The 1,153,433-nt window shown below is 42.3% G+C and overlaps 6 protein-coding genes, 2 long non-coding RNA genes, 1 other non-coding gene and 5 pseudogenes across 17 annotated transcripts; 5 read left to right on the top strand and 9 right to left on the bottom strand.

The window, feature by feature from the left end:
- Positions 1–28,893: 28,893 nt before the first annotated feature.
- On the bottom strand, positions 28,894–30,278 carry LOC126950214 (tubulin beta chain-like; annotated as a pseudogene).
- Positions 30,279–36,475: 6,197 nt separating this feature from the next.
- On the top strand, positions 36,476–38,060 carry LOC126950893 (cell division control protein 42 homolog; annotated as a pseudogene).
- A 19,188-nt stretch (positions 38,061–57,248) lies between these two features.
- LOC126950221 (hsc70-interacting protein-like) lies at positions 57,249–58,470 on the bottom strand. The gene has a single exon (XM_050783508.1). It carries the CDS (start codon positions 58,393–58,395, stop codon positions 57,286–57,288), a length of 1,110 nt encoding a protein of 369 aa, XP_050639465.1. The 5' UTR covers positions 58,396–58,470; the 3' UTR covers positions 57,249–57,285.
- A 41,950-nt stretch (positions 58,471–100,420) lies between these two features.
- Positions 100,421–205,198, top strand: VOPP1 (VOPP1 WW domain binding protein). Of its 3 annotated transcripts, XM_050783537.1 has the most exons (5): positions 100,421–100,668; positions 151,774–151,832; positions 180,213–180,290; positions 185,598–185,734; positions 202,751–205,198. In XM_050783537.1, exons 1-5 carry the CDS (start codon positions 100,615–100,617, stop codon positions 202,939–202,941), a joined length of 519 nt encoding a protein of 172 aa, XP_050639494.1. In that variant the 5' UTR covers positions 100,421–100,614; the 3' UTR covers positions 202,942–205,198. The 3 variants fall into 3 exon arrangements, with proteins under 3 accessions (XP_050639494.1, XP_050639495.1, XP_050639496.1); XM_050783538.1 differs by lacking the exons at positions 100,421–100,668; positions 185,598–185,734 and adding an exon at positions 119,029–120,036; XM_050783539.1 differs by lacking the exons at positions 100,421–100,668; positions 185,598–185,734 and adding an exon at positions 145,138–148,246.
- Positions 205,199–246,628: 41,430 nt separating this feature from the next.
- On the bottom strand, positions 246,629–312,881 carry LANCL2 (LanC like glutathione S-transferase 2). 2 transcript variants are annotated; one of them, XM_050783499.1, is made up of 9 exons: positions 311,967–312,881; positions 286,303–286,420; positions 280,077–280,284; positions 278,603–278,750; positions 277,343–277,489; positions 268,570–268,752; positions 254,801–254,977; positions 251,864–251,936; positions 246,629–249,138 (listed from the first exon to the last, which is right to left on the bottom strand). In XM_050783499.1, the coding sequence occupies exons 1-9, from the start codon at positions 312,168–312,170 to the stop codon at positions 249,044–249,046; spliced, it is 1,353 nt and encodes a 450-aa protein (XP_050639456.1). In that variant the 5' UTR covers positions 312,171–312,881; the 3' UTR covers positions 246,629–249,043. The 2 variants fall into 2 exon arrangements, with proteins under 2 accessions (XP_050639456.1, XP_050639457.1); XM_050783500.1 differs by lacking the exon at positions 311,967–312,881 and adding an exon at positions 298,359–299,734.
- On the top strand, positions 255,089–934,421 carry SEC61G (SEC61 translocon subunit gamma). The gene is made up of 5 exons (XM_050783552.1): positions 255,089–255,098; positions 927,542–927,613; positions 929,188–929,287; positions 930,794–930,896; positions 934,257–934,421. The coding sequence occupies exons 3-5, from the start codon at positions 929,194–929,196 to the stop codon at positions 934,264–934,266; spliced, it is 207 nt and encodes a 68-aa protein (XP_050639509.1). The 5' UTR covers positions 255,089–255,098; positions 927,542–927,613; positions 929,188–929,193; the 3' UTR covers positions 934,267–934,421.
- LOC126950276 (uncharacterized) lies at positions 319,194–343,934 on the bottom strand. Its single transcript, XR_007724133.1, has 4 exons — positions 343,686–343,934; positions 335,369–335,427; positions 321,316–321,434; positions 319,194–319,270 (listed from the first exon to the last, which is right to left on the bottom strand). It is a non-coding gene; the product is annotated as an uncharacterized LOC126950276 (long non-coding RNA).
- On the top strand, positions 424,036–424,629 carry LOC126950256 (calmodulin-A-like; annotated as a pseudogene).
- On the bottom strand, positions 469,401–662,724 carry EGFR (epidermal growth factor receptor). Of its 3 annotated transcripts, XM_050783477.1 has the most exons (28): positions 662,376–662,724; positions 537,908–538,059; positions 536,855–537,038; positions 533,568–533,702; positions 528,922–528,990; positions 527,628–527,746; positions 526,143–526,284; positions 524,124–524,240; positions 523,415–523,541; positions 523,243–523,316; positions 522,325–522,415; positions 519,121–519,320; positions 517,838–517,970; positions 515,647–515,737; positions 514,029–514,186; positions 508,399–508,437; positions 506,487–506,628; positions 505,560–505,682; positions 504,776–504,874; positions 498,259–498,444; positions 487,932–488,087; positions 486,962–487,037; positions 480,924–481,070; positions 479,430–479,527; positions 478,495–478,662; positions 478,077–478,124; positions 477,231–477,339; positions 469,401–475,732 (listed from the first exon to the last, which is right to left on the bottom strand). In XM_050783477.1, the coding sequence occupies exons 1-28, from the start codon at positions 662,461–662,463 to the stop codon at positions 475,371–475,373; spliced, it is 3,633 nt and encodes a 1,210-aa protein (XP_050639434.1). In that variant the 5' UTR covers positions 662,464–662,724; the 3' UTR covers positions 469,401–475,370. The 3 variants fall into 3 exon arrangements, with proteins under 3 accessions (XP_050639434.1, XP_050639435.1, XP_050639436.1); XM_050783478.1 differs by lacking the exons at positions 528,922–528,990; positions 533,568–533,702; positions 536,855–537,038; positions 537,908–538,059; positions 662,376–662,724 and adding an exon at positions 528,792–528,909; XM_050783479.1 differs by lacking the exons at positions 469,401–475,732; positions 477,231–477,339; positions 478,077–478,124; ... (8 more) ...; positions 506,487–506,628; positions 508,399–508,437 and adding an exon at positions 510,908–511,021.
- Positions 744,470–748,989, bottom strand: LOC126950201 (rho GTPase-activating protein 5-like; annotated as a pseudogene).
- A 93,691-nt stretch (positions 934,422–1,028,112) lies between the features above and the next one.
- On the bottom strand, positions 1,028,113–1,028,516 carry LOC126950260 (60S ribosomal protein L31-like; annotated as a pseudogene).
- A 35,211-nt stretch (positions 1,028,517–1,063,727) lies between these two features.
- Positions 1,063,728–1,063,834, bottom strand: LOC126951744 (U6 spliceosomal RNA). The gene has a single exon (XR_007724613.1). It is a non-coding gene; the product is annotated as a U6 spliceosomal RNA (small nuclear RNA).
- A 43,147-nt stretch (positions 1,063,835–1,106,981) lies between these two features.
- LOC126950291 (uncharacterized) lies at positions 1,106,982–1,109,711 on the top strand. Its single transcript, XR_007724152.1, has 2 exons — positions 1,106,982–1,107,486; positions 1,109,472–1,109,711. It is a non-coding gene; the product is annotated as an uncharacterized LOC126950291 (long non-coding RNA).
- Positions 1,109,712–1,114,020: 4,309 nt separating this feature from the next.
- On the bottom strand, positions 1,114,021–1,143,355 carry VSTM2A (V-set and transmembrane domain containing 2A). 4 transcript variants are annotated; one of them, XM_050783523.1, is made up of 5 exons: positions 1,142,875–1,143,355; positions 1,140,892–1,141,058; positions 1,138,724–1,138,774; positions 1,135,547–1,135,883; positions 1,114,021–1,116,729 (listed from the first exon to the last, which is right to left on the bottom strand). In XM_050783523.1, the coding sequence occupies exons 1-5, from the start codon at positions 1,142,951–1,142,953 to the stop codon at positions 1,116,653–1,116,655; spliced, it is 711 nt and encodes a 236-aa protein (XP_050639480.1). In that variant the 5' UTR covers positions 1,142,954–1,143,355; the 3' UTR covers positions 1,114,021–1,116,652. The 4 variants fall into 4 exon arrangements, with proteins under 4 accessions (XP_050639480.1, XP_050639479.1, XP_050639481.1 ...); XM_050783522.1 differs by having other exon boundaries at positions 1,114,021–1,116,607; XM_050783524.1 differs by lacking the exon at positions 1,114,021–1,116,729 and adding an exon at positions 1,116,761–1,116,867.
- Positions 1,143,356–1,153,433: the final 10,078 nt, after the last annotated feature.

Here is a 1,153,433-nt window from a genome sequence, read left to right as displayed (position 1 = left end):
TAGAACTTGCTAACCTTACAGGACTTCATAGCCTGTCTGGCTGCTTTCTGTGCGCCACTCTAGGATGTCCACCACTAACCGCTGTCCCTCTGCCATGGGGATCCTCTACCTTTGCCCAAGCTAACAACCTCCGAAACCTCTCGTATGCTCCTATCCTGAACGTGCCCCTATACCTAAACCCCAGTCAGGAGAAGTTTCCCTACTGTTTCTCAGGAACCAATTCCAGCCTCTGCAGCATCACTGCAACGCCCCCTAATATCACCTTAAGGGCTCCATCAGGCATATTCTTCTGGTGTAATGGAACCTTATCTAAGAACCTACCTAGTCCTTCTGTTAATAACCTACTATGTCACCCTGTCACATTAGTTCCCCGGTTGACTCTACTAACTGCTGGCGAGTTCCTAGGGTATACCGGTAACTGGACTAGTGCTGTTATTCACCCAGACCCTAGACCAAGACCTGCAAGAGCCATATTTCTCCCCCTCATTGCAGGAATCTCCCTCACCGCATCCTTCATTGCGGCCGGACTGGCGGGGGGAGCCCTAGGTCACACCCTCATAGAAAGTAACAAGTTATACCAACAATTTGCCGTTGCTATGGAGGAGTCGGCTGAGTCCCTTGCCTCCCTTCAGCGGCAGCTCACGTCCCTAGCTCAGGTAACCTTGCAGAACCGGAGGGCCCTAGACCTACTCACTGCAGAAAAAGGTGGTACATGTATATTTCTAAAAGAAGACTGTTGTTTCTACATAAATAAATCAGGACTTGTAGAGGACCGGGTCCAACAGTTACGCAAGTTAAGCACTGAAGTAAAAACACGGCAGTTTGCTTCAGCTGCAGACCAATGGTGGAATTCCTCTATGTTTTCTCTGTTAGCCCCCTTCCGTGGACCCCTGCTAAGTCTACTATTTCTGCTTACCGTAGGACCTTGTGTTGTTAACAGAATTTTACAATTTGTTAGGGAGAGATTTGACACCGTACAACTCATGGTCCTCAGAGCCCAATACCAACCTGTAAACACTGAAACAGAATCAGACTTATAAGACCCAAGATTGGCTCTAAAGATACCTGAAAAGAAGGGGGGAATGAAAGGAGCTGGGCACATTCCTCAGCCCCGGGCTCAAAACTCCCTGAGCCTAGCACAAACACATCCCATCCTCCCATCCCACCACCATATATCTCTCAAACTCCCTGAGCCCAGTACAAACACCACCTGGAAAGTCTCCGATAAGAAGACAGCCGTTCAAGGTTACTGAAAGCGCAGGAGCCAAAAGAATTTCTTTGTTCCCCTACAACTTTCGGGCTATAAAAAGCAAATGCTCGCATTGTTCGGGGCCCTCTTGTATACTGTGTAAAGGAGGGACCAAGTTCGAACTTGTAGTAAAGATCCTTGCCGCTTGGCTTTGACTCTGGACTCTGGTGGTCTTCTTTGGGGAACAAACAGTCTGGGCATAACACCACCACCACGCCCGGCTAATTTTTTGTATTATGATAGAGACAGGGTTTCACCATGTTAGCCAGGATGGCCTCGATCTCCTGACCTCATGATCTGTGCGCCTCAGCCTCCCAAAGGGCTGGGATTACAGGCCTGAGCCACTGCCCCTGGCCCCTTGTAATGCATTTTGAAGTCAGGTAGAAGTGATGCCTCCAGCTTTACTCTTTTTCCTCATGATTAGGACTAGTCTGGCTTTCTTTTTTTTTTTTTGCTTCCATGTGAATTTTAGGATTGTTTTTCTATTTTTTTGGCAAGTTTTTTTGTTTGTTTTGTTTTGTTTTGGAGACAGAGTCTCTGTCGCCCAGGCTGAGTGCAGTGGCGCGATCTCGGCTCACTGCAAGCTCCGCCTCCCAGGTTCACGCCATTCTCCTGCCTCAGCCTCCCGAGTAGCTGGGACTACAGGCGCCCACCACCACGCCCGGCTAATTTATTTTTGTATTTTTAATAGAGACGGGGCTTTATCGTGTTAGCCAGGATGGCCTCAATGTCCTGACCTTGTGATCCGCCAGCCCCGGCCTCCCAAAGTGCTGGGATTACAGGCGTGAGCCACTGCGCCCACCTTTTTTGGCGAGTTTTAAAAAGCATTTTATTTATTCGTTTTCTTTCTTTTATTTTAGATTGAGGGGGTACATGTGCAGATGTTTTTACAAAGGTATATTGCATAATGCTGAGGTTTGGGTTATGATTGACCCTGTCACCCAGGTAGTGAGTATTTACTACTCAATAGGTCATTTTTGACGCTTGTTCGCCTCCCATCCTTCCCCTTCTTGTAGTCTTCAGTGTCTGCTGTTGTCATCTTTCTGTCCATGTGTACCCAGTGGTTAGCTCCCAGTTCTAAGTGAGAGAGAACATGTAGTATTTGGTTTTCTGTTCCTGCATTAGTTTGCTTAGGATAATGGCTTCCAGCTGCATCCATGTTGCTGCAAAGTACATGATTTTGCTCTTTTTATGGCTATATAGTGTTACATGGTGTGAATGTACCATGTTTCCTTTATCCAGTCCACCTTTAATGGGCTCCTGGTTGATTCCATGTCTTTGCTATTGTGATTGTGTGGCGATTAACATACAAGTGCATGTGTCTTTTTGGTAGAATGATTTATATTCCTTTGGGTATATACCCAATGTTGGGATTTCTGGGTAGAATGGTAGTTCTGTTTCCAGTTGTTTGGGAAATCACCAAACTTCTTTTCACAATGGCTGAACTAATTTACATTCCCACCAGCAGTGTGTAAGTGTTCTCTTTTCTGTACAACCTCACCAGCATCTGTTATTAAGTATTTTTGACTAATAGCTATTCCAACTGGTGTGGGTTAGTCTCTCTTTGTGGTTTTGATTTGCATTTCTCTAATGATCAGTGATAGGGATCTTTTTTAAAAATGTGCTTACTGGATGCATGTATATCTTCTTTGTGGAATAGCTGTTCATGTCCTTGGCCCACTGTTTTATGGGGTTGTTTTTTCTTGTAAATTTGTTTGTTCCTCTTAGAAGCTGGATATTAGTCCTTTGTCAGATGCATAGTTTGCAAAAATCTCCCATTCTGTAGGTTGTCTTTTTACTCTGTTGATAGTTTCTTTTGATGTACAGAAGCTCTTTAGTTAAGTCCCATTTGTCAATTTTAGCTTTGTGTTTTGTTTTTTGAGACAGGGTCTTACTTTGTCGCTCAGGCTAGAGTGCAGTGGTGCAAACACAGCTCACTGCAGCCTCAACCTCTTGAGCTCAAGCGATCCTCCTGCCTCAGCCCTCCAAGTAGCTGGGACAGCATGTGTGTGCCAGCATGCCTAGCTAATTTTTGTATTTTTTGTAGAGACAGGGTTTTGCCATGTTGTCCAGGTGTTCTCAAACTCCTGGATTAGGGAGGGATCCCTCCGCATCAATATTTTGGAATAGTTTCAGCAGGATTGAGAACGGCTTTGGTTCTGATTCAGCTGTGAATCCATCTGGTCCAGGCCTTATTTTGGTTAGTAGGTTTTTTATTATTGCTTCAATTTCAGAACTTGTTACTGGTCTGTTCATGATTTCAGTGTTTTCCTGGTTCAGTCTTGAACATTTTTGTGTTTCCAGAAATTTATCTGTTTCCTGTAGAAGTTCTAATTTGTGTGCATGGAGGTGCATGCAGGTGTTCATAATAGTCTCTGAGGATGTGTTTTATTTCTGTTGGATGGGTTGTAATGTCATCTGTGGTGTTTCTGATTGTGCTTATTTAAATATTCTCACTTTTTGGTTAATCCAATTAGAAGTCTATCAATCTTTTTTAATCTTTCAAGGAATCAATTTTTGTTTATCCTTTGTGTGGGTTTTGGGGTTTCAGTGTCATTCAGTTCTGCTCTGATTTTAGTTAATTCTTCTGCTAGCTTTGGGGTTATTGTCTTATTTTTTGGTTCCTCCAAATGTAATGTCAGATTGTTAATTTCAGATCATTCTAACTTATTGGCATTTGCATTTAACACTGTAAACTTTCCTCTTAGCACTTCTTTTGCAATATCCCAGAGGTTTTGATATGTTGTGTATCTGTTTTTTTTATTTTGGAGATTTTTTTGTTTCTTATTTAATTTCATTGTTTACCCAAAAGTCATTCAGGAACAAGTTTTTTAACTTCCATGTAATTCTGTGGTTTTGAGATATCTTGGTATTGATATGTTTTTATTGCAGTGTGATACAAGAATGTGTTTGGTATGATTTTATTTTTTAATTTATGGAGACTTGCTTAATGGCCAAGCATGCGGTTGACCTTAGAGTATGTTCCATGTGCACATGAGAAGAAAGTATGTTCTGTGATTTGGGGATAGAGTGTTCTGTAGGTGTCTGTTAGGCCTAATTGATCAGGAGTCAAACTTAAATCCAGAATTTCTTTGTAGGTTTTGTCTCAGTGGTTTGTCTAATGCTGTCAGTGAGGTGTGCAAGTCCCCTATTATTATGTGGCTCTCTAAATTTTTTCATAGGCCTGGAAGTACTTGTTTTATGAATCTGGGTGCTCCAATGTTGGGTGTGTTTATATTTAGGATAATGAAGTCTTCCTGTTGAATTGAGCCTTTTATCATTATGTAATGCTTGTCTTTGTGTTTTTTTACTGTTGTTGATTAAAGTCTGTTTTATCTGATACAAGAATAGTGGCTTGGCGCAGTGGCTCAGGTCTAATCCCAGCACTTTGGGAGGCCAAGGCGGGCGGATCATGAGGTCAGGAGTTTGAGACCATCCTGGATAATATGGTGAAACCCCATCTCTACTAAAAATACAAAAATTAGCTACTTGGGAGGCTGAGGCAGGAGAATCACTTGAACCTGGCGGTGGAGCTCGCAGTGAGCCGAGATCACACTACTGCGCTCCAGCCTGGGTGACAGAGCAAGACTGCATCCCAAAAAAAAAAAAAAAAAAAAAAGAATGGCAACCTTTACTCTTCTTTCCATTTTATTTGCATGATAGATCCTTCTTCATTCCTTTACACTGAGCCTTTGCATGGTATTGTATGTGAGATGGGTTTTGAAGACAGCCGATGGTTGGTTTTCGTTTTTGTGTTCAACTTACCACCCTGACTTTTGAGTGGAGCATTTAGACCATTTAATTTGAGGTCAGTACTGGTGTATGAGGTTTTGATCTTGTCGTGATATTGTTAGCTGGTTGCTCTGTGTTCTCCATTGTGTAATTGCTCTGTAGGATCTGTGGGCTATGTACTTAAATCTGTTTTTGTGATAGCAGTTACTGCTTCCTTCCTTTATGTGTTTGTAACTCCCTTAAGAATTTTGTTTGTTAGTTTGTTTGTTTTTGTGACAGAGTCTCGCTCTGTCGCCCAGGCTGGTTGCGATCTCAGCTCACTGCAAGCTCCACCTCCCGGGTTCACGCCATTCTCCTGCCTCAGCCTCCCAAGTAGCTGGGACTACAGGCGCCGGCCACCATGCCCGGCTAATTTTTTTGTATTTTTAGTAGAGACAGGGTTTCACTGTGTTAGCCAGGATGGTCTTGATCTCCTGACTTCGTGATCCACCCACCTTGGCCTCCCAAAGTGCTGGGATTACAGGTGTGAGCCACCGTGCCCAGCCTCCCTTAAGAATTTTTGTAACACTTCTAGCAGTAATGAATTCTCTTAGAATCTGCTTTTCTGAAAAAGTTTCATTTTTCTACTTTACTGATGAAGCTTGGATTGGCAGTATATGAAATTCTTGGTTGAAGTGACTTTTTTAATTTTAGGATGCTGAAAATAGGTTCTCACTTTGTTCTAATGTGTAAGATTTTTATTGAAAAATCCACTGTTAGCCTGATGGAGTTCCCATTGTATGTCATCTGACCCTTTCTCTAGCTGCCTTTAAGACTTTTCTTTCGGCTGGGCGTGGTGGCAGATGCCTGTAATTCAAGCACTTTAGGAGGCCGAGGTGGGCAGGTGACCTGAGGTCAAGAGTTCATGACCAGCCTGGCCAGCATGGCAAAATCCCGTCTCTACTAAAAATACAAAAATTAGCTGAGTGTGGTAGCAGGTACCTGTAATCCCAGCTACTCGGGAGGCTGAGGTGGGAGAATTGCTTGAACCTGGGAGGCGGATGTTGCAGTGAGCCGAGTCGCACCACTGCCCTCCAGCCTGGGTGATAGAGCAAGACTCTATCTCAAAAAAATAAAAAATAAAAATAAGAAATTTTTCCTTCACTGTACTCTTGGAAAGTCTGATTGACTTTGTGTCTTATACATGTGATCATCATGTATAGTGTTTCGTCTCCAAAGCTTTGTTTAAAGAGTGATTATTTACTTGATATTTTGGTTTCTCTCTGAGGTTGAGGCATTTTTTACTGAATTTACTTGGCCATCTTGTCCCCCCTAAAAACATCATAGATATTTTAATAGAAATCGCATTGAATCTATAGATCGCTTTGGGTAGTATGGTCACTTAACAGTATTAATTCTCCCAATCCATGAGCATGGCATATTTTTCCATTTGTGTGTCCTTTTCACTTTCTTTCATCGTGTTTTGTAGTTTTTCTTGTAGAAGTTTTTCACCTTGGATTAATTTGTTCCTAGATATTTTATTATTTTTTTAGCTGTCATAAACATGATTTCTTTCTTGATATCTTTTTCAGCTAGTTCATTATGGGTGTATAGAAATATTTCAAATGCTATTGGCTTTATTTTTGTGTGTTGATTTTGTATTCTGCAACTTTGCTGAATTCATCAGTTCTAAGAGGTTTTTTTTTTTGGTGGAGTGTTTAGGTTTTCCAGTATATAAGATGGCGTCATGTGAAAAGAGGGATAATTTGACTCCCTCTCTTTTGATTTGGATGCCCTTTCTTTCTTTTTCTCACCAGTTGCTCTGGCTAGGAGTTCTAATACTGTGTTGAATAAGAGTGGTCAAAGTGGGTAACTTTGTCTTGTGCTGGTTCTTAGAGGAAAGACTTTCAGCTTTCCTCATTCAGTGTAATGTTAGCTGTGAATTTGCCATATATTGCCTTTAATGTGTGTGCTGAGGGATGTTTCTACTATGCCTAGTTTGTTGAGAGTTGTTACAATGAAGAATGCTGAATTGTATCAAATGCTTTTTCTGTGTCTATTGAGAAAATTGTATGGTTTTTAATCTTCCTTCTGTTGCTGTGATACATCCCATTTATTTACTTGTATATGCTGAAACATCTCTGCATCACTGGGATAAATCCCATTTGATCATGGTGTATTATCTTTTTGTGGTGTTGTTGGATTGCTTTTGCTAGTATCTTGAGGTTGTTTGCATCTCTGTTCTTCAGGGATATTGGTCTGTAGTTTTACTTTTGTGTTGTTGTCTACTTTTGGTTTTGGGGTCGTGCTTACCTTGTAGAATAACCTAGGAAGAAATTGGAATAATTTGAGAAAATTGGTGTTAGCTTTTCTTTAAAAGTTTGATATAATTCAGCATTAATGTTATAAAGTTTTGGACCTTTATTGGAAAGCTTTTGTTGCTGATTTAATATTATTACTTGTTATTTATCTGCTCAAGTTTTCATTTATCTTCGTTCATTCTTAGTAAGTTATACAGTTCCCGGGATTTATCCATTTCCTCCAGGTGTTCCAATTTGTTGGCATATAGTTATTCATAATCGTCTTTCATGACCCCTTGTATTTCCCTGTTATCAATTTTAGTATCTCCTTTCTTGTTTCTAATTTTGTTTCCTTGGTTTTTTTCTCTTTTTTTCTTGTGTAATATTAGCAGTTTATCAACTTTGTTTATCTTTTCTGAAACCAACTTGTTACCAAAATCCTTTGTATTTTATTTTAGGCTCTACTTCATTGAGTTCTCTTCCTTTATCATTTTTTTTCCTTCTACTAAGTTTGCATTTGGTTTGTTCTGGCTTTTTTTTTATTCCTTTGGGTGCATTTTTAGGGTGTTTATTTGAGGTCTTTCTAATTTTAGATGTGTTAGTTACTGTAAACTTCCGTTAACAGCTTTTGCATTTTTTCACAGGTTGTTTTGATGTGTTGTTGTTTCCATTTGCATTTGTTTCAAAAAATTGATTTTTTTCTTAATTTATTCATTGACTCTGGTCATTCAGGAGTATGTTAGTCTGATATGGATTCCCTTGTATCTGACTTGGTGTTTTCCTCTTGCTTTTTTTAGAATTCTTTCTTTGTCTTTGACTTTTGACATTTGACTGTGATGTGACTAGAAGACCCTTTTAAACTGAATTTATTTGGGCTCTTTTGAATATCTTTATCTAGATGTTTATATTTCTCACAAGACATGGAAATTTTTCGGCTATTATTTCATTAAATGGATTTTCTATGCTTTTCCCCATCTTTTGTCTTTCTGAACCCCAGCATTCAAAACAATTTTTGCCTCATCGTGTCCCTTACATCATGTAAGCTTTCTTCATCCTTTTTTTTTTTTTTTTTTTTTTTTTTTTTTGAGACATAGTCTTGCTCTGTTGCGCAATCTTGGCTCACTGCAACCTCCGCCTCCCGGATTCAAGGGATTCTCTTGCCTCAGCCTCCCGAGTTGCTGGGAATACAGGCACGTGCCACCACACCTGGCTATTTTTTGTATTTTTACTAGAGACAGGGTTTCACCATATTGGTCATGATGGTCTTGATCTCTTGACCTAGTGATCCACCTGCCTCGGCCTCCCAAAGTGCTGGGATTACAGGTGTGAGCCACTGCACCCAGCCTCTTCATTCTTTTTCGATTTTTGTTTTTCTGGCTTGGTATAAAGATCTGTCTTCAGGTTCAGAAATTCTGTCTTCTGATTGATCTACTCTACTGCTGAGCTTCTCAGGCATTTATTTTATTTATTGAATTCTCAGTTCCTGGATTTCTGTTTGCTTCTTTTTAATGCTATCTATGTCTCTGTTCAATTTCTTATTTAGATCATGAATTGTTTTCCTGATTCCTTTGTATTATCTATGTGTCTTATTTTGTGTCTCCTTAAGATCATTATTTTGAATTCATTTGTAGGCATTTTGTAGACTTGCTTTTCTTTGGGAGCTGTTACTGAAGAATTACTGTGTTTCTTTGGAGTTGTCACATTTCAGTGCTTCTCTTCCTGTTTTTCATGTTTCTTGTGTTTTTAAGTTTGTATCTGTGCAGCCGTGGAAATAGTCACTTTTTCCATGTTCAGGGCCTGGCTTTCATAGGGAAAGACACTTTTTTTGTAGCTGAATCTGTATTGTTGGTTGAGTATGGTGTTTTGGTATTGAGTGTGGTAGTGGTGACTGTATGGTGGGCGCATTGGTGTAGTCTCCGTTTGCTTATGCTTTGAAAAAAGCTGTAATCAATGTCAGCAGTTTCTGTAAGTTCCTCAGTGGCTCAGGCTGCTACTTGGGGGAGGCTGTGGTGAGGCCTCGATGGGCATGGGGAGGTCAGCAGTCTGGTCCTTAGGCATTTTGGTGGCATGCATGGGTACTAGTACTGGCAGCACCAGGCCAGGCACGCCAGTCCTTGGTACCAGGGGGTTGCCTTGGTGGGTTGGTCCTGGGGCCTCCAGGTAGTGGGTGCTGGGATAGGAGGTGGCAGTGGCATGACAGTCCTAAGGACCCTGGGTGGAACTTGTGTTACCTACAATGACAATAGCAGTGAAGGGCCAGATCCTGGGTAGCATGAACGAGCACTGGTAATGGTGACAGCAGTGTGGCTGGGCGTTTTCCTGGGCCCCTGTGTAGCACATTTGGGTGGGTTTCTACAGCCATGGGTGGGGCAAGTTTGTTTATGGGTTCACTGAGTGCACATGCAGGAGCCTTTGTCAGTGGCGGTGGGGGAGCCCTGTCCTCAGGCTCTGGAGGCATGTGTGGGTGCCAGTGGGGCAATGGAATTGTTCTCAGGCCCATGGACAGTGTTTCTGGACACTTACAGAAATAGGGATGCCAATCCTCAGGCCCCCAGAATACAGGCACTTGTGGTGATAGTGGCCGATGGGGCAGGCCTGTCTTCAGGCCCCAGAATGCACGTAGGCCTGTGGGGGATGGGCTCATCCTCAGGCCCTGGACGGCATATGTAGGCACTGGCAGCAATAGTGGCAGTGGCAAGCAAGGTGACCTTGTCTTCAGGCTCCCATATGGCTCACACGGGCACTGCCCCTGGTGGGTTGGGCAGGCTGGCTTTCAGGATTTAGGATGGTGCACATGTGAGAGTCAGTCCTCAGGCCTCCTGAAGGTATGCACGGGTGTGCAGCAGTGCTGCCCCTGGAGGGGACAGGGTTACTGTTGGTGGCAGTGGCCTCAGTCAGGTGGCTGTCAGGCTCTGGGAGCACACACTTACGATTCCTTTGTCCTAGAGTAGCTTTTCTGGTGTAGGGTGCTGCAAGGTTAGGGTTTTGGGGACCCAGCCACATCAGCTGTTGTGGGTCCAGCTGGCACATGATGCCACAAGTCCTCTCTGTGAATACTGTGAAATGTCACCGGGGCTCCACTGAATGTGGAGATGCAGCGGCTGTTGGGTCTCTGGGCAGGATGTAGTCTGGTTGGGGGGGGTGGGTTGGGCTCTTAAACAGATGCTGATTTAGGTGCTGCAGCTTGAGTCTCAGGGTGAGTGGGACAGGCTTCCAGTAACAGTCTCTTTGAAGCCCTTTCAGCGTTCATTCTTACTCTTCTCTAGGTCCTTTCAGCTTCTACCTAGCTCCTGGCCCAACGGTATCCTGCCGTGTTTTAGTAGTATCTTTTAATGGCAGTAACCCATAGTTAGTGTCAGTATCTGTATGTTACCTATTGCCGTGTAATACATCACCTCAAAATTCAGTGTCTCCAGACAGCATCTATTTTGTTCACTATTTGCAGTTTTAGGAAAGGCTCAGTGGGGCCAGCTCACTTTCTCTGGTATCAGATGAGGTGACTTCAAACTCTCCAGTTTGAAGAATCATTGAAAATATTAAAGTCCTGTTGATTTGCCTGTGTGGCAGTTGAAGCTGGCTTTTGGCTGGGAAGTGAAGCTGGGGCAGTCAGCTGGAACACCTACATGAGGATTCATCATGTGGCTCAGTCTTCCTCACAATATGGTGGCTGGATTCTAAGAACAAGCTTCCCTGGAGAGAAAGTCAGGTGAAAGCTTTATTATAATACATTTTCTTATCCAGCGTTAGAAGTCACACCCAGTTCTGCCATATGATGTTCACTAGAAACCAGTTACCAATGCCAGCTTGTATTCAGGAGAGGGAATTTCATGGGAGACATGTCCAACAATTAGTAGTGGTGCGACTCCACTTACCTTTTTTAAATAAAATATTCATTCCATCTAAAGGAAAAATTATTCTTTCCAACTCAGTAGCATTGAAATTTTAGCAAGATCTTTTGTTATCATTGTTTAGTATGGCGCCCTTACTTTGTGTAAAGTAACAGAGGATTATTATAAGATCGTGCTATTGAATTCAGACATTTTTGTTCAGAAAAATTGTATGGATCATCATGCTGCTGAACTTTTATACTAGGAGATATAATTGCTGCTTAACCCCAAGAATCATTACTCCTTGAAATGTAATTCAAATTAGCATAAAACATTTATAGTTCAGAAAAAGGCGTATAACATTGGAATCCACATTTACAGGATTTACAAATTAGAGTCTTATTTTCAAAGTTTTATTTTGGGAGCCATGTATTGACTGAGACCTAAATCATTCAATATGATTTCCCTGAAACCTCTTTGGAAATTATGGAGAATGACAATGTAGGGGAAAGAGTAAAAGTCTTTGTAGTAAGGGGTGACATAGAGGCATTATAATAGAAAAAGAAGTGTAAATGTTGTATGGCACAAATGATGACAGTAAAGAATATATTTTTGTGACTCCTAGTGGTTTTAACTTTCTTTTTGATTTTGTGAATAACTCAAGGGTCCAAATATTATGAATCTACTACAGTAGATATAACATTTTATCGCAGCTGAATTTCTTTCAAAAGTGGTTATTGGTTTTGTGTTAGACCATTCTCGGCCTTCCTCCTTCATTACCAAACTATTTTATTTCACTCACGCAGGATGATCTTCCAGAAGCATGGAAAACCACATCTTCAAAATGTCTACATCTGGATGCAGAGAATGAAGTTCTTCAACAGGCGTGAAACCATATAGAAGAAATAATGAAGACAATACAGAATATGAAAACAATGCAGAAGAAATATGAAAACAATAAAGGAGAATTGTGAAACACTACAGAAGAACAATAGGCAGTTAGCACAGGTAGTATTAAACCTCAAAAGTTATATGGAAAGAAATATGTTAGAACAGGGTAAAGCTGAACAATATAAATGAGAGACAAAAGAAAGAGCAAGACAGGAGATTGTAGAAAAGTTAAGTCAATCTCTTCTTGCAGGTTGTTGTGTTTACCTGTAATGTGCTTTCATTCATTTCACTGCAAATTATATTTTGGATATACACATTGTATGTGTTTTCCCTACTTACCTTTATAGCAATTTGTTTGGTAGATTTTAAGAAGGATGGTAGTAGCTGTTTCTTCCTTTAAATAATTTTAGTTCCCATCATTATTATAACTAAGTTGATCTGCCATAATAATGATTCTTACTAGAGGATCCTTTGATTACTAAGACCAATTGGCATAAAACAAGATGAAGAGAGAAATAAAACATTTGTGACTTAGAAATTAAACCATATTCTTGGATTGTTCTTAAGTTATATTGTTCAAATTTTTAAATTTAAAATTCATTATATTATGCTTTGGAATATCACATTATATAAGTACTACCATAAGAATGACTCAGTTTTTTTTTTACAATTCAGATTAAGTTGTGAATTCAGTTGATACTCATGATAAATGTATTAAACTTTAGCTTCTTTTTAAAAAATACTTAAAATCACACTCTGAACCACTGACTGAAAACTAAATGAAGCAAATACACAATAATTATTCAAGTGATAATTACTATTAAAATGTCTCTTTTAAATGCTCGTTTTAGACAAAAGCAGCATCTCAAGAAGAGTTAGAGCAGTTAAGAGAAGACAGTGTTACTTCACTAAAAAGTCAGATGAAACTCAGAGTTAAAGATCTGGAAGCCAAACTCTCCAAAATGAAAACTTCACAAGCAGACTTTAATAACAGTGAATTGGTAAACTATAAGCAGCTGTATCTGGAAGAATTAAAAATTAGTGGATCCGTTCAGGCGCAGTGGCTCACATCTGTAGTCCTAGCACTTTGGGAGGCCAAGGCAGGCGGATTATGAGGTCAGTCATTTGAGACCAGTCTGGCCAACGTAGTGAAACCCCATCTGTACTAAAAATACAAAAAAATTAGCTAGGCGTGGTGGCGGGCACCTGTAATCCCAGCTACTTGGGAGGTTGAGGCCAGAGAATTGCTTGAAGCCAGGAGGCAGAGGTTGCTGTGAGCCAAGATCACTGCAGTCCAATCCAGGCAACAGTGCGAGACTCCGTCTCAAAAAAAAAAAAAAAAGTTAGAGGATCCTTGTCAGGTGAACTAAATAAGTCAAGACACAGAATCACTGAAAATAAATTAAGCTCATTAATTTGCCTTCAAAACATAATTTTTAGTGAGACAGGTTTCTGAGATTCGTGGGAAGTCAAAGCTAACTAGATTCGACAATTTTCAAAAGTGATGTTAGTAGATGAACTTACCTTTAAAATGTTAGTCCGGGACAGTTCATGTGCCTCCCGTGTTTTGAGGTTTTATCTGGCATTTTTTCCTTAATATTTCTCATGTAGTTAACCTGATCTATTAGGTTTTCAGCTAAGTATTTTTTATCTTTATAATTTAGACAGTGATAGTATCATAAAATTGTTAGTCATCATTCCCCTAAATAGAAATATCAACAAATGTAATTATTTTCTGAAAGATGACAAAGCAAGAGTCAAGTAGTACTACTATTCTGGGCACATTCTGGCACTCAGTAAATTTCCTTTCCTTGGTTGTGATCTATCTTGGGTATTATCATTAGAGGGTGCCTTGAGACAACAAATACTGTATAGTTTTTCCACTCCACATAAAGGCATACTTCTGAAATAGGGAATGATTAACATTAGGCAGAGGGGAAGTATAATCCACAAAGTGGTGAAAAATAACACCTTGGTCAGCCTGAGGGGGTGTGTGGAAGACAGAAAGGGCAGGCCCCACCTCTGATGTCTGGGCCACAGTGTTAGGAGCTAATTGCCTTTGGAGCTGCTTTAGTTGTCTTTGATCTCAGCTATCTCATTCTCCCCCAGGAGTTGTTGCTCTGTGATATGGTTTGGCTGTGTCCCCACCAAAATCCCTACAGTTCCTGTAATCCCCATGTGTCGTGGGAGGGACCCAGTGGGAGGTAACTGAATCATGGGAGCGGTTCCCCTGCCCCAGCTGTTCTCCTGATAGTGAGTGAATTCCCCTGAGAGCGGATGGTTTTGTAAGGGGCTTTTCCCACTTTTCTCGGCACTTCTCTCTCCTGCTGCCCTGTGAATCAGTGACTTCCGCCATGATTGTAAGTTTCCTGAGGCCTCCCGAGCCATGCAGAACTGTGAGTCAATTAAACTTCTTTTCTTTATAAATTACCCAGTCTTGGGTATTTCTTTTTTCTCCGTATTGAAAACGGAGTAATACACTCTGAATAATTCCTCAGTGGCAAACCCTTAATTTTTCCCAGACAATGGGTTAAATGTAAAAGGCTGGTGAAAATGATTGCTCAGCAATGTCTTTGAGGGATAGTTTTCTAAAATCTCACTGGTTTACTAAATACAAGTATTTCTAGCTTTTTTGAACTTTTTTTATCATATAATTTAAGAAGTACAACGTGATGTTTTGATATGTTTATATGCACAGTGACATGGTTATTATAGTCAAGAAAATGAACATATTCATCACTTCACATAGTTGCCCTTTAAATGCAAGCATTTTTAATGGCATCCCTAAGAAGCTCATAGGTAGAGCCATTCCAGAAAGCAGGAAGTGTTATCTGTTAAGCCATACATTATTGAAAGCCTTTTCCCTCCTCTCCCTATTTTGAATTACTTGTTTGCTATAAATCCCCCTAGAAATATTCGTACTTCTTCAGAACAATTTAAAAACTATAATTGCATACAGTAGGCATGCTCTAACACATTTTTGGAGTTAAAACATGACTTATGGTATATTCCACTTACTCTTTTTTTTTTTTTTTTTTTTTTTTTGAGACGGAGTCTCGCTCTGCCGCCCAGGCTGGAGTGCAGTGGCCGGATCTCAGCTCACTGCAAGCTCCGCCTCCCGGGTTCACGCCATTCTCCTGCCTCAGCCTCCCGAGTAGCTGGGACTACAGGCGCCGCCACCTCGCCCGGCTAGTTTTTTGTATTTTTTAAAGTAGAGACGGGGTTTCACCGTGTCAGCCAGGATGGTCTCGATCTCCTGACCTCGTGATCCGCCCGTCTCGGCCTCCCAAAGTGCTGGGATTACAGGCTTGAGCCACCGCGCCCGGCCATATTCCACTTACTCTTATGGCAACTTTTAAAATGCTGCAAGTCATTTAGGAAAAAAATGAAATACTAAGCATTTGTCTTTTGCAATCTTCACAGAACTAATGACATGCTAGCAAACGTCAGCACCCTACTTCCTGTGGAGAAAGAGCAGACCAGATCTTTAGTCACTGTTCATATTAGGAGGCCAGTCTTAGAGTCACTGTGTGCCGGAAATCTTAATGATAGTTTGGGTCTCAACAAAAACCATATTCCAAGAGAAAACTTAAGGATCTCTGCCTCAAGCTCACAACACAGAGAACTGTTTGTTGAAGGTCAGTTATATTATCTTTTATCCTTTGGCTTTCAGATTTCTGATATAATTCTTGCATTTTATTTGGAGAGCTGTTTGTCTTATGCATGAAAGTAGAGGTCATAATTATCTGTGTTAATAGAAAGAGGAAACAAATTTTTTTTTCTTTTTTTTTTTTTGAGATGAAGCCGTGCTCTGTCGCCCAGGCTGGAGTGCAGTGGCGCGATCTCGGCTCAGTGCAACCTCAACCTCTAGGGTTCAAACGATTCTCATGCCTCAGCCTCCTTAGTAGCTGGGGTTACAGGCACCCACCACCACACCCGGCTAATTTTTTTGTATTTTTAGAAAAGGCAGGGTTTCACCGTGTTAGCCAGGATGGTTTCAAACTCCTGACCTCATGATCCGCCCACCTTGGCCTCCCAAAGTGCTGGGATTACAAGCATGAGCCACAGCACACGGCCAAAACCAGAGATTTTACAGTTATATTTAAGTCCCTGGAACTCTCATTTGCCAGAGATACCCATTTAACTTTATTCAGTAATTGTAACTGAACTGACACATTTTAATTTGTGTTGAAAACTCCATTTAAGTTACATTTTAGAAATGGAATGTTATTGCCTAACAGCTAAAGGTATACTTTGGGATGCTTACTTTGTAGTTGATTTTAGTTTGGGGTTAATAACACCTTTAAAGTTTTCCTGCACCATCTCAAGTTTTCTACCTCAAAAATGTGAATGAATGGTATCCAAAATTTAACCACATGCAATGTTCATTATTTAAAGGAATCCAAGATAATATTTTTATGAATTACATGAACCTGTATTACTAAAAAAGATTAATTTCTATTTTTTTAAGTTAAGCTTTGTGTCTTTCTTACAAGTGTATCCTTAATTGCTATTGTATTTACATTTTACTTCCAATTATGTGGTCAATGTTAGAATAAGTGTGATGTGGTGCTGAGAAGAATATATTCTGTTGATTTGGGGTGGAGAGTTCTGTAGATGTCTATTAGGTACACTTGGTCCAGAGCTAGTTCAAGTCCTGAATATCCTTGCTAATTTTCTGTCTCACTGATCTGTTAATAGTGACATTGGGGTGTTAAAGTCTCCCACTATTATTGTGTGGGAATCTAAGTCTCTTTGTAGGTCTCTAAGAACTTGCTTTATGAATCTGGGTACTCCTGTATTGGGTGCATATATATTTAGGATATTTAGCTCTTCCTGTTGCATTGATCCCTTTACCATTATGTAACGCCTTTCTTTGTCTTTTTTGATCTTTGCTGGTTTAAAGTCTGTTTTATCAGAGACTAAGATTGCAACCCCTGCTTTTTTTTGCTTTCCATTTGCTTGGTAAATATTCCTCCATCCCTTTATTTTGAACCTATGTGCGTCTTTGCACGTGAGATGGGTCTCCTGAATATGGCACACCAATGGGTCTTGACTCTTTATCCAATTTGCCAGTCTGTGTCTTTTAATTGGGGCATTTAGCCCATTTACATTTAAGTTAATATTGTTATGTGTGAATTTGATCCTGTCATTATGATGCCAGCTGGTTATTTTGCCTGTTAATTGATGCAGTTTCTTCATAGCATTGATGGTCTTTACAATTTGGCATGTTTTTGCAGTGGCTTGTACCAGTTGTTCCTATCCATGTTTAGTGCTTCCTTCAGGAGCTCTTGTAAGGCACGCCTGGTGGTGACAAAATCTCTCAGCATTTGCTTGTCTGCAAAGGATTTTATTTCTCCTTCGTTTATGAAGCTTAGTCTGGCTGGATATAAAATCCGGGTTGAAAATTCTTTTCTTTAAGAATGTTGAATATTGGCCCCCACTCTTCTCTGGCTTAGAGGATTTCTGCAGAGAGATCCTCAGTTAGTCTGATGGGCTTCCCTTTGTGGGTAACCCAGCCTTTCTCTCTGGCTGCCCTTAACATTTTTTCCTTCATTTCAACCTTGGTGAATCTGACGGTTATGTGTCTTGGGGTTGCTCTTCTCGAGGAGTACCTTTGTGGTCTCTGTATTACCTGAATTTGAATGTTGGCCTGTCCTGTTAGATTGGGGAAGTTCTCCTGGATAATATCCTGAAGAGTGATTTCCAACTTGGTTCCATTCTCCCTGTCACTTTCAGGTACACCAGCCAAACTTAGGTTTGATCTTTTCACATAGTCCCATATTTCTTGGAGGCTTTTTTTCATTCCTTTTCATTCTTTTTTCTCTAATCTTGTCTTCACACTTTATTTCATTAAGTTGATCTTCAATCTCTGATATCCTTTCTTCTGCTTGATTGATCTGGCTATTGATACTTGTGTATGCTTCACGAAGTTCTTGTGCTGTGTTATTCAGCTCCATCAGGTCATTTATGTTCTTCTCTAAACTGGTTATTCTAGTTAGCAATTTCTCTAACCTTTTTCCAAGGTTCTTAGCTTCCTTGCATTAGGTTAGAACATGCTCCTTCAGCTCAAAGGAGTGTGTTATTACCCACCTTGTGAAGCCTACTTCTGTCAATTCATCAAACTCGTTCTCCGTCTGGTTTTGTTCCCTTGCTGGTCAGGAGTTCTGATCCTTTGGAGGAGAAGAGGTGTTCCAGTTTTTGGAATTTTCAGCCTTATTGCACTGGTTTTTCTCATCTTCATGGATTTATCTACCTTTGGTCTTTGATGTTGGTGACTTTTGAATGGGGTTTTTGTGTAGATGTTCTTTTTGTTGATGTTGATGCTATTTCTTTCTGTTTGTTGGTTTTCCTTCTAACAGTCAGGCCTCTCTGCTGCAGGTCTGCTGGAGTTTGCTGGAGGTCCACTCCAGACCCTGTTTGCCTGGGTATCACCAGTGGAGGCTGCAGAACAGCAAAGGTTGCTACCTGTTGCTTCCTCTGGAAGCTTCATCCCCGAGGAGCACCCACCAGATGCCAGCTAGAGCTTTCCTGTATGAGGTGTCTGTCGACCCCTGTTGGGAGATGTCTTCCTATTTGGCCATCTTCAGAAGCATTTTTTACAGTACAACTTTATGGCATTAAGCACATTCACAATGTTGTCACATTCACTGTCATATTCTGATTTTTTCCTGTCTTTTTAAAAATTTCATTTTATTTTAAATTTCAGGATATGTGTGCAGGACATGCAGGTTTGTTATGTAGGTAAACGTGTGCCATGGTTGGTTTGCTACACTTATCAGCTTATCACCTAGGTATTAAGCTCCACATGAATTAGCTATTAATTTTTATGCTCTCCCTCCCCCTGCTCCCCTGATAGGTCCCAGTGTATAGTGTTCTCCTCCCTGTGTCCATGTATTCTTATTGTTCAGCTCCCACTTATAAGTGAGAACATGTGGTATTTGGTTATCTGTTCCTGTGTTAGTTTGCTGAGAATAATGACTTCCAGCTCTATCCATGTCCCTGCAGAGGACATGATCTCACTCCTTATAATGGCTGCATAGTATTCCATGGTGTATATGTACATTTTCTTAACCAGTTAATCATTGGTGGGCACTTAGGTTGATTCTGTGTCATTGCAATTGTGAATAGTGCTGCAGTGAACATACACGTGCATGTATCTTTATAATAGAATGATTTATATTCCTTTGGGTATATACCCAGTAATGGGATTGTTGGGTCAAATGATATTTCTGGTTCTGGGTCTTTGAGGAATTGCCACACTGTCTTTCATAATGGTTGAACTAATTTACATTCCCACCAACAGTGTAAAAGTGTTCCTATTTCTCCACAGCCTCACCAGCATCTGTTGTTTATTGACTTTTTAATACTCACCATTCTGACTGGCTTGAGATGGTATCTCATTGTGGTTTTGATCTGCGTTTTTCTAATGATCAGTGATGTTGAGCTTTTTTTCATATGGTTGTTGGCTGTATGAATATCTTCTTTTGAAAAATGTCCATTCATTTCCTTTGCCCACTTTTTAACAAGGTTGTTTGTCAATTTGTTTACATTTCCTTGTGGATGCTGGATATTAGACCTTTGTCTCAGATGGATAGATTGCAAAAGTTTTCTCCCATTCGGTAGATTGTCTCTTCACATTGATGATAGTTTCTTTTCCTGTTCAGAAGTATTTTAGTTTAATTAGATCCCATTTGTCAATTTTTGTTTTTGTTGCAATTGCTTTTGATGTTTTCATCATGAAATCTTTGTCCATGTCTATGTCCTGAATGGTCTTGCCTAGATTTCTTCTAGGGTTTTTATAGTTTGGGGTTTTACATTTAAGTCTTTAATCCATCTTGAGTTAATTTTTCTATAAGGTGTAAGGAATGGGGTACAGTTTTTCTGCATCGGGCTAGCCAGTTTTCCCAGAACAATTTATGAAATAGGGAATCCTTTTCCTATTGCTGGTTTTTGGAAGATTTGTGGAAGATCAGAGGGTTGCAAATGTGCAGTCTTATTTCTGAGTTCTCCATTCTGTTTCATTGGTCTATGTGTCCTTTCTTGTACTAGTACCATGTTGTTTTGATTACTGTAGCTTGGCAGTATAGTTTGAAGTCAGGTAGCATGACGCCTACAGCTTGTTTTTTTTGTTTTGTTTTGTTTTGTTTTTGTTTTTTGTTTTATTAGGATCGTGTTGGCTATATTGGCTTTTTTTGGTTCCATATGAATTTTAAAGTGGTTTTTTCCAATTCTGTGAAGAATGTCAATGGTAGTTTAATGGGAATAGCATTGAATCTATAAATTACTTTGCTCAGTATGGCCATGTTCAGGATATTGATGCTTCCTATCCATAAGCATGAAATATTTTTCCATTTGTTTGTGTCCTCTTTGATTTCCTTGAGTAGCGGTTCGTAGTTCTCCTTGAAGAAGTCCTTTACTTCCTTGTTAGTTGTATTCCTAGGTATTTTATTCTCTTTGTAGAAATTGTGAATGGGAGTTCATTCATGATCTGACTCTCTGCTTCTCTATTGTTGGTGAATGCATATGCTTGTGATATTTGCACATTGATTTTGTATCCTGAGACTTTGCTGAAGTTGCTTTTCAGCTTACGAAGTTTTTGGACTGAGACAATGGCATTTTCTAGATATAGGATTATGTCATCTGCAGACAGAGACAATTTGACTTCCTATCTTTCTATTCAAATACTATTTCTTTCTTTCTTTTGCATTTATTGCTTTGTACTGCCCTGACCAGAATTTCCAATACTATGTTGAATAGGAATGGTGAGAGAGGGCATCCTTTCCTTGTGCTGGTGTTCAAGGGGAATGCTTTCAGCTTTTGCCCATTCAGTGTGCTATTGGTTGTGGGTTTATAATAAATGGCTTTTATTATTTTGAAGTATGCTCCATCAATACCTAGTTTATTGAGAGTTTTTAACGTAAATGTTGAATTTTATTGAAGGTCTTTTCTGTATCTATTGAGATAATAATATGGGTTTTGTCTTTAGTTCTGTTTATGTGATGAATTATGTTTATGTGTATTCATTTGCATATGTTGAACCAGCCTTGCATCCCAGGGATGAAGCTGACTTGATTGTGGTGGATAAGCTTTTTGATGTGCTGCTGGATTCGGTTTGCCAGTATTTTATTGAGAATTTTGGCATTGCTGTTTATCAGGGGTATTTGCCTGAAGTTTTCTTTTTTTGTTGTATCTCTGCCAAGTTTTGGTATCAGGATGATACTGCCTCATAGAATGAGTTAAGGAGGAGTCTCTCCTTTTCAATTTTTTAGAATAGTTTCAATAGAAATGGTACCAGCTCTTTTTTGTGCCTGTAGTAGAATTCAGCTGTTAATCCGTTTGGTTCTGAGCTTCTTTTTGTTGGTAGGCTACTTATTTCCACCTCAGTTTCAGAACTTGCTATTGGTCTATTCAGGAGTTTTATTTCATTCTGGTTTAGTCTTGGGACAGTGTATGTCTCTAGGAATTTATCCATTTCTTCTAAATTTTCCAGTTGATTTGCATAGATGTGTTTATAGTATTCTCTGACCTTTGCTTGTTTTCTTCTCGGCTCAGTGGTGACATCCCCTTTATCTTTTTTATTGTACTTATTTGATTCTTCTCTCTTTTCTTCTTTATTAATCTGGCTAGTGGTCTGTTTTATTAATTTTTTCAAAACACCAGCTCCTGGATTCAATACATTTTTTAAGGATTTTTTGTTTCCCTATCTCTTTCAGTTCTGCTCTGATCTTGGTTATTTCTTGTCTTCTACTAGCTTTGGGGTATGTTTGCTCTTAGTTCTCTAGTTCTTTTAATTGTGATGCTGGGGTGTCGATTTGAGAACTTTCTGCCTTTCTGATGTGGGCATTTAGTTCTATAAATTTCCCTCTTAACACTGTTTTAGCTGTGTCCCAAAGATTCTGGTATGCTGTCTCTTTGTTCTCATTGATTTCAAAGAACTTCTTGATTTCTGCCTTCATTTCATTATTTCCCCTGGAGTCATTCAGGAGCAGGTTGTTTGATTTATATGTAGTTGTGTAGTTTTGAGTGAGTTTCTTATGTGAGTTCTAATTTGATTGTGCTACAGTCTCAGAGACGTTATGATTTCAGCTCTTTTGAATTTGCTAAGGAGTGTTCTAGTTTCAATTATATTATCAATTTCACAATAAGTGCCAAGTGGTGCCGAGAAGAATGTATATTCTGTTGCCCTTGGGTGGAGAGTTCTGTAGATATCCATCAGGTTCACTTGCTCCAGAGCTAAGTTAAAGTCTTGAATATTCTTGTTAATTTTCTGTCTTGATGATCTAATATTGACATTGAGGTATTAAAGTCTCCCACTATTATTGTGTGAGAGTCTAAGTCTCCTTGTAGGCCTCTCATATGAATCTGGATTCTCCTGTATTGGGTACATATATATTTAAGATAGTTAGCTCTTCTTGTTGAATTGATCCCTTAACCATTATGTAATGCCCTTCTTTGTCTTTTTTGATCTTGTTGGTTTAAAGTCTGTTACATGAGAAACTAGGATTGCAACCTCTGCTTTTCTATTTTTTTTATTTGCTTTGTAAATTTTTCTCCATTTCGTTGTTTTGAGCCTATGTGTGTCTTTGCATGAGATATATCTCTTGTGTACGGCACACTGATGTGTCTTAACACTTCATCTAGGTTGCCATTCTGTGTCTTTTAACTGGGGCATTTAGCCCATTTGCACTTAAAGTTAATATTGTTACGTGTGAATTTGATTCTGTCATCATGATGCTAGCTGGTAATTTTGCAGACTTGTTAATGTTATTGCTTCATAGTGTCATTGGTCCCTGTGCTTCAGTGTGTTTTTACAGTGGCTGCTACTGGTTTTTCCTTTCCATATTTAGTGCTTCCTTCAGGAGCTCTTGCAAGGCAGACCTGGTGGTGACAAATTCCCTCAGCATTTGCTTGTATGAAAAATATTTTTTTTTATCCTTCACTTATGAAGCTTAGTTTGGTCAGATATGAAATTCTGGGTTGGAGATTTTTTTCTTTAAGAATGTTAAATATTGGTCTCCGATCTTTTTTTTTTTTGAGATGGAGTCTTGCTCTGTTGCCAGTCTGGAGTACAGTGGCGTGATCTCAGCTCACTGCAACCTCTGCCTTCTGGGTTCAAGCGATTCTCCTGCCTCAGCCTCCCGAGTAGCTGGGACTACAGGTGTTCACCACCATGCCCAGCTAACTTTTTGTATCTTAGTAGAGACAGGGTTTCACCATGTTGGCCAGGATGGTCTCAATCTCCTGACCTCATGATCCGCCCACCTCGGCCTCCCAAAGTGCTGGGATTACAGGCTTGAGCAATTGTGCCTCGCCGGCCTCTAATCCCTTCTGGCTTGTAGGTTTCTGCTGAGAGATCTGCTGTTAGTCTGATGGGCTCCCCTTTGTAGTTGACCTGGCCTTTCTCTCTGGCTGCTCTTAACATTTTTTTCTTTATTTCAACCTGGAAGAATCTGATGATTATGTGTTTTGGGATTGATCTTCTCATGGAGTATCTTACTGGGGTTCTCTGGATTTCCTAAATTTAAATGTTGGCCTCGCTTGCTTGGGGAAATTCTCCTGGATGGTATCCTGAAGTATGTTTTCCAACTTGGTTCCGTTCTCCCTGTCTCTTTCAGGTATCCCAATCAGTTGTAGGTTTGGTCTTTTTACATAATCCCATAGTCCTCAGAGGTCTTGTTTGTTCCTTATCATTCTTTTTTCTCTAATCTTCTCTGCCTGTCCTATTTCAGCAAAATGGTCTTCAGGCTCTCAAATTCTTTCCTCTGCTTGGTCTATTCTATTCTATTATTGATACTTGTGTTGCATTGTGAAGTTCTCACGTTGTGTTTTTCAGCTCCATCAGGTTGTTTACGTTCCTCTCCAAACTGGTTATTCTGGTTAGCAGCTCCTGTAATGTTTTATCGTGGTTCTTAGCGTTTTTGCATTAGGTTAGAATATGCTCTTTTAGCTCAGTGAAGTTCATTATTAACCACTTTCGGAAGCCTACTTCTGTCAATTCATCCATCTCAACCTCTACCCAGTTCTGTGCCCTTGTTGGAGTGGTGGTATAATCATTTGGAGGAAAAGAGGCATTCTGGCTTTTTGAGTTTTTAACATTTTTTTGTTGATTCTTTTTCATCTTCATGAGTTTATCTAGCTTTGATCTTTGTGGCTGCTGACCTTCAGTTGGAGTTTTTTGGAGGACTTTTGTGTTGATGCTGTTGTTCTTGTTGTTTTTCTTTTAATAGTCAGGCCCCTCTTCCATAGGGCTGCTGTGATTTGCTGGGGGTCCACTCCAGACCCTGTTCACCTGGGTCCCTCCCACACCTGGAGGTGTCACTAGTGGAGGCTGCAGAACAGCAAAGATAACTACCTGCCCCTTCCTCTGGGATCTCTGTCCCAGCGGTGCACCTACCTGATGCCAGTGGGAATGCTGTTGTGTAAGGTGTCTGACAACCCCTGCTGGGGGTCTCACCTAGTCAAGAGGCATGGGACCAGGGACCTGCTTAAGGAAGCACTCTGGCTGCCCCTTGTTGGAAGAGCTGCACTACACTGGGGAGAATCCCACTCATCTGTACTGCCCAGATTCCTCAGAGCCAGCAGGCGGAAATACGAAATCTGTTGATCCATGGAGACCATGGCTGCCCCTCCCCGCAAGGCTCAGTACCAAGGAGGTCAGAGTTCTGTCCCTAAACCCCTGGCTGGAGCTGCTAAAATTCTGCAGGGAGGCCCCACTGTGTAAGGAGGGATGGATCAGAGTCTGGCCTAAAGAGGTAGTCTGGCCACAATCTGCCACAGCTGCTGTGCTGCATTGTGGGGAATTCCTCCTGGGTCCAAACTACCCCATCTCCCAGCACCAGCAGGGGAAAATGGCAGACTGGAGCTGCAGTGATGGCTGTCACCCCTCCTCTGAGGGAGCTCAGTCATCTTCAGTAGCACGGCAGGTGCCATGATAATGGCCACCCCTTCATTATTATTGTATGGTTCAAAACTAAACCCTGCTAGGTCTGGGTCTCTATCACTCCACTCCTGTGTTTGACACTGCAAAAGTCGATTTAGTATCCCCCTGTCACTGAGCCACCTCAGGAGGACACAGAGTAAGATGTTAACCTCCACCGTAATGGTTCTCAAAGGGCGTAGTGGCGTTTCCTGAGTTAGGAAAAGTAGGGGAGTGATATTTTGCCCCAGACAAATGGAGTTTCTTACACACACACTCCTCTCCTGTTCTCTGCAGTGTGAAAGCCTCAGCCTATGGGAGGGATTGTGAAATGAAGTTTTTAAGCCCTAGACCATAGATGTCATCAGCTCTGACAAGATGAGAGTTTTCTGCATTTGAATGAAGCAATAGAATGGGGTGCGTTTGAACAGATTTGCTGAAGCAAATCAATTTGGGAGCCTAGGCTAGGAGTTTTCTCTTACTTGGTGAGCTAGGCCCCATTCTACAGAAAATCTTTCAGAAGAGAAGCATAATTTGGTATTTTGGGCAAATGGTCACAGTGGCAAGGTTATGTGAGGAAGAGATGAGACTTGTTCTGGAAGTACCTTCTCACATACCTCTGGGTCTTTCCCTCATGACTTTGGCCTGAGAGGGGGACAGGGAAGGGGTGATGGTGGGAGAACCTCTGCTTTGGTCATTTGGGGATATACACCCTTTCTCCATGAGAAAGCTTAATTTATTCTTTTTTTTTTGAGACGGAGTCTCGCTCTGCCACCCAGGCTGGAGTGCAGTGGCCGGATCTCAGCTCACTGCAAGCTCCGCCTCCCAGGTTCACGCCATTCTCCTGCCTCAGCCTCCCGAGTAGCTGGGATTACAGGCGCCCGCCACCTCACCCAGCTACTTTTTTTTTTGTATTTTTAGTAGAGACAGGGTTTCACCGTGTTAGCCAGGATGGTCTCGATCTCCTGACCTCGTGATCTGCCCGTCTCGGCCTCCCAAAGTTCTGGGATTACAGGCTTGAGCCACTGCACGTGACCAAGAAAGCTTAATTTATTCTAAGAAAATTATGTGACTTCTAAGGCACCAGTACTTTTGTTCTACTTTAGCATAGATGCACCATGCATTTCACTCACGCATGGCAGCAGCCTGCTGGAATGATTTCATCTGCCTCTTCACCACCAAAAATTGGCAGATAGACAAACATGAACAAACCCAATAGAAGGCACCCTGGAATGACAAGTTGTTTTGGCAAAATAAGTGGTGAAGGGATAGAGAGGCTGTCAAATTGTGTATATTCAATTATTATTCTGTTTTTAAACATTTTTAGGGTTGCCAATTATTTTGTCTTACACTTATTGCTGCAAGAAGTATCTTGGTTTATGTATTTTTGTGTAGTAATGTTTTTAATTATTTATTTTTGATTTTATAAAATTGTGGTGAAATACACATAAAATGCACTGTCTTCAATTACAATGTTATGCCACCATCACCACCATCTGCATTCCTCTTTTCACCTTGTAAAGCCAAAAAATTGTAAGCATTGAATAATAACGCCCCATTCTTCCAACTCTTTCCTCCTTGCCCCCACCCACTCCCTGGCAACCACTATTTTTCTTTCTGTCTCTATCATTTTGACGTCTCTAAAAATTTCACAGCATTTTTCCTGTGGTTTAAAAAAATAAAAAAGACCAAAAAATCCCATAAATTTTACCATGTGTTAAAAAATGATTCTATGACCCTTTTAAAACGTGGCAAGGAAGACTTTATTCAGAGCCATTCTGATAGGTACAGGGATCACTGTATGTGAGTCTTACAATGGGGAAGAGAGATGGCTCTCTCCAAATTCAGCATGGGCAGTTGGAAATTGATAGCTGCCATTAAGGAATGGGGGGTGGGTACAGTGGATGGAGAATGACAAAGAGTAAACATCAGTAGTGAAGGGGAGGCAAACTGTTGGACCCTGTCACACCAGATGAATGAATCATGCTTGTCCCCAAAATAGGGCCCAGTTGGTGAAGTAAAGTAGGTCCATCATGGCGATATGAATTGTGCTTGTGTGTAATTCAGGAACCTAAGGAAAGCTCTGAGGCCCTAGACCATGCATGTGGTCTTGGGCCAAAAGCAATGTTAGCTTTCTATCTAGCTGTGGGGTCACTAAGACTAGGCTAAGAACTGTATGGCCACGTAAGCCAAAAAATACCCCATCTCTCTTGTTCTTAGAAGCTCAGAGAGGTAGTGACCAAATAGGACTTGAAATAAAAGAACTACCACGTCCCATAGGCTTTTGGCTTTCTTATTTGACGTGAAACAGCCAGTCAATTCTCTCTTTGCTCTCCTAGGGCAGGAGGAGGATTTCTCTCAAATGGCAAAGGATGAAATGGCCTTCACATCTGAAGTCAAATAAACAGCTACATCTTTTACACGACTGAGAAAACAACACTCAGTGAGATCTCAGTGTTTTGAAGTCACTGATCTCAAGAAACGGTATAGCATAATTGGTCAGTCTAAAGTGCTTCACCCATACATGACACACAAGCAAAGATAAAATGGCAAATAAATATATATATACATACATAAATGCATATATTTTTGTGTATGAAGAAATAGGTACCATATATGAATATACACAACACATAAATGAATAAAATTAAAATAGAATTATTTATATATATAGTGTTATAGAGTGGTCTGCCAGTTGGTGGTGGTATTTCTCCATACAAGAGAAATAAAAACATATTTTTTCATAAATATATATTTAAAAATAAACATAGATATTACCTATAATGACAGATATATACATAATAAACGTATATGTGTATATAAAATATATGTATAAGATACATATGGTGCAGAGAAATACACAGACACACTGAAACGCACACAGATGCACTTACATCTAAACTAGATGCCATAAGGTTGTCTCATCCCCTATTGGCAATAAAAGAAGCCAGAAAGACACAGGAGTCTTTCCATGCAGGTTTCATGTGACCCTACACTAATGGCACACACCAGGCCAGAGACTTAAACCAGATCCAGCCCAAGCAGCATCACCCAACAGTGGGAAAACTGTCCGCTTCTAGACAACCTCTTGATCAGGATAGGTGCCCTTCTTTGGGACATCTGAGGTGGGTGCATCCAGTGGTGTCCCAGTATGACACTTCACTCTGTGAAGGAAAAGCTTTTCACAGAGAGTTGGAAAGGCTAGATCGAGACCCGAGGATGTGCTGGGATGAGATGATATCAGGCCAGAGCAACCCCAGGAGGCCAGGGTTGAACTGAAATGTGAGACACTGGGAGCTTTTCAGAGCCAGGAAAATGGCCGCAGAAGCCAAAGGCTTGAGTAATTCTATTCTGGCTGTTCCCAGCTGATTCTAGAGAACCCTACAGGGCAGTACTAAAGAATCTCTGAATCAGAGACACCTGAAAAGCCAGGTGTCTGAGGCCTCCTCCACAAGTTTCAGAAGCAAGAAATACAGATGTCTGGCTTGACAAACACTTCTGGATGCTAAAGTAGCTGTTAGAAAAAGAAAACTAGGTTAGAGGCAGACTGTTGGACCCTGCCACCCCAGGTGAATGAATGATGCCTGTGCTCAAACTAGAGTAGGTGAGATGAGTCCATCACGGCAGGTAAGAACTGCGCATGCACAAGCCAGAAAGCTACAGAGGGCCTGGAGTTTCTGAGCCAGGCATGCAGCCCTGGTTCAGAAGCGCTGGTCAGTGTCCGACCAACCTTTAGGTCCTCAAGGGTATTCTGAGAAGTGTATGGCCATATAAGCCAAAAAACTTCTGCATCTTTTCTGTTCTTTTTTTTTTCAACAAACCAGTGTTTATTGAGCACCTACTATGTGCCAGGCACCATTCTAGACCCCCCAGAAGAGAAAAAGACAAAACACAAGATAGAAACAGCAAACACAAATTCTGAGGGAGAGGAAAGGAGCAGTTGAGTAAGACAACTAAGGGGAACTGAGAAGCCTGGGGTGATGGGGGGCCTTTGCCTTAGGCCTCTTCTTCAGCCTCCTTACTGAAATCCTCCTTCTCTTCTGTGGTAGCGTCCTGGTACTGCTGATACTCAGTGATGAGGTCGTTCATGTTGCTGTCAGCCTCAGTGAACTCCATCTCGTCCATGCCCTCGCCTGTGTACCAGTGGAGGAAGGCCTTCTGGTGGAACATGGCAGTGAACTGCTCCAAGATGCGCTTGAAGAGCTCCTGGATGCCAGTGCTGTTACTGATGAAGGTGACAGCCATCTTGAGGCCATGAGGTGGCTGTCACAGACAGCTGTCTTGATGTTGTTGGGGATCCATTCCACAAAGTAGCTGCTGTTCTTGTTCTGCATGTTGAGCATCTGCTCATCGACCTCCTTCATGGACATCCGACCACGGGAGACAGCAGCCATGGTGAGGTATCGGCCGTGGTGGGAGTCACAGGCAGCCATCATGTTTTTGGCATCGAAGACCTGCTGGGTGAGTTTGGGCACTGTGAGAGCTTGCTACTACTGGCTTCCATGGCTGGTGAAAGGGGCAAAGGCAGGCATAAAGAAATCGAGACATGGGAAGGGAACCATATTGACTGCCAACTTGTGGAGGTCAGCACTGAGCTGGCCAGGGAAGTGGAGGCAGGCAGTGACACCTCTCTTGGTGGCTGAGACGAGGTAGTTCAGATCCCAGTCGGTTGGCATGGTCAGCTTCAGAGTGTGGAAGCAGATATCCTAGAGGGCCTCGTTGTCAATGCAATAGGTCTCATCGGTGTTCTCTACCAACTGATGAATGGAGAATTGTAGGGCTCGACCGCAGTGTCATATACCTTGTAGGAAGGTACCACACTGAAGGTGTTCATGAAGCAGTCAGGATACTCTCCTTGGATCTTGCTGATAAGGAGAGTGCCGATTCCAGAGCCTGTGTCCCAGCCAAGTGAGTGGGTCAGCTGGAAGCCCTGCAGGCAGTCACAGCTCTCCGCCTCCTTCCATACCACATCCAGGAACGAATAAACCAGCTTGGTTCCCTGTGTGTAGTGGCCTTTGGCCCAGTTGTTGCCTGCCCCAGACAGATAAAAAAGAAAGTTGTCTGGTCTAAAGATCTGGCCAAAATGACCTGAGTAAACAGGTTCTAGATCCCAGGTTCTAGATCCACCAGGATGGCACGAGGAACATATTTGCCACCTGTGGCTTCATTGTAGTACACGGAGATGCGGTCCAGCTGCAGGTCGCTGTCCCTGTGGTAGGTGCTGGTGGGTCGATGCCATGTTCATCACTGATCACCTCCCAGAACTTGGCACCGATCTGGTTGCCACAGTGACTGGCTTGGATGTGCACAATTTCCCTCATGGTTAAAATTTAATTTTTTTGCTCGCCACAAGGTGTGTATGGAGCAAGAAAATATGTAATTTTTTTCTCTGCTAGTCGCAGGCTGAAAGGATGGAATGCGCCCCAGAGGCTGGAGCAGTGAGGTGCGAGCACCGTGGCAGGAAGGCTCTGAGAGCTTTTCTGTTCTTAAAATCTCAGAGAGACGGTGTCCAAATAGGACTTGAATGGAAGACTGCCTAATATTGCCAGGTTCCGTAGACATTTGGTTCCTTCGTTTGCCCTGAAACAGTCAGCCAACTTTCTCTGCTCCCTCCTATAGGAGAAGTGAACTTTTTCTAAATGCCAAGGGAAGAGATGGCCCTGACACGTGAAGTCCAATGTGTAGCCGCATCTTCCCACTTAGACCAGAAAAAGCCTCAGTAGGATCTCGGGGTTTTGGAATCGGTAGTCTCAGGAAACAATGTAACACAATCGATCAGTCTGGAATGTTTAAGCATACAGGGCACAAGTAAAACCATAACTGGAAATTAATATATAATACACATAAATGCATACATTTTAAATGAAATAGGAAACATTTACAAATATATCATCAACATATAAATAGAAATCAAAATACAAATATTTATACATACAACATTGTAGCACTGTCTGCCAGTTTGTGGTGGTGCCTTTGCATGCAAGCAAGAAAAAATTCATATAGATTATAAATAATAAAATATAGATCTTATATGTAATAACACAAAAATATACATTTATGCATACATACATAAATACATATTTGTATAAATATGCATGTAATAAACATAATGCAAACACACACACAGACACACACACACACACACACACACAGTTGCGCTTATAGTTATACTAAAGGCCATAGGGCTAGCTTTTCACCTACTGGCAGGGAAGGGAACCAAAAAGGCAACAGTAATCTTTCCCTGCAATTTCTATGTGACCCTACACCTACAGCAAGCACTAAGCCAGAGAATTTTAATCAGAGCAGCCCAAATTCTGTCACCTTCCACTGGCAGAGTTGTTTACTTTCACAGATGTGTCGATCAGGGTAGGTGCTTTTCCTTAGAACACCTAAGGTAAGTGTATAAAATGATGTCCCTGTATATCTGGGTAGAGAAAGGTCTTTCTGCAAAGAGGAAGAAAGGCTAGATCTGAGCCTTCAGGATGCCCTGGGGTCAGTGTGAGTATTGGTGAGATAAGATGGTACTGGGCTGGAAAAACAGGTAGGCTAGGGTAGGACCAGCTCCTCTAATACCCTCCAATATGTCCCATGAGGTGAGACAAGATAGTATCTCCTGTGAATGGTCCCAGAATAATGGGATAGCTAAATATTCACCTCCAATTTTTTTCTCCCTCTGAAAAAATAACATGGTTACTGGAAAACACTGTGTGTATCACTGTGCAGTTTGGGGAAAGGAGCAACTTGGTCAAAGTGAAATCATTCCTCGTACACTTATGTGTGGCTATTGGTCTGTAGTTTGAGAAGACATCTCAGATTCACTCCCAAGTTCTGGGATATTTACAAAGGTATCCTAGTCTGTGGAAAATTGTTAGTTGAATTTTTATGGAAGCAAGTAGAGTGAGATAGTTTCTATTCTAACAACTTGCTGACATCACCGTCTCTGGTAACAAATATCTTTAAAGAAGCATATTGAAACACGTTATTACATACTGTACAGCTTGGTAAACACTTAAATTTACTGAATGCAGTTAACAACACATCTTTTAAGTAGCATTCTTAGATTTATCTTTCAACATATAAGCACCTCACTACGTATATTACATACGTTAGATCCACTCATTAAAATAAAAGCTTTTTGCCATAGAATGTTTCTTACCCAAAATGCAATGGTAAGAAACATCTTTTAAAAAAATATGCTTGGCTGGCCATGGTAGGGTGGCTCCCACCCGTAATCCTAACACTTTGGGAGACCGAGGTGGGGCAGATCACCTCAGGTCAGAAATTTCAGACCAGCCTGGCCAACATGGTGAAACCCCATCTCTATTAAAAATACAAAAATTAGCGGGGTGTAGTGGCAGTCACCTATAGTCCCATCTATAGGAGGCTGAGGCAGGAGAATTGCTTGAATCCAGGAGGCAGAGGCTGCAGCTAGCCATGATCGCACACTGCACTCCCACCTGGGTGACAGAGTGAGACTCTGTCTCAAAAAAAAAAAAAAAAAAAAAAATGCTTAAACGCTTTACACATATATGATAGCTTATTAAACACTTAAATTCCCTGAATTAATCCAGTTAACAACATATATTTTAAGTGACATTATTAGTTTTATCTTCTGAACACGTGCCTGCAAACCTAGTGAGTAGGTGTATGTAGTGAAATATTCGATGTACTCTCTAATATAACACTCTTCACAAGAAAGATTTTTAAATGTATAATTTTAAAAATCTATAAATAAGCATGTTTAAGGACTTCGTTACATACTTTACAATTTGGTAAACACTTGCATTTAATTAATACTTACATTCATTGAATTAACACTATTATCAACTAATCAGTAACATTTTTAGAATCATCTTTTAAGCATATGCTTATAAACATTTTACAGTGAGCCACATTCACTCACTGATGTAACAATTTTCAGAACAAAGCTTTTAAAATGCGTGGAAAGAGGCCGGGCACCGTGGCTCACACCTGTAATCCCAGCACTTCGGGAGGCTGAGGCAGGAAGATCACCTGAGGTCAGGAGTTCGAGACTAGCCTGGCCAATATGGTGAAACCCCGTCTCTACTAAAAGTACAAAGAAGATTAGCTGGGCCTGATGGCACCTACCTGTAGTCCCAGCTACTCAGGAGGCTGAGGCAGGAGAATCGCTTGAACCTGGAGGGCAGAGGAACTTGCAGTGAGCCAAGATTGCACCATTGCACTCCTGCCTGGGTGGCGGAGTGAGACTCCATCTCAATATATATGTGTGTGTGTATATATATATATATATATATATAAATGTGTGGTAAGAAAAATCTTTAAAGAACCATGTTTAAACACTTTATTACATACATTCCAGTTTGGTAATACTTGCTTGCATTCACTGAATTAACATAGTCACCAACTCATTTTATCAATAACATACTTAGGTCATCTTTTAGGCGTGTGTCTACTAACTATTCCCTGCATAGTATTACATCCACTCACTGAAATAACACTCTTCATTATAAAGCTCTTAAAATGAATAACAAAAGCATCTTTTAAAACATGTTTAAACATATTATTGCATGCTTTATCATGTGGTAAGCACTTACATTCAATGAGTTAACATAGTTACCAACTCATCTAATAAATAGCATTATTAGAATTATCTTTAATGTAAGTGTCTACAACCTCACACTACATATCCACTTACTAAAAGAACACTCTTCACAACAAAGATTTTAAGATGTATAGTAAGGAACTTCTTTAAAGAAACATATTTAAACATTTTATTATATATTTGCAATTGGGTAAACACTTGAAATCACTAAATTAATACATTTACAAATTCATTTTATCAACAACATCTTAGAAATATCTTTTAAGGGCCGGGTGCGGTGGCTCACGCCTGTAATCCCAGCACTTTGGGAGGCCAAGGCAGGTGGATCATGAGGTCGGGAGATCGAGACCAACCTGGCTAACACGGTGAAACCCCGTCTCTATTAAAAAATACGAAAAAATTAGCCAGGCGTGGTGGCGGGTGCCTGTAGTCCCAGCTACTCGGGAGGCTGAGGCAGGAGAATGGCATGAACCCGGGAGGCGGAGCTTGCAGTGAGCCGAGATCACGCCACTGCACTCCAGCCTGGGTGACAGAGCAAGACTCCATCTCAATTAAAAAAAAAAAAAAGAAATATATTTTAAGTGTGTGTCTTACAAGTACCTTACTACATGTTACTTATATAACCTTCACAGTAAAGCTTTCAAAATTCATAAGGACAGTGACATCACCAAAAAGGCTGAGTAGAAGCAAGCTGGTTTCCACTTCCTGACTGACAGAAAACCTTAAACAAATTCAAAGATTATCATCAGCAATATCACAGAACTCAAATACGCAAATAAGATAGTTACTGAAGTAATGGAGAAGTGAAAAAATCCATGCAGCTATAAAAGAGTAAGACTTTTGTATTCCTGACATCCTAGCACACATCTGCCGGACACCAAGTGTGCAGAAAATTTTTCGCCTATTAAAGCTTACTAGACCAAAAAAAAAAAAAAAAAAAAAGGTAAAGAAAAAGAAGATTCAGGAAGACAACAGCTTTCCCGCCTTCTTGGGATTCCAGACAGAAGACACCCACAAGAAGTATAGCCAGTGCCTTAAGGGAGGAAAAACTCCTGAGGACACCCAGAAACAAAGAGATTAGGTAACAGGTATCCCCAGCCTGGGAAATGTAGCTATTTAGCCAAAGGAGATGCCAAATCACAGTGGCTGTTCGGTAACACCATGCTGTAGGAGCTGTGTTTCATAGGTTCTCAGATCACAAATCCCTAGCTAGCCTTGCCAAGCTTCCCTGGTATTCCCTTTAGGACCTCCCTCATCTGGCACAAGAGGTGCTCTGAATGGTTGCTAGAGCTGAGGCAAACCTGGGATTAAGGTGCCATCTAGTGCCAAAAAGGAGGTAGTGACACAGCAAAAAGGATATTCAAGGTAAATTGCAAACTCTCTCTAACAAACACACCCAATACAAAATAAAACAAGCCAGATAGAGAAGATTTGAATGAATAATCCTTTAATGCAGACACGTAGATGTACATTCATAAGAGAAAACAGCAGACAAAAAAACCATAATCTTCCCAAGTGGACAAAGCAAGAAGCCACTGGCCAACACTAACTAAACAGTGATAGTTAGTCTCTCTGATCAAGAATCCAAAATAGTAATTTTTTTTTTGAGATGAAGTCTTGCTCTTGTCACCCAGGTTAGAGTGCAATGGCATGATCTCGGCTCACTGCAACCTCTGCCTCCTGGGTTCAAGTGATTCTCCTCCCTCAGCCTCCCAAGTACCTGGGTTTACAGGCACCTGCCACCACACCCAGCTAACTTTTGTATTTTTTTAGTAGGGACGGGGTTTCACCATGTTAGCAAGGCTGGTCTCGAACTCCTGACCTCATGATATGCCCACCTCAGCCTCCCAAAGTGCTGGGATTATGGCGTGAGCCACTGCGCCCAGCCCCAAAAATAATATTTTTAAGGAAACTCAGTGATACACAAAATAATACAGAAAAGCAATTCAGAAATGTATCAGAGAAATTTGAGGAAAAGATTGAAATTATTTTTTAAAAACATCAAAGGGAAATCCTAAGACTAAGAAGTATATCGGCTGAACAAAAATTCATGAGAGGCTCTCAATGGCAGATAAATCAAGCAGAGAAAGAAATCAGTGAGCTTAAAGACAAGCTGATGGAAAATACACAGTCAGATGAGATAAAAGAAAAGAATGAAAAGTAGTAAAGAATGCCTATAAGATATAGATAATCACATCGAAATAGTAAATCTAAGAATTACTGATATTCAAGAGGAAGCTGAGCAAAAGCAAGGAATAGAAAGTTTATTCAAAGAGGCAGGGTGCAGTGGCTCATGCCTGTAATCCCAGCATTTTGGGAGGCTGAGACAGGTGGATCACAGAAGGTCAGGAGTTCAAGACCAGCCTGACTAACGTGGTGAAACCTTGTCTCTACTAAAATTACAAAAATTAACCAGGTGTAGTGGTGTGCAGCTGTAATCCCAGCCACTTAGGAGGCTGAGGCAAAATAATTGCTTGAACTTGGGAGTCAGAGGTTGCAGTGAGCTGAGATCATTCCTCTGCACTCCAACCTGGGTGACAGAGTGAGACTCCTTCTCAAAAAAGAAAAAGAGGAAAAAAATGAAAGTCTGTTCAAAGAAATAATAACAGAAAACTTTCCAAAATTTGGGAAAGATATAAATCTCCAAGTATAAGAAGGTCAGAGATCACCAGACAGAGTAAAGCCAAATAAGATTACCCTAGGACATAGGATAATAAAACCCTCAAAGGCCTAAGACAAATAAAATACTAAAAGCAGCAAGGGAAAATAAGTGAATAATATAAAAGAGCTCCAAATGACTGGCAACAGACTTCTAAATGGCAACTGTCCAACCCAGGAGAGAGTGGGAGTATATGTAAAGTACTGAAAGACTAAAATTGTCAACTGCGAATACTGTACCCAGCAAAGCTATCCTTCAAACACGAAGGGGAGATAGTCTTTCTCAGACAAACAAAAGTTAAGAGAATGCATCCCATCAGACCCCTCTGACAAGAAATGCCAAAGAAACTTCTTCAGTCTGAAAGAGAAAAACACAAATGTGCAAAAAAGAAAACATCTAAAGTTATAAAATCCAGTGGTAATAATAAGCCCACAGACAAACTCAAAATTTTGTAATTGTAACTGTAGTATGCAGTCCACTTATCATTTTAGTATGATGACTAAAAGACAAATCTATCAAAAACAAAAGTATCTACAGAACCTGTTAAGAGAGAAGAAATACAAAGATACGTAAAGTGACATAATAAAATTCAAAATGTGGGGAAGTGTAGAGCTTTCTTAGTTTTTTTCTTTGTTTATATTATTTTGTGATTAAAGTCATCACTTTAAGATATTTTTGTAATCTTCATAATCACAAAACAAAATGTTCTAATAAATACACTGAAAATAAAAAGCAACAAATTAAAACACAGTACCATAGAAAGTTAACCACAAAGAAGAGACAGTGAGAAAGAGAGGAGTTACAAAACAACAAAGATACAAGTCACAAAATGACAATAGTACTTATTTATCAGTACTTATTTATCAAAAGAATGAACTCATTTCTTCAATTGAAAGACACTGAGTGGATGAATGAATAAAGAAACAAGATTCATATACACACTGCCTACAATGAACCCATTTCATCAGTAAAGACACGTAGAAACTGAAAACGACAGGATGAGAAAAAATTCCATGCGAATGGAAACCAAAAAAGAGCAGGAGTGGCAATACTTATATCATATAAAATAGACCACAAGTAAAATGTAAAAAGATAAAGAAGGTCACTATGTAATGATAAAGGGGTCAATTTCGAACACCCCAGTGGAGAAGCTGAGGTCAACATCATATTTTAAGTATTTAAGGTGGATACAAAACTATTTCAGCAATACAGACAATTAAGTGTGTTGTTGTGGACGATGATGCTGTTGGTAAAACAAGTCTCCTGATATCCTACACAACAAACAAATTTCCATCGGAACATGTGCTGACTGTTTTTGAAAATTATGCAGTCAGTTATGATTGGTGGAGACCCATATACTCTTGGGCTTTTTGATACTGCAGAGCAAGAGCATTATGACAGATTACTACTACTGAGTTATCCACAGACAGATGTATTTCTAGTCTGTTTTTCAGTGGTCTCTCCACCTTCATTTGAAAATGCGAAAGAAAAGTGGGTGCCTGAGATAACTCGCCACTGTCCAAAGACTCCTTTTTTGCTTGTTGGGATCCAAATTGGCCTCAGAGATGACCCCCCTACTATTGAGAAACTTTCCAAGAACAAACAGAAGCCTGTCACTCCAGAGACTGCTGAAAAGCTGGTCCGTGACCTGAAGGCTGTAAGGTATGTGGAGTGTTCCGCACTCACACAGAAAGGCCTAAAGAATGTGTTTGACAAAGCAATATTGGCTGCCCTGGAGCCTCCAGAACCAAAGAAGAGCCGCAGGTGTGTGCTGCTATGAACATCTCTCCAGAGCCCTTTCTGCCCAGCTGGTGCTGGCATCATACTAAAAGCAGTGTTTAAATCAAACTAAAGATTAAAAATTAAAGTTCATTTTTGCAATAATGGCAAATGCCCTGCACCTACCCACATACACTCACGTGAGATAAGGCCATAGGTATGGCCCCTTCCCCCTCCCAGGACTAGGTGACTTTGAGTAATTGTGTATTGTCAGAAAAGTGATTGGTACTAGTTTTTGTTTTGTAGCTTGAAAAAATAATTTTTTGTTTGTTTAAAAGCAAGGTATACAGACTAACGAATTGTTGAAGCTGCTCCCTGGTTCCACTCTGGAGAGTAATCTAGGACATCTTAGTGTTTTGAGTTTTTTTTTTTTCTCCTCTTTTTTTCGAGGATTGTGTGTGGGGTTTGTTTTTAGTCTTGTTTTTTTAAATTCATTAACCAGTGGATAGCCCTTAAGGGGAGGAGGATGGATTGATTCCACCTTCCACTTCCTAGATCTAGTTTAGAAAACATGTTCCTCATCTGGTGCTCTTAGGAAGGAGTAGAGTAAATGCCTCATTTAGTAACATGTGGCTTTTTGAAAGCTGCCTTTTCTCCCCACCCTGCAGTAGATCCAGTATTGGATGAAACTCATGAAAGTGGGTGGAGCTTGTCTTGCCCCTTCTCTTTTCTAGGACACACTATATGTGATTGTGACTTTCAAGGACATTTGTTTGCCATTTGCTGATTTTTTGGGGAAGTTAATTTCTAACTTCTCTCACTGATAAATGAAGAAAAGTATTGCACCTTTGAAATACACCAAATGAATTGAGTTTGTAATTAAAAAAAATTTTTGGCCGGGCGCGGTGGCTCACGCCTGTAATCCCAGCACTTTGGGAGGCCGAGGCGGGCGGATCACAAGGTCAGGAGATCGAGACCACGGTGAAACCCCGTCTCTACTAAAAATTACAAAAAATTAGCCGGGCGTGGTTGTGGGCGCCTGTAGTCCCAGCTACTCGGGAGGCTGAGGCAGGAGAATGGCGTGAACCCGGGAGGCGGAGCTTGCAGTGAGCCGAGATGGCGCCACTGCACTCCAGCCTGGGCTGGGCGACAGAGCGAGACTCCGTCTCAAAAAAAAAAAAAAATTTTTCCCTGTCTAAAAAATGGAGTCAATCTAGCAAGAAAATATAACAATTATAAATATATACTCAAGAGCACCCGAGTACATAAAGCAAACATTAATAGATCTAAACAGAGAGAAAACTGCAATATATTAATAGTAGGGTACTTCAACACTCTGAGGAAAGAACAGCTCATTCTGACAGTAAATCAACAACAACCACAAAATTGGAGTTAAGCTACACACTTGACCAAATGAGCCTGACATTTATAGAACATGTCAGTCAGTAGCTTCAGAGTACATATAATTCTCATCAACATGTGAAACATTCTCCAGGCCTATATGTTAGGCTACAAAATAATCCTCAACAAATGCAAAAAAAGTCAAAATTGTATCTTTTTTTTTAACCACAAAAGAAAAAAACTTGACAACAATAACGAGGAACCTTGGAAACTACACAAACACATGGAAATTAAAGAACATGCTTCTGAATATTCAGTGGTTCAGTAAAGAAGAAGAAAATTTTAAAATGTTTGGAAACAAAAATAGAAATGCAATATACAAAAAAACTGAAGAATACAACAAAAGCAGTGATGAGAGGGAAGTTTATTGCAATAAGTGCTTACATTTAAAAAAACAGAAAAGTTTTATATAAACAACATAACAATATACTAAAGTAACTAGAAAAGCAAAAACAAACTAAATCCAAATTTGGTAGAAGCAGAGAAATAATAAAGATGAGAGGAAAAATCAGTAAAATTGAGACTAAGAAGGTATACAAATGACCAACCAAACAAAAAGTTGAGGATTTGAACAGATAAAAGAGACAAATCTTTAGCTAGACTAAAAAAGGATAGAAGACCCAAAGAAATAAAATCAGAAATGAAAAAGGAGACATAACAACTGATATCACAAAAATGCAAATAATTATTAAAAACTATTCTGAACAACTGTATAGCCACAAACTGGAAGACCTGGAAGAAGTGCGTAAATTCCTGCACACAAACAACCTACCAAGACTGATCCATGAAGAAATAGAAAATATGAAAAAAACCAGTCAGAGTAATGAGATTTAAGGCATTATAACAAGTCCCCCATCAGCAAAAAGCCAAGGATCTGGCTTCAATGATGAATTCTACCAAACACTTAAAAAGGAACTGATACCAATTCTATTCAAATTCTTTAAAAAAAAAAAATTAAAAAGAGGCCGAGCACGGTGGCTTACGCCTGTAATCCTGGCACTTGGGGAGGCCGAGGCAGGTGGATCATGAGGTCAGGAGATCAAGACCATCCTGGCTAACACAGTGAAATCCCGTCTCTACTAAAAAAAAAAAAAAATACAAAAAATTAGCCAGGAGTGGTGGCCTGTAGTCCCAGCTACTTGGGAGTCTGAGGCAGGAGAATGGCATGAACCCAGGGGCTGGAGCTTGCAGTGAGCTGAGATCACACCACTGCACTCCAGCCTGAGCAACAGAGCAAGACTCCGTCTCAAAAAAAAAAAAAAAAAAAAAAAAAAAAAAAAATTAAAAAGGAGGGAATACTTCCAAACACATTCTGTGAGATAGCATTTGCCTGATACTAAACCCAGATAAGGATATAACAATAGCAAACTACAGGCAGGACAATATCTTCAACGAACATAGACAAAAATGTGCTCAACAAAATACTAGAAAATCCTCACTCAATCCATATTGAAAAGATCATTCACCATGATTAAATAGGATTCATCCCAGGATGCAAGCATGATTCAACATACATGAATCAATAAAATCTCGGCCGGGCGCGGTGGCTCAAGCCTGTAATCCCAGCACTTTGGGAGGCCGAGACGGGCGGATCACGAGGTCAGGAGATCGAGACCATCCTGGCTAACACGGTGAAACCCCGTCTCTACTAAAAAATACAAAAAACTAGCCGGGCGAGGTGGCGGGCGCCTGTAGTCCCAGCTACTCGGGAGGCTGAGGCAGGAGAATGGCGTGAACCCGGGAGGCGGAGCTTGCAGTGAGCTGAGATCCGGCCACTGCACTCCAGCCTGGGCGACAGAGCGAGACTCCGTCTCAAAAAAAAAAAAAAAAAAAAAAAAAAAAAATAAAATCTCATATATCACATTAACAGAACCAAAACCAAAACCATATTATTATTTTAATTGATGTTTAAAAAGCATTCGACTTCATAGTAAAATAAATAGAGTGTACAGTAAATACAGTATAATTAAAATCCAACTTTATAGTAAAACATTCAACAAACTGTGTAGAGAAGAAATGTACTTCAATGAAATAAAAGACTAAATATGACAAACCCACATCTAACTGCAAACTGGAAAGAATTGGAACTGTTTTCTCTAAGTTTCGGAACAAAACAAGGATACCCACTTTCACCACTTTTATTCAATATAATATTAGATGTCCTATCAGACCAATCGAGCAAAAGAAAGAGAAATAAAGGGCATGTAAATTGGAAAGCAAGAAGTCAAATTATCCTCGTTCTCAAACAACATGATCTTGTATTTAGAAAACCCTAAATATTCTACAAAAAAATTGGTTAGAACTGACAAATGAATCAGTAAAGTTAGGGATACAAAATCAACATATAAAAATCAGTAGCATTTATGTATGCAACAATGAATACTCTTAAAAAGAAATAGGCTGGAGGTGGTGGCTCACGCCTATCATCCCAGCACTTTGGGAAGTCGAGGCGGGCAGATGGTTTTTAAAAATATTTTAAAGGAGTATCTTTAAACACTTTATTACATATATTATGGTCTGCTTGCCACTTATACTCACTGAATTCACATTGTTAGCATCAGTTTTAAGAAAATTATTAGAATCATTTTAAATGTATCTACAAACACTTCATACATAATATGCATAACTGACATAACCCTCTTCACAACAAAGAAGTAACATATATAAGAAAAAGTTTTTATTAAGGAAGTATGTTTAAACACATACATACTTTAGACATTGGTAAACACTTTTATTGATTGAATTAATACTATTTATTAATGCAACTCATAAGTAACATTCTTAAAATTATCTTTTAAACATAGGTGTAGTCACACTTCATATATTACATTGATTCATTGAAGTAACACTTTTTTATTATTATTATACTTTAAGTTCTGGGATACATGTGCAGAACGTGCAGGTTTGTTACATAGGTATACACGTGCCATGGTGGTTTGCTGCACCCATCAACCTGTCATCTACATTAGGTGTTTCTCCTAATGCTATCCCTCGCCTTGGCCCCCACCCATCGACAGCCCTGGTGTGTGGTGTTCCCCTCCCTGGGTCTATGTGTTCTCATTGTTCAACTCCCACTTATGAGTGAGAGCATGCAGTGTTTGGTTTTCTGTTCTTGTGTTAGTTTGCTGAAAATGGTGGTTACAAAGCCTGTAAGCCTCATGCTACAAAATATCTTTGAAGTATGTTTTGGATATCACTACAGATATTATAACTTGGTAACCATTTACAATGAGTGAATTAACACTGTTAACAATACAGCTAATAAGTAATATTGTTAGATTTATTAAATGTGTCTATAAAATCTTTACTTTACACATACATGTATTCACTAATATACTACTACTTGCAGTGAAGCCTTACATAGTAAGATACATCTTTCAAACAAATAACTTCAAACCCTTTATTACATACATCAGAGTATAGGGTCAAACTGAAATAATCAAAAAGTTCAGAGTCTAGTTAAAAGAGAACTTATTCAAGTATAAAGATTAAGGATCAGCCAAGCATGGTACCTCATGCGTATAATCCCAGCACTTTGAAAGGCCAAGGTGAGTGGATTTCCTGAGCTCAGGAGTTCAAAACCAGTCTGGGCAACATAGCAAGACCCTGTCTCAACAGAGAATACAATAATTATCCTGGCATAGTGGCTCAGGCCTGTGGCCAGAGACATTTGGAAGACTGAGGTGGGAGGATCACTTAAGCCTGGGAGGCAGGTCATACCACTGCACTCCAGCCTGCGTGACAGAGTAAGACGTTGTCTCACAAAAAGGATTAAAGATGGTCACCCAGGAGCATAGATTCAAGTTGCCCTTAATTTACATTCTGATTAGTAGTCCTTACAACTGGATTTTTTTTAAAGAAGTGGCAGGCGGCCAGGCGCAGTGAATCACACATGTAATCCCAGCACTTTGGGAGGCTAGGTGGGCAGATCATAAAGTCAAGAGATTGAGACCATTCTAGCCAACATGGTGAAACCCCATCTTTACTAAAAATACAAAAATTAGCTGGGCGTGATGGCGCATGCCTATAGTCCCAGCTACTTGTGAGGCTGAGGCAGAATAGCTTGAACCCAGGAGACTGAGGTTGCAGTGAGCAGAGATTGTACCACTGCACTCCAGCCTGGCGACACAGTGAGACTCCGTCTCCGAAAGAAAGAAAGAAAGAGAGACAGAGAGACAGAGAGACAGGAAGAGAGAGAGAGAGAGAGAGAGAGAGAGAGACAGAAAGAAAGAAAGAAAGAAAGAAAGAAAGAAAGAAAGAAAGAAAGAAAGAAAGAAAGAAAGAAAGAAAGAAAGAAAAAGAAAGAAAGAAAGAAAGAGAAAGAAAGAAAGAGAGAGGAAGGAAGGAAGGAAGAAAGAAAGAAAGGAAAAGAAGTGGCAGGCTTGGTGTGGTGGTTCATGCCTATAACCCCACTATATTGAGAGGCCAAGGTGAAAGGACTGCTTGAGACCAGGAGTTCATAACCAGTCTTAGCAATATAGTGAGACCCCATCTCTACAAAAATAATGATTAGGGCTAGAATCTCAAAACAGGTGTTCTACAATTTTCTTCTGAAACATAATTTTGCTCTCCCAAGTTCTCCGTTTCTACCAAAGATAAATTTTAGTAGTACCAAGTTATTTGTAAAATAAGTTTTATAGTCTTACTATACTTGTCTTATTATTTGCATAAAGTACAGCAAGAATAGTGATCCGCCATAAAGGTTCTCGTAAGTTGGCTTTGCTGGTACTTTTTCATAAGGAATATCAGATTAGACTTTTAAAAGCCTCTTGGGGCTAGAAGGCCAAGCCAAGGATTCACCATCGGACTGTGCCTGCAATGCCTGTATGAATTGGGTAAACTCTTCTCAATGTCCCGAAGTATTCTGAGGTTCATGGACCTGTCAGAAGGTGGCATTTTTACTTACCATAAGGTCACAAACTTTGTAAGGAAAATGTACAGACAAAGTATTGGGCCAGTCTTTCCAAGGGCCCTTTTATCAGTTTGGTAAAACCAACCTCCACTCCTTAAAGCAATCTAGTCATATCTGAAAATATGCCTTTCCAGTCCAAGCTTTGGTAAAATTATCAGTGTCTCCAATGTGTCCTCTTATAAAAGAAAACATTATTGATGAACTTAGGCAAATAACTACGTCGTTATAAATTAAAAATACTTAGATAGTTTCCAAATTCTGGAAAAACCAGATAAAGAGAAATATAAATGTTTCAATTTTGCTCACAAAAATATGCTTTATTCAATTTTCATAAGCTATAAATAGCCCCCAAAAAAATTGACTGTAGAAAACAAAACATCTTATTTACCAAAAACATACTCAAGTCATGTATACTAAGAGGCATTTGAGTTACTTTCTATTTTTCTGATAAGATGTTTAGTTTAAGCACCTACTTTTTCTTTAAGCCAATTAATTAGAGTTCTTTCATATATTTTGGTGGTAAAATATAACATACACATGACACATATAGACATACAGACTCACAGACAGGAGATTTTATAGCTTTATTAGGTTTCTCATTTTCCCGTTTTCAAATGATTTCTCTCCCCAATTTAAACTGCCAAGCCCTAAACAATTGTTAGCTAGGCAATCCTAAATTTGCACTTCTAATAGGATGGTTCCTTAAGTGAAAATTTACATCCCAAAGGCACACAACCTAAATCTAAGCAGTGTTATTCGTGAGACAAGAACAACACAGGTAAAGGCTCTGTCAAAACAAGATTGACAGGGAAAGTATCTTAAACATAGGTAAGGCTTGCTATGTAAATATTAAGCAAATGTCTTTTCTATCTTAAAAGTTTCTAGTGGTTTGAATGCAGGAGAAAGATGCCTTTACAAATAGAAATTTTCTTTATAGATGTAAATTTATTTTACAAAGAGTTTCAAAATAACTAGGTAAACTCCAGCAGTCATGTTTTGGAGACCAGTATGGTTAGAGAGATGGTCTTTTCAACTTAACCTGTTTCTTGATTAGATTGTTGACTTCAGGGTGGATCCCCTTAATGAATAAGGCAACAAAAGCGTGCCCTATGCCTTGACTCAGGATATATGACTCTGAAAAAGCAGCTAGCCTACTTTACTTGTGAAATTATCTTTTATAAACACTGTAACCAGCTTTTTTTTTTTAAAGGTAACTTTTCTAGTAACTCATCAAAACCAATAAACCTTACCTAATGTTGTGACTTAACCAAGGAAGGTTGAACTAGAAATCTCCAAAGAGGTGAAAAGCAATCCTCTCAAGATCCACAATCAAACCAGAGGCAGCTAGAAGAAAGAAAAGTCTCACTAGCTACAAATGCAATGACCTGTATTTCTGTCCAGCTGTGTTTTCTAGGATCTCAGTTTCCCAGCTGAGTGCTTACACCTGAAGACCAAAAAGACTGGCGTGTCCCATAGATGGAAAGAGAGGAAATCACAAGATGTCCACAGAAGAAAGGAGAATCAACAAATGGGTACCCCCTGTGAAAGGAAAATATCTTGGGCCCCTTCAAACTGGGAACTCTTCAGGACAAATCGGCCTCCCATTCTATTCAAAGTCATCCTTCTGCTCACAGAGGTAGATGCATATTCTGATTAGCTCCTTTGGAAAGACTTATCAGAAACTCAAAAGAATGCAACCATTTGTCTGTCACCTACCTGTGACCTGGAAGCCCCCAGCATTGGGGGTTCCTTGCTTTGAACCCTCCCTACCTTTGGGAGGGAACTAATATACTTCTTACATACATTGATGTCCCATGTCTCCCTAAAATGTATAAAACCAAGCTTTGCCCTGACCACCTTGGGCACATGTTGTTAAGACTTCAAGACTATGTCATGGGCTCATCCTCAACCTTAGCAAAATAAACTTTCTAAAATAACTGAGACATGTCTCAGATTTTCAGGGTTCACATTTTGGTAGCCACGGGGGGATTGTGAATGGAGATGCCCCTGACTTTTGACAAATCTCCTATTGGTGCTTGGTACCAGCATGAGCTAACATTATGGCTCAAACCAAAAAGACAGTTTGCTGAAGTCTGAGAGCACCCCCTCCAGAGAAGCCCTGATCTCCCAAAATTTGGTCAGGATCTAAAGTGTATTTTGCTGTACAACTCCTCTTTTCCTTGGAGGTTTACTTGCTTCCAACACAAGTAAGGCAAGTTTTTCCTGCTTCCATAATGATGAAAGGCAGGTAACTCCTTTGTGGAGTTTGAGCTCACTTCCAACAGGGAAGATGAGTTTGTTTTTTCTGCTTCTCGGATGGTAGAGAGTAGTCTTCAGCCTGAGACCCATCCCTAGGTAAGTAACTGAATTGGGGTTTGTCTTGGCCAAAGTTAAGATAACAACCAGCTAGTCTTAATTTCTCCTTACGATTAGAGCACTCAGTGATCAATTGTTGGGTTTCTTTGTTGTTTGTTCCCTTCTGAAGTTGTTTAAGGATCCTAATTCTAGTTCAGAGATGTGTTCTAAAGGGTCATCTATTGCTTTTTCTCCCAAATTTAATCTTAATTTGGTTTTTCTGTGTAACTTTGCATGAGGAACTGAATTGTTGTTGCCATATGTTAATGAAACTGAGTTTTCTCAGCTGTGAAAAGGAAGGGCATTTTTGCCCCTCCCAGCCAAAAGGCACCCCTGGGCCTCATGGGAGTGTCTGAGGGGTTGATCCCCCATGACATGCAGTGGCCCTGCAGGGAAATCCCTCCAAAAACTTAATTTTAAAAATGACTCATCCAGGAAACACATATGAAGGCTGATCACTTGGCATTTTGAGCCCTCTCTGAGGTCACAGACCTTTGGAGAGAGAAACTGAGGCACATAAAAGGGTGGAAACAACTCAGTGGTGACACAGTGTAGAGTCCTGCCCACAAGCAGCACATGTCAATCCACCACACAGAAACCTTGACCACAGCTCAGTTCCTCCTTTTAAGAAAAAAAGCAAGAAACAAGTGAGGAAAAAACAAGGAGAAGGACCTCCTTTTGAGCACTCTGTAGATTTAATGGCACCTCTGCTTGCCAAAGTTTATGGAAATAATATGGTCTTTGTGCACATTTACATTAAGGAAAAATAGCCCTAAAGTAGACCTGCAAACTAGAGCGTTCGTAAGTTCCCCTTTTCTCTATTTCTTCTTTTCTGCCGCTCTAAATCTGCTGTTATTTTTCTATTAAGATAAAAACCACTGTTTAGATCCAACAAGTTTTTTATTTTTTTGCAAGCCGGTAAATTTGTATTTATCTCATGGCTAAAAGTTCTGAAGTAAAAGCTATAGGATTTTTGTGTGTGTGTTTGTATATATTTTAAAGGACTTTATAATTCCTATAATCCAACCTTTTTCTCTTTGTATTTTATAAAGTAAATGTTGCTATTTGACTTTCACCTGAGTTGCTTCCTTTAATATGCATATTTAAGGCTATTTAGCTGACAATTGCCCAGGGTTGTAAAACAGGTTATCAAGAATCTAAAAGTCTAATATAGGAAAAAAAGGTTTTTATGAATCTATAAAAACATTAACATACCTAACCTATGTATTTATGTGTTGTGTACACAATGTTTCACTACTAAAAATATATAAAAGAGTTCTAATTGGCTTACAAAAAATAAAAGCACTTAAATCAGATACTAAGAAAGAAAACGTTATACAAGTTCATATAACTTAATTAAAATATTTAATAAATAAGCTAGCTGTAAAATTATTGGTAAAGTAATATTAGAAATGTCTTGGCCGGGCACGGTGGCTCAAGCCTGTAATCCCAGCACTTTAGGAGGCTGAGACCGGCAGATCACTAGGTCAGGAGATTGAGACTATCCTGGCTAACATGGTGAAACCCCGTCTCTACTAAAAAATACAAAAAACTAGCCGGGCCAGGTGGCGGGCACCTGTGGTCCCAGCTACTCTGGAGGCTGAGGCAGAAGAATGGTGTAAACCCGAGAGGCGGAGCTTGCAGTGAGCTGAGATCCAGCCACTGCACTCCAGCCTTGGCGACAGAGCCAGACTCCGTCTCAAAAAAAAAAAAAAAAAAAAAGAAATGTCTTAAGAATTGCCAGCATACATTTTTGTTTGCATTTATTAATCAAGCAGTTTCATACTTATCCCAGCGAAATACTGTAAGGTGTCAAAAATGTGGCATAGGGGTTACAAAACTATAAACCTGGCCCAAAAGAGAATGATCTTTGCTTGTGTAATGTCTTTTTTTTTTTTTTTTTTTTGAGATGGAGTCTCACTCTGTTGCCCAGGCTGGAGTGCAGTGGTGTGATCTTGGCTCACTGCAACTTCTGCCTCCTGGGTTCAAGCAATTCTGCCTCAGCCTCCCAAGTAGCTGGGACTACAGGTGCCCACCACCACACCTGGCTAATTTTTTGTATTTTTAGTAGAGATGGGTTTTCACTGTGTTAACCAGGATGATCTTGATTGGTTGTGTAATTTTTAATAAATAAGACATCAGTATAGGTTTAATGAATATAGCTGCATCTTAAATTTAGTAAGATTACCATAACTTCCAATCTTGTGGCTTTAGGCAATCTAGTCCACAGGCAACAAGGAGGTTTGTTTTGGGAAAGGACTGTTACCATCTTTGTTTCAAAGCTATAAACTAAGTTCCTCCCAAAGTTAGTTCAGCCGATGCCCAAGAATGAACAAGGAAAGCTTGAAGGTTAAGAGCAAGATAGAGTCAGTTAGGTCAAATCTTTTTTCACTGTCTCAGTTATAATTTTGCAATGGTGGTTTCATAACTTTGAATCATGACCATCACAGTTTTCATAAATAATCTACATAAACAATTAAAATTAAGTAATTATGTAAATGTAATGGGATAAATACTTGTAGCCAAACCAGTCATAATTTGGAATATAAAGCTATACTGAATTAAATAACAGATATTTCATTATTTGGGTATTTCTCAATAAATATATACTGTAGGAAAACATTGTTGCAAAAAAAAAAGTGTGTCTTTTAAAAAAAATGTGAACAAGTTTTGTCTCATTCAAAGCTTATTTAAAGGTTATGTATAAAGCAAAAGGAACCAAAAAAAAAAAAAGAAATATAAAGAAAGTTATAAAAATAAAGAACTATTTTGTGGTAAGAAAGCTTTAAGAGAAATAATTTTATATGAAAAACAATCTTGTATGGTAAATTTAGTCCTAAAATAAAATGACTGGTTGTTTAAGAAGGAGGAATGTTCAGACAAACCAGAAAGTCCAAGCATGTCATGAACAGTTGGTGCAAGTCACAGTAAGAGGATTTATGTTTAAAAAAAAAAAACTTTGGTGCCAGGCGTGGTGGCTCACTCCTGTAATCCCAGCACTTTGGGAGGCCGAGGCAGGTGGATCACAAGGTCAGGAGACCAAGACCATCCTGGCTAACACAGTGAAACCCCGTCTCTACTAAAAATACAAAAACAAAATTAGCCAGGTGTGGTGGTGGGCACCTGTAGTCCCAGCTACTTGGGAGGCTGAGGCAGGAGAATGGCATGAACCCAGGAGGCAGAGCTTGCAGTGAGCCGAGATCGAGTCACTGCACTCCAGCTTGGGTGACAGAGTGAGACTCCATCTCAAAAAAAAATAAAAAAAGAACTTTGATATGATGAAATTGTCATATTTAAGTTTTGGTTTCCTTAGGAAAAGAATTGAGAGAAAAATATTTTTTAATAAAGGTTATTACATCTATGTATCTTCCTGTATGTGCTTTTAAAGTCCTTGTGACATTAAGTTACAGGGCTTTGATTCCTAGGTCTAAAAGGGACATCAAGTCCTGCTAAATCTTAAACATTGACACCAATCAAAGCCTCATTTCAGGCCGCATAGAAGATGCCAATAAAAAGAAACTGCATTCCTGAGACACAGGGCAATAAATTAAAGCTATTGAACTCCTTGAGGCCCAGGGACTATTACAGAAGAGGTGGGCATATAAGACTGTAAGGGTCAATTTTAAAAGATAAAAAAGTTCAGTTTCTCTATAAATTAATTATTAATTTCAAAGATACACTGATACAAGACCAGCATATGGGCCCCTGTGTGGGATTAACAAGGTTTTTTTGAAGCACTAACCAACTCCTTAATAAACATTACAAAAGGCTTATGGGGCCGGGCATGGTGGCTCATGCCTGTAATCCCAGCACTTTGGGAGGACAAGGAGAGTGGATCATGAGGTCAGGAGTTTGAGACCAGCCTGACCAACATGGTAAAAACCTGTCTCCACTAGAAATAAAAAAATAAGCCAGGCATAGTGGCATGCTTCTATAATCCCAGCTACTCAGGAGGCTGAGGCAGGAGAATCGCTTGAACGTGGGAAGTGGAGGTTGCAGTGAGCCATGATCACGCCACTGCACTACAGCCTGGGCAACAGAGCGAGACTCTGTCTCAAAATAATAATAATAATAATAATAATTTTAAAAGGCTTATGGAAGCTATATCTTATGTTCAAGAATAAATTTTTTTTTGAGATGGAGTCTCACTCTGTTGCCCAGGCTGGAGTGCAGTGGTGTGATCTTGGCTCACTGCAAGCTCTGCCTCCTGGGTTCACACCATTCTCCTGCCTCAGCCTCCCAAGCAGCTGGGACTACAGGTGCCCGTGACCATGCCCAGGTAATTTTTTGCATTCTTAGTAGAGATGAGGTTTCACTGTGTTAGCCAGGATGGTCTCGATCTCCTGACCTTGTGATCCACCTGCCTCACCCTCCCAAAGTGCTGGGATTACAGACGTAACCCATTGTGCTCGGTCAAGATTAAAATTTTATAGATTGTTTACAAAATTTTGAAAAACAAATTTAACTGGCTTGTAGCTATTATTATTAAGGCTTATTTGGAAAATTAAGTCTCTCTCAAAGAATAAAGGTTTTCACCTTTAAAAAAAAAACTTTGAGTTATCACTTTGGTTAAATAAATGACTTATTTTACAAAGACCTGTGGTCCTGTCTTGTGATATCAAGTGTTTAAAACCTTTGATATTTGACAAAATTTCCAACATCAACTTATAAATTATGTCTTTTTCTGACCTAATTAGTCCTTTAACATATTGGGTTCCCTAAAGTCCAAAAAATAGCATAGTTTGATTTATTTGGTACAAAAATTATACAGGAAGCATTGTCAAATATGAAATGGTGTTGGGTTTTCTTTGGGCTTTATTTGTATAAATATGTTATTGGTATCTGTCCCAAAATTATGGGAAACTCCTATAATTCTGATATAACTTAGAGTACATTATCAGTAATTATAATAATTGTTATGTTAAAATTATTGGGTGCCACAGAGGTAACAAATTTCCTCATCAATTGTGTCTTTGACTATGGCTGCCCTAAAACTTTTGTCATCTGTAGACAATTGTTGTCTTGTTTTGGTCCTCTTTAGAAGATGGTTTTATAATCAAATATAAAACTCTAACAGGTGCTCTTGAATGCAAGTTTCTGATAACTTTGGAGACTGTAACATCAGAATAGAGGAAAAACTTTCAGGACTCATGGAGTGCTAAAATGTTCATGAATATCAAGCAGAACAGGAATTAACTGCATGGACTGAACTAATCTTCTTGACTTCTTGCTTAAAATATTTGCTGACCCTTTGTTTTGTTTTTCAGTGTCTTGAAACTTTTCTTTTCAGCTATTGACATCTTTTAACAATTCAGTATACTCCTATGAACAAAATTTGGAGCATATTTCTTTCTCTCTACCTGATTTCTCTAGAATTTGGAAATGATTTGTGAGTATTTTTAACTTATGGCAATACAGTTATTTGCATAAGTATAGTAAGAATCTGTTTCATTTTAACAGGACACAATTGGAGAAACTGGTTATTTTACCAAGGCTTTTACTGGAATGGTGTGCTTTCCTTTAAGGAATCAAACTTGACTTATGGAGCCAATAAAGCCCCTGGAAAAACTGGCCTCATATTGAGAGGTGACAATGTGCTAGCAGCCCTCACTCTCAGTGCCTCCTTGGCCTCGGAGTCCACTCTGGCGGTGCTTGAGGAGCCCTTCAGCCTGCCACGGCACCGTGGGAGCCCCTCTCTGGGCTGGCTGAGGCCAGAGCCTCCTCCCTCTGCTTGCCGGGAGGTGTGGAAGGAGAGGCGTGGGTGGGAACAGGGACTGCACTCATGGGCCAGTGTGAGTTCCAGCGGGCACGGGCGTGGGCGCGGACTCAGCGGGCCCTGCACACAGAGTGGCTGGCCAGCACCGCTGACCCAGGGCAGTGAGGGGCTTAGCACCCAAGCCAGCAGCTGCGGAGGTTGGGCCGGGTCCCGCAGCAGTGCCAGCCTACCAGCACCGCACTCAAATTCTTCCTGGGCCTTAGCTGCTTCCCTGTGGGGCAGGGCTTGGGACCTGCAGCCCGCCATGTCTGAGCTCCTCCCCCTGCAGTGGGCTCCTGCGCATCCTGAACCTCCCCCACGGGCGCTGCCCCATGCTCCGTGGCACCCAGTCCCATTGACAGCCAAAGGGCTGAGGAGTGCAGGCGTGGCTTGGGACTCGCGGGCAGCTCCGCCTGCAGCCCTGTTGCAGGATCCACTGGGTGAAGCCAGCTGGGCTCCTGAACTGGATGGGGACTTGGAAAACTTTTATATCTAGCCAGGAGATCATATGTGCACCAATCAGCACTCTGTGTCTAGCTCAGGGTTTGTAGATACACCAGTCAGTACTCTGTATCTAGCTAACCTAGTGGAGACTTGGAGGACTAGCACTCTGTGACTCTATGTCTAGCTCAAGGATTGTAAACGCACCAATCAGCACTCTGTGTCTAGCTCAGGGTTTGTAAATACACTGATCAGTACTCTGTGTCTAGCTCAAGGTTTGTAAATACACCAATTGGTACTCTGTATCTAGCTAACTCTGTATCTAGCTAACTAGCACTGTGTGACTCTGTGTCTAGCTCAAGGATTGTAAGCCCACCAATCAGCACTCTGTCAAAACGGACCAATCAGCTCTCTGTAAAGTGGACCAATCAACTCTCTGTAAAATGGACCAATCAGCAGGATGTGGGTGGGACCAGATAAGGGGAAAAAAGCAGGCTCCTGGAGCCAGCAGTGGCAACCTGCTTGGGTCCCTTTCCACACTGTGGAAGCTTTGTTCTTTTGCTGTTTGTAATAAATCTTGCTGCTGCTCACTCTTTGGGTCCACGCTGTGTTATGAGCTGTAACACTCACTGCGAAGGTCTGCAGCTTCACTCCTGACAGCGAGACCATGAACCCACCATAAGGAAGAAGCTCCAGACACATCTGAACATCTGAAGGAAGAAACTCTGGATGCACCATCTTTAAGAAATGTAACACTCACTGCGAGGGTCCGCAGCTTCATTTTTGAAGTCAGTGAGACCAAGAACCCACCGATTCTTGACACAATATTTTGTGTACACAGTCCCTGTACAGGATTTTTGTTTGTTTGTTTGTTTTTTGAGACGGAGTCTCGCTCTGTTGCCCAGGCTGGAGTGCAGTGGCAAGATCTCGGCTCACTGCAAGCTCTGCCTCCCGGGTTCAGGCCATTCTCCTGCCTCAGCCTCCCAAGTAGCTGGGACTACAGGCACCCACCACAACACCCGGCTAATTTTTTTTTGTATTTTTAGTAGAGATGGGGTTTCACCATGTTAGCCAGGAAGGTCTCGATCTCCTCACCTCGTGATCCACCCACCTCGGCCTCCCAAAGTGCTGGGATTACAGGCATGAGCCACCGCACCCGGCCAAGGATTTCTAACCTGTGTTAGTAAAGAATATCACTTTCTGACAGGCCCGGAAGCCCCAGGATTATCTTAGGACCTCAAGAGGAGAGAAAATTCACCCAACTCGTACATATTTGATGACACAAATCTGTGGCTGGCTCAGCTTTAAAAAGTCTTATCTGAGATTCCTCCTGTAGAAGAAGTTCCATCAAAGCCAATTTAAAAGCCTATATAAAAAAATATTATTCTTGATGTACTGTATACAAATAATTAGGCCTAGTAAAGCAAACCAGTCCTACCATGATTTATCTTTAGTACAAATAGGAAATTGGAGAGAGAAAAATTGTGTTTCAAAACTGTAGGATACCTGTTCTTAGATTCTAGTTTTGCCTAATGTTTTTTCAATTTTTTTTATTTTCTACATAACTGAATTTTTTATTTTCTAGAACTGAATTCTAATTTTTCTTTCTTTCTTTCTTTTTTCTGAGATGGAGTCTCACTCTGTTGCCCAGGCTGGAGTGCAGTGGCACAATCTCAGCTCACTGCAAGCTCTGCCTCCTGGGTTCACGCCATTCTCCTGTCTCAGCATCCCGAGTAGCTGGGACTACAGGCCCACGCCACCACACCTGGCTAATTTTTTGTATTTTTAGTAGAGACGAGGTTTCACTGTGTTAGCGAGGATGGTCTCAATCTCCTGACCTCATGATCCGCCCACCTCGGCCTCCTGAAGTGCTGGGATTACAGGCGTGAGCCACTGTGCCCAGCTGAATTCTAATTTTTCTTGGCTACAAGTCTTCAAAATAATGTTATCAATTTTTTTGCTTCTTTTTTTTTCCCAGGTTTTCTTAATTTGGACTAAAACTAAGCTATGCTTTCTTAAAGCCCTGCGAACTGAAGCCAGACAACTTAAACTTCAGAAGAAAATAACAGCAATTCATTTACATACATAAGCCACTTTCATACCTGCGTACTAATGTATAGACTTTCAGAGTAATGTGGCCTATATTATTTTTCCAGAATTGTTCTTTTGTTTGATGTTGCTTTTCTCACTTCCTCTCCCATTTTCTCTTCATAGGACAGGAGACTTCAACATGCTAAAAATGAGCTTTTAAGACCTACCCCTCTAGTAATAAACCACCCTACCCATGAGTGACCAGATGAAACCTGAGACCAGAGACTCATTTGCTTGTAAAATACTTTCTCCAAAAGATGTTAAAAAAAGAAAAGGGGAGAAATGTGAAAGGAAAATATCTTGGTCCTCTTCAAGCTGGAAACCACTCAGGGCAAATCTGCCTCCCATTCTATTCAAAGTCATCCCTCTGCTTGCAGAGATAGATGCATATTCCGATGGGCTCCTTTGGGAGACGTATCAGAAACTCAAAAGAATGAAACCATTTGTCTCTCACCTACCTGTGACCTGGAAGCCTCTGGTGTGGGGGACTTGCTCTGAGTTGTCCCCAACTTTCTGGACACAAATAATGTACTTCTTACATATATTAACACCTCATGTCTCTTTAAAATGTATAAAAAAGCAAGCTGTGGCTGGGCATGGTGGCTTACACCTGTAATCCCAACACTTTGGGAGGTTGAGGCAGTCAGATCATTTGAGGTCAGGAGTTTAAGACCAGCCTGGCCAACATGGTGAAACCCTGTTTCTACTAAAAATACAAAAATTAGCTGGGCATGGTGGCACAAGCCTGTAATCTCAGCTACTTGGGAGGCTGAGGCAGGAGAATTGCTTGAACCCAGGAGGCAGAGGTTGCAGTGAGCCCAAACCACACCACTGCACTCCAGCCTGGGTGACAGAGTAAGACTCCATCTCAACAAAAGGAAAAAAAAAAAAGCCACAAGCTGTGCCCCGATCACCTTGGGCACATGTTGTCAGGACTTCCTCAGACTATGTCACGGGCACATCTTCAACCTTGGCAAAATAAACTTTCTGAATTAACTGAGACCTGTCACAGATTTCCTGAGTTCATCCCCCAAAGGGTAAAGAGTCATACAAATAATGTAAGACAAGTGGCACTGATCCCCTGACCAGGAATCAAACCTGGGCTGAAGTCGTAAAAACACAACATCTTTGCCACTGTGCCACAGGGTGGTGTGTAAACTCAACAGGGGTCCAAAGTAGGCAGCTTGAACTTTTAAAGGACTTTATAACTTTTTTAGATTAGATTTTTGCTCTTTAATTTTGTCAAGAGAATTTCTGAGGCTAGCCATGACACTATTATGTCTTTCTTTTAATTTGATCTTCCCTAAATACAAATAAGGGGATTGTTTAGAATGAGATGTCTAAAATCTTGTCTTAATTTAGGAGTCATTCTAATGTAAAGGATCCATTTCTTGGTCACTGATATTAGAATTTCTAGTGGTGTATTTAGTCCAATAGCAACTCAATATCTCATTCTCACCAAGAAAGTACACCAGAGTCACTACATCCAAGATGAGTCACACAAGTCCTTTTTTCATATTAATAGGAAATTTTGCAAGGAAAAAGAGATGAACAGTGATTTTTCCTTTGATTAGATTCCACAGAGAGACTGGAAACCTGACTACTGAGAAATTCTTACCCTTTCTGCTGGCTTCTCCGGTTCTGGGTTTTATTCACTATGAATTCAAGCAGAGCAGCTTTGGCATCTTGCTCACAGTGCCAAGCTGTAGCAGCCAAGAGATGCATTCTCTTACCCTCTGAAGTTTATGCTGAAAAAACCAACTGACAAAATATTAATAATCTTTTGTTATCTTCTTGCAAAAAAATTACTTATTTAGAACCTTCTTGTTAGAAGCTTCTAAGTACATTGAAAATAGCTCTCTTGGTTATTCTGTTTTATTTTAGCCAGCTTTTTCTTCCTGAACATACCAACAAATCAGTTTAGGCATTTCAAAGGTACCCTATTTTGGCCATTGTAACTTGGGTTCTCCATGAGTTATGCAGGAGAGTTTTTTCTAAATATATACATGAAGAGCCACTGCTGTCTGTGAATCCAGCTGGAGTTTTTTTTTTTTGTTTTTTTTTTATGTTTGCCTCGCACTAGTAACTTTTATTTCACTCAAATTAGAGCAATAATCTTCCATACATATCTTCCCTGCCCAATTCAAAGAAAAAAAATCCAAAATGATTAGTAAAGAAAAATATAAGAATTAACAGACCCTTTAAATTTGTTTTAAATATTTTGAATATTTAAAAAGTGTTTAAAGTTTGTAATTCCTAGTAGGAAAACATTATCTGAATGAATACCCTAATGGCAAACCACTGTAAAATGCTTCAGCTGAATTTGGGGGAGAGGGGTAGGGATTATCTTCAAAGCACCCCAGCTCTCTTGATGAGAAGGTCAGAGGTACACTGGTTTGTATTATTGCGACATCCATAAGGTGATCTAGGTTGCTTTTCCTTCAGCAAGGGCTTTATTTATCAGAAGGGCATTACGCTTGACCTCCAAATTTGGCTGACAATTTACTGATGAGATTCATAACCTTTGGGTTGCTCTGGTATTTTGACATATTTGCTGGGTTCTGAGCCACATCCTGGAAGGCCACCATAACTTTTGGATCCTGCATGGCTGCAAGAACCTCTGGATCACTAAGAATTTCATTGAGTCCAGGCATTCCAGCCATTCCAGGCATGGCCCCTCCCATTCCAGACATTCCTCCGGGAAAACTACCAGGCATTCCCCCAGGAAAGCCACCTGGAAAAGAGCCATACTGAGCTCCTGACTGTCGTCTGGCTTCTTCCTCCCTCTGGGCTCTCTCATGCTCTTCTCGAGCCTTTTTAACTCGTTCTATTCTTTCTTTGATCTCTCGCTCTTCACGTTTTCGCTCATACTTTCTCCGATGTTCCGCAATTTTCTGTGCCCTAGGTTGAACTTCTTTCAGCATTGCACTAGCATCTTCATCATAATCCAATTTACAGGCAAGGGCAAGATCATGGGCTGCTTCTTCCCAGTGGCCTAGAAGTCTGTGTGCTTTCCCTCGCCACTTGTAAGGCTGAGCTGAATCAGGATTTATCTCAATGGCTCTGTCACAGTCTCGGATAGCAGCATTTGGCTTCTGTAATTTGACGAAGACACTGGCCCTCTTGGCATACAAAATGGCCAAGCGAGGATTCAGCTTGATGGCATCTGTGAATAAGTCAATGGCTTTCTGGAGTTCACCATCATTAAGAGCTTCAATAGCAGCCACTTTTTTATCATTTGCCTGATCCATCATCTCCTCTGTTATCTCTGCATTTTCATCTCCCATTTCTTGAGGAGAATCAGTGTCTGGTTCAATCACACCTTCTTTATCAATTTCTAGATCACTTTCCTCACTTGATGGTTCGTCTGCCTTTAAGTCTTCCTCCACCTTCTTACTATCAGGTTTTTCTTCCTTGGTATTTTCTTCTGATTTAGCTTTCTGAGTAGCAGGTGGTACTTTACCCCCCATGCTCTCCACCCACTCTCTCAGGAAGCGCATTTCCTCGGTGTGCAGAACGCTCGGGTCCTGCTTACACATTTTCACAAAGGCCCGAAGCTCGTTCACTTTGCGGGGGTCCATGGTAGAGAGGTGGTGGGCGAAGCTGGGGGGACTACGGCCCTGTTCCAGGCCCAGGCGCTGGCTCGGCGTCCCAGCTGGAGTTTTTAAAGGTGAATCACTCCTTTAGAAATACATTTCCCCATAATTTTGATTTTCTTTTTGAATGACCAAAAAAGCCTAGTGGGAGGAATTTTGGTCACTCAAGAAGAAAGTTTTGATTTTTCAATTGAACTTGTTACAGGTAGTTAGATAGGCATGAGCGGGGCAGAAGGCTCTTTTCCCCCTACCTACTAGAAATGTCATGTGATGGTTCAACAGTCATCACACTGCCTCTCTAAAAATGATAACTCAGCAGATAGTGCCACGGAGAGTCAATCTCTTGATGATCCACAGTTGTTAACTTTAAAGTATTAACTGAATGCAGATGCCAGGGAGAAGCAACTTCCTAGGCATGTGCATTAAGAGACAAAATGGTAAAGTATGACCTTCCTGGGAAGCCCCACCAGAAAAGGGATGAACATGCGTACAACTTCCTAAACACACTGCACACGCTCAATTCCCAAGGGTAAGGAGAGCACTGCATGCGGCAGCCTACCTTAAGAGAAGAATCATAGGAAAGAGGTGAGCCTATAAAGTCATAGAATCAAGGATAAAAAGCACTTCTTCAAGTCACCCGCTTGGGTCTCTTTCAAAGTGTTCCTTCTTTACTGTTCTAAAAGCCTTTTTAAATAAACTCCCACTCCTCTGAAACGCACCTCAGTCTCTTCTGCCTTATGCCCCTCAGTTGAATTCTTTCTTTTGAGGAGGCAAGAATTGAGTTGCTGCAGACCTGTATGGATTCACTGCCAATAACTTGGACACCTTCCACTAGTAACAAACTGAGTTTCAGAATCTGGCCAGTTTTACAGATTACTTCTTGGTTTTTGTTTTGTTTGTTTGCTTTTGTTCTTGTTTGCATGTTTGTTTTTGGTTAAGCTACAAAGATTTCAGTTTCTCTTTTGGAAAAAATTTGTTTTCTCCTTGACCAAATTTTAAACAAAAGATTACAAGCTCTAACAAGTAAGGCAAACAAAACCTTAACCTCAGAGAAAAGTGAAAATCACAAATCTTCAGTCCACAGAATCTCTAGAGAATAATAAGAAAACTTCTACCTTAAAGTCTTAAAATAGATCTTCAGTTTCAGCCCCATCAAGTGTGGAATTGGATTTGAATAAAGTCTGGATCTCAATCCAAAAATCAGAGAGGCTCACACTCCAAGAAGAGACTCCTTAAAAGAGACCAGGGAGGCTCAGCAAGGTAGGATAAATAAAAATGTGTTTGTGCTGGTACCAAGTTCTTGATTGTTGGTGAAACGGAGGAATCTCTGGAAGTTCACTTTGGACCCTTTTGTGGTTACCAAAATGTTAACCTAAAATAATCTAGAACGTTTATTTTATTCAAGTTGTCTTTTCAAGAGAGTTTATTCAAGCACAAAGCTTCAGGATAGCTACTGTGGGGTATAGATTCAAGTTGATTGAATGATTTAAAATTCAAATCATAATTTGTATGATACAAATTACACACTCCAATTAGCAATAGTTACAAGGGAATTTTTGAGGGAAAGAAAGGCAGCTCCCAAATTTTTAAATATGTTTTTATTTATTTTTTATTTTTTTTGAAATGACCTCTGTTGCCCAGGCTGGAGTGCAGTGGTGTGATCTTGGCTCACTGTAACCTCTGCTTCACAGGTTCAGGCAATTCTTCTGCTTCAGCCTCCCAAGTAGCTGGGACTGCAGGCTCACGCCACCATACCTGGCTAATTTTTGTATTATTAGTAGAGACAGGGTTTCACCATATTGGCAAGGCTGGTCTCAAAATCCTGACCTCATGATCTGCCCATCTCGGCCTCCCAAAGTGCTGGGATTACAGGTGTGAGCCACCATGCCGGACCAGCCTCCAAATTGTTTACCAAAAATAACATAATTTATTGATTGGCTGTACATTGTTCTTTGTATCAAAATTTTCGGGAATATGAGTATAGTGGGTGGGTCAGCTAGTAAGGAGCAAAAATGCCTTTAAACAGTTGTCCCTGGGCATGGGTGTTAGGGATACAACTGAAGCCCCATACTCATGTCTCTCTGGGCCTAGTAAATTTTGCATAGCTCAGACTGTTCTGAGATATTAGTTTTCTTTTCTCAATAGTAACAACTTAAAATCACAGAATTAACACTACTAACAAATAATCTTAAGAGTAACAGTCTTAGAATCAGGTTTCAAACATGTCTACAACCACTTCTTGCAAATTTTATTTTATTTTATAATTTCATCTCATTTTAGAGTTGGAGGTACATGTGCAAGTTTGTTACATGGGTAACATGTTTGTTACATGATGTGGTGCTGAGGTTTAGAGCATGAATGATCCCATTACCCAGGTAGTGAGCATAGTATCCAGTAGGTAGATTTTTAGCCTTTGCCCCCAACCAAGTAACCCCCAGTGTCTATTATTCCCATCTTTATGTCCCTGTGTACCCAATGTTTAGCTTCCATGTGTAAGAGAGGATATGTGGTATTTGATTTTCTGTTCCTGGATTAGTTCAGATCATGGCTCCAGCTGTATTCATGCTGCTGTACAAGACATGTGTATTGTCCATTTTCACACTGCTATGAAGAAATACCTGAGACTGGGTAATTTATAAAGAAAAGAGATTTAATTGATTTGCAGTTCTAAATTGCTGGGAGGCCTCAGGAAACTTACAATTATGGCAAAGACACCTCTTCACAGGAGAGAGAATGAGTGCCAAGCTAAGAGGGAAGCACCTTATAAAACCATCAGATCTCATGAGAACTTACTCAGTGTCACAAGAACAGCATGGCGGGAAACTGCCCACATGATTTAATTACTTCCCACTGGGTCCCTCCCATGACATGTGGGGATTATGGGATTGCAACTCTAGATGAGATTTGGGTGGGGACACAAAGTCAAACCGTATCATTCTTCCTATGGCCCCTCCCAAATCTCATGCCCTCACATTTCAAAACACAATCATGCCGTTTCCAACAGCACCCCAAAGTCTTAGCTCATTCCAGCATTAACCCAAAAGTGCAAGTCCAAAGTTTCATCTGAGACAAGGCAAGCCCCTTCCACCTATGAGCCTGTAAATTTAAAAGCAAGTTAGTTACATCCTAGATACAATGGAGGTACAGACATTGGGTACATACACCTGTTCCAAATAAGAGAAAGTGGCCAAAATAAAGGGGCTACAGGCCCCACGCAAGTCCAAAATCCAATAGGGCAGTCAAAACTTAAAATTCCAAAATAATCCCCTTTGACTCCACATCTCACATCCATGTCATGCTGATGCAAGAGGTGGGCTCCCACAGCCTTGGCAGCTCCACTCCCAGGGCTTTGCAGTTTACAGCCTCTCTCCTGGCTGCTTTCATGGGCTGATGTTGATTGCCTGTGGCTTGTCCAGGCACGTGGTGCAAGCTGACAATGTATCTACTATTCTGGGGTCTGGAGGATGGGGTCCCTCTTCTCACAGCTTCACTAGGCAGTGCCCCAGTGGGGACTCTGGTAGGGCTACAAGCCCCACACTTACCTTCTTCACTGCCCTAGCAGAGGTCCTCCATGAAGGCTCTGCCCCTGCAGCAGCTTCTGCCTGAACATCCAGGCATTTCCATACATCCTCTGAAATCTAGGTGGAGGTTCCCAAACCTCAATTCTTGTCTTCTTTGCACCCACAAGACCAACACCACATGGAAGCTGTCAAGACTTTGGGGCTTGCACGCTCTGAAGCAATGGCCTGAGCTGACTTTGGCCCCTTTTAGCCATGGTTACAGCTGAAGCAGCTGGGACACAGAGCCCCATGTCCCGAGGCTGCATGGAGCAGGGGGGCCCTAGGTCCCTACAAAACCATTTTTCCTTCCTAGGCCTCCAGGCCTGTGATGGGAGGGGCTGCTGTGAAGGTCTCTGACATGCCCTGGAGACATTTTCCTCATCGTCTTGGTGATTAACATTTGGATCGTCATTACTATGCAAATTTCTGCAGCTGGCTTGAATTTCTCCCCAGAAAATGGGGCTTTCTTTTCTATGGCTTTGTCGGGCTGCAAATTTTCCAAACTTTTATGCTGTGCTTCCTCTTGAATGCTTTGCACCTTAGAAATTTCTTCCACCAGACACCCTACATTATCTCTGTCAATTCAAAGTTCCACAGATCTCTAGGGCAAGGACCCACCAGTCACAGAGTCACCTTTACTCCCATTCCCAATAAGTTCCTCATCTCCATCTGAGACCACCTCAGCCTGGACTTCATTGTCCATATCACTATCCACACTTTTGTCAATGCCATTCAACAAGTCTCTAGGAAGTTCCAAACTTTCCCATATCTTCCCATCTTCTGAACCCTCCAATTCTCTAGGAAGTTCCAAACTTTCCCACATTTTCTTGTCTTTTTCTGAGCCCTCCAAACTATTCCAACTTCTGCCTGTTACCCAGTTCCAAAGTCCCTTCCACATTTCCAGGTATCTTTACTGCAGCACTGCACTCTCTGTGGTATCAATTTACTGTATGAGACCATTCTCATACTGCTATGAAGAAATACCTGAGATTGAGTAATTTGTAAAGAAAAGAGGTTTAATTGACTCATAGTTTCTCATGGCTGGTGTGGCCTCAGGAAACTTACAATGATGGCAGAAGGCACCTCTTCATGGGGTGGCTAGAGAGAGAATGAGTGCCAAGTGAAGGGGAAAGGCCCTTATAAAACCATCAGATTTCATGAGAACTCACTCACTGTCATGAGAACAGCATGGAGAAAAACTGCCCCTGTGTTTCAGTTACCTCCCGCCGGGTCCCTCCTGTGACACATGGGGATTATGGGATTACAGTTCAAGATGAAATTTGGGTGGGGACACAAAGCCAAACCATATCAACATGATTTTGTTCTTTTTTTCTGGCTGCATAGTATTCCAGAGTATATTTATATCACATTTTCTTTATCCAGTTCACCATTGTTGAGCACCTAGATTGATTCCATGTCTTCACTATTGTGAATACTGCTGCAATAAACACACAAGTACAGGCTTCTTTTTGGTAGAATAATTTATTTCCTTAGAGTGTAGACCCAGTTATGGGATTGCTGGGTCAGATGGTAGTTCTGTTTTATGTTCTTCCTGTGAAAAAATTATCAACATTACTAATCATCAGAGAAATGTGAATTAAAACCCCAATGAGGTATCATCTTATCCCTGTCAGAATGGCTACTATTAAAAGAGAAAAAATAACAGGTGCTAGTGAGAATGCAGAGAAAAGGGAATTCTTATATACTTTTGATGGAAATGTAAATTAGTACAACTTCTATGAAAAACAGTATGGCGATTTCTCAAAGAAATGAAAATAAAACTACCATTTACTATAGCAATCCTACTACTATTAATCTACCTCTTAATTTAAAAAACTCAATAAGATTTTTGATTTGTACAGGTATTTTTTACAGGTATTTTTAAGACCTGTACTTGTATCAAAAAATACAAGTACAGGTATCTTTTCAATAGAAGTTAGGTTGATTCCTTATCTTTGCTATCGTGAATAGTGTTGCGATAAATTTATGGCAAGATATGCAACCAACCTAAGTGTACAAGTACAGGTATCAAAAACCTGCACTTGTATGTTTATCACGCTATTCACAATAGCAAATATATGGAATCAACCTAAGTGTTCATAAGCAAGATAAATCAATAAAGAAAATGCGGTGTATTTGTACAATGGTATACTATTCAGTCATAAGAAAGAATGAAATCATGTCTTTTGCAGCAACATAGCTGGAACAGGAGGCCATTATCTTAAGTTAAGATCATTATCTTAAGATAAGATCATTAAGAAACGATCCAGGCACAAAAAGACAAACACCATATGATCACACTTATATGAGGAATAGAAATAAGTTGATTTCATAAAAGTATAGAGTAGAATAGTGGTTACTAGATCCTGGGAAGGATGGAAGAAGGACTAGAACAGGTTAGTCAACTGGCAAAAGGTCAGACAGGAATAATAAGTTCCGGTGTTCTATTTCACAGTAGGATGACTGAAAACAATTTAGTGTAAATTTCAAGAAAGAATTATTTTGAATGTTATCACCAAAAAGAAGTGAAAATTGTTGAAAGTGATAGATATGGTAAGTTAAGTACACTGATTTGATCATTATACAATGTATACATGCATTGAAACGTCACATTATACTCCATAAATATGTATTTTTATGTGAATTATAAATTATTTAATTAAAAATGGAACTACCATGTGATTCAGCCATCCCACTACTAGGTCTATATCAAAAGGAAATTAAATCGACATGTCAGAGAGACACCTGTACTCCCATATTTATTGCAGCACTGTTCACAAGGGCAAAGATATGGAATCAAACCAAGTGTCAATAAATGGAGGAACAAATGTTCAGAATGTAGTCTATGTGCATAATGTAATACCATTTGGTTACAAAAAATAATGAAACCCTTTCATTTTGACAACATGGATAAACCTAGAGAACATTATGTTAAATGGTATAAGCCAGGCACAGAAAAACGAATACCACATTATATCACTTACATGTGGAATCTAAAAGAGTTGATCTCATAAAAGTAGAGAGTAGAATGGTAGTTACTAGAAGCTGGAGTGTTTAGCGGGGAAGAGAGAATGGGGGATGCTGGTAAAAAGATATACGATTACAATTAGATAAAAGGAATAAATTTCAAGAGATCTACTGTACAGCAAAGTGACTATGGTTTAGTTGATGATATATTTTATTCTTTCATTTGTTTTTTTGAGACATGTTCTCACTCTGTCACCCAGGCTGGAGTGCAGTGGCTCAATCACAGCTCACTGAAGCCTCAACCTCCTGGGCTCAAGTGATCCTCACGCCTCAGCCTCACGAGTTGCTGGGATTACAGGTATGTGCCACCATGCCCAAATAATTTTTAAAAATTATTTTGTAGAGATAGAGTCTATGTTGCCCTTGAACTCCTGTCCTCAAGGGATCTCCTGCCTTGGACTCCCAAAGTGCAAGGATTACAGGCATGAGTCATCCTGCCCAATCAATTATTATATTCTTGAAAAAATGTAAACAGAACTAGTGTTATATGCTCTTACCACAAAAATAATAACTATGTCAGATGATGCATTTAATTAGCTAGATTTGGATGGGTGCACTCCTGTAATACCAGCACTTTGGGAGGCTGAGGTGGGCAAATCACCTGAGGTCAGGAGTTTGAGTCCAGCCTGGACAACATGATGAAACCTGTCTCCATAAAAATACCAAAATCAGCTGGGCATGGTGGTGCATGTCTGTAAACCCAGCTACTCAGGAGGCTGAGGCACAAGAATTGCTTGAATCCAGGAGGCGGAGGTTGCAGTGATCCAAGATCAGGCCACTGCACTCCAGCCTGGGCAACAGAACTACGCTTTCTCAAAATTAATAATAATCATAATCATAATAATCTAGATATACCCATTTCACAATATATATGTACTCCAAAACAATATTGCACATGATAAAAACATACAATGTCATCTGTCAATTAAAAATTGTCAGTTAAAAATATTTTTATCTGTCAATTAAAAATACATATTTTTATCTGCCAATTAAAAATAAATAAATATATGTTAATTAAAATAAGCATTTATCTGGCCAGGCACGGTGGCTCACGCCTGTAATCCCAGCACTTCAGGAGGCCAAGGCACATGGATCACGAGGTCAGGAGATCGAGACCATCCTGGCTAACACAGTGAAACCCTGTCTGTACTAAAAATACAAAAAACATTTAGCTGGGCGTGGTGGCGGGCACCTGTCCTCCCAGCTACTCGGGAGGCTGAGGCAGGAGAATGGTGTGAACCTGGGAGGCGGAGCTTGCAGTGAGCTGAGATCCAGCCACTACACTCCAGCCTGGGCGAGTCAGACTCCACCAAAAAAACACACAGAAAAAAGCATAAAGCATTTATCTGTCAATTAAAATAAAAAATTTCACCAACCTGATGCTAAAAAGAAAAAAATAAGTCAATAAATAAATAAAACTTTTCTAGATAAGCTGCACTCTAGCCCTCTTAGAAACATCTTTTAAACCTGTGTCCTAACAGAATGTATTACAATAGTTAAGAGTAGTTAACATATCCCTTCCCTGAATTCACACCATTCTGAATTACTTGCACAACTTACCAAATTAGACACGTGTTTAATATATGTGTTTTAAGTCTACTAGATGGAGTTTGAGTGATGAACACTTCTATTTACTGAAATAAAACTGTTGTAAATCAAGCATATAACTCATACCCTCAGAAACATTTCTGGTAAGTGTCTTAAGAGAATGTATTAAATGAACTTAAGAATGGTGAACACTTCTAATCAATTAAAAAAAATTGTTTTGAGTCATGCAGGCAAGGACCTGTGTTAGAAACTTATTTTGTACATGTGTCATACCACAATAGTATTAAGTGCCTCAAACACATCTTTAAGCTGAAATTACACGGTTCTTAATCACGTGCACAACCAGCACTCCTAGAAGAAAGTTTACACATGTGTCATAATGGAATGTAGGGAATGTGGTAGATTGCGTTTTGAGTGTTGAGAGCTTCTTTTCAGTGACCGTGTTGTTCTGAATCCCTACGCAGCTAGAAACTTAGAAACATCTTTTGTGTACTTACCTTAAAAGAGTATTAGATAGACGGCTGGGCACGGTGGCTCACGCCTGTAATCCCAGCATTTTGGGAGGCGAGGCGGGCAGATAACGAGGTCAGGAGATGGAGACCATCCTGGCTAACACGGTGAAATCCCGTCTCTACTGAAAATACAAAAAATTAACCGGGCGCTGTGGCCGGCGCCTGTAGTCCCAGCTACTCGGGAGGTTGAGGCAGGAGAATGGCGTGAACCTGGGAAGCGGAGCTTGCAGTGAGCCGAGATCGCGCCACTGCACTACAGCCTGGGTGACAGAGGGAGACTCCGTCTCAAAAAAAAAAAAAAAAAAAAAAAAAAAAAAAAAAAAAAAAAAAGGAATATTAGATAGACATAAAAGAGTATTAGATAGACATGAAAGTGAACACTTCCATAAAATAAAAATATTCTGAATTGTGTACAACTAACACTCTTAGAGATATATTTTATACATTTGTCATAAGAGTGTATTAGGATATAAAAATGGTAAACATTTCCATTCACTGAAGCAACAGTGTTCGCAATCACACATGCAGCACTCCTAGTAAAGTCCTTTACATATGAGTGTTACTAAGTATTTTACATGGAGTTAAGAGTAGTTAACACTTTCATTGAAATAACACTTTCAGAATCACATGTGCAACTAGAACTCATGAGAGTACTTTTCATATATGTGATTTAACATATATAATAAATTTTAAGATTTAAGAGTAGTGAATACATTGAAATCAAAGTGTGCTCAATCACTCATGCAACTTGCATTCTTGGAAACATAGTTTACGGATATGCCTTAACAGAGCACTTTTATACAGAATTGATGGACATTTCATTCCCTAAAATAACACTGTTCTGAATCAGTCATGCAACTAGCAGTCTTAGAAATGTATTTTGCACATGTGCCTAGCAGAGTATATTAGATGACATAAAAGTGGAGAGACCTTCCATTCACACAAAATAACACTGTCCTGAATAATACATAAAATAGAATTCGTAGAAATAGCTCATGTCTTCACAGAGTGTATTAAATACAGTTGAGTGATGAAAACATCTATCCATTGAATTAGCATTGTTCTTAATCATTTACACAAGTAGTACTCTTACAAATAGCTTTCATACATGATTCTTAAGAGAGTGTGTTAGATGGAGTCAACAGAGCTGAATACGTTCATTCATTGGATTGATACTGTTCTGAACCAAGCACACAATGAGTACTCTGAGAAATGCCTTTATACATGTGTCTGCCAGGATGTATTAGAATGAGATGAGCAGCAAACTAAACCATTCACTGAAATGACACTTTTATCTATCATGCATAAATTAGCAATCTTAGAAACATCTTTCATACATGTGTTTTAATGGGGAATTTCAGATGGAGTTAAGAGTGGTGAACACTTTCATTCACTCAAAATTGTTCTGATTCATGCATCCAATTAACAATTATAGAAACATCTTGTATACATGTGTTTTAGCAAGGTATAAAAAATGAAGTTGGCTGGGCGTGGTGGCTCACGCCTGTAATCCCAGCACTTTGGGAGGCCTAGGCAGGCGGATCACGAGGTGAGGAGATCGAGACCATCCTGGCCAACATGGTGAAACTCTGTCTCTACTAAAAATAAAAAAAAATAAAAAATAAAAAAATTAGCTGGGCATGGCAGTGCACACCTGTAGTCCCAGCTACTCGGGAGACTGAGGCAGGAGAATGGTGTGAACCTGGGAGGCAGAGCTTGCAGTGAGCCGAGGTGGCGCCACTGTACTCCAGCCTGGGCGACAGAGGGAGACTCCAACTCAAAAAAAAAAAAAAAAAAAAAAAAAATTAAGAGTGGTAATAACACTGTTCTGAAACACCACACAAATAGCTCCTTTACAAACATATTTTGTACATGTGTCTCACTACAGTGTATTAAATGGAGTTGAGCAGTGAACACTTTCATTGAAATAATACTGGAGCACACATGAAGCTAGCACTCTTATAAAGATCTTCTCTATGAAAGTGTGTTACATGGGCATGAAAGTGGTGAGCGCTTCCATTAACTGAAATACTTATTTGGGTAGCAAGTACACTGTCAATTGTACAAACATTTTTACACACTTGTCTTAAAGGAGTATACACATACTAGGTGAAGTTAAGAATGAAGAACACTTCCATTAACTGAAATAATACTTTTTTGAGTTACATACCTGAACTCTTGGAAACATCTTTTATACATGTGACCTAAGAGATTTTATAAATGGTGTTTCGAGTGGTGAACTGCTTGATTCACTGAAATTACACTATTCTGAATCAACTGTGCAACTTGCATTCTGAGAATATCATTTATATTTGTGTTTGAACAAAGTATACAAATGGAGTTTAAAATGATGAAATGATAGGGAAAAAAATCCTGCCCGAATCATGGAAATAACCAGCACTCCTAGAAACACCTTTTATATATGTGCATTAACAGAGTGTTGGACACTGAAGGGCTAAACTCTGCTCACTGAAATAATGATGTTCTGAATCACATGTTCAACTTCCATCCTAAAAAACATCTTTCGTAGGTATCTTCTCAGAGCGCATTAAGTGAAGTTAAGAGGACTGAAAACTTTCATTCACTGAAGTAAGATTGTTTTGAATCACATGCACAACTACCATTCCTAGAAACTTTCTTCAGCCAGGCATGGTGGCTCACTCCTGTAATTCCAACACTTTCGTAGGCTGATGTGGGATGATCACTTGAGCCCAGGAGTTCGAGACCAGCTGGGCAATATAGTGAGACCCGGTCTCTTATGAAAAATAAATAAATAATATAAAGAAACTTTTTAATACATGTAGATGAATTAAATGTAACAAATATTGAATTAAAAATATTGAACACTTCCATTTGCTGAAATACCGTTGTGAATTAAGCTTGCAAAAATCACTCTTACAAACATATTTCATACATGGATCTTAACAGAGTATATTAGAATTGTGGGTAAACACTCCATTTACTGAAATTACACTGTTCTGAAAGATACACTCAACTAGCACTTTTTAGAAACTTCTTTTATTATATGATGTTAAGAGTGTTGAACACACCCAGTGAGTGAAATAACACTGTTCTCAATCACCTGTGCAACTTACATTCTTAGAAATAGCTTCTATACATTGTTTTAAGAGTTTTTAGATGAAGTTAAGAGTAGTGCACCCTTCCATTTACTAAAATAATACTGTTTTCAGTTATAGTTGCAACTGGTACTATTAGAACAGTTTTTACATGTGTCTTAACACAGAGTATTAGATGGAGTGATGAGTGGTGAACATTTCCATTCAGTGTTGTGAATCACGTAAACAAGTACCCGTCTGAGAAGCAACTGCCATAGAAGTGTCTTAGACAAAGGCACCAAGAAGACACAATAGGGAAAGGTTAGTGTCTTTCATATCTAGTGTTGGGAAAACTGGATATCCACCTGCAAAAGGATGAAATTGAACCCTTACCTTACACCAAAAGCAAAAGTCAACTCAAAACAGATTAAAGACCTAAACGTAAGACTTGAAACTGTAAAACACCTAAGAGAAAACATAGGAAAGAAACTGATACATATTGGCCTTGGCAATGATTTTTCTGATAGGACAGGCAATGAAAGCAAGAACAAACAAGTAGGACTACATCACACTGAAAAGCTCTACAAAGCAAAGGAAACAATCGATAAAATGAAAAGGCAATCTATAGAATCTATTACAGAAGCAGAGTGTAGTACTGTGATTATCAGAGGCAGGAAAGGGGAAAGGGGAATGGGGAGATTAAGTTAAAAGATATAAAGTAACAGTTATGAGGATGAATAAACCTACAGATGTAAAATACAGCATGAGGACAACAAGGCAATCTACAGATTAGGAGAAAATATTTGTGAACCACATATCTGATAACAGGTTACTATCCAAAATATTTAAGAAAATCAATAGCAAAAAGAAAAAAACACAAAAACCCAATTAAAAAAATAGGCAAAGTACCTGAATAAACATTTCCCAAAAGAAGGCATAAAAAGCAGCCAACAGGTATATGAAAAGGTGTTCAACATCACTAATCAAGCAAATGCAAAGCCTATTATCAAAGAGACAATAGATAACAAATTGGCAAGGGTATAGAGAAACAAAAACCCCTTTGCGCTGTTAATGAGAATGTAAATCGGTGCAGCCATTATGGAAAACAATACAAAGATTGCTGAAAAAAATTAAACTACCATATGACCCAGAAATCTCTCTTCTGGGTATATACCCAAAGGAAATGAAATCAACACCTTGTAGAGATATCTGCACTCCAATGTTCATTTCAGAATTATTCATAATAGCTTAGATAGGTAAATAATCTAATTGTCAAGAAATAAATGGATGAAAAACTGCGGAGGTTGTGTGTATATCTATATACAAAATTGAATATTATTCAGCCTTAGAAAAGGAGAACCTGCCATTTTTGACAACATGGATAAACCTAGAGGACATTATACTAAGTTAAATAAGCTAGGCACAGAAAGAAAAACACTACATAATCTCTCATATGTGGAATCTAAAAAAAAAAAAACAATAAAATTCTGTGAATACACAGAAGCAGAGTGTAGTACTGTGATTATCAGAGGCAGGAAAGAGGAACGGGGAATGGGGAGATTAAGTTAAAAGATACAAAGTAACATGTAGGATGAATAAATCTACAGATGTAAAATACAGCATGAGGACTGCAGTTCATAATATTGTTTACTGGAAATTTGTTAAGAGAGTAGAATATGTGTGCTCTTAACCACAAAAAATGGTAACCATGTGAAATCATGGGCATGTTAATAGACTTAACCTCATTAATCATTTCACTGTGCATATGTATATCAAAACATATTGTCCACTTTAAATATATACAATAAAAATATGTTTCAAAAATAAAATATAAGTGCTATACATGTGTCTTAGAATGTATTAGATGGATAGTGGTGCACACTTCCATTCACTGAAATAACTGTTGAATCATGTATGCAACTAACACTGTTAGACGTATCTTTTATACATGTGTCATAACTGTGTTTACAAGATTGAGTGAGGAACAGTGAACATCATTGTTCTGAATCACTGGACAACTTATATTCTTACAAATGAGGTAGATCAACAGGACTTGTTTTTTGAGCACTGGTAATGACCCTACTGATTAAAACAGGATGCAGTAAAAAAAAAAAAAAAAAAAAAGAAAAGAGAGAGAAAACCGGTACATGGTGACAAAAGTGACCTCTCGTTACCCTCACCCCTCATTAGCATGGGCAACAACCCAGAACTCACTCTATATGGTTCTGTGTACTCCCCTGTCCCTTTTCTAAAACATTCTGAATAACCCGTCTCTTAATTAGCATCTAATTAAGATTAGACGCTATGATTAGAAACCATGATTTCACATAGTTACCAATTTTTTGTGGTTAAGAGGACACATAATCTACTCTCTTCACAAATTTCCAGTAAGCAATATAGCTAGCCAGCAGTCCATGGGGGCTGTGGCTGTGGCTGCTGCTCTAGGCGGCTCTGCCTACGAGAGGTCACTTTGCTGTACACTCTTGCTCTAATACATTTGCTTTTTTTTCATTGTTAGTGTGCTCTTGAATGCTTTCCTGAGCAAAGCCAAGAACCTTCCCAGGCTAAGCCCTAATTCTGGGGTGCACCTGCTTCAGAAACCTCTTTTATACACATGTCAAGAGAATACATTGCATGGAATGCTGAAAATTTCCATTCACTAAAATAACACTGTTCTGAATCACCTGAATGAACGACTTGCATTCTCTTAAACATCTTTTATATATGTGTTTATCAGAAGAATAAACTTTACGAGAGATGCCAAATCAGAACCACCCACATAAGCTATTTCCTAATTCTTCATCCACAGAGTCTTGGAGGAAACTGAGGATGAGAGAAGTTCTAATGCTTGCAAAGTGGATTCATCTAAGGAGAATCAAGTTTCTTACAGGAAGACAGCGGCAAGGAAATATTTACTAGCAAAGTGAAACAGACTCTTCTGTCCTGGCATAGAGAAAGGACTTTCCATTAGGAGTGGAGAGAAAGTTCAATCTAGCTGTGAATCTCCTCTTTGCATGTTCATGGGAAATAAAATCTGTTTTGCCCTGGGACAGCCCTCCCCCAACCCTGGAGTGAATTCCCAAAATTAGGGCAGGACATTTTCCTTATGATAGCTATTGAAAAATTACCCAGGAATGGGGTGCCTCTGCTCCCTCCCAGCCAACGGTACAAATATATTTTCTCAGACTGAAGGCCCTAGAGCCTATTGCTCAACATCTCATGTCAGTATTAGATGCTGCAGAAGAATGAGCTTAAGTCCTAGCCCACTCCACTTTTCTTCCAGATTCCTCCAATTGCTCTCCCCAAATTCATTTCCTGTCTCCCTCACCACTGAGAGCTTACATTCCTAAAGAAAAATGTGTGCAAGGTTGGGGGAAGGGAATCTACCAGTTCTTGGAAACATGTTTTGTTCTACATAAACATAAAGGTCAACTATAACTCCCAGAGTAAAGGGGCTCAGACTCAGAAAATAAACACTTTGTTCCCTTTCTAGTATGTTAACAGCTTTGGATTGTTGACTGCCCCCAAAGATCACCAGAACTAAGTTTATTAAACTTAATGCTGTAAGAGAGAACACCATCTTAACTGATTATGAGGCGTGGACAGCCAGGAGAAGACATTTATTCATAGTGTTTTAGGGTCTGAGTTGTGTGATTTTATGATGGGTATTTTAAGACTAAAATTTATTGGCACAGCAAAGCCACGGTCATGAAATTAGTCTTATAACTAAGCTGTTTGGGGTGGTAGGTAAGCTGTTTTAGTCGGTTTACAATATTATTTCTGAAAGCAGTAATTCCTAGAGCAAATAGCTAAGTTATTTTTACTTGTTTTCAGTATCGTTTAAGCCAGGAAAGTATGCCTAGTCTCAGAACTGTTTAACATAAAGACACAGAATTACGTTGGTCTCAATCCTCATGACGTCGAGGAAAAAAAAACCCAAATTAATATCTCAGAAAATTATCCTGCCACTAAAGTATGAGGAAAAGTCCTTCCCATTCCATCTAACCTTTCCATAAATGAAACCGCTACCACTTTCAGCTTCAAATTTCTACAAATACATTTCTACAAAATGAACATGCTAAGGCCTTTTAGTCAATATACTGAAGTCAATAAAAACTGTTTCAACGATTCTCTAAAATATTATACTAGAGAGAAAATAGTATGTTTGAAGCAGAAGCCAGATAGATAGTTAACTTCTTCTAGCTGTGGTTTCCTTAGTTAGTCAAACTAATATTATCATTATTGTGGCCATTAAAGACATAATGCATATGTATTCAGAATAATTCTGGGTGTTTTTAAAGTAATATTTTTTACTTCAGAAAGTATTAGTTCCAAATTGTTCCCACAACTCACAGATATTAAGTGATATCAGAAAGAGTCAGAGTTTCTTCTATAATGAAACAAAAATCACTCATCCATTGTGACATCTCTCCAAGGAGACTTGCTGCCCCATTGTAAAAGAACTTATGACATGGAAGAAGAAAATGAATCCCATATTTTCTAGAATAAGGGATCATAAAGAGGCCAGAATGACAGCAAAGAAGTTAGGCACCAGCGTTCTCATTTATCCTCTTCTATTGTGGTTGTTAAAGATTTTAGAAACATCCTGATGAGAATGGGAGAGTTCAAGAACTCCAGGGCTAATGACTGTCTTTCTTGGGTGCATGAGTGACAAAAATTTCCTCCTTGACCAAACTTTAGTTAGGCTCCTCTGAGCCTTCTTGACCAAGCCCCTACTTTGGCCTGTCTTTAATAAGAATCCTGCTAATTCAGTTTAGTGAGAATCCCTCACCCTTGATATCTGATCAAGTTCCTCACTTCTCACCCCTGATGTCTAAATCCTTAGCCTGCCTTTAGCAAGAATCCCTCTGCCCCCTCCTCTTAGTAATTTGGCATCCACTGATGCCTTCACTGTGCTTGTTGGCTATAATTTCCACCTCCTGTCTTTGTTGTATTTGGAGTTGAGCTCAATTTCTCTTCTTTATTGCTAAGTCGTGACCCCCTTACAAAAGTTTTGAATAAATCTCCCTTACCATTTTTAACAGTGTCTGAATATTTTTTCCTGAACATGAAGGGCACAAAAAGCTAAGAAAATCCTAGATGCAGCCATTTCTGCAATACTGTGGAATAATGATGCATCAGCAGCAGTAGAAAGTGTTCAACCTTGTGAGCCTAAAGAGAGTTTCCCATTCCTGTGGCTTGTGTGTGGTGTACTGGGGTTCCAGAAGCTCTCACTTGTCCTTTTAAGGACACAGGAAGAACCATACATATCCCATATAACCGGTCCAGGGCCACCGTGGACCAGTCACTCTATAGCAGAGATGGTAATGGTTCAGAAATCTTGGCTCAGTTTTAAGAGACCAACATACCCCATCCCCACTGAAATGAAAGGACAGGAATTGCTTTGTAAAACTACATATATTTTGTTCATGTCTGTATCTCCAACTTATTTTTTTGTTTTTAATACAATTTATTTAATTGTGGGGTTATATGATTATATAATAGCCAGATTTAACAATTGGCTTGCACAATTCCTGAAATTTTAAGTCACTTCTCATGAACCTGAATAGACCAGCTCCAGCACAGTAATAGTAGTGAGTTGAATCAGGGGATGTGAACTATAAGTGCCCTAAGAAGTAGGATATCACTCCTATATTCTGAATAATTAATAGGGCTTGGTATTCTTTTGACATCTCAGATAGCACTGCAGTAAGTACCATGGTCTATAGCTCTGGTTGTATATAAAAATCTCAGCCAGCCCAGGTTACAAACAATTGTTTAGATAAAATAGTAGTATCTTTCATTGTGAAGTATCTTCTTAACCTCAAGATTTAGTATTAGGTGCATAAGTATTTAAGAAAATCTGAATCATGGAATTAATAGTTTTTGTTAAAAAATACATATATTTTGGCCGGGCGCGGTGGCTCAAGCCTGTAATCCTAGCACTCTGGGAGGCCGAGACGGGCGGAACACGAGGTCAGGAGATCGAGACCATCCTGGCTAACACGGTGAAGCCCCGTCTCTACTAAAAAATACAAAAAACTAGCCGGGCGAGGTGGCGGGCACCTGTAGTCCCAGCTACTGAGGAGGCTGAGGCAGGAGAATGGCATAGACCCGGGAGGCGGAGCTTGCAGTGAGCTGAGATCCAGCCACTGCACCCCAGCCTGGGCAACAGAGCAAGACTCCATCTCAAAAAAAAAAAAAAAAAAAAACCCCAAAAAACATATATTTTGACCTAACATTGTAACTATTTATCAGTACTTCATATATATTAATGTATTAATACTATAATCCAAATTAAAAACTGAAATTTTAGCAGCCGATATAGATTTAGAATTTTAAGCTGAAATATTATGACACCTATATTTAATATTATAATATATAAGAACTTAAATTTCTCATTTTTATAAGCTTAATTTACTCAATTTATAAAAATGCTTATCTGCTTGGGAATATTTGTTATATTAGACAATTGCAAAACAGTATTTTTAAAGGAAGTCAAATATATTATAAATCCAATATAAAATATTAGAGTTTAATTAAGCTTTAAACTGAGATCATATAGTAAAGTCCCCTTAAAATCTTTTATTGAAATGTGAAAATAGAATATGAATTTTTAAAACTAAACTTAGAAGTACAAAGACTACCAGGCAGGGTGACTCATGCCTATAATTCTAGTACTTTGGGAGGCCAAGGTGGGAGAATTACTTGAGCCCAGGAGTTCATAACCAGCTTGTGCAACGTAACAAGACCCTGTCTCTACAAACATACCCCATCTCCCCTTGAATTGAAAGGGCAGGAATTTGAAAATTTAGTTTGGCATGGTGGTGCATACCTATAGTCCCAGCCATTTGGGAGTCTGAGGTGGGAGGATCACTTGAACCAGGGAGGTCAAGGCTGTAGTGAAACATGGTTGAGCCACTGCACTCAGCCTGGGTGACAAAGCAAGGCCTTGTCTCACCAAAAAAAAAAAAAAAAAGTACAAAAAACTCTAGATATTTAAGTATACTGAATGTCAAGTTTTTAAAACCAAATGCAGTTCTGAGCATAAAAGTCCATCTCGGCCGGGCACAGTGACTCATACCTGTAATCCCAGGACTTTGGGAAGCCGAGGCAGGCGGATCATGAGGTCAGGAGTTCAAGGCCAGCCTGGCCAATATGGTGAAATCCCATCTCTACTAAAAATATAAAAATTAGCCAGTCATGGTGGCACGTGCCTGTAGTCCTAGCTACTCAGGAGGCTGAGGCAGAAGAACCACTTGAACCCAGGAGGCAGAGGTTGCAGTGAGCCAAGATCGCACCACTACACTCCAGCCTGGGAGACAGAGGAAGACTCCGTCTCAGGGGGGGAAAAAAAAGTCAATCTCAAAAAACACCTCATTGGCAAACTGTTTTCCTGGGAATTTGTGTTTGGAGATGAATGTCAATATAACATTCTGATACAAACATGTAATTTTATTCCAGTAATATGCTTTTGAGGACATAATGTGAGTAGAAATGAAAGGCAAAGGTGGAATCCATAAAGTATAAGGCAAACCTTTAGAGCTGAGATTGGATACAGCAAGGTAACAGACATCTGGATGAAATACAGCAAGTTTTAGAGAGGGTTTTGAAACATTTTCAAGTAATTGTCATCACTTAGTCATTGGAAGCTTTCACATAAAAATTAAAATTTCCAACATTTGATGAAAAATTTCATGATCAGACAATATTGAATTTTCATTTCTATATATTGACAATCGGCTGGAGATGAGAAACGCTGGCCTCCAGAAAAGAGGCAGCCCTCTCTATGCACTTCACCTTGCTACTTCACTTAGTTGGTGTCTCAGACATTTGAAAGTGAACTCAGTTCATAGAGTCAGATGAAACTTTCAGGAGACATGTCTAATTTCAAATTCTCTTTACAAAAGCTGGTTTTCTTTCTTTTATTTTTAGTTTTTTGCTTTTTTATTTCAGGTGTTAAGTCCTTTTTTAATTTTAACTTTTATTGCAGATTAAAGGGTACATGTGCAGGTTTGTTGCATGGGTAGATGATGTGACACTGAGGTTTGGGGACCCCAGTGATCCCATCTCCCAGGCCATAAGCACAACAGGTGGTTCTTCAGCACATGCTTCCCTCCCTCCTCTCATCTAGTGATCCCTAGTGTCTATTGTTACCACCTTTACAATCATGTGACTTCAGTGTTTAGCTCCCACCTGTAAGTGAGAACATGTGCTATTTGGTTTTCTGTTCTTGTGTTAGGTCACTCAGGATAATGGCCACCAGCTCCATCTATGTTGCTGCAAAGGGCATGATTCCATTCCTTTTTATGGCTGTGTAGTATTCCATGGTGTATATGTACCACATATTCTTTATCCAGTCCACTGTTGATGGGCACTTAGGTTGTTTCTATGTCCTTGCTATTGTGAATAGTGCTGCAGTGAACATACAGGTGCATTTGTCCTTATGATAGAGTGAATTACTTTCCTTTGGGTATACCAGTAGTGGGATTGCAGCATTGAATGGTAGCTCTGTTTTAAGGTCTTTGGGAAATCTCCAAACTGCTTTGCACAGTGGCTGAACTAGCTTGCATTTCCACCGAAAGTAGATAAGCATTCTCTTTTCTCTGCAGCCTCGCTGACAGCTGTTATTTTTTGACTTTTTAAATAATTGCCGTTCTAACTGGCATGAGATAGTACCTCATCTTTGTTTTGATTTGTATTTCTCTGAAGATTAGTAATGTCGAGCATTTTTGTTTGTTTGACCATGTGTATGTCTCCTTTTGAAAAGTATTCGTGTCCTTTGCCCATTCCTTAATTTTTTTTTCTCTTTGATTTAAGTTCCTTGTAAATTCTGGATATTAGACCTTAGATGCATAGTTTGCAAATATTTTCTCCTATTTTCTAGGCTGTCTGTTTACTCTGTTGGTAATTTCTTTTGCTGTGCAAAAGCTCTTTAGTTTAATTAGGTCGCAATTATCAATTTTTGGTTTTGTTGCAATTGCTCTGGGGGACTTAGTATAAATTATTTGCCAAAGCCTATGTCTAGAAGGGTATTTCCTAGGTTTTCTTCTAGGATTTTTATAGTTTGTAATCATAGATTTAAATCTTTAATCCATCTTGAGTTCATTTTTGTGTATGGTGAGAGGTAGACGTCCAGTTTTATTTTTCTGCATATGGCTAGGCAGATATTCCACCATCATTCTTTAAATAGAGACTCCTTTCCCTACTGCTTACTTGTGTTGATTTTGTCAGATGGTTATAAGTGTGCAGGTTGATTTCTGGGTTCTCCATTCTGTTCCACTGGTCTATGTGTCTGCTTTTGTACCAGTATCATGCTGTTTTGATTATTGTAGCTGTATACTGTAGGGTAGTTTGAAGTCAAGCAACAGGATGCCTATGGCTTTTTTTTTCTTTTTTCTTACAATTGCTTTGGCTATTAGGGCTCTGTTTTTGGTTCCCAATGAATTTTAGAATAGGTTTTTCTGATTCTGTGAAAAATGATGTTGGTATTTTAATAAGAATTGCATTGAACCTATAAATTGCTTTGGGCAGTATGGCCATTTTAACTATATTGATCATTCTAATCCATGAGCATGGAACATTTTTCATTTATTTATTTGTATTGTCTCTGATTTCTTTCATCAGTGCTTTGTAGTTCTCCTTGTAGAGATCTTTCACTTCCTTGGTTAGATGAATTCATAGGTATTTCATTTCCTTTGTGGCTATTGTAAATGGGATTGTGTTCTTGATTTGGTTCTCAGGTAGAATGTTATTGGGGTATAAAAATGCTATTGATTTTTGTACATTGATTTTGTACCCTGAAACTTTACTGAATTTGTTTATCAGTTCCAGGAGCCTTTTGGCAGAGTCTTTAGGGTTTTCTTGGTGTAGAATAATATTAGCAAAGAGAGAATTTGATCTCCTTCTGTTCCTATTCATATACATTTTCTTTCTTTCTCTTGCCTGATTTATCTGGTCAGGACTTGCCAATACTATGTTGAATAGGAGTGGTAAGAGTGGGAATCCTTGTCTTGTTCCAGTTCTCAAAGGGAATGGTTCCAGCTTTTGCCCATTCAGTATGATGTTGGCTGTGGGTTTGTCATAGATGGCTCTTATAATTTTGAGGTATAGTCCTTCAATATTATATGTTGAACTCTCAGGATAATATGTTGAGAATTTTTATCATGAAGGGATGTTGGATTTCACCAAAGGCCTTTTTCTGCATCTATTGAGATGATCTTATGGTTTTTGTCTTTAGTTCTGCTTAGTGATGCATCACATTTGTTGATTTGCATATTTTGAACCAACCTTGTATCCTAGAAATAAAGTATGCTTGATCATTGTGGTTTAACTTTTTGATGTGCTGCTGGATTTGGTTTGCTAGTATTTTGTTGAGGATTTTTGCATCTATGTTTATCAAGGATATTGGCCTGAAGTTTTTCATTTTCATTGTGTCTCTGCCAGATTTTTGTATCAGGATGATGCTGGCTTCTTACAATGAGTTAAGGAGAAGCCCCTCCTCCTCGATTTTCTGGAAAAGTTTCAATAGAATTGGTATCAGTTCTTCTTTGTACATCTGATAGAATTTGGATATGCAGGGCCGTGTGCAGTGGCTGACTTCTGTGAGCACTTTGGGAGGCCGAGACAGGTGGATCACTTGAGGTCAGGAGTTGAAGACCAGCCTGACCAATATAGTGAAACCCCATCTCTACTGAAAATACAAAAATAATTAGCCGGGCGTAGTGGCACATGCCTGTAATCCCAGCTACTTGGGAGACTGATGCAGGAGAATCACTTGAACCCAGGAGGTGGAAGTTGCAATGAATCAAGGTCACGCCATTGCACTCCAGCCTAGGCGACAAGAGTGAAAATCTGTCGAGAGAAAGAAAGAAAGAAAGAAAGAAAGAAAGAAAGAAAGAAAGAAAGAAAGAAAGAAAGAAAAAAGAAAGAAAGAAGAAGGAAGGAAGGAAGGAAGGAAGGAAGGAAGGAAGGAAGGAAGGAAGGAAGGAAGGAAGGAAGGAAAGAAAGAAAGAAAGAAAGAAAGAAAGAAAGAAAGAAAGAGAAAAAGAAAGAAAGAAAGAAGGAAAGAAAGAAAGAGAGAGAGAGAAAAAGAAAGAAAGAAAGAAGGAAAGAAAGAAAGAAAGAAGGAAAGAAAGAAAGAAAGAAAGAAAGAAGAAAGAAAGAAAGAAAGAAGGAAAGAAAGAAAGAAAGAAAGAAAGAAAGAAAGATTCAGATGTGAATCCACCTGGTCTAGAGCTCTTTTGATTGGTAGGATTTTTATTGCTGATTCAATTTCCAAACTTGTTATTGGTCTATTCAAGTTTTCACTTTCTTCCTGAATGAATCTTGGTAGTTTGTGTGTTTCTAGGAACTTACCAGTTTCCTCTAGATTTCCTAATTTGTGTGCATAAAGGTGTTCATAATAGTCTCTGAGAATCTTTTGTATTTCTGTGGGATCGGTAATAACGTCGTCTTTGTCATTTCTTATTGTGCTTGTTTGGATTATCTCATTTCTTCCTTTGTTAGTCTTGCTAACAACCATCGATCTTATTTATTCTTTTGAAGAACCGACTCTTTGTTTCCTTTATCTTTTGTATGGACTTTTGGGTCAAAATTTCATTCTGTTCTTCTCTGATTATAGTTGTTTCTTTTATTCTACAAGCTCTGGGTTGGATTTTTCATTTTATCTAGTTCCTCCAGTTGCACCATTAGGTCATTCATTTCAGATCTTTATAACCTCTTGTTAAAGGCATTTAGCACTATAATTTTTTAAAGACAGATTCTCACTCTGTCACTCAGGCTGGTGTGCAGTAGAGTGATCTTGGATCACTGCAACCTCCACCTCCCAGGTTCAAGCGATTCTCCTGCCTCAGCTTCCTGAGTAGCTGGGACTACAGGCACGTGCCACCACACCTGGCTAATTTTTTTGTATTTTTAGTAGAGGTGGGATTTCACCATGTTAGCCAGGATGGCATGTAGTCAATCTTAGAATAGTATGAATGAAACATATGTATATTCTATGGTTGTTAGGTGGAATACTCTGTAGACATCTATTAGGTTCAACTGGTCACATGTTGAGTTTAAGCCCAGATTTTCTTTGTTAGTTTTCAGCCTTGATGATCTGTCTAACACTGTCAGTGGGGTGTTAAGGTCCCCCACTACTATTGTGTGACTGTCTAAGTCTTTTTGTAAGTCAAGAAAAGTTTGTTTTATGAATCTGGGTGCTCCTATATTTGGGTACGTATATGTTTAGAACAGTCAGGTCTTCTTGTTGCATTAAACCTTTTTTTATGTACTGCTCTTCTTTATCCTTCCTGATTGTTGTTGGTTTAAAATCTGTTTTATCTGATATAAAAATAATGACTCCTGCTCTTTTTTTGTTTTCTGTTTGTTTGGTAGATCTACTCTATCCTTTTACTTTGAAACTGTGAGTATCTTTATATGAGAGATGGGTGTCTTGAAGACAGCAGACTATTGGGGCTTGTCTTTTTGTCCAGCTTGACATGCTATCCATTTTAAGTCAGGCATTTAGACCATTTACATTCTGGGTTAGTATTGATATATGAGATTTTGATCCTGTCATCATGTTGTTGGCTGTTTATTTTGTAGACTTAGTTATGTGGTTGTTTTACATTCTCTGTAGGCTATGTCCTTGCATGTGTTTCTGAAGAAGCATGTTTCAGTTCTTTGTTTTCATGTTTAGCACTCCTTTAAGTACTTGCTTATCTGAGAAGTATTTGATTTCTCCTTCACTTATGAAGCTTAGTTTGGTGGGACACAATATTCTTGCTTGGAAATTATTTTCTTTAAGAATGCTGAAAATAAACCTTGATTCTCCTCTGTCTTGTAAAGTTTCTGTTGCAACGTCTACTTCTAGCCTGATGGGGTTCCCTTTATAGATGACCTGACCTTTCTCTCTAGCTGCCTTTAACATTTATTTCTTTTGCTTTGACTTTGGTGAATCTGATGACTATGTGCCTTGGGGATGGTCATCTTGTGTAGTATCTTGTAGGGTTGTCTGCATTTTTTGAATTTGTATGTTCTCTCTAGAAAGTTTGGGAAACTTTTCATGGACTGTATCTTCAAATATATTCTCCAAGTTACTTCTTTTTTGGAAATGCCAATGAAATGTAGGTTTGGTCTTTTTACATAATCTCATATTTCTCAAATATTTTATTCACTTTTAATTCTTTTTAAAAATTTTTTTTCGGGCCGGGCACGGTGGCTCATGCCTGTAATCCCAGTACTTTGGGAGGCTGAGGCGGGTGGATCACCTGAGGTCAGGAGATCGAGACCAGCCAAACCAAGATGGTGAAACCTCATCTCTACTAAAAATACAACAATTAGCTGGGCGTGGTGGCGGGCGCCTGTAATCTCAGCCACTCAGGAGGCTGAGGCAGGAGAATTGCTTGAATCTTGGAGGCGGAGGTTGCAGTGAGCCAAGATTGTGCCACTGTACTCCAGCCTGGACAACAGAGCGAGACTTTGTCTCAAAAAAAAAAAAAAAAAAAAGGCTGGGGGTGGTGGCTTACGCCTGTGATCCCAGCACTTTGGGAGGCTGAGACAGGCGGATCACGAAGTCAGGAGATTGAGACCATCCTGGCTAACATGGTGAAACCCTGTCTCTACTAAAAATACAAAAAATTAGCCGGGCATGGTGGCAGGCACCTGTAGTCCCAGCTACTCGGGAGGCTGAGGCAGGAGAATGGCGGGAACCCAGGAGGTGGAGCTTGCAGTAAGCCAAGATCATGCCACAGGACTCCAGCCTGGGCAACAGAGCGAGACTCCGTCTCAAAAAAAAAAAAAATTTTTTTTCTGTCTGACTAAGTGATTTGAAGAGCTAGGCCTCAAGCTCTGAAATTCTTTCTTTAGCTTGATCTATTCTGCTACTGATGCTTCTAATGTTATTGTAGAATTCTTGAAGTGAATCTTTCCGTTTCAGAAGTTCAGTTTGGTTTTCTTTCTTCTTTTTTTTTTTTGTTTGAGACGGAGTCTTGCTTTGTTGCCCAGGCTGGAGTGCAGTGGTACGATATCAGCTCACTGCAACCTCCACACCCCGGGTTCAAGTGATTCTCCTGCCTCAGCCTCCCGAGTAGCTGGGATTACAGATGTGTGCCACCATGCCTGGCTAGTTTTTGTATTTTAGCCTAGACAGGGTTTCATCACGTTGGCCAGGCAGATCTCAAACTCCTGACTTCAAGTAATCCGCCTGCCTCGGCCTTCCAAAGTGCTGGGATTACAGGTATGAGCTATCCCACCCGGCCGGTTCTTTCTTAAAATGGCTATTTAATCTTTCAGCTCTTGGATTGTTTTACTGGATTCCTTGGATTCAACTTTCTCTTTGATCCCATTGAGCTTCCTTGCCATCCAGATCTTGAATTTTATTTCCATCGTTTCAGTCATCTCAACCTGGCGAAGAACCATTTCTGGGGGACTAGTGTGTTTGTTTGTAGGTAAGGGGGCACACTGGCTTTTTGAGTTGCCAGAGTTTTTGCATTGATTCTTTTTCATGTGTAAGGGTTAGTGTTCCTTTAACTTGATGTAAGTTGAGTATAGTCAGTTGGCTTCATTTTAGGGTGTTTTCAGAGGGTCGGGGTATGTACAGAATGCGTATTTGTTGCTTAATCTTTGCCTTAGTTTTCACAGGTGCTGTATACTGGCAAAATACTTTTGTGTTGTATTTTCAGCTGTGATCCAGTAGGTGGCACTTAAAAGTGTTAGCCAGTGGATAGGCAGATAGGCTGTTTCTCAGCTGCACAGCTCTTTTGTGTTTTCCTCAGGTTAGCAGGAGTGCTCTGTAGTGGGTGGGGGAGAGATGACCCCCTCACCTTGTCCACTCCTGAGCCTTGAAAGAGCCCCCTCTGATCACTGGCTCCATGCCTGTATTTCTTTTATTAGGTGTTCTCGTCCATGGGGCTTCCTCATGCAGGGGCCACAGTTGGCAAACAGGTCATATCCTTTCTGGAATGGCTGTACAGAGGGAGGCACAACCCACTCCTCCACCGGCCTGTGAACTTGGGCATCTCACCTCTTTTAGTGATGCAAGAGTGAGGACTCCCCCACGGCTTGGGTACCACCCAAGCCAGCAAGAACTGCTTGGCTAGGAGTTGCAGGGATGAATGGAGTCACCTATTCTGTCTAGGTGCTTCCCAGGGGAACATGGAGTTGCCCCCACCTGCAGAGTTCATATAAAAGCAGGACTGCTGGGCTGGAAGCTCTAGCAGGTGTGGGCTGCTGGCCGTGAGCAGTGGGAGTCGGTGGAGTCACTCGCCCTGCCATTAGGGTGTTTCCTAGGGGAACAAGAGGCTGTGCTTGTCAGCAGAGTTCAGACAGAAGTGGTACCACTGGGCTGGAAGCTCTAGCAAGTCTGGCCTGCATGGCTACAAGTGGCGGGGATTGGGTGATGTTGCCTGTCCTGTTGTTTGGGTGTTTCCTGGAGGAACAGGAGGCTGCACCTGTTGGTAAAGTGAAAACAGAAGCAGGACCATTGGGTCAGAGGCTGGTGCTGAGCTTTGTCTAAGTGATTTGGGGTGGAGCAATCTTACTGCTCCCAGGTACCATGACTGCAGCCTCTGTGGGAGCTATGGCACTGGTGCTGGACTGTTCCAGGGTCCAAGGCTTCCAGCAGTCCCTGGGGACCTGAGAGTTGCCTCCACAAAACTCTGGGTGTCTCTCTGCATTGGCTTAGAGGTGCAGGGGGTGGGTCAAAGGGATTATCCTGTTCCAAGGCTTGCACAAGTCCCTGTGAAGACTGAATCCTCCAGGGGCTCTCAATCACTTACCCTTTCCCTATGTTCGAGAGCTTCTCCTAGCTCCATGCTGATCCCAGATGGGCCGCCCAGCTTCACTCCACTCTCCTGTCTGTGTCCCCTTGCTGCCTTGATGGATGCTGATGTGGCTTCTTGGAGGATCAAATTGCAAGATCAGTGTTCACTAGTCATTTTGTTTCCTCTCCATGAGAGTAGTGCACATGATCTGCTTCTAGTCTGCCATTTTGACTTAACCCTGTATCCTAAATTTTAAAATTGATCCTGGCACTTAGTCTGCTCTCAGCAAATGTTTACTGAATAAATAAGTTAACCAGTGCCATAGCTTCATGTAGCCACTTCTATTACTGCATAACAAATTACTTAAAATCATAGAGGCTGAAAATAACAATAAATATTTATTATCTCATCCAACTTCTAAGGGTCAAAAATTTGACTTATATACGGAATCTAAAAGAGTCAAATTTATAGAACTGGAAAGTAGAAGGAAGGGTAGTTACCAGGGGCTGGAGGGAGAAGAAAATGGAGAGACATTGGTCAAGGGTACAGCATCTCAGTTACACAAGGTGAACAACTTCTGGAGACATAGTATATAATAATATGACCGTAGTTAACAACAGTATATTGTACACTTGAAATTTGTTAGGAGGATAGATCTTAAGTGTTCTCACACACACACACACACACACACACACACACACACACACAAATGGTAATTATGTGAAGTAATGAATATGTTAACCTAATTGTCACGATTATTTCACAATGTATGTGTATATCAAATCATCAAGTTGTTTTCCTTAAATATATACAATTGTAACTGTCAATTATAACTCAGTAAAGTTGGTGGCAAAAAGAACTTGGTAAAAAAAAAGTTCTTGGCAAAAAGAACTTGGTAGCTTAACTGAGTGATTGTGGCTCAGGGTCTCTCTCGAGGATGTAATCAAGATGTCAGCCAGGGCTACAGTTATCTGAAGACTTCCATTTGGACTGAAGAATCCAATTCTAAGATGACCCACTCATACGGCCTGTAAGTTAATGCCAGCTATTGCCGGGAGATAGCAGTTCCTTGCTAGATGGATTGTTCCATGGGACTGTTTGAATGGTTTCATGACATTGCATCTAGCTTCCCCTAGGGATATTGATCCAACAGAGAACAAGACAGAAGTCAAAATTCTTCTGACCTAAACTTGGAAGTCAGACTCTGTCATTTCAACAAAATCATACTAATTAAACAGATCAACCCTTTTTTTTTGTGGGAAGGGACTATACAAAAGTATTAATAACAGTTGATGAGAATCACTGGGGGCCATCTTGGAGACCGGCAGACATACCCCTTTGTGGTTTCAAAACATGTCCACAAGTGCTTTGACTAGCCTCTCTTCCAAAGGTGGAGGTTAATTCTCATTCTTTTGAGTGTGGGCTAGACTTAGTGACTAACTTCCAAACAATACAGTATGGCAAAAGTGACAGTCTGTGACAAAATTATAAAGAGCATTACGTGTTCCTTCATACTCTCTTCTTGGATCTTTTGCACTGGAGAAAGCCAGATGACACATTGGAGGACATTCAGTCAGCCTATGGAGAGGTCTATGTGGCAAGTAAAAAGGCCTATTTCCAAGAGCCATTCTGAAACTGAGGCTTCCATCCAATGGCCATGAGTAAGCCATCTTTGATATAAATTCTTCAACTCCAGCCAACTCTTCAAGTAACTACAATTCTCACCAACAGATTAACTGCAACCTTTTGAGACTCTTGGCAAGAATCACCCAACTACATTCTCCTAAACTACTTATTCACAGAAGCTGTGAGATAATAAGAGTGTATTTTTTTTAAGCCACTAAGCTTTAGTGCCATATTTAATACAGGCCTAGAAAACATATTTCTCCACATATATCCAGATACCATTCTGGAGAGGAACTTGGGGTATCATCTTGATACCATCTTGGGACAGGAATTTGCTTGGGTCATCATTATAGAGAATAATTTGCTTAAGCAAATGGGTGGAATTAATAAGTCAGACTAAAATTACAGGATAAGTTTAAATGTAATCATTCACAACTTCACTAACTCCCAATGGGCATGAACTTACAAAGATGACCACTTATAAAGAAGATTGGATGAGAGCAACTCTTAGGATAACCAATCAGGATCTGAAGATAAAGTCCAATCAGAGTAGGCCTAGAGGTTTTCCCCCATCCAATCAGAACACAAAGTCCAGGACCTCATTTCTGTAACCTCTATATACAATGCACGCTGAGGGTGTGTTCTGCCATTCCAGCCTCTTCTGCCACTGCTTCACTGCTGCTCCATGCCTGACTTAGAGGAGGAGGTGGAGGATGCAACTTGCGGTGCCCGGCCAGGCTCCCTGTGGTTAGTGGTGGCCACCAAGACTGCAGCGTGGTGGGAGTGGTAGGAGGCGGCCATGAGCAGAGCTTCTCTGCGTCCCCCTACAGGAGGAGTCAGAAAGGGGAGGCACCTGTTGCACACTGGAGGCTAGAGCCTACAGCCCAGTGGCTCACCTCACTGCAGTTTGTGTTGGTGACAGAGACTGCAGCACGACCAGATTGGTAGGACAGGGGCCTCAGCCTCCTGGGCTCCCCGGCTCCTCCTGCCTCGGCCAGAGCTGCTGGGACCCCAGGAGCAGCCACCGCAACGGCCTCTGCACCCATTTCCTGCACAGTCCCTAGACGTGAGGGGTGCTAGGAGAAGGCAGCTGGGCCTCCTGGTCCCAGGTAGCACAGGAGTGTCCTCCGGGGCCTTGCCACAGGCAACCTCCCATGCTCTTGGACAATGAGCAAGAGCCACCGGCCTGGTCATACTCTGAGGACAAAAAGGGGACCCTGAGCCTGGGTGCCGTCCCCCATCAGGTCATGTGAGAATTGTTCCAAATTCCTCTTCGGAGATGAGGAATGGTCTCTACACACATGTGCGGTCAGGGAGGACACCCCAGGGCCAGGAAATGCAAGCACAGGGCTACCAGGATGAGGCTGGGTGTCCCATGAGGCACCCATGCGCCATCCCAGGGCTGGGTGCAAATCCCTCCCAGGGAACTTGGGCCCAGCTCTCCGGGTCTCCGGCGCCACCTGGTGGTCACTTGCTTTTCCTGGTTGTGTCACCCAATCTGGCCTCCAACTCACACTTGGAGAGATCCTCTTGCCTTGGTCTCCTGAAGCAGGAAGCGGGAGGATTGCGGGCTTCAGCCACTGCACCTGGGCTGGACCTATGTATTCTAATTTGTGGATGAGTTTAGGACTGGGGAGAGTTTCCTCATTCGGTATCTTCCTGTGTCCTAAATGACACTTGATTAGAGTCATGACTATCCCTAGCTGACCCTGCAGATGGGGCAGGAAGGGAGAAGATATGAGGTCCTGGACAGTGAGTCTCCACTCTTCCCCTTCATGTGTTACACACACACATGCACACACACTGCACACATACTGCACACACACATGTGTACACCCTGCACGTGCACACTGCATGCACACATATGTACACACACTGTGTGCACACACTGCACACACAGGCACAGAAGCAGAGTGTGAGTTCAGAACAGATGGAGCTGTGTCTGCTGTGAAAATACTGAGAAGCATGGATGCTTGGGGAAGAACCCCTTGCCCACACCCCACCTGGTGGCCCAGGTTAACCCCTGGCCCAGCAGAAAAGTCGGCCAACCCCTCCTCCAGTGTCCATTCTGATTGGCCAGTACATGTAACCAGCCCTGGTGAGAACATGCACACCAAAACCCAAGGGCAACATACCCAAGACACAACACACTCATAAACCCAGGTGCTCATGCAACACACCACATCCAGGGACAGCACAGACACCAGGCATCTCCCTGTCAGTGCTACCTGTCGCCACCCAGCCTCTACCCACATTTCCCAGGGACTGCTTCCCAAGGTCCCAGGGTCTTCTACTTTCCATGTGGTCCAGGTAGTCCATTCTCCCCAGTGGAACCAGAGGATCCACAGAACGAGAGGAATTGGGGTGGGTGAGTGTTGGCCTCCAGCCAAGGGACCCCTCAGGAGTGGGGCACAGAAGAGAGGGGTAATGGACTGAAGGCTGGAGCTCAATGGAGGTGGCAGGGTCATTGGTCATTCACAGGCTGTCTTGGCTCACCATCCTTGCCGTAGTCACCCTTAACACTGTCCTGATCCTGCAGGGATGAAGCAAGGCCAGACTTGGCTGGCATCACCCCTAAAACAGCTAAACCTTGCATCCCCCTGCTTGCCCTGCCATATCTCCAGCTTCCCAACATCCAAGCCCATTAGTTGCACAGAGGCCCCCCATGGAAGCCCCAACCTCTTCATCCCTTCCCCTCCATGGGTAAGACTCACATGAGCTACCTTCTTCCAGGAGGCCAGGGTCTCCAGGAAAACCAAGACCCTAATCCAGAGGGAGAACAAGAGTCAGGGTCACAGCCCCGTGAGCCCACCCAACACAGACTCCCACAGGCACAAGAGACCCTCTTCCTCTCTACAGGTTCATATGTCGGCACCTCCTTAGGAAGAGGGTCTCTGCATCCCCATCCCCACCTCAAGCACTGCATGCTGTCTAATGCCTTACAGTAGTAGCCACAGGGTATCTCTCACTTTCTCTCTGGACTCCAGATCTCATGCATCCTCCCAGGACACCCCATTCCCAGAGCCTCCCTCCCAGGCATCCCCCCACTCCCAGGCTCCCCACACTCCAAGATCCTCACTCACAGACACCCATATTCCCAGAAACTTGGCTGCCCTGACTCTCCTTTCCCCCCACACTCCCCGTGTGTACCCTGCAGAACAAGTGGAGAGCACAGAGGGTCTTGAAGAACAGGGATGCAGCCCCTGCTTCCAAGACACCTTTAGCCACTCCCTACTGCCCTCGGGGACAATGGGACACACAAAGAAAGTCTAGCCTATAAGGGGAGTCCCCTGGTCCCCTTCCCTTCAAGGACAGGGTGGAAAGGCTTGTTCAGAAGATGGTTGGGAGTGGAGACTCCCGGCCGCAGAGGAGTTCCAACTTAAGGAAGTCACAGGAAAAGAGAGGGGTGCAGCTTGGGGGGGAGGTGAAGGGAATTCTGAAGCTGAAGCAGGGCCCTGGAGCTGTCACTCACCTGACACCTGGCTCACCCTGGATTCCTAGAGATCCTGTCTCTCCTGGCTCCAGCAGCCAAGAGATTGGGGTCAAAAACTTCATTTCCCCCTCACAAAATCCTGGTATTCTCCACATTTTATTCTCTTTTGTCTCCTCAACAAAAATTGGCAGAAATCCAACTCTCATTCCTCATCCACAAGACTGGTCCCTTCATCCCCTTCAGCCCTTTCCCAATTACCTTCTCTCCAGGAGGACCCAGGTCCCCAACACCTCTCAGGGGACCTTGTGGATCCTTTGGGAGGTGGGGTTATTGCAGGGGCAGAGGCCCCGATGAGTGCCCCGAGGTCCTGGCAGTGGGACAGTAGAGGCCTCCCAGGGGAAGGGGCTTCTCAGGGGTGAAGAGTTTATGATCTGGGGAAAGGGGGGCAGAGGATCAGACACATTGATCTGAAGGGGCAGGGGCTGGGATGACTCACATCAGTGTCACTGGGTCCAGGTAGTCTTTGGGGGGGAACAGATACACCAGAGCTGGGGAAGGGACGTGAAATGGCACGATGAAGGAGTGTGGATGGAGGAAGAGCAGTCAGGCCAGGGAGGCAGCAGTAGGGTGGGGGCTGGCCAGGCGGGGGTGACCATTTGGGGTCTGGAGTCAGTAGGGGTCACATTCACCATAGGACCCACATCTCCTGTTTCTCCTTTCTCCCCAGAGGGGCATGGCACACGCTATGCAGGTGCAGAAAGCATGGACCCAGGTGACCGCCCACCCAAAGCACAGCCCTAGACTGATGGGTCCCACAGCCCCTCCACTCAGACCCCACACGGCCCTCAGACTTCTGCTCCCACTGACCCAGTCCTCAAAGCATATTGCTAGCAGGGTCTGGGACACACAGCACCTCATCCTGACCCTGCCTCTCAGCCCGTCGCCAGCCGCAACTCACCTGTAGGTCCGTGAATCCTCTTGTTCCTTTATTGCCTTTGGCTCCGCACACTCTGGCTCCAAAGTGTCCCTGGGGTCCCTGAGCTCCGGGCTCCCAATCTGCTCCCTGGGGAAAGTGGGAAGCAGGTACAAGGACACAGATAGACATGGGTCATGGGTCAGGCGTTCTCTATTCACAAACCCCTACAGAGCTGGGAACCAGGTCCAGAGCCCCCACTCCCAAACCCAGCCTCAGGGGCAGAGGGGAACTGAAGACAGAGCAGAGGCTGCCAGGGCCTCGGGTGTGGCCCAAGGGTTCACTTACCACTGCTCCAGGCTGTTCCATAGACTGATGAGCCCAGGGGGTCCAGGAGAGCCCTGGGGGAGAGAGGAGAGTCAGAAACACCAAGGCAGGAAGGGACCAGGAGGGAATGAGGTTAAAGGCCAGGGCGTCAAGGTCATGGACACTTGTTCCCTTTGGTGCCCTTCTTTCTGGGGTTCCCGCACCTCACCGTGGAGGAGAAGGCAAAGGAGATATTAGAGGGAGGAAATGATAGAGCTCAGGGGTCAAGCCCACCTCAGCCCTCTCATGTGGAGAGAAGATTGGCTGGGTTCTCTGGGGTTCTTCTCTTGGTCTCCATCTTCTCCAGCCACACCTGGAGGCCCAGCAGGACCAGGAAGTCACACATGACTCTGCACCCTATGACGGCCAGGCAGACAAATGGGGTCCTTTTCACCCCGTGGGGCAGGAAGGAGGAGTCATGGCCTGGAGGTGACCCTCACCCTCAAACACCCGCAGGAAACCCTTCATAGCCCATCACCCCTCAGCCTACAGACCCCTCCCCAAGAACCCCTCCCCGGGATCCCCGCTCTCACTGGAACACCTGTCTCTTCTGCTGATCCAAGGGGTTCCTGAGGGCCGGGGCACCCTGGTGGGGAGGAATGGGTCCCTTGATCCTGCTGCACCTTAGTCCCTAGGGGGAAACCCTGAGAGCTGAGATGAGTCAGACCCCCAGGAAGGGAGACCCAAGCCCACTCATACAGGGACCCTCAGAGCACAATTCCCAGGAGAAGAGCCTCAAATCAGCTGCATTCTGGCTGAGTCTAGATTCCCTCTGCCCAGTCCCACAGCACCTGCCTAGATCCGGATGCCACCTCCACCCTGCCTCAACACCCCCTTTCCTGGTTCCCTCCTCCCACTCCCCAGGAACCCCAGGCTCCCTGCAGGGTAAGGGGGCCAGCTGGACCTCATTCCCCTTCAAGCTGGGTCCACGCTCTGAAGCAGAGATTTGGGGAAGGTGGAGCTTTACAGAAAAGAGAAGGGTGAGGGCTGGTGAGAGGAGATAGGAGAGATGGGAGTGGGGAGTGGGGAGTGGCAAGGAGCAGGGTCAAGGTCAGGGAGGGGATCAGTCGCTTGGTACTTGGTCCAAGCAGGGCTCTAGGAGTCACACTCACAGCAGTGCCTAGGAGGCCTTTGTCTCCTGGGAAGCCCTCAGACCAGGAACATCCTTCCCTTGAATCCCATGATCACCCTAAAAGAAAAGGAGAGGTGAGGAGCCACAGCTATCCGTGCTGCCAAATTAAACAGAGAGATTCCTGGGCCCCCTTACGTCCCTAGCTACCTGTTCCAGACATGCGAGCCGGGGCAGGGGTGTGTGACTGAGAGAAGAGAGCCAGACAGACTTAACTCCAGGGTCTGGGAGCCGTTCCCTCCTGGGGAGAGACCTAGCTGAGGTCCTACCACTTATGGGGGGCCATGAGGGCTGCTCCCCCTTGGAAACCCTGAGAGGAAAAGGGGAGCATGCAGTGGGTGCTGTGGGGTAGATGCCTGGGCTCCAGGGGAGGAACAGGGTCACATTGAGCCCCGGCCCATGGGTGTGGGCAGCATTAGGACAGGCTGTGTTCTGCCCAGAGAATGTCTCCGTGGTCCTTCCAGACAGCTTTGGAATTTGACGGGCCCCCTGAGAATTGGTGGCCAGGGGTATCCCTCACCACCTCTCCTCTCTGGCCCGGGTGTCCCGCAGCTTGTCATTCCCAGGGTGCCCTGGAAGAAGTCCAGATGTCAGGTGAATTCTGGGCTGGAAGGAGGGCAGGGAAGGACTCAGGGGTGGGTCAGAGCTCAGGTGACAACTCACCAGGGGCCCTTTGGGGTCAGAAAATCCATTGAGACCCTGAGATTCAGGGAGACCCTAGAGACAGAGGTGGATAGAGTCAGGAGAATGGGGCAGGTGCTGGGCAGGGGAACTCAGCTTCCTCCCTGGGGTGAGGAAGGAGCCAGCACACCCAGGCTTCCTCTTCCTAAGAGTGAATTTTCTCCAACTCTAGTGCTGGGATCTGACGTCCCTATGCCTGCAACTCTGACAAGTCCTTCAGGGTCACTGTGATCCAGTTGCTGCCCACCTGCTACCCTCAGCTCCATCTGCCCCAGCACCCACTCTTGCTTCACCACGACCAGTTTCCCCACAGGTCTCCGGCCCTTTGCCCACGCGGTGCAGCACCCAACTCCCCTGCATACCCCTTCCTCCTGCTGCTCCAGGGCTCATCCTGCCCAGGCAGCTGTGGGGCAGGAGGTTGGCAGCAGTGATTCTGCAGCCCAACCAATGTGGCTCAGCCCCTGCCCTGTCATTTGATGACCCTCTGATGACTTGGCCTGCTTGTGCACCTGCAAAGCCTCACCTGCAAAATAAGACCAGCTACACCCACCTCACAGGATGGAGAGGAGGTCCCGCACAGTGCCTGCATGTGGCAAGTGCAGGAGAAGTCAGCTCTGGAGACCACAGGTCTCGCTGCTGTTGGTGTCTCCCTTCTAGGGGCTGCCGCTGCTCAGTTTGGACGCATGTTCACTCTGCTTGGACCTGTAGCCACTCTGTGCCAAGTCTTCATGACAGTGGCTTTTCCTTGACTTCTATACCCGCCTCAATCCATCGGCAGCCAGGAGGTGCCGTATACAGAGAAAGGAGCATAATGAATACATAGTCATCTTTAACTGACTGGCTGCAGGCACCCCCATGCCCACCCTGACCCCATGTGCCTTCATCCCTAGAGTGCCCAGGCACAGATCCCTCTCTTGTCATCTCCTCGCCTGTAAGTCCAGGGGGCCCAGGGTCTCCAGTCGGTCCAGTGTGTCCCTTTGGCACCCTGGGAGCACTCTGATGCTGCTGCTCCCTGGGGAGCACAGAGGAAGACATCCAAGCCACACCCTTTCTCTGGGGGATCATGGAGGCCATCAAAACCTGATGTTCCCTGTGGAGGAAGCGCAGCCAGGGAGGGAGAGGGTGGGAGAGGTGAGCGTTAGGGTCTGGGGATGAAGTCTGAACCCAGAGGAGAAGCAGTTACCAGTGAGGCTGAGTGGGGCTGGTAGATCCCAGGAGCTATTGTGGGACAGGGAACGCCGAAGTGTATGAATAGTGTTGTCATCCATGGCCAGCGTGATGCAGACTGTGGGATTACAGTCCTGCAGGGATCAGGCCCCCAAGGATGCACAGCACTGGGGAGCCCAGGGCCTCCAGGGAATGAACTGGTGCTTGGGGGCTCCAGAGTGAATCATTAGGACATGAAGTTGGGGCCAGTGTGAAGTCTCCACTCATCCTGATATCCTTCACACCTATGTCACCTATGAATCCCAGACAGTCGTTCTCCCCTGATGGAGGTAAGAGGACCCCCACAGATGGGAGAGGGCTGGGGGTTCTAATGTAGGATTCTGAGAACATGGCTGGAAGGGTGGGCTCAAGAGCTGGAGGGTAGCGTGGGGCAGGCGGGAGTGAGGTGCTGGGAAGTTGGGGACATGGTGCTCACCTCTGCAACCTCATGGCCCTTCAGACTCCAAATTCTATCTCTACCCTGGACTTAGAGGTGAACAGAAGTTGAGTGGTCAGGGGATGGAAGTGGGTTAAAAAGACCAAAATCTTGAGACCCCATCTTGCTTCCCTGAACACAGTCCCTTATCCCCAGCCAGGAGGTTGGTTACCTTGACCCTCGAGGTCCTGGGTATCCTAGAGGACCCTGAGGTTCAGATGGACCCTGGAAGAAAGAGGCATTTATAAATAAAGGGGTCTTAGAGCACTCACTGTGGGGGCTCTGGGGTGGGAGAAATGGAAGTAAAAACGCTAGGGTCTGGGTAGGGCTACAGGGCAGCACAGGAGTGTAGAATGTTGTCACAGCCACGTGAATGATGAGACAAGAAAATCTCAACAACTTTCAGGCTCCAGGGTCTGGGTGGAGACTTTCTCTGGGGGTGAAGGAGTGAAGGGCATGGCAGATTTTGATTGTCCTTTCCAGTGAATTGAATGGAAGATACGTAAAACTACCCAAATGATGAAGCAAAGGGAAGCATTAACAAATCTAGATGCTTGTTTTTTCCTGATTGAAAAACCGTCAGTATTACAGTAAATTTATAGGGAACTTAGTAAGAGTGGAAAGCTTTCCCAGCTTACTGCTCTCAAGGGAACTTTTCTATCTGTGTAAGAAGGATGGATGGGCTTTGGAGCTTCATTTCCTGCTAGTTAACAGGTTTGGGAAGGTTACTTCTTGCTCTGAATAGTAGTGACAAATGTGTGAAAAAGTCATAATAGTGCTGAATGATTCTATTATATTCAAAGGGTTCTTATAGTATGTGACCTAGTACTGAAAATTCCCTCCCTTGCCACTAGTATTTAATAAATTATGTTTTTTTAATAAAAAATAACATTAAAAGCATAAGTAGACCTGTGATTTGTTTAAATTTAGTGGAAGAAAAAATTTAAGACTCTTGTTTTTTAATTGGCTTGGCTAGACTTGCAATGCCCATCTATGGAGTGTTAAAGCTACCATCACTGTTTCGATTATTCATATCTTAGAAGCATCATTAACTAAATCATTATCTCAAAACCTCCCCATGCCTCACTCAATCTTTCTAGTTTTTCATTCATCAATTCTTACACCTGATTGATCAGGAAAGAAAATCTTTTTCTCTATCCTTTTAGGTTCATTCTGTGGGGGACTGTAGATTAAAATGACAAAAGACAAATTAATGTAAGAATTCAGCTCTCTAATTGTTTAAAGTTTGAGGCTTATACAGTATACCTAACTTAGTAGAGGAAAGGGAGGGGGAAGAAATTTGTCCTAAGAGAGGAGCAAATAGGTTTCTTTTTTTTTTTTTTTGATACGGAGTCTTGCTCTGTCACCCAGGCTGAAGTGCAGTGGCGTGATCTTGGCCCACTGTAACCTTCACCTCCTGGGTTCAAGCGATTCTCCTGCCTCAGCCTCCAAAGTACCTGGGATTACAGGCACGTGCCACCACGCCCGGCTAATTTTTGTATTTTTTAGTGGAGAAGGGATTTCACCATGTTGCCCAGGCTAGCCTTGAACTTCTGACCTCAAATGATCTGCCTGTGTCAGCCTCCCAAATTGCTGGGATTATAGGTGTGAGCCACCGGACCTGACTGCAAATAGATTTCTTTAGGGAAGAATAAGTGGATTTTTAGGAGAATAAAAAGAAGATACAAAATTTCATAATAATATATGTCGATGCAAGTGCAGTGTTCTTTCCCTCTTCTTCATGGCCATGAAACTATACCAGAGAGAGGATTTATAACAGGTGTATTCTTTCTTTTCTTTCTGGGAGTAGACCTGCCAAAAGAGAATTTATGGCAGCCTCATTTCTCAGCAGTTGCTGCTTTTAATCACATAAGGGAAGCTCTGAGGCTTCTTTCTGCATCTCTTGAAATTGGAAATAATGCTTGGCTGGTTCCTTCCACTGCCCCATCCTCCCGCCCCAGCCTCCATACACACACACAAACATACACACACACACACACTTTAAAAAAGTTATTTCAGATGATCCTCACAAATCCTGTCCAGACAGGCATTACTTATTAAACAATTTTTTTTAGGCCAGGCGCTGTGGCTCACGCCTTTAATCCCAGCAGTTTGGGAGGCTGAGGCAGGCGGATTGCCCCAGGTCAAGAGTTTGACACCAGCCTGGCCAACATGGTGAAACCCATCTCTACTAAAAATACAAAAAAATTAGCCGGGCGTGGCGGTGGGCACCTGTAATCCCAGCTACTCAGGAGGCTGAGGCAGGAGAATTGCTTGAACCCAGGAGGCAGAGGTTACAGTGAGCAGAAATTGTGCTGCTGCACTCTAGCCTGGGTGACTGAGTGAAACTCTGTTTCAGAAAAATACATACATATATATATATATTTAAAGTAGAGATGGGCCAAGCCCAGTCTCTCTCTTATTTGTTTCATTTGGCAACACACATGCCCCAGGCTCTGGGTCCTTACTCCTCAGGGGCAGCTGAGCAGACCAGGACATGTCCAGTCCTGCCCCAAACAACTCATCAAGAACCTTCTTCTAACCCTAAGTCACACTCTAACAGTTGTTCTAGTGAATGTAGCTTTATCTTGTAACTTTTTCAGTGATATCTGATGCCCTTTTTTTTTTGAGACAGAGTCTGGCTCTGTCCCCCAGGCTGGAGTGCAGTGGCCGGATCTCAGCTCACTGCAAGCTCCGCCTCCCGGGTTTTCGCCATTCTCCTGCCTCAGCCTCCCAAGTAGCTGGGACTACAGGCGCCGCCACCTCGCCCGGCTAGTTTTTTGTATTTTTTAGTAGAGATGGGGTTTCACCGTGTTAGCCAGGATGGTCTCGATCTCCTGACTTCGTGATCCGCCCGTCTCGGCCTCCCAAAGTGCTGGGATTACAGGCTCGAGCCACCGCGCCCGGCCCTGATGCCCTTATAATTTGTGCTTAAGGAAACAGCCTGGCTGGTTAGCCTACGCCCCATCCTCCAACCACGCCAAGCAACCACCACATCATTCAGGACCAGAGAGCACACAGGAGAGGTATCAGACTGAGGGGAAAGCAGAGTCACAGTTCTAATTTTATACTTGGAAAAAAATTTGCACAAATTACAGGAAGTCGAGCTCAGCAAAACAATCTTCTAGGCAGAGATAGAGATGCAGGAGGGAGGTTATGTCAGACACTAGTAGGTTGCTCACAGTGCAACAGAACCACAATTTTCACACGAATACATCGTGGACACATGTCAAAGTTCCATTTTAACCCATTAATGAGGGAAAACAGTGGGATGACAAAGGTGCTTCAAAGGAGAATGCAGGCAACTGACCTACACACGCAGTCAAAAGCGGGGAGAAAAGAGAAAGGAAACGCTGGGAATGAAGTGGCTAAATCAGATAGGAAGCTGGTTATGATTCTTACCCCAAGCCGGGGTGATTTGCCTTACACACACACACACACCACACGCATTTTAATGGAGATAGGGTCTTGCTATGTTGCCCAGGCTGGTGTTGGCGGACTCCCGAGCAATTCTCACACCTCAGCTTCCCAGACTGCTGGGATGATAGGCAAGAGCTACTCTGCCCGGTCCATTTGCATTTTTACAGGACAAAATCACTTCTATCGCCACTGGAAAAACATTTGTCTTGCTAACACACAAGCTTTCAGCTTAGTTTTCTACAAGTTAACTTTTCCATTAAAAAGAGTTGTAAAATGTTCTCATTGTAAACAGTAAATCAAAACTACTAGAGTTCAATGGCCTTTGGCAGGCTTGTCAGACAGGTGCCTTAGCATGACTGAAGGCCATGATAGGCATCGTTTCTGGCTCTGACAGGTATAGTCAGGTGGTGCATGCTCTATATTAATCAAATAAGGCTTTGAAAGCTGGGAAAGAGTTGGGGACTTGCCTCGGGTGACATCTGTTTGTGTGACCCCCTCCTTCCACCTCCTGTGCTGCGCAGTTCATATCCTTTATGCCCCTCTGTGATGCACCCACCTCCTGGTCTCCGCACTCAGCATTCTGCATCAGGTGGTTTAAGCGACTCTCCCTCCCTCTAAGCTACGGGAGCAGTTTTCTTGTTCTCCTGTCAAACTGCAGCTCAGGATCTGGTACATCTCACAAGTTCAATAGTGTTCCTTGAATAACCTCATGAATGAGGTGGGATCTGAGCTGTGTTGTGAAAATAGTGTCTGCGAGGACATGGAGGTGGGGTCAGCAGAGGCGAGGACAGCGCGAGCTCGGCACAGTTCTCTGCTGCGGGAGGGTGGCCTGCAAGGCGGGGCCGGTTGCGGTCAAGTTCATGTAGGGTCAGCACAGGACACTGGCATAAAAAATAGCCACATCCAAGGGAGCAGTGAGGTGTGGGGACCGTCTATTTAGGTGGGCCTTCCCACCCCCAGGCCGGCCTTCCCATCACGCGTGGGTGTGGGGGCACTGCCCCCGCGGCGCGCAGGAACAGCGGGAGAGCCAGGAGCGCAGCGGCTTCGGGATGCCAGACTGAGCAGTGGGTTCGTCTGCGGCCACCTTTCAGGGAACAAGCTTCCACTCGCGGAGACTCTGCTTCTTTTAAAAGCCTTCCTGGGTGTAGTCAAGGGCGACAGGACGACCTCCCTCGAGGAGGGAGAGCCTGGCAGTCCCCCTCCCATTCGCCGGGCGGTGCAGCGCCTCCTCCCTCCCCGGGCGCGCGCACTTCAGCGTCGCGGGCCTCGCGCCCCGCAGCCGCGCCCCAGGCCCGGCCTCGGGTTCCGGGAGCCCGCGGGCGCGCGCCCGGTCGGGCGTGTCGGGAGCGCGCGGCGGCCGGGGGCGGAGCGCGGCGAGGGCTGCGCGGCGTTACCCGGCTCCCGCCTGCTCCCCGCCGGGCCCCCCAGCGCTCGCCGGCTCCCGGCTCGAGTGCGCCCGCCCGCGCGCCCCGCGCGGGGGCCAAGTCGCGAACCGCGCCTGCGACCCGGCGTCCGGGCGCGCCGGAGAGGACGCGAGGAGCCATGAGGCGCCAGCCTGCGAAGGTGGCGGCGCTGCTGCTCGGGCTGCTCTTGGAGGTAGGGGCTGGGGACCGGGCGCTGCCGGAGGCGCGGCTCCCACCATGCTGGCGGCTGGGGGCGCGCAGTTCCGAGGCGCCCGGGAGGACCTTGCCGGAGAGCGCAGACGGTGGAGCCACGGGGAGCCGCAGCCCTGCGCGCCTCCCGGAGCTGGGAGGTGCGGGACCCTGGTGGCAGGGAGGCTCCCGGCTCCGGTCCGCGCCTTCGTCGTTCCTAAGGTTTTCGCACCCCGCCCCCACCCTGCGGGTGAGCGCGTTTCCCGCGCCGTCGGTATCCGTTAGCTCGGGGTGACCTTTGTGCACCGTCCGCCCCCTTTCCCAGCCTCGAAGGGCCGAGGGTCGGATGGACCCCGGGTAGCGGGGTGGGGGTGGTCCTCGGGCGCGGCGCAGGCGCCGAGAGTCCGGGGCCCGGGCAGTTCGGGGTTAGGAAAGGATGGGTGCCGAGCCGGGGTAAGGGGAGCGGGCGGAGGGGACTGTGGGGAAGTGTCGCTGGAGCTGTGGAGGTGAGCAGCGGGAGGAGGCGTTCCCGCGTGTGAAAAGGAAGCGCAGCCTTCAGGTGCGGGGAGGAAATTCCGCGGAGAGCCTGGCTGGGTGGGGGTGCGGAGCCGAAAACGGCGGGGAACTTGTTGAGCGGCTCCCGGTTGCGAGCGTCCGTGACCGCAGCCTTGGCTGGGACGGCGGCTGCTCCTGGCTGTGAAATTGCATCCTCGGATGGGGCCACCCATTTGTCACTAAAGCAGGTTCCTTAAAATGCGAACTAGAGGAATTCTGGGGTGTCCAGTCTGACACCCCAGACTGGGGTGTTCAACTTTCACCTCAGCTTTGCTATTCTGAAGGAAATTTGCATTAAATTAATGAAGTCAAAGTAAATAGGTAATGAGTCCGAGTCCCATGCCTCTGTTTTCGGAAGTTGTGAAGCTGTCTTCCTTAATCGTTGGAGATTGGTGCTGGAAATTGCTAGTTTGTCTTCGCCCTTTATTTAAAAGTAATTATTACAAAATGTTGGAGGAAAAGTGTTTTCCTGAAAGGAAGGCTGGTGGACAAATTTCTCCTTGCTCCAGGCTCCGCCATAGCCGAGACTTCCTGTTTCTGTTCGGAAATATTTCCCTAGCTTGGTATTTAATGTTTTCGCGGAGTGCTCTGCTTGCATTCTTTCCATTTGTTCAGAATTTTACAACCTTAGGAATCACATTCTCTGAGTGACTCACCATAGAGAACAAAGAAGTGCATCAGAGACCACTAATCACATGACAGCAGATGTGTATGTACCTTAATGTGTGTACCTACACTTGCAATCTTTATTTTTTATTTTATTTTTATTTATTTATTTATTTAAATATTTATTTTTGGGACGGAGTCTCCTCCTGTGGCCCAGGCTGGCGTGCTATTGCGTGATCTTGGCTCACTGCAGCCTCCGCCTCCTGGGTTCAAGCTATTCTCCTGCTTCAGCGTCCCCGGTCGCGGGGACTACAGGCGCCCACCACCATGCCGGGCTAATTTTTGTATTTTTAGTAGAGATGGGATTTCGTCATGTTGTCAGGCTGGTCTCAAACTCCTGACCTCAGGTGATCCACCCGCCTCGGCCTCCCAAAGTGCTGGGATTACAGGGTGAGCCACTGCGCCCGGCCCTGCAATCTTTTTTAATCAGCACTTGATTAAATTATTTAGCATTTCTTTCATTCTAGTTTGTGCCACCCATGTCTCCCAAACCTTCTGTCTCAGTGGTTCTGTGCCCTATGTGTAGCCTAGACTGCCTCAGTGACTCCATTCTTTCTAAAATAGCTGTTTCGTTGCATAGGAATGTATCATCTTAATAGGAGTTCAGATCATGTCTGCAAAGTTGAAACGACCTTAAAGGCAGAAGTGTAATGTAAAACTGAAACCTAAATGCTTAAGATGATACTTTCACAGTCAAATATTATTTGATTGGCCAGTTTTGTTTCAGCGGGGACAGTGTGATGTCACCCACTTTGACATGATTATCCTAAGTACCACCACTTTGTGCTGGAGAGGCATCTCTCTGAGGAGTTAAGGAGATTTCTTCATCATTCATCACATGAAGTTTCATGTATGAGATTTATATTTGAGATTTTTTCATCTCCGATGGGGTGCTCTGATGAGTACCTGTGATGCTTCTGAAGTTCTGGATCACATACGTGGATGTGCAGTCGCAGGTGTGGAGCATGTGCCATGGCAAATGGCTGTCTTCAGGTTGAGTGCATAAAAGCAACCCAGGGAGCTCTTTGGTGGCTTCTGGCTTCTGACTGCTGGCTGCAACCTGGGACATTTGTCTTTGTTTCTTTGTTCTGCCTGAGCTGGTTTCAGTGTATAAATTTGCCATGTGGTTGATCATAAACTACTTGAAATTAAGGGGTGGACTTGTGGCAGTGGTGACTCTGTTCCCACCCCCAGCACCCTGTCCCTAGCTAGCACCATCCAGAATCTCACATGCACCGGGGTTTGTGTTAGTGAGGGGTGCTTGAGTAGGAAGGGCAATCCAAAGACTGTTTTGAGAAGGGCTTTCCTTGCCTGCCTCACCATCCGTTTATAGAAATTTACTTACCTGTTAGGCATAGAACTGCATATTTATTTTTGCTTAGCAAACATTCATAAGAGTGCTCCAGGGTAACTGCCAGGCACTGTTCTATAAATGTTACACATGTTATCTCATTAATTCTCCTAGCAATTACTTTTATCTTCATTTTTGTTTCAAATGGGAAGTGAACACTTAACACTGCTGTTAAGTGTGAGAGCTTAAGATGCTAACCCGGGCAGTGTGGTTCCAGTGTGTACCCTGCTGCGATGCTCTGCTTCCTCTGCCATCTGTGCATACAGGAACATGTTAGGAATTTGCATGCTCTACATCCCGAGGGCAGTGGTGGCCCTGGAAAGTGTATTCCCCTTAGAAACTCAGTCACCCTTCCTTAGAAAGACAATGTGATTCAGCCTACAAACGGTGACACTTTGAAGAGTGAAATCGGATGTTGTTAAGAACTGTGCCTGGACAGTGGCCATCACCAGGACTCTCCTGAGAAACTCTGGTTGTGTTCCCCTCCTGAAGCCCAGGCAGGGCTTCAGGGAGGAACCGGCAGCAGCTGACAGCACCATTCCTCCCCTAGGGAGGCTTCTTGGAAGCTCATTACTGGACTGACCTTTCTTTTCTATTAACTCAGAGTTTCCTATGAATTATATGTACAGCCAGTAAGGGCCCTGATTTTATCTCCCTTCTCCCCTGTTGCTCTGTGCCAGCTGGTTATAATCCAGGGACCCAGGCCACGAATGTGGCAGATTGTCAAGGGTGACTAAGATTAGGGAACCTCAGAGGCCTTTTTGGTTCATAAAATGCTAAGGTTCTATGCTTCTGTTCTGCCAGCTGGCTGAAGTGAGGTCCTGCAAATGGTCCTTATAAGAAGAGTGAAAGTACTAAGCTGTCTCCTAGTAGCCCTGCTGAAGTAATTCCTAGTGGCCTTCAGGCAGTAACTCCTTAGAAACTAAAAGGAAAAAAAAAGGTTTTAAAACTGACTACACTTCAGTTGAATCCTGGGAGTAATGAGGCCCTGAGCATGTGCACCTCCCCAGGGCTTTTTGTTATGTGCTTTGTTTTCTAGATATTGTCACTGCATTCTCTTTCTAGAGGTTTGGTTGTTGACACTTTTGAAATCTACTTAGTATTTGTTTGAAGGGCTCTGTTCTTATTGAAGTAAGCCCAGAAATGTGTAGTATACTACTTAGTGTAAAATTCACCAATACCAGTGCCCCAGTGCCTCTGCTTCCAAGGAGATAGACTCATTTTAGTGAAGGGACTGATCTCATTATCTTTCTGATCTTTCCCAGGAACCAAGAACTGGAAACGCTTAAGCCAGGTTGCCTTGTGCTTCAATACTGTTAGGCAAAAGAACAGTTCTTGGACTAGAAAAAGGAACAGTTGTCAGGCCGGGCACGGTGGCTCAGGCCCGTAATCCCAGCACTTTGGCAGGCTGAGGTGGGCAGATCATGAGGTCAGGAGATCGAGACCATCCTGGCTAACATGGTGAAACCCCGTCTCTACTAAAAATACAAAAAATTAGCCAGGCATGGTGGTGGGCACCAGTAGTCCCAGCTGCTCAGGAGGCTGAGGCAGGAGAATGGCGAGAACCTGGGAGGCGGAGCTTGCAGTGAGCTGAGATGGCGCCACTGCACTCCAGCCTGAGTGACAGAGCGAGACTCTGTCTCAAAAAAAAAAAAAGGAACATTTGTTTCTTAGAAAGGGTTGCAAAGTGGACATTATCTTTGAACTAGGGAAAAATAATAAGATTACTGAGTATTTTTCTGAAGTTCTGTGTATTTTGATGCCTGGGAGTCTGGAAATTAGAACCGAGTTATGTTTAAGAGTATTTTTTGTCTCTTGCCAAATGTCTTTTGTGCCCTGGAATTCCAACAAATGTGGCAGTCCCTGGCTGCCAATTTCCTGAAATAAACCTTTCAGCCCACCCACTCTTAGAGTTTTTAGAAACCGAGCAACATGCAATTTGAATGAAAAAGAATCCTGCAGGGAATTTACTGTCTCTGGAAGCTCCACTGGAGGCCAGGTGGTCATGGGTGAGAAGTGGCAGCAATAAATGAACTGGCTGGCAAGAGCTCTGCTCGGAAGTGGGGAAAGCCTGGGTCCAGGTGTCTGAGGAGAGCTGTGGGCATGGGGCCCAGACCTGGGCTTTCCTTGGTCTTTGCTTTCTTTTACTTTGGGCACAGCTATAAAGGCTAACTGGGGGGTAAATGACTTAGAAATATATGGCAAGGATAGGATTAGGCTAGTGCTCACTTGATTAGCTCCGCAGGGCAAGGACATTTCCTAGAACTCACTCTATCATGTCCTCTTGATGAAGCTTCTCAGATGTCAGCTTCTCAGTGAGGTCTGTCTTGACCACCCTATTGAATATTTCTTCTCAGTTCTCTTCCTAGTCTACCTTACTCTGACCAGTATCCTCCTTTTCCCACAACTATCTTTAAAATATGACAGAATTTACTTTCTATCATGTAAGCAACTTAGGGGCAAAGGTTTTGCTCTGAATTATTGTTTGACGATATATCCTTAGCTCCTGGAACCATTCCTGGCACAGAGCAGGGACTCGATGGAGACTTGAATGAGTAAAGCGGTCAGTGGTCAGGGCGCTGTGGGCAGGAGCGGAGTAGATGGGCAGTGGGAAAAGAGGAGGCAGTTGATCAGGGGCTGGAGGGCAGCAGAGCACCTCTAGTGATGGATACTCACTGTGTCTTAAGACAAAGTATCAACTTTTGGGGGCAACTTAAGTTGTTCAAGTTTTCTGTAATATTGAGGGGAAATGACAGTATTTTCAGCCTGGTCCTAGGTCTGCACTCATGGGCTTTTCAGAAATATCACAATGACAGGCCCTTAGTCTTCTAACATAGCTGTGTGGTCCCCTTTTGTGTGTGTGTTCTTCTCCAGGCCTCACCTTCTGTTGTTTCAAAACGTGTTTTTGAATAATCTCATCATCCTCATAGCTGCAGTTTGAAAATTTTGGACTAGATGGTTATGAGGATGTCCTCAATATCTGAAAATGATTGGTCCTAGAAAAAGGCCACTTAGCCATTAATCCATGTGAATCAGGGATCAACATTTCCTAGTCAAAGTGGAAAAAAAGTTTGGTTGGGATTTTATTTTGAAAAAAAAAAAGATCAAATTATAAACATAAAAGTTAATTTCATCCTGAGTCTTTATTTTATTTTATTTCAAATCTATTTATTTATTTAGAGACATGGTCTCCCTCTGTCGCCCAGGCTGGCATGCAGTGGCGCAATCTCGGCTCACTGCAACCTCTGCCTTCTGGGTTCAAGCGATTCTCCTGCCTCAACCTCCTGAGTAGCTGGAATTACAGGTGCACAGTACCACAGCCCAGCTAATTTTTGTATTTTTTTTTTCTCTTTGGTAGAGATGGGGTTTCACTGTATTGGTCAGGTGCTGAGTACTCATTTTAGAATGATGAGTCCATTTTGGGGGGATGGTGTAATTTTCCTGACAAAATTCTTTGATGCACGTAGGACAGTCTTCACTTGATGTTGGACTTCAGTGGCATAATCATAGCGAAAAATTTTTTCCCCAGAATTAGTTGCGCTAGTCTGGAAACTCCCACCACCCCCATCTCCAGCTTCTCTTTGTCCTTTTTATTCATATCATTCTCCTTTGGGCACCTTTTGGTTCATATTAAATGGCTTGACTGCCAGATCTTTTGTCACTTTCACTGGCTTCATGAGCTGCTGCACCTTTGTGAGGTCTACAGGGCCTGTTTGCTGTCTGTGTCTGCTATTTGGGTTGCACTCTCCTGTGATCTTGGGATCGGAGATTGGTTATGCTGCTACTGTTAAGTGGGCTGGGGTGAATCCAGTGTTGCTTGTGGTTTGTCCTGAAACCTTTGGTTTCCCTCCAGTTCCTCCCTGTTGGCACTTACTTGAACAATAGGAAGTTCTGTTCTGTGGGTGTGGTCTGACTGGCAGCATCAGAACCTTTGGCCCTTGACATTAAGCAGATAAAATGATACTAGTGCGTCCTCCCACCTCCACCCCTGCAGCCAAGAGATTCACCCTGAGTTTGCAGTGAGACCGAAATCTTTTTAACATGTGCTGCTTGCTAACCCACCACATCTCATAATGGTTGTAGAGCTGTTTATTATTTTTTTAAAACCTAAATTGAGGACTTTACGTTGGTTCCAATTTCACATTACTTCATTCATCTCATCTACTTAAGTTTGTCAACATCTGTCTGAACACTATTTTTTAAAATCCAGTGTTCTGTATTGTTTTGTGCCATGGACTGATTTGATTATTGTACTCCTGTTGGTTTTATCCAACTGATACAAACATGTTGAACAAAGCAGAGTCAAGTACAGAAATCTTTTCTGAGTGGAGAAGGATGACTGAGATTTTGACTTGGAGAGGAATGATATCCTTACTTTTAAAAAGTCAGAGTTTAATTTTAAATGCTGATTTTGAAGTGCTTGATGATCTGTCCTTGGTGAAAAGAGATCCAACAAATGAGAGTCTAGAATGTGGGAGCAGGGTGTCTAAATGCAAAGGTGATCTGCACTCAGATACTGTGGAGCAGTAGAGAAGAGACCTTGCAGAAGGCCATCAGATTCGATAATTGGCAAACAGTGACTTTCCCTTGTCAGGGTTCAAGAATCAAATGGTCAGTGAAGACAGGGAGGCAGTGACTAATACATATATATATACAATTTCAGGAAGTGTAGCTATATCCTTCAAAACTGTCAACAAGAGAACAATGTCCTCAGACCAGAACAAAGAGATATTATCCTGTAAATCAGGTTTGAAATCGATCAGTTGCTTGCCTCAAGTATAGGGCATATCTGGTGGTTATTAGGAGTCACGGTTAGATAGTGCCATGACTGTGTATTACAGAATCTCAACTCCTTCTGAGTTGCCTGGGAGTCTTTGAAAAACTAACCTCCCACTGATGTTCACCTGTAAAGAGAAATCCCTCAGTGTTGCTGGAGGCCTTTTGGACGATTCCCTACTTGGTCTGGAACTCGTGGCCCAGAGTGGATTAACAGAATACTTAGGTTGTCAGTCATTCCCACGCAAGTTTCCTGTGCCCAGGTGGCTGCACACCTGCGGACAGGAGGGAGGGTTTCCTTATCCTGTCGATTAAAAAGTGTGTTTGCTTGTTAGTATCTGTGACTAGATTAAGAAGAAACTTTGTCATAAGCGTCTACAACAAGGGAAAGCGAGATTGTGATTATGATCATAGTTGGCTCTTAATTTCTGCCCTAAGTAAGATTAAAAAAAAAAAAAAAAAGGGGGTCTATAACCATCTCTTCTCCTAGGATGGTTGAGCAGCTACTCAGGTGACAGCTTGACTTTTTTTTTTTTTTTTTTTTTTGGGACGGAGTCTCGCTAGCTTGACTTTTAATACTGGGAGGAAAGATGAGTGAAACTCTTTAGCTCTTTAGTTGGCCTCATTCTCTTGTTTTGTGAGCTGAATGTCATCAAGGGCCAAAACGTGGTATTCTGGAGCGGGTGGGGACAGATCCTAAACCCTTATGGGGAGCAGGGAGAAGAGGAGAGCGAGAGTGAGAGAGAGAGAGAGAGGAAGAGAGAGAGAGAGAGAGAGTTGATGAGATTATTATTGAAGAATGTACTAGTTCCTAGTTCCTCCTGCTTCCCTTTAGTTGGAGAGAAAAGAAGCCAGGCCTGCGGAAGCTGTGAAGCCAGGTCCCTATGGCCTAAGGGCAGCTGTGTAAAACAACATTGGGTTCCCTTAGATTAAATCTCTGCAATCTCTGTTCTCTGCTGCTCTCAGAATAACTTCCAAACACTGTTTTTCCACCTTAGAATTTCTTCAGGAATTCTCCTTTCTTTCCTCTCAAATTGAGCAGCTTTCTCTAGCTCAAAAGTTGTCAAAATTTTGGCTCTTATACTCTCTTATGCAATTTTCAAAAACTATATACCTTCTCATATAATTTTAAGTGGAACATACAGGTTAAGCAACCCTAATCTGAAGTTCCAAAATCCTAAGTGTTGCAAAATCTGAAACTTTTTTTTTTTTTTTTTTTTTTTTTTTTTTTTTTGAGACGGAGTCTCGCTCTGTCACCTGAGCTGGAGTGCAGTGGCCGGATCTCAGCTCACTGCAAGCTCCGCCTCCCGGGTTTACGCCATTCTCCTGCCTCAGCCTCCCAAGTAGCTGGGACTACAGGCGCCCGCCACCTCGCCCGGCTAGTTTTTTTGTATTTTTTAGTAGAGACGGGGTTTCACCGTGTTAGCCAGGATGGTCTAGATCTCCTGACCTCGTGATCCGCCCGTCTCGGCCTCCCAAAGTGCTGGGATTACAGGCTTGAGCCACCGCGCCCGGCCAATCTGAAACTTTTTGAGCGCCAATGTGACGCTACAGGTGGGAAATTTCATACCTGACCTTATGTGACAGATCACACCCAAAACATTGTTTCATGCACACAGTTATTAAAAATATTGTATAGAATTATCTTCAGGCTATATGTGTAAGGTATATATGAACATAAATGAATTTCATCTTTAGACTTGGGTCCCGTCCCCAAGATATTTCTCTGTGTATTTGCAAATGTTCCAAAATCCAAAGAAATGCAAAATCCAAAACACTTCTGGTCCCAGACATCTCAGGTAAGGGATACTCAACCTGTGTGATCTTGTTTATCGTAGTTTTTAAATGGTTACAATAGATTTGATTTCTCATGTATTGTAAACATTGTTAAAAATTAAACTATAACATCACTTTTTCAATGTGTTCAGTGGAATCTAAATACCATTAGCAATTTGATGCTGATTATCATTCTTTTAAAAATATGCAAATAATCTTCTCTAATGGTTGCAAATATAGCATTCCTTTTTTGATTTTCTATTTTCCCTATAGAATTTTCTTCTAATGAAATATATTTATGCTTGAAAGTCTATTTTTGTAACAAAATGTGTATCCAAATTAATTTTCAAAATATTTCCTCAGATATACCTCCAAAAAATTTAAAAATGACTAATTGATTTATCATTTTTATTGCACATTTGATTGACACTGTTCATGTATTACCAATTGAATATTATTAAACATAAACAGTAAAATTTACTGGAAATAAATTTCCGAGTGAGATGGACGAGGATATTTCAAGTTAGGGCATGTATAACTGATGGAAATGGAAAAAGTTTCATGTTGAACTTCCGAGTTATGTGCCCAAAGCGCATAGTAATCTACAATTAGGTCATCTTTCAATTTAATTGAAAGCAAAGAATTTGAAACCAGTTGAGATGCAAGGCATGCGTTGACAAAAATTCTCCCCTTGACCAGGCTTTGGTTAGGATCCTCTGAGCCCTCTTCTCACTAGGTCTCCACCTTGCCCTCTGTGTCTGTCCTCAGTGGAGCTCAGTTTCAGCAAGAGTCCTGCCAAGTCATCCCATCACCCTTAATATGTCATCACCTTAGGCTGTCTTCAGCAGGAATTCCTCCTTACTTCTACCCGTCATGCCTCTCCTCTCGGCAATTTCGTATCCATTGACCCCTCACTCTGCTCCTTGGCTGTGAATTCACACTCATTTTGGTTGTATTTGGAGTTGAGCTCAGTTTCGCTTCTGTGTTGTGATAGGTTAACCCCTATTGCAATAGTCTCGAATAAAGCCTTACCATTTTGATAAGTGTCAGAACAATTTCTCTTTAATAATGTCACTGCCGGTATTTTCAGTGGCCTTAGATTGGTACCTTAGAGAGTTTTTAGTTCTGGACCAGCACATCCCAGTAAGACGAGAAATGGGAGGGAGGTGTGCCTTTCTTTGTAAAAGGGGAGAAGGGTGACTGTAAATGGGGAATTAGCGCTGTCACTTGACCAGCATCTGGACCAGGGCCTGTGTCTCAGGCAGTCAGCTTTAGGAAAGCAGACCCGTGGAGGTTGAAGGTTTGGAATTCGAATCCTTTAGCAGTATGGAGGAGTGCCCTTGGAAAGCTTTCAGTGTCTACAGAGACTTCCCTGCCATTCCCAGCTTTGGCTGTACATTAGAATGAGGTAGGGAGTTTTGAACAATTACCTGCACCTGGAGCCTAGGCATCTTTATTTTTTAACAGATGAACATTGCTTCTGATGCATAGATGAGGATCAGAAATCTTCATCCAGCCCAGCAGACTGAACTGATGGCTGTGGGTCCTGAAGGCACCATACTTTCACTTCCTGTTTTCCCATCCCTTTGGCCTTGCCGTTTCAACCCCCACCATAATTGAAGACCCTCAGGTGGTATCATGGAAGGCTATTCTGATTGTGCACTCAGGTATGAGTTAAGTGCCTGACTTGGGCAAGCTGTTCCCTGGGCAAGCACTCCCACGTGCTCTGAGCTCAGACACTGTAATTGCCTGTCTTTTTTTTTTTTTTTGGGCGGTGGGGTGGGGGCCGGTCTGTGAATTCTTTTTTTTTTTTTTTTTTTTTTGAGACAGAGTTTTGCTCTGTCACCCAGGCTGGAGTGCAGTGGCGCGATCTTGGCTCACTGCAACCTCCGCCTCCCGGGTTCAAGTGATTCTCCTGCCTCAGCCTCCCGAGTAGCTGGAACTACAGGTGCCCACCACCACACCCGGTTAATTTTTGTATTTTTAGTAGAGACGGGGTTTCACTATATTGGCCAGACTGGTCTTGAACTCCTGACCTTGTGATCCGCTTGCCTCGGCCTCCCAAAGTGCTGGGATTACAGACGTGAGCCACCATGCCCGTCCTGGTCTGTGAATTCTTTAGACCTTAAGCTCCTAGAGGACCTGTCTGTTCCAGAAGGGTTTGACACAGTGAGGGGGATGGGATTGGGAGCTTGGGTGTAGAGGTTAGCCTTAGGAAGGGGAGTGGGGGTGTGAGGAAGGAGGTAAGGAGGTCATCAAGAGGGAAGGTGCATATAGACTTGAAGTTCAGTGGGGAAAGGTTGGTGACCCAGGTGCGATGTCAGGAACTTTGCATTGAAGTAAGCCACAGAGGTAAGCTGGGAAGGACCTGGGCCTCCAGGTCATAGTGAAGGTCGCACAGCGATTGTGGTGAGGGCCCTGGGAAGCAGCGATTCTGCATCTTCTAATTTCTCTCATGCTTCTGTCTCTCTCTGTCACTGTAAAGACTCTTGAGATTACATTGGGCCCACCTGAATTACCCAGCATAATCTCCTCATTGTAAGATCCTTAGCTTAATCACGTCTGCAAAGCCCCTTTTGCCACCTAAGGTGACGCTCCCAGGTTTGGTGGATTAGGATGATGACATCTTTGTGGGCAGGAGGGGGCATTAGTTTGCTTGCCACGAGGTTGGAAAAAATATTACTTAAAATGGATATTATAGTGAAATCACTTGTAAAGGTTTTTTTGTTTTCGTTTGAGACAGAGTCTCACTCTTTTGCCCAGGCCGGAGTGCAGTGGCATGATCTCGGCTCACTACAACCTCTGCCTCCCAGGTTCAAGCGATTCTCCCACCTCAGCCTTCCAAGTAGCGGGGACTACAGGCATGTGCCATTATCCCCAACTAATTTTTGTATTTTTAGTGGAGACAGGGTTTCACCATGTTGGTCAGGCTGGTCTGGAACTCCTGACCTCAGGTGATCCGCCCGCTGTGGCCTCGTGCAATGTTGGGATTACAGGCGTAAACCACTGTGCCTGGCCAGTAAAGGTTTTTATACTCCATTGCCACATTCTGAGGTTCTTCTGTGGGGCTGATATGGGTGTTGGAATGAGTGAGAACTTGCCGGTTGCACTGCATGTGCCCTGGGTTGGGATGGAGTCATTAACATAGGTTGCAGGTCTGTTTTATGCTTTGAGTTCTTGATAGAATGACACAGGAAAAATATGTGTTGGTTTTATTAATAGCTGGGCACCCCAGTGGAAGCTGAGATTCACCTCTGACTTTCTGAATTGCACGAGAAGATAAATTGCAGATAGGGAGAAGGCTTTCTCTCATAATGAGAGCCTTGGACAGATTGAGATCACAGGTTACTTGATACAATTGATGCTTTTATCACTTCGTGGCAGAAAAGGAGCAGGACTTCAAAATCACGACATCTGGGCCCTGGTGAGCTGAGCCAGGCATTAGACGGTCAGTGGTGGTGGCCTGTTGGTCGGCCCAATGGCAAACGGTCAGCTCTGGGGCAGCGGCTGCTCTCAGGGGCTTGCTAATGGGCAGTGCTCACGTTCCTCCATAAGATGGGAAGGGTAGGCATCCTAATTAGGAGTCTCTGGTCCCTTTCTGAGTGTCAGCATGACCGAGTGATGTATTCAGAGAAGCTGCCAAGAGTGGAAGTAGATTTATTTAGTGATGATTGTCACCACTAGAATCAGTACCGTTTTTAACTCCCAATTTGTTTATCAGAATTTAGTTGTGTGTATGGTTGTTCTTTTGATGGATGGCTCAGGATCCCATTGAAGCCATCAGTCCAGAGGATGAGGGACCAGACTAAAACGCCCTGGACACTTAGTGACTTACATATAGCTAAGTTCTTTGCAAAGCTTTGGGCACAAATAAAATTAGTACAATTATGTCTTCAGAAGGAAATGCAGGATGGTATTAAACTTCTCAGTGAGGCTATCTTGTCACTAACCTTGAACACTGACCTTTCCTTTGCTTTCTTCTTTGGTTTTTAGCAACTATGCATTATTATTGCTGAAAAGGTCTCAGAACACTAAACTAGCTCTTTGTCAGTCAGCTTTACTAATGATGCCAGGGTTTGGTGTTCACTCTGTAGCCATGCTGTGTTTGAGGCTGTATGTGGTCTGAAGTTTTTACTATGTCTTTTGGGTCTTTGTCTGCAAGGAGCCTGGGGTGGGACATGGATGGATGGGTGGGTGGATCTGGGAGGTGAAGAGACTTCACAGTACCTGACACAGCACGGTAGCCTCTGGACAGGGATGCCTGGGCTCTCTGGAGGCTGAGCAGAGATGGTTGGAATGCATTAGCAGGGTGTTTCTGGGGTGGCAGGTCCTCTCCCTGATTAAATCATCATCTGTCACCCTTGTAGGTGTGCACACCCGAACACGTAAGCAGGTGAGAAACACATTATTTGTATGAGTTTTCATTTAGTTGTCTGAGGGAAGTTTAAAGAACATATTAAAAATATGAAGGATATTCTTTTTCTTAAAATTCAGCATTCTTTTGTATTTAATTTTTTTGACATACAACAAGCTGCACATAATTAATGTATACAACTTGATGAGTTTGGAGATAAGTATGTACCCATGAAACCACCTCCACAAGTTATGCATAAGCCTCTAAAAGTTTCTGCCTGCCCTCTGGTTATTATTATTATTGTGTGTGATAAGGTCTACCCCTTAGCAGATTTCTAAGTACACAGTAGAGTAGTGTTAACTGCAGGACCTTTGTGGCACAGCAGCCCTCTAGGACTCACTGATTTGCATAACTGAAACTTTGTACTTTTTTGACAAACACCTCATTTCCCCTCCTCCCAACTCCACGCAACACCATTCCACTCTCTATTGAAGGATTTTCTTGTCTGTCTCTACTTACAGCGCCCCACAGAGTACTTATTAAACTGCATATTGATTAGAATGTCTTTGACCCTCAGTGATAGGAAACCTGATTCAAATAGTGCACACTTGGAGGAAGTTTATTGTTTGGCATGGTTAGGAGTCCTCCTGTTGGAGTCCCCGGACCTGGGTTGTTCAGAGGCTCTGCACACCCTCGCATTTGCACCTTCCATTCTGCCATTCTCTGGGGTTGGTCCTGCCCTTGTGGTCACATGTGGGTTGCAGCAGCTCCTCATAAAATGCAAATCAGTCAGCATTCAGCATGTCTTTCTTATGTATGTGTTTTGTTCTCTCGTGGCTGGTCAGTGCTACTTGGCCCCTTCCTTTTCCCATCCCCACAATATTCCAATATTTTCTAATGGGGCACTCATTTTGGGTGGGGTTGGTGTTAGATGGGTCCTGAAGAATCGGTATTTTCAGGTTATGAAGCCAGTGATTGAAATATGAACAGACATAGGAGCCTTCTTGCTAGCATATGGGTTTTTTTAAGTCCTTTTTTTTTTAAACATCTTATGTTTGACTATTTTTTTAAACTTTCCAACCTTATTTTATTTCTCTAGATGATGGTGGCAGTGTGATAAGCAGCACTTAGCAGGTGCTTGCCGTATGACAGCATTGTTTTAAGCACATGGCGTTTAATCTGTGAAGCCGTCCCACCCCTGCCCCAGGCTCCGTGCTGCCCTCCTGTCCATTTTGCAGATGAGTGGACTGTGGCTCAGGAGACTGGGGCTTTCTCAAGATTTTCTGTAGTGGGACCTAGCATTCAAACCTCAGCAGATTGACTTGCCAACCTACAATAATGAAAGGGGTCAGAATCTGATTTGAAGAGCATTTAAATAAGTGCAAAGTGTGAGGTAGGCCACTCAGAAACACCAACTCCAAAGAAATGGAGTCAGTTTTCTGAAGTAGGAAGTGAAGGCTTCATTTATGTGGGCGGAGACGGGAGTTTTTAGCAGGATTACATTATTCATACAAGGTTGGTATGTAGGTTATAGCAATTTAATTGACTATAGGTGGTGTTTCTTTTTGGGGAGGGGATGTTTAACATTTTCTTAACAGAAGGTGTAATAGTCCTGGGTTTTTTTTCATCTGGTCTAAGCGAAGCAGGGCAATGGAGGGGGAGTTAATCTATAGCAGGGGTCATTAATTCAGAGGGCAGGAGGCTTTTGACCCTGACGTGGTTTAATTCTCTTTAGCCAATGTACAGAACAAGAAAAAGAAGAAAATGAGTTAATCTATAATCTGAGAAACATAAATTGTAACCGTATGGGACTCAGATCACAGTCGCATTTCTGTCAAAGCTTGAAGTGTTTTGGGGGGGTTCCAACAGCTTTTAGGTTTGTTTGTTTTCACAGACTTCAGAGTGTGTTCTTAAGGGCCCCAATGTGTAAAGTTTATATAATCATACCTCTTTGAGGTTGCATCATGGCCTGTGCCGGAGGGAGTTCCTGTTGCTGTTCACGTTATGCATTTTGGTTATTAAGAGACTGAGAAACTCAATCATGTTATCCTAAGTAATGTGTCTTTATTACAAATAGGATGTGGAAATTTGGAAGATGAGAATTTTGGCTCATGGAATCCAGAAGTGGATGAACAGGTCTATGAACTGGAGGGTGGCTTAGGAAGGAACTGGCAAGGCTCACTTTGTGGCCTTGAGACCTGGTGGAGTGAGTCAGGGTCATTGTCCTGCTGGGCTGAGCTCCTGCCTCTCCCACCTCCTCCTCCCTTGCTAGGTAGCCTGCACTCGCCCAGCCCTTTGTGGCAGGCTGGACTCAGGAGGTCTCAGAGGAAGCTCAGCAGGTGGCTGGGAGAGAGCAGAGGCTGCCATTAGGGGCAGTAGGTGAGTGCAGCAGCTTTCTGCTTCATACACTGAGTGCTTGGGGCCCCACATAGTTAAGCAGCAGAGGGGCTTCCAGCACACACCCATGTTCTTATTATCATATACAGGTTATTAGATAGGGGAAATCTACGGGGAAACAACACATGGAAAAGAACACAAGTGAGTTTTGCTGATGGCTATTGGGGTTATTCATTAGTTTATATTTATTTGCTCTGTGCTGCGTTCAGCAGAGCTCACTGAAGGGAGTCCAGCATAAGCAGTCTCTGTGATACTGCAGTCCCCGAAAGGCTTTTGTAAGCAGGAACTATGTAAGCAAAATTTAGTTTATTGTTTCAAAATTCTCGTAAAGAATTATGTTCCCAGCAGAGCCTCCTGCTGTGTGGTAATTGATGACTACTACCATATTTAATAATAATGAGGTGTACACTAGTGAAATGAAGAGAAGCCTATGCCTGAGGAGCTCTGATACTTAGGAAAAGGAGAAGAGCTGCTTAGAACAATACCATGGACCCAAATGGCACGACTACTAAGAGCTGGATCTTACCTGGCACCTAAAATGTGCCGTGCGGTGTCCTAGGGGTTACCCCCACTGTGTCCCTCACGGTAGCCCTGGAAGCTACGTGTTGCCGCTCATTTTACAGATGCACAAAGTGAGGTTGAGAAGTTAAGGGATTTAGCAAAGGTCATCTGTGCAGTGAAAACAGGCAGTAGTTGTTCTTTCCAGCTTTCACATGTGAGGAAACAGTAGTGCTAAAAGTGAGCATTTGTCATGCAGTCTGCTTCCCTGGGGCCAACGATTGAGCTGGGGGTGGTCGGGAGGCACAGGAGGGCAAGCTGTCCATGCAGAGCACCCTCCCTCCCCTGTCCCTTCCCCCTTCACGCTTGGGTCCCGGTCCTGTGCTTTGCTTCCGTCTCTCCTTTTCCCTCCACTACTTCTCCAAGTTCTACAGGCGGATTGGAAATTTATTTTAAGACTGGTTCCTTTTTAAAAGTATATTTCTGTATGTAACTTAAGTTTCTGATGGATTTTTCTTTTGGCCTAGAGGCATGATTCATTGTAGTGGTTTAATTTGTAAACAGCATCTTTCACCTGATTTTCTCCTTCTTGAGATGCAGCAAAAATCAGCCACCTCGGTAGCTTTCCTTCTCTGTTCCCAGACCCTCATCTCAGCCTCAGATGCTGATGTCTCCTGGGCTTGGGTGAGGTCTTCCTTCTCTCCTTATTCTGTGAAAAATCCTGGGGAATCTCATCTACATCTAGATCTTCAGTGACAGTTGTTTATATGAATGTCTCCAAAATCTATGTTTCTGGCCCAAGAATTCCCTGCTGAGCTCCAGCCCCTATCGACCCAGTTGTCTAACAGAGACCTCCTCCAGGGTGGCCTGGAGGCCTCAGACACTGAAGCAGAGCTCACCTTTTCCCCAAAGCTCTGCCCGTTGGTTCTATGTCAGTCTGTGGCACCACCACCCATCCAGGACAGTGCTCCAGAAACCCCACCATGCCTGCATCCTCTGCAACCCAAGTTCTGTGATTTTATTTTACTCCTTAAAGTTTCTAGAATGTGCCTCTCCCAGGCCCCGTTTTCTGTATTCCTGACTCAGTTCAGGCCATTTTCCTCATGGATAGTCCTTGAGATGTTTCTCCTCCATTCTGCCCATGTGAGCTTTCGAAACCTTTGTCTGATCTGTTACTTTTCTTCTTGAAATCCACTAATGGTGCCCTATTGGCCTATGGGAAAAATTATAGTCACCGTCAAGTTAGTTCCCAGTGCTCTTTAGTGCCTTGTGAGATCCTGAAGGGAACGAGATAGAGCTGCCCTCTCCCGACCTTGGCAACTCCACAGCCCTTGCCCTGAACCAGGTGCTATATTAGAAAAGGAGGCAGCAGGCATCACACATGTGTAACCTTGTTTCATTTTAGGATTGACCAGCCACTTGAAAAGTTTTAGAGCCTATCTCTCAACAAGAGATAAAACTCTTATTGGCATACCTCTCTGTCTCTCTTCTTTACCAGTAATCACAATTTTGGATAAGCTTTTGCATTTTTGCAACCATGAAGGATGGTAAGGAAAGAGGTCTAATATGGTGAGTCTTGAGCAGGGCAGGTAACAGCTACAGTTGCCAAGATGGATCCCTCCAGGACGTGCCTTCCTCAGCGTGGTCTTTGTCAATGTGTCCCCTGAGTTGTGCAGTGCAAGCCTGTGCGGCTGAACAGGAGATACTTGGGAGCAGCCCTGCTGTGCGGCTGCAGTCTGAAAGGAAATGATGCCTGGTTGCTAAGCCTAGGAAGAGGGTGAGTGTCTGTGTGTGTGTGTGAGTGTCTGTGTGTGTGTGTGTGTGTGTGTGTGTGTGTGTGTGTATAGAGTGGAGGGGAAGGGAGCACAGAGATATCAGGGGAACTAGGGCTTGAAGATGGAGCTCTTTTTCTGAGATGTGATGGAAGGAAGCAGTCGTGGTGTGTGTGTGGTGGGGGTGGGGTGGGGTTGCAGGGATTGAGGCCAGGGAGTGGCGGCTTCTGGAAGGGTTGAGAAAAGTATTTACTTTTGACCCCCAATTTGTATCATTGGTTTCGTTAAGGGATATAGTTAAACCAAAACCAGAACTGTTAGGCCTAGATCTATAATCTAAATACTATTTATTTTATGGTAAATGGGTTGGAGTTTACAGTCAAGCCTAGTGACCTTTGGGTCTTATAGGAAAACAGCCCGTTGCTCCCCAGACTAGTCTTTTTATTTTCCTCACTGTGGGAAGCAGGCCCCTTAAAGAGGTTTTTACTGGTGACTCCTCCCAAGTGCTGCAAAAGTGGAAATGAAACTGTATCCCCAATAAAATCTTGTTAGGTGTTGAAACTGTTAGGAGCTACATTAAAAACTGTCTCCCACAAATTCCCTTTTTGAAAAACCAAATTCATGAATCTAAATATAAAAATAGCCTGTATAACAGATGAACTGCAGCTCCTTTCCAACAATGCCTCCTGCTAGGGCAACACATATATTAGAAATGAGATTATGAGATATAATTAACTCATCTGCCTATGCTGTTGCTCTTTGAATGTTTCCAAGTTTATTTTAGGAAGATTGACAGTCATAATTATATTGTCAAGCATTTGTCATTTTTGCTGTAGCAACAACACTGAAACCCAGACAAAAAGCTCCCACCTGACTTTGATTGGAATGGTGCAGCAGACAGATTTCAGTTGCATGTCTTTTCCTAAAGTGCCTTAGCATTTGTCAGCAATTTGCAGCTAGCAGCGTGTATAATTTTTTCTTTGGGTTCAAGAGTTTAGGAGGAAATCCTGTCATGTTGCCATAGTGCTTCGTCACCTTTCTGGGTTGAGCACAGATGAGTGACTCAGCCCCTGGGAGGTCTCCTAGGAGAACAGGCTCCACTTGCTGCTTCCTCACTAGCTTCTGCGTGAACTCTGTGCCGGCAACCTGGCGAAGAGACTCCTGCCTTGGAGGGGCTGGGGCTTCAGGACCTGAGTGCCCCCCATTGTTGGAAGGCGGTGTCATGTGGTAGGAAAAGGGCAACTTTGGAGCCACACAGACCTGGTTCCAGCACTTTCTTTTGAGGCATCAGTCACTTGGTATTTTCCTAGACTTCATTTGTCATCCTGGGAAAATCATGCTTGTGTTGCTGGGCATGTGTAAGCATGGAGATCCTGTGTGAGTGTATATAGGTCTGAAAAATAATGAGTGTCTAATAAGGGGTAGCTGGCATCCTTAGTATGTGTCATCTGCTTTCTGACAGAGGCAGCCATTTGATTTAAGACAAAAATGGGAAACTATTTCCCACCCCATTCCTATGAAGAGAACCGCATTTTATGATAGTCTGAGCTTCTTGAGAGATGAGGCATTTTGTACAGAGGTTTTAAAATCAGCTAAATTACCTTCTTTTTGTCATTGCTGTTTCTGAATCCAAAAGGTGCTTATATTTGTCCGTCTTACCCAGTCCCTCAGTGGACTGTCTTGCCCTGCAGTGCATGTTAATAACTAGCAGAGGCACAGACCTCGACCCTTGTAGGTCCACCGCTTCCTTTTCCATGGGGTCACTGGTCCCTGACCTGGCTAACCTGTCTCCGAGGGCTTTCCCTGCACCTCTACACCTTGTCAACACCTTTTTTTTTTTTTTTTGACACAGTCTCACTCTTGTTGCCCAGACTGGAGGCTCACTGCAACCTATGCCTCCCGAGTTCAAGCGATTCTCATGCCTCAGCACCCCAGGTAGCTGCGACTGTAGGCGTGCGCCACCATGCCTGGCTAATTCCTGGATAATTTTTGTATTTTTAGTAGAGACGGGGATTCACCGTGTTGGCCAGGCTGGTCTCGAACTCCTGACCTCAAGTGATTGGTCCGCCTGGGCCTCCCAAAGTGCTGGGATTACAGGCGTGAGCCACCCCACCCAGCCTTCAGCATGTATTTTGTATTTGATAATTTCCTCCTTCAGAGTTTTTCTGCTTTTCCTCCCATGGCATGTGAGATGAAAGAGAGGCCCTCTTCCTCCACCTCAGCCCTGACGGGTCACCGTGTTGAACCCTTCCCCACTTGGAGTTTCTTTTCCTTTTTCCTAAGGAAAGGGGGAAAAACAAGGTGACCTATTCCATTTCTAGAAATGGAATAACTAGACCAGAGCTTATTGACAGAGTTCCTGAGGGAAAGAAACACCAAGTGTTTGTGCATTTAATCCTTTGCATCTGATGGGAGAATTGACTTTCAAGGCATGCTTTGGGGAGCTCTCAGAACCCGATTTTGAAGGGAAAGCATTTTGTGCTGTTTCAGCCCCGTGGGACGTATTTGCCAGCACAGGTGTGTGGTGTGCACATGGAGTTCTGGTGCTCCATGTTCTAACATTCCAGGACATTACTTTGATGTCAGTGAAAACTTCCATTGACTCTAGGAGCGATGAAACAGCAGCAAGCATGGCAAATAGGTTTATTTCACGTGAAGCCTTGCTCGTCTTATTGGTAGCGACAGCCCGCAGTGCCTTGCTGTAGAGAAGTCTGGAAAAATGCAGTGGCTGATGAGGGAAGTTATGTCTGGGTGGATGGTAGGGCTCATGGTTCATTGTTTTCTCTGCATAACAGGAAGATGATTTGCCAACCCAACTGGAGTACTCAGCATCTTCATGCTGTCATGTGTCCCTTTGCCTGTCACCATGCCCTTCCGTCTTCTAGGGCTGTCCTCACTGCCTGTCTCTCAGTTCTCATTTTAGATACAGCCTTCTCCAGGAAGCCTGCCCTGATTCATTCAAGCCAATGTAGTCTCTGACTCTAAAATTTCATTATTTTATTATGAAAATAAGCCGAATGCATTCTAATTGTGGAATAATTGAAAAGTAGAAAAATATATAGACACGAAAACAGATCATGTTTTCTTTCCTTCCAGCCATTTTCTGTGCAGTTTTCATACACTGGTTGTTAACATATACCCAATCATGCATCCTGCTGTCATGAGCACTTCCATTCCATTAAAAATTACCCATCAGCCCGTTAGCGGCTGAAACTTCACGATAGGGCTAATGATGGACTCGCGAGTGCTCCTGACATTGAATATTTAACTTGTTCCCATTTTTGTATGTTGTAAGAATGCTGAAATGAACATCTTTGTACATTTTGGACTTTTTTAAAGGATGGATTTCTAGAAATGGAATGACTAGACCAGAGCTTACTGACAGATTTAAAGACACCTGATATATCTTTCCAGACAGTAAACTTTCAGAAAGCTTTTTTTCAAACCAAATTTATATTCCCTCCAGTAGTGTACGAGACCATGGGGTTAAACATTCTATCATTGCTTCTTAGGGCAAAAATAAGTGTTCCCTGTGTTACCAGGTTTGGATCTTCGCCCTTATTTATGTGCACTTAGGTACATTTGTTTACAATCTGTGTTGGCAGATTTTCTCTCCAGAGGGTGGCACCTGCCAGACTGCAGCATCTAGTGGCTGCTGTTGGGCTGGTGTCGCACCCTTGGCTTTTACGGCAGCCTTATTGCTATGCCAGGAAGTGGATTCTGCCAGGAGTCCTTGGACTGATGCAGTGAAGAAAATGCTGTTCCCTCTCCCAGGCGCTGGCATTGCCAGGGCCCTCTCTTGTTCTGGGGAGTAGCACCTGTGCACAGCTCTGCAGTTCCCTTGGCCTGGCCCGTGGTGGCACTCAGGCTATCATGCTGAGGAGAGGCCTGGCTCATGATGTGGATGACCAGGGACTGTTGGTTTTCCTGGTCACTGTAGGCAGTCTCTGCAGTGACCATGATGGGGGTGGGGGTGGGAAAAAGTATTTTTCCAAGCAAGATCTGAGAGCACCGCTCATGGAGGAGGGGAGCGATGGCATTTTAATATGTGGGATTTTTGTAAAGGGGGATATCTTGCAGAATGTGTGCATACTTTCTTGTCTGGAAAGAAGGAGGTGTTCTTTGTGTAAGTGGATGTGTGCCTGGAGTGTACTGTTTGGGGAAAGGAAGTAGATGAGCTTCTGCTCATTGCAGGTGCTTCTTCCGCTTGTTTCTATTCCCAGGGTAACTGCCCAGGTCCCAAGGTACACGACTGGTCGCACTGCAGAGTGTCTGCCAGTGTGTCCCGCCCCTGCCGACCACCTGCAGCAGAAGGCTGGATGTGGAGCAGAGCCTTTTTTTGAGAGTGGAGAAAGGGAAAAGGTCTCTGTAGAAGACTGAGGTCTGGTTTAGTCCCATTTGCAGAAGCAATGTTTTAGGGTCACTTGGTTCTTCAGCTTTTGTCCAGACTCCAGACTGGCTACGGATTTGGGGATCTTAAGAGAAATTAAGCCATGGGCCTGTGCATGTGCCATCAGTCTGCCTGGTCCAAGGGAGTCTGTATGCCTGATTGTGAGGGCCACTTGCCCTGAGTGAAGGGCAGATTATTGGGAGGCTTAGACCCCTTGTTCATCTTTTTGCCCATGACTGTCTATGTAAATGGCCCTTGGATTTGGGAGCTTCGATGCTTTCAGTGTTTTGAAGTGGTTTGTGATAAACTGGTCCTATCTCCCCTGTCAAACCTTTAGGTAATTTAGGGTGCATTTGGAGTACCTGGTCTCTAGCTGCCTGGACTGCCCATTGTCTGTTGGCAAACCTCTTGGAAGTGGTGTTTTCACTTCTAGGCACGCTCCTACCCCTGTGTTTAAATCTCCCAACTTCCATGCCTCATAGGTAGGTCTGCCCTCAGGCCCCATGCCTCCAGATGACCAGTCTCACTGTGGTCACCCTGGGCTCTTCCTAGATACAAATGATGATAAAACAACATCTCCCCAGGGTTGTGGATTTTGTTGGGTTTGGGAAATGCTGGGATCTCACGATCCTGCAGTGCCTATTATAGAACCCAGTTGCTTGCCAGTTTTCTTTCATCTTTCATCTACTTATAATCTACAGAGCAAGAATGCTGGTGATTATGGACTATATTTGCCAGATTTCTGAATGTAGTCTTAGGCCAAAAGGAATGTGGTAAACCCAAGCACAAGGCTAATAAAAGTAAAGATGGTTAGAGTCCGTTAGAAAGTGTGCATGAAAGAGAGCTTTGTACTCCCCAGTAGCAGACCTGTTCACCCACACCCATGCATCTTGCTGGGGATGGCCTGCACAGAGCAGACAGCATGTTTGGGAGTGTGGGACTCATCTGAATGCTAAGTAAGTAGTAGGTTTGGAACGAATGCAGGTCCCTGTAAGTGAGGACAGATACACGTCCCAGCTGTAATGTGAGAAGATAAACAGGGAGGCAAGCCAAGGATCCCCCAAGGTGTCCCCAAGTCCTGAAGGGCAGAGGGCGGAGCCTCTGAGGACCAGGCAGTCGGCCGCTGCTCTTCTCAAATTAGTCATTGCAGTGTGCTGGGAGGAGGGGAAGACACAGGCAGCATAAACCTGGCAGATCTTCCTGGAGCCTCCATTTTACTTGAAATGTTTTGGGGTGGGGGGTTAAAGGCAACCTTTTGATTGATCAATAATTGAAAACATTATGTATGAAATTTAATGCAAATATATAATGGTGTAGAATACAACATGTGTAAATGAAATAGAATGCAAGGACGTGAACTTCTAAGGTAAAGCTTTGGGTGCCAAAGAAATTTTTCATCCCACTGAATGTCATTTAAGACCACATCTCCGTTGACCTGGCTCGCATTCCCAGAATCTGCAGTCACGCTCTTAGGTGACTGTCGGGTATTTTGGAGGACATTTTTAGAAAGCCGTTGGAGGGGAATCAGACAGGTAACTGAGACTGCTGGTGTGCTTTTAAGAGAAGTTGGAAGAAGAGACATCGTTTGTGCAGAGGGTGGTAAATGCATATGCCTGCAGGCTCAGGGCACAGCCTACCCAGCCACATCTAGTAGGGAGTGATGGGAAGTGTGGTAAGATGGAAAAGATCTTGCCATGTGAAAGGTATGATGGGGAAGAAGGAACCAGGCACCACTCAGGTCTAGCTGATTGTTAATGAGTGTTTGGATTTTTCAGGAAAAATTGAATATCTAGATTTTGTGTAAAGTTTCTTTATCTTAAAGCTATCATGGGCCAAGCAAAACACGTCTATTGGTAGCTAGTAGGAGACGATCATTCCCAACTCAACTGATTTGTCAGTCAAGTAAAGGGTTGCATGCTGAGCATGCTTAGTTCTGTGCTCCAGAGCTCTCTGTAAATGTGTATTCCTGTTGTTAAGTTTACATGAGATTCTGTAACTCCCAAAAAGTTGGCAAGGTTTATTGGTACGCAGAGGCTTATGTTTAAAGATTCCTGTACTTACATGTCAGAGAAGACTAGGGTTTCACTGTACATTAGCCCAGATTTCACTCCCAGCCTCGGTGTGTGTGTGGCATCAACCTTAGAAAGCCTTGGAGTTCACCTTGCCTGCCACTGCTTCTATTCATTTTGCCCCAGGGGGAAGGTAGCCTCAGTCCTGTTGGGGTCCTGTTATCTGTGGAACCCCTGGAGCCTCTTTGTCCCCCATCCCCAGCCTTAGAGGGAGGACAGGGTTGGATCTGGGTGTTAGCTGACATTAGGTGAGAACTGTGGAATCAATACCCAACCCACCACTCCCTCCTACAGCTCTGTCGGCTTCTCCCAAGTCTTAACAGCTGACTTGGGGCTGCTAAAATCCAGGTCAGAGGGATTACAATTTGCATGGCCTTCTGCCAGTCTGGGCGGTTGGCAGAATGTGGGTCGAGAGAGCTGCGTTGCTGAGTCATCTCTGCTCTAGCTTGCTCATGAGTGAAATGAAGGCTGTCCTTCTCCATGTTCAGGGGCACTGGGGACAAGGCCTGCAGCTCCCATTTGTGGAGGTGCTTCCCGTTGGTTTTAGGATGCAGGCCTGATCCCATGGCTTAGCCTCCCAGGGTCTGCGTGGCCTGAGTTCTCAGCCTGCTGGCCTCCGCTCCATCACCCCTCCCTTTGGGCTCTGTGCTTCAAAACTGGGGCCTTATTTCAGGGGTGGTGGTGGTGGTGCTGGTATCACTTATTTCTTAGCAGGGGAGCACAATATATTTATATATTTTTAAAATCAACTTTTAATTTTGGAATAATTTTAGATTTACAGAAAATTTGCAAAGGACATTTGCAAAGCAAATACAGAGTTGCTGTATAACTCAGTTTCCACTAATTTAACAACTTACATTGCCATGCTGCATTTGCCTAAAAAGGAAACCAACATTGGTATATTGCTATTAATTAAAATTGCTTTATTTGGATCTCTCCAATTTTTCCATTAATGTCCCTTTTTCTGTTGCAGGATTCAGTCCAGCATGGCATATTGATTTAGGCTTTTTTCGGTTTTGCCAAAACTTCTTGCATCCTACCACCTCATGGTCCATAGAGCATATAATTCTGCCTTTCCCTTAAGTGTTAAGTGTTCTCTTTTTACAACTCTTCTCAACTTAGTGAACTACCTGGGAATTATACCTTCATTCATGGGCCAGATCCTGTCTACATCTCCCTTGACTGTCTTGTAACTCAGGAGATGGCATCACCTCTGCCCTGCTCATGACTGAGTCCTTGGCTTCTAGCACAGGCCAGAGCTGTGGAGTCTGAGTGAGTATCTGTGAGCTGATTGAACAGCTGGGCTCAATAAATCCTTCCTTTTTTTCACTTTTTCTTTTCTTTATTATTATTATTTTTAATTGAGACAGGGTCTCATTCTGTCACCTAGACTGGAGGGCAGTGGTGCAATCACAGCTCACTGCAGCCTTAACCTCTCAGGCTCAGGTGATCCTCCTACCTCAGCCTCCTGAATAGCTGGTATTACAGGCATGTGCCACCACGCCTGGCTCATTTTTGTGTTTTATTTATTTATTTTTTTTGTAGAGTTGGGGTTTGCTGTGTTGCCCAGGCTGGTCTCAAACTCCTGGGCTCAAGGGATCCGTCCACCTCAGCCTCCCAAAGTGCTGGTGTGAGCCACTGCACCCAGCCAAATCATTCGTTTTTAAACACAAGAGCTGCAACTCTCCACAAATGATAGATCTGTGAGCTTCCATGGGGCTTGCCAGACAGGGAGCCTTAGGCACAGAGCACGAGCAGGTGGTGTTCAGCTCAGTGGATCCCTCTTGAGTCCCGGTGGATGTGTAACCAGTGTGGCCCACAAGCTGTGATTCCAACTGCAGTCACGCCTGTGTTATTTTTCTAGTCACACTGGAGTGTAGTCATACCTGTTTTTATCCTAAGGTAAATTCAGCCATACATACTGGGCCAGAAAGAGGGAGGGGGAGAGCAAGCTTCTTCCCTCCTGACTCTGCCTCTGAGTGCCTGCCTCCTGCCACGGGTCAGGTGTGTGCTGCTTTGTCTGGGGTTGGTGGGATCCTGACATCAAGACAGGCCTCCGAGGGGAGAGCACCACGTTCTTGGACCTCACAGAACTGGGGGCTTCAGTGACCCAGTGGGATGCCCCTCCTGTTGAAAGAGTTTTCTTCTCCTAGTGTGGTCTTACCTGTGCCCCTTTGAAGAAATAGTGATCACAGGCAACATTGACCGTAAGTGACTTTTCCTGTATTCAAAAAGTTTATTTCATTTTTAAATAAACTAATATATGCATATAAATGGAAAGTTTAATAATGTCAGAGCTTAACACAGTCTTCCCCATGCCCCACCGTTGTGGTCTGCTTCTCAGAAGAACTACTTTCAACTCTTACTTAGCTGGTTCTTTTACTATTTGCCTCCGAATTTTAAAATAATATGCATACCTTCTAGCTCTTGATTTAACAGTGCTAGACATTATTTAATCTCTCTTCCTCTATCGTCTCAGTATATCTGTTAATATCAGTACCAGAAAAATGTATATAAAATATCTGGTTAAATTCACATTTAGTATTGTCATTATTGTGACTCCGTTTTGCTGACTGTTGAGCTGTGTAGAACACTAAAATTGCGCTTTTATTGGACAACTTTTTTATTTTCCTTGAGTTCAAAATGGCCTCATGGTTTCATTAGCTTAGTTTATTTCAAATGTTCGCTTGAGTTCTGTGGTCTCCACCAACTCTGCCGAAGCCTTCCACAACGCTTTCCAGAGTTAAATGTCAGATTACATTCGTCAGTTTCAGTTTCCCCTCTGGGGAGGTCTTCCCTGAAACCCCCACTCTTCCACGCCAGTTGGAGCTGCATTCTTTTTGGGAAGACCCAGAAAGAAGTTTTCAGCACATTCCAGTATCAGAAAGACTGTTTTCTTCTTAAGAAAGACTATCTCTTCTCACAAGTTTTTTCATCTGGTGCACACTGTGATGTTGTGACTAACAGCGTTCCCCATTCTGCCTTGGCCCAGAGCCTAGAGCTTAGTGTGGGGCCATCTCCTTCCCCCACCAGCCCTACTGCCCCAAACCATGAAAACCATGCCATTGTGTGCATTTATTTTGTTCCAATTTCATCATATTTTCTTCTTCTTGTGTCGCTTTTGGTCAGCTAAAATCTTTGAAAGAATATGTTTTACAAATTAACACAGAAGAATGCTGGGCCACACATTTACAGCCAGTTGATTTTTGACAAAGGGGCTGAGAACATCCACTAGGGAAAGGACATTGTCTCTTCAATAAATGGTGCTGGGGAAACTGTATATCCATATGCAGAAGAATGAAAATAGACTTCTATTTCTCGCCATATACAAAAATCAACTGAAAATCAAACAAAGACTTAAATGTAAGACCTGCAGCTATGAAAGTAGTATACTAAAATAAAACTTTGGGGAGATGCTTCAGGACATTGTTTTGGGCAAAGATTTCTTGGGTAAGGCCTCAAAAGCACAGGCAACCAAAACAAAAATTGACAAATACGATTACATCAAGCTGAAAAGTTTCTGCACAGCAACGAAAACAATCAGCAGTGAAAAGACAACTCACAGAATGAGAGAAAATATTTGTAGGCTATTCATCTGACATGGGATTAATAACCAGAATATATAAAGAGCTCAAACAACTCAATAGCAAAAAACCAAATAATCTGATTTAAAAATGGACAAATTATTTGAATAGACATTTCTCCAAAAAAAAAAAAAAAAAAAAAAACCTTACAAATGGCCAACAGGTATATGAAAAAATACTCAACACTACTAATCATTAGGGAAATGCAAGTCAAAACCGTGCAATATCACCTCATCTCAGTTAAAATGGCGATTATCAAAAAGACTGAAAATAAATGTTGGTGAGGATATGGAGAAACGGGACCTCTTGAACACTGGTGGTGGGAATGTAAGTTAGTACTATGGAGGCTCTTCAGAAAACTAAGAATATGGAACTACCTTATGATCTAGCAATCCCATTGCCAGGTATTTTAAATGGGCAAAGGATTTGGACACACATTTGTCCAAGGAAGGACATGAGCATATTGAAGCGATATTTGTACTCCCATGTTTGTTACAGCACTGTTAATAGCCAAGAAAAGGAATCCACCTAAATGCCATCAATAGATGAATTGATAAGGAAAACGTGGTTTTATATACACAATGAAATATTATAAAGCCATAATAAAGAATGAAATCCTGATAGTTGCAGTAATGTGGATCAACATGGAGAACATTAAGTGATTTGCCAGGCACAGAAAAACAAATATTGCCTGTTCCTTTTTTTTTTTTTTTTGAGATGGAGTCTTGCTCTGTCTCCCAGGCTGGAGTGCAATGGCATGATCTCAGCTCACTGCAACCTCTGCCTTTGGGGTTCAAGTGATTCTCCTGCCTCAGCTTCCCAAGTAGCTGGGATTGTAGGCATGCACCACCACAACTGGCTAACTTTGTATTTTTAGTAGAGATGGGCTTTCACCATGTTGGCCAGGCTGGTCGTGGACTCCTGACCTCAAGTAATCTGCCCGCCTCGGCCCCCCAAAGTGCTGGGGTCACAGGCATGAGCCACCATGCCAGCCTGTCTGTTCTTAATCATATGTGGGAGCTAAAATATTAGATCTCATGAAGGTAATGAAAAGAATAGTGGTTACCAGAGGCTGGGAAGGGTAGTGGGGAGAGGGGGATGGAGAGGGGTTACTTGATGGGCATGAAAATACAGTTAGAAGGAATAAGATGTGGTGTTCGGTAGCACACTAGAGCAACTATAGTTAACAAAAATTATATATTTCAAAATAGCTGGAAGAGAAAATTTGGAATGTTCCCAACACAGGAAGTGATAAATATTTGAGGTGGTAGATATTTCTGTTACTCTGATTCGGTCATTACACATTGTATGCTTGGATCAAAATATCATGTGTAATCCATGAATATGTACCGCTATTAGGAATCCATGCAAATTTGTTAAAAAAATACATGCTGGATTTTTCTTATTTTTTTAAACAGCTTTATTGAGATGTCGTTCCCATGCCATTGTCTCACCCATCTACATTGTATGATTCAGTTTTTGATACAGTTGCAGGGTTTTTCATCCATCATCACAATCCAATTTTGGAATATTTTGCTCCTAGAAGAAAACTTGTACCATTAGCAGTCACTCCTCATTCTGCCCCACCCTACCCCAGCCCTGAGGAACCGTTAATCTACTCTCTGTCTCTGTTAATTTACTCTTTCTGGGCATGTCATATAAATGGAATCATATAACATGTGGTCCCTTAGGATGGGCTTCTCTTGTGTTATAGCATGAATCAGTACTTCATTTTCATTGCTAAATAACCAGATACACCACATTTGTTTATCCATTCAGCAGTTGATGGACATTTGGATTGTCTCCACTTTTTGGCTATTGTGAATAATGCTGCTGTGAACATTTGTGTAGAGGTCTTTGTGGACATATGTTTTCATTTCTCTTGGATAAATATCTACAAGTGGAATTGCTAGGTTATGTGATGACTGTTCAGCCTTTTGAGGAACTGCTAGACTGATTTTCAAAGCTGCTGCACCATTCTGTTCCCAACGGCAATGTATGAGGGGTCAAATTGTTCCACATTTTGCCAATACTTGTTATTGTCTGTCTTTTTTTTTATCTTTTATTTTATTTTATTTTATTTATTATTATTATACTTTAAGTTCTAGGGTACATGTGCATAACATGCAGGTTTGTTACATATGTATACTTGTGCCATGTTGGTGTGCTGCACCCATCAACTCATCAGCACCCATCAACTCGTCATTTACATCAGGTATAACTCCCAATGCCATCCCTCCCCGCTCCCCCTTCCCCATGATAGGCCCCGGTGTGTGATGTTCCCCAGTGGGTGTGAAGTGGTATTTCACAGTGATTTTTTACTTGTAATTCCCTAATGACTAATGTTATTGAGCTTCTTTTCATTTATTTATTGGCTATTTGCATTATCTTCCTTGGAGAAATGTGTGTCCAAATCCTTTGCCCTTTTAAAAAATGTTTATTAAGATAGAATTTAAATATCATATAATTTATCCACTTTTAAGTGTACAATTCTGAGATTTTTCATATATTGACAAAGTTATGCAAGTGTTACCACAATCAAGAATATTTTCATCACCAACAAAGAAACCCTGTACCCACTAGCAGTCACTCCTTTGCCCATGTTTAATGGCTTCTGTTTTTTATATTGAGCGGTAAGACTTTAAACACATTCCTTATCAGCTAGATAATGGGCAAGTTTTTTTTTTTCCCCCATTTCTGTGGGTTGTCTTTTTACTTTCTTTATGGTATTGTTTGCAGCCCAAGAGTTTTAAATTTCATTGTAGTCCACTTTATGTATTTTTTTCTCATTACTTTTGCTTTTGGTATTGCCTTTTTCCTTGTATTTTAAAATGGTATTTATTTCTGTAAGCCTTCTCAGACCCTTTTTGAGATCTAAGCCAAACATAAAAATAAACAATGCTGTAAAATGGTGGCATCGACTCTGTCTCAGTGTCGTCTTGGCAGCGAATTCAGTAGTAAATTCCCTAAATTGAGGCCGCAGTGGAGGTGAAGACCTGACACTTAGGAGAAGCAGCCTGCAGGTGAATGGCTCTGTGAGGGCAGTGCCCGTGGTGTCTGGAGAAGCCCTGAGTTCATATACATGGAACTTCTGCTCCTTGTGTGTACTGGGCTGGGCACCAGGTGGAGGTCATCCCTTGAAGCTGCTGAGCATAGAAGCACAGCAGTGTTGGTGAAGTTCAGGGGTCTAACCAGGAGGCCTCCCTGAGGGCATGCGGGGTCTCCTCGGCAGACAGTCTGGGCCAATCAAACACAAGGACGGAATGGGAGTTCATTTATTTTTATTTATTTATTTATTTTTGAGACGGAGTCTTGCTCTGTTGCCAGGCTAGAGTGCAGTGGCGAGATCTCGACTCATTGCAACCTCCGCCTCCAGGGTTAAAGTGATTCTTCTGCCTCAGTCTCCCAAGTAGCTGGGATTACAGGCACACACCGCCACACCCAGCTAATTTTTGTATTTTTAGTAGAGTCGGGGTTTCACCATGTTGGCCAGGATGGTCTCGATCTCTTGACCTCGTGATCCGCCCTCCTCGGCCTCCCAAAGTGCTGGGATTATAGGCACGAGCCACTGCGCTTGACTGGGAGTTCATTTATTTTATGAGCTAAACAGACATAAGTTAGCTAGCCAGGAAAGTTCGCCAACATTTATACCATCATTTCTGCGAGAAAATGAGCCCTAAATTTTAAACCATCCCTAAGTTGGGGATTGTCTGTCTTAATTCATGAGTGTTCTTCTTGCTCTTTCCTTATTTGGGAGGCTGTGTGTGTGTGTGCACTTTTATGTTGTGTGCAAATATGCGTGTATGTGTGTATACATAACATGTTTATCCATTGAGCCCTGGTTCCTGTCCATATAGTTGGTTCAGCAACCACTTACTGAGCCTGCCTGTGGCCACCTCTGTCCCAGGTCCACACAGGAAGGCAGTCTCCCTTCAGCACACCACCTCCAGAGGGACTCAGCTCCATCGTGTCAGGGGCTGTTGAGCTCACAGCGGGGCTGATGATCCCGTTGTGAATTATTCACATCATTTATTTCCTTCCCTTTCAGTCTCACATGTGTCCCTTTAACAGCTCATTAGTTTTGTTTTAAGGACAGGCAGGGAGAGAGGAATGGGGAGAAGCTGAATTCAGTTTGGTTGAATCTTTGTGATAAAGGGTTGAATACCAACTGGAATGGAATTCTTAAATCATCTGGGGATTTCATGTGTTGATCTTGTTCCTGATTCTCATAGATAATTGATTTGGTGGTTTTAAGTTTTTAAATACAATGAGTGCACGTACATTTTTTTGGAGGGGGATGGAGTTTCGCTCTTGTTGCCCAGGCTGGAGTACAGTGGCGCGATCTTGGCTCACTGCAACCTCCGCCTCCCGGGTTCAAGCGATTCTCCTGCCTCAGCCTCCTGTGTAGCTGGGATTACAGGGGTGTGCCACCATGCCCGGCTAATTTTTATATTTTTAGTAGAGGCGGGGGTTTCACCATGTTGGCCAGGCTGGTCTTGAACTCCTGACCTCAGGTATCTGCCTGCCTCGGCCTCACAACGTGCTGGGATTACAGGTGTGAGCCACCGTGCCCACCCCTCCCCCCTTTTTAAAGGAATGAAACAAAAAGGAATGAAACCCTTCCCTCCGCAATACCTTCTCAACCCTAGACCCTCAGCAGAGAAAGAGGCTTACCTCTCTGATAAGTTTCTTGTGTAACTCTTACTTTATTTTTTGTTTGTATACCCAAATAGTGGGTTAAAAATACACAGATGGGATCATATTATACACAGTGTTCTGCATCTTGTTTCTCCTTTTTTCTTAAGAAATGTTGCTTGGAGATGTTTCCTCAGCGGCAGCTCAAACCCACAGCATTCCCCTTGGAGTTACAAAGTGTTCCTTTATAGGAATGGCCATGACTCATTTTAATCCACCCTCTCTTGATGAACAGCTAAGTAGTTTGTAGCTGTTTCTGCCGTTACACACAATGCTCGGTAAAACTCTTGGGTGTCGGTCTTCTGTGCTCTTGCAAGTTTGTATAGATGGACTATTATGTTTGCCATTAAACCATGTAAAGCAGTTTACAGTGATCCTCAGCTGGACTGTGGAATCCTCAGTCTTCGGACCATAGGGTTGTTCTTTTGTGTGGTTTGTGTAGCCTGGCAGGAAGGGCTTGTGTTTAGATTTTGAGAGGACATTTGAGCATCAAGTTAGCAAAGAATGTAAACATTGTTCATTTCAGGAATAAGTCTGAGTAAGATGTTGGATTTATTCTTTGCAGCTTCATAATGCTTTGCATACTGGAAGGACTATGGCTGCATCTTCACCTGGGCCTAGAGAAGGACCAGAGAGTGTAGCTCAGTTGCAGAAGAGAGTTCCCAAGTGCGGACTGATAAGGGATAGCGTTTGCAAATTGCTTCTCAGGGTGGTTTGTAGCAAAATAGACTGACTTTCAACACTTCATATTCCAGAAACACTTCTGCAATGAGAGCAGTCTCTAGAGGGGATCAGCAGGAGAAGTTCTCCACTACTTCAGCTGGTGAAAGAGGTGTCTTGAAGCCATAAGGTGGGAGAGGCAGAGGGCAGCTTAGTGTGGTCGGGCCAGGCTGGACAGGCAGCGTTTGGGTCTGGGCCTGTGAGCCTAGTGGGGGCTCCCGGGGCCTCCTCGCCAGCTGGTGGAGAGGAATGGCAGGTGGGCAGGAAAAGGCCCAGATTCACACTGGCCTCTGTCTCTGCCTGGCAGGGCCACTTGGCACTTAGTAAGTGGTTTGGGGGAGAATGAACTTCTGTGGGCAGTTCCCCCTTTCATGGGTTTGGAGTAGTGGAAGTTGGAGGGGAAGTGGGGCCTGTGGGAAGTGCATGCTCCTTGGTGGCCTGGGCCTGGAGGCCAGACCCGCTTTTCACACTGTCACAAATGCTGGCTTCTTGAATCCTTGTAGCGTCCTCCATGGTAGATGTTCTCACCACTCAACAGAGGAGGATACTGTGGGCTCTGCGGGCACCAGAGTTTATTTATGTGTGCTCCGTATTGGAGGGCTGCGTGTGACCCAGCAGTGACAGGACTGTGGGCTACTGGCTGGAGAGGAGGTGCGCTGCCTGCATCCTTCTGCCTAGCGGAGCACGAAGGACAGGCTCACACGCTCAGGTGCTTGCTTGGTTGGTGGTTCAGTTTGCTGTGAAGCCTGGCCCAGAGTTTGGGCTTCAGTTCTGGGAAAGAAGAGCATGGGGGGCAGTCATGTGTTACCTCCAGAAGGCTGGAGCACAAAGTTAGTTGTCTGACTTGTCGGCCTCTGCTTGCTCCAGAGCCAGAGGTTGGGGCAGAGTGCCAGCTGAGCTGTGTGAGAGATGCCAGTGAGATGCCTGCTTGGCTTCCCAGATGTTGCTGCACGCCCTGGGTGTTTGGGGTACAAAATAGGTGTGTTCAGCTGAAGGAAGTGGACACAGGCCTGGCTGGGACAGGACAGGGTCAGTGCTGGCGGGATGAAGGGCAGAGCCTTCCACTCAGGCACAGCCCAGGGTCAGGGAATTAGATGAGTCAGGTCGAGAGATCCTGGAGTCGCCATCTGCATTGCGTTTCTCGTCAGAAAATGTCTGGCCCCTTCCCAAAGCCCCTTCCTTAATCCTCTCAACCTCTCAGACATGACATGAAGTCTCAGGTTTTGTGGTGAGGCAGGCCCCACCTTCCCCTGGTGGTGCCTCAAGAGCTCTGCATTTCATGCTGTCTGGCTGCCGTTCTGTTCACTGTCTCTTGCATTCCTGGGCACTTACATTGAATGCCCTACTGAGTGAGGCTGGGTGCCTGCCTCAACCAGACTGGGTACAGTACGCCCTTCCGTGCGGCAGATGCGCTGTCTGAGCCAATATCAGCATGCTGCCCCTGTGGTCACACTTCGTGCCTGGGCCGTGCTCCTTGGTGTGAACACGAGTTGTTTTTATATCAGTGTCATTTTTCATTCCCGCCGCGTGCCATGTGCTTTGCCCTCATTCTATCCCGTCTTCCTCTGGGAAAATGTTTTGAGAGACACAATGAAGTTCTCTTTGTCTCCCTCAGCATGTTGTGCTCCTAAGTTCTCTATCCTCCAGTTGGTAAATCTGAGGTTTTTTGTTTTGTTTTGTTTTGTTTTGAGATGGAGTCTCACTCTCACCCAGGCTGCAGTGCAGTGGCGCAATCTTGGCTCACTGCAACCTCTGCCTCCAGGGTTTAAGCAATTCCCCTGCCTCAGCCTCCTGCGTAGCTGGGATTACAGGGTGCATGCCACCACGCCCGGCTCCTTTTTGTATTTTTAGTAGAGATGGAGTTTCACGATGTTGGCCAGGTTGGTCTGGAACTCCTGACCTCAGGTGATCTGCCCGCCTCGGCCTCACAAAGTGCTGGGATTACAGGCATGAGCCATCACGCCCAGCCTTGCCTGAGTTTTAATCAGCCTATGTAAGGCAGTCAGGGCCAGTCTCCACACTTCAGGGTGTGTAGTCAAATTCAAGTACAACTCTTTTTTTTTTTTTTTTTTTTTTTTTTTTTTTTTTTTGAGACGGAGTCTCGCTCTGTCGCCCAGGCTGGAGTACAGTGGCCGGATCTCAGCTCACTGCAAACTCCGCCTCCCAGGTTTACGCCATTCTCCTGCCTCAGCCTCCCGAGCCTCTGGGACTACAGGTGCCCGCCACCTCACCCGGCTAGTTTTTTGTATTTTTTAGTAGAGACGAGGTTTCACCGTGTTAGCCAGAATGGTCTCAATCTCCTGACCTCGTGATCCGCCCGTCTCAGCCTCCCAAAGTGCTGGGATTACAGGCTTGAGCCTCAAGTACAACTCTTGAACAGGCAGAGGAGGAAATGGATATATGAGCATTTCCACCAGAGGTTTCCTGAACACTTGGCCTGGGTTAGACACTGGGGCCAACAGGGTGGCCGAGGCAGGGCCCTTACTCCTCAGGAGCTCCTGAAGACCCAGCCCTGCAGGAGGAGGCAGGGCCCTGAGTGCATGATCCTAGCTTGGCACAGAGTGTGGGGCAGGTGTAGGAAAGAGTCTGTCGTCATCAGGGAAAGAACATGGCCTTTGGAAATAGCCTCAGACCTGCCGTGGGTTGGTGTCTGCCTGCCCATTCTCTGCACAGAGGGACAGTGCCCCTGACCACATGCTGGGATGGCAGACACAGGGCTAAGCATGTCTGCTGGCTGAGGGCAGCCCACTCCCTCCCATGGTCTCATTAGAACCAAATAAGTTCGTGGAAGGGAAGATTCCTTGTAAGCTGAAGTGCTGAGAGTTAAATTTAATCAGAGCCCCAAGGGGAAAACTAACAACTCACCTTCTGGAAGTCTCAAAAATTTTCATCCAAGGGACACTGAGGCTGAGGCTGCATTAGTGGAAACTGTGAAGAAGTGTATTCCAGATGGAAGCGAATAGACTAGGCTTTTCTGGAGGCGCACGGATGGAAATGGCTGTGGGGTGAGGGACTGGGAGGAGCGGCAGAGACAGGAAGAGCTGATGGCATGGGGGGCGGCCAAGCCAGAAGGACACTCCCTGGGGTCTGTATTTCACCCTCGGTGAGGCGGCAGGGTTTCCAGGGGGAGCCTGCCCCAGTGCCCTCGAGCTCTCTGAGCTTTGCCCTGCTCAATCAGCCCCACTCTTTTCCTTGTTTGTGTAATGAAGCCCACTGAAGATAAAATTGCATTCAGAAGAAAGGAACTTGTGACGTCAAGGGGAAGCAAAGAGAAACCCACAGTGAATGGGGAGCCCCTGGAGATTTTCTAGCAGGAATTGGTGTGCTGTGTGCCCTCCTTTCCTATTCTCTTTGACAGGGCACTGCATAGCCCCCTGAGCTTTGTCAGGTCTGCTGAGAAGTTTAGGGGCAGGTACAGTGTCAGGAGCCCCCCAGCCAGGCCCTGGCACTAGAGGCCATGCGGCCAGGCTTGGATGTGGCAGCGGTCTTGGGACAGGTGCTGCAGGCTCTACCACTCTTCAACTGTGTCTTCCTGTTCTCCTCTTCTCCCATCAGCAAGCTCACCCCCTGGCTTTTGATGACAGCAAAGCTGGCCTTCTTGATGGCGTGGCAGGAATGTCCTGGGGAGAGACAAGGCTTGATGACCAGGTGGAGGGAGTGGGAAGACAGGAGGCACTGGGGACAGCATGTGGCTGGGGTGAGCTAATGGGTGGTGGTACTTTCGCCAAAGTCCAGAGCACCGGGTGGGAGCAGCGCTCAGCTCTAGAGATGTCTGGTGTGAGGTTCTTCTGGGCATCTGGCAGAGATCCCAGGTGGCAGCTGGCAGAGGGCCCCCAGCTCAGGGTGGACCCTGCATGGTGTTGTATGCTGGTGGTCTTTTGTGGGCAGAACACCTGCAAGAGGGCTACAGCTGGAGAAATGGGTGAGGAAGAGTGGCTGTTGACAGCTCCCTGGGCCCAGACAGAATTGAGTCAGAATTAGGCAAATTGCAGAGCGAGCTCAAAAGCAGAAACCCAGTTGGGGGAAAGTACTGAGCCCAGGGCTTTAAATGACTAATGCAGAAATGATGTTAAGTTTACCTCCAATCAGAGTGAAACTTTGGGCGGCCCCGCTCCCTCCACTCAGCTGCCCTCCAGGGGAAGTGAGAATTGGCCGGAGCCACAGGTGACCATGACAGGACCTTGCACTAGCTGAGAGACCCCAGGGTTTAGGAAATACGAGAATTGAAGCAAGAGATGGATTATCTTTTGACAGCCAGTTCCCCCAATGAAATTTAGATATTTTAACTAAGCCTAAGGAATGTCTGTCTATTAAGTGTTTGTAGAAATTTCTGTCATCTGCTTGCACTTGCTGTTTTACTCTGCTACATTCTTTTGTCTCTCCATCTCCTTAAAAAAAAAAAAAGCTACATGAAATGATTTCTTTCACGGATTTTAACAAGCCAGGACACAGTGACAGCTATTAGAAATTATAGCTGACAGGGCTGGGAGACAGCTATACAGTTTGCTGGTAACCTTGCACAAATGAGTTGTTTTGGGTGGAAAAACTGTTGCTTATTTACAACACTGAGGCAGAGTTGTTACTTTTGGACCTGAGTTTTGTCGTCATCCTTCCTGTGGGTGTTTTCACTCATCTACCTCCCTAACCACCCACCACACCCTGGGTACGAGAAAAGGTAAGAAGAAAAGACTGGGAGCATCAGAGGATATGAAAGGACTGAAGATTTTCTAATACACAGATGCTGCTGTGGGGCATCACGTGGAACTGACTCTCTTTCTCCTCAGATTTGCTGTAACAGCTTAGTCCCTTAACATTTATAATAAATCAGTTCATGACAAGAAATAGAAAGTCAGCCCCCCTTGCTGGTCTCCCTGATGGGGACTTTCCTTTGGTGGGTAGCATGGGGGCTTATTTGAGTTAGCAGAGGCCCTCCCATCTGAAGAAACTGAGACTCAGGGGAGTTTCCAGGCAGTGAGACCCTAGGTCCGGAAGGTACCCTGATGTGGTATCCCACATAGCTGCTTCCTCTTTCGTGGTTAAAAGCAGATGGCAGACAGCACAGTCAACCACGGTCATCTCTGAGGCTGACTCACAGCAGGCAGATTTTTTTTTGTTTGTTTGTTTTCTTGGCACCGGGAAATCTAAATGAGAGAAGAAATACATTATGAGTGATGGCTCTGGAAGCTTCTTGTGGGTGGACAGTGGTGCCCTTCCTGAGTGGGGAAGGCAGGGGCATCTCTGCTGCTGTCCTTGGGCACTGCCTTTCAAGAGCACCACACTGCCCCTTGGATGCACCCACAGACAACACTGAGTGACCGACCTCCATCCTCACTGGTCTGACCTGGAGGCAGCTGACTGAACCAGCTTTTAGGAGGCACTCATGTGAGTTTGTGTTAAACAGAAATGATTGAGTTGATTGGGTTCAGGAGAGAGACAGAACTGGCATCGAAATCACCTTCCTGGCACATATGTTCTCAGTCCTCCTGGTTTTAGCTTAGGCCTCCACACCACCAGAGACTCCCTGAAGATTTTCTAATACACAGATGCTGCTGTGGGGCATCACGTGGAACTGACTCTCTTTCTCCCTAAATTTGCTGTAACAGCTTAGTTCCTTAACATTTATAATAAATCAATTCATGACAAGAAATGGAAAGTCTTCTAAGCACAAGAAATTGTTTTTTGACTCCAGGTTAGATATTACCAGATTTAATGAAAATGCGCATTACGAGAATTGAGGGGGTGTGAAATTTGGTAGTAGTGAAAAGGAATGACAGAAGTACACGTGGAAGTGCTTCCTAGTACCTTCCTGGGAAGGGAATGCTGACAGGGTGTGCCATAAGCCATGAAAAGTTCCATGGAAAGGGGAGGAAGCTCCCTCAGATTGCTTTGAGTTGTATTTTTCCACACCAGAGTATCATTTCCAAGCTGGTGGTTGTAACTAGTGTAGTTTCTAAACTTCTGGGGTATTTTTTTTTTTCCTGATTCATTTTGGATCACAGGTTCCATATTCTCACTCTTCATAGAGACATAAAAGTGGGTTGTAGAGAATGTTAACTGCATCTTTAGGTTGAGCTTTACTTGACCATGATTCTCAAGAATAAACCCACACAGCACACAATGTAACGACTTAGCAGGGGCCTCCTAGAATAGTGGGCATGTGCCAGGTGGTTCGCATGTGCTGTTTCATGTAAACCTCAAGGCAAGACAGAAATACCCTTCTGCATTCTGTAGACAAAGAACCAAAGCTTAGAGACCTTTGGTGACCTGACCATGGTTAGATCACTGTTCAGGCCCGGAAGCAGGCATGCAGCAGGTGCTGTGTGTGTTTATTTTAGTAAGTCACATTGTCTTTAAATGTGGGTAATACCATCATTTATTCAGCCTTTAGTCAGATTTTAGTCACATCTCAGCTTTTCAATTTCTTGTGCTCTTTACAGTTAGAATCTAGACTTACAGAAATATATGTCATCAGAGAATCCAACACATTTTTGTTCTAAAAAAGAAGTCAAATAGGTAGGGTAGTATACAACCTGAGTGCGAAAATCCTTATGCATTTTTTGGCATTTTGCTTTTGAAGCTGCTCCACTTATTAATCTTTCTGGGCATTTCTGTCAGCAAAAGGTGAGAAGTTGATATTTTCTCTTAAGTGTGGTGGTTGAGTTTTGGATCTGCTGGCCAAGATTTAGGCCCAACTGGAGGAGAGTAGTCTTTTGGTACTTATCTCAGTTATTTCATTTTGGGGGCACAGTAGTTGGAAACAACAAGCCTGTTACTCTTCTCAGTCATGTATGAGATTGTCAAAGCCGGGTGCCCAAATCATAGATTAGGAGGTAGCAGAGCTGATCTGTTGACTTTTTTTTCATAATGTTATTCTTGCACTCTGCAATTACATCAAAAAAAGACAGCTTTTTCTGGGTGCAGTGACTCATGCCCGTAATCATAGCACTTTGGGAAGCTGAGGCGGGCGGATCCCCTGAGGTCAGGAGTTCAAGACCAGCCTGGCCAACAGGGCACAACCCCGTCTCTACTAAAAATACAAAAAAATTAGTCAGGTGTGGTGGCGCGTGCCTGTAATCCCAGCTACTCAGGAGACTGGGGCAAGAGAATCACTTGAACCCAGGAGGCAGAGGTTGCTGTGAGCCAAGATTGCACCACTGCCCTCTAGCGTGGGTGACAGAGCAAGACTCCCTCTCAAGATAAGATAAGATAAAATAAAATAAATAAAATACCTTTCTGGATTAGGCCTTTAAGGAGAGCATTCAAAGGTTTGGTCCTGTTCATAGATTTTGTTGGAATTGAGCCCATAACAAAGGATGATCATATTCATTTATTGCCAGCAGATAACAGTAGCACTGATATTTCCATCTGTTATCGCTGCTTTCAAGCCATTCTAATGAAGTCTCCCAGTCATCAGTTTTTTGAATGAATGATGTTTTTTGGCATTTGGAAAATTTGTCATGTGAACCCTTTTGGCTGCAGGCCTTACATTCATTTTATATAGTTCTGTGCCTAAAATGGCGCCTGTAAGTATTTTTGGCAGCTAAAAAGTCATTTCTGAGAGTGAAAGGATGCTTCATGGTTTGCACCCTGGTGGGCTTTGGGCTCCTTGATTTTGCTCCTTTCCTTTCTCTTGTGGTTTGTTCGTGGTGGGCTGGCCATGCTGATTGCAGAGACAGTCTCCTTAGCAAAGCTGCTGGGCACACTTGTGTTTGATTTCTGCTCCTGGAGATGTCGTAATTGACAGTGTTGAGAGTTGAGGAACGCTGAAAGGTAGAATTCCTAACAACTCATAAAAGGTTATTTTGGGGGCATGGAGATAGGGTCTTTCATGTGGATTCAGTCATTTTAGTTTTCTTCTATACAGCAAAATAATGCCTACAATAAATCTCATTCCAGTTCCATGCGCATGATGTGACAGACATTCCAAAGGGTGGATCGTGGATTATGATGACACAGAAAACTGCAGCTTCTAGACATTACCACAGAAAGCACACAGACTTTGGAAACCAACAGACCTGAAGTCAAATACCGACTTTCAGCTTGCTCCTGTGTCACCTTTGCAAGTCAGTTCACCTCTCTGAGACCTTAGTTTCCTCATTTGTAAACCACCTAATTCTCAGGGTTGTTACGATGTTACGTGAGATTTCACATGAAAAACACCTGTTGGATCACAGGCATTCCATGTATGGCAGCTACTGGTTTTTGCCTTCTCATTGAGCTGGAATAAAAAGAGTCTCTACATCATTGGTCATTAGGGAAATACCAATTAAAATCACGATGAGATACCAGTACAGTACCAGATGGCTAATACCAAAAAACAGATAATAAGTGTTAGTGACGATGTGGAGAGACTGGAGCCCTCTTAGATTGTTGATGGGAATGTAAAGTAGTGCAGCTGCTTTCAAAATAGTTTGACGATCTCTCAACAAGTTATGTAAGGAGTTACCGTGTGACCTGACAGTTCCACTCCAGGTCTTGGAGTGGAATGTATGTACCCATTCCACTTTTCTTGGTGTGTACCCAAGAAATTAAGACATCTGTCCATGCAAGGACCTGTATACAAATGGATATAGCAGCATTATTGATAGCAGCCAAAATGCAGTATCAACCCAGATATCCATGAGCTGGTGAATGGATAAACAAAATGTGGTGCCTTCATAGAATGGAATATTGTTCAACACTAGAAAGGAATGAATTGCTGGTATATGCAGCAACATGCAATCCAGACATAAGAGACTGTAAGTTGTATGATTTTCTTTAATTGAACCATATAGCAAAGGCAAGACTATGGATAAAGATAGAAAGCAGATCAGTATTGCCTGGAGGCTGGGGTAGGAGTTGGAATTGACTACAGAACAACATGAGGGAACTCTCTGAAGTGAAGGAAAGGTTCTGAAGCTGGATTGGGGTGGTGGAGGCACAGCTGTATACCTTTCCTAAAACTCATCAAACTGTATCTTGAAAATGAGTGATTTTATAGTGTATAAACTAAAGCTAAGTAAATTGAGCTAGAACTTGGATCACCTGATCCAAGCATCATAAAATGTGATTTATATTGATAATTATGTTTTAAAAGATAGCATAGTTTTCAGAATGCTTGTGTTCAGTGGACATGAGTGGGAGCTCCTGGGTGCACATGTGTGTTGGGTCTTGCAGTGAATCCAGTCCTTTGCACTCATTGAGGACTTTTTTATTTTTTTTTATTTTTTTTTTATTTTGAGATGGAATGTCTCTCTGTCACCCAGGCCAGAGTACAGTGGCCCCATCTCAGCTCACTGCAACCTCTGCCTCCCAGGTTCAAGCGATTCTCCTGCCTCAGCCTCCCAAGTAGCTGAAACTACAGGCAAGCACCACCACGCCCGGCTAATTTTTTGTATTTCTAGTAAAGAATGGGGTTTCACTGTGTTAGCCAAGATGGTCTCGATCTCCTGACCTTGTGATCTGCCAGCCTTGGCCTCCCAAAGTGTTGGGATTATAGGCATAAGCCACTGCGTCCGGCCCATTGAGGACTCTTATGTGTCCCTTGTCTCTTGCCACAACAGCCTCTATCATCAGAATTGAAGGCTTCTTTAAAAGAAATCGCACCATCCAAATATAACACTGTGAATTTAGGCTTATGCTGTTACATTCTTTCTTCTATGAATATGTTTATTTTTACATTGTTGAAATTAAATATATATAATGTGTTTAAATTAACTATATGAAATGAACATTTTCCATGATAAACTTTCTATGAATACAGCTTTAATTGCTGACTCTGTATTTGTTTGAGTACACCCTTTCTAGCCTTGTATATTATTTCACAAACTTTATCTGTTAATTTTTATTTCATTCCTAGCTGGAGAATGTTCTTTCTTGTTAACAGTTATATTTTCTTATTTTAAATATTTTTCTTTTTTTTTTTTTTTTTTTTTTTTTTTTAAGACAGAGCTTGCTCTGTTGCCTGGGCCGGAGTGCAGTGGTGCGATCTCAGCTCACTGCAACCTCCGCTTCCCGGGTTCAAGTGATTTTTCCTGCCTCAGCCTCCCGAGCAGCTGGGATTACAGGCATGCGCCACCATGCCCAGCTAATTTTTGTATTTTTAGTACAGATGGGATTTTACCATGTTGGCCAGGCTGGTTTAAATGTCTTTTCATATCTAGTTTTCACTTCTTTTTTGGGTACTAAGTAGTCTGCATTTTAAAGTAAAATTTAATAGAGATTTAAAAAAAATAAACTTGGAGTACTAACAGTTCTGTACAAAAACTTGGAGTAAAACATAATTAGTTGACTATTTCGGTACAGAATGTATTTTCTGTTTGGAAAAAATCATCTCTAGTACCAAGTAAAACATAATTAGTTGTCAGTATTTCGGTACATGGCTTTCCATATTATTTTCTGTTTCCTATAATGTATAACAAAAAATAGAATTCTAGATGTACTACTTTATTGATCTTTTTATCTTAGCAAAATATTCCTAATTATGTTTGTCTACATTCTGATAGTAAATACCTACAAATACATCTTTTGGATGTCTTATAATTTTGTTAGGAAAACCCATTTTGAAAATGTTGGTTATTTCTAGTTTTTTAAATAACATTTGTTCTCAGTTGTTTAAACTTGCTGAAATTATGTACATTTTAAAGATTTTTTATAGATATTGAAAAACTGTCTTCTTGAGACATTTTATTTTCCCAACAGAATTATGTGATTTTTTTTTTCCCCTCATGCCCTTGTCTACAAAGGGTACTATGGGATTTTTTTTATTACCAATTTGATGGGTTAAAAACCATACTATGGTGATTTATATTTGGTTATTAATGAATATTGTCTGTTAAAATAGGTTTATTGGCCTTTTATGTTTCTTTGAAAAATTCCCATATCACTTTTATTTTTTTTCCTGTTGGAATTTTTCTTTTTCTCATTGAATCATGTGAAGTCTTTATTGTTTAAAGATATCAGCCCTATTATATTTAGATAGTTTCCTTTGCCTCTACCTTTTAAGTTTGATTACTGATTAATTTTCACCTGCTGAGGATGAGGCTTTTTACCTACAGGAATGAGGGGCCGTGAGTATGTCTCCTCCCCTGTCCTTCTGTTGAACACAAAAGCAGGTAAAGCAGACCAGCTGTTCAGAGTCTAGGATAGTTGACAGAATTTCCCCCGGGATCTGTGGTTGGGATTCATTTAAGGTTTACAGCCTGCATCCCCGGAATCTCCACGATAATGCCTCATCTCTGATTGTTATTTGCTGGCCGTGTATGAATTTCAGGTGTGGTTTCTTCTATAGGACAGGGGATCTTTTATTTCTGTTATTTTCTTAAGAGTTTATCTGCTTTCTTCCCTCTAAGAAATGGTGCTTGTGAGAAACCTCATACTCTCATCTCTAAAAAATCAAGTTTTCTTGGAGATAAGACATTCCTGAGAAACAGAATGTCCATAAACCTGGGGATTAAGTAATTAGCATTAAGGGAACTGATTGAAATTCCAGTACAGGAATTTAAAGCATGGTCGGTCCTATTTATTAATTGAAATTCAGAGACCTTGAGATAATTGCCTGTCATTGCCTGCATAGATTTTTCTCTGTGCATTGAGCAGGCTACCCCCTGCCCTCTGCTTCTGTCCCTGGTCCTGAGCATCAAGCCTGCCAGCACCCGCGAGGCTCCCTTTGTTCTCAGCCTGTGCGGAGTGTAACGAGCCCACTCTAATTGGGCTTGAGCTGAAAGCAGCTGGGATCTCATTGCCTGTGTGTCAAGTTCAGCTTTTGATGAATGCAAAAGCAGTGCGAGGCACAGCAGGGGGCCCCTCCCTTTTGAAAAAGACGGAATCCTTGGGCTGATCTTCCTTGGGGCCATCCCACCATCCTGAAGCAAACCCTGGTCTTCTGGCCCGGGACAGACTGTTGACCAAAGCTGTTGCCGCGATAAGTAACGTAAGGATCCTTACTTTCCAGAGGTCAGTGAGACGAGTCCTGTCAGTGAGCTGCTGGTTTGCAAGTTTGTCTGCTATTTATCTAAGGATCTCACCTTATCCCCTGAACTTAACAAAAGCAGAACAGGTGGAATTTAGGTAAAATCCATGTTGTTTTGGATCCTTGACCCTGCTCTCCACTCCCTCATGTCCCAGAGTCATAAGCTTCAGTTCCTACCAAGTCAGCTGTACCTGCCTATGGTGTGGCTCTGTTTTAGCCTGGGATAGAAAAGGGAGAAGCACTCATCATCAGTGGTGTCCTGCGTCCTTCCTCACTCAGTGCACAGGGAGGAGTAATTTATGTTACTATGAGGATTACTAGTGGAGATCAGCAAGGGTTTATTCTCTGGGGCTTATTTAGATCCTGCCTAAATAGGGATAACTATATTTGGGATGGCTGAACTACATCTATAGATACCCTAGTCCTTGAACCACAGGCGTCCAGAGTCCATCCTGAGCAGAGACGTCTTTTAGGCCTCTCCAGTGTGAAACGTAGATGCCGTCAAGGGAGTTGCTGCTGAAGGTTTCCTCGTGAGCCCACACCTTCTGCTGTGTTCATAGTTTGTAAGTTGTATGTTACTGTTTTCATGAGCTCTTCAAGAAGCATGCGGCTCTATGTATTGTCTCTGCTGTGCACATGGAGGGAGTATCCCACAGGCACTCAGGCAGGGCTGCTGTTTTCCCAGAGCCCAGGACAGCTTCCTGAACACTGAGGATGCCTGCTAGGTAACAGAAAGCAGTCGACCTCTCCTCACACACACAATTTCTGTTTCCAGAGATGGTTGATCCTTAAGAAATCATGGTGAAGTATCTTCGCAAAATGGGTAGACTGACTTTTCCAGAGTGGGCATAAAACCTGGAAATTCACTTTTTCCCCCGTTAGTTTCCATACATTTTTAAGGTTTTTTTTTTTTTTTTTTAGAGAGGTTTGTTCCTTTTAGGGAGATTTTGGAAAACTAAATACTGTACACATGTAAGGCATTACATATTTAGAATCTTTGTTCTCAAGAGGTTTGGAAGCATTGCTTCTGCTTAGATGATAGAAGACCACGTAAGATGAGCCTTGGAAGTTGTTTGTTCCAGAGAAGACACAGTTAGGGACAGAGGTGCTAGCTGGTGTGGGATGAGGAAACGATGCCCTAGTCTGGCCAGGCATTTCAATGCATTCAATCTCAGTTTCTTCATAAAGCAGAGAAGAGAGTCCATACTCTTACAAATGAGGAGACTGAGACCCAGACTGGCTGGTGGCGTGACTGGCAGGTTGCAGTCAGGTTCAGAACCCAGAGCTCTGGTTCTTTAGCTCCTCCTTTCCCTGTGGCTTCCCCTTTGCCCGATGACTCTGGTGCTTCCGTGTGACCCAACACGGGGCCTTCTTTCTGCCTCCTCCCACTTGCTTGTGAGGCCACATCTGCGTGCCTGCTGGTGGTTCGGAGTACTCTGAAGATACCTCTTACTTGTCCCTGGCAAACTCCCCTTTGACCACAGTTCCAGCTGTCTGGCTTTGTCCTGAGTCCTGGTGCTGATGCTGGATTTGGAGTTTGGACTTGGTAGGCAGAGACTGCCTTTCTCATCAGACTTCGACTTGGCAGCACCCATCTCAACCGTGGGCTCCTCGGGCAGGCGTGTGCCTCTCCACCTCCTGGTCTCCATTCCCATCACAAGGCTGCGTCCTCCTGGATTGGACAGGCTGACTCTGACACCTGGTGTTCAGTTAGCAAGCATTTGTTGAAGGAAAGGCTCAACTACAACTTATCAGGACTTCTGAGTCCTCATTTTGGCATTTTTCAGTTGAATAATGAGACCAGTGACTTTGCGTTCTTCATATTATCTGACCATCAAATGGAATCATGCCCTGCATTAACTGTAGTGAGATAGTGTATGTCTGTATTTTTACAATGTTGGTATTCCTCAGGAGAAAGCTACTACAAAAGTCCAGCTACCAAAAACAGTGAAGCAGTTTCCAGGATATTAGCAAATTTCAAACACAATAATTTCAACAGCAACAAAATGGAACTACAGCTTAATGCAAGGTAACTCTGTTTAAAGGTACTTTATGTTTCAAGATTTGTAGCCTTAATATTTTCTTAAGAACAGTTTTTGTAAAGGAACAAACTGGGGTTAAATTTTTCAAAATGTTTTTTTTGTGTAGCTTAATGAGAGACGATAAAAGGTTATTAGCAAGTAACTGAGCAAGAGTAACCAACAAGTAGGCAGCTGTGAAGTTAGGGAATATCCCAGAAAAACGTGGGAAGAAGAGTAGGATGGAAATGGTGCCCTTCACCCAGAAGGGCCCCCAGAAGAGTGCGTGTCTGTGCGAGTCTCCTGTGAACACTGACCTCACAGGCATCTACCCTGCTTAGTTGTCCCTGTTGTCCCTGCCCTAAAGGGAACATGTGTGATCATGTCACGATAGTCTTTTATAAATCTTTTCAGCTGAGAAGTGATTTAAAAAAATACTTTCTACTTTATTATGTGAATATGAAAAAACAATTTCAAAAGTCAAACTATGTAAAAAGATATACTCAGATGAATTTGGCTCTTGTCCCTGTCTTTTCCACTCCACTCCGCCCACCCCCCACAGGTAAGCATTTTCATTAGTTTTTACAGAGACAGATCTCTAAATTTAAAACATTTTGTTTAAGAAGTGAGCATTGCAGTCTGGGCCATATATTGCGTGGTCTTCAGTATGTCTGAAGAACAAAGAGAAGTTTAGAAGTTTTATAAAAAGGAGAAATGTAAGGGATTTTTTGAAAGAGAGTTGTTCATTGGCACTAAGTAAAGTTTTGGGGAGCTGGCAAGCCCTCTCTGGTGTGTGATGGGGCTGGGTAAGCTAGTCTGAGAGTCAGGGCAGGCAGTTTCAGCAGCCAAGCTTGCCGAGAATGACTTTTTGGAGCAGTGCTATGTGCCCTGAGTGCTTTGCCCCTCTGGCCTTGACTCTGTTAGTTGGGTATGACAAGAATGACCCAGTTGTTGTGATCAATTTTGACACTATCCTTCCTGTGATTTTTTTGAAAAAAAATTTATTGGTATATAATAATTGTACATATTTATGGGATACATGTGATGTTTTGATGTGTGCAAACTATGATTCTTTTTGTATAAAGCAGGCCAAATGTACACGTTTCCTTTTGCATCAAGGATGGCATACTGGACGTATGTTTTTGTTTTTGCGTATGCTTTTTCACTAACACCATATCTTGGGGATCATCTCACACCAGTTCTCAGAGGCCTTTGTTCTTGCTGGAGGTGGGCAGAGTGGGTTCCTCAGGGGAGCTCTCTTGAGTGCAGAAGACACTGTGCTGGGGGCTATTTTGCTACCACAAAGAAGCTGTGTGACCCAGAAGAAGACACCCACCAAGGGCTCTGGTGCCTTAATTTGTAAAGTGGTATTCCTCATATTGCTGTATCCCAGAGACAGTGTGCATTCAGATGTGTGGCATTATTTTGTCTGGTTGGAAGAAAAAGTCCTTTCTGAAATGCAGTGCATTAGTGATGGAGGTGTGCTGCCAGAGTATCAGGTGACTGCTTCGGATCTGGAAACGCTGTAGACCAAGAGGAATTGCAGAAAAGGCCACTGCAGAGGCCAGAGCCTGTCCTTGTTTCCAGTGCCAGCTGTGTGCCCGGCTCTCGCTGCGTGGCTGTGGCCTGTCTCTGAGGAGAAGCCGTGGAGCAGCCAGGCCCCAGGCAGGGAGGGCTCTTCAGGCTTGCGTTCTGATGTTCCCTGGCCTCACTTCTTGGTTGCGTGAAACTTAAGTGTCAGGTTCCAGAAATGTTTGACTGTCGGTGGCGGTGATGGAGAATAAGGGAGACCCGTTTAAAGTGACACATGGAAGGCAGGCCTGGTTTCTCCGTTTATCACAGAAGACTCTAGTGAAATGAATTGTAATTTGGGGCAGAGACCTGAAATTGCTCTTCCTTGCCAAAATAAATTGATTTCGTCAGCTGTCTGAGCTTCATTTCTTAAACTGGACAGGACCTAACCTAGTCTAAATAAAACTCATTTTCCGTTAATAAAACTAGGTCACTCCAGGCTGCCAGAGTATGCTTCTGAGTGTCTTAAAGCACATACTCCAAAATTCAGGGGTTCACATCATTTTCTTTTTTTTTTTTTTTTTTTTTTGAGACGGAGTCTCGCTCTGTCGCCCAGGCTGGAGTGCAGTGGCGCGATCTCGGCTCACTGCAAGCTCCGCCTCCCGGGTTCACGCCATTCTCCTGCCTCAGCCTCCCGAGTAGCTGGGACTACAGGCGCCCACAACCGCGCCCGGCTAATTTTTTGTATTTTTAGTAGAGATGGGGTTTCACCGTGGTCTCGATCTCCTGACCTTGTGATCCGCCCGCCTCGGCCTCCCAAAGTGCTGGGATTACAGGCGTGAGCCACCGCGCCCGGCCCACATCATTTTCATAACCCATCAAATGTCGCCAGCGTGACAATGGCACTCACCTCTCCCATGGCATGCCACTGTAGGTATGGGGCCTGTCTCTAACTCCATTCCAGCTGCAGGGCAATTGTGGCAGGAGGGGATTGCTGTCCACCTGCTGGGGCTGCGGATGGGCTAAGAGGGAGCTGATCCAGCCACCCTCCTATCGGAGGAGGGGCTTTGGGCAGGACGGCCCAGCCTTGCCCAAAGAAAGCTTTGTTTGCCGTGCCTTTGCCAGTGTTCCTGCTGCTGGGAGCTTTGCACCATAATGTTTTGAAGGTTTTATTTACACATGGGGGCCCATAAACTAGATCATGGAGGTAGGAAGTTGTGAATTTAAAACAAAAATGACAGCACGAATGGAATAATTTTAGAAAAGCCTTGTTCAGATAGGAAGAGCATCTCTGCATAGAGAGCTCCCTGAGCAGTGGGGATGCTGGCCTGCCTCACTTGCTGGAGGTTTGTGAGAGCCTCCAGGTGGCATCTGGCCCCTGCTCCGATGCCTGTGCACACTCACCTGCCCTGCCCTGCACTGTGGGGCTGGGCCCTGCCTCTGGGATGTTAGGAGCTGGACTTAACCTGGAAGGCCCAGGAGAGGCTCCCATTGTCTTTCCTTGTTCCTCCCTTCTCTTCCTGCACTCTCGTGAGAGGGCCAGGAGTGAACTGTAACTGATAGCATCTGGCACACATAGGTCGGAGTGCGGCTTTAGCATATTCTGAAATATACAGCTCTGGAAATGCTAAATCTATTGGAGATGTCTTTCTAAAACAGAAATTGGGGGGCAGTGGCAATCTTTGCACTGCTTTATATCTAGCATTCTTGTGTAATCTGAAGTATCATACCAAGTACATTTTAAACAGTGGATTGTCTTTAATTTACCTTTTTAATAAAATGCTGACACTCAGTGTATATAGAGATATGAAAGCCTACGAAAAAATAGAAAAACAGATGTTTTAAAGAAATAGAAAGTCATGAGAAAGGGGGCGGCTCTCCCTGTAATGCATTGTCTGCCCCGATATCCCAGCTTTTCATGGGTTAAGCTGTATCCTCTCATCCTTCTTTGCTGCCTTTGTGAGAGCTACTCAGCAACATGCAGATTCCTGAGTGCTGATAAACTTTTTCTTGCTTCTATTTGCAGTGCACGGAAGCCAAAAAGCATTGCTGGTATTTTGAAGGACTCTATCCAACCTATTATATGTAAGTATTTGCACCTTTCTGTGGTTTCATTCTATGGCCGTACCTTTCTCTGGGAATTGTCTTGCTAAAGGTCTGGGTGTGGGATGGGGAAAGCCTGACGTGGCCCAGCCTCTGCTGCGGTGCCAGGCCTGCCTCGCTGGGGGATCAGCAGGTGACCTCACCGTGGTGTACGGCCCACTCAGACCAGTTGCACTGAGGACAGCCTGAAATCCTGTGCCCTGTTCTGTGATGCAGGTGAGCTCACTTGTGAGTGTTTAAAGGGGGTGAGATGTCTGTGGAAGGCAAATATTATATTGGTGTGTACATATTTTGTTAGGCAAAGAGAGCAAGAATCATAGGAGCAGACTTACGACCTTGAGCAGGACAGGAAACAGTCCTCAGCGGAGCCACTGTGACAGTGTGTGTGTGTCTGTGCATGTGTGTAGGAAATCACAATAATCGCCTGTCTCTGAGGCCTCCTCCCCAGAGAGCTGTCATCACAGCCTCTTGTGGCTCTTGGCTCAGAGGGGGTTATAATCCTTCTGGTGCCCCCTCGGTGTCTGCCAGTCTTTCTGTAATGAGGACATTGCTGCATTTTCTTCGTGCGGTTTTTGTATGTTTGTAATATCTGCTGTGGTAACCACCAGCCCTGTGGAGCCACCTGCCTTGGTGACCATATTAACTCTCCAGGTTATCAGTCACTGTTTTTGATTCTGTTTTGAAGTTCCTTAGGTATTGAGTGGAATGCCCTAACCAAAATTTCCCAAAAGCTCTATTATTTTTAGTATTGAATTTTGTAAAACCTGAGATTCTTCAGGCATATATATTGTAGTCTAGCAGAAGTACTATATATGGATAGGAGATATATAATAGGAAAAAGGGTTATTTTTTAATCTGCCAAAACATACATTTTTCTTACCTATCATTATTACTATTATTTGAGTTGGAGTCCTACTCTGTCACCAGGCTGGAGTGCAGTGGCACAATCTCAGCTCACTGCAGCCCCTGCCTCTTTGAGTTCAAGCGATTCTCGTGCCTCAACCTCCCTAGTAGCTTAGATTACAGGCGTGTGCCATCACGCCCAGCTAATTTTTCTTTTTTTAGTAGAGACGGGGTTTCACCCTGTTGGCCAGGCTGGTCTCGAACTCCTGTCCTCAAGCAGTCTGCCCGCCTTGGCCTCCCAAAGTGCTGGGATTAGAGGCGTGAGCCACCTCGCTCAGGCTCTTACCTGTCATTCTTGAGGAGCCCGGTGTATGAGGGAAGGGCTGTGTATCTGTGAGTGGGGGGTGAAGCACAAGGAAGCTGGCCATGTTCCTCATCTTGGTTTCATACTGACAGGCAGGAGTCAATGTGCCCTATGGTGTGGGGGCCCTGGAAGGAAGCCTCTGCAGCTGCAGAAAGACAGACCCCACTTGGAAAATAAAGCAGCAGCGTAAGGACTTGGGCTCTAATTACAGAGTTGTCAGGTTGAAGAGAAGTGGTTGTGGGATAACAGGAAGAGAAAATATTTTGGTTCTTCTCAGCATAATGAATTTTCATCAGTATGGTTTATTTCCTCGTTCGGCTTCTTGCGCAAATGTGGACCTTTCGCCTCCTCCTGTGTGCTCTTCCTTAAAAACCTGTTTCTCCAATTGTTTTATAGGTCAGCTTTGTCAGAGTTTGGGCATCAGAGGTCATTGCTGTTCTTGTATTGACTTGTTCATTTGTTCTTTATTCATTCACTTGTTCCCTGCATATTTTGAAAGTGTTTTGCATTGCATTGAACTGGAGACAGGGAATACAAAGACAAGCCCTGCTTTTGTCACTCAGGCCTGTGGCCCAGTTTCCTTTCGTGCTTTTCTCTTCCAATGGTGGGGAGAAGGATCCAGAGCTCCCTAGGTGCACTGTCCAGAAAAATGGAAAAGTGAAGTCACCATGAGAACATGAAGCTCAGTGTGAGAATAACAGCAGGTAACAGTTATTAAGTACTTACTCCAGGCCCCGGCATTGTCCTGTGCCCTGTACATGAATTAAGGTCTTCTGATCTCATGATGCCAGGAAACCCCAGCCCCACCCACTAGTCTTCTCTGTTCTGCCTCTAGTCTTTCTGTTTCTCCCCTCTCTTCCCAGTGTCCTCACCCAAATCCAGATCTGCGAATGTCCCTCAACCATTGCTGAAACTTTCTAACTAGTCTCCTTTCAACCTCTTCTCCCATCCAGTTCTCACGTGTTTCTAAATTTCCATGTCACTTTTTTGCTTAAACTATCAGGAACAATGTCCTTTTAACAGTAGACTTTCAAGAGAGTGTCTGGCTTTATCTTCCTTCTTTCTTGTGAGTCTCATGAGGGCAACAAGTTATAAATACTTGGCTTCCCAACAAGGCGTAGGATAGTGCCCGGCACACAGCGGCCATCCTCGATGTTGAGCGGATACATTTCCTTGCAGTTCCCACCATGCAGTCAGCAGCGCTGACCCACGTAGGGGACCTTTGATCATTCCCCGGTTCTCTGAGCCTCTTCTGACTCAGTTCCCTGTCCCCATAAGAGTTTGTTCCTTCCCTGCTGTTTTGGCTGTGAGAGAGTGCTGATAACACCAGCAAACTGCACCACGCGGCAAGTGCTTCAGGATGGGGCCATGGCCTGTGCATTCTGTAACCCTGCTGCCTGGCCCAGTGCGTGGCACCTGATGTTTGTCATCATGTTCGTGCATATTTGCTCTGTTACTTTTTTATTTAATTGAGGTGAAATTCAAAGAACAGAATTAACCATTTTAAGGTGACACGTGCAGTAGCATGGAGCACTTTCCCCACGTGATGCGGTCCCCACCTCTGTCTAGTACCAGCCTTCCCATCCCGCTACTCTGTTGTTTACCAGCTCTGTGACCTTATCAGCTGCTTCCTCTATGAGATGTGACTGCAAATTCTGACCTGCCAGGTTTGAGGCACAGGGCTTGCACATGACCAGTGCAGAAGTCCTATAAGAACATAACCTACCCAAGGCCAGCTCACCTCTGTGTTACATATGCTCATGAGATGAGTGCTACAGACTCAGTGTGCCATTTCCCTGCACATGCGAGGGACCACAGTGTCTTGACACAGAGGTGAACCCAGTGTGGTGTCAAGGAGAAAGTTGTTTTTTTGGGGCCAGCCAGCACACATGGGGTGGCTTGTCCAATATCCTAACCAGTCCGGATATTTAATACTCAAAAACTGTCTTCTCCAAAGCTGTCTTCTCTGCTGTCCATCAAGTTGGGGTCATGAAGCATTTTTCTTAAAGGGGAATGAATAGAAATTGCTTAGCTGTATTCTACTCATTCCAAGCTTGTCTCGCTCAAGGAGAGATCTGCTACAGGCAAGAGACGGTAGCTACACCCCCACTGGAAGTGCTTGACCTGCAGGAGGCACAGCTGCCCTAGAGTTAACCTTGAGGGCTACGTTATTGTTGATCTCTGAAGCCCACTGTGGTCTCTGCTGCCTTGGTGCAGAAGGCAGTACAGGTACAGGAGACTCACATCTAGCCCAGGCTCGCCCTGCTGCCGGGTGCCTCGGCCAAGGGGGATGCAGGGAGGGAGGCGGGCTGCCATTGCACACTGCTGCCAGCCTGGCCTCTGAACACATGGCCGGCGTGCAGGGTGCTGTCCTGGGGATGGTGACGGCTTCCCTTTCATCCACAGGTGTCTGTGGAGGGCCCACGACGTGTCAGTTGTGTTGCGTTGTGGTGTGCAGGACAGGGAAGGTACCTGTGCCTCAGGCAGCAGTGGTATAGTCACGTGAGAGTGACTAGTCATTTTTGAAGCATCTTCAACAGTACATTAAAAAAAACTTAAATTAGGCCAGGCACGGTGTCTAATGCCTGTAATCCCAGCACTCTGGGAGGCCGAGTGGGGCTGATCTCCTGAGCTCAGGAGTTCAAGACCACCCTGGGCAACATGGTGAAACCCTGTCTCTACTAAAATCCCCCCCCAAAAAAATATTAACTGGGCATGGTAGCACAAGCCTGTAGTCCCAGCTACTTGGGAGGCTGAGGCGTGAGAATCGCTTGAGCCCCAGAGGCAGAGGTTGCAGTGAGCCACACCACTGTACTCCAGCTTGGGCTACAGAGTGAGACTCCATCTCAAAACAAAACGAAACAAACTAACAAACAAAACCTTAAATTATAACAGATCTCATCTAAAAAGTACATTTCCAGTATATTCTATGTTTCATTTCATCTGGGTAAAGTGCTAAGATTCTCCGAAATAGATATTCCTTACAAATATGTTTACTCGAAGTGACATCCTGTTTTGTTAGAGGTTGTTTTTTTTCCTTCCCCTGCAGAAAATATATATTTCAAACAACACCTCTGTTTTGTGAGTGTAACTCACCATGCAGAATGCATTGAGGAGGGAACATCTAGGTTGCAAACTTGTTTTAGGGATTTTATTCCTATATTTGATAATCTGATTTCATTTTGTCTCACCGGAAATGCCAGGTGGCAGCCGCCTTCTCCCTACTCTGCCTGTCCCTGCATTTCATTCCAGTGTGCTAGTTAGTAAGCTAACAGAGACTGATCTCTTTTAATGAAATGTAGGTTTGCTACTGTAGCTACCTAGACATAAAAAATTACTCTCACCTGTTCTGATTTCTTTGTGCTAAATGATCTCTCTCTTTCTACCCTATCCCTGCGTGAAGGTTTGTTTCATTTCCTTAATTTGATATTTTTCCATTGTTGGTCTGGGAGACTGTGTATTACATGTATAAACAAGATATACTTATTGTTGAAGAAAAAGACCCTTCGGGATCTGAACAGAAAAGCAACACATTCCTGTTCCCTCCAATAATGTTTCCCCCTTTACTTCCCTTCACTACCTGCCTTTCCTGTTGCAAGCTGCCCTTCCAAGAGCTCTGAATTAAAATGTGCCTTTCTGTGCTTTGGTTCAGGGCTTACTAGGTGTCTCCTCTTAGTAACGTGGTTTAAAAACAGCAAGTGGCTGTGTGGCCTCAGCAGCTTCCACCCCTTGGCTTGCATTCTATCCTCGAGTCAAGCTTCTGCTCGGGCCTCGCTCCCTCAGCTCCTTTGCCAGCACGGCCTGAAACAGGGGCCACTGTGTGAGCTTCCTGGAGCCCAGAGATGAGAAGATAAAGGTGGGAACTGACCGAGGAGCATGTCCTGCAGGATCCAAAGCAGCAAACAGCACACTTCCCTCTCAGTCCAGAAAAGTGCTGCCGACTAAGGTGGCATTTGTCAGAGAAGAGCCTAGACGCAAGTCCACGTCCGGGAGCTCATTCTGATGTCCAGGTGTCTGCGGGCAGCACTGAATCCTCCTCATCAGGTGACAGGGAGCTCCTGCCTGTCACAGAGTCTGTGCCTGCTGCTTCTGTGGCGCAGAGGGGAAGTGGAGTGGTTTGGGAGGAGGTAGCTCCAGGTGCTATTCAGCCTATGGCTTCAGTTCTCTTTAAAAAGGCGGGGTTGTGGTGCCTGCTGCACTGGGTTGCTGTGCAGTATGAATACTGCTGTGCATGTGAGATACAGAGTAAGGACTCAGTCACTATTTGGGATGCCTGTATTCTCTGTGATATTTGCAGTTTCGTTTGGCAGATTTTAACACTGAGCTTGGAGAAAATTGGGAGTTCTGTGTCCAGAGGTGGCTGATGGGTCCCCTGATTTTACCTGGGGACCTCTGCCCCAGGGCACAAACTCACCTCGTTGCCGGGCATGCTGTTCCTGACACTCTGGGAGGCAGCCTGTCCCAGCCCGTCTTCGATATCTGCCAGTGGTTACCTGGGCCTTCCTCGGTGCCTGAGTTGACACCACCACCCCTTTGTGGGTAGTGGGAGGCCTCTTGGGTCAGGAGCAGTGACTATAAGAAACGTCACCCTCTCCACTAAGATTTCCAGCCCAGGTGCTCCTCAGCCCCCCAGAGGCCACCTGGCTCACAGCCGCCACCCCTAAGAGGACTTGGTGCACAGAAGAGCAGAGAGAGGGCGGTGGCTTGGGAGGCAGCAGCAGGCTGGAGGTGACAGGGCGTGCCTGTATACCAGGGTGTGGACAGGGACCTCGGGAGGCTCTTCCACAGCTGACAGGTGCAAGTATGTCACACAGGGTCCAGGGCTTATCCCACAGGAGGCAGAGCCCATTCCAGTAGCACTGCACAGCCGCAGCTCACCACAAGGACAGCTGAGACCTGCCCACTTCTTTGCATCTGCCTTTGCAGCAGGACAGAGCAGAGGACGGCCCCAAGTTGTCCCAGACTAGCTGAGACACAGAGTCTGCCAGATACACAGCCTGGGAATGCAATGGCTGACATTTGTGGAGTGCTTGCCTAAGCACGCTACGGTGTCATCTCCAGAGAGCTGGGGATGAGGGTCCCTCTCTGCAGCCCATACCCCTCTTTGGTGCATGGGTACCATGCTCCTTCACGGCACTGCTGTTGCTGAAATAAAACATCTGTGTGTCTCCTCCCTAGACTGGGAGCCTGTCTTGCTGATTTTTATACCTTCTGTGCTAACACAGGTCCTGGCCCATAGAAGGCCCTCAGTATACCTTTAGTAACAGAGACAAATGGTGGCCTAAGGAGGGTTGGAGACAGAAGGAGTGATTCTGAAAGCTGTCTTTGGGGATGGAAAATATTTAAGGGACTGGAATTCAAGAGATCATCTGTAGACCAGCTGTGCCATCAGGTTGCTGTGGGATCTTGGGCAAATGTCCAACCTCTCTGGGCCCCAGTTTCCTGTGCTAGATCACCTTCAAGGTCTCATCCCGCTTATTCCACAGCACTCTGGCTGGCTGCTCAGAATAATTTATAGCTTAGAGAATAAAAGATGAATGGCTGAGCAGGCATGTGTGTTGTAGCAGAGACAAGTGACAAATGGGAGATGGATTTTAGCTCATGAAGGGCCCAGCCTGCCTGCCAAGTACAAAGCGACCACCTCATGTCTCCTTCCAAGCCAGTGAGTCTTCTTTCTCCTGCAGGTCTTGGTACTGACATGATGTTGTGAGAAAGGGCGCTGCTTCCAGTCAGGCACTGGGGTGGATCTGGGAGCCTGGCCTCACTGGACCAGATCTCGTGGCTCCTTAGACATATCAGGTGCTTTCTGACAGTTACCCGGACTTCAGACGATGACTTTTTCATGTGACTTTAATAAGCCAGAGAGAGCTGACGATTTAGATGTGCAAATTTCTTGTTACTGTATATTGAAATGAATCTCTGTCCCCCAGAAAATTGAGGATGGGTTCGAAATGGTTGAGTATTCTTGACTGGACACCAATGATTTAAAAGTGAAAATAGCCCTGTGGCCCTTTGAAGAGCTGGGAGGAGGAAAAGATTTGGCTCCGAAGTTTTACTTCACTTACCTCCGTTCTTGTAGAATGCCAGGAAACCCTAAGACCATCCTCTTCTAGTTTTACCGACATGGCAGCTGACACCAGGAGATGCGGTCTCCCTGGGCCTGCAGCATCTTTAGAGGTCTTTTGCATGACTGGGTCACATCTCTGGCTGCCACATGGATGGGGCAGAGCTTCAGGGTATTTGGGTTCGGGGTGTTCTGTCTGCTCACTTATTTTAGTTTTTCGTTCAGATCTAAGTACCATTGAAGGAAAGAATGTGGGGAAGCTTCTCAGAAGTCAACTCCACTAAGACGATAGGGAATTCACACACCGCCAAGCTCAAAGGAGAGCATGGAAGGGAAAAAATGGACGGTTGCATGTTGTCAAACCGCTGGATAAAGGGAAGATAGGATCCATGAAACAGAATTCAGGAATATTATCGTCAGTGTCATGCCTTACTGAGTACCTGTAATTTCCAGAGCGCTACTAAAGTGGGAGGGAGCTGGTGTGTAGGGATGATGGGAAGTTAGGGATGAGGGAGGCAGGGCCTGTGCTGGAGGAGCCCAGGGTCCAGGGCTTGTCCAGCAGGAGGCAGAGCCCATTCCTGCCAACGCTATCGATTTTGACCAGGCTGCTTTCAGGCCCTATTCCCAAGTCTCCTATTGGAGTGTGAAGCTTCTTTTAAAGTGCTTACATTACCCTGTGTTGTTGGCTGCCTCTGGGTTCATTTCTCTGCTGTGAATAATTAATGCTGTGAGTGGATGAAGTGCTGTTCACAGGTGTCAAATCGAGATCCAGAGACAAGGTTGGCAGAGCCAGCACCGCTGGGCTGCTTTACCTTCCTGCTAGGAGCGCAGGTGCCAGAGTCAGTCCCAGGCTCCCTGGACACAGGGTCACCTCTGGCCAGCAGGCACCCTTTATGGCTCTGCAAGCAGACTCTGAGCCTGATGGGGAGATCCGTCTGTGCAGAAGTCAGCTGGACTCCTTTGCTGAGCTCTCCTCCCACAGCACTGGGGCCTTCCAGGATGCATGGAAGACGGCAGTAGGGGTGGGGGCGCTTCCCTGGCTGAGTGCTCCATATGCCTGCTGCAGACCCTCACTGTTCTGCCATCAGGAGATGGAGCACAGTTTTCGGGTTGCAACCTGGAGGGGGCAGATGTTCAAGAGCAGAATTTCTTTTCTCTCAGTTCTTAGATTTATCAATGAAGATTCCTGGTGTAAGTTGAAGACACCTTCTCTATAACAGGGAGAAATTTTCACTGATGATCTTCTGCTTAAGCGCTTTAGACCCCTAAAATGTGACCTTGATTTCTCTCTCTCTTTTTTTTTTTTTTGGAAATGGAGTCTCACTCTTGCCCAGGCTGGAGTACAGTGGCACGATCTCGGCTCACTGCAGCCTCCGCCTTCCAGGTTCAAGTGATTCTCCTGCCTCAGCCTCCTGGGTAGCTGGGATTACAGGCACGTGCCACGACGCCTGGCTAATTTTTGTATTTTTAGTAGAGACAGGGCTTCACCGTGTTGGCCAGGCTGGTCTCGAACTCCTGACCTCAAGTGATCCGCCTGCCTTGGCCTCCCAAAGTGCTGCGATTACAGGTGTGAGCCACTGCGCCCAGCTGAACTTGATTCCTTTTAACTATACATTGTGAGTATGCTTCTAAATCAGTATACAAAGCCCCTCATTCTTTTTGATAGTAGCAGAATATTTCCTGGGGATGCCTCATCATTCATTTATACAGGTAGTGCCTATATTTTGGAGTTTTTGTTTTGTTTAACTGTTGAAGGTTCTCAGTTCCTTGTCTGTAATTCTTATAAACCCAGAAAATCTGAGACAGGTCTCAGTTAATTTAGAAAGTTTATTTTACTAAGGTTGAAGACGTGCACCCATGTCACAGCCCCAGGAAGTCCTGACAACACGTGCCCAAGGCAGTCAGGGCACAGCCTGGTTTTATGTATTTTAGGGAGACATGAAGTATCATCAATATATGTAAGAAGTACATTGGTTTATCCAGAAAGGCAGGGACAAAGATATTTTTCTTTCACATTCTAAAATTTTAAGCTATGCTCATAAACAAATTTTTAATAATTCACTTGGTAGCAAGAACATATTTGAACAGACAGGCTATTTATAGTCTTTAAAAATTCCATTTGGTACGATGTTTCATATATTTTAATGCTGGCCATATTATATGGGGTAAATTTGCAGAAATTGAATTGCTGAATCAAAGCTTATGCTTATTTTATATTCTACTAAATACTGTCCAGCTGCTCTCCCTGAGGGTCATCGTGATAATAGGCTGTCATTGCCTGGGAGCACCTGTTTCAAACTGTCCCCACCGGCACTATGTTAACATTTTAATCAGTATCCTTTGTATGCTTTGAGTTCCTACTAATTAATGTATTGTTCCCAGCTTTGCTGAGTTGCCTTTCTGCTGCAACATCTCTTCTGTTTAAGTCAAAACCTTTACAAGGTTCCGAAACCAAGGTGGATACCTGGGCTCTGCATAGAGGAATGAGATGGGGTTGCTCTCAAGCTCGCGTCTGGTGTAGAAGATAGAGGCCTCTAACAGTTAACCACAATATTGCACATGGTGAGAACTGTAGAAATGGGGGTCCTGCCAAGGGAGGAGCAGGACAGATCGGGGAGAGCAGGGGATGGTGTTGGGAGAGACCTCACAGGGCTGATCTTTGAAGCAGCACGGAGCAGTCAGAGAATTTGGGAAGAGTGCAGGCATGGGAGCATGAAGGTGCAGGGTACAGTGGGGACCACGGGGCTGGAGTCCAGGGTGCCTGGTAGATGGCAGGAGATGAGATGGGAAAAGGAGGGAGAAGCCTAGCGAGAAGAGTCTCAAATGCCGTCTGAGGGGCTGAGACTCCCTCCTGCGTGCAGCATTGTGGCAGGCCAGGTCTCACCAACACAGGCCTCCATAACAAGTGTTTCAGTACGGACTGAGTGGTTAAGTTAAATATTAAAAGCTAAAAAAAGCCAGTGCCCTTATATAAAGGCTGGGATGTAACAAAAGCCCACCGGGAGTTTTGCCTAGGCCTTTCCTGGGCCTTAAAGCATGACAAAATAACGAAGGAATTCTTAACATGACCCATTTAGGATTAAATAATTTTTTTTTTTTGGTGTCTGAAGAAAGTCTCCAGGCCTCCACAAATAAGTTTTTTGGGGGTCTGAAGGAACTCCCCAAACCTCTGTGATTTAGCAGGAGACAAGATAAGGATAATCACCCCAGCACCTGGACCCATTTAGATTATGTGAATTTACTGAGGCTCCAGTTATAGTTGTAGTTTAAAAGAAGTTAACCACTTATGTCTCTAGATGAATGCACACTTACAGGTAGACATATAGCTTAGAAAGTATGTAAGCTCTGGAAAACTTTGTAATTTTGAGTTGGTCTGGCCATAATTTCCAGGCCTTCTACCAGTAATTGGGGTTGCAGAAATAAAAATTCTCTTCCTCCCCAGTTCATCTGCATCTCATTATTGGGCCACAAGAAATAGCAGCCTGACCCTCAGTTTGGTCTAGGAACAGTATGACGACACAGTCCTCTGGTCTAAAGGGGAGGAGCTTGTGGTTGTAGTAAAGGCAAGACAGTCTGACTCCTGTAGAAACAGGGCTGAGGAACAGGCGGTGGTCATGAAAAGCGTCTCACAGGAGAGTCGATATAGAGGTAAATAAAGAGAGTCAAATAAATCACAGGTTTCTGGTTGGGAAGACAGTGAGAGGGAGACCATGGAAAGAATAGGTTCCGGGAAAGATTCAGTAGAAGACTGAGTAGAGAATGTCACGTATACATGTGGAGTTTGGAGTTCTTGGAGAATACCCAGGAAATTGAGCCAGTGAGGAATTCACTTTTGCAGCAGAGGTGGAAGAGGGCAGGATGTAGTCCAGAGCTGGAATGCAGACTTAAGAGTTCTGAGCATTTGCATATAACAGCTAACCAGCTGCTATAGTCTGAATATGTGTGTCCTTACAAAATTCATCTGTTGGAACCTAACACCCAGTGTATGAGTAGTAAGAGGTGGGGCCTTTGGGGGAAGTGACCAAGTCATGAGGGCTCTGTCCTCATGAATGGGATTACAACAGAGGTTGCAGGGAGCTCCCCTGCTCTCTTTTGCCCTGTGAGAACATAGCAGCAAGACATCATTTATGAAGCAAGGAGCCCTGACTGGATATCGAATCTGCTGGGCCTTGATCCTGGGCGTCCCAGCCTCCAGAACTATGAGCAATCAATTTCTGTTGTTTATAAATTACCCAAGCTCTGGTATTTTGTTATAACAGCCTGAATGGACTAAGACCAACTCAAGTAAAAATAGAGCTGAGAAAGTAAGCCAGGTGTGAACCTCAGTGTAAGTTTCCAGAGTTTTTAGGTACTAGAATCTATCTCCCTTCCTGATCTCATTGCCAAACTCAGCTAATTCCGTTAGTATTTATCATGCCTGTGTGATTTCAATGATAGGAAATTTATTATGAAATTAAAATGGATAATAAATTTGGGGCAGGGTCTTGCTCTGTCACCCAGGCTGGAACACAGTGGTGCAGTACTAGCTCACTGCAGCCTCAAACCCCTTGGCTCAAGTGATCCTCTCACCTCAGGCTCTGAGTCACTAGGACTGTAGGTATGTGCTACTACGTCTGGCTAATTTTAAAGATTTTTTATAGCGACAAGATCTCACTGTGAGCTCATAGGCAGACTTCTGTTTTTCACTTTTGTATGGAAAATGAAAAACACCTTCCAGAGAAGGTGGTTTCTGGTAATAACTGTGTCTCTAAAAGAGACATATGGCCAGGATTTATTTTTTTAACCTTATATTTAGTCAGCCAGAAACTAGGAGGATTGTTTTTCTGGATAGGATTGAATAGAACTAATTTTAAATGATCAGCAGTTTACTGGAAGGAGAAAGAGGGAAAACCTCTACCGCAGAAACACAGGGTGGAGTTTCAAAAACTCTGGGCCAGGTGCAGTGGTTCACATCTGTAATCCCAACACTTTTGGGCCAAGGCAAGTAGATCACTGTGGCCAGGAGTTGGAGACCAGCCTGGGCAACATAGTGAAACCTCATCTCTACAAAAAATTTTTTAAATTAGCTGGGCATGGTGGTGTGCACCTGTAGTTTTAGCTACTTGGGAGGCTGGTGTGAAGGGATCACTTAAGCCAAGGAATTTGAGGCTGCAGTGAGCTATGATTGCACCACTGCACTCCAGCCTGGGTGACACAGTGAGACCTTGGGTCAAAACAAACAAACAAAACAAAGAACTCCATAGTTACCAAAGTTCAGCAGTAATTTAAGAGCTTCTTGGCCCATCTTACCTCCTCACTTTAACTCTGGGTGCATCTGGGCTCCAAGGCAGCAGCTACTGAAGGGTTAAAATGACCAGGAAATGAACACTCTCTGCCCCATTTTGTCTGCTAATATTAGTGATTTTGGTAAGCATTTGTAATGCTTTCTCCCGTGGTAGAAATACAAGTAAAATTGCCCTAGGTAAATCCTGAATGCAAGTAGTTTGGGTTTATACAAGTCAGAGAAGGTGTTTTCTGGTGATAACTCTGTCTCTGAAGGAATGATTGACAGGGCAGCCGTCTTCCCACCCTCAACGTCTCGGGCTCAGGCCTCATCAAAGCAGCGATGGCCCCCTCCTTACAACCCAGAGATGTTTGACTTTGCCGTGGGATGTGTTGGCCAAATCAAAGTTGAAACATCATCAAAATGGGACCATACGTCTCAACACACAGGCACCTCCCTGCCTGTCAGGGAAACCGTGTCAGGCCGGGAGGACGATACTGACATCACATGGATTACCAACTGAGGTTGACAGGAAAGAAAGAACCATGAGTTCATAGTCAGGTCTGTGAAGTTTTTGACTTGAAAGCAAGACAGATAAAGTGGTCTAAAATCTTGTGTTTGGAAAGATGAAAGTTCTATTAAAAATGCTGGTTTCTTACAGACGTACAATATTACAAGTAATCAGATTATGCCTAGACTTTTGTTGTGGTGATATCTTGGGTGTTTGCATAGGACCAAACTCATCAGATTGTACACAGCTCTTTGTATATCAAGGATACATCAATAAAGCTGTTAAAACAAAAAACACCTGCCCAGAAAAGCCAGAACAACACCCCCCCCGCCCCCCCCCGCCCCCCCCCCACCCCCTGCCCGGCTCACCCACCACATGCTCCTTCCCAGTGCTAAGAAAAGAGTCACAGGCAAGAGGGCTCCAGATTTAGGTCCTTGGTTCTCAGCCCTGCCGTGTACGGAAATCTCCAGAGGAGTGCATCCCAGCCAGCAGGCACAGGTGTTTTTAAAGCTGCTGGACAGTTTTGACGTGAGCCGGTGCTGAGAGCCATTGCTTTCCATAGCACTCCTCACAGGTGTGTCTTGAGGCTGCTGGAATTCTGCCTGAACCACCTCCTCCTGGTTTGAGTTTTGTCCACATGTATGGGCCAGGACTTCTGCTGCCTCATTCAAATGAGAGAGCTTTCCTGGTGGAGGATGGACTCCTAAAGGCAAAGCCAGGATATGACCCAGAAGGTTATGCCATATTAAGGCTGGAAATGCACAAGTGTATTAAGTAATGTTATAAAGAAGCTTTATAAAGAACATTGGGGCTGGGCGCAGTGGCTCAAAGTGCCCGTAATCCCAGCACTTTGAGAGGCTGAGGCGGGCGGATCACCTGAGTTTGGGAGTTTGAGACCAGCCTGACCAACATGGGTAAAACCCCGTCTCTACTGAAAATATAAAAATTAGCCAGGCATGGTGGCGCATACCTGTAATCCCAGCTACTTGGGAGGCCAAGGCAGGAGAATTGCTCGAACCTGGGAGGGGGAGGTTGCTGTGAACCGAGACCGCACCATTGAACTTCAGCCTGGGCAACAAGAGTGAAGCTCCATCTCAAAAAAAAAAAAAAAAAAAAAAAAAAAAAGCTTGTGGCTGGGTGCAGTGGCTCATGCCTGTAATCCCAGCACTTTGGGAGGCTGAGACAGGCAGATCACCTGAGGTCAGGAGTTTGAGACCAGCCTGGCCAACATGGCGAAACCCCATCTCTACCAAAAATATAAAAAATTAGCCGGGCGTGGGAATGCACACCTGTAATCCCAGCTACTCGGGAGGCTGAGGCAGGAGAATCACTTGAACCTAGGAGGTGGAGGTTGCAGTGAGGTGAGATCGTGCCACTGCACTCCAGTCTGGGCCACAAGAGCAAAACTCCGTCTCAAAAAATGGTGATGAGTAATACATTTTCTCGTAATAGACTTATAGTTGGGAGAGATGAGTGTGAGGCAGTGATGTCATCTGAAAGGGAAGCGAGCTTGCAAGAGTTAGTGGACAGTGTCCTGATGATCACAGATGACTTGTCTAGGAGGGAAGAGGCAGGAATGCCCAGGGCACCAGTGTGCCCAAAGACAGCCCACCAGGCTGAGATTTTAGAAGGACATGGGCGAGAGATGGGAGGTGGGCTCATCAGGGCAGTCGCCAGAGCAGTGGGGACCTCTTGAAGGCATCAGGAAATTATTAAAAGGGTGTTTTGTGCTCGATTAAAATTAATTTGGGTTTGCCTCTGTAAGGTCATATTGGGTTGGTCTTTTATGGGACCGTGAGACCAGGACATCAGTGATCTGACACTGCTGAGGAGATCAGTAATAAATAGACCAGTTAGGTGGATTTGTAACTGGTATAATAGCTGTATTTATAAAATTATGATTAGTAAAATCTCAACATAGAAGGAACGTCTGTAATGGAATTCACCATTGACTTCAATATTTTAGCATTGACTTGAATGAAAATAGGGAAGGCATGCCATGTTGATCATATGTACAAGTTGTAGGTAGAGGAGGCCGGCCTTCCTTCCTTCCTTCCTTCCTTCCTTCCTTCCTTCCTTCCTTCCTTCCTTCCTTCCTTCCTTCCTTCCTTCCCTTCCTTCCTTTCTTCCCTCCCTCCCTCCCTCCCTCCCTCCCTCCCTCCCCCCTCTCTCTTTCTAAATTAAGGTATAATTCACATACTATAAAATTCACGTGCCCATTTTTTAAATCCTGATGCTGAAACTGATCTCTATCTGAGTAGAGAGCATCTGGCTGTGAGTTGGGCTGAGCTCATGGGCTGTCACCTTTCCATATTCCCACCTCACCCTCCCTTTCTGCACACTCCTGGACTCCTTGCAGCTAAGCCAGGACTCACTTCGTGGTACAGCCTTCTTTCTCTCCCTTTGGTTTTCTTTCTGCAGGCAGCCTGCTGGACTTTGGTAAGATCTCAGGTTTTGAATTTCAGTTTCAGGGCATGGAAAGATTCCTCTTCATTTTCAGGCCCCAGTCTCATCTCTTCCTGACCCAACTGTGGATTTTTGGATGTGGGCATTCTAAGTCATGTTTGTGATCATTGCAGAGAGGAGGAGCAGAGTTGGTCGGGTGGCCTGAAATTCAGCAGTCCTGAGTCCCAGGAAAACTTGACTCATATCCTTCATGTCAGTGACAGAAAACTGGAAGAAATAGTGAATGCCTTGGGTGACAGAATGAGGATCCAAAGGCTCTTGACAGGATAAAAGTAAAGGGCCAGATTGCATAAGTTTACCCTTTTTATGGATAAGCATGAAGTCCTATATTTGGGTCCCAGACTGTACTGCACCTGTACAGCATGGAAAGACAGAACCTACTGAGAAGAACTTGGAAGTTTAGATGGAAGGTTTATTAGGATTTGACTGTGTCACAGTTGTTAAAAAGGTTAATCCTGCCTGAAGCTCCAGTAACTGTGGAAATGAGAGTAAACTGGGATTCTTCCCAATAAAGAGAAACCATAGTTTTGCCCAAGATAGATACTGTTTCCTGGAGAAGACAAGGCTTGGGAGAATATGTGAGTCCCTTTGGACACTGGAAAGAAAGACTGTGTGAATCATGAATCAACCTAGCGGGGCCTGCCTTGGATTCTGCACAAGGAACAGTGCCCATGGTCATGGAAGGCACGTGCCCTGGGGCCTTGCTGCAGGGAGTGGCAGCCTCTGCCTGGGCAGGTTGGAGGGGAAGGTCAGTCACTAAACGGTCAGGTGGATTCCTTGATCCAGGTGAGGCACAGAGCTCTGCAGTCTTTACAAGGAGATTTGCCGGGGCACTGGGTGGCTAAGGACGGAGCTCTCCTCTGCTCCCCTAGAGGCTCACATGTCCTTTGGAGTTTTCTACTGAAACTTGTATAGGCCTCTGTGTTTAGATTACTGGAGAGCCCAGTTTCTCATAGGTAGCTAATCAAAGGCCACTGATAAGCCTGGATGTACTTCCTGCTTCTAACTCGGGAAGCCTCCTTCAAGTATGTGCTGCGGGCTCGGCTCTGTGGAGAATGCAGATGATAATGAGTAGTGTGAAGAGCAGGGTTAGCTTTTAGGGGCAGTGTGATTGAGGAGAACAGACCAGCTGTCAAACTGAGAGACTGGGACTGGATGGGAGAAAGGAGGTGTTGTGCCAGCAAGTGCTTAGTGAAGAGAAATGTTTGCTGAGGGTTAATCCTGCAGGCAGGAGAAAGGATTGGATTCTCGAACTCCCCCAAAAAAAGTTACAGTCCCCACCAACTCTGTCTCCAGACCAGCACCCTGAATATTTTACTCAGACTTTAGCTGCTCCACCAGATGCAGAGACGATTTTCTGTAAATCCTTTTAACTGTGATTACCGCTAAAGTGGTGCTTAAGTTCAGGCTGACGTAACAGCAATACCAGAGGCTGTGGGGCTTAAACAGTGTGTGTTTATTTCTCACAGCGCTGGAGGCTGGAAGTCCCAGACCAAGGTGCCGTCAGCTCTGGTGTCTGATGAGGCTCTGTCCGTGGTTCGTAGGCGCCATCTTGTTCTATCCTTACATGGTGAGGAGCGGAGCAAGCAGCAAGCCCTCTTCATGACTCTTCTTACAGAGACCCCAACCCTGTCACAAGGGCTTCAGCTTGGTGACCAGATCACCTTCCAAAAGCCCCACCTTTTAACACCATCCCATTGCAGGGTAGCCTTTCAGCAACCATCTGGGGGAGACACTTTCCATCCATAGCAACAACACATGGAAAAGTTTACAAACTGACATTTGGCTTTTTTCTTTTTTACGTAGAAAGATTCTGTGACTTCACTAACACTGAACATTCCTTGACCTAGTATGTTATCCTTTCCTACTTTTGAGATTTATGTAACCCAAAGGCTAAGAATTAAATGTGTCCAGTGGCCATACCCTCTTTCCTCCTGTACAGGACTAAGCATAACACATGCTTCCGTCTTAGGCTCCAAAAACTCCCACAGTGGCCACCTGTTGTTTGCATTTGTTTGTTGCTCTGACACATGTCTAAATCGTGGCCCATAGACTCTCAGACATACATTTCCTTTTACATGAGGAATCCCAGGGACTGCAGGTCCTATCATTGACTAGGGGAGAAAAGCCAGACACCCTGATTTTATCTGTATAATATACCTAGTTACCTGTCAGCAGCTGCTCAGAGTGGACTACCCATTCTCTGACCTCAGCAGAAATCTACCTTTGTATCCAGGGGTACAGTAAGGAATACTTGGCTAACAGCAGTAAGTCAAGTCCAGGGGCCCATGTCTGCTGCTATATGTGATCTTTTCATTCTTTTGAAGTATCGTGTATTTCAGAGTCTCAGGACTATAATTAGATATGCTGTGGAGCGAATGTAGTTAAGAGTAATGTTTCTTCTTTTCCATGGCAAGTCTGAGAATTTATACATCTGGCACACAGAGAAGAATGAGATGAAAAAGCCCTTGCTATTTTCTCCATTCTGATCTGTTCAGCAAAGGTGTAGTCTTGTGACGTCCTTGGGAGCAGCGTTGCCATTCTGAGGCTGAGGGCACTAGGAGTATTTGACTTGATGCATCCATGATGGGTGTCTGCAGTGTGCTCGACTGCCTGGTAATGTTTACTACTTTAATTAAGCTCAGTGTTGCAGTGAATACCTCTTTGTAATTGCAGCTTTTTGGAACATCAGCAGGTGTGTGTGCTTAGGGCCCCAATTTACCAGCAGCTTCAAAAGGAAGAAAGCAGCAGAGAGAAAAGGGGTAACAGTGTCAGCACCTAGGTAATTGTGTGCTCCTTTGAGTAGCTGGGGCCTGCCAGCATCCACACTGGGAGCCGGGCCAGGGCCGCAGATGAGCCGCAAGAATGTGGAGAGTGAATGGGTCTTCAGCTCATGGAAGGAGCATAAAGCGTCCCTGTGTTTTGAGAGAAGAAAGTGATAATCAGTTGACAGCGTGTATTTGCTGCTGGTGTTCCAAATTTGGATTCTGAAAAGTGAGCTAGAGCACATAGATGTTGTATCTTGCCAACAAAGAGGAACTTGTAATCCGTTATACTCCAGATATTCTAGGACGGATATGTTCTCAGGCTGAGGGGTGTATGTGTGTTAATTCTGGACGAGGGCTCTACATATGTCTGAAAGCTGGTAGTCTGCTCTCTCCAGCATGGGAGATAGAATGCCATAGGGCTTAGGTTTCCAGGCAGCAAATGCTTCCTTGTAAGTGTAAAGCTGAAAGGGAAGCATTTTAGCAAATTTAGCTCACGAAAAACAATTCAGTCACTAAATTTATTAGTATGTACCTGTTTTCCTCTTTCATATCAAGTGCATGGCTGTCAGTATTGGAGGGACCCAGGTATTAATACCTCGTAAGCTTTGGCTGTGCTTGGAGCTGGAGCAGCTGCCGTTATAGTTGGGGTAAAACCTCAGAGGGAGAGACACAGGAGCATCATGGTGGCAGAGGGTGGTGGATCTATGGGAGGCAACTAGCAGGAGCTCAGAGGATCACGGCCAGTTCCCCCTAAGCTGCGGGTGTCTGTCGTCTCTGTTCTGCATCTCCCTCTCCCCGCTCCCTCACCGTCAGCACCTGCAGAGGATGCTGTTCATGGCTAGGCAGTGAGCTGGGGTGTCTGATTTGAGAGGGTCTTCATGAGAGTTGTATCTCCTAGAATTTGATCACTTGAGGACAAAATATAGTAGAATTAGGAGTAAAAATGGCAATAGCCATTTGACTAAAGCCGGTTTCACCTAGACAGAAGACAAGGACCGAAAGACCTTAGCCCAGCACTGTTAACGGCAGAAAGTGACCTCACAGGGCGACCTGAGCCTGAAGGCCACCCAGAATCTCCCAAGAGGTTGAATGGGGCCAGTCCTGGGCACACCAGAAACTTGAGCCTGTCCACTTTTAACTTGGGGCTTCCCTGGCAGCAGCTGTGAAGAGATGTGCCTTATGTCACAGCCTGGCACACATAGATTTTTGTGCATGTGTGTGGATGTCTGCTGAAAACAGCTAATGTTGCGGGAGCATCCACCATTCACTACAAATCGACACCATCCTTTCACCTAATATCCCATCTTACTTTATTATTTGTCTCTATGATTAATTGTATATGCTAATTGTAGAGCATTACTGACATCAAATGATACAGGCTTTTCTGGGAATCTTTCTGGTCAATATGCAGTTCCAAACTGAACAAAGAACCGTGCAAGCACTATTTTTTTTTTAATTATACTTTAAGTTCTAGGGTACATGTGCATAACGTGCAGGTTTGTTACATATGTACACTTGTGCCATGTTGCTGTGCTGCACCCATCAACTCGTCAGCACCCATCAACTCGTCATTTACATCAGGTATAACTCCCAATGCCATCCCTCCCCCCTCCTCCCTCCCCATGATAGGCCCCGGTGTGTGATGTTCCCCTTCCCGAGTCCAAGTGATCTCATTGTTCAGTTCCCACCTATGAGTGAGAACATGCAGTGTTTGGTTTTCTGTTCTTGCGATAGTTTGCTGAGAATGATGGTTTCCAGCTGCATCCATGTCCCTACAAAGGACACAAACTCATCCTTTTTTATGGCTGCATAGTATTCCATGGTGTATATGTGCCACATTTTCTTAATCCAGTCTGTCACTGATGGACATTTGGGTTGATTCCAAGTCTTTGCTATTGTGAATAGTGCCACAATAAACATACGTGTGCATGTGTCTTTATAGCAGCATGATTTATAATCCTTTGGGTATATACTCAGTAATGGGATGGCTGGGTCATATGGTACTTCTAGTTCTAGATCCTTGAGGAATCGCCATACTGTTTTCCATAATGGTTGAACTAGTTTACAATCCCACCAACAGTGTAAAAGTGTTCTTATTTCTCCACATCCTCTCCAGCACCTGTTGTTTCCTGACTTTTTAATGATTGCCATTCTAACTGGTGTGAGATGGTATCTCATTGTGGTTTTGATTTGCATTTCTCTGATGGCCAGTGATGATGAGCATTTTTTCATGTGTCTGTTGGCTGTATGAATGTCCTCTTTTGAGAAATGTCCATTCATATCCTTTGCCCACTTTTTGATGGGGTTGTTTGTTTTTTCTTATAAATTTGTTTGAGTTCTTTGTAGGTTCTGGATATTAGCCCTTTGTCTGATGAGTAGATTGCAAAAATTTTCTCCCATTCTGTAGGTTGCCTGTTCACTCTGATGGTAGTTTCTTTTGCTGTGCAGAAGCTCTTTAGTTTAATTAGGTCCCATATGTCTATTTTGGCTTTTGTTGCCATTGCTTGTGGTGTTTTAGACATGAAGTCCTTGCCCATGCCTATGTCCTGAATGATATTACCTAGGTTTTCTTCTAGGGTTTTTATGGTATTAGGTCTAACATTTAAGTCTCTAATCCATCTTGAATTAATTTTCGTATAAGGAATAAGGAAAGGATCCAGTTTCAGCTTTCTACTTATGGCTAGCCAAGTATCCCAGCACCATTTATTAAATAGGGAATCCTTTCCCCATTTCTTGTTTCTCAGGTTTATCAAAGGTCAGATGGCTGTAGATGTGTGGTATTATTTCGGAGGACTCTGTTCTATTCCATTGGTCTATATCTCTGTTTTGGTACCAGTACCATGCTGTTTTGGTTACTGTAGCCTTGTAGTATAGTTTGAAGTCAGGTAGTGTGATGCCTCCAGCTTTGTTCTTTTGACTTAGGATTGTCTTGGAGATGCGGGCTCTTTTTTGGTTCCATATGAACTTTAAGCAGTTTTTTCCAATTCAGTGAAGAAACTCATTGGTAGCTTGATGGGGATGGCATTGAATCTATAAATTACCTTGGACAGTATGGCCATTTTCACCATATTGATTCTTCCTATCCATGAGCATGGTGTGTTCTTCCATTTGTTTATGTCCTCTTTTATTTCACTGAGCAGTGGTTTGTAGTTCTCCTTGAAGAGGTCCTTTACATCCCTTGTAAGTTGGATTCCTAGGTATTTCATTCTCTTTGAAGCAATTGTGAATGGAAGTTCATTCATGATTTGGCTCTCTGTTTGTCTGTTACTGGTGTATAAGAATGCTTGTGATTTTTGCACATTAATTTTGTATCCTGAGACTTTGCTGAAGTTGCTTATCAGCTTAAGGAGATTTTGGGCTGAGACAATGGGGTTTTCTAAATATACGGTCATGTCATCTGCAAACAGGGACAATTTAACTTCTTCTTTTCCTAACTGAATACCCTTGATTTCTTTCTCTTGCCTGATTGCCCTAGCCAGAACTTCCAACACTATGTTGAATAGGAGTGGTGAGAGAGGGCATCCCTGTCTTGTGCCAGTTTTCAAAGGGAATTTTTCCAGTTTTTGCCCATTCAGTATGATATTGGCTGTGGGTGTGTCATAAATAGCTCTTAATATTTTGAGATACGTTCCATCAATACCGAATTTATTGAGACTTTTTAGCATGAAGGGCTGTTGAATTTTGTCAAAGGCCTTTTCTGCATCTATTGAGATACTCATGTGGTTCTTGTCTTTGGTTCTGTTTATAGGCTGGATTATGTTTATTGATTTGCGTATGTTGAACCAGCCTTGCATCCCAGGGATGAAGCCAACTTGATCATGGTGGATAAGCTTTTTGATGTGCTGCTGGATCCAGTTTGCCAGTATTTTATTGAGGATTTTTGCATTGATGTTCATCAGGGATATTGGTCTAAAATTCTCTTTTTTTGTTGTGTCTCTGCCAGGCTTTGGTATCAGGATGATGTTGGCCTCATAAAATGAGTTAGGGAGGATTCCCTCTTTTTCTATTGACTGGAATAGTTTCAGAAGGAATGGTACCAGCTCCTCCTTGTACCTCTGGTAGAATTCAGCTGTGAATCCTATCTGGTCCTGGACTTTTTTTGGTTGGTAGGCTATTAATTATTGCCTCAATTTCAGAGCCTGCTATTGGTCTATTCAGGGATTCAGCTTCTTCCTGGTTCAGTCTTGGGAGAGTGTAAGTGTCCAGGAAATTATCCATTTCTTCTAGATTTTCTAGTTTATTTGCATAGAGGTGTTTATAGTATTCTCTGATGGTAGTTTGTATTTCTGTGGGGTCGGTGGTGATATCACCTGTGTCATTTTTTATTGTGTCTATTTGATTCTTCTCTCTTTTCCTCTTTATTAGTCTTGCTAGCGGTCTATCAATTTTGTTGATCTTTTCAAAAAACCAACTCCTGGATTCATTGATTTTTTGGAGGGTTTTTTGTGTCTCTATCTCCTTCAGTTCTGCTCTGATCTTAGTTATTTCTTGCCTTCTGCTAGCTTTTGAATGTGTTTGCTCTTGCTTCTCTAGTTCTTTTAATTGTGATGTTAGAGTGTCAATATTAGATCTTTCCAGCTTTCTCTTGTGGGCATTTAGTGCTATAAATTTCCCTCTACACACTGCTTTAAATGTGTCCTAGAGATTCTGGTATGTTGTATCTTTGTTCTCATTGGTTTCAAAGAACATCTTTATTTCTGCCTTCATTTCGTTGTGTACCCAGTAGTCATTCAGGAGCAGGTTATTCAGTTTCCATGTAGTTGAGCGGTTTTGATTGAGTTTCTTAGTCCTGAGTTCTAGTTTGATTGCGCTGTGGTCTGAGAGACAGTTTGTTATAATTTCTGTTCTTTTACAATTGCTGAGGAGTGCTTTACTTCCAAGTATGTGGTCAATTTTGGAATAAGTGTGATGTGGTGCTGAGAAGAATGTATATTCTGTTGATTTGGGGTGGAGAGTTCTGTAGATGTCTATTAGGTCTGCTTGCTGCAGAGATGAGTTCAATTGCTGGATATCCTTGTTAACTTTCTGTCTCGTTGATCTGTCTAATGTTGACAGTGGAGTGTTGAAGTCTCCCATTATTATTGTATGGGAGTCTAAGTCTCTTTGTAAGTCTCTAAGGACTTGCTTTATGAATCTTGGTGCTCCTGTATTGGGTGCATATATATTTAGGATAGTTAGCTCTTCCTGTTGAATTGATGCCTTTACCATTATGTAATGGCCTTCTTTGTCTCTTTTGATCTTTGTTGGTTTAAAGTCTGTTTTATCAGAGACTAGTATCGCAACCCCTGCTTTTTTTTGTTCTCCATTTGCTTGGTAGATCTTCCTCCATCCCTTTATTTTGAGCCTATGTATGTCTCTGCATGTGAGATGGGTCTCCTGAATACAGCAGACTGATGGGTCTTGACTCTTTATCCATTTTGCCAGTCCGTGTCTTTTAATTGGAGCATTTAGTACATTTACATTTAAGGTTAATATTGTTATGTGTGAACTTGATCCTGCTATTATGATATTAACTGGTTATTTTGCTCGTTAGTTGATGCAGTTTCTTCCTAGCCTCGATGGTCTTTACATTTTGGCATGTTTTTGCAATGGCTGGTACCGGTTGTTCCTTTCCATGTTTAATGCTTCCTTCAGGGTCTCTTGTAAGGCAGGCCTGGTGGTGACAGAATCTCTAAGCATTTGCTTATCTGTAAAGGATTTTGTTTCTCCTTCACTTATGAAACTTAGTTTGGCTGGATATGAAATTCTGGGTTGAAAATTCTTTTCTTTAAGAATGTTGAATATTGGCCCCCACTCTCTTCTGGCTTGTAGAGTTTCTGCCGAGAGATCTGCTGTTAGTCTGTTGGGCTTCCCTTTGTGGGTAACCCGACCTTTCTCTCTGGCTGCCCTTAAGATTTTTTCCTTCATTTCAGCTTTGGTGAATCTGGCAATTATGTGTCTTGGAGTTGCTCTTCTTGAGGAGTATCTTTGTGGCGTTCTCTGTATTTCCTGGATTTGAATGTTGGCCTGCCCTACTAGGTTGGGGAAGTTCTCCTGGATGATATCCTGAAGAGTGTTTTCCAACTTGGTTCCATTTTCCCCCTCACTTTCAGGCACCCCAGTCAGACGTAGATTTGGTCTTTTTACATAATCCCATACTTCTTGCAGGCTTTGTTCATTTCTTTTTCTTCTTTTTTCTTTAGATTTCTCTTCTCCCTTCATTTCATTCATTTGATCCTCAATCGCTGATACTCTTTCTTCCAGTTGATCAAGTCGGTTACTGAAGCTTGTGCATTTGTCACGTATTTCTCGTGTCATGGTTTTCATCTCTGTCCGTTCGTTTATGGCCTTCTCTGGCGTGGGACCCTCCCGGCCAGGTGTAGGATATAATCTCCTGGTGTGCCCGTTTGCTTAAAGCGCAGTATTGGGGTGGGAGTTACCCAATTTTCCAGGTATTGTGTGTCTCAGTTCCCCTGGCTAGGAAAAGGGATTCCCTTCCCCCTTGCGCTTCCCAGGTGAGGCGATGCCTCGCCCTGCTTCAGCTCTCGCTGGTCGGGCTGCAACAGCTGACCAGCACTGATTGTCCGCCACTCCCCAGTGAGATGAACCCAGTACCTCAGTTGATAATGCAGAAATCACCTGTCTTCTGTGTCGCTCGCGCTGGGAGCTGGAGACTGGAGCTGTTCCTATTCGGCCATCTTGCTCTGCCTGTGCAAGCACTATTAAAGAGTGGTTGCTGAGTTCCTGTCTCTGGGTCCTGTCTCAGGGACCTCCTGACATTTGCCCAAGGGTCTGTTTTTTTCACATTGTCTCTGTTACCATGGTCTTTGAAATTTCTTTGGCAGGGCCAAAGAAGAATAGGAAAATCAATTGGGGATAGAGAAGGTGACCCTTTGGTCATGAAAGGCTCCATGTTACCAGAGAGGCAGCATCTGTGCAAAATGCTTTCCTGAAGTGCTAGCCAAGTCCACTCTTGGCTTCTGCAGACAGTGGCCTGGGCTGGAGGTGCAACATCCCTAATGTCTTGCTTCTAAGCTAATTTCAAACATGGCACTAGTAATACTTTACCTCGTATGTGGATGTTTTGAAAATTAACGAAACGTTTGTGAAGCACTTAACCTGGTGTAAGGTAAGAAGTGCTCGTAACCTGTAAGCTGTGTTCTCCTTGACTCTGTGGCTGTGTAGTAAATCACTATAAACGTAGCAGACTGAAACAGCATACCCTTATTACTGCACAGCTCTGTAGATCTCAAGTCTGGGAAAGCTCATTTGGGTTCTGGGATCAGGGTCACTTCATGAGGCTGAGATTAAGCAGTGGGCTGGACTGCGTTCTCACCTGGAGCTTGGAGTCCTCCTCCAAATTGATTTGGGTTGTTGGCAGAATTCGGTTTCTTGTGGTTGTAGGACTGAGGTCCTGCTGGGATTGCTCTTTGTGCCTGCAGACCACGCTCAGTGCTGGTCACATGGTCCTCTCATGTGGCTGCTATTAATACTATTTCAAAGCCAGCAGGAGAATCTCCAGTCTGCAAGGGCAGAGCCTTAGATAACACACCATCTTGATGAATGTTCTGTGATCGTGGGAGGGGTCATCCGATATTCACAGGGTCCTGCCCACTGGAGAGGAGGGGATTATGCAGGGTGTGTTTTCTGAGGGGTGCAATTCTCAGGGCCATGGTTGCGTTCTGCCTTCCACACTCCCAAACTCACCACGAACCTCACCAGAGTGCTGAGGACGCCTGTCTTTGCACACTCATGAGAGGAAACAGTCCCACCTCTTCTAGTTTACTGTTAATTGTCTGAACTCCATCCACCCTAAAAGCAAGAAGTCCTTCATCTCCCTCGACTGCTCCCTTCTCTTCCACACACATAGGCACACACACATTGATCAACCGAGACCAGTGAGATTGTAGGGGAAGGCCTGGGGGAACTGCAGAAGGTACTGTCTGTGCAGGGCTCTGGCTTGCAGAGCTCCCATACTCATCTCCAGCATGCAGCTGTGGACCAGGGGCACTAGGATGGAGTGGCCAGCATTCCCCCGTCCCGAGTGCTGAGACCCTGTGCCAGCTTCCTTCATTGGCAGACTGGATTCCTGTGTGCTCTCTGTTCAGACATCATGTCCTCCCTGAGCATCCTGCTGCCTTGTGCTCTCAACCTGCCAGTGCCGGCTCCATTTTTCACCACAGAAGAACTTATTACCATCTAACACAGTTTATGTTTTCTTGTTTACTATTTTCTCTCCCTTCTAGAGAGAAAGCTCCTCCCCAGAAGGATTTTCCTCTGGGTTTTCTCTGCTCCACCCTCAGGAAAGCACAGAACAGGCTCCTAGTAGCCCTTGGTGGCTGCTTGTTGGATGCATGAAGTGTCAGGAGTGCAAGTGGCATGATCTTGGCTCACTGCAACCTCTGCCTCCCAGGTTCAAGCAGTTCTCCTGCCTCAGCTCCCCGAGCAGCTGGGACTACAGGTGCACACACTATGTCCAGCTAATTTTTGTATTTTTAGTCGAGGCAGGGTTTCACCATGTTGGCCAGGCTGGTCTCAAACTCCTGACCTCAGGTGATCCACCCGCCTTGGCCTTCCAAAGTGCTGAGATGACAGGTGTGAGCCACTGCACCCGGCCAGGACCAGCAGCATTCTTGAGCACTCATTTAGGTAACTCACAGTGGGAGCCACTGGGAGCATCTTGTGGAAATCACAACACTTTGGGTACCGGGTAGGAATTCACGTTCATGGGCCAGGGGAAGACTGGACATGAATGCTGCCATATTGTCTGTGGAATGGCGTGGGGGTGGAGTGGGGAGGGAGTGTCTCTCAGACCAGTTTGTCCTTGAAACAATAGAGGATTTAGCGCCGTTGGGTGCAGGGTGTTTACAGAGAGGCAGCACTACATCCAGGAGCCTTGGGCCTACTGCGTGCACAACCAGGGAAGAGCAGCTTAGGAGCTTGGTTGTGCTGAGTTCCAGGCTGTCGTTATCTCACTTCGCATCTTAACTAGTTTTCTACACATACTTCTCTACATAAAACAAACCTATTTGTACTGCAGTAATCTACACATTCAGTGCCCAAGACCTTGGACTGAATTGTGTATTTCTCCCAGCTACTTTTTGTTTAAAGGAAAAAAAAACTGGCAGGAACCTAGATCACAATTAGGTAAAGGTTTTATATTATAGGGAAGTGGTCCTCACCACATCCCTGCCAATCCATTGCCGCTGGGCTCGAAACGCTCCAGTGAAAACGTCTCTGTAAAACGGAAGGGTTTGCACTTTCATGGCATCTTCTCTCTTCAAGGAGGACTTGGGGTTGGGGAAGGGCAGGGAAGTCGAGGGCACGGAGTGCCTCACCCAAGACCTGCGCAAGGGTCCATGCTCAGGCAGCAATCTGGGAACAGCTTCTGAGAACAGCCCCGAGAGCTATGCCCTGCCAGGGGCCCGGAAACCTCAGACACATTGGGGGATGAGGGGAGGGAGGCAGCATGAGCAGTAATAGAACCATCAGCACTTTATGTGGTGATAAAGGCCTTAAAACTTAAATCAGTGCTGTGCAGGGCCCCTACGGTTCCGTCTGCTTTGCTGATGGAGAAACTGAGGCTCGCCAGAAGTCCCACAGCTAGTAAGTGGCAGGACCAGGACCACACCTGCAATTTATCTAACTCCACAACCTCTGCTTTTAGCCTCAGTGGGTGTGGTGGGATATTTCCATCTTTTCCCCATAGTCAGGGACTGAAGACAGCAGAGATGAGCACCACATGGGTGCTGGGCTCCTGTGGAGCCTCCACTCCCAGCAGCATTCCTGGTAGGCTTAATGCCCGTCTTTGGTTGTGCCACCACCCAGAAGGAATCCATTGGGATTTGGCACACAGGATGCTTGGTAAATGCAGGGCTTTACATCACACTGACTGTGCCCACCTCAGCACCTTGCTTTGGGCCACGGGCTGATGTCAGTCTGTTCTGCTGGTTGTGTGAAATGCAGTAGAGGCAGTTCTGTCCTTTTTGCTCTTAATGATTTGTTCCTTCAAGAATGATTACATTGAAGCCCAGCCTGGGCCACACGGCTGGTCCGGTGGCTGCTTCCAACTCAGTGCTGACTAGCCCGTGCCTCTCTCCACAGATGCCGCTCCTACGAGGACTGCTGTGGCTCCAGGTGCTGTGTGCGGGCCCTCTCCATACAGAGGCTATGGTACTTCTGGTAGGTCACAACTCCTCCTTGCTCCCTCTTTGCTCCCCACCCCGAGGGCTCTGCCTGCCTGTCAGTATTGTCACAGCCTTGGGTGCGACACCTTCGCTTGGGTGGTGGCCTCAAGGACAGCCTTGGTCAGGAAAATGGGTATGTTTGGGTTGGCTTCATAACCGGCAATTGCACACACGGAGTTTGTGGGAAGTCTGTTTTCGTTTCCAAGGATTTGGGGGTGGGAAGAAGAGCTCTGCTCCTGGGAAGGTGGCTGGACAACAGCCTCATCCTTCAGCAGTTCCTTGGCCAGTTTCTGAAATGGAGCCAAGGCTGGTTGTCTTGAAGGATCAGAGAATCGCCCAACTGAGACTGGCGGGCAATCAAGTTTTCGTTGCCCTGACGCTTCCCCATCCATCTTGTGTTGGCTGACTCTTCACTTTCAAGATAGGCAGCGTGCATCCGTGTGCCTCCTCCAGCTCCTCTGGGGCGCATAGGGAGCAGTCCAAAGTCTGCTCCTTCAGCAGGAACTGAAGCGATGCCTGCAGCATCCTGGAAGGGTGGGAACGCACTCCATCGGGGGAGCCTCCTGTGGGCGGGAGCCTCGGGATGCCTGCTGGAGTGCCCTAAGCATCTGTTGGACTCGAGATGACAGGTATTGCTTCAGATGCCAGGGTGGCAGAGCACATGTGGGAAAGGATTTATTAACCAAAGCAGCATTTCTTGCACCCACCTGCTCCTCTTCTCCCATGCAGTGGTGATGCCCTTCAGTAAACTTCGAAAAGGGTTAGAGTTTGTTCGCTGCATGACGCTAGCCTTTTTATGATGTTAAGATTTTGACTGTACTGACCTTTTGAGGCTTTAAGACCCTTACTGAGCGTGTGACAGCAGCCATCTGAATTTTTGTGCGGTTTTGTCTTTCTCCCTTAACACCTGTGCCCATGGTTTGATTAGGGAAGCCTGTAGGGAGTGGGGACTCCACCTGTTATGTGACCAGGATGTTCTTTAATAGTGATGCCTTCTTTCATGATCACCTCACCACCTCCTTGGCCTCACCTGACCTTACAGCCGCTGGCCAGGCCTCCCTTAGGACCAGCCCGGTAAGCCCCACCTAGGTGTACCCCCACTAACAAGGGAGCTGGTATCAGGTCCCCACACTGCAGAGGTGCAAATACCTAAAACTCTGTAACAGAAGAAGAATTGTTGTAGCCTAAGACTGTCCAAAGGTTGATGGCTCTGTGTGGATCTCCAGATGGAGGGGGCCAGTACCAGAGATGGGGAGGGCCCAGTGTCGGGGGCTAAGGCCCAGCTTCAGGGCAGGCCTTCCCTCCAGATCCTCCTCCCGGGAGCTTGGGGTGGAAGAAAGCGAACCGTCTGGAGCGTGAAACCCTGAACTGTGAACGGGCTTATGAGGATGTTGGCTTGGTCTAAAGCACCAGATGCATGATGATGAGGGCATGAGAATGCTTGTGAAGCTTGTCAGTGTTCAGGCATTGTATGATCAAAAAGAAGAGAAATTTGAGAAAGTCCAGCTGAATTGTTAGGGCCTGGCAGCTTCTGTCGGGCTGCCTAGAAGCTGTACCTGCACTGGCAGCCAGGTGCTTCCTAGCTGCTGGCCAGGGTCACCTGTCAGAGGCAGGGCACCTTGGCGAGGCAGCACATGACGACTTAGTGGGCCCCATTTGGAGAAACTCCCACAAGTCGCATCGCAAATGGTCAGGCTGTTGCAAGGTCTGAGTGCCAGATGCCAGAAGATGGGGCTGAGTCATTAACGTTGAGATTGACACAGGGTTCCAAGCTGGCGATGTAGCCAGGGAGCACCTGGGGGTGTGAGCGTGCAGTGCCTCACCCGAAATACAAAGGGCACCTGGGTTCCACCCCATGAATTTTCTGTCTCAATTAACGTCGGGCCTGATAAGCACCAGGCATTGTCCTGGGGTTTTATGGAGAGGGCCTTAGGCAGGCAGACTCCTGAAGAAGATGATATCTAAGCAGATAATGAGGTGTGGATACTTTAAAGCCAGAACGCAGAACTTCTGAAGCTAGAAAAGTTGGAGAAAGCTACAAAGCTTTTGACTGGGTCTTCGGAGAGGGCATTTGGGGCAGAGGGACAGCACCTTGCAGGGCCAGAGCATAAGGGATGTGTGAAAGGTGATGGGAAGCTTCTGTGGTGAGGATGGGCATTTGGTGGAGAGGAGGAAGGGGCAGGATGGGAGGGAGGGGCTGTTCTGCCGCCTGGGCCCCACGACATTTGAAGGTGTCTCCTGACCATAAAAAAAAGGTTTTGAAGGAGAATGCCTTCAGGGTTCCTGCCAACTCTGAGATCTTGAGGATCTTTTCACCAAGGAGGTCTGGATGGAATCATCAAGAATAGAGAAGGTGGACTGATGGCACCGTTGAGTGGACTCAGGAAGCACAGTGGGCCTGAGTGAGAACTGGCCTAGGTGGCACTGTGGGTGAGTCCACAGCAGGGTCCTGTGCGGAGTCCTGAGTGGGTCTGGGCAGGAATTGCACAGTAGCTGCACCAGTCCTTGGGACTGCAGAATTGAGAACTGCTACACTTGGGTCTGGGGGGTCGGGGGAAGGAATCGAAAAACAAATTGAATTAAAGTAACCAGGTAACTTCTAATGTTTAAAAAAAAGGCACAAACTTCCTCTCTTAATCCCTTTGAAAGCTTCCAAAACCTGTTGAGCAACCAAAGAGGACATCTAGGGAAGAGCCAGCCTGCACCCCCAGCACTGCAAGAACTGCCTTTCTTACTCCTGCTTCTCTCCCCCAGCCAACACCCTGCCGCGTCTTCTTCCTTGTTTTTAGAAACACTTTCTCCTGCCCCTTTGTTAGTTTCTCTCTTTTAAAATAAGTTCTTGGCCTTGTGCAATGGTGCACTTTGGGTGTACCCCCAGCACTTTGGGAGACCAAGGTGGGGGGATCACTGAAGCCAGGAATTTGAGATCACTGGGCAACATAGTGAGACCTCATCTCTACCAGAAATTATTTTAAATAAATTTTTAACATAAACATAAATGAACAGAAAAAGTTATCAGACTATGATTTCAGTAAGGGGTGAGGTGGATCCCGTGTGACTCTGTCCCGGCCTTGCCTTATGCCTGCTCTCCAGCAGACTGTGATTTCTGTAAGGGGTGAGGTGGATCCCGTGTAACTCCATTCCAGCCTCGCCTCATGCTTGTTCTCCATCAGTCTAAGGTGGGAGCTGCAATGTCATTTTCTTTTGTCTAGAAAAACAAAATGTTCCTACTACTGTTGGCAGTGGAACCGACATTTTAGCTTATCTTTTAGACAAGACCAAGATCTCAGGTGCCTTCTGCATTTTTCAATCCAGGGAGCCCGGTCTCTTGGAAGTGGCCAGTGGCGCTGAGAAAGTAAACTTGTACACATCCAGCCTCTCTGTGCTTTGTATATTTCTACCCAGATACTAACAGCAGGACTCAGTGCTGAGTGTAAGATTGTCACTGAGTCCACCTGAGGGAAATCAGTTTTAGGAGAGGAAGCGGTTCCCTTTGGGAACTTAGTGAGTTTTCTTGATGCCAAGCACATTAAGCCTTACGTTGCCACACTCCTGAATGGTTTGGATCTCCTGGCTCCCCATGGCTGCTCTCTCCACCCATGATGGGGATTGAGCCTCCAGGCCCTCCTGCTCCAGGCTTCTCCGGCCCCAGCACCTGCACTGTGTTCTTTCCACCCAGAATGCCCCTTCCTCCCCTTATCTCTTCTCATTCTTCAGAGCCCAGCCCAGCTGTCACTAAAAGAAATGCGTGTTCCCAGTCTTGCTCACCACCACAGATACCCTTGTTCAAACCTCTCAGTGCACTGAATTATACACTTAAAAATGATTAAAACAGTAAATTATATTTATGTGTATTTTACCCATACACACACAAAATTCTTCTTGCATCTCTCGTTTTTCCTTTTTAGCACTTACCAGGTTATAGATAAATAATTGTATAGGTTGGTATCTGTCTCCTTCCTCTGTAAGCTCAGTGTCGGCAGGGGGCGTGGGGGGCCCTCACCTGCCTACTCTCTGCCATGATCAATGTGGTGATAGGGCATAGCAGGCATCTGAAGATGACTTGCTGAATGAATAATGAATTAGCAGATGACAAGGCCACAGTTTCAGTCTTTCCTGAGTCATTCCTGTCTCGTGCCTCTGGCGTTTCTCCCTGCTCAGCCTTCCAAGGTTATCCGGTAAATACTTTTGGACTGGCTGAAGACCTTCCACTTAATATCACGTTAATATTCTTAAAGGCTTTATTGTACACTCTTAAGGTTCTTTTATATGTGGACTGGTGCCACTGACCGCGACCCACTCTGCTGCGTGCCCATCCTCACAGGGCAGCAGGTGCCCTCATCGTGTGGGTGTCTGCATGGTTTCTGGATGGTTCCAGGGGTCCCCTCATAATTTCAGTTCAGAGATGGGCAAGAGTTTGCCAGTTTGCCAGTTTTGTCTATTACTAGTTCTTCTCAAAGCGACTCTTCTCTTTTTCTAGAAACAAAAAGTATAGTGCAAATGAGGAATGGAAGGAAGCCATTCATTGGTTCATTCTGCCGTCATTTACTGAATGCTGATGAAGTGATAGTCAATGAGAATTCACAGATGGGTTGGACAGAGGTGCTACCCTTAAAGCGCTCAGCTCTGCTTCTGTTATTGATTGTATTTTATTTCTATTGATTGTATTTCTCTTGATTCTATTTTTATTGATTTTATTTCTGTTCCCATAGTTTCTCTATAATTAAGGTGTGCTCCAGGAAGGGTACTTCTGTTTCCTTGTGGGTGTTCATGTGATCATGGAGACATGGTTTGGAAGGGTAAATGTGCTCTGCCTTGCTGTTTTGACAGTGAAGAATGGAAAACAGGGAGACAGACAGCGAGGCCACGGCTGGATCGGCCGTGGCGTTCAGCCAGGATTTAGATGGCATCTCCTGTTCTAACTAAAATGTTGAGCTGAGGTCAGAGCCGTGGACAGGAAAGTGACTGCATGAGCTTTTTGAAACTGGCTGGCCATTTGAGCTGAGACAGAGCTCACTTACGGTGCTTCTGTGTGGGTGGCCTCACGGGGGGCTGTCCCAGAGGCCGCAGGTCAAGCGTCTACTTGGTGCCTTCCACTAGAGGAATGTCCCTGGGTAAAATGGGCCCAAGAGGACCAAGTCTGAGGTGCGAGCCTTGTGGCTATGCCTCTGCCCTCTGATCTGTGCATTTGGGAGTCATCGGTCCTAGACCCCCGAGAAGTGCGTGAGGCCTTTGAGCTGCAGGGCCGAGTCCTCAGGGCCCCCACCTGCCAGCACCACCCTCACGTCTGTCCTCTCCTCAGGTTCCTCCTGATGATGGGCGTGCTCTTCTGCTGCGGAGCCGGCTTCTTCATCCGGAGGCGCATGTACCCCCCGCCGCTGATTGAGGAGCCAGCCTTCAATGTGTCCTACACCAGGCAGCCCCCAAATCTCGGCCCAGGTCAGCCAGCCCTGTCCTTGTCTCTCCTCCCCGCAGTGTGTGTCCTCTGCCAACATTTATAAAGTGTACTGCTGCAGAATGTGCCAGAAGAGAGAGCTCAGGTGTGTTATTCATTTTTTTAGTTCTGATGACCAGCTCCATTGTGCATTTGTGCAGATAACAAACGTAAGGTATATCGCACACCCGTCGCCTCATATTCTTACAGTTATCAGTGTGCCACATATGCACGTGATATGATGCAGTTTGTATAAGCATATTATTTGCTCTCTGCCTTTTTCCTTAAACATTATTTCACATATAAATTTCTGTGTAGGAGCGGTAATACCCCTGCCATTCTTAATGCTTGTGGACTAGACATTATGTTATAAACGGTAATTTGCTTATTTTATTATTGCTGATAATTTGTTTTGTTTTCTCATGTTTTGCCTTTTATTCATGCATTCAACAAGTATTCATTGTGCGGTTACTAGTATTCCAGATACTTACAAAGACTGTAGCAATAGATGTTTTTGTATAGGTCACATTTTAGTCTGTTTAGTGCATATCACCCAAAGTGACATCCCAGGGTCAAAATGAATTAGCTGTTTCTTAATTCTTGTAAAACATTGCCTTAGCCATCTAAAACTCCTACATACTGTGGTGGGTGGTGTGGACTCCCTCAGGACACAGGCCAGGGAGCTCTCTGATGACAGCGGGGAGCCAAGGGTCCTGGAGGGCTGGGCTGGCTCCACTCATCAGAGCACTGGTCTTCTGGCCAGGTGTAGATTGAGGCTGGGCAGAGGGGCGTTGCTGGTGTCTGTGCCACCCTGCTCCCAGCCACAGTTTCCACCTGGGAGCCTGGGGATGGGACTCTCTATTGATTGCACACTGTGGATAGGTGGTCAGTTCTAGGAGCAGTGGTTGCCTTCGCGTTTACAAAGTTTCAATTAAGAAAAATAAGTCCTAGAGATCTGTTGTACAGTGTAGGACCTACAATTAATACAACTATAATGTATAATTAAAATTTTGCTAAGAGGGTAGGTCTTATGCTAAATGTTCTTATCACACAAAAATAACAAGAAGAGCAGAAAAAGCTTTTGTAGGTGATAGAATGTTTATGGAATAAAGTGCGGCGATGGTTTTCTGGATGTGCCCCTGTCTTTAAACTCATCAGGTTGTAGTCTTAAACATGCACAACTTTTTGTCTGTCAATCAGACATCAATAAAGTGGTTTTTAAATGGGAGAGAAGTAGAGGGATTGAATATAAAAGGAGAAAATTATCTTCTCTCTTGTTTTCCTGAGAGAACAGGCTGTTATCAAGATGCAAAGTCATTTGCGTATTTGTTCTTTTACAGCTTTCTTCCACCAGACACTCCACGGGGTTTTCCTTTCAGAAAGAATTTTCTTTATTTTAAAAAATGTTGCTCAGAAAAATAGAAAATGTATTTTCCACAGCAGTTCACTGGGAGCTGTGCCTTAAACTTTCAGCCAGGTTCGTACCATTTTGAATCCATAAGTGGATTTTAGTCTTTGATATTTGGAAATATTTGAATCGTTTCAGATTTGTGCTGTATCAGAGGGCAAAGTGCAAATTTCTGTTAAAATGAGAGACGTAAGCCGTCACTCACTGGGTCTCATCTGGATCAGTCAGAGAGGTTTTAGTGCAGGGAGGAGCAGCCCCTGCCCCACTTGGCATGGGAGGCCCCATAGCCCCCAGTGCAGAAGGCTACATGTCCCTGGTCTGTGGTCCTCAGAGTCTACCGCTCATGTGAACTGGGGCTCTTGTGAGTAGGTGAGGTGCTGAGACTGTGCCTGCAGCTGCATAATTCTTTTGAACCCTGGCATGCCAGGGTTTCGAGAGGAGAATGCATCCCTATGTGCACTCCTTTCTGGCCCCATCCCTCTGTTCTGCAGAACCCTGCACCCCGTCTACCCCCACCCCATCTGTCTGGGAGAATCTCCAACAACCAGGCCATTAGATCTGCCACATCCCTTATCTCACCCTGGTGCAGTGCCTGCTGGCCACTGGTCTCCGCCAGCTCCTCTGTCTTCCACTTGGCTATCAGAAGGGTCTTAAAAAACAAAAAACAGAAGCACATCGGCCGTGCTGTTTTTCTGCGGCAGGGTCTCTGCCAGCTCACCTGGCTCACAGTGTTAAGTCCAGAGTCCCTAGCTGAGGACCGAGGACGCATTCACAGCTTCCTCAGACCCATCCCCGCTACTCTGTGTCCAGTTTGAGTGACCTCCTCTCTCTAGTCCTGCATCGCACTGAGGCCTGCACACACCCTCTATCTGCCTGGAAAATGCCTTCCTCCAAGGTGCACCTTCCTCCAAGGTGCCGCTGTGTGTTGCGCCCATAGTGAAGTTGTCTCTGGCTGCTTCACATCCTCCACTTTCTCCCTGGGTGCCCTGCCAGGGGCTTTACCAGCTTTAATCCTCCACGTTTACACTGGGCTCCCCACAGGGCTGTGTACAGGACTCATGGTCTCAGGCACCAAGTAGATGCCTGTCCGGCCCTCGTCCTCAGGCCGGGTGAACTGCAGGAGCTCCCAGGTTTGCAGCCTGGTAAACCAGGGTCGCGATGCATCACAACCACAGTCACAGCCTGGAGCACAGACCTGCCTGAATTGCTGTCTTGGTCCATATTTACTGCACACCTGCTGAGGCGCCTGCAGGAGCTCAGAACACCGCACAGCCTGGACGCCCACCCTCAGTCACCGCTGCACGCATAGCTCCAGCACCCGTGTGAGCTTTGGCACAAACAGCTCTATAGTGAGTGACCATCATGAGTGCAAGGGAGAGAAAGTCGAGAATGCTAGGAAACCGTGTAGGTAGGAGACTCCATCTGGTGCACAACTCCAGGAAGGCTTCCCACAGAAGAGCCATTTGGATTAAGAATAATTAAGCCCCCTGCTCCCTAGAGTGAGCGGCTGCTGGTCCCAGCGCATCTTCTCTGACCAAAATGTAGACTTGGTTTGCCATCGCTTTTTCATTTTATACTTCTTGCAGGCCTGCAGTGGTGTGGCTGATCCCAGGATATCCAGACTGTCATATGAAAGTAGGCTCCCAGGGCTCCCGGGAGTGTACAGTTTCCATCATTTCCCTGCCAGGTCCAGGGCTGGATCATTTGTTAACAGTGCTGAGCTTGGGAAGAATTCAGCTGCTTCCTAGACAGAGTAATAGTGAACACAAGAATGGGGTCAGCAGGGTCCTGCCTGCTGTTGGTCTGGACACCCACCTCCCCTGAGGGTGGCTTCACCCTGCTGCAGCTGTCTGCTCAGATCCCATACTATCTGTGGCGTGGGCCCTGGGAGCGTGGGGACTGAGGAGGGCCACACAGAGGTTGGCAGTCCAGGGAGAGAGAGGAGCCAAGGGATCCCAATGTCCCATGTGGTCCACAGGGTAAATGTCATGCCCGAGGCTGCCCGGGCAGTGCCAAGGTGTGCAGGCATCTGCACAAAGCAGGGTGGGTGTTAGTGAATTTTCGGCAGAGCCTCATTTCTCCTCTGCTGGTCTGAGAGGGGAAGTGGGTTTAGGCGTGGGATGCCTGTTAACGAAGATGAAAAAGCAGAGGGATTTAGAGGACCCAGACTCATCCACTGTGTTAGGGGAGGGCAGTGGCTCACACTGTGGGGTGCAGGGGGGCTCGCGTGGCACTCCTGCTGGGACAAGCATCACTGATGAGCATGGGAAAGCAGAGTATTGCTTTCTGTGCATTGCAGAGGCTCCTGGTCGGGGAGGGGAGGAAATTGGCAGCATCGTGGTCCTGGGGGTTGGTGTGGGTTGGGGCAGGACTCTGAACGTGGTGGAAAGGGGCTGGCAAAGTCAGCATGAGGCTGAGGTTCAGAGGTGGGGCTCCGAGGCCAGCCCAGGAACCAGGACCCAAAGGCTGGAGCTGCTGGCCGCAGGGCTCAGGGCCTGGCCGGATTGTGCAGAGGCTGATAAGTGGGAGGAGTGTGGAGTAGCTGTGTTTTGAGGAAGAGGCCCTGGTCAGGGAGTTAAGAGGCCTGAGGTCTGTGAGACCCAGTGTAGGCCACGGTCCCTTCTAAACCTCAGCACCTTAACCAAAATGAAATGGATTGCAGAAAAGCACTTCTCATTCTATGTAATCTATGCATATAGTATCAGCCAAGATGCAGCAGCAGCAGAAAGTCAGAGCTCCTTAAATGCCCAACCCCAAATCCTTCCCCATCAGGATGCTGGCAGGGTCCCACCTACATGTTCTCCTAGGTAGAGAGGAAAAATTGTCTTCATTCGTTTATTCACTTCATTCGTTCATTCACTCTGAAAACGTGAGCTAATTAGCTCCAGCCACTGTGTTCACACAGGTGGAGGGTGTGGGTGAGAATCCTCCCTGCTCTTTAGGAACTGTAGGGTGGAGAAAATGGAAAAGCCTAGGCTGAGGCAGCACTGTAGGCCTGGGGGAAGGAGGGGCTGGCTGGCAGGAGGTGGCCTCAGCTGAGTGTGGTGCCCCTGTGATTGAATGTGGGAAGTGGATAGTTAAGGGAGCTCCAAAGGAAACAATGATTGAATTATGGTCCATCTTCTTTGTGGAATATTATGTGGCCACTAAAGATCATAGTCAAGATGACAGTTTGCTGGTACGGCAAGACCATCAAGGTGCAGTTAGGGAAGAGAGCATTGGATAATGTTTTTTGTGAAATAGTCATGAGGCTAGCCAGGCCCAGTGACAAACACCTGTAGTCCCAGCCACTCAGGTGAGGTGAGAGGATGGGCTGAGGCCAAGAGCTCAAGACTGTAGTGATTATGCCTGTGAGTAGCCACTGTCCTCCAGCCTGGGCAACATAGCTTGACCCTGCCTCTAAAAAATGGTCCTGAGTTCCACTAGAGAATCCCACAGATGCATAGAGATTGCAGAGGACAGTCAACAATGAAATCTGTGGTGTTAATGTGATTTAAGTTTTCTTTTAAAATGATTTCCTTAATGTGACTGAAGTAGATGCAGTTTTCCCATCGACAGATAGTTTTCTTCCTTTCCAGCAGCCATTTGTGGTGAGTTCATTTATGGGTTTCTGACTATTCGTTTTCATGTCTCAATCCTGTAATAAATCTGTCAGCCTGCAGTGACTAAATGACACCAACTGAGAGAAAATGGAAATAGTAGGGAGGGTGTTTTGACAGTTTAATTACCCTCAAGTCATAGCCCAAGCACAAATAGGGCTGCTTCGGTTGTGAGGACATCTGGCTTCAGAACTAGTGGAATGCGTGTCATTCTTTTCCAGTGCGACGGTGCTTCTGAGGGTGCTTCTGAGGTGCGGGGATGATGATGGGACAGCCCTGCAGGCCACCTCTCCCTGTTCTTCAGCCCCTGGGGCTCCGACATTTTCGTTCTGGGTTTTTTCCTGAAGAAACAGGAGGGCAGAGAGAGGGATCCAGGGTGTGTGGCCGTGGGGGTTTTTTAAGGGTCTGTTGCGTTGTGGGGTCTCACACTCATTGCCTGCCTTGTGCTGCCCTGGGCAGCAGCCTTCAGGATAGAGATTTTTGAGTTTATGGTTTTGCTGAAAGAAATAACTGGGAATACTTTTCTGTTTACAAATCACAAATGCCAGTCTGTTCATACATTCTCATAGCTACCAGAATATTCCTTACCCGTTCATCCCTGATCGCAGAAGGAAACTGGCTGATCAGGGTCAGGATGAGGGGGTGTGGGTGTGGGAACTGTCTTCCTTGGTGAGGGCCTCCCAATATGGCGGGCCTCCTCACCAGCGGGAATGTGTTTCCACAAAGTCCTCCAGCTCTGTCCATCTGACATTCCATCTCTGTCTCCGTTATTCTTACTCAGCACTTCTCTTTCCAGCCCCCGTGCTGCCCCTCCCCTCCCTGTGACCTCTGCCTTGCTGTTACGGTTTGCACAGCCCAGTTTGTGTAAAGTGGATACATCTAGAATGTTCTGCCATACAAAAGTGGCAGCTGTTTTTTTTTTCCATGTGAAAGCATTTAATGTCCTTAGCCACTATAAATAATGATAGATAACGCACTTTGCACAGACTGTATTTCAAAAAGAATTTTTTACAGCCTGCCCTGTTGGTAGGCAATTTCTGTTGTTACATTACTCAAAACAAAGCTTGCACATCTGTGATCTTTGATCAGTGGGAGCAGAAACTTACAGCAAATTTAGGTCCCTTGCCCGCTGTCCTCTGCTTCGCCAGTGGTGGGGCTGAGGTGGAGCCCGAGCTCCTGGCCCATCCTCGTCCACTTATGGGTGCCTGCATCTGGAGGGGCGCGCTGCACGCACCAGGGGTCTCCCTCATGTTTGCTCACATGGGCCTCTGCGTCCGACAGGCCCCCCCAGCCTTGCTGGCTTCGTTCCTCTGGGAAGCAGAGCCTCCTTCAGAGCCTCCTTCAGATCCCTCAGCTCCCAAGTCTACCATTGCACTTTTCTCCCTAAATGTATTAATATTTGAAATGGCTGCTTCCGGCCCTTCTGAGGGGCAGATGAGGGAAAATGTGGGCCAAACAAGACCAGAGGCTCCTTGTTGCGACGAGGCCTGCAGCCCCACGTGAAGTCCCTGTGCCTACACATCCAACCTGCCGTCTGTCACTAAGTGCTCTGTGAGCATACTGTGTGCATGTCCCGTGTGCGGGCGCCCTGTGTGGGGGCACGGTGCAGCCACAGGACAGCCGGGGTGATGAGGCAGCTGTCCCTGGGATGAGGACAGGATGACAGTGACTTCTGACCTCCTCTCATAGAAAAACGTGGATGCCGCACCACCCAAAGTGAAAGGCTAAAGTTGGAAGTCCCTTTTATCATACACGTTCAAATTGCCTGTGGAAATTCAGCAAAAATATGACATGCATTTCCATTGTATCTGCCTTTTACCCTCTCAACCTTAAATCTACTTTTAGTTCTCTGAAGACTTCTAATGACTTGGGAAAATACTTTTAAAGGATGTGAAGTGGTGTTTTTCTGTCTGCTGTTTGTTGAGTATCAGTATTTTAAGCCTTGGTTCCCTGTGGAGGAGAAGTTGGCGGGTGGGGAGGTGGACTGGCTGCTTAGATGAGGCCTGCACACGTGATGATGATTACTGAAAACAAAGCGCGGCGCTTAACTGGGCATGTGGCCACGGGGATTTGTTATTAATTACCTTTGATCTAACTTAGGCGAAAGGGAGAACAAAATTATAGGGTCACAGAATCCCAGGTCTAGTCGTAAACAAACAAACAAAAATAAGCCCTGCACAGTTTTAAAATGTTTCCACTAATTATGCTTCTGGGAGCAGTGCTGGTTTTCTTGTGCTGAGACTGCCTCGCGTGCTATGGGCTGACGTGGGCTTGTGCTGTTGACAGCGGGAGAAGGTGCATACTGGATTCATGTCCCGGGGCTGCCCTCACAAAGTGCTACACAGACTGATGGCTTAAAGCAGCAGGAATGTGTCTTCCCCCAGTTCTAGAGGCCAGAAGTCGGCGTGTCAGTGGGGGTAGGTTGCTTCCGGAGACTCTGAGGGAGAATGAACGCATACTTGTTTACAGTATTCTGAACATCTTTTACAGTAACCGTTGTCTTTGTAGTTATTTCCCTCTCTTCATTCTGTTTCTGGGGTGCCTCTTCTCCTTTTTCTTAATTAGTTTTGCTACATGTTCATTGTATTATTTCAGGGAAAAAATGTCAAAAGAATCTCAAGGCTGGATGGAATTTTCAAGGGCACCCATCCTAAGCTCACTCCATGCCAATAATCTCCTTACTCCACACCCGGCTGGCCGGCACAGAGACCATCCCACTGAGGTCGTGGTGCTATCCTCAGCAGCTCTAGCCTGCACTTCTACCCACCCCCAGCGCCTGTGCTTCTCCAGGTTCAGTGAAGAAAGACTGGTGAGGGGTTGGAAGGAGGCTCACGAGGCTGAATCTCCACAAAGTCATGTCTGATGTGTTTGACAGCCCCTGGGATGTCTCTACAGTAGCTCCTCTTGAAATCTAAAGCAACGTGTCCACATTCTAAACCACTGTCAAAGATAGTAACGAAAGTTAAAAAGTGGGGAGAGGGCAGGGAAACAGACTAGATAAGAAACAGCAAGGAAACAAAAAACGTGACAGAGGAAGATCATCCACAGTCTATGGCAGTGAAGAGGAATGTGTTAACACTCCTCTGTAAGAAGAAAAAGACGGCCGGGCGTGGTGGCTCACGCCTGTAATCCCAGCACTTTGGGGAGGCTGAGGCAGGGGAATCACCTGAGGTCAGGAGTTTGAGACCAGCCTGACCAATATGATGAAACCCCATCTCTACTAAAAATACAAAAATTAGCCGAGCATGGTGGCAGGCACCTCTAATCCCAGCTACTCAGGAGGCTGAGACAGGAGAATTGCTTGAACCCAGGAGGCGGAGGTTGCAATGATCTGATTGCGCCATTGCACTCCAACCTAGGCAACAAGAGCGAAATTCCATCTCAAAAAAAAGAAAAAAGAAAAGAAAAAAGGACATGTTGTGTTAAAATCAAAATTCAAGTATGTTCTGCTTTAACGAGAGAGGCTAAAGAGCATGCATGACATGGGGAACTAGCAGGAATTCACCAGGAAGGATTAGCAAAGAAGGGGCGAGATCAAAGGTGACTTGAGAGCCACACAGGAGAACTTTCGGAGAGAATCATAAACCTAAGCAAAGGAACCTGAGAGAGAGCTGTAAGAGGCACTGTCCTACTTTACCAGGGTGGGGCATTGGGGAGGTGAGGACAGAGCACGTATAGGGTCCTTCCTGGGCCCAGAGCTCATGGAACTTACTGAAGGGTTGAGTGAAGGGAGGGACCTATCCTTCATGACTCAGATTCCCCCTCTGTAAGGAAGGATGGTAATCATAACATGTTACGAGGATCCATAGACACTTATCAAGTGCCTCTCACATGCTACTCAAATTACAGCCTGAAGACATGCGTGCTCCCTGGAGCCTGTTAGAAATGCAGGCTCTCCCTCACCCCAGCCCCACTCAGAGCCACTGAGTCAAGGTCTGTATTTCAGCAAGGTCCCCAGGTGATGCAGGATGCCCCCTGCACTGAGAAGTGCTACAGGTTTGATGAAGACACGAACATTGAAGGATGGACTGTGCTGGCCACAGTCCTGTAAGTTCAGCATTAAGAATAGTGTGAGCACCTGTGAACTCTGCAAGGCCAGAGTGAAAGTTAGTGTTCATCTCTTGGAATAACATGACTGCTTTTGCTCTAATTTTTGGCAGATGCTCGAGGATCTGCTCTGTGGGATGCACTGGAATTCTCTTTATTAACACAGTTATTTTTGCTTTTGTTTAAAAAAAAGCAGCAGCAAGCAAAACTATTGTCTTCACTCAACTTCTGGTTTATACAGCTAGGAAAGAAAAAGTGAAAACTTTTAGTGTGGGGGTTTCATTTTCTACTTAATCTTGCTCACCAAATTTGTGCCTTTTCTTGTGGGACATCAGGGCCCCGATGCCCTAAAGCAATGTTAACATGCATCTCAGCTGTGTTTCAAGTGTGTGGTCTCTGTAAACCCTAACAGGTCGGCCTGAAGGCTGGGTACCTAATACCCACGTCTTTTAACTCCCTTCCTCCTCTCTTCCCCAGAAGGCAGTAGCAGGAGGTTCTTTTTTGTAAGGGATAATGTATGTACCTCAAGAGGAAATGTACAGTGTATACAGTGGAAGAAGAAATATGCAGTCTGCAGTCCAGTTCCCTTCTTCCCACTTACCAGTTTTTTGTGTGTATTTGAGAAATACTCCATAGATTTAGTAATATATGCATATGAAAAGGAAAGCCTTTTAATATGGATAAAAATCACCTTTTATAAAAGGTGAAGATTTAATAGTCATGTCTTAAATTAATTTTCAAAGTATATAAAACAAAAATGTAAAAATAAGAGGACACAGTGATGGAAGCTGTAGGAGTGTCAGTGCATTGCTATTAAAGTGATCAAAATATAAAAATAAATGGAACATTTGAAAGAAGCTCTTAGATTTCGCACTGCAAAGGTGTCTGAATACGTTTATAGAAGTAGAAGCTGCATACCTCCGGATACTAGGGGCTTTGTTTTAAACTGCGTGCCTCTCTGGCGATTTTGGGAAAGTTGCTCAGTTCTCTGAGCCTCACGCCCCTGAAGCTGGGACCCTAAGAGTACTTCCTTCATGTCCCCTGCTGAGCACAGGCCCGAGAGTCAGCACTCAGTGAGGGGCAGCAGTTACCACTCCCAGTAGGATACCTGAAGTTTGTAGATGTCTGTAAATGAACAGATGCGTGCTCTGCACCCACTTGGAAATGAAAGACTACTCCCATAAATTATGTATTGAGTCAAAAAAGTGGGAGTGGAGGACCCTGCAGGGCTGATTCTTTCCTCCACCCTCTTTCCAGGCTCCACCTCTGTTCTTCCAGGGCTCCGGCCAGGAGCCTTGGGGCCAGTTGGCGTTTTCTCTCGACACCACCCTGGCTGCCACCACCCTTTGTTGAGAGCCTCCCTGCTGGTTCTCTTGCTGCCCCTTATTTCCAGCAAGGCAGCCAGTGTCACAACAGGAGCCAGGGCTTGTGCTCCCAGCACTCCCATGGACCCACTGTGCCCACAGAAGCACTTTGAGAGGCCAAGGAGGCCCTCTCTTCTCTCAGCACCCCTCCTGGCTGCCCAGTGGGCTCTGACCTCTTCTGCGGCCACTCCTGGCTCACTCCCCTCCTGCCACTCACTGGCCTGTGGCTTGTCCTTTGACCCTCCAGACAGCCATTCAACCATCAGGAAGGAGAAGCAAAACTATTACTATTTGTAAACAGTTTATCAGTACTTACCTAAAAATCCTGGAGAATGAGCTCAGAAATATTTTTAAGGGTTGAGACAGTTTAGCAAAATGAACAGATACAACCTCAAACCAAACCAAACTAGAAAGCTCAGAGGACACAGAAATGCCAGTACTGAGCTGGCAACATGTCTGTTGTTTGTGAAAATGTTCTCTGGAAGAGGTAGTTCAAGGCTTTTGGCTACAAGTAACCACATACCCCAATTCAGCCAGCTTCAAAAATAAGAAAGAATTATCTCTTAGGATAGAAAGTCACATAGAGGAAGGGCCGTGATTTAACTGCATGGCTCAGCAACATCCTGGGGCCCGGGCTCCTTCCATGGGCCCCTGCTGCGCCCCTCAGCTCCTCGCCCTCCAGCTCCTCCCCCTCCACCTCCTCCCCCTCCACCTCCTCCCCCTCCAGCTCTCCTTCCTGGCAGAGAGGTCTGCCTGGGTCCTCACAGATGCAACAGTGAACACTGGAAGGAGAGTCCCTTGGGCACATTGTATAATTTATTTGGGTTTCTGCTTTTGAATCTATAAAATGGAAATTGTGTGTATCTCATAGCATTCCTCTGTGGCTAGAATGACAGGCTGTATGTGAGATACTTGGATCTGTGGGGAAAATGCACTTAGCATGTCACAGGACCCTGAGGTCCTAGTTCTCTTCCATGCTTCCTGCACTGAGAGGTACTTGGTCAGAGGCAGGCAATCTGAATGCTCTCCCCAACATCCAGTCAGTTCTCATTTATCTTGGTCTTTCATTTTCCCTCACCCATTTTTTTTTTCTTTCCCTTTCAGTTTGCAAACCATTCTCCTTGGGAGAGAATACCATTTAAGGTAGTTTATTTTGCTAGTTGTTTTATTTCTTAATCTTCTTTATTCTCTGTGCACATGCAAAGCCCCTTTTTTTGGCTAGAGTCATTGCTTCAAGCTGCAGCTCCCTTGGCCTTTGTTTTCCTGACTTCATTCTATATTTGTTCCTGGTATTAACCTCATTTTGTCATTTTGCTTGTTAGTCACAGGGCTTCATTTGGAACACTCACATTTTTGTTCTCACCATGCCTATTTGTGATTGTGGAGTTGAGGTTTTGACTTTAAGGTGCTTTCGATTCCAGAGCCATGTGCCATAGAATCATCTGTGCGTTTGTGGGAACGTCTTTGCCGTGATCGCTCTGAAGTCTGTGGGCACATTCCAGGCCCTGCTGGCCTTCTGTCCGCGGGCTTCATGCAGGGAATGAAGTGTCCTTGCTTTCTCTTTCCTGAATAAGTCTCTGCCTCTGTGAGAACTGGGTCTACCTTCTCTCGGTTGCTTTTCTCTGTGAGAGCCTGAATGGTAAGCATGGCCAGCGTCCTGCGAGGACGCTGTGCCCCATGTGCCCTGGGTTGGGAGGGGCTGACTAAAATGATGCCAAATGAGCAGAAGCTGAGCAGCTGTCTGGGTCAGCGCGGCCTCCACCTGGCCAGGGTCCCTCAGCTGCTCACATGAGGCTTCGGCCTCCGGCCCTGCTGCCCTTTAACCTCAACTGCAGCCTCTCCAATGTGGTCACCAGTTTTTTCACCTGAGGGTTCATGTTCTTGACAAGTACACAGTTTATTCACCTCCTATCCGTTCTCTTTTATATTCCAAATACCTCTCCATCTCCATGTTCAAATATTTCAATCCCATCCCACCAATTGCTGGCAGGATCCATCACTGCAGCTATGAACATGAATATACCCACTGGATTGGATGCAGGTGCTGGCGTTTCTGGTTCTGCAGCGTAAGTGGCCACATTGCAAACATAGCCTGGCCGCCTCTCTGCTACAAAGACCACACTCCCGCCCCTCCCTCACCTGCAGCAGGGGGTTGGGCTCGTCCCCTCAACAGGAGCCACGGGCTTGGCACAGGCTTGCTGAGTGGGGCAGCCAGTCACTCCTGTCATGTCAGACACAGGTGTGTCTCAGGAAACCCATGCACACCCAGCACAATCTGGCAGCGCCAAAACCCAGATCCAAGTCGTCACTCGTCCCATCAGTCATTCCTCCCATGTATTTATGGAATGTCTGCCACATGCAAGGTGCCATTCTGGGCTCTCAGGGCACCAGGATGAGTGATGCTCTGTCCTCGTGTTCAGAAGGCTCAGGAAATCATACCATACTGGCCAATTGCTTCATGCTCACAGGCGTGCCTTGTTCTGGGTGCCAGAGGACAGGGGTGCCTGCTCAGCTGGGAAGGCAGTGACAGGCAGCAAGAGGGGGCTGCCTGGTGATTCTGAGCTGAGACTAACAGATACATGGGAATTAGCCAGATCAGAGGCTGGGAGGAGCCTGGCATGAGGTGGTCACAGGCATTCCAGGAGACATGGTCTGCGTGGTGAAAGCCCGGGATATGTTATCTAGTGAGGGCCCAGGGAGGGCAGACTGGATCCAGGCGGTGTGATTACTGCTGGAGAAGGAGAATAGGGCAGGAACCCCTCATAGCAGGCCCTGTCCCTCTGGAGAGCTCACCCTCCCATGAGTGATGGGTGGCGAGGAGTGTAGGGCCAAGCCTGCCACAGCTTGGGTGGCAGGAACAAGCTCTGCCCCTGCTGCCCTGTGTTGAGGCCCCTGCCCATGGCTGGAGGGGCAGCTGGGCCAGAGGGGACAGAGCAGGGAAGCCAGGGCGTGGCTGGAGAGGAGGAGAGGTGAGACCAGAGACCCGTGTGCCCTGGGTTGGGAGGGGCTGACTAAAATGATGCGGGGATCCTGACGGAACTGGAGCGCTGTCAGGAGTCAGGCCCCTGGGCCCCTGGGCCCGTGGCCTCTGTCCCTTCTGGGCCACACGCTGTGTCAGCCGCCTCTCCCTCTCCCTACGTTTCTACCCTTCCCTCTGCGGCCTGCTGGACTTTCCTGCATCCGCAGGGAAGATTGGCCCAGCCCCCCTGACACGCTACTGGCCCATCAGCTGGACTGGAGAGGTGGCAGGTCCTGCTAAGAATACAGGCTGCCTGGCCAGCCCCCTGGCACCCGCGGGGCTGGGCCAGCTCACTGAGAAGGGATGGTTGTCAGTTAACATCACAGCATATCCTCCCAGTCTTTGCTGAGCCTAGAGCTCCCTTTCAAACCATGCCAAGACTCCCAGTGAGGAAGAGATGATGGCGTTCAGAGTAAAACGACTCCAGCATTGTCTGGAGACAGATGACATGCTGAGGGTACTAGTGCAGCCCGGCTGGGAGGCTGGCTGTGGCGGCCCTTAATTCTTAGACAGTGCTCCACACAGGGGCCCGTGATGCCCCCAATCTTCTGTGGCTCTCCCATCCCACCCTTGCCTGAACTTCTTTCTCCACTTCACCATCCTGTTTTGAGAGACGCCTGTCATCGTAGGAAGAGTCTGACTGTCTAGCTCACTACTGGGTTCAAGTCCTGGTGCTGCTGTAGCAGTAGTGTGGCCTTGGTGAGGCACTCACTCTTGCGGAGCCTCTGTTCTCCCACCCAATCCCCATCCTGTGCCATTCCCCACCGTGCGCACACGGCACAGGCTGGCCTGATGGACACTGGCGACGTGAGGGGCAGCCATGGTTTTACTCACCCCTTTTTACCCTTTCTACCCCATCTTCTGGAGAAAGTCTTCCTGCAACCCCAGCCTCTTCCTAGAATGTTTTGTGTATTTTCTTTAACCAAACCATCAACCACAAACCAGAACTGAAGGGCTCCTCCCAGGGCACACCCCGTGTAGGGAAGGGAGGTGTGGTGGAGTCTCCTTGCTCCTGGCTGACACCTCTGTGCAGATTGTCCCCACCACATCAAATCCTGCACCAGTGGGCCTGTCGCTCCTTGTCACTATTTTGGCTCCCATCTGTGACCATCACACATTGCTCCCTTTGTCCTTGAGGCTTTTGGAATCTCCCTGGTTAGTTCTCCTGTTGCCCTTTCCCACATCCCTGTCAGCAAATGAATCACCTGGACCTGCTTTCCCTGGTAGTGGAGGCTGCCGGCCATGTTCACCCACCCCTCTGCCAAACCCGTGGTGGCCAAGTCCCTTGCTGTGCTTTTCAGGGTAGCACCGCACATGGCTCTGTCCACTCAGCCCACTGTCTCGGGTGCCTTCCTTTGTACCAGCTCCCAGCTAGTGGGCTCCAGGTGCTTCACCAGAGGCCCCTGCCCTCGCCGAGCTGTGTTCTCCCCAAAAGTCCTCTCTGTCCTGTGTGTCTCTCCCCACCCCTGCCCATATATGCAAGCATTTCCATCCTTACAAAGGCACCTTCCCTTGCCCTGCGTGACTTCCAACTGCTACCTGTCCCCTCCTACAGTCTTCACCCCCACCCTGGACTGTTTTCTCCCTACTGCGGCAGGGACCTGTGTCTACCATGGTGTGAAACTGCAGAGAAAGAGCACGGTAACCCCAGGGCCACAGCCACTGGAAATGTGCCATGCTTATTTTGATCTCTCTTCAGCTGGGGAGAGGACATCACTTTTTCCTGAAAATTCTCCCACCCCTTGCTGCCCTGGCTCCTGGCGAGCCACCTCCTGCCACTTCTTCCCATTGCCTACATGTCCTTCTCATCAGCCTTAGATGCTTCATGCTCCTCTCCTGGCCTCAGTGCTGCTCCTTCCTGCAGCCTTCTCCTGGGCACGCCCACGTTTCCATCACCACCTTCCCACAGGAGGCTCCAGAGCTGCTTCCGCCCTCTCCAGCCCAGCACAGACTTTTTCATCTGCCCGCCCTTGTCCTGGTGCTGCTGTAGCAGTAGTGTGACCTTGGTAAGGCACTCACTCTTGCAGAGCCCCTGTACTCTGGTATTGCCCTGCCTGTTGGGGGCCTTTATTGAGACCAGAACCTAGGGCCTTTTGTTCTCAGCCCTTGTCTCCCTCCCCATGTGCTCCCCATCGAGTCAATCCCAGGCCAGTCATTGCTGACAGCCTCAGCGCCTCATTCTCTCCTCTCCATTTTTTCTTTAATATTCAGAAGCCTTCATCATATCTTGCCTAGACTATTGCAATGCCCTCTTTTTAAAAATCCTTGGCTTTTTAATTGTATAACATATAGCAGGATCCAATCTAAATAAAACATAATCTCTGCCCTTGAGAAACTCATGGTAATGGCAGTAGATCGACTTGTAAATAGAACCACCCAAGGCGGTGGGCGAGATGCATCAGAGCAGCGCAGGTGGCATCTGTGGGACCACATGGCATCTCACTCAGGTGGTGTCTGTGGGACGGCACAGGTGCAGGGCGAGGCGGCGGCTCACACAGGTGGTGTCTGTGCCAAGCGCCCTCCTGGCAGGAGAGAGTGCTCGGTGAGAGACAGCGCAGGCCTGGCCTGTGCTTCTGTTCTACATGCTCTCCTTCCGCACATGCGCAGATTCCCATGGTCTGACTTATGTGGGCTTTGGAGGTTTGGGACATCTTGTGTACCTTGATGGGCATGTTTCTAGGGTCAGAACTGTATCACACTGTGTCAGGGGGAGAACTGCAAAAAAAAAAAAAAAAAAAAAACCCTAGACAATATTCACACGGGGGCAGCTTCTTTGACACTTGAGTGTCTCCCTGAGCTAAATGAAGCCTCACTTCAAATATACCTGAGTCCCGTCACAAAATCAGCTTTACCCAGGGAACACCCAGCACTTCCACGGTTTCTCCTGATACTTTATTAACATATGCAGAATTCTATAGTGTTAATCTGCATGCTCACAGTAACTAGACCAAAAACAGCACCTCAGAGTGAGGGCTAGATTTGGGGTCGGGTGTCCAGCCTGTGCCCTCCTGTCACCTTCCATGGTGCCCCCATGCCCTGCTCCTCAGCTTGTCACTAGGGAGTCAGCCTGCGGCTCCACTCCTGACCCGTGGAGCGTCCATCAGCTGCAGCCCGGCTATGTGTGCCCAGGTGCACGGCCTCCCTGCCTATGAGTAACTCCCACCCTGAGGACACACTAGCCCAGCAGGGGAGAATGGAGACCTTACTTTAGAAATGGTCACCAGGCAACGATGTGCCCAGAGGCGTTGTGGAGCTGCTGTGATCATGCCAGGCTGAGTTGCGAAGCCTGGGTGGTCTTTGCAGCTCTTCCCATAGTTCACTGCAGACGGCCTTACCTTACTGTGGCCCAGTTCCCTCCACCCTAATGTGTGAACTGGTAGCGTGGAGTGTAGTCCACTAGAATCAAAGCCGTGAGAGGGCTTGTCACCACACCCCAGGTGCCCCCTTACCAGGCATGTTGGGTCCTTCATACACTGTCACTGAGTGAACGACGGGGCGTGGCCTGCTGGCCCTGCAGCCTGCACATATTCGGGGTGTGATGGGGCTTTCCCTTCTGTGCTCACCTATGTTCGTCTGTCTTTCAGGAGCCCAGCAGCCGGGGCCGCCCTATTACACTGACCCAGGAGGACCGGGGATGAACCCTGTCGGCAATTCCATGGCAATGGCTTTCCAGGTCCCACCCAACTCACCCCAGGGGAGTGTGGCCTGCCCACCCCCTCCAGCCTACTGCAACACGCCTCCGCCCCCGTACGAACAGGTAGTGAAGGCCAAGTAGCGGGGCGCCCACGTGCAAGAGGAGAGGCAGGAGAGGGCCTTTCCCTGGCCTTTCTGTCCCCGTCGATGTTCACTTCCAGGAATGGTCTCATGGGCTGCTAAGGGCAGTTCCTCTGATATCCTCACGGCAAGCACAGCTCTCTTTCAGGTTTTCCATGGAGGACAATATATGAACTCACACTGTGTCTCCTCTGTTGCTTCTGTTTCTGACGCAGTCTGTGCTCTCAGGTGGTAGTGTGGTGATAGTCCCTGAGGGCTGATGTCCTTATGATGGCGTGACCAGATCTTCAGGAGAGAGACTGAGAGGAAGAAGGCAGTGCTGGAGGTGCAGGTGGCATGTGGAGGGGCCAGACCAAGCATCCCAGGCAAGCATCCTTCTGCCGGGTATTAATAGGAAGCCCCACGCCGGGCAGCTCAGCCAACGAAGCAGCAGCCGGCTGAGCTGAACCCAGCAGGTCGTCTGCTCCAGCCTGTCCTCTCGTCAGCCTTCCTCTTCCAGAAGCTGTTGGAGAGACATTCAGGAGAGACCAAGCCCCTTGTCATGTTTCTGTCTCTGTTCATATCCTAAAGATAGACTTCTCCTGCACCGCCAGGGAAGGGTAGCGCGTGCGGCTCTCACCGCACGATGGGGCCTAGAATCAGGCTCGCCTTGGAGGCCTGACAGTGATCTGACGTCCACTAAGCAAAGTTATTTAAATTCGTGGGAAATCACTTCCTGCCCTAAACGAAGACATTGCATTTTGTGAGCTCTTGGTCTGATTTGAAGAAAGGACTGTTACCCTTTCTTTCGGTGTGTTTATGGAAGTGTATGTAGAGCGTCCTGCCCTTTGAGATCAGACTGGGTGTGTGTTTTCCAGTCTGATCTGATTCCAGTGGACATCACCGCCTCTCCAGGGCATTCTCAGGCCCAGGAGTCTCCTTCCCTCAGGCAGCTCCAGTGGTGGGTTCTGAAGGGCGCTTTCAAAGCAGGGGGCACATCTGGCTGGGAAGTCACTTGGACCCTTCCAGGGAGAGAGACCTGCTGAGGCGTCTCTCTGTGAGGTTGTATTGGGTCTAAGCGGGTATGTGCTGGGCTCCAAGGAGGAGGAGCTTGCTGGGAAAAGACATGACTGCTCTGACCATGTTGTTATAATTAGAATGAAGAAGATGTGGTTGGAAATGCACATTCCTGGATAGGAATCATAGCTCACCCCAGGATCTCACAGATAGTCTCCTGAGTAGTTGATGGCTAGCAGGGAGCTAGCTCTGTTCTGCCGCGTATAGTGTTGATGTGTGAACCCTGACCTGTCCTGTGTGCTAAGAGCTATGCAGCTTAGCCAAGGCGCCTAGATACTAGATGTGCTGTATCACGGGGAATGAGGTGGGGGTGCTTATTTTTTAATGAACTAATCAGAGCCTCTTGAGAAATTGTTACTCATTGAACTGGAGCATCAAGACATCTCACGGAAGTGGATACGGAGTGGTTTGGTGTCCGTGCTTTTCACTCTGAGGACATTGAATTGGAGAACCTCCTGGGGAATTTTGTGGGAAACACTTGGGAACAAAACAGACACCCTGGGAATGCAGTTGCAAGCACAGATGCTGCCACCAGTGTCTCTGACCACCCTGGTGTGACTGCTGACTGCCAGGGTGGTACCTCCCGTGCTGCAGGCCTGCATCTAAATGAGACAACAAAGCACAATGTTCACTGTTTACAATCAAGACAACTACGTGGGTCCAAACACTCCTCTTTCTCCAGGTCATTTGTTTTGCATTTTTAATGTCAGTTTCTCCCTTTATTTTTTGTAATGAAAAAGCACACTAAGAGCTGCCCCTGGAATTGGGTACAGCCGAATAGGCACCCAAAGGTCCCTGACTAAATTTCATTTATCTTTTTGATAGCAAATGATGTTAAGAGACAGTGATGGTTAGGGCTCAACAATTTTGTATTCCCATGTTTGTGTGAGACAGATTTTGTTTTCCCTTGAACTTGATTAGAATTGTGCTACTGTGAACACCGATCCTGCATATGGAAGTCCCACTTCGGTGACATTTCCTGGCCATTCTTGTTTCCATTGTGTAGATGGTGGGTTGTGCCCACCTCCTGGAGTGAGACAGCTCCTGGTGTGTGGAATTCCTGGAGCGTCCGTGGTTCAGAGTAAACTTGAAGCAGATCTGTGCATGCTTTTCCTCTGCGACATTTGGCTCATTTCTCTTTTTTGTTCTCTTTTGATAGGATCCTGTTTCCTATGTGTGCAAAATAAAAATAAATTTGGGCATGTGCTTTGATTGTTTTGTAGGGGAGTGAAAGGAGGGTGGAGATGAAGTTTCTAATGAGGAAGGGTGTACAGCAGATCCTTGGTTCAGTGGGGTGGGGTGGGGTGGGTGGAGGATGTACCTGGTCTCAGGGGAGCCAGAAACTAGATGTTATTTGAGAATGTAAGATACAAGCTATGGAGACAGTTGTCCCCGGTGGGTAGGAAGACAGAAGCATCGCTAAAGTAATGTTCTGTTGATATTGTTAGTTAACCTTGAGCTAGGACTGTTTTTCACAGGTTGGAGGAGCCTTCATTTTAAAACACAGCTCTGCTTGGTCAGAAATAACACTTCTCTCACAGATGCTACTGAAGGGTGTAGCTGCTACAGTTAAACTGCATTTTAATAATTTATTTTTCATTTTTTGTTTTAGAGATGGGGTCTCACTATGTTGCCCAGGCTGGCCTCAAACTACTGGCCTCAAGTGATTCTCCTACCCCAGCCTCTCAAGCTGTATTTTAGATATATCACTAATTGACATAATGTTCGCAAAGAAGCATTTTCCATTTTGCTTCTTTTTTTTGTTTGTTTTTTAGAGACGGTCTTGTTCTGTCACCCAGCCTGGCATGCAGTGGTTCAATCATAGCTCACTGCAGCCTCAAACCTCTAGGCTCAAGCAATCCTCCCTCTTCCCAAAGCTGTGGGATTACAGGCATGAGCCACAGTGCTTGGTTGACTTTTGCCTTCTTAAAGCATGAGTCCTAGAGTGTAGTCCCTCCCCTAAAAGTCTTCTGTAGAACTTTTGGGGACCACAATTGTGTCCATCCCTGGGAGACTGGCAGTGCACACCAGTGTATTGAACAGTCTGAGAAGCATCTTCATGCTGTTTAATCGAGCACTCCCCCGCATTAGTAGGCCATACAGTTCTTTTCCTTGTAGCAGGCAGTGCTGGCAGTAAGCACACCACTTCTGCCCACCCCATATTTGAGGACGGCTGCCCTGAAAGGCAGAACAAAGAAAGGGCAGCAATGCTTCCAGCTCTGGTATTCTGCACCCTTGCAGCTGGGCCTTTATTAAAGTGCTGTTCTCAGGCAGGGTGCCGACAAATCCACTGACTACTTGGCACTGTGTGTGGTTTTTGAAAGTCTGATTTTTTTTAGAATATATTTTGCATCTGTTTTCACCTTTAAAAGGCAACTGCAAATGACCCATTTTTATGATAAAACTAACTCAGAGTACAGGTGCAGCCCCACTGATGGAAACCGCTTTTGAGGCTTTGAGGTTTTAGATGACAGTCATCTAAAAACACCAGCTTCTCAAACACATCATCTCCAGGCCTGGGCTGAGCCTGAGGAGCCCCTAGGAAGTTAGAGATTTTCCAGCTCAGAGGGCTCAGAAGAGGCCCAGTGGTTTTCATGCTGCATTAACCCGAAGGCTTCCCAACAATCGTCCAGGGGTTCCTCAAATGCTCGACTACAAAATAAAATGTTATTTGACCACTTCTAGGTATTTTGTCCTGAAAAATTTAAAGCATACAAAAAAGCTGAAAAAAAAATTACCTTGAACACTCATAAACCCACTACCTAGATTCCACAACTATTTATATACTATAAAAACTAGTATGCTTTAAAAGAAAAAACTAATGTACCTTTTCTAACACTTTATATACTGTATTTTAAAGCATTGATAGTCACTTTGATCCTAGAATAAGGTAAAAATTAATTTATCCTCAAATACTGTGACCTTCCCCTCCCTTTTCGTTGATCCTAAGCACAATTCTAGTCAAATCCTTCAGACACTGAGGTCTGACCCGCCCATCTTAGCAGGAAAACCTTGTCTTCCCTCCTGTCCCATGACACCCTGGGAGTTCACTCCGCCCTTAGGCCACAGACCTGTCTCCACATTGATGTCATTGACAGCCACTCCTCTGGGGTCCCCTGCATGCTTACCTGCAGCTGCAGCTGACCCGGCCCCACCCAGGCACTTCCAGAGGGGTTCCATCCTGGGTCACCTGCTGGGCCTATCCTCCAGCCCATCCCATAGTTGCAATACAGTTGCTCATCCAAACACTTTCACGTCCCTCCGAGCTGTGTCTGCCACCAGAAACATGACCGTTGATCCATCTGATGAGTTTCCAGACCATTGCACCTCCGCTGGAAAGGGCCAGGCCTCAGCCTTTCCCTGGAAGCTCCTTGGTGCCTCTGCAATTTGCCCACTTCCTCTTGGGGCAGCCAGCACTGCCACCATGGGCCACTTAGAGGGGAAGAGGGGAGCTGTGAGCTCCAAAGACCCCATCACATTCTCTCCTCTCCTCAGGACCACCTTTTTTTTTTTTTTTGAGACGGAGTCTTGCTGTTGTCAGGCTGGAGTACAGTGATGCAATCTCGGCTCACTGCAACCTCCACCTCCCGGGTTCAAGGGATTCTCCTGCCTCAGCCTCCTGAGTAGTTGGGACTGCAGGCACATGCCACCACACTCAGCTAATTTTTGTATTTTTAGTAGAGATGGGGTTTCACCATGTTGGTCAGGATGGTCTTGGTCTCTTGACCTCGTGATCCGCCCATCTCGGCCTCCCAAAGTGCTGGGATTACAGGCGTGAGCCACTGCCCCTGGCCAGGGCCTTTTTCTCTGATTAAAAAATGTTTTAGTTACTCTTCAGCACTTAAGTATGTATTCTGAAAAAGAAAATACCAGTTTAGCTTGTTTTATATACTGGAATCCTGCTGTCAGTTTTACCTGATAGAAGGGGTATATTACAGGAACAAGTTTGATGGATACTAATCTCATCCAGGACCTCGTCATGTGGACAGGAATTAAGTCAGAAGAGACTGAGCAGCTCACCTGATGTCACAGCCACCTATGGGGAAGAAGACTCCACCTAGCCAGCTTCCTCCAGTGAAATGGAAGCAGAGGTCGTTGACAAGGCAAATGTCAGGACTTGAGATGCAAACTGAATGCTCACTTTTATCTGTCCTTCCCAGATATCACTGAACTTCAAAAAATCTATAACAGGCCAAAAACAAAAAGTGTTGAATAATTTTTGAAATAGGAGAGGTGGCTTGACTGTTGGGGAAACAGATCTAAGGAGACAGAAGTTGAACTGTACACAGAAGGTGGCTGGGGAGGGAGGAGCTGTTTCTCAGAGAGGCTCCACATTGAGGCCAGCAGGTGCAGAGAGCAGAGGGGCCGTGGCAGGGACCGGGGAGATCGACCAGTGGCCATTGTGAGAATAGCTGTACCGGGGACCAGAGGTCTCCTTCCTGACTCCCTCCTGCCCCTCACCCCATGTGCACAGAGCAGCCGGCTGCAGGAATTAATGGCCCAGAGCTTGTCTTCTCACAAAGGGATGCCTTACATCCGGGGTTCCCAACCCTCAGGCTGCAGACTGGTACTGATCTGTGGCCTGTTAGGAACTGGGTCGTACAGCAGGAGGTGAGTGGCAAGCGAGCATTACCACCTGAGCTCTGCCTCCTGTCTGATCAGCAGTGGTATTAGATTCCCATAGGAATGTGAGCCCTGTTGTGAACTGTGCAGGAGAGAGGTCTAGGTTGCATGGTCCTTATGAGAATCTAATGCCTGATGATCTGAGGTGGAAGTTTCATTCTGAAATCATCCCCACCACCCCCTGGTCCATGGAAAAATAGCCTTCTACAAAACCAGTCCCTGATGCCAAAAAAGCTTGGGACCATGCTTTACATGGTAAGGCTCCTGGCGTGGGTGAGGCAGGCTGTTGGCATCACTACCTAATTTTAAGTGTTTTGAACATTTTCTAATTTATCAATTAAAATGTTCATAGTTGGGCCAGGCACAGTGGCTCACACTTGTAATCCCAGCACTTTGGGAGGCTAAGACAAGAGGATAACTTGAATCCAAGAGTTTGAGACCAGCCTGGGCAACATAGTGACATCTCATCTCTTTTTTAAAAAATAAAAGAGTAAAATGTCTCTGATAAAACAGACTTTAAACCATCAGAGATCAAAAGAGACAAGGTCATTACATAATGGTAAAGGGATCAATTCATCAGGAAGAGCTAACTATCCTAAATATATATGCACCCAATACAGTAGCACCCAGATTCATAAAGCAAGTCCTTAGAGACTTACAAAGAGACTTAGACTCCCATACAATAATAATAGGATACTTTAACACCCCACTGTCAACATTAGACAGATCAACGAGACAAAGTTAATAAGGATATCCAGGAATTGAACTCAACTCTGCAACAAGCGGACCTATTAGACATCTACAGAACTCTCCACCCCAAATCAACAGAATATACATTCTTCTCAGCACCACATCACACTCCAAAATTGACCACATAGTTGGAAGTAAAGCATTCTTCAGCAAATGTAAAATAACAGAAATTATAACGAACCATCTCTGAGACCACAGTGCAATTAAACTAGAACTCAGGACTAAGAAACTCAATCAAAACCGCTCAACTACATGGAAACTGAACAACCTGCTCCTGAATGACTAATGGGTACATAATGAAATGAAGGCAGAAATAAAGATGTTCTTTGAAACCAATGAGAACAAATATACAACATACCAGAATCTCTGGGACACGTTTAAAGCAGTGTGTAGTGGGAAACTTATAGCACTAAATGCCCACAAGCAAAAGCAAGAAAGATCTAAAATTGACATCCTAACATCACAATTAAAAGAACTAGAGAAGCAAGAGCAAACACATTCAAGAGCTAGCAGAAGGCGAGAAATAACTAAGAGCAGAACTGAAGGAGATAGACACACAGAAAACCCTCCAAAAAATCAATGAATCCAGGAGCTGGTGTTTTGAAAAGATCAATGGCTGGGCGCGGTGGCTCAAGCCCAGCACTTTGGGAGGCCGAGACAGGCGGATCATGAGGTCAGGAGATTGAGACCATCCTGGCTAACATGGTGAAACCCTGTCTCTACTAAAAAATACAAAAAACTAGCCAGGCGAGGTGGCAGGCCCCTGTAGTCCCAGCTACTTGGGAGGTTGAGGCAGGAGAATGGCGTAAACCTGGGAGGCGGAGCTTGCAGTGAGCTGAGATCTGGCCACTGCACTCAGGGCTGGGCAACAGAGCAAGACTCCATCTCAAAAAAAAAAAAAAAAAAATCAACAAAATTGATAGACTGCTAGCAACACTAATAAAGAAGAAAAGAGAGAAGAATCAAATAGATGCAATAAAAAATGATAAAGGGGATATCACCACCGACCCCAAAGAAATACAAACTACCATCAGAGAATACTATAAACACCTCTATGCAAATAAACTAGAAAACCTAGAAGAAATGGATAAACTCCTGGACACATACACTCTCCCAAGACTGAACGAGGGAAAGTTGAATCCCTGAATAGACCAATAGCAGGCTCTGAAATCAAGGCAATAATTAATAGCCTACCAACCAAAAAAAGTCCAGGACCAGACAGATTCACAGCCAAAGTCTACCAGAGGTACAAGGAGGAGCTGGTACCATTCCTTCTGAAACTATTCCAATCAATAGAAAAAGAGGGAATCCTCCCTAACTCATTTTACGAGGCCAACATCATCCTGATACCAAAGCCTGACAGAGGTACACAACAAAAAAAGAGAATTTTAGACCAATATCCCTGACGAACATCGATGCAAAAATCCTCAATAAAATACTGGCAAACCGAATCCAGTAGCACATCAAAAAGCTTATCCACCCATAATCAAGTGGGCTTCATCCCTGGGATGCAAGGCTGGTTCAACATACGCAAATCAGTAAATGTAATCCAGCATATAAACAGAACCAAAGACAAAAACCACATGATTATCTCAATAGATGCAGAAAAGACCTTTGACAAAATTCAACAGCCCTTCTTGCTAAAAACTCTCAATAAATTCGGTATTGATGGAACGTATCTCAAAATAATAAGAGCTATTTATGACACACCCACAGCCAATATCATACTGAATGGGCAAAAACTGGAAGCATTCCCTTTGAAAGCTGACACAAGACAGGGATGCCCTCTCTCACCACTCCTATTCAACATAGTGTTGGAAGTTCTGGCTAGGGCAATCAGGCAAGAGAAAGAAATCAAGGGTATTCAGTTAGGAAAAGAAGAAGTTAAATTGTCCCTGTTTGCAGATGACATGATTGTATATTTAGAAAACCCCATTGTCTCAGCCCAAAATTTCCTTAAGCTGATAAGAAACTTCAGCAAAGTCTCAGGATACAAAATCAATGTGCAAGAATCACAAGCATTTTTATATACCAGTAACAGACAGCCAAATCATGAATGAACTCCCATTCACAATAGCTTTTATCCAAAACGAATAAAATACTTAGGAATCCAACTTACAAGGGATGTAAAGGACCTCTTCAAGGAGAACTACAAACCACTGCTCAGTGAAATAAAAGAGGACAGAAACAAATGGAAGAACATACCATGCTCATGGATAGGAAGAATCAATATTGTGAAAATGGCCATACTGCCCAAGGTAATTTATAGATTCAATGCCATCCCCATTAAGCTACCAATGACTTTCTTCACAGAATTGGAAAAAAACTGCTTAAAGTTCATATGGAACCAAAAAAGAGCCCGCATTGCCAAGACAATCCTAAGCCAAAAGGACAAAGCTGGAGGTATCACGCTACCTGACTTCAAACTATACTACAAGGCTACAGTAACCAAAACAGCATGGTACTGGTACCAAAACAGAGATATCGACCAATGGAACAGAACAGAGCCCTCAGAAATAATGCCACACATCTACAGCCATCTGATCTTTGACAAACCTGACAAAAACAAGAAATGGGGGAAGGATTCCCTATTTAATAAATGGTGCTGGGAAAATTGGCTAGCCATAAGTAGAAAGCTGAAACTGGATCCTTTCCTTACTGCTTATACGAAAATTAATTCAAGATGGATTAGAGACTTAAATCTTAGACCTAAAACCATTAAAATCCTAAAAAGAAAACCTAGGTAATACCATTCAGGACATAGGCATGGGCAAGGACTTCATGTCTAAAACACCACAAGCAATGGCAACAAAAGCCAAAATTGACAAATGGGATCTAATTAAAGAACTTCTGCACAGCAAAAGAAACTACCATCAGAGTGAACAGGCAACCTACAGAATGGGAGAAAATTTTTGCAATCTACTTATCTGACAAAGGGCTAATATCCAGAACCTATAAAGAACTCAATCAAATTTAGAAGAAAAAAACCCCATCAAAAAGTGGGCAAAGGATATGAACAGACACTTCTCAAAAGAAGACATTCATACAGCCAACAGACACAAGAAAAAATGCTCATCATCACTGGCCATCAGAGAAATGCAAATCAAAACCACAATGAGATACCATCTCACACCAGTTAGAATGGCAATCATTAAAAAGTCAGGAAACAACAGGTGCTGGAGAGGATGTGGAGAAATAGGAACACTTTTACACTGTTGGTGGCACTGTAAACTAGTTCAACCATTGTGGAAAACAGTGTGACAATTCCTCAAGGATCTAGAACTAGAAATACTATTTGACCCAGCCATCCCATTACTGGGGATATACCCAAGGATTGTAAGTCATGCTGCTATAAAGACACATGCACACATAGGTTTATTGTGGCACTGTTCACAATAGCAAAGCCTTGGAATCAACCCAGATGTCCATCAGTGACAGACTGGATTAAGAAAATGTGGCACATGGAATACTATGCAGCCATAAAAAAGGATGAGTTCGTGTCCTTTGCAGGGACATGGATGCAGCTGGAAACCATCATTCTCAGCAAACTATCGCAAGAACAGAAAACCAAATACTGCTTGTTCTCACTCATAGGTGGGAATTGAACAATGAGATCACTTGGACACGGGGAGGGGAACATCACACACTGGGTCCTATTTTTGGGAGGGGGAGGAGGGATAGCATTAGGAGATATACCTAATGTAAATGATGAGTTAATGGCTGCAGCACACCAACATGGCACATGTATACATACGTAACAAACCTGCATGTTGTGCATATGTACCCTAGAACTTAAAGTAGAATAAAAAATAAATAAATAAAAATAAAATGTTCATTGTCTGGAGTTTCTGTGGCTTTCCCACAGCCCCTGGATCTTGATCCAAGGTCATTCACCACAATCCCAATCCCACCTTGGAGAATTTCTCTGGCACTAGAGGAAAGAAACTCAGCTTCTGGTTTCCCCCTCAGTCCCCGAGCCTCTGCCCACATTTGGCTCTGTGTCCTTTTCCAGAGGATCTGCGTGCTGTTTAAAATGCTTTGTCCTAAAGCAGAACTCTCCTTTCTGTTCACTCTGTAGGAGGGGAGAGGAGTGCCTCCATTTTAACTAAGTTTTCTTCTGACTTGCACTACACCAGCCTTTCTACCCAATCTACGCCCAAGCATTTCTCAGCTAAAGTGATCCTTAGTAGTTTGAATTCTTGTCGCAATCTGTTCAGGCTGCTATAACGAAATGCCATAGGCTGGGTGGTTTATAAACAAAGGAAATTTATTTATTAGAGTTCTGGAGGCCCAAGGTCAGGAAGGCAGTAGGTGCGGTGTCTGGTGAGTGTCGGCTTCGTGGTTCGTAGATGACTGTCTTCTTGCTGCACAGTCACTTGGCAGAAGGGGTGAGGGAGTCTCTCTGGGGCAACTAATCCCATTCATGAGGGCTCCCTCCCACTCATGACTTCATTTCCGAAAGGGCCCACCTTCAACACCATCGGATTGGGGATTCAGTTTCAACATATGACATTTGGGGGGACACAGACATTCAGTCCACAGCGGTTCTCAGTGCCTAACATTCTTTGAATGCCAAGAAAGAGAGCACAGAGTAGATGTGAGAGAGTCCCTGTGGACCTAAGTGTCCACTGCTGGTGTCATGGAAAGACCATGGGCTCTGAAGATGGACAGTCTTGCTCGAGTCCTGAGTCTACTAATTACTGGCTTTGTGTCTTACAGCAAGTGATTTAACCTCCAGTCTCAGTTTCCTCAACTCTAAAACGGAGATTATACTACCTATTTTTTATACCAAGCTTGCACGTAGTGGATAATCAGCAAATATTAAAAATCCTCTGCTCTCTCTCATTCCACAATTCCTTGAGAAGTTGAAACACAGTGGGAGAAGAAATGAGCTCCCACCCAAGCTTTTGCTCAACTGTGAAGAGTCTAGGTCTGTGGTATAGTCAGAGGAGTGTGAAAGGAGGGATTTTCTTGAGACATTCTCCATGTAGTCTCTATCTTTCAGACTGATCATGTGAAGGAAGCCAAGGGTTTTCACATACACCATCACCACTTCATACATCCCCTACCATTCTCCTTGTCTTGAAAGGTTGATGTGTGTTGCCCAGTGGATGTTGAGCCAATCAGAGCTAGAAGGAGAAACCTTGGGCAGCCACCTCTTTTTTCCCCTCACTACTTATATGGGATGAGATCTGTGAGCCTCCCAGAACAAGCCACGAAGTGTAAACAATATTTTGTCCATCCAGAGAGAAGGGCTTCAAGATAGCTGACTAGAGACACCTGGCACTTCTGCACAAAGAAGGACCAAAACTGAACAATCACATATCAAATGGAGCTTCTAAGAGAACAATGGAATTCACTAGAGAAGTGATGGGGAACATCTGAGGCTTGGAAGGAGAGGGAAGCAAAGCAGCTGGCCCAGCTGCGATCAGCTCTGAGCCAGGAGAAACCCCCCAATGCGGAGAGAAGAAAAGCAAGAGATCTTCAGCAGTCTAGATTGCCACTGCTGACTCCTACAATCCTAGCCACAGGAGAGCCCCTCAGCCCTTGTGGGCCCTGAGACTAGTCTAAGGAGCATCCTCAAGTCCTCCAATGCCATTAGTTCAGAGAAGAACTTCACTCTGGGTCCCCCACACACCCCTAGACCAAGGCAGCTGCAGCATGGCACTATTTTGAGAGTCCAGCCTCCACCAGACTACATACTTCCCTGGGACTCAACAGCCCCTGTATCTCCACATCCCTCTGACATCCCTCCGACTGACATCCATCCAGAAGGCAGCGTCACAACACTGGCTGGACCCAGCAGTATAGCCAGATCCCAGGACTCTAACTCATACAGCATTCTATGCCGCAGGGAATCAGTGATACTGTGCAGTGGGAAGGCAGTCACCAGAACAAAGGGAACTGGAATTCATGCTCCCCAAAGTCTGAGAGCTGCCTGGGTTGGGCCACTGCCATTGACAGCAACCCCATCCTCCAACCTCCAGCAGTAGAGCCACTGTGCACCTGCACTATACCTTCAAGGGACCTGGGGACTGGTTTGCCAGGCACCATCCTGGAAACTGAAAACAGGTCTGCTGCACCTATCACCACCACTGGCACCGAAGTATGCCATAAAGGGGACCTGAAGATGAACCCACGCTGCCCACCACAGTTGGCAAATGCATGCACCATCAGGTAGGCCACCTGCCCACCATCTCTGCCCACACTAATGCATGTTGTCAAGGTGACCGTGGGATCAGCCCATCCCACCTGCCACTTCTAGTGCCTGCATGCACCATCGTGGGTTCTCATGACAGGCCTGCCCCCTACTCTGCCACCACTGCTGGTACCCAAACATACCATCCGAGGGCCTGGGGATCAACCTGTTCAACCCACCAGAGCCTGTGCCTGTGTGTACCCTTGAGAGAGCTGAGGATAGCTCTATACTGCCCAGTGTCATCCCTGCCAGTTGCCATGTACATTGTCTGGGGACTGGTGATCAATCCGCTCCACCTGCTGCCATTAGCATCTGCACATGCCTCTGCTGGTCTGAGAAAAGACCTGCCCAGTCTGCCAGAGTCTACACATGTTGTCCAGGCATCTGGGGATTGACCAGCCCTGCCTGCTGGAGCCTGCATCTATGTGCACTATTGTGGGGCCTAAGGGCAGGTCTGCCCTGACTGACACAGCCCCTATCAGTGACCACATGCAATGTCCAGGGTCCTGGGGATCAATTTGCCCCACCCACTGAGCAGGTCATGCACACTGCTGGGGGGCGGGAGTAGGGGAGGAAGATCAGCAGGCTTGATCCACAACTGCCACCACTGGGGCCCAAAGACTGCCCCACCTGGCATCCCCGTCCCCAGCAAAGACTTGCCACAGCCTCCACAAACAACCACAGCCCAGTCCACTGAGGAACTCACAGATAACACTGACACTGATTATAGCTGAAGAAATTATATGGAAAGTAAACTACTGCACCCACCCAAAATGGCAAAGCATCCTACCCAACCAATACTATAGATACATCTATCAGGAAAAGTCTTTTCCTATGAAAGCCAGTCCATCAAACTGAAAGAAGAGACAGACCAGACGCACAAGTATGAGTGTAAGGATACAAGAAACATGAAAAAGCAAGGAAACAGAATGCCTCTGTAGGAACACAGTAATTCTCTAGGAACAGGTTTGAATGAAAAATACATGAAATGCCCAAAAAAGAATTTTAAATAATATTATTAAACAAGTTCAGTGAGACACAAGAGAACACAGAACAAAAACTGCAGAATACGTTCTTCTCATCAGCACATGGAATTCTCTAGGATAGGCCATATGTTTGGCCACAAAATAAATCTTAACAAATTTTAAAATTAAGATAATATCAAGTACCTTTTCAGACTACAGTGGAATAAAACTAGAAATAAATAATACAGATAAATTAGAAAAACAATTTATCATCTGATTAAGAAATTCAGCAGAGATAGATATCGTAAAAAAGAACCAAACAGAAATCCTGGGACTGAAGGGTTCAATGAATGAAGTTAAAAATATAATCAAGAGTTTCAACAATAGACTAGACCAAGCAGAAGAAAGAATTTCTGAATTTGAAGACAGGTCTTTTGAAATAACCCAAAAAATGAAGAAGAAAAGAACAACAAAGAACAAAAGAGAAAGAGAACCTATGAGACACCATAAATGAAATTTGAATATTGGGTATTCCAGAAGAAAAAGAGATGGGCAAAGGCATAGAGAACCTATTTAATGAAATAATAGCTGAAAACGTCCTACATCTTGGAAGAGATCTAAGCATCCAGATACAGGAAACTTAAAGATAACCAAATAGATTGAACCCGAAAAAGTCTTCCCCAAGGTATATTATCGCTTGATGAACATTACAGCTTATAACTGTCAAAAGCCAGACCAAAAAAAATTCTAAAAACAGCAAGAGAAAAGTCAAATCACATGTAAGGGAACTCCCATCAGAGTGATAGATTCCTCAGCAGAAACCTTACAGGCAAGGAGAGAATGTGATAATACATTAAAAGTGCTAAAGGCATAGCATTAGGAGATATACCTAATGTAAATGACGAGTTAATGGGTGCAGCACACCAACAAGGCACATGTATACATATGTAACAAACATGCACGTTGTGCACATGTACCCTAGAACTTAAAGTATAATAATAAAAAGAAACCAGACACAGAAGAGTACATACTATGTGAGTCCATTCATCTGAAGTTGAAAGAGGGCAATATTAATCTGTAATGGTAGAACTCAGAATTGTGGTTGCCTTTGGCAGAGGAGATTAACTACAAGGAGACTTGGGAGGGCCTTTCGAAGAACTGGAAATGTCCTATACTGTGAGCTGGTATTTTTTGCATGAGTATATAAATATGTAAGCATTCATCGATCTGTACTTTCAAGATTTGTATATTTTACAGTATTCTGATATACTGCAATAAAAATATTGTAAGAGTTGTAACCAAAAAAAAAAAAAAAAAGTGCTAAAGGAAAAAGAAAAGTGTCACCCAAGAACACTATACTTGGGAAAGTTGTCCTTCAAAAATGAAAGAGTAATAAAGTCTTTCCCAGTCAAGCAAAAACTGAGGGAATTCATCACCACTATACCAACCCTACAAGAAATGCTTAACATGTTCTACATCTGAAAGCAAAGGAATGATACTTCCATCATGAAAACATGAAACTCACTGGTGGAGCAGATACAAATGAGAAAAAGAAAGGAATCAAATGTTACCACTAGAGAAAACCACCAAAGCACAATGAAAACCAGTAAGAGAGGAAGAAATGAATAAAGGATGCACAAAACAACTAGAAAACAATTAACAAAATGGCAAGAGTAAGTCCTCACCTATCAGTAATAACCTTGAATGGGAACTGATTACATTTCCCACTTAAAAGATATAGACTAGCTGGGCCGGGGGCAGTGGCTCACGTGTAATCCCAGCACTTTGAGAGGCTGAGGTGGGTGGATCACAATGTCAGGAGTTCAAGACCAGCCTGGCTAACATGGTGAAACCTTTACTAAAAATACAAAAATTAGCTGGGCATGGTGGCGCATGCCTGTAATCCCAGCTACTTGGGAGGCTAAGGCAGGAGAATTGCTTGAACCAGGACCCAGGAGGCGGAGGTGGCAGTGAGCCAAGATCATGCCACTGCACTCCAGCCTGGGCTACGGAGTGAGACTCCCTCTGTCTCAAAAAAAAAAAAAAAAAAAAAAAAAGATATAGACTAGCTGAATAATCCTTTTTTTTTTTTTAATTTCCATAGGTTATTGGTGAACAGATGATGTTTGGTTACATTACTAAGTTCTTTACTGGTGATTTGTGAGATTTTGATGCACCCATAACCCAAGCAGAATACACTGCACCCTATTTGTAGTCTTTTATCCCTCACCCACTTCCCACCCTTTCCCCCTAAGTCCCCAAAGTCCATTGTGTCATTCTTATGCCTTTGCATCCTCATAGCTTAGCTCCCACTTATGAGTGAGAACATATGATGTTTGGTTTTCCATTCCTGAGTTACTTCACTTAGAATAATAGTCTCTAGTCTCATCCAGGTCACTGCAAATGCCATTAATTCATGGCTTTTTATGGCTGAGTAGTATTCCATCATAAAACACACATATATTATATATATATAGAGAGAGAGAGAACACAGTTTCTTTATCCACTCGTTGATTGATGGGAATTGGGTTGGTGCCACTGAATGCATTTTTAAAAATAACCCAACTATATGCTGCCAACAAGAAACTCACTTCACTTGTAAAGACACATACAGACCGAAAGTGAAGGATGGAAAGAGATATTCCATACATTCCACACAAATGGAAAACAAAAGTGATCCGGAATAGCTACAGTTATACCTGATAAAACAGACTTTAAGTCAAAAACTATAAAAAGATAAAAAGGTCATTATACATGATAAATGGATCAATTCAGCAAGGGGATATATTAGATTGGTGCCAAAGTAATTGTAGTTTTTGACATTAAAAGCAAGAACTGCAATAACTTTCACACCAACCTATAACAATGCTCAGTATACATGTACCCCACACTGAAGCACCCAGATATATAAGGTAAATATTACATCTATAGGGAGAGATAGACTCCAATACAGTAATAGTTGGGGACTTCAACAGTCTACTCTCAGCATTTAACAGATACCTAGACAGAAGAATCAATGAAGAAACATTGGATTTTTACTGGATTTTAGTAAGAACAGAAAATAAATAAACTGGACTTTAGATCAAATTTGACTTAACACTTAAAAAACATTTTATTTTATCCAAAAGCTGCAGAATACACATTCTTCTCATCAGCACATGGAACATTCTCCAGGATAGGCCATATGTTAGACCACAGAATAAATCTCAGCACATTTTAAAATTAAGATCATATCAAGCATCTTTTTAAACTACAATGGAATAAAACTAGAAATAAATAACAAGAGGAGCTTTGGAAACTGTACAAATACATGGAAATTAAACAGTATGCTCCTGAATGACCACTGGGTTGATGAAGAAATTGAGAGGAAATTTTTAAAAATATATTTAAGCAAATGAAAATGGGAATGCAACATACCCAAACCTATGGGATACAGAAAAGCAGTGCTAAAAGGAAAGTCTATAGTGCTAAATGCCTACATCACAAAAGCAGAAGTATTTTAAATAAACAGCCTAGTGATACACCTCAAGGAACTAGAAAAGCAATGACAAACCAAACCCAAAATTAGTAGAAGGAAAAGTATAGTAAATATCAGAACAAAACAAAATAGAGACTAAAAAACAATACAAAGGATCAATGAGACAAAAAGTGCATTTTTTAAAAAAAGATACACAAAATTGATAAACCTCCTAGCTAGACTAACCATGAAAAAAGGAAGAAGATTCAAATAAAATTAGAAATGAAAAAGAAAACATTATAACTAATACCACAGAAACACAAGGGATCATCAGAGATTACTATGAACAACTATATGCCAACAAAATGGAAAACCTAGAGGAAATGGCTCAATTCCTGGACACATACAACCTTCCAAGATTGAACCTGGAAGAAATAGAAAACCTGAAGAGACCAATAACTGGTAATGAGAGTGAATCAGTAATAAGTCTCCCAACAAAGAAAAGCCCAGTAGTGCATGACTTTATTGCTGAACCCTACCAAACTTACAGAGAAAAACGAACACCAATTCTTCACAAACTGTTTCAAAAACAATTGAAGAGGAGGGAATTTTGCCTGACTCATTCTACAAGGCCAGTATAACCCTGACACCAAAACCAGAGAAGGATGCGACAAAAAAGAAAGCTACAGGCCAATATCCCTGATGAACACAGGCATAAAAATCATCAACAAAATGCTAGCAAGCTGAATTCAACAATACAACAAAAAGATAATATGCTATGATCAAGTGTGATTTACCCAAAGATTCAAGGATGGTTCAACACATGCAAATCAATAAATGTGATAGATCACATCAATAGAATGAAGGAAAAAACTATGTGATTATCTCAATAGATGCAGAAAATTGTCTGATAAATTCAGTATCCCTTCATGTTAAACTCAACAAATTAGACATACAAGGAACATACCTCAACATAATAAAGACTATATGTGACAAATTCACAGCTGACATCATACGAAATGGGGAAAAGCTGAAAGACCTTCTTCTAAAAACTGGAACCAGAACAGGATGCCCACTTTCACCACTCTTATTGAACATAGAACTGGAAGTTCTAGCCAGAGCAATCAGGCAAGAGAAATAAATAAAAGGCATCTAAATTGGAAAAGAAAATTGGAAAAGGCAACTAAATTTGTCGCTTTCTGTAGATGGCATGATCTTATATATAGAACAACCTAAAGACTCTACCAAGGAAAACCCTTACAACTGATAACTTCAGCAAATTTTCAAAATATAATATTAGTAGTGTTTTGATGCACCAATGATGAAAAAGCTGAAAAATAAATCAAGAAGACAATCCCATTTACAATAATTAAAAGATAAAACACCTAGGATCTAACCAAAAAGGTGAAAGGTCTCTACAAGGGAAACTATAAAACACTAATGAAAGAAATAAACAAATGGAAAGACACTCCATGTGCATGAATCAGAAGAATTAATATCATTAAAATGACCATACTACCCAAAGTAAACTATTGATTCAAAGCAATGTCTATCAAAATACTATTGTCATTTGTCACAAAAATTGAAAAAAAAAATACCAAAGTTCATATGAAATCACAAAAGGATCAGAATAGCCAAAGCAACCCTGAGCCAAAAAGAAAAAGCTGGAAGCATCACACTACTTGACTTCAAAACATTACAGGGCTATGGTAACCCAATTGGTATAAACAGACGCACAGACCAATGGAACAGAATAGAAAACCCAGAAATAAATCCATATGTTTACCACCAACTGATTTTCACCAACGGTGCCAAGAATATACATCAGGGAAAGGATACCCTCTTAAATAAATGGTACTGAGAAAACTGAATATTCATCTGCAGAGTAATGAAACTAGACCCCTAATGTCTCACCATATACAAAAATTAAAATGATTAAAGACATAAATATAAGACCTGAAATTATGAAACTACTGGAAGAAACCACAGGGGAAATGTTTCAGGACATTGGTCAAGGCAAAAATTTTGTGGCTAAGATCTCAAAAACAAAAGTAGACAAATGGGACTATATTAAGCTAAAAAGGTACTGCAAAACAAAAGAAACAGTCCACAGAGTGAAGAGACAATCTGTAGAGCGGAGGAAAATATGTGCAAACTATTCATCCATCAAGGGACTAATATTCAGGGACTAATATTCAGAATATACAAGGAACTCAACACCAAAAAAAAAAAAAAAAAATCCCTTTAAAAAAGTACGCAAAGACATGAAGAGACATTTCTCAAAAGAGGACATACAAATGGCCGAGTATATGAAAAAATGTTTAACATCACTAGCCATCAGGGAAATGCAAATCAAAACCACAATGAGATATCATCTGACCCCAGTTAGAAGTTAGAATGACTAGAGACCGAAAAAAAAATGCTGGCAAGAATATGGAGAAAAGAGAACTCTTACACACTGTTGGTGGGTATACAAATCACTACAGTCATTATGAAAAACAGTATAGAGGTTTCTCAAAAAACTGAAAGTAGAACTACCATATGATCCAGCCATCCCCACTACTGGGCATTTACCCAAAAGACAGGAAATTGGTATATCACAGGGACACTTGACCTCCATGTTTACTGAAGCACTATTCACAATAGCCAGCATATGGAATCACCTAAGTGTCTATCAATGAATGAATGAAAAAAGAAAATGAGACATAACTTATACAATGGAATACTGTTTCACCATTTAAAAAAATGAAATTCCATCATTTGCAGCAACAGTTAAAAAAATGAAGGTCCGTCATTTGCAGCAACATGGATTGGAACTCAAGGTCATTATATTAAGTGAAATAAGCCAGGAAAGCCAGTATCACATGTTCTCAGCAATATATGGGAGCCAAAAAAGGTGATCTCATGCAAGTAGAAGGAAGATTGATAACTACCAGAGGCTGGAAGTTGCAGGGGGTGGGGAGACAGGGTGTCATGAAGAGAGGTTGGTTAATGGGTACAAAGTTACAGCTCGAAAGAAGGAATAATTTATATTGTTCAACAGCACAGTAGGTTAATAATATATTTTATAATAGCTAGAAGAGAAAATTTATTATTTTTTATTATACTTTAAGTTCGGGGTACATGTGCAGAGCATGCAGGTTTGTTACATAGGTATACAAGTGCCATGGTGGTTTGCTGCACCCATCAACCCATCATCTACATTAGGTATTTCTCCTAATGCCATCCCTCCCCTAGCCCCCCACCCCATAACAGGCCCCAGTGTGTGATGTTCCCCTCCATGTGTCCATGTGTTCTCATTGTTCAACTCTCACTTAGGAGTGAGAACATGCAGTGTTTGGTTTTCTGTTCTTGTGTTAGTTTGCTGAGAATGATGGTTTCCAGCTTCATCCAAGTGCCTGCAAAGGACATGAAGTCATCCTTTTTTATGGTTGCATAGTATTCCATGGTGTATATTTGCCACTTTTTCTTTATCCAGTCTATCATTGATGGACATTTGGGTTGATTCCAAGACTTTGCCATTGTGAACGGTGCTGCAATAAACATAGGTGTGCGTGAGTCTTTACAGTAGAATGATTTATAATCCTTTGGGTATATACCCAGTAATGGGATTGCTGGGTCAAATGGTATTTCTACTTCTAGATCCTTGAGGAATCACCACTGTCTTCCACAATGGTTGAACTAATTTACACTTCCACCAACAATGTAAAAGCATTCCTGTTTCTCCACATCCTCTCCAGCATCTGTTGTTTCCTGACACTTTAATGATCACCATTCTAACTGGCATGAGATGGTTTCTCAATGTGGTTTTGATTTGCATTTCTCTAATGACCAGTGATGATGAGCTTTTTTTCATATGTTTGTTGGCTGCATAAATGTCTTCTTTTGAGAAGTGTCTGTTCATATCCTTTGCCCACTTTTCGATGGGGCTGTTTTTTTCTTGTTTAAGTTCTTTGTAGATTCTGGATATTAGCCCTTTGTCAGATGGATAGATTGTAAAAATTTTCTCCCATTCTGTAGGTTGCCTGTTCACTTTGTTGATAGTTTCTTTTGCTGTGCAGAAGCTCATTTGCTCAATTTTGAGTTTTGTTGCCATTGCTTTTGGAATTTGAGTCATGAAGTCTTTGCCCATGTGTATGTCCTGAATGGTATTACCTAGGCTTTCTTCTAGGGTTTTTATGGTTTTAGGTCTTACGTTTAAGTCTTTAATCCATCTTGAGTTAACTTTTGTATAAGGTGTAAGGAAAGGACCCAGTTTCAGCTTTCTGCATTGAATGTATAAATTACTTTGGGCAGTATGGCCATTTTCACAATATTTATTCTTTCCATCCATGAGCGTGGAATGTTTTTCCATTTGTTTGTGTCCTCTCTTATTTCCTTGAGCGATTGATGGTTTGTAGTTCTCCTTGAAGAGGTCCTTCACTTCCCTTGTAAGTTGTATTCCTAGGTATTTTATTCTCTTTGTAGCAATTGTGAATGGGAGTTCACTCATGATATGGCTCTCTGTTTGCCTGTTATTGGTGTGTAGAAATGCTTATAATTTTCGCATGTCGATTTTGTGTCCTGAGACTTTGCTGAAGTTGCTTATCAGCTTAAGGAGATTTAGGGCTGAGACAATGGGGTTTTCTAAATATACAGTTATGTCATCTGCAAACAGAGACAATTTGACTTCCTCTTTTCCTAATTGAATACCCTTTATTTGTTTCTCTTGTCTGATTGCCCTGGCCAGAACTTCCAATACTATGTTGAATAGGAGTGGTGAGAGAGGGCATCCTTGTCTTGTGCCGGTTTTCAAGGGGAATGCTTCCAGCTTTTGCCCATGCAGTATGATATTGGCTGTGGGTTTGTCATAAATAGCTCTTATCATTTTGAGATGTGTTCCATCAATACCTAGTTTATTGAGAGTTTTTAGCCTGAAGAGCTATTGAATTTTGTCAAAGACCTTTTCTGTATCTATTGAGATAATCATGTGGTTTTTGTCATTGGTTCTCTTTATGTGATGGATTACATTTATTGATTTGTGTATGTTGAACCAACCTTGCATCCCAGGGAGGAAGCCGACTTGATCATGGTGGATAAGCATTTTGATGTGCTGCTGGATTCAGTTTGCCAGTATTTTATTGAGGATTTTCACATTGATGTTCGTCAGGGATATTGGCCTGAAATTTTCTTTTTTTGTTGTGTCTCTGTCAGCCTTTGGTATCAGGATAATGCTGGCTTCATAAAATGAGTTAGGGAGGATTCCCTCTTTCTCTATTGATTGGAATAGTTTCAGAAGGAATGTTACCAGCTCTTCTTTGTACCTCTGGTAGAATTCGGCTGTGAATCTGTCTGGTCCTGGACTTTTTTTGGTTGATGGGCTGCCTCAATTTTAGAACTTGTTATAGGTCTATTCAGGGATTGGTCTTGTATAGGTCTATTCTTTCTGGTTTAGTCTTGGGAGGGTGTATGTGTCCAGAAATTTATCCATTTAGAAGAGAAAATTTTAAATGTTCCTAGCATAAGAGAAAGATAAATGACTGAGGTGAGAGATATCCTAAATACCCTGGTTTGATCATTACACCTTGCATGCTTGTCTCAAAATATGACATATGCCCCATACATGCATACAATTGTTATGTGTCTATTAACAAAATTTTAAAAGTAAGGACTGGATGTGGGTGATGAATAAATGAGGATTTGGTATACTATTTTCTCTACTTTTTATGTTCAAAATATTTTATAATAAAAAGTTAAAATGAATAATAACCAAAAAAGATCTCAAAACCCACTATATTTTGCACATTCATATTATAGGCACACTTTATTTTCTTGTACTTCACTTTATTGCTCTTTTTCAGTATTGAGTTTTTTACAGATTGAAGGTTTGTGACAACCCTGTATCAAGGAAGTCTATCAGTGCCATTTTTTTCCCAATAGCATGTGCTCACTTTTTATCTCTATGTCACATTTGGTAATTCACACAATATTTCAAACTTTTTCATTAATAAATAACTGTTGGCCAGGGACGGTGGCTCACGCCTATAATTCCAGCACTTTGGGAGGCTGAGGCAGGTGGATCACGAGGTCAGGAGATCGAGACCATCCTGGCTAACATAGTGAAACCCCGTCTCTACTAAAAATACAAAAAAAGTTAGCTGGGCATGGTGGTGGGCGCCTGTAGTCCCAGCTACTCGGGAGGCTGAGGCAGACTGGCGTGAACCCAGGAGGCAGAGCTTGTAGTGAGCCGAGATCACGCCACTGCACTCCAGCCTGGGCGACAGAGCGAGACTACATCTCAAAAATAAATAAAATAAAATAAAAAACTGTTACAGTGATCTATGATCAGTGATCTTTGATGTTACTGTTGTACTATAGGGTGCCAATAACCATGCCTATACAAGATGGTGTACTTAATCAATAAATGTGTGTTCTGACTGCCTTACCCTGCATTCTCTCATCTCTTTCCCACTCTATTCCCTGACACACCACAAACAATAATAATGAAATTAGGCCAGTTAGTAACCCTACAATGGCCTATAAGTGTTCAAGTTAAAGGAAGAGTTATATATCACTCATTTTAACTCAAAAGCTAAGTTTAGTGAGGAAGGTATGTCAAGAGCTGAAACAGGCTGAAAGCTAGGCCTCTTGCACCAGGTAGCCAACTTGTGAATGCAAAGGAAAAGTTCCTGAAGGAAATTAGAAGTTCTATTCCAGTGGACACACAATGCTGATATAGTCTTCAATTCTATGAAGGCTGAAAGAGGTGAGGAAACTGCAGAAAAAATGTTTGAAGCTAGCAGAGGTTGGTTTATGTGATTTAAGAAAAGAAGTCATCTCCGTAGCTTGGAAGCACAGGGTGCAGCAGAAAGTGCTGATGTAGAAGCTGCAGCAAGTAATCCAGAAGATCTAGCTAAGACCACTGAGGAGGGTGGCTACACTCGACAACAAAGTTTGCATGTAGACAAAATAGACTTCTACTGGAAGAAGATGCTATCTAGGACTTTATAGCTTGAGAGGAAAAGTCAGTGGTTGGCTTTAAAGCTTCAAAGGACAGACTAACCCTCTAGTTAGGGGCTAATATAGTTGGTGAGCTAAGTTGAAGCCAGTGCTCATTTATCATTCTAAAAATCCTAGGGCTCTTCAGAATTATGCTAAATCTACTCTGCCTTTGTCCTTTAAATGGAACAACAAAGCTTGGATGACAACACATCTTTTTACAGCATGGTTGACTGAGTATTTTAAGCACACTGCTTCTCAGCAAAAAAGATTCCTTTCAAAATATTATTGCTTATTGACAAAAGACTGAATCACCCAAGAGCTCTGATGGAGACATAGAAGAAGATTATTGTTTTCATTCCTGCTAACACACATTCATTCTGCAGCCCATGAATCAAGGAGTCATTTTGACTTTCAAGTCTTATTGTTTATGACATATATTTTGTAAGGCTATAGCTGTCATAGATAGTGATTCCTCTCATGGATCTGGGCAAAGTAAATTAAAAACCTTCTGGAAAGGATTTACCATTCTAGATGCCATTAAGAACATTTGTGATTCATGGGAGGCAGTCAAAACACCAACATTAACAGGAGCTTGGAAGAAGTTGATTCCAACCTTTATGGATGACTTGAACCCCTTCATGGTGGGGTTCAAGACATCAGTGGAGGAAATAACTGTGGATGTGGTGGAAATAGCAAGAGAAATATAATTTGAAGTGGAGCTTGAAGTTGTGACTGAATTGCTACAATCTCATGGTAAAACTTTAATGGATGAGGAATTGCTTCCTATGGATGAGTGAAGAAAGCGGTTTCTTGAGATGGAATCTACTCCTACTAAAGATGCTGTGAATATTGTTGAAATTACAACACAGAATTTAGAATATATCATAAACTTAGTTGGTAAAGTAATGGCAGAGTTTGAGAGGTTTAACTCCAAATTTGAAAGAAGTCCTACTATTGGTAAAATTCTATCAAACAGCATCACATGCTACAGAGAAATCTTTCCTGAAAGAAAGTCAATCAATGCAGCAGACTTCATTGTTGTCTTATTTTAAGAAATTGCCACAGCCAGTCCAACCTTTAGCAACTACCACCCTGATCAGTTAGCAGCAGTCAACACTGGGACAACACCCTCTACCAGCAAAAAGATTATGACCCACTGAAAGCCCAGATAACCATTAGCATTTTTAGCAATTAAGTTTTTCTGTTTGTTTGTTTGTTTGTTTGTTTTTAGATGGAGTCTCGATCTGTCGCCCAGGCTGGAGTGCAGTGGCGCGATCTCGGCTCACTGCAACCTCTGCCTCCTGGGTTCAAGCGATTCTCCCTCCTCAGTCTCCTGAATAGCTGGGACTACAGGTGCCTGCCACCACGCTCTGCTATTTTTGTATTTTTAGTAGAGATGGAGTTTCACCATATTGGCCAAGCTGATCTCAAACTCCTGACCTTGTGATCCACCCGCCTCAGCCTCCCAAAGTGCTGGGATTACAGTCGTGAGCCACCATGCCCAGCCACAATAAAGCATTTTTTAATGAAGCTATGTACATTGTGGTTTTCAGACATAATGCTGTTGTGCACTTCATAGACTACAGTATAATGTAAACAACTTCTATATGTAGTGGGTGACCAAAAATTTATATGACTCACTTTATTGCAATATTCACTTAATTGTGGTGGTTTGGAACTGAACCTGCAACATTTCCCAGGTATGCCTGTACTTCAGGCGTTTCTTTTGCCCCCACCCCATAACTTTTTTATTGTAATGCTCCTGTCTCAGATGGGCTGTGCTGAAGTGTCCAGAAAGGATCCCATTCCACTCCCGTGCCTGTGTGGAAGGAGCCCAGTGCCCTCCTGCAAATGGTGTGGTGGGTGTAAGGATGATTATCAGGACACCTCCCACCCCCAAGAAGAAGGTGAAGGGAATTAAATTTGGGTCCTGTTGAATCTCCTCACTAGGAGATCTCCCTCTGATGCCAGCCCTGAAGATCCGGTCTTCACTTTTACAAAAAAAAGACGTATGTTCTTGTAAGGGTCTCAAGAGTATAATGAAGGAGGAGCAACGTGACTTGGTCTGTTTTCAACAGTGACAGGAATGCTGGAGAGCGCTGTCTTTTTCTTTCTCCCTGGACTCCAGAAATCACAAACGGTGCTGATATCATTTGCCACAGACCTAGAATTCAGTGCACATGGAACAGAAGATTGATAACAAGCGTGTACCTGTGAAAATTGCCTGGGTGCAGCCCTTACGACAATCTTTCATGTTTTTGTAGAAGAAAGGAATTTTGCATCTTACTTTAAAGGTTACATGGAGAAAAGCTTTTAGATGTATATTCTTTACCAGCGCTGTCCACTAGAGGTATAATGTGAACCAGTGCATTGTTTTAATTTTCATTACGAACATTACTAAATCAAAAAATTTTTATTTTAGTGATATTCAGTCTAATATATCAAAGTATTATCATTTCAACATGTAATTATATAAAAATATATGAATGAGAAATGTTACTTTGTCTCCATATTGTCTTCAAAATCCAGTTTGTATAACACATACTCAATGCCCACTTCCACTTGGAGCAGCCACATTTCAAGGGCTAAAGAGCTGGTAGTACTGGTGAGTGATTTACTGGACAGTGCAGAACCAGAGTGCATAGGGAAATACTCAGCTCCTGGGTTCTGGGTGGTTACACAACAATATCCAGTGCTGGGTGGTCCTCCCTGAAATGGCATCCAGGTGCTGCTGGGGACACCCAAGGGAAGAGGCGGAGGACTGGTGGGACCTCAAGAGCACCTCCAGGTCGGGGAGATAACACTAGAACCAGCCTGAGGTCTCCGGCCCCAAATGTGCCCCCAACCACAAGTCTGTCACACCACCTTCTCCAAGGGGAAGCTCAGGGGTCCCTGGAAGCAGTGAGATGCTCTCAGCAAATGGAAGTAGGTGATAATGCAGTCCTTCCTCCTCTTTTTCTTTATTACCATTCTCGTCAGTGTGGGTGCACAGAAATGTAAGATGCGGACAGAGGGCAGAAATCCTGGCTTCTCATCGAACTGCATTTCCAAAAGTCTGCTGAACACCGGGGTGTTACGCCAAGTTTCTCCCCTCAAGGATGGCAGGTTTGTACTCAAAGGTCTCTGGGACCTCTGGCACCCCTGACATCCCTCATACCCAGAAGTAGGCGTGTTGAGGGGGCTGCAGGAGCTGCAGGGGCCGCAGGAGGGTGGCAGAACCTACCGAGGCAGGGGCGATAGAGGGCACAGTCCGTTGGGGTAGAGGGCTCCCCGTCTCCTCAGGAGGCCAGGCTGCTCGCTGCTCTCCTCTGCCGGGATAGGTTCCGTGGCCAGAACCCCTCTGCAGGAACCTGGTGGGAGCTCAGCTGGCTCCTTTCAGGTGACCCCAGCCAGTCACCAGGAGGGGCGGCTTTTCATCCAATCTTCAGCTGTCTTTAGGGTGCCCCTGCGCCTGGGGAGGGAAGGCCTGGGGCGTCGTCTCCCCCTCCTCTGTCCTGCGCCCGCTCGCCACGCTCTCCTCCGAGACCGGCCCCCCAGCCGGCGTAGTGCAGGCCTGGGCCGGGTGCTGCAGCTGAGCGAGGATGGGGCACCGGCAGGCCCCGAGGCGATGGCAGACGCAAGTGGACGGGTGTCCCTGACCTGCGCCTCCCTAGGGAGGAGGGATTCAGACGAGGCGGGGCCGCAGTGGCGTGGCGGGAGGCTGGGATGGGAGACCCGGGCCGGGAAGGCCAGCGTCTCCGTCCACCCGGGAGGAGCACGGGCCCTCCCCGGCCGTCCCTTGTGCCTCGGGATCGGGACTGCCTGAGGCAGGGGCACCGACAGCAGCAGGGGACCCAAGGCGGCTCCGGGAGCGGACATCTGCCAAGCACTTCAAGGTCTTTATTTAATACCGATAGGTGACAAAGTGCTAGCAGCCCTCACTCTCGGCGCCTCCTCGGCCTCAGCGTCCACTCTGGCGGCGCTTGAGGGGCCCTTCAGCCTGCCCCGGCACCGTGGGAGCCCCTCTCTGGGCTGGCCGAGGCTGGGCTCCCCCCCTCTGCTTGCCAAGAGGTGTGGAGGGAGAGGCGCTGGCGGGAATCGGGGCTGCGGGCTGCACTCGCAGGCCAGTGTGAGTTCCGGCGGGCGCGAGATCGGCGGGCCGGCACACCGAGCGGCCGGCCGGCACCGCCGGCCCAGGGCAGTGAGGGGCTTAGCACCCGGGCCAGCAGCTGCGGCAGTTGTGCTGGGTCCTCCAGTGGGGCAGGGCTCGGGACCTGCAGCCCGCGGCATCTGAGCTCCTCCCCCTGCGGTGGGCTCCCTCGAGGCCTGAGCCTCCCCGACGGGTGCCGCCCCCTGCTCCATGGCTCCCGGTCCCATGGACAGCCCAAGGGCTGAAGAGCACAGGCTCGGGACTGGCCGGCAGCTCGGCCTGCAGCCCTGGTGCAGGATCCACTGGGTGAAACCAGCTGGGCTCCTGAACTGGATGGGGACTTGGAGGACTTTTATATCTAGCCGGAGGATCCTATATACACCAATCAGCACTCTGTGTCTAGCTCAGGGTTTGTGAATACACCAATTGGTACTCTGTATCTAGCTAACCTAGTGGAGACTTGGAGGACTAGCACTCTGTGACTCTGTTTCTAGCTCAAGGATTGTAAAGGCACCAGTCAGCACTTTGTGTCTAGCTCAAGGTTTGTAAATACACCAATCAGTACTCTGTCTAGCTCAAGGTTTGTAAACGCACCAACTGGTACTCTGTATCTAGCTAACTCTCTGTCTAGCTAACTAGCACTCTGTGACTCTGTGTCTAGCTCAAGGATTGTAAGCCCACCAATCAGCACTCTGTCAAATCGGACCAATCAGCTCTCTGTAAAATGGACCAATCAGCACTCTGTAAAATCAGCAGGATGTGGGTCGGGCCAGATAAGGGAATAAAAGCAGGCTACTGGAACCAGCAGTGGCAATCGGCTCTGGTCTCCTTCCGCACCGTGGACGCTTTGTTTTTTAACTCTTTGCAGTAAGTGTTGCTGCTGCTCACTCTAGAGGCTCAGGCTGCCTTTATGGGCTGTAACACTCACTTCTGGTAAGGTCTACAGCTTCACTTCTGAAGCCCGCCAGATCACGGGGAAGAAGGAACAACTCCAGAGGCGCTGCCTTTAAGAGCTGTAACACTGACCACGAAGGTCTGCAGCTTCACTCCTGACAGTGAGACCACGAACCCACCAGAGGGAAGAAGTTCCAGACACATCTGAACATCTGAAGGAACAAACTGTGGACACCCCATCTTTAAGAACTGTAACACTCACTGTGAGGGTCCGTGACTTCATTCTTGAAGTCAGTGAGACCAAGAACCCACCAATTCCGGACACAATACCAAAACCCATGCCTTTATTTTTTATCTAACTATGAAAATAATTCGTGCTCATAGCAGAGACAGGTGCAGAAAGAGGAAATGCACACGGCCTGCCACCCTGGTGAACAGCCCGGGACCCCACACGGGAGTCTGTTTTTTTCCAACATGGTATTTCAACGGTCCCCTCTTCACTGCTAAGGATTACATTGTATACCAGTCCGATTAAACTGCTGCAGTTTATTTAACCCCCTCTTTCCATTTTGTTTTTTACTTTTAAATAAAATATACCATTGAAAAGGATGGGGGTGTCCTGCGCGTGACTGCGGCGGCAATGCTGCTCGTCGCCAGGGGCTCAACTGCCTCCTCCTCTGGGCCCACCATTCCCAGCGCCCTGGCAGCGAGCTGGGGCCGCACTGGGCACTGGCACTGGGCACTGGAACAGGATGCGGGAGACCTGAGTCCTTCCAGGCCTGGCCCTGCGGTGCTGCCAGGCCCCAAGGGCTCTCCCTTCCCTTTCTAGATTTTAGGCTGTGTAAGATGACGGAGCTTGGGTGGGCCCCTGGCTGGCTGCGTGGAGCTGAGATCTCCTGCCAACTTCCAGGACCGGGGCTCGACCGAAAAATCAACCTTTATTGTGGTGCCCCACAGTTTGTTGGCATAATTGTGAATGATGCAGACCAAATACAGTAACATGAACACACTGTACGCCCATCCCACTTCAGAAATAGAAATGAGGTCCCTATGAATCTTTCTCATTGCAGAAAACACAAAAACACATTTTGTGTTTATAATTTCTTTGCTTTTATAATTTTACCACGTTTTGTTTCATTTTGAATTTTGTGATATCGATACATTTCTCCAATTTGTTTTCTTGCTTGCTTTGTTGCTAATTTTTCTCTATTATAAATAATACTTTGCTGAGCGTACTCGTCACTATGTTTTATGTGCATCTACATTTATTTCCTCAGAATAAAATATTGGATTTAAGTTGCTGGGTCCAAGTATATGTACATATTTTAGGGCTTTTGACACATATTACCTCCAGAAGAACTATTATGAATCCTGGAGCCTTTGCCAACACTGTGTGTTATTGGGAATTATATGTATATATATAATGATTATAATGCTTTTGAGTAAATGATAATGAATAATGGTTTTTGAATAAATGACAATGATTTGCCGTAATTACCATGCGTTGTAATTATAATGATTTAGTTCATATATAATTGCCAATTTGAAGGGAGAAAAAGCAGCCCCATTTTCTGTTCTTTACTACATGAGTTCTTCACCACTTACACGAACCACCTTCTTGAAACGGTCCATGGTTGGCAAAACCAGGGCTGGCGGGATTAAGCTCTCACAGAGAAGAGAGGGTTAGGGAGAAAATACGAAACACAGCATCAAATCTGTATTTACAAAATTTATATGAAATATTGCACTAGAGATACATATGTATATGCACACATATATTTATAGCATACATACTGCATTAAATGCATATGTATAAGAAACATGGCATTAAACATATATTGAATGGAGAAAATAGTAGTTCTCTTAGGTATTCATTCCCAACACACCATTCAGACAGCCCTCCTCTTGAATTGCCTTCAGTTCATTATTTAGGTGGCAGCATCACTCTGGGGTCAGTCTCTCCCCTGTCCTTTGAGGACATACAGACCTCACCTATTCTTTAAGTGTTTGAACCAGCCCCAAACCCAAACAACACCAGAGTCCTCCTTACAGTTCTTCAGTGAGCAAATCTTACCATGAACTTGGGAGTCAAACCAGCTGTGCCCCTCACTAGCTAGGTAAACACAGGGAGGTATTCTGCCACACTGAGCAGTTCCCCAATCCAAATCAGGATAAAACAATTCCACTGTTGCTTGGTTTACCTAACTGCTGTTCCTAATCTGATGCCTTGCCTGATTCTTCTATAGTACCTGGAAAAGCCATCTATCATTTTCATTTGTCCAATCTCCCTTGCAGCATGGGCATCACGTGACACAGTTTTGGCTGACGAATTGCACACAGAACTCTACACTGGGGGCCCTGGGAAAGATTTCACTTTTCTCCTAAATGGGACTAGAGTTGCTGGCATTGCCACAAACCTGTTCACCCTGCTTTGATCACTGATGTGATATCTGGAGCTGCACTAACTATCCTGTGACCAAGAGGGAAAGGCCAACATAATCACAGAGACGTCAGCTTTTGTTGTTGAACTTCTGAAGCAGTGAGCCAATTCTAGGTTTATTATCTGAAAGAATAAATTCCTGTTCATCAGACGTTCTGTTACTAACCTCCTTATGAGATGGCTGTGAGAATCTTGTGAAGTCATGTTTGTAATGGCTAGATACAGTGCCTGGCATTGTTAAATACTCATAATTTTATGATTGTTAGTAGTACCAACTGATGTCAGTTGCCACAAGTTCCTTCAACTCTGATGTATGAGTCTGACCAGGGATAAGAAGGTGTTTGTTGAAGATCATCCTTGGCTGCCAATTAGCTATCAGTGACCTTGGCCAAGTCTTGAATGTCTATGGACATGGTTTCCTCTGCTGTTTATAAAATAATACCAAAGTTCCCTTGCAGTTCTAAAATTATTTTTATTTTCCCTAGAAATTTTTTTCCATCACAGGATGTAGCATCCAGGCTGACAGGACCAGAGAAGAATGTCTACAGCAGGGAAGAGTGTGGTATCTCTAAGTTACATGCGCACAGTTTACAGTAGTCCCTCAGGGCACACAGGACTTCCCAGCCAGCACTTCTCATGCGATGTAATATGAAGTGCCAATATCACTGAAGTAGTACTCATAGCAAAAATGTTTCACCTGGATACCTCCACAGCAGTGTTAGCCAATAGAACTTTCTATGAGGATGGAAATGTTCTACAAGGGCACTGCCCAATACATAGCCACTAGCTACATGTGAACACTGGGCACTCAAAATGAAGCTAGTGAGACTGATGAACTTAATTTTTAAATTTAAGTTAATCCTCATCAAATTAAATTCATTAATAAATACCCATATGTGGCTAGTGGCTACCATATTGGACAGCACAGCTCTGAAGGGTAAACCTAACTTCCCATTTATGTGAAGTAGGAGATCACAGAACAAGTTAAATGACACCAGAGGGAAAGAAGCAGACAAACCCATAAGGGAGAAGCCCTATACAACAGTCCTGGAGTCCCAAGAAAGCGCCATTAGAAACAAAACAAAAACACAGCTTGAGGGGATTGTCCTAGGTTGACAGAGATGGAAGAAAAATAAAATATGTATTTAGACTGGATCCTGATTGAAAAACAATACAGACCTCAAAGTCAATTGGGGGAACACTGAGTATGGCTTGGATGCAACATAATATTATCAAAATCATTGTTAGTTTTCTCAGGTGCAATACTGGTATTATGACTATGTGGCAGGTTATTATTTTGAGAAGAGGCATATGAAATGTGTAGGAGTAAGGGGTCCCAGTGTCTACAGCTTATTTTCAAATGATGCAGCAGGTGTGTGTGTGTGTGTGTGTGTGTAGAGAGAGAAAGTGAGAAAGAGAGCAAAAGAAAGAGCACATGTGCTAAAGCAGATATGACAAAATGGTTTTCCCCCACTTCTGTTATGCAAGATACATCTTCCAAGAGAGAAAATAGAAAATGTACCTAATAAACCCAGTGACTTATCAGGAAATTTCCAGGCAGAAGGTCAAAGATATTGTCTGGCTCCTCCTCTTTTTATATAAAGAGAAAGGAGAAATGTCAGAGAAAGAAGCCAAAGACAGGGCGATTAAACATAAAGGAGTCAGGCTGGCTTCAAAATTCTCAGACCTTCCAGATGGCAAATAATGCCAAATTTAAGAAATGGCTTCCAGGCAAAACCAAAACCCAGGGTCCTGTCAGAAAAATATGGTATAAAGAGAAAATCAAGGGTATAGCTTGTAAAATCTCTTGTTAAGAGTTTTGTTAAGAGAAAATTCTGGGGTCATGCCTCAGACAACTGTTTAGATTAACAAAAAAGAGCTTCTACAAAGCTGGCAGGCATTGTGCCCCAGCAACTGAGCAGAGCTGACGCCACAATGGGATGGACACATGGGGGTTGGGGAGGGCAGAGTGTATTTTTCAGGTGGAGGGATGTGAGTCCTGTATCCAGTTTCCAGAGTGGCCCTCAATCCTCTCTGCCTCCTGATATTTGTGCCCTTGTGCAGTCAATTCTACACGGAATACAATGCAGTGGAGGTGATGGTGTGTGACTTCTGATAAAGCAAGTTGCAATTTCTGCCTTGGACTCTCTTGGATCCTTGCCATGTCACAGGGACTCAAGCAGCCATGTGAACAGACACACATGAAGAATGTACTGGGTTGGGCAGTGTCTCCTCAAAATTCATGTCCTTCCTGGACTCTTAGAATGTGACCTTATTTGGAAATAGGTCATTGCAGATGTAACTAGTCAAGGTGGGGTCATACTGGAATAAGGTGGGCCCATAATCCAACATGACTCTTGTCTGATGATCTCTAACTTAAGCTGATGACATGGGACAAGCCTCCAAACCATCATCAAAGCTCTAGACTACAGTAGATAAATTATAAAATAAAGAAGTTACGGCTGTGGGGTGATTTATCACACAGCAATAGATAAAGGGCCAGTCTTGTTTGTGGATCTACACTCCTTCTGGCCCTTCCCTGAATTATGTTGAAGCAAATCCCGAACATTTCATCTATAAATATTTCAGCAGGCACATATCAATCTGAATTAAAAATGACAATAGGCCAGGCACAGTGACTCACACATGTAATCCCAGCACTTTGGGAGGTCGAGGTGGGCGATCACCTGAGGTCAGGAGTTTGAGACCAGCCTGGCCAACATGGTGAAACCCTGTCTCTGTGAAAAATACAAAACTTAGCTGAGTGTGGTGATGTGCGCCTATAATCCCAGCTACTCGGGGGGCTGAGGCAGGAGAATCGCTTGAACCTGGGAGGCGGAGGTTGCAGTGAGCCAAGATTGTGTCACTGCACTCCAGCTTGGGTGATAAGAGCAAAACTCCACCTAAAAAAAAAAAAAGTGACAATAATTCCTTCATGTCTTTACAGATCCAACCAGAATTTACATTTATGTTTTTAAAAAATTGCTTGTATCTGATCTAAATAAGGTTCACAGCATGAAATTTCTATCTTTTTGAACCTAAATTCTCTGTCTTTGTCCCTTTTTACATCCATTTGCTTTTTATGTTTTAAAGAAACCAGGTCGTTTGTCTTGCGGCTTCACACACTGTCTGGGTCTAGCCTCTTACATCCGTCCTCATGGTATTTTCCAGTGAGTTCCTCTGCCCTCTGCCTTCTGCCACTGTATTTCTTATAAATTGGTAGATAGAGAAGCTTGATCAGATTTAGGGGTGTTTTATTTTTTAGGTCTACTTCAGAAGTGGTGTGTATTTCCATTAGAAGGTACGCATGTCTGCCTGTCTCCAGAGCACCACCAACGATCACTGCCTAGACTCATTAACTGATTGGGTACAAAGCAGTACCAGTTGCATTCTCTTATTCCTTCAGATCCTTGTCAGGTTGAGGCACTGACGAGCCGCTTGTTTGAACAGGCTGTAAGACACGAATGTATAGCTTGTGTACACAATTTAATGCTTTGACTTCAGCATGTCTTCTGGCGTTACTTTGCTGTCTCTGTCCACGGAGCTCTCGATGCTGTGATGTCACTCTCCAGTCCAATCTCATAGCCCATCTTCCTCCACCCTTCTGAGAATGTAGATTAGTTCCAGTTTTTATGCTTGACTTTGAAAGGTCTGGATGCTACTCTCATAAATTAAGGTCTGATGGAACCTCTGCCCCACAACTCACTGGCTGTGTGACCCTGGGCAATTCTACCCACCCTCAGCTGCCTCACATGTCACAAACTGTGCCTGAGAAGCCTATGTACAGGCTTATAACAGGGCCAAACAGGCTAATTGAATGCAATGATGCTTATCAAGGGCTTTGCACAGCTCAATAATGGTCAATATTATTATTATACATTAGAAATGAAATGCACTCAAGCGATTAAACCCATTAAATGTATCAGAGCTTAGAATAAAGAGAATGAAGAATCCCTGTTGCCATATCCCTTGAGTAGGCCACTGGGAACATTACTGATGACTCAAAATGTGGTAATTTTAGATTAAGTTCCACATCTCCCCAGAAGAGCCAGCCATGTGTGAGGCGTGTGTGTGCTGAAGCTGCTTCATCTGAATGGGAAGTGCAGTTCCTGAAGGGAGGGGCTGCTATTCCCAGAAGAACCAAGGAAGTGGGGCAGGTCTGGCAGAAAGAAACAATGACCTGGGGGGTGAGGGTGGGGCTGCGTTACTGCTCCCTGATGGGGCGCAGCTGCAGAAGCAACTAGTTCCATGATTAACTTTTTTTCCCTAGAAAACTGTCTGATGTCCATTACTTAATCCTTAATTTAAAAGTGGCAGGTATTGAACATTTCTACCGTGCTAGGTGCGTTACTCAAATTATTTAATCCTCCCAATAACCCTGTAAGGCAGTATTGAAGGTGGCAAAGCCCAGATTGGAACACAGAGAGTCTAACGCCAGAGACCACTCTTGCGAGTGAACCACACCCTCACCTGCCCAGGCACCTGAACTGTGCGCTTGTCTCTGGATGTGGAATACAGGAGTTTCAGGCATCAGCAGATGATGTCTGTGAGGCCTCACACTTTTCAAGTTGGGGGAGGTAAGTCAGGGAGAGGGGCAAGGCTTTTTGGGTTTGTAGTTGTATCACAGGCCATGGCAATTCCCACTTCCTCCCCCTTCCTTCCTCCCCGGCCACCTCCTTCTGATGCGGGCAGCCCTTGAGGGCTGTTCTTCCAGGAGGGCTGCGGAGACACAGCCATCTGCAGAGCGGGCAAGCAGCCTACAGGCCGGCGGTCTTAGAAACAGAAAATGGTCTGTGAACTTTGCCATCTGACAAGATTGAAGGTAGGCTTTCCATATAGGATAGAATCACAAAATGAAGCTATTAGCAAAATAATTCCATGTGAGAAAATTTCAGAAATGCAGAGTCATCTGGGTGTGTTCCGTGCCCCTCTCTGGTCCCTGAACATGGTTTTGGCACAGGACATCCGTGTGATGACTGTGCTAGCGGCATGTACTCAGTACTGCCCAGTAAGAGTCCCAGGAAAAGTACTGAGATGCAAACCCTCATGGGCTTAAATACATCTGGCCTGTCTCTGGTCCCCAAACCCAGCAGGCTTCGGGGGCAGCGGGTCTGTGTGTGGGCCCAGGGACAGCCTGTGCTGGGCACATGCTTGGGCTCCCTCCCAGGGTCCATGAGACCAGGCAGGCCTGCCGGCGTACCCCACAGACAGCTCAGGGTGAGAGGGCAGGAGACACCCGCTCAACTGGGGAAGCCGAAAAGCAGAGGAAGCAAGTGGTGACCAACAGCTGAGCAGAGAGGTTGTGGGAGGACGGAGGAGCAGGTGAGCCCTGAGCCCAGCCGCTATCAGTCACTGGACGCGTGGCCCCAGGTCTCAGGCCTCTGGCTGGCAGTGAGGAGGCTGGCTTAAAGGCAGGCTAGACGTCAGCCAGCCCCCAGATGCCCTTTGCTTGAAAAAGTAAAACGGACGGTCTCTTGCCTAGAGTGAAGGTCAGAGTGCCACTGTGAAGGGCAGGTGGCTGGCAGCCTGCTCAGCAGGAGCTGCCAATCCCAAAAACTGATGCCAGGGCCCCTCTAAAAGGTCCAGCCAGATCATGCCTCACAGACATGAGCCACCCCGGCCAGCATTTCCACTCAGCGTTTGTCCCCACTCACGACTGTTCTGCAGCATGTCACTATGTGTATGCTCGAGGACAGCTGATGAGCCCCCATGCAGGAAAAAGCAGGTGGGATACACTAAATGGCAAGCTGAATGCCTGGCAAGGAACGCACAAACGTGCCACCCGCTCTCCCCAGTGGTGACCACAGGAGCCCCTGAGGCTACCATGCAACCCGCCTCCAGACCAGTGTCATCTCAAAGTGTGGGGTCCCCAGCCAGCGGCATTAGTGTCATCCTGGAACTTGTTAGAAATACACGTTCTTAAGCCCCACCCAGACCTACTGAATCAGATTCCTGCTCAGCAGTCTGTGTTTGGCAGATCCACTCGGTGCTCTCTGGCAGGCTGCAGCTGGAGAACAGCTCATTCATTCTCCTCCTGGGCGCTTTCACACTTTCTCTTCTGCCTTCAATACCAGCACCTCCGCCTCCTCCATCCTCAGGCAGCAGATGCCGCTGCACTGGCGCCTACTTCACTGAGAACTGAAGCTCGGAGGCAGCGCCCACCGCTCCCACCCCGCCCCTGCGCCCACCGGTGACTGTTCACCCACAGTGGTGTGGGCGCTCCTGTCGGATCCCTAGTCCTGGGGCACCGGCCGCCAGGCCCTTGCCTTCTTGGAGAGTCACTCCAGCACTCCCACTGTGTCCTGTGTTACATCACCTCTTCTTTCCAACTGACCATTATATCGTTCCCATCAAATTACGAACATCCTGTTATTTTTCTGAACTTAAAGTTTTTCTTGACCCTATTTCACTCACCAGCTGTGACTCTCTTTGTCCTACCTTTTGCAACGAAACTCCTGTCAAGTGCTGCCTGTGCTGCTGAGGAGTTCACCACAGACCTCCACACTGACTCCGATGGCCAGTGCTTGGCCTTCGTCTCATGCATCAGAAGCCTCGGACACAGGTGACCCCTCCCTTCTCCTACGCACGGCTTCCAGGGAAACAGACTCTTGCCTCCCCACCTCAGTGACTGCTCCTTCTCCTCTTCTCTGCAGCTGTGGCCCAGGGCTGCATCCTGGTTCCCTTCCCTCTCTCGTCCCCCTCACTTCCCTGGTAACCTCATCAGGTCTCCTGCCTTTAAATAATATCGATAAGCAAACAACTCCAAAGTGACACCTTCATCAAAGACTTCCCTCCAAACTCCAGACTCGCCCGCCTCTAATAAACCACCTCCAGCTCAATGTGCCTACAGCCGGGTTCCATCTCAGCCCGTCCCTGCCAGCCCAGCCTCCAGCGCCTCAGCCTCTGGCGCCCTGCCAGATGTCTGGCCACTGTGCCCAAGCCACGGCTGACAACTCTCTCACTCTGCCCCTGACTGCCAGGAAGTCCTGCTGGCTCCAGCTCAAGATCCTTCTAGATTCCGACTCCGCTCACCACCCGCACCTGCGGAGCCACGGCCGTTTCCCTCCTGGACCCCCTGCCTGGGTCCCTGCTCCTGCCCGTGTTCCTACAGTGATCCCTTTACAACATGGGCCAGATAATGCCTTCCTTTGCTCACAGCCCTCCAGAGCTTTCTGTTTCACCCATGGTCAGAGCCCAACTCCTAAGAATGGCCTTCAAGGCCTCTGTGCCTTCTCCAAGGCCTGCGATTCTGCAGCGAGTGAGAAGTACTTCCCTGGGGCCTCTGCCTGGCCTGCTCTGTGTGAGGCTCCCTGTCCACACTTATTCACCTGCCGGCCTCTTCACTTTCTCTGAGTGTTGACTTCAGGGTCACAGTTACCGTTCTGTTTGAAAGAGCCTTCTGTGTACCTCCCACCATCAGTCTCTCTGATCCTGCTTACTTTATCTTTCTTCCGTATCGTTTATTACCTTATAACATATAAGAAAATGTGCACACTTCTGTGTACTGTCTGTCTCCCACTGCTAGACTGCAGACCCATTCAGGTGAGGGCCTTCGCCTGTTTTCTTCACTGATGGATTCCAAGTGCCCCCATAGTGTCTGGTGCTGAGTAAACACTTACTCAGTTGGATACATTAACTAGTTGGATAAATTAACATCCTCAGAGAGGTAAGACACCAAAACCAAGAAATACAAATCAGGGCCAGGTGCGGTGGTTCACACCTGTAATCCCAGCACTTTGGGAGGCCGAGGTGGGCGGATCACCTGAGTTCAAGATCAGCCTGGCCAACATGGTGAAACCCTGTCTCTACTAAAAATACAAAAAATTAGCTGGGTGAGGTTGGGGGCACCTGTAATCCCAGCTACTTGGGCGGCTGAGGCATAAGAATCACTTGAACCTGGGAGGCAGAGGCTACAGTGAGCTGAGATCACGCCATTCCACTGCATTCCAGCCTGGGCAACAAGGTAGAAAGCCCATCTCCAAAAAAAAGAAAAAAAAGAAGAAAAAGAAATACAAACAGGATAATATATAAAAGATACACTGAAATGAAAAATAAATTCCAGAAAAGAAAAAAGAAATGAAACATTCGATAGAAGTACTGGAAGATAAAGTTGAAATCTCTCAGAAAGTAAAGTAAAAAGACAAAACGGTGTAAAACAGAAGAAAGAAAATCAGGAATTATATTAAGAGGTTTAACATCCAAATAACAGATGTTCAAGTAAAAGAGACAAGGACAGAGGGTGGGAGCATTAAAGAAATAACTCAAGAAAATTTCCTAGAATTGAAAGACATGAATTTACAGATTGGAAGGGCCCATGAAGAACCAGGACTAGGCCTATTATCAGATGAAGAAAATCCTACAACCTGCAAAGCAAGATCAAATACAAAGAAACAAAAATCCCAATGGCTATGAAATCCCCACAGGCAGCAATGGGAGGTTTAGGACAGCAGAGCAACGCCTTGAGATATCAGTAGGAAAGTGATAACCCGTCAAGAATCCTATAAGCAGTCAGACCATGACTTCAGTGTCAGAGCAGGTGAAAGACGTCTTTCTGGCACACAAGGACTCAAGATAAGTTCCTCAGCTGCCGTGAGGGAGCAGGCACTGCAGATGCTCGTGGCCCTCCTTACAGCTACCAGGCGGCCTCCGTGAGGGCTCCTCGGGAGCCAGGCCACCTCTGGCTTGTCAAGAGGGTGTGTGTAGGTCACCCTCTCTTGTCCTGGGGATCACACCTAGTTTCCAGCAGCCAAGCACAGTGTTTAGTAACTTCCTTGCCACCTTCATTAGGAATGGTCTGAAAGCCTGGCCTTGTCAGTTCTTGGAACTTTAGGAATGCTTATACACTTACAGGTGAATGTGAGATTATGCTGCTCGGGACACATTTTTTTCTCCTATGGGCAATACCCTAAGAATGGGGTAAGATCCTTATCAACATGTGAGCAGCAGCGCATCTGCTGGATGATCCTATGAAAGACACAAGTTTCTCTTGTACAGTAATGAGGAGGGTGGAGAGGGCCACAGAACCAGGGAAAGCTCCCTGGGGCGCCCAAGAAAACACCAGAGCAGCTGAGACCCTGGTCTCTCTGAATTCCTGGATTTTGAATAAGCCTGAAACTGTGGCTTCGGACATCTTTGCTCCTGCAGCATCTTTTCCTCTTGAAGGACCCTGGGGCGGTTACCAGCGCACCTATGCATGCACACACGCACACGCAAACACATGCACGCGCACACGCACACGCAAACACATGCACGCGCACACGCACGCGCAAACACATGCACGCGCACGCGCACACGCAAACACATGAACGCGCACACGCATGCACAACTGTCTGAAAGCCCGGGGCTGCCAGGCAGAGCACTGACATGGGGTTGTGATGAGGCATGAGACTTTGAAGCAGGACAGATCTGTTTCCCTCCACGACGCAGGCAGGCGAGCCTACTTCCTCACATGAAAGCCAGTCGCCAGCACCTTCACCTGCCCCATCAGAGCACTTGCGTGGGCTAGAGGCTTTTCCCATGTATCATTTTATTTAAATCCTCCCACCAACCAAGTAAGATAGATATTACCATTGTCCCGATTTTACAAAGAAACGGAGGCTCAAGAAATCACTTGCCCAAGTTCCCACAGGGAGCAGGTGAGCTCAGAGGTGAACACAAGCTCCCAGGCTCCAGAGTCTCTGCTCTTAACACACACCAGGCTTGGCTGTAAAATGTAAATATATATTTATTACTTTCTTTGTAGACCATATACTCCTTGACAACAGGGACTACCACCTTCACCTTCATGCCCACCAGGTGTCACACTGCAAGGCCGAGCTGACCCCCACTTTCCTTTGGTCCGCCTCCTGCTGTTATCTGGAAGAGGCGTACAACATCCTTCACCCAGAAGCTAGCTGTCCTCACCTCACTGCAGAGGAACACTCCGGGGTTCTTCTGAGGGAGGCACCCTGAGTCTGAGCTCAGCTCGCGGCTTCTACCGCGCCGCAGAGGTTCCTCAGGCCTGATGTGACGCTGACTGAGCACAGGAGCCAGGGTGGTTTTTCATCGTTCCACTCGCAGCACTCAGCACAATGCCTGGCACAGTGCTGCTGCTCCGTAAGCATTTGCTGAGTGGAAGAAAATCGCGCCTCCCACCTCCAGACGAGAGGGAGCTGGGGACAGTGAGATTTGTGAAGCTGACTGATCTCAGGATAGCCCCAGGCATCTGAGTCCCTACGCCTTGGCCTGCAGGGAGCTGCAGTCTGGGTAAAACAGGATCATACAGGAGCCCCGCCTCTGACAGGAGACAATGGATGGAATAGCCTTCCAGAAGCCCACCGGCCGGTTCACTCAGGGCTGCATGCTGTGCTGCGTGGACCACCACTTCCCATGCCCACAGCCGTGTCCGGGAAGCAGAGAAGACGCTGACAGGCACCAGGGCCTTGGTCACGATGGACTTGACACTGATGTGGAAAAGTCAGGACCTGCTGGCAGCATCTTCCACTACAGGAGGGGTCTTCCTAAATGCGACGGCACCTCCTGATCCAATCCTGCGGCCATGTCCACCTCCCACAGCACCCCCGGCTCCATGCTTTGAAGCCCGGCTGGCCCACACACATTCTTTACCTCCCAACCTGACACTTCAACTTTTTCAGGTCACACACTGCTTTGAAGCGCTAATGAAAACTGGGAACTGTCTCTCCAGGTCAGTAATCATGTGCACGCAGAATTCTGCGTGCAATGTAGTGGGCCTGTGCCTCCTGAGGACCACCAACAGTCCCATCCACATCACACATCCAGCCTCTCACCAAACTATGAGGCTCACGAAAGGTAGGGCCATAGAAGCCGCAGCACAGAGCCTGGGTGGGAGTGGAGATGGTTTGTAAAGATGTCTTAGGGAACCTGGACTTTAAACTTGGACTATTGTTTTTGTAAATTTAGCAAATGAAGCAACAGATGTGAAAACTGCCTAGTAATACTAAGTTAAAAAGCAGTTTCAATTCCGACAAATGGCTGTAGGGTCCCTCCCCACCTAGAAGGCCGCGGGGGAGGAGACATGACAGGGCCAGAGGAAGCAGCCCTACATGGTCCGCCCTGCTTTTCTGTTCACTAGCCATGTGCTCATGGGCACGTGGCAGAGCCCTCCGGGGTTTCCGTGGCTTTCCTCCTGCATCAAGCACCCAGGGAAGAGGGAGTGGCGCACCATGAGCAGCACCTGGGTCTGACCCGACTGTCCCACGCATGGGCTGTGAGACGCTGGGCAAGTCCGGCACTGTCTCGACTGTGAGAAAGTGGTATTTACAACAGTCCCCCTTCCCAGAGCTGCTGTGAAAACAAAGGGCCCATCACAAGGAGGGAGCTCGATAGATGCGGCTCTTCTCACCCAGGGTTCCAAAGGTCTTGTTGGAATCAAAAAGAATGCACGTATAGACACCTGCAACTAGGGCCGGGCACAGTTGCTGACACCTGTAATCCCAGCACTTTGGGAGGCTGAGGCGGGTGGATCTCCTGAGGTCAGGAGTTTGAGGCCAGTCTGACCGATATAGTGAAACCCCATCTCTACTAAACATACAAAATTAGCCAGGCATGGTGGCTTGCACCTGTAATCCCAGCTACTCGGGAAGCTGAGGCAGGAGAATAGCTTGAACCTGGGAGGTGGAGGTTGCAGCGAGCCGAGATCACACCATTGCACTCCAGCCTGGGCAACAAGAGCGAAACTCAGTCTCGAAAAAAAAAAGAAAGAAAGAAGAAGAGACCTGCAACTAGAACATTGTAACGCAAGCAACTGCCTTTTTGTTTTGTTTTGTTTTTGTGTTTTTGAAACGGAGTCTCATTCTGTCTCCAGGCTGGAGTGCAGTGGTGTGATCTCAGCTCAGTGCAACCTCCAACCTCCACTTCCTGGGTTCATGTGATTGATTCTCCTGCCTCAGCCTCTCCAGTAGCTGAGACTACAGTGGCTGCCACCACGCCCAGCTAATTTTAATGTTTTTAGTAGAGACAGGTTTCACCATGTTGGCCAGGATGGTCTGGATCTCTTGACCTCGTGATCTGCCCACCTCGGCCTCCCAAAGTGCTGACATTACAGACGTGAGCAATCAGGCCCAGCCACAACTGTCACATTTTTAAGTGAAGCATCCAACCTTCGGAACAGATGCCATTGCTCCTAACCCATGTCACTCTCAAACACGGAGAAATGAAAATGAATGATGATTCCATAGGTCAACACCACAGAACTGGCTTTTACTAACAAAACCAAAGAACCTCAAACACTTTTTGTGGACATCAAATTCCTTCCTTCATATTTTAAAATGACATTATGCATGTACATATTTTTAAAATTTAGACACATTTTAGAGAACACAATTGTGAACACAAATCCAAGAAATGAATGAGATGTACTAAAGTCTGATTCAAACACTTCCCTTAAACTGACTTCTGTCAATCCTCTGTCCTGTGAAGTCCCGTTTCTCCTTTGCCTGCAGGGACTGAGCTGGAATTACTGTCACACAGCAGCACATGTGACATGAGGCAGGGGTTAATGCAGAGTCACAGAACAGCACCTCTGTTGACATCTAGTGGGTAAGGAGGAAGGTGTCAACCCACGTGGCTTTTTAAAAAATCTGTAAATAAAATCTCCTCCTTTATTCCACAGATTTTTAAAAATCTTTCCCTCAGTGTATTAGAAAGACTAATAGTATTTTTTAAATGTGTGTGTGGATGGACTCACCTGGGAGACACCTGGATCCTAGGCCACCTTCGTGGCTGCTCTGCAGACGCCTGGCTGCACCAGCTGCCTCCTCCTCTGAGAGGGGCCGCCCTGGAGAGCACCGTGCTGGCTGTGTTGCCTACTTGCTTTCCTTGGGAAACAGGGAGGCAGGACCTCTACCGAGTGCTGTGATGTGTTATGTTTTGATGAGGTGGGTGGGGAGGATGGGAACAATGTTATTTGGATGTGATTGGACATCGTGTGAGGTCTTCTGCAAAGCAGCTGCCCTCAGCTCGTTGATGACAGCATCCTGCCTGCAGGTTGGGCTGCTGGACTGCCTGCAAAGCCCATCCGCGGGTCCAGGAGGTCAGGTAAAATAGGATCAGGATGAGTTCTATTCACAGAAGTCGTCAATCTAACATGAAAGAAAATAATCATGACTCAGGAGCAAGGGTGTCTGCAGCAAAGAGACTCTCCAGGCATCGTTTAGAAGCTGAATGTCACACATTTAGGGTGCCAGCTCCACACATAATCACACAAGTAAAAAGGAGGCTTTTCTCCTAAACTGACATTCTTTTTTCTCCTTTCTGAGAGGTGTGGACACTGGGGCTGGGAAATGCTCAGGCTGCCCCCTGCAGACGAAGACTGGGCTGTTAAGAGAGTCCACTTGTCTTTCATGACACAAGCCTTAGCTCACAAGATGAGAAGTCCTTAGTCCCAGACCACCTGTTCCAGGATGACAGAAACCCTTCTAAAAACTGAAATCTATGTGACAGAATGAATGAAGGTAGGCTAACCCAAATTACTGCTCACATTTTTTTAAATAAAAGTCACACAAATACCATAATGATGCTGGTTAGAACATTATGTTTCTCATATCTATAAATGAGGGCTAGTACTTACCACCCAAAAGTAGACAAAAAATATGAAATGCATTCATTCCAAATTTAGACTTTGATAACTTTCCAAAAGGTTGAAATAAGTTTAATTGCAGGGACATGAGTCCAGCTGAGTGACTTTCTGTTCATCTGTAATAACCCATCTGGAACTGTATTTACTCTTCTTAGAACAGTAACTTATAACGCTGATAAACTGAGGTGGAGCCTGTTTTAGTAACATACACCTGGGTAAATGTTCTGGAACTGCCAGTGCTTAGTCACTGCTGCCTACAGTGTGGCCACCAAAGGCTTCTTGGGAAAGCTCCCTTTGGGTCCAGAAGTCTCACCCTCAAAGCTCCGGCTGCCCTGGACCCTACACAAAGCACCTGAAGCCTCTGCTGGGAATGGGGCCCTGACAGGGCCACAGTGCACCCTGAGGCTTCTTTAAAACACAAAGGTGAGTGCAAAATCCAAACAGGAAGCGTTCAGCTGTGCCCTCCCAAACCACCCCAGCACGCCCCTGCGGAACTGCTGCTCCTGTCCATCCTTGGAGTGGTGGTTCCCTCATACTCATCTGGAAGGTGCCACAGAAAAGGCTGACAATGTATTATTACTAGGATAGACCCTAGATAATCTTTCTGATATACCAGATAGATATCATCTGTTCCCTCGTTTGTCAATATGGAAGAAACCCCACTTTATACATTTTATACAGAAAAGTGGACACTGCCATACATTCATGCATGGTCAGCTCTGAGCCCCCAGGAATAGAAGGGCCTTCCATTTAAAACAACTTACACCTGGATACAACAAACACCAAGAAACATGCAAACACTACAGAGAATCTGTATGTGAAGAAGTCATATTTTATACTGATGAGGGTGCCGTTAATGTTGATGGATGGCTTCGATCACTCATGCTCTAACAGAGGGGCCTGTGACAGTGTCTGCTTCTCTTTCAGGATTCCCAGTTGTTTCTGTGTCAGGCACTAAGCAATCTGGTGGCTTTTGTTCCAAACGGGTATTTTAGTTGTCTTTTTGCACCTTTTAATCCCTCTTCGAAGAGTCAAGTTCAAATGCTGGAAACCGTGATGTCTCTGGTCCCAGGACATCGGAGAGAAAGTGAATAGCGCCAGCCATGCCTGCAACGTAAAATGAGGAGCCTCTTACGAATGGCACAAGGGTAGTGTCTAAGACAGTGACTTTTAATCATTTCCCTTACCAGGGGCTGCAAGCATGTGGGAAAGGTGCTGAGGACTCTAAAGATGACTTCATTAAAAAACAAAGATATCCTTATATTTAGCACCCAGCAGGTAATATAATAATACCAGCTTTCCTCACGGTCTTATATTTTAAAAATTGGTTACTGGGCTTTAATCTTATATCTTGAAACTTTAAGGTGACATCATAGAATCGCTATGGAACTTATGGATGCTGCTAATTACGATACTCCTACACATGGAGCTTCCCCTCAAGAACCTGTATATGCTCAAAGTTGCTTTTACATCTTCTTGATATTTGGTCAAAATCCCCACCCCAAATCACTGCAGTAATTAAGCAGCGGGTTTTCAACTAGACTCACAGCAGCATAGGAAGGGTATGGGATGGGGAAGGCGCTAGTAGCCCACCAAGGCCTCCAGGTCTCCTGTCCCCACTCAAATCAGAACAATTCCTCCCTTATAGGGTTTTTGTTTACAGTTTTTCTTTTGATGTACAATGAAACACACAAATCCAAAGTGTACTTCTCTGAGGGTTTGTCAAATGCATATACACCTGTGCAAAAGAAACGCGATTAAGACCTGGAATATTTCCATCACCCCACAAGTTCCAAGTGCCCCTCTCCAGTCCCTCCAGCCCCTGTGGTCCCCCCAGGGGTAACCGGCAGCCTGGTCTTGGTCCACCAGGGATTACTTCTGCCTGCTTTGGCACTCTTAGGAGCATGGCCACAGTGTACAGCCCTTGCATCTGGTTCCTTTCAGGGTTCCTGCAGTTCACTCATGTTCTGTGCGTGTCCATAGTTGGCCCCGTCATACTGCTGAACAGTACACTGCAGACCGTTTCCCCATTTTGCCTACTGAAGGTCATCTGGGGTGTTCCCAGCCTTCTCTGTAAGTTTGTTTAAAGAAAGGGTTCCAGAAACTTATTTAAAAAATCAGAAAACCACTGACCTAGGAGTGCCCATGAGAAGTAAACAGGGACCCATAACGAGCATAGGAGGCCCCACAGCAGGCCCTGCGGGGACGAGCCTGGCTTTCCTGCTCAGGTGTGTGGGCAGCAGATCCACTGGGCGGCGCGCTCCAGCAGGAGTGAGCTCCTCCAGAAGAGGCGCCAGGTGCCAGGGAGCCCTCCCAGTGGCTCTTCCAGCCAGCCAGTTTGCCACAATGGCCTGCGTTGCTAGGCACATGGACTAATGATCCCTCCATCCCGACGGGAATTTGGTGAGAGTCCCCCACAGTTCTGTCTGCCAGGCACTGGCGAGGCACAGGGGAAGGAGGTGACCTATGAATTTCCTGCCTTTAGGGTCCAAAGCTTTCGACCCACTGGGGCTCTGGAGGTGCTATTATCAACTAGATAAACTCCATTTAGAGTGCCGGCATTAACTCTGTTATATCTGATGCAAATGCATTGCACTTTTATGACATCGAGGACTAAAACTTTTATTCTAATAAGTACTTTTTCCTTATGAGTTCTTTGAATATTAAAAAGATCATCTTCTGCAAAAGATGTGACACATGCTCTATTTTCTGCTCATATTTCTAAAAAGTGATTTAAAAATATTACCAGTATAAAAACTAAAACAGGACATACCACTACAGATGATGTAGACAGAGGATGATAAGGGGATACTACCAATAGCGTACACATATGAATTTCACCACATGTACACAATTAACCGATTTCCCCAAAATTACAAACTATGACAGCTCACCCAATATGAAACTTGAACAGCCCTATAACTATTTTAAAAATTGAATTTCTTTTAAAAGTCTAGAAAAATAAATCTCCAGACCTAGAAGTTTGTACTAGAGAATTCTACTAAACATTTCAGTTACATTAATACCAATTCTTCCACCAATTAACACACAGTCCGTCCCAGAAAACAGAAGAGAAGAAAGACACTTCTCAACACAGTTTGTTAGGTCAGTACGACCCTGATACCAACACCAGAGAAAGACAGCACAGAACAGGAAAACTATAGGCCAGTACCCTTCATGAATAGAGATGCAAAAACCTTTACCAAAATATTAGCAAACAGAAAGCACGCCCACACCCACATATAAATCTAATGAGTATCCGGGCCTGTTTGTGGGGCTTCTCTGTTTGTGCTCCAGTCTTCCCTCCCCTGTGCCCTTGGTGGACTTGGAATCCTTGCTGCTTTCACTGACTGCCTATCGGTGCTCTTCTTTTCAGAACCTTCTTCAATATTCACTTTTGCTATTTTTCTAATTACCAATATTTCTAATTGCCAATATTAATTATTCATACTTCTTTATATAATATTAAATATATATTAAGTAATTAGTAAAGCTTCCCATGAATACACCAATATTAAGTACGCAACATTACAGATGAAACACAGAGGAGTAAACTATTTCTTCCATTGCTAAAAGCAAGCCGCCCACGTTCTGTCTGCAGAGACACCTCACAAAAAACCTAACAGCACTTGGAAGACATTCACAGGAGCAAAAAACATAGGTAAGGTGAGGAGATTCCACATAATTTTCAGCAATAAGCTAATTTGCTGACTTATTTTACAGTTTGGAAGTATTACTTGAGCCAGGTCAAATGTGAACAGTGCCAGTCCACAGGGGCAGGAGAACCAATTTCACCCAAACATTTAAACCATAGCATTTTTCTCACTCTTACCTTCAAAGAGTGAATAGGGTCTGTCAGGAATGCGGCACCCGTGTGCTCCATAATCTAGACACCACTCTGCAAACTGAAAAGAAAGGGATTCCTTTTTAAGACTGGAGTTTCTACTTGGTGAAAAGGTAATAAATGAGAATGCAATGTCTTCACAGGAATTAGGGAAGTGGACCCCCAGCTGTAGGGCATTCAGTGTGGGCTCCACGGGCTCCTGCGCCCCCTCTTCCAGGGGCAAGGCCTAGCAAGTCTTGTCACCTCTGCTTGTGGCTGCCTCAGCTGTAGAGTGGGGTCTGCCTTACGGCTGCTGGGAAGTCTGAGGTGAAAACTGAACAGCTCAATGACACTCTGTTCTCCCTGGCACCTTCCTCCTGCCGCTTCAGCTGACGATTCTAGAAGCAACTCGAAACGCCTGCTCTATCCTGAACAAAAAACCCTGGGTCTAAAACGGCCCTCAGCAGCAGCTGCCAGCTCCCCCGGCCCCAGCTGGGAAACAGCTTCAGCCCTGCCCGGGGCGCCGCCTCTCACCGCAGCCCCTCCACAGCTGCTGCTTGGCAGTCTCTCCACCTTCACAGCCCCTGGCTCTCAGCCCTTCCTGTGGTCTCCTCTGAGCTCCTTGACCCTTTTTTCTTAGACCTCTTCAATGGGTATTTCCATATCGTTTTAATAAACTTCCCTTTTGTGCCTAAGCTAACATAATTTGAAGAGTCATTTGTACACTAAGAATCATAAGTAATAAACATGAGGAGTATCAAGTTCAGCACACGTAAAAAGAAACTCACTCTGCTTTTACCCTCCCAATCTGCTCACTCTTAGCTTGTCTGATGGCCCATCTACCCAGTTTTCCGAGTCAGACAACAGAAAGACATTCAGATATTTCCATCTTCTCCACATTTAAAAACATGCATTAAATTCTGTGGGCTTTACATCATACGTGTTTCTAAATGTCTCATTTTTTATCCCAACCTATGCTTTGGTTTATAACTCAACATTTCTTGCATTAATTACTAAACCGCTATTTAGGGAAACCCAAGTTCGCCTCATTCTTCCTACTGGGACCACAGCGATCTTTCTAAAAGAGGAGTCTGAACATGGATTCCAAACCCTTCCATGAGCCCCCATCTTCCAAATCGGTATCCAATGCTAGCTGATTACTAAAATTACTGGGGGAGCTTGAAAAATATTAGTGCTGGGGGTTCCTCATTTAACTGGTCTACAGTGAGGTCCAGTCATTATCTGAAAGCTTCCCAGTGGTACAAGGTTGAGAACTACTGGCTACAGGGAAGGACTAACTTTCTCCGGCCTCCACCCACCTGTCTGACTTCACCTTTCCTTCCTCACACCTTTCCTCACACATTTCCTTCCCTTTGCACCCTAAAGGCTGAAGTGCTTATGGAGTCAGGAACACACTGAGCTGGTTCCTGCTCTGCAGCTCTGCCCAGGCTATTCTCCTTATCAGAACTGCATTCTACCTCTGCAGGCCACCCCTGCCTGGCCCACCTGAAAAACCCCTCATCTTTAAAAAACCGGCGGCATCTCAACCCTCCTGCATTGTCCATATTTGCATAATCATCTACCATCATCACATCATCAAGGCTGGCCCAGGACTGCGGAATCTAGCTGCTCCTCGCTTGCTGGCTCCTGTTCTGCCCCATCCCCCGTGCTCCAGCCATAGTGTCTGGGCGCTCACACCTCCGGGACTTCGGAACAGCAGTTTCTTCTGCTGACCTGCCATGCCAAATTGGGCCCTGCCCTCTTTGCTTCCACAGCCTCCTGCATGCTTCCATCAGTGGGGGAGCCACAGATGTGCGTGCATTTTCCGGCGCACCAACAAGGTGGGGCCCATTCCATTTGGGTTGAGAAAAGGCTTCATAAAGTAACAGATATTCAAAAAGTATAAAGAACACATCAGCCGCAATGCCTCCATCTAACAAGGGTCACTGTACACACTTTAGTGTATTTTCTTCCAATCTTTTTTCTGTGTGCACACAACTACATTCTGTGAAATGTGTACATAATAAGAATACTAGCAAACATTTACTGAGTCTTGCTCTGTGCCATTCATCTTCACATGTCCAGTGCATGTTTACTGAGTTTCTACTAGGAGATATACACTGCTCCAAGTACTAGTGTAGAATAGTGACCCAGACAAACAAGATCAAGAAGCTTATGTTCTACCAGCCTACATACTCAAGAAACACGCAAAAACATACAATGAGCAACTGAGTGATCATCCACTTGGGGGTCTCAAAGGTCCTTCTTAGAATGTCACAGTTCAGATCAGCATGGCAAGAGCCACCATCCACATGCTGAAGGAAGAGTGCTCCTGAAGGGAAGAGTTAACGACAGGTCCAGCGGAAACAAGAGTGACACACTCCGCTCTTAGGGCGGCATGGCTGTATTACGGCAGGCTAGAGGGCAGGGTACGGTGAGGAGACTAGGCAGAGACACAGAGGGGGCCAAGATGCACAGGGCTCTGTCAACCTGGCGGAGGAGTGCAGGCTCCATCTACAGTCGATGGGAAGCCGCTGGAGGGTCTGGCAGGATGATTACAGACGATCTGCACATTAGCTCAGTTCTGCTTGCAACATCCTTAGGAGGTGGGTAGTATTTTTTTTCTATCTGTACAAATGAGGAAACTGAGGCTAGAAGAAGAGACACATTCAAACTCATGAAGCCAATAAATGGCACAGGTGGTAATTCTCATCAGGTAGTGACTCCAGGACACATATTCTTCAGAAGCCATTGACATTTGTGCTCCCCATTCTATAGACAGGGACACTGTGGCCCAGAGAAGCCACAGACAAAGCTGTGTCAGAAGAAAAAGAGGAAGCTACAGAGTTGGGAGAAACAGATTAAAAGAAGGAACAGGAGTTGTACTTCTGGACTCTGTGCACACTCAGGGTTGTTCGGAAGCAGTTCCAACAGAGCCACCCTCACCTTGCAAGCTCGGTAGAGGTACTTCTTATCCTGCGTGAGACGGTAAAGGGACAGGAAGGAGTAACCGTTGCCAGCAGTCCCATGGCAGATCCCGTAGCCCTTCCGCAGCAAACCTCGCTGCCAAATCACATCGCTACACTCCATGGCCTCTTTCAAGTACTTCTCCTCCTTAAAGACCTTGGCAAATTAAAAACAAAGCAGTGTTAAAAAGACAGTTTCAATGACGAGCTGGCAAAATACTTTCCCTTTCTGGTTAGGACATGGCATGATATTAGGAAAACTGAAATGGTACTGGGGGTGAAAAACAGACAAACAAACAAACAAACAAAAAACAGCAGCAACATCGTACATAGAATCTCACAATCTCAATTCATTAGCCCAGTGGTCTCCAACCTTTCTGGCACCAGGAACTGGTTTTGTGGAACCATTTTTCCACAGCCAGGAAGGGGAGTTGGGGATGGTTTTGGGATGAAACTGTTCCACCTCAGATCATCAGGCATTAGTTAGATTCTCATAAGGAGCACGCAACCTAGATCCCTCGCATAAGCAGTTCACGATACGGTTCGCTCTCCCACGAGAATCTAACGTGGCCACTGATCTGACAGGTGGCAGAGCTCAGACAGTAATGTGAGTGATAGGCAGCGACTACAAACACAGTTGAAGCTTCGCTTGCTCGCTGCTGCTCACCTCCTGCCGTGCAGCCCAGTCCCTAACAGGCCACAGACCAGTACCAATTCACAGCCTGGGGGCTGGGCTGGGGACCCCCGCATCAGCCTATTCCCCTTGTCCTCCTTCTGTTTTACAGTTTTACTAAAATAATTCTAAAATTTAGTCTTTAAAATTAAAATTAAAGCTGCCATATCTTTTTGGTAAGATGTTTTTCTTGTTTCTTGGCACGTACGTCCCATAGCTCTAAAATTTCTGCTCTTGTAGAAGGCATCGAGAGAGTGAGGCCCTGTTAGCAGGGCAAGAATGTCCAACACACTGGTCAGTACACCTCAACAGGACCTGAGGACCCTGCCCCACCAGGCTGGCAAGATCCATCTTCACCCATCCCAAGGAAGCTGGCACACAGCTTTCTGGGGTCCAGGAGCAAGCATCACCTCCCTGAGTTGTTTATATGGTCAGCTGCAGAGACAGGCAGGCTCAGTGAAGGCAAGAGACGGCAAGAAGAAGCTGTGGGTTTTCACCTCCTGAGATTCCCTTGTACATTTTCTTCTTTCTCCTCACATGCCATATACTGTTTTCCTGATCCTTTCCTCAGAGTCTGTTCTTAGTTATGTCTACCTGCTAACTCATCCCATTCCAGTGCAAATGGGTTTTGGACAATGGATCAGAGGCACAAAGGTCATCACTACTTGGGTGGCAGGTCAGGTCCCTCTACTTGTGACTGATTAGCTGGGCACTCAGTCGAGAAGGGCTCTGAGGTCGCAGGAAAATGGCGGAGGTGGGGGGACTGGGCACGAACTGCGACCAGTGTCTACAGAGGGCAGAGTGGGAAACAAAGGCACAGCAAATCACCAGGGAGATTAAATGTTCCCAAAGTTAGGCTGTTAGGGAATCAGAAGCAGGACCCCCTCTATCAGTCACAAAGGCAGCTAAGATGTGGGCTCTGGGGTCAGACAGCCTGACCTGAGTCCCTACTGTCACCCTTTAACTGTGTGACCTTGGCTAAGTCACTGAAAAGTCTATGTCTTAGTTTTCTCAACTATAAAAGGATGACCGTCCTTCACCTCAGTGGCTTGCTATGAAGATTAAGATGTGATCACATCCTTGGAGCTTCTGGAACAGTGCCTGGCACATGGGAAGTGCTAGCTATTTCTTGGCTATGATTAACCATTACTCTTTCTATGGTATCGTGCCAGCACACATACTTCATCCTGTCACTTGCATCTTAAGCCTCTGAAAATGAACTGTAAAGGAAAACATGTTTTCCCATCCTAAGGAAATATTTGGTCAAAGCTAATGGGTGAGAAGATATTGTTTGAGAGGTTGTGTCCTGAAATCACACAGAGTGAGGACAGCCCTAAATTAGTGAGCCAGAGCTGCCCCTGCTGGTGGGAACCCGGGTGACTGAGGGTCCACATGGAAACCGAACAGGGTTCCTTCATGCCGTCCCTGTGCCTGCGAGGCTGAGGCTGCTAGAGTCATGCCCACAATGCAGCCTGCACTGCTGCTTCTCAGCACCAGCAGCCTACCATGTCTGCTCCTGCCACCACATACACTCATGCTCTAAGCAAACAGCTACTTCTAACAGCGAGACATCCGAGAATTCAGAACTACAGAAAAGAGCTCCTGGACTAAATCACAGATTCATCTTCTCCACATTGTATTACAGCAATCATACATGGGCTACAAAATCCATGTACTTATCCACATTACCTCCCCCAAATGGTAAGTTTCCCTGGGCAGTACAGGACAGAAAGTGCAGAAAGACAGCACAATGCGAAGGAAAACCCGAGGGCTCTGGAGTCAGTCAGACACAGGGCTAGAGTCCCTGTTCCACCACGGCAGGCTGTGACTTCAGGTCAGCTGCCGCACCCGACCTGGGCCTGTGCGCCCATGCTACAAAACGGATGGATCCCAAGGTGACTCAAACATCAGAAATAGAGACAAGGGTTTTAGGCAGTAATTAGAAATATCTTCAAAGATGAAAAGGGGACTATAATCATCATTAGTGAACCCTCAGAAGAGAAAGGCAGAATAAGACAGAAACAAAGGGATATTCTGGACCTAGAAAAACATCAATAGCTAAAATTACAAAACTCGCTGGGTGGGTTTACGAGCAGGCTGGACATAACAGAAGAAATCATTAGTGAATACAAAACCAGGGAAATAGCAATCATCTAATCCTAATTACAGAGAAGAACAAGAAATCTAGAAAACAAAAGCCTCAGGAACCTGCAGGAAAAGAGGAGCCAGTCACCCAGTGTACTAAAAGATACACGTTTACAAGTTCAAGTTCAAAGGATCTTAAGCACGATAAATACAAATACATCTAGGCACGTGACAGTTAAACTATTAAAAACCAAAAATTAAGAGGAAACCGTGAAAGCCTCTAGAGAAAAAGCACACGTTCTATACAAGAGAACAGTGCAGAGAATGACTTGGAAACAACAGAGGTGGATGATGACGGAACAATGCCTTTAAAGCACCAAAAAGAAAAAAAGTCAACCTAGAATTCCCCATCCAGCAAAAATGTATTTAAGAATAAAGGTGAAATAAAAACAAATTTAAGACAAATGAAAATCAATTAGTTGTCACCAAACCTATGCTAAGTAAAATTCTACAGGATGAAAGAAATAATACTGGATAGAAATCAGGATCTTCAGGAAGAAACAAAGACCACTAAAAATGGGCACTACATAAATAAATAACAAAACTATCTTTTTTGCTTGTATCAATTAAGATAAAATATGCAGGGCTATTTAAAGCAAAATTTCTGGCCAGCCATGGTAGTTCACACCTGTAATCCCAGCACTTTAGGAGGCTGAAACAGAAGGATCACTTGAGCCCAGGAGTTCGAGACTAGCCTGGGCAACACAGTGAGGACCCTGTCTCTTCAAAAAGAATTTTTTAAATTAAAAATAAAGCAAAAATTCTAACATTATATCAGTGGTTTACAACATTCGTAGATTTTATAAATATGGCAGATAGAGTGCAAAGCTCTGGAGTAAGCAGAACCACCTGCCTATGAGTTTCTTACAGTTTATGTGAAGTGGCTCAGTGTTAACTCTAAGGAGGTTATGAAAAGCTAAGGACATATATTGCAACCCCTGTAGCACTAGTAAAAAAAATATGCAAATAGATACAGTTAAAGAGTTAACAGAGCCCCAGGCACGGTGGCGCTCACACCTGTAATCTCAGCACTTAGGAAGGCCGAGGTGGGCGGATTACCTGAGGTCAGGAGTTTGAGACCAGCCTGGCCAACACGGTAAAATCCCGTCCCTACCAAAAATACAAAAATTAGCCAGCTGGGCATGGTGGCACGTGCCTGTAGTCCCAGCTACTCAGGAGGCTGAGGCAGGAGAATCGCTTGAACCTGGGAGGTGGAGGTTGTGGTGAGCTGAGATCTCACCACTGCACTCCAGCCTGGGTGACAAAGCGAGACTCCATCTCAAAAAAAAAAAAAAAAAAAAGTCAACAGAAAAATTAAAACAGAATCCTAAAAAATTTCCAACTGATCTCTCTACCTCCCTAAAAAAAAAAAAAAAAAAAAGAAAAAAGAAAAAAAGAAAAAAGCAGGAAAGAAAAAACAGAGGGAGGAAAAACACAAAATGTCATTAAAAAAAATTTTAAATGGCAGAGCTGAATCCAACCGCATCAATAATTATATTAAATATATATGAACTAATTCCAATTAAAACACTGAGATTATTAGACTAGCTATAACACAAGTCCCACACAGGCTGAAAGCAAAAAGATGTGTCATGCAAACAGTAATTATAAAATGCTGGAGCAGCTGCATTAATATCAGACAAAGTAGATTTCAAGACAAAGAATATTACCAGAGATAAAAGGAACACTCCATGATGATAAAAGAGTCAATTCATTAGGAAAACATAACCATCATAAACATGTATTAGGACAGAGCCTCAAAATGCATGAAGCAAACAGTAAAAAAATTAAAGAGAAGAAAATAAACAGTTGGGAGACTGTAAAACTCCTCCTCCCATGACTAAGTAAACAAACAGCTGAAACAAATATGTAAGACAAATCCGTGAAGGTCAGCACACTGCAAGCCCACACAGTCTGATCTGTAAATTAAGTTCCCTGGAGTGTGGTCATGATGGTTCATTCACACACTGGCTGTGGCTGCTTTTGTGTTACAATGATAGAACTGAGTGGTTGCAGAGATTGCATGGACCGCAAGCCTAAAATATTTACTGTCCGGGTCATTACAGGAAGTTCGCTGACCTCTGTAATTGAAGATCTGAACGATACATCCAACCATTGGCCTAACTGACATTTCTAGCACGCTATGCCTGACAACTAGAGAATACACATTCCATGCAAATGCACGTGGGACATTCATCAAGACAGACTAAATACTGAGCCATAAAATACATCTAAGTAAATTTTAAAACGTTAAATCGTATATAATATGTTTTGTAACAATGGAATTAAATCAGAAATCAATGAAAATATCTATACAATTCTCAAATATCTGAAAAATACACAACCCACTCCTAAATAACCCATGAATCAAAAGAGAAATCATAAGGGTAATTAGGGACTATCTAAAACTAAATGAAAATGAAAACAAGACATAAAATATTTGGGAATGGAGCTAAAATAGTGCTTAGAGGAAAATGTAAAGCTTTAAATGCTTGTATTAGAAAAAAAGAAAGGTACAAGACCTAAGATTCCACTTTAAAAAGTTAGAAAACGGCAAAGTAAATCTAAAGTCCATAGAAATAAATTTTATTTATTTTTATTTTTTATGTTTTTTAAGACAGGGTCTTACTCTGTCGCCTAGGCTAGAGTGCAGTGGCACCACCATGGCCAGATAATTTTGGATTTTTTGTAGAGATGAGGTCTATGTTGCCCAGGTTGGTCTTGAACTTGTGGCCTCAAGCTATCCTCCACCTTGGCCTCCAAAATTGCTGGAATTGAGGGGCGGAGCAAGATGGCCGAATAGGAACAGTTCCAGTCTCCAACTCCCGGCGTGAGCGACACAGAAGACAGTATTTCAACTGAGATACTGGGTTTATCTCACTAGGGAGTGCCTGACAATCAGTGCTGGTCAGCTTCTGCAGCCCGACCAGCGAAAGCTGAAGCAGGGGGAGGCATCGCCTCACCTGGGAAGCGCAAGGGGGAAGGGAATTCCTTTTCCTAGCCAGGGGAACTGAGACACACAACACCTGGAAAATCGGGTAACTCCCACCCCAATACTGCGCTCTACCAAGGATCTTAGCAAACGGGCACACCAGGAGACCATATCCCACACCTGGCCGGAAGGGTCCCACGCCCACGGAGCCTCCCACATTGCTAGCACAGCAGTCTGCCATCTGGCGGCAAGGCAGCAGCGAGGCTGGGGGCTTAAGTAGATAAAGCGGCTGGGAAGCTCGAACTGGGTGGAGCTCACAGCAGCTCAAGGAGTCCTGCCTGTCTCTGTAGACTCCACCTCTGGGGACAGGGCACAGCTAAACAACAACAACAACAACAACAAAAAGCAGCTGAAACCTCTGCAGACGCAAATGACTCTGTCTGACAGCTTTGAAGTGAGCATTGGATCTCCCAACATGGAGGTTGAGATCTGAGAAGGGACAGACTACCTGCTCAAGTGGGTCCCTGACCCCTGAGCAGCCTAACTGGGAGACATCCCCCACTAGGGGCAGACCGACACCCCACACCTCACACGGTGGAGTACACCCCTGAGAGGAAGCTTCCATAGCAAGAATCAGACAGGTACACTCGCTGTTCAGCAATATTGTATCTTCTGCAGCCTCTACTGCTGACACCCAGGCAAACAGGGTCTGGAGTGGACCTCAAGCAATCTTCAACAGACCTACAGCTGAGGGTCCTGACTGTTAGAAGGAAAACTAACAAACAGGAAGGACACCCACACCAAAACCCCATCAGTACGTCACCATCATCAAAGACCAGAGGCAGATAAAACCACAAAGATGGGGAAAAAGCAGGGCAGAAAAGCTGGAAATTCAAAAAATAAGAGCACATCGCCCCCTGCAAAGGAACGCAGCTCATCGCCAGCAACGGATCAAAGCTGGACGGAGAATGACTTTGACGAGATGAGAGAAGAAGGCTCCAGTCCATCAAACTTCTCAGAGCTAAAGGAGGAATTACATAACCAGTGCAAAGAAACTAAAAATTTTGAAAAAAAAGTGGAAGAATTGATAACTAGAATAATTAATGCAGAGAAGGCCAAAATTGCTGGAATTACAGGAGTGAGCCACTGGGCCCAGACCCATAGAAGGAAGTTTTAAAAAGAAAAGAAAAATCAATGAAATAGGAAATAAAGCTAAAATTTATAAGTTTATTTCTTTAAAAGATCAATAAAACTTTGAGAAAGCTGCTATCTAGACTGAGGAAAGAGAGAGAAAACATAAATTACTAATATCAAGAATAAAAGGGAGGCCAGCGTGGTGGCTCACGCCTGTAATCCCAGCACTGTGGGAGGCCGAAGCAGGTGGATCACCTCAGGTCAGGAGTTGCAGACCAGCCTGGCCTACGTGGTGAAACCCTGTCTCTACTAAAAACACAAAAATTAGTCAGGCGTGGTAGCTCGTGTCTAGAATCACAACTACATGGAAGGCTGCAGCAGGAGAACTGCTTGAACCCAGGAGGCGGAGGTTTCAGGGAGCCAAGATCATGCCACTGCACTCCAGCCTGGCAGGAATGGCAAGATTCTATCTCAAAAAAAAAAAAAAAAAAAAAAAAAAGGAAAAGAATAAAAGACTTCGGACAGTATTAAACATTAAAAAAATGAGATATGAATAACATGCCAATACATTTGACAACTTAGATAAAATGAGAAAACATATTGAAAAACACAGTTTACAAAGTTGATGCAAAATGATTCTATTAATGAAATTGAATTCATAATAAAAAATTTTCCCACACACATTTAAGCAAGTAATAACACCAATTGTACACAAAATCCTTCTGAAAATAAGAGAAAACACTTTCCCCTCATGTATGTGACCAGCATAATCCTGATACCCTATTCCTAATAACAACAAAGATTTTACAGAAAAAGAAAATATGCACTAATAGAGACATAAAAATCTTTAAATATTAGCAAATCAAATCTAGGAATATTAATAAAAAGAAAAGGATAAAAATCATGTCCAAGTGAGGTTTATACTAGGAATGCAAGGTTGACTCAACTTTTAAAAACCAATCAATGTAAAATCACCATATTAATAAAACAAAAGAGGAAAACCATAGGAGCATTTGAATAAATCTAGGGAAAAAAAGGACAAAATTCAACACCCCTTCATGATACCCAGTAATAAAAGGAAACTTCTTCAATCTGATAAAAGGCATCTAAGAAAAACAGTTAAAAGTATACTTGATAGGGAAATATTTAATTTTTTTTCTATGACTGTGAATAAAGCAAAGATGTCCACTCTGACCACTTCTATTCAATATTCTACTATAGATCCTAACCAATGTAATAAGAGCGGTAAAGGAAATACAAGGCACAGAGGTTGAAAAGGATGAAAACTCACAGATACAATATGTGTACACAGAAAATCCCAAGTAAGCTATAAAAAAGCTACTAGAACTGATACATGAATTTAGCACAGAATATAAAGTCAATATACAAAAAGCAGCTGTGGCCAGTTACAGTGGCTCAAGCCTATAATCCCAGCACTTTGGGAGACTGAGGTGGGCAGATCCCTTGCTTGAGCTTGGGAGTTTGAGACCAGCCTGGGCAATATGACGAAATCCCGTCTCTACAAAAAATACAAAAATTAGCCAGGCATGGTGGTGCATGACTGTAGTCCCAGGTCCAACAGGCTCCATTTTTAGAAGCTGACCAATGGACTCTAAAACTTATATGAAAATACAAAGGACCTGGAACATTCAAAGTGATTCTGAAAAAGAATAAAGTTAGAGGTCTTAAGTTACCTGATCTCAAAACTTACAATAAATGCAGAATAAGAAAAATAACATGGTAATATCATGTAGGTAAACAGGCCAAAGTAACTGAATACAGTCCAGAAACAGACCCAGGCTTATTAGGTCATTTGATTTTAGACAGAGGAACCAAAATCAATCAAATAGGAAAAATAAATGTCTTTTCTACAAAAGGTATGGGAACAATCAGATATCCCTATGATTAAAAGAAAAAACCACCTCGTTTGTTACCTCATGTAATATCCAAAACTTAATTTGAGATAGATGACAGGCCTAAAGGTAAAATCTAAAACAATAAAGATTAAAGGAGAGTATTATCTATATAACCTGAGGGTAGGTAAGGTTCCTTAGACAAAACACAGAAAGTAATTATCATAAAAGAAAACACTGAAAAATAGAATTCATCAAAATTTAAAACTCTATTAATCAAAAGATACCATAAAGAATATGATTAGGCAAACTACAGACAGGGAGAAATTATTTGTAAGATATATATCTGACAGAGGGGACTTTAACCAGAACATATACAGAATTCTTACAAAAATAGCAAAAAGACAAAAATAAAACAAAACAGTGTAGGTAAAACACATGAAGAGACAAGCTGGGCACAGTGGCTCACACCTATAATTCCAGCACTTTGGGAGGCCAAGGCAGGAAGATTGCTTGAGTCCAGGAGTTCAAAACCAGCCCGGGCAACAAAGCAAGACTCCTACAAAAAATAAAAAGATTTAGCCAGGTGTGGTGGCACGTGCCTGTAGTCCCAGCTACTTGGGAGGCTGAAGTGGGAGGATCACCTGAGCCCCAAAGGTCAAGGCTGCAGTGAGCCAAGATCCACGACTGCACTCCAGCCTGGGTGACAGTGTAAGGCCCTGTCTCAAAAAATAATAATAATAATAATAAGAAGATATGAAGAGACACTCAACAAAAGAAGATACACAATTGACCCACGAGCACATGCAAAAATTAATCAACCCTGGTCAATCAGGAAGATACAAATAAACCACAATGAAAACCTACCAAAATAATTAAAATTAAAAAGACTTTCAACGCCAAGTGCTGGCAGATGCAGAACAACCAGAACTTGTGGGGAAAGTCTGGCAATTTCTAAAGCTAAACATACACCTACCCTCCGATCCAGTGATTCTACTCCTAGATATTAACCCAGAAGAAATGAAGACATGTGTCTCCAGACAGACCTGTGCAAGAATGTTCATAGTAGCTTGTTCCTAACAGCCAAAACCTGGAAACTAATGAAAAACAATGATAAACTGGCCGGACGCAGTGGCTCATACCTGTAATCCCAGAAGTTTGGGAGGCCAAGGCAGGCAGATCACCTAAGGTCAGGAGTTCAAGACTAGCCTGGGCAACATGGTGAAACCCTGTCTCTACTAAAAGTACAAAAAATTAGCCAGGCATGGTGACGTGTACCTCTAATCCCAGCTACTCGGGAGGCTAATGCACGAGAACCGCTTGAACCCAGAAGGCAAAGGTTGCAGTGAGCCAAGATTGCGCCACTGCACTCCAACCTGGGGAAAGAGTGAGACTGTGTCTCAAATAAAAAAAAAAAGAAAGAAAAACAATGATAAACTATGGTACATTTATTTAAGTGATACTTAAAATTAGGAAGGTATCAGAATCTTGAGTAAGGGGGAAAAAAGTATAGTTCAGAAAAATATTTTCAAGTAATTCTGATACCTGTTGAAAAACTTTCCATGTTTCAAATAAGCAACTTGCAAACAAGCTTCAAGAACAGAATTTGTATGAAAGCATTTTCTGACATATATACAATAGTTGGTCACCAGGGGGCACTCTCAATGCAGTTCTATCTGGGGCTTCCCAGGGCAGGCGTGTGGGCGTAAACAGTGATGCTGTGGCTGCTGCCAAATTCAGTTCAGCATCTAAGGACTGCACTGGTGTCACTCTGGTGGGGGTGTTACATGCTTTTTTTGGACATCACATTTATCTTTCCAAATACAATCTCATTTAACAAATGTATTTGTTTACAGTGGCTAAACCCACACAAATTGCTAATGCCCTAGGGCTCAAAACGTGAACAGAAGGAAGAATTTGCCACCGTTACCCATGATTTTTTGGTCAGATAATCAAGAACTGGCTGTAACTACTCATCAAAATAGCTTCCAGTTGTAACTGGATGTACACAGATGTAATTTGTTAGAAAATCATTCACAATTAATACAATTCCTAATACAATGTAGAATATTGTTAAAATCTTGCCCTTTTCTTTTTTCTTTTTTTTTTTGAGGCAGGGTCTTGCTGTGTCACCCAGGCTGGAGTGCAGTGGCATGATCATAGCTCACTGCAACCTCTGCCTCCCAGGCTCAAACCATCCTTCCACCTCAGCCTCCCAGGTACCTGGGACCACAGGTACGTGCCACCGCACACAGGTAAGTTTTGTATTTTTTTTTTTAAGTAGGGACATGGTTTCGCCATGTTGCCCAGGCTGGTCTCCAACTCCTGGGCTCAAGCAACCCTCCCGCCTTGGCCTCCCAAAGTGCTGGGATGGCAGGTGTGAGTCATGGCGCCTGGCCAAACTTTTACATTTTAAGGCCATCTAAAATACCATATAACTTTAAATTAACAAGTAATACACGTTCCTACATAGAAGAGTATACCCTACTAAATACTAACACATGATGAGCATCTACCGGGAGGGAAAACAAATTTTGTGAGTCTGGACTGAACTTACAGTTTTCTTTGTAAAGGATAATTAATAATATTTTTTCAAGTACTTGAACACTTTACACCTTCATCAGCACACCTGAACAACTCAGGACTTCATATGCCAGGAGAAGAAAATGTTAGCACTTGTTATTACAAAAAACTTGAACATTTCCTACCTAATTTTAAGAGACAGCTTTAATAAATGGAGGCTCTCTCAATGTAACTGTAACTTGAGAGAAAACAGTGTGGAGCTGTGCTTCCCTAGCTTTGCCTCCCCCACCGCACCCACCCTGCCTTGGTCAAACACAAACCCCACCCTCCACTCAGGGATGCAAACAGATGTGCGGACTCCGCAGCACATGGTCTGTTTCCCCGCTGGCAGAGACCTTCAGTCTACACTTATTTTCTGTAGTTTATACTATGAAGAGGATATACTTTTACCCCCAATTGTAAGACCATATTACACATGCTTTTTCCTTTTTAAATTTTTTGTTGATATATAATAATTGTACATATTTATGGGTGCATGTGGTATACATGCACATAATGTGTAATGATCAAGTCAGGGTATTCAGGATGTCCATTAGCTTGAGCATTTATCATTTATTTATGCTGGGAACATTTCAAATCTTCTCTTCTAGCTATTTTGAAATATAAAATATATATGCTTTTTCAAATTACCACTGATGCCTTCCTACCCCCAGAAGATTCTGATATTCCTCCTTGTTCCTCATGTTCAAGAATCTTAATGTAGAGGACACAATTACATTTTAAAGACTAAGTATGGGATCTTGACATCTTTGGCTCTATGCTTTCTGGAGGAGAGAAATTTGTTTTGGAACCAACAGGGCAAGGCAAGCTGTTTGAATGGTGTTTTGTGCAGAAGCCCTGCCAGGAGGAGCTGGCCGCAGCCACCTGCAGCCTGTCAGTGGCCGAGCCGTGCTGGCTTGCTCCCAAGGGGCCAGCAGTGGTGAAAACAGATGGTGGCCACTGTCAGCAGAACTCATGAAAATGAAACGGCCCAGGAGGAAGGGTCCTCACAGGATAGCCTGGTTCCTGGCACCTGCTTGCTCTCCACAGGGCTCTGTTGAAACAGACTGGAAAGGTACACCCGGCAGCAGAGATCAGCCACCAAGAACAACCAGCTGTGTCGGCTGAGCCTCTTTCACGTGAAGGGAAAAGGAGTTTGACAAAAAGGAGCCTCCACGTTTTAGCAGTTATACATCTGTTTTAAGTATCAGAGGGCCCCTGTTTGTACAGTCAATATTGTGCTCACACCTTATTGTTGGACATATTACAGATGTTTCTCTATGACACTGAAGTTACAACTGCTCCAAAACTCTAAAAAAGGGAGGCAGTGATTTGAACAGAATTATGTTTTAATGTAAAAGTGAGGGTACTGTTAGGAAGATACATGTTATTTTCAAAAAATACATTTCATCGTGTTTCACTCTGACCAAACGTCATAACTTTCTGAGTTGTTGTCTTGAATGCTCATATCTTATATATGATTTGAATATTTTTGGTGTTGTTGTAGGAGGACTAAAAATTTCTGACAAATTAGCCTAAATCATGAGAGATAATTCCCCATAATTTTTCTGAGTAATTTATTATGGTGGCCGTAAAGAAAAAATAAAATTGACTCAGGTATCAGTTCTTATTATTTCCAGGTAGAGATATGAGTTCTGCTCCATTAATTCCATCTATCTATCCTAAACAAAGAGAACTGGCCAAAATACTGTGTTGAACAGAGCAATCATTGTGTTACAGTTGTATACTCTGATGTATGAGCAACAATCTCCAACATCAATTATTACAAATACAGATGTATTAAATAAAAATAAAATTACAAAAGAAGCATCACTGGTTTTCAACTTATATGATAAATCTTAGTCCAGGAAGAAATCAATAGCGTTGTTAATATTATGCCCAAACATATTTAAAGCCTATTAGAATTAATCAGTGAAGGTTCAGCCTATTTTCCTATAGTATCCCAGATGTATACAAATTTGAGTACCACCTATGTCTTGAGAATAATATAACAATTTTAAACTCAAAAGCTCTTAGACAATCATCATTATTATTAATAATCCAGCAATAAAGGCTTATTCAAGCAAGAAAATGAAATGATGTGAAAATGAACAAAAAAGCACTTTGGTTATAATCCTATCCACTACTTTACTGGATACCCATACTCATTAGAACGAAAATCATCTCATCACTGCTCTGTCATCTACGTTTTCTTTTACACATGAATATAAACCCTGTTAACACACACAATCACATACGTACACAAAGACTTGTAGCACTAATGGCAGTGGTGATGAGTGGTAAAATACAAAGACTTTATTTTGTAAAAACATTCATTCTAAAAGGTTTTTAGTGTACAGTCAAATGGCCTTACCAAAGCAAGACCAAAAACCTGACAGGGAAACCTGGCTCCCCACACAGGGGATGGCCGTGACAGTGGAAGCACTGACCTTGTACGCTTGCATAAGCATGTGGATGACCCCTGGGGCACCGTGGCACCAGTGAACCAGCCGGTCTGTTTCATTGCTTAACGATGATGGGTAATTCCCAGACCGGAATTTTTTGTGGCGCACGTAATCAATACTGGGTTTCACCATTTCTGTCAAAGTTTCTTGGTCCACTTTTGCTGCTGGCTTTAAACAAACAAAAATAAAACACAAATTATTTTTTCTGAAGTTATTTCTTTTACATTGTATCACGGCTAACAAAATAAAACATCAATTACATGGAAAATGAAAGAGCACATAAAATTAGAATTAATTCAACTGTCTGGTTATTTAAGACTTAGGCAGAACTTGTTTCAAGTTTTTGAAATCTCAGTGTTATAATGTATTTTGTCTCCTCTTTGGTGGATGAGTAATAAAGGAAATGATTAAATGGCAAGTGAACCTAGGAGTAGGTAGGTTTTGTTTTGTTGCTTTGCTTTGTTTAAATACGAATACTTGATATCCTTCCATGGGGCTCACACCTTCTAGAAAGCCAGGTACCCCCTTCTCCCAAATCTATATACTGGCTTTGTTACTCAGCCAAATTATTTAACCTCAGTCTCTTTATCTCTAAAATAGAATAATCATAGTACTCAACACCTAAGACGTTTGTAAGGAACAAAGGAGAAAAAAATGCATGCCTCACTCCTTCATCCAACAATTTGTGGTGATACTGGCTTTTACTAACTGAAGGCACTCATTAAATGTTACCTACTAGAATTCATTATTGAATTTGTGTTTAAGTTTCACTACAGGGACTAAGTATTTGGAAAACATATTTGGAAAATATTTGCAAATTTTGAGGCATTGTTTTTTTAAAAGGACTTAAAACATTCAAATAGTCTCAAGTTACTGTACAGATTCCCACGAAAAAACCTGGTGAGAAGAGTCAGATGGCAAGGCTAAGTGAGCGTCTTAGGGTGGCATGCCAGCTCACACGGCATCTTAGGGTGACATGTTAGTGTCACACAATGTCTTTAGGGTGACATGTTAATGCCACAAAATGACTTTAGGGTGACATGTTAATGCCACACAATGCCTTCAGACTGACATGTTAATATCACACAACGTCTCAGGGTGACATGTCACCACATGACATCCTTAGAATGACAGCGCCACACAACATCTTAGGGTGACATGTTAACACCTCACGTCTTTAGGGTGACATGTTAGCACCACATGACATCCTTAGAGTGACAAGTTAATGCCACACAATCTCTTTAGGGTGACACATTAGCGACACATGACATCTTTAGAGTGACGGGTTAGCACCACACAAACGTCTTAGGGTGACATATTAGCGCTACAGAACGTCTTAGGATGACATGTTAACACCACACAATATCTTTAAAGTGACATGTTAGCACCACATAAATCTGCATATTGGTGAAGTCTGAGATAGAGAACCTGTCTCTGGCCACTGAGTTTTCATTTGGCTTTGGTGGCAAATGTCGGGGTGATGTAAAGTACTCTCAAAACTGAAATAAAACACTGCATTGCTTTAAATTCTCATCATTCCATAAGCACCAAAGTTTACAACATGACATCTTCTCCTACAGAATAAAAAACCTCATTTCTTCAACAAAAAGTTAATTTTATTAAAAATAAAGGAAAGATAATTTAAGGAATATCAATACTTCTAAATTTCATTGAAATAAAACTATATTTAGTAGAAAATCTTTAGGTGTTTTTCCTGATACACACTTAGAGACTGTATTAGCTTTTTAAAAACTATAGGTCATGAAGTTTATTTCCAAAAGGCTACATGATACTTTTAAAATTACTTTCGTACAGGTAATAAATACTGAACCACTTTAAAAAGTCAAAAAATATTGAGGAGCTTAATTCAAAGACCAACAGACCATGTCCTTCCTAGGACACAACTGAGTTCCTTTCTGTTGTGGTGGTTGTTAGCTGCTTATTCACATTACCACGGTATTTCTAAACAATCCATGCACGGCTGTGCCCTGAGTCACTGATTCTAGGCTTCCCCTTGTGGCAGATGAGGGACACTTTCCTTCCTCTAATCTTCCCAAGAGAATTTCACTCTGCTCACCATCCATAATCCTGTGTTCTTTACAGACTATGCTATGCAAATACTATTTGCTCCTGAAACAGTAAATATACTGAATTAGATATTCTTTTACACCTTTTAGTTTTTCTTGGAGTAACTTTCTAACATTTTATTTGCTTAGTTTTCTTTAAACCAGTACCTAAGCTCTTTCATACCCACCAACAGTTCCGTAAAAAGTCTCTCGGTAAGATTTTCCACATGGTCAAATCTACTATGACTTTGTTTTCCCTGGAGGCGACTCTCCATTATCAGCTGCTTTCCAGGTCTTCTGTGCCACTGCTGTCCTGGGACTTGCACCTGTCAACTTCCTGGGGATTCTGCTCCCTCTCTTGTTTGGGTAGCCCCTCTTCCCTGGATCTGATCCTCTTTCTTAGAGCACTCCCTTGTTGTGGTAGACACCACACTCTGGTAGCTTCCTGAGATGGAGTACAGGGGAACGGGATGTTTTAAACAGTCTTTGCTCTACTCCACATTTAATTGGTAACTTTCTGGGCAGAATGCAATGTTGGAAATCATTTTTACTCAAAACTTGGAAGTCACTTCCATTTATCTTTTAGCTTCAGTGAAACTGTTGCAAAGTCCAATGCCATTTTTGGACTTTGTACATAACCTTTTTCTCTCTAAAGTTTTTTTTTCTTTTTTCTTTTTTTGAGACGGAGTCTCACTGTCACCCAGGCTGGAGTGCAGTGGCATGATCTCGGCTCACTGCAACCTCTGCCTCCCAGGTTCAAGCAATTCTCCTGCCTCAGCCTCCCAAGTAGCTGGGACTACAGGTGCATGCCGCTACACGTGGCTATTTCTTGTCTAACGTTTTAAGCACTGTCTCTTTATCCCTTTATCTTAAGCTTTCACAATGACGGGCATGATGTGGATTTGTCTGTCTCCATTCATTGTGTAGGAACCTGGTAGGTCTTTCCAATATGCAACTATGTCCCTCATTTCTTTCTTTTTTTTTTTTTGGAGATGGGGTCTCGCACTGTTGCCCAGGCTGGAGTGCAGTGGTGTGATCTCGGCTCACTGCAACCTCTGCCTCCTGGGTTCGAGCGATTCTCCTGCCTCAGCCTCCCAAGTAGCTGGGATTATGGGTGCCCACTACCATGCCCAGCTAATTTTTTGTATGTTTTTAGTAGAGATGGGGTTTCACTGTGTTGGCCAGGCTGGTCTCAAACTCCTGACCTCAGTGATCTGCCCACCTTGGCCTCCCAAAGTGCTGGGATTATAGGCACGAGCCACAGCACCCAGCCTATGTCCCTCATTTCTAGAGCATATTCTTGTGTTATTTTCCTCCCTCCTATTGTGTGTTCTCCCTCACTAGGTCTCCCACCAGTCACATGCTGAACCTCCTGGATTAATCCTCTTGCTTTCTTACGTTTTCCCCTCCCATTGTCTTATTTCTGCCCGCTTTCTAAGATATGACTTTGATTCCCAAACATTTTCATGAATTTATTAAAAATTCAGCCATTATACTTTTTATTTTCAAGAGCTCTCTTTTTCCATCAAATGTTGCCTGTTTCTTGGATGCAACAGCATCTCTTATTTCCCTGAAGATATTAATTATGAATTATTATTTCTTCAAAGCTTTCTTCCACTTCCTGCTTTCTCTTTGTTTTTATTTCTACTTGTTCAGGTCTCCACCTTTCAAGTTGGGGCTTTTCTGCCGTGTCTGCTCATGGGCTACCGGTCTGTGCTCACACACAAGGCACAGCTCCTCGCTGCCCTCAGTGCACAGGAGGGGCTGCGGAATGGTGGGAATCAGTGTGGAGTGGCTGGATGGGGGATTGCCGGGGTCTCCAAAGAAGTAGACCAACAGGATGTATAGAAGTAGAGAAAGAGATTCACTCCAAGGAACTGGCTGCAGAGGCTTCATGAGTCCACAAACTGCCTGGGGTGGCCAGAAAGCTGGAGACTCAGGAAGGACCTGCAGTTGGAGTCTGAAAGCAGAGTGCTGGAGAATCCTCTCTTGCCTAGGGGTCCAGCATTTTGTTCTAGTCAGACCTTCAACTGTCTGGACAAGGCCCACTCACATCCTATGGGGCAGCTGGCTTCACTCAAAGTCCACCAACTTAAATGTAAATCTCATTCAAAAACGCCCTCAAAGAAACATCCAGAATAATGTCTGACCACATGTCTGGGCACCAGGGATCAGCCAAGTTGACACATAAAATTAACCATCATGGATGGCAGACTAACGTTTTAATGGGGGTTTTCAAATACCTGTACTTATGAAACTTTTATCTGAGCTACTTGTTTCTCCAGAAGTGACTTCAAGTCCCAAGCGGGGTGGAGGTGGCGCTGCCCCTTGGGGTGAAGGAGAGGTGATGGTGCCTGAGGCTGGAGGTGACAGAGAGGCAGTCTCACCCTAGACCATGGACACTCATTCTCTCCCCCCTATTTTTAGTTCTGTGCTTCACTCCAGCTCTCTTCTACATCTGGCTTTCCTGAATCGAAAAGAGCCTAGTCCGTTTTTCCAGACCTAGCTCCTTTTGTCTCCAGCACGAGTTGAAGGATAGGCAGTTCCCTCCCTGTGCTGGGTGTAGGTTCTCACAGAGGTCCAACCACTGCACATGCTCAAAGAAGCCTCTTGTGCCAGAGCGCCACCTAAGCCCATGTGTGGCACTGCCTACTGGGGACATGGCACTTTCCCCTCCTGAGTTCTGGGGTTCTGTGGAACAAACTGACTTGCTTCTTGTGGGCACCCTCCCCCTCGGGCACTGACACCATCTTTCATCCCAGAAGGTCAGCTGTCATTCCTTCATCTGCTTCAGTTTACAGGTTTGCAGCTGGAGCTCCAGATGTCCCCTAGCTTCATCAAAGAACTTTGGTTTCTCTTTTGTTGTTTTTCTGGCTGTTTTGAGATGATTTTCAAGAGAACTGTTTTTATTCTGTCATGAAAGTGGAGTTCCTTTTAAGCGATATTTTAAGAGTTTCTGCATATATTGTTCTGATAGCCTTTCAACGACACCCTCCAGTTGAAACTACTACTTTTACATGACTAAACTACCAGACAATGAGAAATAAGAACCAAATTCTAAGCCCCCAACTCACTCAGCAGACCCTTTCTTGGCCGAGGAAGCCTGAGGCAACCTTGAAACTAAGCTACCAGTCATGACAGGCTAAGAGGTGGGGCTCACCCTGCTCTGCCCCTCCCGTGCTGACCGCATGAGACTTTCTGCCCTAAGGACTAAGCGGAAACCAGCCCTTTCAGCAGACTGCACTGGCAGTGACAACCACCTGACTGCTCCCCCATCTTCTGCGGCTTCAACAACCAAGCAGCCAGCACTTGCCCCTAAGAAGGCGCCAGGGAGGCTCAGGCCAGCCTATGGAGGACACGCAGGGAGGGGTTTTGTTCCTCTGCTTCACCTTTTGACTCAGAGGGCCGAAAACGCTACCCTCAGATCCTGCTCATGCCACCATTTTCTGAACATGGGTCTCAAGGAGCATGAAGCCCAATTGTGCAGACACACACTTCTCTAGCAAATACTCCACGCCTCCTGCAGCTCACCGAACACATACATTCGGCCACCTGGCTTGGCATACGTTCCTGCTCCCTTTCCACTCCCTCAGAATATCTGTTTCTGGCTTCTAGCCCAAGGCTACCATTAGCCATCAGAATGGCCACCCTGCAGGCTGCAACCCAGTATGAGAAACAAAGCCCTCCTTTCCACATTTCTGAACCATCATTCTGCACTGACAACAGCCACGAACCATGCATCAGGGAAGAGATGCAGGCAGCTTCCCTGCAGGCTCCACCACACCACTGCCTAAGAATCTTGAAAGAAAACCTGGCTCAATCTCTAAGTCAAGTACTTACTACATAGTGTTCCACGTTCTTCACTTTAAAAACAGATCAATGGAAAATTTTATGATTTATATTCCTCCCAAGGAAGTCCCTAATATACAGCAAAATCGGCCTAAACACATGAACGACATTGGCGTGGTTCTTACATTACTATGTTCCCCTAAGGGAATTAGCATTAAAAAAAAAAGTTGCCGCCAGGCGTGATGGCGGACACCTGTAATCCCAGTTACTTGGGGGACTGAGGCAGGAGAATTGCTTGAACCTGGGAGATGCAATTTGCAGTGAGCTGAGATTGTGCCACTGCAATCTGAGACCCTGTCTCACCAAAAAAAAAAAAAGTTCCTGAACCACTGTTAAAACATTTTTCTGGGAAAATACAGAATACACTATGATAGTTAATTTTATGTGTCAAATTAAACATGGCGTCTGGGTGTGTCTCAAAGGGTGTTTCCAGATGAGATTAGCATTGAACAGTGGACTCAGTCAGGCAGATGGCCATCCCCAAAGTGGGTGCGCCTCATCCAGTCCATCCAAGGCCTGAAAGGACCAAAGGTAGAGAAAGAAAACATCTGCTCCTTCCTGCCTGCTGGCTTCAACCAGGGCAACAGTCTCCTCCTGCCCTTGGACTGGGATTTGGCTCCCCTGGGGCTCGGTCTTCTGACTCGGAGTGGAGTTACAGCCCCAGCATCCCCGGGTCTCAGGCCTGTAGATGACAGATCGTGGGGCTTCTGGGCCTCCATAGTTGCACGAGCCAATTCCTATAAGAAATCCCATCTCAAATATAGTATTTATCTCCTATTGGTTGTTTCTCTGGAGAACCCTAACACATATACAAAATCTAACTGTTCAAAATAACAGTGCCATTTTTAAATGAGATATGGAATTCTGGTTACTTTGAAAGCATGTACCTGCATCATGAAGAAAATTCACATGCCTGTAATCCCAGCACTTTGGGAGGCTGAAGCGGATGGATCATCAGAGGCCAGGAGTTCAAGACCAGCCTGGCCAACATGCCGAAACCCCATCTCTACTAAAAATACAAAAATTAGCCAGGTGTGGTGTTGCATGCCTGTAATCCCAGCTACTCAGGAGGCTAAGGCAGGAGAATGGCTTGAACCCAGGAGGCAGAGGTTGCAGTGAGCTGAGAAGGCGCCACTGCACTCCACCCTGGGCAACAAAGCAAGACTCCGTCTCAAAAAAAAAAAGAAAAAAAGGCCGGGCGTGGTGGCTCACGCCTGTAATTCCAGCACTTTGGGAGGCCGAGACGGGCGGATCACGAGGTCAGGAGATCGAGACCATCCTGGCTAACACGGTGAAACCCCGTCTCTACTAAAACTACAAAAAAAAAAAAAAAAAAATTAGCCAGGCTTGGTGGCGGGCGCCTGTAGTCCCAGTTCCACGGGAGGCTGAGGCAGGAGAATGGCGTGAACCCAGGGGGCGGAGCTTGAAGTGAGCCAAGATCGCGCCACTGCACTCCAGCCTGGGCGACAAAGCGAGACTCCGTCTCAAAACAAAAAAAAAAAAAGTAAATTCAGAAAACGAACTATATGCATATATGCATGTTTTACTTTCTACAACAATAAAGAAAGACAAATAATACCTAGAAAAAGTTTTAATCCTGTGTAGACATGAATTTCCTAGTTTCCTTTAGTGAGTGAGGACATGATATAGTAGATTAGACATAAAAAGAATCTGAAGTAAAATTTAAAAAAGTAATATATAGGTTTTCCAGTCTAAGATATCTAAATTCTAATCCACATCCTTTGACTTACTAGTTTTGTAGTTTTGTAGAATAAAGAAAGCTTAATTTAAAAGAAGAAGAAAGGAGAAGGAGGGGAGGTGGAGGGAGAAGGTGGGGAGGGAACAGTGGGCAGGACAGAGGGTAGAGGAGGGGGGGGGGGGGAGGAGGGGGAGGAGGAGGAGGAGGAGGAGGAGGAGGAGGAGGAGGAGGAGGAGGAGGAGGAGGAGGAGGTGGTGGCAGAGGCGGTTTTATGCCTTGCAGGGAAGAGAACATAGGCCACAGGCTAGGCTGAAGTCCTAGGCTTATGCTCAAGCCAAACACAGCCTGAAGCAATGTTTAGTGTGGGGTCTCTACTGGCCTGATAGAAGAGTCAGTACTTAATAGGTGTCAGGGATGACTGAGAGACAAAATCATAACCACAGCAACAAACTCATCAAAAATATAGAAGACAACTGACAGCAAGCGAGGTTATCAGGACGTGACAAAGTCACTGCCTCAGTTGGGTTCTGCAGGCCCTGTTGCTCCCTGAAGATTTTTCCCCATTAAGAGTTCCTACTGGAATCAGCAGGAGGACAAGCACAGAAGAAAAGGGTGGACAAGCCAGGCACGGTGGCTCATGCTTGTAATCCTAGCACTTTCGGAGGCCGAGGTGGGTGGATCACGAGGTCAGGAGTTCGAGACCAGCATGGCCAATATGGTGAAACCCCGTCTCTACTAAAAATACAAAAATTAGCTGGAGGTGGTGGTGTGCGCTTCTAGTCCCAGCTGCTTGGGAGGCTGAGGCAGGAGAATCGCTTGAACCCGGGAGATGGAGGTTGTAGTGAGCCGAGATCGCGCCTCTGCACTCCAGCCTGGGCGAGAGAGTGAGACTCCATCTCAAAAAAAAAAAAAAAAGTGTGGGGAAGAGATAACTAATCTGCTCTAAGACTCCATACCAAATGTACTCAGGAACTCACTGGACTCTTAGAAATCCACTGCCTGTGGTTTATAAGGCAGAGTTACGCATCTGCGATTCAAAGTAGGGTATTTCAATCCAGCCTGCAGGATTGTTTGTATGCAGGATTCATTTCCCATTTCATGTTTGATCAAATATACTGTAGTGTGTAAGAGAATTCTTACCTACCTGCATTAACATGTAGTAGATTCCAGCCATGCCATGGGCTGCTCCAACGTACTGCTTCCGGTGCCACTGGTACAGCAGTGGGCAGCGCTCCGTTTTTCTTTCTTCCCTTGACAAAGTCTTACCCGACTCAATAATAGCATTGACTACCTACAGAGAGAACGAGACCAATATAAATCTAAAACTGTATATGTACCCTGCTGTAGTTCAATTAACAGTATGTCATATATATATATGACATATATATAGAGAGAGGCAGAAAACTTAACCTAAAAGTCTTTAAGTAGTTAGCAGCTAACATACTTATATTTCTTTTATAAATTAATAAATGCAGGCAGAAAGAAATCAGGAGCCAATGTTAGAGTAGGAAAAGATAGTAAGTCTAAGAAATAAAAAATTCTTTGTATAAAAAGTCAACCAAAAATCTAGAAAAACGTCTTATAAAAACTGTTTTGGATTTCTTAGTTGCTCCGTAGCTGCAGTGCTTTTCCCAAAAGAGCAGCACATACACCTATCAGAAAAGGCTGGAGGAACTGGCTTTATTTATGAAAGACTAATGATATGAGGTCTGCTCTGGCATGAAGGATTTCAGCTAGATCAAAAGCATAGCATGTCTGGAATGACGGTTTCCTCACGTCTATCTCCTCTCATCCTTTTTGGGAAAGTATTCCAAGTTTTAGCTGGGCATCTGGCCCCCTAGTTACAGACAGCTGAACACAGACACTTGATGAAGTTCTGGCACTGGGATGGGAGCAGAAGTAAAGTGGGCAACTTGGAAACCAAGTCCCTAACAAGGAAGCTGTGTCACCTCCACCTCCTCTTTCCCCTTCATAGGTTGAGGGGCTAAACTAGCTTTGGTCCTGCAAATAAGGGTATGCCCCTAGGATAAGGCAGAATGAGACATAAGAAGTTGGTCCCCACTCGTACCAGCCTGAAATGCTTACCAGCTCAGACATCTCATGAAAGATAAATAAACATTCTAACTCTCTAAAGCCGCTGTTGTTTAGCTCCAGTAAAAACAGATGAATTAATAAAAGATGAAAGAGAGTAAGGTTTTTTTTGTTAATGTTCCTAGAAAAAAATAGGGGCTATTTCTTACTTTTGATGAGTACTTAAAAAAGTACTTCTTAAGAAATACTTCAGTATTTCTTACTTTAAAAAGTAATGCTACCTAGAAACAGAGTCCAGCTATTAATACGACTCAATACTAGCAAACAGGTTTGAATGGTAGAGATGCCCATAGTTGCCCATATCCCACAGTACCTCTTTAATAGCTGACTCACACACGGTGCCTGGACCTATCTCCGTGTTCAGGTACAGTAAAGCATACAGATAACCTGCCCGTCCATAAAGCAGCTCATCAGGAAGGTCTGATTCTTGGCAGACAACCGCTCTCTGGAGTTGCAAAAGTCTAACCAATAAGAAAAATTAATTTTTTCCCAGAGGAATTCTAAAGTACTTCTTCCTGAAACACTAAACCTGTTGCTTTAGGAATTACCTGTTATTTATTTTAAATTTAAAACTATGATTTTTAAAAATATTCCCAAATCCAGAACACAACAAAAATGTCTCCAGTTCACTAGTCTCCTTTTGAATGTCAAAATTAAAAATAAAACATCTTTCTGTTAATCTCTACATCTATTTTAAACCATAAAATTTTATTTTGAAATCCAGAAGTAAAAGAAAGTGATTTAAAATTTAAATAAAAATGGTGCTGCAAGCCAGGCGCGGTGGCTCATGCCTATAATCCCAGCACTTTGGGAGGCTGAGGCAGGTGGATCACCTGAGGTCAGGAGTTCAAGACCAGCCTGACTAACATGGTGAAATCCCATCTCTACTAAAAATACAAAATTAGCTGGGTGTGGTGGCACATGCCTGTAATCCCAGCTACTTTGGTGGCTGAGGCAGGAGAATCCCTTGAACCCAGGAGGCAGAGGTTGCAGTGAGCTGAGATCGCACCATTGCATTCTAGCCTGGGCAACAAGATTGAAATTCCATCTCAAAAAAAAAAAAAAAAAAAAAATGGTACTGCAATGTCACCAATGCTTGGGAATTAGATTGTCGTTCTCTCTTTATTTTTTTCTTTCTTTTTCTTTAGAGACAGGGTCTTGCTCTGTTGCCCAGGCTGGTGTACAGTGGCAGGATGGTGGCTCACCGCAGCCTTGAACTCCTGAGCTCAAGTGATCCTCCTGCCTCAGCCTCCCAAGTTAATGGAACTACAAGCGCATGCCGCCATACCCAGCGTCACCCTGTCTTTCAACAAACATTAACTGACTAGCACGTGCCAGATACTCTACCAGACCCTAGGAATGAGCCGTGATTTCTGCTTCTTCAAGAAAGACTATAAACCAATAGGTGCAATAAAAGCTTACATTCCCTAATTGTTCCATCATTAGCATATCTAATCAGTTACTTAAGGGTTGAACCTAAGATCGGTTTAGTTATTATGGTGAATCTAAAGCATGTAAGCTAATTTTCATGCATTGAAGAAAACTAAAAATTGCTTAGGAAAGATGGTTAAAATCAAGAAATATATTTATTTTTCCCAAAATTAAGGCACACACATGCTTGCATAAAAAGAGGGCATACGATCCCACCACTATGCTCAAGATTAACAGTTTGGCACGATCTGTTTACAGCAATGGATGAAATTAAAAACAGTTTCCCTTTTGAATCTTTCTACAGCAAGAGCTTTCACTGGGAATTGGGAGAAAATGTTTCCAGTTCTAAAACTCACTTTGTGATGCATTCCTGGGATTCACAGTCACTTCTGAGTTTGTGGTAAATCACAGCTCCAACAGCCAGAGGCCCGGCATCCCCACAGAGGAAGGTGACCCTCCGGCCATTCAGATTCCGAAGTGTTCTTTTTACGTAATCCAGGGATCGGAGCAGGTAGGTTTGGTCACATGTGACCCGGTACAACTGCAGGTACAAAAGGGCTATGCCTGGAATAATTTCCCACCCCAAAAGAAAAGCATTATTATCTTTTCCTTTTATCTTCAGGACATTATTTGTAATTACATGAAATACCTTCTACATAAATCTATGTTTCCAAAGGGGTGACACCAAAACAATACATATCATACATTTCTTTTGTTTGTTTGTTTGTTTTTTGTTTGTTTGAGACAGAGTCTTGCTCTGTCACCCAGGCTGGAGTGCAGTGGTGCAATCTCGGCTCACTGTAAGCTCCGCCTTCCGGGTTCACGCCATTCTCCTGACTCAGCCTCCTGAGTAGCCAGGACTACAGGTGCCCGCCACCACATCTGGCCAATTTTTTTGTACTTTTAGTAGAGACGGGGTTTCACTGTGTTAGCCAGGATGGTCTCAATCTCTTGACCTCATGATCTGCCCGCCTTGGCCTCCCAAAGTGCTGGGATTACAGGCATGAGCCACTGCACCCGGCCCCCATATCATACATTTCTGTAAGATGAATAAACAAAACAAAACCAAGACAGAGAAATTAGGGAGGAAAGAACAGAAACCAAGTTTGTACATGTTAGCTTGGTGCTTGTCCTGGCATAGTGATGTAATACCTCTTATTCACAGACAAGAGAAGATACATCACTTCCTACTCATCCTCAGTTAATTTTCATTCATTCCAAAGTTGCATTCATTCTTCCTTGTAGATCCTAACATGGATCCTCTTCTTTTTACTTCTCATAAAATCATTTCTCTTATGTTATCCCAAGTGATTGCTTTTCTGAACTTTATACTCTCTTCCTTTTTTTTCCTATTGTTCCCAATTTTTCTTTTTTTTTTTTTTTTTTCCTGAGACGGAGTCTCGTTCTGTCACCCAGGCTGGAGTACAGTGGCCTGATCTCCGCTCACTGCAAGCTCCGCCTCCCAGGTTCACGCCATTCTCCCGCCTCAGCCTCCTGAATAGCTGGGACTACAGGCGCCCACCACCACGCCCGGCTAGTTTTTTGTAATTTTAGTAGAGATGGGATTTTACTGTGTTAGCCAGGATGGTCTCAATCTCCTGACCTCGTGATCCGCCGGCCTCAGCCTCCCAAAGTGCTGGGATTACAGGCGTAAGCCACAGTGCCCGGCCTATTTTTCCCAGTTTTTCAATGTTCTTTAGTGAACAACCCTACAACTGACCAACCAACTGGTGAGTGAACTCGCCATTTCTGGAGCAGCCACACAGTACAGAGTAAGGCGACCAGTACAAAGGGCGTGTGTGTTCATCACCCACCAACCTTTCCATTTTGGATAAAGAACAGACTCAGATCTTCAAATGAATCCGAGAATCTCCAGAGAACGGCCTATATGGCTTCTTAAAGAAGCATGTTCGTATATCTGGGTTTGAGAAGACAATATGACAGCTAAGTTAAAAAAAAAAAAAGAATCAGCATAAATATGTATTTACTAAAGTCTTTTATAGGAACAAGTATTGGCAGACATGACATGCTGGTGAAAAGGCCAAATGAAACATTTCTTTCATGTTTAAGTTGAGGTTCTTCAATATTCTAGTCTTTGTCTAATATCCTACTCTGATTTTTATTATTTTTCATTTTGCTTTTTTTTTTTTTTTTTTTTTTGAGACACAGTCTCACTCTGTTGCCCAGGCTGGAGTGCCTTCCCCTGAACCTACAAGAAGCATGAGGGGAGTTTTCCCTGATGTTCACCATGAAGATCTGGTGGAGCTCCTAGAGGTAAAGTTCACAAAAGTGTGAGAGCCCGCTATGACTGGGTGTCCATCGAGTTTTTAAGTCTCTCTGGCTGGTCCACACTTAGCCCCCGTAATTCATCATCAAAGTTTCGGTCAACAACAAACTGTATACGCACAGTCCCATAAGATCATAATCATAATACCATATTTTTACAGTACCTTTTCTATATCTAGCTATGTTTAGATACAAAAACACCATTATGTTACAATTGCTACAGTATTCAGTGCAGCAATGCTGTCCAGCTTTGCGGCCTAGGAGCAACAGGCTATATCATAGAGCATAGAGGTGTAGTTGGCTACACAATCTAGGTATGTGTGAGCACCTCTATGATGTCTGCACAATGAAACTGCCCAGTGATGTGTTTCTCAGAACTCATCCATGATGTGAAGCGATGCACGACTGTAGTTCTCGGCATTCACCTGTTTCGCCAGTTTTTGGTGCAGCTGTTTGCCCCTTTGACCTCACTTCTCTGATGGAGCTAAGAAGAGCTGCTGAGTTTTCACTCTGTTAAGCTTTTTACTTGCTAGGATGCATTGGTGACTTGTAAACTCCTTAAACGCTAGACTGGAAAACTGAAGTGTCTCTTTAATTTATCTTGCTTTTCCTTTGCATTTTTTCCTTGATAGTTTCATTTAGTCACTTATTTATTAAGCAAACATTTATTACACCCTTCCTAGACACGAGGACACTTTGCCCCCATGCTCTCTGTGGGGTCAGCTCTTTCTTTGGCTCCTTGCGCTTTGGTCTCATTTCTGAAATGATTTTTTATCTTTTCCTTAAATTTCTTTTCTTGGTCTGTCAATTCTTATTTCACGTGCTCTTACCGTCTAGCCATCTCTGCTCTGAGTGTCTTTACCTCTGCGTTGTGAACTCACTGCTTAACTAAGTTACAAAATGAATGCTGAAAGTACCACCAATTTTTCTCCACTTTGTAGTGACATCTTCCTGGTGTGGTTTTCTCCCTCCATTGAGAAATTTTTATTTTTATTTTTCTTCCTTATATTATGGATAAAATAATTATATTTTTTTCTTAAAATTTAATTTTTCTATATCAACTATTAATAGGACAAATCCCTGGAAGGGGAAAATGGTTAGGGTAGCTTTCCCAACTTTTATCCCAACGGTGTCCTCTTGCTAAGTGATGAACAGTGTATGGAATACACGAGGAGTCTGGTGGCCAGATCTCCTGACTCTCAAACCCTTCCTTGTATCAGGAGTGCCCATTGCTGCTGCTTCCTTCCTTCTCTACACCATCAGCGGGGGCCAGCAAGAATGCCGCTCCACCTTGCAAGCTAAACCTGCTTCTCTGCAAGCCATGCCTGTTCTACAGCTCTCCAACCCCATTCCCTGTGCACTTTCCACACATTTATTCCCAGCTTCTCCTGGCACTGTCTTCCCACTTTGCACTCGGATGTGCCCACAGAAGTTCCCACTGAGGCTGTGGCCCACCCTGCCTGGAATAGCTATTTGTTGTTTCTGGGAGGGTGGGTGGGGTCGGGGTGATTCGGCCATGCCTGGACCCTGGGCTTTCTCGCCTGCACACCATGGCTCTCCACACTCATTCTGGATGCTGCTTGTTTTTACCCAACATGACTCGTGTATTTTCTGTCTCAAAGTTTTGCTAAAGGGATAAGTTGTGGGTGCTTCATTCATTCTTCTTCTTCTTTTGTTGAGACAGGGTCTCACTCTGTCACCCAGGCTGGAGTGCAGCAGTGCACTCATGGCTCACTGCAGCCTCGACCTCCTGGGCTTGAGCCATCCTCCTGCCTCAGCCTCCTGAGTAGTTGGGACTACGGGTGTTTACCACTGTGCCCAGCTAATTTTAGAGATGGGGTCTTGTTATGTTGCCCAGGCTAGTCTCAAACTCCTGGCCTCAAACCATCCACCCACCTCCATCTCCCAAAGTGCTGGGATTACAGGTGTTCGTCACTGTGCCCAGCCGCCTTCTTATATTGTACACACAATTTAGGGAGGTATGGGTCTAGGTGGATTCCATACATCTACCTGAACCTCTAAACCCTATTAATTTAAATCACTGAAACAAAATAGTTCCATGATGATTCCCAAAGACAGCAACAGCTAGGGATTTTTTAAGCAATACTGATTTCTGGAACCCACCTCTAGAGTTCCTAATGTAACTGTTCTGGGCTGGAGGCTGAGAACTGTAGTTTCTTACAAAGCTCTCTTGGTAATTGTGATGCACGGCCAGTTTAGAACCTAACAATCAGGGGTTTAGAAACCCTTTTTCAACAAGCAAAAAAGTTGTAAGTAAAAGATTTTTAGGGGAAACCTGTGCGACTAATAGCTATGCTATTTTCCTTCCAAAATATCCTTATTCTTTGTATTTTACTTCAGGTTAACCACAATTATCTAATTTTATTACATTTAAGACATCTTTGGCCCTGTAAGTGAACTGGCTCCATGTCTGTCTGGGTTCATAAGTTTGAAGTTTGACATATGTAATGTCACTATGTAAATGCTGCATGCATAACAGGCAAATAAGCATCACAAAAATGAATGCAAATATAAATACAAAAACAATGTTCATAAAAATGAATGTAAATATAAACACAAACACAATATTATCAGGGCCCCATGTTTGGTTCATGGTGGCTCTAATATGTATACCTCTGTCTATGCTGGGTTTTTTTTTTTTTTGTTTTTTTGTTTGTTTGTTTCTTTCTTTTTGAGACAGGGTCTCACTCCTATTGCCCAGATGTGTAATGATGTGATCTCAGCTCACTACAACCTCCACCTCTGTGCTCAAACAATTCTACTGCTTCAGCCTTCCCAATAGCTGGGACTATAGGCACATGCCACCACGCCCAGCTAATTTTTGTATTTTTAGTAGAGACAGCTTTTGCCATGTTGCCCAGGCTAGTCTCAAACTCCTGACCTCAAGTGATCTGCCATCTTTGGTCTCCCAAAGTGCTTTGGATTACAGGCTTGAGCCACTGCAGCTGGCCTATGCTGTTTATTAATTAAGCTATAAGAATTCAGCAAGAAATCACTCTAAATGTGTATATAAATTGTCATTAGGAATTTAGTCAGACTTCAGTCTAATCCCTGAGAACAAGGTCATCTTTTATATCCTTCATATTCTTTGTATTCCCTAAATAATTATTAGAATGTTCTGAATACCGGGTAAAATAACAAGAATGCAAAGATTAGTTAAGGCAAGTTAATTTTTTAATTACATTTTTTGATGTGAAGTATATTATTGGTTGTTTAACTGTTATCATTAAAATAAAAATAAAACATTTATGTGCACAAATGAGTCAAATAAGTACAGGCAGTAGGGTAGATAGTTTATATCACAGAACAGAGAGACCACTCACCACAGCCTGTCACAATGACCAGAGCAGCAAAGAATCCTTTAAAACCGACCCTAGGGCAAGTTTGCTCTTAATAATTACACATTTTCATAGACAGCTATATATTAGGTTAAATAAATGATGTTATTAAAAAAAGACACACTAGATATTAAAGTTCAAACTTCAGGGAGAAAGCATTTCTTTAGAAATAAAATTCCAAATCATCTCATCATTGAAGACATAGAGCAAGACTTCAATTAAAAGGTATAAAATCAGCCAAGCATGGTGGCTCACACCTGTAATCCCAGCACTTTGGGAGGCTGAGGCAGGAGGGTCGCTTGAGCCCAGGAATTTGAGACCAGCCTCGGCAACATAGTGAGACTCTGTCTTTACAAAATAATAAAAAAATTAGCCAGGTGTGGTGGCACGTGCCTGTGGTCCCAGCTACATGGGAGGCTGAGGCAGGAGGATAGTTTGAGCCCAGGAGGTCAAGGCTGAAGAGAGCTGTGATTGTACCACTGTACTCTAGCCCGGGCCACAGAGTGAGACTCTGTCTCAAAAAAAAAAAAAAAGTATAAAATCTTTATAATTTTATTTTCTTTTGTTTTTGAGACGGAGTCTCACTCTGTGGCCCAGGCTAGAGTGCACTGGCACGATCTTGGCTCACTGCAACCTCCGCTTCCCGGGTTCAAGCAATTCTCCTGCCTCAGCCTCCCAAGTAGCTGGGATTACAGGCGCCCGACACCACACCCGGCTAATTTTTGTATTTTTAGTAGAGACGGGGTTTCACCATGTTGGTCAAGCTAGTCTCGAACTCCTGACCTCAGGTGATCCACCTGCCTCGGCTTCCCAAAGTTCTGAGATTACAGGCACCAGCCACTGTGCCTGGCCAAATCTTTACCATTTTAAAAGAGAAGAAAATTTCAAAGTCAAGTCTTACATCTCATAATCTAAGAATAAAATGTATCAGTCTCACCTGTCCAGCCAGTATAAGCAGAGCAGTCATGGGGATCAGCTGTCTTCAGCCCTTCTTCCATTTGCTGCAGAAGATCTTTAATTTTGGTCTGGATCCGTCTTATTAAATTATGAATGATCTGAGATCCAAAAGAAGAGATAACTTTAACTGCACAAGAATGGGACAATGTTGTGATAAACACTTTAAAGTCTAAATTGTACAAATATAACAGACAGCAGTTACTTTCCTTGGACCATCTCAGTGTATCGTTGGTTGGAGTCCATCTTGGTTTTTATAAGGTTACGTTTTTTTAAATGAGATAATACCCTATTTAGACTATAACTCATAAGTAGAATCACAAAAAACAACTAGCAGAAATCAAAGAATTTAAAAAAAAACAGAAAAGAAAAAAATGGATGGATTTAACTACACAAACATTTCAACTTCTGTAAGATAAAGAACAAAAGAAAGATGGTTTAAAAGTTAATGACAAAGGGGAAATACATGGAATATAAGATATAAATCAATAATAAACATAATACATAACTAGACCCCAAATTATTAACATCCTCATACAAAAGAAAAAACAAATGATAAGCATACATAAAACAAGTTCGATCACTCAGTGATTAATGAAATGCAAATAAAAACAAGTACTATGGATTTATCAGATTAAAAAATAGTATTATATAAAAAGAATTAAGTCCCAAGACTAAGAGCAAACAAAACAGGTATTCTTATTCACTGCTGGCAGTCTTTCCCAAGAGAAATATGCAATATTCTTCAATAATGTAGCTGACAGTGTTGTTAAGATCTTTCCTACCTTTGCTGTTTTTTTTTTTTTTTTTTTGCACGACAGTTTCGCTCTGTCACTCAGGCTGGAGTGCAGTGGTGTGATCTCAGCTCACTGCAACCTCCGCCTCCTGGGTTCAAGCGATTCTTCTGCCTCAGCCTCTTAAGTAGCTGGGACTATAGGCGCTTGCCACCACGCCTGGCTAATTTTTGTATTTTTAGGAGAGATGGGGTGAGACAGAGTTTTGCTCGTCGCTCAGACTGGAGTGCAATGGTAAGATCTTGGCTCACTGCAATCTCTGCCTCCTGGGTTCAAGTGATTCTCCTGCCTCGGCCACCTGAGTAGCTGGGATTACAAGCACCCGTCACCACACCCGACTAATTTTTGTATTTTTAGTAGAGATGGAGTTTCACCATGTTGGCCAGGCTGGTCTTAAACACCTGACCTCAAGTGATCCACCCACCTCCCAAAGTGCTGGGATTATAGGAATGAGCCACCGTGCCTGGCCCACCTCTGCTGATTTTTAAAAATCTACTTGCTCTATCAATTAGTCAGAAACCTCCCATTATGACCATGGAATTGTTTATTTCTCCCTTTAACTCTCTCTCTCTTTTTGCTTTCATACATTTTGAAGTTCTGTTATTAGGCATAGACAAATTAATGACTAGTATGTCTTCCTGACAAACTGACTCATTTTCATAATGAAATGTCCTTCTGTGAGATTGTAAAGAAAATACTTGTGGGTTCTGCACAATTAAGGCTTTGAGGGCAAATTCTACTGAAATTTGGTATTCTGGACTAAAAGTAAACCTTAGGAACTAAGGTGTGCAGAGAGTGAACCCCAGAGAGGTTTCCTCAACCCTGGATGTGCGTGTTTACATTTCAAAGTGCATGAGGCCCCAAAACCAGGAGACATTTCTGACTTGTAAAACTGAAGACAATGGGCTCATCTTTTCCATACAGATATTTATGTACATTCTGAAAAGATTAAAGAAAGATGCTGCTAATGAGACTCTCAGAAAGGGAAGGGGAGACAATTGCCTTTCCCCTTTTATAAAAAGCACAGAAAATTTACTTTCCTTCTTTCCTTATCTACAATACAGGCTTTGCCAATGAAGGCCATCATACCCTACCTGCACTGCATTGTACCACAGATAAGAACTGGGACCTGGGAACTGCCCACTGGTTATTTGTGGTCAGGTAAATAGGAAGAAATTCCTGATTCAAAAACCTTTTGCTATAGTCAGGACAAAATTAATTAACATAAGTATCAAAACCCTCTTTACCTGCTCGACCTAAGAGCTATTTTATGGGACATTTTACACATAGTCACTAAGTTTTCAGATGCCCACTGCTTGCTTACTTGGCCATCCATTCACTTTCAACTTTTGTCTTGATATTTAAAGTCGATCTCTTGTGTAGCACACAGTTAGGTTTTCGTTAATTTATCCTGATAGTCTTAGAGTCCCTCAGCGGAAATGAGCAGAACCCTCTTCATTGGCAGGATGCCCTAAGAGAAAGTGCGGTTCCGTCAGCCCTGGGTGGCACCTTTTCCAGTCCCACTGTGGGACAAACCCCATCTGTTCCTGCAGACTCACCTCTAGGCTGTATTTTTTAAAAACTAGAACGAATTCAACCCCCAGATCCTCAAAAACAAACATCTAACTTTCTTGTGTAACACAGCATGGCTCCTATGCAGAAAAACATAAAATTTGCTTCCTTAGTCTTTTATAAGCAAAAGCAGAATAAGGAGGACACGGCAAAAAAAAAAAAAAAAAAAAAAAAAAAAAAGAAAGAGAGAAAGAATAGAAAAGAAAGACAAAGAAAAACAGAAACAAGAGGCAGAGGCAGAGGCAGGCTCAACTGTTGGCTGTTGTAAAGCCCCCAGCCCCCTCCAGGTTTCCCTAAGGATACTCCTCCAAATGACTGCTACCAGTGGAGACGGCCAAGCTACCCAAAGGCAAACTGCCCCCAGTGAGATACATGGGAAAAGCCCCACCCAACTTGTGCCCTCTGCTATCAGGGGAACCCACCCCCAATATTTCAATGTAGGTTCTATTTTCCCTAAGTGTTGGCCAGTCTGAGAAATAAAGAGAAAGAGTACAAAGAGAGGAATTTTACAGCTGGGCCTCTGGGGATGACATCACATATCGGTAGGACTGTGATGCCCACCTGAGCTGCAAAAACAGCAGGTTTTTATTAAGGACTTCAAAAGGGGAGGGGGTGGACGAACAGGGAGTAGGTAACAAAGATCACATGCTTCAAAGGGCAAAAAAGGAGAACAAAGATCACATGCTTCTGAGGCCCTTCATAAGGCAAAGGGCAAAGCAAAGATCACAAGGCAAAGGGCGAAATCAAAAACTCCTGAGAAGGGTCTATGTTCAGTTGTGCACGTATTATCTTGATAAACATCTTAAACAACAGAAAACAGGGTTTGAGAGCAGAGTACTGGTCTGACCTCAAATTCACCAGGGTGAGGTTTTTTTCTCCCACCTGATAAGCCTGAGGGTACTGCAGGAGACCAGGGCATATTTCAGTCCTTATCTCAACCACATACGACAGACACTCCCAGAGCGGCCGTTTATAGATGAAGGTCTTAATTATTAATATTCCTTGCTAGGAAAAGAATTCAGTGATATCTTCCCTATTTGCATGTCCGTTTATAGGCTCTCAGCAAGAGGAAAGAGGAAAAATATGGCTCTATTCTGCCCAACCCTGCAGGCAGTCAGACCTTATGGTTGTCTTCCCTTGTTCCCTGAAAATCGCTATTATTCTGTTCTTTTTCAAGGGGCACTGATTTCATATTGTTCAAATACACATTTTACAATCAATTTGTACAACAGTGGTCCTGAGGTGACGTACATTCTCAGCTTATGAAGATAACAGGATTAAGAGATTAAAGACAGGCATAAGAAATTATAAGAGTATTATTTGGGAACTGATAAATATCCATGAAATCTTCACAATTTATGTTCTTCTGCCCCAGCTCCAGCTGGTCCCTCCGTTTGGGGCCCCTGACTTCTGTCAGAAGCTCAGCCACTGGAAATGAGGCCTGAGGACCAAAGGGCTCCCAGGACGGAATTCCAGCCCCTGAAAGTCTTGAGCTGAAGGGGCTCCCTGCTCCAGTTGAAAATAGCTCACCTTAAGTGGTGACTTGAGAAGGTGGGAAAAATTCATCTCATACCATGTAGGTCCAGGGTGTCAAGGCTCTCCCTGGCTGATGGAGATAAAGGATAAACCAAAGTAGTAAAGGGGCTGGCCCCACACCTTGCAATAACTGGCTGGCTCACAAGCCCTCCTGTAAAGCTTAACTCCTCTCCATTCCTTTTTTTTTTTTTTTTTTTTTTTTAAACACAGTCTCTCTCTCTTGCCCAGGCTGGAATGCAGTGGCACCATCTTGGCTCACTGCAGCCTCTGCCTCACTGCAGCCTCTGCCTCCAGGGTTCAAGTTATTCTCGTGCCTCAGCCTCCCTAGTAGCTGGGATTACAGGCATGTACCACCACACCTAGCTAATTTTTGTATTTTTAGTAGAGACAGGATTTTACCATGTTTGCCAGCCTGGTCTCAAACTCATGGCCTCAAGTGATCCACCTGCCTCTGCCTCCCAAAGTGCTAGGATTACAAATACGAACCACAGTGCCCAGCCCATTCCTTTCTTCTCTTTTCCTCTTTTTCTGTTCAATCCAGCAGTCCAGCCTTAAAATGGAAAAAGTCTCTAACATCCTAACCCCTGATTTTGTCATTTTCTTTAAAACTCCAGCTGATTACATATTATGGCCCATTTTTGTGAACATTTTAAACTAATGGGCAAGCTACAAGAGAAATTCCGAGCTCAAATGGTTAACCTGCAATGTAGAGTTATGTAAAGTCTTCTAAAGCTCTCTTCCCCTCTTTTTTCCTAACTACTTTAAATCTGCTGTTACTAAGTTGCTGGTGCTAAGACTCATTATTTATGGTGTAACTAATATGTAAACACTGAAAACTCATTTAAAGTTAAAAAGAAAAGGAAAAGAGGTATTTTTAGTAAGGAAGGGTATAAAAAGAAATTTTATAGAAGAAAAAATCTTGTATGATAAATTACTATGTTAAAGTAAGGTTATAAAAAGGATGTTTAGAACAAGTCAAAGTCCAATATGTCGTAAATGGTCTGTGTAAGTCATGAAAAGGTTAATGAAGGAGAATTTATGAAAGGAAATTTGCATGTAATTAAGTTGGTATAATTTGAAAAAATTATTTAGTATAGTCTTTCTAACATTAATTCTCTATGTTAAAACAAGGTTTTTTTAAGGTGTTACTCTGCTCTTAATAAAACTGCACAAAGTTTTACTCAGAATTTTATAAAAGTTTCTTTAAAAAAAAAAAATCTTCAGAAGCATATCTCAGAAGTTCAACGTTTGCTGCGTCCCAGTTTGCTGTGTTCCACTGCATTCAGCTTTTTCTCCCCTGGAGGAGGCATAGGATAGTAACTCTCTTCTGCAGTCTTTGTCAGCTTCTGTAACTTTTTCTTCCAGTTCTGTTATTGTGGCCTAACGCTAAAATGTTTCATCTTGAAGGTCAACATTAACCAATGTTTTCCTCTAACATAATTTAATTCTGTACTCCTCTAACATAATTTAATTCTGTACTCCTGGATTTTCTTGATATTTATCTAAATTCTCAAAGTAATCAAAAATGTCTCACACTGTTCCTATGAGTCATGTGTTCCCAGCCTATATCCCAGGCTATACTCATAGCCTCCTAACCCTAAACACACTCTTCCTATGTCTAATTAAATTCAAACATGTTTTCATCAAGGTTAACTTCCAGGTTAACTAAATGGACACCCATCAGAAAAGTCACACTGTAAAAGGTTTTTCTTTGCCTTTTTGGTAACTGGTTTTAAAAAGTACCCAAACTTTTATCTTCTAGAGTTCATGAGTTTCACCTTCAAATGATGCTGCAAATGGCATAGCAATCTCTCCCCAATAATGCCTGCTACCTTTACGAATTTCCCTGGGATTCAGATGAACACCAGTTTCACCCTACCATAATCCCCCTCTCTAACAAGTCCCTTCCTCCAGCAAGGTCCAATATCCCACGTTCCACAACCCAAAACAATAACCCACATAACTTCTCGACCAACTAACAATCCTAGGTAGGGCCAGCTCTATGACCTGGTCAGCAGGAAGCAGTTGGAAGATGGTACCTTCACCCACATGCCAAAGACCTGTCATTGTTGCTCTGTCGTGGGGGAAATGTGGAGTCCTAGTTGGGGAAAAGAAATCAGACACTGGTGGGAGCAGTGGGAAGCAAAAAGAACCAGATAAGCTAAAGTCTGTTTTTCTTCAGGGTCCAGAACACGTAGCCCTCCTGTGCCCAACTTATGACCAGACACCTACAAGTTAGCTCACTGCAGCCTTGGTGTTACTGGTACTGCACAAAGCTCTCCAGCACACATCACAGCACCATTCTATAAATTCAATCTCCAGCAAGTCTTTGTTTCCTTACAGTCAGCTTCTCTTCCACTGGCCTGCCTGTTGCCTCCTTGCAACATCTTTTCCTTCTTTCTCTAATAAATCTGCCTTTCTGTACTCACAACTGTCTTGGTAAATTCTTGCACCCCCACACCACCAGCCCAGACAGTCGCCACTCACCCATGACAGTTTCCATCAGGTATCACCTCTGTTGCTTTTTTTTCAGATGGGGTTTCACTCCTGTCACCCAGGCTGGAGTGCGATGGCATGATCCTGGCTCACTGCAACCTCTGCCTCACAGGGTCAAGCGATTCTCCTGCCTCAGCCTCCCAAGTAACTGGGACTACAGGTGTGCACCATTACGCCTGGCTAAGTTTTGTATTTTTTGTAGAGACAGGGTTTTGCTATGGTGCCCAGGCTGGTCTCAAACTCCTCGGTTCAAGAAATCCTCCCACCTCTGCCCCGCAAAGTGCTGGGATTACAGGCGTGAGTCATCGTGCCCAGCCTGCCGTAACAAACTATTTTACGTGGTGGTGGTGATGGTGGTAAGTGTTTTAATCTTAAAATGTCTTAATTTGCCTTCATTCTTGAAGGATATTTTCACTGAAAAAAAAAAATTCTGGATAATGGTTTCTTTCAGGACTTTCATGTTATTTCATTCTCCTCTGTCTCCATGATTTCTAATGAGAAATCAGCCGTCAGTGAAATTCCCTGTATATAATGTGTTGTTTTCCTCTGCTCCTATCAAGATGTGCTCTTTACCTTTGTCTTGATTTGGCCTTCTTTGTGTTTATTCCTCTCGGTGTTTTGAGGCGCATCCTACATCTACAAATTTCTATCTTTCATTGAATGTGTAAAATCCTAAACCATTATTTCTTCAAATACTTTTTCTGTCCCACTCTTCCTCTGCTTCCCTTCTACGATTCCAATTACCAACAGCTGGACGGTTTGATGTAATTTAACAGGTCCGTAAAACTCTGCCTTTCTTTTTCCCTTCATTCTTTTTTTTCTATTTTGCACACTGGATAATTTCTATTGATCTATTTTCAAGTTTACAAATTACTAATTCTCTTTCCTCTGTCTTGAAACCACCCCCTGCAAAAATTGTAACAGTGAGAAAATCATGACAGTGAAAGAGATCTGACCTAAGAGACTCTATCTTGCTTCTAACCTCCAAGCTGTCCTTGTTCATTCCTGGGTGTTGGCTGAACTAACTTTGAGAGGAATTTATTTTATTTTATATATGTGTATACACACACACACACACACACACACACATATATATATATATATAGAGAGAGAGAGAGAGAGATGGAGTCTCACTCTCTTGCCCAGGACGGAGTGCAATGGCACTATCTGGGCTCACTGTAAACTCTGCCTCCCAGGTTCAAGTGATTCTCCTGCCTCAGCCTCCCCAGTAGCTGGAATTACAGGCATGTGCCACTATTATAGGAGTTATTAAGAAATTATTAGGCTGGGCACGGTGGCTCATGCCTGTAATCCCAGCACTTTGGGAGGCCGAGGTGGGCGGATCAGGAGGTCAAGAGATCGAGACCACGCTGGCCAACATGGTGAAACCCCGTCTCTACTAAAAATACAAAAAGTAGCTGGGCGTGGTGGCGGGTGCCTGTAGTCCCAGCTACTCAGGAGGCTGAGGCAGGAGAATGGTGGGAACCCAGGAGGCAGAGGTTGCAATGAGCCGTGATTGCGCCACTGCACTCCAGCCTGGGTGACAGAGTAAGACTCCATCTCAAAAAAAAAAAAAAAAAAAAAAAAAAAAAAAAAAGAAATTATTTTAGGCAGATAGAGAGCATAAAAGGTCCTTGGTAAAGTTTTTTTTTCTTGTAATAAAAGCAACTCCAGAAACGTTTCTTTTCTAGCAGAAAAACAGCTTGAAGGGCCAGGCTGGCAAGTATTGATATGATAACGTGGATTAAAACTAGGTCTGCCCAACCTGGCCACTCCCAGGTATCTCCACCTGTGCAGGACATCATAGTGGCTCACACTGCATATTAAAATGCTAGGATGGGAGGGTCAATTATTTCGAGGGCTACGTGAATGACATACCTAGTCAAATCAATCCCCTGGGCCCTAAGTAAATCAGACACTGCCTCCTTTAGCCTCCCAATATAACTGACCATTCCTCCTCACCCACCACACATGGGGTTTCCTCTCTCTGCTTGCAGCCCCCCTCCCTCTGTCTCTGTAAGGAAGAGCGTCTTCCTTCTTTCTTGCCTATTAAACTCTCTACTCCTTAAAACCACTCCACATGTGTCCGTGTCATTTTATCTACATCAGCGAGAAATAAAGGACCCTGGTGTTCCTCCAGTCATCAGAGCTGTATCACCACCATGTCCCACTAATTTTTTGTATTTTTAGTAGAGACAGGGTTTTGCCATGTTGGCCAGGCTGGTCTGGAATTCCCGACCTCAAGTGATCCGCCCACCTCGGCCTCCCAAAGTGCTGGGATTACAGGCATCAGCCACTGTGCTGGCCAAGAGGAATTTAATTTACGGTTTAACTTTGAAACAAAGATAACAGCCCTTTCCCAAAACAAACTCCCTTCTTGCCTGGGGACCAGAATGCCTTTGTAAAACTAACAAATTAGCCACAACATTAGAAATTATGGTGTCGGAGTCATGAACCAGAGGCCACAAGATTCCAAACCTCCCCAATTGCTCCTCAGGATAACATCACTACTGTAAAACCTAAGAATGGTGCTCAAGATATATTTTCAGACCCTGCATTCTGCATTCTGATGCACCAGCTGGTGCCATCCAGACTGGTAATCGGGCTCAACCGGTTCTGTGATCCCACCCAGGAACAGAAGACAAGAAGAAGAACCCACTGTGACCCCCTAAGATTTCATCTAGGATCCGACCAATCAGCACTCCCACTCCCTTGCCCCCACCCACCAAATTATCCTTTAAAAACCCCAGTCCAGGTTTTCAGGGAGACTGGCTTGAGTAAAAAACTCCGGTCACCAGTTCAGCTGGCTTTGTGTGAATTACACTTTGCGTTGTGATTCCCGTCTTGATAAGGCAGCTCTGTGTGGGCAGCGGGCAAGCAGAACTCACAGGGCACTGACAGTCTTCTCATTCCCCTGCTAAGGCCATGCAGTAACTTTTAACTGTCATACACTGTATTTATCAGTTCTAAAATACCCATGAGACTCTTTTTTTAATGGTTTTTACTTCCCTACTGAGATTTCCTCATTTTTCATGAATTGAAAGCATATTTTGTTTTATTTCATGGAGGAGAGTTACAGTAGTCAGTTTAAAATCGTTGCATACTAGTTTCACTACCTGGTTCTTTTCAGGATTGGACCCAGTTAATGTTCTTTTCTTTTGAAAATGTGTCTTTTATGTAGAAAAGCAGAATATGCCACCTCGAAATCATGCATTTTTGACATAAGGATGAATTTGAGTTGAAGACAACTGAGAAGTAGACGTCAGAATAGCTCTCTCCCCTCCCCCACCTGCCTAAAAGCAGGACTTAAAAACTGTGTCCCTCCTTCGCTCCCAACCAGGGAAGAAATCTTTGGAAGGCATCAGCCTGAAGAAGGCACCACAGAATTCTACATTACAAACCCCATTTGTTTGCCATTCTATGATTTGCATCCCAGACACTAAAAGTCCCTGTCCTTTGTCTTGTCACTGCTCTAAAAACGCACTGCTCTTCGCTGAAGATGAGATATAAGCTGGGTTTCTAAGCCATCTCTGTGAGATTCACTCATTCCCTGGGTACGTCCTACGTGCATATGAAATACACACATTAAAACACTCATTTGTTTTTCTCTTCTTAATTTGTCTTTTATTACAGGGGTCTGTCCCAGCTAAGAACTCCGAGGGGTAAAAGGAAAAACAATTTTTCTCTCTTACACTATGATCCTGGTTCTACACAGAGCAGGTAACTTTGCCCTGCATCTGGAATATTAATTTGTACACTGTTTTCTTGCTTGTATTGAATTGCAAATTATGTTTCTGGGGCAGCAGCTCTCCTCTCAATTCTTAGCTTTAGTCTTTAGCTAAGCTTCTTTGTGTCTGTTCCAGACATGGGTTGTTCAGAATTTGATTGGATATATACACAGACAAGATTTTGGGATCCCTCCTCTGGCTCATTCCCTTTCCCCATTATCTTATCAGCCAGTTATCCCATCTTAGATTTCTGGTTCCCTCAAAATGTGTTTTTCCCACAGGCACACCCTGCCACCACTGAGTGCACCACGTAAATGAAACTTGGCTCCAGGATAAAAGACATGGACACAGAAATTTCTTTCACAGGGAATGCACTATAATATAACCTATAGAGGTCAGGCATGGTGGCTCACACCTGTAATCCCAGCACTTAGGGAGGCCAAGGCGGACGGATCACGAGGTCAGGAGATCGAGACCATCCTGGCTAACACAGTGAAACCCTGTCTCTATTAAAAATACAAAAACAAAATTAGCCGGGCGTAGTGGCAGGCGCCTGTAGTCCCAGCTACTCAGGAGGCTGAGGCAGGAGAATGGCGTGAACCCGGGAGGCGGAGCTTGCAGTGAGCCGAGATCCAGCCACTGCACTCCAGCCTGGGCGACAGAGTGAGACTCCGTCTAAAAACAAAAAACAAAAATCAAATCAAAACAAAACAAAACAAAAACATGCCCTATAGAAATTCACTCTTCCGCCAGGGCATGGTGGCTCATGCCTGTAATCTCAGCACTTTGGGAGTCCGAGGTGGGTGGATCACCTGAGCTCAGGAGTTCAGGAACAGCCTGGCCAACATGGTGAAACCCCATCTCTACTAAAAATACAAAATTAGCCGGGCATGGTGGCACACACCTGTAATCCCAGCTACTCAGGAAGCTGAGGCAGAAGAATCACTTGCACCCGGAAGGCAGAGGTTGCAGTGAGCCAAGATGGCGCCACTGCACTCCAACCTGGGCAAAAAAGAGTGAAACACCATCTCAAAAAAAAAAAACAAAAAAAGAAATTCACTCCTCCAATCATGTACTGTAACATACTCTATAGAACCTCCCTCCTCCTCCAATCATGCACTGTAACATATTCTATAGAACCTGGACATAATACAAAAAGGCAATTACACTGTGGTCTGCTTATTCTCCAGTGCCTTTGAGCAGCTGCTTTTTATATTATATCCCAGTCTTATACTTGTTTTATACAGGGCATCCTCCGGCAGGGTCTTAGCCCATCATTAAAGTATAAATCCCCTAAAACACTTTTTAAGTTAAAAAAAACACCCCAGTATACATACTTTCTTTTGTTACACTCCAGCTGCATATTATATACCATAAAACCCCCATCCGTGTCCACATTTTTAAGTCACTGAAAGTAATAGCTGAGCATTCAGAGATGGGAAAATCTATTTTGAGACTAACCAATTGTGCCCAAGAGGATTTAAACATGCATAATTACAAGTATATATTTTTGCTATAATATAGGTACTGAATACGACTTTCCCCTTTGACATTATATTTATTAGTTGCCAAAGACTAAAATAGGTAGGCAAGACAACAAATTCTATTAAGTGACTAAAATATAGCATTAGCTTTCAAAATTGTATCTTTTCATTAAATGTTATTCAAAGTAATAAGTAAATTACAATAATTTCTACTCATCCATGGTGGTAAAATACCTTCCCTTATAGTGAAAGCTGAGTTAGAAATCTAAGGCCAAGGAGAGCTTCATGAAAATCTTTATAATTATGCTCACTTAAATAAATTTGATAAAGATGGCACACCAAAAAACACAGTATCAATATTTCACCCACTTTAAAGGTGATATTATGAGTTAACTAGACAAACACATGCACTTAACAATCTTTACTTACTAGCAATGCTTTCTGGATTTGCCATTCCCTATGGTTTTGGTGATGTTTTTGTAAATGTATTTAACTTTGCTTCTGTTAATGAATGCACCAAAAAGAGTAATCGTATGGTTTTCCATCCAACTTCTTAAAAACTTTTTGACTCCAGGTTAGTAACTTACACCTCCTGTGTCTTGACCTTTGGTTTCTACTGTAATCAAAGAGATGCAGAATCATTTGCATAAGAAGGAATAAATGGGGATACCTCTTTAATAACTGCGGTAGCAGAACCCATAAGATAGTTCCTGGCCCATATCTAGTCCCCATACCCTTCCTGCCTGTTAACAGAAATCTGATTATATTCAGAACAGCAGGGCATCCAGCCCCAGAAGAGATGCTTGATTTTCCAGGCCCTGTTATGCACAAGGGTGGCCACATGACACAGTTCTGACCAATGAGACCTAAATGAAAGTCTTCTAGGAGGTCCTGGGAGGTTCTTATTTTTCATGATAAAAAAGAAAGAACTTCCCTAACTTTTCTCCCCTTCTGCCTGCTGATTAAAGTACCTCTAAGTTGAGTTTTCCAGGCCTAATGCACACTCATATGCAGTCTTAGCTCTATCATGATAACCTAATTCCAAAGCATATACTACTAACCCTTCACTCCTCATAAATGCTACTGGAGTATATTTTTAAGACTTATGATTGCTTTCTCCAATTCCCTTTAATATTTGCCAAAATTTCATTGCAAAAACCATTAATTTCTCTGCCCTTTGCCATAAGGTACTTTTTCTGGTTCCCCTTTTCCTATTTCTCATAAAAGAGGCTTCTAATTTGTTTATACTGGAACAAAATTCTCATGTACAAAAAACATTTATTATGCTCTAATTCTATTCACATTTGATGGAGATTACTGTACCAGGAGAAATTTTAACTGGTTTGTCTCATTTAATAATGGTATTTTATTTATATACAGACACACACATATACACATGTGAATATATATATATGCGCACACATTTCTTTTTTCCTTTCTTTTTTTGAGGCTGAGTCTCACTCTGTCACCCAGGCTAGAGTGCAGTGGCGCGATCTCAGCTCACTGCAACCTCCTACCTCCTGGGTTCAAGTGATTCTTGTGCCTCAGCCTCCTGGTAGCTAGGATTATAGGCATGCACCACCACATTCGGCTAATTTTTGTATTTTCAGTAGGGACAGGGTTTCCCCATGTTGGGCAGGATGGTCTTGAACTCCCGGCCTCAAGTGATCCACCCACCTTGGCCTCTCAAAGTGCTAGGATTACAGGAGTGAGCCATTGCACCTGGCAATAATGGTATTATAAAGATAACTAACAATTATTGAGCACTTACTATGTACTTGGCACTAAGTGCTTTACATATTTCAAATAATCTTCACATCATTCCATTTTTTAGGTAAGAAAACCAAGGCTTACTTGAGGTCTCATGACAATGAGAGACAAAGCTCTTGAAACTCTGACTAGACTGTCTACTTCTAAAGTTCCTGGGCTGCGCATTCTCTGCTTATTGTGAAATTTTTTGCTTGATTCTATATTTACATTTTACCTTTGGATATGCAGGACTTACAGCCTTCACTCATTCATACTATATGAATAGAAATATGTACCTGCCACATAGCCCAGAAACAGCAGGAGCAGTTAAAGAACTTTGGAGGTTTTATCTCTTGACTCTGAAATTGATTTTTAGCAATTACACTGCAATTGGGAAGAAAATGTTCTTTTCCTACATGGTGGGTAGACAATTTTCCCAAACAAGAATGCCCAAGTGTATTATAAAGCAGAAATATATTGGAGTAGATATTAATCACTGGTTGTAAAACGCCTTGTGAGGTGTCACTGCATCTATTATTCCAAATGATGCACAACGCACATTTATGGCAAGATTTATTTCTCTTCCTCACATGTTTTCATGGTAATAAATCTTAGAATCAAATAAAAAAGCTTTTTTCCTGGGGAGGGTAGGGTGGGAAGAAGAGACAGAAGAGGAGGGGGAAGGGGGAATAGGGGAAGGAGAGAGAAAGAGGAAGGGAAACATAAACAGATGGCAGACAGACACTGGGTGATACTGAAGCATACAAATTACACCAGTTATATTCTTGAAAAACGTTTCAAGAAATTAACTTTCTTTGTATTCGTGATGTTTTTTCAATGTACATCACAGGAACAATTGAGGGGAATAATTTATTTCCTAATTTGTCATTTGCTAGAACATATTCACATATTCTGTACCTCTCTGCCTCAACTCTAGATTTTAGAGAAGCTTGTAAGGGTTCAGATCAGTATATTCATAAGCTACATTTTATATTGCATATAAAAAAAAGGTAGATTTTACAAATTTTTACAATTTTACAAATATTTTAGATAATATCAACACTAACAACCGTTATTGAAGATAAAGGATAAAATTTTCTTTATCTCGGAATAAAGCAGAGCAAACATAATTGGCATATTAACAAATTCATATATGATAAAATACCCAGCACTATATATATTTTTCTAACTTTCAGATACCTTTGAAATAGGTGAGGAAGAAATAAAATGTAGATGATTAGCAATAATATTAGTTATTCTTTTGAAAAACAAATAGTTAATGCTTTTCATGTACCAGGCACTGTTACTGGGACACAAAGCTGAATAAGATTGGGTACTCCCCAGAATGTCCCTCGCCTAATGAGCCAAATGTAAAAATAATTATGATTCCATATAATAAATGCCTGACTAGCAATATGCAATATAGTATATTCAAGAAAATATATAAATGTATACAGACTGATATATGAAGACAATCTTACTTCACCCTTGTGTAAGGCATTCAGTTTACTGGGATTGTTACCAGATGCCCGCTCACAAAGGCAGGCAAGTGTGTAGCTGGGGCATTCAGGAGGGTGGAGACGAGATGGAAAGGCATCGACAATCACTGTGAGTCCGTTAGGGGGCTTCCCGGTGGACCCAAGAGACCCGTTCTTTGATTAGGGAGTATCATCAGTGGGGCACTGTGTGGATTAGAAGGCCCTGAAAGCTTGCTCCTCAATGGGCTAAAAGCTGAGGAGCTTGCTTTGCAGGGCTGTCCATGTGGAGTCTGGCGGATCCTGAGCCCCATGAAAGGAATGCATTGACTCTGTCTAAGACTGTTGTTGCCCTTCACTGCTATCATAAAAACTCTATGGTGAAGCTACAACTATTAACCCCATTTACATATGAGAACTATGAGAACTATGAAGCACAGGAGAGAGGTAAAGTAACTTACCAAAAGTGATATCAACAGTAAGGGGCAGACTGGAGTTTGGACCCACGCAGCCACTCCAGACTACAAGCACTAGGAACCTTTATGGTAGGCAGGATGGCCCCCAAAGATGTCCTGGAACCTGAAACAGGTCACAGACCACAAAACAGGGAGAGGATGCTGGATTATCCAAGCAGCGCTCATCTAATCCCATGAGCCCATAAAAGCAGAGAACCTTCTCCTACTGAAGTCAGAAATATAGGGCAGAAGGTGAAATCAGAGAGATGTGAAGTGTGAGAGAGACTTGATCTGCAGGTGCTGGAAGGACCATGTGGAAAGCATGGGCAGGGCTCAGGCGGCACCGAGGAGCAAAGGCCAGCCAGCAGGGAAGTGGGCAACACTCCTGCAGCCACAATGAATTGGATTTGGCCAACAGCCTCAACGAGCCGGGAAGCAGATACACCCTCAGGGACCAGGAGAGAAGGCAACCTTGAAGACACTTTGACTTCGGCCCTATGAAATTCTAAGCAAAGGAGCCAGTAGAGCCAGACTGTACCTGGACTTCTAACTTCATTTTAAAGATGATAAATAAATAGGTGCTGATTTAAACTGCAAAATTGGTGGTATTCATGGCAGCAATGGAAAAAGAATACAACTTTCTTAGCTAATCCTTTGAGTGGCTTTGGAATGGCCAAGCAACAGAGTCTGCCTGGGCAACTCTGAGAAAGACCCTGGAGGAAGAAGCCTCTCACAGGTGTGTCACAGAAAGACAGGAGCTCGCTGTATGAAAAGCAGGGGGGCATTCTGTGCTGAGGGACAGAGATGATATTTAAAATGCATTTAGGAGAAAGCCATGGGCATTCCTGAAGAAACAAGCCATTCCATCTTAAAAATATGGAATATGCAATCATTCTCTTTCTAAAATACTTGTGTTCTTCTGTATTTTTTATGATAACTTTAGTGCTAGTTTGAGGAAATAAAACTGCCATACATAAAAATACAGAAAACTTAAAAAAGATTGACAATTAACTTGTAAAAAATTATGATCTTAACTACAAATAGAGGAGAGTGAAAAGTCTAAAAACAAGAGTTCAACATGTACATAATAACTAACTCCTAAAAAGAAAAAGGTATATTTTGAATAGTTATGCATAAATTGAACATTTAGGCATGAGTAATACTTGAAATGCACCAGGAGAGCTTAATTAAAAAAAAAAAAAAAAGATAGTTTTATTATTACTACACTCCTAATAAATGGGGTATTTGAGACACTTAATCTAATTTAATCCTCTTGATAATCCTCTTGATAATCCTAATTTAATCCTCTTGATAATCCTAAAACATTATCATCATGGTATGCATGCAGAAACTGAAGCTAAGAGAAAATAACTTGCCTACATTTTAAAGACGATAAAAATAGTTGTTTGACTCACATTTTACATATGTGATGATGTGCAAACTTTGCAAACTGTATACCATAAAGTAATTCTTTTCTTAGGAAAGATTTTAATAAACCTTTCTGCTAAGGGGTATGGGTGGGAGAAGTGCATTTCCTAATTCAGCTCTCCTAGGCTAATGATCACTTGTAATGTTAGATATATGAAGATATGATGTGATGTTATACCTAGCAAGAGTGTGGGCTTGCTTTGTAACACTCCATTTTGCAAACAAAATGAATAAAACAAAAGTCCCCCAATCCCTACCTCAAAGCTAATTACTACATGGGAAAAGTAGGCAGGAGTAAAGAAGCTGTATCTTCTGACAGTAAAGAATTAGATGGTAGTGAAAACATCTACCTTTAATAGTGGTATTTTCAATAACAGGTCCTTACCTAAACTGAATCTATCAAGATAATGCTATTTTGCAGAGTTGTTTGAAAATAGTTCATTCTGCTAAAAATAGTCATAGATTTAAATAATCTGGTCTGCTTCTGTTTTCTTATTTCAAACTCAGTAATATAACAGAAAAATATTCTAGATTACATATCCTAAGCACACACACCTCAATCCAATTTTGATGTGTATCATAAAAATTCATCTGCTGTCTATGCTCTGTAGGGGATATATGGCATAACCACAAGGAAGTTTACAATTGCAATAAAGAACCAAGGACAAACTGCTAAGTGACAATATATTAATAAACTGCACACAAGGGCTCAAAACATACATAATTACAGTTCAAGGGACAAGGAACCCATGGAGATAGTGGGACTTTGTGGTCAAATTATATTTAATTATGGAAAGCTCTCAGTGAAAAGTTAGGTTTCATTTTGATTAAACAATTGCTGCATGGTACTAACTAAAATCTATAAAAGACAGGAACGTTTTCTGAAAAACTCAGTTTGTTACATGCAATTCCGTTCACGCAAAATTTGCTCAAAACCTAGTCTGGCCTTAGTCAACTGCTAGTTGCCCTTACAGAGCACACTCCTCACCCAGAACTCCCAAAGCATATTACACAGTTCTTGACTTACAGTAGCCTGGAATGTCATCCAGGAGTCCAAGATGTAACATTCTAGATACAGAATAGCTTTTAAAATACAAAATTATATCATTAATATGCAAAAAATGATTCTCATAAAAAATAACAATTTTTAAAATTTCAATAGATTTATTCATTCTACAAACATTTACTACCTACTGTATTCCTATTTCAGTATCAAGCAGTGAGGATGTTTAAAAATAACTCCCTGGGTGTGATGGCTTACACCTGTAATCCCAACACTTTGGGAAGCTGAGGCAGGAGAGAATTGCTTGGGCCCAGGAGTTCAGGACTATCCTGGGCAACATGGCAGGACACCACCTCTACAAAAACAATTTTAAAAATTAGCTGGGTGTGGTGGAATACACCTATAGTCCCAGCTACTTGGGAGGCTGAGGTGGGAGGATCTCTTGAACCTCGGAGGTCAAGGCTGCAGTGAGCTATGATTGTGCCACTGCACTCCAGTCTGGGAAACAGAATAAGACCCTGTCTCAAATTATTGAGACATGTCTCAAATAAATAAATAAATATTAAAAAAATTTAAAAATGGTAACTCAAGTACACTCAAGAAAAAATTCCTGTTCTCAGAAAGGAATAAAGTGGGGAAAAAGAAATAGAAATGTATTACAGTAAGCCCTTGGTAATCATGAATTAAGTGTTCAGAGCTTCTGTTTGAAGTTTCAAGCATAAACTTATGAATCTGGAGACCCAGGCTATGACAGATGACAATTTTCAATCTTGCTGAGGCCCAGAGGGTGCACAGCATGAGCTGGTAGGTTCTACTGTGGGTAGAATTCCCAACCTCCACATTTCCAAATGGTTTGGTTATTCCTTATCATCTCACCACATCATCAGGAGTTCCCACCCCCTTTCAGAGATGATGAGAGTGAAGAATGTATGTGTATGGAATTCAGAAATCCAGAAACTGTTGGCAGTCTGAGGATATATCCATGTGAATATTGTACACCTAACCATATTTTCCTTAGAAAGAAAAGGAGACAAGAATAAACATTTATTTAAGGAGCAAAAACAGGCATGTATTTTTTTTCTGCATTCCACTGAAAATATAAAATGTACAGAAATTTTTCATTATCACATTTTATACTCTAATACAAATAAGTTACGTCTATAATAATGTTAATAGCTATCACTAACTGAACTCTTACTACTCACCTATGTATCAGTAACTATGTGTACCTAGGTACTAACTGTACTCAGCACCGTTCTGAATGTTTTAAATGTATTAACCTAATTAGCCATTACAACAACCCAGTGAGGAGGGGGTGGTTATATTACATCTACATTATTAGAAGTTTTAGCAAATACATTATATTACAACTATGTTATATTAAGAACCTCAGTTAGCCTTTCAATTTAACCATTTACATCAAGTTGATGAGGTAAGAAAAGCAAGGTTCAGCGTGTGATTAAATAACTTGCTCAAAGTCTACAAGTCATAAATGGCAGAAAAGTAGGAGTCAAACACAAGACTATTAAAGCTCTTACCTGCTCTATAATACAATTTATTTCCAAAAGATGGAAAATGTTCATGTATAATATCTTCTTAGTCTCCTCTCCATAATCTTGCCATTACCCTTCTATATCAATATCTTTCCACATCAGGAATTGAAAACCGGCTGGAGGTTAAGTTCATATTAAAAGAAAATTTAATAAAGCTATATGTAGAACAGTTTTCCTCAATGCTTCTCAAATGTATGAGTACTCTGGCACGAGAATCTTGTTAAAATGCAGACTGCGGTTCCTTGGGTCTGGAGTGGGATCCGCATTTCTAACAATCTTTGAGGAACTGCTGATGATTTTGATCCACAAACCTCACTTTGAGAAGTTGTAGAGTATATTCCCCCACCTTCCACCTGACACACACACACACACACACACACACACACACACAATTTAGTTCATTTTGAATAAAGAGAAAAAAATTACATTTCTCTGGGTATTAGGGTAGTACTGATTTCCTTATGCTTCCATTATATATTATGATGTTAAACAAATTTTAAAGTTTCAAAACAAAAATTAAATAATCATAAACTAAAGCATTTCCAACAGCTCAAGATTGTGTAAAATTATAGACAAGTTTTCCTGATTTTTTTTCTGTGGAAAAAGTTGTAAAGTCCTTTGGATTGACCAGAAACTATAAAACTCCTAGAAGAGAACACGGGGAAAAGCTCCTGGACACTGGCCATAGCAATAATTTTTTGGTATCACACCAAAAGCTCATGGCACAAAAGTAGAAATAAACAAATATTACTATATCAAATGTAAAAGCTTCTGCACTGCAAAGAAACAATTCTTAAAATGAAGCAGCAGTGTATGAGCTGAGAAAAATTCCTTGAGCCCAGGAGTTTGAGACCAGCCTGGGCAACATGGCAAAACCGTGTTTCTACAAAAAATACAAAAATTAGCTGGGCATGGTGGTACCCGCCTGTGGTCCCAGCAACTCAGGCAGCTGTGGTGGGAGGATAACTCGAGCTCGGGAGGGAGCCACAATCATGACACTACATTCTAGCCTGCAAACACCCAAAACTATACATAGAGAACAAAACAGCGGTTACTAGAGGCAGTGAGTTGGAGGAAGGAGAGGATATAGTCAAAGGATACAAAATGGCAGATATGTAGGACAAACAAGTCTAGAGTTCTAATGTACAACATGAGGACTACAGGTAATAAAAATGCACTGGATGTGGGATTCATGCTAAGTGAATAGACTTCAGCTGCTCTGGCCACAGAAACAAAAAACAGTGGGTAATTATGTGACATTGGGAATATATTAATTTGCCTCTCTACAGAAACCATTTTACTAACTATATGTATCACATAACATCATGTGGTATACCTTTTTTTTTTTTTTTTTTTTTTTTTTTTTTGAGGCAGAGTCTGCACTCTGTCGCCCAGCCTGGAGTGCAGTGGCGCGATCTCGGCTCACTGCAAGCTCCGCCTCCCGGGTTCGCGCTATTCTCCTGCCTCAGCCTCCTGAGTAGCTGGGACTACAGGCACCCGCCACCGCGCCCGGCTAATTTTTTGTATTTTAGTAGAGACGGGGTTTCACCGTGTTAGCCAGGATGGTCTGGATCTCCTGATCTCGTGATCCGCCCGCCTCGGCCTCCCAAAGTGCAGGGATTACAGGCGTGAGCCACCGCGCCCGGCCTATACCTTAAATATATAATTTTAAATCTCATTTTAAAAGAATCCTTTTAATCCATCAACTCCTTCAGCATCAACTCCAATCACCCTCTTCAGCCTTATTACCCCCAGTGCCATTCACGTTCCCACTTCTCCAGTCATGCTGTACTCCTCGATATTCTCATAATGTGGCATCCCTTAAGTCCTTGCTCATGGAGTTCCCTACCTGAGCCTGGAAAACCCCCACTTAATCTTTCAAGGACCATACAAGTATCATTTTAATGTAAAACGCCTTCCCTGATGCGAACGGGCAGAATTAACATGTCTTCTTTCTTCTCGTGTGTCCCCAAGATATTCTTTATATATGGTCACTTACTGTAACACTCATTGCAGGAGGCTACACTTCTATTTCTAGCAATGGTGCAGTATCACAGCAATTTCTCTGCCAGCGAATGAGGTATGGCCATGCCCTCTCTAACGAGTTCAAGATTTCAGCCCTGGCTGAGCACTCTACAGTTCATGGTATTTACGCTCCTGTATAATCCCTCCACTTGAGCGTGGGCTGGATTTCCTGTCTTGCTTCTAATATGATATAATATGGCAGGCGTGATGGTATGTCACTTCTGAGATTACATAATAAATACAATGACTGCAGCTTCCATCTTGGGTGCTCTTGCACACTTTTCTCTTCGATCACTCAGTCTCGGGGAAGCCAGCCACCATGTCATGAGGCAGCCCTAAGGAGTGGCCCATGTGGTTAGACACTGAAGCCTCCAGAAAACACCTAGCAAGGCCGACTAACAACCATGTGAATGAGCTTGGCGCAGATTCTCCTGCCCCAGTTAAGCCTTAAAAGGACAGCAGCCCTGGCTAAGCTTGAGTGCAGCTTCTCCAGAGACCATGAGCCAGAACCACCCAGCTAACCTGCAGCTGGATTCCTGACTCTCAGACACTACATGAGACCATAAGTGTTTATACAGATGCTAAGTGTTGGGATAATTATTACACAGCAACACAGCTAATTACAGGGGCCTTTACTCGAGTGCCCTCTCAGCCCTAGGGGTGGGGCTGCTCCTTCTGTCTGCTATTCCTATACTCTTCAGAGTTCTCTTTCCTTCTCATGAGACAATCTCACATTACTCCAGTCTCACAGTTCATAACAATTATTTATGTTAAACTTTTCCTATTAAACTCTGCATGGTATCCATCTCCTGGATGGACTTGAACATTGGATAAAGCTGCTGCTGCTCCGGTCAAAGAATCACACTTTGAGAATCACTGGCAGAGATTAATCATGATTCAGCTCCTGGAGCTGGGCTCAATTCCCCTTAAGTCCACAGTCACAACAAAATCAAGTAAAAAGGAGGAAACGGCTTTAGATGAGTAACTAAGAGTGTCTGCTTCAGAGGCCTTCCATAATTGAAAACAACTGCTACTATATTGGTTCACTGCTTTTCATAATATTTGGCTCAATAATGTAAAAAATGTTATAAATACCAATGTATGGAAATATGGCTCAGAGAAGCAGACTTGAGTGGTTTTCAGAATCAGAGGCTAATTTTATTGACTGATCACACCACACACCTAGGCAGCCAATCTAAAATGAGGTAGAGTAAATGACTTAAAGAATACTTAGTAATAAAATGTTATTGTGTTGGTAGATTTTTGTAATCCTTACTGGGTAACATCATGGAGAGAAAATTATTCAATGCTTAACTTACATATTAACAAGTTACCCTAGGGGTACCACAAAGTTCAACAAACTAGGTGGCTTAAAACCACATAAATTTATTTTCTCATAGTTCTGGAGTCTACAATTCCAAATCAGCATATCAACAGGGCCATGCTCCTCATCAAACGTACAGAGGAGAATCCTTCCTTGCCTCTTCTAGTTTCTGGTGTTGACTGGCAATTTCAATCTCTGCCTCCATCATCACATGGCCATCTTCTTTCTCCCTATGTCTCTTTCTTCTAAAATTGTTTTTAAAAAGAGACACAGTCTCACTATGTTGCCCAGGTTAGTCTTGCACTCCTGTTCTCAAGTGATCCTCCTACCTCGACCTCCCAAAGTGCTGGTATTACAGGCATGAGCCATCACACCCGGCTCTCTTCTCTTCGTATAAGAACATCAGTCACATTGGATTAAGGGCCCATCATATTCCAGTATAACCTCATTTTAACTAATTACATCTGCCATAACCTTATTTCCAAATGTCACATTCTGAGGTTCCAATGGGTTAGGACTTCAACCTTCAATACCTGTTTTTCTGGTGGGGGACACAATTCAACCCATAACATTCTCATTTTCTTGAAATTTCATGTCTACAAAAACAAGGCATAGTTTGACATCCTCAAATTGCATTCTTATTTTTAAAATCAAAATTTTAATCTGTCAATCATAAAAATATTAATAGGGAGGACAGTGGCTCATATTCATTTTATCTGATGACTTTCCAATTATCAAGAGGCAGTCTTTCACTATCCCTCTCATTTTCACATTCAACAACAATATGATGTCCATTTCGTCCTTTCTTTAGCATATACTCATAACCACTGGCATAGGTCCCCACCCCAACTTAACATTTCATTGCAGAGATATCACAAGCCCCATTAGTTACCTGTAGTCTAATTTTCTATTCAACATAAATCAGGTATATAGCTGAGGTCAAAAATCACATTTATCCAGATATAAAGGGTAAAAAGAAAAATACGCAATTTCAGAACTTTGAGTTCAATTAGTGTTTATCTCCTGTGAAGTTGCAAATGAAACTCACCTGATTCCCATGTCTCTATCATTATTATTATTCTCATGTCAGGAGTTCATTTCATTCATCTTTCACTAAACATTTGCTGTAACCTACTTACTCTAAGGATAGTATTGAGATGGCAACTGGTAACAAGAATGAATGATGCAGTTTCTTCAATGCTTGCCAGATTTTTATTTTAGTTATTAAAAAATGAAACACTAAGTCACAAATGAAACACACATTTGTATGTAAAAATAGAAGAAATCTAGAGAAAAACCAATATTGAATATGAATTGGAAACTATGTAACTTAAATCATCAGGGGGAAGAGGTTAACATTTATTGAGGCCCTACTTAAGGTACCACATCCGGCAGTTTGCTAGGCAATTTATATGCTTCATCTAATTCAGACACATCCCCATGAGTTAGGACTTGTTCCCACAGGTTTCCTTGCTTTTGTTTTTGAGACTGCGTCTAGCTTCTGTCACCCAGGCTGGAATGCAATGGCGAGATCTCGACTCACTGCAACCTCGACCTCCCAGGCTCAAGCGATTCTCATACCTCGGCCACCCGAGTAGCTGGAACAACAGGCGTCCACCACCACGCTCAGCTAATTTTTGTATTTTTTTTTTTTTTTTTTGTAGAGACGGGGTTTCGCCATGTTGGCCAGGCTGGTCTCGAACTGACGGGCTCAAGCAACCAGCCCGCTTCGACCTTCCAAAGTGCTGGGACTACCGGCGTGAGCCACTGCGACCGGCCTGTTTCCAGTTTTTAACCACATTCAAGAAGAAAGAGGTTTACAGAAGTCACTTGCCTTAGATTCCATATTCAGACCAATAGCTCTTTCAAAATTACCTTCTTAGTTTTAGCCAACTTGTCGCCTTTACAAATATGTAAATATGGGGATCCAAGGAGGTGAAGTGGGCATTGGAACACGTACCTCAGTGGAAAAAGAAAACCTGGTAAAGGTACGGTTTTACCAAGCATGAAAACAGTTGTGCTGATACTCAATCTTCTATTTCATTTCCACTTTTTGCCTCCTACCTTAGATTTTGTTCAGACAGCCCGTGAAGGCTGACAGGGTATGCCACCCCAAAAATATGTCTCTGGCATAAGCATTATTTTAAGCTAAAAGCACTTGAAAAACCGAAGAGTGTTCTAAACTGCCCCCTTTTCTTCCTAAAAGGAGATAAAGCTGTAAAAGATGGCCTCCCTACGCCAGGGACAAAGAAACACTCGGCACCGCAGCCGGGAAAAGCGGAGATTTCTACCCAGACGTGGTTCAGTTCCATCTTCCGTTACCCTCTCCGCACACTTTACTCTCCCACAGCTGCCGCTCTTGGTTCTGCCTAGCATGAAAGTATTTGGGTTTTGCCACTTCTTTGTGTCTTTTTCACGTATAACACGTTCAAGAGATGTGTATGTTTTTCTCCTGTTAATCTGTTTTATGTCAATGTAACGCTGTGGCCCACCTCGCGAGCCTAAGAAAGTGAAGTTTGGCCTCCCCTTACATCCACTTCCCATTCCTGGGCACACAGACAGTAATAAATCTACATGGACAATGCTTCTTTGTCAGCGGGAGCCCAGGGACCAGACATGGCCAAGAAAAGCCGGCCTCCAGGCCAGGTGTGAGGAGCAGGTCGCCGGCAGAGCGCTCCGCCGAGTGGTGGGAGGTGTCCGCGGGCCTCACCGGTGCACAATCCCGCACCGCCAACCGCCGCTCGGACCAAAAAGGAAAGCACACTGTACGCGCATTTCAACGGCGCGCGGGGCCAGGAGGGCCGAACTGCTGGAACGTGGCTTACGCAGCTGAAAACCCACGAACCCTACGCGCCGCTCACCGCGAAGGCCCGGAGCCAGGTGCCAACGGCTACCATCCGGCGCCCTCCCGCCCGAGGCCCTCCCAACCGCGGCGCGCGCCTGTGACGTCACGCCTGGCGGAGGGTGGACGCTACCACCGCCGCGCTCCCCCTCCGGCGCCGCTGCGGCCAGGCCGCCGACTCACCTTCCCGTCCTGATGAAACGGGAAGCCGGGCTCATCCGTGGTGGCCGGGGGACGAACACAGCCTGTCTCTTCGGCCGCTCCGGCGGCGAGCAGCGCCCCGGTGGCGGCCTCGTAGTCCGGGAAGGGGTTGGCGAACGCCCGTTCCTCCATTTCTGCCTCCCCTCCCAGGTGGAGCTTCAGCCTCTTTGACATGGTCTCGCCCATCTCCGCCGCGGTACGGCGCGCGGGCGGGGACAAACCTCCTGCCTCGGTGCTGCGGCTCGCCCAGCCACCGCCTCCTCACGGGACCCGCGCAGAGAGCGTCCTCTAGGAGGAGCGAGGCCGCGCGCTGGCAGCAGGAGCGGGGCCTCTGCGCTGGGACTGCCTCGTCGCGGGCTGCTGGCACATCAGGCGGCCGCGGAGGCGGTGGGCGCGGTGCCTCTGCCCTGCTCCCGGCGCCTCTGCCCTGCTCCAGGCGGGGAGGAGCGGGCACGCGGGAGCGCCCGGCGGCTCACAGCCTGCTCGCGCCTCCCTGCACCTTCCCCGTGGCCCGCAGAGCCCGTCCGCGGCGACGCGCACGGCCGGGGCCGGAGTCCCCGGGTCGGGATCGCTGCGCCCGGCTAGCCGTTTTGGCGATTTCCAGAGAAAACCGAACGCCCGCAAGGGCCACGCTCCCGCGGGGAAAACCTGTAGAGAAGTCGCTGTCACTCAAGGTGTGTGCGCGTCGCCGACCGGGGCGAGCACAGCCCCTGGCGCGCGGTCGTCAGCCTGCATTTCACCGGCCCCTGCTGCGCCAGCCCAAAGGAATAGCAGCAGTTCTTTGATATTAAGAAGAAAAAAAAAATCTCCTCTAAAGAACAGAATTTCAAAACAGCCTAAAACACTGCAAGGCTAGTCTCTGAGGGAGGGGGAGGGAGACAGTCCCTCCTATTCATCACTGTTGGAGGGGGGTGTCTGGGAGGAGGAGCCACAGGCCTTTTTTTTTTTTCTTTTTATGTTTTATGTTCAGTCCCTTTGTTTTGAATAAATGGACTTCTTTGGTACCGGGACATAAAATGAAAGCATACTTAATTATCTAACTATTTTATCGACCAGAAAGAGTCCTCCAGTGTTAATTAGCAAAGAGCATAGTATGTATTATAAAAAGGACACAACCAACCAGATCTTTGCATTTGTATAATCGTGATGTGGTTTACTTCAGTCTTCATTGGTTCTCTTTATTTTTGTTGTTTGTTTAGAACCAAATACGTGTAATGATTTCTGCTCCTTGAGGAAAATGTCTTATTTCCGTTGTCTTCGCTCAGTAAACATTGAGCACCAAACGGTACTAGGTGATGAAGAAATAAGAGATTAAAAAGATAGTTTTGGCTCTCTGGGGATTCCCAGTTATTGGGTGAGAAAAGCAAGGATTACAGCATAGCTGATGTAGGTGCTTTTCTGGAAGCAAGCAGAGATACACGTTAATGTAATGTAAAAAGTGACATGATGAAGAAAAACACAGTGCCGAGCACAGGGAGGGCTCGGTCCCTCCTGCCTAGGTGGCCTCAGTGGAGTGATGTGGGAAAGTCTGGCTTCCCACTACCTCTTCTAGTGTTCCCCCCAACCCCACAGGGCTGGACATGTGAAACACACCCCACCAAGAACGTGACCATGGGAAGGTACAGTGTAGAAGAAAATCATTTTAAAGGGGGTATTCAGCATAAGTATCTTCAAAGTTCAGGGAAGCAGAACGGATACGACAGGATGACTGTTATAGCAGCATCCCTTAGCTCCACTTTCTTGCTTTCCCCTTTCCTGGGGTCTTTTCTCCCGTCAAATTTTCATAGCTACACGGTGTAGGAAAATCCACTCCAGGAACTACTGATGCCGACATGCCTTAGGAGCCATCCTTATCGCACCACAGGGATTCAACTAGACGAAATAACCCACAGTAGATGTTGCCCAAAGCCTGGGGAACTATCACGCCTTGGACAGGTACAGCAGAAACGTCCACTGCGGGCTTTGTTAGGTTAAGCCTAGTGAACTCTGAGCTCTCCCTACCCAGAAGGGAAGTGAAGATGGTCTCTTCTTCCTGCAGTCTGCTGGGGGATAACTGGTAACTGTTGGCAAGGACACAAACCTGTCCTAAAGAAGACCAATATTTTCAAAAGCTGAAAAATGGAAACCCAATTTAAGGAATCGGTATATTTTCCTAAATGCTGTCTGATCGGCAGATCCTCTGCTCTCCTGGACAGCTCTCTGACACTATTTTATGGAGAAGTGGCAGGTTCCCTTTCTTCAGCCTCCTGTCCCCTGGGGGCTTTTTAATGCAGAACACATGGGATCCCTTCTGCGGCCCTTTCGCACCCAGGGCTATCTTCCCCCGTGGCCACTCTTGAGCTCTTCAGTAGTACAGAGACCTTGGTCAGTTCCTTGAAATTGCAACTTTATTTTCCTTAGGACAAGTCAAATTCTTAGGACACCCTCCCACTCTTCTGTGTAAGAGAAGGGCAAGAGGACATACATTCCGGCCCAAAGCACACCCAAGGAGTTGTGAGGACCCCTGGCAACCGACGTTTCTCTCGAAGACAGAGTCAAAGGACACGATGTGGGACAGGGCAGCATTGTGGCACTACGCTGAGATCTGGGGCGCCGTTCAGGCTGCGGGCACTGGGCGGAGCAGCACTTGGGGAAGCCGCCGGGTGCGGTGCCTGGGTCACGGCCCTCCAGGGAGGCCACCGGGCGGGGTGCGGGGCAAGGCCCTATGGGGTGGCCGGCGGGTGCGGAAATGGTTATCAGGGGAGGGTGTGTTCATCCTTGAAAATCTGAGTCAAAATAAGCAGTGTCATCCTCTTCCATTTCCCAGTACCTAAAGTAGATGCCCCAAATGCCGCTGAGCTTGAGCTCCCTTCTAAAGCCACAGCAGGCAGCAAGGTGGAGAGGAACCCCAGAGGCGGGAGGTCACTGGGGAGCGGGAAGGGGGGTTTCGGGGCACAGAGTAGCGGTGACTGCCCGCAGGGGCAAGCCTGAGCTCCCCGCCTGCGGCGCTCCCCACCAAGTGGGGCCTGAGACAGGAGGAGCTGAGGTGGGGGCGCCTCCCTGAGAAACGCCACCCCTCAGGATAGCTTCATCTGGAGCGCCCCAAACATGAGAGACAGGAAAAGTGATGGAAAACCTGGGCCACGAGGGCTCTCACTGTGGGGTTCAGCCATCGCTGAGCCCTGGGGCCCCGCATACAGCCCCGGCTCTCCTCTGGTCAGGTACCACCCCCTGGCCCGGGAACCAAGCCTCAGGTGCTTGCAGGGCTAGAATATATGGTTCTGAGAACTGCGTGGCGCTGGGTCAGAACCACGTGGGGCCTGTATTATGTATTTCAAAACTTCATGCTTCCCTGCAGCCTCAAAACCGAAAACAGGCAGTGAGCCCCCCATCCCCCACCACGCCCAGGTGGCCAGATGCCCGAACGTGGTGAGCTGGCCCTGCCACAGTTCCCCTTCCTGCCCTGCCGCACTGTGACCTAGTGACAGAGATTCTTTGCGTTACCATACTAGTCAGGCTCCTGAATCTCCTCCAAGGCCCATCTGCACACTTCCTTATAAAATCCAGCTTTAGCAAAGAGCCTTGCTAAGTCACTTTAGCAAGAACCACTCCCTAATATGTGATCACCCCCATTATTTGACCAGGTTCCCCATCCCTCACCATCCCCTAGGTGATGTTGGATCATCCTGGCCTGTGTTCAGCAAGAAGCCTATTAGGTAAGATTAGTCAGTACCCACCTTACCCCTCATGTTCTCTCTTAGTAATTTTCCATCCAGTCACCCCCACCTTGCTTCTTGGCTATCCATTTCCACTTGTATTGGGAATTAAGCTCAATCTTTCTCCCCTCACTGCAGAATCTCATCGTGGTAGTCCCCATACCATTAAGGTCCTCAATAAAGTCAGCCGTGTGCTGTGAATGGTGTGAATGTTTTTCCTCTCTCAAAGGCATGTTGAGACTTAATCCCCAGTGTGACAGTAATCCATTCATGGATGAATGGATTAGTGGGTTGTCTCAGAGTGGGACTGTAGCTCTATATAAAGAAGAGAGACCTAAGCTGGCACACTCAACCCCTTGCCATGGGGTGATCTGTGCTGCCTCCAGACTCTGCAGAGACTCTCCACCAGCAAGAAGGCCCTGGCCAGGTGTGGCCCCTTGACCTTGGACTTTTCCAACTCCAAAACTGTAAAAAATAAATTCCCTTTCTTTATAAATTACCTAGTTTCAGGTATTATGTTATAAGCAACAGAAAACAAGACCCTGTGCTTTAACAGTTGACATTGAATAATTTTCCTGTAATATTAGAGACGCTCAACACACCGATGAAGCCCCACCTGCTTTTTGCTTGTGTCCACCCTGACCCCCAGTGATAGCACTGTCTCACAGGTCCCCACTCCCTCTGCTCCCCTCCCTCTCACGTGGTGGAGCCCCTCCCTTTGCAGGGTGGCCCCTTCATGGTGCACAGTGACTGCCTTTCTAGGACTTGGAAGCACAGTCAACTGATTTCTGTGCCTCCCCTGTGTCCCCGTTGTGGCCGCACCTGACTGATCATGAAAGAATAGAAAACAGGGTCTCTGTCCACAGTACCACCTGTGGAAGGGTGATAGGAAAAGAGAAGGTAGCCATGCTGAGTGAAGGAACTGCTCTGCCAATAACGGTGCATTTTCCTCACCTCACAGCAGACCACCACACAGCAGAACACATGGGGACTCTGAGGGGTCTGGTGCTGCGGCCATCATACCTGTCAGCATGACAGAGACAGTATGGCACCTTGAGGAACAGTGGCAGCACTCAGGGAGTAGACTTGTTCATGAACATAAGACACATAAGACACCAGGACGACTCTTGTTAAGATTTGGGAGGAGACTGGTTTGCAGGCAATGAGCCATTGAAATTCGTAGGTTAGTGGGATCCGCTTTACCTGGCACAAAGAGCAGCTGCAGAGGTCAGATCTTTTCTCTAAAACATACAAAAGTATTTTCCTTAACAAGTGCTATAAGGTACCATCTCAGGTCTCAGGTTGCTGCTTCTGCCTTTATCTACATGATTATTTTCTTACTTCTTCTCCATGCAAAGAAATAGGCTTCTTTTGACACAGCCTGGACTACATTTGATGCAGCTTCTCCTTTTATAAAGAATGTGCTGGCCAGCTCCTTCACTAGTGTCCCAAACAGATAATAGCACGGAAACCACCCCCTCTCTGCCATGTGTCCATCTCTCATGGGATGTCGGGCTTAGTGTGAGGCATTTTGACATTGTTGAGACTATGGGTAAGGCTGCCCTCTAAGAATGGGTGAGACTTCCCCTTAAGTGAGTGGATGTCAGTCTTGCTCATCTTCCAGCTGGACCATATAGACAGGAATCGGGACTCCTGCCCCACTCAGAGCCCCAATCTCTTGGTCCAGGCATGGAGGGATCCAGTTGTGTCTGGGGGGACATCCAAGTGATGAGACCCCTGTTTAAGGGGAATACATTGTGCATTTTAAACCACATTATTATGTATGTGCTATCTTGATCTGTTCCCATTTTTCTTTGGAGCCTGATAGAGTTTGGATCCATGTCCCTGCCCAAATCTCATATTGAAATGTGATCCCCATTGTTGGAAGTGGGACCTGGTGGAAGGTCATTGGATCATGGGAGTGGATTTCTCATGAACGGTTTAGCACCATTTCATTGGTGATATCCTCATTATAGTGAGTGATTTCATGAGATTTGGTTGTTCAAAAGTGTGCAGCACCCCACCCCCAACTTCACTATCTTCTCCTCTGGCCATATCTCATGCCTGCTCCCCCTCTGCCTTCTGCCATGGTTGTAAGCTTCCCAGGGCCTCCCCAGAAGCCGAGCAGATCATCGTGCTTCCTGTACAACCTGCAGAACTGAGAACCAATTAAAACCTCTTTTCTTCATAAATTACCCAATCTCAGGTATTTCTCTGTAGCATATGAATACAGACTAATACAAGCCTTACTAAAGTCTTGTTTTAACAATTTCAGTTTGCGCTCACTCATATCACAGGAATGGAGCCCATTTGGGGTCAGAGCATCAAAGGGAGGGAGCTGTGCCCAGTCTGCCATCAGCAGGGGACAGCCATGGAAGTTAAGAAAACTAGGCCGGGCGCAGTGGCTCAAGCCTGTAATCCCAGCACTTTGGGAGGCCGAGGCGGGTGGATCACGAGGTCAGGAGATCGAGACCATCCTGGCTAACATGGTGAAACCCCGTCTCTACTAAAAATACAAAAAACTAGCCGGGCGTGGTGGCGGGCGCCTGTAGTCCCAGCTACTCGGGAGGCTGAGGCAGGAGAATGGCGTAAACCCGGGAGGCGGAGCTTGCAGTGAGCCGAGATCGCGCCACTGCACTGCTGGGTAACACAGCGAGACTCCGTCTCAAAAAAAAAAAAGAAAACCCAAGAGGGTGTAAATCTTGGGGAACAGGAGTTGGAGACACAAGATCCAGTTACCCTCCCCATGTGGTGTTTCTCCATTTATTTTCATGTTTGGAGGATCTGTCGTGGTTATTTCAAGGATACAGTGTGTTCCTTAAACTTCCTAAGAAGCTGTCCTGTGAGTGTAGGTCCTAAATTGTTCCATTCTCATAAGGACCCACTAAGCCACCTAGGAGAATATAAAAGGTAGAGGCTCCATGTTTGGGTATATGCCCAAGATAAATTAAAACATAAGTCAACGGGAAGACTTGTACATGAATGTTCATGGCAGCATTACTAATAGCAGCCAAAAAGGGTAAACAATACACACATTCCTCAATTGATGAATGGAAAAATAAAATGTGACACTGTATGTCTCTACAAGAGAATATTATTCAACACTGAAAAGGAATGAAGTATTGATACTTGCTATGACATGGATGAATGTTGAAAACATACTAGACAAGGAAGCCAGTCAGAAAATGGTAAATATCGTCTGATCCTATTTATATGAAATGTCCAGAATAAGCAAATTCATAGCAACAGAAAGCAGCTTAGGAGTTACCAGGGGCTGGGAGAGGGAAGAGATGGGGAGTGACTTATTAACGAGTCAGGATTTTCCTTTAGGAATGATAATGTTCTGGAACTAGGTAATAGTGACTGCTGCACAACATTGTGAACAAAATGCTACTGAATTGTACACCATAAAATATTTAAAATGGTGGATTTTATGTTATGTTTATTTTATCACATAAAAGGGAATGCAGTATTGATACATGTGATAACATCGATGAACCTTGAAAACACTGTGTTAAGTGAAAGAAGCCAGTCACGGAAGATCACACATTGCATGATTGCATTTCTATGAAATGTCCAGAATAGGCTAATCTATTAAGACAGAAAAACAGTCAATATCAGGAGCTGATGGGAGGAGGTTGGGAACCGAAGGCTAGGAGGTATGGGGTTTCTTTTTGTAGTGATGAAAATTATCTACAATGGATTATGGTGATAGTTGCACAACTCTGTGAATACACTGGAAGCCACTGAATTTGTGCACTGTAAAGGAATGAAGTATATGGTATGTGAATTATATCTCATTAAAGCTGTTACACATACACTTGAATCAAGGGACTGATGACCAGTACCTAGATAGCAGGGTGCCATGATCTGCCTATCAAACAATACAGGGAGAAAAAATGAATGATCTAGCTTGTATAATACCACATGAGGTGGAGAGACTCAAAACACCTGGGCTCCACACTGGGACATAAATTTTTTACTAATTAGAGGACACAAAAGAAGGCTTTGGATGTGAGCATTGGATGCTTCCCTCAAATGTGCTGTGACTTGTCCCCATGAGACTTAGTGTGCTGGGCAGAGGAAGAAAGAGAGAAGGATAAAGAGAAACAGACATGGATGGCATAATGTCACTCTAGGCTCTTCCTCAACAATGTCCAAGTTCTTCTCCCATCCCTGGGATTGGCCAAGTCTGGCAATGTCAACTGGATGGGGTGCCCCAAGCCCTATGGGACATACAAGGGTTCATTCCCAATTCTTCCCTTTGGAGAACTCTCCAACCCTCTACATTCTAGCCTACAGATACCCCAGGAGCTCTAGGACTTGTATCTCTGGAGTTTTGCTGGGGTATCTGTGGCTGGAACTTGTGGGGTTTTCCAGGAGAGTGCCCCAGAGAGAGATTAAGCCACAAGAATGGTGCTGTCACAATGACTTGGGGTGATTCAAATTGTTTATGTAAATAGCCATCCTGCGAAACATTATTTGTACCAGGCCCTACACAGCCCAGGGTTTGCTTTTCCCGACTTCAGAAATAATGCCGGTGGGGAAGGAAGAAGAGCATGTTTACCCCAGTTGCTCTGTCACAGTCAAAGCCCTGCTGGTTCTAAACCCCTCAGTAACTGTCTCCCTCCCTCCTATGTGATGCCTGGCATTAGGAGCATCAAAGGCGCTTACTGTGTGGGAGTTCATGGGTCCCAGTGGTGACGAGGAGGCTTCGAGGGGAAGCAGCAAGTGGGCAGCCACAGCTGTGCTTTAAATCAGGTGGATTTAATTATTTTCAGCAAGTCAAATTAAACATTTGCTTGCTTGCCTACTGCTTATTTATATTTTTCCTGATTATAAGTGTTTATGTGTTTATAAAGAAGTATTTGAAAAAGATAGAAAGGCACAAGAAGCAAATAGAAGACATCCGTAATTCTACCAATTTGACACAACCTCCTGTTGATATTGGATGTTCAGACGATTCACAATATCAAGGAGAATTCCTACTGGAAAAAGGCCACCGAAAATAAATTCAGTTATATTGGGATGGAAATCTCATCATCAATTGTTTGATAGAGACTGTATCATAAAAAGTTAAACTAAAAATTGTGAAAAATACATTGTTTATGTTATATTTCACATAAGGTGTTAGTAAGTGCAGCTACATTCTAATTCCTAGAATGAATAAAGATGAGCTCAGTGTGTTCTTTGGCATAATTGTATGGCAGCATAAGACGTCTTTGACTTCACACTTGAGCTGCACATTTTAAGACTATTGTGCAAAGTATATGAGGCCTTTAAAAGTTTTTCTAAAGCCCTCTCAATTCTTTGATATTAAATTTTTTTTCTTTTGCTGCCTATTTTTTTTTGTTATCCTATTTAATTTATTTTCTCTTCTTCAGGCAAAGGCTTCAGTTTGTGTCACTATTTGCATTTCCATCAGTGAGCACAATTTTTTAGGCAGTTCAAAACCAGGAGTAGACACCTGGGGGCTTGTAACAATTTCAGGAGTGAGGGTCAACATAAGGGCCCGGTGCAAGGCATGCAGTCATGATGGCTGGGTACCGTGACGATCCTGGGTTCTGAGGGATACTTGGACTCCACTTGACGGCACTGAAGTTGCTGGAAGCAAGCCTCCTTTATAAACTGCTTACCAGAGCTGCATGCTGCATCTCCTGGATAGAGTTTCCCTTTCAACTGTTCCCTCTCAGGCTTCGATTCCCATGTGGGCTGCTCCTTCCTCAGACAAACTTGTCTGAGAATACAGATCAACCTGCAAAACAGCAGATTCCCAAGACATCTCTCCTGAGCAAGCCTTTGCTGATTTTTCTTCTTGCCAGCAACATTTTGCACCTTATGCATACAAACAATCTTGGCTTTTTTTTTTTTTTTTTTTTTTTTTTGAGATGGAGTTTCACTCTTGTTGCCCAGGCTGGAGTGCAATGGCACAATCTCAGCTCACTGCAACCTGTGCCTCCCAGGTTCAAGTGATTCTCTTGCCTCAGCCTCTCAAGTGGCTGGGATTACAGGCATGTGCCACCATGCCTGGCTAGTTTTTTTTTAGAAACAGGGTTTCACCATGTTGGTCAGGCTGGCCTTGAACTCCTGACCTCAGGTAATCCACCCGCCTTGGCCTCCCAAAGTGCTGAGGTTACAGGCGTGAGCCACCGTGCCCGGCCTGAATAGTTCTTCTCTTGAGACACAGGGTATAAGAAAAATATTTTTATCTTTTTTCACCTAGATAAAAGTTCTTCAGACATGAGTCTATGAATACATGAAATTTTGTCATATTTGCACAGTCACTACAGACTTTGATTTTGTATTCTGGTGGAGAGCCTGGGAAAAATTTCTTTCCATCCTGTTTGAGAACTACTTTGTATGAGCATTTGTTTAATAAGACCTCTGCCTTCCACTAAATGTAACCATTTGTCTTCCAAATAAAAAACACCATGCTACTCTTAAAAAAAAAAAACAAAACTAAAATTTATACAGAACCCAAAAGGACCTCAAATTACCAAAGCAATCCTGAGGGAGAAAAAAAAGTCAAAAGCATCACACTACCTGACTTCAAAATGTACTACAAAGTGTAGTAACCAAAACAGCATGTTCTGGCATAAGAAGAGATACCTAGACCAACGGGATAGAATAGAGAAACTAGAAATAAATCCACACATTTACAGTCAACTGATTTTTGACAAAGGCACGAAGAACACTCACTGGGGAAAGGACAGTCTCTCCAATAAATAATGCTGGAAAAAGTGAATAGCTACTGCAGAAGAATGAAACTAGACCCCTACCTCTTGACATATACAAAAATAAATTCAAAATAAATTGAAAACTTAAATATGAGACCTGAAACTGTGAAACTACCAGAAGAAAACATAGGGGAAACACTTCAGAACATTGGTCTTGGTGGAGATTTATGGAAAAGACCTCAAAAGCAAAGGCAACAAAGAAAAAACGACCAACCAAGCAAAGAGACAACCAGCAGAGTAGGGGAAAATATTTGCAAACTATTCATCTGACAGGAGATTTATATCCAGAATATATGTTGAACTCAACAGCCAAAGACAACATAATCCAATTTTAAGATGGATAAAAGATCTGGATAGACATTTTTCAAAAGAAGACATGCAAATGGCCAACTGGTATATGAAAAAATGCTCAACATCACTAATCATCAGGGAACTGCAAATCAAAACCTCAGTGAGATACAATCTCACTCCAGTTAGAATAGCTATTACCAAAAAGTAAAAGAAAATAGCATGCTGGTGAGGATGCAGAGAAAAGGGAGCTTTTATAAGTGTATACATCGTTGGTGAGAATGTAAATTGGTACAGCCATTATGGAAAACAGTATGGAGATTCCTCAAAAAACTAAAAATATACCTACCATGTGATCCAGCAATCCCACTACTGGGTATATATTTAAAGAAAATGAAATCAGAATGTCAGAGACATCTGCACTTCCATGTTTGTTGGAGCACTATTTACAATAGCCAAGATACGGCCCCACACTCTGTCTATCAACAAATAGATAAAGAAAATATGGTACATATACACAATGAAATACTATTCAGCCGCCAAAAAAAGATCAAAATCCTGTCATTCAGGATGGACAAGCATGGACAAGTTTTGTGGACGCTGTGTTAAGTAAACTATCCAGGCACAGAAAGACAAATACTGCATTTTCTCACTTCTATGTGGAAGCTAAAAAAGTTGATCTCAGGAGGATGGAGAGTAAAATAGTGGTTACCAGAGGCTGAGAAGTGTGGAGGAGATGGGAAGAAGTTTGTTAACAGATATAAAATTACAGCTGGATGGGAGAAATAAGTTCTAGTGGTCTATACAGAACTGTAGGATGACTCTACTTGACAACAATTTAGTGCACATTTGCAAACAGTTTGAAGAGCAGATTTTGAATGTTCCCAACACAAAGAAATGATAAATGTTTGAGGTGATGAATATGTGAATTACACTGATTTGATCATTATACATTGTATATACATGTGTCAAAATATAACACTGTACTTGTTAAGTATATGTTATTATATGTCAATTTAAAAATTTTGAAAACTAAAAGCAATAAACAAATCATAACTAAAACTAAAATAAAACAGGGTAGCTGTTTCTTCACTGGAGTATATGTTTCTTTAACTCCATGTCCTTCATGCTATTTTCTCCTGGTACAAGCAGGATTCATTCACATTAAATTTTTGTTTTGAATTAAGTCTACCATATTTTACTTGTATTTTGAATTCCATAGGAAATATTTCAGCCGGGCGCAGTAGCTCACACCTGTAATCCCAGCACTTTGGGAGGCTAAGGTGGGCAGATCCCGAGGTCGGGAGATTGAGACCATCCTGGCTAACACGGTGAAACCCCGTTTCTACTAAAAATACAAAAACTTAGCCAGGCATAGTGGCGCACGCCTGTAGTCCCAGCTACTCAGGAGGCTGAGGCAGGAGAATAGCTTGAATCCGGGGGACAGAGGTCGCAGTGAGCCAATATTGCACCACTGCACTCCAGCCTGGGCGACAGAGCGAGACTCCACCTCAAAAAAAAAAAAAAAGGAATATTTCGGTAACTTCTGCCAGTGGATCTCTAGACTGTGAAGATGTTGGGGACAGAAGATGGGGACAGAAGCTCAGGTGGGAGGGAAGAGTGAGTGCAAACCAATTTCAAATATACTCAGTTTATTAATTTTTTCCCACATGGTGATTATCTTTACTTCCCTGCAAATATGGGGCTCTTAATAAATTTATGTACTTCTTTTTCAATATTTTTTCTGTTCATGTATATTTGCAAATTTGTGGTCATAGTATATACACATACACATAGTATATATGTATATACTATGACCTACACATAGTATAGATACACATATATAATATGACCCCAAATTTGCAAATATACATGTACAGGAAAAATATTGGAAAAGAAATACATAATAAATAAATAAGAAGTACATACAATAGCATATATATGCTATTAAAAGTTACATTTGTTATATCTTCCCAATGTATTGATGCTTGCATCATTGTGAAATGTCTCTAGAAATATTGCTTGACTCAAAGTCTATTTTGTCTGATATTGTGACTGCCACTTCAGCTTTCTAATGTTTTCTACATAGCCTGTCTTTTTTCACCTTTGACTTTCAATCATTGTGTCCTTTGCATTTAAAGTGTGTCTTGGCTGGGCATGGTGGCTTACGCCTGTAATCCCAGCACTTTGGGAGGCCGAGGTGGGCGGATCATGAGGTTAGGAATTTGAGACCAGCCTGACCAATATGGTGAAACCCCATCTCTAAAAAAAATACAAAAATTAGCCGGGCGTGGTGGTGTGCTCCTGTAATCCCAGCTACTCAGGAGGCTGAGGCAAGATAATCGCTTGAACCTGGGAGGCAGAGGTTGCAGTGAGCCGAGATGCACTGCCACTGCACTCTAGCGTGGGCGACAGAGCAAGACTCCATCTTAAATAAATAAAGAAATAAAAATAAAGTATGTCTCTTGTAAGACTTGAGTTCTAGTTCTGGTTTCTTTGCCTACTTTGGGACAATTCTTTGACTTCTCAATCTATTTGTATTGCCGTATATAAATAAAGGATATTGGACTAGATCAATTCAATCACATATTGTCAAACAACTGCTCTGTCCTTGGTACTGTGCAAAATGTGCTAGGGGCTATCACAGTGAATATACTCAATATACATATAGTGTATACTCAGTATACATATAGCTCAATGCCTTTAACTAGTTGCAATTAGAAAACAAACATTTAGTGGAGCTCTTTGCTAGACTTTAATTAAATTGCCAGATCCACTGTTGTTTCCCATTATCTTTGTAAACATACTGAAAATAAGTGGTGGGCAGATTATTAGGATCTAATATGGCATACCAAGAAGTTTGTACTTTATTATGTATTGTATGAAATAAACTACTGAAACTTATAAAAAAATAAAAGTGTGTCGCTTATATGCCTTGCTGTTGTATCCATTCTCAACCATTTAATTGGAATGTTTAGTCCATTTAGGTTTAGTATAATTATGGATATGAATGGATTTAGGTATAAAATTTTGTTGTTTTTGTCTTCTCTACTTTTTGTTATTCTGCTCCTCCTTTTCTGCCTTCTTTTGGGTTAACTGAATTTTTTTTTTTTTTTTTTTTTGGTATTCCATTTTAATTTCCCCCATAGGCTTTTTAGCTATGCCTCTATGTGTTTTTTGTTAGCTTGTTTTTTGACAGAGTTTCTCACCTTGGCATCATTGACATTTTAAACTAGATAATTCCTTACTGTGAGGAGCTGTCCATGCCTTGTAGGATAGTTAGCAGCATTACTGGCTTTTACCCTCTAGATGCTGGTAACATGTCCTCTCCTCTAAATCCGCCACCCAACAGTTGTGACAATAAGAAAAAAAAAGTCTTCGGATATCTTTTGCCAAATGTTGCCCTGGAGAGAAAAATCACCATCAGATGAGAACCAATGCCTGAGGATTACAGCATGCATCTTTAGTTTAACATGGTCTACTCAAGTTAATGTTGTCCTCTTTCACATAAAATAAAGGCATATAGGCTGGGCACGGTGGCTCATGCCTGTAATCGCAGCACTTTGGGAGGTCAAAGCGGCTGGATCACAAGGTCAGGAGTTTGAGACCAGCCTGGCTGACATGGTGAAACCCTGTCTCTACTAAAAATACAAAAATTAGCTGGGCGTGGTGGCGGGTGCCTGTAATCCCAGCTACTTGGGAGGCTGAGGCAGGAGAATCACTTTAACCCAGGAGGTGGAGGTTGCAGTGAGCCAAGATTGCGCCACTGTGCTCTACCCCGGTTGACAGAGCAAGACTCCATCTCAAATAAATAAACAAATAAATAAATAAAATAAAGGCATATAGCTTAATATACACCTCCTATAAACTGCATTATTGTTAGCATATACATAACATCTACCTGTTATAAACATCACAGTGCACTGTTATAATCTTTAAACATGTCTTTTTTTTCTTTTTTTAAGACAGAGTTTCCCTCTTGTTGCCCAGACTGGAGTGCAATGGAGCGATCTTGGCTCACTGCAACCTCGGCCTCCCGGGTTCAAGGAATTCTCCTGCCTCAGTCTCCTGAGTAGCTGGGATTACAGGCATGCACTACCATGCCTGGCTAATTTTTGTATTTTTAGTACAGACAGGGTTTCTCAATATTGGTCAGGCTGGTCTCAAACTCCCAAACTCAGGTGATCTGCCTGCCTTGGCCTCCCAAAGTACTGAGATTACAGGCATGCTGGGATTACCTCACCCAGCCTAAACATGTCTTCTAAAGAAATTAATAAAATAAAAAAGAATTCCAAACCTGGGTGTCTCCTTGACAGAGATCTTGTCTCTGCCCAAACTCTAGATAGGCTCCTCTCAGTTGTTTTTGGACTAAGACCTGTCCTTGGGCCTTGTCCTCAAGAGCTCAGTTGTAGCAAGAATCTCAAGTCAGTTTACTGTCACCTTCAATAGCTGATCAAATTCCTCATTCTCCACCAACTTCCTGGTGACCTCTGATCACCCTGGCCTGCCTTCAGTAGGAGTTCTGTTAGACCTCTGTAACCAGAACCCCCTTGCCCATGATGTTTCTTCTTAATACTTTTCCACCCACTGACCTCCACCCTGCTCCTTGGCTCTGTAAACCAAAAGGTATCAGAGACAAGGCTCAATCAATTTAAAAGTTTATTCTGCTAAGTTTAAGGATATGCGTGTGACACAGCCTCAGGAGGTCCTGACAGTATGTGCCAAGGTGGTTTGGCTAATGCTTGGTTTGATACATTTTAGGGAGACATAAGACATCAGTCAATACATGGAAGATGTACACTTGTTCTGTCCGGAAAGGCAGGACAACTCAAAGTAGAGAAGGGGGTTGCTTCTAGGTTATAGGTGGATTCAAAGAAGATTTCCTGATTGGTAATTGGTTGAAACAGTTTATCTAAAGACCTGGAGTGTCTGGGTTAAGAGAAGGGATGTGGAGACCAAGGTTCTTATGCAGATGAAGGATCCTGGTAGCAGGCTTCAGAGACTAGATTACAAATGTTTCTTATCAGACTAAAAAAGCCGCCAGACTCTTTGTTAATTCTCTCCTGGATCAGGACAAAGACCTGGAAAGGGAAGGGGATTCCCTACAGAATGTAGATTTTTCCCTACAAGAGACAGCTTTGCAGGGCCATTTCAAGATATGTCGAAGAAATATATTTTACGGTAAAATACTTCAATATCTTTCATGGCTTGCTGTGGGTCAGCTGATGCTATACTAGAGACAGGCTGGGATTTGGTATCTTGTTGCCACAAAAAGTATTAAGATCTCTGTTTTAATGTTAATGCTGGTCAGTTGTGCCTGAATTCCAAAGGGAGGAAGGTAATAGGCACGTCAAATCCCCCCTTCCCTTCATGGCCTGAACTGCATTTTCAGGTTAACTTTGGAATGCCCTTGGCTAAGAAGAGGGGTTCATTCAGATAGTTGGGGGGCTTATAATTTTAATTTTTAGTTTACAGCTGTAAATTCACGCTTGTCTTTGCTGTATTCAGACTTGAGCCCAGTTCTATTCTGAGGCTCCTTTCCCCTATTGCAGTAGTTCCTGAATAAAATCTTTACTGCTTTAACTACTGTCGAACTCTTGTTTCTCTTCAACAACCTGCAGTAGGAAGTAGATGAAATATCTGTTCTTTTAGTTTTCATTTGTTACTTTTTTGCTGACCCTACAGGGATCTTCCCTGTGTTTATGTAGAGAGGACTAAGTTCTGAATTTTTATCTTGCCCAAATTCCTATCTAAGGGGTCTAGGGAGTCATGCCCTATAAACCATAAATTCTCATCAGATGGGTTTTGCCCCTATATATTGTTACTTACTTTTCAGTCTGACTCTGGCATAACATCATGAAACAAGAAAAAAATATTTAACCCCAAAATATATTTTCTTGCCATACCTTAAAATTGCCCTGCAATGTCTCTTGTGGGAAAAATCTACATCCTATAGATAATCCCTTTTCCCCTTTGTTTTCCTTCCTTCCTTTCCAGATCCAGGAGATAATCAACTAAGAGCCAGGCACCCTTTTAGGTCCAATAAGAAATATTTTACAACCTGTTGTCTCTCTGAAATCTGCTATCTGAGAGATTTCTTTGTACTATAAAACTTGGTCTCCACAATCCTCTCTTTTTTTTTTTTTTTTTTTTTTTAGATGGAGTGTTACTCTGTCACCCAGGCTGGGGTGCAGTGATGCAATCGTGGCTCACTGCAAACCCTGCCTCCTGGGTTCAAGCAATTCTGCTTCAGCCTCCTGAGTAGCTGGGATTACCGGCATGTGCCACCATGCCCGGCTATTTTTTTTTTTTTTTTTTTTTTTTTTTTTGAGACAGAGTCTTGCTCTGTCACCCAGGCTGGAGTGCAGCGGTGCAATCTCAGCTCACTCAACCTCCACCTCCCGGGTTCAAGCAATTCTCCTGCCTCAGCCTCCCGAGTAGCTGGGATTACAGGTGTACACCACCACACATGGCTAATTATTGTATTTTTATTAGAGACAGGGTTTCACTGCCCAAGCTGGTCTCAAACTCCTGACCTCAGGTGATCTGCCTGCCTCGGTCTCCCAAAGTGCTGAGATTATAGGCATGAACCACTGAGCCTGGCCCACAATCCTGTATCTTTTTCTTTTTTTTTTTTTTGAGATGGAGTCTTGCTATGTCACCCAGGCTGGAGTGCAGTGGCACAATCTCGGCTCACTGCAAGCTCCGCCTCATGGGTTTACCCCATTCTCCTGCCTCAGCCTCCCGAGTAGCTGGGACTACAGGTGCCCACCACCACGCCCGGCTAATTTTTTGTATTTTTAGTAGAGACGGGGTTTCACTGTGTTAGCCAGGATGGTCTCGATCTCCTGAACTCGTGATCCGCCCGCCTCTTCCTCCCAAAGTGCTGGGATTACAGGCATGAGCCACCGTGCCCAGCCAGAACCAAACCAATGTATTTCTTAAATGTATTTGATTGATGTCTCATGCCTCCCTAAAACTGTAAAACCAAGCTGTACCCCGACCACCTTGGGCACATGATCTCAGGACCTCCTGAGGGCTGTGTCATGGGCCATGGTCACTCATATTTGGCCGGAATAAATCTCTTCAAATATTTTACAGAGTTTGACTCTTTTCGTTGACTGTAGTTTATCAAGTCAGCCCAGAATTTAGGTGGAGTTTATAATCAGATGTAAGGGTTTCTCCCCTCTGTGGTTTTCTCCTTTCCAGGATTTCTTCGTGACTTTCCAGCTGTTCTGCCAGTCTAAATTTTGTCATCTGACACATCAAGCCAGTAAGACTGAGGTTTCCAGCTGCACTGAGCTCTCTGTGAACTGGAGAGGACCTGCAGGCCAAATGCTGCGTATGGCAAATCTTACGCAGTGTGGTTCCTGATTCTCATGGCCTGATTCCACTCTAGTTACTGCCTGCTTTTGGTCATGCTCCAATGCCTGTAATCAACCTAAAATAATAATAATGATGATAATAATAAAAAGGTCAGACTCTTGTTTAAATCGAGTTTATTCAAGTGCAAAGATTGAGGACAGGCCATCCAGGAAGCCCAAATTTCAGAGAATGGAAGTCAGTGCTCCAGAGTGTAGAAGTTTGGGATCATTTACATGACAAAGCTTAGGGCGCTTTAACAGAATTTCAATATCTTTCTATGGAAGACTTAATGTGTAGTTAAAGTACAATGATATGATTAGTGTAGGTAGTATGTTTCTTTCAGGGAAAGGTATATTTAACATTCCACCCTGAAGATGTGACTGTCATGGGGTGTTGGGCGCCATCTGGTCTGAGTTAGGAACTGGACAATAAAGATAGTTAATCTATAACAAAGATCAGTGATTGGAAGGGGGAAAGTCTGGTCTCTGGTCTCTCCTAGGCATTTACAGGGCAACAGCAATGAGGAAGAGAGTTAAGCTATAATCTAAGAAGCAACATTGCAAACATGCTACTGTCTCCAGAGCTTAATCTCCTTCCTCGGCAAAATACATTTAGAAGGTCTTGAAATTTTATTTCACACTATACATTTTTTGTCTTTTGACCTATTATATTCAAATTTTGTCAGTGTTATCTAGCAATAAATCGTGAATGTTTTTCTGTCAGTAAATACTCTTTTGTAACATAATTTTATTGGCTTCATATGCCATTGTATGATCTACGAGAATTTATTTTACCTATTGTTAGACATATAAGTGTTTCTGTTTGTTTTAGTAAATAATGAAAAGCAAGAAGATCTCAATAGCTACCAGGTGGCTGCCAACTGCCCGTGCGGAGTAACACTGCCCTGCATGACTGTGGGCAGCTGTTCACTCTGGACTGTGCAGGAGGCATTCCTGGGAGCACGGCTGAGGATGTGTGTGGTGCTCCCTGTGCTGCACCATCCTAGGCCATGGCTAGCAGCCCCTGGGACCCTATCAGGGAAAAAGAGGACATGAAGTGCTTGTGTGACCAGAAAGGGGTCCCAGTCCAGACCCCAAGGAGGGTTCTTGGATCTCCGCAATAAAGAATTCCAGGTGTGTCTATAGAGTAATGGGAAAGCAAACTTATTAAGAAAGTAGAGGAATAAAACAATGGCTACTTCATAGGCAGAGCAGTCCCGAGGGCTTCTGGACTTTTTTTTTTCTTTCTTTCTTTCTTTTATCCACAGTCTCACTCTGTTGCCCAGGCTGGAGTGCAGTGGTGGGATCTCGGCTCACTACAACTGCCGCCTCCTGGGTTCAAGCGATTCTTCCGCCTCAGTCACCTGAGTAGCTGGGACTACAAGCACGTGCCACCATGCCCAGCTGGTTAATTTTGTATTTTTAGTAGAGAAAGAGTTTCACCATGTTGGCCAGGCTGGTCTCGAACTCCTGACCTCAGGTGATCTGCCTGCCTTGGACTCCTGAAATGCTGGGATTACAGGCGTTATCCACTGAGCCTGGCCTGAATGGCCATTTTTATGGTTATTTTTTGGTTATATGCTAAACAAAGGGTGGATTATTCATGAGTTTTCCAGGAAAGGGGTGGGAAATTCCTGGAACTGAGGGCTCCTCCCCTTTTCAGACCATATAGGGTACCTTTCAGATGTTGCCATGGCATCTGTAAACTATCATGGCACCTGTAAACTTTCATGGCACTGAAGAGAGTGTCTTGTAGCATGCTAATGCATTATCATTAGCATGCAGTGAGCAGTGGGGAATGACCAGAAGTCACTCTTGGTTTTGGTGGGGTCTGGCTGGCTTCTTTACCACAACCTGTTTTATAAGCAAGGTCTTTGGGACCTGTATCTTGTGGCAACCTCCTGTCTCATCCTGTGACTTAGAATGCCTAACTTTCTGGGAATGCAGACCAAAAGGTCTCAGCCTTATTTCACCCAGCGCTGTTCAAGATGGAGTCACTGTGTTTCAAACACCTCTGATACTTATAGGATCCCAGTGAAAACGTGAGTTGAAGACTCAGAACCAAATAATTTCTTGTTAACATGGAAATTAGTAGTCATGCCCTAATTATTTGTCACAAATAGTCTATCTAAACCTGGTGTTGCTGAGGGAAGCATGGATTACATGCATTTCTTTTTTTTTTTTTTTTTTTGAGACGGAGTCTCGCTCTGTCGCCCAGGCTGGAGTGCAGTGGCCGGATCTCAGCTCACTGCAAGCTCCGCCTCCCGGGTTCACACCATTCTCCTGCCTCAGCCTCCCAAGTAGCTGGGACTACAGGCGCCCGCCACCTCGCCCGGCTAGTTTTTTGTATTTTTTAGTAGAGACGGGGTTTCACCATGTTAACCAGGATGGTCTCGATCTCCCGACCTCGTGATCCGCCCGTCTTGGCCTCCCAAAGTGCTGGGATTACAGGCTTGAGCCACCGCACCCGGCCAGGATTACATGCATTTCTTTTTCTATTCATTTCTGCTTTGTGCCTAGGTGCTATTGATGAAAAGAGTCAAACTCTGTAAAATATTTTAAGAGATTTATTCTGAGACAAATATGAGGGACCATGGCCCACGACACAGCCCTCAGGAGGTCCTGAGAATAAGTGCCCAAGGTGGCCAGGGCACAGCTTGGTTTTGTGTGTTTTAGGAAGGTGTGAGACATCAATCAGATATATTTAAGAAATACATTGGTTTGGTTTAGAAAGGTGGGACAAAAGCTAGGGCTCCCAGGCTATAGGTAAATTTAAACATTTTCTGGTTGACAATTGGTTGAGGTTGTCTGAAGACCTGCGATAGATAGAAAGGAATGTTCAGGTTAAAGATAAAGGATTGTGGAGACCAAGTTTTATTGTGCAGAGGAGGCTCTTACATAGCTGACTTTAGAGACAGAGGGTTGTAAATTGTTTTTTATGGAACTTAAAAGGGTGCCTGGCTCTTAGTTGATTATCTCCTGGATCTGGAAAGGAAGGAAGAAAAACAAAGGGGGAAGGGGCTTCTGCATAGAATGTGGATTCTTCCCACAAGACATTTTGCAGGGCAATTTTAAGGTATGGCAAGGAAATATATTTCGTGGTTAAATGTTTTTTTCCTTGTCTCATAATGTCATGCCAGAGTCAGACTGAAAAGTAAGTCACAATATATAGGGTCCAATAAAATCCATCTGATGAGAATTTATGGTTTGTAGGGCATGACTCCCTAGGCCCCTTAGGCAGGAATTTGGGCAAGATAAAAAATCAGAGCTTAGTGCTCAGTGCTTTTGTCCCTTTGATCCCTTTCCCATGTCCGATCATACTGGCCCCTTCTTCCTCCACTGCTCTCAGTACTTGCTGCAGTCAATTGGCAGACATTGTGTAAGCCTCCCTGCACAGAGACGGCAGCTTGGCAACAGGGTGTTTGCAAAAACTTGCCTAGAAGAGGAGAATATGCTTTACCGCTGATTTAAATTTAGGAAAACCCTCCCGCTGGGTAGAGCTCGTGTTAGAAGAGAAGGCATCTCCACGATAAATCACATAGTTACAGTTTCTTTGCTGACCTGGATATTTTAGAGATTCTTAGTTAGGTTGAAAACCCATTAGATATAATGAGACAAAAAAATTATTTACACTCCTTTCTAGGATAACATTTTGACTGAAATTTTATACATAGGATTATAAAAATAAAAATAAAATCCTGTCTGTTGGAAGGAAAGAAATAAAGAGAAAGAAAGAAAACAAAACAGAAAGAGAAATAGAAAGAAAAGAGAGAAGGGAGGAAGGAATGAGGGGAAAGGAGAGGAAGAAAAGAAGGCCTGAAAAGAAGGGAAGGAAAAAACGAAGGGAGGGAAGTAACTCCCATGGACTCCTGGAGTTACTGAGCCCTGTCTTCTGGGTGGGGCCAGCTGGGGTCCCATAAGAAAAACCCTCCATGTGCTGCTGTCTTTTCGAATGAGTGTTGATATTGCATTCTTATGAGAGACCACAGTTTTAGAACGTTAATCCCTCATAGACACAGTTTTAGATCTTTTATCTCTCCATCTGTCAGCAAAAGAACTGGCAAGGGTAGTGGTGAGTCATACGATGATAATTTCTTCTAGTGTTGTGTCATTTCCCTGGCAATATGAACACCACAGACATTCTATCTGCTTGGGCAAAAAGTTTCTCTTTATGGCATTTTATTATTATTTTTAGTAAATGTTACATACCCAGAATGAGTTTTTAGGAAGAACTGAGGATTAACTGAGATTGACTTCATCTATACTGGGTCCTGTCAAATGTGGATTTACCCTCCTTCTAGTACCTGGGTAACAAAATCAAAGATAGTGAAATAGCTTGAAACAACCAATCAGATTAATAAAGTAACATGCAAAAGAAAAGTGATAGGTTGGCCACCATGGATCTCACATATGTAAAATTTATTGTGGCCGGGGGTGGTGGCTCACACCTGTAATCCCAATATTTTTGGAGGCTGAGGCGGGCAGATCACCTGTGATCAGGAGTTCGAGACCAGCCTGGCCAACGTGGTAAAACCCTGTCTCTACTAAACATACAAAAATTAGCTGGGCATGGTGGTGGGCACCTGTAATCCCAGCTACTTAGGAGGCTGAGGCAGAAGAATAGCTTGAACCTGGGAGGTGGAGGTTGCAGTGAGCCGAGATTGCACCACTGCACTCCAGCCTGGATGACAAAGTGAGACTCCATCTCAAAAAAATAAATAAATAAAATTTATTGTTACCACCACCAAGAGGGTACCCATGGCTTTTTTGGGTTCACAGATTCTTCAGACATTTTACCATCTAACACCAACATAATACCTGCTGGTATCACTGAAGTGGGTAGCACGGAGGAGCAAGGCTAGCTAAGGTTGTACATCATGACAAGGCATTATTTAAATCTGAAAAAATACTCCCATAAGTTTGCAAAACCTTTTCCCATCACCATAACAACCTACACCTTTGGACAAGCTGTGGGAACATAATTAAAAGACATGAAGATTGAGCTTACTAGTTTGATTTTGTCCTGATTCCTGAAATATTTATCCTTAGGAACTTCAGCCATAACTACTTCTTGCTATCTTTTGCATTTTGTGATATGTAGCACTGAGAAACATACCAGGGGCTCCTGGTATGTTTTCAAAAAGGCATCCTACATGCCCTCTTCAGGTCTAGTATCAGTCTATAAGTTAAATGCCCTCATTATATAAAATCCAATGCCTCCCATGGGGTCAGGTGGAGTCATTAAGAGTGTTGGCTCTGGAGTCAGACTGCCTGGTCTGCAGAGCAGCTCTGTCACTTACCAGTGGTGTGAATAACCTTGGGCAAGTTACTTCAACACTCCATACCTCAGTTTCTTTATCTGTAAAATAATAATATTAGTAATGGTTAAATGAGATAAGACATTTGAAACCCAGTAGGGTGCTCAGTATATCACAAATGCTCAATAAATTATAGTTAGTGATATTATTAGTATATTATGCAAACTGTTTCCTGCAACTTTTTTTTTTTTGCTACTTTCAGACATTAAAGCAATCCAAATCTTTTTTTTTTTTTTTTTTTTTTTTTTTTTTTTGAGGCAGAGTTTTGCTCTTGTTGCCTAGGCTGGAGTGCAATGACGCCATCTTGGATCACTGCAACCTCTGCCCCCCCAGTTCAAGCGATTCTCCTGCCTTAGCCTCCTGAGTAGCTGGGATTACAGGCACCCACCACCACGCTCGGCTAATTTTTTGTATTTTTAGTAGAGTCAGGGTTTGACATATTGGCCAGGCTGGTCTCGAACTCCTGACCTCAGGTGATCTGCCCGCCTTGGCCTCCCAAAAAGCAATCCAAATCTTAATGTAGTCCTATTACGGTTAGTGCTCTTTAACAATGAAGAATTGTTGCCTATCTCAAAGCCATAAAAATATTTTCACATGCTATCCTCAGGAAGCTTTATTATTTTACCTTTCACATTTACATCTATAACCTACCAGGAATTATTTATGTGCACAGCATGAAGAGGGGATAATTTTCATTTTTTCCAGTTGACTATCCAACTGGCCCAGCATTATTGCCTTTACTCATCATTCTGTACTGCCGACTTTTTCATAAGTCAAGTATGTGTACCCAGGGGAGTCTGTTTCTGTTCTGAATTGTTTCCTTTGGTCCATTTGTCTGCACTTACCCCAATACTGTTTCAACTGTTGTACTTTTACACTTAGTCTTGAAGTTGGGTGGAAAATTCCCACAACTTGGTTCTTTTACTTCAAGATTATCTTGGCTATACTAGGTCATTTGCAATTCCACATACATGTCCAAATCCACTTGTCAGTTTCCAAAAAAAAGGGAGGAAAAAAAAAAACCTTCTGGGATTCTGATTGGGATTGTTTTGACTCTACAGATCATTTTTGGGAAAACTGGCATTCTTATAATACTAAGTCTTCCAATTATATGTTTATTTAGAACTTTTAAGTTTTGTTTCAATACTGCTTTGTGGCTTTCTGTGTAGCGGTTTTGCATATCATGCATTAAATTTACTCTCAGGCATTTGAATTTTTGAGGCTGTTTGTAATTGTTTGTTGCTAGTGAATAAAAATACAATTTGTTTATGGACTAAAAAAGACACCACTTCTGAGTGTAAAGGTGAGCCACAGGCTGGGAGGAGATATTGGCAGCACCTTATACTGACCAAGGCTTTTATCTAGAATGTATACAGCTCCTATTAAAGAGGAGAAAACAACACAGTGGAAAAAAATGGGGAAGAGTCCTGAAGTGATTCTAAGGGAGGAGACCACCCCTCATATTGTCTTATGCCCAATTTCTGCCTCCAAAGAAAGAATAAGTAAAAACTAAAAGGCAGAAATGAAATCCACAAGCAGACAGCTCAGGGCCACACCCTGGGCCTGGTAGTTAAAGATTGACCCCTGACCTAATCGGTTATTTGCATAAAATAGGCACTGTGAAGATCCCTGTCTGTTGTGGGAGGACAGGGACCCCGAACAGAGGGACCAGCTGCAGCTATGGCAGAAGAACATAATTTGTGAAGATTTCATGGGTATTTATTAGTTCCCCAAATTAATACTTTTATAATTTGTTACGCCTGTCTTTACTGCAATCTCTAAACATAAATTGTGAAGATTTCATGGACATTTATCACTTCCCCAATCAATACTCTTATAATTTCCTATGCCTGTCTTTAACCTCTTAATCCCATCATCTTTGTAAGCTGAGGACGTATGTTGCCTCAGGACCCTGTGGTGATTGCATTAACTGCACAAATTGTTCGTAAAGCGTGTGTGTTTGAACAATATGAAATCTGGGCACCTTGAAAAAAGAACGGGATAACAGTGATGTTCAGGGAACAAGGGAGATAACCATTAGGTCTGATTGCCTGGGAGCTGGGCAGGACAGAGTCATATTTCTCTTATTGCCAAAAAGTGGTAAGAGAAATATTGCTGAATTCTTTCTCCAGGAAGGAATATTAATAATCAACAGCCCTGGGAAAAGAATACATTCCCAGGGGCAGGCCTCTAAAATGGCTGCTCTGGGAGTGTCTGCCTCATGCAGACGTTGCATAAGTGTCTGAAGCGTCTTAGGCACTGGAGCGGAAGTGAGGGCCTGGCTGGAGCCTGGGGCCGGTGGAAGGGTCTCCAGGCTACTCTAAACGCTGGTCAGAGAAGGCAGAGGGCTGCAGGTTGTGGGGCTGAGGGGCGGAGACGGCCTAGGGCTGCGGGGCTGGAGGCTGTGGAGCTGGGGGCGGGGACACATGCCAGAGGCCAGGGCAGGGCGCAGGCTGGGCTGGGCTGGGCGGGTCTGCTGGGCGTCCCGTTCTCAGCTGCTCTGGGCTGCCTGGCGCCCTGGCCTAGTGGAGATGTATGGCGCTGTTTTGGAAGAGGCCTAGGGTGGGAGGAGAGGCGGGCAGGCAGGTGGACGGGTGCCAGTGCTTGGTCTTCTGGGACCTTCCAGATTGCCTGATGCATGCAGGCACCGTGCCCCCACGGGAGCTGTGCTGTACACGCAGCTCTGGGTGATGTGTCCCAGGTGGTCGACTGTGAGGCTCTCCAGGGAGCACTTGTAGGGGAGACCTAGGCACTGAGGAGAGCAGGGACTCATCCACCTGTCTGCTGCAGAAACCCTTTGAGGTCACAGGTCACTCTCCAGGCAGTGCGGGTGACAATGGTGTTGGTGCCGAGTGGAACACGTTCAGCAGGATGGCCTGCAGCTGACGCTAATGTCGGTGAGAAAGCCATGGGTCTTGACAAAGGTGTCGCGCACCATGTGCAAGGCTGTATGGCCATGGTTACCGGGCCAGCTCCAGGCCCTGGGTGGTGCAGGGCGTCCAACAGTCCAGGGCGTGGGTCCCAGTGGGGAGGTGTCCCCCAGAGCTTTCTCAAACCTCCTCACGAAGCCCTCCAGGCACTCTTCCCGCCAGCAGGTGAGCTCAGCGACCTGATGGTGCCACACAGCCATGGGTCTCTCAGCCGCCCCCAGTGGCAGCAACTCCTCCTCGCGGACATAGCGCTGGAGGAGGACACTCGGGACTCAGTGCCTCGGGACAGCAGGTTCCGCAGGAGTCGTCCTTGGGCCTTGGGCCGTGAAGAAGACTGAGCAGTTGGTGTGGGATGGAGAGCCGTTCTGGAGCTGGGCCTGGGTTAGCATGAGCTCTTCCAAGGGCTGCACAGGGCGGCCCAGTTCAGGTTCCCTACCGGGGGCTGCTCCAGTACCTGCACGAGAAGCTGGCCCCAGGGGCCAGCCTGCCCACCAACTCCGCTTCCTGGGACACATCCTGCGGCTCCGGGGCTTCACAGGTGGCTGAGCTCGGGGAGGGTGTTCGTGGCAGTTTGGGTAGAGGTTCTCCCTGGGGTTGCTGGTCTCAGGTCATTGTTTCCTCATTCAGCGACTTCTCCACAGCCTCCTGGTTGGAGGCGCAGAACCTGAAACACTTCTGGATGAACAGGTTGAGACGGCACTGGCGGATGACAGTGGCGACTTCACCCCTAAACTCTTCGGGGATAATGGGTCTCTTTACATTCTGTAAGGATAGACTGTGGGCGAGTCACTTAGGGGTGATGGTGGTGGTGGTCTTGGATGCCATCCTCAACCACCTGCGGGTCTCAAGCAGCTGGCTGAGGGGCTCGGGGCCTCATTGGGGGTCTGGCTGCCGCTCACCACGAGGGTCTTCTTGGCACCTGTAAGGGCTGCAGCCAAGCTGGTTTTGGGGCATGGATGATCCTCTTGGAGGGAGGAAGGCATCTCCGCCAGCCTGGGGGCAGCCAGCAGCCAGCTCACCTACTTCCCCTGCACCTGCTGGGCCCGCAGGTAACCAACTAACTCCTGTGCCAGTGCACAGGTGGGGCACCACAGGACTCCTTGTCTAGGGCTCTGCCTCGGGCCTTCCTGGGAAAGATGAGATCATCCTCTTCTGAACAGAGTGGTCAGACCCGAAGTTCTCTTCCTTGGGGGGCTGAGGGCCAGTCAACCTTTGTCCTCCGTGTTGATGCTAGTGGACTCGTTGAAGATCCACAGGCACGCCACCAGGGGGTCTGAGTGAAGTCCACCTCATTCTCTAGGGCTGAGTAGTCCACATCCTGCCCGTGATGGAGGAATAAGAGGAAGAGTAGGGTGGGCCAGGGAGTGGGGCAGGGAGTCCTTGAGCCGCTTGGACAGTCCCTGAGCCTCCCCGAAGCCCAGGCTGGAGACTGAGTCTAAGAGCCAGCTGAGGCTGGGAGGGCAGGGGCCCACACCCTCAGCGCCACAGATTCTGGGGCCTCGTCCTCACTCTTGTCTCCAAGGAGATCATGGTGGCTCAAGACATGCTTCTTCAGCTTGGGGCATCTTTCGAGGCATCCAGCAAGCAGGCCTTCTACTCCACCAGCAGGGGCCTTCGTGCACTTCCTGTCTGGGAGGGTTGGGGGAGCAAATGGACTTCAGTGGCCGAAAATGGCTGCTTCTTGGTCCCTTCCCCCGCTCTACCTTGCGGCAGGGGCTGCTGGCCTGCAGGCCCTTCTTGTCCACACCGGGCATCTCCCGGGGCCGCCCTCAACCCTTGTCCTTGGTCTTGTCCTCCTTTTGGGCACCATCTTTACGACTGCGGTCCCGCTTTTCTTCCTCGGGTTTCCCTTCCTTGAGGCAGCCACCATCCTGCCAGGCCAGGCCTGGGGAATCGCGTGTGGGCGGGGACTCCCCAGCAGCCCGAGGTCCCCCACATGGAGCTGCAGGGCTGTCTCCTTGTTCTCCTGCAGGCCCTGTCCTCAGCCTCCAGATCCTCCCTGGAGGAAGGCTGCCTGGTGGCCTGGCTCTTGGGGCTGGCCCTGGCTTTGAGCAGGGCTGGCCATGGTGGGCTCCTTGGCGGCATTGCAGCCACCAGAGAGGTGGCAGGGCTTTTTGAGAGCAGAGTAGAGGGCTTACTGCCGGGGGAGCCCAGGGCCGCCTGGTGGCCCGTTGCTCCCGAGAGCTGGCCGGGCTGAGGTGCCAGGCCAAGTAGTTGGAGAGCGGCCCGGAGTTGTCTATCACCTAGATGCCACTGGGGACAGGGCAGCTGTGCTGTGGGGGCTGGCTCATGGCCTTGAGGACCCACTCCATGGCATCGCATCCCCTGTGCCTCTGCCTTGACCCCTGTTCAGGGAGGCCAGCAAGTGCTTGCTGCCAGGCTCGGCAGGGACTTACAGGCCACAGATGCCAGGGCTGTAGTCACAGGCCAGCAGGAAGGTGTCCTGACCCAGGCCCACTGTGTCACCAGTGTTCTTGCAGTTGTCTTCAGCAGCTCCCCTCACAGCGCATGGCCTCCATGGACCAGCCCCAGCCCCAGCCCCCGCCCCAGCCTCAGCCCCAGCTCCATCCCCAGCACTCAGCTCCAACCCCAGCCCCAGCTCCAGCTCCAACCCCAGTCCCAGCCCCGTCTCCAGCCCCAGCCCCATCTCCAGCTCCAGCCCCAGCTCCAGCCTCAGCTCCAGTCCAGGCTAGGGCCCTCCCCCAGGCCCAGGCTCCTTTCTCCCTCTGGGCGAGGTTGGGATGGGGCTTGGGCAGCTGGGGGTTATAGGGGTCATAACCCATGTCAGAAGTGGCTGTAGGACAGTGGGCAGGGTCCCCGGGAGCCCCAGAGCAGTAGGGACAGTTCATGGTCCAGAAGAAGCCAGTGGAGCAGAGGAGCGTGGTCTGTCCCACGGCCTCTCGGCGCCTCACAGACCCATAATTTATTTTGTAAACTGTATGACAGTAGCTACTAGAGCTAAATTTACACGTATCTTATAATCCACAGTTCTATTTCTAAGTATGGATGCAGCAAAAATGCATGCACATACCAAAAAACACACGTGGGAATATTCACAGCATCATTATTTGTAAAGCCTCAAACTGAAAACACCAAAATATCCATCAATTTTAGGACAGTAAATAAACTGTAGTATAAACATGTGTGATGTAGCTGGAAAATGATTCCCACAAAGACATGAGGTCCTAATCCCTGTGATACAGGAGGTGGAAATAAATTATTTAGGTTGACAGGGTGAAAGAGTCCCTGACAAAAACTTACCTTTTAACAAAAAGCAGCTTAGAAATTACTTTCTTTTAAAAAACACACAGTTTAAAGAAATTGCTTTTTTTTTCTAACAAAGAGCAGTCTGGAAGATTGGGCTATAAAACATGAATAAGCACTTCGACACAGAGGGGGAGCTTTCTGAGTAATCACCAAACTCCACATAAACACAATGAGTGCCGGGCGCGGTGGCTCAAGCCTGTAATCCCAGCACTTTGGGAGGCCGAGACGGGCGGATCACGAGGTCGGGAGATCGAGACCATCCTGGCTAACATGGTGAAACCCCGTCTCTACTAAAAAATACAAAAAACTAGCCGGGCGAGGTGGCGGGCGCCTGTAGTCCCAGCTACTCGGGAGGCTGAGGCAGGAGAATGGCGTATACCCGGGAGGCGGAGCTTGCAGTGAGCTGAGATCCGGCCACTGCACTCCAGCCTGGGCGACAGAGCATGACTCCGTCTCAAAAAAAAAAAAAAAAAAAAAACAAAACACAATGAGTCCCAGTAAAAACAGTGGGCCTTAATGAGCATATTCCTTTCCCTATTTTGGGCACACTAAGCTAGGGAAGCTGAAAGCTTGCATGGATAAAGGCTAGCAGCTTGCCAATAGACTTGGGGCTTGGTGTGTTCAACATGGAGGCTCCATTTCCCCCCACCCTTTTTTTTGTTACCACAAAAACTAGGTAACGGCCAGGCGCCGTGGCTCATGCCTGTAATCCCAGCACTTTGGGAGGCCGAGGCGGATGAATCACCTGAGGTTGGGAGTTGAGACCAGCCTGCCCAACATGGAGAAAGCCCGTCTCTACTAAAAATACAAAATTAGCTGGGCGTGGTGGCACATGCCTGTAATCCCAGCTACTCAGGAGGCTGAGGCAGGAGAATCGCTTGAACCCGGGAGGTGGAGGTTGTGGTGAGCCTAGATCGTGCCATTACACTCCGTCGTGGGCACCAAGAGTGAAACTGTGTCTCAAAAAAGCAAAACAAAACAAAAACCAGGCAACATGGCACCAACCATGTTAAAAAAAATCCATTGCATAATAAAATATTGGGGTGGGGCAGCCAGCTTCTTCCCACACTATGCAAATGGCACACCTGGTTCAACCAATCTTTCATGCCCTATGTAAATTAAACACCGCCTCCTCAAGCTCACCTATAAAATCATCTGCATTTCACCTTGGAAGTGGCAGCCCATTTCTCCAGGACCTCTCTCTCTGCAGCAGGGAGAGCTCTTTTTCCTTGGCCTGTTAAACTTTCACTCTAAACCTCAGTCATAGGGTCTTCACAGCTGTGACTGAGCTAAAGATCCTGAGAGAGGGAGATGATCCTGGATTATCCAGAGGGGCCCTGAATGCCCAAAATGCAATCACATGTGTCCTTATAAGAGGGAGCTGGAAGGAGATTTAATACAGAAGAGGAGATGGCAATGTGGCCAAGGAAGCAGAGATTGGCCACAAGACAAGGGCTGCTGGCAGCTCCCAGAAGCTCCTGGAAGTGAGGACTCTCTCTTAAAGCCCCTGGACAACTGTGGCCCTGCTGGGACCCTGGTTAGGGCCCAGTGATACTGACTTCACGTTTCTGCTCTCCAGAACTGTGAGAAAATAAATCTCCATTGTTTTAAGCAGCTGAGGTTGTAGTAATATGTTATAGCAAACATAGAAAACATACACCATGCAGTGGCGTGTAAATAATAAATAGGCCAGGCATGGTGGCTCACGCCTGTAACCCCAGCCCTTTGGGAGGCTGAGGTGGGTGGATCACCAGGTCAGGAGATTGAGACCATCCTGGCTAACATGGTGAAACCCCATCTCCACTAAAAATACAAAAAATTAGCCGGGCGTGGTGGCACACGCTTGTAGTCCCAGCTACTTGGGAGGCTGAGGCAGGAGAATCACTTGAACCCGGGAGGTGGAGGTTGCAGTGAGCCGAGATCGCACCACTGCACTCCAGCCTGGGTGACAGAGCAAAACTCCATCTCAAAAAAAAATAAAAAAATAAAAAAGTAAAAATAAAAAATCAACTAAAAATAAATGAAGTACTCTACACACAGCGCAGATGAATCTGAAAACAGTCACATTGAATGAAAGAAAGGAGAGTCAAAAGAGAACCTACCATGTGATTCCAGTGACTCAAGGTTCGAAGTAGTCCAAACTCATCTTTGTGACTCAAGGTTTGAGGTAGTCCAAACTCATCTTTGTTATTAGAAGTCAGGATGGTGGTCACCTTCCAGAGAGGAGCAGCGACCGGGAGGGGCATGAGAGCTCTCTGGGGCTTTGGTAACGTTCAGTCATTTAGGTGCAGGGCTGTGCTCACTTTGTGATGGTTCGTTGGACTGTGGTCTTACCATTTGTGCACTTTCTGTGTTTCCCTTCAACAAAAATTTATTAAAAAAAAAAAAGCCTGAAGGAAATCTGCTGCAGTCATATTTGATGCAATCCCTGGAGTGGGAACAGGGCTACCATCTGCTCCTTTATTACCCTCTGCCCTCCCCTTCTGGGTCTACTTGGCTTGGATTGTTTCGGTTTGGTGCTGGTTGGTGGCTTCTGTGTTTTGCTGTGTAAATGTAGATGGTGTATGTGTTTTGTGGGGAGGGACAGTGTTCAGCTTCCCCCCTAACCTACCCTTTATCACAGAATATCCCCTCAAAAAGGGGCTGCTGTGTCTCCCTTTAGGCACACAGTAATCCACATCTACAACATCTCTTCAGTGTGGGGCTTGCCGTGTCTGGCCCTGTGCCCTCCTCCAGCATCTGCTCTTCATACTGTGGTGGCTTATGCCCTCAGAGCTTCCAAGACCTGGGACAGATGAAGAAGCAAATCCCTCCTGCTCTTGGGCACACCCCACAGCGGACCCTTCTCATCATGCTGGCCTGGGTTCCTCTAGTGAACTTTCCCACTTGCAGAAAGGATCATCCAGGTAGAAAGAGGCCAGTCCTTCTTCCAGGCACCTGCAGTCTCCATAAATGATTCCTCTAGCTCCCCTCTCCTCTCTTGGCTTTAAGTAAGTGGGTGAGAGAAGCACCTCTTTCTTTTCCATAGAAGGAGAAGAGAGAAGCCTCTCACTACCAAACTGGGCAAAACCACAGGGTAACTCTGACCCCCCAGCCCCACCCTTCCTCATTCCACTCCTTCTGGTAAGGCAGGTGGAGGGGTGTGGTTGAGCCTCTTTCTTCAATCCAAGGTTTTGGGACTGCTATCTTTCTCTAATTGTGGTGAGGGTACTGAGTGTTTTCCGTCCGCAGCTTTGGACTTTGTCACTAACTCTGGGACACATGGAAAAGCCCCGCTCAGTGATTAGTCATCCCAAGGTGCCTGCCCCAATCTCTGCAGACAGAAGAGTGCTGTAGAGATGGGCCCAAGCAAAGCATGCAGACAAGGGTCCCTGGTCTGAAGTATGCAAGGATGCCTGGCAGGTTGGCTCTAACTGCATTTTCTAAGCTTGTATAATTTTTTTTTTTTTTTTTTGAGTCGGAGTCTCTCTGTTGCCCAGGCTGGAGTGCAGTGGTGCGATCTCGGCTCACTGAAACCTCCACCTCCCGGGTTCAAGTGATTCTCCTGCCTCAGCCTCCTGAGTAGCTGGGACTACAGGCATGCACCACCACACCCGGCTAATTTTTGTATTTTTAGTAGAGACGGGGTTTTGCCTCATTAGCCAGGCTGGTCTCCAACTCCTGACTTCAGATGATCCATCCGCCTTGGCCTCCCAAAGTGCTGGGATTACAGGTGTGGGTCACCACGCCCGGCCAGCTTGTATACTTTTGTCTGGTTGGGCCCTACCGATAGTTTTGTAAGTGGAGGAAGAAACTATCTTTATATTTCCTTGATCCCTGGTAGTTTGCTTGTAATTGAAGACAATAAATACCCATTCTACCTGTCTTTATCCATATTCTTACCCTGAAAAGATGAAACTTTTTTCTCATATTTTTTGATCATTTGTAATTTTTTCTTCATGCAAAGGCAGTTCCTCCTCTCTAATAAGTGGGTGATATCCCGTCACCACCTGCTAGTTTGATATTTTGCTGCAAGCACTCACCCAACTCAGCAATCTGCCTAACAACGTGACTTGGCCCGAGGCATGCACAATCATCACAGAAGATAGCTGGATTTGTTCTCTCAACCTTCGTTGCATCCTGTTTATATTGGATATAGTTACAAAGCTCAGATTACATCCTTCGGACCCCTTGCTGGGTAGGAAGTGGCACGCGCTCTGGGCACGCGCTCTGGGTGGAGACAGCGAGGTGGAGGCAGTGAGGTGGAGGCAGTGAGGTGGAGGCCACTGTGTTTTCAGGTGCTGGTGGTCAGAGTTGGAAATGAGAGGCTTCCGTGCAGCACGCCCTGTGTCCCTTCTTCACCTGTGGGAAGGCAAAAGGCAGTGGCTGAATTGGCATTTTCTTGTCTTTTTTCTTTCTTTCTTTTTAAATTGACATGGAATTTACCTAGAGTGATACACACAAAGGTTAAAGAAGTTTTACGTACGTTCATACTCATGTAACCACCACCTAGCTCAAGTTACAGACATTTCCAGTACTGAGGAAATGGAATTGAAAACAAATTCTCCTGCTAACCCAGAAAGCCTCTCCACAAGTTTAGAAGAGAAAGAAAACAGTTTCATCATTGAATACACACTAAACTCATGTGACACATATCACAGGCAATCCATGAAAGAGATTGCAAAGATAGAAAGAAATCAACCATGTATATAACCTGGCAGATACAACTCATCGCATACTTGTTCTCAAGAAAAATAACTAGTCCTTATGTAAGAGAACTTGGCAGCACCATTTGTCACATATAGTTCATACTACATTTGATATGGACAGGAGGCAGGGAAATACTGGGTAGAAGAGGGAGGTTCCCCAGCAAGGGCCCCATCCTCAGGCCTGGAAACTGAAAGCCCTAAATGGGAACAGGCATTCCTGTTTTCATGTCCAAATATTGCCTTTTGGCCTACCACACCCTCCTATCCTGTATCCATATAAACCCAAAACACCGGGCTCCATAAGCAGAAGAGCAGGGGAACAGAAGAGTGGTAGAGTTGCAGAGAAGGAGAGAAGAGAAGGAGCCTCTGAAGGTTGAGAGGAGTTCAGCTGGGGATGGTTGGAGAGGTCAGTTGCAGGATGGACGAACTCCAGGGGAAAATCAGCTTCCCACTTCATCCCCTTTCCAACTCCCCATTCATCCCACTGAGAGACACCTCCATCTGGCAACAAAATCCTCCTCATTTAGCATCCTTCAATTTGTCCGTGTGAACTGACTCTTTCTGGATGCCGGACAAGGACCTGGGTACCAAGAGGGCACTGAGCTGGTTAACATGTAAGCCGTCTGTGGACGGCAGAGCTAAAGTAGCACTGTCACATGCCCATTGGAACTTCGGGAGTTGCAGGCACCCACCCCTAGGCACTACCATGGGGCTGGAGCCCAAAAGTGCTCACCCTGGCTCCTGCACCTGCCTGTCTGTGGGCTCCCCCTCCTATAAGGGGTTTGAGGGTGTGGTAGCCTAACATATGAGCCACACCCCTGCTGCAGGTCCTGTGAGGGGGGTCAGGAAACTCTCCTGTTTCATATTCACCTGGTAATTGGAGTGGTCACTTGTGCTTGCTAATTGCCTTTATCCAAAAGAAAATAAAATGTGTAGCCAGGTGCCTGCTGAAGTTGGACTCCTGCCCTCCCCTGGACTCTGGGGATAGGGGGTTGGTTCTCTTCCTTGATGTTTACATTTCAAAGAGATGGCTCCCAGGTACTTGAGAAAAGCATCCCTGGATTGTAAGACTGGCAAAGATTTGCATAAATCTATCTGAAAAGGAGAGAGAAAGAACTTATGATGAGGCATTTTCTAAAATAAATCCTCTAAGCTGGAGGCCATTATTCTGAGAGAAGTAACTCAGGAATGGAAAACCAAATACCATATGTTCTCGCTTCCAAGTGGAAGCTAAGCTATGAAGACACAAATGAATACAGTGATATAATGGACTTTGGAGACTCAAGGAGGAAGGTGGGGGGTGAGCTTAAAACACTGCATATTGGGTACAGTGAATACAACTTGGTTGCCCTTTGCACTAAAATCTCAGATTTCACCACTACAGAATTCATTCATGTAACTGAAAGGAAAATATCTTGGGCCCCCAAAATCACTAAGGAAAACTCAAGCTGGAAACGACTTAGGGCAAACCTGCCTCCCATTCTACTCAAAGTCACCCCTCTGCTCACTGAGATAGATGCATATCTGATTTCCCCCTTTGGAAAGGCTAATCAGAAACTCAAAAGAATGTAACCGTTTGTGCATCACCCATCTGTGACCTGGAAGCTCCCTCCCTGCTTCCAGTCTTCCTACCTTTGCTTCAAGATGTCCCGCTTTTCCCGACAGAACCAGTGTACTTCTTACATGTATTGACTGATGCCTCATATCTCATATAGAGCTTTGCAACTATATCCAATATAAAACAATATCAAAACTAAGCTGTGCGCCAACCAGCTTGGGCACATGTCGTCAGGACTTTCTGAGGCTGTGTCACATGCATGTCCTCAACCTTCGCAAAATAAACTTTCTAAATTAACTGAGACTTGTCTCAGATTTTCTGGGTTCACATAACCAAAAACCACTTATACCCCAAAAGCTATTGAAGTAAAAAAATAAAAAAATTAAGTAAATCCTCTAAAGAAAGAAATAGGGGGGTCTCTTTTGTTTCTTGTACTGGAGAAAATTCAAGTTTTCTTTTTTTACATTTGTCGTTGCCCTTACACCAGAACCTGAGAAGGCTCCCACAGGCCCTTTTGTTTTGGGGTCCCATTCCTAGCTGGGTGCCTTGTTGAAGGCTTCACCTGACCCAAGAGAAAGTTATATTGTTGGTTAAACTGGGTTGCAGCACAGCTTCCAGTGCAGGAAGACTAGGGAAGGCCAGCACAGGCTTCTAAACCCTCCCTCTGCTGCTTGCTCTCCAGAGGCAAACCACAGACACCTGTGTCCACCCAGGCACATCCACTTGAATCCTGCCGTCCAGAGTCCTCATAGGGAGCTAGTCGCATGGACACGAGCCTGCTGTGTGACAGGCTGTGATTGAAGTTGAGGATGTGAAGTCTTCATGTTTACATGAGACACTGCTGACTGAACATTCTGCCCCCGCTGCTGTGGGACTAGTTATATTTCCCAGTAGTGCTCAAAACATAAATGTTCTGTAGCTAGCATTAAACATCTAAATAACAATTACCTAACTTCACCTGCTGTTAATATTTTACCACCTTTTCACTAGCAGAAAGTATGTATGTTTGTATGTATTGTTAACCCAAAATATCTGAGATAGGTCTCAGTTAATTTATAAAGTTTATTTTGCCAGTGTTAAGGACCTGCGTGTGACACAGTCTCAGGAGGTCTGACAGCATATGCCCAAGGTGGTTGGGCCATAGCTTGGTTTTACATGTTTCAAGGTGACATGAGACATCAGTCAATATATGTAAGATATTGGTTCGGTCTGGAAAGGTGGGACAACTTGAAGCTGTGTTGGGGCTTCCAGAACACAGGTAGATAAGAGACTAATGCTTGCATTCTTTTGAGTGCATAGCCTTTCCAAAGGAAGCAATCAGATATGCATTTATCTCAGTATGCTGAGGGGTGACTTTGAATAGAATGAGAGGCAGATTTGCCCTAACCAGTTCCCATTTTAACTTTTCCCTTTGGCTTAGTGATTTGGGGGTCCCAAGATTTATTTTTATTTCAAAGTGTGTTTGTTTATATGCATATATGTGTCTATCTATATTATATGTTAAAAACTGCTGAACAATGTGTAGGTCATGTCACTTCACATGCTTCTCTTAAGAATGATGTTCTGTATAACCACAACACCGTATTCAGGTTCCCCAGTTGTCTCAAATATATCATTTAAAGCTTTAAAGAAAAAAATCCTGGATCTAATCATGTTCGTACATTGAAACTGGTTTAATGACTGTAAATCTCTTGAAATTTTTCCTCCTGTCTAACTGAAGCCTTATATCCTTGAACAGACATCTTTCCAGCCCATTCCCCTCAACCACCCAACCCCGGGTATCCATCATTCTATTTTTCACTTCTGTGAGTTCAACTTTTTAGATTCTACATATGAATGAGACCATGCAGTGTTTGTCTTTCTGGGCCAGGCTTATTTCACTTAATACAATGTCCTCCATGTTCATCTATGCTGTCTTGGGTGACAGGATTCCCTCATTTTTTTATGTCAATTAGCTAGGTTTAGTTATTCCACAATGTATATATACTTCAAAATATCATGTTGTACACAAGAAATACATGCGGTTTAATGTGTCAATCTAAAAAGTAAAAAAAAAAAAAACTTGTGTTGTTCGATGTGATGTTTACACTAATTTTTTAATGGTTTAAGTGAGACTTTTGTACATCAGCTTTAAACATTTTTCAAGCTACAAAGCTTATGGTAGGACTTTGGGTTTTTTTCTCTTTTTATTTCTGTGTTTGAGCAGAAGCATAATTATATCTTGAGGAAAATCTTCTGGAAAAATGACTCAAGAGCCTTTTTTTTTTTTTTGAGACAGAGTTTTCCTCTTTTTGCCTAGGCTGGAGTGCACTGGTGTGATCTCGACTCACTGCAACCTCTGCTCACTGCAACCTCCGCCTCCCAGTTCAAGCGATTCTCCTGCTTCAGCCTCCTGAGTAGCTGGGATTACAGGTACCCACCACCATGCCCGGCTAATTTTTTGTATTTTTAGTAGAGACGGGATTTCACCATGTTGGGCAGGCTGATCTTCAACTCCTGACCTCAGGTGATCCACCCACCTCAGCCCCCCAAAGTGCTGGGATTACAGACATGAGCCACCATGCCTGGCTCAAGAGCCTTTAAAATTTCATGTTATTTGATCTACTGATTGTACTTATAGGAAGACTTACAGAGGAAAAATTAGACGGGAAAAGAGTTACAAATAATGTTTTCCAAGTTTTAGTAATAACACGAAAAGAGTCCAAAAACTGGGAATTACTTTTTATTTTTTTTTTTTTTGAGACTGAGTTTCACTCTTGTTGCCCAGGCTGGAGTGCAGTGGTGCCATCTTGGCTCACTGCAACCTCTGCCTCTCAGGTTCAAACGATTCTCCTGCCTCAGCCTCCCAAGGAGCTGGGATTACAGGCGTCTGCCACCACACCCAGCTAAGTTTTGTATTTTTAGTAGAGATGGGGTTTCACCATGTTGGTTAGGCCGTTCTTGAACTCCTGACTTCAGGTGATCCGCCCACCTTGACCTCCCAAAGTGTTGGGATTACAGGCATGAGCCACCGTGCCTAGCCCCAAAATTGGGAAATTCTTCTGAAGTGTTTTCATTAGAAGGAATATGACACAATGACTAAAGTCACATTTTGGTAGACTATAGCCCAGCTTGGGAAAATGCTCATTGTGAAATGTTTATGAGTAAAAGTCAGGATATGCATCTATATTCATTTTTATAAAAGCAGATAATAGCTGCAAAACAATGGTAAAAGCTAAACATTTGATGAAGGGACAAAAGATTTGATGAAGCAAAAGCAAAAAGTAAGCATTTTGTCTCCTTGGGCTTTTTGGATAGATAATTAGAACATTGCCGTATGTTGTAATAAGTTCTTTTAGAAGAGAAGAATATGTAAGAACTAAGCTAGCAAAACAATAGACCAAACATTAGTAATTGCAGTTCTGGAATTCCTGGGCAAAACCATGAACAATTTCTCATAGATTATTGAAGAAAAAAATACAAAGTATCAGTCTTAAATCCAAATTACAAATGTCACCAGCAGAAAAAATCAACAATTACAGGCAAATATTAAAACTGCACATAAAAAAATGGTTGTTAGAGATTTTCTAGAACTGAGGGAGGGGGGAAGAAAAGAAAAAGAGATTTTCCAGAACTGATGGAAGAATTGTGATTTTTCTGTAAGTCTTGACTTTGTAGAAATTGGCAACAAAAGGTGAACTCTGAATTTCTAGATTTTGTCACAAAGACTCACTTTCTTTTAAAATGTGTCTTCAGTTTTCTGTTGGTGTAAGAGAATACTACGAACTACAAAATTTATAAAGAACAGGAGTGTGTTTGACTCACGGTTCTGGAGGCTGAGAAGTCCAAGAGAATGGCACCGGCATCTGGCAAGAGTCTTGCCATGGTATAAGGGCATCCCACCGTGAGAGAGAGAGAAAACAGGGGCCAAGCTTATCCTTTTGTCAGGAGCCCTCTCCTGTGATAACAGCATTAGTCCATTAATGAGAATGGAGACTTCATGGCCTAATCACCCCTTAAAGGCCTTACCTCTTAATCCTGTTACAAGGGCAATTAAGTTTCCAAAACAGAAACTTCTGGGGGATGCATTTAAACAACAGCATGTGGGAAATAAACTTTTTCATGATCAGGTTTAAAAAAAGTTTATACCCCAAATAACTGAGAAGGATTAGTTTTATTTTATTTGTAGACCCTTAAATAGCAGGGCCAGTCTTCCAAGCCTTTTCTTTCCCTGAACGATGGGCAGGAGCTCAGAGGGGAGCATTCACAGGGTGCACATGGGGAAAATGGATGTGGGAGAGCTGTCAAGGTGCCCCACCTGAGCAAGAACTCCATAGCACCGGAGAAAGCAGAGGAAACGCCCACCTTCTCAGAGCCAGAGTGACGAGGGTAGACTGTAAACCAATGGGCTCTTCCGGAATGATCTGGGTCATTTGTGCTATCTGAGTAGAGGGGATGCTACCTGTGCTGGTGATACTCTGTTCTCGACCCAACCTCTCAGTCCACTCTCCACCCTCTGTTTTTCTCCTCTGTGCTTCGGGATGCTGCCTCCTGTAGACATTGTCCCTCCTGCTCTCATGTCCTTGGGTTTCCCAAAGGGTTTGGCCAAGGGGAGGCACTGGCTAATAGGGGGTCAGAGAGTGGGAGGAGAGGGAAGTTGGGTATGTATTTTTCTTTCTTCCTGTTTAGGCATGGTTCTGGCAGGGAATGCACCCTCTATGGGTAGATTCTTCTAGAACTTTAGCTTTCACCCAGGGTCTGGTAACACCATTGCCTGGGATGATCAAGCTTCCCACGATACCATACCCTCTGTGTCCCTTAACTCTGCCCAGTCTATGTAATCATTCCCTTCATTTAAAAGCGTCTTCAAAAATCCCACATGACTGTGAATCACTGGCATAAACCCTGAGTGAAATCACTGGGTTCCACCTGAAGAGACTTCTAAAGGGCACGATCACATCACTCACAAGTGGATCAGCTTGCGTTGATGGCACCACTGCTATGCTAGAAAGAAACTTGGCCATTAAGGAAAAAATCTTCAAAGCGTGATTATTCTTTGTATGCTTGGCTGTTGTCTACCTGCCTTTACCTGCTTTAAAACTAAAGGATATTTTGGGAATCTGTGAGAGCTGTCATATCACAGGACTTCCTCTAAACCAATGATCCTTTGTGCTTTCTCTGTAGAAATTGGTACCAAGCAAGCAATCTTTCTTTCTCGTGGAGAAGCAATGGAGCTTCTCCGTGCAGCAATGCTGCCTCTCAACTAAGCAAAAATGGAAATTATGTCTTCAAAACTAGGGCATTTATTCCTTCTCTACAGTATGCAGCACATTCATTTAGACACCTAAAATAAACTCAATGTATCTATGCAGAGCTAAGATGACCAGAGTGAAAAACAGAGAGAAGCTGTTTTTATTGGAAAACATTCTGATTTCTATGAAGCATATTGAAAAGAAATTTTATTAACTGTTTCTCTAGGAAAAATAAATGTTATTTCAGGAAAGGAAGGAATGAGAAACCAGCTGAATTGCAGTGGCATGATGTTTGGACCTCTGAATGCCTCTTTATGTAAGAACCCTAATTTAGCCAAAATTCCCACAAACAAAATTTTACCATTACTGTCAATGACAACAAATATTGGATGTATTTATTTAACCATGGATTCTCTAATGACAGTGATTTGATAAAAGGGTAGCTCACTGAATTATGAGCCAACAGTGAAATTTAAATGGAGTTTGAAATAACAAAACTTGAGATTTTTTTCATGTATTTAATTACACTTTTATTGACTATAAAGGAAAAGGCTAGAGATTTTGGTGACATTTGAGACAATAAAAAAGATTTTTCATCACCGTTATACTTTGAATGTGTACTCCGAAATTCAAGTGTTGGACACAATCCCCAATGAAATAGTGTTGAGAGGTGGGACCATTTAGAAATGATTAGGCCATGAGGGCCTTCCTGAAAGGATTAATGTTATTATCCAGGGAGTGGATTCACTATCTCCAGAGTGGGCTTGTGATGGATGTGAATTGAGCTTGTCATCTCCCTCTCTTGCCCTTCTGCCTTCCACCATGGAATGACACAACAGGAAGACCCTTGACAAATGCCAGCAGCATGCTCTTGGGCTTCCCGACCTCCAGAACTGTAAACCAAATACGTATCTGTTCATCATAGATTACCCAGTCTGTGTGTTCTGTTATAGCCATCCAAAGAACTAAGACAATCACTTTTACATGTCAAAGCTCAGAAACTACTAAAATTCAAGTAATGACGTGTAACTTTAGTTTGTTTTGTGAATAATATATAATAAAATCCAAAGCAGCAATCTCTTAAGCTAAAAAGGAAAATATCTTGGCTGAGTAGGCAATGTGTGCCCTATCAGGACCCCAACTCATACAACCCTCAATTGGTACTTCCATTTTGGCTGCATGAGGCACTGAAGCAGATTAAATATGATGTACAGAAGAAAAACAAATGTACTATTCACAATAATCCATTCCAAATAAAATATTTTCCATGAAATAAAAATGAAAACAAAGAGATGGAAACATTTTATGTGTTAAATAAATTATCAATGAAATAGATCAATAGATTTTGCTTTGGTAAATGTTTTCTGAAGTAAAATTTATCAATAGTTCTATAATTTTCAATAAGATATTTGTGTTCATAATCACAGAGTCAAAAATCCATCAGGCTGGAAAATAGTGGTGTCAAAATGTCCTGTATCTATACAGAGGTTAACATAAATCCTTACTTTTCTGAACTCCATGCCATCCTACCATTTCTACCATTAGAAATGAGAATAAAACCAAGAGCAGCACATCCAGAGATACTGGGCTCACCCAGTGTATTAGCCCATTTTGTGTTGCCATAAAGGAACACCTGAGGCTGGCTAATTTATTAAAAAAACAGGTTTATTTGGCTCACAGTTCTGCAGGTTGTACAAGAAGCATGGAAGGCCAGGCATGGTGGCTCCTGCCTGTAATCTCAGCGCTTTGGGAGGCCGGGGCAGGTGGATCACTTGAGGTAAAGAGTTTGAGGCCAGCCTGGCCAACATAGGTGAAACCCAGTCTCTGCTAAAAATACAAAAATAGCCGGGCATGGTGGCACGTGCCTGTAATTCCAGCTACTTGGGAGGCTGAGACACAAGAATTACTTAAACCTGGGAGGGGGAGGTTGCAGTGAGCTGAGATCAAGCTACTGCACCCTAGCCTAGGTGACAGAGTAAGGCTCTGTATCAAAAACAAACAGAAAAATAAAAAAAACAACAACAAAAAACGAAGAAGCATGGCACCAGCATCTGCTTTTGGTGAGGCCTCAGGTAGCTTCCAGCCATGGGAGAAGGCAAATGGGGAGTAAGTATGTCACATGGTGAGGAGGGAGCAAGAGAGAGAGAGGAAGAGGTGCCAGGATCCTTTAAACAACCAGCTCTTGTGTGAACTAACAGAGCCCAAACTCACTTGTTATCATAGGGAGGGAGGGAGGTTACCAAGCCATTCATGAGAGATCTGCTCTCATGGCCCAAACACCTTCCACCAGGCGCCACCTCCAACATTGGGGATCATATTTCAATATGAGATTTGGAAGGGACAATTATCCAAACTGTATCACCCAGTGATAAAGATTTTAGAATGGGCCACCATTAGTACACAAATAGGTACAGAATATGGAGGAAAAGATGAGCTATGTTGTACTAAGTTGAACTCTAATGTGGGCAAAGAGTGTAGCAAGGAGGTTGGTTAAGTATGTGTTAAGAAAATGTGTTAAAATGTATTTAAATTTTTACAAAATGTGTTAAGAGTGTTAACACTAAGTGGAAAACTTGGGTAGAAAATACTAGAAATAAAGTTGCATCTGTTTTATAGTGGCAAAGAAAGAAGGTTGCCCTGTCACATTAAAGACAAAGTGCCAGATTTGAGCAGTCTGAGGCTCTGTATACCAACCAGTTCATGCCCTGTCTGAGAAAGGCTATTCTTTGAGAGCCACAGGACCAGCTGATGAGGTCAGGGTGTATTTTGGCCTCCAGGACAGTCCTTCCAAAGCCTGGCTAGCAGTCCTTGGCCTGGCAATCAACGATGAGCCATGCCAATCTGATTATATCCCAGTAATGTTGAAATTCAGACTGAGAAACTCAGTTTCTTGGGGAAATGGGACTAAGATTCATTTATTCTGGGGGGCTGAAATGGTCATTTTTAGGCATTCGAAAGTGGAAGAAGCAGAGATAACTGGGGTGGAAGGCACAGAAAGCAGCAAGTAGAGGTGAGGAAATCCCTCAGGCAGTGGGGAGACAACGTGGTCCTGGTCTGCCTCCCTGGTTTTCCTTTCTACTCCTTGTATGTTCCATATGTATTTCCCTTTGTTTCCACCCACATATATGGATAGCCTGTTTATTAACTCCACCCACTTCCTCTACATACTCAGTGTGAACGGGTCTCTGTCACTATCAGTAGCATTTTCGAATAAATCTATTGACTTGGATTGGATTCAAATCCGCTTGTGCATTATCTATGACATCCAGAGATCTAGGCATCATGGCAGGAACTTCTGCAGGATTGCTCATTAGCTTAGCAATATTCTCCCACACACCAGATTGAGATTTGTGCCTTGCAGGGGTGCAAGCTGGAGTTACCGAGGAAGAACTGAAATTGCAAATGTTTACCCCACGAATGCCAAGATTTCAGTGTGCATGTGTGCGTATGTATATTTATGTACATGTGTATTATACTTGGTGTTATAATACAGTAGGTTTCGCTGGTGGTAGGATTGTTGTCAATTTGAATTTTTTATTTCTTAAGCTTTTGATAATCAGCATGTATTATTATTATATTTTAAAGAACAACTGCTGCATTATTCAAGAAAAAAGGAGGTGAGCCTGAATTGGAAGATCTATACAATTAATGTATAGAGCCTGGGTTGATCAAGAAAATGTGCATCTGTAATTTATACAAGCTGTGCCAACAATTTTACCCTGAAGTCTGCATATAATGTCACATAATAGATCTGCTTGTCAATGCCTGTGTGTATGTTCTCCTGGGGAGAAATCGTGGGAGAGTAGAAATGGAAGAGAAGGCAACAGCAGGAGCCGACTTCTTGGAGGAGTCCTTCCCTCTAACTGTGGCGGAGCCAAATGTCCGTGGAGGACAGGTGCTTGCTGGCTCACTTTCCTCTAGTGAGCGCCTTGTTTTAGACTTATGTTGGAATGCTATGCATCAGAGTTAGCATAAAATAATGAAAATTACCATCACGGCGAATGCTCCCTGATCTTGGGGACCAGGAACTCCCCTGTACGAGCTTCACATTTAAAATAACATAACCTCCCCCTACTCCAGGTTGTTTATCCTGGAAAAACTCCCTCTTCCCCAGCTTGTGTTATACTTTGTAAATCAGGTCCAGAGGAAAATAATATTTGGAAATATTTTATTCTCAGATCTGACTTTCTTGGCTCACACTCAGTGGCAGACCCAGAACAGATGTCCTGTGGGCCCTTGGCCAATGGCTTCATGGCTGGCCGTCTGTGAGCCCTTACATCTTGGCTGAGGTGACGGCCACCTGATGTTTGTTTTAGCGGGACAGTTTGGCATGAAGGAAAACTCACTAACTACTGTTTCACGTTAAATTTTCAAACAACTTGAAGTTTCATATGTGACTATTGTTTCTTGGCCACCAGTCTAAGAAAAGACAATAACGAAAAGAGGAATGAATTGCTTTTCTTAGTGACAAAGCCAATCACTATTGGAAGCCCAGGCCACCCTCCTCCTTCCACTTTGTTTCCTGGTAAAGTGAGAGGAGAGGGATCTGGGTTTGTGGGTACAGGACCCACAAACTATTCTTGTTGCTCAAAGAGTGCCTTAGCAGCCTTAGATGCCTACTGATCACGGGTCTCTGGAATTTGCTGCCAATACTGTGGGGAGCCAGAGTCTGCATCCTGCTGTGGGTGCTGAATTCCTGCCACTGCCCCCAAGTAGTGCCCTGTGTGTACCTCCTACTCTGGCAAGACCACCGGCCTTAGCAAAACACCAGGCCAGGATGTTCCTGCTGCATTTCCCTGCGGCGTCTCTTGACTGGAGCTCTGTTCAGCAACTGCATAAAGGCTGAGTCAGCTTGCCCCGTTTCCCTCAGAAATAGCTCATACTTTGGAATTCTGGAGAGTACAGTATCACAGTCGCTAATATGGCAGAGTTGGATGTGTCCCAGGGGCCAGACAGGGCCAAGTAAGTGTGGTTTCCTCAGCTTGCCAAGTGCCGTCCAATCTGTTTACTCCATTCCTGTGCTCCTGCTTTCTGCCAATCAAGGCAGAAAATAGTATGTTCTGCTGGCAGTTTTGATCCACACTGGCCGGCAGAAAGCACTGCAGTGATGTTGCCAAAGGTACTACAGGGTGAAAATGCTGGGGTGACTTGAAATGCAGGGTTTGTGACATCTGAACAAGTTGATGTAAAATCAGAAATTTGGATGACTAGAAGTCCTTTAACATTTGAGAGGGATTCTTATCCATCATTCAACCGGCAGAGTGACCATCAATTGGTGGATGTAAATGGAAAGAGCAGCGGGGATGTGCCTCACCGCTGCAGGGATCTGATGCAAAGGAGATGCACCTGTGTTCTCGTGACTGAGGGGGCTCCTATTTCCGAGTCATGAGGCCTCTCACTCCCAGCAGAAAAGCTCTTGGCCCTAATGGACAGTACCAGCACTCATAGCATGGCCACTGTTCTGAAACTCCAGCTCTGCCACATGTCACGTTTCCCTGCTGCCCACCTGGGCGCAGGCGAGCGCCGTCTCCTTGAGCATGGTCAGCCCCGGCAGTCTTCTCAGGGACTCTTTAGACCAGTAGCTCTCCTCCCTTTCTTCCTCTCTTCCTTTCACACTCCATACTCCATAACAAGATTTTTAAATGCTCTTGAATACCGTCAAGTTGCCACTTAATATTTTTAAATTTAGGTTTAAATAGGTACTATAAAGGAGGGAATATCTTACAGAGTACAGATATTGGCATTATGATCCATGGTCTCTAATCCATGAGTCAAATAAATGTATTATTCATCTTCCAATGTGGTATTATTTTATTATTTTGCGGCATAATTTTATTTGTTATTTATTTTAGATTTATTTGTATTTTTGTCAAATAATGTGAACAATATAATAATCCTTTGAATGTTGTTGGAATTTGCTTTCTGGCTTTTATTTCCTTTACGTTTAAAGAAACAGACTTAGTTTACATTTTCTCAAATGTTACAAATGTGCTTAAAAAGAATGTATTTTTCAGGCAAATCCATAGAAACAGAAAGTATTAATAGATCGGTGATTGCCAGGGGCGGGGTGCAGGTGGGGTGAGAAGGGAACAAAGAATGACTGCTAATGGATATGGATTTCTTTTAGGAGTGACAAAATGTTCTGGAATTGGAGAGCACAACTTTCTGAGTACATAAAAAACACTTTTAAAAGCATGAATTTTATGGTATGTGAATTATTTTTCAATTAAAAATATATTTTCTTCAATTATTGATGCAAGCTTGTTATTTTTTTTCTTCTGTCCCCAGAAACAGGAGAAAATGTTAATTAAGTTTAAAGTATTCTATATCTTTCTAATTTTATGTCTCCTTCATCTATTAAATATGTTTAAATTGATGGTCTTGACAACATTGAAAAAGAAACTGGCTGGGTGTGGTGGCTCACCCCTGTAATCCCAGCACTTCGGGAGGCAGAGGCAGGCAGATCACCTGAGGTCAGGAGTTGGATAGCAGACTGGCCAACATGGTGAAACCCCATCTCTACTAAAAACAAAACAAACAAACAAACAAAAACGCCAAGCATGGTGGTGGGTGCCTGTAATCCCAGCTACTCGGGAGGTTGAGGCAGGAGAATCGCTTGAACCCAGGAGGCGGAGGTTGCAGTGAGCTGAGATCACAAGATTCTGTCTCAAAAAACAAACAAACAAACAAAAACTTAATTACTATTGGAGAATGCTAGTGAATAAACTCATTATTTTGAAGAGTGGCACATTAAAAAGCGTTACATAAATGAAAGAATCAAACCTTTGGCTGGGTGCGGTGGCTCACACCTGTAATCCCACCACTCTGGGAGGCTGAGGCGGGCGGATCACGAGGTCAGGGGATCGAGACCATCTTGGCTAACACAGTGAAACTCTGTCTCTACTAAAAATACCAAAAAGTAGCTGGGCGTGGTGGCGAGCGCCTGTAGTCCCAGCTACCTGGGATGCTGAGTCAGGAGAATGGTGTGAACCCAGGAGATGGAGCTTGCAGTTAGCCGAGATAGCGCCACTGCAGTCCAGCCTGGGCAACAGAGAGAGACTCCGTCTTAAAAAAAAAAAAAAAAGAATCAAATAATCAAATCTTTAACTTACCTTCTTTCTGTGTACTACAGCAATGGGCAACCCAGACAGCAAAAGAGAACATTTTCTTTTTGTGGATGTATGTCAGCTAATAGATGAAAAATGAGACCAGGCACGGTGGCTCATTCCTGTGATCCCAACACTTTGGGAGGCTGAGGTAGGTGGATCACTTGAGGTCAGGAGTTCCAGACCAGCCTGGGCAACACGGTGAAACCCCGCCCCTACAAAAAATACAAAAATTAGCTGGGAGTGGTGGCACATGCCTGTAATCCCTACCTACTTGGGAGGCTGAGGTGGGAGAATGGCCTGAACCTGGGAGGCAGTTTGCAGTGAGCTGAGGTTGGGCCACTGCACTCCAGCCTGGGTGACAGAGAAAGAAAAAGGAAAGACTGAATTAGAATGTTACCTTTTCATGACCAGTAATGCCAGTAATGAATTAAGATAGTTAGGCTTTGCATATTAATGGAAGATAACTTCATACATATATATATAGAGAGAGAGAGAGAAAGAGAAAGAGAGAGAGAGAGAGCCCTACATTATATCTTCCTCCTGGAAGTACACAGCACGACCTATGAAGAAGTTTGCAAAAGAGTGGATCAAGCCTTCAATTACCAATTTGCAGGAAATAACAGAAGAGAGAGAAATATATTAAATGACACCTCAGTGATTGAATCAGATAAATCCATACTAAGGTGAACATGACAACATGAAAGACTTGGTTTCTTCAATAAGTAAATGTCAAAGAAAAACAATATGAAGGGAAACCTTATAGATTTAATAGACATATTAATCAATCTGAACATTTGAACCTTATTTGGATCCTAATTCAAACAAATTTAAACATGTTTATCACATTTGTGAGATAATTGGACATTTAAATACTGATTGGATATTTGATGCTACTGAAGAAATTAATTCTTTCTAAGGTATGACATTGGTAACATGACTACATTATAAAAAATGTGCCCTTTTTATTTTATTTTTTAATGCTTTAAAAATTTATTTACTTATTTATTGTAAGTTCAGGGGTACATGTGTAGGATATGCAAGTTTGTACATAGGTAAACATGTGCCATGGTGGTTTGCTGCACAGATCATCCCATCGCCTAGGTGTTAAGCCTAGCGTCCATTAGCTATTCTTCCTGATGCTCTCCCTCCTCCCACCCCCCACTCTCCAACAGGCCTCAGTGTGTGTTTTTCCTCTCCGTGTATCCATGTATTATCACCATTCAGCTCCCACTTATAAGTGAGAACATGGGGTATTTGATTTTCTGTTCCTGCGTTAGTTTGCTGAGGATAATGGCCTTCAGCTCCAACCATATCCCTGCCAAGGACATGATCTCATTCCTTTTAGTGGCTGCATAGTATTCCATGGTATATATGTACCACATTTTTTTTATATTCAGTCTATCATTGATGGGCATTTGGGTTGATTCCATGTCTTTGCTATTGTGAATAGTGCTGCAATGAACATACATGTGCATGTGTCTTTATAATAGAATGATTTATATTCCTTTGGGTATATACCCAGTAATGGGATTATTGGGTCAAATGGTATTTCTGTCTTTAGGTCTTTGAGGAATCACCACACTGTCTTCCACATTGGTTGAAATAGTTTACATGCCACCAACAGTGTAAAAGCATCCCTTTTTCTCTACAACCTTGTCAGTATCTGTTTTTTTTGTTTGTTTGTTTGTTTTTTGTTTTGACTTCTTAATAGCCATTCTGGCTGGTGTGAGATGGTATCTCGTGGTTTTGATTTTCATTTCTCGAATCATCAGTGATGTTGAACTTTTTTTATGTTTGTTGGCCGCATGAATGTCTTCTTTTGAGAAGTGTCTGTTCATGTCCTTTGCCCACTTTTTTTTTTTTTTTTTTTTGAGACGGAGTCTCGCTCTGCCGCCCAGGCTGGAGTGCAATGGCCGGATCTCAGCTCACTGCAAGCTCCGCCTCCCGGGTTCACGCCATTCTCCTGCCTCAGCCTCCCGAGTAGTTGGGACTACAGGCGCCCGCCACCGCGCCTGGCTAGTTTTTTGTATTTTTTAGTAGAGACGGGGTTTCACCGTGTTAGCCAGGATGGTCTCAATCTCCTGACCTTGTGATCCGCCCGTCTCGGCCTCCCAAAGTGCTGGGATTACAGGCTTGAGCCACCACGCCCGGCCCCTTTGCCCACTTTTTAATGGAGATGTTTGTTTTTTTCTTATACATTTGTTTAAGTTCCTTGTAGACTCTGAATATTAGGCCTTTGTCAGACGGATAGATTGCAAAACTTTTCTCCCACTCTGTAGGTTGTCTGTTCACTCTGATGATAGTTTCTTTTGCTATGCAGAAACTCTTTAGTTTAACTAGATCCCATTTGTCAATTTTTGCTTTCATTTAATTGCTTTCGGCATTTTCGTCATGAAATCTTTGCTGGGGGCTATGTCCCAAATGGTATTGCCTAGATTTTCTTCTAGGATTTTTATAGTTTTGGGTTTTACACGTAAGTCTTTAATCCATCTTGAGTTAATTTTTGTATATAGTGTAAGGAAGGGATCCAGTTTCAATTTTCTGCATATGGCTAGCCCATTCTCCCAGCACCACTTACTGAATAGGGAATCCTTTCCCCATCGCTTGTTTTTGTCAGGTTGTTGAGGATCAGCTGGTTGTAGGTATGTGGTCTTATTTCTGGATTCTCTATTCCATTCCATTGGTCTATGTGTCTGTTCTTGTACCAGTACCATGCTGTTTTGGTTACTGTAGCCTTGTAGTATAGTTTGAAGTCAGGTAGTGTGATGCCTCCAGTTTTGTTCTTTTTGCTTAGGATTGTCTTCACTATTCAGGCTCTTTTTTTAGGTCCATATGGATTTTAAAATAGTTTTTTTCTAATTCTGTGAAGAATGTCAATGGTAGTTTAATGGGGATAGCACTGAATCTATAAATTGCTTTGTGCAATGTGGCCATTTTCACCATATTGATTCTTCCTATCCATGAGCATGGAATGTTTTTCCATTTGTTTGTGTCCTCTCTGATTTCTTTGAACAGTGGTTTGTAGTTCTCCTTAAAGAGATCCTTCACTTCCCTTGTTAACTGTATTCCTAGGTATTTTATTCTTTTTGTGAAAAGTGCCCTTAATCTTTCAGAGTTCATACTAAACCATTTCTGGATGAAGTGACATAATGGTAAGGATTTGCTTTAAGATAATATGGAAGAGGGTAGAGTGAGTGATGAAATAAGCTTGGCTATGGGTTGTTAATTGTAGTTCAGTGATGGGTACATGAGGGCTCACTATACTCTTTTCTCTATTTGTGTTTGAGGTTTTTTTTTGTTTGTTTGTTTGTTTTAAGATGGAGTCTCGCACTGTCACCCAGGCTGGAGTCCAGTGGCACGATCTCGGCTCACTGCAACCTCCACCCCCTGCCTCAGCCTCCTGAATAGCTGAGATTACAGGCACCCACCACCACACCTGGCTAATTTTTGTATTTTTAGTAAAGACAGGGTTTCACCATGTTGGCTAGGCTGGTCTCAAACTCCGCACCTCAGGTGATCCACCCGTCTTGGCCTCCCAAAGTGCTGGGATTACAGGCATGAGTCACTGCACTGGGCCATGTTTAAGCTTTTTAATAATCCTTATTTCAAATGGGAAATGGAAATCATTTGATAGGGATCTTTTTTTTTTTTGAGATGGAGCCTCGCTTTGTCACCTAGCTGGAGTGCAGTGGCGAAATCGTAGCTCACCTCAATCTCCACCTCCAGGGTCCAAGTGATTCTCCTGCCTCAGCCTCCTGAGTAGCTGGGACTACAGGCATTGGCCACCATCCCTAGCTAGTTTTTGTATTTTTAGTAGAGATGGGTTTCACCATGTTAGCCAGGCTGGTCTCAAACTCCTGACATCAAGTGATCTGCCTGCCTTGGCCTCTCAAAATGCTGGTATTATGGGCATGAGCCACCGCTCCTGGCCAGTGTTAGAGATCTTACTACTAGTCTTTGGCTTGATCTTCAGTATCCTTGGTACCTCTGTTTCTATATTATAAAAAGAAGGATAATAGTTAACCCACTTATCATGCATTGCTGCTTCGAGTCGGGCTTTATTTATGTGATAATGGCCTGTAAGAGCCCTGAGCCATCTGCAGCAGGGCAGCAGGTAATTTCCATGCCTATTCAAGACTTTTCTTTCTTTCTCTCTCTTTCTTTCTTTCTTTCTTTCTTTCTTTCTTTCTTTCTTTCTTTCTTTCTTTCTTTCTCTCTCTCTTCTTTCCTTCTTTCCTTCTTTCTTCTTTCTTTCTTTCTTTCTTTCTTTCTTTCTTTCTTTCTTTTTTCTTTCTTTCTTTCTTTCTTTCTTTCTTTCTTTCTTTCTTTCTTTCTTTCTCTCTCTCTCTCACTCCTTCCTTCCTTCCTTCCTTCCTTCCTTCCTTCGTTCTTTTTTAGACAGAGTTTCACTCTTGTTGCCCAGGCTGGAGTGCAGTGGTGCAATCTCGGCTCACTGCAACCTCCGCCTCCTGGGTTCAAGTGATTCTCCTACCTCAGCCTCCCAAGTAGCTGGGATTACAGGTATGTGCCACCATGCCTGGCTAATTTTGTATTTTTAGTAGAGAGGGGGTTTCTCCATGTTGGCCAAGTGTTTGGGACAGGCTCTTCAGGGGCAGCTCTGATGATCCTGCCCGTGTCTGCTTTTCACATCCCTGTATCTCTTTCCTCCCAGCAAGACCAAATGGAGTTGAGAAAAGATTCCCTTTTAGGGGATATCACAACCAATCCCACAGAAATACTACCATCAGAGAAGACTATAAACAATTCTATGCAAATAAACTAAAATCTAGAAGAAATGGATAAATTCCTGGACACATGCACCCTCCCAAGACTAAACCAGGAAGTAGTTGAATCTCTGAATAGACTAATAATAGGCTCTGAAATTGAGGCAATAATTAATAGCCCACCAACCAAAAAAAGTCCAGGACCAGACAGATTCACAGCCAAATTCTACCAGAGGTATGAAGAGGAGCTGATACCATTCCTTCTGAAACTATTCCAATCAATAGAAAAAGAGGGAATCCTCCCTAACTCATTTTATGAGGCCAACATCATCCTGATACCAAAGCCTGGCAGAGATACAACAGAAAAAGAGAATTTTAGACCAATACCCCTGATGAACATTGATGCAAAAATCCTCAATAAAATACCAGCAAACCAAATCCAGCAGCACATCAAAAAGCTTATCCACCACAATCAAGTCAGCTTCACCCCTGGGATGCAAGGCTGGTTCAATATATGCAAATCAATAAATGTAATCCATCACATAAACAGAACCAAAGACAAAAACCACATGATTATCTCAATAGACACAGAAAAGGCCTTTGACAAAATCCAACAGCCCTTCAAGCTAAAAACTTTCATGAAACTAGGTATCGATGGAATGTATCTCAAAATCATAAGAGCTATTTATGACAAACCCACAGCCAATATCATACTGAATGGGCAAAAACTGGAAGCATTCCCTTTAAAAACCAGCACAAGACAAGGATGCCCTCTCTCACCACTCCTATTCAGCATAGTGTTGGAAGTTCTGGCCAGGGCAATCAGGCAAGAGAAAGAAATAAAGGGTATTCAAATAGGAAATGAGGAAGTAAAATTGTCCCTGTTTGCAGACGACATGATTGTATATTTAGAAAACCCCATCGTCTCAGCCCAAAATCTTCTTAAGGTGATAAGCAACTTCAGCAAAGTCTCAGGATACAAAATCAATGTGCAAAAATCACAAGCATTCCTCTACACCAATACCAGACAATCAGAGAGCCAAATCATGAGTGAATTCCCATTCACAATTGCTACAAAGAGAATAAAATACCTAAGAATCCAGCTTACAAGGGATGTGAAGGACCTCTTCAAGGAGAACTACAAACCACTGCTCAACAAAATAAAAGAGGACACAAACAAATGGAAGAATATTCCAAGCTCATGGATAGGAAGAATCAATATTGTGAAAATTGCCATACTCCCCAAAGTAATTTATAGATTCAACACCATCCCCATCAAGCTACCAATGACTTTCTTCACAGAATGGGAAAAAAACTACTTTATAAGTTCATATGGAACTAAAAAAGAGCCCGCATTGCCAAGTCAATCCTAAGCAAAAAGAACAAAGCTGGAGGCATCAGCTACCTGACTTCAAACTGTACTACAAGGCTACAGTAACCAAAACAGCATGGTACTGGTACCAAAACAGACATATAGACCAATAGAACAGAACAGAGGCCTCAGAAGTAACTCCACACATCTACAACCATCTGATCTTTGACAAACCTGACAAAAACAAGAAATGGGAAAAGGATTCCCTATTTGCTGGGAAAACTGGCTAGCCATATGTAGAAAGCTAAAACTGGATCCCTTCCTCACACCTTATACAAAAGTTAATTCAAGATGAATTAAAGACTTAAATATTAGACCTAAAATCATAAAAACCCTAGAAGAAAACCTAGGCAATACCATTCAGGGCATAGACATGGGCAAGGACTTCATGACTAAAACACCAAAAGCAATGGCAACAAAAGCCAAAATTAACAAATGGGATCTAATTAAACTAAAGAGCTTTTGCACCACAAAAGAAACCATCAGAGTGAACAGGCAACCTATAGAATGGGAGAAATTTTTTGCAATCTACCCATCTGACAAAGGGCTAATATCCAGAATCCACAAAGAACTCAAACAAATTTACAAAAAAAAAAAAAAAAAACCATCAAAAAGTGGACAAATGATACGAACAAACACTTCTCCAAAGAAGACATCTATGCAGCCAACAGACACATGAAAAAATGCTCATCATCACTGGTCATCAGAGAAATGCAAATCAAAACCACAATGAGATACCATCTCACGTCAGTTAGAATGGCAATCGTTAAAAAGTCAGGAAACAACAGATGCTGGAGAGGATGTAGAGAAATAGGAACACTTTTACACTGTTGGTGGGAGTGTAAATTAGTTCAACCATTGTGGAAGACAGTGTGGCAATTCCTCAAGGATCCAGAACTAGAATTACCATTTGACCCTGCAATCCCATTACTGGGTATATACCCAAAGGATTCTAAATCATGCTATTATAAAGACACATGCACACATATGTTTGTCGTGGCACTATTCACAATAGCAAAGACTTGAAACCAACCCAAATGTCCATCAATGGTAGACTGGATTAAGAATATGTGGGACACATACACCATGGAATACTATGTAGCCATAAAAAAGGATGAGTTCATGTCCTTTGCAAGGACATGGATGAAGCTGGAAACCATCATTCTCAGTAAACTATCACAAGGACAGAAAACCAAAAACTGCATGTTCTCACTCATAGGTGGGAATTGAACAATGAGATCACTTAGGCACAGGGTGGGGAACATCACACACTGGGGCCTGTCTGGGGGTCGGGGGCTGGGGGAGGGATAACATTAGGAGAAATATCTAATATAAATGATGAGTTGATGGGTGCAGCAAACCAACATGGCACATGTATACCTATGTATCAAACCTGCGTGTTGTGCACATGTCCCCTAGAACTTAAAGTATATATATAAAAAAGAAATAGTGGGACTGACTGAAATCAAGAGCCTCCTGATATCATGCACTGAAGACACAGCATCATCTACTTAGTATGATTGCCAAAGTATTGCACCTAAATCTAATCATGAGAAAACAATCAAATTCAACTTGGGGGATATTCCACAAAAATATCGGCCTCAATTTTTAAAAAATGTCAGCGTTGTAGAACACAAACACAAAGCTGTAGAACTGTTCTGGATTAAAGGAAACTAAAAGAACATTAAAAACTAAGTGCAATTGATTAGATTTTGGATAAATAGCAACAAAAAAAGCTATGAAGGACATTACTTGGACAACAGGGTAATCTGAATATGGACTTAATTAGATAATCATATTAATATTAAACGTCTTTTGTATGATAATTTTACTGTGGTTATGTATGTGTTCTTAGGAGGTTTATGCTGTATTATTTAGGAATATCATGATATCTGTTATTTATCTCTATTGAGGAGAAAAAGAGAGCAAATGTGGCAATGCAAAAAACTAATGTGCACAGGGTATATATATAATATGCATATATATATATAAAACATATAAAAAAATTCCCTTTTAGTTGCAGTGGTATTTCTTACCTGGCGTCCAGCCAGTTTCTGAGGCCTGAAAGGCTGAGGCAAGGGTCATCTGTCGGTTGGCTCAGCTCAGTACCTGAGCACATTCAAAAAGCACTGCGCTCCCTCAACTGCTTTCTGACTTCTCCAGCGCCTTCGTGATTGCTGACCCTACTGTCGTGATGATGTCACTTTAAAAAAGATACCCTCGCCAGGCGCAGTGGCTCATGCCTGTAATCCCAGCACTTTGGGAGGCTGAGGCAGGTGGATCACGAGGTCAGGAGATCGAGACCATCCTGGATAACATGGTGAAACTTCATCTCTACTAAAAATACAAAAATTAGCTGGGTATGGTAGCGGGCACCTGAAATCCCAGCTACTTAGGAGACTGGGGTAGGAGAATTGCTTGAATCTAGGAGTCGAAGATTGCCATGTGCTGAGATTGTGCCACTGCACTCCAACCTGGCAACAGAGTGAGACTACGTCTCAAAATAAAATAAAATAAAAATAAAATAAATAAATAAAAAGGATGCCTTTTTTATTTGGTCCCAGGGGCCGCTTCAGGCTGAACTGGCATTGGCTCAGGACACAGGCTCCACACTATATTTGATGCATGTGGCAGGACAGCAGGGCTCCCAAAGGACAGCTCTTTGTGACCAGCTGGACAGCCATCGGGGTTCCAAGTGAGCTGGAGGTGTGTGTATAAGTAAGGGTTTGGCTTTTTCCTTAGGATTCAAGAATGGGGCAAGCAGGTAAGCTACAAGGTGAGACAGACCTCCCTGCCCTCATCCTGTTTGCTGTAAATTCCCCTCCAGCTGTGATGGGAAAGGCGATGCCCTGAGGACACCCTGTGGGGTGAGCGGGGGAGGACGCTCAGGAGGAGGTGGCGTGGTGCCCAGGGCCTCACAACAGGAGCTGACTTGCCCTTTCCTGCCAGGCTCTGCTTCTGGCTGAGGAGGGCCCTTCATCACTGTCTGAGGACCACCTTCAGTGATACAGAATAAATGAGCCCAAACTGGCAACTGAGTCAATATATGAGCCAAAATTGAGCACAACTTTATTCAGCTACTTCAAATGCCTCATGGAACAAGGAAGGACCTGTTAAATACATTAATAAAGACATTTAAAATATCCCTTTTAGGAAGCTGAAGGTCAAACTTCAGGCTGTTCTATACAAGGGTTGTTCTATACAAGATTTAGTAAATAAAAATACAGGACACTCAGTTGAATTTCTGATAAACAATGGGTAAGTTTTTGTGTAAGTAGGTTTCATGCAATATTTGGAACATATTTACATTAAAAACTTATTTGCTGCTTCTCTGGTATTTAAACATAACTGGATGGCCTGTATTTTATCTGGCACCCTACTTCATATGTAACTTTTCAGCTTTTTCAACTTTCTAATTAAATTGTGACCAAGAGACAAGACAGGCAGCCTATGAGCTGTGTGGTCTTTCGGGCTGATGAAAGGAATGGGATACACTGTTGCTAAGTAATGATGGAGAACAAGTTGCATTTTCTTCTTAGAAGAAGTGTTTTTTTTTTTTTTTGAGACGAGTTTCGCTGTGTCGCCCAGGCTGGAGTGCAGTGGCAGGATCTCGGCTCACTGAAGCTCCGCCTTCCGGGTTCACGCCATTCTCCTGCCTCAGCCTCCCGAGTAGCTGGGACTACAGGCGCCCAACACCACGCCCGGCTAATTTTTTGTATTTTTAGTAGATATGGGGTTTCACTGTGTTAGCCAGGATGGTCTTGATCTCCTGACCTTGTGATCCGCCCACCTCAGCCTCCCAAAGTGCTGGTATTAGAGGCGTGAGCCACCGCACTCAGCCTCTTCTTAGAAGTATTTATATTTTTTTATTAATTGAGACAAAGTCTTACTCCGTGGCCTAGGCTGGAATGCAGTGGCGTGACCTCTGCTCACTGCAATCTCCGCCTCCCGGCTCAAGAGATTCTCCTGCTTCAGCCTCCCCAGTAGCTGGGATTACAAGTGTGCACCACCAAGACTGGCTACTTTTTGTATTTTCAGTAGAAACGGGGTTTCACCATGTTGGCCATGCCGGTCTTGAATTCCTGACCTCAAATGATCTGCCCTACCTTGGCCTCCCAAAGTGCTGGGATTACAGGCATGAGCCACCATGCTGGGCCTCTTAGAAGTTTTTCCTTTTTTTTTTTTTTTTTGAGATGGTATCATGCTTTGTCGTCCTGGTTGGAGTGCAATGGCGTGATCTTGGCTCACAGCAACCTCTGCCTCCGGGTTCAAGCAATTTTCCTGCCTTAGCCTCCTGAATAGCTGGGATTACAGGTGCACACCACCATACCTGGCTAATTTTTGTATTTTTGGTAGAGATAGGGTTTCACCATGTTGGTCAGTCTTGTCTCAAACTCATGACTTTGTGATCTGCATGCCTCGGCCTCCCAAAGTGCTGGGATTACAGGCGTGAGCCACCATGCCCAGCCTTCTTAGAAGTTTTATAAGTTTTCCAGTTGACCCGTTTCCTCTCCATTTCACATGTAGCCAGCTTGTGCCGTTTTACCAATTTCTTTGGTCCCTGGGAACACAGTGAGTGATGTCTACAACGTAAGAGGTTCCCGGGAACCTCAGAATAGCGCTGGCCCCTAGATCCAGCTGCGAATGCTCTGAAACCTGCACTAAATGGGCACAGAGAGAAATTGCAGCACCCCTGAAAGGCCCAGTAGGCACCTTTGACAACATGGTATGTAAGGCTCACCTGGAATAAGACCTTTTGGACATGATGCTGCTGTGTGGCACCAGGTTGGGGAGCTGCTCAAACTGCTCCACTGCAGACAGGCAGATGAAATGCCTTGCCCCGCACCCAGGAAGGCTGCTGTCATCTTCAGGTGCTACAATTTCTGGAGCTTGGCTAGTTAGTTTCACAAGGAGATGTCAAGCCCCTGCTTGAAGGAAGTGACCTTCCAGCCAGTAGTGTACCAGGGTGAGGTGTGGACGTATCTGGAAAATCTGAAATGTATTAAAGATCAGCATGAAATGCAGAACCCAGAGGATGGAAGAGGAAGATGTTCAAAGGGCCATGGCTTCGCCACACTTCCCTCCCTAATAAACAAGAGTTTCAGGAACTCAGGCTTCGCAGATGAGAGGCCGCTTCCTGCTGTTTCTCCATCTCTCCTTTCCTAACCTCGAATCAGTTGTATCTTCCCACCAAATCTAGACCTCACTTTGAATTCTCCGTTTCAGTGAATGATCCCATATTTGCTTGAACAAATGTTATGTAAAACTCAACCATGTCCTGCCACCGCATTACCTGTTGCTCATGCCAGAGATCATCCTAGAGTACCCCTCCCCTCTCCCCGCAACAAGCCAGCCTCGGTCTTGGGGAGCCTACCTCAGCATTGCTATGTCACCGTCTACATTCCCACTCTTAGCTGAGGCCCTCATTTCAGCTTCTTATATTCTTTGAATATATTTTGCTGCTTCATGCTGCACAGATATTTTACATTTGCTTTTTTCTTTCCTTCTTTTTTTTTTTTTAACTATACTTTCAGTTCTAGGGTACATGTGCACAACATGCAGGTTTGTTACATATGTATATATGTGCATCTATTAACTTGTCATTTACATTAGGTATATCTCCTAATGCTATCCCTCCCCCATCCCCACAATAGGCCCCAGTGTGTGATGTTTCCCTTTCTATGTCCAAGTGATCTCATTGTTCAATTCCCACCTGTAAGTAAGAACATGTGGTGTTTGGTTTTCTGTTCTTGTGATAGTTTGCTGAGAATGATGGTTTCCAGTTGCATCCATGTCCCTACAAAGGACACGAACTCATCCTTTTTTATGGCTGCATAGTATTCCATGGTGTATATGTGCCACATTTTCTTAATCCAGTCTGTCCCTGATGGACATTTGGGTTGATTCTAAGTCTTTGCTATTGTGAATAGTGCTGCAATAAGCATTTGTGTGCATGTGTCTTTATAGCAGCATGATTTATAATCCTTTGGGTATATACCCAGTAATGGGATGGCTGGGTCAAATGGTATTTCTAGTTCTAGATCCTTGAGGAATCGCCACACTGTTTTCCACAATGACTGAACCTGTTTACAGTGCCACCAATAGTGTAAAAGTGTTCCTATTTCTCCACATGCTCTCCAGCACCTGTTGTTTCCTGACTTTTTAATGATTGCATTCTAACTGGTGTAAGATGGCATCATCCTGATACAAGACAGGGATTCCCTCTCTCTCTTTCCTTCTTAATCTTTACCCAGTTTATTTTAACTCAGCCTTTAAAAATCAATCTAAGCTTCAGTTCCTTTGGGAAGCTGACTTTGACCTTCCCCTCCAATTTAATCTGGTTCCCTGTGTGTGTGTCCAACTTGTGAACATAAAGTAACATCTAATCCATTACACTACAATGGTTAATGCATTGGCCAGTCTCTTCCTAGACTCTAGGGCCTTCCTCACCTTGTTTTGTGTGTGTGTGTGTGTGTGTGTGTGTGTGTGTGTGTCTGTGTATTTCTTGGAGGTCTTACGAGGCACAGGCAGCTTTTTCAACTTTCCAATTAAATACCTAGGATGGAGCTCATTATCTTTTCCTTTGAATCCTGCCTTCGTTCATATTTTCTAGCAATGGTCGCCATGTTATCCTCCTAGCACCTCAAGCTAGAGTCAGCCCTGACTTCATGCCCTCCATCCCTTTTCAAACATGTCACTAATATCTCTTGATTCCAGCTCCAAGACACATTCTGAATCTGTCCGTATCTCTTCACATCCCTTGTCCCCACTTTACTCTAAATTGGTGCTTCTCCACTATAGGTGATTTCCCCCAACAAGGGACATTTGACAATGTCCAATGGACATATTTTTGGTTGTCATGACTGGGGGAGGGAGCTATTGGCATCCAGCAGGCAGAGCCAGGGACGCAAAGCACACTGCTGTGCAAAGTACAGCCCTCACAGCAAAGATCAGTGCAATGCCAAATGTCACCAGTGTGGCTGTGGAGAAGCCTCGCTCTACACCATCCCTTCTTACCTGCCTGGCGAATTCACCCAATAACCAACACACTGCGTCCATTCTTGCTACACCTCTGACCTTCCTTCACAGGGCCTTTATAAATGCTAATTTGACCATATTACCATTCTGCTTAAAATGCTAATGGTTTCCCAGTGCTTTCAAGATAAATCTCAAAATTCTGAACGTGGCTCACTAGCCTTGCATGGTGTGTCCCCTGCCAAGGTCACTGTCCAGCCTGTGGCTCTCTCCTCTGGCTGCCTGTGCTTTAGGAGTGCTAGTGACTGCCTCCTTCGGTTCCCTGGCTCCCTCCCTCTGCAGGTCATTGGCGCTTCCACTTCCTTTTGCCTGGAAGGCTCTCACTTTCCCTTACCTCCCTTCACCCTACTCCTCCAGCTCCTACAGATTTCACTGCAGAGACCTTCTCACCAGGGAGGCCTTTCTTCACTTCCCAGACTGACTGACTGGGAACACCTAGTTGCAGCACTATAATTGTAATTAACTAGTAGTGTAATTGGTTGTTGGAAGTCTGAATCTTATGCGAATCCCCAGAGCTGTATCCCCAGAGCCTAGTGTGGGGCTTCCACCTAGTCGGGCCTCAAAGGGCTATGAGCAAATGAATGAAACATGTGGTACCTACCGAATACCACTTCTGGTACACAGTAGGCACTCAGTAGTACAGTAGGCGTTCCTTAAGGAATGGCTGACTATGTAAACATCCTTGCGTCTACATTTTATTCAACTTGAATGAATGAGATTTTCTGAATCTGTGTCCAGTTCCTGTCCTAGCAAACCAGGTCAAAGGCATCATGCTCTTCTGAGAGGTGTTTCTTCACTTTCGTTAGGTTTCAAATTTATTTGTAATGACAAGTAAAGGTGCTAAAACCACTACTATCAGAGTGCAGCTGGGGATTTTCTATGGCTCTGACTTCAGACAGCAAATTTAGATGCTCCCTCACTCCTGAGAAATAACAGTTCCTATCCACACTTCATTCTCCATTCTTTCGACGCTGACTTTTATTGAACAATCTTAATTCTTCAGCATTCCTGGTGGCGTGTTTAACAGGCTTCCTGGTTTCTTAAGCTCACAAAGCAGAGCAGCCAAGTCACAGAAGGAGTGTTCTGAGCCCTGACTTAGTGTGAGCACCAAAGGCATGGGAGGAAGAGCACAGGACTCTAACAGAACTGGAGGAACTGTGTTGGAAGGTTGAGGCCCAAATATGCGGGGGCCAAAAATGTAGAGGTCAAGGCAGAAAACTGGGGTGAGTATTAGGTTCGTGGTAGGAAATGTCCAGTTGTGTCAGTGTGAATCACACAGAAGGTGTGGTGGAGGCAGTCAGCTCCAGACGAGTGGGCTGAAGTCTCTGAGTGTCAGTGTCCTTACCTGTAAAATGGGGCTAATGAGCGCCCACTGCACGGGCTTGTGAGGATGAAATGAGCTGGTGGCTCAGGCCTGGTGTGGTAACGGAATGAGGTGGTGGTTGAGCTCTGGTGTGGTAATGGAATGAGCTGGTGGTTGAGGCCTGGTGTGGTAATGGAATGAGTTGGTGGTTGAGGCCTGGCGTGGTAATGGAATGAGCTGGTGGTAGAGGACTGGTGTGGTAATGGAATGAGTTGGTGGTTGAGGCCTGGTGTGGTAATGGAATGAGTTGGTGGTTGAGGCTTGGCGTGGTAATGGAATGAGCTGGTGGTAGAGGCCTGGTATGGTAATGAGTGCCCACCTCATGGGCTTGTGAGAAGGAAATGAGCTAGTGGCTCAGGCCTGGTGTGGTAATGAAATGAGCTGGTGGTTGAGGCCTGGTGTGGTAATGAAATGAGCTAGTTGTTGAGGCCTAGTGTGGTAACGAGGGCCCACTGCATGGGCTGGTGAGGAGGAAATGAGCTGGTGGTTGAGGCCTGGTGTGGTAACGAGGGCCTACCGCATGGACTTGTGAGGAGGAAATGAGCTGGTGGTTCAGGCCTGGTGTGGTAACGAAATGAGTTGGTGGTTGAGGCCTGGTGTGGTAACGAGGGCCTACCGCATGGGCTTGTGAGGAGGAAATGAGCTGGTGGTTCAGGGCTGGTGCAGTAACCAGCACCCACAGCATAGGCTTGTTGTGAAGATGAAATGAGTTAGTGGTTCAGGCCTGGTACACAGTATGTGCTATTTAGGCATTAGCCATTACTGTCAACTCACGTTTAGCTTGCATTTGGGGGAGTTTCAGCTTCAGATTAGGAAGATTATAACTCCCAGGATGAAACAGCCCAGGATAAATGATGAAACCTACAATCAGGGATCACAAACTACATGCAAAAAGAGGCCAGGAAGCCAATATGACCAAGCCAGTGGGCCCGGTGGAAACCTACGCAGGAGAGATATGTGCCTCCCTCAGGGGCAGCAGCTGCTGAGCCCAGGAGACCCAACACTCTGGGGAATGTGGGCCCAGCAGGGTCACAACTTCCAAATTTTCAAAAGCAGCTGGGAATCCTGATTTTATATGAGGTCCTCAATGTTCAGTGTTGGCAATAAATTCAAAGTTGTCTTGTTATTTTGGCAAGATGTAAAAGTAAAAGTTGCTTTGCTACTTTGGCAGGGTTGCCAGACCATGATAGGATACGGACAAGGCTTGCTAGCCCGTGACTGCCACTGAGAGATTATCTGGTTGCTCTAGAGGCCTGGCCCAAAGGAATTTCAGACACTGAGCAGCTGAATGTACTAATGACCAGACGGCTTTCAACACTGCAGGTATTTGGAGTATGTGAGTTGCTCAAAGATGAACAAGTGTTTCCCTTGATAAGAGAGGAAGATAGACTTTATATAATATAGTTGGGAGGTTTGTAAAATAGTTTAGCAATGAAGTGCCTGTCTGTGCTTAGAAAAGTAAGAAGTGGCTGGAATTTGGCATTGGATTCGATGAAAAACTATGCCAAACCAGCTTTTTTGTTTGTTTCTTTTTTGTTTTTGGACACAGGGTCTTGCTCTGTCACCCAGGCTGGAGTGCAGTGATGCAATCACGAATCACTGAAGCCTCGGCCTCCCATGCTCAAGCGATTCTCCTGCCTCAGCCTCCCAAATACTTGGGACTGCCTGTGTGCACCTCCACACTCAGCTAAGTTTTGTATTTTTTATAGAGACGGGGTTTTGCCATGTTGCCCAGACTGGTCTCGAATTCCTGGGGTCAAGTCTCTGTCTGCCTCAATCTTTCATAGTGCTGGAATTACAGGAGTGAGCCACTGTACCTGGCTCCAAAGTAGCTTATTTCCTTTCGAACCCAGTTTTAAGATCAAAAGATTGGTAGAGTGAGCAACACTGACACTGAAGTTCAGCAAGGTATTTGATCTTTTTTTTTATTTTTTATTTTTATTTTTTGAGATGGAGTCTCGCTCTGTCGCCCAAGCTGGAGTGCAGTGGCACCATCTCGGCTCACTGCAAGCTCCGCCTCCCGGATTCACGCCATTCTCCTGCCTCAGCCTCCTGTGTACCTGGGACTATAGGGGCCCACCACCATGCCCGGCTAATTTTTTGTATTTTTAGTAGAGACGGGGTTTCACCTGTGTATCCAGGATGGTCTCCATCTTCTGACCTCGTGATCCACCCGCCTCGGCCTCCCAAAGTGCTGGGATTACCAGTGTGAGCCACCGTGCCCGGCCGGCATTTGATCTTTTTACTTTGTTTTGTCCACATTGCCCCTTTGGATGAGAGGGAAATGCAGGTTAGACAATGATGCAATGGGCATGAGTGTTGAGCAATAAAGTCTAAGTGCATGTCTTTCTCAAAAGGTAATCTAAGGTCCAGAGAACCTCGGGGAAAACAGTACAGGGAAATTGCTCTCAAGAAAATAGTAGTTTAAAGAAAAAATGAAGAAAATTACATAGAAGGGAAATTCAAACAGAAGAGAATGGGTGTGTGGTGGACTTTCAATAGTGTGTGTGAAGGCCTCTTCCACACTTTCACTGGGGACTTACTTCAACGATGGTATATCTCAGGCCCAGTCTCATTTCCCAGCTTCTGCCTTCTCCACTCCTTGCACTACCTCCTGCTGGATTCGAGGCTGCCCTGTCCTCCCAACCTCCGGACCAATCCCCTCCAGGCAAGCTCATCAGCAACTGCTTGCTCCTGGACTCTGATCAGAAAGTGCGGAGTCTGTAATCCCATCGCCTTGCCCAGAGGGAGCTCTCTGGGCTCCAGTTTGTCCAGAGGAAGCTCTCTGGGCTCCAGTTTGCTAGGACTGGTTTCCACTGTACTTCCCATCCTGTTCTCGCTAACTCCTCTTCCAGAGACTAAGCCCTTTCTTTCCACATTTCAAACAACTGTAACCCCTAAGAGAGCTCTCCTGGGCCGTGGCTTCTTGTCCACCAGATTCTCAGTTCCTTCCCTCACAATCCCCTAGAACAGGATTCCATGGTCTTCCTTGAGAAATACCAGGGCCATCTGTGGCCAAATCCATGGATAAATTGGCCATGTTCTTTGGGTTATGCATCTCACTTGCTCCTCCTGGCTCTGCATCCTCTGGGCCTCACCTCCTTTCCTGGTAAAAATCATTTCAGGTCCTGGCTTCCTCTTTGACCCTGCCTGCTCCAGGGTGCTCTAATGAAGCATCACACCTCATGCTCCAATTCTGAGATATGACTGACAAAATCTACATGGTTGTCACACTTATAGATTATATTGAGCTATGGGACAAAACCAGGGTTCATGAAGACAGTAACAGGTAGAAGTTAGCAGAAAAAATCCTGATCTTAATCCATAGACCCACTTGCTCAAATGCAGAATGAGGATTGTGGCATCTTTTGCTAAATCAACGTATAGATTTTTAGTGCATTTATTAAAAAGTTGTCTCAGTGTGAGTCATCGGTTTGTGAGGTACCTGCCAAAAAAAATGAGCTCAGACTGCATTAATCCAAGTATAGAAGTCAGCAGGCAGAGAGTGATAGCTCCACTTTACTTTGTGCTGGCTAGCCACACCTGGAATAGTGCATTCATTTCTGGAAGCCACATGTTTAGAAAGCTAAAAATAATCTGGAACACAAAAGTATGAGTCAGGTGATGAAACTAAAAACACGCCAAAGTGAGAATTTACTGAGGGACTAGGGAATGTTTCACCTTCAGGAGGAAAGGTTTGGGGGATACAAAATATGTCTTCAAGTTTATAGAGGGCTAGATGTCACATGGAAGACTTTTTTGTATGATCCTAAGAGGTTGATACTGAAATGATTTGTCGAGAGCTTCAAGGAAGACCTGCCCCCAAATCAAACTGACCCCAAAATGAAATTGTCTGCTTTGGCAGGTGGAGAGTATCTCTGTCATTGCAGATATTCAAGCACTGGCCAGATGACCACTTGGTTGGGATGCGATAAACGCAGGTCAGGCATCAGAGGAATTTGGGGTTATGGGACTTTTACAATCCCTTCTCACTCAGACATTTAAAAACATTTTTATTTTAGATTCAAGGTTTGTACATGTGCAGGCTTGTTACATGGGTATATTTTGTAATGCCGGGACTTTGAGCTTCCAGTGTACCCAGCACCCCAGTGGTGAACCTTATACCCAATAGTTTTTCAACCCTTATCTCTCTACCTTCCCCACTTTTTGCCTATTATTTTCCCCTAGTGTCTATTATTTCTATCTTTATGTTCATGTGTACTCATTGTTTACCTCCCACTTATAAATGAGAACATGTGGCATTTGATTTTCTGTTTTGGAGTTATTTCACTTAGGATGATGGCCTATAGTTGCATTCATGTTGCTGCGAAGGACATGAATTCATTCTTTCTCATGGCTGCATAGTATTATATGGTATATATGTATCACATTTTCTTTATCCAGTCCACAATTATTGGATACTTAGGCTGATTCCATGACTTCGCTGTTGTGAATGGTACTGTGATAAACAAGTGCAGGTATCTTTTTTGTATAATGATTTCTTTTACTTTGGTAGATACCCAGTAGTGGGATTCCTGGGTCAAACAGTAATTCTATTTTTAGCTATTTGAGAAATCTTCATACTGTTTTTCATAGAGGCTGTAATTGCATTCCCACCAACAGTGTATATTTGCATTCTCATTGTGGTTTCAGTTTGCGTTTCTCTGATGGTTAGTTATGTGGAGAATTTTTTCATGATTGTTGGCCACATGTATGTCCCCTTTTGAGAAATGTCTGTTTACGTCCTTTGCCCACTTTTTAATGGGGTTGTTTATTTGTTTTCTTGTTGAGTTATCTTAGTTCCTTGTAGATTCTGGAGATAGTCCTTTGTTAGAGGTGTAATTTGAAAATATTTTCTCCCATTCCATAGGTTATCTGTTTACTTTGTTGATTATTTATTTTGCTGTGTAGGCTTTTAGTTTAATTATATCACATGGGTCTATTTTTGTTTTTGTTGCATTTTCTCCCATTTGGAATGGGAGGAAATATTTGCAAATTATACATATGGTTAGGTACTTTTATCCAGACTACATAAAGAATTTTTACAACTCAGTTATAAAAAGACAAGTAACTCAACTAAAAATGGACAAGGATTTGAACAGATATTTTTCAAAGGATATATATAAATGGCCATTAAGCACGTGAAAAGATGCTTAATGTCATTAGTCATTAGGGAAATGCAAATCAAAATCACAAAGAGATACCATTTCACACCCTCTAGGACTGTAATCAAAAAAGATAGATAACAAATGTTGGTGAGAATATGGAATAATTGGAACCTTCCTGAACTGCTGATGAGACTATAAAATAGGGCAGCCACTTTGGAAAACAGTCTGGCAGTTCCTGTGGAGTTACCATATGACCCAGCAATTCTACTCGTAGGTATGTACCCAAGGGAAATGAAAAGCATGTGCACACACCAAGGCTCATATGCAAATATTCACAGCACCATTACTTACAATAGCAAAACAGTGTAAACAAGGCAAATATCCAGGAACTGCTGAATAGATGAATAATATGTTTAATATCCATCCAATATGATATTACTTGTCAATAAAAAATAATGAAGACTGATGCATGCTACAACATAAACATGGAAAATATTATGCTAAGTTACAGAAGACAGATGCAAAAGATTACCTTTTATATAATTCCATTTACACAAAATCTCCTGAATAGGCAAGGAGACAGAAAGTAAAGTAGTGGCTGTCCGGGATGGGGTTGTGGGGTGGGAATGAGAACTGACTACTGCTGCATATAGTGTTCCCTTTGGAGGTAATACAAATGTTCTAAAGTTAGATTGTGGTGATGGTTGGACAACTCTGTGAATATACTAAAAACTACTAGACTTAAAATGTAAAACCCTTTAGATGGAGGAATTTTGTGGTACGGAAATATTTCAGCAAGGCTGCTAAAAAACTAAGAGAAGACAGTCAGATGAGGAGGAGGAAAGAGAATGACAAAAGAAAAAAGAGGAGAAAGGGAAGGGAGAAGAGTGTCTTCCTTGTCTTTACAAAGCCTTGGTAAACCTACCTTCAGATGCCCTTAAGACGGCCCTATAGTGAGAAAGACCAAGCTGAAAATCACAGGAGGGGTCAGAACCCCCATGTCGAGGGCATCCAGATTTGCATCACAGCTGTAGAACTTCTACTTCAGCAAACAAAAATCTTTTATTTATTAATCTCTTCTCTTTTCTTTCTTTCTTTCTTTCTTTCTTTCTTTCTTTCTTTCTTTCTTTCTTTCTTTCTTTCTTTCTTTCCTCCTCCTCTTTCTTTCTTCTTCTTTTTTTCTCTCTCTCACTCTCTCCTTCTTTTCTTTTGATTTATTATACAGGCTGCTAGCAAACCTATCTGACCCTTGCCTTCAAGGAAACATTATCATTCTGGACAGAGTGACTATTCTGTGCTCCAGAGTGAGACACCATCACTATCTTCCATGGCTGTTCATATACAAACATCTTTGAGAATGTAACTGGGCAGCTTAGCAGCTGAGCCTTAAACCACACTTTAAAACTTTCTTTTTTCCCCTTTCCTCTTCCCCCACCCCGTTGTCTCAAGATATGATTTTGAAACGAGCTATGTATATGTTCATCTTGAACCACAGCCTCAGAATGTGCTGTAACCTCTACTTCCCATCCTTTTCCATTCTATGCCCCCATGCCTTATGCACACTTATTTACCAAGATGCTTGTTAAGCACACACCATGCTCACCTATCTGGCCATCTATTTTCTTAGAGGCTTCAGGAGTGGGATCCTCATAGGGACTAGACACCTCCGGAATTCTCTCTCCAACAAAAGATTACTTCAAGGTTGGAACCCACTCCCAGATGAAGAGTGATACAAGATGAACTGTGATTAATTTGCAACCTGGTAGGATCCACGATGATGCCAGTCCCTTTACCAAATTGAACAATAATTCAAGATGAGCCATTAGAGTGGGTCTTGCTGCCTGGCACCTCCTAATCACCAACCCTAACTCCTACCCCTCACCTCTTCTGCATTCCAAACCCTTTCTTTAAAAACCCCTGCATTCCCTCTACAACTCATTGTTATTTTAACTTCTTTGTACAAGCAGCTAGCAACCCGACCCTTTTGTAGGTCACAAGAAGACCATCCAGAACAAAGCCTCTGCTTGCGAGACATACAGAAACGCAAGACAGCCCTGGAGAATTCTCTCCTGGAAGGGCTTTCAGGCTACCCATTTCTTGACTGAATGAGCTTTGATAGTTTGTGTCTCTCAAGCACTGTGTCCACTTTATATAAATTGTCAAATTGATTGTTATACTATTGCTCATGTACACTAAAAATAAAATCCTATGTCCCCCACTGACTGCATGGACCCCCCTGTTGGCCAAAGGAGACTCCAGATAAACCTCAGAAAACTGAGTTCCCAGTCTCGATGGGAAGGGAAGTCGAACACACCTTTTTACCTGCCATCCCTTCTGGAGTTTAGGCACAACACCTGAGCAGCATTAGTGTTAAAGTAGAGATCTTAATACTGACAGAACACACTCTTTGTGTGAATAAGACACCAAATTAAAAATAAGATCTAAGGCCAGGTGACGCAAGGGTTAAGTCATCTGCAGGCTGTCAATCTTGCTACATGGCATCCTTGTCTTAATGTAAAACATTCCTTTCTGCTGACTCCAACTTTTAGTCAGAACCTTACTTCTTTAATCAATTGCAAACTAAGGAATCTCTGAATCCTGCCTCTTCGGCTGAACCAATGTATATCTTCCATGAGTTGATGTGTATCTTTGCCTATAACTCCTGCTTCCCTGAAATGTATAAAACCAAACTGTAATCCAATTACTGTGGACACACTTTTTCAGGACTCTTTGAGATTGTGTTTCCCCCGGTTGTGGTCACTGGTGTTGGCGCAGAATTCCCTCTTCAAAATATTTTACAGAGTTTGGCTCTTCCATTATCACTCATAATACTTTCTTTTAATATCTGAATTTGTAATGATGATATATTGCTTATTCCTAATATTGGTAACTTATGTCTTCTCTACTTTCTCCTGATCAGTCTGGTTAGAGGTTTATTAATTTTATTCATGTGCTTTAAAAAAGCACATGAGAATTTTTTAAAGCACATGATCTCATTGACTATATTTTTTTCTGTCTATTCCATTGATTTCCACTCTAATTTTTATTATTTTCTTTCTTCTGCTTAGTTTTGGGTTTAATTTGTTCTTTTTTCCCTAGGATCTTAAAGTGAGTTGGACCCATGATTTCCTCTAATATAGGTGTTTAATGTTATGAACGTGCCCTAGAGGGCAATGCTACTTTAAGAGCATCCCACAATTTTTGTGTTTTCTTTAAATTTTCACTTAGAATTATTTCTAATTTCTTCTTTTATTTATTCTTTAATCTTATGTGTTATTTAGACTTGTGCTATTTAGCCATGTGCAGTGGCTCAGGCCTGTAATCCCAGCACTTTGGGAGGACAAGGCGGGTGGATCACCTGAGGTCAGGAATTCAAGACTAGCCTGGCCAACATGGTGAAACCCCGTTTCTACTAACAAATACAAAAATTCGCCGTGCGTGGTGGTGCATGCCTGTAAATCCCAGCTACTAGGGAGGCTGAGGCACGAGAATTGCTTGAACCTGGGAGGCAGAGGTCGCGGTGAGCCAAGATCATGCCACCGCACTCCAGGCTGGGCCACACAGCAAGGCTCTGTCCCAAATTAAAAAAAGTAAATTAAAAAAAAATAAAAAGAAAAAAGAAAGAAATGTGCTATTTTACTTCCAAATATTTGGAGATTATCTAGATAACTTTCATTATTTGAGATTTTATTACTTTTAAGCTTTACCGAATATGTTTAGATATACAGATAATTGCACATATTTAATGTAAACACTTTGATGAGTTTGAACATACGTGTTCAAACAGACGTGTTCAAACCCATAATACCATCACCATAATCAAGCTGAGAGGTGACAACGTGCTAGCAGCTCTTGCTCGCTCTCAGAGCCTCCTCTGCCTAGGTGTCCGCTCTGGCCGTGCTCGAGGAGCCCTTCAGCCCGCCGCTGCGCTCTGCGGGACCCCCCTTTGGGGCTGGCCGAGGCCGCAGCCAGCTCCCTCTGTTCGCAGGGAGGGTGGGGAGGCGCCGGCAGGAGCCAGGGCTGCGTGGCACTCTCCGGCTGGCGTGGTTCCGGGTAGGTGCACTTGGTGGGCCCCGCACTCGGCGCAGCCAGCTGGCACCTACTAAGCTCGATCGGGGTAGGAGCTCCCTCTGGGCTGCCAGAGTGGCCGGGCTAGGTGCTGCAAAGTCCCGCAGGGAGTGCCATTAAGCGGTGAAGCCGGCTGGGCTTCTGGATCTGGTGGGGACTTGCAGAACTTTTCTGTCTGGCTAAAGGATTGTAAACGCACCAATCAGCACTCTGTGTCTAGCTCAAGGTTGGTAAATGCACCAATCAGCACCAAGTCAAAATGGACCAATCAGCTCTCTGTAAGATGGGCCAATCAGCTCTTGGTAAAGTGGACCAATCGGCAGGATGTGGGTGGGGTCAGATAAAGGAATAAAAGCAGGCTGCTGGCGCTAGCAGCGGCAACCAGGTGTGGTTCGTTGTATGCTGTGTGGTGTTTGTGCTTTTGCTCTTTGCAGTAAATATTGCTGCTGTTCACTGTTTGGGTCGGTGCCACCTTTAAAAGCTGTAATATTCCCTGCCAAGGTATGTGGCTGTGGCTGCAGCTCCGGCTCCATTCCTGAAGTCAGCGAGACCACGAAACCACCAGAAGGAAGAAACTCCTGACACGTCTGAATATCAGAAGAAACGAACTCTGGACACCACCTTTAAGAGCTGTAACACTCAGGGGGAGGGTCCGCGGCTTTATTCTTGAAGTCAGCGAGTCCAAGAACCCACCAATTCTGGACACAAAAGGTACTAAACATATTCATCACTTTCAAAAATATTTTGTTTCTTTGTATGTTATGTTTTAATCTTTAATATATTGTTGATTTCTAGTTTAATTCGATTGTATTTGAATGACGTATTTGATAGAATTTGGGTTTATAAAAATTTACCAGTAGTTGCTTTATGACCCAGAATATGGTTTATTCTGGGTATACTTCGAAAGAGTGTATATTTTGCTGTTGTTGCATGGAGAGGTCTATAAATGTCAATTAGGTCAGATTGGATAAAAATGCTGTTCAAGTTTTTTTACATTCCTATTGATTACTACCATTTGTCCTTTTGATTATTGAGAGAATGGTGTTGACGTTTCTGACTGTAATTATTGTTTTGCCTATTCTTTATGTGTTATCAGTTTTTGCTTCATGTAATTTGAAATTCTAGAAACATAAACATTAAGATCGTTATGGCTCCTTTTTTGGTTTTTGTTTTTGTTATTTTTTTAGTTTTTTTTTTTTTTTTTTTTTTTTTGAGATGGAGTTTCGCTCTTGTTGCCCAGGCTGGAGAGCAACGGCGGGATCTTGGTTTACCATAGCCTCCGCCTCCTGGGTTCAAGGATTCTCCTGCCTCAGCCTCCCGAGTAGCTGGGATTACAGGCATGTGCCACCACGCCTGGCTAATTTTGTATTTTTAGTAGAGACAAGGTTTCTCCATGTTGGTCGGGCTGGTCTTGAATTCCTGACCTCAGGTGATCCGCCCACCACGGTCTCCCAAAGTGCTGGGATTACAGGTGTGAGCCACCACACCCGGCAATGTTTTTATTATGTTTTTTGAGACAGAGACTTGCTCTGTCGCCCAGACTGGAGTGCAGTGGCATGATTTCGCCTCACTGCAAACTCCGTCTACCAGATCAAGTGATTATTGTGCCTCAGCCACCTGAATAGCTGAGATTACAGGCGTGCACCACAATGCTTGCCTGAATTTTATATTTTTAGTAGAGACGGGATTTTGCCATGTTGGCTGGGCTGGTCTTGAACTCCTGGCCTCAAGTGATCCACTCGCGTTAGCCTCCCAAAGTGCTGGGATTGCAGGAGTGAGCCACCACACCTAGCCCTCCTCTTGTTGAATTCACACTTTTGTCATTATAAGTCACTCTTTGTTCTTTGCATTATTATTTCCCCTGGAAGTTCTCAGATAATATTTTTAAAATGACAGAGCCTCTACAGCTTTCATTTGATTACTGTTACTGTATCTATTTCCATCGTTTTACTCCCTTTATATTTAGCATAGGTTTTTCATAGGCTTCACACGGTTGTGTCTGCCTTTTTAAAAATTCAGTCGGAAAACCTTTGCTTTTTAATTGGTACATTTGGCTCATTTACAGTGTGAAAGGAAAATAAATCTTGGTACTCCAAAAATCACTAAGCTAAATGGAAAAGTCAAGCTGGGAACTTCTTAGGGCAAACCTGTGCCTCATTCTATTCAAAGTCAACCCTCTGCTTATTGAGTAAATGCATATTTGATTGCTTCCTTTTGAAAGGCTAATTAGAAACTCAAAAGAATGCTACCCTTTGTCTTTCACCTACCTGTAACCTGGAAGCCTCTTCCCAACTTCCAGTTGTCCTGTCTTTCCAGATGGAACCAATCTACTACTTACGTATATTTATTGATGTCTCATGTCTCCCTAAAATGTATAAAACCAAGCTGTACCCCAACCACCTTGGGCACATGTTGTCAGGACCTCTTGAGGCTGTGTCACAGGTGCACATCCTCAACCTTGGCAAAATAAACTTTCTAAATTACCTGAGACCTGTGTCAGATATTTGGATATTTGGGGTTCACATTTTGGTAACCACTGAGGGATTCTGAGTGGAGGTTCCCCTGGCCTTTGACAAATCTCCTGTGGGTTCTTGGTATCAATTTGAGTTATCTTTATGGCTCAAACCAATAAGACAATTTGCTGAGGCCTGGAAGTACCCCCTCTGGAGAATTCCTGATCTCCCAAAATTTAGTCAAGATCTAAAGTTTTTTTTGCCGTACGACTCCCACTTCTTTGAGTTTTACTTGCTTCTAACACAAGGAAGGCAAGTTTTCCTGCTTTGATATTGAAGGAAAGCTTCTTCTGGACTCCTTTGTGGAGTTTGAGCTCTCGTCCAACAGGGAAGACAAGTTTAAGTTTTTTGCTGCATCTCCGATGGTGGAGAGCAGTCTTCCGCCTGAGACCTGTCCCTAGGTAAGTAACTGAATTGGGGTTTATCTTGGCTAAAGTTTAATTTCTCCTTACTGTTAGAGTGCTCAGTAATAGCATAAGTTGTGTGATTGTTTTGCTTAACTGTTTTTTGTTGTTGTTGTTGGTTGGTTTCCTGTTGCTGTTGTTTCAGTCTTTCTCCCATTGGGTTTGACCAACTCTATTTGACTTGATCAAATCTGAAGGAAAGTTCCAAATTATGGGAATGAGGCCTCCAAAGTGGCTAAATTCCCATTCACACACACAAAAAGGTAGTGAGGTGGGGGGAGAAAGATGGCCAGTAAAGGCAAAAAAAAAAAAAAAGGAAAGATTTTAAAATTTGAATACTTAAGGGTCTTTATTCATGTGACAAGGCCACCTTTTTGCTAGCCAGGCCAAACAGAAAGAGCAGTGGCTGTCGCCCTGCACTGCAGTTCCATAGCTAAAGTTCTGCCTTCTGTTTTCAGCACAGGAGCCTGGATTTGGTTCCCAAATTAAGCCCTTTCTCATTTGATACTTGGTACTTCTGAAATAGCAGCAATTTGTCCTAGCAGAAATATGGTAATGAGATTTTAAAAGATTTCTTTAAAGGAGCTCAATTGGACAAAAGTTCAGCTTAATTAAAAGCTAACATCCAAGATTCGTGTGTGTGTGTGTGTGTGTGTGTGTGTGTGTGTGTGTGTGGTGTTTGTACTTAAAAGACTTCCATGTTTTTGTTTTTGTTCTTTTCTCCTAGGACCTTGTTTTTTTTCAGCAGAAGTTTTTTCTTCTCAGTTGAATGAATTCTGTTTTCTTCGTTTACTTCCCTTTCTTTTGCACCCTCTGTTGCATGAGGGACCTAAAATAGTTTTAGTAGACTGGGATTCCTTAAAGAAAATAGAAAAGGTGCCAGACTCCCTTTTGGGGAGAAATCTCTGTTTTTCCTTATGGAACCCCAAGAGTGTAAATAGACAAGTTCATCTCAGCTCTTAAACAGCTTGCTTTTGTATTGTGTTACCTGATTTTTACTAAAATAGTTATTGCAACAGAGACTACTGTTGTGTTTTTAAGGAATAGTGTAGTTTAGACACTTATAAATGTTTTTGTTTTAAAAGATTTTTAAGTGCACCGTAAAAGCATCATGTAGTCTAGCCTCATAACAATTCTCCCTTTTTGGAGACTCAGGATTCCAGTATCGGCTCTGCCCAGAGCTCAGAGATCCTTAAAATATACGTAGTCTCTATCTAAATAAATTAGTCTCCTTAGACAATTCTATGATAGATTTCTATAATTTTGTTTGACTTGGCATCCATCTGTAATCTTCCTCTAGCACCACCAGACTTTTTCTCTCTGTACCTTGAGATGTAAATTTTGCTGATTTTTCACCTACGAATTATTTCCTTCAATATGCAGACTTACAGCTATTTAGCTGACAACTGCCAGAGTAATGAAACAGGTTGTCAAGAGTTTGCAAGTCTAAGATGGGGGGGGGAGGTCTTATGAATCTATAAAATGTACTTCTACTGCTATGCCTAATACTGTTACGGGTGGAGGGTCTTAGCTACAAGTTGTCCAGGTCCTTGACATTTTGAACAAAGAATTGAACAAAACTCACGAGGTAGCAGAGGAATGAAACGCAGCAACACAGCAGTGAAAGCAGGAATTTATTAAAGTGAGAAAGCACTCCACAGGGTGAGAGTGGGCCCCAGCAACCAGCTCAAGGACTCAGTTACAAATTGTTTTGGGCTTTAAGTACCCCATTTGAGGTTTTTTTTTTTTTTTTTTTTTTTTTTCCCTCTGAGAGTTTTACTCTTTTGCCCAGGCTGGAGTGCAGTGGCATGATCTCAGCTAACTGCAACCTCTGCCTTCCGGGTTCAAGTGATTCTCCTGCCTCAGCCTCCCGAGTAGCTGGGATTACAGGCGTCTGCCACCACACCTGGCTAATTTTTGTAGTTTTAGTAGAGATGGGGTTTCACCATATTGGCCAAGTTGGTCTCAAACTCTTGACCTTGTGATCTGCCTGCCTCGGCATCACAAAGTGCTGGGATTACAGGTTTGAACCACTGCGCCTGGCCCATTTGAGGTTCTTATTGGCTACTGCTTATCTGGATTTGGTCTGTGGCTAATTTAAGACTGAGGTGAATTAGCGCCCTGTGCAGATGAAGGGATGGTCCCCACTTGGCCCATAGCCAACCCAAGGCACCCTCCCTTTCCCCCGAGATGTGGTGGAAGGGGGAGGGCTGTAGCAAGAGTAGCCTTTGATCCTTTGTTACCTGGGGTGGGAGACAGGGTTTTTCCCTTTTGATTTTAACTGTAGGAAGTTTGTGTTGACCTTAGGCTCCCTGCCCACAGACCCAGGTGTTTTCCTTTTTATCCAACTTTGGGAAGTCAGCTTGAATGGGCCTTAGATTCCCTACCCCCAGGCCTTGATGTTTTTTCTTTTAGAAAGTCAGCACAAATGGGCCTTACGTTCCCTTTCTCCTACCGTATTCTCCTGACTCAGTCTATGTATTTATGTGTTTGTACACAATGTTTCACTACTAAAAATATATAAAAGGGCTCTAGTTGATGTAAAGAAAAATAAAGCACTTAGGTGGCTGGCAAGATGATGGAATAGGAATAGCTCTGGTCTACAGCTCCCAGCAAGATCAATGCAAAAGGCGGGTGATTTCTGCATTTCCAACTGAGGTACCCGGCTCATCTCACTGGGACTGGTTAGACAGTGGGTGTAGCCCATGGAGGGTGAGCTGAAGCAGGGTGGGGCATCGCCTCACCCAGGAAGCACAAGGGGTCATGGAACTCCCTCCTCTAGCAAAGGGAAGCTGTGAGGGACCATGCCATGAGGGATGTTGCATTCCGGCTTAGATACTACGCTTTTTCCACAGTCTTTGCAACCCGCAGACCAGGAGATTCCCTCAGGTGCCTACACAACCAGGACCCTGGGTTTCAAGCACAAAACTGGGAGGCGATTTGAGCAGTAACCAAGCTAGCTGCAGGAGTTTTTTTCATACCCCAGTGGTGTCTGGAACACAGCAAGACAGAACTGTTTACGCCCCTGGAAAGGGGGCTGAAGCCAGGGAGCCAAGTGGTCTAGCTCAGTGGATCCCACCCCTATGGAGCCCAGCAAGCTGAGATCCACTGGATTGAAATTCTCACTGCCAGCACAGCAGTCTGAAGTTGACCTGGGATGCTAGAGCTTGGTGGGGGAAGGGGCGTCTGCCATTACTGAGGCGTGAGTAGGCGGTTTTCTCCTCATAGTGTTAAAAAAGCCGCTGGGAAGTTTGAACTGGGCAGAGCCCACCACAGCATGGCAAGGCTGCTGTAGCCAGGTTGCCTCTTTAGATTTCTCCTCTCTGGGAAGGGCATCTCTGAAAGAAAGACAGCAGCCCCAGTCAGGGGTTTATAGATAAAACTCCCATCTCCCTGGGATGGAGCACCAGGGGGAAGGGGCAGCTGTGGGCTCAGCTTTAGCAGACTTAAATGTTCCTGCCTGCTGGCTCTGAAGAGAGCGGCAGATCTCCCAGCACAGTGCTCGAGCTCTGCTAAGGGACAGACTGCCTCCTCAAGTGTGTCCCTGACTCCTATGCCTCCTGACTGGGAGACACCTCCCAGCAGATGTTGACAGACACCTCATACAGGAGAGCTCTGACTGGCATCTGGTGGGTGCCCCTCTGGGACAAAGCTTCCAGAGGAGGGAACAGGCAGCAATCTTAGCAGTTTTGCAGCCTCCGCTGGTGATACCCAGCGTCTGGAGGGGGCCTCCAGCAAACTCCAGCAGACCTTCGGCAGAGGGACCTGACTGCTACAAGGAAAACTAACAGAGAGGAATGACATCAACATCAACAAAAACGACATCCACACAAATGCCCCATCTGAAGGTCACCAACATCAAAAGCCAAAGGTAGATAAATCCACAAAGATGAGGAAAAACCAGCACAGAAAGGCTGAAAATTCCAAAAACCAGAACGCCTCTTCTGCTCCAAAGGATCACAGCTTCTCACCAGCAGGGGAACAAAACCAAATGGAGAATGAGTTTAATGAATTGACAGAAGTAGGCTTCAGAAGGTGGGTGATAACAAACTCCTCTGAGCTAAAGGAGAATGTTCTAACTCAATGCAAGGAAGCTAAGAAACTTGAAAAATGGTTAGAGGAATTGCTAACTAGAATAACCAGTTTAGAGAAGAACATAAATGACCTGATAGAGCCGAAAAACACAGCACGAGAACTTCGCGAAACATACCTAAGTATCAATAGCTAAATCAATCAAGTGGAAAAAAGAATATCAGAGATTGAAGATCAACTTAATGAAATGAAGCATGAAGACAAGGTTAAAGAAAAAAGAATGAAAAGGAAAGAACAAAGCCTTCAAGTAATACAGGACTATGTGAAAAGACCAAACCTACATTTGATTGGTGTACCTGAAAGTAAAGGGGAGAATGGAACCAATTTGGAAAACAGTCTTCAGGATATTATCCACGAGAACTTCCCCAACCTACCAAGACAGGCCAACATTCAAATTCAGGAAAAAGAGAAAACCACAAAGATACTCCGTGAAAAGAGCAAACCCAAGACACATAATCGTCAGATTCACCAAAATTGAAATGAAGGAAAAAAATGTTAAGGGCAGCCAGAGAGAAAGGTCAGGTTACCCACAAAGGGAAGCTGATCAGACTAACAGCGGATCTGTCTGCAGAAACCCTATAAGCCAGAACAGAGTGGGGACCAATATTCAACATCCTTAAAACAAGTTTTTCAAGCCAGAATTTCATATCCAGCCAAACTAAGTTTCATAAGTGAAGGAAAAATAAAATCCTTTCTAGACAAGCAAATGCTGAGAGATTTTGTCACTACCAGACCTGCCTTACAAGAGCTCCTGAAGAAAGCACTAAATATGGAAAGGAGAAACTGGTACCAGCCACTGCAAAAACATACCAAATTGTAAAGACCATCGACACTATGAAGAAACTGCATCAACTAACAGGCAAAATAACCAGCCACCAGCATAATGATAGGATCAAATTCACACTAAATAATACTAACCTTAAATGTAAACAGGATAAATGCCCCAATTAAAAGGTACAGACTGGCAAATTGGATAAAGAGTCAAGACCTATCAGTGTGCTATATTCAGGAGACCTATCTCATGTGCAAAGACACATAGGCTCAAAATAAAGGGGTGGAGGAATGTTTACCAAGCAAATGGAAAGCAAAAAGAAACAGGTTGCAATCCTAGTCTCTGATAAAACAGACTTGAAGCCAACAAAGATCAAGAAAGACAAAGGGGCGGGCATTACATAATGGTAAAGGGATCAATGCAGCAAGAAGAGCTTACTATCTTAAATATACAAGCACCCAATACAGGAGAATGCAGATTCATAAAGCAAGTTCTTAGAGACTTACAAAGAGACTTAAACTCCCACACAGTAACAGTGGGAGAAGTTAACACCCCACTGTCAATATTAGATCAACAAGACAGAAAATTATCAAGGATATTCAGGACTTGAACTTAGCTCTGGACCAAGTGGACCTAGTAGACATCTACAGAACTCTACACCCCAAATCAAAAGAATATACAGTCTTCTCAGCACCACATCACACTTACTCTAAAACTGATCACATAATCGGAAGTAAAACACTCCTCAGCAAATGCAAAGGAGTGGAAATCATAACAAACAGTCTCTCAGACCACAGTGCAATCAAATTAGAACTCAGGATTAACAAACTCACTCGAAACTACACAGCTACATGGAAATTGAACAACCTGCTCCTGAATGACTACTGGGTAAATAATGAAATTAAGGCAGAAATAAATAATGAAAAACCAATGAGAACAAAGATAAAATGTACCAGAATCTCTTGGACACAGCTACAGCAGTGTTTAGAGGGAAATTTGTAGCACTGAATGCCCACAAGAGAAAGCAGGAAAGATCTAAAATTGACATCCTAACATCACAATTAAAAGAACTACAGAAACAAGAGCAAATAAATTCAAAAGCTAGCAGAAGACAAGAAATAACATATAAGAAAAAGCTCATAATCACTGGTCATTCCAGTTTCATGGAAATGAAACTTGAGTGATTACACCAATCCCTCATTTTTGGAGTTGGTAAACTCAAGCAGAATTACCTTATAATTTAGCAATGCCTTACTCTTGGGGTAGTTTTTAGCAATGCCTTAGTCTTGGGGTAGATTTTGCTTGTCTGGTGGTGGTTTCTGGTGATCTTCTGTGTTTCATACTGATTCTTTAAATCAAAGTATCTGAGACAGGTCTCAATCAATTTAGAAGTTTATTTTAACAAAGTTAAGGACATGCCCCGAAGAAATAAACATGGAATCACAGAAACAGTGTATGGTCTGTGCCTTTCTTCAAAGACGATTCTGAAGGCTTCAGTATTTAAAGACAAAAAGTGGGCTGGAGCGGAGAGGGAGAGGGGATGGTCACATTATTGAATGCATGTGTTGTAAGAGGAAAGGAGCAGATAGGGGAATAGTCAATCATGTATTTTTATGCTCAGTAAATCAGCTCTTTACATAAGATAATGTAAACATACAGTAGCTACCTATGGAGATACTTAACCTTTAATCTGTAGCTTTCTGCTTAGGAACAGGAGGAAAGGCAGCTTCTTGCAAGACTCAGCTTTCAGTTTAATTTTTTTTCTTTTGGTATAGTGAATTGAGGTCCCAAGTTTTTAGTTTCCTTTCACAATCCTCGACCTATTCTGGTTCATGCAGAACCAATTCTTTCCGTGGACCTGAGAAATATATAAAGTGTAGAAAAGCCTCAATATCTGCCTTCAGTTGTTTTCAGTTAGCAGCTATAAAACCATTTTCAGCGCATCCTGCTGAAGGCGGTGGCATGAGCTCTGTGGAAGCGTGGTAGACTTCACAGGGATGCTTCACCCCAGGTGGGAGGACATAGCAGGACCTCTGGGAGGCATCTGCCATTCAAATAGCTTCTCCTGAAAATAGTGAGATGCTGGATCATAATCTCTGCTTCAAGTGCATCTTGTGCAATGATGTGGCCATCTGCTCCATTTCCCAAGCCCTATTTTCATTCTGGTTAGTTACTGCATGTAATTGTACAATTATAGAAGGTAGCACTGTCTGTCAGTGTCTGCTCAGTAAATATGTGAGCAGATTGGGTTTTGTATTTTAACTACTTCACACTCAAAAGAGTTTCTAATGTACAACTGAAATTGTATGCACTGCGTATTCTCTGTAACTTCTATCTGACTCTGTATACATTAAAACACATGATCAAGACCCTGATAGAAGAAAAACTTCAGCCAAATTAAATTTAAAGGAGTTTAATTGAGCAATGAATGATTCACAAATGGGGCAGCCTTCTGAGCCAGAATAGGCTCAGACTTTGGCGCAGCCCTGTGGTGGAAGAAGATTTATGACAGAAAAAGGAAAGTGATGTACAGAAAACGGAAGTGAGGTACAGAAACAGCTTGTCATTTGCCTTATTTGAACATGGTTCGAACAGCTGGCTACATTTGATTGGCCAAAACTCCATGATAGGCACAAGGAGGTGTCTGGTGACACCTCCGCTTGTTATAGCTCGTGATGTGCAGAAAAACTTTTAGGCTAAACTTAAAATACGTAAGGAGGCAGCTTTAGGCTAAACTTGATTTTAAAACGCTAAATACTTTAGTCAGGGCGCAACTGATATTAGAAAACAAAATTTCTTGATATCTTTACTACTTTCTTGTTACAATCACTTAATGATTATTTTTATAAAAGCTTTTTATTAAGCTATAAAATGAAATTTATCTTTCTGTGGGAAACTAGTCTGCCTGTTGGTAGTTTAATGATAATGCAACCAAGGAGCTGTTTGCTCCTCTATGACAAAGTTGGCTACAGTAAGATAACAAGCACACAGCGTCATAAGTCACACACTACAAAAACCTGTCATTTAGTTCGACACAGCAGGGTCACTTGCAGCTCATTAAGCTGCAAGTGAGTCACTTGAAAAAATACCTCTGCACACCATGGAAGTTGGCTGGAATCCCAGGCAGGATTGACACGGAAGTTTGCTTCTGGTATTTTCAGCACTGCTTTTCTACAGCTTTCTCCTGCCCTGTTATATTCTTCTCCTGCTCACCCTCCTCCACTTTAGGTGCTCCGAATTTTTCTGTTCCCCATTGACACAAGAGATGACTTTTTTTTTTTTTTTAAATTTTGAGACGGAGTCTCACTTTGTCATCCAGGCTGGAGTGCAATGGCACAATCTCGGTTCACTGCAACCTCTACCTCCTGGGTTCAAGTGATTCTCCTGCCACAGCCTCTGGAGTAGCTGGGATTACAGGTGCGCACCAGCACCCCTGACTAATTTTTGTATTTTTAGTAGAGACGGGGTTTTGCCATGTTGGCCAGGCTGGTCTCAAACTTCTGACCTGAAGTGATCCGCCTGCCTCAGCGTCCCACAGTGCTGGGATTACAGGCATAAGCCACCACACCCAGCCTGAAGAGAAGGCTTGATTTGCTGCTGCTACTTCTGCCATACAATAGCATGCTTAAATTTCAGTCACTAACTTAACAGTGAACTAGCTTAACAGTCAACATTCAGGAAGGTTGTTTTTTTTTTTACTCTATTAGGACTCTGAAATCACAATGGGCTTATTAACGAGTGCAATCTCTGGGACGAGCTAGAGAAAACTTTTCGGGAGTCCAAGGCATCACCTGAGAAGATGCCCCATTCTTCCAGAGTTAAGGTGGAGTGGAGTGGTTTGCAGGAGATGTGGGAGGAAACAGAAGACCTCAAACAAGTGTCTGCCAAGACAGCAGCTGCACACCAGAGCCAGAGGGCCTCTCAGCCAACCATTTGCTCTCTAGTCTCCTAGGAACAATCTGTCACTCCTTAGCTGTCTCCAGTTATTTCCCAGCATCTCTATTGCTTCCTTGGGGTTGTGGGTGGAATCCTTGTGCTAGAGTTGTTTTTTGTTTTGTTTGTTTGTTTGTTTTTAGATGTAGTCTTGCTCTGTTGCCCAGGCTGGCGTGCAGTGGTGTGATCTTAGCTCACTGCAACCTCTGCCTCCTGGGTTCAAGCAGTTCTCTTGCCTCAGCCTTCCGAGTAGCTAGGATTACAGGAATGCGCCTCCATGCTTGGCTAATTTTGTATTTTTAGTAGAGACAGGGTTTCACCATGTTGGCCAGGATGGTGTCTCAAACTCCTGACTTCATGATTCACCCGTGGCGTTGGCCTCCCAAAGTATTGGGGTTACAGGCATGAGCCACTGCAGTTGGCCTGTGCAGGAGTTTTTGTGAGTAGTTTTGCTAACAATTTTAAAAGGTGGTAAATTGAGTATCTAAAGTAGAAGAATTCCTAAACTAGATATTTAGAACTTGTAGGTCAGTGTTATAGATAAAATGTAAGTTCTCTTACATTTAAGAGAACTAATAACTTAAGACTTCAAATTAAGAAACACAGAGATTTGTGGATATCAGAGAGGCAAACTCGACTTCCTCAAAACACCTCATCTCTTTATAGGAAATTTAAATTTCTAAGCTAAATTTTTGACTTTCTGCCTTTAAAATATATCCAACGCACAAAATTATTTTCCACTAATTTGTTTAGATGATCTTTTTCTTTTTTATGAACAAAGACTTCTTAATCTTATTATATATACATGATAAAAATCAAAGTACTCATAATTGCACAAACTAGAATGAATCACTGTTAACAGTCCTTCCTTCATTCCTTCATCTCATCCTTGTTTCTGTCCTTCCCTGCCTCATTTTGTTTCCTTTAAATTATGCACAGTATGATTGTATGATACACACTCTTTGGAGCTGGTTTTTTACTTAACCATATATATCCATTAGATACCTTACTATGTAAACACATTATTCCTCTAGATAAGTTTTAATGGCTGTATAATATTTTATTGTGTTAAAGTGAATTAAATATGGCCTGAGAAGGACTTCATACTTCTATATTTGAGTCCTTGTGGACAAATTGGAACCTAACTTAATAGGTAGGCAAGATTGAAAACCTAACCTAGGAGTATGCAGCGGTCACAATCACCGAGTCTTGGCCAATCCCAGTAGCCATACTTCAACCACTCATACATTGCTGAGTGTTCAAACTGTGTTTAAATAAGGCAAATGCCAACCTGTAGCCAATCTGGCTGTTCTGTACCTCACCTCTGATTTCTATACACCACTTCCCTTTTTTTGTCTATAAATTTGTTCTGACCACCAGGCATCCCTGGAATCTCTCAAATCTGCTGTGATTTTGGGGGCTACCCAATTCACAAATGATTCATTTCTCAATTAAACGCCTTTAAATTTAATGGGGTGGAAGTTCTTCTTTTAACAGATGGTGTCAGAAGTGGGATTCGAGTTAGAGCTTTGATGACCCCAGGAGTGCTGAGTGAACAAGCAAGGTGCCTGCTAGTCCCACTTGTGTCCACTGATCTCTCGGAGTGGCTGGTAATTGTGAGTAATTCTCTCTTGGATTTCGGAGCTCCATGGATTTGTGTTTTGAACTCTCTGAGTTTCTTTGAGCAAATTTCTGATCAAAACTGGGTTTGGAAGTCTTGACAGAAACGGTGGCTTGGATCTAGTTGAGGCCTCTTACATCTGACTGGGTCAGAAAGAAACTGATAGTAAATGGTAATGTTTGTAAAATTTGACTTTTCAAAATTTCATAGGGACTTTTGTGTTCTATCCCTTTGTTTCATTTTTCTTGCATGCTAAGGTAGGAAAAATCACTGGCTTAATTGATCAAGGGAATGTGAGAGCAAAGCCAATGTTTTAGGTAAAAATGGGATCTTTAATTTCTGGAAGACAAGTTCCTTCCAGCTTATACATGCATAAGTGTTAGGCCAGGGAAGCAGGGAAGCAGTGAAGCCTTACAGAAATAGCGAAATCTTACTAAAGATAACTTACAGTGGAATGTTCCAAATGAACAACAACACACTGAAACGCATTTAAAAATGAAGGCCCCCAAATTCATCTCACCTAGGGGTGTCTATTAATATGTGGAAGCTTCTAAAAAGATTCAGAGATGACAGGACCCTCTGGGGGCAAGTTTGAGCCTTTCTGGTGTGAAATTGGGTGCTAAGCAGAGTGGCTAGTGTCTATGTTTTGTCACATGTATTTTACTCTGGCCACAAAGGAAAAAGATAACTATTTTTTGTGTTATGACTTGGTCCCTAGGGCTGTGGTATGGCAAGCTGGGTCACTAGGGCTGCCCAGGGAAAGGGAACCCAGAAGCCTGGCATGTTGGCAAAAGGGAACGAATTTCTTACCAGGCAGGCTTCTGGCCTCTCTCTCTCTCTGCAAACTGGTTGAATGAATGGTAAAAATCCCTGTTTATATCCTCTATAAAGTTTTGATTAAAGCAAAAAAGGATTCTAAGGCTATCCGTAAGCTGTAGCGAATCTGCTGCGCTTTGTGTGTCTTTCTGTATGGTTCTGTCATAAAGAGGAGTACCTCAGGCTAGAACATGGGCTTAGGACCCCGTAGGCCTGCTATTCAGGCCAGCCGGGCAAACTGGTCAGTTACAAACTTTGCTGCAGGTCTCCGAAGGAAAAAAAAAACAAAACCACAAACTTGGATGAGGTCTCCATCTTGTTTTATGTCCTTGGGAGCTTGACCTTGTAACCACGTGGTGATACTTTCTCTTGGTCTTCACCTTCCGGGGAATAAGAATTTTGGGGTTCGTGTCGTAGTTAGCACTAAAATTATCTTGAGTAGGTAAAAGCCTTTGCAAGCTTAAAATTAACTGTTCTAGACTCCTTCTGGGAAGAGCAACGAATACTGCCTGGTGCTGTAGCTCAGCAGCTAAGGCTTTGTCAGTTTACATATGGCAGCCCAGGTTCAATCCTCATTTAGGGAATGAGTCCTTCCTGGTTTGATACCTGCGTGACTTTTACCATTCATTTATTCTCTTCTCCTCCCTGAACAACTTCTGGTTTCCCTTCTTGAATTTTCCATTTATTTATTTATTTATTTATTTGAGACCGCATTTCATTCTTGTTGCCCAAGCTGGAGTGCAATGGCGTGATCTCGGCACACTGCAGCCTCCGCCTCCTGGGTTCAAGTGATTCTCCTGACTTAGCCTCCTGAGTAGCTGGGATTACAGGTGTGTGCCACCACACCCGGCTAATTTTTTGTATTTTTAGTAGAAACCGGGTTTCACCATGTTAGCCAGGCTGGTCTTGAACTCCTGACCTCAGGTGATCTGCTTGCCTCAGCCTCCCAAAGTACTGGCATTACAGGTCTGAGCCACTGTGCCTGGTGAATTTTCCTTTCTCTGAGCACCTGGAAAGTTAACTTTGGTAAAGTTTAAAAGCCAGAAATATTGGCCACTTGGCATGGCTAAAGTTGGGTAATAAGAGATTTAAAAGAATTTTTTTAAGTGCGCTATGGTTAAACGTCAGCTTAATTGAAAGTGGATATCGAAGCTATAGGTATATTTAAAAGGCCTTTTTGTTTTTCTCTTGGATCTTGTTTTTCTGGAAAAAGGTTTTTTTCTTCTCAGTTGACTGGAATTATTTTTCTCTATTTTGTCTTGCCATTCTCAATGCACACATGAGAGGCCCTGAGATAACTTCTAATAACCTGGACTCCTTGGGAAAACAGGAGGTGCTAGCTACATAATCCATTTTGGGAAAAATGTGTTATTCTCATAGAACCCCAGGAATTAAAAATGGATAGATCCCTTTTAAAAATCTAAGGCTTTGTTCGTTTTGCATTACGTTATCTGACAGTTTTGACTTTTGGGAGGTATCAGAAACGACTTTGCATTATGAGAGAACTTTGGTGTGTAATAATGAGGTAGAAAATCTACTTTAGTGATGGCTGATGGCAGTTATGGCAGGGATACTCAGTTCTTCGCATGTTTGAATTAGAGAAGCAAGCTCTTGGCCACCTGGAAGATGCGGCAACGTCCCCACCCCTCACTGAGAAAGAAGGCTCCTATGGGAGATGGGCTGATTTCCTCTTTTTTGGGATCTAGGATCTGGTATAAATATGGGACCCTTAATTTTGGAGGTTCGTTTTTGTCTTCCAGCTGTGCCTGCTTATTAAGCCCTAGAAACTGCATGATTTCCTGGCCCTGTTCCTCCAAGGACTCCACCCTAAAGCCAATAATCCAATTAAAAAAACTTAAAAACTGGCCAGGCGCGGTGGCTCATGCCTGCATTCCCAGTGCTTTGGGAGGCTGAGGCGGGAGGATCTCCTGAGGTCAGGAGTTCGAGACCAGCCTGGCAAACATGGTGAAATCCCATTTCTACTAAAAATAAAAAATTAGCTGAATGTGGTGGCATCTGCCTGTAGTCCCAGCACTCAGGAGGCTGAGACAGGAGAATCACTTGAACCCAAGAGGCAGAGGTTGCAGTGAGCCGAGATAGCATCACTGCACTCCAGCCTGGGTAACAGAGTAAGACTCCATCTCAAACAAACAAACAAAAAACCCTTAAAAACTGGCAAATGAAAAATCTTACAGCTTTTACTGGGTCTTCTATCTTTCTCTGTGTGTAGTTATGTATGTGTTGTGTGTGTGATGTTTATATAAAAGAGCTCTAACTGGTTTAAAGAAAAATAAGCACTTAAATATTTTGAAAAAATAAAAACCGTAATGTCTCTTAGTTCATATAACTTTAGTAATCTTTGGGAAATAACAGCTTTAAAGATTATTGGTAAATTACAGATATTTCATCTAAATTAGGCATGTCAGATATTAGGTTTACTAATTGCTTTAAGGTTATAAATTGCTTTAAATTATAAAAATTGTTCAACTTGCCTACTTTACAGCTGGGTAAGGCCTGGGGACATGTGGAGTTAGCCACATCCCTAGCTATGCTGGAAAGAGTCTTATCTGCACTTCTGTGTAGTACCCTAGGCTCCATACCTAGATACATAATTAAAATAACCATACCTAAGCTCCATACCTAAGTACATAATTAAAATAACTTACTAGGTTTTTCACCAAAATTAAAAATTGCTAAGAGTTACCATTATCACATGTGATTGAGACTACTAAAAAAATAGTTTTACATGCAAAGTGTGTTAGAAAAGTAAAATGTGTTTTAAGTAAAAGATGATAAGAAAGTATGGGAATGTAAATTTTTGCCTAGTTAGAGGGTTAAGGATTGTTTTAAATTATGTAAGATAAAGCCAAAGGTTTGAACAAGTTGTGGATGGTTTGCGAAAAATTAATCCTGTGAAAAGAAATTCTGTGTGGACATTGGCTAAAGTTCAAGTGGGAATTATTAAGGTTTTCTGTAAATTGAACATTGGAATAAAAGCAAAACAGGTTTTTCTTGCAGCACTGCTTTCTCTTTCACAAAAATTGTTAAGGGTTATAAAAGGTGTATGAGAATCTCACCTTATGGTCAAACTGATTAAGATTGATAGATTTGTCTATAAGGTTTTATTAAAAATTGGGGTTGACATTAATAGACTAATGCAAGGGTAAAATTTGGCTTTCTCTCTTGAACTAGATTTTCATGTAATATTAAAGGATAATGAAAGATTTTTGTTTGCCTGTTAAATAAACTACAGGAAAAAAAGAGGAAAGACGAGACAGATTACATGGAAAGCTAAGTCTTCCCTCTGATGAGAAAAAGCTTTTGCCTTTTTAAAAATTTTTCAGTGGCTAGGCACGGTGACTCACACCTGTAATGCCACCACTTTGGGAGGCCAAGGCAGGTGGATCGCCTGAGGTCAATAGTTCAAGACCAGCCTGGCCAACATGGTGAAACCCCATCTGTACTGAAAGTACAATAATGAACTGGGTGCGGTGGCAGGTGGCTGTAATCTCAGCTACTTGGGAGGCTGAGGCAGGAGAATCACCGGGAGATGGAGGTTACATTGAGCTGAGATCATGCCATGCACTCTAGCCTGGGTGACAAGAGTGAAACTCAGTCTTAAAAAAAAAAAAGTTCTGTATTCCAAGACTCATTATGGAAAAGAGAGAATGATCCACATTAAATATATATTGGTGTGATGACTTCTAAATTGCTAACATAGTTTATGAACAATGTTTAGTTGTCACTAATTTTGACAAATATAAAAACCATATTCCTTGGAAGACAATCAAAACTTTAGGTATATTCTGCTATTTGATGGGCCATTTAAACATTTATAAAGGGATTTCATTCAATTGTCATTTTCAATGCCTGTTTTCTGTTTGTATAAATACGTTCCCATGTAAGAGGGCTGATGTTACAACAGTAGCTTATTATGCCACAGTGTGTTTTCACCAGGTGAAGAAAGCTTTTTATGGTTCACTGAGGACAATCAACCCATTCACAGTCTAGAACCTGAAGATTGGATCTTCTGAGAACATCAGAGAAAGACTGCCCTTACCGTCCACACTGAAACAAAATTTTGGGTCCTTGAAACTTGGGTTCGTAATCTCACAGCTGAGAAGGCTTTCTTCACACTTGTGGAACTGTATACCCATTAGAACCCTTAAGGTAAATCTAACCAGGGAAGTTTCTCCCCAGAAGAAGATGGCATCCTTGATGTGAACAGTTTTTCCCAAGATCACGGATCAAGACTCTTATCTTCGAATATTTTTTTTTCCTTGCTTATGCCTCTATGAATAATAGAAGTAAAAAGGGGGTCTGTAATGTGCACTTACAGAATATACTTTTATTTGTGAAGGATTTTGCAGCCAGCCTTATTCATGGATAACCTTATACTTTGATAGATAAAAGATGAAGGCCAATGTAGGTGAGAAACTTTAATGGTACACATGTCACATAGGCCACATAATCAGTCAGAAACAGAACTCCTCTTAACCTATATCATGAGTTAAAGAGAGCATTGCCAGGAGGCTTTCACTCTTCTAAAAGGGCATTTATTATGTCCTTTTTCGTGGTTTGGAGTAAAAGAGGCAATGATTAGAAATGTATCCCTCTTAATAAGCTCTATAGCAAATGCTACTGTAAAGGCTATGGTTACACAACAGACTTTAAACTCTTTTATGAAAGTTACGCTAAACAATAGAATTGCTCTAGATTACTTACTGGCTAAATAGCAGTATCTGTGAAGCTGCTGGCACTATGGTCTATGGAGAAAACATCGGGTATTACAGAGATTCAGTTGTAGGGGTTTAATGAAAAGACTGCTTAGTTAGGCAAGTAGACTATCTAGCTCATTCTTTGATCTGTTTAATTTTAGGTGGTTTAGTTTATGGGGACCCTGGGTAAGGAGCATTCTCCAAACTCTCGGTATTATCCTCCGGATAGCCGTAATAGTAATATTCCTGGTGCGCGTCATTCCCTCAAAGGTTTTAAATGTTTGCATGCAGCCATCTCTAGAATGCCAAATGGTCTGTCTTCAACTGGAATGACAAGAGCTGAAAGGAATCTGCAACCATGGGGATACCATAAGCTATGAATGAAGTGCTGAGATGAGAAACCAAAAATGATGGTAACAGAGTGGCACTAAGGCCCAAGTTTTAGTCACACTCTTACCTAAGTGAGAATTTCAGTAAAAATTTTAAACAAAATGATGAGAAGCCATTGTTTTGGAGCTTATGCACTAGGCTCCAACAGACCAAACCAAACAAAAATGGAGTCACTTGTGCTAAATGTGACATGATCAAACTAAGATTTTAAGGAAACACATAGGTCCTGTAACAGACCAGGTTTTGTTTTTCTCTGTAAACAGGACGTTCCAGCATAAGGAGCTACCCTCTACTCAGTCCTTGTTCCCACCTTTGCAAAACTCCCTGTTCTATTGTTCCCCAGTGGCCTTCAAGGCCGAATAGTACATTTACCTTGGTGATAATGACATCAATGACTAAAGTTTTGGTCAATCGCTGAAAATTGAGAAAATGACTAAAAGGGGAGAAGTGTTAAGGTTAATGAAATATGGCCTGAGAAGGACTCTGCACTTCTATATTTGAGTCCTTGTGGATGAACTGTAACCTAACTTAGTAAGTTAGGTTCTCAATCTTGTCTACCTAAGTGTATGCACCTGTAACAATAGCTGAGACCTGGCCAATCGCAGCAGCCGTTCTTCAACCATTCATGCACTGCTGAGTGTTCAAACCGTGTTCAAACAAGGCAAACACCAACCTGCAACCAATCCCGCTGTTCTGTACCTCACTGCTGATCTCTGTACGTCATTTCCCTTTTTTGTCTATAATTTTTTTCTGACCACAAGGCAGCCCTGGGGTCTCTCTGAACCTGCTGTGATTCTGGGGACTGCCCAATTTGTGAAAGGTTCATTTCTCAGATAAACTCCTTTAAATTTAATTGACTGAAGTTTTTCTTTTAACAGTTGTATAATTTACACAGTTTCCAAATTCGCATTACTGTAAATAACTCTACAATGAATAGTCTGTTTTCTTTTTTCTTTCTCTTTCCCTTTAAATCTCACTCTATCACCCAGGCTAGAGTGCAGTGGTGTGATCTCATCTCACTGCAGCCTTGACTTTCTGGGCTCAAGTGATCATCTTACCTCAGCCCCCAAGTAGTTAGGACTACAGGCAAGCACCACCACACCTGGCTAGCTTTTGTATTTTTTGTAGGGACTGGGTTTTGCCATGTTGTCCAGGCTGGTCTCAAACTCCTGAGCTCAAACAATCTGCCTGCCTTGGTTTCCCAAACATATATTCTTATTGACTTCTAATCTTACAACAAATTGCTACATATAAAGTGATATTATGACATTTTGGGGGCTTTTGATGAACCCTGCTGAGTTGCCTTTCCCAAGGACTTTCCTACCTGTGGGGGATAAGGGGTGGGGGCGAGGTAGGGCAGGCTCCTAAAACCTTGCCAGGCAATGGCCACAGCTTCTGAGCCTCCCCTGGAGAGGATCATTCTGTAAGGGCCTCTCAGGGGTGGATCTGTCTGAGGCACTTGGAGAGGAAATCGGCACCTCTCGTCAAATTCATTGCTTCACAGCTTCCCTCTCAGTGCTTCCCTTAATCCTTTCCTTTCTTCCTCGCCTGGGCTGAGCTCTCTGGGTCTGGGTCTGCAGGATGGGGTTGGTGGGTTAGGGATGCTCCACTTCCCACCTCCACACCGGTGTCTGACCTCCCTGGACAGCACAGGAAGAAGGTGAGTGTGCCTGGAGCCACCAATAATTAGGAACCACTGCCATCTAGTGTCTGCAGTGCTGTGAAGATTTAAATATTAAAATCCACTCCAAGCCCTGAAGAGTACCGCCTTCCCCATGGGCACACCTTAGGGACCCTACAGGCCAGAGCAGTGCAGGCCTGAGCTAGAAAATGCTCATTAGGAGAATTAAACATCTGGGGAAGGATTATGAAATCTAATTTAGAATGGCTCGGGACTGCCAGAGGAAGTGGGGAGTCCAGAGAGAAGACTGAAGATAAATTTTCTTGATAGATCACATTAATTAGAGGGTGGCAGCAAATGTAGGGTTAATGAAGAAACAAGTATCTGGGGAAAACAGTTCTTGGGATGCCTAGGAGGTGTACGGAATCTCCCATGAGTCTCAAGATGGACCTGAGGCTTGCAGAGTTAAAAGAGCCCTCCTAGCTCACTTAGTCCACTCGGGAAGAGCCATTGGTGCTGCTGTCCCCAGGACCCTGCTCTGAGACTTGCCCCGTGTTCCAGCCTGGGCCCTGCTCCAAGACCCAGTCCGGGTTCTTCTCTGAGACCTGCCCCGTGTCCCAGCCTGGGCCCTACTCCGAGACCTGCCCTGCGTTCCAGCCTGGGCCCTGCTCTGAGACCCGCCCTGTATTCCAGCCTGGGTTCTTCTCTGAGACCTGCTCTGTGTTCCAGCCTGGGCCCTGCTCCGAGACTCGCCCTATGTTCTAGCCTGGGCCCTGCTCTGAGACCTGCCCTGTATTCCAGCCAGCGTTCTTCTCTGAGACCTGCCCTGTGTTCTCTACTGGGTTCTGTGTCTCTGACTTAAAAATGATGGCGGTGGTGGGGCAGTTTCTTGGGTGGGGGGATGAGGTTAGAGCTGTTCAGCCCTCGGGCTGCTGACACCACTGTGGGCTACAGGGGCAGCTTCACTCCGGGGGTTCAAACCCCATTTCAGCCACCTTTTTATTTGTTGTGGAAACTTAGGTAATTTCTTAAACTTTCCAAAGACTCAGTGTAATTGACAAATGGGATCTAATTAAACCAAAGAGCTTCTGCACAGCAAAAGAAACTACCATCTGAGTGAACAGGCAACCTACAGAATGGGAGAAAATTTTTGCAATCTACTCATCTAACAAAGGGCTAATATCCAGAATCTACAAAGAACTCAAATTTACAAGAAAAAACAACCCCATCAAAAAGTGGGCAAAAGATATGAACAGACGTTTCTTAAAAGAAGACATTCATACAGCCAACAGACACATGAAAAAATGCTCGTCATCACTCGCCATCAGAGAAATGCAAATCAAAACCACAATGAGATACCATCTCATGCCAGTTAGAATGGCAATCATTAAAAAGTCAGGAAACAACAGATGCTGGAGAGGATGTGGAGAAATAGGAACACTTTTACACTGTTGGTGGGATTGTAAACTAGTTCAACCATTGTGGAAAACAGTGTGGCGATTCCTCAAGGATCTAGAACTAGATGTACCATATGACCCAGCCATCCCATTACTGGGTATATACCCAAAGGATTATAAATCGTGCTGCTATAACGACACATGCACACGTATATTTATTGTGGCACTATTCTCAATAGCAAAGACTTGGAATCAACCCAAATGTCCATCAGTGACAGACTGGATTAAGAAAATGTGGCACATATACACCATGGAATACTATGCAGCCATAAAAAAGGATGAGTTCGTGTCCTTTGTAGGGACATGGATGCAACTGGAAACCATCATTCTCAGCAAACTATTGCAAGAACAGAAAACCAAACACCACATGTTCTCACTCATAGGTGACAATTGAACAATGAGATCACTTGGACACGGGAAGGAGAACATCACACACCGGGGCCTATTATGGGGAGGGAGAATGGGGGGAGGGATGGCATTGGGAGTTATACCTGATGTAAATGATGAGTTGATGGGTGCTGACAAGTTGATGGGTGCAGCACACCAACATGGCACATGTATACATATGTAACAAAACTGCATGTTGTGAACATGTGCCCTAGAACTTAAAGTATAATAAAAAAAAAACAGGGTAAATAATGACTCCCAAAATCCATCTCCACCCAGGACCTCAGAATGTGACAGATTGCCGTATTTGGAAATAAGGTCTTTGCAGATATAATTAGTTGAGTTCATCCTGGATTTGCGTGGGCCCTGAAATGTGATTTATAAGATGAGGGAAAGAGATGCAGAGACACACAGAAGGGAAGCCCGTGTGATAGTGGAGGAGGGGCTGGAGTGATGCCTCCACAAGCCAAGGAGCCCAGATACTGCTGGGAGCCACCGGAATCTCAGAAGAGGTAAGGGAGGATTCTTCCCTGGAACCTTGAGAGGAGACAGGGCCCTGCTAATGCCTTGATTTGGTGCTCTTGGTCTCCAGAACCCTGATGGAATACATGTCTGCGTTTTAAGCCATGGGTTTATGGTAGTTTGTTAGAGCAGCAGTGGAAACAAATACACCTAGTTTCCTGAGAAGCAGAATGGGGCTAGCACCACCTCAGAGCTGCTGGCGACAAAGCCATGCGGTATTTCATGAATGACTGGGAAGTCACCTCCCACAGCCGGGCCACAGCTGCTAGATGGTGGAAGGCTCTCACTTTCTGCCAGGTGCATGGCAACCACTTAACAAATGTTAGCAGTCGTCACTTGGGCTGGTTCTTTGTTTTTGAGGGTCTACATGGAGACAGCCTCCTGGTCCTGGGGACTTCTTCCCATTCCATCTCAGGTAGCCTCCCTGTGGCCCTTCCACTCTTTCCACTAGGTTAGCAAATCCCTCAGGCCAACAGTGCTCTGGCACCGGGGCATCTCGATGGCCCTTTCGTCCATTCCTCAGTGCACTGCTGCCCTGGGGAATGTGGCCTCCTTTCAGCTCCTCAGCCACCCCTGAGGTCCCAGGGCAAGCCCTCCCTGGGGCTCCTCCAAATGCTGCCTTCCCCTCTCTCCAGAAGGGCTTGTGGATATTCTACCTGCATTATAGACTCTAGCTGACTAGAGGGGACCCTGGGAGCAGTGCCCCATCAGTCTTTCAGTGAGTGGCTAACACCCACCACATGGCCAGGACCCGGCTACACAGGGGCTGGAGTAGCCCTGGAGGTTAGGCTGCATTCCATTCCCACTGAGCCCTGTCGTTCACACCTGAAATGAATCCCAGTCTCTCAGCCACAGCCAATCCCCCCACAGACACCCACGCTGTGCCCTCAGAGTGGAAGTCAACTCCAATACCTGCTTCCAGACAGTCTCAGCCTCTGCCCCCAGTTCCCATCTGTGTCACCTGGCTGCAGGTGCACACCTTGTCCACACACTGTCATCTGTTTCCTGCAGGCAGAGTAATACCAGACATAGGATAGAGGTCACGGAGCCCAGAATCTTCTGCATGGGTTGCTGAGGCCGCCACGGAAACAGGCATTGGGAGCTGAGTGAGTCAGGGTATAACATGTTTACACAGCACCTCCCATGTGCCAGGCATAGTGCTATGTTACGGGATTTTAAAAATAAGTGAGAATCTACTCTGTTCCTTTGCTGGTGAGACTGCCAAGTCGATCTCCGTCTCCCCTTTCTGCGTGAAAAGGTCTAGGAGCTACACTTTTAGAAACTCAATGGATTACAAAATAATTTTGCCACTGATCATCTATTAAATACCTGGAAAACTTTACAGCTTCAGGCTCACTGGCATAAGTCTTTCTGTATCCAAGAGGTGGAGTTTACATGTCCTTTTTAGTTCCGGTGGTTTTTAAACATGTCTGAGAATTCTTTGACACTCCTATCAAGAAGGGAGGCCTATGTCTCCTCCTCTGTGACTTGGTTAGCTGGGGCTGCCAGAAAAAGTACCAAGGATGGAGTGGCTTCAACAGTGGAAATTTCTCGCAGTTATGGAGAGTGAAAGTAAGTTCTGGAGGGTGAAAGTCACACCAGCGTGGTCAGATTCTGGCGTGGGCCCTCCCTGGCTTGCAGACAGTGGCTTCTCACTTTTTTCTCACATGGCTGAGAGAGAGAGAGAGGGAGCAAGCTCTGTGGCATCTCTTTTTAAGGGCACTGATCCCATGATGATGGCCTCACCCTCATGACCTCATCCAAACCTAAACCCCAAAGACGTCATCTCCAGACATCATCACATCAGGGGTCAGGTCTTTAGCATGTGAATTTCGTGGACACACCTCAGTCCATAGCACCTTGAGCCTTTGCAGTTCCCTCTATGAGTAAAATGTGATGCTGTGTATGAGTTGCCGTTCACATTGCTGTAAAGAACTACTGAGACTGGGTAATTAATAAAGGTAAGAGGTTTAATTGATTCACAGTTCAGCATGGCTGGGGAGGCCTCAGGAAACTTACAATCATAGCAGAAGACAAAGGGGAAGCAAGGCACCCTCTTTGTAAGTTGAAGGCAGCAGGAAGGAGAAATGCTGAGTGAAGGAGGAAGAGCCCCTTATAAAACCATCAGAACTCGTGAGAACTCACTCTCACGAGAACAGCATGGGGGAAACCACCCGCGTGATTCAGTCACCTCCACCTGGTCTCTCCCTTGACATGTGAGGATTATGGAGATTACAATTCAAGGTGAGATCTGAGTGGGCTCACGAAGTCTAACCATATGGTGCTACCTGCCTTCCAAGTGTGGCCTAAATGAGGTCCTAATGGTGTCTCTTGGGACACTCACTTACGGAACCCAGCAGCCATGCTGTGAGGAAGCCCAGGCCTCACTGAGAGTCTGTGGACAGATGTCCCACCAACAGCCCCAGCAGAAGACCCAGCTGACAGCCAGCATCACCCACCAGTGAGGTGTGTAGGAAAGAAGCCTAAGAGAGGATTCCAGCCCCAGCCATTGCCTGATCACGTGACAGAGTCTATGTAAGAACCCCATGACAGAGTCCAGCCAAGCCCCAGAGCTGCATGTGGGTCATAATTATAACAAATGATTATTATGGTTTATGCTCCATGGTCATAGATACCTAAATCAGCAATCTCCACTGGCTGTTTGTTTAGCTAAGGCCCTTTCTGCCATACCCTGGCTTGAGTGGGAATGGTCCCTGCATCCCTGCATGCCTGCCTGCATTGAAAGAAAGGGCTGTAACATTGTGTCCCTTCACCAGGCTTACGCTTAGCCTCAGCGACAATCAGAGCCTGAAGTTCTTTGTCTGTAGCCATGGTTCTCAGCCGAAGCTGCTTATTAGAATCACTCAGGCAGATTTTCAGAATTCTTATGCCTAGGTTACAACCCAGACCAGTTAAATCATAATCTTCGTGAGTGTGGCCCTGAAATCAATATGTTTCAAAGCTGTCCAGGGATCTGAATGTGCAGCCCAGCTAGAGAATGATGGAGAGAGTGGGTGAGGCTCAGGCCCACCCTGCTGTAGAAGGGGAGCCTCCCCCACCACCAGGCGCAGTGATGCCAGCACCCCCTCTCTGGAGGGGCACTGGCACTCTTACAGGGGAAATAGAAATTTGGGCACAGGGATATATTTACTCTTCTCTATTTCGTGTCAGTGAAGTATGTCATACCCGCATCAGCTTGTTCTTTTACTTAATGCCCTCCTCTCTTCTTATCAGACCCGGCACCCGTTTCCTTTGGAAAGGGTCTTCTGATCATTCCAGGTGTATCAGTTGTCTTTTGCTGCACTACAAATTATTGCAAAACTCAGAAGGTTAAAACAGCAATAAACATGGATTGTTTCATCCCATTTTGTGGGTCAGGAATTAAGGAGGGCTTAGCTTGGGTGGCTGTGAGTTAGAGTTGCCATTCAGATGTCAAGGAGGAGTGTAGACACCTGATGACCCGACTGGGGCTGAGGGAGACATCTCCATGGTGGGGCACACACGTGTCTGACATGTTGATACTCGCTGTTGGCAGGCAGCTTTGGTGCCTCACCATGGACTCAGCACAGGGTTGCTGAGTTTCCCCACAACGTGGTGTGTCAGAGCTTGCAATCCAGAGAGACAGAGGGGAAAGCTGCAGTGTCCTTTTATGACCTGACCTCATAACCCACACACTATCATTTTTGCAAGATCCAATTGGTACACAGACCAGGGGTATTCACTGTGGTGGGGGCTCCTCAGGGGCATGGCTATCTGGTGGTGGGAATCCCTGGGGGTCATCTTGGAAGCTGACCCTTCCACCAGGCCCCAGTCACCTCCCTCAGATCTGCTCTCTGCACCAATAGAATCCTATGAGAAACTTCTAAGAGCAGAGATTCCCAGATGCTACTTGCGATGCTCTGATTCAATCAGGCCTAGAAATCTGTATTTTAAAAGGTTCTTAAAGCAGTGTCGGTGATCACATGGGAATCTATAACTGTAGAATTTTGGCACTCTGTGTCTGACCAGGTGGAGTCCTCTTTGGCGGCTTCTCCCATGGGCCGGGCCACATTAGGGGAACCCTGCAGTCCAGAAGAGGGGCCTGGTGTTTGTTCAGGAGCAGCCATTGTACCCCTTGTTCCTTATCTGGCCACGCCTGTGTTCCTCTCCTGTCACAACCACATATGGCCAGCAACCGTGTGTGGCCGCCAGGACATGGGGCTGTGTGGTGGGAAGGGAAAGGGATTTGAGTACCCCTGACCCTTTCCATTTGGAGAATAAAAGTTTCGCAGATGAGCTGGGGAGTACTCTATGTTCTGAACCCTCTCTGTGTCCTGCCCTTGCGTGCATTTTAGTGTAGTGGTTGAGAGCCAGACTTCCCAGGTTCAAGCCCTGTGTCTTCTAGTTACTCTCATGATTTAGGGCGAGCTATTAGTTTTTTTGACCCTGCATACTGAGCGAGGCAGCCGGGTGGGACTGGTTCTTGCTCCTGTGTATCCTTCATTGTCTGTCTGCTCTGGGATCTGTGGTGTTCACGGTGGGGGGCTCAGAGAGGCAGCCGCATGCCTGGCCTGTTCGGCTGTAGGCTGGGAGAAGGGGTTGTGGGTCCGGAATTCATGAAGGAAGAGTGAGCGTGACTTGCTGCTGAATTCCAGCAAGAATTTCAGCATGTATGGGAAAGAGAACAGTTAATAAAGATTTCCCCGTAGACAATAGGGAAAATATAGGTGTAATCTGCTGAAATGGGGTTGGCTGAGGGAATAGGCTTAAGGTATTTGGTAAGAGGTTGTTTTGATTTTTCTAAATTTGAGACACCTACTAGACATCTAAGTAGGCATTGGGATATTTGAATTTGGATTTCAGGGAAGATGTTGGGGCTGGAAATAGATATTTAACGATCTGAACATTTGGCTCTCATTCACATCAGGGGTGGGTCGTGGACGAGATAGAGGGGAGGGCCGGCAAAGGGTCTAGCAGCGAGCTGCCGTGGAGAGTGCAGCAGCTCAGGGGGATGTGGTCTAGAAAGGTGGGAGATGCGAGAACACCTTGTGTGTTTATGGTAATAATTGGAGTGGTGTCAGCAGATGGGGGACTGATGATGTCCAAGGGAGAGGAGATAATTATAGGCACACAGTCCTTGAGTTGACAAGAGTGGGATGGGCTGCCTGAGGAAGGAGCAAGGGGCTTTCACCAGCGGCCACAGGGTGGGCAGGGGCTCACCAGGCCCAGGTGCTGGACGTCCTGCAGAGGTGGCGGCAGTGGAAGATCATTGCCTGTGCACACTCAGCAACGTAAGAGGTGATGCCGTGGTTGGAGAGTGAGGAGAAGGGAAGGGCCTGGGGATTTTGAGCAGTGAGCAGTTGTGAAAAAAATCTTCAGGGGAAGGGAGAGCAAATGGATTCTAGAAATACGGAGGGTCACTGGGCAGGCGGGCGGGCCTTGGGATTTATGGTTATCCAGCCAGTGAGGCTGCCAGCACCAGCAGCCCCTGATGAATTCCGTTTGGTGCTGAGTCCCTCTCTCCCTGACAGGATGGCTTTCCTGAGAAGGAATCACCCAGAACAGGTGAGAATTGACCTTCATCCTAACAACCCGGAAGAGAGCTACAGGACGGGAAATCATACCGAGTGGCCAAGAAGATGTCCTGTGTGTATGAACACATGGAGCATCCCCGTCACTTGCCTGGAGCCCAGCTGCAGTGATGGCAATGGCAGGAAGGCAGCCAGGAACTGTCCAAGGGCCCAGGATTTCCCCTGCTCAGGGAAGGCAGCAGCCGGGGCAGCCTCCTGCTCAAGTACGAGAGGAAAACAGTGAACCAAGCCAGACACAGTCCGCACCTTCCTGGAGCTCGAGCAGGGTCAGGCTGCTTTCCGTGAACTTCTCCCGGGTGGCTCCCCTGCTGACTGGCTGTTCAAGGAAGGTTCCCGGCTGCAGCCCAGCCTCTCACACTCCTGGGTATTTGGAATTGGAAGACTCTTTTCATTCCGCACACTTGAGGTGCCCAAATCATGGCCCAGTTGACAAAGTGGGTCCTGAGCCAGGACCTTGCCTGATGATTTTCTTCAAGGTTGGTGCCAGCAGCCCTGACTTCTTCAGTGAGGGAAGATGGGCTCCTGGTCGTAAAACCCACCTTGCAGGTCTGCAAGTGTCATGTAGCAGGGGCCTGACCTTCCATGCCGATCCCATCTGATGCTGGGGTGTTTGACAGGCAGCCAGCGGCAGGTGCAGCAGGCTCTCTTCTTTTAGTATATAGAGTTCAGGCTACTGGTGTGTTCTCTCAGGTCCAGAAAATCCGAGTACCAGGAGGGCATCACCGTGGGAGATACTTACCCAGAGATCTTCACCGTCCTCACTGCATTCTGTTCAGGCTTCCGTGACAAAACCTGATAGACTGGGTGGCTTAAACAACTGACATTTTCTCATAGTCCTGGAGGTTGGAATAGTCCAAGATCAAGGTTCCAGCAGGGTTTGGTTCTGGTGAGGGCTCTCTTCCTGGCAGGCAGACTGCCGCCTTTTTGCTGCGTTCTCACATGGTAGAGAGGGGGAGAGAGCTCTGACATCTCTTCCTCTTTTATAAGGACACCAGCCCTATTGGATCATGGCTTACCCTCATGACCTCAGTTAACCTTAATCATCTGGTGACAGGCCCGGTCTCCAATACAGTCACGTGAGGAGTTAGGGCTTCAGCAGGTGGAGTTCTGGGAGACACAGTTCAGCCCATAGCAGTCCTATAGCTCCACCTGGGCGCAAGAAACCCCTTACAGAGTCCCACACAGGCTCTGTCCAGCAATATTTGGTTGTATTTCTGGATGGCTGGATTTCTGAGGGCGGCACCTCAGAGCAGGCATGTCCTGCTGTCTGGAGTGAGGAGCCTGGGATAAAGGGCTGATGTTCCTGATTCTGAGGCCCCAGTCCTTTTGGAGGGAAATGGCATTTCTGGCGTTTCTGCTTCTCTGGCTGTCTTGGCACCATGAGGCTGCCCGAGGCACCTGATGTGCCCCATGTGAGGCGGCACCTTCCCCTCCCTGCCCCAGTGGCCCAGCCCATCTGGCATAGCACCAGGCCTCGTGACGGCGCTCTCTCTGCTGCCCCCAGGGTCGCTGTTTCACGTGAACTCTGGGGAAGGGGGTGGGAGCTGGGGGGCCGTGCTCAATATATGTCCTAATTTTAGATGTAAGATGGGCAGATTTCCCTGTGTTCTAGCTAGGACTAATGATAGAAGCCCAAATACAATCAGGTCAGGAACAAAAGGGTCCTTCCTGACTCTCAGAACTAGTTCAGTGAGTTTCTTCAGCAGCAATGGGGTCAGGCTGTCAATGCCTGCCAGGAGTCAGCCTGCCGCCCTCTCTCAGCTCTGCTCTGCCCTGACTGGACCTTCCCTGCTGTGGAAAAGAACTCCAGCGCTCCAGGTGCACACGATTCCTGCAGTTGGCAATTGGGTAAGGAAGGAGAATTTTGTCCTCAAATGTCTTTACTCCTATTCATGAACATTCTGGTTGCTTTGCTTGGATCCTGTTCTGTGGGGTCTGGAGGCATGGGGCACCCTGATTGGCCTGTCTTGTCATGCAGGAGTTTGTGACCCTGGGTCGCCAGCCTGGCAGCACTGTGTCTGGTGCTGGAGTCTCCATGAGGAAGCTGTGTGTGGACACAAGTGCAAGTTTGCCTGCTCCTCAGCCTCTCCACGGCGTGCATCTGAGGTGTAGGCTCGGCCATATTGCCCACACTCAGAAGAGAGCATCAGGAACCTTCTGCTGTCAGGACAACTGGACCACGTGCCTCCCATTCCCAGGTCCCAGCATGCTGTGGCTGCCTCTGTTCAGCTGTGGTCTTCCTCCCGTGCAGCACGCTCCTCCCAGCCCCATCGCTGTCTTTGCAGGCTGATCAGCATGGTCACGAACATGGGGCCACACAGGGGAACTGGTGTCCCACGCCTGGCCTCTTCTTGCCTGAGGTGCTTGTTGTCCATAATCATATGGCTCTTTGGCCCATCCCAAGGCGGCCTTCTGTCAACATGCTTTTAACTTTCTGGCAAGTCTTCCTTGTCTTGCCTGTGTGTGTGTGTGTTTTTTTTTTTCTATTGTGATTTTTTTCTCCAGCATGTCCTCACTCCCTTCAGGCTCCATGCAAGCCAGCAAGGAGGGGCCAGGAGAGGTGGGGATGGCAGCTGCTATGGCTTAATTTCCTTAAAGTTGTGTCCTTGGCTTTGTGGAGCTTGAGGGGAGGTTTGTAGGCTTTAAATATTTTTTGCTCTTTGGATGGAAACCCAGGGCCTCCCGGTGGCATTCTCCTCCACTGGAGGGTGCTGTAGTGTAGGAGTGGTAGTTGTGGAATTGATTTAAAAGCTGTTTGTTCCAATTTCAATAAGAGGACCATGGGAGATGTCACCACGTTAGACTATGGGTTGGTGGTCTTTGGGGATGGTGGTGGGAGAGGGAGTTCCCATTGTCCCTCATCCCAAGATGCCATTAATGCTGGGACAAGAAGCAGGGCTCAGGAAGTGATCCCAAGACAGGAGTGAGGACAAAGCCCTCATCTCCCAGGGGTGGGGTGTTTGTTCCAGCCTCTGAAGTTTGGGAAGCCTATGTCATCTTGTATAGGGTGTGGGGATGCCTCACGGAGGCAGTCAAGGCCCAAGGTGGGAAAGTGGTCCCTGGGGGATGCACGGGGGTCTCATCCCCCATGCAGCTGCACAGCATCCTGAGGCAGGGCCTCATGGTCAGGTGTGGGGTCCAGAGTCAGTCAGACCCAAGGACAGGCTGGTGGTGTCATGTGTGCCCAGCCTGGGGGGCTATGGTCTTGGGGGTCCTGAGGGCCAGGAGGGTCTAGTGCTGGCATGGAGGCCTGGAGTGTGTTGGGCAGCCTGAGACCAGACCCCGGAGGAACTCTCAGGAGAGCCTGGGCACATTTTGAAGCATATTCATTGCTGGAAAGGAATACCCCTGCAGAGTGGGTCTGTGGGAACATTCTGTGGTTTTCCCCAGTTTAATCCTTCGATTCTGGCGTTCAACAATTGATTTTTCTGGCTCCCAGATTACAGCTTTGTTTTCTAAACTCTAGCTCAGTCTTTTCCAAACTTGGTTGGTGGTAGGCTTTGGAAGAATAATTTCACCAAACTTCTCCGAGACCCAAGTGTCAGATGACTAAGAGCAGAGCTCAGGAGCCAGAGTGGTCCTCTAGCTTCCGCAGTCACCTGTCTTGTAAGTTACTAGCGCAGGGGCAGCTCTGAGTGAGTGTCTCCTAAGCGGTTTCCTTAGTGGGTGGAAATAAACGAAGACCACCCAAATGAGAACAAAGGCTGTTTATTCAGAGCTGCTATAGCAAGGGGGTCCGTGGCCATCACTTGTGTCCTGACAGACTCACAGGCAGGTGAGGAGTGGAGAAGCTTCATCATGGAAAAGGGGAGGCTTCGGAGGCCTGGTGGAGGCTGTGGGCCTGGGGAAGCCAGAGGCGACTGGTGAGAAGTGGGCATCCCATGAGATTAGCTAGGGGACATACTGGGCTTTCTCTGGTTGGTCCTAGATTGGAAGCAGGGACAAAAACTAGGAAAACTGTCAGTTATTAATCAAGTCCTGGCCCATTGGGTCTGATTGTTAGAGAATGTATTGTTTAATTTCCCGTATTATTTCTAGAGAGAGCAATCTGAATTCTTACAAGCCTTGCATAGAACAGGCTGGCCTCCTGGACTGGTTCCTGTAGATGTCGGCTTGGCCTGCTGGGTTGCTTCCTGTAGATGACAGCTTGGCCTCCCGGGCTGGTTCCTGTAGATGTCGGCTTGGCCTCCTGGGCTGGCTGCTGCAGGGGTTGGGTGGGAGTTATACTCTTACAGATGTTCTGGCCATTGTGCATTTGTGTACTCAGTCTCTGAAGTGCTCGGCCATAGTAAGCACTCCCTAAAAAGTAGCTATTGTTGTCTCTCCCACCTGACGATGACCAGATTATTCACCTGGACTGTCTGAGAACTAAGCCCTGCCCATTTCAGTGGCTGCTTGGCATGCATGCCCTGGGCCATCTCCAGATCTGGCTGACTCTGGCCTCATGTGGTCTTTCCATGGTAGCTCTACTTAGGGGGCTTTGGCACATCAGTGCAGTCAGATGACATGGTGGAAATATTTGTTGAATGGATTGCTAGACTCCTTTTCTAGAGGTTCAGGGCCCACAACCAATGTCATCATATTATGTGCTTTGCATTTTAAATTCTCTAACGTCGTAGTCTTCCCCAGGCCAGTGTACATCCTTTACAGGGAATAAGGCACTTTCAGAATGTCTTATCAGTCTCTCTCCTCACATTTCTTGATTTCTTTTTGTGTCCTTTTCTCACTCATTTCCTTTCGTATGTTCCTTTGATCTCCAACTTTTCCTTAGTTTCTCATTATTCTGACTATTCCCTAATTTTCACAGCTTCCAAAATACTTCCAGAGTGGGAGATTGTATTAGTTTTTTCCTATTGCTGCTATAAGAAGTTACCGTAAACCTGATGGCTTAAAACAACACAAACTTATTACCTTAGAGTTCTGGAGGTCAGAAGTCTCATGGAGCTAAAATCAAGGTGCCAGCAGGGCTGGTTTCTTCTGGAGGCATCAGAAGAGGATCCATTTCTTTGCCTTTTCCACTTTGTGGAGGTCACATGTATCCCTTGGCTCATGGCCCATCCCTCCCTCTGAAAGCAAGGAGAGTAGTATCTCCAGGTTGGTCGGCGTCTCTCTCCTGTCCTCTCCGACCCCTGCTCTGTTATGTTTGAAGGATGTTTACATTCATCTCATTTGATTCAAATATTCGAGGTTGTCAGTATCTGCATGGTTTTGATGACAGTGGTTCATTCAGGGAGGTAAAGGACCTTGCACACACCCTGGTGTGACCCATGGGAAACGGATCAGAAAGCAGCCTTCAGACTGAATCATCTTCTTTGCTTCTTACTTTCTCAGATAAAGAAACAAAAGCCAACAGAGGTCAAGTAATTTTCACAAGGTTATACAACTTGCTTACATAAAAGCAAAATCATGGAGAAAATCTGTTGGTAAAGATAAACAGTATTCTTCTCAATTATTTTCCTGCAGTTCTTTTATTCTAGTCCAAGGCAGTTTCTGAGCCAATGGGTAAACACACTTAATGGCTTTTTTTGAGAAAAGTCTTTTCATATCCTTTGCTTGTTTTTAGATCAGGTTATGTGTTTTCTTGCTATTAAGTTGTGTTCCTTGTATATTTTGGATGTTAACCCCTTATCAACTGCATGGTTTGCAAATATTTTCCTCCCATTTCACAGGTTGTCTCTTCGCTCTGTTGTTTGTTTCCTTTGCTATGCGAAATCTTTTTAGTTGGATGCAATCCCATTTGTCTATGTTTGCTTTTGTTGCTTGTGCTTTTGCCAACACATCAAAAAAGTCATTGCCCAGACCAATGTCAAGAAGCTTTTTCCTGTTTTCTTCTAAGACTTTTACAGTTTCAAGTATTGCATTTAAGACTTTAGCTCATTTTGAGTTTAGTTTTGTATTTGGTATGACATAAAGGTCTAATTTCATTCTTCTGCTTGTGGACATCTAGTTTTCCTAACAGCATTTATTGAAGAGACTGTTCTTTTTCTGTTGTGGGTTCTGGGCATATTTGCTGAAGATCAATCAACTGTGAATGCATGGATTTTCTTCTGGACTCTGCTCTGTTCCATTGATCTATATTTCTTTCTTTTTTTTCTTTTTGTTTTGAGACGGAGTCTTGCTCTGTCACCCAGGCTGGAGTGCAGTGCACCACTGGAGTGCATCTTGGCTCACTGCAACATCTCCCTCCCAGGTTCAAGCAATTCTTCTGCCTCAGCCTCCCAGGTAGCTGGGATTACGGGTGCCTGCCACAGCCTGGCTAATTTTTGTATTTTTAGTAAAGGTGGAGTTTTGCCATGTTGGCCAGGCTGATCTCAAACTCCTGACCTCAAGTGATCCACCCGTCTCGGCCTTCCAGAGTTCTGGGATTACAGGTGTGAGCCACCTTGCCTGGCCAATTAGTCTATATTTCTTTTTTTAAGTGACCACCATGTTATTTCAATTTCCAAAGCTTTGTAGTATATTTTGAAATCAGGTAGTATGTTTCTAGCTCTGTTATTTTTGCTCAAGATTATTTTAGTTATGTAGCATCTTTTGTGGCTCCATGCAAATTTTAGGATTATCTATTTCTTTGAAAAATGAAATTTGAATTTTGATAGGAATTGTATTGTAGATTACTTTGGATACTACATTTTGACAATACTAATTCTAATAATTCATGAACATGAAATACCTTCCCATTGATTTGCATTTTCTTTCATTTCTCTCATCAGTGTGTTACAGTCTTTAGTGTTCAGCTCTTTCACCTCCTTCCTTAGTGAAATTTTCTCAAGTATTTTATTTTTTTGTAGCTATTGTAAATAGGCTTTTTTCTTGTTTTCTTCTTAGTTTGTGATTGGTATTAGAAACCCTACTAAATTTTGTATGTTGATTTTGTATCCTGTAACTTTACTGAACTTGTTTATTAGTTCTAACAATTTTTTTGGTGGAGTATTTAAGATTTTCTATATATAAGATCATGACATCAAATGGAGAAAATTTTACTTCTTCATTTCTGATTTGAATGCCTTTTATTTATTCATTTATTTAGCCTAATTATTCTGGCTAGGACATCCAGTGCTATATGGAGCAGAAGTGGTGAGAGTGGGTCTCCTTGTCTTGCTCCTGATCTAAGAGAAAAAGCTTTCAACTTTTCACCCTTGAGTATGATGTGTTGTGAGTTTGCCATATATGGTTTTTATTATATTGAGATGCGTTCCTTCTATATCTAATTTGCTGAGCATTTTTTATCATGAAAAGATATTGAGCTGGGCATGGTGGCTCATGCCTGTAATCCCAAGGTGGCTCACGCCTGTAATCCCAAGGCGGATGGATCACTCGAGGTCAGGAGTTCGAGACCAGGCTGGCCAGCATGGTAAAACCTTGTCTCTACTGAAAATATAAAAATTAGCCAGGTGTGGTGGCACATTCCTGTAATCCCAGCTACGAGGGAGGCTGAGGGAAGAAAATTGCTTCAACCTGGGAGATGGAGGTTGCAGTGAGCTGAGATTGCGCCACTGCACTCCAGCCTGGGTAACAGAGCAAGACTCCATCTCAAGAAAAAAAAAAAAATTGAAAAAACATACTGAATTTTGTCAAATGTTTTCTCTGCGTCTATATAGATAATCATGTACTTTTTATCCTTTATTCTGTTAATGTGGTGTGTGACATTTATTGATTTGTGTATGTTGAACCATCTTTCCATCCATGGGGTGAAACTCACTTGATCATGGTACATGTGTGTACTGTAAAATTCCATTTGCTAGCATTTTGTTGAGGGATTTTGCATCTGTGTTCATCAGGAATATTGGCCTGTAATTTTCTTTTCTTATAGTGTCCTTGAATGGTCTTGGTATTGGGGTAATGCTGGACTTGTAAAATTAGTTTAGATGTAGTCTGTCTTCTTCAGTTTTTTTTTGGAATAGTTGGAGAAGGATTGACGTTAATTTTTCTTTAACTGTTTGGTATAATTCACCCATGAAGCCATCTAGTTTAGGGCTTTTCTTTGATGGGAGGGTTTTGATTACTGATTCAATTTTCTTACTTACCATTAGTCTGTTAAGATTTTTCAGTTTCTTCATTATTTAGTCTTGGTAGGCTGTTATATTTCTAGCAGTGGGTCCATTTCTTCTAAGTTATCCAATTTGTTGAAGTACAATTTTTAATAGTCTCTTACAATCTTTTTTATTTCTGTGGTATCCACTGTAATGTCTCCTTTCTCATTTATAATTTTTTATTTATTTGAGTCTTTTCTCTTTTTAGTTAGACTATCTAAGGGTTTGTTAATTTTATATTTGCAAAAAAGTAACTCTTATTGCAATTGAACTTTTCTATTGTTTTTCTAGTCTTGATTTCATTAATTTCTGTTCTGATCTTTGTTATTTTTTCCTTCTGCTAAGTTTGGACTTAGTTTTTTCTTCTTTTCCTAGTTCCTTGGGATGCAACCTTAGGTTGTTTATTTGAGATTTTTCTGACATAGACATTCATTGCTACAAACATCCATCTTAGAACTGTTCTTGCTGCATCCCATAAATTTTGGTTATGTTGTGTTTTCATTTTCATTTGTCTCAAAATATTTTTAATTTCTCTTTAAATTTTGTATTTGACCCATTGATTGTTCGGGGGTGTGTTTAATTTCCATCTATAAATGAATTTTCTGGTTTTCCTTTTGTTATTGATTTTTTACTCTCATACCATTATGGTTAGAAAATATACTTATTATGATTTCAGTCTTCTTAAATTTGTTAAGACTTGTTTTGTGGCCTGATATACAATCTTTCCTGGAAAATGTTACATGTACACCTGAAAAAAATGTATATTTTGCCGTTGTCAGAGAGAATGTTTGTGTATGTTGGTTAGATTTATTTGGTCTACGGTATTGTTCAAGTCGAGTGTTTCCTTATTGATTTTCTGTCTGAATTGTCTGTTCATTGTTGAAAGTGAGTTGTTAAAGTCTCTTACTATTATTGTATTGCTGGGTATTTATCCCTTCAGTTCTACTAATATTTGCTTTATATACTCAGGTGGTCCAATGTTGAGTATATATTTATAATTGTTATAGTATCTTAATAAATTGATGACTTTATCACTATATGATAAACTTCTTTGTCTCTTATGAGAGTTTTTAACTTAAAAGTATATTTTGTCTAAATATAGCCACTCTGCTCTCTCTTTTGGTCACCTTTTGCATGTAATATCTTTTTCCATTCTTTGCTTTTCACCTCTGTGTGTTTTTAAAGCTAAACTGAATCTCTTATAAGCAGTATATTGTTATATCTTTTTTTTTACTCATTTGGTATTCCATATCTTTTAATTAGAGATTTTAATTCATTTACCTTTAAAATAATTATTGATTAGGTATGGCATTACTATTGTCATTTTGTTAATTGTTTTTTGTTCTTTTTGTTCTTTAGGTCCAGAATTTCAGGTTTTTTAAAAATGGTTTCTATGTCTTTATTTAACTTATAATTTTGTTCATGTACTGTTTTTCTGATTTGGTTTAGTTGTTAATTTGTGTTCTCCATAGTTCACTCAGCTTCTTTAGCATGATTATTTTGAGATTTTTGTCAGGCAGTTAGTAGATCTCCATATCTTTAGAGTCAGTTACTTATTTTTTTCCTTTGGTGGTGTAATGTTTCCCTGATTACTTGTGATATTTGCCTTGCATTGGTGTCTGTGCTTTGAAGAAGTAGGTACTTCTTCTAACCTGTACATCCTGGCTTTGACAGTGAAAACCGTTCACCAGTCAGCCCATCTAGAGATTTTGGGTGGGCCACCTTCTGGGGATCTGTGGATAGGCTTGTTGCTGGAGTCTTCAGGCAGTTTGACCTGGTTCTGGGTCATCAGGTGGGTGAGCCTGTTTCTTGGATTTACAGGGGACTTGCCTGGTGCCAGGGTCCACTACAGTGGGCTTTTTGACTGGGTTTTCAGGAGCAGACTTGGAACCCATATCTGCAGGGCCTGGCTGGAACCTGGGTCCACAGGAGAGGATCCGGTACTGGAGTGGAACTTAAGCATGAGTCTGCAAAGGGATGACTTGGTGCTGGGGGACCGGGTGTCTGTGTCCATGGAGATTAACCTGGTCCTGAATCTGTGGGGGCTGGCCTCACACTAGGGTTAACTTGGGAAAACCTGGCATCTGGCCCATGGGGCCAGGTCTGGTGTCTGAAACCATGGGGATGGGCCAGGAGACTGCATCCCTAGGCATGGTCCTGGAGCCTGGGTCCACTGGGGCCAGCCTGGAGCCTAGTTCCATGGGAGTGGCCCTGGAACCTAAGTCTACAGTGACTGGCCTGGTGTTAGGGTTTACAGGGGAGGGCCTGGATCTTGAGTCCACTGGAGTCTGTAGCCTGAGGGCTGCATCTTAAGTTTCCTTCCCACAGAGGGGTCCACCTGGTGTTGGAGAAGACATGGAGCCTAGGGTCATGGTGGGGGCCCTTGGGATCTGGCACTAGAGGAGCTGATCACTGGGGCATTCCTGAAGTCTGGGACTATGGGAGTAGGTCTGGTGCTGGGGCCAGTCCAGAATCTGAGGTGGGCCTGAAGCCTTAATTTGCAGGGTCAGCCTGGAGCCTTGGACTTTGGGGTCTGACTTGGCACCAGGTTTTACTGCTAAGGTCCACAGCAAAATTGGGTGCTCACTTAACTCTCCCTTCCCCACATGGAGGGTATCTCTTTCCAGCCTGCACTGCCTGGGCGTGGGGGACGAGTGATGTGGGTCATCTGAAACTGTCCTTCCTGCCCTCTTTTCTATTTCTCTGCTGCACCCAGGTACTGAAATCTATCCCTTGGATTCCTTTGCTCTTATGAAGGTATTTTCACACATGAATAGTTGTTCAAATGGATGTTTTTGAGAAGGGACAGACAGCCATGGAAAATCCTGTTCCACCATCTTGCTTGGGAGACTGACTGACCTTTTGAATATTTTTACTTATAGTAACGCTGTTTAAGGGAGTAGATGGTTTATCCAAATGTAAATGGAATGGGATTCGTCCTGTCTATCAATCCCTCTCCCCTGAAATCAAAGGAAATAGCAATCAAGAGGCAAAAACTTTGCTAATCTGGTTCACCTTCTTTGTGTTACTGTATTCATTTCTGTTAGTCATGTAAACATACAGTTTTAGTGCCTTAATGAAACATCTTAAGTTTTTCCCCCCTTTCATTTCTCCAGGATCTACACATTCCACAGAGAGACACAATTTTGTGGGTACAGCTTGGCCTGGGTTTTAGTCATCTATAGTCATGACTTGTTATTGCTTATATTAAAAAATCCTGTGCAGTGGTGCTGGGAATGTCATGGATGAGGTGCCATTACTCACATTAGGTGGGGATGCAGGTGGTGGCACAGTGCACAGTGCACAGCATGCCCGTAGCAGCAGCAGCAGCAGCAGCAGAGGAGGCTCCCTGCAGTCCCAGCCTCTGGGCCAATGCTGCCACCTCGCCCCTTCTGCTCTTCCTCCCTTCGCTGGCACCACGGCTGATCAGCTGACCAAAGAACAGATTGCTGAATTCAAGGAAGCTTTCTCCCTATCTTATAAAGATGGTAATGGCACCATCACAGCAAAGGAACTTGGAACCATCATGAGGTCACTGGGTCAGAACTTAACAGAATCTGAATTGCAGGACATGATCAATGAAGTGGATGATGATGGCAATGGCACCATTTAGTTCCCCGAATTTTTGACCATGATGGCTAGAAAAATGAAAGACACATATAGTGAGGAAGAAATAATGAGGTATTCCAAGTCTTTGACGATAGTGGCAATGATTACATCAGTGCAGCAGAACTGCATCATGTCATGACAAACAGAAGAAAAACTAACAGATGAAGAAGTAGATAAAATGATCAGAGAAGCAGATATTGATGGAGACAGACAAGTTGACTATGAAGAATTAATATAGATTATGACTGCAAAAATGAAGACCTACTTCCAGCCCCTTTTCCCTGTTCTAGAAGAATCAAATGGAATCTTTTACTTACCTCTTGCAAAAAAAAAAAAAAAAAAAAAAAAAGAAAAAGGTTTATAATTTTCTGTTTCTGTTTCTTTCTTTTCTTTTCTTTTCTTTTCTTTTTTTTTTTTTTAAGACAGAATCTTGCTCTGTCACCCAGGCTGGAGTGCAGTGGTATGATCTTGACTCACTGCAACCTTTGCTTCCTGGGTTCAAGCGATTCTCATACCTCAGCCTCCCAATTAGCTGGGATTACAGGCGTGTGCCACTACATTCAGCTAATTTTTGTGTATTTTTAGTAGAGACGGGGTTTTGCTATGTTGGCTAGGCTGGCCTCAAACTCCTGGAGTCAAGTGATCTGACCAGCTTAGCTTCCGAAAATGCTGGGATTACAGGCGTGAGCCACTGTGCCCAGCTGATTCATTCTGTTTCTATATAGCAAAACTGAATGTCAAAAGTACCTTCTATCCACACACACAAAATCTGCATGTATTTGTTGGTGATCCTGTCCCCTAAAGACCAAGCTACACATCAGTTTTACAATGTAAGTACATGTACTACCTTAATAATAAGGACTCCTTAAAGTTCCATTTAGTCATGATTAATACACTGTTTGGGCTGGCCAGTTTTTCATGCATACAGCTGGACAACTGACAGCAGTCAGCCATTTGCATTTAAAAAAAAAAAAAAAAAAGAAAAATCCAAACCTATTCAAATGGTTTCTGGTTCAATTTGTTTAGTATAAATTGTCATAACTGATTTACTGAAAACAAACATTTAAAATTGGTTTATGTTAGGATGATGTACAGAAAAATGGGGTGAAGGAGAAACTCTTGAGACATAGCCCGACTAGTGGGATGGTCGTCTTGTACTTCTGTGTGCCGTGATCCATGGTGATGATGACATACCCTGGTGGCATGCCCATGTATGTTGGTTTAGTGTTGTCTGCATTGTTCTAGAGTGAAATGGCTGTCACTGTTCACACAAATTTTTTAACAAGAAACTTTTACCAAGGGAGCATCTTTGGACTCTGTTTTTAAAACCCTCTGAACCATGACTTTGAGCCAGCAGAGTAGGCTGTGGCTGGGCTTCAGCACAGTCATCAACATTGCTGTTCAACAAGTTACAGTTTACTTCCATTCCAAGTTGTAAATGCTAGTTTTTCCCCCAATAAAAAGACCATTAACTTAAAAAGAAAATTCTAAGGAATCTACAGAATGACCACTAGAGCTAATAAAAAGTTGCAGTCTATATGATTAATAAGCAAAAATCAATGTAAATTTAGTATACTAACGGTAGAGAATTAGAAAATGAAATTTTAAAAATTATGTTTACTATAACAACAGAAACATGCAATGTTTTGCAATACATCAACAAAAATATGTAAGATCTCTATACTGAAAACTACACAATGGTGGTGAAAATATTAAAGAAGACTTAAATAAATGGAAAGATATACCATGTTTATGGATTATAAGAGTCAGTATTACTAAGATAGCAATTCTTCCCAAATAGGTGTGTATAAAAGCCCAGCAGGACTTTTTGTAGGAACTGACAAAATATTAAAATCTATATGGAAATGCAAATCACCTAGAGTCTGCACAGCCATCTTGTAAAAAAGGAAAAAGAAGTTGGCAGGCTTACATTGCCAGCTTTCAAAACTTACAGAAAGCCAATAAACCTACAGCGATCAAGACAGTGTGGCACAGGCATGAAGACCAACAAACAGATAAAAGGAAAAGCATAGAGAGCCCAGAACTGGGCCTGCTATTACATGAGTACACCTAATTTGGGAACAGTGGTTATCCTTGTGATTATGGATATAAATATAAATAGATTATACTCAACTTGGGAACGGTGGTTTTTTTTTTTTTTTTTGTCCTATGTTAAGTGTCAGGTCAAGGAGGTATGTACTGGTTGAAAAAAGATCCTGATTTTTAGGAAAAGACACAGCACGTGGTGATGTTTTAGAGAGTTAAAATTTGGAGCCATTCTCTATATTCATTGGATAGACTCATCATCCCCCCTCTGCCTTTCAGTCTATATAATCAGTAAGAATTATATGGCAGATAAAAATCTGGCATTTAAGGATGAATCAACTATTAGATAATTGATCTAATTTTCTCATGTCATCTATCTACATCTCTCATTGTCATCTGGCATATCATATGTTCTAGGTCAGTCCTGAGTTCAACTAGTCTGTCCTGTGATTTTCACTATTACTTACACTTGTTAGGTCACTATCGTGGGGTTCAGAATATTGGCATGAGGTGGTGGCATGGGTGCTTTTTTTGGAGCAGTTGTGGGGTGGCATCCCTCCAGCATGACCTGAGGCCACAAGAAACCCCTTCCACCACAGGTGGTAGGAGTATCCCACATAATAAACCCTCGTGTGCCTTGTTACATGATAAACACTTTATATACATTAGACATTTTAACCTAAGTCAACCCTAAAAGGCAAGGTTATTTTTTCTACTAAATTTCCAACAACTAGGTGAACTCAAAGTAGGCTGAAAGACCAATTCTTATAAAAGAACGATTGTCCAAAAAAGAAAGATAAATTCTTCTGGAGAGACCAGAGACAGGAGCAACTCAGGAACTTTTAATGGATTTTAATACAGGGTTTACCATGTTTTTAATCTGCAATTCTGAAATCCAAAGCAGCGCTGAAAATTGAGTGTTTTTAGTAACAAATTGGGTGGCAAAATCTGAACTCTTTGTAGCTCTGTGTGCTGACGAGCATTGTGAGTGCCCTAGAGGGGCATAAAGCTTTTGCCCAGAAAATCCTTTCTTTCCTTGGTGCATCTCAGTGGAGTTGTGTTTTGAGAAATAGTGCCTGACATAAGTTTGGTATTGCTACGTAAGACCTCTTTATTTCTTTTCTGCATAACTTTGGATTTTCCTCTTCAGTTTACTTTGACTCACTCTTTACAGTTTAAGCATGCCAGGTGGTAACTTGATGGCTTTGCATCTTAATGATCGCATCTATGCATAATTCTTTGGGGTTCGTTGAGCAGTTTCACATTCATTATCTTGTTTGGCCCTTAGTAAAACCCCTTTATTGTCAGCACTGAAGAAGTGGAGACTCAGAGGTCACACGGCTGGCATGTGGCAGAACCAGCCACGCCATGCCGCCATGCCGCCTTGAGGCCCTGTGACTCTCAGGGACTTAGCACAGTGCCATCTTCAGAACAACTTGTCAAGATCCTCACGGGCAGTCAGTGTCATGTTTTATATCGTGTACAACCTGCAGCACAGGGCGTGGCAGGGGTGAGTGCCACTGTCTAGGGACTCTCCATACCCTCCAGCCTTCAAATGCAGGAACGGGAATCTCGGTCAGCTGGCTCTGTCCCAGGTTTCATTCCGAATGAAGTAGGTGATAGTCTATTGATCTGAAGGGCATAGTGGTTCATGGGATTTTGCTGAGTCTACACCAGGTGTCAAAGAGTCTGGTGCCCAAACCTTGGCAAGGGCACGTGACTGATTACTTCCTTGTCAGAAAATGCGGGAGCCTGGCAGCGCTTGGGACCACCTGGCTCAGACTCTTCATTCCAGGCCAGACCACTGAGGCCCGGGCAGCGGGGTCCACTTACAGGACGTCGGAAGGCAGTAGGCAGGAGCTGGGCTCCTTCCTGCGGGGCCAGCTCTTAGGAGGCGGGCGCTGGGGCTTCGGGACTTGAGGGCCTGATCGCTGCGCTGCGCAGGCCGCGCGCCACCCGCAGAGGGCACTGGCGGTCCGCCGCGTTCCAGGGCGCGGGCCTCTCTGGCGCGCGAGTGTTTCCTGAGATTTAACAGAAGGCCGTTACACTCAGTGTTGTAAAAACAGACTGACGATTCCAGAGCACTGGCTTTTATGAAACCCCACGATGCACTCTAACGTGGAGATGGGTTCGTCTGTGACAAGAGGAAGTTTGTTTGAAGGCAGATTTGGAGAAAATGTAGGCAGGCATGAGCGTTGGCTGAGCTCCTCAGAAGTCCCTGAACAGTTGTTATCCGGGCCGCGGTTCACATTGAGATGAGACAGGTGGAAAAGAGCTCGCCCTTTCTTCTTGCATTGTCACACGGAGCGGCTCTGTCCCCGTGCAGCGTGGCGTCCCCTGGGCCCGGGCGAAGCTCAGGCGGGACGCAGCGGGGACGTCGGAGCTCGTTCCTGTGTGAACCCGGGCAACTGCCGGCGGGCGAGGCCTGGATGGTGGTCGGGCCGCAGCCGCCAGGACGTTTGCGAGTGGGCCTGGAGTCAGGGACCTGGCCCTGCGGGGCCGATGCGTGCGGGGCCGGGCTGATCCGCGGGCTATCGGGGCAGGGAACGGAGGTCCAGCCTTCCCGGCCACGCAGGGGCATGTTGCGGCTGGCGGGTTGGGGGCGCTGTGAACGGGGGGAGGCCTCGGCCGGCAGGGGGCGCGCTCCGCCACTCCATCCGCTGGGTCTCCGCGGGACCCTGTAGCTCCAGCCCGCTGGTGCCGCGATCCCGCCTCCTCCCTCCGCCCAGCTCTCCCTCCGCCTTCGCTCCCCGACCCCTCCCTCCTCCTCGCTCTCAGTCTGGCAGGGAAGCTGGGCTGGGCGAGGGGGGTGTCTTCTGGGTCCACCGTGGAAGCACGAGGCGCGGGTGCGGAGCCAGCCCAGGGCTGCCGGCGCGAGCTACAGGGCTGGCCTGGGGCTCATCCTCTGCTCGGGGCGCGAAGAAGGCGAGGGTCGCTGTGCTGGGTCTGTGTGCTCAGTGGCCACGCGTCGCCCTCAGGACGGGGAACGGGGCAAGAGATAGAGATGTGGGTGTTTTCCTGTGGAAGCTGTGCCCGAGGCCGTGGGAGTGGGGGGCACTGGGCTGTGAATGGAGACAGGATGCCCCGAGGGCCAGGGAGTGGGAGGGGGGCCGGGAGGTGGAGCGGGTCCCAGACGGCAGAGACTCCGAGTGGGAGGCAGCGGGACTGGGAGAGCCGCACTGGGGCCGCAGGGGTGCGCAGGGAGCTTCCTGCCCTTTGCACCTCAGGCTCCGGGAACAGATTCGTTTCACTTTTGGCAGGTGCAGGATCTGCGCTTGCAGCCACCTCACTTAGTGGGCTGTACCTGAGGTGACAGGCAGGGAGGGTCTTCTCTGATGAAGTTACCCACATGAGTCACCACGGGATGACGGTGAGCAGGTGCCACAGAAGGTAACACTGAGCGCATGCGGTTAAAGGAGCAGAAGGGAAAGGGTGAGGGCAGACCAACGGTCATTTTCACAACTCTTCTGTGTGTTAGTCAGGGTTCTCTAGAGAGACAGGACTAATAGTATAGACCTATATGTGAAGGGGAGTTTGTTAAGGAATATTGACTCACATGATCACAAGGTGAAGTCCCACAGTAGGCTGTGTGCAAGCTGAGGAACAAAGAAGCCAGTCCGAGTCCCCAAACCTCAGAAGTAGGGAAGCTGACAGTGCAGTGTTCAGTCTGTGGCTGAAGGCCCGGGAGCGCCTGGCAAACTACTGGTGTAAGCCCAAGAGTCCAAAAGCTGAAGAACTTGGAGTCCAGTGTTTGAGGGCAGGAAGCATCCAGCTTGGAAGAAAGATGGAGGCGGGAAGACTCAGCCAGTCTAGTCCTTCCACGTTCCTCTGCCTGCTGTTATCCTAGCTGCGCTGGCAGCTGATTAGATGGTGCCCACCCAGTTGAGGGTGGGTCTGTCTCTCCCAGTCCACTGACTCAAATGCTGATCTCCTTTGGCAACACCCTCACAGACACACCCAGAACAGTACTTTGTATCCTTCAATCCAATCAAGTTGACACTCAGTATTAACCATCACATTCTGCAAGGAAGGTGTTTTATGTCCATTTTACAGAAGAGAAACAGGCTCAGAGAAGTCGTTATTTGTCCAAGATCACGGAGCTAGTAAACCATAGAGCCAGCTTCTGGCCAAGCTTGAGCGATTCAAAAATTGAAGCCCCTTTCACTAGGTCCTACTGACATCTGGATTCCACCTGACTACTAGCTGCACAATTTCCCCTTGAGCCAGTTCTTCTGTGGTTGTGCCCAGCTGCCCCGCTTGATAGAATTATCCAGTAGACACTTTTCAGTCCTTGTCTTCCATGCCATCCCTCTGGTGTTTGACCCAGACCGTGCACTCCTCGCAATGTTTCTCTCCTCTTGACTCCTGCAAAGCCACCTGCTTGCTTCTCTGCTTATTTCTCCTCAATATGTTTCATTGGCTTCCTCCTCACAGTCCACCTGTGGTTGCTAGTGCTCTCAAGGTTATGTTCTTAGATATCTTCTCCTTTAACTTCACATGAAGAAGCACAAAACACAATGGCATCATGGGCATGGAGGGAATAGTAACCTAAACAGCTGATGAATGGCAGATCCAGGAGCTCCTGGAAGATGACACAGATGCGTGGCCCAAATGAGGGGGTGGTGGGGAGAGAGGGTAGGAGCGTTTGTGAGCAATGAACCAAGCCATGTCCAGATGGGGGCTTAGGCAGAAAGATGGGGAATATGCGGGTCCCAGGAAGCTAGCCCTTAGGAAATTGTTTTGGGTGGATGGGGGAATTTGACATGTGGAAGCTTAAAACATACATTTCCAAAGTCATGCCATTAGGTTAGGGACTATTTTGAGTAGACACTTCAGGAAGTTTGAGACGTCCGTGCAGCCATCAGGAGCTCGCTTTCCATGGAGCTCTTTGAGAAACGGCCCAGAGGGTTTGAAGTCCAACAGTCAGGATTCATAGACACGATAAGATTCGTGGATCACAGTGGGACAATAAAAATTGCTTTTCCCCTGGGACGTGAGGGAGAATCACTGGTAATTTGCAGAGCACTTGCAGAATGACACATGGTGACACTCACATGCCATCAGCCCAGCTCTAGAAAGACTTTTCACAGAAAGAACAGCACATTGGAAAGAGGAAAGCTCCCTTTCAGAGGCAGCTGGAAGCCTCTCCTCCCAGCCTGCACGTCCCTGGGGCTCTTCCTGTCCCTGCTGCTCTGCACTGCTGTTCCAGAAGCAAACTTGGCCCAGGAACCACATGCAACCCACCATCTCCTCTGGCCAGCTTTTAATAGAGGGTGTCTCAGCTTAATTTTTAGTCAAGAGCAGGTCCTGGGACCCTGAGATCACTGAATGTATTTGGCATTCAGTTATGAAACGAGCCCCTTTAGACAGACCTCAGACTTCTTAGTGGCGTCCCAGGCCCTCTATGCCCTTAACTTAGACGTGTGATGAGTTATCTTTGTGTCTGCTGGTCTTCCTAAATAGGGCCAGCCCCTGGAGGCAAACCTCACTGACTAATCCAGGTGCTCTTTCCAATGTGTGAGAGGCCCCCACTAGGCTGCAGTTCCCAGCTGACTGGAGCTGACGCCTCAGAGGAGATGCACTGACCCACTGAACCCTAGATCTTTCTAGATGTGTTTTTATTCCATCCTGCCTTCTCCGGCTCCCTTTACTTTTGATTTCTGATTTGTGGCTTTGTGCTCCTAACTCTATTTTTTCATGTCGTCATTTCTGCCTAGAATGCCCTCCTCATCGCCCGACAATTTCTCAGGTTGACTACCTTTTCAGACCTCAGGCCACTGTGATGTCGAACAGCAGCACAAACTCATGCTTCCCTCAGTTTCCACAGAAAACCACGGAATCAAGGAAAGACAAACATGGGCAATGGCAAAGTAGGGTGAAGCAAAAGACAACCACACCCCAATCTCCAGGGAAACTTTTGCTGATGTCACTGTGAATGGTAACCAATCGTCAAGTGTACCTCAGCCTCCTGAGTAGCTGGAACTACAGGCACAAACTACCTTTAGAGATGGGGGTCTCATTATGTGTCCCAGGCTGGTCTGGAACTCGTGGCCTCAGGCCATCCTCCTGCATATCTGGGATTACAGTCACGAGCCACCGCACCTGGCTCTTCCTTCTTAACCAGTACAGGAGGCCCATGAGGAAGGTGGAGAACATGGGGACACACTCCCAACCAGCAAGAATGCAGCCCATGTGGGCTGGAGACATTCTTCATGCCCTGTTTTCATACACTGTGACCAGCCCAGAGAGATCTCTCCACTCAGAGATGAATGAGTGCATCTTTCTTTCACCCACCAATCACCCGCTGCAATACAATATGCAATCTCCAGTGTGTTTTAAGCACAACGATTCAGCCCACCCTGACATGGGCCTCCCCAAATCTTTACCCAAACAGGTCCACTCCAAACCATATTAACAAGCCACGAGGCCTTTATCAGGGATTTTGTAGGTGTTCAGTGTAGAGGGTTTATGCTGCAAACCCTATGGTATAACTTCACTTAAAAATCTTCCAAATATATCTTTTCCCCTGAATTCTCTCCTGGAGTCAGCAGCCGTGTTTTCCTCCTGAGAGTCTCTGTGTCCGGGCCTCTCTGGCTGGGCTGCTGCAGCCCCTGACTTCCCTGCACAGTTCCTCTTAGTCTCTCCCATTTGCGTCTTCATTCTCATTCGCTGCTGGCCTAACATAGATTGTCCTTGGGATTTGACCCTGAGTTGGAGGCCACTGGCACTCTCCCATGCCTGCCCTCCCTTCTCTCTACAATAATGCATTTGGAATTTTTAGTTGGGTGAACAACCACCCAGAGTAGACTCTACTTCCCCGTGAGGTGTGACCGTGTGAGCACTCCGATGGGACACGAGTGACTTATGGACACCACCTCCAAGAAGGGCTCTGAAGAGTGGGGACGACACACTCTTTCTCAGCCCTTGCCTCCTTTCTCCGGGAATACTGTGGTTAGAATCAGGACAGCCCCCCGGAGGCTGTGTGCTGAAGCTCTGTGCCTGAGCCTCAAAGTGAAAGTAGAGAGAAAGAACATGGGCCCCTGATGGATGATTCAACCTTTTATTTCAACTGAAAAAAAGGTTTCCAAGTTTTCTGTGTTGTATTTTTTTCTACATACATTAGTTTTACCATCCATAAAAAAATTCCACCATTTGGGACTTATTTTAAATTTTACTCTATCGACTTCCATGATTTTCTCCTATCACAGAAAAAATAAAATAATTGATAGATTCTGAAAATATTTTACAGTTTTGACAATAGGAGGTTGGAATGCTGGCAGCAGAGGTCCCATTTGGGCCTCTGATTTGCCCCTGATTTTCTCTCTCCAGGTCTTCAAGTCTTAACTGAGCTTTGCATCTACTGGCCCTGCTCTCCTGCAAACTATTTGACCCTAGGATTTCCCTTCACTGCAACATGTGAAGAGCAAAGGAGACAAAGTGAGGGGAGTCAAAGGGTGGTGTTGGTAGAGAGAGAAGAGTCAGTTCCTCCTATATTCCTGCTTTTTGAGGAGCCAATACAATGTTTTTGTTTAGGGGGAATGTAGTTACTGGGCCTTCTACTCATTCATGATCAAACCTGGACAAAAACCTAAAGTGCTGCTTCTGCTTCTCATCCTTGGAGGGGGCTCAGAGCCCAGGTCCAGCAGGCTTTTTGGCTGCAGGAGTGGGAGCTGGGGTCGGGGAGGCAGACTGTACTATATGCTGACCTCCACATTATGAGGCCTGCTCCACTGGAAATCATCTGGAGGGAGCTGTAGTCATGGCTCTCAGATGGCCAGGCATGCCTCCTGCCTTTGCAATCTGTGCAGTCCTCTCTCAGAGGAATGTGGAGAGATCGCTTTGCTGGAACCTCCTCACTTAACCTGAATCTCGGGTCATCGTCTGAAGGAGGCAGCTCTGTGTCACTCTTAATGATGAAACCATAGGAAAGAGGCTCCTGCTGCTCTAGTTTTTCCTCCTCCAGTATTCTGAAATTCAAAGATGCAAAGTCTCAGCAAACTCAAAATATAATTGAGCTTTCCTAGGAAAAAATCTGCTTAGTTCTGGTTCTCTGGCTTTTCTTGATCTTTCTACCCAAGGAGGTCCTTTTCACAGAACCATATCTATCTCTTGCTAATCTCTCTAGTTAAATGATAAATATTATTTAATTACAAACCATTGTGCTAGTTGCCTAGGGTAAAGAGCTTATTGTCTGCAGAAGCTCATGACCTACAGAGAGACAGTCACGTGAGTGAATGTAAGGGCAGTAGCTACCACAGAGTTCGGCGGTGTGTGGCTAGTTTGGTTGGGAGGAGGAGGATGCTTGGGTCTGTGGAAGCTTTATAGAGAAGGAGGGGTTGTGAGCCAGTCCTATGGGCAGCAGAAACAGCTTCTGGAAATAGCCAAGCAGATATTGGGGTATGAGATGCATGAAGAGTGATGATGGTGGTGGATGTCATCACACAAAACTAGAAATCAGATGGGGCTTCGAACACCACAATGTATGCAAAGGATAATTCTGTGTAATTCCAGAAAACAAAAGTGACATGTAGGCATCTGTGTGCAGACGAAAGAGGAAAATGCAGAGACCATTTAGGAAGGAAGTACCCAAATCCTGCTGGTGAGTGCAAAGGAGACCACAAGGGAAGGACGTGTGGAAGACCTTCCGCACTTGGCCGGCAGGTGCAGCGATGATGTGGTGTGGGCCAGCTGAGATCCTGCCCTGCTGTGCCAACCCCACTCCACCAAAAAGGGCAGCCAGCATTTTCCTCCCACACTCTTTGATTGCTTTTGATATAATGACAGTTCATAATATTTTTATAGAGTAGAAATATTCAGTCCTTTCTTTACTAAGGTTAACCAAAATTTTGTTTCTTTTTTTTTTTTGAGATGGAGTCTCGCTCTGTCGCCCAGGCTGGAGTGCAGTGGCGCAATCTCGGCTCACTGCAACCTCCATCTCCCAGGTTCAAGCAATTCTTCTGCCTCAGCCTCCTGAGTAGCTGAGACTACAGGTGCCCGCCACCATTCCCGGCTAACTTTTGTATTTTTAGTAGAGATGTGATTTCACTATGTTGGTCAGACTGGTCTCGAGCTCCTGACCTCTCGTGATCCACCTGCCTCGGCCTCCTAAAGTGCTGGGATTACAGGTACGAGCCACTGTGCCCAACCCCAAATTTTATTTCTTATTGATAGTGTAGAAAAGGAATGGTTTTATTTTTGCAAATTTAACAAAAATATTCATCATGTTAATTTAAGGCCAAGGGCTTGGAAGCTACCCATGCAAGTGAGGGCCTTGAAACCTCTGCCTTTACTCCTCTGTATCTTTTTAGAAAACTTGTAAACTTCTTGAAAACTGCAAGGCTGTAACCTGGCAAAAACAAATAGCAAATTTTAAAAAGCTGTGCGATGCAGGAACTAGTGAATCCAAACCAAGGGAGCTCTGAAGAGAAGTTCCTGGAAGACAGTAATGCACCAGTCCTAGGAAGCAGCGAGTTTTCCTCAATGTGGGAAAAGGAAAGCTCTTTCCCCAAACACACAACACAGGTATCTGAAGATACCAGAAGGCTCCCATACAGAAGCTCAACTACAAATGGCCAGTCTATACTTAGGACTCATAAAAAGGTCACACCATGAAAAGAAACTACATTGTTCAGCACAGAGCTGCTAAGACGGGAAGGAAACCTGACCCCAGCTGGCTGCCTGCTATCTCTGACAGCTAGGAATCCTAAATTATGAATCAGAGCAGAAAAGGGATTAGTGCAGTAATGTGGTAAATATTTTATTTCCCATTTTGACTTTGATTAATAAATAAACATCAGTGATTATATTTTATAAATAAATAAATTCAATTTTGGAAAACTTATGTCTGCCCGCATGAGCTTGACAGTTTCCCGATACCTAATGACTTCTCTGATGAGATAAGCAGTGGCATGAACAGATGATTTGGAGTATCGTATAATGAAATGTGACAACATTTGAAAAATTCTTAACTCAAGGATCCAGTATTTTCCAAAGGACCAGTGCATTTTGCTACAAAATGCTGCTTGAGTAAAAGATCTTTGCAAGCTGTAATGGATATGAATGTGACAGAATAAGAAGCCTTAATTGGCATAGTTTCACATTCCACATTGCAAGGAACTTTTGATAAACTACTATTTTTGAGTTTTGGTGTAATATCAAAAAGAATACCCACAATTACCCAAAAAAGATAAATACTCTTCCCTTTTCTGGATTTTCTGCAAATATTTCAACCATGATAGCATACCACAACAGATTAAAGATTTTTGTGAAAACATAAAAGTGCCGCTATCCTTACTAAATTTTCATTTGAAAATCATTGTTTTTTAAAATAATTTTTTTCATTTATGTTAACATGTAATTAGTTTATTATTGTTATTTTAAATGAATTAATAAATACTTGAAAAGTTTCTTACCTTTAATTTCTACTTCAGTGAGTACTGATAGATTTAAACCACATAACCAAAGCTCTTTGGAGTCTTTAATAATTTTTTGAATACATTTTATTTAGCACAATCTCTGCCATTTAAAAATTAGGTGTTTTATTCCCACCATCCTCACCTCTATTACTGTTTTACTTACAAATACTCCTAGAAACCTCTGGAAATTCCTTGTATGCGTCTTCCTGTAGACATATTGCACTGACATAGCATTGAAACCCCCATCTGGGGTCATGTGGGGAGAAGGCTCATTGTCCCTCCTGGGCCTCAGGGAACTGCAGGGGCTGTCATTTTGCAGACACACAGAGGCGTGTGGAGCTATTCTTGACATGGAGCTTCAGCAACAAAGCTCGGCAAAGCACAAAATGCAAAATAATCATGTAAAACATTAAGTGGCACCTTATCAAATCACAGCTTGTAAATAATGCTGTTATTGTAATTTTCAGGTTCTCAGAGAACCATAAGTTCAACAGAGGAAAATGGCTCATGAGACAAAAATGTCCATGTGTTGCCTACTCTGGTAAGATCAAACAAGTGTAGAAACCAAGCAACAGGGTTAGTCCAGTTCGTACTTGTGCTGACAGGTGGGGAATGTCAACTCCAGGAGCGCTGGAGTTTTCTCATGGTTGGTTTCTGTGCCATTAGCATGCCCTTGCAAGTCATCACAACTATTATTGTTGTTACTGCTCTTCATAGGGTCCCCAACATGAGTTGTTGAATTGTGATAATGGGCCCTGTCAACTGAGTTTAGTTCAGGTGGGCACATAGCTGTCTGGTCTAAAACTGAGATTTTTTTTGTGGTTTTGCAAAGGTTCATTAAAATCCAGGTTGGGCATGGTGGCTCACACCTGTAATCTCAACATTTTAGGAGGCCGAGGTGGGCAGATCGCCTGGGGTCAGGAGTTTGAGATCATCCTGGCCAACATGGTGAAACCCTGTCTCTACTAAAAATACAAAAATTAGCTAGGTGTGGTGGTGCATGCCTGTAATCTCAGTTACTTGGGAGTCTGAGGCAGGAGAGTCGCTTGAACCCGGGAGGCAAAGATTGCAGTGGGCCGAAATTGTGCCACTGCACTTCAGCCTGGACAACAGAGAGAGACTCCCCCTCAAAAAAAAAAAAAAAAAAAAAAAAAAAAAAAAAAAAAAAAAAAAGATTCATTAGAATCCAGACTTGCAAAGCATGTTGTCAACTTATGGCAAAACATACGCCATCCATCTCAAAACCCTGCATTTTCTTTCAGTAACTTTGCAAAGCATTGCAGTAGTTGATGTTGTAGGGTTAGAACTTTGTTTGCGTGATACTGCTCAGCTCCTTTGGGTGCGGCCCGTCTGGGTTCAGACTCATAGCAGGACTCTGAACTCCTTCCTCTTGGCATTTGGCTGATAGGTATTAGATATTCTTCTTCTTAGGAAAATTCTAGAAATGACTGCAAAATAACTCCTGTAAACTACAAACTGAATGCTGATCATAGGCTGAGCCCTCTCTGATGAACTGCAGGCACAGTGATGAGGGTCTGCTGAATCACCAAGGCAGTGAGGTGTGGAATCCGGACACCAGGATACACATTCCACGCTCAGCTTGACTGCAGTCTGGAATACTGCCTGGGTTGGAAGCAGCACATAGTTGGACTTGAATCGCAAATAGCCCACATAGCCTGCGCAGACATTGGTCATGCAGTACGTGAGAGGTCAAGAGCCTGCATTGATGACTGAGAAGACTTCCAGAGCCCACTCTCCAGGAGACTCCAGTTGATTTTCACATATCCCACTGCGCAGATAGCCACAGCCCTACCAAATGCTGCAGTAGCTTCTCTGCCCCATTATGGGTATAAGAATATTGGGGTGGTGCTTTGCAACCTCATAGGACTTGAACATAGTTCAAAGCGAGGTTAAAACCTGTGGTGGAAAAAGTCCACCATAGGTATTAGGAACAAAGGCCTCTGAGGAGTAGAAATACTTCAAATCTTGGAACCATGGAACACAAACTTTCAGAGTCACTCTTTGTGGCACTATGCTCTGCTGGCCGTCATCCAGGTTCCCTGAAGTGGTGGGCTTTTCCCAAATGGGTTTCTCCCCTTCACAGTCTAGTGCTTCACTCTGATGAGGGTCCTTTAACCTGGAACACAGGCTTGGGGACTTCTTTACTTCTTTGCTGGGTTTTGCATGGAAAAACATGCTTTTCTTGGGCATTGATAGAAAAAGTGAGAAAATGAAGGCTGTGGTGGCAAAGACTATGGCTATGTGATGAGGTGAAAGTGTGACCCATTCTCCAGGGATGCCAAGCGTCAGGCTTTGTGGGGGCCTCTGTGTTGGCTGTTAGCGTGACACTCCTACGGTGGCCTCTCACTTCCTGGCAGTGTCTCAGGGCTGACCATGCTGCATGTGTTGATACAATAGGCCACCTGGGAGGTGGTGAGTATCCTGGAGGAGAACTCGACAGCCTGTGTGGTCTTCATCCCTTAACCCAACAAGAGCAGCAGCTGGGGAATGATGAAGCAGACCCCTTATGAGAGGGTGATGGGCTTGTGGTGACTCAAGCGGACAGACACCGGGAGCAGAGTGTGTCTAAACGGGAAGGACCTCATCTGTGATCTCTGCACTCAGGTTTTTCCTTGGTCCAGATAAATATGGGATAAGGAATGATTCTCGGGGGTCTTGCCATGGAGAACAATCTGAGTAAGCAGAGGAGCATAGTGGGATACTTTGAGGAATTGCTTGGCAAAGTTCTGAAACAATCCACAGATGTTTCTTCCGTGCCCTGAGTTTCTTTCTTTCTGAATCAGGACTGGCTTTCTGCCTTCAGATCCAATTTCTGCTCCTTCCGGCTACTGGCTGCTACAAATCCCAGACACAATGCCCTTTTCTCTTGCTGGAATCTCTCATCCTCCTTCATATAATAATTTTAAAAAATGAACAGGGATCTTGCAATAAAACAGTTTAAGAATTGCTGCGTTGGACAAGTATGCTTGGAGGAAAACATTTGTTTTCTTCTTGCCAGTTTCTTCAAAAACATTAATTTGTTAATAAGTTGGGAGTCTCCAAGGGGTGAGAATTGTTAAATCAAACTAAATTTGGCCTGAGGCTGCCTCTGATCCTTGAATCTCTAGTGAACTGCAGGTTTTCCAAAATTTTAGTGTTCGTTAAAAAGCTTGAATTTTCTCATTGGGAACTAGAGTTATTTTCTTTAAAGCAACAGGCCCAGTTTGTTCATTTCTGAGCACGTCTGCCTAATATCCAAGTGTAAATAACATATTTGTCTGTCATTCATTAAGTGAATTTGGTGGAAATTCATGAAAAAGCTGGCTAGCTTCGCTTGTAAATCAAATTTAGCGGCCGGGAGCGGTGGTTCACGCCTGTAATCCCAGCATTTTGGGAGGCCGAGGTGGGTGGATCACGAGGTCAAGATATCGAGACCATCCTGGCCAACATGGTGAAAGCCTGTCTCTACTTAAAATACAACAATTAGCTGGGCGTGGTGGCACGTGCCTGTAGTCCCAGCTACTTGGGAGGCTGAGACAAGAGAATCACTTGAACCCGGGAGGTGGAGGTTGTACTGAGCCAAGATTGAGCCATTGCACTCCAGCCTGGTGACAGAGTGAGACTCTATCTAAAAAAAAAAAAAAAATTTAGCACAAGCACTTTTCCTTGGGATGACTGTCATGGCTCAGCATTCAGTAGAAGTACTTTTTGCATGTGTTTCCAAAGATGATATACAAATGGCCAAGGAGTATATGAAAAGATGCTCAGCATCACTGACCACCAGGGAAATGCAAATCAAAACCACAAGGAACTATCACCTCACACCTGTCAGATGTCTAGTATTAAAAAAAACAAACAACAAAGGTAAGTGCTGCAAGCACGCAGCACAAGAGAACTTCTTTACTTTGTTGGTGGAAATACATTTGGTCCAGCCATTGTGGAAACATCATGGAGGTTCCCCAAATATTAAAAATAGAACTGCCATGTGATGCAGCAATCCTGCTACTATACACCCAAAGGAAATGGAATCAGTGTGTTCAGAGACACCTGCACTCCCACGGTCACTGCAGCACTACTTACAACAGCAAAGATACGGCATCCACCTGTGTCCACCAATGGAAGAGTGGAAAAGGAAAATGTGGTGCACATACGTGAGAGAATGTGACTCATCCTTCAGGAGAAGAAAATCCTGTCTTTTGTGACAACACAGATGAGCCTGGAGTGCATTATATTAAGTGAAATAAGCCAGGCACAGAAAGACAAATTCTATATGATCTCACAGTCTAAAGTGGTGAGACTCATAGAAGCAGAGAGTAGAATGGTGGTTACTGGGACTGGGTGAGGGTGAGATGGTCAAAGGCACACAGTTTCTGCTGTGCTGGCTGTGTAAATTCTGGAGATCTAATTTACAGCAAGGTGCCTCTCTCTAATAGCTCTGTACTGAGTACTGAAAATTCACTACGAGGGTAGATCTTACATTAAGTGGTCTTGTCACAAAGAAATCCCCAACAAAACAGTAATAATAATAGCAAAGGGGTGGGAGGAACTTGGGGAGGGGATGGATGCATTTATGGCCTTGGTGGAAGTGATGGTTTCTAGGCTGCAGGCATGTCCCCAGACTCACTGCAATGTACACATGAAATATGCGCAGCTTTGCACAAGTCCATCAGCCCTCCATAAAATGGTTTAAAATAAGACAATGAAATTAATGATTTTTAGCCCTTTGTCAAGAACATTCTTCAGTGGACTGAGCTTCTTTACTATTGTTGTTGCTATCTGATTGTTGACTATGGTGCGTGTGTGGTGAAGAGTGCAGTGCCCATCAGAACAGCGGCACCGAGGCCCTGACTTGTGCGGAGGCCCTGGTGGCCTTGCCCGTCAGGGTGAGGGGCAACATGAGACCTTTCCACCCTTTATTCTGTAATTACTAGTTGGCATTCAACTTGAAGGAAGTGCTTTCACTTTCATTTGTTTGTCGCTATGGACTCATGAATCCTGTTTACGCACTGGGTTATAATCTTTTGCCATCATCATTCATTTGGCTCTTCAGATTGTTATGAATTTGGCCAGAAAGTCCTGTGAAGCTCGCCCTTGTCTGCTGCTTTCCGCCCCATGTTTCTGCCTCTGGCTACAGACAGGCCTCCTGTGCCTGTCACCAGCTGGCTCCTACCCGGGCGTCAGGCTCTGAAGCCACAGGGCTATATGGTAGCTGGGCCTGCCGCTAGCCCCCCTTGCACCCAGCCTGGAAAAACCGAGCCATGAGGGAAGAGGTCCTGCTCCCTCACTTGGCATTTTCTCTGCCTTCAGTTTCATTTGGTCTCTGACCGGAATGGGATGAGTTTGTAACACAGTGCAATATTTTCATTTCAGGACATTCAACAATATTTATAATATTATACAATTTTGGCCCATGTGCTACTGAAAAGTTGTTTCAAAAGTTGTTTCCACAGACTCAACAAAAATGTAGATGCATGTCTAGAAGACACACTCTGGCAGGACTCTCGGGGTCACTCCTTAAGTCTCCTTGGCACTGACATTGGACAGGGCATTGATAATATATTGACTGCTATAGCTGCCAAGCCAGAAGGGCAGTCTCTGTCTTCGTGGAGTCCAAGTTGTAAGTTGGACGAGAGATACAGTAGATCCACATGAAGAGGAAAACATTGGATTCATGCATTTTGTTCTGATTTTGCCTTTTTTGTTTGTTTGTTTTTTGTTATGTATTCCTCACTGACATCTGAATGGACAAGGACAAAGAAGTAATGACAATAGGGAAGCGACAGCACTACCGACCAGCACTCACTGGGACCAGGCCTCATGCTGGCCTTGTCACACTCTCTCTTACTCGGTGTTCACTGTGAACCTGCGAGGTGTGTGCCCGAGACCCCTCCTTACAACCACTTAGGGCTAACTCCCTGAGCAAAAGACAGGGCGGTGGCTTTCGGTGGGGAACTGGCTGCTGTAGCACCAGTGACTGAGGAGGTGCAAGTGGCAGCCCTGTGGTGACGCAGCCAGTAATGTCTCTCACACATCTCCTGCAGTCTGTCACGCCAATCCTTGGTGGCATTATCTTCATTTCATACATGAGAAAACCACAATGCATCAGGGTAAGTCAATTGTCTGTGATCACAGGACTGCCTCAGGTTGAGTCAGGATTCCAGCCCATGTGTGCCCAAGGCCAGCATTCTCACTGGATCACGCCAGTGAAGATATATTTAAAAGAGAGAAAAACTGAAAAGAAGAGGCAGAAGGAGAAAGACCTGAGCAGGTGTGGCAGGGAAGACGAAGAGGAACAATCAAGAAAACATGAAAATGAGGGGGTCTGGGTGACTGGCCAGAAATTGCCAGAAGTCATGTCTCTCTTCTTTGCCTTCATCGGTGAAGAAAAGGATCTTCCTCATCCACGAATTCAGGTGTGGTGCTGTAAAAGGCTTCAGCACGCGTCTCTGCCTGGCATTTCATGATTTACTCTGTTTCAGGCTTGCAACAGGAGGGCCGAGCAGATTGATCTGTTGACGTTGGGCTTCTCAATTCTTCACAGCACAACGAGCGCAAGCCTGGCATCCGTCCAGCAAGACTGAACACCTGCGGCTCCCTCCCTACCCCCCGCATCTCCATGGACAGAGCCACCTGCCTCTCCTGTCACCTTGCCGAGACATTTCTGACTCCAGAAAATCTGCTAATAAAGCTCAACCTTGTTCCACAGTCTCAGCTGGAACCCTAGGTGGCTGGTCTAGCACCACCCTGGAAGCCAGTGGCTTAGTGCTGTCCTGGGAAGGCACTTGGCCTGACATCCGCTTCTTCCCCGCTGCTGTATACAGCATCCCTGACATAACTAACTCCAGCCTAGAAAACACTCCATTTCATACTTCACAAACACTCTGCCAGCAAGGATGTTTTGTCTAAATAAACAAATAAAAAACAGACAACATAAATAAATAAAACAAAAACATGAATACACAAATTAAAAAATAAAGACTGCATCCAACCAGATAAGGGCACAAACACTAAGCCTTTGGCAGCTCCAAATGATCATCTTAACTGACACTGTCTTGCAGTCACTCGTGGTGAGAACTTGGCATCTGCCACTGAAGGCTCTGCCACCTCTGAGACTCTTCCTTCCAAGACTGATGGACCACTTGGCCCAGAACAGGACTCTTTTTTGTCTTCTTCACTTCCCCTGGACTGGTTCATTAACCCTTTTTATTATTTCATTTTCCTCTTGCTGTTAAATGTTACTTTGTTTTTTGCAGAATGTTGAACCTATAACATTTATAGATTGATGAAGTATACTATTATGCATGGTTTGCAATATTGTCTGACTTGTGGAGTGGCTTGAGCCTGTGTGCCCGTGGCTCAGACTGCTGAGTGGACAAGATGTACTAAGGAGAATGCCTCCTTAGGTACTTCATGGAGCTCCTGGCTTTAGTGACTGAAATAGCATCAGTAGAAGCCTGACATTGTGGAAAGACACAAACGTGCCTGGACCTGGTTATTTCTAACCCTGCACTGCTCATGACACCTGCTCTCCACTCCTTGACCAAGTGGACCGAGGGAGAAGGAAGGGAGGGAAGACACAGGCAGCCACTGCATTTTCTTTTTCTCTCTTCTGGCCCCTTGTTTTGCTGCCATAACATGGTTATCGCTTTTCACCAGAATCTGAGTTATCCTATGAGGCAGATACATTTGGCTCCCCAAACTGAAATCCAAACAGCTGCATGTCTTTTCAGCTTGTGCTTCTTTCCCACTTATAAAGGAGACTCGCATTTTACATAATACTGTGCATGGCATTGGGGAACCCTTATGGTTTATGGTTTTTCTAATGTTTGGGAACAGGTGAGAGCACTGTGGGCATTCTATAAAATATTTACCTTGAATTGATGAGAACAAAGCTGTGCCTGCATATTAAAAAGTCCAATTTCCTTCTAGATGAGTTATTTAAAGATTATTAAGCTAATTTCCACAGGATCATTACAGATTTTTCTATGTGACGAAGCCACCCCAACCGTGTGGGCTTTATTTCATGTGGGTGTGTAAAAATCGCTCCAGTGGTGAATTGGAAACTTGCAGTGCCAGGAAGTGCTTCTGCAGGCTTCATGCACCTCTGCTCCTTCTTTTTTCAGAAAAATTCAAAAGTAAGCAGAACGGCTTCTTTTCACCTTCTGTGTGCAACTCATCACAGAAGTGCAGCCATAACTGAGTTACTTGTCCGTCTTTTTCCTCCTAATTACAGTGTTTAGACGGGGGATGCTGAGAGAGAAGCTGGCTTGCTGGGAGATGTGAGCCCAGAGCACATGCTCCACCTAGACTGTGGGCGGTACTGCGGGTGGTGCCCCACCGTGAGGAGCTCAGCAGTTTCTTCACATGGTGTTTTCCACCAAGCAAAAACATCCAAGATCTACTGTTTATGTAGCTTGTACTTTGGGTCAGGCCCCGGTTCAATTCCTAACATTGACATTTTGTATTTATGTGACTAATACACGTGTTATTAAGAAAGTTTCTACTGTCTTTAAGATGCAGTTTCCTCATCTGTGAAATGGAATATTTGCATATTCCATATGTTTTATAATATTACCGCCTGCCTGACTTTGGCATAGCGTTTGAAGGACACAAAGCCTGAGTCCAGCACAGAGCTGGTGCTTGATGAATACCCCAGACATAGAGGAAGGCAGCATCTGGATTCCAAGTTCTTTTCCTATATATACATTTATATCTCTCTGAATAGGCATCTATGTGTGTTTCTTTTATTATAGACAGGTTGTTCGATCTCAATCCATTAGAGATGGGGTAGCCTTATGGACCCTCTCGTCCCACATCTCACCGTATGGGGATGGAGGATTTGCCAAGGTCCTATCCGTTAGCGAGTAGCAGAGCACGGATGAGTTCCTTGGATCAGGAGGAGGGGGCGTGCTCCTGTCCTCTGTGAGAGGAAGCTGTGCTCAACCCCGGCCTCGGATCAGGAGGAGGGGCTGTGGTCCTGTCCTATGAGATGAGGCCATGCTCAATCCCAGGACAGGTGCGGACGATTGTTTTCACCTTCTAACTTTAGAATCTGGAGAGTCTGCATAACTCCTGCTTTCGAAGCTGTCTCAGAGAGTCTTTGTTATTGCAGAATGCATGTGGGCAGGCTGGACCAGGCAGTGGATCTTGTTGTTTTGTTAGGGAGAAAGGAAAACTGACGTTCCATCACCTGCCAGTTAGTCTTGGTCTACCTCCAACCCAAACTTGGGCTCAGTGAAGCAGATTAATAAAGCGATGGGGCATCTCTGGCTGCTGCGAGCACCATGAATATGCATGCAGCGCAGGCCGCCGGCTGGAACGCTTTTCCCACCCTGGAATTCGCCAGTCACGTTTCTACTCTCTGGGTTTCTTTCTAAGTTGAAAGATTCTGGAATTGTGGAGCTGGAAGGGACGTTAGTGAAGACCATCTGGTCCAGTGTCCTCATTTTACAGATGAGCTAACTGAGGCCAGAGGGGAAGGGCCACTCCAGGGCACATTGCGAATGGCTCACAAACCTAGGACCAGGCCAGATCTCACAGCTCTTGCTCCAGAGGATGCTTAGTGCCTGCAGTGCTTAGGGCACTCATTTTTTTTTTTTTTTTGCTGAATTTTGTTTATTGAGACCGTATGGAAAGCTATTTGAGGCTGAAGTTACATGCATTCAGGACCAAGAGAAATGCAGTTGACCACAAGATCCTTCTGTGTTGGACCACTGAGCAAATCGTGGGGTCACCCTCTCTCTTAGCAGTACAGGCTATGTTGATATGATGATATCACCTTAGAACTAACGAAATGCATTCCTGAGAAATAAAATGATCGTTTCTGTTTTCTGCAGAGCAATTCCAAGTCAGAGAAGCAATAACACTTTTTATGAGCTATTAAAATCGCTCCCATCTCACTAAGCAGCCTTCACATCTGTGGCAGTCCTCGCTTCCCTCGCAGGGGAACTACCTTGATGTCGGAGAAAACGATCCTTGAGTGAGGCCTGACACTGTGTCTGTGATGAGGTGAGCCATCTGCAAAATTCACCATGGAGGACAGAATGCCACTTAGGCTAAAGCAGGAGGAAGGGGGCCTGTAATTCTCATCATCTTTTGTTTGAAATGCAAACGAAACTACAGCCCAGGAAATGGATTCAATATACTTTGACAAAACATGGGTAATCTTACCAGCATAGTCTCAAGTGGAAAAAGGTGACCACCCAAACTAAGAATTAACAAAAATCAAACAAAATGAAACAACATGTTGTTTAGAAATGCATTCATTTGTGATAAAACTGTTTTTTAAAAGCAAAAACATGATAGACACCCAATTTGGGATAGTGGCCATGTTTAGAGGGCTGCGGGGGGGGGGATGCTCTGTAGGAGAGGCACAGAAAATTGGTGGTGTTTGTAAATTGGGGGGTGAGTTTAAAAAGTAGGCAAGAAAGAAGATGCCAAACAAACTTCTGGACAGAACTTCTGACTTTGTAGCAGCCTTGCAGTCTTTATTAAGCAAGATGCATTATGCCAATGATTTCAGATAATTTACTAGCAAGAGGATACTGAATTCTATCTTGTTTAGGAATTAAAAACTCCAAAGTAAATGAGGCTCTGTGCCGCTTGGCACCTTGTTATTTCTTGTTCTGCAGCGAATGGCCACCGTGATTATTCACTGTTGTGTGCTACCAGAGGGAGGAGCTGCAGAGACTGAGGGGGAAAAGAGTGGAAACAGAGCAAGCTGGGAAGGACTAAGGAGTCTTAAGGAAAGGCTCCAGGTAACCAAACGAATACACTAGGTGCTTGGCATCCCTCCCAGTTGCAAGATGGCTGCTGCACCTCCAGGCAAACGTTAGAATTCTAGGTGGGAAGAAGGGGGTGGGGAAAAAGCGAAGGAGTTCCAGGTCCTGGCCGTGGGGCCTGAAGCATGAGAGGTCTGCAGGGCTCTCAGTCCTTCCACGCCCCAGGCTGCCCCTGTGAGTGCGGCGCTCCCACATGGAGTGGAGGCAACGATGCATAATTAAGCCAGAGAGTGCCCAAGTCTGGTACAATGGAGAAAATCAAACCCAAATCAGGAGGCTGGGCGGGGGGTCATGGTGAGTCAAGAAAAGAGGGTATTCTTCCCCACCTTCCCGCTAGAGCCAGGGCAGGCCTGAAGCCGCTGGCACAGAGCCCCGCAGGGTTGGGGGTTTGCATGACTGAAGTGGGGTGAGGAGGAGGTCTGAGGACTGCATTACCCGCACTTCCCAGGCGCTCCCTCTGCGGCCGCGCTGCCTCAGTGCAGGTCAGCTGCAACCGCAACCCGCAACCTGGTCACTTCCGGCAAGGGCAGCGCTCGCTCCCGCCGGGTGTGGGGTCTGGAATCGGCCTTCCTGCACTGATCTTGTTCCCAGCACTCTTGGGGCGCACCTGGGAGCAATGCGGAGCCCCTCTATGTCTACAAAGTTACGGCTTTCCTCTGTAATGCTGTCACAGTGAAACAGCAAAAGAACACAACTAATTCCATTTTTAAGGGGTCTTTACCCATTCCTGCACATAGGAGAGGATAATTTTAGAGTACAGAGAAAATTAACAGCAATCATATCATATAGTTTTAAAAACTAGCTTTGGGACTAAAGGATAAGTATGAAAACAACTATGTTTTGTGAAAGATTTCCAAGAGCACTGTGACCTGACCAAGAGCACTGTGACAAAGCCATTCTTCACCTTCTTGGACCCGTGCTGGCTCCCAGATGTCTGCGGTCCTCCATTACCTCTTGATCCCAACCCCCTCCTCTGTCCCCTGCCCTTAACATAAAAGAGCCTAAAGTTTGTAGCGACTTGAGGTGGTGCTGTAGGATGCTAGTTGGCCATCTTCTTGGCTTGCTGGCACTCTTTTCCTCCCACCAGTTCTCTCGTGTGTTTGGATTCGAGCAGCGAGTAGTGGACCCTGGGTTTGGTTATCTCCGCCTGGAGCCCTTCCTGGGCTGCCCCGTGCCTGTGAGTTTCCTCCCGAGGCTGCTCTCTAGGCCTGCTCCTCACCCTCCTGCTCCGGTTTCCCAGGGCCTTCCTGATGGGTTGGACTCTACTCTCTGGGCCCCCAATACCCCACTGGGGTTCTGCTCCACAGAACTGTGGGAGTGCGACATCCTTGGCATCCCCAGAAGCCTGGAAATGCACCCTGACTCCACTGTGCACGCTCATGTTCAGCCTCCATTTCCCACCTTGCCTCACAGAGGCTGTGGTGGGGCCCCGACCTCCACCCTAGAGAGTGGGCTGTTCTCCCTTGGGTTTCTCCTGTGTGTGCACTGGGTACTGTCTGCCCAGCTACATTTCTTCCGTCTTATTTTGTGCTAACAGTAGCCCCGGGTGTTAGGGTTGTTGGTGGAAACCCTAAATCCTGGGAGGGTGACCTCCTCAGCCCAGTTTGGAGGAATGCAGCTGCCCTATGAAACTCACGCAGCTCTCACTACCTGGGGCCATTGACCTGGCAGATGATACACAACCAGGCGTCTAGGTTTCCTGATCCAAGGGGGCTGGGTTCAGTTGCCATTCCTCTCTCCCCGTCCCTCATCTTCCTGCCTGGAATTCTAACTTGTCAGCTGAGGGGCAGCAGCAACCTTGCAAGCTGGTACGATGATGAAAGCTGGCACAGTCAGGGCGGTGCCTCCGGGCGATGCTGAGCCTTTCCATCTGCCCTGGGCTGTCTCCCTCGGGGCTTATCCTAAATAAGGAAATTAACCCCTTTTTGTTTAAAGCGTGAACATTTTGGAATCACATTGTTTTCTGTGATTTGTGCCAGACTCATTCCTAAGTGACCTTCTCCCTTCCTTGTTGACCTGGGACTTAGGCACAGTGTTCCTCAAGGTGCAGCCCAGGTGAACGTGACAGATGCGCAGCAAGGACAGACAAGGACAGAGGGAAAAGTTTTCTCCTGTGGAAAAGGGGCAGTAGTAAGAGGCCTGCCCAGGCTCCAGAGAAGTGGGGAGTCCTAAGGGGGTTCCCAGGCCCGTGGTTGGTGAGGGAGCTGACCCTGGAAGAAGAGAGGCCTGGGCGTGGGGCTGGTTCTTCCAACAGGGCTGTGGCAATTCTCTGGGAAAGATTGTGCAGGCTGTGACCCAGCCTGCCAAGATTTTCCAGACCCTTGCAAGCAACCGCTGCTGCTAGTTCCTGTGGGGACACATAGCTCTACCTGGGAGCACCAGAGAAGCATCTTTTAGAGCTGTCCAGGGATTGCATGCATCTCCCACCTGTCAAGACCCAGGTTGCTCCTCGGTCTCCAGGCGCCATGGGTGGTAGAAGGCGTTTCTTCACCAGAGCTAGAAAGTCAGGGCCTGCACTCTGAAGGCTGTGGGGGCACTGGGAATGCTTCCATCCACCTTTCATCACATGCTGAGATGCTGGGAGCAATAGGCGATTATGAGGGTGGACATGAGCAGATGGCAATGAGGATGGCAGGCCTGGCAGCCTGGGACTTGGGCCTGGAAATGCCGACTGAGGATTGGGCCTGGAATGAGAGAAGCAGCCACATTGGGGGCAGCCAGAGGCAGTCTTCTGTTGGAGTCATGAAGTCGAAAATGAAAGTGCCCTGGAGCTAGGCGAGAATATGGGAGAACATTTATGTCTATGGGGAAAATAAGAGCCTTCTAAAGCAAGATGTACAAAGCATCACATTTATCAAAAAATAAAGTTGATGTAAAAAATTTAAAATTACATTTCACCAAAGATAATATTTACAACGTTTAATCCATCTGATAAGAAAATTAAAAATGAAAATCCAGAATAAATAAAGAACTTTTATAAGTCAATAAAAAGACAAGGCTGGGGACAGTGGCTCAGAACTGTAATCCTAGCACTTTGGGAGGTTGAGATGGGAGGATTGTTTGAGCTCAGGAGTTCAAGACCAGCCTGGGCAACGTAAGGAGGCCCTGTCTTTACAAAAACTGCAAAAATTAGCTGAGCGTGGTGGTAACTGCCTGTAGTCCCAGACACTTGGGAGGTAGAAGTGAGGGGATCACTTGAGCCCAGGAGGCAGTGAGCTGAGATCTGCCACTCCACCCTGGGCAATAGAGCAAGACTGTCTTGAAAAATGAAAATAAATAAAAGGAGTGAATTCTCCACCTTCAACTGATGCATCCAGGTTCTCACACTGGGACTGATTGGAACTGACGAAGTGGAGTGCTCAACCCACAGAGAACAAGGCAGAGCAGGGTGGGGTATGAGTCTCCTGAGAGTGGCACAGAGTCAGGGGAGCCCCCAACCCAGCCAAGGGAGGTGGTGAGTCATTGTGTGAACCTGTCTAGGAAACCACGTTTTTCCCATGGATCTTTGCAACCTGCAGATCAGGAGATCCCCTCGTGAGCCCATTCCACTGGGGCCTTAGGTCCGACGCACAGAGCTGTGTGGAGTCTCAGTGGAGTGGCACTCAGGCACATGTGGAGACCCAGGAGTTTTGCATACTCCAGCCCTGATAATTCTGCCTAGGCAGAATTCCCCTAGGAAGGGGGCTAAATGTAGGGAGTCAAGTGGCATCATTCTGTGGCCCCACTGCTGCACCTCACAATTTAAGACCCACTGGCTTGACATTCTAGACAGCTAGTGGCAGCAAGCTGGAGATTGCCTAAGATGGACTGAGTTCCCTGGGGTGAGTGGCAGCCACCATCTCTGTGGTTTGAGTTGGCTGTTCTAGCCTCCTGGTTCTGGGGTGTCTGGGTGGTTCAGACTGAGGGGAGTTCCCCACAATGCAGCACAACTGCTGTGCCAGACTGTGGCCAGACTGCTTCTTTAAGTGGGACCCCTGTCCATCCCTCCTCACTGGGCAGGGCCTCTCTGGGAATTTCAGCAACTCTAGCCAGGGTTATATGGACAGAACTCTGATCTCCCTGGGATGGAGCCCCCAGGGGGAGGAGCAGCCTCTGTCTCTGCCATTCAGCCAACTCTTAGTTTTTCAGCCTCCTGGCTCTAGAGAGTCCAGACAGTCTGCATGAGGGAGGTTCCCTTCAGCACAGTGCACCTGCTCTGCCAAGGGGTGGCCAGACTGCTTCTTTAAGTGGGTCCCTGATCCTGTACCTCCTGACTGGGTGAGACCCCCACAAGAAGGGTCTCCAGACACCTCCTACAAGAGTGTTTGGGCCAGCATCATGTCGGGCCCCCCTGAGACAGGGCTCCCAGAGGAAGGAGCAGGCTGTCATATTTGCTGTTTTGCTGCCTTCGCTGGTGATACCTCCAGGTGCAGGAGGGACTGAGGCAACTAGGTCTGGAGTAGACCCCCAGCAAACCACAGCAGCCCTATGGAAAAGTGGCCTGACTGTTAAAAGAAAAACAAACAGAAAGTTCAACAACATCAACAACAAAAAAGGCTCCATTCAAATGTCAGTAACCTCAAAGATTGAAGGTAGATATGCTCACAACGATGAGAAGGAATCAATGCAAAAATGCTGAGAACTCAAAAAGTTAGAGTGTCTTTTCTCCAAATGACTGCAGCGCCTCTCCAGGAAGGGCACAGAACTGGGCTGAGGCTGAGATGACTGAAATGACAGAAGTAGGATTCAGAAGGTGAGTAATAACAAACTTTGCTGAGCTAAAAAAGCATGTTCTAACTTAACACAAAGAAGCTAAGAATTATAATAAAACAATACAGAAACTGATAACCACATTGCCAGTTTTTAGAGCAAAATAACTGACCTGATGGGGCTGAAAAACACAACACGAGAATGTCACAATGGAGACACAAGTATCAATAGAAGAGTAGAATAAACCAAGTGGAGGAAAGAATCTCAGAGCTTGAAGACTCTCTTTCTGAAGTAAGACAGGCAGACAAGAATAGAGAATTAAGAATGAAAAGGAATGAACAAAACCTCTGGGAAATATGAGATTATGTAAAAATATTGAACCTATGACTGATTGGGGTACTTGAAAGAGATGGGGAGAACAGAAGCAAGTTGGAAAACATATTTCAGGATATCCAGGAGAACTTCTGCAACTTAGCAAGACAGATCTACACTCAAATTCAGGAAGTGCAGAGAACCCCAGTAACATACTCCATGAGAAGATCATCCCTAAGACACAATCTTCGGATTATCCAAGGTTGAAATGAAATAAGAAATATTAAGGGCAGCCAGAGAGAAAGGCCAGGTCACCTACAAAGGGAAGCCCATCAGACTAACAGTGAACCTGTCAGTGGAAACCTTACAAGCCAAAGGAGATTTTGGGGGCCAATATTCAACTTCCTTTTAGAAAATGATTTCTGACCCAGATTCATATTTGACCAAACTAAGCTTCATAAGCAAAGGAGAAGTACATTCCTTTTCAGACAAGGAAGTGCTGAGGGAATTTGTCACCACCAGGCTTGCCTTGCAAGAGCTCCTGAAGGAAGCACTAAATATGAAAGGGAAAAACCATTACTAGACACTACAAAACCACACTGAAGTACACAGACCAGTGACACTATGAAGCAACCACATAAAATGGTCTGCAAAATAACAAGCTAGCATCATCATGACAGGATCAAGTTCACACATAACAATATTAACCTTAAATGTAAGTGGGCTAAATGCCCCAATTAAAAGACACAGAATGGCAAGCTCGATAGAGTCAAGACCCATTGGTATGCTGTCTTCAAGAGACCCATCTCACGTACAAAGACACACGAAGGCTCAAAATAAAGGGATGGAGGAAAATTTACCCATCACATGGAAAACAGAACAAAGCACAGGTTGCAATCCTAGTTGTGACAAAACAGACTTTAAACCAACAAAGGTCAAAAAAAGACAAAGAAGGGCATTACATAATGGTAAAGGGTTCAATTCAACAAGAGCAGCTAACCTAAATATATATGCACCAATTCATATTTGGAGTACCCAAATTCATCAAGCAAGTTCTTAGACAGACAAAGAGACTTAGACTCATGCAATAACAATGAGAGACTTTAACACCCTGCCGACAATATCAGACAGATCATTGAGACAGAAAATTAACAAAGATATTCAGTACCTGAACTCAGCTCTGGATCAAGTGGACCTGATAGATGTTCATAAAACTTTCCCCAACAAAACAACAGAGAATGCATTGTTTATATCACCACATGACACTTACTCTAAAATTGATCACATAATTGGAAGTAAAACACTCCTCAGCAAATGCAAAAGAACTGAAATCATAACAGTCTCTCAGACCACAGTGCAATCAAATTAGAACTCAAGATTAAGAAACTCACTCAACACTACACGACTACATGCAAATTGAACGATCTGCTCCTGAATGACTCCTGGGTAAATAATGAAATTAAAGCAGAAATCAAGAAGTTCTTTGAAACTAAGGAGAACAAAGAGATGGTGTAGCAAAATCTCTGGGACACTGCTAAAGCAGTGTTACCAGGAAAGTTTATAGCACTAAATGCCCAAATCAAAAAGCTAGAAAGATCTCAAACCAACAACCTAACATCACAACTAAAAGAACTAGAGAACTGAGAGCAAACAAACCTGAAAGCTTGCAAAAGAGAAGAAATAGCCAAGATCTAGCAGAACTGAAGAACTGAAGGAGATAGAGACATGAGAAACCCTTCAAAAGAAAAACAAAAAACAAAAAAACAAAAAACAACAACAAAAAACAAATCCAGGCAAATCCAGGAGCCGATTTTTTTTTTGAGACAAAGTCTTGCTCTGTCACCTAGGTTGGAGTGCAGTGGCCTGATCTCAGCTAACTGCAACCTCCCCTCCTGAGTTCAAGCAATTCTCCTGTCTCAGCCTCCCAGGTAACTGGGATTACAGATGCCCACCACCACACCTGGCTACTTTTTGTACTTTTAGTAGAGATGTGGTTTAGCCATCTTGGCCAGGCTGGTCTTGAACTCCTGGCCTCAGGTGATCCACCTGCCTTGGTCTCCGAAAGTGCTGGGATTACCAGCATGAGCCACCATGGCTGTCTGGAGCTGGTTTTTTGAAGAAATTAATAAAATGGATAGACTGCTCTCTAGACTAATAAAGAAGAGCAGAGAGAAGAATCAAATAGACACAATCAGAAATAATATGGGGGATATCACCACTGACCCCAAGGAAATACAAACAAACATCAGAGATTACTATGTACATAAACTGGAAAATCTAGAAGAAATGGTTAAGTTCCTGGACACATCCACCCTCCCAATACTGAACTAGGTATAAATTGTATCCCTAAATACACCAATAATGAGTTCTGAAATTGAGGCAGTAATTAATAGCCTACAACCAAAAAAGCCCAGGACCAGACAGATTTACAGGTGAATTCTACCAGAAATACAAAAAAGAACTGGTACCATTTCTACTGAAACTATTTCAAAGAATTGAAGAGGAGGGATTCCTTTCTAACTCATTGTATGAGGCCAGCATCATCCTGATATGAAAACTTTGCAGAGATACAACAAAAAAAAGAAAACTTCAGGCTAATATCCCTGAGGAACATTGATGCAAAAATCCTCAACAAAATACTGGCAAACTGAGTCCAGCAGCACATCAAAAAGCTTATCTGCCACAATCAAGTAGGCTTCATCCCTGGTATGCAAGGTTGGTTCAACATATGCAAATAAATAAACGTAATTCATCATATAAACAGAATTAAAGACAAAAACCAATGATTATCTCAATAGACACAGAAAGGGCCTTCAATAAAACTCAACAACTCTTCATGTTAAAAACCCTTAATAAATTAGGTAGTGAAGGAACATACCTCAAAATAATAAGAGCCCTCTATGACAAACCGACAACCAATATGATCATAAATGGGCAAAAACTGGAAGCATTCTCCTTGAAAACCAGCTTGAAAACAAGACAATGATGCCCTCTCTCACCACTCCTATTCAAGATAGTATTAGAAGTTCTGATCAGGGCAATGAGGCAAGAGAAAGAAACAAAGCATATTCAAATAGGAAGAGAGGAAATCAAACTGTCTCTATTCCAGATAACATGATGCTATATATAGAAAATGCCTTCGTCTCAGCCCAAAAGCTTCTTAAGGTGATAAGCAACTTCAGCAAAGTCTCAGGATACAAAATCAATTGTGCAAAAATCACTAGCATTCCTATACACCAACAACAGGCAAGCAGAGAGCCAAATCATGAATGAACTCCCATTCACAATTGCTGCAAAGAAAATAAAATACCTAGGAATACAGCTAATGAGGGAAGTGAAGGACCTCTTCATGGAGAACTACAAACAACTGCTCAAAGAGATCAGAGAGGACAAAAACAAATGGAAAAACATTCCGTGTTCATAGATAGGAAGAATCAATATCATAAAAATGGCCATACTGTCCAGAGTAATTTATAGATTAAATGCTATTCCCATTAAACTACCATTGACATTCTTCACAGAATTGGAAAAAACGATTTTAAAATTCATATGGACCCAAAAAAGAGCCCAAATAGCCAAGGCAATACCAAACAAAAAGAACAAAGCTGGAGTCATCATGCTACCCAACTTCAAACTATACTACAAGGCTACAGTAACCAAAACAGCATGGCACTGTTACAAGAACAGACACCTAGACCAATGGATCAGAATAGAGAACTCAGAAATAAGACTGCACACCTATAACCAACTGATCTTTGACAACCTGACAAAAACAAGCAATAAGGAAAGAATTCCCTATTCAGTAAGTGGTGCTGTGAGAACTGACTAGCCATATGCAGAAATTGAAACTGGACCCCTTCCTCACACCTTATACAAAAGTTAACTGAAGATGTATTAAAGACTTAAATGTAAAATTCAAATATAAAGTCCTTAGCAGAAAATCTAGGCAATACCATTCAGGACATAGGAATGATCAAAGATTTTATAACAAAGACACCAAAAGCAATTATGACAAAAGCAAAAATTGACGAATGTGATGTAATTAAAACTAAAGAGCTTCTGCACAGCAAAAGAAACTATCATCTGAGTGAACAAACAACCCACAGAATAGGAGAAAATTTTTACAATCTATCCATCTGACAAAGGTCTAATATCCAGAGTCTACAAGGAACTTAAATTTATAAGAAAAAACAAACCACCCCATTAAAAAGTTGGCAAAAGTCATGAACAGACACTTCCCAAAATGTGGCCAACAAACATATGAAAAAAAGCTCAATATCACTGATCATTCAAGAAATGCAAATCAAAGCCATAGTAAGAAATGCACATCAAAACCACAATGAGATACCATCTCATGCCAGTCAGAATGGTAACTATTAAAAAGTGAAGAAACAACAAATGCTGGTGAGGATATAGAGAAAAAGGAATGCCTTTACACTGTTGGTGGGAGTGTAGATTAGTTCAACTATTGTGAAAGACAGCGTGGTGATTCCTCAAAGACCTAGAGGCATGAATACTATTTGACCCAGCAATGCCATGACTGAGTATATACCCAATGGAATATAAATCATTCTATTATAAAGATACATGCACATGTATGTTCATTGCAGCACTATTCACAATAACAAAGACATGGAATCAACCTAAATGCCCATCAATGATAGACCAGATAAAGAAAATGTGGTACATATACACTATGGAATATTATGCAGCCATAAAAAGGAATGAGATAATGTCCTTTGCAGGGACATGGATGGAACTGGAAGCCATTATCCTCAGCAAACTAACACAGGAACAGAAAACCAAACACCACATGTTCTCATTTATAAGTGGGAGCTGAATGATGAGAACACATGGACATGTGGGGTGGAACAACACACAATGGGGCCTTTCTGGGGTTGGGGGATGGAGAGCATCAGGAAGAATACCTAGTGCATGTGGGGCTTAATACCTAGGTGATGGGATGATCTGTGCAGCAAACCACTATGGCACACGTTTACCTTTGTAACAGACCTGCACATCCTGCACATGTACCCCACAACTTAAAATCAAAGTTAAACAAAAAAAAGCACAAGAGGAGGAATATCAAAGAAAAAAAAAAAGACAAGACAAATCCAATAGAAAAAGGTCACAGAAGAAACGTCAATGGATAATAAAGAAAAACATATTTTAACACGTTAATTTTTATATTATGTTTTATGCAAACATAAGCATATTTTTATATAAAAATGAGAAACAATGCCCATTTTTCACTAGGACAAGGCAAAAACCAAAAGCAAAATCCTTGAAGTGACACAAATTATGAAATGTGATAATATTAAGGATTGGCAAGTATGTGAAGAAATGGGCCCGCTTATATCATTCAGCAATTTGAAAGTATCTATTGAAAGTTCAGCATCTCCATACCCCTGGACAAAGCAGTCCTCATTGTGGTGTTTCCAAGAGAGCATTTGGAGGTACCCAGGAGATCCAGTTATGTTCACTGCAAAATTATTTATAATAGTGGAGACAGGGGAAAGCCTTCCAAAGGTCTATCAACAGGGAAATAGCTGTGTAAAAGAAGTTATAGTCACACTATAGAGTACTATGTGATACTTAACAAAGAACAACCTGGACTTTTGTCATAAACAGAGGTCTGCAAGACAGTGCTGAGGGAAAACAGCAAGACACAGAATTATGATGGAGTAGGTGTCCCTCTCCACCAAAAGAAGATCCAGTAGCATCTATGACATTTTAGTTGTTATGAAGAAGGCTGTATCCATGTACAGCCTATGTTACATGGATGTGCATATCCAAGACTATAGGCGAGATTGCAGCATTTAGGAAAGTACAGAGTGGTAGGAGGAGGGTGTCCTGCCACTGGGGAAGGGTGTAGAGTACTGATGGATAAATGAGGTGGTCCTGATGCTACTCAACGGACAGAGACAGGATTCAGGCCTTTTCTGATGAGTGGTTTTAATTAGAGTTGGGCTGGTCATTTCATTTTGCTAAAAGTCTTCCCTTTGATCACTGAGAAGTTAATTTCACAAAACAAGGAGAAAGTCACTACAGGAGCTGCCCTGTTCTGGATCTAAGTGGAAGGATTGCCTGTTCAGTGAAAGAGAGTGTGCAGGCAGGAGCTGTGCCAGAGGGTGCAGGCAGTGGCTGTGCTGGTTCAGTCATCAGCCCTTTATGGAGCACTTACTATGTGCCGGTTGCTGATGCAGGCACCAGAGAACTAAAGAGTAATACGGCACAGTCCCTGATCCCAAGGACCCTTTTTCTAGTCCGAAAAAAATCTACACAGTGGGATATTCAATATTAACACGTTGTGTGAGGACAGAGGTACAGGGTGCTATGAAGGCTCTGAGAGGCGGGGCTTAGCCCAACCTGGGGTGCAGAGGTGGCTTTCTGTAGGTGACAGCGCCTGTGCTGGGTCTTCATGGACGAGTAAGAGCTGGATGGCATGAGGAGGATGCTAGCGCATGGCACAGACAGGACACCAAGGTGCGGAATGGGCATCCGGCTGAGGAGCTTGGGCTTCATCCCCAAGGCAATGTGCGGTTGAAGGAGGTGAGAGCTGTGGTGAGAGCTGGGAAGGAGTAGTGTGGAGGAGGGATGTGAGGAACCCACCTGCAGAGTCAGAAAGACAGGTTGGTGGGCTCACCCAGGGGTCCGTGAAAGATGATGGAAGGTCTGCATTGCTTTAGTTTGTAATGAAGAGCAAGGGGAAGTCGGGGTTATTTAGGTAATACTAGACCTGGCAAGGTGGAATTCTTTTCAAGTGGAGAGAGGTGTGACCTTCTGTAGGAAAGCTCACTGAGGAGTTGTGAAAGTTTTTAAAATAAGTAAATACATCCCTGAGAAAAACAGAACCATCTAAAGAAACCAACATGGCTGTTCTGGAACGCCGTAGTGACTTCAGGCTCATATTTTTAAAGTCCTGTGTGTCCAGGAAAGAGAGGGACATAGAAATAAGCTGCAGTTTCCTGGTAAGGACAAGGCTTTGCTGGCTTTGTTCCCGTTCAATTCCCAGTGTCTAGCATAGTAGCAGGCATGGAGGTGCTTAGTAATAGTTATCAAGAGAATGCATGGATGAATGAACAAGTGGATGGATGGATGGATGGATGGATGGATGGATGGATGGATGGATGGGGTGGATGGGTGGATGGGTGGATGGGTAGATGGGTGGATGGGTGGATGGATGGATGGAAGACTTCCTAGTGGCAAGATATGAACAAATAGTGTTGACCTGGCTAATATCCTAAGTAACTTTTGTAGAAAATGCTCAAAAGGAACAAAGTAGATGTTTAAAGCTATTTTTGGAAAGAAAGAATTGCCATAATGAATGGGTGCTGAAAGATGACAACCCCTTGAGTCAACAGCCCCCTGCTTTGGACTGAAAATGCAGGCCTGTGCAGAAGTATAGATGTAGTGGAAGCAGCAGAGTGAAGGGACAGCGAGCAGGCCCAGAAGAGGAACCCTTCAAAATGCAGGCTGTGAGCCACATCCATGGGTCATGGCAGAAGCCTGAATGGGCCCTCTCTGTTCCCATCTGCACACAGGCTCCAGCAGTCACTAGGGCACAGGTGGCATCTGCACTGCAGTGTCCTGGGAGTTTCCTGTGTCACTTCCTTCTCAGCCTGTGGGTCAGAGCGAGTCATGTGGCCCACCTGACTCTGGGGCAGGGAAGCGCGACCTCCCCATGTGCAAGAAAGGGAGGCACGATGGGGAAGCTTGCGCTCTAGCAGACTCTGCCAGGAGTACAAAAACATTGGTTTAAAATGCATGTCCTTTTCCCCTTAAAGTGATTTTTAAAAAATTCTTTATTCTTAGAGTGATTTTTAGGTTCATAGCCAAATTGAGCAGAAGGCACAGAGAATTCCCATACAGCCTTTGTCCCCCTATATACACAGCCTCCCCCTTATCAATATCCCGCCCCAGAGAGGCTCACTGGTTACAATATATGGGCCTATCATGATCTCCCAAAGTCCATGGTTTACATGAGGATTCTCTCTTGGTGTTGTATACTCTGTGGGTTTGGACAAATATATCCACCATTATAGGTTCATACAGAGTAATTTCCTGCCCTGAAAATCCCCCGTGTTCAGCTGATTCATCTGTTCGTCCCCACTGGCTCCCTGCTAGCATGCATCTTTATACTGCCTCCCTGGTCTTACCTTTTCCAGGACCTCATTAAGGAGATCTTTATATTTTTCTAGACACAGAAGTATGCTGCTTTACCTTGTGTGTTATGTCTGTACTTTTTATAATGAAGAATGTTCTCTTAGAGCCCATGCTGAGTTTTTGATTTGTTCTTTAACATGGAAAGAGTCAGCGTGTACTCCTGCTTTGTTTTCTTATGTGGTTAATTGTTCTTTACTTTAAAAATTAAAAAAACGTCAAATGGTCTTATCAATCTTTCTCTTTATGCCTTTGGAGTTTCATGCTATGCATTAGGATCATCTCCCCTTCCTGAGATTCAAAAATATTCACACACATTTTACTCAATACTTTGACAGTTTACCAGGTTGCAGGAGATCAGCCTGGTGGTCACTGGTTGCCAGAATCCTCCTCTGTCAGGTGAGGGTGAGGATGTCTCTGCCCAGGGCTCTTTGCCAACTTTCGTGTGTGTGTGTGCGCGCGCGCGTGCAGGCAGGTGCGTGTGTGCACATGTCTGCACGTGTAAAGCTTTGTTTTGGAGCACTGACCTAGGTATTTCCACAGTGCTAAACACGTGGCTTGGCACAGAGTAGGCCAGTAAATGTGTGGTGCGGTGGGCTGAGCGTCTTCAGCGCATGCTGGCATAAGACTGTGTGGATCTGATCGCTCTCAGGGAGCCCTGGGTCCTGGTCTACCCCAGAGCTGACTGGTTTTGGTTTGGGGTTGGTGTCCAGGCAGTGTGGTAGCTGATCTCCAGGAAATATCCAGCTATGGAGGCGTTGGTCCCCAGCAAGGTTGGTATGACTTTTCCCTAATGAAGTTCTTAGGAAGGTAAAACACCAATGTAGTAGATCTATGATACTGTGTCCAGACAGCAGTGTAATATTGCACTTTAAATGTTTCTTCATCAGTAAAATGGAAACAATCATTTCTGTCTTAGATGTGCACTCAAGACCATGTCTTGTCTATATTAAAACTCTCTCTTTCTCTATATATAATCACTTATTGTTTCCTTAGTTACAGTTCTTTCACTGTTCAATTAGAACTTTACTAAATTGTTATATGTCTTTCTTTTGGTTAAGGTCATAGATGAAGTTTGAAATCATCCTTTATTCTGGGATGCTAGTGGGCCTTTCTCAACTAAGGTCCCAGGACAGAACTAAGCCCTACAAAAAATAAGTAGGTGACCGTTGTTTCTATTCCCCCAGGGATGATGCATAACTAGCACAATTCTAGAAGGGTAGGAGAGAAGGTATTGATTACTTTCAGTAGATTCCTGCATGCATCAGGGATAAATTCTCTTGTGGGACTGAGAACTGCTTCAACTCCCTTTTAAAAGCACATTGCAACTCTTTCTGTTGCTGGTTCCTGTAGCCAATAAATTTAAAAATATTGTTTGTTTCTTAGGATTTAAAATGTGTTGTATTGAAACATTGACCCATCATGGCTGAGACTTGGATCAGTATCTCACTTCAAGAAACAGGACTCAAGCTGGGCGTGGGCACTTATGCCTGTAATCCCAGCACTTTGGGAAGCTGAGGCAGGTGGATCACAAGGTCAAGAGATCGAGACCATCCTGACCAACATGGTAAAACCCCGTCTCTACTGAAAAAACAAAAATTAGCTGGGCATGGTGGCTGGCGCCTGTAGTCCCAGCTACTCAGGAGGCTGAGGCAGGAGAATCACTTGAACCTAAGAGGTGGAGGTTGCCGTGAGCTGAGATCGTGCCCCTGCACTCCAGCCTGGAGAGAGTGAGACTCCATCTCGAAAAAAGAAACAGGACCCAAACATACATTGTAGGTAATTCTTGGCTCTCCCTTACACGGTTGGGTGCATATACTTTGATTAAAGTCCTCTATCATTCTTTTTTCTCTTTCATCCTAAAATAAAGACACGTCTCTGTTATGGACTGAATTGTGTCCCCCCCAGATTCATATGCTGGAGCCCTAATTCCCAAGGTGATGGTATTTGGAGATGAAGTTTTTGGGAAGCGATTAGGGTTAGAGGAAGTCATGAGCATGGAGCCCTCAGGATATGATTAGTGTCCTTATAAGAAGACACACTAGAGTGCTCTCTTTGTCTGTCTTTCACCAGGAGCCCAATCAGCCAGCATCTTGATCTTAGACTTCCAGACTCCAGGACTGTGAGAAGTAAACACCACTATGTCAGCCACTGGACCCATAGCACTCTGTGAGCGCAGTGCCAGCTGGCTGACGCCCTCTTACACCAGTGGGGATCTCATCATGCGCCTACATGGGCCGTCCTGGTGTCCCAGGAGCCAGGGCATTCCACCTGAAGTGGTCCCAACAGGAAACACACACCCCACCACCTCAGCCCATTAGGTCTGCGTCGCTTCCACTCAGGGCTCCTCCACAGGGAGGTGTGTGGCAAGGATTTTGTTCTCGGGGAGAGAGATCAGGAAGAAGAGAAAATTAAATAAGAAATTGCTAAATGTTCTGTTACAAGTGGAAGGAAGGGGAAAGGCCACGAACAGACGCATAAATGTTTTCCTTTACAATTGCAGAAGTAATATGTATTCGTTATAAAAATTCAAGCAACAGAAGTGTATCCAATAAGAAGTAAAATTTCCTCTTTGTCATTTCGTCATTTCACATTCCACTCCTTACTCAGCAGAGGTCTCCACCATTAGTGAATTGACATTAATATTTCCAAGTGGTTTTCAGATTGTACACACACACAGGCATATGCACAAATAGAAGCTTTTTTTTTTTTTCAAAACAAAAATACTATTCAGTAACTAGTTTTGTTTCATTTAAAACTCTCTCTAAGATATACCTCCATGCTATTGCAGATGCATTTATTATTATTATTATTTTTGAGATGGAGTCTCATCCTATCACCCAGGCTGTAGTGCGATCTTGGCTCACTGCAACCTCCGTCTCCCAGGTTCAAGCGATTCTCCTCCCTCAGCCTCCTGAGTAGCTGGGATTACAGGCACCCGCCACCACATCTCGCTAATTTTTGTATTTTTAGTAAAGACGGGGTTTCACCATGTTGACCAAGCTGGTCTCGAACTTCTGACCTCAAGTGATCTGCCTGCCTCAGCCTCCCAAAGTGCTGGGAATACAGGTGTGAGCTGTATATGGGATAGTTTCCCTTTTGATGGACATTAAATGTTTCCATTTTTTTCTCCACTACAAATTGTGGTTTAGTGAACATTCTAGTTTATATGTCTTTCTATAGTTGAATATGTTCATATAATTTATCTTTACAAGTGAAGTTGCCATATCAAGAAGATATACAAATGTAAAATTTTGTTTGCCTTACAAAAAGTTTATAGTAATTCACATTCCCACCAAAATGTGTGGTGAAAGGTTATTCTGTTTTAAGTGGCATTTCTTTCATTGTTAGTGAGGTAGGCTATATACTCATTAGTGCTATTTGCCATTTGTATTTTTTCTATAGATTGTCCATTGATACACTGTCAAAGTTTTAATGGTGCTTAATTTTTTTACAAATTCATTGGAATTCTTCACATTTTAGGGTATTAATTGTTGATATACCTTAAAAGTTTTTCTCCCTGTATATATATTGGCTTTTCTTCAGTGGTTAGTTATTTTTCCTTTAAAAACTGAAAAACATTGGATTTCCTTCTTGTCCATCTTTTTCTTTATGCCTTTGGGGTTTTGTGCTATGCGCTAGGATCACCTCCCCTTCCTGAGATTCAAAATTATTCACATACGTTTTACCCAATACTTTGTTTTGCTGTTATGTTTAGATCTTCAGTCCATCTGAAATTTGTCTTTGGGTAGAGTGTGAAATAGAACCATAATTAATTTTCAAATGTATAGACGTTTTCTCCAAAATCATTTACTGGGTAGTCTGTCATGTCCCCCCATCTGGAGATGTCCTCTTTATCATGGACACATTCCTATGCACGCGTGTCTGCTTCCAAACTATGTTTCCATTAATTACTGTGCAGATTTAGTTATTATAGTTTTATATAGTATATTTTTATATAATTCCTTCACTACTCAATTGTTTTCCAAATGTTGTTGGCTACTGTGGTACATTTTCTATTCTAGATTCCAAATTCTAAAACTTATACTCCCCAAAATAACCACTGAAATTTCCATTTGAATTGCACTGAATGTATGTTATATTTAGGGATAATTGGTATCTTTACAACATCGTCTTCATATCCATGAATGTAATGTATCTTTTTAAGTCTTCTTTTATGCCTGCAAAGATTCTTAGTTTTCGTTTTCATATTATTCTTGCACATTTAAGTTTAATTCTAGGTATTTTGTTGTTTTATTTGCTATTTTAAATGGAATTCTTTTCCATTATGTTGTCTAATTAATGATGGATGGTGTGTAGAAAAACTACTGATTTCATTTCTATGCACTCACCGTACTGATTTTCTTGTTTAATTTTGTTTCAGCTAATTATTTTGGGAGAGGCAAACTTCTGTTGTAAAGGGTCAGACAGGGAATATTTTTGGTTTTGTAGGTCACAGGATCTCTGTTGGAACTACCCAACTTGCCACTGTAGTATAAAAGCAGTCATAACAGACATAAATAAAAAGGCATGGCTGTGTTCTAATAAAACCTTATAGAAATAGGCTGCTGGCTAGATTTGGTTTTCTGACTATATTCTAATGATGCAAATACATCATGTTTAAGTAATATGTCTTCTCTTGTCCCCCAAAAGACTGGGTTTCTGAAGAGTGTTGAATAATGGAGGTGATAATAGTTATCATTGTCTTGTTCTGATTTAAGGTGCTAGATAGACTTTTGGTATTTCACTCTTATGTTTGATGTTTCTTATTAATTTTTGACAGATACTTTAATCCAATTAAACATGTTGTCCTCTCTTCCCAAGTGACTGAGAGATTTTAACAGCAATGTGATTGGGTGTTATTGATGCCCTCTGAACATGTGTTAATATTAACATTTCACCTATTATTTTCCTCATGTGTATAAACAAAATGAACTATCTTTTAATTCCTAGAATAAATAATTCCATTTCCTACATTTCATTTAGGATTTCTACATCTACATTCATAAATAAAGCTATAGTTTTCTTTTTGTAGTATCTCTCTGATTTTTAGTACTATTCGGACCTTGTAGAATAAACTGAGAAGCTTCCTATCTTTTTGTGTTCTGAAACACTTTAATACAAAAATTAGCTGTTCTTTGAAAGTTTGCAAGTACGCTCTGAAACCATCTGGACCTGGTAAATGTTTCAGCAATGAGGCTTGCCCTTCCAGCGTCTTCTGCGTCATTGATCTGCAGGAGAAATGCTGTCCCCTCCACATATCACGTCTCTTTGTCCCTGACCCCTAAAGTCTGTGTGCGGCACTGGCCAGTGTTCCCTTAGACTTGTCCTTGGGAAGCCAGTCAGCCCAGGCAAAGTGCAAGTGCAGAGGGCAGGTTTGTCACTGCATTTCTGCTTGAGTTCAGGAAAGGTTAGATTATGCAAGGGAGAAAGATGGAAGGAGAGGGGTACGGAGAAGCTGAAAGGGTGACAGGAGCAACCTCTTTAGAATGAAAGTAGTCAGTAAGGGGTGGCCCCAAGCCATCTGGAGTGAGAGAGGGATGGCTCTCCCAGCTCTCACCTCCACTCCCTCTGAGATAGAGCTGCACTGGAGGTTTTAAGGGCATTACTGGTTCAAATAAGGGACTATGCAGTTTAGAAAAGTGAATAGGTTTTTAGGCATCTGAAGGCCTTGGGCCTTCCACTTCCTGTTGGGTTTTCAGGTGCCATTTGCCTGGGCATTGCCACCTTCAGTCCTAAGTGACGCTGACCCTGGATTGCAGAGCCCCTGGCCTACCCAGCCACCCTTCCCCATCTATGGGCTACACCCTTTCCCTGGGGGTGGGCAGAAAGGACACAAAGCTGCCAATCTGGGGCCTGCCCCTCTCTCTTCTGGGCCATGCTCAGGTGCTGGGAATGTGGGGAGTCCTTGCCGAGTGGCCCTGGGCTGTGAGCCTGTTCAGAGCTTTCAGTGTGCACACCTAGAAGCTCAAGTTGTAGCCCAGGGGTGGCCCACTGTGGGGCAGGATTAAGTGACAGGTGAGAACTGAGGGATGGGCAGTGCAGGCTCCCTTCAGATCTACACGGGGGCAAGGAGCTGAGGACCGGGAATGCCCTTTGCTTGAGCTCAGAAGGGTTGACTCTCAGGAGCAGGATAAAAAAGAGCTTTCTGTTTCTTTCAGAACCCAGTCTCCAGGTTTTCTAGCCCTGCGTCCAGGTAGGGAGAAAAATGGAAGGCAGAGGCCACAGAAGGCAGTGAGGGCAGGGCTGGCCTCCCCAGGGTGCATGTCCCTGGGGCTCAGAGGTGAGAAGCACAGAAGGGTGAGGGTACTTCAGGGCACACATTTATAGATTGCAGACATCTGCCCATGGGCTCCCTATCATGCTTCGTTTATTGTTTTTGAGACCGGGGCAAATACTGAATGTGATCTTGCTGCTTCTTGGCTTGAGCGTTTAAAGGTCTTTTCTGGAGCAGTGGGGCCTGAGCCCTGCGAGAGGTGCACCCACGGCCCGATAGGAAGAGCAGCTCCCTCCTGCGCATTGGACTCTCCATTCTAGAGAAATTGCCCCTCTCCCCACACAGGTATGATGACTTTTATAGGATTATTGGCCCAAAGGGAAAACCTCTTCCAGCTGAAACCCCATCTGCACCCAGCTTCAGCTGGAATCGCGGTGGTCAGCGACAAGACAGTGGTGCCACTGGGTCTGCCCTGAGGTGAAGGCTGTTCAGCGGGATGGCCGGCCGCGGCCTCCACTTGGGGGAACATTTCAGGCTCAGAAAGCCAGCACCCCACAGTACTCCCCACACTTGCCTCATCTGCAGAATCCGGCCTTTCTCTATATGGACTAAACCCCCTAATTGAAGGCTTTGATTATAACAAACCTGCGTGTGCCTGAGGTGTTCCCAGGCAGCCAGGGTGTGGAGACTCAGGAGCTGACAGAGGAGTGGGTGGAGGCGAGGCCCAGAGGCCGGCGGGTTCCCACATGGGATGCTGGGCCTTGAGCAGAATGCTGGGAAGCTCCAGATTTTCTCATTGGTCGTGGACCTGGCTATTCTGAAGTCCTGCTTCCACATGGAAATGTGGTTTACTCTCAGCCCCATGTTTGTGCATAGGCAACGGATGGCATTCACCAGGAACAGCACAAAAGCAAAGCTGCGATCTTCCTGGAAACAGAGTCAGCACTGCGAGCATTAGGGCTGGTGTGAGCTGGCACAGCCTGCTTCCTGCCCTCACTTCTGTGTGAAAGAAATAAGTCAGGGCACTGTGCAGCCACTGGCTGGTGGAGGGAAAGGTGCTGGAGGGAGAGGCTTTACGAAAGTCAGAGCCACCAGGAGCCCCAGGGCCATCCCATCAGTCCAGACGAGCTGCGTCTGGTGCTGGTCCACTCTCCGATGCCCACGGGAGGCACCCTGCCTGCCTTCCTTGCCCTGTGCATCCCCACCCAGCCTCCTGGCTGCTCGGCCCTTGATGCTGGGTTTTGGGAAGCTGTTCTCTCCTCTTCGGTGACATCATCTGCTTCATCAACAGGTTTGCTTTTTCTCAGGTGTTGAGTTCAAATCCCCTAACTCTACTTTTACAGCTAGAACTCAGAAAACTCCATACTCGTTTATCTGTTTAAGCATTTAGACACATAACCTGAGTTTTTATAATGTGCCATGTAACGATGTTCACATGGTCCCATAAGATGATAATACCATGTTTTCACTGTATCTTTTTAATATTTAGCTATGTTTTATATATACAGATCCTTACCATTGTACTGCAGTTGCCTGCAGAATTCAGTATAGTCCCAGGCTGTACAGATCATTAGCCTAGGAACAACAGACTACACCATATAACTTAGGCGTGTGCTGGGCTGTGCCATCTAGGTGTGTGAAGTACACTCTGTGACATTCGCACAGTGATGACATCTCCTAATGATGCGTTTCTCAGAACATGCTCCCGTGGTAAGGAAGCCTGACTGCAGTGTGAGCTCGATCTCCCTAGAACCCTCCCCTGCCACACCATGGCTATTCCCGATGTGCGGGTAGTGGCTTCATTACATTAAACATGGCAGTGAGAGCTCCTGCCATGAAAGTTCTGGGTGGAGGGTGGGACCGCCCACACATGAGGGAGGTTGGTGGGGAGTGAGTGGGGCAGCTGAGTGGGAGGCCCCATGCCCATGCTGAGGCCCACTTAATTCCTCTGATTTGTAGCAGAATCAGGGTAAACTTCTACTTATTTTGGTGCTCTGAAGAAACAAAACCTGGGCTTGCCATAGGAAAACCTGTTCCCTCAGGGAATTCCCTCTTGGCTCTGTGAAGGAGAAAAACTACGAAGGGATCTTGGAAATGAGGGGTCTCAGGGGCACTGGAAGGCCCTGGCATGTGATGAGCTTGAGTTGCAATGCACCTGAGAGCCCGAGGGGCTGGCCCAGCCACAGGAGGAAGCCTCTGAGCTGGCCTGGATTTTTTTTCCACTAAAAAGTTATCTGGTTCCTGGGGTGTGATGGTGATGGTGGGAGAGGCTGATAGAGAAAGGGGGGCTCTCTGTACTTTCTGCTCAGTTTTGCTGTGAACCTAAAACTGCTCTAAAAATAGTTTATTAATTTTTTAAAAAGTTATCAGGAAAGAACATCTACAGTTGGTTAGATATGACTAATAACTAGTACCAAAACAGCTTTGTTAACAAAGAATACATTATTATTATTATAAAGTACTCATGAGTAAAGAACAATGAATAATATACATCTAATTTTTTAATACTCAATGCACAATCAACATTTCTGATCAACAGTATAAACCATATAAAAGAGAATTCTGCTTTTCATTTGTACAAATACTGCTTTCATCATTGCAAAACTTTCAAGGTTAAAACGTACCATATGTCGAAGCTACAAAGCTATTGCTTGAACATTTCTGAAACGAAGTTATTGCTGTCTGTTGTTAGTCGGTTACATTGTCACCTCTAACACCAGTCATCAAATCCACAGGATCTCTTAATTTCCAAGAGATTGTATTGTACAGCAAGATTATTTTTGTGGCCAAATCAGGTCATAGGATTCCTTTTTTTAAAAAGATAAGTAAATGCATCCAGAAATGTATGCATGAGTTTAAGTTTTCCCCATAGTTTTATCTGCTAGGTGATAGGGTGGAGCTTCTTAGTGCTTCTGCTGGGAATTCAGATAGGATAGATTTGCAGCCTCAGAGGACACACTGTGGGTAGTGCAGAGAGACACGGAAGGAAAACACACTGCCTGCTACAGTTTTTATCCCAGGTATAATTTGTGAAGAATGTATAACCAATGTTTCTTAAAGCATGAATCCTCTTCTTGAATTCTTGTTTTTCTAAAAGCCATCCAACCACTTACTTAATCCTCTTGAAATCTGCCTTTTGTAATGTAACTGATAGGTCAATGTTTTCTTTCACTGTGGGAAATAAAGGCTACTTGGTTGCTTTGGGGAGAGCAACAATGTCAGCTGCCTAAGTATCAGGAATATTATATTTTATTACTAGTCCACCCTTAATAAAGAGAGCAAGCTTAGGAAATGGAAAAGAGGTGTCTGTTTTATATTTCCTTTGCTTTTCAACCATTGTTTAGACACTCTCCCTTCTAGTGCTTGGAGAACCTTCATGGAAACTCTGTTCAGGTTCTTGACTCTCAGCGACAGATGCGGAGGTCTTTGTGTCTCAGTTCTCTAGTCCTGAGAATCACATACTCCTGCAGAATTTGCCTGCAAGTTCAAGTCCTTGTGGCTAATCCCTAGGCCGGTAGTTCTCAACTTTGGCTGCACACTGGAATGACCTCAGGAGCTTTAAAACTACAAATGCTTGGGTTTCAGCCCCAGAGATTTGCCTTTAATTGGTCTGAGGTGTAGCTGGGCTTTAAGCTTTTTAAAAGCTCCTCAGGTGATGTCACTGCAGCCAGGGCTGAATAACTTCTTTAGGGTGGCTGGGCCCAGCCTCGGTAAGACTGTTGGTGAACTAACCAAAGTGTGCTGAACATTATTAGGGCTCTCCAGATATGACTAGTTTATACTGATAGATGCATATCAATTTTAAATATAAAAATAAAATCATTTGCATTGAAGTCACAGTGTATATATATCAACCAACAAAATGCTATGTTATTGCTTTTCTTACATGTACCGGGTCACACTGGCAGATGATGAGGGTATGGCATGCAACTGGATTTTTCTAGTTGTAACAACAGTGAGCCCTTTCCACTAACATTGCCCCAACAGACTCAACAGAACCTGCCTCAGACCAAGCTAAATGTGCCTTCCATCATCTTTTAAAATTTTCTAAATATAAAGGCGATGCTTCTCTTCTTCACCATGACAATGACCTAGCTTAGCTCCCCAATGACGTTGTGCCTTTTTGTAAGAGAGAGAAAGGGCTTTCCTCTTGCCTCAACTTAACCCTTTTAAACAAAGATTTCCGTTTCAAATTTTGATTCTATTGCAGTCTCTCTAAAGTAAACTGTGTTTCCTTTAGTAGAAAAATGAGTTTCTAAAAATATATTGTACAAAGTTCAGTGCTACATAAAGAGGACGATATCCCACAAAAAAGTTACAAAAATAGATTTACATTTAAAAATCCTGTCTGTGTCTTTAATAGTACAAAGCTGTACCCCTGGTATGGCAGGCGTGGCTGGTGAGAGAGGCAAGGATTTCTGTTCTGCAAGGTTTTACAGCCCCCAGACAAGGAAATGTGAGCAGATCATTATATTGCAATAAAAATGTGTGCTTATCACAAGAAAGAAATGCAGAGTAGACGTTGAGGGCAATTTCAATAGGTGTTGCCTACGCGGAATAGCAGCTCATTCACAAAGGAGGGAAGAGACTGGTTTCTATAACTTAGAGAATGTGGAGGGTTCCCAGGGCTTTTTCAAGGCTCCAGTGCGGGTATTTGCCCCTTTCCAGCTGAACTGCTGGTGACGATGATGAATTGGAGGCTTTTGGAATGGCCACTAGCAGCCAAGTCTCAGGCTTATCAGTGACTGCAAATTGTTCTCTCCACTGCACATGGGAATCTCTACCTTACCCAGCTTTTTATTCTACTCTGACTGGGGGCCCTGGTACAGACCCACAGTCCTGTACAACTGAAGACCCTAGAAATAAGGGTTTCAACCCTGGTTGCCCATTAGAATCATGAAAGAGCCCCTGAGATTTGGGTTGAATTGGTCTGCAGAGACCCCAAGCCCCTTCTTTTGAAGCTCCACAGGTGATTCTCTTCTGCCTGAGGGGAGGTGCTGAGTTCCAGTCACTAACCAGCCTCATCCTACGCAAGAGCAACCAGAGGCCTAGTGAGAGTGGCACTGGGTGGGTGGCCCCCCAGCGAGTGCCAAGCAGACCCCCGCCAGGCCCTTCCTTTAGGCCAGAGGTTCTGGAAACTTTGATGAATGTTGCAATAACCAGGGGGTGCTCTGAAAAGGCCCTATGGCTGGGCTGCACCTGAGAAAATCCAGTCACAATCTTTCTGGTTGGGACCAGGAGATTCCCAAGGGCAGTCACCCTTGAGAACCAGTGCCTTTCCTGCTAAGCAATCCACAGTCCCCTTATGTCTGCAGTTGTGAGGCGGAGGTGGTAAGTCACAACATCAAGAACTTTCAGCAAACACCTAAGCTTTGTTGTCATCAGCTGGAGTGCAATAGGATGCGTCCACAGTGCTCCCCCTTACAACCTGGACTCACAGCGAATATAGAGTTTAGAAGACTCATCCCTTCTTTGATCCCTCATGGGGTGACAGGCATGGAGCAATTAGAGCAGCTCCTTAGAGATGATGCAAGAAGACGCACGGACGCTGGGGGCACCTGTGAATATGAGCTCTCAGCTCCTTACTTTCCTTTGACCTCTGTTTCCAAAGGCCACATCTGAAGCTGGGGTCATGGGGTAAGGTCTTCCAGGAACCTGAGGAAGAAACAGCCGACAGGCTCCCTGTAGGGTATTAAGGCCAGGCTATCAATTAGGAAGACTTCAGGGATGGAGTCCAAGCTTTGAGAACTGACGAACAGGGCTGTTAGGTGAAAATCATGGGACTTTGGGCAGCTCCTCTCCCGACCTGCCCACCATGGTCGCCAGATCCGTGGAGAGGCCAATGGCTTTGCGGCTTGTACCAGACAGAACTGTGCCTCCCTGGACAGATGAAGTGAGAACTATTTTGGGAAGTACAGTCTTAAAATTAATACATTTAGCAACTAAACTTTATGGTGGAAAATTAAAATATGAAGGAGAAGAAAGCTAGAGGCTGTTGCTCTTTTATTATGTTAGCGTTTCAAACTACAAAAATACTAGAATTTAATGCTACAATGTGACTCGCTTACAACTGACCTGACTCATCAATCATCTGCTTCTTGACACATAAGTGACAGCAGAATGTGAGTCCTGTTTCCCAGTTCTGACTGAAATATTTCTGTTTGTCCTGAGGTGAATGAATAATGGAAGTGGTTTACTGATGATAAAAAATCTCAGATTCTTAGAAATGTTGCGTAGTCTTCTCACTAAGCATGTGCAGAGATGATAGCTCAAAATCCCCGTGGGGGATGCAACTTTTAGGGATCTTGCGGGATAAGCCAAGCTCATCCCCTGGCTTAGAGGGAGCAGGTTGCTAGGGCGACTGACCTCAGCCTTATGCGGACTTCAGCAGTGAAGGCGTCTGGCAGCTGTTTCCTTGATCAGGGTGCCCCTGCTGCACCTGCACTTTCCACCTCCCCTGTGGCTGAGACCTGGTCATCCTCCTGTGAGGCCTCCCTGATGAACCTTCCAGGTCTCCTCAGGCAGGACCCAACCTTCCTGCTCTGTGCTCTCACAGTGCCTGGCTGACGGGTCCTGTCTAGCATTTGTCAGGTTGTTTTAAGGTTAGCATCTTTGAATCCATTTCCTTTGCTAAATTGTAAATTACTCAGAATCAGGGACTATGTTTTATTTATCTTTGTACCTTTCATACCCATACCACGTTAGTATAGGTGCTTAGGGGTATTTGAGAGCATAATAGAGTGGAAATGAATATAATTTTATTTTCATTGAGACAAAAATCAAATACTTTCTTAACAAAGCTGTAGGGGCCCTGACTGATCTGGGAGTCAAAAAATACTTTAAAAGCAAAAGGAATATTTTGTATGTGTGTGTGACTGAACATAACTGTAGGCTGAAAATATTTTCTGAACCATTTCTTCCTTGATAAATTGGATGGGATGGATATTGACTAGGGGAGTTTAAAACACTGTTTACAAAGGGCTGCTGTTAACCAGTCAGGTTACAGGGCACACACAGATTAAGAAAAAAGGTGGGATCCTAACTAGCTGAGTCTTCCAATTGTAGAGAAATTATTTTAGCAAGGAACTTTTTTTCTTCTAAAACATCTGCAAATGTTGTGAAAGCATTATCAATTTCAAACCCTAGTTTCATATTTACTACCTGAATTCCACATTACTCATAATGCCACTCTCATTCGCACCTGTAAAATGTCCCGTTGTGGCCAGAGCTGTAAGTGCTTGAATAGCTGACTCAGGGCGGAGACACTTTTTGTTTGACAAAGGGTAAGGATGGGGTCTGGGGGCAGCTGACCTGGAGGGAACATATACTCTGAGTAAATAGCTTTTAAAGTGAAGTAAAAGGAGAAAATTATCTTCCATGAGGAACCCAAACTAATTTTGGGGGGTTGGGGTGATGGCTAAAGGAGATTTCAGAGCAGCTTCATTTTTGTGGTCTCCTGCTCTATGCCCCAAAGGACCTGATGCATTTCATCTGAGCCTCAAATCAGGAGATATGTTTTTGCGAGAACAAAAGCGGTGCTATCCTTAGGTATTCCACATTCTCAGCTGTGGGCTATTGGTCTGAATGCCGATGAATCCAATGTGGGCTGGAATCCGAGTTATTATTTGATGTGTCATCCTCTCTTGCTGATTCCATGACAGCAAGACAGGGGCAGCATACTGAGTTTCAAAACAATGGAATGGAAGACAAACAAGTCAGTCTAACGCTCACGACTGGAAACCACTAGTCAACCAGTGGGGAGTAAGTACCGTGGGGACATTTTTACAAAAGTAAGTCTAAGGAAGAATTCTATCCCCTCCATTTCTTTTTTGCCCAGGAAGGGACAGAGTGGCTTATCCTATTGTACCTGCCATGACTTGATACAGTACCGATCCGGCCTGCTGGGGCCATGAAGGGCTTCTTGGATCTTTAGTGTTTTGCAGTGGAAGCCTTGAAGCACAACCACTGGAATCAAGCGTCCACTGGAAGACTTGTGGCCTGTGCTCCTTGCTCACAGTTGGGCCTGGATGAACTCAGGGTGGCAAGTGCTACCAGCAAGCTTCTTCTTTGTTGGAAGAGCCCACGGAAGTAAAAATGAATAGTGACAATGAAAAACTCCAAGATCCCCAATCAATAAAAATCCTGACATATACTTTTTTTTTTTTTCAAATATACTTCCTTGAAGGATAAACTTCTGCTCAAAGGGACAATATTCTTGCTGGATGCGTTTCTGTAAATGCTTCACAGTTTGAAGACAAAGGAATGCACCTGCAACTTCCCAAAATGCGCCCGAGGTGGAAGCACTTCCTGGCTGATCGGTGTAAACGTTGCGAAACCAGTCTGTGGGTCTAAGAGCTAATGCGGGCATGGCTGTTGGGATGGAGGACCCGCCGTGGCTTGGTCCTGGGTATTGACAGAGTCTGGATTTTAAGGGCTCATGCTGTCCTCCGTGGTCATGCTCCAATAAATTCACTGCTTTGTGGTGCGACCCTTAGGTATTCTGCATTTTCAGCTGTGGAGCCCTTAAAGATGCCATTTGGCTTGGCTTCCTTGGGAAAGAAGTCCTGCTGGTAGTCAGGGTTGTCCAGGCTAATTTGGTGGCTGCCTTTCTGGGCCCAATGAGCAGGGCTGTCGAATGTGCTGTTGACACAGGTGGGCTGGACAGTGTTGAGATACTCGGGGTTGCCCACTGCGGTGCTGTGGGGGTCCTGGTAGTGTGGGTCTCTGCTGGGCGCAGGGTTCAGAGGCTGATTGTGATAGACAGGATTCTGCACAGAGCCAGCGGGCCTTTTGGGAACAGACTGGTTTATGTATTCTGAAAGTGGAGAGAAATCAGAGGTGAAGTAATCAGCAAAGCACCATCCCATGCAAGATCCCCGGGTTCTGAACCCTGTGAATGTCTTCAACAGGGAGATTTATGACAGGGAGCAGGAGCCTTGGGAGGACCCTCTTGCTGTTGCTGCAAAAGAAAGTGGGTTCTTTCCTGCACTTCTCAAAGTAATGGACACGTGTGTCTTTTGTAAATTTAAAGTTCTCAGAGGATAGCCTGCTTTGAGGACAGTGTGTGTGTGTGTGTGTGTGTGTGTGCATGCATGTGTACATGTATGTGTGGTGTGTATGTGGTATGTGTGGTGTGTGTATATGAGTGTGTATGTGTGCTGTGTGTGTGGTGTGTTTGTATGTGTGTGGTGTGTGCATGTGTGGTGTGTATGTGTGTGTATATGTGGTGTGTGTGTACATGTGTATGTATGGTGTGTGGCGTGTATGTGTCTATGTGGGTATGTAAGTGTGGTATGTGTTTGTGTGTGGTGTGGGTGTGTATGTGTGTGTACATATGTGTATGTGGTGTGTGAACGTGTGTGTCTGTGGTGTGGGTAAGTGTACATGTGTATGTGTGGTGTGTGTATGTGTGGTGTGTGTGGTGTGTATATGTATGTGTGTGGGGTTTTTGTGGTGTGTGGTATGTGTGTATGTATGTGTGGTGTGTGTGTGGTGTGGGTATGTGTGCGTACATACGTGTATGTGGTGTGTGTACATGTCTGTGGTGTATGTGTGTGGTGTGTGTACGTGTGTGTGGTGTATGTGTGTGGTGTGTGCATGTGTGTGTATACGTGTGTGTGGTGTCTGTGTGTATATGTGTGTGTATGTGCGTGGGGTTTTTGTGGTGTGTGTGGTGTATGTGGTGTGTGTATACATGTATGTGTGTGTGTGGTGTGTGTGGTGTATGTGTGTGTATATGTGTGTGCATGTGTATGTGTCTGTGTATGGTGTGTACGGTCTGTGTATGTGTGTGGTGTGTGTATATGTGTGTGTATGTGTATGTGTGTGTGTATATATGTGTGTGTGTTAGCAGGTTGTGAGTGTCTGGATAAAGCTTAAAATTTATTAATATTAACTAATATTTAATTAGTTAAATATATGTTTCACAGGTCAAGCATAGAGCCAGCAGAGAGAACAGGGATCAAATCTGTCACACACACACATACACATACACAGATGTACACACATCATGCACATACTCACACACACACGTATGTCTGTCGTTTGTTTCATAATCTGGAAATTTTGTAGATTCATTCTTAAAACAGAGGTACAGCAAACAACCCAGACACAACAAGGAGCTTGTGCAGCCTCCATCATGTGTTTATCTGCTCCTTACGCCCTTCACTGTGTCTGCAAACGCCTGCCACTGTTTCCCCCTCTGGAGATGCTGGAGGGAGCACCTGGCTTGGACACTGGGTGGTGGAGACTGGCTGCTGCTGAGTGGGTCGAGGAGGCTGAGGAGCAGGAATGTTTCCAGACAAGCCACTCACCAGGCACTGGGAGGAAGGTGTCGTCTATGCTGTCCTCAGTCAAGGCGCCTGTGGGGTCTGAGCTGTATCGCTGTAAGAAGCTGTCTTCCTTGATGGGACAGCTTTGCAGCTGCAGGAGGAAATGAGGGAAGGTTACTCCAGTCAGGGCTGCTCCAACTTCAGTGTGTGCAAAAATCACCTGAAATCTCCTTGAGATGCAGGTTCTGATTCGTAGGTCAGGCAGGCCTGAGAGTCTGCACCCTAGCGGGTGCCCGTGCTACTGGGCCGCAGGCTGCAGGGCGGGCAGCAGGGCTGTGCTGGGTGCTGTCCAGCAGAACTTTCTGCAGTGAGGGAGGTATGCTATGAGCGGTGCTCTTCAATACGGTCGCCACTAAGCACGTGTGGCTACTGGACACTTCACATGTGTGAGAAACTGAATTTTATATTTCATTTCATTTTAACTTACTAACATTTAAGTTGAAGTAGCCACATGTGGCTAGTGGTTTCTGCATGGCACAGTGTGGTCTAGACCAGAGCCTCACATTTCAACAGGCATCAGCATTACCTGGAAGGTGGCTCAAACAAAGACTACTGGGCGCCACCCCCAGAGGTCCTGATTTGGTCAATCTGGGGCAGTGGCCTGAAAAATGGCATTTCTAACAAGCTGCCAGGTGATGCTGCTACTGGTCCAGGAGCCACGCTTTGAATGGCACTGTGAGGCGTGACAGCCATGCAGGGGAAAAACCCACACAGGAAGAAAACTCAAGATTATCTGGGTTAAGATTATTTAGGTTAAGGCATTTTCCATGTATAATAGAGTCGTAGTGCAGAGCTGTAAATGCTGGCTTATAAGGTGTTCATACATACCCCATTTCTATCAATGCAAGCCACAGTGGAATTGTTGCTAGTTGCACTCTGAAAAAGAAACAGAGAAGTTGCCCATGGAATGCTTGTACCGCATCTCATCCACTTTTCCTGAATGCAAGTGGTGTGCCTCATGGAGGATATATCGTGAAGGTGTTTAATTTTTGTCTTAATCATTAGTTTTAGAGCAACTATGTTTAGTTTTGATTTAATTCTGTTCCATAGTGGACCTAAAAGGCTTACAATCAAGTCGTTGCAATGCAACAAAGTAATACACTTATTTAATTTATTTTGATTTTACCATTTGGTTAAAATTGACTTCATCTCCATGTGAGTTTCACTAGATGGCTGTTATTTTCCCTAAAATTCATTCATTTTGTTCAATTTGAGAGACAGCTTGAGAGAGACAGAGGTTTCATACCAGAGAGCTCAGGAGGGGAGTCCGTGACGTGGAGGGGCTGCTGAAGAAGCCTTGCTGTGGGATGAGGTACTCGTCGGCATCCACCACGTCGTCCATGTCTTCTTCATCCATCAGGGCACGGTAGAAGTTGGAGTCTGTAGGGCTTGGCAAATGCATTCTTTCATCCCCCTGGTGCAGAGATTTTGAGGCTATTAGAATGGCCCGCAGAGATGCTATTCCACTTCTTGGCTATAGGAGCAGGGCTCTATTGCCAGCAGGTGCCTGTGTGTTTGCCAATTTTGTTATAATGAAATCCCCCTTAGTTCTCTGAATTATAGCTGCCTCCCTCATGGCATGTGGGTGCCTTAAAATAAAACATGAACCATCCTTTGATGCTTGAAAGCCCCTACATGGGATGCAAATAGCTTCTGAGGAAACAGGGAAGAAGCTGCAGCGTTCATCGAGTGTGCACCTTGCTGTGAGGTACTAGGGAGTGTATTTTGCAACATATCTTATTAAATCTTTGAGACCAATCCTGTGAGCCTGGTTTTGGTATTCCCATGTTATGGAAGGAGATAGGTGGATTGGCTGCCTGGGTGATGGGATGAAGTGGAGGGTCAGGGGTGTGAAGCCAGGTCTGCCTGACACCAAGGCCAACAGACCATGCTTCTCTGTTAGACCCAGCTGAAGCTTTGGCTAGCTGGACAGTGAGGATGAGTGTGGGAGGAGAGTTCAGGCGGGGACGGGGAGATGGAGTTGGGTGGGCCCCACTCACGGACCCTGCTTAGTTCACGATGTGGCCTGTGCCTTAACTGAGGCTTGCTCTAATGCGCTGGGGGGTTTAATAATGCGATCTGGGACACAGGGAGGCCAGGTTGGCATGTGACAGAGCACAGTGACATGAGATACTTATTAGAGGGACTCTTCCCAATGGAAGGACAGGTTACGATTTGTACCTGAATAACAAGGTAGCGCTGGGGGTCTCGGGCCATTTTGGAGAATTCAATGATCAACTCACGGAACTTTGGGCGACTATCTGCGTCTATCATCCAGCCTGGGGAAGGAATGAGAAAAAACAGTGCAATTACAACACTGGAAGAAATGATAAAGACGGCATTGCTTAAAGAAGGCATTGGTGATGCAACACTTCCAGTCAAATAAGTGATGAAAGAACCAAGTCTTTGTGGTAGACTTTTCTGTCTTGGCCAACTAGTACTGGTTACTGTTTAAAGACCATGCCAGCACCGTACATTTGAATCAGAATAACAATAATGCCCTCCAGTTTTTCTACGCCCACTCTTCCTGGGGTCAGCATCCTGTGTTGTTGCCTGAGGGGATGGAGCAGTGTGGGTCTGTGCAATTGCTCTCTGTGAACTATCCTGACTGCAGGGTGCCCTGCACCAAGGTCCTCACTCGACATCCACCCTCAGCATTCCTTCAGGCAGGAAATCAGATGCAACGTAGAAAAATAGGCTTTAAAGAATTTGGGATTGGGTCCGGGCCCCTGCCCCTGGCGTCTCTAGTACAGCACATACGCAGTGGGCATACATGCAAGTGAGAGGGCTGGCTGCGCTGGCAACTTCCATAGAAGGATACACTGTTAACTGTGCTGCTGCATGTGACTACCCAACCATCTAAATCCAGATTAAACAAGTTGGAGGTACAGCTACTGCCTGGAAATCCTCATGCCTCTTGAGGGATCACATTTATTTTCCGTCCACAGGATGTCAAGCTATTTTAGGCCAGACTGCTATGTAACCTTAGACGAATCACGTGGCTTCTCTGGATTACAGCTTCCTCAGCTCAAACCAAGGAAGTTAAAAAAGATTAACTCTGTGGTCTAGAGTTCAGAAAGGCACTAATATTTACATTAACTTGGCTCTGTCATATTCCCTATACAACTTTCTTTTGCGAATGCTCATCCCATGTATGTAATGCTACCTCCAGAGCCCACTGCACTCGTGAATCTGGTAGAATAATAGCATCGATCAAATTACACACTCTTATGTGCAGAGACTTCACATAAATCCACTGGTTTAAAAGGTTGAAGTCAAAGCAGAAATGTTGACTCTATTAGCCTTATGTTGTTACTCACTGTAATGCATTTAAAAACATTCAGTCTCTCTGGTAACAGGCTTCAAAATACAGGGCAACTCGGTATTTCATTGAGTAACTCGGCGAATAGAGTATTTCGGTGTAATGGCTTGCGGAAGACTTGTTTTATTTATTTGCTTGCAAACATAGGCAAATGTCAGGTCACACTGCCCAATGAGTCAATAAGTATCTTTAGAAGAATGCTTGAAGGGGTATTTACAGATGTTTCTGGATTTGTGTGCCTGCCTTAAGTAATGTGATGACATTTCTCCAGGGATGCAAAGGCCCCAGCTGTTTGGCTAAGAGCAGCCACCAAGGCTCAGCTAGCAGTGTGGACAGCCCCACTGGTCACTCACACTTGACCATGATCATGTAGACATCGATGGTACATATGGGTGGCTGGGGGAGGCGTTCTCCTTTCTCCAGGATGGAGGAGATCTCGCTGGCAGGGATTCCGTCATATGGCTTGGATCCAAAGGTCATCAACTCCCAAACGGTCACCCCTGAGAGGATGAAGTAAGAAAAGAAGGCAGTGGGATCATGAATGAATGATCACAATCCCTTGCTTTAGTCATCATTACTGGTTACTGTTTCTTGATGTTTAGAAACCTACATTTCTGTAGTCTTGGGCAATTTGCTTCAGTGCTGGAAGCCTCAGTTCACCTCTCTATAAAGTGGGATAAGAACAGTATCTGTTTCACAGGATGGCTGTGAGTGCCCAACAAGATAACACAACTGAAATCTGTTGTATTAGCGCAATGTCCAGCAAGTAGTAAGTGACTGATAAGTGGTAAACTTTGGTAATTAACAATAAAGACAACAGTAACTCTACTAGCATAAATATTATGCTCCAGACAGGATACACACTCAGTCACCTGCTCTGAGGGACTTGTATCTGCAGAAGGAGGAAGATGCAGATTCTGAACAGGGCTGTAAACTGCACATTTTTAGATCATAAAAAATTGGAAATGAAAAAGCTTATGTTCCTTTTGATAAAAATAAAAACCTCAGGAAGAAACTGAATCCCTGAACAGACCAATAATGAGCTCCAAAATTGAATCAGTAATAAATAGCCTACCAACCAAAACAAAGCCCAAGACTAGATGGATTCACAGCCAAATTCTACAAGATGTACAAAAAAAGCGGATATCATTCCTACTGAAACTATTCCAAAAAAATTGAGGAGGAAGGACTCCTCCTTAACTCATTCTATGAGGCCAACATCATCCTGATACCAAAACTTGGCAGAGATACCACACAAAAAAAGAAAACTTCAGGCCAATATCTCTGACGAACATAGAGGTAAAAATCCTCAACAAAATACTGACAAATTGAATCCAGCAGCACATCAAAAGCTTAAGCCACCACAATCAAGTCAGTTTCATCCCTGGGATGCAAGGTTGGTTTAACATACGCAAATCAATAAATGTGATTCACCACATAAACAGAGCTGAGGACAAAAGCCACGTGATCATCTCAATAGCTGCAGAAAGGGCTCTCAGTAAAATTCAACATGTTAAAAACTCTCAATAAACTAGGTATTTAAGGAACAAACCTCAACATAATAGCCACCTATGACAAACCCACAGCCAACATCATATTGAATGGGCAAAAGCTGAAAGTATTCCCCTTGAAAACTGACACAAGACAAGGATTCTCTTTCTCAACACTCCTATTCAACATACTATTGGAAGTCCTGGCCAGATAAATCAGGTGAGAGAAAGAAATAATGGGCATCCAAACAGGAAGAGAGGAAAACAACTATCCCTGATTGCAGATGACATGATCCTATATCTAGAAAACCCCGTAGTCTTGACCCAAAAACCCTTAAGCTGATAAACAACTTCAGTGAAGACTCAGTTGTACGAAATCAATGTACAAAAATCATTAGCATTCCAATATGCCAACAACAGTCAAGCTGAGAGCCAAATCAGGAATGTAATTCAATACACAATTGCCACAAAAAGAATAAAATACCTAGGAATACAGTCAACCAGGGAGGTGAAAGATCTCTACAATGAGAACTACAAAACACTGCTTAAAGAAATCAGAGATGACACAAACAAATGGAAAAACATTCCATGCTCATGGATAGAAAGAATCAATATCATTAAAATGACTATATTGCCCAAAGTAATTTATAGATTAAATGTTACTCCTATCAAACTACCAATGAGATTCTTCACAGAACTAGAAAATACAATTTAAAAATTCACATGGAACCAAAAAAGAGCCTGAATTGCCAAGGCAATCCTAAGCAAAAAGAACAAAGCTGGAGGCATGATGCTACCTGACTTTAAACTACAGGGATACAGTAACCAAAACAGCATGGTACTAGTACAGAAACAGACATACAGACCAATGAAACAGAATAGAGAGCCCAGAAATAAGGCTGCACACCTACAACCGTGTGATCATTGACAAAGTTGACAGAAAAAAAAAAGCAAAAATGGGGAAAGGACTCCCTACTCAATAAATGACAACTAGCTAGCCATAAAGAAGATTGAAACTGGACTCCTTCCTTACACCATATACAAAAATCAACTCAACATGCATTAAAGACTTAAATGTAATACCCCAAACTATAAAAACCCTGGAAGACAACCTAGGTAATACCATTCTGGATATAGGAATGGGCTAAGATTTCATGATGAAGACACATCAAGCAATTGCAACAAAAGCACAAATTGACAAATGGGATCTAACTAAACTGAAGATCTTCTGCACAGCAAAAGAAACTATCGTCAGAGTGAATAGACAACCAATAGAATGGGAGAACATTTTTGCAAGCTATAAATCTGAGAAGGGTCTAATAACCAGCATCTATAAGGAACTTAAGCAAATTTACAAGAAAAAATGAAACAATCCCATTAAAAAGTGGGCAAAGGAAATGAGCAGACACTTTTCAGAAGAAGACATACATGCAGCCAACAAGTATATGAAAAAGAGCTTAACATTACGGACCATTAAAAAAATAAAAATCAAAACCACAATGAGATACCATCTCATACCAGTCAGATGGCTATTATTGAAAAGTAAAAAAAAAAAAAAAAAAAAAAGAAGAAAACCCGATGGATGCTGGTGAGGTTGTGGAGAAAAAAGGAATGCTTTTACACTGTTGGTGGGAATGTAAATTAGTTCAATTATTGTGGAAAAGAGCGTGGCAGTTTCGCAAATAGCTGAAAACAGAACTACCATTTGACCCAGCAATCCCATTACTCAAAGGAATATAAATCATTCTACCATAAAGACATATGCATGTGTATTTTCACAGCAGCACTATTCACAATAGCAAAGACATGGAATCAACCTAAATGCCCATCAATGACAGACTGGATAAAGAAAATGTGGCACATATATACCATGGAACACTATGCAGCCACAAAAGAGAACGAGATCATGTACCTTGCAAGAACATGGATGGAGCTAGAGGCCATCATCCTTAGCAAACTAATGCAGGAACAAAAAATCAAATACTGCATGTTCTCACTTATAAGTGGGAGCTAAATGATGAGAACACATGGACATGTAGAGGGGAACAACACACACTGGGGTCTATAGGAAGGTGGAAGATGGGAGGAGGGAGAGGATCAGGAAAAATAACTAATGGGTACTAGGCTTAATCCCTGGGTGACGAAGTAATCTGTATAACAAACCCCCATGACATAGATTTACCTATGTAACAAACCTGCACATGTACCCCTGAACCTAAAATGAAAGTTAAAAAAATGACAGGTACTAAAATCTAAAAAACACGAAACCACATAAAGATATAACAAGCATAGAATAAAAACCGTCATATTTTCCCTTCAAAATCAAACAACTATGACAGTTAAAAACAAGTGAAAGCAGTGATAATTTTAGAACCAGTGTTTTTTCAGACAACCCCGAGTTCTGATGGCCCTCCCGTCTCTGGGTAACAGAGGCCATTCCCAAATGGAACCACCTGAATTAATATGCAGAATGCAAGCTTAACAATAGAAGGAAAGCAATGGTTTTGGGGCAAGAAAGTAGATTCTTGTGTCATCCCCTGCCCCCAACACATAGTCTATATGGATTTGTAAAAGAAAAACTGTCTCATTTCCAGATCTATGCAGTCAGTTTACTATTTAACTAGGTTTTTAAACATGCATGATGAATTCTAGTGGGAAGACAGGTTATTAGAGAGGGAGGAGAGTCAGTGTAGCCAGTGTTAGGTGGAGAATGGACTGGAAGGCGTTGTGAATTCTCTCTTTAGCTCGTTGGTACAACACACTAGGTCCCTAATTTATTAAATTGAATAATTTGCCTTGACTAGAGACTAGACAGTAGAGAAAACAGGATATGATTTTTAGACTAAAAATTCAGGCTCATGGTCTGGTAGTTCCAGTGGGCTGCCCAGGCCAGTGATTATAATCTGCTGTGGCAGCCTCAATGATGTTGAAAACACACAGTGTTTTCAGTGGGAACCTACTTCCTGAGAATGGGTGTGACCACATCAAGGCACTAAGCCACTGAATTCGAGAGGGCTTCCACTTGTACATGGAGTGTGGGCAGTGCACTGGCACACACAGGCTGTGCCTGGAGCGTGAGGGGAGGGGGACCTCGTGGACGGGACAGTTGGCAGGGCCAGATGGCCCAGCATCCCATCAGTCATGGCCAGGTGCTCAGGTTTTATCTGAACATACCTGGAGGACCAAAGAAAGATGTTGAGCAGAGAATGAAAAGTCTGATAAAGTTAAAAAATATGCACTTTGGGAGGCCAAGGCAGGCAGATCATGAGGTCAGGAGTTCGAGACCAGCCTGGCCAACATAGTGAAACCCTGTCTCTACTAAAGATACAAAAAATTAGCTGGGCGTGGTGGCGTGCGCCTGCAATCCCAGCTACTCAGGAGGCTGAGGCAGGAGAATCGCTTGAACCCAGGAGGCGGAGGTTGCAGTGAGCCGAGATTGTGCCACTGCATTCCAGCCTGGGCGACAGGGCAAGACTCTGTCTCAAAAAAAAAAAAAAAAGTTAAAAAATATATGTGGCCGCTGTCTGGAGCATAGATGAGGGAGAGCAAGTGGGAAGAGGGGAGACCAGCAGGAGACCAGGCTGTGCCTGGGGCAGGAGGGGCCGGCTGCATGGGGACAAAAGAAATGGCTTGGGGCAGGACCCCGGGGTTCCCTCGTGGAGAGGAAATACATTCTGAAAATGGCTGAAAATAACAATGCATCAGCAGACCTTTATTTCCTTATCTGCTCCATTAATCGAGGCAGCTCAGCTCACAGGTGCACACCAAACTTCACTTATTCATGGATACAAATCTCTGCCTCTGTATCATAAATCTTACATTTTAACAGAAGAGATAAAGACTCAGGAAATTTAAAAATGTGTATGTATTTGGAAAATCAGAAAGTTAATAATGCTATAGGAAAAATAAAAAATACTAAATAAAAAAGGACGATATCCTGAATAATTTTGCTTTCGTGGTACTGACTATATTATTCTCGGAAATTCCCTTCAATAGTGTTCTGCTCAAATACACATTTCTAGAGAGGTGAGGCGACTCCTCCCCTTGCTCCTGTCGCTGTAGATGGCTGGGGTAACCGATTTTCCTCAGTAAAGGGGTGGTAGGTTCATGGGTTCCAGCCTTTCAGTAAGTTGCTGGGTGAAATTCAAGGACCATGTGTGGTAACGCAGTGGAACGTGCCTGGCACAGCAGTCAGAGAGAATGTGTCAGCAACACTTTCTCAACATGGGAGGCCCTTGTAGGCTCAGGACAGGGCAGGGACCTAGGGCCGGGTGAGCAGAGGGGCCCTCGTGAGGATGGGTACAGGCCTGTGCTGGGCAACACTGGGATTCAGAAGAGGAAACAGAGAATCCTCTGGGGCCGGACCAGATGGTCCTCCCAAGAGTGAGAAGCAAGGGTCATCTCCCTTTCTTCTTTTATCCCTGCAGACATCCTCAGTGTGTGTCAAGCCGTTCTCTCTGACACAGGGTAGTTCATCATAAGCCTGGCCAGGGTAGTTCATCATAAGCCTCATTTCTCTACTGGAACTTTTCCCCACCAAGCTGCTTCTGTCACCTCCCTCTGGTTCACTTCAAATTCATGGCAACGTTAATGGTTTGGTTAAAGTTAAAGTTTGGTTGGACTTTGCAGGGAGAGGCATTTCCTAAGCTCTTTCCCTCCCATACCCCGCTCCCTGCCAGACCAGCTCATCGCTATCTCCAGTGACTTTCGGACGGCAGCTGGACTCGATTTCCTCTGTCGTGTTTTCTCAGTACAATAGATAGACAGCAACGATTACATTATCATTAGTCATTATCTCGAAAGAAAATACTTGGATGTCAGAGGATATAATGTAAATTAACTAACAATAAAAGCCAGCTTGGCCTCAGTACAAATTCATTAGCATCAGGATTATGACTCACCGTAGCTCCAGACATCACTCTGGTGGGTATAAATTCGGTGTAAAATTGATTCCAATGCCATCCACTTGATAGGCACCTTGGGATGGTGAGAGATAAAGCAGTGAGACAACTATTAGTTTCCCTCTGTTGGAAAAAGTTAACTCACTCTGGACCTAATTACAAGTGACACACACAGAGGAGCCAGGTCACCCCATGACCCGTCCCCCAGGCCTGGCGCCTCCTCCCGGCAAGAGGGGATTTCAGTCTGACGGAGTTCAGGGCTGCTCTGGTAGGTTTCTGAGCACCCTCTGGGTCCTAGGTTGCTCTGGTGAGCTGGGGGCCCTGGGTGGGCCCAGTGGCCTTACTCATCCAGGTCTGTGTGTGTTTTCAGGGCCCAGCATCACAGGGTTGGTGGCTGCTAGGAGCCAGGCAGGCCAGAGTGAAACCTCAGAAGGGCATGGCTGTGGGAGGGCATTTGAGGGCATGACAGGGGACATGCATCCCTAAGTGCTGTGAGGGTCCCTAAGAGAAACCTGAGCCAGAAAAGGGACAGAAGGACTCCATCACTGCCTGTCCCAGCCACGAGCCACAGACAGCCCTGGGAGCTCGGGCCCGCATGGGGGCCTTTCCTGTTCCTTAGGTGTCCTCGACAGCAGTGGGCCACCAAGGCAGCTGTGACCTTTCCCAATTGTGCTATTGAAGGGGACTTATATATCCTGCAGGGAGAGGCTGAAATCTAACCTTTGCTAATGATCACCTGGGGGTAACATCCTCATTCACTGCCCCAGCAAGTCCCGTTCCCAAAGCAGCCCTGGCTTACACTGCCAGGAGACCCCGGCTGGACCAGCTGCCAGTGGCGGCTGCTGCGAGCTCACCCAGAAAGTCTGGAGAGCATCCTCCCCTGCATGAGTTAGATAATACAGCTGGTGGGTAGGTAGCCTGGTCCCTGGTGTCAGGAAAATGCTGGCTGACCTACAAGCCACCTCCTTACTTTGCCTCCTTCTGCATGGTATTCTTTCTCTTCTGCACCCAGCAGTTTGGCCAGCCCAAAATCCGTGATCTTGACATGCTGTGGCGTTTTCACCAGTACGTTCCTGGCTGCCAGGTCGCGGTGCACCAAGCGCCGGTCCTCCAAGTAGTTCATGCCCTGAAACACAGAAGACCCTGTGGTGAGGGGCAGATCGTCATGGGAAGAAGCTCTGCATCTGAATTCAGGGTCATGTCCATGCCAGGCTCTGAGCCTCTCCAGCTCGAGGACTTACAGCTGGTGAACGTTAGTGACTACTGATCCAAAGAATGGAAAGGCAGATGAAAGAAGATGTAACCCGCTGCTGACTTTTGTCCATCCAGTTCCTCAAGTTTTAAGCCCAAAGGTGCTCGTACATGAGGACACAGAAGAGCAGGAGCTCTGCTGCCCTGCTGAGACCTGCGCTTGAACTTGCTGGACTTGCCAGGCCGACCTTCATGCATGTGGTTTATCTGCAAAGCGGGGGTGGGGGGTGGTGGGGACCATGCCCTCCGAGCCAAGCTGGTGCAAAGGAATGTCTGTCAGGGTTTTTAAGCCACACTCTCATTGTGCTTTCTTGGACTCTCTGACATGGTTCACTGCCTATGAAGATTTTTGTACTGTTTTACTTTTCACTGGTTTATTATTATTATTACTGAAACCACATGGATACTGAATATGCTTTTAGAAGACCCCACTCCCCTCACCTTCCTGGCTGCCTCCACAATCCCACTGCAATTAGAATCTCTGCTCTGAGAGTAAGAAAGAGAGAATATGTGAGAAGCAGCCAGCACAGCGCCCAACAGAGTGAATTCCTAGAAATGCTACCTGACCCTGGCTGACCCTGACCCATAGCCTCTGGTAACCTTGTCACACGCACCTTCCTCCCTGCTGGCTGCTGGGGTCACTGCTGACCTCTGTTCCTCCTTGCTCGATGGATGCCTACCTTGCTGAGCCCAACTGCCCCAGGCTTTGGCATGAGCGTGGCAGCCTGCATCTCTCTGCAAGGGCCAGGCTGGCAGGTGGGAGAGGCTGGGAGGGGTCAAGTTCTGCAGACCTCTTTGTTTCTACCACTCTCTCTTCTCTGTCCACCAAGAGGGTGGGCCACCTTTCTAGTTCCCTTTATGGCTGATGTTCATGTACTTTCTAGTACAGAGTGGGCACCACAGAAATGCTCGCTGTGGTGCAGCAAATAGAAACAAACAGGCATCCCCAGCCCGCTCCACTCCGCCATTTCTGTATGGAGGGCTCCCACTGTAGTGTGACTGCAGGGAAGAGCTGTCGATGTGGATGGATTCCCAAGTTTTCCGGCAAGTTGTCTGCTTTTTTTTTTTTGCGCGAATGTTATGTGAAAATGGTGCGTTGAATTGGCATGTCAGAGCAAAATTTAACATTTTTTCTTTCTCAGGCAAAACCAGTCATCACAAGAACGTAGGGTCTCACAAAGATGCTATCAGAATTAGTCTTCGGGTGCCATTTGTGAGGCCTTTAATGTTTTTCTCTTTTGGAAAAGAGACGCTTGCCTGACACCCACGTCTCATGACTACATGGACTGTCCCCTCACCCTGCACGGCCGAGAGCGCTCCTACGGGTTTCCGGTGCTGCTGGACGTTAGTGCTTCCCTGCCTACTTAAGAGGAAATGAGCAGGTTCTTCTCCGGAACAACACTTCCAAATTAGGAAGTATTATGTCAGGATGGCGGGTGGAAAGGGAGAGGAGAGGGAGGGGCAGAAGCCGAGGAAGTGCTTCCCAAGAGGACTGGCCCAGACTCCCTGCTACTCTGGCAGCCTGGGTCTCCTGCAGAGGCAAGCTCCCTACTCCCCACTCCCGTCTGCCTCCTCTGACTCCTGGGATGCTGGCTTGCTCTCTGCCTGGTACCCTGTCTCTTACAGAGCAAGGCCTCTGTTTATTAAATGTCATGAACTCCTAACCATTCAAAAGGGAGAGTTAGGCTCCGCCTCTTGCTGGTTTGACTGAGTGTCTACCTTCTTGGCTGTGTGAACTCCCAGGCTGTCTCCCCTTCTCTCTTCTCTGTCCCTTGATTTCTCACCCTCACCCTTGCTTTCTCCTTGCCTTCTACCCTGTATCTCTTTTGTTCATTCTTCACATTTGTTGAAGGCATTCTCTGTGGTAGCTGCTGAGCAGGAGTGGCACAGGCCTACAGTAAAGAGCCACACAAAAGTCCCTGTGCAGGGGACCAGGAGCCTCTCCTTTTCTCCCTCTCTATTTAAAATGTGTGGTTTCTACATGTTCATTAAGCCCACAAGGAGGCCTTCAGAGCACATTCCCAGCTTCATTTCACCACCATTGCTAACTTCTATTCTGCCTCTTTAAATGCTTAGCGGAGATTTTGGTATACTGGGCACATTTTTAAAACAGCCTGCTGAAGAATGAACAACTGAATGAATGAATGAATGAATGAATGATTGAATGATCGGTGACAGCAGCTGATGGTGCTGAGCACTGGTGACGTGCCAGTCATTTCACACACGTCTGTGCAGACGCCTTTTCCATCCCAGTCCCCATACAACCACCTTGTTAGACGACCTGGGGTCCAGAGGCTGAAGCATGTAGTTGCACAGACCAAATCCTCTGAGCCCTCAAGACCACTACTGGGACCATGGCTTTAATTCCCCTGCTGGGAAACGTGCCTGCTAAGCCAGAGGCCGCTTGGGGTTTTATACACACACACACACATACACACACACACACACATTATGTGTGAGAGCATGAGACAGCATGAGCACACACCTTGGTCCGGTGCCTCTGGGGAGGTCCGCATCACTCTGTCAATCTAACAAATCCAGCTGACCTCTGGTCCAGCCCTTCCCGGCTCCTCAGGCCAGGGCTTTAAAGGACCTGAGGCATTTCCACACAGTGTCTGTTTCCTCAGAACACAGGTCTTCAGCAAAGGCGTGGGAAAGGGCAGAGAGAGCACAGGACATATTCTGGAATTCAGGTAATGAGCTGGAGGGTTTTAAATCAGAGACAGCTTTGGGACAAGGAGAGAATCTCATGTGAACTTAGATGAGACTTGACGCATGGGTCTCTGTTCCACTGCCGGCACATTTGAAAGGACAACTCTGTGCCTGGCGCAGTTATGCTTTAACCGGTCCCCAAAGATAAGAGCCACGATATGGCCTGTGAGCTCCCAGGGTCAGAGCAGAGGCCGCAGGAAGCAATAACAGCAAAGCCTCAGCGGGGCCTCTCAGGAAACTCAGTTCCTGCTTCTTCTCCGAGACACTCACTTTAACTGAAATTAAAGTATTTATTTTTGTTAATTACTACAGGAAAGCTGGAATGAATTTTGAAATACAGCACTGAGGTTAAAAGGGGATTTGAAAAGTCAGCCTGGAACTTCCACTCACAAAAACGAAGGCTCTGCTCCACATGGCTGTCGGGGCTTTTTCTGGCAGGGTTCCCCAGAGCGAGGGGCGGGGGCTGTGTTTGACCCTGAAGGGCTGGATGTTCCCAGGGGCTGCCGCACCCCACAAGTCTTGGGAGGAGTTCAGAGTGAGAGGCGGGAACTGGATTGTTTGTATTCTGTTTTGTAAATCTCCTGTGGAAGAGCTCATGGAGCAGTGACTTAGTGAGGAAGGAAGTGGAGGATGCGAGGACGAGAAGGCCGCGTGGTTCTTGTGGAGTGGAGGGTTTTCCTATCAACACTATTTTGTTGTTGCTGTTGTTCAGAAGTATTTATTTAAAGCAAGATCAGAAAGAGGCTTACGGTTCATCATCTTCAAATTAACCCACCTCTACCAGAACCATGCTGAGACCAAGATCACCATCACCCTTCCCCTGGGGGTTGGGGCTCACCCCTCACCTCCACTTTGGGCTGCTCCTGAGGCAGGCAGGGCCTGACACTCCTGACCACAGCTAGGGAGAAGGCGAGAGGCCCCGCAGGGCTTTCTCAGGCCTCATCTTCGAGGATCCCCCTGTATAAATGATGGTGTTCTCCCCTCAACCTTTCAGTCCTTGGGGTGCAGGTGGGGAGGGCAGCCCCACCCCAGAGACCCACCCGCAGCTGGTAGAGGTGAGGGATGGGGTTCGGGGGACTCCGAAGCTACAGATCTGATGACGTGTTTAAGCAGAGTGGCCACCAGGAGAAGCCTCCGCTCCTGCCTCTGGACTCCAGATTTCAGAGCATCTGTGGCCTTGAGCTCCCCAAAAATGGAAGAGTCTGCTCCTTGGGCCATCTTGTCACCTTCCCACGTGGGCACAGAGTAAGTGCTGGACCTCGGAAGAGGCAGGCAAGTGTCAGAATGTCCTATTCCCAGACAGAAGTGGAGCAGCACGGGCACCCTTGCTGTTCAGGGAGGGGGTGCTGCTGGGACCCCTGTCCTGAGAGTCGTGCTCTGAGCTGGGGCATCCGTGCAGGCTGAGAGGCTGCACCATGGAACTGGGCCACTTGGATCAAATCCTGAGATCTTGGCAAGTGACATGAACGCCGCATGCCTTTGTTTTCCCATATGTAGAATGGGTTAATCAGAGGGTGGAATGAGTTTATGCAGAGACAGCACTTGCTTAGATAGCACCCATGTGGAGTCCCGTGGAGGTGCTCGTGATTGTCACCATTCCTCTAAATGCCAAATCTATCTTCTCTTCTCCATCCCTTTTGCAGCGACCTTGAATTTGGCCACCATCTTGCCTTTGTGATGAGGCTCCATGTGCTTGGCCTTGAGGGGTCCACCCCTCCCTCCCCAGTGTCCCTTACTTTGTGGCTTCCTCCGTGTCCTCAGCATCTCCCAGTCAAAGTCACTTCCCCACTCTCGAGTGCCTTCATGCCCTGTTCACAGCCAACTCTCACCTACAGAGGCCTCCAGGACAGGGAGAGGACCTGTCACGCTGTTTGGTCTGCAGAACTCAGGGCTCTGGAGGGTGAGGGGCCATCTGGCTTGTTCACTGCTGTCTTTCCAGAGCAGGGGGCTTGGCTGACAGACCCAGTCCATTTGGCTTCGGAGCTCACCCTCCCTGCACCTTGCACCGTGGCCTCACGACAGCTGCGTCTCCTGCTCTGATCTGCTTCCCTTCCTGCTCTGTATTTGTTGGCAAACTTGGGGAGATAAGAAATTTTGTCTTACTTCTATATATATTTCATGTGATGCTTAACACTAGCAGGTGCTTAAGAAATAAATAGTCAAAATGTCTAAAGATGATGAATGTGCTTCAACAGCACTGTGAGCTTTGACTTCTTAGTGACATACTAACGTGATCATTAGGTTAAGTTTAGCTACAACCCTTTGTGGAACATGCAAGAACAAATAAAAAAAAATAACTCACATAACTGAAATCTCTGGTCCTTGGACCTAGGAACCCACAAAGCTGTGTGATGTGAACGTGCTGGGTAAGTCATCCTCTCTGGTCCAGTGCAGATGGGAGCAGGCGGTGCAGGGCTGAGTCACCACCCTAGGGCCGCAGTTAGTCAGCAGGGGTAGGCTCTGCCAAATCCTCATCTGAGGATGGGAAAGCCGTGAGGGGAGGGAGTAGACCTGGACGATGAAGGCTGGAGCCCTCTGGGACCTGCCTTGAAGCTGCATTGGAAGCTACGTAGAACAAGCCAGGGTCTCTTCTCCATGACAGCCTATCTCCACCAACGCACTGTGGCCCTTCCTCAGCGCTCCACCCAGTGTCACGTTCACTCTCTCACAGTCCTGCTTGTGCACTATGACACACACACACACACACGATCTGTCAGCGTGGTTTTCGTGACCTGGTGCCTAGGAATAGGCCCCAGTGGCCTGGAACGTGCTGGCGCCACCAGCGTGGAGTCTCCTTCCCTGTCTCCCTGTGTGGACGGGATAGCCAGGCCCACTCAGCTCTGCTTCCTCTCCCTCCCATTAGCAGCTCACGGGCACTGGGGCCTCTTGTCAGTAGGGGAGCCGTGAAAGCACCTAGGGCTTTTTAAAATGAACTTGGACCAAATTAAATAGCCCACGTACTTGAAAAAAGGAGGCTTTGAAGTTTTCTTTGATGTTTATCTGCATTAAATTTTACCTCATAGGTGGAACTAAGTATAGTTTGGTGCTTACAGAGTTGTGGTCAGAGAGTGCCACTCGTAAGCCAGTTTCATTCTGAGAGCCTTGCCCTGCCGCTACCGTGCATAGTTCACCAGGTCTGGCCTCAGCACTGTAAACTGATATTGTTTGCTGTACTACAGAACCACATCATGGTCTGCCTGAACACTCAATTCTGTGAGACTGTAATCTGCATTAGGTGATGAGAAAGCTCTGTTGTCCAAATAGTTTGGAAGAATGTGAGATGAGTTGCAGTCTGAATGGCAGGACTCTGCAGTCCTGGGCATGGGGGGCTCCACGGGGAGAGGGCGGCGCAGGAGCGGGACTTTCCAAACGGCACGGATGACGGGATCTTTGGATGATTGTGCTGTGTGATTTAGTCTGGCATTTACTAGCTGGCTTGTAAATCCCAGGAAGAGTAGACAGGTTTTCTTAAGTCTAACTTACTCCTAGTGTGTGAAAGCCACCGTGATCTCCTGCGTGGGGAATTTAGGAGGCACCTGCTCTTTCTGGCTGGTAAGCAGGTGGTGTCTTCACAAGCTCCTGAGATGGTTTTGCATGTGGAGAACAAAACCCATTTTCCCTGTAGAGGGCAAGGGATGTCTCTCTCATGGTCTTCTGGTCTCATCCGGATTCCTCCCAGGACACCTCTGTTTTTTTTTTTATTCTTTCTTTTGTCTAGTTGATATCATTTTATGTAATCTCTTTAGCAGTTTAGTCAGGACAATGAAACCTGCATAATGGTGGCCAGCTCTGCCATCAATATTTAGAAGAAAACTTCCCAAGATAGTTTGTGCCTTTGTCAATCAATACAGGACCTTTATAAGCCAATAATCCCACTTTGAGGATGCCAGGAGTTTAGTTTCTAGTCAGCCACTAAGTGTTTCTGGGTAGTTTTACTTCAAACGTTTAAAAAGAAAAATTTTTAATACTCAGATACATTGTAAGTAACCCAAGAGCAAATTTCTGTCTTTACAATTTGGGGAATCATTGTTTTCATTTCCCTCCGGGGACAGCTGTTCCATCATTGCAGCTATTCAAATACAGAGGAATGAGATTTCCTTTGTGAACTAAAAAGCAAATCTAACAGAGCCAAAGCGTTAACTGCCCATAATGTAAAAGGACTTCAAATCAAAATAAAGCTAATCAAAGTACAACAAACACAAGAATGGCTTTAAATAACAGGTTGAAATTGTAGGTAACATTATGTAGAGAACTATCGTGGAAAACTTTCAGGCCCTGGAAACTTAAACTCAGGCTTTCAGTAACTTCTGCTTAAATGGGACCCGCACTAAGTGAGTTCTCTGTAATGGCACTATTATATTCGTTTGTAGAAGGCTAATTTTTGGGGTCAAATAAACCTCCACTTACCTAGGCCAGGCCGACTGGAGTGTGAGCGTGAGAAGGAGGGCCAGAGAACAGCTCATGAGCAGCGGAGCTCAGGAGCAATGGTGGGCGCCTGACGGTCATGCTGAGCTAGGGAATGAGGGTTGGCGCAGATGTAGATTAGGAAGATGTTTCTGGGTATATTTTAGTGGCTGCTCCACCCTAGGTCAGCCAAAGGGGATCAAAGGAGGAAAGGAACACTCAGTGGGGATCAGGCGTGTGCTGGGCCCATGGTGGGCGATGTGAAGGGGCTCACTGCCCTCCCTACTTCCCAGAAAGACAAGGTGCAGAACACACTCCACAGCCGGGAGACCAGGCGCAGAGAGGCCAGCAACGTGCCCACGCTCACACAGCAAATGTGCCAGAATCCAGATCTGAATCCACAGTCCACTGGAATCCTGAGCCATCCTGTATTGGGCGAAACCTGCCAAGACTACGTGCCCCTTAAGGAAAACGGTCACATACGCATTACACATGGATGGCCTGGCCACCTCTCCACCACGTGAGGAGTCACCTTTGTGGAGCTGGGGGTTACTGGGAGACGATTAAGAACAGCTGCGGACTGTTGGCCCCCTCTGATAAGCGGGGGAGGGGCAGCTCCCACATGCAGGGCTGGGTTCGGGGGATAGCCAGGGCTCACCTCCTGGTTGGGACAGGTAGGCACAAACTCAAGTAAGCCATAAACCAACCAGATCTTCTGGGGCAATATGTGCTAAGAGGAAAGTAAAACCAGGTGATAGAGACTGCTGGGCAAGGTGGGCAGTGCTCTCCATTCCCTGCTTCAGATAACCAGGAGGAGAGCTGGGGAAGCAGGTCTGGGTTCCAGGTCAGGGCATGAGTGGACCTAGCTCCACACACAGTAACACCTGCCCCAGGCTGACCACCCGCTCCCCAAGACAGTGGGTTGCACAGTGTCCCCACATTTCACGTCTACCCAGAACTGTAGAATGTGACCTTATTTGGAAATGGGGTTTTGCAAATCTAAAAATCTTGAAATGAAATCATCATGGATTTAGGGTGGGTCCTAAATGCAATGACTGGGATCTTTTTTAATATATACATTTATGGAGTGCGATGTTTGTTTTGACATCTATACACATAGTAGAGTGATCAGATCAAATCAAACTAATATATCTATCACTTCACATATCTATCTTTTTTTTGTGCTAAGAAGATTCACAATAGACTCTCTTAGCAATTTTCGAGCTCAATGATTGGTATCTTTATTAAGAGAAAGGAGAGGGGCCTGTGGTTACAGAGACACAGGAAGAGGCCATATGAAGATGGAGGTTGACGTGGGGAGGTGCAGCCCCAGCCCAGGGATGCTGGGGCCACCAGAAGCCAGAGAGGCAGGAAGGATCCTTCCCAGAATGCTTGCAGGAGCATGGCCTTTAGATGCCTGGCCTCCAGAGCCAGAAGGGAATAAATCTGTGCAATGTTGAGCTACCAAGTTGGTGATGATTTGTTGTGGCAGTCTTGGGAAACAAATGCAGCCACACACAGAAATAACAAGCATCTCCCAATAAAAAGAGGCACACAAGATCCTCTCCCAGGACCACTGTCTAACAACGGTCATGGGAGTGTTCTACTGTGTGGCCGAAGTTATGACCATGAGAATGGCAAAAACATTCAGTGATTTTTGTGGTCAGAGAAGTGTGAGTGTTCCCCACTTCCTGGGCTGCTGGGGGCCGCCTGTGGCTGCAGCTGAGAAATCAATGCCTGATGGTGTTGGAGTAAAAGGGGCTGTTCAGGGTGTGCTGCTGTCTGGTTATCCTGGGAGGTGGTCCCTGCTTCTACAATGCGGCCCAGGAGCTCTGTGATGGGAGGGAGTGGACCCAAGCACCATGGCTCCCAGCAAGAGCCTGCCTGGTGGTGTCAAGGGCAGCTGCTGGCATAAGAGCACTCCAGATATTTTTGTTTGTCTTCTTGTAGGTCACCTTTTATATCTGCCTGGAGCTGGGCAAACACCTCACGAGTGACTTGGCAGGACTGACTGCCACAGCTAACCAGGGGAATGCAAGCAATAAGGAGGACCTGCCCAGGCCGGGTGGGTGTCTGCTCCCTCCCTCTGGTCCCTGGCACATCCCTGAACTCCCTGCCCTGCTGTCGGAGGGAGAGGAGGGGCAACAGCGGATTCTCAGAGACGGGGCCTGCCTGCAAATTCTTTAAAGTCAACGGGGTGAAATATATACCCACTGTCAGAAAAAAAACAGGACTTAGCAAGTTGAGTGCAAATAACTGATACAAGACTGGGATGGAGATGGGAGGGGTTTGGGGCAAAAGCAGAAGTCTTTCTGGGTCCACACGAGCTGTGAAATACCTGGCTCATTGCTCTGTGCCTGCCTCCGGCACCCAGGCAGGGCTACCTGACCACTCTGCTCTCTCAGCCCCGCCCTGGCTCTGGAGCCTGTGGAAAGGGGGACACTTAGCCAAGGCCCCAGCCACATAGCAGCAGCAGCTGCGCCCTCTGTCGGCTCCTTGCACCTGCTCACTGGGACTCCTGCGAGGCACCTGCTCCATTCCACCACCATCACCTGGGTCCTCCTGGCCTCGGCCTAGCTTGCTTACCTTGTTATCAAGTCCTGACTGGGGGAAGCAATACTCCTTCTCCACTACAAATCACCACAGTATTCACAAAGAATTCCAGAGAAATAAGAACACAGACATCAGACCAGACTGAGCACTCAATAAAGAGAAAATTCTTCAAAGGTAGCTGATTGATGAGAGTTTCCACATGCAGAGGGGACAGGCACTGATTCGTGCACAAGAAGATCAACTTGATTGGATCCGAAATAAAGGAATGTGTGTGTGCTGCATGCACGCACACACACATCCCATGGCAAACTCTCGCTATCCCAGGAGCGTGCACCACATGTGAGGATCCCGGCTCCTTATCTCCCCTCCCCGATTACCTTTGCAATCTGCACACACCAGTTGAGCAGGTACTGGGAGCCGATATTGTCCTTGTGTTCCCGGACGTAGTCCAGGAGGCAGCCGAAGGGCATGAGCTGCGTAATGAGCTGCACGGTGGAGGTGAGGCAGATGCCCAGCAGGCGGCACACATGGGGGTTGTCCACGCTGGCCATCACGTAGGCTTCCTGGAGGGAGGGAGAGGCGTGTCAGTGGGGCTTCCCATGGCCGCCAGAAGGAGGGGCACATGGACCCCTTCCAGGTGAAAACGCATGAATACGATCTTGAGTTTTGAAATATGTACTCATGGAGGAAAAGCTGTGCCTGCAAAAGACCTAGCGCAAGGACGTTTATGCAGGGCTGTGAAGTGACAGATGCAGTGGGAGGGTGCCCCTCCTGGGTGCATCCGGGGATTCCCCATGACAGAGAGGCCCAGGCAACAGTGGCCATCAGGAGCACATTGGATAAAGGAGGAACCGGAGTCACCTGATCTCTGAGTTTGGGAACTGATACTGTCTTTGTTATGAAGACCTCTGCCTCAAGGTTAAGGATGCTGTGGTTTAAAATACCATGAGGGCCTGTGGGACTCTGTGTGTGGGGTCCAGAACACCCTGGGTAATGACTGACCCTGCACATCAGGGACACTGGCTGTGGGTGCTGCAGAGGAGAGGCGATGGAGAAGGCATCCAGGGAGCACTGAGCCAGCAAGGAGAAAGGCCTCCCTTCCCCACAGGCCAGGTTTGACCCTGACTGTGCTCTGGGAAATGGGTGGGCATTTGGTCTGGGGACCCTGCCCGCAGCACCTCTGCAAAGAGTAGCTGGACAAGCTCTTTCAATGGACCAGTCCCAGGCTTTGAAATGGACAGAGCATTCAATCTATAGTGACTAAAGGCTGCCTGGCTGCCCGGGACCCATTTCTAAAGAGAAGTGGTCTCCCTGTGCTGCGCCCCCAGACTTCCTATGGGAAATCCATGATGCACTGAGTCAGGCATCTGCTGCCCGCTAATTCCGGCTGGCTGCCAAGGCAGGGGCCTTCCTTTGACAGAGCCATAAATACAGACTTTATTTTAACCCTTCTGCTATTCTTGGGCTGAGGAAGCTAAATTTATTTGCAGTCATGCACACAATGGGGCCCTCTTTTCTGTCTGAGAATGAGGGAATCTCCAGTTTCCACCCATAAATTCTCTTTCCCTTTAAAATACAAATGGTGGTGACCTTTTATTCAGATGTGGAAAAGAACACACGGACTGAAGCAGAATGCATCCAGAGCTGCTTTTCACATCTCAGCAATGCCTGTGTTTGAGTGTGGACTTGGGCAAGTTAGTTTCTCCGCAGAAGTGAACACACCGGGCCAGGGTCTGAGATAGGGTGCTGCTCCAGGGTGCCTGGGCAGGTCAGGTGCAACAGGCTGGTGGGAGGTAGGGTGGAGATAGGAGACAGGAGACAAAGGCAAGGTGGGGCGAGGGGATACAGACAGTCAACCCTCAGTGTCTGGGGAATTGGTTCCAGGACCTCCCTCAGATATCAAAATGCGAGGATGCTCGAGCCCCTGACATAAAATGGCACAGCATTTGCGTGTAACCTACAGACATCCTCCCATCTACTTTACAGCATCTCCTGATTACCTATAGTACCTGATACAATGCAAATACTATGTGAATAACTGTTATGCTGTATTGTTTAAGGAATAATGACAAGAAAAAAAGTCCGTATATGTTCAGTACTGATGCAATTTTTTTCCCAATGTTTTTGATCGTAGTTGATTGAATCCATGGACATGAAACTGCAGACATGGAGGGCAAACTGTAAATATTTATTAAAATACAAATATGCTCACACACTTTCCTTGCCCTAAACCCTGCCCTGGCCTTCCCTGTTCTTTGGAAGCCCCAAGACTGCCTGCTCTCCTCCCTCTCCAGCCTCTGGTCCTCCTGCCCACTTTCTCCCCAGGACAGCTTCCCTCCGCCCTTACCCACGGGAGGACCTCTGTCCCAGAACCTTCCACCTCCTCCTTCCTTAGCAGACTCTTTCTCAGAGGAGCCTTCCTTGACTCTTCAATCTAAATGAAACTCTCCTGGTATCTTACAGTTTTTCCTTCAGAAAGCAGCCTAGGCATTGCCTGTGAACCTTTTAGAGCCACACATTCTTGGGCCCCGCCCCAGGCCAAGAGGGTGAAATGCAGGAGACAGGCCCAGCCTTCCCTATGAACAAACCCTCTGGATTCTGAAGCTTGATGAAGCTGAAGAGCCACTGCTTTGGGGCACTCATCATAATCTGTCCTTAAATGTTTGTGTGATTTTAAAAGTGCCCTTCCCACCAAGCTCTTTGAGGAAAGAACGGCTTGGTCAGCTCCTAACACACGCCTAGGGTCTAGCTGGCGCTCTGCAGTGTTGGGCCGCCTGGCACACACTTGCTCTTATATTGCCTCAAGTCTCTACCCCGTATCTGTTGGCAAGTGTGTGGCAAGTGCTCTGAGGGCCTGACCTTTGCTTCTTCGACATTCCAGCAGGGACTAGGGCAGATCTAGGCACATACCTACTTCAAAACTGTCAGGGTTGAACTGTACTGAAGTCATGCAAGGTCAAAGACTCAAAGCAAATCAAAGTCCAGGCAAGACAAACAACTTTAAATATTTTCTGCAGAGTGTTTAGGCTCTCTATTTTCAAGGACAGTGTGTGTTATTTTCCTTTTATATTCTAAACATAATGTCACAATTTTAAAGAAGAGAGATGTTTAATATCTGTGGACTCAGTAGATATTGAAAATATCCTTTCAACTCGGAGAAGTGCTTGTTTATAAAATGTCAGAACAGGACAGGGCCAGGAAGTGTATTTTGTCTGAGGTCACTATAGTCAGAGGGTAAGCTGAGGCTGACGAGGTGAACGGCCCACCTGAGGCCACCCTGCACAGGGTCGGGTCTGGGCCCACAGCCAGGTCTCCTGACCCTGGCTCCCTCCATGGCCCGCTGCTCACCCCAATGGTTTGGAGGCGCCCCAGGTCCTGTGTGTGAAGGCAGCCTGTGGGGCCTGTTGGGTGCTCCAGTTAACGGACTTTAGACGTGAGACACACACACACAGCACACCTAGAAATCTGTTTTGCATTCCCTTTCCATTGCCTACTCTAAATTTAAACTGGAAAGCCTATGGAAAAATTAATAGGCCATGGGATTGCCAGAAAGCACAAATCACATCTCTCCCCCGAGTCTGGGAAGCTGTACAACCATAACACCAAAGAAACCCTCTGGCTCTTCCTATTTTCTCAAGATCTGGTTGAGATTTGAAAACATATTGTATTCATTTGAGAGGGAAGAAAAATCTGCACACCAGAGCAGTTTGAGCAGCCCATCTGCTGCAGGGCCTCGCAGGGCTGACCTGAGGCTGGGAATGGGGAGCAGAGCGGGGGGCGTGGGTGTCGGCCACACAGAGCTTGGAGCCCCGCCAGGCCCCATCCTACTAACATCTGATAGACCCACTGGGCCATCACTTCCTCCCCACCCAGCAGGCACAATGGGAACGCTGTTCAGTCGTGTGTCCCGTTCGGTGTACGCAGAAGCTAAAGCGAGCTTTGTTCTCGGTTGTTTGTCTTGGAAGTGGTAAATGTGCACCGTGACCTACAGCAAGCATGCTTGGTATTCCACAACAATCTCCGCGGAGCCCCAGCGCCCGCAGGCTGGCAGGCAGAGTGCACATTTGGAGCCCCCATGGCTCCTGGCCCAGTCCCACCGCAGGAGTGTCCCTGAGGCTTTGTGACCTTGAAAGCCTGTTATTTTGTCCTAACTGCTGACATGACTTTTGGTTCCTTCCTTCTGGCTTGTCTCCCTCATCTGTGAACGGCTCTACCATAAGAACTGGGGTTCTACTAGCTTTTGAACTCCTTAAGGAGAGGTGTATGTCCAGCCTTACGAATGAAGGGCAGGTGTCCCCTGCATTTTAAGAACTTTACTCATTCACTAAGTCACTGCTAGCAACATGGAACTGGGCTGCAGTGTGTGTGCCAGCCGCGGGGCCTGGTGTCTGCAGGGGAACGTGAGTATGCAGTCATTGCTGCTGTGCTCGCATGCATGCGAGTCTTTCTAAGAGCGCACGTGGCCCCGTGAGGTGTCCTGCCACACGATTAAGGTGTATTTAACACCCTGTTGAAATTGGCTTGGGCACTGCTGGTTTTTGCTTTCTTTACCAGAAAGTGCCTCCTCCAGCTTCCCCCTCTCCATCCCAGCACGGTGCCCTGCCTGCCAGGATTGCTGGCGAGGCCCGGGCAGCCTGAGCTGCAGGACAAAGCACAGGATTCAGGGAACACTCCAGGCTTGTCGCCCTCTGACTGCAGCAGACATGACATCCACCATTGGAGAGGAGGGGGGACATGGCCGCAGTGAAGAAACATGGGGCAAGGAAATAAGATGATGGAGGGGAAGAGGCGATGAGACAGGATGAGCAGGAGGCCAAACTGAGCCTTTCTTTTATTTATTTAATATATTTAGAGAGATACATATCTCTCTAAATATATATCATATGATATTATATATGATATATTTATATATCTACATATCTATATACAGAGTATATATACACATATCTATATTCAGATATATATAGGTATCTATATTAATATCTGTATCTAATTATTTTTTTGAGCAGGGTCTTGCTTTGTCACCCAGGCTGGAGTGCAGTGGCAAGATTTTAGCTCACTGCAGCCTAGATCTCCTGGGCTCAAGCCATCTTCCCATCTCCTGAGTAGCTGGGACTACAGGCATGAGCCACCATACCCAGCTAATTTTTTATTTTTTTGTAGAGACTGGGTCTCAGTATGTTGCCCAGGCTGGTCTCAAACTCCTAAGCTCAAGGGATCCTCCTGCCTCAGCCTCCCAAAGTGCTGGGATTACAGGTGAAAGCCACCACGCCAGGCCCATGGACACTTCAGATGTTGGGTGCACTTAACTTTTAAGCCTTGACCTTATCTATCTTCTACTCCATTTCCAACTCCACAGAAGCATATTTCCTCCAATTAAAAGGTCCTGGGAGGCACTTTTCAGTGAACACTGCTTCCTTCCCAAAGCACAGCTATTGTCTTAGAATACATTCAAACCCTCCTCATACTGCATTATAAATACCACTGAAATTCACATTTCAACATGATTTTATATAATTTATTAGGATCTGTTGAATGAATAAAAAATGAATTAAGGAAGCAAATTCTGCACAAAGATCTTCCTACACAGCACAGGTGAGGGGCTAGATTGTAAGTGAAGGCTTCATGGATTGCCCGCCTTCCTGTATTTTTGTGGTTATATTAATAGACCTAACATTTTGTTACTAGGACTTGACTCAATTTGTAAACCATTAAAATGAAAGCTAATTTTTCTTGATAAGTATATCATCAATTTTTACAGATTTTTTATTGTACTGTATCAATTCATCATCTTTCATTTAGAAGTATATCAACATGGCATTTCCCCTACTGTAATTAAAAGGAAGAAAAGCTGCTGAAAGAGAATTAAACTGTAGATTTCCTCCAATTAAAAAATAGTGTCCTAAGACAATTTTATGAAGGCCCATGTTCTCTTAGCTTGCTATGTATTCTGTGTGTTAGACATGAGGCAGGGGATATCACTCTCTGGCTTTTGTCCTTCTTGGCTGTAAGATCAACTACATTCTCTAGGGTTTTGAGGTAATAAGGACAGCCATTTTTCCTTTTCCTTGATTCTGCTTCCCTAGTCCGCTGCCTGAGCCCCTTGACCTCCTCTTTCACTTGCTCTGTGTTGGGACAAGAGTAAAGGTTTCCATGATGAACTCACAGCAAACCCAGGCCAGTGTAGAAGAGGCTCTGTCAGACCCCAGCCAATGTCTTCCCACCACTGGCTGGGGAAAGGCCCAGAGAAGGTGGAGAAAGTTCAATAGAATTGGTAGTAAGAATATAACAATAATCTTGTGGAATTTTCCAAGAACTTATTCCACAAAGTAACAATCAGCAGACACTGGAGAAAAATGTGTATTATTTTGAGAGAAAGTACAGCAGGTGGGCAACAGTTTATAGACTGCACGCCATCATATTCTAGGCACCTTTAAAAAAGCCATTTCAAAGATGAGATAACTTGGTGTAGTGAATTGAATGCAAGTTTCAGAGTCAGAAATAACAAGAGGTTTAAACCCTATCCCAGCCATATAAGGGTCAATTTTTTTATGCCTCCATTTCTTCATCCAAAAAATACCACAAACAACATCCATGCTCCAGGCTCACCAACAGCACTCACTCATCATGCATGTCAAGAAACTAGTGCTGGGCAGATGCCAGTGATTGCCCGTTTCCAGCCTTTTGGGGTGGATACCAGCATGGGAGAGGCTAGTGTTGTCTCTAAGGGGAGGGAGTTATACCCACTATGGCTAGAAAGGGAAAGACGTGGAAAGTGAACATTTAGGATGTGGAGATGAGCAGGGTCTACAGCAGAGCAACTGCCAGACATGAGAAAAGGTGGGCCCTGAGGTCCAGAGTCATGGACCCCTGCACAGCAAAGCAGAAACTCACATCGAGGATTTCCTTGTTGGCTTTCGGAGATGTTGCTTCTCTTAATTCCTTGATAGCGACGGGAATTTTAACTTTCTCACCTTCTGGGATCCAGAGTCCCTATGACAGAGAGAGGGGGAAGATGTTAACTGGCAATTGTGAGATGGTGCCACAAGCTGCCCAGTGAGCTGGGTGGATTTTACCAGCAATGCACCCCAAAGGTGAGGGACACTGGGGCTGTGGAGCTGCATCCAAGGCTGATATTGCTGGGCGCCATGATGCTCCCACAGCCCTGCAGCTGTTAGGCTCCACGAATCACACCGATTATTTAGATAAAAGAATCTCAAGCTTATAAAGCCTGTTATAAAGTCCGTGCAGATCATTTCATCCAGAATTTAATGATGTTGCATCTAGGCCTAACTGAAATCAGATTTCATGCAAAGAGGATCTAGAAGAAGCAAATGAAGATGAGCCCATTTCAGCTGGGCTGCATTCTGATGCCTTGTGGTGAGAGGTGGCCCTCCTCCCGCCCTGTGCTGCGCCCCACGGCAAGGTCAATGGCGTCTTTCAGAAAAATGCCTTTGGTCTGTGAAGTGGTCTCACAGGACCACTGGTCATTGTGGTTCTCGGAAAAAGAGAATCTCGGAAAAAGATTTCCTCTCAATAACTTGGGAAAAACACTGGAGTTTCCCAAACATTCAGTGAAACAAAGAGTAAAGTAGATGATGGAAATATACAGCTTTCGAGGACTCTGGGCTCCCCACCAGATCATGAGGGGCCCTGTGGTCCAACCCAGAGACCTTACCTTATACACAGTTCCGAACGCACCGGAGCCCAGCACTTTGATCTTCTTGAATTCAGTTTCCTTCAAGATCCTCAAGAGAGCTTGGTTGGGAGCTTCTCCACTGGGCGTAAGAGGCTCCACAAGCTGGGGGGAACAAGAACACAGAGACAAGGGTCCCCTCAGTGCTCACCACGCTGGGAAGCAGTGCCAGACGTGGCCCAGCAGGGGGACCAGCAGCCACGGCATGTGCTTGGGTGCCAGGACACGGCACTTGCCAGCTCATTTGGAAGGATAAATGTACGCCTTCTCTACAGAGCTTGACAGAAGTTGGTAGAAACACAGGCTCTGATACAGGTGTTCTTCAAATGAACAGCTACCTTTCAACAAACACAATTTCTATTTCTGTTTCCACGCCTACTAGCTGGATTGAAAAACTCCAGGAGGGAAGTTGTGTGTGGCAGTCATTTTGGTGTCTGTCGGGGCATATCACATGCCCTCATGCTTATGAGCCAGGGGGTTGCTCTTTCCAGAGATCATGGCTTCCAGCACAGGACTGGGCTGAGGCAGAGTCCATCATGGACAAAGCCACTGTGTAGACAATGGTGTTTTCCAAAGCAGGAATCTCTTGCCTCTGCCACAATGCCAGCAGAGGATCAGCAGCTAGACTTCCCGGCCTCCCTCCTACGCACACACAGGCACCAGGTCCTAAGCAGATGCCACACAGCTTTGTGGGCATTGAAGGGTGCAGTCTAGAAACATTGCCGTTTCCTCGGATGGATGTACCAATATGTCACTAACTGGGTATAACTGCACGTTCAGAGATTCTTTCTGCATCATAATACAATTATGTGTCTAACATACACAACTGCTAATGGTCCGTTCTCGGGGCTGGCCCTTGTTCCCATTGGGGTGCGAGGGCTCCTGAGCACACCCAGTCCTGGTCCTCACCTCCCTCTCCTGCAGCAGCCTCCGCAGTGTGCGCTTCCGAACGATGTGGCGCCTTCGCATGAAGAGGCCGATCCCCAGGGCCACCACCAGCAGCAAGAGGAGGGCCCCCACCATCCCAGTGGCGATGGATGGGATCTTAGGCCTGGAATGAGGTGAAGGAACAAGGAAGGATGAGATTGCTGACAGATTCCACGGCCTTGGCACTCAACACGCCCCTGAATGTTTCGGCGCACTGACATCTATCTTGTAGAATGATCTCGGAAAGTGAGATATTGTGTAGCTTCTAAGAGGAGAAAAAACAGGCTTCTAGGGCAATGTTTCCAACTTTCTCAAGCTCCCCCCCCGTCTCCTACCAGGCCCAATTTTCCTCATTTTTTAAAATTGAGGCTTTATCTGGACCTCTCAATATGATGAGTGTTTTTCAATTTGTTGATTAACAAAATATAATTCAAAAAATAACTTAGACTTCAATAATGCTTTTTCATGGATTGGTATTTTGTTCATTCCAAGAGTATTTCCATGCAATTGAAGTGCCGTAGTCCATACACATGGAGCAGGCACTGCCTCCGGTCAGGCTGTGTGAAGGGACTTTTTGACAATGCTGAGACTCCTCTGGGTCCTTGACTTGCAAGATGAGCACATGGATTGTGTGAAATACTCTCTGAACGAGCTTGAAGGGGGTTATAAAGGGATAGGATCCAGACATAGAATCATTGTGATGAGTGATGTCGTCATGCAGCCTCAATCTATAAGGTGCATTTAATCCTCCCTCCCACAGAGGCCATGTCTAGTTCCAGAGAGAGGAAACCAGAAGCCACGTGTGCCAGCTCACTAGACTACCGGAAGATATAAAGAATCATTTGCTATAGAGCGCATGTCCACAGAGAGCCACAGGAGTGAGGGTGGGTGAACAGGAGAAGAAAAAGATGGAAAAGAGCAGATGTAAGAAGGAATGGCCATGACTGGTTTCAAGGTGGACATGTGGTGGAAAGCCCCATGATTAAGATCCCTGAGACTGCAGGATGGAGTGGGGAAGTTCTGCTGGGTGTCGTAGCAGCTCACTGAAGAGACGGGAGTGGAAGTGGACCCAGTCTCTGCAAAGTTGCCTTCTTCCTCGATCATGTGGCACTGATGGCAGGAGGGAGAGCTACGGTTGTCCACTCAGGGGCGGAAGAGCAGGCCAAAATGAAGGAAGGGCAGTGGTGAGGAGGGGACTTTGTAGACGTTACCAGAGATGGCAGAGTGGCCTGGAAGTTTGGTTCGTGTTCGGAAACATCCAGAATGGCAAACAGGTGCTCGGTGTGTAATTCCCTGATTCCCGGCTAGACGCCGTCGAGGGTAACACCACTCTTTCCTAGTGAGTTTGAACAAGATTTTTCAACTTTGCTTTTCTCAGGGCTTTGCTCTGGCAAACTGGCCAGAGCTGATGTTGAAGGAAGCCCTTTTGCCTTTGCTGGGCAGTGTGTCTGGGAAAGAAAGCGAGGAGAAACACTCCCCTACGCTGGAGGGTGTCATCGAACAAAAAGGCCACTCATACACAGGCTTGTGATGGGACCAACGGGGTAAGTGGACAGAAAAGAAGAGGAGCTAGAGGCAGAGAAGGACACAGCAAAACCAGTGGAACCGAGGAAGTCAGAGGCAGGCCATGCATCAAGCAATGGCGGAGCAGGGAGCAGCTCCAGCACTGCGCGTCCAACCTTCCCTCCACTGAGGACAAAGTTGGCACACGGAGCCACGTGGAACCAGCTGGGCAGTCTCTGCAGAAACCCTGGCTGGGGGAAGGCTGGCCCAGAGCCATAGAAACTTGATCAGGACAGAGGATAGTCAGAAACGCAGGAAAGTATAATCTTCACCCACAGCAGTGTGGTCATTCTTGACGAGGTCCATGTGATACAGAGCTGTGAACACTTACCCGTTCCTTGCACAGCCTTCAAGACCTGGCCCAGTGCATCTGTAGGAAGTGAAAGAAAAATATACATTTTTCTCATTCTACTTCTTTGGCATATTTCTTGGAGATTTTTAATTAAATTATAAGGCAATATGTGCTAAACTACTCTTAAATAATTAAAATCACAATGTGTCTGAATGTTGGATTGGTGGTTAATTATTTAGTATGCATTTCTTCATTTGTTCATTCACTCAGCAAATATTTTTGAGTTTCTACTCTGTGGCAGGCGTTGTTCTAGCACTGAACAAAGCAGTTAGTTTGTTATTGAAATGTTTTCACATCTGGCTTTTGACATAGATAATTGTCCTACAGCTGGCTCTAGAATTTCAAAGAGAGGGGCAGAAGGAACCAAGGCTAGAAGCATGGACTGGGGCCACGCTAATTATGGAGAAGCCTGGCAGCATGGTGTCACTGCAGGTTTCTGACAAATTCTGTGCTTTGAACAACCATCTGGCAGTGAGGAGGAAGAGGTCAGTCCTGGGGGTGATGGTTAGGCTACTAGATGGGGTGAGGGGCACTGGCAAAGGGAGTGGAAGGAAGGAAACCAGTAGGATACTCTTGAGAATCTGGCGGCCCACATGCAGAGGTGGCAGAAAGGAAAAGCAGGGGGGAACAGACAAGTGAAGGCATGAGGCTCACTGGCCGGAGGAGGCTGTGAGGATCACAGATGCAGAAGGCCAGGCATGGAGGTGGCTGCATCCACCCCGACCCAGCTGAAACTCTTAACGGCAGAAGAGATGGGATCCATCCTCAGCATGACTCCTGAGCAGCTGGGCTCCCATTCTGGTGGGACACGCTACCATCATTATTTTGATTACAGGACGATAGTTTAAAAAGGCAGAATAACGTGGCTTTGAGACTCCCATTTCCTGGCTTGGAGAAAGATGGACAAGTACATTTCAATATGTGAGAGGCCTGGGGAGCCCTGGTTTAACACTATAATCTGGTCCTAACAGTTTCCGTCTCTGCTCTCCAGGTCTCTAGTCTCTACACTGCTCTTCTTAATTTGGGGGCCTGGGCGCTCCCTCTTTTCCATGGTGTCATGTAGTGCAGTCTTACCACTGTGGTGCCTTTGAGCTTAGTTCATAAACCAAACACGCAGGCTTCATAGGGGTGGAATATACAGGAGGCCTCGTTACTGCTCACCCCATTACCTCCTGCGGACACCAAATAGTCCAAGACAGAAAGCAGTCACTCAGGAACTGTCCTTACAGCAGTCTCTCCCTGCCTGCTGAACGCAATACAATGGGAATACCCTGCAGAGGGAGGGCCGATTGAAACTGCAAATTTTCTACAACATGCAGAGTCTTATGTAGCCTCTGAAAGTGCTTTTGGGCAACCACAGGGATTGCTAACAAGAAGCTGTGACAAACAAGCTTATAGGGAAACGTAGACCAGTTGACCCTTGAAGAGAAGCTGGACAAGGACAATGGCAGGACAGGGCTGCAGGAGAGAAGGATGTGAGAGCGTCAGAAGGCGAGGGGCTCTTGCTGACGCTGATGAGGTCCTCGGTGACTCTGCAGAAATGACTATTGGGTATGAAGTCAAGCAGGCTATAGCATGCTATTTAATTCTGTCAGAAAAATTATTCTCTGTGCCCCACTTGATTCATTTTTTTTGGTAAGGAATTTATACATATTTGCAATTATAGCAGTAACTAAACTTTGTTACATATAATTAAAATAGGCAAATTTTCATATTATTCGGTTTATCAGGATAAAGATTTCAAAACAACTTTTTCCTCACTGTACTATGAAAATGCAGTTCCATTTAAAAATAGATACTCTGGCTGGGCGCAGTGGCTCACGCCTGTAATCTCAGCACTTTGGGAGGCCAAGGTATGTGGATCACCTGTCAGGAGATCAAGACAAGCCTGGCCAACATGGCGAAACCCCGTCTCTACTAAAAATACAAAAATTAGCCAGGCGTGGTGGTAGGCGTCTGTAATTCCAGCTACTCGGGAGGCTGAGGCAGGAGAATTGCTTGAACCTGGGAGGTGGAGGTTGCAGTGAGTCAAGATCACGGCACTGCACTCCAGCCTGGGTGACAGAGTGAGACTCTGTCTCAAAAAAAGAAAAAAAAAAAAAGAGCTCTTCCTCCAGGGTCCCTCCCCCTCATCTGGGTGGCTGCGCCTGTTAAAGAAACCCCTGTAAGTGTTTCTTTAACAATAGAAATGGAGAAGGCAAAAATCCCGTCTGAGAAATGAGAGAGACAATATATTCAGGAATGTTGTGCACATCATAAAAACTCAGTGAAAGAAATTTAAAAAATTTTCCCTTACTCTCATCAACATTTCACTACATTTAAAAAATTAAACCCATTTCTATTGTGCAATTCCTATATAATTAATGGTTTTCGGAGAAGACACAGGTGTCAATAACAAGATTATATCAAACTATATACTCTTCTAAAAAGGTTCAGAATCAGGAATGTAATCACACATACTAAAGAAAATACTTACAAAATTCCATATGTCAAATGAATAGCATTAGGACTTTATTTGAAACAAAGGGAGAAATTGAAATTGTAGAAAGAAAATGCAGTTTTAGTGGGAGACTAAAGTCAGACAGTGAAGATTTATTATGACCTGGGAAAAAATAGAAAGACATTAGAAAAATGATCGCTAACATTTTTAATTTAAATCTTGAGTAAATCCCCTCTTTCTATATTTGGCAAACTATTTCTTATACAAAGTAAGTGTATTGAAAATGCCAACACCCAATCACTTTCTGGACCTCCCCTAAGCCCAATGACATACACTCACTGACACAGAGATACTGATGCACATCTATTCCAAAAGAGAGAAAAGGGGGGAAGATAAAACATTTATTCTATACAGATAATATAATTCTGTTTCAGAGGCTTAGCTCCAAAATTGCTTATAGAAATAGATTAAGTGAAAAACTAGCAAAGCATCTTTTATACCATGCTTCATCGAGCTCACAAAGTGGCCAACAGAGCTGGCATGTTGGTATACCCGAAGGCGAAAATATGAAAAATCTTACATTGCTCCCAGGGAAATATTTGATAAAATTCAAAATCAATTCCAGATTTTAAAAACCAGGTAAAAACTAGGTATAGGTGAGTACTTCCTTAACTAGATAATTAGTATCTCAGACTAATAGCAATGTTGTTTTCACGCTGAGACATTAGAGCTATTCCTGTCACCTTTAGATGCCAAGCTCTGATGTCCACTGTAATTATGTCTGATATTATTCTGGAAACTTGGCCCTTATAATATGATCTGATACTTTTGGAAAAGATATTAAGATACTGCTGTTGGAGATTATATGATTGTTTTCCTAGAAAGTTCACAAATCGTCATCATGTCTCAATCACCATCACTGCCACTATTGTTGCTCCCATGTCCTCACGACCATCACCACCATCACCACCACCACCATTGTGACTCTCACCTCCTCACCACCATCACCACCACCACCATTGTGACTCCCACCTCCTCACCACCATCACCACCATCAACACCACCACCATTGTGACTCCCACCTCCTCACCACCATCAACACCATCATCACCACCACCATTGTGACTCCCACCTCCTCATCACCATCACCACCATCAACACCGCCACCATTGTGACTCCCACCTCCTCACCACCATCAACACCATCATCACCACCACCATTGTGACTCCCACCTCCTCATCACCATCACCACCATCAACACCGCCACCATTGTGACTCCCACCTCCTCACCACCATCAACACCATCATCACCATCATCACCACCACCATTGTGACTCCCACCTCCTCACCACCATCAATACTGCCACCACTGTGACTCCCACCTCCTCACCACCATCACCACCCTCATCACCACCACCACTGTGACTCCCACCTCCTCACCACCATCAACACTGCCACCATTGTGACTCCCACCTCCTCACCACCATCACCACCCTCATCACCACCACCACTGTGACTCCCACCTCCTCACCACCATCACCACCACCACTGTGACTCCCACCTCCTCACCACCATCACCACCACCACTGTGACTCCTACCTCCTCACCACCATCAACACCACCACCATTGTGACTCCCACCTCCTCACCACCATCAACACCATCAACACCACCACCACTGTGACTCCTACCTCCTCACCACCATCAACACCACCACCATTGTGACTCCCACCTCCTCACCACCATCAACACCACCACCATTGTGACTCCCACCTCCTCATAATCATCACCACCCTCAACACCACCACCATTGTGATTCCTACCTCCTCACCACCATCACCACCCTCAACACCACCATGATTGTGACTCCCACCTCCTCACCACCATCAACACCATCATCACCACCACCATTGTGACTCCCACCTCCTCACCACCATCAACACTGCCACCATTGTGAATCCCACCTCCTCACCACCATCAACACCATCAACACCATCACCACCACCATTGTGACTCCCACCTCCTCATCACCATCACCACCATCAACAATGCTATCATTGACTCAGTATTCACCATTTTCCAGGCACCATTTTAAGTATATGATGTATCTTCACTCATGGTCATAAACATCCTGTGAGCTATGCAGCATCATTATCCCAATTTACAGAAAAGAAACTGAGGCACAGAGAAGGTAAGACCCTTGCCCAAGGCCACACAACTCATACAGATGGATTCAGAGAAAGAATGAGTAACATTTCCAAACAAGGCTGAGGATTTTGAGAAACAGAAGTAAGTGTGAACTACTACATGACAGCTCAACTTCTCTTTCTGATTGTTGAGTACGACCCAGTTTGAATGACAGCTTTACTCTTCCAGTAAATTAGATACACACAATCAGAGTGCTTCTGCTAATTCCAATCAAAGTAGTTTTTTTGCTTGGTGCTCAGGCTGGAGTGCAGTGGTGCGATCTTGGCTCACTGCAACCTCTGCCTCCTGGGTTCAAGCGATTCTCCTGCTTCAGCCTCCTGAGTAGCTGGGACTACAGGTGACTGCCACCACGCCTGTCTAATTTTTGTATTCTTAGTAGAGATGGGGTTTCACCATGTTGGCCAGACAGGTCTCGAGCTCCTGACCTCAAGTGATCTGCCTGCCTTGGCCTCCCAAAGTGCTGGGATTACAGGCGTGAGCCACTGCGTCTGGTCCAGTTAAAGTAGTTTTAATTCAAGTAGCAACAACTTAACAACCAACTAGCTTTTAAAAAGTGTCTTGAAGCAACATTCCAGGCAATGTTACCTTTTATTCATTGCAAAACAGTTAATCCCTATGCTAACCTTAGAAATCTGGAGAGAGATGCAAAAGCCCCTGGAGACAGGCCGAGGTGGCAGCTGCCAGGACCTGTGCTCTTTTTGTCCCCCTACCCTCCTGTTGCAATGCGCAGCAAAGAACAACACAGGCCTGGCCGGAGACACGGTGCACAGCAGAGTCAGTCCCACTGCACCGAGGCCTGCCCACAACCATGTTGCTCCTGCCATGGTTGTGGGGGCCAAAGCACCTTAAGTAACTGACTCAAATACAAACCTCTGCAATTTGTTGCCTGAAAACTTTAGAGACATTTTCGATCTCTGAATTTGCGAGAGGAAATGTTCTGTTATCCTGCGCTTTCCACTCACCCGTAGGTGCAGTTTGGATGGCACAGGTGGCACACGTGGCCGGCGTCTGCGTACTTCCAGACCAGGGTGTTGTTTTCTCCCATGACTCCTGCTGGGCAGGTCTTGACGCAGTGGGGGCCGTCAATGTAGTGGGCACACTGGATACAGTTGTCTGGTCCCTGCACCGAGGTGGAGAAAAATGTTCATGCATGTCTCTTTCTTTTCTCTTTCAAAATGGAAGTAACGTTTTACTTAACATATTTAGTGTGTGTGAGTGGGGAAAGCCAAATGATAGAAAAATTTTTAAAGGAGAAAACCAGTTCTTCTGTGATTGCACTTGCTTGATAAGGTCACTGTCAGTTGCTTAGTAGAAATTCTCCCTGTTTTTGAATGCATGTAATACACACGAGCATTAATGAAATGATATTCTCAACATTATTGCATTCTGCTTAACACATTGTGGGCATCTTTCCTTGGTAAAACCATCTTCATTGGCCCATATGTATATTTATGGTCAGATAGTCTTTCTTGCATATTATATTTGAAGCTAAAGGGAAGCTCAGAGGGAGGCAAATTTAAGAAAACCCACACGGGTGTTTCTCCAGTGACAGGAAGGTGGCAAGTCTCTGTGCAGTGGTTGGCGTATCAAGGACTGAGTCATATGCTACCTTTGATTCTGTTTGCAAAACTTGGAATAACCTTGGAAAACTCAAATAAAAGCATTGGGACTCAAATAAAAGCATTGCTCAGGTTGTGTGCCCCACACTTCAGAAGTAGCAGAAATAAAACCAGCAGGGAAAGGCTTTCCCCTTGGCTAAGTTCTCTAATGTCGGTTTTGTCCACTCAGAGGCTGCACGTGCCCAGAGCCAGCACATCTAGATGACTATGTCAATATCGCCAATTATTTTAATGACGGAAATTTAACCCACACCATGTAAACCTATAAACCAAGGCTTTACTTTGTAACCAGTCATGCTGGCAGCCTATCCCTCAAAACACGGTCCTGTCATCTTCTGCCCAATTTAGAGAATGTCTAAAAAATGTTTTCAGTTAGTAGATTTACAACTGGCTGTTTAAGCTCACATACAAACAGAGCTCCCTATATAATAACATTGAGAATTAACAACATCAGGACATTTGGTGTGAGAGGGGTGCGAATTCTCACTCATATTCTTTATAAGAATATTGTAAAGAATATTGTATCTATGTTATTGAACATATAGATACAAAACTGTGCAGCTTAAAAAGTTTTGCTAGGAATTTCTTTAAAACTTCTTCAATTAATTATAAAGTAATGTTAAAAATTTGAGGACATTTGATGAAAGTGATAAAGCAATGCTGACTAGGTCAGGGATGGAGGAAACCAGGTGAAAACAGCTGCTGTTAAATGTGAGGATGTGATAAGCTTAGATAAGGTTGGAGGTGTCAGCAGAAAGAGTGAATGGTCATCACAGGCGGGTGTGTGCTAATGTCACAGACACACTGCCTGGACAGCACTGTTAGAGCCTGTCATCTTCTCTGGGAAGTGGCTCTGATGGCTGTCCTGCCCACATTGGATACCCTGGGCCATCGTCACAGTTCGGCTTCTGTGAAGGCCCTTTCCATGAAGTGGATGTGGATAGCAGCAAGGGGCTCTTACCCGTCCTGTGCAGGTGATGTTCATGACCTGGGGCAGGCATTCTGGGTGGCACTGTATGCACTCAGAGTTCTCCACAAACTCCCTTGGCTCGCTGAGAGGAGGAAGAGGAAACCTGTCAGCCCTTCCCTGATACATTGTTGCAGGAACACAAATCACCTCTCTGAAATTCCAAATAACTTGAGGTAATAGTCAAGGAGTTGGGACTCCAGGACGATACAGTAATATAATCAGCTGATTTTGTTAACTGAATCCTGGGTCATCTTCTCTCTGAGTAAACACAGGAGCATCATTCATAATCAAGATACCTTTTCTGCATTTTCTACAGCATAGTTTTTGCACATTGGGTAAGCAAGTCACATGATAAAAGAAAAGACAATCCTGAAGAGGTGTTCCCTGCCTCTAATACCAGATTCATGGTTATTGAAATTAAGCTGGAAAAATGATAATTTTAGATTAAGTGACAGAAAAAGGAAGGAGGGAGAATGAACTTGCTCAATGGTTATTACTAAAAATGGTGAGTGTGGAACACAGGTGTGCAAAACTTAGCTTGTAATATTTTGACATCCCTCAAGATGTACAGATCAGTGTTAAGCAAGAATTGTTTGACTGAAAAGACAGAGCAGACGTGTGGCTGTTTGTCAGGAAGATTGGACTCTGCCTGGTAGTCAAGCATAGTTCTATCCTCCAGCAGTGAACAAGGAGTGTTTATTCTCAAAAGCATGTGCCTTGGCCAGGCGCAGTGGCTTATGCCTATAATCCCAACACTTTGGGAGGCCGAGACAGGCAGATCACTTGAAGTCAGGAGTTCGAGACCAGCCTGGCCAACATGGTGAAACCCTGTCTCTATTAAACTTACGAAAAATGAACTGGGTGTGGTGGCGCACACCTCTAATTCCAGCTACTTGGGAGGCTGAGGCAGGAGAATCGCCTGAACCAAGGGGCAGAGGTTGCAGTGAGTTGAGATCACATCATTGCACTCTAGCCTGGGTGATGGAGTGAGACTCTGTCTCAAAATACAACAACAAAAATGTGTGTGCCTTTCATCCTCCCCTTTGGTCAATGGCACCAATTAAACAAAATATGATACAGGGTTGTGTCTTCTGTGCTTCTTCTCCTGGTCACTGCCCTAGCTGAAGGGGGCTAGGCTTGCAGAGGGAGCAGGTGCTGCTGGACACCAGGCTTTTCTACACTAATGGAAGGACATGGGACTCCCCACATGGGTATTTTCATCACCCTGCCTCTTAAGAAACACTTGAAAACTGAAAACATGAGACCATTGTCCATTTGTAGCCGTAAGGGTTGCATTAATATTCCTTACTTGAAGTTGAAGCAGCACTACTGATTATGTGATTCGTTCTGAGCCTATCAGCTAAAGAATTCCTATAGAATTGAACTTGGTCCTCTTATCCTGTTCCTAAATATTTCTGGATCCAAGCTGTGGTCCATGCCCAGAGAGTAAAACAGGAAGATTTCCTACAGCCTTCTGTAATTCCTATGGTGCTCACCAAATTTCCCTTTTTCTTTAAATCTTCTAAAACATGGCCTTGGCCTCTATCCTTCAGTTTTACTTTCCTATTTATTTTTTGTCCTCATTTGTCATTCAAAGCCTTATGTCAATATCAAGATCCTCAGAGCATCCACAAACTGCACCTTTTATTGATTGCAACTAAATTCAACAAGCATCATTATGAATTATTTCTTTGCCCGTGGGTATATTTAAAGCTCCTGGTACTGTTTGATGTTCAACACATGCTGGGGGCACATAAAACAGATATTAACTTGGCAATATAATTTGTGTTAATTTATTTTCACACACCAGGAATCGGGCACTGCAAAGAAGAGCCCAAATGGCCACAGTGTTGGCCAGATGAACCACTGATGACTGTCTCATTTGTCTTAGGAACTTTTTGTAGCTTAGACAAATTTAAGATACTTCCAGGAAAAGAAATTCTATAAATTATTGGATTAAATTAGGTAACAATACTTGCTTATTTCCTATTGTGATTAACTTTTCCAAAAAATAAAGCAATCAAACAACCTCCCATCTCCCCACAGAAAACCCCAAAACCTCCAAAAGCCAAGGGCAAAGAATAAAAGGAAAAAAATCAAACAGAATGCCTGTAAAGCTATAACAACAACCTGGAGCCTTATTTTTGATCAAAGCCAGGGGATTAAAGAAATAACCTCCTACCCCTCCAGGATGTTGCACTTGTCCACGCATTCTCTGCCTCGGCTGACATTCTGGCAGGAGACGCAGTCCCTGGGCTCCGGGCCCCAGCAGCCCTCGGGGGAGCACAAGGCATGGCAGACCTGGCCCGTGGCCTCTGTGGAGACAGAGTGGGTCACAGCAGTCAGTGACAGAGCAGGGACCCGAAGGGCCACAGGAGACAGCACCTTCCCGGGAGGGGCCCTGTGCTCCGTGACTTTGGGTGGCACGGACATGCTGGGCATCCCTGAAGGAAGAGGACACAGACTGGGCTTCCCAGAGGCCGACAGTGACTGGAAGGACAAAACAGTTGTGCTGGCTGCTGGGAAAACTGAAATGTGCCTGACAGTGGAGGACAGGCGCTCTGGCACCCGAGAGGGGGTGCCATGAGTCCTCCCCTTTGGCAATGGCATCAATTAAACCAGATGGGACTCCTTGTTTTCTGTGCTCCCACAGCCACCGCCACTGCTGAAGGGGCCAGGCGTGCAGAGGGGCAGGTGCTGCTGGGCACAGGGTGTGTTTTGATGGTGCCCAGGGCAGCCTGGAGCAGAGCTGGTGATGTTCTGATGACAAATCCCACAGCCGATAGGGGCCATTGGGCCATTGGCTGTGTGCTATGTGCTAGGCACCATGGAAGAGTTTTACACACAGAATTTCACTGAATTCTCTCAAAGCGCTATGGCGTGGGAATCATTCATATCTCCATTTTATGGATAAGGAAGCCAAAACCTAAATAGATGAAGGGAATTGACAGGGGCCTCGAAGCTAGGGAGGCCAGACCAGCACTTGACTCAAAGCTGATGCTGCCATGGCCAAAGCCCAGCACAGGCCAGGCTCTTGCCAGCTTCAAAAGCTCTAGAGTAAGAACAGGAAGTGTTGATATAAAGTGTTCATTCCATTCCTCTGTGTGTGTGTGTGTGTGTGTGTGTGTGTGTATGTGTAGCTGCAATCTTTACAGGCTGAAATGCGCAGAGAGTGACCTACAGCTAAAAGGTAATATAACTAATACTAAATTTAGTTACTTAAATTACAAATAATTGGTAGCCTAAACCTCAGGGTAAATTCATCCTATTGAATGATAATGATCTGGAAAAAGTTTTAATGGAATTCACATGGTAATTTCACAATTAGGAATCTTAAGATTTTAATTTGCTTCTTAAGGAACTGAAAAAAGGATTTTAAATGGGAATAGCCCTTCAATATTCTAAATAAAAATAAAGGACCCATTAGAACCAATTCCATAAACAAAAGAGAAAGCAGTGACTTACTGCAGCTGTTTTCACCTCTGTTGCTTATAATTTTGGTTTTCTGACTGGAGGTCCCAAACAGTTTTTTCCAGTTTATTGTATTTGCATAGCACAAATTTTTGTTTCCTGAAATTATCACATCTCCATCGCTTATCTCCTTGAGGGAGCGTAATCCCAAGGATGTTATGTTCAGGCTGACGACCGCAAGAGAAAACTGACCGCTACATTGGAGAGAAGAAAAATCATGTGGTGAAAATTATAAAAACAATGTATCCCTGAAAACTTTGTTTTTCCAGACCACCTTTGATTGGCTACAAACTGCTTTCCAATGACGGTAAGTCATGCTGTGGGAGGCACACACTGCAACTTTTGAAAACTGCAGGTGTTTTTTAAGTTCCTGCAGGCAAAAGCTAGTTCCTTGTTTATTTAGTATCTTTAACCCCAGTGGCAGATGGGGAGGATGAATAAAATGCCTTAATGTCATTATATTTCTCCATTTTCATTTTGCTTGGAAATTGAGAACATATTCTAAAAAAGCCTCTCAAACAGCCAAATACACTTCAAAGGTGTGGGTTTGTCCTTCTGTCCACCACCCAACCTGTCCCTCTATCCATTCATGTATTTATTGAACAAACACTTGATGTTCTCTGTCCTAAATTCTGTGCAGGTTAAATATGTTTCCTCCTCTCAAGGACCCTTGATCTGGTGGTGATACAACCCTGTAAACAGATAATTTTGAGCCGGTGTGAAGAGCACAGTGAGTGTGGGCAAAAGGAAGAAAGGAGCAGGGGCCTCTGAACAGGTCTGGGAGGGATGCCTGGGAAGCCGGGCCTTCCTCCAAAAAGCTATGCCCAAGGTTGTGAGGTCCTGAGAGCAGGAACTGTGGCATTTTCTTCACCATCCAACATGATGCTAGGACGCTATTGGGTGGTCCAATGTGTATATCAGATGACTGGATGGAAGTCATTCAGACTGAAGGGGGGATGTCTTCAGTCACCTGGAGGAGCAGGAAGGCACGCGTTGGACATGAGAACCACTAGCCCCTGAAGGACCACGATGGGTGTGAGAACCACTAGCCCCTCCTGGACTATGATGGGTACGAGAACCACTAGCCCCTGAAGGACCACGATGGGTGTGAGAACCACTAGCCCTAGCCAGACCATGATGGGTGTGAGAATCACTAGCCCCTGCTGGATCACAATGGCTGTAAGAACAACTAAGCCCCTGCCAGACCACGATGGGTGTAAGAACCACTAAGCAAGCCCCTGCTGGACCACGATGGGTGTGAGAACCACTAGCTCCTCCTGGACCACGATGGGTATAAGAACCACTAAGCCCCTGCCGTACCACGATGGGTATGAGAACCACTAGCCCCACTGGACCACGATGGGTGTGAGGACCACTAGCCCTTCCTGGACCACGATGAGTGTGAGAACCACTAGCCCCACCGGACCACGATGGGTGTGAGAACCACTAGCCCTTCCTGGACCACAATGGGTGTGAGAACCAGTAGCCCCTCCTGGACCACAATGGGTGTGAGAACCACTAAGCCCCTGGGGGGCCACGATGGGTGTGAGAACCACTAGCCCCACCGGACCGCGATGGGTGTGAGAACCACTAGCCCCACTGGACCGCGATGGGTATGAGAACCACTAGCCCCTCCTGGACCACGATGGGTGTGAGAACCACTAGCCCCTCCTGGACCATGATGGGTGTGAGAACCACTAGCCTCTCCTGGACCATGATAGGTGTGAGAACCACTAGCTCCTGCCAGACCATGATGGGTGTGAGAACCTCTAGCCCCTGCAGGACCACGATGATGCAGGCTGGGAGGGCTGGGCTGGTTTGGGGAGGGAGTAAAAGGCCAGAGTGCACCCTGTGGAGGAGCTGTCTGTAATTGAGAAGGAGCCACAGGAAAGAGATCTGCATTTGCAGGAAGCTCTCATCTGACCCCAGGCTGGGGACTGGGCCAGCTGAGAGCACTGGATGAAAAGACTGATGTTCAGATGTTGGATGGCAGGGGGTTAGAGTATCATCCAGAGGCTTCTCCTCTCCCTGCTGCTCTTCTTTCCCCCATCTTTTTCCTTTCTCCTACACTGATGAGTGGTCTTGCATAGGAGCCTGTAACCAATACCATTAGGAATTCTCCCCCACATATGCCCAGGGAGGCCAGACACCAGGGAAGAGCCAGATGGTCCTTGCAGGGCAGGCCTGGAGCTTCAGTGAGTCATGACCTGGAACCTGTGGCCACCCTGCCTCAGTAGGAGCTGGAATCACCAGACTTCTCATTAAATGTGAAAAGTAAGTAACCCTTATCTTGTTTAAATCCCTACAACTAAGCCAACTGGCTCATACCAGCCATCCAAGAAACTTGCTCTAAATCTCTTGTTTTTATAAGAATCTCAGGCAAAGAAGGTATTCCAGAGAATTCAGAGCAAAAAGGCTTTTCTGGGAAGCAATGGTAGCCACATATTTAGTATCAGAGATTCAGAGCCAAGGGAGTTTATGGGAGGCAATGCATATTTCATGCACTCTTACTCTCTTTAATGTTGCACAGTATTATCTAGTGCTTTAGGAGTCAAGTAGGGGCAGCAGTTCTCATAAGGGGGCTGCTTCCAAGGCTGGTTTTACTAAGAGATTCCCATCTCCTCCTCCATACCACTAAACTGATGATTACCATTACCATATTAAAGATGCTTGTGTGTGAGCACCTGCAAGTCTATTCCACTGTCAAAGCTGAAAATGTGGAAATTCTTAAAGAGTGGTGCTAAAAAGTCTATCTGGACCCCGTGATAAGATATGCATAACCTCAACTGCATCCTGAGAAAACACCAGCCGAACTGAAATGGTTAGACAGTCTGCAAAGTACCTGAACAACACGTTTTATAAGAGTCAAGGCCATGAAAGACAAGGAAAGACATAGGAGCTATTACAGGTTAGAATGGACTGAAAAGATCTGACAACTAAGTGCAATGTGGGATCTGGAGTGGACACAGAAGCATAAGCACTGGCGAATGCTGAGAAGTCTGTGGTTTAGCAGACAGCCTGTGCCAGTGGTCGTTCAGTCTTGATCCTTGTGCCTGCTCATGTGAGATAGCATTCGGGAATGCCGGCGAGAGATACAGGAGCTCTGTGCCCTATCTTAGCAACTCTCCTGTTAAGCCTAATTTCCAACTAAAAAGGCAAAATGTAATCTACCAGGCTCTTTGGCTGTGGTCAACTTACTGTTGCTTGGTCCTGCCACGTATGATTTCTAGGTTCTCAAAAGCATGGAGGTCCGTCCTGTTTTCAGGCCAAGCCTGAATCAGCAAAAACCCTGTAAGGCAGAGGAGACTCAGACACACACCACACAGGAGTTTCTTTTTTGTATGAGACATTACTCTAGACTCTCAGGGACTTTGTATTATAGGAACAGTGAGTGGGAAAATTGGATTTGCTTTCTTTTTCGTTATCATCTTCTCTGAGTGTACATGCGAATGGGCGGATGCAGGCCAGCCAGAGTTCACGGCTGCCTCCCGCCTCCCCCAGCGATTCCCCATGTCTCCCGCCGCCCCTCTGGCTGTGGCCCTGGGACCCCTGCTGCGCAGGGTATCTGATTACCCCCAAGAGGCTCCTGCTGCGATTATCTGCCAATTATGGATCTGGTATCACATACAAGGAGCTTTACAGATTTTCCTTATTTGATTCCAACCCTAAAACAGTTGTGTTATATAAGTCTAATTTTCCCATTTTAGAGAGGAAGGAAGCGGAGCTCAGGTGGCAGTCATGGACCCGAGGCTTGCCCGTGGCCCCACAGGGCTCTGGCATCCAGTTTCAAAAGCCTGAGGCCCAGGCTGCCCCTCGCCTACCCCTGTCCTCTCCCTCTACCCGCAGGGGTTATGGGCCACCAAGGCAGCTGGCTGGGGCCGGGTAGGAGGGAGAAAGCGTGTTCACATGCGCAGTGAATGACCTAAGCCTGGGCTTAACGTGTCCCCTTTTGCCTGCAGGGAAACTGTACTTTTGAAAAGTATCAAAACATCAGCCATTAATGGTAAAATTTCAGAAGAAATGTTTTTATTCCAAGGGAGAAGGAAATATGTCGAAAAGTTCTCGCTCTAAAACACTGATTTCCCATTTATATTCATGCGATCATTCAGCTCAAACCTGTGATTTCCTTTACGGTTTTCAGAATATCCAGTTCCTGTGGATCCAGAGGCGGAGTGTGTGTGAAGGAGTCACTGAAACAAACAACAGGTGATTATTGATCACCTGTCTCTACCAGTTAAAAAGGCAGACTTTGTTTTTCTCTATACAAGTAACTGAACCTGTGACTCACCCCCTAAATGCCACCGGCAGGATGTGGAGATCGCCACTGATGGAGGTGCAGTTTTTGAAGTGTTTAATATTTGTAGCATTTATGGAGAGCGTGTCTTTAAATTCACCAATACCTATTCCATTACACACTGCAGAGATAAGAGAGACGTGTATTCCGTTCACATTGGTGGATTAAGAATAGCTAGGGATCCACAGGCAGAGGGAAGCAGGAAGGAATTCCAGTCGCGGGAACTGCCACTGCCATATCAGCCTTCATTCACTCAACAAACACTGACGGGGCTGGGGAGGGTGCGGGGGGCAGGGGGACACGAGGACCTATAGCACACTTTGGGGCTACGGCGGTATAGGAGATGCCATCCCTGTCACCGCACACCGACCTTGCATTCTCCTCATTATTTCCCCTGGGCCGCATGGAGCTGGACTGCTTCCAGCTCTGCCTTCCCTGGATTCTCCCCAGGGCTGGGCATCTGGCAGCTGCTGAGGGGCTGGCTCTGTGCACTGTTCTCGTCGGAGCCCCCCACCCTATCACAACCTTCAGTGCCTTCCCATTGCCTAACCTGGCTTTGCAGCTTTATCTTCTATTTTAAAGAAATGATATTTATAGTTGTTTTTTAATGAGAAGAAGAAGTAGTGTTCATTTGGAGGCGGCATGAAAGCCCAGCCTCAGCAGCTGAGAACAAGCCTCATCCGCACACCAGCGGGCTTCCTACCTTTGCGGCAAGGCCCTTCGCACTTCTTACACTTGCGGACGCCGTCTTCCTCCATCTCATAGCTGTCGGCCCCGCAGGCTCGGACGCACGAGCCGTGATCTGTCACCACATAATTACCTGGGGAAGAGAGCATGAAAGGAAGGTGACGACGGTGGCGCCAGGTGCTCGGGCCTCACACAGACAGTCCAGGTCCTCCTCTCGAGTGCTGATGGAAAGGCTCCATCCTCCTTTGGCTTTATTTACTTTAAGGACAAAGAATGAAAGGTTGCAAATAGAAAAGGAATTCCGTTCAATAGTTTAATAAATTCTAGGCTGCAATGTGGATAATACAGGTGTTTCATCAGGGCAGGAAACAGGTGTCAGGGAAAAAGCATGGCGTTGCTCACTAGGTTAAAGCACCTCTGTGAGCTCATGTTCTTCCTTGTAGGATCTGTCCCCAGGGCTTATGGTTAAAGTTGGAATGCTCATTAAAAATGCTTAAACCTAAAAAGAGCACTCTTCCACCGAAGCAGCTATAGGTGAGGCTGCATTTTATTCTTGCGGCTGATGCCAGCTTTGCTCTCCATGGCCCTTCCCGACGTGGCCCTGGGTCCCTTGAGGGGCCAGCTGTTCTGTGTCCCAGCAGGCACCTCAGCCCTCTCCTCCACCTGCTCCCACCTTTAAAGTAATTCATTTGTGTTGATAGCTGACTTCTGTGTTATTTTTAGGAGCTCTATGTGTTCCTTTTTTGTTTGTTTGAGATGGAGTCTTGCTCTGTCACCCAGGCTGGAGTGCAGTGGTGTGATCTCAGCTCACTGCAACCTCCGCCTCCTGGGTTCAAGTGATTCTCCTGCCTCAGCCTCCTGAGCAGCTGTGATTACAGGCAAGCACCACCACGCTCAGCTAATTTTTGTATTTTTAGTAGAGACGAGGTTTCACCTTGTTGGCCGGGCTGGTCCTAAACTCCTGACCTCAGGCAATCCAGCCCCCTTGGTCTCTCAAAGTGCTGGGATTACAGGCATGAGCCAATGAGCCACTGTGCCCGGCCTGTTCCTGTTTTAAGTTCCCCAAGAAGATCCTCAAAAATATTTATAGGACCTTGGTGATTCTTCTGTGAACCGTCTGCTCTCGGTATCTCAGGCTCGAGGTGTTTTCCTATGGATTTTAAAGCTCTATTAAGTCCTATCTCAAAGACTGTATCTGTGTCATCAGTGTGGCACATTTTTCTTTAGCTTCGTTTGTCATTTACCTTATAATGGCTTATTATTTTGTATTTTTTCCCCATACAGAGTGTAATATTTTTCATGTACACAAATCTGGCAGGGTAAAATCTACCCCTCATAGTTTTTCTTTCAATTTTTTTTCTCAGTTAATCTCCCCTTCTAGAGATCAAGACTGGCTTCTAAAACTCTTTCATTAGACGACGTTTTGTTTTCTCTAACAGGAAGTATTTTATGTCACAATTTCCCTAAACTCTGGAGCCACCAGGACAAATGTAAGTACAAACAAGCAAAACTCAAACCCAAACCATTAAAACAAAACAAAATGAAAACAAAGACAAAACCTCTGCAATACTCCTAAGAGGCATAACTTTCACTAGAATTTTAACCACTCAAGAAGGCAGGTCTTCTGATAGACTCTCTGATTTCGGTCTATTAAATACCTGCTTGGCACAAGCACTAAATAGTGACATGCTCACGGCTTTGTGCCCAGCAGACAACTGAATACCCTCGGCTGTGGATGCTGGATGAGTGGTGAGGGCTGAGCAGCAGGTGTTTCTCCTGTGAGGTGGCCTGGCCCCAAGTTCTGCCCTGTGCACTGAGCAGCCCCCGTGGGTGGGGATGGCCACCACCTACCCGCTCCTCGGGAGCAAGGCAGCCCCTCACCTCTGCGCCTGGACGGGCACAGGGTTGCCTCCCCCTAGCGAGGCAAACACATCCACCCAAAGACTCTCCAAGATGGGATACTCCAGGGCTCAGCAGGAGACAGAGCGGGACAAGGATGCCTGATCAGTCAGAGGGCCCACAGAGGAGGACTCACGGGGACACTTCTTCACGCAGGTGGCACCAAAGCTGTATTTGCCCTCGGGGTTCACATCCATCTGGTATGTGGTGGGGTTGTAGAGCATGAGTGGGGGGCAGGTGTCCTTGCACGTGGCTTCGTCTCGGAATTTGCGGCAGACCTGTGGAGGAGAAAGGACACGCTGGGCAAGTGAGGTAAGGACACTCGGCGCCACACACGGAGGAAGCGCAGCACTGTGTTGACTCCCGTCAGAAAGCTCAAGTTGCCATCTTCACAGCTCAGTGTTCAACTAGTGGGGAAAACCGAGCTGGTGCCCTCTGCAGAGTCAGAAAGACCCTTCTCTAAAAAGTCCGTTTTTTTCTTAGGTGCACTGTCCCACCTCTCATAATTTATGGATTATGATAAAAATACGTCTCTTTACTAACATACAGATGATGGAGTTCACATATTATAGCGGTGACTATGGAGTGAAATTATGTTTAAGCTCAGATTACATTGGGCTTCCCTTATAAAGTACAGTTGAGGGTACATTTTTTAATGTATTGCTGAATGGCAGTAAACCTTGCTAGAATGATGCCCTGTAAAGGGGCCAGACCCAGTGCAGCGGGGGCTCTCCCTAGGATCAACCCTGCGTCTTCACAGTCTTCTCCCTGGGGCTCACATTAGAAACAGCCCAGGCCAACCAAGTCACAATTCCTGGGTCTGGGTCCAGCCTCTGGGAATTTAGAAATCTTCCCCGAAACCACAAAGAGATCTGCATTTAGTCTTAGGGAGGGCTTCGTCACACCAGCTCCCACTCCAGCAGTCACATCCACCAGCCTTGGCGTCTCCAGGGCTTCCAAGACACTTCTGGCCTGCACCCTCCAGTGCTGTCCAGAGCCCGCTGGGGCAGCAAGGCTTCTGCTGGCACTTTCTGCAGTAATGGGGCAAGAGTGAGTACTTCAGGACCCCTTGAGGGCAAGGTGCAGCTCAGGAGGTGCCTGAGCAGTGGTGGAGGAGCCGAGGGATCCGTGTCAGGAGGCCCTAAAGCAGCCCCAGTTAGCAAGACCTGTGTGGCTCTCCATAGGTCTCTTAGGGACCTCACAGTGTCAAGTCTCTGGAGGTATAGCCGATGTCAAACAATAAAGAGAGTGTGCTGCTGGCAACAAGGCACATTCATGCAAATACTTGCATGTAGTATTTAGTGCTTGTTCTGTGCGCAGGTCCTAATGCTGGACATCACAGGCATCGCATCATTTAAGCATTCAACTGGGAGAGACTTTGTTATGCATCATTGTCAGGTGAGGAAATGGAGGGATGGAGGTCCTATCATTTTCCCAAGGCCTCAGTGAGTGGTGGAGGTGGGATACTAAAGATACTTTGTCACCAGGCAGAGGACAATATCCTGTCTGTTACTACAAATGCTAATTGACAGCTCCCCCACAGGAGGTCCTCTGTCCTGGTGTGGGTGGAGAGAGTGCAGCCACAGCCTGCTCCAGGGAGGCTGCCGGAGGGGCATCTTACCAGGCAGTCGCTCTCCCGGGGGCCCGTGCAGCCCGCGGCACACTGGTTGTGGCAGCAGTCACTGGGGGACTTGCCGCGGCAGCGCCCGGAGCACTGCTGGGCACAGATGATTTTGGTCACTGAAAAAGAGCAAAGGTCCCTCGTGAGCTGAAGAGTGAGGGTAGGATCAATTCCCAGGGACGTCGCAGAGTGCTCGCAGACTTTTTCACGAAAAAGTGAAGACACATTTGCTTCCAGTGAAATCACACTCAAGCTAAGTCAAACCATGCCCTTTTCTGATTGCCTCTTTTTTCTCCTGATTTATTTTTCATCACTTAAGAGAACTGATCAGATCAAGTCTAGACTTTGAGACCTGCTAAATAATTAGATACATCTTGGGCAATGCAGGAAGCACATACAAAGAACAGAAATACCTGCTGGGAAGTAGTGTTTAGAAGGGTCTAACAGCCACCCCACAATTCAGCTTAAGGACATAGGGTCTGTTTTTGAGCTCATGTCCACAGGTTCCTTGGCCACTGAGAGGCTGAGCCAGACAGCCATACCCGGGAGAATGGCCCTCTCCATCATAAAGCACGGTCCACATGGACAAGTCCCCGTGAGAAACCGTGCTCGGGCTTCTGTGTAGGTGGATACCAAAGAAAGCCAGGGAGAGAGAGGAAACAAGAAACCTGGGGACTGCTGTCAACAGGGACAAGTCTTCCATTCCCGGGAAAGTGTGCTGTGTTCAGAGGACAGGGCTGGGGTACCTGCTGATGTTCACTTATTGTTGTTGTTGTTGTTTTGAGACGGAGTCTCACTCTGTTGCCCAGGCTGGACTGCAGTGATGCGATCTCGGCTCACTGCAAGCTCCGCCTCCCAGGTTCACGCCATTCTCCTGCCTCAGCCTCCCAAGGAGCTGGGACTACAGGCGCCCGCCACCACGCCAGGCTAATTTTTTGTATTTTTAGTAGAGATGGGGTTTCACCGTGTTAACCAGGATGATCTCAATCTCCTGACCTCGTGATCCGCCCACCTCGGCCTCCCAAAGTGCTGGGATTATAGGCGAGAACCATCGTGCCCGGCACCTGCTGGTGTTCACTTATTTGTGACAGGCTGAAGCACCCAAAATAGCCCACCCTGGATTAACCACATGCGGTGAGATTTGCAAGACTGTCCTTCACCTACCAGTTCACATCTGGCCCTGTAATAAAATAACTCTTCGGAGTCTTCAAAGGGAAAACAAATCCAATCACCTAAGTAAGTGAAGGAAGAGAGGGGCGGTCACATGTGGGTCTGAGGCTGTTCACTGACTTACGTTTCTGGCAGTTCTCCTCTCCTGCACCCCAGCAGCTCCCATTGGGACAGCTTGGATCACACTTTTGGCCTGAAATGTAAAAGTAATAGATGCATATCTCAGTGAAAGGGAAGGAATGATGAGAAACTGATGACGCCCTTTCCCAGGCCTGAGTTAAGCATGTTCAATAAATGAAGACAATTTTTTCAACTTATTCTCTGATTGTTTGGCTGGCTGGTTTGTAGAATCACTTAAGAGACCCCGATAAGAAAAGAAGATGAACCATGAACTGCTTTTATTTACATGTCAGCTGTGGAAACTGAGGCAGAGAGTAATTACTGATACAGGCCACACAAGCGAGAATTTTTCATGAATTTGAGGTTCCTTGTTTACAATCTGCTTAGGCATGGAGCATTCCCTGGCATCTCCTGCCACAGCTAGAGTGTCTCATCTGGCTGAGCCTTTGGCATGGACCCACTGCTCCCTTGCTGTGTCCAGTCTTGAGTGACTGCATGTGTCAGCCGTTCTGGGATTGTTAAGTCATGGCCTGTAAATAAAACCTTCTCGACTCCAAACCAGAGAGAAGCACAGAATGGTGCACAGAGGGTGAAATGTTAACAGTGCAGATCACTTTAATGACTGTGTAAAATCTTAGCTATCTGGTCAATTTTTGCAGTTTTTATAATTAGTTGATTACAAATTACAGCTGCAAAGGTTTTCTTCTCATCTGTCGAGTTTTCTTTTTATCAGTATTGAGAAGTCTGAAGGTCGAGCTATATCTATATAGAAAAAGCAGGTTAACCACCAAATTTGTTAGAGTCCAGTCATGCAGATATCTTTTACTGTGAAGACATAGTAAACTAGAGGAGTTCATGGGTCCCGAGGTCCCCTGCAGTCAGGAAGAATTTAGATTTCAAACAGAAAAGCTGATGATCGATCTCCCATGTGACTGTGAAGCCAGGATACCACCAGGGCGAAGGGCGCTAATGCCGCACTGGTGCTCCTTAGAGTCATGAAGGCTGGGGAGGCTGGCATCACGACAGTGACAGCGGGGGATGGACGTTGTGAGGAGGGAGGCAGAGAGACTGCGACAGAAGTCTAGAGAAAGCAAGGTCATACAGAGGCATGCTAAAAGCAGCTAGGTCTGCAGCGTGCAATCCCATTCTTTCTACTTTTTACCCTGTACTCACATATAATTTTCAAATTTCTATTATAAGCACGTAATCGTTGTATAAGAGAGAAATGTTTAAAAGAAAAATGCATCTTTTCCTAACAGGGGAAACGTTTGCCAACAAACTTAAGATCTGTTTATGATTCTAGTATTGACCATCTGTTACAAAAAAGAAATGCAGGCACATCGTTTAAAATATGGATAATAGAAGAAAGCAAAAAGAAGACATGAGACTCATCCAGAGTTAATCAATATAGACATATAAGTCTATGTATATACAGGAATTGGAATCCCACTATACATTGTGTTATAACCTTAAAAACCCAGATAAAACATGACAATTTTTCCATGCCTTTAAATATGCTTCTATCTAACATGATTATCAATAGCATTGCTGCAGCATAATTTATTCAACCAATCTGTTATTTTTAGATATACAATTTGTTCAGAAAATTTATTATAAGTAAGGCTGCAAGGATTCTTGTATAAGAATATGTCTGTACATCTCTTATGATTTTCACTTTCATTATTATTTCTTTTTCTCTTATTCATAAGTGTGATATTCATTGGTCAAAGCTATACATACTTTGAAGCTTTAGATACATATTGCAGGCGTATTGCCAAGCTTGGTTTTATTAACATATATGCCCACAAGCAGAACATAAGAATTTCTGTTTCTCCACACCCCAGCTGACCCAGGTGTTTAAAAGCAAAAGGAACCCAAATACTTCACAAAGGAAGATGTGATGCTTTCTTATTTTATTTTGACCTTTTTACTACATTAGAAATAACATTTTACTTTATTGCTTGGCCATCTTTGTGTGTGTGTGTGTGTGTGTGTGTGTGTGTGTGTGACAGAGAGAGAGAAAGAGAGAGAGGGAGAAGGAGAAGAAGAGGTTGCTCATGTTCTGGGTCAGGTTTTTATTAAGAGATTCATCTCTTTCTTAGTCTTTTAAAGATGACTTCAGGGAGTGATATAGCAAGGATATTAACCCTGTTCATGGCAATCAGACATTGCACAATATTTTCCTGGTAGCCATTAACTTATTTTACATGAAAGTTTTCTTTTATGATGTCAGATTTTGGCTTTTCTTCAACTTGATATTACAAAATATTCATCTTTACTTTATGTTTCCTTCTGGCACTTACATATATTTTAAATATTATATGTATTTAATATGCATTTGGAATTTATATTACATGGAGTGGGTGATGGATTTATTTTAATTTTCTTTCAAGTAAACCCATTCATTCTAACTTCTAATGCCCAACTTCAACATAAACATAAAAGTTGGGCACACTGTGAAATTTTTCTGAATCTTAGACATCTTGTCCATAAAACACTTAAATCATCTCATGAGATTTTTTTTTTTTTGGTGAAGACTAAATGAGACCCGTCCTGAGCAGGAATGTGTAGCCATAAAGCAGCACCAGTCAAGAGAGGGGCTTCGTTTACCACAGGAGCCTGGCAGCAGTCCCAACTTGCCTCTAGATGGGAAGAAGGGAATTTCAGGTATCAGGTCGATGGTGAATTTGCACTCTCCAATGAGACTAACCCAACATGCCTAGTTCCTTTTTAAAAACCCTTTATAGTTCTCTCACTTTGATATTTTCACCCCTAATAGTTAAGTCATTCCAGACCACTTATTGAATAATGAATTATTCCCTTACTGGCTTGAAATGTCAGCTCTTTATGGACTTTTGATTTTGCTAGGCTTATTCTTATTTGTCTTATTTTTATATTTATTCTTAAAGCAATGCTATATTGGCCTATAGTTCAAAGCCCTGTAGTATTTGAGTCTTTTTATTGCATGAGCCCACCCATCATTCCCCTTTCCAGCAGTTTCTTTGTGGGTCTTTCCCACAGTTGTTGTACAGAACATGGAGGCCTGCTATTGTGGGCTGCCTGACCTGATCCATGGCAAACACTGGCCCCATAACTGTTCCAGGTTCATTAAAAAAATGTGCACAATTTAACCTTCCCATTGTCCACCAGACAGCTGAAGAAATGCTAACCTTGATCTCATAATATGAAATGTTGCAATGTAAAATAAAGTGTTCAGTTTCTCGCAAACATAGTAGGTGTCGGGATGGGTATCTGGTGGAATAATGTATCTATAAAACAAAGAGCCTCAATACTCATATTCACAGCAGCATTATTCAAACAGTCAAAAGATGGAAGCAACTCCAGTGTCTGTAGATGGGTGAATGGACAAACAAAATGTAGTGTCAACATACAGTGGAATGTTATTCGGCCATGAAGAGGAACAACATTCTTAATACATGCTACAACACGGATGAAACTTTGGGACATTTTGCTAGGTGAAATAAGCCAGACACAAAAGGACAGATACTACATGATTCCACCTGTATGAGAGCCCCAGAGCAGTCAAATTCATAGAGACATCAAGTGGACTGTTGCCTGCCAGGGCCAGAGGCTGGGAAGGAAGGGAGAGCAGGGAGTTACTGTCTAATGGGTAGAGTTTCAGTTTTGCAAGATGAAAAAGTTCTGTGTGTGGACAGTGGTGATGGCCGCACACCAATGTGGATGTGTAATGCCACTGACATTATAACTTACAATGGTTAAGATGGAAAATCTTGTATTATGGGCATTTCATCACAATCTATCCATAAAATAAAAAATAAAACAAATATGCAAAAATCTAAAGTCCTCTAGTTGATGATTTTGAAGATTCATGTCAGATCTCCCTCTCTCTCTCTCTTTTTTTTTTTTTTTTGAGGGCAGAAAACAAACAGGCATCCACTGCACAGTTGTGGAGAAACAGAGAAGCAGGAAATGGTGATCACTTCTTATTCTAAAGAACAGAAAGGCCGGGCGATCAGGAATAGGCAAAGCCCAGGGGAGCTGGGTGAGTGTGAGCTTGCGTCTCAGAGTTCCCCATCAGTGCTGGCCTCAGCCACGGCGCCACCCTGACCTGCCCCTGATTTCCTGCCAGGCTTCCCCACAGGCTGCCTCACTGGTGAATGGGACAGGGACCAGGCCACCAGCATTCAAGGAAACATGGACAGACTTCCTCCCCATGGGCAGTGCCCAGCTGTGTGTGTGACTCCATGTGGCAGTGTTCACGCCCTCAGCTGGGGGTGGATTCAGCCCTGGTGCTTCAGGAGGGCCGGGGAGCCTCTGGAGACTCAGCAGCATGCAGGAGTCTGGCCAGTCTCAGCAGGACAGGCTGGGAGAGGCTCTGGTGCTGTCCGCCCTGTGAACAGCAGCTCTTCTCGGGACACAAGTGCTATCCCTGCAGGGGATCTACCTCGGCTGGCCTGCACTGCCAACCAGCTGGGCTGCCACCCGCCACAAAAAAACCATGTCTACGTCTGTGGTTAATACATGCTCTTCTAGTGGTCAGATATTTTGCTTACTTTTTGTTTCTGATTAACGTGACTTATTAAACATGGCTTCTCTCCCCGGCCCCAGTGCTGTAGAGCTCCCCCGCGTAGGAACTGGAGGCAGAGATAGTGTGTATGTGATACTTACAGCTGCCCAGGTGGTTCTGGAAGTCCATCGACATGTTGCTGAGAAACTCGCTGCTGACTATGTCCCGCCACTGGATGCTCTCCACGTTGCACAGGGCAGGGTTGTTGCTGAACCGCACGGCGCCATGCAGGATTTCTGTGGGAGAATGGAACTGCTGTGAGCACCCTTTCCAGCTCCTTTAAATTCCCATGAAGGATGTACGTGCTCTTCACATTTATGTTCTGCTAAAGAGATGCCATGGTGCAAACAAGAGTCCTGCGATTAGCCCAGTGAACTTCCTGGGGGGCGGCCAGATAACATTGTTAATGATAGTGCCATGGAGAAGCTAGGGTTTTCTCTGAATTGGGCTTTGAGCAATGATTAGAAATTTAGAAATATGGGGAGGAAGGAAGAGAATGGTTTAGTCAGTGGTCACAGCATAAATGATACGCCTGTGGTAAGCTGGGGGTCCTGAGGGACTGATCGGTTGGACTGGAATGGTCACATGACGTAGGGGGTAGGCAGGGCAGGGAGGCAGGTCCCCAGCACTACAGTCCCGGATGCCAGGTGAGGGGTCAGCCTCCACCTTGCTTGCATGCCCAGGCGGAGCTTGTCATTAGAGAAAAGGGTGTGAGAGGGACACGAAGCAAGAAGAATCTGAATGTATGACAGAGACAGATAGACTCCAGGGATGCACAGGGCATTGAAACTGTACAGCTGTTTCCAAGGAAGAACTAAGAAGATGTGGAAAGGTCAGGGATGAACACATTCAAGCCTTTACAAAGTGGGAGTGTTCCATCGACAACATTAAACATGAACACTGACAGAACGACATATGTGTACAAAACCCTGTGCAAGTGCTGTGGGTGCCGCAAGGATGAATTAGACCCACTGGCTTCGATCTGGGAGCTGACAGGCTTGGGGGACAGACATGTCACACACTCTAACCACCTTATGCCCAGAGAGACCCTGACACACAGTGAGGCTGGGTACCTCGCTGGCTGATTTATAAGCAGTATCTTCATTCATTCTCACAATGGTGCAATGACCATCTGTGATTTTAACAGAGAGAAAATCGACCTTTGATACATGAAGCAACGCCCAGCGCCCCAGGCAGGGAATGGGCGTGTTGTGTGTACAGAGTACCAACGTGGGAAAGGAGGGATTCACCCTGGAGGCTGCTAGGAAAAAGAGCTTTCCCAGGAGGGGACAGGCACACATCTTAGAGGAATGTGGAAGTGATGGCTGAAGGCTTCCTGCAGACAGGAGATGCAGTGCAGGGAAACAGTGGAACAGGTGGATGGCTTCTTCAGTGGATGTGCAGAAGCAAGGAACTGAGGGAGGAAGCCTGGGGTCATGAGGGCTGAATCGTGGTGCTTTGTTTATCAGGTTGGAGACGACAGCAGAACCATCCGTGAAAACACTCATGAGAAAGCCGTGCACAGGTGGATGGAACTCAGGAGAGGACAGGGCTGGAAACACCAACAGGGCTGTCCAGGCTGCTGTGGTAGCTTGGACAACAGACCAAGGAACTGAGAGAGAGACAGCAGGGGGTGGGGTGGGGTGGGGAGAGCACAGAGGGAGAGTCAGAGCGGGCCTTCAGCACACCCCAGGCAGTGACTGCCAGAGGAGGGCCAGCGCAGGTGAGGGGGGCTGCAGGAGCCGCTTCCGGGTGGCTTAGCGGAGGAGGCAGGCACCCAGGTGTAAGGGAGGCTCACCCTACAGCAGGCCCTACGTTAGCTATTAATGATATCACATTAACTAATCTGCATCTATACAATCCCAGCCTTGGTTTAAAAAGCAATTATACCGAGGAAGTGGAAGGAGCTGCTGAGACCTTTTCCTACAGTCACTTAATTTTCTGCACCACCTAGGAAGTACCTCACCATTTTTTAGCAGCTATGCCATCCACATTTTTGAAGATGAGGAAACAGAGACACGGAGGGATTGGAGAATGTGCTCCGGAGCCTTCTGGCTGCTGAGGGATGGGGCCGGGCAGGAACCCAGAGGGTCTGGCTCTGAGGTCCAGGCACCCGCACAGGCTGCCTCCCTCCGAGACAGCGCGTGAGGCGCACTGTAGGAACCTGTGTACCAGGCCATCTCACAGGAAGCAGGCACAGCACAAGCATTTGCGCGGCTGCTCTGAGCAGCAGGGGGTGTGGGGAAATCACACAATTTTATAGGTGGTGAACCGAGGAGCCACGCCTGGAGGTGCTGCCTTGGGTCCCAGAGCTGCACCCCTGTTGGGCTCCAGTCACTTCCGATATGACTCCCTCTGCTGGGCACCCCTTTCATCACACCCTTTTCCTACCAGCACTGCCTCCCTGTCAGAACTGCATGGCACAAGAGGGGTGTTGAGAACTCTGGGGCAGAGACTGGTGGCCATAGCTGGCTTCTCCATTCACTAGCTGGGGGCCTCAAGGGAGTTACTTGATTGCCATTTATTTATTTGTAAAATGGCAGAACACAGCCAGTCCCTGGCTTACCATGATTTAACATAGATTTTCGACTTCGCCATGGTGTGAAGGTAATACACATTCAATTAGCCCTGAAATCCGACCTAATGACGCCTTCACCCTTGGCGGGGTCCAGCCAGATAGGATCCCATCGTAAGTCAAGGAGCATTTGTACAATGCCTACTTTGAAGAAAGGTTGTGGGCGTTAAATGAAGTCACTGATTTAACATTCCTGGCCCCAAACCTACTGCACAGTGAGGCACAATCACTGCTGTTTCCAGTTTTTAAAAATCAACTTCCCTCTCTTCTATCATCCTTCATTGTTTCCTCTCACAGGAGCCTCATGTGTCCTACTCACAAAAATTCAAAGTTCTAGAACACCTCATTCTCTGTCCTTAACTTACACACGGTTTTCTGTGTAGCAGTGTGACTCTTGAAACTGTCCTCAATGTGAGTTGATTTTTACTGTATGTATGTCTTTTATCCTTGAGGTCCAGGTAAAAAGACTGGCAGTTTATTCACTGCCTATGCGCATAGATTCACGATTCCTGCCCAGCTTGTCTGGTCATACCCTCTTTTACTCAGAATCTTTACAATTTCTTACTATCTCTCCGTATTTTTTCATGTCCATGGAAACACTGGTACCCCGCTTAAATCTTCCCATTCCAGTATCTGCCATCTTCTCAGTAACTTCCCCTGCAGTATCTTACACACAGCTGGCACTCAGTGCACATGTACTGGATAAAAATAAAAGTCTTCTCCGAGGTAGAATTGAGTGACAAGCTCACTGGGAGCCGTCGGAACTGCTCTCTGCATTTATAAACCCCCAGCCTTGGCATCGCAGCCTCTCACCCTGTAAGTTTCTCATGGGCAGCTCCTTCAGTCCGGTTTTATTTGCATCATAGTTAGATAAGACTGCTAAGGCATAGGAATTTTCATAGTACATGTTTCCTCTGATGATCTGCAGGTTTTCCAAAGGAATCCGCTCCACTGTGTTGAGGGCGATGAGGACATAACCAGCCACCTCCTGGATGGTCTAAGAAGAGAAAACATAAATGCACGATTTCTCTTTTGAGGAACTCAAGGTCTAAAATGGGTCCAGGGAGCCCTAGGACACTCAGTTGAACCCTAACGCCCACGAGTGCTCAACAAATGTAAAACAGGTAGATGACTGCAGTCATGGACACAGGAGGAAGCATTTCCACGATTTGCAATAATCCCTGCACGTTTGCCTTTGACGCCTGTGATAACGAGCAGTAAGCATTGTTCTGGAACGCCGTGCTCTCATGCCGCATGGGGTTCAACACTCTCCAGTGAAAATGGAAATTAAAAAGAATTACTTTGTATCTGTCTTGCATTATTTCTTATTTAAAAAGGAAAGGAAAAAGAAAAACAGAAGGCTAAGTAAATCTCATCCAAAGTTCAATGAAACTCTGAAGCCTTCAGAGCTGGCTCCTATGGGGTCATTAGCACCTATTGTGAAGTAATAATTCTGTGACTAGCTGGGTGAAACTCTTGGTAGCTTGAAATCAGCTCTGGTAGGAGTATTTACACTAAGGAAATACACTAAGGAAACAGGCAAATGGTGCAAAGCAGGGCTTTTAAAAAGAGCTAAGAGCTAGTGTGGCAACACACCATGACTGAGGCAATGGTCAGGGATAAACATCAGTGTCTATGATGACAGCGGAACTCCAGATTAGCCTGTTTCTCTTTGATATTCTTTTCTAGCTATTACTTGACACTAGCTGGTAAAATGGCTTTCTCTTAAAACTCTCATTTGTAGCTCTGTAAGACTTGTCATTGCCATAGCAAAAATAAACACACTTCAAGTGGAATTCTGCCCAGGGCTTTCTCCACTTAGATTTTCTCCAATTTTATTTGTGTAGGAAAATCAAAGTCACCAACCTTTAAGAAGGAAAGATCATAATTCCTCTGCACGTAGGTAATTTCCAAATTCCCAAGGACCACCTCACAGTTATTGAACATCCTCTGGAGGCTGAGAAAATGATCTTCAAAAGTGCCCAACTGCGTGAGTTTGTTACTCGTGCCTTGGCAAACTGGAATAAAAAGATATCACATGAAATACTGAGAAATGCAGAAGAACTAAAATAAAACAATCCCTCAAGGTCTAGGTAATAAGGCTAGCAGTTTCTTCACTCCCTCCACACAGAGACTCGCCCATTCCTGCCCAAGTCATCTGGTCACAAAGCTTACTAACTTTGTGAGCTTTAGTGACTGATAATACAAATTCTCACTGATGGATACAGCAAAACAAATGTGATAAAAGATCTTTATATAAGGTGCAATTCATAGTAAGTGATAGCTTGTCCCTATAATGCATGAAATTGCATTAAAATGCCAAAATTAAAAAATGTTGAAATTTAAAGGCATGGGCAGTAGATGAAAATTCTATGAAAATCTCTAAGACAAGATTAACCTGTAAGAGCTCTAGTAGGCAAAAAATAAATTTCACAAGGTATTTCACTAATATAACTGAGTTAATAACTATATAATGAATTTTTTACTTCGCAAAAATATAGTATGTCACATTGTTGTGTGTGCAAAGAATGTTTACAAACATAGCATACACTGGGCAGTAGTGTACACAACATTGTACACCTAAAATCAGTGACCAAAGTGTAAATTAAAAACCTAACTGGTTGGAGATTAAAAATATTATTAAAATGAATGCATCAAAGAATAAATCAAAAGTCTAATGTAGAATATTCAGAAAATAACAAATATCAAAATACAACATTTAAAAACACCCTCAGCTAGTGAGAAACCCACACATCCCTGTGTTCGTCCACACTCCATGTTGATCCACCAAGCACAGGCAGAGGTGCAGTTACTTCCCTCACCACCAACACACAGTCCTGTATGCTTGGGTCCTTAATGTTTCAAGGCATCAAACTTAATCCAAGAAAAAAGTTTTAAATTAAGGGACAAAGTTGGACCATATAAATGGAAGTGGTTATCCATTTTTAAAAGCAAAGGAGAGGATTATAATAAAGTTGTATTTACAGCACTAGCTCTTTGAAAGGCATGTTTAGGCGAGCATAACAAAACAGAGTCTTGGGGCTTTTGAGGCAGAGAGTGTGTAAAGCGACTATAATTTGAACCCAAATTATCTTAAGAGTGAAGAAATATGGCCTCTGGCTTTGGATGTTGGGTTGAGCCCTGGCCAGGTTCTTCCTCATCTGCAAAGGCGCTCCTGCAATCACAGTAACCAGGTGGTAGAGCACAAACCATGGCCAAAATCAATACACTGGCACTTTCTTCAATGCTTTTTACATGTGCATTTCTATTTTATAGGCTTCTTTGTTCCCTCCCCATGGGAATGATTCTAAAGAGTATCATCGGACTGTCTGCCCTTGCAATGAGCCATGGAAATGAGCACATGTTCAGACAGCGCATAACCAACCCAAAGCACTTACACAAACATTAAATATGAAGCAATCTTCACATCCTCTTTAACTCTGTGGGGATTTCCCTGTTCTTCCCTTCTGTGTTCTCATTCAATTTCAGTGATAACGATAACTTTCACATGGGAACCATGACAGTTGACAAGATGGAGTCCCTCTCTCCTATCTCCAGGGGCAGAATTATTCCATCATTTTTCCAACCATAACTCTGGATTGACCCAGCGTCTCTGGTCTGCTTTTCCCCAGGAGTATGGGGGAAATGAGTTTGTTCTGAATGCAACCTCAAGTTGAAACAATTGTATGGTTGTCTGTTACACATGCAGATAGGGCTAACCTGATTTCCCAATTCTAAAGTCTTTAAAGATGTCAGCACTGATGTAGGTACAAGGTTGTGACAATAACACGTGGCCTTTCGGTTAGCACACCTTGGAATAAAAGCTGCTTTCCCGGCTGACAGACTATGGCCTCTAACTCTCATTCCAACTAGATTGGCTGTGGTCCAGGTAGCCGTAAGTGTTGGTTGGGCCCCTCATGCCAAACAGGTGAACGGGGTCAACTAGAACCTAGGGCTGGAACACGTTGCAGAAGAGTTTCTTCAGGATGCAGAGGGATGAAAACAGGCAGCTGCTTTCATTTTAAATAATCAAGGACATCAGCTTGCAAGTTTCTCTCAGTTGAACCAAAGAATTTTTATTATTAAATCAAAGAGTAAGTAACTTTTGTCAGTAAAGGAAAAATACCATTTAAGATTAATCTATTACAGAAAACAATATTAAAAAAAACCCTGTACTTGTGCTTCTATTCATTTATTCAAAAACTGCTAAATGAGCCCCAAATAACCCCCCAAAAGCTCCTTCAGGGCTTATTTAGCACTTTTTGAATAAATGAATAAAAGCACAAGTATTAGAAGCACTTCATTATCAATGAAGATAATGACCCTTCATTGTCTACAATTAGCATGAGTAACTTTTATATTCAGAAAAAGATCCTGTATTTGGGAGACAGTAACAACATTACATATTCTTGATGTAAATCTTAATTCACAAAACATTTTGGGAAGCAACTGGACAATTTGTTTAAACAAGCAAGTATGCCTAAATTCTACATCATGATGATTCCACTTTGGGAGACTTATTCTGAGGAAACAGACCTTATGCAGAATGCTGTTCATTAATTTTGTTAATAATGGAAAAAACTGCAAAGAAACTTAAGTGCCCAATTACCCAACATGTCTATTCTTGAGAATAAGAAGGCAGTTGACCTACTATTTGATTCAATATAAGGCATGTCAATCTTGAATACTATCCTGGTTTAATAACTAAAGTATCAAAAGAAAACATATAAGGTTGTTTCTTCTGAGGCTTTCCCTTGTCAAATACCCAAAAGGAGACAGCAACATTTAAGTGAAATCTAGGATGAGGATCAGAATGACTTGGTCTAGGTTTTCTAATTAAAACAAGGTATGATCTTGGTTCCATCCTTATACCAAATATCTCATGTTAGAAATATAAAGTAATGAGAAAATTTAATGTGAGACCACTTATATGAGTAAATTACTTAAAAATTACAGTAACAAATTAGGTAGATTTAAGACAAAACTGCAAAGAGCAAGAGATTTTTAATTAATCTAAGATAAGGTTTTTGTTTAGCCACTTCCTCACTGTGTGAACTTGAAGTACCTCTCCAGGCTCTCTGTGTCATGCTTTCCTCAAATATGAAAATGGTGACAATAACATTGACCTCTGCTGTGGTTTGAATGTGTTTTCCAAAATGCATTTATTGGAAACTTAATCACCAATGCAACAGTGTTGAGAAGTGGAACCTTTAAGAGGTATTATAATTAGATCATGAAAGCTGTGCCCTAAGGAATGGATGAATGCCATTATTGTAAGAGTGGGTTAGCTATCACGGGAGTGGGTCCTTGATAAAAGGGGAGTTAAATCCCCTTTTTCTCTTCCCCCCCACCTCACATGCATGCTCTCTTGACCTTCTACCATAGATTGACACAGCATGAAGGCCCCCACCAGCTGCCAAGCAGATGCAAATGCCATGTCCTTGGACTTCCCAACCACCAGAACCATGACCCAAATACATTTATTTTCTTTATAAATTACCCAGTCTGTGATATTGGTATAGCAACATAAAATTAACTAAGACAACATCCCAGAAATGTTTTGAAGATTGAATAAATATATAAGCTTTTGACTTTCTTTTATTAAAGTTAACTATTGAGAATGCAACAGCAGCATAACATAACATGCATCTGGACCCATGTTAGGGGAAGTCAGCCACTCTATATTGTCTTAAGTTATTGTCTAAACTGAGATGTTTGGATTTGCGTATGGACTTACTCAAATGTTGGCCATTAAACACAGTTACTTTATAGAATATTTATCAAATCAGAAAAGAAAGAAGAAAGAAAAAGGAATACATTGTACTTTAAGAATTACATAAAAATATTTATTTAAGACTAGGTATTTTAGTAGTTTATTCAAAGAAAGAGTTAATATTAATTTAAGTCTATACATTTGAAAACCACATAATTAAAAGTGTTTGTATCAAGTTCCATACAAAATGCTAGTGGTTTGCCCTACCCCTTGCAAATCTGAAGACAAATTCTACTGCATCAAGAGCAGCAGGCCCTATGACTTAGGTCTTCAAGAAAGTAACTTTTTGTCCTAAAATTTTATTTTGAAGATTTATAAATGTATAGAAAAGCTGAAAGAATTGTACCGCACACATCCTTATGTTAGCATTTTACTACATTCACCTTATCACATATCTATTTATCTGTCTGTCAGATGTGGTCCTCTAGTCTGCTTTCGGATGCATTTTAAAGTAAAGTAGAGATATCATTATACTTCACATTGGCATATCACTAACCAGAGTTCAATATTAGTTTTCAGTCATCATTGTTGTTTTTAAGGTAACATCCACAAACTGTGAGAGGATTAATCTTAAGTGTAGCATTTAATGAGCTTTAACGAATGCACATGCTGGAGTAATCTGAATTCCTGTCATGATTGAAACGGTAACTGTCATCCCTAATGCCTCTCCCAGTCGATCCTGCCCCCACACACCAGAGGCAACCGCTGTCCTGATCCATTTTCACTACAGAATAGCTTTGCTTGCTTTAGAACATAGATGGACTCACACCACACTGTCTTCTTGAGCAAGGCTTATGTCACAGCACAGTAGTTTTGAGGTTCATCTCTGTTGCTGTGCTCCACTTGGCTGTCAGGGGCTGGTTCAGGAAAGTGGATATAGGAAGTTATCTGTGCATTCTCGTTGGACATCTAGGGCAGGCCAGTGGTCTCATTATTATTTTTCTTAAGAAAATCCTCACTTTATTTTAACTGAAAAGAAAAGCAGTCTTCCTCCTTTAAGTTTTTAAATGTCTCTGGTTTTGTGGGGTAAGCCCTGTGGCCTTCCTCTGCTATTATGGGGGTGTATACCTCTCTGCCTACAAGCCTGGGCAAATCTGTATTATTTATTAAGACACAGTATTAGAAGAAGTTTCTCCAGATTTGCCCAAATCCACTTAGACACTTAGAATTGTCTAAGCAAAACCATAATTGTTTTAACTTGTTTTCTCAGCTATGCATTAACGGCTGCTGAGGTAGGAGCTGGGCTCTTGTCAGTCTCTCCCTTTGACCTCCAAGCTGTCTCTGCTTCCATCCCCAGCCCAGATCTTCGCATCTTTGCTTCCTTTGCATCTTCAAGGTATGAGGTATGCTTAAAGGCCTACCCCCTAGAAAAGCCTGTTCTGCAACTACATTAGCTTAAGTACCCACCATTACATTCTGTCACATTATCCTGCATTCTCTGCTCCCTAGCAGTGATCACTACTTATTATTAAGTAGGGAAACTTAATAATAATCATGAAATTATTATTTGCCTATGAATTTGTTATCCATCTTTCCTTACCAGATATACAGATGGTCCTCAATTTACTACAGGGTTATGTCCTCATAAACCCACCCTAAATTGAAAATAGTCGTCGAAAATGGCATTTTGTAGACATGAAAGGATTGGAAAACACAAAACACAATATCCCCAAAATGCTGGTGACACAGTCCACTGTATAGTATCGGCTGTTTAACCTCTTGATTGCATGGCTGACTGGGAGCTCTGGCTCCCGGCCATTGTCTGGCATCGCAAGAAAGTAACATATCAGACATCAATTCACCCGAGAAAAGATAAAAAATTTAACATTAGAAGTATAGTTTCCATTGAATGTGCATGGCTTTCACACCATTGTAAAGTCAAAAAATCGTAAGTCCAACTGTAGTAAGCTGGGGAGTGCCTGTACGGATGTGTGTGTGTGTGTGTGTGTGTGTGTGTACACATATGTGTATATATAGATAGCTTATTGGACCTACTGGTATGAAATGCAAACACAGATGTTGCATTTGTATTTTTATTGTGAAAGCAATGGATGGCCATGTGACCAAAGTCTTGGATGACTTATCCTGGGTTTCTCTGCCTTTCTCGTTTCCATGTGCCTGAGGTAGACAGAGGAGGAGGCAGGCTGTATGGGAGAGTGACAGTCCTCGCCACTTTCTGGTTGGTCATTATAAAATATTTCTAGCTTAGTCACATATTTAATTAGGCTTTAAAGGCCAGAGGATTTTTTTTTCCTGCTTTCTTGCTGAAAGATTTAACAAAATCTCAAATAAGATGGATGGATAGTTCATTTATAGGATGAACTTAAAATATATAAGGAAAAGACACTCAGTGAGTTTGCCAGAGGTTTCATTGAATCAGGATTGGTCATTTCTTTTGCTATACCAAACTCTAAAAATGAACATGTATACACATCTCAAATGTGCTCAAATGCACAGAAGCATTACAGGAGGAAGACACACCATGTTGTTAACAATGACTTTTTCTGAATGGTAAATTTCGGGGTGTTTTTCTTATTTACTCTTCATAGTTTTTGTGTTTTTAAAATTTTCCAAAGTGGCCATGTATTACTTTATGCTAAAAAATTACCAAAAAGAAAATTTTAAAAATCTGTAAAAAATTTACAAAAATCAGTGTTAAAGAAGGCTAAAGAAGGATATCTTAAAAAATACAGTCCTTAAAAATTGAGAAATAATCATGTACATCTATCAAGACACTCAATTTACCACATAAAAACGATTTTATAAATTGTGACTATAGAACAAGACTAGTCTATGAAATTGATTTAACCCGTACAATAGTTTGTAATAATGGAAACTAGAAGACCTACAGTTGTGAGTCATAATGAAGTAATTGGTTAAACAAAAGTAAATACACTGTTTTATTTAAATTTTCATTATGGGTTTAATCAAAACTTTTGTGGGATGGAAAAAGTAATAATTTTGAAGACAACTTTTATTCATTTAACAAATTTTATGTTTTTTCCTCAGTTCCTTATTTTACCCTATTTTATTTCACAACTAATAAATAGTTCTTAGCTGATAGGCATCTGAAGATACCTGTCAAACTGAATTTGAATCTACATGGGAACTTGAAAATGCACATGTGATATTCAAAAAGTCCTTTTGAATTTCTGACAATCTGCCACGTACATTATAATATGCCTTCTGGACTAAACATGCCAAGCTGTGGCATGCCCAACACAGCTGCAAACTAATGTATCTCTAATTAAGTTAACAAGCAGAAGACTTGAAAATAACATCTCTTTATTTTGAGTTAGGGAACAGAATATCCAAACTGCTGGACTTTCAACTCTATGATTCTCCTTCTAGCCATTAAAAGAATCCCAAACCAAGCTTGTGATTTTTGAAACATATACTAAGTAGAGTGAGAATACCTTTGTAGATTGTCCCACCCTCTTGGGAGTTCACTGATGCTTGTGATCACAGGAAGGCCAGTTCACGAGGGACTGTGGAATATGCTTCCAGTGACATCATCAAACTTCTACTGTGTGAAGATTGTGATGGTACCATTATGGGATGATCTCCAGCCAGTTATCTCAACACGCTGGGTCTCAGTGCTCAGTGTACTCTGATTAACATGGGACCAGTTTTGTGAATTTCACAGGGCAATTGTGATCAGTACTGAGATTATGGACATGAAAGGGCCTCAGAAATCACAGATCTCTCTAAATATGAAGCATGACACTGAGGCTTCACATGGCAGCAACTATTGCAATCTATTTCTGCCTACGTGTCTTCAGTGATACCTGTTTTACCTCCATTGGTTTTTAAACTAATAATCTTAAATCACATTCCATTTTTTACGGGCAACTGAATGGCTAGTAAATCAGAAATGAATTTGACCTGTTATTGGACTATAAGAAACAAAATTCGGCTAAAAGAGATTTCAGAAAGCAATACCCATTGATCTGTTATGTATTCAATACAATAAATTCATATTAAGTCCCTACTGTGTGCCTAGCAGCACTCTTTGCCCTGGCAGGCAGTTTCTCAGAACGTTTCCATTTTAAACACAAGGACACACAGGGAACAGGCTCCCGGACGGAGGAAAGCAGATGATTTACCTGGAACTGAACCTGGGTGTGGTTGGGGTGGGCCTCACTGTGTCCTGAATCCTGGAACTGGACCTGCATGTGACTGGGGTGGGTCTCGCTGAGTCCTGAGTCCTGGAACTGGATCCGTGTGTGGCTGGGGTGGGCCTCACTGAAGCCTGAGTCCTGAAACTGGACCTGGATGTGACTTGGGTAGGCCTCACTATGTCCTGAATCCTGAAACTGGACCTGGATGTGGCTGGGGTGGGCCTTGCTGAGTCCTGAGTCCTGGAACTGGATCTTTGTGTGGCCGGGGTGGGCCTTGCTGAGTCCTGACTCCTGAGCAGGGGACATTGGAGAAAGGACAGGATGCTGGCTTGGATTCAAAATCCCTCTGTGTGAGAGGACAGACAGCGGTGAGTGTGCTGGGCCTGGCTTCCCTTCCTAGACAGAGCGTGAGTAAGCACCTCCTCTCGGGCCAGCATTCCGCTTGTCTAATCTCTGTGCTGGGACTTTTGCTTACTCATGTTCAGGGGCTCTCTCTCTACACACGGACATACTTTTGAAGTGAATAATACCACTTCCCCTCCAAAAGTCTGTGGGCCAGGCCGGCACTTGCACCCTGCACCTCCCCTGTGTCCAGGGCATCTGCTTTGCTGCTTGAGGGCTGTGTGCCTCCTCCAGTGGTGCCTCAGGCCTGCAAGGGAAGGGCAGTGCAGAGCCAGGGTGGCAGGAGCCCCAGCAGAGCAGGCCTCTCCCTTCCCAGCTCGCTGGGGAGCCAACGGCACCACGGAACCTGGGGTGGGACAGAATGGGGTAGTGGGGGCATGGGGACGATAGGGATTACATGATTATCACCAAAGGTGAGCTCAGAGACATCTGGTAGAAGGTAGGGGGAGATACAGAATTCCTAAATGGGGTTGGCATCAAAGACCACTGCTGGAAAATTGGCTTCAAAACCTGGCCAGTTGACTTCAGGAAGCCAGCTCTTTGTTCAAACTCAAGACTGCCCTGTGCTACCTCCCTTCCTCTCTGACTTCATGTTCCTCTTTTTTACTGGAGAGCTGATGAGCACCAGGCAGTAGAAAGGTGCCAAGGGTTGCTAGGAGCTGCGGACTGCACAGCCCAGCCCAGCCTCCACCGCCCCAGCAAGCTCACTGGGCAACTCACTCTTTCTTCCTCAGCTTTGCATGAGACAGCTCAGTGCTGTCTGCCAGGGTGCAACTCTTGTCTTCCTAGACAGGCCCTCACAATGGAAGGCATCCCAGCAAGATGATGTGCAGGTAAAGAGAGGCAGGGCTTCCGGGAGTTCACCTCGCTGGGCGGAGTCCCACCCAGTCCACACACCTTCTCTCTTCTATCTTCTATTCAGCTCAGGCCCATGACTCACTCCTTGATGACAAAGGCTGAGTAATATTTCCCATATGGAGCTGTTTATTTGCTGGTTGAACTGTCGTTCTAGAAGTCATGTGAGTGAATACTGAGCATGGCTGAGAGGCTCCGTGGCCAGGTGGAGTCAGCCACAGAGGTTGCACGATGACCCTTTGGCCAGGCTCACTCCACCCTGCTCTGAGATCCACATCAGGCACCAGAAGTTGCTTGTTCTTTTGTTCATTAATTCAACTACAACATATCTAGTAAAGTAGTGTGAAGGCAGCTGCTAAGGATGAATCAGAAGTACTCACTGCCCTGAAGGAATACGTGAGTCCTTTGGGAAGGCAACTTTACACATGAAAGAGTCACAGGACATCTCAGAGCCATGTAGTGTAGAGGTGTGTTAAAGGAACACATGTCAGAAAGAGAAGTCACTCAGCTCGAGATCTGGGACGGAAGCACCAGTACTCCTCATTACCAAGCAAATGAAAACATAATACTTCACATTCAGAGTAGAAGAATACATTGTCTACAAGTGCCAAGTGTTGGGCTTGGTAACTTCACCATACATAAAATACATAGTCCCACCATTTGCCACTAAAAATAAAGTTTCTTCCATTTCTTTTTTTAATGCCTTCCCCTTCTCTGGATCATTGCCCAAATTCGAATTAGGGGGTACGAGTTATTATCCTTCCTGGTTTGTTTATAGTTATCTGTAAGAACCACATCTTCATTCATTCTTCTTATAGACAAAAATCCAGAAACAGATGTGTAATTTGCAAGGAAATAAAAGATATCTGACTCAAAAATTGGGACTGGAAATTCTTTTTGCAAATGTTTCTCTGCAGAGAGATTTTGTTTGGCTTCCATGGGGAGGTGCATATTCACCCGTAGCCCAAGATGGTTTAACTGTTCTTTTAAAATTTTTCTTCAATTTTTACCCATGTTTTAAAAAAAATCAATCTCTACTGCAGAATTGTGATTTAAAGCCGTCTCTATAAACATACACACATTTACATTGGTTTACCCATGAACATTAGGAAAAAAGCACAAAAGCACCTCTTTAAAAAAAAAAAAAGACAACCAAAAATCTAAAGAAAAGAATAATAACTAAGACACCAGGAGAAGACCAGTACACCAGTGTGCTTTTTTGTTTTGTTTTGTTTTGTTTTTTCTGAAAGCAAAGATGCTCCCTGTGCTTGTCCCTTTGACCTCTGCAGCACTGGGCCACAGAATGTCCACGTCTAGCTGCTCTACTGTTCCACGACAGCTGTTAGCCTGGGAGGCTATGCTGTGTGAATGCCTCTGAATGCTGACAGCACGAGGGGTCAGCAGCAGGGACCTCAGAGCATGCTGGGACACCCAAGGGCCTCTGGACTCTTCCCCTGAGGGTCAAACATGCAACTTTCAGTACTGACAGGAGCAGGACAGCCAGTGAATTGAATTGCCGGGGGGCAGAGGGCGCTTGGTGCCTCTGGGGTAGCACGGGGAGAAGCAGCTTCGGGAGGGAGTGTCCGAGGGGCTCAAGCCACCCCACCTGTGGTTTCCAAGCCGACCCTAAGGTCTAAGCTCCCACAGTGCTGCTTCAGGCTGGAGGTGTTCCCTGAGTCATTGTGATCCTGTCCTCTTTACTGCGGGGAACAGATGAGAAGCAGTAAAAGGAAGAAAAATAATCGTCCTAAAAAATTACTGGCTCAATTTTGCCAATGAGCAATCCACTGCTTGCTTTTTTCAAGTTATAGAAACATGTCATGTTGTCAGCAGAACTATGGAGCCAGTAGTTCATATTCACGTCATAAAGTGTTTGAAGAGTGAAAAAAAAAAAAAAAAAAAAAAAAAGAAGGTGGAAAGTCCCCGCCGCCAGTTTTGTGGACAGAACCACAGGCAGCTACACTGTTACTGGCGCATGTCAGTGGGCACTGGGCTCAGTGGAGTCCACGGTTTGGAACCCTGGTGCCACCCCTATGAAGGCCACATCTTAATCATGTTGGGTGTGTTTTCTTCATTTGTAAAACAAGGACTCATGTACCTGTGACTCCTGCGAGGGGAGTGAGAGGGGAGAGAGTCCCTGGTCAAAGCGCCTGGCCCCTTAGTCAGACTTGAGTCTGAGTGAGACTGGAGGGGTCACACAGGAGGAATCCTATCCCTCTCTCCAAGCACTCAGAGGTCGCCGGCCTGCCCTCCTGCTCTCACGTTGGGACCTCACCACGGAGCGGGGCAGCTGGTGCTGACCACAGCTGACCGGCCTGCCTGGACACAGGGATGTGTCCGTGGCTTGAAAGGAAGGCAGCTGGCCCCGTGTCTAGCAGGGATCCTGTGCCGGGCACGTACAGCTGAGAATTCCCTTCAGGGAAGCCAGTGTGCTCTCCGAACAGTCTCCACCCTACCCCTGTTCTTTGTCATTTAGAAAGGGGTCTCGCCTGACCCTCTGTGGTGGTTTTGTAAGCGTGGTTGGATTTGTATGCTCTGTGTGTGTGGGTTTTCATTTAATGCTTGTTTTAAAATGAACTATCTTCTCACCTCCTACTTAACTGAAGTCCTCCTTTTAAGTTTCATTTTAAAGTGGGTGAGGGGATGTAGCAGTGTGAAGACAGACCTTGTTCCGGGGGAGGGCGCGAAGCTTTCCCTTTCCCAGGCTACCCTGTAATCCCAAACTCATTCCTGGGGTCGTTGACAAGGAAAAACTGACTAAAAAATCACTAACGACTACCAAGTTAACTCAGGAGAAGCCCCAGCCAAGTTTCTGCCATAGAAGAATCTTAATTTTGGCTCAGGACATTCTCGCAATAGGGCCGTACTCCTGTTTCTAGAATATATTAGCCCTTCCATGAGGAGAGCTACTAATTAACAGACCAGTTCCTGCACGTAGGCACTTGATGTTAGATGGCTCCCCTGCCTGAAAAAATGAGTGAGTCGGGAATGCTATCCTGAGCTGGCGCTTTACTGCCCCAGGCCTGAGTCTAGAGAAGAGGAAGCCTGAAACAGCGCTTGCCATGTCTCAGAGAAGGGCTCAGCAAACCTCCTCTGAATACAACAAGAGAGTAAATGTTTTCAGCTTCACCCATCATATGGTCTCTGTCCCAATTATTCAACTCTGCTGGGATAGTGTGAACACAGTCGCAGACCGTAAGCAAATACATACAGTCATGCTCCAATAAAACTTTATTTGCAAAAACAGGCGGCAGGTTGGGCGTGACCCACAGGTTGTGCTTTGCCAGCCCCTGTTTTAGGGAAAGGCCTAGCAGGAGGTCAGGGAATACATGATGAGGAGCCCCTTCATCCTATACTTTCTAGAAGACAGACCTGGTTGGAGTGATTCATTTTCCCCCCAGGCCAAACTCCAAAAGGATTTTCTTAGTGCTAAGCTCTTCCTATTTCATCATCAGCTAAATAAAAGAATTGAAGTAAGATACGAGGTCCTGAAACCCGAGAGGGAAATGCAGGGGCTGGGGATTGTTATTTGTGTGTGTTTGTGTGTAGGGCAGTGTTGCAGCTCCGTTCTGGGCACAATTTACTTCTAGATTGGGATGATCGCCCCTACCCCCGCCACTCCCACTGAGGACCCCTGCCTTCGCATACTCTACCAAAATGGTTGTCCACTCCTCCTGGACCATTCTGAGTGACTAGGAGTGTGTGAAGAAGCAGTCTACTCTTGTTATTGACAACCCTATTACATAATTGTTCCTTACGTTAAGCTGAAACCAGTCCCTTGATAATTTCCTTTGGCTTAACACAGATGCAATATATTGCTTCTCTACCTTACAGCCCTGCAGATATTTTAAGACAATAATTGTTTCTCATCACGTTTCTCACCCCATAGCTTTCCTGCAGATTCCCCGCCTCCACAGCCCTCCTGGGAATTCCACGTGTGTGGCCTCCCCGCACAACTACATCCTCTGCAAAGGCCTCCCCAGCCAGATCTGCTTCTTGGTTTCTGTAGTCCCCACGGCTTTCTCTCATGTACGAGCGCGCGCTCACACTTGAGTGCTGAAAGCATTCTATTATTTCACAGCACATTTTGTCCTTTAAAGAGATAATATGTCATCTGAGAACAGCACAAACATTTTGTTTTCTTTAGCTTATTATTTTGAAAAATTAGCAAGCAATAAAAAGATAAAAATTGTTGAATTACTAGAATGCAAGCATGAACATCACATATAAGTTTTCAACAGACATGATTCCTTTTTCTGTACAGTGTAATAATGAATACGGCAGTTGAGTAACGAAAATGGAATCTGTATTCTATCTATTAATAGTAGGGCTGACGGTAAATTGCTCTCAAGTTTGGATGAGGAAGTATTTTTCCTTGCTTTGGTCTCCCCTAGGTTTTACTTTCCTATCACATCCTACTAGCTTAATAGAATTGTATTTGCTATATACTACAGATATAGAATCTTGTTGTAGAAAACCCATTTTCCGATTGAATATATTTGAGATTTAACTAGAGTGATATTTTCCAAAAACATGGAGTCTGCTAGAATACTAGATAAGAAAATATATCATTGCCATGCTTTGCTTCATTATTAATTACTATGCAAGAGAATACATACAAATAACTTACATGGGTGAGTCATAGAACACGCTTCGTATATTCTTTAAAACATTCCTACTTTCAACTTTTCTCTTAGGTTTTCTTTTGCTTATGGAAAACGTTTTGTGATTCTCTTCTTTCATTAAACTTTCTTAAATAGCTTTCAAATTTAAGGGCAACGTCTAAGGTGAAGCTGCTCCGCCATGATAGTAATTTTAGACCAAATAATATTTCAGTGGATTTCTTTAACTCTTAGTGATAAACTATTTGAATTTCTCCTCCTTGGGGACAATTAGAAATGAACTACAAGGGGACATGTCAGCTGCTTTGATCAGCAGAAGTGTCTTTCAAATGCAGGCATCGTTGGGTGGTCTAGGAGACTCGTGGTAATGAAGCGAGAAAAGGAGTGGAGCAGCAGGGCTGGGGCTAAATCCCTGGGTCCAGAAAACCACTATGAATGAATGCTGCTTGCACCCATTATAGGTCTAAGCACCAATCCAGGCTCAACTGCTCACTCCAGGAGGATGGGAAGCCTTCGTTTTGGTTCCTGTGCCAACTCTGGCTTCTCTGGCTGCCCCACTCAATCTGACAGAACATGTTGATGGAGCTAAGGTCATTACTGGCTCCTGCAATGCCCCGACCGTGTGAGGTGGCTTCCAGTGGCCTTTCCTAGGGCTGAGAGCAGGGCCTGGTGAAATGGACATATTATAAGAAGTCTGTAATCTGTAATCTGAAGCAAGCTTTTGTTTTTCTTTTTAAGTTGACTGCCTGGTTATTGAGGCCAGGAACCAGAGAAGGGAAAAACTGGAAGTGTGTACTTGTGTCTCAACTGATTCATCCTGAAGTTGTTTATTCTGGCCCACTGTCAAGTCTTTATAAGGGGGGTGTTGGTGGCAGAAAGGATTGGTCCTAAGGGTTATATGAGTGCCTTCTACTCAGCTAATTTCTGTGCTGTTGAACAGCCATTCAAAGCGTATTATTTTTCCTTGAAGCCGAGAAAGTTTCTATACAAGCATTCCTTTGAAAGTGCAATTAACTTTTATAACAATTTGTGCTTTAGTTTAAGAATTGCAGATGTTGTGTGGGTGGTGGGGGGTGAGGGGGTGGGAAGGAGAGGATGAAGGAGTAAGGATATAGATGCCTCCCACTTGGAAAATGTGGTAACACTTCCTTTCGTGGAAAAAACGCATCGATTTTTAGAATTACTAAAACATTTAGATGGTTGGTGAAACAACTGGGAAGGCCGTGGTGTTTGGTTTGGGGGAGGCTGGACTGGATCATCTCCCAGCTTCCTCTCCTTCCTAATGAGACCCAGATCTTTGGGACAGGATTATCTGGAATTGTGATTTTATGCTTGGAAACAGTCCAAAGGTTGGGTAGCAGAGCCCGGCCACTCATCAAAAATGCTAGCTCAATTTGCAAAAGAAATACAAAACCCAAAATGTCACATCACCATCGGGATGTAACTATTGATGTGTGCGGGTCAGAGGAGCTCTTATTAACTAGACCGTACATCAGTTTTCACTAGGGAATGTTTTTCACCATTAGAAATATACTTGCACTGCCCCCAAGTCTATTCCTTATTATTTAGTGTTAGTTTGAGGTTAAGTGGGAGTGTTTGGGTTTCACTGAATGTTTGTGGCTATTTCATACTATGGTATGATCCTTAGGAAACTTTCTACCTCAAAATCCACACTACTTTTTGTATAATGAATATCTCACTCATCCCCGACAAACAAAATAACATTTATAAAATGCTTTATAGTTTGCATTTGCTAATAATCTAGAGTTTCTAATTCATGTATACCCAGTACTTAAACTATTAACAGAAATCAACCTAATAAGGAAACTATTGAGATTCAGTCCCACTAGAATTAAGTCCCTTTGTATATGTGTGACTTCTATGAAAGTAGCTAATCAAAGGCAGTGCAGGAACATTTCCCTCCCCGTCACTGGTGTGTGGGGATGAGGTGTGCAGTGGGGGCACCTGGCATGGTCTTTGAATGCATGGGTCCCAGCTTCACATGCCTGTGTTTGCACCCAGCTCTGCCAACACTAGTGGGGTCCCCTTGGGCAAATGACTTATCTTTACTAGCTTCACTGTCCTTGTCTGTTAAATGGGAGTAGAAGAATGCCTCCCTCATGGTTTGTTGCAAGGATTAAATTGTTAATATTTGCACAACACCCAGAAGAGCGTCTAGGTCATGTAAGTGGTTGCTGTTGTCATCGTCCTTTTAGGATTAGTGTGTGCAAAAATGAGCAGTCTTGGGACATGGCATTGACTGGAACCAATGCTGTTCCTGCCCTCAGGAAGCTTACCATCCAGTGGGGAGACAGACATTCACCGAATCATCACAGCATCGCAACTGTGATTATGCCATGGGGATGATCTAAGAGTGCAGAAACCTGACCTGGTCTGAGAGGTTCTCGAGGGGTTCCTTGAGGAAGCAGTTCAGCTGGGCTTCTAAGGACAAGCAGGGCCCCGCCACATGTGGGGAAGAGTTGGGGGAAGGGGACCTTCCTGGCAGGGCAGGAGGAGAGGGATTGTGAAAGGCTGCCTGGGTGGACAGAGCCTAGCAGAGATTAAGCTGAGAGTGTGAGGGGAAGTGGGAGGGAGAGGTTCCTGCTGCAAGGCTTGTAAGGACTTTAGATTTCATTTGAAAGGCACTGAGAAGCCACTGACAGATTTCAAACAAGGAGGAACATGTGCAGATGTATGTTTTTAAGAATGCCTCTGCTTTTTGGAGGGGGTCCTAGATGGCACCCAGAAGTGGGCATGTTTGTGAAAGCACAATGCGAGGGGCCCTGTAGTGGTGGAGTTGCTCTGGACTTCGCCTGGGTCAATGTCTCGTCCTGGCTGTGACGTTGCAAGACATCTCCGTGGGGAAAGCTGGTACGCTGGATTTCTCTGCATCATTTCTTACAGCTAGTATGTGTGAATCTATACTTTTCTCAAAACAGACAGTTTAATTACATAACTTCTTGAGATGTACAAGCTGTAGGGCAGAGCTCTTGCAAAGAAATATCATCCTTAGGTATGTATTAGCTTTATGGGAGGAGCTGGCACCCCAAAGCTGGAGCACCCAGTGCTGTTGAAAATAAGCCTGGCTTCTGGCAGTGCCCTGGTGACAGGTGACTCTTTTTCTCTAACTGAGATAAATGGAGTTAGCCACAATAGCTTGTAATTTTCAAATAGTATGATTTTTTTTTCTTATAAAGATAGAAGCCATTACTTTTTAAAGCATGTGGTTTCAATGGTGCATACTCGACTTATGACTAAGAATTAGTTTTCTCAATCCCATGTTGCACCTTTTAGTATTAAATAATCTCCTTCTCCCAACTTAAAACAAAAACACAAAAACAGATCTCACTGCCACGTGGAGAAGGCCCCATTAGGCCTCCAGGGAGTGTGGAGAGACCCCTAGGAGGCGACAGCAGAGCCTGGGATCCCACCACTCAGAGCTCATCTGCAGCACAGCAGCAGGGGCATCCCTGGGAGCCTGCTGGAAATGCAGCCCGAGCCCATCCCAGATTTGCTGAATCAACATCTGCACTCTATTAAGGTTCCCAGGTGACGCTCATGTATGCTGAGCTTTGCAAAACAGCGCACCAGGGAGATGGCAGGGTGAAGGGGCACAATGGACCCCCCAATAGCAGTTAAACAGGGTGAATCAACAGACTTGGGGATGGCTTAGCTACAGAAAGATAGAAGAGAGTGGCATCAAGCAGTTGTTGACATCTCCAGGTCAGAATCGGGAATGTTCGAGTGGATATGGTAGTAGGAGCGTCGGAGGCTCAGGTTTACAGACTGCGAGTTTGGTCTGGAGTGAGGCATGTGGGGCAGCCAGCCTGAGATAGCGTCTGGTCTTTTGGTTAGAGGAAATCAAGGCACCCAATGGATGATCAGAAGGGAACGGATCCTGACTGTTGTCATCTTGGCTGGAATCCAGTTGAATTGCCCCCGAGGGATCCATCCTTTGGGTCAGTTATGCCCCATCTAAACTTGCAGATGATGATAATGTAGATTTCATGAAAATCCTAAGATCCACAACTATTAGTATAAAGCCCTCTACAGTTTTTCAACCATAAGTTGCAATCAAAGAATATCATAAACACCAGCATGGTTTTTAAATTTGTAATTTTGAAAATCTGAAAATTTAAGAACTGAGTTAAGCAAGTCTCCAAGCCTTGGCCCAGGTTTGTTCATTTTTCATTTTGAATAATTTAGTCAATTTCATGGCCAAAATACCTCTACAAAAACCTGGTAGAAATTTGAAATATACTGATATCAATAAAACATGTTGGAATAAAGGTTTTAGATTTGATTGAGGTAGTATGGAATGTCATAGGGACATTTTCTGCCAATAGCACTGGAAAATATATCAAGTCTGAACATTTTAAAACCATGACTGATAGGCAGCAAAGTTTTTTCCTATAATTTAAGCTATGGCTTTCTTGTTCATATCCCTATTTCTTTATGCGCTTTCTCTAACTAGACTCTAGAACTACATGCATACATTAATACACACACACCCATCAAGCACACATGTACATTCACACTTTTATGTGCATACACACATGCTTGCAAACAGATGCATAAAACACACATACAAGTACAGAATACATGCCCACACATGTATACACACTTACTTGCACACACATGCACACACACAAACATCCACACATTAATGCACTAACACATTAATGCACACACACATGCATTAATGCAATGCAGGCACATGCAGGCACATACACATGAACACACACACAGAGCTTTAATTCTAGTTCGAGTTAAGAAAAACTTGCTGCTCTAGTCTTTTATTACTCTCCCCTGCTGCTTGATCCCTCTAGGTTTCTTCTCCTCTAGGCTTCCCCCTCATAAACTATCTCTTGGATTTGAATTGACATTCATATCCGTAAGATGTTGTAGCTCTAGACCTCCTCTTGCAAAGCCTCCTGCAATAAGGCATATGATAAATGTGAGATCGAGATCCTCAGGCTGCTGCCCACAATTACTTATGTGCACCAGTAGACTCTGAAGACATTTCATAAGGAGGTGCACTTAGCTATGAAGAAATACATTTCCTACAGACGCCATACCTAAAAGGAAGACCAAAAAAGAGAAAAATATATCCTTTCTGGGATACATAATCTGAAAGAGAGATATGAAGTATTTTTAGTTAAGTTTTCTTTATATTTGTTTGTAAAAGGAATGACATATCAATTACTATAAGCAAGTAAAATTTGCAAATTAATTTCTTAATTGATTGCACAGATATTTGTTTCAAAGAATGACTCTTTAATCACCTGGCTTTGACCACAATATCACCACAATTCCTTGAGTTAATCTGAAACTTACTAGGTTGCACCAGGAAAGGTTATAATCACATATCACATTTTCTTCTCCCAGACACGACATTTAAGATACGACCTGATAAAATAAAGGTAATTAGGTAGATGATTTTCAGTATCTTCTATAGCAAGCCTGTAGACGAAAAAGGAATTCCTGACCTAGTCTTGTTGATTTTTTTCTTACTACAAACTAGCCTGGTCACCCTTCTAAAATATCCCACCATGTGAATTATTTTGATGAGATCTTTGCATCGAAGGTTGCACTGTACTAGTGTAAACCACTAATTAATTATTCAGTTCATCAGTTAATCAGCTATATACTGAATACAAGACACTGCACACTGGCCCCAGCACTGAAGGAACTCAGTCAAATGGCAGAAAAGCAAGTCAGCCATTACTCCACAATGTGACAGATGCTGTGGCGGCAACACTCACATGACATGCTGGGGAAGAAGTTGAGGCAGCTGCTAATTTTCAGCTAAGAGGGGATGAGGGTCACCTCATCAGACTGAACAACTAAGAAAAGTGTCCCAGAGGATCTGATGCTTGAGCTGTCCTGTGAAGGATGGCTTGGAGGTGGGCAGAGGAGAAAAGGGGAGAAAGGGGAAAGGGAACAGAGAGTGAGAAGGCACAGAGAGGGGAGGCCGTAGGAAGAGTCTCACGTCTGTGAGAGAGTGAGGATCCCGTGCAGGTTGGAATAGCTCCTGCCAAAAGTGAGTGGAGCTCAGAAGGGCAGGAATGCGCAGGCCAGTGGGGGCAGGAGGCTGTGCATTTCTTCAGCAGCACACAGCATGGCTGTGTGGTTCCCCCCACTGCTGCCAGCAGCCCAGTGAGGACACACGCTGCACTGTCCCAGGCATGGACTTTGCAGGTTCGGCAGTAAGAGGGGAGTAAGGGAACACTAATGATGCGACGCTGTGTCATGCAGGCTGGACAAAAAGAGGGAGTGAGACCAGAGGGGAGCTGCCAGGTGAAAAATCACATTGCCAAAGGCCAAGGTCAATGGAGGACTAGAGTGCTCCATGAGCAAGGCTGAGAGTGCTGGGAAGACAGGAGGTGGAAGAGAAATGTGGCCCTGAAGACTGGAGAGGTAGAGCCTTCCCCGTTATGGTGGGGTTGCAGGGGCTTCTAGAGAACAGATCTCTTCAGTGAATTGCCTTGTTGCACAAAGATTATCTAAATAAATTGTTATCATTTCCTTCCAGAAGTGGGCTCAGGTCTCCCCTCCAAGTCCTTTTTGGATAGTGAAGAATCAGTAAAGAGCCCCTAATGCAGATTAAAGAGAGACGCCCAGATCCACTGGACTGAACTGGGCAGCAGGGAACTGCCTTTGAAGAACAGGCCCCATTCCCTGTTCTTCAACAGCTCCATTCCCAGTCAGGGTCACCGTCACACAGAGGCCATATATATTTGATAAATGACTGAATTAATTATGGTACAAACTTGACTGCATCACTTAAATGCTTTTCTATTCCGGTAAGAGGAAGTTCTTCTAATATTAACTTCAGTTTAGTGGAAGTTACCCAGGGAAGCTCAGTAATCCAAAATAGAAGACAAAGCCACCCATTACGTGGCAGAGTGCTGTGTGTCTAGGGGTCTGTTTCTTACGGTGATCCTCTGAACCAGGAGTTCAAACGGAGAGAATGCAACTGTAGTGGTGGTGGCTGGGCAGAAGGCTGAGAGGGAGACAGAGTGGAAGACAGCACAGTCACGCTGCTGGCTACTAGGACAAATGACAACTCTCGAAGGACAGTACCTCACATTCCTCTCATCACAGAAAATGAGAAGGTGTGTAGGACATTCTTTTAATGGCTGAACTCTTACCTAAGAAGGGCAACACACAATGCCACTGAAATGCCATATGATATCTGTCAGAGGCATGGTGCTCCCATTGACTCCTCCTCTGTTGAAATGGATTCTGAAAGAGCAGCGGCAATGAGAGAAGAGAGCCGCCTTTTCCTGGGGATGTCTGCCAAAAAAGGTTTACCTTCTCTTTCATATCGGAGTTTTATCCCTCAATCTATGTATGGTTGTAAGCAGCTAAGCATTCAGAAGTTTGGATTGTATGGACTTTCTGAAGAGGACAGTGTGAGGAGCTCTTGTGTTCATACTAAATCAGAGACTTCATCCCTGCACAGTCTGACACACTTCCCTATGTTGTAAGACTTGGATTTAGTTCATGGAATCTTCCAGGCTTTCAAAACAGATGACCTCTCACTAGAAGATCCACTTATCTCTTTCCCCTTGGCCCTGTAAACCAGCCCAGCAAAGTCCCAACTTGCAACAAACAGGCAATTCACTCTACCAGAAAACAGTTACCTAATCTCTCAAAAATGACACCTGGCCAGTTTCTAACCATAATGCCTTTGGACTCATTTCCATCAACATGTCTTCCTATGAGCAATATTAACAATGCCTTTACATCTGTAGGCACTGTAACTAGTGGAGAATACAATAAAATAATAGGAATATGCAGCCTGATGAATGCCATCCACTCCAAACGAGTGTTATGAGATGCGTGAACAACGTTCCCAGGAGAACTAATCTGTTCACCATTCAGCAAGTGCTCACTGAGCCCCGGATGCGTGCCAGGCCCTGTGTGTGCTGTGGAGATACTAACAGTATCTGCCTGGATGGAGGTGACAGTCTAGGAAGGGGGATAGATGTTAAATACACAGGTGAATATTTCTCCCACCACCACCCATTGGCTGATATGAAAGGAAAATGGGAGATGCTTTGCAGATGGTTCATTTCCATGTAAACATTCTTGTGGTTGTAATACATTGCTTTCTCTACTAATGGGAATAACTTTCAAATGAAAAAAATGGAGTGATTATTTGTCAAACCAAAGTGTTTTCTTCATTATTAATAAAATTGCTGAACATCTGTTTAGTAAGTGAAGTCATTCACACTGGGTACCAGGAAGTGGAGATAGTCACACATCAGCCCTCTTGGGCCTTCCATGTGTAGGCGGATGAAAAGGAGCCACGAGGGTGGGTGGCGTCCCTGAGCATTGGAGAGCAGGCTGTGTAGAGTGCTCTTGGTCATCCTGTCTGCAGTCCTCCTGCCAGGGAGGGTGGCACCTGATCACAGAGAGACACAGCAATACAACAGAAACACTGAAAAAGAGTAGCCTGTGCTGGCCCACGTCAGCGGCCTTGGGTCCATCCAGGTTTGTAAGAAACAGGAAGGTTTTCACTTGTATCTAGCTACCCAGCCAGCATACCAACCTCAGCACTATTTGCATGTCAGGAACTCATGAGACCTGTGCTTCTCAAACTCTCATGGACATAGGAGTTACCCAGGACTTTGCTAAAATGCAGATTCTGAGATTCTGGAAGATCTGGCCAACTGCATCTTTAACACACTCCAGGGATGGTTGTGCCCAGGGCCCTGGGGAGGTGACACAGATTTGGAGCAGTGGTCACCTACTGCAACAGAATGTGTCTTCCAATAGAAGAGACCTTTTAAGACATTGATAAGGAGGGGTTAAGGGGAGAGGAGAACCAGGGCAGGGTGGGGTCATGCAGCCCAGGAAGATAAAAGCAGAGGACCGTGTTGTTGAATGCCGCAGAGGGGCCAGGCCATGCCAGAGCGAGGGAAATCCCACAGATGTAGCTACAAAGGGATCCTTGTGATACCTTTTTTGGAACACTTCCTAGATCAGTTTCAGTAGAGTGGCTAAACACAGATATTATATCCTGAATAAATTCAGGCTTTAAACAGGAGAAGACACACAGTGAGACTCTCTTCCCACAGCATTTGCTAGGGCAACACCAACTCCAATTACACTGAAATTCTAGTTTCCAAATAGTTGATGGTTGTTGGGGACGTACAGCATCGGAGCCAACATTGTCCCCTATGTGTTTCTGAAACCACCCTGAAAGTTGTGTTGGTCTCAGGCACTATGTCATGGCTTACTGTCTTCAGCCAGGAGAGTCTGACATCCAGTTCTAAGGCTGTAATCCCTCTCTGTTACACCTCATGGGAAAAGGGTTTGTAGGTCATGATAGACACTGTACGGAGAAATAGGTACTCAATTCCTTAGGAGGGCACTCTCTCAAAAGGCCTGTAGTTATTGATCAAAAATTAATTTTATAGCTTTCACATTCTTATCAGATCAGATGTATTAGAAGATTAAGGTCTTGATGATGCCATCCTCTTCTTGCCACGATGAATTGAATGGCACTTGAACTGTAAAATGAGCAGGGGAGAGAGCAGAGTTTTAGGCTTACTTGGTCCACTGTTCATTCCTATTCTTTTCTCCTTGACTTTGGAGGAAAGGTAGGATTTGTTAATAAAAATGTTTTCAAAATTTATTTTTAAAGTTAAACTCTAGCTTTCTAGTATGAGTTTTTTAAGTAAAACAACCAATTTTCCCATGAGTTTGCTACTGAGAAAACACTGAATGGGAAGATTTGGGGGAGCATTTAAGGCTGATGGGCTGACTTCTCACCCCTCCCTGTGTAGCCCTAGGTCCCACCTGCCCTGGGACACTTCTCTGTGGTCCTGCAAGATCACAGCTCCTTTGTCAGCCCCTGGAGCTCTCACCCACGGCTCTGAACGACTAAGTGACTTGTCATGTGCCAGTGGACATGACATTTCTGGAGGGCAGAAATGGTGTCTATCCAACTAGCCACAGCCAGTGCCATGTGGTGGCCTGACACATAGTGGACAGTTGACACGTGTTTGTTGAATGACTACTCCAAAGGTGGCAACCTTCCACACAGCTGGGGATTGGGGCGGGGGGGAAATGCGCTCAGAGGCTGGTTCACCTGCTTCTACCACTCTGGTCTTTGGGATGGTGCCTTCAGGTACCTACTGAGCCTATCTTACTCTAGTAATCTTTTAAAGCATTTGAGATTACCAGTGCTTCTCAAACTCCAATGGACATAGGAATTACCCCTGACCTTGCTAAAATGCAGATTCTGAGATTCTAGGAGGGCCTGACCATGTGCATCTCCAACATGCTTCAGGTGATGGTTGTGCCCACCGCCCTGGGGAAGTGACATAGATTAAGAGCAGTGGCCATCTATTGCAACAGACTGTGTCCTCCAACAGGAGGTCCCCATTAGTTTCAGAAGCACTGGCAAAATGCTCAAAAGGGTAATCTCTGTTTAAGCATTTTACGAATAAAGAATTCATTAATGAAAAATTAACTTGTACTAGGCACTTTAAAAACCACCAAAATGTCAAAGTGTAACTGTAACGCAATTCTGATTTAACGCCGAGTATGAGCGGTGTCAGGCCCTACTCTGGTCCTGATTCCCTTCCTTCTCCTTTTCCAGGGACCCAGTTCTGCACAGGTGCATGTCTCAAACTAACTCCAGTCTTCCCAGCATCAGCACTGAAGTTCTAATTGCAAATTCTCAGTTTTTTTGGCCTATGAAATCTAGTCTTTTCAAACTTCTGAAGCCTCAAATATACACTTTACCAATGCTTTTCTGCAGCCCTGACTGTCATTCACCATGACTATGGAAACACATACACATATGCAAACCCTCGGGAGACTTGGTCTTCCTTGCTGCTTAGCTGAGGGCACTCTGCATGGGGTCTGTGGCACAGAAGGATATACCGTCTAGGACTTGCTCGCAGCAGCATGCCCTGGTGGCTGCTTTGGGATTATTTTACACAACAGAGATCTATTAAAGGGCCATGTTCCCTGGAGGAGTTCTCCCATCATTCCAGGTGGTTTCCTCCAGGGTTGCCCTGGCTCTGCTAGTATCAAATATCCTCCCAGGGCAGCAACTATGGCCAAGAGCCATTCCTCTTTGACAAGCTGCCTCGTTTTCTGCAGCTTACCTATAACACACTTACCGAATGTGGGAGTTACAGAGTGTGGGTACCCCCACCCCGGGAAATGCCCTTCCTTCTAGACTGCTACTTCTTTCATTGGGTACTATTATTTCTCATCTTTTCTCACCTTCATTCAACAAACATTTGCTGATCTAAAAAGGTGGCAAGACAACTTTTACCCATATCCCTATTCCACTTTATATTTGAATAAAAAGAAAAAATATATTTCCCTTCAAATTTGCTGAGTAGTTAAGTAACTGATACGGAAGATGTATGCGGCAATCTTGGGGAGTTTGTTGTAAGCAATTTGAAATGTTTTCTACTGCTGGTGGAGTATAATTTGCTATAACCGTGTTGGAAGATGTTTTGGCAATATCTATCAAAGCTACTAAAGTGACCAGTACCCTCTGACCCAGCAATGCCACTCTGAGGTACCCAATAGAAGTGCACACAAAAGTTCACCAGGGACACGTGGTACAAGATTCATAAACTTGTAACTGCAAGAAAAGGGAAAGAACCCATATGTCCATCGGCGGTAGAATGGACGAACGTGGTGTGGCATTTTCCTATGATGGAACTGTCCAGCTATGGGAAGCAAGAAATACAATTTTACAGCACCGCATGGAAAAATATCAACACATAATGTTGAGTGAAAGAACCCGACCCAAAGGAGTACCTACTGGATGATTCTGTGTAAGCAAAATTCAACAGCAGGCAAAGTCGGCCCATTGTGTTGGCCTTAGGATGGTGGTAGCCTTGTCCCAGGAGGCAGCACAGGGCGCTTCTAGGGTGCTGGTGTGGTCAGCTGTCCTGATCTGGGTGCCACTTACAAAGGGCTAATTGGTTTGTGATACTGGCCAAATTGCACACCTTTGACTGTTGTTGTTTTTTTTTAAATTTAATTATACTTGAAAATTTACTTGAAATATTTCTAGAAAGCTGCTCCCTCTGAGCAAAGCTGCCTGGGCAGCATCAAATTCCCAGTCTAAAAACAAATACCCATGTTTTTAGAAGGGAGTTGTGGTGAGGTTCTGAGGAGTACATAAATGGGAGGTGCAAAAAGTGGGGTGCTTGGTGCAACTGGATTTCTTATGGAGAGCGGCCAAGGGTGGGATGTGTGCATTGTGTGGGCACAGGGATCTCAATAACTGGCCCCAGAGCAGGAGCAGAGAAGGCATGAAGGCCCGGACTCTTCTGAGCTTGAGGTCAGGGGATCTACCTGCACATTAGAGTTATTTAAATGAGGAAAATGCATGCCCTTCTTGAATCAATGTTGCCAAGCCTTTCTTTTCCTAGGAGAATCTTTCGATTCCCAGCATGGGGAAAGCATGTTTTCAGGTATTAAAATGAGTAAGGTTGTAACAGTAACCATGAACCAACATGTCCCCATTCTAAATTGAGTATGGTGATAACAAACCCTATGACCCGTGCCTAGGAACACTTGTTTCAAACTTCAGACCCCTCTCGAGTTACACACGAAGCATGGCTGTGGGCATGCATCTCCCTCCGCATAATGTGCTATCGCTTAAAACTTAAAGTTATGGCCATCCATGTTGTCCTGATAATTATAAACTTTCCTGATGTCATTCCCCATTCCAGTTCTGCAATCCCAGGGCCAACCAGTCCAACTACCCAGCAAAGACACCTGCCTGCTGCTGCATGATGGCATTGGCTGAGTTTGAGGAGGGCACACAGGAAGTTCCAGGTGCCATCCACGGCCTCCGCGTAGGTAAGTCACTGGGTCCTGAGAGCAGACCGGGATATTTTCAGGGAGCTCGTGGATGGGAAAGTGAAGCCGAATGTTTCACTATACCTTCTGGAAGGCTTCCAGGAACCCCTTGAGATTCAGAGACCTGCGAGTCACTCTCCCATACTGCCATTGATTATAGAATCTATTTTGAAGAGATGGAATAGCTAAAATCTTAGATGATGATAAATATAACATCTTAAATCCAGTAGAGGACAATAAATATATGTTAAAAGGAATTCATAAAAATAGCAGCCATTAACTGGATATTTACTTTGTGTAGGCAATGTACTTGGCGTATTCACAATAATCCTGGCAGTTAAAATGAAATTTAAATAATCCTTATTCACAGGACTACAGTGAGGTTAAGAGATCATGCCTGTAAAGTGCCTGGCTCACTTTTCTGATACTTTTGTCTGAACAGAGTCTTGGTGATATTTTAACTTGTGATATTTGTTGAAGCCATACTAAATTTTCATGTGAACTTAAAGAATAATACAAATAATACAAACCAAAGTTGCAGTGTTTCATTATTTCTACACAATGTCCTTCTCTCAAAAGCTGATATTTATACAGGTAGTAACAATACATTTAAAATTTTTTGTAATGCCAGAAAAATAACAAAACATAAACACACTGATTAATACTTTAAGTCTATTGGACATGGAAACTGTAGAAGAGAATGGATTTCCCAATCATCTCAAAGTCAATGGTTCCTTGTTGTAAAAAGTTAGAAATACAGATTTTTTAAAAAAATAGTTTTTAAAAAGTGCTAAATGTCTAATATTAAGAAACCGTTAAAAATTATTGCATACATAGACATAAAATTGAGTACTCTAATAATTAAACATCATGTATTTTTTAATGTTTTAATTTATTTATTATTTATTTTAGAAACAGGGTCTCACTGTGTCACCTAGGCTGGAGTGCAGTGGTGCAATTACAGCTCACTGCAGCCTTGAACTCCTGGGCTCAAGTGATCCTCCAGCCTCAGCCTCCTGAGTAGCTGGGACTACAGGCATGTGCCACTACACCTGGCTAATTTTTAGGCCTCAAGTGATCCTCCTGCCTTGCCCTCCAAAGTGTTAGGATTATAGGTATGAGCTACTGTGGCCAGTGTAAACATCTTTTAAAATATTAAATGGTATAGGAAATATCTCAGGATATACTGTTAATGAGTAAAAACACATACTAATACATACTAATACATTAATAATCATTGTTTCTAGATGACAAAATTCTGTGAGCCTTTTATTTACTATACCACGCTTTTCTATATTTTTATAGTATTCCAGAGTGCCCATATCTTACTTTTTACACTGAGGCTGTGAAATGTGAGAACACAGGGAGGAACCTGGTTTTGGCACTGCTGTGAGCAGTGCTTCCCACCCTGGCCACACGTTAGAGTCACCTGGCAGCGTCCAAGCCCCTGCTACCATGGCTGTGCCCATCAAAGTGTCGGGTGGGGCCTGGCTTGGCAGCAGCTGCTCAAAACCCCCAGCAGACTCCAGGGCTGCTGCAGGAAGGCAGCCACCTACTTTCTAGAGGTCTGTGGGTTTTGGATGGGACTTGAAACCGTATCAAAAACTCCCAGAGCCCAAACACAGCCCCACTTCCTATCAAATCACCTTGGCATCTTTGTCAAAGCTAAACATTCAGGGATGTTTGTATCAGAATTAAAGTTCTGTGCACTCATAGGGCAAGAGTGTTGAGCAAAAGCTAGAGTTCTAAGCTATGTTTTTGGATCAAATAGTGAATCTAATTGAGACTGTCAATGATTTTTTTCCTTATCGATCCTCTATTGAAGGAGGTACATTGAAAAAACATTGGAAATGTGAAAAGAATGTGGTTACTTGTCTGTGGCGGAAAACATCACATTTGTTCACATCAAAGATCAAGGAACCAAAACCACCCTCCTGCAAACACATGGGAGAGGGAAAGAGCCGTCAAGTGTTTTCAACTCTATATTTCACCGGGGGGGAAAAAAAGAAGGAAATTTCCTGGTTGCCAGGTGATTTGAGTAGGACATTTTTGTGGGATTACTGAGGCAACAGCGTGTTTACTGAAAGTGTGCTGTGTAGCAGACACTCACATAGTCTCACGCGGTCAACACGACCATGAGGCAGAGCTGGCAGGCTTGGCAGCGTTGGGTCATTATTAGAATGTTTAGGGAAGGGAGTTGTTTTCATTCACGGAACTTTCTATTTAACGGAAGGTTAAGGAACAAAACCTCTTTCCAAGGTGACTTTTGAAAAACTTTCTACAACATACAGGAATCGCTGCTCCCCTGGCAGACAGCCTGTCGGTGCCTGTCATCCAGTGTCCGGTACAGACATCTCCTCCTTTTCATTCTCAAAAGTGTCCTCGTGCGGAGGGAAAATGATATGGTCACTCTGAGTCTAAGGGGATAATTTAATCTTCCTTGATGACTATCTCTGGATCATCAAGATAAGGTTGATTCCCATTATAAAAGACAAAGACTGGAACCCGGGAATCGGGGGTTGCACTGGCACTTGACTGTAAGGCTGTTTGGGATAAAGAAAGGTGCACAGGCCTGGAAGTCGGGGGTCTGGGATTCCAGTCCCTGCTCTACCAATGGCTACCTGGGTGACCTTGGCCAGTTACAGAAACCCTCTGACAGCAATTCTACAAACGCACTGCCTACAAACGCACTGCCTGCAAATGCACTGCCTCGGTATCATAGGGCAGTGGGATTCCCATCCAGCATTTCCTTATTTGTGCATTTCAATACTGATCTCCAGAGGCCGGCAGAAAGACCTTTCCTCGCTTCACAGGAGGCTGCTGAGGCTCGGCCAGCCACTCCACAAGGCCTTCTGAGGGGGCAGCCATGGCCCTCAGGCCACACTTGCCATCTACCACGAGATCAGCCTCCGGCCACACTAGGCCTGATTCTGAGGCCATGTCTAGGCGATGTGAAAACTCTTGATTGAAAGTGACCACCCTAGCTAATCATCTGTTTGTTTTGACTCCAAATTACGGGTTTGAGCAACGTGCCACCCCTGGCAGCTGCCTCAGTCGCCTGGCTGCTGTGTGCTCATGGTTGACCTGAGACTTTTCACCCACCACGCAGGGCATGAACTTCTGGAATTTGAAATGCTTGGGCAGGTGAATGACCCTGAGCCACAGCACTCATCAAATCATTTCTGAACCGCCCTTAATGTGGCTATCAAAGTGAGTCACGATGAGATCTGAAGGGGCGAGACGCCGACTGCAGAACCTGCTGTCTAAGCTGGGTATCGGTTTGCAATGGGGGCCTCTGTAGGGGGACCTTGCTGTCCTGCTGCCAGTGAGTCCTGTGTGTCACTTAGCGAGGGCATCATGGGTGAGGCTGGGTAGCCCAGGTGTCTGCCTCAGTCACGCCAGGAGTTCCAGTCCCAGCTCTGGTACCCATCAGCCGGAGACCTCAAGCCCATCATGTAATCCCACCGTGGGACCCCACCCTGGGACCCGACCCCACATCAGCCATCAGTCAGGTGGTGACTCCTGGTTAAATGAGATACTGCAAACAGTGCCGGCACACAGTGATATAGCAGCAAAGGGATATGTTTCACCTCCTTCCTGTTTCAAAAAGGTTTCCATTAATTGGCATCATCATAAGCCCTCCTAAATGTGGTATTTACACGTCATTTATCTGGTGGGCTGCTGACACAGAAGGATGGGTCTCTACAGACGAGCTGTCTATCATAATGTCCAAACGCTCCTCAGGTGGGTGCTCGCCTGTGCGCCAGATATCTCATCTTAGCTCACTTAACTGAGCCCACTCACTCCCGAGCCCATGCCAGCTTGCTGCATGTCAAGTCCAGGAATTCATTTCTATAGGATTTTATTCAGTCTAGAGAGTAACATGATTTTTAGTGTTTTTTAGACAGTATTTTGAGCAATTTAAAACCTCTTAATATAGTCACTGCTGCGTTTTATTCAGGAAGCCTGGTGGGTTCTCCTTCGAGCCTGTCTAATCAGTGGCACAAACAGTCTCAGGGAACTGGAATCCAAGTCTGATAAATAAAAGGTGTGAGGTTTAGAAAAAAAAAAAGAAAAAAACAAAACGTCTAGCAAGCGAGATGAAACCTGCCTCGCTGGGCAGCTGCTCTGAAACCGGTTACTGTGGATTGCAAATCATACCCTGGCTGATTGAGCCCTAAACCACAAAATGTCTAAAGAATGAAGCAAAACACTTTAGTTCTAGTGCACTTTGGTGTAAGAAGAAGTCCATTAGAGTTAGAGGACTCAGCGGGCCAGGCAGACAGAGCACACACCACGCGATACCCAAACCCAGCTGGCAGGGTTTCTTGGGAAGAGTGCAGTCAGCTGTCTGCTAGCATTCAGCGATTCCAAATCCAATTTCTATGGTTTCTGAATCAGTTCCTGGGATATAAATGGAAGGGGGAAAAAGCAACAATGATGCTTCCAAGAATAAAAGCAGTTGCAAGTCTGGAAAATCCCCAAAACTCCATTCGCTGGAAGGAAGCTTTTCTGAAGGCACTTGAATCCCCTTCATTTCTGCATAGTGTCAATGGAAAATGAAATCACTCCCATCTTGGCCCTGAAATGCTTCTCCAGCGACTTCACACCTGGGCCCAAGATCTGCCAGGGGCCAGCTGGTCATTGTGCAGAGGCTGGTGGCTAATGGCCAGCGAATGGCAGGAGAAAGGAGAGCGGGGCTAAAATCGGTCCCAAATAAAGCATGAAAAGCAATACTTGAAATTCTACTTCCGGATCCGAACAGGAAACAGAATGGAAACCCAGTAAATCACAGACTGGAAAGTTGCTTTGCTCCCTAATTCCCAGTCACACAGTCTCCTATGAACTTCCTGGTTTTGGACACATGCTAATTGAGTTATAAATAATTTAATGATCGTAAGACATTTAACGTGGGAAACAAAGGCCTGTAAATCATTGGGGTCAGTGCCAATGAAAATTGGGGGCTTTGCCCAGCCTCTGTCCGCCTTTCACAGTGTGTGGGGTGGGACGGCTGCCCCATGTGCGAGGATGCCCCGCAGACTGGGCAGGCTTGGCTGCAGCAACCCGGATGGATACACGCTTCGCTTTATTATCTTTTTGAGTTAGCAGTGATCAAGTCACAGAGACATCTAAGTCTGCAGAGACCCCTTTTCTCTCTTTTTGGCTGTATTCCTTTTGGCACAGAATAAATAAATAGGAAAAGAAAACAGGTATTTATATTTTCCATTATGCTGCTTTGAAATCTACTAGGTCTAGAATTTTATAGCATGGGGTATATTACATACTCTTTTAAAAATAAGGAACATTTTCTAACTTAACAAAAAGCTCAAAACTTGTTCTCCCTGGAAATTCTCATAAAATTCCTAGGAATCTCCCCGCTTCTTCCCTCCCCAGCAGTATCTCATCATGTGATGCCTCATAACAACATACACTGTGTGTTTATGCTAGTACCTCTCACATTGTTTTCTTTCTGTGCCTCCTCATGTACTTTCTTACTTGGTTATCCGGATAACCTTCTCAGCATGGAGAGGTCGCCTGCCAGAGGGAACACAGAGCAAATGCACAACCAAGCAGCCCAGAGCTCCCTCTTCTTCTGAAGTCCAGTGGAGAACTGTTTTGGAACTCATTCAAAAGGAGATGGGCTTTATATTTTTGTTTTCATTTGCTGAAATACCAAACAGTCCCTTTTGTCATGGAAATAAATGCAATCCTAGGCCCAAAGGAATGAAAGGATTTGTCCTGTGAGTCAAAAGTTTATACCTAAATCAGGAGAGGATATCCCTTTAAGAGCAAATTTGGAATTAAGCCTCTCTGCAAAGGTAATATTCTGACTAGCAATGACTCATATGGGAAAGCGAGGAAGGCTTTGAATTACTGCTTCAGAACCTGTCTTGTCTTGCTTTCTGCTTTGTCCCTGGCAAAGAGGAGCTGGCCTAACCAGTAAGCAGCAAGCATTGCAGTCGGCTTTGTGCTTTGTAGCAGGTCCTTGATTTTTTTTGGAGAGGGCCATGAGGCCACACCTCAAGGGCCAAATCAGCCTGCAATCATTATTACCTGGGAACACATCCCGACACCCGATTCTTCCATTGCTGCAGATATTCCTTAAAATTTTCCAAGAATAAAAGCATCTCCGTTTAACTATAGAAAGACTTGATGCTTGGGAAGAAGATGAGGGTATCCAGACCCCTTTTGTTTAGATTGCATTAATATGTTTTATGTGGAAATAGATTTTAAATGACTTTGCAGATCACATAATTTAATCCTCTATGCACATTAATCTATTTCCTTTCTAATGTTTAAGGTTTTGGAATTTATTGCCTAAGGAGGCAATAAATTCTTCTTCCTATGGGACTGTGCTGCTCATTCTACTAAATGCTGTCCCTCCTACCTTCTCCCTCCCTTGCAGCCCCCTCCAGTGTATCACTCTATTGTAGCCTCACTGAGCAATGACCTTCCTCACAATGTATCCTGCTGATTTACATGTTTACATATGCATTTCTCTTTCCCCACTAAGATGTAAGCTCCAAGAGAACAGCAACTTGCCCAGCCTGTGTCGAGGTGCTTGGTTCATGTTCGTGGAGTTCAAATCACTCCTTAGGAAGTTGCACATGAAGTCAAACTTTGGCCCTGTTTCACTTCCACCCATTTATTGCCTCTTATTCTGCCACCTGGAGTCCTACAGATTAAATTGAATTTTGGTTTGGAGTGATTGTGCTTTGAGAATTTGAAGAGGGCCCTCCTACCTGCAACTCCCTTCCCTTTCTCTCCTGTCATGATTAAATCACACCAGTTCTTTCAACTAGTGTTCATGAATCCCAGGCATGGCGACTTGCCTTCGGCCTGCTGCTGTTTTTTCAACTTCTGAAAATGTAGCATGTAAAACTCACAAACCTCTGACCACAAATTTCACTTCCCAAAATTATCCCACAGAGACTCGCTCAAATACCTAAAAATGTGTGAACAAGGATGCTCATGGCAGCCGTTTATGGAGATAACCCACGTATCCGACAACGGAAGAAGATACAGCCAGCCTCAGACTCCTCCGCACACCGGCACCCAAGGCAGCTCTGGCGGAGTGACGCGGCCGCTGTGCGTGAACACTGACAGCTCCGAACATGAGTTATAAGCTCTAAGTCATGACTTAGAACATGATCATGATTCTATTTTTGTTGAAAATTCTGTGGGAATGGCCTATGGCCATTTCTTATCACTCAGGGCTTTTCCAGGCTCTTGCATGACAAATAGACTAACTCGGGGTCAGAGATTTCTGCATTTGGAATGAGTCACAGTGCAGCTAAAAATCACCTTTCAGAAGTTCTGCCAACTTAAAAAGAATAGAACTTTCGTCTTTCAAACACAACAACTAAAGAGGAAATACAAATTTTTCTAAGGCATCCAATAGGAGTCAGAAAAAAGATGGTTCTTTTATGCAGCAGCGGAGGTGTTCATGAGCTGTTCTGTGTTTCTTGACATTTTTATACATAGTATAGCACCATTTACATGGGATTTAAATATTTTCCTTAGTTTGCAAACCATTTATTTTACAAGTGGGTCTGTCTTTTGAATAGCTTGTGCCAGATAACAGGGGAATGGGGGAAGATAACGCAGAGTAGGCAAACTCTATATAGCATACAGGCACTTGAGCAAAAAATAATCTTCCAGTTTCAAATGCAAATATTGCTCTGTCCTCAAATCTGTGGCCTTGAGAATTTGGAAGTCAAATGTGCTCTGAACAAGTGGGATTCCCTGCCGCGATCTGCAGCATGCTCTGCCTGGCAGGGCAGTGCTTGGGACATGCAGGATGCTGGAAGAGATGAACTCTGTGCAGATGTCTCACGTCCTGCAGCATCCACTCTTCACAAATTTCCTCTATTTGGGGTTATACTGCCAGTATTTCTTTCTTTTTTTTTTTTTTTTTTGAGACGGAGTCTCACTCTGTCACCCAGGCTGGAGTGCGGTGGCCGGATCTCTGCTCACTGCAAGCTCCGCCTCCCGCGTTCACGCCATTCTCCTGGCTCAGCCTCCCGAGTAGCTGGGACTACAGGCGCTCGCCACCTCGCCCGGCTAGTTTTTTTTTGTACTTTTTAGTAGAGACGGGGTTTCACCGTGTTAGCCAGGATGGTCTCGATCTCCTGACCTCGTGATCCGCCCGTCTCGGCCTCCCAAAGTGCTGGGATTACAGGCTTGAGCCACCGCGCCTGGCCTACTGCCAGTATTTCACATGAAATTCATTAGACATGAACATCTGAAATAACAGATTTTTTATATTACTTAATTCCATAGGTGCCATGGAAAACAAAAAACGAAAAATAGAAAAACAATAGGTCTCCGTTATCAAATAACATCACATAACAAAACCCAATGGGCATTTTTCTTGATTGAGGGAACAATATTGTTCTAGTAATCATTTTGCCTGTCATGTGGCTTGCCAATGGAAACAGGAAAAAAGTATACACCTACTATCAGGAATGAAAAAATGGGGAGGAAAAGAAGGCAAGGAAATGGGAAGAAATACACAATTGTTACCACATAAACTAGTCTGTGTGCACAATCAGAATGTTTGAGTTCCAATAAACCAAATGCTGCCAAAATATGCTGCTGCTTCTAGTTTTTCTGAGTGTGTATATGTACACACACACACACACCTACACCTACACACACATACACACCTACACACACCCCTACACACACACACACACCTACACACACACCCACACCTACACACACACACATACACCTACACACACCTACACACACACACCTACACACACACCTACACACACACACCTACACACACACCTACACACACACACCTACACACACACCTACACACACACACCTACACACACACACCTACACACACACCTACACACACACACCTACACACACACACCTACACACACACCTACACACACACCTACACACACACCTACACACACACACACCTACACACACACACCCCTACACACACACACCTACACACACACCCCTACACACACACCTACACACACACACACCCCCACACACACACACACCCCTACACACACACACCTACACACACACCCCTACACACACACATACCTACACACACACACACCTACACACACACACCTACACACACACACACCTACACACACACACCCCTACACACACACACACCTACACACACCCCTACACACACACACACCTACACACACACACCCCTACACACACCCCTACACACACACACCTACACACACATACACTACACACACACACCTACACACACACCTACACACACACACACCTACACACACACACACCTACACACACACACCTACACCTACACACACACCTACACACACACCTACACCTACACACACACCTACACACACACCTACACACACACACACCTACACACACACATATTTATTTATGGGCCAAACAGACTGACTTTTCCTGTATTTTAATTTTGCTTGGGAAGGCACAAATCTGGCAATATATATGTTTCTACTTACATATTTAGGATGTTTATTGTGAAAGCCAATTCAGGAATATCTGAACATTTGAACTATAAGAGTTGAAGACAATTCCATGGGTAATAAGGTAACGTCTTGACTTGATAGATTTTTGACCAGGATCTCTAAATATGATTTTTTAAAACTGACTTTAAAATGTATGGCAGTGTACGTTTTACAATGCAACTCTGAGGATAAATGACAAACCACCACATTAAGGATACATGTTGATAATAGGATACATCAAACTTCCAGAGTTTAGGAGACATGTCTTAGAATTAGAGTCAGGACTAGCCTCTTGCATGAAATATTAATTGGAAGAATCTTATTTTAAGTCTCTACATCAAAGATAACATTTCCTTCAGGCCTGTGGATTGTGGAGTGCACAGGCAGTTCAGGCCTGATCTTTGGAGGGATGTGTAAAGGAAATAGAACTGAAGATTAATAAACAACCGCTGGACATACTGGTGCCCAAGGAAAACAGATCCATTTTGCATTGAATGAGCAGGGCAAAACTGATTAGGAAATGAAGGCATATTGCCACAGAATGAAGGGAAAAGGTGGGCTTGGTCCACTGGAGGGACTTACTAGGGTTCTCAGAAAAGGATGACAATGTTGGTGGCTTCTGACCCAGAATGGTTTTGTGAGTTAGGGCGAGGGGCCCTACAGACACCTGGACGCACACTATTCCATGTACTGCTGGGGGAGCAGTAACATGTGTGTACCTGACACATCCAGCTCCCCTCCGGGGTTGCAAGTACTGCACTGTCAGCATTGGCCTGCACTGAGCTGCTGCTGGGTTTTTGGAATAGCGGTGGCTGCGAGTTTCCGCTGAGGTCATCCCACGTCCAGCCCTTGCCGCCAGGCTCCCAGACCTGGGTCTCTAGGTATCCTGGGGACTCTGCACTACCTGATACACCTCGTTTGCCATATTCTTAAATTTTGTTGTTTTCAAGTGAAAACCCAGAAATCTATGTGTGTCAGTCCTTCTTATTTTATGCTTGAAACTTTTATCACATTCTCCACATCTGAGTTATCTCACAGGAAAGAATAAAAATAAGTTGTTTCTAAAAGCTTATCAAATAGAACATTTGTCTTAAATTATGTCTTATCTACTGAACAGATGTGTTTTTTTTTTAAATCAAAACAACTAAATTAAAATAGTTGATGCATTTGGAACACTGGTTAATATAAATAATCTTTAGGATGATATCAGAGTTCTTTTACTCTTTCTATATAAGCCCTAATTAGAATGACATTTTGTGATTCATCCTGGATGTTGTCAAACCCCGTAGAGTCAGATGTGTAGGTGGTCTCAATTTGCACTAAAGCTCCCTAAATGCTTCTCCAGTTGTGCCCATGGCTAGTTCACAAGGCTATCATTTGTGCAGAAGCTGTTTCCCTGAAGAAAAGGAGGGAAACAATTAGTGTCCACATTAGGATACTGGAACTACTAGAGCCTGGTTCTCTTTGATCATGAAAGACTCTGTTTTATCAGAAAGTAATAGAGTAATTCCCTCTCTCCCAACAACAGAAAACCATTTTAAAATATTAGCGCTGACTTTGAAAAGCACTTAGAATGAGAATGAAAAGCAACAGCAAATGATCTAGTTTCATCTCAAATATTTGAAACGATGAAGGCATAACCCTTCTGCAGTTTCCCACGTGTGCATTCTCCACTCTTCTCATCCACAAACCACACCAAAAGGTATGTGGTATATTTCTGAAGGAACCACATTATAATTGAATGTATCATTCTTGCCTGAGCATTTGACATCAGGGGAAATGGCTAAAAATAAGCAATAAAGGCAGAGATGTAACAACCGCAAGCTCCTCTAATAATAATTTAGAACGTTCATTACACTCCAAATCCAAAATCAAAAGCAAACATCCATTGTACAATCACTTTGTAAAGCGGCACCACTGCAGCATAAAGTGACTATATCAGGCAAAAAGCTTGCTATTAATACTTCTATCCCTGGAATTCTTACTCACCCAGATTTCCCCCTTCAGTTACTTTTTCTCTTTCACTTGAGTAGCTTTCTCAGTGCAGCTGATCCGCATTGGATCAAAGGAAGCCAAAGCACAAGCAACATATGACTATCACTTTTCCTGACAGTCTGCCCACTTCCTACTGCATTGTAAAACAACAGAAAAAATGCAGGGGCAATAACATGAATTTTTGGATGAAAAGAGTCAATACCCCTCAGAATTACTGAGGCAGCCCAGCCTCCTATGGTGAGTTGGGAGAGAGGAGAGAGGGGAGAGGGGGGCAGTGCCTAGGCACTGGATCAAGCCAGGCAGAATTACTGAGGCAGCCCAGCCTCCTATGGTGAGTTGGGAGAGAGGAGAGAGGGGAGAGGGGGGCAGTGCCTAGGCACTGGATCAAGCCAGGCAGGGCAGAGCTTTGTGACTTCACACGCTGACGTATTTCCACTAAGAACATAAATCGTTCCTCATCGTTTGTGAAACAGTTACTGTGTGCTGTAGACAGTGCCATATGCATTCCTGGAATCCTTCAGATAACCCCCAAAGATAGGCCCTAGGTTTTCTTAATTGAGAGATGAGACAAATGAGGCTCAAGAAAGTCAGCTTGCCAAAGTCATCCAGCCAATAGGCAGCTGGGGTGGGACTGAAACCTGGCCTGTCTCAGAATCCACGGGACTCGACATCTGCATCTACCCGGTATCATCCAGCATGGTAGTGGCGACAGAGGCGGAGTTGGGAGCCTACGGAGGAGGGTTTCAACCCAGCTTGGCAACGTGCTCGCTGCACGGCCTTAGGGAATTCCACGGCACTTGCTTTCCATGCCTCGGTCTCCTCACTGAATTGCCTGCAATGCCTTTTGCCACACAGATTGTGGATGAGGGGCCAAAGCACTCAGCATAGTGCCTACGAGACAGGAGCATTCGAGAAGCTGTTCCTTTATCAGTAGCAACAGATGGTCTATCCTACTCAGTGTTGCCCAAGGCTGCTTCTAGACAGAACAGGCACACGCCCTTTATAACTCCTATAAATTGGGCTTGAGTTGGGCTTTGATTGACACTGCTGTTTCTTAATATGAGCACTGGAACTTCTATCCTTCTGGCATGGAAAAATAAAAATTAATATAATGCAAGTAGTGAATTTTTAGAAACAATGTCATTTCAAAACAATTTCACTCTTGTGAATTAAAAGATGTGAGCCTTCTATGCAGCATCCTTTATTCTTAAAACCAGAGATGATGAAATCTGTATGAATAGTCATATGTCATGACTGGTAGGCATAGGTTCAAGTATATATAAGGATGTGAAAAGGAAGAGACAGTTTCCAGAATATTTAAGAGTCTTTTATAGGACATATTTCTACAGACTCTTGTGTTTGAAAGAATGTGGCTCAATGTGGACCATCCAATATCCAAACGCCTGCGACATCATTCTTTGGTTAGATTTAACCACCACCACCCACAGGCACATCATTCCCTCCCTAAGCACTACCCTTCTGCCTTCTGTAGCTCTGTCTAGACCAGCTTTCTTAGCTTGTGCTTTAAATGAAAAGCTGCCAGTTTTTCACTTAAGTCTCTGAATGTGATGCTGCAGGTTCATAAGTGGTGGATCACATTCTGTAAGGGTATCTTTACAAAAGCATATTACAGGGTGTTAGGAAGGGAGATATATTTGAAGACTTATGGTTATGAACTTCTGCAATGAGGCTGTCTAGTTAACTAAATCATAATATTAATTAAGAAATCAGTTTAAAAAGCAACCCGTCCCAAATCCCTTTCCATGTATCAAGCACACGATTCGATTTGCTCAGAGAGGACACATACTGAAGGGCTTGCAGAGACTGGGAAAGATAATCAACTTCATAAATGGATGCTCTCAAAGTTCACCAACAGAGGATGCCTCAAAGAAGGGGAGGATATTCAGAAGCAGCTCACCCTCCTGAGGAACAAAATACTGAAACTGCACTAAGAGTTCCGATGCAAAAAGATACTTCATGGCCCATATGGGGTGTCTATTCTTACATCTTTCTCCATCTTCCCAAACTTCCTAATTTCTTCAAAGGAAGAAGAATTTTTAAGATCTACAGAAGTCAAAGCATGTGGCCTTTGTATTACATTGTCTGAAATGCTCCTCTTTCAAAGATGTTAAGGACTGCAAAATCTGCAGGATTTAATTTTTCCCTCTCCTCCACACTTTAAACAAAATCTGATTTTACAGTCTAGCTAGGTATATCAACCAACAGTTACATGGCGTGCCTCCTGGTAATGTTTGTCAGGAGTTTTTAAAATAATTTTTAAAATTTCAATTTAAGATATGTAAATGAACAGATACTTAAGATAAACATACACATTATACATGTGGTATACAAATTTCATTGCTTAATTCTGACCCTAAAGAGTTGAAAAATGTGTTTTCCTAAAAGCATTTTAATAGAAACATCAGGGGAAAACCAATATTTTTTATATATTGTTAACATTACTTTTGGTAAAGAAAAAGCGTTAAGTTGTTTTGCTGAAATCTTATTCTTTTGACGAGCTGGGCCACCAAACAGCAGCAGACGCTGCAGTTCAGTGTGCATGTCCAAGTCCAGTTCAACTTAGTGAGTTAGCTGCTTTTAAAGCCAGAGTTGAGTTAGACATAGCCCTTCACCTGGAGAGGATGGCTCGGGTAAGATGAGCCAGACAGACCAGGAGAAGGTGCAGTGGAGTGCCCTGCTGGAGCCTGAAGGTGGCTGGGGTTTCTGGAGGGGCAAAGCCATCTGACTGAGAGATGAGGAGAGGCGTTTGGAAATGTCCTTGGAGATGAATCTTGAGGGGCAGGTGGGAATCTTTCCAGGAGGGGTCTTACAGGTGGGAGTGGGGAGCTGAGGCTCTGGGTGAGGGAAGGTGGTGATGAGTGGGGGTGGGTCACAGAAGTGGGCTTCTGTGGGGCACAGGGACCTGCTGGGCAGAGGCAGGGATCAGAGAGGTTTTCAGGGCCACACAGTGACAGGTTTTAATGCCAGAGTGAGGAATTTGCTGGAAACGGAGAGTTTTAGTCAAGAGAATGTCATGATCTGAGCTGAGCTTCGGTACAGAGTTTCCCTACATAGCACAGCCTCTTCCCTCACCACGCGATCCAAGGCTTCTGGCCTGCATGGAAAAGGGATGGGAAGAAATTAAGTCAAAATTGCTGAACCTCCGTTGCTCAACCTTAGAAAATCCTAGAAAACAGTAGGCTGTGGAGAACTGTTGACAGGCAAACTTGTTCTAAGTTTCAAAATGGAAAAGAAGATGGAGATATTATAAATACCTATCTCAGGAAAAAATATAGACAGTTTAAAAAAGTTGCTGTATGTGCATGTACAAACAGACTTGTTACTCCTAAATGCAGGTCACGTGTTGCTAACCTGTTTCATAGCTGGGCAGTACTACAAAACGGACAGGTCAGGGCAGCAGCCTCAGCCAATGCTGTGCCCGGACGCAGCGTGTGAGGCAAGTTTCTCCTGATTCAACTGCGCCTTAAAAGGAAGTATGCAGGCTGGCTGATAGGATTTCACGGATTCGTGACAGGTTAAACAAAGCACAGTGATAAGGGGATGGATTTCTCAGTAGGTGAGAATTAAAGTGGTGTTAAAATACAGAACTCAGCCTCGCTCCACATCCTCGTGGTGATTCAGTAAATCGAGCGACAGAAAGAACACAGAGAAATACCAGAGCAGAACTGTGTCGGTGCGGACGACATACCACATCTGAGTGGACCTCAGCAAGCTGGAAGGAAGTGCTGCGAACAGCACCAACTGCAAAAGGAACAAATGACGAGGACTTAGGTCCCAAAGCCCAGTGACGCAAGTATGAAGTCTGGTGGACAGGAGAGGGCAGCCTTCCTCGAGTTTCCAGTCTTCCTGGATACCTTCTGCCCAGGCCCCTTGTTCACATCTGGCAGCCGTTGCAGAGGTTGTCAGAAGGAGCAGAGTTGTCACAGGGTCGCTCGGAGGAGGCTGCTCAGCCGCGGGAGAAGAATCAGCTGTCTGCAAGCCCAAGGCCAGCACGAGGAGCAACAGTCTTGTGTGGTGGAAAAGCACCAGGTAAAGGTGAGGCAGGGACGCCGACGCTGGTATTCACAGCAGCAATCTTTTATGACAGTTTAAAGAAAAATTGTTGGAACTGTCAAAAAAAATGGAGCATATTGCCTCTGGCAGTGGCAAGTTTTCTGTCATCCAAGTGTTCAATTGACTTCAGGGCCCTGCCAGCTCTCCAAGACTAACAGTGATGTGTGACATGAGGCTTGGCAGCTGACTGTAGATAGAGCCTCTGAGTGGCTCAGGTGGCCAGCTTCCTGTCTGCGTGTCCCAGGAGCGGCCCACCCCAAGGACAGCGTGTGGAGATGACAATGAAGCCTTGGCAGGCTTGGGTCTCCACCACGGTGCTCCACCCAGGGCGGAAGCGGAGGTCCCCTTTCAAAGCCTCGGGTGACCACAGCTCTGAGCAGGGTCACTCTGCAGTAAACAGCTGCAGTAGCTCTTAGATAACTTAGAAAACAGACCTCTCAGAGGGGAAGAATTTCCTGCAGACATTTCTCCCTTGAGGGCCTCCCACCCACCTCAGAGGCTGCACCCAAATCCTGAGGATCTGGCAAGAACCATGTTTTCAAGATGTAATTAATACAACTGTTTACACACAGCATCTGCGGGGGCAGAGATGGCGGTTGTGTGAGAGCCACAGCTGTGATTGGAGCAATCTGATGACAGTGAGCTCATGGTGTCCCCAAGGAGGCCTTTGTGAAGTACTTGACATAATTAAAATTGGGAGGAAAACTAGGTCAGGCGACCCGGGGTGGTTTAGGTGAAAGGGCTTCAGAGCTCCCAGCTCTGCCCATTCCCTGGTCACTGTCACGCGTCGTAGGACGGATGCGCGCTGAAACGCAAAGCCACCACAGTCTCCGCTGAGGAGCAGCGCCTCAGAGATGCTGAGATGCCGAGAGATGCTGCCTTCCATTCAGAGTGGCCACCACTGACGTCTCTGACAAGACTGGCAGTCTGCTGGCTGGATCTCTCAGAAAAAAAATTTAAAAGAGGATTGAAACCATCAGATGCAGCCCCCCTTGTATTATCTCTAAACACCAGCACATTTCCTGCGTCGGTTCTGTCTCAGATTTTAAGTTCAATTCATTAGCCTGTCCTTTTCCATTAAAAAGTCTCCACTTAACAATGTTGAGAATTGGACTCCTTTGTCTTTTTTTTTTAATTGCACATCTGTTCATAGAGGTTGGCAAAAGACACTGGAAGTGATTGTGAAATCCACATTGTGATTCCTCAGGAACCAGACCCTGGGAGGGGGTGCCCAGAGCTGTCGGCACCCTGTCCCAGGAGTCTGCCTGTGCAGCTCCCAGCCAGGCAAGACGCCCTGAGGCAGAGTCCCAGGTGGACACAGCTGGATGCCTCTCTGACGATGGTGACTCTGGTGGTGAACCCCTCGGTGTCTCCTCTGTGCCTCTCAAGGCTGCAAAGTGCCAAATACTCTTTTTCAACCAGCTCCCGAATTCCCCCCTCCATCTGGGACTGCATGTCCTGCTTAGCGATTTCAAGCAATTATTTCACCTTTTCATAGACAAGGACATTGTCCTCCTCAGGGCTTGCACCATCACTCTGATTTCCAACGCTGACAGCCAAGTGGCGGCTTTTAATTCTTAAAAGAATGTGGCATTAAAAAGAAAAACTCACCCATCTCATGGTCTAAAATAAAGCAAAACAAGTCAGAAGGCTCTGCCTAACCCAGCACAGCATCTGTTACATAATCTGAAACTTCTGTGTAATTGAGTGAGATGTGGGAGAACTCAAGCACAGTCTTTGTAGCATTCTGGGCATGGAATCCTGATCCGCTAATTCCAGAGACTGAATCAACAGAGGAACACAGAGAAAGCCACCACAACGTGTGAAAAGGAGAGATACGAGAGAGTACACAGAGGGATGTTTTAGAAATTGATTTTCATCTCCTGTTTGAGGCCCTGGGAAAGGAGTGAGAGAGTAGAGGGAAAACATGGACATTGATGAAGAGCTGCCAGTGGCCAGGTTCTCATCACTTTCCAGGGCCTCTCAGGAGAGGCCACCTGAGGCTCCCTTCTGACTCCCCACTGCCTTGAAACCAGAAGACTCTGGGAGTCAAAATCAAATCATTTCATTTGCTCACAGACAACACTGGACACCTTTTAGGGTTTACTGGTTCACATACTATTTCAACTACTTTGTTGAATCTTTTTAACAAGTGGAGGAAACTGAAGCCTTGAGCCACAAAAGGTTGGCAGTGTGGAGGGCCAGGTTTGCCTGTTCTTACTATCGGTTTGATGGTAAGATAAATTAATTATTTTATTTTTATATTGCTGGAGGAACATGTTATTTGAAGCAAAATTAGGATTATAGGTAAGCAAACAGAAAAAATACTTAATAACAATATGCATACAGTACTTGTATTTTTCAGGATTCTTTTTATGCATAATAGGAAATAGGTATATTTATTGACAAAAGTGAGATTTTACTGCACATAATTTTTGATGCCTTCAGGTTTTTTTTTCATTTAACAACATATAATAAAGTTTTTTAAAGCAAATATTTATCCAAAAATACTTTTTACTGGCTGAAGAGTGTTTCATCCTATGGAGTTGCCATCACGTCTCTTAGCAGCCCTGACTGTGGGAAGGTCATACATGCTGTCGGGTCAGCCCACCCTCAGGACAGAGTAGTTCTCCCCAGCCCCCGAGTCCCATCCCTGCCAGTCCTGGCTGCTGAAGGCTGCAAATTAGTTATTTGGAGAAACACAGGCTATTTAGGTTTTGAAAAAATCAATGAGGCTTCAGTTTCTAACGAAGCTACGAATACCGTCATTTTTGCCCTGTCTTCATGGTCTGCAACCAGATGGAGGGCTAAGGATAAAGATTCTTTTCTCCATAAACTACAGTGTCAGGCAAAGCGACTCTAGGGTCTGTATGAGAAGAAATACAGATTTTATTTATGTTAGCAGTAGTTACTGCTGTGAGGCACTATTTGAGTATTTCTTCATTATATTTACTTTTTTTTTTCAAAATTCCTATGATAAAATCATCCACATTTTTCTAAGTAGGAAAAATAAGGGAATGAGTGTCATGTTTTTAAAAATTTGGGGAAAGATCAAGAGTACAGAAGAGCATGGGGCAAAAAAAAAAATGTTTAGATGCATTTAGGTGACATCGATAAAGCCCAGTTCTTTTTTTTTTTTTTTTGACAAATGGGATCATCCTATAGACATTGTTAGGCAAATTACGAATCTATCTGCGCTGTCCCTACTTGGGCACAACACAATCCATGGCAATCTGTCTTGCTGCTGTGCAGTCCTTCCCTGGGTGGCTGCAGGGGCAGACACAGGGTTTGTAGGTCCCGGGTCTTATACAAATCAAACACAAAGTGACATGTATATTTGGAAGGAGAAATCACACAAATGAGACAAAATGTTTTTGTTATGCAAATTTCATAATATAAATTGTAGACACAGCCAGTGCACTGTTAGGACCCCCAGGGCCTTGGAAGGGGCTTCAGTATTATTGGCTTTACAATAGATCCGGTCCAGGTGAATGTGCGATGATTTACTTCTCCATTTTCTCTTTGATGGATATTTGGGCTGGTTATAGTTTTATTTTACAGTTTTATTGTTTCCTATTAAAAAACACCGGGGAATAAGTTTTATGGGGGAGGCTTTGTCAGCTGAGGTTACTATTGCGATGGCTGTGTGACCTTCCCCCCTTCCCTTGGAGATCTCAGAGCATCCAGGCCATTAGGCAAGGAGGATGGAGGAGGCTGGGATTCTGTGTTCCAGGCAGTACAGCCTTGAAGAAGTGGTTATCAAAGACACCACCAGAATCACCTGGGGGTGCTTGTGAAAACTGCAGATTCCTGGGCCGTGGCACTGGGGCAAGGCACAGAAATACGCATTTTGACAAACATCCTCAGTGGCTACCTCACAGGTTAGAATTCTAGAGCCAGTGACTTGGGCTTCAGAAGGAGCACAGGCATGCAGCCTTGGGCAAGCCACAATTTCAATTCAGTCTCCTTACTAGGGAAAGGGAGCCAGGGATATGCGTGTGGAGGACGGGTGAGGAGCTGGGATAAGGAACAGACAGTACGTTCATTCCACTGCTGTAGCTGCATTCCCTGAGCACATGCAGTAGCCTCTGTATTTTAATACAGAACTTAGGCAGCACCGCCCATGACTCCAGGAGGGACCCCGTGCCCTGCGCTGGCTCCAGCAAGGGCACAAACCGCTCTGCGCCCGCGCCCCTACAAGCTGGCTGGAGCTGACAGGTGCTGTGGCAGGGTCTCTGGGCAGTGTGAGGGAGCCAGGGGTGGGGAGTTTCTTTTCAATGGGACCAACACGTGTCCACTTCACAAAAGTGGCCATGCGGCGGTTCCCACAGGGCTGCGTGGCCGGGAACTCCTGATCAGTCACTATTTCAGAGTGGAAAAACATTTTGGCTTCCTTGATCCCTGAGATCCTGACGCTTCCTGTATTCCTAGAAGTAAAATGGCCATAAACAGAACTTCCCACAGGTGACCTCTGGCATCGTATTCCCATTGCCTGATGTTATTTTTACAAGGGAGATGAAAAGATAGCAGGATTTCAAATCTGGCCCTGCAGTTCCCCACTGCATATGCAGAGGTCTAGTCCATAGGCCGCCACAGAGTTAACTCAGCAGCAAATTTAAACACACGGGGTACACGTCACAGGATTCTTAATCATGACCAAGCACCTGGTGAATACAACTGGAAAATTAAAAATCTGAGGTATGTGTATCAGTGTGCCTGAGAAGATTTCGAAAAGAAAAGGCTTAGGTGGGGTCTGGGAATGAGGTAGAAAGGGGTGCAGTTGGAGCCAGAGCCTGGGATATGCTTTTGTGCTGAACTTACCTCGAATCAAATCTTCACTTTCTCTTCTATAAAAAGTGGAGAAAAACAAGGCTTCTTTCACTCCTCCTGAACTAGCTAATATTACTTTCTCTTTATCTCTTTCTCCTCCTGAACTAGCTAATATTACCTTATCTGCATGTGTGTGCCTGTGTGTGTCTGTGTGTGTCTGTGTGTGCCCGTGTCTGTGTGTATGTCTGTCTGTGTCTGTGTGTGTCTGTGTCTCTGTGTGTGCCCTGTGTGTATGTCTCTCTGTGTGTGTCTGTGTGTTTTGTGTATGTCTGTGTGTGTGTGTTCCTGCATGTGTCTGTGTGTCTCTGTGTGTGCCCGTCTGTGTGTATGTCTGTCTGTGTGTGTCTGCGTGTATATCTGCGTGCTGTGTGTGTCTATGTGTATTTCTGTGTGTTGTCGGCATGTGTGTGTGTGTGTCTGTGTGTAACTCTGTGGGTTGTGTGTATGTGTGTGTATCTGTGTGTGTCTGCATGCAATCCTTTGAGTCAATAATTAATTATCTCATTGCATATATCAGAGAATTGTGGCTCTAGAGATGAAACTGGCCTACGCTCCCAAGCTGCCCTGTGTAGGGAGCCGGGTGTTGAACCAGGACTGTCTTTCCCAAAGGACAGGGCCTAATTCAGGACCCACTGAAGCAACTTCAGTAAAATGACTGTGGCATGCCTGCCTGTGAGAGGGCGAATAATGACAATGACAGTAATAGCTGTCAACCTCATTGGGCCACTCTCCTCACTTAATCCTCACAACAGTCTAGTATTTTCCCCATTGTACAGAAAAGGATGCTGAGTTTTGAGAGGTTAAGTGACTTGAGCTTTTGAATGTGGCATGGTGGAGGGCCAGTCGGACAGCAGAGAAGAGGGAAGGTGACCTGGCCTGCAGGGTTGCTCTGTGTCTTGCGGGGCCTGTAGCTTTTCCAGCTTTTGCACTTAGAGCAGAGCCCTGCAGGAGTGGCCTGGGCGTGAGCTGTGCTAGCGTCACAGAGAATCCGCCTCTGTGTCCTTGCTTCTTTAAAAGATGAACCTTTTTATCACTTTTATTAGGAGAAATGAAAACCAGCGATAAGAGAGCCCTAAGATAAGGCTGTCGGTGCCAGGGAGCACCTGGGTTTAGCACCTACAGAGAGGTTTATGGTTGCCACTGCTGCACTGGGGCCTAACTGCTGAGGTCCAAAATGGTCCAAAATGTTTCTGTTAAATTGTTTTGGGTCTTTCTAGGTTTTAAGAAATATCTGTTTTACCTGCCAAAAAGCAGGATCTGTCTAGAGTCTGTACAATAAACACAAGTGAAAATGTAATCCCATATCAATTAAGATGTGTAGAAATACACCTAAAGCACTATGTATTTATTTCTTTTTACCCTACTTCTCTCAAAGTGGATCTGTGATGACCATGTAAACGCAAAGTCTTGGAGTATCCAGCATACGTGAAAGGCGAAGTTAGAAAGGAAGTTGTTAGACTTCTCTATCATAAATTCCTCTTCCTGTTTTCATTGTGGACTCCTAGTAGAAACGCATGACCCAGATGTTCTCACTCCTTCCTCTGAGGTCACCTGTAATCTCCAACTCAAGGACTCTCCCAGAATCCGTGGAGCAACTGCCTAAATCTTAGGCCCTTGAAAACATCTGGGCAACTGGGTCTCCTGACAGGATAGGCCAGTCTCCCCAGATGACCAGTGGGTGGCAGGAGGCTGCATGATGAGGCCCCCCTGCCCCCCGCCTGGCAGCCCACAGCTCAGGAAGAGTGCTCTGCAGACTGCACAAACTTGGCTTTTGCACCAGGCAGCTGCGTGGATGACAGACCAAGAGCTATCGCTCCCAGGATAAGAAGCTGGATGCTGGGCGAAGCCAATTCATTTTTCTCCTCATCAGTCATTGGAAACTTGCTTCCACAGATTGATTTCCAAAGGAATAAATGTTATCACCAGATGTCATCCTGTCAAGCAGCCCTGTTCAGAAAAAACTTTTCCTTGGTAATGGGGGAAATTTGACTTCAAGGAGGCAGTACACAGCGGTGTGCAATGGGTTTCATCCTTTTATGTTACACACGCTCTACTGTGAGTTCTCAGTGGCTGCACTTCCTATCTCGTGTGCAGCTTTGCCACCATCGCAACATAACAGATGCCTTATGAGGCCAATTTCATGGTGTCTGCTGGCACCTCTGCACTCCCTGAGCTACTAGTGACAGTTACGACAGGACTGGCCGGCTAAGCACCTGTGGCATCCAAGCATGATTCAGGCAGCCACACTGCCCGAGGTCTGATGGAAGTGAGACCTTGGATCACAGACTAGTTTCATTTCCCTAAATTAAGATAACTCCATGCAAAACCAAGACAAAACAAAATGCCATCCACCAGCTAAAAGTTTCCATCAAAATTGGAATGAGTCTAAATGCAGTTTTCACCTCAAAAATGACTTCCTCATTATTTACAGTCCACAGATATGAACAGAAATGACCATTTCTATGAAAGAAGATTTTATGAGAGGAAAGGACAAGGGAAGTAGGGCTGAGGTGCATCACGGTCGGGAGAGGGTCCTCATTCTGTTTACCATCACCGAGGACTAAGACGCGGGGCAAGTGGTGGGGAGGCAGGGCATGAATTTGCTCACAAGGTCACCATGCCATTCATTACTCACTGTACGATACTGATTTTTGGCTATAAATTGGCCAGGTTAGTGATTCCAAAACGAGGTAGAGTAAAAATGAGCAGCACAATTCCCAACACAAAGCAATTCCATTTTTAAAAAGCACAGAAAAATGATTTTCATCATTTCAAACACGGAAATCAGAACCAAAAAAACATGGAAGGCAGTATCTATTCTCATAGGACATGACTGACAAGTGCATTCGAAGCTTGGTTGCAGCTGGAGGAGCTTACAGGCTTAGGTGCTGGAAGGAACCCAGGGGACCCCTGAGCTCATATTTTCTTCTAGATGTCAGTTAAGGAAATCAAGACAAATATAGGCTGAGTTTTCAAAGCCTCATTTCATTCTGCATTCTTTTGATTAAAATAGGCTCTTGTTTTGAAAACACAGGGCAATCTAGGAAGAGGCACATAAAATAGCCAATTACGTGAACTCTGTCCACGTGGGTTTCGGACTTTAGGATCAATACTCTAATTGGTTATTCTTAAAAATGCTAGCAATAAAAAGCCCTCCAAATTCCTAATGTCTAATCCAATCTTGAAATGGACAGATCTTTAGTAACATCATCAGAACCACGTTTGTTATCTGCGAATTGCTGGAGATATGGTGCCGGCCCCACACCACCCGCTGGCCCTGCCTGGAGTGGCTGACGCCAGGGCAGGCCGAGCTATCATTAGCTGGGCACAGGGATGATGTGCATCTGCCTGTCATGGTGCTCGGTGACATCTGATACTACAAGCTTGTTTTGATCTGGCAGAGAAGATATATGAAGTTGATGCCATAAAGCTATTTTGCTAAATAAAACAGCTTTCTTCAAAAACTGTCTTGACAATAATATAATAAATAAAGAAAAGAGTTCTAGGGAATGAAAATCAGAGTCATTTTATTTGCTGAATTTGTGGGGGTGGGCAAAATGTAAGAGGGTTGGGCTCTAAGCCTAGTTTTGATTGCAAATGCCCTACACTATGAAATCACCAGGAAATTGGAACCTGAATGTGGCCACTTAAGTGCAGGCCTCAAGTGAGGCAGGGACTAATACCACTGATGCAAATCTTGCCACAGTGATTAAGGCAAATGTTCAACCTGATGGGGAGCCACCCAGTCTCATCCTCTAGGGCACTCCTGGGCTCCTCAAATACATTGTAGGACTCAGCATCTAATTGAATTTTCAGGCCAAATGCAAAAGGAAGGGAGGGCCAGTTTACAAAATTTCACCTGCCAATATTGTGCTACAGGGCCTGTTTTCCTCCCCATTCTGTTCTGAGCAGAGCAGAAACCACAGGTAGCATGGAAGAAGAGAGGCAGACTGCATTACACAGTTCTCTGAAAGTTACAGCCTGCTATCCATTAAGGAGCTGTACAATCAAGTTAGTGGGCCGCAACCAGAACATATTTTTAAAGGAGATAGAGTAGACTAGGAAATGCTAGGAGTAGATTAATCATTAATAAACCTTCATTAGAGTATGTATTATTTTGCCAAACTTCAGTTCTCTCTCTGTGTGTGTGTGTGTGTGTGTGTGTGTGTGTGTGTGTGTACAGCGGGTCAGGGCTTGGATAAATTGTTCTATGAGATCCCCTCTGCTTTGAAATCTTCTGAGTGTGAGTCTCTCCAGCTGCACACAGCTCCTCTGAGGCTGAAGTATCGTGCCAGCGACACAAGCCTGCCATTGTTTAAGTGCTACTCCTGGGCCCCACTTGTCACTAGTCAGGACCAGATTTTAGAACATAGTAGGGACTTGTATTGTCAAGTAATGGATCTCTTTCCACCAACAGCTTCTACATTTCTCAACTTATTCAACTCTCCCTGGCCTTACTCTCTGGAAGGTAACCAGGAAGCCTGTACTGTCGAAAGGAGGTGGGAGGGGTGTTGATGACTATAGGCCCCACCCCCGACCCAACTGTGGCCTCCCCACACCCAGCTGTGGCCTCCCTGCCAGCTGCGGCCTGGCCTCCCATTCCCTGGCTGGTTACAAATCTTTGGCTTACACATCTTTCACTGCGTTAGGAACCACTATCACCAGAACCTTTCAAGATGGTAGTTTTCATCACTTTTTACCCCATAGTAGATAATTACAGATGAAAGGCTTATTTATCGTATTTCATCATCATGGCGCTTTTCCTGACATGACTGATCCTTTTCATTCAAAAGGCCCATTTTGCAAAGTTGAGGGCATCCTCCTTCAGAATGTGAAATTGTGCAAAGCCAATACAAAACAAAATTAGAAATTGGGGTCTTTAAGTTAGAAATTGGGGTCAAAATATTGCCTCTATCACTTGCCAACTCAGCGATCTCGCACACTGGTACCTCTCAGGGACAGCTGAGAAGTCAGATGAGGTCAGGACAAAGTGCTAAACACAGTGCCTGAACCCCAGAGGAACATTATATGTCTTGAAAAAGCAAAGTCGCATTTAATAACAATCTCATGTACAAAAGTATATTGTGAACATCATAAAATACCCAAATATAGGTTGGGTCCATCAACATCAGAATGCATTTTTCAGTTCTTCATGGTTCAAATGAGGATTTCTTCCACAAGTAGGAGTATTTCACTTTTTACTAGCCTCATTCCTTAAGCCAAGATTATTGTCTTTAGAAGAAGGATGTTTTTAAAACGATAAGATATATTTTAAATTTCCAAATAGTTAGTTACATATGGCTTTCTCAGCAGACAAGCCTGGCCATTTTTTTTGGCATCTCGGGCTGTATGTCTGAGCTCTGATTTTCAATTAGGGTTTAGCACGGTATTTTTTAAGAAATTAGGTGAACCATTCAGGTCATAAGATTTATGGTTTTAGTAAATCACGTGCTTTCTACCCTTTTAAACGCCTTCATGTTACACTTTATCATCTATTTTGTTATTATAGCTGAATCCTAAATAATATGGCCAAGTCAAGAAAATCTGCACATAGGACCTTGAAGACGATTCATGTGGCAGCAAAGGACCCAGGGTCTGGGAAGGGGCCCAAGGTCAGGGGCTTCTTGGCTGTGTGACCTTGGCTAGCGGCCTTTGTACTGCCAACTTTTTCATCAGCAAACAAGCACTGTGTACCCTGGAGATCATTTGAAGTTCTTTAAAAAACAGAAAAAGGACCCGATCATCAAAACTAAAAATGCACATACAGCTCCTGAAAACATGAAGCACTTTGGGAGGCCGAGGCGGGTGGATCAAGAGGTCAGGAGTTTGAAACCAACCTGACCAACATGATGAAACCCCCGTCTCTACTAAAACTATAAAAATTAGCTGGGCGTGGTGGCACGTGCCTATAATCCCAGCTACTGAGGAGGCTGAGGCAGGAGAATCACTTGAACCTGGGAGGCAGAGGTTGCAGTGAGCCCAGATTACGCCACTGAACTCCAGACTGGGTGACAGAGTGAGACTCCATCTCTAAATAAATAAATACATACATAAATAAAGTAGAAAGTATCACTTGGGCTCACAAAGGTGAATTTGAACTGAATGAGTCCTTTGAGCAGCTTGTATTGACAGGAAAGAGGGCACCCTGCATAGCGGGTTAGAGGGAGGCCCCATGGAGCAAACCCCGTGTGGAGGTCTCCCAGCCTGGCTGGAAAGAAACGTGGGCTCTGGCAGGTCAGGGAAGGGTGAGAGGTGGGCCTAACTTTTGGATCATGTTTCAGACAAACCACAACGGAAAACACATTTTTGAGACAACTAGAGATGTGTCAGTAGGCTGGTTTTCGGGTAACAAGAGATTTATGGCTAAGTTTTAAGTTTGATGACAATATTGTGATTATGTTTTAAAAATCATGCTTTTAGAGATTCATAACGTGAAATGGAGATAGTGTTGGGTGAAAGGATGGGATTTCTTGGATGAGACATGACTGGTCTTAAAATAGTTCAGATATGGAAGGACAGATGTGAAAGAAAACAATCTTGATGATTTGGGGTTCTGGATGTGTATTAAAACTTCTATGCGTAACTAAAAATTTAAAAATTCCTCTATTGAAAATCCTTTTTGAATGGCACCCTCTGCCAGGCCTCCCTAGCAAGCCCTCCTTTGTGTGCACAGAGAAACACGTATGGACAGTGCCCAGTGTACGGGTTGCAAAGCCCAGAACAAGCTAAATCCTCTTTTTAGTGACAACCTCGTGGAAGATGAGGGAGCCATTACACGCATGGGACCAACTTACACACACTTCAGTTTAAAAAGCCCTCAAGGAAAGTGAAATTAAGTTTAAATAAAAAGCAAGTGGCAAAACGATATGCATGAATGATATAAGCTCATATGTACAAAAATAGAAACAAAACCTAAATGACTGACCTTTATTTGTACACATATTTGTGTGTATGTAAAATACACAGAAAACATGCTGGAAGGATTCTTCCACAACTCTTGACAGTGGAGTGAAAGCATTGTTCTTGCTTTTTACCCTATAATTTCCTGAAATCATTATACTTTTTACAAAGAGGAGTATTTTTGCATTATGTAAGTAAAATACAGCCAAATAAATAAGTAAGTAAAGACAAAAAATGATGAGGGCGTGGGAGAGGCGGCAGGGAGGCCGGCTGGCCAGTCTCCAGAGCTTGATGTTTTCATCGTCAAAGGGACAGGACTGAGATGGATAACATTTTGGTTTCATCTGCGAAGGCCTTTCATTCCAGAAAGAAAACAGTGTCAGCATTACAGCCATGGGTTGACACATGGCTAAGGTCCCATTAGCGCATGAAGGAGGCTCCCTTGATAATCACAGGGAAAGTCAAATGACGGGAAAGGTCGCATGCCCAGAGGAACTCCCCTGTAATTTGTATTGTAATGAATTATTACCTTAACACAACTATGTGCCAGGCATCTAATTTGCAAGTGTGGACTTTAAAATCACTCTGGAATTATCCCTGTATAATCTGAACAACCAGAAGTGTGACCAGGGCTTTACCAAGAGAGAGTTGCACAAAAGGGTAAACTGCAGACCGGGAAGTTCCATGTGCATGGAGGCGGTGGATGCACCGCGCTCTGCTTCAGGAGAAGTCCTACACACATTTTCTGCATCTGTTTTATAGACTGGACTGTGCACTCTTTCATGGGGCTCTTTGTGCGAAGGGGGCCTCCCCCATCCACTCCTATCTTCAGTGTAGGGCCAGGTCCAAGTGGAATGCAGCCTCTGAAAACATGGCTGCTTCTCATACTCCTTGGAGCCAGACCACGGCTCCTTTCTATGTACCTCAGGGTTTGTGGGGGCTTTTTATTCAGGTGGGAGAGGAATGGGCACTGGGACAGGTGTGGTAGATGCCGAAGAAGTGGGAGAGTATGTGTGTGTGTGTGTGTGTACCCTGCATTACACCAGAATGGAAGAAAGGAAATAGTATGTCCATCTATTACCTCCCTGTGGGCCTACCTCAATTAGCCATCAACACACATACACACCTATGTCCCCTTTGATGAAGGAATTAAGAAGGCCCAAAGTGACTCATGTCACTTCCTTTCTGTGGCCTGCAACTCCAAAAGCAGAAGAGGAGAGGACGAGGGAGGGTGGGAAGGCCATTGCTCCTGGTTCCAGGGTGCCCCTCCCCTTGCCTGCTCAGGTTCCTGTAAGCCTTGGCTGTCCGTCAGTCCTTTCCACATCTTCGAGGAGACTGTGCCTGACAGGGCTGGCTTGAAGCTGGGTGCCTGGGTGTTCATGCTCTATTAAACCCGATCGGGAAGTTTCCAACTCATCACAACATCACAAAGAGTGTGCAAGAAAATGCCGGCTCTCTTATTTCTCCTTCAAAGTTTGATTAATGCCTCTAGGAGGAACCAGAAATCATTGGTGCCAATAAAACATATTTTGCCATACCTTTTCAACATTTTACACACAACCCATGCTTCATGAAAGCATGGCTCTTACCCCTTTGGGTGCATAGAATAAGACTGCCGGATCGAATGTTTCTGAGACCTGCTCTCTAACATTCTAAGTCAGTAGGCCCCACACAGGGCCTGAGAATGTGCATTTTCAGTAAGTGCCACTGCTGATGTTGATCAGTTCTCTAAGAAATTCTGGGTTAGCTGTGGGATTATAAGCATATGCTCAGAGTACAGGTTTTTTTTTTTTTTTTTTTTTAATAATTGAGAAACTTCTTAAAGTGAACCTAAAATGGTGTGAGTCTGAGGTGCTTGCTGGGCAGCAGACAAGCTTTGCCAGCCTTGTGTTCCAAGTGGAAACGCAGCATCCGAGCCGTCCTGTCTTCCCCCCGCTTGTGGTCAGCTCTAAATAGCATGCTCACAGTGCTGGGGGAAAATATTTTTCCCTGTTTCAAGTGGGCAGTGGAAGTAGTGAAAGCCTAAGTAAACTCTGACCGTTAGATAATGGGCCATTATAACTCTGGACGACTTCCTGAATGACCCTAAAAAATGACTTCTCATTTCCTGCCTGTAGAAAAGAGAAATATTAGGATAGTGTTGTGTGCAAAAAAAATGCAAGCTTGCAATGAGAGATGCAGAGAGTGAGGGAGAGAGGCACAAGGGGGTGGAGAAAAAGGACAGAGAATTTGAGGTTGACTCACGGCTTTGAAGGGCAAACAAAAAGAGGAAGAATGTCTGTTCTCCCATGGGTCATCAAACCCCACACTTCACACATCTTTCCCACAGGGCCGCCAGCTGCCGCCACACCACATCTGTGCTGCCACCCGAGTGTTCTGCCCCCACAGTGGAAGCGACCTCAGCGTGGCCACCTCTGCCTCTGGGGGGCCTGCCTGCTGGCCAGCGGTGGCCGCCCCAGACCCGGGTGACTGGGCAGCACAGTAGCCCGCCTGGGCAGGGCATGAAATTAACGAGGCAAAAGAAGCCACAGAGAGATGAAAGCATAGAAGAAAAAAAGTCACCCCGCAGCTCATATTAAAACAGAGAACTCTGCTGCTATACTTGGTCTTATTCCAAGATGCTGCCAGGAAAGAATTGGCTCACAGAAAAGCCACAGCTTCATTTTTTCCCATACTCAAGTGATACGTCTTTCCAGGGCTTTTTTCCTCAAAGGGAGCAAAATAACCGCCCTTTTCTGCATTACCATAGACTATCTTAAATAATTTTTTTACAGCTTGTAATGGCTGGTTGAGATACCAGCTGACAGTGTAGTGGATGAAGGCTCCGGGGTGCAAGTCCCTGGCTGTCCTGGCCAACTCTTTAACTCGAGCAAATTAGTTACTCTCTCTGAGCTTCCCTTTCCTCGGCAGTAACATGGAGGTATTGAGCAGAGAAATTGTGAAGCATTGTAGACACAAGATAATTCACAAAAATTGCACGGCACATAGTCAGCATTTGACAAACAGTGGCTCTTATAAGGTAGTTAATAGTGGTTTCAAACTAGGTATCAAATCTAAGGGAGAAAGAGGGGCTTCTAGGGGGTGAGGATGGGAGGGAATGGTCCAGTACAAATCGTAGTATTGTCAAACTTGGGGCAGCATGTTCAGGAGACGAAACACGGAGGCACATCTGCACAGGCTCAAATTCTACTTCTGCCACTGCATCATTTGGGCCACTGTGGCTCCTCATTTCCTTATCTTTAGAAGAGCTGGTGTGAGAATGAGCTGATTTAATGTGTAAAATACCTAGTGCCAGCAGACAGAAGGTATCCGCTACACATCAGCTCTGTACTCCACCCTGATCCTTCACAAATTTCGTTAGCAGAATTCCACCACACACTACTGATTTTATGGTATGGCTAAAACTAGAATTCTGAATGTTCAAGGATTCTTGGGCAGTTACTTCAGCAGGAGTTTTCAGAAAGTGAGAGAAATACTATTTATGAAGCACCACCCATGTGCTTTATTCTTTCTATATTATTAGGTTTTCATGATAATACTTTAGAGATAAGAACTTTCCTCATCTAATGGACAACGGAACGGGCTCTACAAGAGGGTGCGCACAGTGGACTTGAGGTCTGAAGCCCACCCTGCTCTCTGTGCCTGGAGGCCACCAGCATCTTGCTCCCCGTGCTGCCTCTCCTGGAAAAAGAGATGCATGCAAATGACAAAGCACGCAGGAGCCACATGGAGGTTTTGTAAAATTAAAAGGATTTACATGAATGCCTCAGAGAAGGGGCAACTCAGTGTCAATTCTGACACCCCAGGCATGATACCACCGACACTGTGTCTGCTGGCATTGTTTTCCAACTTGGCAAATATCCTTCACGTGATTAAACACAACATGCCTGTGACATTGTTTTTTTTTTCTAGCCAGGCTGACTGTTGTCCTCTGAGGTACTATAGGCTTCCAAAGGCTGCTGGTGCCCTGACCTTAAGCTCCTAAATGACCATCTGAAGGACAAGGACTGGGGAAGGGAAGGAGAATTTGCATTTGAGCGTACCATTCCATAGGTCATTCCAACAAAACTGTGCCTTCCTCCCAGTTGACTCTCCACTCACTGAGTGTGACAATGTGCCTGACTATGGCAGATCATGGATAGGGCTGTACTCCCCTGTTACTGAGAACCTGGACAAAAGAGAGCAGGTGAGCCCCGGAGGCTGGAATGAATGGCTAAGAGCGTCTCAGGACTCCACTCCTCTGAAGGCAAAATCCAATATGCCAAATTCCTCTTCCTAACAAAAGCCCTTTAAATATTTGAAGACAGTTATTATAACTCCTCTTAGTTTTCTCCCAGATAAATATCCACATTCGTCTTCATCCATCACTTGACTTTTCTCAAGTGCCTTCCCCATCCTCTGACCATTCCAATTTGTAAACATTCCTCCCAAGTGTAGCCTTGTAACTGAACACTTCTAGTCAACAGAAGCTTGTTCAGCTTTATTACATCTCGTAAGGCAACTTGACCAAAATGCATGATAAATATCACTCCCATGGTTAGGTTATATGGCAAAGTTGAAGTTGTGCAGATGTAATTACGATCCCAAATCAGCTGGTTCTGATTTAATAAAAAATGAAGTTATTCTGAGCGGGCCTGACTTAATCAGGTAAAGGCCATGAAGAATGGATGGAGGAGGCACACCTTTTCCCACTGGGCCTGGAGAAGCAGGCGGCTGTGCTGAGAACTGCTTATGGAGAGGACGGCCTCTAGGAGCCAGGACCTCAGTCCTACAGCCTCAAGAAACTGAATTCTGCTAAGAACCCAAGAACCCTTATGAGCTTGGAAGAGGACCTGGAGCTCCAGATGAAAACATACAAAGTCCCTAAGTACCCTGAGAACCCAGACCCTGACCCACAGAAACAGAGACAAGAACTGTGTGTTGTTTTAAGCTATGACATTTGTGGTTATGTGTGACGACCTTATAATTTGGGCTTATATCTCATTATGGTAAGCCAATCTCTATCTTTCATAGGGGCATTTGTTAAACCACCTTTCTTCCACTCAGTGTCTTTGTTACTGATTTGGCCTTGACCTTGTTATTAACAAGTTCCATGATTTTGCTCCATTCATTTGGGTCTGTATTTTAGGATCCCAATCTTGCTAACCTATACATTCTAATCCCTTCCTCTTGATTTCTTGTATTCCAAAAACCTGGGGCACTCATTTAAACTGGCCGATTATTCCCAGGATGTTACTTCTTGACTCATCTAAGTAATCAACAGAGACACTGGGTTTCATTTTACCAAAAACTTCTCATATATTTAAACATTAATTATATTAGTTCACATATTTTTAAAACACAAATTTGACTAATGAGTAGCAATTTTTTTTTTCAGGAAGAAAAAGATTCACTTTCTTCAGTAGATGCAACAAAGATCTCCACTTTGCCTGAAAGTGATTTAAAACCATGATATTAATTGTACACACGTGCACACAGTGTGCCTCACCATGTGCCTGTTTTAGTTATACTGCGGACAGCTTTTCATGCCCTTCTAAGAGTGATCTACCATATGTTTTTCTCATAAGACATTCACCAAAGATGACATTCAGCAGAGAGGTCTAGACCACCGACGTCAGGCGTCTGTTACAGTCCTGGATGGGGGAGGCCTCAGTGGAGTGAGTCAAGAAGAAAATCCCAGGGAAACCCTTTTCTGGAGTTCAAGGCTGAGTTATTGTCTAAAAAATACCAAGGAAGTGAACATGATTATTAAAATACATTCTGGAGATCATATGCTTCAGGATGTCAGCAATGCTGGTGACATTGCCATGGCTAATGCTACTAAATAAAGTCAACATCTCCAAGGAGGAGTGCATAAATTACTATGTGTCATCAGTTGAATTGTTCAATAAGGTATGTTTAAGTCCTAACCTCCAGCACTTGTGAAGTAACCTTATTTGAGAACAGGGTTTTTGAAGATGTAATGGAGTTGAAATGAGGTTGTACTGGTATAGTGTGGGCACTGATTCAGTGATGGGTGTCCTCATAAGGAGATGGAAACACAGACACACAGAGAGGAATGAGAAGGCACAGAGACAGACACGCAGGAGAACGCACTGTGAGGACAGGGGTGGAGATCAGAGTTTTGCATCTATAAGGCAAGGAATGCCAAGGGCTGCTGGGAACAGGAGAGGCTGGGGAGAGGCCAGGGGCATCCTCCTTGGCAGGTTTCAGAGAGAGAGGCCCTGCTGACACCTCCATTTTGGACTTCTGGCCTCCAGAGCTGTAAGCAAATAAATCTGCAGCTTCTTAAGCCATGGAAGGATGGTGACCTGTTAGAGCAGCCCTGGGGAAGCCACACACTAAGGCTGCCCTGCACCAGATGTCTCAGGAGGGTCTCAGATAAGGCCGCTGCCCGGAGCCGCAGGGATGAGTGGTCTATTGTATGTCTACACTGGAGCGAAAATGAATCATGACATGAAAACAATGAAAACCCTGGAAAACAATCCTCATGAAACAGGAAGAAACAAGAAATAATCATAGTAGGATGCTGTCCTGCTTTCTCCCGTGGGTGGTTTTGTGTCTAGGCAATCTCCTTTTTAGCCTTGGATGCCACCCACTGAGTTTAAATACAATTATTGCTGTGAATCTCCAAAAGGCTATAAAGTCACAGGTAGGAGACAAGGGAAACAAACAAACCAAAACACCAAAGCTGCTTATGAAGAAAATGTGGGCAGGAGTGGGGTGCAGAGGGGAGGAAAGGAAAGGGGGGGCATGTAGGATCGTGTATCCTTTACAAGTAGGTGGTGTTCAAGGACTACCTTTTTTCTCTTTGAGGTATCAGAAATGACCCAAGTTCCTTCACATATCCGACAGTCCAACAGCTTTCTCATCCTGATGCCACTTGGTAAGATCAAATAACTTTGGTTTGATCACTGATCCACTAATGTCCCCAGTTACCTACTTTGTACAGTGAGAGGAAGGCCCTAGATTGGGGTTTCAAACTCTGGGCCCCCACCCAGCCTGCATTGCGAAATCACTGGAGTGGGTGGCGACCAGCATAACAAGGGACACAAAGAAAAATAAACAGAAAAGAATAGACAATATCAGAGTGATATAGTAAAGGCAGAAAATTTAGATACAACTATATGTGTGCCATGATATTAAAATGCATCTCTTACTTTGCTAAGGTCAAAAATGTTTGAAAGCCACTGAAATAGATGTTATCTGGGAAACTTTCCTGTGCTGGCTTTTTGTGAGCATATGATTGGCTCCAGAATTCCTTACAGAGTAAACTAGAACACACTGACAGCATGTTTTGGAAAGAGAAAAAAAGCTTGCAAATTAAAAAAAAAATACCACTCTCAAACAATCACCGACGAACTGTGCAGTGATGGCCCCTCCTCGCCCAGGGTTAGTGAGAGATTTGGTAATAGCCTGCTTGTCCTGGGAGCACGGAAGGATGGTTTTGCTTTAGCTACAGAGAGACTGAGGGGCAGAATTCAGGGGCTGATCCCACCTCTGCACGATGGCAGGTGGCTGAGGACGGGTCAGCTCAGGCATCTCAGGCTCTTGCTCACCCACGCCCCACTTTACCACCTGGCCTTTGTCGGGAGTCTGCAACACTCATTGCGAAGAAGAAAGGCAGGTCCAGTCTAAACAAGACTCCTTCATGGCAACAGTGTGAACAGCCCAGGAAAAGATGCAGTTCCCCTGCTCAGCACAGCCCCCTCCAACCATCCACAGAATCGAGTATCTCAGTTAGGGTGTGCGGCCCTGGCCCAGACTACTAAATGATACCTTCTGCTGCCAAAAGTCCACGATTGATAATTCCCCTGTTAATCATTTCCACTCTGATCTGCAAGGAACCCTGCCAAAAGTGTGTTTCAAAATGCTTTCTGTTCAAATTAAATTGCTGTTGTTTTACATGAGGAAAAATTCTACCTGGGAAAATGTTTGACAAAAATGTGGCAATTAAGTGCACTTTTGAAGCACTTAAAATCCAGGATTGAACCTTCAATCTTTGATGTGCACCTTTTGCAGGGCATTTCTAAGTAGTGTAGTGGCCAAAAGGAAGCTTTATCATCTTGACTGGCACCCATACCTCCTGATAAATGACCAGTGTCACTAGATCACCCCTACGTCCTAGTACTACAGGGAAGGCTGTTCCACACCTGTCCCCACCACATCCACAACACAGTGAGTAACATTTATTTTACCTTATTTTTAAATTTACGTAAAGAGACAGTATATATATATGGTATACAACATGATGTTTTGATATACGTATCCATTGTGGAATGGCAACATCAAGCTAATTAATGACTGTATTACTGCACATACCTTTTTTTGGTGTGCTGAGAACACTTAAAATCTATTCTCTTAGCAATTTCCATGTATACAATACATTGTCACTAACTACAGTTACCACGATGTGCAATAGATCTCTTTAACTTATTCCTCCTATCTAACTGAGATTCTGTGTCCTTTCACCAAATCTCCCCAAGCTCACACCTTCCCAGCCCCTGGTAACCACCATTCTACTCTCTGCTTCTCCGAATACAATTTTTTAGATTCCACGAAGGAGTGAGATCATGCCATGTTTTTCTTCTGGTGCCTGGCCTGTTTCACTTAACATAATGTCCTCCAGGTTTGCAAATGACAGGATTTCCTTCTTTTTTTTAAGACTGAATAGTATTCCATTGTGTATGTATACCACAAGCAGTGACTGGCAGTTACTAAAAACAAAACAAAAAGAAACAAAAGCTCCTGATTATTATAACGATTAAGTCTTGACATTGGCTATCATGTTTTCAACAAATGGTGCCAGAGCCACTGAACATCACAGGCAAAAAAAAGAGCCTTGACCTCAACCCTTGTGCAAAAACTAACTCAAAATGGGTCACAGATTTACATCTAAACACAAAACTATGAAACTTGTGGAAGATGACCTAAGAGAAAACCACAGGATATACTTTGGTGCAGACTTCTCAAACCTGACACAAAAAGTATGATCCATAAAATAAAAAAAAAATTGAAATATATTAGACTTCAAAATTTAAAACTTTTGTTCAGCAAAAGAGCCTGGTAAGAGGTTGGAAAGATAAGCTATGGACTGGGAGTAAAGATTTGCAAACCACAGATCTTTCAAAGGCATCATATTGAGAATATAAGGAATACTCAGAACATACAAATGCCCCTCCTGGCAACAGCCTACATGTGTTCAGCTCTGCTGCAGACACCTGGGGTGGAGGGACCCCGGATTTTCACATGACTGGGCTTGTTTCCTTCCTTTCTGTTCTCAGGTCTTAAGGTTCCATGGCAATGATGAGAACTCTGAATCCAGCAGGCCCGGGCCCAGGGTGGGGCACGTTCTTGGGCACAAAACTTAAGGGGGCAGCAAAGGACTCTGTTATCACGATAAACGATGCAGTATTTAGAAAAAAAAACCCTCCATAAAAATCCATGCTGAACAAAATATCAAAATGTAAATGCGGACAAGACCCAGTGAGTGCCTGTCTCAACCATCACTCCAATCCTGGCCCTGGAAGGAAAAAATTCAAAGAACACGTATTTGGGAGAAACAAAGGAAAATGTGCAATCCTAACACCGTCCATTTCTTTTCGTAAGTGCTTCTCACCACACCTTCAGCACCCACAGAGCAGGCCGCAACTCCTGCATCTTTAGCAGCAGGCCAACCCGCCCCTCTTCCCCGCTGCACAGGCCACCTACTCCGAGTGTGCATGCCTGGCTCTGGGCAGAGCACCTGCTCCAGCTCTGCAGGCCTCTCACACCCCGTGCCTGGCCACTCCGCTTCTGATCTTTCCTTTTACATCTCGAGCCCCCTGGTGGGAAGCTTTCCCGCCCGCCCCCACCCAGCCTTAGCTGGGCTTTCCCTCCAGCCTCAGCCCATGCCTGCCTCATTCCAGGGCCTCGCAGCTCGGGCCCTGGAACTCCCCGAACTTAGGTTCTCTTTTCCCTTCTGAAGCCAAACGGAATAGAAGCACCCGCTTGCTCCTGGGGGTGGGGAAAGAGGTCTGGAGGGCCCCGGGCACCTGGAGTCTCCACCGCAGACGCGTGCCCGGCCAGAGACAGGGGAGTAGGGGCTGCATGCATAGAACCTTAACCTTCTGTCTCAGCAACACAGCTCTACTCCTCCTCGGAGAAGGTGCAGGCTCTGGGGACACGCACAGTCTGCCCAAACTGTCTCAGGATGTGCCCTCTCTGTCCTCCTGAGCACAGCCACAGGCCGTGGAGTCACCAGAGCGTCCACTCTCTCATCAAAGGGACTGGTCCCTGCGCGTGGGACCTGCATGGGCAGTGACTCGACGCCGCAGATGATCAGTGGTGTTGCCCGTGTGGCCCCCACACTGACCAGTGCACGCAGACATCTTCCTGCACATGCAGAAGGACGCAGGTCAGTCTGGGCAGCAGTTCCCCAAGGGGGACCAGCTCAGAGGGAAGAAGGAGGACGCACACAAACCCTATGCACCGAGGCATCCCAGGGTTGGTGCAGCCGGCACACATGCTTTAGGAGTGACGAACACAAAGTGAAAAATAGTGTCTCTACGTAGCATGGTACCCTTGGGATGGTGCTGGAGCCTCAAGATACGGTTGTGTGGAGGGGGCTTCCTGGCACCGCTCTGAGCTGTAGGAGGTCCCAGGACAGTGTGGATGCGGGACGCATCCAGGGCCTGTACCACCGACAGGGCGGTCCTCATCCCCTCGCTGCTGCTCTGATCCTTCTCGCCTCCGCACACGCCACAATACCGCACACACCCAAATACCCCAGGACAGGAACACCGCACGGTGGACGGGAGAAACCCTGCACAGTGCCCAGAAGGTCTGCAGGAGCTTCTTCTTCCCTTTGACTCGCGCACGTTATTCTAAACTGTTCCTGGTCGTACTTTACCCCAAGAGAGCCAGCCACTGCCTCCCCCTCCACACCCACGACGCCACCGGTCCTTGCAGATAGCGTCTCCCTGGTGCAGCATTACACCCTTGCAAAGCCCCGCTCGCCAAACAAAGTCGCGCTGACGGCCTCCAGTTCCTGCTCAGGGTTCAATGTCCAGCTCTTCGGTGCTGCCTCTGTTTAAAATAAAAGACGGGCCTGCATCCGGAAACTACCTCTGCCAGGGTTTCTTTTTTATGAGTATTTAACCCATTCCCCCCGCCCCAAGCACCAAAGCGTTTCTGCAGCCCCCTGGAAACCTCCCGCTCTTCCATGAGGGCCTGGAGTTCTTGCACCACCTGTTTCCTAGTTCTTTAGCAGTCTTGGTCTTTCGGTGCAAGCAGCTGCCCTACCCTGAGTTGCGCTGGCTTAGTTCCACTTGGAAGTAAACATTTCTGTCGTTTAATTATATCATAATCATGCTGGAAGGAATTAGACCAGCAAGTGTGAGGCAGGCTGTGCAAACGGACACGCAACACACACACACTTTTCACTATCACGGAAAAAGCGGAGGACACATTTTTACTTCCAATGTAAAACGACAAGGCCACGATCAGAAAATTAAGTGATGAAATTTTACTATGATTTATATTGTGCTGAATTTTATTCTATTTTAGCCATACAGGAAGATAATTTCACAGCCTTAAGATGATATTTTTTGCTGAAATTTTATGTAATGATTATCAAGGAATTTTTCTGTGTGCTTGAAGCCCCGTGCTAGGCACACTGATGCCTCAGTTTAAAAATACCACACCCCGCACAGAATATAGGTCAATAAAACTGCCATATTTTCTGCTAGGCTTACAGAGGATGAAGATTGACTGAAACATCGTCTTTGGAATCTTTGCGGTCTAAATAATAATCTGTAATTGACCTCACCAAGACATTGAATGATTTACCAACTCATCCATTAGTACATGGTGTTCAATAGTTGTACTCACCTATTGGGATTGACATGGATTTTTGTATGACTTACATTCTGCCTTTGTATATCTTATGACTGTAGTGAACTCAGTTTTCGACTGTCCAAGCAGAGGATGGCTTAGGTCCTTGACTGCTAGTCAATTTCCCTCATTCCCTCACTGTTTTATTTATCATATATTTATTGAAAGCCTATATGACAGCAGCTAATGATGGAGCAGCAGGCATTATGAAAATAGATAAGGGGGTGGTCAGAGCTCTGATGGAAATTATGTCCTAGTATATATATATTCTCACATATGAAGAACTTCACCAGTGAATGAACCATGTGCTCTACTAATGAAGTTCAAAGGGAAAGAAACTACAGCATTCCTCAGTGGGGGTGGGTGCCATGCACACTAAGTAGGTTTTATTGCAATGAGCATTGAAAGTCACCTAGATGATAAGAGGTGAAGGGGTGTGAGAATGTATGTTTTGTTTGCTTGGCTACTTTTGGTTGGTGTGTGTGTGTAAAAATAGGCCTATCAGATGATGGAATAAAAAAAGGAGTCTTTTTCTGGACGTTAGTTGTGTTCCTAAGTCTAGGTCACACAGTGTCCTAAAAATTGTAATCATTAAAGTTAATATGCCCAACAGTGCTTATCGGGATTTTTTTCCCAACGAATGAAACTAGATTTTACTGGTGCCCTTCAGTCTTGATAACAAAACTCAAGGACAACAGTTTTGTATTTGCCTGCATTTCCCATTAGATTGAAGGAAGTTACAAGGCTTTCTTGGGTTTTAAGAATATTTGACATGTATTACCATTTCTGTTGATTTATTAATCTGTACTGAGAATCATATTTTAATTCAGAATTAAAGCCCTTGTGCAGCTTGGATTTAGTACTAATACATCTCAAGCTGGTACAACACTATTAACAAAATGTTATAATAAACCATACCAGTATCCTAAAAGAGATGCTTTAATACCAAATGTCTCATTTATAACAAATTACTAATGGACAATTGCTAGGCTGGACAAGTGAACAAGGACAATTAATTGAGGTAAACAGGCTTGGACATTTCCAGTTGAATGGAAATTTCCACGCGATGTGCTTGCTTGTCTCTTTGTAAAGAACTGTTGTGCAGAGTTCCACTATTGCACCCCCACCACTTGAAAGCCAGCCCATCTAATTTAATGCTCTTTTTAGCTCAGCAAATTCTGATTTGGAGAGTTGATGTGCATGGATTTTTGTGCAATCCTATTTACAAATCAACTGAAAAAAAAATAAAGAGTTCCAATCCCAGAGTACACTGTGTAGCTCCAAGCGTGCCAGAGAAGGCAGCTGTGGTGCACTTGTGATGGCCTCTGAGGGCTCCGGGCGCTGTCCTCACTACGGTGGTAGGTTCCGCTGCCTGAGTATATCCATTACAGGAACTCGAGCTTCAGGTGGCCCATTATAACCCAGCTCAAGAGGATGTGTCTCCAAGTTTCAGAAGGAACATAGCTGTGCATCAGCTGCGATGTTCCTGTGACCTAATCTGGGGGGAAATTCAGATTGGTAAATTTGTTCCAAAACACATTGCTGCGTTGTTGTGGTAGTGGTTGCTAAGTCCCTTCCCCAGTGAATATATTCTGAAATTAGATATAAACTATCTATATTATAAAAGCCCCTGAAACAGGACATTCTGTTGTGGTGGTCACAGCTCAATTGATAAAATGACCTCCATACAAAGAAGGGATCAGAGTGAATGAAAAGTAGCCACTGGTGCAGAGGAAGCTGGAGGCCTTCACAGACAAGGGAGGCCCAAACTGTCCTAGGTAGTATCCTCTGGTTGGTGGAATTATTTGAAACATTTGTTTTGTTTCATTTTGTTTTTTAGCTCCTGCTTCAATTTTAATTTGCTCTGCCCTTTAGAAGAATGCGGACTGCAACCGTGGCCCCTGCCCTGGCCCTGGCTGCCCACTGATGGTCTGGGCTACCTACACACCCTTTGGCCTTGTATTCAGTTATTTACAAATGCTCTTTAAAAGTCTTAAGAAGATGACAAAGTGATTTTACTGGTATTGTGAGTTCTTTTAGTTGCTCTTATACTGATTTTCCATGAATGTGATTGTTTTAATAGTAACCTTTGCCAAAGATTTCTAAAATAGATTTCTAAAATACCATACAATCTCAAGGTTCAAATTCTGGATGAAAATAATGTTTTGTTGAAATGACCTTCCAAAGAGAACACTGTGCTTGGTAATTAGAATGACAGGTTAAGCATTATTCTTCAACTACCATAAGGAAAAATAATCTTGACTTTGCCAGCTAATTGATTTGCTTACTAATTGATTTAAAATGTCCTTTCACTTTAATCTATCTGTTTATTTACAGTAGTCGTTTATAAGGTTAAAGTATGCATTCCCAATTATTAGATATTCTTTAATCATGTCATATATCCAAGTTGAAAACAGTAGGTATTTGGGGAACAGGCAAGACAATATTTAAAATAATTAAGTATTTTTAAGAAATTCATATTATTCTCAAAAATAATTCTGGAAAGATTTCGGTGGCCTTTCACATTGAATGAGAGAATATGATGTCACCACTTACACTTTCTGTTTCTATTTCATGTACACAAACCAGGCTAGGGGGCCAGCTGTAAACCCGCATTCTATTTTGATGACATTGTCATAACTTTCAGTTCTAACTGGAGAAAGCCAGAATTTAAACCCAGTGAGAGTATTAATGCTGCTCAACAGGAGGGAAATGAAAGTGGGATCTCAGAGTGAACATGTGGTCCTTTCGAATTTCCTCCTGGACCTGGACAGGGCTCATGGTCAAAACAGAGATCCTGAAATATTTTCACCATGACTCAGAGTGAGCAGGAAGGGTGGGGCTGGCCTCTTTGTTTTCTCACAAGGTTGATAGCGTGTACCTTAGAACCAGCCAGGGCGCAGCAGGGGTAACAGAACGTGGCTTAGCCATCGTGAGGCAGATGTGGTGAACGAGCCGCTGAGACTGCCCCTGACCACGTCAGGCTGTTTGCAGTACCCACGGGCCTCGCCCTCTCCAGACCAGGGGAAGGGTGTGGCTCCGACGCAATCTAAGAAATGATCATTCTTTAAATTCTAAAGCTGAAGAGATGTAAACAGCATTTTAATTATAATATGCCTAAAATATATTTCTTGTAGAGGATAGGCATCCCTGTGCGTATGCAAAGTCTTGGAAGAAAAATATATGTTGAGAAGGCTTGACTAAGGGACAGAACAAATAGCACACTGGTTTTCTGTTTTCCTTAACGCTGATAACGTCTGAAGAGCTGTGAATGTCTCTATGTAATTAACAGGGTGGCAAAAGAACAGGAACGAGATTCAGGGGACTCCAGAAAGAACTTTAATTTCTGTATCCTTGGTTTCCTCATGGGACACATGGGACGAAGTATTAATAGCTATGCCCATAACAACTGAGATTTGATAGTAAATTCAAAATTAAGTTCATGCTTGAACTTTATAAAAAATACACACTTCATTTCCCTATGGGCCATATACAAAATGTGAGCTGCCATCAAAGTCCTGGCCAGGGAGTTTCTGGTAACGTGTCTCTATTATGGGATGTACACACTGAGAACAGCACTGATCACTGCATCTGCAGAAGCCTTTCCCGTGTGTGCCTCATGTGCATACTGAGTGAAAGTTTTTCTGATAATCATTCTATTCTCACAAAAAAGTCCTCCTGGGAAGGTCCTACACTCATACCTATTTTACAGATTGAGGAGGTGGGTTGAGAGGCTTGATAACCTGTGCAAGGCGGCATGGCTGGTAAGCAGGCACTCGTAACCATCGCACTATGCTATCTGCAGTATCCAACTGCCCTCTCCTTGATCCGGCACATTGAGGGAAGTCCTCCAGTATTTAGAAAACTCACAGATGACTAAATGGTGAAATAGCAGAAACAACAAGTGAGAAGTTAGATATTTGCTTCATTCCAAGGGAAGAGAAATGACAAGATGGGTCAGGTAGTTAGCCAAAAGCTCAGCCTCCAAGAGCAGCCAGATATAACAAAGCCTGAGAATTCCTTATCTAAAAGTAGTGAGATGTGAGATGCGAACATGAGAAATTTCAGCCTGATTATAAGGAAATTTTCCAGACAGTGAAGTGAATTGAACTGTAACCATGTACCTAAAAAGAAATCATGAAAGTCCTTTGTGTATGGCATTTTAGAAACTGACAAGCACACCGGAAAGAAGGCAGGTTCGCTGACTCCAGACATCTTTCCTTCTGCACTGTCATCTTTTTAAGGATTACTTTAAGGACCTCAAAAGGAGACACAACAGCAGACTGTTAAAAGCAGCCGTCAATAGTTATCTAAACACAACGAAGCACCTGCTTGTGGTATGACCAGCAGTCATAAAATGATGGGACGACCACTGTTGGTCCTATTAGTGGAAATAATTACTAGAAAAATGGGCCAACATGAAACTGTTGGTGCCTCTGCAAGGGAAAGTCACCTCCCTAAAAAAGGGAACACCATCAGCACCACCACTTGTGAGAGCAATGCTTCACACTTCACATCCACCAGCAAACCTCATCCAGCCCGCAGCCCTCTGAGGAAAGCACTGCTGATAGCTCCATGGTGCGCACCAGAAAATGCAGGTGCAGCTGCTTCAGGAGCTTACTCAAGTCCCACAGCTGGTAAGTGGGACAGCTGGGATTTGCACCACATTCCTCTGACTCTGATGAACATGCTTTTGTCTGTGATATAATGCCACAAATAGAGCTCTAAAATCCACCTTGAGTAGGCGGTATGCTCCAAAGTCTGTGCAGAGTACAGACTAGTAATAGCTACAATTGCAAGTAATAGCTATAACACTTAAACTGATGTTACATGCATTTAAAATTAAGTTTGCATTTGAACTTAGTAAAATGTGTGCATTTAACTTACTTGCCTGCAGGTCACATACGAAATGAGAGCTGGAGTCCAAGGCCTGGCCAGGGAGTTTCTAGTATTACTGTGGCACTCACTGGACACTGCACTGACCACCATGAGTGCAAAAGTATTTCAGATCTTTCTACGCCATTTTCTCCATAGTACTCTCTGACCCAATCCAAGAGAAAAATGTGCTGCAATATTGGCTGTCTTCTGTTGGTGTTGCTAAGTTACTGAATATTTTGCCTTGCCTTGCCCAGAAACTGTGTTAATTGTCTTTAAAGAGATAAGCTACATTCTGGAACATCTTCGCATGTGTCCTAAATATACTGAGTATTTTTGTAAAATAAATTTTGTTCTTTTCTTTCTTTCTCAAATACAATTTGGAGAGAAGCATGTGATTCTGTACTGAATTGAAACATAAATCTCTAACATATTATTAATATATAAGCGGAAAAATATCTTTTTTAGAGTCCTTGGGAGCTGCGTGTGTGCATGCAAAGGCACACCCATGCATCCTGGTAAGACTGCCTAGAAAGGAAGAGCCCCATGCTCTGAAACGGGTGACGACATTGAACAGAGAACATGACGGATCACAATCCTGCCAATGAAGGCAGGGCGGGTGGAGAGGTGCGTGCTGGTCTGGTCCCTGTGTTTAACATAGTCAGGCCGTCTGTTTTAGTCCTCTTTTCAAAAAACACATTTCTGAGAGAACTTAATTTATTTCTTGAAGGTTCTGAATAATGAAAAAAGAATAGAGAAAACACAATTTTATATAACAGAAGGCAAATTGAAACATATATTCGATATGCTAGCTTCTTTCCTTTTGCCCCTAAAGTCTTCATGTGAAAATATACAAAGGCAATTTTGGAAATAAGCATATGTGTTCCTATCTTCTATGAGTTCTCTACCTCACACAATTAATAGAATGGGAATGGGGTTAGGAGCCTTCCAGCTCTTGAACAGTAACACCAACCCTCCAAATTCCTTTCTACTTCTTCCTCACAGCAGCGGAACCTCGCTCGGTGTCAAGGCTGGGCTTTAGGGAGGTCCTGAGACACCGGAGCCACAGAAGGGCCAACGTTCTACCTCTGGGGCTGTCTCCGTCTCCATGTTCCTCCTGCTAGTGGCATTTGGCACAGGTCTAACTTGCTCTGAGCCACTGAAACATCCGGTGGGATGTGTATACCCATGTTGCCATGGAATAAAGCAAAACTTTACAAAGCTGGAATTAAGATTCTCCTAGGATCTGTCGGCTTTATTAATTTCTTTTTCTTTTCTCCACTTCCTTTCCCTTTTCAAGACTGGTATGGGGGAAGGAGACAAATTCAACAGCTCAGCAATGGTTCTGTCTACGGATAGAAATAGCGAGAGAGGAGGAAATCCAAGCTCTAGGATGTGTGATTTCTTCTTGCACATGTTTGCAAATTTGCTTCTACAATCAGCACTGGCTGTGAATTAAGACATAAACTGGGGGACTCAGGGCCATTTGCAAATAATCGCCTGCACACGTCCCAGTCCTCTAATCTGTGACAGGAAGCTTTGGACTGGAGGACTGCAAAGTCCTCTTCCAACTCCAGGTCTTGTCAATGTTCCACAGGCTGCTACTGCTATTTTGTATGTATGTTTGTATGTATCTATTCATTTATTTATATCCCAGAACTAAATAAAAATTAGATAAATAGTCCAACACATTGGTTTTTTTCCCATTGTAGTTGGGGCAATTCCTCTGAAAATGAATGACCTCACTATATTTTAGGCAGTGGAGGTTTGCTGAGGCATGAAAGTTAGTGATTTTTGTGAACATTTAACAGAGAATAAGTAAACTGATACCAGGGGACTCAGAACCTATCCTGTCTAACCAGGAAGAAGGGGAAGTAGTGTGCCCTGAAAAGTGGGGGAAACCCAGAACTTTCACTGTTCGGAAAAGATAGATAGCATATTCCCTTTGAGTTTTCTTAGATGCAGCCTGGGATTGGGGAGAAAATGTAACATTCAGAGAAAGGTGGGATACAGCATATAGCATTGTTCTCCTTTTTAAATTAACTAAAATTTTTAGTTCCTAAGTGTATTTGTATTCATGTACTTTTCAAGTGTGATGTTCAAAAAATAATGCAACTTTTTACTAAATCTAACGATATTTCAGGTAATTTCTCAGTTTTGTACATGATGTATTCCTGAAGGCTTTTCTGAAAGTAGACTCTCTAAAAATTAAGCAACAAAGTCGTTTGTATGTGTGTGTAAGTGTGTATGAGAGAGACAGAGAGAGAATGATGATTAGTGGGTTATCACACTTCTGTGACCGGTGGAGACAGCAGTTAGGTAACTATGGGGGTGCCCTGTAAGAATTCTGTCTTTAACACTACAGTCTATGCAGGCACCTTCCTGAGTTCACTGCATCTACCAGTCCTGCTGTGGGTGGTCTGCTATTTAAATGCCTGCTGACACTGTCGAAGGGACCTGAAGCTGGGAGGATGGAGAGGAGTGTATCTTTGCCCGTCACAGCATCATGACCTAGGAGGTCACCAATCCTGGAGAGAAGGACAAAAGCCAAGTTGGAGTCTGGTCTTGGGGGTAAAGTACGTGGTGGGTTCTGTGGCCCCCAGGACTGAGCAAGAACCAAGTCTGGTGTTCTTGGTCACCAAGGCCTGTGAGGCCCCATCGTGGGGAGCTGGGATGCAATGGAATGAGGGGTCTTTTTAAGCATGACCTTGTGCCACAGACTGTGGCAAGTGCCCACTGTCTTTCCGCCTGAGGCTGTTTATTATTAGCTCAGCAGATACTTGCTGGACATATTCCCTATGCAGCAGTCACCACACGAGCTAAAAAGTATCTGTTGCTGGAGGATCATCAAGGACTCACTTTGCAGCTGAGTACAGGCTATTTGGCACTCAAGGGCCACCTCGATAAAATGTTTCTTTTTACATTAACAGCAGTTTCAGGAGAATGAATTGTCTTAATTATCTGAATTTTAGAAAAAAAATAACCATAGAGCATTTGCTAGTTTATTTGCATTTAGTGAATTTCATTTAAAAAATACTACAATAATGTTTTATAGTCGTCTCTGAAATCAATCTGGTACTCAAAGCCTCAAACTGCTTTGTAAGAAGACTTAAGTCTCATGACTTTTCTCTGAAGAGATGGTTGCAAAAAGAAGTGAACACTCTTCCCAAAGTGTTGCTGCAATTCAACAGTAAAGCAAGATCTCCTACTCCAAATACATGACCAGATGCCTTTTCCCTGTGCCCACCAACTGCTCTGCCCACCATTTCACCCCTGCCCCTGCCCCTTCTTTCTACACATTCCTAAAGTTGGTGTGGACAAGGCCTTTTCCCGGGAAAAGTCATAGGAGTTTGATAACCCAGTAACCATGCATTCTCTCTCTCTCTCTCTCTTCTCTAAGGTTTATCCAAGTGTGTTCTTAGATGTGGACAGACTATTGCCTCCTGGTCACTGGAGTGTTCTCAATGCTTCAGCAATCTGTGGATGATGCAGACAGCAGGAATTGAATTGAGCCAGTTGGTAACAGCTTCAGCAAAGGCTGCAGGGAAGATACAGAATAGAAACGACCAGGAGCAGATCCTCACAGAGCCCCGGCTAGTGATGAGGATCACTGTGCCCTGGACACACAGACGCAAGCAATCTTTGCATTGACCTTGTTCTGGGGCTCACTCTAAGCTATCTCTGAAGAAAACCATTGCCTAATCTGGAGCTGCTACTACCAGAAATAACCACAGTCAAGGAAAACCCTACGCCCAAGTAAACTCAAGGTATCAGGAAATAAGATTAAAAAGGAGTGTGGGACTGCCACTGACATTTTAAAATCTCCTCTTTGTATTCTCTATTTTCAGAAAATAATTTCAACATCAAGCATGAAGTTTACAATGAATATAGGAAATAGAAGGATGATGGGATTGAGGATTTTGTCTATGGGAAATTATTATTGTTCTGATATTTCAAAACAGAAGAGCCAAACCAAAACAACTGTTCTTTTGACTAAAAAGATGATAAGAGATATTTTTAGTGCACCCACCACACATGCACACACACGCACACACACAGGCACACACACCTGTGCACAAACATACACACACGTATGCACACATGTACACACATACACATATACACATACACACAGGCACACCTGTGCACACAGACACACATATACACACATGCACACACACGTACACACATACCCATATACATGCATACACATGCTCACAGACACACATACACAGGACAGACATGTACACACATGTACACACATACACATATACACAGAGACACACACACAGGGCACACATGCACACATACACACACACGCACATATGCGCACACACAATGGCAACTATGGGTGGGTTGGATGTGTTAATTTCTTTGATTGTGGTAATAAGTATACAATGTCCATGCATATGAAATCATGTTTTAGACCTTGAATATACACAATTTTTGTTTGTCAATTAAATATTTTAAAATTTAAAAATATTTCCCCTCAGGAAAAAATTATTAAACAAAGGTAGCAGATTGGTTCCTTAGCAATGTGAATATACTTAACACTACCGAACTGTACACTTAAAAATGGTTACGATAGTAAATCTTATGTGTATTTTACCATAATTCAAAACTGAAATGTTTTTAAAGTGAGAAAGAGGCAGGATTGGGGTTCTCCCTTTAAGTTTCTCACCTCATTTACCAGTAAGTAACCTGTCGGGGCTTTCCCAGTCATTCTGCGTGTCTATGCAGGCAACTATTTGCTTGAATGTTTGTTTTCCAACAGACACCTTCCTCTAATATGTGGAACACTCTGGAGTCATTTCCCCACGGGCTCCGGCTCTCCCTTCACACTGTGCTTCTGAGTAGTCTTGAAAGCATTGCAGGAGATGACAGCATTTTCCTGCAGACACAGCCACCTTGAGGGTTTCTTCTGAGCTTTGCTCCTGAAATCGCAGCTGTGCTCACGCAGGTGTAGCCTGGATGGTTTTCTGAAACCACACCCTTCCTCCCTCATCCTCACAGCAGTGCTGCAGGAGCGATGTCACTGCCCTACCAGACAGGTGAGGAGCCGATGATGCAGGACCGGCCTAGGTCACCTGGCCAGCCACTGCGCGGTGGGGCTGAGGCGTAAACCGATGGCAAGGACGCCTGCCTCCCAAGTGACCAGCTCAGCATCCAGTTCTGTAATTCCGTGTCTCTGTGAATGCATGGTTTACTTTTACATTTTGGAATATTTATATGAAATCATGGGTTTTTATGTAGCTGTATCATTGTCAGGCTTGAGAAATGCAAACAACATAGTCTTTGTTCCTGTCTACCTCAGAGGAGGAGAAGCTAGGCAGCTGACCTCAGGGAGCAGCCAGAGGCTTGACCTGAGGAGCCTCTCACTTACTTGCGAATCCACAGCATCCCTGGTGACAAAAGAGAATCTGCATGAGCCCCACCCCAGCATCAGCACGGTGGGAGGAATTCAGCTGACTTTCACAATCCTAAGAACCAAAGCTTTTGAACTGCCCTTTTTGTAACCAAGCAAACCAAACTCAGTGAAAAGAGATACCTTTGTGATGTGCGAAAGATAATTCATTACAGTGAGTTAGAAACTGATTTGCTTAAAGAAATCTTGGTTTTATATTTTATTTACTTGTGTGCTGCAGGCTGACAGTAGCCCTGGCCAGGTGGAATTCGAGGCTACAACTCGAGCTCCCGTGCCCTGTCGCCTCTGCTTGCACCAACTCCCAGGGAACATTTCACACCAGATTTTTCTTTGTATTGAAAAAAGGACTGTAAATGCCTGAAAATAATAGGTGGCATGACAATGCCTCATTAGCTATCAAATGCCTCACTATTATGACCACAGTGTTAATGTTTTAGTTTTCACTTACTGGATTTTTAAAAAATGTAGGCTGTAGTTTTCAGAAATGTCAACTGCCAAAACACCCCCTGCTGACAGGGAAAGAGGCTTTGCAAATGCAGCAGGAAAGGACGCAAAAGGGGAGTGCGGCCGCCGTCCTGTACAGGGGACTCTGTCACATACCATGAGCACCTCAGTCAGACACCTCCTCTGCATGGCACTTTCATCACGTAGTCACTGCGAGGAAAAACTATGCTAGGAAAACATGCAGCTTTTTGGAAAAGTTTATCTTTGTCAGGATACATAATAGGGCCAGGCTTCAGGCAGCCCTCTCCAGGGTTCTAAAGGGAGGCAAGAGCGAAAGGAATGCAGCCGTAGAGAATAGTTTTGGAATGACAGAGGCCATATGACTCAGCTTCACTTGGCAAAAAAAAAAAAAAAATGCCACTTAGTCACTTACTACGTTGTCCCCTTCCCCTTGCCTTCAGCTCTGCCATGCACGTCAAAAGCGTGTTGGTGAAGAGGGAAAGTAAAATGGCCACTTTTCTCTGCGGAAACACAGCCATGTCCCTAATTCCCCCAACACCTTCTGGGGACGCTTGATCTCATCACTGGTTGAATTCACAGCCAGAGCTAACATGTTTACAATGTGATTCAATGTGTCATGATCTCAAGCCATTTCTTATTCCCTCTGCACCCAGAACCTTTTAATAAATACTCTTGAAAATGGGAAACTGGCTGTCAGTTTTTAGTGACTTTCCAACTCTTTATATTTTTAATCTTAGAATAAAACTGATCTTTTTAAGGACACAAATGTGTTAGTAGCCACCCAGATACTTCTAGTGAGTAAATTACTCTTCCGGAATAACAAATTAGAGGCTTTTGAAAGTGCATTAACCCTTTAGACTCACCCTGCGCAGCTCGCTTGTGCAGGGAGTTTCCACTCAGCACATGAGTCACCAGCAAAGCTTACTCCTCGTCCACCCCTCTCCTCCCTAGGGAGTAATTTCCTTAGAACATCTCAGTGTTTATGCATTAAAGACCCAGAATGCAGCAGGAATCTCCAGTAAGACTAAGAAATTCCAGAGTTGCACATTTGAGGAAGTAGGGAGGAATCTTCATCTGGCTCTCCCAGTATCAAGCGAGCAATCATCGAAAGTGTCACTTTTCAGATAACTCAAGTTGACTTCTGGAAGCTTCGAGAAAGCTTTTTGAGATGCTTTTCAATACATGCCTCTAAAAAATTCGCTATAGTGTGCCTTCTGATTTTATTATATTTGATTTCTCGTATGATGCATGGTAGACCTTTTCCAGGAGGATGCAGTGTGGTCACCTTGACCAGGAAATGCAGGGACATGCCCATCTCTTGGGCTACTGGTATGTGTGGCAGGTTATTTGCTAAAACAGAAATGATAAAGCCAGTAGGTTTGTGTCTACTTGCCATTCTTTATTCCCTGACTTTTCCTTTGTTTTAGACTTTGAAATGGCAATTTCTAAAATTCAGAAGGCTACGATCAATGATAAAATCCATCCTTATATTGTTAAGAAGTCTTTATCTTGTTATATAATTATTCCACTATCTTTTCTTGGGGCTGTCATAATCCTTTGTGGAAATACAAGAGATTCTGTTTCTAATTAGGTTTAAACTGTATCTAAATTAAGAATAAATGGGCACTGACTGAGAGTTTGAAGAACGAAAGAGAAAAAAGAAGTGCATAAATGTCAGTGGAATCACTTTACAATCTCCGTTTGGTTTGCATGAATGGGTGTTTGTGTGTGTATTTCAAAAGTGGGGAAAATGGACTCTGAAACAGTAAAGGATCCTTTCTGGATGTCTGGATACTAACATATTCTCCTTAATAAGGCAAGACAAGCTGCTCTGAGAACAACAGCCAATTCTGGATAAGTGAAATTGCAATGAATACTCTATTAAATTATTTTCCATGTGTGAATGGCGAAGCTTGCATAATTGGCTTCTAGTGGGGAAGAACATGACACAATTATTGTGAATTAAAATGACATCTATTTGACAGTCAAACATGACCTGTGGATACTACATACAACCTATTTTTAAGCATTAATCTATAACTGCATATAAACTGCAGGTATTTTTTAATTAAAATTCTAGTATCAAGATCATAGTTTAAGGAAATGTATTATTTTATATAACAAAAATTGAGGTTCTCTTAGGTTTAGAAGTTTTCTTTTAGTCCATGGAAGACTTAATGTGCTTTAAAAAATATTCTATTATGTTCAGGCTAATAAATCTACAAGACTTTATATATAAATTCTTTTCTATTAGATTTTTACCACCTGAGGGTTTCGTGTGGAGATGAGAAGCCAAGAAGAAACATACGCAGTATCAAGCGAGTAATCCTAAGAATGACTGTACTCATTTCACTGGAATTTTTTGTTTCAGAAGTGAGCAGCTGGCATTTGCCCTCCAGGACGATCCTCAAGCTGTGGGGTGCACTGATGGTCTTCCTTTCATTTCCGCCTCCCTTCTGAACAGCGTACCTTCACCTGCCACTCCATCCTCTTGCTCCGCTCCTCTCGAGGCGCAGACCTAGTGTTGACACCAGTATTTATGTCCATGCCCATGACGTCCTTTGTGTTAGTCTGGCTGATGCTGTGTGCTGTCTGTTGGATTCAAGATGGCCCCATCTCAGAAGACTGAGAAAAACTGCGTGTGCTGATGGTAAAATGCTTTGCGAGAACCTCATGGGAAGAGAACTTTTTCCATGAGTGCAAGTTTAGTGTTCACTTAAAATACTATTTTTTGTTCATTATATTTCCTCCCCTACACCTGGTCTTTTAATCTTAAACACACACACTAACCCCTCCATAATTCTATCTCTGTCCAGAGAATTCCACATCGTTTCAATCACATCAGCACATGTGGTTCAATCTAAATTATGGACCAAAGTAAAATAAGAGGCTGAACCTAAATGACTTCACCAGGGAAGAGGATTCAAACGAGATCAAGGAGGAAATGCGGGGGAGAGAAAACTTGGCCAAAAGGCAGAAAAAGATGTGAGAGGAGGTGAATGGAGCCAGTTTAATGAGGTCAGTCATTCTTGCTTCCGGGCACATATTTCTTAATTTCTCTTATTTTCTGAAACTTGACCCCCATGTGTTCTTTCCATTTGACTCTCAGTGAAGAGAATGGAGACGCAACATGAGGTCCTGGAGCAGGCAGACTTTGGAAGCTAACAACCCTGCGCTTGCGTTTGGGGTCTGTGAGTTTGTGGAGAAAGACTCTCCATCTCTGATCCTCTGGCGTTTCCTCTCCTGCAAAAAGGGAACCGTGGTGCCTCTCTCAAAAGCCAATTTCAAGCACTGAAATAAACCGATGGGCTTAGAGCACAGTGTCTGGCATGAGACGGGCATCCACCACATGGTAGGATTCATCTCGTATGGGCAGCAAGAGCTGCACAAACTTTGTATTAAAAGCACATTTTCAAGTTCAGAGCACAGCAGCACATTTTAAGTAGCTTTTCAAAGATGCCACAAGTCCGTTTCTGATATTTTCAAAGAACTGGGGAGGGGAAGAAAGGCAACCGAGGATTCAGAACAGCCCCCAGCACCACCTTCACGTAAAATAGTAATGGGAACGTGCAGTAATACGGGGCTCTTTGGTTGCTTATCAGATATGATCCAAATGGCACAAATATAATGGAAGCAAGCACCATGGAATTATACTCAGAAACCCACGCACACATTTCCATGCAGAAGAGCAGCAATGAAAGAGAAAACATGCCCACAGAAGCACTAAGGTATAAATGATCAATAGTTTTGTAAGTTATTTCTAGGGCTATGATCTTAATTAAAGGGTTAAGAAAGGGGTACATTGGGGTCGGGAGTCCTCCATGTCTCTACTGTTTAACCTTTTCAGTGCTCATGTGTTACTCTAATTTTAATCTCTGTGCCTCCAAAGCCAACACTTCTGCCTCCAACACAGTGGACTATGATGCAAGAGAGAGTGTGCCGAAATCCCTGCCATGCCGTTGAAGACTAATTTTAATTCAGAAATTAAGTTTCCTTCTCTAGAAAGTCTTGAGAGCTGCCAGATCGAGACCCACTTCCAGAACAGTTCCACCCTCCTTCCCCGTCTTTCTAGCCTTGGACATCTCTTGTTTCTAAAGATATACTTCTTACTCTTCACTTATCTCCCGGGGATTGAGTTTCTCTCCCAGTTAATTGGAGTTTTGGTTTCTGCTCCAGGGTCCCAAATTTCCCTGAAACTGACAGTAAAGTCCCATGGCCTTGCACAGTTAAATGGCCCTCCCCACTCTGGCCTCAAGCAATGAGCGAACCTCAAGCGCTTGGTCCTTTGGTGAACAGTCAGCCTAAGCTGCTCACCTCCAACAACGCTGCCCACTTAGCGGCTGAGCCTTTGCTGTGCTGAGACAGGCTTGTTTCTGGGTGCTGCAAAAATTAGGCCATCAAGTTATAAATTGCCTGGTAGGTTAAGTAGATTAGGTCAGAGTCAGTCTACCTTTTCCCATCTTTTAGCTAAGTTCCATTTGTCTCAGTTCCAAAAATTCACATATGGAAAATGATGTTTCACACAGATATATGTTTACAGTCTCTCTCTCTCTCACACACACACACACACACACACACACACACACACACACACGACATCCCTGGAGACCGTCATCTGTGGGAGGGAAAACTTTGCCTTTCACACAGCAAATGTGGCTTATAAAATGCTTGTTTAATCAGAGCAAAGAAATGTATGCAAGACAAGAGGTGCGAGACGAGGAGAGCCAAATGAAAGCATATTCTCTGTCCCCTTTCCCTCTGTGGCTTAAAATTCACATTGACATGGGAGAATTGTACTGATACAGACACAAACTGGGATTATGTATATGGGGGCTAATTGGAAGCAGCTGACAACAGTGGGAAGAAAAGCTACCCACATTTGGACAATTGCTTTCCTTCTCGTGGGTGGGCCAGTTTGTGAAGGCCAGGAGCCTCCCCGGGGCTGGGGCCTGAAAGCTGAATTGCAGCACATATCTTATATAAAAGGCAGAATCCTCATCCACACAAGAGACCTGTCTATTAATAAGTGGCCAGTTACATAAAAGGAATGAAATCCATTGAATTCTCCTTAAGTAGTTCCCAGTGGGGCATGTGATGTACCAATACAAATATTGCTGGTACAGATACAGTTATGAAGAGCAGGCGCATGGGCTGTGCTTGCACCTCATCTAAGCAGATGAGGAGCATCTCCCAATATGTGGTTCACCTTCTGTGGTGTCACTTTCAGACTGGTAGGTAGCAGAGCATAAAGTGTAGTCAACTTGTCCTTGTCCGAGTAACTATTAAAAATAATAATTTGTTGAGCTCCCACTCTGTGTTAACCAGAGCACATCCATGATTTTTGATGTTCACATGGTTACATGGTTGGAAATAGGCAGAGTTGGCATTGAGCCCTTGTCTCTTCAGGCCACACGGCATCCAGGGTCCCAAAACCTACTCCTACCCTTTCACAGGGAACTGCATCATTATACTGGGAGCAAGGCCAAATAGCCATCTACATGCTGGGTCTATCCAGAGACAGTCTCCTGCCCAGAACCATCTATGGCTCCCAAAACACAAGATGAAAAGTCATTTCCTGAAGGGGAGGTAAAATAATGAGAAACTCACTGTGGCCATACTTTAGGACGGTACTGATTATATTTTGGGTTCATGCAATAGTCTGGTATTCTACAAACAAAGATGGAAGGAAAAGACACTAAGAAAAAATCAACTTAGGATGTTTGTTGTTTGTTTTGCCTCATTATACTTTCTTAGAATGTGAGACTTTGAAAAACATCAGTATTATACTGTGAAATTCAAAATTTACCACGAGAATCCAGCGATTTCACTTCTTGAACCAGATACTAAGGAAATAATACAGAAGGAAAACATAATTATGTATAAAACTACTGAGGCACTACTAACAACAAAAATGTCAGGAAACCACACAAATTCACCCAATAAGAATAGCTGAACAAACTAGAATATATTAATGAAATATAATCATATAATCCATTTATTGGCAGTTAAATGCATATAAAACTGTACCCTTGGGAGAAGTCAGCAAATGTAGAGTGACAGAAATAAATTAGAATTAAATTGTTCTTTTAGGGGCAGAGGGTGTCCCTGCAAGCCTTTCTCGGAATCGTCTGTAGGTTTTCCCCACGTGGCATAACACACATCAGCCCTGTACCCACCGGTGGCTGCCAGCAGAGGCTCAGTCCACACTGAGAGGACCTCTCTGCCTTCAGTTCTTCTGACGCTCAGTGGTCCTGGAAGTCGGCACTGGCTCTCTGTGTCTCCAGCCCGACTTCCACCCAGCCCTCAGCTGGGTCAGAACATGTACAGTGTCCACTCAGCGCATCTCAGTGAGAATGACTGCTTTCTTATAAGGATGATGTAATGCATAAGAAATCCTGTAAGACTGATTGATTGTTCCTGCATCCATCCAAGTATTTATTCACTGAATATTTATGGAAGGCTACTATAGACTATTCTTTTATATTGTTAAACTATGGTGCACATACAGTAAGGCAGAATAAGAATAAATCCATTCGGTCAAAAGTTAAGTGGTTGCCACAGTTTGGGGAGGGTGGGAAGGAGGAATGAGCAGGTGGGGAAGGAGGGGACCTGGAGGGCCAGGAGACGACTCTGCATGATACAGTAATAGTGAATGCATGTCATTATAGATTTGTCCAGACCTGAAGAATTGCACCACCAAGAGTGACCCCTAACGCAACCTGTGGGCTTTAGTGAATAATGTATCAATATTGGCTCATTAATTGTAACAAATGTGCCATGCTAATGCCGGATGTTAATAATAGGGGAAACCTGTCAAGACTATGAGGAAGAAACAGGGGCCGTGCAGGAACTCCCTGAACCTGCTACTCAATTTTTCTGTAAGCCTAGAACAGCTCAAACAAGCAAGTTTATTAAGTAATAAGAGAGAAAGTTCTTTCGCTCTTTATTTCAACTTTATCTAGCATTGAGGATGAATACCAGCTGGTGCCAAGGAGATAAAAGAGACCTGAGATCTGCTTCCTGGTGTGTTTTTACTTGGAAATCTGAGTTGCACATTCTGTGGCTGGAAGTCTTGTTGCCCAGAATTTTAGAGGTGACATTTAATCCTTTGTTCAGTTCCGTCTTTTGTGCTGGTGCTCACAGGAGGCCCACATTCACCCACAAGTGTGAAATCTCAACACCAAGTCCAACAGAAAAAGGATTACAATTCAGATTTTTCCCCATTTATTTCAGCCTTCCCACGCTAAGAAACTTATTATTTATTTATTTTTTGCTAGAGCCGTCCAGACACATATTTTTAGATCATTAAATGAACATTTACCAAGTTAAATTCTTAATTGACAATTTTATTGCATAGCATCTTTTTAAAAAATTTTTAAGTTCAGGGGTACATGTGCAGGTTTGTTACACAGGTAAACTTGTGTCATGGTGGTTTGTTGTATAGATTATTTTGTCACCCTGGCTCTAAGCCTAGTACCCAATAGTTATTTTTTCTGCTCCTCTCCCTTCAACCCTCTATCCTCAAGTAGGCCCCGGTGTATCCATGTGTTCTCATCATTTACCTCCCACTTATAAGGGAGAACATGTGGTATTTTGTTTTCTTTTCTTGTATTAGTTTGCTAAGTATAATGACCTGCAATTCCATGCAAGTCCCTGCAAAGGACATGATCTCGTTCTTTCTTATGGCTGCATAGTATTCCATGGTATGTATGTACCAATTTTTTTTTTTTTTTTTGAGACGGAGTCTCGCTCAGTTGCCCAGGCTGGAGTGCAGTGGCCGGATCTCAGCTCACTGCAAGCTCTGCCTCCCGGGTTTATGCCATTCTCCTGCCTCAGCCTCCCGAGTAGCTGGGACTACAAATGCCCACCACCTCGCCTGGCTAGTTTTTGTATTTTTTTTTAGTAGAGACGGGGTTTCACCGTGTTAGCCAGGATGGTCTCGATCTCCTGGCCTCATGATCTGCCCGTCTCGGCCTCCCAAAGTGCTGGGACTACAGGCTTGAGCCACCGTGCCCGGCCTCACATTTTCTTTATCCAGTCTACCATTGATGGGCATTTAGGTTGATTCCATGTCTTTGCTATTGTGAATAATGCTGCACTGAACACATATGCATGTGGCTTTTTTTTTTTTTTTTTTTTTTTTTGAGACAGAGTCTCTCTCTGTCGCCTAGGCTGGAGTGCAGTGGCATGATCTCGGCTCACTGCAACCTCTGCCTCCTGAGTTCAAGCAATTCGCCTGCCTCAGCCTTCCGAGTAGCTGGGCTTACAAGCGCCTGCCACCGCGCTCAGCTAACTTTTGTATTTTTAGTAGAGATGAGGTTTCACCATCTTGGCCAGGCTGGTCTTGAACTTCTGACCTCGTGATCCACCCACCTCGGCCTCCCAAAGTACTGGGATTAAGGCGTGAGCCACTGTGCCCAGCCACGTGTTTGTATAATAGAATGATTTCTATTCCTTTGGGTTTATATTCAGTAATGAGATTGGTGGGTCGAATGGTATTTTGAATAACATCTTAATTGAGGTGTGACTTTAAATATACTACATTTAATCAGCTCTTGATTTGGCTAATAACAAAAACTAACACTTTCTTTTGAAAGTAACTTTGATCAACCATGTAAAAATAGCACATTGCTTTTGTGAAATGAACTTAGTGCTTCAATGTCACAGATCTCACAGTCTAGCATTTCCCTGAAAACAGAGGCTATCTTCAGGCCTGAGAGGCCTCTACCTCCGCTAACCTCACTTAAATGTGAGAACAATACTACATAGATAATGAGCTGTCAGAATGTAGAGGACAGACCATGGGAACTTCAAAATTGCCCTCTCAATCCCATTTTATGTTAGAAAATGAAGTACTGAGAATGTTAAGTTAAATTATGTGACCAAAACAAGGAAGAGGGCTGGTAAGATTGCATTTTGCACAAAAGTGTTGATTCAACATGAAGTCAAATAATACGTTCTAATGAAACTATACCTCTCACACACATATCTTTTCTCTCAGACTTCAGTGTTATTCTAGCTAAAAGTCTTAGGTTTCTTGAAGTGTTTGTGGAAGAGTAGATGGAGTTTTATTTAACATTATCAAGAAATCCAAGGTGCAGACCCGCACATAAATAAAGTGACTTCTTTGAAGTGCTGAGCTTTGTTCACTCATAAGATGCTTAATTAAGAGGCGCTCAGTGTCAGGGAAGTACATGTTTCTGGTGATTGCGGTATGCATTGGAAAGGAGATTACTCACAACTGCCCGTCCCAACTTTGCTTAAGCAATTCCAGGGTGAGGCATTCGCAACTTTATAAAGAGCAAATTCCATTTTAGGATTGCTCTAGCTGTTTATAAAATTCTTATTAAAGTTGATCCAAAATCGGCCTCCCTGTAAGCTTCTGACCATTTGTCTGAGTTCTGTACTCTGGAGCCAGGAGGGTCAATCTACTTCTCCTCTCCACGATAGCACCTTCAGTACCGGAGGATGGCAGTCATGCCACCTATAAGTCTGTCTTCCGTGCTGCATATCCTTGTGTCTTCAACAGCTCTACAGGGATTCTGACTCTGCTCTGTTGGCTGCACTCCACCTTACAAACTGCAGCTCCCTGTGGGCGCCTGAAATGTGCCCTGGGTTACATACTGCACTGCACACACCGTCTGACCTGCACAGGGCATGGGTAGAGCATTACCTCCTGAATTCAGGACACTGTTCTTATTAATATGCTCCAGCCTCCACACCACGCTGTTGTTGGCTCATGTGGAATTTGGATCCAACGAAAACACCCAGATCTTTTTCACACTTACGCAACTGGCGTTTTTCATTCCGTCAGTCACTCAACAAATATTGCCTTCAAGAAAATTATTTCCATACCAAAAGCTGACAATTTTCCATGAGATGATTGAGAGACAAATAGACTAACAAAACACATGGACTTCTGACCTGTGGTTGAACCTGGAATTATATTTTTCCACAAATTTAAAAGCTCACTACATCATTTATCAGTTAGTGGTTAAAGAGCAAAGCTACCATGCAGAATTCTAACTATATGTGAAATGGGAACTGCAGTGGGCAAATGAGTAAAATGTTCTGATCATATTTTCAAATGAGTTTGTTGAGAAGAGCAGAAAGTATATTTCTGAGGAAAAAAATCAGACCTAATACTATTTTGAAAATCAGTAGAAACAAAATCTTCAGTTTCTGTAAATTCTATAAATAGTACTGGCTAGCTGCTTTCCTGACTAGAACGCATCAGACGGGTTCCTTTGTGTTCCAGATGTGGGCCTACACATACATAGAGGCTCACTCTCCATTTTACTTAAATTCCAGAAATACTGATGAGTTTTCCATAGAGTTCTTAAACCACCAAAATTGCTGCAGAATCATAAGAGGCCTTTCATTCAATCTTCCCTCACCTATCTGGTTTTTCAGATTTTGAGGAGCATCTGCTGGGAGCCAAGGATGCTCACCTTTTGTACCCTCTCTTTAATTGGTGAAGTGTTGTGGAACGAATGAATCACAGAGCAAATGCACTCTCAGAGCTGGAAGAAACCAGGCGGACCCACCAACTCAATGCCCTATTACCCAGATGAGGAGACTGAGGCTCTGAGAAGTCACCGTCCGTGCATTCAGGCATGTTGAGCACTGTGGTGAACATGGCAAGTGGAAGACGCTCAAGGAACATCTCGAGAAGAGAAAGCAGAGGTGCACAAAGGACTAATGACTCACACTCGAAGAAGTTCAAGACGAAGTCCAGGGTAGATGGCACTGATCTTGGTGTGTGTTTGGGGGGCGGGGGGCACGGCTGCAGAGAAAGAGGACAAGACCTCGAGAGAGGAAGTTGGACAATCGGTGTGGGTCAGTTTGTGGAAGGACTCACGTCTCATACATTTTGAAGAAAACAATAACCTATGCCATTATGCATATGACATTTTATATACAACTGCAGAAAATGGTTCATAAATCTTGCCGGTGGGCTGAATGCGTTAACGCACAGTTGAAAATGTGTGCACTGAATGTGCACATGTTCAGTTTTGAACTTTAGATAAAGAAAGCCAAAGAAGGCCACCTAAAAGGCTGGTAACATGACCAGATCTGCACATTAGAACAGCGATACTCAACTCTAGCTATGCATTACTAACTGGAGAGCTTTAAAAAAATACCTGTAGGACCCCATCCCAGTCTGATTGTAATAGAATTATTGGACCGAGTGTTAAGATTTTTTTAAGGGCCCCAGGTGATCTCAATGTGCAGCTGAGGTTGAGAATCACTGATTAGAGAAACCTTAAGATGAGCAGTGGGTGGGAGGACAGTTAAAGCCCTTCTCATAGGGCTGGTAAGGGCCAACCCATGTCAGTCATTATCGGGACCCAAAAGACAGGATGGATGAAGTCGGGGAAATGAGGCAGTCCAGGATGGCTCTGGATGTGTGACTCAGATGCCACTGTGAACAGGAGGGCAGCTCCCCAGTGAAGGGCAGGAGAGTGCATCTCGCCACACGGAGCTTGGAGTGGTTCTAGGGCCTGCAAGTGCAAACATGGGTGCACGACGAGGCTGGGCTGCTGGTGAGTGCTCTGCCTCTGCAGGTCAGAGAGACTTTTATCCACAAACACAGGGAAGAGCATCTGAGGGAGATGGTTGAGACCTGGGGGAGAAGCAGCCATGCCAGGAGGAAGCAGAGGCACAGCCATGTGAGGGGTGTGAACGGAGGCACGGTGCTGCCCACTGCCCTGCAAGGGGTCCAGACCTTCCCGGCGGGTTTCATACATTCTGCACTCTCTGTGGGGCCATGGTTCAGAGACAGTGTCCTGCTTTTGAACACAAAAGACACAGTCAGTGTTTAATGAAAATCCTGAGTTCCACGTTTGCTAACCCGTCTGGAGCAACTGTTGAGAGACGAGGGAGTGCTCCCCCCTTTCTGAGCTCCAGGCCCCGCAGGCGCGCCAGGAAAAAGTGGCATTAAAGGAGCTGCTGCCATGGCATGGCTAAGTTAGAGCCGTGCTCTGCCCAGACCCACTCCACTCCTGTCTGAACAAATAGCTTTTCCCACCGTGTTAAAAGTGGTTTTCAAGCCTCAAGTGATGTTTTCCAGGCAAGCTTAACTTAGTGCTGCACGCCCCAAAGGGAGAGCGACTTGGAGGTGGAATTCTGAGAAACTTGCTCAAGGTCACTCAGGGTCAAGTTAGAGGTGGAATGATAGGCTGAGACACTGGGCATACGGTGAGGAGATCAGAGGGAGCGAAGCCAGCAGTGCCATGTATAAGCAGGAGCCTTTAGACCTTCCAGAAAGAAGGCGGGTGGGGAGCCCGGGGCAGGGAGTGAACAAGAACGGGCAGACCATTAGGCAGGGCTTTCCTCTTTGAGGGTTGACAGAAATTCCTGGCATCTACCACGCTCAGCCATTGTTAACACACATGGAAAATATTCTACAGAGAGGGAGGGAGGGACCTGAGGTTTTTTTTTTTTTTGCTAGTTGTCGAAAATGAAAACTCTTTCTCAGAGATTGAAGAAATCATCACTATCTCCTGAGAATCGGGTTTGTCTGCTTCAAGCAAAACTGGTTCATTGCAAAGCAGATTGGCTAAGAGCTTAAAAAATAAAAGAAAAAGGAATGTGAGCTCAGGTGATTCACTGAAGGGAATGGCTGGGAATCAAATGTCCTCCTAGGAAACACCCTGCCCTGCTGAGGTTCCTGCGACAAAGCGGCAGCTGCGTTGGGGAGCGGAGCGCTGCAGGCCTGGCCCAGCAAGGGCTGGAAGCCTCGGATTCACCAGCCTTCACTTTGTGAGGTGTTGGCTCTGGGAGCTGTGTGTCCTCCTGGTCCACAGTGTTGTTTCCAAGTGGAGGACACAGCAAATTCAGCTCTCATGAAACAGGCATTGCTCTGCGATGTCTTGGAGGAACTCTGGGAGTACAACATGGGCAAAGGAGGGATGGCAGCTCCACTGACTAGCCAACTTAGAAAATCTAAGAGAAGGCCCAGAGACACCAAGGTCACAGAATGGTCTTCACAAGTTGCCACAGGAAAATGATTTCCCACGGCTCCGGCTTGGACCAGGCCCTATCCTTCGGACCTGAGATCACACATGTTTATGCAGACAGCGTCAGTGGCATCCTTAGCCTTATTTCTAGAGATTCACCCTCCTTCCCAGGGGTCGAGGACATCTCCCCAGCCCCCTGGATTGAATCAGCTGTGAGTTAGAATACTGAAGCATGTCAAGAAACCACAGGGGTTTTCCTTAACTTAGCAAAACATACGTTAAACTAGTAATAATTAAAAGAGTCTGTCCTGAAGAATGTGCAGTGGGCAGCATTTTCTTCCTGACCTGAGAAAGACAAATCTCTCCTAAGAATCTAAAAGCCAAAATAACATCTCTTCATCAAACCTGGATCCCCAAAACATTTAAAGGGTGCTATTTTCTGAGACTCAGGGGAGTGGGGAGTCTCCCAAAGCTGGGAATCTAGGTCTTCTTTTCTGTGCTCCCCTCCCACTCATGACTTCACTCTGTCTCTGAGATCACGAGAGTCGACCTGCTTGGATGAAGCAGGAACAGGAAGTCAAGATGAGTCAAGAGTTGTGCGAGCTCCTGCCTTCTGCTTTTTCAGAGTGGCTCCTTCACCTTTCTCAGTCACATTACGGTATCCCAGAAGCCAGCATCAACCCCCAGTTCCATTCCCACCAGGAGCCCCATGACTCCCCTTTCCCACGGGGCCCTTGCTCCTTGACCGTGTCAACCACTGTGAGCAAAAGCCTTGCCAGCTCTTCACAGCTGCACATGCGAGTGACGGCAGGAGCATTTCTCTACCTGGCTGCATTCCTTCCTCATTCTACTGGGCATTCACGCACCTGAGCTTCGCAAGCTTCCTGAGGCTTCCGGGGAGGGCAGCACTTAGTGTGCCTTCAGCAGGACACAGCCAGCACGGGGCAGGGGCTCACTCACGATTATTATCACTGTTAATTGGTTGCTGATTGATTGATTGATTACTAAAACTATCGAAAGAAAAGTCTGGTTTCTGAAGAACAAAAGGGCTCTAAAGTGGGGGACTCAGGCAGGGACATTAAACACAGAGGCATACCAACAATAGTGTGGATTCATCATCTGCTGAGAACCCACTTCTAGTACATATTTAACTCATGAATAACCGTGCATGAAGAAGGGAATGTGTGTCTCATGCAAGGCAGGAAGCTGACCCTTCCTGGTCATAGGTGTGCTGCCCTAGCTCAGTGCCTTTTACATGAGTTTCCCAGAACATCCAGGAGAGGGGAACTTTTCTCATATTTTACAGAAGAGAAAACTAAAGCCCAGGAAGAATAAAGGACTTGACCAAAATCACACAGCTGAAGTAAGAGGCTATGAGGCTGGGATCCAGGGTCCTCTCATCCATCACCCTGTGGACTTTGTCAGTCAAACTGCTACACAGTTCTGGACTCAGTAGGCACATGGGTGAAGGAAGCAGAGAAGAACTCTGCCCTCCTGGAGTTGATAGTCTAGCTGGAGAGACATTTAAAGAGCAAACTAATAATCCTGCAAGATGAGAAGGAACCTACAACTAAAGATTTGAGGGGGAAGTTTTCGAGGCAAAGAAAAAGTTCTGAAAAAGTCCTCAGGAGGAAATAAACTTCAATTTGAGAAATTAAGCAGTGGTCAGCATCTGTATGAACCAGTGGGTGATAGGGTGGCATGACCCTGGAGAGTAGCTGAGGGCCAGATCTTGTTTGGTCTGCTCTTGAAAAGTTTCCTTTAACCTTGGACTGGCAGTGTTTAAAGTTTGGGACCCTAACCTGATTAAAGAAGATTGTCTTAGTCCATTTTGTGTTTCTATAACAGAATACCACAGACTGGGTAATTTATAAAGAAAAGAAATTTGTCTGGCTTGTGGTTCTGAAGGCCAGGAAGTCCCAGGGCATGGTGCCGGCATCTGGGGAGGGTCTTCTTGCTGTGTCACCCCACAGTAGAAGGCAGAAAAGCAAGACAACATGGTAGCCAGCAAGCAAGAGGGGGAGAGGGGGCTGCACTCAATTTTCTAACAAGCCCACTCTCACAATAGCTAACCCACTGCCTCACTAACCATGTTCATCCATCCATGAGGGCAGAGCCTTAGGACTGAATCACCTATGATTAGGCGCCACCTCCTAACACTATTGCATCTGGAATTAAGTTTCCAACACATAACCTTGAGGGACAAATTCAAGCCATAGCCCCAAAGATTCAACCTCTTCTTTATGAAAAAACTTCCCTGGGCCATGCCTGCCACACATTTCACTGGTGAGTAGAAGAAACTGGTACAAAGAGCAACAACCTCAGCAGCAACTGGAATCTGTAAAACTATGCCTTACCAACAGCTCTCCCATGGGCCAGCACCAAAGGCACTCACTTGGAGAAGAGCACGGTGCTGACCAGGATTCCCAGAATGAATGGATGCTGTGCCCACCCTCCAGGAAGGAGCTCAGGTCCTGGAGGGGGCACACTCGCACACACAGCCCACCCCAGGACAGCCATGTGGGCACACAAGAGGTACTGCAGGAACAGTGAGGAGTGATTCTGCTTATGGAGGAGGGGCCATGGAGAGGGTGTGTGCTGAAGACTATGCAGACACCAGGACACTTGGGATCTCTGGATCTTTTGGTTTTTTGATTTTTTGAAAGAAGAAATGAGAGTTCACTGGGTAGAGATGATGGAAGGCTCATGCTCCAAGATGACAGAGTGTGAACAGAGGCAGAGGGCTATGGCAATGCAGGGCCTAGGCAAGGATGATGAGCAAGAAGACTGAGCAGGGCTGGCAGGAGAGACCTACAGGGGAGACTGGACTTTATCCCAGTGCTGGGGAGCCGTGGAAGGTTTTAAGCTGGGGAGTGACTTGATCAGATTTGGGCTTTAAAAGACAAAGGCATACATCTATGTTCACAGCAGCGTTATTCACAATAGCTAAAAAGCAGAAGCAACCCAAGTGCCCTCCCATGGATGGATGGATAAATGAGACATGGTCCATGGCTACCATGAAAGTCTATTAACCGAAAAGCAGACAAAAACACTTTGAAAGCATCATGGAAGGCCCTATCAGGGTAAAAAAGATGCATGTATGCATCTCTAAAGGTAAAGTTCAGTGATGTCCAACGTCACCCAGAGGCCATGGGGCAGTCCCAGCTGTGTTTACCTAAACCTCACCAACCTCACCAGCGCTTGTAACTCTGTAAGAATCAGTAAGGCCTACATTCTGGTCCACATGTACAAAGCAGTACTATTCAGCCTGGAAATGGACACATGTTGCAACGTGGATGAACCTTGAAGACATCATGGAAAGTGAAGCAAGCCAGTCACAAAAAGACAGATACATTGTATGATCCACTTATAAGAGGTGCTTAGAGTAATCAAACTCACAAAGACAGAAAACTGAGGATGGTGTCCAGGGGCTGGGGGAACGGGGGAATACAGAGCCAGAGCTTAATGGGGACAGAGTTTCAGCTTTGCAAGATAAAAGGAGCTCTGGAAATGAATGGTGTTTATGGCTATAGAACAATGTGAATGTACTTAATGCAACTAAATTCTACTTTTATACATGATTCAGATGACAAATTTTATGTTATGTGTGTTTTGCCACAATGAAAAATACGTTCAAAAAGAAAGAGAAAGGGAAGAGCTGAGGAGAGGAGGTTTGGCAGAAGAGTGAAGAGGTTGTCATGACTACCTACCTGCAGAGAGATGAGGCTCTGAGGGTGGGGGTGAAGAGGATGCCAGATGCCATGTGTGTTTTGGAAGACAATGTGGGAGCCCACAGATGTGAGGTCATGAGTGGAAATTCTGAACTTAAAGATGATTCTCAGTCTAGAGTCTAGATCAGGGACTAATTTTAAAGGATGTGTCCCCCGCCCCACCCACCGTGCAATCTGTAAGCAAGGGATTTGTGCTCCTCTGATCTTGGGGACACATAGTCTAGATTTTGCTTGAGTTTATAATTTTGTAAATAAAAGAGCACAATCAGCCCCTCATTGACTGTTCCTGCAACAGGCTGTGCTGGCAGTCCTCGGGTGGAAGGAGCATGAAACAGTCATCAGAGAGCTGGAGAGGGGAGGGGAGGAGAGGGTCTGCAGTGGGAGGAGGAGAGCAGAAAGCAAAGTCCCCCAGATACAGAACACCTAATCCCCAACTGTCAAAAATGAATTACCAAAGAAGGATCCCATTCTCTTCTCCAGAGATGTTTAAGGGCTGATACAAGCACTGGTCTGCTTGAAAAGCCTAGGCCTAACCCTTTCACTGCTGAGTAGGGTGGGAGAGACTGGGCAGCTGAGTTCTCTATAGATTTGTGCTTCAGGAGAAATAACGAAGAAAGAGGTGGTTTGGTAATGAAATGCATAGGGGCAGGAGATTACGGTCATTTCAAGTTGTATTCAAATTCTCTTCTTTTTGTGTCTCCTGCAGGAGCTTATAAACAGGCGGTAGAGCTTTCTGTGCAGACACCAGTGGTCATTATTCCTATGTCCAATCTAGATGGTATTATAATTTATAATTCGGATGGAATACAGAATTTTACTAATTTGAGTATAAAAAGTCCTGTAAAACTGTATTGCATCAGCAAAATTGAAGTGCTTCATGTTGTCATATGCATACTAAATGTGCGTTTCCATTTATTTTAAAGGATTGAAAGTAGTTTAGAGTGCCATCTTTGATGCTGCTGTAGGGCATCTGTGCTTCCTTTACTAAAGTGCACCCACTCCTTTGAGTCTGCGCCATATGACTATCTCCATGCTGAGAACTGAGCTAGTTGGGCTCTGTTACCCTTTTAGAGCCGTCAACACTCACATGCTCTTTAAATTCTCAGAGTCATTCAAAAGAAGAAAACTTTTCTTATTCGGTTTATTTTACTCCTCAGTTGAAATTTGAATCAGTGGCTACTGTATTTTATCTAGCTGTGCCACAGCCAGTACCATACAAGAGCAATGAACACCTGTACTAAGCTGCCAGCACTCTCTCATTCAATGCTCCTGGCAGCCCTGGAAGGGAAAGGCTCTGTCCTCATTTTGAAATTGAGTAATCTGACACTTGGATCCTACCCAAGGTCACACAGCCAGGGAGAGACACAACCTAAGTTTGAATCCAGTCTGTGTATAAAGAGATGCCTTTAACCACTATATTCAATTGTCTACCGTGAAAGTCTATTAACCGAAAAGCAGACAAAAACACTTTGAAAGCATCACGGAAGGTCCTATCAGGGTAAAAAACATGCATGTATGCATCTCTAAAGGTAAAGTTCAGTGATGTCCAACGTCACCCAGAGGCCATGGGGCAGTCCCAGCTGTGTTTACCTAAACCTCACCAACCTCACCAGCGCTTGTAACCCTGTAAGAATCAGTAAGGCCTACATTCTGAGCAGGGCCCTGGAAATGCTGGGAGCCTGTACACACAACACATACGTGTCACCCATGCAGATGCCTCGTCCCAGAGCAAGGCATGTGTCATTTAAACATATTCTTATCAATACCCCTAATTACTAACTGAAAACAAGATCAGGGGGTCTAAGGATTTTTTTATCATCATCTCTTATTAGCAAAAAACACAAGCATATCCTTCTGCTAAATGATTAGTTATTTAATTATAATGTACATATACTAGTGCACTAATATATTTGAGCACTAAAAATATTCACAAAAGATGTAGAAAGTGGTGAGATAACCATTATTTCATTTTATTTATGTTTATATATTTTTTCACATATATATTTATATGTGAAACTGAATTCACATTTGCCTAGATATAGAGGTTATAGTATTACTTTTCCGCTCACTCCCCAGTGAAATACTTTCCTAGTTTATGAATATGTTGGAAATTTTTATTTGCATGATTCTCTAGCTGTGTCATGAAATGTGGTTAGGTGATACAGCACATAGATTTCTTTAGCCCCAGGTTTTTTTGTTTTTTTTTTTTGAAATGGAGTTTTCACTCTTGTTGCCCACGCTGGAGTATGATGATGCGATCTCAGCTCACTGCAACCTCCGGCTCCCGGGTTCAAGTCATTCCACTGCCTCAGCCTCCCAACTAACTGGGATTACAGGCATGCACTACCAAGCCTGGCTAACTTTTTGCATTTTTAGTAGGCATGGGGTTTCACCATCTTGGTCAGGCTGGTCTCCAACTCCTGACCTCAGGTGATCCACCCGTCTCTGCCTCCCAAAGTGCTGGGATTACAGGCGTGAGTCACTGTGCCCAGTCCCAGTTTTAATCTTTTAAAAGCAGCAGGCCAGATCAAGTACACACAATATGTTTTCCACTTAAAAACATTTTGATTGAATGCATTAGGCTACTCTCTTTTCAGGGCATTTTTAGGAAGAAGTTTTTCTGCATAACAATACTCCAGTAATGCTTCATCCTCTAAATTAAAATTTGTGTACTAGGTGTTCTGGGTGATACCCCAAGGGCTGGCCTTGGGTAACCACCACTCAAGGCAGCAAATGGCCTGGAATCAGGACCATGAACCTGCAGAGGCCTTGCCTGCAGCCATGAGGCTCAGAGCTGGTTTCTAGGCCACATTTTCTCCCAGAGCTATCTCTTCATTTTTATGACTGTGTTATCACCACTTTACAGCTTTACTGGAATGGCCCTATCATACTGGTAACTTTTACAAGGTGTCTCAACTATTTTCAGGAAATAGACTAGTTATAAATAAATATAAATCTAAGGCATACATTTTGGGATTTTTATGTTACTTATCTAAATAAGGCACATTAATTTTTAATATCACCAGTCCTACCAAGAGTAAGAACTGTACTATTAGTTAGACGTGGACACACTTGGAAAACAATAAGTGCCCTGCTTTCCCCTGCCATGGTTTGAATGTCCCTTCCAAAACTCATGTGGAAATCTAATCACCACTGTGACAGCATTGGGAGGTGGGGCCTAAAGAGGTGATCTGAATGTAAATAAACTCAAATCTATTTAAATTTGAGCAATTATGGGTTGCAGCAATGTTAGACAGGGCTCTGTATTGCGGGGCTTTCCAAATTATTGAATATAAAATGCGCACAAGAAGCGTAGTGCACATTCCGAGCTTTCTGAGCATCCTTGACCTCAGAATGCTGTTTTCTTTTTTGTTTCTTGTTTTTGTTTTTTTCAAGAATATCTACTAACACTAACACGAGTCTAAGGAACAGAGCCGAGAAACACTGGCTTAGGACACATCAGGCCAAATGCTGCCCTTTATAATGACTCCCAGAGCCACGAAGGGCAGCCCATACGCAGGGTCAGTGACACTTCCGCAGTGAGCTCTCTGAAGAGTAAGGAATTAGGCCTCACTTCACTATTTTGGAAGTAGGTTTATGCGCACATAATATCCTGTTGTTGAGAGCAGAATGTCGGAAAGAAACTGAATTCACATTTCCCTAGATGGTTATTCTTTTCAATCTACTAATGCCTATCCTTCAGAGAAACACAGCCACTAAAGTAAAAAGACCGAGGCCCAGGAGCCAAGGGCTGGAAGTGGAGGAGACCAGGAATGCTTTAAGGTTCTAAAAGATCATGCGGCATGTTTCTGAGAACCTCCCCACAGATGCCACCCATAGTACTGTCTAGAGCGCTGCTGTCCAATAGAAATGTAATACGAGATGCATACATAATGTCACATTTTTGAGTAGCCACACTAATTTAAAAAAGTAAAAGGAAACAGAAGAAATTAATTTCCTATTTTATTTAACTCAATATATCCCAAATATTTTCATTTTGGCATGTATTTAATTTAAAAATTATCGATGAGATTTTATTAACATTGTTTTCCTTGTCCTAAGTCTTCACAATCCAGTGTGTATTTTAGACTCACAACACATCTTAGTTTAGACTAACCGTATGTGAAACACCCAACAGCCAACAAATGTGGCCCATGGCTACCCTATTAGAAGGCAGTGTTCTAGAAATCACATCTATAAGAATAGTTGCAGCAATAAAATAGTTAGTATTTATTGAGTGCTTTCTGGATGCCAAGCACTTTTCACTTTTCACTTTTCACACATTACCTTCCTGAAGCCTCAACAGCTTTAGGTGCCATCATGTTGACACTTGACAGGTGAGGAAACTGCGGCACAAAGAGATTGAGGTGTCTCCACTCAATCACACAGTCACTTAAATTATGGAACTGACTCTGAGGTCCCAAGAATCCACCATGAGTATGGTCTAGAAGACTCTCTTCAGGCCATTTTTGTTAGAGATGGAAGGAAACTTAGCTATCATGAAGTCTAACCCCTTCTTTTTACAAGTGAGAAAACTGGGGTCTTTTATTAAGAACAAAAAACCTATCATAGAAAATCAAGTGAAGTTCAATCAATTATTTAGCTGGATATAGTCAAATTAAACTTGATTAAAATACATGTAATTTATTTTAAAATTCTCATTTTAGGTCTCTAAAACTTATTAATTTATACAGAGAGGAACAACTGCATTACAGACATATAGAGACAGCAATAACTCATAATATATGATTAATAAACTTTACTAAATGTAATGAAGTCAAACATTTAAAAATGTTGATTTCACTATTTTAAAACTAGTGGTTAAGCTGGGGTCTCCAACTCCATAACTTATTTATTCTCTTGAGTTTCTCAACTGGAGGTGATGCAGGTTTTGTGCAGTCAAAGCTTAAGCAGTTTTGGAAGCTCTTTTAAAGAAAGCTGGACTCAGGATCATGCCAGCTGGATGGCTTGTCTGCATGCCTTTCTAGATGGCCGGAGTGTCTGCATCAGGACATTCACGGAGCCAAGAGAATCACAGGGCCACGTAAACAACTAGGCCATGAACACAGCCTTCTTTCTTAGACAATCGGGGAACCTCTATGGACCTCGTTAAATAAGACAGTTGGACTAAGATTCCATCTAATTCAGAAAGAATTCATTCACTTAACAAACATTTATTGTGCCCCTGTTGTATGTTTGCTTGTAGGCATAAGTGACTGAAGTTCAAGAAATTACTGTGTTTCAGGACACACACGAGTTATGGGTAGAGGGGGGTTAGGTGGGAAACAAGTGTTACTGGACTCTCATCACAGCCAGATTTGCTTTTCAAGTTAGACTTCAATTCCAACAAGACCCTTGGTCACCTGCGCTGCCCAAATGCCAAGGGGGCACCCCACAGGTATGCTGCTCTGTTCCAGGACTCTGGTAACTCACTTGAAGCACCACAAATGTGTGGTGACTTCACTTCTCAGCCCTCTGGGGATCTGGGCAGCTGCTGAGTCAGGTGCCCAGCTCCAGGCCCACAGTTACCTCTGCCTAGCAGAAGGCTTCCTTTCCATTTCTTTTTCTAGGTCGTTAGGTGTAGTAATCTAAAACTTTGGCACAAACAACATTATTTCAAAGTCCCATAAAGTAGAAACAGGCATACATTTACTGTTCACTTGTGTAATTAAACTATTAAACACACTTTCACCCTTGGGCAGGCTGCTACCAAAAGAAAGAATAGTTCAGAATGGAGCAGCTGCCTTCTCTCCATGACAAAGCTGGGCTAGAACAAGCTGGTTTCTCTTCTGGCTCTGCAGGATTAGTGTGGTGAAGGATTTCTTTACCTAATGGTGTCCTTGCATTGCCAAGACAGGAAAAAGTAAGAAGAAAAAAGAAAAGCACGTGTTTTTTGTTAAATTTATGTTGTTTCTACAGCAGTGAAGGATCCAGTTTCTAAGACCAGGGCCCCACTGATTCCTTTCTGAGCAAGTGTATGGGTAGGTGCATATAACTAAGACATCTTCACGTGGCTCTTGCTTTCACTTGGTAGGTTTTCAGGTTGAACAAGCTGGGGCAGGTGAGGTTGGAATGCTGGGCCAAGTGCAACTGGTCAGGAATGCCAACCTGCATGCTGGCTGTTGCACTTCTGGGCACTTAGAAAGTCCAGGCAAAGGATCAATAACTGCAAAGCAAGAGGAATGAAGAACAGGACTGCATTCTTATGCAACATTAAATAAGATAGATAAGTTGATTTGGCTTAACCTTGGGTTTCTCAACCTTAGAACTATTAGCATTCTGGGCTGGGGATTCCTTTTTGTGGTAGGGGCTGTCCTATGCATTAAAGAATGTTAGTCTGGGCCCAGTGGCTCACACCCGTAATCTCGGCATATTGGGAGGCCAGAAAGGGGGCGGATCTCTTGAGGCCAGGAGTTCAAGACCAACCTGGCCAACATGGCAAAACCCCATCTCTACTAAAAATACAAAAATTAGCCTAGTGTAGTGGTGCACACCTGTAATCCCAGCTACTACTTGGGAGGCTGAGGCATGAGAATTGCTTGAACCTAGGAGGCAGAGGTTGCAGTGAGTTGAGATCACACCATTGCACTCCAGCCTGGGTGACAGAGTGAGACTCTGTCTCAAAAAAAAAAAAAAAAAAAGAAAAAAATTGTTTACCACCATCCCTGACTTCTACTCACTAGAAGCCCCAGTGTGACAACCTTTTGGAGAACCAAAAGGTTCTCCAAATATTGCCAAATGTCTCCCGGGTGAGACAAGGACAGGATTGTCTCAGTTAAGAGCTACTGGCTTAGACCTTCACATTCTCAAAATTTATTAACTTGATTCACAACTCAGCTCATAGGCCATATTTCAGGTACTAACATTGAGTCTACGGCCACATCACCTTGAATGTTAGTACTCATCAAGTACTAACATTGAGAGCAGTGCCTTGAATGTAGCAAACAGTCATTAAATCGCAGTTTGAAGGATAGGTACCATCTGATTTGAAAGAGGTGGAATACATATACTCATAGAGGGCTGTGCTTTATATCTTCAAGAGATGCCAATTTCTCATAATACATGACACATCTAGATGTGAGAGTTTTATCGTAAACACAACAAAAGGAAATTCACAGATAGCTTCTACCTCCTCATGAAGTCACTTGCAATGCTAATTTCCATTTCCAGAGGTAAACTGAGAAAGAATCATTTGTTAAACTTGTACATGCAAAGTCAAGACAATATGCATCTCCAGCCTCACATGGGACAGCAAAGTTTGACCTGTTATTATTTTATTCAGAGATTTCTTTTGATTCTCCTATACATTATGTCTTCCGGTTGGATAATTTAAAAAATCACCTGGTTGGTGAGTCCATATTTTCAAGCTTTATAATGACCTTGTGCACATATGTAGAGCGACCTGCATTAACCCCCTTTGCAGAGAAGACTTTTTACCACATCCATGCCGCATGGAACTGTAAGTAGAAAACAGGAGCAATCTTGCAACCATGTACCAAGTGTAAAAAAGCACAGGATACATAGGATATGGGTCACAAAACCAAATGGGGCATGGCTTTTCTTGTCCTTGAAATTCCATTTTATTTCCTTAAGTAGTTCCTCATTTAGCACCTATGGTCTTCCCAGGCTTGTGCCAGCTCTGAGAAGCTTCGATCAGACAGCAAGGATGTGACTTCTACCTCTTGTCATTACTGGATAACCACCAGTTATTTGACTTTTCCAAGACATGTGTGGAGCGAACTCACTTTTCATGGTGTTTCTTGAGGTTACCAGTTAATAGCTGTTCCCAAGGTAAATGAGAGTCAAACTTATTTTTCTTTGATGTAATCTTTAATGGTTGTCATGGTTAAAACTTTTTATCAGGCACTTAAAATCACTTTATCATAGTTCATGCAAAAATAATCATTTCTTTTAATTACTAAGGAGATTCAGAAGATCATATATTACTCTGACCTGCCTGTCAATTTATACTAACTTGAAGTTAAAATATATATACAGAGAAAGAAATATATGTCTCTGAGCTTTTTGGTGCTGGTGAATGCTGCAGAAAATTCTTAGATCCTTCTATATGAAGAGGTTTAATTGTGATTACATGAAATTAAGGTATACTTTTCCTTAACAATGATTCAAGTTTTAATCCAACTACTATTTCCTTAAAAGTACTTTTAAACTAATGTACTTTAAAGATGAATTATCTGAAAAGTAAAATAAGGAAGAAAATACTTGTCACACCCACCTGTTTTCAGATAAGGCCTATTCACTCCTTTGGACATAACTGTTTTTCTAGGTATTACAATTCAAGTATAAAAAAAGCCAATGAGAAAATTTATGAATTAAGATCATTATTATCTAATCATTCACTAGTTTAAAAATGTCTTTTCTTGTTTGTTTTTAAATACATTGATGCTTGTTAGCAAATAAAGATGTGTTAGGACTGCACATGTCTATTTGAATGCAATGGTGCCTACATATGTTTGTGGCATGCAGTCAGTGTATTTATCTGGTGTCCACTCTGTACATGGTATGATGCGTATGGGCTGGATGAATGGTGCCCTGGGCTCACTCCACGTTTTTATGTAGAACTTCTTTTTTTTTTTTTTTTTTTTGAGATGGAGTGTCGCTCTGTTGCCTAGGCTGGAGTGCAATGGTGTGATCTCGGCCCACTGTAACCTCCGCCTCCCAGGTTCAAGAGGTTCTCCTGCCTCAGCCTCCTGGGTAGCTGGGATTACAGGCATGTGCCACCATCCAGCTAATTTTTGTGTTTTTAGTAGAGATGAGGTTTTGCCACGTTGGCCAGGCTGGTCTTGAACTCCTGACCTCAGGTGATCCACCCACCTCGGACTCTCAAAATGCTGGGATTAGAGGTGTGAGCCACTGAGCCTGGATTTTATGTAGAACTTCTATCCATCATCACTAACTCTGACACCACCTGTGTACTGCTAAAGCACTTATTTACAGGAGACACACAGATTAAATTTACAGAGACCTCTACTGCTGTGATCCAGAGTGATATTTTTAACTTGGGGAAAGATCAACAAGTTGTCAGGGTTTCTGTTACTGAGTGAAGAGATTTCCACATAGGACTCCACATACTATTTCTTGCATAGCTAATTTTATTCTTAAATGAATTATAAACATCTTCTGATGTAGATGCAGTAGATTTCACCTGATAATTATTGAAATGTAGAGTGGAATTCTAAATGTTTCAATGACCTCTTACCTAGTTAATTGAGTAAAGTATATACAAGGTTAAAATTTTCTTGTGCTTCTATAAACAAGATCAGATAAACATCCAGTGCCTATTTAATGTTAACCTGAGATTTTCTGGGAAAAAGGCATGTTGTCACAAAAACAGTAGTTCAAAAAACATGTTTACAAGTAGACACTGAGAAATAAAAGCAAGAAAAGTCTTTCTCCAGTCGTTTCGTAACCCAATGATAAAATGCAGAGTGAAGAATTTAGATAAGCACTTTGAAATATTACTTTGTAATATTTTCAACCAGCTCTGAAATAAAAATACAGCAATGAGTAAAATAAATTGTATAGGTCTAATCTGCCCAGTTTATATTAACCAAAGCTTCTTGCTAATGGAAAGAATTTTCCAGTTATATCAGCGGACTATAATCATGCAGATCTTCCAATACCAACTTTCTCCTATTAATTATCCCTAAATTCTACTTGACTTTAGCTGCAGGTCTCAGGATTAATATTGCTTTGAAAAAATGTAGTATACAAATACAGTAATTCTGCAGAAAGTTTATAGGCAATATAGCTAGAGAGGCATAATCCACTTTTCATATTTTTCTTGAGGCTGTGGGTGGGGAATCTTCCTTTTGACATCCACAGAGCCCACTTCCAAGCCTGATGCAGAAGACTCAGGGCTCCCTGCAGCAAAACCTTCCAACAGGCAACTTTCCTTGTTGGAACAAGACTCAACTGTCTGATCCTAATCCACAGCAAAGCACAGTGGCTTTCAAACCGGGACACATGCAGGGAATTCTGAATTTCTGTTTCACCATCAGTGTATAGTAAGAGAACAGTCAGTGAAGAGAACAGTAAGAGAACTATGACTACCAGTGTATAATAAGAGAGCTATACTGCTTCAGTGTTTAATTAGCTGTTTTAACAAAGAGAAAGGTATCAGCAGAGAGGAAACTCAAAGAGGACCCCATTTCTCTCCCCAGTGCTCCCTCATTTTCAACAGCTGAGAAGAGATTCCTGGTGTGCTTGCCTGTCTGGGATCACAGTTCAGTTCATGGACTGCTTTCTTTGCAGCCACTGTGACAGCCCAGGAAAATGTGGAAAGAAATAGGATGTACACAATTTCTTTCTTTTTTTTTTTGAGATGGAGTCTCGCTCTGTTGCCCAGGCTGGAGTGCAGTGGCTCACTGCAAGCTCCACTTCCGGGGTTCACACCATTCTCCTGCCTCAGCCTCCTGAATAGCTGGGACTACAGGCGCCTGCCACCACGCCAGGCTAATTTTTGTATTTTTAGTAGAGACGGGGTTTCACCTTGTTAGCCAGGATGGTCTCGATCTCCTGACCTCATGATCCTCCCACCTCAGCCTCCCAAAGTGCTGGGATTACAGGCGTGAGCCACTGCACCTGGCCTATTTATTTCTTATTTATTGATATACTCAAGTATTCACAGACCTTCTCTTCTCATTCCCTTTATAAATGAACCTCACTCTAATCACAAACCCACAAGTGACTGCCTGGTCTCTGAACGCCTCCAGCCATGGAGGAGCTCTCTCTCACCTAAGCACATTCCTCTTGGGATTTGGGACCTGAAATGCTTTGTGCCTCCTTGTGCCTTTTACCACCTTTTCTCATCACAAACCCTCTTCTCTCTGCCAGCCTTGAGCAGCAGATATGGACGTTAGAGGTCCTGGTCTTCCCACTGAGTGTCCTCAGGTGTTCAGCTCTCCTGCAGCTTCCACCGTCCTAGTCATCTCTGTGCTCCTCCACCTGGAGGTTCGAGGCTCCCCTTACAGCATCATGGGACAGAAGCTTAGAATCCTTAGTTTATCTTTGCTCCCCAAATGTCAACCAAGCATTGAAGGAGCAGGTCATAGAAAGCCTTACTGATGCCCTTAGTAAAATATGTTGAGCAAGGCAACCAACTGATTTGCTCTTCTGAGCTCCCACTGTATCCAGGGTCTACATTCATTTATAGTGATGGATCTCAGATTTCATAATGCATGGGCGCTTTTCACAGAAAAATAGTTTCCATGGGTTCCAGTGTGAATAGCATTAACTGTGGAACTAAGGTTCCATGCTATACAAATTTCAACCACAGACTTCTACCTCTGGCCATTACCAACTGGTACCAGATCTACCCTCCTCTGCCACTGTAAACAACCAGAAAACTGAGCAAAATATTGCAGGCAACCATTTTCAGGCAAGGGACAACAGGCAGTGCAGAACCAGAGCGCCTGCCAGCGGGGAAGCACCCTGTAAATATATGAATACATATAAAACAGCAGCTTTTCTTTTGTCCTCTTAATTTCCTTAAGATGCAAGTAACTATTTAAAATAATAATATTTTAAGGTGAGGTTTATCATACATACACACACACACACACACACACACATACACACACACAAGGACTGATTTATTGCTATCAAATGGTGAAATCTATACATAAGTTCAAAATAATTTAGATTCTCCTCAATGTGAATAAATAAAAATTAAAAATCTTATAAAATTCTCAGTCTTTGCCCAGTGGATATATTTGTCACTCCCAGTTTGAGAAAATGACTTTAGAGCAGTTTCATAACTGTTCCACCCCTACCTATCAACCTGAGGGCAGGGACCACATGTATGTTTGCATCCCACAAGCACATAGCAGGTGCTCAATGAAACAAGCGAGCCTCTGGTGGGACAAGCTCCATCCAGCAGCAGTCACCGTACCTGGCTCCTCAACAGTCCACATCTTCTCTCTTTGGGAGGCTGCACTGTTGTAGGGGCCACGTGCTCCAAGCAGGGTGAGACTCCTCCAAAGTTTCCTCACATGTCTTTTGCACACTACCACCTCGCTGGTGTCCTTGGAATCAAGTTAGCAGCCTTCAAACTGGGGCGAGTGTGTCTCTGTGGGTCCACAAGGACTCAGCACGAAGTATGGGAACGACAGATCAATTTCCAGGTTTTCACCTCCAATTTGTACTATTTCCAAAAACTGACCCACCTGAATGTACCGTGGCTCCACCCTCCCCTTCTCTATCTCCCTCCTGGGGCTTTTCAGAATCAAGGTTTTGGAAATCCTGCCTCCTATCTGCAATCGTTAAGTGTTTTAGAACTTTAGTATAGGGACAGCCCGGAGTACACAGCAACTAACTTGGCGCTGGAACACTGGGAGTGCAGAGGCACCCGACTAACTGAAAACACCGGCGTGGAATCGCGGCATGCCTCAGTACCCCTCTTCCCAGCATGTAGCAAAATATCCATCTTAGTTAGAATCAGCATTCAGAACTGAGCTCTCCTGAGGAAGGTATTAAGTTTTTTAATCAGAAAAAAAGAAGTCAAAATCTATTATCTGGGAGAAAGTTAATCTGAATTGACTAATTGCTTTGACAATGAAGGTCAGCTTTACCAAATAATTGAAATTACATCTCTTCAGGCTCAGGCTTTTATAATAACCGATTTTTGATGCCAACTTAGAAATGTGAAGAGACTATTTTCAAGGCGAATTTAGTCCTCCGTGAGCACAGAAATGTGGGGCTTGCTGTTTACTGCATCACTCTATGAAGAGCTCACTGAGGGGAATGAGGCTATCCTCACAAAAGTATTCAAATAAGACACCGCGTGTGGAAGGCTCTGAGGAAGCTGTGAAGTGTGCTGCAAAGCTACATCACACTTAATTATATAGACACATTTTAGTGAACCCATTCTGGTTTCTCCGGACCACCTTTTCAGCTCTTAAATTCTCGCAAACCACATTAGGTAAATTCTTACTTGGGGGAATGGGATGGAAAGAATGGGGATCTGGATTACAGACTCCTAAGGGGGCAGAGGCTACGTTTTCTATCCATGTAACCCTGTACCCAGCAGCTTTTCGGTGCGCAGTCTGCAGTAGACATTTGACGCATGCCTATTGAGTTGAACTGAGCTAAAAATCCAAGATGAAACATGCAGATAAGATTCTGCCAAGTTATACCAATCTATTAAAATAAACTGTTCCTGCTGGTACCGCAAACATCATTTATGGTTGCATAATACAAATGGTGTAAGGATCAGGGCTCAGAATGCTCGGTGAGCTGGGAGGCCCTGGGAGCTCCCACAAACAAGAGTACCCGTGTTTGCTCAGTGAATTGGGAACTTTCCTTCACCAAGGGGTTTATTTTCTCTTCCCTCTCCCTATGTTGCTCTGAATATGGCTCCACAGAAGCCTGACGATGGGAGGGAACAGACAAGGAAGGGAGCTGTAGTTATTCCCAAATAGCCCTGTCCTTCTGCAGTTTCTGCAGTTGGTTAATGCCTGTTAAGAGAGGAGGCGTTCCTTAGAGGTTTTATCTGTGTAATGGAGCAGGGGTATGTTACTTTGTTGCTACAGTATTTCAAACCCTATTTTTTATATAATTTGTAATTAAGAGTAAATTGCAGTAACAGTAAGAGGAGGGCCACTTTGAATTTAAGAGATCTTTTAGCTACTAGTTATATCAAAAGAAAGAATAGACGCTTTGCCTTGACTTTAAAGTCTGATACCTCCGTCGAGAAGCTGAATTTTCTAATAAAATCTTAGCCTCCTCTGTAGGTTTTCTATCTTCTCTACCGAATGGCTGGGAGTTCAGGGGAACCATATATATCGTTAAGATTTTTATAATGGTATCATATACACAGAGGAAAGTGTACAAAAGGGCAAACTCCCTGAATTTTTGAAGAAATGAATACATTTGAGCACGGAGCACCTGAAATGGGGAACATGGCATCACCAGCTTTCCAAAGACCCTCATTTAGGACACCTATCCTGAAAATAAAGAAGGCAGAACAGACCAAATACAGGACAATAAATACAGGATGGGTAGAGTGGTACACACACACACACACACAAACTTGACCATTTGTGATCTGAACAGAATATACACTTAGCTCATATAAGTTAATCCAAAAACTCTAAGGAAGTATCTGGTTTGTTCAACGAATCAATGGGTCTCCCCATCTCTGTCTGTTTATCTGTCTTAGCTCTCTCTCCCTCCTCCCATTTCTCCTCATGCCTCCATGGCCTCCAAACCTTAAAGACCAAAAACACTTCCCTTAAGAAAATTAACTTCCAAATAATATTGTGAAAGGCTATGAGTTCTATAACACTGCATCACTAGGTAATTAAAATAGTGGGCTTTTGGCTTAGGTTAATATTTTGATGTCAAACTTAGATAATGATATCAAAATAAATACACGAAACTTTGCTACTAAGACGTTACTACTGGAAGAGGTTGGGGGAAGGGTACATAGGACCTCCCAGTAGATTTTTTTGCAACTTCCTGTGAATGTGCAATTCTTTAAAAATAAAAAGTTAACAAGAAAATTTGCTATCACAGCAAACCACTATTTCTATTTCTATAAGGTGGTCAGCATTCTGTTTTGTTTTTAGTATGATTTCTTTATTCTTTTGACAGAGTCTTGCTCCGTCGCCCAGGCTGCAGTGCAGTGGTGCAATCTCTGCTCACTGCAACCTCTGCTTCCTGGGTTCCAGTGATTCTCGTGTCTCAGTCTCCCTAGTAGATGGGGTTACAGGCACCTGTCACCTTGCGTGGCTAGTTTTTTTTTTGTTGTTTGTTTGTTTTTTAGTGGAGACAGGATTTTGCCGTGTTGGCCAGGCTGGTCTTGAACTCCCGACCTCAAGTGATCCACCCGCCTCGGCCTCCCAAAGTGCTGGGATTACAAGTGTGAGCCACCACACTCGGCCATTTTTAGTATAATTTCTAAGTAATACGACTGTAAAAAACTCATCCTGTCTGTTAAAAGAAATTGAAAAAATAAGATCAAAATATTAAGTTCAAATAAATAAAATGTTTTGAAAATGAATAACAATGCTTAAAAACATTACCTAGGGAATGTACAACAGTTAACTTTCTTCTTTCTTCCTTCCTAACTACACATTTTTCCCTGTTCCTAGCACCTAAAAAAATGCTTACCCTAAAGTGAATATTTAAAGAGAATAAAAGGTTTTGCCTCCCAAGGCGTATAGGTTAAGCTCAAAGGCCACTTCCCTTCATAGCTTCCAGGTTTCCAAACAGAACAGGCACTCTCAAGTGTGTCACATGTCACTACTGTGCTCTACAACCTCTAGGATCTCGTGGAAGGCGAACACAGGACAAAGGTTAGACCACCCTTCATCCCATTTGCAAATTAAATATCTCATAAATCCTCTCACTGTTTAAGGCAACTATGCCACTAGCGATGTCCATAAGATAAATTACCAACTTTGAACCGTTAGCTTTTCCATTTTTGGTGTTTCTTGCAGCAAAGCGATTTATTTTTACTCACAGATTTAAAACAACTTTAAAAATAACTTTTATATGCTGCTAGTAGGAAACAGCAAGTCTCCAGCATGCATTAATTTATGATCCGTCTATTAATTTGCAAATTAGAGAACAATGATAAACAATCAGATAAAGAGAAAGGACAGATGGTTGACGCATTTCTTTACAGTTCCATATAACATGTGCAGGCCTTATTATACACTAGGTGAAGAGACAGGAATTTCTGAGGATGGACCCCAGATGACAGCCACAGTCCCTGGGTGTGGGTGTGGACTGGCTCAACACCAGTCATCAGTGAATCAAGCAATTCCTGCAGTAGCTCAATTAATTCCAGATCAAATAATAATGGGCACCCGGCCAACATGGTGAAACCCCGTCTCTACAAAACATACAAAACTTAGTTGGGCGTGGTAGCGGGTACCTGTAGTCCCAGCTACTCAGGGGGCTGAGACAGGAGAATCACTTGAACCCAGGAGGTGGAAGTTGCAGTGAGCCGAGGTCGCACCACTACACTACAGCCTGGGGAACAAAGTGAAACTCTGTCTCAAAACAAAACAAAACAAAACAAACAAAGCAAAAACAATAATGGAGAGGGGAAATACAAGTCCCTTCTTTTCTCACTTGAGGAAGCTGAAACATTGCGGAAAGGGCCAGGTAGGGTGTGTTTGCCTCCCTCCTCGCGAGATGGTCCAGGCACCTGGGGAACCATGAGGATATACAGCTGGACCCTTGGAAAGTGTGCATGGCCATCACTGCCATGTTTGCTTTAGTGATGATGGAGGAGAAAGCGGAGCAAGAGAAAAAAACAAGAAATGGGCCATTCACAGTCGTCATAGTAAAAGTCCTAAGGCAAAAAGAGCACAGGAAGAAAGCATCAGGGTTTCTGAAATGAAATGAAGAGGGTTATCAAAACTGGCCCAGGACTATGCAGGAAACAAAAAAGCAACAATCTTGAGGGAAAGTGAGAACCATCAGGGAAGGAAAGTGAGGGTTGCTGGGATGTCATCTGAGAGTCCAGCCATGGAGGCAAGGGATGATCACCAAAGAGGTGAGCCAAGTGGAGCCTTTCTCCTTTCTGGCTCTTGGTGACTTCCTAGGGTCCAGACCACGGGAAGGACGTCTGGGGCAGTCATGTAGCCATGGAGAACACAGGCTCACTGGTGAGAGTCCAGGTCTGCCTCCCCTAGTTGGAGGGCTGTTGTGCACACATGGGGCGCGCTCCAGCCTCTACACCACCCTGTCACTGAATCCCCTCTGCAACCCTATGAGATAAGCACCAGCCCTACCCTCATTCTGCAGATGAGGAAACCGATACCCACAGGCATTGCTCAGCATGGCCGGTTTCCCCTGCAGCCCTCAGTGGGGCCTGAGTTCAAGGCTGGGGCATGTGGCAGAGTCTGCCCTGCGCAAGTCATGTCACCTCCCTGTGCTTCATAGGGAGTGAGGCTAACAAGTCACTTTAATTAAAACAAAAACAAAACACCACAAGGCAGGTCTTAAGATTTGTTTGGTACATTTGCTTTGTGTATTCATATGTTAGTCCCATGTCCACATTTTGCTTTTTCTACCTACAGAGAATTTACCATCAAAATAAGAGAGTAAATGGAAAGCTGCTGCTTTTTCTAGAACAAAAAAGTCATCTGTTGAATGTTAATGATTAGTCCTAGAATCACTGACCTACCGCATTCTTTAGCCTGCTATAAAAACTTTCAGATTGAGAAAATCACTCATAGACATGACAATTTGGGACACACTGAGAACCAGTGGAAGTTTTCAAGCCTTGAAGACTTTGTTTTAAGAGCATTATGATCCTAAGGGCTTTGAACTCTTGGCACTGGTGGCTTATTTTGACTTCCAGCATGGTGAGTCCCCTTAACCCTACAAAGGCAGTAAATTCCTGGCTGAAAAAGTGCCCTGAGTATCCCTTTTCCCTCCCTGAGTCCCTGAGTCAAGAAACTCCTGAACATTTTCTCCATTTTTAATAAATGACATATATATTCTATCTTATGGCCAGAAAAAAATACAAAGGGACACTGATTCATTAGGAGAATCAACTCTATCCCATCCAGGATGCATATATGATTGACAAATGAGCAGAAATATCTGCTACAAAATAATAATAATAACAGAAAGCATGAGACAGTCAGAGAACCAGGCAAAGATAGAATCATCAGCTTAACCAGCCAGCAGAGTTAGCGGTCCCTGATCTGGGAGTCAGATGTGTCAAACTGTGAACACATCCTGGTCATCTGCGTCCTCATTCACTTCCCCGGGACGCTGGCACTGACCTGAATCTTGCCAGGCCACTACTTGCCACACATGCAAAGGCCCAGGAGAAGGGTGCGCTGGTGCCGTTCTACATAGAGAGTGAAACTTCACGGGAGCAAACTCTTTTTGAAATAAAATGCATCTTCAGACATCATTTTTTCCCTTAAGGCCCATTTAGCCTCCACCATGCTGTGCTAAGCTGCTTCCTCAGACAGAGATGGGATGAATGATTTAATCATCCTCTGTCTGCCTATAAGGACGGTTTGGCAGAACATCCTGCGAATGGGACATAGGGCAATTGTGAGATCAGTACTACTGTTATCACATTACGTGGTACCTAGAGGTTCTCTCAACTAAAAATCAACCTCGAAAACAGTGTTCAGAAGTCACCAAGCCTGTAAAACTTCTACTAGGCGACCAACGTGCACTCAACATGCCTGTGCTCACAACAGCCCCTCTCACCTGTGACCACCACTTCATGCTACCTCTTCCCTTGTCACCTAGTGAAAGAAGACAATTGTGGGAGGAAAAAGAGTGCCCAATGTCTGCCCAGTATCAAGTCAGAGGAATGCTAATATTTTCCTTCTCCAAAATGGGAATAAAAACACAAAACCCCAAAGAATATAATATTGGCAAGTCTCCTTGCTTTAGCACCCAATTCTCATTGGCTCCATCAGCAGAGTTTAGGCCTTGAGTTCATGACTACTTATCTCCCTGGCTATAGTTTGAATGTCTTGTTTTTGCAACTGAGCAACATTATGAACATTCAGTAGCCATTGCCCAACAAACCTAAAAGCCTAGCATTCCTAGCCAAGACTTTAAGAACTCTGTCCAGTGATAAGGAAAGATGGACTCAGATAATCACCCAAGTCTTCTGCCCTTCTGGGACTTTTCTCATTCAACTGTCTCTCCCCGACACCAGGCATGTCACTACTCTGCATCTAAACAAGAATCTCTAAAGGTGGAAAGCGAAGTGAAAAAGTGGGCAACTCATCTGATTCTTCATGTTGTCCTTCATGTTGCTGGACTTTCTGTTCTGCCTTGGCTAGGTAGATTTTTGTTGACTGAAGGTAAAATAATGATGCTTTTGCCCAAGTAACCTTTGTAAGACTTAGAGGTTCAGTGACTAAAGCCACCCTGAAATCAATATACTCACTGTCTATTTACTGGAAGGGTTTACTTATTCAACAAGAGACACGTCATCACAGGCCTGAAAAATCAATGTGTTCTCCTGGCAGTACTCTCTAAACCTACAGCACCTAGATAACAACCGGAGATCCACTGCTCAGCTGGAGTGCAGGACTTTTCCCTTTGCCACTTTATAATCATGAAATAGAAAATTGCTTTATGGAAATTTCTGCCAGAGTATGGAAAAGTTTCCACTATGTTAGGAATAAACAATAACAAAACAGTTTCTTCCTTTCTTGTGGAGGAAAACAAACACTGCATTTTGAAATTTCTTCTGGGAGAGGCACATCACCATCACTGATAGATCTACTCACTGCCACTCTCTCCATTCCATTCCTTCAACCCAGAAAGTGCCTCCAAGTGAATAATTTGATGTGTGTAACCATCTCTTCTTAAAAGTCAATGCTTGCAAGTAAATCCCAGCCAGAATGGCTTATTATAATGGTATCATATGGAAAATGAACACTCTTGGAGGGCCACACTGTTACTTAAGTTTGTCTCTTTTTGTAAAAGCTGTTTCACACCCTAATGAGGTTAAGTGTATTCCTTCATTTAAACCATAGAAATGAGTCTTACAGATCTATGTAAGGGAATTACTACAGTTTGCCATAGGCATTGCTAACTGACCCAACTGCTAAGTCAAGTTGCCTTCTCCCCTCATTTTGTTTTCCCTGCAAGTATTTATAGGTCTGGAAAATTTACAGAAGTTGATGACACAATGTTGAAAAGTCGTACTTCTCATTTCTAAAGTAAATATTTCCAAGGCTCAAAAATTCACTGCCCTGTATCTTATGGAATGGGCAGTTATAACATACGCAGAAGAGACTTGAGTCTAAAAACTACTTCATAACAAAAAAGAAAACTAGAAAAGGAGCCAAAACAGAGCAGAAATACACAGAAACATACAGAAATCGTGAGGAGCATTAGGCATTAGTAATAGAAGTATAACAAATTTTGAGGAATACTTTATTTAGCCTTTGATTCACAAATAAACTGAAAGTGATAGGGGCATCAATAGCTAAAAAACCCAATGATGTCTTGACGGAGGAATAAGGAACCTTGACCTGCATGTTGAGAGACAGTGCTGTGTAGCAGGAGAGCACCCAGCGCCCAGTGCTCACCAGCCTGGTGATTATGGACACCTGCAGAATTGCTCTGAGCCTGGGTCCCTCACCTCCCAGTGTGGAAAGCTATCCCAATCCTGTGGGGTTGTAGGAGGCTCAGACAGAAGGATGTTAAGGCATTGTGTAAACTATGAGGTGCTGTACAAATGCGAGGTGGTGGTATTGTTATGACATCAATGTTTTAGCATCTAAATTATAGGGACAGCACCCTTATTACCAGCATGTTTAAATATATATCTTGCATACATTTCGATTTGTTTTTAATTTCACAGATGTTTTTAGCTGGAAGGAGTCCGAGGATCGTCTAGTTTAACTATTTTATGGAAGGTGAAACTGAGAGGGGAGACTCTACCCTGTTTTCTCTCTCCATTATAACTAACAACAAATTACAGAAAAAAAATATGTTAAGCCATGTACTGAGAAAAACTCCCTTAGCAACACCACTTTTCAGGGACAATACATGTGTATGCATACTTGTATAACCATGAATACTGAGTGTTCAGTAGTTTCTAACTTTCAAAAATTGTATAGTATATTTTTACAGTCATTTGACAAAGTTTTTCATCTGCGGTCCTTTGCTAAGTTTCATTTCCAGTTATTTATCAAAATTTTTCTTTTTCTGTGAAGGCTAATTCATAACAGCTTGCAAAAAAGGAGAGAGAAAGAGAAAGAAGGAAGGGAAGAAGCAAGCAAGGAAGGAAGAAGAAGAAAGGGAAGTAAAGAAAGAAAACAGAGCAATACAGTATTCTCACTCATAAATGTCATCAGAAATTTTAAAAAAATCATTAAGTATCTATAAGGATAAGGTTTCTGGGCCGGGCGCGGTGGGTCATGCCTGTAATCCCAGCACTTTGGGAGGCCGAGGTGGGCGGATCACGAGGTCAGGAGATCGAGACCATCCTGGCTAACACGGTGAAACCCCGTCTCTACTAAAAAAAGACAAAAAAATTAGCCGGGTGTGGTGGCGGGCGCCTGTAGTCCCAGCTACTAGGGAGGCTGAGGCAGGAGAATGGCGTAAACCCAGGAGGCGGAGCTTGCAGTGAGCCGAGATCGCACCACTGCACTCCAGCCTGGGCAACAGAGTGAGACTCCGTCTCAGAAAAAAAAAAAAAAAAAAAAAAGGATAAGATTTCTGATTCTGTACTAACATTGTAGCAGATTGAAGCCAATAAAAAGTTCTATAGTGCACTCTATTTAAAAGCTCCTCAAAATTAGTACGTTAGAAAACAACAGGTGACACAATAATTCTTCAATGACCACCTTTTTTTTTTTTTTTTTTTTTTTTTTGACTGAGTCTTGCTCTGTCGCCTAGGCTGGAGTGCAGTGGAGTGATCTCAGCTCACTGCAACCTCCACCTTCCAGCTTCAAGCGATTCTCCTGCCTCAGCCTCAGCCTCCCCAGTAGCTGGGACTACAGGCACCCAGCTAAGGTTTTTTTTTTTTTTTTTGTATTTTTAGTAGAGGCGGGGTTTCACCATGTTTGTCAGGCAAGTCTCGAACTCCTGACCTCGTGATCCGCCTGCCTCAGCCTCCGAAAGTGCTGAGACTACAGGCATGAGCCACCGCGCCCAGCCAACCACCTTTTGTTTATCTGTCATATATTTGGAGTTAATCAAAAGTGGATGACATCTGACATTGGGGTTCTGGGGTTTTTGTTACCTATAAACAAATAATTGTTTAACTTTCTAATAATATATTAAAATATACTTTAGTTTAAAAATCTAGTTGGAGCCATTAGATCTTGCAAGTTAGCACTAGAGCAAACTTAAAATAGTTTGTCTAGTTCATCTTGTTCAGCAAAATTTGAAGCATTTACAATGGCTTACAGTGTATGAGAATGAACTAGGAGATAATTTTGTAAGTGAAGAGAAACCATTGTAATAAAATCTCCCAAAAGCTTTCGGGTATTCAATGTTTGCTGGTAAATAAACAAAACCAGGTTTTTGAAATTAAAAAAATGTTTTTGAAACACTTTCTAAAATTTGGTATACAATGATCTGAAAATCTGAGGACACCTTTGCCTGTCCTTAAGGACCTGCACAGATTCACTAAGTGGTTTGTTTTTATTCCAGGCACTAAAATAATGGACAATTTGAGTATCAGTAGAGACGCTACATGCACAGTTTTTCACATACAAATGCCAGTTTGTCTTATCAGAGAGACTATGTGCAATGCATCAGTTTTATCCAAAACCTGGAGTAAAAGAAAGAAATTTTAGCAAAGGGTTGTAATGACATCATAAGTAAAACGATAGGACTGCTAAAACAATCATGACGTCATCTGCTGTGTGCCGGCCTGCAAGTACGTAGTGGTAAAATCGTTAGATATCATATTTCTGCTTATAAAATAAAATCCTTCATGAACGCTCTTAAAACAACTGCAAAGCAAGCAGTGGTCTTTACTTCCATATATATATATATATGTGTGTGTGTGTGTGTGTGTTTTTACATAAAGGCATGAATGCACAAGGTAACACCAGCAGCTGTACTCTACTCTTTATTTGTTACAAATCTGCCTATTTGTTTCCAAATGATCTCTGCAAATAAATAGGTAACGTTGTACAACTTTCAACAGTGAATCAGAAAATAGATGTCTCTTCTAATTCACAAGTACCAATGGCTCAATTAATTTAAGGGACATTTTCTGAGTTGTGTGATTTCACATGTATTTATCGCGTCTAGAACTATGCAAACTTTTGTTTCATTTCTCTCTTAGATTTCTGTAGGAAGAGTTCAAGGATGCGAAGTAGTCATTTTACTTATTCATAACACATTTCAGGGAAAATCGTGCTGCTGGGGAGAAAGTTAAAGCTATCAACTATACTCTAGACTCTAGTCCAATTTTTCACATCTGGTTGCTACTTTAAAAAAGGATCATTTTAATTTTTAAATGCAAAATGTGTTGCACTTTACCTTTCATATTCCAAGTTTCCCAGGGTCATTTAGAAAAATAAAGCAGGAAATTCTAACGCCTTACCATCTACTTTAGTAAGATGTTTGCATTTATAAAAATAACAAGAAACTGAGGGTTTGCTGAAGGAGCACAGGACCTACAAGTATTTCCTCATTCCTGTCCCTGTGCCTGGAGGCCCAGCTAAGCATTCTGTTTCTGAGAAACTCCCCTTGTCGCAGAGTCTGAATTAGTCAGTCCCCCTTCTGAGCTCCCACTGAAATCCCAAATCACATCTGTTATAAAACATTGCATTACAGGGAGTGATCATGTATGTCTCTCTCTTTCTCAGTCCTTCCAGAAGATATGTCGGTCCTTGGAGGACAAGTGCGGTTATTTTGTTCCCTTGGTGTATCTAGATCCCAGCATGCGATGTGCCTGGAGTTTATCAGCAGTTCTCAAACTCTGGCATGCATCAGTCAGAACCTCCCTGAGGACTTGTGTGCACAGACTGGGGCCTGCCCTTCCAGTATCTTACTCAGAGGCCAGGGTGGGGTCCAAGAGTGTGCATCTCCAACAGGTTCTCAGGTGCTGCGGCCATGCTGGGCCCGCTGACAGCCACTGCAGAAAACTTTTTTTTCTCTTTTTTTTGGCAGTTAAAGACAGGTTTTCTTTAGTTAAAACCAATTTCGGTCAGGAGCGCTCTCTCTTACAGACTAGGAGAGTATAGATTGGTTTTAGGGTGAGGGGGATGATCAGAAGCTTGGAATGTGCCTGTTTGAGGGAGAAGTTTTATGGCAGGGTTGGAATATCACTGGGAGGAGGGGAGTTTATCTTGGGGAAGGCATCTTTCCGGCCAGAGGGGGGTTATCTCGAGACTGGCACCTTCCCAGCTGGAGGGGGCTTATCTTGGGGCTAGCATGTCTCTGGTCGAGGCTAGCATGTCTCCGGTCGGGGAGGAGTTTGGAATGTTTCTGGTTGGAGATGTTATTTGTGATTTACGGTCATGCTGACCTTAGTCATTAGGCTGATGCCCTTTGAATTTAGGCAGTTTTTTATTAAGGTGAACTTTAGGATGATGGGCTTGTCCAAGATGGTGATGCTCCTGCTCTGTCGAGCCAGACCCTATAGTTATAAAAAAGACGAGGGACGGCGTGTTCTTTCTGGCTACTTCCTCACTGCAGGAAACTTTTAATGGACTAACTTGTGAAATAAAATGTGACTCTGGAACTGATTTACTAAATATGCAACTGTTTCTGGATCTCAAAGGAGCTCATGAGATGAGTAAGAAATGGGAGTCTGAGAGCAAAGACAAGATTCTTTCTGTTACAAGCTACATACAACACCTAATCCACTCCTCAGAATTGTCAAGGGAGCTTTAAGAAATGTGTGCGTGCCAGGTTCCATTCCCCAGAAATACTGATTGTCCTGATGTGGGGCACAGTAAGGCACCCTCTTTTTCAAAAGCCCCTCAGCTGGTTACAAGGCATGATCAAGGTTCAAAAGCTACTGCTTTAAGAAAAAAGAAAAAAACCATCTCCTACTTTTTTTGGGTTCAGTCACTAATGTACAAAACCAAGTAATGTGATGCAGTCTTAAGCAGGGAACAAGAGATCCCCATTCTGAGGATTTGTAGCAATATACGAACATGACTCCTGGTACACTTATATGCACAATATATTATATTACGAGTGGCCGATAACTGCAGCTAATCACCTGCTGACTATAGCAACCTCACCTAGAGAGAAGCTGGTATCCAGAACCCCTGGTGTGGCTCAATTTCGATGCTGATGGTGAGCATGAGACAGGGAGAGCCAGGAGACTGTGAGGGGAGGAGTTGTCCTGTGACCTAAGACAAGTAACTGACATGGAAATATGTGAGCAAATGACAGCTCAAGCCACATTGCTCTCCTGTGCTCTGGACCACCGTATTCTACTGCCTCTTGGACTTCTCCATCTGAGCAATTCAAGCTCAATACACCTAAAAGCTGAATATTCATATTGGACTCTCCTGCCCTTCCCCTCCCTGCCCTTCCCTTCTCTGCAGTCCCATTGACTTCCCAGCCTTTGTGATTGCATTCAGGATCTATCCAGGCTTCCAAGTGAGAAGCCTGGGTGTCAATCTGGGCTTCTGTCTTTCTTATGCTGCTACATATACTTATCAACCAGTTCTGCCTCCTGATCAGTCCCAGAGTCCCCTGTCCTGAATCTTCCTTGCTCTTGCTTCATTGTCTCTGGTAATAGTCACAAACCTCCCTGTTTCCAATGCCACCCCTGCAGTCCATTCCCCAAACCACAGCTGCAGCCATCTTTCTAAAACACCAAACACAGCATGTCAGTTCACAGTCACTTCTCTTTCACACAGGACAAAATCCAAAGCCACAGGATGGAGCTCTCTGTGAACTGTAGGTAGCCTTACCATTTACTCCTTCTCTTCCTGCCATTTGAATTACTAGCACTCTCAAGAACTTTGCTCCTATTGGCACTGCTTGTGCAATGTCCTCCACAACCTATTCTCTGGGGGAAATAACCATATAACCAAATAGCTCAAATGAGCAATCCCTTCCATTTGTGGCTAAACGTGCTCTCCTCCCCGTGTAGAATTAAAGGCAAAGACTGAACTCAAAAGTCATCCTTTGTCCTGGGAAGAGTTCTGTCATTAATTCTGTGACATTGTTTCACACTTATTATCTCTAGCTCTCTCTTCCTCCAGTTGACTTCCAGACACTTAAGGGCAAGTACCAAGTCTAATTTATTTTTACATCTCAACATATGGATGGAACAGTGTAAATCACTCATCATGGCTCAAACATAAAGAAAAAAAAAGCCTAAGTTGTAACAGGTACCCATACTTGCCCTTCTACTCAAAGGGCAAACAATCATGGTTGACTTACGTAATTATTTAAACTAAGTCAGGGCCATGTGTGCTGCCCCGCTAGTAATGGTGTAATTGCAGGTGTACTTAGGGCTGTCCGCAAGGCATTCTCATTGGGTGCGTTGTCCCCTAAATTATAACTTGAGTCTTTTGTTAATGAGAAGTTCTAGATATATTCAGAAAGGACACTTGGACTCTGGGTCTCTCCCTGAAAACCCACCAGAACGAGATAAAACTTCAATCAGAGAGAGAAATTCTACTCCCCCATGTTAGTGTTTTCATACTGCTTGCTAAAGCAAGCTGCTGAAACTGGTGGGAGTAAAATTTATTCTAAGCATATGCAATTCACAGATGCTCAGTCCACAGGACCAGTCATCTGATACTGAACTTCAGGGCCTTCAGGGATTGAAATGTTAAATCTAGCACTTACTTTCTAGGGGCTCAGTAAACACGTCCCCAATGTTCCAGGCCCCAGCTACCCCTCCTGCTCCCAACTGGCTCAAGGAACTTTCTAGACAACTGGATTGAGTGTATCTATCTAAATGTGTAGCAAGAAAGCTTTACCAGATGACTCTGAAAAAGTGAAAATTACAGGCAAACTAGTTATTTGAATAAGTTCCAATGCCTGGATTCTTGCCAAATTCAAACTGGCCAGCTTGTGCCTATGGGCCCAATGGAGGACAATCTAATGATGTTGTCCAAAGAGCCAACTGCTGAAATTTTCTTAGAAAATTCAGCCCTGTAGGAGGAAAATGAAAAAGAATGAATGAGAAAACACTATGATGTTTAATGGGGATGGCCTACACGAACAGTTAAGATTTACACTCTATTCTCTATGGGTTAGTGGTTCAAGAATAAACCAGTAATAATTAACTGAGACTAAAAATGTTTATCACCATAATTTCAAATGTCTGTAAGTGACAAAAGGAAACAAAAATGGAAAGAATCTGAGGAACAGAATCTGGTTTTTTTTTTTTTTTTTTTTTTTTGAGATGGAGTCACACTGTCATGCGGGCTAGAGTGCAGTGTCGTGATCTTGGCTCACCGCAACCTCCGCCTTCCAGGTTCAAGTGATTCTCCTGCCTCAGCCTCCTGAGTAGCTGGGATTACAGGCACCCACCACCATGCCCAGCTAATTTTTTTTTGTATTTTCAGTAGACACCGGGTTTCTCCATGTTAGCCAGCATGGTCTCAAACTCCTGACCTCATGATTCGCCTGCCTCAGCCTCCCAAAGTGTTGGGATTATAGGCATGAGCCACCGCGCCCAGCCCAGAATCTTGTTTTTAAAATTGTATTTATAGGGAAGCAACATGTGGGTGAACCATATTCTAAAACTTTGAAATTTTCTCAAAACATACCCCTATTAGTAAAACCTAATGTTAAATAAGCTCACAACTAGAGTACATATGAAGTCAAAATTAAAACACGCACATACAGACCACAGACACACACACAAGTCACATGGCAAGGGCTACACTGTGTTGCAGGTGGGTTCTGCAACAGGCAAAATGTCCTCAACATTGTGACCCATCCCTATTCCAGGCCACCAGCCTGGGGTTACCTTCCCTTCAGTGCCCATAATCATCAGTTGCCTTTAATATTAGAGTTGGTTTGTCACTCTCGTCAAAAAAGTTTCAGATGCTAGCTGCTAGTCTTGGAGCTTGGATCAAAGAAAAAACAAAGAATATCTTCTTTTCAAACAGGGAGGAATCCTTCATCTTAGTACAGAGACTACTTCTAAAAACATTTCAGAACATGTTAGTGCTGTCACGTGGACCAAGTGTAATTATGCAGCACAACGGACTTTTGGCAATCGGTGTCTTCAAACCAGAAGTTTTTGAAAAATTATGAGTGATGAAACTAAATATGTGAAGCCAGAAATTACCGTTAAAACCTATTGGAGCTCTCAGCCAGTTTCTTGTATTCTGTGCTACAGCAGTGTGGGTCTAACACACAGACCACTGGTGTCCCTTCCAGATTTGAAAGCAATCTGGAAGCAAGAGCAGAAACCCTTAAAACTCACCCCTTTAACCCAGAATATCTAGCATATTCTATGCACTCAGTAAATATTCACTGAATTCAGAAACAACAGCTCAGAAGCCTGAAGGGTCAAAGTGACTTGTCCACCTTTGCCCTGGGCTGGAGTGAGAAGAAAGGTCCCAGTTGCCAGGCCAGGCTTGCGCTTTCTAGATCTGACCTCCTTTGAGGAGGGAGGGTGGTAGATCTCACTTTGGATACCATTGATATCCCCACTTTGGTTTCTCTTTAAGACAGCTCGGACGTACTGAATAGGAACATCTCCAGAAGTGGGGCTGGGCAGGCTTATTTCCACAAAGCTCCCTCAGTTGGGAATTCCGACTCGCCTTGGAATACTTTCCAGAGTCCCTTCTGGAGAGCACCTTCATTCTGTAAGAGGCAGGGCTTTGCTTAGCGCCCCTCAAGCAGTCTCCACTCCATGCTCACTGACCTAGGGATGGAGCTGTCTCCATGGAAGGTGACTGAACAGAGGGCTGAGGAACTCTGAAGGAACGCAGACTGCTGGACAGCCCGCGTTGAAGCTTCAGACAGACCTATCTTCATGAGCCGGCTCCCTGGGCCCTTTCCCCTTGCCAGCTCTATCATTAGACGTTTGCACACACCTGATTTGGATCTCCTGAAACCAGAACTCGGACAAGGCAGTGGAGTTTGGAAGTTGAGAGAGGGATCTGGAGTCGGAAGCCCCTGGTGTGAGTTTCACATCTGCCTCCTACCAGCGGTGGGAAAGTCACTTTAGTTCTTCGTACCTCAGTTTCCCCCATAGGAGGAGAGTGTACACCTCTTGTGCTTAATGTGGGGATTAGGACGCATGAAACGGTGTCTGGCAGTCATTACGTCTAAGAGCAGCAAGTCCAGAAGTTAGCATGTCCCAGAACCAAACAAAACCCTTACTAAACAAAGTGCATCTTGAATAAAATCGACTGAATTTGATAGACACAGGTCTCAAACAAATTTCTGTTAAAAGAGCTCATCTCCTACTTTAATAATTTGCCCCTGAAAATTCAGTCTTTTATGTTACTGTAACAGAATAGCGCCTGTTCACCTACTCTCTCTGTCTTCAGGAGTTTCTGTTTTGAGTGAATACGGGATAAACAGGCAAATTAAGTGGTATTTATATTTTTCTCAGGAACAAATCTCCAATCACTAACAGTGGTGTTCAAGCAAGTAACATCAAAGAATGAGAACCCCACTGGAGGGAGAAAAGTGATGCTTTGGAGGTGCTCTGAGGGTTTAATTTAAAATAAAGAGAAGAGTCTCTTCAGCAGAGACAGGGCTGACACCTGACTAACAGGACCCGCAGTCAGCCCCCAAGCAGGCAGGAGGGGCCCTGCAAGCTCAGCAGAGAAGAAACCTTTCCACCAGTTCCTTCAATGAAAAGAGGAATCTTTTATTATTGGAACCTCACCCCACCTTTTCCCTCTTTCCTATATTTGGCAACATTGTTAAAATTCCAGATGTCCTCAAAGAGCTCTTTGCATTGGCAAGTAATCTCTCCGGAGACTTTAACAATCCTTCTTCCGTCCGGTGATCCCCAAACCTGGCTCCCCAACAGATCACATGAAAAGCATTAAAAAAAAAATCCCATGTCCAGGTCTTGCCCCATGCCAATTAAATCAGAATGTCTGGGGGCGGGATTCAGACACTGGTTTTTGTTTTGATTTTTTTTTTAATCCCAGGTAATTCTAACGTGCAGCAAGGTCTGGGAACCACTGTTCTATGTCTTGCCCCTCCCCCAACGACCGCGCTGGGCACCAAACCCCAACTCCCCATGCCAGTGACATCAACAGCAAGTACGGGCCTGGCTCTTGGAACCCGCGCAGCTCAAGGTTGGAATTGTGCAATTAAACCTTCCAAGGCATGTTTCCCGTGTCAAGTGGGTTTATGGTCAGTAGTCACGAAGCCAGACTCGCTCATGTTCTGTCTGGACACTTGGCACACTTGAACCAGGGACATCAATCCGTGTGTGTGTGTGTGTGTGTGTGTGTGTGTGTATGTGTGTGTGTGTGTGTGTAAGACAGGTTTAATATTTTGGTTGGCTCAATGTCAAATTCTTCAGACAGCAAAAAGAAACATCCAAGAAAGAAACTCTCCAGGTTTTGAGGAGAAAAGTTTGCTGTGAGCCCCATTTTGAAACACCGTGGTGCTGGCCAGGATGAGCTCTGCTTCCTGGGCTTCCGCACTAGAGGCCGCGATCCCCCCAGCAGTGGCCGGACAGCCGCGTCCCCCTCCACCGCGAAGCCCAGGCGCGACCGAAGGGCTGCAGGTGGGGCAGACCCGGACGTCCCCGCGAGGCGGCCACCGAACGAGAGCCCGGGCCTTTCTGCGCGGGCGCCCGGGAGGGAGCGCGGGTCCCCAGGAGGTGGGGGGCATACCTGGACCGGCAAGACGAGGGCGCGCCGGGTGAGGCGAGCGGCCGGGGTCTGCGCCCAAGGGGCGGGTCGGACCCCACCTGCCTTTTGCCAACGAGGAAGCTAACCGCCGCCAGCACCACCCCTTCCCAGGCGCCGCAGGTGGTGGCGGACTTCTCCCAGCTCCCAGGTTGAGGCTGCGACTCCACACCTGGGAACTAGGATCGCGGGGACCTGGAGAGGGGCCGGGGTCAGGCTGGCCGGCGCCGGCTTCAGTTTGAGACCTGCGCGGAGCGCGGAGGCAGGGAGGTTCGCTCAGGAAGCCGCCTGTCCCGCGGGGTCCGAAGGGAGGCTTTATTTTCGGGGTCCTTCCTCAGCTTCCCTAAACAGCGCAGCCTCGGTGGGTGGGCAGCGCCAGTCCCTCGGGTGCGCGCCGCGACCCCGCCGCGCCCTGGGAAGACAGCGCGGGGCGCACGTGCGGGACCCCGGCCCCAGGCACCCACCCGCACGGGGCTTTCGCCCACTGACGCCGATTCCGCGCAGCGGGGCGGGGAAAGTGAGGGTGGAAAGTTGGGAGCGGTTCGGGGCGCCGGAGGTCCAGGCGGCCGTTTCCCCGCCGGCCCGCAGCCCAGTGCCCCACGCGTCTCCTCCCCCGCCCGCCCCAGACTCTCCTGGCCCAAGAACGAAACGTCCCGTTCCTCCTGCGGTCCCGGCCGGCGGCGCAGCTGATCTCAAGGAAACAGGAAAGGACCGGCGGGGGCGCGGGCGCCGAGCCGGTGCGCCGGTGCGCGGCTGGGCTGGCTGCGGGGTCCGGGGCGCGATCCGGGGGCAGCGCGGGAGCCGGCGAGACACGCCCTTACCTTTCTTTTCCTCCAGAGCCCGACTCGCGGGGCAGAGCGCAGCCAGCAGCGCCAGGAGCGCGGCCCCGGCCGTCCCGGAGGGTCGCATAGCTGCTCCCCGAAGAGCAAGCTCCGGCTCTCCGGATCAATAGTGGACGGAGTGAGGCGGCCGTGCGCGGTGGTTGTGGCGTTAGCGGCGAGGCGGGGACTCGGGCGGACGCCGACGAGGTGGCCTGTCGTCCGGTCTGGGCGGCGGCGGCCGCCGGGGCTGGCTCGGGACTCCGGCCGCTTTGGCCGCGGCGGGCGCGCACACCGTGCCGGGGGCGGAGGCTGCTGCGGCCGCGCTGCGCCGGGGGCTGCCCGGACGTCTAGCTCGCGCGGGCCGGGGCGCGGGGAGGCAGGGCGGGAGGAGGAGGGACCAGGCGGCGGAGGAGGGATCGGGAGGAGCAGAGGAGGAGGAGAATGAGAGGAGGAGGGAGGAGAACCAGCCGCGGGGACCCAAGGCCAGCGGCCGCCGGAGGCGGTGGACAGCGGTGACCCCCGCGGGACCCGGTCTCCCGCGGGAAGGGGGTGGCGCGCGGGAGGGGAGCGGGTGCCCTGAGGAGTTAATTTCCGTGAGGGGCGTTCCCAGCACTGCCCCTCTGGACTGGGTCCCCGCAGACTTGCAGGCCCAGCCTATGTCGAGGTCGAGCCAAATCTGTGCCAGGGTCCCCTTCCCCCTTTCCCTTCTTTTGTTTTACAGAACAAACTTCTACCAGCTTTAGACAGACTGGCCGAGCCCTAGAGCCAGCGTCGAATAATGGCACCGACGGGGAAACTGCTCCTTTATTCTGGTCCCCACCTCCCCTGCAGCACCCAGGGACCCTCGCGGGGATCAGAGGCTGGCCTGGCAGCTGAGGAGGTCGCTGTGCCCGCGCGGCAGGGGTGCCAGGCGTCCGAGGTGGTGCTCTAAAGTCCGAGGGTCCTTCAGATCCCGTGAAGCACCCTAGAAATCGTCTGAAATGAGGGCACCCAACTTTGGGCGCAGAGACAGGCCTCCTCAATGTTTACTGCAACCGGCCGTGGGTACTTTGAAGCCAATGCGTGAAGCACGTTACTTCGCAAAAGTGAGGCTCTTGGAATAAAGGCTTGACACAAACAGCTGTGGAGATGCTTTTAGAGAGGCTAAGTGTCCCACTGCACCGGTAGCTCCCGCAGGAGAAATGCCAGGGAAGTTCGCGAAAGTTTGGCCGAAAGAAACTGAGCTGCTTTAGGCTGTAGGAACTTGAGCTACATTCCTTTGGCAAGTCCACCCCATCCCCACTGTTGCTTCTCCTGCAGTAAGAATGTCCTCTAGGTCCATGTTACAGTCAGACCCCTCCTCTCTTCACGAGATTCACTAGGACCTTCAGGCCTGGTTCAACAACCCTGATCTCCCGGCTCTGTCAAAAATCATAATCCTGAAGTAAGTAGAGCTACAGATCTGCCCTTTGCTGTCTCTGAAGGGGAGCAACCTTGCATCTTTCCTCCGCATCCAGCGAAGTGTTTGTGCCTGGGTTTCACACCCTGCAGCCTGAACGGTGGGTTTTTCACCAGGGCAAGCGCAGACAGACACAAGGCTCCTCACCACCCGTACAACCTGGAACTTCCCTGTGAATTAGAAGAAGTAATTTGTTCCTTTGTTTTAGCGGATCAGTACAGCCACTGTGCTTTGAAGTCAGTCCCTGGATGCAGAGATGGTGAAGGCTCTGCAGGCACGTGTGTGCTTCCTGCACACCTGGGCTGAGAGCAGTCCGTATAGAAACACAGAGACAGAAAACAAAACTAGAGAAAGGCAAATGCGAAGCACAGCAGTGGAACATAAAATGAAGGCAGGAGTGAGTCTTACAATAAAAGACCTAAATATGATAAACTCGTGTGCATTCACTTAACAACTGCCGCAAATTTGTTTCTAAACTATATTTTCTGTCAAGGGAATGTGACCTGTGTGCACAAGTCACAACACAAATCAATTTAAGCTACAACTGATTTGTAAGACTGCACAGGAATTTCTCCTTTGAGTGACCAAAAAAAAAAAAAAAAAAAACCAGTATGTTAGAACATCAGTTCTCACTACGTTAGGACTATATGAGACAACAGTCTTCATAGTACGGCTTGTATATTCTTCAATGTGATCTGATGGCATCACAAGAAACAGAGCTTTTTGTAAAGAATTACTAGACACACACACAGCTCAATACTGGGATGGATTCCAGGGAACAGAGAAGAATGGGTTTGCTGAACATCCTCCTGGGACATCTATGTAAAGTTTGCGTTTCTCCTTTGAACTTTTTATACAAAAGCTGACATTCATGTTGATTTTGTAGTCCTTGGCTAGTACCTGGAGTGGGCTGATAACTGTGTTACTTGGTAAGTAAAGAACTGTATGGCCAAGCAGGCAATAATGACGGCCTCTTGAGAGAGATAAGGAGCCTGACACAGTTAGGGCCCTGCATAGTTTGGGCTCCAGCTCACAGCCTCTGTGGAGGGTGGTCCCAGATCATGGCACGGACAGAGGCTGGGTGCCATGTGCCACCACCATAAGAATGACAATAGCAGCCCAGTTGCTGCGCTAAGCATTGGTCAGACTAAGCTTATCTGATAACCTATGAGCCGGTTAATACTTGTATCTGCCTCTTATAGCAATGTGATTCTGTGGTCACGAGAAGTGGCCAGGATCCCAAAGTAAACTTGCTAGTATGAGAGGCCAACTTTGAACCCAAGGCAGAGCCATATTTTATCCCTCTTGTCCAGCAACGCTTCTAAACCTGAGACAAATGGTGATGTCAGGACCTAAAATTCTATTTCAAAATATCTTGGAAATTTGTTAGGGTGAATAATACCAAAATTTCTGCTTGGCCAACAAAAATTATAGATAAAGCCTTCATGTGTACTATATTAGCAAGTATGTACTAAAACTCTAGTATTTCCCTTAATAAATCTCATAAGTGTCTGTCGATTTTAATAACACAGATGGTTCCATCCCTTTGCCAGCTGTACATGAGAAACTTTTCCTCTGATGAGCGGTTATCCTCTTAGAAGAAGTTTCTGAGTATGTTGAATAAGAGTTTAGTCTTGTCTATAAGGAATGTGGCTCTGAATTTTCTAAAACCAAATTCTCTGTGAACGGGGAGGAAAAACAGGTTATTTGGCAGGGTGAAGAACTGAGGTCTTCAAATATTCTAAGTTCCATCTTAGGCAAAAGGCATTTGACCACCTGTTTTCTCTGGCTTGGAGGTCAAAGTAAAGATTGATTAGGAAAAAAAAAATAGTGGCAGAGTTTAGACTTTCAAAAAATATGTTTTATAAACTACTGGAGCTAAGTAAAAATAGAATAAGCTATTTCAGAGTGGAAAGGGCTTTTTTGAGAAAGATTTTTGTGCAAGAACAATAAGTACTAATGGAGGTTGTGAATTAAGGACTGACACAAGTTCCTTCTAACCCTAAAGTTCCTTAAGAAAATGCACTTCTAAAATAGGTTTTCACTTAAACATATGTTCACTTGACAGCTCTTCTAAGGATATATGTTAAGGAGATACAAGAATCTGGTAAGAGCTTTGCCTCTAGGGAGGAGAACTAGGTAGCTCGGGGTCAGGGGTTTGTAGCGAGACTTGTTTTTCAATTATTTGTCTTTCTCTACTGTTGGGAGTTTGTACTGGGAGCATTAATCACCTATTTCTGCAAGGTAAGTGTGGCCCCTGCCGAGGTTCAGGGACACTCCTGGGGGCAGTCTTTTATGGTTTCTGAGACTGTTTATTCCTTCTCCTTGAAGGAAGTCATTTGCCTTGAGCTCTGAGTTGAGATCCATCTCTTCCAGAATATGGAAGAAGCAGCTTTTTCAAGGGATAATGCTCTGACAGAAAACTGCTAAAGCATTTCTCCTTTGTCATTGGTATGCTTCATCATCTCTGGAGTTGAGGGTTACATGTCACTATAGGAGGCACGATTGGCACTCCATTCTGGCAACAAGTAGAAAGCTGAGCAAACAGAAAAATTAACACCTCTTCTTAGATCTTTCAGAGAATTGAGGTCATTGGGCAAACCACTGCCCCCCAAATTGGAGAGACAGGCAAACACAGAAGCACAACCTCCAGGGGCAGAAAGCAGCACACAGAAACCTCCAAGGACCCAGTGCTGGGTGAGAAAGTTCACCCTGTAATTGAGAAATTGCAGGAGGCTCAGTAGGGGCAGCTCTGCGAATTAAGAACTCCAGCAGAGCCCAGTCATGGCGCAGGGTGGTATGAGACACTTGAGAGTGTTACTTCCTGGAGCTCTGCCAGGTCCTTACAACGAATATTAGGGGGAAAATCTCATCATGGCAGTGGAAGGAGAAGGGGAACCATTTTGAAATAGGTTGGAACATTCTATTATTAATAGAAGGTCTGCCCTCAGGAGAAATTATTTCACTGGAGCCCTAACCTGGTGTTTTATCAGAGCGTGACCTGCCTGGAGCAAGGGAAATATACAACTCCATCCCCCTCCAACTGTTCTGTACCATCTAAGGGGCTGGGGAACCCGAGAGCAAGCTGAAGTTCACAGTCCAGGGACACAGGCTCACTGGAAGACTGTGCAATGCTCCCTCTCCCCACAGCTTATCACTACATCACTAGGAGCCTCTTTACTGCAGCTCCTCTTACCCAGTACATCATGTCCACCACAACAAAATTTACGAGGCACACTGAAAGGCAAAAGACACCATTTGAAGAGACTGCACAAGTGTCAGAACCAGAATGAGACATGACAGGAACGTTACAACTAACTGCTGTGGTTTGAATGTGTCCCCGAAAAGTTCATATGTTGGAAACTTAATCTGCTGTCCTCATGAATGAATTCACATGGCTATTGTGGTGGTGGGTTAATTCTTGTGCGAGTGGCTGTGTTATAAGAGTAAGCTCTCTTGACACATGATACCCTCTCCCATGTTATGATGAAGCAAGAAGGCACTCATCAGATGCTAACACCAAACTCTTGGACTCCCCAATCTCTAAATCAGCTTCTTTTGTTTACACATCACCCAGTTTGTGGCATTCTGTTATAACCACGGTAACTGGACTAAGACATTATCACATCAGGGATATTAATTATAAAAAAACTATGATTAATATGCTAAGAGTTTTAATGGAAAAAATAGACAACATGTAAGACCAGATGGACAATGTAAGCAGAGAAATGGAATTTTTTTTTTTTTTTTTGGAGACAGAGTCTCACTCTGTTGCCCAATCCAGAGTGCAGTGATATGACCTTGGCTCACTGCAATCTCAACTTCCCAGGTTCAGGTAATCCTCCCACCTTAGCCTCCTGAGTAGCTCTGACTACAGGCATGCACCACTACACCTGGCTAATTTTTTGTAGAGATAGAGTTTCACTATGTTGCCCAGGCTGGTCTTGAATTCCTGAGAGATGAAAGTTTTAAGAAAGAATTTAAAAATTGTAGAGATCTAAAACACTGTAAAAGAAATGTAGAATGCTTTTGAAGTACACATTAGTGGGCTGAACATGCTTGAGGAAAGAATTTCTGAGCTTGAAGATACGTAAACAGAAACTGCCAAAACTGAAAAGCAGGTAGAAAAATGACTAACAAAAAGGACAAAACAAAACTTTCAAGAACTGTGGGATAATTACATGTAATGGGAATACTGTAAGTAGAAGAAAGAGAAAAAGGAGCAGAAGCAATATTTAAAGCAATAATACAAAAAATTCCTCCAAATTAATGTCAGACAACAAATCACAGATTTGAGAAGCTCAGAGAACATCAAGAAGATATATGCCAAGAAAATCCAAACAAACAAACAAATGATACCTAGGCATAACATACGCAAACTTTAGAAAATCAAAGGTTAATGAAAAATTCTTAAATGAAGCTAAAGGGAAAAAACACCTTACCTGTAGAGGAGCCATAAAGAAAATACCTATAGAGAATGTTAGAATTACATCCAACATATCCTCAGAAATCATGCAAGCAAGAAGAGAATGGAGTGACCTGGTGAATGTCTTCATCTTTTTGGGCTTCTGTAACAAAATAACATAAATTGATTTACTTGTAAACAACAGAAATTTATTTCCCATAGTTCTGGAGGCTGGGAAATCCAGGATCAAGGTATTTGCAGATTTGATGTCTGATAAGGGCCCACTTCTTCATAGACGGCCATAATTTCTCAGTGCTCTTACATGGCAGAAGGAACAAGGCAGCTCTCTGTGGTCTCTTTTATGGCACTAACCCCATTTGTAAGGGCTCCACCCTCATGACATAATCCCCTCCCAAAAACACTCTCTCCTAATAACATCATTTTGAGAACTTACATTTCATCATATACATTTTGGGGGGACAAAAACATTCAGTCCATTGTGGTATATTTAGACCACTAACATTTAAGGTAATTATTAACATAGTTCGATTAATATCTACCATATTTATTACTATTTTCTATTTGCTGCCCTTGTTCTTCTTCCTGTCTTTTTATTTATTTATTTATTTATTTATTTTAGAGGCAGGGTCTAACTGTCTTCTAGGCAGGAGTGAAGTGACACGATCACAGCCCACTGCAGCCTCAAATTTCTAGGCTCAGGGGATCTCCTCATCACAGCCTCCTGAGTAGCTGGGACTACAGGCACAGTCCTAGCTAATGCCTGGACTTTTTAAAATTATGTTTTGTAAAGGTAGTGCCTTGCTATGTTGCGCAGGCTGGTCTCAAACTCCCAGCTTGAAGCGATCCTGTCCCCTTGGCCTCCCAAAGTGTTGGGAGAAAAAAATCTAAGGCAACTGATTTAAAAAAGTTAAAAACTAAATAATGCTCTGCTAAGAAAAGAGAGAAAATCGAATTTTACAAAATGCTATGTAAAACCCACAGAAGCAGAAAAAGTGTGGAAAACAAAAATAGAAAAAATGAGCAAGGGTGTGGTGGCTCACACCTGTAATCCTAGCAAGAAAATCAGCAAACCCAAAAGGTGATTCTTCAAAAAATCAATAAAATTTATAAGCCTCTCACCAGGCTAAGAAACAAAGAGAGGATACACAAATTATGAATATCAGAAATGAAAGAAGGAACATCACTACTAATCTCATGAACATTGAAAGAATAATAAATGATATTATAAATAGCTCTACCCACGAATTTAACAACCTACATGAAAGGAACCAATTCCTTGAAATGGAATGTACCAAAAGTCATACAAGAAGAAATCGACAATTAATATAGGCCTATATCTACTATAGAAATTGAATAAATAATTAATAACCTTCCAAAACAGAAAGCACCAAGCCCAGATGAGATCACTGGTGATTTCCATCAAATATTTAAGAAAGAAATTATATCCATTCTCTACAATCTCTTCCAGAAACTAGAAATAGAGGGAAGACTCCATAATTAATTTTGTGAAGCCAGAATTACCTTAATAGCAAAACCAGAAAGAGATATTACAAGAAAAGAAAGAAAACTGTAGACCAATATTTTTTATGAACGTAGATGTAAAAATTCTCAAGAAAATGTTACAAAATCAAATGCAACAAAGTGTAACAAAATTATAGATGATGACCAACTGAGATTTATTCCAGATATGCAAGACTGGTTCAACATTTGAAAACTCAATTAATGTAGTTCATCACATCAACAGATCATATCAACAGATACAGAAAAATTACATGATCGTGTCAATAGATACAGAAGAAAACATTAGACAAAATCCTACACCAATTCATGATAAAAATTCTCAGTAAACTAAGAATAGAGAACAATTTCCTCAACTTAATAAAGAACAGTTACAAAAACCTATAGCTAAAATCAGGAACAAAGCAGGATGTTTCCTTTCACCAGTGGTTTTCAACATTGTATTAGAAGTCCTAGCTAATGCAATAACACACAAAAGATTAAATAAAATGAATACCGATTGGGAGGGAAGAAATAAATCTGTATTTGTTCACTGACAACATAATTATCTCTTAGAAAATCCAAAAGAACCAATTAAAAAGCTCCTGGAACTAATAAGCATTTATAGAAAGTGTGCAAGATACAAGATTAACATACAAAAACCAATCACTTTCCTATATACCAGCAAAGAACTAAGGGAATTTGAAATTAAAAACACATTACCATTTACATTAACACACTGAAATGGAATACTGAGCTATGAATGTAAGAAAATATGTATAAGATCTATAAGAAAAAACCAAAGAACTCTGGTGAAAGATATCAAATAACTAAATAAATGGAGTAATAGTTTGTGTTCGTGGTCAGAAAGACTCCATAATGTCGAAATGTCACTTATTCCCAAGTTGATTTGTAGATTAATCCCATTCAAAATTCGAGCAAGTTACTTTGTAAATATTGACTAAATGACTCTAAACTTTATATGGGCAAGCAAAAGACCCACAGTAGCCAACTCCATATTGGAGAACAAAATTGGAGGATCAACACTACCTGACTTCAAGACATATACAACTACAGTAGTCTAGACTGTGTGGTATTGGTGAAAGGATAGACAAATATATCAATGGAACAGAGAGATCAGAAATCGACCCACATTTAGCCAATTGATCTTTGACAAAAAAGAAACACAATACGATACAGAAAATATAGTCTTTTCAACAAATATTGCTGGAACAAATGGACATCTACATGCAAAAAATGAACATAGATACAAACCTTACACACTTTATAAAAACTCAAAACTGATCATACATATAAATGTAAAATTCAAAACTATAAAACACCTAGGAGATAATGTAGGAGAAAACCTAGATGACCTTAGGTATGACAATGACTTTTTAAGTACAAAACCAAAGGCACAATCCATGAAATAAATAATTTATAAACTGGAGTTTATTAAAATTAAAAAACTTCTGAGAAGGACAATGCCATGGGAAGAAGGCAAGCCATATACTAGAGAAAAATTTGCAAAAGAAACATCTGATAAAGGATTGTTATCCAAAATATACAAAGAACTAAACTCTTAAAACTTAGTAACAAGAGAATAAATAACCTGATTTAAAAATGGGCCACAGCCCTACACAAACACCTCATCAAAGAAGATACACCGATGGCAAGTAAGCTTGTAAAAAGATGTTCAACATCATATGTCATTAGGAAACAGTAAAATACCACTACACATCTATTAGAATGGAAAAAATTCAGATCAGTGGCAACACCAAATTCTGATGAGGATGTAGAACAGTAGGAAGTCTCATTCATTGCTGATGGGAAGGCACAATGGTACAGCCACTTAGGAAGGCAGCTTAGCTGTTTCCTATAAAAGTGTACATACATACTCTTACCATATGATCCAAAGATTTCCCTCCTTGATACTTACCCCAATGAGTTGAACACTCTTGTCTACATAAATCTGCCCATGAGTATTTATAACAGCTTTATTCATAACTTCCTTAACTTAGAATCAACTAAGATGTCCTCGTGAGGATGAGTGGATAAATAAACAGTGGTACATGTGGACAATGGATTGTTTTTCTGTGCTAAAAAGAAATATGCTATCAAGCCATGAAGAGACATGGAGGACACTTATGTGCATGTTGCTAAGTGAAAGAAGTCAATCTGAAAAGGCTACATACTTTATGACTCCTGCTACAGTCATGTGCCATGTAATGACATTTTAATCAACAATGGCACCCATATACAATAGTGGTTTCATAAGATTATAGTACCTTATTTTTACTGTACTTTTTCTGTATTTAAATACACAAATATTTACCATTATGTTATAATTGCCTACAGTATTCAGTATAGTAACATGTCAGATAGGTCTGTAGCCTAGGAAAAATAGACTATACCGTATAACTTAGGTGTGTAGTAGGTTATATCATTTTGACTTGTGTAAGTTCACTCTGTTATGACCATACAATGACAAATTCACCTAATGACACACATCTCAGATCATATTTTCATTGTGAAGTGGTGCATGACTATATATGACATTCTGGAAAAGGCAAATCTATGGAGACAGTAAGTTGACCAGTGGCTGCCAGTGGTTGGTGGGAAGGAGAGATGAATAAGCAGAACACAAAGATTTTTAGGGCTGAGAAACTATTTTGTACCATATTTCAGTGGTGGATACCTGTCATTTTACATTTGTAAAAAGCCATTGAATGTACAACACCAAGAGGGAACCCTAACATAAACTATGGACTTTGGGTGATAATGATGTGTCAATGTTGGTAATCAGTTGTAAAAAGACACCACTTTTTTGGGGAGGCTATTTATGTGTGTGCCCAGGGGTATACAAAAACTCTCTATACATTTAGCACAACTTTTTTGTGAACCTAAAACTACTCTAAAAAAATAAGGTTATGAATTAACAACAATAAAAAAGCATGACTGCATGTTTGAATGCTAGTTTCAGCATCGTTGAGATGTTTGTTAATTACTTTGCAGAGGGATCTTGTAGAAAGTTTCTGAATCCTTCAAAATGCTTCCCCCCTAGTGATGATTTTACAACTGAGCTGAAATAATTTTGTTCAAGGTATTATAGCTTGTTTCAGGGACAGATGTTACTAGAAACACTAGCCTGGAGATTGTAACTGGTGGTCTACAAACCAACTTCAGGGTACAGATGTAGTGTTGTGAGGTCCATTCAATGTTTCTTTTACTTTAATTAATGGTAACATTTAAAAATCAGAAGATTTTACATTTAAACTGTAGATTTTGTGTTTTTCTTGAAAAATGGGAATTGTTAGCCAACTGTGTTTGCTTTCATGGGAGATGACAAGTGGTTAAATGGTAACTGTCCCCTTTAGGAGGTACATTTGATCTCCAGTTCACACTGGAGCTGCCATCCTGATTCTCTTGTTCATGGGTCTGTGAGGTCACTGTAGGCATTAGAGTTTGCAGCTCATCCCCAGTGGTTAAATCATGGTAGTGCCATTTTATAGGTGTGCTTCCTATCTCTGCTTTTCCCCTCTCCTTATCTTTCTTCATTCATCTCTCTCTCTCTCTCTTTCTCTCTCTCTCTCATCTCATATATGTATATACATCCTTTTGTTGACAGATTTTTGTCCAGATGCCATAAACCATAACATATCATGATAGACATCTCTTTAAATTGCATATTTCAAATATGGAGTAATATTCAAGCACAAATGTTTATCACAGGTCATTATCCTTATAGGCAGACTTTCTAAAAATCAGTTAAACATTTCTGGGAGCAAATTCAGTTCTATTGCAGAACAGAGAAAAAAAGGATCTATCCATTAATTCATGGTACATGTGGAATGACCATGTTACATGAGTTGACCATGAGTTGGCTTTGCAGGTAATCAGGGTTAGGGGATGGAGGTTTAGGAAGGTGGCTGGAGTCAACTTCACTGCCAATCTTACAAAGCAGCAAGTTTCGTCTGGCTAATTTGTCTATAAACTGTAATAAGTGAGAATGAGTGCTTATTAGGACACAACTAAAGAGACATTTTGAAGCATTTTAGTTATGTCTGATTTCATTATTTTAATTATTGTGATTACGTCTCACCTTATGTAATAAAGGTCCTGGAGCAAAGACATATTCTCAAGCTTATATTCTTCTAAGGAGAAAATCAAGGCAGGTCACCAACTGAGAAAATTATGTCACTTTATTTTTTTTTTCACAAGGAATATAAACAGAGAGAATGGAGTTTCCACCTGTAGTATAGAAGGAAATAAATCGCTTTTGAGAAGAGGTCTCCAGAAGTTAGATTTCAAGTGGCATTTTTAGATGGCAGAAAATCTGGAGATTCTGCAAGGTCAAAAAATATGTATGTTAAAAATGACAGGGCTAAAGAAATCCAAAGCAAATTGGTGTTCTATTTCTGCAATTGAATGGAAAATTAGAATTTCTAGGGCCCCTCCAAAAAAATCAGCAGAAAATCTTGCAGTTGTTACTTTTGAGGGACTGAGCTTACAAAGCCTGAGTCATTGCAACAGACCTGGGAAGGACCTCACAGATAGTTCTTCACCATTTTTTAGATGCCAAGGTAAGCACCTTGTCCAAGTTAATTGTTTCCGAAAGAGACAAAGGATTAATAAATAATATTTTATTAATAAAATAAAACACATAGGAGTTTTCAGGGTTGTTGGCTATTTTATTAAAATTCAGAATTGGAGTAAATGGCATTTACTCAATGCTCATTTATCAAGAGCCAGAGGTGGCAGGGGATATGAGGTCACTCACCAGTTCCTGCCCTTGCAGAACTTACAGTCAACCTACAAAAGGTCACCTAAGCTAACCAGGTGTGTGTGTGTGTGTGTGAGTGTGTGTGTAACACTAGAAATCTTTCTACTCTTCCATAATGAACAATTTCTCTGGTTTCTCAACACCACAAAAAATAGGATGTTTTGCTATCCACCGTTAAAATAAATGTCAAATACAACTAGTTAGTGGTGACACAAGCAGTAGAATCATCAGTGCCTGCATTTAGGGCAATTGCATGTCACTGGAGATTAGGGAGTTGTTCTGACATTGTGGCATTTAGTTTTGTCACCTGTTAAGATCATTTGGCAGGTGTGCACTGCCTTTCTATCTTAGTAATGTCACTGAGGCCAGTTAATTGTAGCCTAAAGGAGAAGGGTAGACTGTTTCTGTGATCAGAAGCATCTGTTTTTTCTCCCCATTGGTGGATGGTTCTTGGCGGTCCTTGGAAGTCCACCATAGGCTTGCATAACCTGCTGATGTTAGGACTCCTGTCACTCTGGGGCAGAGGCTCCCTGAACCAGGCCATGCCTCCCCAGGTCACTTCCTCCTCCTTCTTGTTGGCTAGTGACCTCCTCCTCAGCCTGGGCCCAGAGGGAGGGGAGCAGCCCCTTGGGCTGGACTCGTAGGTGGCATTCTGACGATGGGTGTGTAGAGAGGGAAACACCCCCTCATTAGGCTTACGGGAGGTGCAGGTTGTTTGTCACTCATCATAACACAGCACGCCTTAATGTATACAAGAAGGCAGTCAACCCCTTGTTAAAGATTTCAATGCTATATTTTATATATACTTGAGATTAAATTATTTTATGATTAATATATAAACATTCATACATTATATTATCATACACTATATATATTTCTATAATATGTACAATGTACACACACTCTTTCTGTGTATTTGTGGCGGGGGGGGAGAGAGAGAACGTGGACTATCCAAATGAACAGGGACCCAAAAATGCCAGGACCATTTGCCATTAACTGTGACTTTGAGCATGTGATATTTTTTCAATCTCTCCGAGCAACAGCCTTGTGTGATCTTCTGTGGACTGGCATAGGTGTTTGCATACAGGATTGCTCTGCCCTGAAATAATGCAGGGACAGCACCCAGCACATGGTCGGCTCTTGACAGAACCGTTGTGCACAGGCGTTTTTTTCCAGTGGAAGAGTTGCCTATATAAACCCTTAAAGGGTTACTGTTCTTTCCTTTCCCTGGAAGTTGTGTGAGCAGCTCCGCATATGCAGACAGAGCAAAAAAAGCCTGAAGTGGAGTCCAGCCCATTAGATTTCTCCTTTAATTGGTCGTCATATGAACAATCAAAACATAGAATTAGTCATTAATTTTTTTAAGAAGAACCCTTCAAGTCTCCAATGGCGCAGCTTAGCAACTATGACTTTTCTCTGAGATTTCTCATTATGAACTTTGAGGACCACACTGTTCCTTCCCTCAAAAGAACTGCTATTTGTTGCAGCAGCTTCGAGGGAAAAAGGGCCGCGCGGGCCCCAAAGCCAGTGGCACTGGCAGGCGTGTCCTGCTGTCGCAGATGGACACGCTAATAGGGGCCTGGGACCGAGATGATGAACTGGCCTGTCCTGCGCGGGCTGGGGGGCCTCGGGGCCAGCGGCCTTTCACAATAGCTCCCGACTGCATTTGTTCAGGGTCGCTGTCAATCCTGCCTCCCTTGGCGTGGGGTGGGGATGCGGGACTCTGATCCTGGGCTGGATGTGGGGTTTCAGAGCAGGTGGAGGTGACAGTGAGCTGCGTGCCTTCGGGCCTGGCAGGGGAAGATTTCCAGCGGGCCGGGAGGGCTTTGCCGAGGCTGCGGGCGGACCTCGGGCACTGGGCCAGGACCTGACTGGCATTTCACAGGGCTCTGCTGGAGCCTGCAGGACTCGGCCCTGCCTCCCAGGCCTCTCAGCCTCCGAGGCCGTGCTCGGGGAGGTAGTGAGTTCCAATGCTGCCAGAGTTCACTGCCTGGCTCTTTATTGGGCCTTTGCTAATAAGCTTCGATTTCTCACTGCTTTGTTTTACCAGTTTGGCTCTCCCACTCCCCCGCCCCGGAACTTTTTGTTTATTTATTTTAAATTTTTCTGTCTTAATTGAGGACTTGGAGGCCTCACTGGCCAGGGTGGGTTGATTTCTGAGGGATGGAACAGGGGTATTGGATGCTTTTGCTTCCTTTCCTTTTCTGAATTTGGGATGTTTCTAGAATTTGTTTTTCAAATTATTAGGTGGTCTGCAGTGGCTTTGCCCAGCACCTGGCACAGAAGCGAGAGGTCGCACAAGTCACCCTGGAATCTGGCTGAGGTCTCCCCTCCGTGGGCGGCAGGGAAGGGCAGGTGCCTCAGCCCTCGGGACCCGCACGCAGCAGCGGCTTCAGCGCCCAGCCCCACTGTCAGGGCCAGGTTCTGACGCGGTGACTCCGCAGCCAAGGCCTGAGATCGCCTTCTCCACCTCTCTAATGGGTCTTTCTGAGGTAGGGTTTCCGCGGACTGAGCGAGGGGCGGCTGGCCAGCCTGCCCAGGCACAGTTGTCCCTCCTTGCGGGCCTCAGCCAGGCCCGCCCTGCTCCCCATGGCCGCGGCGAACCCGGACCACCTGCTCTGGCTGCACGGGGCTCACAGGAGTGCATCCAGGAAATGCCATCCTTGGGTTCGCAGGAGGCGACACATTATCGTCCCTCCAGGCCACCAGATTTAACTCATTCTCCAAGAAGTGTGAATAGGCAGGCCTGGTCCTTTGACACAGTGTTAAGAGGTCCTCAGAGAAGTTCCCCACAGGAGCCCGGAAACCCAGTTCTACAGCCCGTCTGATCCATGGGCGACCTCACGGAGGCTCGAGTTTCCCTAAGGAGCTCCCATCTTCCAGAGGAAACAGTTAGCCCTGAGCTGCAGCACCTGGAAGGGAAGTTGCTCTCACACACCCTGGAGGCTTCACACTGCAGGGCCTCAAGGAGCTCAGCCAGCTGTGTTCACTCAGGCAAGGCCTTTACTTGACTTTAGGAGACCTAAAGACCCCAAGCTCTAGGTTAGTATGAAGATAAAGTCTGTGTCATGGGACAGTTTCAAGGACCAGCACTGGTCAGTGCTGGATCTTGCGCAGGACCGAAGGCTGCTAACGGGGTGGAACAGCGGGAAACCTGTTCTGGGGATGCAGACCCTCTGCTCGCTGGCCAACTCCAGCAGGCCGAATCCCATGCAGGACCGCCTCCCCTCTGTCATCTCCAAGCCTAGGGTTCTGCCTCTGACATGTTACCCGACCCAGGGCACAACAGTTGTACCTTTGCCTTGAACAGACTGTTAGCTTGACCCAGGAGCCACCTCAGGAGGCTGTGTCCTCAAGGCTGTTCATTCACAGAAGCCACTAAGTCCTTTCTGTCTCCAGAGGTAGGCTGGATTCTCTTCTGGTCCCACTCAAGAAAGCCACGAATGCTCATTGATCTGTCACCTCTCACAGGAGATGTGGGGCGTGGACCTGTGTAGAACAGACCTTTGCCTTGTTTCCAGGCCTTGTTTGGGGTTCAGGAGAAAAGTGAGTGGGAGATGGCCTTTAGCTCATTCCAGTTCGAAGTGAAGTTGCTTGGTTTGTGTCATGAACGCCTCAGTCATATGTGCATTCGTGAACTTGGTCGAGGGACTTCGGCATTGCTTGCTGTCCAAACTCCAAATTATTAAAATAGTGCCCAGCACATATTCCAGGGGGTAAAAAAACTGCCTGTGAACATCCAGTAATCATAGATATCATGGGATAGGTGCTATGCAGAAAAATGAAGTAGGGAAGGGGCACAGAGGGGAATGCCTCCTAAATAAGATGCTTAGGGAGGGGCTAACAGAGAAGGCTGTGTGTGTCTGGGAGGAGCAGCCTTCCGTGTATGCAGAACTCTACCGTGTTTACCTAGAGAACTGGAGGGAGGCCAACGTGGCTCAGTGGAGGAGGGCACTGGGGAGGGGAAGGGGCTGATGTAGGGGAGGGGTCTTGTAGGGCCTTGGTAGGCTATTGTAATCTTTTCAGCTTCTATTAAAAAATAGATGGAGGCTGGGAACAACAGTGGTTTACCCCTGTAATCCCAGAACTTTGAGAAACTGAGGCTGGAGGATCACTTGAGCCCAGGAAGTTGAGACCTGCCTGGGTAACACAGCGACACCCTGTTTCTACAAAAAATAAAAAAGATAGCCAGGTGTGATGGCACATTCCTGAAGTCCCAGTTACACTGGGGGCTGAGGCAGGAGGATCGCTTGAACCCCAGAGGCCAAGGTTGCCGTGAGACATGATCATGCCACTGCACTCCAGCCTGGGTGACAGAGCTAAGACCCTGTCTCAAAAAACAAACAAATGAAAAATAGATGAGAAAAAACTGTAAGACTGTAACAGACAAGTGTCAGGCATTGTCAAGTTGGTCTTAGTGGGATCCTTCTTCCAGCTGTGTCCAAAAGGAAAGGAAGGCAGATAAGAGGCTGCTGCAATAGTTCAGGTGAGACACAGGACTGGCTTACAGCTGTGGAGCAGGCAGAGAGGTGTGATTGGATTCTGCTTGTACTTTGGAGAAACAGCTGACATGAATTCTTGACAGATCACATCTGGGACGTAACGGACGGACAAACCAAGGGTGACTCCGAGGTTTTGATCAGCAACTTGGTGATGAGACCTCACTGAGATGAAAAACAGAGAGGGAGGAGAGGTTTGGAAGGAGAAAACCCAAGAGTCTCCTGTGTTTGAGGTACTTTTTGGACTTTCAAGTGGAGGTATTGAGCTAAAGGTTGGATATATAGCTTGGTTTTCAGGAGAGAGGTCCAGGCAAGAGATAAAAATCGGGATCATCAATATATGGTTGCTATTTAAAGTCTTGAGATTAAGCCAGATCATAAAGAGATTAGAAGAGAACATAAAGGGCAAGGTGAAGAGATCGAGTCTTGAGCCCTGGGTCCTGCAAGGGGAAGAGACCCAGGAGATGAGGAAGGAGCAGAGGCACCAAAAGGGAGGGATGTGATTGTCCTAGAGCAAGGGGAAGAGCAGCCATTAATCAGCCTTACCCAAAGCTGCAGATAAGTCAGCGGATTCCAGCAAGTGGAATATCCCTGGTGTCCTTATCAAGGAAAAGATTCATGGGAGTGATGAGGAAAGAGTCTGATCTGAGTGGGGTTTTAATTGGAATTTTAATAATCTATGGGCATATTTAGGAAGTATTGATATCTTCACAATATTTTCTATACCTCCTTATATTATTAACTCTTCACATTGCCTTCCCATTTATGTCTCTTTTTTTCATATATTTCCTAGGCAGACATCAAGTGAAAAGTTTGCTCTGCCGGGGATCTGAAAGGTGTCTGTGGAAGGAGGATGGCGGGATAGTGCTTATCCTTCAGGCAACTGCAATGGGGAGTGAGGGTACTGAAGGGGTGGGCATCAAAGCAGAGTGTCGAAGGGTGCCAGGAAGGAGGAAGAAGGGAACAGGGTGGCTGGCAGGCATCACTACCAAGGCTTGCCTTAGAAACGGTGAATGAGATGGACCTTTGAGAAAAGTCACCTGCTCCTGTTTATGTCCACACATTTTATTAATTTAATTTCATTTAAATTTTGAATACTTAATTCATTGGGTCAAAATTAGTTTTAAAACTGTACAGTGAAAAGTCACATCCCATCTCCAGCCACCACTAGAGATGATCATGCTCATCGGCTCCTTGGGAGTTTTAGTTTGCTTTCTGTTGCTTATAACAGCATACCTGAAACTGAGTAACCACAAAGAAAAGGAATTTATTTCTTACATTTATGGAGGCTGGGAAGTACAGGGTTGGGGAACTGCATCTGCTGAGATCTTGCTGGTGGGGCCCTCTGCAGAGTCCCCAGGTAGCGCAGGGCATCTCATGGTAAGGAGGCTGAGCATGCTACATAATATGCTAGCTCAGATTCCTCTTCTTCTTACAAAGCCACAAGCCTCACTCTCATTATAACACATTGATTCATTAATCTAATCTATTAACCTCTTAATATTGCCACATTGGAAATTAAGTTTCAGCATGAGTTTTGGAAAGGACATTCAAACCATAGATGGGTCCTTCCAGTGATAGTCTTTCTGCACTTAAAAAAATGTGTAATAATATATCCTGGAGCTCTTTCCATGTCAATACTTAAGTGTTACTCATTATTTGTTGCCTAGTATATTTTTTCTTCCTTCCTTCCTTCCTTCCTTCTTCCTTCCTTCCTTCTTTCCTTCCTTCCATTCTTTTTCCTTCCTTCCTTCCTTCCATCCTTCCTTCTCTCTTTCTTTCTTTCTTCTTTCTTTTTCTTTCTTTCTTTTTCTTTCTCTCTCTCTCTCTCACACACACACATTCTCTCTCTGCCTATCTATTATCTATCTATCTATCTATCTATCTATCTATCTATCTATCTATCTATCTATCCATCTATCTATCTATGTAGGACACTCTAAATAGATCCGGCTTATTGTATGTAACTATACCTCCATTAAGTTGAAGCTAATTTATTTACCTGGCTTCCTACTGAAGGACACTTAGAGTATTTCCATACAATGCTAACTGAATAACCTGTAATATGATTTCACACATTTGCAAGTAGAATTTCTGAGTGTTTTGTTTCTAATTTTAATTTTTTAATTTATATTCTTTTTAAAAGATCTACACCTTTAATATTAAGATAAATTTCTATGCAATAAAATTCAGGTGTGAAATGGTTTTATCTTGTTTTTGCATTTCTTTATTGTCTAATGGCATCAAGCTTTGTTCATGTACTCATTAGCCATTTATCTTCAACTTAATGGAGGCATAGTTTACAAGCCAAAAGCTGCACTATTTAGGGTGTCCATTCAATGTGCTGTGACACCATGAGCACTGCTACAATCAAGGCGCAGGATGCTTCCATCACCCCGAGATGTTTCCATGCTACTTTGTAAAATCCTCTGCCTCTGCCCGTGGCCTCACACAACTACCGATCTATCTGATGTCACCAAAGAATAGTTTGCATTTTTTATAAGTTCAAAAAGAATTTAGATTTCAAAAAGAATCATTCATTATGAAGCATTTTGTGTTCGGCTTTGTCACTCAGCTCAATAATTTCCCTGCATGTTTCTGCATTTATCGGTAGTTTGTTTCTTTTTACTGCTGCATAGTACTCCATTGTGTGGCTATAAACAACCTTTTGTTTATCCATTCACCACTAGCTAAAAAAGAAGGTGGTGACACATTTCTCTAAACAGTGTTTTATCTCATCAGACTCTAAAAATTTAGCATAGTGATGCTTTTCTTCAGTGTTTCGGGCCTTGACTAGTTTCTCTTTAGGTGGGATCTGGAAATAGGTTTGGATGGATAACCGTGGTGTGCCTCAGGAGAGTGTGTGCCCTGCCATTTCCTTGCCATGCCTAAACCTGCATGAAATGAAATAACAGAAAGTTAATTCTTAGTGGATATCACTTTGGAGTCAAATATATTTGACTGATAAAGAATACAAGTCACCTAGAATTTACGAGAAGCATGTATCTCTTGCCTACAAGCTATTTAAGATTGAAACCATAGTATTAATTAACAAATTAAAATTGGATACCGATTTCTCTTCTTGGGTGGGGATGGGGGCACTTTTTCAGACTTCTTGGAAAACCATGGGGAGACTAAACGTTAATGAAATTGCACTGCCTACTTCTCATAAAAAAGCTAATTAAATTACTTAAAATGTTTAGTTGTAGTTGAAATAAAAATCACATATGTGTCAGAATTTACAATTAAACTAATAGAGATTAGAAAAAGTGCACACATAATACAACGTTAATCACCAACCCAATTGGAGCCTTAATATTTTTGATTTGTTAGGTATGGAAGTTACAGTAATCTATTTGAGAGGGCTTAAAGTAAATGTGGTATTAAAAAGATATTTAACACCTATCTAATATAAAAAATATAAAAGTAAATGGAGTATAATTCATATATTTTAAAAAGCTATGATGGAAAAAGATAGCAGAGAATGACAACTAGAGAATAATCTAAACCAAATTATAAACGACAGGGAAGAGCGAAGCAAAAGGCCCCAAAATAAATGGACATGAGGCTGGGCATGGGGGCTCACGTCTGTAATGGCAGCATTTTGGGAGGCCGAGGCAGATGGATTGCCTGAGCTCAGGACTTCAAGACCAGCCTGGGCAACATAGTGAAACCAAAAAATGCAAAAAAAATTAGCTAGGCGTGGTGGTTGGCACCTGTGGTCCCAGATACTTGAGATGCTGACATGGAAGATAGATGGTTTGAATTCAGGATGTGGAGGCTGCAGTGAGCTGAGATTGCACCACTGCACTCCATCCTGGGTGACAGAGTGAGATTCTGTCTCAAATAATAATAATCATAATAAAAAGGCATAAAATGTGAACATTTAACTCAAACAGGAGTAAAACAAATAGAGATTAAAAATATTTTTCTTTCTTAGGAATCAGAGAAGAGGAAACTTAAATTACTTTTTAGTAATATATATAAATAAATATGTAAATATATTACATATCTACAATATATGTTTATATAATGCTGGTGAGGTCAAGATGAAACTGGACATATTCCTTGCTGGTAACTTTCTAAATTTTTGAGACCAATATGGAAAAAATTTCCGGATCCACAAAAATGTATCCCTGGGCCCACTGAGTATACTATTAAAGCTATTTTATAGGAGTAGTCCAAATACTAAAGTTAATGCTCTGCTAACTTTTCGGTACATGACCTAAATCTCTTTTCATCACGAGTTTGCACATCTGAATCCACTTCAGGATGTGCATTATGGCAACAAAAATAAATTTTCTTTTCTTAAAAGTAATTTTAAGCATGTGCTTCAATATTGTAGGTGTATTAAGTTAATTATTGGTATAGAGAGAAATTTATCAGAATTATTTGTTCATTTTCCTTTGTTGCTACTTTAAACCAAAAGATCAGTTTTTAAAATACCTCAAACCAACTTAATGACCAAAAAAGAGGCAATGGACAGAAAGAAAGATAAATGGAGAGTTGACACAGACCACTTGAATTTGGGGTAAATGAATGAAAGTATTGTTGAAATCACTTTTAACTATGTATTCTGCACTGGTAATAAATTCCACCTAAGGCAGTGACAAAAATATTACTAGTAAAGTCTAATATATTTTCCAGTTATGGGTGTTCAAGCTGAAAGTGTTAATCACAAATATGGCATTTTAAAATAAATTCTTTTTGTCACATTTCTGGATTTTAAGTTAGTAAATTTATAACTAACTGTTTTGGTGTTTATGTATGAATTGTTCATTTAGTGTTGAAACATGCATTCAGTCCCAGCTTCACCACAGTTTACCAGCTAAGGTATTATCAAACTTTTTTTTTTTTTAATCTTAGCAAATGTGAAAAGATTGCTTAAGCATTCATTTCTATTCATTTTTGTTTGTTTGTTTTAGATTTCTTAGCTGTTTAAGCAAAGAAAAGAGAGAAACTAAATCCCAGATACTAAACATGAAGAATAAGAAGTTCAGGACTCTTTCACTTACAAGTGACAGAAAAACAAAATATCCAGAATTGGCTTAAGCCAAAAAAAGAGAGAGAGAGAATTTACAGGCTCCATTTCTAAAAGCCCAGAGTGAGTGGCAGGTGCAGCTTGTGACAGCCTGTGAACCAAATCTGGCCTCTGCCTGATGGAGGGCCAGCCAGCTAAGGATAGTTCCTACACCTCTTCAATGGCTGGGGGGAAAAAAATCAACAGAAGAACAGTCTTTCAGAGCATGTGAAAATTCAAATGCCAGTGTCCATAAACAGAGTTTTATAGGACATAGCTATGCCCTTTTGTTTACACACTGTGCTGCTTTCACGCTAGGATAACAGAGTTGAGGAATCACTACAGAGACTTCATGGCCCACACAGTCTAGAAGATTTACCAGTTGGCCCTTTAGAGAGAAAGTCTGTGGCCCTGCCCTGGAAGCTCAATGGTGCTAGCACTGAGCTACATCCACTGGCATCGTTCCACCTGCCCCCACTGCCTTCCTGTGTGTTGGCTCCATTTTCATACTGTGTGGGCGAAAGGGTGGCAGCATCACACATGAGCTTCCTACCCACTCAGCAGAGGAAAGGAGAAGGAGAAATTCTCTTTCCCACTCAGCACAAAGAACTGAGATCGAGTCCCATCGGTCTGGCTTGGATGTGGTGTCTGTCTCCATGGCAGAGTGTTCTGATGGTTCAGGCGTGGATAATTCACCAGCCCTGGAGCTGGGGCCCTGCCTGTCACTCCCCAGTCTCATAGATTGAGCAGGGGTCAAGGCAGAAGTCGATCATGCAGGGACACATAGACCATGTTAAAACTTGAAGTTTTATTCTATATTTAGTGGGATCATGTAATCAGATTTATATTTTAAAAAGATGTCCCCCCTGACAACATAGAGAATGAACTGGAGGGGCCCAAGAGTGGAGGTGGAGAGGCTAGTCAGGGGTGGTTCTGCTGGAAAAAAAACTAAAACAAAAACAAAACAGATAGTTTCTTTAATCAGGATGGTGGCTAGAGAGAAAGAGATATGGGCAAAGTCTAGAGATGCTTAGAAGTTTTAAATGGATAGGTTTACATCTGAGGATTGAGGGAGAGGAAGATAATGAGAATGCATACTGCATTTCTGGCTGGCTCAAGTGGGTGGATGTGCTCATTCTCAAGTTGGGACTGCTGAAGAAAATGAGGATCAAGATAATGAGTTTGTATTGGAAATCATTAAATTTGAGCTTCTCTGGAAATATGCAAAAAGCAATGCCAAGTAGGGAGTAAGAAAATCAAGTCTGAAGCTCAGAGGTGTGGTGTAGTGTAGGATGGGAAATAAAAATTTAAAAATTCATCAATCTGTCAATAATATTTAAAGTCATGGGAATGAAAGAGTTTTTGAGGGGGAGGGATGCAGGGGGAGAAGAGAGAGACGGAGAGAAAGAGAAAGAGGAAGTCTCACATTGATCTTAGAAAATCCCACATTTATGAGTGAGGTGGAGGAGGATGAAGTGGCAAATGAGATTGAGATGAAGTAGACAGATAGGTAAGAGGAAGACGGGGAAGCCCAAGGTAAACAATGATTCACAAAGGCGGAAGTGCTCAGAATGCCAATGCTGCTGAGAAGCCACGCAAGAGAAAGACAAAGTATTACCCATTTGATTTGATGATGTTGAAGTCATTGGTGACCTTAGTGAGTGCTGTTTGGGGAAAGTTTGGGGGTGGAAGACAGATTGAAGTGGGCTGAAGACTGACTCAGATCCTGTTTTTATGGGACTCTTGTCTTTTGATTCTATCTTTTTATGATTCCACGTCTGCTCTTTGAACCTGGTCTCTAGTTTTGATGCTCACTCTTGACTCAGCCCCAATCTACAAGGTTTTGCTCCAATCCTAATTATTCTCTTTGGAACCCAATCCTTGGTTCTGGCCCATCGAGCATCCCTGACAACACATGAGCTACTCTTTAAGCGAGGGTAATTGAAGCTTACCCATCCAAGTCATGGCATGTAGAGCTCAGGCTTCAGCTCAGCTTACCACTAATTGCATAAAACTGGAAAGTTACTCAACCTCAGTTTCTTCCTCAGTGAGGTGAGACCTAATCACCCCTATTTTACTATATTATTGTGAAAATTAAAGCTCTTAATACATGACAGTTGCTCAATCAATGTTGGTTACCTTCTTTCAACTTTCCTGTCCCTCTGAGAAATTAATGTCCTTGTACCTATCTTTCTGTGGAGCATTTGTAGATTGAAACGAGTATTCCTAAAGTCATGTATTGTAATCAGGGAATGTAAATGCTTCCCCGTGACATTTCTTTATTCATGCAACATTTATTTATCAAGCACCTTCCATGTGACAAACACAGAGCTCGGATGGGCAGCCAACCATGAACAAGAAGGACACAGCCACGTGCCACGTGTGCAGGAGGTAGGCAAATGTGGAACACAGGAGAGTCATGAAGAACATGACTGTGAACTGTGATAGGCTCTGGGAAGGAAACAGTGGGGGCTTAGAAACAGAATGAGGGCCTGGGGATGCTTCAAGCAAAGCCATCGAGGAAGGTTTTTTTGAAAATTTGATGTATAAGCTGCTATCTAAAGGGCATGATGGAGCCAAGGACAGTTGTCCTTCTTGGCATTCACTGATAGATGGGGCTATCTGTGGAGACCCCTGAGAAGCTACTGAGGTGCAGATGTATTCGCCTCTACATTGATTCTACATCTGGGTGGCTATGCATTCGCTAACTTTTAATGTTTTTCTTTCCTTTTCATAATCTGCCAGGTGAGCAAGTCAATCATAACCTTTTAAACACTTGTGATTTCTAATCTATTTGTGGCTGAGAAATCTAACAATTGTGTTGGTTAGAATTGTGCTGGTTAAAATATTTTAATCTAGGTGACATTTGAATTTCATATGCTACAGGTGCAACAGAGGAAGATAACATGAAAATTTAGGAAATATTAGCTTTTACAAAAGAAATACCCCATTACCTGGAAAACTCAGCAATTTAAATGGTTTGCTGGACTTTCAGCATCAGGCACATAGTTCCTTTCTCATGATGAGAAATTGGAAGAACTCAGTTCTTTCCAGCAATAAAAGAATCATTAATCCCTCATTTTGGTTTGAAATTCCTCTCTATCTCTCTCTCTCTCTTTTTTTTTTTTTTGTATTTGTATTGGTTTTTACTGAACACTTCTCTCACTAGATTTCACATGACGTCAGTTCTTGTTATCGTGTTTCTAGCTCCAACCGCTTTCCCTGCCCCTTGCCCTCAACCAAAATGTGAAGACTGGGTTTCAGTTCAAGTTTCCAGTCGCTAGCTGAAAGCTCACTGAGATCTTCTTGCTCCCTGGCTTTCTGTGGGGGAAAATGGCTTTCTCTCTCTTTCAGGAGAATGTACTGAAAACAATCTCTGCTCTGCCCACTGGAATAGCGGAGAGGATGCCGTGTGCGGGGGAGAGGGTCGTGGTTTTCTGGCAGAGATGACAGTCCTGGATGACATGTGTATGATGCCTCCTGATGGGTGGACGCTCTCCTGATGCGAGCTGGCAGCAGGAAGCCTGTCATCACCTTCCGCCCAGCGGCCCTTGGAGTTGCAGCCCTTCCCAAACCAGCATCACTAGTGCCTCTGCCATTGGTGGTTCCCTTGGCTCCTAGCAGCGGCCATTGCCTAATGTGTCTCAGCTCTCCGATGCTCTCATGAGAAAGGCCAGCAGCTGCCATTATTTGGAACTTGGTCGTGCTCTCTATATTTCTTCACGCACTCTTACCTCTTATGTTACTTGTTACACTAATGATGCCTGGAGAGCTCGATGCCATTCTCAAGGGCAACCCTCAGCTCAATCCATGAAGGTCCCTATGGTGATCCCTTGCTACCATGTTCCTTTGAAGACTGTAATTTGTTTTTTCATTTTTCACCCACTCATTCACTAACAATTGTTCATTGAACGTCAGTTGTGGGCCAGACACTCTGCTAAGTGGCAAGGATGTCCAAAGGAATTTAAACATTGGCTGCACCTCTGAGGAGCAGACTAGTATAGAATATCCCAATTAAAACAAAACAAGGCAAAACTATGAACTTGATTTGGCAATAGCAGAATGTGTTCGGACAAACCATAGGGTACAGAGGACACAAAGATGAACTCTGCTGCACAGATCCTCTCAGTCTTCATGAAGGAAGGACATTTTCAACCATGTTGGAATGGAGCTGGAGAGACAGCAAGATTACACAAGGCAAAGAGGTATGAAGCTGCCTATGGGCTGCTCACTACTGTTAGAACCTGAGTTTCTAGGAACAAGGAATTTGCTGGGGATAAGGCTGGAGAGGAAGACAAAGGTCATGTTGAGTTGGGCATTATATAGCTCTTGCTAAGGGTTTTCTGTATGTTCTTTGGGTACTGCCTGCCACTACAAGAAGAAAAGAGAAATATTTACTCTAACTCCAAAAAGTAACTCTAGAGGATAATTTTCTGGCAGTGTAGATGGTAGCAGGCAGAAGGAGATGCTTGAGTATTTAATGCCTGGGGTTACTGCAAAAGCTTTGCAGCTTTGGAAGTCCTGGGAAAAGTGCCTTGGATAAGGTACATTCTCAGAGGAGTAGGGACTGAGGACTCGCAGAGCCTGTGAGACCCAGGGAGATAACGGAGTGAGGGGATAGCCAGGAAGTAACAGCGGAGGTGCCAGGCCATGGAGATGTGGACATCCAGGTGACACAGGCTTGTTCTTGAGCGTGCATTGGGCCTGGATCCTCTGTGAGTTTCTTAGGGATGAGTAGGGGTGTGTATGCTGAGAGCCCATACAAGATAAGAGGCTGCTAGAATTTGATTTTAAATTCTATCTGCCGGCTGTTAAACATTTGGGGGATGGCTGCATTTTTGTTCTGAGGCTTAGACATAATGTAAGTGAATCATTTGTCATACAGTAGAGTCTTAGTCCCCTCATATGCGATTGCATTTCCTACTGACAAAGAAAGTAAAACTCAGAGAGACAGAGTAATTTCCTCAACATCACAGAGCAGCACACTTCTTGTCTAAGAAGAGAACCTCAGCATCTTGGCTTAATTTCCAATTCTCCACCCCTCAATGGCAAGTTGTTACTGAATTTCTACTGACAGATAGTAGTTGCTTGTCATGATGAAATTCAAATATTGTTCCTTAATGAACAAACATAGCAACTTTCTATCATAAAATCTGTGTAAAAATGTGGTTTTTACAACCTGTCACTACGGGGTGAGACAGGTCTCAGTTTTCTTCCACCCTGTTCTGCTCATTTTCAGAACCACAAAAAAACAGAAGCACATACTTTCCAAAACCCATAAAAACACATTTACATATACAATCAGGAGATACAACATGGGGTTTTAATAAACATTGCTCAGCCATGTGACATGTATTCTGAGTTAAATACTCCACAAATGTCATCACATCTGGTTTTCAAAAATGACATTTATTTTATGTAGTATGTGGACAATTTTGCAATTATATGTTGCTTGTGGATTATTAACTTGTGAAAGTGCTTCAAACCATATTTTCATTGTTATAAAAAATGGCATTAACTACTCACATGTGTGATGTGTTATTGCAGACACTTGAGAAGAACTGTGAAACCAAACCTGGCATTGCCAGTGCTACAGTTTATAAGCAATGGCTGTGTCTAGTCAACATTCCAATATGCAATTCAGTGAAAAAAGGGAAATCAATGGAATTAGCAATATTAATGGCATCACAATATATTGATGTATTCTTCTCAGTCTCCTCCTACAGAACTCATACTCCACCCTGGGTATTCACTGAGCAAGCACCAGCTCCCTAGAGGCTGGCAAATTATTTAAATCTCTCTGTTTTATTCAAACTAAAACACAGAGACAAGTGTGTAGTCAGGTGTTGATGGCTGTGTTGCAAAGGGAAGGTCCACAAATTCCTGATGTGGAAGTCCTTGGGACAACAACAACAAAAAACCCCAAGGACTGTTTCACGTTTGCTGGTGGTGGTGGTGGCAGTATTTCCCAGATTCTGTAATTCATTCAGCACCCCTGCAAAGAACTCTCACCACCCCATTCTTCTTTCACATGATTGAGATGGTTATTGTCATTTGCAACCTACAGAGCCTTCCTGAACACAAATTGTGATAATATAAAATACACAAGGCATGTCTACAGAGATACGAGATCAATTCCACCAGCACATTTCTGTCTAGATTGTGAAGAACTAGCTTTCTAAACTGGTTACTTACTTGGGAGCTGAGGGACCATGTGTCAGGTCAGGAGAGCTAGGACTGTGGGTGAGATTGGACTGATGAATGTCCACCTCCATGATTTTATGATAGCCAATTACCTTATTACACAATTAGGCCTTGTAAATAGATGGAGACATGCTCAGTCAACTGTACAAATATTAGACATAGATTCAGTGAAAGATTTAGATTATGCATCCCTGTGAGTACAAGAGCTTTTCGTGTGGTGTCAAGTCCTGAGGAAAAATATGTGAATTGTATATTCAGAGATTAAGAAGATAAAGGGGCAAATTAACACCTGCTATTTAATGATTAAAAAAATTGCCAACTAATTATGAAAATTAATCATCTGTAAGTTCTTTTATTGTATGTATAAGTGAAAACAGTAGGTTACTAGTATACTGCAGTGTTTGGCCTTAATAGCATCTTTACAAAGATAAAAAGAAATGGTAGTTGAAATCATGGAAATGAATTTTTGAAAAGTGTCTTATTTAAGTAAAGTTCTGCTTATGAAAACTATTCTTTATTACAAACAAAAGTCCACATTTTGGCCTTCAAATCCATGCTTTTCTACTTACAGTTTTTACTTTTTACAAAGTTGTGTCAATAAATTATGAAAACTAGCCAAAATGGATTTTACAGTGGAAAGTCTGACTTGAAACCGTTTTTACTATGGTGTGATTTTCCAGCCAGAACTCATAAAATTACCAAGAGTGACTGTTTTAAAAAACAATATTATAAATGCTTCATCACCCCTGGGCAGCCTTCTTTAACTCCTGACTTCAGGCAGCTTGAGCTTCTTCCTTCTCTGTGCATTTGTGAAGACTTTGACCTGCCTTGTAAATCTTTGTTTACATGCTTGTCATCATTCTGGACAATGATCTCCTTAAGGTCAGAGGCTGCTTTTTTATTGGTGGTTTGTTTGTTTCTTGGTTGTTGTTTATTCAGGGTTAAGCATAACACATATCCACAATAAAAATCAGATATTAAAAAATATAATAAAGAAAGTTTAAAAATTTAGATCAAATCCCATTAACAAGAAGTGATCATTCTTGGCATTAGGTGCAAAATTTTCTAAGTCTAGTATCTATGTGTAGTTGCAGATATTAAGAAAGAAAAAATGGGCAGAAATAATTGTAGAACAATAAAATCAAATTGCATGTGTTATTTTAAAATAAATTACATTACATTTAATTTTACTTGAACTTAAACTAAAGTGAAATTAGAACAACTGAAATTTATTTTTATCTTGATTCTAAATTATCTCTTTAAATTTAAGCAAAGGTTATAAAAACCTTTAAAAAACCTAAGTAATTATTTTGATGAACTAAGCATTTTAGCATTAGGTTTTAGTTATTTGTTATCCTATAACTCGTAATTTTTCTTATTTATATTATTATTTAATTTTAAAACTTTTATTTTGAGATAATTATAGATTCACCTCTACAAAGAAATATATGAAATAGTACAGATATTCTGTTTACCCTTCATCCAGTTTCCTTCAAATATAACATCTTGCATATATACATTATATAGTACAAAATCACAACCAGGAAATCAACTTTGATTCTATCCACTGACCTTATTTAGATTTCACAAGCCTTATATGTACTTATATGTGTATGTGTTTAATTTCATGCAATTTTATCACATGTGTAGATTTGTGTGACCACCACAAACCAAGACGCAAAATAATTCTATCACCGATTCTTCAAGCCCTGGCACCAAGAATCTGTTCTCCATCCCTGTAATTCTGTCATTTCAAGAATAGCACGTACATGGATTCACACATTATGTAACTAACCTTTCGATACTGGCTTTTTTCACTCCACATAATCCCCCGAGATCCACCCATGTTGTTGCATGTATCAGTATTTCATTCCTTTTTATTGCTGAATAGTATTCCGTGGCATGAATGTGTCACTGTTTGTTTAACCAGTCACGTGGTGAAGGATATTTAGGTTGTTTCCAGTTTTAAGGTATCGCCAGTAGGCATCTATGCACACTCATGTGCAGGTTGTTCAGTGATTTTCAGGGACCACCCTGGAATAGACACATGTGAGTGCAATTTCTGGGTTGTGTGATATGCGCAGGTTTAGTCTTTAGAAATTGCCCCACTCCAGAATCACTGGACTGTTTTACATTCCCACCCATGATGTGTGAGCCATCCCATTTATTTGCATCCTTACAAATGTTTGGTATTATATTAAGTGCTCATGGTAATCACCGTTACATCCTTTTCTATAATCACTGTTCACCACAATTATTTCTTTCCATAGTTACATACTTAAATGGATTGAGTACTCAGTACCATAAATGTTGTGTTTTGATTAGTGTAGGGATGTTATGAAGCACTTTTATTGCGCTTTGTGTTTAAAAATCTTATTTAAAAAAAACTATTGATGCAATAATCTCTCTAGATTCTTATGTGTTTGAGAACATCTGTGACCTTTCTACCTGAAGGACAGATTGACTGTGTAACAATTCTGGTGGGCATAGTTCCATTTATCTTCCAGCATTTCTGGTTATTACAGGGAACTCTACTTCCTCCCCAAAATGTAACTTGCTTTTTTTTTTTTACCCTGAATACTTACATGATTCTTTATCCTTGAGATATAGTAATTTCACTGGCTGTGCCTTGCTGTGTGTTCTCCAGAATGTGTTTATTCTGGGTTAATCTGCATTGTGAAATATTTCCTTATTCCAGAAAAGCCTTCTCGTAGCTTTGAATATTTTCTGTTTACTTTTTTCCTATTCTTTTCATAAGAAATAACAATTCAGCCTCTGGCAGACCCTCTTGGCTGGGAGTCCATAGGAACAGCATTTGACACAGCTCTCCCTAGCATCCCGTGGTGCTGATGTGGTCTTCAGGGGACACTCACTGTCCTCAAGACATCAGGGCATCTTACAGCTCAATCTATGGCTCATGCCTCTTGACTGGGAACCCTCTGTCTTGCTCAGCTACACTTGAGTCTTGGCCCCAGAGAGGCAGTGGCTGACAGGCGAGCTTCACTGCTTGTCACATGGGTTTGTACATTTCATTGAATTGTTTATGAATGGCTCAAGGAGGGGAAATAAAACAAAATGACAAGGTCCATCTGAATAGGAAGAGCCTGGCCCTCTTCACCTCGCTCTCCTCCTACTCTGGGCAGTGTTGACGCAGAGCTGGATAATCCTTATAGAATGTTTGGACAAATGAGCAGATGCACAAGTGATATTCTGCACCGAGCAGAGTCATCGAAGATGAGAGTGGCTGCAATCAGCTGAAAGAAATCACCAAGACTGGTTCTGACAACTGTGACCGAGTGAGTCATGAAGAACTCATCTAATATTTTTGACCATTTCCTGAATTTCCCACATACAAACCCAGTAAATGATTTATTGTTATCCATTTCCATTGTGAAAATTGCTGAAATAAAATGATCATTATAGTCCAGTAATGTTGGTTGCAGCACTATTCACAGCAGGAAGAATATGGAATCGACCTAAGTGTCCATGAACTGATGAAAGGATAAAACAGATGTGGTATATACACAAAGGAATATTACTCAGCCATGAAAAAGAATGAAATCCTGTCATGTGCGGCAACATGGATCCTGTCATTTGCAGTAACTGGATGTTAAGTGAAAGAAATCGGCATGGAAAGGCAAATATCACATGTTCTTACTCACATGTGCAGATAAAAAGCAGGATCACCTGAAGATAGAGAGTAGATTGGTGGTTATCAGAGGCTGGGAAGGGTACATGGGGAGGGAGAGATGAGAGAGAAAAAAAGAATCTGAACATAGTTATTACCACTCAACTGTACTCTTGAAAATGGTAAAGAGGGGATCCCATCTAGTTAAAAAGCTTCTGCACAGCAGGGGAGACAGTCAATAAAGTGAAGGGATAACCCACAGAATGGGAGAAAATATTTGCAAACTACCCATCTGACAAGGGATTAATAACCAGAATATATAAGGAGTTCTAACAACTCTATAGGAAAAAGTCTAATAATCAGATGAAAAAATGGGCAAAAGATCTGAATAGACATTCCTCACAAGAACACCTACAAATGGCAAACAGGCATATGAAAAGTTGACCAACATCACTGATCAAAGAAATGCAAATCAAAATTACAATAAAATATCATCTTACTCCAGTTAAAATGGCTTTTATCCAAAAGACAGACAATAACAAATGCTGGTGAGGATGCGGGGGAAAGGGAACCCTTGTGTGCTGTTGGTGGGAATGTAAATTAGTGCAACCACTACAGAGAACAGTTTGGAGGTTCCTCAAAGAACTGAAAATACAACTGCCATATGACCCAGCAATCCCACTTCTGGGTATATACCCAATAGAATGGAAACCAGTGTATCAAAGAGCTGTCTGCACTACTGTGTTTATTGCAGCACTGTTCACCATGGCCAAGATTTTGAAGCAACCTAAATGTCTGTCTACAGAGGGAGGGATAAAGAAAATGTGGTACATATACACAGGGGGGTACTACTCAACCATAAAAAAGAATGAGATCCTGTCATTTGCAACAACATAGATAGAACTAGAGGTCACTATGTTACATGAAATAAGCCAGGCACAGAAAGACAAACTTCACATGTTCACACTCATTTGTGGGAGCTAAAAATGAAAACAATTGATGTCATAGAGATAGAGAATAGAAGGATGGTTACCAGAGGCTAAGAAGGGTAGTGGGGAAGTGGGGATGGCTAATGGGTAAAAATATGTAGTTAGAGGGAATAAATAAGATCTAGTATTTGATACCATAATGGGGTGACTGCAGTCAACAATAATTTATTATACATTTTTAAATGACTAAAAGAGTGTAACTGACTTGTTTGTAACACAAGGACATGAGAAATACTTGTGGTGATGGATACTCCATTTACCTTGATGTGATTATTGCACATTGTATGTCTGTGTCAAAATGTCCCATGTACCCCGTGAATATATGCACCTACCATGTACCCATAAAATTAAAAATAAAACATTTAAAAACTAGTAGAGATGGTAAATTTTACATATATGTTTTACCTCAATAAAAATAAAATTACAACAGCAGCAACAAATAAACAATAGAGCTATAAAGAATATAGCTATCTTCATTAAGTTTCTAGGGTCTGCCAGATTTTAGCTGTTATAATTACTATTGGAATTGTATAGGTAAGAAGAAGTAAATGAATTTCTAGGTGGCATGTATTCTATGGCCACGATAGCATCTCCTTCTGTAAGTTTTCTGATTGACCCTGTTCTTAGTGTTCAACATGGGACTGGGAACATGGGTAGGACATCCAGGCTCTGATTTTCTGAAGATACTGATAAAGTCATGGTAAATAATTGTAAAGTTTAGAATCCTGAAATTCTTTTGTTTTTGTTGTCAATATTCAAGTAAGTCTTTATTAAACATAACAAATGCTGAGTTAAAAGAGAAAAAAAAAACAAAACAAATGAACAGGGAACCTTTAGACATTGCTGGTGGGAATCAAAGAGGTACAAGTACTGGAAATGGAAACTATTTGTTAAAATTAAAAATTCATTTCCTGCAAACCAGTAATTTAACTTCTAGATATAGAACTAACGAATTCAAGCCCACATGTGCCAAAAGACACATACAAAGGATTATAGCTGCATTGTTTGTAATCGTTCCAAATTAGAAACAACCAGAATTTCCACCATGAGTAGAATAGATGAGTAAATGGTAATTCATATGAGTAAAAGCTGTCTATTAATTAAAAATTATTAACTAAAGCTATATGGATCAATCTCACAAACGTAATTTTCAGTGAAAGAGGTCAGGCTCAGATTAATGAATGATGATTATTCCTTTGATAGAAAGTTCGAAGCCAGGCAGAATGAACCCCTGGCATCAGAAGTTGGCATGGTGCTACTCTTGGGTTGAGGCAAGGGGCATGGAGCTGCTGGATGCCGGCCGCGTTTTGGTTCCTGGCATGTGAAAGTTACATGAGCATGTTCACATTTGTTCATCAAGTTGTTCATTTTTGATGTGTTCACTTTGCCATTCAGTAAAAAGTGAAAAAAAAAAGTAAAAACAAACCAAGAGGACAAATTTTAACATGGGAGTTGGGAAACAGAAGAGGAAATAGCAGTGGAAAGCAAACCTGGCAATTGGTGTGTGTGTGTGTGTGTGTGTGTGTGTGTGTGTGTTTGTGTCTGTCTGTCTGTCTGTCCGTGTATGAAAATTGACAAGACTAAACATCTTAGGAGTAGGAAATGAGGACTCTTGAAACTGAAAACACATGTGAAGGGAATCCTAACAAATGACCAACATATTAGCAAGGCATTGGAGTTCCCTGGGGTGGCCCAGAGAGAGCAGTGTGTGGACAAGTTTTAAATATCACGATGGGATGAGAGACTTTAGGGTGGATCTGTTTTAGAGGCATCCTCTTATTGTATGATGAGACAGTCTCGTCGTAATGATACAATGAGTTTCATGGAGGGAAAATAGTGGGTCTCTTGTTTTAAAAAGTAGTCTCATCAAATGCATCTATCTCTGAGAGCAGAGAAAAGGAAAACTACAGTTAATGAGATGGAAACCTACAGAGGACATTCAAAATAATCATGTGGAAAATCATATGACAAACATCAAAAAAAGTCAAAAACAAAAGGAAGAAACAACGGTATAAAATAAGCCATAAATAACACACATGTTATGACTGGATAACATCAGGTGCATTCGTCACTACACTAGGTGGGGTGGGTGGTGGTCATCCCCACCTCCTGGTCAGCGCACCTGTGTGTAATCCCCTCCCCTGTGTGTGGGCTGGGCCAATGACTGGTTTCTAATAGTGGGACACAGCAGAAGTGATGACGGTCACTGCTGAGGTTAGGGACACGAACACTGCAGTTTCAGCCTTGGGCTGCTATCTCTGCTCTGAGGGGAGCTGGCTGCCATGTCCTGAGCTGCCCTGTGGAGAGGGTCACGTGGCAAGGAACGGATGTCTCCCACTGTGGAAATAAACGAAGACCACCCAAATAAGAACAGGCAAAGGCTGTTTATTCAGAGCTGCTATAGCAAGGGGGTCCATGATCATCACTTGCGTCCTGACAGACTCAGGCAGGCGAGGAGTGGGGAAGCTTCACTGTGGGAAAGGGGAGGCTTTGGGGGCCCTGGCGGAGGCTGTGGGCCTGGGGAAGCCAGAGGCGGCTGGTGAGAAGTGGGCATCCCATGGAATTGGCTAGGGGACATACTAGACTTTCTCTGGTTGGTCCTAGATTGGAAGCAGGGATGAAAACTAGGAAACTTAAGTTATTAATCAAGTCCTAGCCATTTGGGTCTGATTATTACAGACTGCAATGTTTAATTTCCCATATTATTTATAGAGATAGCAATCTGAATTCCTACAAGCCTGGCATTGGAGCAGGCTGGCCTCCTGGGCTGGCTGCTGCAGGGGTGGGTGGGACTTCTACTCTTACAGATGCTCTGACCATTGTCCATTTGTGTACTCAGTCTCTCATCACTGAGAGCCATCAACGACCCAAGGCCTGGCAAAGACCTGGCGAGGGGTCTTGGCTGTGGGTCTGCCCCGTGATCATAGAAATGACTGCATATCAGATTCAACTAAAAAATACAATCCAGCTATCGTCTGTTTGAAAGAAAGATTTAAAATATGATCAAAATGTTGGAAAAAAAAGATGTAAGTGTTAGGTCCAGGAAATGGATAGGGAAGGGGAAAACATATACGTGAAACTATAAAAATATTAGCTTTTATGGCTACAAAGTAAAACATTAGAAAGTAAAAGTTATTAATCCTCATTTCTCACATGAAGGGTGAATGTTATTTTCTTTTTCATAAATTTTTACTTTATAATTTTCTTATGCTAAGCATCAAATTTCTGATCAGGAAATACAAGGAAATAAAGTCTTCCTCTATTTTTCCTAGGTCCTTCCTCCTCATGCCTCCCTCTCTTCCTGCCTAGGCTTGGGGTCCCGGCACCGCCTCTGCAGGCTCCTTTTCTCAGCCCCTCTTTTTGGAGATATTCCTTCCTGCTTGCGGCCTTTGGAAGCCATTGCTCTTCCGCCCATGTCTGTGCTTCCTGTGCCCGTGGATATTGCTTGCCTCTGTCTTCCTGGCCAGTGGGGTGGCCCTGCCTTCATAGCATCTCCAGTTCTCTCCCATGGTGCCCGAGGGCGTCCTGGGGCAAGAGGCCTCCTGGGGATGGGTCTGTGTTGCTTCCTCCCTGACACATACCCTCGATCCCCGAATGCAAATTATGTACATGGATAGTCTAAAAAACAAGCTTTTACAAATTAATAAATAGTTTTCGAGTCAACTAGAAGTCACAAAATAATGTTTGTTTAACAAAACTAAATGATTATCCTATTTATTCAAATATGAGACTGTCGGAAACTATTCTGGGAAGTTCAGATATTGTAGCCAAAACATATACAAATGTAACATATGGGCACAGTAATTGGAATGCGGTCATATCGGCATGCCCCTAGACAATTAAATCAATGGAAACAATAGGGTTTATAATTGTAATTATAGACCAATGACATATTAGAGTTTAATAACTGATTATTCGGACTGGGTGCAGTGGCTCATGACTGTAATTCCGGCACTTTGGGAAGCCAAGGCGACCGGGACACCTGAGGTCAGCAGTTGGAGATCAGCCCTGCCAACATGGTGAAACCTCATGTCTACCAAAAAATACAAAAATTAGCCAGGTGTGGTGTTGCACGCTTGTAATCCCAGCTACTTGGGAGGCTGAAGTGGGAGAATTGCTTAAACTCCAGAGGCAGAGGTTCCAGTGAGCAAGGTAGCAGTGCACCACTGCACTCCAGTCTGGGCAACAGGGCGAGATCCTATCACATTAAAAAAAAAAAAAAAAAAAAAAAAAGATTACTCAAGGTGGTTTAAAACACCTTGAAACAATAAATAAGTACAAGATTAGAGAAACTGGCTAGCAAATCATTTGTTCAATTACTTATCTACCTATTAACAACAAATGTGTATTAAACACTTCCTGCCTGTTTCAAGCTCTAGGGCAGGGATATGGCATTGAACAATAGATACAAAATCCCTGCTTTCACAGAGCTTATATTCTGAAGTGAGAAAAAATTTTAAAAATTGTAATTTCTTTAAGATTTGAATAGAAAATGAAATGATTGGAAAACTATCAGAAAATGTGATAAAGAATTATTTAGTTTTGATCATTTATTACTCTGATAAATTGTGAAGAAAAAACAGATTTCATTATATATGATATTATTTTCTTATTTAAAACGTGTCACTTTCTTTGATCATGAGAATAGTGTGTATTACAAAAAATGATAAAGTGAGATTTCAAATTACTAGGCAGATGATGTTGGAAACTAAAAAAATTGGTTTAAAATGTAGACACCACATATAAAATAAATTCTGCTGGAATAGTATACAAAAATTGTTTTTTAAAAGATTAAAAACCATAAAAGTGGTAAGAAATAAATAGGTTGTTCCTAGGATTTGGGGGAGAAAGCCTTCCTAAATAGGCCAATCTACTACAAAGGGAGAGAAATGGCTATTTTAACTACATAAAAATATGCCAATCCTATACCATCACGTATACACCATAAAGAAGTTAAACTAAAGATGTGGACTCCAATGAGAACACCAAGGGAAGAAGGTATATTTGCAAGAGGGAAGGGCTGGTTTGTTTAAGCTATTCTAGTGTTTACTGACTGTCTAGGTGAGGAGGATGATTCTGCAAGAAGACAAAAATCTCTTGCAGAGGTAAGAACAAGACAGTGTGGCCCATGGAAGCTAAGAAAAAGTGTTTTCAGAAGGGGGAGAGAACAGAAAAACAACTGTTGGACTTGGCAACCCCACAGCCCGTGGCAGCCCCGGGACATAATGCTCTCTGTGAAGTCACTGGGTGGAAGGCGGCTTGAAATGCATTGAGGTATGGGCAGGTGTGAGAGACAACAAATAGAGATGCTAGGTGAGTTTCTAAGGAAGAGGAGAGGGTCTTTCATAGCAGGACAGGAACAGTGATAGAGGTGGATTTGCTGTTTTTGAATGGATCCTCTCTGAGCTGATGGAAAGGATCCCGCCATAAAGCTGACTTGCGGTGGTCCTGGATTCACAAGGCCCTGGCCTTGAGTTAAGGCTCTGGTGCTGCCAGCTTGAAATTCTTTATAACTTCTGAGCCAGCTGTTCTGCATTTTCATTTTGCACTGGGACCCACAAATTAGGTATCTGGTTCTGCATTAGTGAGAGAGAAAAGCTTACTACACAAACGTGACAAAAGCTTCTATAATAATCAGTGGGGTGGAGACGCTAGAAAGCTTAGGCCAAGAGATTGGAGAATTGGCAGTTTCTTTTGTAATAGGAAGGAAGTGTGAGTGCATGGGTTAGTTTTATCGGTTTCTTGTCCAGGTGACAAAGGTGTGTTTTATTTTTAAAGTAAAAAGTGTAAGCATTTGTTTTAAGTGCTGGGGATGAGGGTGGCGTTGTAAGCTGGGTAACAGTGAAACATTTGAAGCAGTGAAGAGTGAGATTGGAGGAGCCAGAACGACTGAGGGCCTGTGAAGACTGCTCAGCCGGAGTTTATGTAGGAACCTCTGAATTTTTATTGGACTTTCTCTATACATGTTGCCTGAGCAAAGGGGTTTTTCCAGGTGGGTAGAATATTAAGAAAGACAGTTTAAGGTACTAACAGGAGTGCCGGTGACATGACAGACCAAGGAATCTAACTGAAAAAATGAAAGAAGTTAAGAAGTGTTATTTAGAAGGTTGGCATATCCCTATATGCATATGAGATGTGTATTTTTAGGGAGATAAATATTAGTGATATACATAAATATTAGGGATTATATACATATATAGTTGTTTATTGAGCTTTATATAAATGTTATAGTATACTCTATATGTAATCTTTTGAAAACTGATTTTCTTTTTCAACTTTGAATTTTTAAGACTCATCAAAATCATTTCCTGTACCTATAGTTTATTCGTTTTCACAGATACATAATATTAATTGTACAAATACACTGATATTTATGTAACTGTTCTTCTGTCTAAAGGCATTTGTATTGTACTGTATAAACATGCTGGTACATGCCCCCTGAGAAACGTGCCCAAATGTTTCTCTAGGTATACACCTAAGGATTGGATTGTTGTATTACAGGGTATGTGAATGTTTGGATTTAAAAAATTTCTTTTTGGTATAAATTTATGGGGCACAAGTGTAATTTTGTTACATGGATAGATTGTGTAATGGTGAAGCCAGGGCTTTCGCTATAGATTGTGTAATGGTGAAGCCAGGGCTTTTACTGAATGGTGAACATTGTACCCATAAAGTAATTGCCCATCATCCACTCTCCTCCTCTACCTTCACCCTTCCATGTCTCCCCTATCATTTCACACTGTATGTTCATGTGTACACATGTTTAGCTCCCACTTATAAGTGAGAACATGAGGTATTTGTCTTTGTGTCTAAGTTGTTTCACTTACAATAATGGACTCCAGTTTCATCCCTGTAAAGATATGATTTCATTCTTTTTATGGCTGAATAATATTCTTAATATGGCTGAATAATATTGTATATATGTACCACATTTTCTTTACCCAATCACCTGTTAATGGACACTTATGTTGATTCTATATCTTTGCCATTGTGAATAGTGCTGCAATAAACATATGAGTGCAGGTATCATTTTGGTATAATGATTTCTTTTCTTCTGAGTGGATACTAAGTAGAGGGATTGCTGGGTCAAATGGTAGTTTCATTTTTAGCTTTTTGAGAAATCTTCATACTGTTTTTCGTAGAGATTGTATTAATTTACATTCCCATCAATAGTGTATGAGCACTCCCTTTTTTCTGCATTCCTTGCCAACATTTGCTATTTTTTGTTTTTCTGATAATAGCCACTCTGACTGGTGTAAAATTATATCTCATTGTAGTTTTAATTTGTACCTGTCTGAGAATTAGTGATGTTGAGCAGTTTTTCATATGCTTTTTGTCCATTTGTACATCTTCTTTTGCAAAATGTCTATTCATGTCCTTTGCCCACTTTTTAAGGGATTGACTTTTTGTTGTTGAGTTGTTTGTTGTTGAGTTGAAATTCCCTTGGAATTTCCCAAGGAAGTCCCCTGCTGGATGCATAGTTTGCAAATATTTTCTCCCATTCTGCAGATTGTCTGTTCGCTTTGTTGGTTATTTCTTTTGCTATGTAGAAGTTTTTAGTTCAATTAAGTCCTACTTGTCTATTTTTTGGTTTTTGTTGCCTATGGTTTTGAGGTTTTTGTCATGAATTCTTTGCCTAGGCCTGTGTCCAGAAGAGTTTTTCCTAGGTTTTCTAACACTATTTTTAGATTCCAGTCTTACATTTAAGTCTTTAATCACTCTTGAGTTGGTTTTTGTATATGGAGAGATAGAGATCCAGCTTCATTCTTTTGCATAAAGCAATCCAATTTCCCCAGTACCACTTACTGAAAAGGCGTCCTCTCTCCAGTGTATGTTCTTGTCAACTTTGTCAGAATCAGTTGGCTGTAAATATGTGGTTTCATTTCTGGGTTCCCTATTCTGTTCCATTGATCTCTGTGTCTTTTCATACTAGTACCATGCTGTTTTGATTAATACCAGTTATTCCTCAAAAAATGATTGTACCGATTTACGTACCCATTGTAAAAGTATAAATTCTTGTTGAATCAACATTCTTTTTAACACATAGTATATTGGACTTTTAAATTTTTGCCAATTTTGAGTAGGTATAGAATGTTATCATTATTTTATTATTTTGACAACAATGTCATATTGTGTCCTTATTTTGAAAACAAAATAAAACATCCTTAATTACTAATGAAGTTGAGAAAGGTTTCTTTTCTTCTTCCTTCCTTCCTTTCTTCCTTGTTTCTTTTCTTGCTTGCTTCCTTTCTTTTGTTTCCTTTTTCCCATTAGTCTTCCATCTATTCATGTCTTTTAATTATTTTAATAATTTTTTCATGCGTTCTTTTGGATTTCATATGTAGAAAGTTATATCCAAATAATGACAGCTTTGCTTTTTCTAATTGTTATGGCTTTATTTATTTATTTTGCATTACTGCTCTGGGGAAGATCTACAGTGCAAGGTTGAATGAGATTATGATAATGAATACCCTAGCTTGTTATTTATTTTTTTTTTTTTTTTTTTTTTTGAGACAGAGGCTCACTTTTTGACCCAGGCTGGAGTGCAATGGTGTGATCTCAGCTGACTGCAACCTCCGTCTCCCGGATTTAAGTGGCTCTCCTGCCTCAGCCTCCCGAGTAGCTGAGATTACAGGTGTGTGTCATGACGCCTGGTTAATTTTTTTGTATTTTCTTAGTAGAGATGCTGTTTCACTATGTTGGCCAGGCTGGTCTCAAACTGCTGACCTCAGGTGATCCACCCACCTCGGCCTCCCAAAGTGCTGGGATTACAGGTGTGAGCCACCAGGTCTGGCACATTATTGATTTTAAAGATATTATTTCAAAGACATCACCATCAAGACTGATGTTTTATGTATAACCTTTTTGTAAATAATTCTTCATCAGGCTAAAAAAGTTCGCCAGAAATTTTTTTTTAAATCATGAATAGAGATGAATTATCAAAATTTGTTCTCCATCTATTGGTGGTCATAAAATATTTACTCTTTAAGTATTTAATGTCCTGAATGGTATTTATAGTTTTTTTTAGTGCAAAAGTCCTGGCATTTGCAATTTGCTCATGATATGTTATGTTTGTTACATATTATTGGATTAAACTATGATTTTAATTAATATTTATAATTTAGTTATGACTTATTTCATGTATGTTTGTAAAGAAAAATTAATTTGGATTTTTTCATTTTTATGCTGTTTATCTCTAGTTTTATTATAAAGTTATATTGGCTTCATATGAATTATAAGGTTATGGAATATTTTCCTTTTTTTCTCTATTTTCTGGGAAAAATTATGTAAGTTTGAAATAATCTGCTTCTGAAAAGTTTGTTTTATTGTCTGCAAGAAAGTTCGAGCATAAAATTTTGAAACATTATTTTAATTTCTTTATAATTATAGGAATATTAAGGTTTCTAAAATTTCATCTTGAACTTGCTTTTGGTTAGCTATATTTTTCTAGAAGTTTGTACATTTTACTTGTTTTCAGATGTATTGGAATAGGGTTATTTTTAGTAATTTCGTTATTTTAATCTCTTTTCTACATGTAGGCATTCCTTCCTCTTCAGTTCTATCATATACTTGAGTCTGTTTTCTTGGCAATCTCAGTGGAGGTTTACCTTTTTTATTAAACAGTCTTTTCTAAGATCCTACTTTTTTGTTGTTGTATTTATCTTCTCTATTTTATCTTTGTTTTCTATTTAGCTGATTTCTGCTTTCAAATTTCTTTGTACTTCTTTTTTATTGTAAGCATTTAGAAATATACATTCTGGTAGTATGTGCTTGGTAAAATTTTCAATTGTTTTAGTTTCAACTCTTCTGCGTTCTTATGATTTAGGCAAGCCTTTTGCAAGTCGCATAGAGATAGACTCATTTTATTCTTATTTTTAAGCCAGCCTGACATTCTCTATATTTTAGTGGGAGAGTTTAGATCATTTATATTTATTGTGGTCACAGATATATTTGAATTTGTTTCTCTTTTCATGTTTTTTGCTCTTCATTTATTCTACTTTGCTGTTTCTTTTTTCCTCATTTTAATTCTGTTTAGTCTTCAGTGTATTTGGAAGTTTGAAATTATATATCTCCTTTTCTGGAGGCTAAATTTTAAAATGTTACCATGTATATCGAACTAAGTCTAAAATTAATATTTCAACCTCTCTACCCACTGCTGTGGGATACTTGCAACATTTTAAAGTTGGATGCTCTTTTTTTCCTTACATTTATTGTTGCCCAAGATTTAAGTTTGTTTTATTTTTTAACTATGAAATTAGACATTATTTTTATTATGTCTTAGAGGTTTTGCTTGTTTAGATTTATACATGTTTGCCAATTTGTTTTCCTGCCATTCTTTTGTATCTGATATCATCTTTCTAAGTTTATTTTCTACATCCTGAAGAACATTCTTCAGAAGTTTCTTTAATGTAGGTGTATTGATGGTAAGCTTTCTAGTTTCTATTTATCTAGAATTTTTTCTTATTTTACTCCAGCTCTTAAACTATGATTCTGCTGGTTACACAGTTCTAGATTAATAGCTGTTTTCTTTCAGCCTTTTAAAGTATTTTTCTATTGTTTTATTCTCTTATTGTTGAGAAATCTGCTATCAGTCTTACAATAATTTTTTTTTTGGGTGTTTCCTTCTTTCTCTCTGAATAATTTTAAGACTTTGTTATATTTGATACTTTGCAGTTACTCTCCAACATATATGGAAATTCACTTTTTAAAATTAGCTCTGATTCCCCCCAGAAATCAGAGCCTAACTGACACACAGTCTTGAAGGCAGGTAGTTTATTTTGGGGAAATTGAGGCCAGGGAGAGGAAAAATGAGATTGAAAAAATAGAATAAGGATGTAGGGAGACCCAATGCAAGGGTACATTATTGATCTAATCACTTTTGTGGAAACTTGGGGCTCAAGCCCTCTAGGAAGTTCTGCGTGCTCTTTAGAATGTGCCCCAGAATTTGCTGTGTGGGCATGCACTAGGGGAGGGAGCGTTTATCCACCAGTTTCTGTTTCCCAGTGGTCAAGGATTATTCTATTAAATGCTAACCTCCTTGAGTTTTCAAGTTTGGTGTGTGCGTGGGTGTCTATCAGGTTTCCATACACATCAGAGAAGTACTGGGACAAAAAGCAAGGGATATGAGTTGCAGCTGAGGCATGATGCTGTCAGCTGTCCCTGCAGAAAGATAGTTGCTGCAGCAATTATTATAGTAAATAGTGGCCAAGAAGATGTGAGGGAGGGCAGAAGAAGTGTCCTGCACATTTTACTCTTATTTTTCAGTTTAATATATGTTTTGCATCATGAATCTGTATATTTTTCCATAATTTCTGAAAATTCTCACCCATTTCCTTTTCAAATATTGCCTCTCCTTCATATTCATTCTCTTTCTGTCTCTCTCTGTGTCTGTCTCTCACTTTCTCTCTCTCTCTCTCTCTCTCTGTGTATGTGTGTCTTTGATCTTCATGCTCATTCCTGATCATCTATGCCCGCTTCCTGCAGGGTGAGAGTCTGCCGTCGGTGCCTGATGCTGCACCTCTCTCATGGCTTGCCTCCTCGGGCTTTGCTGGTGTTGGTTGTGGGCTTGCTGCTTGGTCTTCATGTGTGTGAATCCTGCAGGCCTCTCCGGAGGATGTGTTTGTCCAGAGTGTTTGTGCATCTGCCTCGATTAGGCCCTGGGAGTATCACAGATATAGGGGCTACGGTAGGCAGAATAATGACCCCCTCCAAATATTTTCCACACCTTGATCTCCGGTACCTATGAATGTATTAACTTTACATTTTAAAAGGGACTTTGTCTCTGTGATTAACTTACAGATGCTGAAAATATTTGTATTATCTAGGTAGGCCCCATGGAATCACAAGGATCTATAGGAGTGGGCAAGAGATTCAGAAGGATGGGAGATGGCCGCATGAGGAAGATGCAGCCTGACACTGCTCACTGGAAAAAGGGGCCATGAGCCACGGCGTGACGGTGGTTTTCCTCCAGAAGCTGGCAGAGATGAGACAACAGACTCTTCCCCAGAGCCTCCAGAAGGAGTGTGGCCCTGCTGACACCTTGATTTCAGCCCAATGAGACTTGTTTTTGATTTCTGACCTCTAGGACTGTAAGATGATAAACGTGTGCTGTTTTGAGGCCCGAATTTGTAGTCAGTTGTCACAGAAACAGGAAATTAGTTCAGGGACTCTGCCACCCACTTAGAGAGTCCGACTCTGTCCCGAGCCCACTCCCCTGCCTGTCGCCCTGTGCTCAGTGTCCTGATTGCCCTGAAACTGGACGCCCACCCTCAGGGCAGTCCCGCCCATCTCCTTTGCCCTTCTGCCTCTGGCTACTTCCCCAGCACCCCAGAGGCCGTCCCTCCTGCTGAGGAGCCTCCAGAAGAGCGGCATTGCTCAGAGCCTGAGTGTGGACCAGAGCATCTGGCTCTCCATATTGGTGGAGCGTGTATGTTGTAGCTTCTTCGTCAGTATTGCTTACATGTTTCGTAGATGTCCTATATCTTTTAATAATATGTAGAATAAACCTCAGAAAAATATTTAGAGGTTTTTTCCTACAATTTATAGTAAGTCTATTTAAGGAAAAAGTATTGACTCTTTTCAACATAGTTTGCCTCTCCTGCACTTCAGGGTTTTTTAGTTACAGAATACATTAAATTTTTCTCAGAACTATGACTCTATTGCAGGATATCTTTGATGCTTTCATTTTTATTAAAAAATTTAGTCTTTTCACATGCATCTTCAGTATCAATATCTTCTTCACTATTACATGGAAGAAGACATTTCTATGTCTTCTAATGTCATGCTCCAGGGTGTGCCAGATTCATTTAGCGTCTATCAATAAATGGTTCACATGATGCCTACTTTCCACACCACGCTGAGTAAGGACCAAAAACCTTCTGATAGAGATTGGCTTGGAGGGGAAATTGACATTCACTGAATTTACACAACCAGGTCAATGATAGCTCAGTTTAGAAAGAAAAATCTAATCAGACAAAAAGACAAAAATAAGCTTTTACACAAATGTAACCTCTTGTACACACTTGAGTTTCACACCCCCACACCCCACCCTCAGCAGGTTGATGGGAAGACCCTGCTGCAAGCCCATCCTCGTGGGTGACAAGTGCAGGGATGAGAAGGGTGAGCTCTGGCAGTTCCTCACGTCCCCTGCTTCCACACGTGGCCCTCGCGGTCCTGGCAGCACCGCCACCCTGCGAGCTCCCCTTGGTGACTGTCCTTCCTCTATAGGGATTGTGGGTCTGTCCTTCCTCAGTGTAATCTTCTCTCAATCTTACTTCACCAATATTCCTCAAATGATTCATCATATTAGTCATTTGTCATGTTTTTTTTTCTCTTAGTGGCTTCTTTTATAGTATTTTTAAGTAACAAATATTGTATGTATTTATAACGTACAATATGTTTTGAAATGTGTGTATGTTGTGGAATGGTGAAATCAAACGAATTAGCATGTGAATTACCTCACAAATGTATCGTTTTGTGGTGAAAATGCTTGAAACTTACTCTCGTAGCAATATTGAGGAATATAATGCATTGTTGGGAACTATAGTCATCATGTGGTACAGTGGATCTCCTGGCCTTATTCCCCATGTCTAACTGAAATTTGTATCTTTTGACGAACACCTCCCCAGCCTGTCCCCACAGACTCTGGTCACCTCCGCTCTGCTCTCCATGCACATTAGTGAGTCCACCCTTGCTACATCCTGTGTGTAAGTGAGATGATGCTGTCATTAGTTTTAGGATTGTGTCAAGTGTGGGAGCGTGGATGCTGCAAGAGGTGAGATCTCCCGCTGACTCCCAATCATGAGACTATACAAATCACTAAACATATAAGAAAATACCTATCGAAAGGAAAAACAGATAACTTGGAAAATGTTTTTGGCTTATATAGGAAAATGTATTTGCTATTCAAACGAATGAGAATTGAATGAGAGCTTCAAGTTTAAGTACAGAAAATTTGCCTAGTAGGAAATATTTTTAATATGCAAACATCAAATGATGATTAACATTGTGATGTGTGAATGAAATTATATTTAAAAGACTGATAAGATACTTTTTATGATTAATGAGGTGTCAGCAGTGAAGGAGGTGCCTCTCCGTGATATACCTGACGTAATGAATGCAGTGTTACTGAAGCCAGATTTGCAGTATCTGTCCTGTGATAACTGACAGACAAACATACTGACAAGTAAAAATACTTTTGATCAGGATCCTACTACTGTGACTTTATCTAAAAGTAAAAAGATGATCTTTGTAGTATTTACATATAATAGCAAACTATTGGCATCAACCTCAATATTCTACCATAAGATAAAAATGGAAATAAATTTTAAAATGTAGAATTTAAAATAATAACTGTAGAGTTTATGCAACATAAAATATGTTCAATGTTAACATAAATACAAAAACAAAATATATATTTATTTTCTATGTCAAGGTTATAACTATAGAAGTGATGTTCTTTTTTTCTGCAACAGAAAAGTGGAAATAGTTTGGCATTTTGGGATAGCAGCATCAATTTAATTGAGCAACAATTAAGCAAACACTAATTTTAAAACGTACTATTGTTACTAAATGTTGCATAGTCAACATAGCAATACTTTCATTCCTTATGATTAGTAGTGGTGGTATTTCAAGGCTTTGCAAGTGTCAGTTCCTGCCTCTCAACCCCAACCCCAAATGGCCACCGGCAGTTTCAGCCCTTTCCAGCCTGCAATAGAAACACCTGGGCTGTACTGATAGCTTCCAGAGTGAAATGAAGACTGCAAGTGGTGCTTTAGCACAGGCCTGGGAATCGAGCTGGGCAGTGTTTGTAGGAACACTGGGCTGGCTTCCTCTCTCCCCACCACCAAGTGTGGCCAGGTTATATGACTGGCCTGTCAGGTGCTAGGTCTTGGTTTACACTTGTAGTCCTCTCTCTGTATAAGCTTCTGCTAGATTCTTCTGCGTTTAAAATCACGTATTATTCCTCAGAGGGTTCATAACAGTCTCACTTTTCTGGGCTGAGAATGCCCACAGGATATCAAGAACCACCACTGTTCCCTTCTCTTCTACTTGGGAGCAAATTCTTTGGCTACCGAGACCATGGCGGTCCAGTGTGTCACATCTGTTGGATGTATTTAGACTTTGGGAAATCATTGCCCTGGTCATGAGTAGACCCAATGACTGTTCTATCCACAATCTCTAAAAAAAACCCTGAACTAGATACCATGGCTTCTCCTGGGTCATTTATTTATTTACTTGTTATCCTTCAGTCTGAATAATACTTATGAATGTTCACCATGTGACCTGAGGTGGAGGATGGTGGCCTGAGAGCATGAGGTGGCCCAACATGTTCAAGCAATGGAATTGGGTTGTTTTGTTCTTGTTTGCTATGATACATGTGGGGAACTCTGGATACATAGTTGGAATAGTTGGCATCCCTACAACTTGGAATGTTTGTGTCTCACACATTCCAAGGACATGCTCAGGTGTGCAATTGCCCGGGCTGTCGCAATACAGAGAAATGGGATGTTCAGCTTGAGTCAGAATAATCCCAAACAATGCAAAGCGCAAACTTTTCATAAACTTGAATGCATCTCTAGACTTCTCACGTAGCTATTGAAGGCAAAACCCTCCTCCCCCCAAAAACAAATGGACTAAATCAAGGTTTTAGAAGAATGAGCATAAAAGCACTTTATAACAGAACTATGTTGGAATGTCACTTGGAATTCAGGCACTTGTCTGTCTGAAACTTGGTATCTTAGAATTGGAAGGGAAAGACTGTGAAAGGAATATTTAATTTGTTCCATTCCAAAACTTGACATCCAAACACTATTTAAAGAAACAGTTTTGATAATCTGTAAACTTGACATTTTGAACAGTCTTGTTCATTAAACCCCTTCTCTTTTCAGCCATGTTTATGCATCTCAAAAGCAGCACATAAACACTTCACTTACTGACAATTATTTATTGATCTGTTTCATTTTAATTTAATGCTTTTAATGTAACAACTGCTGTTATAGTTCCGGCACCAAGCTGAGCAATTTACAAGGTTTACCTCATTTAAGCCTCATGACACACCTATGACATGGTTACTATTTCTATGTGCATTATTCAGAGTAGGGACTTACACAGGTTTGTTAACTTGCCTTCGTAAGTAAAAGCTTTAGTAAACTCTAAGACTTAATAAATTCCGTGGCTCTCATACAAACCCAGATGGCTTTATTTCAGAGTGAACCCATGTACTCAACACCACACTATGTGAGGTGTGCCCAATACAAACAAAGAAAACTCAAGTCAGATGTCAAAGCGTCTGCTTTTCTCACCAGGGTAACCCTGGTGTCTTGATTCCACCCTGTCCCCTGACCTCTCTCACATAGTTATGTCCCCTGACCTAGCTCTCATGGTTATGTTTCCTTTTTCACCTGCCTTAGGTAGTGAAGGTGTTACCTAAAGGAGAGTGTGTGTGTGTATTAGTGGCTCAGTGACATTACTGAGATGTCATGAGCTTATTTTCCTGAACACATCTCACCCTGTTTTGTACCTATCTCAATGGGTAGAATATAACTATTGTATCCAAGGAAGCTGTTCATGAAATAGAGGATGTAGTTAATACCATGGTTCCAAACCTTCTAAAGACAGGTAAAGTTAGCTCCAAAACAGTTAAAGTCATTAGACCATGGTTAGAATCAGTTGTCATTCCTCCCTTCCCAAGATAAGTATCCTATAATTAAATTTAAATTAAGAAAAGGCTTTAACTAAGTTATTGCTGACTATATCTTATCTCCAATGAGATAATGAAAGAAAATGAAAACTTTTGTTGTTTAAAATCAGTAATGGATTAATGGGTACAGAGTTTCTGCTTGGGGTATGGAAAGAATTTTGGAAAGAGACAGTGGAGATGTAATTAATGCCACTGAATTTTACACTTAAAAATAGTTAAAATGGCAAATCTTATGTTATATATATTTTAACATAAAGCTGTTTGCTTACTTCAAGGTGAGGATAGTCATCCCTCAGTATTTGTCAGGTATTAGTTTCAGCATCCTCTGCAGATATCAAAATCCACAGATGCTCAAGTTCCTGATATAAAATGGCATAATATTCGCCTATAACCTACACACATATACCTTTCTTCCCCATATACTTTAAATCATGTCTAGGTTATTTATAATACCAAGTACTATGTAAGCGCTACGTAAATAGTTGTTATACTGTATGTTTTATTTGTTTTTTTTTATTGTTGCATTGTTATTTATTTATTTATTTATTTTGAATATTTTCAATGTGGGGTCAATGAAATCCATGGATGAGGAACCCACAGATATAGAGAGTTGACTGTAATCCAAGAAAGGGAGAGAGGAGAAAATCAGTGTCTTTTATAACCTGGTCTCTGAAGTTAGATATCATCACTGTGTTTCATTCTATTAGTTACAAAGGAGTCAGTAAGTCCAGCTCACACTCAAGGGGAGGGGAATTACGTTCTACCACAGTATTGAAGGAGAAGTATTAAAGCCTTTGTGGACGTATTTGAATTTCACCACATGTGGTGAGTTATAATTAATATCTTTCAAGTATTAAGCTACTATTAACCTCCTAGAATAAATTTACTTGGTAATAATGTATTTTTTGTATATTGTTATATTTGATTGCTAATTTTTATTTAAGAGTTTTGCATGTATGTATTTCATTAAGGTGCTTGTGAAGTTTTGGTATCTAAGTTATTCTGCCTTCATAAATTACCTAAAATTCTTTATTTCTTTTCCTATTACTTTTGGAATTTTTTTTCAAAGAATTTATTTGTCTGTTTCATCTAAATTGTCAAATTAAGATGTTGTAAAGTTGTTTATATTATACTCTTGCTACCTTTTTAATATCTGTAGGATACACAGTCATATTTCTCTTTTCACTCCTGATATTGGTAATTTGTGTTTTCTCCTTTTCTCTTCCTTGATCTGTCTTGCTAAACTTTATTGATTTCACTAATTTTTTTTAAGGAAACAGCTTTTAGCTTCGTTTTTCTTTCTCTTTTTAACAGCTTTACTGAGATAGGATTCATATACTCACCCATCATACCATCACCTACCACTTGTCTCAGCCCTCTTGGGCTGCTATAACAAACGTTCCGTAAACTGGCTGGCTTATCAAGAACAGAAATGTATTCCTTCTAGAGGCTGGGAAGTTGCAGATACAGGCTCCAGCATATTCTGTGTCTGGTGAGGGCTCCCTCTTCCCTTCGTAGATGGTGCCTCTTGCTGCAGCCTCCCGAGTGGGAGGGGCATGCATGCTCCCCTGGGCTCTTCTGTAAAGGCACGAGCCTCATTCATGAATGCTGCACCCTCATGGCCTGATCACCCCCAAAGCCCTGCCTTTTAATACTAGTACATTGGGGATTAGGTTTCAACATAAGAGTTTGAAGGGGACACAAATGCTCAGACCATAGATCCATTTAATAATTTTTAGTAAATTTTAACCAACCTCACAACCCAGTTTTGAGACATTAATAAAATGTTCATCATTGCCAAATATTCTGAGTGACTTTCAACCAAAACCACTAAGCTAAGCCACTCCCAAACTCTCAAACCAAAGAAATCATGAGATGATGAATGTTTGTTGTTTTGTGTCTAAATATCGGAGTGATTTTTGTGCAACAATAGACAATGAATATAGATCACCACTCTTTTCTAGCACTTCTATTTATGCTTACAGACAGATTTCAGCATCATTTAATTGCTCCCCACCCAAAATATCATTGTTACTTTAAGTCAAGAATTTTCTGTAGCATATTGATGTACTTGTCAGGGTTCTCCAGAGAAACAGGATTTGTATTTATTTACTTATTATAAGGAATTGGCATGTGATTGTGGAGGCCAAGAAGTCCCAAGATCCACAGTTAGCAAGGGGAGACCCAGAAAGCCAAAACCCTGAGAACCAGGAGAGCTAATGTCCTAAGTTCTAGACCAATTCCGAGTCTGAAGGCAAGTGAAGACCAAGAGCACAAATTCTCTCTTACTCAGATTTTTGTTCTATTTAGGCCTTCGATAGACTGGATGAGGTCCACCCACAGTGGGCAGGGCACAGTGATAGTACTTTATTCAGCCTACCAATTCAAATGCTAATCTCATCCAGAAACACTCTCATGGACACACTTAAAATAATGTTTGACCAAATATCTGGGCACCCCATGGCTCAGTCAAGTTGATACATGAAATTAATCATCATAATTAAACATCACAAAGGGCTAATATCAGAATCCAGAATCCAGAATCATCACAAGCTTTGTAAACAAAGTGAATAGGATTCAAATTCCTGCTCTGCAATTTATCAGCTGTGAGGCCTTAGTAGTTATCCTTATTTGCCTTACAGAAAATGTTTTATTAAAAACAAAGTTTAGCTGTATTCATATTGTGATGGACTCTAACTCCCAGCCTGACATGTGAATTACTGGTGTTCTGGTCACACCTGGAGCCCTGTTGTCCTGAGAATTCTGGCAAAGTCTATGATCCTTGGCAGAAATGTGTTGCCTCTTTGGAAACACCAGGTTCCAACACTTTGGAAACTCTTTATGCTTACCCTTGACTTACTTCCTGATAAATACATGGGAATGATTTCCAGATTAGTGTATGGCTTCCAAAGACAATATGAACACTCTGCCAAAACTGCTACCCAATGGCTTTAAAGGTTGCTTTTCAGTTTGAGATTAATTTTTTATGCAACAATAGACAACTAATATAGGTCACCACTCTTTTTTCCCCCTATCTAATTTTTTATTATACTTTAAGTTCTAGCATACATGTGCACAATGTGCAGGTTTGTTACATATGTAAATATGTGCCATGTTGGTGTGCTGCACCCAGTAACATGACTAAAACACCAAAAGTAACGGCAACAAAAGCCAAAATTGACAAATGGGATCTAATTAAACTAAAGAGCTTCTGCACAGCAAAAGAAACTATCATCAGAGTGAACAAGCAACCTACAGAATGGGAGAAAATTTTTACAATCTACCCATCTGATAAAGTGCTAATATCCAGAATCCACAAAGAACTTAAACAAATTTACGAGAAGAAATCAAACAACCCCATCAAAAAGTGGGCAAAGGATATGAACAGACACTCCTCAAAAGAAGACATTTATGCAGCCAAAAGACACGTGAAAAAATGCTCATCATCACTGGCCATCAGACAAATGCAAATCAAAACCACAATGAGATACCATCTCACGCCAGTTAGAATGGCGATCATTAAAAAATTAGGAAACAACAGGTGCTGGAGACGATGTGGAGAAATGAGAACACTTTTACACTGTTGGTGGGACTGTAAATTAGTTCAACCATTGTGGAAGACAGTGTGGTGATTCCTCAAGGATCTAGAACTAGAAATACCATTTGACCCAGCCATCTCATTACTGGGCATATACCCAAAGGATTATAAATCTTGCTGCTATAAAGACACATGCACACGTATGTTTACTGCGGCACTATTCACAATTGCAAACACTCTTTTCTAACTCTTCTATGTATGCTTACAGATGAACTTTAGAATCATTTAATAACTCCTCACTCAAAATATCATGGTTATTTTAAATCAAGTAATCTCTGCAGAGTATTGATGTATTACTCAGGGGTTCTCCAAAGAAACGGAACCAATAGGATATGTATTAGCAGGATATGGATTAGGATCCTGCTGCTAATTAGGGTGTGGATAAGCTCTAGAGAAGAGAATATAATTATTTATTTATTTTTTCTTTCTGATCTTTTTGCAATGAGTCTCCCTTCTTTGAGCTTGAGGCCGGTAAGGATTATTTGTTTTAACCTCACTTTCAAGCTGGTGGAAATGTGACAAAGGCAGCATATATTTGCCAAGATGGGGCGGTTTGTATGTGTTGTCAGCCCCAACTCTGATCCCAGGACAAAGAGCAACATGAGGCTAACAGCCCAAGTGCTCACTGCCCAGGCACTGCCTAGCTACCTGGCCTCATGGATGCAAAACTTTCAAAAGTTTTATAGCTTGGAATTTGTTGCTTACTTTTTTTTTTTCCAGAAGGAGTCTGACTCTGTCACTCAGGCTGGAGGGCAGTGGTGTCATCTGGGCTCACTGCAACCTCCGCCTCCCAGGTTCAAGTGATTCTGCTGCCTCAGCTTCCAGAAAGCTGGGATTACAGGTGCCGCCCACCGCGCCTGGCTAGTTTTATGTTTTTAGTAGAGACGGGATTTCACTGCATTGGCCACGCTGGTCTCAAACTCTTGGCTTCAGGTGATCCGCCTCCCAAAGTGTTGGAATTACAGGCGTGAGCCGCCACACCCAACCTGCTTACACTTTTAAAATAAAGCTTTCTATTTTCATATTTATATTCAAGTGTCATAAATGATTTATGGTGAGGGTGAAATGACTCATCAGAGATGACAATGATTATGAAATGAGCATAACAAGCATGAAGGGTCTGAATTTGAGGCTGCTGTGTTATTACCTGATGTGGGCTGGTCTCTAAGGGCAGAAATGCCTCTAAATAGAAGGAAAGAAAATTTAACTCCTTGTTGCTATTAGCAGAAGAAATTAAGAATTAGCAAACATTGGGCTTTCAAAATTACTGTTTTCCAAATTTTAGAACTGGGTGGGTGTGGGCAGGAGAGTATATAATATATAAACATCTAGACATGAACTTGTATATAAAGAATTGTAACTTTCTTGTTTTCTTTTCTTCCTTCCTTCTTTCTGTCCTCTCTCTTTCTATTTTAAACACTAATTCAATTTCCTTTTGAACTTCATCCTGCTGTTTGACAGAAATCTAATTTGGATTTGTGTCTCGCTTCCACTCCCAGTGTTTCGCAATCAGGGGCTTGCATAGAAGGAACACAGATCATGGTTGTCGTGATGCTGGGTGGGTCGGGGGGTCATCTGTGTAGGCAGGTCCTTGACTTTACCCATCCACTCTGACAATGGCTGAAAATCCATTTAGTCCTTGGTCCTAGGCTCCTGAGGGTGACTTGCTGCTGAATCACACTTTGCTTCAGTATTTTCAGGTCAAGGAGGATTTCATTCTGCTTCAGGACCTTTCTCAGGCCTCTGGAGTCAGTTGCTTCCTGGACCATGGTGGGAAGGGAGCCCTGTGTGACTATTACAGCCATCTGACTAGTCACATCCATATGTACTTTTGGGCTAGTTCTTGCTACCTCCCTTGGCTCCACCTACTTAAGGGGCATAATTCCCCCTTGCAACTGGACACCCTCAGACAATGTGACACGCCTCCCCACCAACTGCCTAGGTCATCATTTTCTCAGGAGTCCACCGATACTGCCTGCATTGTTTTCATTTCCTTTCCATCTCTGTGCCTTCCCCCTGAAGAGGAAAGCCTTTCTCTGGGTTGACCAATGAGGAAACTGCCATTTCTCATCACAGCTTCTAAATGAGTTGCTACTATGTTTTATGAGACTTTCCTTTTACTTAGAGACTAGACTTTAAAAAAAAGAAAAACAAGGACAGTCTGTTGCTTTTCCTCCAATCACATATCATCTGCTTCTTCAAGCAAATCAGCCTAGATGATCCTGACTGCTCCCCACAGGCAGAGGAAGGCGAGTGGGAGTGGGAATGCCAGGGAAAGTCATGCCTCCTCCGTGGAAGCCAGCTTTGGAGGCTGGAGGTGTCATATAGGGCACTAAATCAAGGTGAATCACCTTTCATTACTTCAAATACAATGATGGAAATTGTGGTCAAGGAACTGTCATTTCCATGTGATTCTCCTGCTTTATCTCTGTATTATGCCAGGATGCCAGGTACTGTGGCCCTCCTTATCGCTTATGATGCTCCTCCACCTTGGCTTATTTGATGGCATTCTCCCCTCTGGCAGGACCTTCACTTTCCAGGCTGCTCTCAGCATCCCCCCATTCTCATTTCTCCCGAAGTGATGATGGTCCCCAGGGCTCACCCTGTAGCCGCTTCCTGGATGTCCTTATCCCGGCCTGGCACTGCTCTTTCGTGACTTCTGGTGATGTCTTCCAGCTGATAAACAATAAGGAAGGATTGGTGGAGTTGACTGTTAGCATCTTTTCACATCTAATGAAATAATAGTTTGGGCCCTGACCACTAGTGTCTGCTAATGTCAGAAAGGTGAGGCTAGCAGGCTTCTGTGCCTAGTGCTGGAAATGCTGGCATTGCCTGAGGGCAGGCATCCCTCAGCATCTGTAGGCACTGCTTTCAGCGCTCCCGTGGGTGCCAAAATCCACAGATGCTCAAGCCTCTGATATAAAATGGCTTCGTATTAGCATGTAGCCTACATACATTCTCCCATATGCTTTAAATCACCTCTATATTACTTATAATATCTAATACAATGTAAATGCTATATAATAGTTATAATGTTGTATTGTTTAAGAAATAATGACAAGAAAAAAGAAGTCTATACATGTTCAGTACAGACACAATTTTTTAAAAACTATTTTTTATTTGCAGTTTCTTGAATCCATGAGTGCAGGACCCACAGATATGGGGGCTGGTTGTATTTTATTGCTAAAAATTTGAATTTGGATGTGATAAAATACCTAGATTGAATGACCAGTTAACAGGAAATATAGGAGACAGTGCATCGCTGGGATACAATTAGCAAAATGTAGACTATATAAATTTCTGCCAACAAACTACTCACTTTTTTCAACAAATAAATTGAGAAAGAGTAAGGGAAGAAGGGAGGTAAAAAAAAAGAGAGGGAGAGAGAGAGAAAGATTTTAGAGTCTCCAAAAACCTTAAAGAGGCATCCCGGTTTGAATTCTGATTCAAATTTTAAAAACACATATTAGTCAATGAGAGAAATTTGTACATAACTAGATATTTGATAATATTAAGAAATTATTGTTAATATTTTGGTGTGGTAGAGGTATTGTGTGTTTTTAAAAAACTTCATTCTTGAGACATTTATGGATGAAAAGATGTGATATCTGTTATTTACTTCAAAATAGTTAAGGTTGGTCCTAGGTGAGGGCGTGGATGAAACTAGATTGGCAGTGGAATGACAATCTTGGAAGCTTGGTGATGGATACATTATAAGGTCCACTATCTTATTTTCCTAATCTCAACATATGTTTAAATTTTTTAGAATAAATCAGCAAATAATAAAGTTAAATGTCATCCATATCTGAGCTCCAAACCCATCTAACTATAGACTAGGTAGTCACAGAGATGTCACTCTATTTCCCACAGGCATCTCCAAGTCATTGATTCTAGATGTCCTTTCCTCTGCCCAGTTCCTGGCCTCTGTTTCTTCTGCTAATGGCACTGTTATTCCTCCAGCCATCCAGGCAGCACCCCAGGGCTTCATCTGAGTGGTTTCCCTCCTCTAGCCCCCACCACATCCCGTCAGTGTCCACCTCCTCAGATTCCATCCCTCCCCTCACTCTTTTTTTTTGACAGTCTTACTCTGTCTCTCAGGCTGGAGTGCAGTGGCACAATCTCAGCTCACTGCAACTTCCATCTCCCAGGTTCCAGTGAGTCTCCTCCCTCAGCCTCATGAGTAGCTGGGATTACAGGCACCGACCATCACGCGTGGCTAATTTTTGTATTTTTAGTAGAGACGGGGTGTCACCACGTTGCTCAGGCTGGTCTCAAACCCCTGACCTCAGGTGATCCGCCCACCTTGGTCTCCATAAGTGCTGGGATTACGGGCATAAGCTACCATGCCCGGTAATGCCATCCCCTTAATACCTCTCATATCAACCTTGTCCTCCTCACTCCATGGTCATTGCACTAGCTCAGTCACTCATTGTTTCTCACTTGTGGTCCTGCAGAACCTCCAAACATTCCATACTTATTCTTCAAAACTTAGTTTTCAGGGTCATCTCCTCTAGGAACCTCTGCCGACCTCACCTTTAAGGGAGCTTTGCTCTGTGCCTGCGTGGCATCTTGCATGTGTGCTTTACTGGCTGCATCACCAAACCTGCCATGTTCTCATTCGTTATAGCAAGAAAGAAAAGGAGAACTGGCAAGGAGGGAGGAAGGTGCTTCCTCTGCCTGCCAGCATTTCCCCTGCACCCCATCTCTTAGAAGAGTCCTATTTTCTGCGGCAAGACCCGGCCTGCATGCTACCTTCTTTGGAAGCTCTCCTCATCCCCTCAGGCTGGGTTAGGCAAGTGCATTCCATGCCTCACTGCACGTTGTCCATCCCTGTAACATGACACGGGGCGTGGGCTTGTTAGTGCCAGTTGGTATATAAATCATCCACACCAGGGAGTGAGCATTTTGAAAAGTGCTTTGGGGTCCAACACTCAGTCCTGCTCAATTTTTTTCGTGCTCCTCTGCTGCAGGAACTGTTTTAGAAACTGGAGACAGAGCGGTAAACAAAACTGCTCCTTAGGGAGCTTGCATTTTACTGCATGGAGACACATGCTGACCCCATGCAAGAGCTGATTGTGAAGCGCACTGTAATGTCATAAGCACTTCAGAGAAATGAGAGAAAATGAGTAAGAGAGAGGGAGGATGAAGAGGCGTCCTGACTTTTCAACTGTCAGAGAAGGCCACCATGAGAAGGTGACATCTAACACAGACTTGAGTGAGCTGATCCCTGTGCACTTGTGAGGGAAGAGAGCTGCAGGCAGAGAGTCCCCAGGGAGGGCAGGCCCCAACTTGAGGCCTGCTGTGGAGGGAGACGTCCAAAGGACAGCAAGTAAGGCCGGGCGGCCAGCAGGATGCCAGTGCTGGTGAGAGCCAGAGGAGATGAGCTCAGCCAGCCCATGGTGACCTCGATCCTGTGAGGCCTGTGGACCACGGGGGAGATTCAGGTCATATTTCTCATGTGTTTGGGAACCTTTGCAGTATTTTGAGCAAGGACCTCTCATTGTTGACTCATGTTTTACAAGAACCATTGTTGGCTGTTGTCTGGAGAACAGATAGCAGAGGTAAAGAGTAGAACTGGGGCCGGGTGCCATGGCTCATGCCCATAGTCCCAACACTTTGGGAGGCCGAGGCGGGCGGATCACCTGAGGTCAGGATTTTGAGATCAGCCTGGCCAACATGATGAAACCCCATCTCTACTAAAAATACAAAAATTAGTCGGGCGTGGTGGCATGCACCTGTAATCCCAGCTACTGGGGAGGCTGAGGCAGGAGAATTGCTTGAGCCCGGGAGACGGAGGTTGCAGTGAGCCAAGATCGCGCCACTGTACTCCAGCCTGGGAGACAGTAGACAGAGAGACTCTGTCTCAAAAAAGAAAGAAAGAAAGAAAGAAAGAAAGAAAGAAAGAAAGAAAGAAAGAAAGAAAGAAAGAAAGAAAGAAAGAAAAGAAAAGAAAAAAAGAGTAGAACTGAGCACCCATTTGGCAGAGGTGCTGATGGCTCCAGGCAGGTTGGAGACAATCTTAAGAAGGGTTGGATCCTGAGTATACACGGAAGATGGGGCAGGATTTGCAACAAGTAGGATGTGGGTGGGAGAGAAAACTGGGAGTCGAGCTTAAAATGACCTCCCCTAAGGTCAGCAGGTAGTAGATGCACACGTGTATTATGCATCTCATTCCGATAGATTCTTCATCTCTGAATTGAAATATCCTTGAGGGCTGGGATCATGTTTCCCCTGACTTTACACCGCCAACACCTTGTGTAGACCTCGTACACATGAGGACCCACCACATATTTCCTCCATAATCAAATATCATGGCTTCCAGGATGCAGGGGGAGGAGCACAGTTTCATTCCTGTTCTGAGTCATCCTCACCGTTCCCACATCCATTTGGTGATGAAGGACACACATCTGATCTGTGAAGCTCACAGGACTCACTCAAGAGCCACAGATCTATTTCGAACGCATTTGGAGAGTTGATGTGTGCAATCCGAATAGTGAGTGCAGTGGGAAGTGAACACGCAGAAGCAGATGCCCTACTCTTTGTGGGTTGCCAAGAGTTCAACTGAGAGGAAAGGGAGCACAGTCATTGTCTCTTGAGGAACAAAGATGAATCTTGCCCAAAATGAAGAATAGGCAGAGCTCTGATTCTTAAGGTCTCATTCAAACAGCCCCTTGTGTGTGGTGGGTACAGATGAAGCGCTGAGTGGGAATGGCCAGGATTCCAACCTGACGACTAAAACTGGTCTGGGATGCCAGCTGCCGGGGTTGACTGGAGTCCAAAGTGCTGGACCCAGAGAAAAGGAAATCCCAGGGGCCAGCACTGGCCTTTTAATTTTTTTTTTTATTTCTGCATCCCAGAATGGCAGAACCCACAATTGGCAAGATTTGCAATTTCCCCACTGCTTCTTGTTCTCTGCACTGTGGCAAATGCAGCTTCCTTCAAACTTTCTGTTAATTGACTTTATAAAGTTGCCCCAGAGTTAGCTCCTAGGAGGTGAGACTGGTGTGGCTGCTTTCAGAACTTGGGAAATAAAAAAAAAATTTTCTTCTAGCCATACCAAATACATCAGCAGACAGTCTAAATATTAGACTAAATATTATTTGTGTGGCATGACTGAAAAGCAGGGATAAAAGTAGTTCATGTATTATGTGCCAACTATGTGGTTGCACATGACCACAGCAGATAGCAAACGCAAACCAAAATGTACTTATGGAATCTCTCTCTTTCTCTGTGATATCTATGTATATAATATAGATATAAGATTGCACACACACACACACACAACCTCTTATTGTAATCTTGCACGTAATTTGAAGCTGTTTTCAATGTATTTAGTTTAGTTACATGAATAAACATCTAGAACTGTGAATAAGAAGTTACCAGTGAAAAAATTAAACTGATTCAATAGTTCCAAGGTGATTGAATAACTTGGCTCAGATACAGTAAGTACTTGGGAATTTTATTCCTCTTTGCTAAAGCTGATTTAGTATTAAGGAAATAAATGAAAACAATTTTGGCACATGTTGACCTCTGTTACAAAGTGCAACAAATAAACTGTAGGACATTTGAATGCATGTTAAGTCAATTTTATGTCCTATTTTAATTAAAAAATATTCATGAGTAATTTCATTTGGTTGGTTGCTCTTCATTTGGACACATGGAAGTCATAAAAGCCTTGAGATTATTGCATAATATGCAATAATACCCTCTAAAATGTGTATTAACCGTAAGCTCAAAGTCCCAAATAAAAGCCTTCCCGAAATAAAAGGGGTCACAAAGCTTCTCATACAGGTGCCTCCTTCATACAACCTTCTGATGTCTACGGCTCCAGCTCTGAAGGCATGAGACTCCATCAAAGCTCAGCATGATACTCAGCAGATTTCAGTATCTTGAAGCCCAGGGCTGCATGTCTTTCTTCATTTGGACTCATTCTCATTTATAAGAGAGAATCTATAGTAAGAAATGTTTCTCAAATTGCTTTTAGCTGCTTCAGGAGCCTGCATGGGTGGCTGGTCCATGCTAAGGATGGAGAGGGATGGCCTCTTGTGCTGTGGCTGGAACTGGACATCTGGGGTGTCGCTGTTTCATGTGGACCTATAACCCACCCCTTCCTTCAGCCACATTCCAAGCCCAACCTTTAGAGGTGGCTCTGCTGCCAGCTGTGGTGCCTTTAGAGATTTCATGGGCCTAGACTAGCTTGATCTTTCTGCTGCCTTCCCCTCCTCACCCCACGGCAGGGTGGCCTCCTTTCTCCTCCTCCTAAGCCTGTCCACATGCCTCAGGCATCTTCACACATTTGCCACCTCTCACCTACCTTCTTCCCTCTTTCTTTTCCATTTTCCTTTTGGAGAGATTCAGATAGAGGCATCAGTTTTTAAATTTCTTGAAAAATGTCTTGGGATTTCAGGAAGTCCTGGAGATAAATGTAGAGTTTCAATCTGTCGTGCCTTACCAGGGTGTGTGTTGAAGTTCATCCTCAGGCCACACTCTAGTTTCCCTTCTGCAGGTCCAGTCAGTCAAGCTCAAGGGCTGATTTAATTTCTGTGCAAAGGAGAGATCTGGCCCCCTCCTTCTCATCCAAGGGGCATATACTTTTGCCTTGGGTAATCTCAGGAAGTGACCCAAATAATAGGAGATGCAGGACATGGAGTAGGGATAGCTACATTGGGTAGATCACTATTGATTTCATTTATTTCAGATTTTAGCATTTCTATATAGAACAGTGCTGTTCATTTAGTCCTTAAATATTATGGAACTAGGCAAATTTAGTTTTATAAATATCACAATGACACAAAGAAATTATACATCCTTACAAATCTTTGTGGGATATTTTATTTATAGCTAGAGTAGAAAGTTTAAATTTTGGTTGCCTCATTTATAGCTGCTTGATTTTATGTTCAGCTAATATTTTATCAGTACTTAGGTAAGCTGTGTTTTCCTTTGGAATTTTTATTCTCAATCATTTTTATCTAACAACAGTTTTCCTGCTCACCAAAAATGTGCATGTTGACAGTTGACATTTTGAGAAACAGAGACAGTATAAACATACAAGAAAAGGAATCCATAATTCATGGCCTAGGACCAGTTATTATCCATAGTTTGGTGTATTTCCTTCTGCATGTAGATATTTTTCTGTATGTGTGCACATACCTTCCCCCTTATAGTGTATATCATGTTATAGATACAAAGTTATACTCTATGATTAGTTAACATTATATACACGTATGTTTATTTTGTATGAAAATGAAATATTCTGCACATATTGCATTGCAACATGCTCTTTTACTTTGCAAAGCACAAAGATCATCTTGTCTCCCCAAGTGTCTTATTATTAAAATTATTTCCTGAGATGGATACCCCATTTTCCATGATGTGATTATTACACATTTGCATGCCTGTATCAAAATATCTTGTGTATGCCATAAATATATACACCTACTATATACCTACAAAAATTACAAAAAATAAAAATGCAAAAAAAAAAACCCCTGATTTTTTTCAGCTGCTTATTATTTCATCTTGGATTTGTGCATCTTGGATTTTGCTAATCTTTTCGAAGGAGTTTGCAGTTTTGTCTGTTTTGCACTGCACTGAATATCCCCAATAAAGATTTACTTACATCTCTGAAAAAGTAATTGTTTCCTAATTTAATAATAAAATCATGGTATTTATTCTTGTTTTTATTAGTATTTATTTGTTTATTATTTAGGGTGACATTTCAAATCTTATTGATCTTTTTTCCTTCCTTTTATTAACTGTCTGTCTCTGGTGGTGTTATGGTTAACACTGAGTGTCAATTTGATTGGACTGAAGGATAAAAAGTATTGATCCTGAGTGTGTCTGGGAGGGTGTTGCCAAAAGAAATTAACATTTGAGTCAGTGGTCTGGAGAAGGCAGATCCAGCCTTAATCTGGTGGGCACAATCTAATCGGCTGCCAGCCAATATAAAGCAGGCAGAAAAACATGAAAAAGAGAGTTGGGCCTATCCTCCCAGCCTACATCTTTCTCTGTGCTGGATGCCTCCTGCCCTTGAACATTGAACTCCAAGTTCTTCAATTTTGGGACTCAGACTGGCTCTCCTTGCTCCTCAGCTTGCAGACAACCTATTGTGGGACCTTGTGATAGTGTAAGTTAATACTTAATAAACTCCGATATACATATATAATATATGTATATCTCCTATGAGTTCTGTCTATCCTATCTAATAGGATATATATGTACCCTATTAGTTTTAGTTCTGTTCCTCTAAGAGAACCCTGACTAATACAGATTTTGGTACCAGGAATGGTTCTAGAGGAACAGAATATTAAGGATGGAGTTCTTTCCTTGGTTTTGGGGTTTCTGGAGTTGGCTGTTTAATATAATTACATTCCAAAATGCTAAGAACTCCACTTACAGTATGGAGAACAGTGATAGTCCTTGGAATAAACTGTTTAGAGTTATACAAAATAAACGCATTTGGCACTCCTGATTCACCACTCATGAGAGGCAAGGAGTTTAGTGACTCTATGCATAATACCTTTGATCATATGTGGAGAACCAAGGAACATAAAGAAGCCGGTTAGTTGCTCCTAAGTTCAGTGAACAAAGCGATGAAAGAAAATGATGAACTCAGGGATTCTGCCTCCCAGCTTCAGAAGCAGATACTGAGCCTCAAATCTGCTAAGTTTTCCCTGAGTGAGACTCTTATCTCCTGTAGAGAAAGAACTGAAGTTGTGGAAAACTAGACACAAGCTGTTGTCATGCGAATGGCTGATCTGTAATGAAAGATGTATGCACAGCCTCACTAGGTGTCTACTGTTAAAGTGAGGGCATTGATTGGAAAAGAATGGGACCCTGTAACTTGGAATGGGGATGTGTGGGAGGACCCTGATGAAGCTGTGCACACTGCATTTGTAAACTCTGATGAACTTTTTTGCCAGAAGGAACAGTTTCCCCATCCCCAGTAGTGGCAACATCCCCTCCCTGACCCATTCTGCCATCAGCCTTTCCACCTTTGTCTGAGAAGATAAACTCTGCACTGCTTGAGGCAACAGTGATGGCCTCCCTTGAGGCAGTTGCCAGGCAAGATAATGTTGATTCTCCTCAGAAGCCACCCCCAACACATCTGTTTGCTTCTAGACCTATAACTAGACGAAAGTCCCAGCAGGCCCCTGGAGGTGAGGCTGAGAGTGTGACCCACGAGGAGGTGAGCTACACTTGAAAAGAACTGCTTGAGTTCTCTAATTTACGTAAAGAACAATCTGGAAAACAGGCATGGGAAATGAATATTAAGGGTATGGGATAATGGTGGAAGGAACATAGAGTTTGATCAGGCTGAATTTAATGATTTGGGCCCACTAAGTAAGAACACTGTATTTAATGTTGTAGCTTGGGGAGTTAAAAAAGGTTCTAATAGTTTATTTGTTTGGTTAGCTGAAATATAGATTAAAAGATGGCCACTGTGAGACAGCTGGAAATGCCTGATCTCTCTTGGTTTAATGTAGAGAAAGGGATCCAAAGGCTTAGGGAGATTGGGATGGTGGAGAGTGGATTAATCACTTTAGACCTACTCATCCCAGCTGGGAGGGGCCAGAAGATAAACTCTTGACCAATGCGTGGTAAAATAGATTTGTGAGGGCAGCACCTGCATCTTTGAAGAGCTATGTAATTGCTGTCCTATATGTCAGATCTAATGGTGAGAACCTCAGTCACTCAACTACAAAATTTAAATACAGTAGGAATAATTGAGCTGACAGGGGCCAAGTGGTGGAACTCAACTGTCAAAGGCAAGGTGGACATAGCTGCCATAATGGACAGCAGAGGCAAAGCGGCAATCAGAATAGTCTGACTTGTGTAGAGCTCTGGTACTGGCTAATTAATCATGGTGTTCCTAGAAGTGAAATTGATAGGAAGCCTACTGCATTCCTACTTAAGTTATACAAACAGAAAACTTGCAGGTCAAATGGACAAAAAACTAATTTGAATTATAGAAACAGAGAATAGCACCCCCTCTACCAATTTCCAGACTTGAGCCAGTTTACAGACACAGAAACCCTTGAATGAAGGGGAGGCTGGTTCCCCTTGAGGAAGGACCTCACTACATTACCAACAATTTATGCAGTGAATCTTTCTCCCATTCTTCCCCAAGGAGACCTCTGGCCTTTTACCAGGGTAACTGTGCATTGGGGAAAGGGAAATGATCAGACTTTTTAGGGACTACTGGACACTGGCTGTGAGCTGACTTTGATTCCAGGGGTCCCAAAATGTCATTGTGGTCCTCCAGTTAAAGTAGCGGTTTATGGAGGGCAGCTAATTAATGGAGTTTTAGCTCAGGTCCAACTTACAGTGGGTCCAGTAAGTCCCTGGAATCATCCTGTGTTCATTTCCCCAGTGCCGGAATGCATAATTGGCATAGACATACTTAGCAGCTGGCAGAACCCCCACATTGGCTCCCTGACTGGTAAGATGAGGGCTATTATGGTGCGAAAGGCCAAATGTAAGCCATTAGAGCTGCCTCTACCTAGAAAAATAGGAAATTAAAAACAATATGGCATCCCTGGAGGGGTTGTGGAGATTAGTGCCACCATCAAGGACTTGAAAGATGCAGGGGTGGTGATTCCCACCACATCTCTGTTTAACTCTCCCATTTGGCCTATGCAGAAGACAGATGGATCTTGGAGAATGTCAGTGGATTATCATAAGCTTCACCAAGTGGTGATTCCAGTTGCAGCTGCTGTACCAGATGTAGTTAAATTGCTTGAGCAAATTAACGCGTCTCCTGGTACCTGGTATGCAGCCATTGACTTGGAAAATGCCTTTTTCTCCATTCCTGTCTATAAGGCCCACCAGAAGCAATTTGCCTTCAACTGGCAAGGCCAGCAATATGCCTGTACTGTCCTACCTCAGGGCTATATCAGTTATCTGGCTTTGTGACATAATCTTATTCGGAGAGACCTAGATAACTTTTCACTTCCACAAGGTATCACACTGGTCCATTACATAGATGACATTATGCTTATTGGATCTAGTGAGCAAGAAGTAGCAAACACACTGGACTTACTGGTGAGACAATTGCTTGCCAGATGATGGGAAATAAATCTGACTAAAATTCAGGGACCTTCTACCTCAGTAAAATTTCTAGGGGTCCAGTGGTGTGGGGCATGTAGAGATACTCCTAAGGTGAAGGATAAGTTGTTGCACTTGGCCCATCCTACAACCAAGAAAGAGGCACAATGCCTAGTAGGCCTGTTTGGATTTTGGACACAACACATTTGTCATTTGGGTGTGTTACTCTAGCCCATTTATTGATGACCCAAAAGGCTGTCAGTTTTGAGTGGGGTCCAGAACAGGAGAAGGCTCTGCAACAGGTCCAGGCTGCTGTGCAAGCTGCTCTGCCACTTGGGCCATGTGACCCAGGAGATACAATGGTGCTTGAGGTATCAGTGGTGGATAGGGATGCTGTTTGGAGCCTTTGGCGGGCTCCCATAGGTGAATCACAGTGGAGGCCTCAAGGATTTTGGAGCAAGGCCTTGCCATTTTCTGCAGATAACTACTCTCCTTTTGAGAGACAGCTCTTGGCCTGTTACTGGGCCTTGGTGGAAACTGAACTTTTGACTATGAGTCATCAAGTCACCATGCGACCTGAACTACCTATCATGAAGTGGGTGCTTTCTGACCCATCTAGCCATAAAGTGGGTCATGCACAGCAGCATTCCATCATCAAATGGAAGTGGTAGATAGGTGATCGGGCTCAAGCAGGTCCTGAAGGCACAAGTAAGTTACATGAGGAAGTGGCTCAAATGCCCATGGTCTCTACTCCTGCCACCCTGCCTTCTCTCCCCCAGCCTGCACCGATGGCCTCATGGGGAGTTCCCGATGATCAGTTGACAGAGGAACAGAAGACTAGGGCCTAGTTCACAGATGTTTCTACAGGATATGCAGACGCCTCCTGAAAGTGGACAGCTGCAGCACTACAGCCTCTTTCTAGGACATCCCTGAAGGACAGTGGTGAAGGGAAATGTTCCCAGTAGGCAGAATTTTGAGCAGTGTACCTGGTTGTGCACTTTGCATGGAAGGGAAAATGGCCCAATGTGTGATTATATACTGATTCAAGGGCTATAGCCAAAGGTTTGGCTGGATGGTCAGGGGCACATGGAAGAAGCGTGATTGAAAAATTGGTGACAAAGAAATCTGGGGAAGAGGTATGCAGATGCACCTCTCTGAGTGGTCAAAAACTGTGAAGAAATTTGTATTCCATGTGAGTGCTCACCAACGGGTGACCTCAGTGGAGGAGGAGTTTAATAATCAAGTGGATAGGATGAACCTTTCTGTGGACACTACTCAGCCTCTTTCCCCAGACACCCCTGTCATCGCCCAATGGGCCCATGAAAAAAGTGGCCATGGTGGTGGGGATGGAGGTTACGCATGGGCTCAGCAACATGGGAAGGGCAGAAGTTTGTCCTCACTGGAATAGACATTTACTCCGGATATGGGTTTGCCTATCCTGTGGGCAATGCTTCTGCCAAGACTACCATCTGTGAACTCACAGAATGCTTTATCCACCGTCATGATATTCCACACAGCATTGCTTCTGACTAAGACACTCACTTTACGGCTAAGGAAGTACGGCAGTGGGCTCATGCTCATGAAATTCGCTGTTCTTACCATGTTCTCCATCATCCTGAAGCAGCTGGATTGATAGAATGGTGGAATGGCCTTTTGAAGTAACAATTACAATGCCAACTAGGTGACAATACTTTTCAGGGCTGGGGCAAAGTTCTCCAGAAGGCCTTGTATGCTCTGAATCAGCGTCCAGTATATGGTACTGTTTCTCCCATAGCCAGGATTCAAGGGTCCTGGAATCAAGGGGTGGAAGTGAAGTGATACCACTCACCATCACCCCTAGTATCCATTAGCAAAATTTTTACTTCCTGTTCCTGCAACATTACGTTCTGCTGGTCTAGAGGTCTTAGCTCCAGATGGAGGAACACTGCCACCAGAAGACACAACAACCATTCCATTAAACTGGAAGGTAAGATTGCCACCTGGACACTTTGGGCTCCTCCTACCTTTAAGTCAACAGGCTAAGAAGGGAGTTACAGTGTTGGCTGGGGTGACTGACCTGGACTATCAAGTTGAAATCAGTCTACTACTCCACAACAGAGGTAAGGAAGAGTATGTGTGGCATACAGGAGATCCATTAGGGCGTCTCTTAGTATTACCATGCCCTGTGATTAATGTCAATGGGAAACTACAACAGCCCAATCCAGGCAGGACTTCAAATGACCCAGACTCTTCAAAAATGAAGGTTTGGGTCACTCCACCAGGAAAAAATCATGACCTGCTGAGGTGCTTCCTGAAGGCAAAGGGAACACAGAATGGGTTGTAGAAGAAGGTAGCCATCAATACCAGCTACGGCCACATGACCAGTTGCAGGAACAGGGACTGTGATTATCATGAGTATTTCCTCCTTCTTTTGTTAAAAACATGTTTGTACTTGTATATATTTGTAGTAAGAAAATATCTTTATTTTATTTCCTTTCTCCTTTATCACGTGACATAAGATTTATTGTCTTCATATCAGCCTTTAAGTATTGTTGACTTTATGTAATAGTATTTGGGGTTGGGGATTGGTGCATTTCTGGTTGTACAAAGGATAGTTGTATTATGTTATGTGTAATTATGACCTTCTTATTATCTTTATTTGAAGATTATGTATGATCTTAGGAGATGTGTATGGGTTCAAGTTGACAAGGGGTGGACTTGTGATGGTTAAGACTGAGTGTTAACTTGATTGGACTGAAGGATGCAAAGTATTGATCCTGGGTGTGTCTGGGAGGGTGTTGCCAAAAGAAATTAACATCTGAGTCAGTGGTCTGGAGAAGGCAGATCCAGCCTTAACCTGGTGGGCACAATCTAATCGGCTGCCAGCCAATATAAAGCAGGCAGAAAAACATGAAAAAGAGAGTTGGGCCTATCCTCCCAGCCAGCCTACATCTTTCTCTGTGCTGGATGCTTCCTGCCCTTGAACATTGAACTCCAAGTTCTTCAATTTTGGGACTCAGACTGGCTCTCCTTGCTCCTCAGCTTGCAGACAACCTATTGTGGGACTTTGTGATCATGTAAGTTAATACCGAATAAACTCCCTTTTATGTGTGTGTGTGTGTGTGTGTGTGTGTGTGTGTGTGTATCCTATTAATTCTGTCCCCCTAAGAGAACTCGGACTGATACGGGTGTCTTTTGCCCAGTTTTCTATTGGTGTAGTTGTCTTTATTTTACTGATTTTTAAGACATCCTCATACATTAAGGTTAGTAATTCTATGTCTGGAATTTATTTTTGTTTTATATTTTTCCTTTTCTAATGCAAAGAAGTTTCAAATTATTCAATAGCAAAACTCTTAATGTTTCCTCTGAGCTTTTCGGTTTTATGTCATCCTTTGTCTACATTCCTCTGTTGACATTTGCTCCCAGGGTTAGCTCATTCATTCATTCATTCATTCATTCATTCAGGCTCTGGTTTTGTATAACATCTGTAAGGCCATAGATCTCCCCAATTTATGATGCTAGTTGGGACTTATTCCCACACTCTAGGCTGTGTAAGCAACTTCTTACTTCACATCCACTATTGGATGTCAAAATAGTCATTTCATATGTAGTCTGCACAAATTGCACTTCCCATGCTCCCTCTAAGCTGGCTCCACCTGAGATGCTGCTACCCATCTCAGCTGATGAGCATTCAATCTTTCCAGTTGCTCAGGCCAAGACGCTTGGATCATCATTTACTCATCTTTTCCCCTTAAACCGCCCCATCTAATCTCTTTGGAAATCTCCCTGGGTCTCTCTTTGGGTTTGCCTGGAGTTTGCCTGCTCTTCACCATCTTCCTGTAGTGAGGTTCCTGTTCTGAGCCACCATCTTCTCTCACCTGGAACTCTCTGCTGGCCTCCTATCTGGGCTTTCCCCTTTCACTCCACTCTCTTCCTCCTCAAGGTCTATTTGCAATACAGTGGCCCGTGGGATCTTTTCTGATCTGCTTAGAGCAAATCCCATTTGCTCAGAGTAGAAGCCAAAGTCCTCAAGTGCCCTTTAGGGCCCTATCATCTGTGCCCCACTTGCCTCTCTGATCCTACTTTATAGTATCTCCTTCTTTTTTCATTCTCTTCCATCAACCATGGCCTCTTATTTTATTTTATTTTTTGATTCTTAAGCACAGCAGAAACATTTTTGCTTCAGAGACCTTGCTCTGGTGGGTTTCTCTGTCTTGAAGGATCAGTTCCTACATTTGCCTAGAGCTGACCTTCGCCTTGATTTTCTCCAATGCATTTCTATTGTCAATTTCATTAATTTCCACTCTAATATTTTTGTTTTCTTCCTTCTGCTTGCTTTAGGCTTATTTTGCTTCTCTTTTATCAGTATCTTAAGGTGAAAGATTTGGTTATTGAGATCCTTCTTTCTTTTTAATATAGACATGTAAAGCTATAAATTTTCCTCTGACCACTGTATTAGCTGCAGTCCATAAGTTTTTGAATGCTGTGTCTTTATTTGAGATGTGTTCATCTCAAAGTATTTTAAATTTGCCTTTTGATTTCTGTCTTTGGATTTTGAAAGTTTGATTATGATGTATGTAAGTGTGGATCTCTTTTAATCTATTCTAGTTAAGGCTTGTTGAGCTTCTTGGATGTGTATATTAATGTTTTTTAAAAATCAAATTTGAGAATTTTTTAGCTATTATGTTTTCAAATATTCTATTTGCCCCTTTCTCTTCTCGTTTGCTAGAATTCATTTTATGTGTATGTTGGTGTGTTGAATGATGTCTTTCAGTTCTTTGAGGCTCTGTTAATTTTTCTTCATTCTTTTTTCTTTCTGTTCTCAGACTGGGCAATTTCATGTGATATATGTGTGTGTGTGTGCGCGCGCACGTGCACACACACATACATACATATACATAGTTATATATGAATATCAATTTTTTATTAATATATAAAAAACAGGTTATGTAGGCTGTACAGTTATAAACTCTGCCTTCCCAAATCTGCTGCTGAGCTCTTTGGTTATTTTTTTCTATTATTATTATTTTTGAGACAGAGTCTCACTCTGTTGCCCAGGCTAGAGTGCAGTGGTGTGATCTGCACTCACTGCAAACTCTACCTCCTGAGTTCAAGAGATTCTCCTCCTCAGCCTCCTGAGTAGCTGGGATTGTAGGTGTGTGCCACTACGTCTGGCTAATTTTTGTATTTTTAGTAAAGAAAGGGTTTCACTATATTGTCCAGGTTGGTCTTGAACTCCTGACCTCAGGTGATCCACCCACCTTGGCCTCTCAAAGTGCTGGGATTACAGGCATGAGCCTTGGCACCTGGCTACCTTCAGTTAATTTTTTCCAGTTATTACAGTTTTCAACTCTAGAGTTTCTATTTGGTTGGTATTTGAAAATAATTTCTATTCTCTAATGATAGCCTCTACTTAGGGAGATATCGTTTTCATGTTTTTCCTTAGTTATTTAAACATGGTTTGCTTTAGTTATTTTAATATATTTAAAATAACTGATCTGCTGTCTTTTCAGTAAATACAATGTCTGGGCTACTTCAGCGTAGTTTCTATTGACTGGTTTTGGCCTTTGTGTATGGACCATCGTTTCTTGTTTCCTTGCATTTCTCATAATTTTTTGTTGATAACTGGACATTTAAAATAAGATAATGTGTGAATTTTAGAAATCAGATTTTCTTTTCTTCCCAGGGCTTGTTATTACTAATAATTTTTGCTCTTGTCTGTTTAGTTACATTTATGAACCAGTTCTATAAAATCTGTATTCTTTGTCGTTTGGGGCCACTGAAGTCTCTGCTTGGTTAGCTTAAATTCCTGAGACATAGAAATCTTTCAGCCTTTTCCAATGGGCTGTGTGTGTGTGTGTGTGTGTGTGTGTGTGTGTGTGTGTGTGTTGGAGCACACTTTTAACATGCAGCCAGGTACTTAACAACTCTACCTTAGCCTTTACTTTCTGCTTGTTCAGAGCCTCAAAATTTGCCTGGGGTGAGAGTTTAAGGTCTTCTTGGATCTTTCTTGAGTATGTACACAACCCTGGGCATGGGCATGAACTTCCATTTCCTCTGAAATTTATTGGAGCTTTTTGAAGCCCCTATGGGCAGCTCATTTCCCAGAATTTTCTTTTAAGATTTTTGCTTGTCCTGTTGTTTACCCCAATATCTATCCACTATGTTAAAATATTGCTGTTCATTTTTGACAAACATCCCTGGAGAAAAGATTCTTGGCACTAGGCACACTCCGAGTCAGGTGAAAAGAAGATCGCCTTGTGAGTAGGGAACTACTAGGAAGGTCAAATAATGATGGTAATATTGAAAATGGACTTTGAAGGGGGTCCAAGCCTGTTCTTACTGTGGTGGCAGCCAAATTGCTGGAGTGCATCACGATCACAGGCTATGCGTTGTCAAGTCGGCTGTAGTTTTGGGGAAGAGGGATGGGAAGAGGGCATGTTAAAGTGCCCCACAGCCTGCTGTTCTTACTAAAGAGTCAGAATTTGTCTTTAGTAACTGCTCCCTAAATTGCTGAGAACTTTTGGTCACTTTCCAAAGTTCGGGAAATGTTCATTCTGGCAATTTTTGATAGTGATGAGAATGTTGCTCTTTTGAAGAAGAGAATTTTTGGATTTCCTTTTTCTAGCATTTTCACTGATATCTCTTACTAAACTCAGTTTTTATTATAAAATATATATATTTAATAACAAATCTTGAATATCATAGATTACTGCATCATTAGACTATTATCTATATAAAGCCACATAGTTTTAGAAACTCTGTTCATGAAGTTTGGCGTTGGAAACATTGCAATAACACAATCATTGGTTATTTTGGACACAGTTTATGTAGATAGTTAAAATGCTTTGTCAAAATCAATGAACTATAGAATTGCAAACCACATACTCCCAACATCTAACTATCTTTAAGCAGTCCTTCTTTAATCTCACTGGGATGGTAGCATTTCAAAGGCCCAGGGCTAGACTGCAGTGAAAAGCCTATTAGCCTGCCCCTATAAGCACAGAGTGAGCATCAGAATCCTGAGTAACCACTGAAGGACAAGATTCTCCTAAGACTTGGTCTCTGTCCCTCACTGTTACGTGAACAAGGACAAACCAGAGATTCTTAAAATTTTGTTGCTTTAGTTTTACATTTCAAAAAGCACACATAGAGATGAAAAAAATAAAGAATAAACAGTAGATACCTATATATTCAAGTAGGAAAATAGGAAATGTACTTTCATCTGTTTTTAAGTTCTAAGACAGAACCTATTTTTAAATAATGGCTGTCAAATCATTTTGACTTGTTCAAAGAAAGGGATTAACTACCTGGATACAGACAATCAAATAGCATGCACCCTTTTTCTTCACTTTCCCACCCTGCCCCCAATCTCAGGCACACCCAGAGATTTTATATATAACAATGTTTTTTTCCATTAGATCTTCTGTAGACAATCTCGCTGAGAAATCAGGGAAACCAAGCTTACCACATAGTGAGTGAAATCTTTCCTTTTATTGGATTTGGCTTAAACTCAAGCTTTTTGAGCAGCAAATTTGACAGGAGTTCAGGAAAATTCTCTGCCTGGACTCATCCTGGAACACTGGGCCACACCTCATTTCAGAGTTGTATGGGCCAGGTATGTACAAGGTGTGGCACGCAGAAGTGAGCTCAGTTAAATAATGAATTCTATATTCCTAGCTTCTTCTTTGCTGCAATATTTTCTTCTTACTGGAACTTCTCTATGACCTAGTATTTTCCTCCTTTCTTTTTATTCAAATTACTGTCAGAAAAAAAGATTCGATAAATACATCAGCTCCACAAAACAAATGAAGGATCAGTTTAGATGAATACTCCTTTCAAGAACATTTTAAATTTTAACAGAAAACAAAACCTTAAGCTAAAGTTCTGTTAATAGAGTTGGTGTACAAGCATGGCAGACTAGAGGAATGTGGTCTGGGCTAGTGTATTTTTCTTGTTACCATAACACCCAGATACTTTTTTAAAGCAAATATGAGAACTTATATATCTCATGCCTCAGTAAGGGCCTCCTAACATGTCATCCTCCCAAAAGAGTAACATGTGACTGAACGTATGACATTCCCTGTCAACCAATCAACAGAAAGATCCTCAAAATTCCTTGAAGGTTTCTGTACTTGTGTTTACCCCATCACAGGGTACACGCACACACATACACACACACACACCCCCACACCTTTCTCTTCAGCTCCATTAGATTCTTACTTTAATTCAGTCTTGTTTCATTTCTAATTCAATCACCTGCATGCAGGACCAGGCCTTGATTCAGACCTTCTTCTGAAGTGTTGTGCTCTCTCTGACAGTCATCTCTCCTGTCGCCGTTCCCCAAATTCTCTTGAATCAACTCTGCCATTTTTGTGATCTCTAGAAAGTTGATAGCTTTCTATTATTCAATTATGTCGTTTCTATCTTGAGATCTTTCTGTGTAGCTTGGTTTAACTAACACTCTACTTTTTTTTTGGTTATTGACTAACCTTGTATTATATCGGCCTCCTAATCTCAAAACTATGATGGCAAAAGTCATGTAATATGTTAGCTTTTTTTCACTAGTAATTAATACATTTAACATAGCTTTGATCTTCAAAACCATCTTATACATATATATATATATATTAGTTTTGTCCTATAATTTGCTTCCACGTTCTTGCATCATTTTATTTCTCTTAATTCGTACCTTTTCTGATTTTCCCATGAAACTTCTCATTCTCAACAAGGCCATGTGACATGAAAGCTTTTATTATTTCTTAGATACAATTATTTTTTGGCATTACCATCCATTCATATATATATACACACATATATATATATATTTGTATACATACTTTAAGTTCTTGGGTACATATAAAGAATGTGCAGGTTTGTTACATAGGTATACATGTGCTATGGTGGTTTGCTGCTGCACCCACCAACTCATCATCTACATTAGGTATTTCTCCTAACGCTATGCCTCCCCTAGCCCCCCACCCCCCAACAGGCCCCCATGTGTGATGTTCCCCTCTCTGTGTCCATGTGTTCTCATTGTTCAACTCCCGTTTATGAATGAGAACATGTGGTGTTTGGTTTTCTGTCCTTGTGATAGTTTGCTGAGAATGATGATCTCTAATTTCATCCATGTCATTGCGAAGAACATGAACTCATCCTTTTTTATGGCTGCATAGTGTTCCATGGTGTATATATGCCACATTTTCTTTATCTAGTCAATCACTGATAGGCATTTGGGTTGGTTCCAAGTCTTTGCTATTGTGAATACTGCTGCAATAAACATATGTGTTCCTGTGTCTTTATAGTAGAATGATTTATAATCCTTTGGGTATATACCCAGTGATGGGATTGCTGGGTCCAGTGATAATTCTGGTTCTAGATCCTTGAGGAATAGGTACACTGTCTTCCACAATGGTTGAAGTAATTTACACTTTCACCAACAGTGTAAAAGCATTCCTATTTCTCCACATCCTCTCCAGCATCTGTTGTTTCCTGACTTTTTAATGATTGCCATTCTAACTGGCGTGAGATGGCATTATCATCTATTCTATCTCATTTTTTTCCAGTTTAGAAAAATGCTTCTCATTTTCAGTGTTGCCATCCACCTTGATTCAATGTGTTCACATTTCCTGTAGGATCTTTATCCATCTCTTCATTCTTGTATGCATCAACTTCCTTGAATTCCATGATAGTAATTTTTATTCTACTTTGCTTTTATTATTTTGATGCTTTCCTTTAACAACCTTTATATAATAGTTGTTTTCAAGTCCTTGTCTGTCAGTTGCATTATCTCTGTCATTTCTGGGTCTATTTTTATTCATTGATTTTCTTCTGGTTATGAGTCCTAGTTTCCTGTTTCTTCACATTTGGGTTTTTTTTTTTTTTTTTTTTTTTTTTTTTTTTTTACACTGTACAATGTGAATATCACATTACTGAGGTCGGGATGTTTTTCTTTTAAGAGCATTGAGTTTTGTTTTAACAGGCAGTTAAGTTTCTTTTGGATCAGCTGGATTGTTTAAATGCTTTTTTTAAAAAAGCATTTCTGTAAATCATTTTAAAAAAGCATTTTTAAATGCTTTTGAAAAAAAAAAAAGCATTCTGTCAGGGCAGGTTTAGAGTTCCCTATGCTAGACAGTTTAGCCCTACTGTTAATTCTTGACCTTTCTGAGTGCTCTTTTGAATGCCTTTGGTGTTTGAATGCCTTTGGTGTTTTCTTACACTCTGCCTGGTCAGATGCCAGTTATTCCTCCGCCCTGTGCAAGCTCTAGTAAGTGTTCAGTTTTAGTTTCCTAGTAGCTGTTCTTTCCCCTATAGTTTTGTGCCTAGTCTCATGGATCCATACTCCAACCATACCATAGCTTGGTATTCAGCCCAAGACTCCAGTGAATGCTGTGGTGCTCTTTCTCTGCCTTGTTCACTCTTTTCCAATACTTTTTGCAATTCCAGTGACTTTAGACTCACTGAACTCCAATCACTGTTTCTTCAACTCAATGAAGCTATCATGCTTTGTTTGGATTCTCTCTTTGTACTGTGTATATTTAACTTTTGTAAAGTTTGTGGATAACTTTTTCTCCACAAACAAGGTGTATTCCTCCATTTTCTAAGTTCTATTTCATGTCTTTAATGAAAGTTTATTAATTTACCTCCCAAGAGTTTGTGTATCTCCTTCGTTAGACTTATTCCTTGGTCCTTATGTAGTTATTATATCTTTTTTAGTTTTTTAAAAATTCAAACTTATAGAAAACTTCAAAATTACATAAAAGTTGCAAGAATATTAAAAAGAACTCCCATACAATCTGGAATTGACAATTTTAAACGTGGTCATGTTTATTTTATCATCTTTATCCATATCTAGATACATAGACACAATGGCAAAATTTCATGAAACCATTTGACAGTGAATTGTATACATGATGTACCTTCATGCCATAAAAATTCAATATGTATTTTTTATTTTTTGAGACAGAATCTCATTCTCTCTGTTGCCCAGGCTGGAGTGCAGTGGTGCAATCTTGGCTCACTGCAATCTCCCGCTCCTGGACTCAAGTGATCCTCCCACCTCAGCCTCCCAAGTAGCTGGGAGCTGAGACTGCAGGCACGCACCATCATGCCCAGCTAATTTTTGTATTTTCTGTAGAGACAAGGCTTTGCCATATTGGCCAGGCTAATCTCAAACTCCAGAGCTCAAGCGTTCCCTCTGTCTCAGCCTCCCAAAGCACTGGGATTACAGGCATGAGTCACCACACCCCGCCTCAATGTGTATTTCTTAAGAAAAATGATATATATATACTTTTAAAAATTTACAGTTAAGTTATAAAATGCAGGAAACTGAATATTTATAATACACTTTTATTTAAACTATAGTCTATATTCTAGTTTTGTCTCTTACATCAATAATTTTTCCTTTACAGCAATGGTTTTTCCGGTATAGAATCCAGTTCAAAATCATGAACAATAAACAATTCTATGGGAATTGCTTACTTACCATTTTTTGTAATTATTTATATATTATTAATCTAACAATTAACAAATTAAACCATTTCTTCCTTTAAGTCTTTCTATTCTGTATTTGTATCTTGTATTTTTTTGCCATCTTACTGCACTGAACACACAGTAGTAATACTAAGAATCAGTATCCTTGTTCTCTTCCAGTTTTTGACTCCTTTCTTCCTTCCTTCCTCCCTCCCTTCCCTCCTTCCTTCCTTCCTCTCTTCCTTCCTTCTTTCCTTATTCTTCTTGCATTTTACTTTATATTTCTAGAAATCTATTTAACTTTTTGAGTTTATATTGTGAAATATATTTTTTCTGAAAAACTGAATTTTACCTAAATTTTCATTTTTGTAAAATGTGACTATAGTATTTCCTTCCATTGTAATTCTGTATAGATACCTAGTTATGTACCCATTTTTATTGCTATCAATATTTCTTTGTTTTTTATCTTTTTGTTCTTGGTCAATCATGCAATAGGTTTAAGAATTTTATTAGTCTTTTTCAAGAACTCAGTTTTAGGTTAATCAATTTTTCTACTGTATTCATTTCCCTCCCTACTTTTCCATATGCTCTCTGTCTTTTTTTTTTTTTTTTTTTAACTATGTTGTGGCCTAATTGACAAATAAAAATTACATATATTCAAGGTATGCAATGTGGTGTTTTCATAGACCTATATATTGTGAAATGGCAACCACAATTAAGGTAATTAGCATATCACCTCACCTAGCCACTTGTTATGTTGTTGTTACCTGGCGAGAATAGTTAAGATCTACTCTCTTAGCAAATTTCAAGTGCATAATATGTTACTATGAAGTGTAGTTACCATGCTGTACATTAGGTTTTCATATCTTATTCTGCAAGTGTGTACCCTTTAACCTTCTTATCCTCATTTCTCCCAACCCTTCAGCCCCTCATAACAACCGTTCTGCTCTCTGCTTCTACGTATTTGATCTTTTTAGATTCAGATTCCACATATTGTCTTCCCTCAGTTTTCTTTAAGAACACTCTGGCCGGCGCGGTGGCTCAAGCCTGTAATCCCAGCACTTTGGGAGGCCGAGACGGGTGGATCACGAGGTCAGGAGATCCAGACCATCCTGGCTAACACGGTGAAACCCCATCTCTACTAAAAAATACAAAAAAACTAGCTGGGCAAGGTGGCGGGAGCCTATAGTCCCAGGTAGTCGGCAGGCTGAGGCAGGAGAATGGCGTAAACCTGGGAGGCGGAGCTTGCAGTGAGCTGAGTTCCGGCCACTGCACTCCAGGCTGGGTGACAGAGCAAGACTCCGTAAAGAACACTCTGCTGCTCATTTTCTTTTCTTTCTTTCTTTTTCTTTTTCTTTTTTTTTTTTTTTTTTTGAGACGGAGTTTTGCTCTTTTGCCCAGGGAGTGCAGTGGCGCAATCTCGGCTCACTGCAACCTCCACCTCCCGGGTTCAAGCGATTCTCCTGCCTCAGCCTCCCAAGTAGCTGGGATTACAGGCATGTGCCACCACGCCCGGCTAATTTTGTATTTTTAATAGAAATGGGGCTTCTCTGTGTTGGTCAGGCTGGTCTCAAACTCCTGATCTCGTGATCTGCCCACCTCCGCCTCCCAAAGTGCTGGGATTACAGGCATGAGCCACCGCACCTGGCCTCATTTTCTAACTTGTTAAGCCTGTTTTTGGGCTTTTATAAATAAGCATTTATAAATATAAATTGTCCTCATAATACTTTGACTATAGCCCATGCATTTTGATATGCTGTATTTATGTTTTGTTCACATCTAGGTATCTTAAAATATTTATTATGTGTAATATTTGACCCACAAGTTGTTGAGAAATGCATTTGTAAATGTCCAGCTGTGTAAATTTTAAGCTATTCTTCACTGATATCTAACTTAATTCCACTCTTCATGAAATACGTCAGTGTGACGCTTGTTGAGATTTGACTCTTCCCTTCCTTTCCCATTCCACAGCCTGTCCTCCTCACAGGTTCACACAATAACCTGCAGGCACTGTGTGACTTTCTCTCTCTCCAGTCTTTACCTTTTGGTCTTACTCTCCTGCCACTAGGTCATCCTCTAGATCAACACATTCTAAAACTACTGGCCCATTTACTGCTTCTTGGACATGCCGCCTTTGAGGTCTTAGAAGTTGTTATTTCTGCTGAAATACTCTTCCCTTAGAAATCCAGATGTCTGTCCTTGCTTCTTCACCTCCCTTAAATGTTGCTCAAAAACTCCATTTCCAGAGAGGCTTTTCCTAAACACTCTTCAGCAAGGCCAATCCTCTCCCTATGTTCCTCCTTTGTCTTCTATTTTTCCATAGTACTCACCCCCATGGAATACTATATACATGTTACCAGAGTATAAGCTCCATGAGGGCAAGCATTTTTATGAGAATTCATTTTTCTCTTTGTAGCATCCCCTGAAACTCAAAGAGTGTTTGGCCCATAAGAAGCAACCTGTAACTATTTGTTCAAAAGTTTTTTCTCTTTAATCTCTCATGTGCTGTTATATTTCTCAGTCTACCTTTTTGATTCTGTACATTTTTTCTTTATATTTAATGTTTTATGATATATTCTTATAATCCTTTTGCCTAAAATTTAATCTGTCTGACATTCTTACCTTTGAACCAGATTTCTTTTCATTAGTATTTAACGAGTTTATTTTTTCTCCATTCTTTTACTTTCAACCTTTCTGTGTAGTAATTTCAAGTGTTTCTTTCAAGTATCATTTAGTTAGGCTTTATCAAAATCTAATCCTACAAACTCTGTTTTAATGTGTTTATCTCATTTACATATATTGTGATTAATGTTATATTTGCATTTCTTCTGTCATTTTATTTTACAGTTTCTAATTGCCCTGCTTCTTCTTTCTTTTCTTGTTTCTTACTTTGACTTAATGGATTTAAACTCATCATTTCATCGTACTAGTTGGGAGCTTATATATTCTACCCCTATTGCTAGGAGCTACTCTTACATGTTATGTTAAGCTACTCTTAAACATACCACACATACTTGGCGTACAGTCTAAAGTTACTTTATACCTACTTCTACCTTCCTTGAAAACAATTATTACTAAGGTTTCATAATACTAATACTTGTTTAGATTCACCAGTCTGCTTTATTTTTTAAGATTTTAAAAATTTTAAAAAAATTGTTTTGTAGGTATATAGTAGTTGTATATATTTATGGGGTACTTGAGATACTTTGACAGGCATGTAGTAAGCAGTAATTACAACTTGGAAAGTGGGGTATCCATCCCCTCAAGCATTTATCCTTGGAATTGCAAACAATCCAATTATACTCTTTGAGTTATTTTTTTTCTGAAAATCATCTATTTACTGTAATACATACAAGATAATCTTAAAATTGTAGTCTGAATTAAGATAACATTGACCAAAGAATTTTATTCTTTACTACACAAAATATAACCTAGTGAAATTTATCTGTGCCACCTATTCTGAAAATTTTATGCATAATTTAGTGTTCTGGTTTTATTTTCACTAACAAAATGTTTACCCCCAAAAGCAGCAGTCATTTATAGTAATTCTGGTACCAACATCAAAGGAAAAAAAATGGCTTAAAAATGGTGCAAAAGCCATCTTGGATTTTAGGACAACACATCACAGAAAAGAACATGAATACAAATTTGTAATATAAACACTCCAAAGAGTTTGTCAGTAGCCAAAGTATTTTTATTGGTTTTTTGGATATGTTTTTAAGGGCCACATAAAAATAGATACAAGGAAGAAATTAAATTGAAGTCCTAGATTTAAATGTTTGGTTTAAAGAATTTTCTGCAACAAATTTCATGTTTATGTATGAAAAGTTATATAATACTAATGCAAATGTTATGAAGTATTTTCTACACTGTACTAAATGTATTCCCCAAGAGGGAAAAAATTAAAATATCTAAAATATATTAAGATTACAAGACCATCATAGATCTTTTGAACATGCATCTGTTTACAGAATTAACAGTATACAAAATGTTTATTTCATTATGGACCATAAAGAAATGAGTTGGTGACAACTATCCTTTGCACAATATTATCAACTCACCTTAGTCACAAGCATGTCCTTGGTATGTGTGTAAAAGAAACAGGTTCATTTATCCCTCATCGAATCATCCACAGGTTTACTTGGAAGTAAAAATGAAGGTACAGACATGTGAAATATGTCAGTGTATTTTTTCTTTCTTTCAAACAACATCCCATACATGGCCTCAGTAGCCTGAAATTATAAAATACTTAACTAGGCTTTTAGTTATCTTCACTGACTGCCAGAATGTAAATTAAGTTGCCCAAATTAGCACATCAAATAACAAAATCAGTCAAAAAGCAGACTGAAAAGCATTAAATGTTTCATATAGGTGAGTTTTTAAATCATTAAATTTCTATAGAAAAATTTTATTCACAATATAATGTGACAGAAATTGCCACAGGAATGATATACTGATTGCAGTAAGGTTGCATGCAGCAGCAGCTTTGTATTTTATAGCTATTTTTGTTTATAAAAACAAAATAAACCTCTCCAGTTATGCTTATCACATGGTCTTAGATTTGTAATGTAAGTGAATAAGGAATACCATCTAGTTCAAAGAGAAAATGTCATTTTGAATGTGAATTATCTGTATGAAACATGAAGTATACTACTGAACCCTGAAACATGCACGTCTAGATTTGCTTTTTGTGCAAATCCAGCCTGTTTGCGATCACTTCCTACTCATGTAATACCAAGAGGTTCCATTTGTAATTATGGTTGTATCAGCTGAGGTTGCAATGGTGGCAGCAACTGAAGTGGTACCGTTGGTTCCACCAACTGTCCTGGGTTTGAAGGTGGTGGAGGAGCCACAGTGTTTGTTGTTTCTACAATTTCTCCATTGTAAAAGAAAAATTGACACTATTGAATGAATGTTTCAACAACAGGTTGATGAATCTTAGTAGTAGACAGAAACTCTCAATTTTCAACATCAGGTCTCATCAAGGTTGACCAAAAACATATGGATAAGTTGTCTGCTGTCATTAGGTTGATTTTATTTTGCTGACTGACCCTGTTTAGATGTGTTATCATGTATCTGAATTCATCATAGTTTACAGAATGAAATTTCTTAACAATTTCTTTAAGGCGTGAGGACGTTCTGTTTTATCCAGGATTTTTGCTGCTTCCAATAGCTCTGGATGAAGAGAATATGGTATTAAAGGATCTGGCAGATCTGCAAAGAAAGCTGTAAGGGCTCCAGCTTTAGCATTTACTTTTATTTCCATTGACACTAGATTGATATTATGATCTTGATCAAACTGCTTTTGAATATTGTTTTGGTCAGTTTTGTTCCCGCTAACACGGTAGAGTCCTTCGGTACATAACCCTGTATCTTCAATAAATTCCACATGTTTCTCAACAAATACTGGTATGGGTTTCTCAGCTGTAACCAGATCCTGGAAGGGCATCCCAAAGTAATCACTTGCCCGATTTCTACGTGTTGGTGGATTGAAGTTCTTAGTTTTCTTTTTCTGCTTTTTATCTTCTTTCACTTTGCATATTTTCTTCTTCATCTTCTTATCATCTAACTCCTGGTCAGAAGTGATTTCAGGATTATCAATATCACCTTGTTTCAACAGGAGAAAGAAGTGGATCTTCTTCACTTCCATGATGTCTTCCTTTTCTTTTTGTTTTAGAAGTGGTGGAAACCTCATCATCACTTGCATCTGAATGTGTTCTTCTATAACATGACTTGGCTTTACTAAACAAAGTTTTAGATTTATATTTGTATTTTGAAGGCCTCCGTTCCCCATGATTTTTTGAGGTTCTATCAGAAAATCCATTTTCTTCATGTCCTTGGGTGTTATTTACACATGAGTTTTGAATTTTAATGCAATTTTGACTATCATCTGGGACAACATAAATCTCATCAGAATAGCCCTTCTGTTTGAAAATTTTATCAATGGGTTCCGCATAGTTATCTGAAGGATCCATATCTTCAGGATGTGCCAAAGGCACCGGGGAAGTCTGCTTTCTTGGATTTGTACCAATACCAGCTTCGCTTGTTTTTAAAAGGTTTGGATCCATTTTTTTTCACATTTGTCTTAGGTACAACTGAAGTAGATTTAATAGGTGGAGGCACTTTGTGGTTGCGTTCATGGTCATGACAGTTTGGGGTACTATGAATAGGAGATTCATTTCCTTCCAAATCTAATCTTTATCTGGAACAGTCACTAGGTGTTGGAAGCAACTGTACATCATCCCCAGTTGGACTATAAGGAGGTGGTGCTTCTGTGTCATCATCTGAATCAGGGTAGTTGTTATAGGGAAAACAGTCTCTGGGAGATGGTAGAAAAACATCTTCACTTTGGTGGGTTGATTCCCTTGCATTATCAGACAAATAAGAATTTTCTATCATATGTTTTTTCTCTAGAACATCACTAAAAAACAGAATAAAGATCTCAGTTTGCCGATGATACTGAGATAAAGAATACAATGCTGTAAATTTAGCAGTGATCTCAGTTGCAATGTGTTCTCCTTCAGTTGTTAACTCTTTGATAGCCTCATTTTCAAAAAAAAAAAAATCTGCTTGGCTGTCAGTAACTGCTACCAGCTGTATAGGAATGGTGTCTTGAACTTCTGATAGAAATGCTCAAAACATTCCCATCGCGGTTTTCCGTTTTGCAGAGTAAACTAATATATATCCTTGAACTAGTTCATCTTTTCTTACTCCAATTGAAGAGTGGTATGATAATATTGTGATCTGTATTAGCCTCCTTTTTTAATCAATGATTTTATCAAGCATTAGGGAATTATTCTGTCCAGCTTGAGCAGCACTGCAAGAATGAGAATCAAAGAAGGGTGAAAGAATAAGATCCACACTAAATGGATCTCCACACATGGCACACATGACAATTCTCAAGTCAACTTCTGATATGTCCTTATTGGCAGGAACTGGGCTCACCACATCCAAATTGTGTTTACCTGACTCCAGTACTCTTAGAGCTTGCTTTATTTGGGTTTCATCAAATTTACAAGCATATGTACCAGCAGGTACATCTACAAAAGGACATTGTAACTTGTTTGCCAACTGCTGCCCTTGGTGCCTGAGAATTGGTAGATTCTTACTAATGGAATGTCTCTGATTAGCCAGAATTAATGTAAATGGAAGATTAGCCATTTATTTATCTTTTCTGATCTGATAAGCTTCAGTTCTTATTTTCCCAATAAATTACCCAATAAAACTCAATGACTCAATGGAATTAAATACACAGAAGCACCCATGTGGTTTAAAGGTGGCAGTCCATAACTGACTCAAAAAGTAAGGCGAACTGGCTGAAGATCAAGTTCATAAATTTTCCATCTAAGGCATACTCATCTTCAGAGGACTGTGCTTTATCTCATTTGCTAGCTCTTGGGCAAGGTCGACCTTCCCTAAAATAAAAAGGTTAACTTTATCTATATTGGTACTATCGTGATATAATCTTAAGCGGCCATGATCCAACTGTAAAAGACTACGAGCAAGTAACTGCTCCACTTTAATGTCTGTACAATTTTGACCACTAAGACATGTTTCTTTAGTGGAATGATAAACAAATCCTATATGCTTAGGCAGAAGAGAGTCCCTATCAGGTGCAAGTTTCTGTAAAGCTTTATATCCAGGTTCTTCACTCAGAACAGTATGAATTTCACGCTTTTTATCTGAACTAGGTGTTGCATTAAGATCTAAATCATAAAAAAGTTCAGAATGCTCAAAAAGCAATTATTGAAACTCTTCTTTGGCTTTTTCAACCATTTCTCACTGATGCCTACCATATTGCTATCAGCCTCAGTGATATATTTGAAGGCTTCATCCTCCATAACAAAGCACATAACTTCCTCCCACGGCTGTCCAGGTGAAATAAATTGAATTTTTTCCAAAGTCTTTTTGAATTTTTCCTTCATTTCTACCTTCCTCTTCTCGGATATTAGATGTTGTACATGGTTCTGAGAGTTTTTCAGCTTCTAAAGTGCTCACGAGGTCAAATGGAATCTACCTATCATTAATTTTGTTTCTATGGTCAGTTTCATCCAAAGGTGTTTATTCTAGCACCACACAACATAACTGGAAATCTGCTCTCTTTTCCATTAACTTCAGAGCTTCTGACCAATTCAAATGTTCAATCTCTTCTAGATTTGGCAAAAGAGTGTTAAAAGCTCTTGGTAAAGTATTTATATACTCTTCTCTCCTTTTTCTTATATGTTCCGTTTAAGTTGTTTTATATGTTTTGAGAATGTATTTCTGGCTTTTCTTGTTCCCTCTAAGTTGATGTATTCTTCATAATCAGGATGATTTTTTAATTTATTACTAATAGTTTTCCAAGTTGCATGATAATCTCTCACAGTCTGCACAAGTTTTTCAGACTTACCTGTTGCTCTGACAGCAAGTTGTCTCTGTGTTTTATAAGCATCCAAATAGGGAATAATTTTAGGCTTGCTATGAGTTTTATCCAACATTTGTACCAGTGCCGTGAAACGTGTTTCAATGTTGACATTAAATCCTGTTGATATTTCCACTAAAAGAAGGTTCTTTTTGTTTGAAGCAAATGCCTGAACTTCTCTAAGATAATGATCCATGCATTCATGACATTTAGTTGCTGCTATTATTACAGGTATTTTTGATTTTGATAACTGGACAAAAAGGTTATTCGCAAATTTAAGTTGATCATCAAACTTCCTATTGCATCCCTGACTTACATCAATGCGTAATAAAAATCCATCTACATTGAGCTTCGCTTCCGGCATTTGCTTCTGTTCAAAGTCTTGTTCTAAGCCTAGCTGATCAGTGCAAATGTACATTAGTTTTCCTGCTGACTACAATTCAGATGCAGCTGCACGTTTTATATATGGTTGCAAATTCGTACTCCGATGAGACAAGAAAGCCTGGTCATCAATGAACTCTGTTAAATGACATGAATTTTGCATTCTACTCCGTCTTCACCATTTTATGTTATGTCACCCCAGTAGTACAAAAAGTGATCGTTGTTTACTACTCTCCTCCGAAGTCAACGGGGCTAAGCACAGAAGTATGCTCTGGATAATATTCATCTGCTTTTGCGCGTACAAATCTATTGGACAAATAAGACTTTCCAACTCCACAGTTACCTTTGTCTTTTTCAGTCCCAGAGAGTCCAACTACACTGATAGTATAGGATGGGGGACGAGGCTCTTTGTTTTTTGCCATCATAACTCTCCTCTCATGTTTCTACATTCATAAAGGTAACCAGATATGCTTCTCATTCTGAAAATAAAATCATCTCAAAATACAGATCCCAAGTTTCAGAACTGTATTTGGTTCTTTGTGTTTCCCTCATTTCTGTGCAGAAACATCTTCAAGATCATAGGGATCATCTTCCTAACAAGGTTGGTCTCCTCAGTCTCCTCCTCCACCTCAATGGCAGCGGCCCTGGCGGTGGCTGCAGGAGAGACATTCCCGGGGAGCGCTCCCGCCGCCGCCGCCGCCGCCGCCGCAGCCGCCGCCGCCTCCTCCTCCTCCACTCTCTGCTTGCCTCTCTTCCCCGGCGCGCTCACCGAGCGGCGCGTCCCTTCAGCCACCTCCCCCCGCCCTCGCCGACACACACTCCCCGAAACCCTGAGCCCGCGACCTGCTCACCACGCCCCCCTCCCCGCCACCAGCTGCGGCCCCGTCCCTCCCCACTCTCCCAGCTCTCGCCGTGGTGCCGAGCTCAGTAATGCAGGCCACTCGGGCTCCCTCGGGCCGACCCAAGTTATTTTTTAATGTACAATTAAAGTATTGTTGACTATAGTCACTCTGTTGAGCTATCAAATACTGTCTTATTCATTCTAATTATACGTATATGTTTTGTATCCATTAACCATCCTTACTTCCCTCCTTCATCCCCCACTACTCTTCCCAGCCTCTGGTAATCATCCTTCTACTCTCTATCTGCATGAGTTCAATCGCTTTGATATTTAGCACCCACAAATAAGTGAGAACTTGCGAAATCTGTCTTTCCAAGTCTGCCTTTTTTCACTTAACATAATGACCTCCAGTTCCACCTATGCTGTTGTAAATGACAAAATTTCATTCTTTTTATGTCGGCACAGTACCCTGTTGTGTACATGTACCACATTTTCTTTATCCATTTGTCTGTTGATGGACACTTAGGTTGCTTTCAAATCTCAACCACTGTGAACAGTGCTGCAATGAACAATCACGGAAGTGCAGATAATCTCTTCCATACACTGTTTTCCTTCCTTTTGGGTGTACACCAAGCAGTGAGATTGCTGGGTCGTATGGCAGCTCTATTTTGAGTATTTTGAGGAACCTCCAAACTGTTCTCCGTAGTGACTGTAATAATTTACATTCTCATCAACAGTGTCTGAGGTTTCCCTTTTTTCCACACCCTCATCAGCATTCGTTATTGACCATCTTTTGGATAAAAGCCATTTTAACTGCGGTGAGATGATATCTCATTGTAGTTTTGATTTGCATTTTTCTGATGATTACTGATGTTCATCTCCTTTTCATATGCCTGCTTCCATTTATATGTCTTCTTTTAAGGAATGTCTGTTCAGATCTTTTGCCTATTTTTAAATCCGATTTTTTTTTTTTTTTCCTGTAGGGTTGTTTGAGCTCCTTATATATTCTGGTTATAAATTTTTTGTCAGATGGGTAGTTTGCAAGTATTTCCTCCCCTTCTGTGGGTTGGCTCTTCACTTTGTTGACATTTCCTTTGCTGTGCAGAAGCTTTTAAACTTGATGTGATCCCATCTATTCATTTTTGCTTTAGTTGTCTGTGCTTGTAGGATATTACTCAAGAAATTTTTGCCCAGGCCAATATCCTGGAGAATTTCTTCAGTGTTTTCTTGAAGTAATTTCATAGTTTGAGGTCTTAGATTTAACTCTTTCATCCATTTTGATTTGATTTTTTTGAATATGGTTAGAAATATGAGTCAAGTTTCATTCTTCTGCATTTGGATATCCAGTTTTCCCAGCACCATGTATTGAAGAGACTGTCCTTTCCCCAATGTATGTTCTTGGCACCTTTGTCAAAAACAGTTCACTTGAGATGTGTGGATTTGTTTCTGGGTTATCTGTTCTGTTCCATTGATTTATGCTTCTGTTTTTATTCCAGTACCATGCTGTTTTGGTTACTGTAGCTCTGTAGTATAACTTGAAGTCAGGTGATGTGATTCCTCCTGTTTTGTTCTTTTTGCTTTGGCTATTCTGGATGTTTTGTGGTTCTACATAAATTTTAAGATTGCTCTATTTCTGTGAAGAATGTCATTGGTATTTTTATAGGGATGGCATTGAATTTGTAGATTACTTTGAGTAGTATAGACGTTTTAACAATATTGATTCTTCCAATCCATGAACGTGAAATACCTTTACATTTTTTTGTATCCTCTTCAGTTTCTTTCATCAGTGCTTTATAGTTTCATTGCAGAGATCTTTCACTTCTTTTTGATTCCTAGGTATTTAATTTTATTTGCTGTTATTTGTAAATGGAATTACTTTTTTGATTTCTTTTCTAGACTGTTCACTGTTGGAATATAGAAATGCTACTGATTTTTGCATGTTCGTTTCTGTGGTATCAGTTCTAATGTCTTTTATTTTTCCAACTCTGCAACTTTTCTGAATTTGTTTATCAGTTATATACTTTTTTTGGAGTCTATAGGTTTTTCCAAATTTCAGGTCATATCATCTGCAAACTAGGATAATTTGACTTCTTCCTTTCCAATTTAGATGCCCTTTATGTCCTTCTCTTGTCTGATTGCTCTAGCTAGGACTTCCAGTACTATGTTGGATAACAGTGGTGAAAGTGGGCATCACTGTTGTGTTCCAGATCTTGGAGGAAAGGCTTTCAGTTTTTCCTCATTCAGTGTGATACTAGCTGTGGGTCTGTCATATAAGTCTTTTATTATGTTAAGGTATGTTCTTTCTATGCCTGTTTTTTGAGGATTTTTATCATGAAGGAGTGTTGAATTTTGTCAATTACAACACCAATTAAAATGATCACATGGTTTTTGTCCTCCATTCTATTGATATGATGTACGACATTGATTTATTTGCATATGTTAAAGTGTTCTTATATCCCTGGGATAAATCCCATGTAGTCATAATGAATATTCTTTCTAATGTATTGTTTAATTCAGTTAGCTAGTATTTTGCTAAGACTTTTTGCATCAATATTCAACAGAGATAGTGTCCTGTAGTTTTCTTTTTTTGATGTCTTTGTTTGGTTTTGGCCTCATAGAAGGAGTTTGGAAGTATTTCCTCCTCCTCTACTTTTTAGAATAGTTTGAGTAGGATTGGTATTGGTTCTTCAAATGTTTGGTAGAATTCTGCTGTGAAGCCATCAGGTTCCCAGACTTTTCTTTACTGAGAGACTTTTTATTACAGCTTTGATCTCATTGCTTGTTAATGGTCTGTTTGGGTTTTGGATTTCTTTATGGTTTAACCTTGGTAGATTGTATATGTCTAGGAATATACCCATTTCCTCTAGATTTTCCAATTTGTTGGCATACAGTTGCTCATAATAGCTACTAATGATCCTTTGAATTTCTGTGGTATCAGTTCTAATGTCTCTATTTTTTTCAACTCTTATTTTATGTATTTGGCCCTGATCTCTTTTTTTCTTAGTCTGGCTAAAGATTTGTCAATTTTATTTATTGTTTCAAAAAACTAAATTTTCATTTCATTGATCTCTTGTATTGTTTTCTTAATTTCAAATTTATTTATTTCTGTGCTGATCTTTATTATTTTTTTCTACTTCTAATTTTGGGTTCGGTTTGCTCTTGTCTTTCTAATTGTTTAAGATACATTCTTAGGTTATTTATTTGAAGTTTTCTTTCTTTCTTGATGAAGGCTTTTACAGCTATAAATTTCCCTGTTTTTGCTGCATTCCATAGGTTTTGGCATGCTGTGTTTCCTTATCATTTGTTTCAATAAAATTTTCATTTTCCTTCTGATTTCTTCATTGACTCATTGATCATTCTGGGCCATACTGTTTAATTTCCATGTGTTTATATAGTTTCCAGAATTCCTGTTGTTATTGATTTCTAGTTTTATTCAACTGTGGTCAGAGAATATGCGTGATAGTGTTTCAATTTTTTTGAATGTTTTAAGACTTGTTTTGTAACCTAACATATGGTCTATTCTTGAGAATGAGCTATGTGTTGAGGAGAAGAATGTGTATTCTGTGGCCACTGGATGAAATCTTCTGTAAATATATATTAAGTTCATTTGTTCTATAGTACAGATTAAGTCTGATGTTTCTTTGTTGATTTTGTGTCTGGAATATCTGTCCAATGCTGAAAGTGCAGTGTTGAAGTCTGCAGCTTTTATTGTATTGAAGTCTATCTGTCTCTTTAGCTCTAATATTATTTGCTTTATATGCCTGGGTGCTCCAGTGTTGGGTGCATATATGTTTACAACTGTTACATTCTGTTTCTGAATTGACTGATTTATTATTATACAATAACCTTCTGTGTCTCTTATTATAGTTTTTGTCTTGAAATCTATTTTGTCTGACATAAGTATAGCTACTCCTTTCCTTTTTTTGCTTCCATTGTCACATAATATCTTTTTTCATCCTTTTATTTTCACTCTATGTATATCTTTATAGATGAGGTGTGTTTCTTATAGGCAACAGTCATGGGTCTTGCTATTGTGTTTATTCAACCACTGTATGTCTTTTGATTGGAAATTTTAGTCTGTTTGCATTCAATATTATTATTAATAAGTAAGGACTTGCTTTTGCCATTTTGTTATTTGTTTTCTGGTCTTGTTTTTTGTTCCTTCCCGTCTTCCTTTTAGTGGAGTTGATTTTTGTTGGTGGTATGATTTAATTTTTTGCTTTTTATATTTTGTGTGCCCATTGTGTGTTTTTCAATTTGAGGCTACCATGAAGCTTGAAAAACTATCTTATAACCGATTATTTGAAACTGATGACAACACTAATTGCATAAACAAGCAAACAAGCAAAAATAAAACGAATAAAAATTCTACACTTCAACTTCATCCACCCACTTTTTAACATTTTATGGTTTCTCTTTGTGTCTTATTGTACTGTCTACATCTTGAAAAGTTGTTGTAATTACTATTTTTGATCTATTCATCATTTAGTCTTTAAGATAAGAGTATTTTACACACCACAGTTAGAGTATTATTATATTCTGTGTTTTTGTGTGCTATTACCAGTGAGTTTTGTACCTCCAGATAATTTCTTATTGCTCGTTAAGGTCATTTTCTGATTGAAGAAATCCCTTTAGCATTTCTTGTAGGACAGGTCTAGTGTTAATAAAATCCCTCAGCGTTTTTTTGGTCTGGAAAGATCTTTATTTCTCCTTCAGGTTTGAAGGATTTTTTTTTTTTTTTTTTTTTTTTTTTTTGCCAGATACTATTCTAGGGTAAAAAGTGTTTCTCCTTCAGCACTTTAAATATATCATGCCATTCTCTCCTGGCCTGTAAAATTTCGACTGAAAAGTCTGCTGCCAGAAGTGTTGAAGCTCAGTTGTACATTATTTGCTTCTTTTCTCTTGCTACTTTTAAGATCCATTCTTTATCCTTGATCTTTGCAGACTTTATTAAATGTTTTCAAGTAGTCTTTTTTGGATTAAATCTGCTTGGTGTTCTACAACCTTCTCATACTTGAATATTGATATATTTCTCTAGGTTTGGGAAGTTCTCTATCATTATCCCCTTGAATAAATTTTCTGTCCCTATCTCTCTCTCTCTCCTCTTTAAGGTGAATAACTCTTAGATTTGCCCTTTTGAGGCCATTTTCTAGATCTTGTAGGCATGCTTCATTGTTTTTTTGTCTTCTCTATTTTCTTTTTTCTTTTGTCTTGTCTGTGTATTTTCAAGTAGCCTGTCTTTAAGCTCATTAATTCTTTCTTCTGCTTCATCAATTCTGGTAGTAAGGCACTCTGATGCATTCCTCAGTATGTCAGTTACATTTTTCAACTCCAGAATTTCTGCTCAATTTTTAAAAATAACTTTAATCTCTTTGCTAAGTTTGTTTGATAGAATTCTGAATTCATCCTCTGTGTTGTTTTGAATTTCTTTGGGTTTCATCAGCACCGCTATTTTGAATTTTCTGTCTCAGAGGTCACATATCTCTCTTTATTCAGGATTAATCCTTGGGGCTTTGTTTGGTTGATTTCGTAGGTCTTTTTTCTTTTTTTCCTGCATGGTATTGATGCTTGTAGATGTTAGTTGGTGCCAGGGCATCTAAGAGTTAGACCTTTATTGCAGTCTTCACTGTCTAGGCTTGTTTGTTTATCCCCACACTTCTTTGGAAGGCTTTCCAGGTATTCAAAGAGACATGGGCCCCAAACCCAGTAACGCTGTGGTTCTTGCAGGCTCAGAGAGGTACCACCTTGGTGGTCTTGGACAAGATCTGGAATAATTATCTGGATTACCAGGCAGAAACTCTTGTTCTTTTCCCTTACCTTCTCCCAAACAAAGTCTCTCTTTGCTAAGCCTCCTGGAACTGGGGGTGGAGGGACACAAGAACCCCTGTGGTCACCACCACTAGGACTGTGTTTACCTGAACAGCCAAGCACAGCATTGGGTCTCACCCAAGGTCCACTGTAACCACTACCTGGCTACCACCTAAGTTCACTCAAGGCCCTAGGGATCTATGATCAGCAGGTGGCAAAGCCAGCCAGGACTTTGTCTCCTTCTGAGCAGCAAGTTCCCCCAAGCCCTGGGTGGGTCTGGAGATGCTGTCTGGGAACCAGGAATTGAAGTCAAAAACCTTAGAAATTTATCTAGATTCTACTGTGGGTAAGCTGGCACCCACACAAGAAGACAAAGTCTTTCTGACTCTTCTCTCCCTTTTCCATAGGCAGTAGAGCTTCTTTCTGTGGCCACCACCACCACTGATCCATGTGGGGTTCTGCCAGGCCACCACCATTGTTCACTTAAGGCCCAGGTTCTCTTCAATCAGCTTGTGGTGAATGCTGCCAGACCTGGGACTCACCCTTCAAGGCCACCGGCTCCTGTTTGGCCCAAGGCAGTTCCAGAAATGTTGATCAACAGCCTTGGCCTGGACTCAGGGACCCCAAGAGCCTGCTTGGTGCTCTACCCCATTGTGGCTGAGCTGGGACCTAAGGTGCAAGACTGAGTTCCCTTTGTTTTCCCCCTTACTTTTCTCAAACAGAAAGAGTCTTTCACCATAGTCACCACAGCTGTGAATGTGCTGGGTCACCCCTGAAGCCAGCAAGTCTCAGAGCCCTAGGCCCATGGTGTACTACCTGGTATCACTGTTGGTTACTCAGGGCTGAGGGCGGAGGGGCTCTTTAGTCAGCAAGTGATGAATCCTGCCAGGTCTCTGCTGTGCCAGGGCAGCACTGAGTTCAAAGTGAGGTCCTCCAGTCACTGTGCTGTCCCTCTCCCAACACATAGATTTCTCCATACTGTGCAACACTCCCTTAGCCACCCAGGCTGGTGTCTCAGTAGGTCACATGCCCCTCCAGTCCACTGGCCCTGAGCCCTACTCAGCGCTAGGACTTGCCTAGAAATTGCAGTCCTTGTGGCCTAGACTGCCCCTCAAGTTTACTTAGGGTCCCAGAGCACTCAGCCCACGGCGGTAAGGCTTGCTGGAACTCAAGCTCTGATCACTGGGATGGGTGATTCCTCTCTGGCTAGGGCTGGTCCAGCTGCTTCCTCCATAGGCAGATGACAGTTGAGTACAGCCTTGTTCTGCTTTCCACTGTGACAAGGCAGCAGCGAGTTCATTGCAAAACTTCACAATCACTGTGCCCTCCCTTCCCTAAGTGCATAGATTTCCCAGCAGTAGGGAACAAGGGATGGAGAGCATCCATGTGTGGAGGCTGTCTTTCCTGCCCTCTTCAATGTCCCTTTCTCTGATATGAAGTTAAAATCAGGTATTGAGATTGCTCACCTGATCTTTTGTTCTTGTGATAGTGCTTTTTATGTGTAGTTAGTTGTTAAAATTTGGTGTTACTGTGGAGGAACGAATGGTGTAGGCCTCTGGTCCATCATCCTGCTCTGTCCCTCCCTTTCTAATTTCTTTGCATGCCATTACCTCTTGTATGTCAGTCCATCCTAAGAAATGAGATCACTTAAGGATATCCTTTTCCTTAATAAACTACATATTTTAAAATTCCTTTAATAAATTGGGTCTGTTAGTGGAAACTCAGGTTTTATTTGAAAATGCGTTTACTTTGCCCTCTTTCTTTTTTAAAATTATTATTATACTTTAAGTTCCAGGGTACATGTGCAGAACGTGCAAGTTTGTTACATAGGTATACATATGCCATGTTGGTTTGCTGCACCCATTAACTCGTCATTTACACTAGGTATTTCTTCTAATGCTATGCCTCCCCCTGCTCCCCCAACCCATGACAGGCCCCCATGTGTGATGTTCCCTGCCCTGTGTCCAAGTGTTCTCATTGTTTGGTTTTCTGTCCTTGTGATAATTTGCTCAGAATGATGGTTTCCAGCTTCAACCAAGTCCCTGCCAAGGACATGAACTCATCCTTTTTATGGCTGCATAGTATTCCACGGTGTATGTGTGCCACATTTTCTTAATCCAGTCTATCATTGATGGACTTTTGGGTTGGTTCCAAGTTTTTGCTACTGTGAATAGTGCCACAATAAACATACATGTGCATGTGTCTTTATAGTAGCATGATTTATAATCCTTTGGGTATATACCCAGTAATGGGATGGCTGGGTCGAATGGTATTTCTAGTTCTAGATCCTGGAGGAATTGCCACACTGTCATCTACAATGGTTGAACTAGTTTACACTCCCACCAACAGTGTAAAAGCATTCCTGTTTCTCCACATCCTCTCCAGCATCTGTTGTTCCCTGACTTTTTAATGATCACCATTCTAACTGATGTGAGATGATATCTCATTGTGGTTTTGATTTGCATTTCTCTGATGACCAGTGATGATGAGCATTTTTTCATGTGTCTATTAGCTGTATAAATGTCTTCTTTTGAGAAGTGTCTGCTCATACCCTTTGCCCACTTTGTGATGGGGTTGTTTTTTTCTTGTAAATTTGTTTAAGTTCTTTGTAGATTCTGGATATTAGCCCTTTGTTAAATGGGTAGATTGCAAAAATTTTCTCCCATTCTGTAGGTTGTCTGTTCACTCTGAGGGTAGTTTCTTTTGCTGTGCAGAAGCTCTTTAGTTTAGATAGATCCCATTTGTCTATTTTGGCTTTTGTTGCCATTGCTGTTGGTGTTTTAGTCATGACCTTGCCCATGCCTATGTCCTGAGTGGTATTGCCTAGATTTTCTTCTAGGGTTTTTGTGGTTTTGGGTGTAACATTTAAGTCTTTAATCCATCTTGAATTAATTTTTGTATAAGGTGTAAGGAAGGGATCCAGTTTTAGCTTTCTACGTATGGCTAGCCAGTTTTCCCAGCACCATTTATTAATAGGGAATCCTTTCCCCATTTCTTGTTTTTGTCAGGTTTGTCAAAGATCAGACAGCTGTAGATGTGTGTTGTTATTTCTGAGGCCTCTGTTCTGTTCCATTGGTCTATATCTCTGTTTTGGTACAAGTACCATGCTGTTTTGGTTACTGTAGCCTTGTAGTATAGTTTGAAGTCAGGTAGTGTGATGCCTCCAGCTTTGTTCTTTTTGCTTAGGATTGTCTTGGCAATACGGGCTCTTTTTTGGTTCCATATGAAGTTTAGTTTTTTCCAGTTCTGTGAAGAAAGTCATTGATACCTTGATGGGGATGGCATTGAATCTATAAATTACCTTGGGCAGTATGGCCATTTTCACCATATTGATTCTTCCTACCCATGAGCATGGAATATTCTTCCATTTGTTTGTGTCCTCTTTTATTTCCTTGAGCAGTGGTTTGTAGTTCTCCTTGAAGAGTTCCTTCACATCCTTTGTAAGTTGGATTCCTAGGTATCTTATTCTCTTTGTAGCAGTTGTGAATGGGAATTCACTCATGAATTGGCTCTCTGTTTGTCTGGCATTGGTGTATAGGAATGCTTGTGATTTTTGCACATTGATTTTGTATCCTGAGACTTTGCTAAAGTTTCTTATCAGCTTAAGGAGATTTTGGGCTGAGACGATGGGGTTTTCTAAATATAAAATCATGTCATCTGCAAACAGGGACAATTTGACTTCCTCTTTTCCTAATTGAATACCTTTTATTTCTTTCTCTTGCCTGATTGCCCTGGCCAGAACTTCCAACACTATGTTGAATAGCAGTGGTGAGAGAGGGCATCCCTGTCTTGTGCCAGTTTTCAAAGGGAATGCTTCCAGTTTTTTCCTGTTCAGTATGATATTGGCTGTGAGTTTGTCATAAATAACTCATACTATTTTGAGATATTTTCCATCAACACCTAGTTTATTGAGAGTTTTCAGCATGAAGGGCTGTTGAATTTTGTTGAAGGCCTTTTCTGCATCTATTGAGATAATCATGTGTTTCTGCTTATGTGATGGATTACGTTTATTGATTTATTGAACGAACCTTGCATCCCAGGGATGAAGCCGACTTGATCATGGTGGATAAGCTTTTTGATGTGCTGCTGGATTCGGTTTGCCAGTATTTGCTGAGGATTTTTGCATCAATGTTCATCAGGGATATTGGTCTAAAATTCTCTTTTTTGTGTGTGTGTGTCTCTGCCAGGCTTTCGTATCAGGATGTAATGGCCTCATAAAATGAGTTAGGGAGGATTCTCTCTTTTTCTATTGATTGGAATAATTTCAGAAGGAATGGTACCAGTTCCTATTTGTACCTCTGGTAGAATTCGGTTGTGAATCCGTCTGGTCCTGAACTTTTTTTGGTTGGTAGGCTATTAACTATTGCCTCAATTTCTGAGCCTGTTATTGGTCTATTCAGAGATTCAACTTCTTCCTGGTTTAGTCTTGGGAGGGTGTCTGTGTCCAGGAATTCATCCATTTCTTCTAGATTTTCCAGTTTATTTGCATAGAGGTGTTTATAGTATTCTCTGATGGTAGTTTGTATTTCTATGGGATTGGTGGTGATATCCTCTTTATTATTTTTATTGTGTCTATTTGATTCTTCTCTCTTTTCTTCTTTATTAGTCTTGCTAGCGGTCTGTCAATTTTGTTGATCTTTTCAAAAAATCAGCTTCTGGATTCATTGATTTTTTTGAAGGGTTTTTTGTGTCTTGATCTCCTTCAGTTCTGCTCTGATCTTAGTTATTTCTTGCCTTATGCTAACTTTTGAATGTGTTTGCTCTTGCTTCTCTAGTTCTTTTAACTGTGATATTAGGGTGTCAATTTTAGATCTTTCCTGCTTTCTCTTGTGGGCATTTAGTGCTATAAATTTCCCTCTACACACTGCTTTAAATGTGTCCCAGAGATCCTGGTATGTTGTGTCTTTGTTCTCATTGGTTTCAAAGAACATCTTTATTTCTGCCTTCATTTCGTTATTTACCCAGTAGTCATTCAGGAGCAGGTTGTTCAGTTTCCATGTAGTTTGAGTGAGTTTCTTAATCCTGAGTTCTAATTTGATTGCACTGTGGTCTGAAAGACAGTTTGTTGTGATTTCTGTTATTTTACATTTGCTGAGGCATGCTTTACTTCCAAAACACATAGGCTCAAAATAAAGGGATGGAGGAAGACCTACCATGCAAATGGAAAGCAAAAAAAAGCAGGGGTAGCAATCCTAGTCTCTGATAAAACAGACTTTAAACCAACAAAGATCAAAGGAGACAAAGAAGGCCATTATATAATGGTAAAGGGATCAATTCAACAAGAAGAGCTAACTATCCTAAATATATATGCACCCAATACAGGAGCACCCAGATTCATAAAGCAAGTCCTTAGAGACGTACAAAGAGACTTAGACTCACACACAATAATAATGGGAGACTTTAACACCCCACTGTCAATATTAAACAGATCAACGACACAGAAGGTTAACAAGGATATCCAGGACCTGAACTCAGCTCTGCAACAAGCAGACCTAATAGACATCTACAGAACTCTCCACCCCAAATCAACAGAATATACATTCTTCTCAGCAACACTTTGCCCTCTTTCTTAACGCATTGCACAGCTCTGCATAAAATTTCAGGGTGTCAGTTATTTACACTAAAGATATTATTGTGGCTTTTTTCCTCCTGTAGTTGGTAACTCTTGATTATGGATTTATATTGTGCAGGATTTTATCTGTGGCAATCTGGGTATTCTGTACTGGCAAGGTGAAATCATGTACTGCAAAAAGGACTTGATTTTGTTTTTGCCAAGTGCGCAAGGACTTAAAATGCGGCACTTCAGGCTAATTTTGTAGTGTACGTTTCCCTTGATCACACAAGCAACATAATCTGGATTTCAGATTCACGTGGGGCAAGTCTATAGTGAGAAAGTTTTAGAGAAGAAGAATTTTTATTTTTTACACAGAGTAGACAAATTTCCCCAACATCTGTGTGCCTCTTGGGAAGATATTTTTAGGTTGACTGTTTCACTGAGTGAAAGCGTCCAAATTGTCAGGAGATTCTCAGGGTTCGTACCTCATTTGCATAGTTAAAATATTTGTTTCCTGACCTCTGCAGCTATTAAGCCAACCCTGGTTGTTCCAAGAACAGCAGAGGCCTAGGGCAACTGTAGCATCAGCATCCATTCAGCAGTATATTTTCAGCCTCTTCGATATTTTTGGATGCTGGGAATTTTCATTTTTTGAGGACTTGGCAATACATTTGAGATGTTGTTTATTACATTTTTACTCAGTATTGTTTTATAGTGAAAGCCTATCAGATTTTGTCATTTGTCTTTCCTCCCTCATGTTTTTGTTACTCTAAGATAACATTTTGAGCATATTTCATTTTATTTGGTATACATTAATAAAAATTATCTTCCTCTTCCTCCATAAGTTTAAGTTTTTATTATCTCTTTCCTGAATTATTTTACAAAGTATTTAATCTACTACCCTCTAATTTCTCTGCTCCCTTTCTTTATGTAGAAACCAAAATGTGAATTAAATCTCATGCTTTTTGCTCAAAAGCTTTTATATTTCAAATTTTCCTACTTTATAAAATTGTTCAGATTCTTCAGCATAGCATTCAAGACATTCCAACTATTTAGCCATAATTAATATTAGAATATTTTTCTCCTTTCCTTGGGCTCCTACTATATTTTTATTATGTATACTATTGAACATAACAGGGTGAGTTTTATTATAGTTGCATTCCTAAATCTTTGCCCATCTGCTTTCACTCCATGCCATTTCCCTGCCCAATCACAGTCTTACCAAAGTCTAAAAATCACTTTGTAAAAACTTGTATGTTCTAACATCTTATCCAGATGCCGAAATATTTTTCTTATATTGAACTTAGTCTTGTAGCAATCTATTTGCTGCAAAGCTATTGTTTAGGCTAATTGCTGAATTCTGCTATGTAGCAATAGTAATTATCATTGTTTCAATTGGCATTTCAGAAAAACCCTATTTAATGAACATTGCTGAATAAAATCTCACAACTTTAGGTACTACAATTATGAAATTAAGATATAAATGAATTTGAATAATGTTACATTTTTCTCATAATAATAATAACAGAAAAAATTTCACCCCAAATCATTCTGTACCATTTACTAAAATTCTGCAAACTTTACCGAATTCCTGTTGTGTTCAAACTAGGAGCAAACTGTTTTGCTTAAAACTCATTCACTTAAAGGCAATTTGCTTTTAGGTTAATGGTACATTTATTTAAAATTTATATTTGCCCCATGCTGTATTTATAACTTACCTTTATTTTATATGTAACAGAATTGCTTTAACTCACTTTTAAACTTTTTAAAAATTTGACTATATTTTTCTAACCTCTGAACATTTCGAAAGTATTTCAGCCAGTTTTCTAAGGGTATTGTCCATTACGATTTGGATTTTAAAAATTAGTAAACATATTTTAATTCTTGTCACATTACAAACTTGGTTTAGCCATTTAAAAGTATGTTCGCATCCTTTGATGTGCCTTTTTTTTCTGAATAGCACACTTTTAAACCTTTCTAGAATTAAGAAAAAACAATGCATCGAGACACTGTTAAAATTTTTTGATCTTTCTAAATAGAATTTACAAGAGCTTATGTATGATTTATTAAATCATGTCTTTTAAATATTTCGGATTATTTTGAACAGTGTTTAGAACCTTTCTACATTATGCGTAATAATAACCAATAAAACCATGCTTATTGTTTGATTTCATTCTCTGTTCTTTATTAGCATGTGAATTATACTTCTTGTTTTACTTTTCTTAGTGTAGCCCTAGAGTTTGCAATGTACATTTACAACTAATCCCAGTCCACTCTCGAGTAACACTATGCTGCTCTACTCGTAGTGTGAATACCTTATAATAACAAAATAGTCCTAATTCTTCTAACAATTATTTGGTTATGTATACTGATGTATATATACTTGTGTATACATAAGCATGCATATATACACACGTATATATAAGCATACATAATCAAATAATTGTTGCTGTTAGATCAATTAAGAATAAGAAAAATGAAAGGTTTTATTTCATCTTCACTTATTTCTTCTCTGATCCTCTTCCATTTTTTATGTAGTTCTGAATTTCTGATCTTTATCATTTTCCTTCTCTCTAAACAATTTCTTTTAACATTTCTTGCAACAGAGTTACTGGCAACAAATTCCCTCAATTTTTTGTTTGTCTGAAAAAGCCTTCATTTTTTCTTCATTTTTGAAGGGTAACCTCACAACATACAGAATTCTGGGTTTGTGATTTTTTATCTCAACATTTGAAATATTTGACTTCATTTTCTTTGTGGCTTGGTTTCTGAGAAGTTGGATCCAATTCTTACATTTGCTCTTTTATAGGTAAAATGCTTTTTTGTCCTTCTGTGTTCTTTCAGAATTTTTTCTTTATTTTTGATTTTCTGTAGTTTGAAAATAATATGCATTGGTGTAGTTTTTTGGAGTTTCTCCTGACGGTGTTCTCTGAATTTCCTGTATCTATAGTTTGGTGTTTGACATCAATTTGAGAAAATACTTAACCCCTATTGTTTCTGTTCCTCTCTCTGTCTTTTGATTCTGATATTCCATTTACATATATGTAATAGCTTTTCTAGCTGTACAGGCCTTTGATATTCTCTTCTGACACTTTTCTGTCTTTTCATCTTTGCTTTTTCAGTTTTGGCAGTTTCTACTGAAGAATCTTCAAGCTCAGAGATTCTTTCCTCAGCCATATTCAGTTTACTGGTAAACCTAGCAAAGGCATTCTTGATTTCTTTTATATTAAGTTTGGCCTTTAGTATTTCTGTTTAGTTCTTGCTCAGAATTTTCACCTCCCTTCTTACAAGGCCCATCTGTTCTTGCATGACATGTGCTGTATCCATCAGGGCCCTTAACGTGTTAATCACAGTTGTTTTAAATTCCTGGCTGGATCATTCCAACATCCCTGCCATGTCTGACTCTGGTTCTGATGCTTGCTCTGTCTCCTCAAACTGTGTTTTTATGTTGTAGTATGTCTTGTAACTTTTTCTTGATAGTGGGACGTAATGTCCCAGGTAAAAGGAATTGCTGCAAATAGTCCTTTAGTTATGCAGTGGTAATGTGTGGGGTGAGGAAAAGCATTCTGGAGTCTTGTGAGTAGGCCTCAGTCCCTGGTAAGCCTGTGTCCTTGGCCTGTGAACTTACAAGTGCTTCTCAGTTTTTCCAGCTAGAGTGGGCTGGAGTTGTGTATTTCTCTTTCCCCAGGTTGGTTAGGCTCTGATAAAAACCCAGCAGGCGGGGGGTGGTGACTCACACCTAGAGTCCCAGTACTTTGGGAGGCTGACAGGGGCAGATCAGTTGAGCCCAGGAATTCAGGACCAGCCTGAGCAACATGGTGAAACACCATCTCTACAAAAAATATAAAAATAAGCCGGGCGTGGTGGCACCTGCCTGTAGTCCCAGCTACTTGGGAGCCTGAGGTGGGAAGATTGCTTGAGCCCAGGAGGTCAAGGCTGCAGTGAGCTGTGATTGGGCCATTGCACTCTGGCCTGCATGACAGAGCAAGACCTTGTCTCAGAAAACAAACAAACAAACAAACAAACAAAAACACCCCTGCAGGTTAGGCCTCTAGTAAGACAGTTTCTCCTGAGGGTTGACCTCGTTAAAGCAGAACGCTCCAACCTATTTCATTTCCCCTTTCTCCCTCACCCTGCCAAAAGCAATGACTGGGGTCACATCACATCCCGGTCACTTTCCACCACACCTGTTGCACCACTGCAAAGGCTCTGACTTTGGTTTTTTGTTGTAGATTAATTTGTTTACTTTAGAACTTCTTGTAAATGGAATCATACAAAATATACTCCTTTTTCTTTTCTTTTCTTTTTTTTTTGTAAGGCAACATGTTACTACATGGGATCTTTTCATTTCCTTCTCAATGCTACATACTGGCTGTTGAAGCAATGAATACCTCAAAGTTTGTTTATCCAATCCTGCTGATGGACACCTGGGCTGCTTCCAGTTTTTGCCTATTATGACTAGTGTTGCTATGAACATTTACGTACAAGTCTTTTGTGATTACATGTTTTTCTTTCTAGGAGTGAAATTGTTGGGACCCAGGGTAGATGTATGTTTAGTTTAGTACAAAGCTGCAAGCCTTCTTCCATAGTGGTTATTCCATTTTTACTGCCACCGGTAATACTCAAGAGTTCCAGTAACCGTTCTTTTATTTTAGCAGTCCTAATATGTGGGTTGTGATATCTGATTGTGATTTTCACTGGTATTTTCTTGATGACTACTAATGATTTTGAACAGTTTCTCATGTCCGTATTTGCCATTTGTATATCTTCTTCTTTGAAATATCTGTTCAAAGCCTTGATAACTTTACAGGCAGAAGTAATTTATTTAAAAAAGAAACTAACATATTTCATTAAATGCCATAATGTATAAAAAGCAATAGTTTTTAAAAAGAGAGGATTTAATTATGTATAATTAAATAAGAAATAGATAATTAGATAAAGAAAACAACAGACTTAGTAATTATGAAAGTTGACTTTTAAAATATATGTAATGGACAATTGTCTGCAAAATAAATGGAGAAGTAAAAACATGAACATTAAAAAATACAGAATAAGAAGAATTTGTGAAAATTACAAATGAGGAAGTGAATATAATCTACATCATGTGGGAAATAGTTATAAGAACACTATGTACAAGTGTATGCTAATAAATCTGAAAATTTCAATTAAAAGATAATTTTCTGATACATTAAAACTATCAAAATTAACACTTCAAAACCAGAAAAATGTGACTGACTATGAACACAAGAAGGACAGTTTCAACTTTATCTGTCAGGTGTAGGCTCTTTCTTATGATCACAAATTACATCAATCATTCATGCAAATATTTCTCTTTTAACACAGAGAATTACTCCTATTTCACCATCCTTTGCAGACTTTGAACCCTTTCTACATGAGTTAACCTAGAATTAATCCAGTGTATTTTTTCTACACATTTTGATTTGGCACCTGTATTGCACAGTTTATTTTGCCAATTCTGCACCAATAGCTGCATGGAGTTCCATTTCGCAGTTTTGCTGGTTTGGGACTGAGTCAGAAGGGCGTGTAGAATGTCAGGCAGTCTGCTGTGCCAAGGCATCTTGCACCTTCTGGCCACAGTTGGCAACAATGACCTATCCCTTCCAGCTGATAACCTTGGAAGGTTTGCAGAAGTGTAGGAACTACTAGGTCAAGGAGCTTCAGCTTCACAACTAGGACTTGGGCTTGTGGGTTTAGTGTTAGGAAGGCCACTAATGTGAACACATGTGAAAATGATCCTGAACTGTCTTTACTTCTCTGATTGTAAAGAAACTTTCCCAACAATAGAGACACATTTGAAGGTCCTCCCCAAAATTCCTGCAGCTACTATAGGACTTCTCCTGCCAAGAACAGATGGAGAAGTGGATGTTGCTGGCGACCCACACTCAATGCGGCTTATGCCATGGAGCAGGTGCACTGTCAGGCTGAGGACCTGCAATTCTCCCGCATCAGATGGAGACACGTTATCCACACGCCTGTTATCCAAAGAGAGATGCCATACAGCTGAGGCTCTGCTCAGGTCTGTCAGGAGAATTCAGTAGAACTGGTCTGAGGAAAGGGTGTTTTGTAAAAGTCAGAATGAGAGCTTTTGCCTCTAGAATGAAGTAATTTTAAGATAAGAAGTGACCGACTGGTGGACCAAACCCGACTGGTGGACCAAACCCCTTTTCAACAGTCAACTCCATCACAAACCCAAAGCTTCCCTGCTTTGAAGTAAACTCAGGCCCAGTTGAAGTGGCCAGTGACCCATAAAAGCATTCCAATAGGTGAAAGGATAAAACAAAAGGCTAACTGTCATCGTAGCCATTGTAACACTCTAAACATATTCTCTAAAGCATCTTTGTTGATATAACCATCCCTGACAGAAGCCTACCTTCACCAAAGATCTGAACTAGGAATATGATAATATAGAAGAATCCATATCAGCACTGGAAACATTTCAGGAAATATAAGGAAACTCTCCCAATACAGAACAGTTTAAGCAAATTGAGCAAAGAACCAGTAATTATTTTTAAAACATTGCTTAGTAAGCGAGTGGAAAATACCCTCAGGAGAACCTCCTTAGGACTTCTAGCACCGAACTGAAGATGCAGGGCATGTGGGCAGTGATAGATCGATTGTGGCAGGGTAAATCTTGATTATATCAACGTCTTTGAGAAGGGCTTCAGGTGTTGGAGATCAACTAGAAGGAAGAATCTGCAAAAAAAAAAAAAAAAAAAAGAAAAGAAAAGAAAGAAAAAAAGAAAGAAGGAAAGAAAAAAATGAAGCAATAATTCAAAGGTTGAGCAAAATCAATCTCAACCCAAATGGGATAGACCCATGGATAGCGAGGCAGGCACTAAATTCACCTGTGAATTAACTGTAATACATGTTCAAGAGCATCAAAAATCATAAGTGATATTACCCCATCCTATTAGTGTCCAAGGGCTGCTATAACAAAGTAACATAAATGAAGATATTTAAAACCACAAAAATGTATTGAATCACTGTTCTGGAAGCTATAAGTTCAAAATCAAGGCATTGGCAGGACCATGTTTCTTCTGAAACTTAGGGTGGAATCCTCCCTTGCCTCTCCAGCTTCCGGTGATTTGTTGGCAATACTTGACTTTGCTTGGCTTTCAGCGGAAGCACTTCCACTCTTGCCACCTTCTGTCATGGCCTTTTCCCCTTCCATGTCTGTGTGTCTGTCCTCTTTCCTCCTCTATAGGAACATGAGTTATATTGATTTAGGGGACCATCCTACTCCAATATGAACTCACCTTAACTACTAGATTGGTGCAAAAGTAAATGCAGATTTTGCCATTAAAACTAACTGTAGGCCAGGCACAGTGGCTCATGCCTATAATCCCAGCACTTTGGGAGGCCAAGGCAGGCAAATCACCTGAGGCCAGGGGTTCACGACCAGCCTGGCCAGAATGGTGAAACCCCATCTCTACTGAAAATACAAAAATTAGCCAGGCATCGTGGCACATGCCTGTAATCCAACTACTCAGGAGGCTGAGGCAGGAGAATCACTTGAACCCGGGAGGTGGAGGTTGCAGTGAGCTGAGATTGTGTCATTGCACTCCAGCCTGGGCAACAGAGACTGTTGGAAAAAAAAAAAAGGAATTGCAAAAATTTAGTATGTCTTCAACCCCTATTTCCAAATAAGGTTATAATAAGGTTATACTCTGTGGTTCTGAGGATTAGGACTCCAACATATCATCATTTGGGGGAGCATCAATTTAATCTGTGGTAACCATGTGTCTTTGAAAAAATAATTTAAAAATTTGTCCTGCAAAGAGAGAAATTAACAACAGCAATTAATTAAAAGAACTGAAATGAGATAGTTAAAATAAATGATACTAAACAATTAAACCTGTTATATCTAAAAAATTGTCAATGTTTTTATAAATCAACACATATTAAAAATAATTGTTAAAAGTGAAGATGATTGATATAAAAAAGGAAAACTCTGTACATAAAACTGCAGACAAAATCTGTAAAATACTGGAAGGTGTGTTGGAAAACAGAAGGTGTAAAGGTATCCAATATTTTCATCTTTCATAGTTGGAGATATTAGCTATTACATTCTTTACATTAACATTATTTCTCAAGTTTATTATTTTATATTTAAAGTGAATTACAAGTAGAATAAAGAAAATAATTGTTAACTTTCAAATAAGAAAAAGAATATAAAAGTGTAATGAACACATTATCAGTAGAGCAACAGAGAAAGAAAAACAGGGTGAGAAAGAAGCATGAAAAAGTATAAACTTAACTCAGGTAAAACTAACCATATCAATATACCTGCAAATACATATTAATGTTCATATTAATACCTATGAATGGCTAAATTCATATTAAAGCTACATATTGAAAGACAATACAAAATTTGACTGCACATGAGAGAAGCACCTAAACAAAACGATAGTTTAATAAAAAAAGAAGCATGCAATAATATACTGAAAAAATGCAAAGCAGAGGAGAGCAAGGGGAGGAGTTCTAATGGTAATTGAGGTAATTTTAGGAGCAGACACAATAGAACTTAGTGGACAAAGCACAGGGATTTCAATGGAAATAGCACAGAGGGTTAGCTCATATTAACAAAAGGTAGTGGATTTATAATTGAATTATGACATTTACTAACTCTTATATGAAACAATATAGCATCAAAACAAAAAAAAAAACTCTTGAAAACATAAAGAAATTGACAAAACCTCAATTGCAATTTGCTACTCCACCATTCCTCTTATCTCTTTATTGATAAGCAATAATAAATTAGGATAGAGAGAATTTGAAAAATATAGTTGATAAGCTTGCTTTAATAGGCATGCTTAGAATTTTGCGGCTGATGAGCAAATATATATTTACAGACTTATAAATATATGTTAAACAGTTATAAAAACAAACCAAAATTCTTAATGAATTTTAAAATATAGAAGTATTACTAGTTACATGTAATAATAACAAAAAATCTATACATCAATTACAAAAGTTAGCCTAAAACAAAATCCAAACCATCAGAAATTTTAAAATAAAAACACCATCTACAACAATAACTATTATATGTAAATATTAGGTAAAAAGCAAAATTTAAACTTTCCTTTAAGACTATTTAGAAAATATTATAAAAATACTCACTATCCAAGATAGTGACGCAAGATGTAAGATGTAAGATAGATGTAAGAGGCATGTTTTAGTAATCTTTTTATTTTATTTATTTATTTCTGAGACAGAATCTTGCTCTGTCGCCCAGGCTGTAGTGCAATGGCACAATCTCTGCTCACTGCAACCTCCGCCTCCTGGGTTCCAAGCGATTCTCCTGCCTCAGCTTCCCAAGTAGCTGGTATTACAGGCGCCTGCCACCACGCCCGGCTAATTTTTGTATTTTTAGTAGAGATGGGTTTTCACCATGTTGGCCAGGCTGGTATTGAACTCCTGACCTCAAGTGATCCACCCGCCTCAAGCCTCCCATAGTGCTGGGATTACAGGCGTGAGTCAGTGCACCCAGTTAGTAATTTTTTTTTTTTTTAAGGGAGTAAATATAAACTAATTAAGTATTCATTTCAAGAAGTGAGAAAAAGTGAAATCAGCCAAAGGCAATTAGGTTAAAAGAATTAAAATTACAGAAGAGAAAGTAATTAATCTGAAAGGAAAGTTGAATAAAATAAATAGAATTCATAAACTTTTGGCCCAGGGTGGGGTCTATCATCCACCTAGATCACAAACTTACCCACAAGGCTCTAAAAGACTTATCCCGAAGTTTCCACCACAGCAGATCCTGATTGCCCAGTCACAGCTGAAAGCTTCATTATTTTAAACAAACTCTAGAACTGATGCTGATGTGCTTCTCACATGACAGTAAATATGAACCTTCTCTAAATGGGGGGGAAAAAAAACCTCAACGTACGTATTATTATTTTATCACAATTTTCTGTTATTTTCATTATTTTATTTTCTTGCATATGAATTCCTTTTATTTATAATACATCTATAAAACCAAACACTTAAATAAGTAAATACCATAGCACTGTCTAGAAAATCATTCTGTCATAGTGGCTGGTAATGCTTTGCTGAAGCTAGAATGTTGTTGAAATTCAATGTTGGAAAATTATAGCTTGCATTTTACATTTTACTTTCTTAACTCTTCACGACCATCATACAAGACATCTTCATTATCATTTTAACCCCTGTTACATTATTTAGATGTAATCATCAACTTAGTAGTGCACTTCAAAATGCGTTATTAATTTTTTTTTAATCCCGTTTATAAAATCTCTTCATTGCCTATTCACTAGTATCCCTACTGCTAAAACATGTTCCAATCTGACACAAAGATGGATAAATTCTGCAGCGGCACAGAGAAGGCACAGGCTGTCAGTTCTTGTGGCCTGCTGATGCTGCCCTGCCCTGCACGATAGCTCGGTTCTCCCACTCCGCTGTTCTATTTCAGTGACTTCAAAATGTCCCTCAGTACAATGTGCTGTAATAACATTTGACCTGTACTTGCCTCGAGGGCAGTGTCCTGCATTAAGTCCACCTCTGCTCTTTCATCATTAGCACACAACAATTAGAGCAACACGTTTCACCAGTGCAATAAGCAGGGCTCGTAAATTCAAACCAGGATCTCAACTGAGGAAGGTACAATCTTGCATTGTGATAAAGTTTACCAATGGAATATTTTCATTGCAAGAGAGAAGTTTGTATTTACCACTGGCAAGCAATTATTGTGTTCCTGTAACAGTGTCATGTTTTCTCGAGATTTTTTTTATGTTCCTTGAAGTCTTACATTGCTATATTCTCATTTGAAGAAGCAATCCACTCCTCTAGTCTAGAGTGATGACTTCAGGAGAAAAACAGCTTCACCAGGCAGCCAGACTAGGGACTCTAGAGATCTCTCAGACATTTTTCCATGGATGTACCTGCTTTACTCCATCATGTTCTCTTTTCAGTGGGCTTCATACCTTCTGTCTCTGTCCTGCAAAGCTGGCCTGGGTCCTAAGAGCCTCCTGTTTATTTTCCCTGGGAGGGTGCCCCGAAGCATTCAAGGTTGAGCACCTTTCCCCAGTCCCTTTGAGTTTAGCAGGCTGTCTGCGTTTGTTCATGCACAATGTGCAGAAACTCGCCTGCGCCATGTTGGCAGGGGGATAGGGAGGTCATGTGGAGTGCTGGCGGCATGCACCAGCTAGCTGAGGGGTCTGCTGGGAATGTGTCCCAGCAGGTTTGTGGGCAGGCCTCCTGGTGGAGTTCAGAAGGCAGTTAGTGGAAGCTGCAACCTTTGTTACTGTGGGCCCCCTACTCCTATTCCCTGCTCCTAGCTCCTCCTCCCCCATGACTCAACTGTGCTGATCCCCTCAGTGTTTTGAGTAAGCTTCTTGGGCAACATCCTGGATGGCTGGGGAAGCCCAGCCCTTGTTACACTCTCACTTTCCCCAGTCAGAGAAATCGTGGACCAATGGGCACTCCCTAGGCACTTGGTTCTGCCACCTTGCGGGAGGGGAAAGGCAGGTAAAATCAAACTGTTCTTCTTACCTTCTTCAACGTGTTTACTCTCGAATCTTTTCCTCCAATAGGGTATTGGCCTCCCTCTGCCAGAGTCCCAGGCTCTAACAGTGGTCCTCTTGTCTTGGGTGTGTCAAGATTCCCGCTTCTGTTGGGGAATGAGGATTGAAAGCTTCTATCCAACATCTTACTGAGGACACTGTCCTTCAGTATTTGTTTAGAGGACACAATTCTTCCCTTTACAGTCAAAATGTATTATCCTTTTTATATATTGCTGAATTTGATTTTCTATTATTTTGTAGAGAATTTTTGTGTCTAAGTTCATGAGAGGTATTATCTGTCATTTTCTTGGGCTGTGATGTGTGTAGATAAGCTTGATTCAGGCCTGAGTTACAGTGCTCTTGGCCATGAGTGCAATATTAATGAATTAACTGTATATAATGTATGTAATGTTTTTTTCTGATTTGGAGATTAGAGTTATTTCAGCTCCAAAAAATAAGTTAAAAACTGTTACTTCCTCTTCTACATTCTGTGAGGTATCATATTTAATTGGTATTATTTCTTCCTTAAAACTTTGCTAGGATTTACATGTGAAGCCACCTGGACCTGATATTTTCTTTTCTTCTTTTTAGTTTTAGGGAACTGATGTTTTCTTGTTGGAAGGTTTTAAACTCTAGATTTTACTTCCTTAATAAATAATAGAACTACTCGTCTAATCTATTTCTCATTTATTGACTTTTGGTAGTTCATACCTTTCAAGAAATTGGTCTATGTCATCTATGTTTCAGAATTAATCTTATAGGTTTATTAATATGTATACAATCTGTAATGATGTATTCACTTTCATTATTGATATGGTACTTTGTGCTTTCTGACTTTTTTCTGTGATAAGTCTGTCTAAAAGTTAATCAACTGTATTGATCTTTTCAAATAAATGGATTTTGGTTTATTAATTTTTGAAAAATTTGTATTTTCTAAATTTGGGGTTCTGTTCATCTTTATTATTTCTGTTTGTTTTGGGCTTCATTTTGTCTTCTTTTCCTAATTTCTTATAATATCAGCTTAGATTATTAATTTGAGATTCTTCTTTTATAATATAGGCATTTAAATAAAAATGTTCACTTAAGAACTACTTTAGTTAGATCCTGCAAGTTCTGATGTCACATTTAATTTCCTCGACACTTTAAAATATTGTTTAATTTTAGCTGAAACTACTTTGACTCACAGGTTATTTAGTCATGCACCATTTTATCTCCAAATATTTGGAGAAATTTTCCAGATATATTTTTGCTAGTTTTTTTCCAGTTTAATTCCATTGTAATTATAGATCACAATCTCTGAGCACACTGTATACTTTCTATTTGTTTAAACATGTTGAAATTTGTTTTTTAGCCCAGAGTCTGGCCTGTGTTAGTGATTGTTCTATGCACAATAGATAATATATGTACTCTTCTATGGGTGAGCAGACTTCCATATGCAGGTGTCAATTGGATAGAGTTGGTTGACGGTGTTGTTCAGCTTTTCTGTACTCTCATTGACTTTCTAAATACTTGTTCTATTAATTATTGACAAAGGAGTAATGAAATCTTAAACTATAATTGTGGACTTGTCTATGTTACCTTTTATTTCTATCAGATTTATTTTTATATTTTAAAATATATTGTTAGTTGTTAGGTACACACACACACACAAAGATTTGTTTCTTTTTATATCTGATAATGTTACTTGTGTGTTGTGTTTCAGCGTGTCTGTTTCTTCACTCTTTTTGTTTGAACTCTTGTATGTGCAGGTGACTGTCTTGTGACAGCATATAGTTGCGTCTTGCTTTTATACACACTCTGCCAATCTCTGTCCTTGAATTGGTGTGTTTATGCTTCTAACATTATACTTGTTGTGTTTGGAGTAACATCTGCCATATTGCTAGATCTCTATTTGTTCCATCTATTTTGTTTTTTTAAATTTCATCTTTCTCAACTCATCATTTTATCTTCACCTTTTGACTCATAATCTATAATGTGTTTAATTTTTGTATTGGCTGCCATAGAATTTACAGTATACATAGCTAATCAGAGTCTGTCTTTAAGTAATATGATATTGCTCTAGTATATTTCTTATTCATTTCCTGAATGTCTCTGATAGCTCTCTGTTCATTTCAAGCTAAATTTTTCATGTTGCATTTCTCCAGTTCTCAGTGGAAGTTGTCTGCCTCAGGCAGGCTTGTCACACCTGTCCTGAAAGCAAGACCCTCTAAAGAATCATCCTCAGTTACTAATATCTTTGGAGAGAGAGGAATACCTGTGAAATAAGAACACGATGATATGAATGAGAAGCAAGAAACAAACATAGCTCCGGGAAATTAAAAACATGATAGCAGAAACTAAAACTTACAGGAAGTTTGGAATTTAAAGTTGAGGAAATAACCTCAAAAGTAGAACAGAAAGAAAAAGAGCTGGAAAATAAGGCATAAAAGATAAGGCAATTAAAAGACCAGGACAAAGTGTTTGACATATGAATGGTAAGCCTTTCAAAAAGAAAGAACAAGAACAACAGAGGAGAGGACTCACCAATTAAATAAATTCAAAATTTTTCTAGAATTAATTTGTGCAGCCAAACTGAAAAATCCCATAGTTCCCATGAGAATAAAATAAAATATTCAAGCCATGCCTTTTCTCATGACATTTTCAGAATACTTGGGCCAAATAAACTATAACATTATATTTCAGAGAGAAATAAGATCACAATTAAAGAATAAGAACTGATAACTGATAATGTTTTGTCTTTAACACTAGAAACTAGAAAATGGAAGAATGCCTTTCATATTCTGAAAGAAAAGTATTTCCAGCCTGGATGACTGGTGTATCTGGGCAAACAACTAATTAAGTTTGAGAACGGCATGAAGTCTTCATTATTTGCGGATTCTGTATTTGTGAATTTTCTTACTAAAATTTATTCGTAACTCTCAAATCAGTACTACAGCACTTTTGCAGTCCTTTGCAGACATGTGGTAAACAATCTGAGTTGCCCAACACACTTTCCCAGTTGAGGTTAAACAAGATGACATGGTTTGTTTATTGCAGTTTTCATACAGGAACATGTCTTTCTCATGGTCTATTTAGTGCAATTTTGCTCTCTGGATTTTTGTGCTTTTTTGTTTGCGGTTTCTCCACCTAAAAAAGACCCCAGGTGTAATGCTGAAGTGTTGGCTAGCTTTCCTTAGCACAAGTGGGCTGTGATGTGTGCAGATAAGCTTCATTCAGGCCTGAGTTACAGTGCTCTTGGCCATGAGTGCAATATTAATGAATTAACTGTATATAAAATAAGGTGTCTTTAAACTGAAACACACATAAAACAGGGTAATGTATTGATTGGTAGATGAAAATGTTGTGAACAGAAACTGGCAGGAACCTAATCTTGTCATTTCCCTGAAAGCAATGGCTCAGTATTTGCTAATTCAGTGTTGATGGCAACTTCATAGGACGTAACTATGGCAAATAATGAAAATCAGCTGTAAATATACTTTCAGGCACGTTTTCTCCCAAGCAGTCGCTTCTCAAAAAGTTTTTGGAAGACAGGTTTCACCAAGACAAGGGAAAGCACTAAAGAAAAGGAAGTCATAGGAAATAGGAAAGTGAAGATGTAACATGTGAGAGAAGCAAAGGGAGTTCCAGGATGATTTTGAGGAAAGATCCCAAGGAGAAAGCATGACACCAGAGTTAGGGAGCAAAAAAATCCCAGTCGGAGCAGTGCCACTCATAGGTGATAGTGTGTTGGAAGCGGTCATCTGTGCCATCTTTGCCATAAACACACAGCCTTTCTGCGTGAAGGTGGAATGGCGGTGTGTCCCGCCAGACTCATCAGCGCACAGTGCTGGTGGAACCTCTGTTCCGTCTCCTGTGCCTGCAGCCCGAATCCGCTGAGATCACCCATATCGCACCCACGGAGGGCTGTGCACTAGTTACCCCCGAGGGTTGGAACTTGGCTGTGTTGAGCTTAGAAGAAGAAGACAAACCCTGTTCCCACCACACCCCAATTGTATTCCTGCTGGATCACACTGCAGCCTTTCTAGAAGTTCCAGCTTTTTCACCGGTTTTCACTTCTGTCCTTGACCACTTGTTTTCTCAAATGGGGCTGTTGTAACTTCTCAGGAAAACTAAGGCCAGACTGTGATCCCGCCAGACACAGATCAGCTTCTCTTACCACGGAGGCTTTACTTAAAAAATGGCCCTTTCCTGAGATCAACTTTGAAAGTATCTAAATAGTACATTTGTTATACACAGCCACATGGGGAAAATAAAAATAAAACTATATGAGGAATTAATGACAAACATTCAGCATGGTGGTTACCTCTGGAGGGACAGAGTGAGGGGGATGAAATCAGGAAGACGCTTTTAAGTTCTGTTTCTTAAACTGGGCAGTGTGTACACATTATTTGTTTTATTGCTATTCTTTATGCACAAACACGCACACACATACATACAAGCAAACACATATACTATTTCATACATGTGTTATATGTTTAAAAATACAATTAAAAAAATTAAAGTCTTAGAAATCACCGAACAGAAAAGCTGAGAAACCCTACCAGACATCTCCAAAGGCTTGTCTTTGTTTAACTGCTAGTGTTGCTGGAAAAAGGGGTCCTGTTCCAGATCCCAAGAGAGGGTTCATGGACCTTGCACAGGAAGGAAATGTTAGTGAGTCTCAGAGTGCAGTGAGAAGAAAGAGTTTATGGAAAGCTACTCGGTTACAGAGTAGGGCATCCTCAGAAAACAAGCTGAGGAATGTGCCATCAGTGCTTTAAATTCTTCTTGTATAGGCGTCTTATGTATGTGAAACCTAAGGTGCTCATGGGCTAACAGCATGAAAAAATTGATTACTTTGTTGATATGGAGAAAGTTATCCTTGGCATTTGAGTGCACAAGTACATCAAAGCATGCTATGATCATCTTAAAAGCATATACAGTTATGTGATATTGGGACATCTGAACATTCTTCTGTCCTAGGAGTTTGCCCTTGCAGGCATTACTAAATTGCTTCCTTAGCTGTAAACATCTTATGACCACGGGGTGTGACTGGCAAAGAATGTGCCTTGCTCATTTTAAGATGGAGTTGATTTTAAAATGGTGTCACTCAGGCTTACCTACGCTCCTGTTGCCCAAACATTATTGTGGTACTTTTTCATTGACATTGATCTCTTGTTGTTAAATATAAAGTATTTTTATATTTTTAAAAATATATGTTTAAATATATTTTTAAATATAAAGTATTTTTATATTTAACAACAAGAGATCAATGTCAATGAAAAAGTACCAGTGAAAAATGAAACAGTAAATATGCTAATATAAAGTAGGAAAAAATCAGGTCAGAATTTGGATAGAGGCATTTAGTTTCATCATAAATCAGGTCATTGGTCTCGTACTAAGAACACTTAAGGGTATCCCTTTCCACCAGGGACCTGTTTCATATTTTCTTTCACTTTCTTTGCTGTTTTTATGGCTGTTTGCTTACTGTAGCAGTTTCTTCACATAAAGGTTTACTTCGATTTGATCAAAATCCATTTGTTCCCTAGTAGATGGAGGCAAAGGAGAAATATTTTCAAAGAAAAAAATAATGCAGATGACAAAACCAACACTGGTTTTCTATTACAGAATATAGAAAATCCGAACTAATTAAAGGGCATGTCTATACAAAGAAACACACCAAAAAAGATGCTACATGTTGAATCAATTATTAAGAAGTCCCAATTTATACGAGATAGAATGAAATGGCCACCAACTAAAGTTGTGAAATACTCTATGTGCTCATGATTGTCTGACAGTCTTCCCTGACCTCAATCCTCAGGAGACATCTTAGGCATCTTTTTTGCATGTGGAATTCATTTGGATTTTGTAGGAAGCAGACTGTGTCATGTGAATCTCTTATTTCCCAAGTTACAGCTGATGTGCAGCTTCTGCTCTAGTGTCTCATTTGACGTCAATGAGTAACAAGAGAATACTCTGTTCTTTAGAAATGAAGTCAGTTCAGGAGTATGTCCCTAATACTGAAAATTACTCTCTTGAGGACTAGGTCAAGAGGGTATGTTTAATGACAAAGCAGCTGAGTCAAGTTTTGGAATGAACCGATTTGCAAGGAGGTTGATGAATGGATTTGCCCTTGATGTTTTGCAGTTTTCATATCTTCCCATTCAAGAGAACACCTTACCTAACTTCTTCATTATTATCACTTTCTACATTGAGGAGACCCAGCCTAATTGGAGGGCTGAGAGATCATGAAAATTCAAACATTCCAAGAAAAATAACAATATTTGAATGATCCCTCTGAAAGAGATTTATCAGAATCTCTCCTGTTATCTTCTTGCTAAAGCCGCCGTTTGTCATGGTAAGAAATGTTATGATGATTTAGAAGTAGTCTGAGGAAAGTTTGCTAGCTTCAAAAGGGCGAAATAAAATTTCCCAAATTTGAGAAGCCAAAGTGGTCTTTTTCTTTAAAGTGTAACTGTGGGGCCTTCAGTACCTCAGTTTTAGAGAAATAAAGTGTTTTTGTGTGTTCCTATATAAGTAACACATGCATTTTAAAAAACTCTGTAGAAAATGTGTTATTTTCAATAAATAATATTTATAATTTTTTAGTTATCTCGGTATTGACACTTACTTTCTATACTTTGAACACCTCTCATGAGATGCTATACATCTTCTTTGCATATACTTACATTTTATATTGTCTGCCTTCTCTGCTTGTCTGTAATTTCTGTGAAATCAGAAAATGGCTCTCATATCCCCAATTTCCAGTCACTAGTGAACTCCCCAAATGTAACTGAATATATGAATGAATATTGAATAAGACTTACTAAATTCATCATGACAATATTACATATGTCTTACAAATGAAAAAACAAAAATTATGTTTTCTATTTAGGACTAAGCTTGAATCATTAGAGTGTGGCATTTCTGAAAGTATGTTCTACAGAAAATTATTTCTGGAGGATTTTAATAATCAGCAAAACAACCTTCCTCCTTTATTTAATAATTAAAGTAATTTGGAGAATTGAAAGTTGCTACATTAAGCAAAATTAGGTTACTTTACCAGTAGACATAGAAATGCATTAATAGATATATAGAGCGTGCAAAGCTCTGGGTGGGGATTTAGACTTCTTTGACTGGCCAGAGGTCTTTTTCAACAAGCTTCCTGCAGGAATAAAATTCTCCTTTGGGACCAGCTGTGTTAGAACATGGCGTTTATGCTTGTTTCATTGAATACTCCATTTTGGTCTATCTGCCTTTTGACCTGATAAAATTTATGATTGCATGTGCAACGTAGATGTAGGAGAGAGGCAAAAACTGATTGAGAATCTCTTATGAACCCATGTCTAGCACTTGCAACAATCCTATGAGGAAAGCTCTATCATCCCCCTTTATAGTTGAGGAAGCTGAGACTAAAGAGGTAAAGTGAGTTTTGGGATCAGCACAGTAGTGCTTGTGAGGAGATGGTGTCTCATTCCGGTTGGCCTGATTCCAGTGTCCAAGCTTGTTCCGCCGACTTCATCAAGTTTCCAACTTCCATGGTACCTGTCTTCATGCGGACCCACCAGGCCTTTCCATGTCACTGGCTGCATCCCAGAGTGAGGTGCCCGAGTGGTCCTGCCTCCACAGCTCCTTGTAAGAAAACCTGTGGATGTGCTGCTCCTCAGAGGCTTTCTTGTTCTGTTCTCAGGTCCAGTAGCTTGTGAGACTGGCTGTGTTTTCTGCCCTTTGATTCTTTTAAATGTCCCTACTTCTTGTGATTATTCATCCTTAGACTAGTTCGTGTAGGTTTCTCCTTTTGCCGTCAAACTACTCTTGTCTAAGACAAAGCTTGAAAGAGGGAAGATTGTTGTGTTGAGCTTTGAATGAATGCCGGACACTATGTTAGTAAACTTCCTGTGTGTGCACAGGTGTGTGCATGTGTGTGGAGAAGTGAGCCTCCAAACAACCCAGAGAGAATATGTGATGACAGCTCCGACCAGCAACTGAAGACTAGTCTGGAAGAGATGGCCGTGGACATGAATGGAGGCTTCTCACCATATTAGTTGCACCAGAACACAATCACCAACTAGTCATCGATATTAGATGATTGTGTGAGACAAGGCTTTCAGGCAAAGAGAAATTAGGGAAGAAAGTTGTGTAATTCTAAAACTGCCACCAGGGTTTGAGTTTGCACCAAAGATTATGTGGGTGACTCCTTCCATGTTCCTCCCCAGCTGTCCCTTCCTGTCCCGCAGCACCTTTTGAATGGAGTGTTCACCTTCCCTTTCCCAGTCAGGAGAGTCCTTTCGCTACAAAGATTATCAGTCACTTGTATTTTGTGTGCATTGTATATATTTCCCCCTGTTTATTTACATTTTGATTTTGTAAAGGAATTTTTAAGCATACATAAAGTTTAAATTATATTAAACTATATATAGCTATGTGTATATACATAAATATATGTATTTTGTGTATACATAAATGTATGTGTTTTATACGCACACACATATATATTCATATATACAGATACATATATAGACCCTTAGAGTTTCTCCTAGCATGTTTATTCTTTTTTTTTTTTTCTTAGAAACTCAGTCCATTTAGGCTTAGTTTAAAGCTATATTTCCCTCACTTATTTTTAAATATATTTTATCAGGTAGCTGCTTTAATTGGATTTTAGGACAAGTCTGAAAATCATGTACGTGTAAATAAATAAATTATCAAGTATAAAAATAAATAAGCACCACATTCTCCCAGATGCCATAATCATTTCACATTCTTGGCACCTAGGGGTAGAGCCAGGCATGCCTCAAGTTCAGTCGGTACTGTTTGAGTCAAGGGTCAGTAAATGAATAGGAACGTATTATAAACAAGGCTTCTAGAGGCTGTCCTTCCTGCTCTCATAGCTTGTAGAAGAAACTTGTATTGAACTAGTACCATATGCAGGCATGCAGTACAAGTTCTCTTTTTTCTTCCTATCTAGCCAAAGAATCACATCCTTTCTTTTTTTTTTTTTTTTTTTTTTGAGAGGGAGTCTCGCTCTGTAGCCCAGGCTGGAGTGCAGTGGCCGGATCTCAGCTCACTGCAAGCTCCGCCTCCCGGGTTCACGCCATTCTCCGGCCTCAGCCTCCCGAGTAGCTGGGACTACAGGCGCTGCCACCTCGCCCGGCTATTTTTTGTATTTCTTAGTAGAGACGGGGTTTCACTGTGTTAGCCAGGATGGTCTCGATCTCCTGACCTCGTGATCCGCCCATCTCGGCCTCCCAAAGTGCTGGGATTACAGGCTTGAGCCACCGCGCCCGGCCTGAATCACATCCTTTCATACATGAAAGAGAGAGGCAGCTTCTTTTTCCATCAATTGTGTAAAAGTGCCTAAATAGATAAAAACTGCGTTAATTTTCATTGGGATTTTTGTTTCTACCTAGAAGAGCTTTCCAGTAATGAAAGTTTCAGTCCTTTTCATATATCCAAAAGGTTGAATTGCCATATTTAGCCAATGAAAGGACAGGATGCCCAGCTAAATTTGAAAAATAGCTCTAACAGCTGAATATTTGTAATTGATTGAAGAAAGCTTCATACGGGACATTAGGACATACTGCCAAAGTCGATACAGGATGTGGGGTGAGGACGCAGGAGATGGCAAGCCTAGGAAAAGATGGCTATGCCCAACGGTGGCTCATGCCTGTAATCCCAGCACTCTGGGAGGCCGAGGCAGGCAGATCACCTAAGGTTGGAAGTTCGAGACTGGCCTGACCAACATGGAGAAACCCCGTCTCTACTAAAAATACAAAATTAGCCAGGCGTTGTGGTGCATGGCTGTAATTCCAGCTACTCAGGAGGGTGAGGCAGAAGAATCGCTAGAACCTGGGAGGCGGAGGTTGCGGTGAGCTGAGATCGTGCCATTGCACTCCAGCCTGGGCAACGGGAGTGAAACTCCATCTCAAAAAAAAAAAAAAAAAAAAAAAAAAAAAAAATGATGGCCATCCCCACACCGCTGAAATAGCTCTCCTGCATAGAATCCTCCAGAAGCTCCCCACTCGCCCGCCTGCAGCACTGCACTAGATGCTCAAAATGGTTTTTTCGGAGGCACTAAATTCAGTATATTTATTGAAGTCTTACTACGTGGGAAGCACCTGCTGAGCTACGAGAGATGTAACAATGACTGAGAATTGGTAGTATCTTCAACAAGTTTAAAAAGAGACGAATCTGTACACAACCTTAAGGTATCATAAAAAGCACCATCTTAAAATAAAATATTGTATAGAAGTAATTAATTTAAAAAAATTTCTCTCTTCCCACCTCTTCATTCTTATAAAATGTAAGCTCCCTGGAGCAGTGATTTCTTGTTTTGCTTACACTTATATTTCCAGTACCTAGAACGGCGTCTGGCACTTAGGAGACCCTCTGCAAGTATCTGTTAAATAAAAGAAAGGATTATTGAATGATAAAGAGGAAATGGAAATGAATTAAAAAAAAAAAAGGATTACAGGTGACTCCATAAAGGAGGATTGGTTATGAAGCTTTGTGTGGTGGAGATGGAAGAACGATGGTTTCAGTCTGAGAGAATAGGATATGCAAATATGGAAGTCATGAATTTTATGGAAAGCCTAAAAACAGAGGACGGTGTTAACTGAAGTATAGAGATTTAAAAAGTAGGTTGGATTTGTACTGTAGAGAAACTTGAAAGCTGTGTTGAGATATTTTGAACTTTATTCTATAAGTGAATATTAAGAATTAAAATGGACCAAGCACAGTGGCTTGTGTCTGTAATCCCAGCACCTTGGGAGGCCGAGTGGGAGTCCACCCTAAGCAACATAGGGAGACACTGTCTCTGCAAAAAAATTTTAAAAATTGGCTGGGTGTGATGGTGTGCACTTGTAGTCCCAGCTACTCAGGAGGCTGAGGTGGGCAGATCACTTGTGCCCAGGAGATTGAGGCTGCAGTGAGATAGGATTACACCATTGCACTGCAACATAGGTGACACAGCAAGACCTGACTCAACAAAAATCAATCAGTTAAGATGGAAGTAAGATGATAATAGGTGTTTCATGTAAACGATACTTTGCAGCCACATAAATCTGGAATATATTGTTTTTTACATGACTGTTAGAGATCAATGCAGACAAAATGACCCCAAGGATGCTGCAGCAAAATCCAACTTTCCAATCAATCACATGCAAAAAATGGCTGTTTACTTCTGGTTAATTCAATGAATTCTCAAACTAATTTGAGAATGGAGCCCTTTTCTCCAGGGCCATATTGAACTGTGGAGAGACTGATTCTGCTGATCCTTGTTTTTCTCGGGTAACTGGTTGTGTGGACATGTGAATCATGGCTTGGCTTTGTTCAGTTCAGTCTATTCTGTCAAACGACAATTTCATAAATACAGAGTTAATTCAGAGACACCTGCATTCTAGTCTAGCTTTGCAACTAATTTGGGCTATTTATCCAACTTCATGAGCATTTTTAAAAAATTTTGCAACTGTAAGATGAACAGTCTGAATGAGACTATCTTTAATTTTTATGATATTATGCTCAACTCTCTTCTTACAAAGCCAAGATTCCAGCTCAGTAAGAAAATGTCCTTGAGATCCAAGGACAGGATGACCTCAGACGTGGGACGATGTTGCAACTTCCTCAGAGACACGTTCCCAGGCTTTTACATTTCTTCCTGTCTGGACACATCGTTTGTGTCCTGATGTTCAACAATCAGATCTGTCTCCTATCCTGGCCTTATCCCTGGAGAAGCAGGTGGTGCTTGGTCATAAAATTTTGCCAATTAGTTTTTAACAAAACTGTTAAGGTCAAGATTCTGCTCCAGATGATGAATTTTTTCCATATTGCAATCCAATTTTTGGAAACTTTGAGGATGTGCAATTCTAATTATTAAGATTAACATATAAATATGGGCATGCCAAATAAGCATTATGAGAAATAACACTAGATTTAAATTGCTTAAAGTAAGCAATTACACCTGATAATATAGTCAAAGGACATAAAATAGTACAAGAGCCCTTTTAAAAATATAATTATCTTCTGTCCCTTTAATCCACCAACCTGGAAATATGTGGCTTTTGTGTTTATGTATGAAGGTAGGTAAATTTCTCACCAATGAAAATTTTAAAAGAATGAAGAAAAGGGATAATTTGTTCTTTCCACCTCATGACAAAGCCACATATTTTCTCTTTGTAAATAAAGTCAACGCTTAGTTCTGCCTTACCTAAAATACTCTCTACTTCTATATACAAGCAAATAACTATTTACTTCTCCAACTTTGTGCCCTAATGCTATCATTTGTTCTGAGCCTTTGGGAATGTGTGTATTGATATTGAAAAGATAGAAGTTATGACATCCAAGATTATCATGAATGTGATAATTCTCTTGTGATACGCATTCCCTTGTGATGATTCTAGCGTCTAAATCTAGCATCTAAATCTCTCAAATCTAGCACATCTCTCCAACCTCCTAGGCAGCTGCCCTGTTCAAGCCATGTTATGTGTTTCCTAGACTACTTCAGGAGCCCCTCATCCAACCTTGCTGCTTCCAGCCCTGATTTTTCCTATTCCATCTCCAGCCTGCAGCCAGACTGGGCTCCCAGACAGCTATTAATATTTCTGATTATACTGGTCCCCAGACCAAAACCCTTTCATGGTCCTTCCTGAGGTCTTCATTCCTTAAATTGTTTTGCAAGACCAAGAAAAATGTGGCCTGTGTCAATTTCTCTAGGTTTTTTTTTTTCCACTCCCAATTTTGTGTTCCATACTTCATTCATCTTTTCCATCTTTACGTCAAGCTGGCATTCCTCTTAAGTCTCATCTTCTGCTGAAACAATTTGTCTTTCCTCCTCCATTTTCTGTTCTTCTGAAAAGCTCTTTAGGATCCTCAATAATTTTTATGACCATAAAGAGATCCTGACACCAAAAAGTTGAAAAGTTTCCATCCTAAGGCAAGGACTTGGCAAGGAAAGCTGAGAGTGAACCCAGAGCCAATAAGTCTACACATACCACAGGGCTTCCAATCAGAGGAAGAATAGAAGTTCCAAGAAGAGAAGAACCACATTAGGCAGAAGAGAAGAAATCATGAAAGCGATGATTCAAGAAAAGGTTCCTCTGCTCTATCTTTCAATCTTTCTAGCTTTCATTTATGTTATCACATATTTAACTTTTCAGAGCTCTTTTTGTTCTCTGAATATCCTGCCTTCTTCCTCTTTTTAACGGTATTTCTTTTTATATGTTTCATGCCTTCTGTAGCTTTTTTATTATCTCTCAAAAAATATTCGTGGTTATTATCTTTGAAGTTTTCTTCTTCCTTCCAAATTTCTGATCTTACATTTTCTCTTTCTCAGAGCTCAGGGACATATTTCTAGGTTAAAGGCACATTGCTGTCCAGCACCATGTGAAAATAATCTCACACAAACATACATCATTGCAAATTTTGAAAATGCTAAGAATAAAGTAAAAGATGCCAGTTGTGTTTAAGAAAGGGAAGAAGTAGTTTTTAAACGAAGATCCCATCAGAATGGGATCGAACTTGTTAACAGCAACATTGAAAGACAGAACATAATGGAATAACATCTGGATGGAACATCAATATTCTGAGGGTGATGTTTTCAGCATGCATTTTGTGCAACCGGACTCTCATTTAGCGTGAACATAATCTAAAGACATCCCCAGGCATGCAGAGTCTTTGGAACTCAGCCCCAGGCATCCTTTCCCAGGAAGCAAGGGGAGAATGTGCTCTGCTAAAGCAAGAAGATAACCAAGAAAGATGAAGTCAGGGGACCCAGTAACTGGGGAAACCAACATGAAAGAAAGGCGAAAGAGGTCCCCATGACGGTGATAGAAGCCCTGGGAGGAATACTGAGCAATCAGGCTGGAGCTGACCAGAACCAAGTAGGATGGGGCAGAAGCTCCAACAGAGGCTCCTTTAAGATGTTGGGGTTGTTAGATGCCCTCCCAAGGGGTCACATGTATACTATGGGGTTGCAGAGGATGGAGGGAGACCACAGACTCTGGAGGTAGATCACATGGGTTGGAATAAGCTCTTTCATGTATGAGCTCTGAATTTGTTCTCTTCATGCCTCACATGAAATATGAGGATAATAAGATAACTAATGTTAATGTTGTAAGCTTTCAATGAATTTGGAAGTGCTTGGAATAGTGCCTGACACACAGCAAGTGCCATGTTTATGTTACCTTGAAAATAGAGGAATTGACAGTTTGATAGATCAATAGATGACAAATCTACAGAGGGTAGAAAGAACATTACATTACAGGGGCTATGTTAGGTGATAAATTAAGCATATAGAAAACTGAGCAAAAGTCAAATAGACACTACTCCAGAGAAAACAAAAATTGAGTACCAAAGGAAAAATCAGTATTGAAGGTTTAGCTGTATAAATAGTGAATATTGACTTAACAAAAATTATGACATAATTCTATCAGTGGAACAGAATACAAGAAGTGTGAGTGAATTGGTGGCATGTGTGATAATAGCTGTACCTTATTCTTCCATATAATAAAAATACCAATAAAAGATGCCAATAAAAATGCCTAGGATTGGAAAAAATAGAAAAACTAAAATATAAGCATGTTTATATTTAGCAACATAAAAGTAAAACCCCAAATAATCCATTAATAGGAGAGCATAGTTTTTCCTAGTAAGCTTATATAGCTGTTTTATTTTAACTCTTTAAAATATGTGAATATATATTGTGTTAAAAATTAATGGGCAATAGAGAAAAGGAACAAAATGAATCAAGACAGGGAAGAAGAGAAGATTAGTTTTGAGAAAACGTAATCAAAGAAAGGCACAAGAACTTAAAAGTAAGTTTCAATAATATCTGCAGAAATATTTCTGATTTAGTGAACAAGTTTGTAACATGAAACAGATTGCTTTGAAAATAGAGCAAAGAAAATTTCTAGTAACAAAAACGATTGCCAAAATAAAGTATTTAGTGGTAGGCGTCAGTAATTCATGGCCAGATTAGTAAATTGGAAGATAAAATAGAAGAAATATCCCCAAATATGGATTAAAAAGTCAAAATGAAAATATTGCAGAAATTTTGAGGGATCCCGGGACAGTTTTAGGAGACTCAGTGTTTGTTTGATAGTTGTTTGAAATAGAACAGAGAGAAGGGAGAGAAGGAAATAATCCAAGAAGTAATAAAGTAAACATTTCCTGGAAGTCAATGTAAATCTTCAGTTGGAAGTGGCCATGAGATGCTGAGGAGCAATAATGTAATATCTGGGAAAATTTTGATGATATTTCTGATTTCCAGTGATAAAGAGAAAATCTAACAACTTCTCGAGGAGAATAGCCCCTGAAGAATTAGAGCAAGACTGCAGTGAGGAATCTCTGGAGATGCCAACCTGGTGGTGCTTTGAACCTTCTTATGGGAAGTGAATTGTACTCATCCATCACACTACTCCATGCTTGCAACCCAAATCCCTTCACACATGTAAACACTTGGCTACCCCTCTCTGGGAAAAAAAAGAATTACTCTGGGTTGTATTTTAACAAAATAAAAAAAGTGAACCCAACAGAGGAAGTAGATATGTATTACAAGGAAGGCTGATGACAGGACAAGCCAGTCCGTGAGACGCACAGTGAGTTCCAGTCACTGCTGGTGATTTTGCTAAAGTTTTTTCCTCTTCTTTGTTTTTGTTTTTTGATTTGTTTTGTTTTTGATGGAGTCTCACTCTTTTGCCCAGGTTGGAGTGCAGTGGCACAATCTCAGCTCACTACAACCTCCGCCTCCTGGGTTCAAGTGATTCTCCTGTCTCGGCCTCCCGAGTTGCTGGGATTCAGGCATGCACCACCACACCCAGCTAATTTTTGTATTTTGAGTAGAGACAGGGTTACACCGTGTTGGCCAGGCTGGTCTTGAACTCTTGACCTCAAGTGATCCGCAGGCCTTGGCCTCCCATAGTGCTGGGATTACAGGCGTGAGCCACTGTGCCTGGCCTTGTTGAAACTTTTTATACAACATTGAGAATGGATTGTTACAAACGTAAAAGATATAGTATAAAAATATTGGCACTAAATTGCTACATGATTTTAACAAGTTACCATTAGTGAGGAGAAGAGTTAGTGAGGAAAACTGCAAAAATGTCTCCCCTGGTTTTGAGGGTTACCCAGCTGTTGGTTAATTCTCAACAATGAGTAGAAAGGTACACTTACTGACAGTTTGAGGTCAACCATTAAAAGAGAAATAGGATTTATGACTACAAAAATCACTAAAAGAAACAAATAGAAAAAAAATCAATTCAGAAAAAAAATCAAAGGAAAACATGAACTTGTTTTTAGATCTTAAAAGAGGATTAATGTTCGGTTACAAAAAACAACACGACTATTTTTAGTTTCAACAGCAATACTTGAATCTATCATTTTCATTTGTCATTGTGTAATGCTTGACAGTTTCTTATTGCTTTCCTGTTCTTCAATAGCAATTAGTTTATCGTATCGCTGTGTCTGGATACAGTTTCTAAGAGTCTACTTGGTTATCTGCCAGACCGAGTTTCATAAAGACCACCCTGGAAATGAGAAGAGGGCACTGGCTCTCGTCTCCCTCCTTGTGTCTTCAGCGTGGGCTCTGTGCTCTCTTCCCGTATCAGGATTTCAACTGCAGAATACCCATATTATACAATTAAGATATTTTTTTTTACTCTATTGCATTGCTAAAATCCAATTAAAATGATAAAGAATGAAAAGAATCAGAATACAAGGAAAAAACCCTCATATTTAATGAAACAGAGAAGCAGCTAAAAGTGCAGCCTTAAACACAAAATATGCAAAGGATGTGTGTCTTGAGCAGGAGAGTGCAAGGAAGCTGAAGAGTTCGGTCCTGCTGGCTCAGATTCGACGCAGAGAGAGTTTCTTCACAGATGGCATCATCTAGAAAGGCCCATCCAGCAATCTTTTGAGTAGATACAGGTGTGAGGGCATGACCAGGCCATGGAGAGGGGAGAACCATCCTGTGGAAACAACAGGAGGCCTGATGCTGAAGGAAAACCCAAACTGACACTTTACACCTGTATGTGACCTGGTCCACGGAGGGTGCAGAGTTGAGGGGGTGAAGAGAAAAGAAACAAGGGCTCCATTTTAGCCTACCTACAGTCAGGCTAACTTCTAAACTTGAAGGAGATAAACTCAAAAAGAACAGAAAGTAACAAACTTGGTAAGAGTGAGTTTGAGAAAAAAATACCAGAATGAAAGCTCTAGATGGCCACAGCCCTATATCTTCCTGCTCCTCTCCATAGCTAATTATCAAACCTCGCTGCCCCCTGCAAAGTGGAATGCCACAGTTAACAAGAAATGAGCAGAGGCACTGCAGAGGGAAAGCGGCAAGGGCATGAGCAGCAGATACACAACGATCGCACATTACATGAAAATTACCCTGTGGAAGAGGAAAAGATTCTCCAGAGTCTCAACAAATTACTATGTAATCTCTTAAAGCTAAAGAAAGAAAGCAAAAAAAAAAAAAAAAAAAAAAAAAAAAAAAAGACCCATGTTTTCAAAGTAGAGCTTATACAGCAGAGAAGAGTTAAAAATGAGCTGGTCTGCTTAACCTTGCTAGTAATTACTGAAATGCAAATTAAAACACAAATGAGATATGCTTCAGAATCACATTTGGCAAGAATTAAAAATCTGAAAGTATTACGTGTTCTTGTTGAGAGCAAAGAAAACTTGTAGCACTCTCCTAACGAGCTGGGAAAATGGTATAATCATATCAGGGGGCAGCACCTAGTCAAGTTTAAAAGGCACAGACCTTGAGATCTAGCAATTCCATTCCCAATTCTACAGCCTAGAACAACTCTCACTGAGGTATACAAAGATTGACATTCGTGTGTGTCAGGGTGAGTGTTCATGAATGTTAATGACAGCATTGTAACAGGGAAAGGTGAGAAATAACTTAATTGTTCGTTATTAGGAAAAGGCATAAATAAATTGTGACATATTCTTAAAATGGAATTATATAGAGCAGTAAAAATAAAAAACTGGAAGTATATGTTTCTAAGTAAATATCACAATGAATAAAAATAAGTGGCATGCAGATTTGTACACTTAAAAGATGTGATAAATTTATTTTTTCAGCAATTAAATTGATGCTTACTCTAGACTCTAAGGCTATAACAGCGAATAAGACACAAAAATATCTTCCTTTATGGAGAGTCTCTTCTGGGGGGGAAACCAGACAATAATCAAAATATGTAAGCGTGTTATGTAGTGTATTTGAAGAAGTAAGTGATATTGAGAAAAAATAAGCCGGGATGGAGGAGATGGAGAGTTGAGAGTGTTGCAGTTTTTAATAGGATGATGGAGCTAGGCATCCCCGACAAGTGACACTTGAGCAAAGCTTGAAGGAAGTGAGAGAGCTGACTGTGCAGCTATCTGGGGGGAAGAGTATTCCAGGCGAAAGGAAAAGTAAGTGCGAAACCCTTAAGTCAGGAGCCCCCGGTCTTTGTCAATGAATAACAAGGTGTTACAAGGGGGAGCTGGGTGCAAATGGTGGGGAGTCTCCTAGGAGAAAGAGGAGGACAGGTTCTGAGGAAGTAGGGGGGGACCTGGAGCAGACTTCGTGGGCCACTGCAGAGGCTCTGGCTTCTCTGAGATGGGAGCACTGGAAGGTGTGCTGTTTGCTGTGCTGAAGAATGACATATCTGCTTTTCTGAAACTTTTGTTTGGAAATAATTTCAAACTTACAGAATAGATACAAGAAAAAGACTGATATAAAAATACCTATATGTCCTTGTACCAGCTTCACCTGTTGTTAACCCCATTAGCTCCATCATTTGTGCCCATGTGCTCTCTCTATATACACACATGCACATAGGTGTCTTTCTTGAAAAATAAAGAGAAAAAGGACATGTTTAGAATAGTGCTTATAAAACAAGAGAAGATAAACAAGAGCTGGAGTGCTATTTTCACCAGTAATTGAGGAAAATTAAAACAAAAATAAGATAGACTTTCACTACCATCCCATTTGGAAAAGAAATTAGTTCTGACAATAATGTTATTGATGATACATAATAAAGGAAATTCATATGTATGTGTCTGGGTGTGTGTGTGTGTACATATATATGCTCCTATATATGTGTGTATATATGTATAGATGTGTACACAAACATATATACGTACGTTTATATGTATTGTGTATATATGTATATATTACATATGTGTATATAAACATATATACACAATACATACACAAAATTTCCCCCCCTAACAATTGAGAGTATGTCATGACCTTTACTCGTAAATCTTCAGTGTGTATTTCCTAGGAATAGAAAATACACAACCACAATACAATTATTAATTTCAGTCAATGTAACATTGACACACTATCTTAATCTACTGTACATATTACAATTCGTCAGTTGACCCAATAGTGTCTTTACAGCATTTTTCTGCCCGGGACAAGATTTGATCTAGAGTCAGCTGTTGCTTTTAATTAGTAGAGAGGGCAGAAGAAAAAGAAACCATAGAATACAAATTGGCAAAAATTATTTCGAACACACAAAAGAACACAATATATGTGAATGGTGTAAATTTCCTACTTAAAACACAGGGACTTTCAGATAGGACTTGAAACAATTAAGAAAGCTAGTCATAAAAAGCGTATCTTAAAAAGAATAGACCTAGAAAGGACAAAAGATATTCCAAGTATCGTCTAACAAAAATAAAATAAAAGTGCCGATATCAACAAGATACATGTAGGAAAGACTAAGCATAAAATATGAAACAGTGGGATAGTATTCCTTAATAAAAAGCATTTCATCAAAAGGTGATAGTAATCAACATTTGTGCCTCAAATGAGAAGATTAACATTTATATAAATAAATACTCAAGGAATTATTAACTGATCCACAATCAGAGTGAACAGAAAAACTCTTACAAACTGATGGTTCAAGTAGAAAAACAAACTTACAGAGAATGTGAGCAACAGTATTAACAAACTTGTTTTTTGGAGATTTATGCCAAAATTTATTCTGAAACAAAAGAGCACATTTTTTTTTCTGATGGCAATGAATTATAAAATAATTTTCATCCCATATCAGGCTATAAATAATGTCTGCACATAGTTAAAGATACATAAATAATAGAGACCATGTTATCTAAACTAAGAAAAATATAAATAGATATATTAACAAAGAATAGAAACAAAAATCTATCCAATTAGGGATTAGATATGACGTTTAAAAAGAAAGAAAGGAACTAGTTAACATTTTTGGCAGATGCTCTGTTTATATTAGAAACTCTGATATAGCAACAAAATAGATATTGAAATAAGAGCAACAAATAAATATTGTTCCCCTGCATAGTGACAATACCCAATTATAAAAATATAATACAGAACAGTTCAATTTACAATAACAACTCAAACTATAACATTTCTAGAAATGAACACAGTAGAAATTTTATTAGACCTCTATGTGGAAACTACACAATTTATGAAAGAAAAAAATTAAAAATAAATAAATAGAGGCTTGGTGTGGTGGCTCATACCTGTAATCCCAGCACGTTGGGAGATTGAGGTAGGGACATTGCTTGAACCCAGGAGCCATGTTCAAGCTTCTGCACTCTGGACTGGGGGACAGGGTGAGATACTGTCTCAAAAATAAATTAACAAAATCAAATAAAAATAGAAAACAATGTTCATGGAAAGGAAGATTTATTACACTAAACATGCCAATTAATTTGGAATTACCCGATAAAATTAGCCTTACACAAATCAAAATTTTAAGGTAGTTTTGTGAAAACCTAAATTGGGCAAGTTATTTAACTTATTTGTCCTCAGTTTCTTTATCTGTAAAATGAGGATAATCCATCTTCATAGGACTGCTGTGAGGATTAAAGGAGATAATACGTACAAAGGGCATTGAACAATACTGAGTATATGTTGAATGTTATGGAAATGTGTATTGTTGTTTCCTTTTCTGTGTAATCATATATGATATATTCTCTTATTCTCAATGAATAATTTACTATTATTAAGATGTATTACTTTTATAAGGTGCAATAAATGAATAGAAAGGATCCATACAAGAAGAGAGGAGAAAGAACAGCACTAACTTTTGTTGTGTATCTAGCATGTGCAGTGATGGTTCATGTATAATACATTGTGTCCTGGGCTGAGGCAGAGGAGGGGCGATGAGGAGGAGCCGGGCCTAGCAAGGACATTCACTCCCTTGCCTCACATCTTGTAGGATAGTCTTTAAAAAAAACAGTTTATGTGTGCATGTGTCTTTATAGCAGCATGATTTATAATCCTTTGGGTATATACCCAGTAATGGGATGGCTGGGTCATATGGTATTTCTAGTTCTAGATCCTTGAGGAATCGCCATACTGTTTTCCACAATGGTTGAACCAGTTTACAATCCCATCAACAGTGTAAAAGTGTTCCTATTTCTCCACATCCTCTCCAGCACTTGTTGTTTCCTGACTTTTTAATGATTGCCATTCTAACTGGTGTGAGATGGTATCTCATTGTGGTTTTGATTTGCATTTCTCTGATGGCCAGTGATGACGAGCATTTTTTCATGTGCCTGTTGGCTATATGCATGTCTTCTTTTGAGAAATGTCTGTTCATATCCTTTACCGACTTTTTGATGGGGTTGTTTGTTTTTTTCTTGTAAATTTGTTTGAGTTCTTTGTAGGTTCTGGGTATCAGCCCTTTGTCAGATAAGTAGATTGCAAAAATTTTCTCCCATTCTGTAGGCTGCCTGTTCACTCTGATGGTAGTTTCTTTTGCTGTGCAGAAGCTCTTTAGTTTAATTAGATCCCATTTGTCAATTGTGGCTTTTGTTGCTGTTGCTTTTGGTGTTTTAAACATGAAGTCCTTGTCCATGCCTTGTCCTGAATGGTATTACCTAGGTTTTCTGCTAGGGTTTTTATGGTTTTAGGTCTAACATTTAAGTCTCTAATCCATCTTGAATTAATTTTCGTATAAGGAGTAAGGAAAGGATCCAGTTTCAGCTTTCTACTTATGGCTAGCCAATTTTCCCAGCACCATTTATTAAATAGGGAATCCTTTCCCCATTTCTTGTTTTTGTCAGGTTTGTCAAAGATCAGATGGCTGTAGATGTGTGGTATTATTTCTGAAGGCTCTGTTCTGTTCCATTGGTCTATATCTCTGTATGTTTATTGCGGCACTATTCACAATAGCAAAGACTTGGAATCAACTCAAATGTCCATCAGTGACAAACTGGATTAAGAAAATGTGACACACATACACCATGGAATACTATGCAGCCATAAAATAGGATGAGTTCGTGTCCTTTGTAGGGACATGGATGCAGCTGGAAACCATCATTCTCAGCAAACTATCACAAGAACAGAAAACCAAATACCGCATGTTCTCACTCATAGGTGGGAATTGAACAACAAGATCACTTGGACATGGGAAGGGGAACATCACACACCGGGGCCTATTATGGGGAGGGGGGAGGAGAGAGGGATGGCACTGGGAGTTATACCTGAAATAAATGACGAGTTGATGGGTGCTGACGAGTTGATGGGTGGAGTACACCAACATGGCACAGGTATACCTATGTAACAAACCTGCAAGTTGTGCACATGTACCCTAGAACTTAAAGTATAATAAAAAAACAAAACAAAACAAAAACCTCCTTTAATTTCAGAGGGGGCTAATGGCCTGCAAGGAAGGCACTGTATTTCCCAACCTCCCTTGAGGCAAAGCTGGTTATAGTCTTATGGGAAATGGGCAGAAATGATGACTGCATCTTCTTTCTTAGAAGTTCCAGCCACTCTCTTTCCCTATCCTATAGTCTTGAATGCAGACATGGTGCTGGTGAGATAGTTCTGTCCATTAAGAAAAGGGGAACATCCCCAAAACGGGTAGAACAATCAGACCAAAGGAGCCTGGTTCTTGAATGCCCTCCTGGATCAAAGACTTCTGCTTTCCCTGGATAATTTGCTTACCCCTGGTCTGTCATATAAGAGAGAAATAAATTTCTACGTTGTTTGAATCAAAAAAAAGAAAAAAAACAGTTTATGCTTTTTTTATTAAAAGAAAAGGAAAGGTACATTGCAAATATGACTTTACAATTGATAATACAATAGGGTGGGAGTTTTTCCTATCATCCCCTTTATCTGTTTCCTTAAAAAACTGATCCTTTTTGTTACAGAGTCCCCACTGCAGTTTGATAATATGTAATAATAATGCCTATTTTTAAATTGCATTCAGCCTAAGTGTGATATAGCTACAAAACAATCTTTCTATCACTTTCTGCTACCTAACATACAACTTCTGTCAATCCTGTTGGCGTATATTTTAACCTGATTTGCATATGAATATTTTGTTAGTGGTATTCAGTGTGAATATGATTTTATATCTTAGCTTTAAAACTCAGCATATTATAATCATACAATTTTCTGTTCCTAAATTATTTTTAAAGCTGTAATTCTGCAATACTGTGACCCATGTGGCACGGGTCAGGTGGGGTTACGGGAAGCTGCCAGGGTGGAACCCCCTCCGTCCCTACCACCGCGGAGGTCCTCCCGCCTGTGCCCTGGGAAGGGGAGCTTGGAAATCCCGCTGCAGTGATTTCAAGTCCAAGGGGACGCCGCAGCGTGCTGATGGGTGTTTTTGTTCTTTTCTTCTTTGTGCTTCAGTTAAACAAGAAATCAGGTCCAGAGCCGAATTTAAGGCATTCGTGGCTTCATGTGTAGCCACTGCCTGTCGGTCTTTGACGTGCACGGCTCTGGGGAGAGGGACAGTGGGGCTCTGTCCGCGCTCCCAAGAGCAGGTCCCCGCGGCCCCGCCTCGGACCCTCCTGGTGTGCGCCCAGTGCCAAGTCCGTCTGTGCTCTCTTATTCAGCCGGAACAAGGACTGTCTGCAGCTGCTAATGATGTCGTGTCAAAACTGAAGCGAGGACACCATAGTGATGGGAGGTGGCTGCCAGGGAACCCACAGCCTGAAAACCCTGCATGAAAGGACAGGAAAGTGACACTAACAAGTTAGTGCCCAAATATCCATTAGGTGGAAAACAGAGTGTGCTACGGATCAATATAAAAAGAGAGAGAAAATGCAAATTAGTCATCCTTGGGTGACTAAACAAATTATATTAAACCAACAAATAACCACTCTTCCCCGTTACTTCCAGCCCGCTCTGCCGTGAGCTGGAAGGAGGGCCTGGAGAGGCCGGCAGAATTTCTGCAAAGCGCGCACAGGGCTTATGTCGCAGCTCTAAGGTGTGGACATGAAGTTTTGCAGTCACACGTTTTCTTGTGAATCTGTGATACATTTGTAAAATACATTTAAAAAGTTTGCCTTAAATGAAGTGTGGGAAAATTAATGAAAAATCGCATATGAAGTGCCAGAGACATCATGAATGGGCTCATTCTCTTCGGAAAAGAAGACAATAAGAAAGAGATGAAGCTATTTTGATAGTGTTAACCGATGTTCATGACTGTGACCCTTGAAAAGTGTAACAGTTGACATGCTTCATGAATTATAAGAGAAAAGCTGATTTCTGTTTGTCTAGTTTTGAATTATTTCATGATGTTATTCCTGGCAGGGACTGTATTTGGAATGTGCATCATATCATAAATAATTAATTATCTGAAAATTAAACTAGCTAGGATTCTATCTTATTCTCAATGAATAATTTACTATTATTAATTTTAATATAAAAGTAACTATTTTTTCCTGGTTATTTCTGATTATAAAAGAATTGTATACTCAGTAGAAAGTTTATGAATCAGTTGAAACTATAAAAATGCAGACACAAAATGTCTACAATGTATCCACTCAGGGAACCAATACTAACACATCTGGAATATTTTTCAAGAGTTTTCTTTATGTATTTTTTAGAATAACTGAATTCATATTATATGTTTTTTAAATTTTGCTTTGGATACAGTGTTATTTAAAACTATAGGAGACATGCTTAATAAATTTAATTTTAAAGATTGTATAATCTGTTATTGATATATTATGATTTAATTACTTATTACCATATTAAAGGAAAGTTTAAATGTTTTCCTTATTAAAGGTAATCCTAAATTGAATATATTTGACTTTAATATTTGTCTACCTTTCAGATTATTACCTTAGAATAAATTACCCCAGCAGTGGAATTGCACTGTCAGTAAGTATGAAAAATAATACCATTCTTGTTAATATTGTCAAAATTCCCTTTAGATAAGTTTCTGTTTGACTCTCACTAGCAGTAGCTGAGCTAATGAGCTCTATCCGTTATCCTCGTTTCTTTAATATTTGTTACTTTAGCACTGAAATAATCTCATTTGAAATTGGATTTTTTTTTAATAATTAAGAAGTTGATATCTTTCGAATGTATACTAACCAATTACAATTCATTTTATGTTGTGGTTTATTGGTTCATGGGCTTTGTTTAAAAGATGACCTTGCTTATGTGGAATAAATGGGTAATTAATTTGGACAAACACTTCCACTAAGAACAGCTAGAAAATATGGCAAAATATTTGTTAGATACCATGGAAGAGCCAATAACTCAGTGAAGCACTGGGCCAGGGTGAGGGGAGAAGTGAAGCCAGGCAGGTGGCTGTGGATTTAAGAGTCTTTATCTCAGGAGTTGTTTGCTGGTGTCAGAGGGAAGAGCTGAGAGGCTGAGCTGCAATTTGGGCAGCTTCAAGGGGACAGAGGATTCAAGACTCACCAAGAGGAAAGATGACTGGCGAATCTAGGCCTCACTTTTGATTGGGACCCTGAAGAGCTGCTCTCAGGTAGTGAAGTATAAGTTGGTGGGCCTTACCAGAGACTGCAGCTCAGCTGGGAATCACCTTGGTTATTCACATTGGATTAGGGTCATCTTCAGGTGCCAGTGTCTCCAGGCCCCTTGCAAAAACAAATTAAATCCTCTCTAGGGAAAGATAATGTCATAGTAGATCTGACCTTACTTCTACAGGCAATTTTCCAAACATGATGTCTATATCTGACACTTCTTTTATATCTCTTGAAATCTTCCCAGTCCTCACTCTTACTTTAGCCGCTGTTACCCACTGTTAGCACGTAGTACATGCTACTGTAGAAAAGACTCCATTTGATATTTGATAAATAATTTGTGGTATAATCATACAATGAAATTTTCTTCTGCAATGAAAATAAACAGTTCTACATGCAAAAACATGAATGGCTGCATGCGGTGGCTCACGTCTATAATCCCAGCACTTTGGGGTCCTGAGGCAGGTGGATCACTTCAGCCCATGAATTTGAGATCAGCCTGGGCAACATGGTGAAACCTCATCTCTACCAAAAATACAAAAGTTAGCTGGGCATGGTGATACGTGCCTGTAGGACCAGTTACTCAGGAGGTTGAGGTGGGAGGATGGCTTGAGCCCACAAGGTCAAGGCTGCAGTGAGCCACCTTGCACTCCAGCTTGGGTGACACAGTAGGAACTTGTCTCAATAAATAAATAAATAGATCTTACAATCTTAATATTGAACAAAAGAAGTCAGACATGAAGAATACATATTAAATCATTCTATTTATACAAAGTTCAAAAACAAGCAACCATAAACTCTAACAAAGGGAGAAAAATCATATGGCCATTTCAACAAATGCAGAAAAATCATATGATAAAATTCAGTATTCCTTAGCAAACCTACAGTAGTGAACATATTCATTAGTGATATATTGAAAGTTTTTCCTTTTAAATTGGATGCCTACTACCGGAGGTTCCTTGACAGTAAAATAAAGAAAGATAAATAAAATATATAAAGATGGCAAGAGAAATAAAATTGCCATTATTTGCAGACAACATGATTATGTGTGTGGAAAACGTAGATGATCTATTAGAATTAATGAGTGAATTTAGCAAGATTGCTGGATAGACTTGAATATGTAACACACAATTTTAGGTTTATATGTCATCAAGGATTAGAGAACAAAATTAAAAGTAATACTATTCACAGTGACATCATAAAACATTAAATATCTAGGGATAAATCTAACAATAGATAAGGTTTCTACACTGGAAACTTGAAAACAGCATTGAGATAAGTTAAAGAAGACAAATAAGCAATGCTACCTACCTTGTCCTTGAATCAGAAGATTGTATATTATTAAGATGCCAGTTTCCTGTGAAATGATTAAACTGATACAATCCCTACTTAGAAATGGCAGCAGTTGTGTGTGCGCATATGTGTAAACTGATAGGATAATTCTAAAATTAATACATTTAGTCCCAAGACACACAGGAAGAATAATGAAAAATTTGAAGGATTTATACTCTGGATATAAAGATTTATTATTAAACTGGAATAATTAAAAGACTGTGTCATTGGTGCAAGGATAGATAAACAGACCAAATGAACAGAACAGAGAGTAAAGAAATAAGACCACATGTATACAGTCACTTGATTGGAGAGTAGTGGCAAAAGGACAATAAATAAATGATGCTAGATTAGCTGCATATCCATAAGAAAAGGTTTAATCTTATCCTCAATTCAAACTCACCACAAAACCAAAACGCAAGTGGGTGATAGACCTAAATGTGATAAATAAATCAATAAAATATCTAAGGACATAACAGGAGAATATATTTTCAAAAGTAGGGAACATTTTCCTAAATGCCAAAAGTGTTAACCATTACCCCCAAAAAAAGTACTTATAGGAAGACCATATTAAAACTAAGACACTTAGTATAAGCCAAATGCAAGCCCCTGAGTCACAGAAGATATTTGTTGTGCATATAACTGACAAAGGACCTGTAACAACAACAAAACAACTTATTTTGAGGTGAGTCTCATTCTATTGCCCAGGCTGGAGTGCAGTGGGGCAATCATAGCTCACTGCAACCTCCAACTCTTGGGCTCAAGTGATCCTCCCACTTCAGCCTCCTGTAGTTAAGACTACAGGTGTGCACCACCATGCCTGGTTAATTTTTTAAATTGTTTGTAGAGATGGGACCTTGCTATGTTGCCTAGGCTGGTCTTCAACTCCTAGGATGAAGTGACTCCCACCTCGGCTTCTCAGGCACTGGAATTATAGGTGTGAGCCACTGCACCTGGCCTCAAATTTTTTTTAAATGCCTAAAATCTATTTTTAAAATGACAAACAACACAATAGAAAAAGTGGGCAAGAAATTCTAACAGGAAATTTGCCGAGAGAATATACAAATGATCAAAACACGTATGAAAAAGTAATCATGCTCATTAGTCATCAAGGAAATGCAAATTAAAGCCACAATGAAATTCTGTTATACACCAAATAGAAGGGCTAAAATTAAATAGGATGACAGTAGCAAGCACCCATAAAAATGCAGAGCTCTCATACGCTGCTGGTGAGAATGTCAACTGGTAGAGTCATTTGGAATACTGTTTTCTATTATATATTAAAGCTGAATTTATGCATGCCCTAAATCCCTGTAATTCTACTTCTAAGTTTAAACCCAACAGAAATGTATAGAGCTGTCAAAAGATGTGTACAAGAATGTTTTATAGCAACATTATCTTTAGTAGACAAATACTAAAAACAAATCAAAATTCCATCAAGATTTTAATGAATGAATAAGCTGTGATATATTCATACAATGGAATACTATTCAGTAATTAGGATGAACTAATTATGGCTGCACACAATACAACACTATAAATCTTGCAAACATGATACTGAGAGAAAGAAGCCAGACACAAGAAATGTATACCATATGATGCCATTGTATAACAAAGTTCAAATGAAGATAAACCTAATCTACGATGTTGGAAGTGAGGATAGCGGTTGCCTTTGGAAATGAGCACAGGGTACCAATAGCAAGGAGATTAAGAGGAGCATATGGGGTTTGGGATTTTTCTAACTGTTGGTCTGGGTTCTAATTTCATGATATGTGCCTTTGTGATAATCCTTCCTGCTGTGTACTAACGTAATATACTTTCTGAGTATATTATATAAACAGTACAGTATATTCTGTTTTTCATTCAAGGTATTCCTAGGACGGAAAACAAATAAGTCATTTACAGGTTTATGGAATTAAACATTCAAGGGTAGAAGCAGCTTCAAGCTCACTCTGATCTTGTTACTAAGAAATCTTCATTAAATGTGCAAGTGTAACACTGGCAGCAATGTTAAGACGCTGACCCAGGGTTTGGCCAAGTGCCTTAAATTTACTCAGTTGGTTTCCCATCTTGGCCGTCCTTCATCACATCTTCACTTGTTATACTCCGTGGGTAATCTCATCCTAGCCAGTGGTGTTAACTACTGCCTCTGTGTTTAAGCCTGTACACCAAGCATAAATTGAACAATTATAATACTTCCCTCAGTCCCATCTAGTCAAGGGTGATGTTTTTGTTTCTATGGGGAATAATTTGTTGTATTTCACATAGAATTGCATAACAGATATTGTTTGGTTTATGTATGGTCTCAAGGATTGTAATTTGGTTACAATTAGTTAGCTATTAACTAATGATTACTGATCAATGAGCTATACCACCTTCTCCCAGCATGGATTATAGCTATTCCTGCCATCTCTTAAGAATCATTCTTCTAAGCCAACTAATGCCCAAACCAACTTTCCAAGGATGTTTGTCTAGCAAACAGCCAGGCTGTGTGGAAATATCTCTCTGGAGCAGAGGGCAGACTTGTTTTCTGTGCAGTGTGATAAAGATGATGTCTCCTTTGGGGAAAAGGCAAGTAGGTTTACTTACAGGCCCCTTATAAAGGATGGGAGTTTCCTGAGCTTGGGGTTCTTTGGCTGGGATGTATGCACAGCTTCACTTGCTTGCCTCTTCACTCCCCTGTGGAAATTGCGGGGTGAGGGGACTGAAACAAGCACAAAACTCATGCTGCCTGCTGTGCTTTGAGCAAAAAAAAAAAAAAGTTGTTTATGACCTGGGAGTCTTGTCTCTCCTGCCAGCATCCTTGAAAATGTGGTAGGCTAACCTGTTTGTCTGCAAGGAGAGTAAAATTTCAGACCTTTTGTCATTCTTGAAAGAGATATACTTGGCTTCATCTAGTGTTGCCACTATGTTTGCAATACAGCCCCAAACCTAGATTCTGAGTTTAACAGTATCCTAGGTAAGTACCAAGATATGATAGGCCTAAATTGCATAAGTTGGACAGTGACCAAACAGCCCTCTTCGTTCCCCCTCTGCCTAGGGCGTGGGCTTCACACTACTACCTCCCAAGTGGTCAAGGAGCCTCAGCCTCGATTCGGGGCAAAGAGTCTTGGCCTGCGTTTTTCTGCAGGAGAATAGTCCCTGGAGAGGAGGTTGTGCCAGTTCCCAAATACTGACCAGTGTAACTCAAAATGAAATATTCAATGGCTGATAAGTGATTTGTGTTGATGGTACTCCCAAAATGGGGAGAATAATAACTCAGCACGGAGTTCTCTTCCATGCACTTCAAGAAATGTTCTTGATCAGCTTCCAACATTGAAGAATGAGGTGTCTCCATTTCCTCTTCCCTATAATCCTCATAGTCTCTGACCCTATTTTTTAAACAAGCTTTCTCTTTAGGCTTTCATCTAGTCTCTTACACCGAGAAGTGTTACTGTCCAACCGTGCATCCTACTCACCACCCTTCGTTTCTGTTCTCATACAACATTCTCACTTCCTTGCCATGTGACCTTGAGTAGCAGAGTCTGGAGAGACTGGGGTACATTTGAAAAAAATTAAAGAAAGTTTTTTTGACTTATTTTCCATTCATATTTGTATTTCTAATCCAGCGTGTTCTTCTGACATTTGGAACCATCTATTCAGCTGTATGATGGACACCTTCCCTTGGGTGCCCTCAGGAATCTAAAGCTCAAATGCTGGAGATGCAGCTCCCCGTGTTCACACTCAACACACTCCTCCTCCTTTTGTGGACTCTAAACCAGTGATTGACATTCAGGCCTATTCAAAATAGATTGTGTGTCAGCTCTCACTGAAAGAGGGTGATTAGAAATGCTAATGTCAAGTTCCCTTTGAATCTTCTGAGTGCAAAACACTTGGCTTTCGGAACTTTGTCTTAATGAATGAAAATGAAAGACACACAGTGAATATTTTTCCACTTGGAAGGATTTATGTGTATTTTATTTACCTCAAGTTGCAACTAACAATTTTGATGGTTCTTATTGTAACTCTCCTCAGTGACTATAGTATAAGACAACTTCAATGTTTAGAGGGGAAGAAAAGATTTGCAGTAAGAAACATTGTGTTCACTGCCTCTTACCTCTACTTGTGACTCATACTTAACAACATTAAAAGTTATGTATATTTGCAGGTTTCAGGCAAGGAATAGACTCTATTAGGAATTCCATCCAAAAATATATTAAGAAGTATTTGTACTCATTTGAGTTCTTTCTGTGGATTCTTATTTTGAATATAATTAACATAGTGCAAGCTGAGAGACCTGCTTGGCATTACTAACACTGGCTGATGGGCATTGTCATTGGTTCTTGATAAGATAATTGTTTTAATAAAAAATTGTTTTAAGAAATAAAGATGCAAAAAAGGCAACTATTTTGCTAACAAAATGTTGTGAATTTTAAAATGTCATATTAAGGTGTGCTGGCCTCAATGGAAGAGTAATAAAACAGCACGAAGTTTAGGGATACATTAGTCAGAAACTCCTTTGACCTTGCCCTTCAGGAACAAACTCATGTCACAGGAAAAAAGAGCAAAAGGAATCAAATAAAAGCCAAGTAAATTAGTCAAATTTTGGTGTTTTTCCTCTTTCCTACTGCTAGAAAAACCACCCTTAAAATTTTGCTAAAATGTCATTAAATAGCAGTTGATACCTCTAAGGGAGGAGACCACCCCTCATATTGTCTTATGTCCAATTTCTGCCTCCAAAGAAAGAAGAAGTAAAAACTAAAAGGCAGAAATCAAACCCACAGGCAGACAGCTGGCGCCATGCCCTGGGCCTGGTTAAAGATTGACCCCTGACCTAACAGGTTATGTTATCTATAGATTCCAGACATTGTATGGAAAAGCACTGTGAAAATCTCTGTCCTGTTCTGTTCTGTTCTGTTCTGTTCTGTTCTGTTCTGTTCTGTTCTGTTCTGATTACCGGTGCATGCAGCCCCCAGTCAGTTACCCCCTGCTTGCTCAATTGATCACGACCCTCTCACATGGACCCCATTAGAGTTATAAGTCCTTAAAAGGGACAGGAATTGCTCACTCGGGGAGCTCAGTTTTTGGAGACGTGAGTCTTGCCAAAGCTCCCGGCCGAATAAAGCCCTTCCTTCTTTAACTTGGTGTCTGAGGGGTTTTGTCTGCCACTTGTCCTGCTCCTCCTTTACCTACACTGAGATTTTTTTGCTGCACAGACCTTCAAGCTTGAGAATTTTATAACAGTATTGGAATAAAAACACAAAAGATATGCCTTGATGTCATTCTCAACACCAGAGCACCATCTATTACATTGCTCTCCTGTCTTGTGTCTTATTCTCCAGTATTAAATCCCTTCATTTTTCTCTATGTAATCACTGAAGTGGTCTTTCTAAATGCAAAATTTACTGTATCACTTCTCTACTTATAATTTGCAGTGGCTCTTGATTAGTCATAAGTTAAAGAGCAACTTCTCAGTATGTCATTCAAAGTCATTCACAAGCTAGGCCTAACCTATTTCCAGCCTCATCTCTTGACCCCACCTCCCCCAACACCCTGGCTTCACCATATCCCAGTTATGCTTTAGTGCCCAGCCTTCCCCGAACCTCCACACCCCCCTTGTCAGTTTCGCGCCCCTGTGCTCTCTGGGCCTGGGCTCTGACCTTTCTTCCTCACTACAGACTATCTATCGCTGAAGATCCTCTAAGGTTCAGCTCAAATATTACCTCTCAGCCAGGCAGTCCCTCTCACCCCCAAGGAAGAGTAAATTGCTCTGTCTCTTTGCCTGCCTTGAAACATTGCATTTCCACTAGTGGGGTATACACATCACATAACATTGTTGAAATCTGTGAGTTGTCTGTACTATGATTTGTCTATCTCCTGGTATCTCTTAGAAGGAATTTTTGTTTCCTGCTCACAAGGTGTAAATTTGTATTTATATAAAAATTGTGATCAAGTATCTTAATAGCATTTATTGAATATTACCAGACAGAGTTATTCAATCATTGTTCTCTCATTTATTAGGTCTATAATTTGGGCAAATTTCTTTATTTTTCTGAGTATGATGCTTTTTCATCCTTATAAATAGAAATGCCAAGATAAATGGGCAAATGGGTGAATCTATTGGGCCTGGGACTCGAGTAGAAATGACACTTTATGACTTCCAAGGCTAGGTCATAAAAAGTCAGGGTTTCCTCTTTTCCCTGTCTCTGAGGACACATGCCTTGGAAGCCCTTAGGTGACATGTAAAAGATCAGTTACCCTGAAGCATGCTAGAGAGACCACATGGGAAGGCCACATAAAGATAGTGATATCCAAGAAGCCCTAGTTACTACAACCTCCAACTGTTTGAATTTTCCAAGTATAACCCACCAATAATATGAATGAGTGAGCCCTTAAGTTATTTCAGTTCTAACTTTTGAGTAACCCTAGTCGACATGGAATAAAGCGAGAGTGAACAGTCTCTTTGGCAGAAGTTCTGCCAAGTTGCAGATTCATGAGCAGAATGAACATTGTTATAGAGCACTAAGTGTTGTGATTTTTAATACAATCCTCCAAAATTATTACTGCATATGTGTTTTATAATTGAGAGCAATTAGTATGCTTCTTTAATTTTGACATTCTTAGTTTAAAATTATATGATACTGGTAGATAATTTCCAGAATTTTGGCATAATAACCTACATGTACCCTCTCCCTAGTGAAACAACCTAATTGGTGAAACTGAGAAAAGAAACCCAAACATTTTAAATCTTTGGAACTTGTTCTATGGGCATACAGCATAAAAATAAACATTCATTTAAGAAAATCTACTAAATTTTGCTAAGAACAGTGAGATTTGAGCTACTTCCTGTTCTTTCTTTCCCCATCCAGCTCAGCAAAATGATAGCTTCACTCTACATAGATGCAGTCAAGAACAAAGCTCTTTCCAATCAGCCAAGAACATAGGCCGTGTATGACTGTTCCAAATAAAGTCAGTCCCTTAAGTATCTCCATGAGAAGTATCTCTATGAGAAGGGCAAGCTACCAGCTCAGTGCTACAAAGGCTCTATTTGAGGCAAGAACAATGAGAAGTCTGGGGCTTCCTTTCTCCACCCAGCTCCTACTCATACCCCAGTTATGGCAGGCCAAGAATACTGGGGCCCCAACTGCCCTCACCTGTAGCTCAGAGAGTCAAAGGTTCCTCACAAAGGGAGGCAAGTTGAGAAGACCAGAGGCTGCTGCCCCAACCCAGTGCCCTGCCTGTGAAGCAGGGGTGCCACTCAGAGAAGTAAGCCACTATCCTTGTCCCCACCTCCAGAGCAGCAACACAACAGTTTTGTCCAGCTGGATATGTTGGTCCTAAGAGGAGAAAGCTTGAAAACTCCACTTAAAGGACTGACTTTATTTGGAACCGAAAGTAGGGGAAAGTCAAGCCTAAGGGCTTTCTGGGAAACAGTGGAGGTAAGCAGTGATTGTAAATAATTAAGAGAGGGCTGGTAGTTCCATGACAGGAGCAAGCTGCACTACAAACAAGGTGGAACTTTGGCAGAGAAAACCAGGAAACAGACAGTTAAAAAGAGCCCTCCTGTGGTTGGAACAAACCTCAACAGTGGCCTCAAAGATAGGAAGCAATTTAGGCCCAAGGGCATTATCAAAAACAATGGAATAATCAGCTAGCAATTGATGGAAGCTATAATAATAGCTACATATAATACTGAGACAAGCAGACAGCTTAACAGAATGACTCGGAAGGAGAAAGTCAAAAACAGCCCTGCTAAATTCACCATTATCCCAGGTGACTATGCACATGGCCAAGGTCACATCCTCTGAAGAACGACATGAGAAATTGCACAGTACAAAAAAATAAAAAAATAGACTGTCTTAAATAGTTCAACAAAGCCACTAAACACATTAAAAAAAAAAAAGAAACTCTACTGGGGTGTGTGTGTGTGTGTCTGACTATTCACTGTTACTACAATAATGTATCTAAAATGACATTTTTAACCAAAAAATCACAAGATTTGCAAAAGCAAAAAAGGAAATCAATCTATATACAAGAAAAAAAGCAGGCAACACCAACTGCCTTTGAGACAGTTCTGTTTTCAAATTTAGCAGACAAAGACTTCAAAGAAGCTATTATAAATGTGCTCAAAGAGGATGGGTGTGATGGCTCATGTCTGTAATCCCAGCACTTTGGGAGGCCAAGGCAGTTGGACCATAAGGTCAGGAGTTTGAGACCAGCCTGACCAAAATGGTGAAAACCCGTCTCTACTAAAAATACAAAAATATTAGCCAGGCGTGGTGGTGCGTGCCTGTAATCCCAATTACTTGGGAGGCTGAGGCAGGAGAATTGCTGAAACCCAGGAAGCAGAGGTTGCAGTGAGTCAAGATCATGACACTTCATTCCAGCCTGGGCGACAGAGCAAGACTCCATCTCAAAAAAATAAAAATAAAAAAAAAGTGCTCAAAGAAATAAGGTAAAAAAACTAAAGGAGTAAAGGGAAAGGAAAAGGTAAAATAAAAATGAAAAAGTAAAGGAGGGCATAATGACAATGTCTCATGACTGTGAAATAGAAAATATCATTTCTATATCTCACAAGAATAAAGTTAGTATAAATCCAAAGGACATTCTGACAAGTTAAGATACATGTGGTAAGCCTGGCATGCATAAAATAACTAAATATATAATAAAAAGGAACTAAAAGTTGCATAAGTTCATTAAAGGAAATAAAAGTCACACTAGAAAATATTTACTTAATGCAAAAAAAGTGATAAATGAGAAAAAATAGAACAAAAATCACACGAGAAATATAGAAAACAAAAGAAAAATAAAATGTCAGGCATAAATTCAATTTTAGCAATAATAAAAATAAATGTGAAAGGATTAACTATGCTAATCAAGAGTCATAGATTGACAGTCCAGATATAGAAAGATCTCTCTTAGTTCATATGGGATACTATTACAAAATACCATAGACCGGGTGGCTTATAAACAACAGAAATTTCTCACAATTTTGGAGGCTTGATAGTCCAGGATGAAGCTGCCAAGAGATATAGTGTCTGGTGAGGGCTTGCTTCTTTATAGACAGCTGTCTTCTCATCATAACCTCATGTGATGAAAGGGAGAAGGAGTCTTTCTTCAGCCTCTTTATGAAAGAGTAATAATCCCATTTATGAAGGCTTTACCCATATAACATAATCACCTCCCAAAGACCCCAATTACTAATACTACTGCCTTGGGGGTTAGGATTTCAACATAAGAATTCATGGGGGGACAAAAACATTCAGATTATAGAAAAATCCACCTTTATGTCTGCTACAGGAAATACATTTCAGATTCAAAGATGCAATTAGGTTAAAAGTAAAAGAATGGAATAAGATATAAGATACAAACAGCAGCCATAAGAAAGTTGGAGTAGCTATACTAATATCAGAAAAATATACTTTAGGCCAGCGGTGGCTCATGCCCGTAATCCCAGCACTTTGGGAGGCCAAGGAGGGCAGATCACTTAAGGCCAGGAGTTTGAAACTAGCCTGGCCAACATGGTAAAACCTTGTCTCTACTTAAAATACAAAAAATTAGCTGGTCATGGTGGTGTGCACCTGCAGTCTCAGCTACTCTGGAGGCTGAAGCTAGAGAATCACTTGAACCTACGAAGCGGAGGTTGTAGAGAGCGGCGATGGCACAACTGTACTCCAGCCTGGAAGACAGAGCGAGACTGTCTCAAAAAAAAAAAAAAAAAAAAAAGGAAGGAAGGAAAGAAAGAGAGAGAGAGAAAGGAAGGAAGGAAGGAAAAGGAAGAGAAAGAAAGAAAGAAAGGAAAGAAAGAAAGAAAGAAAGAAAGGAAAGAAAGAAAGAAAGGAAGGAAGAAAGAAAGAAAGAAAGAAAAGAAAGAGAAAGAAAGAAAGAGAAAGAAAAACTGTAAACAAAAACTCTTACTAGGGATAAAGGGGACAATTTATAATGAAAAAAGAAGCAATCGATAAGGAAGATATCACAGTTATAAGCATACATACACATAAAAATAGAGTCCACCAAAATACGTAAAACAAAAATGACAAAATTGATAGGAGAAAAAATAAATAATTATACTTGGAGACCTTAATAACCCATTTTTAATAATGAATAAAACAAGTAGACAAAAGATTGACAAGAAAATGGAAGACTTCAAGTCTAGTTAACTAGATCAAACATCTATAGAATGCTCTGTCCAACTACAGCAGAATACACATTTTTTTGAGTACACATAAAATAGACTATATGCTAGGTCATAAAACAAGCTTCAAGAAAAATAAAATGAATGAGGTAAATTAAAGTATGTTTTGTGACCATAATGAAACAAAATTAGAAATCAAGAACAGAAAGAAATTTGAAAACATGTATGTACACATTAAACGACACAGTCATAAATAATCCATTAGATAAGGAAGAAGTCACAAACGTAATTCAAACATACTTTGAGATGATTGAAAGTTAAGACACAACATACTAAAACTATGGGATATAGCTACAGTGCTGATTAAAGCAAAATTTATGATGGTAAATGCCTATATTGAAAAGAAAGATCTCAGTTCAATAACTTAATCTGCCACATTAAGACACTGGAAAAGAAAGAGCAATTTAAATACAATACAAACAAGAAAAGGAAAGAGTAAATATTGAGGTTGAAAATAACTATTTAGAAAATAGAAAAACAATAGAGAAAATAAACCAAACTGAAATAAGTTCACTGGAAAGATCAACAATACTGACAAACCTTTAGTTCAATTGGCTAAGGAAAACAGAGTGAAGATTCAAGTTACTAAAATCAGAAATGAGAGCGGGGACATCACTACCAATCTTACAGAAGCAAAAAGGATTATAAAGAAATATTATGAACAGCAAATTAGATAATTTAGATGATCTGGATAAAGAAAGACACAACTATCGAAACTGTCTCAAGGTGAAAGTAAATCTAAATCGACTTACAACAAGTAAAGAGATTAAACAAATTTAAATTAGTAATTTAAAAATATTCCATAAAGAAAAGCCCAGGATCAAATTACTTCATTGGTCAAGTTTACCAAACATTTAAAGAATCAGTATAAATTCTTCACAAACCTTTCTGAAAAATAGAAGGGAACATTTACAAACTTCATTTATGTCAGTATTGCTTTGAGACTAAAATAGACAAAGACATAAGAGAAAAAAATTACAGACCTATATCTCTGATTAATATATGTACAAAAATTCTCAAGAAAATACTAGTAACCTGAACCTAAGTGATTTATTTTCAAAATTATGCACGAGAGTATGTCTGTGTTTCTCCCCAGAATGCAAAGTTTGCTTAGCATTCAAGAACCAATTGATGCAATGTAGCATATTAATAGGATAAAGAACAAAAATCACATGATCATCTCAGTAGGTTTAGCAAATTCATTTGGGGAAATCCAATACCCTCTCATGATAAAAAGCACTTAACAGGTTAGAAATAGAAGATGGACTTCCCAGACCTGATAAAGGGGCATCTGTGAAAAACCTACAGCCAATGCCATATTTAATTGTGAAGGACTGAATGCTTACCTTCTAAGATCAGGAATAAGACAAGGCTGGATGTCTGCTCTCATCACTTGTTCTCAACATTTTACTGGAGGTTGTAACCAGGACAATTAGGCATCCAGATTGGAAAGGAAGAAAATAGAATGATCTCTATTTGGAGATTATACAAGTCATAGGCATGTAAAATATCCTCAGATATCCATGTAAAACTATTAGCACCATATGGCCAGGTTATAGAATACAGGTTCTGTATGCAAAAATCAATTGAATTTATAATCTAGAACAATTTGAAAACAAAATAGAGACAACAATTTCATTTATTAATACAATAGCATCAAATAATCAAATACTTAGGAATAAATTTAACAAAAAAGTAAAAGGCTTCTACATTCAATAATACAAAACATCACTGAAAGAAACGAAAGTCGATCTAAGTAAATGGTAATCCATGTCATACTTATAGATTGGAAGACTTAATATGGTTAAAATGGCAATATTCCCCAATGTTCTCCAAATTGATCTACAGATTCACCACAATCCCTATTAAAATCACAGGTACATTTTTTTTGTATACATTGACAAGCTGATCCTGAAATTCATATGGAAATTTGATGGGCTCACAATAGTTAAAATTATCATAAAAAAGAAGATGGGGATTGGAGAACTCGAACTTCTCAATTTTAACATTCAATAGAAAGCTATAGTAATGAGTACCATATGGTATTAGCATAAGGATAAATCATAAGGATAAGAGGAAAAAATTACAGACCTATATCTCTGATGAATATATGTACACATTTTTCATAATTTTTCATAAGGATAAATATCAGTGGAATAGAGTTTACAGTTCAGAAATAAACTCTTACATGTATGGTCTTACATTTATGGTCAATTAATTTTCAACAAGGATGCCAAGACAATTAAATGGGGGAAAGAATAATCTTTTTCACAAATCTTTTTGTAACAACCAGGTATCTACATGTAAAAGAATAAAGCTTTCCCTCTTCCTCACACCATATAAAAATATTAACTCAAAATGGATCATAGATTCAAAACTGTAAAAAACAAAAGTATAAAACTCTTAGAAGAATATATAGAGGTAAATGTTTATAATCTTGGCTTAGGCAAAGCCTTCTTAAATATGACAAGGAAAATACAAGTAACAAGAAAAAATACATTGAACTTTACTATAATATAATTGGAAACTTCTGTGCTTCAAAAGATGTTATCAAGAAAGTGAAAACATAATCCAAAGAATGAGATACAATATTTGCAAGCCATGTATTGAATAACAGACCTATATTTGTAATATATAAAGAACTACTAAATTCAACAATAAAAAGACAATCCAATTAAAAATGGACACAGAGTTTAAATATGTCTTTAAAGAAGACATACAAATGTCCACTAAGCACATGAAAAGATTCTGAATATAATTAGCCATAAGGGAAATGCAAACAGAAACCACAGTGAGATACGACTTCACACTCGCTGGGATGGCTACGATTTAAAAGAGGTAATATTTGTTGGTGAAGATGTGGGGAAATAGAAACCCTCATAGATTGCTGATGGGAGTGTTAAATGGTGCAGCTCCTTGGGAAGACAGTCTAGCAGTTTCTCAAAAGGCTAAACATATAGTATATGACCCAGCAATTTCACTTTTAGGTATACACCTAAGACAAATGAAATCACATATTCCTATGAAACCTTGTAAAGAGATATTTATGCTTTTCCAGGATTAATTGGCTATTTTTATATTCCATTTTCATCTCTGCTATTGGCTTATTATTTCCACATCTTCTAAAATTTTTTAGCGGTTGCTTTAGAGCTTGAATGTATATTCTTAACTTACCATAATCTGCTTTCAAATTACATTAAACAACTTCAGATATAGTGTAAAAACCTTACAAATCTTTCATTTCCTCTCTTCCATTCATTATGTTATATTTGTCAAACTTTTAAATTCTACATGTGTAATAAAACCATGTTTTATTATTATTTTTGTTTTAAGTAATCAATCATCTTTTAAAATAACTTGAAATAACAAAAATATATTCTGTTTGTATTTACCCTTGTTTTTGCCATTTAAAGCACTTTTTATTCATTTGTCTAGTTTCACGTTTTGATTTGCATTATATTTACTTGGTGTTAAGAGCTTCTTTTTTTTTTTTTTGAGATGGAGTCTTGCTCTGTCGCCCAGCCTGGAGTACAGTGGTGCGATCTCGGCTCACTGCAAGCTCCGCCTCCCGGGTTCACGCCATTCTCCTGCCTCAGCCTCCCGAGTAGTTGGGACTACAGGCGCCCGCCACTGAGCCTGGTTAATTTTTTTTTTTGTATTTGTAGTGGAGATGGGGTTTCACCGTTGTCTCGATCTCCTGACCTCGTGATCCGCCCGCCTCGGCCTCCCAAAGTGCTGGGATTACAGGTGTGAGCCACCGCGCCTGGCCAAGAGCTTCTTTTAACATTTCATCGCTGCATATTGTTTTCCTGAACATTTTTTAAATTTATCTTCCTTATTGAAATACATTCTCACTGTATTTAGAATTTTAGATTGATGGATTTCTTTTTTCTTTTCTTTCTTTTTTTTTTTTTTTTTGAGACAGAGTCTCGCTCTTGTCACTCAGGCTGGAGTGCACAATCTCCACTCACTGCAACCTCCGCCTCCCAGGTTCAAGCAATTTTCCTGCCTCAGCCTCCTGAGTAGCTGGGATTACAGGTGCCTGCCACCACGCCCAGCTAACTTTTGTATTTTTAGTAGAGATGGGGTTTCACCACGTTGGCCAGGCTGGTCTCAAACTCCTGACCTCAGGTGATCCGCCCAGCTCGGCCTCCCAAAGTGCTGGGATTACAGGCATGAACCACCAGGCCTGGCCCGATGTATTTTTTTTTTAACTTCATTATTTTAAAGGTGTCAATCCATTGTTTTCTGGATTACATATTTTTAAGAAATTTGTCATCCTTATCTTGTTCTGTATGTAGTGTGCCTTTTCTCTGGGTGCCTTTGGTATTTACTCTATCTTTGGTTTTCGGAAATTTGACTATGATGTATTTGAATGTGTATGTGTGTATTTGTTTGTGTGTATGTGTTTGTGTGTATCTGAATATTAATTGGTGTTCTCTGAGTCTATTAAATTTATGGATATTATTCATTTGGAAAATAATTGGCCATTGTGTTCTAAAGTATTCTGCCATGTTTTCTTCTCCTTTGGGGACGCAGATTACATACATGTATGTTAGACAGCTTGATATTGTCACACTAATGTTAGATACTTTGTTCTGTTTTTCACTCACTTTTCATTTTGTATCTTAGTTTGAATAATTTCTATTGACCTAGTTTGCTCAGTGATTCTTTCCTCAAATTTGGCCAGTCTGCTAATCCATTAAAGGATTTCTTTATGTTTTATATTGTATGCGTCCTTTTATTTCTATTTCTACTATTTGCATCAAAACTTTTATAGTTTCTATTGATCTTCTGAAAATGCCCATCCCTTCTCTGTGTAGTTTGGATTTTTGTTTTGTTTTGTTTGTTTGTTTGTTTTTGCTAGATCCTTTAGCACATAATTCGTAGTAAATTGAAAGTTCCATGTGATAGTTTTGTGGTTCTAACTTTGCCAATTCCCTTTTCTCTTAACAATGAGTTGTTTTTGTTTGCATTTATTGTGTCTCATAATACTTGAGTGATTTTATAACATCATGTGTAGAAGAGAAAAAAACAAAAATAAATAGTATTTACCCTGCAATGGGCTTACCTATGCTTCAAGTCACTAGATCCATATATCCATGCTTATTTTACTTTCAACAAATGTTTCAGAGTAACTCAATGAGGGAAAATAGCATCAAAAATGGTACTGGAGTAATTGGACGTCAATTTTTTTGCATAAAAAGAAGGAAGAAAGAAAAGGAAAAATTAAAGAAAAGAAAAAAAGTAGAACTGAATTTTTATCTTGTAGTACATACAAAAAAAAATTAACCCAAAATAGATCATAAACCTAAATGTATGAGATAAAATTTTAAAACTTTAAGAATTAAGTATATGATACACCATGGAATACTATGAAGCCATAAAAAAGGATGAGTTCATGTCCTTTGTAGGGACATGGATGCAGCTGGAAACCATCATTCTCAGCAAACTACCGCAAGGACAAAAAACCAAACACCGCATGTTCTCACTCATAGGTGGGAATTGAACAATGAGATCACTTGGACACAGGAAGGGGAACATCACAAACTAGGGCCTGTCGTGGGGTGGGGGAAGGGGGGAGGGATAGCATTAGGAGATATACCTAATGTAAATGACGAGTTAATGGGTGCAGCACACCAACATGGCACATGTATACATATGTAACAAACCTGCATGTTGTGCACATGTGCCCTAGAACTTAAAGTATAATTTAAAAATTTAAAAAGAAAAGAATTAAGTATATGAGAAAAATCTTTGGAACCTTAAGCTAGGCAAATATTTTAGAGCATTAAGCAAAAACTATAAAAAGAAAAAACTAATAGACCAGACATTAACAAAAATTTAAGTTATGCTTTTTAAAAGACATTGTTAATAAAATAAAGAGACAAGCCACAGATTGGAAGAAAATGCTTTTTAAAAAAAAATTGTATTCCTAACGTATAAAGCACATTCAAAATCTAATAATAAGAGACAAACAATCCAATTTAAAAATAGGCAAAAGACTTGGACACGTCGCAAAAGAATGTATATGAATGGCAAGTAAGCCCATGGAAAGATTCCCAATGTCATTAGATTGTTCACAATACTGAATTTTAGAAATTTTTGAAAATACTTCATCATAAGATATCTGTGGCAAAGCTCATGTGTGTGTTACATAAATATTTTCATTGTCTCTCTCCATGCCATTATAAATTAGTGTAAAGATTCTTCTATATGTTAAAGGTCATTTTTGTAATAGAAATTGCCTTGCTGATATCATATTATACTTTGTGTAGATCTGGATCATTAGATGTTGAGAATCTTTCCATGAGCTTACTTGCCATTCATATATCCTCTTACGTTAGATTCATTTGGGAAATACAAATTAAAACACAACAATCTACTGGTTTGGCTAAAATGAAAACTATTTTCAATATTGACTGCTGGCAAGAATAAGACAGAGTATTTGCTAGCGCAATAGGGTGACTATATTAAAAAATAATTTAATTGTACATTTAAAAATAACTGAAAGAACATAACTGGATTTTTGTAACACAAAGATAAATGCTTGAAGTGATGAATATGCCATTTACCTTGATGTGATTATTATACATTGCATGCCTGTATCAAAATATCTCACATTACCCTTAAATATAAAGACCTGCTATGTACATACAAAAATTAAGAATTAACAACAACCAAAAAACCACACCAAGAGAAGGAACTCATATTTTGTTTTTCAGTAGTCAAACTAGGACAGACAGTTTGGAAAACAATTTGGCAGTTTCTTATAAAGTTACACATGCAGTTAATATGTGACCCACTAATCTTTATTCCAGGTATTTGAAAACACGTTCTAGAAATGAAAACACATGTCTACACAAAACCCTGTATACGAATGTTTATTTTAGCTTTATTCATAATAGTCCCAAACTGGAAACAACCCAAACAATTATCAAGTGGTGAATGTATAAACAATTTGAGTTACAACCAGCAGTGTGCTTAGTAATAAAAATAAAGGAACTACTGATACAAGCATCAACAAGAATACATTTCAAAACCATCAAGCTAATGGAAGACACGAAATGCTACATATTCTATGATTCAAACTGTATTATCATATGTACATGACATTCTGGAAAAGGCACAATTATAGGGACAAATATCAAGTCAGTGGTTTCTAGGAGCTGGGATAGGAGAAGAGGACTGATGGCAAAAAGGGCATGAGGAGTTTTTAGGTATGATAAAAATATTCTGTAAATTGATTATGAGAGCAGTTACATGATGAAAACTTCATTTAGAAGCTATTTTAAAATACATTTTATTTTTAGAGCAATTTTACAGCAAAATTGTAAAGATAATACAGAGACTTCCCACATACTCTGCATGCAATTCTTCCTGTTAACATCCTACATGAGTCATTTCATGTGTTACAATTAGTGAACTAATACTGATAAATAAGATCTATACTTCTTTCACATTTACTTAGTTTTTATGTAATGTCTTTTTTTCTGTTCTGGAATTCCACAAAGGGTATCACATCACATTTAGTTGTCACACCTTCTTAGGCTTCTCTTGGCCTTCATTCTTTAAAAACAAGTTGAAATTTCGTTTTTAAGTTTTAAAACTTTTTTGAAAATGACTTGTTTTAATAGATAGCATGAGCTTTCAGAAAATTATAACAATGAAAGTAATTAAAATATGATGTTTTAAAATCATGGCATCATAACAATTTAAAAAAAAACTTCACTTTGAATGAGTTGATTTTGTATATTCATTTAAAATAATTATCTGCTTGGCAACATGCTACTCACAACCACTTATTTTAAAATATCAGCAAATGCACAATTGGTATTGAAATGTAGAAGTTTTTGAAAACACTTTGGCATATCTGTGGCACAGCTCATATGTATGTTGCATAAACGTTTTCATTGTCTCTCTTCATGCCATTATGAATTGTTGTGACGATTCTTCTACATCTTAAAGGTCATTTTTGTAATAGGAACTACCTTGTTTACATCATATTATACTTTGTGTACTTCTGGATTCAGTTTCTTCGCTGCAGCACTTTGCTTTCAGGCCACGAAATGAATGAATTCATGAGTGATACTATTTCTATAACCTTATTCTATGATCCTTATTTATACCTAGTAAAATCGACCACTAATATTGGCTGACAGTTTTTTAAATGAAATATTGCTTTTATCTTCAAAAATAATATTGAGAATATGTCTCTTTTTAGTCACCTTTATGACTCACAAGAAGTTCTTAATTTACTTTTTTTTTCAAAAGAATCCGGTAAATATCATAAACCTGATATATGTCAAAACATCAGCACTACTGCACAATAAAATTCCTAGAATTTGTTTGTTCTAATACTTATTACTTCATATTTTCAGCAATATTTTCTGTTTTCTACATGTATTTGCTGACAAAGATAAGCTTTTGGCTTATTGTATTATAATCGTCATTTATCATTTTAACTATCTTTTTCACTGCAGTGGTAAGAATAAACATTACACCTGAATATGTGGCATTCTGTCTTTTACTATTAAATAAAAACCTTAAATGAGACTTCTAAATCATTATCAGAGCTAAGTGAAATTTTTCAAACTACTCATTGAATTAACTTTGAATTAAACTTTGCTGAAAAACAAATAGAAAAGATTTATCTTCATTCTGGATGCCTAGTTTTAAAGTGTCTTATAAAATGTGATGAATAATACCTTGACATCACTTAGGGAAAAACTATTCAGGGTGTATTTCATTGTTAATGTGCTTGATGAAAATTTGTCCTGGCAAGAGCAGTCTTGTCATTTTGTAACTGTTTGTGTTCTTTATTAGTATTCTCTTCAATATTAATTTTCTTTTCAGGAGTGTCTGTAAGTCACTTGTCCATTTGTGACAGTTAATAGAGTTAAAAGCAGATTTTAAAATCCACAAATCCATCCAATGGAGCATATCTAAACTGCACCAGGTTGCAATTCAGACAAAACAAATGGATATGTGTAGAAGCCGAAGGTACTGAGGCATTGCGCTTAGGGAACTGGGGATGAGGCTCTGGAGAATACTTCCTGAGAGAGTTACTGTACAAGAGGTGATGCTTGACTGGTCTTAAAAGAGAAGCAGGAGATAGTATTTAGGTTACAGAGGGAGAAAAAAATAAATTTTAATACCTGGAGAGTGTGCCTTGTCAGGAAAGAAGAGATCTGTGCAATGAATTGGAGAAGAAAGTACCTAGTAAAAGATCTATGTCTTAGTCCATTTTGTGATACTGTAACTAAATATCTGAGAGTGACCAATTAATAATAAACATGAATTTATGTCTCATGGTTCTAGAAGCTAGGAAGTCCAAGATCAAGGGGCTAGCATCTTGTGAGGGCCTTCTTGCTGTGTCATTCCACAGTGGAAGGGCAAGAGCCTATGCATGCATGACAGTGAAGGTGCTGAACTTGCCCCTTTATAATGAACCAACTCCTGCAATGAGAGCATTAATCCACTCATGAAGTGGAACCCTCATGGCCTAATCACCTCTCATCAGGCCCCACCTCCCAACACTGTTGCATTAGGGATTAATTTTCCAACACATGCTTTTTGGAGAACCATTCAAACCACAGCAACCTACCTACTGGGGACTTTCTACCTGAGATTTATAATTCTGCTTTCACACTGACTTCTCTAATGTATTTAGCAGCTAAAGTTCTGAGGGAAACCAGAACTTTCTGTTGAGAGGACCAGGAAAGGGGTTCCTATGGGCAAATCTCAGATAAGAGAGCACTGGAGAAGGGAGTCCTCTAATTCTGTGTACTAAGTGGGGCGGAGCCCAGACTCATTCCTGAACTGTACCTGTGCAAGACAGAGCCAAGGAGTATAGCAGCAACATTGAAAACTAAACCAACATCAAAGAAGGTGAGAAAGAACTTTCAGTCTAAACACAACTAGGTGAATTGTCTGTGAAAACAAATAATTAACATTCTTCAGAGGATATTAACAGGATTCGGTCTAGACACCATAATTTTGAAAACGTTTAGAATACAAAGTAGTATTACTTGGCCAGAAAAAAAAAATTATGAAAAGGAACAAAGTAAAAATTTTACATTTAAAAAATATAATGTCTGAAATTAAAGAACTATTTTATTAGCAGAATGGAATTTTAAAAAGGAAAATAATTGGTGAGCTTGACAGCAGATCATAGAAGTTACCAATTTGAAGAATGCAGAGAGAAAAGAATTTTTTAAATCCCTTTTAAAAAGGATTTTTAAAAATCCAAGCCAGCAGTCTTGGGATGTGCTCCAAAAACCTATGGTATCATATCAGAAGAACTAACATTTATGTCTTTGCAGTCCCAGATGAGAGGAGAAAGAGATTGGTGCAAAAAACTATTTAAAGAAATATGTTTAAAACTTCTGAAAGTTAATGAATTACATAAATCTGTAGGCTCGAGAAGCCCAGCTAATCCCTAGTAGGATAAACTCAAAGAACACCATCTCCAGAACTGAGTAGACTGTGAAATGTTAGATGTTTATATTGCAATCCCTAGAAAAACTAAAGTAAAACGATGTACAGCCCCAAATCCAATATGTAAATTAAAAAGAAAAACAAAACAAAAATTTAAATAATTGGCAAAAGGAGTGAAAAAATAAAAAACAGAAGACAATAAATGGTACACTTCCAAACATATCAATAATTACATTCAATTAAAATAGTCTAAACATGCTAATTAAAATTAGGTTGTCAGATTTGACTGAAAAAATGAGCCCCAACTATATGTTTAGTACAAGAGCCAGTTTAAATGTCACATAAGGTTAGAATAACCAGTAAAGAAATGGAAAAGACATACCATACACATAATAAAAAGAAGCTAAATAGGCTATATATATAATACCAGACAAAGTGGACTTCAGAGCAAGGACCTTTATCAGGGATAAATTGGGATATTACATGATGGCAAAAAGGTTAATTTACAAAGAAGATATAACAATCCTAAATATGTATGCTCTGAACAACATATCTTCAAAATATATAAAGCAAAACCAGATAGAACTGAAAGGAGAAATAGCAAAATCCATAATGATGACTGGTGATTCTTCTTTCAGCAATTGTTACAGCAAGTAGATAGAAAATGAATAAGGGCAGAAAAGACCTGAACAATATGATCAACCAACTTGACCTAATCAATGTAAGTGAATACTGCATCAATAACAGATTAGACATTCTTATTAAGCACGTATGAAACATTTACCAAGCTGGGTGATATACTGAGCCACACTTGGCTCTGGCCTCCTACTAGCATTTCTCCACATTGGGAAGAGGGACCTGCCTTCTCTCTGGACCATGCTCTGGGAATCCAGGGCCTAGGTACCCAGAAGCCCACTTCCAGGGGCCTGGACAGGTCTATCACAGGCCCTTCCCCAAAAGTGTGACACCTTAGGGGTAGGGATCACCAAGGGGTGGTCACTTACGGAGGTGGGAACAGATCTTGGAACTGAAGGCTGTGTTGACCCCACAGGTGCACACCAGGCCTGACTATGAGGGCATGGGCTGGGACAAGAGGAGGGTGGCTACAGCCCAGGGTCTGGTTTTCCTGTGCTGCCAATTCCCATACAGTCTTAGGCTTCTGAGGAATTCTCAAACTCTAAATTGTACTCAGCTTTCAGATCATTGAGGAGGTACACTTGACAAGACAGGAGAATGAAACGCACCTTATTTACGAGTTATCTTGGTTTAAAACTTTAAAACATTTAAATGTATATTATGTGAGCCTCCGTTCATACTCATGCCTAGGCCTGGTGACGTGATTCTAATATCCTACATAAGTAAGTTCCTGCATAAAGTATGTTAAACACGCTGGTCCCTTAGTTTGTCAGAGGGATAACTGCTTTGTGCAGTGGCTGGTTTGATGGAATTTGCCTCTACCGTGGGGTTATCGAGAGAAGCTGGATCCTGCTGATATTAGCAGTGTCTTGCACTTACTTGCTCTATCCACCTTTAGAAGCAAAAAATGATTTAGGTATTTTTAAATATCTTTTTAAAAAATCCTAGTTCTAAAAGTAATACATACCCACTATAGTCAATCTTGAATTTTATAAGCGTATATAGAAAAATATATTTAAATAGCCCATAAATTTGCAACCCAGATAATGTGAAAATTCAGGTATTTTCTCCTGGGAATTATTTTTATGTGCATATACATATAGATATACATAGCACAAACACATCAACCACTTATTTCCTGATAAAAATTTGTAATGTATCTAGGATCATTGTTTAGATGGGATTTTGCATTCCAATATCTTTACTTGTTCAACATAAATATTTCCTTATGTCATTATTTGCATTTAAAAACAACCTTTTATATAGCTTCTTAAAATATCATCATTTTAATAAACAATATGTTCTCTATGGTTGGATATTTATTTCTAATTCTTCATTATTACAAATAATGCTGTAATAAAGATTTTGATATGGAGTGTCTACCACATCCTTAATATTAGGATTCAAATTTGAAGATCCTTCTCATCGAATAGCTTGAGACCAGGGAAGAATCACCAGCCTGCTCTCTACAGATTGTGCAAACCTGAAAGACTTTCCTGCTTAGTGTCACTTCATCTGAATGAAGAAAGAGAAACGCACTGATTTCACACAGATTACTTGAAATGCTGTGTGCCTCTAGAGGGAAGACTCCTCTAGACCAAGACTTTCTGTGGACATCGTGGAGCAGAGCCCTGGGCCCCTCTGTGCCACTTGAACAGAGCTGGGGAGAGTGACTTCCTGAGTCTATCCATGTTGGATTAAGACCAAGACTTCTTTGCCCGGGCCAAAGTCAGCTGTGTGGTCCGGTCTGTGGCACTGGTCAGTTCTAATAAAGTTACAAAAGAATTTTCTTGCCACACTGCAAGTAACATTCAAACACACACAACAATTCTAAAATTAAATCACCAAGCAGCGGGGCGCAGTGGCTCACACCTGTAATCCCAGCATGCTGGGAGGCCAAAGTGGGCGGATCACCTGAGGTCAGGAGTTTGAGACCAGCTTGGCCAACCTGGTGAAACCCTGCCTCTACTAAAAATACAAAAATTAGCCAGATGAGGTGGTGCACACCTGTAGTCCCAGCTAGTCGGGAGTCTGAGGCAGGAAAATCGCTTGAACTCAGGAGGTGGAGGTTGCAGTGAGCCGAGATCGCACCATTGCACTCCAGCCTAGGCCACAGAGCGAGACTCTGTCTCAAAAAAAAAAAAAAAAAAAAAAAAAAAAAAAAAACCACCAAGCAATATAGTTACTAATAATATCGTCTGAGCTTGGAAACAAGAATTTAAAGTAGTATATAAACTAAGATTACAACTGTGTAAAATATGTATTCATGTAAACAAAGAGAAACTGAAAAGTATAAATGGCAATTTTCTTAGGGTAGATGGACCATAAGACATTAAAAAATAGTCTAATGATATTATTTATAGCAAATAAAATATATATTGTCTTGACATGCTGTTATTTCTAGGTAATTTTTTTCCTTAATAGAAAGCAACATGATATCCTCTCTTTTCCATTACAGCTACCATTTGATGAATATCTCTGTCATTAGGAGTAGCCTCTTTGTTTAAAGGAAACCACATATTAACTTTTAATGATACATGGTTTATGTTAACAATGCGGCTAGCCTTGTGTCCATGCTTTGGTTCTAGCAGCTGTGTGTACAGAATCAATTAGTCATTTGTCAATAGTAGGGCAGTGAGGTCACTGCAGCTTCTAATTTGGTCCTTTTCCTGCTGTCACAGCTTTGCTGTCCTCAAAACATTTGCAGTAGACCTTGAAATCTACCTTCTTTTACTGAAATACTGAAACCCAAGATGCCTAAAGTTGTCAGTAAACAAGAAAAGAAATTCCAACTTGTGACTGGAAGTCAGGTCCTGATTTCATGTTTGATGGTTCACTTGAAGCATGCATCACACTCCCGTTCTTCCACTGGAAACAAAATGAACAGCACACTTATCTGTAGACATTTCTCAGAATTTAGTACTTGAACTTCCACCTTCCCTGTTTACTGAAGGACGCCGTATGGTACAGTGGGTGGTTGAAGCAATAAACTAAGAATCAATGAGAAGGTCTGATTCTTGGTCTGTCATGAGGAAGCTGTGAGATCTTGGGGAATAACCATGCATTGCAGAACCTCAGTATTTTTACCTAGAAGATATCCTAGTTACATCAGATGGCCTCCAAAAGTACAGGCTTTTTAGGCTGCCTAGCATATTTACAAAGAATGATGCCAAAAAATCCAAGAAGTCATCCTCAGCAGAAGATCCCTCTCCTTGCTATCAGTCACCTCAGCCATCTCTGTGCCAAGTGCACAGCCCTGGCTCAGGAACGACGGGCTCACCATGGGGCTGCTGCGAAAACAGACTGAACTGCAGGTCCTACCCATGCTGCAGTAACAGCTGGGTCCTTATACACAAAGGAAAGCATGTGCTTATTGGAAAGATTGCTTAAAAGAATCTCAGTGCTCCTTTTTTATTTAAGACAGGAGAAACAAGGCACAGAGATAAACCTAGACATAATGTACTTCAAAAGTACATTTCTGAATAACACAGTCAAAATAAAGAAAAAAAGAGGAGGGATTTTTTCCTACCAGCTATTGACATAGTATCAAAACACTGCAGTATTGGCAAGAGAACAGACAAGTAGGCCAATGGAACTGAATAGACCCAGAAGAGAGGAGGAGGTGTAAGTGGGAACTTAATATACCATAAATCAAATGGGAAAGAATGGACTGCTTCATAGATTCCATTGGGAAAACTGGCTCGCTATGGGGGGAAATCAAAATGGAACAGCAGATGAAAAGGTGGATTCCAGATGTATTACAGCTCCAATTGTGAAAGGTAAAATTACAAAGTAATAGAAAAAAATTGGAGAGTATCTTTTTACCTAGGGACAGGAAAAGTCTTCTTGAAAAACATTTGAAAGAACAAACACAAAGCAAAAATGCTGATAATGTTATGACGTCCAAGTTAAAGGTTTCTGTTCAATAAAGCACAACTGTGGGTAACAAACATGACAGGATGAAAAAAGATATCTATGATATCTAAAAGTGATATGCAACTTCCAGTGTCTGGTCCAACAAATAAAGATGTTGAACATCATCCCTTCTGTCTTCAGAATGAGAAAAAAAGCTAAACAAATGGAAAATCCACAACTTTTCTTAAGTTCATAAGAGAATTGAGGTAGCAGGACAAATTGCCACATTGAAGATTGAAGAGACAACCAGGCAGATACAGAGAATCACAGCTTCCTGGGCGCAGAAGCTGTCACTGCAGCCTTCAGCTAGCATATGGAGCTTGAGTGTGGACTAGCTTGAGTGACAGGATCTCCTGGGGACCTAGGCTTGCTTTTACCCCTAAAAGCCCCACCAGGTTATCAGGGCGAAGATAGAAAAAAAGTCCCCTCATGCTCTGGCAAAGCAGGGAAAAGGAACTGAGTTGAAACCCACCCAGAGCATTCTGTACTCCTTGACAAAGACCTTCTGCAAGGAAAACCATCTTGACAAAGCCCAAACCACCTGGGTTTTGCCAGTATCTAACTAATGTGGGGTGAGAAAAAAAAAAAAAAAACCGACTCCAGCCTTGTCTGGTCTTCAAACTGAGAAGAGGAAAATCCTTAACACCATATCCTTCTAGTCCTTCTATCTGCCTTCAGGAAGATAAAAAGCTGAGAAGAACTTGTGAAGATCACGGTCCAGGGACAAAGGCTCACTGAGAAACTGAGACCTGATGACAGGTATGTGGAATTCTTCTCTTCCACTGCACACTCTCCTACCACAGCAATGTGCTCCTGCATAACAACAGGGATAACAACGGGAGAAGCTGCAAAGCTAGGCTCTACTTAAGAAGAAGTTTTTAGAGAAACCCAAGACAACAGGGGAGACAAAGACATGGATGCTAGAGGAAATTTTGGCCTCTGACATCTATAGCTACATTAAAGAGTAAATACAGCCTAACTCCTAGACATGAAGACACTAAAAACCTATGTACCTCAGTTCCTTTTACCTAATACATCATTTCTAGCTTTCAACCAAAAATTACACAGCATGCTAAAAGGCAAAAAACTCAATCTGAAGAAACAAAGCAAGCATCAGAGCCAGACTCAAACATGATAGATATTTGGGAATTGTCAGTCCAGGAATAAAAATAACTATGATTAATGTTCCAAGAGCAAATGAAAGAAGTGGACAACCTGCTAGAACAAATGGGTAAGGTAAGCATAGAGATGAAAATGCTAAGAAAGAATAAAAAGGAAATACTAGAAATTAAACACACAATGACAGGAATGAAGAATGCCTTTGATAGATTCATTGGTAGACCAGACACAGGTGCAGAAAGAATCAGTAAGTTTGAAGATACGTCAGTAGAAACTTCTCAAAGTGAAAAGCAAAGACAACAAAAAGAAAAAAGAGAGAGATACATAGAATATCCAAGAACTGTAGAAAAATAATAAAAGGTATAAAACTGATACTAAGTTGCTACCTAGAACACAAAAGAAAATTTTGCAAATCAATAAAACAATAAAAATAGTAAAGTATCAATCTCTATTTTTAAGAAACTGGCAAATTATAAGAACTGGAAATACAGAAAGGGATGATGACACAAACAAGAACATGAAGAAAGGCTCAAACCCATTAGTCGTCACTAAAATTGAAATATTTTTAGATGAAATATCACAGTATTTACTAGATTAGCAAAAACTAGAAAGTCACATAATGCCAAGTGTAGGCAGGGATGTGGGGATGTAGAAACATTCATGCAGGAATGGAGGAAAGTGGACTGGTGATCCAGCCGTGCTAAGTCAGATGAAGAATATGCGTATCATGCATACTATACTTTTACTTATACACACCAAAGGAATTGCCATGAAAGGACATGAGGTAAATGTGTGCAGATATTCCTTTCAGCATCAGTGTGATGGCAAGAAGGAAGCACAACCTGAGTGACATCACAGAAGAGGGGACGGGAAATCCTCTGTCCACATGCCATGGAAAACCAGCGTGAATCACACTGAAACAGAACACAACATTGGCTACCTAAATGAAAAGCCATGACCCCGCCATGCACATTCTTCGAGACATATATAGATAAAATTGTACACATTTACCAAACGAGAGTGGCTGATCCTGAGAAAAGTGGGAGTTGGCAGTGGGGAATGGAAGTAAAAGAACATTTTAGAAAAACGCAACAGAAGAGGACCTTCAAGGATCAATAATGAAAATGTGGACTAAGATTAACTCGGCCATTTGCATCTGTGTTAAAGAAAAAATAGATAACAAAAAGTTCATAAACAAGGCCAGTGAGTTCAGGGAAGGCCCCTGAAAGTTACTAGGGACTTACAATCTAGAATGGAAACTGGGTTCAACTGTGTGTATCAATTCACATCTTTGTCCTCATTTTTTATTAAATGGGCCAAAATCACTCCTAGTGGCCATACTTGAAAAGAAAAAGATTAAAGGTTTCTAAAATTCAGCTGTTAAAGTAATTCAATTCAATGCTGTCTCAACTCCAAACACATGTTTCCAAGAACCTACTGGATGCTGTCACATGGATGTCCTGAAGGAACCTCAAATTCAATGCTCCAAAAATTGAACGCATCAGCTCCCCTCCAAAGTGCTTTTCCTCCTGCTTTGGTGAGCCTCACTCACTGAGGCTCCTCTCTTCTCTTCCCACATGCAGTCTGTCTGCTGGAGGTCACTGAAACCTCCCCTTCCTCTGTTCTCTCTGGCCCTCCCCGAAGACTCTTCTCTGGATAGCTACCAGAGCACCTATACAGGCTTCCTACCCACTTTAGAAACCAGATTCACTCCTGTCACATCCCACTTAAAAATGAGCTCCAGGCCGGGCGCGGTGGCTCAAGCCTGTAATCCCAGCACTTTGGGAGGCCGAGACGGGCGGATCACGAGGTCGGGAGATCGAGACCATCCTGGCTAACATGGTGAAACCCCGTCTCTACTAAAAAAATACAAAAAACTAGCCGGGCGAGGTGGTGGGCGCCTGTAGTCCCAGCTACTCGGGAGGCTGAGGCAGGAGAATGGCGTGAACCCGGGAGGCGGAGCTTGCAGTGAGCTGAGATCCGGCCACTGCACTCCAGCCTGGGCGACAGAGCGAGACTCCGTCTCAAAAAAAAAAAAAAAAAAAAAAAAAAAAAAAAAAAAAAAAAAATGAGCTCCACTGCCTGTGGGCTGTTCAGCATATCAAGAAAGACTCTGTGATATGATCCTACCTCCCTTCACAAACTTTGTTCCATCATTGCCCATCATACAGCCCCAGGGAGGAGGGGCAGGGGCGCTCCCCAAAAACACCACACTCACATCTTTGTGCCCTCTGTCTGCAGAGAGGATGAGTCAGGGTAGACTGCGGAGCCAGGCTCTGCCGAGGCAACAGATCTCCAAGGATTATAAAAACAAATGGTTTCTTTCTCACTCATGTCTCATGTCCTTCATGGGTCAGCTGCCACTCTGATTCCCGTCGCCTTCACTCTGGAACCACGGCTGATGGAGCCACCTCTCTGGCCCTTTTTAGTTAGAGAAAATAGAGAGCGTGGCAATTACAAGGAGGCTACTAGCACTTTCTTCAGAAATGCTGCATGCCATCTCTGCTTGCACCCCAGACGACCAGTCTAGCATTCATGGGATAGGAAGAAAGTCCCACCCCTGCCCCACTCCAGGAGGGGAAAGCAAATACTGGAGATGAACGGATGCCTGTTGCACAAAGGTGACTTCCTTCTGACTGCAGTACTCTTCCACGCTTACCTCCGCCTGTGAACACCTAGGCCGCATATTTTAACCTTTCCTTCCTCTGCTGCTGTATGTCCAGCTTTGCCAGGTAAAGTGAACTCTTATTCCTCTGTGTTCCTGTATCATGTGGGATGTGCTTTTACACTAACATATGTTCTGGGGTAATTGCATATTTCTCATGTTTATCTCCCCATTCTGATTTTGCGCTCTGCAAATGTAAGCGTGCAGTCTTTATCATTTTTGTGTTGTGAGCGTGTGTACTTTTTTGTGGGCAGAGCATGGCACTTGGTGCCTTGTTGCTCAATAATTGATTGTTGTATTAATATTTATCGAACACTGTAGCAGCCATGAGAATGTGTCTGACAGACTTCCAACTGCAGATGGTGTATCTTACCCAAGGGCTTTATCTGCTGTGCTCTGAAATTCACGGCTGCAGTACACAGAGGCATACCTCTCATGGACGGCTCCCAACCAACGGCTCAGTGCAGCAAGGACGCTCAGGCAGGCCCATTGCTGGGAGACGCGGGACTTCTTCTCTGATGAACTCTGCCTCTAGACTCCCCAGTAGCCTCACAAAAACTTCCAAGAATGGCACAGCATATGAGGAGGCTCCCAATCTCTCCTTCACCCAGGGTAAGTCTTGGATCATGGTCTGCCCACACTCCCAGGCTCTCTGGCCCCTGTCCCCAATTTATTTCCCTGATGTTTCCTCCCAGTGAAGTTCTTGCACATTTAATCTCCACTTGGCATCTGCTTAACCCAGCCTAATGTAAGATTTCATTATTATAATTGCTAATGGTAGAATATGATAAAACTTTATTGGGGGTTTAAAAGCAAGAGCTAGAACAATTGGTTAAGGAAATCAGGAAATTGCTTTATGCTAGAAGTGGATTTGAGTCAGGCTTTGCAACATGGATGTGACACTGGTGTTGGCAGGATCTATATTGGAAAGAGGAGGAGAAACTAGCAAGAAATGGGAGGAGGAATCATTCCAGACTTAAGCCTTTGCTCATTTACACATAATAGACATTATATTTTTAAAATCTCCAGACCCAGATTTGTTTTTAATATTGGGAAGAGAATTTTCTTTTATATGTTAATTTATTTTCCTTATTTTTCCCTTGAATTATTGATTCTATTCATTTTGTTTAGCTTTCTCCTTTGGGAAGACTAATTACTCAACATCCAGGTTGTGCAAACTTTACTCCCCCTCTAATATCTTTCTCTATCATCATTTTCATTCATTCGCTCCATGTTCTGAGATTACTTCCCAGTTTCCTCCTTACATCAATAATATGACAATCTGCAGTGTCAATAACTATTCTGTCTTTCCAACAAACACTTTAATTTGGGTCTTATGATTTTGGTTTTCATGGAATCTCTTCTTGTCTCAGCTCAAAGTTGTTTTTTTGTAAGCATATAAAACAAATATATGTTAAAATTTTCTTCTGTTTCCTGCAGCAAATCTATTTCAGAGAAAGTTTTTCTTTTAAGTCCTTAAGTGTCGTTCCACTTCTCTTGGGTTGTGGATCTTTTGCTGTTGGTCTGCTCTGTGGTAACTTGACCCTGCACTACCAGTGATTGGGGTCTATTGCTCTGGACCTGGGCTGAGATGCAGACAGGAGTCTGTGGGAGTCCCTAGGAGGAAGCCCCCGCTTATTCACAGGCCTCAGTGCATGAAGACAAAGGAAGGGGAAACCTTTGTTCCTGTGGAATAAGCCTGTGTGAGAAGTCAAACAATGAAATGGGACACCTGTGAGAGGAGTGTGTGATTAGGAGCCCATGGGACAGAAACCAGATGAAAAAGCATCAGAGGTGGAGGCAGGGCCTGGAGAGCTTCACTGAGCCAAAGAGTCTGTCAACAGTGACTTTTCACAGAGGGCCGGCAGGCTTGGCATGAACAGGAAGGAAGTGATTAGGAATACCAGTCCGGTCTAGACATGCATGTAGATCATTAGGCTTATTTATTCTACCATGAAGAGAAACACTTTCAGGCTACCTTTTTTTTTTTTAACAGTCACCATATATTGAGTCTCCTTAGCTCTCTCACAGACCAGCGGGTGTGGCTGAGGCCCTGGCAAGTAGTGACCAAATGTCAAAGGATCTTTCAAGCCCTGCAGACAGGCCCGCTAAGGTTTCCGCCAGGAAGGGGATAACTCACTACTGCAGTTCAGCAGGACAGGAAGGCAGAAGAACATGTGATCCAGGCTCCAACCATGTCGAAGAACTCATTCAGTAAAGCCCAACAACCAACCACTCCCACCCCACCTCTTGTTCCCAAGATGGAGTGCTTGATCCTGATGGGATTCCCTGGGCTCTTTCCCCCGTTTGCCTCTCATTTCTGCCTTCCACCTCCTGTGTTCATTCAGGTCCAATAATCAAAACATGGGTCTCTCTTTATACCCACTTCCTAGTGTTCAAATCACTTCAGTTCTTTCCCTTTTAAAGAGTTCCAAAATTTTAAGAAAATTTGCTACATTTATATTAATGGCACAGTTTTTATGACACTGGTTTGCAGACACCAAAAAGCAGCTCAAAGTGCTGAGGGATAAACCCCTTTGCAAGTCCCTGGTGCCTGCTTCCCCAGTGGGGGCTGAGGTCAGGAGCTGTGGGGTCAGTCAAGGCTCCTCCAACTTTCTGACTTCACTGCTTTGGCTCAGGGAGCAAAACACATGTTGTCCATTAATGGTGTTTTTAAAATCTGGTCCAACTGGTGATTTATTTAGTGACATATCCTCCAGTTTTTGGTATATGTTGACTATTATCTTTAGTTTCCAATACTGATGCAGACTTTTCCCTATTTGATTTCATGAGCGTTTTAATGAAAACTGGATGACACCTTTTATTTTTATTTCCTAGAATTTGAAAATATTTTTATCAAACATTTTATTTTAATGAAAACAAAGAAAAAATCTGCTTTGAATTTTTTAAAAATGTCTGTTTTTCACAGAACTCTCAGTGCTTTATATTACTACATTAAAAACCATTTGAAGGCAAGGGTTGAATCTTGGACAACTGACAAGTAATGGAAAGACTTCTGCTTATTAAATTAGGAGCACCGATTCTAATCTCTGTTCAAAGGTTCTTAATCTCCTGAGTTAAAGAATAAAAGGAATGGTATAAAGAGCTTACATTTTATCTTCTAAGTTTTTCTATCAGACTGGCTGTCAAAACAACAAAAAGTTGGAAAAGATACATGAAAGTTATAAACTGTTTTATTTTTATTAAGCCTCAAGAAGAAAGAATAACCATTGGATGAAATTCAACATTCTTTCATGATAAAAATTCTCACCAAAATAAATATAGAAGATACCTCAACACAATAAAGGCCATATATGAGAAGCCCACAGCTAACATCCTACTCAATGATGAAGAATTGAAAGCCTTTCTTCTGAGACGTGCAACAAGCAAAGATGCCCACTCTCATCACTTCTATTTAACATAGTATTGGAAGCCCTAGCCAGAGCAATTAAGCAAGAGAGAAAAATAGAAGGCATCCAAACTGTAAAGAAAGAGGTGAAATTGTCATTGTTTGCTGATGACATGATCTCATATATAGAAAATTCTACAGAGTTCACCCAAAAAAACTGTTAGAACTAATAAATGAATGCAGTCAAATTACAGGATACATAATCAAAACACAAATATCAGGACACTAACAATGAACAATCAAAAAACTTAAGACAGGCAAGATGGCTGAATAGGAACAGCTCCAGTTTGCAGCTCCCAGTGAGATCAATGAAGAAGATGGGTGATTTCTGCATTTCCAAATGAGATACCTGGCTCATCTCATTTGGACTGGTTAGGCAGTGGGTACAGCCCACAGAGAGTGAACAGAAGCAGTGCGGGGCATCGCCTCACTTGGAAAGTGTAAGGGGTCAGGGAACTCCCTCCCCTAGCCAAGGGAAGCCATGAGAGACTGTGCCATGAGGGATGGTGCACTCTCGCCCAGATACTATGCTTTTCTCATGGTCTTCACAATCCGCAGACCAGGAGATTCCCTCGGGTGCCTACACTGCCAGGACCCTCGATTTCAAGCACAAACCTGGGCGGCCATTTGGGCAGACACTGAGCTAGTTGCAGGAGTTTTTTTCATACCCCAGTGGCGCCTGGAACACCAGTGAGACAGAACCATTCACTCCCCTGGAAAGGGGGCTGAAGCCAGGGAGCCAAGGGTTCTAGCTCAGTGGATCCCAACCCCACAGAGCCCAGCAAGCTAAGATCCACTGGCTTGAAATTCTCGCTGCCAGCACAGCAGTCTGAAGTCACCTGGGATGCTCAAGCTTGGTGTGGGGAGGGGCATCCACCATTACTGAGGTGTGAGTAGGCTGTTTTCCCCTCACAGTGTAAACAAAACCACAGGGAACTTCGAACTGAGTGGAGCCCACTGCAGTGCCACAAAACCGCTGTAGCCACACTGCCTCTCTAGATTCCTACTTTCTGGGCAGGGCATCTCTGAAAGAAAGGCAGCAGCCCCAGTCAGGGGCTAATAGATAAAACTCCCATCTCCCTGGGATGGAGCATCTGGGGGAAGGAGCAACTGTGCGCACAGCTTCAGCAGACTTAAACTTTCCTGCCTGCCGGCTCTGAAGAGAGCAGTAGATCTTCCAGCACAGCACTCGAGCTCTGCTAAGGGACAGACTGCTTCCTCAAGTGGGGTCCCTGACCCATGTAACTCCTGACTGGGAGACACCTCCCAACAGGGTTTGACAGACACCTCATAGAGGAGAGCTCCAGCTGGCATCTAGTGGGTGCCCCTCTGGGATGAAGCTTACAGAGGAAGGAACAGGCAGCATTATTTGCTATTTTGCAGCCTCCACTGGTGATACCCCAGCAAACAGGGTCTAGAGTGGACCTCCAGCAAACTCCAGCAGACCTGCAGCAGAGGGGCCTGACTGTTAGAAGGAAAACTAATAAACAAAAAGGAACAGCAACAATATCAACAAAAAGAACATCTACACAAAAACCCCATCTGAAGGTGACCAACATCAAAGACCAAAGGCCGATACATCCACGAAGATGAGGAAAAACCAGCGCTAAAAGGCTGAAAATTCCAAAAACCAGAACGCCTCTTCTCCAAAGGATCACAACTCCTCGCCAGCAAGGGAATAAAACTGGACAGAGCATGAGTTTGACAAATTGACAGAAGTAGGCTTCAGAAGGTGGGTAATAACAAACTCCTCCAAGCTAAAGGAGCATGTTCTAACCCAATACAAGGAAGCTAAGAACCTTGAAAAAGGGTTTGATGAATTGCTAACTAGACTAACCAGTTTAGAGAAGAACATAAATGACCTGATGGACCTGAAAAACACACCATGAGAAACTTTGTGAAGCATATGCAAGTATCAATATTTGAATCGATCAAGTAGAAGAAAGGATATCAGAGATTGAAGATCAACTTAATGAAATAAAGTGTGAAGACAAGATTAGAGAAAAAAGAATGAAAAGGAACAAACAAAGCCTCCAAGAAATATGGGACTATGTGAAAAGACCAAACCTGCATTTGACTGGTGTACCTGAAAGTGACAGGGAGAATGGAACCAAGTCGGAAAACACTATTCAGGATATTATCCAGGAGAACTTCCCCAACCTAGCAAGACAGGCCAACATTCAAATTCAGGAAATACAGAGAACACCAAAAAGATACTCTTTGAGAAGAGAAACCCCAAGACACATGATTGTCAGATTCACCAAGGTTGAAATGAAGGAAAAATGTTAAGGGCAACCAGAGAGAAAGGAAAGCCCATTAGACTAACAGCAGATCTCTTTGCAGAAACCGTACAAGCCACAAGAGACTGGGAGCCAATATTCAACGTTTTTAAATAAAAGAATTTTCATTCCAGAATTTCATATCCAGACAAACTAAGCTTCGTAAGTGAAGGAGAAATAAAATCTTTTACAGACAAGCAAATGCTGAGAGATTTTGTCACGATCAGGCCTGCCTTACAAGAGCTCCTGAAGGAAGCACTAAATATGGAAAGGAAAAATTGGTACCAGCCACCACAAAAATACACCAAATTGTAAAGACCATTGACACTATGAAGAAACTGCATCAACTAACAGGTAAAATAACCAGCTAGCATCATAATGACAGGATCAAATTCACACATAACAATAATAACCTTAAATGTAAATTGGCTAAATGGCCCAATTAAAAGACACAGACTGGCAAATTGGATAAAGAGTCAAGACCCATCAGTGTGCTGTAATCAGGAGACCCATCTCACGTGCAAAGGCACACATAGGCTCAAAATAAAGGGATAGAGGAATATTTACCAAGCAAATAGAAAGCAAAAAACAAAAACAAAAAAAGCAGGGAGTGCAATCCTAGTCTCTGATAAAACAGACTTTAAACCAACAAAGATTAAAAAAGACAAAGAAGGGCATTACATAATGGTAAACAGATCAATGCAACAAGAAGAGCTAACTATCCTAAATATATATGTGCCCAACACAGGAGCACCCAGATTCATAAAGCAAGTCCTTAGAGACCTACAAAGAGACTGAGACTCCCACACTATAATAGTGGGAGACTTTAACACCCCACTGTCAATATTAGACAGATCAATGACACAGAAAATTAACAAGTATATTCAGGACTTGAATTCAGCTCTAGACCAAGGGAACCTGGTAGACATCTACAGAATGTTCCACCCTAAACCAACAGAATATACATTCTTCTTAGCATCACATCACCGTTATTCTAAAATTGACCACTTAATTGGAAGTAAAGCACTCCTCAGCTAATGCGAAAGAACGGACATCATAACAAAGAGTTTCTCAGACCACAGTGCAATCAAATTAGAACTCAGGATTAAGAAACTCACTCAAGGCCAGGTGCGGTGGCTCACTCCTGTAATCCCAGCACTTTGGGAGGCCGAGGCAGGCGGATCACGAGGTCAGGAGATCAAGACCATCCTGGTCAACATGGTGAAACCTCATCTCTACTAAAAATACAAAAAATTAGCTGGGTGTGGTGGTGGGTGCCTGTAGTTCCAGCTACTTGGGAGGCTGAGGCAGGAGAATGGTGTGAACCCAGGAGGCAGAAATTGCAGTGAGCCAAGATCATGCCACTGCACTCCAGCCTGAGCGACAGAACAAGACTCTATTTCAAAAAAAAAAAAAAAAAAAAAAGAAAGAAAAAAGAAAAAAAGAAACTCACTCAAAACCACACAACTACATAGAAACTGAACAACCTGCTCCTGAAAGATTACTGGGTAAATAACAAAATTAAGGCAGAAATAGGTAAGTTCTTTGAAACCAATTAGAACAAAAACACAATGTACCAGAATCTCTAGGACACAGCTAAAGCAGTGTTTACAGGGAAATTTATAGCACTAAATGCCCACAGGAGAAAGCAGAAAAGATCTAAAATTGGCACTCTAACATCACAATTAAAAGAAGTAGAGAAGCAAGAGCAAACACATTCAAAAGCTAGCAGAAAACAAGAAATAACCAAGATCAGAGCAGAACTGAAGGAGATAGAGACACAAAAAATCCTTCAAAAAATAAGCAAATCCAGGAGCTGGTTTTTTGAAAAGATTAACACAATAGATAGACCACTAGCCAGACTAATAAAGGAAGAAAAGAAAGAAGAATCAAATAGACACAATAAAAAAATGATAAAGGGGATAGCAACACTGATCCCACAGGAATACAGACTACCGACAGAGAATACTATAAACACCTCTACACAAATGAACTAGAAAATCTAGAAGAAATTGATAAATTCCTGGACACATACCCCCTCCCAAGACTAAACCAGGAAGAAGTCACATCCCTGAATAGACCAAGAACAAGTTCTGAAATTGAGGCAGTAATTAAAAGCCTGCCAATCAAAAAAATCCCAGTAGCAGATGGATTCACAGCTGAATTCTACCAGAGGTACAAAGAGGAACTGGTACCATTCCTTCTGAAAATATTCCAAACAATAGAAAAAGAGGGACTCCTCCCTAGCTCACGAGGACAGCATCATTCTGATACCAATAACTGGCAGAGACACAACAAAAAAAGAAAATTTCAGGCCACTATCCCTGATGAACATCAATGCGAAATCTTCAATAAAATACTGGCAAACCAAATCCAGCAGCACTTCAAAAAGCTCACCCATCACAATCAAGTGAACTTCATCCCTGGGATACAAGGGTGGTTCAACATATGCAAATCAATAACCATAATCTATCACATAAACAGAACCAATGACAAAAACCACATGATTATCTCAATAGATGCAGAAAAGGCGTTTGATAAAATTCAACAGCCCTTCATGCTAAGAACTCTCAATAAGGAGGTTCTGGCAAGGGCAATCAGGCAAGAGAAAGTAATAAAGTTTATTCAAATAGGAAGAGAGAAAGTCAAATTTTGTCTGTTTGCAGATGACATAGTCGTATGTTTAGAAAACCCCATCATCTCAGCCCAAAATTTCCTTAAGCTTATTAGCAACTTTAGCAAAGTCTCAGGATACAAAATCAATGTGCAAAAATCACAAGCATTCCTATACACCAATAATAAACAAAGAGGAAACCAAATCATGAGTGAACTCCATTCACAATTGCTACAGAGAAAATAAAATACCTGGGAATACAACTCACAAGGGATGTGAAGCACCACTTCAAGGAGAACTACAAACCGCTGCTCAGGAAAATAAGCGAACAAACAAATGGGAAAATATACCATGCTAATGGATAGGAAGAATCATTATCATGGAAAAGGCCATACTGCCTGAGTAATGTATAAATTCAATACTATTTCCATCAAGCTACCATTGACTATCTTCACAGAATTAGGAAAAACTACTTTAAATTTCATATGGAGCAAAAAAAAAAGCCTGTATAGCCAAGACAATCCTAAGTAAAAAGAACAAAGCTGGAGGCATCATGCTATCTGACTTCAAACTACACTACAAGGCTACAGTAAACAAAACAGCATGGTATTGGTACCAAAACAGGTATATAGACCAATGGAACACAACAGAGGCCACAGGAATAACATCACTCATCTACAACCGTCTGATCTTTGATAAACCTGAAAAAAACAAGCGATGGGGAAAGGATTCCCTTTTTAATAAATGCTGTTGCGGAAACTGGCTAGCCATATGCAGAAAGCTGAAACTGGACCCCTTCCTCAGACTTTATACCAAAATTAACTCAAGATGGATTAAAGACCAAAACCATAAAAACCCTAGAAAAAAACCTAGGCAATACCATTCAGGACATAGGCATGGGCAAAGACTTCATGACTAAAACACGAAAAACAATGGCAACAAAAGCCAAAATTGACAAATGGGATCTAATTAAGCTAAAGAGTTTCTGCACAGCAAAAGAAACTATTATCAGAGTGGACAGGCAACCTATGGAATGGGAGAAAATTTTTGTAATCTATCCATCTGACAAAGGGCTAATATCCAAAATCTACAAGGAACTTAAACACATGTACAAGAAAAAAACAAATAACACCAATCAAAAAATGGGCAAAGGATATGAACAGATACTTCTCAAAAGAAGACATTTATTTGGACAACAAACAGTTGAAAAAAAGCTCATTCATCAGTGGTCATTAGAGAAATGCAAATCAAAACCACAATATCATCTTACACCAGTTACAATGGTGATCATTAAAAACTTAGGAAACAACAGATGCTGGAGAAGATGTGGAGAAATATGAACGCTTTTACAATGTTGGTGGGAGTGTCAATTAGTTCAACCATTGTGGAAGATGGTGTGACAATTCCTCAAGTATCTAGAACCAGAAATACCATTTGACCCAGCAATCCCATTACTGGGTATATACCCAAAGGATTATAAATCATTCTACTATAAAGACACATGCACACATATGTTTATTGCAACACTGTTCACAATAGCGAAGACTTGGAACTAACCCAAATGCCCATTGATGATAGACTGGTAAAAAAAATGTGGCACGTACACACTGTGGAATACTATGCAGTCATAAAAAAGGATAAGTTCATGTCCTTTGCTGGGATGAAGCTGGAAACCATCATTCTCAGCAAACTAACACAGGAAGAGAAAATCAAACACTGCATGTTCTCACTCATAAGTGGGAGTTGAACAATGAGAACACGTGGACACAGCAAGAGGAACATCACACAATGGGGCCTGTCAGGGGTGGAGAGATAGGGGAGGGACAGCATTAGGAGAAATACCTAATGTAGATGACGGGTTGATGGGTGCAGCAAACCACCATGTCACGTGCATACCTATGTAACAAACCTGCACATTCTGCACATGTATCCCAGAACTTAAAGTACAATTAAAAAAAAAAAAATTAAGACAACAATCCCACTAACAATAGCTACAAAAAATACACTTAGGAATAAGCTTAACCAAGAAGTGAAAAACCTGTATGCTGAAAACTGAAAAATGTTGATAAAAGAAATTGAAAAACACACAAATAAATGGGACAATGGCCTGTGTTCATGAATTGGAAGGATTAATATTGTTTAAATGTTCATAGTATCCAAAGGGATCTATCTACATATTCAATGTAATCTCTATCAAAATTCCAATGGCAATATCTTAAAAAATCCTAAAATTCATATAAAACCAGAAAAAACTCCAAATAACCAAGTCAATCATGAGCAAAAAGAACAAAAGCTGGAGGTGTCACACTACCAGATTTCAAACTATAATACAAAGTTATGGTAATTAAAAGAGCATGGTACCAGCAAAAACAAAACAAAAAAAACAAACAAAAAAAATGCACTGATCAATGGAGCAGAGTAGAGAACCCACACATGTACAATCAGTTGATTTCTTACAGAAGTGTCAAGGATATACAATGGGGAAAAGATAGTGTTTTTAATAAATGCTGTTGGGAAAACTAGATTTTTTCATGCAGAAGAATAAAATTGGATCCATATCTCACACAATATATACAAATTAATTCAAAATGGATTAAAGACTTAAATATAAGATCAGAAACTGTAAAACTGCTGGTAGAAAACATAGGGGAAAAACTATACCACATTGGGCTGGGGAACAAGATTTTTGGATTTGACCCCAACAAATGCCAGCAACAAAAGCAAAAATAGACAAATGGGGTAATATCAAACTAAAACACTTCTGCACAGCAAAGGAAACAATTAGCATTATACAGAGATAACCTATGGATTGACAGAAAAGACAGACATCTGATAAGGGGTTAATATCCGAAATATATAAGGAGCTCAAACAACTCAATAGCATGTAAACAAGAAACCCAATTTTAAAAACGGGTAAGGAGACTGAATAGGCATTTCAAAAGAAGGAATAGCAACAGACAACAGGTACATAAAAAATGCTCAAAATCATAATCATTAGGGGAAAAAAAGCAAATTAAAACCACCATGAAATACTGTCTCACACCTGTCAGAATTACTTTTATAAAAAGACAAAAAAAAAAAAAAAAAAGTGTCAGCAAGAATGTGGAGAAAAGGGAATCCTTGTTTACCATTGGTGGGAATGTAAATTAATTCAGCCATTATGGAAAACTATATGAAGGTTCCCCAAAAAACTAAAAATAGAATTAGTGTACGATCCACATTTCCACTTCTAAGTGTTTACTCAAAAGGTTTGAAATCAGTTTGTTTAAGAGATATCTATCTGCACGGCCATGTTTATTGCAGTGCTATTCACGATAGCCAAGTTATGGAATCAGCCTATGAGTCCATCATCAAGTGAATATGTGGTCTGTATACACAGCAGAATACTAGACAACCTTAAAAGAGAATACAATTCTGTCACGTGTAACAACGTAGATGGAACTGGAGAACACTACACCAAGTGAAATAAGCCAGGCACAGAAGGACAAATACTGCATGTTCTCACCTATACGTGGAATCTAAAACAACTCAGAGAAGCAGAGAGTATATTGGTGGTTACAGAAGCTGCCGGGTGGGAAGAATGGGGAGATGATGGTCCAAGGGTACTAAATCTGTTGGACAGGAAGAATGTGGTTTTTATAGTTCTATTGCAGTGTAATGAATATAGTTAATAATAGAGTACTGTACATTTCAAGTTGCTAAAAGAACAAATTCTTACCATAAAAAGTGTTAAGTATTTGAGGTGCTGGATATGTTAAATAGCTTCATTTAATTATTCCACATTTTATTCAAAATCATAACGTTCTATATCCCTTACATTTACATAGCCTTCCCTTGGTTTCCACAGGGGATTGTTTCCAGGGCGCTCCATGGATCCCAAATTCCATGGCTGCTCAAGTTCTTTATATGAAATGGCATAAGTAGTTGCATATAATCTGCATACATCTTCTTGTATACTTTAAGTCATCTCTAGACTACTTATAATACTTAATACAATGTAAATGCTATGCAAATAGTTGTAATAGTGCATTTTTATTTGTATTATTCTATTGCTGTATTGCTATTTTTAATTTTTTTCCAAATTTTTTGACCTGTGATTGGTTGAATCTTGGGTGGAGAACACACAGATACTGAGGGTGGACTGAGCAATTATAAACTGTCAATTTACAATTTACAAAAACGAAAAGAAGATAAAGACCATAACTTAGCCTAGTGGTTTTCAAAGTTTGTTTCAAGAAAATCAGGCATGGGAGGAGTTTATGTATTTACTATATTACACTTTTATCATTATTTTAGACAATACTTATACAAAAAGCCTCAGGCCGGTCCCTCAGGAGGTATCCACAAGAAGGCATTGCTGTCACAGGATAGTTCCATGCCTGTTATTGTCCCTGAAGGCCTTCCAATGGGACAAAATATAAAGGAGAAAGACAGTGATATTGATGACCTTGGCCCTGTGTAGGCCTAGGCAAATGTGTGTGTTTGTGTCTTAGTTTATAACAGATTTTTGTAAAGTAACAGCAAAAACCCCCCCAAAAAACTAAATAGAAAAAGCTTATAAAGGATATAAAGAAAGAAAATATTTTTGTATAGCTGTACCGTATGTTTTAAGTGTAATTACAAAAGAGCCAGTAAGTTAAAAATAATAAAAATGTATAAAGTTAAAAAGTTACAGTAAGCTAAGGTTAATTTATCATTGAAGAAAGAAAAATACTTGTTATAAATGTAGCGTAGTCTAAGTTTACTGTTTATAAAGTCTATCATGACCCAGACCTTCACATTCACTCACTACTCACCCACTGACACCCAGAGCAACTTCCCCAGCTGCAAGCTGCGTTTATGGGAAGTGCGCTGTAAGTGTACCATTTTTTAATCCTTTATACCTTATTTTTACTGTACTTTTTAAATGTTTGGATACACAAATCCTTAGCATTGTGTTACAATTGACTACAGTATTTAGTGCAGTAACATGCTGCATAGGTTTGTGGTCTAGGAGCAACAGGCTATACCACTGCGGTGTGTAGAAGGCTGTATCATCTTGTGTAAGTGGAGCCTATGATGTTCACACAATGACAAAATCACCAAACAATGAATTTCTCAGAACATATTCCCTTGGTTAAGCAACGCATGACTGTGTTACTAATGTTATTTGTCTTTTCCACTCTCATTTTCTCATGAGTGATTGAGGGGGTTTGCAAAGCCTGCATTATGTATGACATCACGACAGATTGAATGCAAAAGCAGATAAAATAATCCAGTTTTCTTCTATTAAGCTAGACATAAAAGAGATTTGCAAAGGCCAGGGGCAGTTGATCACGCCTGTAATCCTAGCAGTTTGGGAGGCCGAGGCAGGCAGATCACAAGATCAGGGGTTCGAGACCAGCTTGATCAACATGGTGAAACCCCGGCTCTACTAAAAATACAAAAATTAGCCAGGCATTGTGGAGCGTGCCTGTAATCCCAGCTACTCAGGAGGCTGAGGCAGGAGAATCGCTTGAACCTGGGAGGTGAAGGTTGCAGTGATCCGAGATCACGCCATTGCACTCCAGCCTGGGGACAGTGCAAGACTCCATCTCAAAAAAAAAAAAAAGAGAGAGATTTGCAAAACAGTGAACCAATGCTACCATTCTCACTAAATTTTTTGTTTAAAAAAAGTAGTTTTTTAAAAAAAAGTTATTTATTTTACTATCTAATGGGTGTATTATTGACATTTTTAAATGAATTAATAAATAATTGTTTTAAGCTCTCAGTTTTAACTTGGAATATAGAAAATATTAATACCTACAACCCACATAAGGAAAGACTCTTTGGGGTCTTCAGTTATTTTTAGGAGTATGAAGGAGTCCTGAGACCAAAACTTTTGAGGACTGCTGACCAAGGCTAAAAGGTTTAGTATTAACCAAATATCAGATAGTTATGCAACTCCCAACTGTGAGATTCTAAAAGACCAATGGCCAATTCTTGCCCATTTTAAAAAAAACTATTATTCATCAGGCATTATTGATTCAAAACTAATTGTTTATAATAACTAAGAGGGATGTGTTTTTCAGATTGTTTTGAGGCTCTCTATTCTTTTTTTTAATTACTATGTTATTATTTCCCCCAATAGTTATTACATTTAAAAAAATTACATTAAGCTTTTTAAATATGTAAACTCATTTACTCTTCATAACAACAAGATTAAGTAGCCAGCACAGATTTCCCTATTCTATATGGGAGAGAGCTAAGGATTAGTATGCTAAAGTGACTTACCAAAGGTCATCTGGCTGATAAATGGTGGAACAGGGATTTCTTCTAACTAAAGTTTAGTCAATTTCAGTACCAGGCTCTGTTTCCACCATCTCATCTTAATGTCTTTGAAGCTAGTAATACTGACTTTTAATGCCATTCATTATTCATGATGTATTTTAATTTATGTATGGTCTTAATGCCATTCATTATTCATGATGTATTTTAATTTATGTATGGTCATCATTTGCCTTTAGACCAATGCCTTATACAAACACTGACTGAACTGAATGTCCTAGCGTCACGTTTGACCATGGAAGCATGGGTCCAGCTACCGGCATTTAATCATTCACTCATTCATTTGCTCATTCCGTAAATATATATTGAGTGCTACAATCTACTAGATGCTGATCTGTTTTGTTCAAACAGAGCAGACAATAAGCTCCACTTGCCTAGAGAGCTTACATTCTCATAAGGTGAGATAAATAATAAATACTATACAAAACATAATAAATATACAAATCATATGGGGTGCTGGAAGTTATAAATTCTGAGGAATTCACAAAGCAGGCTAAAGGGAACTATTTACGTGTGCAGGCAGGGCATGGTGGGGTCAACAACAGGGAGCCCGCAGGTTGAGTAGGTGAGCGAGGAGGAGAACAGGAGGAGACAAAGTCAGAATCACAGGGAACAAGGGAACCTGCTGCCTCACACCCATAGGAAGAAAGGCCTTGAGTGAAAGGAGTAGATTTGTAGACACAGGATGACACGGTATCACTTATATTTTGTAAGGATCAGCGGGCTTCACTGTTGAGAATACTGTGGACAAAGGTGGCAATTTAGAAGACAGTTTAGGGAGTTAATGCCAAAATCCAGGGCACATATGATGGTGGCATGCAGCAGGATTTAAATTCAGGACCAGGGGTTTTATTTCACAAGTTGTGAGAAGGAAAGTAGTGAGAAGTGGTTGGATACTGGATATATTTGAGAGGTAGAAGCTGTGAGACCAAGTTTCACCAAGGGACAACTCTAGGTATCACAGAGCAACTGATTATTACAAAAGTCATCCTTGTATCGTGTCATCTACTCTAAAATGAAAGTGCAATGACTACTTTCTATTTATATTGTTTTATTTCTAGAATGCTTCGCTTAGAATCCCTTAAGAGTTGCAGGTGTGAAAACTCTAGGAGCCGCTTAATAGCTGTCAATGAGTCATCACTACATTATTCATGGATTAAAATGAATATGTGGCTTAGGGCGATTGAGCTCGACCTAAATGGCTACCAACAAGTGATTGACAAATAAATTAGGAGACTTCAATCTGATAAAACACTTTCCTAAGACTTTAAATTGACTTCTCAGCAATTTTTGCAGCTACTCAAATCCAAGTAAAATTGTTAGCCCTGTCTAGAGAAAGGTCAATTGCTCAAGGTCAAAGGCAAGTAAATACATAATTTAATTGTTCTTCTTTGCTCTGAGTTTTTTAAAAGAACAACCAGATATTGATTTGGATTAATTTAATGAGCATGTTCATTTTAAGAGAGAACTAACAGTGTTAAAAGAAACAATTAAAATCCCACTAGGGTTTAATTCTTACACCATTAAACCCACCAGGGTTAATGAATTAAACCCCACCAGGGTTTAATTCTTACACCATTCTTTACCTCCAGCACATTATTTAACCTCTGTTTTGGTTTCTTCTTCTGAGACGCAGAAATCATCATAATAACTCTGCCTTACAGATTTTGAAGTTAAGTGAGCTTATACCTGTACCAAACAAACAATGCACATTGTAACTGCACCATAAATGCTATTACTATTAGAAGGCTACACTGAAAATGTCAAAGAAAACATCCTCATTGATGCCTAGTATAACACTAGTTCAGTAATGGATCGATTACTTCTAATCTCAATAACTATTAGGGTCATAAGGCAAAAGATTTATGGTTTATAGCTAAGCAACCCAGCAGTATGTAGTGTAAAGCAAGAAAAACAACACTGTGATACTTACAATTCATTTATTGATACCTGAAAAATTTCCCTATCACTGAGAGTATTCCATTCATATATTGGAGAAATAGCACCATTCCAGTCATAACTACAGTAAATGTCAAGACAGATATTCCTTCCATAGGAAAAAAAAATCTATGAAACTTAGATAATAGAAAAAAATAGAGGAAAAACTTCCAAAAGCTACATAATTTTCTAATTCATTCCTTTCTATCTAGTTCCACATTTACCTTTTCTTGGAAAATACTTTTCCTTCACATCCTTGTCAGCTCAATATTTCTAGAGAAAATATATCTTTACAAAGCAAAAGCAGATTCCTCTTAATATTAAAATTAGTTGTACTTTTAAAAAAGTTTTTATTTTCTGGCTGTGTAAATAATGTTCACCAGAAACAACAGAGAAAACTCTTAATGAGACCACATATTATATGTGTTTGAAAATCAGAAATAAGGCCGGGCGCGGTGGCTCACGCCTGTAATCCCAGCACTTTGGGGGGCCGAGGTGGGTGGATCACCTGAGGTTGGGAGTTCGAGACCAGCCTGACCAACATGGAGAAACCCCATGTCTACTAAAAATACAAAATTAGCTGGGTGTGGTGGCACGTGCCTATAATCCCAGCTACTAGGGAGGCTGAGGCAGGAGAATTGCTTGAACCTGGGAGGCGGAGCTTGCGGTGAGCCGAGATCGTGCCATTGCACTCCAGCCTGGGCAACAAGAGTGAAACTCCGTCTCCAAAAAAAAAAAAAAAAAAAAAAAGAAAATCAGAAATACCCTGGAATTTCCTGAGTATATATTTATGACTGTCTATATTTCTGCTATAAATACCCAGATATAATAAGTTATAGACATTATGTTGATATATTTATATGTAACATGCCATTGTGTACATGGCAATATTATTGAAATTATTCTTGAAAAATAAAAAGTATAACAACTAAACAACAACAACAAAAGGGATGTTAGGAACGATAAACATGCTTACAAAGGACCAAAGACAATTGCAGTGCAGTAAAACCTTGATCAGGAAGGCAAGCATATTTCTCCTGAGCAGCTCCATGAATGTACAACACAGTGGTGGTATCTTCTTTCAATCAGTGCTAGTGCCATAAGCCAAAAGATTCCGAGTTTGTTTGAGCAAAGCCACAAAGGAACTGCTGTCAGGAATCAATTTCAGGCTGTGGAGAAAGCCCTCCAAAAGCCAAAGAATTTGGTCTCATGCAGGGTATGGGATTTTGAAGGCATATTTTGTAGTGTGGGAATGACTTTTTCCTGACATGAAGGAAATGGGGAGTAAATGGGAAAGTATTTTTCCTATGAGTTGGCTAAAACTTCAGTAACCTGATGCTTTTATAAATCAATCAGATGCAGCATCCTCTTTCTTCACATGACTGTTTTTCTTAGATGATTAGGCGCCCTTACCAAATGGATTTGAGTTTTAAAATGCAGTAAATGCTAAGTCAACTCGGTCGCAACAACCAGGCTTTTGTGTCTGCCTGAGCTGTTTAGTTAGCCTTGGTCCTTGTTCACTTGTTGAGGCCAAACTCTTTTCATTGTGAAAGACCAACAGTTTGGAGAAGAGAAGCTCAAATAGTATTTTCTTGCACCTAGAAGGTTATCCTTTGAAAAAGTCTTATTTCCAAGAGTATTGGCTCCCTCTGGGTGCAGGAAAGCCTACAGTTTTCTGGACTCTCTGGCTTCCTTCAAGTTTGGCAGACATCCTGGTTTACTTTGCATCCCCAGTACACATAGGAAATGGAGCAAAGAGAATAAAGCGCTGCTGCCAACGCTGCTGCAAACCGAAGCCACTGACCTGCTGGCTTTGGCTCTGTGTCCTCCAGGGGGCGTGACACATGCATTTCAGTGTGAATGACTGATGTGCAATGTTGTACTCTAAAATCCCCAAAATTTATAGCATCTCTGTGACAGTTATACAAAAGTGACCTAGTGTGAAAACTGACATTCAGAGTCATCAAAACTTGTGATACTAATGATACTAGTGGCTTTATTTTTTCCTCTTTAGAAGTTCTCAGATATTACACATATCCAGAGGAGGATTTGTGGTATTAATATTTCCCGAAACGTGTTAGACCACAGAGCCCTTCTTCTGTGGAACATTATGAGACTAATGTCCACAAACTATTCTTTGGGAAACACTTACCAGAATGCATGCACTTAAACACAAATAAATAGCAATGCAAAGATGTTTATCTATATTACCCTTTCAGCAAGTTAGAGAAAATCTTCAAGTGCATTGGTCAAAGCAAAACATATGACAAAGCATTGAGTTAACAATATAAAATACTCAGTTCAAATATTTCTATTTCCCTTGGGATCCTCTAGAGAAATTAATCCATATGTGTACCAATTTTACTCTCAGCCTTTTCTCTGATATCATAAACTGTTTGTATCCTTTTGTCCTGAGTTAAGACGAAAAATAGAAAATTACTGAATGAGAAAGATTGAGTAGCTTCTCAGGGTGTCTTCACTACACTAAAACCATTAAGATGCAAAGTAAAATATCTGAAATATCTGAAGGGGCATGTTCAATGATAACACAAAGGCACAAAGTAAAAATGTCAGTGTGAAAATGAAAATCAGGAATTCTGTGAATATTTATGTGGAGACGTGTTCCTCATCTCGTTATCTTGCATCTACACAGATATTCTTTAATTTCCGTTTAATTCTCATAAGTTCTTGGAGTATGAATTTATAATCCTGAAGTGTTGAATGATTCTTATTTTGTTCTTTCTATTGTTATTCAATTTTTTCAATAGACATGCATTTTGTATAATTATGTGTAGATTGTATTTCTAAGCACCGTTATATAAAATGTAGATTACAACAATTTTCTGTATCTCAATTAGGTATCATATATTTGTAGTTCTCTCACCCCTAAAGAAGTTAGCGGACCAGAAGGTAAACAGTAGCTCTCTGTGTGGTGGGGATGTGGCGGAATTTTAAAAATATTGTAACTCCTTTTAAATTTCAGATTTTATACATGTGTTTGTTACTTTTTCAACAGAAAAAAAAAATTTTAGCTTTCAAATGTATCACAATCATTTTATGAATGGACTATGAAGTCCAGATCGGTAGGGTGTGAATCTCAACTTCTCCCTTTCCTCTCTGTGTGGTCCTGGGCAAGTTACTTAACCCTCTGTATCTCAGTTTTCACGTCTGTAACATGGGGGGAGATAATAGAATCTACTTCCATAGGCTGCTGTGTGGAATAAATGAATCAATACTTTGAAAGGACCTGGAGCAAAGTCAGTAGTCTGAAAATATTAGCCTTGGTGACAATTATTTTTTAACTGTGGAAGTGTTTTATTGATGAATTTGGAAGAATACCATTGCTAGAAGGACTTTCCCAAGTAAACACTTTAATCCTGGAGTGGGAGTAGTTCCTCAGAAATGTTGTACTGCAGCTTGGAATCTAATCCTGCTTAAACGTGGCTCTTTTGTCCTTGCTTTTTCTCTGACTGTGAGGTGCTGGGGTGTGTCATGACTCCTGTGCCTACTGTGTTGTACCTCGCATTGTGTATGCAATAAACGTTTGTTAAATACGTGGACCTAGGCGTCTTAATCAATGTTTCAGGGAACAGGGGCCTTGGTCTCTGCCCCAGCAGTTCTGAAATATTCGCACACTGCAGCCACTTTCCGTACACCGGTGGGACTGCAGCAGTGGCTTCCTCAGTGTGGTACCCCATCCTGCAGCATCAGCATCACCTGGGAACCTGTTTAAAAATGCACATTATCAGGCTGCACCCCAGGCTGCCTGAATCAAACACTCTGGGCCTGGGGCCTGGCAATGTATGTTCAAAACAAGCTCCGCAGATGAGTTTTGACCCACATTAAGCCCCAAAGAGTCTGACACAGCAGGTCGCTTCAAGCCCTGCTGCCAGGATGGCCACTGTTCCCACAAGAGGGAGGCAAAGGGCAGGGAGCAGAGGCAGACGACCGCGAGGGAACACCCTGCAACCCTGGCCAAGGCTGTCCCAAGCCAAGTGCAGATGCAGCCTGCAGATGGGAAGGGATCCCCAGGGTGGAGACCCGATTACTCATGGAAGCCGGGTCAAGCTGGGGACACAGGGTGTGGGTGGACCCAGGGAAGTGGAGCCCTGGATGAAGATTGAAATGTTGAAGGGGAACTAAATTAGATGTAGATCTAAGCCCGTAAAGCAAAGCACAGCCCATAAGGCACAGTACAATAACGACTGTAGGGTGCATTTGGGACCCGAGTCAGATTTGCCTGTTTTCTCCTGGGGATCACTCCCCCTTCTGGGGATCAACTGGGTTCCTAAGCCCAGTTGCAGGACTTGTGTTTCTAATTCTTAACTTGATAAGTAACATCTGAGCTGGGTTTTGAAGTGATATTCTGTCTCCTGTTCCCTCTCACTGAGTCCTCGGGTGTCCAGCAGTGAGAAGGTTGTGAGTGCTGGGCTGTCATCTGAAATTCTGCTTTCTATACCTTACCAAGCGCCTCCTCTACAATCTGGGCAATGGTGCTTTAGTACCGTCGCACATATCAAATGAGACATGGATGTGAAAGTCCCTTGTAAACTGAACTTTGTCCAAATGGAACCTATATTTCAACCAGGGTTCTCCGTGACTCAACTTTGCCTCCCCATGTCCCCAAGATTGGTCCACCAATTCTTCTGATGGATTCATTTATTTTGTGAAAGGTGGTGTGGTTATTAGAACAGAAAAGAACAGATTCGATTCCACCTTAGCTTGGTCAGTTACTAGCTCCATGACTCTGGGGAGATACTTACCCTCGTTACCTCTAAAACAAAGCAGAGATCATAAAACCTAACAGCGGGCTTAAGTGGGAGGATAGGCCTGGCACACAACCACACTTGTTGCCTTTTTTTCCAAAGACAACACAACTGAGGTCAAGAAAGAGCTCAAAGAAGAAGCCAGTGATGAAGTTAAAATTTGTGCCGTTTCCCTGTTTGGAGTCCTACAGTGACTTCCCATCTCACCCGGAGTAAGAGCCAACATCCTTAAAATGTCCCTTAAGGCTATTCCCTTAGATAGTTTGGGCTCTGCTATCCCTGGCTCCATCTTCTACTCCCTCTACCGCCCACCTCCCAACCCCCTCAAGGCACTGCAGCTGCACTGGCCTCAACTTTACCCAGCTATCACCCTTTGGGGAGGCCTTCCTTGCTACTTTACCTAAAGTTCTCACCCTCCCCAGTACGTATACCCCTCCTTTTTGTTCTGCTTTTCTCCTTGCATGTCTTTTTATCTAAAGCACAAGTTATTTTACTTATTCGTCTTGTTTATTTTCTCCTCCCTTACTACAAGTTCCACTGGGTTGGGGAATTTTTATCTGTTGTTCGTTCCTTTATCCCCAAGGCCCAGAACATTGCTTGGCATGTAGTAGGCACTTATAAATTATTTACTGGACACAGGAAGGGGAACATCACACACCAGGGCCTGCTGGGGGGAGGGGGGAGGGGGAGAGGGATAGCATTAGGAGATATACCTAATGTAAATGACGAGTTTATGGGTGCAGCACACCAGCCTGGCATATGTATACATATGTAACAAACCTGCACATTGTGCACATGTACCCTAGAACTTAAAGTATAATTTAAAAAATTATTTGCTGGATGACTCAAGATGAGAGCTCTGTCAATTATACTATAATAATAACTAAGATTTATATAGCTGTCTGGATTGACAAGTGCTTTACATGCATTATACTGTTCTATCCAAGAGTGGATGTGCAATAATTTTGTACAGCAGTGGGCTAATTCAATGTACATAATTTTCCAAAACAATTCCTCTAAATCCTTGGCATTATATTGGTTTTTGACTGGAGGAACATGCTTGAATGTTCAGGGATCATTTACAAAGGCTTCTGGTGTCTTCACTTTTGCTGCAGTGCAGAACAGGGGTGCTCTAGAATGTCAGTGTGGATCAAGGACTCTGCAGTGGGAACTGGAGTTCACGTGACATGGGCTCCATCAGCTTAATTCTGAATCCCTAGCTCAGGAACAGCATCAATGCAACATCACAAATACACTGAAGTGTGAGGAGGCTCAGGGGCACCCACACCTACAGTCCTTCACGTAACTCATGAAACTCTACTCACTCTACTTGACAATAACCATTTAATTTGTTGTTAGAAACTTTAAGTCCTACTTGGCCTGGACACCTATTCCATTCACTTACAGCCTGTAACACCTCTATGTGAAGGCAGGGCCTGGCCGTTCTACTGAAAAGCAGTCTTCAGGCAACAAGGACGGATTAGCTCATTTTCCACTAGCAAAAACAGTATTATCTATCGTTTTTACTTTGAAACACAGAGATCTGTTTAACTGAAATATCTCAAAATATCTGACTGGCTTTAATCTTTAGTATTCGAAAAAGGCAAAGAAAACAAAGCAAAACAGGCCTCAGGACTCTGAAAACTCTGGCACATGTGACACTAGAAACTCAAAATTCATCACGTGCTGGGAAAAGTTGTGCAAGATTCCTAAATTAGGGCTGTCTGGCCAGGGGTTGTATCCCGAGAAATATTTTCAACATTTCCATTGCTCATTACTATTGTAAAGTCCCACACTGGGATGGTCATCTGCTGGACACAAAAACGCATACTGAGCTCTCTCTCACACCGTATCCAATGCCCAGTTAGCGTTCGCAGGCAGGTCCAAGAAGCCAGCTGCCCCAGTTAAACGTTGTGTGTTTGGGTGCTCTGCCCCTCAGGGGCTGGGCTGAGGAGCGTGCAAAGGAATCAGGTTTTGGGTCAGGACACTGGGTCACTTTCCTCAGGTCAACATGAAAGAGAATGTGTATTTGTATGTGTGTGTAAGAGAGAGAGAGAGAGAAACTTTACACTTATTATAGTGCAGGGATCTATTTCCAAAGGGAACAGGGTGACCGAGTGCAAGGTTTCAAACTACATTCCTATCCCATTTCTTAGGGCAGGGTGTTTTTGTCCCTTGAGGAGTCTTATCTGTGGTCAGGCATGTTTCCCACCAGAGATCCCCAGACATCCGTCTCTGCCTGAGGGTTGGCAGCCATTCCTGTCCTTCTACCACCACTCTCTGCCTCATGAATTTCTCAGAAGGAGGAGAAATGGGAGAGACTACTAAGTCTCCACCAAGGCATCGCATTGCTAACATCACGTGCTGGGTCACAACCCAAGAATTCACTTTGTCCTGTCTGTCCACCCTCCACTAAGCATAGCTGCACTGTGTGACCCCACTGAGTTGTCCGCAGGGTCTCTGGAAGAATGCGCACCCTCACTTGTTCACACCCTAGTCTGAACAAGAGGACCCCAGGATAATCTTCTGCCTTTCTTATGTTCCAAAATTGTGCCAGGAACCTAATTAGCATGCGAGCCTCATTGGCTATGTTGGTTGCTTACCCTTTTGCTCCCTATCAGTCACAGTTATGAACCCAGGACTTGTGGCAAATTATTTAATTTTTACATAGCTTTTGATTTATTCATTGTGATACCTGTGGAAAATTTGAATAATACAAAACGGGTAAACATAAAAGAAAATAAAACACAATCAACTACCTAGCGTCATTCTTTACTTGGCTACTTTGCCCAATTGCTTTCTGTATATTTTTTGCACAGTTGAAATCATTTAACATACAGCATATTACATTTTCTTCTTATCCTCATCCCATAAAATGTTTCCAAAGTAAAAAAAAAAAAAAAAATTATCAGGTACTATTTTCATGGCATCATAATATTTCATCAAGAAGTACTTGATAGTTTATTCAATTATTCTCTAACATAGGATATTTAGATTGTTTCCAACTGTTTCTGTGGAAATTATAATTAAATTTGTATTTAATCTTTGTCTACCTTTCTGATTACATCCTTGTAATATTTTCTTAGAAGAGGAGTTATTAGAGATAGGAGTGAACACACATTTTGTTTTTGTGTTTTTTTTTTTTTTTCTTAGAGACAACATGTCACTCTGTTGCTCAGGCTGGAATGCAGTGGCACCATCATAGCTCACTGAAACCTTGAACTCCTGGGCCCAGAAAATCCTTCCACCTCAGCCTCCTGAGTAGCTAGGACTACAGGTGTGCATCACCACACCTGGCTAATTTTTTAAACTTTTTTGTAGAGATAAGGTCGCAGTATGTTGCCCAGGCTAGTCTTGAGCTCCTGGCCTCAAGCAATCTTCCCACTTTGGCCTCCCAAAATGCAGGAATTACAGGTATGAGCCACCATGCCCAGGGAAACCACTTTAGGATCTTTTTACTCTGTGAAAGCCATTGTAATGGGCACTGGCTTCACTGAGTAAAAGGGTCCTAAAGTGATTAGGCAAAGATTCTCAGCCTCTTGGATACTATGTTCTAGCTAACTAGAAACTCTGTAGGTTTAAAAGTATGTATCTTTAGTGCAAGAGTCTTGCTTAGTGCATTGTGCAAGTTTTATTCAACACACATTTTTGAGGACCTCCTTTGTGCCAGGCAAGGTGTTAAGATGCCAGCAAAGAGAGAGGCAGTTCAGCAAGGCGTGGTGGCTCATGCCTGTAATCCCAACGCTTTGGGAAGCCGAGGCAGGTGCATCACCTGAGGTCAGTAGTTCAAGACCAGCCTGATCAACATGGTAAAACCTCCCGTCTCTACTAAAAATACAAAAATTAGCTGGGCATGGTGGCACGCGCCTGTAATCCCAGCTACTCTAGAGGCTGAGGCAGGGGAATTGCTTGAACCTGGGAGGCGGAGGTTGCAGTGAGCTGAGATCGTGCCACTGCACTCCAGCCTAGGTGACAGAGCAAGACTTCCTCTCAGAAACAGAGAGAGAGAGAGACAGTTCACGACCTTGGCATTTATCCTCTAGCAGAGGGAGGTGCCAAAGGGATCTCACAAATGCAAGCAAGCTTCCTTCTATGATAAATATGATGCAGAATTGCTGAATTGATGCATGGCGTCAAGGGACTTTATGATGGAAGGAGTTGACTTAGAGAGGTCAGGGCAGTGAGGATTGAATCGAGATTTGAAGGAGGAGGAGGATGTGTTGCCCTGCAGCAGATTTGAGGGAAATTGCAGAGATGGGGATGCAAAGATTCTGGCCAAAGACTGTGCGGTGAGCATGAGGACAGGACGGAAGGTCACCATGCAGGGCAGGAAGTGAGGCAGGGAACACAGCAAACGTAGGGCCTGGTGAGAGTTCTGAATTCAATGCGTACACTGGGGGTGGGAGCAGGGTGGGTGGAAGCACATAAGCAGATTTGGTTTTGAAATGGCCAAAGGGCATTATGATAGGCAAATCAGGCACAGGACTCTGCCTGCTATTAAACCATTGTCTCTCAGCTCCAAACCACCCCTCCGTACTCCGCACGTAGTTGTGATTTTCTGGCAACGTCACTGCCAACTCAATTTCTCCTTTGCAGATTGGTCCCAGTTCGCTTCTGCCACTGGGGCACTGGATCAGGCATTGGAAGGCGGGATGATGGCCGAGGGGACTGGGGGCTGTGGCTCCCTGTTCTTCCTGGTGGGGTACCTCCTTCCTGGTAGGGTCCCTCCGCAAGGACGCTTCGCCCCAGCAGCAGCATTTGGTCAATCCCCTTTCAGCAGTTCCGGGAGCAGCGCCTCTATGGCACCTGAGACGTCTAGGGCCCACCCTGGGCCGTCAAACCTGAGCGGTCCAGGCAGAGAAAAGCAGGCGGGCCGCAAAGGCCACGGTAGTGAGCTTGACCGGAGGGCGCCAGCCAAGGCTCTCAGCCTCCAACGCGTGTTAGAATCCTGGGCTCGGAAGCCCCCCAAGTCAGAATCCTAGGGCAGGAGGCCGGCCCTGTGTGGATGGGTGGGATCTGGCCATGGGGATGACACAGGGTCACTCAGGAGCCAGGCCCCAACCATTTAGCTGCCGTCCAGGCACCCTCCGGAAGCTTCCCTGCGCCGACTTTGAACCCATGGCTGCCAGGCGCGGTCACTCACTCCTGTAGTCCCAGCACTTTGGGAGGCCAACGCAGGTGGATCACGAGGTCAGGAGTTCGAGACCAGCCTGGTCAACATAGCGAAACCCCATCTCTACTAAAAATACACAAATTAGTTGGGCGTGGTGGTGCGCGCCTGTAATCCCAGCTACTCAGGAGGCTGAGGCAGGAGAATCGCTTGAACCCAGGAGGCGAAGGTTGCAGCCAAGATCGCGTCACTGCACTGCAGCCTGGGGACGAAGCAAGACTCCATCTCAAAACAAACACACACAAAAACAAACACAAAAGAACCCAAGGCTGAGAAATGTCGCCGGATCTCACCTCCTCTAGGCCCGCGTGTCCAGAAATCGACAAGAATTCTAACCAGAGGTTGAGAGGCATTAAGAGCTCACCCCCCGCCCCCGCCCCCCCACTCCCCGCCCCCCCACTCCCCGACCCCTCCACCCCGCCTCTGGCTCCACCCCTCGCCTCCGACCTCCCCGGCGCCCCCCACCGCCCCCGACTCCCTAATCCCCACCCGCCTCCACCCCGCCTGCCGCCAGCACCAGCCCGTACGCACCGCTCTGGGAGCCGCCACCGCTGCGGCCACCGCTGCGGCTTCCCTCGCAAGGCCCCAGGGCCACAGGGCCTGGAACCAGTGCGCGCCTCGGACGCAGGCTTCGGGAAGGTTCGGCAACCGCAGGGCCCGGCGCCTGGCCACCAACCTGCACTGCTCTTGCTGTGTTGTGCCAGCCTTAAACCAGATTTACGTTGTTTCTGGGAAAAAAAACGCATCCTTACTCACCCAGGCCCGGAAACAAGCGGCACCTCAGCCTCGCCCGCCGTCCTCTGGCTGCACAGGGCGGGCGAGTTGGGCCCGCGAGGCCAGGACTGGACACTGCCCGGGATGAGCGCGTCCTGACCCACGTCTGGCCTGCCGCCCACTCAGCCCTGCGCTATGGAAGAGTCACTCAGCGTCGCTGCACGCCTCGGTGCCCCTGTTCACAAACTTGCAGCCCAATCCTGGGCTTCCTCGCCCAGATGGAGCAGGCGGGGCTCCAGGACGCTGACTGAGTCTTCCCAGTCTTGTGTGAACCCCAGGCCCAGGGAGGTGCAGTCCTGGCCCTCTTAGGAGGAGAATCCTTAGGATCACCTTCCTCCACTCTGCGCTCCTATTGAAAAACCCACACTACAAGGGGAAGCGGGGGCCAGGGAATGGGGAGCTTTTCTTCTTTGTTTGAAATGGCATTACAGCTTCTCTGATTATAAGGGTAATACATTATCATCGCGAAAAACCAAGGCAAAAATAATTTCTGTGATATCAACTCCTAGAGATAATTTCTACTAGTATTTTACTGTATTTTTGAGGTACATATTATGAAAAGAGAAAGAGGATAGGTGTATTTTAAAACCAACAATGATTTAATCTTTTTAATTATATTTAAGTGCTTTACTTTAATGCTATTTTGTTTAATTACTTTATTTCCATCTGCTATAATCTTTTAACTACTGTTTTGTAAAAATACTAAGATAACTCCTAACACCTCTTCTACTTTATATTTTTTGCATATTTTTTTCAGTGTTTGAAAGTTGTATGGTATATTTTAGTGGGCGTGGAATAGATTTTTTTAAAGAATATGTATTGAATCAAATGGTGCACTTAATTCAGTCTTCAAGGTTTACCCATGTTGCAGAAATGTGTTAGAATTTCTTTCCGTGTAAAGGCTGAATAATATTCCATTATATGTGTACATCACATTTTCTTTTTATGGTAGTAAACATTTTATTTTTATTTATTATTTTTTAATTGATGGAAAAAATTGTATGTATCATAAACAACATGATGTTTTGAAGCACAGTATCTTCCCTTATCTGCAGTTTCCTTTTTGTGGTTTCAGTTACTTGTGGTTAATCATGATCCAAAAGTGTTAGGTGGAAAATTCCAGAAATAAAGAATCAGTTTTAAATTGTGTGCCATTCTCAGTAGTGTGATGAAATCTCATACTGTCCCGTCCATCACACCCAGGATGTGAATCATCCCTTTGTCCGGCGTACCTGGGCTGTGTAAACACTACCTGCCCGTTAGTCACTTAGCTGTCTTGGTGATCAGATTGACTGCCAAGTATAGTGTGTAAACCAAAAAGTGTCTGAGAAAGGTATCCATCAATTCAGAAGTTAATTTTGCCAACTTTAAGGACATGCCTGCAAGGGAGGTCTGTGCCTTGCTCCAAAGACGATTCTGAGGGCTTTGGTATTTAAAGGGGAAAGAGGGAAGTTGTGGTTACATGACTGAATCCATGTGTGGCAAGAGAACAGGAGCAGGTAAGGGAATAGCCTGTTATGTGTTCTTCTAGCCCTTGGTAAATTGGTGCTTCACTTAAGATAAGGTGAGGGTACAGTAGCTACCTGTGGGGATGTTTAACCTTTTATCTGTACTACTCTGCTTAGGAATAAAAGGAAAAGCAGCTTCTTGCATGACTCAGCTTTCAGCTTAATATTTTCTTTTGGCAGAGTGAAAGTAGGTTCCCAAGTTTTTGTTTTCCTTTCGCAAGTATATACAGGGTTTGGTACTATGCATGGTTTCAGGCATTTACTGAGGGTCTTGGAACGTATTCCCTTGGAATGGATAAGTAGAGACTACTGTATATATACATTGTGGAATGGCTAAATCTAGCTTGCATTACCTCACATAGTTGTCATTTTTGTGGTGGGAACACTTAACATCCTCATTCAATTTTCACACGCAGGTACTGAGTGTCTACCATGTACCAGATTCTGTTCTGATACTGGGGACAGAAGAGAGACAGGCCACACCCTGAACCCATGGAACCAGGAGAGACAATGAATAAGAAAACAAACAAAAAAATTGAGCAAGACGATCTCAAAGTGTGGCATTAGGTAGTAATAAACAAGATGATGAACGAGTCGGCAAGGGATGGGAGAAGGTTATTCAGATAGGATGGTCTGGAAAGGTCTCTGTAGAGGTTGTGTTTGAACTAAGAGCTGAAGGATAAGAAAGACTCAGGGACAGAAGGGACTTGAAATATTACAAGAATGGAAGGGAGGCTAAACTGCTGAAATACCCCTGTGTGCAGGTATGTGTATGTGTGTGTGTGTGCGCGTGTGTGTGCGTGCGTGTGTGTGTGCATGCGTGTGTGTGTGCATGCGTGTGTGTGTGTGCATGAAAGATGAAAGATGAGGCTAGAGAGAGCCTTTTATTATTGTAAAATATTATGGTTGAAGAGTTTTAAGCTTATGAATGAGACAACCTGAGTATTAGATTTAAAAAGATGGTCCTGGCTACTTTATATGAATTAACGTTTGTGTCAAGTTTTACAGTTTACAAAGTATTTTCCCATTCATAGTCTTATTTTATCCTCATTCCAGACTTGTGAAAGGGTTTTCCTCATTCCCCTTTATTTTTCATTTGTGATAAGAGCACTTAACATGAGATTTACCTTCTTAACAGATTTCAAGTGTACAATACAGTATTGTTAACTGTAAGCATGATACTGTACATCAGATCTCTAGAAATTATTGATTTCGCAAAACTGAAATTTTATGTCCATTGGACAGCAACTCCCCCTTCTCTCCTCCCTCCAGCCCCCAGCAAACACCATTCTACTCTCTGCTTCTATGAGATTGACAGTTTTAGATTCCTCATGTAAGTGGAATCATGCAGTATTTATCTTTTTGTGACTGACTGACTTAGTATAATGTCTTCAAAGTTCATCCATATTTTCACATGCTGCAGAATGTCCTCCTTTTCTAAGGCTGAATAGTATTCCACTGAAGGTATACACCATGCTTTCTTGATTTGTTTACCTTCCAATGAATATTTAGGTTGTTTCTACATCTTGGCTGTTGTTAATAATGCTGCAATAAACATGGGAGTATTAATTTATCTTCAAGATCCTTATTTCAATTCTTTTGAATAAATACCCAGAAGCTGAATTGTTGGATCCCATGTTAGTTCTATTTTTAATTTGTTGAGGCACTTCAATACTGTTTTTCATTATGGCTGCACCATTCTGCATACCCACCAACTATGAACAAGGGATTCAATTTCTCTATATCGTCACTGACACGTGTTGTCTTTTTTTTGATAATAGACATCTTAACAACAGTAGGGTGATATCTCACATTGTGGTTTTGATTTGCAATTTCTTCATGATTAGTGACATTGAGCAACTTTTCATATAGTGGTTGGCCATTTGTATGTTTTCTTTTTCATTTATTTATTTATTGAGATGGAGTCCCACTCTGTTACCCAGGCTGGAGTGCAGTGGCATGATATCTGCTCACTGCAATCTCCACCTCTTAGGTTCAAGCGATTCTCCTGCCTCAGCCTCCTGAGTAGCTAGAATTACAGGCACGCACCACTATGCCTGGCTAATTTTTTGTATTTTTAGTAGAGACGGGGTTTCACCATGTTGGTCAGGCTGGTCTCGAACTCCTGACCTTGTGATCCACCTGCCTTGGCCTCCCAAAGTGCTAGGATTACAGGCGTGAGCCACAGCGCCCAGCCAGCCATTTGCATGTTTTCTTGAAGAAACATCTATTCAGGTCTTTAGCTCATTTAAAAGTTGTGTTATTAGGTTGTGGGGGTTTTTTTTGTTTTTGTTTTTTGCTATTGAGTTTTAGCAAATGTGTTTCTTAAATATTTTGGAAATTAACTCCTCATCACATGTATGGCTCGCAAATATTGGAAAACTGGGAATAAATGTGGGTAACTAAGTGTATGAGTCCATTTTTGTGTTACTATAAAGAAATATCTGAGGCTGAGTAATTTATAAAGAAAAGAGGTTTATTTGGCTCACAGTTCTGCAGGCTATACAAGAAGCATGGCACTAGCATCTGCTTTTGCTGAGATCTCAGGATGTTTCCAATCATGGCAGAAGGCAAAGGGGAACCAGTGTGTCGCATTGCAAGAGAAGAAACAAAAGAGAGAGGAGGTGGTTCCAGGCTTTTTTGAACAACCAGATCTTTTGTGAATGCATAGTGTGAAAACTTGAAGATGGCACCAAGCCATTCATAAGGGATTTACCCCCACGATCAAAACACCTCCCGCCAGGTTTCACCTCCAACATTGGAGATCACATTTCAACATGAGATTGAGAGAGACAAAACATCTAAACTACAGCACTCTGCAAAGGTCACAGTGGTAGAATTGCACCCATGTCTTCTGACTCAAAATGTCTTCAAGATACTTTTGGACAATCACTACTTTCTTTCACATACTTATTTTTTTATTTCCATTACAATTTTAGTTCTCTAAGTGAATGGACAAAAAATGTCAGTCAGCTGCCTGCTACTTTACCAGAACCATGTTAAATGCTAAATAGACACTTCAGTTCAGATGTATTTCTTGTACTCAGTCTAGTTGGAGTGTAGTTGGAGAGCCCAGACATATTTTCCTGCATAATTAATAATGTGGGACTACAACAAAGAGCATTAAGAAAGTTACCAGAGATTGTCAAGAGTAATTCTTAAGGAGTTAGGACATGAGGCCTGTTTTATAAAATGAGTAGACATTGGACAGGTCATGGGATGAAGAAGTGCATTTTGAGAGATTTAAAAAATTGGTAGCCAATAATTTAACATCCCAATCCTTACACTCCATAATCATAATACCCACAACTTCCCACTGCCCCACCAAGTTCCAAAAAATTGAACTGCAATATAAATAAAACCAACATGCCATCTTCACAAAAGTCTCCAGCTAGCAACCCTCAGTCTTTCCAATCACAGAACTGTTGCACAGTCTCTCCTTTATAGAAATTTTGAAACTACTAATGAACAAGCCAGGAATATTTGAAAACAAAAGCACTGAGGTTGAAATTTGTAAAATGCATTTGGAGGATGCAAAGGCCGATGACATTGGTAAAACAGGTTGAGAGTGTTGAACTTTGAGAGGAACATGCATAGAGCTCTGCTTTGGTAAGTTTTAATTTACAGCAGGGAGAATTCAGAATGTCATAGAGACTGAAATCATTTAAAGGGATAGGAGGTTTCCTTGAATAATCCAGGTAGTTAGAATGCAAACAAAGATGTGAAGAAAAAGGACAAATTGGAGAATCACGTTGTGGTCATGTAGAATTGAATTGGGAAGGCCTATTAATTAATGGAGCAACACTCAGCATTCAGTTTTTCTTCAAGAAGAAGGCTATGTTGTCTCATGCTTTATGACGGCAACAGTGTGTAAAGAGCTTGGAACTAGTTCCTTCAAAACAGGCTCATTTTTTTTAAACTTGTTTATATGAATCAGTTTTATTTTACTTTTATTTTAGGTTCATGTCACAAAGGAAAACTTGTATCATGGGGGTTTGGTGTACAGATTATTTCACCATCCAGGTAATAAGCATAGTACCCGATAGGTAGTTTTTTAATCCTCACCCTCCTCTGCCCCTCCACTCTCAAGTAGGCTCCTGTGTCTGTTGTTCTCTTTTTTGTGTCTGTGTTTAGCTCTCACTTACAAGTGAGAACATATGGTATTTGGTTTTCACTTCCTGTTTTAGTTTGTTTAGAATTATGGCCTCCAGCTCCATCCATGTTCCAACAAAGAACATGATCTCATTCCTTTCTATAGCTGCATAGTATTCCATGGTGTATATGTATGACATTTTCTTTATCTAGTCTACCACTGATGAGCATGTAGGTTTATTCCATGTCTTTGCTATTGTGAATAGTGTTGTGATGAACATATGCATGCACCTGTCTTTATAATGGAATTATTTATATTTTTTGGATATATACCCAATAATGGGATTACTGGGTTGAATGGTAGTTCTACTTTGAGTTCTTTGAGAAATCATCAAACTGCTTTCCACAATAGCTGAACTAGTTTATGTTCTCACCAGCTGATTGTAAGCATTCCCTTTTCTTCACAAGCTCACCAGCATCTGTTATTTTTTAAAATGTTTGAAGAATAGCCATTCTGGCCAGGCATGGTGGCTCATGCCTGTAATCCCAGCACTTTGGGAGGCTGAGGCAGGCAGATCACAAGGTCAGGAGATCGAGACCATCCTGTGAATGGTGAAACCCCGTCTCTACTAAAAATACAAAAAATTAGCCGGGCACAGTGGTGGGCGCCTGTAGTCCCAGCTTGGGAGGCAGAGGCAGGAGAATGGCATGAACCCAGGAGGTGGAGCTTGCAGTGAGCCGAGATTGCGCCACTGCACTCCAGCCTGGGCGACAGAGTGCGACTCCATCTCAAAAAAAAAAAAAAAAAAAAAAGAATAACCATTCTGACTGGTGTGAGATGGTATTTCATTGTAGTTTTGACTTTCATTTCTCTAATGATTAATGATGTTGAGTATTTTTTTCATGTTTGTTGACAACTTGTATGTCTTCTTTTGAAAAGTGTCTGTTCATGTCCTTTGCCCAGTTTTTCATGGTTTTGTCTTTTGCTTGTTGATTTGTTTAAGCTCCTTATAGATTCTTGTTATTAGACTTTTGTCAGATGCATAGTTTGAAAATATTTTCTCCCATTCTGTAGGTTGTCTGTTCATTCTGCTGATAGTTTCTCTTGCTATACAGAAAAGCTCTTTTGTTGAACTGGGTCCCATTTGTCAATTTTTGTTTTTGTTGCAATTGCTTTTGGCATCTTTGTTATAAAATTCCTTATCCAGAATGGTATTTCCTAAGTTATCTTCCAGTGTTTTTATAGTTTTAGGTTTTACATTTAAGTCTTTACTCTATCTTGAGTTGATTTTTGAATATGGTATAAGGAAGGGGTCCAGTTTCAATTTTCTGCATATGTCTAGCCAGTTATCCCACCAACATTTATTGAATAGGGACTCCTTTCTTTATTACTTGTTTTTGTCAACTTTATTGAAGATCAGATGGTTGTAGGTTCATGGCATTATTTCTGGGTTCTCTATTCTTTTCCATTGGTCTATGTGTCTGTTTTTATACCAGTACCATGCTGTTTTGGTTACTGTAGCCCCGCAGTATAGTTGGAAGTCAGGTAATGTGACACCTCCAGTTTTGTTCTTTTTGCTTATGATTGCCTTGGCTATTTGAGTTCTTTTTTGGTTTAATATGAATTTTAAAATATTTTTTCTAATTCTATGAAGAAGGTCATTGGAGTTTGATAGGAGTAGCATTGAATCTGTAAACTACTTTGAGTAGTATGGCCGTTTTAACAATATTGACTCTTTCTGTCTGTGAGCAGGGAATGTTTTCTATTTGTTTGTGTCACCTCTGATTTCTTTGAGCAGTATTTTGTAGTTCTTATTGTAGAGATCTTTCACCTCCCTGGTTAGCTGTATTCTTAGGTATTTTATTGTTTTTGTGGCAACTGTGCATGGACTTGTATTCTTAACTTAGCTTTCATGTTGGATGTTGTTGCTGGACAGGAATATTACTTATTTTTGTACATTAATTTTATATTCTGAAACTTTGCTGAAGCTGCTTATCAGCCTTAAGAAGCTTTTGGGCCTGAACTATCGGGTTTTCTAGATATAGAATCATGCCATCTGTGAACAGAGATAATTTGACTTCCTCGCTTCCTATTTGAATGCCTTTTGTTTCGTTCTCTTGCCTGATTGCTCTGGTCAGGACTTCCACTACTATGTTGAATAGGAGTGGCAAAACAGGCTTATTTCTATAAGGAAATAGACTTTAAAGGAGTAATTTTCATCATAATAGAATCCCTTACAATGTTTCTTAACCAGGATGAGGTAAAAACAATTCATTTTGCTTAGGATCACTGTGAATTAATTGTTTAGATTATAATTATTATGAAGTTTTGAACTTCTTGCCAAAATTTAAGACTGAATTCTGCCTTTGAATACAATGATAGACTGATATTTGTTTTTCAAGGACCAAGACTGAAAGAAACCTTATACAAACAGTAGTAGATATTTTTTATAAACATTCAGTGTGGCCTTACCATGCCATACTGACCTTCATCTTTGACCTGCAGAGAAATGTGGCTTATGGTGGTGTGATGTGAAGCCAGACGAAGCAGCAGTGGAGGCTGTCTGGAGAAGCAACTCACTGTGCTAGAATTAACTGGAGAGTTTTTGAAAAGCAGAGATTCCCAGAACCTACTTGTGCGGGTCCTGCCTCAGTGTGCCTGGTGTGAACCCTGGGCACTGGTATTTAGAGAAGCTTTGCAGAAGCTTTCTGTGGTGCTGCCCAGTCTCTTGCTCACTCCCTCTGCTGATGAAGCTGTCCTAAAGGCCTGGTTTGCAGAAGGAGAAAATCTCCTTTTATATTTTTCTTTAGGTTTATTAAAACTTTCTATTAACCTGGAATCAACCTAGGCTTTTTTCCTGGAAAAAAATTTGCTCTTTATTCGTATGTTTATTCGTTCAACAAATATTTATTTAGCAAGCCTTTTTAAAAAGATACAGTGGTCACTACTAAGACTCATGGGTCAGTTCTTTCATAATGTTTATATTCCAGTGGGGGAAGATTCTTTCAATCAGAAAGAATGAAAGGAAGGAAGGAAGAAAAGAAGGAAGGAAGGAAAGAAGAAGGAAGGAGAGAGAAAGAAAAAAGGGAAAAGAACAGAGGAAAAAGGACCCTAAGGAGAAATATGGCTAAAGGAGTGTTTACTTTCAAAAGAAATATTTACAAATGTGTATGTGTAGGAGAATGGTATGTATTGGTGCAGTGCTCCTGAGTGAGAGGCAGCCTGGTTTGTATCATGTGTAGACCTGAAGGGAGGATGAGAGTGTGGCTACTTGAATCTGGAAAGAAGCTGAATCCTGCACAGTGGGCTATTTGTAGAGAAGCTGCATCCTTAGATAGAGGGGCAGAGCCTGGTATAAACTGGGAAAAATTATTCCCAGCACATATCTGATAAAGGATATGTATACAGACTATACAAATAACTCTTACAACTCAATAGTAGAAAAATAACCTAACGAATTTGGCCATTTCCCCAGTAAGTACACAAAAAGGTGTTTAAGAACATTACTCATCAGAAAACACAGATTAAAATCATGATTGACCCACTAGGAAAGCTATTTAAAAAAAAAAAGTCAAACAATAACAGATCATAGCAAGGATGTAGAGCAAGTGGAACTTCATACATAGCAGGTGGGAATGTGAAATGGTACAACCGCTTTGGAATATACTTTGACTGTTTCTCCTAAAGTTAAAAATACACTTGTCAAAGGATGCAGCAATTCCTTACCAAAGCATTCGCTCACCACCCCCAAAATGAAAACTATGTCCATATAAAGACTTAACTTGAATGTGCATTGTAGCTTTACTTATAGTGGCCAAAACCAAGCATGACCCTAATGTCCACCAAGAGGTGAATAAATATACCGTTTGTGGTATAGTCACATAATGTAATACTACACAGCAATAAACATGAAACAAGCAAACTACTATGGCATGCAGTTCCAAGGATGACTTTCAAAAACATTTTGCTGAGTGAAAGAAAACAGACATTAAAAAGCCCTTAGATAGAATTTTAATCTGCAGGACAGGATAAAGTCTTATAGGGAGATTATGTAGACAGGGAAGAAAATGAGCCGGGTATTAATTTTAGAGTTTTCCAGTATTTCCAGGCCAAGCAGAAAAAGATGATCCAAAAAAGGAGGCTATGGAGATACAGCCCAAGGGATAGGAGGAAATCTGGAAGGAGTGGCACCACTGAAATCAAGAGTAGAAGGAAGTGGTGGCTGTCCTTGTCTGCTGCTGCCGAAAGAGCAAGTGCAATCAGAACATGGAAGTGACCATTGGATATAACAAAACAGGGCACATTGGTGACCTCGACAAAAGCTGCCTCAGTGAAGAAATGGGGAAACAGTGTGACTACACATGTTAGCAGAGGAAATGTGATGAAAGGAAGTAGAAATGGCAGCTCCTGACAACACTAGCCAGCTGTTTTGAATTGAAGGACTGCATAGAAATAGGGCACAAGCTCATGCAGGACAAAGGGAGGTTAATTTATGTTTTATTAGCTTGTGTTTTGTTTGTTCATTTTAGAATTGGAGACACTAGCCCATGGTTGTATATGGAAATGATCTGGCAAAGAGAGAGAAAGAGAAGTAGATGACTCAGAAGAAAGTATAATTGCAGAGGAAAATAGAATGGAATTGCAACAGAATGAAGATAATTAAAAATACATAGTGTCCTTTTAATTTATTGCTTTCCTATTATATATTTACTTTTTAATTCAAGTATTACAACAAAGTCCCCTTATCAATCATCTTCCAGAAAACTTTGATCTCAAAGTTACGCTTGGTTTATTCATTGTATAAACACCAATTTGATTTTACTTGCTGGAACAAGTAAGAGGGAAAGAGTTGGAAAATGAATTGATGCAAGGGCTCTTAATGGAATTAACAAAGAACAGGAAAGAATACTGCCAGAGAACTAAGTGACAACTTTCTTTCTCAAGACAACAGGGAGATAGCCATGAAAAGATCAGATAGAATAAACACAAGAGACAGCTACATTCATGTATACAACTTTAGCAATGATCACTTGTATAATATTTATAAATAACCAAAATGCAACAAAACTGGAAAGAAATAAATGTTTAAAATAGCAAAAACAAGCAAAGGCAAATTTAAAAGGTAAATGATGAAGAAAAAAGAAACCACATGGTCCACAAAGGGATAATAAACTTGTAAAAGCTATAACAAGTCAATAAGAAAAAATGGAATCAATGATTGTTTAATGAATAGAAACATGAAATTACTCATAAAAAAGAAATAGAAATAGTATGAAAAGGACCTTTTATTTACTACTGATGGAAGTGTAGTTTTGGGTGACTTTTCTGCAGCACTAATTACTACTATAAATCAAAAGCCTTAAAATGCCCTTAAAAATTGACCCAATAAGTCAATTTCTGGAGATTTCCTGGGGAACTAATCAGACTTATCTATAATGATTTTATGTACAAGAGTGTCTGCTATAGGAAAAAAGGGAATAAATGCTCCAAGCTTTCAATATGGTAAGATTCTACAGGAGCATTATAAAATTATACTGTGGTGAAATATTCATGCTGTGTTATGAAGCAGAAAAAGACATTTCACAAAGCAATATATACAATATTATCTCATTTTAATGTATTTCACATATGCTGGTAACAATGAAAAGTATATGTGACTAAATATTGATAACAGTTATTGCTGTATTATGGAATACAGTTAATTTTTACTTTTATTGTGCTTTCATATTTCTCTCCAAAGTGTTATAGTCATAAAAAATGCCACTTTAAAAATGTTAACTTGTGTATCTATTTTTAAATCCAATCTCTCAAATAACTATTGAATTAAGGAGGAAAAATAAAATTAATGAGAAAATAACATACTTTTTAGCTTTCACTTTGCCATCGTCATAAATGTCTTTATTATTCTGAATAAAAGGAGGAAAATAAATAAACTACCCAACCAAGAAACAAGTGTCAACAAAGACGTTTTTAAGAGAACAGGAACAAGAACATAATAAACCTAAACTAGAAATAATTCAAATAAATACAATATATGTAATAATAAAAATTTATTTTATATGATGACTGAAAAAATTTTGTAACAAATCTAGAAAAGAAAAAAGAATGAAAGTGCATATATGTAAAGAGAATTTTTAAGTTTACAAATTGTAAAATAACATGTCATATAATCTCAATTTGTACGTGCATGATGTATGTGTAAACACAAAGACTTGAAGTGAAAACACTAAAATGTTAACAATTGTTCTCTCTCTGTGATGGTATTACAAGTTATTTGTTGTACGTTTATATTTATGTTTATTTCCCACATTTTACCATGACACATATTTAAATTATATTTTAAGATAACATTATAAACACTTCTTCCTAACAGAATGCAACTATATTTCTCATACAGATGAATGCAAGTTCACTCTTTCTCCAAAGCAGGAAGCACAGAGTGGACCCCTGTGAGGAGGTGGCTGCAGTCACTGCATTCAGCCCAGTGTGATGTTAAGCCTTCGTCTCTTTTAGCCACCATTGTACCTTGGACATTCTATAACCTAAAGGCTAGATTGTAAAATTAACCACCAACACTCAGTGTTGTGCACAATAAGCAAGGAAGAAAATGTGTGTAGCTGCTACAGTCTTTGTTTTGATAATAAAACTAGTTGATTGGTTAAAAAATAACATTATAAGATACTTGAAAACACAAATTATAAGTAAGTACTCCATATAATTATAAATAATTAAAATGTCTAAAAGAAATGGAAAATACAGAAAATATAGGCAATCAAATATTAAGCATATTTAATAATTACAGATAAAGATACCAATTTCTTAGCAACAGTATTTCTGAATCATAAAATTAGATAATTTAAAATGTCTTTCCCTCACCTGAATTTTCCACAAGAGACACATACCACTTTTGTTTTAACTGAGTTTCACTCTATTGCCTAGGCTGGAGTGTGGTAGACAGATCATGGCTCATTGTGGCCTACACCTCTTGGGCTCAAGTGATCCTCCTACCTCAGCCTCCCAAGTAGCTGCAACTACAGACACACACCACCACTTACATTTTTTTTAGTTTCTATAGAGACAGAGTGTTGCTATGTTGCCCAGGCTGGTCTCAAACTCCTCAAGTGATCCTCCTACTTCAGCCTCCAAAGTGCTGGAATTACAGTTGTGAGCCACTGTGCCCAGCCATGACACATATCACTTTTTAATAAAGGAAAATAGTTTTTATTGCTCGAAACAAGAAGGAAAAGTAAATAATGTGATTCCTTTTAAAAAATACATTGTATATTCTTACTTGTAAGTAGGATCTAAACATTCAGTACACACAGACACAAAGAAGGGAACAGTAGACACTGCGGCCTGCTTGGGGGTGGAGGGTGAGAGGATGGGGAGAACTGAAAAACGACCTACGGGGTACTATGCTCACTACCTGGATGATGAAATAACTCATACACCAAACCCCAGTGACAAGCAATTTACTCATGTAACAAACCTGCACTCGTAGCTCTGAACTAAAATAAGAGTTAGAAGAAAAAAATACTGAAAGAAAGTGAAAATAGCAAAAACCTCCCAAAACACCAATGTCAATGTTTTCAAAATTCTATCAATTTCCTCAAAAGCTACACTTGTACGTATATATAGTTAGTATTGATGGTGAAGGTGCTCAGACTTTCAAGAAATGAATAAATCCCATTCCATATAAACAGTCTCACAGAACAGTAAAAGTTACTGCGTGCAATTCAACTTTCACACATAAGTATTGCAAGTGTAAATCTCAGTTCACAGCTTTGACCATGCGAGGAATGAAACTTTTTGTTTTTCTTTTACAATTCAGGATGGCAGCATTTTAATCCTGGTTTCCTCAGGATTCTGCTTAAATTCTATGGAGTTTACTAGGTACCACAGTGTCACAGGTGACTATTTGATTTAGCCCTCAATGACACTTATTAATGGAGGTATTGATTGATTGGTTCATTATCTGCTATGTTCCAGGCAGCTGGTGGCATGTCCATTGCCTAGGCAGTTAGTTGTGTATGGGGCCTTCCCTCTTCCCCACCTGCATGGTCTTTTGGGGTTTTGTGGTTCTCTCTGCCACTCCCATGCTGCTCCAGTGTGCTTGGGGATTAGTCTGCTCTTCCTGGATCTTGCTGTCCCTCCAGGAAACCCTGAATGTCTCAGATCCACACATCAGCCTGGAGTTTCTGTCTTCCCCTTGGGGCATGGTCTGGGGAGGAGTGTGCCGAGGTCACTCTTTCTTGGGCCTACAGATATTTTCATCTCAAAGTTTCTTTCCAACTCTATGTCTCTCCCTAATTTAAGGAGCAATAATCTTGGTCGAGAATCCTTGCAGTTAATAATTTTCTTACCATCCCATAAGAACTTTCCTCTCCTTAAGGGTCCATTTTTTTTCTCTCATTTTTGATATTTCATGCCTGTTCTTAAGATAATGAGCACAGGTGGCCAGGGCATCACTGTGGGAGAAGGCCAAGGGAAATATTGAGACAATAAACTCTTCATATTGCAAAAATATTTCCAATATAAAAATGTAACTGGCTGGGCATGGTGTCTCACATCTGTAATCCCCGCATGTTAGGAGGTCGAGATGGGTGGACCACTTGAGGTCAGGAGTTCGAGACTAGCCTGGCCAACATGGTGAAATCCCATCTCTACTAAAAAATATAAAAATTAGCTGGGCATGGTGTCAGGTGCCTATAATCCTAGCTACTTGGGAGGCTGGGGATGGAGAATTGCTTGAACCCAGGAGGCAGAGGTTGCATTGAGCGAAGATCGTGCCTTTGTACTCCAGCCTGGGCAACAAGAGCAAAACTCCATCTCAAAAAAACACAAAAAAAAAAAAAAAAAAAGTAACTGAGATAGCACACATGAAAATGGAGTAGACTACTCAGGAGGCTGAGGTGGAAGGACTACTTGAGCCCAGGAGTTCAAGGCTGCAATGAGCTGTGATTGTACCACTGCACTCCAGCCTGGGTGACGGAGTAAGACTTCATCTTGAAAAAACAAATGGAGTTGAACAAGCAGAAGAAAGAACTTCAGCACTCGAAGACAAGGTTTTCAAATTAACCCAACCCATCAAAGACAAAGAAAAAGGAATTTAAGAAAATGAACAAAGCCTCCAAGAATTTTGGGACTATGTTAAACATCCAAACCTAGAATAATTGGTGTTCTTGAAGAAGAAGAGAAATCTAAAAGTTTGGAAAACATATTTGAGGGAATAAGCAAGGAAAAATTGCCTGGCCTTGCTAGAAATCTAGATATTCAAATACAAGAAGCTCAAAGAACACCTGGGAAATTCATTACAAAAAGATAATTGCCTAGGCACATAGTCATCAGGTTACCTAAAGTCAAGACAAAGGGAAGAATCTTAAGAACTGTGAGGCAAAAGCATCAGGTAACCTATAAAGGAAAACCTATCAGATTAACAGTAGATTTCTCAGCAGAAACTCTACAAGCTAGAAAGGATTGGGGTCTTATTTTTGGCCTCCTTAAGCAAAAACAATTATCAGTCAATAATTTTGTATCCAGTGAAACTAAGCTTCATAAATGAAGGAAAGATACAATCTTTTCCAGACAACAAATGCTGAGAGAATTCCCTACTACCAAGTCAGGACTACAAGAAGTGCTAAAAGGAGCTCTAAATCTTGAAACAAATCCTCAAAATACACCAAAATAGAACCTCCTTAAAGCATAAATCTCACCTATATAACAATAACACAATGAAAAAAAAAAAAGAAGAAGGTATTCAGGCAACAAATAGCACAATGAATAGAATAGTACCTCACATTTCAATACTAACATTGAATGTAAATGGCCTAAATGCTCCACTTAAAAGATACAGAATTGTAGAATGGATAAGAATTCACCAAACAAGTTTCTGCTATCTTCAGGAGACCCATCTGACACATAAGAACTCACATAAACTTAAGGTAAAGAGGTAGAAAAAGACGTTCCATGCAAATGGACTCCAAAAGTGAACAGAAGTAGCTGTTCTTATATCAGACAAACTTTAAAGCAATGACAATTAAAAAAGACAAAGAGGGACATTATATAATGATAAAAGGACTAGTCTAACAGGAAAATATCACAATTATAAATATATATGCACCTAACACGGGAGCTCCCAAATTTATACAACAATTACTGCTAGATCTAAGAAATGAGATAGATGGCAGCACAATAACAGTGGGGGACTTCCATATTTCTCTGACAGCACTGCACAGGTCATCAAGACAGGAAGCCAACAAAGAAACAATAGACTTAAACTATACCGTAGGACAAAGGGATTTAACAGATATTTACAGAACATTCTACCCAACAACTGCAGAATATACATTCTATTCATCAGCACATGGAATATTCTCCAAGATAAACCATATGATAGGCACAAAACAAATCTCAGCAAATGTAAGAAAATCAAAATTGTATCAAGTAATTTCTCAGACCCAGTGGAATAAAATTAGAAATCAACTCCAAAAGGAACCCTCAAAACCATGCAAATACATGGAAATTAAATAACCTGCTCCTGAATGATCATTGGGTTAACAATGAAATAAAGATGAAAATTAAAACATACTTTGAAATGAATGATAATAGTGACACAACCTATCAAAACCTCTGGGAAACAGCAAAAACAGTGCTAAGAGGAAAGTTCTGTGAACCTCAAAAATTTGAGACAGGTCTCAGTTAATTTAGACAGTTTATCTTGCCAAGGTTGAGTACATGCCTGTGACACAGCCTCAGGAAGTCCTGATGACATGGGCCCATGGTGGTCAGGGCACAGCTTGGCTTTATACATTTAGGGAGATAGGAGACATCAATCAATATATGTAAGAAGTACATTGGTTTGGTCTGGAAAGGTGAGACAACTTGAAGCAAAGGCAGGAAGACTAGAAGCAGCGAGGGCGCTTTCAGGTCACAAATAGGTGACACAGGATTACATTCTTTCAAGTTTCTGATTAGCCTTTCCAAAGAAGGCAAATCAGATATGCATCTATCTCAGTGAGCAAAGGAGTGACTTTGAATAGAATGGGAGGCAGGTTTGCCCTAAGCAGTTCCCGGCTTGAGTTTTCCTTAGTGATTTGGGGACCCAAGATGTTTTCCTTTCACAGTTCATAGCATTAAATGCCTACCTCAAAAAGTCTGAAAGAGCACAAGCTGACAGTCTAAGGTCACACCTCTCAGAAGTGGAGAAGAAACAAGAAAAATCCAAACCCAAACCCAGCAGAAGAAAATAAATCACGAAGATCAGAGCAGAACTAAATGAAATTGAAACAACAACAACAACAAAAATACAAAAGATAAATGAGGCCGGGCGCTGTGGCTCATGCCTGTAATCCCAGCACCTTGGGAGGTCAATGCAGGTGGATTCACGAGGTTAGGAGATCAAGACCATCCTGGCTAACACGGTGAAACCCCATCTGTACTAAAACTACAAAAAATTAGCCAGGCATGGTGGCAGGCACCTGTAGTCCCAGCTACTTGGGAGGCTGAGGCAGGAGAATGGCGTGACCCCGGGAGGTGGAGCTTGCAGTGAGCCAAGATTGGGCTACTGCACTCCAGCCTGGGTAACAGAGTGAGACTCCGTCTCACAAAAAAAAAAAGATAAATGAAACAAAAAGCTGGTTCTTTGAAAAGATAAATAAAATTGATGGCCCAAATACACTCAATTAAAAATGAAACAGGAGCTATTACAACTGACACCACAGAAACACAAAAGATTATTCAAGGCTACTATGAACAGCTTTATATGCATAAACTAGAAAACCTAGAGGAGATGGATAAATTCCTGGAAATATACAATCCTCCTAGATTAAACCAGGAAAATATAGAACGTCTGAACAGACCAGTAACAAGCAGCAAGCTTGAAATGGTAATTTTTAAAATGCCAATTAAAAAAAAAAAGTCCAGGACCAGACAGATTTACAGCTGAATTCTATCAGACATTCAAAGAAAAATTGGTACCAGTCCTATTAACACTATTGTAAAAGACAGAGAAAGAGGGAATCCTCCTTAAATCATTCTATGAAGCCAGTATCACCCTAATACCAAAACCAGTGAAGGACATAACAAAAAAAGAAAACTACCAACCAATATCCCTGATGAAGATAGATGGAAAAATACTCAACAAAATACTAGCTAACCAAATCCAACATCATATCAAAAAGATAATCCACCATGATCAATTGGATTTTATACTAGGGATGCAGGGATGGTTTAACATACATAAGTCAATAAATGTGATACACCACATAAACAGAATTAAATACAAAAATCACATGATCATCTCAATAGATGAAGAAAAAATATTTGAGAAAATCCAGCATCGCTTTATGATTAAAACTCTCAGCAAAATTGGCATAGAAGGGACATACCTTAAGGTAATAAAAGCCGTCTATGACAAACCATAAGCCAACATTATACCAAACAGGGAGAAGTGGAAAGCATTGCCCCTGAGAACTGGAACAAGACAAGGCTGCTCACTTTCACCACTTCTATTCAACATAGTACTAGAAGTCCTAGCCAGAGCAATCAGAGGAGAGAAAGAAATAAAGGGCATCCAAATTGGTAAAGAGGAAGAGAAACCATCGTTGTTTGCTGATGATATGATCATATACTTAAAAACCCTAGAGACTCATTCAAAAAGCTCCTAGAACTGCTAAATGAATTCAGAAAATTTCAAGATACAAAATTAATGTACACAAATCAGTAGCTCTGCTATATACCGACAGCAACCAAGCTGAAAATCAAATCAGGAACTCAACACCTTTCACAATAGCTGAAAAAAAATTAAAATACTTAAGAATATACCTAACCAAGGAGGTGAAACACCTCCACCGGGAAAACTAACACTACTGAAAGAAATCATAGACAACACAAAGGGAAACACACCCCACGCTCATGAATGGGTAGAATCAATATTGTGAAAATGACCATAATGCCAAAAGCAATCTACAAATTCAATGCAATTCCCATCAAAATGCCACCATCATTCTTCACAGAATTAGGGGAAAAAATTCCTAAAATTCATATGGAACCAAAAAAGAGCCCCCATAGTTAAAGCAAGACTAAACGAAAAGAACAAATCTGGAGGCATCCCATTACCTGAATTCAAACTATACTATAAGGCCACAGTCACCAAAACAGCAGGGTACTGGTATAAAAATAGGCACAAAGAACAATGGAACAGAATAGAGAACTCAGAAGTAAAGCCAAATATTTACCGCCAACTGATCTTTGAAAGGGCAAACAAAAAAATAAAGTGGGGAAAGGACACCCTATTTAACAAATGGTGCTGGGAAAATTGGCAAACTACATGTAGAAGCATAAAACTGGATCCTCATCTCTCACCTTCTACAAAAATCAACTCAAGATGGATCAAGGACTTAAATCTTAAGACCTGAAACCATAAAGATTCTAGAAGATAATATCAGAAAAACTCTTCTAGACAATGGCTTAGGTGATGACTTCATGGCCAAGAACCCAAAAGCAAATACAACAAAAACAAAAATAAATAGATGGGACTTAATTAAACTAAAAAGCTTCTGTACTGCCAAAGAAATAGTCGGCAGAGTTAACAGACAACCCACAGAGTGGGGGAAAATCTTCACAATCTATACATCTGACAAAGGACAATTTCAGAATCTACAAAGAACTCAAACAATTCAGCAAAAACAAAACAAAACAAAAACAAACAAACAAAAAACGAACAATCTCATCAAAAAGTGGGCTAAGGACATGAATAGACATTTCTCAAAATAAGATATGTTGGAACCGAACTGTCGATTCCCTCCTGGGCAGGGGTCGCCGTGAAGGATCACCGACACGAGATTCACAGCAGAGTTATTTATTACTAGCGCGCTAGGGTCCCAAGCTCTAAGTTGGCCCTGGGACCCCGAGTGCTTGTTACAGGTTGTTTATATAGGCAAACACAAGTTCAAACAAAGCTTAAGGCGCGAAATTCAAACAAAGCTTTAGGCGCGTGGTAATTGGGTCTAGCTATGGCCTGAGCAAGGTGTCTTGTTCTAATTGGTTAGAGCAGGACCTTATGAGGTTTTTTTCTTGGAGTTGCTGATTCCGGGAACTTCGAGGCAGGGTGGGACCCCCGGAATTGGCAGGGTGGGACCCCATGAGGTTGTTTCCCGGAATTGGCAGGGTGGGACCCTATCAGGGTGGGACCCTATCGAGGCAGGGTGGGACCCTATCCAGAGCCACCTGGTGTTAATTTTTTTCTATATGAGGCCTAGTTTCAGATATACAAATGGCCAATAAGTATATGAAAAAATGCTCAACGTCGCTAATCATCAGGGAAATGCAAATCAAAACCACAATGTGATATCACCTCACTCTTACAAGAATCACCATAATCAAAAAAATTATAATAATAGATATTGGTGTGGATGTGGTGAAAAGGGAACACTTTTACACTGTTGATGGGAATGTAAACTAGTACAACTACTATGAAACAGTGTGAAGATTCCTTAAAGAACTCAATGTAAATCAAGCATTTGATCCAGCATTCCCACTATTGGGTATCTCCCCAAAAGAAAAGAAGTCATTATATGAAAAAGATACTTGCACACACATGTTTATAGCAGCACAATTTGCAATTGCAAAATTATAGAACCAGCCCAAATGCCCATCAGTCAATAAGTGGATAAAGAAAATGTGGCATATATATACCATGAAATACTACTCAGCCATAAAAAGGAACAAAATGATGGCATTTGCAGCAACCTGGATGGAATTGGAGACTATTATTCTAAGTGAAGTAACTCAGGAATGGAAAGCCAAACATTGTATGTTCTCACTCATATATGGGAACTAAACTATGAGGATGCAAAGGCACAAAAATGACACATTGGACTTTGAGGACTTGGGGGAAAGGATGGGGGTGGTGAGGGATAAAGGACTACAGACTGGGTACAGTGTACATTGCTTAGGCGGTGGGTGCACCAAAATCTCAGAAATTACCACTAAAGAACTTATTCATGTAATCAAACACCATCTGTTCTCCAAAAACCTATTGAAATAAAAAATTAAAATAAAATAAATTTTAAAAAGAAAAAATAAATTGAGTAGACACCACTTAGGGTGGCTGCCTGACTCCAATTCACTTTTCTCGGAAAACTCTCCCAATACACAGTGGTTGCTGCCAACCATCCTGTCCGTGGTAAGGAGCCCTGCCTCCTGCTAGAGTCAGTAAATATTTGACTCAAACTGAGCCCATCGAATTTTGTGCCAGGATTGTGTAATTTGGAGCTGAGAATCTAGAGACATATGAACCTACAAAGTGGAAACTATGGGCCCCACGGTGTATCCGTAGAAGCACTCTATGGGGACAGCCATGAGCCCCTGGGTGGAAAACCTCGGATCTGCCCTGGTTCCGCTTCCAATAAGCTCTTCTGTGATTCCATTCCGTGAGCCCTTCATTGCAACGTACTCCAACTGGGGAAACAAACAAAAGGATAAACACAAACAAATCCAGGAAGATGCAAATCAACCTATTCCTGCAAGTCTCCTCACTAGGGAGAGAGGCAGTGCCATGAGCAGTAATAAAATTGAAGACTTTATGTTCACCCTATCTGGGGGCTGAGACTCAGGGTGACCATATAGTGTATTTTCTAAACTGGATCACTTTGCAAGTAAAAGTGCATTATTAATTATGTTGGAATAGGAGCTGCAGTCTGGTATACAAGGACAAATGGTCACTCTTCCCAGACTGCACCTGATGCATCTTCCTCAATCCAAAATCTGTGATAGAATGGGTAGCTGCAAACCAAAGACAAAGGAGGGCTTACAAATGATGAAATTGTCTAGGAAGATTTCTACGTGAAGGAGTCTGCAAAAAGATGCAGGAAAGCGTAACTCCCATGAAATGAATAAAAAGCAGAAGCATACAGGCCTAGCTGAAGGCAAATCAGAAAAGGAAGCTGGAGGTTTTAAGTCTCTGTGGCAGGAAGAGTTGCTTTCTGCACTGCGCCAGAGCTGAAAATGGCTGCTCCATTGTTCAAAATCATTGTTCAACATTGTCCAACACCATTTTACTTTCTATAAACACCGCGACACTCTTCCTGGCAAGTTTCACGGTGTGAGCTTTCCAATTTTACATCCAATATTCTGCGGTTTGCACATGCACATGAGCTGGCTGGAATTCAGGGTGGGGTGTAAAACAGAGACGAAAACCAGAGCAATGCTCTAAGGAAGTCTCATCCAGTTCAGAACTGTCCTGTGCAGCTGTCTCCCGAAGGCGCCCAGCACGGCAGTGTGCTAAGGCTTTCTAGCTTGTGACTGCTGGTAAAACAGGAGAGATCATCTCCTCTAGCAGAAGGTCTCTGATGGAAAAGATCCACAACCAACACAGAAAATAATGTTCTTGAGGCAATTAGGAAAAGATGACCTTTCAAAAAGACTGAATACATGATATAGCTTGAGAAAAGAATACTGGCTTCTCTTTTTTTTGTAAATAATTAATTCTTTTTCAAGGAGACGTGCAGTATAATTCCACAATAGATAATTAAGATGGTCTGCAGTTGATGAAAACAAATGGAAAAATGGTAATTGTAATAAAAATGGAATTCTATATTGAGCACTGATGATGTTCCTGAGACTGTATTAAGCATGCTAGTTTAGTGCCTCATTGCTCACAGTGGTGAGAAGACGTGTAATATCTGCATTTTACAAGAGAAGAGACATTAAGTTCGCATAGCCAGTGAATGGTAGGTAGAGCTGGTTTGAATTCACATCCGGCCAGTCTGAAGGAGTGTTGATTGTCATTCCAAACTACCACAGAGTCTTAGCGCAGATAGGGATCTAAGCAGAAGCTTCTCAGAGCCCCACGTGTGCACACTGTACACTTAAGTCAGTGAACTGTGCAGTAGGCATTACAGGCCCTGTGAAGAGGACTCTTAATGGGTAATGTATTAATTGGATATTACTCCAAAAGCAATGTGCACTTAATGTCAATAAATTAGAATCCCATTTACAGTAAGTATAATTAACCCACTGAATATCCATTACTAGCCAGCTTTCTGCAGAGAAAGATCATTTTATTAAAAAACTTTTTTTTTTGAGACAGTCTGACTCTGTCACCATGCTGGAATGCAGTAGCACGATCTCAGCTCACTGCAACCTCTGCCTCAAGGGTTCAAGCAATTCTCCTGCCTCAGCCTCCTGAGTAGCTGGGACTACAGGTGCCCGCCACCACACCCGGCTAATTTTTTTTCTTTTTTTGAGACGGAGTCTTGCTCTGTCACCAGGCTTGAGTGCAGTGGCCGGATCTCAGCTCACTGCAAGCTCCACCTCCCGGGTTTATGCCATTCTCCTGCCTCACCCTCCCAACCCGGCTAATTTTTGTATTTTTAGTAGATATGGAGTTTCACTGTGTTAGGATGGTCTCGTTCTCCTGACCTTGTATCCGCCCGCCTCAGTCTCCCAAAGTGCTGGGATTATAGGCATGAGCCACCGTGCCTGGCCTACAATGTCATTTTTTTATAAATATACTTTTTTTCCAGAAGTGTACAGCTAATATTAAAATATTTTTAAGCAACCGTCAAGCAGCAGGTTCAGTAAGTCTCCTATTCAGTAGGAGGGTGGAACTTTCTTTGTACTCAGTATAAGTAAACTAAGTATGATTTTCAGACTCTACATGGAAAATGGCTTTTCCCTGCTTACATCAAACAAGTAGACAATTTATCAACACATCACTTCTGATTATTTCACGTTTGAGTGAGAGCCACAGTTTAAAACCCCAGTCCGAACAATGCATACATGCTCTCTTTCTGACAGTGGAATGAAGGAAAGGTATACCATTCTGACTTTAGTATACGTCCCCAGGAACGTGTTTACACTGAGAAGCGTGTGACATGATGAAAGTCACTTGGCAGTTTGGCCCTTTCTTCTCTTTGGCAGTGGGAGGCCATGACAGCCGGAATTCTCACGAGCAGCAGCGGCCCTGCGGCCCTCAGCAGAGGGACAGACTGGAAGCAGATGTGGCACAAGTCTCCCGATGTAGCTTCACTGTTGACTCTCAGGACATCTACCCGGAGACTTCCTGCACCAAGAAGACCTTGAGGCGAGATAAATAGGCATCTTTCTTTCAACATATTAAACAAAAGTGGATAACTTGATGAAGTAGCTGCAAATCAAGGTCACTTGCTTTTAGAAATGAGGCCTTATAAAGTGAAGGTGAATTGGAACATCTGGAAATATTTTTGAAAATAAATCACTACTCAACTGAAACATTAAATAGCATTTTTTTTTTTTTTTTTTTTTGGCAAGTGATCTATCTTAGCATTACTTAGAAATGAACTCCTGGCAAACTACAGACTTAATGCTCTCCGATGAGATCAGCACGTAATTTGTTGTATTCTTAGGATTATTGTGCTTGAACTATTTCAAGAGTTTGGCCTGTCAGGAAATGAGTTTAGGGTGAAGTGGGGATGACAGGCACTACAATTTCTCAGAGCAGATTTTTATCAATCTGTGTTCAAATGGAGACCTGCATAAAGTCAGGAAACTTTACAGGAAATTGTCTATACATACTTGGTTAAGAATCTTATTCCCATAAAACCACAGTTAAAGTAAAAAACATGTGAAAAGCCATATTTGATGGAAGTAGAGACACTCTATAAAAAGAAACAGGAAAGCCCCAGAGTGGAATTAAACACACAAACTCACATTTACTTCAAAGAAAATAGAATAACTGTGTCAAGACCTCATACGATGGGAACCTCCTCTTTGCAGAAAAAGCAATGCTTCCTGTTTTGGGTTTTCATTATGTTTCTATAAATCCCTGAGAACAGAAAGTGTGATTTCTGATCATTCTTCAACTACCATGTTTATGATAAAAGGCAACATTTGTGTGTGTGTGTGTGTGGGTGTGTGTGTGTGGGTGTGTGTGTTCTTCTCTGTGAAATGCTTTGGCCAACACAAAAAATTAGTGATGTAGCAAAATATTTTTGTGTGTGGAAAAATAAAAAAAATCATAAACAAAATGATACTAACTATAGTAACAATGATGCCAAGATATGCTAACATGAGAACAGCAGGGAAAAGGTGTTTACAAACAAATGAGCCAGGGACCTGTAGGAGGGGCTGAAGAAAATTGTATTGACTTTATTTTGTTTATGTATTTTTAAATTAATAGCCCTTTAGAAGATCTTAGGAGTACCCTGTAGACTAACATACATTCTGGAATTTCTTTTCCTGAAAAAGAGCTCTGATCAGCAAGAATTATAGGTTTTTTTTTTTTTTTTTTTTTTGTCTGTGTAGGAGTGTTTCTTCAATGATTCATTTCATTGTTTTGAGAGCCTCAACGAATTGGTAAGAAAATATTTAAGATGGATAAGAACTCATTTTCTTAGGAAGAAGAAAACATTTCTGGAAACTTGGAAACACCCATTCAGCATGTGTAAGGAAGTGAAATAATCTTTTATAACGTGTATACCAGTAAGACACAGAATGATATTGTTCTTTGTTAAAAGGTGGCAGGAAGGATTCCTACCTCACTGCTGAAGGAATATCTCACAGTCCAAACAGATGGTTTAATCTGTTCTCCTCAGTAGAACATTGACCAGTAATAATGTTAATTGGCACCAACCATCTATGTGACAGTCTAACTTTAGAGAACAGTGCGATTTTATTTATGTGTCCCTAAGAATGTCTTTATTCTAAAATTCAGAGTGTACTGCAATTTTGTAAGTGGCTTTGCTCCCACAGTTGCTGGGATCTAAGTGAGTTCACCCATCAGATCAGAGAACTTATGTCCAGTACTGACTTTACTTCAAAACATTTCCACATCCATCTGGGGTCTTTCACCAGAGACCTTTAAAACTGAGATGAAAATCTATTTTAATACATTGAAATGTATTCAACTTTAGCAAATTAAAATGTATTAGTGGCCAAATTGTCGTTTGTTTCACTTGGGCTGATTTCCTCTGTCTAGTTATCTGCTAACTCCAAAAATATTTGTCAATAGAAATACTAACTAGCATTTATTGAATGCTTAACCAAATGATAAGAAAATTGCTATAACTGATCGGGCATGGTGGTTCATGCCTGTAATCCCGGCATTTTGGGAGGCCAAGGCAGGTGGATCGCTTGAGCCCAGGAGTTTGAGACCAGTCTAGGCAACATAGTGAGACATTGTCTCTACAAAAAATAAATAAAAAATTAGCTAGCTGTGGGGTGCGTGCCTGCAGTCCCAGATACACAGTAGGCTGATGTGGGAGGATAGTTTGAGTCCAGGAGGCAGAAGTTGTGGTGAGCCGAGATTGCACCACTGTGCCAGCCTGGGCAACATAGTGAGACCCTGTCTCAAAAAAATTGCTGTAACTGAGTATTAAATTTAGCCAACACAAAAAGATGCCACAATAAATGTATAATGCTTACTGGAAGATTTTTAAAAAATCTTGAAGGAAAAAAAGCATGTTTCTGGCCATATCCTTTAGACAAATATTGCCCTATAAATTTTGCTTTGACAAATATTTGAGCGCCTATTTGTACCAAGTCTATTGTGGGCAAAGGTGAATATATTGATGCACAAAATTGGTAAAACCCCTGTCCTTTTGCATTCTGTAGGCAAACAACTAATAAAACATATAGGATGCCAGATGATGCTATGAAGAAAAATTACAAGAGAAGTGACATAGGGTGAGGTGTGCTGGTCTCCAGGATGGCCTGGCCAGGCCTCATCGGAAGGTGACATTTGAATTTCCATTGCGAGGGATGCGAGGGAGTGAACCATCTAGAGAAAGAACATTTAGGGTGGAGGAAATAGCCACTGCAAAGTCCTGAAGCTAGTACAGTAATACAAGATCTTTTCATCTGATAATCTTCCACACTACCTATATGGTAATATCCTTGTAGAGAGTTCAAAATAAAGTTGAGCCTGTGCTATTTAATAGGAATATCTTTCCTTAGATACTTGGGCAGATACTTTATTTGGGACTGGTACCAAAGGAATTGGCTAGAAAAGTAAGACAGAAGGGAGGAAAGTCAAAATAGGGTATGTTCATGAGCTTGTTTCTGGGTGCACAACTAGGTCTCTGTTCACTGGGACCCCATTCACACAGAAATCTCTCACTAGACAAAGGTGTCTGGGCACTTATTTTTTATTATCATTTTTTGCAGAGACAGTGAGGGTCTCACCATGTTGGCCAGGCTGGTCTCAAACACTTGGCCTCAAGTGTTCCTCCTGCCTCAGCCTCCCAAAGTGCCAGGATTACTGGAGTGAGCCACAGCACCCAGCCCCAGGGCATTAATTCACTGCATTTTCTTTTCCATTGGTTGACGATTTTCCTGAGCGCTTTACCCTCCTCCACCTCAAGGTTTCTGATGATTGGCTGTCCCCCAACTTCAGGAAGAGCCCAGAGGAAGCAGGGCAGAGAGATACCTGGCAGAAACCTGTGGGCGACAGCTCACCACGCAATGCATCATGGACGACTGCCGCAGAAGAGAATAGTTACTGGTACTTTCTGCTCAGTGCAGACAGTCTGTTTCTAACGAGTGACAACATGAAACAGACAGTGTGACTATACAGTTGACAGTATGTTATAAAAATGTGAGAGCCCAACTTACCTCTCTTGAGCAATAAGCCAATATGCAGACTTATCAAAGAGACTCTTTAAGGTGCTCACAGGCAACACCCTTTAATTTTAATTTTGTGCAAAAAATGCTGGAATTTGCTTTAAAAATTTAAGAAAACCTTGTTGAAATCAAGGACATTGATAGAAGAAACAGTTTGACTTCAAAACTTTTCAGAGAATTTCAGTAGACTCCAGTTGGCTTTGAATAGCATTAGATTTTCTCCAACCTCTCAGAAGACCCTTAAAAATATACCTCAAATACCTGAATGTGTGATGCATTGAGTAAAGTGAGTTACTGGGTAACATTGGAAGATCCCTGGGCTCAGTCATCACTCTTCTTCTTCTCTGTCTACAGTCACATGCTTGGTGCTGTCCCCATCTCTGATGGCTGTAAATTCCATTTGCCTGCTGCTGTCCATGAACGGAAGCCTACCCAGGACCCTCTCCTGACCTGGAGACCCATACATCCAACTGCCTGCTTGGCAGCTCCCGTGGATGTTTCGTGGTCAGCATTCTCAGCAGTGAAATCCTGAACGCTCCTCCCCAAATCCACTGGACGGTCAGCCCTTCTGTCCCCAACACCTAAATTGGGATTGAATCATCTCCTGTGTTTGTCTTACTTTATTTGTTTATTTCAGGTGCAGAGCACTGTTCTGTACTTATGACCTGCTGCATTCTCTCTGGAATCACTGGAGGCAGGTTGGGAAGAAGGGATGGCTCTCCGTTTTACTTTAATTATCCCCTACACAAACACTTTATACGTTGAAGATGTGTGACCCACAATGCATTGGGAATAAAACTGTTAAGTAAGCCACATTGCTTATAAGCAATACTCCAAACTACTACTGTTGGTGGGGAGAATTAATGTCACTATCCAGAAAGTCTTGTGACAAACTTTTTTTGAGACATCTACTTCAAAATCAGTTTATTCAAAAGAGATTAACATGTTCACTCCCACCCCTGCCCTACACGCTCACGCCGTCAGTGTGACGGGGAAGGTCCAGGGCAGAAGTGCTCCGAGATCACAGCAGTCCATCGCGGTGTGAGAGACCCACCTCGCAGTGAGGAAAACAGTGCGTTTTATAGGAGCACGAGTCCACTGGTAATGTTCACGAAGGCTGCTATTCAGTGGATCTTTCAGCAAGTGCATACACAAAGATGATGACTTCCTATGAACAGTTACAAAATGTTCAGTCTTCTGACTAGGTCGAGAGAAAAAACAAAAACAAGAAAACAGACAAACAAAAACAAACAACAAAAAAACAGACATCCCAGGTTATATACAGCTGTCTGCACTGGCAGGATGCTCCCAGTGAGGGGAACCCCAGCTTGGAAAGCTCCCAGCAGGCACTGCCAGGTAAGCAGCTCCTCTTAAAGAATGCAGTCTCTACTGGGTTGTTTAGCCTGTGTGTGCCACACGTTGATATTCTGCCCAAACAACAGCTGTTTTAACTGAAGTGGAATATTCCATGCAGCACTGATACAAAGGCAAAATGCCTCTTCGTTGTATATTTTCCTATCGGGAAAATATAGGCTTTCTCAATTCCATAAATGTAAAAAAAAAAAAATTACAGAAAATGTAAAGCCTATTGCACAAATTGGAAAGCCTGTTTATGTTGTGACATATTGTTACATTCAAATTATATAGGAAGTTCCCTGGCAATGCTCATTGCTGAGACCAGTTTGTTTCTGAAGAGACCATGTGTGTCTGGAGTTGGTTCCTGCTGGTGGGTTCATGGTCTCGCTGACTTCGAGAATGAAGCCACGGACCTTCATGGTGAGTGTTATAGCTCTTAAAGATGGCATGGACCCAAGAAGTGAGCGGTAGTAAGGTTTATTGTGAAGAATGAAAGGACAAAGCCTCCACAGCGTGGAAGGGGATCTGAGTGGGTTGCTGCTGCTGGCTGGGGTGGCCAGTTTTTAATCCCTTATTGTCCCCGCCCATGTTCCATTTCTATCCTATCAGAGTGCCATTTTTTCAATCCTCCTCGCAATTGACTACTTTTAGAATTCTGTTGATAGGTGCATTTGACAGAGCACTGATTGGTGAGTTTTACAATCCTCTTGTAAGACAGGAAAGTTCCCCAAGTCCCCACTGGACCCAGGAAGTCCAGCTGGCCTCACCTTTCACATGGACCTTGGCAAACCCTCAGCTGGGCATAAGAGAGGTGATAGGCATCTCAGGTTGGGCTCTACACCCAGCGTTATCCTGGAGGCAGCTCCTGTGGGCTCCAAGCACCAATTGTTAAATGCACAGGAATTCTATGAGGAAGTTGCTAAACTGTTTATAGCTTGAAATCAGCTGTGGCAGGAATCTTTACACCACAGAAATCAGCAAATGCTGCAAATCAGGGTTGTTGTTTAAATTCAGAAAGCCTGTTTACACCACCATGCCTCATTCCAGGAGGAGGAGTGTAAAAGGTGGAGAATTATTACAGGATGATTACACTGCTCAGAGGGGTAAGAGATGCTATCCAGAATGCAACAGCATACTGTACCAGGAACATTTTTTAAAGCTGCCTGGTAACATGTTTCGGTCTCTGAATTTGATTGGATTATTAAAGGTTCCCATCCTGCATGTTTTTATAATTATTCTTTCAAATTACAGTAATAATTTCAGCCTAAGAATTAGCTAGCCAACGTTTGGTCTCCTTATACGTCAGAAAACCTTTCCATGTCTGGTTACCATGCTTTCAACGGACATCTAGTGGAGAGGCAACAAAAAGAAGCAGGCCAGGAAATTGCTTACATGTAATTAGAAGAGAAAGTTGTCAGCAACCTTGTCGGAAGTCCTAGTCACCTTCCAACTAGTTCTGACTCAGCAAGCCGCTCAGGAGTGCACCCACCAAATCCAGCGGAAGGCCCGGTAGGTAGTGAGGGAAGGTGCCAGCCTAGCGGGTAGCTCCTCAGCTGAGATGTGAGTCAGTGAAAAACGGAAATATGCTCCCCTGACTCAGCCATACTGTGCTATGGTAAAAACCCAAGGGGCTAAGAGCAAAGTGTGATTTTTCACGGAGAGAAAATATTGACACAAGAGCACATGTAGGAATTTTTCCATTTATCTCACAAATTATGCTGATCTAATTGACCCAGGCATCAAAAAGCCAGTACTCACAGGAAAGTTGCAGCCAATAACATAAAGGAGTGAATAAGATAGATTTGCAAATATCAGAATATCAAGAAAGATGCCAGGCCTGAAGACGCAGAAGAAGATGTAGAATAATTATCTGAGCAAGAGAGATGCATCTGAGACTTAGTGAAGGGCACAGGGGCCTTGAGTTACAATCCAAGGGCAAATGCAAGAAGGGTTAGCATCGTCATTCAAGTAAGTTTATTCCAGGCAGAAATTTCTACATACCAAGTAATGCCTGAGGGAATGGTCCAAACTTACTGGGCGGGGAGGGGGGAAGTAGTATTGTTTAGGTGCAAAGCAAAGACACAGTAATAAACTGAAGCAAAACGTACAAATGCAGGTGTGAACGAAAGGACTGGAGAAGACCCAGCGTGGAGCGTGGCCCTGAGCCAGCCGGCAGCTGCTTGGGAAGGTGTTGCGCTGCGGCTGATGAAGAATCTGACTTTGACTGCAAATGCTACCTCTTACAATAGCCTTCCCTGATGCTGGCCTCTGATGGCTCTGATCTTTGCTGCCAGAGCTGCCCTGAGTTTTCTCTCTCTGCTTTTTACATTTCCTTGGCTATTTTAAAGAAAAAGTTAAAAAAAAAAAAAAAAAGAGGCTATATCCTGTTCTAAAACATTTTCAGGAAGTCCACTACAAATTGCATTTGTAAAGAAATAATAAGTGCATTCAAAGCACTAGGCATGGATTTATATTCAGCCCACAGCCTAGCAGAGCCAATAAAACCAAAGTCAAGTCCCAGTTTCAGGTGGAGACCTCTCAAGTCGCGACATCCCTTTTAAAGATGTTAGGTTTATTTATATACAGGAGGTGGATGGAAAAACAGGGTTTGTGGATATTAGTATTTTTGTTCCACGAGGGAACAGTTTTATACTCCTTGACTACCAAACAACTGGGCTAAAAGCTTGAAATTAGCAATCCTTGTCATAAAGACAGAAGGTTATTACGCTGAAATGGAGGAGAGATAGTATTTCATTAATTCAACAAATTATTTTGGAACAATGTTTTGAAAGAGTCACACTGTCAGATACTAGAATATGTAAATGAATGAGACATATTTACCACTCTCCTGGGACTGAGGGACTGCTGAGGAAGACATGCGGAAAGGTTGTTACAATCCAGGTCAGTGAGATTTCATGTGAGTAATGCACGTAACGATCCCATGAAATGCGGAGTTACCGAATGCACATGACGTTCTCATGTTGGCAGGCTAGCTTACTGATGTGCAGAGTTGGCTAGTCATCAGAAGTGGAGAAAATCAACTGTGTACTAATTCATTCGGATGAAACACAATAAAAGGAACTCTTTTTCTGTTTTTTTTTTTGAGACAGAGTCTCGCTCTGTCGCCTAGGCTGGAGTGCAGTGGCGTGATCTCGGCTCACTGTAACCTCTGCCTCCCGGGTTCAAGCGATTCTCCTGCCTCAGCCTCCTGAGTAGCTGGGATTACAGGCACATGCCACCACACCTGGCTAACTTTTGTATTTTTAGTAGAGACGGGGTTTCACCATGTTGGTCAGACTGGTCTTGATCTCCTGACCTCCTGATCCTCCCACCTCAGCCTCCCAAAGTGCTGGGATTACAGGCGCGAGACACTGCACCCAACAAAAGGAACTCTTAAAAGTTCATTAACAAAAAGCATCATGGAAATGCAAAGGGGAACTTCATATGGTCTGTAGAATTGGGAACAGTGTCCTGGGGAAAATGATATTTTTGTTGTGAAAATAGGAGTTGGCCAGAGAGGGAGGATAAAAAATTGTAAGGTGGTCAGAAATGGCACAGCAAGTGGAGGACCATGGGCAGTTCTGTGTTGCTGGGTCATGATGTGCAAGGCACAGCTGACAATGGCAGGTTGGAGAGGGAGGACCCTGTATGTGCTGGTAGCATACTTGGATTTCTTTTTTTTTTTTTTTTTTTTTTTTTAAGATTCACTCTTGTTGCCCAGGCTAGAGTCCAATGGTGTGATCTTGGCTCACTGCAACCCCTGCCTCCCAGGTTCAAGTGATTCTCCTGCTTCAGTCTCCTGAGTAGCTGGCATTACAGGTGCATGCCTCCACGCCCAGCTAATTTTGTATTTTTAGTAGAGATGGGGTTTCTCCATGTTGGTCAGGCTGATCTTGAGCTCCTGATCTCATGTGATTCACCCCCCGTCAGCCTCCCAAAGTGCTGGGATTACAGGCATGAGCCACTGTGCCCAGCCTTGGATTTCTTATGTGGGCCATGGCAAGGCACTAAAAGGGGCTAAGCCAGACAAATTTCCATTTAAAGGTGAGTGCCCAGACCCCAGTGTGTAGGACAGATTTAAGAAGGACAAGACTTGAGACTAGAGATGATTTTGGAGGCTACTGAGTTATCTAGGTGCAAGTGAGGGTTTGGACTGAAGCAGTAGGAGTAGACGAGGAAAAGCAGAGCAGGCTGGAGAAATATTTATGAAGGGAAATTGGCAGGGCCTCCAAGGGTAGAGAAGGTGATGAAAAAGACAGAACTTCTGGGTTTTGATAATTGGTGATAGTCCCTACCAGCCACAGCAAAGTACAGAAAAGGTAGGGGCTATAGTTAAAGAGGTAGGTGATGATGTCACTGGAGATACCAGAGGAATACTGATGATGCCCCGGAGGCAGTTAGGTCCTTGTCTCTGCAGCTTGGGGAAGGGCGGAACTGGAGCGCAGGATTGGAGAGTCAGAGGAAGTGGGCAAAGAATCCAAAAAGTGCTCATGACATTAATTAAGGGGAGTGTGTGGAGGAGATAAGCAGGGAGCCAGGAATTTAAGGTCTGAGCCAAGAAAAAGAAAGAAAGCTATGGAAAAGCTAGAGATACCTCTAAAGTTCAGGGACAGGCATTTGGGGTGATGGGGGCTGCTGTCCTCAACTTCCTTGAAGAAGCAGGATGCAGAGTGGCCTGCTAGCACAGAAGAGGGGTGGCTCGAGGAGGAAAACAAAAGTCTTAAATAGATACAATTCTTAATTTAAAAACAAATTTAAAAAAGAAAAAAAAAGAAAATTCTCACCAAAGACAATTAGGAGAATAAAGTGAGGCCAGCTGAACACTGATAACGTGCATTTTCAGTGGCGCAATTCCGCCATGCTCTGTATTAATCATTTTCCCAAGCTGGTCATCAGTTACCGGGGTTGGAAGAGAGAAGGCTGACCTGAGCACGCACATCACTAGATTCTATTGGGCTGTGTGAGGAGAGGCAGGATGGTGGGGAGTGAGGGGAGTGGCTGGGTTCAATGTGGGTGCGGAAGGACTCGAGGCCAGGCCAGACCTGACAGAGCGTGCTGTGATTTAGAGTCATGGTACTTAATTGGCTGTGTTTGTCAGAGGTATTTCCCTCCTTCCTCCTCATCTGACTTTCACCTCTCCGACTTCTGTAAATTATCCTTAGCTGTTTCATGGCTAAGAGCTTTCTAATACTTATTTCATTACTTTTATCCCATGATAATTTTCCTTTTATCTGGGGTTATCTCTCAAACACTAAGTTGCTTGATACATGAACAACGACTCCATTCTATCTTGCTCACCAAAAATGTTTCTGAAGTCGTTAATGTGTTCCGCCCCATAAAGTCAAATTAAGAATGTTAAAAAGTCTTCTAGCCATTTATCCCATGTTATCTTAATTCAAGCCATTTCATGTTTTATGAGCTCAGTTACACAACACGTCATCGTCTAATTGGCTTAACTCCTCTTCTGAACGAAACTTGAAAAATTTTCTTTGAGATTGGGACCACCTCTTGCGTCTTAGTTCTTAGACTCAAATGTGAGTGAAGTTCAGAAGAGTGGTCACTGAGGGAGGAGTAAGCCAAGTTCAGAGTGCAAAGGGTGACTGGGGAAACAGCCTAGGGTCTTGAAATTTCCGATTCCTGGGCATAAATGGATGACTTTGCAGCCCTTCATCCCAAGGCGATGACTTATGCCCTTGCATCTGCCTTTGCATGTGAGAAAAGGCCTGGGCTGGGGAGAAGTTCTGTCCCTGAAATAACTCCCTCAATTCCCCTCACTAATTCAGAAACTCACCAAAGGGAGGATAGTTTAAAACATGCATCTTTGCCAATATGTGTAAACTTTCTAGTCATGACCAGCTCGATGTGAACGAGTCTGAGAGCCACCTCTTCCTAACTGTGTTGGCCATCACGTCACAGATGGGCGGGGCTCGCAGTAGGCATTTGTTGTTCTTCTGTTAGTACAGTCCCATCATTCACTGTTTTTCTAAAAGTGAGTTTGGACCTGTGAGAGAAGAAAGCTAAGTCATCAGAAGCTAAAATGTCTGTGAGCTCTGTGGTGTTCAGCGCCCTGGCACAGCCTGGGTCGTGAGGTGTTCTCACACTCTCTCCCACCCTCAGTGTGCATGGGACAGGGAACCCCACATAGCCGCCTTTGTCCTGTTGGCGGCCCACGGGCACTGCGTCAAAATTAGCAATAGTAGCACACTGCCTTTCTGTGCCCACAATACTTCTGTCCTCCTGATGCTTCCTTCCCTTGCCCCTCTGCTAACCTTGGGCAGCTTTTGGCCTAGGTCCCTTCTTGTGTCTTGAATGGCATTTCAGTGGTTAGTCCCCACATTGATACATGATGCCTGCCTAGAGCTGGCCATGCCTCCTTTTGACTGGTTCTCCCCTGAAGCCTGTGTTGCCCTGGCCAGTCTTGGTCAAGACATACAGGCCTTGATGAGGCAAACTATCCAGATCTTCTCTGGGTTAATAGTTCATGCGTTCATTTTATAGACATTAATTAGTGGGACACCAGCTTGATGCCAAGCTCTGCATTAGGCCTGGAGATAGCAAGATATATAGACAATGGTCTCTGTCTTGGAAGGTCTTTGAGGTACCCACATCGCAGTGACAATAACCCATATTTGCACTTGTGAGAGCAGTCTGATTATTTTGGAGCTAGCAGCTGATATCTTTTTTGATGTCCCAGCACATAATATCTTGTGATTTTAGGCATCCTGCAAATACAAACTTAGAGGCTGCCAACAAGATTTCTTCAACATCTGTGAAACCCAGTGCACTGACGGAGGCAAGGAAGTTAGCACAAAGAAAATTGGAAATACATATTCCTATGCGATTGTGAGCTCCATCTCCTTGGCGGTCAGGACACCACGTAGCAATGGCAAGACTTGGGCATATGCCTCTGTTGAAGATGGAGGTAGAACTGCAGCTTTTAAAGAAAATAATCAGCTGTGAAAAACTGGGAAAAATAGAGCTTTTGAAATGCCACTCTGCCTTGCATAATTCTGGAATAAACAAAACAAAAAGTTTCCAGAACAGTGTTTTGGCATGTGTCCTTAATAACCTTGTTTATGAAAAGCACTTGAGATATAACCTAGTGCCTAGAGTAAATGAAAGAGTAAATACATGTCTACTGGAGCTACTTTATGTGATACCACTGGCCAGGTCCATATCCTAATACCACAACACTGCTTCTATGAGAAAATTTAATTCTACTTCTATCGATTCAAATACAGCCCCTTTCCTGATGCATGTGTGTAAGAGAATATCCTCTGGCCCAACACGTCCTTTTTGAGACAGATCTCAGCAGGGACATGCGTCCTTGGCCCTGCCTTCCCTAGACAATGTCACCTCAACCGGATATCATTACCAATGAACAAACCTTAAAATAAGTGCTCACCCAGGTCTAATACAGGGCAGAGTGGTCATTTGGCATCCCTTGAAATGGGGATTCTTTGTCTTGGTCCAGTGCTTTTCTAGAGGAGAAGGCTGGGTGCTGCCTGAGAAAGAAGGGAGAAAGGTGGTCCCTGTCAGTCATTCTTGCCTTTCTCTAAAACAGGAGCCTTTGGGAACAGCCCTGCCTCCCTACAGACAGAATAGTGACCAGGTGTCACTCAAGCATGTTCACATTGATGGTCTAGCAAAGTGTTTTTTTCAATGACATCAGAACGTCCTGAAAGACTTGTGATGATCACGCTACACAAACATCTTACCAGCTTTCCATGATTATGGACTATTGCCCACGAACAGTTTGGTGGCCCAGGGGGTTGGCACCACAAGCTGCTTAATCCAGGACTGATGAGAAAATGATGTTCTGCTCAGAGATGAGGCTGAAAACAGACCCTCTGCTTTCTCTACGCCCTGGTGAGTCTCAGGTTACACCAGTAAATAACTCCTCTTCTTTATTAAAGAACCATGCAGAAGTAGCTCAGGAAATTACTGTTTAATCATGTAATACCCAGATTGCTCAAAGAGTAATCTAAAGAGAGAATTTTTATGGTGCATTTAATATTTTGGTATTTCAAGAGCATGCTGCCTTGTGTATAGCAGAATGTCTGCAAACATTTGTGGACTCATTGATTATAGAATTAAGCTATTTACATTTTTAAAAGAAACATCAAGAATTAGGCTTACGGCCGAGACGGGTGGATCACGAGATCAAGAGATCGAGACCATCCTGGCTAACACGGTGAAACCCCGACTCTACTAAAAAAAATACAAAAAACTAGCCGGGCGAGGTGGCGGGCGCCTGTAGTCCCAGCTACTCGGGAGGCTGAGGCAGGAGAATGGCGTGAACCTGGGAGGCGGAGCTTGCAGTGAGCTGAGATCCGGCCACTGCACTCCAGCCTGGGCAACAGAGCGAGACTCCGTCTCAAAAAAAAAAAAAAAAAAAAAAAAGAAAGGATACACATCAATGCTTTTCTGACTGTGAATAATTAAAATTTCTAGAAATTATCCTGCATCATTTTTAAAGGACATGCATAAGGAAATGCACTCTACAGTCAAAATATTAAAAATATCAATGCAAGGTGGAGATGGCATGTCAAACATTGCAAAAGAGGAAAGAAACGCAGGCCAGGGTTGCCCACCCACTCATCAGCTGGGGATACTGCTGTTGGGGAACATGATTTACGCATATTGACAAAATTCCTATTTTTGTTGTTACTCTAGTTTTTATCCACAAAATACACACCAGAGTCAGTCGATAAGTGGAAAATAATATTTTTTTTCTGGAAACCCTAATCAGTATTTCTCAGTGTTTACAAAGAATCGAGGAAGAACAAGTAGTTTCAAATACAACAGAAAATATTTCATTCAATAAAAGCATTTGGAGGAAAATATTGCAGCATGGCCTTCCTGGCTTCAAAGTGTTCTTGGGAAGAAAATGCACATCCATCTGTGATGGCTTGACAAAACATGTCTGCCTGAGGAGGAAAAGAAGCCAAACTCATCCATCTCTTAAGGTTCCTCTAGTATTAAAGTGATCTTAATCCATTTTTAATTAGATTTGTATGAAAGTAGCTATCACATGGTTCCAAAGTTGTGACCAAGCACTCACATCATAAAGATCTTAATTTGCAAAGTACCAACCCTGGTTCTTGGGAAGCAGGGATATTGTGTCAACAGGATTGCCCAGTAGGTGGCCTGCAAATACAAACTTAGAGGCTGCCAACAGGATCTCTTCAACATCTGCAAAACCCAGAAATTGTTTACAGCATGTATTATCTTTGTGTACGCACATTTGCCAGAGAGAGGATCAGTCTCAAAGAGGCCCCTGACGCTAAATCTGCCGCCCTTGGGAATTCTGTGACCAGCATTGTGCTCTATTTAATGGCCCCCAAACAAGATAACCTCTTAAACCTCCCTCGCTCCCTCCCTCCCTCCCTCCCTTCTTTCCTTCCTTCCTTCCTTCCTTCCTTCCTTCCTTCCTTCCTTCCTTCCTTCCTTCCTTCCTTCCTTCCTTCCTTCCTTCCTTCCTTCCTTCCAAGATGGATTTTCACTCTTGTTGCCCAGATTGGAGTGCAATAGCGTGATCTCAGCTCACTGTAACCTCTGCCTCCTGGGTTCAAGTGATTCTCCTGCTTCAGCCTCCCAAGTAGCTGAGTTTACAGGCATGTGCCACCACACTCAGCTAATTTTGTATTTTTAGTAGAGACGGGGTTTCACCACGTTGGTCAGGCTGGTCTCAATCTCCCGAACTCAGGTGATCTGCCCTCCTTGGCCTCCCAAAGTGCTGGGATTACAGGCATGAGCCACCACGTCCGACCAACCTCTGTATCTTTCATTACGTTGAGAGGACCTCCTCTTCTTACTTCTGGGACTCACTAAATCCAAGAGTCCCTCTGAGGAGGATGCGTGTGTGCTGGGCTCCCACTAACCTCTGGGCCCAGCCTTTTGCATGGTTTCTGGAATTAAGGCCAAATAATATGTATCAAATTGAATGGATTTGATGACTCTCCTATCCCCCCATTTCTTCCATATATAAAGCTGACCAGTTTCTTTTGTTGTTTGTTTTTTGCATGTGCTTACTTTTTAATCTTAATTTTTATTTGCGTTTAAAGTTTAAATTCAGGGGTCTATCTGTAGGTTTGTCACATAGGTAACAAACTATGTAACATGGTTTGTTACATAGTTTCTATGTAACATGGTTTGTTACATAGTTTCTGCGTAACATGACACAGTATCATGGGGATTTGTTGTACAGATTATTTCATCACCCGGATATTAAGTCTAGTACCCATTAGTTGTTTCTCCTGATCCTCTCCCACCCCTCATTCTCCATCCTCCAATAGATAGGCCCCAGTGTGTGTTGTTCACCTCTATGTGCCCACGAGTTCTCATTATTTAGGTCCCACTTACAAGTGAGAACATTTGGTATTTGGTTTTCTGTTCCTGTATTAATTTGCTAGGGATAATGGCCTCCAGCTCCATCCTTGTTCCTGCAAAGAACATGAGCTTGTTCCTTTTTATAGCTGCATAGTATTCCATGGTATATATGTACCACATTTTCTTTATCCAGTCTACCATTTAGGTTGATTCCATGTCTTGCGATTGTGAACAGTGCAGCACTGAACATACGCATGTATGTGTCTTTATGATAGAATGATTTATATTCCTGTGAGTATATACCCAGTAATGGGATTACTGGGTTGAATGGTAGTTCTGTTTTTTGGTCTTTGAGGAATTGCCACACCGTCTTCCACAATGGTTGAACTAACTTACACTCCCACCAATATGTATAAGCATTCCTTTTTCTCCACAACCTTGCCAGCATCCATTATTTTTTGACTTTTTAGTAATAGCCGTTCTTACTGGTGTTAGATGGTATCTCTTTGTGGTTTTGATTTGCATTTCTCAAATGATCTGTGACGTTGAGCTTTTTTCATATGCTTATTGACCACATGTATGTCTTCTTTTGAAAAGTGTCTGTTCATGTCCTTTGCCTGCTTTTTAATGGGGGTGTTTTTTTTCTACTTGTAAATTTGTTTAAGTTCCCTATAGATGATGCTGGATATTAGACCTTTGTTGGATGCATAGTTTGCAAAAATTTTCTTCTATTCTGTAGGTTGTCTGTTTACTCTGTTGACAGTTTCCTTTGCGGTGCAAAAGCTCTTTAGTTAAACTATGAAAGAGGTCCCATTTACCAACTTTTAATTTTGTTTCAATTGCTTGTGGCGTCTTCATCATGAAATATTTGCCTGTTCCTATGTCCAGGATAGTATTGCCTAGGTTATCTTTCAGAGTTTTTCTACTTTGGGGTTTTACCTTTAAGTCTTTAATCCATCTGGAATTGATTTTTGTATATGGCATAAGAAATGGGTCTAGTTTCAATCTTCTGCATATGGCTAGCCAGTTATCCCAGCACCATGTATTGAATACAGAGTCCTTTCCCCACGGCTTATTTTTTGTCAGGTTTGTTGAAGATCAGATGGTTGTAGGTGTGCAGCCTTATTTCTGGGTTCTCTATTCTTTTCCATTGGTGTATGTGTCTGCTTTTGTACTAGTACCATGTTGTTTTGGTTACTGTAGCCCTATAGTATAGTCTGAAGTCGGGTAGCATGATGCCTCCAGTTTTGTTTGTTTGTTTTCTTAAGATTTCCTTGGCTACTAGGAAATGAGGAGCCCCTCTGCCCAGCTGCTGCCCATCTGGAAAGAGAGGAGGGCCTCTGCCCAGCCGCTGCCCCATCTAGGAAGTGAGGTGCGCTTCTGTCCAGGGCCACTGTCTGGGAAGTTGGAGCGCCTCTGCCTGGTCACTGCACCGTCTGGGAAGTTGGAGCACCTCTGCCCGGCCTCCGCACTGTCTGGGAAGTGAGGAGTTCCTCTGCTCCACCGACGCCCAGTGTGGGAAGTGAGGAGGGCCTCTGCCCCGCTGCCCCACCTTCTGGGAAGTGAGGCGCACCTCTGCCTAGCTGTCCAACTGCCTGGGAAGAGAGCACCTCTGCCCAGCTGCTGCACCGTCTAGCAAATGAGGAGGGCCTCTACCGGGCCTCCCCACTGTCTAGGAAGAGAGGAGCACCTCTGCCCAGCTGCTGCACCGTCTAGCAAATGAGGAGGGCCTCTACCGGGCCTCCCCACTGTCTAGGAAGAGAGGAGCACCTCTGCCCAGCTGCTGCCCTGTCTGGGAAGTGAGGAGCGCCTCTGCCTAGCTGCCCAACTGACTGGAAAGAGAGGAGCACCTCTGTCTGGCCGCTGCCCTGTCTGGGAAAAGAGGAGTGCCTCTGCCCAGCTGCCCACCATCTGGGAAGTGAGGAACGCTTCTGCCTGACCCCCGCACTGTCTGGGAAGTGAGGAGTTCCTCTGCCAGGCAGCCCCAGTCTCTGGGAAGTGAGGAGCACCTCTGTCTGGCCGCTGCCCCCTCTGGGAAGTGAGGAGTGCCTCTGCCCTGCCACTGTGCAACCCTCCAAGTGTGAAGTGACAGCCTTGTGTGTGGTCTTTCTGCCTTCCCCAAGTTTGCATTTTCGGTATTAAAGTTTACTTTTTAATTAAAAAAAAAAAAAAAGTCCTTGGCTATTTGGGCTCTTTTTTGGTTCCATATGAATTTTAAAAATAAGTTTTGCTAGTTCTGTGAAGAATGTCATTGGTAATTTAACAGAAATAGCATTGAATCTGTAAATTGCTTTGGGCAGTATGGCCATTTTAATGATATTGATTCTTCCTATCCAAGAGCATGGAATGTTTTTATATTTGTTTACATCATCTCTGATTTCTTTGAGCAGTGTTTTGTAAATTTCATTGTAGAGATCTTTCACCTCCCTAGTTAGCTGTATTCCTGGGTATTTTATTCTTTTGTGGCAATTGTGAATGAAATTGCATTCCTGACTTGGCTCTCGGTTTGACTGTTGTTGGGCTTACCAGTTTATGATTAGGAAAATTTCTGGAATTCCTTCTGTCTCTTCAAGTTCTTTGCACAGTAACTTTTCCTTAGGCTCCTTAATCTACCACTGAGGGAAATTTTAAGAAAATACAGAATAGTGCAGAATTAAAATGGCCATCGATCCCACCTCAGCACAAAGGTTTGGCTTTGGGTTTGCAGTCTGCTTTTCTCTTCCTCAATTGTTTTGGCACAACCGGCTGAACAAATAAAGAGTTTTGGAGTGTGAAATGATGAAATAGTGTTTTAACATGAAACTCTACGGCAACAATGTAATGCATTCATGGTAAGGGGCACAGTCAGAAGATGTGACTCTGCCAATGTTTGATATTTTACTAGTGTGTACAAACTAATTAAACTGATTGCACTATAAGTATGACTTGGTATTTCCATGTACTTTCTTCTGACAGAAAAGGTGTCAAATGTGGAGTCTGATCTTACATAAAGGCCTGTAATGACATTTACTTTCCTGACCTGCGTAGCCAAATTGAAATTTATACAGTTCTTCCTTGAAGCCAAAAGAAATATAGGTTGGAGTCAAAATTGCTTTTAGGACTCTGGCGTGAGAGGCCCAGGCTGAATTCATGAAGATGACGCGTGTCCCAGGGGTGCTGCTCTTGCCTGTGGAAAAGGATCTCCTTGTCCAGAGCCCAGTTTGAGCCACAGGGAGATTGCAATGGGCATTGGACAACAAAGGAAGGGCTCTGATGTCTTCCAGTGAGAACAGCCATTTCTAGGACTGTAGGATTTTGACACCTGGACGTCTGTTTCTATAGAAATGCTGAGAAACAAGAGGCAGAGGGTGGGTGGCAGGCACTGGACCAAAATGATTTTAAGAATTTCAGTCAAGGAAAATACCAGCTAACTTGGGTCTCGGAAAATGAAGGGAGATTCAGGCATGATATTAAGGATCCAAGCAGCTCAGTTCCCGAAAAGAGCCAGCATTCTCCCTGGAGCTGCTGTACGCGCTGGGCCCTGGCCGGGCGTCTGTGTGGCACTAAGACCCCAGAAGAGGGTCTCCCTCCATGGGGCGAGAACTGCTTGAAACAGGGGGTACACCAGGTGCCTCGGCTCCAAAGGGAAAAAGACCTACAGGGTCCTCACATCACTCAGTGAAAAGCACTGTGGGGCCACCCATGGCTGCGGTTTCAGATGAGAACTGCAGGAAGAATTCTGAACTCAGGTGGAGAGAACACAAAACGCGTTGAACATGAAAACTCACGAGCACCAGAGGAAAGCAATGTCTGCCTTCTCCAGGTGCCACCATACCCCATGCGAGAGCGGATGTGCTCACTTAAGGGTTCTAAACTCCAGCTTCACAAAAGCAACCTCAATCACCTTCAAGGGCATCTGGTGACATCTGAGATAACAGAATTGGGCTGTGTGGGTTACTGGACTCAATTTCAAGATTGTCTCAGAAATGTTCTTGATTGACACGTTTCTGAATCAAGTTCCTGTGCGTATCTGTAAGAACTTATCAGGGCTGCAATATTTTGAGACTTGATGGTCAGGTGGCAACTCTCTCCTGCTCTTTGATGACTGAGATGGGGAAATGTCTGCAACAAAATGCGTGGGAATCCTCGATGTCCTCTCAAACCCTGGAACAGCGCCAAGGCTCCTTTCACCCACTGCTCCTACTTCTATCCTCCATGGTCCTGCAGAGCAAGGCTGGCCCTCTTTCGGGTGACTGCCTTTAAGGTGGCTGCAGATGGTTGGCAGCATCTCCAAATTCTCTCTTCCTCCGTGTTTCCTCAAAGGACAGGATTTTGAGTCCTTCAGCTGTCTTTGTTGCTTTTTTTTCCCTGAATGTGCCAGTCTATCAGAAAATATTTGGGTTTAGAATTTAACATTATATTCCTCAATAAACAATCATGAAAAACATCAGAGAGCCAGCCTGAAGTCTGCAGAGAAGCGCAGGCTCACTGTGTGCAGACATCTCTCCTGCTATAGCATGTGGTGGGCTCACATCTATAGAGCTCTAGAAACAGCATAGTACCAGAGAGTGACACTCATGTGTTCTCTGCTAACTAGAAACTGAATTCATAACTTAAAAATTGAGAGCAACCAAAATGACCTTTAATAGTTGAATGAATAAGCAAACTGTAGTACACCCAGGCAACAAAATATTATCCATTGGTTTCAAAAAAGCTCTCACGCTACAAAAAGACATGGAGGAACCTTAAATGCATATGGCTAAGTAAAAGAAGTCAGCTTGAAAAGACTCCATACTATATGATTCTTACTGTATAGCACTCTGGGAAAAAAAAAAAAACGTATAAAAACGTAAAAAGATCAGTGGTTTCCCGGTGTTGAGAGCTACAGGGAGGACCATACATATGCTAAGCACAGGGGATTTTTAGGGCAGTGAAAATATTCTGTATGATGCTAGATAATGGATGAGTGATATTAGCATATGTGAAAACTCATTAAACTGTACAACACAAATTATACAACTATATAACAAAAGGGTAAACCCTAATGTAAATTACGGATGTTTGCTAATAGGAGTGTACTAACATTGGTTTGTTGGTTGTAACAAAGGTACCACACCAACGCAAGGTGTTAATTTTTAAAAATAACCAAAACGCAAAAAAACCAACCCCCAAACAAAATCGAAAGTACTCTTCCCAATCTCTTCTACTGCGTTTTCCTGTGGGGTGTGAACCCAAAAGGAGGCTTTGAAGCAGCCTGTCCCACCGCATTGCTTGCTGCCCCAGCAGGAGAGTTTCTGACCCTGATTCTGTTGCCTGACACGTGGCTGTTCTTTTGTACATACATGAGTACTTGCTAGCCAAATATTTGGTGAGCATGCTCTTTATTCATCCATATGCCATGAATATAAGTGAATGGAGCAATTTACTCAACAACTATTGGTTAAGTAACTGATAGGAAGCAGGCATTGCTAGGTGTCATTGAACACAATGGCCAATAACATCTCTGTCGTGGAGCTGAGACAGCGTGGCATTGTAATGAGGTATGCAGTGACAATACTGTTTGATTCACTGCATCGTGGAAGCCTGTGACAGTAGGTGGAGCATGCAGATCTGAGTGGGATCCTACTTGACCAGTTACTAGCGAAGTCTTCTTGAGAGCTGACTTTACTTTCTGAGCTTTAGCGCTCTCTTCTGCAAGTCCGGGGTCATTACTTCCGTGAAGAACTTTTTTCAAGCTTGGAAAAGATAATGTATACAAACTCCAGCAGATCGGGTTTTTTGAGGAATTCTCAACTGTTTCTGTCTCTGTCCCTGTGTTTCCGTTTTACCCCTTCCACACACACACACGCGCGCGCGCGCACACACACACATACACACACACACATTTCCTTCTATAGTTTCCTATTTCCTATTTAAATGAATGCTACTGGTAAAAATGGAAATTTGCATGCTGTGTTCCTAGGGTAACTCTTTAGTCTCCTAGTTGGTGACTGACGTGTTTTAAAATCTGTTCCAGAATTTTTAACACTCACTATAACAACATCGTAGATGGGAGAATGCAGCATATTTGGATTTCCCAATTCCAGTCTTCTACCACCCTGACGCAAATCCTGCGTGCGCAACCAGAGAAACTACTGTAATGCGACAGGGGCCCTTGATTTCTGTGAGGCTGCACCAGGCAGCTGAGGGAAGAAACTGAGCCTGGACAGACAGGGTCCTCCAGAGTTGGAAATGGGCGACGTAGCTTTGGTGGACAGACAAGAAATTGTGAAACGTGAAATGCTGATGGGATTATCCTAAAATGACTGATCATTTTGCTCTGCCGGGGTGATGAGGAGTGAAGTGAGGAGCTAGGGTAATAGATCCCAATGGTGCAAAGTGCAGGGTGACTTGGAATAAAAGAGTAGGGAAGGCGAAGAGAAAGACTGTGCAGTTTAGTGAAATTTAAGTTTATTATTTCAGAGGTGGGATAATCACGGTGCTGGCTTAGCTTAGGGTGTGGCCAAGAGCACAGACTACTCAAATAGCATGGAAGTGAAGATTGCCTCTTATACGATAATGTTTTTAGAAAAATAATAACAAGGGATAAGTATCTGTACCTGATATCAAAACATACTACAGCATCATGTTGAAAGCAAAGAATTATAAATGAAAAATATAAAAACATATGAATGCAAATGCGTAGAGAGCCCAGAAATTGACCTAGATCAGTGTAGGATTAATATAACCTTGCAAAAACAGCAAAACATCATAAATGATATTGGGTTAATGATACAGTGTTGTGGAAAAGAAATAAATATAAAACTACATTCAGAAGTTTCCAAGTATATAAACAACAAGATATTAAGGAAATTATAGATGGGCCAGCAAAAAGGCAAACTTTAAAGTGTTGATAACATTCTAAGAATTAAAGCAATATAAGATAGAAGAGAAAAATAACAGATACAATTACATAAAAATATAAATTTTTCTAAGTAAAATAAAGGATAATATAAAAATTACAGAAGAAGATTGGGTAAGACATACAAGTAGAATGCAGACATGTAATGAGGCAAGTGGTATAAATAAATACAGCCCTCATGGAAAGTTAAAAGGCTATGAAAATGTTTATATGACTTGGACCAGTATTCTAATTCCAAAGGGTTTTTTCTAAGCAAACAGTGGAAAGGAAAATAAGGAAGTCCATTGAAGTATTGATTGTAACATCATCTGTAACTGTAAAATAATTTTTTAAAAAAGTATCTAACAATAAGGAAATGGTTAAGGAAATTAGGACATAGTAGCTAAATGACATATTTAGCTATTAAAATAGTAATTTAAGAATATGAAATTATACAATAAAATATTTGAGAGAAAAATTTAAGGCTATGGATATAATTATTTATATGATTACAGACATGAAAATAATAGACTAAAATGTAGAGTAATTACTTTGTGAGTTAGGGTTATGGATGACTTTTTTCCTACAATTTTATTTAAGAGTTTAAAATATTGTTTTATAAGAAAAGTATGGGAGCATGAAGCAGATGGCATGGGCAGGAAAGAAAGCTGAGCCAGCTCCAGGTCTCACTGAAACCAGGGTGGCAAGGCACCCAGATGAGGCACAGGCTGAAAAACATCTAGACTGAGTCTGAGGCTCAAAGACCATTTCCTAAACACCAAATTCTCTAACACTAAAGTTAATTTGTGTTACTCACAGGAGGTGGGTTTGCTCTAGGGTGCAGAGAATGGGGACTGGAGGAAGGAACACTGGAGAAGAGTTGTTCTTGGTTTTGAATCTGACAGACTGTCCATGTCCTAACCACATACACACACACGATAGCTACTGGGGGCCATGGATGTGCTAATGTGAAAACTATTACACAATGAATATGTGTATCAAATTATCACATCTTAGGCCTTGATTGTAACTGCCTTTTAAGTAGTTCGTTGGGTTTCTTTGCTATCTGAGCCATTAATTTCACAGAAGTCTGGCAGGGGTGCAGAGTGCATGAGGGCCCTCTTCTGCCTTGGGTCCATGCTGGGGCGGTATAGCCCACAGTTGCCAAGAAGGTGAACTTCTCGGCAGCAAGGCCATGCTGAATGGCTAAGGGCAGTTTGGTTGGAAGTCCTCTCTGCTGGGCTTTTCCCAAGGAAGGGGAGTGAAAGCAGAATCTTCAGCATCTGCGTTGCGGGATAAAAGCTGCCAAGGGGAAGAGCATTTCGACAGGGAGAAGGATTGCGCGCCATAGAAATCGCACTCTGGAGTAATGCGATGAAAGGTAGTAAAGTCTGTACTTTTGCCAAATGTTCAGTATTAGTTCTCTTCTGGGGTGATACTTAAAATATTCAAGTGGTTAGGACCTAACCATTCTGAATTAAACCATTCTGAATTCTGTAGCTGCTGGAAAGGGGAAAGACAGTGACAGGGCACTAGGAAGGTGGTGGGCTTGGAGCAGTGGCCACTTACCAAGCAGTTGGAAACATCTCAATATTTTAACAAGAAGCAAGGTCATCTCAGTGCTTATTAACCAATTACCAGCCTTGGTCCTTCCTCTTCTCTTCTTCTTGGTGATTGCAGCCTCTATTTGTTCTTTCTTTGCCTTCGCCAGCTGAGCGCAATTCCCTCTCCCTCTGATTATGAGTCACGTCATGCCATGCACTTCCTGTCCTGAGTGGATGTGTGTGTGACAGGGACTGGGATCCCACATGTGGATTTACTGGTTAGGTGACATGAGGGCAAGTGAGCAGTGATGCAATAGCCAAAGAAAGACCCACCATCACAAGAAGGCCATGGTCTGTTCCTGCTGTGGGCAGGAGGCCAGAGGGTGCCATGGTGGCCAAACAGTGTCGACAGGGATGTTTCCAATGGGAAGTGTGCTCCGTGACAGGCATGGGTGCAGGCACCCTTACAAACCACGTCCCCCCAGATCACAGTGAAACCTCATTTTGCTTTCATTCCTGGTCAGGCATGGTGGGCAATGATCAGGATGTGAGTGCTAGAGTCAGATGCTTTGGGCTGCAGTATTGGCTCCCCAAGTAACTGCCTGAGTGCCGTTTGATTATCTCATCACTCTGAACCAACAGCTCTAAAATGAGAACAGCAATTGTACCTACTGCTCTAGGTTACTGTGGAGGTTAAATGAGTTAGTGTTCGCAGAGTGCTTGGGGCATAGTAAGGACTCAGTAAAGATCTCATTGTTATTATTGCATTCCTCCTGTTCTATGCTGCAATTGCTGAGACCAGCTTGACTCCTTCACCCCAATCCTGTCTCTCAATTATACTCACATCTAGATCTTTAAAGTGGTCTACTTTGTGCTAAGACAGTTTCTCAGCCTTTTTGACCAATGCGTACTTCTGATGAACATAAAAATGGTATGCCTAGTTCTCCAAGGAGATTTTGACCTACTCTTCAGTGGGACTTGCCCCTACCACCCCTCTCCTCAACTCCAATCATCCCTTGGTGGATAATCAGGGGTGAGCATAGTTTAGTTTTTAATGACAAAATAATCACTTATTCAATTTGACTATGTCCACAAATTCCCAAGTACATGAATAATTTGTCCAATATTGGCTGTTAGTCTTCCAAAGGGACAATGTTAGAGAACACCTCCACAAATGCACAGAGATTTGAAGAGATGGACTTCCATGAATGACCTGCATGATGAAGGCTGTGATAGACTCCAACTTCAGAGGACTGTGTTAGGGGAGGAGGAAGGTGGAGGTCAGGATTAATAAACCCAAGAGGAGAGACGATGGGGTGCTGCACCAAAAAGATGCAAACAAAGCCCAACCTCAGATCTAGATTTGTTCCAGGAATAACCCCCGGGGTCTGGATCCAAAAAAGAAAGAAGAGCAGAAGCAGCAGGTGGAGAATAAGCAGAAAGTGGAGCCTGGAACAGTGCTTTTGCCTGGGGCTGGCTTTCACAGGGAAGCCTTGCAGGGGCCCGTGACAGCATAGCAGGCCTTGAATAACCAGGGACCAACCACAGGGGATAGTGGTCTGACAAGAGTTAACTTCTGGAAATTCTCAAACCCAGCTGTGGATTGTGTGCCCATGATGGCACTTTAAAAGACCACAACAAAATCACTATTTGACAAATACCACAGGAGCAGCTACTGCAGGCAAAAGTTATCAACAGGTGTTAAAACCAGCTGGGCGGGAGGGAAGTATAATGAGAAACAGGACATTTGCTTAGTTTCAGTGTAGCTCTCTACAAGATACTTAATAATTGCAACGGGAAAAATAGTAAATGTTATGGTCGAGAAACCTGCCATATACTACCTTAACAAAGGCATCAAAGTGTAAGATCACACACATGCTGATATGATGCATTTAGAAGGCACAATAGTCATGTTGTGGGAGACTGAGGCATGACAACTAAATGCCACTTGTGTTCCTGGTCTGGATCCTGACAAAGGACATTAGTGGGGCACTGCAAGTTGAATAAGGTGTATGGATGTATTTCTAGTATTCTAGCAATTTGAGTTCCTGACTTTGATTATACTACAGTGATTTAGGATAGCAACATTTTGGGAAGGTATGAAGGGTATATGGGAATTTTTGGTAGTACTGTTGTAATTTTTTTGTTGTCCAAAATTATTTATTTATTTATTTATTTGAGATGGAGTCTGGCTCTGTCGCCCAGGCTGGAGTGCAGTGGCGCGATCTCGGCTCACTGCAAGCTCCGCCTCCAGGGTTCACGCCATTCTCCTGCCTCAGCCTCCTGAGTAGCTGGGACTACAGGCGCCCGCTATCACGCCCAGCTAATTTTTTTTTTTGTATTTTTAGTAGAGACGGGGTTTCTCCATGTTAGCCAGGATGGTCTCGATCTCCTGACCTTATGATCCGCCCGCCTCGGCCTCCCAAAGTGCTGGGATTACAGGCGTGAGCCACCGCGCCCGGCCCCAAAATTATTTTAAAAATAAAATGTTAAGAATAAAGAATAATTTTTAAAAAGACAAAAACAGACCTCAGCAGTGCAAATAATATTAAGCAATTTCCAGGCTCACCATAGTTACCTAACGGAGGCAGTGGTGGAAATTCCCATTCACCACGGTGCCACGGAGGGAAAGAGGCTGGGACCCAGTCAGTAGCATGCAGAAGCCTTGTGCTCCAAAATCAAAGATCCTGACTAACCTGGAAAGGGCTGCTAGCTGTCCAGCCCAGCTCCATGCTAGAATGCAGATGGGATGGCTAAAGTTTATGCAGCCCCGGGGTTGAAGCCACCTGCAGAGAACGAGGCTTCAGAAACCTGGGAGGTGAGTCGCCCTTTCAGAGGACGCTGTGTGGCTGTCACAAAGGGCCCAAGCTGCCTGTATGCAGGCTGCCTTCGCATGCAAGGAAAAGAGACTCCTACCTTCTTTAAGCTATTGCTAGCTGAAATCTTTCTATTAGTTGCAGCTACTCCTCTGTTGCCATCTTGTCCTTGCTCAAAGATACTGCAGAAAACTACACTCCCTCCACCACCCAGGAGCCCCATTCTGAGTGGTGACATGTATACTCAATTCCCTGACCTCACAGGCACCACTCATGTCATCTCCATTCCACACGACAACCCCCAAAGGCCATGAGGCCGGGTGCATGGGAAGCGAGGTGCACCTGGCCTTCCTGGAGGTGCAGTGGTCACATGCAAAGTCCTGTGGCAGACAAGGAGAGGCTGTGTACGGCCTTGGAGGCCCTGCAGCGCGTCCACCCCATCCGTGGACACCTCCTCCTCCCCATCTTGCACCTGTATCCTGTGCTCTCGGCACACTGTGCACTTGTACTTCCCTGCGTTCTGCCTGTTCTCTGATGTCTCTGAGCCTTTGACATACAATACAGCTTCTTCTGATAGGAACATCCTCTATTCCACCTTTTCACTTGTGCCACCTATTTTATTCGTAAGGTCTCTGTTTAAATATCATCTCTTCCAAAAAGCCTTCCCTGACCTCGGAAGATGGGTTAGATGGCACTCTGGTGCGTGAATATTTTCACTTCGTCTTTCTCCATCACTGCATCCACCACATCACATCACGGTCACTCGCTGATTGGTCCATGTGGACTATGGAGCAAGGACAGTATATCCCCGGAACCTAATACAATACCTGGAATATAGTATGACTTCAATAACTAATTGATCAATGGGTCAATGGCAAACTTTATGAAGTCACACGATCATGACTTATCCCAGTGATGTGATATTGGACAGCCCGTAACACCTCTAATTTCTCAAAGTTGCAACTATTGCTAGCTTTTGTGAGACCACCCAGACCCCCACTGAGCCCAGCTGCAGCACTGTTTCATAGCAACGGATTCACTGGACCATATCCTGAAGTAGGGGTGAGATTGGAAATGGGAAGGCTTTCCCATGAGCCATTGATTTCGTTAATCGCATCCTCACTACTTCCATCATCCACTAGAACAAGAAAGTCATCTGTGCTGCTGTCTCCAATTCAAGCTGGGAAGAAAAAGGAGTAAGTGTTTCACATCATAAAGAGAAACAAAGGAAAAATAACAATGCTTTAAAAGAGGTTGACGATTTCAACACCTCCAATCCACTCTCATTCACTCAGTACTTTACTTAGTAAAGTAAAACAAAAAAATGTCCCATTAAAGAAGCACACAAAACATTTGCATTTGAATGAGTAAAATTCCAAAACCCTGGTAATGTAAAGCAGCAGCTGTGGTGTGGGAGAAAAGAAGTTTTGGACTAGGAGATCTAGGCCTGGCTCTGCTTCCAGTAGCTCGGTGACTTTTCCAACTCAGCCAGTCTGGACTTGGGTTTCCTCTTTAGTACATGAAATGTTGAACTAAATAAACGACCTCTAATAGCCCCAGCCAAGTTTCTCTCTTATCATTGTGTGCAATCATTTCCCCCAACCAGTTTCCAATCATCTCCCCCAACCAGTCCACACCCAGGAGAGCCTAGAGGTTAGTGAGTGGCACCCACAGGGAAGGATTATGCAGTTATACTTTCCCCAGTGCCCCCCTTACATTATCAGTAGTGGTGGAAATGCTTTCAAACCTAGAAGTCCCTGGGCATAGATGAGAGGTGAGTCTTAGAATATTCTTATTTTAAAATTTTTTTTCCCGTGAGACAGAGTCTCGCTCTGTCGCCCAGTCTGGAGTGCAGTGGTGTGATCTCGGCTCACTGCAACTTTCGCCTCCTGGGTTCAAGCAATTCTCCTGTCTCAGCTTCCTGAGCAGCTGGGATTACAGGCATGCACGACAATGCCCAGCTAATTTTTTGTATTTTTAGTAGAAATGGGTTTCACCATGTTGTTCAGGCTGGTCTTGAACTCCTGACCTTGTGATCTGCCCGCCTCAGCCTCTCAAAGTGCTGGAATTATAGGTGTGAGCCACCGCGCCCGGCCCTAATCTTATTTAAAGATCATAATAATCTATAAAACATTTTTTTTCTTTTTTTTTGTGCTTTGTGCAGCAAAATCTTCTTTTTCAGGAGCAGAGGAGTCAGAGAACATTTGGTGTGTGGTGCTGCTGTGTCTAGGTAGAGGTTTCCTGTCTGTAATTTCTTTCCGCTCCAGACAATCTGGGCTCCTTGAGGAATGACTGTCAGCACTATTCCCTGGCAGACAGGGTGGATTCTTCATGGCGTTTCTATTATTGTTTACTTAAACCGTTATTTTAAACTATTACTGATATTTTACTTTTCAAGTATGAAAGTCTTGTGCTTCTAAGTTATAACAATTATGATTTGATGAGAATCTACCATGTGCAACTTTTGGGGATATATACTTCATATGCAACATAATTTAACTGTTAAAACGTATCTTTGACTGAAGTGTTCTTCTTCATTTTACAAAGAAACCCAAACTAAAATATCTTGCCCCAGTCAAACAAATGGAGGAACTGAAATCCAGAACCAGGTCACTGCAATCTTGGTTTCTCACCCACTCCCATGCCTTCTGAAGGTCAGCATTAGTATCTTTCACTTCCATGGTTTTTATTCTCAAATTCTTATACATTTTTTATATAGAAGAAATATTTATTAGCATAAATTGTATTTCTTCCTGATAAACTCTCTGTAATGTAAGTATAATGAATGTAGAGCCATATTAATACTGAAGAGGTCCCACTTCGTCTCGTCGAAGAGGCTTGAAGAGACTTGGTGACTGGGGCCTACTCCTCCCAGGTGGAAGCTGAGTACCGTCTGAGCTTAGGGAGACCAGGCATGAGCCTTTCAGTGGTTCTGGTTGGAATAAGATATATAGGAAGGAAAAGAGAAAATATTCTAAGGAATTGCAGGCTGCTGGGTTGATGACTGGATTCAGAGAACCGTAGTGAGTGAAAGGGTGGGATGCAGAAAGGTTCCCACACTTAGCATTGGAAAGTGAATCACGTCCATCCCAATGTGGACATCAAGGAAGCACCTGGAGCTGGTGGTGGGGATGGAGGAGCTGTGGGTGAGTTGAGTGTCAGGAACCTGGGGGGCTGTTGAGTGGAGATTAGTCCATTTTTAGATATAGCTACAAACGTTATTGAGAAGTTTGACTGAAAGCCTGTATTTAAGCGAAATTTGAATCTATGTGATCAGATGAGGTTAAAAAAAAAGTGTCAGGAGGAGAATGGATTGATTGGGGACTACCATTGATGTTCAGGAGGTGATCAAAGAAAGAAACATCACTTAAAAGCCCCGACAGGGAGCAGGAAGAGAGCAGCATCAAAACGGGGAAAGATGGCGCTAAGGAGAATTCTAAGAAAAAAGTAGTCAGGAGTGTAAAATGTCAGAGAGGGTAAGACTGTGTTTAATCATTAGCTTAAGAAATCTGCTTTAAAGCTACTGCAACAGACTACTTGACTTGTAGAAACACATAGTGACCTAATGGGTATAATTTCTCCATTATGTGTAATTTTTTCAGTTCCTAAGAGACCTGAAACACAGGTATTACACTGGTGGAGAAAAGTAATTCCACTAATGGGCCATCATGGAGACCGCTAAAGATTTGTTTTGCTTACTTAATAGTTTTTATTGACATTTTGAAAACAAATTTTGTCCATTTTACAAGTCAATAATATCTATTACAAGGTTGGTATTTGTGAAATGGGAGCAACCAGAACACTGACTTCATCTCCAGGGAAGCGTATTCTAATAAGAAACCCTCCTGAGGTGCATGTGATCAAGTGCCTGATGAGTATTTCATGTGTAGTATTAGTCATTCTCCTCAGCATTTAGCTCATCGTACACTTTTCCTTCATTTAACAAGTTTGTTCACTTTTCTAATTTAGAAGCATTTCAAAAATTGATTGTGATGCAGTAAGCATTAACAACGTTGACCTTATCACCATGGAAATGACTTCATTATCACTCTTGTTGCCAAAACCCATCCAGGGCAGTCTGTGATGCTGGTTTGAGATGAACAAAACAGTCGGAATGAGAAAGATTTTTCTTGGTATGAAAGGCAATTGGCCTATGTCTTCCAAAGAATCCCAATCTCTTTCTCTGACAAAAGTAAACATGAAACTTTGCTTGTGGTCTCGGCTCACTGCAACCTCTGCCTCCCGGGTTCATGGCATTCTCCTGCTTCAGCCTCCTGAGTAACTGGGACTACAGGCACACCCGGCTTTTTTTTTTTTTTTTTTTTTGTTTTGTTTTGTTTTTGTATTTTTAGTAGAGACAGGGTTTCATCGTGTCAGCCAGGCTGGTCTCTACCTGATCTCCTGATCCGCCTTGCTTGGCCTCCCAAAGTGCTGTGATTACAGGCGTGAGCCACCGTGCCCAGCCATGGTATGTATTTAAAACCAGGAAAGGAACCTCTAAGAGTTGGAGCCACATCAGTGGCTGCCCTCCTGCTGTGCCTTCTGTGCGCAGTTACAATGCTGCAGTAAATTAGACACCCCCTCCCCATCAGCTCCAGGTCACTAGCAAGATATCATTTCCAGTAAAGTTGGTCTTTCTCTCTGAATTTCAGTTACTTTTGAATCATGATTTTGTTATTACTCATTCTACTATTCTCCCATTCATGCAATACATATTTTTTGACTGCCTTTCTATGTGCCTGGTCCTACTGTAGTGGTAAACAAGATAAAGTCTCTTTCTTAATGGGGCTTATATTTTACTGAGGAGAGGCAGACGAGCATGGCCCCAGGGACTCACTTCCTCCCTGCTTTTATGTAATAGCTCAGCAGAGCACTTGGTAGGCACCCTACCCGAGCCTAATAGGGGGACGGGTCAGTGTCTGGTTTCCAGGTTCTGGAGGACCTTCCCTTCCAACAAGGCCACTTTCTCAACTAGGAAATGTGTGCGGTCCCACAGATACCCCTTGCCCTCTTCTCTTAAATACACACCATAAATATACAGAGCATCATGGGGACATTGCTCTTCCTTGCTGGTGCCTTGGCCCGGATGCACCAGACTGTCTATATCCTGTCTAAGTGCTAAGGAGTAACATGACTTAAGGAGATCGTGCACCCCACTACTTCTTGGCCTGTTTTCCTCCAGTAAACTCTATTTTACACCTGAATTTTGTGGTGCTGGAACAAATAAAGACAATTTTCAACAGCGCTAAGTGTGATGAAGGAAACGAAATGTTACCATGGCTTACACAGGGGCTGAGGCTAAGTGAGGACTACTTCAGTTGGGACAGCCGGGAAGACCTCTTTGAGGAGATAGTGATAAAACCAAAGCAGGAATTGATAAAAGGCAGCAGCCGGGAGAAGAAAGAATATTAGAGCACCGGACTAGCAAGTGGGGAGGCCTGAATGACAGAAGGAGCTTGACACGCGTGTAGTCGGAAAGAGCCAGGAGCACAGCGAGTGAGGGCAACAGAGGGAGCCAGGGTCTCTGGAGGGTTGATTTGACTCCAGCTACAGCAAGCAGCTATGCAAGAAGTGAAAGTGAAGAGTTAACATGATGTGATGACTGTATTTAAAAGTTTAAGTCTTGGATGTCGGGAAAATGGCAGGCAGGGCCATGAATGAAGAAGACAGAGAACCTAGCCAGGAAGCTGTCACCATGGCCCAGCAAGAGCGAAGGGCAGAGGAGCAAAGACCATTGACTGCAGTGAGAGGTAGAGGAGAGGATGGGTCCTGGATGCAGAGAGAGTGAGTGCTTTTAGTCCTTGTGTGCACGGTCACAGAAAATCATGTAAAAGTTGCCACTGACAAAAAAAGAAAAAAAGGAAAAAAAGAAAAATATATAGGAGGCAATAGGAAATGAAGATGGGCAAAGACTAGAGAATCTCATGTAAATGGGAAGTCCGCAAGGCCAAGGTTTGACAAAGCAAGTGGTTCTGAAACATTCTTGGAACATTGATAACTCTCCAGCTTGCTGGCTGCAGCCCCCCAGGGGCTCCTCTGGGGAGGTCTAGCAAGCTGGTGCTCACTGCAAAAGTGTGGCCGAATAGTCTTCAAACCTGGATTTCAAAAAGGGAGACAGACAAGATAACCAAAGCTTGTGAGAAGCAAACTCACTGCGTTTACGGGTAAGATCAGGACCTGAGACCCAGCTGACTTGGAAGGTTGCCACTAGAACTGATCTCAGTAACGGAGTTAGTCACAAGATGCCAGGGAAACCACAAACAAGAGGCGGGAAGCAAATTAATGACAGAGTGAAGCCCTCTGTGTCGGCGCTTTGCACATGTTATCCCTGGTAGTCCTCAAAAGCAGCCCTGGGAGAGAGGTCTGGTTTCATCTTTTCTCTGGAAAACAAACTAAAACTCAGGGAGCTTTGGTAACAAGCTCAAGACATTAGGAGTAGTGGTTGGGAGCAGAACCAGGCTTGCCCTCTTCCAGCTTCCACTCATCTCCCCACAGCATGGGGAACCTGGGTGGGGCAGCAGGGCCATCAGGGCTGCAGGGTTGGGCCTTAGCGAGGGAAGCCTGTCAGGTCCATGCATGGCCCTGCTAGGAAGTCAGCCTTTACTCACCGTCTGAGGTTCCCTGTCTCTGCGCTCTTCTGTTTGTCAGAACCCCACCCCCCTACCCCCGGCCGCTAGTGACTGTGGTTGTCCTAAACTTCGTCCTCTGGTTCTTCAAGGTAGTAAGATATTCTCCATGTGAGCTTTCACCATCCACATGGCACAGACCAGGGGCTGCCCCAAGAGTACAAGTCGTGGAAATGGGAGGTTCACCTGGCGCCTCCTCCCCCTGCAGGACCCTGCCCTCAGCTGGCCCCTGCCTGCCCTCTCTCCAGTCTGCACTTAGCTGCTCTGTACATCGAGGCTCTACAGTTATCTGTAGAGTTCTAGAGTTCGTCTGATGGACACAACTTTGTCATTACCAAGATTTTTTTTTTTTTTTTTTTAAGACAGTCTTGCTCTGCTGCCCAGGCTGGAGTGCAGTGGCATGATCTCGGCTCACTGCAGCCTCCACCTCTCGGATTACAGCGATTCTCCTGCCTCAGCTTCCCGGGTAGCTGGGATTACAGGCACACACCACCACACCCGGCTAACTTTTCCGTTTTTAGTAGAGAAGGGGTTTCACCACGTTGGCAAGGCTGGTCTCGAACTCTTCACCTCAAGTGATCTGCTCACCTCGGCCTTCCAAAGTGCTGGGATTACCGGCGTAAGCCACTGTGCCCAGTCCAAGAAATACTCTCTTAAACAAAACATTCTGAATCAAACGGATGGTTTCCAGAATGGATTCATTTTCCCTTCCCCTCTGCTAATAACCTGGTCCTAGGCTCCCTTAGGAGATGCAGTTGCTGCAGCGTTTCCCGCCTCCGGGGCAGATGAGGGCATTCATGCTTCTGCACTGCCCTCCAGTGGCTGACTGCCTGAAATGCGAATCCGATTCTCTGGGATGCAAAGCGCTCTTCCCAGAGGTAAGAGGACTTCTCAGGGGCTTCCATTACTGAGTAACAAACTGCAGTAGACATGAGTCTCCCTAATAACGAAATAGATTACTGATTGCAAACTATTTACATTTTTCACTTTTATTTGCAACAACAACAGAAAAACAGAAGCTCTATTTCAAAGCTCTTGAGATGTTTTAAGGATCTGTGACGTAGTTATTGAGTGTAGACAGTAATTAAGTACATTAGAGAAGACTCCCATTAGCACCTGGAGAAGAAAGTACTGAGGACAATCGTGTCAATGACGTGAAGAACTGCCAGGTGACATGAGACTTTACTGAGAAAGGCACCATACACTTTTGCTTTCTCTGAGTAACACTGCCATCTTGTGTCTTTTCTCCATACTTCTGATAAAACTGGGCAAACCTTTTGCTACTTTGAGCACTTCTAAATGTTTTCTAATAGAAAAACTTCGGAATGTTTTTTCAAAGCTCAAACAGGAGAAAATAAATACACATAAACTCTTCTTAAAAACTGCAGTGAGGCATATTTTTTATTCAATAAACTGCACCTTTGTATCAGTTCAAGGAGTTTTGGTGAATGTATACACACAGTCAACCTCAACACAGTATGTAGATTTCCCTCAACTCCCAAAGTACCCTTGTGCCTATTTACAGGCAAGCTCACCCCAGCTCTTGTCCAGGCAACCACTGATCTGCTTTCTGTCAGCAAAGATCCGTTCTGACTTTTAAGAATTTCATCGAAAAGTAATTATATAGCGCATACTCTTTTGTGTCTATGTAAATACTTGCTTTTTCCATTCAACATAACACTTTTGATATCTATTCATTTTGTTAAATCTAACAGTATCTTATTCATTTTTACTTCTCAGTACTATTCTCTTGTATGAATATACCCCAATTTACTGACCCAGTCTCCTGCTGATGAGCACCTGGGTTGCTTCCAGTTTTTGACTATTAAGATTGCTATGAGCAAATGTGTATAACAAGTGAGTACAAATGTTCTCATTTCTCTTGGTAAATGCCTAGAAGCAAATTACTGGGCCTTAGAGTAAGTAGATGTTTAACTATAAAAAAACAGCCAAAGTATTTCCTAGTGATACCATTTTCTTTTTTTTCTAGGCTGGAGTGCAGTGGCATCATCTCACCTCACTGCAACCTCCACCTATCAGGTTCAAGCAATTCTCCTGCCTCAGTCTCCCGAGTAGCTGGGATTGCAGGTCCCTGCCACCATGCCTGCCTAATGTTTGTATTTTTGGTAGAGACAGGGTTTCATCATGTTGGCCAGGCTCATCTCAAACTCCTGACCTCAAGTGATCCACCTGCCTCAGCCTCCCAAAGTGCTGGGATTACAGGCATGAGACACCGTGCCTGACCATTTATACCATTTTCTATTCCCACGGCAATCAGTGAGAGCTCCGGATGAGCCATGTCCTTGTCAGTATCTGTTATAATCATCCTTTTGAACATCGATTCTAGTGGGTGTGTGGAGGTGACTCATGATGAGTTTAATTTGCGTTTTCCTGCTAATAATGCTGAGCATCTTTGCATGTGGCTATTGGCTATTTGTATCTATTCTTTGGTTAAAGTCTGTTTAATTCATTTCCTTGTCTCCCTTTATAAAATTGGGTTATTCATCTTTTAATTATTGAATCATAAGATTTCTTTATATATATGATGCTCTATAAAAGTATCTTGTTACATATATGTAGTTTTTTTCCCTAGTTTGTGACTTGTCTTCTTATACTATTAATAGTATCCTTTGGGGAGCAAACATTTTAAATTTTGATAGTCTAATGTATCATTTTGTAAAGTTATAGATTTGTTGGCCAGGCACAGTGGCTTACACCTGTAATCCCAGCACTTTGGGAGGCCGAGGTGGGTGGATCATGAGGTCAGTAGATCGAGACCATTCTGGCTAGCACGGTGAAACCCTGTCTCTACTAAAAAATACAAAAAATTAGACGGGCGTGGCTGTGGGCGCCTGTAGTCCCAACTACTCAGGAGGCTGAGGCAGGAGAATGGCATGAACTCAGGAGGCGGAGATTGCAGTGAGCCGAGATCATGCCACTGCACTTCAGCCTGGGGTGACAGAGCAAGACTCCATCTCAAAAAAAAAAAAAAAAAAAAAAAAAAAAAAAAAAAGTTATAGATTTATTACCTCAGAAATGTTTGCCTACATTGAGATCACAAAAATTTTCTCCTCGATTTTTCCTAGAAGTTTTATTGTTTTAGTTTTTGCATTTTCATCCATGATCTTTTTCATGTTGACTTTTGTGCATGATATGTTGGAAATACTAAAGGTTTTTTTTTCCCCCCAGACAGATATGTAATTGTACCAGCATCAGCTCTGTTGCTGTTCTTAGTTCCTGTTCTTAGAGAAAATAAGTTCAGTCTTTTGCCATTAGGTAGATGTTAGCTGCACATTTTTAAAAGTGCCCTCGATAAGCTTGAGAGTTTCTTTTTATTCCTGCTTTGATGAAAGTTTTTGTAATAAATGTGGCTAAATTTTGTCAAGTGCACTCTTTCTTCTAGTCCTAAGGGAGAACAAAACATTTCCCCCTCCTATTAATATGAGGAGTTGCCTTGGTTTTTCAAATATTAAGACAACCTGATACTTCTAAGAAATATTCCACCTGATTGTAATATATTGTCCTTTTTATACATAGATGGATTCTATTTGTTAATATCCTGTTAAAGATTTTTTGCATCTAGATTCATGAAGAATATTGGTGTAAAGTTTTCTGTAAAGTATTTGTCTGGTTTTGGTATCAGCACGATGCTGGCTTCAAAAACTGAGTTGGAAAGGGTTCTTTTTATATTCTGAGAGAGGTTATGTTTTATTACAATTAGTGCTTTTTTAAATGTTTGATAAAATTCACCAGTGAAGACATTTGGGCTTGGGAGTTTTGCTGTAAGAAGGAAATTATGAATTCAATTTCTTTAATACATATAGAGTTATTCAGATTTTCTATCAACAGTTTTTGCTGTACAATTTTGTCATTGCTTCTAAGTTATCAAATTCAATGGCATAAATTTGTTTGTACTGTTATTACTCATTTAATGTTTGTAGGACTGGTAGCACTGTCTTTTCTTTCATCCCTAATACTGGAAATTTCTATGTAAAATTTTTCTTTTTTTCTGATCAGTTTAGCAATAGATTTATCAAGACTGATTTTTCAAAGAATGCTCCTTTTAGTTGTATTCATTTATCTCTCTTGTCTGTTTCTAGGGGTAGCGAATTTTTCTGTAAATAACTAATACATATTTTAGGTTTGCTGACCATATGATTTCTAAGGCAGCACTAGACAACAATTAGTAAATAAATGAGTGGGACTATTTTCAAATACAAATATTCACAAAAACAGATGTGAAGCCAGATTTTTGCCTGAAAGTTGTGATTTGCTGACCCTTGTTTTATTAATTTTACATCTTTACTTTTTGCTTCTTTCTACTTACTTTGGTGTTAATATACTCATTTTTTCTAGCTTTCTGATGTAGAAATAATTCCTTGGTTTTGAAGAACATTCCCAATGGATATGGAATTCGAGGTTCATACCCCCTTCTCTCATTCCCCACCCCAACTAGTGGTTTAAAGAGGTGATTCTGTCCTTAATTGTTTCCCATGATGTATCTGCTCTTGGTTTTATCTTTAGTCCTCGTATATATGTGTACTTTGTAAAATTCGGCTTTTTAAGATTATCTTTTTCTACTGTGTCTTTTATTTAGTTTTTTGAGCTTATTGGAGATGTCAGTTTATAATTAGTCTAATTTGGAAAATTTTGTATTCGTTGATGTCACATTGGCACCTTGAAATCAGCCACGGTGGGAATATTTACATCATGAAAATTGGCCAATGCTACAGATTGAGGCTTTTTTCTCCATAAAGGTATTTGTTAAAATTTGCCAATATATTTCTGCCCACAGGTCACTAATGTTGGGCTCATTTTCAGTCTTCTTTTCTCTCTGTGCTTCTACTATCATAGTTTCTACTGGTGTGTTCAAATTTACTGATCTTTTCTTTTGAAGTTCTCACTGGATGTTACACCTATAGTGGAAATTTTTCATTCTAGATATATTTTTCAGCTCTAGAAGTTCTCTTTGGTTCTTGTTAAAACATTTTCTATGGATCTTTTCATGATGTTTAATTTTTTTTAAATCCTTGGGCTTATTTTTACAAATGATTTTTAAAGTCATTCACTTAAGTTCTTCCTCTCTGCTATTTCTGCATCTGCCTCTGTTGACTGATTTTTCTCCTGGTTACAAGTCCACATTTCTCTGCTTTCTTGCATGTTTTGTAATTCTGAGTGGATGTCAAACATAATTTTTAATTTCAAGTATGTAGTTTTAATTTTTTTCCTTCCTTTCTTTGCACAAGTTTTTACGCTATGGCTAATTTAGCCCTGTTACTAAGATGCCACCCTCCTGAGGTTTCTACTGAAAAATGTCCCATACAGTCAGGGAGGACTCTCCACCGGGCTAGTGAGAACTCATAGTCTCCCAGCCCCTGTGTCCTCTGCGAATTATTCATCTTACAGCTCCTGGTCATTGTCAGCCCAGCCTCATGGTGTTGCATCTTACATAGGCAGGATTGGTTTTCCTCAACTGACTCAATGGGAGCTCTTTGCAGATTTCTAGAGCTCTTTTTCCATTTAGCACCCTCCTCTATGCTAGTCTGCCCTAGAAATTCCAGCTATCTATCTTCCTGGTCACTAATAATTACCATTCTCTGCATATAATCTTTTCGCCTTACCTTGTGGCTTTGGTTTGAAAACTGCCTTTCAAGCAGAATTCTGAGGTGATAGACTCACTCTATTTTTTTACCGTCCCCTTATGAATCACAGTCTTGTATTTCCTGTTTCCCAGTGTCTGAAAGAGTTGTTTCACATATTTTTTCCAGTTTTCTCATTTTTGGTATTGGGAGTACAGGTCTTGCTCCAGTTTCTCCACCATGACTAGAAGCTGAAGTCCTTGTACACTCCAGACCCAACCAATTATCCTCTTCCTTCATCGAGGATCTCCCAACCCCTTGGACAGAGCTGTTTTCTGTTTGCTTGTTTTTGTTTTTTAACAGAGAGACAGGGTCTTGCTCTGTCACCCAGGCTAGAATCATAGTTCACTATAGCCTTGAACTCCTGGGCCCAAGAGATCCTCCCACCTCAATCTCCTCAGTAGCTAGGACCCAGGAGCATGCCACCAGGCCCCACTAGGTTTTATTTTTATTTTATTTTATTTTATTTTATTTGTAGAGACAGGGTCTCACTATGTTGCCCAGGCTGGTCTCAAACTCCTGGCCCCAATTGATCCTCCTGCCTCGGCCTCTCAAAGCACTGAGATAACAGGGATAACTGAGCCACTGTGCCCGGCCTCAACAGAGCTCTTGACAGCACTATCAGTCTTAGGTGGGAAGCATTATGAACAATAAAAAGGGAGGAGATATGAAAATCCGGTTAATTAATCCCAATTATAACTGAGGGAACTGGGCATTGCAGCTGGGTGGTCTTTTGTACAGTGAGTAAATTATGTCCTTCGTTGATACTCAGTTCTTAGACTGAACTGAACTAACCTGAGAACGAGGTATTAAATTTCCCATTTCTAAAAACAGATAGAAAGTAACCATCCAGGGGCCAGTAAGGGATGGTAGAAAAGCACACAGATAAAACAGGGGAAAAAATGTCTGTCCTGGGAGTTAGGAAGCTTGGTTCAAAAGCCTCTATATGTATTTTCCTCACTTGCTTCCATTTCTGTCTGTAACACTAGGCAAGTGAACTCTTTACAATAATCCTGCTGGCTCCTTCATTTTTCTAATGTTTTGGTTTCTCTCCCTTGCTAGCATTACCCTCTGTTTAGTGGGGTCATCTGGGTAGGCTGGAACAGCTATCCCCTTAAAGGTTAGATCACTCCCACTGCACCAACGAGCACAGGGTAGGTCTGAGAGCAATTCAGGGGAAGTGAATGGCATAGAAAAACAGGACATATCTAATAGCTTCTTGAAATAATAGGGACATTTCTGTGTTTTCCAGTTAGAAAGGACTTCTGAGTTAAAAGGATCACAAGATGGCAGGGCCTGATATTTTAATTTCCCATCTTCTTATTAAAATAGCAATGGCTGTGAAGTAAAACAGGCACCCAGAATTCACCTCCTCCAACATCTGATGTAATCAACAATAATTATTGACAGCAGCAAAAAGAGCAAGAGCAAGAACCCAACAGGGAAACGTGTACAACTTCATGCCGCCATAATGAAATAAGAAAACAGAAAAAGCACACTCTGCCATGGCTTGGCATAGCTACCTATCATGGACCCTAAGCCCCCACAACAGCGTGAACAGTATGTCGAGAATTTCCACAAATTGTTCCTGCTTTGGAGAAATGTTGTCTGAAAGGTTGAGCTGGAAGCTCAGCCAAAGTCAAAACACAATCCAGGAGCAGAGACCTCTCCAGCAATATGCATAGCGCGGGCGAGAGGGATGTTAGCTGAGGCCCTGGAGGAAGAGCCTGAGACCCAGGGTTCTCCCCCACTGTCACCGTGTCCTGGATAGGGCCCTGGGTCAGACTTCTGAGGAGAAAACAGAATCCATATCCTTTGCAAAGGAGCAGCTGGAACGAGGGCTAGCCATTTGTCCACACTGAAGCAAACACAAGCAAAGCACAGCTTACAGGCGAGAGTTCTACAGGGCACAGGGGCCTCCAGAAATGTACCAAGGGCACTGAGGAAAGCCCGGCCACACAGCAGACAGCGAGGCGGAAGGCAGAGCCTCTTGCTCTGAATGTGCAAGAAAACCCATGACAAGATTATATTCTCTTCAGTTTTGAGTTTTAAACTTTTATAACATACATTTTCTTAAAGGATCTACTAAATTTAAATTATACAAATATGCCACTGAAAGATAAATATATCGAGAGGTGGTGGTCGCATGCAGAAGCCAGATGAGGAGCCTGGTGAGGAGGCAGCTCGGAGACAGGAGGCCTCCATGGCCACTCTCTGCAACCAGAGAGGTCTCAGGGCATGAGCCCTGCAAAACGCTTCTCCATCAGTGAACTCGCCTAAAAATAGAATGAAACAGGATGGAAGATCGTCCCACTAAGGAAAAAATTGAGAAGCAAAATAACATCACAAAATAAATTTAAAATAGCAAGAAACACAGTAGTTAAAAATGGAGTTAATTAAGTGCAAAAAACATTTAAAGACGAGCTGATCAAGGTGCGTACAGAGGTGTAATTAAGGTAACACAATTAAGAAAATATAAAAAGAACAAAGAAAAGCTGACAAAAGGGTAGTTGCCTTAAACAGATACTCCAACATATCAAACAGAAAACATATTACAAGAACACATTTCCCTGAAGTGAAGTAAGAATCGAGCAGTCTCGGGGAAAAAATGATATAGAATGACACTTTTCATTGAGATCCTGTTTGTCACTGAATGTCAGTTGCAGAGAAAGAATGCTTTAATCGCATCAAGGGGACAAGGATGGGACAATCTGAGGTAGCATCACATTTCCCCTCTGAAACACTGAGTGCTAGGATGTAATGGAGTATTTGTCTTTCAACTAGATTATAAAGAAAAGAAAGTGATGCCCACATTTATATGCACCCACATCACTAAAGTATACAGACAGGCATATTCAGGCACGCATAAACTCAGGAAAAACCGTGTCCTTAAGCTCCTTAAAGAAAACCACTTGACAATAAAATTTAACTGATTAAGAAGTAAGTATTAAAATGAAGTTTCAAAACTGTGATCCCTTTCCCTCACGTGAGTACTCACAAAGCTCTCTTCCTAAAAGATTAGTTCCACATTGCAGCAATAGGACAGGACACCTCCTGATTTTTATACTCCTATGAGATTACTCTGTGTGTGTCCAAAAATCACATTCGCTTGAACTGTTAATATTTCTCTTAGGAAACAGGAAGGAAAAAAAAGCAATGAAAGCTTGCCTTCTATGTGGGTTTGTGAGGGCCGCCATAACAAAATACCACAGACTGGGAAGCTTGAACAACAGCGAGTTATCCTCTCACAGTTCTGGAAGCGGGAGATCTGAGATCAAGATGCCAGCAAGGCTGGTTTCTTCTGAAGCCTCTCTTTTTAATTTGCGCATCTTCTCCTGGTGTCTTCACATCACCTTCCTTCTGTGCATCTGTGTCCATAAGAACACCAGTCATATTGGATTATAACCTACACCTCTGGCCTCATTTTAACTTTCTTTTTTTTTTTTTTTTTTTTGCGATGGAGTCTCTCTCTGTCACCAAGGCTGGAGTGCAGTGGCCTGATCTCAGCTCACTGCAACCTCCACCTCCTGGGTTCAAGCAATTCTCCTGCCTCAGCCTCCTGAGTACCTGGGATGATAGGCGGTGTGACCCCATGCTCATCTAATTTTTGTATTTTTAGTATAGATGGGGTTTCCCCATGTTGGCCAGGCTGGTCTTGAACTCCTGACCTCAGGTGATCCAACTGCCTTAGCCTCCCAAAGTGCTGGGATTACAAGTGTGAGTCACCATGCCCAGCCTCTCATTTTAATTTAATAAACTCTTTAAAGACCTTATCTCCAGTGGCCAAACCCTGTCTCTACAAAAAAAAAAAAAAAAAAAAGAAAAGAAAAAACATTAGCTGGGCGTGCCTGTGGTCCCAGCTACTGGGGAGGCTGAGGTGGGAGGATCACTTGAGCCCAGGAGGTTGAGGCTGCAGTGATCTGTGTAAGGTAGTGCTAACAGCCTGCGTGACAGGGCGAGACCCTGTCTCAAAAACAAACAAACAAAAACAGAAAAGACCTTATCTCCAAATTCTGAGGTCTTAGAGTTAGGCCATCAACATGTGAATTTTGGGGGTGGCACAGTTCAGTTTGTAACATCCTCCATATCTCAAATAATGTAAAAAAGCGACTGCATGCTGTCATAAATCGTAATTCATCATACAGCTCCAGGGGATGTAGTAAAGAAGCCAGAACCCCTTACCTTGTTTAAATAAGTCACCGTGTTATAACAAGGTTTGTGGTCAAACTGGACTCTGTCAACTGCTTTGTCTTGGGAAAGGCACTGGGCTTCTCAGCATCTCGACAAAAAGATTGACTGGGGCTGGGAGTGGTGGCCTGCGCCCGTAATCCCAGCACTTTGGGAGGCCGAGGCGGGTGGATCACCTGAGTTTGGGAGTTTGAGACTAGCCTGGCCAACATGCAGAAACCCCGTCTCTACTAAAAATACAAAAATTAGCCAGGTGTGTTGGCACATGCCTGTAATCCCAGCTACTTGGGAGGCTGAGGCAGGAGAATCGGCTAAACCCGGGAGGCAGAGGTTGCGGTGAGCCGAGATTGTGTCATTGCACTCCAGCCTGGGCAACAATAGTGAAACTCCATCTCAAAAAAAAAAAAAAAAAAAAAGATTGACTGGTAGTGGAGGGAAAGAGTGCAGGAGTCTGATGGTGCTGGGTGTCGCTTCAGACAGAGCATAAAGGAAGCAGTGACATGACTCTAGTTTCTCTCCCTCTCCTAGGATCTTATATTTTATTTCTAATTTTTACTAATAGACTTTATTTTTAGGGGTTTTAGTTTTTCAGAAACATTGAGTAGAAAGTAGAGAGGTACCACAACCCTTTATACATCCTTCCTGCAGTTTTCCTTATTATTAATATAGTACTAGCGAACATTTGTTACAACGGATGAACCAATATTGATACATTATTATTAACTACAGTCCATAGTTTACACTAGAGTTCACGCTGTATAGTTCTTTAGGCTTTGACGAATGCATAATGGCATGTATCCACCATTGTAGCATCACGCAGAATGGTTTCACCTGCACTGAAAATTCCCTGCGCTCCACCTATTCTTCCCTCTCTCTCACCCTCCCTCAGCCCCTCAAGACCTGGCAGTCACTGATCTTGTTACTGTCTCTACAGTTTTGCCTTTTCCAGAATGTCATATAGTTGGAATCATACAGTGTGTAGTTTTTCAGACTGGTTCTTTTACATAGTAGTATGAAGCTGAGGTTCCTCCCTGTCTTTTCATGGCTTGAGAGCTCATTTCCTTTTAGCATATTCCATTGTTTGTGTTTATCACAGTTTGTTTATTCATTCATCTGCTGAAGGACATCTTGGTTGCCTCCAAGTCTTGGCAATTGTGAATAAAGCCGCTATAAACATTTGTGTGTAAGTTTTTGTGTGAGCATAAATCTTCCTGTTATTTAAATACCGAGGAGTGCAATTGCTGGATAGTATGGTGGACTACGTTTAGCTTTGTAAGAAACTGCCAACGTGCCTTCCGCAATGGCTGTACCATTGGCATTCCCACCAATAACGAAGGAGACTTCCTGTTGCTCCACATCCTTGTCAGCACTTGATGTAGTATTTTGGACTTTAGACATTCAAATAGGCTTGCAATAGTAGCTCATTGTTGTTTCAGTTTGCAATCCCCTGATGAAAGGTAATGGTGAGTACCTTTTCATATGATTATTTGCCATCTGTATATCTTCTTTTATGCAATGTCTGTTCAGATCTTTTGCTTATTTTTTAATTGGGTTGTTTTCTCCTGAAATGTACTAAGAACCCTTAACAGGCAGCACTGCACCCTGGGGAGCCTGAAACCCTGCATGACCGTGTGGAAAGAACACAGCCCTGTGCCACATCTGCAGAGACTTACTATGTGGAAAGAACACAGCCCTGCGTCAGATCCGTGGAGACTGGCCTGGCCAGAAATCAGCACCTGGCCAGCCCAGAGGGTGGCTATGTGTGTTGGAGCAGTTAGACTTCTCTAATACAGGATGATGCAGGAAAAGAAGTCCATTAGGCAGATTCAGAAAAGGTTTTTGTTTTCGTTTTAAGAAAATGATCATGAAGTAAAGGGAACAGTGAGTTTCAGGAGGAAGTAGTCAATTGAAACTGTTTACTGTAATTGATAACATAGAGTCACTGGCAACTAATTCTGTGATATCTAAATCTTCCATGTCAGCTTCACCACCCTATTCTGGTTATTGCATTTTTAACTAAATAAGATGGAATAACTTTTTTTATAGTACTTAAAATTCTGTTTTTTCAAACAGGGTTTGAGGAGGGGAGTAAACTTTATTTGACCTCATCACATTTAACTCTTAAAATATTCCTGTCTAAAAGACTCTGTATGTTTGTATCTAGGTCCAGTCTTTGATTTTTCCTGGGGAACTGTTGACACTTTCATAATTTCAACCACTGTGTCAACTTCATTTTTCAAAAGATACAGTTCTTTCCACTTTGTCATAATACCTAAATGAAGTAATACAAAACAAAAAGACAGGTGCTGTGGAGTCCTTGGTTCTCCATAGATCTTCTTAAACTTTTTCTTGCTTCAGGCAGAGATTCAAGAATATAAATGGAATATTAATTCAGCTTATCTCAAATGATGTTATTAATATTTCATGTATTTTTAAATTGAGGGTCAATTTAAAATTTCTGCCATATATACATTCAATTTATACTCAGTACAATTCATGTCAAAATTTTTAAAACTTGGTGATCTATATATTGACTTTTTTCCATCTGACAAACATTTTTAAACATACAGAAAAACTGAAAGTTATTCAATGAACATCTTACATCACAACTAAGTCTACATTTAACATTTTGTTGTCTTTGCATTATCACAAATAATTCCTCTAACACATATTATTCCTCTAACCATGAACCTGCCCTTTTTTAAATCAAAAGAAGTTGTAGATACCTGTACATTTCCCTCCTAAATGCATCGACAATTGTATAATTTAGAGTTCAATATTTGTTGAGTTTTGTTTTGTTTGTTTTGTTTTGTTTGGTTTTGAGGTAAAAGGCACAGATCTGCTGCTATGGATGGAATGTTTGTGTGCCTCCAAATTGGAGGAGGGGCTTCTGGGAGGTAATCAGGTCAAGAGGCTGAAGCCTCACGTTGGGATTAGTGTTCTTATGAGAGGAGGAGAGCCAGTCCTTTCTTTCTCTCTTCCTCCACCCCCCGCCACGTGAGAATGGAAGGAGAAAGTAGCTCTCTATAAACGAGGAAAAGCCTTTACAAGAACCTGACCATTATCTCTGACTTCCAGTCTCCAGAACTGTGAGAAATAAATGTTTGTTGTGTAAGCCAGCACTCTATGATATTCTGTTATAGCTGCCCACATTGACTAAGACCCCTGTGAAACCCTAAGACCTGTTAAATTACAGAGTGTTACTTTCACTCCCCAGTTCCCTCACCTGCCCTCTCAATCTGTACCCCGAGGCAAACACTGTTCTGATTTTTTCCACCATTCATTATTTTTGCTTTGTCCAAAACTTCTTGCAAATGGAACTGCACACTGTCCCTTCTTTAGCGTAGGCTTGTTTCACTCACCATGTTTGTCACTCATCAATGTTGTGGCAGAGAGTTTTCTTTCCTTAGCTGTGGAGTACTATTATGTCGTGGGACTATACCTGTATCTTTATTCATTCTATTGATGGTACCCAGTTGCTTTTAGTTCTGTTATCAATAAAGTTACTATGAACATTCCTGTACAAGTCTTTTTGTGAATTTAGTTTCATATAGCTTCAATAAGTACCTGGAATTCGAATTGTGGAGCCATAGTTGGTGTATATATGCTTCGTATTATGATAAACTACTAAACTTTTCCCAAAGATTTATGCCATTCTACACTCCTAGTAACCAAGAATTAGAGTTCTAGAGTTCTGGTTGATTCGTATTTTTGCACAGATCTGCTGTTACTGGCTTTTTTTTTTTTTTTTTTTTTTTTTTTTTTTTTTTTTTTAAGACGGAGTCTTGCTCTGTTGCCCAGGCTAGACTGCAGTTATGTGACCTCGGCTCACTGCAGCCTCCACCTCCTGAGTTCAAGCACTTCTCCTGCCTCAGCCTCCCGAGTAGCTAGGATTACAGGCCTGCGCCACCATGCCAGACTAATTTTTGTATTTTTAGTAGAGACAGGGTTTCTTAATGTTGGTCAGGCTGGTCGCAAAGTCCCGAACTCAGGTGAGTAGACAATTATAACAATACACTGTAATGAAAGTTATTTGAATGTGGCCTCTGTCACATTACCTTCTGGTACACACCTCTTTTTGAACCAGATTTTCTTGGATAAGGGGAACCACTGTATGTGTTACTTGATTTTCTGTGTTTTGCTGAAAATACTGTGAACTCAGACATTTGGTGGTTGGGGTGAACTTGCCAACATGTGATTTTACGTTTTTTGTGGAATGAATTATTTTTTTGAAAACTATTTATTGAGCATTTACTGTGTTTAATACTTTACTAGGTGCTGTGAGTAACCCAGGTATGCTATACCCACTTGGACCTTATGGTCTAGTAAGGGGATTTACAGTGTAGGGAGACAGACCGAGGAGTAAATACATACATATTAATACAAATGCTATGCAGCAAATGAAGAGGGTATTGTCAAAAAGGAAAAAAGAGCATGAGATAGACAGGATTGCCTTAGATGGTCACTACTGGCCTCTAAACAGATGATACATGGGCTGAAGTCCTAGGGAGGAAGAACTAGTCAAATGCATCTCAGTCCGTTCAGAATTTAAAAGTGACTCTTAAGGCTAAGGTAAGGTATGCGTAGTGTGTACAGACCACCTACAGTCACATATAGGGAGGTGTGTGGCCTCTAACCCTGACCCACCCAATCAGTATCTGGAGGTTCTGGGGTTACAAATTTCATTTACTAAAAAACTTAACAGGAGATTTCAGTTACTGAAGTTTAAGAAGTACTGAGAGTTGTAACACCTCTTAATGTTCTATCAGCTGTTCCAGAGTTATATTGTTCCTCAGATCCAGTTATGCTCCATTGCTAAAAGGAAATATGGCCGGGGGCGGTGGCTCACGTCCGTAATCCCAGCACTTTGGGACGCCGAGGAGGATGGATCGCGAGGTCACAAGTTCAAGCCCAGCCTGGCCAATATGGTGAAACCCCGTCTCTACTGATGGTTTCAGCCCCAGGGGGCGGGGGAGTCCTGGAATGCATCCTTGTGGATAAGTGGGGAGCTGTGTGTACATTATGACCACTCCCGTAACCAAACCTAGCGTTTGACAAAGTACGGCCTCAATTACAGCCGCATTCATTACCGTGAATGACAGCCAAAGTCAAAGTTTAGGGTGGTGATACTATTTTGAATTAGGCCATAACGTTGTATTGCTCATAAGCTTCATTTCGACCAACATTATATACATACAAAAAGTATGTACCGTAAGGACACACAACAAGCTGGACCGCAGGAAAAAAAACCCCACAACTTAGGATTTACCTAGTCAGCCGCTACCAGAGAGCAAGCACCCTGCAAGGCCGCTGGGGCTCGTGCTGTGGATGCCAGTGGTTTGAGGTCGGGCTGGTGAGGTAACCCTGGACCCAGCCGGGAGAAAAACGGCTGACGCTAGCGTCACACTCCTAAAGAAAACTAACGCCCCAACAACGAGCTTCGCAATGCATCTCTTCCGGGAAGCGTGGCCGGGACGCACGTCGCGCTGCGATTGCGCACTGAGGTTTCGCGTAAGGAACCAATAGGACGGAGGAGTGGGCGGGCTGTTGGCAGAAACCCGGATTCCGGTTCCGGTGGGCCTCCATCAGTCCGCTCCAGTGCTACGTGTCCCTGGCATTTTAGGTGTCGGTTGGGCAGGTGAGTTTCTTCCCGCCAGTAGGTACGGGCGAACCGGGCGGCCACGCCTTTGCGACTCGCGGGGGCAGCGGGCGTGGGCGAGCCGGCGTGTCTCCCCGGGCGGCCGTCGCGGAGCGGGCGATGAGTGGTCCCCTGGCTCAAGTCTGGGGCCGGGGTCTGGCCGCCGACATCCCACCAACTCGGCCTCTGCCGGAAGGCAGACCCAAGGCCGCGGGCTCCCGGCGAGCGGGGTCGCCGGCTCGCGGGGTTCCAGGGCTTAGCGTCCTGCCCCGGCTTCTTTTGTGCTGCAGCCAAAGATGATGTCCTGCTGCCCGATACCTTCGGGGTTGGCTCTGTGTGCGGGTGTGGAGTCTTGTCTGGGAAAGGCTGTACTCAGCTCTGGCCCTGCCGCCGCTCCCGTAGTTTAAAGTGAGAGCAGTGGTCTAGAATCTAGTTCGAGAGATCATAGTTGGTTTTTGGGTCTCTACCCTTGACATTGAGTGCGGTATTGTGTGTAGCGTACATTTTTCTGGATAAAAAATTCTTAGCTTTTTCATGATAACTATGATTACAAAAAGTTTAAGCCCTTTGGATTTCAAGAGCAAAGTTAAGTGAAATACTGAGAAAACAGACATTACTGTGTTTTTGCCCCCAGAACGTTGCAGAAGTCCTGGTGTTTCATTGACATTAATTCATTTCGTTGTCCACAGCCTACATTAAGTGAGGAAACTGGGGCTTACAGAGGTTTACATTCCATAGCCAGTGATTTGAACTACCACCTGGCCACTGTTCTGAGTACTGGAAATGGAGGAAAATACAAGTAATACTTTGATCTCTTTACTTTCTAAAGCAGTGGCTCTCAAAGCTAACATCGGATGACATTTCTGTTGGGTAATAGATTCCTCTAAAGAACATATATAGTAAAATATATAGCCCTGTTTCCTTAAAAGATGTGTTCAAATCGAAAAGTTTGGAATTTAGCTATTAGCTTCTCAGAATTTGCGTCTTGCTTTAGCTATTCTTTGTACTTTAGAAAAGTGTATTGTATTGGCACGTTTTAGAAAAATCAAGGTTGAAATTCACTTTTGCCTCCATTCTAGGCTCTTGCAGCACCATAGTTGGCATTCACTGTACAAGACATTGCCTTCTGCATAGTTGAAAATAAAATATGGAAAGTAATTGTTGGATCTCAACATTGTTGGTTCCTTAGGAGCGGTGAGGGGACTGTAGAATGAGAAATGGATGGGACTGCAGAGTCAGAAAAGGAATGGATGTGTTATCAATTGCTTAACCTTTTTTAACCTCTTAATAGAGATAGGCTTTTTATATTGCGTGTGCTGTTCTTTGTCAGTGAAGATATCATGAGTAAGATCTGTGCTTTTCTTATTGCCTTTGATCTGATAATTAACTGAAATTTACAAAAATAATATCAATTTAGGCTTTGGAGTTTGTTTTTTGTTTTATTTTAGGAGGTGGAATTGACCCATGTTAGACGTGAATTCAATGACTGGTCTCATTTACATCTTGATATCAATGAGTAAGTGCTTATTATATGGTAACCAATACCAGTGAGTATCTTTGTTTATTTTAAACAGGCAGTCATGGATCAGGTAATGCAGTTTGTTGAGCCAAGTCGGCAGTTTGTAAAGGACTCCATTCGGCTGGTTAAAAGATGCACTAAACCTGATAGAAAAGGTAATTGCTTGACTATGAGAAAAAAAATTAAATCTTTGAGTTTTCTAAGCCTTTTGTTTGATTAACATCTTCTTGATTAATAGCCATTGCATTACTTTCGCCAACATTTTTATTGATTGATACTGCTCGATGGCTTTTTAACATTGTCACTTCTTCCTAAATTTTTTACTCTTGTCTAAATTTTTATTTTATGTATTTTCAAATGGTGTAAGATTATCACAGCCTTATGTTCCAGGTAACATTTTAGTTAATAATATTTTATGACTTTTAGTATCTTACATATTTTCTCTTTGGAAAAGCTTTGAAGTCTCCCTACTGAACTCCCACCCCAATGAACAAAACCTTAACATGAAACCAACAATCTAGTTTTTGCCAAACTAGAAAGTTAATTTTGTTATTTATCATGATTCATGTGTTCAATTTGTCTACTTGTATTCATTCATTGAGTTAGGAGCTGGTAATATAATAGAGAATATAACATGTATGTAATGTAGTATATAATAAAGGGAATAGTCCTTGCTGTCATGGAGCTTAGACTCTATCAAGGAAGACTGTCATAAACAAATTATTGCAATTATGTTTTTTAATTACTGCTGTGGTAAGTATTATGGAAGATAACTAGAAGGAAGTTTGACAGCACATTATAGGAGGACTAACCAAGTCAGGAGATCAGGGAAAGCTTCTCTTAGGAAGTAACATAAAATGGTAACATTACCAGTGTAATGTTTTATAAAATAGTGCTCAACTCAGACAGTCTCACTCTGTTGCCCAGGCTGGAGTGCAGTGACGCAATCTCAGCTCACTGCAACCTCCGCCTCCTGGGTTCAAGCAATTCTGCTTCAACCTCCTGAGTAGCTGGGATTAGAGGCACCTGCCACCACGCCTGGCTAATTTTTGTATTTTTAGTGGAGCCAGAGTTTCACCATGTTGGCTAGGCCAATCTTAAACTCCTGACCTCAGGTGATCTGCTCGCCTCGGCCTCCCAAGTGCTGATATTACAGACATGAGCCACCGTGCCAGCCGAACTTGATTTTTCAAGCCTTATTTTTGGCTTCATCATAATAGCAAAGGCACTGGACCCATTGTTTATAATGTACCCAAAAAAGGTATGTTTCTGCCTGTATAATCGATATGTTATAATAAAAATTACAATGATACATTTTAAAACTTAAGAAAAATAATGTATATTTCTTTCATCCATGTCCTTATTTTGGTATTTTCTGGTCATTTGCTAAGAAGAAAAAATATTTTTAGTACTTGTTGATGAACTCACTGGCACAGACATGCACTGTTATGTTTCCTTAAATATCAACAAAACATGGAAATTTTAAAACCTGTCAAACAACTTGTTTACTATTAACAGTTTCACCTTTTTATTTTTAAGTTATATATCTATTAACAGGATAAATGTATACTAGTTAAGTTCATTTATGTTGCTGATAGTTTTTTTCCCATACTTTCAGTGACAGTGCAAAAAATATGTGAATTTCGTGTTTTTAAATGCAGAATTCCAGAAGATTGCCATGGCAACAGCAATAGGATTTGCTATAATGGGATTCATTGGCTTCTTTGTGAAATTGATCCATATTCCTATTAATAACATCATTGTGTAAGTAAACTTTATGAAATAGACTAGGATTGAATGAAACTTGAAACCATTTGAGATGACGGCCTGCTATTTCGTTAATACAGAGATGCATCTCTTTTTAGTGCTGTTGGAGTCTACTGATATTTATGAGTACCTGATGATTGAGCGCCTTTAGATCTTAAATGATCTTTCCAGAAATTCTGTGTGCTAGGCACTATTTTCTTTAATAAATAAAATTTATACAGAGTCAAGAAAGTATTAAAGACACTCATATGTCACAAAGCCAGCACTGAAACCTAAGTCCTCTTTGTGCTGTTATCTTGTTAATCTCTAAGGAGCAGAGGAAATGCTTCCCATCCAAAAATCACTGCTATGATAGAATTCTAACTCTGGACCAGATTGCCTAGATCCAAATCCTTTTTCTTGTTATACAGTTGCTGTCCTAGCATCAGGCAATTTGCCTCACCTCTCTGTGCTCAGTTTACTCAGTGGGGATAACAGTTCTTACTTGGATTATGACTTTAAGTCATGTAAGGCCCCAGAAACAATTTGGGTAAGAATACGAGTGAAAGTTGTTACTGTAATGAGCCATTGCTACTGATGGGAGAATATCATAACTTTTAAGTATATTAGGAGGCAAAAAAGGCTGAGAAACATTGGGATCACTTTATTCGTTTCCAAATAATTTTGCTTTTTAAATTCATTACAAGTCATTGGGACATGTTGTGGCATTGAGCAATTAGAGCAATTAGGTAATTCAGTTTAGGGTAAGGACTTAGTATGGGTTTTAGTACTTACTCTGTGATTTTGTATGCATTTAATCTCAGCCTCATCCACTGTTTGGAGCTAATAAAATCTATTATTACCTGATAATAATATCAGGTAAGCACTGATATACCTCAAGTGCTTGTATCCATTAAAAGCACTGAATAAGTGTTAGTGGAATTAAGTGAACAACTTCAGGTTCTTTGCCTTTTCTGATGGTAATGGTGGCAATAGTAATTAACATTCATTGAGAACTTTCCATATGCTATTGAAATCTATCTAATATCAATCAGTAATATCAATTGATTTTATGGGGTGGTGAAGTTTGAAGCAATGATTTAAAAAATTTCTAAACTATAAATCTCCTAAATACTAGGTGTTTTATTCCAGGTACTGGTACAGGTTGCCTTTTAAATGACAAGTAACAATGTATATTGTCAGAGGGATTTCTTAAGTAGGGTACCATAGTTATTAAGGTAAAATTGCCACAAAGTGATATTCAGGATCAGAAGTAGTTAGAACTAGATGGGCCCAAGTCACTGATACCTCCTTTGTCAGTTCAGAAATCCCTTTATTTTACCAGTGAGAAATGCCAACTGTAGAACTGTGGAGTCATGGGGAGAATACTGAAGTAGAATGAGGAAATCAGTAAAAAGAAGTGGCAGAGTCTCTGTCAGGTCCGTTCTTTTTCATACTCAGTGCTTCTGCTCTTCTTACTTCCCATTCTGTCATGAGACATATTTAATTGATAGGAAGTGTTTCTTTAAAATGATAACAAAATTAGTTTCCTATGATAATCATTGTTCTTAGTTGTACCTTTCAGAAGAACATGTAAGCCCACCTTTTCAAATTTTTTGGTCAAGCACCTTTCAAATTTTTTCGCCAGCCTTCACTTAACCTATATTTTTGTCCCTTTTGCCAGACATCACTGTCTGCCTTGGGTTATACTCAGGTCCGTCTTCACATTAGATTATGAGTTGTGAGGCAGGCCTGCCTTGTTATTTATACTGTATATCTCTCCTATAGAGTCTAGTCCAGAGCTCTCTTGTATCTGTTAAAAGCACTGAATAAGTGTTTGTTGAATTAAGTGAACAACTTCAGGTCCTTGCCTTTTCTAATGGTGATGGTGGCAATAATAGTAGTTAACATTCATTGAGAACTTTCCATGACTCTGTGTGTCAACTCATTTAATCTTCATGAGGAAACTGAGGCATGGGGAGGCTAAGTAACCACTCGGATTGCATGGCTAGTGATAGAGCAACACGGGAAACCTTTCAGAAGCTAGTTACTTAGAAAACTTTTCTTCTAGAAAACCAAAAAAAAAATGGTTTCAATGTTTAAGAAGTTAAAAAATCTATCTTTAGATATTTTTTAATCTTAATGTGAAGGCTAATTAAAACATTTTGTGAGAGACACTACAGAAAACTTACTCTTTTCTCATGTTATACCATGATAGCTGTACAACTGAAAGGAATCTTGCTTTCCCTGCTTGAAAGAGGATTAATCATTGTTTACATCATTTTGGAGATGGTAGCAAGGGAAATACTCATTGGATTGAATTATCTTTTTTTGTTACAATTTTTTTCTTCTTCTTCTTTATAATTATAGCAGTCAAAATTAATATTCACAGTATTAGAATTTAAAATAAGCACTTGCTGGCCTTTTAATTATAGCAATACTGTTTAATAGCATAAGCATTTAAAATGCTAAACATTAAAGTATATGCTCAGGGGTATTTTATGTAATAATTTTCTCTCTTTTTTTGAGGTGGAGTCTCACTCTGTTTCCCAGGCTGGAGTGCAGTGGCGCAATCTTAGCTTATTGCAGCCTCTGCCTGCCGGGTTCAAGTGATTCTCCTGCCTCAGCCTCCTCAGTAGCTGGGACTGCAGGTGCACACCACCATGCCTGGCTGATTTTTTTGTAGTTTTAGTAGAGACAGGGTTTCACCATGTTGGCCAGGCTGGTCTCGAACTCCTGACCTCAGGTGACCTGCCTCCCACAGCCTCCCAGAGTGTTGAGATTACAGGTGAGAGCTACTGCACCTGGCCTATTTTATGTAATTTTCTTCTGGTAATGGAATTATTTTGCTTTAACATTACTAAAATGTGTATCTGACTATGTAGGTTTAATGTTTATGCTTTTAAAGCTCAGAAGTTCTTCTGTAGAAAACGTGATTTTTGTTTTCATCATGACTAACCCAGATTTTGGAATGATTATGGTAAGATGTGGTGCTTGAGCACCTTGTGCTTCATGTGCAGTCTACTTTCTGCTGGTGTGTTGACGTTATCAAATTGAAAAGCTTCTCAGCTAACCATCCTGTCATATAATTGATATTTTTTGTTGTGTTCAGAAAGGCTAGACTGTTCCAAAATGGCATTTCCTGAATGAGCATTGTGAGTTTAGACATAGACCTCTGCCAGTAACCACATCATCTTTCCAGGTCCAGGATTTTAAAGTTCATTGTGCCATTCTTTTATGCCATCTTTAGATAAAGTTAGGTGGGATTCAAATAATTGGTCTTGAGCCATTAAAGTTATAGCATATTGCATTTCAAATAATAATAATTATTAAAATTATATCTCTACTCAGAAGTAATGATTTTTCTTTCTTTTACAGTGGTGGCTGAATACATTTTGGAAGAGAGTTTTTCATCTTAGAGATTGGTGAACAAGTGTGAGAGTGTGAGAAGCTCACAGAGTACAAATTTGCCTGTATATTTTGTGGGTTTCTTTTCCTTTCAAGATGTTTTCTATTTCTAAATTAAAGTAATTTCAAAGTAAATGAATATCTCTTTTTTCTGTCATAGATACTTATCACATTTCAGTGATAGAAAACAGTAGTTTCTTTCTCTGAGTAATTTAGTTTATAAGAGAAATGAAAGAGCCTGGTGAAATATTACACTTTCTGAGAGCTCTTCTGTTTTAGCCCCTTTGTGCTAGTATTACAAAATACCTGAGACTGGGTAATTTATAAATAATATTTATTCTCACAGCTCTAGAGACTGGGAAGTCCAAGATCAAGGTACCAGCAGGTTTGGTGTCCAGTGAGGGCCTGGTCTCTGCTTATAAGCTGGTGGCTTCGATGTTGTGTCCTCACATGGCAAAAGGGATAGACGGGCAAAGGGACTTCATCCCATTCATGAGAGAAGAGCCCTTGTGACCTCCTCACCTCTTAAAGGCCCTACCTCTTAATACTATTACATTGGAGGTTAAATTTCTTTATATATATGTACGTATGTGCGTCTTGCTCTGTCGCCCAGGTCATGGCTCACTGTGAACTCAAACTCCTGAGCTCAAGCCATCCTCCTGCTTCAGCCTCCCGGGTAGCTGGGACTACAGGTGCGTGCCACCATGTCTGTCTAATTTTTTGTAGAGATAGGGTATCGCTATGTTGCCCAGTCTGGTCTCGGACTCCTGGCCTCAAGCAATCCTCCCACCTCGGCTCCCAAAGCACTGTGATTACCCAGCTAAGCCACTGTGCTTGTCTGGAGATTGAATTTCAACATGAGTTTTTGAGGGACATAAACATTCAAGTTATAGCATGTGCTATCAGATAAATGTTTATGGTCAAAGAAGAAACAGTAAATAAAGTATGGTGATTCCCTAGTAGAATTTGAGGTAGGGTAGGAGTTTTTCTGTAAGCACTTAATTTTTTTTTTTTTTTTTATCCTTTTGAGATGGAGTTTCGCTCTTGTTGCCCAGGCTAGAGTGCAATGGCACGATCTCAGCTCACCGCAACCTCTGCCTCCCTGGTTGAAGCAGTTCTCCTGCCTCAGCCTCCCGAGCAGCTGAGATTACAGGCATGTGCCACCACACCTGGCTAATTTGGTATTTTTAGTGGATACGGGGTTTCTCCATGTTTGTCAGGCTAGTCTCGAACTCCCTACCTCAGGAATTTTAAACAGGTAGTCAAAGTTATTATAGTTTAGAAGCTACTGGAAAGTTTCCTAGAATTACGGTTAAAACTTGAAAGTGAGAGATCCTCTTCTAGATGTGCTAAATTAGTCACTCTGTCTTGAACACTGGAGTTCTGAATTTTATTAAGAATTCACTGATAAGAGTCTGAAATGAAAAGGGGACTTATCCTCTTTCCCCTTTAAAAAAAAAAAACTAAAGCCAGGTGCAGTGGCTTACATCTGTAATCTTAGCACTTTGGGAGGCTTGCGCAGGAGAATTGCTTGAGACCAGGAGATCAAGACCAGCTTGGGCAACATAGCAAGACCTCAACTCTACAAAAAATTTAACAGTTAGCCTGGTGTGGTGGCACGCACCTGTAGACCCAGCTGTTTGGGAGGCTGAGGTGGAAGGATCTCTTGTGCCCAGGAGTTTGAGGCTGCAGTGAGCCATGATTGCACCACTACACTCAGCCTGGGTGACAGAGTGAGATCTTGTCTCTAAAAATAAAATACAAACAGTAATTTAAATTTGAGTTTATTCCCCCTTTTTAAAAAAAGCAATTGCATTGCTTCAATTTGTTCATTCAATGTTTAGTTATTGAGCTTTATTTCCGTACTTCTAGTATTTTTTAAAAATTTGTTAGCAAAACACATGTTTAAATGTTCTTTCATCCTCAGTAAGGTAGAGAAGTGTCTAATTAGTGTGGCTGGGCAGTATTCATCAGTTTTGGAATCCACGGTTCAGAGATTCTGGTCTGTTTTTGTAGTAACAGTAACAAATTTTTCTGCCTACTTATGAAATGTTGACAGTGTTTCAATCTTGAATTAATTGATGTCTTCAAAAACAAAAATACAGTGAAAGACCGGGTGCAGTGGCTTATGCCAGTATCCCTACCCTTTGGGAGGTGGAGGTGGGTGTTTCACGAGGTCAGGAGTTGGAGACCAGCCCGGCCGAGATGGTGAAACCCCATCTGTACTAAAAATACAAAAATTAGCCGGATACAGTGGCAGGTGCCTATAATCCCAGCTACTCAGGAGGCTGAGACAGGCGAATCGCTTGAACCTGTGAGGCAGAGGCTGCAGTGAGCCAAGACCATGCCTCTGCACTCTAGCCTGGACCACAGAGCAAGACATCTGTCTCAAAAAAAAAGTGAAAATTGGATCATCTCTAAGCTTAAGGAGACCATATAGTCACATTTATAGCTATTAGCTGCTTAAAGATCAAAATTGTATGTGCACATATAAGCAAGTGCATGTATACTTGTATATGTTTACATATATGTATGTATATATAGATATTTACATACATGCACCTATATACATGTATATTTTAAACACTTATGGTAGAAACTCTAAAACGTAGGTTTGCCACTGGCAGATGTGTATTATGTTGTTGGTTAGGATGATTCTGAACATTAATACTTTTTGACATAAGATGATTGTAAATTCCTGTTTATAGCATACATTTAGGCTGATTATTTTGATGACTTACTTGGTTCTTGACACATGAGTGGATAAGGTTTTACATGAATATTTTGTATGTATACATGCAAATGAAATGAGGGCTGACCAAGAACTCTGGTGACAGAGCAGAGTAACCTTCACAAGCAACAGTTGCATTTCTTAAGTAGGAAAGAATAAGTAGATTTTTCTTATTCGCCCTACTCCTAGCATATATGAGAACTGGCACATTGTGCTGTGTAACAGTACTTATTAAACTTCACCATGCATGAATCACCTGAAGGAATTTCTTAAACATTTTCTATTTTTTAAATACCTGTAGCAAAACATACTAATGTACTTCCTGTGGCAGTTCCCCAGTTTCTCTTCTTTGCAAGCAAAGTCATCTCGTTTTTCTTCAGGTTGTGTACCACATGTATGGGTATGTGAACAACACGTTTTTGTTCACCTGTTTTTAACATCATGTAATTGGAATCATGCGTTCGTATTCATCTGTGACTTGCCTTCTCTCTAAAAATAGTATTTTTGAGGTTCATGCGTGCTGCTAACGTAGCTGCAGCAACTGTGGTCCATTTATTTGCACTGGTATATAACTTTCTGTTACGAAATTATTCTGTAACTTTTTCATTTATTTTATTACTGATGGACATTTGGGTTGTTTTCAGCTTTTTGCTTTTAACAATTGTTCTAAGTTTTCTGCTAAGAATGTGGGTATACATGTCTTCTGGTATAGCTGTGTAAGCATTTCATTTGTTCTCATACCTTAGTAAAACTGCAGTGTCAAAAGTATGTCAATGTTCAGCCTTGGTAATGCCCATCATTTTCTGAAGTCGTGCTAATTTCTACCCCTCCAGTAAGAGACTCCTGCTCTGCATTCTCCTATTAGTACATTGTGCCTGTCTTCTTTTTGCAGGTGTTTTCATTTACTTTATGGTGTTTCGGGATGAAGGAATGCTCAATGATAGTATTTTTACTGTGTGAATATTTTCACCTAACATTTGTAACTTTTGTGTGTATTATTATTAATATTGTCAGCTTCTTATAGGATTACCCAGTTTCCTCTTCACAGACCAGTGCTTTCCACCTTTCTGAAATACAAGACTCATGTGGGCACTTGCCCCACCTTAGATCTACCACATCAGCATGTCTAGATGTTGAGCCTTGGATTCTTTGCTTTTTACAAATGCTCTTAGATGGTGATTCTTAACATCATTTGAGATTGAGAAACGTTACCCAGCCACACAGCTCATCTTTTCAGCTGACGCCCAGCTGAAGGTCACTAGCTTGTTGTATTATGACTTTTGTAGTAGAAAATGCTCCCATGTAACTAGCTGCAGGTAACTACTCAGAAACGTGGACAGCCTCATTCAGAAAAGAATACTTCTGAAGTACGACTGCACAATTCTCATTCTAAGATCATTAAATGCTTAGCTCGGGCAACCATGCAGAGCAGGGTAGAGGTCAGTAAAATTAAAATCTTGTATTTCTGATTCTTTTTTAAGGCAAGTACCAATGCATTATTTACTCAGAACCTCTCTTGTCTCTGAGGAATTAATTCTAACTGACAATAGGTCATCTCCTGCCAGCGTAAAAGAACAAAGTGTGGCTGGGCATGGTGGCTCATGCCTGTAATCCCAGCACTTTGAGAGGCTGAGACGGGCGGATCACAAGGTCAGGAGTTTGAGACCAGCCTGGCCAACATAGTGAAACCCTGTCTCTACTAAAAATATAAAAAATTAGCCAGGCGCGGTGGCACACACCTGTAGTCCTAGTTACTTGGGAGGCTGAGGCAAGAGAATCACTTGAAACCGGGAGGCGGAGGTTGCAGTGAGCCGAGATTGTGTCAGTGCACTCCAGCCTGGGCGACAGAGTGAGACTCTGTCTCGAAAAGAAATAGAAAAAGTACTTTAATTTGTTTAATTAAATCTCAAAGCATCTGAGCATCAACTAGGCATCAAAATAGTTCTCCTTTGTGAATAATTACATACATATCACTGACAAACAATGTAAGCCTGGTGAGATTGCAGTTGCTAAAATGGGGAAATGAGGAGAAGGGTAGATGTTGGAAAATGGCTAGGAGTTCGGTTTGGGGAACGCTGGTTTGAAATACTTGTTAGTGAAGTAGAGGTTGAATGTGCAGTTGGATGTACTGGTCTGGAGTTCCAAAGCGATGTTTCAACTAGAGATATGGATTTGCGAATCGTGAAGCCAGAAGAAAGGATTTCCAGGAATCAGTGAGCAGGTGAACCAAATGCTGCCGATAGGTTGTGTGAGATAAAGATAGAGGTTTGACACAGACTTAGCAATGTAGAGGTTGGTTGTAATCTGGAGGGCCTGGCTGGGGTGGTTCAAAAGACGATGGGGAGTTAAGGAGTATGGACAAACTGCTCCTGTGATTTTTGTAAAGGGCAGTAGGTTAAAGGGGTATTCAGGTTGAGAGGGGATTTATTTTTAATATGAGAGAACTAGCAGTATGTTTTTTATGGTGCTAGGAATGGTCTGAGAGGGGAAAATTGATAAGGAGGGAGTGAGAAGAAAGGGAGTCTGTGGTTCAAGTGGCAGTGGGAGTAACTCATTCTTGCTGATGAAGGAGCATATGGGTACAGAATCAGACTCTTTCCAAGGAGGAGATGACAGGAGGAGACAGTGAGGTTGAGGACACATGTCAGAGAGTGATAGAGTAGTTCCATGGAATTCAAGCTAGGTGAGAAGTAGAAGGCAAGATGTGGGTGAGGGGCAACATAGACTGTGTACCGGAGAGGTACAAGTTTGTTTAAATTGAGGTCCTAAGGAGAATTATTAACTGGAAAGGTAGAATTGCTGGTTGGAAAGTACAATGCTTGGATTCGAATTATGGAGGGCCTGTAGTTATTGGTAATGACCAGTTATAACATTGGAAAGACCATGGGATTCAGTAGCTAATACAGGTTGAAAATCAAGATTCTTGGAGGTGAGGAAGTCAAGAAGCTGGGAGACCACTGTATTGAGAAGGATTATGTTTGTGGATATTAAATTACTGTGAATTACCATAGAAGTAGGGTTGGAAAGAAGGACAGCAAGCCAGGAGCCAGAGTCTTCCGGGGCATGGTGTGAGGGTACGATGACTGGAGGTGAGCGCTGTTTCAGATGAATACTGTTAGGAGGGGTAGTGGATGCTACACATGTCAGAACTGGAGGGTGGAGGTGTGAGAAGAGGATGATCTGGAAGTTGCTTTGAGGAACAAGGAGAAGCTGCCTGCCCTCCAGCCCCAGTGTTGTGACTAGGATGGGAGAGGGAATGAAATCTCCGTGAATAGGGCTACAGGCTATACAGTGCTGGAACATCATAAGGGGAAAGGAAATGTTCTGAAATGAGGTTGAAGTGTTTGAGATTCTCTATAACTGACCATGGATTCTGAAGGGCAGCGTGGAAGGATTTCGGGACTTAAGGAAGGGTGAAAAATGGAATCAGAGAAATAAGAGAGCGGCTTATGAGGGATGGTCAGGAGTCTTGGTCTTCTGAAGTGAGTAGGAATTAAGGGCATGATGGTTTTTGCCCTTCTTTTCCTGAGAGTAGTGAGGCAACGTAGTGAGATTCACTGAGGCAAGGCAGTGAGACTGGAGGACAGGGGAGGGTGTGGTTCTGAGGCCCGCTCTTCATGTGCTGGTCGTGCTAGGAGCAGAGCTTCCCACACTGCAGTGTGCAGATGAACCACCTGAAGGTCTTGCTGCAGATCCCAGTTCGGGAAGTGTGGGAGGGGGCTGAGATTTCACATGTCTATAGAACTTGCATGGACTCCCAGGCGATGCTGATGCTACTTTGAGGACAAGGCTAGAGGAGACAGAAAATTTAAGTTTTATCGAGAGCCCATTGGCTCCTGCATTGGAGGAATTCGTGAGAGTATTCATAATACTTATACCAGCTTGTGTGTATCGGGTGGGGTGAGAACGGTTTTCTTGAGGAGCATATATTGTAGAGGAAAATTTTAGGATACATTGGATTCCAAAAGGCAGATACTAGAGGTAATACGGTGTTGTCTCAAAGGATGGATACATGTTTTGTTCCTCAAAGTTTCCTAGACTTGGCACATTGCTTCAAGAGAAGCTGTGACAATAAGACAGTATCAAGAAACAATCAACTTTGTGCTTTTTTACCTGATGACTTGAAAATTTACTTTTCCCAAATCAGTCAGAGGCAACACATTGCCTGCCGAAGAAGGGACTAGTGTGGAGTGAGTAAAAGGAGCTGTACAGTCAAAGTTCAAGTTTTATTCAATGTATAGGACAGGCCTTTTGAGAATCAAAGGTAAATCTTGAGGATAGGAAGGCACAGAGTAGTATATGGCATAACAGTAGAACTAGAAGGAGGTAGGTGTGTAGAGGAAGGAAGAGACCGCTGTCATCCTCATCTGCTCTTGGGTTTGGGAAGAAACCAGTGGATCCTATAGGAATTGGGGTGTGGGCTAGGAGAGAAGGAGGTCTGACCTGGTAGGAAGTGAGGGAGGGAATGAGGCTCCCTCTTAGACAGAGGCCAGTACTTCTTGGGCCACACCAGGGAAGCACCCAGGGAGAGCTTAGCCTGTATTTGTAGACCATTTCCTTGCAGGGAATGAATTTGGAGGGAATAACACCAACTGTTCTGGAAGAAAAACTGTGTGGCTTTGCCTCCTGTGGGGTGTGGGCCTTCCATGGATGCCCTCAGAATAATGCCTGGTGTTACCTGGCAGGCATTTGACTATTTGTGCTTGAACTCTCTCCTGGCCCCCATGTGACCTGCCCTATGAGGACAACTCTCACACTTTTGTAAAGAACCAGAACACTCATAAGCTCTCCTAGGATGGCGACCTTGGACCCCCCAATGCGGTAGAAATGTGGAAAGGGTGGCACACAGGTATGTTATAACTACTGTTGTTATAAAATTAATCCCTATTAACTTTGTAAGAGGCAATTTTAGGGCGTAAACTCTACAAAAGCAGAGATCCTTGTTGTTTTCATGGATGTGTTCCACAAACAAAACAGTGCCTGACACAGGATAGAGGTTCAAATGTTTATTGGCGAATGAACACAAATGGTTACTATATTAATATTAAAGTCCCTTGCATGTTAGAGAAGGTAGTACTGAAAAATGCTTCAGTGAATTTCCAGCCAGTCTGTATCATAATGAAAGGTCCACCGTAAGAGTGGATGTCGGGGAGAGGGTCTGGCGTTGGTCTCAAGGTAGGTAGGCATAATGCAAGACAAAGAAGCATAGGTGACTGCAAAGACAGGGCATGAGAAAGCTCCCCTGTAATGAAATGAAAATTATTTTAGCCAAAAGCTTCCTGTTGTCATAGTGAGCAGTATTACATTGCCAGCTGCAAAGAGTCTAATGGTCTAAGAGTAACTGGAAGTTTAGCTTAGGTAGTAATTAGAGAACAACATTTATAATTTGGGTGATGGGTCCACTTGAAGCCCAAACCTCACCATTACACAGTATATGTGTACAACAAATCTGTACATTGTGAACCCTGAAAATTTGGGACAGGTCTTAGTTAATTTAGAGAGTTTATTTCCTGGTTCTTTTTACATTGTTTTATGTATAACCTTTAAGCTTTGAATAAGACAAAAATTTTTAACCTTTTTTTAAAAAAGGACACACTTTTTTTTTTTTTGCAAGAATGTTTTCCTACAATATATATTTATTGGAAAATACCCCAATAATGAAGTATCTATTATTTAACTTAATATAACTTTATATTCTAAATTATGACCGGTTTATCTATAAGTATTTATCTCATTACATTAAATTGTTTATCTAGATTATTTATGAAAACTCTGATAATCATGAATTTAAAGTTATGAAACTGCCACTGCAAAATTATAACAGAGAGTGAAACAAGATTTGCCCTAATTGACTCCATATTGCTCTTAACCTCCACGCTGTACTTGTTCATTCCTGGGCATCAGCTGAACCAACTTTGGGAGGAAATTAGCTTATAGCTTTGAAACAAAGATAACAGTGCTTTCTCAAAACAAACCTCCTTACCGCCAATGGACTAGACTGCCTAAAGCCCCAGGATTAGAAGTTATGGTAATCTTACTAAATTCAAGATGCAGCTATTTTCAGTAAACCCCTATCAATGTCTTATTTATTAAAAATTACACAAGCAAACATCATTCTGTTTTGGGCTGGGTTTATAGTTTTGAAACCCCTATGACAAATTTTGACGTCTTACAGTATTTATCAGGGATAAGTATGAAATTGTTTGATTAATAAATGCAAAACAAAAAATGTATGTTGGCAATTCTTAAGATATTTCTAATTTTCTTTATTCTTTTTTTTTTTTTTTGAGACTAAGTTTCACTCTTGTTACCTAGGCTGGAGTGCAGTGGCGCTATCTTGGCTCACTGCAACCTCCTCTTCCTGGATTCAACCGATTCTCCTGCCTCAGCCTCCCAAGTAGCTGGGATTACAGGCATATGCCACTACTCCTGGCTAACTTTTGTATTTTTAGTAGAGATGGGGTTTCACCACATTGGTCAGGCTGGTCTCCAACTCCTGAACTCAGGTGATCTGCCCATCTTGGCCTCCCAGATTGCTGGGATTACAGGCAAGAGCCACCGTGTCCAACCTCTAATATTTCTTTACAAATAATTTTAAAGCTAGTGTATTTATTAAAGAATTTACTGGCCGTGCGCGGTGGCTCACGCCTGTAATCCTTGCACTTTGGGAGGCTGAGATGGGTGGATTACCTGAGCTCAGGAGTTCGAGACCAGCCTGGAGCTACTCAGAAGGCTGAGACAGGAGAGTCACTTGAACCCAGGAGGCAGAGGTTGCAGTGAGCCAAGATCACGCCACTGCACTCCAGCCTGGGCAACAGAGTGAGACTCCGTCTCAAAAAAAAAACCAAAATTTGGCCGGGAGCGGTGGCTCATGCCTGTAATCCCAACACTTTGTGGGCCCGAGGCGGGCAGATAACCTGAGGTCAGGAGTTCGAGACCAGCCTGGCCAACATGGTGAAACACTGTCTCTACTAAAAATACAAAAAAATTAGCCGGGCATGGTGGCGGGCACCTGTAATCCCAGCTACTCAGGAGGCTGAAGTAGGAAAATCACTTGAACCAGGGAGGTGGAGGTTGCAGTGAGCCGAGATCGTGCCATTGCCCTCCAGACTGGGAGACAAAAGTGAGACTCTGTCTCAAAAGAAAAAAGATTTTACTTGTTGCATAAACATGAAAAAGCATGTGACCACTCTTTTTTAGTATCTGATTTAAGTGCTTTTATTTTTCTTGAAACCAGTTAGAGCTCTTTTATATATTTTTAGTAGTGAAACATTTTGTATACAACACATAAATACATATAAAGACATATTAGGCATGCCAATGGAAGTACATTTATTTATTTATTTATTTATTTTATTTATTATTTTTGAGATGGAGTCTTGCTGTCTCCCAGGCTGGAGTGCAGTGGCGCGATCTCGGCTCACTGCAAGCTCCGCCTCCTGGGTTCACGCCATTCTCCTGCCTCAGCCTCCCGAGTAGCTAGGACTACAGGCACCCGCCACCACGCCCAGCTAATTTTTTTTTCTATTTTTAGTAGAGACAGGGTTTCATCGTGTTAGCCGGGATGGTCTTGATCTCCTGACCTCATGATCTGCCCACCTCGGCCTCCCAAAGTGCTGGGATTACAGGCGTGAGGCACCACGCCTGGCCTGGAAGTACATTTTATAGATTTATAAAGTCACCTCCCTTTTTTTTTCTCTAGCTTAGACTTTCAGATTCTTGATAACCTCTTTCACAACCCTAGGCAGTTGTCAACTAAGTAGCCCTAAATTTGCACATTAAACAACTCAGTTTGTGAAAATCAAATAGCAAAATTTACCTCACTTAAGGTACAGAGAGAAAAGGTCTGGTGGTGCTAGAGGGAGACACTTTTATTTTTCTTTGAGCCAAATTAAACATAAAATTAAACTACACTCTTTCTTAAAAACCCAAGAGTATCCTCTGTTGCAATAACTACTTTAGTCAAAAAGGAAAAAAAAAAAGGTGAAAACAGAATTCAGTCAAATGAAAAGAAAAAGAAAAACTTTTGCTCAAAAAGAAAGACAAGGTCCTAGGAGAGTAAAATCTTTAATAATAAGCTAGCTTTTAAAAACAAAACCATGAAGGCCTTTCGAATACAAAAATGCACACGCGCGCACACACACACACATATATCTTGGATTTTAACCATTGAACGCTTTAAAAAAAAAAACTTGAAAAAAGATCTTATTACTATATTTCAGCTAGGACAAAATGCTGCTAAATGAACATGATCACACAAATTATATGATTTCTGAGCCCTCTAAGCAGAAATTAACACAAGCTGGTTGTTAAATGCTACCTATAGTCATTTGAAGGGAATTTCCAAGACAGAATCCCAAACCAGTTTCTTACTAGTGATGGGTCTCAGGCTGTAGACTGCTCTCTACCATCTTAGAAGCAGGGAAAAACAAACAAAAAAAAACAAACAACTCATCTTCCCTGTTGGAAGACAGCTGAAACTCTATAAAGGAGTTGCTTGTCTTCCATCATCAAAGAGGCAGGAAAAACTTGTTTTCCTTGGGTTGGAAGCAAGCAGAACTCCAAAAAAAAAAAAAAAAAAAAAAGAGGAGTTGTACAGCAAAATAAACTTTAGATCTCAAATTTTGTGAGATCAGGGATTCTCTGGAGGGATTATGTTCAGACATCAGCAAATTGTCCTTTTGATTTGAGCCATAAAGTTAGCTCATGCTGGTACCAAGCACCGATGTGAGATTTGTCAAAGGTCAGGGGCATCTCCACTCAGAATCCCCCCATGGTTACCAAAATGTGAACCCCGAACTTTTGAGACAGGTCGCAGTTAATTTAGAAAGTTTATTTTGCCAAGGCTGAGGATGTGCCCGTGACACAGCCTCAGGAGGTCCTGACAACATGTGCCCAAGGTGGTTGGGACACAGCTTAGTTTTGTACATTTTAGGGAGGCATGAGCCATCAATCAATATATGGAAGAAGTACATTGGTTCAGTCTGGAAAGGCAGGAGAACTTGAAGTGAAGACAGGAAGACTGGAAGCAGGGAGGGGGCTTCAGGTCACAGATGGGTGATAGAGGAACTAATGGTTGCATTCTTTTGAGTTTCTGATAAGCCTTTCCAACGCAGGCAAACAGATAGATACTCATCTGTCTCAGTGAGCAGAGGGGTGACTTTGAATAGAATGGGAGACAGGTTTGCCCTAAGCAGTTTCCACCTTGACTTTTCCCTTTAGCATAGTGATTTGGGGGCCCCAAGATTTATTTTCACAGCATGTACCCTCTTTCACAACATGTACCCCTGAGAATCTCTAATTTAAAAAACCAACCAAAAAACCTCCCTCAGGTGATTCTAATGTGCAGACAGGGCTAAGAACCACTGCCTACTTCACACTGAATTTGGTTCACTGCTACACTTTGTTTACTTAAAATGAATATTATTTTTGAATAGGTAGAGTTACGGATTTTATAAGTAAAAACAATATTAAAAACAACTAACTAGAAAAAAAAAAGACAATCCTAATATTGGAGACCATAAATAGTACTTTGCGATACTTAATGTTTAAGGAAGGCACTGAGAACTCAGGAGGGGGCATTTTTGTTAAGTTTTCTCGGAGAAGATGGATCCTAGGCACACAGCCCAGGAGCTTTTGTGCAGAGGGTCCACGCGCGTCAGTGTCTCAGCTGTGGGGCGTCTGGCATGCTGCAAGGCTGTGGCTTTCTTCTGCTCCAGTCTCTGTGGTGCAAAACAGTCTCCCATGCCTCCTCTCTTTCTTCCCCTTGGCTGTTTTTCTGGTCTCAGTTGAAAAGTCACGTCTCTGGGGAGAATTTCCCTGACGGATGAAATTGTGTCCTTTCCTGTGTGCTACTCTAGAACTCTGTTCCTTTCATGAAAACCCACAACATGGCTTTCTGTAAACATGAGTTCATTTATGTGTGTGTGGTTTTCTGCTCCCAGGGCAGGCCCTTTGTCACCCTTTCTTCTCCTTCCCTGGTGAGTCCCAGTGCCTTGTGTGGGGAGATGCAGGGAAACAGGGCCTTTGACAGACTAGTTTGGCTTCAGTTCTCAGTTCCTAGTTCCTGTGGAGCCCACCTCTGTTTCTGCTGCTTTCTATGTTTCCATGCAACTTGACAGTCTTCCTGACAATAGACAGACCCCTTCACCTGAGCTGGGATGAGTGGGTTGCCCTTCTTTGTAACTAAAGGGCTCTAGTAAGGCAATTTAGGAATGGATGCTGTCCATGGATAGACAGAGTTTCTGTCCATCCCACCAGTATTCTGATAGGAACAGAGGGAAATGCTGTTTTCTTTGAGAGTACATGATTGGACACTTTTTTACAAGAAGTGTGAAGTGTACAGTGAGCACACTGCCCTCTCCACTAGTTCCCGTCCCTACCCTAAACCCACAAGAACACGGAAGATTGGAGGTGGGGCAGGTGTTTGCCTTATTCCTCATTGCCATGGCTTGCCATTCTCCCTAAAACCCCCAGCTTCTACTCATTCCATCGTGGAATATTACCCACACTTGTCATTGTGTGATAACAGATTTTTGTGTCTTTATTTTTAGAATTTTGAACTAATTTTAATCCCGCAACTCTGAATGCCCAGTTTACACATACTTTCTAATTACATTGGTTAAAAATTCTTAAATCAGGGCCTAACAATTGCTGAGAAGAGCCCCCTCCCCACTATGCAAACTTAGACTAGGCCTTTGCTTTAAAACTTCACGTTATTGAAAGTAAGCTGCCACTCCCAGCAGAAGAGCCTGCCTCTGGGCAGCTGCTTAAGGCCTTGAGTGTTTCTGTAGGGTCTTTGACTACTGGTGATATCCTCCATGAAAGATAAGGGTCTTGGTAGATGTTAGAATCTTAATGTTATATGGTATCACACACCTTTTTATAATTGGGGCACATATAACTATGCATGTCAGAAACCATTAGTCTGGTTTCAAAAGAATATACAGACATCCAGATGGTTTTGGTTCTTGAGTCAAATGCAGAGTTATGAAGACCACATTGTCATTTGTGGAAAAAATGGTTTGGGCATCAGGCATTCCTAGGTTCTCTAGGGTTCTGTGGAGTTAGTCTCCTACCATTAGCACGCACATTTAACATTGTCTTCATATAGAAACCCCTCTTCTCACATAATTTGTGCTGTGCAGCTGATCTTTGGTTTCTCAAAGCTTTCATTCTGGCAAGAGAGAAATCCAGGCCCCTCTTTGAATCCGTTTCTCAGGAACACAGCTTTTGTCCATGCAGTCCCATTCCCCATGGTAGCATCAACTCTCAGTCCCATCTCACAGCACTCCCAATGGCTCTTTGTTGTGTGAAATATATGCAGTGGTTCTAAGATTTGCATATATGATGAGAAGCTTGTGAATATTTACTGAAGAGTACTCTTGGCTTTATGTTCCTGTGCCTATAACAGGGAATTGGAATAATTGATTCCTTGGTTCACACTTGCTTAGAAGACTCAAAATTTATCCTTATTCAAAATTTAGGGTTGTTTCTATTTAGTGAATAGTTTCATTTTATGGAAAGAGATATTTTCGTGATTTGGTAGAAAGTGTAATTAATTAAGTCTGAGCTTCAAGAATTACTGTGTGTGTATGTGTGTATATAGAAGGTTGGTTAATTAAGTCCAGATAAAATTCCTAATAAGTATTATGACACTGTATGGGTAAAGAAAAGAAAATTTGTATAATCCTTCATTATTCTTCTTAATTGTTTAATGTTGTATAAATATACCGTTCAAACCAGCAGAAAAGTATCAGTGTTTTACTGGACTTACAGTACAAGTTTTCTATAGTGATGAAAAATTGTCCATACTTTGAAACCCACTGCCATCTGAATTTCATTTATGCAATGTTTTCTCAAGAGACTACCATATTTTTACATTTATGTTAAACTAATTTTAAATCTATATTTGCAGTTTCATTATTTCCTCTCTGTGGTGTATACAGATGAAGACATTCATTACCGGAATCAATTTATTTGCTATTTGCTTAACAGCGAGTTTCACTTAACGTGACCTTTACTTGATAAAAAGGAAATAGAGCATCAATAGATTCTTTCATCAATAGGATACAATTACCTTGATGATGATTTAATGGAAGAATAATGTCAGAAGAGCTGCGTTGGAAGAGCTATTTAAAGACCAAAAGACAGCTTCATGCAAAAAGCATTCACAGAAGACAGGGATTTCATTAACCTGTATGTGGCAATGAGCAGTGACCCTCTGCTCTCTTTTCTCTTATTTCATGCTTAAGCAATCATCAACATAAATGATATGGATGATAGATATACTTTATTTCTACAAAATCAGATAAAGAATGTTGAGTTTAGAGAAAACTTCAGTTCTTCATTTTCTTTTTATTTTTTTTTAATTATACTTTAAGTTCTAGGGTACATGTGCACAACATGCAGGGTTGTTATATAGGTATACATGTGCCATGTTGGTTTGCTGCACCCACTAACTCATCATTTACATTAGGTATTTCACCTGATGCTATCCCTCCCCCTACCCCTCACCCCATGTCAGGCCCCCATGTGTGATGTTCCCCGCCCTGTGTCCAAGTGTTCTGATTGTTCAATTCCCACCTATGAGAGAGAACATGCATTGTTTGGTTTTCTGTCCTTGTGATAGTTGGCTCAGAATGATGGTTTCCAGCTTCATCTATGTCCCTGCAAAGGATGTGAATTCATCCTTTTTTATGGCTACATAGTATTCCATGGTATATATGTGCACATTTTCTTAATCCAGTCTATCATTGATGGACATTTGTGTTGATTCTAAATTTTTGCTATTGTGAATAGTGCTGCAATAAACATACGTGTGCATGTGTCTTTATAGTAGCATGATTTATAATCCTTTGGGTATATACCCAGTAATGGGATCACTGGGTCAAATGGCATTTCTAGTTCTAGATCCTTGAGGAATCGCCACACTGTCTTCCACAATGGTTGAACTAGTTTACAGTCCCACCAATAGTGTAAAAGTGTTCCTATTTCTCCACATCCTCTCCAGCACCTGTTGTTTCCTGACTTTTTAATGATCTCCATTCTAACTGGTGTGAGATGGTATCTCATTGTGGTTTTGATTTGCGTTTCTCTGATGACCAGTGATAAGCTTTTTTTTTTTTTTTTGAGATGGAGTCTCGCTCTGTCACCCAGGCTGGAGTGCAGTGGCGTGGTCTTGGCTTACTGCAAGCTCCACCTCCTGGGTTCACGCCATTCTCCTGCCTCAGCCTCCCGAGTAGCTGGGATTATAGGCGCCTGCCACCACGCCCGGCTAATTTTTTTTTGTATCTTTAGTAGAGACAGGGTTTCACTGTGTTAGCCAGGATGGTCTCGATCTTCTGACCTCACGATCCACCCTCCTTGGCCTCCCAAAGTGCTGGGATTACAGGCGTGAGCCACCGCACCTGGCCTGATGATAAATAGTTTTTCATGTGTCTGTTGGCTACATAAATGTCTTCTTTTGAGAAGTGTCTGTTCATATCCTTTGTCTACTTTTTGATGGGATTGTTTTTTTCTTGTAAATTTGTTTAAGTTCTTTTTAGATTCTGGATATTAGCCCTTTGTCAGATGGGTTGATTGCAAAAATTTTGTCCCATTCTGTAGGTTGCCTGTTCACTTTGATGATAGTTTCTTTTGCTGTGCAGAAGCTCTTTAGTTTAATTAGATTCCATTTGTCTATTTTGGCTTTTGTTGCCATTGCTTTTGGTGTTTTAGTCATGAAGTCCTTGCCCATGCCTATGTCCTGAATGGTATTGCCTAGGTTTTCTTCTAGGGTTTTTATGACTTTAGGTCTAACATTTAAGTCTTTAATCCATCTTGAATTACTTTTTATATAAGGTGTAAAGAAGGGATCCAGTTTCAGCTTTCTACATATTAAGCAGTGTGTAGAGGGAAATTTATAGCACTAAATGCCCACAAGAGAAAGCAGGAAAGATCTAAAATCGACACCCTAATATCACAATTAAAGGAACTAGGGAAGCAAGAGCAAACAAATTCAAAAGCTAGCAGAAGGCAAAAAATAACTAAGATCAGAGCAGAACTGAAGGAGATCGAGACACAAAAAAAACCTTCAAAAATTCAGTGAATCCAGGAGCTGGTTTTTTGAAAAGATCAACAAAATTGATAGACCGCTAGCAAGACTAATAAAGAAGAAAAGAGAGAAGAATCAAATAGATGCAATAAAAATCAATAAAGGGGATATCACCACCAATCTCACAGAAATACACACTACCATCAGAGAATACTATAAATACCTCTATGCAAATAAACTAGAAAATCTAGATGAAATGGATAAATTACTGGACACATACACCTTCCCAAGACTAAACCAGGAGGAAGTTGAATCTCTGAATAGACCAATAACAGGCTCTGAAATTGAGGCAGTAATTGATAGCCTACCAACCGAAAAAAGTCCAGGACCAGATGGATTCACAGTCAAATTCTACCAGAGGTACAAAGAGGAGCTGGTGCCATTCCTTCTGAAACTATTACAACCAATAGAAAAAGAGGGACTCCTCCCTAACTCATTTTATGAGGCCAGGATCATTCTGATACCAAAGCCTGGCGGAGACACAACAGAAAAAGAATTCTAGACCAATATCCCTGATGAACATCGATGCAAAAGTCCTCAATAAAATACTGGCAAACCGAATCCAGCAGCACATCAAAAAACTTATCCACCATGATCAAGTGGGCTTCATCCCTGGGATGCAAGGCTGGTTCAACATACGCAAATCAATAAACGTAATCCATCACATAAACAGTTCTTCATTTTCTAGAAACTTTGAAGAAATCAGCAGCCACCTACTATAAAGCTATGATGCGCTTTAATTTTAGTGTGATCCTCCTCCCAACTCATTCTCTTCCATGCAACCTAACACATCATGTGGGCAATTCTGTTGAAATGCATGGAAATAGCTATATTGCCTTGATCTGGACAATCATAAAACAAAAATTATTGTGCTATAATATGAAATGTGTTATGTTTGTAATAAAAAGTGTTAACACTTTAGAATTTGTTTCACTTTTTTTGTACAATCTCGAGTCAGAATTTATGAAATGTCAAAAGCATGAAAAGTTACAATCTTTGATGATCATTGCTGAAGCCTTTGTTTGGCATCAGTACTATAGTGGTATCATTTTAAAATGCCAGATTTAAAGACCTGTAGGCTGAACTGATTAGAATGTGGGAAAGCCTTTGGTGGGTTTCCTCAGCCAGAAATCTATAGATTGTTTTCTTCTACTTAAGAAATTTAACTGTATAAAACAAAGATGTGATGTAAATGTGAGAAAACTCACATCAAATTCAGTACATCTTTCAGAAATTGGTTGAACAAGTCAAGATGATTACTTGTGCACCTTTTAACCCAAGAATAAACCAGTCTCCAAATACCAATGTATCTGAGTTTTAGAATCAATTTTTAAAACATTCATAATTGTTTAAATTATTTTTTCTTTTAGTCACATCAGCTTAAAGACTGTCATTTCTTTCTAGGGTTTTTTCCCTTAAAAATTATGATGTTAATTTTAAGATAATTGTCCAGTTGTCTTTTTCAGTGGCACAGCCAGTTACTGGTCATTAGCTGAGTGTGTCAGCTATTTATTATTATGTAACAAACCACCCCAAAATTTGGTTGCCTCAACACTAAGAATTTATTATTTCTCACAATTTCATTGGTTGGCTAGGGCTCAGTTGGGTGGTTTCTCTGATGGTCATATTTGAAGTCTGTTATGCAGAAAGCTTGGCTGGGACTGGAATATCCAAGGTGACCTCTCATTCTACAGGAGTTCTCTCTATGTGGTCTCATTCATTTAGTACTCTAGTGTGGATTTCCTTATATTCAAATGCCCAAGCTCCAGGACAAGAAAGTGGAAGTTATATTTATATTAAAACATAAGCTTGGAAGTCCCCGAATCTCACTTCCACTGTTTTCTAATGGACAAGGCAAGTCACACAACTGGCCCAGATCCAAGAGAAGGGAAATAGATTTCATTTCTTGATGAGATGAAAGGCATGCTTTTAAAAGAAGAGAAAGAATTGATGTCTGCTTTCATGAAGCACTCAAGTACCCTAGGGTAGTAATATTTATTTGTTCATTGTAAAACATTTATCAAGCTCTGGGATACAAGATGGGGATAAAGTTAATATATTGATGTAATTCCTATCTTTGTGATAGTTAACAATGTTGTAGAAAAGATTCATAATTAAACGTGCACAGTATTTGCATTTCTGGCAACATAGCAGATAAAATAACAAAAACGCAGAATAAATTTTGACCAAATTTGTGAATCCGTAGCCAGGAAATTTCAAGTAACATAAATAGAATATTCATTTAAAGTATGTTAAGTAGGCCTGGTGCGGTGGCTCATGCCTGTAATTCCTGCCCTCTGGGAGGCCGAGGCGGTGGATCTCCCAAGATCAGGAGTTGGAGACCAGCCTGGCCAACATGGTGAAACCCCGTCTCTACTAAACATACAAAAAATTAGCCAGGTGTGGTGGTGGATGCCCATAATTCCAGCTACTCAGGAGGCTGAGGCAGGAGAATCTCTTGAACCCGGGAGGCAGAGGTTGCAGTGAGCCAAGATGGTGCCATTGCACTCCAGCCTGGGCAACAAGAGCGAAACTCCATCTCAAAAATAAAATAAAATATGTTAAATATACAAAGTGATACTGTGGTGGCTTACAAGGACATCAGATAGGATATGAACATTAGTGCTAGTGGCAGGGGTTTGAACATGCACACAGGACAGGCAAGGTGGAAGGTAGAAACTGACATGGCTGCATGTTTCGTGTGATTGGTCTAAAATTTCTAACTGAGCAATAAGGAAGCTTACCTCTGTAAAAATAAATCCAGTGAAATATTGAAACTATAAACCTGAGCAACCCTTGGACATACAGATAATAATTTATGAGATAGACAAACCAAAGCTAAAAAGTTAACACAAAAATTGGTTATATCTGTAAAATCCTAAAATCCTTGGGGCATCAGACAGAAGTTAATACAAATATTTTCTGTGAGGGCACCTCAAATATACAGAGCACAAACAGTGCCCATCATAAAAGTAGTTCTTGACAAAGTTGAGCTCACAATAAAAAATTAGACACTATGGGTGGTAGTTCCTTAAGCTACTCGTCAACATGTCTGTGTTTTCCCTTTTTTAGGCACTCAGTGTTAATACATTCCTTCATCCTCTTGAATGAAACAAGACTTGCTTTAGCCAATAAAATTGCTTGGAAATGATATGTGTCACTTCTGGGTGGAAGCACTTAAGAGTTTGTGTGCTATTCTTTGTGGTTCTCATTCTGCCAAGGTGGTTGATTTCGGAAGCATGTGTTGATAAAGAATGTCCACTTCAGTCGTCATGGGGAACGTACTACCAATAGAATGATTTACACTCATATCGCAATAGATAGGAGTTTTAAAAACATTTAAACTTTCAGATTATTTGCTTGCAAGGCATAACTTAACATATAATTAATAAACTACAAAAGAAAATAATCTATTTTAAGTGAGAGTTAACAAATAAAACATGTCCAAGTATAGCACTTAGAGGACTTGAGATAAAAGACAGTCTAAACATGTCAGTGAAATAATATTATTTTATTAGAAAATACTAATTTTTTAAGTGGTTATAAAGGTAAAAGAAGAAATAGGCACTATAATGAAAGAAAAGGACAATCTAAAAAGGCAGTTTTTAAAAATAGCCAATAGAATTTCTAGAAATACAAAAACATAGTTATTTAAATCGAAAACTTGGACATTCACACAAAATCACCAAGCATGTCTGCAAACAAGACCAAGTGAGTAATAATCAAGAGTAATATCAGACAATAGAAATAGAACTAGAAGTAATTCAGACATTGAGCTTATCAAATAAAGTAACCACAGATAGTTTCCTGTCAGTGTGGGGTGATGGGCATTTCTTAAGACAGCTAGAACAAGTTCTCCATGCAGGAGTAAGAGAGAGAAGTAGAAATATGAGTTGTAGTAAAGCTGAAATGTCCACCAACACAAACATCAGTCTTCATTGCATGCTGACACTGTGGAAGGAAGCAACAAGAAGAAATGTGTTCTAGAGTGTGGAAGTGCTATACTTATAAGACTAGAATCATCCATGGGTCCACAATGATTCTAATAATGACCTATGTTAACATCCTGATAAAGCGTATTGTGCTCATAATAGTGCTTCAACGTTCACCAAAGGGTCTTCCTAAACTCAATTAAATGTTCAGACTCATAGATTACCATAGGTCACTCTCAGCAGCATAATCACTTAGGAAGCATCGTATGCTATCAGTGCAGTGACAGGTATTTCTGTTCTGTGGTATTCCTTGCAATAGTCCATACATTTGTCTGGTGAAAATATTTTTGGTCCCTGGTAACATCTTAGGTGCAAAGAATTAAGATACTTATTGATTAACTTGGGTGAGCCCCTAGCTTGAAAGCCTCATGAAGCACAGGAGCTAAAATCCCATGTAATATTTGCACTGGCATAGCTTCTAGGGTATCCTCAAGGGAGATGCCCAGTTTCAAGTCACTACATTTATGGAAGCACAAACATATCGTTTTTCTGGGTACTTGTAATTATCCTAGTCAGGATGCATTTTTTACTATTTAGGAGTTAATTTTTACCATAAGCTGTATTGTTTTAGAACCAGTTGACATTATACCTTTATCATGTTTCCAGATAATCAGATCTAGATATTTTACTAAAGATCAAATTCTTACGCAGAAAAGGGAAGAATTTGTTAACCATTATTTATGCCAACTCATATTAGCAGCGATACTAGTCTAACTACTCACTATCTTTGGGCCACAAGGAGGGAAAAATGTTGACTCCAAACTAGATTATAGATGGAAAACTTCAAAATTCAATAAAACTAAAACTAATATTGATAGTAAAACTTAACATATGCAAACCAAAACTAAAGCTACAAATTTTATCTAAAATATAGATGCATATATTTCTTAAATATAGATGCATACATTTCTTAGCTAATAAACTCAAGACAATATTGTATTTTAAGAATGAAGTTACCATAACCAAGTAGGCAATAGGAGAATGGCTTAATGTTGGAAAATCAATGAATACAGTTTATTTAAATATAGGTCAAGGAAGAACAATGTACATGATTTTCTCAAAGTCAATGCCCATTCTTTTTTTTTTTTTGAGACAGAGTCTTACTCCATCACCCAGGCTGGAATGCAGTGGAGAGATCTCAGCTAACTGCAACCTCTGCCTCCAGGGTTCAAGCAGTTCGCCTGCCTCAGCCTCCTGAGTAGCTGGGATTACAGGTGCCCACCACCCATGCCCAGCTAATTTTTGTAGTTTTAGCAGATATGGGTTTTCACCATGTTGGCCAGGCTGATCACGAACTCCTGACCTCAGGTGATCTGCCCACCTCGGCCTCCCAAAGTGCTGGGATTACAGACGTGAGCCACGGCACCTGGCCTCAATGCCCATTCTTGAAAAAAATTAGCATAAAATGATGGTAAAGAATATATATTTCTCTAAAAAGAACATACTTAATGGGGTAAAATACCATAATATTTTAAATACATTTTAGATAAAATCAAGAATGCTCTTTATCCTCTCCATTCTTTTATAATTGAAGAATTTCTGAAATCTAATAAATTAAGAAACAGAAATAAGAGTAACACTATCCCAAAGGGAACAGACAAGTAACATCGTTCGACTCACATCCAGCTGGCAATCACAAGAGAATCAACTGAAAAACAACACAAATCATTCAAATTAGTAATGTACAAGATTAAGATATCTCTGAAAGTACATGACAAAATCAATAGTTTTCTTAAGATTTCTAAGGTAATCATTTAGGAAATGTAAAGCGAAATAAGAACTCATTTAGTATAGGGACAAGAATATAGGATACCGTATAAATCAGGGAAGACTAGCTGCTCTAACAAAAACAAACAACATAGAATCTCAGTTGGTGAACAACAGAAGGGTTTATCTTCCCTGTCATAGTGTAAATGAGTTTGGGGTGGATAGTCTTTAGTCCTTCCCTCTAGCCGTTTTGCCACTCTCTAGGGCTTTGGATCTTCCAGAGGATCTTCAGCATCCATCCAGGAGGCTACACAAGACAAAGGGTTAAGTAATGAGAAGTGTCATGATCTTGGATAGAGAGACCTAATATTGTAAAGATGTATTTTTTACCTAAAAGTATAAAATAAAATAATTAAAATATATGACTTAATGTAGTTCTCATAAGAATACCAGTAAAAATTAAGTTTGTTTTGATACTTTGAATATTATCCTAAAGTTTACCTATAAGACTGCATTGGAAAGATAAACTGAGACACTTTTGCAGAATAGGAACAATGAGAATATATTTGACCTTTGGTACAAAGCATGTAATGTAAAGGCAAACATAATTAAACACATAAGGTGCATGAATGAAAGGATTATGGAACCAAATGGATAGCATGGAAACTGGCCCTACTCACCAGATGATAAATAAGCTATAACAGAGCAGTATGAAAAGGATTGTTCATCTAATAATTATTCCATAAAAATTGTTTGAAAAGGTTTGTATTTCTTCCCATCACATACACAAACACAAGACCAGATACCTTAAGGCAAGCGTCAGCATCCTACTACCCGAAATCCAAATCCAGCCCATCACCTGGTTTTGTAAATAAAGTTTATTGGTACATGGCTGTATTAGTTCATTCTCACACTGCTATGAAGAAATAGCTGAGACTGGGTAATTTATAAAGAAAAAGGATTTAATTGACTAACAGTACTACATGACTGAGGAGACCTCAGGCAACTTACAATCATGGTGGAAGGCACCTCTTCACAGCAGCAGGAGAAACAATGAGTCCCATCTGGGGAAATGCCAGATGCTTATAAAACCATCAGATATCATGAGAACTGACTCACTATCATGAGAACAGCATGTGGGAAACCACCCCCATCATTCAATTACCTCCCAATGAGTCCCTCCTATGACATTTGGGGATTATGGGGATTATAATTCAAGATGAGATTTGGGTGGGAGCACAGCCAAACCCTATCAATGCCCATGCACATTGGTTTATGTGTTGTCTATGGCTGCTTTCCTAGATGGGAATTGTCACATACACCCTATGGCTCACAAAGCCTCAAATAATTACTATCTGGCCCTTTACAGAAAAACTTTACTGAACCCTGAACTAAAACAATTAAAATTATTGAAAGAAAATGTCAATGAATGTTTACTTGCTTTGGAATAAGAGTTTCTCCATATAACAAGAAACCGCATGGTATATATTGGGCATATTAACTAATTCAACAAATAAACAATGCTCTAAGTCAAACGAAAACCTGGGAAATATATTTGCAAATATGATCATTACAATTTCTCTCATCCTATGTGCATGTCCTCATGACCTCATTGTGTGTACCACCCAAAGGTAGACTATTTCCCCTCCATTTGAATTTGAACTGGCTCTGTGACTTGCTTTGAACAAGAGAATTTGGTGAAGCGAGGCTTTGTCACTTTTGAGCCTGACCTGAGGAGACTGTACAATGTGCAGTCCAGCATTGGAATACTTGGAGCACGGCCTCTTCTGCATGAGCCCAGGCTGGCTCCTTGAGGATGGAAGACCATACGGAGAGAGAAGTCCTGCTGTTCAGCCACCTTAGCAGAGTTCCTCAAGTGAGTGAAGCCATCTGGGACCAGCCAGCCTCCAGCTGACCCACAGCTGACCCACAATTGACAGCACAGCCTGAGTGAGCCCAGTCCTAGCTGCCTCCCTCTCCACACCCCCACCCCCACCAAGCAAATTACTGACCCCTAGCGCTGTAAGGAGACAAATGGCGCTGGAAGTCATGAAGTTTGGGGGTGCTTTGTTTACAATGAACAGACCCAGCACAGTTGCATGACTCAGCACATGTTACATGACAAAGGGCCAGCGTTCTTAGGAGATAAAGATTGTTGGAAGGTCAACACTGTTTTCCTTTTTCCTTTGTCTATAATTGCTTCTGAAGCTCACCTGCTTTTCCAGTTTGGATCCCGGGGATATGCCTTCTGAATCGCTTATCTTTTCTTCATTCTCCTGAGTGGTAACTGTGGTTGGCAGTTGTGAGAGCATTCACGCATGCTTCATTACACTCAATGTTGACACATACAGGGGTTTGTTTGTGATGGTGTCCTAGCCAATCTCAGTTATTTAACCTTTTCCCCTAGTGTTCCTCCTCCCTTTACGTATTATAAATGGACTTATAACTTAAATGCAGTCATGTGCACACTTCTTGAGTATACAGCTCAATTAATTTTTACATATGCATTCACTCAGGTAAACACCACTCAAATCAAGATATAGAACTTTCCCAGAATCCTCTCTGTTTCTTCAGAGATGATGTTGCTTCTAAATTCTCAGTACAGTGTGCCTGTTTTTTGGTGTTGTACACTATCCTCATATGATATTGTGTGTGTGTGTATGTATTTTCTTTGTAATCATCCTTGAACACAGAATAAGTGATACCATTTGGGAGGTGACCATATGGTCACCCCTATGTCTGGTGCTTCCTAGAGGGGCTTCCTATCCTCCTCAGAGCATGGTGGGGTGAGCACGGGCACACACAACCAGATGTCAGACCACAAGCAACATTGCTGAGAAATTCACGGAGGAAGCCACGGGAGAAGATCAGTAGAACTCTGACTGGGAGCCCATGGAGGACTGACCTTTTTCTATGAGAATCCAAGCCACTTAAAATCTATTAAAGAATGAGTATTTGAATAGAGGGCCAAACTACATGGTATACTTCTGGCAGAATGGTTAATGACAGAGACATAGAATAGAAATGATTAGATCATGATTTTGGAAATAGAATACTGCATTAACTGACCTAATATTGGAAAGATTTTTCTAAAATGAATATCAAGCACATCCCTAATTCAAGTTACAATGCCTTGGATCCTTTACACATTTTGTTGGCAGCACTGCATTATCAAAACTCCATACATACGGTATGTCACAGAATCTCCCTTTTACATTTTTCTCACTTTGAATGCAGCTGCACACATCTTTAGAAAATATAGCTGATATTTATATATTTATTCTCTTGAATTTCACTGGCATTGTTGTGGGAAAAAAATATTGATGTTTAAGTCTTATTAACAGTCTATGATTGTGTCTTAGCTACTGTTCCATCTTCTTTGCCTTGGCAGATAAGTATCTGCTCTCCTGCTGATTCAATGTGATTGACGTCTCTCTCTCCGTGCATAATTAGCATTTCATATAATAAAGGGCTTTCCTCCCTAAAACCCGGGAGAGTCTCACTTGTGCCGGGTCACTCAGACAACGAAGTTCTGAATTTCATTATCTGCTACTCTTTTCTGAGGGGGCAGGGAACTTGAAGAGATTGTAAATCTTAAATATGATGCCCTTTGAATGACCTTGAACTTATTATATTTCATACCCCAGGTGGTGGCGTACTGTGTGCAGGACACGGAGAGAGCCGGGCGGAGGCATTCGCCTAACAGAACAAGCCGTGAGGTCGTTGTGCGGGGCAGCATCAGCAGGAGGGAAGGGATATTCTTCTCATCCATCCAGCAGCTGAGGCCATCCTGTGTTCTCTTCGTCTTACATATTCTGGCTCTGCTGTTTCAATTTAATATTTTTTCAACAAGCAAGCTATATTGACTAATAAAAACATGAACTTTAAAAGATGCAAAAACGTTCATGTTGGGAGGCAGGCGGATCACTTAAGGTCAGGAGTTTGAGACCAGCCTGGCCAACGTGATAAAACCTCATTTCTACTAAAAATACAAAAATTAGCCAGGCGTGGTGGTGCGTAACCCCAGCTACTCGGGAGGCTGAGGCAGAAGAATCGCTTGAACCTCGGAGGTAGAGGTTGCAGTGAACTGAGATCAGGCCATTGCACTCCAGCCTGGGCAACAGAAGGAGACTGTCTCAAAAAAAAAAAAAAAATTCACGTTGGAATTTTGATTTTACCATTTATTAACAGCTTGAGTTTTGATAAATCAGGATACTTCCATGGACACCTGTTTCATACTCTTTTAAAAATACACTTTAAAAGTAATTGCAAATGCTCATAGGAAATGAGTAAGCACTCCCAAAAAAGGGATGATAAACCTCTCAGGATTCCACTCCAGAGGATAAACACAGTTGAACTTGGTGTGAATACTTCCAGTATTTTTTCTTTGCCTACACCTGAACTTCTAATTGCTTTAAAATTAGGTTAGAGCATACATATGTTTACTTTTAATTCAACTTCATTTTTACTGACTCTATCTTAGGAATGCACTGTAATTTATTTCACTAATTAGCTATTGTTTCACATAAATGTGCAGATATACACACATCAAACAATGACTTTTGCCTCCTAAATGTATTTTTCCAAATGGTTTTCTCCAAACTTATGTCCATAACTGTCATGTGTGAGTGGTGTATAATAGATGTCTATTGCTGCATATTATGCTTCTTTAAAGAATGTATGCTTTTTTGATAAATAAAAATATTTCTTGGTTGCTGTAATTTGCTTTTCATTGATTAATAATAAGATTGAACTTGTTTTTATTTGTTTACCTACACTAGTATTTCTTATTTTGTGAATTTCATGATTGTGGCTTTTGCCTATGCTGCTATTCTTAAAAAATATTTTTCTTATTAGTTTGTTAGAGTTCTTTATGTAATAGAATTAACGTTTCCATGTCCTGTGTTCATTTCAGGGATTATGAACCAAAGATTAGGAGCCTTCTTCTTGCAGAACTCTTAATTTATTCACTGCTTTTCTGTAAAAGGCAAAGAGGATTTTGGAGAGTGACCTTTTTTTTTTTTTTTTAATGGTCCTTTACTTTTTGGACAAACAGCATTAACGATTGGCTGCAATCTGTACTGGCTTTATAGCTTTCGGTTGGCAAGGTATATTTCTTTGGTCTATTTCCGACCCATGCAAACTTGGAAACTGCTTCTCTTTTCAGAGGTGGGGACAAACATGAAGTGGGTCAATGGTAAACTTTCGTGGACACAATACCGTTGCTGATTTTTCCCAAGATGAAGTGACCTGCCTTTCTCTATAATATGTAGGATGATTGACAGTAATGGCATCCAGTTATGGCATTTTCTTTCTCATACAGGCTACAGAGGGCTGAACTTCTTTCCTACTCTAATGGAAACATTATAAAAAACATGCACGATGAAGACATTTTCATCATATAGAACAAGCTATAATTATTTTTTATCTCATACTTTCATTCTCTCTCTCTGTGTTATAACTTAACACATAAGCCTATTAAGGCACATGTATTAAAAATGACACTGGGGGATGATTAATGGCACAATCATCCCCCAGTGTCATTTTTCCAGGATTTGCTTTTTTCTGGATAAAGGAAGAAAACTTTTAATTTGGAAAATGACCAAAGCCTTTTCAGGCCCAGGCAAGATTTCTCTAGGTTCTCTGGCACAGTGAACTGGAAATAACATTTTTCAGTGTATCATTTCCCTTTTACTTTTGTTAACAGTGTATTTCCCCATAATCTCATTGTGAATATTTTCAAGCATCCAGAAGTAATTAACTAATTCAGTGAATATTTCTATGTCCTCTACCTGTCTTCACTAACTGTTAACTATGTTTTCATATTTGTTTGTTGTGTTCTCTATATATTTCTTTAAACCATTGGAAAATAGGAAAATAAATTGCAGAAATTATATATCTGAGAGAATATTGTTTTCTACATAAACACATATCATTGTTATCCTTACATCCAGTCAAAATATGGTATTTTTTGACATATATACATTCCTGTTTTAAAATCATCAAAGCTATGAATCTTTTCCTTTGAGTTTCGTTTCTTTGCTCATATGCTTTAACAACTTCTCTACCTCAAGAATTAAAAATATTTTGTTACACATAGCTGCATTCTTGTCCTTATGTGATCTTTCCTCCATTTGAATTTCTGATTTATCTAGATCCATTTGGATGTGTGTTACAAGGTAAAAAATCAAATTTTATTTTTTCCATACTATTAGATGATTATCTTACTACAAGTGACCAATTCATATTTCCTCTACTGTTTAAAAGTGAGATCTTTCTAATTTATAAAAATCAATTATGTATTTGGGTCTCACTTCACCATCCTGTCGTTTTCTGTGCCAGTGATGCACAGTTACAGTTTTGTAGCTTTTTCTTGAGTTCTCATATTAGATATTCATTATGCTCATTCCCCAATTCCCTGTCAATTTCTATCTCTAGTCCTCTCACCGCCGTCAACTTGGTTTGGTCATACTTTTTGTAGTGAGGAGGCATCCTTGAATACAAAATGTCAGTCATATCTGCCATGTACAAAATGTTGGGAGTACCCACATTCACTGTGACAACTGAAATTGTCCACATGAATTTCCAAAATGCCACCTAAGGGGTCCAATTTGAGATCACTTAGTTGGAGGCTCATTTTATTTAAAATGTCATTAAGCATCATTTCATTAAGCAATGTCATTCTGAAATAGGAGCTGAGTGCTTCCGTTGCATACACCAAGGCACATCTGAACTCCCTTTAAACATATTAATCATTCCAAATTCGTCTTGGTCATCAGCACCTATTACATACAGTGTCTGACAGTTGGTGTGTGTCCAATAAATATTTATTAAGTGGCTAATGAGTGGAATAACAATATATAAACTGTATTAGAAAAATAACATTAGCAGCAAAAGCCTATACGATCTAAGAAATGTGTGAGAGCTATATGAAAAAAATTAAATTATTACTAAAACATAAAAGAATACATGAATTAATTGAGAGAAGCAAATTATGGCCAAAAATATCAAATATTATAAAGACACTATTTTCATGAATGTAAATGGCTTATTGGTTTAATGCAATTTGAATTTTCTAATTTTATAACATTAAAATAAAACTATCCTTCAATAATTCTAAGATCTTTGTAAAACAAACAGATGAAACTCGCCAAGCAATGTTAAAAAGTTAACACTGCAAGACGGTAGTACCAGAACCAATAAATAAAATATTTTAAGGAAGCAGACCCCAAAGGGCCCTGTTGTGTTTGAGTATGGGGCCTCAAACACACCAGGAAGGCAGAGCCCATCTAGCACACGGCTTTGGAAAAACTGGCCAGATATCTGGAGTTTAAAAAGATAGATGAGGCCGGGCGCGGTGGCTCACGCCTGTAATCCCAGCACTTTGGGAGGCTGAGGCGGGCGGATCACGGGGTCAGGAGATCGAGACCATCCTGCCTAACACGGTGAAACCCCGTCTCTACTAAAAATACAAAAAACTAACTGGGGGAGATGGCGGGCGCCTGTAGTCCCAGCTGCTCGGGAGGCTGAGGCAGGAGAATGGCGTGAACCCGGGAGGCGGAGCTTGCAGTGAGCCGAGATCGCGCCACCGCACTCCAGCCTGGGCGACAGAGCGAGACTCCGTCTCAAAAAAAAAAAAAAAAAAAAAAAAAAAAACCCAAAAAACAAAAAAGATAGATAAAAAGATAGATGCTTAATTCACATCATACAATGAAATAATTTTAATACGGAATCGTGAGCTAAATATAAAAGGTAATAAACATGTTATTTGTAATTCACCTCCTGCCTTCTAACGAAATAGATGCAAAATAAGAAAGGATGGTGGTAAACGTGCAAAGTGCTGGGCAGAGTGATGTGTGAAACCAGAGAGGTCAGCCAGCCTTACAAATGCCTTACATGAGAAGAGAGGCAATGAAAGTGCACAGGCAAGAGAGAGAAAGGGGAGGGGAGAGACCGAGAGGGAGAAGGAGATAGAGAGAGAAAGAGAGAGAGAGAGAGAATGGGGAGGGGAGAAAAAGTTGGGCAGACCCAGATACAGAGAGAGAGAGAGAGAGAGAGAGAGAGAGAAAGAGGGTGGGAGAGAGAGAAAGAGGGAGAGGGGAGAGAGAAAGAGACTGAGAGAAAGGAAGAGAAAGTGAGAGAGAGAGAACCAGAGGGAGAGAGAAAGAGGGAGAGAGAGAGAGAGAAAGAGGGAGAGTGGCAGGGAGAGAGAGACAGAGAAGGAGAGAGTGGGAGAAGAGAGAAACAGAAAGAGAGACAGACACACAGAGAGAAAGCTGGGGAGAGGAAGATAGACAGGAGACACAGAGGGAAACAGAAGAAAAGTAGATACCAGGGCAAGAAGGAGAGTGGAGGCTGAGGATGAGAAATCCCTACATCACTGAAAAATTTAAAGAGAGTTTTCAGAGAGGTGTTTTGTTGTGCATCTGAATTTGTGAACGAACACACACACACACACACACACACACACACACACACACACACACACACACACACCATGGACAGCGCTCTGCAGCAGTCTCCATCATTGTGTGCCTGAACAACTACCTTTCATCAGATCTCTCCGCATCACCCACTGCAACTGCAGCGACCCAGAGTGAACGTTAAACTCTCTATCTCTCCATGCGGCTCTGCTGCTGAAGAAACTGTGGCGGCTTCCCATTGCTCTTAGCATAAAGTTCAACAGCCTTAAATGACTTCTGAAGTCTTGCCTTGACTGGTCATTGACGAGGTCAGCAAATGCATCTCCTGCTACTTCGTCTTTTACTCGACATGCTCCAGCCTTATCTGAATATTTTCCTGCCCTTCAAAAGGGTCATATGTTTCTCCACTTTGGCGCCTTCACCACATCCTGTCCTTCTCATTTGGAGCAGTCTTTCTTCACTCTCCACCCAGCCAGGGCCTCTTCCTCAGATTGACCTTCAAGGTTTTCACTGGACGTGCAGCCAGGTTGGGTCACGCCCCTGTGGAGCCCCCGTCACAGAGCACGGTGCCTCCATCCCTCCTGCTTCAGCGTTTGTCACTATCACCAAACAGCGGACTCTTCAGGGAGAGGAACGTTTCTGTCCTGTTCCCTAGTGTATCTGTGCTTAGCAACGTGCACAGCACCAGTTCAGTGCTCAGTGAATTGTTGTTGTTGTTATTATTATTATTATTATTATTGAGATGGAGCCTTGCTCTGCTGCCCAGGCTGGAGTGCAATGGCGCGATCTCGGCTCACTGCAACCTCCGGCTCCCAGGTTCAAGCAATTCTCCTGCCTCAGCCACCCAAGTAGCTGGGATTACAGGTGCGCACCACCACGCCTGGCTATTGTGTGTGTGGGTGTGTGTACTTTTTTAGTAGAGATGGGGTTTCACCGTGTTGGTCAGGCTGATCTGGAGCTCCTGACCTCAGGTGATCCGCCTGCCTTGGCCTTCCAAAGTACTGGGATTACAGGCATAAGCCGCCAGGCCCGGCCTCATTGAATTATGTTTTAATGAGCAAATGGTAAATGATAGAAAAGATCCAAAGGAAACAACTACCATGCTATCAGCACTTAACTCCCAGTGTTGTCATATTGGCTGACTTTCATGTTTCTGATTTTTCTTTCCTGTGTTTCCCAAATTTGAGAGGGGTTTACTGAACTGTTTTTATCACAAGACTTAAAATTACTTTTATAGTTAGGGAGAAAACCCCTAAAAAATGCTATTCTGTATTCTTCAGGGCTTCTCACTGACTTCAAGAGAGGTTCAGCTTCTTGATACATCCCCACAGGGCACCAGGATCTAGCCCTTACTTCTGGGTAGTGTCAGGAGGCAGTATAGAACCAGTCTGACATCGAGTAGCCACAGATTTCCATCCTGGTCCTACCATGTAGAAGCCATATGACTTAGGGAAGTTGCTTATCCAATCTCTCTCCACCGCATTTTCCTTGCTATGAAATGAGTAAAATGGCCCCTGCCTCATGGAGCTGGGTGAATTATATGTTAGGTCATTCACGCACAGCATTTGGCATCATACTTGGTAGCATGGTGGCTCTCAGTAAGCGTTCATCAGTAACCTTGCTGTTATTTACGGCCCATGTGCCATTCTCTGATGATACCACATTCTCTGTTGCCCTGCAGCTCTGCCCACACGGCTCTTTTCACTTCGAGCTGACTTGCGCTTCAGGGCTCAGTTCACCTGCCCCACTTTTCCACGGCTGCACCTGTCAGTGGGGTGCCCTGTGTTTCATGGCAGCCTTAGCTCTTCTCTGTACTTACATATGTCTTGTATAGGCTGAAATATCCTGGAGGTTTGGAGCTATGCTTAGCTCTTATCTGTTCTTTTCAATTTCTAAAACAATAGCTGATAGTTAATAAGTGCATGAGGTAAATAATAAATATTTATGAAATGAGTAAGTGAATGCATGAATGGGCAAATTAGGCAATGCCAGATTGAGTCTGTTTTATCTCATAATGATCGTGTTTTGTAATCTATTTGCACTTTCTGTGCAGTGGGGGAGTAGGGAGTAAGTGGTGTTGTATGAGTTCATTTGCGTTGCTATAAATACCTGAGGCTGAGTAATTTATAAAGAAAAGATGTTTATGTGGCTCATGATTCTGTAGGCTATAAAGGAAGCATGGCTCTGGCATCTGCTTCTGGTGAGACCTCAGGAAACTTTCAGTCATAGAGGAAGGTGAAGGGGGAGCAGGCATGTCACATAGCAAAAGAGGGAGCAAGAGAAGTGCCAGCCTCTTTTAAACAACCAGCTCTTGCATGAATGAATAGAGTGAGAACTCACTGATTACAATGGGGTGGGCACCAAGCCATCCATTAGGGATCTGCCTTGATCCAAACATCTCTTACCAGGCCCCACCTCTATTATTGGGGATTACATTTCAACACGATTTGGAGGGGAAAAACCATCCAAACTATATCATGTATGAAGCAGAGGCTAGGTCCTAGTTGGTTGTGGGTGGATCATTTATGAATGGGTGTGAGGTGGGGTTGGGGGATGAATGAGTGTGAATGGGAGCAGGTGGTGACTGTGAGCATGTGCATGTAAACCCTGAGTGTGGAGGGGCTAAAGAATGAGAGGGTGTTGGTAGGGGTATAGATGGTGAATGGGTGAGGGTTGAGGCATAGGTGTTGAGTGTGTATGAGGCAGAGTGTCAACAGAGTGGGTAGGGGGCAGTGGGGAGTTCATGAGTGGGTACGGGGTGAGGGGCATGTAATGAGGAGATGGGAAGTGAGGTACTGAGTATGCCTGGGGCAAGGTCTACATAGTGAGTTGCTGTGGCCAGGAGGAAATCAGTTGGTGGTTATGGGGTGAGGATAGGTAATCAGTGAGTGTAAGGTGGAATGTAGGTAGTAAGCAGGTGTGGGAAAAGGAGTAAGTAGTGACTGAGTGTAAGGATGCGTTAGGTAGTGAGTTAGAGGTAGAGAGTAGTAATGAGTATGGGGTAGGTTGCCAGTAGTGATGGGATGTGAGGTGGGGGTAGGTGGTGACTGGGGCCTCAGATACGGACAAGTAGGTTGGAATTGAACCATGGACCTGGACATGGAGCTAGGACACAAACTTAGAGTCAGTCCTTAGACTGAGACTCAGACCTAGGACTTAGACCTAGACTCACTCCTCCATGTTGGAGCTGGACTTTTGCCCTGCATTTGACCTGGAATTTAGACCTGTCAAATCCTGGTTTTCAGACCTGGTCCTCTCAACTCAAACCTGCACCTTCCACAAAGAACTTTCATGTGGACCTGGACTTCACCTTGGACATATACATTGGTCCTGGACCATGGATGTGGAGATAGTCTTTAAACATGGATGTGAATATTGGATTTGGGCCTGAGACCTTGTTCCTGAACTTTGGACCTGGGCTTTGAACCTGGATGTTGTACCAATTTCAGATCACAAACTGGTCTTTGTCCTTGGAATTTGGATCTTGCTTTGGATCTTGGAACTGTTCAGGTTTATGCTTTCAGGTTTATGTTTCAGGTTTATGCTTGGACATGAATTTGTATAGGACCTTGGATGTGAACTTTGACCTTGTCTTGATCAGAGGACTTGAACTTTGACCTAGATATTGGACATTGACCTCTTAGTTGAGACTTGTACTGCACACCTAGAGCCTGGAACTGGACCTCAGACCTAGACCTCATATCTGCACCTGGCTGTGACCTTGGACCTGGAACTTAAACCCAAACCTTGACTCTGAAATGAGGCTGTGGCCTTGACCTTGAACCTGGACCTTTATTCTGAATCTTGACCTGGTCCTGGACATTGACTCTGAAGGTAAGATATGGAGACATGGATTTTACTGTGACCTTCCTTAGAAGTGGACCAGAATCTGAGCCTGCACCTAGACATTTGCTCAGGATCCTGGACTTGACCTTAGACTTGGAACTTGGATGTCTATCTGGACCTTCTATTTGGACCTTGAATTTTGGTACTGGGCCTAGATCTTTGATTTGGGGCTTGAACTCAGACAGAAACTTGGATCTGAAATTTGGATCTAGATTTTATGTTATCCGGGACTTGACACTATGCCTGGACACTAGACATGGAAATGACTTAGAACTTGTAATTGGTTCCAGATCTGGATCTTGGTCTTGGTCACTGGACCAGGAACTAGACCAAGACCAGGATTTGCAATCTGGACCTTGGACCTAGGCACTGCACGTCGCCTTTTGCCTTGTAACTTGACATAGATTTGGACCTTCAAACTGGGCTTTTGACCTTTGTACTGGATATAGAGCTGCGATTTGACCTAGACCTTGAATGTAGATTATGGTTTTGGATCTTGGACCTCGAATTTGGACCTTGGAACTGCACTTCAACCTTGGACCTGGCTGCTGAAGAACTTGGCACTGACTTTAGTCAGTATCTTTGGTCATGGAACTAGACTTTGGACCTGAATCTTGGATCTTGACATCTAACCTTTATTTTAGGTCTAAAACCTAGTTTACAACATAATCTTGGTCCAGGTACTAGGATCTGGACCTTGATTTTCAATTAAGATTATGGACCTCAAACTTGGACCAGGACTTTAGACCTCAACCTTGACCTGGTCCTAGATTTTGAACCTGGTCTTCTGACATAAATTTGACCCAGACTTTGGACATTGGACATTGGACTTACGCCTTGGAACTGAATCTCTAAACTCATAAGTGGACCTCAGACCTGGAACTCAGGCAAATCTTAAATCCAGGACCTCAGATCTGGATTTTCCCAGTTCCTTTAACCTGCAATTATGCCTGAAACTCAAACATGTACATAGGCCTTGCACTTAGATATTGGACCTAAACCTAGACTGGGTCCTGAATATTGGACCTCAACCATGGATTATCTACAGTAGACATAGATTTCAATCTGGACTTTAACCTGGAACTGAATTTGTACCCTGAACATTAATGCCAGGCCTGGTACCTGAACTTTGAACCTGATCTCAAGACAGGATCTAGACCTTTAATCTTGAACTCGAACTTTGAATCATGATCTCTGTTCTAGACTTGGACCTAAATCTCACCTAAGATATTAATTTTGAACCTGTATTTTGGTCTAGATCAGGACCTTAGATCTAGATCTGGCCCAAGAAGTTGGAAGAGGACCTTGGAACTGGGTTTCTAAACTTCAGTTTAAACTTCAAATCTGAACTTCTAACCTGCCCCTGAACATGACTATGGATGTAGATCTTGGACCTGGACTTCATACCTGGAGGTAGATCTTAGACTGTATTTTTGACTTTGCACCCAGAATTAGAAAATAAAATTCAGACCTCATTTCTAGACCTCATACCTGGAGATGTTTCTAAATAGGCCTCAGAGAGCTAGAACTGGAATGCGCACATAAACATCATTCCTTAGACCTGAACCTGGACCTCATACGTAGATGAAGACTTGGACAATGAAACTTAGAATTGGACGTTAGACAAGGCCCTGGGGCTCAAACTTCAATCTGGACTGTGGACCATGACTTTGATTTTGGACCTGGGCGTAGGCCCTCAACCTTGGGCCTGGATATGTCTAGGACCTTGGGCCTGACCTTTAATTTGGTCATTGTCATAGACTTGGGACTTGGATCTGGATGTCTAAAGTTTTTCTTGGATCTTATACCTAGACCTGGACATAACCTTGGACCTGGAACTTGTACTTAGAACTTGATCCTTGATCCATACTGTGGACGTGAACCCTGAACTTGCCCTAGATGTTAAACACAAATTTGTAATTGTTTCAACCTGTACATTGGAACTGAACCAATACCTGGATTTTGGACCTATTTCTAGGACCTTGGAGGTAAACCTTGTAACTGCTTCTTACTTTGGAATCAGGCAGTCAGATCTGGACCTTAGACTTGAAACTGAATTTAATCTCGGACATGGATGTTGGCTGTAAAACTTGAACCTGGGATTTTAAGTTTGTTGGACATGACCTAAAACCTGAAATTTGGGTCCATACCTTGCACTTGGATATTAACCCTGGAACTAGACCTGGACCTAGAGTTTGGACCTGGATCTTCGACTCTGTACCACAATTTGATGCAGATCTGAAATTTACTGAAAATACATAATAAAAATATAAAAGAGGTACTTAATGGATTTTGTGCCTCTATGGTTTAGGTTACAACTTCATCTCTGCTGAAGTGCTGCAACAGGTAAACTTTCATGGCCTTAATCTATACTGCACCTCAAATTACTATTATAGTTGGGGATCCCACTAAATTTAAATAAGTTATCCTATACCTGGGGACCTCAGTAAGCTTAAATAAGATATCCTCTATACTCTTAGAGGAACTGCAAATATAAAATAGAAGAAACAAAGGTATGCCGCACCTTAACAATCAGAACTGTTGCTTTGCCTAAATTCCCCATGGCCATTGTGCCAATTGCCTTAAAATATCCCATAGCAGGTATGGACACTCTGACCCAATGAGTAATACATTGGAATTAAATTCAGTCTTTGGCACTTAAAATTGGCATGATAGAATGTGATCCTATGGGTTTGTTCCCATCTATCAATTGTTACCACAGCTCCAAATAAATTAAATCAGGACTTTCAAGGATCAAAGTCCCATAAATAGGACTATAAAAGTCCTATTTTGGTTCAATTTAGCCTATTCTTAAACCTGAAAAAAATGGTGTCTCACAGTGAATTCTTTAATGCCATGGTTCTACCCATTATGATCCCCATACTCAGTGTTATTAAAATTATTGACTTTATCCAATGAGCAACTGGAAAATAGCATGCAGTCATAACTTTGGCTGGTATGTTCTGTCCTGCAACTGTTGCAACAGCCTCTTGGTGGCCTTCAACTTCAAGGGGACACAATGCACCGTTACCCAGCTGCCCATGAGGTACCTCAACAGCCTGACCATCAGACAGTCTGTCTTTGTCCTGACCATCACGCAGTCTTTGTCCCAACCATCATACAGCCTGTCTTTGCAGGAAAGATCTGAGCTACAACCACCTTTTTCCAGGAGCATAGGTGTGATGTTACACTGGTAACTTTCTTCTCCAAAGAGATTCATCCGACACACTTATTCAGGACATAGAAATATTCACAAAATTGCTCACAGAAAGGGATGAACTACTGTCTCACAGATAGTACAAGACCCTTCCACCTTAGCAAAATGTCTGGGCTTTATTTGATCATTTGAGGGCCACCTCATCTTTGACACTGTCAAGAAACAACAATTTTAGTTCCCACAATGTTAGAACAGTTTGGCATCTTTTAGGACTTTCTGGGCTTGGGTTTCATTTACATTTTACCTAAAACCATTTATTCTGTTACTGGCTAATTGGCCCACTTTGAATGAGACCTCCTACAACAAAAGGCTCTAGTACGTGTTCAAATGGCAACGAAACAGGCACTCCCATCGGTGGCCCCCAGAGGCTCCTTCATTGTAGAGCTTTTGCAGCCTCCTTTGCTGCCTCCTGGAGTCTGGCCAGAATGACTCTAAGTTGCTCCTGGGCTTCTGCCTTCCTGGGCCCCGTACTTTACACCATTAGCTGTATTGCGCTGCACATTGGGTTTTTCTGGGCAAAGGCTCTCACAGGCCCTGAGATTCTCACTATGCCTTGGGTCATGGAGGCAGTACCCTGCAGGCTTGGCATGGCCACTGAAACCTTGCTAAAGTAAAAATGGTATTTTATAGGATAAAGCAAGATCTGTGACATCTGGCATATCAACTTTGCAGGAGAAAGCAGCTTCACCTTGTCCTCAGTCATTTACTATATAGTCCTGGAGGAAATCATCCCTCTCTTGGACTCATTGGTCACTTGGGGGTCCCCTGAGTAAATAAAAAAGGGAGCTAATATATTTTATGGATAGCATCATCAACATGACACATGCTAGAACCTGTTGAGAGTTGCTGCTGGCCATCCCTTAATCAGTGTCTTGGACAAAGTCCGGGACTGGATGTTAGTGCAATTGGCTGAACTTCAGGTAGGCATCTTAGCACTTACCTGCACATTCTTTTTTTTTTTTTTTGAGACAGAGTTTCACTCTTGTTACCCAGGTTGGAGTGCAATGGCATGATCTTGGATCACCACAACCTCCACCTCCCAGGTTCAAGTGATTCTCATGCCCCAGCCTCCCAAGTATCTGGGATTACAGGCATGCACCACCATGCCTGGCTAATTTTGTATTTTTAGTACAGATGGGGTTTCTCCATATTGGTCAGGTTGGTCTTGAACTCCTGACCTCAGGTGATCTGCCCAACTCGGCCTCCCAAACTGCTGGGATTGCAGGCGTGAGCCACCGCACCCGGCCACCTGCACATTCTTATAGATCTTTGGCCATTGTCCATGATCTGGCCATCGAGTTTAGCCAATGGCAACAAAAATTTCTTTTCTAAGAACACAACCTCGGGAGTAAAGAACTCTTAGAACTTCTTGCCTCACAACTATCAATAATATAAACCAAGGTCACACATGTCTCAGCATATACTAATCTACAATTCAGGTACTCTCTATCTCCCCCAACAGTCGAGGTATTATTGATAGTGGCCAAGATACTCAGTTCACTTTTAAAAATATGCAATGTTGGGCTCTTGAACATGGCGTTCAATGGAAATTTTATCTCCCTTACTGGACTCAGAATAAGGGCGTCATAAAACATCATAATGGCGCACTTAAACACATTTAAATTCAATTATGTGAAATGTGGTGCGTTTCAGTCATCAGTCATTCATCAGGTGTGAATTACAATGAAAAGCCTTATGCCACTTTTAATGTCTGAGTGACTTTCAAGTCGAGCCCTCCCTCTTTCCCACTTGCCTCATAGTTTGGAGAGATGATCAGAAATCCCATGGGCTCCTCCCTTGGCATTGGCAGAAAATTCAGACCATGCCTGTCCTGGTCCATGCCCTGGCCCCACCCCCTAACCACAATAAAGCCCTAAGCCACTTGCCTCTCCTTGCTCTCTCAGCTTCTTCGAGACTGAAGCCTTTCCTGCATTCCCAGAAAGCCTCACTGTGCGAATAAGAAACCTTTCGTACGCTTTTGGTGAGCTGTTGCATCATCAGTGTTGACATCTGTTCTGTGGGGAGTTCATCCTGTGCTCACACAAGAAAACCACAGATAGGGTGCAAACCCCAGATTATAGTCAAAGGCACAGCACCAGGGTCCAAGATCTAGGACTAATTTTAAGTCCTAAATTCTGGACAAATGCAGATCCAAAGTCCACTTTCCATTTCAGACCCAGGTTCAAGTCCAGGGTCTGAAATGGAGATCATGATCCAAGTCTGAGATTTTATTTCCAGGGCAAAGTTCAGATCCAAGGTCCGAAGTCCAATTCTAAGGTCAAAGTCCAGGCCCAATTTCTATACCTCAGGTCAGATTTGATGTCCAGATGGGAGCAAGGTCCAAGATCCAGTTTCAAGATCCAGGTTTTGATCCACTTTGCACATCCAGGTTCAGATGCAAGATACAGATCCAAATACAAGGTGTATGACAAAGGTCCAGGGCTGATGTTTGCACCCATGGTTCTGATACCAAGGTCTAAGTCCAGCACATATGAAGGTCAAGGTCTGAGGTTCCAGTACAACATTTATGAGAAAAGTTGGTCTAGGCTGAGATCTAACGTCAAAGCTGAAGTCCAAGTCTGAGGTAAGAGAGCCAGTTCCACCCGGGAGTAAAGTCCAAATCCAGGGCACAAGTTCAAACTCTACATGGAAAGCTCTGGTCTAAGAGCCACATCCCAAGTATGGTTCCCAGATCAAGTCCCATGGACAGTCAGGTCCAATGAACTGAAAAACTCCAATTACAGGTCTAGGTCCAATGTTTGTATTCACTCCCTACCTACCTACTCATTAACTACATCCCACCTCAAACCCACTCAGAGATGACACTGTTTGTCATGCAGACTCACCACCTATGCACTCACTATCCACAACCCATTGCACATCTACTCATGACCTACCCACCTCGGCCTTCCAAAGTGCTGGGATTACAGGCATGAGCCACCATGTCTAGCCTTAAAGTAGCTATAACATTTAATTTAATTTTTGTTATCTTAGCACCTTGTCAACTGAAAATATTACTTTTAAATAATTCAAACTATTCATGTGGTCTGGAAGCATGTATTTCCAGAAATTGGCATAACTGTGTATTCTTTATAAATTGTGGACCAAAACTAACTATAAGCAACATGAAAGTCTATGCAATAGTTTTTGCAATATCACTATTCAAAAAAATAAAAAGTTCACATTTTTAGCTTTTAATCAGTGCATACTAGGCAGATGAGTAAGAGCTATGGGACACCTGGAGAGACAATGCTTATTGGAACTCTAGGATGAAACCTTGGAGCAGATGTGTTGTGAATGAATTACAAAACAAATGCATGAATCACTAAATTGCAAAACTATTGGACACATAAAAAAGATTCCAACAGGTGCAGGAGAAAGCAACGAATCTTTCTGATCTATTTTGTTGAATTGAGGGCTTATATCATGTTTTTAGAACACTTGTAAAGAAGACAAATTCTTCTTACTTTGAAAAGAACATTTCAGCTTTTTTTTTTACTCCTTTGATATAAATCACTAATATTAGTATTTCCTCTGGTAAATTCTTCTGAAAACGACTAAATCTTTTAAGTAAAACTAATTTTGTAAATCTTTTGATATGTATTAGGGACTTAGGACCCATTCTTCTACATTACGATTCTGTAATTGTGAGCACTAGATCGTAGGTTACATAACTAAAATCAAACATTAATTGAACTAAAAAGATTGTATTATCTCTTGCATAGAAACAACTGCATGGGAGTCAGGAATACGATGACTTGAGTTCCTTTTTTTTTTTTTTTTTTTTTAGATAGAATCTCACCCTGTCACCCAGGCTGGAGTGCAATGGCGTGATCTTGGCTCATTGCAACCTCTGCCTCCTGGGTTCAAGCGATTCTCCTGACTCAGCCTCCCAGTAGCTGGGATTATAGGCACCTGCCACCACGTCCAGCTAATTTGTATGTTTTTAGTAGAGATGGGGTTTCACCATGTTGGTCAGGCTGGTCTCCAACTCCTGACCTCATTATCCACCTGCCTTAGCCTCCCAAAGTGCTGGGATTCCAGGTGTGAGCCATCGTGCCCGGCCTTGATGCCCTTTTAAAATCAAATGTTTTTATAGAAATGATGTTTAAAAGAAACTCCTTCCATCAATTTGACACTGCACAATCTGTGAGGAAGAGGGAATGAATAAAGAGGACTTTTACAGGATCCAATTGTCTGATAAATTGTTGTCTAATAGTTTGGATCTTCTCAGGAAAAAGTTGTCTAAATTTTATTTACCATATGGACCAAGAGCCTCAAGGAAAAAAATAAATATTTGTAAATTTATTCTAAGATAGCCAAAAACTGAAAATAAAAGGAAGATCTATTTTTTTTTTGAGACAGAGTCTCGCTCTGTCACCCAGGCTGGAGTGCAATGGTACGATCTCAGCTCATGGCAACCTCTGCCTCCGAGGTTCAAGTGATTCTCCTGCCTCAGCCTCCTCAGTAGCTTGGATTACAGGCGTGCACCACCATGCCCAGCTAATTTTTGTATTTTTAGCAGAGATTGGGTGTCACCATGTCGGTCAGGCTGGTCTCGAACTCCTGACCTGGTGATCCACCCGCCACAGCCTCCCAAAGTACTGAGATTACAGGTGTGAGCCACTGCACCTGGCCAGGAAGCTTTATATTTAATGTCTGAATCAAGCAATTTTGTTTTAAAACAACTTCCATTCCTGGGGGAAGGAAGAAAGACTGCCTGGGTTCTACTATGCTCCTCATAATTGCTATCAGGCCCCTGAATAATTCCTAACAATACACTTCAACAGTATGTCTTAGGACAGGACAAATAAATACTAATAATTTAAATGTTTTAAAAAAATTTGTTTTTAACATAGCTGATCACATGACAAGAAGATGTTTTCTAATACTAAGTAATTTTCAACATGGAATTACTAAGGTATCTTACTATTGATAACTGTGGCCACAGTAAGTCCAACATGTGACTCTCCAGCAAACCGTAAGAGCACAGCTCTGCACACATGCTGTGTGAGTGTGCATGAGACTCCCACAAGAGAGAAAAAAAGAAAGAGAGCAGTTCTTGAGTGTGAGACACTAAACTCACCAGGATGCCAAGCCTCCATGCTCCACTCACAAGCAGTTTCAAATAAGTAAGGACAAGGTAAAGGTAGAGGTTCTGGCTTAAGATCATGAGTAGCTAACAAAGCTGAATTGCCCTTTCCTAACTCCCTGTTAAAGTAGTTGGATGGATGGATGGTTGGTAGATAGATAGACAGATGGATAGATGGAGAGAGAGATAGGATTATTGAACACTTAAGTAAGTATCCATAGGGAACCTAGGACAAATTCAAGGTGGGTGTGGGGCAGGAAGTAGAAAATGGTGATGGGGCAGCGGTTTGACAGTGAGTAGCTATGGAGTTGTGAGAACAAGTGGGTGTGAGGTGTGTGGGAGGTAGTGAGTGGTGTGGGATAGCGAGTGGCAGGGATAGCAAGGGGGTAGCTAATGAGTGGGTGTGGGGCAGAAGTAGGTAATGAGTGGGTCTAGAACAGAGGTAGATAATGGGTGTGTGGGTGTTTACAGGGTAATTACCTCCAACATACTAACCCTCTACCTGGTGAGTCATTAAAGGATTAAATTTAGTCTCCTCTATCAAAGAATAAAGGATTTGCTTTTTTTTTTTTTTAATCCTTGAATTGTCACTTTGGTCAAAGGAATGACTTATTTTACAATGACCTGTGATCCTATTTTGTGATAGCAAGCATTTTTAAACTTTTGATATTTACAAACTCTCCAAAATCAAATGATAAATTGTGTCTTTTTCTGACCTAATTACTCCTTTAAGATATTAGGTTTCCTAAATTCCAAACATGACATATTTGGCTTATTTGGCATAAAAATCAGACAGAAAGCATTGTCAAATATGAAATGTTTGGCTTTCTTTGGGCTGTATTTGCATAAATATGTTATTGGTATGTGTTTAAAAATTATGGGAAACTCCTGTAATTCTGATATGACTTAGTGTATGTTATCAGTAATAATTATAACTGTTATGTTAAATTATTGTGTGCCACAGAAGTAACAAATTTCCTTGTCAATTGTGTCTTTGACTATGGCTGCCCTAAAATTTTTTGTCATCCATGGACATTTGTTGCCTTGTTTTGGTCCTCTTTAGGAGGTGGTTTTATAATCAGCTATAAAACTCTAGCAGGTGTTCTTGAATGCAGGGCTCTGATAACTTTGGAGATTGTGACATTAGAAAAGGGGAAAAAATTTCAGGTCTCTCATGGAGAGCAATGTCCATGAATAGCTTGTAGAACAGGAGTTAACTGCATGGACTGAACTAATAAAATATTGAAGTAATCTTTTTTTGACTTTTTTTGCTTAAAATATTGCTGATCCTTTGTTTTGTTTTCCACAGTGAAGAAAACTTTTCTTTTGAGCTACTTACAGCTTGTAGCAATTGAGTAAAGTATACTCCTGGAACAAAATTTGGAGCATATTTGTTTCTCTCTACTTGATTTATCCAGATTTGGGAACTATTTGTGAGTACTCTTAGCTTATGGCAATATAGTTCTTTGCATAAGTGCAATAAGAATATTTTCTTTTGCAATAGGACACCATTTGGGAAACTGGTTACTTTACCAAGGCTTCAGCTGGAATGGTGTGCTTTCCTTTAAGGAATCAAACTTGACTTACAGAGCCAATAAAAGCCCCTTGGGGAAGCCGGCCACATACCTTGTCTACAGAGTCCCTGCACAGGGTTCCTGACCTGTGGTAAGTAAAGAATGTAACTTTCTGACAGGTCCAGGAGCCTCAAGTTATCTTGGGACCTCAAGAGGAGAGGAATTTACCCAACTCATAGGTATTTGATGGTACAAATCCATGGTGAGGCTTGGCTTTAGTGGGTCACCTGAGGCTAGGAGTTTGAGACCAGCCTGGCTAACATGGCGAAACCCTGTCTCTACTAAAAAGAAAAAAAATACAAAAATTAACCAGGTGTGGTGGTGGGTGCCTGTAATCCCAGCTACTTGGGAGGCTGAGGCAGGAGAATAGCTTGAACTGGGGGTGAGGAGGTTGCAGTGAGCCAAGATCATGCCACTGCACTCGAGCCTGGATGACAAGAGCAAAACTCCATCACAAAAAAGAAAAAAAAGAAAGTCTTATCTGAGATTCCTTCTATGGAACAAAGTTCGATCAAAGCCAATTTTAAAAGCCTATGTAAAATATAATTATTCTTGCTTCTCTTTATACAAATAATCTGGCCAAATCAGTCCTACCATGGTTTGTCTTTAGTGGAAAAGGGAAACTGGAGAGAGAAAAGTTATGTTTCAAAAACTATAGTATACCTGTTGTTAGACTCTAGTCTTGCCTAGTGTTTTTCAATTTTTATTATTTTCTACAGTTTGGACTGAATTCTAATTTTTCACGTCTCCAAGCCTCCAAAACAATGTTTTCCATTTTTTTCTTCTTTCTTTTCCTTGCCCCCTCCATTTTTCCTGATTTGAAATCTCTGAAAACTGAGCTGTGCTTTGTTAAAGCCCTGTGAACTAAAACTAGACAACTTAAACTTCCAAAGAACAGAACAGACACTATTTACATACATAAGCCACTTTCATACCTGCATACTGATGTATAGACTTCAGAGTAGTGTGGTATCAATTTTCCAGGGTTGTTCTTTGGTTTGTTGTTTTTCTCCCTTCCTCCCCATATTTTCTCTTAATAGGAAGTGAGACATCACAACCTGCTAAAAATGAGCTTTCCTAACAACATAGGACTTGACCATCTGGGAAAAAACCAGAGACTCATTTTCTTCTAAAATGCTTTCTTTGGAAGATTTTAAAAAGAAAAGAGGGGGAATGTGAAAGGAAAATAAATCTTTGGGCCCCCAAATCACTAGGCTAAAGGGAAAAGTCAAGCTGGGAACTGCTTAGAGTAAACCTGCCTCCCATTCTATTTAAAGTCATCCCTCTGCTCACTGAGGTATACACATATCTGATTGCCTCCTTTGGAAAGGCTAATCAGAAACTCAAAAGAATGCAACTATTTGTCTTTCACCTACCTGTGACCTGGAAGCCCACTCCTGCTTTGAGCTGTCCCGCGTTTGCTTCAAGTTGTTCCGCCTTTCTGGACAGAACCAACATTCATTATACACATATGTTGATTAATGTCTCATGTCTCTCTAAAATGTATAAAACCAAACTGTGCTCAGACCACCTTGGGCACATGTCATCAGGACCTTCTGAGGTTGTGTCACAGGTGCACATCTTTAACTTCGGGAAAATTAACTTCCTAAATTGACTGAGACCTGTCTCAGATATTTGGGGTTCACAAGATCTATATGTCTATCTATATCATTGTTTTGGAAAAAACAAAGAGTGATATTATTACTTAAAAAAACCCTGCAGAATGCAGTTTAAGATTTTTTCCCCCAACTTTATTGAGGTAAAAATTGATAGAATTTGCAAACATTCAAGGTATACAACGTGAGGATTTGATATATACATACATTGTGACTTGCCTACCACAATCAAGCTAATTACCACAACCATCACTTCCCATAATTACCTTTCTTTTGTGATGAAAACACTTGAGATTTACTGTCTTAGCAGGTTCCAAGTATGCAATCCAGGATTATTAACTAGAGTAACCATGCTGTACATTAGATCCCCAGAACTTATCTTTTTTTTTTGAGTCAGAGTCTCACTCTGTTGCCCAGTCTGGAAAGCAGTGGTACAGTCTTGGCTCGTTGTAACCTCCGCCTCCTGGGTTTAAGTAATTCTCCTGCCTCAGCCTCCCGAGTAGCTGGGATTACAGGCATGTGCCGCCATGTCTGGCTAACTTTTGTATTTTTTTTTTTTTTTTTAGTCCAGATGGGGTTTCACCATGTTGGCCAGGCTGGTCTGGAACTCCTGACCTCATGTAATCTACCCACATCAGCCTCCCAAAGTGCTGGGATTACAGGCCTAGCCAGAACTTACCCATCTTATAACTGGAAATTTGTACCCTGCATTTTCCCACCCAATTTCCGGGGCTCTTTCCCCAGAGATTTTGGCTCAATGGGTCATGGGAGGGCCCATGAATTTGCATTTCTAACCTGCTCACAGGAAGAATTAATGTTCCGCTTCCAGGGACACCATCTGAGAACCAGTGCTCTGAATCGAACACCACCTAGGGGAAAGGATCCCTGCCTGGTTTTCTTCCAAACCCCTGCCAGGCCTAGTTCTAACTTCCTTTTCTTCTCATCGGTTCATTTGGGTTGCTGAGGTGCCAGTACACCAATGACTCACATCAGACTGCTGGTCAAAAGGCTAGAATGAAGCCAACCCTCATGCTGCCATTGCCCTTCTGTAACATCCCTTTGTCACGGAGCCTGTTTTAAAGTTTAACTTTTAGTTCACTCTCAAAAGAGGGGTACACATTCATCAGAAATAGACTTGAATGCACTGAGTGTTCCTACCTGTTTTCTCAATGCATTTTTACTGAATCTAACAATGTGAAATAGGACAAAATGTGTAAATCTGCCCCAAGTAGCTTCTGTCTCCAAGGCACACTCTTGACTGCCTTAGTGGGTTTAAATTTAATAAAACGGGTACACATAAGTCTCTTGAAGTGTTTTTATTTCTTCTCTCGATTTAAAATGTCAGAGTACATATAAGATAGAGTAAAAATAATATAAAGCTAACATTATAGAATGGAGGCATGTGTCACTAAAAAAATCTGATATTATTTTATTGGTCACATTGTCAGCTATGGGGAATTTTAGCCAGCATCTCATCAGCAGTGAAAGACAGGAAACAGTTATGAGGCTTGCTGAGGTAGGATTTCTTGTGTTTCTTCTTGAGGACAGATAAATAGGGACTTTGATGACTTGGGACTTTTCTTTCATCATTCATGTGGTGGGAAACATATATATAGAACAGCTGGAAAAAAGGTTTAAAATTAGAAAATGAGGTGGTTTATTCACTGATTCATATTTCTGATGCAAAAGAAACAAAAATTTCTAAATAGCTCTTAGGCCAATGAGGAAATTAAAAAAATAATTATAGCTTACTGAGAAAATGAAATTAATGAGAAGGCTATATAAAAACATATGGAATTTGATCAAACTCCGAAGCCTAAAATTATTTTGTTTTTAAAGTGAGGGATGAATTAAGTTAACCAAGTAGTAAATTCCATGAGTTAGGGTGGAGAAGCAGCTTCTGAGGAATTAAACTCATGAATTGGTCCCTCCCATATCTTTAACCCCAAACCGTGTAGACATGATGTAAAAAAGATAAGACAGGAACAATGGTGATGGCAAAGGGTGCTGGCCTGTTGTCTCTGGGCTCAGCAAGGGCAGGGGCTGGGCACCTGTGGGGTAAAGAGAAGGAAGAGTATCTACCTGAGGTTGAAGCAGGTGAGAAGTGAGTTGTCTTGCTCATGAAAAAAGAATAAAATAAAAATAAGTCTAGTTTACCAATTGATGGAAAGATTTTGGCCTAGGAAGAAAGTTTGACAAAGGCGTAGCTTCATGTCCACATGTGAGCCAAGCTGCCCACTGGCTTGGTGACCACATCTCACTGTCTTCAACATTAATGTGGACTAGAAGTCCTAAAATCTGTTTCTACATTTACATCTGAGGGACCAACTGGAGGCAAATATGAAATATCTACAGAGGAAGAGAGAAACAGAGAGTGCAAGAAAGAGAAAATCAAATCAAAACAAAACAAAACAAGTTTTTCCTGCAACACATACTTGCAAAAATGTATAAAATCCCCAGAACTTACCCATCTTATACCTAATTAAAATATTTCATTTTAAAATTAAATTAAAATATTTAATTATAAAAAGACACAAGGAAAAAGTAAAAAATGAAATATAAAATTTACTACAGATAAGATTATCTGGTGTAGACTAACAAATATTTGCAATAATTACATTTAAGATGCTAAAAAGGAATAACACTCATGAAATGTGAATAATGATATGCTAAAAAAATGAAAAACAGAAGATATAAAGAAGAATCAACGACAGTCTTAAAAAAACTAAATGGGAGGGATTTTAGACTAGACCAATTGAATAGCAAAATAGTGAACTAGAAGCTAATACTGGAAAATTATCTCTAGGGCACTATAAAGAATGAGCCAGAACCAAAATTCTGAAAACATGAGTTGTTTGTTGAGGGTTCCAGAAGAAGAGACTAGAAGGAATGACGAAAAACCTGTATTTTAAGTGAGAATTTTCAGTATTGAAACAAACAAAAAAATGAATGATTTTGAGACCTCAGATCAAGAGGGTGGCCTAAGCTCTCCAAACTAGATAAATAAAACATCCACACTTGAGATGTAACAAAATGCAGACCATCTAGGACATAAAGAAAGTCTAACATGCACCTTGAGAGAAAAGACCAATAACCCGCCTCGGATGAACCACAGGCCCTGGTGGGTGGGAATAACATCTTCAGACAGCTAATGTAGCTCATTTCCCCTCTATGCTGGACAACCCAACGGGGGAGGATGGAATAATTGCAAATTTAGTGGGTTCTCCAGTCTCCCTTTGAAATATTTTCTGTGAAGGAACTCCTTTTCCTCTCTCAAAATTAACAGGCTTGTGGAGATGTTTCTGAGCACTCTTAAGGTAATTAAAATTTGTATGGAAGCTTTAAGATACAAAACAGGCTGGGCACAGTGGCTCACACCTGTAATCCCAGCACCTTGGCAGGCTGATGCCAGAGGAATGCTTGATCCCAGGTGATCAAACCAGTCTGAGCAACATAGTGAGACCCGGTCTAAAAAATTAGCAGGCCGGACGCAGTGGCTCATGCCTGTAATCCCAACACTTTGGATAGGCCAAGGCGGGTGGATCACCTGAGGTCAGGAGTTGGAGACCAGCTTGGCCAACATGGTGAAACCCTGTCTCTACTGAAAATACAAAAAGTTAGCCGGGTGTGGTGGCAGGCGCTTGTAGTCCCAGATACTCCGGAGGCTAAGGCAGGAGAATCGCTTGAACTGGTGATGTGGAGGTTGCAGTGAGCCGAGATCACGCCATTGTACTCCAGCCTGGGCAACAAGAGTAAAACTCCATAACAACAACAACAGCAAATTAGCTGTGCATGGTAGCATGGGTCTGTGGTCCCAGCTCTCTGGAGGCTGAGGGTGGACAATCCCTTGGGCCCAGGAGGTCAAGGTTGCAGTGAGCGTGATGGCACCAGTGCACTCCAGCCTGGGTGACAAAAAAAAAAAAAAAAAAAAAAGACACAAAACAGTTTCAAACCATGAACCTAGACTGTCCAGTCCCATCCCAGGGCTAAAGCTCCTAATTTGATTCAAAATCACCAGCTCTCACTCCCTCAGCCGAGGCGGCTGGTGGGAAGGTAAGGCGGGGGGAGAGGAATGTCTGCCGGTTGTGTTCAGTGCTGGCCCTACACGTTTCAGGCCTGTGCCATGTTTGAAGCTGACTCTGACTTGCGTGGAGTGGACTCACATGACGTCCGTGTGTTATTTAGGCCTCTTCCTTCACAGACATTCTCTTTTCTGCAGCTGCCTTGACCCATCTGGCCTCTGCGAACAAAGGAGTCCACTTTCAGCTTCTGTGCTGAGACCCCACTGCCCATCACGGGGCTTCAAGGGACTCCAGGCCAGCTCTCAAGAGTTCAGGCCCTGGAGTTCCTGCTTCCCCTTGTACTCACCAATGCCAGGCTGCTGGCTGGTTCCAGCTTCTCAGCTCTTCCATCAGCAGCTCACCTGCCTGTCTCTGCCTCTACAGATGTCACAGGCGGGGTTTGGAAGTTGGCCACTGCGTTCCCACACTCCCCGGCTCACATGTTCAACTCTCCAAGTCATCCAGTTGGAGCCAGATTTGAGGAGTTGGCCCCACTTCACCCCACCATTGCCCTGGATAGGGACGGAACAAGACACAGCAACTCTCTGCTGTTTCTCATGTGGCACCAGAGGCCATTCAGCGGCTACAGCCTTTTCCTGTGAGGACACATCCTTCTCATAAGGTTGTCCATTTTACAACTCACCTATACTTTGATGCCTTGAATTTTCCTACTGAATATCCCATCGTACTAACTAAACTCTCATTCAAGATGAGTTAGGCACATTTAGATGTAGAAAGACTAAGCATAGACAACCGTTGAAACCTATTGAGACATATTTCAGAGGAAAGAAATGAAGTTGAGGGAAGGATGGATAGAATGTGTCCAGAAATTAATTAACCATGAGAGTAAATTTCTTTCATGATTACATTTATTTTCAGTTTTGTTTTACTCAGGCACGTAATTTCAGAAGTCAAATAATACTCAGGGTTTTTTTTTTTTTTCCCCAACCTCTCACTTGCCTCAATCTCTCTTGTCAGTCTTACCCAGTTCCATTATTAGAACAAAAGAAATCAAATATATGCTATAAACTTACACGTGGAAATTTCCAGCACAGACCACCCCCCTGCACTCAAGACACGGACGTCTTGCTGCCTACCTGAGCCCTGCACTTAGATGTCTTCACAGGAATTGCAGATTCTTGATTTTCCTTTCCAATCCTGCATCTATTCCTGTATTGCTCACATATGTAAAAGACAATTTCAGGCTATCAGATCATCAGGACCAAAGTAAAAATCTGCTCTTCTTTTGAAAATATTCTATCAAATCCATCAGCAAATCGCATTGGCTCTGTCTTTGTGTTATTCTCAGACTCTCGGCATTTCCATTTACTAGTGGATTAGCGTAGGAAATGTCTTCTCTTCCTAGACTGTAAGTTCCACAGGAGCAGGGACTCTGATTTTACTGCTGTGCCTGGATTAATGTCTGTCATGTAGTAGGAATTCAACATATTCATTTTTTAGTTTTTCTAAATTGAGGTACAGTCCAGATACGGTGGTTCATGCGTGTAATCCCAGAACTTTGGGAGGCTGAGGCAGCTGGATCACTTGAGGTCAGGAGTTTGAGATCAGCCTGGGCAACATGGTGAAACCCCATCTCTACTAAAAATACATAAATTAGCCAGGTGTGGTGGCGCTCACTTGTAATCCTAGCTAATGGGGAGACTGAGGCAGAGGATGGCTTGAACTCGGGCGGTGGAGGCTGCAGTGAGCCGAGATCCTGCTACTGCACTCCTGTCTAAGTGACAGAGTGAAACTCTGTCTCAAAAATAAATAAATAAATAAAATAAAATAAATTGAGGTAAAAAATACATCCCCAAAGTGCACAAGTGCTAAGTGTACAATGTAATGGATTTTTACATATGCATGCATGCATATAACTAACACCTAGGGCAAGACAGAGGGCATCTCCCTCACACCAGATTGCTCCCTCTGCCCCTTGCAGACAGTCCCTGCCCAGGAGGGAGCGATGGATCTGGGGTCTGTCACCTCGGATCAGTGCTGCCTATTCTTGAAGTGCGTGGAGAAGGAGTCACACAGTCCCTATTCCTTTGTGTCTGGCCTCTCCTGCTCGACGTTATGTCTGTGCGGTCCACCCACATTGTTGCTGAGCCAATGGTTTGTTCTTTTATTTTTGTTGCTGGGGACTGTTGTGCTGTATGAATATGCCACCATACATTTACTGGTTTCTGATAGAAATAGGGTTCTTGGCAATTATAAGCACTCTTGCACACGTCTTTTGGAGGACAGATTCACTCACTTCTCCTGGGTGTACGTCTAGGAGGGGATTGCAGTGTCCTGAGAGAGCCATATGTAAGACTTTAGGAGCAAATGTCAAACAGTTTTCCAAAGTGGTGTGCCAGTTTACACCCCAACAGCAAACACTACTGCAATTTATTTCTCCTTCATTTTTCTACCCTGACTTTATCAGAAAAGGGAAATTGCATGTCTGTCTAGGAGCCACCACTATAACATGCTAGGAGCTAAACAATTTTGCATCCAGACTATATTCATCTAACATCTCTAAAATTGACAACCCTCTCACTACGACGTCAGCTCCTGGCAAGAGGCATAGGTGACCTCTGTCTCCTATTTCTCGACAAAATTTTCAACTGATTCTAGTCAAGGTCTCTTTCCCCATGAAGATGTAATTTGCCAGCTTTCAACTATGAATACCTGTTTGGGGTTGAACTGTGTTCTCTCGGTCCCCAAATATGCATAAGTTCTAATTCCTATACTTGCATATGTGACCTTATTTGGAAACTGGGTCTTTGCAGATGTAATCAAGATAAGATGCAGTTATACCAAAGTAGGGCAGGCCCTAATCCAATGACTGGTGTCCTTACAAGAAGCTGAGCTTTGGACAGAGACACATAGAGGGAACATGTGATGGTTAATGCTAGGTGCCAACTTGACTGGGCCATGGGGTACACTGATATTTGGACAAAACTTATCCTGGGTATTTCTGTGAGGACATTATTGGATGAGATTAACATTTAAATTGGTGAACTGAGTAGAGCACCTTACCCTCCCCAACATGGGTGGGTCTCATCCAATCAGATGAAGGCCTGAGCAGAACAAGGCTGATCATCTGCTGAGTGAGACAAAAGTCTTCCTACCTGACTGCCTTCTAACTGGGATCCTTCAGATCTGAACAGAAACATTGACTCTACTTGGTCTTGAACTTGTCAGTCTTTGGACAAAACAACAGCAATGGGCTCTCCTGATTTCCAGGCCTTCAAATTCAGCCTAGAACAAAACCATCAGCTCTCCTGGGTCTCCACCTTGCCAGTGCACCCTGCAGATCTTGGGACTTGCCTGCCTCCATAAACACACGAGCCAGTTCTTTGTAATACCTCTCTTTCTCCTTTCTCTGGGGAGCCCTGACTGATGCGCCATGGGTGTGGATCAGGGTGATGCTTCCATGAGCCTGGAATACCAAGCATTGGCCACAACCACCAGAAGCAGGAGACGGCATGGGCTATGTTCTTCCTCAGGGCCTCCAGAGGAGATCAGTGCTGCCAGCACCTGGAGGTCAGGCTTCTGGCTTTCAGCACTGACAGATAATAAATTTGCAGTCCTAGAAAGCTGTCTTTGCTCAGTGAGACCTGAGAGCTTCTGTTGGTAGAGTTTGGTCATCAGAGCCCACAGGGGGACAAATGGGAAGTTCAAGGCTTTTTTTTTTCCTCTTAAACTATTTGAATTTCCTATTTACCAGACTCTTGACCATAAAATCACCTCAGTAAATGTCCTAACTCAATACCCATATCACAAGGTATGGGAAAGGCCGCCGCTGGAGGAGACCTTCCAACCCAAGAAGTTTGCTGCTCTCTCATGGTTGCTGCTGGCAGAAGGAATCCAGCCAGACAGACGGCAACATCTACCCGGAGCAGCACCTGGGCAAAGCCGGTCCCACCCGGGGCACGCTGCTCGAGTTACAGTAGGTGGCGATGGCAGTGGTGGTAGTGGAGGAATCTTCTACTAAAACAGCAAGTTGAAACTAAATGGAGAGTCTTCCATTCAAGTGCTGTGATTCTGTTTAATACACGCCCACAGCTCCTCCCAACCCTGCACAGGGACCTCAGGGAGGTCAAGTCGCAATGTGGGCCTGCCAAGAAGTCTTCCTAAACAGGTACTGGAGCCGCCCTTGGTTTTGGCGGCGTACTGGAAAGGTAGATATCCAAGGGACAACAAGAGTAGAACTCGGATCAGACGGAAACCGCAGGCACAGAGCAGGAAGAAGGACGAACGCAACCCGGGGGTGTAGCGTGGCTGCAGCCCAGAGATGTCTCCAGTAGGTTACTGGAGAGGCGTATTCACCGTCCACTGCAAGCCTCTACAGAACACTCTGGCTCTCACCAGCACACAGGGGACGCGCAGCCTGGGAGGAGCTGTCACAGTTGCTGCCTCCCTCCGCATCTCCCAGGAGGCTGCCTCCAGGCTGTTTCTCGCCCACACCCCTGGCTTCCTCTCTGTCTCCTTGGGTGCAGTTGCAGGCTGTAAACCACGGCCGCAGGTTACCCCCAGCTCCTCAGCTGCTAGGCGATCCACTGCACCTGCTGCCCGTCTTCTGGCCCCTCTGGCTCCGTCCCGTCCCTCTGTGGGACGAAGGACACGGGTCCTGACCCGCGTAGGTGCCCAGCAGTAGCAGGCCGCGGAGGTTGACGCGTCCATGGCAGCTCGCAGGCCGACCGCGCGAAGGCAGTGGGTGCGCCTGGCTGTGCGGGTCCCCTGCAGCTGCGGAGGGGCTGCTGCAGGGCTTGGCGGCCACAGGTGTCGGTGGAAGAAACAGTCTCCTCAAGGGAGATAAGACTCTGATGACTAAAGCCGCCCTGAGCCTTGGCTCAATCTTGCTACCTGTAGACTGCAGTCCCTATTTTTCCAGGTGGCTGTGAGAATGGCATGAGATACGAAATTCAAGGCTTAATACCAGTTCATAAAACCAAAGTCCCATAATGTGGAAGTGAGAAGTCAAATGATGTGAGGTTCTTTTGTGCCAGAATTTTTTCCTGAAAGAATGTAAGACCTAAAGTGAGCCATGGTAGTTTCACGATAATCTAGTTTCAAGATATTCACATCCATTGGGTGTTTATATCATTTTTATACTACATTTTTTGCTAGTTAAGTACATGGAGAAGACACCCAGCTATTGCTCTAATTTGCATTTTGGTTATTATTTAGGGTCATATTTTCTAATGTTTTATTTATTATTTGCAAACCTCTACACAATTTTGTGTGAAATATTTTAATCTCTTCCCAAATATCTGATGGGATATTAATGTAAATATCCAATTAAAATGCAAAATTAAACTTTAAAAATATGACTCTTTCCCAGTTGTAATATTTTAAAAAGTGTTTTTCTAGTCTGTTGCTTTTTAGTTTATTTTTTCTTCCTTCTACTGGTTATAAATATTTTATATTCAAATCTGTTTGTTTATCCCTTTGTGATTTCTGTTGCTTCAAAACCCAAGATCACTCTCTGATACAGATCTGACAAATCTTCTATCATATTACTGTGGATTTTTCTTTAGAGCTTTAAAGTTTTATTTTTGGTTTGATCTGGAAATTATTTTGTTTGATTTACCTTAAGGATATATATGTGTGTGTGTGTGTGTGTGTATATATATATATATATATATATTTTTTTTTTTTTTTTTTGAGATGGAGTTTCACTCTTGTTGCCCCAGGCTGGAGTACAATGACACAATCTTGGCTCACTGCAACCTCTGCCTCCCGGGTTCAAGTGATTCCCTGCCTCAGCCTCCCGAGTAGTGCATGCACCACATGTTGCATGCGCCACCATGCCCTGATAATTTTTTGTATCACCATGTTGGTCAGGAGTTCGCCGTGGCGGGTGGATCACCTGAGGTCAGGATTTTAACACAATTTCTATACACTAAGAATGCTATCTTTTTAAATGACATTTCAGTGTGTACTTGTTCTTGGTATTCTATTTACCAAATCATACATTTTCATCGGCAGCTACACTTTTTATGGCTTCTCTATTTGTTTTCTTTTGTTGCTAATATGTGAGACAGAACATTTTCCTGTTGTTTTTTGATCTATGTTTCTATTGTCAATGACCATTTTTAAAAATTGAAATGCAGGCCAGGCATGGTGGCTCACTCCTGTAATCCCAGCACTTTGGGAGGCTGAGGTGGGTGGATCACCTGAGGTCAGGTGTTCGAGACCAGCCTGGCCAACATGGTGAAACCTTGTCTCTACTAAAAATACAAAAATTAGCAGGGCGTAGTGGCATGCGCCTGTAATCCCAGCTACTCTGGAGGCTGAGGCAGAAGAATCGCTTGAACCTGGGAGGTGGAGGTTGCAGTGAACCAAGATTGAGCCACTGCACTCCATCCTGGGTGACAGAGCAAGACTCCGTGTTTAAAAAAATAAAAAAATTAAAATGCATTGCTTTGTATTCCAATAATATAAACAATAGTCTCCCTTAAGAAAAATTAACATAGGAAAACATCACCTATAATCTAAAATTTTTGTTACCATTTTGTTATATCTCATTTCAATTTTTATATGGAATTTTTTAATTTATGAAGTTCCATCATCTATAAAATTGGGGTAATACTCATACCTACTCATAGAGTTGTGAAGGATCAAGCAAAGTTAAATGCATAAAGCAGAGAGCATGGTGCTTAATACATAGTATTTAATAAATATTTATTTTCATTTACACAGTTGTACAATTTTGTACTTTGCTTTTCACTTCATATGATACTGTATGCTTTTTCCTATCTAGCTATAAGCATTTTTAATAAAAAATTTTAATAAAATTGTAACTGGGTGGATAATACTTCCATAATATGTCAGTATGTGTCTGCGTGTGTGTGTGTGGGGGGGGGGTATGGGTGTATGATTATCCTACTATTTTCCTGTTTTTCTCCAGTAGTTTACATTGTGAGAAAAGCTTCATCTGTTTTGGAGTTGGTTGCTTAGTATAGAAATCTAGAACTGAAGTTCTTCAATCAGGGAATAATAATGATGAGAAAACAGGCATACGTATACATGTAGTGTGTGTGTATATATACACACACAAACACTATGCATAATTATGTGTATATGTATATATACAGTCCATATATACTCTCAAAGCTTTCATTCCAGTTTATAATCCAATTCAAGCATTAAAAATTTTTTATTTAAACATTTTAAAATCTTTTGTAGAGATAGTGTCTTGCTGTGTTGCCCAGGCTGGTCTTGAACTCCCAGCCCCAAATGATCCTCCCACCTCAGCCTCCCAAAGTGCTAGGATTACAGGCATGAACCACTGCACCCAAAGCCAAACATTTTTAAATTATCGTTTTACTTCAATTTGTCCCTACATATCTTATTCTCTACTAATTTTATATTGTTTTTCCTTTTTGCTACTATGATTGATCATTTTCCCATACATTGGCTTATGATATCATATTATTCTGTAAAAAGCTATGTCCTTTGCCTACTCATCTATTTCATCATTTCATGGTTTCTAAATACAGCAAGTACCTCTTTCTTCAAAGGTCAAATAAAGGTCTATACAATTTCTTCTCGTAATTTTTCTGTTATCCTTATATTTATTCATTATGAAAGTGCTATTGGAGAAATTCAGTAATCACAGATATGTGAAAAGCAGTAAAAATGAAAATAACCATACATTCTAATGGTAGCAGTTAACATGTTGATATTTTTCAAAAATTTTTTTCTTTGCATATTTGAGATTTTTATGTATTATTTTATGTACTGTTAATATGTTATAAATGTATATATTTCATAAAATTGATCTGAGAATCTGTTAGTTACAAAGTACTTTACTGCAGAATGTAATTACTTTAAATATTAAATTTACATATTTAATTTCTTTTAATTTTTGCTTTTGCAAACAATATTAGCATCTTATTTTATAAATAGTGTTCACATCTATGATAATTTCCCATGTGAAATATATTTAAATGTATAATTGTTTGATTAAAATTTTGCATATTCTAAGGTTCTTGAAGAATGAGGCAAATTGCCTGTAAAGCTTTGTCTGTGTCAGCATTCATTATTATGTTTGATCTTTGGGGGCCACTTTTAATCCAGAGTCTTGTGGTTTTTAATTCTAAAAAAGGTGGTACCAATTTATTTAAAATTTATTTTTAAACATATGTAATTCTAGAAAAAAACAAATAAGGGAACACAGAATTCTTGGAATAGAACTCAATAAATTATATTTTAACCCACTAATGTGCTAGTACATTTTAACAACTGCTTTGGGTGTACATATATACACACACATATATACACAATCTATATGTGTCTGTGTATATATATGTATATAACTTTATTCTAGATTTTACTGATATAGATGATGTGTAGCATTCAATTTACAAATAATAATAAATTATACAACATTCTTTATTGCAAATTCTAAATAGTTAATTGATTGTCACGGAAGGCTTTCACGGATAATTAGTCAAAGTCCTGTATCCATAGCAAGCCTACGGTTGCAGTTGGTAAATTAGTTCAGTTCTGATATGAATCCTGGTTGATGTTAACAAGTAAGACAAAAGTGAAACTGTGAAAAGGTATGTTGGAACTTCACTCCTTTGTCAAGGAGCAACATCTTTGCTAAATTGGATAACAGTTCTCAAATACTGGAAGAATATTTTTCAACACTGTTTGTGCTATTCACAATGTAGCCACTATGAATATGGCATAAGTTTAGGTTTAATCTTCAATATTAACATTGTGTCCATCAATTTATGATGTTTAGACAATAAAATACAATAAATCAAGCTTTGACTTGAAGCACTTGCTAATTTCCATGCTGTAAATACTTCCACTGTGGTCAATGTAGTCTACCAACATGACATTAGTGAGTGAGAAGGTGGGAAAAAATGCACAGTAAATGCAGTAGACATAAATAGCCTCAAACAGGAAAAAAAAGTAAAAGAATTAGAAAATGATGAATTTTGAGTATGTATTACCTTTTAAGTGTAATTTATTTAATTGTAAAGTCATGTCATTCAATTTTAATAATGACACCTTTTATTAACTGGCACCAAGATTCCTGAAAATGTCAACCATGAAAATAAACCATTACGAGGTGGCTCCAGTCCACTACTGCTTGACCCCAAATGTAATGAGGAATTTATCTTCATATAGTTAAAGCATCAAATGTCTTATCACAAAAAATAGTTGTACAGTCTCCCTCATTATCTGTGGGGGATTGGTTCCAGGACCTTGCCAGACACCACAGTCCACAGATGCTCAAGTCCCTGGTGTAAAGAGGTGTATTATTTGCATATAACCTATGCACATTCTCCCAAATGCCTTAAGTCATCTCTAGATTACTTATAATACCTAACACAATATCAATGCTAGGTAAATAGTTGTTATATTGTATTGTTTAGAGAATAATGACAAGAAAAAATGACTTTACATGTTTGGTATACGTGCAATTTTTGGAATATTTTTGAAAATATCATAAAACTTTTTTTTGAAGATTTTGAAAATGGTTGAATCCACAGATGTAGAACCCATGGATATGGCAGGCCTGCTATTCTTCATTTCATCTCTTTCCACCACCCGGAACTATTCCCAAGAGGTAAGCAGCCTCAACTCCTCTAGCCCATTTCACCAGTATATCCCCATGTTTATAAAAAAGCCTTATTCTTTTCCTTTTTGTTGATTTATTAATATTAGACATAGTATATTAAGTTCCCATGTTGTTCTTCGACAACAATATCACCTAACCTAGTTACATTTCAATGTATGGTTAAATCAGTATCAGTATTTATAATAAGTTAAAATGTGTTTTTGAGCCATGTGCTTAATATTTCTTCTTTCTTATAAAATTCTTAACATATTCTTGATATTAATATCCCTTATCTCTTATATGTTGATTGATGAATTAATTGATTTCTCTATTTCTGCATAACTGCCTCCCACATAATCCAATATCTCTACTCCAAGAATATTAATAGTATTTTCTGTGCACTGAATAATATGACTTCTACTTTATTTTACTTTTTCCTGCACACGACTTCATTCATTTTCTGCTTCTGTGTAACAAATCATCCCAAACTTTGTGGCATAAGACACTACACATTTATCTTCATAGTTTCTGTGGATCAGGAGTACAGGCATAGCTTGGCTGGCTGCAAACAGGGTACTGGTTGGGCTGGTTCCTTTCTTGAGCTTGGGGTCCTCTTCCAAGGTCATGTGATTGTTGGCAGAATTCACTTAGGGGTGTGTGTGTGTGTGTGTGTGTGTGTGTGTGTGTGTGTGTATTTTACTGCGATATTTGTCTCTCTGAGGTGTCTTTGCTTTTTAAAAATTATTTCATTTGGTAGCAAAACTTGTGTCACCATTCTAGAATTTTCCTTTATAGTGGTCCTAATTATTTTTTTTAATTAACCATTTGCTAACTCATCTACTGGCTTTTTTTTTTTTTTTTTTTGAGACTAGGTCTCCCACTGTCACCCAGGCTGGAGCGCAGAGCTGTGATCACGGCTTGTTGTACCAAATCCCAGGCTCAAGTGATCCTCCCATCTCAGACTCCTAAGTAGCTGGGACTAGGGCTATGCCAGGCCAATTTTTAAATTTTGGGGGGAGACAGGGACTCGCCAGTTTAACTATGCTGGTCTCAAACTCCTGGCCGCAAGCAATCCTCCCACCTTGGCCTCCCTAAGTGCTGGGATTACAGGCATGAGCCACTACACCTAGCTAAAGTTTTAATTTTTATTTGTAGAGATGGTGTCTCACTATGTTGTACAGGCTGATCTCAGCCACCATGCCTGGGCTCACCTATGAGTTTTAAAAAGTATCCTTGATTCTCACTTATTGCTTATACAACAGTAAATGACCTTATTATTGGCCAGGTCCAGTGGCTCATGCCTGTCATCTCAGCACTTTGGGCAGATTACTTGAGGTCAGGAGTTTGAGACCAGCCCGGCCAACATGGCAAAACCCCAACTCTACTAAAAATACAAAAATTAGCAGGTCATGGTGGTGGGCGCCTGTAATTTCAGCTACTGGAGAGGCTGAGGCAGAAGAATCACTTGAACCCAGGAGGCGGAGGTTGCAGTGAGCCCAGATGGCACCACTGGGCGACAGAGTGAGTCTCCAAACAAATAAACAAACATCTTATTCTTTAATCTGTGACTCGAGTGGAGTGGGTTAAAGGTGGGGTGCAGGAGCAGGGACAGGCCCTTGGCTGGTGAATTTTCTCCAATTCCATTTGTGAATGTTCACTAATTCCTTGTATTTTCATGGATTGGGTTTTTCCAGGTTATAGGCCACTGACCTGTTCCCACTGCATGGGAAGGGCAGGCCCCAAGGCAGGGCTGCTCTGGATCCGCAAGTTCCGAGCACGGTGGTCCCTCTCTCAGGTCCCTTGCTGTCCCCGCCTTTGCCCTCCTGCTGCAACACAGTCGCAGCGTCTCGGGCTTCTGCGGAGACCGGACGAATTCCGCTCCACGGTCCCCTAAGCAGGGACTTGGCTGCGGGCCCCTCCCTGCTCCCCTTGGTTGGCTCTAAGAGCTCCATCCACGTTTAGTTTCCAAAGTACAGACTGAAACCTGTTTTCGACTGTTCTCCTTTCAGTTACATTTTTTGTCCTTGTGGGTTAAGGTCTTGTGAATCTCCTGTATAATTATGTTAAAAGAATTCGGGGAGGGAGAAATAATAAACATATGTGTTCTGCCACTTTAACCACAATTCTGGTTATTTTGTATTATAAAGACCCAGAGCAGCCCAGCGCAGTGACTCACGCCTGTAATCCCAGCACTTTGGGAGCCGGAGGGGGGCAGATCACCTAAGGTCGGGAGTCCGAGACCAGCTTGGCCAACGTGGAGAAACCCTGTCTCTACCGAAAGTACAAAAATTAGCCGGGCATGGTGGCGGGTGCCTGTAATCCCAGCTACTCGGGAGGCTGAGACAGGAGAATCGCTTGAACCCGGGAGGTGGAGGTTGCAGTGAGCCGAGATTGCACCACTGCACTACAGCATGGACCACACACACACACACACACACACACACACACACACCCCACCCACCCACCCACCCAGGGCTGATATGAGGGAAACTAAAGCCTCTCACATCCGATTTTATTTTGACTTTTCCTTTTTACTGTTTGGAGCATTCATGTAACTTCCAAATCCTAAATTAAACGTGAAAAACAAAACAAGGAGAAATTTCCGAAATCCGAGTCAGTACGGCTGGTCGGGATGGGAATTCTCCTGTCGTTGCTGTGTCCAGAACAGCACCTCCTTCCCCCAGTCTTCCTCAGACTTGATTCCCTAAAATCAGGGCAGAAGGCAGGGCCAGAGGCACAAACAGTACTTCAGGGAATGTTCTCCTGGCATTGCCTGCCCACATTCATGGCAGCAGGGGGTGGATGGATGTTCTGACTCTATGTTTACAGAACCTGTGTAATTTATTGAAATGAAAACCTAGAGCCTTATCTCTCTCTGGGATTTCTCCAAAATGATTCAATTCCAGGAAGCAGTCAGCAAAAATGATGACTGTTCCCCCAAAACAGCTCTGCAGAAAGAAAAAAAAAAAAAAAAAGAAAAAAAGAAAAAAAAGAAACTCGCAAGACGCAGAGAGAGAAAGAGGAAGAGAGAGAGAGAAAAGAAACAAACCAATCGTCCGAACAGTACAAACTCTTTGCCCAAAAGCTGCCTCAACCATTTTCGGAACTGATTATGAAAAGAAAGCTCTAATTTTTATCTGTGACATGTGCTGCCTGTAAGGAGTGGGGAGAGTCATTCCTGGTGTTGCTGGCATCACTCCAAACTTTTCTCCAAAGCACAGAAAAATACCTTCTAAAAAAGCAAGAAAGTAAAATCACCCTTAATCCAACTATTCCAAGAAAGTGACTGTTAACGTTTTTTGTTTCTCTCTTTTGCTTTTGCATTGTCGTGAAAGCTTCACCACAGAGCTCTGTCAGCGCGTAGACACAAACACGTTCCCACACAGATGCATAAGACACGCACATGCACACACACAAGCCCACATGGACACACATGTGCACACACACAGTCACCCCCTCATGGACTTGCCATCTCCCAGCACCTCCTCCAGGGCCTTCTCAGCGCCGCCTGTGGAGTAGAAGGAGGGCATCTGCAGCAGGGGTGTGTCAGGAGTTTTAGCACCAGCTGTGCTGTGCCCGAAACCGCCCATTGCTAGGATAGGAGTTGGTTCTCCTACCTCTCTCACAGGGGATGTCTGGTAGGGCCCTGTGGTGGGCTTCTCACGTTCTTTCAGCCCACTAGAAGTTTTTTTGTTTGTTTTTAAATCTAACTTAATTTTAAGTTCTGGTACACATGTGCAGGAACTGCAGGTTTGTTACATAGGTAAACGTGTGCCACGGTGGTTTGCTGCACCCATCAACCCATCACCTAAGCATTAGCCCCGCATGCATTAGTTATTTATTTTGATGCTCTCCCTCCCCCTATCCCCCAACCCCGAAAGGCTCTGGTGTGTGATGTTCCCCTCCCTGTGTCCATGTGTTCTCATTGTTCAGCTTCCACTTATGAATGAGAACATGCGGTGTTTGGTTTTGGTTTTCTGTTCCTGCGTTACTTTGCAAAGCATAATGGCTTCCAGCTCCATCCATGTACCTGAAAGGGACATGATCTCCTTCCTTTTGAAGGCTGCATAGTATACCGTAGTGTTTATGTACCACATTTTCTTGATCCAGTCTATCATTGATGGGAATGTAGGTTGATTCCATGTCTGATATTGTGAATAGTGCTGCAGTGAACATATGCGTGAGTGTATCTATATAATAGAATGATTTCTATTTCTTTGGGTGTATACCCAGTAATGGGATTGCTGATCAAATGGTATTTCTGCCTCTAGGTCTTTGACGAACCACCACACTGTCTTCCACAAAGGTTGAACTAATTTATCCACCAATGGTGTAAAAGCATTCCTATCTCTCCACAACCTCACCAATATCTGTTGTTTCTTGACTTTTTAATTGCCATTCTTACTGGCGTGAGATGGTGACTCGTTGTGGTTTTGATTTGCATTTCCCTAATAATCAGTGATGTTTAGCTTTTTTTCATGTGTTTGTTGGCTGCATAAATGTCTTCTATCATCAGAGAGAACAGACAACCTACAGAATGGGAGAAAATATTTGCAATCTGACACACGTCTAATATCTAGAATCTATAAGGAACTTAAACAAATTTACAAGAAAAACACAAAATAACCCCCATTAAAAAGCGGGCAAAGATTTTTTGTTTTTTTATGATGCTGAACATCGAAACAGAATAAAGAGATTTTTCTCCTTCTGTTCTCTCTTGGCTTCTTTACAAATTTTACCATTCCTCCCTCATAATTTTTGAATTGTTATGATTGACATCTTCCGAACATAATTTTGAGTTATTTATTTCTTAGTCTGTGCCAAGCCAGACAAAATTTATGTTCCAGTCTTCCTCTAAAATAAGAACCTGAATTGCTAAAGTAAACCAAAAAAAAAAAAAAAAAAAAAAAAAAAAAAAACCCAGGACCTTTCAAAGACACCACAGTCCATGATGCTCCAGACCCTGGTATAAAGTGTTGTAGTATTTGCATATAACCTATGCACATCTTCCCTAATGCTTTCAATCACCTCTAGATTCCTTATAATACTTAACACAATGTCAGTGCTATGTAAATAGTTGTTGTATTGTTTAGAGAATAATGACAAGAAAAAATGACTTCAAATGTTCAGTACACTTGCAATTTTTGGAATATTTTTGAAAATATCAAAAAACTTCTCTCCTTTCTTCCCAGGCACATCTCAATTGATTTTGAGGTTTATTTGGCCAAGGTTGAGGACACGCCCTGGAAAGGTAAACAGAAATCACCAGAGGGTGTGTGATCCCTGCCTTTTCCAGAGAGTTTTCAGGACTTCAGTATTTAAAGGGGAAAGAGCCAGCAGGTGGGGAAGGGGGACAGAAAAAAAAAAAGGGAGAGGGAGGCCAGTGAGGAGAGTGGTTGCATTCTTGTGAGGCTTTGACTGGAGCTCACTGAATCCGCACTTCATGCCTGAAAGGAGGGTAGAGGAAAAGTCAATTATGCATTTGTTTTCTGTGCTCGGTGAATCTGCATTTTACATAAGATAAAGATAGTTGAGGAAGCGGTCAAATATGCATTTGTCTGGGGTGGGGTGGACAGTGATAATTTCTAGTTTTGTCTTTGTGGTTCCAGTAAAGATGAGCTGTGAATTTAGAATATCAGAGTGAGATTCAACAGAACTCCCTTTTAGGGTTAATCTGTAGGGGGGTATGTATTCTGAATAATTTAGGGCCCCACAAGGAATTTCCTCGTGAGCAATTTGAGAGGGAAGCTACCTGAGGAGATATGTGACTGTGTGACGTGACGTTTTAACCTTGCAGCTTTCTGTTTGGGAACAAGACAGAAGGCAGTTTTTTTTTTGTTTTTTTAGTTTTGTTTGTTTTTGTTTTTGTTGCTTTTTGCCTCACTCAATTCCCAAGCTTCTTTCCCTTTGTCATAGTGAGTTTGGAGTCCTGAGATTCTGTTTTTCTTTCACACAACTGAATAATAAGGGGAAATACAATAGACTCTTCTTAATGCGATTTCATGTCTCATGCACAACAAATACAGGTGGATTTTGACTTTTTTCACATCCAAAGTTACAACTTACTGGGCCTGTGACACACACACACACATATTTATTTTACAAAAACTCAATCACTCTATTTTTAACGTTTTTTGGAGCAGTTAACCTGATTTTTTGTAAAATTAGCAATGCATATTCTGTATTTTCCTATATACAAACCTTTGATCTGTAGCACCGATTTTAGTGTTACAGTATTATATTCTATCACTGTATCATAATTTTTGGACTGTTTCCTGTTATTAGAAATACAACCCGTCAGGCCGGGTGCAGTGGTTCACTCCTGTAATCCCAGCATTTTGGGAGGCCGAGGCGGGCGGATCACCTGAGGTCGGGAGTTTACTACCAGCCTGATCAACATGGAGAAACCCCGTCTCTACTAGAAACACAAAATTAGTTGGGTGTGGTGGTGCATACCTGTAATCTCAGCTACTTGGGAGACTGAGGCAGGAGAATTACTTGAACTCGGGAGGTGGAGGTTGCAGTGAGATCACGCCATTGCACTCCACGCTGCACAGCAACAGCAAAACTCCGTCTAAAAAAAAAAAAAAAAAAAAAGAAAGAAAAGAAAAGAAATACAACCTATCTTGGCGGATCACCACAGGTCAGGAGTTCGAGACCAGCCTGGCCAACATGGTGAAACCCCGTCTCTATTGAAAATATATAAAAAAAAAATTAGCCAGGTGTGGTGGCAGGTGCCTGTAGTCCCAGCTACTCGGAAGGCTGAGGCAGGAGAATCGCTTGAACTCGGGAGGTGGAGGTTGCAGAGAGCCAAGATAGTGACACTGTGTTCCAGCCTGGGCGACAACTAAGACTCTGTCTCAAAACAAACAAACAAACAGAAGACCTATTGCATTGGTTTTTTTTGCATGATAAATAGCATTGCTATGGCTAGTCTTTTTTTTTTTTTTTTTTGAGACGGAGTTTTGCTCTTGTTGTCCAGTCTGGAGTGTAATGGTGAGATCTCGGCTCACTGCAACCTCTGCCTCTCAGGCTCAAGCAATTCTCCTATCTCAGCCTCCCAAGTAGCTGGGATTACAGGCATGCGCCACCATGCCTGGCTAATTTTTTGTCTTTTTAGTAGAGACGGGATTTCACCATGTGGGTCAGGCTGGTGTTGAACTCCTGACCTCAGATGATTTGCCTGCCTCTGCCTCCCAAAGTGCTGAGATTACAGGTGTGAGCCAGTGTGCCCCGCCTGCTATGGCCAGTCTTATACATCTTTAAAAACATAATTTTCTTTTTTAAAAAAGACATATTACAAAATTAATTGATACATAATATTTTACATATGTATGAGGTACATGTGATTTTTTTTTTTTTGTTACGTGGATAGACTGTATAATAATAAGCCAGGGCATTTAGGTTATCCATCACCTCGTGTGTTTATTGCTTCTATGTATTGGTAATATTTCAAGTTCTCTTCTGGCTACTTTGAAATATACAACACTTTGTTGCTAACTATAATCACTCCATTTTGCTATTGAGTATTAGGACTTATAGTTTCTGGCCAGGCATGGTGGCTTACACCTGTAATCCCAACACCTTAGGAGGCCGAGGTGGGCTGATCACTTGGGGTCAGGAGTTTGAGACCAGCCTAGCCAACACGGCGAAACCCTGTCTCTACTAAAAATACAAAAATGAGTCGGGTGTGGCGGAGCCTGCCTGTAGTCCCAGCTACTTGGGAGGCTGAGGCTGGAGGATCGATCACTTGAGTCTGGGAGGCAGAGGTTGCAGTGAGCTGAAATCACTCCACTGCACTCCACAGCCTGGGCGATAGAGTAAGACTCTGCCACACACACACACACACACACACACACGCACACACACACACATACCTTCTACCTAACTGTAAGTTTGTACTCATTAACTAAACTTTCTTATTCCCTCTCTGCCCCCACATAACCTCCCCAGTCTCCAGCATCTATCATTTTACTCTCTCTCCCTCCATGAGATCAACCTTTTTTGCTCCCACATATAAGTGAGAACATGTGATACTTGTCTTTCTGTGTCTGACTTATTTCACTCAACATAATGACCTCCAGTTCCATATATGTTCATTTTCTATGGCTAAATAGTATTCCATGCTGTATATATACCCCATTTTAGGTTGATTCTATATGTTTGCTATTGTGAATAGTGCTGCAACAAACAAGTGGGCACAGATATACTTTTGGTATTCTGATGTCTTTTCCTTTGGATAAATACCCAATAGTGGAATTGCTTGATCATATGGTAGTTCTATTTTTAGGTTTTTTGAGAGACCTCCATACTATTTTCCATAGTGGTGGAACTCACTTACATTCCCACCAACAGTGTATGTGTCCCCTCTTCTCTGTGGCCTTGCCAGCCTCTGTTATTTTATGTTTTTTTTTTTTTTTTTTTTTATTTAAATAATAGCCTTTCTGACTGATGTGATAATGCATTTCTCTGATGATTATTATGTTGAACATTTTTTTCATATACCTGTTGGCCATTTGTATATCTCCCTTTGCAAAATGTCTATTCATGTTCTTTGCCCACTTTTTAATGAGATTATTATTATTATTTTACTGTTGAGTTAAACACATAAATTATTTTCTATAGAAAATACTAAAACTGAAATTTCTGGCTCAAAAACATGTGTATTCTGCCAAAATTGTTGGTGCCCAGTATGACTGACCTCTAGAAAGGTTGTACCTCTATACTAACTGGGGAAGCTATTTGTCCTTTAAGAGGCTGATATACAAGAGAAGCTCCATCATATGTATCCTTCCTACTCACTCCTTGATCACCCCAAAAGCCCAGAAAACACTGTACCTTCTTCAAGGTGGATATGGTGATCAAAGTATTAGAAATAGGGCATATCTCTAACCTGCTGTGGGAAGACAAGTGCTTTCACGGGTATCTTCTGTTGGCTCTGGGTGCTGGTGAGATGACAACAGTCTGGTTTCAGTAGATGGTTTCAGAAGGTATGAGAACATGCTGGGGTGACCAAGGGCAAGTCTTAGACTATAATGGCAGGCATGGAAAGCAGACATGGGCCCCATTAGATGGTGGAGCCAGAGTGGATATCAGAATGGCCTGGGCCACAGAGATCTCTGGAGCTCTACTTGTCATTCCATTCCTGATTAATATGAACTGCATTTGAGTTATTTGAATGTAGTTTTGCTAGTTATTATATTATTAGCATGATGAGACTCTCTAGTAACTCAGGCAACCATGAGCGGCGCTGATGGAGTTTTGTCTTTGCCAGAATGTTTTCTCCACCTGATGGAATGTGCTTGGCTCATCTTCCTCTTATGATAAAAAAAACTGTGAATAGTATACGACCTCTTTCTTCTTATTTTTCCTATTTCTTCTTACATTTTACTAATCAAACATGGCTTGCTAAAATTATTAAATTTATAGATTACTTCTGTTAATACAATATACAGGATGCTTCCAAAGAAATAACTATTCTATATACTTCAGTTTTCCTCTTTTATAGTTTAATTTCAGTCTTTAATTCATGTGGAAATAAATTTGGAGCCATCTTATTTTTTTCTAATTACTTAATAATGTAATTACCATTTATTAAATATTTCCTAGTTTTTCCATTGACCTCAAATGCAACTCTATCATAGTCTAAGTTATCTTGAATAACTTGGATAGATTTCTGTATTTTCTTCTTGGTTTCACTGATGTCCCTGCCCTTTTAATAATAGTACTATGCTGTTAAATGTATTGTGATTATGCATTATGATGTCTAACAATGAAAGTGGCTCTCAAGGTGCTTCCTTCTGCATGTCCGGGTAGAAGATGGATAATTTTTTTCTACATGTTCTTCAAGATGACCCTGAGCATTGTGTTGTGTTATGAAAAGTGTCCTTTTGATATTTTGCATAGAGCTACTTGACATTTAAAAATCAATTTTGAAAAAGTGATTTCTTTACAATGTTGCATTCTCCTTTTGTTCCCCACCACTCCTGGCAGGAACATAGTTTGCCTCTCAATTTATGTGATTTTAAAAAGTATTTCATTTCATTTTTGTTTTCGTCACTTAAGTCCTGAATATTCTTTCTGAAGCTTATTTTTGCATACTTTGTCACTTTCTTTTAATATCTGATACTAATATTATTGAATGAAAATTGAGTACTTGCACTTCACTAGACAGAACACAAACCCCTCACCTACATTATTCTGAAGCCCCTTATAATGTGGGCATGATCATTCTCCTTCTTTTGCAGATAATGAAACTGAAGCCTGAATTGGTGTCATAATTTGCTCAAGTTCACACAGTGTCTCCTCCTGCTTACAACGTCAGGGATTCTAAAATTTTAGAGAACAAAAGAAGCATCTGGGGCTGGTTTAAAATGGTTTAAATGGGAGCTTCCTGGGCCCATGTTCCAAGATTTCTAGTCAGGAAGCCTTGCATGGGGTCTCCATCTTGGGAAACACTGCTCTGGGCTATGAAGTATTGAGTAGTGTCTTTTTCCATTCTGTTTTATTATTGCCTATTGTGATGGTAAGTTAATAGACATACAATTGATGCCTGTGTATTTATTTTATATTTTACCACCATCTAAATCATCACATTGGATACAAACATTTTCATGCCATCCTTCTGGAGTAGTGAGATAAATGGTCATAGTCTCTGGCTTATATATCAAAATCTACAACATTTATGAATGAATCACCTGAATTATTGTAAAGTTACTCTCTTTGATGACATTTATGTTTTCATGGATGGAGCATTTTCTATCAACTAACTTCCAGAATAGCATTAACAGTAGCAATAGTGAGTGTAGGTATTCACATTGTCAAGTTATTCACTTTTGTTCCTTTTTAATGTTGATTATAGACAAAGGGTGGTAAAGATGTAAATTTTGATATGCTATAGTTATTTTCCTACATAGCAATTGAGATATTACCCATTTTTCTGAACATATTTAGCTTTTCCTAAATATTCTTATATTCTTATAATATTTTAAATATTCTTGAAATCGGATCTTTACATTTGCTTGATTGCTTAACTTCATGGGCAGTGGTGTTCTTAAAGTAATTTGACAAAATGATTCATAAAGTGCTCAAATAAAAGTTACAAAAATAGAATCATAATCTGAGAGATTTGTTTTAAAATGGCACCAAAGGTCTAACTCTTGAGATTAACTTCCGTAATTTCTCACTAAAGTATATGAACTCACCACATAAAAATTAAGAGCCACAGATAACTTGTTTTCAGATCTTGGGAAGAATCTCAATGCATAAAACCTATTGAGTTGATTTCTATAGGCTTTATATAAAATTGATGGAGAGAAGCTTAGTCAGGTTTTCACTTTAAACCAGAATGCCACCTTCAATAAACAGCACAGTCTCAATTAAGAAAGATGATATTAAGAAGGGATATGACTGGGGTTATTGATTAACTATTTGGAGAAAAATAACTAGTTTGATTTCTTTTTGACACTATATACTAAAATATATTTCAGATGGATTTAGGAGTTAAATGCAATTTTAAAAAGCCTTAAAGAACTTGAACACAACTTGAGTAAACCTTTAGAGATACTGGAAGAAAGAAAAGACTTTTTAAACAAAAAGGGAGAGGTCAAAGTCAAAAAAAGAAAGATTAATTGATCTGGCTATGTAAATAAGTGGCAAGCCAAAAATTTTAGTAAAGACTTAGAAATAACCATTGGATGTAACCAAATGAAGGTCATTGATGACGCAGGGAAGACCAGAACCTGATTGGAGTAGATTTTGGAGAGAATGGGAGGAGAGAAATTGTAAACAACAAGCATGTACTACAGACAGCTCTCTAGGGTGGGTTTGCTATAAACAGGAGCTGAGAAATCAGTCAGTAGGTGGAGGGCACAGTAACGTCAAAAGAAAGGTTCCTTTCCATGGGAGAAGTAACAAAATTTCTTCTCTCCAGAAGAGAGGGAAAACTTATTGATGGAGGGGTGGAGGGGCAGACACACACACACACACACACACACACACACACACACACACACACAGAGAGAGAGAGACAGAGAGACAGAGAGAGAAAGAGAATGAGATCCAGTGAACGAGTCGAGATGCTGGCCTCCAAGCTCCTTCCACAGTAATAGGGAGAAGAAAGAATGCCTGAGCACACAGATTCAGGGCGAGGGGTTGGGCATAAGTGTGAGAAAGGAGCTATGGGCATCTTCTCCTGATTACTTCTCCATCCTTGGTTTAATAGAAGTCAGGTGATCAGCTGAGAGTGTGGATGAGAAGGTGTAGGAGGTAGGAGGAGACAGAAAATAGAAATAGTCAGCTAGGTGAGTGATTTAAGGAAGTTCCCCATTGAGGCTAGTGGTACTGAATTCAAAGGAGACAAATCAGAATAATAGGCTTTTCCATCCATGCTCCACAGCCTAGATTCAAGCACAGAAAAGAGGTATCAAAGGTAGCAAAGTAATGATGCATTAAAATATTTATGCATGTATCTACATGACCCCTCTCCAGCCTCCCATGCTGCTTCCTCCCATTCTGTCCCATTCCCCATTACAAAGGCCCTGCCTCTGAGCTGTGCATGTTGCTCTGAGGCACAGGAAAGAGGGAGCTTCCTCTGGGGACACAGAAGGGAATGGGTCGGGATTTGCACAAGCTAAAAATCTTGTCCCGGTCACAAATAAAATAATTTAAAAAACCCCAAAGTGGCAGAAAGCATTAAAAACAAATATGAAATATGGTAAACTTGTTACATATAAATTTTAAGGTGAGCGGATCATCATTTGAAATTGATTACAAGCTGAACTGTTTTAGATGAAAGTATTTGAGCAAATTTACACAAACACAAACCTTTTAGTATGTAAGTTCAACTTGAGTCCGCAACTGAGATTATGAAATACTGCCACATATTAATAGTATTTCAATAGCATATTGTTATATTTCTTATTGGCCCTGTAAAATTTCCTAACTCTGCCTCCATTCTGTGATTTTATAAAAAGTAAACTTTGCCGGGTGCTGTGGCTCATGCCTGTAATCCCAGCACTTTGGGAGGCAGAGGAGGGTGGATCACGAGGCCAGGAGTTCAAGACCAGCCTGGCCAGTATAGTTAAACCCTGTCTCTACTAAAAATACAAAAATTATCTGGGTGTGTTGACATGCACCTGTAGTCTCAGCTACTTGGGAGCCTGAGGCAGGAGAATCGCTTGAACCCGGGAGTCAGAGGTTGCAGTGAACCGAGACTGCCCCATTGCACTCCAGCCTGGGTGACAGGGTGAGACTCTGTCTCAAAAAAAAAAAAAGGTAAACTTGGTTTATTAAATATTCTGAATAATGCAACAAACCTAAACGGCTCTGGTAAATTTCACAATTAGTAAGCAACACTAACCCTTATACCAAATACAGGCACGCCTTGTTTTATGGTGCTTTGCTTTATTGCACTTCACGGATTTATGTTTTTTACAAATTGGAGGTTTGTGGCAACCCTAAGTTGAGTAAGTCTATCTGTTACACGAAAGGGATCCCTATCCAGACCCCCAGAGATGGTTCTTGGATCTCGTGCAAGAAAGAATTCAGGGTGAGTCCATAGAGTAAAGTGAAAGCAAGTTTATTAAGAAAGTAAAGGAATAAAAGAATGGCTACTCCATAGACAGAGCCACCCTGAGGATGGCTGATTGCCCTTTTTTATGTTTACTTCTTGATGATATGCTAAACAAAGGGTGGATTATAAATGCCTCCCCTTTTTAGATCATATAGGGTAACTTCCTGACTTTGCCATGGCTTTTGTAAACTGTCATGGCACTGGTGAGAGTGTAGCATTGAGGATGTACAGAGGTCATTCTTGTGGCCGTCTTGGTTTTGTTGGGTTTTAGCTGGCTTCTTTACTGCAACCTGTTTTATCAGCAAGGTCTTTATGACTTGTATTTTGTGATGACCTCCTATCTCATTCTGTGACTTAGGATGCTTTAACCATCTGGGAATGCAGCCCAGTTCGTGTCAGCCTTATTTTACCCAGCTCTTATTCAAGATGGAGTTACTCTGGTTCACAGGCTTCTAACATATCGGCACCATGTTTGAACAGCATATGCTCACTTCCTGTCTCTCTCCTCAGGGCTCCCTATTCCCTGAGACACAACAATATGGAAATTAGGTCAATTAATAACCTTATAAAGGCCTCTAACTGTTCAAATAAAAGGAAAAGTTGCACGTCTATCATTTTAAATCAAAAGCTAAAAATGATTAAGCTTAGGAAAATGACATGTTGAAAACCAAAATAAGCTAAAAGCTAGACATCTAGCTCTAAATAGTTAGCCAAGTTGTGAATGCAAAGGAAAACTTGAAGGAAATTAGGAGTGCTACTCCAGTGAACACATGAATGATAAAAAAAAAAAACAGCCTTACTGGTGATATGGAGAAAGGTTGAGTGGTCTGGATAGAAGATCGAGCCAGCCAAAACATCTCTTTAAGCCAGAGCCTAATCCAGAACAAGGCCCCAAATTATCTATAATTCTACAAAGCCTGAGAAAGGAGAGGAAGCGAGGAAGCAGAAGAAGAAAAGTTTGAAGCTAGCAGAGGCTGGTTCATGAGGTTGAAGGAAAGAAGCCCTCTGCACAACATCAAAGTGGAAGGTGAAGCAAGAAGTGCTGATGGAGAAGCTGCAGCAAGTTCTCCAGAAGATCTAGCTAAGATCATTGATGAAGGTGGCTACACTAAACAATAGATTTTCCACATAGGTAAAAATGCCTTATGTTGGACAAAGATGCCTCATGCGACTTTCATAGGAGAAGTCAATGCTTAGCTTTAAAACTTCAAAGTACAGGCTGACACAATAGTGTGTCACACAACTTTTTTCGTTTCTCAGTATATATAAAAGTGATGTTTACAGTATAATGTAGTCTATTAAATGTGTGATAGCATTATGTCTAAAAACCAATGTACATACCTTCATTAAAAAATACTTTGGGCCAGGTACAGTGGCTCACACCTTTAATCCCAGCACTTTGGGAGGCCGAGGTGGGAGGATCACCTGAAGTCAGGAGTTCGAGACCAGCCTGGCCAACATGGCGAGACTCCATCTTTACTAAAAATGCAAAAATTATCTGGATGCAGTGGTGTGCGCCTGTCATCCTAGCTATTTGGGAGGCTTAGGCAGGAGAATTGCTTGAACCCAGGAGGTGGAGGTTGCAATGAGCTGAGATTGTGCCACTGTACTCTATCCTGGGTGACAGAGTGAGACTCTGTTACAAACAAACAAACAAAAAACAACAACTTTGGCTGTGTGTGGTGGCTCATGCCTATAATCCCAGCACTTTGGGAGGCCAAGGTGGGCAAATCCCTTGAGTCTGGGAGTTTGAGACCAGCCTGGGCAACATGGTGAGACCCCATCTCTACAAAAAATTCAAAAATTAGCCAGACATGGTGGCACATGCCCATAAGTGCCAGCTACCTGGGAGGCTGAGGCGGGAGGATCACTTGAGCCCTGGATGTGGAGGTTGCAGTGAACCAAGATTATACCATTGCACTCCAGCTTGGGGGACAGAATGACACACTTTCTTAAAAAAAAAAAAAAGAAACACTTTATTGCTAAAATATGATAACAATTACCTGAGCCTTCAGCCAGTTGTAATCTTTTTGCTGGTGGACAGTCTTGCCTCTATGTTGAAGGTTGCTGACTGAGCAAGGTGGTGGTTGCTGGAGCCTTGGGTGGCTGTGGCAACTTCTTAAGATAAGACAACAATAAAATTTGCTGTATAGATTGACTTTTCTTTTCATGAAAAAAATTCTCTTTAGCACGTGATGCTGTTTGATAGCATTTTATCCACAGTAGAACTTCTTTTGAAATTGGAGTCAATCCTCTGAAACCCTGCTACTGTTTTATTAATGCAGTGTATGTCATATTCTAAATCCTTTGTTGTCATTTCAACAGTGTTCATGGTATCTTCGCCAGGAGTAGTTTCCATCTGAAGAAGCCCCTTTCTTTGCTCATCTATAAGAAGCAGTGCAAGTTTCATCATGAGATTGCAGCAATTCAGTCACGTTCTCAGGCTCCACTCCTAATTCTAGTTCTCTTGCTGTTCCTTCCACCTCTGCAGTTACTTCCTCCACTGAAGCCTTAAAACCCTCAAAGTCATCCATCAGGTTTGGAATCAATTCCTTCCGAACTCCTGTTAATGTTGACATTTTGACTTCCTGTCATGAATCAAAAATGTTCTTAATGGCATGTAGAATAAGAAATTCTTTCCAGAATGTTTTCAACTTATTTTGCCCGGATTCATTAGAAGAATCACTTCTATGACAGCTACTGCTTTACAAAATGTACTTATTAAATAAGACTTGAAAGTAAAAATTAATCCTTGATCCATGGACTGCAAAGTAGATGCTGTGTTAGCAGGTATGAAAACAACATCAATCTCCATGCACATCTCCATCAGAACTCATGGGTGACCAGGTAGATTGGCAATGAGCAGTAATATTTTGAAATTTTTTTTTCTAAGCGGTAGATCCCAATAGTGGGCTTAAAATATTCAGTAACCCGTGCTAAATAACATGCTAAAGAGATGTACTGCCATCCGGCTTTGTTGTTCCATTTCTAGATCACAGGCAGAGTAGACTTAGCATAATTCTTAAGGGTCATAGAATTTTCAAAATGGTAAACAAGCCTTGGCTTCAACGTAAGTCACCAACTACATTAGCCCTTAACAAGAGGGGCAGCCTGTACTTTGAAGCTTTAAAGCTAAGCATTTTACAGTGGTCTGCAGCTGAACTTGCAACATCTCTAAGATATGCCTGTCATCTCCCAAATGTAAAATGGCTCAAAGTATCACTACTCAGTGTATCACAACAGTGCTCTATTTCCAAACAGTCCAAGGAGGAGTCTCTGTGCACATGGTCGTTCAGAGCAGCCAGGCCCTGGGTAATCCTCAATGCCTGCCATGTCCACACCTGGGTGTGGACACCTAACCTCCAGAGAGGAAAGGTTATAGAGGGTTGTGGAGAATGTTTCATAGGCCAGCTTGGAAAAGACTCTTTCCTTTTTGTCCCCATGGCCCCCTTTACCTGCAAAGAAGGCTGGGAACTGTAGTCTAGCTATTCTCAAGAAGTAGAGGAAAAGGGTGGAAGTGACAGTTTGTAGCAGTCTCTGCCATAATGTTATTGCACAAGATGAGACAAACCCGGCTTATGTGTTTTGATTTTAAGTCAAGTTTTTGAGTTAATTCCCTGATACACTTGCCAAAAATGCTCTATGACAGCTGCATTGTTCTTTTGATTGTATCTATCCATTGAATTTTTGCCTATAAATCATAAGGTATGTGAATGACATCAGCCTTTGAATTCCCTCAGCCACACCTCTCTTCTCCAGTAGGTTTTTGGGTCAGAATAGCTGGATGGTTTTGCAGAGAGAGGAGCTTAATTTTAAAAATATCATGAAGAAGCCCGTGATTTAACAATTGCGGTAGGTAGAGTGAATTTTAACGTTCTAGTGTTTGTTTTAGTTACTCATTTTGTTCCCAAATCAGTGGGGAGACCAGAGCGTCAGTCTTGGGCAATAAATTGACAATCGCTTGTAAAGAAATCATTGCTACTTCTTCAATCTGCATGTAATTTGATTTTATGCTTTCAGTTCTGTAGTGCAGCTTGCTAAAGATGTGCATGCGTGTAATTCAAAGATCTCAAAACCTCCAAATGATGTACAAAGCCAAAATCTCATAGGCATAAATCCGGAGCAACAAACAAGCAAACAAATTTCCCTTTGTGTTCCAACTCTAATATGTTAAGCAAAATCTGTGTAACTCATCAAATGCAGACAGAGAGAAAACATAAAAATCCTTGATGTAATTTCACACAGGCTTACTGGGCTCCTCCTACACTTGCGGGACAGGACCCAGAGATGTTATTATTATTATTATTTCTAGCTTCTCTTTACAAAAAAGGCGTTTTCTAATCTTTCCTACACTCAAACGTATTTTATCATAGCCAGCTGTCTTGCCAGGACCAAAAAAAGAGAAGGTGCCCTTCAAGTATGCTTGAATTTCGTTAGTCTATTGAACGCTGCTGTACTAATTCACAGCGAGAACGATACACCCATGAGGGTATAGAGAAGGGAAGGAGGCAATGCTCATATGTCAGAAACCTCAGTGCCTCTTCAAAAAAATTGTGAAATGAAACAAAATAACAGTTTTACATTTATGGGCGTTTTTTATTCCAATCTTTTATGAAACTGAATCATTCTACAGATAGAGTTTTGCATCCTGATTTTTTATTTTTTACCATGAATTCTACAAGTAGATCCTTCCAGTCTGAAGGGTTGCTAAGAGGAAGCACTCACGCTGGTGCTAATGAGCTAGCTTCACAAGTCAAGGGTACGGGGCCACACCTGTCTCTGCAAAGGCCAATCCCCAGGAAGCAGTGCTTGGGGGAGCACTGAGGGTGACACATTGAGTAGGGGCAGCAAAACTGCCCCTCCATCTTCTTTGGGGCCTGGCTCGGCCTGAGAATCAAATTGATGTAAGACAGGTTAATAGACAACATTCTTTCGGCACAAGTTTTAGTGTGCAACAGACACTTAACAAGACCTGTGTAGAGGGTAGCTGTTATAATTGCCAAGATATAATCTTCTCCTATCCTACAGTCTAGATCCTCCACATACTGAGCAGATGGAAAACTCGAAATGCCTCTGATGCCTGGTAGAATAAAAGTTCTTGTCTGGGCATGGTGGCTCATGCCTGTAATCTCAGCACTCTGGGAGGCCAAGGCAGGCAGATTATGAGGTCAGGAGTTCGAGACCAGTTTGACTAACATGGTGAAATCCCGTCTCTACTTAACACACACACACACAATTAGCCAGGCATGGTGGCGTGCGCCTGTAATCCCAGCTACTCAGAGGCTGAGGTGGGAGAATCGCTTGAACCTGGGAGGTGGAGGTTGCAGTGAGCTGAGATCACGCCACTGCACTCCAGCTGGGTGACAGTGCAAGACTTCATCTTAAAAAAAAAAAAAAGGAAAAAAAGAATAAAAATTCTTACAGGGCATCACTCTCCTCTGACCTGCCTGTGGCATTTGGCTTATAAGAACCGTACCTTATAAGGACCTTATAAGGACCACACCAAGATGCAAAGGAAACAGTTAAGAATACGCCACTCAAAATGTGCCATCCTGGCATATTGACTATTTAAGTAAAGACACTTGAAAAAACAGCAGGTGCAAGAACATCACACTAACCTTCATGTCGTTTCCTAAAGCAGGCATGTAATGCCTGTGGGAAAGATGCCCTCTACAGAATAATATTCATATCATCAAAGATGAACAGTTGAGGCCAGAATAAATCTGTACAAACAAGCTATCTTAAGCCAACCCTTATCTTCCTAGTCACCCTTCTCCCTGTATCCTACCCTAGCCCAGGCCCCTTGGCCTTATCACATTTCACAACTATTTTTTTTTGCCAATTCAGTATATAAGGGACTGACTCTAACTGCTTCTTTGGGTCTTCTTTTCTGTATGAAGGCTCCCATGCCACGTAAACTCGCATAAAATAAATTTTATGCTTTTCATCTGTTAGCCTATCTTTTGTAATTTGATTCTCAGGCCCAACTGGCCCCCAAAAAGATGGATAGGCAGTTTTGCTACCGCTACTTAATGTATCACTCTCAGTCCTTCCCCAAAAACTGCTTCGTGGGGGTGTGACTGCTGCACTTACCAAGAGCCCCACCCTGGGAGGGTCCCCACTCTCAGAAGTGTGCTGTGCTGGTCTTAATACTCTGCCATCAACTTGGGCAACATAGGGAGACTTCGTCTCTATAAAAACAATTAGCCAGGCATGGTGATGTATGCCTGTAGTCCCAGCTACTCCAGAGGCTGAGGCAGGAGGATTGCTTGAATCCGGGAGGTCAAGGCTGCAGTGAGCCATAATTGCACCACTGCACTCCAGCCTGGGCAACAGAGCAAGACTCTAACACCACACACACACACACACACACACACAATTCTGCCATTGCCATCTGGAAATTCAGAGGTGCACAATCTGTGTGTCTGCCATTCCGTTCTTTCCCCCACAATCACATTCTCCAGGATCATAGCATTTCAGTGGACCTACAAGGCTGGGTCTTCAGCAAGACTGAGTTACCAGGTGAGAGCACTCCCTCTATGACAGGATGAGTAGGGTGCACCCCAGAGGCAAACTTTCTATCTGAACCAGAACGCACTTTGAATGCAAAAAGGTGTTTACATTCTGCTAAATGTGAACGACCAGGGAAACCTAGTATGTTCTTTTTTTCATTAGTACCTGCATTAGCCAAGCACTTACACTGAAAACCATGGCAAGAAGAAAATGGAAAAATGGTTTTTTGTGGGAAAAAAATGGAAAAATGTTGCTTTTTGTTTGTTTGTTTTTTAAATATATACGTGCTGCTTCCAGTTAGGAACCCTGGCCTCCAGGAGGAAGACTCTCAGTAAAACCCAGTTTTCATTTCAGCAATGGGGAGCTGCTACTCATGGTCTTGCTGGCCAATTCAGCTGCTGAATTCATTTCATTTCATTTCAGCAATGGGGAGCTGCTGCTCAAATTGCTGCTCATTTCAGCGACGGGGAGCTGCTGCTCATGGTCTTGCATTCTCTGTTTGGGGCCAGATGTGTCCTGTGTCACAGACACGATTTTGAACATAGCACGTACAGAAATGTTATACTACCAAAGGCATGTTAGGAGAGTCCTTAGCCACAGGAGAATTGCACCTCTCAGCCCCACTCTCACCTCTCTGCTACAGGTCTGCTTCTGTGTCTAGCTTGATAACTGGCTGCTCTGTCTCTAGATTTTGGTAATTGTAGTATCTCTAGTCACAGCCACATTTCTATTTGGAGGCTTGATTATATAAACTTTGGTACTTGTACTTACCTTTCCATTTTCTTTATTTATAATGACAAAACTTAGATACTTTCTGGAGGTGTATACCTGACGAAATGCCTGGGCAACTAAAGCATTTTCAGTTAATCAAATGACCCACTCACATTTCCATCCCCTTATGGTTTTTTGATGCTACCTTATTGAGGTGCCAGAGAGAAGTGAATTTGCTGTACTAAATTGTACGGGAATATCCATGGTCCAAAAGTATAGTAGAAGAGATGCTTTTCTTTCTGTATTTTTTTTTTATTATTCAAGCCACAGCTTTACATATATAGCAGGTACTTAGCACATCTTTGTTCAAAGATTGAATTCAAGATGGCATTCTTCAGTGACTAGTGCACCTTTTTTAAAGCAACTTTCAAAGTGTGCATCCTGTAATCTATGCACTGGGGGTAGTTAGGCTGTGTGTGTGTGTGTGTGTGTGTGTGCGCACGCACATTCTCTAAGAACTGAGTTCTCTTTTGGTTAATTCCAGTTCTTATTTGTAAAACTAGCTTTTAAAGAAAATTGTTCTGCCATTAGAAGTGATTAATCCACCTCCACATTTTCTATCATCAGTGAATTTAATTAACATGGTGTGTTCCTTCCTTTGAGAGATTAGCAATTAAAACAGTCTAACTCTCCTCATCAACACACACCTGAAAAATTAAAATAGATGCCTGGTCTTAATTGTTGCTGCTACTGCTGGCTCTTTGTATGATGACCTTCAGCCAGTTTTCTTTTCATGTATCTGCATTCATCTGAACAGTCATTTTGAATAATTTTTTGAGGTTTTCAGAGACACACAATCTTAAGCTTTAGTAAAATCATCATCAAATGAATTAAAAAAAATGTGTTCCTACTAATGTATTCATACTCAGAACTGATGATGAACATTCACTTTAAAAGCAAAGATATCTGTTTAAAACAATACAGAGCTGAATGTAAGATCAGGCACTGGATAAAATAGGCAACCAAGAAATACAAAAAGGGGCTCCTTGGCCTTGACTTCTACTGGGCGTTTCATGTGATTACGCAATCCTAGTTTCTTAGGACGGCCAATTGCTCGTTGTGGCTGCTTCTTGCAGTTCTCCTGTTGTCCTTCATCCTGGTCTGAACAGTGATATTTAAAAAGGAGAAACCTCTCTTACTTGTGTGTTAATAGCTCACTATTTAAGAAAATCTTTAGTTTGCCAGTGAGAATGTTCCTATTTAAAATTAGTCTTCTGGCTGGGCGTGGTGGCTCATGCCTGTAATCCCAGCACTTTGGGAGGCCGAGGTGGGCGGATCACTTGAAGTCAGGAGTTCGAGATCAGCCTGGCCAACATGAAGAAACCCCGTCTCTACCAAAAATTTAAAAAATTTGCTGGGTGTGGTGGCACGTGCCTGTAATCCCAGCTACTTGGGAGGCTGAGGCAGCAGAATTGCTTGAACCCAGGAAGCAGAGGTTGCAGTGAGCCTAGATTGTGCCATTGCATTCCAGCCTGGGCCACAGGGTGAGACTATGTCCCAAAGATAAAATAAAATAAAATAAAATAAAATAAAATAAAATAAAATAAAATAAAATAAAGCAAGTCTTCGTAGAGGTATAGAGCCCTAAGATGGCAGGGACGGATGATGGCAGGTGATTAGATTCTGGGAGTTTTCCCCATGAATGATGCATTTGGTAAGGGGTGCTGAGGAACATCTTTGAGACAGACTAGATCATCAATAAGACCTCTTCCAAAGTTACAGCACCACTCCAGACCCCTCAACAAGCTCTGTGCAATAGCTGCTGCCTCCTTGACATCTCCCGTTGGAGGTTTCATGGTTACCCTAGAGCCAATGTATCCTAAAATGAATCTCTGATCTGCCCATCAAGGGCTACTGTATGAAAACACAGTGTTTCCCATCTCAGCGTGGCACCATCCCCTACCCAATGGTAAAAGTAAAAAACCTCAGCATCTCTTCCCCATTGTCACCTGGCTAACTCCTAGCCTTTCTAGTCCCAGCTTCATGCTTAGAATGTGGATCCACTCCCAAGCTAGGTCTGTCTTTTGCTTTCTTACACTGTCCCATACTTTATACGCATCTCATTTATCATGTCAATCATTATGCAAATGGACGATTACTTGTTTATTTTCTCTCCTATTAGAATGCAAATATCACAAGAGCAGGTACTGGAATTTTTTTTTTTTTTAATCACTCAGCTACTAGCTTGGTACCTAGCATTTAGTAGGCACTCAGGAAATGTTGTTGTATGAATGACAAACATGTTATGATTATTACTGGTGTATAAGTATCAGAAAAATTCCTTAATATAACAAGCCCTACCCGGCTTTCAATGCACATATACACTATCAGTATTATACCCAGATTCTCGACAAGTACCTTTGTAGAATCTTAAATGGCTTCTTGAGAGTATGACATTCTTATTCCTATCTTAATTTTATTTGCTTTATTGTATATTACATGTAAACTTCCAGACGAAAGGGACTAAAGAAACTCATGTGTGATTATTATAAGCAGTGTAGCTAAGATAGCCACACCTCTTCAATGTTGTCTTTTTCTTCTTCCTGAAAACACAGATAAATGACTTTTCCACACCCTTGCAGTGAGTTGGGCCATGTGACTGCATCCTGGCCGGTGGAATGTGATGGACATGATGTCAGTACATCTAAGTCAGGCACATAGATATGTTCCCTCATTCAGTGGTGACCTTGGAGGCTGCATGTTAAATATGGTTGCCCCAGATAGAGGGAGCCTGAGTCCCCGAGTCACTGAATGGAGGAGAATCAGCCAACTCTGATTGGATTGTAACAGGGGGAAGAAAGAAACAGTTATTGTGTTAAGCCACTGAAATTTGAGAGTTGGCACAACTAAACCATCAGGAATAATACAAAAATTGGTACTTCAAAAGGAAGCACGCACTGTAGTAACAAAAAGCTGATGTCTGACATTGAGTTGAAGTGAGGTGGTGGGTGGCAAGGAAGATGATGATCCATGCTAACTGCAGTGGAAATATGTAGTAAAACTCCTGTCTGCAATATCTGTGGAGATAAATTGTAAGCCTTCTGATTCAGCAACTCTGGCAAAAGCAGTTGGAAAAAATAATCAAAGTGTGATTGTGTGTTTTCTATAATTGGTTGTGTTGGCATGCTATTCAAAGAAAGCACAGAGCTCAGAAGAAAACTGACCAGCTTAAGAGCAGAAAGTCCAGAAATTTGGGTTCTTGAAGGGCTGGATATTTCAACTGTATTTGAAACACAAACAGTAGGCAATAATATATTGAAATAAAAACCCTTTAGCTACAAAACCATATTGTGACTCAGCCTCATTACAATGATTAGATTAAGATTTTTCCTCTCATTATTAAGGTGAACTAAGCAAGGGTATAGGAAAGTTAAAAAAAAAGTAGAAGATTTGAAAATGTTGTCTATGAAAATGTTTTGGGTGTGGTTACAGCCATATGGAACTCTTTGGAAGCAAATGGATCAAATGCCCTCAAAGAGTCTGAAGAAATTATATTGCCAAAGAAAGCATAAAACTAATCTACAAAGTCTTTGTTTGGGTCACATACATTGTCTTAGTCACCTTGGACTGCTTTAACAGAATGCCATAAACTCGATGGCTTAGAAACAACATAAGTTTTTTTGTTCACAATTCTGGAGGCTGGAAGTCCAAGATCAAGGTGCCAGCATATTCCATGTCTGGTAACAGCCCATTTCCTGGTTCATAGACAGGTTTCTTCCCACTGTGCCTCAAAAGTCCCTTTGAAAGAAGGGAACCAATCCCATTTGTGAGGGCTCCACCCTGATGACATGATCACCTACCAAAGTCGCCACCTCCTAATACCATCACATTGGAGATTAGGATTTCAACCTAGGAGTATTTTGGGAAAGCAACCATTCAGTCTGCAGCAGACAGCAAGGGAGATTCAGGGTATGTGGATCCTATGAGGGAAGATTCCCCAGCACCCAGTTCAGATACTGAAGCCCAATAAGCAATTAAGAACTCCCACGAGGGCAGATCCAGGGGTTTCCAAGAAAAACAGAGCACGGAGTTTTCCCCAGAGGATAGCCCGGGAGTCTAATGAGGTGCCTTCCCAGCCCAGGGCAGAGGAATTTAGCAGTTCTGGCCAGCAGAGTCAGGTGTCCTGTGGGACTGTGATAGAGTGTTTCTCCCACTCTGTTTTGGAATGGTGGTGTGGTGCTTGTTTCAGAGATAATGTGCTTGTTTGCTGGGTGGAGGAGAGCAACCACTGCCCCTCTAGGTGATTGGTGGCAGCCCAAGAGGAGTCCGGGCCATGGAGTGGGATTGCCTGGGGATCCTTTGCATTGGGCAGTGACTGGTGGGACTGTGGCTGCCCCTCTGGCGGAAGGTGTGAGGGTGCTGTCTGCATGGACGGGAGAATGTTTAGGAGACACATAAGGGTCTGGCCAAGTCTTCGTGCTTCAGCGACACTTCTTTTTCTCCTCTTCCTGGCCACGCAGACAACCCGAGCTTCCTAACATCTTTACATTAGGTGGAGCTGTGTCACAAGCCACAGCAAAATCTCTCACCTTTGATCATTCCTTTTTCCTTTAGGCAGTGAACTTGGAGGCTGCATTTTTAAGGTGGTACAAAGAAGGAAAGAGCATGGTCCCTAAATCACTTGTTGGTGTGTCCTGTGACCTGCCCTGGATATGAGAGTGAGAAACACACGTGTCGCGTGGAGCCACTGAGATTTGGTGCTTTTCTGCGTGTGGAGTGAGCATAAGGGTCAGTGCACTCGGCTGCCAGCTGCGATGACTGTCACAGTCTCGGCCACAGGGCAGGGTCGCAGCCCGAGGACCCGCAGATCCGAGCCTGGAGGGACAGGGTCGGTGCCCGCTGCGCCTGGGGCCCTCCCTGGGCCTGTGCAACCTGCAGGTCCAGCACGTCCTGTGTCTGATTTCTTTCCTCGGTGGCCTCCTCACCACCGGCCGGTCAGCGTCATCCTCCGTGCAGGTCAGGCACATCTCTCTCGCGGAGGCTTGGACGCCCGGGCCGCTGTGCGGGTGCGCGGGACAGCAGGTGGCGGCGTTGCCCAGAGCTGAGCTGCCGCAGTGGATTCCCCGCTCCCAGCCCTCGCGGCCGCGCGCCCGGGCCAGGCTTTCTGCGTCTCCGTTCCCTCTGCAAAGCGGGCTGCGCGGAACCCTCTCGCGTGCCCGGAGCCTGTGCCCGGCAACCGCGGTCTGGGAAAGCTGGGTGCTCCTGCTGCAGAGCGGTTTCCACACTCACCCCGGAGGGAGGTGACGGGAACCCAGCGCGGCTCTGTGGAACTGCGCGCGGCCTCTCAGATCTGCATCTTCCCTCGTGAATGGAGCAATTAGCCCCTCTCCAGTGGGGGCCAGCATGCAGCACAGATTGATTGCCTATTGCGGCCCAGGACGGCGCTGGGAGGTCACTTCCCTTCCTGCCCTCCTTCCACCGCCCCATCACCCTTCTGTAGCTCTCTAGCCGTCCTTCTGCGTTTGCTTTTATCCCCTTCCAACGTTTTACATACTGTATTCCGTCATCTTTTAGAAATGCAACCTGTTCAACCCTTTAGTGTCTTCCCGCTGCCCTCAGAGTGAAGGGCATCTTGGTATGTCCCGCAGGGGTCGCGGGGGCTGCTGCCGCTAACACGTGCTTTCAAGTGTGCACGCTCCTGCTTCCTTCCTGTCCCCCTGTACTCTCCTGCCTGAGGTGTTTTTCCTCTTCTTTCTTCTTTCCTCTTCCTCCTCCTCCTCCTCTTCCTCCTCGTCCTCTTCCTCCTCGTCCTCTTCCTCCTCCTCCTCCTTCCTCTTCCTCTTCCTTCTTCTTCTCCCCCTCCCCCCTCCCCCCCCCCCCCCCCCCCCTCCCCCTCCTCCCTCCTCCTCCTCCTCCTCCTCCTCCTCCTCCTCCTCCTCCTCCTCCTCTTCTTCTTCTTCTTCTTCTTCTTCTTCTTCTTCTTCTTCTTCTTCTTCTTCTTCTTCTTCTTCTTCTTCTTCTTCTTTCTTCTCCTCCTCCTCCTCCTCCTCCTCCTCCTCCTCCTCCTCCTCCTCCTCCTCCCTTCTCTCTTCTCTCTTCTTCTCCGTTTCCGCTCCAGGCTTTTTCTGCCTCAAAGCTAACACTGTTCTCTAGTCCTGGAGTGTCTCCTCCCCATAACGAACTCTGCGAGTGACTTAAGGTCCCAGCTTGTCTCCACTCCAGCGCCCATGCCCCTCTTAGTGAAGTATTTCCGAACGGCATCCTAACCAAGTGAGCCCCTGCGCTTCACTACGCACTAAAGATCCGTTCTTTTCCTTTGCAGCCAGCACCACGCATGTAACCGTTTTTCCAGTCTGTCTTCCCTGTTGGGTGGAGAACCCTGGGAGCCCAGGGCTGTGGCTCCGGCCCGCTGCGGTGTCTGCAGTGCTGCCCTTTCAGCCCTGGATCTTCATTTGCAGAATGATTTTACATAAGGTTAAGGGCAAGGTAACTCGCATTGCTCCTTGCCAAAAACAAGCCGTGGCTTCCCCTTGCCCAAGGGATGTGCGCATCCCAGCTCCTGCAAGATTTTGAGATAGGCTTGCCATGGTCAGGGACTCCGAGCAGGGAGGCTACGGATGGCGGCGGCTCCGCTGCAAGGCCAAACTACACACGTTGCTCCCCACTCCTTCCACTCTTTCCTGTCCCTCTTCTCTCTTGGTGACTGGGACAGAAAAGTGAAGCGATCTTTAAAGGATCTGGAGGCAGGCTTGGACTATTGGAGCCAGACCTTCCCAATTGGAGGAACCAAAGCGTGTTCTAGAAGGATGGTCACATGCCCCGCTGGGCACGTTCCTTTACAGCCTTTAGAGAAACCATGCTGGAGCCGAGGAGCACAGCTGGAGGTGGCTGGCGCAGGAAAGAAGACCCGCCTTCCTGAGCGACCCCTGCCCCTCCCCCATTCTCTCCTCCGGCTAGGACTCTTCCACAGGCTAGAACGCCAAGCTCTCCCAGGTGGGGCCCCCTGCCTCCCAAGCCTACTCCGGCCACCTTCTCTTACCTTTCCCTCGGTGTCCTTTGATTTCATCCATAACTAACCCCTCCCTGAAGTTAGGCACCGGCTGTTTATCAACAGTCTTCTCTGGAACGCGGCGATAGAAGGCAGGATGCTCTCTGCCTGGCCTCTGTGGAGGTCAGGGCCCAATCGGGGCGGAAGAGCCCACCTCAGTGCTCCCCTCTCTGTCTCCTCGCAGTGCCTTATTTAGAGTTCTACTGATTTTTGTACCGTGCGAATCCCTATATAAAATAATCACCCACATATTTTAAAGTTAGTTGAAGAAAAATTGTGAAATTAAAACATTCATCTAAATAATTTGATGTGTCATTGAGTTTTCTCCAAAATTGCCTCATCTTTCCTTTGCTTTGATGATGACAATCTGGCTTGAAAGTGCTCAGAGATAATATTTTAATTACAACTAGCTGAAAACAAGCTTACCGTCCCACTTAAATAACTGAAGAGGAAAATGTGGAAAAGATGATTTAGAAATGAAGCAGGGATAAATATTAGAAGAGGAAATGGAGGAGTAATTATATTAAATATTTAATGTTGCTAAAGATCCAAAAATAACAACTTCTATGAATATTCATAGTGTATTTTTATTCTAAAATATTATATGTCATGACAGCAATGCTATGTATTTATTTACTGAGTCCCCTTTACTTTTCAGAAGATGTTATATTTGTTTTAATTATTTAAGGAAAAAAGAAAAGAGGTAAGAATACACCTAAGTATAAGTGGCAGTGTTTTATAAACTGCTTAGTTTTTTTTACTTCAAATATTTTGTAGTATTTTCCAAACTACTGCCAAAACTTGTAGCCACTCTCTAGATCATATATAAAGAATAATAAATTTTAGGGTATAGGATATTTAGTACTACAGGGTAGATTATGGCACTGGAAGATGTTGGATCTACTGCACTTCTGAACCCAGGTCCCTGACAGGGAACAATATGTAAGTACATCTTATTGGCTGCACAGCTTTGGCTCAGTCTGCTGTATTGAGAACTTACTAATGACAAGGTGATGACCGCACTAATTTTTTACCCATAGAAAGAAAATTTACCAAGATATCTTCCTTTCCTTGAAAACATTGCTTTTCCTAGGTCACAGTCAAGGCCCCAGGGAACATTTTGTGAGCGCCACGGAAGAGTGTGGCCGGTGAGTGTCTGGCGTAGGCTATGTTTTGCCATTTGTCAGTTTCCTGACTCTCAGCCCCAAATTCATCCTTCATTGCCTGATCTGTGAAGACGCAGATGAGCCTCTTTTATGTTTTTTTTTTTTTTTTTTTTCCCACTGATCTGATGTTAAGGATTGTCAGTAGAAGGTGCTGGAGAGACCTTACAGATAGTAGGGCTTTTCTTTCCTGGCTCTCAGGGCATTTGTCATGCTCCTGGAGAGCGTGCATTTTTCTTTACTACTCAGCAGTGTGGTTTCTCCAGTGTCAGGTGCATGTAGGGAGCAGGCAGCTCTCTCCAGCATGATGCTGCCGTGCCTTCTGCAGCTCCTGATTTGGACAGCACTAGCATAGCCAGGGACAGAGGACAGCAAAGGACTTACAGGTCCTGCTCTTTGCACCCTCTCCTTAGCCCCACCCACAGGCACACTGAAGCTCCTTAAGTTTGGCCATCCGGCAGGCTGTACCTTTGTCCATGCAAGGTCCCACAGCTGCTCTGACCCAAGCTGTGCACAGATGGCCACTGGGTCCCTGCAAAGGGTGGTCCACCACCTGCCAGTCTCCCCCGCCCGTGTCCTGCAGGTGTATTTCCTGTGGCCCTTTCAACATGGACAACAACATAGACATGACAGGTTTTTGGTCTCGCACCTGCAGTGTGCCCTGCTCTCTCTGCCTGCCTCTTGGCCTCAGTTTACCGGTGCCACGGAGTAATATTTTCACTTGTCCAGCCACCATGGGCCAGCTGTGGCCTGGGAAGCCCAGCAAAATTCTCCACTATCTAGTAGGTGCAGCCATATTTCTTCAGAGGTCTAAGCCCCCCCGAGCTGTGTCCTTCCTTGGGTGCTCAGCACAGCTCTGGTGCCCTGTAGAGCTCTTTCTGTCTCAATAGTTACTCTCTTGTCCTGTTTAAGAAAGAGCATCGTATTTCTTTATATTTAACCTCCTTTATTTAAATTGTGTTGTGGTCTACATCTCCTGATTGGACCCAGACTGATACATACATGTCAATAAACTATGTTTTATATAAATCTTCAGATGATTTAGGCAAACACATGCCTTGATCCAGATTACTTGATAGAGGTGTGCAGAATGCTCATGTTTTGGATTTGGGTGAAGGAACTGGACATAGCCCCAGAGAGCATTGCCCCTGCCATGTGCACTGTGCACCACACAAGGGAGCAGTTGTCCCAACAGCCTGGGAAGCTCTGGGCACAGCCCGTCCCCCGCCGACACAGTGCTGAACATCTACTCTCCTTTGCAAGACTGTTAGGGTTCGGGGCATCACTCCTCATGGGCCTGTGCTCATATAGAGCCAGATACAGGGCCTCCTCACCCATTGTCACCCATGCTCTGGCCCCATGCTGCATGGCCCATCCTTTTTCTTACCTAATAGCTGGCCACATGCATGTCCAAACCTGTCCTCTGAACTCCTGAAGCTCTGTCTCTGTGATCGCCACCAGTGTTGTCATACTTATTTTTTTCATCCTCCTCTAATGCCTACTGAGTGCCGGCTGTGTGCCCTAGAGGTGCTAAGCCCCTAACATAGATTAGTTCATTAAGCCCCGAAAGTCCCCTACATGATTGATTCTACTCTTATCCTCATTTTATGATAAGGTCACAAAAGCTTTGAGAGGCTCAGGCTAATGCCTTCCTTCTAGACCTGCTGTGTCCAGTACTGCAGCCACTAGTCACATGGCTATTTTAACTTAATTAAAATTAAATAAAATGAAATGTTCAGATCCTCAATCAGAATTGCCTCACTCCAAGTGCTCAGTAGCCATATGCAACGAATGGCTACCATATTGGTCACTGCAGGAACAGAACGTTTCCATCATTGTCGAAGTTCTGATGGATAGGGCTGTTCCAGACCACTACTTCTCGAGCTATCTGTGGTGAAGAACCTGTAATTTTTATCCTTTCAACTTTATTTTTAACATTCCATATGGACAGTTTTGTGATATGTAATAAAAAGTAAACTACTGAGGGAGAGACGTGAACAGTGGGAGCTAAGCTGACAGGACAAGATGGCAGCCCCAGAGCTGTGGCTCCACTGTGGCTGCCCTGACAACCTCCTGAGCTGGCTCCCTCACTGCAGCCTCCCGGCCTGGCTCCAGAGATGGTGTCTCCCAGTAACAGACTTTGAAAAAAACAAGTAGTTCAATTTCGTGTTTGTCCTGAAAGTGATTGAAGACAAGACGTCCCCTCTAGAATCTCCTAGGGACCTTGCGTAGTGTGAGGCACTGGGGAGATGCCTCTCTCCCTCCTTCAATCATCCTGTGGAGTGAATATCCCATATGGCCCTTGGGAACTGGTCCCTTTAAGTCATTACTGAAGCATCATTTGTTCTTGTCCTCCTGTGTCTCCCAGTTTGCTGGATATTCCACTCCTTGCAGCGTAAGTGTGTGGGAATAATTTTATAACCTCAGTCAGTTGCCATTCCAGAAAAATCCTTGCAAAGTTGTCTCTAGTGCCATAGTTTCTGACACACTGTGCAGCTCTAAATTTCCTGGGGTTTTATGCCTTCCTAGTACCATTCCCTGGGGAACTGGGTAAAGATAACTTCCAGTCTCAGGTCTCTAAATATGTCTTGAAGTTTTCTGTCCCTTAGGGGCCCTGCCCCAAATCAGGCCACGGGACCCTTTTGTTATGAGCTAGTCCTCCATGTCTGGACATGGTTTGCATGTCTTCTGAACAAAGGACATTGAGATCATCAATGGATGATCCAGGATGTTTGCACAGCAGATAGTCTTGGCAGTAGAAAGACAACGGCTCCCTCCACAGAGATTTGGAAACATCTCTCCTTGGAGAAATCCCAGGGTAATAAAGATAACGTCTCTTCCAGAGAGAAAGAGGACCAAATTTGCTAGCAGCCCCTACAGAAGACCAGGATCTCCTGCCCCTGGAGTTTCTTGGCTTTGACACAGATTCCCTGTGGGCGTAGCATTCTCCTGGGCCACGTCATACCCACAGGACTCAAGGAGAAAGGGGACCCAATGCAAGCATGAGGCTCATGCTGCCTATGCTTTGGGGACAACAAAGGGTCTAAATCCACATGTAGAAGTGCAGCCAGCTGACCCAGTGGCTGTGGTAGCTGCTGCTGTGTAGGACCTGCTTGACTGCTTGGTGGTCTTTCTGGCCCTGCCGACCTGTGCACTCTCACCACCACTCCTCCCTCTTTCCCTTTCTCTCTCACTTCTATTTCATGATGAGTTTATCCGTGACGGTCTGTCAGCCTTTGATTCATTCAGCAAAAATTGCTGAGAACCACCGTGTGTCCGGCACAGCCCCAGGTGTTGGGATACATTAGTGAACAGCACATTTATTATTCTTTCTTTCATAGAACTACATTCCAGGTTGAATAGTGTGGGGTTGGAGTGCTGTGGAGATGGCAGTAAACCAGCAAGTACTAATAAAATATCAGCACAAGTGCTATGCAGAGGATTTAATCCCCGTGGAGAAACAAGGACAGTACTATTCGGCTATTTAGCCTGATGGCCATCCAAGGCCATTGAACAGGTGACATCAGGTTGAGATTTCAATGAAATAAGAAGGAATCAACTGTGCAAGGAGTTGCAAAAGAAGTTCAGGAAGACAAAATATCTAGAGAAAATGCCCTGAAGGAGAATCAAGCTTGGCAAGTCCCATAGAAGCTGGAGTTCAAGGTGGAGGGGTAAGAGGAGGCAGAGGAGGTGCATTGCAGATCATAAAGGGCACAAAGAGCCAAGATGGGAGTTTAGCCTCCTTTCTGTCTGTGACAAGAGGTCATGGAAAAGTTGGAAGCAGGAAAGAAGTGATTTGATTTAGGTTTTTAAAGGATCATTCTGGACTTGCACAATGGACATTATAAGGGAGACTTGGGATGAGAGTAAGGATGTGCTTTCAAAGTAGAGTTGACAGGATGTACTGATAGGTACGTGGTAAGCGAAAGAAAGGGGAAAAAAAGCATCTGCTAGAGTTTTGCCCAGAAACACTGGGAGGAGTAGCTGGGATGCTGCAGCCCAGCAGACAAGTCCCTTTGCCATCTGCAGCTGACTGTTCTCCAGCTTCCTGCACACCATCGATCTTCCGGGCTATGAAGCACTGGCCCCAGCGTGCCAGATTTCTGCCCCTCCAACTCCGTCCTCTGACTACACAGTCGCACATTGGAAGCCTCTGCCTGGAGCCAAATCCTGATCCATAGTCTCTAGTCTAGGTTCCCCCTTCCCACCCAGTCTTCGATCACAGCACAGTCTGTCTAACTCATAGCCGCTGTCACCTTCGCAATGGTTTGTTAGCTCACTTACTTCTTCTTCATCTCAGTCCCCAGCCAGAAGGGGAGGAGTCTTCTGTCTTTTGTTTACTCAAGCGTGCTCAGCATCTGACTGCTGCAGACACATGGTAGGTTCACAATGACTGAATTTTGAATGACAAGTTGCAGTATTATCATGAATGCTTATATTTTGAACCAGGTCAATATTATGATGATTTTTTTTTTTTTTTTTTTTTTTTTTTTTTTTTTTTTGAGATAGGGTCTCATTGTGCTGCTCAGGTTGGAGTACAGAGATGTGATCATATCTCACTCTAACCTTGAATTCTGGGTCTAAAGTAATCCTCCTGCCTCAGCCTCCTGAGCGGCTGGGACTATAGATGTGCATCACTACACCCAGCTAATGTTTTAAAATTTTTTGTAGAGTCAGGGTTCCAATATGTTGCCCAGGCTAGTCTTGAATTTCTGGCCTCAAGTGATCCTCCTGCCTTGGCCTGGGATTACAGGCATGAGCCACCTCGCCTGGCCAAATTTTTATTATTACAATGGATACAGTCATGGATACTTTCTTTCTTTCTTTCTTTCTTTTTTTTTTTTTTTTTTTTGCAATTTTATAACTTTATTTGATGTATTTGACAGTCAGCGATTAGTTCTCATCCACATTGACCATCTATAGATTTTTGAAAGTGGTAGCAGGTACATAGGTAACCAAAGTATACAGCTTATTTGGTGAATCTTCATCCCCATTATGTTTTCTGGACAACCGCACTCGGATTTGTTATGGGACATTCCTTATTCCTTTGGTCCAGACAGCTTTGTTGAGTCTGGTATCAATGCGCACATCTGCAGTTCCCATCTCCTTCATGGCAAATTTCAGAATCTCTTGAGTGCCCGAGGGGCACGCTTCTTGAAGCCCACTCCATGGATGCACTTGCAAATGCTGATGGTGTATTCTCGAGTCACCACCTCGTTGATGGCGGAAGGGCCCTTGTTCTTCTCGCCCTTCTTTACGGGAGCCATTCTGCCTGGTCCAAGTTGGAAAGGAAGAGCGCGAGGGATTGTGATACTTCTTTTTACATTTTTAGGGTTTTAAAAATTTTAGACTCAGGACTTTGGCCAAGCTAGTCAGAATAATCAGTCTTACATGACATTTGTCTCTATAACTTCATTAGTGTATTCATTCTGACATTTAATAATCAATAATGCCATTTCTAATCATTACATTCATCATGATTTAGGCGGAGAAATGGTAATTTAAAGCCAACATTTAGCTGTATTGTTTTTTAGTTATTCTCAAGCCTGATATAATTATATAGCTGAAGTAGAAATTGAGTTTGTGGTGATCGCAGAAATATTCTTATTGGAGCCAACTATTTCCAATAAAATTTGTGTAAGCATCAAAGACTGCATTATTGTCCTTTACTTCTTATCCTTCATTGTGTAATACACCTACTTCTTTTTTTTTTTTTTTTTTTTTTTTGAGACAGAGTCTCACTCTGTTGCCCAGGCTGGAGTGCAATGGTGCCATCTTGGCTCACTGCCACCTCCGCCTCCTAGGTTCAAGTGATTCTCCTGCCTCAGCTTCCCCAGTAGCTGGCATTACAGGTGCCTGCCACCATGCTCTGCTAATTTTTGTATTTTTAGTAGAGACGAGTTTTCACTATGTTGGCCAGGCTGGTCTTGAACTCCTGACCTCAGGTGATTCACCCTCCTTGGCTTTCCAAAGTGCTGAGATTATAGGCATGAGCCACCGTGCCTGGCCAGTACTTACTTCTAAATGTTGAAAATGCATGCTAGTTCAACTGAAAATCAACCCAGCTGTCTATATTACTTAGGAGCTTCATGAAGTCCTTAAGGGCTAGAGCTAAAGACGGTGAAAACAACAAAGTACCAACAGTTTATTTAAAATAGGGAATCACACTGCATCTGTGGCTGTAAATAAGGGTGCCCTCATAAGAATTAGTTCAATGTGGATGAGAAGCTGGCCTTTCTCCAGGGATGAATGAATGCAGCATTTAAAAGTGCAGAGAGGTTTCACTCTCTGTGGCAGGTATGAGTTCCAGGTCAGCTTGTTTGAGAGGGACTTATCCATTTCCCACGAAAATACCTGACAAGTTTAGACCCTTGTGGATTTTCAATTCCCTTAAAGATCACACAAGGCAAATAAGAGGTGGGTGTGTCCCGATCTGTTGGATATTATTGCAATAGCAACTTGATAGGAACCCAATGTTCTCAATCATGCAGATAGTAAATGAAACATGGCATACAGCCTGGTATGTGGAGTGTTCATGGTGTGACACAGTGTCCAGAGGAAGATGGAAATGCACCAGCATGTGAAGTTTAGTTGGAGTGTGGTGCTAAAGCAGACACTGGTGGAGTTTCAGCTTCTAATTTCATGCTTGTTTTTATTTTTTATTTTTTATTTTTTTTGAGACAGAGTCCCGCCCTGTCGCCCAGGATGGAGTGCAGTGGCGCCATCTCACCTCACCGCAACCTCTGCCTCCCGGGTTCAAGTGATTCTCCTGCCTCAGCTTCCCAAGTAACTGGGATTATTGGGATTACAGGCACCCACCACCATGCCTGGCTAATTTTTGTATTTTTAGTAGAGATGGGGTTTCACCATATTGGCCAGGCTGGTTTTGAACTCCCAACCTCAGGTGATCTACTTGCCTCAGCCTCCCAAAGTGCTGGGATTACAGGAGTGAGCCATCGTGCCCAGCATTTTAGTAATATTTTATTGTATTGTCAACTCTATCAGTGATAACAATATGAAAGAAGTTTAAAAATAAATTAATGAAAGGATAGTTTATGTTTCTAAAAATTCAATTTTTATACATGCATTTAGGCACTTTTTAAAAAAACAAGGTAATAGAAATTTGAACTTTACATTTGTTGTCTTGATTTTCTTTTAGTATCAATTTTCTGTTTAATTGTTAGGGTTTCATGTTCAAGATACTTGTATCTTGTCCTGATAATGTGACATTTTTAAATAAAGCCACAGATAGATGCTGACAGAAAAAGTCCAGGAATGAATTATTCCTACTGGCACCATGTGAGAAAAGAATTTTTTTTTTTCAAATGTTAACATCTGTGAAAGCTTAGAACAATCTTCTTGTCTCAAAATGCATTTAAAAAAATTACACCCATGCAGTTGAAAATGGATATTTTATTATTTAATAATGTCCTATTTTAGCTGACGTGCAGAGAGGACACATTATCGTGTACATTTTATTCAATATTAAAGGCATTAAAGTCGTAGAATCATAGATTTGAGAGACACTTTAGGAATCAGCTTGTCAAATGCCCTTACTCTACAGAACAGGGAATGGAGGCCCAGGGGAGGGACACTGTGAGGTGGTTGGTGTCACAGCTCAGGGAAGCAGCAGGCAGAGCAGGGGCCAGGCTCGCCTCCTCAGTCCACCTCTCTCTAGGAAATTCAACTTCAGACACTTTCCACTTTGAAGAAATCACAGGAAACAGTGCACACATCAGAGTGGAGAATTCATTTGCTTGCATGTCCACATTCTAGACACTTCGGTTGAATGCCTCTGTCCACTCTTTCCAGCCCTATTTCCTATATTCATGGTCCACGTACAAGCACACATGCAACTTCACCCTAACTGCAGAAATGTAAATGTAGGTAAGAACCCTAGGAGAAAACGTGTCCGCAATTGACTAATTATATTGAAGTGACACCAGAATTAATCGGACATATTTTTTGGCTATTAATTATTTTGCTTCATGGTAAAAACAAATAACACCTTGGAAAAATAAGTTATGAAAATCTAGGAATAAGATTAATTTTTGTGTTTTTAGAATGTGTTGAAAGCATCACTGAGAATTCTTAGTAAAACAAGAGCCGAACAATAAAAATAGAAGTTATTTTATTTTATTTTTTGAGATGGAGTTTCACTTCTGTTGCCCATGCTGGAGTACAATGGCGTGATCTCGGCTCACTGCAACTTCCTCCTCCCAGGTTCAAGTGATTCTCCTGCCTCAGCCTCCCGAGTAGTTGGGATTACAGGCATGCGCCACCACACCAGGCTAATTTTGTATGTTTAGTAGAGATGGGGTTTCTCCGTGTTGGTCAGGCTAGTCTCAAACTCCCAAACCCAACGCCTACCTTGGCCTCCCAAAGTGTTTGGATTATAGGTGTGAGCCACCGTGCCTGGCCAAAACAGAAGTTATTTAAGAGGTGATTTTAAGAGACTCTGCCTACTCTGAACAGCAAATCCTTGACTTTTAACAGATAAAGACAGAGCTAGATAATCTGGGTAGTTATTTTTAATAGTATTTTATTATTACGTATATACTTTGCATATGTTACATATAATTATTATTGCATTATTAGACATCTTATGTAATGTTATGTTTTGTATAGTTGTCATAGCTACTTATCTTAGAACTTGGTGAAAATGGTATTTATGGAAACCATTTGCACCTGGAATATGAGCCATATCATTACTATGTTTGGTTGGATACAATAAAATCTGAAAAACAGATAGTAGCTCTTACTATCTTTCTCCAGTTCCTTTGCACTCAGCAGGTGTGGTGAATCCGCCTGCTGATGGAGCTTGAGTCTCCTGGGAAGCCCTCAGTATTCTGTCATCTGTCGTCAGCTGGAATGTTGGCCTTTGGCCTCATATCCCTTATTCTAACCTGGAGTATAGAGAGTGGAGGCTTTGCTTGTTATCCTTGAGGAGGCTTCTCTGACCAGCAGCGCTCAGGTGCTCCCCTCTCAGCAGGACTGGCTTTCCTTTGTCGGGATCTTCAGCTCTGGAAGCTTTCTTCGCTTTGTGTTTCCTGTCTTGAGGGAGGAATCTTCAACATCTTTTGCTGAAAAGAGTGTTTTAATATATGAAATCTGAGGCCAGGCATGGTGGCTCACCCCTGTAATCCTCCCAGCACTTTGGGAGGCTGAGGCGAACGGATCATCTGAGGTCAGGAGCTCGAGACCAGCCTTGCTAACATGGTGAAACCCGTTTCTACTAAAAATACCAAAAAAAAAAAAAAAAAAAAAAATTAGCTGGGTATGGTGGTGCACGCCTGCAATCCCAGCTACTCGGGAGGCTAGGGCAGGAGAATCACATGAACCCTGGAGGCAGAGGTTGCAGTGAGCCAAGATTGCACCAATGCACTCCAGCTTGGGCAACAAGAGTGAAACTCTGTCTCAAAAAAAAAAAAAAAAAAAAAAAAACAGGGGGTGGGAGAAAAAAAAACAGAAAAAAATCTGAATCTAAAAATGAACGCTGCCTTTCCTCAAAACTGGGGCAGCACTACAACTCATACAAAACCATAATATGACGCTTAGGTCAAAGGAGCTGAGGACCTTGTTACTCACAGAGTTGTGCTTAAATCAACATTGTTCCATTACCTGCGAGCTCCTTAGAAATGTAGAATCTTAAGGCTGGGTGCAGTGGCTCATGCCTGTCATCCTGGCACTTTGGGAGGCCAAGGCAGGAGGATTGCTTGATGCCTAGAGTTAGAAATTAGTATGAGTAACATACTGAGATCCCATCTCTACAAAAAATAATTTAAAAAATTAGCCAGGTGTGGGGATGTGTGCCTGTAATGTAGTCCCAGCTACTTGGGAGGCTGAAAGCAGGAGGATTTTTTGAGCCCAGGAGTTTGAGTCCACAGTAAGCTTTGATCGTGCCACTGCACTCTAGCCAGGATGAGAGTAACACATCATCTCTAAAAAAAATAAATACATAAAAAGAAAAAGAAAAGAAATGCAAAATCTCAGAATCCACCCCAGACTTCCAGAATTATAATTGTGAACAAGATCCCCAGGAAATGCATGTGGATTTTAAAAACAGAAGGAGAGAGGTAACATCTTATTTCTATTTAACCACTTCAAGCCTTGTCACCTGTATCATGGGGTATGAACTGGGAGGATAAAGTATATTTGCATTAAAGTTTATTACATTACCAAAAAAGTTAATCTGAAACATGCATGAGAATGTACAAAGTAATTATTTTGCAGTAAATAGACACAAATAATGAAAAATTGAAATAAGTATTAATTGTGTAATCATATTACTTATTTCTCTCCCTACTTGGTTTATGTCCTTAGAACTTTAAGCAGCTTCAAAATGGCTATGATATCAGGTCTAATTTAATCATTCCCAGAAAACTCTTACCCATGCCAACTATAAAAATAAATCTTTAAGAACATAAATTTTGGGATTTTTTTTTTTTTCTTGTTCGTGACCAAATTGGATTTGGCCTCGTATTTAGTAGATAATAAACACTCTTTGGTTTAGTTGACAAAAGTTCTAGTCCTCACTCTCCAATAACTAGAAATTTGTATTCCAATACTCCTTGGCTTTCTCTAGGATTTTGATCATAGCTGGTTCCTATTGCTCTTTGGTCCAGGCATTCATCAGAAGATTGCTTTGATTTTCCTTAGTCTTGATTGGAGTTGTAGGTATCATTAACATACTGAAAGTGATTAAAAATATTGCAGAACAGTGAAAATGAGAAAAGTGTGAGATGATTCACACAGTAGAGAAGATGAAATGTAGAGCAGCAGTTTGCAGTCAGGGATAATTTTGCCACCCTAGGGCATGATGGCAATGTCTGGAGATGCTTTTTGGTTGTTACGGCTGTGTTGGGGGTGCTCCTTGCATCTTGTGGGTGGAGGTCAGGGACGCTGCTAAACATCCTACAATGCACGGGACAGCCCCTACACAAAGGCCATCTGGCCCTAAAGGTCATAGTGCTGAAATTGAGAAACCTTGCTAGAGAAAGGAAAAGCCCAACCCAGTTCTGTTAGTGATCAGATAAGGGCAAATAATTCAGTAGAAAGCCTTCTGGAATCAAACCTCTTGTGTCCTCAGGAGCAGAAAGAGGAGAAAGGAAATAAATAGATCGCAGACAGCAACCAAACCAGGCGTCATGTTATGTTTTCCACATCTTCTCACTCCAGTCCTGCCCCAAAATACCTAAAGCACAGCTGGTCCTGGCCATTTTATATCCAAAGCAATGGAAGCCTAGTCTCAATCTAACTAAGCACATTTCTTCTTCTGCAAGTTCCAATGACAAGAGAAATTGTTCTAATTCCCTTAATTCCATGATGGATATGTTGACCTAAAAGGAAGAGGCTGAGGCACAAAAAATAATTCAAAGAGTTTACTTGAGCCAAAGTGAGAACAGCTGCCTGGAAGACTCAGACTCAAGGTGCCTTCAATATGAGCTCTGTCAGCCTCAGCTGCAAGCAGGTTTTCAAAGACAAAAGGGGACAAGGAGTGGGCTGACACAGAGTTGTTCAGCAGGAATTCTCATAGGCTTACAGAGATGACATTGATTAGTGATTGGCTCTCTGTTGTTGAACTACTGGGTACGCGTTATAGTGTCCAGTACGTGGCATCTGATGGCTATTTGGTCAGTTAGTCTAGAGCCCACATAGCATGTGGCTTCAAGAGGTAATGATTCAGCTCCAGAGGAGTGATGTGACTGCTGTTTGATTCCAGTACTGCACTGGGCCTCATAATTTAAAGGGGCTCACATTTTCAGATAGAAGTTTCTTTCTTTCCCCCCCGCTGCCACAGATGCATGGCTTCACAATTGTAACACCCAAATACGTTAATGGATTTAAGTCTAGGGATTGAGGATGACTCCAGGTTCTTTCTCCATCTGTTTCAGGTACCACAGCAGTTGAAGAGGAAAGCAAGAGTGTCTTAGGAAGAGTCGGACTATTTCAGAACAGCAAACTCTGCTGCTCTAGTAATTTGTGGTACTTACTGTTTATTTTCATGTCATCAGATGAAGAGAAGTCACGCACAAACAAAATTAAAGAAAACAAATCAACACCTCCCCCATTATACTTCTTTAATGCCATTACACGTCAGCCATCATTATAAAAAGCAATTTAAAGAGTTTCTGTAAAGTGATAAAAACCATTATAATCATCTCTGTTAAAATGGTAACCTCTTTTTATCTGCTAATTAAAGAGATAAAGCCACAGAAGGAATGCAGTCCCCACCTTGATGTTTTTTGTTTTGTTTTGTTTTTTTGATTTATGGTTATTTTGGTGTGGAGCAGGAAGCTGACATATTTAATAGTCTAGGCAGATCCTTGATGGCGGGTGGGGGCATTAATAACTGTAAAATTATGGACTTTATATTCTTAGTAATGATTACATAATACTTCCAGCAATTTTCAGGGAGATAGATCAATAACGTGATAAAAGGAAAGAAGAAACAGGTCTTATGTAAATTGCAGAATTTGTTGCATCAGTTTACAAAATTGAATGAAGCTTGAGAAAAATTAAGTTGATAATTTTAAAGGGAAGAAGTGAGGGGCTTATGGGAAGGGAGATTGCTTTAATGGGAAATATTATGTTTGAAAGGATCTGGTATGGCACTATTTGTATGAGAACCAGAAACATTCTTGGACACTATTGGCAAAAATGGTCATCTTCATGAGCTTTTCCATATGTTTTCTCCCAATTTATTATTCCAATCCTGGTTTCAACTGGGAGAAACCAACATATGTAAATATTAATCATTGTGAGCAACCAACTCCTGATGCAAAAAACCTGGCAACTATTAATAGAACAGATAATGAGCCACTTTTTATGAAATCTATGAGCAGACTGATTAATACGTTCTGCATGTTTATTGAGAGATGAAAGGAAAGGAGATGATAATTGCTTGATGGAAGTGATTACTTCAGTTTCGTTAGATTATTGTTTTTTCCCTTGTGCAGTTAATATCCAGAAAAACTAAACGAAAATGTCTGATATTCTTAGATAAAAAAATTTGGATTGTTTTAAATGTTTTCTTTTTATTTTGAGACATTTTCCAGAGGTTTCTCTATTTTGTAAAGAGCCAATTCTTAGACTTATTGACCTATTTTGGTGTTTGGGTCTGCTGTCTTTTCATTTTTTTATGCTTTAATATTTATTATTTCCTTCTTCCCTATCACCTCAGGACTTTTTGTTTTTGTAAATTATTGTGTTGCATACGTTATTTTGTTACTTTTAATAATGTTTACTTAAAATTATGTATTCACTTTGAATGTCCAAGAGTTTATCAGTCTTAGTTTCTTCTTCTTGCATATTAGATTGTTTTTAATTTTACTTTTTACATAGGGAAATTTCATAATGGAAGTGGAGAGAATCATGATTTAAAACCCTATGTTCCCCTCATCTAGTTGCAATTGTCAATGTTTTGCCAATCTTCTCTCATGTATCCCAATTATTTTTCTTTTCAGGATATGAACTCATTTTTATCACAAACACTCCAACTTCATAATTACTTTTATTGGTTCCTCGACCCAATGTTATTTGATAATTTATTAAATTTTCTCTTATTCAAGCTGTGTTTATTTTCACTAAGATATTTAACGTTTTAATGTGGGCAATGCACATTTCCATTTTTTTTTTATTCCAGCCTATTTATTGTTTTCTCGTGTTGGCTAGGTTCTCTAACTGGTGATTGCTAGTTCATGAGGGTGGTGCTATTCATTTTCTTCTCTTGGTATAATATTTTATAGTTTTAAAAATATTTCATATGTTTCATGGAATTTATTAAAATAGAGAAAATGTAAAGGAACAAAACTCTCTTAATTTCAGGTATAGTAATCATTAGCATTTCATAATATATCATTCCATAGCATTTTCCTATATCTATTTGAAATCACACTTTGCATACACCTTTGTGTTCAGGTTTTTTTTTTTCTTCTTTTAACTAATATTGCATCATGATCATGTTATCTCACTAGGATTGTACCTGTTAGGGTAATTGAGAAATTCCAAACTTCAAGTCTCTTAGGCATTGTCAGGCCTTCCTTACACAAATTCTTCCATGCTTCTATCTGTAAACAAAAAATAAAATTCAACGCCCCCTCTCACCCAACCCCAACCAATCGAATGGATTCCTCCCCTAGGCCAAGGGCATTCCAAAGTAACCCTAAAAAACTAGCTCGGCCGTGATGGAAGGGGAGGTGAGATGGGCCTCGTTATACCCCCGCTTTCTTTGGAATCCAGGCACAACTGACCAGCATTCATGTTAAAACAGAGATCTTAAGACTAACAAAACAGACTCTTTGTAGCAATGAGATACCAAAGGCCAACCTGACTCTAGTATAGCATCACATGACAGATAGCAGGTCCTGAAAGAAATCAAAGCATTTTACCCCAAAATAGATTTCTTTGACATATTTTGAAATGGTCCTGCAAAGGTGTCTCTTGTGGGGAAAATCTACATTCTATAGAGAAGTCTCTTCCCTTTCCGGGTCTTTTCCTAATCCAGGAAAGACTAAGAGTCTAGCACCTTCTTAAGTCCGGTAAGAGACATTTATCATGATTCTCTCTGAAGCCTGCTACCTGAAGCCTTCATCTACATAATAAGAATCTTGGTCTCTAAAACCCCTTATCTTAATCCAGACATACTTTCCTATTGATTCCAGGTCTTTGGATAATAACTTAACTCTTTCAACGAATTGCCAATCAGAAAATCTTTGAATCCACCTATGACCTGGAAGCCCCCCTGTTTCAAGTTGTCCCACCTTTCTGGAGCAAATCAATGTATACCTTCTTATATTGATATATGTCTTATGTCTCCATAAAACTGATAAAACCAAGCTATAGCCCAACTATTTTGGACACATGTTCTCAGGACTACATGAGACAAAGCCTCAGGCCTTGGTCACTCATGTTTGGCTGAGAATAAACCTCTTTATATAATTTAAAGAGTTTGACACTGTAAATTAGGGCACATCCCTTACCCCCTGAGCACCTGGCTGTTGTCTCCATGACCTTGTTCTCTCAGCCTCTCCTTGAACTGCTCTGGTTTCTGCTTCTTTTTTCTTTAAACGCCCCCAAATTCTTTCTGGCCCTTTTAATGATAGCGTTTCGTCTCTGTTCTATTGTTCCAAGTATATGCAGTTTCTCTGATTCAGCTCATCCTCACAGAGCTCTCATCCTTTTTGGGAGTTCATGGATTCCAGTTAAGAATTCATACATAGCTTAAGAATTTCACATTTGTTCCTTCAACCTGGAACAAAGCTGAATTCATCATTTCCTTCTGTAAGCCTTGTTCCCCTCCTGTATTCTCCATCTCAGTTTGTGACCCTGTTATTCATCCAGTTCCCTATACAAAAAATATAAGCATGAGTCATGTCCTTTGGGACATTTTGTCATAAGGATATTTAGTTCTTTCTTATTGATTTGAAATAATATATAATTTATAATAGTGTTAATATGCTTTAAAAAAATACTTGACCGAACTCTTTTCTTTTTAATTGATAGCACGAAAATGTTTAATGCTAATGTAGTCATATGCATCAATCTTTAATGATTTCTGCATTGACTTTTTTAGGTTTAGAAAAATGTTTCTGGGGCAGAATGTCTTAAAATCCAGTTATATATTCAGTGTAAAACATAGTATTTTTAAAGCAGCCTTTCCAAACCTTCCACTAAAATACCTGTGAAGGCTAAGAACACAGATGCAAACTCTTTACCGCATCAGACTAAGGGGAGTTTGATGCCAGGTTGTGAGAACAAGCCTCCCAGATGGATGGTTTTCTCTACAAACCCACTCATAGCTCACACCTCTTGGCATTCCCAGGCTTCCTCCGGAAAGAACCTTGGGATATGGGCTTGACAATTTCTTCCCTATCTACTTCCTGATTTTGACACCTAGAGCCTGAATGCTCAGAAAATTGCATCCTCATCTTTGCTTGGCCAGAGAGGAGCCCTGGCTCACCTGCGACCTCCCCGGGCCCTGTCCCTTTGTGATTCCTTAGCACCTTTTTTGCAGTTCTGAATATGTCGAATCCTTAGTCATTTTTTGATCCCCACACCCCACAAGACTACATGCTTTGGGGGGCAAAGACTATTTCTTAATCATCTCTGCTTCTCTACTGCCCTAGCATGTTCCGTATTACGTAGGAAGTTCATAATAAATGTCTGTGGAGTGAAATTGATGCAGTTAAAATTAGATTAGTGTTTTGATAGCGTAGGAAATGTTGTCATACATTTCCACAGAAAAGGTTTAAAAGTACTTGTTATGATTCATAAATAGATGCTTTTAATATATCTTTATTATTTTCTTCAAAGTGTAAGTTTTCAGCAAATAAACACATTCATTCAGATTTATAAATAACAAAGAAAACACATCTGTACCTGGCTGTGCCACAGATTGCTTACTGCAATTTCCAGATTAATTTATTGTCTCCCTCAATAAACAAGCATCTCTTTCTATACTGCCAGTGTTTGTGAATGCCAAGACTGCTCATGCAATTTCTCAAGCCAGGCTCCTAGGAATCTTCTGAAATTCTGCCCTTCTCTTTCTCATTTCACATCATCCCTGTCTTCATAATGCCATTTCATTGCTGAATTCTATTTTTCCCTTTAATTCTCATAGTTATTACCTTCTTGAAGATCTTTCTCATTTAGCTTATAGCAGTGCCCTACCTGATTCTCATGCCCTTTGTTTCACCTCTGTGGCCTTTTATTCAATATCCATACTACAATAAAATGCATATATTACTAAATCAGTGCTCTGCTTAAAGCCAACTGCTGGTTTCCATCACATAAGTTCTACCTTCTGCAGTGACTTTTATGACACAGCCTTGACTACTTCTCTTTAAATATTGCCTGCCATCCCTGACCACTTCCCTCAAAGTTATATATTCTAAGAGCCCTCTAGTTGTTGAAGTCATCTGCACATTATCATGTCAACTAATCATGCCAACTGCTACACCTTCTCCTTAGCCTCCCTATCACTTACAAGGACTTTCCCAGCAGAAAGCTAATTATTCATTTCTGCATAGTACTGTGTAGAATTTGCATACTTCTATTATTTCATTTACTGTATTCTGTTATAATTATTTATCCATACCTGTGTCACTTGGGCTCTTCTTTAATATCTTCGCGTGGAAGGTGAGAACCTTATTGGTCTTTAAACCTATTGAATCTCAAAAAGCAATTGATAAGCAACAAACTCAGAACAGGGATTAGTTGAGTCAATGACCTACGGTTTTAAAGATAGGAAGACCTTCTTTAGATAAACATTTAGATTACTGCCTCTCTAATTTTTCTCTGATCTTAGATGATAACTAGGAATAGATGCAGCATTTTGCTCTGCATCTCTTGGTCCAACATGTGTTTCTGTTCATGTATTGCATAAGACAATAACAAAGATACATTAATAAAAATTATGTAAAACAATTGTGTGGATAAGAAAAATGTTTCATATTTTTTCCTTGTTCTCACTGAAGCCTCTCAAATAGTTCTATTGTAAGACATTCTACCTGAATTCAGGCGCTGTTGCTACTGTTGAAATAACAAAATAATCAATTTCAATTGTATGAGGTTTTCTGTTTTTACTTATTTTATGGATAGCATAAACCTGACCTGTTATTTCTTCACCTGGTGAGAAGAGGAAAGAGAACCTTTTTTTTCAGGTTTATAACCACTGTAAAATTGGAAAGTATTGACGGTTCATGGTTTATTAGTATTACAGAGTGATTTCATGAATCATTAAAATAGACAGGTTTAGGAATTACTATTAAGAAAGATAATCACAACTGGAAGAAACTTTTTGTACAATTGTTTTTAAATGATTTACCTGTCACTATACGTTAGCGAGAGCTATTTTATTGTTAGAATCATGACACTGATAAAGATAAAGCCTTCAGCCTGTGTACCAAAGATAACATAAAAGACAGTCAAGATTCCATTACTTGAAGAAATCCCAACTCAGACAGCTACTACTTCAAGCAACGGTGAGGAAAGCCTGTTTTATGAGAGTCTTCCTGCTTAGAGGTCAAATTCAATTGAAGAAATATGAACTTAAAAAAAGAACTGTTTAATAGTCCTTCACAGTGACAGGGAATGCATACTTTTCTTCCCACGTTAGTGGAACCCTTAGTGAATAAATGCAGTTTGCATGATACGAGATCCAGGACTAGATAACAAAGGGGCAAGCCAGTTTCGAGACAGAAAGTGTGACTAGGTCCTGTCGCCTACCACTCACTCATTCAAATGACTGGCCAGATTCCTTCACATGAGGAAAATCTTCATCAATGTTGGAAATTAAAAATAGATATCTTATTTCAAGAAAGTGAAATAATTTCTGCTACATTTACCATCAATGGAGTCGAACTGAAGTCAGCCAGCTGGGGAGCTAGCCCCTGCTATGAGAAAAGAATAAGCCTAAGGCAGTGCCTGGAAGGCTGGAGGCTGAATCTCTGGCTCTCTCCTGTGTGTGGCTGGCAGGATTCAGACTCCAGGAGCTCCAGTATAAATAGTGCCATGAAGCACACCAGTGTGGAATCTTTATCTGTACCATACTCAAGCTGCTATGGAGAGAAAATCTCCAGAAAAATGCCCCCAAAGAGCCTTCAGACATCTGAATAGAAATGTTAACCTGCCTTCATTTACTTGTCTATATTTCTCTCACTCAGACCAAGAAGAAACCACATAAGCACTATGAAAATCTGAACAGGATTTATTCATATTTCCTTCTCAGGACATGTTTATAGTTCTACTACATGTGAGCCCTAACTGGACAAGTATAAATCTATATTTTTGACAACAGATTAAAGGAAAGGGGGGACTTGAAGTGTAACTAATTCAAAATATTTTTTCTGAAATATTTTTTTTTGAAAACTCAGAGTCCTTGATAGCCTTGAATTACTAAAGGGAAAGGAGAAAATGTTGAAAATACAAAATTCTTGTCCTCAACAAGATGTAAAAGAAAACAGAATCTCTAACTTTGTTTCTTAGTACCTATTCAATGAGCGAACACTTTGAGAATCTTACTAAAATTAAGGATGTTCAACCAGAAAAATACAGATGCCAATATATACACACAGAAATGTTTTTGCATGGAGAAATAGTTTTTCATTTTGAGGAGTTTTACAGCCTCCCTAAAACCAATCTATTGATGCTATGTTATCTCTGTATTAATCTGGGTCATCCGGAGGAGCAGAACCAATAGGATGTATCTGTATTTATAACTATTTATATCTCTAGCTCTAGCCTATCCATATCCATATCTATAGTTATACATGTACCACCTCTCTCTCTATCTGTATCTATGTATGATTTATTACAAGGAATCAGCTTATTATTATATGATTACAGAGGTGGAGGAGTCTTACAATCTGCAAGCAGCAAGCTAGATACCCAAGAAAAACTGTGATTTAGTTGGCTCTGAGTTAAAAAGCAGGGGATGAATATCCCACCCAGCTCAAAGACAGTCAGGCAGAGAAGCAAATTCTCCCTCACTCCTTTTGTTCTATTGACCCTCAAGGGATTGGATGAGGCCGATCCGCATTGGGGAGGGCAAGGTGCTTTACTCAGTTCATCAAAGTAAATTTTAATCCCATCCAGAAACACCTTCACAGACACACCCAGAAATAAGTTTAACCAAATATATGGGCATCCCATGGTTCAGTCAAGTTGACACATAAAGCTAACCATCACAACCTCTCTGATCTAGAGAAAGACTTTCTGAAAGTAGGACGATCTGAGATAAACTAATACTGATCTGAGCACTCAAAGTTTTGGAGAGGGGTGGTCAGAGCATAGGCTTTCGAGTTGAGTAGATTGGTTTCAAAACCCTGGTTCAAATTTCTTGACTCAGGTTGTGTGATTCTGGGTAAATGCCACCTAGTCCAGTGCCTGGATTTGGTTAGGAGCACCCAAAAAATGAGGGATGTGATTGTTGTAGTCACAAAGTTTAAGAATATGATTCTTGAATTTAAAGTTGCAATGGAAGCAGTGAGCACTGTGCACTGAAAAAATTATAGATAAATTTAAAGTCTCCTAAAAAATATAAAAAGCATCAGATTATGCATAAAGGAACAGAAAACAGTGTCTCGGCTCTCAGAAACACCAGTGGGAGGCATTGGAGGGGCAGCCACACATCTCTGAGGGAAAAACCGTGAGCAAAGCAAGAGCCAGGAACTTTTTGTTTGTGGAGAAAACTACGACAGTATTTTCGGATGCTAAGGAGTACTGAATACAAAACAGCCCCTCTAATCAAGCCCTTGAGCATTTTCCCCAGAACAATAAAAATGAGTCAATGTACAATAAAGAAAAGAGGAAATTATGAGCAGAAAAGAGGAGCCAAGATCACTGAAATCACTGAAAATTTAAAACATCAAATAATCTAAATGGAACCACAGGACTGATTATAAAACGTTTTTGTTTGAAAGAAAAATCTATAAAGTTAAAAAATTTGATGTATAAGCCCAATTAAATGTTTAAAAATTGGGAAACTGGAAGGCAGAAAGTCTAATAACTCATGTTTAAAAAATATTTTAAAACAACTGAGGCACTGGGTAGGTAAGTTCTAGAAGCATTCGAAATCTGTTATTTAAGTTATGCCAAAAAATTACACCAACCAGGGGAGCCTATATGGGTCCACAGATATAAAAATAAGTGCTCATAGCCAAACTTCTCTTGTAACTGATGTTGGTATACTGTTCTCTCTCTCTCTCTCTTTTTTTTTTTTTTTTTTGAGACGGAGTCTCGCTCTGTCGCCCAGGCTGTAGTGCAGTGGCGCTATCTGGGCTCACCACAATCTCCGCCTCCCGGATTCACACTATTCTCCTGCCTCAGCCTCCCGAGTAGCTGGGACTGCAGGAGCCCGCCACCAGGCCTGGCTAATTTTTTTTTTTTTTTTGTATTGTTAGTAGAGAAAAGATTTCACCGTGTTAGCCAGGATGGTCTTGATCCCTGACCTCGTGATCCGCCCGCCTCGGCCTTATATTCGGCCTTATACTCTGTAATCCCAAAGTGCTGGGATTACAGGCGTGAGCCACCGCGCCCGGCCTTATACTCTTCTCCTTTAAGTAGTTGAACATTTTTCTTTCAGGAAGAACCGAAGCCTGATATATTGTTTGGATGATTAATACCAAAAAATATTTGTCTGTCACCTTAACCTGATAACACCATCTTGGGTGGGGGAACTCCAGGTTTACATTACTTTCTCCTCTACTGTAAGGAATATTACCTACTGTCTTTCAGCGTTCAGACTTGCGAAGGCGAACTGTTAGGTAAGCCTGGCTTTGCACATTTTTCATCCATCTGTTTTCTCCACACAATATTCCAGTAAGAGGAATTGTGAAAAGGATATAAACAGAATTGCAGAGACAGAGATCTAGCTAATACTTGGATGTGTCTTTTCAGAGTTGGGGCAGCCTCCTTCTGCCCGCCCTCCTGCTGGACTCGCCTGCTGGAGTCTTGCTGGACGAGCCGCACGGTAGGCTCTGGGAGCTAAACTTCCTCAACCGCACGCTGTCCTTTCTCTCTTCCAAGGTGCTTTTCTTTCCTGCATTGGAGAATTTCTGTATTTCTAACAATCAAATTTGCTTAGTGTTCTGCTGTGCCCCTTCGAGGCTCCTTCTAGCCTGATCCCCAGCGCACCATTTGCTGGCATCTCCCCAGCTCCCACTGGCACCCCTGAGGACACCTTCCAAATAGATTGTTAGTTCCTTCTTTGCCTTGGGCCAAGCTAACTAGCAAATAATTTTATAGAGATGTTGTTTGTTCTCATTGGCAACTTACAATTCAGGTTATCATACAAGTTATTAAAACAACTATGATAATCATCTTTAATCCATCAAACTAGCAAGCCATTTTTTTTTCCTTGAATTATTGAAACCATAGTAGGGAATAATTAAACTAAAAGGAAACCATTATATGCATGCCCAGTAACAGTGCAATTTATTTCAGTTTTACTAGAAAATAAGTTGGCAAGAGATTTAAATATATTTCAAACATTTTATTCCATAATTTTATGTCCTAGAAAGAATTCGAATAAGTAAAATCAAGAAAAAAGCTTGACGCACAAAAATGTCTATTTTAGCATTATCAGTGGACATACATGGGGGGCAACTGTTAGATGTTCAACAAATGGGAATTAAGTAAATTCTAGTTGATGAGAAAAGTATTGCATTTAAAATGCTTACAAGGAATTTATAATAACATGGAGAGATTCTTGTTTATATTAACTAAAAATAACAAAACCAATTGCATATATGCATATATGCTAAGTATAGAGTTCAGCTATTTTAACAGTGTAGAAAAATATTTAAAAGAAATATTTCAAATTATTGGAAATGATTGATTTTGAGCAATAGCAATTTAGTGGGTTTTTTCTTACCATTTTTATTTGTATGGTTCAGATTTTAAATTGAAGAAAATACATTCATTTTGTAGTGAGAAAAATTAAACAGAAAATGGATAATTTATGCATAATTAGACAAGACAGAAATAGTACTTTCAAACAAAATCTAATTCCATATTCTGGTTTTTCTGGATCTTTGAATTTTTATTTGACCAAAAGCCTTTTCCTCATGTGTTTTGCTTCAGAAGTATAACATCTGGCAAGGAGGAAAAAGACTAAATGCATGCCTGGATCCTTTGTCTTTGAATTTATTATTTTAACCTACACTACTAATCCAGAAAAACTGATGTGACGTTTCTGTGTGAAATCTACAGTAAAACCGTTAATATGTAAGAATAAAAGGTTCTTGAAGTTCTGAATGCCAGAGGGTACAGTACTCACAGACTAATAATGTAGTGAAAGTTGTATGGTGCAATTTAACCTGGCAATTTCTTTTTCTGCCCACAGAGAATAGAAGAAATAGTTTAATAATGATAAACCATATAAAGCATCAAGATCTGTGAAAAGCAATTGGTAAAGCCATAAGGAGAGAAACTCATCTTTGTTACGATTGATTGGCATCCTTACTCGTATGCTGTTGGCCAACTCTTCCACCTCCCCTGCTTTAGAGGGAATATTACTCTGCTAACAGGAAAGTCTTTTGACATTTAAACTCATTCTTTCATAGTTTTGGCCATAGAAGATGGTAGATTGAGACTGAAGTCTGTAAAGCTAACAGTTTGTCACAGATCAACAGTTTTGGGCAATCTGATATCATTACTAAAATTCATACAAAAAATTCAGAAATTGTATGTGCAAACCATTTTCTCCAGCCAGCTGGCTTAAGCAAGTAGAAACAGGGTGAGTTTGATGGGGCTGAACTCTGTGGTTTGGCTGTTAGTCTGTCTGGTGCTGTAGGAAGGCTCCGCTGTCCCTCAGCTTTGCTTCCCTCCTGCTCCTGTCCCCCAGAAACACCAACATGCCAGCTGGTATTGCTTTCGCATGCAAAGGTAGATTGTTACCCTCCCTCTTGGTCCCATTGTTCGCTAATGTCAGTCACAGGCCTGAGAATCCATGGATCTGTTCCAGGACATTGTATTGCAGTGCATGGAGCCTTGTGAGGCCACATCTTGTCACTGCCCATTTCCCAATCACCGTGTTCCTCGTGCCCTCTCACCATTGCCAGGATGCCTCTACCATCACACACCTCTGCCGCTGCTGCACGAAGCCTCTGCTGTCTCTGCATAAGGCCTCAGTAGGTTCAGATTTACCCAAATGCCAACGTTGTCACTGTATTTTTGGAACTTTCTTTTTTTTTTTTTTTTTTTTGAGACGGAGTCTGGCTCTGTCACCCAGGCTGGAGTGCAGTGGCGCGATCTCGGCTCACTGCAAGCTCCGCCTCCCGGGTTTACGCCATTCTCCTGCCTCAGCCTCCCGAGTAGCTGGGACTACAGGGCCCGCCCGCCACCTCGCCCGGCTAGTTTTTTGTATTTTTTAGTAGAGACGGGGTTTCACTGTGTTAGCCAGGATGGTCTCGATCTCCTGACCTCGTGATCCGCCCGTCTCGGCCTCCCAAAGTGCTGGGATTACAGGCTTGAGCCACCCGCGCCCGGCCATTTTTGGAACTTTCAATGCACTTGAAGCCATGCTGTGCTCTGTGTTGAACTGGGAAAGTCTCTTGCCTTTGTGGTATGCTTAATTTGAGGGTTAACGAAGAGCTATTGGCTTGAACCCTGATGCCTTACATAGTTTAAAGTGAAAATAGCCATTTACATTTGAATTTACATCTCCCCTTTTCACTGGGAGTCAAATAGGAGTCCCTGATGTGTGAGGTTGGGTCAATTATTGTGAGGGATTCTATTCGAACTTAAAATTGCTTTTCTTCATCACCTGCTATGGCTTTATTTGTATGTGTTTCTGACCAACTTCTTCTCTTTCTAGAAGTAATTTTGCCCTGGAGATCTCCTTGTGTAAATAGCCTTTGACTAGATCTACCTCACTTGTATTAAGTGTGTGGGAGCTTAGTTTTAATTCACATCAATAACCTTAACATAGCATTAGACCAAAACTCAACTTTGAATGCTGCATGCATTGACCTAACAGAGATATATATACATAGATATATTTTAGATTGATATATTTTGCATAAATCAGAAATACAAGTAAAAATGCAGACACAAGTAAAAAAGCTTATTTTAAAATGTATGTATACATAGAACAAAAAATCACATTGTACCCTGTAAATAGACATAATTTGTAATTTGTCAATTACAAATAAATAATTACATGGAAATTATTTACATTATATATATATATTCCAATAGGCATATATATTTTGTCACCCCCAAAAAAGGTTATAGACACATGTGTTATTTACGAGCAGAAAATGCATGGTGGGATACATGTGAAAATGGCAAGAATGGTTGCTTTTGGAAGAGGGACCAGGGCTGGGGACTCTTGTGGGAGTGAGATCTTACTTTCTACTGTACATATTCCATGTGTGAAAAACTGTTCACCTGAGGTGGGTGTCATTTTTATTATGATTAAATTTCAAAAAGTGTTTTACTGAGTCCCTGATCTGTGCAAGGAGAAAATGCACAAGAGCCGTTAGAACTCCAGAGCCCCCTAAATGTTTGCATGCAGAGTTATGACTCATCGTGTTTAACAAACACTGTTGTCCCTCAGCAGACTCTGGGATGGGCTTTAAGATCTCTGCATACACCAAAATCCACACCTACTCAAGTCTTACAGCTGGCCCTGCAGATCCCCTACATAAAAAGGCAGCCCTCTGTATATTTGGGTTTTGCATCTTGCGAATACTGTATTTTCAGTCCGTGTTTGGTTGAAAAAAACAATCCACAATATAAGTGGACCTGCGCAGTTCAAACCTATGTTGTTCAAGGGACAACTGTAATGATAAGAAATTAAAATAAAATATATCAACTTTGCATCCGTTTCCTATTGCTACTGTAAAAAACTACCACAAATTTAGTGACTTAAAACTACACAGATTTATTATGCTAAGGTACTTTAGGGTAGAAGTCCAGCCCAGGTCTCACTGGACTAACATAACAATGCTGGCAGGCCTGTGTTTCTTTCTGGACGCCCCAGGGGGATTCTATTTCCTTGCCTCTTCCACTTTCTGGAGGCTGCTCATATTCCTTGGCTTGTGTATCTTCAAGGTCCACCTCTCATGGCATCAATCTCTTCTGCCTCCCTCTTCTGCTTTTCAGGACTCCTGTGATTACATTGGCTTCACCCAGATGATCCAGGGTAATCTGCCAATATGTATAGTTGTTGATATGGTTTGACTGTGTCCCCACCCAAATCTCATCTTGAATTGTAGCTCCCATAATTCCCATGTGTTGTGGAAGGGACCCAGTGGGAGATAATTGAATCACGAAGGTGGTTTCTCGAATACTGTTTTCGTGGTAGTGAACCATACCCAGCCTATTCTCCCAATTTTAAAGTTAACTGATTAGCAAACTTCATTCTATCTGCAACCTTATTTCCCTTTGACATGTAATGAGAATATTTGCAAGTTCCATTATGATGTGGACGTTTGTGAGAGGAGGGGCATTATTCTGATTAGCACAGACTTCCTTTTTTTTTTTTTTTAAAAAAATATTTGACCTCTCACTTTTCATTTTTCATCCCACCATGACTCTCTACGCCTGACTATTGTGCAGACAAAGTTAGTGTCAGGCAGGAGGCTGGGCAGCGCTCTCAGCTGTATAGCAGATGCTCTTGGAGGGTTCCACCCTGCCTGTTGACTTCCTCCTCTAACATCTCCTTATATCTCTTACGAAAACTCAAGGACTGCAAAATCCCCCCAACAAGAATTAGGAAGAGGCCTGAGCTGGTCTGCTTCACCTTGTGTGAGACATGTGGAGGACTGTGAGTGCCCCCGCCCCACTCCCCTCTTAGACTCTGTGAGGCTGCTGGCTGCTGCTGCTGAGGTGGCTCCCTGGCCACGGTCACAGCCACAGGCTCAGTCACAGCCACAGCCACGGGCACGCTGCCTGTGACCCATTTCCTGGGTGGATTGACTCCGTTCTGAACACCTTCCAGGTGTCCCTCTTCTTTGCATCCACATCCAGAGTACAGAGTTTGTGAAAATTTATTGTTAGAAAGAGATTAAATAAGAATATACGTTTGCGTGTGTTGTGTTTGCATGAAGACATGCTGGAAGAATTTTAAAAAGTAATTCTTTGGGGCTGCAGGAGAAAAAATGAGGACTGAAAGGAAGACAGGCTGCTCAATATATAACTATGTATATAATGTATACCTTTTTTTTGAGTTACATATCTCACTGAAAAAGTTGAGTACAAGATTTAAGGTAGATGAAGTAGACAGATTCCTAGAAAATATAATTTGAAAAGCTGACTCAAGAATGTATAAAATCTGAATGGTCAATAAACATCAAAAATATTGGATCACTATTTAAAAATGAAGAAGAATCAAAAGCTCAGGATGGTTTAGCAGAGAGTTCTTCCAAAATTTCCAGGAACAAAAAATTTTGATATCTTACAAATTTCCAGATATTGGAAAAAGAGAGAATATATCAGAATTCATTCTAAGACTCAATCTTAATCTTTATATCAAAACTAGAAAAGTCATACAAAAGAGTATTGGAAACTAATTTTATTAATAAACATAAATGAAAAATTATATAACAAAATATTCACATTAGAAACAAAATATCTAAAATAAATGAACAAAATATATGACCAAGTTGTATATCATTCTAGAAATGCAAGAATGATTTAATGTCAGAAAATTAATTAAATAATCACGTTAACAAATTCACGGAGAAAAATGATTTGATTTTATAAATGAATGTACACAGTATTTGGTAAAATTCAAAATGTGTGCATTAGAGAAAAAGAACTCTTTGCAGACTAGAAAAGGAAGGAAATTTCCTTATTAAAAATATTCTAAAAACTCAAGGAAACATTATTTTGTGAAACCTTGGAGGTATTTCCTTTAATGAGGCAATAAAGTTCACTATCACCAGTACTATTTTATTAAAAGGTCTGGTCATGTATAAGATTAAACAATGGTATAAGCCTGGAAAATGGAGATATTAAAGTCTCATTATTATTATATAGAAAGTTTGTTATTAAAAAACAGACAAATCATTAACATTAATAAGAGTTTTACAATTTGGTTTGATGTAAAATCCATATTCAAAAATCAATAGTATTAATATATGTCAGCAATGTAGAAATTTATATAGTTAGGCATTTATTATAGCTGCCATTTCTAATAATAGCAACAATAACAACAGAAACGATATTTAGGGGAAAATTAATAAAATAGATTCTAGATTTGTAAAGAGCCAATTTAATAATTTATTGACGATAAAGAAGATTTAAATAAATGGAAATATTTACTATATTTATAGATAGGAAGACGCACAAGCACAAAGATTTAATTTTTCTCTAATTTATTTACAAATAAACTGCAACATCAATGCAAATCCTGAAAGGGTTCTTTTTTTTGCCTTTTTTTTTTTTTTCTTGAGATGGAGTCTCATTCTGTTGCCCAGGTTGTAGTGGCGTGGCGTGATCTCAGCTCACTGCAGCTTCTGCCTCCCAGGTTCAAGTGATTCTCCTATCTCAGCCTCCCGAGTAGCTGGGATTACAGGTGTCTGCCACCAAGCCCAGCTAATTTTTGTAATTTTGGTAGAGATGGGGTTTCACTGTGTTGGTCAGGCTGGTCTCAAACTCTTGACCTCAGGTGATCTGCCTGCCTCGGCCTCCCAACTTGCTGGGATTACAGGCGTGAGGCACCACACCCGCCCCCTGAAAGGGTTTTTTCAAGTCACTTTTATACTAAAGTTAATATGAGAAATAAAAGGTATGATAACAGCCACAGGCAGTGAATTTTCTTTTCTAGATTATCCAAACTTATACAGATATATAAATTAAAATTCAGCCTTGGAACAGACATAGATAAATTGACCAATGAAGTCAATACACCTAGAAACAGAAGCATACATATATGGTTACATCTGATATATCTCAAGGTGGCACTGAAGTTCACTAAGGAAAGAATGAACTAATCAATAAATGCGGCTGGCACAATTATTTATCCTATAGAGGGAAATGAAGTGGGATCCCTGCATCACATCATATATAAATATCGTTCTCTGATTTGTTAAAATCTGATGTGTGAACTTTGGAAGCAAATAGAAGAACGGTGACAGGCAGAATTCCACCTTGGCCTGTATATCCCCTCTGCGAGTGTGGGTGGGACTTTGTGAATACCATGGGATTCTGCTCTGATGAGGAGGCTGCTTACGTGGCACAGGACAAGCATTTTTGCAAGTTCATGTAAATTCCCTAATTGGTTGACTTGAGTTAACCAAAAGCAAGATTTTTCCAAGTAGGCTTCACCTAATCAGGTAAGCCCTTCAAAAAAAAAAAAAAGGTCCAGGTCTTTCCTGAATGGAAAGGTTTGAATCATAGAGACCTCAAAGAAAGGGAAGAGTCAAGGTTTGAACTGTCTGCAGCCCTGCCTCTAGGAGCTGAAAGCGTAAGTCTTACTGTAGTAGGACAAGCCTTCTTTTGTCTGCAGCTTGTCCTGCTATAGTAGGACTTATGCTTCTCTTTCCTTTTCTGAGTATAAAACAATATGAGAGGGTCTCTCTCTTCCCTCAATAGTAGAAATTAATACAGGAAACTATCATGAACCCTAAGAAGAAAGGGGACCTCAAAATGATTACTGCTAAATAAAAAGATATGAAATTAATATTATATCAAAACTATGTTTCTCTTCTGGATAACATACTTTTCCCTATTCCTTCTGCTTAGTATAACCAAAAATCCTGGACTTTTTATATAAACAAACGTGAGAAAACCTTGGAAGGTGGAGAGAGATGATGTGAACCCAGAGAATCTGACACAGGTCTCAGTTAATTTAGAAGGTTTATTTTGCCAAGGTTGAGGACGTGCCCATGATGCAGCCTCAGGAAGTCCTGACAACATGTGCCCAAGGTGGTCGGGGCACAGCTTGACTTTATATGTTTTAGGGAGACATGAGACATCAATCAGCATACGTAAGAAGTACATTGGTTTGATCTGGAAAGGCGGGACATCTTGAAGCAAGGGCAGGAAGACTTGAAGTGGGGAGGGAGCTTCCGGGTCACAGATAGGTGATGCACAAATGGTTGCATTCTTTTGAGTTTCTGATTAGCGTTTCCAAAGGAGGCAATCAGATATGCATCCATCTCTGTGAGCAGAGGGGTGACTTTGAATAGAATGAGAGGCAGATTTGCTCTAAGCAGTTTCCAGGTTGAGTTTTTCTTAGTGATTTGGGGGGCCCAATATATCTTCCTTTCACATTTCCCTCTCTTTTTGTAAACTCTTTTGGAGAAAGCATTTTACAAGAAAATTTGTCTCTGATCTCAGGTTTCATCTGATTTCTCATGGCTCGGATAGTTTATTCTTAGAGAGGTAGGTCCTGAAAGCTCATTTTTAGCAGGTTGTGAAGTCTTATGTCCTGTGAAGAGAAAATAAGGGAGAGAAAGGGAGAAAAAACAACAACAAACTAAAGAACCATCTTGGAAAAATCGATATAGGCCACATTACTCTGAAGTTCATACATTAGTAGGCAGATATGAAAGGGGCTTATGTATATAAACAGGTTCTTGTTATTTTCTTCTGAAGTTTAAGTTGTCTGGCTTCAGTTCACAGGGTTCTAAGAAAACACAGCTTAGTTTTCAGTGACTCCAAATTAGGAAAAATGAAAAAAAAAAAGAAGGAAAAAAATGGAAAACATTATTTTGAAAACTTGTAGCCAAGAAAAATTAGAATTTGGTTCAAACTGTAGAAAATAATAAAAATTGAAAAAAACATTAGGCAAGACTAGAATCTAACAACTAGTATACTATAGTTTTGAAACATAATTTTTCTATCTCTCTCCAGTTTCCCATTTGTACTAAAGACAAATCATGGTAGTACTGGTTTGCTTTATTATACTTGGTCTAATTATTTATATAAAGTGCAGCAAGAGTAATTATTTTTTAGGCCTTTAAATTGGCTTTGATGGAACTTTGTTCCATAGAAGGAATCTCAGATAAGACTTTTTTAAAGCCAAGCCCAGCCATGGATTGTGCCATCAAATACTTATGAGTTGTGTGAATTTCCTCTCCTCTTGAGGTTTCAAGATAAACCTGGGGCTTCTGAGCCTGTCAGAGAGTGACATTCTTTACTTATCACATGTTAGAAACCCTGTACAGGGACTGTGTACACAAAAAATGAGGCCAATTTTTCCAAGGGCTTTATTGGCTCCATAAGTCAAGTTTGATTCCTTAAAGGAAAGCACACCATTTCAGTCAAAGCCTTGGTAAAATAACCAGCTTTTCCAGTTGTGTCCTGTTGCAAATGAAAACAGATTTTTATTGCACTTGTGCAATAACTGTATTGCCATAAGTTAAGAATACTCAAAAATATTTCCATATTCTGGAAAAATCAGGTAGAGAGCAACAAATATGTTCCTAATTTTGTTCATAGGAGTATACTAAATTGTTAAAAGTTGTCAATAGATTAAAAGAAAAGTTTTAAGGCTCTGAAAAAATGAAACAAAGGATCAGCAAACATGTTAAGCAAAAAGTAAAAAAGATTGTATGCATATGTTCATTGCAGCAGTATTCACAATAGCAAAGATATGGAATCAACCTAAATGCACATCAGTGGTAGACTGGGATAAAGAAAATGTGGTAAATCTACACCATGGAATACTACGCTGCTATAAAAAAGAATGAAATCATATCCTTTGCAGGACCATGGATGGAGCTGGTGGCCCTTATCCTAAATGAACTAACACAGGAACTAAAAAGCAAATACCACATGTTCTGACCTCTAAGTGGGAGCTAAACATTGAGTACATATGGACACAAAGAAGGGAACAGCAGACACCAGGGCCTGCTTGAGAGTGGAGGGAGGGAGGAGGAGGAGGATCAAAAAACTGCCTTATTGGGTGCTATGCTTATTACCTGGGTGGTGAAATAGCCTGTACACCAAACTCCTGTTTACACGACATGCAATTTACCTATATAACAAACCTGCACGTGTACCCCTGAACCTAAAATAAAAGTTAAAAGAAGGAAACTCACAACTCAGCAGGAATAAAGCAAGCAGTTAGAAAATAAGCTTATAAAAAGAGGTTTAACACCATTAGGGAAATGCAAATTAAAACCACAATGATCTCCTCCTTGTATTGTTTCCCTACAACTGAATTTGGATCTAGTTATCTCAAAATGCAATACCTTCTAACACTTATAGTTAAATCCTCAGTGAATCTTTCGGGCCTTTGCTTGCTGCAAAGAGAATTGCATCCTAGGAGGAGCTGCTAGCTCTGTTCTGCACCTAGGTGAGCCTCCACCAGGCAGGTGCTGGCTTTCACCACCCCCGTTGAGCTGGATGAACTCACCACCAGTCTAGGGAGGGGACCTGGGCATGAATGCTAGAGTGTCACCTGAAGGTAGGTCATTTTCATGAACGAATGCTTCTCATAGTTTGTGTGCCTTTAGTCAATATCCAGTGTTGAAATTCATGTTTTTGACAGTTAAGTGTACCACTTCATTGTAACATTTTGGGGAAGAATATTTGTGAAATTTCAACTCCATCATGCTGGAAGTAAGAACTGTGAAGAAAAATTTTATATCAAGGCACATTTTTTGAAACATTTGAAAGTGAACAGCAAGACTTACCATGAAAATGAGTCAGAAAATATACTGTGTGTCATTATTTAACTTATAACTTGAGGAAATAATCTAGCCAAAAGAGAGACATCAAAGAGATATTGAAGATTAGAACTCAGGAACAGAAAAGTCATAAAATAGACATGCAGATCTTTCCTGAGTTGAAAATTCAGGTTTATAATTGCATTATGTCCCATCTTCAGAGGTTTTTTGTTGTTTTTGTTGCTTATGGACCAACCTGGCTATTTCTTTATACAGTTTTTATTCCTGTCTTTACTCCTTGCCCAGGTCCTGGCATTCTATTTTTCCTATCATAACCATCATTGGTCAGTTCTAAAGCTCTCTCTTGGCCATTTAATATAGCAAATGGTGTTCCTTTTTAAGGTTCTAAAAATGACAAAATTATTTGCATAGTTGGCAGCTTGTGCAAAGGGAAGCCCCTTTATTTATAAAGATATTAAATTTTACTCTGCAGAAACAGAATTACATAAAACAACATAAAAGCCATTTTTACTTCTAATTAAATTGAATATTTTTTCCTGTCTTTTAAGTGTTTATATTAAATCACCTGAGTCACTTTTTAAAAGTAGGGTGTTATCTTCTTAAAGCTTTTGTTACATGATTTTCCCTCTAAGCTGTATGAATGTTCCTCTGTTAACAGTGTTGTAATTTAGAGCTTACGTTGTGATTTCTGCAAGATTTTGCAAGAAAATTTCTTAAAGATTTTGCAAGAAAAAAATAATTGCTAGGAAATATATGAAAATGTTTGCCATTTAAAAATTCCCATCTGGCTGCAGCCTATACATCTATTTTCCCATTCCTCTTTTTAAAACCTTCCTATAAAAGCTGGAAAAAGATGACAATTCATAACATTGGAAAATAAAAGTTACAAAATATTTCAAGGATCTGAGAGGAATTTACAGTATTTACAAAGCATATAGAGTCAAGTTTGAAGACGCACTTGGCTGCTGATCTGGAATGACTTCAAGAATGTTGTCTTTTCCGGCCAGGTGCAGTGGCTCACGCCTGTAATCCCAGCACTGAGGGGGCAGATCACGAGGTCGAGATTGAGACCATCCTGGCCAACATGGTGAAACCCTGTCTCTACTAAAAATACAAAAATTAGCTGGGCATGGTGGCCCATGCCTATAGTCCCAGCTACTTATGAGGCTGAGGCAGGAGAATCACTTGAACCCAGGAGGTGGAGGTTGCAGTGAGCTGAGATTGTGCTATTACACTCCAGCCTGGCAACAGAGCAAGACTCTGTCTCAAGAAAAAAAAAAAAAGAAAGAAAGAAAGAGAGAGAGGAAGGAAGGAAGGAAGGAAGGAAGGACCAAAAGAATATAAAAAGGAAATAGGAAAGTCTTGAAAACTATGTACATGAAGTATGAGATTAAAGGTTAATACATGTGCCCGGATTCCCCAGGGCCACACCCCTGTTTGAGGACTCTCCACGAAGACTCACGGGACTCAGCATGCAGTTGTGCTATGGCCAAGATTTACTACAGAGGAGAATGCAGACAGAGTCAGCCAAGGGGGAAGCTGCATGGGGAAGAAGGCCAGAAGAAACCACGTGCAAGCTTTTAAGGGCCCTTTCACAGTGGAGTCACACCGGACAAGCTTGATTCTGACCAGCATGTAAACATGACAACACATGTGAAATGTTTGCCTGAGAAACCTACTCAGCATCCATGGTTTTTATCATGTGCTGGACATAAAGGCCCCCTCTGCCCAGTATGTACCAAAATTCCAGATTCCCAGAAAAAAAGCAGGTGTCTTACATAAACCACATTGCTTGTACACACAGTTTAAGCAGAGTGAGACACTCTCATCAATCAAGGAGTGGTGAAAACACTCCCCAAATACAAGTTCCCAGATGCCAGCCAAGGGCCTACTTGCAAGCAGGTCTTTCTAACAGTAGCAGTCTCGGGCCTGCCATGTTAACTGTTCTTTGCACAATACTCACTTTATATTTTAAAATAATCCTACAAGTTGATTTAAAAGAGGTCAACTCTTTAGTAGAAGAATGGATAAAATGTGTGGATAGGCAATTAATAAATTTAAAAAATGCTAATGTCCAGTAAAAATATGAAAATAGTTCTATCTTACCAGAAATAAGAGGCATGCAAACAAATCAAGTTTTTCAAGTTAGATGTATTTTTGGTTCACATGGCATTGTTGATGTTCTAAATAGTGCTGAGAAATGTGTACTTTCACAGACCATTCCTAGGCATATAATTCAGCAACATTTTCCTAAATGTCTTTCTCTCTCTCCCTCATTCTTCTTCTCTCTCATGATGGATGGATGGTAACTTTTCTTCTCTTTGAAAAATGAAATTTATTTTAAATTATCCTAAGCAAGTAGATATGCTAAAAAAATCCTAGATTAAGGATATTCACTGCAACGTTATGAATAATGTTGAAATTAGATATACCCTAAATAACGTGTATTAAGGAAATACATATTATACTATATCTGTTCAACTGAATAATATATAGCCATTAAAGAATAATATCTCCATGAGAAAAAATTATCAAAAATTAAAAGATTGTAGCAATGGTACCACAATGTATGATCAGAATAAGAGATCAAGAGTTTACCATTAGAACGTCATTAATACAACAACAATGAAAAAGGGTCATTCCTAATTAGTTTGGACAAAATGAACTAAATCATAATGGAGCTTTGCCAAAAATTTTTATTTCTTTTTTATTGTAGAAAAATATACATTACATAGAATTTACCATTTTAATTATTTATTGGTGTGCATTAAGTGGCATTAAGTACATTCATGATGTTGCTCAACCACTATCCTGTTCTAGAACGACTTCATCATCCTGAACAGAAACACTTTACCCATTAAACAATAATTCCTCATTCCCTTCTACTCCTGGAGTCCCCAGGTAACCTCCATTTTGTTTTCTGTGTTTATAAATTTGCATATTCTAGGTACCTTATATAAATGGAATCACACAATATTTGTCCTATTGCATCTGGTTTATTTCACTTAGTATGTTTTTCCAGGTTCTCCCATGTTTTAGCATGTGTCATAGTTTCATTCCTTTTTAAGCTGAATAACATGTCATAATATGTACATACCACATTTTGTTTCTGCATTCCCTTGTTGGACAGTTGAGTTGCTTCCCCATTTTGGCTGTTGTTAATCATGCTGCTTTAATCATTGGTGTACAAGTATCTGTTTGTTTTTCCACCTTTAATTCTTTTGAGTATATACCTAGAAGTGGAATTATATGATAATTCTATTTTTAATTTTTAGAAATCACTGAACTATTTTCCACAGCAACTGCACCATTTTGCTTTCCCATCAGTAATGTGCAGGGGTTCCATTTTCTCCATATCCTCACCAGCCCTTGCTATTTTTCATATTGTTTTAAATAATAGCCATTCCAAAGCCTGTGAAGTGCTATCCCTTTGTGGTTTTTATTTTCATTTCCCTAATGACTAATGATGTTAATAAGCATATAACATCAATAGGCACATTAAAAGATTCATGTGCTTATTGGCCATTTGTATGCATTCTTTGGAGGAATGTTCATTCACATCTTTTGCATATTTTAAATTTGGTTATTTGTTGTTATTTTTTCTTTTCTTGTAGAGTTGTAGGAATTCTTTATAAATTCCGAGTATTAATCTTTATCAGGCATATGGTTTGCAAAGCTCTTACATTTTGATCTTTGATCTACTTTGAGATAATCGTTATATATGGCGTAAGACAAGGGTCCAACTTTATTCTTTTGCATGTGGATATTCTTTTTGACCAGGGCCATTTGTTGAAAAAAATATTCTTTTTTTAATGAATGGTCTTGGCATTTTTGTTGGAAATTAATTGACCACATATTGGAGGGTTTGTTTCTAGACTATTTAGTCTATTTCCTTGGTCTATATGACTCTTCTTATGCCAGTACCACACTGTTTTGATTACTTTGGTATGTTTTGATATCAGGAAGTGTGAGACCTCCAACTTTTCTTTCTGTTTCAAGATTGTTTTGGCTACTTGAAAACCTGTGAGAATCCATATGGATTTTAGGATGAGTTTTCCTATTTCTACAAAAAATACTGCTGGGATAGTAATAGGTGTTGCATTAAATCTGTATATCACTTGAGTAGCATTATCATATTGACAATATTAAGTCTTGGTTGATGAATACAGGATGTCTTCTCACTTGTTATGTCTTTCATTTCTTTTAACAATGTTTTGTAGTTCTTGGTATACAAGTCTTTCACTTCCTAGGTTAAATTTGTTTCTTAATATTTATTTTTTATGATGTTCTTATAAACGGAAATGTTTTGAAATTTTTGTATCTTTCATTGCTAGTTCATAGAAATGTAACTGACTTTTTTGTGTTTCTTTTATATCCTGCAATTTTGCAGGATTTTTTTATTGGTTGTAACAATTTTGTGTGTGTATGTTGTGTGTAATCTTTAGGGTTTTTTAACATAAAATGTTACATCATCCGCAGACACAATTTTACTTCCTTCTTTCCAAATTCAGTGACATTTCTTGTCTAATTGTTTTTGCTAGAACTTCCAATATGATCTTAAATAGAAGTGGTGAAAGCAGGCATCTTTGTCTTGTACTAATTATCTGGGAAAAGTTTTCACCATTTCACCATTGAGTGTGATGTTAGATGTGGGTTGTTAGGTATGGCACTTACCATTTTGAGGAAGACCCTTTCATTCTTAGATTATTATTTTTATAATGAAAACCTGTTGAATTTTGTAAAATGCTTTCTTAGTACATCAATTGAGATGATAATGTGATTTTTTCCCTTCCATTCTATTAATTTCATATACCACAGTGATTGATTTTGATATGTTGACCTTTTCTTACATTCCAGTAATAAATCCCACTTGGTCATGGTTTACAATTGCTTTAATCTGTTATTTAGTTCAGTTTGCTAGTATTTTGTTGAAGATTTCTCCATCAATATTCATAAGAAATGTTTATATGTAGTCTCCTTTTCATGTAGTATTTTTTTCTGGTTTTGGTATCAGGGTAAAGCAGGCCTCAGAGAATAACTTGAAAGGGCTCTTTCTGCTTCAATTTTTTTTGCAAGAGTTTGAAAAGAATTAGTGTTATTTCTTCATTAAAGGTTTGGTACAATTCACCACTGAAGCTGTTTGGCTTAGGGCGTTTTTATCTTGTAGAAGGGTGTTTTATTTTGAGGCAAGCTCCTTACTAGCTATCTGTCTATTCAGATTTTCTATGTCTTTATGATTATGTATTTTGTGACCACTGAAGCTGTTTGGCTTAGGGCGTTTTTATCTTGTAGAAGGGTGTTTTATTTTGAGGCAAGCTCCTTACTAGCTATCTGTCTATTCAGATTTTCTATGTCTTTATGATTTGGTTTTGGCAGATTGCATGCCTGTTTCATCTAGGCTACCCCACTTGTTGGTGTATAATTGTTCAAAATATTCTTTTAATCTGTTTATTTCTTCAAAATTCGTAAAATGTCTCAATTTTCATTTCTGAATTTAGTATCTTAAATATTTTCTCTTCTTTTCCTTTTTCAGTTGTTTTAAGGTGTTTTTCTAGTAAGTCTGATATGCATACTTTCTTAGAGATGGTTTCTTTCAATTTATTTTGAATGTATTTGGGAATTTTGAATGAGCCATCTTCTGTTTTTTAGTGTGTCTTGTAACTTTTGTTGTTGGAAATTGGGAATTTGATGGTTTTAATGTGATACTTCTGGAAATCAGATTCTCCCTCTTCCTCGGGATTTGCTTTTATTTTTATTGTTGAAGGCTGTATTAGCCCATATAAGACTTTTCCAAACTGTTTTTGCAAAAATCATTTCTTGTCATGTGTGATCACTGGAGTCTCTGTTTCTTTTTTTTTTTTTTTTGAGACGGAGTCTCGCTCTGTCGCCCAGGCTGGAGTGCAGTGGCCGGGTCTCAGCTCACTGCAAGCTCCGCCTCCCGGGTTTACGCCATTCTCCTGCCTCAGCCTCCGTAGCTGGGACTACAGGCGCCCGCCACCTCGCCCGGCTAGTTTTTTGTATTTTTAGTAGAGACGGGGTTTCACCATGTTAGCCAAGATGGTCTCGATCTCCTGACCTTGTGATCCGCCCGTCTCGGCCTCCCAAAGTGCTGGGATTACAGGCTTGAGCCACAGCGCCCGGCCGAGTCTCTGTTTCTTTAGCTCACGTTCAGCTAATGTTTAAACAGAGATTTTTTAAAAATCAGGAGTTGAAGCAAGCAAACCAATGAAAGACACACACACGCGCGCACACACACACACACACACACACACACTCAAAACAAAACAAAATAGAGGCAGGAGCTGCAAGGCAGCCTCTGAAGACTGGCTGTGTGCTGGGACCCTGCGTCTCTAGGCTAGGCTTGCTTAAGCAAGTGAAAGCAGAAGGTCTTCTCAGGTCTTTTCTGAGCACGTGGCTCTCTTGAGCACTCACATGGCTTTCTAAATTCTCCTGGATATATGGCTGCACTTGATGTTCAGATTCCCCCAAAGCATCCATTAAGCATCTCTTCTGGAACTCCTAATGGCCTATTTTATATCTCTACTTGCAATCTCTTGCCTCAGACACCTGTGAGCTTGTCATCACCTTGTAGCTTTTATGAACAGCGTCAACCACTTTTATCACCTGCATTTGAAATGATACAAAACAGAGATGAGTGTCTTGTGTCAATCTGTCAGATGTCCCCAGACAGGTTAGAAACATAACACAACGATTTGCAATGAAGTCTGCTTTGCTCCCTCTTATGCAATGACGGGTGGGATCTGGGACCAGGCTGCCCTCTGCTGAAGACCCAGATCACTGCTGTGCTGGGGAGTGGAGAGAGTAAGAGTGAAAGTGCCACACACCTTTCCTACCATTGTGACAACAGCTTTTTCTTGATAGGGCATTTACTGGCTTGCTGTAAACCCGTGACTGTTTTCCAGAGATTCTTTAAAGGTGGTTCAGATAACTTCTGGGTGTTTTTTTAAATTTTTTAATTTTTTTATGTTTTTGTTGGGGAGTGAGAGCTTGGAGTTTCCAAGTCCGCCATCTTGCTGCTCTGATTTTTAAAAATAAATAATAGTTAAACATATGACATAACATACATCAAAATAACTTTCTCTTATATTTAAATTATATATGTACATAAACAAATCAGAAAAAAATAAAAACAAAAGCAAAGCTTCTTTATTCTGCCTTTTTCTCCACATGCTAAAAATGGAGAGAAAATAATAGGCCAATAATTTTCAAACTTTCTGTAGTAAAAGATCAAATCTCTCTCTCCTCTAAATATGTCATGGGTAACACTTTTTAAAATAGACTAAAATTGAATTATTGGGAAAGCACAATAAAAGACATAAACTATCAACCCCATTTTCAAACTATCAGATTTAATAGGCATAAAATTTATCTGTCACATTGCAAATGAGTTCCTAAATGGTTCTTCTCAATTTCTTTTGCCAACCAGTACCTTTCAGTTCTCAGTTTGACATTTGATAGCAACCACACTTTCAGTGGCCTGGAGTGATCACTGTCTTTCTGTCCTCTGAATTAGAGAGATTTGTAAGAGTAGAGAAAAAATTACTAAAGGAAATATTTTTTGACTAAATAAAATGTAAAATCATCTGTACATAAAATCATTCAAACTTCGATGGCAGAAAATCTTTTGGAAAAATATTGGACTCAAATATTGTGAAAAGTTAAATACTACATAATAATTTATAAAAAGTTTATGCAAAAAGAGAAGTGAACCAGTAAGACCTAACAATTAATTGAACAAAGCAGAATGCACACACTATAAGATAGAAATTGGTAATAGAAGTGGAAAATATATCATTTCCATGAAAGAGAAGAAAATAAAAATTACAATAAAACTTGAGATATAACTTTTGCTGGAAAATTATTTTAAAAATTTTCTAATAATTTCTGAATTATTTTCAACACAAAGACTTGTGTTGAAAATAATTTTTCAATAATTTACATACTTTTTTTAAGTATAATATAATTTTTAATTGAAATTACATTTAAAAAAAACTGTCTAACGCAAAAGTAGTAGCAATGTGTTATGTATTTATACCATATATACAAGTAAAACATAAAATGACAATAGCACAAAAATACCAGGGAAAAGTGTGGAATATACTGTTCTACTGTTTATATCACATGTGAGATGCTATTATCTGAATATAGACCATTATTAATTAGAGATGTGCACTATAAATCCTAAGGCAATCTTTAAAAGAATTAAAGCAATTCAGTGATTTCTTAATATTCCTTGATTATGTTTCAATAATTAAACTACTCTCTAAATGTTTGGAAATAAATCGATGATCAAATGTCTACTTTTTCTCAGATACTTTCTGCCTTTGTGTTTTGCTTATTTTAACAAACCTCTGAGCTGTCTCTTCCTCATGTAATGACTTCCAATTGATATGCATATAAAATATGGGATGCTTCATGAATTTGTGTGTCATCCTTGCACATGGGCCATGCTTATCTTCTCTATATCGTTCCAATTTTAGTATACGTGCTGCTGAAGTGACCACACCTATTTGTTAATCCTAAAAATTCAACAACACATACACAACACTCTAAATTTCTAAAGTATGATGGTACCCAAATCACTATGACTAAAAGTGAGTTGATTCCATAAGGGTTAAGAACTTGGGTGTTGAAAGTGAACTATCAGGGATAAAGTTCCATCTTTAGCACATACTACCTCAAGCAATTCAATCTTCTGTGCCTCTCTTTTTCCATCTGTAGCACAGTGATGATACAGTTTGGATATTTTCCCCTTTAAATCTCACATAGAATTATAATCCCTAATGTTGGAGGTGGGGCTTGGTGGGAGGTGATTGGATCATGGGGGCAGATCCTGCACGGCTTGGTGCTGTCGTTGCAATAGTGAGTGAATTCTCGAGACATTTTGTTGTTTGCAAGTGTGTGGGACCTTCTCTACAACTCTTGTTCTTGTTCTTTTTTTTTTTTTTTTTTTTTTTTTTTGAGACAGAGTCTTGCTCTGTCGCCCAGGCTGGAGTGCAGTGGTGCGATCTCGGCTCACTGCAAGCTCCACCTCCTGGGTTCATGCCATTCTCCAACCTCAGCCTCCCTAGTAGCTGGGACTACAGGCACCCGCCACCATGCCTGGCTAATTTTTTTTATTTTTAGCAGAGATGGGGTTTCACCGTGTTAGCCAGGATGGTCTCGATCTCCTGACCTCGTGATCCGCCCACCTTGGCCTCCCAAAGTGCTGGGATTACAGGCGTGAACCACCGCACCCGGCCTGTTCTTGCTCTTGCTTTTGCCATGTGATGTGCCTGCTCCTTCTTTGCCTTCTGCCGTAAAAGCCTCCCCAGAAACCAAGCAGATACCATAATCTTTCTTCCCACATAGCTTGCAGAACCATGAGCCAATTGACCTTTTTTCCCTTTATAAATTATCCAGTCTTAGGTATTCCTTTATAGCAGTGCAAGTACAGCCTAACAGAAAATTTGTACTGAGGAGTGGAGCCTTGCTATAAAAATACCTGAAAATATGAAAGCAGCTTTGGAACTAGGTAACACGCAGAGGTTGGAAGAGTTTGGAGGGCTCAGAAGAAGACAGGCAGATGAAAATTTGGAACTTCTTAAAGACTGGTTAAATGGTTGTGACCAAAATGCTGATCTGATGGTGCTGTGGACAGGGAAGTTCAGGCTGACAAAGTCTCAGATGGAAATGAGAAATTTATTGGGAACTGGAGCAAAGATTACTCATATTATGACTTAGCAAAGAACTTGGCTGAATTGTGTTCATGCCTTAGTGATCTGTGGAAGTTTGAACTTAAGAGTGATAATTTAGGTTATTCACTAGAAGAAATTTCTAAGCAGAAAAGCTTTTAAGAGGTGGCCTGGCTGCTCACAACCTACACACAGATGTGGGAGTTAAGAAATGACTTAAAGTTGGAAGTTATATTTAAAGGGGAAGCAGAGCATAAAAATTTGGAAAATTTTCAGCCCAGCTATGTGGTAGAAAAGGCAAGCCCATTTTCAGGGGAAGAATCTAAGAGGACTGTGGAGCAATCCGTTGGTAGAGAAATTAGCTTAAATAAAAGAGAGCCAGGAGCTGATAGCCAAGACAATAGGTAAAAGGTCTTGAAGGCATTTCAAAGATCTCTGAGGGAGCCTCTCCCATCCCAGAGCCAGAGACCCAGGAAGACTGAATGTTTTTGTGGGCCTAGCCCAGGGCCCTTATACCCTGTGCAGCTCCAGGACACTGCTCCACGAAATCCCAGCTCTCTGGTGCTAGCGCTGGCTCAGAGGACCTGAGGTATAGCTCAGGCTACCACTCCAGAGGTGAGCTGTAAGCCCTGGTGGCTACTATGTGGTGTTAAGCCCATGGGTTCACAAAGTTCAAGAGAGAAAGAGGCTTGGCAGCCTCCAGCTAGATTTCAGAGTATGTATGAGGAAGCCTGGGTACCCAGGCAGAAGCCTGCTGCAGGAGTAGAGCCCTCATGGAGAACCTCTACTAGGACAGTGCTGAGGGCAAATGTGGGGTTGGAGGCCCTGAACAGATTCCCTGTGGTACACTGCCTAGTGGAGCTGTGAGAAAGAGGCCAAAGTTTTCCAGACCCCAGAATGGTACCACTGGCAGCTTGCACTCTGCACCTGGAAAAGCCACAGGCATTGCATTCCAATCTGTGACAGCAGCTGCAAAGGCTGAACCCTGCAACGCCACAGAGGCAGAGCTGCCCAAGGGAGCCCACCTCTTGCACCAGTGTGTCCTGAACGTGGGACATGAAGTCAAATGAGATTGTTTTGGAGCTTTAAGATTTAATGACTTCTCTGCTGGGTTTTGAACTTCCATGGGCCCTATAGCCCTTTCTTTTGGCCAATTTATCCCTGTTGGAATTGGAGTATTTACCTGATACTTGTACCGCCATTGTATCTTGGAAATAAATAACTTGTTCGGTTTTTATAGTCTCATATGTAGAAGGAATTCATCTCCACATAGGACTTTGAACTTGAGTTCGTATTGGAATGAATTAAGACTTCAGGGGATTACTGGCAGGGGATGATGTGTTTTGCAATGTGAAAAAGACATGAGATTTGAGGAGAGGTGGAATGATATAGTTTGTCGCCTCTAAATCTCATGTTGAAAGGTAATCCCCAGGGTGGAGCCTGGTGGGAGGTGTTTGGGTCATGGGGGTGGATCCCTCATGGCTTGGTGCTTTCCTTGAGATGGTGAGTTCTTGACAGATCTGGTTATTTAAAAGTGTGGCACCTCCCCTGTGCTCTCTCTTGCTCCTGTTTTCACTATGTGATGAGCATGCTGCCCTTGTGCTTTCCCCCCGAGTAAAAGCTCACTGAGGCCTTCCCAGAAGCCAAGCAGGTGCTGGTGCCCTGCTTCCTGTACAGCCTGCAGAACCATGAGCCAATTAAATCTCTCTGCTTTATAAATTACGCAGTCTTAGGTATTCCTTTTAGCAACTCAAGAGTGGCCTAACACATGTGATAATTACAATGCTTGTTTCATAGGCTTATTGTGAGGATGAAAGAGTAAACACATGTACAACTATGCTTGACCCACACAAAACACTCCATAACTCATTACTGATTATTATGAATCATCACCACTTACAGGTATGACGGGTATGCAGAATTTGTCAAAGCAAAGACCTGTGGTTTAGAATTGTCGTTTGCTCATTTTGGCTGGAGTTTAACGGCACCATCTCAGCTTGAGGGAGGAAGAAAGAAACAAGTGGAAAAAACTTTCTTGGTTATGTTGTTCCATCTGTATTCCTGGTTCCTCTAGTGCTAGTTCACACCAGTACAACCCAGCCAAAGATCACTTTTCCCAGAATGCACTGCTTATCAATGCCATTCGATAGGAGTCACACATCTCTCTCTGGCTCTTCTCAAAATAGGAATAGTAGGACTAGGAGTGGTGCCTGATAGCTGGATCCTGGGGCTGAAGGTGGGGACACCCATGTGTTCGGTGATCTTGGGCTCTGCCTGTAAAGCTGGGTGCCGGAGTTTTGTGTCATGAGAGCCACTTCCCTCTCAGGAGCAATGATGTGTGTGAAGAGACCACATCCAGATTGGCCATTTATAAATGGATAGCACTCTCTTTTCAGTACTTTTACAATATTTCCTTTTTTTTTTTTTTTTTTTCTCAAGACAGATTCTTGCTCTGTCTCCCAGGCTGGAGTGCAGTGGTGCAATTTTGGCTCACTGTAACCTCTGCCTCCTGGGTTCAAGCAATTCTCCTGCCTCAGCCTCCCAAGTACCTGGGATTACAGGTGCCTGCCACCACACCTGGCTAAATTTTGTTTTCTTAGTAGAGGTGGGGTTTCACCATGTTGGCCAGGCTGGTCTCAAACTCTTCACCTCATGATCCACACACCTTGGCCTCCCAACTGGGATTACAAGCATGAGCCACTGTGCCTGGCCCATATTTTCATCCTGTTACTAGAAACAATAGTACAATACAATTACAAATCTAGAGAAATCTCTGAGTCTGATTTTCCTCAGACCACCACTCTCAGTTTTCCTCCAAGGCTACTCAGCCTGTGGCACCAGGAGATCCCCCACAAGTCCCTCTCCCATCCCTGCCACCTCACCCCACTGGTACCATGGGAGCTTGGAAGCTCCTTTGTTCCTGAAAGGTCATTCTTGAGAAGCCTATTGTCCCCATGTGCTTGTCCTGGAAAGAGCCCAGTCCACACTCCTGCTAGCTTGATCACCGCTGCACACTCAGAGTCAATGACAGCAAGTTCAACAGCGCTTCTAGTCCATTTGCCATCTGCCAAGCACAGTTGGCTTTGAGAAAGATGGAGGATTGAAGAAATGACCCAGCTTTGAGGCCTAGTTCCATTTTCTGTAACAACCGGGCTTTGTAAGGGGGAGGAGGAAGCTGTGAGACCTAGATATTCAACTGGAGACAAACCATCTGCAGAGGGAGTGAGAGTTACTGATTTCCACCTGCACATTCATTTTTTTGGTAGACTCTGTGACCACTTCTGTGATTTCCAACAACAGCAGTCTGTTTCTTGACTCAGTTTCTCAATTTGGACATCAGATGTCTGACTCTGCCTTGAAATTGTTCTTAGCTTCTTTATGCAAATTCTCTATCTGACCTTCCATTCTTCAAAGCATGTTCTTCAAGTGTTGAGCTTATCATTGATAAGTCACTAGCTGAGACTGTAGCTCATTCCATCCTGCCCCACCAGGGTGGACAACTTGTAATTTTTCGTTCTGTTTTGTTTTTGAGATGGAGTCTTGCTCTGTTGCCCAGGTTGGAGTGCAATGGGCAATCTCAGCTCACTGCAACCTCTGCCTCCCTGGTTCAAGCGATTCTCCTGCCTCAGCCTCCAGAGTAGCTGAGATTACATGTGCGTGCCATCACCCTGGCTAATTATTTTTGTATTTTTAGTAGAGATGGGGTTTCACCATGTTGGCCAGGCTGGTCTCAAACTCCCGACCTCGTGATCTGCCCACTTCAGCCTCCCAAAGTGCTGGGATTACAGGTATGAGCCACCGCACCTGGTGACAACTTTTGTTTCTTATTGCTTATAGCAAGAACTATTCACAATCACAGCAGAAACGCCTTTAAATATTGCATAAAATCTCTTGTCAAGAGGCTTTGTAATGGCATTTGTCAAGAGGCTTTGTAATGGCATTTGTCAAGAATATTGAGAGGAAAAGATATTAAATTACAGCAGAATCTTCTGATTAAAAAGATTATCTGAAGACATATGCTTGAGTAGCTTACTCTGCAAACCTGGCCCACTTCCATTCAGTAGTTACCACAGTGGGAGAGAACATGACTTGTAGCTACAATAACATCGCTGCAGGCATGATAAATTCATCTATGATTGGACCAATTGGAATTTCATGGTCTGAAACATTATGCATTTGTCAGTCTTGTTCAATTGTTTTCAGCAAAAGTGACTCAATCATATTGTTCATGTCATTCAGGGAAGAAAAGTGAAATGGTCTAAAATTAGACTGTGTACTAACTCCAGGCAATTGGTCTTTGTCCAGATACATTTCCGTTCTGCTGATAGATTCTCGTTATAAAACTTAGAGCCCATTTGTGACAAGTGACAGCTCATTAGCCATCGGTTTCTCTGTTACATACCTGTCTTTTATAATGTGATAATTTAATTTTCATGACATTTACCTAAAATATTTTATAGCTCTTAAGAAATAACAGCAAATACAAGCAGCATCTCATATTCAATCAATCATTTTGCTACACATATACTTAAGGATATAATGATTCAAGGACAGAAAGTTCATATAAAATAAAAATAATGCACACAGAAAACTACAAAAATAGCTTCCCAAGTAAATAATGCGGGCTTCTTGCATTACACTGTATGGGCAGTCAGCAGAGGCTTATAGATGTCAGACAGAAATACGAACCTCTAACAGTTCATAATGCACAACAATGATCAAGAGCATTTTGCCTTTGCTCTCAGATTCCACTAGTGACAAGAGAGTTTGTTATCTCCTTCACCACAACCCCAGAGTAACAAAGCACAAAGAAAAGACAAGCCAGGAAATGGAGTGAAAGACTCTGGCTAAGGTGGTGTGCCACTGGGTTGCCTCTCGGGTGTCTGCGGCTCACTCTGGATCACATTGAGGGTGCTGGTTGTGTGCGCCCTATTCATCTTAACAGCCCCGACACTTAATACAGTGCTTGCATGTATTTGGAATATGTAATTTTTAAATTTAAAAAATATGTAAATATGTCTTCAGTAGCATGGAGCATTTTTGAAAATACAAAGAAGTTAAGAAATAAAATATATTTGCCCATAATCCCACTACTCTGTGATAAAACCGTTATAGCATTTGATCATTTATCTGAGAGCACTTTGATGTATGTGTGTGTGCGTGTGTGTATGTGTGTCTATACATTTGCCTGTATGTCTACACACAGGTACATAATTGGGGTTGTGCTTCATATGTCTTTTGGAACTTCCCATTTACTTTTTGTCACTGCAGTACTTTTACATATTTTGAAAAAATTGAATTGAATTGCCAGGCTTATAAGAGAATAGAGGTGTTTCTTGATTTATGTCTCCCCACTCTTGATTCCTGATCTTATGTGGCAACTGCATTCAACACTTGTAGCTGTTTCTTCTGTTTTTAAACTGCATTCCTGCAGGGTATGCTTCTGTCACTCCTGCATGATTATTTGGTTTATAGTTCTATCAGCTGGCTTCGTAGTAGGGGAGATGATGATTTGATTTTAGATTCCTCACCTCCACACTTTCCACTTCTGAGGACAATCACATGTGGCCTCCATGGGCATTAGTATTGATATTATATTAATTGTGCTAATATTGAACCATTTCCATGCCTTTAGATCTTTGTCATATAAGCTTTTCCAACAAATTTTGTTTTTTACTTACTAACTTGCCCATTTTATTTTTTAATGTATATATATTTTTAATCTCCTACCTTTGTTGAAGTGCAATTTCTAATTCGAGGAGTGGTTTGGCAATTTATTACTGTTCTATGTTGTTGAACAGCAAATACAATTGTCACCTTTTTCCTGTGTAGAATATAACATTATGAAATGGTGAAGGAATGAATTTGATCCACTATACTAGCGATACAAACATGTCAAATTCTTCCACTTTTTCTAAGTAAAACTTTTTGTGAGTTCCTACACACTAGGGCTGATGGAAAATCCAAACTGCAATTTTCAAGGCTGTATCTATGTATCTATTTTTGAGACCTTTATTTTGTCTTCCTTAATTCAATGAAAACAGTGAGAGGTGTGTTTTAGTGCCACAGTCCTCTAGTATTTTTGTCTATGTCTCGAAATTTTATATTAATAATATTAGTTTAGTAAACCTTAATCAAAATATAGTTATTGAAATGTTTTCAACACAGAAAGATGATTACTTTTAAAATGTAGGTGAACATTTATCCATTAAAAATAGTTTGTTTAATTTACTCTTGAGAATTCAGATTTGTCCGAAGTTACCACAGCAGTTATTTTGACCTACATTATTTTCTATATTGTATCTTTTCCAACCAAATCATTGTAGGATTTTTAAAGCACATATGTTTTTAACTTAACATACTAGAAAATTAACTTTTTATTTTTCTCGCTCCGCCTTAGGTTTTTAAATGCTAAATCATTCTAAGCCATGACCTCTTAATAGTTAGAGCTGTGGTTGGTAGATTGATAACAATGCTGATTACTTAAAGGACATTACTACGCAGAATCAGATAAAAAGAATATTTTATACAAAACCATAAGTAACACAGTAAAAACTGTAGTTAAAGAAAAGTTTGTGTTGCTAACTACCTTTATAATTAAAGAAGAAAGAAAAATAAAGCCAATGAGTAATGAAAAGAAATTTTTGAAAGAACAGCATAAATTATCAAAAGAAATCAGAAAGTGGGAATTATAGAAAAAAGCAATCTGATGAAATAGCAAACAACAAAAATAAGAAGGATGAATCATCACAAAACTTTTCTTTGAAAAGACTGATAATATAGATAAACAACTTGCAAGTGTTACTGAAGAAAGAAAAAGGAGAAAAAATAGACATGCAGAGTTGATGAGGGATGAGAAAGAGAATGTAACATAAAGAATCTTTAAAATCTGGAAACACTGCCACATAAAGGGAAAGGCAGCAACTTTGAAAATCAAGATAAATAACTAGCATGATTTCCCAGTAAAATATAAACTACCAAAATTACCCAAGAAAGTGAAAACTTTTAATGAACCAATCATAATGGAGGAAATTCAGGAGGTGATAGAATATATTGCATTGAAGAGGGTACCAGACCAGGTCTCTTCACAGCTGAATTTTAAATTATCTTTAAATATCTGACAATGTTACTAAAACTATTCTAGGCTCTAAAAAAGATATAAATCTCCCTATTTCATTTACAAAGTCAGTGAAATGTTAATAATAAAACTTAATAATAACAAGTAAAATGATAGAAAATAATGACAAGTAGAAACCAGATTATTTACAAGAAAATTTTAGCAAAAGAACCCAGAAATACATCAAAAGAGTAATACACTATGACCAACTAGGTTTTAGTACAGAAATAAAAGAGTAGTTAAAAATGAAAATAGGTATCAAATAATCCACTGCATCACTAAATTACAAGAGAAAAAAAGACAATCCTCATCATTGATGCGGAAATAGATATTTATAAAATGTATATGCCATTCCTTTTGGTTTTCTAAAATTAAAACAATGGTACAAGTAAAGAATTCCTATCTCTTCAAAAGAGGGTTTACATTGAAAATTCTTCTCATCACTGTCCTGTCATCAAAACTACAGAATATCAAAGGAAAAAAAACTTAAAACCAGGCCAGGCATGGTGGCTCACGCCTGTAATCTCAGTACTTTGGGAGGCCAAGGTGGGTGGATTGCCTAAGGTCGGGAGTTCGAGGCCAGCCTGACCAACATGGTGAAACCCCAAAAACCTATACTAAATAGGTTTTTTAGTATAGGTTATACTAAAAACTATAGTATCTATAGTTTAACCACAAAATATAAACCACAAAAGTTAGCCAGGTGTGGTGGCAGGCACCTGTAATCCCAGCTACTTGGGAGGCTGAGACAGGCAGTCACTTGAACCCAGGAGGCGGAGGTTGCAGTGAGCCAACACTGGGCCATTGTACTCCAACCTGGGCAACAAGAGCGAAACTCTATCTCAAAAACAAAAGCAAAAACAAAAACAAACAAGCAAAAAAACCTTAAAAGCAACTGGAAAGGCAATTGTTACGATCTACCAAAGAATGACCCACTTCCAACAAACAGCTCAAAATTAGAAGGCAGTGGAATAGTAGCTTCAACATGTTAAAAGAAAACAACTGCAAGATTTCTACACTGAGTCAAAATATTTCTTAAGAACTGGAGTAAATTAAAGACATTTTCAGAAAAAGAAAATAGAGTGAGTCCACTAACAGAACACCATTAAAGGAAATTCTAAAGAATGTACTTCAGAAAGAAAGTGAGCTTGAACATCTAAATGCAAAACAGAATAATAAGCAATGCTAAATACATTGGTAAAAGTATTGGTAAAATTGGGCAAACACTGACTATATAAAACAATAAAAATAAAATAACTAATTTATAGGGTGAGGGAATAAAGATAAACTAACATACTGGATAGCAATAGCATATATGTTGAAAGAAGATGATTGTAATTAAAGTTTTCTTATATACTTACATTTTAAAGAGGAATATTAAAGTACCATGATGGTTAACTTTGACATAATCACTAAAATATTCAAAATAGAATAATAAACTATATCATTTAAAGGGAAACCTATGGTGAGAAGATGAAATCAACAGTATTACAAAAATTCTCAATCAAGCAAAAACAAGGCAAAAGAGAAGGGAAGTAGGTAAAGTGGGACAAATACAAAGCAAGTGATAAAATGGTCTTTTTTGTAGTCACCAGGCAAATGTAGTCATTTAAATATAAATTTAATTAACCAGTTTATCAATCACGCTTATCAGAGTTCAAGTGCTGAACAGCAAGTGGCAAGTGGCCACCATGTTGGACAACACAGATATAGGACATTTCTGTCACTGCAAAGAATGCTTTTGAAAAGTGCTGCTCTAGGAAAACAGGGATGGAAATGGGTCCATGAGGAGAGAGATTACAGCAGGAAACCAGATGAGAGAGGATGTTGTCTGCAAATGGGATGGTGGCACTGGAGTAAGAAGAGAAGAATTGGAATCTGGACATATTTTAATTCAGGAAGAAATGATAGATAATGTCATATAACCATTAAATACATTCAATCAGTAGTGGATTTTTCAGGGAGGGTCTACCAAATAATCAAGTACTAGAACATCCCAAACTTTTACAAACTGCACAGAACAGATCAAGAGAGAACATTTTGTCACCCATTTTATGAGATGAGAATGAACTCAATACCAAAACATACTAACAACCACACAAAAAAACAAAAAAAGCAATCTCATCTATGAACATAGATTCAAAATTTTAAAACAAATGTTAGCCAACTGAATGTAGCAATACATACTAAATGGCATGCATCATGACCAAGATTGGGGCTTACCTCACAGATGCATGCTGATTATATGAGAAAATCTAATAATTTGTTAACAGGAGAAACAGGAGAAAATATAAGGAAACACAAGAAGTGAAAAAACTGGAAATTATAACTATATATTTATACAATATAAATTAAGAATATAAATGATCAAAACTGACCACAGGAGGGAAAATTCAAACAGATAAATTACTATAAAAGAAATATAGTTGTCAAAGACCTGTATGCTATCCCTACCTCCATGAATGTTCACTTACATAGCCTGAGATATACTTATTGGGGAAACTGATCAAACAATTAAAGAATTGAAAATGTCAATGCTACATAAACTGATCCAGAGTATACAGTATACATGTGGGGTGTGTGTGTGTGTGTGTGTGTGAAACAAGCTTCCAAGCTACATTTATAAATTCATCAAAATAATTATATCAAAATTTGATGTAGCTCCTAAATTTACAAGCTGATATTGATACAAAATTTTAAAATAAAATATTAGCAATCAGAATTAGCAGCAAAACAAAAGAGTTGTACACCATAACTAAGTGAAGTTCACAACAATAATGCAATGAATAGTCAATATTCGGAAATATATTAATATAACAGGTATTTTAATGAATCAAAAGAAAATTTACATAGTTATCATTAATGATAAAAATACTTTGGAAAATAAGTTAATAGTGATTTGTGGTAAAAATTAAGTACAATTTAAATCATAATAGCTATAGAACTTGAGTAGATTCTAATATTTATTTAAAAATTTAAATGCATTCTTGTTAAATTTAATAAGCTAATGATATTTACTCACACCACTATGAATTAAAATTATTCTGAAATTCATAGGTAATACAAACAAATAAAAGAAATAAATAAATGAATAAAATAGAAAGAAGGTACAGAATTATCATTAGTAACATACAGTATAGGAAACCTAGGAATCAATTGAAAAAATAGTAAAAGCAATAACAGAATTTTGTACGATTTCTGGGTTCAAATTTAAGGCCATCAAATCCAAAGTTTAAGAAAAATCACATTTACAAGAGCTACAAAAATATGTGTCTAGAAACAAATTTGTAAGAAATGAGCAAAATTTGTGTGAGGAAAACTTTCAGATGTCATTCAAGGCTATACATAAATCTTTATACTGCAAAGATGTGAACTTCAATACATTTTAAAGTCATGTGACCACAGATTTTTTTTTTTTTTTTTTTTTTTTTAAGGAATATATTGTGAAAACACAAGTTCACTCAAAAGTTAATGTTTCCAGCTGTTTGCAGTGGCTCATGCCTTATAATCTCACTTTAGGAGGCAGCAGGGTCATTTGAACCCAAGAGTTTGAGAGCAGCCTGGGCAACATAGGGAGATTGTGTATCTACAAAAATAACACAATTAGTCAAGTGTAGTGGTGGATGTCTGTGTTCCCAGCTACTTAGGAGGCTGAGGTGGAAGGATTGCTTGAGCCCAGGAGGTCAAGGCTACAGTAAGCAGTGATTGTGTCACTGCACTCCAGCCTGGGCAAGAGCAAGACCCTGTCTCAAAAAAAAAAAAAAAAAGTTAATGTGTTCAATACAAATGTGCAATTGAAATGTAAGAGGATAAGTTAACAGGTGGGACTAGGAATATAACATACTAAAACCAATTAAAAATGGAAACAACAGTGGTTAAGCAATTTGTATTAGTGTATGAGTAAGTAGACATACCAGTAGCACAAACTAGAGAATCTAGAAATAGTCCTAACTACATTTAAAGTTGCTAATATCTCTTAAAGGCAGGTTGGTACATCAATGGGACAAAGATGGATTGACTGAGAAATGGTTGGTATTAATTTCTATTAAAAATATTGATTTCTATTTCTACTGACTCATATTAAAATAAATTGAAGGTAGGTAAAATAATTTAAATCACAAAATGAACTCCTGAACTACTACAACATAATGTTAAATGCATCATATTAATAGCAATCTTCACTTGGTAAAGCCATAATGAAAAAAAAAAATTTAACTTTATAAAAAAATCCAAAGTTTCTGGATAGAAAAAAAAATCAATATAAATAATATATGTATTATTATATTATATTCAATATATATTATTATTACACATATTAATTATATATTATATATTATTATGTATTATTATATATTATTTATATTATATTCTATATATGTATTTGTGGAACATATCAGTAAAATGATTATTTTCCATAATCTATAAAAACAGTCTGCAGGCTGGGTGTGGTGGCTCACACCTGTAAGCACTTAGGGAAGCCAAGATGGGCGGATCACAAGGTCAGGAGAGCTAAACCATCCTGGCCAACATGGTGAAACCCTGTTTCTACTAAAAATACAAAAAAAAAAAAAAAAATTTAGCTGAGTGTGGTGGCAGGCGCCTGTAATCCCAGCTACTCAGGAGGTTGAGGCAGGAGAATCGCTTGAACTCAGAAGGTGAATATTGCAGTGAGCTGAGATCACGCCACTGCAGTCCAGTCTGGCGACAGAGCAAGACTCCATCTCAAAAAAAAAAAAAAAAAAAAAGGGTCTACAGAACTTCTAGGAAAATTATAGTCCAATACAAATCTGGATAAAGACATGAACAAACAGTTCAGAGAAAGGGAAATATAAATTAGTCTTAAACATGATGCTCAGTATTTTTTGTAAGAAGAAATATATGAATTAAATATGTAATTTACTATTTTTCCTCTATGAGAATCTATATGTTGGCAGTGGATGGGAAAAACAGCATTCTCATGCACTTATTTTCATGACAATGAGCATTACTTGGTGGCTGCTCTAACAAATTGCCAAACGTTTGGTGGCTTAGAACAACAGAAATGTACTCTCTCTTCTCCTAACTGCTGACATTCCTGGACTTGTGGCTGCATCACTTCAATTTCTGCCTCCATGTTCACACTGCATCTTCCTCTTCTGTGTGTGTCTGATCTCCCTTGGCCAGGGACAATTGTGATGGCATTTAGAGACTCCTGGATAGCCCAAGACAATCTCTTACTTTCAAAATCCTCAATTTAATCACATCTGAAAAGATCCTTTTTCCAAATAAGGCAACATTCTTGGGTTCTGGGAATTAGTGTGAGGACATATTTCTCGGAGCTATGATCAGCCTGCTACAGTGTTAACTAAAAAACCATCTTTGTAGGGCCATATCTGTGTAAACTAAAATCATGGCATTTTTGACATAGCAATTACACTCTTAGCAAAAAGAGATGCATACGAAGACGTTTAGTAGATCATCATTTGCTGAAGAAAAAAAATACAAAGAAAAATAACCTAACTGTTCAATATAGGACTAAAATAAATTATAGTATATCCTACCTATTCGCTTTTTGTAAGTTATTTTTGTTGTAAATACATTCCAGTTTCTGGTTTGTTTTTTTACTGTGGTGTTTTTTTTAATGAACAAAAAGTTCTTAATTTTAATGTAGTTAAATTTATCAATCTACCTTTGAATTGCCCTTTTAATGCTTTATTTAAGAAATACTTTATTTTGATGTCTTAAAGGTATCCTGCTATATTTCCTTATAAATATTTTAAAGTTTCACTTTGAAATATAAATCTTTTATTCACCAAGAATTGTTGTAAAGCGTATGGTGGAATTTGAGATCCTAGTTTTCTTTTCTTCTAAACATTTTGTATCATCCTAAATAAGTGCATCCTTTCCACACTGATAACTCACGTTACATCTGTAATATTTTTAAAATTTACGTATCTGCATGGGGCTGTTTCTAAGATCTCTACCCTGTTCCTCTTAAAATTTACCTATCCCTGTAATGACTCCACATTATCTTAATAAAAATTGTTTTTCTATAATAAAGTTTGAAAAATACTGAGACAAAGGCCCTCACATATTTTTGCTATTCAGAAAAGTTTTAGCTTTCCTTATGTCTTTCTTCTACCATATAAATTTTACAATTGGTTTGTCATATTTTTTGTAAAAACTAGTTTGAGTAAAATGAATCTCTTTACAATATTGAGTCTGACTTTCCATTAGCATAGTATGCCTTTGTGGTTCTTTTTTGGGTCTTAAATAATGCCATAACTTAGTAACTAAATAATGTTTTTAAATTCTCTATTTAAAGATCATAGTTATCCTTTACCAGGTAGTTTTTCTTTTTGTTACTATCCATCTTTAAAAATTTAATTTTCTGCTTGTTTCCAGCAAATAAAATGCCTATTACATTTTTATACTCATTTTAGATCTGGCAATGCTGTTAATCTTTGTTAGTAATTTTTCTGTAGATACTTTAAGGTTTTTAATATAGATAAAAATATCATGTGTGAATGATAGAAATTGTCTTTCTTTTTTCCAAGTCTTATGTGTATTATTTCCCTTTTTCTCTATGCTCTAGAATTCCTAAAATATTCTAAAATAGGATTGGGAAGATGGTTTTGAGATATAAACATATCCCTCAATATATATATTTGTGAAATTTATATACATATAATCTCTATTTTAAAGTCAGGTTTATTGGGGTATATTATAAATACAGTAAAACTTAAAATTTATTCTTTTTAAGTATATGGTTCAATGAATTTTGACAAACATATACAGCTGTGCAACCCCTACCACTATATATCAATATATAGACTATTTCTATTACCCCATAAAATTATCCAAGCTTCTCCCGCATCTGCAGACAAACTCTACCCTTATTTCTGCCCCAAATGGCATATAAACAGGATCATAAAATATGTAGTCTTTTATATCTTTTTTAAAAAATTCAACCTAATGCTTTTGAGATTCATGCATGTTATTGGATAAATCAGGAAACCAGTCTTGAATTCCTGGGATAAATTTATTTGTTTTTCTCATTCATTGCTGCAATCAATTTGCAACAGAGAACAGAGTTTATCTGTTCACATTTGTAAGTGAGTTTAACTTGTAATTTTTATTTCTCATACTATTCTTTTCTGGTTTTGGTATTAAAATAAACTCTCCTTAAAAATTGGGTGAAGAATATAGTGTAAAATAGTTTCTATATTATGGAAATTTTCTTTTCTTTTTTTTTGAGATGGAGTTTCGCTCTTGTCACCCAGGCTGGAGTGCAGTGGTACGATCTTGGCTCACTGCAACCTCTGCCTCCCAGCTTCAAGTGATTCTCCTGCCTCAGCCTCCCAAGTAGATGGGATTTCAGGCATGTGCCACCACGCCCAGCTGATTTTGTATTTTTAGTAGAGACGGGGTTTCTTCATGTTGGTCAGGCTGGTCTCGAACTCCCAATCACAGGTGATCTGCCCGCCTCGGCCTCCCAAGGTGGGGGGATTACAGGCATGAGCCACTGCGCCTGATCTGGAAATCTTCTTTTACTGAATTCTTAGAACTTGCACATAAGCAGATCTGGGCCTTGTGGTTTCTTCATAAAGGAGATTATTAAGCATGTAATTATATTGTTTAATAATATATTTAAAATTGTTTTGAAAAATCCTTCAGTCTGTGTTTTTCCCCTGCTTTCACAGCACAGCAATCAACACAGAAGACTTCTGTGACCACAAAATGTGTGGGAATTTCTCACCACTAGCAAGGGTGCAATCAGTTCTGTAACAGTTATAAGCTGGGTGTCCTCGAATTCAGTTCCATTACTGTCTACCTGGACATAGCCTCAGATCCCATATGGTGAAGGCTTAATTCCACAAGACCTCCCTCCTACCAGTTCCAAGTCCAGGCCTCTGGAACTTATGACTGACTGGCTTCAACTTGGGATTCCCATAACCTCCTCTTTGGGTTGGATTACTTTGATAGAGTGGCTCACGGAACTTGGAAAAATACTTATTATGTTTATTAGTTTATTACAAAGGATATTTTAAAGGATACGAATAAACAGGCTGATTAAGAGACACATAGAGTGAGGTCTAGATGGGCCCCGAGTGCAGACGCTTCTGTTCTGTCCAGGTGGAGTCCAGGAGGGCCACCTTCCTGGCTCATGGAGGAGTTCTTGTTCACCTTCCTGTCAGTGTCCGTGTGCTCAGCTATCAGGAAGCTCTTTAAATCCTGTTCTCTCGGGGTTTTATGAAAGCTTCATTACATAGGTGTGATTGATTAAACCATTGGCCAATGGTGATCAATTTGACCTTCATCTCCTCTCCTCTCCCTGGAGGTTAGGGGTGGGGCTCAAAGTCCCAACTCTCTACTCATACCTTTTTCTGATGACCAGCCCCACCCTGAAACTATCAGTCCACATTAGCATAAAAAAGACAGCACTTTGAAGATTTCAAGGATTTTAGGAGTTGTGTTACAGGAAACAGGGACAAAGACCAAATACATATTACAGAATATCATGAATATATAAAAATATACTATGCAATTATATGAAATCTCATAACATAGGATCATTCAGTTTTTCTAGTATTTCCAAAGTAATTTTTTGGTAATTTTTAACTTTTCACAAATTTGACCAATTTGAATACAATGTTCAAATTTGTTGTCAGAAGAAAGCACTGATAGTCACGTGTGGCTTCCCTATAATGAATAACACCTTCATCAGAACTTCAAGGTCATCTTGCTACATACTTAGATAACTTTTGCCACGATACTGATGACTTTCTCCAATACTTCTGAGTTGACCTAGGGTCTAGCTCACTTTGGGCAGTGGACGTGTTCAGCGACTATTGTCATCTTGAATGTTGGGGCTTTCATAATGACTGAGTCTAAATAAGTCACGTTTTAACATTGAGATAATTGAAAAACAGCCCTGAAATCGAGCATAAAAGAATATAGTCAGTGATTCAACATAGTTTTTATATATGTATAGTGACAAGAACAAACTATTGAAGTATATTGCTACGTGAAAAAAGAAGAAATAATTTTAGTCCTGTTAGTACTAAATATCATGTTATTTTGAACCCTTATTTTATAACTTCCATCCTGAGGTGTCTTTATTTTTGCCTGTGTTTGGATTTTAAATGTTTTTGAAGATGAATAAAATGCGTTAATGTCTTTGGCTAGCTTGTTGAAGATTCTTTGGAAATTCTGACTCAGTGTACTAAGAGCAGTGTGCTGAATTCACATCCTCAGCTGGGCAGGAGCATGCTGAGAGAACTATAGTTCTGATTGAAGGAACCACAATAACTGAGCAAATGAGCTCAAATGAATGCCTTAAATATTGTTTGTGGTTGGCAAATTAGATATACACAGGCAAGAAAAATGTTTCTATACTTTCCTTCTACAATTATGCTCAGTTTGTTAAAATATTTCCCATAAATAAGAGGATTGGGCCTCTCAAACCTGGTTTCTGATTTTGGCAAAATAAATTTGCAAATAACCTTGATTCTAGGGCACACAATTCCAAATCAAAGCTATTTACAGTGTAATTTGGCAGACTGCAATCCAAAATCATGGCTCTTTAGAATTTCATCATCCCAAAATGTTAAAAGAAAAGAAAGATGGATTTTCATTTTCTTTTTACAAACTTTCCTTTTAATTAGAAATTCCTAAATCCTTTTAGATACAGCATAGAAAGAAAAAAAAAAAAAAAAGGAAAAAAACTCATTAAAAGAGAAACTGTATCAGTCAGGGTCCGGGCAAAAACAGATGGCACAGTTAAATTGGGTAATTTGAGGAGAGTTTAATAAAGAGACTTGTTACAGATGTGTGGGCAGAGCACGCGGGTGGGACGGGGCGTTGGGGGGGCGGTGAGGAGGCGCAGTGCTCTGGAGCACCCCGGGCCTCATGGGCAAAGGGCGGAAGCAACGAACCAGGATCTAGAGAAGATGCAAGCTGTGCGTTGGGCGCCCATCACCTCCGTGGAAACCAGTTGCTAGTCCCTAGGACCCTGACCTCACTCTCCACCCCTCACCATCCTTCCGTTTCTTGTTAGGGCTTCCTGTGGTCTGCACTAAACCTGAAGCCAGAGGCCACGGGCTCTGTTCTTATTGATCGCGCTCCCAGGGCACACAGCATCTGTGGATCTAAGGGGCCAGTGGACGGTGCTCATCAGTCTGTACCACTGGTTCCTCAGTCTTCACTGATGTCCTTCATCCAGGTAAGAAGCCTATGTCCTCAACATAGAGAACCCAGAAAATCCCCTGAGCTAGCATATCATCATGGGGAGTTGTTGATATGACATACTCCTGCCTGAAGCCTGAAACATTAGCTGCAACCAGGGGCCTGTGGTAAGGCAGCAGAGAATGAAAGCAAGGGAGAACACTGTGTGTCAGAGCTGGCTCGCTCCATGGCCTCTGCTGCGTTCATCACCGTCACCTTCCTCCAGCCTTTCTGTATTCTCCTTATGCTCTGCTAGTCTGCATCTAGTAGGTCCTTTGCCTGGAGAGATGGCCCACATCTTCATGTAGCTGTGCCATGAGGTCAAGGGTGTTCTATCTTCACCCATGGCCGTAGTTCTCTAGTGACAAGGAATCTCCTGGTTCTGGTGTCATTAGTCCTCCTTCCTCTAATATCTGATAAGAGAGAGTAGCTCCCTCTCTGTTTGCTGTTTTGGTGATATGAAGGGTCCAAAATGACCCAGAAAAAGTCTCTGCTTCCAAATTGTCCAATCACGACTATGTTTCTTGGTGAAACATAGTTTGCTTGGGCATAAAACCTCTGAATCTAATGCAGCTGAGATTCTGGGGACTCAAATCAAACATTTGTCCAGACTTTTATTAGTAACCAGGAGCACTTCTACCTCCATGTCCCGGTTCTTAAGTCTGACCATGGGTTGTATGGCACCATGCATTAGCCCCTGGTTAAGGGATCCACTGTGTCCTGTAAGATGGTACCCAGCTTGGCAGAATACTGTCTCCCAACTGCTATCATAACTGAACTTTCAGCATCTGGGATAAAGAGCAGGCGCTGAGAACACGGAATTGCATTGCCACACATCCTTCACCAGAAAACAAGCTTCTGGAACAGATATAGTATGGGCAGGACCACACAAAGATGGATGAGATATTCCACAGGACTGTGAATGTGGCACTGGCAGAAATGGAGGCAATGGAGACCAATTTTCTACCAACAGTGTGTTTGTCCCTGTGAAGAGAAGTCAGTAATTTCTTTCTGAGGAAAGGAGTCCAAGATAACAGGTAGCAGGCTGGTTGCCCTCTTGTGGGAAGTCACACTCTGTAGTTGGTCGATTGCACACACCACAGCAGCGGTCAGCCACATGGCTTCTGGTGAGGGAGTCCAGGACCCATGTCCCTTTTGCACCAGGCAAGCAGGCGAGGTGAACAGGGATGTGATAGGTTACTCAAATAGTTTTTAAACATTCAGTGGGAACATTTAGCTTTTAAATTCTCTAGAGAAATGGTATTTTATTTTGGTTGATGGTCTTGGTGAGGCCAGTGGGAAGGGAACCATTTCCAGGGGATTCCATCTAGCCTTTTGTACTGGGTTAGTGTCTAATTTATTGACCAGAAAAGAAACAAGGAGATTCTCTCAGTAGCTGAGTCTATTAATGAGTCTATTATCTTTACTGTGTTTTCAGGGACTGGTGCAGCACCACAGGTTGAACCCCCGGTCCTTCTAGCTCCACTGTGGGAAGGACACAGGTCATGGTTCCATCTATCACTTGACCTTCACTGTGCCACTTTGGCCAGGGGCCATGGCAACCATCTATGTCTCCAGGGGCATAGATGGAGAGCTAGAGTCAAAGTTAGAAAGCTAGTCTAATTTGAAGAGAGTTTAATAAAGAGACTCTTTACAAATGTATGGGCAGAGCATGGGGGTTGGCAGTGCTTGGAAGCACCCTGCATCAGTATACTGGTTAATGTCGATAAACTCCTTCGGTACATCATGGGGAGATTCGTGATAGACTCCTGAATCCACATTGCAGGGGCCGCTTCCAAAGAACCCAGCACTTCCTCTGGACCTTTGAACTCCTTCCTCTGGTGGCTGTCAATCTTGCGTGCCAATTAGAATCATCTGGGAAGCTTCAAAAAGCACTGGTGCTTGGTGCCACCCCCAGAGATTCTGATTTGATTGGTCTGGAAGGTGACCTAAACTTTGTGAATTCTGAAGGCTCCCCAGGTGCCTCTGATGTGACTGGAGTTTGAAAGCCACTGCTCTAGAATAGTAGAGGAGACTAGTAGCAGAGTAGTTTTTTGTATTTTTTAGCCAGTTCCCCAGATGAACCTGATAGGACCGGAGAATCTCTGCCAGAACACGCCAGGCTAGTTGCAGGATTTGCACTTCACAGACTGTAAACCACTGTTGAGTTTCAGTTTCAGTCAGCCAACCTAGCAGGTGATCTACATTAGCCCAAGAGCTTGATGCAGTACATTAAATACAAAGCCTGAAGTGAGTCCTGAGATTTTATTGACAATGATCTGCTCAGACTTCAGGCCTCACTCTCTTTGGTCTGATGCACCCTGCAATCTACTCTCTCACGTGCTCCCCAGGCCCTGCCGACAGAGTTTGGCGTGATAGTGGACATTTTCTGATAGATAATCCTTTTCCAGAGAAGCCCTGGTACTTCTTTGTCCTGGGTGTACTAGAATCTCTCTTTAACTAGGGGCCTGTAGCCATGGAGGAGAGGGTGTGTTCTGAAGAAAACTGGCATCAGCTTGTGGCCGTAATGGTTTTGGTAAAGTCATTTCTTTTATTTATTTACTTATTTATTTTTTGAGACAGAGTCTCACTCTGTCACCCAGGCTGGAGTTCTGTGGCACAATCTCTGTCTGCTGCAAGCTCCGCCTCCCGGGTTCATGCCATTCTCCTGCCTCAGCCTCCACAGTAGCTGGGACTATAGGTGCCCGCCACCACGCCTGGCTAATTTTTTGTACTTTTAGTAGAGATGGGGTTTCACCATGTTAGCCAGGATGGTCTCGATCTCCTCACCTCGTGATCCACCCACCTAGGTTTCCCAAAGTGTTGGGATTAGAGGCGTGAGCCTCCGCGCCCAGCCTGGTAAAGTCATTTCTAAGGTTTTATGCAAAGGAAGACCGGCTCTTTCTCATGGGGAAGTTAAGGGGCTCTCAGAAAGATGTGGGACTTCTATATCCTGAGCCTGTCTTCTGGGTCTATTGTCTTACGGGTCCGTGCCTCTGTAGCAGGACCCTGATATTGGTGTGCGAGGTCTGTGAGGGCTAAGTATTCCTCTGCAGTCCTGTGATCAGACGCCTGGCTTGGTCTTTCACCCCACCTGCCCCCTGACTCCAGGAGATAAGGAGCTCTTTCAAATTTGCTGCAGAGACTCCTGATTTCTACACATGTTCTTAATATGATATTCACTGCTTTCCAGTCCACACTAGGGCACAGTTTCTCAACTTTATCACTGGTGACATTTTGGGTTGGATAATTGTGGTACATTGTAGGGTGTTTAACTGTATCCCTGGTATTGATCCACTAGATGCCAATAGTAACCTTCCATCCCCAAGTTATGACTATCAAAAATGTCTTCAGACATTGCCAAAAGTCTTCTGGAGGGCCACATTTCCACCAATTGAGAAGCACTGCTCTAAAGCTATTAGAAAATCCACATAATGGCACGTTCTTGTAATCCATAGTCTCACTATAGGGACTAATTACTACAGCAAATCGACTTTCTAACAACTTGCCCTCTACTTGCCCTTTATTCTCTTCCACTTTAATTTGAATAATCATGATCTCCCACATGCAGTTGGTTACTCATGTCCCTCTTCCCTATGGCAAAGAGAGAGTAACTCAATCCTAGAATCCCATGTTGAGGGGCTGTTTCCTGGAGCTATTTCAAGTACCAATTTCTGTATCAGTTAACATCCCAGCAGGAAACAGATGTTACACTCAATTTGAGCAATTTGACAACAGTTTAATCAAGGCACTATTTACATAGATGTGGGCATAATGTAGGGAAACCAAAAAGAAGCGTATAGTACCCCTGATTTAGTAGTGGGGGAAGGCTCCATTCCCAACTCTAGGACTGAATAAGCCATAAGAGAAGGGAAGGGAAGTGTCCTGAAAATCTCAGAACCAATCTGGAGAGATGGAGAGAGAGCTTTGTGGGGTGGTTGGGGCCCTTGCCAGCAACTCTCCTGCAGAGAGGACTGGAGCCTGGAAAACCAACCCCTCTTCCTTTCTGCTCCTTCTCCCTTCTGCCGGTGGTCCTTATCGGCAGCCCAACTGCAAGACGCGGCAAGGAACCCCCCCTTTACCAAGGTGTGATTGATCAGCCTTCAGGGACACACAACAGGATGATGAAAGGTGAAGATCAGATTTAGAGGAGCAAAAGTAAGACATTCAGCCTAGAAGCTGTGTTTCCAGTACTGGAAGGGAGGAACACATTGGGGAGAAGAAAAAAAATTCAGACACAGAGCACTGCTTGAAAAGACTGTCAGCAGCAAGAGAGATTGTTAAGATGAGAAGGGAGACAGTTTGAAAAATGGGAGAAAAAAATCCCCAAAATAAAGGATATGTGTGTGTGCATGTGTGTGTGTGTATTTCTCCTCTTTCCCTCATATTCTCCAAGTTGTTAGGGTGAAAATTCCCGCTGTGTTTGGTCAAGGTAAAAATTAAAGTGCTAAATTTCCCCTTAGCACTAAAATTCAATTGCTCACAAACTTGGAGATTCTACCTCGGAAAGAGTCCTTGCTTCCATTCTCTTCACATCTCCTCTGCCACTGGCTTTGTTCTTTCTTCTAGACCAAGCTTGTCCAACCTGCCTTCCTCGTATTTTGTTGTGGTTATTGCTCTGATTTGTTTTGTTCTAGGCTTTTAGCAGCCTGAAGTCATGGTTTTTAGTTTCTGTCTCCAGTGACAAGTGGAAAAAATGGATGAGGAAGGGGTTTACTGGCCCAACCAGAAACAGAAACTAAGAATGCATAGCTGTATTCTCTCCCTTGGACAACCCTGTTCTAGATAATTCCAAAGGCCTGACATTTTGTGTTTCAGCTTTCTTTTTTCCAACTTGTCCTCTTCACTACCCTCAATTATGATTCTAAAACAAAATCTGATAATACAAATTAATTGATTAAATAATTTTTGTTTTGTAAACAAAGTTTACAAAACTTACCATAGCTTAAAAAGAACCTGCACTCTATCTGGCCATTCTTCTTTTCTGAAATTCTACCCACATATTTCCGGGGTACATTCGTTCCACACCTCCTCCTGTGTGCTCCTGACTCTACTGAGAATGAAGCCCTCCACACCACCCGCCATGCTTCTCAGGAAAACATTAGTAGCCTACTTTCAGAAGTCACCTCCACTATCAATATTCCATGAAAGCTTAACCAAAGCATTTGGGCAGATTTAGTGTTAGGAAATATAATTTTTATATGCATAAAGAATATTTAACACTTAAAAAAATTTATTGTGGTAAAAACACTTAATGTAACATTCACCTTCTTAATAAATGCTTAAGTGTACAATACATTGTTGTTTACTATTGGTCAACACCGTTAACATAAACAACAACAACAACAACAAATTACAACAATGCGTTGTCTTTTGCCTATTAAACAGTCATGGCGGATGTCCCATGCTGCTAGGGATTCGATAGGATGACCACTATCACAAATTATCCATAAGATGTTAAATCAATAAAACATTTTCTGGAAGGGAAAACAAAAGACTTATCAATCCAAGTTGTTAACCCAATACATTTGGCTTTAAAACCCAATAATTTACTAACAATTAATTTATAAGAACCAATAATGAGACATGTGACTATTACTCCTGATATCAGTATTATTTCAACTGCAGCCTTACACTTGTTAGCAGTTGTTTCAGATAGGCACTGGACTAAGCCCTTTTTTATTACACTGTTCAAGCCTCATCATGATTCTAGATGAAGAATTCTAATGTCCTCATTATTTTTTTTACAGATGAGGAACTCAAACTCTGAGAGGTGAGTTACATGCAAAAAGCTATTCAACTAGTAAATGGCACATCTTGGAGTGACACCCAGGTCTCTCTGCCTGCAAAGTCTATGCCTGTAACCATGACACAGAACCACAAAGAACCATCATGAAATTCATTGCAGCTTAATTATTCTTTCAAACAATTCTAAGAATTGTAGATAAAAGTGAAGTGGTGTCATTGTCTGGGGTAAATGAGGTTCACTGTCTTGTGCCAAAAAGATTTAGGACACAGACCACACATGACAAGTTTAGGAGCAAAGGTTTAATAAGCAAAAGAAAGAGAAAGGAGAACAGCTTTCTCCCTTATGAGAAAGAGGGGCTTCTGAAAGGAAAATCCTATGCATGGCAGACTGCACTAGATTTTATAGACAGGCTTGAGGTGGCAGTGTCTGATTTAATTAGGGCCCACAGATTGGTTTGATCAGGTGTGATGTTTACATAGCACACGGGGAAGGCTGGTTGCCCCACCATAATCTTATTATGCAAATAAGGTCTTTGCCTGGCTGGTGCCATATTTTCTTCTTACTGTACACGTGGTTTGGCAAAGAGAAGGGAAGGTAGAACCGCCATTTTGAACATGCCTAGTCCCAGGTAGCTTTTTCCTATTGGTGCAACTGCCAGCATTCACCCGTGCAAGCTTCCAGCTTGCTTGTCTATGTCTGCAGCATGATATTACAGGCTGCTGTTTGTTAAAAAAGAAAATGGTTTTGGGGCTGCTTTTCATGAAAACAAAAGCCTTACTGAGGACTCCCATACCCTCACTATCTGCCTAAGTAATTTCTTCTTAAGTCCTGTATCAAAAGAGCATTTTTATAAATCATACTACTACTATATTATGAAACATGCAGCCAGTACAATAGGGTTTTAGAAGATATTTCAATAACATAGAAAATATTATATAAATTTGAATAAAAATAATATAAAAAAGGTATATGCCACATAATTCACATAATTCAAATATATATATATATACACACACATACATGTTTACTACATGTATGAAATTGTAGAGGATTTTTCTTTTTCATTTATGTTTTGAAAGGACACAAAGATAGATGTGTACCCGCCCCCCACCCGCTACACCCTTGTTCTGCTCTCTAATCTTTGCACATACCAGAGATTTCGTAAGTTCTGTGAGTACCTGGTTTTCTGCACGTACCAGAGATTTTGTTTTGCACATACCAGAGATTTTGTAAGTTCTGAGGCAAGGTCACAAGACGTGTTTAAGTAAGATAAACTCTTGCTGCCATAAACCTGCTCTCCCGCCTCAAAGTTTGAACCAAAATATCAGAAATGGCGGGAACCAATCATAGTTAGCCAAATCGCCTTGTTCAAACACTAGCCAATCATATATCTGATTTGTATAATAACTCTATGCCCACTTTTCTTAGACTATATAACACTGCTCGGAGCTCAGTGGGGGAGCTCTCCTGCCCGTCTCGTTTCACGAGCGAGGGAGAGTTCCAGGTTCGAACCTGTAATAAAGATCCTTGCTGCTTAGCTTTGACTCTTGACTCTAGTGGTCTTCTTCGGGGAATAAACGGTCTGGGCATAACAGTTTTTCTATATTTTCCAAAATATCAGTTGAGATCACGTATTATTTTCAAAATAAGATTGAAACTCATTCAGAAATAAACCCATGTTAGAAACCTACAGCAGGCCTTAGGGAAATGGGTGCGACAAGAAAGACATCTGAGAACTGAGGCAGCAGCCAGTGGCTCTCACACCTGTGTTGCAGCGGAAACCCTGAGAGGGCTAAATGCAGTGTGGATTTGGATTGCCGTGTCCCCAGCTGAGGATTTTGATCCTGTAGATCTGGGAAGAACCCTGAGAATTTACATTTTTCACAAGTTTCCAGGTGAAATGAGAGCTACTATTTGAAAATCATTGATTTAGGGAGAATTGTTAAGAGGCTCTTTTTGGGCAGCAAAACTTATGACACATTTCATAACTGCCTTCTCCTCTCTCACCGCAGATCTCATGGCTTCTAACTTCTTGGCCTGTTTTCTACTTTTCTCCAATAAAGTATGGTCTCTATTAACTTCCTGAGAAGGAGTAGTTAGGAGATCTTTTTCTTTTTCCTTTAAATTTTTTTTTTGAAATATTCAACTTTGAATTCATTGCCACATTGTTCTTGGTGTCAGAAATGCTCTGAAAAGTCAAACGCCTTTCTAATCTCTAGGCCTTTGAAAGGCTTTCTTGATCTGGTTTTCTTTCTTGGAGGCTTTAAGATTTGTTGTTTATCCTTGATGTTCAAAATTTCACAATTAGGATTTTTCATGTGGCTCTGTTTTTGTTTACTTTTCAGTCTCGTCAAGTTCTGTGAATAACTCTTGAGATTTTAATGACAATTACTCTGAATTTATAGATTAATTTGGGAAGCATTGTTATTTTTATGATATTTAGCTTTTCTATCTATGAACACATTGTAAATCTCTCATTTTTTAGCTCTTTTGTTTTGTAATCACATATGTTATAATTTTCTTTTGAATGACTTCCACTTGTATTCCTAGGTGTTCTTTTTATTCTAACAACTTATGATTCATACTCTCTTGGTTATGCCAATATTTTCATGGAAAATGTTTTTAATACCCTGGCACTTCTCATTTCCTTGAGTTTTCCACTTCTAGTAATCTTGCCCACAATCAATGGTCATTCATTTTTACCTTTAATGTTGTTATTACCAATAATGACAACCCCTCCACAACCTCAATTTTAAGGATTACACTCTCTAACCACCACTTTGAATCACCTCTGCTTCCTTTCTCTGCAATCCAACTTCATTCATTCACGGAATCATCCAGTCAGTTGCTCCACAGCTTTGCCACTGTCCCACAGACTCCACACATGCCGCACTTCCTTTCCTTCCTTGCCGAAGAAGGCCCCTTGTCATTCGCTGTTGTCACTTTCACATACTTTCCTTTTGTTCCTGGCAAAACCTTCCATGCAGTTAATTCCAATTCCCCATGCACTTTAAACGAGACTAGAGGAAAACATGCAGTGATACTGGTGGGTCTCACATTAAATTCACCATCAGTGTACTTCAGAGAGTTTTTGGTGACAGTAATCCCATATTTCCCTAATCTTTTTAATCTGCACTTTTCCAGAAGTCTCCTTGAGTCCCTCCCTCTCTTTCTATTTCTCTGAGAAAATGTAAATGTGAAAACGTTCATAGCTCCGGCACCAATATACCTGCATCTCTGTCACACACTCACTCCCTTTGTGTGTGTATGTGTATGTTTTTTTCCCTGCTTTGTCTTCCATTGCATTTATATCTTTCTGCTTCTAAAGCTGATTCCTCTATTCCTGTACTCACCTTTATTCCCTATTTCTGACTCAGGTGTGTGCTTGAATCATCTATCTTTTGTATTATTAGATTTTTTTTCTCTGTTGGACCATTTTCATGATCATACATGTAAGCTTAAAAAGAAACTAAAAAAGTCCTCCCTTGACTCTATGTTCTCCTCCAGCAATGCCCTCCTTATCTGCTGACTTTTTAGAAAAATGTCTTGAAAACATTTTCTACACTTCTTTTCTTCGTTTTATATTCTCTCATTCCCTCTTGAACCCATGTAACAAGCCTCCACTCCTACCATTCTACAGAAACCTCACTCAAGGTCATTTGTGACCTTTATGTTTTCAATTCCAGTGACTATTATTTCTTGGTCCTCATTTTTTTCCATGTGACAGCAGCAGTTAAACAACTTGCTCTTCTGTTCTTGCTTTAAAAAGTTTCTTCAGTTGGCTTCAGGGAATAGTTTAAATTAATCCTCCATCTGAAGGTATTTCTGCTAATGTAAAATCTCTCAGAGGAAAATTCTTCAGAAGTCAAGAACCTCTAGAGAATTATTAAAGAGGGACCGTTTTCATAAATAGAAATTATCTTTATTCATGTAAATGGAGGAGGTGAGTAAGCATCAGCTTTTTTTCATTTAAAACTCCTTTTCCCCCATTTGCCTGTTTATCTCATGAATAAGAATTTCATAGTTAGCAAGGTTCTGTCTTGTTTTATCAATGCAATTTCATTTTGTTGTTTTGTTTAATAAGAAATTAAAGTGCACAATAGGATGTCCATGGTGATTTCTAGATGCATTGTTCAGAAGGATGTGTCCTTCATGTGTGCATGGCTTTGGGTGGGCACATGGTCTCCTGTTGGCAGTCACCTGTCTCTGCTGTTAATTTATCTACTTCCTATTAAAGATTTATGGTAGTTTACAAAGAAAACTAAAATCCAAGCAGATAATAAATGTTAAAAGTGGAAGCATCAGAAAATAGACTAAAGATGGAGACAAAAAATGGTGCCAGAAATAAGACAAAGTTGAAAGAACTGGGTCAGCCAGAAGCTTTCCAGCAGAGAAATCAGAAAGGAAAACCTTTTAGTTATATAAATCTTTGTCCACAAGATGAAAATAAACTAAATTTTCAGAAGACGTACAACTAATTTCTTATGAGCACCAAAGAGGACTTCCTCTCAGAGATAATCACTGCATGTGGTACATAAAATTATCCTTGACAGCATCATTTACATAAGCTCCGTGAATGTGTTCACAGCTTCTTTATTTTTCCTATGATATCATTAGATGTATGTGCTATCACGCTAAAGTGAACTAGAATGAGAGTAAGAATTCTCATGGCCAGTGTGACAAGGCCTAGCTACCTAGATCTCTGATTTCTTTTGACCTAGAGATGAGGAAGTATTTTCAGGCAGGGAAAGACAGCAATCCTTCCCCCGAAGTGTGGATTAGCTCAATAGAATTTTAATACGTTCTGAGTAGCAATGAGCTCAAGACGATGTGCCCCAGATGAGTAGCTTGAGTGCACTGAATCTGCTTCCTAATGGGGACCAAGCCACATAACATAACAAATAATCACTTGAGGTAGTGTTGATATTCTCTTTTGAGAGCTTGAGATTACCAAGGCATCTGCCCAAACGGAGATATACTTTCCTCCATTTCCGTGACACTCTCTCTTACAGGTGGGCAAAGCAGTCAAGAAAATCAGAGTGACACCAAAAAGCTGGTTCATTGAGTAAGAGCAGAAAATTACAGTCATGTTAGGACACAGGGTATGAGCCCAGGAGCTTAACACCCACTAATGTCAACATAGAATGCTCAGTGTGTAGACAAATTAAATACCAACTAGACAAGTGGACATTCTAGATGGTTCCAAATTAAAATTGGGTGCCTTTTCTCTTCATGAGTTTAAAAATGCCTCAATGCTGTCATCATCTCGTGTTCCCTTTCTATTTTCAGATGTGTGTAAAGAGGTTGTTGGTGGTATGTATTTGTAAGACTGGAGTCTTCTCTATCGTGTTCAATTAAACAAATCACCAGTGCATAACAAACAGCCTACAATCACATGAAATTACTCCTGCCTTGTTAAAATCTCATTTGTTATAGGAACTCTTAAAAACTTAAGGTGCCTCCGAGGAAAAATTATTACTACTCATACTGCAATAGGAAATAATGCTCCATATAAATCAATACCAGCAGGGATGTTCTTATTTAAAAGGGATGCGCAGGTCAATTGCTAATTTCCAGTTGACAGCGTAATTTAGTAAGGCATACCGTGCCCTTATGGTGACTAGTGATCATCTTCAGAAAGAGCAGGGGTTATTTTTGTCAGGTTCTGCTAGAAGCAATTTGCAATACAAATAAAATAGAATAAAAACTTCAGATAGCTTCTTTTTAGATATTTTCTTTATCATAGACTTTAAACTGAATGGCAGGAAAGTTAGTGACAGGTGAGTTTGTCAGTCAGTCTTGTCAGTCTTGGCCAGGCTGAGTTTGGTTGAAGCAGTGCTTTGCCAAATGAAGCTGGGACTCCTGAACCCGGAGGCCTCAGGAAGGAGGCTGGAGGGGTGGCATACAGCCGAGCCTCTGACCTCAGGTGTGAGGACAGCCACACAATAACAAGCCACGTCTGTGCTCTGGATCAGGGCTTCCTGAACAGCATCTCCCGGGAGGTCTTGCTGAAATGCAGATTTTGATTCAGGCATGTGGGAGGGCACTGAGATTCTGCATTTCTAACAAACTTGCTGGTGATGAAGGCGCTGCTAATCTCAGAAACACACGGGGTAGAAAGGCTGTAGTCTATTCATTTTCATCCAAGGCAGCCTTATCCACCCGCTACCCACAGGAATTACCTTTCTATAAGGGAACATAGGGAGGCACGGTGCTGCTTATTTCTGTTGCCCGTTACTTTATTTCCTAAATAAGAATAGTAGTTAACATCTTTTGAACACTTACTATATAGCAAGCACTGTTCTAATTAAGAACCAGCCTAGGCAACCTAGTGGGACTCTGTCTCTACCAAAAAACTGAAAAAAATTAGCCGGGCATGGATCTGTGTGCTTGTAGTCCCAGCTACTCCAGAGGCTGAGGTGGGAGGACGGCTTGGGCCCAGGAGGTTGAGGCTGCAGTGAACCATGATCACACCACTGTACTCCAGCCTGGGCAGCACAGTGAGACCCTGTATCAAAACAAACAAACGAACAAACAAACAAACAGAACCTCACACTGTTACATTTTATGACAACATTTTATTTAATCTTCCCAACAACCCTATGATGCAGGTTCTATTATTGTCCCTAGTTTATGGAGGAAGAAATTGAGACACAGGAGTTAAGATCTAAAATGATCCCAAAATGTGGCTGCCTGAGCCTGTACTCATTGCATTAGTTACTGTTCAACATGGCCTGAGCAACAGGTAGTTTAAACTCACACTCACAGCGTCATCTTGAATGTGTTGTGCACAGTTTACTTCCTTTAGGTTCTAGGGTCTGGTCCATTTATTTGAATAATGATTTTACCTTTTTACACTATCTGATTTAGAAGCATTGTTTACCATTATTTCCTTGATATTTTAAAACAATGTATAAATACAACTAAAGAAATAAAGAAGCCCTACATAGAAAGAATGGAATAGGCCACCTAAATTGAGTCAACTTGGAAACAACACATCACTGAATCAACATGCTTACTTTAACAAGAGTAAAATCCACTTGGATTTGGCTGCACAATTGTACAGATGGTGTCTTTCATACTGTTTATGTTTATTCTACTGCTCATGTCTGCATCAATAGATGGTAAAATTATTTTTTTAGATAAAGTGCTTAAATGTTTTAGAAGTATTAATAGAGGGGTTTTCATAATAAAAATTATTAAGTTGTACAGGACAGTAAATATCCTTGAATCCTATAGCTTAATACAACAATCAATAGTGTTCCTGTGTGTAGGCTTCTAGCATTAATTATATGTGTGCATATACAGTGTGCATACTGTATGCATATGTTGTATAATGTATGTGTGTATATATGTGTATACTGCATATGTGTGTATACTGTATATATATGTTTATTCTGTGTGTATATGTGTATAATGTATATGCATGTGTATACTCTATGTGTGTATACTGTATGTATATGTTGTATACGGTGTGTATAAATGTATACTGTATGTGTGTGTATACTGTGTGTATGCTGCATGCATATGTTGTATAATATGTGTGGGTATATGTGTATACTGTATGTGTGTGTATACTGTGTGTATACTGGATGTACATGTTGTATACTGTATGTGTGTATATATGTGTATACTGTATGTGTGTATACTGTGTGTATATGTTATATACTATATGTGTGTATATGTGTATACTGTGTGTATATGTGTATACTGTATGTGTGTGTATACTGTGTATATGCTGTATGTATACATATGTATATGTGTATGTATGTGTGTATACTGTGTATATGCTGTATGTATATGTATGTATATGTTATACACTGTGTGTGTAATGTGTATACTGTGTGTATATACTGTGTATAGTGTATGTATATGTTGTATACGTGTATACCATATGTGTGTATACTGCATGTGTGTGTATACTATATGTATATGTTGTATACTGTATGTGTGTATGTGTGTATACTGTGTGGGTGTATGCTGTATGTATGTGTTGTTGCTGTTGTTAATGCAGTACAGTCATTATAAGTGAGGAATCTGAAACCAGAGAGTGATGTACTTTAAATTCTATTCTACCATACCATCTAGGTGACATTGAGTCACTGAGATTCTACCATACTCTCTTGGTGACACCGAGTCATTGAAATTCTACCATACTTTCTTGGTGACATTGAGTCACAGATACACATTACTTAACCTCTTTGAATCTGAGTTTCTTCCTTCAAGAGAGAAAATTGCAGTGTCTACTTCACATGTTCATGAGAATGAAATAAGGTAATATGTGTAAATATCAGAAATGTGGTTGGCACATTGTACTTGGTAATAGTTATCATATTTTGTGTAAAATTTCATACTTTGATATTTTTCAAAAACATTTTTATAATGTTGTAAACATATCCTTTTACCCACTCCCATAATGCTTTGATTATAGAACTTTTGAATTGATATATGGATTTTTTTTCCATGTTTGGATCCATTCGTCTTGGAATAGACTATGAAAAGTGGTTACAAATAATTTAAGGCCTTATGTATTATTACATGTATTTAAAACATAGTAGTAACACTTATATCTGATTGGTTTTGTGATCAACATGTACCCTCTTCATTAAATCCCACTCTTTTGGGTTCATTAATTTTTCAATGTATTTATGCATGAATTTTCTCTTTTTGCAAAATAAGAACTAAAACAGAGGGCTATATCAAGACCTATTGTCTGCTTTCAGGGTAGGAATATTGGTCTCAGCACTTCTAACATCCACCCTGGTCCTTTGTGAGTTCCCATCTCCAATCTGTAACTGCTGAACAAGCAAAGCCTCAGAGTAAATGTCCAGCAATTCACCTTGTGTGGTTCTGCTGGACTAAAATCAGATCGTTCTTCAGTGCGATCTGGCTTGTTTATTGATGTTGAAGAGATGGTGGCATCGACGAAAAACCCCAATTCCCAGATTGCTTGGACATCGAACCTCTTCCTGTCTTCCCTGACCTCATCCTCTGATCGGGAGCAAACATTTCTCTGCTGCCTCACAGCAGCTACAGCTCAGCTGAGGATGGCGACTCCTTCCTCCCGGGGAAGAACCACTGTAATCTGTGAGCAGCAGCCCTTTGTGATGGAGGCTTCTCTGTTTTGAGTGTGGAAGACTCCCAGGGACAATTCTAAATCCAGCTTCCTTGATGTTGTAATTAATATAAAACCCTTGCAGATTCTAGCAATACACTTACTGTCAATCTTAGCTTTTAAAAATGGAATGAATTTTCATTAGTCTTCCTAGGCCTTATTTTGGAACTTACTAATGAGACTTCAGTTTAATCGAAGCACGATCGGTAATCTTACTCAAAACCCAAAGGCATTGTACTTTAAGGAAGAACATTTCTAAGAATTCTTAAACACCCTTAATCTTTTGCAAGTTTGCTACTTCTTCTGATGTCTTGAAGGCTATTTTAATTGGTAGGTGGGAAGACGTGAGTCACCATCAGTTTCTCACAAACCTTGGTTCCATCCCTAGTAGGATCTGTGTGAGCATTTTGTTTAGCATTGTTGTTTCATAGTTTGGAAAAACATTAAGCCCAAACAGCTTTCATTATTTGCCATGGCAACACAGTAAGAGGTTAAATCTGATATTTTTAATTCCAGTGCTCATGAGTTGTCTTTCATGTGCAGATAATAAAATGACACTTTAAATTTTTTATTAGCACTTCAGAAACTTCTTCACATACATTATCTTATTTGCTTCTTGCAGCTGCCATACGAGATAGGCAGGGCAGAACTCATAATTCCCCCTGACAGATGAGGAAATTGGGGCTCAGGGAGGTTAAGTGGCTCATCACGGCCACGCCACTTCTCTGGTGAAAGGCATCATTTTTATGGAAAGGAGCATGGAGTAGGAGGAAGACATTGGCTTAGAAAATAGTATCTGTGAATCCTGTCTTTTCCTGTCTTCTGTAACTGGCTTGGCCATGTCATTTAAATTCCCCGAAATCTGTGTTTTTAAATGAGACACCTAAAATGAAACACACCAAATTATGGAAACACCTTAATTGCAAACCCCTAAGGTGAATTGGAAGCTTCAGATAATGAATGTGATGAGCCCGGAGTGGGTAGGTCAGGCAGGGTGGACCAGGCCAACAAAGAGGACAGGTGACAAGGCAGGGAGGGGTGAAATGCCAGCAATGACATGGAAAAGCAGCTTTTGTGACTATTACAGCCATGTCCCACACAAGTTTCGGTCAATGATGGCCTGCAAGTATGATGGTGGTCCCTGAAGATTATAGTGGAACTGAAAAATCCCTATCTCCTAGTGGCTTAGCCTTCCCAGTGTTGCAGCACACACATTCCTCAGGCATTTGTGGTGCCACTGGTGTAAACAAATCGCTGTGCCGCCTATCGTAGGAAAGTCTAGCAATACAATGATGTACAGTACCTAATACTTGATCATAATAAACGACTATGTTACTAGTTTATATATTGATGTACTATACTTTTATTGTTATTATTTTATTTTATTTTTTTGAGACGGTCTCGCTTTGTCACCCAGGCTGGAGTGCAGTGGTGTGATCTCCGCTCATTGCAACCTCCACCTCCCAAGTTCAAGCAATTCTCCCACCTCAGCCCCCCAAGCAGCTGGGATTACAGGTGCCTGCCATCACGCCTGGCTAATTTTTGTATTTTTAGTAGAGACAGGTTTCATCATGTTGGCCAGGCTGGTCTCAAACTCCTAACTTCAGGTGATCCACCTGCCTTCCAAAGTGCTGGGATTACAGGCATGGGCCACTGCACCCAGCTACTGTTATTTTAGAGTATACTTCTACTTATTAAAAAAGTTAGCTGTAAAACAGCCTCAGGCAGGTCCTCCAGGAGGTATCTAGAAGAAAGCATTGTTATCACAGGCGGTGACAGCCTCCTGTGTGTTATTGGCCCTGAAGACCCTCCAGTGGGACAAGATGTGGAGGTGGAAGATGGTGATATTGATGATCCTGACCTCTGTAGGCCTAGGCTAATGTGTGTGTTTGTAAGACATTAAAAACAATTTAAGAAGTAAAATTAAATAAAAATTTAAATTGAAAAAGTTTATAGAATAAGGATATAAAGAAAATCTTTTATATATATGTATATGTATATATAAAACCTATGTAATGTGTATTTTAAGCAACATGTTATTACAAAGGGTTAAAAAATTTAAGTTTGTGTACAAAAAGTAAACTAAAGTGAATTTATTATTGAAAAAATATTTCTTTATAAATTGAATGTAGCCTAATTATACAGTGTTCATGAAGTCTACAGCAGTGCACCGTAATGTCCCAGGCCTTTCCATTCACTCATCACTCACTCATTGACTCGCCCAGAGCAACTTCCAGTCCTTCAAGTGGTAAGTGCCCCATGCTGACGTACCATGTTTTATCTTTTATACTATATTTTTATTGTACCTTTTCTATGTTTAGATATGTTTATATACAGAAATACCTACTATTATGTTACAACTGCCTACAGTATTCAGGACAGTAGCATGCTGTGCAGGTTTGTAGCCTAGGAACAATAGGCCACACCATATAGTCTAGGTGTGTAGTGGGCTCTACCAGCTAGGTTTGTGTTAAGTACACTCTATGATGTTCATACGATGATGAAATCACCTGAGGATGTATTTCTCAGAATATATCCCCAGTTAAGTGACACATGACTGTATTTGTGATTATTTCCTCTGTTGAAACACTTATCTGTATATATAATTGATGAAGACCTCTGACATATTTTGTGCTGAAGAATACGTGGACCTTATTGTTTTGGACATTATTACCTTTTCCCATAGTATCTGCCACTTCTTGAAAATAATTGGATGAACAGGTTTTTCTGTTTTTTTTTTGTTTGTTTGTTTGTTTGTTTTTTTGTGAAGAGACATTTAAAAAATAGCCTGAGATGTACCATCCTGAGGCTTGAATGATGTGTTTCTGGGTTGTGTCACTAATGACAACTTACAGAGCACTGGGGTGTGGTAAATAGGGTTTTTGTTGAACCAGAGAGTATCTGGGAAGAATCAGTACGGGATGGGGCCAGGACCATAGGGTGAGTCCAGGCCATGAAGACTTCTAATTGCCTCCTTATGTAATTTATGTTTTATGGACACATGGGAAATATTGAAAAGTGTTGAGCAAAATTATACTGTGCATTCATGGATGGGTTCATTGGTTACCAAGTGGATTTAACAAGCTAAGTGACTTTAAAATTGGAAACTATTTACATTATATGGTTTGTGTATTATGATAATTGTGTACATTTTCTTAATTTGTTAGAAGTTTATAATAAATATGTAGATATTATAAAGAATATATGGGTTAATGCCTTATGGCAATAGTTCATGAAACTATTCAATATGTACATTCTCTACTGTATATTGTGGGAAAATAATACAGGACCTAAGATGAATTAGGGTGCATCAGCATTCATTTTGGATTCTAATTTTGCTGAGTTTAATGGTGACATCAGTAACTACCTCTTCTAGTTTTCCTGTCAATATAATTAGTATTTTGATTTTAGAGATTTTTGATGGAATTCTTCCCTATCATGCTTTAAGATTGGTTCTCCTGGGGCCATCTTTATTGTTGTCTGGTACCAAGAGGATGCCCTATTTTTGCAATTTTATCTGTTCTTTCCCAATGCCATACCCACTCTTCTCAAATTTATGAGTGTCTCTTTTCTACCCTCTCACTCCCTGAAAGAGCATAAAAGGAAGATAAAAGAGAAGAAAGGAGATCAAATTAATATGTAACAAAAAGAAGCATCATTGTCAACTAAAAGCATAGTCATGTTTCTACAGATACGTATAATTTAAGAAGCTTGTATAAATCATTTTCATTCACTACCTGAAACTGTGGATAATAAAATGCAACGTTGCACCACAATAAACATCTAAAATGATGTGACAATGCTGTTCATTCCAACCATGCTGTTGCTATAATAAAGGGAACCGGTATGTGTTAATGCTGGGGAATATGAGAATGTGTGCTGTTGCTGCCAATTTAAAAATGAAGTGAGGCTCTTATTAAACATTTGATGCATTCCTGTCTTGGAACATTAAAATACTTTAGGCACGTCAGCCTTATCCATAACTGTCATTGAAGCAAATACATACAAAACAGATTCTTTAAGAAAAATCTGCAAGAGGTTCTGGGGAAAATGAGCTTAGTTTCAAGGCAACCAGTGCGGTATCTAACACTTTCTGATATTCTGAGAAATTTGAAATATAAGTCAGATACAAAAGAGTTTGACTATCTTCCTGATTCCTGAAATTCTGTAGGATGGAGAATACTCAGAACTCTCTCAGGCTTAAACAAGGAATTTAGGCATTTTCACACACAGCTCAATCAAGGAATCTTCATTCTTTCCTTTATGTTCTTTTGCTTCCCTCCTCCCTTGTTTCCTCTTTCTTTCTTTATATGCATGCATTGTATTTATGTTCCATTTCAACTCCAAGAGCCTACACTACGGCTAGAGTTAGATATACTTTAGAGAGACTTATGAAATGGGCCACTGGCATCCACCCATAGGTCCGTGATTCACATTTTCAAACCTTTGAATTTGACTTGCAGACAGAATGAAATCTTATAGCAAAAATTCCTAACTTGGCATCATGTAGAAAATGTGTATGATGTACTTTAAGGGCTCATTGCTTCCATTATAGTTTTCTTTGCATAATCAACATAATCATAACATTTTTAGTAGCATAAGGTTTAGTGTATATTTTGCATCTCAGTGTGTGAAGATATAATTATTGTTTGTCTTGATTTTTAGTTGAAGATATTGACTTCATAATTACTTGGTGACATTGGCATTTGACATTAAAGACATAAGAGTAATAGCAAAGTGATTGCTGCAACCCTGTCCAAATCCTTGACCTCAATCATGCTGAGTGGTTAGAGTGTCTCAAAATTTTTTTGAAACACAGTAAAGTGTGTTGACATATTTTACAGCATCAGAGTCACCTTTTAAAAAAAGATTAATAGCTTTTGTTTTTTAGAGCAGTTTTAGGTTTACAGAAAATTGAACAGATAGTACAGAGAGCTCTAACATACCCTCTCTCTCCTCTACGTTTTCTCCTATTATTACCATCGTGCGCTGGTGTACATTTGTAAATATTGATAAACTAATATTGATGTGTAATTATTAACTAAAGTCTGTAGTTTACATTAGGGTTCACACTTTGTCTTGTGTAGTTCTAAAAATGTACTTCATGTACTCACTATTATAGTATCATACAGAATAGTTCCACTGTAACAAAACCCCTGTGCTTCATCTCTTCATATTTCCCCTGTACCCATGAATTCCTGGCAACCATTAATCCTTCTCAGTCTCTATAGTTTTGCTTTTCCAGAATGTCATATAGTTGGAATAATACAGTATGTACCCTTTTTAGATTGACTTATTTCACTAAGTAATATGCATTTAAGTTTCCCCCATGTCTTTTTTGTGACTTGATAACACATTTCTTTTTGTTAATAGGCTTTAAAAAAATTCATACATAATATTTTCCATATATATGGGGTATATGTGAATATTTGTTACATGCATATAGTGTGTAATGATCAAGTCAGGATATTTGAGGTGTCCAGCACCTTGAGTAGTTATCATTTCTATGCTTTGGAAATATTTCAAGTCCTCTCTTCTAGCTACTTTGAAATATGCAATACGTTCCTGCTAACTATAGTGATCCTACTCTGCTATGGAACATTCGAACTCATATCACCTATCTAACTATATGTTTGTATCCACTGATCAATGTCTCTTCATTCCCCCAACCCACACACCCTTCTCAACCTCTGGTATCCATCATTCTCTGTATCTGCATGAGATCATCTTTTTTATTGCCCACATCTGAGAACATGCTATATATTTGCCTTTCTAGCTTATTTCATTTAACATAATGACCTCCAATTCCATCTATGTTGCTGCAAATGACATGATTTCCTTCTTTTTTATGGCAGAATACTATTCTCTTGTGTGTAGACCACATTTTCTTTGTCCACTTTTCTGTCGATGGACACTTAGGATTAATTTCTTATCTTTGCGGTTTTGAATAGTGCTGCAATAAGCATGTGAGTGCAAGTATCCCTTTTATATACTGATTTCTAGGTTCACAGTAAAACTGAGCAGAAAGTACAGAGAGTTTCCATGTGCCACCTGCCCCATGCATGCATATCCTCCCCCACTATCAACATCCCCTACCAACTTGATGAACCAACATTGACACACCATTATCAGCTAAAGGCCATGCTTTACATTAGGGTTCACACTTGGTGTTGTCCATTCTGTGGGTATTGACAAAGCCAGAATGCTGTGTGTCCATCAATATAGTGTCCTGCAGAGTAGTTTTACTGTGCTAAAATCCTCAGTGTTTCACTTACTTACCCCACCCTCCCCCCAACACTTGGCAACAACTGATCTTTTTATTGTCTCCATAGTTTGGCTTTTGCCAGCCTGTCATATATTTGGAATCATACAGTATGTGGCCTTTTTAGATTGGTGTCTTTCACTTAGTAATATGCATTTAAGTTTCTTCCATGTCTTTTCATGACATGATAGCTCATTTCTTTTTAGTACTGAATAATATTTGATTGTTGGCAAACCACAGTTTGTTTATCTGTTTGTCTACTGAAGGACATCTTGGTTGTTTATAATTTGGGTAATTATTAATAAAGCTGCTATAAACATCTTTGTGCAGAGTTTTGTGTGGATGAAGTTTTCAACTCGTTTGGGTAAATACTAAGGAGAATAATTGTTGGATCATATGGGACAAGCATGTTAGTTTTCTAAGAAACTGCCACATTGTCTTCCCAAGAGGTTGTACCATGTTGCATTCCTGCCTGCATTGAATAAAAATTCCTATTGCTCCACATCTTCACTAGCATATGGTGGTGTCAGTGTTTTGGGTTTAGCTATTCTCACAGTTATGTAGTGGATCCCATTGTTTTAATTTGGAATTCCCCAGTGGTATATGATGCTGAGCATGTTTTCATAGGTCCTGTTGCCGTTGTCATCATATTTTCTTTTGGAAAGATGCCATATTTTCTTTGGTAAGGTGACTATTCAGATGCCTTAACCATTTTTAAAATGAGTCATTTTTAATTGTTTTCTGTATATTTGGGATACAACTCTTTTATCAGATATGGGTTTTGAAAATATTTTCTCTTAGTATGTGGCTTGTTTTTACCTTTTTTAAAAATAGTTTCTTTCACAGAAGTTTTTAATTTTAGCAAAGTTCAACTTATCATTTTTTTTCCTTTCAAGGACTATGCTTTTGGTATTGTATCTAAAAACAAATTGCCAAATCCAGGACAACTTTCCCTAAGTTTTCTTCTAAGAGTTTTATAGTTAAAGTTTTACAAGTCTTACATTGCGATCCATTTTGAGTTAATTTTTGTGAAAGGTGTAAGGTCTAGGTCTAGATTCTTTTCTTTTCTTTTTGGCATTTGAGTGTCTGGTTATTCCAGCACCATGGGTAAAAAGACTATAGTTGCTCCAAAGTATTACCTTTGCTCTTTTGTCAGAGGTCAATTGGCTATAAATGTGTGACTCTATTTCTGAGTTCTCTTTTTCACTCCATTGATCAATTTGTCTATTTTGTTAATAGCTTTATAGTGAGTCTTGGACTTAGGAAGTATCAGTCCTTCACCTGTGCCCTGCTTCAGTGCTGCATTAACTTGAGTCATTCTTTCATAATTTGCATTATACTTTCCCATTGTGGATTTGCCCACCATATCAGAGGAGAAACTGCATGCTGATTAAACCACAATGGAAGTCTGGACCAATCATGAAATGATCTTGTCATCAAGAGAAACTACAGAAAGAAATATTTATTTTCATCTGCTTTGTGCTGGATGCTGAGCAAGTCACTTGGGAAACTTGAGCAAAAGCAGTTTAAAGTGAATGTCTAAACCGTTCATTCTCAGGCAGATCCTTGATAGTTTTGCCATATGTGTATACAGGCTCCTGGAGGCAGTTTTTGCTGCCAAAAAACTACCATCACATCTTACAGCAACAAAAATGGCAGAGAGCGCTAATATTTAGATAAAAGTTAAATAGATAATTTGTGAGCAAAATATTTTCACAACAATATTTAACATTAAGGAATAAAATTAAAAACCCTAAAAGCTTTTAGAAAAAAAATTGGAGCAACCCTGAGATAAAATTCAGACTGTCTTTAGGCATTTTCTTTATAATGACAAATACCAGAGACCACCTAGGCAATGAATGTCTGCAGAGTATTGAGTGGATGGAAAGAGCATTTAATGCCTATATCCTCACTATATCTGTATTTTCAAATATATTTGCATGGATTTATATATTCTCTTATAATTTTAATTCCTTCTATATCACTTCTGTGTCCCTTTCTTCCTATTTTAAATATATTTTTTCTTTTGTCTGCTAGCTGTATCTTTAGCCCATTTTCCAACTAATTAGTTCTTTTCTTATTTATAATCTCCTTAATATTAAGGGTATAATTCACTCATCTGTGTGTTTCTTTTTTTTCCTTTTTTCAAGTTGTTGTCTTTCAATTTTTTGTTTACTTACAGAAATTTTATGTTTCAACATAGTTTATTACTTTCCCTTGTAATTGCTTATTCCCAGTGCTTCATGCTTAGAAGTTTTTTTGCCACCAATTTCGAATGTCTTGATTTTTCCATGTCATTGTCTAATCCTCTAGAATGTTCATGCATTTGTGGTGAATAGGGACTATTCAACTGCCTTTTTAATCAAATCATAATCATTGAATACCCCACCTTCCCAGTTCCTGTCCGTCTCACCTTTATCATGTATTATTATTTAAATACAATCAAGCACTTTCTAGACCATTTGATGTGTTTCATTCATCTTCCTGTCAATTTTCGGAACTGCACCACAATCTTTTAATTATTGTACTTTCATTATCTTGGTGGTTAACTCTCCATTCATTTATCTTTAAAAATCTTCTTTGGCTATTTTCCTTCATTTCTTCTCTAAGATCAAGCTTAAAGTAATTTGGCAAAATTCCAAAAAAGAAAAAATCCACAAAAAGTATCTAGGATATATTTGGAGATGCATGACTTTAGGAAGGATTGTTATCTTTATAGAGACTCATTCTGAAATAGTGCATAATTTTCCTATAATTAGTCTTCCTTTGTGCCCTCAGTATTTTGCTTTGTTTTGTTTTCTTCATTTAGGTATAACATATTTCTTGACATTGTTATTCTTGTTAAATTCATGTGTGTGTGTTCTCATTGCGAATGCATTTCCATTTCCATTATGTTTTTTTCTAACTAACATAGAGGAAAATGCTGTTTTGTATATTAATATTTTATCTTTTACCATACTAGAGTCAATTACTAGCCCTAAAAAGTCAGTTTATTCTATTGTGGCTTTCAGCAGATAATTATATTACATTCCAATTGTAATGATTATACTCTTTCCAGTTTTTGTTTCTTGTTTCTCTCTTTTGTGCTCACTAGATTATTAGATCAATATTAAATATTAAACATTAATAGCAGAGATTCTGGTTGTTTCTAAGCTTAATAGAAGTGTTTGTAGTGTTTAAATGTTAAAAATGTGGTTTGTTGTTAGTTTTAAATAGATTTGATTTGTTTTATTGAGAAAGTATCTTTCAAATTCAAGTTTATAAGGTTATTTTTAAAATATTTTAAATGTTATCGAATACCATGTATTGTCTATGGAGGTGATTTCCATTTTTCTAGTGTATTGCAGTCTTGTACTATCTTACCTAACTTCATCGTATTTTAAGTGTATACATATGCTTGGGCTCAATGCCTGGGGCTCCGCCACACAGGGGTTGTTTCAGTTGCTACAACTGTTGAGTGACCAACTTGTTGATAGTAGAAACTGGCACTGAGACCCCCACACTCCCAGGACGCTCTGGTATTCAGTTGGTGACACTGGATTCTTTCCATCAGGGAGAGGGTGGGCCTTTGCTTGGGAACACACAGGCTTTCTGCATGTGGGTTTTCCTCTCTGTAGTCGTGCCTTTGCCGGCACTATTATTCCAACATGGCCTCTGATTAATGTGCTTATTGCATAGAGAACACGTGTTGAAGGACTCAGTCCCAGAGGACTCACCATGCTCCACCTAGGCTCCTTCTCACCCAGAAGCAGCTAACCTGATGAAACAAATGGCCTGGCCTCGGGAAGACTTAGCTATACCCTAATTGGAACCAACACCCAGAAATAAAGAAGCACTGTCCTAAAGATAGTAGATGATTTGAATCAGCATCTGACATGGGGTGCTGATTTTTCCAAAGCTTGAATATATGGGTCCAGGAATCAAGGACCAAGTGGGAGTGTTTCCTCCACTGTTACACAAGATTTCTCACTCACAGAATTTTTATCTTCTTCCTCCACTACCTTTGGTTCCAACGGAAGCATGCCTCTACCAGGTGAAAGCACTAGTTTCATTTAACTGAAAGTGGAGATTACTCCCTGCCATTTTAAGCTTTATATGCTACTGAATATGCTGTAGAGTATCATGACATGTAACTTATATTCTTGTGTAGTCTTTTCATGTTTCATCTCTTTCTCTTTTTTTTTGAGATGGAGTCTTGCTCTGTCGCCAGGCTGGAGTGAAATGGCGCGATCTTGGCTCACTGCAAGCTCCACCTCTGAGTTCAAGTGATTCTCCTGCTTCAGCCTTCCAAGTAGCTGGAATTACAGGCACACACCACCACACCCAGCTAATTTTTGTGTTTTTAGTACAGATGGGGATTCATCATGTTAGCCAGGATGGTCTCAATCTCCTGACCTCATGATCCTCCCGCCTCAGTCTCCCAAAGTGCTGGGATTACAGGCATGAGCCACCGCGCCTGGCTGATCTCTTCTTATAAGTCTTAAAAATTGATTTCTTCCATTTTTTTCTTGAATTTATTACCTGGAGTTTTACTTATTTTGCTATTATTTGTCCAACAACTTTCTCATATCTGTTCTTTAAAGTTTTTCCATTATATAGTTTATTGTTTTATCTTTATTATTTCTTCTTATCTTGTGGTTCATTTAAATGGTAATTGTTACCTTCTGAGGTTGAGAATATAATTTATATAATTTCTTTCTTGTTTGGAAATAAAATATTCGAGAACATCCATTTTTCTAAAATTCAGAATTATATATACAAAACATTAATAACTCTTTGTTTTAGTTTGTTCAGACTGTGAAAATAAGAATACCATAGACTGGATGACTTAATCAAACACTGACTTCCTATGGTTCTACAGGCTGGGAAGTTCGCAGATTTGCTGAGGATTTGCTTCCGGTTCATATGTTCATAGTCAGCTGTCTTCTCACTGTGTCCTCACATGGTTAAAAAGGAAGAGGCAGGTCTCTGCTTCTCTTTTATAAGAGCAGGAATCCCTTTTCATAGACTCCACTCTCATGACCTAATTATTTCTCAAATGCCTCAGCTCCAAATACCCTCACTTTAGAATTAGAATTTCAATTTATGAATTGATGTTTCACCAATATTTAGTCCATCATGGTCATGGTGTAATTCCTTTCTTTTACTTTCAGTGAGGCTGAAAATTTTCATGTACTGGCTATGTTTTTCAAGAAAAGTTATAATTTGCCCAAATTTTAAATTACTGAGATATTTTCCCCTGTTTATTGAAATAAGAGTTTTTAAATTAATATGTGAGGATACTTGATTTTTGACAATTATGTATGTTGGTTTTTTCCCCTTAGTTTTATATCTTTTGATGTTGAATCTTTACCTACTTAAAATTTAGGTGCTGTACTGTTATTTACTCTTTTCTCATTTAGATTTTACTTTGCTAGATTTTTTTCAAAGAGTCCATCAATTATTCATTCATAATGCTGTAAATAGCCCTAATTTATTTATTTTCTTTACTGCCCAGTCTTCCTTTTGGTGAATATACTACTTGCTTATATATTCTACTGTTAATGATAGTTATTTATGTTCTTCCCAATTGTGGATTAGTAAAATAATTCTAAGAATAGTTTCACATGGGAGATAGATGTGGGGTAATGGGCATCATTGTTTTGTTCCTCATTTCCCATTATAAAAGGAATAATATTCCATATGTCATAATTAAGAACAATGTTTGCTAACATTTTTTAAAAATACCCTTTACCAAGGTAAAGATGAATGCTTTTCTGTTCCTATAGTTTTCTAATCATGAATGGATAATGAATTTCATCAAATGCCTTTCCCTCATCTAATGAGATCTATGTATGCTTTTTTCTTTTATTCTGTGAATTGAGCACGTCAATATGTAAGCGAGTCTCCAGCTGCCACCATCTGAAATTGTCCTCCTGAAGACTGTCCTGGAAGCTGCAGAAAACTGTTCTCTCTCCTCATAAGGCAGGCTTGAAGTGCCTGGGTATCAACCTCCAACTTTCTTTTTTTCCCTCCCAGGGCCAGCACCCTCAACCGATAACTGACAGGAGCTGGTATTTATATATTCCAGATTCTCCTTCGGCTGGGGATAACCCTGAGGTGTGTGTTTCATGCTGTCTGAAACCTCTGTGGGAGTAAACTCCAGTTGCATGCAGTGGTAGCGAGTTTGATAACACATTCTGCCTAAATTTTTTTAATCCTATTTCGTCCTCCTCTACTGGTGGTTCCTGAAACTACTAAATAAATTGATTCGATTCATATTCTTATCTTGTGTCTGCTTCTGGGGGAAATCCAATCTAAGACTGTTGAGCATTTTACTGTTGGTTTTTCAAACTTTGCATTCCTGGAATAAACCATGTTTATTTCAAGTGATATATTGTATATTGCTGGGTTTGTTCTGCCATTATTCTATGGATGATTTTTGCTCCTACGTCCATGAGTTAGATTAACCTGTAATGGCCTTTTCTCTCACAGTCATGGTCAGACCCTCTAGCAAGATAATGCTTGCCTTATAAAATGTATTGGAGAGCATTCCTTGTCTTTCTGTTGACTGCAATAGTTGGTGAAAGACTGGAATTATTACTTCCTTGAATGTTTAAAGATATGTTTGGAGCCATCCATGGCTTCGCATATTTTATAAAGTTTTTCCATCCTGTTGAGTGTGTATATAAATACATAAAGGCCTCTAAGGTGCTGCTTCTTCCTGATCTCCAGATCTCATCAATAGGACATCGTAGGGGATGGTCAGGCTGACTAAATTATGGCTCAGATCTGGAAAATCAATGCAACTTGGAGGCAAAATTATAATGTAAAGGTACTTCCATCCCTTCCAGGTAAACAAATAGAAAACAACAAAAAACAAGTCAGACACCTTTTTCTAAAATTCTAACTGCAGTAAGGTAGAAAATTACCAAATTATAGACTACAGGACAGGAGCCAGGAACTCTGCTAATATGCTCCAGTAAGTAGCCCACATGAGGACCAGCAGCAACCACTGTGCTCAGCGTGGAAGCAAGTCTGTGATGGTCCAGAGTGAGGACTCCGCTGCCCCGGGTACTACCAAAGAAAGAGGGAGATCCACGTTTCCTCCAGGGACAAGACACTGCTTTTTACTGACTATTTTGGTAAAGAGGAGAAATTCCCAGCCCCTTCATAAAATTACAGCCTTTACAGGACAGAGAACCAATGCAGACTTTCTTCCATCTTTAAGGTATACCTTTCAACTGTATGTTTAGAAGCTGCAGAAATATTACACGTGGGTATAGTGGTCTCCTAGGGCTTAAGGGGGTCTAAGTACTTGCCCCCTAAATCTTTGACTAAGGCACCCTAGTGACCCCAATATATAGTATTAGTTCTGAGCCACTGTCTGGTCACACGGCGCGGTGTGAGTATTTTTTTTTCTCTAATAGTCTCCAAAAGGCCTCTCTCTGTGGGAGGCTGAGAGTAATACTCCCAGTACACACAGGACATATTATCGTTGCAGCCAATGCGCTCTTCAGTGATGGTGCTCTAGGCTTATAAACTCTGCTGGTGGGTTTGGATCAGGGGGTGTGACTTTATTGTGGTGGCCCATAACTCTGCTTTCAAGAACTGAAGAACCATTCTTATGAGGTTATACAAATCAAGCGTGTCTTCAAGAAGGTTGTCCTTCTCTTTCCTCCCTAGCAGCCCCTTGGGCCACGTACCATTCAAAGTTGGTCAGACTAGTGATTACCCAGAACTTCATCAAAGTCTGCTCACTCTCTGGGTACTGGGGATAGCACAGGTGGACTCACGGGCTGGCATGCTATTCTCCAGTGCATTCTTCAAGCTTTGAAGAAGGAAATGTCTTCTGGAAGACCCCATGAGCTGTCACTAGGGGTTGGGGATAACTCAAAATAGGAAGGAGTTCAGAGGATGATAAGCCAGAAAAGAAAGAAAGAAACCCGAAACAACAGGAAAGACCACAGACATGGAAAGCAGCCCCATCGCCTCCCAATGCCAACAAGAGTCACAACCACTTATAGCAGGGGGCAAATAATGCATTTTTTCTTCTTTGAATCATTTCTGACTTCCTGGCTTTTAATAACATAATAAGAGTGTAAAACTAAAGTTACCATTTTCTATGATATATTCTCACTTAATTATGTTTGCTATTGGTATTCTATTTTGGAATAAATACATCTGTGATTTTTATTTCAAATTGTAGGTTGCAAAACCAATTTAATGTTTTGTGTCAAGCATGAACAAAAAAAGAGACAGGACAAAATAGAAAATATTATAATGCACTGCATATACAAAATAAGGGTATTATTTGGTGAAACTTTTGTTTCTTTTCACATAGAGTGAGATACAATAAAATACTGACCCATTCTTTAGATTTAACACAATCTGGTGGACAGTTTATATTATGCCTATTTATTTTCAACCTCACCTTTGATTCCTATCTTAGCTGGAGCATAAAGCCGACATAGATTTCAAGACGAGTAAATACATGCTATTCTCCTCTGAGCTTTAACTACCTCAAAATGGTCTGTTTATTTCTTTAACAATGAAAACATAGCTAAGTATGCAATGATTTTATCACAATATTTCTCCCTGACAAGACTGTAATCCATTGTCCTCTAGGGTTTGTATTGTGGGGTCTAAGATCTAATTTTTTTGAATATCTGATAACGTGTGTGTGTGTGTGTGTGTGCACACGTGTGTGTGTGGTGTACATGTTGTAGCTTCTTTCCTTCCTTTACCTTTTTAATTACACTGCTTTCTCAGCACCTGTCTAGAAGTCAGTCTCTTCTTTCTGTCCACCTACCCTTTCAATTTATATACTCATGCTTTTATTTTGAATTGCATTTGTAGTTATTACAACGAGTTCAGTGCCACGTCCACTCAAAGTGGTCCCAATCTTTCGCTCTTTGCTTTGGCTCCTCAAAGTGATCAACTGTAAAGCAGAGGTACTGATTGCCTTCAAGCTTCGGGTTATAGGACCTTTGGCTGGGAGCTGATGGCCCTACATAACTGATCTTCTGGTTTTGTAATGAGAGAACATGGAAGAATCTCTCTGGAAGGAAATTGAACACTTTAATAGTTCTGCCTATCTTTCTTTGCCAGATCAATTGTAAATCAGCATAGAATGTCTCTAGTAATTCGAGAGACATTGTAACTCTAGAAAGTTAGTCTCTACTGCCTCCGGTATCCCTGCCATGTCAATACAAAGGGGCAGCCTGGCTGGAAGACTCAGTGCTGTGCCCCAAGCAGTTTTGCTAACAAGTTAGTTAAGCACTAGAAGAGGTCAGGCTGGGGAGAGAGCCTGTGTCCTGATTTTGCAAGTCATTCATGTTGGAATTTCCACACACTCCTGCTCTGTCCTGTGCTCTCCCATTGGTGTGGTCTTGTCTAAGGCGCCCTTGCCTGATGATCTTGCCTCTCGCCACTCTCCCCACACTTAATGCTCTTGTCCTCTTTCTCGTCCTTGAGCAAGCCTAGATGGACTTCGCCTCTGGGGTTTTCCACAAGTCCTTCCCTTTCCCTGTAAGGCTCTGCTCCCAGATATCTTGCCTGGCTTCCTATCATTCAGATTTGCATAAATATCACCTCCACGGAGCAGCCTCCTCTGACCTCCCTGAGATACAGGGTCACACCCCTGTATATCATCCTATTGGGTTTTCTTCTTAGAATGTATCAGTATCTTACATGTTCTTGCTTTTGAATGTTTACTATCTCTCCCTAGATCTAGGGAAGAGCCTTATCAATTTCATTGCTGAAACCCTGAAGTCTTCACACTTCCTGAAACACTGAGTGCTCCCATAATTAGTGAGCAGTTCTGAAAATAAAATTAATTGGGCCTAATGTTTGAAATTATGTGCACACATATTTTTTTAGCTTCATAGTCTTAACTCCAAAATATAATCATCAGAGTTTTATGTGTTATCTCAGACAGGTTGCACTGACCTCCTGCAATAATTTTTTCTTATACAAACTAAGTTATGTTTACTATTTTCACTTTAAAAAAATATAGGATAAATAACAGAACCATTTATTTGAATGGCATCTACGTATCCATTGCAAAATTACATTACTATTCCTGAAAATTCAGCCACCATCATCCTGTATCATTAGTCTATGCTGTTAACAAATTGCAATAATTTTTTTTTCTGAACTTAAAAATGTGTTTTTTTGTCCCCCCTGCACACACCCACACATATGTGTGCCTTAGCATATCTTCCTAAATTATATTCAAGAACTTTAAGGCAAACCAGTTCAAAATGATAATTATCAGGTTTTCTTAGATGCTTAAAATCATCTAAACATTCTTCTTTTAGGCCAGCAAATCATAATCAAATCACTCAGAATCAATGAATTGATTGGCCATATGAAGGACCATCTCCATAAAACAAATATGCAAAAATATACATGGAATTTCAGTGGGTTCACGAACTCCACTAAGCTTATTTACTAACCCCGTCTAGCGGCTTTTGCTTTAAATAATTTTTATCTTATTTTATTATTTTATCCTCATCTGTTTTCATTTGCATTATTTTATTGCAAGCAATTTATAAGTCTTTAAGAAAGAACAAAAGCATTCAACTTAAATTCAAGTAAGCAATTTTAATATTTTAGGATTCTCTCTTATGATAAACATTACATAATCTTGGAAACAAGGTTGAGAATGTCTGCTAACTTATTTTTAAATCTTTATTCATGTTCATAGTTATGGTTATTTACAAAGTTATACTTGCAGAGACAAACTATAAGGTTAAAAATCTCTGAAAGAGCTCCTTAATTTGTTTTCGTTTCTGTTCCAGTTTTTAAGGTTCCATATTAACTTCTTGAGTTTGAAGCAAATAGTGCACCATGTTCTTTCTCAAAGTGGCCAGTGAGTTGGACTCTTGGTGGCACAGTGACAGATAAATCTTCATTCTTTTGGACACCAATACAATGAGCCAGTAGCTCATTCCAAACTAGCATATGTATTTGATTATGAGCATGGCAAACATTGCTGATACAGGTACAAGTCTTTGTTGCTTTAGAAATGACCAATCTCATGACCTAAATTTTGAGTAAAAGTACATTACATGTAGATTTTTTCCAATTTGACTGAACTTGAAACAATATACTTATGCTTTAATGTATGCAATCTTTAAGACCCAGCTAAACTTAATAGATGGTATTTATCTTACCATTATTTTATGCATTTTTAAGTATTAAACTTTGAAAGAAAATACATTTCTAGATTAATAAAATAGCGCAGTCAAAACCTTTATTAATTTTTCTCATTAAACTGAAATGATAAACCAAATGAATGAGAAAAATGGCAGTAAAAGATTGAGCATGAAATATTATTTCTCAGGTAATGTCAAGAATATTATGAAAATATATACTTGCTTATAACTGAATCAAAGAAAATGAATGCATTTACCTTTGAAAAGCAGAGGTACTGATTGCCTTCAAGCTTCGGGTTATAGGACCTTAGGCTGGGAGCTGATGGCCCCACATATCTGATCTTCTGGTTTTGTAATGAGAGAACATGGAAGAATCTCTCTGGAAGGAAAACTTAGGTCATTTATCTCTCAAGCTCTATCTATTCCATAATGTATATGGAACACTTTAATATTTCTGCCTATCTTTCTTGCCAGAGTAGGAAACAGGTTCAAAATAAAGTAGTCTGAATTATCATAAAGCCAAAAATAAGAATGGAATATTTAAAATTGTAACTCACTTAACCAGTGAAAACTGAACACATTAATCTTCTTTAGTCGGGGACCTGCCATCATCTTTTGCATATTGTATTTAGCCAACAACCAAATTTTAATTTTTAATTAGGAGACATTAAAATATAATTAGCAGCAAATAACAGAATGACAAAGGTACAGAAATTCATAAAGGTCAAAGAAAGCAGCATTTTTAGCCATAGCAAGAAATGTTCTAACATGAATTTTGGGAATTATGGTGAGTGCTTCACCTTCCCCACATTCACCTCCAAGGCAAATTTTCTAGAAGCAACATTTCTATTTGACAAGAGTATAATGATAATAATACAGAAATAGCTGTCAAACCAGAGAGTGTACATTCTTCCGAGTCAAGAGACTCTCAAACCTCAATAAACCTTTATCCCATGTATAAAGGAACATAGCAAATTCCAACTTAGCACAGATGTAACAAAATTAATTAATCGATCAGAGACTGATACAATTTTGAATATGCACTTTCCAGAATGAAGCAGAGGACAACAGAGACCATCTGCAGCTGTCAAACCTGTGGAAGTGAAACAATGGATTACAAAATTCACGGAGTGTATGAATTATCAACGAAAAACAAACACTTGGTCAAAAGAAGTTGGTCAGTGGCCCAACACGTAGATATTCTTAAGTATATATTTATATATATAATGATAAAAATTAGCTTGCATGAGGGTCGCAGTACATCTACTTTGAAGTTATAGCACATATACTATAAGCAATTTACAGAATTTGTCAGGTTTGCATATACAGGAATTGCAAAATGAATTAAAATACATTGAAATATAGAACACTCAAAATGTAGTTCTGTAAACCTCCTAGGATTGACGGAGATTGGCCATAACCAGCACTTGCCACCATTGAATAAGAACTGTAATTAAGAAAAATAAGAAAAATCCAAGAAAAAAGGGGAAAATAAAAAAAAATTCTTTCTTGTGTTATTCCTTATTTAAAGTAATGTCCTCCTTGTTGACTTGCAGTGTTGATAGTTTTGTTCTTGCCCTAAAAAGGGGGTTTTGTTTGATGATAGCTTCTGTTTTGTAGCGTTTTGATCTCTGTTTGCTTCCTGAAGATACTGGGTCCTTTAGTAGGAAATCAGTGGTATCCATAGTAAATATTCCCTATCCTGATGACATTCAGGCCAACCCTTGAGCAGTCAGTGAGATGATTTTAGTCGCCGAAAGAAAAGGGAAAAAAATAGATCTTGCTATTAGAAAACGTTCTATCGCTTCACACTAATTCTCTTAAAATAAAAGATCAGTGTTTTGCCAAAGAAAATATGATCAACAAAGCATGTGATAGCCTCTTCATTTATGCTTCCGGAAGCAGGTGCTCCTTGTGTAGTGAATTAGAGTACAGTGGGTGCAGGGTGGTGCTTGGAGTTTAGGGTCAACTTTGCTGTCCGCTCCGTAGATTTTACAGGCGATTTGCTCTTTGCTTTAAGAAGAGAAAGTGATATTGGAAAAAAGTCAGCACTTTAGATTAAAGCAAAGCACCCTTCACAAAGCCACAAACAAGAAGCAGGACAGAAAGTCCATGGCTTGTAGCTATCCTCGCACCTGCGGAAGAAGTTATAAGATATTCGCTCATCTTGAAGATTTCCAACGCTCCTTATTAGGCTGTTTTAAACATATACATATATATATTTAATTAGCTCGCCAGCTTGGCTCTGGTGCTCATGAATGTCTTGGCATGCACTGCAAACAACAACACATACAAAGGATTTCAGTCCCAGGAAGTTGGTGTTGTTTGTTTTGTCTGTTTTCAAACAATGCCATCCCATGGCTGGGAACACTGAGGGGGCAAATCCAGATACTTTTCCCTCAAGTAATTCCTTGAGGATCATTCCCTAAAGTCATCTGGTTCTTCCTATACTGGTACCTAAAAACACATCCCTTTTTTTTCCTACTGCATGAGCATAAATCCACAGGGCATATGACACAACCTGAGAACAGCAGGTTCCTCAACGAGGGGGGAACTTGTTCTAGGGTGGGTGCATTTATTTGGGCATTTACTTTTAGAGTGAGATTTTTTTTTTTTTTAAATCTTCAAACTCTTGGAGAAAGTTAGTGCTATCAAGAATTGGAAACTCCTGAAAGAGCTCCAAGACTATCTCAGGGAAGAAATTGTAGTTTTGCATTTTTTTGTCATATATTTTATTCAATAAGCTTCTAGCTACAAATGACATATTGAATGCCTTTATTAGTAAAGAACAAAAATGTGATGAGGATCAAAGCATTACCTTCTTTCATCTTTAACTGGACAAAGATTAAATGTGTTTGAAGGGGGTAAGCATGGGGAAATGCAATCTTTTGAATACTTCATCTAAATCATATTTGGGTCCACATTGACAATGATAAAAATTGTGGCAGAACCCCTTTTTCTCTAAAAGTCACTGTTTGTAGAATAAATATTTGGGGCTTCCAAAGTAGCCATTTAGTAAACTCACATTACTGTGTTTCTGCTAGGTTACTTTAGTGTTGTCATTGATTTGCCTTACTGGTAGGAGGGCTATATATTTACCAGTATACAGTATCTCCTCACAGAAACCTAGTGACTGGAGGAAGACCCAGAGGTTAGTAGTGGGGCTCTGCAGAATGGTCCTCTATTCAAATTGGGTGACAAATTTCAAAAAATGCAACAGTGATAGCTCAGTTCACATGCAGTTCTAAAGTTCTAAGTACAGAGATTTTGCAAGGAAAATGTACACAATCTATGTAAAACCAATAACATCAGAGCTTTCCAAAATTAAACACGTATTCTCATTATCTTTTGAAGAGAAACTCTTTGACAGGGATTCATTTAATGAAAAAAAAGAAGGAAAAATAAATTATTAAATGCTTCCCCAAATAGGCAATGGTCCTTGATTTCACACAAAGTATGTCTGGTATTGAATACAAGTTTTAAAATGCTGAAAGCAAATACAACTTGGTAAAATAATTCACTATTTAAAATGTATTTTGTGAAATAATGGTTTTCTTTTCAACATGGGCATTGCAGATTGGCTCGAATTTGTTGAAACTGCACCATAACTTATGTCGTCCCTTTTCTTAATTAATCAACCCTTCATAGGACATGCCTGATCCCATTAGCCCAGTGAGATATTATGGAAACAGCTGCTTCATGCTGACCCACCTTTTCCTATCATACTATATCCAGCATGTGCAAGTTAAAGCATAATTTACATGAGTATTATAACTAAAAGGAAACCCAATGATGCAGTGTAAAGAATATTTTGAACCTACTAAAATTTTGAACTTCCATCAGATATGTAATAAACTATTGAAGCGTTGTACTTTTGTTTTCAGATTGTAATCATTCAACCACTCTAGGTGCATGCATTTACTAGCATATTTTTAATTAAATACAATTCATTTTCACCAGGAAAATTACAAAGATTTTTTTCCTATATAGTGAATTCTAAAGCAAATGTGTATTGTCATCAAATTACTGACTGTGTTTCTCTCCTTTCTGTTTTTTATGTCTTGAATGAAAAGATATGTACTTCTTTATCTTTGTAGGCCCAAAGACTTTTAGAAGTGACATCTGAGAATCTAAAATGCTACAATTTGTCCTGTGTAATTTTAACAAATAATCATCATAGTCATTTTCATTCAGATTTATACTAATTACATAATGCCATTACTTCTTATCAAACATGTTATGGTTTATTGTATGGAAATATTAACTTTTATGTAACAAGTAAACTTCGGCCACTCTGTGCTCATTTTACAGATAGAAATGCTTTACTTTTGTGAAATACTCAGAGCCAGGGTTGCCGTCAGGACCCCTGAGTTCTGATTTTCTCTGCTGCCACTCACTTTTGAGATCTTAAATGAGATACTATTTCCCCATGTTTCCTAAAGTGAGCATAATAACTGTGTAGAATTGTCTTATTCTCATCATATTAGTATGCCAGGTATTGTGTTGTGATAGGATTGCCTGTTTTGTTTTATTTGCTTTTGTTCTCTGCTGAGGCCAAGCAGGATAATTTGTTATCCCCTTAATACAGTCACACATCTAAGCAACTATTGCCCTCAGATAATTGCCTGTCCATTTATCTGTTCCTAGTAGCTAGTTATAATCTCTCTCTCCTCTGAACTTCAGCAGTATTTTCTTTTGCTAGGTTCTTTACCAGGCCTACATTGTGTGTAATTAATCATATTTGTCTTACCTCACTGATTATGCTATTAGCTCATTAAAAGCAAGGAGTAAAATTTTTTGCAATTTTAAAAATTACTTTCAATGTGTAAAGCAACGCCTCGAGAGTTTTCAAACTTTACCCCCAACATAAAATGCTCTGTGAAGAAGAAAGGAAGATGCTATTATCCAAATTATGTGAAGAAAATTTACAGGCAGTAGGCTTAGATGAAGATAGGCCTAATAGGACCTAGAGGTTTCTCTTGGACACAGACTGCCGTTTCATAATGTCCTTCGACATCTGTTTAATCATGATGCCTTTCATTTGCTTTGTTTCTACGCTTAAAGATTTTCATAGTGCTCTCGTAAGTGTAATCCCCCGTCTTTGTAAGGCGGAGGAGGTAATTTCTTCATTTTGTAAATGGAAGAGTCTGAGAAGTCTTAGAAGTCTCAGCAGGGCAGAAGCTTGGCTTCCATTTCTCATCCTTTTCTCTTCCTCATGCAAGAGTGGTGTGGGCCTCGCCTCATCTGAGATGCAGCAGGCAAGCATTTCTCAAGAGAGTGTGACAAATGAAAGCCCGGCCGAGGAGAAACATGGAAAAAGCCTTCCAGGTATTACCTTCACTACGGTTATGATTTCAGAGAATAACAGAAATTCCATATATTTCATTACAAAAAGAAAGGAAAATTAAAAACAATCAAAGCATAGTAGTTGAGACCTCGGTAGCCTCAGCAGTCCGGCGGAAACGGTGTGGGGCTGCCCGCCTCAAGTGGACTGCCTGTTGCCAGCCAGAGAGGGCCACTGCCTGGAGAGGTCAGGGTCTGCTTCTGCGTCACTGCCTGAGTGCCACCAGCTCCTGTTCTCATGCCTCTTGCCCTTCCATGCCCCTCTCATATGTCCGCCAGGTAGAAGTGCTTGGCTGCCTTTCAGCACCTTCCTTTTCAGTTTAGACCTCCGTCTGTGCTACCATTTTTTCCCTGCGTCTGCAGTCACCAGGCTGGGAGACAGTGGGCAGGCTGAACAGTGCTGCATCTCTCCGCGTGCCCACACCTTACCCTCCAAAACGGCTGAAACTATTGGGGACCTGCTAGGTGCCAGGCAACATGCAGTAGGCACTGTGCCTCCATCATACTGGTTAATCCTCACAACAACCCTGTGTGGCAAATATGCAGATCAGGAATATGTAACCCAAAAATGTGAAATAACTCATCCTAGCAGGGAGTAATGCAAAGACACAGAAATGAAGAAACAGCAGTGTGGTCCATCAGCACAGAGCAGAAATCTGCCGCTTTCTGAAACCTCCTGGGACAAGCAACCTTGCTCCAATACCCCACATTTGTTAAACTGAGATGCGCAGCTATCATTTGAACGTATACTCATCTTTTCAGAGGAAATGCACCACGTGTAACATAGTTCGCATATAACATACTTCATACTTGATATAAAACTTAACTTTTCCCCAACTCTGAACTGATAAATATTGAATATGAAAACATTACCAGCCTCTTGGTTTTTCTATGCATTAATAAAATGTAAAGCCTGTTTGTTCTTCGTAATGTACCAAATTTCTTATGATATAACAATATTTTTAACTTTTCATAGCATACACTTTTACAGCTTGCAAAGGTTCCTCTGAATTCCTTTAAATATTCATTTAATACCTGGCTCCACTATTATTCTAGCATTCCTTCTTCTTTTCAAAAATCTCTTTTCCAAGCTTTTTATTCAAATTTGGTAGTCTGGGCCCAGGAAAGGTTACATTGATGGATCAAAGTACCATCGTTAGTTAGTGGCAGGTGGGGGGTGAGAACCAGACTTTTGGCAGGGGATGTGGGTATTTAATTCAAAGTGCTGAGTGAAGAAAACTAAATAAACCACTTATTCCATGTACATTTGACCAATTCTCCAAATATCCACTTTCTCTTGGCTTTGAATATTTTCTGATGGATTAATTTCCTATGTAAACACAAGTTTAGTTGGCTTAGATATGGGGTACCATCAGTATTTTCGGGGCATCGTTCTGCAGAGTTAGGCGTGATTCGTGATTGGCTTTTCTCTTCTTTCTCTTCTTGTTTGGGTATCTAATGGAATCAAAAGGAGCAAGGAAAAAGAAAGAAAACATTTTCTACTCCCACCCGCCACCCCACTGTGGCTGCATGGTCTGACTCCAGAATCCTTGTTTTGTAAAAATGAATATGAGTGAGGCTCATAACCACAAACTTAAAACTAGAAATCCTCCAACAGTAAAAGTAGCAACAACCAAATACTTTTCTGTCTGTGAAGAAGTCCAGCTTATGAGGAACTGAGTGTCCATTACAGCTCTTCGAGCAGACGGGCCCCTTCAACATATTTCTCATTTATTACAGGTGCCAGCTTCAGAAATGAAAATCGCTGTGTGAGAAAAACTGAGCTAGCTTCTAATGCAATTTTTATTCAGGTTTGAACATACTAAATCACTGTTTAAGGGGAAAGGTCAAATAATAGAATGATTTTATCCCATAATTTTTTGAGAAGAGTATCTTTTTATTAGAATGCTTATGCGTCCGGTGCCAATTTCTTCCAGAAATCTGCTTTTTAAAAGAAATGTGCTTCACTTTGACCTAATACATAAATTGCCTATTTAACGTGCCCCGGCATGCTGGTAGCAGCTGTTTAAATTTCCCTTCTTGCTTTCCTTTAGTCAGCAAATTTACAGCTCTGTTCTAGTTATGAGGGCTCTTACTGTAGCTGAGGGGGAGTGCAGTTGCCCATGAACGCAGGTCTACAGGACAGGGTGCATGGGTGCCACTCCATTCACCAAAGACCGTTCTCTTCTGTTGCTTAGAACCCTCCTCTGCAGCTGTCAGGCCTTTCTACCTCCTGCAGCAACTGAAGAGTGGATGTGTGCAAGCAATGCTGCCTTCTTCTTGCTGGGGACACGGCACATCTGAAAACAGCACATTTTCACGGTAGCACACCCCTACAAGCAAGAACTGATTTTGTGCATATGGGATGATGGTTATGATAGAAGTTGCCAATAATTTTGAACACTTATGATTTCTTTACCTCTGGCTATGATCCCAGGAGTTAACCATAATCATTTTACTGATAGGGAACTGAAGCTGAAGGAGATGATGCAACTTATTGGAGTTTATTCAACTAGTAGGTGGTACAGGTGAGACTCAAATCCGGTTTCTGTTTGACTGTAGAGCTAAGATGGTACAAATATTTGCATCATAATTTCATATGGCAATTCCTCATATCTGAAAACTTTATACTTTTCCAATTCTGCCTATTAAAAATATATAGAGATATGAATGGCTTTGGCAAAATGTAAAGGAGAACAATATAAATTGGTGGAAAAACAAACAGAAACCTTTCCAAGAATGAAAGTCTAATACTGCATATATTTAATAATTGCTTTAATGCGTAAATAAGAATGATTTATAATTAGCACTACATTTACTGGTATATAGACAAATGTTGCTAAAATGCTTGAAACTATTTAGTCACAGAGTTTAAAAATGCTTCCTGCCTGCTTGCTTTCATTATTCATTAGCATTCTCTTTATTAATCATGTATAGGTAGTTATTAATCCAGGATTTATTTGAAAAATCACAAATTTCATATTAGGAATTCCACATGTGGTTTTGTTGCCCCACATGTGGTTTTTAGCACCATTCATGGTGCTAAATTTGACTAAGGGTTTCAGAAAGTGTATTCAAGTTGGGGAACGCAATAGAGACAAATGGCGTCCATGTGCCCTGGCATCCTTTCAGCGATCGTGCACCCAGAGCCCTTCCCTGGCTCAGTGAGGACAGCTTGCCCTGAATTAGAAAGCCAACAGAAGTGCATCACAGCTAGTATTGTTGACTACTAACTGAAAAGGGCAGAGAAAAGAATAACTCGTGAGTTGAGGAAACAGGGGTCAGTTTGGCTGAATATCTGAGAAATCGCTCATCAGTTGGTGAAATAAAGAATACCTCTCCTTATCCACGTCCTCTTTGCATGTTGCTATAGACCTCCACTGCCAATACTGTCAGAGAAATCTCTCTCATCAAAGCAGGAAAAACATCTCATATTTTTAAAGAAATGGCAACTGAGGAACTCAGAGTGAAAAAAATAGAAGAAAAAGAAAGAAGGAAAGAAACATAGCTGCAAATACGTTATTTCATTTCCCACATATCTTCTTAGGTAAATTGAAAAATAAAGATATAGCCATGATTTATAAATATAAAAACTAAAGACCAGGAGCGGTGGCTCACGCCTGTAATCCCAGCACTTTGGGAGGCCGAGGCAGGCAGATCACCAGGTCTAGAGATCAAGAACATCCTGGCCAACATAGGGAAACCCCGTCTCTACTAAAAATACAAAAATTAGCTGGGTGCATGCCTGTAGTCCCAGCTACTTGGGAGGCTGACACAGAGAATTGTTTGAACCCAGGAGGTTGAGGCTGCAGTGAGCTGAGATCACGCCACTGCACTCCAGCCTGGGTGACAGAGTGAGACTCTGTCTCAAAAACAAAAAACAACAAAAAACTAAAAAACGAATTTTTATGGTTAATTAATGTCTGACTTTGAGGAAGGAATCATTGGAGGACCTAATGTCAATAGGACCTAAAAAAGCATAAATTATATGGCTTCAGAAAACACACCTGTTTTAACACAAGGAAAATGTCTTAAGATTTTACCCATATTTTTTCCAAGTTTGAGCCAGTGGCTTTACCGTTTTCCTTAATCTAGCTATTTCAAGTTTTCTTAATTAGAATGCTTTGTTAATTACCTTCATTAGTAGAAGTTATCTTCTTAGCTATCAGCATTAAGTAATTAGAAATATTTGAAGCAAGATTTTAAAAATTCACATCTCATTTATCAAGGTATACAAATAAAAGGACAGAAGTAAACCATTGCCTGGGATTTGTTCATCAAACTTCCCAGACATAATTTGTCATTATCTATCATTTTAAATAAATTAATATTATCATCATGAATATGTAATGAAGGATAGTCCAAGGGATGTTTTTTAATCTTTTCTGACCACTGCTACATAGGCAGTCTGGGGTTGTTTTCTTAAACATTCACCAAATTACACTAAACTTCAAGTATATTCTTAGCAGTGGTATTATCCTCAGAAGTGTTTTGCACTATACATAAACCAAAACGTAATTTTCTATCCCTAAACATTTAACTCTAAGTCATGCTAAACACAATGCTAAGTGCTGCAATAACACTTAAAGTTCAAGACACAATTCCTATCTTCACAATCCTTATAATATTTTCAGATAGTTTGAAATAGAGTGAGGTTTTAAATTCTAAAGTTTTTTTTTTTTTTTTCTGTTTAGTGGTTGTGATTCTATTGCTCAATCCCTAAATGTTAGATTTTTCAAATTAACTATTTACAATGCTAGAAGTTAGAGAATTGCCTTCGTAGCATATGAATTTGTTTAATCAGAAAAACTAAAGGTAAAAGATTATATGCATGGCTGAAGAGCAGGCTCCTCAGGGTGTGTCTGTAACAAAAGCCATCAAAATGAAGCAAGAAAAACACTGATCTCATAACAGAGCCCTTCGCTGCACAGTGCTTGACACCTTTACATTTTAACATTTGAAGTATTTCACTGCATTATTTAACTTCATTAAAATGTTTCTCTGTGAAGATAATAATAAAATTGCTAGACTTAATTTCATCTTTAAAATTTTCTCTACAGCTTCATATTTGTCAGCTTCAGGGACTAAGAAACCATAACTCCTAGATTTTACTATTTGCTTTAATTCAAGCACTGTTTAACCTATATCAGGTATGTTTTATACCTATAGGATTCTGAATTCATGCAAAAATGCTCTCTGAGAGTCTGTTTTGAAGCAGTTGCATTAAGTAAAACATAATACTCATTTATAAATCTTCCTGTGTCTGATTTCCCTTGATACTCCCAAAGACAATGGGAGTATCCTCACTTTGATCTCTCTTGGAATTGGGGGTTGTGTGAATCATCTCATTGACAGGAAAAATGATTGCATGATATTTTATTTACTTGTGTGTGTTTGATTTATTTAATCAATGTGAATTCATCAAGATCACACCTATTTGCTTAGAAAAACAAGACTAACTTGATGGTCAGATTCTCCACCCAGACTCCAGGAAATAAGATATAATAAAATACAAAGTTCCTAATTTCAATGCATTTTCTGAGTAGACCATTTTCACAACAGTACTTTAGGTACATATATGTACATGTGTAGATATTTTTAAGATTTTGTCATGAACTCTATAATTATACACCATTATTTTACTTTGCTTCTCTTTGTTGAAATATTTTATGTGTTTGCTAATTTATTTTCTCTCTCATGAGACAACTGTTTACCATTTTTAATTGGAAAAAATTTAAATTTTCTTTTTCTGCTTATAACAAAGTAATACATTATCATTGTACGAGTGTTATAAACAAGCAAAACAATAAAAAATTAAAAATAATAACATATTGACTGCTGTACATTTTCTTTTTTTCTTTTATTTTTCTGTGCACATGGCTCAGACTGATTTAAAGCTTTGTACGCTACATTTTTTCACCTTAAAGTTTTGTATCCTATATTTTTTCATGTGATGTTATGTACTGAGTCCTTTCTAATGTCTCTAAACATTCTTTGAGAACATGATTCTAGAAACTGCTTAATGTTCACTGTATGCTTTAACACATTCACTAGGTAACTTGCCTTTTGGTCATCTGTGTATTTCCAGGTGTATGAAAAACTCCATGATAAGCATTGCACTTCATGACTCACTATGATATCCTTGGAATTTCCTCCTGAAAGTATAATTTCAGGGACATACGGGTTGCATAATCTAAAGCCTCGTGATGACTCTTCCCTGACAAATTTTCCTTCACAAGGGAAGTACTGATTCACCATGCCAATGGCAATGTAGCAGAATGTCTGAGTCACTGTAACCTTTATGATGCTTGTTGATTTAGAAAACTTTTGCCAAGATTATATCTGTCAATTTTTTTTTTTTAATGACAAAGGGTTTTGACTGGGACTGCATCAAATCTATAAATACTTCTGAAAAACCTGACATGCTTGCAATTCTGAGATGGGCCATCCAAGAACATAGCATTGTAACTCATTTATTCAAACCTAAACTCTCTCAATGAAGTGTTTTAGTGGTCATCATATTCATACTACTGATTTGCAACCATACTTTTTCAAAAAATGATTATATATTTTATATCTTTTACTTGTTGCTACTATTGAGGATTCAATATTATTCCTAAAATTATTTTCTACTTTGGTATTGGAGTTATGTAGAAGGTTGACCAAAGTTTATACTTTTATCTTAATTTTATTTATATTATATGATCACTTTTAATATCTCTAAATGACTAGGAGTGGGTTATAAAATCATAGCATCTGTAAATATTGACATTTATTATTTTCCTAAGTATTAGACACAAATATTTCCTTGTTTGATGCTTTACTTTTTAGTTACATATTATTTAGTTAAATAAAATTTTAAAGTTATAGCTAAATATTTTCACTTGCAAATGATTTTGTAACTTTTAACCTTCAAAGTCACAAGTATCTTATTTTATGCTAATCTTCCTATATTTGATTTTTATTTTCTGCTTAGCTCTTTAACTGGCGTTCATTTGGATATATATTGTAAACTGTGATTATATGTCTCCTTTTGGCATTATTAATTAAATAAATCCTTCATTAATTGTTACATTTTTAAATTCATTAGATATTATTTTGTATAATTTTTGAGCTTTCCAAGCTTGTTTTTATTTGCTTTATTCTCTATTCATATTTCTGTTTCTTTGTTGTCCTCTTAAATAATGGTTATTTTGTAGCATAATTTCTTATCTGGTAGGTAAAGAGATAGAGAACTAGGGCATTGCTGAGCTCACTCATGTGCTAGGTTTACTCTGCTAGATTTTTAAAATTCATTATTTCATTTAATGTTAAAAATGATCCTTGGTAGATAAGTATTACCATATCAGTTTTATACATAAGATTTTGAAGTTCAGAGACATTTTGTGAGCAGCTCACCCAAAGTAACATGCTGGTAGATAGCAAATCTAGGAATCAAATCTATATCTACCTGGTACCATAAACTATGAAATTTTTATTATTAATTTATATTCCTATTTTATTTTTGTTTCTTTTTAAGTCTTTAAATAATATTCTAACTTGTTTATGTTTTCAGATGTATTGCTAATTACTTTGTGATTTTAAAAACTCAGAAAACCTTTTTTGAAAACTTGAATTTAATTAAGATGAACACCAGTTTGTATAATTATGGCTTTAGAATACCTGTTATTTATTCAGGTTGCAGTTTAAATTCTTAAAAATCCTTTGGAATTTTATCATGTTTTATAATAAAGATCTAGTTACAACCTTGGGCAAGACAGCTGGTGGCTAATATGTTGTGTTTATTTAGAGGAAAATTTATCATCAATTAATGGCATTGTGACAGAAGAAAAAAAAGAAAGCTCTGAAATTATAAACCACAAAACATAAGCCAGAAATGGAGATCTAGTTTTCCTTCCTTAACCCATCACTTCCACACACTCAGGAAGGAAAATATTTGCCTAGAAGAACCAGGTGGTAAAGACCATTAACTCTAATCATTTCATGCTGATAATGGTATATAAGCATATGCAATAATAGTCATATTTTTACAGCAACTAGCCACCGTTTATTCAGGGATTATTAAGTGCCATCTTCATATGTACATCATTTCCTTTAACTGTCAAAACCCTGTGAGGATTGTAGTATAGTTCTCATTTAAGAAATGAGGAAACAGGCTGGGCACAGTAACTCACGCCTGTAATCCCAGCACTTTGGGAAGCCAAGAAGGGTGGATCACTTGAGGTCAGGAGTTTGAGACCAGCCTGGCCAACATGGTGAAATGCTGTCTCTACTGAAAATACAAAAATTAGCCGGGCGTGGTGGTGCGCACCTGTAATCCAAGCTACTCAGGAAGCTGAGGCAGGAGAATTGCTTGAACCCGGGAGGTGGAGGTCGTAATGAGCTGGGATCACACCATTGCACTCTAGCCTGGGCGACAGACAGAGCAAAACTCCGTTTCAAAACAAAAACAAAAACAGAAACAAAAACAAAAAAAAAGAAGGAAATGAGGAAACAGACATACAGCGCTATGAGTGATGGAGCTGAGATGTGAAGCAGCCTTCCTCTTTAACTGCTGTGTGCTAGTGCCTCTACCAATTAGTAGGCAAAGCCATAGGCAGAAGGTCTGAGGAATGTGTCCCTGCTCATTTACGCCCCTTCACTGCTCAGATGAAGGCACTGGTTCAGCCTATCAGTGGCAGAAGTGTCCTTGGAAGAAGGAGCTCTTGACCTTTGTTGCTCTTTTAGGGTGTGTGTTATTGTGACTAACAGAGTGAAGCCTTTCTAGCAATTTCTCAACACTTTGGCCATCTAGCCAGGAAGCTGGTCCTCTGGTAGCTTCCTGAAGTCGCAGACATCATGGAATCACTTGAGACAAGAACTTAGAACATTGGCAAATTCTGTTTCATGTCTCCTTAACTACAGAGGAACTAGGAGTCACAAGCAAGCCTTCATGTGGCCAGTTATGAATGGAAAAGCCCATCCAACCTACAGCAAGGCCTTGACATTCTAGGCCCAAATAGTTCTGAACTTCGATGAGTAAAATTAAATATGGTTTTCAGGAGAATTTAACCAGTATAGAATCTTAATCCACATAATTCTGGTTCAAATATAGCCCTACCAGATTCCTTGGCCTGTATTATCCAAATCATTCCCTCATATCTATTTTTTGTCTTATTCATAGACACTTGATTTACATAGTTGCCATTTATATGATAGAATTACAATGATGAAATTAATTTAACCTGTGTCAGCAGCCAAGTTGGATCATTTAAACAAAAATCAGCAGTAAGGGCTGAATTATATGACTGACTCTACCTCAAAGCAGTGCATCATTTACTCACATATTAAATGAGACAAGCAATCTTCCTGCAAAGACCCTCAGCCTCTCATCTCCCTCCACCCAATGGCTTTGCCATCCCGTGTTAAGACGAATCCTGCTGAATGTGGCCACTCTGGGCTCCTGGCAGCTGTTGCAGCAGCTACCTCTTCACAGTCAGGTTCATATCACGGTGAACACACAATAATTGTATTTCGGAGTTCGGAGAATCAGCATTCCTGCTGAACTACTACAGACTCCACACATGGAGACACAAGTACCACCTTCACTGCAGCCAGTTTCCTTACAAATACCAGCTGTTGATCACAGGAGTGAACAGATTCACAAAAGTCCACCCCAATACTGGAAACAATAAGAGCAACAGAGCAGAGCCTCTAAAAAAAGAATTTTGTAGCATGACACATACAGATATATATCTCATAGTAAATGATAAGAAGAAATTTTTTTTACCCAGAAAAACTTCAAAAAGCTAATGATTCTTTTAACTTTTGGAACATAGCATGCTTATTTCTGGTTCTACAATCATGCTGGTTCAGTAGGCACTGGGTGGAGTCCTGGAATATGAATTTTTAATAAGGTCCCTGACGAGTCTGGCATAGGTAGGCTGCACAACTCACTTTCAGAAACACAGTTTGGGAGGCTTGATCAGTTCTGGAATAGTGGCAAAATTATCTAATTATGAAAACATAATTATACAAAAAAAAAAAAAAAAAAAAAAAAGAACATGAGCCCCATTTGTTCAGGGCACATAGAGGAATTGCAAAAGCAAGTTACGATATTTGTAGCCAAGAAGTTACAGTTAGGGTGATCAACTGTCCCGGTTTGCTTAAAACTAAGAGGTTTTCCAGAATGTGTGACTTTCAGCACTAAAGATTCAACAATACAAGGCACAGTGAGGGCTTCAAAGTAAGTATAAACAAATTGCTGAGATCTTGATGAGTAACCAATTCTGACAAAGAGAAAAGGAGAAAGCTTTAATAAAGGAGTTTTCATTTTTGTAGCAACTCAGCAAATAGGGAAAGGAAACAGCATTTGCAAAGCCATAGAGGTAACAAAATATCTGAAAACATTCCTGCAATACCAAATGGAAAGACTGAATGAGATTAGTAACTCAGAAGAAACAAGGCTGGAGTTAGACTACGAAAACTAATGTTGGCACTTTGAAAATAATAATCATTTCATACATGCTCTGTTGTGATATGCCCCTTGTATTAGAGTTAAAACAAGAAATTCTTATTGGAATAGATTGGATTAGATTAGGAAAATGAAAAGAGCCTGTGTTGACAATAAACCAGTATTGGTTAGAACAGAAAAGATGCAGTTTCTCAGGGATGTTTTAGGGAGACAATTACTAGGACAATTCAGTGTGTCAGCTGACAGAAGAGATGAGAACATTTTCAAGGCTTCCTCAAGACCAACGACTGTGATGAATGCTATTAAAACAGTTTGCGATCATAGGAGGAAGAACATTTCTTTTTGGTGAGAAAGCTAAGATAAATTCAGTTTTGAATATTTGAGTTTTAGATGTCTTATCTGAACATCTACTACGAAACAAACCTCACTACAACCTAGTGCCTTAAAGTGACAGGAGATCATCATCTGTCTCTGTTCTGCGTGTTGTCTGTGCTTAGCTGGGCAGTGCTCACTTGGGCTCCCTCATGCTGCAATGAGACAGCCACTGGAGCTGTGACTGGAGGAAGGCTGGAGTGGCTGGATACCCAAGGCTGCTTCCAGGCTCGCACACCAAGGGCCATGGCTGAGCTTCAGTCAGTAAGGTGGCTGCGCTGCCTCCACAGTGGCTGGCCTCCAGGAGGGCTCAGCAGGTGCTGCCTGCCCCTGTAAAGGATAGGTTTATAATTGGCACAGCTCACTTCTTCCTACTTTATTGGGCAGAGTGGTCACAGGCCAGCCAACGCTCAGGGGAAGGAAAATAGGCTTCATTGGGTGGGATGGAGACAAGTGTGTAGACATTCTTACTCTGCCACAGTTCTTGCAGGACGTATATGTAGATGCTCTGGGGGACAAGAGTGAATATGAGTCTGGATCTACAGAAATGAGTCAGAAGTACAAAGGTGAATGGAACAATTTTCTAAGAAAATTTAGCAGTCAAAACCATGGAAGTGGATGAGAAGATCAGGGAGTTGACAATGGGAAAAGAACTATATTTAAGAGAGGAATTTAGTGGGGGAGGCCAATAAAGGAGAGAGAGCAATGCTAGGAGCCAGTAAATAGGGGACCAGCCAGCAAAGAGAAGAGAGGTAAGAGTGTCAGGAAAGAGCGATCAAGGGAGAAAGGTCACCTAGAGACTGGGAAGGATGAGATGTAAGAGGGCAGGGAATTGGAAGCAGGAGACACCAGTGACTTGCATGACAGCATTGGGAGTGCAAGTGACCTGGGCAATTGACCTGGAGGAGCCAGCATGCAGCTCTGCACAGCAGGGGTTGATCCATGGCCAGGTTGGGGAGGAAGAGCAGGAAGCTGCTTCACAGTTCTGTGTGACCTTGGGAAGGTGGGGAGGGGGTCAGTAGAAAAAAATGAAGACAGAGAGAAGAAAGGAAGGACTGGTAGAGGTGGTCTGTGGAGGAGATGTTTGACTTCTGGAAGGATTGGAGACACTAGAAGAGACAGGAAGAAACAAGTAGAGAATGGCTTAGTATACTGGGGTATTTGGGGGCACAGTGGAGTGGCATTGAGTCCTGTGTTCTCTGCAAAGAGGGACCTAAACCACCCCATCCTGGTCAAGATCCTGGGACTTCCACAGTCAGTTATGCTTGGTGCCACCCTCCTCTCCGAAAGGTCTTTCTTCACCGTATTTGCTTGTGTGAGCTCTCCCTATCCTCCAAGCCCCTTCATCCAGGTTGCCCTCCCTGACTCCTCCAGCAAGAAGCAAGAATTCACCTTCTCAGAACATCTATAGAACATTTCTTCTGCTTCTAACTTTATGTATTGCTTTCCTGATAACATCATATTTATTGGCATCCTCTCTTGATAAGCTTCTTGCAAATAGAGCCAAAAAAAGTGGGCAGAGGGGAATAGGTTTGATATGATCTAAGCCGGTCATGGTACACAAAACCGGAGAGTGTTCAGAACAATTGAAGACGGCAAACTTTAAAGGGATTGCAACAGCCAAGTTTTGTTTATCTGTTTGCCTAACTGTTTTGCTTCAATATTTTGTTTTAATTGTTGATCACAAAATGGAGGTAGAATTCAAATAATTTTACAAGTAAAGGATTCACAAAGATAAAAAAGAAACGATTTTAAGTGGGAGGGGGAAGTCACATGCTCAAAAACTGTTGGAAAATACCTTAAATAATAGTTAGCTTTATCTTGTGATAGGTAGATGGTCATAGACTATCTTTTCCATCTTCCTCTATTCATGTAAATCTCTGCTCTAGAAAAACTGGTTAAATTAATTGTATGAAAATTTGAAGATTTTATATAAAACTATTTTCAGCTAATACGTTTTCCTTCATAAAACAGAAATTCGACAGAAAAATAGTATCAATTAAGAGTGAGTGCTTCAGTTTAAATAATTTAGTCAACTAAGTCAAAGATTATGATGAAAATAAAGGGCCAAACAGGCCAGCTTTTTGTGACAGAGGTTGATATGACAGTGTCCCATATACCATAGATGAAGGACGCCTCTTTGCGTCAAACAATAAAAGATAAAAGGCTAGTACAATATAGCTATTGACTTCCAAAAGTAAGATTTTGATTTTTGTGCCTTCACCACATCTTGCCTTTCACAGAATAATGAAATAAAGATGCATGATAAATGGAATGTACAAATATTTTATTTTCTTGCAAACTAAAATACAAACTCCTTGAGGAGAAGAAGTGTGTCTTCCTTGTTTGCGTCCCTATGCTTGGTATGTGAGTTCCTGGGTGGGATGGAAGGTGAATAAATGAATGAATAAATGAAACATGGGTATTGAAATAAGCTTTATTTGAATATAATCTGAAAATTTTAAGGCAAAAATCATAAATCAGGATGTGGGTATTACAGTGAATATAATACATAAATATCCACCCCGATACTGAATTATATATAATAATTGTGCAAGTATAGGAACTTACACATAAGTCAGTGGCTGGACTGCCCCAGCTTCTGAAATAGAAATTAGAAAATGTCGATAGAGGTATATAAAAATATGATCCAGTATTCACTGGTTGGAAATATTGAAATTAAATATTTTGAGGTATTTCAGGTTACTCTTTGATACAAGCAGATACTTTTAGTGAACAGGACTTTTAATGAATATAAACTTCATGAGTCATTTGTTTCTCTCCTTCTATCTTTAACTCTAGAAAAAGCAATTTTGTATCTAACAGCAAGGCTGGCAATGGGATGAAAAAAGAGCAGTAATTTTCATTTGAAAATTGTTAGAAGAGATCTGGAGTTTATCATTTAGCACTAATAACAGCGCTAAGAGATATTAAAATAAAAGAAATAGATATTTTTAGATTGCATTATTAAACCCCAAAAGCTAAGAAAATATTCTAGAAATAGATAAAGCATTTCACTCTACCCCTCTATTCCAAATTCTTCACTTGGAATAGATAAGCTGTTTGATTTTATTCTGCCGAACAGATTGATGACATCTAACTTGGAACAGTCTATGTAGGATAATATTAATAATTTCACTTCCATGACTGGAGTTCTTGCTAATTAGGTTGTAAACTGTCTGCTTAGTCTACTCTGTAATCTTGCCTGTAGTGTCTAACTTCTTTTCTGATAATGTGAAGAAATCTTCCTGAAATAATAGTCACAAAGTTGTAACCATCATTTGGTTACCATTATAATTTAGCATATACCTGTGTGTTTTGTGTGTATGGATACACACACATATGTTCCAGCTATATTAGTTTGTCCTTTAATTTGGGAAACAGAAAAGATGATAAAGAAAAAAAAATTAGACAAATCCACACACACTGGGCTTCAGAGAGGCTAAGCCATCTATTCATCAGACTGACATAAATTGCAATGACCAAGGCATGCCAGGAGAGTTGCTCGTCTACATTATAAGGCAGGGCAAACTCAGAGAACCCTAATCCAAGTGCCCTACAAATGTGCAAATCACATCCATTAGGAAGTAAAGCATTAACAGAAAACCTATTTTGGCATACAGTATTTTAAAAACATTTAAAAGCATTGTTCACAAGCAAGGACTTAAAGATACAAACCTATATGTATTTCTACATGTATATATATATTTGATATACATATTAAAGTCTATATTTGATTAGGATGATTTCTGAGATATGTGTGTGTGTGTGTGTGTGTGTGTGTGTGTGTGCGCGCGTATTCAGGATGATATGAGATGAGATCTCAGAAATCATCCTGGTGAAGTAATCAGACTTTTTAATTTAATGGCTGAAGAGATCTTAAATAATATTAGCAATGTAATTTTCCATTACTGATGGTAGCATCAATACTTCTTCAGTGATAAAATATAAAGGGAAAAACCTAAAGAAGGATGAAGTCGGTATGTTTGTGCTCCCTTCATCCCATGTCATGTGTTTGAGGAAATCGTGATGGCCGCAGGGTTGTGCAGGGTTCCGCTCATTCCATGGAGCCTTTATCCCACATCAAGGTTAAAACTTCTATGCATTTCCATTGGCTGAATGACTGCATACATTAATGCCATTCAGAACAGCTTTAACTTGCACAGCTGCCTTCAGAATCCTGTGACTAAGCTTCTAAATTGGCCTGGAAGGCACATTCACAGGAGTTGCCTTATCTCTGCACCACTTACTGTCTTCAATCCCCTCTCTGTCCTTCCATTATCATCATCACACGCAGCTGAGGTTTCTCCTTCAAAATCAAAAGCCCTTGGAGAATAGTCCTGCTTAGAGCTATGGGTCGCTGAAAATGCATGATATGGCATGTCTCTCTCATTTACATTTTGATTAAGTGAAAGCCTCTTAATTTGGGTCATTATCGATACATAAATCTGTAGAGAAAATGAACATGCATTTGTAATGTAACCAACATTACATGATTTATTGTTCTTATAATGTGTAAATACAGAAAGGAAAAAAACCAGAGTCCAGCTCTCAGATGCTCTGGAAATGCAGCACCACTAGGGGACTCACGGGGCGCACCCACATGCTTTGAGCTCTGAGTGAATCAGTGCAGGCTCAGCAGTCACCTCTCATAATCACTTGCACTGAACTAGGTCTCCGATTTTAAAAACCATCATTCACAAATGTGTCTACTCTATACGACTGACCTTTCTGTGGAGGGTTCGTGAGTGGTAAAATAAAAGGCTCGAAATGGGTTTCCATACCTGATTGTGGACTTTGTTTGGGCATTTTGGCTACCGCTTGAGGGCTGGAGGTGGAGTGCGTTCGTTGGTTGGCAGAGCCATGGATGCTGCTGGGGACGGCTGCAGAGGCGTTCTTGCGGGGCTTCATATCCTGCAGCCACATGGGAGAGGCTTCGAAGGCCTGCATTCTGCGGGCATGGCTGTTGGCATTGACTTTCAGATAGGCCTGGGCCTTGTGTTCCTGAAGCTCCCCGTAGTTGGCATCAGTCACCCTGCACTCATATAAGCCTTCATCCTTTTTCCTCACTTTGGAAATCTGAAGCTTGTGGGAGATATCATTGCCTTGGACTTTCACTGTCTGAAAGATTGCAGGTAAAAAAAAAATAAAGTGCTACATCAAATGATTTTGTTCCCAATTTTTTCCCCTGAGCTTGCTAACATTGGAAAGCTAAAGGGTCTTAATGGGCCCATAGCCATAGTGAAGGAGTTTTTTATTTCCTTAACATCACATCTGAAGGCCTTGGTTATCCTATTCCACCAACCACTGCACTTGCAGACTCAGGGGATAATTAGTTCAATGCAGCCAGTGCCAGATTCTGTCAGCCATATGCCCCCCATTGTCCACAGGCCAGTAGCAGCTCTGTCATTTTTCCATCATGGGATTGGCCTCTGCCTGCTTAACTCAGTTCAATGAAGCACAAACCAATAAGGCCAACTCTATAGGTGAAACAACCTCTTTCCTTCCCTGTGGGCTATAAACTAACCCCCTCAACTCTGAGACATCACAAAAATATTTTGTTGGTCATGGGTTTGAGTGAGAAAGCACTTGTATCCCCACACTGGGATGACTACTAAAGGTGCTGTTAACGAACTTGAATACTACTATTTTTTCTTCTTAAATTTTATGTGCAGTCTTGCCTCTAGTCATGGGGTGGCATGACTTGGGGGTACAGCTTCCTATCACCTGAAGTCTTGTTGCTCAAAGTATGTATCCCATGCCATTATAGGGACTTTATGCTACAGGGACTTGGGATGCCATCGATAAAACATTGGCTTGATTTTCAAAATTGAAATTGGCTTTCTTATTTCTTCTAATAAGTTTTATTCCAGACTAATAGCAAGATCAGATATCTGATAGATATACTAGATATAATATATGATTTTCTATTATATGTCATATATTGTATATATAAGCATCTTTATCAGAACAGTTAGGTTTAATACATAATCACGTGTTCTTCATAACTGAGACAATTATAGGTTTCATAAGACGTTTGGGATTCAAGAATTTGGTTGATTTTGAAAGATACAGAAAAGAAATGAAGGAGGCCGAAAGTTATTTTTTTCTGCTAATGGCCACTACACTACACTTTCAAACAGCCATAAATTATTAGAAAAACCTGAGAAGCACTCATCTGTTTTTACATATAGGGGTATATATACAAATAATTTCCAACAATTGAACCCTATGGGTTTAAGTGTATATAAAATTACATATAAATACACTAATACTATAAAAATGGAAATGAATACTTCCACGTTTATTCTGGGTTAAATCTCCTAATAAAGTTTGAAGTAGCTAGAGTATTTATATTATTATCCCATTTTATAGTTGAGTAAACTGAGGCTTGGGGTGTTTGGGCAGTGATTTTCAACACTGAGTGTACATTAGAATCACCTAGGGTGCTGTTAAAAATACTGTCATGTGAAGTAATACAGAAATATTAAGTCTGCATCTCTAGAGGGTGGAGCTTATATCAGTATTTTATAACAACTCTCCTGGGAATTCAAAGTTAATAACTGTTGGTTGAGAACACATGTTCAAGGTCACACAGTGGGTAAACAGAGAATAAACTACTTTCTGCTTTAGTTTGTGTCTAAAACTCTCTTCCACTCATTAACTTTTATGCACTATTGGCACAGGAAATACCATCAACAGTTGTGTGTGTAATCATGTTTCTCATTGTATGCATCAGAGGTCAGGATGTATGAGACTATTTTTGTTACTGGCCTTTAGATGATAGGGGGACGGGTGAAGGCTGAAGGAAGAATAGGCACCAAGCAATCTATCTAGTTATAGATGTATGTGAAAAATAAAATAATTAAGAAAAAACTAGATTTCACCCATACAGCTTTTCTAATATTGCAGGAAAACAACAGTTTCTGTGATATAAGAATAATTGAAGTATCCTAAAAAGTCAGTAATTTTATGAGTTTTAAATCAGAGTTTATGGTTGATATTTTATCTTTGTCATTTTTTCTTCCATGTTGAGATTACACATTTAGATCACAGAATTAGATTCTATGTACAATATATTTGTACATTTTTAGTTATGATGTAACTCCAATCTTCTACCACTTTATGCTATTGTAAGAGCCTTAAAATACATTTTCTTTTAAAATGTAGGTCATTGGGATTTTAGATTTCTAAAAACATGTAATAACGATATGTTTATGCTTAACAGATTTCCTCCTGTTGTATTACATAACTATTTCGTTTCTATTTATCAAATGAAGCAGTATTATTAATATTAACTGATGCTATGTGGCTTCATTTGAGGTAGAGTAAAAAAATAAGACTTTCATTTTTTAAATTTTACGCACACTTATTAAAAGCAATAAGCAATAGAGTAGAACTGTAAATTTACATTTTCAATAGGTCAAGCTCCTATAATAACGGTTTTACATTTATATTGGCTTTTGGCATTATATTTATATGATTCTGAATAACAGCACTGGAAATACATTCCATGCATTAAAGTGACATTCAAAATTTAGTTGCTTAATTTAATCACAATTTCAGTATCCTGTTGGATGCTTTATATTTTTCTCCCTAAAAATATTTTCCTCTGCTAGTGTTTTACTTTCTACTAAAATATAGTTATTTCCATAATTTGAATAGATGTTAGCATTGTATTTACTCTTACTGTTAGGTAAGTTACAAAAAGCAATGAAAGAAAGTGTCACACAACCTCTCTGGATAGCAAACGATTCTCTAGAATGTTTGGATATTTACGTGACTAAAATATGTAATTTTCTGTAGGGACTCTAAACGTGCTTCCATTTGTATGTATCTAGTGAGGCAAGCAAGGGGCACCGGGCTCTCCTGCAGCGCTGGCAAGCCGCCTTCTCGGGGACAGGGAAGGGCTGTGCGTCCCGGGCCTGGGCTCGCGGCCCCCGGCGCGCCCCTTAACTCACGCTAATCTTGGTCCCGTCGCTGTCCGGGTCTCTGTCTGGCAAGAGCTCCACCTGCGGGCAAGGAGCGAACGCTCAGTCCCACGCCAGGCCCGCCCAACCGCCCGCCCCCACGCGAGCACAGCCTTCGCCGCTCCAGGCAGGGCCCTCAGGGTGACCTGGGGACAGGGAGCGACTAGGGGCGTGGCCACCCCCGTCCAGGCCCCGACCGCACCGCCCCCACGCCGTCCCCGCGCCGTCCCCATGCTGTCCCCTGCGCCCTCCCGGCGCTGTCCCCGGAACCGTCCCGGCGCTGCGCTCGGGAGGCGGGGCCGGGAGCCGCCGGGTCTTTTTCGCGGGTTGACCCGTGCGGACGCTGGCCCGGAGGTGGCGCGGGCGCCGGGGGTGGGGCGGCCGGCGTGAGTAAGGGTGAAGTGCCCCGGGACGAATTTCCGCGCCTTTGCCCCGGGGGCCATCCCGCCCGCCGTCCCGCCCCGGGCTCCTGGCCACAGATTCTCTTGCTGGCTAGCTGGGGCTCCGCCTCTCGCTCAACTAGGTCTCCCTTCTCGCCCCGACCCCCTTCCCTTCTCCCCTCTTCCCACTATTTTCCTTTTCCTCTTCTCCTCCTTTCTCCCCCTGCTTTCCCACCCACCTCACCACCCTCTCTCCTGCCTCTTCCCAAGTTACCCTCCGTCCCCTCCATGCTCCCCACTCCCGTAGTCCCTTCTCTCCTGCTTCCTCTCTTCTCTCCTCTTCTTTCCCTTCTCCACTCTCCTCCTTCTCTCTTCTCTCTGCCCCTTCTCTACTCCTTCTCTCTCCCCTTCTCTTCCTCTCTTCCTTTCCATCCCTCTCCCTTCCCTCTCCCTCCTTCTGTCCCTTCCCTCTCCCTCCCTCCCTTCCCCTCCCTCCCTCTTTCCCTCCTCTCCCTCTTTCCCTTTCCTCTCCCTTCCTCTCTCCCTTCCCTCTCCCTCCCTCTCTCCCTTCTGTGCCCTGTCTCCCCCATCTCTCTCCTTCTCCGTCTCTTCCTCTCCCCTTTCACCTCTCATTCTCTCTCCTCTCCCACCCCTTCCCCCTCTCTGACCTCTCTCCCTCTCTCTCCCTTCTTTCTCCCTCTACCCCTTTCTTTCTCTTCTTTCTACTTCAATCCTCCCTCCCTTCCTTGCCCCTCCCCTTCTCTCTCTCCCTCTCGCCCCCTGCCTCCTTTTCCCCTACCCTCTCACCCTCTCTTCTCCTTTCTCTCTCCCTCTCCTCTCTTTTTCTTCCCTCTCTCCCTTTTTCCCCCTTCCCGTTTTCTCTTTCCCTTCCCTCTCTCCCTTTTCCCCTTCCCTCTCTCTTTCCCCTTCAATCTCTCTTCCCATCTCCCCTTCCCTGTTTCCCACCCCTTCCCCCTCCCCCCTTTCTTTCTCCCTCTCCCCCTCTCCTTCTCCCCTCCCCACTCCAATTCTCCCTTCCCTCCTTCCCCTTTCCCTTCTCTTTCTCCCTCTCCTCACTCCCTCTCTCCCTCTTCCCCTTCCCTCTCTCCTCTTCCACCTTCTTTCTCCCTCCCTTCTCTTTCCCTTCCCTCTCTCCCCCTTTTCCCCCTCCTTCTCTCCGTCTCTTTCTCCTTCTCTGTGCCTCTCCCGGTCTCCCCCTTTCTTCTCTCCCTCTCTCCCTCCTCCATTTTCCTCTTTCCTTCTCTCTCCCTCTCTTCCCGACACCCCACGTATCTGTTAGAGGTGGAGGTGAGAGGAGCTGGCCGCTCTGGTTCTCTGGTTGTTCAGCCCGGGGACTGGGGTCCCAGGTGGTGCCTGGTGCCCAGAGAAGGGAGAGGGGGTGGGGTGGGGGGTGGAGGCCGCCCACCGCTTCCCCTCCCCCTCCTTCCGTCCTGGAAAGGGGCTTGCAGATGTCCCGGGAAGTGGCAGCGCGGCAGGGGCAAGGCGGGCATCTTCCTAAGAACCAGAACTTATAGGAGGAGGCGCTTCCCAGTTTAACAGGAAGAAAATGGGCAGCAGGACTTCCTTCTGGGTTTTAACTTCGCGTCCCCAGGACAAATTCCCTCTCCCTCCCTGGAAGCCCTGGGGGGTCACTCGCTTCCACAGAACCGGGCGGTTCCCCAGGGGTGCCCAGGCAGCACCTCGGCCCTCAGTCCCGGGCCGGACACCCTGAGGACCGGGCAAGCGAAGGGGAGACGCGGGGTCGGCGGGCTCCGCTACCTGCGCGCCGGCCCCCTCGGCCCCGGGCTCCATTTCCTCCGGGCCCCGCAGGAACCACCACTGGATCTCCAGATATACCGAGGCGGAGCCGCTCTGGAAGGCGCAGGACATCTCCACATTCTGCCCCTCGGTCGCCGTCACGTTCCGCGGAAACTCGGTAAATTTTGCTGCAAAACAGAAAGGCATCCTTTTGGAATATCCACACCCCTCTTGCCAGAGTCTCTTTCCTTGAGAGCTCGCTGCATTTTTCCTGGACTTAAATAACCACAAAACCCCTCTCCTACATCCCCGGCTTCGTCTGGTTCCCCCAGCCCCCTTCCTTTGCCTCTTTCCTGTCTAACTTTTGGTATCATACCTAAATCACTATGTTGTTGATCAAATCCAGATAATGGAAAGGTTAACAAGCTTGCCAATAACTCTGTTAGCCAAGATGCCCGCAGGTAGATCCAAATACCTTTTGTCAGATTGCAGTATTCCGCAAAATTTACTGAGAGAGTTAGTGAGATACAATTTAGACAATCTGTCAAGTTGATATATGAGGAGAGTCTCTTGCCTCTAAGTTTCTAAACAATCTACCACTAACTGGATGTTTCATGTAACAGAGTAGATCATGATTATCTGTCAAAATGCACATTCCTGATACAGCAAAACAGTTATTAGCAACACCAGTGAAACACGCCTGCAGTAGTGAAACAAGTTGCACACTTTATAAACTGTGTATGTTTCCTTCTCTCCAAATTAACCTTTATTTGTTCCTATCAAGTCACTGTATTTCAAACTGCCATACATCCTAAGATGTAATGATCACACATCTAGATTGAGTTCAGATTAAATATTATTTAGAAGTCACTATGGAGATGTTTCTCAGCCTTTTCATTACCAGCCTTGACACTGCTAGTTTGCATGATTCATGAAACCATGGTGAAACTCACAAAAATATGTTTCCTTCCTCCTAAAGGCATTTCTTGAACATACAATGCTCTTATCTTGTTACCAACATGGTTGTTTTTATCTTATCTAAGGGGTACTTTGCAAAGAGCTGATGGTTCCCTAAAAGTAGTCTTGGAAAGATTTGTATGGCCAATGGAAATGCACAACCACAATGCACACTTACGGAGAGGAGGGCTGTGAGGACTGCAGAAATGATTTAGGGTGGATGCACTCCTCCCCCCCCCCACCTCACCCCCGTTTTAAAGAGAGACATGGTCTCTTTTTAACATTTTATGAAATCCCAAAAATAATCTCTAGTGATATGAAACTGTATTTATACCTAAAACAGGGAAGCTATTAAGGAGACATTCTGATCGGAAAAGGACTTTTCTATTCTAGCTGGCAGAAGGAGTATGGCATTTCTGCTTGCAGAAGTGATGCAGTCTTTTGGCAGCAGAGATGTGATCTGTTCATGGTGCTGAAACGACCACTGCAGCCTACGAAGTCCTGAACAATCGGGTTCAGCAGGCTGCTGCTGCTTGTCATGCAAGTTGTGGCTTTTTATGGGTCCTCAGAGGAGTCTGTCCTTTGATAAACACACATACAAAAGGAGTCACACGGACCTAGAAAAGGGAAACTCTAAGCTCAGTCTGACTACCCAAGGAAGAGGGACTGGTAATGGAGAGTCCCCATATCCAGCCCTGTGTTTGTTTGTGATGATTATGTATGCATGAGTGGCTACCCTGTGCATGCACACAGATAGAAAGCACACACACACACGCACACACACACACACCACATCGACCCTGTGTTTGTGCTCACCGAGGAGCCCACCTCATTGTCAGGCACCAGCTAGATTTTCTCTCCAGCCTAGCTTGTCTACAGTTTAATAAACTTTAAAGAAAATCGTCAAACAGAACACTATTTATACAGCCTAAGCCCACTGTTACTTGCTAGGAAGCTTATTCTATCTGCCTGTCCATTCTTTTTGAGTGTAAGAAACACACACACACACGCGAGCAAATGTATATTTGCCATTGAGCACAGACTTACCTTGAGAAGAAAGCCCTTGTTGTACATATAAAACGGAAAAGAAAACAAATCCAACATACGCCAAAAAGATCCCCATCATTCCAAAAAGGGAGGGGGGGTCACATCAGTGTAGCCAACAGCCGAAAAGCCCTGAAAGAAAGGCGTGCGAGTGGATGGCAGGCTCTGTCTCAGAGCCCTGGGCGCGACACTGCAAACATCCTGCTGCTTACTCGGCGAGGGCTGGCTGTGGGGAGAAGGGACTGCGATTCTGGAAGGTTAGAACCAGCTGGCTGGGATTCAGCGAGGCTTCCAGCGGAGCCCAGGCTGGAATCGCTGCGAAGTGTCTCGGCTGCCTGGCTGCCTGCTTCCAGCTACCTGGCAGCTCGTCCAACGTCAGCCCGCCGCTCCGGCTTGCGTGATCACTGCCCTCCCTAAACACGGAGCCGGCTCGGGAAGTGGGGAGTGGGCAAGTGGGGCGGGCTGAGGACTTCGCTGGGCTCGCGGCGCCGCAACTTTTCCCTCTAATGGCTGCGATGATGCCTTTAACTCTGTGCGCGCTGGACAGCGCCCCGCCCGGGAGCTCGCGCCGGGCGGCCGCGGAGGGCTCAGGGCACCGCGGCGCCGCCGGGGTCTCCCTTCTGGAGAGCAGGGACGTCGGTTTTTTTCCACTTTGCTTCTCTCCCCCATCGGGTGTCTTTCTGGCTCGGCGGATCAGATCGCTCGGTGCCGAGGAGGACAATACAGTGGCGGGATTGCGGCGCTGGCGGGGGGCTCAGAGCGAGAGGTTCCGGGAGGGAGTTGGGGCATTGCTGAGGACCGGGGAGCAATGGGATGGGGGAGAGACGGCTGGGCCGAGGAAAACAGCCATTTAGGGAAATGCCGCTTAACCGGTTATTAACTGCTCCAACCAGGAGCATCACATGCTACGATTTCACACGAATTTCTTGCTGAACAGCCTTCAGTACAAGCAGCTCATGCAGGAGCCATATCGCTCCAGCTGGCAGACGGAAAAGAGAAAAAGTACAAAAAGTCACGCATTAAGGGAATTTTCTCGAAACAAAAGCCCACCATACTATGTTTACTTTTTAAAAAATTATATACCTCCTGCCTTCCTTTCCTTCATCTGCCATGTATTTTGGAGGGGGGAGGGGTTTTACATACCATTAAGGTCTTCATTACGTGATTTTGTTTTGTTTATTTGCTTTTCGTTTGCATAGCACAATAATAATGTAATGTTCTCTGGGACTAAGTGAATAAAGAATCTCATTTTAGACACAAAAAAATCACAGTAAGTTTCAGAATGTGGAAGAAATCTACTTATCTGCCTTGGTGAAGATTTGAGATGTACATTCTGTTTTTTATTAAGAACTGAAACAACAATGTATATTATGTTAACGACTCAACTATTACTGGATTTAAATCTTTTTAACAAAATTAATAGCATTTACCATCTAAGAAGAGTACACATTTTTTATTCCCATTATTATTTCTATGCAACTATACCACAAATTTTCAGTATTAGTTGGAAATATGAATTAATCTTAACGGTGCTATCAGGAAGCCAATGTAGGGTATGTATTTTCATTTTACAGATAAAGAATTTGTAGTTGCCTAATACCTTTACTAGTCAGGAAAAAATTAACATAGTGGTTGCATTTTAAATCACTTATCTTCTATCGCTGAATGCAGCAATAACTTAAAGCTCAGAAAACTAAAGACACAATAACTTCATCACAATATTGTTTATTTTCTGAAAATATATTTATTTTTCACTGTAAGTAGGGTCAGAATATGGGATTTGGAGACAATCATGGGAGATATTTTACATCTGTTCATGTTTAGGCCAACCAGACTCTGTATCCTCCTTGTATTTAGCAAAGGATTTTGAAGTTTATCATTCTAAGAAAAGGAATCTCTTTATGTTCAAACATTCATGGACAATGAGTTCAGAACACAGAAACATAATCCAAGTTAATACACCTGAACCATACTAAGCATTACTTGGAAAGTAAACAACAAAACCTTATATATGCTTTAAATGCTATGCCTAACAGGATGTTTTCAATGTGCTAGCATGATTTTGGCTTTATTTCAACCTTTAGCATAAACATGAGTATAATATGTCATGGAAATGACCTGACCTCAAGGTTATCTGATGTTAAAACAGTTCTCAATATAAAGGGCATTTATTTTAAGTAAGAGGAGATCTAAATTAATTTAGCAAAGCATTTCAACTATTTTAAAGAAGTACTTGATCACTGTAACAATAAAAGTACAATAAAAATAAGCTTAAGAGTGTGAAAAATAAAGTGTGAGAAATCCTTTTTAGTAAAATAAACCGTTGAATTACTTTAAAAGAAAGTTATAAGCATTTAAGCAATGAAGGAAACAAAGAAGAAAGGAGGGAAGAAAGAAAGGAAGGAGAAAGATGAAATTGGAAAAACCTTTTGTTCTCCTTACAAAAAGTGCCTAATAGATATTTTAGTTTTGCCAATGTAGACCAACACTTTTTTCTTAAATATCTGTTATATCATCTCAAGGACTGTAAATAGTGCTAATAAGCATGTATGCATTATCTTCTATAGGTCTTTTGCCTTGTTAACGATAAACTGTCTCTATATTAACAGTTTGAAATGAGAAAATTTAATTAAGAAGTAAATATATTCAATATATCACATGATCACAGTTCTGAGACTAGGTCCAATTCTTTATACAAGTCCTTGTAAAACACTGTACTCTCCCACAAGATTGGAAGTAAATTATCAGGAAAGAAAATTTGTCTGCATCCAGATATAAGAGAAATATTTCCTGCCCATTTCTCCTTTGCCAAAATGATTGCTGATGCCTTATCCTATAATAATAATTGCACATCTGTTCTTAAAAAATACCTATTGATAGTGCTCCAACAATCAAATTCTACCATCTCACTTTTTGATTGCTTTCTTGCCCTGTTAATTAGCTTTTGGTCATTATTTTGCTTCTTAAAAATTCAGACATTTTCCCCCAAAACCTAAAATAGGAATGTTTATTTGAATATGCTCTTTCCTTGAGCATAATACAATCTGTTGGAGATTATTCCATTGTGTTCCTTTGGCATCATATTTAGATTATATTTATTCATTTTCTTTTACATATTCAAACTTGGTCAACTTACTCTTTCAAACACTTTCTTTGTGATGTCTGTAGGCTTCTACATAAACTTTCAGAGCAATTGATCCACGTAAGAGCTAAACTGGCGAGGGGGAGGGTCTTTACATTTTGTGGCTATGCCCTTTTCTCCTAAGGATTCGGGGACATTTTTCCATCTTAAAGTTGAAGGAGATCACTGTATTTCACTCCCATAGGCTCATGATAGAATGGCTTTCCATATCACACTTTCAAAATTTGTCCTAAGTTGAGGATTAAGAGCCAAATGTAAACTTCAAAAGTTTTTCATAAGTAACTGGAAGATACAAAATAAGATATTTCCTTTAGAAATAACTTTTAAAATGGCCATCTAAAGAATTGGAAGACAATCCTCACTGGGTTAGATGAGCTGTTCCTGTCCATGCCCTTCGATGTGTATCCTACTGTGTTCTTGAACGCTTTCTTTACAGATGATCAAAACTGCATAAGAGAGAATATGTCAGGGTATTGAGAAACATTTTCACTCACAATCTCATTCCTGGATTAAATTCTTTTCTCACTTCAGGAAATAAAAGGAAATAGTACAGGGCCTTTAAATGTTGAAGCAATATAAAAATATCCACAAAGAAATTCTATTTCAATTGAAGAAAATAAGAGTGCAGGAGAAAGCTGCTAACTCATACTAACCAAAGATGAGCTTTGCATATTTGCTTTCCACTTAGTTATACCAGTCAATGCTTTGGCCTGCTGAATGTATCAGTCTCTCCCTGTTGTAGTTTAAAAGACACAAGAGAGTCTGTCATGTGATAATGACGGAAGAAGCAGCATGAATAATGCCTCTTTCCATATGTGTACAGTGTCTTCACAGCATGTGTGAATTTCAGAATTGGAATAGAATTTAATAAGCAATTAATACAAACCACTCATTCTACATATAAAGAACCTGCCATAATTAGTCACTTGTGTCACAGAAGCAAATCAATATTTTATTTCTTCAGGATTCTAAGATCTAAAATGCTTTCAAGGTAGGGTAAAACATTAAGTATCTTGAGGCAAGCAAATAAAAGTTGTTGTTTACTAAGAAAAGTACCACATAAAACAAAATTAATTGCACCCAAACTCTTTTCTAGACACTGGTAAACAAGTCTTTTAAACATCTCAACACAACTTGTTTTCTCAGAGTTTGTGTTTTAGTAAGTAAACAATTTGGAGAGAGAGAATAACTGCTGGCCACTGGAAGTGTCAAACATTTTAAAGAGGCAGGTGACCTATGTGGACACTAACCGCCCATTACGTGGCTACTGTTGGTTTTAATCTTCCTGATGGCACTTCTCCTTTTATCTCTTCCTTTTATACATGACTAAAATGTAAATTACTTACATCTGGCTTTCATTCTGTGGAACTCACTGTAACTTTGTAATTGGAGTTCATGAAGTTAGACCTCAAATTATTCATGAGGTCATGTTATGTCATTTTAAATCGTAATGTCTGGCCTAGAGGCAACATCCAGGAAAGGCAAAGGGAAACCTCAATATCACAATCTGCTTAGATGCCCTGTACAAAACTCATGGCCACTTACATTCATTTTTCTTTTCTCTTATGAGAAATCAAAATGGGCTCATGATCAAAACTAAGCTGTGCCTCTCAATTTCTTCATTAGCAACCCAGTTAGCATCAATATTATGTGTCCATTCCTTTGTGAAAAAAATCTTCAGCTGGAGGCCACCAGATAAGAAAAGCTGAGGATGTTGTGGCTGAATGTACTGTCTCAGGAATGCTCCTTCCTGTTTCAGAATTATGCTGCAGTTAAAGCTCAGGATTTGTGATATTTAATAATTTCAATATATGTGTTTCTCATTAAAAATTCTGTTATGGATTTTTAGCATGAATAACCAAGTAACCGCTTTCCATATCTATTTTTGTGCAGCAGATAATTATTTAGAGAAAGAAAACAAAACTATGAGAAAAGCAGCAATTTTTTATAAAGTCTATAATTTCTAAGTTTGTCTATGGTTCTATACCTCTATTTACAGTTTGAATGAATATAAATAATGACTTAAAGCAATGCTTGTGAAAATCTTTCAAGAAACAAAACACGTTATAAACATTTAGCTAGCCTTACATTTTTAAGTATACACATTCTCAGTTAAAAGTTGTTTCTGGGCCAGGCGCGGTGGCTCACGCCCGTAATCTCAGCACTTTGGGAGGCCGAGGCAGGCAGATCATAAGGTCAGGAGTTCGAGACCAGTCTTACAACATGCAGAAGCCCTGTCTCTACTAAAAATACAAAAATTAGCCAGGTGTGGTGGTACATGCCTGTAATCCCAGCTACTCAGGAGGCTGAAGCAGGAGAATCGCTTGAAACCGGGAGGCGGAGGTTGTAGTGAGCCGAGAGCATGCCATTGCACTCCAGCCCGGGTGACAGAGTGAGACTCCATCTCTAAAAAAAATTAGTGGTTTCTGAGTTCTACAAACCTGGGCTTAAATTTCCACTCAGTATTTATTATCTATATGTTCTTAAGCAAGTGACTTACCCTTCCTAGACCTCACCCACTTTCTCTGTAAATAATAGTTCCTGTTTTATATTTTGTGCAGATCCAGTGAGATAATGCATGCAAATGCTTGATCACACTGTCAGGTATACAGTAGTGTTCAACAAAAGTTAACTTATTTTTATTATCATTTATCCCTATCTTTGATGCATGAACCTGAGGCTTTGTAAACTTCAGATGGAATGAAAAGGGAAGTCCCATTAAACCTTATAGTGATATTTTTAGGAGAATGCATGGGAATATTCTGAGCTCCTGAGGCAAACTATGGTAAGTATACTCTGTGGATATTGAAGAATTAAGAACTAATATTTGAAAGAAAAGCTGAAATTAGTTCAAAACAAGACTACATAAAAAATACACTAGGGCCTTGAGACTATATTTATGAGATATGTGTGAGAAGAGGGGCAGGGCAACAGTCTGGAGTTCTATATTTGATTTAGCAGTGTTCTAGCAGAGTTATTTTGGGAAAAGGGTTTTGGTATGACTCCAGTATGTATGGAGCTTCCACCCATCCTAAAGTAAACTGAGCCAGATATGTTATGAAATGGCGATGAAGTGACTCTTTATAATAATAAACTTGATTGGAGTTAATTGGGTCACAGTAGGAAGGACTCAGTGACTTAGGTAAGGGATCCTAGTCATCACAGAGCTCTGTGTAGTCCCTGGACTCTTAGAATCCTGAGAATCAGCGGAGCATCTTGGAAATCCTAGGTTGGTTAAAAATGTGACACAACTAGAATGGTCCTAGTTTATGCCAGTTGTCCCATTGGAATTACTAATAGCACACACTTTTATTACACTGTCAAAAGCTGTGCCTTTTGGATGGTAAATGATATGACTACCCTAGCTGAAGAGTAACATGAAGGCCTTAGATCTGATATCAAATTAGGAATCATGACTGCGTAATTGTCAAGGTACAAGATGAAAGATCATTTAAGAGTCTTACAGGCCGGGTGCAGTAGCTCGTGCCTGTAATCTCAGCACTTTGGGAGGCTGAGGTGGGCGGCTCATGAGGTCAGGAGTTCAAGACCAGCCTGACCAACATGGTGAAACCCTGTCTTTACTAAAAACACAAAAATTAGCTGGGCGTGCTGGCACGCACCTGTAATCCCAGCTACTCAGGAGGCTGAGGCAGGAGAATTGCTTGAACCCAAGAGGCGGAGGTTGCAGTGAGCCGAGATCGCGCCTTTGCACTGCAGCCTGGGCGACAGAGCAATACTCCATCTCAAATAAAATAAAATAAAATAAAATGAAATGAAATAAAATAGTCATATAATAGTCAGAATTTAGTTGGGAGGTTATTTGAGGTGGATAAAAGAAAATTTTGATCCCAAGTCAGAGTCTTCTAAATTCAGAGAGTAGGAGTCGGCTCACATTCTCTTTGGAGAGACCTATAGGTCCTGTGGGAATGACCCCAATGGCTGGGCTGGATCATCAATTAGTCTTGGTAATTGCTAAGATTGGGCAAAGACACTTTAGATGTAAGGAAGCATGGGTACAGGAAACTATACTTTGGAAACTGCACTGCAGTTTAAGAAGCAGAAAAGAAAAAGATAAAGCAAGTCTTCAAAATTTCCTGGGATTTGTGCTATATTCAGAGGGCTTGGTTACTAATTGTGAATATTACGTTTGCTGCTCCATACTGAGAATGGCGGATGTGTGTGTTGTGTGCATGAATGCATGTACACAGGCATGGTGTGCTGTGACAGTGAATTTCAGGGGTGTGATAGAACTGGGGAGAAGGGAGTAAATGTAAGATTAAAGGGAAAACTGTAGCTGGCATTCTTTTAGTTGCAATCTTTTAGTTAGACAACATGATTGGACCACATGTGCTAGATACCCTCATTCTCCAAGCAAGATGTACCAGCCTTCTGTACTCTGTGGGGCCCTCTCTTTTCCATACTGCTCCAGACCTTCTCCAGTTCTCTCCATTGCATCTTAGAGTTATCTCTTCTTCTTCTTTTATTCTTTTTTTTTGAGATGATGTCTCACTCTGTGGTCCAGGCTAGAGTGCAGTGGCACGATCTCGGCTCACTGCAAACTCTGCCTCCTGGGTTCAAGTGATTCTCCTGCCTCAGCCTCCCGAGTAGCTGAGACTACAGGCATAGTGCCACCACGATCAGCTATTTTTTTTTTTTTTAGTAGAGATGGGGTTTCGCCATGCTGGTCAGGTTGGTCTTGAACTCCTGACCTCAGGTGATCCACCTGCCTTGGCCTCCCAAAGTGCTGGGGTTACAGGCCTAAGCTACTGTTTCCAGCCTAGAGTTCTCTCTTCTAAGATTAGCGACATAGAGAAACTTCTCTATGAAGTTTCTAGATCTAAAGTTTCCAGATCTAAAGTATTGTATGTTTTTTTCCCAGTTGCATATATTGGGTAATACTATATATCAGTAGTTACCTATTTATTTTCTAGGTTCATCGTGATTAATAGGCCACAAACAGAGATCCATACAGATTAAATTGGCTTATTACTGTACTTTTGTTGCTTAGTTAAATGTTTAAGTGCTGCCTTGAAGAAGTCAACCCCATCAAAAAAGGAGCCCATTACAATGGTGCACTACAGAAGGCTGACCCCACAGAGCTGGCTTTATGGAAGCTAGTGATGCTTCACTGATACTTGGTAATGTCTTAGCGAATAGAGTGTCTTCTGAGCCCTCCCAGGAAACAGTGGGAATGTAAACATGTTTCACATAATAAATACATACAGCATTCCTATCTTCCTGAATCTTTGGTATCTTTCTCCATATTATACTATGGAAGTTAATAATTTTAACTTCCTTAAATATAAGCCATCTTTAAATCCAAGTTTCAGTTACCCAGCCAAGCAAACTCTTAGAACCACTTTCAACTTCTAAAGCTAGCATGGTAAATCTTGGATCTCATTTAGTGAACCACTTTAAGAAGTTAATGAAAATGTAATGAAATTAAATATCCATTTGTGATTATTATTTTAAAAATTTCTTAACACATGTAATAAAATTAAATATCTATTTGTGATTATTATTTTAAAAATTTCTTAACACCAAAATATAAGAACTGTCTTAATATTAAGAAGGACATCTATTACATATCAAAATCAAATATCACATTTAACAGCAAAATGTTGGTGTGTGCCTCTAAGTTTGGGACTTAGAGAGAATGCCCACAACCTTCAGAACCATTCAACATTGTACTGGAGGTACTAGCTAACAGCACGTTAAGTCAAGAATAATGAATAAAATATGTAAGAATCAAAAAAGTTGAAATAAAACTGACAATATTTACAGTTGATATGATTATATATGTAGAAAATTCAAAACCTAAAGATAAATTGTCAGAATTTATATATAAATTTAGAAAAAATTGTTGCATATAAGGTCAATGTATCAAATCAATTGTATTTCCATATCCTAGCAACAAAGATTGACTATTAAAATCGTTTAAAAATATAACATTTACAAAAGAATAAAATTATCAAACACTCGTGAATAAATCCAGTGAAAAAGTGCAGGATCTCTATATAGAAAACTATTAATGTGTTGAGAGAAATATAAGAATATCTAAATAAAATGAGGGTATTTTCATCTTCATTGACTGGAAGACACATGAGTTTATGTATTTATGCAATCTAATAAAAATCTCAAGAGGTCATTTGTGGTGATTGACAAGCAATTTTACATTTCTTTTGGAAATTTTTGAGGATAAAGAATAGCAAATTTTTTTTTAAAGAAGAGATATTGCCCTAGTCAATATGGGCTGCTACAACAGGATACTATAACGCTGGGTGGCTTATAAACAACAGAAATTTATTCCCCATAATTCTGGAGGCTGGGAAATCCAAGATGAAGGCACTGGCAGATGGTGAGGGTGCACTTCCCGATTTATAGATTATTGTCTTCTCACTGTGTCTTTGCCTGAATAGACATGGTGAAAGAGCTCTCGGGTTTCTTTTATAAGGACGCCAATTCCATTCATGAGGTGTTCACTTTCATAACCCAATCATCTTCTAAAAGGCCCACCTCCAAATGCCATCGCATTGGGGATTAGACTGTAACATACGAATTTTGTAGAGGACATAAATATTCAGACTATAGCAGCTATGAAGCCTTGATCTACTAGGTATTAAGACAATATAAAGAATTGTTAGGACATTGTCATATTAGCATGAGCTTAGAGAAATGAACAAATGATATTAAAGGAGAGAATTTAGGCATCTGAAGGTGTATACATGGACTTTTATATATGATAAAGGTGAGATTTGAGGTAAATAATCAAAGGAAGATATTTTCTATAAATAATGGTCAGTCATTTGGATGGCTGCATGGAAACAAAGGAAAATATGATTCCTAACTTCAAACTCTGTTCAGAAAAAAACCTAGGTTTAATATGATCGAAATGAGAACACCAAAACATTAAAGTTCCTAGCAATAACATAGAGGAAAATACTCTTGATTTTGGTATAGGGAAGTATTGCTTAAACGGGGCTAAAATTACCACCCATAAAGGAAAAAATTGACTAACTGAACTCCATTAAAATTAAGTTCTGTTCACCAAAAGACACTATTAATTAAGAATTAAAGATGTAGAGTAGAATAGAAAAGCTCATATTCAGAATATATTAAAAATTTCTATAGATCAATAAGAAAAGGCAAACTATTTTTTAAAATCAGCAAAACACTTTACACTCACTTCACAAAAGAGAATATCAAAAAGGTGAATAAATACATGAAGACATTTCATCTCTTTAGTAGCAACTCAAATATAAATGAAAGCACAGTGAGATAGTATGCTCCCATTAGAATCGCCAAATTTAGAAGATTGTTATTTTCGAGTATTATTTGAAGTATTGACCTGTGAAGGAATATGTGAAGCAATATAGGAAGGCTCATGCAATGTGGTGGGAATACCACCAAATTAGTACTA

Source organism: Macaca thibetana, chromosome 3 (genome assembly GCF_024542745.1).
Source record: "Macaca thibetana thibetana isolate TM-01 chromosome 3, ASM2454274v1, whole genome shotgun sequence".
NCBI lineage: Eukaryota > Metazoa > Chordata > Mammalia > Primates > Cercopithecidae > Macaca > Macaca thibetana.
Note: the sequence above shows the minus strand (reverse complement) of the source record. Positions and strands in the feature narration are given on the sequence as shown.

What these genes read in the sequence shown, in the direction of transcription:
- EGFR (XM_050783477.1), bottom strand. Translation starts at nt 662,463, where the DNA reads ATGCGACCCTCCGGGACGGCCGGGGCCGCGCTCCTGGCGCTGCTGGCT. An exon ending in CTACATGATCATGGTCAAGT is followed by an intron (nt 479,528 to 480,923) that starts GTGAGTGACCAG and finishes TTCCTTCCCCAG; the next exon opens with GCTGGATGATAGACGCAGAT. An exon ending in CTTGCATTGATAGAAATGGG is followed by an intron (nt 477,340 to 478,076) that starts GTATGTATGAAC and finishes TTCCTCCTGCAG; the next exon opens with CTGCAAAGCTGTCCCATCAA.
- VSTM2A (XM_050783521.1), bottom strand. Translation starts at nt 1,142,953, where the DNA reads ATGATGGGGATCTTTTTGGCGTATGTTGGATTTGTTTTCTTTTCCGTT. An exon ending in ACAAGGGCTTTCTTCTCAAG is followed by an intron (nt 1,141,059 to 1,142,874) that starts GTAAGTCTGTGC and finishes TCTGTTTTGCAG; the next exon opens with CAAAATTTACCGAGTTTCCG. An exon ending in CCGAGGGGGCCGGCGCGCAG is followed by an intron (nt 1,138,775 to 1,140,891) that starts GTAGCGGAGCCC and finishes CCTTGCCCGCAG; the next exon opens with GTGGAGCTCTTGCCAGACAG.
- LANCL2 (XM_050783499.1), bottom strand. Translation starts at nt 312,170, where the DNA reads ATGGGCGAGACCATGTCAAAGAGGCTGAAGCTCCACCTGGGAGGGGAG. An exon ending in GTGAGTCAGCTATTAAAGAG is followed by an intron (nt 277,490 to 278,602) that starts GTACTGTGGGAT and finishes TTCTCTCTGTAG; the next exon opens with GTAGTCAATGCTATTATTGA. An exon ending in TCTACTACATGTTAATGCAG is followed by an intron (nt 268,753 to 277,342) that starts GTAGGTAAGAAT and finishes GTTTGTTTAAAG; the next exon opens with CCAGCAGCAAAAGTGGACCA.
- LOC126950221 (XM_050783508.1), bottom strand. Translation starts at nt 58,395, where the DNA reads ATGGACCCCCGCAAAGTGAACGAGCTTCGGGCCTTTGTGAAAATGTGT.
- VOPP1 (XM_050783537.1), top strand. Translation starts at nt 100,615, where the DNA reads ATGAGGCGCCAGCCTGCGAAGGTGGCGGCGCTGCTGCTCGGGCTGCTC. An exon ending in CTCTATCCAACCTATTATAT is followed by an intron (nt 151,833 to 180,212) that starts GTAAGTATTTGC and finishes CTCTCTCCACAG; the next exon opens with ATGCCGCTCCTACGAGGACT. An exon ending in GCCCCCAAATCTCGGCCCAG is followed by an intron (nt 185,735 to 202,750) that starts GTCAGCCAGCCC and finishes TCTGTCTTTCAG; the next exon opens with GAGCCCAGCAGCCGGGGCCG.
- SEC61G (XM_050783552.1), top strand. Translation starts at nt 929,194, where the DNA reads ATGGATCAGGTAATGCAGTTTGTTGAGCCAAGTCGGCAGTTTGTAAAG. An exon ending in CACTAAACCTGATAGAAAAG is followed by an intron (nt 929,288 to 930,793) that starts GTAATTGCTTGA and finishes TTTTAAATGCAG; the next exon opens with AATTCCAGAAGATTGCCATG.